General features: G+C 40.5%; 1 protein-coding gene and 2 long non-coding RNA genes across 9 annotated transcripts; 2 read left to right on the forward strand and 1 right to left on the reverse strand.

Moving 5' to 3' along the window:
• Nucleotides 1–9,760: 9,760 nt before the first annotated feature.
• Negr1 (neuronal growth regulator 1) lies at nucleotides 9,761–736,800 on the reverse strand. 2 transcript variants are annotated; one of them, XM_060392439.1, is made up of 7 exons: nucleotides 736,238–736,800; nucleotides 435,642–435,874; nucleotides 297,024–297,149; nucleotides 240,626–240,757; nucleotides 171,213–171,333; nucleotides 158,181–158,332; nucleotides 9,761–14,325 (listed from the first exon to the last, which is right to left on the reverse strand). In XM_060392439.1, exons 1-7 carry the CDS (start codon nucleotides 736,393–736,395, stop codon nucleotides 14,201–14,203), a joined length of 1,047 nt encoding a protein of 348 aa, XP_060248422.1. In that variant the 5' UTR covers nucleotides 736,396–736,800; the 3' UTR covers nucleotides 9,761–14,200. The 2 variants fall into 2 exon arrangements, with proteins under 2 accessions (XP_060248422.1, XP_060248421.1); XM_060392438.1 differs by lacking the exon at nucleotides 9,761–14,325 and adding an exon at nucleotides 101,771–102,009.
• Nucleotides 736,801–736,983: 183 nt separating this feature from the next.
• LOC132656862 (uncharacterized) lies at nucleotides 736,984–922,223 on the forward strand. 6 transcript variants are annotated; one of them, XR_009594637.1, is made up of 9 exons: nucleotides 736,990–737,124; nucleotides 741,458–741,577; nucleotides 745,878–745,979; nucleotides 834,447–834,549; nucleotides 835,378–835,743; nucleotides 872,585–872,787; nucleotides 875,281–875,496; nucleotides 918,084–918,208; nucleotides 922,018–922,223. It is a non-coding gene; the product is annotated as an uncharacterized LOC132656862 (long non-coding RNA). The 6 variants fall into 6 exon arrangements; XR_009594636.1 differs by lacking the exons at nucleotides 741,458–741,577; nucleotides 745,878–745,979 and adding an exon at nucleotides 920,739–920,813 and having other exon boundaries at nucleotides 736,984–737,124; XR_009594635.1 differs by lacking the exon at nucleotides 741,458–741,577 and having other exon boundaries at nucleotides 736,986–737,124.
• On the forward strand, nucleotides 901,005–903,779 carry LOC132657032 (uncharacterized). The gene is made up of 3 exons (XR_009594876.1): nucleotides 901,005–901,129; nucleotides 902,951–903,046; nucleotides 903,587–903,779. It is a non-coding gene; the product is annotated as an uncharacterized LOC132657032 (long non-coding RNA).
• Nucleotides 922,224–1,153,433: the final 231,210 nt, after the last annotated feature.

Genomic DNA, 1,153,433 nt, shown 5'->3' on the forward strand with positions numbered 1-1,153,433 from the left:
TCTATTTTTTCCCTTCTCACTTTTTTGTTGTCTAATTAAAAGGAACCATTATCTTTGAGAGGTGAATTTAAAAATGGAATGAATTGTATAGCCTTTGTGCAATTCTCTATTTTCCATGCCATAATCAAGGTGAAAAATGCTTAATGCAAATGTTCTGGCTGACAGAATAATGTATCTAAAACCACAAAGTCTGTGGTAACTAGTGAAAATAAAATGTATAGTGAAGATGAAATAAAGTCGACTGAGATGGGAGATGACTTATAGGTAAAATGCTCGCTTTGTAAGCATGAGGGCTGGGGTTCAGACACCAAGCACCTCTGTATAAGCCAGACAGACATGGGGCCCTCCTGTAATCCTAGCCCTCTAGTGGCAGAGGCAGAGCATTCCCACAGAAAGCTGGATAATCAGGTGTGAGGAACCAAAGAGAGAGAGAGAGAGAGAGAGAGAGAGAGAGAGAGAGAGAGAGAGAGAGACTCTCCCTCATTATAGAATATGGAGAGTGGAGGATGAAGAAGTCAAATGAGGTCAACTTCTGTTATGTGGATAAATGTGCATGTACAACCACAACAGAAACACAAACACATGAATACACATGTACCCCACATAAGAACATGCACACACTCAAATGCAGACACACCATATACACATGCAAAATGTAAACTTATTGAATAGTGGGTGGAAGGTAAACTTTATTCCTAAACAGGGGAAAAATCAATCTCTAGTATCCAATTCTATGCTCATCAAAAAGAAATAAAACTTCATTTCCCTCCTTTTCAGAAAGGACAATTAGGGCAGATTGACATCTTACCAAATTTGTTACTTGGTGATGGGATTTTGTTGAAGAAATTATAAATACACAGTATAAATACAGCTTTTGAAAGAGCTAGCGTCTGTTACTCAGACAAGACAAAACGGAGATGTGGTGCTCTGAGTAAACGAGGAAAGTGGAAGGGCGCTGACACCTTACACCAGGTTCTTGAAGGCAGCGTGGAGTGGAGCTGGCATCCACAGGCAGAGTTAGAAAGGTGGGTCACCACAAAAACTTCACCGCAGCCTGGCCCAGGTCACCTTTTAAGACACAGGCAGGTCTCAGCCAGCCTTCGTAGATCTTTCCTGGAGACTCTCATTGAAGAATTCGGAGGTGCAGGGAGGCCCCTCAGCTAGCACAGTGCCTGCTGTGCAAGAAGGTCGGATTCTCAGGCCTACACAGACAGCAGAACACAGTGGTGGGAGCCTATGATTCCAGTGCTGTGGCAGAAGCAGAGGGAGGACAATCCTTGGAGTTCACACATATGCACACATACACAGATACATACACACACAGACACAGACACACACTATATACCACACACACAGATACACATACAGGCACACAGACACAAACAGACACACACTATATACCGCACGCACGCACACACACACGCACATTATACACCACACACACACAGAGACACACACACACTATACACCACACACACACACATATACATTATACACCACACACACACACAGAGACACAGATACACACTATACACCACATACACACATACATACACCACACACACAGACACACACTATACACCACATACACAGATACACACACCAAATACCACCACACACCATACAAATGAAAAAAGGAAAATTTTTAGAGACATTCCCTTCTCTTAATTTTTCTTTGGTCAAAAGGCACGAGCTCTGAGCTATGTGCATTGTCAAAGTCTCCAGGAGCTCAGCTTGTCCTGGGCATCTTTTCAGGCAAAATACTCCTGCACTCAAAGAGAACATCCTCTGTTGAAGTCCACGCAAGGAACTCTAATGTCCTGCAGCTCTGTCTCCTCCCCAGGCTGTTCTTTGGAGTTTTGCAGCAAGAATGTTGAGTTCCAGTGCTTTACATAGAAATGGAAGACAACTTAATAATTTATTACTTTCAGTAAAGAAAGCAAATATTGCCATAAGAAGTATTGTGACTTTACTCCTCAGTCATCTCCATATGAACCATAACTGACTTCTACACTCTGGTGAATTAGCTCATTTCTTAAATTTTAATTATCTGTACATCCCTGTATAATTCTGATTCCTGAATAGTTACCAAAGTGGAAATTGTGTCAGCAACTCTTTATAGGTAATAAGATCACAGAAAAAGAAATCTGATATTCAGGCCTGTTATGAAAAACATAGAGAAGAAGCATTCACACACCATGTGAGTATAAAACATAGTCCATGGCTAAAACACTGGGACAATGAGTTATTTCTGTCCCTAAAAGATGCTATTTTTTTCCATGTTGCCTTTTGCAGTGAGGATCATTCTCAGAAGGTAGTTTCCTATAACATCAGATATTTTAAAGTGTTCTTGATAGCATTTGCATCTCTGCTACCAAATATTAAAAGTAAATTTCTAGCCCATAATAATCTCTTAGGTTTACTATTGCAGCTAAAAATTGCTAGATCCATAGCCTAACTTCTGAACCTTTTTAGAAGATGGTTAAGGTCACATGGCTAATGTCTGGCTCACCAGCCCATGGACTGTGGAGGAAGGGAGATCTCCCACCTACAGGTCTCAGTTAGAAGATCAAAAGAGCATTTAAAGAAAGAAAAAGGAGATGAAAAACATGGCCCTCACTACCAGTCTCTAACAAGAGAAAGTTAGAGTAGCTGATGAGGCAATCAGATAACACTTCCTCCATGGTTGTGTGATCTGAGCTGAGGGTGCCTGGAGCAGTGGGTGCTGGCGCTGGCTGTGTGTGCAGGATTTGGAGCCATATTTAGATTTAATGGGGAGGTTTTGTGCCTTCTAGGACACTGAACTTACTTCTGGGCACAGTTACCAGAAAGAACTTCAGTGGAGAGAAACAAGTTCTATCTATTAGAGCAAAAGAAAGTGGCTGCTTAGCAATGGAACAGACCAGGTAGGTCTGTACCCTAGCTTACAGTCTTACTGGACAAGAGGTATTGCTGAGAGTCTGTGTGCTACCATGGGTCATGAACCAGCAGGGCCAGGCCTCAGCTTCACATGTAAGAACATCATGCTGCCTTTCCTACTCTTTCTTTGAATTTGCAGTTAGAGCACTGCAACTTAAACACATATTTGGAAGAAGTCAGAGCTGTGTCCTGGAGTTCTGCAGGTCCTGAAAGGAAGGTGGAAGCTCTTACTTCATCTATGATGAAACATGTTTGTGACAGATGCAACAACTGAGAACAGCCATGGAGATGTCAGCACTTGAAAGCCTTTTAGCTATGGCAGCTAAAAGCACATTGCTCAACATAGTTTTTAGAAGACCAAAGGGGAAAATATATTTTTTAAAATGTTTAATTGTTTGTAGGTGTGGCTATCTACGTGTGCATACCTGCATGTGAGTTTAGGTACCTGAGGAGCCCCAAGGCATCAGATCTCCCGGAGCTGGAGTTACACTGGGAACCAAGCTCAGGCCCGTTGACAGAGGAGCTTCTTTACTACTAAGCCATCTCTCCAAACCAGAATCTCTTAATTTTAAGATTAAGGAATTTAGCATCAGTTATTAATAACTTTAGTTGATATTGTACTTGAAATTGTGAAACTTTTGTTGTGTGATCCATTTAGCTTAACAATTTTCTTCCATGGTGTAACTGTTATTGGAAAGATAAGTTAATTTTCATACCTCAGTGTGCTGTGATCTAAGGTTATACTTTCCCAGTTTGTATATTGAAGGCCTAATCCCCAAGGTCATGGTGTGTGGTGCAGGACATTGGTAGCTGATTTTCTTAGAGGAAGAAGCCTTCTTCACCTGAATCCACACAGTAGAAACATGTAGAGTTCGGTGCTTGCTGACTCCTTCATGACAGGTCACATGTCATGAAAAGCGTGTGTGAAGCAAACCACTAGCACATTAGCCTTGACTACCACAGTCATGAGGAGTAATGTGTGATGGGATATGAGCTCTCCATTTTATTATACTCTTCTGTAACTCTTCAAATTACCAAGAGTGGGTAGAAACACTGTAGAAACGGCAGTGTCATAGACAAGGTGAGCTGCTGATATCTATGTAATGTTTTGAACAATGTAATCTATTGTAATGTCACTGAACAATGCTAACTAGAGATACAAATAAAATGAGTGATTGATGATGGTGAATTGAATAAGGCTTTACAGACAGCAGACAGAGACATTCCCATGGCAAGAATGCTGACGTCTGCTGACCTCCAGGCTGGCTCTCTGTGTGTCTACCCTCCAGCTAGGGCTCAGCCTGAAAACAAAGCACTAGAGTATTTACATTCCAAGGACTGCACTTTGTCATGTCGTTATTTGGAGGAAAAGTAGAAAACATTCACAAACAAACAAACATGAGAAGAAAGGATCAGAGGGCATGTAGGCTCCACAGAGGCCAGGTGGAAAGCTCGAGGAGTTTGTGAGCTGTTGGTGGCTCCAGCTGCTGACAGGAGGAAAAAGAAAGTCTGAGAACTTACCCTTGCTCAGATTTGTCATGGTACAGATTGGGGGCAATGTTGAGTTTTGCCCAAGTAACAATGAAAGGAACCTTACTGGAGTGGATTCCATGGGGATGAGGAGAAAGAAATACCGAACCATGTGTGTGTGTGCATGTGTGTGTGTGTGTGTGTGTAGGGAGTGTGGGGGCAGTAGCTTTTCATTTGATGACACAAGGGATAGTATCTGGGTAATTTGAAATGAATTTTATTCTCTTAAAATACATTGGTTCAAACAAAGACTTCAGATCATGTTTACCAAATTTTTATCTCACTTTCCAGCAGGAAACTGCTATATTATAAAGTCTAGCAATTGATGTCACCTTCTCTGTCAAATTCTTCCTGCTTTGAAGATGGTTGGTTGATCATTGTTCTCTGTCCCCAACACTCCTGGCACACATTTCTGGAGCCATTGTGTGTTGGACTCCTTTATTTTTGTGCATCTCTCTCTAGTTAGACACTGAGAACCCTTCATTAGCCCAGTGCCCCACAGTGTGGATTCCACGACTCTTGGTGATGGAAGGAATGGATGAGCCTCATAAAAAATATTCTCTCATATGTTATATCCCAACACCAACTGCACATTTCCTCCCCCCACCCAGCCACTCTGCCACCCCTACCTTGCACCTCTCCTTTTCCCCAGATCCATACCCCCTTCTCCTCCCCTCAGAGAAGAGCAGGCCTCCCAGGAACATCATGAAACATAGCATAACAAGCCACACTAAGACTAGGAGCCTCATTTTTAAGTGACACAGGGCCACACAGCTGGGAAGTTGGAGGAGTGTTATGATTACAGACACTGCAGTTTGCTTCTTCACTTTTTCCAAGACAAAGGTCTGTGACATAGGGAAATAGGAGCCTATTTTTTAAATGTAGCATTGCATTGTCTTTTTTACTACCAAAGACATGGAGCTACCACCCAACAAACCCTGGTTTTACTCTACCAAGTTCACAGCTGTCCTCTTCTCATAGTGACATTTGTCCATACCAACTTCATATTTAATAACAGGGAATCTAGATGAAGACATGGAGGTATAACATTTGACTTATAAACTTTATAGACTGCTGTGTACTTCAGAATGTCTCAGCACTCAAACTAACATGTATGTAACTTCACTTTAAAAAGACAACTGACTGGAAACATGTTGCTGCTGAAGCAAGATATTTTTCTAAGAGTGATTAGCTGTTTGTGTTAATTTGAAAGTTGAATGTGACTTTTTTTTGCATGTGATTTTATTAGGTGTACAAATGTCTTTAGTAAAATTAAGTTATTAAATTTACAGAACTCTTTCCTACCTAAAAACCAAACTTCCTTGAAGAAATGCCTTTTCAGGGCCTGAGAAACGACTCAGTGGTTAAAAGCACTGGCTGTTCTTGCTGGAATTTCAGTTCCAGCACCCACGTGGTGGTGGACAAGCATGTGTAATTCCAATTCCAGGGTACCCAAAGCCCTCTATGGGTCCAGATCACTTATGTGATTCACAAATACATGCAGGAAAAATATTCATATACATAAACAATAAAACAAACTCTTCTTTCTAGCACCATGTTCATTCTTTCTGTCTGTTTATACATCATCTTCCATCTCTACCTATCTATCATCTACCAATCTATCACCTACCTATATATTATCTGTCATAAATCAATCACTCTATCTCTATCATTGTTCAAGTTTATGTTATCTGATGAGCAGTCAAAGAAATTGAATATAGAAAGAACTAAGCATATAAGCATTATTGAATCTTTTTCTCCATTTATGGTTTAGAAAATTGTTATTAGATGATTAGAGAAACAAATGTGTAATGAATTTTTGTGTCCTGTCTACAGCACATCCATGTTATTTCAAGGATACATTGTTGTAAATAGCTAAATATCAACAGATATGGACATTTTTTGAAGTGTGTGTGTGTGTGTGTGTCTTTTAGCAAGAAAGGGCTCCCATCCTTATCTCAAAACCCCATTGAAGTCATAGAGAAATGGAATTTTGATCTCTGTATTATCTTGTGTGACACAGTGAACTATTTCCAAATGTCCTTGAGGAAGAGGTGCAATGGCTGACTTGTCGAAGTCTAATTTTAGATGAATTACCAAACTTTTAAAAAGATAAGGAATGACAAAATTTAAAATTGTGATTAACAACTTTTATTCATGTCACATTACTGATTGTAAATGTGGAAATTGAAGCCACTTGGCAAAGAGAAGCCATTGCTTTTACTCTCAGGGTCATGCCATGTACAAACCTTCTCCTTCCTTTTCTTCTTCCTTCCTTCCATTCCTGACTTCCTCTGTCTCTCCCTGCCCTATGTCTCTTTCCCTTCCTTGGCCCAGGCCCAGCCTCACCTCCTCTGTTTTCCACCTCTCTTCAGCCTGTCCCTCTCTTTCTCGTTAGCTTTAAAGTGAATTTACATTAGAGAGATTCCTGCTTTGGTGATGATGGTTACATCCAGATAATCCCAAAAGATTCTTTCTAGATGGATCTTCCAGGCCACTAAATCATACTTGATTGTCTTGTGAATGAATGAATGGTTGCCACAAGAACATTCCAAGGTATATGACAGAAGTTACGTCCATTTTCAGTCTGTCTGAACTGATAGAATTAATCTGTCTGTCTAAAGTGGATTTATTAGAGTGGCTAACAGGCTGTGGTCCAGTTGTCCAACAATGGCTGTCTACCAACAGCAAGTCCAAGAATCCAGTAGTTGTTCAGGCAGTGAGGCCAATGTCATAGTTGGTCTTCAGTTTATGCTTAAAGCATAAAGCAGGCTCTACAGCCAGTGACTTGCCAGTGAGGAGAGTGAGGGCAAGCAGGCAAAGAACAAGGAGCCTTCTTCTTCCTTGTCCCTTGTCTAGGCCACCAATAGAAGGTTGGCCCAGATTAAAGGTAAATCTTCCCACATCAAAAGAGCTGGATTAAAAGTAGGCCTTTCCATGTCAAAAAAGCTGGATTAGGAAAAGGAAGGGTGAGTGGATTAGGGAGAGGAGAGGTAGGGAGCTGGGAGAACTGGAGGGAGGGGAACTGGGGTTAGATGTATTGTATGAGAGAAGAATCTATTTTCAATAAAAAAATCCCTCATAGGTGTAAGTAGCTGCTTGGGCTTCAGTTAATTCCAGTTGTAGTCCTGTTGATAACCAGGAATGGACATCACTGTCCTTTAAAAGAATCTCCAGTACACTGCAGACTGAGCTCATCCTGACAATAGCACATTAAGGAGGCCTTGTCTTAGTCATTCACAAACTAGAAAGCTTTGTCACCACATTGCAAGAGCTGAATTGTGAGAAAACAACAAGTTTTTGAGTATGAACACTGCTTCATTGTAATGTAGACATATACATTTTCAGAAAAAAAAGACCCCACTAAAAATGTAATGAAAATACAAATTCAGTCTTCCTTCTTGTCGACATTTTGAGGCATATGACTGAAGATGTCCCAAACATGAGCCTAATTGTCTACCAACAAGAAGGACATATTTTCAGAAACAAATTTGATGCCCAAACTAAAAAAAGTCTGTTTTTCTCCACGTCAGCTCTGAGAGCAGGTGCTGCCTTCTCATTAATTAAGTCACAAGATGTTCCTTATGCTAAAATCTGAGCAAAGAGAACAGAAACAGAAACTGTGGTTTGTGTGGATGCAATTTCTTCTATCTATCTATCTATCTATCTATCTATCTATCTATCTATCTATGTATTTGAAATTACACAGAATGCCACATGTCCAGTTTGCAAGCTTGTTTTCCAGACCACCTTCTACAGGGACTTTGTGTGTGTGAGTTTTGTTTTGTTAAGGACAACAGCATAAAACAGTTTCAAGTCTCCACCAACTGTTTCTTAAGGATGCCGTTAAAAATGAGTTATTGACCCTGCTTTTGCCAGGTGCTTGTCAGCTGTGTGCAGGGAGATGTGGGGTTTCTAGGCAACCATCATCTACATCAATGGAGCTGCTTAGAAAGCAACATGGGACTTCTGTGGCCCTATTAGTTTTTTTTTTTAAGAACAATCAAGAAACCTTTGTTCTTTATTGTTACCCTGTTGCAGTCTTGAAGTATTATTTCTTAAGTTCCTTTTCTAAGCTAAATCCCCACACTCTCTTAGGAATTCCATGGGCTTGCAGTGCTTGTTTAAACAGAGTTCTGAGCTGCAGGAAGTATGAACGTGGCCTTGGTTAGTGTGACGTTACCATTTTGAGTGTTAAAAAGGTCAAAATTAATGAAGCTTTCGAATTCCCAGTTTCACTAAGTAACTCCCTAGTGCTTTCAGAGGTCCACTTGAAAGTAAGGGGGAAAGCCCTTGGGTGGACCACATATCCTCCTGTAGTTCTCGCCAGCTCAGACTATGCTTCAGCCCAAGCAGCCAGTCAGCTCCTGCAATGGAGGCTTGCAATGTCCTCATCGTTGTACTGGATGTGGGTGGAATCATGCTCTCTCATTGGTTGGTCCACGTGTCTTGCTGTTGGTGCCTATTCACTAAGAGCAAAGATTTTATCCTTAATTCTTTTAATAAATGCCCCCCCAAATGCACTTACTTTTGTTTTTATTTTTTATTTAACAGAGCAGGTTCGTGTAGTGATGTAGTCTTTATAGTATGTTTTTAAACCCCTTTCCGCATGCCTCAGACTACTGAGTGGTGGTTTGTGAGATAAACGAACAAGAGCCTTTAGAATATAGAGACTGTGGTAGGTCAGATATGTCAGATATGTGAATAACCTAGATTTTGGTTTGCCAGTTACTGAGAGATTGTATTATCAAAGTTCAAATATGGATAATTTATTGAATTCAACTGCTTTAACTTTTTTTTTTTTTTTTGAGCCAGGATCTTACTATGTAGACTGCTCAGGTCTTGAACTCACAGAGATCCACCTGCCTCTGCCTCCTGGGGGCACGGAGTGAAGCCGTGCGCCACAGTGTCCTGCTGGTGTAAAGTGTGTCACATCTCATCACGTCGGGAAAGCATGGGCTGCAGTGAGTATGCCTGCGTTATTCAGTGGTCACCACCTCAGGCCACCTGACCTTGACTTACTTACCAGGACTCTGAACCTTTCTCAGCATTTGAATTTGTCCAGGCTTTGTAGAAAGGACACTAAACCTCTTATAGGTGCAGAAGCAGCTGCCCTACAGATCATGGTTCACAATTCAGTGGGACTCTCTTCACTCCAGAAGAAGCAGGTCTGCTGTCGCTAGCATATTGATTTCAGTATTCGGACTGTGGAGGTGTGTGGTTTTGGACTGTCCTGTTTATCTGGCTGTAACGCTTTTCCATCCCCTTCAATAGGGAATTAATGTGATCACTCCATACATACACAAAGTCATATTTTCCAAAGCTTCAGGATTTGCATCACATTTGTATTTTGAGAACACAATATAACTATATTCTCCACATTGCACATAGGAAGAATTATTTAACCTCATGGGAGCATTGGATAATGAAAGGATGGCTTATAACCAGTAGATACATAATAAATAAATAAATCTATAAATGGGTGTGCAAATCGGAACATATATGTAGATGTATGGGACTTATCTCTCCCAGTCTGAGGATATTGCAGAGTGACACACTGGAGAGCTGTGCATTCCACATGTGGCCCTAACACTCCGTTTTATAGAGAGGCTTGTGAGTGAATGGTGCCTTACGTAAATGCAGTACATGCAGGGGCCAGAAGATGGCGTCAGAGCTGTTGAAGCTGGAGTTAAGGCAGTTATGAGACATCTATATGGGTGCAGGAAATCAAACTTAGATCCTCTGTAAGAGCAACAGCAGGAGAAGGCTGGGCAGACTCTCCAACCTCAACATTCCAACTCATTTTGTGTGATCACAGAGAGGCAGACTTAGGTAAGAGGGATTAAACCAATCACTTGTGGAATGGACTCATTTCTATATTGTATTCACTAGCAGGCTTTGCTTCGGAAGAAAGATGTGTAAAAGAAGATGCCCTGAGAAGTGTGCATGCTCTCCATTGCATTCCACCCATCTCTTCCAAGAAGCCAGGCTGACTTGCACCAGCATTTGGACTGTCAGTTTATACGATCATCAGATCTTGTCCCAGGCTCTACCACAGACGAGTACCACTTCAAGTAAAACTCTCAAGAATGATACATCTCCAGAAAGTTCTTTTTGGACGAATGTTGTGCATATTGTCAAACCTTTAGGGAATCCTAATGGATCCAGTGTGGAGCCCCTGAGAGTCACAGCACTCCAGTTCACACAGTGTGCTGCTATGGGGGAGACCCGAGGCAGGGGGACAGGCCTAACGGCCATGTCTCTGTGTCTCTTAGACTACAAGAGTTTAAAATAAGTCAAATACATATTTTAATTGATAAACTGACTTTATATTCACCTATTGGAAACAGTACAACATATTTTACATCAGATTATGAAATATGGATGTTTTACTAAAGACAGGAAGGGAGTTTCCCAGTCTTTAAAGTAAGTACATTTCAGAGGATCTTAAGGCAATACCATTTATCCATATTCATATCTATTGAAATACTGTACACCCACACACTTCAATAAATAGTTAGAAACCTGACCTCTTTTTTTTTAATCATTTCTGGATTTCAAAAAAAAACTTTTATTGAAAAGATTAAATAGGTAACTCTCAGCTGTGTTACAAAGCTAAGCACAATGGGTAAATTAACAATTATCCAGTAATTCGATCTGTTGTTGGTTGACTTCGATAGTTCATTTGCTTAGAGTGTTCAGACTTCACAGCTTGGGGTACTTCTCTATATGTGTGCAGTTTTGTCCTGAATTATTTGGGTAATTCTCAGCTCTCCAGTCTATTTTATAGACATAGCATAAATGTTATAAGAAGATAATTTTTCAGTGAAGTTATGAACCCCAAAGTGACTTTATGATGGAAATGCTTTCTCTCAAATCTCAGTGTCTGCACAACGCACTCAGTGCTGTGGCCTGGGTTGTGCTGATGATGAAATCAATTCTGCCCAGCAGGACCTCAGGGCATAAAAGGACTTAGGTTTAGAGCACTGGGACAAACATTAGGCCATTTGCAGTTAAACCAAGAACGCAGCACACAGGCTCAGAAGCTCTGCCTCGCCCCACCCCCTCCAATCCATCTCTGCTTCCTCAGTCTTTTCTGTTTATCCCCCACTCTCCTTTTTCCTCTCCTCATTCTCCTTTCTCAATCACTTTTTTCTTTCCCTCTTTCTTTGAAAATTTAGGGGCAACAAAAGGAATCCCATAAATGGGTATTGTGGGAAACATAATGCTGAAATGAATAGCTAAAAAAAATTGTTATAGATCAAAGGATAAATTAACTTTATAAAACTGCTATTCTGAATTTGCAACAATCTTGTACAGTCAGGACTGATAAAATGGAGTAATCAGACATTTCAGATGCCCGTAAATGTAAAATCACCTACTTGAACATTATATGCACATTCACACAAAAAAGCAAATACTGTAGCCTTATTTGAACAATACTGAACTCATAAATACTCATGATTTCACTCTGTCCAGGCGCCTAAGGACTATGCTGCTGTAATACAGAAAAACATAGTGGATGCCTCCTCTATTAAAATGTCACTCAAGAAAGTCTCTTCTAACATAAAGGCAAATACGTGTAGCTACTGAGCTATGACTGTCCTTTGTCACACTCTATGGAAAAACACCAGACTCCACAGATTTGGAATCATGACAACACTTAGAACTAATCATTTGGTTCATCTGTATTTTATACCTCAGTTTACCTCACATGTACCCTACACACCTTACACAGAGGAGGCATGTTTAACTCTAGGGAAACGGTCACTGTATAATACGCATTCTCCATCTGCTTCTCTCCCCAAACAACAGTTCAGGTGGCCAACACTCCATGGTAGCACCGCTATCTCTAATAAGTAGGTTATTGTGGAGTGTGCTACTTTAAAGCTGCAATACAAAGAAACACATTTTGTTGTTTGCTCACTAATTCCACAAAGAACATTTTTAGTAGCAAATCACCTAGAAATTTAATTGCCAAAATTTTCAAAATTCACTTTTAATATATCAATCAAAATGACCTAAATTTATTACAGCTAATAAATTTAATAGCATTATGCCACATTATTGCCATTTCATGGGAAGACTATATATTTATGTCCCCTCACTTATGATTCATTTTCCTAATTAAAATTGATTTATGGTATTTTTTGGGTCTAAAGTTTGTTTAGAAGAAAAACCCCACAATTTTAAAGCCATCCTTCTAGGGCAAAACATGAACTATCTAAAATAATCATGGTAAAAGTTCTTGTGTGTAGTTTTAAGAGTAGGTCTTTAGTTAGGGTGTGCAGAAGGTCACTGTAGCAACCTAGGCGTGCTGAAATTGGCAACTTCATCAGACCTGAAAAATGGCTTTCAAGGCTCTGGTCTTTCTTTGGTCAAAAGCAAGACCATGAGCCTATTCCTGTAATATAGTAGTTAGACTAACAGCATTTTCCTTCAAAAATGTAGTTTTGTTCTTTAAATAGAAAAAATGTAATATTCACAATCGTTTAGTGGTTAACATGTCCCATGACGCCCTCCTTCTGTGGGTATGTGTCCATTTGACTGCATCTCACATGTCCTGTCAGATGCAGCAAAGCATGGTGAGTCTTCAGTTTGGGAATCAGTTCAAGTGGAAATGACTACCAAGATTTTGGTGAAGGATTAGTTACTTCAGGGTTGATCTGTTGTGCATGGATGCACAATACTTGGAATTTTAAAGAACGTAACATGCATTCCTATCAACCGAATGACAGTCACTATGATGTCAAAGCAGACTGATCTGAGCACTCACGGCCTTCCATCTACTGGTGATAGGAATGTGTCCCTATAGAGAAGCCAAATTAGGACACTGACTTGAACAGTGCAGGAGACTGCTGCATTACCTGGGGTCTCTTGAGCAGGGTGTGCTGTCCTCTGACTGGTTATGCCTTCCCACAACAGCACTAACATTTAACCTCAACTTCAACCATGTTATTAGCTTGTTTTATCAAGAAAACTGAGATGCTGTGGGCAAAGTTCTCAGGCCCCATGAGTAATGACAAAACAGCTTCATGGCCCTTAGAAATGAGGTGGAGTTTAGCTTAGTGGTGTAATTTGCTTTTGCTTCCAAATTGCAAAGTTTAGGAAAACATTATGTGTTTGTCAGAGACAAGGAGATTATTTCATGAAGGCACACCCATGCTGAACTTAGAAGGAGAAGCACAGCGAGTTATATTACAAGGCTCATTTCCAAAACCTGGATGTCATGCGAGCGGGGACGTCTAGGTATGTGTTATATTTTCAAGAAATGATCTGAAGGCAATATTGTTTGAATATTTTTTTATCAAAAAAGAAAAAGAATGCTTCTTTGTAAATGTGGGTTGACTCTTTGAAACTGGGCACGGAGCCCTTGTATTGCAGCCTTAAAGAATCCTGTGTTCACTGCAATATTGGTCATGTAAACTACAGCCGGAAGCCTAGCCGACCACGACTGAATGCTTTGAAAAGTTGATTACAAACATGAAATCACAATTAATATCCTCTAAAAGTAAGTTCAGAGCTTTCACATCTTAAAAAAGGACAATGTGCAGTGCTTCACAAGGTCGTGTGTCTAATCAAAAGGAGAGGAGAATGAAAGTATTTACACAACCAGCGATTCCACACACGGCGTCACCCGGTTACAGACAGCCGATTGTATCCCACGCTGCTTCAACCTAACTGCACGAGATTGGATCCAGCCATCAGCACACTCAGAGACTCCTTCAAAGCCTTCCACGGGTCTTTAGATTCATTGTAGGACAGCATTCTTCAGGTAGAATATACTGAAGATGGAGGATAGTGTCAACACCAGGCTCCAGCAGGAGAGAAGGTCACAGGCGCCCCCAGTGATTCCATACTGGGCTGTGCTTGGAGCTAGAAAGGAACAGAAAAGAGGCAGTCAAACAGAGTTCTCATCTTCTGGTATTCTTGGCAATACCCAAATGGCAGCTGGATGAAATGGGGGTGTTGCTTGGGACAGAAAGGGTTTTGCTCACAGGGCCTATTTAGATTAACCTTTTGAGGTCAGTTTTCTCAAGGACAAAAGAGCAATGATGTAATCCACCTGGTGGAGCTGTGGTGTGAACTGGAGATGAAGCATATCATGCTGGACCCAGAAAAGGCCACTGACAATCTTACATGATCTGTAATTATTTGCATTCACCTGAAATGTTCACCTATGCATACATTTGTGAAGCTTTCATTGTTCAGCCAAATACTCTATTAAATGATGAGAGAACAGACAAAAAATAGACTTTCATTTCCAAAGACTTTGTTTTGCATGTGTGTGTGTGAAGACATTTAAAAAACTGTACTACAATACCATACCACATTAGACTTGAATATGCAAATTTTACTGGTAGAAAAATTACATGAAGCTGCCTGGACAGGAGCAAAATGACTTCAAGAAGTTTTATTAAAGGGAACTGCTCTTTAGATGCAGTGACAAACACAGTGACAGTATGAGTAAAGGCTACAGGCACAATGCTGGGGTATTGCTGGGTCATGAAATTTAAGGCTGAAGGAGTGGGACTGAAAATGCAGCTACAGGCAGGTAACAGGGTTTGTAATGAAAAGGGGTCACAACTTGACAAGAGTTTCCTACAGCCAAATGTATACATTAGGGATGGATAAGTTGCTGAGAACCATTAGAAAATGCAGCTCAACACACAGAAGCCCTCAAGAGCAACCAGACTTAAGGTTTAAGGAGCTCTGCAGCTCTTGATAGGTAGCTTTGTCGCCGAAGGCTGTGTAGATCATGCTGCTCCTGACACTGAGCATCACAGGTGCTCACACAGGCTTGTGACCCATTCTTGCTTATCGTAACATAATAGCAAGAACGATGTGTGTGACAGCTTGCTAAGGGCTTCCTGCTATGCTTAAGAGCTGCATTTTTAAGTCCTATGTTCTTGGTGAAATTTGCATCTCATCCATACATCTACAGCTCAAATCCAGAAGCGGTTTCCTTGGCTCTGAATTTGAATCACCAGAATTAAAGTTTGAGCAAAACCTTCATAAAGGACTAGGTCACCATATAACAAGAGCAGTAATTGTGTTCTTATATTTGTAAGAAATTACAGGGGATGAGGGCAACACTATCCCCACGGATATTCACAGACATCCACAGTGAATGCTGATTCTTGCAAATCCCAGTGCTGGAACTGCAAGTTTTTACTAAGCAGAGGACATGATGCAAGAGCAAGTACTGATGTGAGCACATCTGTCACAAGTGGGTGTTTTCAATGGGAAGAGGAGGAACCCAAGTCTGCCGCTAACAGAGCTTTTCAGTGTCTGATACCTATTTATAAAATATTAATATTTAATTGTTCACATCTACTTTAGAGTTGTTTTTAAGAATTTTGAGTGCAATGAAACTGACAATGAAGGGACAGTACTAAAAAAAATCACAGAACATGGCTTTGTAAGTAACAAAAGGATTTAAAAGCTAACCATTCAGAGTAAAGGTAAATTATATTGTTATTGTCACATATTAAGAAAGAATCACACAGAGCATAAATGGCCCTCAGAAGGACTGTCTGCTCTTGCACATAAAAGTGTTCTTTAACGTTTGACCACCCTTTCTGTAAAGCATTGCATACAATCCTCTACAGACCCATTACCATCCCATGTTGCAAATATTTGTTCATATATTTATTTCTAGCATCATTCATATTTCACTTATGTTTCTATTGCCTGAAACAAAATCTGGACACATAACAGATGCCCAAGAAATGGTCAAGGGAACAATTCAATTAAATGAAGAATTTGCAGTTCTGATATGTACTTTGGTCTTACAAAACTAGCTCTCTTCTGAAGCAGGACAGAAGCTTATGTCCTAGACCATAAATGGATGTGCTTCTCTTCATTAATTCAGTAAGTTTTTATTGACTAGGTACCAAACAAAATATTAACTGACAGGACTACAATGGTGAGTGCTCTAGTATGGCCCTGTGTTTACTTAACTTTACACGCTCCCATGTAAATTCCGATGCTGGCATCTATTTGAGATGCCATCTTTGTTCCTAATGCCCACTATCTTCTTCAACCCACATCACCTTTTTTCTTAAACATGACAAAATATCATCAATTGTCTATTTTTAAATGAACTAATTTACAATTAAAACAACACACTTATAAACACCATTGATGCCACATAACAAATGAACTTTTTTATTTTCCTTGTGAATGAAATCATAGCATGATTCTCTTTAGAGTAAAGCAGTGGCTGCCTGTCTCTTTGTAGGCCAGAATAGCAAAAATGGCGGGCAGTTAGTTATCCAAGGACTTCGAAGCCTCATTCCTAATTTCACATGTGGCTGTCACCATTCACACCACAGAGAACTCAGAATCTCCCTACACCCCCACCCCAACCCCTCTATTTGGTGCCAGGATTGAAGCACAAAAAAGTAATATGAAACCAAAGATATATAGACTCTATTCTGTCCTTTAAGAATAGCTTATTCTAACACTGGTATAGTGGCTCAGGGGGTAAATGCTCTTGCTGCCAAGGCTGAGGACCTGAGCTCAGACTCTGGGATCCAGGTGGTAGGAGGGAACAGACTCCTGTAAATTGTCCTTTGAACTTCATACTTGATTCCTGGAATGGGAGTTCACACTCATATTGGGCACACATACATATAAATAAAATAATAAAAAAATCAAGCTTACTGCCATTGCTCATTGACCTTAAAATATCTGCATAGAACACACTAAATATTATTAAGAATGAGCACAGAGGCATATTTGCTACATCTAAGGAAACACTCAGTCTTTATCTTATGCAGACCCATGCAGGACAATCTGTCTTCTTCCAGCAGGTCACCCAGGAGGAAACACACAGCTTGTCATAAGAGACATCACCGCAAAAGGCACTGGGTAGGTCAACCAGGGCTGGCATGGACCTGGATTCTGTTGGGTCACCTAGAGTTTCTATGGTTTGGGGAAGGATGTTGCAGCTTGCTAAGAAGAGAGATCACATGATCAGAGGCAGAGCTAGGCCATGAACAGGGCTCTGATTTACATGAGAAGCCCTGTGATAGGCTGATCTGTTAAAAATGATCATCTGGTGACTGAGGTTGCCAAGTTTACTCCAGGGAGCAAGAGCCCCAGGCTCCTTTAACTTGAAACCTTCAGGATTCTCAGTGCCACCTGGAGGAAGCCTATACTTCATTATCCCTCTCTCCCACCTCCCCCACCTCTTCTTTCCTTCTCTCCTCTCCTCTCCTCTCCTCTCTCCTCTCCTCTCCTCTCCTCTCCTCTCCTCTCCTCTCCTCTCCTCTCCTCTCCTCTCCTCTCCTCTCCTCTCCTCTCCTCTCCTCTCCTCTCCTCTCCTCTCCTCTCTTCTCTTCTCTTTTCTTCTCTTCTCACCTCCCATCCCCTCCCTTCCCTTCTTCTTTTCTCTTTTCTTGAAGGTTAAGAGGACTAACTATGTCTAAGCCAAAGCTGTAGTCTGAGGTCATGGAACTCTGTTTTCTGGCCACAACTGACTCAGACACACACTCAAGCATTTTTCCCATTGAACACATGGGCTTATCACCCCATGGCATGTGCAGCGGCTCAGAATTAAGCTACACCCTTTAGCCCTTCTCCATATTAAATACCAAATGCCACCCAAGTCCCCATCAGACTTTCTGCTCAGCTCATCTCCCTTCCACAGAAGAAGCCCCTGCACATGCTGTGGGGTGATAAGCCTATGTATTCAGAAAAGAAAAAAAAAGGCTTTAGTGTGTGTCTTTCCTGGTTGTGGAGAGAAAACATCACCTAGGTTCTAGCTCATCCCACAGCATCTGATCCCAGTGGTCATTCCCAACCATTCTGGCCACTTTGTGTTATTTTCAGCCTCAGTGGTTTCTCTTTGTATTGCTCTAGTTTTCACAAATGAGCAAATGTAACTGTAAAATATGTAGTTTTGTTTCAATATCAACTACTCTCCTAGTTTCTTAACTTCCTCAACTAGCTTTTAGTGGATGTTTGACATTCCTGTAACCTTAGGTGGGACTACTTAAGTCACATGAATTCTGCTTCTGCAAGACAAAACTGGCCTCAACTTACATATTCCTGGGGAATTTACACATTGGTGGGAACTGAATGATTTGCATCCAGTTAGGTCTCATGCTAAGGAGAATGGTGGATGGTATCCAAAGTAGAGCGTGCATTAGATACAGACAAGTCCTGTACTGTTAGCTAAGTCATCCTGACAGCATGACTCTGCCTGACTGTAAAGAGTTCCCTCAAAGGATACCTTTCTCCTGCCTTAACCATATGTGCCCCTCAGGCCACCTGGGCACAGGTTTTTCTGGAGGTTCTGATTGCACTGTGTCTCGCACAGCTGGCTAGACCAGCCTTTGTCATACTCACCCTCCCAGCTGCGGCACAGTGAGTGACCTCCAGGATGAACAGTGTACAGTGTGCAGTGCCCTGCACTGTGAGATCTTCTGGATGTTGGTCTTATAGAACTGCATCTCTGCAGAACAGTGGCTGTGTGACAGAGCTATATTTTCACTCAGCACATCATCAGAGCAGCACCCTGTGGGAGACACTCAGACTCATACTGCAGCTGACTGTGTGTCCAGGTAAGATGAGCAGAAGTAGGGAGGAATCACCCCATTCCTCTCCATTCCTCCCTTCCTGCATACAGACTTGTCCTCGTAGCTTGCTCCTGGCAACTGATAAGTGATTGTATGTCAGACTGTTGTCCTTGAATCCCATTCTGCCGAAGTTCCTGCTACATCATTCTGTCTCCGGAGCCTCAGTTACACTGAAGTTTCAAACACAAGGTCATCAGCATTATTGTCTACATTTAGAAATATGTCCATTTGTAGATAAATACTTTTATCTACACCAAGCCATAAGAAAACTCCCCAAGATTGTTACCTTTAATTCGGGATAAAAGGAATTTTAGAAGGCTCTGCTGCCTTCTATCCATTCTAGTTACAGACATAAAACCTCAGAGTTTCACATTCTCCACAACATCCTGGAGAATTTTAGGCTGGAGTTTTTATTTACTGTGGTTCCCCCAAAACCAGAAGTAATTTGGGTGGACATGCTAGCTCTGGTGTGAAGTATCTGTCAGTGGAGGCTGCCTTGCATAATCCTAAATGGCTCTGAAATTGGCATGGTCTGGTTATGCAGATTTATGCATTCCAGGTTTCCTTGCAAACATTTTCTAAATGTGCTGTACATATTTCAGTGTATGCATATGTGCTGAAATTCAGTCCTCATTGTGTGAAATGTACACATACAAAACACGATATAAATTGTTTTTAATACTTTAGTACACAGGCTTGAGTTTAGGCCTTTAAGTCATCATCTTGCTGAAAAACAAAAAGGAACAAAAGAAGCTTTTACAGAGATAAAAATAGAGCCCAGCTATATCCCTAGGTCATCCATCATCCTGCCACTGAGCGGTGTCTTCACTGCTTGCAAGGGAAGAGTTGGTAGAAATTTCAAACTGGCAAAGAAATTTTCAAATTTAGGAAAAATTTTCATGGACTGGTCCTAAGCCCCTGCACAAATGTAGCAGATGAGAATCTTGGTCTTCATGTGAATCCCCCAAAACTGGAGGGGCCTCTCTGATGCTCATGTCTCTCTTTGTGTCCCATTCTTCTAACTGGGCTGCCTTATCTGGCCTCAGTGGGAGAAGATGTGCCTAGTTCTACAGAGACTTAATGTGCCAGGACAGATTTGTGACCATGGGGGACCTCCCCCTTCTCTGAGGAGAAGGGGAAATGTGAGGGGGTGTGTGCGAGGGTGGGACTGGGAGGAGAGAAGGGGAGCTGCAATTAGGATGTAAAGTTAATATATAAGTTAAAAAGAATAAAATAACAATCTCAGATGGAAAAAATAAAAAAGATTTTTTTTCAAATTTAAAACATTTTAAAGATTCTTTATCTATATGCTTCTGGCTTTTGTGGCTGTGAAATTATTTGGATTACTATATAGTGTTTCCAAACATGGAGTATTAATGATGACATTGTCTCTTGGCATCTCCAGGTAGGACTTTCCAAACCAAACCAAGTCCTGTTGGGAAACAGATCAAGAGCTCCATAGAGTTTGGTTGTGACAGTATTTTCCTTTTTAAATGTTTGTTACTTTCTGTGTTACTTTTGGCTTTTCAAATTCCAAAAAGGACAGTGACAACCTAAGCTGTGGCTCTGACGTATATATTTAAATTGTTCCCCTCTTCATGCTCAAGTTGGACTTTCATTTTTACCTAAAGATTTTCTAATAATTGTCAGCATTTTTTGGTCATTAGCAAAGTCCTGATACGGTCTGAGTGGTTTGTAGGGAATCTGAAACCACCTGGTACATTCTCAAGCCATCTCTCCAGCCCTTCTGCTCCACCACCTTCCATTGGAGACACATGGGAAAACTCTCTGTGCTCATTATACAGTCAGCTTCTGTCTGGGCTGAGCTTCTGTATTTGGAACCGACACTCCACTCCAATGTGACTTGCTCACATTGTTCGAATGTTCCCGACCTCTAGGAAGTTTAGCTGCTACAACCCTTCAGCTTTCTAGGCACATCCAGCTATGCATTGTGTCCCATGGAGGTGTGTAGTTTCCATGTTTCACCTCTGTGCATACTCCCTGAGTCACACCCTATGCTGACTGGAATCAGTCTGCTGTCCCTCACTTTCTCCATTGCCACTGACTTGACAAGTTCTTCCCACCCTATACATGGCCTTTAGGAGAGAGCCTGTGTTTCTGGAAAGTAAGGGTCTTATTTAATTTACTTTTCAAGTGCTTGGTGGTATCAAGCATTTATAACAGGGAACTAAATTAACTAAATTAATAGATGTTTTTCCATTTTTGGAAATTTCTGCATTTCCATGAAGCTTGGCTACACAGCTCATGAAATGGAGAGGAAACAGCACCGTGCTAAGTTCAGGGCTCTGTCACTACTGAAGCATTCATCTTACTCAACAGGAGATCCTGTATTCTTGGTTGTCCATGAGGTCCTCATTCCCTAAATACACAGCAAACATTCACAGGAGAGCTACTGGAGAATTACCCTTATCTGTGCTTCTGTTTGAATATACAAGCAAGGAGTGGAGACTTTATCTTTTAACCTCTGGGAAGGCCAGGGCAAGCTTCCAGCCATGCCCGTTTTCGCAGCTGACCACAGAAGACACAGATTGCCCCTGTTGTGGCCATCAAACCAGAAAACTAAGCACAGCACTCAGCTAATGACAGATCGATATTTAAATGAGAAGGATCCACAATGCCCCCTCATGGCTCTGAGAGACATCTGCCTTTTGAAACAGGGTCTTGTGTAACAGAAAGGTCTAGAAGTTGGAGAAAGTACCAGTCACACAGCTAATTCACAACTGCTCATACATCTTCTGCCTGATGGCTTTGCTCTCAGGGACCCAGACCAGGCTCACGTCTGAGATGCTCAGTACCTTCCCTGGAAGCTTTGCAGCATGGTTGCATCTCTCATGGTCTTGTTCTGGCTCCATAAATTCAAAGTCTGTGCTTTGTTTTCTTCTTATCTCCCTTGGTGGCTTTGGTAGTGAGCATGCATGGAAAATATTTAATAAGTAGCTGCTTCTGTATACCCACATGAAGTATTTTCAAAATGTACTGTTTTTAGCATTTGTGTCTTGCCTCAGCCTCACTGGCTTAGAGCTTTGACTATTGTTATAGCAACCAGCTGTGTGCAGGTTTTTTTTTTTTTTTTTTTTTTTTTTTTGGGGGGGGTGGTGGTGGTGGTGGTGGTGGTGCAATGTTTTTAAGTAAACTGACAAGGTTCTTCAGAGGCCTCAGAAGAATGGAGCCTGGTCACCACAGCAAGCACCAGCCCAACAACATAGTTCTCGGAGAGATTTTATTCTGTTTTTCTTGATCTGGTTGCCTACCTGTACGTCTTAAATTCTTTGAAGTTGTTCATCTTGGGGAAAGTTGGAGTAAGCTCCAACTGTCAGCTCTATATGGTTTAGAGTCACTTGAGAAGGAAGACTCAATGAGGGATTTCCCAGAGCAGCAGGGATTTACCCTCAAGTGCATCTTTGGGACAGTGTGGTGATTGATGATCGGTGAAGGAGGGCTCAGCCCACTGTGAGCAGCACCAGCCCCTGGCTAGCTGGTCCTGAGATGTATAAGAAACCAACAGAGCATGAACCAGAGAGAGACACTGAGAGAAAGATACAGAGAGAGGCAGAGAGAGACAGAGAGACAGAGACAGAGAGAAAGGGAGAGAGCAAACAAGCAGTGTCCCCCATAGTTTATGCCTCATAAACCTGACTTCCTTCAATGATGATCTATGACCTGGAAGTAGAAGCCAAACAAATCTTTTCTAAGTTGTTTTTGGTTAAAGTTTTGTCATAGCAGCAAAATGAAACTAGAACATGGACACTCAGACAAAGACAACACTCTGGCATGACAAAAAATAAAGCTATAAATCATAATTACAGTGTTGTCACTCCATCTCCTCAGTGCACAGCGTACGACACACAGTGGTAGAATAAATTATTTTGCATAACTCAATCAATCCAAATAAGCAGTTATTTGCTCCTTGACAAGAGTCTCATTGCCAATAATAATCTTCAGAGTCACCCCATTTTTATGAGGTCTACATTAACAATACCCTTAGTGAACATGTGATCTCAATAATGATGACAGAGCCTTAAAATTTTAATTAAATCTTAGTTTTCCACATGGAGTTTATTCCAGGAGTGTTACTCACTGTTTTACACTGCATCTCTTTAGTTCCTGCTATCCCAGCAACACTGACTAATGAAAATCTTTACTCCTGTTGTATTTCTTAAATATTTTAAGGCACTCATGGTTCTTATATTTTTATGACTTCAACCAACCATAAAATGCCGCTCTTCCACAGCCTTCAAATGCTGGTTGTTTAATGATACAACTTGTAAAATGGGAAATACAATGATTAGGCAAAGAACTTGGGTACACACACAGGAGTCATGTTAGGTAATTCTCATCCAAAGAAGAAAAGATTAAATTTGTCCAGAGCCTGCAGCTCTGAGGGGTTCACACTGTGGGCTGGAGCTGGTTTCCATGTGTGTTCAATAACTCCTAACAGAAAACAGAGTTTGCATGCAGCTCATGGTTTCCTTGGACGATGGTCAAGACTGAGTAATAATAAAGGAAGGCCCTGCCTTTGTAAACCTCTGCACTGATGCTGGAACTCTGAGCTGTTTCTGTGGATATTTAAGCCTGGGAGTTTACAATACTACTTAGAAGGCTTGTGTTACATGTCCTGCAGCAGATCTTCCTGGCTTCTGCCTTAAGCTCTGTGCCCACAATTCCTTTAGTCACAGATCATTAAGAAAAGCCATGGCCTTTCACAGGTTTGTTTCATTGAGAGATGCCTCTACCTCAAGGGTTTTAGATTATCCTTCCTCTAATTTGAAAATTGGGCTTTCAGACATATACCAGAAAAATCTTCCTTCAAAAATGGCTGCTTTCATACCTGTGGTAATATTATGTGTTCATTGGACATTTATTGGAGACAGACTATGTGTCAGGTTCTGTGTCTGCTGTGAGAAATAGAGCAGATTCATTCCTGGCTTTAAGGAACTTAAAGTCACCAGAATAGAATAATCTTCACTAGAAGAAAAGGAATCACTTATCCCAAATCGTGTTATTAGAGTTCTTCAGTGAAGACAACTTTGAATCTATTCTCCTTTGTCAAAGTACAACTAAATCAGAAATCTAACAAGAAAAACACATTTAAGGCCCATGTCTCTTCAGAACCATCATGAGTTCTGGAGAAGGAAGGCAATCAGTGGCTGTCCAGATTTGAGGTTTGGCTTTTTTTCTGGTCTGCTGCACCTCCCATGCTAACTTATTTAGTATCTTATTTCAGGCTTTCATTATTCTCATTGTTTTTAATATTAAAAGTTACTAAATAAATCTTAAAGTATCACTAAATCTAATATGCTCAAAATAATTTTCATCTTGTAAATTATCTGAAAGATATATCTCTAGGGATTTTAAACTATAAAAAATATATAAAGTAAGTTTGTCCCATATATGAGAGTGTAGAAATCTATAACAAAGCATTAAATGCTGAAAATAATTCCTGGTGCCCTATAGTGAATGTATGCCATATTTATATCTTCCTGCTGATTTTAGCTGGGATTTTTCAGCATCTCAAACACATGACACTGGGAAGGAATCTTTTCTGATCAGATAAAAGCAATAGCTAAAGAACCTTTCCCCTGGATTTATTTTGTATTGCCTTGTCAGGAAGGATTTTGTTTGTATCAGAGTAGACACTGTGCTGTGCGCCTCGACCGTCTGATCCTGCTGTCTCTGAAGCACACACATGTTCCCCAAAGTAGCATGGTGTGTGCAGCCCACAGGGAAGATGCAGTCATGTTTCATGTTTGTTGTTTTCAAGTGAAGGAGAAGCTTTGTTTTATTATTCATGATGGAGGTCACGGTGTGAGAAGTTGAAGAATGGGACAAGGATTAAGGGAACTGTATATTCTGGGGATGAGGACCTAGGTGTGTCAATCTGGTTTAACTGCAGCACTTTCTACCTCGCAGCACAGCTACCTCTAAGGACTATCTCAGAGTAATCATTCCGGAGCCAGAGCCAGCTTTAAACAAGTGTGTTCTATTACACTCTTCATTTTCCACTAACTTTAACTACATCCATATTTAGAAGAGACATTCAGATTCATAATTTTTGAAAGGTATTTCCAGAGTTTTCTGTAAGTTTATTTACAAGACTTAAAAGAATCAAATACTCTCAGAAACAAGTTATAATAAAAAGGTTGAGGTTACATCTCTGTACTTGAGTTAAGTCATTGTACTCTTTTAAATCATTAAATTAGAAAATTTCTCCCATCACTAGAGAGGGAAAAGATTAAATGTTGACACATCATTGCTTTAATCCCACCTCAGAAAGGTAAAGCTTACAAGGAGGGTGCACGGCACCCTGGCTATTTCCTTCCTAACAATCTTGCTGGAATTTCCTTTGGTGTTATGCTATTTGTTACCTCTGGTATTTAAATCACTATTTGTATATTCTCGTAGAAACAAGGTGATTTTGTATCTCTTCCGATGTTTAAGCAATATGGCACCTATCTACTTACAAAGAAACAGTGTCTCTATCCAAAAGTATGAACCAGGAACAAGTCCAAGTCCACATTTCCTTAACACAGCTGGTTGTACTGTGCAGTGTTTAAGAAGTAGCATAATCTCTGAAAGACTCTATCGAAGCAGATACTGAAACTCATAAACAAACTTTGCTCAGAGTTCAGGGAATCTTAGGAAAGAAAGAGGAGATAGTAAGACCTGGAGAGGAAAGTAGCTCCACAAGGATAGCAACAGAACCAAAATATCTGAGCACAGGGGTCTTTTCTGAGACTGATGCTCCAACCAAGGACCATTTATAAATATAACCTAGAACCCCTGCTCAGATATAGTCGGTGGCAGCTCATTCTCCAAGTGGGTTCTCTAGTAATGGGAAGAGGGACTGTCTCTTACATGAACTCAGTGGCTAGGTCTTTGACCGCCTCCCTAGGATGAGGGAGCAGCCTTGCCAGGACATAGAGGAGGACAATGCAGCCAGTCCTGATGAGACCTGATAGGCTAGGGTCAGATGGAAGGGGAGGAGGACCTCCCCTATCTGTGGACTTGGAGAGGGGCATAGGAGATGAGGGAGTGAGGATGGGATTGGGAGGGGAGGAGGGAGGAGACTACAGCTGGGATACAAAGTGAATAAACTATAATTAATATAAAAAATAAAATTTAATTTAAAAAGAAGTGGCATAATGACGATTGTGAGGGACCTGACTTCTCTGTGTAGTGAATGCTGTAATCAAATTGCCTTGGTTCAGAGTGTCAATGAGATGCACAAAGTGACTAGTTCACTATCCCCTAATTGCCCAGTATACTTCTGTGTGACTATTTTTCTTAAGATTTCCATAGAGCGATTCCCACCCTTTTTAAATTTCTCTACAAACAAGGTGAAGTACCAAGGACCATGCATGGAGATGACCTAGAACCCCTGCACAGATGTAGCCCATGGCAGCTCAATCTCCCAATGTGTTCCCTAGTAAGGGAACAGGGACTGTCTCTGACATGAACTCAGTGGCTGGCTCTTTGATCACCTCCCCCTGATGGAGGAGCAGCCTTACCAGGCCACAGAGGAAGACAATGTAGCCTGTCCTCATGAGACCTTACAGGCTAGGGCCAGAAGGAAGGGGAGGAGAACCTCCCTTATCAGTGGACTTGGGGAAGGGCATGTGAGGAGATGAGGGTGTGAGGATGGGAGGAGGCTACAGCTGGGATACAAAGTGAATAAACTGTAATTAATAAAAAAATTAATTAATTTAAAAAGTGAAAAAAAATAAAATGATATTCATAGAGCAACCCCTACCCTTTTTTAATTTCTCTGGGAACAAAGTAAAGTCATACTGCCAAAAAATGCTAAGGAAAGGTGCTAATGTCAAGTACTACAAAGCCCTTTCTTTACAGAAGCTTTTCAGTCTCAAGAGGTCCCATTTATTGATTGTTGATCTTAAAGTCTGAGCTCTTGGTGATCTGTTCAGGAATCTGTCTGCTGTGCCGATGCATTCAAGGCTCTTCTCACACCCATCAGAATGGCTAAGATCAAAAACTCAAGTGACAACACATGCTGGAGAGAATGTGGAGAAAGGGGAACCCTCCTCCATTGCTGGTGGGAGTGAAAAATTATACAACCACTTTGGAAATCAATGTGACACTTTCTCAGAAAGTTGGGAATAGCTCTACCTCAAGCTCTACTCCTGGGCACACACCTGAAAGATGCTCAACCATACAACAAGGACATCTGCTCAGCTATATTCATAGCAGCTTTATTTGTAATAGCCAGAATCTGGAAACAACCTAGATGTCCCTCAACTGAAGAATGGATACAGATATTGTGGTACATCTACACAGTGAAATACTACTAAGCTATTAAAAGCAAGACAATCATGAAATTTGCAGGCAAACAAGTGAAACTAGAAAAGATCATCCTGAGTGAGGTAACTCAGAAGCAGAAAGACACACATAGTATGTGGTCACTTATAAGTAAATACTAAGCCATATAATGTAGAATAAACATACAAAAATCTACACACCTAAAGAAGCTAACCAACAAGGAGGATCCTAGGGAAGATGGTTAATTTTCATTCAGAAGGGAAAACAGGATAGACACTGGAATCAGTAGAAGAGAGGGAACATGACTGGAGCCTGCCACAGATGACCTCTAAAAGACTCCACCCAGCAGGGGATGGAAACAGCTGCAGAGACTCACAGCCTAAGTTTGGACAGAGTGCAGGGAGTCTTAGGGAAGAAGGGGGATTTAAGAGGACCTGGTGGTGGACTAGGGAAGAGGGATAGCAGAAGAGGGAGAGAGGGTGGGACCGGGAGATGAGGGAGGGGGCTACAACTGGGTTCTGAAGTGAATGAATTATAAAAAAAATAATGCTGAAAGGTGGGAAGATAGTATTTTATGTTGTAATTTTTATTTTGATAAATGCTCTGTGTGGATTCCTAAAAAAAAAATAATAATAATAATAAAAGCATCTTACTCTATTGAATTGCATGTGAATGGACGTTAAAGATTTAGACAGGGAATTCTCACACAATGTAAACCAGTTTTTATATCTTCATCACTAAATTGTGAAAAAAAATAGATTCCTGCTCTTTTAAAAATAAAAGCAAAGTTACAAAATTTATAGAAGAAAAATATATTTTCACAATTTCTTTGATGTCAATTTGTCTGAGTCTGTTGCTTCTCAGTCATTTTACTATGGAATAGAGACCAGGGGTCATTTTCTAGGTGGTTATATAACAAAAAAAAGGCCAAGATAACTGTTACTTCATATTCTCTTCCTGAGGAGACAAATTATCTGTGTTGAGCACAGAAGTTAAAAAGCTGTCACATCATAGTTACCAAACTTTAAAGTAGGGCCTGTAAATCACAAGGCAAAACAGACCATTTACTTCATTTTTTTCACTGTTTATTTTCTTTATTAATTACAGTTTATTCACTTTGTTCCCCCCTGTGGTTCCCTCCCTCTTCCCATCCCAATCCCTCCCTTCCTCCACCCTCTGCATGCATGCCCCTCCCCAAGTCCATTAATAGGGGAGATCTTCTTTTCCTTCCTTCTGATCCTAGTCAACTAGGTCTCATCAGGAGTGGCTGCATTGTCTTCTTCTGTGGCCTGGTAATGCTGCTTCCCCCTCAGGGTGTGGTAATTAAAAAGCAGGCCAATCAATTCATGTCAGAGACAGTCCCTGTTCCTATTACAATGGAACCCACTTGGATACTGAACTTCCATGGGCTACATCTGTGCAGGATTCCTAGGTTATCTCCATGCATGGTCCTTGGTTGCAGTATCAGTCCCAGGAAAGACCCTTGTGCTCAGAATTTTTGGTTCTGTTGCTCTCCTTGTGGAGTTCCTGTCCTCTCCAGATCTTACTGTTTCTCACTTCTTTCCTAAGATTCCCTGCACTCTGCCCAAAGGTTGCCCGTAAGTCTCAGCATCTACATTGATAGTCTGCAGGGCAGAACTTTTCAGAGGTCCTCTGTGTCAGGCTCCTAACTTGTCCCTTCTTTTCTCCTTCTTCTGATGTCACCTGGGAAACACAATCACTTGTGTTTTATGGCCGTGAGTTCTGACTGCTGGTCACTGTGCCAATCCTGCTGTGTTCCTGGTCAGAACGAGAGTCGTCCCAGCACCGCCATCTTGCCCTCCCATCGCCATTTACTTCATTTTTTAGCTCTATCATTATTGACACACCACCCTCCCTTTCTTCCTTTTCTTCCTCCTCCTCCTCCCACAAAAAGACATTTAATACCTTTAATTGCTATAAGTATGAGGGATAGTGTTGGTCTATCCTTCTTTTCTTTCTCTTTTTTTATTGATTTATTATTTAGTACAATTTATTCACTTTGTATCCCAGCTGTAGCCCCCTCCCTCATCTGCTCTCCCTATGCCCCTCCCCTACTCCACTGATAGGAACGTCCTCCTCCCCTTCCATCTGACCCCAGCCTGTCATATCAGGTCTCCTCAGGACTGACTGCATCCTCTTCCTCTGTGGCTTGGCAAGGCTTCCCCCAACCCCGACTCCACTGCCAAGGAAGTGATCAAAGAATCACTGGGTCCATGTCAGAGACAGTCATGCATGTGGAGACTGAGCTGCCATGGTCTATATCTGAGCAAGAGGTCTAAGTCTTCTCCATGCATGGTCCTTGGTTGATTCAGCAGTCTCAGCAAAGACCCCTGGGCCCAGATTTTTGGCTCTGTTGCTCTCCTTGTGGAGCTCCTGTCCCCTCCAGGTAATTCTATCTCCGCCTTCTTCCATTAAATTCCCTGCACTCTGCCCAATGCTTGGCTATTACTTATAAAGCACTTTGTAGAAGAATCTGATCCTAGTGTCTGGTTCTCAGACACTGACAATTGAGACTTTGATGGAGCAAACTCCTCCTCTTTAGTTGGCTGTCATGTGACAAGCATCATTTCCCTCTGGCTGTCAAAGAGGTGTACTTCCTGGGAGGATGTGGTCCCCATTCTCTAACTTTGGCCACCTATTGAGGAAAGATCCATTCTCAAAGGAGCTCATGTGAGAAAAGTAAGCTCTGTCCCTATCTGAAAGTCAACTAAGATGCTGTAATTACAGGGAAACCAAGACCATAGCGTCACAATCCCCACAGGTGGATTGGATCCTGACAACAACCAGCATGAGTAGGGGGGTACCCTACAGAAAGGAGCTACCAAGTCATCTGTAAGCTGTATCTATCAACCATATCTTCTACAAACCCTTCCTTACCCATGAAAATGATAGCCATGAAGGTATCTTTCAGAGACTTGGGTCAAGACACATGCTCTGCTGAAAAGAAACAATCACCAAGCACTTACAAAGCCAGGCTGACTCTGCCTCAGTACACCCTGGACTGGAGAATTCCTCTGTATACACACAGTCTTTGCACAGGCCTCAAGAGGAAGCTTGACCCAAGCCCCAGGAACCCACACATGCCTGCTACATGTAGTATGCCATGTCTGAACTCTGCTCACTGAGGAGCTAACTAATCCTGGTCAGAACGCAGTCATGGTTGTTTTCCTAACTCTTTTGTGGCCAGATAGCAAATACAGGTGATACAAGAAATACTGCACTGTGGCCAATTTGAGCAAACAGAATTCAGGAAGAGTGACAAAGGCTTAGTCAGGCATAGCATTCACAATATGAAAGACAGAATCAGACAGAAACATCAAACATTTCCCAGAGGCTCCTGATTGCATATGAGGGTCCTGTGGGTCCTCTGGCACAGCACTCCCACTTTTCCCCATGGATCACAAGCCCACAGCGGAGAGAGGCTTGGCTTGGAACACTTGTCATTTACAGCATCTATTAAAGCAACCTCTCCGTGTGAAAGAGAGGAAATCCCTCAGCTCACTTCACACTTCCCTTCACAAGGATGCTAAATGATTACCTCTTCTGGGGGTAGAGGGCATACATACATAAACACACAATGCACAACTGACACACCACACACACATATACACATACATATACATACATATATACATTTGACACACATATCACGCAACACACACACGACAGACTACCACACACACACGACACACAACACATACATATACATATACACACACATATATTGTTGAGTTATTAATATTTATTATTGATTTATCTTCTAGTTAAGCAGTGGATATTCCTAAACCAGCTGTATATCCAAATCACCACACAGAGACTAGGATTTATTTAATTAACCTAGAGCACAATGCTGAACAATAGTGACTCCATCCTAAACCTCCAGGCCCGCATAGTTTCCTACCAATACAGGGATATCTTTAGGAATAATAAGACAAAAGATAGATTATTGAATCTACTCACCTTAAGGCTTTATTTATTTTTCTCAAATAAGGTTATTTTAAACTTTGGTATAGGATTTTGTACATTGATACAAAAATAAGTTTAATTTTAATACATTGGTAAATTTTAGTATATTGATAAAAATTCATGGTTACTTCCAATACTTTTAAATTGCTGTTACAAACTGTTTAGGTTATTAGTTAATGCAAGTTAATTGCTAGTTAATCTACTCATAGCTATGTCAGACACTAATCTAATTTATCACAGGAATATACATCCTAGGTTTAACAGATAGATATAATTTTGTAGACAGGTCGATTACATAAAGATAGGTAGGTCTTCAAAAACCTCAGAGACCCATTTAAAAATGTCTTTATTATTTTAAAGATTATTTCACAATGAGACAGGTCATCTCCTAGCAGCACCTCCCACCCCCGACACACACATCAAAGAAGATGATAATCATCGAAGAAACTCTATATAGAGATGGCTTCAAACATGTCAACAAGCCAACCAGGCAAAAAAGAAAATGCCTTGTTTCACAATAGACAGAATTCTGCCAAAAATGGGCAAGCCTATATGCAGGACAAGTCAACTGCTGAACTTGGCAAAGACAGGGTAAGCAAGTCCTAAATAGTTCCTGCTTCATATATATGTCTGTCAAATATACTGAGCCAGAAGGCTGAAGATGATGCTCCATCTTTATAGAGAGTTATGGGTGACTGTTCAGGCAGTAAACTGTCTCTGTCAATTTTTTATTGTTTGAAAGCTGCTAATATGCACTTCCTATTAACTCAAGTAATTAATTTTATTCTTTCTCAAGTCTCTGGTGGGGTTGAAGACCAAATAGTTACAGTTCCACAATTAAGCTTAAGTTGTTTAAAATTTGTTGCTGTTGTTTTTTATTTTAAATGCATGTAACTTTATTACCATCTTGCTTTATTTTTTAATTTTAATTTTTATTAATTACAGTTTATTCACTTTGTATCCTCTATGTACCTCCCTCCCTCCTCCCCTCCCAATCCCACCCTCCCTCTTCCCTACCCTTGTCTCTTTCCCAGTCCACTGAAAAGGGAGGTCTCCTCCCCTTCTCTCTGATCATAGTCTATCAGGTCTCATCAGGAGAAGCTGCATTGTCTTCTTCTGTGGCCTGATAAGGCTGCTCCCCCCTCAGGGGGAGGTGATCAAAGAGAAGGCCAATCAGTTCATGTCAGAGACAGTTACTGTCCCAATTACTTTAGAGGCCACTTGGCTACCTCTGTGCAGGGGTTTCAGGCCATCTCCATGAGTGGTCCTTGGCTGGAGTATCAGTTTCAGAAAATACCCCTGTGCCCAGACTTTTAGGATCTGTCGCTGTCCTTGTGGAGCTCCTGTCCTTACCAGATCTTATTATCTCCCACTGCTTTCATAAGATTCCTGTACACTGCCCAAAGTTTAGCTATGAGTATCAACATCTGCCTTGATACCCGGCAGGGTAGAGCCTTTCAGAGCCCTCTGTGGTAGGCTCCTGTCCTGTTTCCTGTTTTCTCCATCCTCCACTGTTGATCTTCTTTGCCTTTATGAAAGGGGATTGAGAATCTTATCCAGAGTTCTCCTTCCTGATTAGCTTCCTAAGGTGTATATATTTTAGTATGTTTATCCTATATTATATGTCTAGTGTTCACTTATGATTGAGTATATGCCCTTTGTGTCTTTCTGATTCTGGGATACCTCACTCAGGATAATCTTTTCCAGTTCCTACCATTTACCTGCAAATTTCATGATTTCCTTGTTTTTTTTATTGTTGAGTAATATTCCATTGTGTGGATGTACCACAAATCCATTCCTCCACTGAAGGGCATCTGGGCTGTTTCCAGCTTCGGGCTATTACAAATAAAACTGCTACAAACATGGTTGAACAGATGTCCTTGTTGTATACTTGAGCATCTTTTGGATATATGATTAGAAGTGGTATAGCTGGATCTTGAGGAAGCATTATTCCTAGTTGTCTGAGAAAGTGCCAGATTGATTTTCAGAGTGGTTGATTCCCACCAGCAGTGGAGGAGGGTTCCCCTTTCTCCACAAACTCTCCAGCATGTGTTGTCACTTGAGTTTTTGATCTTGGTCTATCTGATGGGTGTAAGGGGAAATCTTAGGGTCCTTTTGATTTGCATTTCCCTGATGACTAATGACGTTGAGCTATTCTTTAAGTGTTTCTCTGCCATTCGATATTCCTCTAACGAGAATTCCCTGTTTAGCTTTGTATCCCATTTTTAAATTGGATTACTTGATTTTCTGCTTTTCAACTTCTTTACTTCTTTATATATATTGGATATTAGCCCTCTGTCAGATAGAGGGTTGGTGAAGATTCTTTCCCAATCTGTAGGCATTCATTTTGTTTTGATGACGTTGTCCTTTGCTTTACAGAAGCTTTTCAGTTTCATGAGGTCCCATTTATTGATTTTTGCTCTTAGAGCCTGTACTGTTGGTATTCTGTTCAGGAAGTAGTCTCCTGTGCCAATGAGTTCAAGGCTCTTCCCCACTTTTTATTCTAACCAGGTAATGTTCCTTTTGTTTCTATTTTGTGGAATAGTTTGAAGGGAACTGGAGTTAGCTCTTCTTTGAAGGTCTGGTAGAATTCTGTGTTGAAACCACCTGGTCCTGGGCTTTTTTTGGATGGGAGACTTTTGATGACCGCTTCTATTTCCTTGGGGGATATTTAATTGATTTACCTGGTCCTGATTCAGCTTTGGTAAGTCGAATCTATCAAGAATATTGTTAATTTTTTTTAGATTTTCAAATTTTGTGGCATATATACTTTTGAAGTAAGTCTTAATTGTTTGGATTTCCTCAGAGTCTGTTGTTATGTCCACCTTTTCATTCCTGATTTTGTTAATTTGGATAGTGTCTCTCTGCCTTTTAGTTAGTTTGGCTAAGGGTTTGTCTATCTTGTTGATTTTCTCAAAGAAGCAGCTCTTGGTTTCATTGATTCTTTGAATTATTCTGTTTGTTTCTAATTCATTAATTTCAGCCCTGAGTTTGATTATTTCCAGTTGTTTACTCCTTTTTGGTGTGTCTGCTTCTTCTTTTTCTAGGACTTTTTGGTGAGCCATTACGTTGCTTGAATTAAATATCTCGAATTTCTTCTTGAAGGCATGTGCTATGAATTATCCTCTTAGCACTGCTTTAATTGTGTCCTATAAGTTTGGGTATGTTGTGTCTTCATTTTCCTTAAATTCTAGGAAGACTTTAATTTCTTTCTCTATTTCTTCACTGACTCAGGTGTCATTTAGTAGCAAGTTATTCAGTTTCCATATGTGTGTAGGCTTTTTGTTATTTCTGTTGTTGTTGAGGTCCAGTTTTAGTCCATGGTGATCAGATAGGATACAAGGCATTATTTCAATCTTCTTGTATCTGTTGGGCCTTGCTTTGTGACCAACCATATGGTCTGTTTTGGAGAAGGTTCTATGAGGTTCTGGGAAGAAGGTAAATTCTTTTGTGTTTGAGTGTAAGTTTCTGTAGATGCCTGTTAAGTCCATTTGATTCATGACTTCTGTCAGAGACATTGCTTCTTTGTTTAATTTCTGTTTTGTTTTCCTGTCCTTTGCTGAGAGTGGGGCTTTGATATCTCCCATTATTAATGTGCAGGGATCTATGTGTGGTTTAAGTTTTATTAGTGTTTCTTTTACAAATGTGTGTGCCCTTGTATTTGGGGCATATATGTTCAGGGTTGTGATGTCTTCCTGGTGATGAGTATGAAGTGTCCTTCCCCATCTCTTTTTATTAATTTTGGTTGAAAGTCTATTTTACCGATATTAGAATGGCTACTCCTTCTTGCTTCTTGAGTCCATTTGCTTGGAAACCGTTTTCCAGCCCTTTACCTTCAGGTAAAGTCTATCTTTATGACTTAGGTTTGTTTCTTGTATGCCACAGAATTTTGTGTCTTGTTTACACATCTATTCTGTTAGTCTTTGTTTGTTTTTTTGTTTGTTTGTTTGGTTTTTTTATTGGAGAATTGAGTCCATTGATGTTGAGAGAGATTAATGACCAGTGGCTGTTAGATCCTTTGATTTTGATGTTGGCTGTGGTCATAAGTTTGTGTGCTTGGTTGCTTTTTGTTTTACTGTAGTGAGGTTAATTATTTCTTGTGTTTTCTTGAATGTAGCTAGTTTTCTTGGGTTGCATTTTTCCTTCTAGTCTCTTTTGTAATGCTGGATTTGTGTGTAGGTATTGTTGAAGTTTGTTTTCTCCATGTAGGAGGACTGAGAGTTTTGTTGGGTATAGTAACCTGGGCTGACATTTTTGATCTCTTAGGGTCTGCATGATATCTTTCCAAGCCCTTCTGGCTTTCATAGTCTCTGTTGAAAAGTCAGGTGTGATTCTAGTAGGTTTGCCATTATACGTCACTGGCCTTTTCCCTTGCAGCTTTTAGTATTTTTAATTTGTTCTGCATACTTACGTTTTTGATTATTATGTTGCCAGAGGTTTTTCTTTTCTGGTCTAATTTATTGGATGTTCTGTAGGCCTCTTGTATTCTTAAAGGCCTCTCCCTCAAATTGGAGAAATTTTCTTTGTTGAAAATATTTTCTGGGCCTTGGAGGAGGGAATCTTCTTTTTCTTCTATTCCTATTATTCTTAGGTTTTGTCTTTTTATGTTGTCTTGGATATCTTAGATGGTCTGTGTCAAGAATTTTTTAGATTTAACATTTTCTTTGACAGATACATCAATTTCTTCCATTGTATTTTCCACACCTGAGATTCTTTCTTCCATCTCTTGTAGTCTATTGGTTATGCTTACCTCTGTAGTTCCTGTTTTCTTCCCTAAGTTCTTTCCACAATTTCCTCCATTTGTGTTTTCTTTAATTTTTCCAATTCTACCTTTAAATTTTGAGCCATTTTGTTGATTTTTTTCACCTGTCTGACTGTATTTTCCTGTTTTTCCTTCAATTCCTCAGCTCTTTGAACAATCCTCTTTTTCTTTTATTTCTCTCAGTGATTTAAGTATTTCCACTCTAAAGGCCACAAACTGTTTGGCTGCAACTTTCTTTACAGATGGCCATAATCTGTTGTCTTTATCTTCCTCTATTTCTTTATGGATGGCCATAATCTTTGTGTCTTTATCTTCCTCTATTTCTTTATGGAAGGCCATAATTTGTTTGAGTTTATCTTCCTCTAGTTCTTTACACATTTTATTGGTTTCCTCTATTATCCTCTTCATAAGCATTATGCTGGGGTGTCTAAGGCTGCTTGCCCCTGGATAACTGGGTTCTGGAGATGCCATATTGGTCTGTCTTTTGTTGGTTGAGATTTTATGCTGGCCTCTACCCATTGGGCTATCTCAGGTGTTGGGTGTTAGTTTCTGGTGGTTCCTGGACTACTGTGGTGGAGAGAATCCCCTTGGCAGAAAGATGGTTTTTCCTGAAGGAAGCCTTCTCAGCTTTTTGGGTATGGTCACTGAATGGCCGGTGTTTTCCAGGAATTGCCACAGCTCACCTCAGGCATACAGACCTGAGTGGTAACTGTGGTTCTTGTTAGTTGAGAGGGCCCTCCTCTCACCTGGAGATGTCCTGGAGACAACTGCTTCTTGGTTTCTTGCTGTAAAGTTAGTGAACTGCTGTTGTAACCTGGGTGTCCTGTGGTTTGGTCAGTTTAATTAGGGATATCTGGTTGCCCCTTGGAGAAGTACCTGAGGGTTGATCTTGGGAATTCCAGTCTTCTGTACATCTAAGGTTGGGGCTCTGTGCCCCAGTACCCAAGTGGTAGTCAGTGGCAGGTGAGCTCTGCTCTCATGCGTGCAGCTGGAGGCTAGAGTCAGGAGCCTGTGGATAACCAGAAACTTTTCCAGAGGTAGGTGTTCTGAGGTAGGGCCAGATGTTTCCCCCACTATGGGGTTTTTCTCCCAATAGGAAGGCCCAGTCTGTGGTGTTTGGGGTGGCACATAGACCGTGCAGGCACTGGGGTTGGTGGCTCCAAGCTGGTGACTGGGCAGAAACCTGAGACCTTTTCCCAAGAACTTTCCTGTGTGTGCTGGTGGTGGGGGAAAGGGGGTTGGCTGAGTGTTCTAAGCTGTCTCCCTACCTGTGGAGTTTTCTCCCGACAGGGACTCAGTCTCTGATGCCCTGGGGTGCACAGTTCTATCTGATGTATAGTTGGGTGCACAACAGGTCTCTGGGCTGGCTTCGTGTGCGCACCAGTGTGTGGGATCTTTTCCAGGGATAGACAGGGTGACCTGAAATCAGTCCCCATTTGCTTCCTTCCCTGTGGGGTTTTCTCCTGACAGGGAAACTCAGGCTCTGATGCCCTGGGGCACACAGTTCTGTCTGTGATGGAGAGTCAGGCATCCAGCATGTCTCTGTGCTGGCGGCTGGAGCCCTATTCAGGGCTGGTGACTTGAGCCCGCTGGTCTGTGGGGCCTTTTCCAGGGATAACTTGGTGACCTGAGGTCAGTCTCGTTTCCTTCTTCCCCTGTGGGTTTTTCTCGCTACCAGGACTCCCAGTCTCTGGTTTTTTTGTGCCCACTATCCAGCATGGGAAGGTGATCAGGACATACAAGCTTGTGGTTCTGGTCTGGCAACCGAGTGCCTTCGTGACCTGGGATCTCTTCCAGGTTCTGGCTGGGTGACCTGAAAGTGGACCCAACTGAATCCCATACTGTGAAGTTTTCTTTCACCTGGGAAACATGATCACTGTTGTTTTAAGGCCCAGAGTTCAGTCTCTTGGTCGCTATACCGACATTGCTGTCCTGCTCCTCAGATGCAGTGTCCTCCTGGCACCGCCATCTTGGATCCTCCCCAGTTATTTAAAATTTAAGAAAATGTTTTCATATAGGTAATACCAATAGGGATAAAATTTAACTTAGGTATAGAACTCTAAACTTGTCAAGATAGGATAGATAATCAAATACTGTCTCCTAAGTTGACAAATCCATGTGAATTGGACATTACACATGTAAATCTTACCTAATAGTTTTCATAACTTTTATAATTATTATTGTAGTGAAAGAAAAGGAGCCTTTTACTGTATTTAAAGGAGGAAATGTTGGAATAATGTTCCTATGGAATGTACACAATTTACCCCTGTTCATTCAAATGCTGATTTTTCTACCCCACTATCTGGTTTCAATCCAGAAATTGCATTGTGATGTTTATTCTAAGCATCACCTGTCTCAAGTTTGTGTAAACATGTTACCATTTGTTCTCTGTATTGTCAATAAAACAACTAGCCACGTTGGAGAGAATAGAGTGGAATATCCTGGTCCGGAGGGGAGGAAAAGGAGTTAGTGGGAGGAGTAGGATAGCAGGTATCAGCAGGAGAGGGCTTCAAACCACAATGAGAAACGAACTGGACCTAAGATATGACTAAAAGCAAGTATAACGGGTGAAATCGGAATGGTAGAAAACTATGCAGGCTTGGAGGTTTAGGATGGAATAACTATTGCCTGGCATTGTGCTCTAGGTTAATTAATCCTAGTCTCTGTGTGGTGATTTGGTTATATAGCTGGTTTAGGAATAACCGCTGATTAACTAAAAGATAAATCAATAATAAATATTAATAACCCACAACAATTTATACATTTGACACACATATCACACAACACACACATGACAGACACCACACACATACACACGTGGCACACACAACACATACATATACACATACACACATATGATACATATACCACACAATACACACGATACAACACGCATGCATGACAGATGCCTTACACATACACACATATGACACACAGCATACACATACACACATACAGATACATACACACGTGAAAGGCCTTTTCTTCCTGCAAAACGTCGAGCACATCTTGGTACCTAGGTCATGACTCCATTTTAGCTGCTCTTTGACATTTTCTGGCCTGGATAGAACACAGCTAGCATGAAGTTTGGATCCCAGGGATCTTGTCATGTTAAGTAACAGCACATAAAACACACAGAGACAGGTGGAGTAAAGCCGTGGAGTAAATGTGGCCTTCTTTAGAATTGTTGATAATAACAGTAATTTCTAAGTCACCATGACAAATCAGCTCATAATTTATTTTGAGGAGTTAAATTAGAAGACAATGCAGTGCTCTGTAGGTGGCGTTTCATCTCATCCTAATAAACACTCTTCCCAAATGTAAAAGATACTCTTGACAGTAGAGTTCTGTAAGCAAGCAGAAAATTATGTAAATCTGATTTTCTTACTGTGTGCTTGCTATCTCTTTAAGCTTACTAAATCAGATCCAGATTTGTAAACACAAAGGCCCTGGATCCAAGACACATTTGCTTTGCAAATATTCCAAATGAGAACAGGTATTTTTCGAGATGTAATTGAAAATTTCTATCTGTTTTCAAAAGCTAACAAATCAACTGTTGTGTGAGATGGAAAAAAAAAAAAAAAAGAAAGCAAACCAAAACATCACCTCTTAACTTATCATGGGCTTAATTGTCTTCTCATACAGGAGCAAGATAATGGGGTCTTGGTAAGAACAGTGCCTGCTTTGAAAACCAAGATCAGCTCGACAATTGTTTAGACAGATTTGCAGCACAGGAAAAATTCTCATGTTGTATGCTAGTGCCTTAAAGATGGAGCTGGTTTCCGCCTTCCACCTTCCCGATGGTGAGTGCTCTCTGTCACGAACAACTCCACATTTGGCTAAGGCTGAGGATCTGGCTTGCTTCCATGTATGTGGACCTATCTGCATTGCCCCCGTGGCACGCCTGGATTGGCTACCCAGAGGCTATTTAAGCTGTGGGCTGGCTTTCCCCGGGGTCAGATGATTGTTCAATGTTCCTGAATAAACTGCATTGAAAAAAAAAAAAAAAAAAGAAAAAGAAAAAAAAAACTCAAAAGCTGAACTTGAAAAAAAAAAAAGAAAACCAAGATCAAAAAACACCAGCCAGGAGCCTCACTCAACTTCTAGACTGCTGCTCCCACACACTCATGTCACCCGCATCTGCCATTCTAGCTTATCTGAAATGTCACCCAGCCTGGGCAGAGGCACATGTGCAGAGCAGGGTCTCTCTCCAAGCCTGTGCTCATGTGCGGTGCTCTCTGAAGACACCTGAGACCCTGTCATGCCTGAGAGGACCAACTGGGAAGGAGACACACTGGTTCACCTTATATGTGTCATATGTGTGTATGTGTAAGGCATCTGTCATGCATGTATGTTATATCATGTGTGTATTGTGTGGTATATGTATCATATGTGTATATGTATGTGTGTATGTGTATATGTATGTGTTGTGTGTGCCATGTGTGTATGTGTGTGGTGTCTGTCATGTGTGTGTTGTGTGATATGTGTGTCAAATATATAAATTGTTGTGGGTTATTAATATTTATTATTGATTTATCTTTTAATCAGCGGTTATTCCTAAACCAGCTATATAACCAAATCACCACACACACAGCAGAGCAGAAGGGCCTGTTCCCAGGCTCCCTCTGCTCTGGAGAAGGCCTTTTGGTGTTTATGTCAACCCACTCAAGCTTAATGCTGTTTGGGGCCTGCACTGACAAATTCTAATTGATTTTAATATATGTATCTCATCTTCCATGTTTTTCTAATACTCACCTCTTACCATGTAGTTACAGAAAGCCACATAAACCTTTATTCTTTTTCTCTATGAAGAACTGATCAAGTACACTAATCAATTAGTTTAAACTACACTGAAATTGCTGGCTTTGCTTTAGTTAATACAAGTATGTATTGTTTCTTGTACCTGTGACTAGTGGGATAAGAAAGTGAATGTTCTACTTCCTGGTGTTACCTCCGTGTTAAAAAAAGTTAAACACAGAAACCAATTTAGTAAACTCGAGAAGAAATACATATAAATTTGATTCCATTTTAAGTAATTGCCCCAACTATAAAATGGGATTGCTACATTTTAATTTGAATATTCTGGAATTTACAGATAATGGCATGTTCAGAACAATTAAAGACCGAACCTGAGCATCATGTGGTAGGAAATGGCCAGAGACAGTGGCCTGGAGACAGCAGGACATAGCAGTGAGAGACAAACCAATGCATGATGTGCACAACTTGTTCATGGGACACAGAAAAGCAGTATCTGTCATGCACCCACAGACAACACGCACACACAAACATAACACATATACTCAACACATACACATGCATGACACATATACACATACACTCAACACATACACACATGCATGACATGTATACATATACACTCAACACACACTCAAAACATACACACACACTTCAGACACAGGTAAAGAGAGATTGGGACTCATAGTCATGGCTGAGGGCAAGATGGATCTGGACAGTTCCAGAATATGAGTCAGAGGACAGCATTCCTGAACACGGCAGGAGCCTCCCGTGTTCACTGCAGAAAGAAGGGCAGGAAGGCCAGCCCTGATGCACAGCCTGCTATCAGGAGGCTAGGAAGGTGAGGGGCATGTCTGTCCTTGGGCTTAAGATTTGCCACTGGCTGCCCATACAGTCTAAACCTTATCTAGTAAGTATGCATGCAATGCCACTCTTCAAGCCAGTGCTTCACAAACATACATATACACAAAAGCAACTCAGTTTCACTTGGCTGTAACATTCCCCTTGTGTCAGGTCAGGGGATAAACTCTAATGAGCCTGGGTACCAAACAGAACATTGATGCCTGTTCAGTGAAGACAAGCTGGAAGGAGATGGATGATTGGAGGCTGCTGGTATTAAGGGCAGAGTGACAAGGCAGCTGGTACTTACAGAAAATATGTGCTCAAACGCTAGTCTGAGAATTCTGTTTATACACACATAGTTGCTCCTCATAATCCTATGTGCACACAGGAAAAATTGAGACATGTGGCTCTCAGATTTAATCCACCCATTGTGGTTTTGAGATCTTTGTTGCTTAATACTCTTCCTCTGCTGGCCTCTCAAGGAGAAGCAGAAAATATAGAAGCCTTAAAAAATTGGAATGGTTGAGTATCTTACCCAGGGTTCTCCTTCTTGCTTAGCTTCTTTAGGTATACAGATTTTAATATGTTTATTCTATATTATATGTCTAATATCCATTTATAAGTGAGTATATACCATGTGTGTCTTTCTGCTAAATCTTCATTCAGAGAGGAAAATGGGATAGATATCGGAAGAAGGTGAAAACAAGGAACAAGACAGGAGTCTACCACAGAGAGCCTCTATGCAGCTGGGTATTAAAAACAGGTGTGAAACTCAGCGAAACTTTGGGAAGAATGCAGGGAATCTTATGAATGAAGGGGGAGATAGAAAGACTTGGAAGGGTCTGGAGCTCCACAAGGAGAACAATACAACAAAAAAAATCTGGGCCCAGGTTTCTGAGACTGATACTCCAACCAAGGACCATTCATGAATCCCTGCACAGATGTAGCCCATGGCAGCTCAGTATCCGAATGTGATTCCTAGTAAGGGGAACAGGGACTGACTCTCACAGGAACTCAGTGGATGGCTCTTTGATCACATCCCCCTGAGTGGGGAGCAGCCTTACCAGGCCACAGAGGAAGAAAATGAAAGACAGTCTTGATGAGACAGACCTAATAAGCTAGGGTCAGATGGAAGGGGAGGAGGTCCTCCCCTATCAGTGGACTGGGGAAGGAGCATGGGAGGAGATGAGGGAAGGAAAGCAGGATTGGGAGAAGATGAGGGTGGGGCTATAGCTAAGATACAAAGTGAATAAATTGTAATAAATAAAAAAAATTATATGAAAAAAGTTGGAATGAGATTTGCTGTTTGTCCCACTTCTGTTCCTGTGATAAAATGCCTTGGCAAGAAGCAACTGAATGGGGGGAAGTTTATTATAGTTCACAGTCTGTACTCAGTCCATTATGAGCCATCACAGTAGCAGAAGCTTGAAGCCTCTGGTCACATCACACCCAGAAGTTCAGGGGAAATGCATGCAGGCCTCTTTTCTTGTGTTTCTTTCAGTTTCCCACTCTCCTACAGTCCAGTATTACCCACTTAGGGAATGGTGCTGCCCGCAGTGGTCTGGATCTTCTTGCATCAATGAACAACCCTGCACAGACATGCCCACAGGCCAGACCAATGTAGATGATCCCTCAATGAGACTTTTTCCCAGGTGACTGTGGGTTTTGTCAAGTTGACAAAGACAATCATACTGTTGGATAATCTTGGAAATTTTTTCATGAAGTACATGAACTAAGCTTTCTAATACTAACAGATATGCTCAGTGAAAAACGATTTTCCTAAGGAGAAACAAACTCACACTTTGTATTTAAATTGGTTATATGCTGTAGTATATTTTTAGTTTGCAAAAAGTACAATTAAGACCAAAAGGAAAGATCTAAGAGTTAACCTCAAAGTCTAAATTGCATTTCATCTTAATTCAAATGCTCGGTGGACTGCAGGATGAGATCCTCACTGATGAAAGGCTGTGTAAAGCTTCTCTCTTTGCTGATGGCCCGGGGCACAACCCAGAGCCAGCAGCCTCTGAGCAGTCCGTCCAGAGAATCACCCATCAGTAGTTTCCCATCTGTTTCGTCCTCTGTAGGGTACAGTCCATTTTCTGCTCACCCTGGGACTTTCTGGCCTGTTTCCAGCCAGAGTTCACTCTTTTGTGGCCAGACAAATGGTAGCAATTAAAATGTTGCAGGGAGGCCATGCCACTGTGCTAGGCGAGGCAGCCCTTGCACTAAAGATCACTGCATTGTGATACAGCGTCTGATGACATTTTCTCTTGATTGGGATGACGGCTCGTGTGGGGTAGTCCTGGCCTTGGAAGTACAAAGAACTGGTTTTTAGAATTCTCATTAAAAAAAAAAAAACTTTCAATTAAAGCACTAGGAATTATTCAAGAATCTCAGTGAGTGTATATCAATGTAAGTAGATCAAGGACAAGAAAAAAAAAACATTAAGAGTAGGGACTATATTTACCTGAAAAAGTTTAGTCTGTAAGATCATTATGGAACCCTGCAATTCTTTGACTGTGAAATTTGCACTATGGGCTAATCTATAGAGATGGGAAGTTAGGGACCTGTGCTTAGGGCTGGGAAGAGTAAGGCATTATTGGCATTTCCAAAGAATATGGTTCTTTTGCAGGTGATGCCCCAAATGCAATGCTGGGCAGTTTACAGAACATGATGACTAAATTCACTGAAGTGTGTATTTTTAGTAGGTGTAGTATAAATATATGACACCCCAATAAAATCACAGCTCTCTTTCTATGGCTCCTCTCCATCAGAAATGACAGTGATGGAAGAAACACAAGTTCCAAAGAGCAGGCACGTGAGTCTAGTATTTTTGCAAGGTTGTTTATAACATTTACAGACTTTTTGTCATCCTTGGTATAGATGGATCATGATGTCCAAAAAGTAGCCACATTCTCCACCCGAGAAAACGTGAGTCTGTGGATCCAACCAAACATGAGATCTTTGGAAAGAAGGAGGCTGTATATCTAAGATTTAATTCAAAGGTTTGTTGCTGCATCCTCAAAGTGATGACCAAGGCAAGGATCACTGATTAAAATGAAAGATGAATTCCTATCAAGTTAAAGGTAGGGGAGCTATATGGAATATGGATTTCATGTTTTAATTTCTCTGTGGCACTGGGGATTGATCTTTAGCTCTGTGTATGTCAGTCAAGCACTCTGAGCCAAATTATTTTCTCAGCTTTGAATATCCATTTCCGCAGTTGTGGGTAAGATTCTTGAAGTCAGTCATTCTCCTTTGGAGACGCTTTTTCTCAGGGGCTGCATGCCTTGCAGCACATGGCTATTGTGTCGCTTTATGGTAACTATGGTTACTGCTCTGTGCTTCTAGCCAGCCAGATACTAAACCATATTACACAGTGAGGTTCATTGGTAACGGATAAAGCCGTGTAAACTGTTTAGAGAGATTTGAAGATGAACAAGTGTTTCCTTCCAAGCCTTTAGTCAAAGATCACTAGGCTGGCAGTGTACAAATATAATAACGCATAGGTCTTTAGTTCTGGGGGTCCTGCTCAAATTTGGCATGGAGGAATTAATGGATCTTTTGCAAAGATTCTTAAGTCTGTATCTTATGAAAAAAATCCATCAACACTGAGACCCTTTTCCATTGTGATGCACTTCTACCCCATAACAAGGGCCCTTCAAGCATGATGAAATCTAACACCTTCATTTTTTTTTTTTTTGGTGTGGTGTTGAAACAGTACTTTGCATAATAATAATATCCCTAAACAAACACCATCAGCTCCTCATCCCACAGAAAAGAGGTTTGAAGAACCACTTTCAAGGCAATAAAGAAGGACATTTACCTGTCTGTATTTTCTTTTTCTTTTTTGAGGTTGAAGAATTTCATTAGCATGGGGGAATTTTATGGTGATTTGAAGATCCAGAGACCATGGTGCTAAGTTAAGGATCTGTCATGCACTGGTCTCTAGCTAAGTTTACAATTCTGGTTAACAAGAAAACCTAAATATTCCACACCACTTTTCATAAGAAAAATGAGGCCATGTAGTCATGAGGTGACCTGATTCCAGTTCGTGTTCTCTTGGTCAAAGCTTGAGTGAATTTATCCCAAAGGTCAGGTCGATTGGCTGGACAGTGATGGCAGTGGAGTGGAGCCAGTTTGCATAGCAGTGAGAAGTAGTGATGGCCAGAGACACACACTGGAGCAGGCATGGATTCTCATGTTCTCTGCCCGTAGATTGTCCCTCTCAATAGAACCAAAGCCCCCCGCAGCTTTTCCGAAAGAACATATTCACAAATAGTACTTTTTCTGATCTTCACTCCTCATGGTGTTCCTATTTTAAAAAAAATTTTTTTTGGAGGGACAATAGGAATAATTAAGCAATCCATAAGGCAGTGAGAGATTAGGAGTAAGTTTCTGTGTGTTCAGAGATCAATTCACTTGACATATCCCCACACTTCAAAAGGCCCTTGGAAGGGAAATGTTTGTTCAGGAGCCTAAATGGGAGGTGTTAACTACAAACTATCATTTCTTTCTTGGGTTTAAATAGGTTCTGTGGCATTACCCATTTTTTAGTAAGCTCTGCAGTTTATGAGTATATGTACCCAAGGTGGATAGTCATGTTTACTTTTTAAAGTTTCAGAAAAAGGGCTCTGCTCGGGGATCCTTGTGTCAATCAGCCTTCCAGTCTCCTTCCACAAGCACTTACTTGGGTTTGTTCTGTTGTTTCTTTGCTCTCCAACACTTTTCCTATTAAAAATCTCACTTGACCTCCCATTCATTCTGAAGGTGTGTGTGTGTGTCACCTGTCGCCATGTGATGTGTATCACTCTGTCCCAGTGCGCATTCAACATTCCTAATGTCTTCATTGTATTACATCGTGCGTTACCCCAGGGGTAAATCAATATGGCTGATTATATTTACTGTGAGTTCAGAAATTGCCAGCATATTCTATGTTACTTTGTGCATTTTTCTAATTGACTCTCTGTATATAATTTCATAGTCATTGCCAGCAATTGAGCCTAAGACAGAGAGAAAAAGTCATTGCCCTTGCATGAATAAGATATCATTCTGATAAGTGATTATTCCAAGAATAAAAATTATACTAATTATCAGAACAGAAAAGTAGAACTGGCCTCTGATACATTAAAGATTTCCATAATACTATATACGTTAAGGTCAGTTCTCATGTATATTTTTCTTAAGTGAAATTACTGTCTCAGATACTCTCTTAAGAAACAGATGCCACCAATTCCTTTAGATCTCACCATTTGGGACAGTCCAGGCATCAACAGCACTGGAGGAAGCTGGAGAATGGAAGGAGAGACAATCTCAAATCTCCTTTCGATGTTTGCACAAGAATCTGCATTCTAACAAGATCACCAGATAGCTCAAAGGAAAAAAGTTCAATAGCTATGGCCATAGGTGTGCATTTTGTTATTGGAATTAGAATCTCATGTTTATGGAGGATAGGGTAAGTCTTGTGTCTGTGTTTTGAGTGGCCTTACAAACTCAATCGACTTAGCTAATGCAGGCATGCAGCTTCATGAGGCTTTGAATATTAATATCTTCAAACTATCAGTATCATGAAAATCTATCAGTCATCCATGTTTTAAAATCCATGTTTTAAAACAGGACAAGGCAGTCAGTTAAAGGGAAGAAGGTATGGGTTTTCCCTCTGTGCACAATTTCAGGCTATGTTTGCATTGTTGCCCACAAACCAGGCAAATGCATCAAGGATCTGTAGCTTCATGCAGGAGACATGTCTCTAGAAGTTACCAGCATGACTGTGCTTTGCTTGTGGCCACGTACATGACCAACATGTAGGCAGGTCAATAATTATTTCAGGTAAAGTGAAGATACTAACTAATTTGAAATCTGTGTGCCTGAGAACACAAAGACCAATCAGAAGCTAATGAAGTCACAAACATTCATATATGGTCCAGCATGGCAGGTGCTTGTGGCTCAAGTCTCCCCCTCATCCATGCTTTTTCTCAGACACCTTTGAGGACCCTTTCTTGAAGAGAAGTGTGTATTTTCTTGTCTCAGGAATTTGGTCTTTGGCCAAGGGCATGGCATAGCAATGACAGCATCCACTTGTCCATCTTAGCTTCATGGAGAACCATAGAGGGCAAGGAGCAGTGCCTGGAAGGTCATCAGTTCCATGAATTTGTGCTTTTACTAACCTCTATCAAAAGTGTATTTATGTGTTCATCAAATGCTCTATGAGTTTTCACACTAGAGATTCCTTTGTAAGTTGCAGAAAGTCTCCACTGAACACTTTGAGCCTCTGTAACCCACCTCTCCGCATTGAGTCCATCGTGACTATTTGACTCTTGACCAAGTTCTTGCAGCCTAATGTCTTTTACTATAAATCCATGCAAGCATCCTTCCATTAGTTATAGGTGATTTCCTCTGTTACATTGTTGTTGGGGGCCAGAGGTCATTCCTTTTACATCTATCATCTGTGGTTAGTACATAATAGGTGCCAAATGTTTATCTTTTTGAGGGAGTGTTAAATGCATTAAGTGAAAAAGTGGTCACCACCATTAATTCTTTAGTGAAGTTATTAAGCACTGAACACAATAGAGATGAGATGGAGACCTGCTACTAAGCTCAGATCCTATCTAGAGAAAGCTTACAGCAGATTGTACTTTATCTAATGTTGGTAGGGCTTGTGTGTGTGTCTGTGTGCGTGTGTGAAAGATATTTTAGTTTTGCTTTTCTAATGATGAGAAGTAATCCCCATCTGACTTGTACAGTTCATAAATGATGATAGCCTACAGCTGACACTTGATCAGCTCTTGTACATTTCTTCCTTTTTGTTGGCACATCTGACTCTTAGGACAAAAGGGTCTGTGAGTGAAAAGTTCATTTTGTGTTAAAGCTGACAGAAAAGAGATGTGAGGCTCTCTCTATTGATTCACATACATCTTTAACATCACCTGTCAGCACCATTTCAATGTTTTATTCTTGGAACAATGATTATAGGTAACTGATTTTCACTGAGAAGTGTAAAATAATGACTTTTTCTCCTGTATCATTATCAAATTTTGATAATAGGACCCATAGTTTTCCCCAACCTAAGGTTTTGCTTTTTAAATTTTTTGAGAGTATGAAGACTGCTATGACCAGAGAATGTGGAGGAATATTCCATGTCATTTGTAGCTACTTTGCCAATACCTAACTCTTCCATTACAATGTAAATGTATTCATAGGCAACATGTAAATGAGCAGGCATAGCTATGTCCAATAAAATTTATTTATGAACACCAAATTATAATCTCATATAATTTTTAAATGTCATGGAATATTATTCTTCTTTTGATTTTTAAAAAGCATTAAAATGTAAAACACAGTTTTATCTCAAAAGCCATAGAGAACCAGAAGAGGCCTGGGCACCTGCCTGTCTGTTCATTTACAAGTCATCTGTGGTCACTTTTATGTGACCATTTCAGAGTTGAGTTTCTGCAGCAGAGTTGAATATTTGTCATTGATGCCAAAAGACCTGAAGAGTTAAAGTATTTTGCCACTTCTAAAGAACAAAATTTTTGCCCCTTTTTGGTCTAGAGAGTGATGTCCATCCAAAAAACTCCATCAGTGTGTTGGATTCACCTGGTGTGCTATATGGAGTACAATGGGGAAGTATAATGGTGAGACAGTCTGGGGCCCAACAGACACACACAGTCCTGACAGAATTGTAGTCAGAAGTTCAGCTGACTGTGCTTTGAGCTGCTGCATGAACCATGATCCCGGATTTTGAGGAGTCACCACAGCACAGTATGGCAATGTGTGTGACTCCGTTTTCCTCCTGATAATGCTGCTTGACAGGAGCTTAGATACCTACAGCCACTCAGGAAAATAGTCCTGAGTGTAACACTCCACCATAGTGACTCACAAATGCTCTGGCTTCTGCCCAGACTGGGGACTGCAAGGACCATGGCTAGGGTGTCCATGGCAGTACTATTAGCCTGCAGGTTACCAGCAAAGTTCTCAGAAACATCAACAAATTAAGGAGGAGAGTGATCTAGAAGTTAAGATATAGGCTCATTAAAAACAAAAAACAAACAAACAAAAAAAACCCAAAAAAATCCAGGTTGCTAAAATGTTCATAAAGTCATGATGATCAATGTCTGGTAGTATAACTGTAAAAGTTTGGAATTGTTTGAAGAAATTTAGTGACAAAATTTCAAATATTGTTTCACTTCCAGTTAGCTGATGATGTATGGGTTCTGAGGAACAGGTTGCTGAATTCTGAAACCCTGAATTAGAAGTAATTACAGGAAGGAAAGGACACTTGCCACTTGTCCTGACACAGACAGTGGAGATTCTATGGACTTCTCCAAAGCTGACATTGTCATCTCAGCCGTGAATTCTCCTGGGGAAATTAATTCAAGATGCTGGGAGGAAAAGGCCAAGGAGATGTTCATAAATGAAAGCAGAAATCCCTGATGAGTTTTTTTCTTTTGCTGCAGCAAGCAGGGTCCAGCATAGAAACCTAAATGGGCAAGCACTGTGGCCAAGCCAGGCTCAGTATCCTGTAGTCTTTATGTGTGTTCCCAAGACCACGAGGCAACAGTTTCCTGGTGTTATCTCACAGTGCAATGCCATGGCCACTGAAAGTCCCAGCCTTCTATGACAAGAATTATAAAGGAAGAAAGAGACCACACTGTATCTGATTTCAAGTTCTTCCTATTTTTACATATTAGATTATCTATGCTTAAGAAGTTGTCAAAATGAACTTGAAATGAAGACCCCTATTGTTTTTTTTTCACAATACTTTTATTGATTATTTGAGAATTTCACATCATGAACCCTGGTCACACTCACTTTCCAGCCCTTCTAGGTACACCTCTCCACCCTTGTGATGCCAGAAGAAGAAGAATAACAACAAGAACAAGAAGAACAAGAAAAAGAAGAAAAACAAGATGAAGATAAGAACAAGGAGGAGGAGGAGGAGGAGAAGAAGAAGAAGAAGAAGAAGAAGAAGAAGAAGAAGAAGAAGAAGAAGAAGAAGAAGAAGAAGAAACCAAGTCCAATTTGTGTAGCCCATACACTCACTGGAGCATGGTCAACCTCCCGGTGGCCAGCCCCTTAAGGAAAACTGAGTATTTCTCCTACCTAGATCCCTACCAGAATGCATCAATTGTGGAGAGCTACATTTCAGCATCCTTATCAATTTTTTTTAATTTTTTTTAAATCAAAATAACTCAGAATATGAAATCTGGATCCCATTACTCCATAGCAAGCATCAATCCATTAGGAGACTTTCCCTTCTTCTCCCAGAAACCTCACTGCCTCCAGAGGCTGAAGTCATTGTAAGCCATTTCCCAGAAGCCCACAGGGCAGGGGGGACTGGAGGCAGGCATCTCAGGTCACTTCTGTGCCAAGTGCATTCCGTTTGTCTTGAGAAAACAGAAAGAGCACATCTGGGGCTTCACTTATGCTTTATGCTTTAAAAACAAAGGAAAGATACAACATTTTGTTAAATGCCAGACAACAGTGAATTATTTCAGGGAATGGTGAGGCCAGCCTGGGCAATAGGCTCATTATTTTGAGGTGAGAAGAACTGATTTCGCCAACACTGGCTTTTAAGATTGTGGATGGTCCTCCCTGAAAATGAAGTTTAGAATGGACACGTGGGATGTGCGTCAGGGCTTTATGACTGGAGGATCCAAGATGGTGGTGACCAACATGAACTGTATCTGAGAGGCAGAGGATCTGAAACTCCAAAATTGGTGAGTGGAGGGGTAGCTGAAGCCAGAAAATCGACATTGAGGCTTCCTGAACGAGAGAGGACATCACATGAGCTGAGACCATTTAGATTCTGACCTGAGGACTTCTCTGGGGATGGAGAGTGGCGAACATTCGAATCACTTGCACTTCCCCCTCTCGGGCCTCCCTCCTCCTTGTTGGAGCCCACCCACAGTGCCAGAGACTGTTAGCATAGAACTCACTGCCTGGGGCCTGAGACAGCAGAGGCGGGGCTCCTAGCTCCTCAGCTGTGGCTGCCAACTGTACCAGCCTTCCTTCTGAGTCTCAGATTTATGGTACCAACCTTCCAGGTCCCGGGTCTGTGAGCAGCTGTACGGACCCCACAGGGCCTTGCAGCCAGTGACTATAAGGGCCACCCAATCCCTCAGTGGCGGACAGCTGGCTGTACAGCCACCAAAGTCCACCAGACCTGCCAAACCACCTAGGTACACCAGGCCAGCTGGGCCACCTAGGTCTGTGGACCACTGTTGTGCCTCCCCAGGACTTTCCAGCAGGCACCTATGCCAGCCTCCCAGTTTTCCTACTGCAGCTGGACTCCCAAGTTCAGTGGCTGCAGCACCCTGAGCTGACGGAGCTCCCACTCCCGCATTTGCCCCAGCAGGCTCAAACCTGAAAGTAGAGAACAGGGGGAACCCCTGTGCTTTCAGATTTGACCTGCTAGAGAGTGAATGCTCCTTTAAGAGCCTGCAGAGCCCCAGATCCAGGGTCCCCCTAAGCTAGCAGCCAGAAATCAGATCCCTCCCACCCACATACCTACTGTGGGAAACAGAGGGATTCTTGGGGCAGTGTTCTCAATATTGAAGCCCCTGTTCTGCGGGTCTATCAATGGATTCAGGCAAATAACTCTTGGAGCTCGTCAGAGTCAAATACCAGTGGCCTATAGGCCACTGAGGTATTCAGGGAATCTGCATAAGCAAATTGCACCCACACTTACCACCAGGGAACACTGCCAGCACCTGCAACCCCTTTGGTGCCTGCACCATGCCACTGCCCCACAATCTAAACATCTACATTCTCTAACACACTGTCCTTCAAGGTACACTTACACTCATATGCACACACTCGCCCAGATCTGTCCTTCTGTGCCCATGGACCTTCTTCCCGTAGGTACAGCTGGAACACCACTGCATACTTTGAAACCACTGGACCTTTCTCACCTTCCTGAAGAATTCTCCAGAAACCAGAGAAAGACGTACCACTCTGAACTTCAGAATCCAGGAACAAACAGTGAAGGTTACAGATAAGCAAATGGCCAGAGGTTGGCATAAGAACACGTCCAACAAAAATCAGGACATCATGGCTTCACCAGCAACCCCTAAAATAAATGGATACTCCAATTCATTGGAAACACAGGAAAATGATTTTAAAGCTATGCTTATCCATGTATTAGAGGCACATAAAGAAGAAACAAATAAATCTCTCAAAAAAAAAATCCACACAAATGGAGACAAATAAAGAGGAAATGAAAAACACTCTCAAAGAAACACAGGCAAATAGAGCCAAACAGAGGCATAATTAGTGACATATAGAGAGGAAACGAACAAAAAAATAGAGACCATCATAGAGAGACGGGAATCCACATTCAAACAGATGAAGGAAATGGTGCAAGGCATGAAAACAGGGCTTTATAACCAATTTAAGTGGGCACAGACTCGTTGACAGGTTCAGATTTTAATACCAATGAGGTTGTTAGGCTGTTTGTCTGTGGATCAATTGGCCATTTGTATTCTTTTTTTCAAAAAAATTTTCAAGTTATTCAAATGAGAACTTTTAATTGAATTATAACAGAAAAAAAACATATGTCAAAACCATACAGTTTGATAACTGTCACAAAGGAACTCTCACCACAGACCCTGCAGTATCACTCCCGGTCTAGTAACTTCTACTTCAAGAGGTAACTAGTGTTGACCTATACTTTTGCCACTGTTCAGAGCTTAAACAATGGAACCAACAGGGTGACTCAGATCTCTGATGTTGTCAGCAGGTGTGCCTCGTCCACTCACACTGAGGTTTCTCGAGGCCTGAGCTTTGCACACCATTCTAACCGTCTGCATTCATCTGTCATTCTTCTAAGTGGCTTGTAGCACAATATGATTCTGTGAATGAGTCCATTTGAGCTCAAAGTCTCCTGAGTCTGTGGTAGTCTGAAAGCATAACCCTAATGTGTGGGTGGTGTGAGGTCCCTAGGGGGGTAAGCAACAGCAGCTACTGCTACTTCTGTGTTGTTGCATCTCAGTGTTGCAGATTCCTGATCCTCTAGAGTTTGCATTCCTCATACCGAGGGTTGTTGAAAATGTGGGGAGGAAGACAGTGAGTGACACAGCAATCAGCAATGCATGGAGTTCATTGTCTCAGTGTGTGAATGAGCTTGACCAGCAGCTGTGACATCCGTAAGTATGAAGCTACTTTTATTGGCTAAAACCAAATTTAGTGGTCCTACATTTAAAATTTCGAATAATTTGAACCAGCACCCATAAGAATGCAAAAAATCCTTCTGATATATTGTGTGGGGAGAGTACTTTCTTGAGGATGCTCAAATCTGAGCATTGAGGCCATCTCTGAAAGTTTAGCTTTAGGAGATGGGCTTTCTTGATTAGTTTCTTTAGATGTACAGATTTTAGTAGGTGTATCCTATATTATATGTCTAGTATCCACTTATGAATGAGTATATACCCTGTGTGTCTTTTTGCTTCTGGGATACCTTAGAAGGATGATCTTTAGGATGATCTTTTCCAGTTTCCACCGTTTACCTGAACATCAGAAGAAGGAGAAAATAGGGAACGGTACAGGAACCTGCCACAGAGGGCCTCTGAAAGTCTTTACCTTGCAGGGTGTCAAAGCAGATGCTGAGACTTATGGCCAACCTTTGGGCAGAGTGCAGGGAATTTCATGAGAGAAGTGGGAAATAATAAGACCTGAAGAGGACAGGAGCTCCACAGGGAGCACAACAGAACCAAAACATCTGGGCACAGGGATCTTTTCTGAGACCGATACTCCAACCAAAGACCATTAATGAAGATAAACTAGAACCCCCGCACAGATGTTGCCCATGGCAGTTCAGTGTCCAAGTGGACTCCATAGTAATGGGAACAGGAACTGTCTCTGACATGAACTGATTGGCCTGCTCTTTGATTACCTCCATCTGAGGGGGGAGCAGCCTTACCAGGCCACAGAGGAAGACAGTGCAGCTACTCTTGATGAGACCTGATAGAGTAGGATCAGAAGGAAGGAGAGGACTTGGGGAGGGGCATGTGTGGAAAAGGGAGAGGGAGGGTTGGATTGGGAGAGGAGGAAGGAGGAGGCCATGGGGGGATACAAAGTGAATAAAGTGTAATTAATTAAAATTAAAATTAAAAATGGAAAGAAAAAAAAGGAGGTGGGATTTCCTGGTAGTATCAATCAAAAGATAAATTCTAAAGCTCTCATGGAGTTAACAACACACAAACTACATGTAAATTCAAGACTTGATTTAAAAAACTACATTTTAAATTACTTTGTTTTGTTGTAGTACCATTAATTGAATCCGGGCCTCACAGTTGCTACAGAAGGGGTCTCCAAGATCAGACATTGTATCTTTCACTTTGAGATGGGGTCTGAATAAGCCAACCAGGCTAGACTTGAACTCATTCTGGGTTTAGGTAGCCTTTGAACTTGAAGCCCCAGTATTACTCACCTGTACCATCAGGTGTAACTTATTATATTCTTTGGGGCATTATTTTTTCCTTTAATGTTTATAACACATCTCAATATGTGTTATGTCTTTCCATTCCCAAAACACATTTTTAAGGAAAACTACTGTGCCCTCTGTTCTGTAGTCAGAACTAAGGCTCCAAGATTACTGAAAGATTCAGCCTAAGGCTTCAAATCTAGGTTGACATTGCTGGGTATAATTTGCTCAGCCAGGACTTTTCTTCCTCTTCTCCTTGGTTCAGTAACATAATTCTAGATTATTTTAGTAAGTTGGTTTTTCAGTTTACCTTTCCATTTTAAAAAAATCTTGTAGGAAGGCAGTAGAATTTTACACAGAAATCTCAATTGCTTGTGAACATTCACTCAGGACTCAGTCAGTATGCAACAGGGTCTGAGTCACCATATGGCCAAATACAAGTATCATATGGAGACTTACAGCTCTGTAGGGAACCAAACCGAAGAGGCATCTTCAGAAGGGCTAGCGATACCTGCCAGGGTCAAGAGCTTATCTCTGTAGGTGAAAATATAGGCAACAATGCTTTTCTCTTTTGTGTTGTGATGCTTTCCAGTCTTTAGTGAACACACTCTGAAAGCATTGGGGGGGAAATGCACTTTTTAAAATGGCTTTTTCCAGATAGAGGATTAAGTGGCATCCTTGGATTTGCCAATGTATTCACAGCTTGGACACCTGTAGCTTCCAGCGTTCTGGAATTTGGAGAAGATTCAGCCCCGACCTGTTCTGGTGCAGACAGGAAATACCTTGCATTGGTTAATAAGTTCCACCAGAGGGCCCTGGGGAGATGGCCTGCTGCTTCAGAGTGCTATGTGAGTCCTTAAACATCATAAATGTTTTAGTAAAGTTCAGAGCTGTTTTCTGGGTTGTTTGGCTTTCATTTCTCACTTTAGACAATTCTGTAAAATGAAAAAAAAATGATTTCAGTAAGAAACTAGAGAAGCCAAGAGGTCCCCAAGCTTGCATGAGGAGCTCAGGGTGATGTTAGCCATGGTCAGTGGGGGCTCTGTCTTCTGTCCCACACTGGTGGGGACGTGAAAATTATGCTATGAGTTTAATGGCAACTATTTAAACTTCCTTTGAAATACTACATTTTATATCTGATTATACCATTGAATGATATATTAATCACATTCCACACTCTAATACAAAATCTATAAAATAATGAATCTCAAGTGGTTTTATTTTTGAAAGTATAATTTTTTTTACAGTCTGAATTCCTTCAGGGCAGGGTCAATATCATCCAGGGCTTTAGACTCATCAAGGCCTTTTATCTCCATAACTGGGAGGGACTTGAAATTAATACCTGAATTAGGAGGATAAAATTCATTTTAAGTCATGGGATAATTATTTTGTACTCTTCTAAAAATAGTTGTAATTGTGTCTTGAGGCAATAAAAACTACTGTAACTTGACAAACAGATAAGCCCTCCTGACGGGTCTGTTCAGAGTGTCATGTATATTCACGTGCAATCACCAGGAACCATCTTGTGTTTTAAATGTCCAATTGGTTCTCATCCCCTTAGCCATCTCATCCTCTAAGGTACATGGTGATTCAGCTCTCAAGAAAGGGAAGATAGCTTTTACTGGTATCAAAAGGAAAAATCGAACAGGAAGGGTAGGGGAGAGGAGTGGAGGGGAGAGGAGGGAATATGGGAAAGAATACAACTCTAAAGAGCTTTAGATAAAAGACACTTGGAAACTTCCTGAAGAAGCTTACATACACACATACACAAATATGGGCAAACACACACAAGCACTCACACACACACAAAAGATAAAACGGAGTTAACCTATACAGGATAACAGTGTCCTTACTTAACACCAGAAGTGAGAAAATAAAAAGCCCAATATTAGGAATAAATTAACTCTTTTGCTGCTGTTGGCTAGTGAAATCCAATAGACCTCAAACATTACGAATTATTCCCATTGCTCTTGGTCACCTTCCAGAACTTGATGGTATAAGATTCCATTTCTGATGATACCACATGCTTTAGTCATCGAATGTGGTAAATCAAGCCAGCACTGATCTGAAAGCTTCATCTGTGTGGTTAGCCTGCATAATGCTGGAAAGTGTTATCCAGACACTACTGGAGTATAAAGTCAATCATCAGTCCTACCCAGCTGTGAGCATTGAAAGCACCGTGATTACTGGCATGGCAAAGACATGCGCAATAGTGACAGGCATCAGGGGAGTAAACACCCACTTTCCGCTGGATTGAAGTCCTGCTTTACAAGGTGAAATGCATACCTGGTACCATTATCAGACCAAGAACCTGCGACCAGATATGCCAGAGGCCCGAGGGAGAACATATCATGATGATAAAAGCACACATAACAGTGACTGACTCCCATTGACTCAACATTTTACCATACATCAGTGAGCCGCTCAGCCCTCGGCAGAGAAGGTGTACTTGTGGTTACTGGTGGGCAACACAGACCCAGAACTGGCCAGGGTTCAGAGAACAACAGACTGCTCAGCCCTAACAGGAGCGATACCCTAGCCCGAGGCTCAAAGACATTGCAGAAGAGGACATGGCAGCGTCAGAGGTGCTGGATGACTATAAAAAGACTGCCCTCTGAACAAGGAAGCGGCATACACGGACTCACTGTGGCTGGGAGAGCAAGCACAAGACCTGTGAACACCCAAGGCAGGGCAGATCCCAGCATGGAGAGAGGAGGTGGGCAACAAAGTCTATTCCTTGCCATAGTTTTTGACAATTGTTAGCTGTTGGAGAAAGGGTGAGTCAGTTTTCTCTAAGAGTGCAGCCCTCAGCTAAGTCAAACTGGGTCCAGTGGAAGATGACACAGAGAAAGGATTTTTAAAAAGGACACAAAATTGGGTGGGTCAGAAAGAGGGGCTGTATCTGGAAGAGTTGTGGGAGGTAAATATGATCAAAGCACATTGTACAAAATCTGAAACTCTCAAGGAACTAGTACAAGTTAAAGATACTGATATATACCACAACACTGCCAGAAAGTAATCTCCAACTTTTGTTAAGTATCAAAGATTCCCAGTGAATGTCTGGACCCAGCAGGGTCTGCACTGAGCTATGCTAATGGAGTTATTTTAAGTGTGTTCAGAGAAGAACATGCAAGAAGACATGAGACACACACTTGAGTGGTTGTTATAGCCATCCTCCTGCCTCTGGACCAGGTAGGCTCATTCACATGGTCTCCTCAGCGCCATCCAGAAGCCTTTTCTGACTAATGTTTCCACATAAGCATTTGCTGGTTTGTGGATTCAATTATGATATTTTGGGAGGAGAGAAAAATTATTAATGGTGAAAATTGATCCCATTTACTCAAAATGACTAGGAAATATACATAAAATAATTGCAATAGAAACACAATAGATAACAGCACTGACTCTGGGTGCGACATTACTTGTGCTAACAGCTGTTATAAAAATGTCTGCAGCAGATTTATTTGGTTATCACAAACACAGGAAGAGCCCTCTGACTTCCAAGAAAATGAAATAACATATAAGTTGTGAATACATAAGTTTTATTTCTATAGTCGAAAGTATTTCACCAGTTCAAGAAGTATTTATGAGGCAAATTACGGGAAGAGTACGGAATTAAATTCAGTTTTATATGGCACCTTTCATACCTCAAGTATCTCAATAGCTTTTGAGAGTACAGCAGCCTGGTGACAATATGACCTGCAGAGGCCATTACACAACTGGGGGCAGGTGGATCTGGCCTGGCTTTATAGCCTGGCCTTATAGATACAGAATATTTTCTAATTCCCCCTTTAACACTTCTATGGCATCTTTACAGTGTATGTGAGCTGCCACCACAGGCAGACATGGAACTGTCAGACCTCTGCACAGCACGGGCCTGCAACGGGTTTGCACAGCTGAAATTTCCATGTTAGCTAATGATTTCATGAGTTTGTTGTTAAAGATTTACTTTTGATCATGTGTAGGTATCTGTATGTGCACATGAGGTCAGAAGAGGAGACATTTGATCCCCTGGTGCTGGAGTGTAAATGGTCACTGGGTTACCCAATGGTTGCTGGGAACTGAATGCAGTCCCCTATAAGAGCAGTAAGTGCTCCAAAGTGCTGATCTATATCCACCCTCTTAAGCCTGACTTACACACAGACTTTGAAATCATCCCATTTTTTGGCCCTGTGAAGAATGTGTTGTTTTACTCAAAACCAGTGAACTTAGTGTCAATGGCCATCTAGAGCCAAGCATGTGAGAGAGCTTGCATTCAATTTCACGAGAAGACAATAGTGAACTGTTTACACTTAGGTAACACTACTGTCGGTGTCATCTGAACCATTCTCCCCCCACATTTTTGTTTTTTGTCTTCAACTTTTCATTTTGTTAACTTAAAATCTCTAGTTTATGATTTATGACTGCTAGACCATACCTTTATTTTGGTTTCTTCTATGTTTTACGACTTAAAAACCCCCAAAACACAGAACTTTGGTCCACAGTACACTCGTTTTCTGCTGCAATGTTGTGTCTTGTGTGTTGCTGGTTAGAAGTGACGGTAAGGTCATAATTTCAAACCCATAGATGTGTAGACAGGACTAACTAGATACAGTTTGACTGGATTTTGTCAAAAGCATCATGAAGGTTACCTGTGCTGGGGACCCACTCAGACCTGGATAAAGCATGGAGCTGGTCTCTGCTTTGCTGTGCTGAGGTAAACACTTGCCCACCTAAGGCTCCGGAGACTTTCTTTCTCCCTCCCTGTGGTGGGTCCTTCCTTTAGGCTCATATACTTGAATCCTTAGTTACCAGGGAGTGGAGCTGTCTGGGAAGGATTAGGACTTGTGATCTGTTGGAGGAGGTGTGTCAGTGGGGGTGGGCTCTGAGGTTTGAAAAGCGCATTCCAGTCTCATCCTCGCTACCTCTGCCTGCTGGTGGATCAGGATGTAAAGCTCTCAGCTATTGCTATGCCTGTCGGCTTCCCACCATGATGATCGTGAGCCAACTTTTTAAAACTGTAAGCAAGGCTCCAATTAAATGCTTTCTTTTGTAAGAGTTGCCTTAGCCATGAGGTTTCCTTACAGCAATAAACAGTAACTGAGACACTGCTTCCCTTCCCCCTCCCTTCCTACTTGTGGCATCCTGGATCTACTTTAAACATCCTCACAAGCTCATTGTACTTATTGGATAAATAAATGGTTCTAGGGCACTGGAAAAGGAGGAGAAGGTGACAGGGTCTCTGTTCATGTCCAGAGAACTGTTTAGAGTACTCTTGTGTTGCTGTTGCTAATGCTCATGCATCGAGGAACTGAACATCAGACATGGGAGAAAAATGTTCTGTCTGGCCCCTCCATCTACCATGTAGACTCTGTCAATCAAACCCATGTCCTGAAGTTTTGACTATAAGCATCTTTATCTGCTAAGCTATCTTCCTGATAATAATATTTAATGCTCAAAGCATAAGTGTGGAATTGACTGTGGTTTTATTTTATAAAAAAAGAAAATAAATGTTTAGGTAATCTACACCATCATCAAATATACAGACCATGCTGTCCAGTGTCCTCAGTCCGCAGAGCTAGTGCCCTGTCCTTGCCCACTAACCCAAAGATCTCAGCTTATTCCTGGTTCAGAGGCCTTAACATCTCCAACACAGTAGCCAGCTGGAGGCCAGGCTGCTCCCAGAAGCTTTTGTATCCTCTAAGTGCTCTGAGTCCCCAAGTTATCTGCCCAGTCCCTTAGGCTCCACATTTTTTTTTGTCTTGTTTCAATCCGATGAAGTCTTGCAGGCTTTCAGGTTCTTTGATGATTGCAGCATGTTTAGTGATAAGCCCTGAAGTGCACCACACCAGAACATTCTAGGAACAGGTTCTCAGCCAATGTTTAGTTTACTTGGCAAATCGTCCCACTGTATTCTGCATGTTGATACTCGGTTTGCCTCCCTGTTGCTCAGTTCTGATGTGGTTCTGGATCATATGGAAGCCAGAAGTGCCGTGGACCTGGGACTTGGGGGTCCCAGTTCTTACCTTAGGCTGTAGAGCATGGGAGCAGGGCACAATCACCAAGCAAAGGAGCCCCAAAGGAGGGTCCCTGCCTTTCTCCTAGTAATAAGGATCACATTTTCCCAGGGCCATTCTCAAGTGGTAATCAAACACATCTGTGTCATAGAATTATATTGGGCCCAGAGCTTGGTCATTTGTTACAAGAATGTCTCTCGCTTCACTTTATCATGCCTCAGTATCTCCCAGCGTCCATCAAACCCATGTGTCTCCAACAGAGCTATCTTTTCTCTGCCGCTTCCAACAAGTCACCCCATTACTCAAAGCCTTCCCCTGACACACAAACGTCAAAGCAACTTACAGGCTTCAAGCCTCAAGTCCTTTATCAGTTCTGAACATTTTCGCTCTTGCCTCCTTTGCTTTTTATTGTCCGGGGCCATCTTTAAGTAAAAACTAAGCTCTGCTTCCTTCATCTTTGAGTCATTTTCCTGAAAATACTACCTCAACTTGAAGACACTTATTTTTTATCCTAAACCCAACATCTCAGCTGTAAACATAAGCTCTGAGATTTTTGAGACGATGACACTTCTCTCTCCAATGCCCTCTGAAGACAGCAGCAACACATCCTTCAGGTAGATGACATGCTAGCCCGAGACCAGAGAAACCGCAGTTTCCTTTTGTAAGTTCCACACCTTAAAGACCTGGCTTCAGCAGCCCACAGGACGGAGCACCTTCTACCCGTAGACCTCATCTGACAGTAACCACAGATGATTGAGCTAGCCTCAGTTTTGCCTTCTTGCTTCCCTTCCATGCTGTGACCCAGGTAGCCTTTCCCTGAGCCCTGCTGAGAGTCCATATTGCTTCTGCCTGGAGGCCCCAGCAACAACACAGGATGCCACTGTGTTCTAGGATCACTACTTGTGTGCCCAGGTCCTTTCCTTTTTCCTTTTCCCTTCCCTTTTTCCTTCCCTTTTCCCTTCCCTTCCCTTCCCTTCCCTTCCCTTCCCTTCCCTTCCCTTCCCTTCCCTTCCCTTCCCTTCCCTTCCCTTCCCTTCCCTTCCCTTCCCTTCCCTTCCCTTCCCTTCCCTTCCCTTCCCTTCCCTTCCCTTCCCTTCCCTTCTCTTCCCCTTCCCTCCCCTCCCCTCTCCTCCTCTTCCCTCCCCTCCCTTCCCCTTCCCCTTCCCCTTCCTTCCTTCCTTCCTTCCTTCCTTCCTTCCTTCCTTCCTTCCTTCCTTCCTTTCTTTCTTTCTTTCTTTCTTTCTTTCTTTCTTTCTTTCTTTCTTTCTTTCTTTCTTTCTTTCTTTCTTTCTTTCTTTCGTGGGTACAGTGAACTTTCTTGATAGTATTTAAGAGAGTAAGTCTCCTTAAGCCTCTTTTCTTCTTCTGGGGATCTGTGAGGAGCAGAAACTGTGAGGAGAGATTGTTATGTCATGTAGGCAATTCAACTGGCTTGTCTTCAGGAGCCTTTAGGGTCCTGACAACATCCTCTGTCACCACCTGTGTCCTATGTCCTCGCCTGGGCCAGGTGCTCCAGATACAACCAGTCTGCCGCCCCCTCTGCTTTTGTTTTCTCTCCCTTCCGTCCTTTCTGACTTTCCTCTCAAGGAGGGGGGCACCCACTCTTCTTTCTTTTCTCCTCCAACTGCTCTTCCCTTTCCTTCCCCCAAATAAATCTCTCCATATCTAAAACTGTTGAGTGTGTGGCATTTTAAAATACACCCTAACAGAGATCGATTTGAAACAGGAACTCCTCAGCAGCCAGATACCTCTTTCTTCCCTCTTCCTGTTGGGGTGGGTGGTTCAGGGCTGCTTACTCACTCATAAGGTCCACTGACCCTACTGCTGGAGCTAAATTTGTTGTCATACCAGGAGATGTGTTTGAGTGGCCACGAGTCCCTCCAAGATGCTAAAGTTGTCATAGATAGCATTGGCAGGGGTGCTGGTGGTCCTGCTGGTGGTGATGGCAGCTAATCAGTGCTTGGTTTGAATAATCGAACTGGCTCAACTTAATCTTGCAAAGTTCTTGCAATCTCTTATTTTATTTCACAGAGAAGGCAGAACACTGCTGACAGGGGGACACAGTGTTTGCTGTGTCTGATCTTCCACTTGATTTATCCAGGCTCAGATCCACTTCAGATGGTCTGGGAAGCTGCATGTGCCACCCTGGACCAACTGGAGAAGGTGGGTTGGGATGAAAATGCTGTCTATTGATGGAGGTTGCATCAGCATAAAAGAGCTTGTAGGAGGGTGAAATTTAGAGATGGGAAACAGAACCTGGATGTCCTTTGAACTGGTTGCTAACCATGGCCAGGGAGTGTCTTCTTCTTCAGAGGCCGCTTAGTAAGATGGAATCAATCTAAAAACCTTCAAGTCATAGTTAAGCGGCTACAGTGGGAAAAAACAGCAGAATGAGATTTGAACTCTGGTCTGTGACCTTGAATCTCATCCTCTGGCCTCTGCCTTTTTCATGCTGCAGTTCTGAGCAGGCAACACTACCCTAGGTTTCCTGTGGCACTAAGGACTGAACTCGGGCTTTGTGCATGGTGCAGGAGTGAGCTCAGCCTTTGCTCCCTCACCCCATTTTGGGGTAATAGAGATTGCTTTTGGGGTCATGATTTATTTTCATTATTTATATAGGTACATTACTAATAAATAGTCAATGATCGCCTATAAATTAATACTGCAGAGGAAAGTAAGATGGAATTGCTCTAACTGTTTTCAGGAGTCAGGCATTTTGGGCACTGAGAGAGGCTGTCTTTTCTTTCTGTCAGTTAGGCAAGGGACAAATCTAGTAAGAATCCACGGAGGAATACTAAGCCTGCCAGGGTATGAGGATGAAAGTGCTGGGCAGCAAAACTGAAAACTGGGCCCAAGATAGACCTGGGCACTGAGGTCCACCAGTTGTCTTTGTGAACCTCAAAGGATAGAGATGCCTCAGGAGGAACTGCTAGTTGAGACCCAAGACCGCATTTCTCAGCATCATGCTTTAGGAAGCAAGTAGTTTTTAATATGAGGAACTTTTAACAAGTGATCTGTTTTAATTTGGTAGAATGTTTTCTCATTTCCATTTTGACAAATATTTGTGAGTAGTGTGGATAATTAGAGGCTGCATTTTTGGAAAACACTGGAAACAATGTTATCCACATTGGCTGAACCATGAATCTCAACTAAGAATCAAACAGTTTGTGGCTTTTGACCATTGATAAAATTGTCTCCTGTTTGAAGCAAATTGCAGTCTGGCCAAGGGGATCCCCAGTGTATTCTTGGTTTATTTACAGAATACTTGTGTTGTGGTCAACATTGACATCCTTGTAAATCACGCTCATTGGGTTTTTTCTTGTTTAAATGGACTTAGATAGCATCCTGTAAGTAATACATTGTTGCAATATTCTAGTGAACTCTGCACCTTTCAGCATGCTAATTATCATGCCTTTTAACATATTTGAGGGCTTTCAGGTGAGCTATTAAGCTGTTTGTGAGATGTTTCAAATTTCTTCTTGAAGGCACTTAGTGTTATGAAATTTCCTCTTAGCACTGTTTTCATTGTGTCCCATAAGTTTGGACATGTTGTGCCTTCATTTTCATTGAATTCTAACAAGTCTTTTATTTCTTTCTATATTTCTTCCCTGACCCAGCTGTCATTGAGTAACGAGTTGTGGGTAGGCTTTTTGCCATTTCTGTTGTTGCTGAAGTCCAGTTTTAATCCGTGGTGGTCAGATAGGATATAAGGCATTATTTCAATCTTTTTTATCTGTTGAGGCTTGCTTTGTGACCAACTAGATGGTCTATTTTGGAGAAGGTTCCATGAGGTGCTGAGAAGGAGGTAAATTCTTTTGTGCTTGGGTGAAAGTTTCTGTAGATGTCTATTAGGTCCATTTGATTCATGACCTCTGTTAGAATCATTGTTTCTTTGTTTAATTTCCATTTTCTTGACCTGTCCTTTCTTGAGAGTGGGGTGTTGAATAAGATGCTCAATCTTCATTCAGAAAGGCAAACAGGATGGACATCAGAAGAGGGAACTGGACAGGAGCCTACCACAGAGGGCCTCTGAAAGATTCTACCCAGGAGGGTATCAAAGCAGATGCTGAGACTCATAGCCAAACTTTGGGCAGAGTGCAGGGAATCTTATGAACGAAGGGAGAGATAGAAAGATCTGGAGCGGTCTGGAGCTCCACAAGGAAAGCAACAGAACCAAAAATTATGGGCCTATGGGTGTTTTCTGAGACTGCTACTCTAACCAAGTACCATGCATGGAGATAACCCCTGCTCAGATGGCAGCTCAGTCTCCAAATGGGTACCCTAGTAAGGGGAACAGGGACCATCTCTGACATGAACTGATTAGCTTGCTCTTTGATCACCTCTCCCTGAGGGGGGAGCAGCCTTACCAGGCCACAGAGAAAGACAATGCAGCCAGTCCTGATGAGACCTGATAGACTATAGGGTCAGATGGAAGGGAAGGAGGATCTCCCTTATTAATGGCCTGGGAGAGGGGCGTAGGAGAAGAGGGAGTTGGAACTGGGAAGGGATGAAGGAGGGGGCTACAGCTGGGATACAAACTGAATAAACTATAATTAATAAAAAAAATAATTAATTATAAAAACATATCTGAGTATAAAGATAACCCTCAAGGTTGTTTTCCTACAGACAAAAAAAGCAAAGTAGACTATGAAATGATAACATATTATTATAATCTTAACAACTTTGAATGACCTGGTAACTTTGTCCTTTTTTCTATATAGCAGTAGAGAAGAAGTTGTATATATTTTAGTTGAGTCTTTTCTATGTTTCTTAAGGATTTATTTTTATTATTTTCACCCTGTGTAGGTATGTGAATCTGCCGTGTGGATTTGTACAGTGTATGTAGGTGCTTAGGAGGCCAGAGGTAGTGATCATAGTTAAAAGTCTTAATATCCAAGCCAAGTAAGGATTTTTCTAAGAAGGTTCAGCCCTGACATGGAGAAGAAACACTAAGAAGGCTGAGATGAAGGTATCCCTGGTGGGAGGGGGATCTGAGCTGCCTGTGCCTCCTCTGCATTACAATAGCCAGTGAAGCATAAGGACACCAGCTAAGTCAGAGCCATAAAACAGAGCCACAGCCTGTGGCATGTAAGATTTCTCTAATTTATATTTTTTATGAAACTATACTCACATTATGTGGTTGCCAGCATAAATAATAAAGCATGTTACTTAAGCAATTTTACATTTACTGTATTGGTGAGTAAATGCAATGGCCACCCTTATTCTCAAACAATAAAACTACCCGGCCTTCTCATGAAAGATGATTGCATATGCAGTAAAAACCATAACTCATCAAAAGTTTAGCTATTTTCTCTTAAGATGGGTGAACGTCTGGCTTGAACACTGAACGTGAGATTAAATATTCATGAAGCTGAACAGAGTCTAAGGACTCACTGGCACTCTCAAGTCCTTTTCAACTAGATTGAAGTTCTTTTGAACCAGGTAAACGCTGCTATGAACCCGAAGATGGGTCTAAAAGCAGAGGATTGCACAGCGCTCTGCAGGCTCTGGCCACTGGGATCGATTCTCCTGAAAGGCCCTATGTCCTCTCACAGTGATTCATGATAACAGCCTCCATTTGGGTCAAACAGCATTTAACCACTTGTAAATTTTAATTAAAAGATTTGTCACTTGCACACATAGTTTGTCATTTTGCAACTAAGTGATGTGTCTTTATCAGAAAATGACTTGGGGAAGGCATTTGTCTAATTTGTCATCTGGACACCCATTAAGATAATTTGGTTGCTGTGCAGGCATAGAGTTAGAATTTGTGAAACAGAGCCCACCACTGTTCGTAACCAGAACCACAATGGAAACCACTTAAAAAACATAATTTGTGCTCTAATTAAATTCTAATAAGCACCTCACTTCTGGTTATTTTTCATTAACAGATGTTTAACTTTCTGAAAAGAGAAAATTTCTTTAGTTGGATTCAGTATCTTCAAGGGAACAGGTGGCTGTGCCAGTAGCAAAAAGCAGAATTAGAATTATCTAGAGAAAAACAAAACCTCCTGAGAGGCACCCAGTCCATTTCAAGATCCAGCTAAAAATTCACCATCTGGGACACAATCAGAGGTGACTGGGTCGTCTAGCAGAGACAACTGAGGACCGAGTTGAGACAGTGATGGAGACGACTTCTTCAAATTAGTATATATGAAACGAAAATGAAGACATTAACATGCTTTAATTCCAGTGTTCAAAAGTCACATGAAAAGCCTTAGACTTTTTTATGCCAGTTGGACTAAATCAAATGAGCGCTTTCTGTGCACAAAGCAGGTGTTTTTCTCTTTTTAAAATTAGATATAAAGTACACACTTTCATGGAATCTCTCTAGCCCCTGTCTCCACCCTGAATGTCCTCAGCTGGGTGCTGTTTCCTTGTCCTCCCTGGCTGCCTATACTGCCCAAACCCACTTGCTTGGTGTTCATTCACTACCCACTTAACACCCTCTCAGCACACTTGATGTCTACCTTGACACACTGGTGATGATAATTAGTTAATTAGAATTGGCCAAAATTTAAAAGAGTTGATTTGCAAGTTGGTTTTGAAAGCAGTGTTTTCATGCCCACTCTTGTCAGAACATTCTCAAGTGCTTGCATGAATGCAGACTTGGGCGGAATAAGAGTTGGTGATTGGTCTGTTATGATCCCTTGCAGCCAAGTGAGAAGCACTAGCTGGACCTGAATTCAGTCCCAGGGACCCACACGTTAGAAGGGGAGAACAGATTCCTGAACAGTGTCCTTTCAGCTCCATACTCCTACAGTGCCACTTACATAAGTGTGTGTGTGTGTGTGTATACTCATAAAACAAAATAAAATAAAAACTCAAAGCAGATGTGGATGCCTGTGAACATCTAATAGTGAGAGATGCAGTTGCTCACTGAATAAATACATAGTATTAAATATATTAAACTTTCTTAAGCACCCTTTAATTAGGTCTGTGGCCAAAGCACAAGAGAATATAATTACTGAACAGAAATATGAAATATAGATCTTCTAAGACAACAGAGGAATAATTAAAAAAACATTAGAAATCCAACAGAGGTCAAGTAAGGAGAATGAAAATAATTCATAAAGATTTACAACACAGTCTCTTCACATACATATCATCACAGGTGAATGAATGCTGTGGGGAAGGTCCTCCTAAACTCAGTGTAGAGGAAACGTGGAGAACAGGATGGTGGAGACTTCAGCCCCAAGGGGAGAGACTGGACACAAAGACAGTCTCAGTAATAGTCCCTGGCACAGCTGGTGTGAACTTGTATCTACCAATCACCCTTACACTGCTCTAGGTGATATAATAACACATGATTTTAAAAATGTGCATTTTCCACTTTTTATGGATAATATTAACTGTTTAAAAAGGTGATTTATACCTTCTAGGTGACAGAACTTCCCTGAAACAAGATAAAAATAAACAAATAAATAAAAACCCCACCACTAAATAATGCTTGAAAAATAGTCCAATTTTGAGTCTTTAAACAAACCTTCTCCAGAAAAGAAGTAAATAGGAAGAGTTAGCAACATGAAATGGAGACCAAGAGGCCCAGAGTAAAAGATACCTGATTTTGGAATATATAACTCTGAGTAACTTTTCCTCAGCGTCTTAGTCGTGGTTTTATTGCTGTGAAAAGACACCATTAACATTGCATCTCTGATAAAGGAAATTATATAATTGGGGCTTGCTTACAGTTGAGAGCTTTAGCCCGTTATTGATCCTCATGGCACGGTGGGAAGCATGGTGGGATTCGGATAGACATGTGCTGGAAAGGTAGCTCAGAGTCCTACATTCAGATTGGCATGGAGCAAGAAGAGAGAGTGAACTGCCAGCCTAGCTTGAGCACTTCCGCAATCTCCAAGTCCATCCCCGGAGACACACTTCCTCCAATAAAGCCATGCCCACTTCAACTCACTTCTTATGAGCTTAGAGAGGGGAACTGTCATTCAAAATACCACACTTGGGCAGATAATCAATCATTATTGTTGATACTTACCCAAGTAAAGTCATGGAAGTCAAACGACAGTAAGCAAGGGGTATACTGCTCTATCTGAATACCTCCTCATTTACAAGCATAGAGTGTACATGAGTGTTTATGTTCATGTAGTGTAGGTCATGGAATTAGAAATGAGACCAAGAAAGGTGGAAGGGTTTGAGTCACAATGGACTCCCATAGGCTCATGTGTTTGCATGCTTAGTCCCCAGTTGATGGGACTGTTTGGGAAGAATAAAGAGGTGGGGTGTGTCACTGGGGCAGGCTTAGATATTTTAAAGACCACACCATTCTCAGCATTTCCAGTTAGCTCCCTTCCTCCTTCTCTCCCTCCCTCCCTCAATTCTCTACTTCATGGTTGTTTGCTCAACATGTAAGCTATCAGCTACTGCTCCAGCATCATGCCAACCTGCCTGCCACCATACTCTCCTCCATGATGACCATGAACTGTCTGAAACTGTAAGCAAGCCCCCAATAAAATACTATTAAAAAATAAGTTGGTCACAGCGTCTCCTCACAGCAATAGAACAGTCACTGAGGCAGAAGTTGGTAAGAGGACCAGCTATTGCTGTGGCAGGCCTGGTGATGCAGCTCGTTGATGGGATGTGGATTTTGGGACTTTGGACTAGGAAAGAGGTTGAGCACTTTACATGGGGTCTAGCGGGCCATCCCAGCAGGAACTTGGAAGATAGTAGTGCTGAGTACAATGTGAACTATGGTTCCAGCTAGGAGAACAATGGTGGCTGAAGTAGAGATAATCCTTAGGGTATTTTAGTGAAGAATGTGGCTTCTTTCTCCCTAGTCCTCAAAATCTGAGGCTAAGTGATCAGTTTTGGATTAATGCCATTGGCAGAGGAGATTTCAAGACAGACTAGCCCTGATGGCGTCACATGGCTAATAGTGATCACTCATGAAGATCTGCAGTAAAAAAGAACAAGAAGGGCAAAGAGAAATACTCAGTGCACAGTTTGAAGAGAAAAGGAGCACCAGTGAATGGAATGTTAAAGCCAACTTTGTGCTCAAAGAAATACACAGTGTAAAGAAAAACCTGTAGAAGGGAATAAAAAGAATGGTAACTTCAGCCCACCCAGCCAATCCTGCAACCTGTGCAAGAGAAGGCCTGAGGGATTTCCTAGGCCTAAACAATAAATCAAGCTTATGCAATTGTAATTTAAGGAGGGGTCCAGGTTCCAGCCACAGCAGGCAGAATAAATTAGCTGTTTCTGTCAAGTGTTTCTGGCTTCACCAAGGAGTATACAGGGAATCTTGCTCTGTGGTTAAAGAGCCATTGACGCCACACATGTGATAAGGGAGTCTCTGCTTGCAGGCCTGGAGAGGCTATTCATGACACTCTGAAGGTGAAGCCTGGGATGTGTTGGAGATCCCGAGATGTTGGAGAGGCCAGAGTCATGGGACACCTGCAAAGGACTACTGAAGACCCAGCATGGAAACTGCCTAAGAGAAAGAAGTGTGTTGCAGTCTGCAAAACCTATAGGAGTAGAAAGTCTGAGCAGCACTTTTACATCAGACATGAAGATGCAGAGTTTGGTGGGCTTCATTCTTGCTTTGGTTCAGTGTTTCCTCACTATGCCCCCTTTCCTCTCTTTTGAAATGGGAATGTATATTCCATGCCATTGTATGCTGGAAGTAAGTGATATACTTTTTAAGTTGGTTTTATAGGAGGTTAAAGTCAAGGGATTTCCTTGAGTCTCAGAAGAGAGCTTGAACTTTGTACTTTTAAATAGTGTTGAGACTGAAGGACTATGGGAGCTTTTGAAGTTGGACTGAATTCATTTTGCATTGTGACATGGCCACAAGCCGGAGAGTGGCAGGGGGTGGCGTGAATGAGAATGGCTCCATAGTACACGTGTTTGAGTGCTTAGTCACTAGGGAGTGGGACTGTTTGGGAAGGATTAAGAGGTTTGGCCTTTGGAGGAGTTATATCACTGGAGGATGGCCTTTGAGGTTTCAAAAGCCCACACGAGGCCCAATCTTTCTCTTTCAACATTTACAAATTTCATATTAGATGTGAGCTCTTAACTACAGTTCCAGAAACATGCCTGCCTGCTGACCCACTCCCCGACATGATTACCATGGACAAATTCTTTGAAACTGTAAACAAGCCCCTAATTAAATGCTTCCTAAGTTTCTGTGGTCATGCTGTCTCTTCTTAGCAACAGAACATCTACTAGGACAAGAGGGGAGACCATGCTTTTTATATATTTGTAAAATAACCTTTTACAAATTCTTCCTTGGATAGAAATAACCTTTTTCAATTCTTCCTTGAAAATAACAGTAGATGCTGGAGTGGTTTTTATGTTAGTGGCAGAAAGAGATTGTGAAGAGTGTCCTGAATCTAGATCTGCTCTGCATAAACATCTGTCTCCTTTACTCTCAGCTATCAATTTTGACAATAGAAACTAAAAATCAGAAAAGTAAGTTAAAACTATTGTTGTGACAAGAGAGGTTGGGCTGGACCAATGTCTTTAGCCATGTGTGGTCTTCCAGCTCTCAAATATGGCAATTATATCATTTTGGGAGATGCTTTGTGTCACACAATGTATCTCCCTGAAGGCCAGAAATAGGTCAACCATGCTGAGCCGGGATGCTACTTGATGGAGAACTTTCAGTCCTCAAGGTCAGGTGAACCTCCTGGTTGGTACAGCTCCAGGTAGGCATGGAAGGTCACACTGGGCAAGGTTCCAAGTGGAAGAAACAGCAAGAGAGTCACCCACGGGAGTTCCACTGGGTAAAGCTTGCTGCCCTTTGTACGGTTTATCGTGCCAATAATTCTCCCCAGACTGATTTTATAGATTAAATTTTGCATTTCAATTCATGTGTCTTTGAGTGGGTATGTGAATGCATGTGTTAGCAGAAGCCAGAAGAGGACACTCCCCCCTCCCAGCTGGAGTTATAGGTGTTTGATCCATCCACAGTGGGTTCTGGGAATAAAACTACAGTCCTCTGGAAGAGTAGCCAGTACTCCTTACCATGTCTCCAGTCCAGTCTTTTAATGTGTGTTGTTAGCTGTGATAAATTGTACCCAGAGACCCAGCTTCTAGTCCTGTGAAGGCATTTATTGAGTTGCCAAAACTGAGGGTCCATTAGAAACCCTCAAAAGTTGTTCAGGCAAAAAAAAAAAATTAAGAGTCTTTGCTCATGTCTGGGATAAGAAAGATTCCCTCACTGTGTTTGTTGTCTAGAAGCAGCGAGGGTTTCTCTGTGCTAACTCAATATGTATTGATTTTAATTTTAGCCAAGCTTTTGGTGAATAGTCCATATACTAAAAAATAGTTTGACCTGTTCAGTTTAAGAAATATTAAAAACAAGTAGTCCTGCTTAATGATGCTGATGTCAGTAGCTGGAAGACATTTCAAAGACTCTGTTTTGTGTGTTTTCGCAGTAAATTTTGTTGATATTCGCTACAAGTCCTATCTTTAGGGCAGAGGACTTGGCAGGTACTTCTGTGCATCAGGGTCCTTGACAACTGGGTATGAAAAGCTATTTTTCGCCTTTCACAGGGGCTGGTGACACTGCCTTAATTGTCTCCCTGGAGACTGCAGAGTGCTGAAGGCAGGTTAGCAACTGCCTCCTCCAGAGTCATGCTCCTGCCTCCTCCCTCTGCTGTCACTGCCTGAAGCCAATACCCTCCCTGCACTGGGATGAAGTCCTCTCCCCAGCTCTTACTCTGTCCTGTCTATAGAATGGAGGTGTTGGTCACTTCAGTGTAATTGCTATAGTTGCTGGCAACGAGCATCTGGGAAGGCAGAGCTAGCAGGAGGCTGAACCCTCAGTGGAATTCCAGAGCATTCTGCTTGTCCTTTTGTTCCCCCATGGGTGACTGGAGCCTCTCTGCCTTTGTTTCCTATATATATTTTGACAGTTGTCACAGACATCTTAGGGAAAGACTCGGGAGCCATCCCCACGGTCATATAATGATTATATTTACAGAAAGTTTCCTTTAGAATCCACAGAGGTAGAGATCAACACCTGTAGGGAGCTGAAGGGTGTGAGAAGTAAAAAATCTTGGCAAGCTGTCAGGACCCTCCCTACTGAACTGCAGCCTTTACAGGGTCCCAGAAGATGAATACCCGATCTCTCCCTCTGTCCCATTTTGCTTTGTTCTAGAAACCAGCACTCACTGTATTGATCCCCTTTGCTACAAAAAGACTCAATTGCTGCAGCAGGGATGTGAGTGTGCACCTGATATGAAGCCATCCGCCCGACGGACACCCTTCCAGATCTCCAGTTGTCCTACCCTTGACGTCCTAGCATGATGTTTAGGGCATGACATGATCTGGCCTATGGGGTCCCTCTTCAGCCTGGAGAAGAATGACACCTATTGGTGGGACATCTGAGGCTGTGCTGACTCACCACCATCCACAGCAGCCATGTTTCCACCATAACATGGAGGTTAGCCTGGCCATGCAAAGGGGATCTCTGTGGCTGTCTCAGCTCTGAGACTTGTTTGGAAACTCAGTTCTCCTGCTGGAAGGACCCTATTTCATTTCGAGCCCCTGCTACCCCTTTTTTTCCTCTGTGGTAAGCAGTAAACAAGAGAAAACCAAACAGATATACCGGCCCTTCACCAACACTGGCTGGATGTAAGCCAGGCAGGCATATTCCCATTCAGCAGACCAGTTGGAGAACAAAGCTATTTTCCAAGTGGATTTCACCTGCTTGTTTGTCTTCCAGGCAGACTAAATATTTAATATGAAGCTAGGCGTTACTTATTCGTTTTTATTAGGTCTTTCTGACACCCAACCCTGCAGTGTGATGGGCAATTAAGATAAACACATGCTCAAGGAGGAGCCGTTTTCACCTCAGTCCTGCTGAAGTTGAGTGATGGCTTAAGCAGGTGTGTGCTAGCTTCATTTACAGGATTTCCACACACCTTAATGTTCTGTATCCTCCCACTCAGGAGAAAACCAGAGTCTGGTTGGTAGGCAATCTCTTTTGGTGCTCACATGCATTTAGTCTTGCCTTTGGCTTTCTTGTCTACAGAGGGTTTGGGCTTATTAAAGTCTTAATCCCTTGCTTGGTATATTGCACATGCTTTATATGGGTACATGTTCGTGTAGACTTAATTTGGATATAGAATGTTCCAGAAGCATTCTCACCTCCTGAAATGGTCAAAATCGGGTAGTTAGAATTGCCTGAAGATAATAAGACTTATTTGAATGCCTTTTAGATGACTGAATACGTAAGCACAGTGACCACATTTGACTGACAGTGATTACAGCCAACACCTGCTGGTGTCTGCGATACATCGAGCATTGTCCTTTACTCTCTCTTCCCTTTGATTATTTACTCATGTATTTGTTTGGAGGTACAGTCTCACTATGAGTCCTGGCTGGGTTAGACAAGGCTGTCCTCAATCTCCTAAAGATCTAACTGCCTCCCACTCCCAAGTTCTGAATTAAAGAAATAAACCACCACACCTGGCTGCTCTTATTTATTTATTTATTTTCTGTATAACCTAGGATAACTCTAAATACCTGGTCCTCTTGCCTCTACTTTTGGGGTTCTGGGATTACAATCCTGTTCCACCATATCCAGATCTTACTCTTTTAACAAATTGACACAGTCAGCATCACTTAAAAATATATCTCTAATCTAATGATTGTGACTGTCTATGGGCTACAGCGTAGTGCTTCAGTGAGTAAGTATCTGGTGTAATAGTGGAGCCGTGACCTTTCATACATGCCTCCTCATACCTTCATCATTTCTTCACAAGCCTCGGTTGCCTATTTGCAAATAATTGTCCCGCTGTGCAACAGAGGGCCAGGACCTCCCCACTAACTCTATATAGCATTGCACACACTTGCAAAGCTCTTCTAGGCCCATCTCCACTTCTACTTCAACAATCCTTTCTCTTCTTCTCATTCCATGACACTGCATAAGAGTAAGACCACACCAGCTGCTTAGGGCTCACCCACTGGGGCTCACAGCTGCTTTGTGAACAACTCTGCCTATTGTTTGCTTCACTATGCCTTGGTCTGTGTGTCCACTGGCACCTTGTTGGGTCTGTGTTTTGAATTCTGGAAAGTGAAGCACATTTATAAGGCTTAATAACAACTAAGCAAAGAGGGTAAATTCATACTTGCCCATTACCCTTATTTGACCCTCCTATTGGCCCCTCGGTGCTCTTCAGTAGTACCTGCTGTTCTTTGCCTGAATATGGTACTTTTGTTTTAAATCTAGTAATCTCAGCAGAGAGTCCATGAGGGCCCGGGGCCACATTGGCAGCTGTCATCAAAGCTTTCAATGAGGTTGGCACAGGTAGGTGACAGTGCCTGGATGCTAAATGAATGAATGGAGTTGTGGCCCAGACAGTAAAACATCCAGAAGCAAGCTGATCTCTAAGAATTCCAGACCACACAGAGAGACACTGCCTCAAAAACAAAACAAAACAAACAAGATAAAATAAACAGTCCACACATAATGTGATCTCCCTTCAAAAGATGCCCAAATAAACAAAACCAGGAATCCTGCTCACATTGGCAATAAGTGTACCTTTGGTAGTAGACCACAGAGACTCTTGGGAATGCTGAAAGTGGGAATGTTATTTCTAGATGCCAGGAAATGAAGCAGGAGCTCAAAGAGGTCAGACAATGTACTTAAATGTCTTATATTAGAATCAGGATGGGGTTGGTATGTCCTTTCATGTGAGTCTTCTTCCATCAAAACTTGATTCCTTAATTTTATTTAATAAAAAGAGCAACATTTATTAAAGGGCACTGTTCCCTGTAGCCATTTTGTATGATTATTTCAACACAGATTCTGTTTCATAATTCAGTGAGGTATGGATTCTTAAGCCTTTCTCTGCCAGGGGAGTGGATGCTTTAGCTTAGTGGGCAGAGCGCTTGCTAGACATTGACCAAGCCCTGGTACATTCTCCAGCCCACACAAGCCAGGCACGACTGAACTGGACACCGTGTAAAGCTCAGAGATGGAGGCAGGCGGGTCAGAAACTCAAGGTTATCCCTGGCTGCCCAGCAAGTTTGTGGCAAGTCTGGTCTATGTTCCACCATGTCTCTAAACAAAGTAAAACCTACAAGAGAAGCTAGAAGAGCCAGAGTGAATAGAACCTCAGTGTGAAAACAAGCCCTCCCACATGGTCCTGCCCTGCTGTTCTTCAGCGGCTCTGAGAGCCTGGGCATAGAGTTGGGGGTCAGAGACCGAACTTCTGCCTGAAGGAAAGTCTGGTAAGCATGCTGCAGAGACATACCCTTTAATAACGAACATTTTTCCTTCCACTGTAACTACCATGTATATGACTGCAGCCCTTCTGCTATGTCTGTCTACACTCACCAAGTGTCTGCATGAGGAAGGCTTTCTTTCCTCATGCTTTTTTTTTCCCCCTGCCATGGTAACATCAGTGGTTAAAAAGAGCCAGACTGAGTGAGTCAAGTTAGGCCCTGCTTTGAACTGATCAGAATATTGTTGATGCAAGTAATCCAGGTATTTCTACCAATATAGACAATACCCAGTGTTTAGTAAACATTTTTTAGATTCCCACTCAGGCAGGGACTATGCTGTAAGAACCTGTTTTACCTGAGCCCTGACTTGCTGGCCTTTTTGTTTCTGGTGAAGACAGGGCTCTTGGCAGTGCTGAAGGCACCTTCATGCCTTTGGCTTACAGTACATCAGTCTTCCCTTCACTTTTTCCTTTTTATTCTGCAAGGGTAATTTTCTCGCTACCCCCCTTTTACTTTCAGAGGGAGGGAGCTTGTCAGATCCTAAAGCACTGAGATCCAGTTTCTACAGCCAATCTTGTCAGGACTAACACAGTCACTGAAGGTCAGCACCATGGTTTTTAACAAGGGAAGGAAAACATCTACCATAGATTATCTTTCTAAGCAAAATAGAAAAAAAAAATTAGGTAGTGAGAAACAGCAATGAAAAAGATTTACAAAGTTCCTAATCTCTTTCATGATAAAAAAAAAAAAAACTTGTCAAACAGAAATCACTATTTTAAAGTAATCTGAGAACCAAATGATAAGCCTTGGACATTTTTATGTTTGATTTTCTATTTTTAATTTTTGTTTTAGGTTTTCATAAAGAGATTTGTTTTGCTCTTAGAGGGTATTTTGAGGTTGCTTATTATAAAATCTTTGATGATTTTAAGCCTCAAGTAGAAGCACTGAAGAGGTAGTTGTAGAGAGAAGTCACAATTTTCTTTTCCCTTGGGATGGTCTGATGTTATGCCACATCCAGAAGGGTTATGTACACAAAGACTTGAAGAACTACACAAGAGCTGTCTGGAGACTTGGCCATGAGCTATAAGCAGGTTACCAAAAGTGGAAAGCCACATAGCAGAGACCCAGGGATGGTCTATCTTTGGGCCTGTGCAGAGGCCATTCTGAGCTTGAGGCAGCAGGTAAGGGAGAGACAATGAAGTGAGCTCAGAATTTGTTCATATGTGACTGTTGCAAAGCCTCTGTTCCAAGTGAAGTGAGCATTTCTGGGGATATGTGAGACCGAAGTAGGATTATAGATACACAATTTAAAGCTGGACACCGGCTGCAGGGACATAGCCCCAGTGATCTGAGATATCTTTGAGATATCTCAAAGAGATAACTGAAGCCACAGAGGGACTTAGCCTCTTAGAGGCCTGAACTCCACTTCAAAATTGTTGTGGCTTATAGGTGCATCTTGAGTGAGAATTGTTTCCTGTGGTAGAGTCTGGCCAAGGAGGAGTGAGTGTTCTCTGAGGGAAAGGGCTCCAGCAGTGATGACCAGCATCACAGGCAAGAGTCAGTGCTCTGTGTTAGGTAGCCAACAGTCTGCCTTGGGAGTTTAACAGCTAAATTAAAGAGAGGTGCCCCATATAACAGTAATTTCTATAATGATACATTCAAATGACATGGTCTTGTAGGACTCTGTTTATTGTAGTTTTTACTTCTTTCTGGTAAAAGAAAAAAAATCAGAAAACCATAGATTATAATTTATACTCTTTGGAAAGTATTTGCAGATGTTGGAAACCATACAAGTTTTCCTCTTCCTTTTTTTCCCCTTGCCTTCCCTTGCCTTCCCTTCCCCTTTCCTTTCAGGAGAATTGATCAACTATTTCTGTATGTTCCAGACCATGACTTTGGACACTGACCCTTAACTGGGAACTCTACCGTTTTCTAGTATGAAGCATATAACCTCTCTCAGCTGTCCACATTGGAGATGTGGGCACTGATTTCCATGGTGATTTGAACCTTCTAAAGATGACTTTGTTTGGGCACATGGATAAAATATGAGCTAGGTATTAACTTCTAGAACAATTTGGGTATAATTTGCCCTTCATAGAATGTTTTGTTTTTCACACTCCACTTGCAACTTATTTTATTCATGGCTATTGTCTCTAACCCTTAGACATACTAGACTCTCCATAGCTCTGTATAAAAGAAAGCTTTGAAATGCTTTTCTCAAAATAGCGATCATTTGCATTTAGTTGGCAGTGTAAATTTATCTTTCTGTATAATGCTTGCTCCATCTTAAAAAGGCAATATCATAAATGAGATTATCCCTTCAGAAAGCAATCCCAGACTAGAATAAATCAAGATCAGGAAACCTTACAAATGGCCTTTAGTATAATAGATATTATCAGAACGTGTGTGCAACTGAAGTGTTCAGGACAATTTATTGCTGGGTTCTCAGGGTGGGTTCCCCCTGTAAGAATGTGTTATTTATTTCTACCCAGGGGTATTGATAATATTCCACAATTCTGCAGCTGAAAGAGGTGGCAGATAGTCTCTCCAACCTCAGTCTCCTAGTTCAACTACCTTCTCAGAAAGAGGGAGCCATTGAGAGCTACTGACACTCAGAAAAATACAGTTAAGAGGAAATGTGGAAACTCTGAGAGATCCTGTGTCCACTGTGACCAGGTCCGCATCTTTCTGGTATTAGAGGACTCCTTGCTTCTCTCCAACTTTAGGTAACCATGAATAAAACTGCTGTGCAGGATTTCACGTGGGCAGTGTGAAAAGCCCAGATTCCTTGGTGAATACTCTTTTGAGAACAGCTGGTAGATTTTAATCTACTCCTTTTAGGCACCCATGACTTTGGCAGGCGGGTGCCCGCCATTCACATCTCTCACCACCAGGGAATGCTCCTGTTGGTCTACTGTCTTGTTGGACAAGCTGGGTTTTGAACTGTGACCATGATAACAAATGCACACCCACTGTACCATTATTTTGTATCCCTGACGACTTATACTTTGTATCATCTTTTCATACAACTTCTTTGGTGTGTGTGTATGTATGTGTGTGATGTTAGTCCCTTTAAAAAAGCAGATTCTTTTGATAGCTAAATGTTAAACTTTAAATATTATTTTGTAAGCATTCCTTTATTTGATATGTATTTTTTTCTAAATGTATCTGCCCTCTATCATATAGTAGTCTGCCCCATCTCTTCTGATGTGAGAAGAGCATGAAGGGGTTGGGGCCCTTCCTGTCCCAAACTTGTGTTGAAAAGCACATTGTCAAAAGAGGAGATATTCAAAATAAACATACCATGAGGTTCTATAGGGGTCACAAGTTCCTTGCAAACCAGTCAGTTTTACAGCTAAGACGCCACTTTGCTTTTCAGGCAGTATCCTGCTGTGTGTCCAAGGCTGGTCTCCACCCTGTGTCTTCGTACTCCTGCCTGTGGAGGGCTGGGATCATGCTCACTATCTATCGTAGGACAAACTTGATTCAGGTGGGGTAGTGTCTGAGGTCTGTTGAGATGCAAAGAGACACTTCAGCAATTGTTTTGTTTTCAGAATACTAGATATAAAAAATGATTTTCGTGAAGGCACCAGAAACAATAGCATGCCAACACAGGAGATTAGCAATATATAAAATATTTCCAATACTAACAGTGACTTTTAAATTATCCTAGCCAAAGCATACAGTCCCTAACATATTTAGTAACATCTTATCCCCACTGTGCTCTAAGACAGCAGTGTAGAGATATTGGACAGATGGAAGTTTCACACTAGCGTCTCAAGTAGCAAGAAGGCTTTGAAGAGGTAAGAGCCTTGGCTGTCTCCACTCTGCAGAAACAGGAATGCCAAGAGGAAGAAACAAAGCTTCAGAAATGCTTGTGTCTTTTAAGTTATTTGAAAAACAAAAGATTTTCCCCCCAAAATAAAAATTTCCTAGTAATAAGAGCAAATTATAGTTTTAGAAAGAAATAACAGCAGCCTAGAGAGGAAAATCAGACATTCTAGATAAAATAGTCTCTCAAGATAGCTGTTGGGCTGTAGACTCAAGAGGTTTCCAGAGAACCATGTGCTAAAAGCTCAGTTCCCAAACACAGCTGTGTTCAGGTGGGGCTACGGGATGCGTGTGAGTCAGGGGAGTGTGAAAGCATGGATAGCCAGTCTCCAGATGTTCTTAATTACTTTCCTGTTGGGACATAATGAAGACATTGGAATGGGACCTCATCAAGGGGGTCTGGGTCTTGCAGTTGTGACATGCATTTTGTCCCAGCCTCTTTCCTCTCATGCTGCTGCTGGACTGCTGCCGGCTGAGCAGGGTCCAGCATGTACTCCTGTGATGGGCTCTCTTTTGGCAAGCCCAAAGCAACAGAGCGGACGGAGGTGACTGTGGAATGAAGACCCTGAAACAGGAGCCAAAGGAAGCTTCCTCCTTTCCAGCTGCATCTCTCTGTGTCTTTCACAGCATCAGAAGCTGAGCGATGTACCATTCTTTGTTCGGTACCATGAGGCAATAGATGATCTCACTTCTCTTTCAGGGCAGAAACATCTCTGCCCACTTTCCTCACTGTGTCCCCAGAAAAAGGAGTTCCATTGGTACCTGCAGGCTCTCTCTTCACCTGTCCTTTGCTTTCTGCAGCCATTCTGGTCATTTTGCTTTCAGAGCTTTGACACATGGTCATGCTTGATTCTCAAGCTTTTGTTCTCACTGCATCCCTGGTTTTCAGGCTTCTGTGTCCACACACCATTCCTCATTGTCCTCATCTCTGTCCCATCAGCCAAACTAATGCAAAACAAAAATAACAAGCTCAAGAGAGTAAACATTGAAGGTTTATGAATGGCAAACCTCAGCTCAAAAACTGAAAGTCCAAGAGCTTTTTTGAGAACTACACACAACCAGCGCTTGTCAGGAAATAGATTGTGGTGAGAATAAGCAAGAATTTTCTTTTGTAAGCATAAGGAAATGTTCCCTAGAACTCAGGAAACTGTATTCATTCACTAATATTCATCATATTAGAATACTTTTACAGTGATTGTTCCTATATTCTTTTTACTTGAAATAAGCCATTCACATTTAAGGTTGAAGTACATACATGTTAGCCATCCACATTCAAGGTTGCAGTACATACATGTTAGCGTATGTGACACTTTTTTCTAACACAGTTATGATGTTTTTCTTGAATTTCAGTCACTGGAAAATTTTAAAAAATATACAGTTTCCTTATTTTCTTGCAGTTATGTTTCTGGGGGTAGTTGATGTTCCACAAATGAGAAGTTCGTCTAGGATTTAAACTCAGGACTTGAAAGGTATGGAGGCAGAGTGTGTGGTGGTTCTCCCAGGCGTGGTATAGTGCTGGGTCTGTAGGGCTGTACTTCTTGCTGTCTCAAGGCAGGGTTTTTCTAGAGAAAAGAGTTTTTGTGGTGTAATTCCTGAATCCTGCAGCATCCTGATCTTGGTCAAGTGATGCACTGTTTTGCTTGGTGGGAATCTGTTCCATACGGTGGGTCCCTCCTGGCCCAGTGTGGTACCTGCCACCACAGACCTAGCGGCTGGGCAGCCCAAGCTCCCTGTAAAGTGTCTCTGCTTGGGAGAACAGAGAAATTCTGTACTGATCTTGTTTGAATTTGAGTTCTTACACAGGTCCTTGGGATCCAAACTACAGTCCTGATACTTGTAAGGACTTTTACCCACTGAGCCAGCTCCTCAGCACCATCATAATGAATTTAGATCTCAATGTCTGCACTGCCTCCCTGTTGATATTTAATACTTGCCAGCACTGTTTGAAATGTGGCATCCATGGGGCTGCCATGATGGCTCAGGAGGGAAAGGAGCTTGCAGCTAACACTGATGACCTAAGAGGGATCCTTGGGAGCCCATAGAGGGAGGAGATAGCTGACTCTACATGTTGCCTTTAGCCACACCTCCAAGATAGATGGATGTTGTTGTTACTGTTGTTGTTGTTATTATCATTATGCACCAGGAAATAAAGGGGGGCACTTCCCAGATTCTTTACATACATATGCTGTTATGCTATTCATCTCCCAAGTTCAACAATCTTCAAGCATTTTCAGTTTTTACTTCTCTCAATCAAAACTGTTTCGGCTGAGCCCCAGTTGGCCTCCCAAGGCCTCCAGTGTCCACGATTGCTCCAGCTAAGCTCACAGTCTCTTCCTTAAGCACACCTGACCTTGGCAGGGTGGGCTTCTTCTCCTATCCATTCACTCAAACCCCAAGCCACAAGTCTGAACTGATGTCTTATCACACTGGCTGTCAGGCCACACCTTTTATTTCCTTAACTACCTCACTTGAGAAGGCGAGAAGAGGACTTTGGCTCCACCCCAAGAGAAACCTGGCTGTTGTCTATGTCTGCAGGAAGGCATTATCTAGCCCTGGGTACTCCCAATAGTGTTTTTATCAGGATCTTTGCCACCAGGTTGACATGTAGCTCTCAAGGAAGACATTCACTTCAGCTGTGATGAGAGGGTAGAGATGCAAGGCAGCCACTTGGGCCATGTGCCAGTGAGACTCAGTGTAAATTCAGTACCAATTCTGCTACCTTATTTTCTGCACCTTTGCCCTGTAATAAACAGAAAGGGAAGCTTCAGCTCTGCATCTGGAGCGCAGGAAGACTTAGGACTATGACTTCCCATGGCATAGGTAGCAATTGTCCAAAGTCACAGTATATATATACAATCCCAGTTTAAGCATCTCTGTTCCTTTTTACATTAGGCACATTAAATTCCTGCATTATCTGTGTTATTATTAAATATCACCAGTGTGTTGATGATGCAGGTCATTGGAGGTAAGTCACTATGCAGAAATTACACCAAGTGACCAACAAAGGTTTAAATTTAGCAAAATGAAAAAAATATAATCTATTAATTTCCAAGGTCAGAATTTCATGGTTCACCTTGGTTATCAACTTGACAGGATTTAAAATCACCATGGAAAAAGCCTAGGTCATCTCTGACAAGAAGTGTCTACATAGTTCATCGTGGTGGAAACACTTATTCTGACTGTGAGCTGTACTCTCACCCCCTGGTCTGGGGTCCCAGACTGAATACAAAGGGAAGAGGGAGCTGAGCACCAGCATTCAACTCTCCCTGGCTCCCAGCTTGGATGCACTGTGGCCTCACAACTCCGTGAGACTGCGTATCCAGCTGTGTTTGTGAAAAACAAGTATCTTACTGACATCTTCAGTCATATTCCTGAGGAGACTCTGTTTTGAATAAAACAGTCAGTTATTCAGCCAGCACTCCCTGAGCTCAAGTTACCTGCTCTCCAGGGATAGATGCCTGATGGATGTGTGTGAGCATCTCTTTGCCACTCGTGTGCGTGTGACATAAAATTATTCCAGAGGCTTCATGCTTAGAAAGTAGATCTCTCTTTCTCCGTATCTTGCAGTTGTAGCTGACTAGAGGAATATTGATCATTTATGGTTTGTGGTTGGTAGTTTGCCTTGTAATTATAATTTTTTTCTACTTTTTCCTTGAAAGATGCCCCAGTGAGCTGGGTTGTGCTTGACAGAAACAGATAATTCTAAGTCACGTGACCCACTCTAAAAGGGAGTGGGAGAAAAACAAAGTGTTCTCTGGGATGAGCAGCACACAAACGGAGCACAGGAGCCAGAGCAAACAGAGAGGACAGAAGTGGCTTCACAATGGGCTGGGTCCAGTTTGGAAGATACTCACAGTAGTTTTAAAAGTCTTCAGATCAGAAATGGTGATGGGCCTAGGTTTGGCTTCAGTGTAGCAGCAGTTGGCAGAGGAGGGGATGGAGAGGGTAACAGGGACCAAACGCTGACATGCTTCCCTTGTAAAATCCTCCCTTCTTGGAGTTACACTGACTTTTCACAGATAATGAAGACATGTGGATTATGATTATGACTGCTTTTGTTTAAAATCCAAGTGCTGTGCTTTTAACAAAGAAAAACATCTGAAGTAGGCATCCTGGGGGCCCCTGGAGAACCCTAAATTGGGATAGTTCTCTAAAAGATGAATATTTGATTATCTCTGCTCTGTTCACATTCAGGGAGATGTGCGGTAACAAGGCACGGATTCATTATCTACTACCAGAGTCCTGTGACAGCCTGTCAGTGGAACCAGTGTGTGAGTCTCACTCTGCAGAAACTCCACATTGTACCACCCTTCACAGCTCCTTAAACTGCCTGAGACTTTGCTAACATCTATTCCTAACACTGGAGAAGAGATTCAATCAAAACAACCTATCAAGACTCTATGTGCTTAATCTGGTTTTTCTTTAACGCTAACTTTAAGGAATCAGAAACCCAAAGTCTGATGTGTCTGATTTCCATGACTCTGACACCCTATGTTAGCAAGAACTGGTGAGAAAAGCTTTTTAATATTGAAACTGCCAGCTGAGGTGATATCTGCCAGATCTTCAAACTGGGGGCTGATAGGTGTCAATGAACCAACTGATGCTGCCTCATTCCTGTTCTCAAGGAGAGAGAGAGAGAGAGAGAGAGAGAGAGAGAGAGAGAGAGAGGAGAATCGGAGAATCACCCTCTGACTGCAGGAGCTGGGTGGATGCGGCAAGGACTGTCGGCCATCTTTGTTGTTTGTGAAATAATGTTATCCATTTACGTATATAACTGGAAATAATATGGTTTCTGGATGGCTTTTGAAAAGAAACAATGCTTCTCTACTTCTGGAAGAGCATTTTTGTTTATAGGATTTTAAATCTATTCTTATGAATAAGTTGAGAAGCTGATGATTCCTAGGATAAGATGAATTTGTTGTTGCTCTGATTTTGGGCCTTTAAGAACTTGTGTTCTTCTTCTTACATATATAAGCTGTGGATTGTAAAAAGCTAAATATAGGATAAAATAGAATTGTAAAATATTTGGATATAAACACATGTAGTTTCGGGGAAAGGGTGATGTGTAGATACAACAAATATCTCAAGCCCCCAGACAAAACCCCTACTGTCCCTGTGTTCTGATCAGAATACCATTTAATATGTGTTAATGTCTGGTTGTCTTCAAGGTAGGTAGGTATGCAATTCTATATGTTCTTAGTCAAGAAAGTAAGCATCCACTTTGCAGCTTCATCCTTCACAGAGACAATCGTGTGGAGCTAAAACGTGCTGCTAGTGAGCACAGGCTTTCACTCAAACCAGACTGATAAAACATGGGAACAGAAACACATGAAATAGCTGAGAGATGGCCCTCACCCCAATGCCCCCTTCCTTGGGAGGGTTCAGCAAGTCTTGTCATGAATTTTATGACCTTCAGGCTGGCAGCATTGTAAGACATGCGAGCACCTCCTCCAGGCTGGGAAGGTCCTATCACGGAAGAGTCTGTGGTGAACTAGTTGACATCCCCAGGTGCACTAATTTATGAAGTGAAAATTAATACCCTGCTGTCCGGAGGCCTTGTCTCCAGCCCTCAGGGAACAGATGTGCATTCTCCCTTCTTTACTGCTGCCTGAAAGAGGGATGGCTGTGCTCTGCAGCTCCCACCTGCAGTCCCACCCGACAGGAGAGGAAATCACAGCCATGGAAGGTCCAGGCTTGGCAATTCCCACCAGTAAATTATGGGAACGGACTCCTACAGCTGCTGTGGCTACCTGTCCTCTGCCAGAGTCTCCCACTCCTGTATCTTCTGCTCAATGGGTTTGGCCATCGTTCCAGAAAGCTAATGTTTGGCTGATTATGTAATGTGCCAAGCTCAATCAGCGTGGTTACTCACAGCCACTCATGAGCTCATTTGTGGTAATCACAGGAGACCTCAGGGTCATCCTCAACCATGGGAACACTCAGTGGGGAGAGCTGTGGGTGCCTCTACCCAGCTGCCTGCCAGGTCTCTTGGCTTCCATTATTCTCATCATTTGGATGTAGCTGGTTGTACTCAAAGTCGCTTCAAAGGCAAATGAGTTGCTATCAGTGAGAAGACTCGGCTGGCAGCTGCTTTTGAGGCAGTGGAATAAACAGAGGCCAGAGACACCACAGGATCGAAACCTTTTTTTTTTTTTTGCGTTCTTTGTCATCCTTCAAAATCTCAGCAATGTTGGTTTTAAACAAGTTTATTTTATGTTGGAGAAATGAAGTCTCCTTAGTGTCTAACAGAATAGTTTCTAAAAATCAGGGCTTTATTGGGCCTATTTCATCTCTCTGTATGTCAACAATCTCTCTCTCTCTCTCTCTCTCTCTCTCTCTCTCTCTCTCTCTCTCGTGTGTGTGTGTGTGTGTGTGTGTGTGTGTGCGCTCACATGTGTGACTAGGTGGAGGCCAGTTGTCTTTCTTTATTGTTCTTCAGCTTATTTTATGGGAAAAGTCTTTTACTGAACCTGGACTTGCCTGTATGATTATATGGCAGGTCAGTAAGCCCCAGGGGTTCTTTTGTGGGTCACGACTCCTCCAGTCCTGGCATTACATGCTCATGCTGCCAGGCCTTGCCTTCATACATGTGCTGGGTGCTAGAGAACCAAATCCTGGCTCTCACGCCTGTGCAGTAAAGATGTTATCCACCAAGTTGCCATGCCCACAGTTTTACATCCTGAAATATCTCTTCAGAAATGGATTTGGTAGTTCTATCTCAATACTCACTTAAGGCTCTAGGCTCAGTACTTCTGGAAACTTAAAACGACACAGAGCAGAGAAGGTAAAACAGGAAGTTTCTTTCCCCAGCAGGCCTCTGTGTGAGGGTCTGAGAGTCTCTTTACCCCCACCACATCCCACTGCGTCCTGCAGGACCACCTGCTGGGCCTCAGCCTTTGCTCTAGATAGCACTGTCAGTCAAGATGTTCAGAAACGTAGACAAAATTCTGGAAATTTCTTGTCCATCATTATCCACTACTGAGCGAAACAAAGCAAAATGAATCGAAACATTTTTTCATTATAAGCTTCAGGACATGGAATTAAGATTCAATTTGAAAACTGTATTTTGGAGCCTTCATTGTTAACAGAAAAATTGTGAATCCAAAATAAAAAACAAAAAGAAAAGCAAGAATCAAACACATCAGAAGACTCTGTTGGCCTGAGATTAGGATTCAGCTGGGGAAAGCGCTGGTGGTGTGAGCCTGGGGACTGAGTTCAGATGTCCAAAATGCACATAGGAGCCAGATACAGAGGCTGGAGCATCTGTAACACCAGTGCACCTGAAGAAATCAGAAGGCAGAAACAGGAGAGCCTCCAGCCAGCAGGGTGTGCACAGCAGCAGAGGCCCTGTCTCAGAAACTGTGCATCAGCAATGCTAGGTTGCCCTCTGACCCACACCTGGATGTTCATGGCCACATCCATATGCAGAATGTCTGTCACCCAACACACAAAGACGCCTGCAGGACCAAATCAGTAATTTGATTTAGCACAAGGGAGACATTTCAGTAACAATCTCCTCCCTTTAACTCTGCTCTGAACTTCCCACTTTGTTTTGTTTTCCGAAGGTGAAATATTAGAAATGGTCAGTGATTAGAAAAAGGTGATTTTATTTAACTTCAGACTGATTATAAACTTGAATATAGCTAGATCCACACTGTGGTTTTTAGAGAGGAGGTCAAGTCTTCTGGAAAAGAAGCACTATGGGTATCTGAAGGCTAGCTCTCTGTGCACTCATTTTCATAGGGATGTCTCTAGAGGCATCATTTGTTTGAGTCCCTTAAAGCTTACCACAATGTTAGAATGAGTCTAGGACCAAAGTGTGGACCTCATAGATAGATGATTACAGACATAGGCAAGGGTAAACTTTTGAAGTGCTCCTTGGAGGACAGGGAATAAATTGAAGACAGCATGTTGATTATCTTGTAGTTATTTTTTAACTGCAGTTTATCCCAGCATGGAGCAAGCACATTGCCTTCTGTAAAACTGACTGTTAGATAATAAAAAGAGCTTAGAAAAAGTTGAGGATGTGCCAGGTCCCTTTATTTTGGGGTGCAAAACTTGGACCTTTAACACACTCATGCAGAATTCCAGGCACCAGAGTCTGTTTGACTAACCAAGCCATCTTTGTTAAAATGTTCTTCAAAAGAATACACCTTGTAGCCTTGATTCTCAATTGCGCATGTGCAGTGCTTTCAACTGCTCACTAAAGGATCAATACAACAGAGTGGAAAGTTTAGCAAGTGCTCAGCAGCTTCCGGGCCAGTCTGTAAGCTGAAGCAATTATCTTTAACATTTTTTTATATATATATAGCTCATGGCTGGCTGTATTGTAATAAATTATCTGATGGAAACTGCATGGTTGTGTTGACATTAACTGAATCAAAGAACGGTGTGTCTTTTTGCTAACATTCTTATGCTTACAAATTATCAGCAGCTGCATTTTCACTGAGCAGACAGAGGCCTATCAACCCACTGTTAAATAATAACACAGTGACAAAATATAATAAGGATTTTCCTTCTTCCTATACATTAGGCTTAAACTGAGCCGGATTGTGAGGGTTTGTATTATAATACCACAGAATAGCATATTCTGCCAAATATGTAGGTTATTGGAAATATGTAAAAAGGTGGAACTACTGAGATTATATATATGTATAATATATATGTTAGATATTATATATAATATATAATTATATTTATATAATTATATAAGTGAGGAACTTAGTCATTGCCGGCCATTGTTCCACTGTTGTTCGTTGTTCTCAGACCCAAATCATGATTTTTCTTTTCAAAGTACAAACATTTCTTCTTATGGGTATGGTCAAGTGTTAAGGAAGTTTTTAATTACACTGAAATATAGCTTTACTGATGTAAAATGATCTCTACTGAGAACATGAATATAAAAATTGCATAAATAAGGCTCTGGGGATAAATGTATGTATGCTAACATTTGCTTATCAATAAATCAGTCATTGTATTTATATATTTAAACTCAGAAGAGAAATATCACATACATGTTTTACACTAAGAAATATTATAGACTATTTTCTTTTGACAAATGAGTTTATGGATTTGATTAAAAATGCAATTTAGACCCTCCGCAGTCAAATGAGCTTTGTAGAAATCTGCCTTACCACTTTACAGACTGTACAGTAACGCTAAACTCTGCTGTTCTCTGCCTCTGCTGCAACCAGGCATACTCAGTTTGCCAGTTGCAGAGTGATTTTTGTTCTGTTTGATTTGTACATTAATTCAATCCCCCCATCAAAGGGCATGAGCCACATGAACAAGCTCCCACAATGGTGAGCTTGCCAGCATTTAGGATATGGCCTCAGTTTTGTGGGGCCAGGACCCTCAGTTATTCTGTTGATATTGAGATAATAAAAATGGGTGAGAATCGAACAGCCTAAGTTCAGAACTGGCCAGAAACACTGCCATTTTCTAAATGTCTAATAAAAACTGAGGTTGACCATCAACGGTTTGTCAAGGTGGGTGGTGTGAACACAGATATTTTAGACTCTGGATTTTCATCCTGTTTTACAGAAGGTTGGTCTCTTGAAGAGCTGACTACAAGACAAGGTCAGGTTCAAATGGGGACACAAGCTTGTGTCTCAATGCCTTCCAATGCCTCCATGATGAGGCACACATACATTTCTTCTAAAGACAATGTCTTACAACACCACAGCCCAAAACCACATAGAATACATGTGAGGACATCAGTGCAAAAGCTGGCCTGACCTTAGGATCCTGGGAGCTGGGTGCTACAAATGCCCATTGCACCAAGCAGCAGGAATGTGAGGTCCATGACTTCTATAATCAGAATAGAAACCCCCATATGAGATTGTCATAGCTGTTAACTGGGGTAATGAATTAAATGGTACTTACTGGCTTGTCTGCCATGGAGTGTTTCCTAAGTAAACAGTACAGCCCAGAAATAGATTCCAGCTCAGCAGCACCTCCATTTCCATGTTAAAATGCTGCTTGCTGGAGTCTGGAGCTGATTTTATCCTAGAATCCATTGCTCCCTGACAGACTGTGTCTTCCTGCTGGATAAATCTCTACTGGACAGGACCTTGGGGACTTTAGTGTCCAGGATTCCTGAAGGTGAGGGGTTCATGCCCTAAGCCCTTCAGTTAGATAGGTTAAGATCTATGAACTTCTTGCAAAGGGACAAAGCCTTAGATCTTTTTTTGCTTACTGCTGAATTTCTCCCATCCACTCTTGGAGGCAGTCTGTGTCTAGGAGGCAGTCTGTGTCTAGGACCTTGAGGCAGCATTCCCAGTGTGCCACCTACGGTGAGAACCAAGAGTGTGGAAGTGTGTGGAGTCAGCCAGCTGCCGGCTCCTCACTGCTGTCCATGCACAAAGCTGGCAGGATGGAGAGCAGAGGACAGATGGGGAGTTGGAAGGTGATTGCACCTGGCCATGAAGGAGTAAGCTTTCATTTCTGCCAGGCTTCGCAGCTATTCCATCCCCCCTTGGCTGGACTTGAAGACTTCATTGTCCCATGCTCAGATGGAGCCACTGTAAACGTCCACATGTTCACAGGCCCATGCTTCTGAAAACTCTTCAGATTAAAAGACAGTGTAGCTGTAAGCTGTCATCCCTGGACACTTTAATCAGCAGTCTGATAACCCTTTTCTCCTGTGAGCTTGGTTTCAGCACCTCTGACTGGGGGGTGGGAGTGTCAGATATTTGTGTCATTCTAAAATCCTAGATTCCATGCAAATTCCTTAGCGCAGTGAAGAGCTCTACACCCACCTGACTGGAAACAGTCAATTTCAGTGAGCTCATGAGGGATACCGAGGCAATTTCACAGCTGATTTAGGCTCACAGAGCTTTCACACCTGGGTTATAGGGCTCTCGTAGAAATTAAGGGTTGAAAGCAAACTTTAAGATCATCTAGCCTTTCATTCCACTTTCTGAGGCTGCGTTCCCAGAGGAATGGGACTTGCTGATGAAGGGAACGTCACGCTTTCTTCCAGTGAGTTTGACTGGGTTGTGGCACACCTGAAGTCAAACGTGACTGACAGGACTTCAGAACTTTGGAGTGACCAAGAATACTAACTACTGTGATGTATTGCCTAAGTACATCATTCTATTTCACAGAGCCCGAAACAAATAACTACTAAATACAAGCAGCCTGTGTGGGCCAGCTGCCCCCACAGCCAGACAAGAGGACTGACCTTCCAGTTTTCATTTGGCAGTGAGTTTGAACAGTTTCAATATGTCACTATTACGTTTATAGAAGGGATCCTCGCTCAAGGGATTAATGCAAATCACACGTTGCTGAAATGTGGCTGCAGAAGCCTAGACCTTACAGGATCCTAAGGCAAACCGGAATTTACCCGGAAAGGTTGGCTGTGAGCCTTCAGCAGGGAGACAGCTCAGAGGCGCCACCTAGTGACAATTGCCTTCCGACAGTGAAAAGCACAGCTCACACCTCCGCAGAGAACCAGGTTTGTGTAAACCTAGGCCCGAGTCAAGTGATTAACTCAAAGGCCTCTTCACAGCTTCCTCTGCATGAGCAAATTCAGAACACACAATGAATAGCGGACTGCAAGCGTTTGAAGGACACAAGGGCAGCAACCAGCTCCCACAGGCGCTGTGCCAAGAGCTCATTGCTCACCTGTTCACCTCTCTTCAGTTCTGAATAAATGCAGCAAACACCGTCTGCACACGCGAGGCAGTAAGATCTCCAAATTCACAATTACAACTTTACGTGAGTTTTTGTGCCGCCTCCCTCAGTTACTTATCTATTGCTGTGAAGAAACACCACGATCAAGGCAACTTGCAGAAAAGTAAGCATTTACTCTGGGTTTCCAGGTTCCGAGGAGGAGCCCACCAACACAACAGCAGGGGGCATGGCAGCAGCAGGCAGGCATGGCGCTGGAGCAGGGGCTGAGAGCCTACTCCATGAGACATGACCATCAGGCAGAGAGAGAGAGAGACAGAGACAGAGACAGAGAGAGGGAGAGACAGAGGGAGGGAGACAGAGAGAGGGAGACAGAGACAGAGACAGAGAAACAAAGATAGAGAGATAGAGAGAGACAGAGAGACAGAGACAGAGAGACAGAGATAGAGAGACAGAGAAAGAGACAGAGAGACAGACAGACACAAACATACACACACACAGAGAGAGAGAGAGAGAGAGAGAGAGAGAGAGAGAGAGAGAGAGAGAGAGCGCTAACTGGGAATGGCACAGGCTTTTGAAACCTGAAAGTTCACTCTATGCTTTGCACCTTGCTCCAAGCAGACCACACAACCCAGTCCTTTCCAAACAGTTCCACCACTAGACACCAAGTTCTCAAACATATGAGGCTACAGGGCCATTCACCCTGAAACCAACACATAGCCCAACACAGAGTGCACCATAGATGCACAATCATGGATGCTAATTGTGTGTGTATGTGATGAACAGACACTCCTGTTTCTTTCAACTTAAGGAATTCTAAGAGAAGGTGTTCATTTTGGATAGCAGACACTCTCAAACTGTCCTTCCTACCTACAAATCATACAACAAGACTACCGTGTGTGAAGTGGGAAGTGAAATAGACCTCATTTCCATCTGGCAGCAGGAACTGAATTCACAGATAGATTCTGTCACAATGCAGAACCCAGGCATGCTGTAATCATCATTGGTGATACACATTGTCAGTGCTCATGCGCGCACACAAACAAACACACACACACACACACACACACGCACGCACGCACGCACGCACGCACGCACGTGTGTGTGTGGGGCTGCCCGGCAGTACAGCTCCATAGTGAAGTGATGGGTGGAGCTTAAATGGGCATTCATGGACTGGGATCCCACACATCAGAGACAGAAGGTCCACCAGCCATTCGTCAGTCAGTGCTTTTCTGAAACTCACTCAGAATGTCTTCCAGAAATGGCTCAGAAGCAAGGTGTACTGTAAAAGATGGCAGGTTCTGTCTGTTTGCTGGGAGGCTACTGGTCTGTGCTTCAAACAGTTGCTTTTGAGAAGCACTTTAAATAGATTCAAACTAATTTAAAACTGTTACTTAAGTTGGAATATGGGCACAAATTCTATCATCTTCAAGCAAAGCACAGATATGTCCTGTCTAGTTGCCTCTTTACTGTCACTACCTTGTCCACTTGAAAAAAATCAACAGGGAACCAGACATGGTGGCACACACCTGTAATCCCAGCACCCAGGGAGGAAGAGGCAGGCGGATCTCTGTGAGTTCGAGGCCAGCCTGGTCTACAAAGCAAGTCCAGGACAGCCAAGGCTATACAGAGAAACTCTGTCTTGAAAAACCATAAACAAACAAACACATAAATAAATAAATCGTCTGCAGGGTAAATGCAGCTACTCCTTACGTGCATGGGTGAGCACACTGAGGAAGAGAGGCCCTGGTGAGCAACTCAGTTCACCAGTAGGATTCCACTGTTAGGAATAACTTCCTTGGAGATAAATGGGCAACTTTTGAAAACAGAAATACCCCTCGGCAGGTGCGCACAGGGTTATCATGAGGGCTGCCTCAGAAGCAAACCACCCATCAGCTGGGCCCTATATGCACATGAGTTTCAATTGCACAGGACGACACTGGGGAGCTGTCACCCAAAGTTATCCTGAGGATTGCGTAAACCCGAGGCTCACCTAATCTTGTTCTTTAAATGTGAAATCTCAGTTGGAACACGTTTCCTCCCTTTAGTTTGCTCTTGGTATTTTCACGGTGAAAGCCAATTTGGGATCTGTGTATTCCTACTTGGAACAGAAACAGTCAGGCATCTGTTCAATGGCGTTTGGAATCTTGAGTCTGGAAAGGGAAATGTTTCTGGTTCCTTTCTCTAATTGATCCATTATCCATCTGGGATTTACCTCTTATATTAAGATTTTGTATTCTATCTTAACATGAGCATGTACATGTGTGAATGTGGGTGTTTGCATGTGCACTCGTGTGTGTGTGTGTGTGTGTGTGTGCGTGTGCATGTGCGTGTGTGTGATTACAATACAGGCTTATTTAGTTCATGAGGGGTTGAAATATTCTTGGAAACAATTCAGTATTATAAAGATGATCTTTCTAATGTATGTTTCACCTTTCTGAGGTGAAAGGTTGCTTATGAATATATAGCATAACATTAAACATGTAAACAATCTGGCTTCTCAAAACCCATTATCGAAATGCAAAAATCCAAAGAGGGTTGGTTTCATCCCAGGGCCTCAGAGCTGGGACAGAGTGACTGCTGTCCTGTTACAGGAGGCAGACTTGCAGTGCCGCAGGCACCAGGACCCTCTGGAGCCTGTGCTTCCTCTGCCTTGGATGGTGGAGAGAATGACAGGTCCATTTGGGATTTCTGACCTACAAAACTGTGAGAGTATAAATCTGTGTTGTTAGATGTTTCCATGGCTACAATAATTTCTTATAGACACAAAAGAAAACTCATACATTTACGAAATCACTCAGTCATTTGTCCATTCTTTGATTCACTCAGAAAAGCCTTGTATATTTTCTAAATATAAGGCACAGACACATTTCACCTACCAGGTATGGACATCCTGTTGGCTTCTGGGCTACACTGGATGGAGAATTATCTTGGTCTGACATTAAATAGCTAGTCAGTATTAGTCTAGTAGAGCGGTCCCTTCTTTTTTCTCCCCAGTAAAGTAGGAATAACAATGTAATGAAGAAACTGTTTCTTTCTCAGAGAATTCTGGAGAGATTCTATTTCCCATGAGCCTCTGGGATCATCATAAAATCTCTCCCCAGTGTAAGCCAGGCTCTGTGTTGGTTGTGGAATAAGTGTACAACTTTAATTTTCAGTGTAAAGAGTAGTGTAAGGTGAAGATCTTATGTAAAATATAAAGACATGAATTTCAGCTGTTCTAATTCCTCATGTTAGCCAGATCATTCATCAGTGCCATGCAACGAGCTCATCCTATCACTGCCATCAGCCTGTCAGATACTGTCGTGAGAAAGATAAGTAATGAATGTTCAAACGTGCTTCCCTGAAGGGCCTTGCAGTCAGTCGAGGGGTGTGGAAGGCCCTTGTTTCCAGACACACGGCAAGAAATATGTATTGGCTATGATGTCAATGTGTAACTCCTCCTAGCTCTCAGGGTGGCTGGCAAGGGCTTCATGGAGCTTCACTATCACAATGTTGTGCTATTGCATGTAAAGAAGCAATCATTTGCAACTGTAACCTGTCTGCTCTACAGAGCAGCAATTTAACATACTAAGAAAAGGTGGTCATTACATGGAGAGACGTTGATTGATAATGTTGTTGGTGCTTAGTCCTGAATCTAGATACACTGGGAGATCAATAGTTTAAATTATCTTTTGAGAAGAGATGAAGGCATACCAACATGGCAGGACACAAGTGAGGAGAAGCTGAAGTTAGCAAGCACCTCAGTTTTTCACCTACTTTAAAAATCATCATATGCTAAATTGTATCCTAAGACTTTTGCCATACTTGTATCTGGAAATTAATCAGCTAATTATGGATAATTATAATTAATATATGAATTCATTATTTTGAAGCATATTAATTGGAATTTGAAATATATTCTGAGTTGTCTTAAATTTCTCACATGCTAACAATCAGAGAATAATGGAAGCTTGATTGTTTCAAATTAGGAAAAAAAACCTCCACAATCTTAAAATAAATTTCAAAATAACACTATGCCTGCTAATGGAGCTGGAGGAACCCAGCTCATCTTGTAGGGAGGCAGCTGCTTGCCAATGGCCATGCTCCTAGGAGATAGCATCAACCTGAGACCCACTTTGCTTCCAGAGGCCTCATTAATCTTCATCCTTATTCTTCATTTTCTTACATGTGTATAATTATATTTACAAAACACATGATGCTATCCCTCTGCTTAAATCAAGACAAAGCAAAACACCAGTCTTTCCCCAAATAGAAGGGTGGAGTCTAAAGCTCATGAATGATGTTGGAGATGTCTCAATCTTCATTTTCACCATCTACAGAGAGAGGGACCTGGTTCCGCCTGTCCTTCAGACCTCATCAACAACACAGCAGCTTTCTCTTCTGACAACTTCGAATTGTTCCCATTCCCTCTTCTTTCTCCCACTAGCTCATACCACGTGTCATGACTCCATCTGACTTTCAAAGTACTGAGCAACAAAGAGTCTGTGCCTGAGATTTAACAGACCAAGGTTCCAGGCAAGATGTCCAACACCCTCTGCTATCCAGTACTGTGGACTTTCCGAATGCCACTAAGCTGCCTGATCAACTTACATTCTGCGTATTTTTGAAGCTTCAATCAAGCATTTCATCCTTGCTTATGTCTCCCTTGTCTGTGTTGAATGCTGTGCATACGTGGCTTTCTTCCTCTGCCCCACACTCTTTATCAAGGTCAGGAGTGACTTTGTCTAGAAAGATTTTTCTGATATTCTCCAGGCAGAATCAGAGTTCCCAGTTCATGTTAGTCCTTTCTAGTATAACATACACTTGTTACATAAACCTCTTCTACATCCCTGTCTCACTCACCTACTAAAGTGTGAAAATAAAAAGATAGTTGTAGGCAAGTTACTTTTGCATTTCTACTGCAAGATGTGACAATGTGCCTTGCTGAGATGCTCAGTGAAATCTCTTAACAACTGGTATAAATGCAAGCTGACCTGAACCTGATCAGCTCCATTGTCTTATGGCCTATCTCTATGCTCTTTATGGAAATTTCTCTTGAATTCATCTGTTCGACCAACCATCCTCCTATCCATGCACTTATCACTGCATACATTCACTCACCCATCCATCAAGTATCCACCCACCCACAATCCCTCCACCCATCAATCCTTTATCCATTCACTTGTCCATCTATCATTTATCAATCCATTCAGCCATCATTTATCTATTCATCCATCTATCCACTCATCTCTCAATTATTTATCTATTCATCCATCTACTAACTCATCTATTCATCATTTTATCCATCCATCCATTTATCCATCGTTTATCCATCATCCATCCACCCACCATCCATCATCCATTTGTCATTGGGCTCCCACCCATCTTTTCATTCTTGGCTGGTGAGGCACATACTTAATTGAGTCATTCCAATTTCTAACTTTTATGCTTACTAATTAAATAGATAAATTACATAATTTTCTTACTAGGCTTATTTTTGATGAAGTATTTTTACTGTTGTCCACCTCTGGATGTTTTACTAAGGCTCCCATGAGATTTTTCTTATTGCCAATTTAGCTTTTATAAATAACTTGTTCACTTGTTCATTTCTCAAAGAATGACAACTTCCTGATGTCCAGTTTTTTTTTTTTAGCACAGAATATGATGGTTTACTTTATAAGTCGATTTAATAGTCTACTATAAATATGTAAAAAAATCTAGCAGGTATTTTAGGAACTGATAGAAGAAATTGGGTGTTGGTTATATAGGTAATGAATTAATTTTGTTTTTTGTTGTAGTAACTTCTTTTTAGATGAGTTTCAAAACGAAGACAGTTAGTTAGTACCCATTGGGAAGCTAAAGGTGTTGAGTAGGTCACTGCAAGGAATCCTGTGATATCTGTGGTTGTGTGTTAGCTCAAATGCACTGCTGACATGGCCCACACAGGGTTTGCACTGGTACCATCTGGTGTCTGTGGAGGGCAGAGTTTCTGGCTTCCACAGCTCCAGGCCATGGACTTTAGGCACTGTCTTTGCTTTGTAACACTCACATTCCATACAACCATTCCTAATCTGTGAGGACAGCTTACATATGTGGAGACTCTCCAGGCAAAATTGTATGCTTCCTTCTCTAAACTGAGATTATGGAATACATTGTCGTATACTAATGGTTAATAATATGCTGTCTCCTAAGCACGTTTAACCCCTGTAAGGTATATTTATGCACTCAGCACTTGGTGCCCAAGACAGCTGTTACTCAATGAATGTTTGCTAAATGTTGGATTGTGTTATTCAGAGGAAATGGGAAATGGGGATTCCTGGGGTAATGAATAAAGGCATTTTCTCTTAAAAAAAAAAAAAAAAAACTCAGGCAGCAAAATGAAGGTTGATTTGCCAAGTAGATGAATCAAACAGGAATTATTCAGTTTGGGAGTTCTTTACATACCATGGCATGTCCCTGTGAGTCAAAACAATTCTGTTTACAAACATTAGTCTTTATGTTTACACAAACACTTGCCATTGTGTAGATCCAAGCATACACACTTGATGTCTGAGTTCTGGGAATTTTTACGTCTTGGTTCTGTCACACATCTGCTGAATTCCCTTTGTTAAATTCTTTCTTTTCTTCTTGGCTGTCAAATGGAACTAGTTTTCATTAATGGACCATAAAGTCATATTTAAGTACCCCAAATACATTCAGCTTAATCATAGTCATTTTTAAATAGTGATGCTTTACAATGTACTGGGAGGTTTGTTTGCTAAAAGTACCATGCAGATGATTATTGTGTAGAAAAATCATATTTTACACTCCCCATTTTTCTAAGGATAAGTAAGTTCATTTTACTATCAATGGCATGTATTTAACAATTAAATGATTTTCATAATTATGGTATTTATTTGATTACTGCTAAGAATTATTTCCAGGGGCCAAGTGAGGACAGTTTCAGGTGGGGCCTCACTGGTGCCTTGAACAAACCCTGGTTTGCTCTTCTATTCATCATTCACCAAGTGAATATCTGGGTGAATCTTTATTCTGAGAGATATACAAGGCCAAGTAAATGTTGGCTTGATTGGAATTTAATTTTTGAAGGGTCCCTGTGAGGCTATACAGGCACAACCAGTAAGTTTAGGATCAGAATAAAGAACTCATACTGGAACTTCAGCCTTGACCTGTCAGAATTCAAGTCACAGCAGAGAGCAGTGTGTAAATATTCAGGCATTGGCAAGCCCTTCCTGGCATTAGGGACAGTAGCTCATCAATTCAAACTACTCCACCTTTTCTTTTCTTTAAAAAATAAATGTCTACTATTAAAATATACTTCAAAGATAATCACAAAATTGTGTTTGCTTTTTAAAAAATTAAATAGAAATGGTGTATGTGTTTGAATAGCATATAGCTCTCCTCTGCCTAATGATAGCTGTGCTTTAGCCCAGGACCATTACCCAGAATAACACACTCCGTCCAGGCAATTATCATAAAAAGAGACTGGATTCTCAAATCGCCACACGTCTCCCCCACCATGAAAAATGGCCTTTCCCTTTCAGATGCTGAGGCTGAGGTGGATCAAAGAAGAGTTTCAGTTTCTTTTGTTCTTATTGCATCCTCTCTTTTTCAGCCTTTTCTTGAATAATGATGTTAATAATTCAGTTTCTACTCCCTTCAATTGTGACACATTTTGACTTTTCAAAAATATGTAAAAATATAAGTTATGACTTCAAGACCTTCATTTCTTTAGAATGTTCCAACATGACCGATATAAATCTGTTCTCTCGAATCTATCCTCAATGTGCCTGACGTTGCCGCAACTACATCCACTTTATCTCTGTTTTAACTCTCTCACAGTGATATTAGGAATTATGAGATCTGCTTCAATTCTGTTTCTATTCTCTCCTCTACTTATGTAGAAGCAGCAAATTGGGTATTGCTACTGAGTACATTGGTGAGAATTTTTACTTTCTATTGTTCTTTGGATGGTATTTTCTTAAAGCTTGTTTTATACAGCTGGGACTCTCAACATTTGGCTTCATTTTTAAAAACCTTTAATGGACTTTTACTTTGAGGTGCACATTGCCAGCCCTTCTCAATACAAGGTTCAGCATAAGCCCATACGCTTAAGATTGCTTGTTTATCCTTTATTACCTTGTCAATTCTGCTTAAACCACACACTTTCAAATCCCTGTCCAACCACATTGGTCCTGGGAGGCCTTTACTAAAGGCACAATTAATGAAGGTCAAATTTCATTGATAGGTGCACGTGTTTTCTGTCCTTCAGTTCATTAATTCAATTCAATTCAACATATATTTATTAACTTTTTCTATAATGACTCTTTTTGAAAAAAGCTTACATTATACTTTCAAAGGTTGCACTGTGGAGGGATTCAGTTTGCTATGGCTTAACCCCAGGCAGCTGGCTGAAATTTGATGGTTTTCAGCGTTATATTGTGAGATAGGAATCTGCTTACAGATAAAATCAATTCCCTCATTTTCTTTGAAACAGTCATTTTTTTTTTATGAGTCCCTTCTACTGACAGAGCTCATGATTCAGAGTGTCTATTCAGAGTGTCACTTGGTTTATTTGTCTTATGTAAATTCTACCCCATGTACATAAAGCAAGTATGTACTTAGATGCCACTAAACATCACTTTTCAAAATATTGTGCATCCAACTCTACTGGAGTAACTGAGGAGGGTCCCTTAACTTTTTAAATTAGCAAGTCTTTATTCAAGAAATAAGGCCATGGCTTAAGAAGGAAGTATTTTATCTACTCACTAACAGACTTAAATATGTGGAATTTATTTAATATCTTTAGAATTGACAGAGAAAAGAAGATAAAAATGTATATGCATACAATTAATTCTAAGACTTCATGCACCCAGGTACATGCCATCCTGTGGGGGTGATGGGCACCCATGGGAATCAGATCATTTATACGTTGTTATAACGTAACAGCATAGCCAGGTTCGGATTTACTGTGATGTTAAGCTCAAACATGAGGGGTTACTAGTCCCATCGAAAACAGAACCCTGTGATTAATAGTGTCATGTAAACTTTGCCTATAGCAGTGGCAAAATTAGTTTAGAAAGTCTAACCAAATATGCTTCAACCTGAGAGGTTATGAGGATGTATCCTATAATTTGAGCAGAAAGTGTTGCACTATAATACTCTTTAACTACTTAGTCATGAGCCCAATGGAGCTCTGCTCACTGTGGGGGTGGGGCGTTCATAATCACCCAAGCAATTGAAAGTATTTTTGATTGATTACAATCTGAGATACATTTTCCCCCTTCTAAACCTCTGTTTCTCAGATCAGCAAATCCAATTTTAGACTAAAATTTAGTGCCATTTATGGAACAAGAGACAAACAACTATTTAACTAACTTATACCTCCTTGTGGTAGGCGGCATTCAAAACCCTTTTACTCAGCGGTTATAGAAGTCCATACGAGGTTTTCAGATCTAAATGACTTCAGTAGGTTTGACTTTTTCTTTAAATACCCAGCAGCCATTGTTCAGAACGAGCCACTAAATTTCTATGTAACAAGATAAAGGTTGTTTCTGTTATCAATAGCTTTTATTTTGTTTCGTTTTTTTTTTTTTTTTTTTTTGTGTGTGTGTGTGTGTGTGTGTGTGTGTCATTCAGAAATGTTCCCAGTTGAAAATAACTCTTAAAAACACTCTTATAGCAATGGTCCATCTTTCCAGATGAATGTTTGCAGTGAAACAATCTGAGAATAAATGCCAGTAGCTGAAACCAACCCTTTGCCTTAACAGTTTCAAAAGACCAAAATCTCCTGCTGGAGTATAGAGTGAGCAGGAGAACTCGCCTTCCCGGACGATGCCGTGAAAACATGGAATGCCTTCCTGTCTCATCATGATTTTATAGTAATGTAATACCAAGCTGAAGTAAATAGTTTTTAAATGGCTCCTCAGCAACTCCTGTAAATTCTCCTTAGCTCTGTTTGAGAAGGCAGAGTGTGGGTAATCAGCTTGCAGTGCTTCAGCTGGGCCACAAACCCTACCACATGAAGTGATGTACATCACCGACCAGGTCAGACACCACTCACAGGCCCAGAGCAAGAAGACATCCCGAAAGACAAGACAAATGACAGACAGCAGAGCCATACCCAAGCCTGTGGCCCAGAGCCACTGCTCATGTTTCTGTGATAACGCAGAAATCTTGGTTGATGGAAAAGTACCCAGACATACTTTGTAAGTGTATGTGGATACTGACCTGGACTTGTGACAGGGCTAGAGGTAGTAGGCTCAATAATTTCTACAAAAGGGGAAAAGGAAAGAAAAGAAAAACATTGTGTATATTAATCATACATAGAGACAGTCAGAAAGCATGCAAACATACGCACGGGCGTCTGACGTGCAACTTCTCTGACTGCAGAACAGTGATAAAACCTTGTGTCGGAGGCTGGCGGAGCCCTGCAAGGTGTTTGCTGTTAGGCCCTCTCCTATCCTGAGATTTGGGAGACTTTCCTATAGTATAGTTTACAGCTTCACATTTACCATGCCAATGTTCAAGACCTGCCCAGACAACAAATTTTGATGGCTTTCCTTCTGCTGAAATGCTAAAACTGACTGGATGATTAAAACGCTGAAAAGGCTGGAATTTGAACCTATGGCATGTACTGAGAGGGAACATTGGCTACACAGGTTTCAGTCAAGATTTGCTTAGTGTGATCTAAAGACTCAAGTCATGGGAAAATTCTGAATGATCCCAGCTTGTCATTTTAAAGATTAAATCTCATCATTTATAGACACAGAACATGGCTACTTAGTTGCTCAGTCATGAATGCTTCTGTGTTTCTGAGTAAAACGTAGGTCTTTATAAACATACCCTTTGTGGTGGTCAGCAGTGCTGTCCACTTGACTCAAACTTGAATCAGCTGGCATGAGAGAGTCTTACTGGAGGGATTGTCCAGATTAAGTTGCTAATAGGCGTGTCTGTTGGGAAGGTCTTAACCACACTAACTGAAGTGGTAAGACATACCTACCATGGGTAGAGTCATTCCCCGGGGCTTGGATTGTATAAAGTAAAGAAAGATGCTGAACTAAGCACTAGCAGGCAGACAGTAATCCTGGCTCCTCTGCTCTTGGCCGTGTGTGATATGTCTGCCTCCTTTGAATCCTTACCACCTTTACCTTTATGGACCGAACTCTGGAATTACGGGACAAATAAACCCTTAATCCCTTAAGGTTGTTTTTTTTTTTTTTTCAACATTTTATCACAGAAACAGGAACGAGAAGACACCCATATATGTGCACACATATATAAAGGACACACAATTGGACTGCCTAAATCATAGAGTTCAACTACTAGGTACACATCTTACCAATGCAAACTCTAGTGCATGTCAAGCTGCACAGCGTTAAAATCATTGCTATACTTTTACTCTAGATGTCCTCCTTTAACCTTTTAATTTTTTTGAAGGAAGTATTTTCAGGTGACATGTGTGATAATAGTTATAAAAAGGTCAGCACTGTTGCAGGTAATCTAAACAATCACAATAAGTTCTCAGGGGCTATTGCTAATGAGGCAGAACTCAAATATTGGGTCAACTTGTACTTTTTTTTTTTCAATGCAGTTTATTCAGGAACCTTGAACAATCATCTGACCCTGGGGAAAGCCAGCCCACAGCTTAAAATAGCCTCTGGGTAGCCAACCCAGGCGTGCCACGGGGGCAATGCAGATAGGTCCACATACATGGAAGCAAGCCAGATCCTCAGCCTTAGCCAAATGTGGAATTGTTCGTGACAGAGAGCACTCACCATCGGGAAGGTGGAAGGTGGAAACCAGCTCCATCTTTAAGGCACAGCATTCCGCAGCTCTCTACAGTTCCCCCTTTTTGTTTTAGACGCATCAGGCAAGAGTAGAGGTCTGATCTCTGATATTAGAAATAAATTGGGACTTTGTACCGATGTTCATTTAGGTGTCATCCATGTGGCCAGAGGAATTAGCCATGTTTAATTTCCACTACAGAACTTGGCCATCACAAGTTTTTTCAACAATAGCAAGAAGACAGCATTCTTACAAGTGAACACACTGGAAGTGACTGAGAGTAAAAGCAGAGACCCACGTGTAAGACCCTGTAACCAGGAACAGTTGTGCAGGGCCCATAAAGAAAAGTAGTGTGTGTGTGTGTGTGTGTGTGTGTGTGTGTGTGTGTGTACTTACATGTCTGTTTGGTTTGCCAGTTTGTGGACACTCTTTTCCAGACAGGGAAATGAGAATCAATAAATCCACAACTCCATTCACAGCAAACACATGAAGTGGACAATCCCCGTTACTCTGCTTTGACTGACGGTTTTAATAATAAAAAAACTTGATATGGTAGGAGCTATAAAGTCAACCTTCCAAAGAAAGTATTTTTGAGGTTCAGCTACTTGAATAACCCAAGCATGTGTTTGTACCATGAGCTGACTAATTCTCGGTCCCTGGGCCATTTTCTGTTCTGAGCCAATAGGTTCTGCAAGATCTTCAGACAGCTAAGGCAGATCACAACCAGAGCTGGGAGCACTCACTGCATGCTCCTGGGTGGTGGAAGACTATAAGCCATGGTTCAAGTGTCAAAGCCTATCCACCTGTCGGATGGTGGGAGCCTGTGCTAGTTTTGAAATATAAGAAACATTTTACAATTTCATTAAAATTCTGTTGATCATAGAAATTAATGAAATCTTACATAAAATCACAATAGAGAAAAGATGTTAGAGTGGACATTGCTTTTTAAGTAAGATGATAAAACAGAATATTTTCATGATTATTTCAGTTTTAAATTTAAAATATTCTCCCGTGACACCTTGGAAATGTTAGTTGAGTGCTGTTAAGTAAATCCACTAATAGAAACTTAGGGTATACACTCAGATGAAGGAATTCTTGAAGTCAGAAGAGAAAGGCAAGCATTTCATGGGTCAGACAAGCCTAATGGAGTCGTTATTTATGGGCAAACAAACTATGTCCAGTAAATTTGTTGAGAAAGACCAGTGATATACAGCAAAGACTTCATCTCAGTGAAAGAGTAGGAGAAGCAAAGAGCTACCACGGTGAACCACCTCTTCACCAGTTTGTCTAGAGCTAAATGGCTTCTGTAAAGCCACATCCTCACAGAGTAGGGTAAAAGACAAAGTGCATGCAAGATGCAAACCCACTCCACAGTTCCTGTTTCATGGGCGATGTGAGATTCATTTGTTCGCAAGTACAGCCAGTCAAGTTATGTCCCCTAGTGGGAGGAGTTTATGAAAAGAAATAATTACAAACAGATAATTTTGTTGAGCATAAAAAAATCTAGAGGTCACATGTATGTCTGGGAATCAAAGAAAAGAGCAGCCAGGGTGAGTCAAAGTGCTGGGAGTGGGAATCCTGGCGTCCATGCCTGTAGCAGGTGAGACCTGGGGTGTTTCCTGAGTGTGATAAAGTCCATGAGTCACAAAGGACTCAGCTCAACCAGAATCAGCTCTTGATTCCATTTTGCTGTGTGAGGACAGAAATTAATGAACCTCTGAGCCCCAGTGTTTCTTCTGTGAATTTAACTGAAAGTCCCTATTTTGCAGGTTGTGGGGTAATTAAGGACACTGCATGAGCAGCAAAGCAGGAGTGGGCAGGTGTGGGGACGCATTGCTGCCTAGACGGGAGTGTGGAGCAACGTCTTTTTAAGTGAAGGTCTGGAACTCAGGGGTGTATTTGCCACATGGAAGCAAAGATTGAGAACCCGAGCTGTGAGAACTACACAAATATAGAATGTAACTAGGTATAAATATTCCCAATTAAAGCAGTGAACACGGAGCGTTTGAACGGTCTGAGTGAGGCACAGTTTACATCACAAATTTATAGTCCCAGACCTGACAATTGTTTTAAGAAAGAAAAGTATATTTTAATCCTAAAGAAAGAAAAGAATATTTTAATTCTAGACTGTTTTGTGTCAAATCATAGGGATACATTTTTACACACATAAGAACTATTCAAAACAATACTCTGCATTATATCTCTAAATACATGACAACTCGCTGCTATTTTTAAAGGGGAAAACAGTTTAGAAAATCTAGTTGAGTAATAATTGAATTGACTACCTCCATTAACTCTATTGAAGATTTCTTTATGGTTCACTGAGACAATATTTCAGCAATTATTTATTCCATATCTGTTAAAGCAACAGCAATCACTGTTATATTAATTAAAACTGGAAAAATTACAGATTCTTAGTATATAATATTTATTATCACATTCCACTCTCCCAACATCTGTGAGGCAGACGATGTCCCAGGTGCAGTCTGAGGTGAGAAGAAGGAGGTTAGAGAGGTGAAAAGTTAGGGTGTGGTCAGGAGCTAACTGAGACAGAGGCAGCAGACACCATGTCTTGGTTTTCTGTTTGCTGACACTGTTGCTCCTGCAATTACTGCAGCACAATAAGGTTTAAGCCATTTGTACCAACAACGCCTGCCACTTCAGGAAGCTTCCATAATAGATTTTTGTACTAACAGAAGGATTTGTGATGATTTTCTTTTTTCTTTCTTTTTTTCATTTTCTGAGCCAACACCAGGTACAGTTTCTGGCTTTCCTATAAAGCTCAGTGTCATAGAGAGAATGCTCAGCTAATGTAGAGAGTGTTATTGAAGCAGAAGCACACAGCTGAGCAAGGCCTTGCAAGCCTCCACTCAGCCACAGTGAGTGGCTTACACAGTGCTTAGCTTTCAGGAATGTCGCTGTTTTTATGGGGATCAGATGGGAGACACTGTTCTGCACCGTAGTCATCAACCTGTGTAAAAAAATATCTTTCTCTAGGTGTGGAGTGTGCTCTCTTGATGAACCACAGAGGCCCCTAGGACCTGCTTCTCACTCATAACCCACAGCCTTGGAGTGTACCTGGGAGGGCTAAGGGCCGCATGTATCACAAAGCCACTGTGGGACTGTGGGGTTCACTAAGCAGAGGGGCAGCAGTGACTGCACACAAAGCAGGGTGAAGAAAAGTTCATCCACATATTTTAGACAGTTATGCAGAAAACAAGATGGTGTGAAAAATGGGATATTTTTCTTTATTACCTGTAATTTTGTCCAGGACAAGAAGGCATCTGATTAGAAAGCACGGAGAACCAGTGAGCCATAAGATGAAGCCGCTAGCAGCGAATCTTTCTGTAGACTGCGATAATTATTGTTGACTCCACACATGGCCTGGTACCAGATTCTCTGATGTGAAGCCCCTACATTTCTAAGTATTTTAGGTCATATTTGGATTCTAGGAAGTTATTTTATGCTGTGCTGCAATGGTGATGTGTGTGTATGTGTGTGTGTGTGTGTGTGTGTGTGATCTTTTGGACTGTGGAGAGATAACAAGACTGAGCTACAGAGACACGGCAGAAATTAATCCTTCTGGTTGCCATGGTTTCACTGAAAGATCTGATTGCTGTTCACTGTGCTCAGGCAGCAGGATGGAGAGCATGAAGCTCTGTCAGGACCAAGGCTGCCATTGATAGAGGTACAGAACACAGGCTCTGGGTTGGACTCAGAAGGCACAACACACAGGGACCTGATGTGAGCCCTGAGTTTTTCCTTTACATCAGTAGGCTCAACAAAGAAGCATGAGTGCTGTTGGAACCACAGCTCTGCCTCTGAGAGAAATGCATGGCTGGTCCACATTCCTGTAGCATAACTGATGCCTGGCAGTGGGACCCTCTTTCCAGCACAGACTGTAGTTTTCACATATCCGGGAGGCTTCGCTGCCATCTCTCCGGAACTCTGAGGGTGGGCCACAGGGCAGCTCTGGGTTGGAGTGTTCTCCTGTGTGAGCATAAGGTCCTAATAGTTGGTCTGCACACTCCTCTGGGTGGCTGTGTTTCCAACACAAGCTGATTAAGGATGGACATTTGAGGGAAACTGGCCTACAGCCAAGTCCTGAATCCAGCATTCAGAAGCCTCCACTGTAGGTTTGTGCTTTTACAAGCACGGTAGAGCCATTTCCCACTCACCCTCAAGGGGAAAGTAAACAAGAGCAGACATAAGCCATGTAGCACACTGAGTGCAAACAGTCTTTATAAATGGTAGAGGTAGTTTATCGATTTGTGTGTGTGTGTGTGTGTGTGTGTGTGTGTGTGAGAGAGAGAGAGAGAGAGAGAGAGAGATATGCATGCTGATGCATGACTGAATGTGTGTGCATATGTGTTTGTGTAGTATGTGTGGCTATGTATGCATGATTGTGGAATTTGGGGGAAGTGCCTTCCTTGAATGCTCTCAGTCTTGTGTGCTGAAGCATGTTTCTCACTGGACTGGTAACTTGCCATTTCAGCTCACGAGCGAGCCAGCTTGCTTTGTGGACTCCTGTCTCTGTCTCCAGAGTGATAGGGTTACAAGCAGTCTGGATTGGGAATCAAGACTCTGGGAATCTTGTTTATTGAGCCATGTCTCCAGGACCTTAGCTTGTTTTTTTGTTTGTTTGTTTTTTTTAATTGAAATGATAATAAGTGGCTTTAGAAATCATGGAGGCACTGTTAACAGTTTATATTGTTATAAATAACTAGCACACAAATTCAACCTTAAAATTTCTTTTTCTCAAGAGAACACTTTCTATTATGGTGAATCTCTGTCACTGTTCTGAAGAGCGGCCTGCAAAGTAACAAAGTCTTCATTTGACTGTGCCGCTCTAGCTGCTCTCATCCACTGGAGTTTCATTATAGCTACATACACACATACACATACACGCACACACATATATACACACACACACACACAGAGAAGAAGGCTTCCCTGAGATTTAAAAGGAATTTTGACTCTGAAATCAGTACAGAAAATTGGGTCATAAAGGAATATAATTTCTTCTAATCTAGAGATCTGGAATTTCTTTTCCATGAAACTTATTTGACAGTGACTGTGGAAGCCAGCAGAAATCCTTTTGTGGCAAGTCTTCTGGTTATGGTGCTCCGCCAAAGCCCTGCAAATGCGGCAGGAGCCTGGCCACTCCTCCCTGTAGGGTTCAGGCTGCACTGAGCGTGGCATCCGTCCCTGCATTCTACAACTGGTATCCAGTAATCAGTAGTCTGTGGTGTGCACTGATTAGCAAAGGCTGCAGATGGAACCAGATGCCAGGCTTCTGCTCACAAAGGAGGCCTGACCTGGTACACAGAATTCTGAGCTCCGAATTCTGGTGCTGGCCCAGCCCCAGTGACTGGTTTCTCAGCTGCTTGGCGTTCTGCTCCATGCATGGGAAGACACAGCCTCGAGGGAGATTGCTCTACCTGATGTACCTTGCTATGTGCTATTACAGAATGAACTGAACCTTAAAACTGTTCTTGATGCCATGTCAGCCATATCTATTCAGACCTCTTTCCACTCACATGCTCCCCCCTCCCCAATTTTCCATCTTGGCTGTCACTAGGTAGAAGACAATGATTGCAATCTTTGTTACACAATACACATGTATTTCATTACAATAACTATCTTTAAAATGTCCATAAAGTACCAGAAACTGTGCTCAGATCGTTAGAGAGATTATCTTGTTTTTAGAATCTCCTTACAAGGTAAGATGTTATTTTACTGCTTTGCAGCTGGGCAAACTGAAGTTCAGAGGAGTTTAATCTACCCCGTGTTGCCACTGTGGCATAAAGTAAGCAGATAGTATGTGTATTTCTACTTTATGTAGGTGGCAAAACAGGGCTCAAACCATGTGTGACCTGGCCAAGTATGAAAAGCAAGTGAGCATGCAAGACATATCCACACACAGAGACACTCAGAGAAGACGCCTTGCACGCAGCTGCACCCACAAGCAGATCCAGGCACTTGGCCAATGAGGACACATCAGCTGTTAAATGCCAGGTTGCTTGGATAGGGCTTACTCCAAAGGCCAAATGTGAAGCCACCCTCCCAGTACTGATTTTATTTTCTACTGCCTATGGCTTCTAGACACATTTAAATCAAAGCTGAAGTTAATTTGGCTAAATATACACTATTAAATGATTCAGGAAAAATGAACACTAGGAAAGTATCATTTACTTAAAAGGAATGTGGCTGAAAGGTTTAATAATGAGACTAGAGAGTCTGTGGTCGAAGGAAGTGTGATGAGTCTTGAGTCTAGGCAGAAAATGTGAGGATGAAGTTGATTCTGATAGTTGGATCCTCTTCAGGTACGGCTACATGGAAAAAGGGATTTTAAACACTCTCAGAGGAAAAGAACCTGCTTTTAGGCATTCTGGATATCAGCGCAATTTGTAAAGTGTTTGTCTCTCAAGTATTAAGACTTGAGTTTGAGCCCCAAATTTGCACACAGAGTTGGGTATGTTGGTGTATGCTTGCAACCCCAGTGCCAAGACCATTGAGATAGCCTATCAGTGAGTTCCGGGCTAGAGAGGGGCCCTATCTCAAAAACCGAGGTTGGTACAGAAGAAGCTGGGAGGAGGGTAAAGAGTAATAGCAGGAGACAAGTGGTCTGATGGGAGGAATGGGAAAAGAGGCATTCTCTAGAAAAGGTGGAGAGAAGTAAATCCAGAAGAAGGAGGGGTACATAAAGTAACAGTAAGAACACCTGAGAAAGCCATAGGAATCATGGTATTAACTATTAACAAAACAAAACGACAACAAAACCCTCAATCCTATAATACAAATAACTCCATTTATAAATACACACTGAGAATTTTAACCAAATCTTTCTCATCTGGGCTGACAGTGCTCCTTCCAAAATCCCAAAGAACCTAGAAAAAACCCAATACCAGGCATGAGACGCCCTCTTTTGAGTTGTTGGTCAGGGCTTTCAAAACGTGCTGCTGCTCGTGGCTAATCCTTCGAAGCAGAAGGTAAGTCACTTCTGCGTAAGACGCTGTGCACACCAGAAACAGAGCCCAGAAGCCGCTGAGCTGGATCTGAGCTGACTGCCCTCAGGAAGAGGACTGGCTTTCACAGTGCTGGAAAGCTTTCAGAGGACTGCGGCAACCCCAGTCCTACCCATCAGGATGATGATGAGCAACAGCAGTGCCAAGTGTGGCATGGTTAATGGCCCAGCCCTGGCACTCACACCTTCGTGGGAACAACTGATCTCTAACTGCACTTAAGGCTCACTCAACAGGAGGAAACCAGACCTAGTCCTCAGAGCCTAGCTAACTAATCAGTGCTAGTGAAGCCATGGCTACGGGAGGGAAATCTACAGCACAAATGTCTGAACCCAGCACAATCCCTAAGAACAATCTGTACATCCTTATACACATTGGTAAGTGTATTCCAAACCCATTAACAAGAAAACCTCTCTGTAACAGAGAAACCACTGTAGAAAACTGTGATAGCTCACAATTCAGAGTTGTGGGCCCTGTCCCAGCAGATACACACAAAGCATGCCACACCTAAGACCCAGAGAACACTGGGGAAGAGGATGCAGAAGGAGTGTAAGAAGATTTGTCTTCCACTAGCAGAAGCTACATTTGCAATGTCTCATCACCATGTCTCCCCAAATGTGAGCTAAATAAGGACAACAATGAACACAACAAAGTGGGCAGAGGAAAGGCCCATGAGGCCTCAACTCTATACAAAGAAGCAGGAAACAGAAGGTGGGAGTGGGGGAGTGGACTTCCCCAGGAAGAGAACACCAACTGGTTGTGTTAGGAAACTATCAGCCTATAAACACACACACAAGTACAATGTTACAGACTCAACAGGTTATATTTAGGAGCACATATGCACATATGTAACACTTACATGCATGCAATAACAGAAAAAAAAAAGAGCACAAAAATCAATGTGGACAGTTCTGAGCAATGACACAGGTAAATTCCTGGCTGTGGCATATGAACAAACATTTATACACACAAGCCCCTGTGTACATATGTGCCCTGTGTGTACATGCACACACATGCACATGTGTACTCACACTCACACACATAAATTGCTTTATAAAACCTTAGATCTCATGGTACTCTAAACACTTCATCCAGTTTACCCACTTTACCCCATGTCCCCTTGATTTTGTGTGCATAAGACCCACTTGCTTCTCTGAGATATGAATTTTGGGTAAGAATCAATCATAACTGTGATTTTGCTCCAGTGAATTGTTTCTGGGGTGAGTCAGGGTCTTGGAATTAACAGCTTCCTCTGAAAGGATCCATCCCAAGGAAAAGCTAGATCTTCTGCACTTGGTAGAGGTTGACTCTCTGGGGTCTAGCTTATCTGAGATCATATGTTCGTACGGTGGCTCTTCAATTAGCATGTGTTTGTGTTCACTCTTTACGCCTTCCTCACATTATCTGGCTTTTTCTCTTTTGTAACAAATCATTTTATAATTAGCTGAAGGATAATGGAGATATTGTAGTATCTCCAAAGTGGCCAAAGTGGCAATTATCTTGGTTAGATGTCATGTTGGAATTTGCACATTAAATAAAAGATTTACTCAAGTCTTTCCTTTAAAGAGGCTATTCAGATGAACCCATATGCATGCGTATGATTGCACACGTGTTCCTGCTCATCTAGTAAGTAGTCATCAGGCATTACTGTGTTCCAGGAATATTTTCATCCCTGAAAAGGAGATTGTGGAAAAACAACAACAACAAAACCCTAAGTTCCTGACTTTGTAAGGTTTACATTTTGTGAAAAAGAAAGTAATCAAAGAAAAGTGATTTCCATGTCAAGCATAGCACATGCATGTGATTTCAGATACACAGAACATGTTCCCCTTCCACACTGGTGGAGAGATGCTTGCACAGTGCAGTGCAGGAGAAAGAGAACAGGCTACCCCGTAGTTACATGTTCTCCTGACAGTCCTGGACTTTCAGCCACTGCTCTCGGGGGTATGGAGTGCAGAGAGTCAGGAGGCGCCATGCTGTGTAAACACAGATGAGGCAGGGTAAGCAAGTCTTGTGAGAGATGCTTGTTACAGGGGACAGTTCTGTGGCTATTTCACTGCTTTTACCTGCTGCCTTTCTTCTCTTCTGCTCAGAGAAAGTGTGTTAGGCACAGACTTCTTTAGCACAGTGTTGGGGTGATGGACATTCTTCTCAAATGTGCACTGAAGAGGAACAGAGTTCCAAAGTCTCTGTGGTACTGCAGCCTCAGCCTTAGTCACCCCATGGCTTTGCCTGGGGACTTGGCTATTTTTCCTTAACTAAGCCAAGAGCACAGCTGTCCTTGGCAGGCCTGGCTTCCTGCATGCTGTGTCATGGCCCCATTGCTTCAAGAAGAGCCCCAGGAGGCCTGGAGTGACACAAACCTGCCAGCCTGTCCTGTTTCCATGGTTCTTCCTGGAACCTGCCTGTCTCCTCTTGGCTCACAGACACTGACCATGATGGAGCTAAATTTCCCACTTCTGAACCTATGACTCTTTGTATCCTGTCTCCAATAACTTTTTTTTTTTGCACTGTATTTCTGCATTGTATCAGGTAGATCAGGAAACTGAAATATCACTTAGGCTTGCGTGAGTACATACAAATGCACAAACAAAATGGGATGATCTGCTGAGAAAGAATAACAAAAGACAGGGCTCGGATTCACAAAGTCACAATCTGAGGATCTTAGTCTTTCAAACTAAGTATCTTAAAAAGCGTGGGCCTAGAAAGATTAAATTGATCGTAAGACAAAAATGCTAACCCATGGTACTCAACTCTGCCACAGACTGCATGAGTGGTCCTGGGTGTTCCAGTCAGGTGTGAAGGGAAGCAGGCACCCTAAGGCTTCTTTAAAAAATAATTTCCTTTCCTCGAGTTTCCCCCACCATCCAGGATTCAATTAGTTCAGCTCAGTGGGCTCCCACCAGACTCCATACCCCAGATGCAGAATCTCCTCTGGCTGACATGACTGCCCTGAAGGTGCTCTGAGGACATGAGAACAGAAACAAGTGGAAGGAGATGTCTCAGTTCCAGTATGAAAAGGATTTGAGGATGAACAAGACATAATTAAAAATAATACCCAACATGCAGAAAAGCTGTGAGGATTTTTTTTTGACAGTTATTTTTTTTTATTTTTTTCTTATCAGTTACATTTTATTAACTCTGTATCCCAGGCGTGTCCCGCTACCTCATTCCCTCCCAGCCCCTCTCTCCCTCTCTCATCTCCACCATGCCCCTTTCCAAGTCCACTGATAGGGGGGACCTCCTCCCCATTCATCTGATCCTGTTTTATCAGGTATCTTCAGGACTGGCTGCAAAGCCCTCCTCTGTGGCCTAACAGGACTGCTTCTCCCTTGGGGGGTGGAGAGGCCAACGAGCCAGTCATTGAGTTCATGTTAGAAATAGACCTTGTTCCCCTCACTTTTGGAAACCAATTGGTTACTGAGCTACCACAGGCTACATCTGAGCGGAGGTTCTAGGTTATATTCATACATGGTCCTTGGTTGAATGTCAGTCTCAGAAAAGATCCTGTGCCCAGATATATTTGGTCCTTGTGGAGCTCCTAACCTTTCCCCATCAGACTAACTCCCCTTCTTTCTTACGATTCCCTGTACTCTGCCAAAAGTTTGGTCATGAGTCTTTGCTTTGAAAACACTGCTAGTTAGAGTCTTTCAGATGCGCTCAGTAGACTCCTGTCATACGTTCAATGCACATCCCATCTGTCTTTCTAAACGAGGATTGATCATCTTACCCCATGTCCGCTCTCTTGATTTTCTTTTTTAGGTATATAGATTTCATTATGTTTATCATATCTTATAGGTCTATATAAGTGAGTATATCCCATGTTTGTCTTTCTCCTTCTGGGATATTTCACTCACAATGATCTTTTCTAGATCCCACCATTTGCCTGCAAATTTCATGATTTCCTTCTTTTTGATTGCTGAGTAGTATTCCATTGTGTAAAAATACCACAATTTCTGTACCCATTCCTCCGTTGATGGACATCTGGGTTGTTTCCAGGTTCTGGCTATTATAAATAAAGCTGCTATAAACATGGTTGAGCAAATATCCCTTTTGTGTACTTGAGCAAACTTTGGATATATACCTAGCAGTGGTATAGCTGGGTCTTGAGGAAGCACTATTCCTAATTGTCTTAGAATATTTATGGTTGTGAGACTATCCTTTAACAGCTGAGCCATCTCTCCAGCCCTGTGAGGATTCTTAAAATGCCCACTCATTACTAGTGCTGGGCTTTATCTTTATTCCTTAGTCATCTATAGTTTTACAGTCAAAACAGTGCCTGGAGATAGCTGCACATCCCACCTGTTCTTGCATCATAGCAGAAAAACTGAATCTAGGTCACAAAGGAAAGATACAAAAAGTGGTATATTGCAGTGTGTGTGGTGTATGCATGCTATATGTTCAGTTACAGTGCTAGGTGTCTCCTTTTTTGTTCATCACCATACACATGTTAGACAGTTATATAGAAAAATTAAGAGCTTTGGAATATAAGAGCATTTTCTTCCTTACTAAATGTAATTCTGTAAATTACATTTTACTAGATGTAATGTTTTGCAAGAAAAATATTCTATTAAAGCAAAGTACTGAGGAACCAGCAGTCCATTTGTCTGTGTGGATGTAGACATACATGTGTGACATGTAGGTATTGTTTCTCACCAGCTATGTTTTGAGGCACAGTTTCTCACCTTGCCTGCCTTGCAATCTCTCTGGGTCCATGTATCTCCACTGTGATGCTTATACCTCCGCCCTGCCTTTTAATGTGGGTGCTGTTGATCACACTCAGGTCCTCCAGTCTTCACAACAAGCACATTACCATCCAAGCCACCTCCCAGTCTCATTTTCATAAAAACTCATGCTTTCAGTCTTCATATCTGTCCTTCCCTCCCTCCATTCCTTTTTCCCTTTCTCTGTTCCTCTGCTTTCACTTCTCGCTCTTATTCTCCCTTATCATCTTTCTTTAGTAATTTTCTTAGAGACTTATTTTTGTTAATATTACATGTGGTTTGTCACGTTTTGCAAGCATTCTGTCATGATGAGTCCCTCCATGCTCCCCTTTCATGTGGATGAGATGAAGGGACCTGGACCACGGAGAAAGCCCAGGCTGTATGAGAGACCAGGGCAGCGAGCACTTGTTTCACAGTGCGTAAGGGTAGGGTTTCTCTCATTTCTCCATAGAGACACTTTTTATTTTGTATTCTGACTTTACTTCTGAGCCTAGACTCATTTGCTGTGCTCTTACAAGCTGAGTGTATGTATTCCAACCTGGATATGCTGTTAGTCTATGACTTCAATGATTAATTGTATCTGTGCAGAGGAATCTAAGCCTTAGGAGTACAGAAGAGATAAACTACCAAAGCCAAATACTTTTTTTAAAAAAATGAAATAATAGATATTTAGCCTCTGAATCTTACTAATTCCAAATTATTTAATCTGTGTTTGGCAATAGTAAGCACAGTATTAGATGGACCAATCGTTTTTTGATCTAAATAAATTCTTAATTTTTATGACAAAAGAATTTCCTAGAAATGCTCACTTGTTTCACAGAGATCCAAATAAAAATCTGACAGAGAGAAGTACCGCTGCTTAATTCCCCTGTAATTTGTAGATTTAAAAGACAACAGAACCCCTCTACTGTATGTGAAGCACAGTGTGAATGCTGGACCAGATGGTAAATAAGAGCAAACAGGCAATAGTTAGCATAAACTACATGTGACAACCTAATAACACACACTTCTAACAACAACCAGAACGAATGCTTTAATTTTAAAAAGGTGATAACAGTGATAGGAGGCAACATTTTGACTTGAAGTATGGAATATGTGTGGCATTTGAGAGGTGGGGTCTTTGGGGTGACTGGAAAGAAGGCTCTACCTTCCCAGAGGAAGGGTCTGACCCTAGGCTGCTGACAGATGGCTGAGGTATTTTAGGAGGGCCTTTGTAGGGCAGTGGTATACCCTAGCCTGCCTGGGCAGCTCCCCAAGTGATGCTCTGCTTCGCCTTGTGACTCCATGGAGTCCCCACTGTAGGTCTGCACCGAAAATAGCTCCTCTGTTGCTGGACTTCTAGAGTTCTAGGGGAGTAAATTTCTCTCCTTTACAGATCATCCAGCCTCAAGTATTCAGCTACAGTGAAAACAAACAGACAAAGACAATCAGAAGTTGTGGTCACACCATCCTTAGAAACGAAGCCCAGGAGAACAGACCTATACGAGGTGACACAAAGAAGAATAGTGTGGGCAGGGTTCCCACCGCAGCATCTGCCTCTGACTGCATTCAATGCATTCACTGGAGCTGTCTGGAGACTCTGGGTCACAGTGAGCTCTGTAGAGCAAAGTACAAAGACACTGGTGTTCTTCCACATCTGTAGCCCATGCTAAGACACAAATCACCTGCAAGTTTCCTACAGAAGAGAGGCCTCAGTATCTGATGCCCCCTGGATCATGTCTGGATGCTAGTCAGTCATGCCACAGATTCTAGAGACAGATAATCTAGAAGGGCCGAGGGAGCTGCCCCACTATTCACTCTTCCAGAACTTCTCCTCTTGGCACTATTCATCTGTGCATTCCTTATTTATTTATTTATTTATTTATTAAAATTTATTAACTTTGTAGCCCAGCTGTAGCCTCCTCCCTCATCTCCTCCCAATCCCACCCTCCCTCCCTCTTCTCCCCCTGTTCCTCCTGATAGGGGAGGACCTCCTTCCCTTCCATCTGACCCTAGCCTATCAGGTCTCATCAGGACTGGCTGTATTGTCTTCCTCTGTGGCCTGGTAAGGCTGCATATCCCAGGGGGAGTTGATCAGAGAGCCAGCCACTGAGTTTATGTCAGAGACAGCCCTTGCTCCCCTTACTCCCAGGAACTGACATGGAAACTGAGCTGCCATGGGCTACATCTGAGCAAGGGGTCTCAGATGTAGGTCTTCCCCATCATCTGAGCATTTCCAAGGCTGAGGCTAACTTATGGAGAGCTGTGACTCTGATCTTTCACCTTTTCTTTCTGAACATGTTGATGATGTTTTTGATGAATTCGATAGCAAAAGTAAAGGCCACTTTAATGACTAGCTCCCTGGCCTTGTCCAAGTTTACCTCAGTATTTATTCTATTGGCTTTTCCTTGTCTGCTGCTGTCCATCTGACTTGTTCACTGTCCAAAATGTGGAGTTTCTATCCCTGGAGGTATTTGTTTGAGGAACAGTTGCAAAGGAGAGTGCACATAAACAGTCCAGCAAAGTCACTGGAATGGAAAGGAGGTTAGCTCTTTCTGCCACTTACAATCTGTTCTTCTATCTTTCCTGTCTGGGCAATGGCTTCTAAAACCCAGGTGTTGTGGTTTTACCATCATCAAGGAAGAAAAGTCAAGCACAGAAATGGAATACACAGGGAAAGATGCTAAGAGGTGTCAATGATTTTAAAAATAAACACAAGGGATTAATAATGGAAAATGTCCCATATGATCCATTCCAGATGAAAGCGAGAGTGGTTGTACCTCCTATAAAACTTTGTCAGGCGGCTAAGGACATGCCGGGGGAGCTGTGTCTGATTCCTAGCACCCAGGTGTAAAGCTGGGCATGGTGGTGCTCATATATCATCCCAGTACTGGGTAGATGCAGACAGATTGCCTAAAGTCCACTGGGCAGCCAGACTAGCCAATTGATGGGTTCTGCATTTAGTGAGAGACCTGACTCAGAAGATAAAGTGGAGGGCTACAGTGGGAGACACCCAGTGTTTATCTTTGGCCTCTACATGCATATGCACACATGTGCGCCTCATCTTTGTGCACACGTACATGCGTATGTATATTACATGTACACACACACACACACACACAGACACACACACACATGGAAACTAATCCAGCTCAGACAAATGGGAGGCAGTGGACAGACACCATCTTTTCAGCCTTGCTACAGCTTGGCTTCCATGGCAACAACCTTCTTCCAGCATGGGTCCCATTCTGACCAAAGGTACATGACTGTGGTTTGAAACTACTGGGCTTGATATCATTTAGCATGCAGCAAAACATAAAAATAGGGGATGGACATAAGGCTCAGCTGATGGTGCTTGCTGTGTAAACCCAAGAAACCGAGTTCAACTCTCTTTATCCACACCAGTGGCTGAACATGGCAGTGTATGTCAGCAAGCCTAGAATAGGTGAGGTGGGAGGAGGATCCCTGGGCATGGTGACAATGAGCTAGCAAATCTGTGAGCTTCTGGTTCAAGAAGAGACCCTGTCTCAGTAAAAAGTAAGGTGGTGAGTGTCAGAGAAAGACACCCAACGTTGACCACCGGCTTCTACATGCATGTGTACACACGTGTACATAAACCTGTAAACACGGGCACAGTTAGACAAGAAGATGTATATGTATAAGCATATGTACATACAGACATGTGCACATGCATGTACAAAACAACAATAAACCCATCACAAACATATTTTGACACTTCTTTTCTGGAGTTGGGCTACATCTACAGATGCCATTGGCTCTTCCTCAGGCAGCCATGGCTTCTCTGAGCATCAGCATTCCTGTGGCTCTATGCCTGAGGCCTCCCTGCCATTGTTCACTATCTGAGTGCCATGACGTGTAGAGGATTGCATCATGAGGGTCTTGGGGGGTCAGTTTCCAAGGCTCACACTGAGCCCTGTTCATGGCTCAACCTTCAGAGAAGACGGCAGCTTTTCAGGGATCGGGTTCCAGTCTGAATTTGACTTCAGCTTTCTGTCGCTGTTGCAAAGGCGTTGTACATTCCTGGATATTTTTGACGTTTGAGTCATGTGTCAAGATGTTGTTGATTCTGGTGATGGCAGCGCTTCCCCTCATATGCAGAGCAGATTGTTAAACATGCCCGGGCTGGGTGCTCCCTTCATTCTGTTGTTCCCAATTTTATTGTCACTTCAGAAATAAACCACAACACATAAAGGCGCCCTGAGAAGGCGGCTTTAAGAGCCCTGGGGTAGAGCTAAAAGCAGCTCCCTTGATTTTATGATTCAGCCATCTGGTGCTTACATCAGCTACCCCTTGTTTTCAAATATATATTATTTGCGACTTTGTTGAGCTGAATAACATGAGCCCCTTCGGTACAGCAAATATTGTCAACGTACAGTGATTTAAATAAAAGAATTAGCTAGTCATTTCATCTGAGTCTTTGGATCTAAGTAGATAGCTCTCTATACCCAGTGCAGGAGGGTGTGGACACTGACAGAAGTAGTGAGGCGTCCATTTTCTGGACAGAAGACAGAAAGTAAGTCCTCTTGGGCAAGACACTGTGTCTGAAGTCAGGGCTAGCATTGCTGAGTGCTCACTGTCCCAGGCCCTGAGTGCAAAAACTTCAAATGCTGTATCTACTTCAGGCCTATATTATCACCAATTAGCCAAAAATAGTTCTAAAATTTTAGGAATTAAGCACACTTTTACTTATTTGGGTATTGCCAGACATAAACACTGGCACACACAGAGGCGCCCTTCAGGAGCCAGGTAGGCTACATTGCCACCATCTCCTGTGGAGATGTCAAGTCCTTCTTTAGTGTGGGATAGTGATAGGGCCCATGCCATGCTCCTCATGCTTCCGTCTAGAAATTCCATGTGTCAGAATGGTTTAAAGCATTACTGGTCAGAAAATGTCACTGAACCTTGCCTAAAATCTTCCCCAAAGAGTTTCCAAGGCCATTGTCACCATTTGGATGTGCCATTTGTCCCACTGGCTCATGGGTTTGACTGAACCCTTGGTCCCAGGTGGGGCTCCTCTTTGATGGAGGCTGTGGAACTTTGGGAGGTGATTTCTTCTGGCAGAAGTGGGTCACTAGGGGGTTCCTGATCTGCCCAATGTGACTATTCAAGGACAGAGCTTCAGGCTCCTTGCTTTCCCAGACACACCAGACTTTATTCCTTTAAACCATGAACCCAAATACACTTCTGTTGGGCATTTTGGTGAAAGCAAGAAGAGCAATTAACACCATGTTTAACTGACAGATGCTGGAACTATGGTGGCTTAAAGCAGAAAGCTGTAGAGTTGCTCAGCAGGAAGAGTGTGTGCTGCTCTGGTAGAAGACCCAAGTTCAGTTCCTAGTGCCCACATCAGGCCACTCACAAAGGCCTGTCACTCCAGTGCAGGGGATTGGATGCCTTCTTCTGGCCTCGATGGGCATCTGCAGACATGTTCACAAACCCACATGTGCATGTGTGCACACACATATATGTGTGCGTGCACACACACACACACACACACACACACCACATTAACAAATGAAATCTTAAAAAAAAAAACCATTATGTCTCCCATCTAATGACTGTTTTGTTATAACTAATTGTTTTAGTTGGTTTTTGAAATGTGTTCCTATGACATTTGCAAACATACATGCTATGCTTTGCTCACATTCCCTTGGTACCCACTGCCTGACTCCTCTCCCCTCATCCTCCCTGATGTAATTCCTCTTCTGATGCTTTCAAGAGCAAAATGTGCCTAGTGTCCAGCATCTCTGACATGCAGGAGCACTGACTGCTGGGATGTGGTGGCTGCAGAATTTGTGCTGCCCCTGGGGAGTGTGCACTCTCAGACGCCCTTACAAACATGGTCCATGGCCTCACTGAATAAGGACAGGATCCTCTTTGCTATCACAGGAATCTGCAGACCCCAGGAATGTGCCTGGAACTTGTCAGTTATTTGGTGAGCTTTGCTTTAGTTGACTGACTGGATATGGACCTTGTTCAGGGCACAGCAGGGTACAGGGCACACACAAAACTGGGTGTCTTCCTCAGTCACCTCCCACCGTTTTTGTGAGAGACAGTTTCTTGCTGAGTCTGGCTCTCACCCTTTCAGCTAGTCTTACCGGTGACCTCCAGACCCACCCGTCCATGCTGCCACTACTAACTTGGTCTCACACTCGATCTAAAGCCCATCAGCTAGTTCGGGTAGGTGACTTTGGGTGTTTTACTCAAGCTCACTTTTTTTGTTTGTTTTATTTTTTGGATTTTTAAGACAATGTTTCTCTGTGTAGCCTTGGCTGTCGTTTTATAGATCAGGTTAGCCTGGAATTCACAGAGATTCGCCTACCTCTGCCTCCCCTACCTAGTTCTGGGATTACAGGCGTGTGCTACCTTGTCTGGTGCTCAAGCTCACCTTTAAAAACATACTTTGATATCAAAAGTATTTAGAGCCTGGAAGGACCCATTCCCGTACACATATAGAACAGCAGAACAAGTGTGAGTGTGTGAACTCTATTGTTTTCATTACTCCCACTTTAGAGTACGGTATGTGCCCACACAACCTGTGGCTGGGCCTTTATAGCCTGGCTGCTGCTGCCTCCAGGCCTCTGCACCCTGGCATCTGTCATTGACACTGCACTGGCAACCAGTGCTGAAGAGAGGCTACGCTGTCTGTATCTCACTATTTTCCGTATCTGGCCAAATTCCTCACAGCCTGGTGTTTCTGACCCTCCCTGCCTACCTTACTTGTGCATTCCGTGAGGTCACCATAACCAGAACGCCTTGGCCCAGCTGCTCTCCCCTGATAATTCCCACCCATTTCTGTGTTGCCCCGTACAAAGGCTCACACATCTTGTCATGCCCAGCAACCTCCCAGTTCCATATTGAGGTCTTAACCGTATTGCTGGAACAAAATCTGTTTTCATTGCTTCAGCAACTGCCAGCTCTATGTTTTCCCCTTTGATGTATACGTAAGCAAAAATGCATTTTGCTTTACAGCAAATTCTCAGGAGAATTCAGCACTGAAGCCCTCAAATAGCTCCACACAGCAAGAATCACAGTGCCAGGAGGAGGCAGCTCATTGCATGTGACCTGAATAAGGGATATGCACTGGCCTTTCCACTCTTAGGTTCCTATAACACCAACTTTACTAACTTAGTAACTCATGCCAGCCAGGTTAAACTCCAAGTACTTATAAGGTGATTTCTCTCTCTCTCTCTCTCTTTTTTACTTACTATTAAAAATTCTACTTATATTTTTTCTAGAAATATGATTATAAGAAAAATTCTTTTCCATAGTATATTTTTATTAACTTATGTTAGTTTGTAAACCAGAGCATGGAAACATAATAATTTTATTAGAATGACCAGCCTCATTTCTGTGTGTTTCTGTCTTTAAATAATAAGGATATTTCAAGCATGTCTGAATGAATAATTAATCACCTAGCCTGGAATCTGTCTAGTACCAAAGTATTAATGCTTGAATTAATTTTCAGCTTATAACTGTTTTCATTTACACCTACTTCCTTGGTAGTTATTTAAGGCAATTTCATCTTCCCTGTCTGGGGCTTATATGTTAATGTATTTCATTTTAATGAACACTTTTTAAACTGTAGAAGTAGGCCAGACGCTGCCCGAATGCATCCTGAGCAGGAACCCTACTTAAAGATAAACCCTTTAGATGAAAATTCTGAAAAGGGGTGATACAATGGAGATATTTTAAATTAATAGAGGAGACATTGCTCATCTGAAATATATTGCTGTCAGAGGTCCCATCTATTTCAAGGAATTAAACACATGCGAGGATTTGTGAGACTACCCGAGACTAACAGTGCTCAAGAGCAGTCTGGAGAAAAATAAACAACAAAAACAGCAACAAAAATCTTCCGATTTATGGTTTAAAAAAACACTCTTTTAACTGAACTCACAATTTATCTGAATGTACAGTTAGGTCCCAGTGTCTTAATGCTCTTAGCGCATTCAAAATAGTTATACTTAATTAGTATAAAAGCCTTTCTGTAGTTAACAATCCTGCTTTTGCTAACATTGAGTATCTTTCTCTTAGGATGTTTAAAAATAAGATTTAATAGTAAGCAAGTGTTCTGAACAAACCGAGTCAGCATCCTAAGTGAAAATTCACTGTTTCAATTGACATTTTAGAAGAATCATAAAAATAGTTTTGTTGTTTGGCTTTCTTCTTTAAATCCTTAAAATACATGAGGTACTAAGGAAACAGGAATGGGTTATTATAATATAATGACATTAGTTAACTTTTTAGCCTTAAAGAATTTCATTTTCAGAATCTAACTTTTCTATTGTTGAAAAGTTATGCATTAAAAAAACATAAGCCATGTTATGAAGCAGGTGATATCATATATCATGCTGTTAAATAGGCAATATTATTTTGGTAATAAAATACAACTATTATTAGGGTGGAATGTGAATATAAAGATCAAATGATACTATTATTCTAAAAGGTAATAATGGCAGTTAAACATCCAAAACAAGGTGTCCTGTCCAGCTTAGGTAGCTCTTTGTTGCCAGAGAGCATGCCCAGATGGAGTAAGAACAAGTTACAAGTGGTTTGAGGATGAGGTGTTTGTGATTAGACAGTCATGCCTGAGTAGCAGATATTTTCTCCCTGGACCCTCTTCTTACCCTGAGTATTGAAGACAGAGCATTGGAAATCAGTTCTCTTTCCCTGGACATACATTACCACAGAACCCCTTGCCCTCATGTTTATTTTTGCTAAGGATATCTAGAGAATCCAGAAATATCACTTCAGGTCTGATTTCTACTTCTGCTGCTGTGAGACCTAACCACACTGACAAGCTCTCAGTTTTTCTCGAGATTCATGTACAGGTTGCCAGAGGTTGTGAATAGAGAGCCTGCTGAAAAGTCAGAATAGGAACCATGTTTATATTTTGGGGGGAAGTTGTTGGCTTGCAGGCTGTTCAAGCAGGATTGCTGAGTGAGCCCGGCACACATGCAGATGGCATCAAACTGCAAGGTCGAGACCTGGGCATCTCTGACAGTAAAATCCCATGACCCCAAATGCTAAACACAGATTCTTCCAGTGGAAGAGCCAAACAGCCTGCCTCAAAATCCTCAGCTGTTTTGTTTTTTTTCTGCCCCTGCCCAAGGCAAACATTCTAATGGGACTATTTTCCCGCCAACAAGTATGCAGCTGGCATTATATCTCCTTAAAGATTGACCCTTGTAATTTCATTTTAGACTATTATTAGGTGTAATTGCTACAGATCCTCCATTAGGATATTTTTGCTACCCCACCTCCCAATTACACATTATTTATGTTTACATGGAATCTAAGTCCTAGCCACTAGCAAAGTTGTCTAAACAGATAGGCAATCCAAAGAGGAGTCTGATTTCTCTGTTGTGAATATTGACTATTCAGCCCAGAGGCATATAGTTTGGAAGTTAACTAGTAAGGCCTGACTGAGTTAAGGTGAAGGAAGAGGCTGTCACCATGATGTTCTTCTTGTCTTTGAGGGTCAGACTCTCCTGTCTGAACTTGGTTCATGATTTGTTACATATGTCAAGATAATTTAAACACTGCTGTTTATGTAAAGAACACAAAAAGAAAACACAGATGTGGGCTCTGATCACAGACATGAAGCACAAGTTTCTAAGTAATTGATTAAAATACTGATGAATACATATGGAATACAAACTCAACAGTATCAGTATTAGAAGTAATGTTTTGTTAAATTCTATTATAATTTTTAGTTGTTACTCTGGGTAAAGAAAGGAAACAAGCATCCAGTAAGGGAATGGAACTTGATCATTGGGATGCATGTGCTTCCCTCTCCTAAGCGATGGAAACATCCTTATCTCTCAATCTTAAGAGATAAGAATGTCTTCAAATATCCTTCTCTCTTACTAAAGCATTGGCATCAGACAGGCTTGAGTAAGGCAAGTCTTTTTTTCCTTCTTTTTTCCAGACAGTTGTGTTTTTATTCAAAAATATTCTTACATATCATCCACGAAACTCAGAAAGATTTATGTCCTTGGGAGGTATACAGCTCAGTGGTAGAGTATTTTCGCATATGTGTGATACTTTGGGTTCTATTCCCAACATAGCCACATAAATAATTAAATAATAAATAAGCAAGTAAATATATTTTCTATTGTGTTACCTAATGTGATAAAATATGAACACTGACAGTTAAGCAATGACTAGATCATGAAATATACACAATTCTGACATGTTTACAAAATATTATAAAGTGTATTGCGAAACGTCACTTTTCCAGATCGTTTGTCTTTAAATAAAGATCAAGTGTCTTTGGATGACGACTGAGAGCTCAGATGCATCAAGCATTAGGGCGCGGTATCAGCCCTGCCTTGATCAGAGAGGTTTCTCACTTGGGCTTCAGCTTTTGGAGCATATAGTTTGCATTACCATGAACTACACCTGCCATGAACCTCTGTAGCCGTCTGATCGCTGCCTAGTGAATAGATTAACCAAGAACACCAAGCACTGAATGTGACAACTACATCATATTAAGATTTACTTAGTTATCCCAGAACCGTTTGCTGTGATAATGTGCATGTCTTCCTGTATATTTTACCTTATGTGTGCACAACATTCTAACAAGGGCTATAAAGGTGTGACTTATCATTTGGTATGTATTCCAACAATGTTCTAAAGTGGGTTTCCATCCATTTCTTACACAACACAGGGCAGATGAAAAGCACAGAATAGGAACCATGCTTATATTTTGGGGGGAAGTTGTTGGCTTGCTTGAGGAGAAAGGGAGAGTGGTGCTCTCAAAGCCAGCCCTGTGCGGAGAGGAAGAGTGTGTTCTGTTTTGAAAACAGACATGAATGAATGTTCAGTTCACCCATCTCTCACATCTTTTTGGTTTTTTTTGTTTGTTTGTGACTACATATGGTGATAAGTACACCTAATCAGAAAGGCTTCAGGACAGTGGATGTGCAGAAAAGCAAAATGGAAAAGCTTGAGCAGATGCATGCTTTTTATTCTACACAAAATGAACAGGATGTGTAGAGTGCAGTAAGCTACAAAGACGCCTTGAACTAGGAAAGGCATGGTGTGGTATGGGTCATGCAACATTGTATGGATTCCTTTAAAGCACCTAGAAAAGACATTCTTGGACAGAGACACTGAAATACTCTGAAACCTTGCAGTTTATAAATAGTCACCTAAAGTAAGTGTAGTTCATTTTCCTTTGGAACACAAAACACAATGCTTTTGGCATGGGTGTGTATGAGGAACAGAACCAGGGAAATTTAGTGCAGCTCCAGACTAATATTAGCTTTGTGCTGCCTTAGCGTGTGGTGAGGAGGCAGGTCAGGAGCAGAATGCTTTCTGGATTACAGTACACCTCCCTCCATGCATTTCAAGGGAATAATCAAAGACAGGGAGAGACCCAAAGCTGGTACTTTTTACTTATTCTATTGAGCTAAGTCAATCTGATCCTTTGATGAGACATCAGACACCAAGATGAGGGGCTGGTTGGTGGGGTCACTCCTGGAACGACGTCAGCAGAGGGTGTCAGAAAATGTCTGTGTGAATGTTAGTCTGCTTGTGAGTAAACGTGTGCATTCAGCACTGCTCAGACATACGTACTCACATGTAAACATGTATGGCTTCATATTTCTGTTTTCAACCTCAAGGGAGATGCCTTTGGTTCACCCTAGGATTTTCTATTGCTTATTTATAATTTTTGACATAATATAAGACTTCTATATTACTTATAAATATTGTTAATTACTTATTTGTTAAGACTAATATATAGTTAATATATATAATGATCAAACTTGATGTGAGGCCGGAGAAACAGCCCAGTGCCATTGGGCTGAGTGTTCCCACTTGTGTTGGGTGGTACCACGGCTGCTGCTGTTGCTTGCTACTTGCTGCTGCAGCTGTTTGCCGCTCTGCTGTTTGACTGCACTGCTGGTATCCTGATGACTGAGACTGGTACATCCCCAAAGAACCCAGTGCCCTAATCAGCAGGAAGTAGCTGAAAGAGGGTTACAGCCCCTTTCCCTGCTAATCTCCTGCCTAAGGTCAAAGGGATGGAAGGGTGGTAGAGACATTTAAGAACATTAAATAAAGTAGGTGTTTGAAAATCTAAGCCTCCACATGGTATTGGGGTAACACGGGCTCCAAACATGCTGAGCAGGCTTTCTACATCTAACTTTGTACCAAATTGGTTCTATGAATTTTGACTCAGCATTAAAATTCTACATTTTAATTTTAATATATAACCAGTATCACCACAAACACTGGTTGCTTGAGATAATCCTCACATAAATTTATTGTAAATTAACTTATTAGCAGGGGTCATACAATCAATCATGTGACTGTCAAAGAACAACTTGAAGAATTTGGTTCTCTCAACCATGTGAGTTCTGGGTTAGGTCTTCATGCTTCATGGCAAACACCCTGAGCCATCTCACCAGGTCCCATATAAAAATTTTATGCATTTTAAATAAAAATATAATTGTATAACTTTCTCCCTTATCCAGGTCCCTCCTTTTAAGATTTCCACTTCTCCATTGTCAAATTGAGGCCCCTTTACTTTTGATTATTATTGTTACATATATATGTATAAATAGATAAATAAAATTTATTGAATCCATTTTTATTTTTTGTGTGTATATGGTTTAAGGGCTTATCACTCTGCATTGGACAACCAAAAGGGAGCTCAGCCACCTGAGACAGTAATTCTCCTCCTCTGGGGTTGAGGGCTATGAGATTTTGCCCTCCTCATAACAATTTTTGTTAGGTTTTCATTTCCTTCAACATTCTTCTCAGGTGGGAGGATAAATATCAGGATAGAAACAGTATTCTGTAATTAATAGGTATGCTCTGACCCCCAAACTCACTGGCTCTATTGAGTTTAACTCTTTAAAAGCAAATTTTAGAACTAACTGTATAAAGTCATGTGTTTGCTCACATGTGCACAATACCAATCTTAAGCTAAACTCAAAAGGATAATACGCGTTTTTTGTTGTTGTTTTGTGTTTTGAGTCAGGGTTTCTCTGTTTAGCCTTGGCTGTCCTGGACTCACTTTGTAGACCAGGCTGGTCTCAAACTCAGACCAATCCACCTGCCTCTGTCTTCCTGAGTGCTGGGATTAAAGGCATGTGCCACCATGCCTGACATTTTTTTGTTTCCTTGTTTATACTGTTAGAGCAATGGTCATTTGAAACAACAGCCTTTAAGGCTGGAATATGTTTGCATCATGGGTTTTATTTTTCCACAACAGAAATCTCAGAAGCACAGGTTCAGAGCCTTGTGTGGCCTGTCAGGCTGAAGCCCAGAGTTTCCAGCACTAAACAGATGGTGTTGGTGTACTTTTATCCATTCTATCCATATCAAAAGAAAAGGATACTCAATGCAAACCTGTCTTTTTAAGCCTTTCTTTCTTGAATATGAATAAATATAGCACCATGAATCACCGGGTGTAGGAGACTAATTGCATTCTTGTTAGAGTCCTTTAAACACAAGTAACCATACTTTTGAATCTAAACAGTTTACTTCCATCTTTGAGATCATGTGATTTGATCAGTTTCATTGCTTGATTATAAATAGAAGTGAAATAGAGGTGTGAAGATGAGCTAAAGGCAGATTCTTGAATTTCTTTCTGTTCTTGTGTGGCTGAAAAGCTTCTAGTGATGAGGTAGATGCCAAGGTTTGATTTATGTTATTAATAAACATCAGGCAGGATTTGGTAAGATAACAAGAATAATGGGTGACAGTAAAAGAAAACAATGTTTCAGTAGAACGTGTCTTGTGTATCACCTTCCTGTCAGTATCTTGACCCGGATTTCACACTGTGAATTGCAGGAGGTAACGCAGAGATTTTATTTCTTTCTTCAAAATGCTGTGTGCACAGCACCACCTTACCCTGTGGCCTTTCTTGGATACAAGGCAAGGACAACAAGCATTGCAGCATCTACTGGGACCTCATCAGAGACACACTGATGCTAAGAAACTGTCCTGCAGTACTGACCACGTTCATCTCTACCCAGTGTGTCCCACTGACCATGGTCCCCTCTACCCAAGCACCATAGGCTCTTCCATTCAAATCTTTATGAAATGTATAAGCTTTTCTGAATGTGGGCTCACCCAAGAAAAAGTGACTTGGGGAATCCTCATTTACTTTAAAAATGGCTACTGAGGATGACTATAATATCTAACTAATTTGCTTTTTTTCTACACTTGAAGAGATTCTACTTCTTTTCTGTAAAGTCGGTTAGTTGTATATGCAGAAAAACTGACTTACCATCTGCAGCCAGATTGTTTTGTGGTGCCATTCAAAAATCTAGGGCTCCAACCACACAGGATATTTCTTGTTCATGTAATCTATATATTCGTGTTTGTGCAGGTACGTGAGTGTGTTTGAGAGTGTGTGCACACATGTGTGTGTTTGGGGAATATACTGCTCCACAGTATAGTTCGGTCCTCAACCCTCACTCTCCTTGCTGATCACTGGTCAGGTGCCACTTTGTCAAGCTTCTGTGTCATTCTGCTCTGGACACGTCTGGTCACACCCTTCTCATGGTGGAGGGGAATTCTGGCACATACTGTTGGGAGTTCCACCGGCTTCTGCTTAGAAGTGGCATGTATCACTGAGGCAGGGGAAGGCCATGCCTCTGCTTGCAGGCGTGTGCACATGTCCTTCTTCCTTAAACGGAATTTAGTGAATCTTGCTGGGAAATGGACTCACACAGAACAAACCTGTTCCCTTGTTGACGGGTGTATGTGCTGTAAGCACTACCTTCCAACAGAGAGACTGTGGCCTCCCTCTACTCACATTCCTAAGAAAGGTCTACACGTCCTGGAAATACCTATCTGGGGTCTCCTGGAGGAGCCAGAAGCTAGATGGCCCATGTGTGAACTCATCGTGAATTATTTTCTACCGGTGTTTTGTGCAGCTTTGCACCTGGACTTTGTGCTGGATCAGAGAAAGCCTGTGGAGCATTTTGAAGAATAATGTCCTAAATGCCACATCATTTTAATTACAGACCAAATGCAAATGGATAACTTAAAATATGCTCCAATTATACCAAGGGAGAGTAAATTATCATCAATTATTGACTGAGAGAAATAGACAAAAATGGTTGCTTGGTCTTTGGTATTATTTAGAAAAAGAGAAAATTTTTAAAAAAGATGGCAGCAATAAAGTTTTTGTTACGTTTTCTTTAAGATTTATTTTGTGTGTGTTGGAGCCTCTCTGTGTGGATATATGATGCATGCATGCATGTGTGTGTGTGCGTGTGCGCATGCAGAAGCCAGAAAAGGGTGCCAGATTCCCCCAGAGCTAGAGTGGGAACTGGGTGTTGGGCTTAGGTCCTTTTCAGGACCAGCTCAGGCCCTTAAACACTGAGTTCTCTCCAGTCTCTGTTGTTATAGTTTCTTAGTAGAGGGAAGTTTGAGACAAAGAAAAGAAGGTGATTTTACTGGGAAATGGCATACTGGCATTAACGGCTGGAGAAAGAAAGGTGATGGCCTGCTTTAAATCCTGGGAGCCAGAGCTGAGTTCTGCAAGCTGTCTTCTGACTGAGCTTTGTGGCACACACCCCCCCCCGCCCAAACTCACAAGCACACATATCTGGCAATCGAAATTAAAGATTGTAAGGAGCAGCTCAATCAGCCCCTGTAATATTTTTGCATGATATTTTGTAAGGCAAAGAACGGTCTTGGGCCCTTCTTCCCAAGGCAGCCAGTGGTGCTCACACTGCAGAGAAGCAGTCAACGTGAAGGAAACAGCAAGAGTGCTCCAGGCTCTCCTGGGAGGAAGCTGTACTTCTGCTGGTTTAAGCTCTCTGTGAGTTTTATTCGTGTCAGGGTTGGATCAGATTTCTGCTGCGCTCTCACTTGATTTAATCCTTGGCTTGGAGTGACTGGGGAATTAAGGCATTTTCAAAAAAAGGAAAAGAGAAGAAAAAGAAAGGGAAAATAAACAGCTGGAGTGTGTGCGTTTATGCTTGCTTCTCCATGTGTGGACACAATTGTTTAAGACGTTTTATAATTCCTGTCATTTCTTGTAAACAGACTGGGTGGTTTGGGGAATAAATAAGCCACTTGCCTCCACACACAAAGTAAGTGTATTTTCCTGTGGTTTCCCAAACTGTGTTGGTCTCTGTACAGAGCACACTTATTCCTTGGGAACACAGGCTCTGTGGACAGGACGGAGATGAAATTGTGGGCATGTAGGCAGGACAACCACACAGTGGCTGCTAATTCTCCAATTCTTTACCAGGCACAGAGTGGAGACAGAAGCAGCCAAGGCTGAGCTCAGCATGGGGCACAGGACATAACAGAGGGCTTAGAAGGAGGATTAGAAACAGAAAGTGATGCTGGAATGGAGGAGCCAAGTTAGGCTCAAGGGAAGAATGCTTTGTGGGGTAGGAGAACCATCTTTAATTGCTGTATAAAATTCTTCAAATAATTACCTTTATTTAAAAATCTCTAAATTACTTGATCATCTACTCTTACTGACATCTTCCTGCATGGGTGATAAGTCATTCAACCACATGCTTGAAGTTCATATATGTCTGGGACACGGAAGAGAAGGCAGTATCATGAGCACTCTGGAGATAAGACAAGCGTTGGTACAAGCCAAGGAGCACCACAGATTGCTGTTGATCTCCATTCGCCAGGAGCCTTTCCAACAGGACCCCTGTGCCCAGGAAGGAGCCAACTGTGCCACTTCACTTCAGTGTTTCTGAATTTTTATCATGCTAGTTCACCGTTATAAAAGGGTATCAGTAAACTTGAGCAGAATATCATATGGCATTTTGTAGACACCTGTTAAGACACATTTAAAAACTGTCCCCCTTATTGCTACTCTCCATCTCACGGTGGTGGAGGCATCTCTGCACCTTTCACTGACTCCTCCCAGTAACTCTCCTTGTGAGATGTGCTTTGTAAAGTGGATACCTGCTTGGAACAGACACCACAGATGTCACAGCCTGCATCCCACAAATCAAGCACAGTTGTGAGAAAACCAAGGGACACAGACAGACAAAGAAAGTGAAACAGAATGTGAGTGGAACAGGGTGAGTGGATGCTGGGGCAAAACCAGGAAAAGGCAGGTTGGAGGCTTCTCCATCACGGCACAAAGCAGGGGGCAGAGCTCTGCCAGAAGGGACAAACTCCCACTTCCTTTCTGATGACTTGTGGTCAGATCCAAACAGGACTAAGTACAATCACACTTGAAACTTTTGCTGTGAGATGATCTGCTCTCACAGTAAGTCTTCAGTTGACACACACAGAGAAGAACGTGATGAAGTAAGACTCTGAGGGGTAAACATTGGGGATGTTAGTCTGCTAGGCTCGCAGAACAGAACCCCACAACTAGGTATCATATAGATAGCAGGGTCAACTTAGCACCATCTCACCAGGAGACGGGTGGGCAAGGACCACTGGCAGACTTGCAAGGGTCATCCTGGCAGCTGATCCTGATTGTGGCGAGGGCAAATAGGGCAGGGCTCCATTTGGTATTTGATCACCCACAGAAGGCCAAAACTTCTAGCATTGGTTGTGGAGTTGGGATTTTCACACAAGAATTTTAAAGGGACACACATCACAGAAATCTATAATAAGTGTTGAGTTTCTTTAAGGACAATTGGAGAAAGAGACAGAGACAGAGAGATGGGGGGGACTGATTTTATTTAGGCAATGTAGACCTACACCATCATTCTTTGCTCTCTGTTTCTTTTTCCACTTTTATCTGAATTTCTGTCATATTCCCAAACTATGAGCTTGAGATTAAATTGAGTATTGCAGAATTTGGTACAATTTCAGAAGGTTTTGTTTTTGTTTTTGTTTGTTTTTTTTAGAGTCTTCTTTGAATGTAGTTGTTGAGTTTAGAAAAGTAGCTTGAGGGAAGATTTTTCTAAAAATAATATTTCTATCAAAAGGCAGAAATGATACAGAAATTTATAAGCCTTCCTCTTGCCTACATTTCAGTCTAATGATCTTCTTTTGAGCAGCTGAGCTCATTGGTAACAATGTTTATTTGTGATTGTTTTTCTGATTTCTTGATACATACAACACATGTCAGGTAAATTGTACTTTCTCTGCTGTTATTTGATTTTTACATGATGGGATAATATGCATTATATGTGTATGTATTCAGCATTCTGTATTGTGCTTTGTAGATTCTTTCTGTTACTGATCAGTTCACAATAAAGAACATCAACAGAATAATCAGCAAATGCTTGCTTCACTCCACATTTCTACACTGCAATCTCAAACCCCAGTGACGGGGTTTGATATGTAAGAGATGTGGCTTGGGGAGTAATGAAGTCATGAATGTGTGGCCTCAGAAATACAATTATTGCCGACATTGTCACTGGAGTACTATAGGCCAAACCCAGGGACTCAAGAGTACCAGTCAAGCACTTTACAGCCTCAGGGATTGAAATTTGTGCCCCTGTAGAAGAGATCTCAGAGGCTGCTCAGTCTCCCTGCTGTGTGAGGACCCAAAGTAAAGGGTCTGTAATTCAAAAGGGCCTTTGTAACTCAAAAAAATAATAATAACAAATGCTATGGTTTTTGACATAGCAGCTCAAACAAAGGTAATACATTGATATAATACATAACTTCAGCGATTCACAAAATGATATCATTCCATCCCTACTGTCCACCTGCTCTGGATGGCTAAAGGAGAAGGTTTCTTCTTGTGTGTGAGTCACTCCTAAGAGATATGAGAAAAAAACACATATATACATATATAGCACATGGTGTGCATATATGTTTACATGTGTGTAATGCATATTCAAGTTACAAAAATAGAATAGATGTTAATGTGTTATATATGGATTTTCTACATAGAATACAGCTGTTAACTATCGTTAAAGGGTAAAATTTGTATCTTAGAATCTTAGAAAAGTTAGTGAATCACTTCATAAAACAAAGGAACCACATGATGCAAACTTCCAACAATCTAGTGGTGAGGAAGGAAGTGAAGGCAGAGAAAACAGTGAGTAACTGAGCCTGCAAACCTCTTCAGTCTGAAAGAGGGAGACAGAAACCATATGTAGATAGCCATGAGGTTTGTGTGACTGGGGAAACAAATAGGTGGAAATTACTGCTGTTGCCAGGATAACTTCGCATCTCTCATGCATCGCTAAAAACCTCACTGATGAAATAGGTTGTGGTTTAAGGTTTTTAATGTATATTTAATACAGCAAAATAACCCAGGTTTGATGGGTGATGCGGCCTTCTCCCCCTGACTGAATGCGGAGGTGTAGAGACATCTGAACTCCGTTCTGGCCATTTATTGATTATGGCTATGAAGGGTGAGATGCAGCATTTCTCCTGGCACAGCACACAGAAGGCATCATTGCGGGGGAGGACCACTGAGGGGTGTTTCCAGCGAGAGTGTGACTCAAGCTACAAGTCAGGTGACAAGGAAACAGCTGAGACACAGTGCTTGTCCCTGCTGGGTCATGCCTTGTGCACACACCACAGGGTTCTTTTTCACTGGGAGGATGGTGAGCATCACACTCACCAAACGCGTTCCTGCTGACGGGTTCCAGGCTGCGGTTCCAGGCTGCGGGAGCTCCCGTGCCACATACTGCAGAGTGCAATGGACTCTGAAACTCAGCGGGCTGTGTTGGAAGACTAAGTCACATGAAGAAAAACCTCGTTTCATCATCAATAATAAACACACATGCAGCATTTCCTAAGGGAGTTCAAGCTGAAAAGCTTTCTGTGAAGAATTTACCAGTCTTCGGTCTTTTAAAACAAGAACTGGTGGTGTGTGTGTGTGCCTGCGCATGTGCGGGCCTGTGAGCTCCCCTGTGTTAGCTTGTCCATAGTTCATATACACACGTGTACGTATGGAGCTTAGACAGCAGCCTCCAGTGTTTCCCCCTTATATGGAGGGTACTGGGTACGCTACATCTGCTGGACTTCCAGCTGGGGTTTTAGGCATGAGCCATGATGCTTTGCCTTGCATGTGAGCTCCGGGTGTTGAACCAGGACTTCATGCTTCAGTGGCACACATGTCACCAGCGCATCCACCTATGCACCTTAGGAAGCTGTTTGTTATTATGGACCTGGGTTCTTTCTACACAGGCTTTCTTTGACAAGTGACACTAATGGGTCCCATGTGACAGCGTGCTCGTCCTTGCCACCCCAGACCACAGTCATCAATGGCTTGCATGGCCCAGCTCTGCTCAGCAACTGGAGTGGTGTTCAGTATCAATACATTTGAAAAGAAATAGACTTGCCTACATTTAAAAACTGGAAATGACATTTGGCTGCCTTCTGGTAATCTGATACCCTCTTATCGTATAAAATACAATAAACATTTTTATTATAAACCTCTTTCTTATCTAAAAACACATATTTCTTGTGATTAACTTTTCTTATTACAGTAAAATATTGTAAAGACACATAAAGTTTGTTTACAGTAGTTATTTATTGTTCTTCAAGGAAAACTAAGATCTCTGTGTACAGCTTTAGCCACTTTTTAAAAAGTATATGAAAATATGAGAATTAACTCTGATGAGCAAGTCACCGTGGACCATGAAAGAAAACCAACCTAAAGTTTAATCAAACTGGTGATGATCCAACAGTGTTTGGATGATGTCCAAAGCTCTTGTCATCATTCTTCTGTTGTTAATGTGCTGTGCAGTCTCCCCAGCCCTCTTTCTTTATTTTCTTGTTTTCCTTTTTTTAACGTTTTTTTTTAATTTAAAATATTTTTTTTACATAGATTTTTTTTTCTGTTCATGGTTTCTCCTTCCTTATCTTCTCCCCACCTCTCCTCCCATGCAACTCCAAACCCTCTTTCCCTTGTTTTCTTAATTTAGGTAAAGACACTGTAAGGTGCTGTCTTTTTTATTTATTTTATTTTATTTAATTAATGCTGGGGAACAAGCTGAACCCAGGCCAAGGCTCTGCTGGGCAAAGTCTATGCCACATCTTACCAGAACTGGGATACCTGTCATTCTGGGCAGGTGTGTTGGCCTAATTGCTAGACTAAACCGATGGTGTGTCAGACAGTCAAAGGAGGTTTTCATTTTAGGCCCTGTATTAAATATAATGGATTATTGTGCTAAGGGCTCATATATCTTGTGAAAATTAATAGCAAGTAGGATACATTATGTGAACAGAATTTATCATTGCATCTTTCTTATTCATGAATGTATTCTGAGACCGATGTATCTGAAGTTTTCTGACAGTCCAGATGAGGGGGGTATGTGTTTGCTTGTGGAGGAAAGCAGCTAGGCAGACTGGTGTCGCATTATTTAGCCAATACAAGTCCAATTTTGTAATTCTCTGAGGCCCAAGTCCATCCACAGTTAATCATACTCTAATCTAGTGTCAGAAGTTGGCATTCTAAAGAATAAAATTTAAAAAAAATCGGCAGAAGTGTTCTGTATGATTGAGTGATTTAGTCTGCCAAGGTACATGTTGAAGCAACTGTTCAAAACACAGAGAACCACTTACAAAGGTGAGCTGCAGGATGTGAAATGGTACTCTATGCAGAAATAGTGTAATGAGTTTGCATTTTCCAAAAGCCAGCAGTGTGAAAATGGCACGAGTTCTGGTTATTTGTCTATGCAACAGCCGACTCTCACAGGGTATAAGACAGGGCAGGGTGGGTACCACTGAAGGCCGGACATAGTCACAGGTCTCAGCCACACTGTGGGATGACACTTTTACGAATAAACTCTGAGTATCAGCCTCTTCCTTTCATATTTTAATATTGATCATTTCTGGGTTTCAGTAGAATTGATCTTAGTCCTACTGCAAGTTATTCATTAGAGTCTAAAGCTCTGGCAAGCTGTCAGAGCTTTGCTGACCTTTCCAACCTACATCCCTTACTCTTAGTCACAGCTACTGAAAGTGCCCATCAGGTTGGTGACACACAGCAAACTTCAGAAAGGCAGAAAGGAGCCCCGGAGACTCCGAGAGAGTCTAACTGCTCCTGGGAAGAAGTTGGTAAACATTCAAGATGCCTGGTTCTGGTCGGATCCAGACCCAAGCAGCCTCTGCAGTGATGTGAGCACAGGAATACACAGGGCCTAAACATTCTGAGTAGGAGATGAAGCCATCCACAGTACTCCCTCCCTGTACATGACTGAGAAGAGCAAATCTTACAGAGCTTTCTATTGACAGGTGTTCTAAATTGCTCCCAGTCATATACATTGATTCTTCTAATACACAGCTTGTGTGTTTGAGGTCTGAACACTACATAGCAGGCTTTTGAGGGAAGGGCTGGTGAAATAGATCTGTGTGTTCAAGCTTGTTTTGCAAATGCTAAGCACATTAAGCTTCTCCAGTGTTGAAGTTATTGCCATGGAAACACTGGCAGCTTATAATTGTGCCTGACTTCATGTATCATTGTGCCAGACACTAGTAAATGAATGGAAATGGCACCTTTGCTTTGGTGTGTTACCTCCTCAAAGGGTCCCAGAGGAGAAGCTGATGAGCACCTGACAAAAGGTGACCATGTTGGTTGGTTTGCTGATATCATCTTACAATAGTTTTCTGTGACTGAGAAGCCTGGCAAAGGGAGTGCCCCTGAGGAAGCCTGGGACAGGAAAGCTCAGAGGCCTAAACCAAATTCTGGACAATTCTCAAGTCCTGAGGTGTCACCCTCCTAATGTGAAAAAAATCACATGGTGGATCTGCTCCTCGCTGGGGATATTTGGGCGTGTCTCATTGGTTGTGGGGTCACTTGCACAGAAAGAACAGCTGACATCTTTGGTTTCAAGTTTTCTCTCAGAGACTGACATCTCAGGCTGAATCCAGAGACTGACGTCACACTGTGTTGTGACTTCATACGTAGTTTCATTTTATAGAAAGAATAAGCTGACCATGCCCATATGTGTCCCATGTTCTGGGGTGAACTGCTCTCCATGATTAGATCAGTATTCCAGGTTTTCTCTGCATGCATGCATAAATCATGTTTCCTTTTTAACGCTGTGTCAGTCCTCCACCATCTAAATCCTAGAGATCAGAAAAGAAGGCTCCATGAACTTTTGAGAAAGATACCTAGAATGGAGAAGACAGAAACTGAGCAACACCTTCTGAGATCTGACTTCCTGGAGAGTTTGGCTGTGTGACTCACAGTTGTTCTTGAACCTGCAGTGTCTCCTCCGTGCAAAACTGCAGCCTCAGCCTGCATTTTCACACAGGCTCCAGTGCATCTGAACCAACATGATGTCTTGAGAACACAACCACCGCAGGTGGGTCTGTCCACAGGTGGTCAGGAGCTATTTTTTCCTCGCTCTCTGATACCACTAAACGTTTGGTTGTTATTTTGTTGGAAATGTCAAGTATAAAAAGTAAATGCTATTTTTCAGGCCATTTCTTGTAGGATGAGGTAACGTCCTGAAGACAAAGAGAAGTCTCCTGGGTCCTCCAGATGCTACCTCCCCTAACAGAAGCATCAGCTTGGCAGGTGGTCACCTAGGACATCTGTGCTACTCCCTTGGCATTTGAAAGTAATGCGTCAGTCTTACCCTGCTGCAACTGCATCTGCTTTTGCTGGGAGAAACAGTTTTGTGTCTCAGAGCCAGGGGTCTTGTGCTGTCTAAAGTATCTATGTGTTGGTGTTGAGAAGACATCATCATCATTTGTGAAGAGAAACACTTTAGACACTTCACAGATACTGATACAGGGTTCTGTGGTCTTAAAACACAGTTATAAAAATGTGTTAGGAGAACTGAGCCCTAATCCAAGTTCTGCATTGAAGAGCTATGGCAAGAATGGTTGTTAATTCTCTCCCTGGAGAAATTTGTTCACACCTAGATAGAGGGGAGGAGCTGGAGAGTGAACTCAACTTGATGATGGAGATTTTATAGAAAGTATCTTATGAGCATCATTCTTGTCTTACAAATTCTTTGTTTTGATTTTTTCCCTTGAAAGTCAGCCCATTTTGTTAATAACAGTAATATAAATTTTATATTCAACTTAGCCTATGGGACTTGGTCATCTCTTAGCAGCCTTTAATTATTTATTTTCCTTAACATGCTCCAATTTTATATTAAAGGATATGCCTATGTTCTGTGTGTGTGTGATGCCTTATTTAGTGAGGATAATGTGTCACAGATTCAAAATTCAGAACCAATTTTGATTATCTCTAGGGCTAGTAAGTTTTAGATCCTGATATTTGGAGAACTATATAACACAGACATGTTTGGAAGATAAACTATGTCCACTATTTAACACAAAATCCTTCTGAGATTAAGTCTACAGTGTGATAATTTTAGAAGAAAAAAAGCAAAGAAATGAGAAGGCTTATGTGTTGCCTGAGCTGTACCACTTCCAGTGTCATGAGCTAAATGCTGGCTGCACTTCAGAGATGCTCTCTGCTGAGCAAGAAGCCACTGTGCTCTACAGTCTTCGCTGATGGGGAATGTGGTAGTTACATCTTACAGCAATCAAAAAGCCAATTATTTTGTCTCCACTGAAATGATACAGAAGTACCTACAATGCATAAACCTTAGTGTAAAAAGAACACCAACATGTTTTTCAGTGCAAGCTTTGAGGGCACAGACAAGATTAAAGTCACCCCACCCTCTGAGATCTCATCACCCCCAGTAACTTATGGTCTGAAAAGGAATTTGTAGAATGGAACAATATTAAAAGAAATAACCCACACATTTTATATTGTATACAATTCTGAGAGGATTATTTAAGTATGTGTTTTCACTTCATTTTCTCAGATGAGTGTCAACCTCATGTCTTAACCCTCTGGTCACATAGGTGCTCTTGGTCCCCAGACCTCAAGCACTTGTGTTCCAGGGACTCCCTGTTTAATTCCAGATGGTTCTAAAGCATAGTAGAAGTGATGGAGTGATGGGGAGAAGGCACTAGGCACTTCCACGCAGCCAAGTGTGCTCATGCCATGGAAGACCAGAGACATATCAGTGGTCATTGAAGTGCACAGACTTTAAGAAGTGTTTGCAAGAGGAGGGAAAGAGACATCCCCTCTTCCCTCTTTAGCAAGAAGCATAGAAACAAGACCTGGACTGTTATGCCTGTCTTCAACCTTGGTGTGACCTTAGGAAGGGATGTTTGCTAGTGGAACAGAACCACAAGAGGTGAACTATTGACTGTGATGTTTTTCTGGCATTCAGTTATCAACTGTAGGTTTCCATGCATGAGGACCAGAGAACTGTGTCTTCTTAGGTCATTATTATTTTTACATTTTGTGGCTTGTGACTCTTCCTGATCTCAAGAAATATGTATTTTTAGAAAAGTGATCTAAAATGTTCCTTACTGGATTTTAACTTTTTGTCAGTTCGTTCTTAGTCTCACAAGATTTTAGTATTAATGACTTAAAATGATGAATTATATCTTGGAATATCCCTGCCCTTCTAGCGGAGGGTCTGGAAGCACTTTGCTTTAATAAAATTTAGTGTTAAAATAGAATATCCATAATAATTTGCCTTTCTACCCAGACCTTTGATTTAGACATTCGGAATCTAAAAGTCATTCTAAAGAAGACAAATGTTAGAATTTTACAACTATACTGGATCACCCATGAAGAAGCCCATGGCACAGGCACAACCTTCTGAGAGTAGATAGCTATGTCTGGACTTAGTTCTCAACCTAGCCTGTGTGAAGTGAGGTTCATGAGTAAGTCAGGGTCACCTGTGGTGTGCGAAAGGGAGTAACCAGGCCATGCAATGCAAGGGGCCTGAAACAGTGTCATTACTGTGGGGAACGGTAATTCTCCAGTGCACCATCACCAATACATGTGCACCCTCACATCATGAGGTAATCTTCTCCTATGTGGTGATCAGTCCACTTTGGGCTGACACTGTCTAAGCTTGTCACTCTGTGGCACTGTCCTCTCTAAGAATACCAGCAACAACAACATTTTTAAAAGCCAAGCTTATCTTACACTGACTTTAGCTATTGTTCGGTTGCAAGGGCTGTGGTGCTGATGCACAGTGCTTGTGTGGAGCTCCTTGCCTCCTATCTGGACTTGCACTCTGCACTCCCAAAACACCGTGACGCACTCTGTGTTGCCTCATTCACTAACTGATCTGAGATGGTGAGTCTGACTGCCCCAGCCACCCCAACAGAGCGTTCTTTCCCACCTCTGTGCCTCAACACAGGCGTCTGCATTATAGTTACGAACAAATCAAAGGAAAAGAAACAACACAATGAACACTTTTTTGCCAGCTTAAAAGTGTCTCTTGTTCTGGGTCTGGTGGCAGTACACATTAGGCCAGAAAATCCCTTAGCTACAATAAACCAAATGATAAATTATTTTTATGGGCTATTTTCTGAGAGATAAATAACATTTATTAATCAGCTATATTCTTGTCATTATGAATCCAAGAGCTCTTTAATCATAAGATAAGGTGTTATAAATCTACATATTGAGGTTCTCTCTTGATTTGTTCAGGGTCAAAAGCATTTAATTTTATTATGTCATTTGGAGACGAAGACTTTGGTGCTAAAGTGTCTTTGGAGGGCTTCTTGCCACACCTTATATAATTTGAAAGCAAGAAAGATTGCTCCTAACAATTATAGTATAAATTAGTGAGTAGATTAACAGTAGACTACAAAATAGTTGAAGAAGCATACATTAGTAAAAGGTTACATAGCTCATTAAGTAATGCAGCATTAATTAAATCACTCTTTGATCAGCATAATAGTAATATAATTAATTTCACAAAAGAGCATGATGACTGGTCTGTTATAAGTAATGATCAATGCATGCATATACACCTCTAGACCATTGCAAGGAACACAGGAGGGCCAATTGCCAGAGTGGGAGAGAAATGCAGGCAAGAACAGACTGCCTGGGAGTGTCACAGCAGGAGATGCCTTAGGACCAAAGATTAGAATATTTTAGCAATTATATTTTGCTCTATGGCCACTCACAGTTTGAAAGCTCCTGGTAGCATATGAATAGATGTTTGAGATGTGAACATTTTCTTAACTTTGTTAAAAGCATCATTTCCTCCCAAGGTCATTCACTGCCTTTTCCCCCTGGGGCTACGGCTAGTGTACCTTCGGTGAGAACCCTGTTGTGAGCCAGCCTCATGGGGTTTCTGTCATTTACTCCTATAGAAGAAACTCACAACCATACTAGAATGGGGAAGGCTATTTCTGGATTGGACCCTGAAAGCACAGGAGATAAAGGAAAAAAATATTTGTGAGCAAAGGAAACAAGCAGCAGGGTGAAGAGAAAACCCACACACGAATATGTTTGTAAACTACACTTGTAACAGAAGGTTAGTAGCCAGAATATATAAGGAACTCGAAAGGAAGCAGCAGATTGAAGAGAAAACACACAGAGGGGAGAAAATATATGCAAACCATACTTCTACCGAGAGACCAGCATCCACCATGTACACACAACTCCCAAAACTTGGCAAGCATAAACAAAAAGAGATAGTGCAGAGGAGCCCCCACACACAGTAGGACTGTAACTTAGTAGGATCACTAGGAAATACTAGGGGTAACTTTGTAGCAGCTTATTTGGGAATGTGTGAGCCATAGGTTACATACCTAGAAACATGGCTGGGGGGAAGGGACAGAGGAAGGGAGAGGAAAAGAGAGAGAGGAAGGGAGAGACAGAGAGAACAAGATAAAAAAGGGAGAGGTCATGTGATGCAGCAGGCTTACCATCACTAAATGTACTTCCTAACTGTGCGTTTGCTGACAGCTGCTTTGTCTCTGATAGCAAAGAAATGAGTACAGTGTCCAACAACTGATAAACAGATCAGGAGAACATGTTTCATACATGCAACCGACTGATACGAATTAGTATTATAGATTTAAGATTATGGAATCATTGCTTACTCCTATCTCAAAGCACATAATATGATTTTCTTCTTTAAATAGCAGTAGAATGAGAGAAAAAAGCAAGTCTATTCAATCTTTGTGAATGAGGAAAGAAGATAGCATGAAGGGGCATACGCTCCATTTATAGTAAATCATTTTGCTTTAATTAATTGTTTAATTGCAGTCAGTTGTGTGCATGGCTTATTCATGTGTTATTTAATGTGTGGTGTGCATGGCTGAGCCTAAGTACATGTTGGGTATGCACCTGTGCAAAGGTCTAAAGGTGGACATGAGGTTTGGATTTTCCCCATTGCTTTCTACTTTTGAGGACAGGTCTCTCACTAAACCCTGAGCTTGCTTTGTCCAGAATGTGTGGCCAGGGAATTTCAGGACCTCCTATCTCTGCATCCTGATGACAAGCATGCTCCACTGTGTCAGCTTTTTGTGTGTTTTGTGGGTCTAAACACTGGTCCAATGCTTGCAAAAGCACTTCACTGGCTATTCCCTGAAGGACCCCTCAACACACTTCAAGGATATATCCCTTCTCACACTCTGGCCGGGCCATGGAGATAAGAAAGGTTTTGGAACTGACTGTGGAGTTAAAAAAGGCCTCGAAAGATCTGTGACTAGGAATTACCCCCTCCCTCTTTCAGGTTCATAGAATTAAAACACTGAAAAAGAAGCTACCGAGAACCTCCCAGCTCAGATCTGAATAAACTGTGTTGCTTGGAGCCTGGCATGAGCAGGAGGGGAGCGACGGTGACTGTCAGGCATGAGGAAGGAAGGGTAGTCAGCAACTGCACTGCACAGGCAGCACCACAAACAGGCTTTTCAGAGAGACAGGCCGAGTTCCAGTCCACAGCATCAAGGTTACCGTGGGGTTCGCCGAGGCTGAACTACAGCACCACAAACTCATCCTGGAGCCAAGGGAGTGATGCTGTGGGTCTGAGGTCATGTGAGGAGGGAAGGTTGCCTGCCGATAAATCCTTGCTATGTGACGGACACTTCCTCTAGTATTTTGTTTTTCCAACTCCATTTGGGGTTTAAGTAAGTCCATCTGAAAGATGGAAAGTAAAAAAAAAAAAAAAAGAAAAAGAAAAAAGTATGTAACTTGCTAGATTGATATAGTTTGTGTAACAGAACTTGTGCTTCATGTGTATGTGTTATGAACATCTACCGGTGCTTGCATGGAGGCTATTGGAGGATGCTGGTTGTCCTGCCACTCTATTTTTGTCCATTGAGATATGGTCTACCAGTGAACCTGGAGCTGGTCTGTAACTCCACAAGCTAGAAAAATCCTCCTGTCTTTGTATCTCGCGAGGCTGGTTTCAGGCACATGGCTTTTGACACAGGTACCAGGTGTCCGAGCTCAGCTCCTCGGGATTGCATGTTAAGAGCTTTACCCGCTAATGTCTCTTGACATGCCCATGATTTCATTTACAATCACTGGAGTAGACAGTGGTACGCAGAAACTTTGAACTCGAGGACACTGTGGTGCAGCAATACTCCCAGTTCTGCACTCCGTAGCACTGATGTTTACATAGGGGCATTGCGGCTGGAGCCATGGCTCACTGGGTAAGAGTGCACACTGCTCTTGAAGAAAATTCTAGTGCATGTGGATATTGACGCCACTTGCACTCACGGTAACTTCATACACAATTTAAGAACTAAAAACTATGATTTTCCCCAAAAGCGATTGGGAGAGTATGAGCAAATGGCTCCATTGAAAAATATGTTGTTGCCAAGCCTGGTGGTTTAGGTTTTGATGGTACAAGGAGAGAATCAACTGTTGCAGGTTGTCCTCTGAACTCCACATGCATGCATGCCCCTGTCTCTGCACACACACACTCTCACACACACACACTGACACATACATACACACACATTCACACTAAATTAATTAACATAACATAACATAACATAACATAACATAACATAACATAACATAACATAACATAACATAACACAAGAACAGTGTTGACCTTGCAGCTATCAACTGGAAGTACACACCAGGCTGGGGCATTTAACAAAACCATCCTTTCAGTTAGCAAGGAGCACGCATACACTCAGTCTGATATGCTACTGTGTACAAAATTGCCAATGCACATTTGTGTTAGGGCCACTCTCATGGTTGGGTTCAAGTTCCACAGGCTGCATTAGAGCAGCATTGAGACCCTCAACTGTTGTAGATACGTGACTCTTGGGCCAGTGTCTTGGGGAAATCCTTGGCCATGTAACATTTTCCATAAAGAGAATTGTATATTGGATTATAACTTCGAATGCTGTTATACACATTCATTATTTCAGTTAAATATTTCAAAGCCCATCACTGAATATACAAAATATTATTTCAGAAGCTGAATTGAATGGAGATGTTTTGGGGAGATACACCAATGACTCGATTTCCCAGCTTCAAGTTTGCACAGTGAGTATGTAAGATGATTTGCATGGAAATAAATGAGTATGACGAGAGCAGGTAGCATGCAGCTACACACCAAACAAAAGACAGAGCTATGGAGCACTGAAATGTGTAACAGAACATTCTGGAAAGGAATGAGTGGAGTGTTGTTTTGGGACACAAATCTCCAGAGGCTCATGGGACATCCTCTTGCTTCTATCACAATAACAATTACATTCTGCTTTCTCACCTACAACCTGCAATGTGCTACAGAAGCTCCACTTGAGTAACAGCACTGTTTTATTTTCCACAGATTTTATTTCACCCGATTTCGACATACTCAGAAGGACTAGAAACCATCTTCTCACAGTCAGGAAATATTCTTAGGGGAAAAAAAGTTTTATTCAATCAAAACAAACTTAAAAAAATATGGCAAATGAAATACCCTTTGGGCAATCAATTCCATGACTAAGAGAATAGTTTTGAAAAGTAAGTCTGATTTCCCTCTGTGAAGTTATGAGAAAACCTTCTGACACATATGAAATAAAACCTAGTCGTGTCTCAGACTGGCCATTTGCACTCTGGGGCTAAGGCTGCGAAGATGCGCAGGCTGCTCCGGTAATTCGGTTGCACGTGGGATCGATGCAGGTGTGAAGCTCCCTGGTCAAAGATTGGTCCTTAGGCTGTAACTTAAATCAATCTGGGGAAAGTCAGGATGGATTACATTTTCAGTGATGAAGCTTTCAAAAGCAATTTTGGGCTTGCCTGTTCTGAAGCTGTTTGGGTCTGCCCCAACTCTCCGCTGCTGGGTACAGAAGCAGCTGTCCACCTGCCTGTCTTCTTGGGAGTTGACTGAGTCTTGCAGTTGAGGGAAAAATGAGAAAAAGTAAAACAATGGGAAAGATACAAAAAGTGCCAAAATGAACAAACAAACAGACAACAACAACAACAAAAATAGATGAAATTTTCATGAGAGGTATCAGATTGAGGAATTTTTTCATTCGAAACCCGTTTGTTTTTGTTTTGTTTCTTTTTTTAAAACTTTAAACAATGAAGATAAAGTGGAGGAAGGAAGGAATAAATACAGTGACAAAGAAAGAAAGTCTTGGGCAGAGTCTCATGAGGGCAATGCACAGTATTGCTCATTGATTTGGGCACAACAATGCTGCTTCTTCAGGTGCAGCTGGCCACTGCTCTGTTAAAAGTGTCAGAGGGGAGCAGCAGCGGGTACCCTGCTCACTAGAGAGAAATAAACACATTCAAGGTATTTTTCAGGTATGTGAAGTTTGTAAATTATTGCTCATGTCACCTAAAATTTTGGGTAAGCCAAACTTGTGTTAATTCACTGAGTGTGAGCATAGATTAAGATTAATTTGATTTTCTTTATAGGTATGTGTGTGTCTGCTCATGTGTTTGCAGGTGCCCAGGGAGGCCAGAAGAAGGCAGTGGAGCCTCGCGATCTGGCTGTTGTGAGAGGCCCCATGGTGAAGGTGGGAAACAAGGACCTCTGCAGAGCCAGCGAGGTTCTTGCAAGCTCAAACACTGCAACACTAAAAGATCTTACAGAGAATACAAATGTCACTGGAGTTGTACCTGCTAATTCTTAAGGCACAGACCAGGTTCCTGCCAGTTTCTGAGAAATATGATGTTAGGTCTCCCTTTAAAAAGTTTCAGAAAACTGTAATTTCTTCAAAGTGTCTGACAGTGACCTGCTTGGCTCTGGCAGGAGGCTCATCTGCCTCACTAATTAGGCAATTCCACATGTGTATTAATTGGATAGAGTCTTTAATAAAATCAAAGGAAGGAGAGAATGAAGCACTCTACAACCATGTCTCTGAGCTTGCAGTTCAGCTGCTTCTTTGTCTTAAAACTGTTGAACATCGAAGCTTGCTTTTTCTTTTAAAGGTAAAATGGGAAAAAAAATCCAAGTTATATAAAGGCTGGCTATACCATTTCTTGCTGATGTGTCACATCTCACAGAAGTATACATGGGCAGTTAGCTAACTTCTGTGTCTGTAGAGAAATCCCACAGTTTTGCATTAGAAGCCCCCACCAAGGGTGCATAGGCTCTCTGAGGAACCACCCTAGCAGCGGAAAGTACCACAAGTGAATTCACAGTGTTCTGGAAAGAGTGTGTCCCACCGAGATACATCCCTTCTTGTCTTTATCTAGAAATTAAAATGGCCTAAATAAAAAAATAAAACATAAAATCCAGTTCACTTCACTCTGTCTTTTTGAGGAATATCTATGAATGATGCTTGTACTAAGCAAAGTGGGAGTTTGATTACAGCAGACTGAGCATTCCACAGCAATGCTTGTTTGCTTGTATATGCCTGGGTCCCTTAATAGGGGGACACATTTCCATTATTTCAGAGAAATAACAGAAAGCGCTGAGGTCCAGGGACAAGCAGTTTGCCTGCTGCCTGCTGCCTGTTGCTTCTGGTCTGGTCACAGCTGCAGGGAACACGATATGTATGGAGAGGGAGAAGGACTCAGAGATCTCTCAGAAGTAACACTAAAGGAATATGGCAACACCACCCAGAAGGAGACCTGGAAATGCTTGGCTATGATAAGGGTCTGGTCATGCATTGACTGTGGGCTCAAATACCATCATGGCTTCATTCTGCAAGAAATCTCAGAGCCACAGCCTCATGTTTATAGGTCCGCATTTGGGTCTCATTTATTGAAGGATTAAGGCTGTGTAAAATAACATAGAAAACCAGAAGGTCTAAAGACAATCTTCTTAGACACTGCAGGCCAGCAGAAAGAAAACTCTGAATGCGAAGAGAACTTCCCAGATAACAGAACTCTCTGGAGAGGACAGAGCAGCGAGGCCAGTTCTGAAGCTGCCTACAAACCCTGACAATACAAATCTAGCACATTCAAATGTGAAGTGTTTTTAGTCAATAAAAATAGTTTTGAGTTCACTGATGAAAATAGGAAAGAAAATATTAGTAGAAATATACCTTTAAAATAACCAGTACATTCTACTCTTTGTCCCCGGTGCACAGAGCTCTTATGACCTTCTGATGGGTGGGACGTTCATTTAGTCCTCTCATTATAGGGATGAGGAGACTGAGAAAACAGGGCTGGCATAAAGATATTGTCAACTTAAGGCAGAACCTCAGTGATCTCAATAACGGAGCTCTGGAATCTGCTATATGGTATGGATACACTATTTTTTTTCATGGTCCTTGATTTCCACAAGGTTGCAGCCTTTCAAGGCTAACAGTGGCAAATATCATCATTCCTTCACCCTCCCTCTCCTGACCGTTGGTCAGCTCTGGGCAGCATGTGCTCTCTACAACAGATTGAAATGCACTTGTCAAGCTGCCCCTTCACCTGGGAGAAAGGCAATGGCAGAGTAATTAACCCCCATGCCTCACTCATCAACCTGCCCACTGCTTCCAGTCATTGCAAGCAAACGCTGAGTGCTCAGTTGATTTAATTAACAATTCCAATAAGGATAGTATCATAATAGTATGCATTGGTGCATTAAGAAATGAAGCAAAGAACCAGCACGTTTGCTTGGATACCCAGAGAGACAAAGTTACAGACATGCCATTTGTGCAGACTTTAGTCTGTTTGTGTTTGTCCTTCCACATTTGTATGATTTATAAGAAAAGATGGAAAAGGTGGTAGATATGTATGTAATGTTACAGGCAGTGTGGTTATTATTTACTTTTGTACATGTGTATGATGTATGTGTGTGCATGTGTGTGCATTCATTTATGTACTTGTTTGCTGAGGTCATAGGTTGACCTTAGGTGAGTTCCTTGGGTCTTCATGTTTGCACATCAAACATTTAAGCAATTTAGTCATTTCTCAGTCTTGTTTTATTTAATTCTAGAACTGTCTATAAAAACAAAGTGTTCATTTCTCTTTTATAGGTGAGAGGTCTAAGGCTCAAAGATTGAGAAAAGTGTCCAAAAATCCTTCAGGTCAGATCTGCTTAACTCAAAGCTTTAGACACTAAACCTGGAGAGTGGGAAGCTGTGGACACTTATGTCTGTGCTCGGGCTCATCTTCATCTCCTTAGTCTCCTCTTATGCTAAGCAAGCATTTGTTCTACAGCAGAAATTTTCAAATCAAATTCTTTAGAAAGTTCTGAGATTTTGGTGGCCAACACCACCACAGTGTTGTAGGATGGAGAGAGAGACAGAGACACAGAGAGAGAGATCTCCTAGGTTTACTTCCACACCAAACAACTAGCTCCAATTCTCTTTGTTAAACACACTCAACCCTGTGGCCTGTCAGCCAGTGTCACACCAAAAGGGAGGTGGTTGTTCCATTATCCCTTAACAGAGCTAAAGTCTAATGATGTCACCGTTGTCATAGCATCACCACAGCCAGTGCATTCTCACTGGCTTTCAGTGGTAGAGACGGAAAGAACCCTGCTGCAAGGTGGTTTAGAGGTATCGCAGTACAATGATAAACACTGTTTGATCCTTGAGCACTTCAGTGAATGACTATGCCTCCTACTCTCTCCCCCTTGAATGTGTCATGTGTGTTCCTGTTTTGTCTTTCTGTCTGTTCACAGAGGCTGGAAGATAGTATTGAGTCTCCTGGGATTTACTGATGGTTGTGACTTACCATGTGGGTCCTGGGAACCTAACCTGGGTCCTGTAAGAGCAAAAGCTGTCTTTACCACTAAGCCATCTCTCCAGCCCCATTCTCTAATTTTTTAACCACTGCTTAGAACTTGTCCCCTCCACTTAGGAAAAATGACTTTTACATAAAATACTGTGTAGTGTTAGCCTGGTACTGATGTCATATACATCTCAGAATTACTTTGTATCTTGATGGTAGCCCTCATTTTTTCATTTATTTTCAGAACTTGGTTTAATGTCAGGAACAACAAGCTGCATCACACACATACCACACAGCCTGCGTGTGTGAGAGCTGATATGGTCCAGGTTTGTGTAATAAAGCCTGTGATGTGGGTAATCATGACATTGGCCCATGGTGCACTTCACAGAATTCAATCCCATCACTGTTATGTGTTACTGGACACAGCAAGAGTTTGTGGAAAGCTTCATTTGGGAGCAAGGGTGCTGTTGCTTCACAAAAATAATCTTCCATGTCTGCACCTCTATAGTCCAAGTCGAGGCATGAAGGGCTAAATTTTGTGCTTGTTTTTGATGGTAGCAATCTGGTGGCCTGGCGCACTCCAGGCTCTGGCAGTCCCTTCTACTGCCTTGGCTCATGAATGGCCATCTTTCTTATGTGGTCTGGAATGGCTATTTTTTATCTATCTTCTTATAAATCCACCCAAGCTTTAGGCATCATCTGGGGAGGGAATATCTTTTCACCTTTTCCCTCTCCATTTCCACAAACTTATGTGTACTTCCTATGTGTTAAATCATCTGTGTAGATCTAGACCTCAGCACAGTCCTATGTTGCTATATCAGAGTCTGTGTACAAGCTCCAAATTAATTGTTGTCAACATTTATTTTAAGAACACATAGGAAAGCCTTCCTTCCAACATCTAAAAGCCACCAGGATAAAGGCCTGGGGCTCACACATGCTTATGTCCTCAGGAGCCTCCACGGCTAAATAGATGACTGCATCTTTCAGCCAAAATGAAATCCTGCCCCTTTTAAGTCGTAGAAGCGAATAATAGTTTTGATCTAGAATATAAAACTTAAACTCATTGTTTTCCACATGGGATTAGTTATTTATGACAAGATAAAGTAATGGGAGCCCACTGCAGCTTACTGGCATTTGGGGACATTTTAAGCAAGTAGAGAGCTGAAATATTATTTTCTAGTAAAGCATAATCTGCATTTGGCAAACCATCCACGAAGAGCAGCTACCAGCAGCACCAGTCTAGACTTAGCTGTCACATCCTGACCCCTTTCACCTTTTCCACTTCTGTAGAGAAGCTACCAACTGAGTTTTTCATTTCAGATGAAGACATTTTTCATCAAATTATGTAAGCCGAGAAGAAATAATCTCTGAGAGGCTTTCTAAAGAGTAAAAAAGTAATGTTTGTGAAAGCCCTTAATATTGGAAATTCACTACAGTCTCCAGCAGGGAAGTCAAGGCAGGCAAGCATTTTGTTGAGTCCTTTGAGGTTTTAATGTATAATGTATGTGTTCTTGAACAGATGTTCAACAAGTGAGGAGGCCCTGCAACATTGCCAGGACTTACTGCAGGATCCACAGGCTACCTGGGAACACATCTACAGGGTGGGCTGGCATCCACATTCCGTAGCAATGTCCCATCTAGTGTGTGGCTGTAAATAGCTTCTCTGTCACTATTCAGGCTGACCTTGCCCCACCCAAGTGCACACACTGGGCCTCCGGGAAAGCTGTATTAACGTAAAGCTGTGTGGATTATGAGCACATTTGCTTCTGTAGGTCTCTTCTGTCCCAATCAATTCTTTAACTTCTCTGCAGATGTTGAGCTCTCTCTCTCTCTCTCTCTCTCTCTCTCTCTCTCTCTCTCTCTCACACACACACACACACACACACTGAAGTCAATATATGTTTTTGGTAAAGTGGGAAACAAAGTTCTTGCAGTGTGCTCTTCTCAAAGATCCAGAAGGAGATGGAAAGCCTTCTCACAGACAGGGAGCACCTGAGGAACGGGACCCATAGATGGCAGGATGAGATCACTCTGTTTCCTTCCTTCCTTTAAGGAACATACACAGAGTAATTCTTGTACTGCTCATTACACGCGTGAAAACAACACTAAGAGATGCAGTTCTGAGTCCCAGAGTTTGTATGTAAGAAGGAATTTGATTACAGATAGTTGTCAAGCTGTTATCTTTTGTGAATTGTATTAAAGCCTGTCTTTTCTAAGCACTGAGCTGCACAGGCTGCAGACCATGCTCTCTCTCTTTCTCTTTATCCTCTTGCTTTCTATGGTCTTTCTACCATCTATTTTTCTCACGCTTGGCAAAGAGTAATCTTTATTTGTAACAATTTAAAGTAGTTTTATTGACAAAATTCCTAAAATCTCTGCTTAAAATTATAGTTCCTTTTACAATTACAACTTAAAGCCTTATAAGAGAAAATGTTTCTTTCAGAACTCAAACAGGAGGAAGAAGCAAAACTTGGGAGGATGGGGCCAAGGTCTGCCCAAAATGGCACTAATGCCTGGCTAGGAAACTCTCAAGGCCAGGGCAGCAGGTCAGGGAGTGACTGATATGCACACAGCCAGGCCACTAGCCCATTAGTCAGAACATTAGGCTAAGCAGGACAGATGCTCCGGGAGATATCCAGATGATGCCCTTGTTCTCTCTTATATGGCTTAACCTCCAGAAAGGGGGGATTTTAACCCATATCTCAGCTCCTTCCCCTCTGTTTAACCTCAATCTATAGAAACTTGTCATTTGCTCCCAGCTTTCCACAGAAATTGCTCTAGAGAAATCACTAACCACTCTATGTTCTAAATCCCAGCATATCATTGAAGCTGGGATTTTTTTCTACATTATTGGGTTCTTTTCTTACCTCCTTCCACCACCCCTTTCCCTTCTAACTCTACAATACTAGGGAGGAAAGAAAGAAGGTTAGAGGAGAAAGGGAGCATTGATATCAGCACACTACTTCCTGCTGATTAGGGGCATTGAGTTCCTTGGAGCAAATTTGATCTTTGTTGTCAAGTATCTCCAACCAGCCACCAGTATTTCAGTAGCCAGCAACCAGAAATAGCACCAGCAGTAAACAGGGGAGCAGCAAGGCAGCAGTTGCCCCAGGCCCTTCTGGGGCTCCCACTTTTATACCTTCTGAAGAGTTCCCAAAATTCCACATGTACACTATCTGCATCTGGCAAAATCACACTCCTGCTAGAGCACGAGGCAAATCATAGTGAGCTATTGTAGACAGTCAGAAGCAGTCCCATATCCCACACCTGGGATTAAAACAAAAACATATTCACATAAGATTTCTATGTTTAAAAAATAACTCAAAATTTTCACTATAGCTCACTATCAGCCTTCCTTTGGTCTGAAGAGACAGAGGGCTTGGCTGCCCGGTTTCCCACCATTCTCATCTGTCTGGTGCTCCTCTGTTGTGCTTGCTCTTATGGAGATGTTGTTTGTGTATCTATCATCCCTGTATTTCACCATTCCCGTTTTGATGAGAAATCTGACCTGTTCCCCTTGCTGAATCTACATTTGGTCCTGATCACTTCAAGATCGTATCCTTCCTGAACTTTGATCCTGGTTAACGTCACCACACTAACTACCAGGAGTCAGCTAGAGTCCCATTCCCTGCCCCCTTCCTATTCTCTAAATATTTGGCCACTGCCTCACACCTCCTCCTCTCTCGGTTCTCACCTCAGCTACTTTTATTGTACCATTTTTATTTGCCCATGTTATTTAAAGTTTGTGTAGGGGTTTAGAATCTGCACAGCCTAATAAAGTCTTTTAGGATCCAGATCTGTTCATATAATTGCTTTATTAAAATCATTTAGTGACTCCAAGAATAAAGTTCAAAGACATATTCAAGACTGTCCCAATACTTGTCGATTTGTACAACCTTTCTTCATAGTCTCACTTCTGTTACCCTTTACTGAAGTCCAGGAAAGGACCAGCATGTCTACTCTTGGGTCTGGTTGTTTCATTCATCATCTTACTCAAGACCAACCCAATCATGCCCCTAGCTCTGGGAGCACAGACTCCTGTCTGGCCTCTGGTCGTGATGCTGTCATTTTGGTCATTTACTCTATGCTTGTGATTATTGTTGAGTGAACGTTTGAAAATTCTTCCTCAGAGATGAGAAAATGATGGCTTAGATGGTGTTTTGAACTGAGCATTGGTTGCTTAAAATTCACACAATGATTTCAGCTTTTCCTGGGTGACAGTTCCTTCAGGGCCCTGAGACTGAATTAAGAGCCCTTCCCTGCCCCAGGACAGCATCATTGACTATTCTGCCTAGACTCACTCATCCTCCTGGTTCTCTACTCTCACTTGTCTGAGCTCCTTGAGGGGAGGTTATCAATTGAGTTACTCTGCTCTTTCCAGAATGTGGCCTATGGCTTTGAACATTGCAGGCCTTCAACACACATATTTGACAAATGAGTGCCACTACTGAATCAGTCACACAAGTGTCACACGAAACTGTGTGTTTGTTCCACTTACACACTTTGAAGATCCCAAATGCCTTAGTGACTATATGCATATGCTGTGGGCAGGACTTTTAATGTGGAATTAACATCCACAAACCCTGGTCAGTGCAGTAAGAGCAGCCTGAGGCAAGCTTGTGTGTTAGGTTAGGAGATTATCTCAAGACTGCCTTCCCCCTCCAAACACACACCTTTCTCACAAGTGGACTGCATAGCAGAGCAACCCTCAGGTAAACAGCAGACAGACAGCTGTCAGGTAGTCACTTATCCCCAGTATACTCACAGTGTTCCTTAAGATGTATGGAACTCGGGTTGGCATATGTGATGATAGAGTAACAATGACTACATTTACTGAATACCTACTTGGTTCCAGACAGAGGGACAGCTGCATTAAAGGCACTATCTAAATTCCTGCTCTGTTATGTGAGAACTACAATTTCCCTCAATTCACAAATGAGTTAACTGAGGATTTGAAACCCACGTAACTTACATAGCTGAAGTATAGTAAAACTTAGATTCAAATAAGATCTGTTTGACTCCTGTAACATAAAACATACATATACTTATTCACACATGTTCTCTTTCTCCCTCTCTCCCCTCCCTCACACATATTCTCTCTTTCTAGCCTTTCCCTTCACACATGTTCATACCCAAACACACTGGCTTTCCTTTTACTTAGTTTCATCTGTGGCTCACCCTGAATTTACAGATTGTAGCTCTTTGGCAATCTGGAAAATATGAGATTTTGCAAACCAAAAGTAGACTGAAATGGTCTCAGGGTTCACCCTACAGACTACAGACACTGGCTGATGAAACCTGTAAAGGGGTCAGTTCTATATAGAAACTATTTTAACACTATATTTCAAGTGACCATGACCATCTTTCACTCTGTGGGTGGTTCTATGCTCTGAGATTCAGAGCAATGGCCCAGAGCTTGAGCTCAAGAGCAAGCAGCCAGGACACACCAGTTTCACCACTGATTAATCTGACAGCCATCAGTCATCACAGAACACACTCTTTCTAAGCTTTCGTCTGCAAAAGGAAGGTTGAAAAACCCAGTCTTTGACTTGTGTGAGGACTAAATGGACAAATTCCTGTAAGAAATTAGGATAGAATCTGGCCCACAATAAAATAATAGTAAATGTCATTTCTGATGCCTGGGACATAACTTGGCATCACCAGAGGCTGATAAGGCAGCCACGGTGGCAAAACAGCTCAGCCTTCATTTACTCACCAGTCCATTCATCTTCTTACTCGCTGCTTAATTCCTTCATTCATTAAAAATAAACTAATTATCTATTAAATAGTAGGCACTGTGCTTGGTGACAGGGCAGCTAAAGTGATTGATGGCAGACTGATGCAATTCTGAAATGTCACAGGGCTTAACAGAAAGACAAAAATATCTAAAAAATAACTATCATGGTTGGAGGTGTTGCTTCAGAGTTACAGTGCTTGCCTAGTATGCATGAATCATGAATCTGATCTCTAACACCACAAAAGTGAAATAAAAGTTAAAACAAAAACAGTAATTATAGCACAGAATAGAAATGCTTAGTGCAGAAGAGCTTTGGTCTTTGCAGAGAAAGAGTCCTATGTATACAGAGATATCAAACTTCCAGGTCACAGTTATAGACAGTTATAGTCTGTCCTTTTGTATTTGTTAACCAATCATTAAAATTGTGTTTATGGTTCTGAGTGAGTAAGAGATGATAGATAGATAGATGATAGATAGATGATAGATGATAGATACATGATAGAGAGATGACAGATGATAGAGAGATGATAGATAGATAGATAGATAGATAGATGATAGATTGATAGATAGATAGACATGACTTATGTTTCTAAATTTTTAAAGCTATTATTACTTCATTTTTGAAAACAGGCTGTAATTTACAAATTTGCTAGCAAGTTAACATATTATTAACCCTCATTTTTTTGCTTCTTAAAATTAATTAATTCAGATTTTTGAATATTTAAGCCATCTAAAATATTTACAATATTCTAGAAGACTGTGAACATTTACATTAAATTACAAATCAAACTGCTTCAGATCTCTTCAGTGGCTTTTGTTACCAATCATGATACCAAGTAAAACATCCACGTGAGAAAAAGAATTAGCAATAATTTTGCAGAAGGCCATTGTATGACACAGAGTATTTTTCTTTCAAAATTAGTGCTAAGAACTATTAAGAAAAATTAAGGCAAAGTAATGAAAGAGTTGACATAAAGTTATGCATTTGATCCTATCTCAGAAGTTTTAAAATCATTCAAATTCAAAGTTCATGAATGATAAAACACACTGAAGTATGTTCTAAGTAAGCTGGAACACCTTCATCCAATTTTGTCTTCTGCAATGTGGAAATAGCCTTGCCTGTGATGAACCACAGAATATCTGCATTTCCCCAGGGTAAGTTTTTAATCACAGGGTAACATCAGTATGTGTTCTGGGTTACAATAGAATACTAAATTTGGAAGCAGAATAATTCAGATAATTTAGTGAAACTGAGGAAGCAGTGAGTTTGTTTTCCTCTCTGAATATTTTGAAAAACACTTAATTTGAAAATGAGTGGTGCTTTACGGTTGTAACAATCTGCAAGTCACTTAGCTTTCACAAGGTACTAATCATAGTTGCTGAGAAGAGCATTAGAGTAGGGTTTTCACTCTTCTGCTGGTCCCCAGGGCGGCTGTTCATTCTCTTCTAGCCTCTGAGAGGCATTAGTGTGAGCTCTGAAGACAGGCAGACACCTTGAGAACAGATGTACTAATATGTCTTCAAAATAGCCCTTCCTTTTATCTACTAAAACTTTTTTGGAGAAAATGGAACATGCCCAGAGGTGCTCACATCTGCCTTTGCAATCTTTGGAACAGAAGCCTATGACCCTGAGCTAAGCATACCAGTGGTGTACCCACTACTTTTCCTTTAAAATCTATGACCTCAGGCTGAACATGCTCAAAAGTGTTCTGCTCAGAGGTGGCAGCCCTCAAATTCTTGCCCATATACATAAGTATAGGCGCTTTAAATAAGAACCCCACACTTTTTTGATAGGAGATACTGCCATGCAAATGAGTCCTACACTCTATCAGCAGCGAAGAATCCATCTTCCTCCCTTCCTGACTGCTTGTTTTGGCTTAAACTCACCAACAGACAATCCATTTCATTGCATTTGGATGTACAGACAGTGTAGCATTTATCATACTCAATCCCTTGATTGTATTTCAAGATGCAACTTTGAGAAAATACACTACGTAGGTAGATAGAATGTCTTTCGCATGCTTGCATACTCACTATTTCATTTTACTTATAGCATGTGAGTTTCTGGTGACTCCAACATGTATGTCTAAAGAAGAACAACCAAGAGCAAACTCAAGTCTTGGTTACTCCATGCTTCAAGAGAGAACTTTAAAAAAAAATACAGATAAAACCCCATTTAACTATCTTAGGTCAGAAGATGTGTTTCATCTATTTCTGTATTCCCTCTAAGCTCTAAGGCTTTTCTACACATAGAGTTTTACAGGTATTATAAAGTTCTCAATCACTCATATAATCTTGGAAAAAACTTTTCTGTTTCTAAGGCACTTGTTATATTAGGATGAGGTCTATGGTGAACATACTCCATGCTTGGGCTTTATTGTGTTCATGCAGGAGTCTGGAAGCATTGGAGGACTCTTTTTGACTTTGTTACTCACGGTTGAGGGGCAGGCTTGCATTGGTTGTGCCCAGCTTGTTGGCAGCTACACAGGTATAGTTGCCGAAGTGCTCCTGTGTCACATTGGTCACTGTGAGGATAGACCTTGTGCTGAAGTTCTGAATGATAATTCCTTGCTGGCCATTGAAGAGCCTAGAAGACAGAATGTATTCTATTAAGTATGTTCTAGGACATTAGATTCTAATTTAGCTTAGGCAGAGCAGCCACCAGATATGGCAACCCGTAAATTACAGTGTAACCACATCCACCAATACATTAACAGCATGGTATTAGTTTTGATTAGCAACTCTTCTCATACTCCAGTTTGAGGGAGAAGACAGGCTTGAGAGCTGCCCTCTGCTCTGATGGATTGCCCTGCTACACGGTAAACCAGACCATGTAGTCTTCATGTGCACTCTTCCCAGTGTACAAATTCATCCAGCAGAGCAAAGGCTTCTCATTGTGAAAGCCAAGCATGACGGAAAAGAAAGCAGACTTAGAGTCCACCATAAGCTGATGGCTTCTGGGTAATCTAGCTAGCCGATAGGAGCCTAAAACACTTAAGGTGACATTTGTGTGTAATTCCTCTAAGACTATATGTTACAAAGATTCATGTCAATGCCATGAAGCTGTTGTCATGGACAACCAAGCAGAGAGATGACTTTCTTAAACCTGGAGAAAGTAGAGCAATTCAGACAGCATTCAGAAGCCTGAAACACATCTGCTTTCAAGATGAAAGGATTGCTTTCTTCTTGATACTCCTGACTTCCTGGAAATCTCTCTCTAGACACAGCACCTGAGGCCTCATTCAGTTTGTGCTGGCATGGCTCCATGTTGTAGTACCAGGTCACATATCTCTGTTTCTGAATCTTCCTGATTCTACCCTTGATGCTGACCTCCTGCTGTTCCTGTCCCTCAGACTGTTTCCTCCTTATGCCAGCTGGTCTGTTTTTCTATTGTTTCTTAAATGGCTGTCTTCTCTGTGTAATGCACTCTTGCATTGTTCTACCAGTTTTCATACACACAAGTTTTAATGTTGTTGTTGTTGTTTTCCCAGTTCTCCATTTTTTATTGTCATATTTTTTAATTTTTATTTTTTATATAAATTACATTTTCTTCACTTTGCATCCCAGCCGCAGCTCCTTCTCTCATTCCCTCCCAACCCCATCCTCCCTCCATCATCTTCTCTCATGCCCCAGTCCAAGATAGAAAGACTTGAAGGGGACAGGAACTCCACAAGGAGAGCAACAGAATCAAGAAATCTGAGTCCAGGGGTCTTTTCTGAGACTGATAGTCCAACCAAGGACCATGCATGGAGATAACCTAGAACCCCTGCAAAAATGTAGCTCATGGAAGCTCAGTCTCCAAGTGGGTTCCCTAAACTAGCAATTAACTTAAAAACCCTAGAAAAAGAAGAAGCAGACACACCAAAAAAGGAGTAGACGGCTGGAAATAATAAAACTCAAGGCTGAAATCAATCAATTAGAAACAAATAAAACAATTCAAAGAATCAATGAAACCAAGAGCTGGTTCTTTGAGAAAATCAACAGAGAGACAAACCCTTAGCCAAGCTAACTAAAAGGCAGAGAGACACCATCCAAATCAACAAAATCAGAAATGAAAAGGGGGACATAACTACAGACACTGAGGAAATTCAAACAATAATTAGGACTTCAAAAGTCTATATGCAATAAAATTTGAAAATTTAAATGAAAGGGACAATTTTCTTGATCGATTCCACTTAAGAAAGCTAAATCAGGACCAGGTAAATCAATTAAATAGTCCTATATCCCCCAAGGAAATAGAAGCAGTCATCAAAAGTCTCCCATCCAAAAAAAGCCCAGGACCTGATGGTTTCAGCGCAGAATTCTACCAGACATTAAAAAAAGAGCTAACTCCGGTACTCTTCAAACTATTCCACAAAATCGAAACAGAAGGAACATTACCAAACTTATTCTATGAAGCCACAGTCACCTTGGTACCTAAACCTCACAAAGACCCAACAAAAAAAGAGAACTTCAGGCCAATCTCCCTTATGAACATTGATGCAAAAATACTTAACAAAATACTCGCAAACTGAATACAAGAACACATCAAAGATATTATCCACCATGACCAAGTAGGCTTCATCCCAGGTATGCAGGGGTGGTTCAATATACAGAAATCCATCAAGGTGATCCACCATATTAACAAACTGAAAAAAAAAAAAACCCACATGATAATCTCCCTAGATGCTGAAAAAGCATTTGACAAAATCCAACATCCATTCATGTTTAAAGTATTGGAGAGATCAGGGATACAAGGCACATATCTAAACATAGTAAAGGTGATATACAGCAAACCTACAGCCAACATCAAACTGAACAGAGAGAAACTTAAAGCAATCCCACTGAAATCAGTGACAAGACAAGGCTGCCCACTTTCTCCATATCTCTTCAACATAGTTCTGGAAGTCCTTGCTAGAGCAATAAGACAGTTGAAGGAGATCAAGGGGATACGAATTAGAAAGGAAAAAGTCAAATTATCACTATTTGCAGATGATATGATAGTATACGTGAGTGACCCCAAAAACTCTACCAGGGTACTCCTACAGCTGATAAACACTTTCAGCAAAGTGGCCGGATACAAAATTAACTCAAAAAAATCAGTAGCCCTCCTGTATACAAAAGACAAAAGGGCTAAGAAAGAAATTAAGGAAACAACACCCTTCACAATAGCCACAAATGACATAAGGTACCTCGGAGTAACCCTAACTAAGGAAGTCAAAGACTTGTATGAAAAAAATTTCAAGTCTCTGAAGAAAGAATTAGAAGAAGATATCAGAAAATGGAAAGATCTCCCATGCTCATGGCTTGGCAGGATTAACATAGTAAAAATGGCCATCTTACCAAAAGCAATCTACAGATTCAATGCAATTCCCATCAAATTACCAACACAATTCTTTACAGACCTGGAAAGAAAAATTCTCAACTTCATATGGAATAACAAGAAACCCAGAATTGCTAAAACAATCCTCTACAATAGAAGCTCTTCAGGAGGTATCTCCGTCCCTGATCTTAAGCTGTACTATAGAGCAAGAGTAATAAAAACTGCACGTACTGGCATAGAAACAGAATGGTTGAACAATGGAACCGAACAGAGGACCCAGAAATAAACCCACACACTTATGGACACCTGATCTTTGACAAAGACACCAAAACCATACAATGGAGAAAAGATAGCATCTTCAACAAATGGCGCTGGTCCAACTGGATGTCTACATGTAGAAAAATGAAAATAGATTCATCCTTATCACCCTGCACAAAACTGAAGTCCAAGTGGATCAAAAACCTCAACATAAAACCAGACACATTAAATCAGCTAGAAAAAAAAGTGGGGAATACCCTAGAACTCATTGGTACAGGAGAAAACTTCTTGAACAGAACACCAACAGCACAGGCTCTAAGAGCAACAATCAATAAATGAGACCTCATGAAACTGAAAAGCTTCTGCAAAGCAAAGGACACCGTCATCAAAACAAAGCGACTGCCTACAGATTGGGAAAGAATCTTCACCAACCCTTTATCTGATAGAGGACTCATATCTAGTATATATAAAGAACTAAAGAAGCTGAAAAGCAGCAAACCAAGTAATCCACTTAAAAAATGGGGAACAGAGCTAAACAGAGAATTCTCTGGAGAGGAATATCGAATGGCAGAGAAGCACTTAAAGAAATGCTCAACCTCATTAGCCATTAGGGAAATGCAAATCAAAACAACACTGAGATTTCACCTTACACCCATTAGAATGGCCAAGATCAAAAACTCAAAAAGTGACAACACATGCTGGAGAGGTTGTGGAGAAAGGGGAACCCTTCTCCACTGCTGGTGGGAATGTAAACTTGTACAACCACTCTGGAAATCAATCTGGCGCTTTCTCAGACAACTAGGAATAGCGCTTCCCCAAGACCCAACCATACCATTCCTGGGCATATATCCAAAAAGGCGCAAGTACACAAAAAGGACTTTTGCTCAACCATGTTTTAGCAGCTTTATTTGTAATAGCCAGAAGCTGGAAACAGCCCAGATGCCCCTCAACTGAAGAATGGATGCAGAAACTGTGGTACATCTATACAATCGAGTATTACTCAGCAATGAAAAATAAGGAACTCATGAAATTTGCAGGTAAATGGTGGGATCTGGAAAGGATCATCCTGAGTGAGTTGCCCCAGAAGCAAAAAGACACACATGGTATATACTCACTCATATAGACATACAACATAGGACAAACCCACTATAACCTGTGCATCTAAAGAAACTAAGCAAGAGAGAGGACCCTAACTAAAATGTCCAATCCCCATCCAGAAAGGCAAAGAGGATGGACATCAGAAGAAGAAGAAAACAGGAAACAACCTAGGAACCTGCCACAGAGGGCCTCTGAAAGCCTCTGCCCTACAGACTATCAAAGCAGATGCTGAGCCTGATGGGCAACTGTTGGGCAGAGTGAATGGAATTTTATGTAAGAACTGGGAAATAGTAAGAGCTGGAGAGGACAGGGTCTCCACAAGGAGAGCAACAGAACAAGAAAATTTGAACACACGGAACTTCCCAGAGACTCATACTCCAACCAAGGACTATTCATGGAGATAACCTAGAACCCCTGCACAGATATAACCCATGACTCTGAACCCAGTTCAGTGTCCAAGTGGGTTACATAGTAATGGGAAGAGGGACTGCTTCTGACATAATCTGATTGGCCTGCTCTTTGATCACCTTCCCCTGAGGGGGGAGCAGTCTTACCAGGCCACAGTAGAGGACAATGCAGCCACTTTTGATGTGAACTGGTAGACTAAGATCAGAAAGGAGAGGAGAACTTCCCCTATCAGTGGACTTGGGGAGTGGCATGCATGCAGAAAGGTGAGGGAGGGTGGGATCGGGAGGGGAGGAGGGAGGGGCTTATGGAGGGATACAAAATGAATAAAGTGTAATTAATAAAATAAAATAAAAATCAAAAGAAAGATGTAGATGAAGCATCACTGAAGTCCTCGTACACAATAAGTTTAATTATATTTAATGTGTATTAATTCTATAGTAAAAATTAATAAATATTAATGGTAACAATTACTATTGCTAAAAAAAGTAGCAGTTAACATTATGCACCAGGCTTCCTGTTCTTTATAAGAGTAGCTGCAGCATATACTACCTATAAGAAAGTACCTATCCATGTGTCCTTGTGTACTTTTACTGGGGGAAGTGGGGTGTAAGATCCTTCTGTCATTTCACATCCTGTTGTCCTGGAACCATCCTGTTTGCTCCATGGTGAGGGTCATCACCCTGACTCTCCCTCTCTCTTTTCCCAGTGTCCCATAAATCTGTGAGCTTCAGGCTGCTTGATTTACCAGCGTCTGCTGTGGGCCCCATCAGGAACTACTGTATTAGAACAGAGTACTGTGTTTTCTATTAGCAGAGGTAACACATGGGAACCAGGGATGCTTAGCTGTCAAACAATCACAAATTCCAACCATCATCTCCTTTGGGCATCATCTTCTTTGGGTCACTAAGGTGACCAAGAAGAGCCAGTAGCAAAGTCACCAGAGAAAACTCGACCACATAGTAATAGCATCAGTCGCTAAGATTGTAAAAATAACTAGGGCAATGGCATTGTGCCATGCTCAGTCTCAGGCCTGCCTCACTTCACTTTGGGACCATTGCCTGCTCTTCCTTTCCAGGTCAGAGTCAACAGCAAATGCCACAGGCCCTGAGTCATGACAGCATTGCCAGCCTCACGTTACACAGGAAGGTTTCATGTATATATGGTAATTGTTCTCCATACATTTATAACTGAAATTCTTCAGCTTTTGTACATGAGTCTGTAGTGTTAAGAGTGAGGAACAAATAATCATTCTATGAACATGAATGAATGTTCTCTGCAATCCTGGGAGATAGGTGTTATCAGTCCTAGTTTAGAGATGCGGAGACAGAAGTTTAGGAAGATTAAGCTAATTCATCTTCTAGCACCCAATAATCAACAGACCTGATATTCACATCTGGATCTCCTCTGGCTGCAGTGTCCACTCATCATAACTGTTAGTGTTGACCTTTTCAAGCAGAACTGGATGTTGTGTTTGAGACTGGTCAGAAAGAGTGGGTGCTTCAGGAAAGTTGAGTTGGGCCAAGGGACAAAGCCGTTGGGGCTAAACAGCTAACTAACAGGCCACAGCCAGGTCAGGAAAGCTGGGCTCAATCCAGGGGGTGCATCTAATGGGTAGAAAGGCAACCTGTCATTCTGGCAAGCTTTCATTCTGGGAGCTTTCTGGGTATCTTTCTGGGTCAGGGGCCTCATGAGTAGTTCTGGGGCTTAGTTCTACCTTGAGTGAAGCTTTTCACACAGCTGCCATTGGCCTCCCCTGGAGTCAGTCTCTCAGGGTGCACATAGCCTGGAATGAGAAGCAGCAAGCATGCTCCCCTTCCCTCCTGGAACTTGCCCAGGCACACACTCCACTGGCAGCAGCTCCTGCCTGTGGTTTCGCCCCTCCGCCCACTACGTAATCAGAGGGGAAGTAATCTCTCCTTGCACAACATGGTTAGAAATAGCAGAAAATCAGCCATGATCCAGAAATGTGACTTCTTCACTGATAAAACTGTCTCCAGAAATGAAGTTCCAGTGGAGTTGTGGTGTTGTGAGCTCTGCCAGACCTGGCTGGGTTACCATGTCTCCTAACACAGATTTAGTTGCACATATTTGTGAGTACTTTGGTTTCATCTCCATCTTGCCCATGAGTGTGGAACTGTCTAATGGAAACATTTCTCAGTGCCTTTGTTAGCTGTTGTATTTCAAACACATCAGAGAATAGTGCTGGTCACTTAAAATGTGGCCACACAGAGCAGTGACCATTGCATGCTTCAATTGGGTTATTACATCTCTGTAAACCTTCATGTCTTTGTCTGTGAAATGGGAGACACCAACCCAGTAGCCAACTGTGGACATGAAAATGGTTTTAAATGATAATTTATTCTCTTTAAGTATATGTACGTTAAATGAAGCAGGCACTAGATCATGACAGGTGGAGCCAGTGTTCAATGATAGGCTCTGTTCCTTAAAGTGGATGCACTTCCTCTCAGGGGCAGCCAAACATTAAATATTGAACATACAGGAAATTATTTTAGGCAAGGTGAGTGATGGCAAAGATTATGGCATTGTGATTTCAAGACATGCCAAACTCAGCATCAGTCATATACCCATTTATCAGTCTCATTCAGGCTTTTGGGAGATCCCCAGGATATGCAAAAAGAAACCAAAAGTGAAAATGGGAAGGAGTGGGAGCCTCAACAAACCAGTGTGAGAAGGTTCCCTGTTTATGTGTGTATGCTGCTATAGCAATCTATTAGTTTATTATGTGGCATTGCACTTATGGCTGGAGAGAAGTAAGGTAGCATTTATTCCTGGGAACACTCTGAAGACTATTATGAATCACTGTCTGAGCCCCGAGAGGTGTCTATCTATAGTTGTGCATTTGAATAAATTGATGTTGTTATAATACATTAGGATACTTTAATGACTTTAGACTTTATTAAGCTATTTAAAATGTGTGCCTTGTTTACTGTATCCATTTAAATGAAATTAGTAATTTTAGATCCAAGACTTTGGGGCTGCCATAATGACAGTTGGTTTCCATTGGGGAGATCCATTAAGGCCCACATGAAAGAAACAAGGCTATGCACAGTGCAGGAGGAACCCAGTCCTCCTGGGAACAGTGGTTCCTGACCCCCTGACAACCTTGGAAATGACCGAACCTCTCTGCTCTGCTTGAACTGTATTCCTGATAGCTGGGTGCCCAACAATGTAAAGTTTTATGCTGAAGTGTAACAATACAACCATTCTGCAGAGATGACAAACATGCAAAAGCAAGCCATGAGCGAACAACAGAAACTACTTTTCCTTTTTCTCATCTTTTTGGGGTTGGTTTAACACTGACTAAGGCTTGATGAACAATTTGGGTGTATCCCCCCCTTTCCCATCTGAAAGCGACTTTGGGGATATGGATCATTGGGTAAATTTCAACACATAAGCTCCATGTCTTTAGTCTGATCTCACAAATATGTGTTAAAAAACAATAAAACTAAGAATCCAAACAACAACAAAACAGAAATGAAAGCAGCCAAGGTGGTGTGCACATAGAACCCATTGCTCATACTCGGGACATGGAGAGAGGAGAGCTTCTGAGGCTTGTTGGCCATGTACACTAGACTATCGACAAGACACAAACCTCTAGACAAGACCCAAAATTTTAAGAGATATTGTTTTTAAGGAACAGTGTGAATCCTGACAATGGTGGTGCTGGCTTTTATTTCCCAGCACCCGTGAGGCAGAGGCAGGTGAATCTCTATGAGTTTGAGGCCAGCATAGTCTACAGAGTGAGTTCCAGGACAGCCAGGGCTGCACAGAGAAACCCTGTCTCCAAACAAAACAGCGTGGACAGCTCATCTAGAATGATCAACCCAAGTGCACGAGGTTTCCATTTACATATGCATGCTTGTGTATGAAGAACTGCACAGTTGTAAGCTTGCACTCGAAAAAACAGGCATGGGGCAGTGATCTTAGAATTCCTAGGACTTGCTCATGTAACACATAGTTACACAAACACCATGTCAGGCACCTGGAAGATGATAGTGAAAGAAGAGCCGTCACGCCATAGACTAGGGTTTAGCAGGAGAAATGGACACACTAATCCGTTTGAGGATGGGCTGAGCATCCAAGAGTACAGTTGGGGAATGATCTCCTGGGGCAGGAAGTACCTCCCTGGAGGTATCAAGGGACAATGGCTCATAGTAACACAGCAAGGTCTGCACAACAGGAAAGAGAATAAAAGGGCCTGGGCCTCCGTATGTGATAACTGGGTCACATGGATAGGAGGCAGGACAGCATCTGGGCCAGTGGCAGCCCCCAAGAGGCATATGAAAGACACTGCTGTCCTCTACCATGTTCTTGCTTCTAATAAGCTAATTGTTACAGACTATGATTATGGCTCCTAACAGGAGGCTTCCACCCTGTAGTTAAGTATCATGTGACCAAGAACTTTGGCAGCCACATCTTGGTGGCTGAGACAGAGTGAACTCTATCCTGGTAGAGCTACAAGGCAGTCATAATATGTGAGCAAAAAGAACTTAGGGTAATTAATGCATTCAGGACAGCCGCACTGTGGAGGATGTAATGATGGCTGTGTGACTAACGACAATCAATGACAGCAACAAAACCAGAGGCAGAGATGCACCTAAGTTGGGTTCAACAACACAAACTAAGAGCAAAGTGTCATGAGGAGGTTTGGTGCCCTCTATCCTTATGTCCCCCACATCACTGGTTCTGGAGGAAGCCTGTTGCCATGACATAAAGTCACTTAAGCCATTCTGTGGAGACATTCACATGGCAAATGGCTAAGGCCATCTGCCAGGAACAACTATCAACACCAATTCTCTGGCTGTGTGTTTGTGTGTGTGTGTCAGTGTATGTGTGTGTGTGTCTGTGTATATGAACCTGTGCATCTGTATGCATATATCTTTGTGTATGTGTATGTATCTCTGTGTGTGAACGTGTCTTGTATGTGCATGTGTCTGTGCATATGTCTGCATATAACTATGTGTATGTGTATCTCTGTGTGTGAGCATGTATGTGCCTTTGTATGTGTGGCTGAGTATATGTGAGTGAATGTATCTTAGTGCATGTGTGTGCTTGTATATGTGTGTCTATGTGTGTCCATGTGTGTATGTGTCCACATGTGCCTGTGTGCTTGTTTGTGTGTGTGTGTTTATGTGTGTGCATGAATGTACATGGGCATGTGTGCATGTGTATGTATATATATATTATGTGTATGTGTGTCTGTGTGTTTATCTAAGTGAAAATCTGTCTTTGACCATCTTGTTGTAAGAGACATGGGCATCCGTGTTTCCTTAAATATAGTAAAATCTTGTGTAGGTTGCTTCTGACCTTGTGCATAAGGGTGACAGATGAACACTCTCTGAGCACAAGTTGCTGTGAGCATATCCATGTTGATGGGGTCTCTGGCAGAAGCTTCTTCTTGGATGGGGTCCTGGGAAAACTGATGTGCCATCCTTGCTGAGTGTCTACCTCATCCCATTTGTGCCTGTGTCCTTCACGACAAACACTGGGAGTTATTAGTGAGTGTTTCCATGAGCCGTATCTCCTTCTGCAACATGCTGGAGTTCTTGGTGTTCATCATTGGCTTTTCAGGCAGCCATCTTTGATAGACCACAGAACCACCCTGAGAACCAGACAAAGGGGTTGACCCCATAGACCCTGCGTGAGGATTTATGACAGCCAGCTCTGCCACAACTGCCCTGACTTGTGCAGATTGCTCAGAAACACACTTTTTCCTGTGAGCAGAGGGAGGGATACCAGCATCTATCATCACCTGCTTGTAGGAGCTAACATGGATCAGCAGCAGAGTGCCACCTTCACACAGCAGCGGGTGAGTTTCCCTGTGATGGGGAAACATCTGCACCACCTGGCCTGTCAGGGCAGGTCACTTATGTACAGTCAGTGCTGTGCGCAGACCTGCGGCTCTCCTGTGTTTCACACAGAAGTTGTTTTGATAGTTTGAAAAGAGACTATTCTACCAACTTTTGATAATTTGGATATTTTTTCAGTTAGCACTCTAGCAATGATGGGTATGCACTGCCCATTCATCTTTCCCATGTGCATCTGGTTTTGACAGATTCTGCAGGTGTGTGAGTGTGTTTTTTGTAAACATTGGTGGGAGAATCAATTTACCTTCCTGTCAGCAAGTAGTTCTCCAGCCCATTTCCCCAGTAAGGAGCCGGCTTTGTTCCTGTGTTAATTATCTAATTGCCACAGGCTACAAAACTTGCCCAGGGCCACTTTAGCGTTTCTGGAAATGCTTAAGGAATTCAGGAGGAGGTGTGGCTCCAGAGGATTATAGGCACTTGGAAGTGAGGTGGGCACTAATAGAGGGGCTCCTGTTTGGAGGACAAGAGGCGTGATTCTGACTGTTAGCTTTTGGGAAGTGAATGCCACAGATCAAAATCTGACTCTGAAAGACAGGTAAGACAATCCTAATCAGATTAAACTTTCTTTTATGGAGAACAGGGGAGTCAGGTGCTCTGGCAGAGCTTCTAAGGGAAGGAAGAACTGAGGCTCCATTTACTAAGGACCTTGTCAAGATGTGTCATGTGCTCATAGATATTTCCTGGGCAACTAGATGAGACTGTGTCTGAGCAGAAAGTTTCATGACTTTCAGAAGATTGAGCAGCCCTCTACAGAATAATGTTCACACAGATGAGCATACCAGAACCTTAGAAAGGCTGTTTTTGTGAATGCACAAGCTTTGTGAGTCGAATGAGGAGAACAAGGAAGTTCATCTAACCCCACCATGTTTAAAACACAGAGCCTCTATCAAGCCACTGAGAAGATTTGGAATTATGGATAGTATAAGTCACTTAGTGAAATGACTGAGAGACTGAAATTCCTCCAATGACAAGAAGTTGCATATACAACATTTCTAAGAATTTAGTTAAAACTCTAGTAATTTAAATAAAAATTACTAAGGTTAACCTTTATTATTATGATAAATCTTTTATTGTCATGGGAGGTTGTTTTCTGCACATTAACTTTCGATTCCAATGTCAAAACAGAGGAGTAAGGAGATATCTAAAGGGTAAAGTTCTTGCTGGTCAAGAGAGTCCATGCCCACACTCCAGAAAAAGCCAGGATGACAGGAGATGTCTGTAACAAGGCCAGGGAAGACAGGGATACAGGGACCTGGAGCCATCAGCCAAGCCAAGATAGTAAGCTCTGGTTCAATGAGAGGCCTTGTCCCAGCACACAAGGTAGAGAGCTCACAGATACCACCCCAGAAATTAAGTGTAGAGTGAACGACCCTGGGCATGGATTTCTAACCTACACAATGTATACCCAAGGGTGAGCATACCTACATACAAATACACACATACACACACACACACACACACACACATACACACACACTTGCATGCATGCACACACACACTATACACATGCTAATACAATAAAATGCAGACACCTGTTTGCATCTTGTCCAGGCTCATTCATTATGACAGTTTGAAAGTTTTTGTGTGGTTTTACCAGCTATCTTACAGATGTTAGTTGAAAATAGTTATGCTTATGATCGTGGTGCATAAACCCCACAAGTGTTTGTTCAATGGCATGACTGATGGTACTTAGTTTAATATTTAGACTTAAAAATAGCAGTTTCACAAAATTCCACTTAACATTTTTTAAAATTATTCTTTATATCTGAAGCAAAATAAAATACAGTCCCTCCTGTATTGCAGCCTTTAGTTAAGCCACAGTGGTCTTCATGCCTGGCTTGGTAAGAGCAACTGAAGAGGTTGAGTCCACTGATGGGAAATAAAGTAAAACCTGTTGGCTCAAATCTTCCCTTGCTCAGCCACTCTTGCCAAGACTATGGGGACATCCTGGGCCATAGGCATACCAAGCAGAAATAAAAGAATAGCTGTGAAATCTCCTAGCTTAGGCCTGTTTCCATGCAGGCCATCTCTACAGGCCTGACAATGAGGGACTATGTAACACACAAGCCTATAACATAAAACAAAACATTAAACTTTCTCATGGTGGAGAAAGCAGGTGAAAGGGTTCTGGCTTATTAAGGAAGCAGAGTCCAGACTGCAGCTCCTATTGCTTTTGAAGTGCTCTTGAGTAATCCATGCCCAAGCCCTTTAGAGGCAGGTTGCTTTCTAAGTAAACATGGTTGCTAGGAAAGAGAGAAGCACGGGAGGGAAAGGTATCAGCCATGGGGGATTTGCAGGCATTTCTGAGATTATAAAAACCAATGTGGATGTTTCTTCTAGAAAGCCATTAGCTCCTCATGCCTCCCGTGTGGGCCCCTCTATCCTGCTTGGCCATAAGAAGGCTGCTGAGAATCATTCAAGCCAGTTACAGAAATTGCTTAAACTTAGTATTGGAACACAAACACATTAGCCCAAAGTGCTGGAAACATGGTGATGCTCACAAAAGCCCTTACTTCTTCTCTCCTTTGTACCATTCGAAGGCCGGAGGCGGGACACCTGCGCCTTCACATCTTATCAGTCCGCTGCGTCCGGGGGTCACAGTGCCAGATTTAATTTCCTGGATTGTAGGAGCAACTGAAAGAGAAACAAAAACACGACAGTGGGTAAAGAGAAGTAATCTTCAGCAGGGATGTCTCTCTCTCTCTCTCTTTCTCTCTCTCTCTCTCTCTCTCTCTTCTGTTCCTTCTGTATTCAAAGCAATATCATGCCTGGCAGTCCAGTGCAGACCAGCCCCTGTGTTTTATGCTTCAGACACTAGACCAGTCATTTTCAGCTCCATTTTTCAAGTTGGACAATAGATGAATGTTCTCGGGGAGTACAGAGTAAATGCAATACATTTTGGCTGGTTTTCTATTGGAAAAATAGCACAGTGAGGTGAATACCTCATCAATATCCTGGTCAAACCATACTCCATCTCACCCTCCTTTATAGAGTGATCACAGGCAGCTGGCACTACTGCTTCAGGTTCTTGTTTTCCTCACATGATGCTCTGAGCCTGGACAACATTATTCCCATTTCATCAATATGAAAACCTGAGTTCAGGGCATGAGGGTCAAACTGCTATGTAGATGCAGAGTTTCAAATCAGCTATGGCTAGGGAGGCAGGGGACCCTTTCCTTGTCTTTTGTGACTGTTATCCAGTTTCCTATCCCCAGATGCTCTTCACTTCCAAAGATCTGTTTAGGATGCTCTGTCCTCCCTTATCCTCCCTGTGGCTCCAGCTAAAGCAACTTTCTCTTTAGAGCCGTTTACTAGAGTTGATCAAACTGTAGACTTTATTCACCAAATGGTTACTGAGCCTTCCACATGTTCCAGGCAGTTCTCAAAGCACAATAAAGTCAGATTCCGAAAAAACCGAGTATGCGTCCTAGAACATGTGGGAGAAAAGGGGATAGACTACAGACAGTAAAATTCATGGCCACGTGGCGTAAATACAGTGCCAAGTGTCAGAAAGTGACAGATGTATTGTGATGTACTGCACTGGAAACATTTCTTGGGCCCTGGGTTTGAGCCTCCCAGGATCATGGCCAAAAAGATACCAACAAACAGAATGAGTTTCACCTACACATCTCAGGTGTTCTTTCTTGTACACTCAAATACAGAAATGGTAAGTCCTCCCAGAGGAGAGACCATGAAAGAGTCGAGGGGTATGTGTGCTAGCTTTGTGGATATCTGAAGAAAGCCTCCAGGAAGAGAACACATAAGGTCTGAGACCTGAGCGCCACAGAAATTCTCATTTTTGTGAAACAAAGAGAGATAGGGCCACGATGGGAGGAAGATGGAGACCAGGAAGGGCCTTAAGGATCCTTGGAGATCTAAAGAAATGGCACAGCCTAACACAGGAATGTCAACTATATTGTGCTTTACAAGGGTCCAGTGCTGCTGTGCTGAGGAAAGGCTAACTGAGGGCACGGTGGAAGAGGAGGGAGACTTTGGGACTAGGAGGCAATTAAAATTATTGCTGACACACAGGCAATGGGTTTGTTGGACAGTGCCTAGGCTTGGGATCCATGAAGACCAACAGGACTCTTGACAGAAGACGGTGTAGTGCAGAAACCATTAGGAGGTGAGGGCAATTGGCTCAGACCACTGGGCAGTTTGCCAGGGTACTCACGCAGTGTGACGGGATCAGGAGCTGGATGAAAACCCTTTACATAAGCATCTGCATTTGACAAGGTTTGAATATAATAGATTCTAAATTGCACCACACAGAGGGGTCCCTACACCTAGAAACTCGAAGATGTAAATACAAGTAATTTGAAAACGTGAGCTGGGCGTGTACTGGGAGTACATCTGAGGATTCCACAGAAAGCAATAAAACATGGAGGCCTTCATGTCTAGTTCCAGGGTCTTGTGAATATGAAAGCATTCTTAAAAGAGAATGTTGTCTTTCCTTTAAACATCCCTAACTACATTCATCATTTTCTATACCAGGTACTTCATTTTGAAATAATAACACCACTATTAGCTGCAGTAATTTTATTCTCAATAGTAAAGTTTAAGTTATAATCTAAGAAAAAATGAAAGGTAATAATTTTAATTGCTTTAATAACTTGGTGAAAGTAATGAAAGAATGTTTATCAGAAATGTTTGAATGAGAAAATAATATGAAATAATACATGTCTACATGTAGTTTAGATATATGAATGCACATATATTGACAGAAATACACTATAAGGAACAATTCTATAATCTTTAACTTTTTTTCAAACAGAGATTCATGCCGCCTTGGAGAATGCAGCCAAAGACACATGAGACCTCTCCAACACAGTCCTCCCCCCCACGCCTGTCAGCTGTTACGTGCCTGCTCATCGAGAGAGGTGCAGCCTAGAGGCGTGTTCTCTAGTGCTCTCAGAGGCTTTCCGGGCCTCTTTTTGTCAGGCTAACAAGCTGTAATCTTTTGATTTCCAGCTATTATTGAAGACAAATCACCATATGCAACAGGCCCTCTGTCAGAGCTTCCACTGCTAACCTGGTTAGTGAAATTAGTCTCCCATTTGTCAAGGGGGCCATGACTCATTACAAACAAATGCATGAAATCCCAAACATTGCCTGAAAACCCAGGTGTAATGAAGCGAAATGAAAACGTAATTCATCATTAAAATGCTCTTATACAGTCCAGTGTGCAGATGGCTGGGCACTGGGTGCTTCATAGCTGGAGTTAAAGAGACAGTACCCTACCTGGAAGCATGTGGGCAGCTCTAATGGACACATACTCTGTTACATGGAATTATAGACAAAAGAACGCATCAATAATAGAAATATTCATAAGAAAATGTCCCAGGTGCATATTGTGTGATGGAGACACTGACCTTGGGGTGGGGGGGGTGCGGGGCCCTCAGTGCGGAGAGTGCTTCTCATGGACATTGCAATTCATATCTACAGTTATAAAATTGAGCTAAAGTCTCTATTGATTTTTCTTAGAGACATGAAAATTCACATTACATTTTCATGCTATTGTACATTTTTGCAAGGACTTTGTGGGAAACATGATTTATTTAATTATTCCTTTTTCCATCAGTATCAAATTAATGAAACAATAATAAAAATACCCCATATGGCTGGACACAAACTCCAGTGCATGTGAAGCAGCTCAAAGAATGGAACTTCTCTTCTGGGTGGCCATAACTTCGCTCATTATCTTCATGGTAAGAGCTGAGCGAGGATCACTGTGAGCAAAGAGCTGTGAGTAGGGTCTAAATGCAAGTGAGGCAGACCAAGAGCCAAGGTTAGCTCCCCAGAGCCCAGAAGAAGAGTCCATGGCCCCAACAGAATATGGGAGAGGGCACAGTGTTTCCTGCTTCTGAGAACCAGGTTTTAGCATCTGAGAGGCCAGAATAGCAGATTTAGATGCTGCTCCATGGAGATGAGGTTTGGCAGACGTTTTATTGGAAGAGTGGTATTTACTTAAATCCATGAAAAGTCATTGGCTACTGTCTGGAACAGCATGCCAAAAAAAAAAAAAAAAAAGAATGGAGCAGGTGGACTTATGGGAGCTTCCTGGTATCCCTCAGGATCATGAGAAAATCATTGGCTACTCCACAGAGAAGGGGGGATTTGTGAAAAATAATTAACTACATCCTTAGCCATAGATAGACCTGCCTAGTTGATCAGTAGCAGCTGGATGATTTTAGGGAAATTCCAAATTCACAGTGCTTTAAGCCCCACTCATCTGTTTGACCCCAGAAATGTCTGAGGATGCCAGGTAGGCTTTGTGCTTCTCAGAGGCCATGCTGCCAACACAAGTATTATGAATCTTTCCCTGGGTGGAGGTTTAAAAAATTTATATGAAGAAAAATTTATCAAAGAATTCCAGAAGGTTTTACTTGTTGCTTGTTCCACCTATTGACTTATGATTGACTTTAATACTGATTATTTATTATTATTATTATTATTATTATTATTATTATTTTAAGCAGAAAGCTCTAGGATTAAGAGTTTGTGCTAGTACTGAGCCACACCACAACTAGAACTATATTGTTCCAGTAAATAACACAAGTTCACAGTGTGATCACATATCCTGCAAAACATAGCCTTTAGGTACTCTGAGTAAGAAAGAAGTCGAAAGTATTTTCACTGAGGGGGTGTGGTAACCCACTTGCTTGACAACCACTACTCCCAGTTAAACTTCCAGCTAAACCTGGAACAGCTGAAACCATAAATATGCTAGGTCGGCTTGTCCAAAATAGCAATTCTATGCTAAAATGCCCTTTGTTTAAGAAAATGAATTAATGCCTGCCCTGGAAAAAAATGCTTAAATGGAGTGACTACTATGTGAATTTCTGCTCTGTGCCAGCCATGTGATCTCTAAGGATATCAGGAAGGGACACACAGGCACAGTAAAGTGTTTGTGTTTCTCTCTTCACAAAGACTGCTTGATTTCACACAAATGTAAGATTTTAAAAGCATTAAAGTGGTAAAGGAAGTCACTTGATCCCTCAAATTTTATGAGTACAATGGTGTTCCTTGATGTAGACTTATAGGTGCGCACTTCAGGCATTTGAGCACAGTGCCCTTTGCCAAGTCTCAGATGCTTATGAGCTGAAGCGACACACAGTGAAAAACAGTTTCAGAAGTGTCGTCACACAGACGTTAGTCAAGTGCTAAGAAGAGATGCTGGGAAATACAACACAAAGGTCAACCAGGGCTCACTCAGCACTTGGATAATTAGATGCTTTGCAAAGAGGCATCTTTCCTTGTCATTGTCTCTGTGGGGTTAGATTCTTGCATTGTGTAGCCAGTCATTCTAGAAAGATGAGAATGAAAGGTTCTTCATCAAAAACTCCGGGCTGTGCAGGTACGGACAACAGAAATGCTCTATTTGGCACTTAAAAGCCTAATCAGACTAATTTTCTTAGTGACACCACAATAGCCCAAAGACCTTCTTGTCTTTTGCCATCCTCAGTGGGTGATCTGGCTACTCACAGCCTTGTCATCAAAAACACGTGCATGCTGAAGAATTACTTAGCCAAGGCAGGCAAAATGCAATCTGGAAGACTCAATGACTAAAAGCTGAAAACTATCCTCATACCTCAGAATGATGTGCAGTGATAAGGACAGATCATTACATAACTGCATCAAGGAAGCATGCCCAGGGAGGAATGGGAAGTGTAGGTCTTCCAAAGAATACGTTGTCAGTAAGAATCATCTTGACAGAAGGGATATAGGTAAGCAAACAATGATACCCTTGATTTGGATTCCAGGAGTTATGGATTAAAATTAAGCAGTCTTGGTCAGATAATCTTTGTAACTAAATAAAGAATTCTAGAAATCACACATAGAAGGTAGGTTCAATCTTTGTGTATGTGTCTATGCGTTTCTGTGCACACATGTGTGTATGTTTGTGCATACACACATACATACATGCAGTGGTAGGATTCTAATCAAGGCCTTGGGAAATTAGAACCAGGCTATAGCATGTGGCTGAACCACAGCCTTCTGTATATTATTACCACAGACCAGGAGGATGGGAATTGAAAACATTTTCTCTGAAGCCAGTAGACTCTGAGTGCACAAATACCAACAATATTTCAATCTACTTATAAAACATATCCTTAGTTTATAAACTATACATTTTAAGTTCAAGAGGAGCCAGGAACTTAACATGTTATTGCTGATTTTAAAAAGTGTGAGGAATTCATACCATCATACTGCTTACAAAAATCAAGTCACAGTTAAATCACATGATTTGAGGATGTCAGCATTGTTCAACCTCTGGCCATTCATCTGCAGCTTTACTCTAAAAGTAAACTTAGTAAACTTCTAGGCAGTGGTGAAGCATGTGGTAAGAAGCCTCTATTTGTAGTTGTGTGAAGCTTTAATACCAAGTTAAATGTGTCTAAATCTCAATTTCTTTAGCTGTAAAATAAATGCTACCCACTTTCCCAAACTGCTGTCCAGGCAATATAAGATGAGCCTGGAAGAGCTTAGCTTAGTGGTTTGCACTGAGGTAGAAGTCAATAAAAACATTATCTAAACCAGGAGTTATCACAGGGGGACAAGAACCATGGCCATGCTCGCCTTGCTGAGCAAAGACTGAGTCAAGATACAGACAAAAAGCAGAGCTGATTTTTACACTCATGTTTTCCTTATGCTAGAAGCCAGTAATTAACTCAACTGGAAGCCGATCTGGGATATTATTTTTCCCTCTCCCAGAATTCCACATGCATTCTGCCTTTCAGGAGGTAGTTGACTTTTTCAAAAGGCAGATAGGGTACACTTTGTCTTATATTTGCTTGGCTAAGGTATAAGATATTTGGGCTTCAAATATTGAGGTAGAGCATGAAAACTACGTGTAGCACAAAAGAATATCTTTTAGAAAGACGTGTATTATGCTGGGAAATCCTTTGCTTGGATATTTTAAAATCAATGAATTGACTGAGTCAAGCATTTGATGAAGTAGTTTTCTGGCCATAATTTATATATTTAGAACAAAACCCCTATATATAAGCCTTGCAGAACACTGTGGGAGAGGAAGTGAAATGCAAAGATTTTAGGAAGCAGAGGACTGGTACACCAGCAGAGGAACAGTCAAAAGGACCCTAAAGACAGGAAGGTCCTGGGAAGGACTGGGGAACGAGTAAGAAGAGGTGAATAGGATCAAGACATATTGTATGCCATCTCCCTAGAATTAATAAAAATGTCATTAAAAAGAATTTCTGCTTATTATTCTAAATAATAATATATTTTTAAAGAAAGCCTGGCATTTGTCTCAAAATGTGGCTGTAATAATTCCACATGTCTAGGATTATCACTGTCAGTTGTTTAGACTGGCACTGGTAATACTAGAGATGGAGAGACTCCTTCCTCAGGATTCTCAGGAGATCATTTCCCATCTGACCTCAGGCCCAGCTTTTTCCAAAAGCCTGACTGTAAACACAGAGCATCAGGGAGGGAACTGCAGCTGCCATGTTTCTGCCTCACAGAATAAGTATAGAATCAGTTTCTTAGTTGACTGAATGGTTTATTATTTCCTTTGGTTACTGTGGCCTTCAATAATCTTAAAATAGAACATTAAGAAGTTGATTAAAATTCAGTTATTAAATTGTTTAATTCTGAGAAATGAATAATTCATATTGCTAATGCATTCTAAAGAATCCTTCCACACATAGCCGTACAGGAAAAGAAACCTCTGAGGAACTAGGAAGAAAAAGAGAAATTAAAGAAAAAATGCAATTTTATTTATATAGAGAGCTTGTAAACTGCTCATTTCTCTCTTCTGCCCTCTGTATCAAATGCCTGAGGGAAGAGGATGGAAATCTAGCAAGATTATATAGCCTATGTGCCCCCTGAAGGAGATCACCCCAAATGAAAAACACTGATTCTTTAGAGGATTGGTCTTTCCCTTCCCTGCTATGACCAGACACCTGACAAAAGCCATGCCAGCAGGGGAGGGGGGTTCTCCGGCTCCCGCTGTGAGGTGACAGCATGGTAGTTGGTGGTAGCTGCCGCTCACACATGAAGGAACCCAGAGTCAGGGAGTAGACCATGAGCTTCGCATGAGCTCAAGGTCAGCTCCACAGGGACACACAAATGTGCCCTAGTAATAGAACAAGCCTGTTCACCAGAACCACATTGCCTCCATGTGTTCTGAGGTTTGAACTGTCCATCACCTTTGCATTCTGGGGAAGTGTGCTGTGGTGTTTCCCTGTGTCCAGAGCAAAGATACAGAAGTGTGTGCAGACTTGCCATGGACCCACAGATAAGCATTGAGCAAGAAGTGGGATCTGTGGTAGAACAGAGGGATATTTTTATCCTCATTTCAAAAATGCCATGTTTGCTGTTTGGTTCAAGGAGAAGGAGAAGTGAATGAGAGTAAACTTCAGGAGAGCAAGATGAAGACAAGCAGAAGGTACACCACCACCAAATGTTGAATCGCCAAGCAGGAGCTGTGGGAGACGGTGGGTAAGAAAACTGCGATTTTCAAAAGAGGTGCTGTGAGTTTATTTGGGACTAGGAATATTTTACAAGGAAAAAAATCCTTCCTACAGTGATTAAATAAAAACATGGCAAGACAAAAACTGCCTGGCAGAAAAGTAATTTGACAACTGAAGAGTGTGTCAAGAAAGAAAAAGTCTGACTGACAAAAAGAAACTTGATTTCAGCAAGAACAGCACACAAACTGTCAAGAAGAGCCCAGCTTCAGCCCGCTTCTCACAAATATTTATTTAGTGCAGCTCACCCCATCTTCCTGGCCTCGTTCTCATTTTGTGCACCTCACTGCAAACTGCTGGATCCCCTGTGTACACTGCTCTCACCCGGAAGAGCGTGTTGTTCATCAGCAGCTCTATGATCAGTGCACTGCCATCTTCAGAAAACAATGCCAGGTCCTGAGAGATCCATTCCTGTGTTTAAAATACAATCACTTTAAGCACACAATGGCTATGCCACAGGAATGTTCTCAGGCCAGAGTACTGCTGTTAGGACATCTTCCAGGCCAACGTCAACACAACAAGCATTTTGTAGCACAGAGAAATGAGTAGTTGCTCTTTTTTATGTTGTTATTAATTATTTTAGCAATCATATATTAGGATTTATCAAGTGCCTGCTTTCAACCTTTGCTATAAGGATGTGGTATTGAATGAAGGGTCTTCTCTTGTAGAGTATGTATTTTAATGAGGGGTGACAACTACCAAACAAAGGGAAAGAAACTGTGATGCAGTGATTATTGGTGCTGGGAGTAAGACTTCTAATAGGTGTAGAGGCCATTGGAGTTCTTATTCCACATGGTGGGGTTGAGGGGTCTTCTTTAAAGTGCAGAGGCTGCAAGAAAATGAGGGTGTGCCATACAGACACAGAAGATGGGCATTCCAGACTGAAGGGTGTCAGGTATAAAGCCTCGAGTGGGGCTTTTCAAATAACACATCGGAAAGATCTTGAAAAGGTTGTAAGAAAAATGACACAGATACTGTGGTGTGTGGTGGGAATGTAAATCCCTAGGGCCTCATAGGTCTCTGATGAATTACACCTGAGTTCAGAATTACAGAGTTTATGCATGAGTGATAAGGAAGGCAGCACTCTGCAGGGATAAAGGATTTCATGTGTTTTAACAGAAAAACTTAGGATGCTGTGTTGAAAACAACACGTAGACATAGCAAAGATAAGAGTGTGAGGACCAGGTGTGGCCAGGAAGACGTTGTCTTGACAGACACAGACTGGGCCATTGCGGGGGCTTCCTCAGCTCCTCAGGGCCATGTGAAGTCCACCTGGACACTTAAACAGAGTCTTATTTCCTCATGTGTCCAGCGACTCCATGTTTATTCTTATTGCTTTCTTCTCTTCATTCATTTCCTTAGTGGTGAAGGACTGAAGCCATGGACATCATAGAGAAGCTCTGGGTTCTACCGGAAAGATGGCTAATGGGTAGTTCAAGGCCAGGAAGTTTCAGGAATGATATAGACACTGAAGATCTTTGCTGAGTCAGTGAACAGTGAAGGAAGGCACCATCTCTGTGAAGAACTGCCCAACTGTCTACCAGTCTGAGCTCTTTCTATAATTCACCTCTCCAGACCTTTTGTTTTAAAAATTATTTTACACTCACGTTTACATGTGTGTGTGCATGCGCATGTGAGCACCCACGTGCATATTTGTGAGCATGGCCATGCATCAGCACTCCACGTTCCCACCATATGGCATGTGAAGGGCAGAGGACGACTTATAGGAATTGATTCTTTTTCTTCCATGTGAATTCTGGGGCTTAGACTCAGGCCCTCAAGCTTGATTAGCAAGTGGTTTCATGGTTTGCTCCATCTTTCCAGTCCCTTTCTAGGACATTTTAACTCAATTATTTAAATTTCCCAAGTAGTTCTGATGATTGTGGATGGTGGTCAGGGAGTAACATAATAATCCTATGCACTTTATTATGTGCTTTAATATGTATAAAAATGCCATTTCCTGATAATGTACATTTCTCAAAGATGTTTAATGAATAAAGATCGAGACATGGAATTTATTATTATTAACCTATAAATTCATCGAAACTTTAGATTTTTAAAGCTGAAGCTTTTCTGAAATTACATATTAAAGACACAGGGGAAAATATTGTAATTAAGTAAATGGATCTGCCTGTTAAGGATCTATGGTTTATTCTGACCAAATGTCCTTCTTTAGTTGAATCTGAAATGTGTTATAATTTGAGTAGTCTATCCACTTTGTGTGTAAACTAAAGGCGGGATTTAAAACAGTCTGTGCACAATGAAGTTATTAGAAGCAAGTCATTTGCTTATCCAGGAGACCCGATGGAGGACCCCGAAGCAGAGTGGGCTGTGGTCACCTGCTCTTGTTGTTCTGTTTATGTCTCCAGCGCAGGTCTGTGTCTGGATCTGAGTTCACAATATTTTAGTGTGAATCTCATGGAGAAAGTCATGCGTAACTATGTTGCAAGACAATGAAGCTGATCTGGATGATACACACTCCTGGATTCATCTACAAACCTTTTCACAGATTCCCCACAGCCTAGGATCCCAAAGCATGTGGTGTGAGGGTACCTATGGAGGCCAGAGAAAGGCACTGACTACCCCAAGCTGGCTGAGAGGCCTATAGCCCAGAACTTATCTCCATTTGTCTGCAGAAAATGCTCTTAACTGCTGATCTAAATTCCCAGCCTCCCACTCTTCATACAGAGGGAAACCTGTGAGGTGTACTGCCCACAGTATCAAATAATGCATCTTACTGTGTCCTGATGCAGTGTGTGTGTGTGTGTGTGTGTGTGTGTGTGTGTGTGTACAAATGCCCACACATGTTTTCTGTTTCTTCCAAATGGAAACAAACCTATATTTGGTAACTGAACCAAATGTTCAAATTCATAAACAACCAAAAATTCAGATTACTCAGCATTGACTTATCCTTACAGAATATGCACAAACATTGGGCAGAGCAGGCTTTGCCTTTTAACAGTTTAATAAGCTCCAGGACTTTCATGCATACTTGTTGCGTTGCCCCAGTGACTCATCATAATTCTAATATGCATTTTATATCTAGTTACAGCGCTTACGAAGATTTGGTGTGGACAGTGAGTCATTACAGCTAGCATGTTCATAATGATCATGAACTGAATTTATTAGCGTTTACACCCTCACTCAGCTGTAGTAACTTCCAGCTTCACCTCAGTTATTAACCACATTGTCTGATTAAACAAATATTTGTGTGGAATTAATTACAAATGTCAAAAGCAGTGTTCACAAATTCCTGCTTTGCCAAATTTTATCAAGCTACATTTCAATTTCCAGAATATCCCATTACCAGAAAAACTCATTTCACAACATTCAATATCATTTTTCTCAATTATTTAAGACATCGTAGTCTTAAGATATTTCAGTAGAAAGCCTGAGTTCAGATGAGTACCATTCTGTGAGATCAGCTATTTATATCCCAAATACAAAGATAAGGAAGTAAACAATCCTCCCATTTGGTAAACATTAAGAATATTTCATTTCTATCAATAAGAGTAATTGATATAATTGGTATAATGCATTTCTAGGAATTAGATGGGATTTTTTTTCTTCTAAAATTGTTCATATGAGAAAAACAAAAGAAATTCCAACCCAGATTGACTTTCTGCCCTTGCAGTTTAGTGCAGGCCATGAGACTTAGTGGCTGTACAGGGCATGCTATTTATAGTTAGTATTGTTATAAGATTTTCTCACTAACGTTCACCTTTACAGAGAAAGAGAACACTGACCAGAACTAGCAAGTGAGTACAACTACAGCTGTTCTCAGGTCAGGCTGTTGTTTTTGTTCCAATGGTTGTGTTTGACTCAGTCAATGATTAATTTCACTGAGCAGAAGCACATATAAAAGACAGAAATAATACCAGAATTAACAAGCAGACCTATCTGAAAAATCATGGATTTTGACATCTGTATGGTGTATCAGTTAGGAGCTTTGTATTAAAATCCAGTTGACTAGAAGGCCAGCTTAAGACAATAGTAAAGAGTGAGATACAGTTGATTATTAAAATTATCTTTATCTATCTACCTAACTACCTACCTGTCACATGGATGTATTTGCCTATTGTATTGTGTATGTTTGTTTGTATGTATATATTATATGTATCTATTATGTATATGTATGTATCTACTATATGTTTGTCTAGTGTGTGTGTGAGAGAGCATGCATGCACTCACAGAAGCACATGCATATAGATGTCTCAGGACACCTTGCAGAAACTGGTTTTCTCATTCTAATGTGAGCATCCTGGTGATTAGACTCGGATTAGGCTTGTTGTGAGTGCCTTTACCTGCTGAGACAACTTACTGGCTCCAAATGTTCAACGTTATGTCTCCATTATGTCTCCATAACTCAAGGACGATGAAATACACCCTAAAGACTCATGGATGTAAATGAGAGAGCACACACAAAGAAAGCATATCACATAACAGATATTGAAAACCTCAAAAAGTCTCATGACCCATGTGTTCCCAATATCTGAATCCAACAACGCTTTCTGTTTGACAGAGGCCAGAAGTTACCTTCTATGGACTCCCAAATAGTTGTGCTGGGATCACTGAGGTCTGTGCACAGGGCATGCATAGATGTTCATCTACATACACACAGTTTTCATGCAGTCTATGTACAATATTCATATGTGTTCATGTGTACATGAGTACACACATGCTACACATGAATGTTTATACAAGTACAGGAGTGTGGACGTGCACACTTGGTTATCAAGTTCCACTGACTGCCACAACTGCCCATGCTGTATATAACAGTGTCATATACCATGGGCTTGAGTTGCTAATCTGCCCATCTCATATCTCTATGACAAAAACCATCTATAAACCTGTAGAATGCTTCCTGGCCTATGCTATGAGTTGATATAATTAGATTCTTTTAGTATTTCTAATAATAAAGCATTATAGATAACTATTTTATATTATATAAATTATATTCCAGAATTATTACCATTTCTATAGCATATCTCTACAGCACCATTATTTTAAAGTTAGAGCAATTATCTCCTTAAATACATTATAAGTTTATAATGCATACGTTTATAATTATAATTATATAATTATGTAAGTGTATAATGTATAAGTTTATAATTATAAGTTTATAATGTATTTAAGGAGATAAAGGTTGTGTTTAAGTCCTTATTGTCAGTTTGTGATTTATGTGACAAACGTTTATTGAACATTGCTGAATATAGAATAGCTCTCACAGCCGGAATTCATACATTCTCTTCATGTGAAGTATATAAGAGAATTTTAGGATCTCTATGATTCAGTATTCTGACTTAGGAAATGCTTTTTCAGGGTGATTCTGTCTTTGGCAAGCTATATCTCTGCTAAGGTGGAATAAGCAAGGTATGTGGTGAAACACTCTTTCAGTCCACTCAGCACTGTGATGAAAACATTCTTTGAGTATTCATTCTGTTTCACTGGATGGCTAAAAGCATATTTTTATGTTATTCTACTCTTACACTAAGGCTGCATCCAGCCTTCATCAGAGAGGCTTCTTACTGCAGAGGGTGGCAGTTGGTGCAAAAAATTTACTTAGCCAACATGCTGAAAATGAGTGATGGCAGACTTCTCTAACAAGCCCTCCAGGACTTGGGGACCATCGCAGAAGAGGGGGTGAAAAGAATCCAAGAAGCAAAGGTTGGGGAGATAAGTAGGAAAAATGTCTCTTGAAAATCACTAGTGTTGACTAGGTGCAGTGTGGTTACATTTGCAAGACCTGGGCCCCTCAATGCCCCTGTATAGATGAGGGAGGTGTCCACTGGGCCCTGCACTCCTCGAGAGACGACTGGCAATTAAAAGCTCTTGGGGGGATGTAATTTTCTTTAGTGGTTGTAGCTTTTGAAACTTGCCTTTACTCCAATAAGTAACCTTCCACCCATGGCTGGGATAGAAACTACATTTAAACTAAGCGGGCCACACATCTTAAAAGATAAGAAAGTAGGAAGGAGAGAGAGAGAGTGTGCAAGAGAGAACAGGGGGTTAAATGATAAAAATTACATAATGTGCATAACTGTTAAACAGGAGCAACTGTGCATCTTGAATGCATTTGATGAGTTCTGTTTCTAACTGTTTCTTTGGCACCCATGAACTTCATGTAACACCTCCATTCCCAAGGGTGGAATATCTGCTCCCTCTCTGGTTTGTATTTTCTCTTTCCTCGCTGCCCTGGAATGCTGCTGGCATCCTCTGCCATCTCTTCGGTGACTATATGGTAATCCAGCAGGGGTCAGAGTTAATTACTGGAGTCTCAGCTTTCATTGAGTGCTTTCAAAGCCCCATTAAGTTATTGTTGATAATTTTTCTGTGATCTAAAGCTAACTCTTCTGAGATAACATTGCAGCATTTCAGACACCCTGACAGTCTCAGCAGAAATGAAAAATACTGAGGAAGGTGTTTGCTGAGCCTGGGTCTGATCACTGATTCTGAATTAGTTATATGAATTTGAGTTCTCTTGCTCACTCCCACCAAAAAGAGAAGAAGGGCTAATGTCTGTGAACACAGGTCCACAGATGGATCCCTTTGCTATCTTTTTGTTCTGGGAAAGGGAAGAGCACACATTGTTTCCATCAGAGAAAATTTACAAATAGAAGTCCCGGGTGCCTGCAACTCCTTAGAAGTCCAGCTGTGGAGGATGGTACGGTCTGATACATGGGCTAGAAGCCGCAAGTCACTCTGACAAGGTGATGTTTTATAAAAGGAAACTAAGAATGCAGAGACAGAGAATTGGAAAAAGACTGAGCTGTTTTGATTGGGGTTGCAGGTCTCCTGTGAGGCATACCTACATTTGTTTGCCTGTCCAAACGGCTCTGAGCACAGCACTGTGTGAGCTTTGGGGAATTCTCACAGTATCTTCTGACAGCTTGTGGCTATTTTATTTGTGGACAGATGGAGCCATTTTGTACAGGAGTGGCCAGAACAAGCCTGTGGGCCATGCCTGACCTTAAGCAAACATCAGGTAGAGCCAGCGTGAGGCTTGGCAAAGCAGTCCTGGCAAAACTGTCTTAGCCAACTATTTGTGAGCACAGACAGCAGGGGGCGATGGTGAGCACCATTACAGTGATGTGCAGGCAACTGAGGCTTGACTTGCAGCTTCTCTGCCACCTGGTGAAGAGAGGAATTGGGATCATCCATGCTGTCACTGTATTTTCCATCCTGGACTGCAAATGGAAGGCCAGGCCCTTGCAATCACAATGATTGCTCGGTCCCCCATGGACAAAATCCTTTAGTTCACTCACAACCACTTGTATTTCTCTGTCTCTTTTTTTCCTTTAAATTGCTATGATAACTGAAGAGGAGACTACAGCGGGGCTAAGTTAGATGTATGAGGCTTGTTCACAGCTCTTATATAGCACTTCTATGGGGGTCTCCAGTTCTTGAGCCATGTGGAAAAAAAAAAAAAAACCTCAACAGGGCAAAAGAAGAATGCAGAAGCAACAGAATGTCTGAAAAACTATGTGAGATCCATGAAGGGAGGAGCCCACAGCATCTGCAGTTTCCTCTTCATCCATCTTGCCTGCTTTCATCTATTTTTTTGTCAACTTTCTCATTACTGTTGAATTTAAAAGGTTTTCTTCCTATGATATGCTGTTCAGAACTAGTTTAAACTGGAAGCTGTCCTCTCCCTTTTAGATTGTTCCTTGACCTGTGGTTGGTCTATCACTGACTGTTGGCTCAGCCTTGTTGCTTCACATTAATTTAGAGTTGAGGCTTTCCCAGGAAAGCCAGGAGGGAAGAGGACTTCTCTTGCATTATAGGTACCCGACCCCTTTCTTCCAGATCCACTAGTCATATACAACTTCTGCCTCACAACTCCAAATTAGTGTGGTCTTTAGTTGGGTCTTTGCTGACTTGCCACACAATCTTAGGAGATGAATTTTGATTACTGAGGTCCAGATGTGGCTTCATGCATGAGTTGGTCTTGATTTCAGTAACAGAAAGCATGAGGGCCTTTATTATAAGGAGACCATTCTATATTTGGATGGAAATAGAGAATCTGATAACATTGCTGCAGAGTATAAGATTTAAAAGTCAGACCAAAAGGACTTGGCAGAAATAAGAGATCAGTTTGGTTCAGGAAGTCAGTAACAAAATGCCTTATCTTTCATATAATTTGAGGAGTGACAGATGATCAAATCACAGAGAAACAGAAGGAGGAAAGAGACCCCTAACAAAGATGGGTGAAATGTTAGCAGATAGCCCAGTCAGACATTAAGGAGGACAGGGGACACTGAAAACCAGAAGGCCATAAAGAGGAGAAGAGAAGAGAATTTCCAATTCCCACTGCTTTTAATCAAGAAATAAGAGAAGGGCAATGCACTAGGGCAGAAAAACAACAACAACAAAAACCTGCCCCCCACCAGCAAAATAAACAGTACAGCTAAGAGAAAATGAGACTTTGGCTATAACCCAGGACTGGTCCTGGAAAGGAGGCTGGGTACAGAGTTAGAAACAATCAGGAAAACTGAAGCAATGAGTTGAGGGTCAGAATGTGGTATAGAGACAGGTACACCGATGAGAGAGGGATTAAAGGAGTAAAGATCAGGAGAAAGGGATGGAGTGGGAGAGAGGAGGGGTGTGAGGGATGCAAAACTGGGGTCACATGGCAATCCTCCTAGGTTTCCAGCGGATACAGTTGGATGTTGATGCTGGACCACTGCAGAGTCTGAAGTTCTTTGTGATGAAGGTTCAGTTTAGAATATAACATGGCCAGGAGAAACCAGAAGTCAATATTAGATGTAGATATGTGTAGATAGGTCTAGAGCTCAGGGGAAATGGCTGCCCTGCTGTTAAGAATGTTTGAGTCCCTGGTGTTAACTGAAGTCATTGGGTCAGACCTCAAGAGTAACACAGAACTTTTAAAATAATAATAATAATAACAAACCCACAACCCTCTATTACTGAACATACTTAGAATGTCTCACAGTATCTAATTTATTCTTGAAAATGGATAAAGTTTTAGGTTTCTATGTTGTAAAGCACATCATATTATAAAATCATGGAATGGCAAAAAAAATAAGCAAACAAGTAAACACTCAATAATGCAGCAATGTAAAGATGAATTCTAAAGTACTCTTAATATATTTTATATAGTCATAATAATCCTGTTAAACAAATATTGGTTAATTTTTCATGCCTTTTAAGTCTTTTTTTGAATGGTAATACTCTCAATGGGGTATTGTGGCAGAGTTATATTACTGAGGAAGATACTGGCTTTGACAAAGGTGACATTAAATATAAAAGGAGTTTCTGAAAGAGATATGGAGACAAGTCATTTTTATTTCTAATTAGTGTCAGAGAAATTGAGCATCCAGTCATTGGGTCATAAGTCCCTCCTACTTCCATATCAAACCACTTCAATTCATTTAGTGTTTATTTTTTATAATCAAAATGGTGGAATTGTTCTTGAGCAGAAAGGCAAGTAGGATTCCATGTTACTAGAAAAGACTCATGACAGTGTAGAATCTCTCCCGAGACAAAGACTAACCACAACTTGAGAAGATGACCAACGGAAGTAGCAGCCAGCCACTGTCATCAAAGACAAGCACTTCTGCTATTAGAGGCAGGTCAGAAAAGTCTAAGATCTGAATGGCTGTTTTCTAGGAAATATCACCAAATATTTTCAGACACTTAGGGTCTATTTTTATTCAGTTTTATAAAACGTCCACACTATCTTGAGTAATCATACTATCAGCCACTTTTAACTTGCAAAATGACTATTTTTATAGCTGAATGCTGCTCAGTGAAAAGAATTAATAAGAGTTATAAAACGTGTATCTGAAAGGAACACAGTCAGTGATAAGCCACACCTGTTATAAGGGGTCTTGGTGCTTCTTACAGGGCTCTTCTGCATACCCTGGTTTTTTAGTGATTTCCCAGTAACTTGAAGTCAAAGGGCAAACTGAATGAGACAACATTCAGACCCACACAAAGTATGGGGAGAAGAGAACAATCAGGGAGGAACTTATTGTATGAAATCCATAGTATAAAGAACACAAGAGCAATGTGTCTTCTCTCCTTATGAAAGAAGTAGAAAACATAGCTTACCATTGCCCACAGTTATGCAGCTCTGGTGCTGTAGAGTGAAAATCCCATCTGGTACATTGATGAGTAATGCTTCATGTGCCCTCAATCCTCATATTTATGCCACAGCTCATGTGTGCACTGCTGGAGTCCGTGTACACTTGAAACAGAGACGTACGTGTCTAGAGCTTTAGATCGACCATTTTTGGATGGATGAAATAGGCTTCCTCCTTTCAAAGAGCTAAGATTTTCCCACTATTCAATTATACATTCAATTATATCCACCATGGTATACTGCAGTGTCCTATTCTAAGCTTGCAGGCATTTTGCTTGTCTTATGAAATTTCATTTACTCTTGATATTCACAAATGTCTTTACAATTTCAATGAGTTAAAATAAAACCCCAAAATTATTAAAAATTATGTAATATAAGGTTAAAGGGTACTCAGTTTAACCAAGGCAGGCAATAGGGTCATGATTATCTTCATGCAGTGTGGTGTTACAGAACTGTATTTCTGTATACTCCAATGCAGCAGTCAAAGGATAAAAGTCTAACTAGTTTTCCTTATTGAATCTTCATAACACCTTATGTGCTATGTAATTACAGTCTTACTGTGATGATAATAAGAAAGCTTTCGCTCATATTTCACAATGATTGGTCAGAATTTACCATGAATATCTTTCACTGAAAGCAAAAGAAAGGAAGAAATGAAGAAAACAAAGAAGGAGAAGTGGAAATCAAAGTGCTCAGGTTACAAGGCTGGAAGTGTTTACCAATACTTGCATGTGTGCACAGCACAGCACACTCTCTTTGTACTCACTGATGCCGCAGCTGAGCAGCATTACTGGTGATTAACCCACGGTGAGCATAAATTATGTATCAGTTACAGCACTAAGTTCCTACAATGTACTTTCTCACTTAGAAGCCTGTATGTCTCATGCTGTTTATTTCTAGTTTCAGATGAGACATTAATGAGGTTAAATAATACTTTAAATTCCCTTGGTTGGTAAAATGAATTCACATCCAGTCTTGTTTTCTCAATGTATTCTCATGTCACTGACTAATGTGGACCATTCCACATGTGCTTTTGACAGGGCAACCCCTGCTTAACCAATCCCATCCTGAGAAATATTCTTTTCTTCTCAATAAAGAGGTCATTGTTGCTTGGAAGCCCAGCTAAGACTTCCCACAAATCTGCAGCCTCCTTCCTGTGAAGTTCATTTGAGACTTCCATTAAACAGCCTGGCAGGTTTAATGTGGTTACTTTTCTGTTGTTCTGATAAAACAGTATGACCAAACCAACTTAAGGGAGAAGTAATTTTGGCTATGGTTCCAGAGGGCTAGAGGCCCTAAAGTCTGTAAAGACATGGCACGGCAGCACGAGCAGGAAGCTGGGTGATCTTATTTTATTCCTACACAGGAAGCAGAATGACAGAGAACAGGAAGTGGTGTACTTCCTCCAGCAAGGCCTCCTCTCCTAAATTTTAGGACCTAACAGCTCTGAAACCTCCCCAAACAGTGCCGCCAACCAATTCACAAGCCTATGGGGCATTTCTCATTCAAACCACCATGATTTCAGAAAGGAATCAAACTCGGCTTGATACTCCAAGCCATTTCTGTAACTATGGTAATTCTGTTTATTCATTACTAAAACAAGACAACGTCCTGTAAAGAGCACAGAGCAGGGAGATAAGGCATTTGAAAGTGTCTGGCACTGGAAAGAAACCAAATGAGAATATTTGGTAGTGTGGGTGCTCTGGGTGGGTGTGAGCTGCTTCTCGGTAGGAAGGCAGGCTGAGCATGCGGTCTATACTGTAGCTCTGTCTTTTTATTTAACCTCGTTGTCAACACTCTCAGCCTTCACAACAATTCACTAACTGCTGTCATGATTTCCATTTTAGCTGAGGCAGAGGGATGGTCAGTGTCCAAAGCTGCCCTCTTAGCCACTACTCTCTTAGGGAAGATAAAGCTTTGACTTTAAGTGACTTCATATTCTTCAAGATAATGAACCTAGGCATATCTGGAGGGATAGCATTTGTATTTTCTAGAGACCTCCTTCTCAGGTACCCATTCCCTCCAATATTAAACCTTTCAGTAATAATAGTGCTTTAGTCTGAGGAAAAGACTCCTGTCTCTGAACAGATAGGCTTATATTCATTTCATGCATCAAGAAAGAACAAAATGAATTATCATGGGTGAGGATGAGCCTATGCCCAATGCAGACCCCTGGTGAGAGCCTATGGTGTTCCTATGCTCACCTCCTCTATAACGTGTGCTGACACCCTGGGGAAACACAGTATCAGCCGTCTCTGTGTAGATGAACAGATGTGCAAGGAAAAAAAATGAAAGGTCAGCATGCAGGTCTCCTGTGCCCAATCACAGGCTTTGTCACGAGGTGGGTTCATGTTTTATGGTTCTTAGCAGCTGTGATTACCCAGCGCTCCTCAATTCTTCAGTGTGCGGCTACAAAGAGCTGGTTCAACAAAGTCTCTTTTCATCACAAATGTTTGTTACTGGTTCTTTTCTTGCTGCCCTTGCTCAAGACATTTTGTCAATATTTTCTCACTGTCTGTGTGTCAGATGGCTTGTGAAAGACAGCTTATGATGGCAGGGTAGTGCAGTGGCAGAAAGCACACACACATATCTGTGCATATATACTTACATCTATGGAGTGAGTTAGAAGGTAGGAGCAGTCCTTGAACACTAGGGGTAATTATTATATGCTTTTATTCAACCAATACAACATTGCTGTTTTTTGAGATGCAGTTAGAGTCACTGACCATTACCCACTTACGTTTGGACTGTGGACCTCTATAATTTGCCAGCTAATGTGGAGTGGATAATGTGTCTGGGCCCAACAGACAAGCATGTGCCATCCATAAGCACTGGTAGAAAATTCAGCATGAATAAGGTGATCACTTTATCCAAGGTGCCTTGATAATATGTAAGCAGAGGAGGAGAGGGAGGTGATGAATAGAAACAAAGCCATCCAGGCCATCCAAGGAGAAAAATTAGGTCAGTCAGCATAGATTGCATTTCCTGTAAGTCACAGGTACCACTGTCCTCTATCTACATACAAACATCATGTCTTAAGACTAAACAGTCATGTTTCTTGTTCTGAGGGCTGATTCCAGCCTTGTGTGTTACCGCCTTCTGTGTTTTCATTACCAGCTGTGGATCTAGGATATTTCCTCTCCAATCACTCTAAGAATAACTGTTGTCCAGCCAAGAGTTTCCAGCACAGGTCATTGACAAAGTATGTGATGCATGCATTTCACTGGAATTTGCTCACACTTGAAGTGTGGCCGCACCGTTATCATGGCAAGAGGGAATCTTAGCCATGGAGACAGCTGTGCTGTGTGCAGGATTTTGGCTCTGTAGAGAGTTGGAGTACAGACTCTAATCTTCCTGTAACATGGGGCTTCCTTGAAGCTGAAACAAAGCCTTTGGCTCCCAAAAATGCTTGGTGACAGAGAAGATGCTTCAGACTGTCAATATGAATTATTCTCTTTCACATCTTCTCTAGTCTTCCAGGGAACGGAAGCCAGGGGAACAACATGAACAGAGTACTCTGGCAACCAGGAAGGGAGGAAGTTTCTCTCTTGGTGAGAGTTGAGAACATGATGAGCAGATGGTAGTGCCAAGTGTCAGAATTAGATGCTCTGATCGCTTTCAGTCCCTCCCAGGGTGGCCACTACCAGGATTTTTTTTCAGTTACAAGTCAGCATTGGGCTAGAAGAGTTATCTCGGGAGCAGAAGGCAGGAGAACATAATTGTTCAAGCCCAGGATGGAGAATCAAGTTATTTATTACATATGGGAAGCACTAACTGGCTTTTGCAGGTTATTAAAAATCATGACGTTGGTAGGAGGTATGTTTGGGGGGATACGTGGTGAGTTAGAAGGAGGAAGTAGTGGGTGGATATGAAGATAATCCCTGTCTGCACATGTTCAATACTTAAAGACAAAGAACAGTATTCAAGTCAAAAATTGAATTTCTGAATAGGCAGTCTAACCTCTGTGACATGGGGTGTCAATTTTTGAGGCAAAGGGTGAGAACAGACACTGGCTCCTCTTTGTTTGTTGTTTGTTTTAACCGTTACCTTGACGAGGGCTGTGGGTGCCAATGGGCTTGTGGGCGAATGGAGGATGAAGCCTCCACAAAGATGAAGTTCAGTCTCACCAGAAAGCCGCCGCTTCTGCAGGTTTTGATTTTGCAGAAACCTTAAAAGACACTGCTCATCACAACCATGTAATAAACCGGAGCACATGAGTCAGCATTAGCACAGGGTAGGCTGTCTGGGTAGTAAAGGCAGCATGTGCCCTGGCCTGACAGGGTACTTGTTAGTGAATCAACTTTACCGACAGCCAAGTTGACTGAAAAAACAACCAGTGTTCCCTGACAGTGTGCTACAGCTCATGTACATGTATCTGGAGAAAAAGTAGGCAGTTGTTGAGTGCCACAAAAGTCTGTGAAGCCACAGATCTGTGAACTATGATAAGAAGGGTGACGTCACTATACAGCAGGATGCTGAATGCATAGCTATTTGCCTAGAAACACACACACATACTCACACACCTGCACAAATATATAAACATACAATGCATGCACATCCATACACTTGTATACATATTATGGACATATAAACATGCACACATATGCACACACATGCACACACTTACACATACATACAGACATACACATACACATCTGCACACACATGCATGTGCACACAGATATACACATGTGCACATGCACACACATATACATACATATGCATGGGTGTATACATGTGTAAATAGACATAAACACATAAATATATACACATATATGCACACACATGCACACAAACATAAATGAATGCAACCATATATACATGTACACACATGCACACACATGTGCACTCACATACACACTCCTGTGCAGATAAACACATGCACATTACTGCACACACACACACATGCACACATGCACACTTCATGTGTGACTGCAGTGTATGGTACTGGCAGCTTTGTCTGATGCTCTAAGTTGGTCCTTCTCTCTTAGGGGTTTTATTTGTAACCAAATGAGGCTGAGGTGAACACAACCCCTTAGGAGTAGGGAGCTCATCACACCTCTTTAATCTGCAGACTGTCACCCATGAGTTCAGGGGGCAGAGGAAGTGTCACTCTTAGCTTTAACTTTGGGTCCAGGAGCCAGGGCGTGGTGTGTGTGGTGGGCGGCTGGCTGCCATCTGGAAGCAGCTGACCCTTTGGAATGTGGGCAGGTAGCACACACTTGACAGGGCCCTTAAGTGCTGAGAAGCCTCTGCAGCAGCAGCACAGGGCCTCTGCCTGAGCGCTGGGATAAGAATAGTTCAGATGTTCTTGGGTTACTTGAAAAGTGACAGGTTGACATGCTGCAGGAACAATCTAGCAGACTCGCTCATTTGGGCTTCTCTGAAAGGTTCACTAATTTGCACTCCCTGAGCTCTTTCTTGGAGTGCTCCATATGCTCTGGGCTGTAGGAAATAAGGCTAGTGAATGCAGTGCCTGGTCCAGGCTCCCATTTGTCATCATCATATAATTGGCAGAATTCCTGGCCTCTGTTCAAATGAGAGACAGGAACAGAATAACCAACATTGACTGTGTTTGCGAGCAGCTACCCCAAGACCAGATGGGGCAGCATGGGGCTGGGCCCTCAGCTAGGACAAAGCCAGCCCTTCTTAGCAGGCATCGAGATGGCAGGATGGCCTGGAGAGCAAGTGCTTGCACTGACAACGAACAGTTTCGACCACAGGAAAAAGAGAAATGATAAAGCTCAGCATGCATTTTTAGTGGAGAAATCAACGCCAGGACTCCATTCAGATCCCTGGATATTTTCCTGGTGTTTCCTTTGAGCTGAACCAAATCTTCCTCAGCTCTTGCGGCTATATAAGGTTACAGACATGTATGGGGGACACATTGGGAAAAATATGTTAATGACATGGACTGCAGGAAATTCTTGTGTCATAGATTACATAACCTTTTACTAAGGTAGTGTTGGCCATGCAATAGTTTAGAGAATAGCTTAGAAAAAAATGGAATGTTCAGAAACTGGTAGTAGAATTTGAGAATATAGTTAAAAATAAGGCTGCAAAAGTAGAATTGTACAAATATTTGAGCAACTCTTGAAGTCTAGCTGGCTGTTTTCTGACTTACCTCGTGTCTTTTATGCTGCTGTGATGAAGCCGGTTGGCAGAGGAGTTGGAGGACAGAGAAGGAAGACATCCTTGTTCACCAACATGTTCTAACACAAACTTGTGTGCAACAGGGGGGAGCTGTACTTCAGCTTTCTTGAAACTGAGGCTCTGAAATATTATAATTTTTCTAAATCTAGTAAGACTTCATAAGCAACCCAGAGTCATTCCAGGGCCAGCAGAAAGCCTCCAGGACTGACACTGGGCATGTTTGGGAATACAAAGTTAGTAGAAACTATTTCTTAGCTTTCCTCGTGGATTTTTGTAGAAAATAGAATCAAATTTGCATGAATAAACTGGTGGCAGTTTCTACTACCTACTGAAGCATGATCCCAGGTTTCCTGATGAAAACCATTAAATGGCCAGGGGACATGGAACAAACAACAATACTGGGCTGTCCTTTGCTTCTCCGTGATCCCAGCCACCCAAAGCGAGTGCTGCTTGATGCCGGGAGCAAAGCTGACAGCCTCCTGCAAGCTCCCAGTCCAGCCTGGTGCCACTTGTCACTGACAGCCTCTGCTGCCCTTGAGTCTGGTTTCATTCCTGTTCAGCTTGCGAAGGTCACCTTTGGATGCTGGCAGTGGGTGCCCCTGAAGTGGGAATGGCCTTCCTAGGCAGCCCCACTGCCAACTGCCTCACCTTCATGTCTCTGCTTGTGTTCTCCATGATTCTATGTTGAGAAGTCCACGGCAAGCCCTCCCCAGCATGCTGCCTCTCTGGATTTTTCTATATGGCTTTCTTTTCCCCTTAATACTTATGGCTTCCTAACATATAATTACCTTTTGCTTGACTTTCAATGGCAATGCTTAGTGTTGTTCATCCCTCTATCTCCTTCTTCTTCCTCCTTCTCTTTCTTCCTCCTCCTCTTCTTTTTTTGATAAAGTGAATGCTCCAAGAAACTAGGCTAAGACATTTCTTTATTTACACCTGAATCTTCTATTAAGTGAATATCAGGGCTGTGGGGTCTTTAAAAAGGAATTTAAAATCCATGCCTTGGTGCACACACTTTTGAATGAAAAGAAGAGGTGTTGCATGTCAGGCCTTGTGTAGTTGCTATATCTAGGACTGTCATTGGGCCTGTGGGCTCCTGTGTGCCCTCCAGCTGAGACATCCTTACCCAGGAGGCTTTTCTGCTAACTTCCCCAGATATCATCTATGTAGATACTGCAAATGAAGGACTCTGAACAATTTCCTATGAGTCTTTCTTCCCACTGACGTTTGTACCTGTGTATAGCTCTAAACTCTGCTCAGCTTTGCAAACTTGACAGTCAGTCCAGAGGTGTTCTCTTAGGCCCCAACCTCATCCCAAGTTATGGACTAACACATAATAATTTGGGCTTATGTGGTACCTTCAAGTTTTTTCTTCTTTTGTTCAACTTGAGAAGAAATCTTAAATTATATTCCAATTGTGGATTATTTTTATAAAAATCCAGTTTTGATTTCTGAAAAAAAAAATCACTTAAAATGGTTCCCATCCAGTACAAGAAGGGCCCCTTGTTGAGGGTTGGATAGGCTAAACCCTTCATTTTGAGCACAGCTTGGTGTCCTAAATACCCAGGCGAATAGCAATTCCCCAGAAAGCTGGACCTTTGATGCCGAAAGCATCTGGGGCTTAGTGAATTGCAGTCACCACCACTAACTCCCCTTTCATGGTATCATCCTCAAACACAGTATGGTCCTGAGCATCTAGCCTTTCTTATTCCAAAAGCCTGAAAAATACTCATCTTTCCAGAGTTATTTTTATAATGAAGCAAAAAATGAGGGAAATAGATCTTTACCTTAAAACTGTCTTTCTCTCTCTCTCTCTCTCTGTATGTGTGTGTTTCTCTCTGTGTTTTAATATTCAAAAACCCATTTATAAAACCCTAGGTAAGATTCAGTGTCTTGTCAAGGAGCAGTGATGCTTTTGGATGTTTGAAGTATATACTAGAAATAAGAGGCTCACATATATCTGCATGATGCCCCGAATCTTCTGACAGATTCCACAGAGTGGGAAAGATGGGTATTCAGTTTCAATCAGTGTCAATCAGATGACAGTGTGTTCTGTAGAAGTATGGCAATGACCGTGAACTTCCATGCTCAATCACTGCCTGGCTGCCTCTCGCCACACAGGTCATGAACTTTGGGTGTGCAATTCTAGGTTGCAGTATTAATAGGAAAGCAGAATTACCTCCTAGAAGTTTATGCCTTCCTTTTATTGCATCCTCACAGTATATGGTGAAAATACAAGGATGGGAAAAGTTTGCCATGGCAAAGTTTTATCTTTCTAGACTATTGCTGTATTCTTCATTACTTCTAACCATATGCATGTGTATGCAAGGTGAACACACATGTAAAAGACTATGGACAGTGTACGATGACAGCTAATCTTCAGCCGAATTTAACTTCTTTTGTGTTATTTCTCCAGGCTGGATGGGTGGGTGGCTGTGACCAGCTGTAATTTCTCCAAGAAATGAAAATTCCTGGTAACTCACAGCAGACTCCACAAGGACACTAATCACAGCACCCATCTTTCACAAAGATGTGCTGGAAGTGTCTGAACACACTGATATCCCCGAGGGAAGGCAGATCTTAGGTGAGGCAGCTGGACCCTGGTCCCTCTATCTGTCTTACATTAGTACGCAACAAGACAAGAAGGAGGAAATGGTGACAGAGAGGCTTGACGAGTTCTCTCATCATGTTGGAAAATGCCTGTTAATCACAGAACTAGGCTGCTTATCACTGATGGTGTGTGTGTGGAGGGGGGAGCTCCCTATGAGAAGGCTCCTTGGCTACAGCTGCATCATGGAGAGGACACACACTTTCCGAAAGGAATCAACAGCTTTTGATGGCAAAAGAAACCAGTTTCCAGACAATTGAAATTATTTTTGAGCTTATAACATGGTCACTGATACATTGATATTTTATTAACAATTATTATTATATAATTTTATTATGCATTATTACTATATAATATTTTATTTATTAATTTCAATTGTATTACTAACAATTATTATGGAAACAGACTTGCCTGGTTTCATTAAGGCACTAGTTAGCAATGGCTCTAATGGTCAATCATGCAAAAATAATTGTTACTTTCAGAATATGTTGGTTTTAGCCATGCCTTGTTGGTGTCATTGAAGAAGACACCTCAATAGAATAGTTTATGGAACAAACGCAAAGTAAACAGAATTCTCTACCTTAAGCCTTTGCGTTCGGCTGTTTTTGGCTGAGTTCACTCCTTGAGAGCTCTATCCAGCCTCAAATCTATGGTAAAGGACTGCCTTTCTGAGCCAGTTCTGACACTGATGCTCAGATGCTGGTGCCCTGATGCTTTGCTCAGCTTCAGTGTTCCCACAAAGTCGCCTTGTCTTTTCCAGCTATTGCCCGTTAGCCTAGCTTTGGGGACAAGTTTCAAGAATCTGATCCTGTGAGAGTGCCCTGAACACACGGGAACTGCACCAGAGAGGGACGCATCCCCACATTTGCATTGTCTGGATCCAGCGGACACTCAGGTCATGCATGCGGGCTTTGTTCCTGGGCTGCTACTGCAAATGCCTGTTGCCATTTTCCTCAATGCTATTGAGCTCTCTGCCGTGTGTTCCTCATTCTCTGTACAATGATTCCAGGAAGGAATGAAACCCAAGGACAGGACCTGAATGTCAGAAGGAGCATACAGTGATCACGCCTTATCTGCAAACACAAATGTGTGTGTCTTAGTGGTGTGGACACCCAGCACCAGAACCCTGTGGTGCACGGATCTACCTCCAGGAAAGTGAGTCTGTGGGGCTGGCTACATGGCTCAGAGAGGAGAGCTGCTTGCTTATAGGCCTAACCACTTCGATGCCTTCTCCAGATGGGTGGCAGGAGAGAACTGACCCCTGAAAGTTGTGCTCTGATCTTTATGTGCCTGCACAGCATGCACACACACACATATGTGCACACACACACACATGAACACACATACATATGTGCACACACATGCACACACATACATATATGCACACACATATGCACACGCATGCATAAGATGCACACACACTCATGCACGCATACACACATACACAGATATGAGTACAAACACATACACTCTCAAGCACAAACGTATAAAGAAATATGTTTATACACACTAAAATGAATATACTTTAAAAATTAAAGCCAGATTTTTATGCTGCGGCTCACTCAAGTATTATCTGCAAAGTATGGGTGGACGTGATCATCTGTAAAGTTTGTGCTGTGCAACAGTGAAGACCTGATCTCAGTTTTTCGGCTGCAGTCTTGGTGCTGAGGAGAGTGAAGCTGAGGCTCCCGGGGGCTGTCCAGAGCAGCCAAAGTGCTGAGCTCCTGGCACCCTAACAGGCTTGTGTCAAAAACCAAGAGAGGCAGCTGCTAAGGAATAATGTCCAGGGCTGACTGGCCTCCACGTGTACATGAACCCATTTGTGCATGTGCGCCCACACATCTACATACAATAAATAAATTATATCAAGTTAATTAAAAATATAAGCCATACATATGTATACATATATGAATATATACACATATGTAAATACACATATTCACATATAAATGTGTATACATGCAGTTTTGATATCTATGTGGAAAAGCAATGGAGGGCCTTTCCATTCTAATGAAAAATGGCATTTAACATATCCCACAGGTTTTTCTTGAGATAGAAAAATATGTAGTCAGCTGGCACCATCCCCATTCACAGATGTTTATGACTTTCTTAGAATGCTTTTGGCTCTAAAATATCTTATAAATCACCCTGGCCAAGAAATAGTTTTGTTCAGAAAATTCAATTTAGGGCCAAAAAGAAAGATTGGTTTCTGAATCACCTGACTACAGGGTAGAAGGAAGTGATTCAAAGGTCTAAAGCTACACAGGCAGGAAAGCACAAATCTTGATCTTAAATTAACATCACTGTTTCTCTGGGAGCAGAACTTGACCATGAAACTTTATGCATATGGAACAATATGCTTTATGAGTTCAAAGAGTTCTGTTTATTCAGCCTCATCCTCTCCTGTAAAGATGGCAACACTGTGTTTTAGAGAAGGTAAAGGATTCGTTCAGGAGTCAAATGGAATTTGCTTGGCTTTGTAAACTGCAGCCAGCACTAGGGCGATGGAGGTGTTTGGATTTTATTCTGCTTCCTCTGACTAGAAAAGACCTGGAGTGGAGCATTCAAGGCTCAGTGTCCACCTTGGCAACGGTGCAGCCAGGGAGGGTGACCTGGATCCCCAGGGAGGGTGACCTGGATCCCCACTGTCCCTCCATCTGTTTTCCTACACGGATTTTCCCAGGTTTGTTTTGTTTTCAGGAGGGTCTTGTGTAGCTCATGTCTTAGACCCTGATGTAACTGAGGATGGTCTTAAATTCCTGAGATTCCTTCCTCCAACTCCTGAGAGTGAGGGCCACTGTTTTCATGACACTGGGGATCAGACCCAGCGTTTTACATGTCGCTCAAGTACTCCATAAACTGAGGCCATGCACAGTCCCTCTTTACTGCTGCTTTGAACATGACCATTCCTGTTTATCACTCAGGGAGCAGTTTAAAAATGTTCCGCTGTATCTTTTGCACTCTCCACGGTGTATCTCAGCCACCCAGTTTCTACTATTACCTTTTCGTATGAAACCCAAATCTCCACTTCCTCAGTTCACTTTTTCTATATCCACACATTTATATGTGTACATGTCCAAGAAACATGTGAAAAGTGTCCTGTGCTGTTTTTAATTAATACAAATTAAATTAAAGTGCTATATTTTACTAATCAAACATGAGATTATTGAAAATAATAATATCTAGTATGCTCTGTACATACAGAAAACAAATTTCATATTATGAGTTACGAATCATAGTAGGGTTTACACAGGTTTATTCAGGATTATTCTCAGAAGAACAATTTTACAACTTGGGTCCTGAGGGTTAAAATGCACCTCTGACGACCCACTGATTCAAATCAGAAGAAGCTGTCCTAAGGATACAGGCAGATGTGTGCCAGAGAGCAATGAATGAGGCTTGCCATGGAGTTCAAAAAGCAAACTGGTGGTGACTTTATACACAATGAAAGATGCTTGTAAATTCCAGCAGTTACACCGTGCCTGTGTAACTGCTGAAAGGCAGTGCATCTGTGAACAGGCTGAAAGTGACACCCACGTGAACAAGGTTCTAAACCTAATGCATAAATGTGCAGGGTCATAAATTCCAAAAATGATTCTAGGGATTGTCTGGAGTAAATAATCTTTTTTCTCTTCACCCTCTGGTGGAACAACAAACTCACATCATGTAAGAAGCGAGACTGGAAACCCATCAGGATGCTCTTTTCCCCTGCTGGACTTCCTCCTCCAGTCGGCCTGAAACTGGCTGGGCACTGAGCACACCTCCTTGGCCCTCAGCCTCAGTTTTCGAGTACTTCGTCACGGATGCTCAATTTTACCTGGACAATGTTCCCAGTTCTATCAGTCTTCTAAAACCACAGGGCATGATGTGAAGAGGAGCGCTAGGGTTCCACACGCTCCCTACAAGGCATGAAAGCACTATTATACTGGAGGGTAGAAGTGGGCAGAGCTAGAGAAAACTATGTTCTTAAATTTCGTGTATGGGTTCATGTGTGTGATGGTGCATGTGCACACATGTGCACATGTGTTTGGAGGCCAGAGCTCAACCTCCAGTGTCACTCCTCAGTTGCTAAGATGATCCACAGAAACATCAGTGAGCCTGAGTAACAGCACTATCAGGGTTTTCTGGTATTGACTGGAAGTGAGAGTTTGCACTATTTATGGTGAAATGACTCCAGACAGATGGGGAATTTGGATCAAGTGGAGTCAGAAGTTTGGATTCTAATTAGCTCCAGCTGTTCTGCACGCACCAGCTCTTTATCCTCAGGGCTTAAAACTAGTAGGAACGAGTGTCACATTTTAAAACTCAGTTTGAACCTGTCAGCACAGAAATACAGAAATAACAAATCTTGAAACGTAGCCTGTGTCTGCCTCATTACAAAAGAACCCGTGTTTTTATCACTGTTAGGGAGTAAAGGTCAAACAAGCTTTCTGCCTCATGACTGTTTATTTTCTTTCCTTTTGGGCTTTGAAAATTTCAGAAAACAAACTTTGACCAACAGGGCTTTGTTTTTAAAGGTCTGATTTGATTTAAGTAAATGTCCTGTTATCGCTGTGTTCTCTAAAACAAAATCATATTTCCGGTAAGAGGGAAAGGCCATTTACAGAGAGGCTCTCAGCTAACGGCAGCTGTGTGTGCTCAGGGTGCTTCTTAATGATTTGAGGCATTCTCTGCTTAATATCTTTATTTAGGGAACTACAGTGATAATTAGGTAAAAAATGACTTTGTTCCTCCAAGGGAAATATTAACTTTGTTTAGATAATGCATTCTTAACTCAATCTTAAAAATACTTTCCCCCCAAACAAACAGAACCCCATAACTATGTGGTAAATCTCTTTATCCATTTTCCTTATTGAGCTGTGTCAGTCCCTACACAGTGCCTGGCCCACAATTGGTGCTAAAACAGCTTTGGATGACAAAGAAAATGAGATCTAAGGCCAGGCTTTTGTTGGAGAATGAATTTGGTACAAATATTTACAGTAAAACAAGCACCTGGCCTCCTCCTGGGGATAAACTTCACTAGGTTTTGGGGATTCCTTTCATCTGCATGGCCCAAACCAACCTTAGCAGGAACTGAATTCTGTCTCTCAGTCAGCTCACCCCTCACAGGGCCTCAGCAAAGCTATTGATTTTGGGGGGTGCAGAGTTGTTTCTGCATAAGAAATGTTTGAGTACTCTAGACAGGGTCACGAGCACACCCTTGCCCACCCAGATGTGAACCCTCTGGCTGCCACAATCACTTATCATTGCATCTGTGGTTGACATCTCAGATGCTGTTTCCCTGTGTGTCCTCTTTCCTTGATTCAAATGCATTGCTGAGTCACTGAGTCAGATCATTTGTTTTGTTCCAGTGCTGGCCATATGGAATCCCTCATGGACGCTGCTGCCCCATGCATTCCTCTTCATAGTAATAACAGACACACAGAAGTGGCTAATAGTATCCAAACCCTCACAGGGGTCATGCCAGGGGGTCACCCACACATTATCTCATTTAATACCAGTGATTTTATAAGATGACACCAATACTATTGTTTCACCATTCTCTGTTAAAATTTAAGTTTCCCAACAAGTGGATAATTTCCTGTAAATTGTTGGAGTATGGAAACTATATTCCAGAAATTCTAGGAGTTCTCTCATTTGCAGTGAATAACACTTTCATGACGTTGGCAATTGTACAGACAGTGAGATGAGGAACTAAAGGAGATGGCACACTCTTAGACTCCAAATGAAGTAAGATGCAAAGCAAAGCTTTTCTAGCCTCAGATCAAGCCTGAACTCTTCCATTGTGCAGACAACAGTGCTATTTTACTTTAACTGAGTTTTCAAGAAATAGTTGTTTATGAAGCTGTGTTTTCTGTTAGGCTTGGTGACTCATGGCTGTAATTACAGACCTTGGGAATCTGATGCCAGAGGACAGGAAGTTCAAAGTCATCCTTGAGTACACAGCAAGACTCCGCTTCAAACAATGTGAAAATTAAGTCTATCTTTATTCTCATGGATACAGCCACTCATTGTATGTCATGATATTATCTCTCTGTCATTCCTTACATGATTCATTTGTAAGTCTTTGGTAAAAATGTTGTGTGGTTTGTCACTATAAGTAGAGAAATCAAATAAAAATTTCCTGGTTATTTCCACATTTTTCTAGATCAAAAGTCAGATCATGGTCATACGCAGCTTCCTGTATTTACCAATAAATTTTGACCACTAATTCCTTATACCTTTTTTGCGCATTGTTTGCTAAAGTGTTCAGCATTTACCAGAAGGCATGCAAAGCATGACACTGTCAGCCAGTTGGTCTTTGAGCCAACCTCCATTCTAAACCATCATGGGTTCTAAACTAAAATTGTGTACGTATCTTTCTTATGAACTTAACATCGGAAGTCATGGTGTCAGAAGTGGGGAAAGCTTAGTCACTCACATTCCGCCTACCTTTCTGCCTGTGAGAATTCATGGATTCCAGGTCTCAGAATTCCAGGCTTTGCCTCAGTTACTTTGAATATTAGATTGGTGCAAATGTAATTACATTTTTTTGCCTTGTTGAAACTTATCATTTTATATGAAAATACATACTTATTAAATATGGTCATTTGATGCATATTTATAGCTTCATGGAATTTGCTCATGGCTTATCTCTTGGTGTTCATATTATTGAAATGATACTAGAGAAAATGAAAATTTGAGTGATTTTTTTATTTATGTTTATTTTTAGATTTTTGTTTAGTTTTGTTTTGGTTTTGGTTTTTCAAGACAGGTTTTTCTTGGGTGTCCTGGAACTAGCTTTGTAGACCAGGCTAGCCTCAAACTCACAGAGATCCACCTGCCTCTGCCTCCCAAGAGCTGGGATTAAAAACACATGACACCACACTCAGCTTCAGTGATTTTCTTATTCAAGTTCAAAACAGTTAGACTAGCAGAGCCATCTCAGGACATCAACAAAGTATTTGGCTCAGTGGCCAGCCATGGGAGGTTGACAGTAATGGACTGAGAAAAATGATGGAAGCTGACCCTCTTACAGCAACAGGAGAAGTTGTCAAGAGCTCAACATGGAATGTTAAATGGTCATTCAGCATTTGTTTCAAAGGGGAAAGATTAGAAAGCTCCATTAGTGGGAGCTCCCTGAGCTGACCAGAAACATGGTCTTCCTCTTTTGCTCTACACAACAATGAGCCGTTTATCAGTCAGAATGTGACTGAGATGCGAAGCATACAGGATGGAAAGATCTGTGGTAGCCTCCCACGCTGGACTGAAAAGAAGCGCATTAGCACATCCCCAAAACAATTTCATATGCAATGGCCACGTCTCTGCTTGGTGTCTGCTCCTAGTCTGATCAACACTGTGTGTTTGGATCCTAGTGAAACCATTGTATCTGAGAAGCAGGCTCAAAGACTGTAAATGTCAACACCTGAAGCTAACAGCGGAGAGCTAGTTCTCCACTATGAACTCAACTCCACATCAAACAACAGCCACTGAAGATGGAACATATTGTGCATTTGCCTCATTTGCCACGTTTACCTTTCCACTCACCCATAAGTAGACTGCATTCTCAAGCATCTTGACATTTCGAAGGGAAAGTGCTTCTACAACCAGCAGGATATGGAAAATGCTTTTAAGAGTTCATCAAATTCTGAAGCTTAATTCTTATACTACAATGGTGTCATTTATAATGGCCCCTATTGAGATCAATAAAGATGTGTTTGGATCTAATTATGATGAGTTACAGTTTACAGTCCTAAACAGTATATCCTTTGCATTAACTTAACACTGAAATAAATTAAAGTATTGGGAATTCTGCTTAGGGGTAGAATGCTTGAAGACTTGGGTTTTCGTCCCCAACATCAGAAGAAGATAACATAAACACTTCAGAGAGTTTTTCTTCCATCAGCTTTTCTCTGTTTAAAATCCCATACATTCTCCTGGCTCCTTACACACAATGTCAGTAAAGTTTCAAAGGGAGAAAGGTAAACACTGGGACTATTACAAATAGCATCGATAAATCTGTAGTTCTACTTTTAGCATAAAGCCTTTGACTGAACTAAAACAGAGTGCAGGGTACCTGTTAAGGCATGGGTACAGAGCAGGAAAAGATGCATAATTTAAAATAATTTTAATACCTAAGTGCACGAAGTTTTTAATTGACCACTCCAGAATCTTACACTTCAGAGACTATCCAACAAGCATTATTGTAAAAGGACTCTTTCCCATCACATTGCTATTCACTTTTGATTGCCTATTTCTTTGGATTCTTTGAGGTATTTTAATTTCCTTTATTGTGGCTTGTGTCAGCTGACTGGACAGCTTTGTCTGATTTGAATCATTGCTGGTGTAATCTATGCATACTGTACCCCAGTACAGCTCCACACCCAGATTCATCATAGCTGCCACCTCTGCTGCTGATGGCTAGGTGGTGGCCTAAGGTTTTACATATTAATTTCTTATCATGACCATTAAAGTTAGATATGAACACTTTCCATTTAAGAGGTGACAACATACTGGGCTAAGATCTTTAGTAAAACTTGCCAAGCCATTTTTAAATCCTTAGCTATTGGCTAAAGTCTTCCTCTCTCCTACTCTAGCCTCCCCTCTCCACTCTCCACTGAAGAACAAGCCTTATATGGATGCGGTGTACACACTTAAAAGGGAAGGTCCACTGAGACATGAACAGACAGAACAAAATTAAATGCATGTTGTCAACTGCAAGAACCTGGTCTGAACACTGCTGAACACTGCGTACCAGTATGTCCCTTAAAACTCAGAATGATAGAGACTATAGAAAGAGCTGCGAGTCACAGCATCTGGTGGAGGAGAAAAGGTGTAACATGTGGTCCCCAGAGGCACCAATGCCATTTCGTGCACACCAATGCTGGAAACTAGCATTGTGTCTCCACTGAAACCTGAGCAAGCTCAGCACTAAGCATGCTTCTGCAGTGAATATGGGCTTCATTAACACAAGGTCTGAGTGCCCATAAGGACACATGTGCCATACAGACTCAAGAGTTAATATGCTGAAAACAAGAAGCCGTGGCGAACAGGTCTGCAGAAGCTCTGCTCTGGGTACACAGCTTCAAAATTTACAGAATATTCAAAGCAAAACAAATGAATAAATCACAGACAGACCGAGCTTTTCCTCACCATTGTTCCCATCCACTTGTCTATTTGACATGTTTGGACTGTGTACTTTCTTTACCTCAGCATGGTCAGTATCTTGTGGAAGAGGAGCACAAGGCTCAGGTGAGGACAGGGAATTTGTGACAGTTGAGATCAAGCAGGTCATGTGATAGTTTTCAAACTGGTCTTGATGACAAGAGATGGCAAATGATTAACTTAAAGCAAGCAGGTGAATTCTAAGCATGAGGTGTGGACAGTGTGGGGTACTAGCTTCTGGTGCAAACAGAAATTACAGAGGGGCCCAACAGGTGAGTTTGAAGATGACATAGCAAGGATGTTCCACCTGACAAAATGCTCTCTTGATAGGCAATGATAAGGAAGATCCTACAGCGTGAAGTCTGATGCTAAAATGTCAGCACAATTACCCATCAATGCCAGACTCTGGGCCCTTGAATTTCTGTAGTTTTCAACTGATTCTTCAGATCCATTTTTGCTCTGTTCAACTGAAATTCACTTATAGAGGCCAAACTACAGGCCAGCTCCTCTCAGAGAATCGTATTAAGTTCATTAAATATGCTCCTGCTCTCCTATTCCAAACTTATCAACTGTCTTCATTAAGGCAGAATTCAGAACTAGTTTCTTTGAAAGAAATCGTTGTGCTGATATTCAAAAGAGTATCAAGAGAGGGACACACTTAAGGTGCTAAAAACTGGAGCCTGTGAAAAAGACACCATCTCCAATCTCTTCAGTTGTTAAAGAGCATAGTCAAAATTGCAGGCTTGTTGGGGAAGAAGGTTACAGACATGAGCCCTAGGTGAGTTACTATTGGAGTCACTGGTTGCTTGAGGAGGGAAAGTCAGGGTTCTTCAGGAGACAAACCAGGTAGGTTGAACATGTGGCAGTTAGTGCCCATATGCCTATACACGCATGGGCAGTGCTAACTGAATTCAGTATGTTAAAGAATGAGGACACAGGGATAGGTGGAGGGCTTAGTTGGGCCAAGATATGGGAGAGTTGAAGTGGAAGAGTGTGGGGGGATGAATATCCAGAAATACCCAAGAAGGTCAACGCAATTCTCAAATGATAAGCTTGAGGTGTACTTTTAAAAAAGAGTTGACTTTCTAAATGAAAACTCCATTCAAACATTGCCATTCACATTAGGGAGCCTCTGCATTCCATTTCTCCCTATGGGGGTATTTCTTTCATGTTACATTGCCCCTGACATTTTTTTCCCCATAAGCCCCTCCCTCCTCCCCTCCCAATCCCACCCTCCCTCCTCCCTCTGCTTGCATGCCACTCCCCAAGTCCACTGATAGGGGAGGTTCTCCTCTCCTTTCTGATCTTAGTCTATCAGTTCACATCAAAAGTGGCTGCATTGTCCTCTACTATGGCCTGGTAAGGCTGCTCCCCCCCAGGGGGAGGTGATCAAAGAGCAGGCCAATCAGATTATGTCAGAGGCAGTCCCTCTTCACATTACTATGTAACCCAATTGGACTCTGAACTGCCCTGGGCTACATCTGTGCAGGGGTTCTGGGTTATCTCCATGAATAGTCCTTGGTTGGAGTATGAGTCTCTGGGAAGTTCCCTGTGTTCAAATTTTCTTGTTCTGTTGCTCTCCTTGTGGAGACCCTGTCCTCTCCAGCTCTTACTATTTCCCAGTTCTTACCTAAAATTCCGTTCACCTGCCCAACAGTTGCCCATCAGGCTCAGCATCTGCTTTGATAGTCTGAAGGGCAGAGGCTTTCAGAGGCCCTCTGTGGTAGGTTCCTAGGTTGTTTCCTGTTTTCTTCTTCTTCTGATGTCCATCCTCTTTGCCTTTCCGGATGGGGATTGGACATTTTTTGTTAGGGTCCTCTCTCTTGCTTAGTTTCTTTAGATGGGCCCCTGACATTTTTATATGCGATATGGAATTCAAACTCTGCACAGGGAACACATAGATCCTTTGCATCAGAGAACAGTGGGCCTCCCTTCTTTCCCTGTGCCCAGAGGAGGCACTCCTGTGAGTCACCACCCCTCCCTACTTTCTTGGATCTTGGGAAGGCTCCAGGCGCGGGGGGGGGGGGGCATGAGGGGGTGACATGGCTTGCCCTGAGAGGCAGACCTATCTGCATTTACTTCACTGAAGCCATCATCATTGCCATTTCAGGGGTTGGAAGGAAGAGTATATAGCCTTACCTGAATGAAATTACCATTTTTTTTGGCACTGTGCTGGTTCCTTTGGGAGAATTATGATAGTGAGCAAACCAGGCCCTGACCTTATGGAGTTCAAGGTTCAAGTAATAGGAGCTCTGTAACAATCAGTAACAACATGAAAAATGCCATAATGGATTCCAGGCACCGAGGCTTAATCCTATACCAATTTGTTACAGGGAAGGTAGGAGGAGGCAAGAGTGTTGAGCAGGGATCCTGTGGAGCAGGGCAGTTTGATGAAGGAGATCTGAGACAGCAGTCCACAAAGAACGTCTTGAAATAGCTTCACATTCAGACAGTGAGTCACAATGGTATAAAGAAAGAGCAAATTCGTCAAAAGGCAAACACAAGCCGATGCTTCTTCACAGGGACCAGGGCTGAGACTGGGCTCCAACAATGGTTCAAAGGGATTCTGTCTCGACCTTTACAGAAACTGTAATAAGTGTAAGGAAAAAAGCCTAAAGATCAAGTGCAAAATGACATTCTGTGCTAAACATCTGTTCTCTAGGGAGTTAAATACTCGGTTTTATCTATAAACCCCACACTAACAAATAATAAAAATGAGCGTATACTCTTCATTGCTTTGTGTTTCTGAAAAAGCAAACCACAAGTTGTGAATCTGTCCCTAGATTCTATGTCCATATTTAGGAAGAAATACTGTGTTTTGTTCTCAGAAATGTTCAACATGGGACTAACTTAGAAACAAGAAAAGCTCGCCCAGGAAAGCAGATTTTAATAATGGCAAAGAATTAAAAAACAAACAAACAAACAAAAAAACCCCAAAAAAGACAGCAAATTACCATTAGGGTCTGGTTCTTATCATCAAGTGGGAAAACAGGCTGGTCTGGGACCCTGGGTGTGAACTTAACGTATGCCAGTGTTGAGGGCTTGATCCTCTAGGGTGGTTGGCCTCCTTTGGTAATTAATAACAAAGGAAAAGTTTGCTGCAAACTATTTGTAATGCTTGACCATCATTTTCACAGTTCAAAACACAAAATGTTCTCAAAGCCTGTAGCTGGGTTTAAAGTGCACAACTGAAGCAGCACAGCTTCACTAACCAGATCAGTCCAGAGTTGCAGTGACAGACAGTCTCCCCGGCTTCCCTTCCCCATCACAATCCAGACATCACCCCTCCCATGACTGCCCATCCAATGCCTAATTAACTGATCTTGTTCTGAGTATCCAGGACATCATCAGGACACCCCACAACCCACTGAAAGTTGTTGCTGCTATCTTTTCCTTCATATTGAGAATGAGATGCAGTGAACAAGAACTCTTTATTAATCATTAAATCCACCAAACATCATATTTCAAGATGCACAGAGAATTAGCTTTCTTGATAGAAAATAGAGGTGTGCATATTGCTTAGCCAAATAAACCTTTCTGTTATGGTCTGTTCAATAACCTAGCAGTAATTATCTTCCCTGTGCAGGAATACACCGTATCTCTTTCTTCCTTGTCCTGACCTGTAGAAACCTGAGTTTTCAAGACTGCCAGAAATCTCTCCTAACTTTGGCATATTTTCTGTCACTTAACATGGGTCACCTGATAGAGGCCCACTGGGAGATCACACACTCCATCTCTCCCAGTTTACTTTTATTCTGGAAATAACATTTTAACCCTGATTATGTAGGTCTACTCAATAATTTACAAATGGTAATAATCTGAAATTAGAACAGAGCACAAAATTAAAACTGTGAAACAGCTAGTGCCTACAGAAAAAGAACAACCCCCATTTCATATGTTTTTCAGAAACTCTTTGGGGAAGCTCTGGTTGTATTTCATTTTCCTGATAAGTTGTGCACTTTAAAATGATGGGGAAATGTTATATTGTTTTAGCTACAAAATTACTACTCAAACTGATTGTTGAATAAAACCCAAGTGTGAACCAAGAACTCTCACAAACAAGAAAATATTCAAAAGTCTTTGCAACTACTTTTCTCAGTGTGCAAGAATCCAGCTCCTGCATCTTCTGAAGTTCACTTGGCCCATTCTGAGGCCCAGTCATTTGGTTAGCAGGTCATAGAAGAGGCCTACAGGTTCTGGACCTCTGCTGAAGGTCATCTTTCTTACTTGTTAGCTTGTTTGAGCTAGGCCAAGTGCCTTGCTATAAACTTGTAAGCTTTAGCCTTAGAAGAGCAGGTCAGCCGCTGTGTACATTCTACAGAGGCACCATAAGGAGGGCATATAGGCTGATAGCAGACCGCTCTTCAATGGTCAAAGCAACCTTTTGCACTCTCCCTACCAGTTGAAGAGGGCTTCTTCATTCCATTTCCTTTTGCCTACTGACACTCTCAGTCAGGTTTGTGCCTTTGCAAATGTTATCAGCCTTGCTAGATTGGCTAACTGAGGCACTTATCATGATAAATATGACAAAGAAACAAAAGGCAGGAGAACCTCTTTTATGCAGAAATCATAAGTGTAGAATTCAACACATATGGTATAGCTTTAAGCATCCTGACTTTTTGGGTACAGCTCTCCACAGTGAGCATTACACAAACAGCATCAACACAGCATGGAGCAGCTGATCAGGCTTTGTTCTCATTGAACAATGTAAATGATGGTGAGCCAATGGCTACTGCACATTGCCTTTTCTAATTCTGTGGATTGCTGAGTAAACAGTCCAGATGTCTGTCTGAGTGATAGGTCAGCAAGAACTCATGAGAAGCTGTTCTTATGTCCCAGGCATCTGTGACATACAGTGGGATCCAAGATGTTCTCTCCAGTGTCCAAAGATACCTCCATGGGTAGTTCTCACTTTGTCCATGTACGAACTGAACTCAAAGAAAGTAAGCAGATATATATATAGCCAGATGGCTAGCATGTGCAAACAAGAACATGAGAGTTCTTGATGCCAAAGCCTGTCTATCTACCCTGCCAGACTGTTACCCTGCCAAAATGTCTGTCTCTCCTTTTTGCTTCTGATGAGCTCTATCAATTAAGACTGGGTTGTTAGAAGGAGTACAGCCTGAAGCTTAAACTCGGCATCAAGAATTACAAAGATGTAGATTCGAAGCTTGCTAATCAGCTACATGGCCTTGGTGGGGAAACAATCTTTTGTAGATCAAGGATGATGGGAACAGTCGCTTCTTAGATCTCTTGTAAGGAAAAATAAAGTAAAGTATGTAGAGTGGTTAGTGTCACGTTGGTATGTAGGTGGTCAAGATCCATGTTTTGGAATCATCACAAGCTACTGTTTAACTGATCCAGTTTCGGAGGCAAATAAGCAGTGCTTTAAATCAGCACCCAGCCCCCGACAGGCTATGAATCCCTGAGCATCTCTGCATGACCCCCAGAAGCAGATTTTCCATCTCAGTAAATGGAAATAGTACACCTTACAGTGGTCAGGCAGTGCTTAAGTTCGCCAGTGCAACCAACACGCTTCTAACTGCATGCTGGGATGTGCCAATCCTAGACACTTTGGCCATTTTGATTAGGTTCAGTGGCATCAGGAGGGATTTACCATTGGCTATGTCTGCCCCAGCTTCAGTGGAGAAGGCCTCTCTCTCAGTAAAGCTGCAGATTTGTGGGATATTCAGGTGTGACATGCCCAGATTTACAGAGTCATTCCTCTACTCCTTACTAACAAGACATTTACTAATAAGGCTTTATTCTTTAATTGGACAAGCGCATTAATAATGGGAGAATCACACATAATTAGTCAATCACAAATGCCTTTTTAGAGCTCTTCGCATTTACAACATGAATGTGATTATCTTTATAACATCTGAAAATGTGCAGTGATATATATTATACAATAAAAGAGAAACGTTCAAAGCCTTTTGCGGAAAGTGGCATTCATCTAAACTCTTTCGTCATCTCATATAATTAAAGTATAAATAACACCAGCTTCAGTGTCGGTAAAGGTACATGTAAGCATGGCAGATTTCTTATCTATGTGAAAACACCTCGGAAATGTCAACGTTGTCATCTAGTGCTATTTGCCCACTATCTGGAATTAATTAGTTATACCAACTTTATCTTTCTATTTTCCAGTGACTGTTTACATAAACTGAGTGCATTGCTTTATGAGTAATACTTAAAGTTTGCATATCACTTTTGGCTATGAAAGGCAAATTTAACCTTTCTTTCCCCCTTTCATTTCCTTTTTTCTATTCTGTTTATACGTTTGTGTGCATGCATGTATGTCTGTGTGGATGTATGTGCTTGTACATACATGTGTGGATGTCAGAGATCAGGTATCTTCCTGTACTGCTCTCTGTCTTATTTGTGTGCTCTGTATGTATGTGTGTCTTATGTGGCATTTTGTGTACGTACTAGCTAGTGAATGTATATTCATACGTGCACAGAGGTGAATGTGCATAAGTGAGAGGCGAAGGCAGGTGTAGGGTGTCTTCCTTCCTTTCATTATCTGATACAAGGTCTCTCGTTAAAGCCAAGATCATCGATTGGCTAGACCAGCTGGCCAGCAAGTTCCTGGAACCACCTGTGCCCACACTGCCCGTTGCTAGGGTTTCAGGTGCACACAGCTACATATGGCTTTTTGCATGTTCTGAGGAACATTGAGGCTCTATGCTTATGTGCCAAGTCCTTTATCAACAGGACCATCTTCTGAGCCCTTTCGCTTCCTACATTCTAACTGTGGTCTCCTCTTGTAGCAACCAATATTCTAGTACATATATTTATCTGTCCCTCTCTTCCTTGCCTATATACCAAATTTAGTGACTTGACTCAATAAATTGCTGCTTGTAAATTTATCTTCATGACAAAGGAAATTGCATCTCACCATGGCCTTAGACTTTCACTCCCCTGTGAAGAATTTTTTTTTTTTTTGGTAATGTCAACTTCTGTTGGGATCCTAATCCTTAGTCTTAATATTTTTTCCTATTCATTCATTCTACTGTTGGTTTTTATATTCCTCATGTATCTCCCTTCTTGCAGTTTTAAACCTTTGTTGTGGTTTAGCTCAGCCTGCCTTCTGCCCATTTGAAAATGTCTTCATTTTCTCTCATGCATGACTGACAGTTTGGTGGTGTGGGTTCCACAATGCTCCCTGCTTGTGTTTGCACCTGAGAGAAGAGGTTGGCTGAGGTTTGCGCCCCATGTTCCCATGTCTGCTCTGTAGCATGGTGTCTGCCTTAGCTTTTCCTGGTGACAGGGTGAGCATCCCTCTTGAATGATGAGAAGGTTTGCATAAGAATGGCCCCAATGGCTGAGATCCACTCCACAGGAGAGAGCCAACGCCCTGACACTTTAACTGCCATGCTTGCAGACAGGATCCTAGCATAGCTGTCCCCTGAGAGGCTCCACCCAACAGCAGATTGAAACAGATGTTGAGACTCACAGCCAAACATTCGGGGTAGTCAGGGAGTCTCTCGGAAGAATAAGAGGAAGAATAGCAGGACCCAGAGGGGACAGGAGCTCCACAAGAAGACCAAGAAAGCCAACTAACCTGGACCCAGTGGGGCATATTGAGCACCAGCCAAGGACTATGCATGGACTCCACATAGGCCCCCTACACAAATATAGACGAATGGCCAATATGTGGGTCCCCTAGAAAGGGGAGAGGGGCTGTCTCTGACATGGACTCTCTTCCCTGCTTTTCAATCACTTTCTTCTGGCAGGGGTGCCTCACCAGGCCACAGGGGGAAAAGATGTGCTAGGTTCTGATGCAACTTGTGCTGGTCTGAGTTGGTAGGGAGAGGCTCCCCTTATCTGAGGAGTGGGGGGGATAGGGAGAAATGTGAGGGAGGAATGGGAGAAGAGCAGGAGGATCAGAATGTAAAGTGAATAAATAAATTAATTAATTAACTAAAACAAACAAACAAAGGCCTCCATGGGCCCCATGGGCTCACATCTGTGAATGCTCAGTCATCTGGAAGTCTCATTATTTGAGAAGAATTAGAATGAAGGAAGTGTAGGAGGTGAGGCTTTGCTGAAGTAAGTGTGTCACCAAGGGGGAGCTTTGAGGTTTTAAGGAGCCCATGCCAGCCGGGCCCCAGCCTTCCCCTGCCCTGGCTTGTGATTAGGATGTAGCTATCAGCTACTGTTCCACCACTGAGCTGCTGCCATGGTGATAAGGGACTGACCATCTCAGACTGTAAGCAAGCCCCCAGTTACATTCATTCTGTTATAAGAGCCTCGGCCATGGTGTGTCTACATGCTTACAGCACTGACTAAGGCAGCTGGTTAGGGCTTTTGTACTAGTGGCCTCACTGAAGGCATGCTAACGGCACAAACGTTTGAGTCCCTTGAAGAACTCCAGTGCACTACCCTATGGTATGCTGACACAGCAGCTCACTATGACATTACAGAAAACAGTTGTCCCCTTCCCCTTCTGTGTCCATGTATACACCTTCTGCTTGTGCTATGAAAAAAGTTCTCACAGGACAGTGCAACATGATACAGGGACAAGGATACAAAAGGAGGAACTACCCAGAAGGCATAGAGAAGGCAGCTGAGAGCAGTGGGGACAGGGTGAATAGTAACACGTAAATAAAAATGCCAAAATGGGCCTATTGCTTTGCATGATAACTCAAGAAATTAATAAAATTTGAATTTGTTCTTATCATAAAAAAAGCACTTGTTAAGTTTAAAAACATAACTCAGTCTGTGTGTGTGTGAACATTTAGAGCAGACAGCTACAGACTCATGGTAGTTGGAGACACTTGAACTTGGGCTAAATATCAGGTAACAAATAGGACTTAATTAGGCCCAGCTTTCCTGAGTTTGATGACTGCTCTGAGCACAGTTGCAGAAAGTCCCTGCTTTCATCAGAGACAAAGTTACAGAGTAAGCATGATCAGTGCTGCAATTACTCTCAAGTGAGCTCACAATCCAGGGAAACCAGCATGGATAACCATCAGAAAACATTCACACAGCGAGGAAGACGGAGCAGTGAGGAACCACCTGCAGTGGAGAATGGAAGGAAGGAAAGAAGGAAGGAAGGAAGGAAGGAAGGGAGGGAGGGAGGGAGGGAGGGAGGAAGGAAGGAAGGAAGGAAGGAAGGAAGGAAGGAAGGAAGGAAGGAAGGAAGGTGGGAGACTTAGTTGATACGACTGAAATATTGCCAGAGTCTTGACAAAGAGTGTTCTCTTAGACTAAGCTTGGTTTTCATCTGTTCAGTGAGCAAGCCCCGGAATCACCACAGGTCTGGAAACGTCCATCATCCTCACCATCTGCAGAGGACTCAGGGTGGTGTGTGATGCTTCTCAAGTGTTAAAAGGGAGTCCCCTTCTAGGGTTTACTACCCAACAATTTTCTACATTAACTTTATTTTTTATTTTACATAAGATTTATCTGTGAGTTCCAGCTTGCTGTGCCTTCCTTTTCTTACTGGGATTCTATTAATTATCCCGCCTTACTGTTACATGTGACTTTCTTTATACTTCCTATCAGAGGAATTTAAAGAAGAAAGAAGGTAGATTGTGCTAGGTCCACTACTTTATAAAATGTACAAAATGCATTGCATAGTATGCTAATTCTGCAAAAACTAAAAATGTTTAGGGGTCTTAGCATCAGCTCCCAAGATTAAATCACATAAATTAGTGCCAGCCTCAGGCTAATGGAAGAAACCCAAAACACATTTTTATTTCAAAATTAGATCAATAATTCAGCTAGAATCTTCATTGGACACAATGTCAATGTATTTTCAGGTTTTCCTGACACTCTAAACATAAGAAAATAGCATGCACAGTTGATTTAAAAGTATTAAATCTACTAAATTTCCTTTTTATATGTTTTAAATGAAACTTTGTGAGAATTTGTCAACTTCCTTTTCTTCTATATATCAAAACCTCGCCTGTGTTATTTAGCCTCTTAGGGAACAAAAAAACGATCCTATCTCCCCGGCAAGGCTTGGGTTTATTGTACACAGTATCTCTTTGTGTTTCTGACACTTGCCTTGCCTCGGTCTGTCTAGGCTGATCCTATTATTGCTACAGAACAGTGGCCTGCCATTTGGACTTCCTTTATCTAGAAAAGCGTAAGTTTCTAGGATAGATAACCTTTAATAAGATAGTATAAACACACGTTTTCTATCAAACCCTTCTTTGGAATAACTACCCAATGTGGAAATGACTTAAATCCAACAATATCAGGCCAAAGTAAAATAACTGTCAAAGGTTAGGTCAGCAAAAGAAAATTTAATAACAGCATATCAAATATTTACCAAAGCTATTTGAAAGTTAAATCATTCATGAAAACATATTAAACACTTTAAAGTGGGCTTTCATGTGACAAATGCAGGCCACTTAGTACAGTATTCTGTAATAAGAAAACTAAGTTTTCTAAGCTTATGCTTTCCTTCATGTATGATTTTTTTACAATTGACTATCTGGAGGCAAAAATGCACGCAAGTTCAGTGACACTCTTAGCTCAGTGGACTTGCCATCAATGAAGAATTATAGGCAGTTTGTGAGCAAGCAGAGCAGATGTGTAGGTTAAGCAGAGGCCGGTGGACAAAGCTGCAAGCACCCAGTGAGGCTTCTTAGGTCCAGGCCTGACTCACCCCAGGGAGGTGTGGTGACAGACACAGGGTTTCCAAAGTGATTTTCCTGAGAGGAAGTCACCTCTAGCTCCACGTGAAAACCTGCAGAGAAGCGGTCCTCAACCCTGGAGTACAGCCTGCTCCAGTAGGGGACAAGTCTAATTTAGAACATTCTTTTCCTCTTAGGTTGAACTTCATTGTTCTCCATTAAGGCTGTGTTCTTGGTCCTAACTTGTCTTTGGAAATAAACAGACAAACTAAACTAAACAAAGAACAGAGGTTCTTTGTTCATAAAAGAACCTCATTTATTTGGAGACTGGTCATCATTTTTAAAATCTTTGTTTTTCTGACAACTTATTCTGAGTGATTGAATTGTGCCCCTTACAATGTGTCTTCCAGGAGCTTGAATTCCATGCTGAGTCTTGGCAAAGGCTGTCTTACTTTTGCTTTTTTAAAATAAATTAATTTATTTCTTTACTTTATATGCCAATCATAGCCCCTTTCCCTCCTCTCCTCCTAGCCCCACCCATCCTTCCTCTTCCCCCTCAGAAAAGTGGACCGCTCCCACAAACTCATCTCAACACATCAAGTCACATCAGGACAGAGCGTGTCTTCTTCCTTGGTGTCTTGGCAAGGCAGCCCCACCAGGGAGAAGTGATAGAAAAGCAGGCAACTGAGTCCTTGTCAAAGAAGTCCCTGCTCTCCTTACTAGAGAACCCACATGAAGACCAAGCTGCCTATTAGGTACCTATGTGTAGGGAGCCTATGTCCAGTCCATGCATGGTTCTTGGTTGGTGCTTCAGTCTCCAAAATCCCCACTGGGCACAGGTTAGTTGACCCTGTTGGTCTTCTTGTGGAGCTCCTGTCTCCTCTGGGTCCTTCTATCCTTTCCCCAACTCTTCTACAAGGTTCCCTCCACTCTGCTCAATGTTTGACTATGAGTCTTAGCACCTGTTTCATTCTATTGCTGGGTGGAGCCTCTCACAGGACAGCTATGATAGCCTCCTATCTGCAAGCATAGCAGAGTATCTTTAATAGTGTCAGGGGTTGGCTCTCTCCCTTGGTGTGGGACTCTGGTTGGGCCTGGCATTGGTTGGATATTCCCTCAGTCTCTACCCTATTTTTATCTCTGCACATCTTGTAGGCAAAGTAAATTTCAAAAGTTTTGGGGGTGAGTTGGTATTCCCCTCCCTCTACTAGGAGTCCTGTCTAGTCAGAGGGTGGCCTCTTCAGTCTCCATGATACCTGGTATTCAGGGTCTCAGCTATACCACTTCTGGTCATACACTCAAAAGATAATCTACACAAGAAGATTTGCTCAGCTAAGTTCATAGCAGCTTTATTCATAATAGCCAGAAACTGGAAACAACTCAGATGTCTCTCAACCAAAGAATGGTACATTTACACAATGGAATACTACTTGCTATTAAGAACAAGAAAATCATAAAATTTGCAGGCAAATAGACAGAACTAGAATTGATCATCCTGAGTATGGTAACCCAAACCCTGAAAGACAGACATGGCATAAACTCACTTATAAGTAGATATTAGCCATATAGTACAGGAAACCATACTAAAATCCATAGACCCAAAGAAGCTAAGTAAAAAGGAGGGGCCAAGGGAGGATATTTGAATCCTGCTCAGAAGGAGAAATAGAATTTTAGACAGCTGAAGTGTTGAAAAGACAAAACAGGATAAGAGAGGGAATGCTGAGAGAAATGAGGGTGGAGATCAGATGTGGGGAGGGTGGGGCCAGGAGGACAGAGTGCTTGCAGAGAGAAGAGAAACTGTGGGCAGGAGCATCTCTGAGACAAGCTGGAGACCTACAGGGTAGGCTTCCGGGAGGATATCGTGGTGACTCTAGCAATTTTGCTTTTGAACATCTATGAGGTGGTTCCCTGGTGCCTTTGAGAGTTCAAATTCCTACACAAGGTTGTCATTTCAAGCTATTGAAAGTGCTTATTTAGTTGATACTATGTCCTGACTGTTTCAGATAAAACGATGAATTGGAGGAAAGTTTTGCTTTCAATGAGTCAACAGTGGAGAAATTGGTCTTATTTCTTGTCACATTACAACTCCATGAAACAATAACACCACTTCCCCAAAAAAACACACAAATGAGTCCATTGGAGACCCAGTTTTCCTAAATATCTTCACTCGGGGACGCTGCAACAGCTGTCTCTTTTATACCAGTTTCCTATTTTGAACACACTGAAAAAGAATTTTAGTGTTTCCAACACTACTTTTAAGAATACTCATCTGCATTCAAATCATTGCTCTTAAACCAAAATAATTCTCATAGTAGAATTATTTCACATGCTGAGAACTCTCTTCAAGGGAGATCCATTGTCTAACTCTAATCATAAAGAACAGGAAAAAAAGACCCAAAAAGACCCACCATGAAGATAGAAATAGCCTGTCCTTTTAGAGCCTAACTGTAGGCACCCAATCAGCAATGAAAATGAAATGTACAAATTATGCCCCAAATTAGTGATGGAAGATTGTACATGTGTCTGTCTTGAGAAAGACATTCTGGACTCTCAAAACTACAAATATCATCAGCTACAGGTAAAGAGTCAGTGTCCTAAAGTGTAATTTTGTTGGAACTGCCAAGAGGTCAGAGTTACAATGTCTTTTTGTTATGCAAATTTATTTAAAGCTCTGGGTGTGACTTGAGTTTGACTCACTAAAGGGAGTTCCTTAGGAGGGATGTTTTAACTCTTCATCTTTCTCTTAAACATAATGTTGAATGATTTTCTAACATTGAATTGTAAACCACGTTCCTTTATGAGATTTAGTTTGCTTCTGGGGCTGTTTAATCATTTCCCAGCTACAAGAGCCTATAAAAAATGCCTCATGACCTCATATTTAACACATCCATTTGCAGTCTTCTGTAGGCATCTGTCTGCAGGCCTTAACAAATACTTGATCCACAATTAGCTCCTGCAAGATCACCACACAGTGTCTTTCTACTGCAAACTATTCATTATCATGCCTGGCCATAAATGAAGTCCACAGCAAAGGGAATGAGTGTGGGCTCTTTAAGGCACATCTTCCACTAGCTGAGCCAAGTGCCAGGTAAATAGAAGCTTAACAGACGCCAAGGATGCAAAATGCATTCCATGAAGCGCTTTATGGCTAGGGGAGAGGGGCTCTGTTTCTGATGTGACCCTTGCAAGTCAGCTGAAAAGTGCATCCTGGAGTGTTTTAAGTAATTCATTCTAAACAGCCAGGATGACAGTTGAAGCCAGTTTCTGAAGCTCCGTGATAAATTAAGTACTTCTGTGTCACTATGCTATAAAACTGAGGTTTGTGAAATAGAAGCGAGAATATGAGTATCCCAACTTTAGAAATGGAAAAATTAAGATTCTTACTTGAGGACTAATGAAGTCAGGACATCAGAGTTTACATTCTGATTTACATATTCAGGTCTGGGATGGAGAGATCGCTATCTAAATCCAAGGAGGGATTCCAGGAACATCACTAGAAGCTCTTAAATAAAACATCTTTTATTTAAAATTTTGTTCATGATAGTATTAGCTTGGAATAATGTGTCTTGAGACATTTGACAAAAGACTCACAAAAATTTTTACTTGTGTTAAAATTTAGTATCATGCATTAAGATTGTGACACCCAAATGAAACGCCCAGGTTAAATTCTTTATATTTGTTACTGTAGCCTCTAGAACAGTTCTTTACCCTATGTTAGTGGCATGTGGTGGTCTATGACCACTTGCTCTTCTTTCTCATGGGAGGACAAGGGATCCTTACCTGGCAGGAGAAAGGAGAAACAGGCTTTGCTTTCTTCCCTCGAGGATGTGTGCTGAAGGCTGGCTGTTCCCAGAGCAGAGTGGGCGCTGTCCTAAGGGAGGTTGCTGCTGTGAGTAAAGGCTGCCAGCCCAGAGTCCACTCTCCGGCAGCAGCCTCCTGCTTCTACTCCATTCAACTTTTTGGTTGTATTCTTAGTCTGGTAACCTCCTGGTGCTCCACAAAAGACTTTAAAGTCCATTTAACAACTATGAATTTGTATTTCATTTTTAATTTTAAAGGGAAATTTATTTATTTATTTCCTTTTCTGTTTATTCGAACACTTCTTTGTGGTAAGTTCTTCATAATGTCCTTGGGCCAGTTGATAAACAGATTCTGTGTTTTCACAGAGGGCAGCCACTGCACCGACATACATGTTCCACCCTTACGTATCAACAGGTGCCTACTTGTTTCTTGACTCTTACATTTGTGCTGCTCCATGGAGCTTAGCTCCAACTTCAAGAATATACATCACAGTGTAACCACGGGTCAGAAACCAATGTGCAGGTAGGGTTGACTTGAGAGAGCCAGGCACACAGGGCTCTTTCCAGTGCGGTATTTATTGCTCCATACTTTGACAATACGACGGTCCAAACAAGACCTGAATCAATATGACACCAAGAGATGTGGCATTGTCTGTTTTCACCGAATACAATATAAGCCTTTTGGAAGCAGTTTGTTTTGCGTTCTTTGTGGTCTTCCCTATGATGTAACATTCTTAATTCACTGAAGGAAAGCTGAATAGAAGGGAACTGCGCAATGACTGTGTGTGTATGACTGTGCAATGACCATGCATATATGTCTGTGCAGTGCCCATTTACATGTGTTCAAGCACCTGTATTGTAAAGAGAGAGGCGGGTCTAGTCCATCTAGTTAACATGTGGGAGCACTGAACCTCAAAGTCTTTAGGCAAAATTAAATGACTGAACCCAGTTACGGGATGAGCCCTACCCCACCTGATCTGCATGTGAATTTCTGGAATTCTAGGCCCAGGAGTCCCTAAAAGAAAACATGTCTTCTGTCCTGAGCCAAGCTGTGGGAGCATTGCAAAGCCTGCATTCAGCACCAGGCCTTCAAGAACAGGGGTGCAAAGAGCATGCATTTCAGCGCTTGGCCAGCAAGAACAGAGGTGCAAACCCTCTTCCTGTTTGAACACGAATTACTGTTCTTAAAAATTAATAATAATAATAATAAACCAAAACCAAACCAAACCAAGCCAAACAAAACACTAATGTTTGAGCTGAAACTAGCTCAGATAAAATAAACAGCCAGGACACCACTGGACCTAAATTTGTAGAATGAGGAAGGTAAGTTCTTGTTCCCTGGAGCACATCCTAGTCTCAGCACTGAGGCTAACAGCTGGCTCATTTAGGATGGTTCCAAGTGTTTATAGAGTTGAGTTCTTCTGTTCATAAAACAGGGAAGATTAACGAAGCATTTTTGTAAGAATTAAAATAGGTTAATGTGTATGAAAGTGCTTTGTCAGTTCTAAATTTTAATGATTCTTATTTTCTTACTTGAGATAAGTGTCCCAAGCTACTTAGAATGTCTTCTGCACACACCATAGGTAATTATAGGCAGAAATATTTGTTATTTTGTTACGACAAAAAGATTTTTAGCTCTCAAAAGTTATGTTTCCTAATTATGAAAATATGGGTGATAAATGTCCTGTAAGCCTTATATCAAATAGATACTGCTGGCATCTGATTAAAAAAAAAAAGTGGCCTTAAAGTTTCCTCTTCTATTTTCTCAATCCCAGAGCAGGAGTGAGCTATGCCCGGCAAAAACAGCAACCATAGCAGGAGGGGATTGCTGGCGGGCAGGAGCAATAGCAAGGCAACTGCCTGACCTCATTGTAATCAGGAACCCTGCCCTGCTCCCTGCAGGGCCCTGCTAGGTTTCAGCCAGTGAAATCCTCTCTGCATCTCCCCTGCGCAGCTAACTGGCTAACAACACAGACCAAAGCGTAAAAGATTTTACATGTGTCAGTCATGAGGGAGAGAAGAGGCTTTGGAAAATACCTCAGAAAGGAGGGTGTTCTCAGCAAGCTACTGTTGGTGACAAGGAACATCATGGCTGCCAGACACCTAATGAGTTCCAATTAGCGACGTCTGCATTTGCATCTTTCAAGACTTGCCCTTTCTGTCCACACACAGCACCTGCTTTACGTGGTCTGACTGTACTGCTACTTCAGCTCTCAGAACTTCATTCCCTTCAGCCAGGAGGTGGAGATGAGAGTTTCTTCTGGAGGCTCTGCAAAGATTCGTAAGATGATGTATCCAGAGAGGGACTGGCATATACCAGCCTCCCCAGTGCTGCTGGTGACTGCCGTGCTTGCTCTCAGGAAAGCTCCCCTCCCCATGATGCGCTGTGGAAGGTCCCCGGGTAAGCTAAACTTGTGACCTTCCATCACATGGTAGCCTCATCCTAACACACACCTTTCAATGATTAGCGATCAATTAAATAGAACCCATTCCACTCTCAAATGATTATGTCTTATTATTAAATTAATGGCATGGAATTTTAGTTTTTGCTGTCTGCTGGCTGTATTTGCTGTCTGCTCTTCTCTTGGACTACTGGGTGCTATGTGAAGTCACCGTGTTTATTTTATAGCCACAGGGGAACAAGCCCTTACAATAATTTTAAAAGACACCTGTAAACAAGGGTATTTTCACAGGATCCTATTTGGGAGCTCACATTTGCTGTTCATTAATTTAGGATTTGATAATTTAACATAAATTAAAATAAAAGCCTGTTTCACTGAGTGTGTGTCTCATCCTTCCTTGTCTGGGCTGGTCCACACTGACAGATGTTAACTTAGACACTGCTGGCATTCTGCAAAGCCAGGGAGGCCTGTGCACATGCAGTCTTGCATCCTGTGATATTAACATCTTGTTAGTTGGAGACTAGAGATGTGAAGAAAGAAGGATTATTAAAAAAAATCAACATTTGCCTTATCAAATGTAATAGAAAATTCTAATGTGATTTACTGGCAATGGGAAATTGGATTATAGCTTTATCTATTTAAGTCAACTTGAAAATCACCCTCACAACTTCTGTTTCGACATGGGTGGGATCAGGTTCTAACAGATACTTCTCAGAGTGCAAACATGGGCATGATAGTCAAAATATAAAGCTCAGTAATGAAATTATGCACACACTTCTAAAACAGTTTATGTTAACAAGTGAGGAAAATGTATGCATTATTATATTTACACTGTAAAGAAAGACAAGGAAGTTATTTATATCCAGCTGGAAATAATCAGGAGGAGATAAGGGGAAGTATAAGCCAGATGAATTTTGCATATGTACCTGAAACACTGAGGGGCTGTGACATTGGCAAAATGAACCCTCGCATTGAAGGCTTTCCTCTTTAGTATATCACTCTGAAGCGCAGCATGAATTTCATTTGTCAATTACATGGTATGGCAAGAATGTGATTTATTCTATAATGAAATGAGTATAATGCAGGAAGTAGTGAAGGGTTTATTCAAATGTGTTAAATGCCACACACGAACACCTTCTGAGTGACTGAGAATCAACACATTTAATAACAGCCCTCACTCACTGGCTGTCAGTCTACCCACAGCAAGTCTTACACAATGGCCGCATCAAAGGGTTCAGTGTTGAGTCCACACTGAGCCTGCATGGCAGGTTTATTCCCCTCTGAACCTACTGCCAGGAAGGAGCCTCTTTGGCCTTATTGTTTCCATATTTCACTAGAGAGCTATTTGCTGAGTGCTGTGCACAGCGCTGAGAGCACAGCATAAGGGGAAATATATAAAGTGGCTTATCTAGCCAAAGGAGTTTTTAGAAGTCCTCCAAGGACAGAGGTCTAGAGTGCCATGTCAGGCTGAACACCAGATGAAGAAGAGCAAGGTGAGGGGACCCTGAAGGACAAAGAGCAAAGGTCCACACCAGTAAGGGACTCCTTTGTCTCTCAAGAGAAACCATTTTAGAAGTTAACTGGGGTAGAAGCAGGGTCCAGAGAGTATGTGATAAATATCATTCTGCAAACTGTGTGAAGGGTTTGTAAATCAAACTAACTTCAATTTAGTTTTCTGTTGAAATTCTTGCCTGCTAAGTTTTTGTTTTGTTTTATTTTGACTATTTTTGAAACAGGGCTTTATACAGCCCAGTGTGGCCTCAAACTTGTGGTGTACCCAAGGATGGCCTTCTCTCCCTCCCAAGTGCTGGGAATATCGGCGTTTACCATCAAGTGTAGTTTACACACAGCCTGGGACCCCCTCAGTCAAGAAGGCTGCACCTGGCTTCAGTCCACAGCTCTTCCTTCTCGGTGTTACTTTGAAAGGCAGCTGGACAAGCTTAACGAAAATCCTTGCCAAGACCTTATTTAAAGCATTTAATTTGCAGATTATTTTGACAACAATTGCTCATTTAGCATTAATATTTTAATTCAGAACTGTAGCTTTTAACCATTTTTACTTATTTCCACAGAAGATTTGGCTATGCTCGCTGTGTAGGAAGAGGCTGGGACTCCCATGGGTATGCTGAGGCTGTAATCGTTCCCCGAATGCTCTTCACTCAGCGCACCACATGGTGCTTACATGTGAAGTGCCTTCTGCAGGGACATGAACAAAGCAGTGTCTGCTTTCTTTACTTGTCTTTTTTGTTGAGAAATCCCACTGAAATGCTGAATCTAAAAACGATGGACAGTTCTTTGTTTTCTTGATGTGAAAGCAAAACTCTCTAAATTTGGATATTAAAAAACAATTTGATGTAATTCTTTTGAATGTTTCTTTCTGTTTATATTTCACTAGTTTATTATATATGGAACATCACCAGTTTCCCCATTGAATTTGTTAAAATCTCCAATGCATTTTCTTTTGATCAATAACATAGAGCAGTGTTCAGCTCCTATGATAACATCAACCTGATCATGATTTTCCTACATTACTGTACCAGCATGCTGGCTAACGTCTAGTTATCAGTCTCTGCTTTTCACGTTGAAACAGATGGATCTGTAGTGTGCCTGCCTCCCGTCTTCCTCAGGTGACTCAGTCCCGAAGAGCTAGCATGCTTTTACCCATCAATTTGTGTTTGCTGTCTCAAGCTCTCTTACGTACATCTGAATTTCAGTCATTCAGGAAAGGAGCCAGCGCCTGCCCTGACATGAAATCTGTACAGTTCTCTCTTTACAGCTGTTTATAAAATGAGGTCTTTACAAATCTACCCACTTCAGCTCTGCCACATATTTTCAAGACGTCCTCAGGGCAGGCTCAGACCTTCGGAATCCCAGCTGCACCTAGGGTTTCTTTTCCTTCTCAGCCTTCATTAAGTGGCTTGACGGCTTCTCTCACTTTTGATTAATTCCCTTAGAAATCAGTCCTCAGCATGGTTCTTAGCTCACCCTGTTTTATTACACATTTGTATTTTATTAACTTTTCATCTAAGGTAATCAACAGGCTTACTAGTTTCTATGGGAAGGGCTTTAGAAATGATCAGAGTACTGCTCACCTCTCATTTCTCATACTTTGAACTTAAACTGGTTCTAGTCTGGTTTGTTCTATGGATTAGACATTTTTAAAAAGTGGAGTGGAGAAGGAGTTGGGAGCCTGGGAGGAGCCAGGGGGTAGGACAGAAATGGTGCAGATACAACACTGATGCACAAAGTTCTCAAAAATGACAGCAAAACAAAAGTGTGTGAGTTTCCATAGAAATGTTTTAGGTACTCAATTACCAATCCATTTCCAATGGCATCTCTTTACCAAAGGTTGGCTGTAGGGTTCTCATGCTGCAGTAACACATGGGCCCACTTTCTGTGGCTTGTTTAAGGCTTGTGCCCTTCATGTCTCTGCAGCCACCTGCTGGCCCAGGTAGCTCAGAGCCTTCCACATTGCCCTGCACCTAGCATTGCAACTTACGTGCTCTATATCAACACACGCATTGAACCTATGATTAGCAGCTTTGTTCAAGCTGCAGCTGGGTGTTCAGGTACCAACATTTAACCACTTCCATCTAGAGCACTGCATGTCACTGGTTTTCCCTCAGGTGCACTCACCTGAGGGAGGCAGGATACCAGCCCCCTCCCCCAAGACATTTCTTCTGTTCCTGAATCAAGAAAATAAAACATTGGTGTTCAACACAAATTCTGACAGATTGTCTTGGGTATCTGCTCTTCCTTCTTTTTTCATGTATTGAGGTGTTAGGAGTTCTAAGACATCTCCTGGGACACCAGTGACACCACCGTATTCTTGTTGTCTCTGACAGCTATTGCTACTGAGAAGCAACTATCAGTTAGCGTACTGCTCCTTTCCATGTCAGTAATCTTTGTTTTCATTGGCTTACTCTTGCTTCTGCTGCTGTATCGACACGTAAATGTTTCACTCTCCATTTGTATTGACTTTCACTGAAATGGTTTTCATAAAGACTTTTTACAAAGATCTATTCCAGTTGTGATTATTTTTATGTTTGTGTATCTGTGGGAAAATATGTGCACATGAGTGCAGGGTCCCACGGAGGCCAGAAACTGTCCCATTCCCTGGAGCTGGAGTCACAAGGAGCTGGGAATCAAGAAGCTGGGAATCAAGAAGCTGGGAATCAAGTTTGGGTCCTCTACAAGAGCAACAATTGTTCTGTACCACATTTTAATTTGAATATATCATGTATTACCACCTATCTGTTTCTTTTCTCCCCCTTTCAATGTGTGCTTTCAGGTACTCTTATCTCTATTTTCATGAAGAAAACAATGTATGTGATGAGTATGCAAATTACTCTAGCCACTACAGAAATCACCAGGCAATGTCTTTCAACTATTATGTGTTGGATTTCTAGGGATTCTTAAGTTTGATAATTTGATTTTTTTATAATTCTAAAAATTCTGAACTATTATTTTCCATGATTTTTGCCTCTCCTTTTTCTTTAACATACACTGTGGGACCATATTTATGCATGATTCATATATATGCCATGCTTTGAATTCTGCATCCCTTCTCTGAACACTGGGTTGAACCGGGGGCTTCAAGCTTACTATACGCATCTTCTACAGCTAAGCTATGCCTTAGCACTGTATTTCTTTTCCTGAAATTCTGCTTTAGAATTCTGTAATTTTTCCTGTCACACCATCCATTTTCTTCATTCTCTGTTCAACTCTTTCTAGTCCATTTTATTGCAATTATACATAGATTTGGAAAGTGTATGTGGATACATTTTCTCATATTTTCTCAGATAACACCTCCACTCCTATTTCCTTAAAGTTGCATCTGATAATTTTAGTATAAGAAGAAGTTTCAATTTTACCATTTTGACTCTTTTGCTAGTTATATTTTATTTATCATTTATCATTTTTATATAATGTGTGTGAGTTTGAGTCTATACTTTCGTAGGACTTTGCCAATAGAGAGTTTGCTATCATCAGCATAAAGTAATAGTTCTCTAAAGATTTATTTATTTACCAATTTTCAATAGTCCCACTTACTTAAGCAGAAAATAACTTCAATTAATCATTGTTGAATTTCAGAAAAATAAAACCAAAATGTGTCTCTATGCTCATTTGGGAATTAAGCTTCAGATTCCCTTTCTCCACCTATGAAATCAGAGCCTGAGTGACACAAGACACATTATACCTCCTCTCTGGCTGTGGGTACAGTTGTGGTTGCCAGGGTGCTGCATTCTGGGACAGGGTTTGGGGATATGAGGAAATGATGTTTTTGTGGAAATGAGTCTTTGTAGCTCTCTGTGACTGTTCCCTATTCCCTGTAACCTTCACTTTCATCAAGAGTGCTTGGGTCTCAGGCCTTCGATGGTCATTTTGAGGAGAAAGCCAAAGACCAGGTCTGCACTGCAGCATCTTGGAGAGGTCTCATGCTGGGTAATTTCAGCGCTCAGTGTGTATTTTGTTTGAATTCCAAAACTATGAGGTATTTTCATACATTTAGATAATTTTACCTAGCTTCCTGGCTGTTTCAGGCACAGAAACCTACATTATCAAAAGGAAAAGTCTCTACAGGCCTTGGTTTGGACTTTTCAAGATGGACACGTGGTTGTTTTCTATAATTCTTTGAGTTTCCTGGTATGAAAGGCTAACACATTTATAGTCCTGCTCCTGTTTGTTCTTCTCTCAGCACAGCTGTGCAACATACCAACATCGCTCCTGCTACCCACCACCTGCCTGTTCCCTCTTCTGTTTGGGTATTTCTAGTGTCTGTCTTCCTGATCTCACCGCTGTAGGCTTTCTTGCTTCTCTGCAGTTGGTGCATTTTCTCTCATCTATGAAGCTTTTAATTAAGAATTTATGATTCTATCTAGACAAAAATTGTGAACTTTTTTGGAATTTTAGAGTGTAGCATATGAGACATGTTGCTTTTCATTCTGCCAAACCTCTAGGGAGCAACATCTTTCATCCTAACCTCCGCGTTGGCACCCTCATACTCTGCGGATGGCGTGAATCCAGCCCCGGTGAACCTCACAGTTGGAACTTTCCGAACAGATTCTTCCTCACACAATGTCTCCTCCATCAGCGTTACACATCAGCTGGAATGGGGGAAGCGGATTCGGAATGATACTGATTTTTATCCCATCTTTTCGCGCACACCTATCACCCTTTGGTTTCCTGTCTTTATGACAGAGAGTGACTAATGTTAGCTCTCTTACTATAAAGGGCTGGCACTTTGTCTCTAGTCTCTCAAGACTGATGAGGTAACACCAAAATCTGCACCTTCCCAGAGGGGCTAGCCCAGGTACCGCTCCACGGAAAAGCACTTGGCAGGCATTTCTTCTCCCAGTTTGTGCGCTGTACCGTGAGAGATGTGGCCCTCACCCAGCAGTTTCATCTGTTTAACCCCGTGAGGGTGTTGTCTATGTGTGCGGTATGGGTTATGACAGGACTTAATAATATATGCTGTAATTCTAAATTCCTTCCTTTTGCTACAGTCCAACCCTATACTTCTAAGCTTTAAGAGCTGCAGCCTTTCACCATTCAGCATTCAGTGCACACTTGTTTCTTATCCGGGCCTTTGCACAGTCTAGCTGGAATGATACTCACTGGTATGTAGATCTGCAGGTTGTACATACACCATTGTTGTTTTTCCTGTACCTGATTGGATGCATTTCCTAGGCCCAAGGACAGGGTAAGTCTATGGCTCACACTCTCTTCTTTCCTGTGTCTGTCAAGATTAATTAAGCAGAATTTAATAGCACAAATTCAGGTTATCTATCTCTGTTCCCATCAATGGGACCAAGGGAAAGTCACAGCTGCCAGCATGGGAAAAGCATCACCAAGGAACACAAGGAGCCTGTTGATAAAGGAGCCAGGTGGCAGCTGGGCTGCTTTTAAAGGCTCTGGTCTTTCACAGGGCAGATGGTCTAGTTACCTCTTTGGTACATTCTGGAAGTTTCTTAGGCAAAAGAAAAGGAGCTGATGGAGGAAAGTCAACTCTGCTGTCTTTATCAGAGGAGGGATTTCTTCCAGAAAGTAGAGTGAGTGTTTTCCAGTGACACTCTGTATCTTTTTAAACTCCTTCTGGATTCTGGCTCTGTGTGGTTTTGGGTTGAGTAAACCCTGCTCTGTCTACTGCGTTTTCATTTCTTTTGTCAGGGTCGTTCATCTCAGAGGCTGACGGTCAGATGCTATTTTGGATAGTGTTTTGAATAAAATCATACTTGGCTTCAAAGGCTTCCACAACTCCCAAGATCTACAAACAGAAATTCACTTGGTTCTGGTGCTCCAGGAAGCAGAGAGGCCTGTTTTTCTCCAGGCCAGCTTCTATGGCTTCTTGTAGGCAGAGCGTTTGAAGCAGGACAAAAGCTGAAGAAGTGTTACATTTTATTCAGGATGTGTCCACCTGTGTGCTTCATTATATTACTTCTTACGTCTGGAATAGGGACCCAAGCAAGCTGGTAGGAGTTTAGCAAGCTCTGCTTGCTCATCTGAAAGTCAAGATCACTTTGTGGCAGCAGAGGGTGAGAACAGAGATGGGCTGAGAGCACTGGGAATCCACTCCTCTGTTCACAAGGGGCCTGAGCAATGGGCCTGTGGTAACCAGCATATCTCAGTCGTGGTCATGGCTGACGTTGCTGTCCTTGAGATCAGAAAGGAAAAGGAAGCAAGGCAGAGCTCATGGAAAGGACAATGGAGCCCTGCCTGGTAGCAGCTCTCCCTCTTCTGCTGTTTCTCACAAAGTCAGTCTGAGGGTCAAAGGTCCTGCAGCCTTTCCAGATCAAGTCACCTGGGAACCAAGTATGTAAATGAAGGGCCAAGACAAGATTCAGAAGAGCAGTGTAAGGTGCCAATGTTGTGCCACTGCAAGCATTCCTTTCCAGCTCTGGATCCTCAGGGCTGCGCAGAGCAGACTGAGTGTTACACAGCCTGCATGGTAAGTGCTCATGACTCTGAAGATTCTCTTTCTGAAAAGCTAATGGGACGCTTGAGTAAAGACTGGGTCTGCAGGTGAGTCACGCAGAAGTCCTTTCTCATGGGCAGAGAGAAACAGAAGGGTTTGTAAAGGCAGTGACCACAGAAGTTGGCCTGTGGTCCAGTGCCTTCCTGCCACGTGTGGGCTAGTGGGGTGCACTACATGAGGGGACATTCAACATTCCTTAGGGTACTCACTTGCTTGAAGTCAAAATATGATTACTGCAGGAAAATACTTGTGTGAAATTACTAGGTCCTGTTGTACTACTTCATAACGTAGAGATTTTTATCCAGATTAGGAACCCTAAGTTTGCAATACTTGAGGGTAGACACACTCTGTTCTGATTTACAATTGCCACCAAACCACAGTAAACACATGATGCCTCCAGGCTGCTGGCACAGAGCAGCACATTTCAAACAGCCCACTCTGGACGCGTTAAGTGGAACGGTCATCTTTCATTCTACCTATGGAACCCACAACTGTTTTATGCTTCTGGCTCAGTAGGCATTTTTTGAAAGATTTTCCTTTAATTTTTCGGCACTGTTGTTAATTTCAGTGTGTAGCAGCAGCAGCAGCCACGCGGTGCTCACCATTGCACAAAGCTCTCATTTCGGGAGATGTGTGAACAAAGCTGTTTTGAGTGCAGCATGATTCCTAAGGATTATTTATTGTGATTGTTTTCTATATCCACAGAAAATCCTCATTTTCTCTTCCTCCACATTTTTTTTTTTCAGCGTCAGCCATTCTGGCAGCACCTGTGCCTGTTTGGATGATTCAAATCCTCCTCTCACTCCGCAGTCCTGTCTTCTCTCCTTCAACCTTCATCTTCGTAAAAGTCTCTAGAGTTAGCAATTTGTAAGAAATAATTAGGTTCCCTTTTCAATTCCCTTGGAGGCCAGGAGTTACAATGAAGGTAACCGCAGCCCTAAAATCAGGCCTCCAAGGCTGGGCTCCAAATACCCTGCAGATACCTGGGATCTGACGTCCAGCACGGTCAGAATCCACTGTATCCATTCAGCGGGTGGCAAAACTTAGCTGGTCTTTAGGAAGGTACGTTTTTATATAGGTGTTTTTATTTTTATATAGGTATTATTATATAGGTGTTCCCATGAAGTAGCATCAGAGAACAAACAGGTTGCCTATATTTGCTGACAATGCACCAAAAAAGTAAGTTATCAGGCTTAATTTCTCTAAGAAGTCACCAAGCAAAATTAAAAACAAAACAAAACAAAACAAAACAAAACAAAACAAAACAAAACTAACCAACCAATGAACCAACCAAATGAAAACACCATGAAGCTGAGCACGGCTTAAAGCTCTGTCCTGCTACCTGCTGGGCGTCCCTTCTGTGCTCCCAGGAATACACAATATATACCAAAGGAAGATATCAGCTGTGGGGACATCAGAAACAGGCTCCATTATTTTTTAATGAAAGAATGAATTCAGAACAACATGCTTAAATATTTTGCCCAAAGTTGTACAATCAGTTAAAACAATAAGATAAAAGATAGAATTCAGTTGGTTTATTTTCTTCCTGGTCTTAATCTTATAGTCCCCAAACTTAAAATTTTATTATGACTTAGCCATATTCAAAAAGCAATTGTGCCTATTTATTCAAAGTAGATTCAATAGAGTCAGTAATTTAGTGATTAAAATTATGTACATTAAATATACTGTTATGTGTCATTGAAAAACTTATTTCCCAAGGTAGTTTAGCATTTTTTCTCACACATGGAAAGAAATGAGAGAAAAGCAAAGAAAGAAAACTTTTAAGAGGCAATCAAAATATAATTTGCTAATGGTGGGAGAAAAGAAAATGAGAATAAATAAATGTCAAAAAAAAAAAGGAGCACGCCAACTTGTGTGTAGAAAGGATGCTTCTCAAAATATGGTCCCTGTACTCCAGTTTCCATTACAAACCTTTATGCACACTGACATTGCTGCCACAGCCTCTTTCAATGGACGTTCATCATTCCTTCACACACACACACACACACACACACACACACACACTCAGACACGAGGATAGCAGTGAGTGTTAACAGCCTTTAATTGCATCAGCATGGTGAAGACTGGAGACTAACAGTATTACCGTAGACCACAGATGACTCTCAAACACTGAGTTAAAGTTCAACTCTACGAATTATGTGGCGCGACACACATGCTTCCAGAGGAAATCTTCTGATCAGCTGGACTTGAAGAAGCTCAGGTTTATAAACAGCAGGTTTGCATTGGCTGGTGGAGAGTCTGAAGGCTCTGGTGATGTTCCTGGGCAGCTTTCAGGGTCTGGCCCTCTGGCAGCGCACCAGAACAAGAGACCATATACCTGGATGATAAAGCCGCACTGCTGTGTCTTGTTATTTCTTTCTTACTTTAATACTTCAATTTAATGTGGAATAATTTTCATCCATGACCACTTTCCTCCTGTTTGAAATTTCTTTCTTACTGCTAGTGTTTTTTCTGGTTATCTTACAGCCATATATGTATGTTATGTGTTATGTGTCATATATAAATTCAGATGTTGACTAAGAAAGAACTACAAATGAAAATGAATGCACATAAATCCTTATCAAGAACAAGTTTTGTTTTTGTATGGAAGCAATAAAATGGTTCGATTTTTCCCTTTTACAAAAAGGAAAAAGAAAACAAAACTAACCCTGACCTCTCACAGCATCAACTCTACAGGAAGAGTGAGAAAAGTTCAGTTCTAAGTTCTTTTAAGTTCTGTCCTCTTGGGGAGGCTCATTGTTAAAAACAAAGCTGTGGGTGATTAACCACACACCTCTAGCACTCACTGCCAAACCTTCTGCAGTTTGTTCCAGACCCCTGAGTGGCTCACGCATTGTAGCCACGTGCTTTGCTCTGAGTATTACAATTTTACTCTGCCTTACCCTTGCAATGACAAACCAGAAATTTCCCAAGCCTTCTCTGCAGATGTAGGAAACAAAAATATGTAAATATACTTACTTAATATGCAGATGTTTCTCTGAATACTTAATCACCCTGAGTTATTCTTTCTTTGATCACTGAGAACTGGATCTAAGCATCCCTACTGAATTCACAAACTTCCAGCTGTGTCTCCTCTGAGGTTCCACACTTCTCAGAGGACTCCATCTTCCTCTAAGGTACCCTGGCTGTGAGGTCCCTATCATCCTCTGGGAGAGTGGTCTTCCTCCTGTCGGTTCCCCTTCTGTACTAGATCCAGACTATTGTGGCTTGACTGAATGGGCACTTCCTGTCCCCTGCCTCCTGGGAGCTAAAGCACATGCTGCTGTTGCTGCTGTCATCCATGGCTTCTCCTTTTGTTTTTAATAATAAAAATGATAATAATATTTTTTTTTCAAATGTCAAGCTCAGATTTGCCCTTTATGGTCAAGGCCCCTTAGAAACTTCAAGTGTCGTGTAGAATCACACTTGCTGCACTGAATTATAGCTACCCCTTTCTCTCCCTTTCTTGCATAGTTAACTTCTGAAGACTTGGTCTCTGGCTGAGCCTTCATGTGGGATAAACGAATAGGGAACATTATAGAGGCAGAAACAACAAGCAAAGGGTTGAGTGACAATTCTGACACTCCTCAGTGTCCTGCTGCAGGTGCCTGTGGTCTCCTGGCCGCGCTCAGCCTCTGAGTTCAGCATCCTTTCTCTATCAAAAGGATGGTTATTGGCAGCTGCAATTTCTTCCAGTCTTAAGTGTGACATCTCTGAGTAAATTACCCAAGGTTTTGGGAGGGAAATTTATGACCATCCTACAAGCGATGGTTGCATCCTTGGAGATCCTCCTGTCTCCTATGGCCGCTTGCTTCTGGCTTTGGGACAACTGTACTAAGTCAACCTAATTGGAACATTCTAGTCCACATGTTTGGAGCTAGTTATATTGGAAGATAAAGTGCACATTTGCATAAATGAATATGTACCAGATGCAAAATTATGCACAAATATGCACCTTTGATATATTAGATAAAAGCTTGGTTCGCCACATACTCAAAAATGTCTTTACTGTTTATTTGGCCATAGGAAGAATCGCTCAATTCCATTTATTGAAAATTGTGAACTAAATCATCCTAATACTGAGTGAAATAGTAAATATGTGAATCCATCATGGTCAAAATTGAAGTCATAGGCAAATATCTTTTCACCTTAATCTGGTCGAATTTTTCATTTTTACAGTTAATTAATATATTTTTTTACCTGTGAATATTTTGTTCTTGGAGATCAGGAAAGGTGTTAAATGTTTAAACTCTCTATACTTCAATTGTCTTATCTCTATAAAATGGGATTAGTGTCCCTTTCCTATGAATACAAGCACTGTGTAAATATTAGGCAGCTTTACAGAACCCACCTGAAAGTACTGGTATAAAGACCGTATCGGAAATTCTCCTGGGACTCCTGACAGTGGAAGTGAAGGCATCTCTGACTCTTCTGCCTGCTCTTGGGACCCTTTTACTCCTACTAGGTTGCCTCATCCAGCTTTGATAGAGTGGTTTGCTTAGTTATATTGTAACTTGTTATCCTGGGTTAGGATAATATCTCTGGGAGGCCTGCTCTTTTCTGAAGGGAAACAGAGAAGGAGTGGATCTGGGGGTCAGAGAGGTGGCATACAGGAGTGGGAGGAGTGGAGGGAATGGAAACTGGTCAGGACATAATGTGTGAGAGAATAATAACAATAAAAAAGAAATATTTGGTCAATAATACCATCTGCGTAAAAGGTACTAGGAAAATCTCATAATTCTTCTCTCTTGCCTGGTAGAATGATTGGACTGGGAGAATCTAATTTACTGATTTGCTCACTCAGCAGCTATGGTCAGGCTCTTTTGTGAGTTCTGTGCTGCACTGAGTGAGGACAGCACAGGAGAGCCTGTCTAGAAAGACTTTACTTTCCCCAGCCAAACAAACTCTTCTTTATAAAACATGCATATAATTCTACATGCACACATTTATTGATATCAGTTTTGCATGTATAAACCACATGCTAATTATCACACAGATATAAAATATATGTCCTTTAGTTTACAGAAGTATAATTTGAAACTCAGAGAGGAAGCCAAGGTTCCCTCCCATGTCAGAGGCCAGCTGGTAACGGGAAGGCAGTTTACCTGATTAATGTTCAATCTTAATAAAATTCCATGAACGCTACCTGATTTCCACATTTCCAAGACACTCCATCAGAAGCTCCCCTACAGCAGGACAGAGGTTTGGTCACCTCTGTCTCTGTCTCTCAGAAACCAGCGCTGCTGCCAGTGAACAGCGGTGTCCTCACCCTGAGATCTAGGACCTGGCCCTTCTTCACTAACATGGTCAGTCTCAGCCTCTCTCTAAACTGCCAGTCCACTCTGCTGGTTTTCTACACTCTCTTTTGTCTTCACAGGTTCTGTTTTTGCTTTCCCCCTTCCAGTCAGCCCATGGGCTTTCTGAAACTCAATCAGCCTTCTATTTTATAATTAGTAAACATTATGGGCCTGGTACCTACCAAGATGCCAGTGAGAACAGGACACAAGTGCCAATAGGAAAACAAATCTGTCCAAACACAAATTCACTGGCTGCACTTGGGTTAAGAGTATCTCCATTCTTCTGCCTCCAGACGGTACCCAGAGCATGTACATTGTATGTGCCTACATGTGTGTCCTGTATGGTGGTGCACATGTGTGTTCAATGTGTGTGTGCAGGACTCCTCATGTGGGTGTGAATAATCAGTTACATGCTTCTCCAGGGCATCTGGATCTTGTCAGGAATGTGCGTTTCTGTGCCTGCCACACAGCTCTGCTGGGCCTGGGATTTTGTGAGCTGGGGTTTGTTTGGGGGAGGGTGCTTTGGCTCCAGTAGTTTGTGAAGTCAGCTCAGTAAAATCCACAGTCTCAGTTTTTTGCATTTGAAGGGACAATTTCACAAGATTACTATTTTGAAACTTTATCACAACCAAGAGACACAGTGCACATACTATCCCTCATACACCTGCACCTCAAACACTACTTAGACCTGTGCAACACTGGCTCAAAAAAGAATAAAATCCAACAAAATCGATTGAAGCTCACTGTTCATGGAGCATTTGTAAACGCTTGAACACCTGAAACTATGATTTAAAGAGAGCTAAAAGACAAAACACTGCAGATATAGCGAGCACACAGGAAAGGGATCTCTTATTCACTTTCCCTGAGAGAGTAAACCAGGGCTCCTGCTGTCCAAAACCTGTATGGGCCCCCCAAAGGCTAAAATAATGTTGACCTTGTGACCCAGCTATCCCACACCTTGGCATGTGTGCAAGGATTCTCTACCTAATGTCAGGGACACTTGCTTATCCACGTTCACTGCTGCTGTGTTCACAACAGGGAGGACATGGAGTCAGCCTCATGACCCAGTACCCAATGAGCAGATAATGAAAATGTGGTTGTGACACATATGCAACTTTATTTAGTTATGAGGAAAAATTTATCTTTAGGTCAATGCTGAAAGTAGAAAACACACATTGAATATTCTCTCGTATCTGTGGATCCCAGCTTCAGCTCTTTGTACTTGTCTGTGTAATTGGAGTATCTGCAGAAGCCACAACTGGAAAAAGGCTTTGAGGGCCAGTGGTACCTTAAGAGACTGGAGACACAGAGGGGGGTAAGCAGGGTTAACCAAAACCCAATTTACTGCCTCTCTCCATGTTTTATAATCACAGTGGGGGAGTGGGGGGAGGCAGTGCCGCTGTCCCTGTGGCCTGAGGGGAAGCTCTGCTTGCGGTCTGGGCTAATGAGGAGGATTTTCTGGGTGACCTGTGAGCATGCCTGTGTCCTCCGTCTAGGCTGTGTGGCTGTGGCAAGAAGCACTGTGTGGTTAGTGACAACCGGTCTTCAGATGAGCAGGGCTTGTCAGACCTGGTGAAACAACATATTGTCAACACCCCTGCAACTGCGCTGGGTAATAAATTGTCTGTTGCTTCTGTTTCCTCCACTTCCCATGAAGCTGCTAGCTAGTCTCACTTCTCGGTCTCCTGATTGCTCATCTCTGCCCTTCTGCAAGGACTGGATCCCCCTGCCTGCTTGGACTTTTAGAGAATGACAAACGTGGGTTGAAGTACATATCTATTTAATCCCTGTGGGCTTAGAGTTTCTATGTGCCTAGAGAAAAATGGAAGAGTTGCACAACAGTGAAATAGGTGTGGGAGTGGACAGGGCTGTGTGAGGATGAAGGAGGTTACTATAGCAGGGGAGGGTTCCCATTCCACATAGCCACTGGTGTTCCAGGCACCCAGCGGTGGCATCCTTTAAAGACCTGATGGACCTGGGAGTGGATGCCTTGAGAGCTCAGTGTTTGTTCACCGACAGCTTTGACTATGTTTTCACGTCTTAGCTCTCACTCCTTACTTATCTCATTCTTCACAACCATGTAAAAATCAAGTTAGTTAGAGCAAATACACATGGTGATACAGTGACCAGGATCTCTTTTCTTGTTGGTTGTCTTCCATTTCTGAATTCCAGAGGGATTAACCCTAACCCTGTGCACTAAAAATCCCAAAAGTCAGTGGAAATCTTCTGCAATAAAAGTACCGTGAATCTGGGAACTTGTCAAAATCAGAGCCATGGGACTCAGTCTGATTCATCCTAGATGGTGCAGTGCTGGGAGCTTTGAGCTCATCAAGGCCTCCTCCGGTGGCTCTGCTTTGCCTCTTCCCAGAACTCGGAAGATTCTCTACAGAAACTGCCTTGTGGTCAGGTATGCTGTCTACTTGTTCAGTCTTACTGAGGAATTTCATCCAAAGTGTATAGATCAACGGCTGAAAAACACTGGCTGATGACGGCAGTCTTCCTTGACGCAGCTTAGTGCCAGCAGTGTTCAGAGAGTTAACATTTGCCTCACAAAACTGCAAGACTCATGTTCACACAAAACAGCTGCTGACTAGCATTAGTATTTACACATATATTTAAACCAGCTCCATGTTATCTGGTTATCAATACTACAAAAGTGTTATTATCAAAGGTCAAATGTAGAAAAGTACATACATGGAATGAAAACAGAAGATGTAGCTTGTGTATATTTTGGGTAAGATGCTCTTATCCCCAACGTACTTCCTTTGAAAAATTAAATAATGCAAACAGTTTTGAAAAACAAGCAGCTTTCCTCAAACACACAGGCCAAGGATATTTGCAGTGGGATGTTTATAGCAGGTGTCCTTTTCTCCAGCTTGAAAAGGGGTGTTGTGTCATGGTGTCGATGACTCTGCGGACATCTAGCTCACACTTAACTACACAATGACAGAGCTCATGGGAAACGAATTCATAATTTTCCCTGTGTTTCCAAGCTAAATAAAATTTGGTCACCCAGTTGAACAAGCCTGACCACCTACTCTCATCTCTGAGTGAATTGCTTCCTATTTGTGTCCCCCAGGCCTGGCAGCGCACTGAACAGTGTACTGTATCTGCCAAGCGAAAGCCATGGTGGCTTAGTTCTCAGTCATGGAGACACAGCTGAGGCCCCACAATGGTGGGCATGAAGACGATGCTGGCAGGTTTCAGTCTCTAAGTCATTCAAACCCTGCTGGGATCTACTGAGGCTATTGCTGCACAAAGATCTGAACCAGTCACATGTCACTCGCCAGCCGTGCACCTCATAAAGCAGCCACATCCATTTCTCAACAGTTATGGTGATAAGGTCAAGATACTTACAGTTCACGACAACTCTCACTTTCTTCACATCTGGAAAGGACACATCGTTCTCCGCGCTGCACTCGTACTCCCCGGCCTGGTCCCTTGTAATTCCATAAATGTCCAAATATTGTCCATTTTCAAATGGTTTTGCTACAACAACAATAACGGAAAATAGCACATTTAATTGTTGCTACTGGAGGCTTCATTCAAGGAAAGCAACAATTTTAGCAGTACCTATCAGATGCAAGTAGCCAGACAATTCCCCATACAAAAGAAAACTCAGAAAAAAAGGCCCCTTGGTCAGATGGCACAACCCTGAGCCATATCCTCACAATGTGCATGGAATTCACCAGTGTAGCTTGGTGTGTGCTGATTTTATACAGCATAAACTCTCAGCTGGACTCTTCAGCTAACTACACATCACTTTTCTCTGGGGAACATCCCCTTGCTCACAGTTTCCAGCCAGATGGCTTGATGAAACTGCACAGATCTATAAAATCAGCACCAGGAGCCCCCGTCCAAAACTGCCAATGCTCCTAAGCAAGCCACCCTGTATGCAAATCACCCAGTGAATATCGGGAAAAAATCTTTATGATTTTCAACTAAGAGTTAAGTGGTTATACAAACAAACCTCAGGGAAAACATTATGTTTGACAAAAAAATAACAGTAGATTAACAATATAAAGTCATAATCCCAGATGGAAGAATATCCTCAAGTTAATGAGATTGGAAATCAAGACTCCTTTCTTCAGTAATAAGATTGTACTCAAACAAAAGCAGAGTCATTGGGCAGCTGGGGTCCTAACAGTTAGAGTCTCCACAGAGAAAATGGGGTGTTTAGAGCAGCTCTTCCTTCCCTGTCCTTTAGAAGGCTCTGAAACACAATCCCATTCCATTACCTACAGAGGGGTTGGGAATCAGGGAGTTCACTGACTAAATAGCATTTCCCAAAGTCAAGACAGTCTTTGTCCTCATGCTGTTATCCTCCCAGAAATTCAAGGACCCAGAAGTCAGAAAGTTAATGGGATTCACTTTCAATAAACCTAAAAAAAATTCAGTTACAGTTCTCAAATCTAGAATGCATGTCAATTACTGTCCCCCCGGGATTCTGTCTAAGACAGTATTTGCCATTACAGTTTGCCCTCAGAATGACCACAACTTTGCCAATAAAAGACATGACTGTCTACATACAACTCTTTCTATTTACCAGGTTGTGTTCAATTTGTAGACAGAGCTAAACTTCTGAGATGCTAGTTGGCTGACAAACTCTTTGGTGAGGTAGGATTATGAAATAATAGTTAACTTCACAATCCAAATTGGTGAAATTCAGTGATGGGGAGCATTTGCCATCAAGGCGCTGTCACTCACTGTACTCCCTGACACAGTGCTCTTTCCCCTGTGGCTCCCCTCTCTCATTCTCACAAATCCAGTGTTAAAGGTTCAAATTACTCTGTAAAAACAAATGAAACTTGGAAGACAAATTCCATCCAGACCAGGCACAGTCTGCAGCCTATCTGAATGGTCAAGGGTCACACAATCAAAAACCAAGAAATTAGACGGGAAAGCTATACACACACATACACACACACACACACACACACACACACACACACATGCTCTTTAGTTCTTACTGTTTTCCTATAGCAAGAATAATAAAATAGCCTTTAAAGTATTGATGGTTAGGAATAAATACAACAGTCTTTGATTTTTGTTTTAATGTTTTTATTAGCATATATTAATTATACATGGTAATGAGTTTCATCCACATACTTTCCTACATGTACTTAATATATTTCAATCACAGTCACCCCCATTACCCTTTCTTATCCCTCTGCCATTGTTATTCATCTTCTTCCTCTCCCCAGGTACACTCTCTTCTGCTCTCATGTGACCTAGCAAATTTCATTAGGGTGTGGGTGGCAATTTGTTTATAGGCATGTGTGCACCTATCAGTGGCTGCACCACTGAAGAAAATGTCCCTTTCTCTATCATCAACCATCACTGTGTGTACATTACCATGGGAGGGTATATCACTTGAGTTTTTCTCCTCCCAGGAGAAGATAGTCATATATATATGAAATGTGAAAAGCAATAGGTTCAGAACAAATGCTGCAAACTCTGAAATGAAATGCCACATGCCACTTTCAGAAAAGTCACCATTGCATCAGTCAGTTCCAGAGATACCTACTAAGCATGTGTCCCTGCCATGGACATGGATGCCATGGTCTACAGAGTGATGTTGGAGATCTTTCTCCACCCTGCCTCAGAGTGAGATCTGAGTTGACAGTGAGTAGATGCTACAGTCAGCAGTCAGTCACATGACTCCATAAAGTGCCTGCCGGGGAGGGAACACACCAGAGTCACCTTGCTTTTCCTGCTTGGCTATTGAATCTCTAGGTCTGCTGCGACTTCTGCTGCCTTGCCACCATCAGCCGGCACAGGGTATCTGCCTTATGTGGGTAAGATGCCCATTCTGAACTCGACTTTGTGCTGTTCTAGGGCCAGTATTTCCAGAACTTAATTCCAGGTTGGAAAATTAAGAGCTGTGTTCATCAAGGGATGGATTCAATAGAACACACTATTCCGTCAGTGCAATTCAGCTCAACCCACCCCAAAGTGGAAGAGAAGGACCAGGTTTGCTGGATGTAGAGAGAGAAGACAAAGACAATTACCTCAAATAAGACAGGGATCAACTTAACCCTAGAATGACTCCACAGTGCTCACAGCGTGGTGGACTTCAGTCCCAGGGAGGAGCAAGTGCAGTGGAGGTGTGAGCACACTATCACACCAGCCTTTCTGGTCACATGCCTCCACGCCTGCCAGTGAAGCTCCTGTCCTGTCATTCTGTATGCCATCATGTCACCTTCACATGGCACACACTTAGTAAATATTTATTGAATGAGTAATCAAAACAATAATTGAGAATGAAGTCCCGTGCACTAAAACTCCACATTTGAAGAAGCCTCCACCTCACTTTTAGTTACAGGGAAGGAAAGCAGTCTTAGAAAGTGTTGTCATGTTGATTGACATCTTGACGTGGCACAAAGTGACCAGCTAAGAGCAAATCCCATAAAGCTACTGTCAATCCATTTTAAGATCGCAAAGACTATCAAAACATTAAATACCACACTGCAGGATAAAGAAAGGAACTTTGAAAGACTATAAGGTAAACCATTTTCTTTTGCATATAATCGCTTCCAAATAGGGACATACTTTTCTCTAGAACAAATAAATAAATAAATGGAGGGCTGGAGAGATGGCTCAGTGGTTAAGAAAAATGGCTGCTCTTGAATAGGAATCAGGTTTAGTTCCCAGGATCCAGGACCTGTGATCTGCCAACTTTACCCCTAAGGAATTCTCAAGCCTGTTCTGGGAGTTCCAGCTCAGTCATAGCTCTCTAAACATATCTGATATTGTGGTTGAGCAGTAGTTAACCACCACGCTTCAGAACCACTTTTAACAGTTTCCAAAATCTTTCCCCAGAAAGAGTTATCTCACACTTCTAGGGTTCCTTGCAGAACCCTAGGGTTCCTTGTTAGAGTCTCACGGCTACTAGAACTCACTGGTATGACCCTGCAGATTTGTACAATATCCCTACAATGGTTCATCTGCACATATAGGAACAGCCATCTCCCAACAGCTTCTTATGCAATCTCACACTTGCGATCACGAAGCACTGAAGCTTCTCTTCTCTCCACTGTCTCACACTATGCAGTCAGGGATGTGAGTAAATGCGCTGGGCCAGCATCTGAGCTCATCGTTCCTGAGCTATGATACCCCTCTCTGGATTCTTCCATTTTAGTTGGCCCACAGGCGATGTAGGCGGACAGTGACAGAGCCTGCATTGTGCGATCACCCTGGTGAATAAGTTATGCAAATAAATCACTCACATCAGTGTATGACACACAATGAGTATGAAACACACATTTGCTCTTCTTATAATGCACAGGTGTGGTGTGGAAGAGAGTTTAGTTTGGAGACTGCTTCTGCACTGATGGGTTACTAGATTCAGTGTTTTATTTCTGCCTTATCATGGTCTTTAATAGAGACTTAGGAGGCTGAGCAGGAAACGCTAACAAAGACAACCAGCTGATCTCCTATCAGCTCAACAGGTAAGTAAACACACACATCTTGTCCATCATATGCTAATTGAATTGCAGCGTTACCCTTCATTGGAGTTACTTCTCAAGGCCAATATAGCCTTCCCTATTTCTTGTTCCTGTGTTTATAGGTGTACACACACATACACACGCACATGCACGATTGTCTGGGAAGCTTCTAGTATAAAAACAGCAGCCAAAGAAAGCCTCAAAGCATTGCTTTTCTGGTAAGAGTGGTAGAATGATGTAATGGAAGCAAGGCCCAATGGACACCTCAGGCCAACCAACAAGCCTAAAGCCAGGAACTGCATATCTCTTTTGCAGTTGTTGGCCAGTGAGGTTCCACAGACCATCAGAAATTACAGGGTATCACTGTCGCTCTCAGCTTCCCTCCAGAAGTGCATGAGTAAGACCCCGTTGCTGAAGGCATTAGATCTTCCAGTCATAGGGCATGAAAAAAAATCAAGCTGGCACTAATCTTGAAGCTTCATCCTTACTGTCTCACTTTCACAGTGCTAGAGGGCACTAACCATGTTATGAGAAAAGCAACCATCAGTCTTACATAGCTGTGAATATGAGGAGCTACAGTTTTAACCAGCTCGGAAGGACCTGCCCACTGGCACAGCAGTGGCATGGACACTATGGAGTAACCAATTGCTTCTGCTAAGTTCTGCTTCACAACACTGAACTCATAACAAGCACCAAGAACTTACAACTACACAGATCATAGGCCCTAAGGGGAAACCTGATTTTATTATTCCGCTAAGTTGACATGTTTTTAACTGACTCCTCAGAACTTACCAGATTATACCCATAGACAAGCACATCTCTCAGCCTTCACTGGAGAAGCTTCTTTTTGCAGTTGATGGTGATTAACACAGACCCACAAATGGTCAAGGGACAGAGAATTTCATAGTACAGAATGCTCAGCCCTAAATGAGACAGCTCTGTCATACTCCCACACCACAAGTCTCATGGATTATTGCACAAAGGGGCAGGAAAGGTTATAAGTGCCAGAGACAGTGGCTGACTACAGGGAAATTGTCATTTTTCTGGACACAGCAGGGCTGTTGCTCATGAGAACTCAGAGCAGTTATGACCACACGCACATGTTCTACACAAGATCAAACTAGACAAAGTTCCAGCATGAAAAGGGGCGGTGGGCATGAAGTCTCATCCCTAGCTGAGGAGCTACTGGCAATTGGCTGCTGGGAGGTGTGGAGTTCCGTTTCTGTAACGGTTGTGACCCCTGGTGAGTGGACCTCCAGTGGATAGCCCTATATACTTAAGTATATGGGCAGCACAAATTGGTTTTGATGGGTTTAAAAATGAAACAAAACAAAAACAACAAAAATATCCAAAGCATACAAAATTTGGTGAGTGGGGAAGGGAAGATGGATCTGAGAGGAATTATAAGGAATATGATTAAGGCACATTGCATTAAATTATCAAAGAGTGCATGAAACTGAAGAACAACAGACTGGGATGAATTCTCATAGCCAACCTTCTTGCAGTCTGCCTTTCTCTGCTAACATCCTGAACTCTTCCTACCCTAGCCAACCATGTGACGTTCCAACCTTCAGTTCCCTCAAGAGACAAGCTAGCTACTCAAAGGAGCCTTTTATGATTTACTGGCCAGTCTTACAGCCCACATTGCATCCTTAAAAACCAAAATTAGCATCAAGAAACATAAGTAATGAAAGATCACTCGGACCCTGTGCAGCATAGAAATGTTAATTCTTAGCAATTCTATGCCTATTTTTTCTTCCTACTATACTGATGGTCTGTGAAATAAAAGGCCCTTTCTTATTCCATATCTCATGTTAGGGCTATAGTTGTTGACTATATTGTCTTGATCAGTTAACCTTTCCATCAGTATTAAAAATATTATCATTAACAATTAAATAAAAATAAAGTAAAACTAATACTTTTTATTTTTCCATCAGTCATTATTTTGTTCAAGATGCTAAATGCCTCTCTTTGAATTAATTCCTTAGTGAGACTAGAGTTAACTCATGGGGTAGGTTCCATGGTTTTGAACCCCTGAACCCATGGACTCTGAACGCATGGATTTAATCATCCAGAAACTTTTTTTCTTTTTAGTTTCCGTACTAAATGTCTACATACTGATTTTCTATCATTGTTCTCTAAACAGTATAACATAACTACTTATGGAACATTTATACTGTGGTAGGCATTGTAAATAGTTTATGTGGTAAAGTGCAAGACATGATCCAGTTATATTCAAACACAAACCTACTTTAAATAGAAAGACTGGGGCATTTATTGAGTTTGACATCTGTGGAATGTCCCAGAGTTGGTTCTCCACAGACAAGGTGGACTCTCGATAGAATACGGCAATAACCATGAAGTGGTTAAGCATTTTGCGAATGAACTCAGTTACAGATGTGGAATAAAAAACCAACTGCTAAAACTCCAGGTTTGATTCACATGTGGCCCAGATGCCTAAATTTAAAAGCAGGCAGCAGAATGGTTTGTGGTAAGAACTAGATTAAGGTATGTGCATATAATTCTGGTTTTTGGAACAATAACATGTAATTTGGATGGGTGTTGACATCTGAAAAATGCTTTTGGATCTCATATTAAACTCCTGTGGTTGCTGTAGCATGCTAGTGCAAACCTACTGGGTTAAAATCAATACATCAACCCAGCTGTCAATTTTGTCTATGCAAAATGCTATATGTATAAGTGATTGTTTTTTTTTGCAATGGTTGCCATGGCATCACCACCATGGCATTGATTTAAAATAAAATGACTTGGTTACCTCATGTTTCTTAAGGTCAAGGTCCTGTGTTGTGTTGTGTGTTGTGTGTGTGTCTGTGTGTGTCTGTGTCTGTGTGTGTGCTAATCAAATTTCTCTTACAAAGAAAGATTTCTCCTGGTCACTGGGGAAATCAGATCACAAGTAAAAGGTGAACTTTTCAATGGTATTATGTTACAAACCTTACCACAAGGGAAATATTTGGAGGACTCACTTGCATCACAGCAGTCTCAGGAGCCTCAGAATCACAGTCACAAAGAGGAGCGATGGAAATGCCTCTACCAACCGGTTGGAGGTTGGTCTGGTGCTATGTGCTCTAATGCTAATTACTGCCCCCCCCAAGATCTGCTTGCAGTCAGGTTGAGTACATCCTCATGTACACCATACACTGCTCTTTGTTGTGTAAACTTGGCTTTACCTAATTCAAAGTTACATGGTTAATAAACTTGCTGAAGCCTGTGACTGGGCAGAAGAGAAGGAGGTGGGCTTAGGTTCTGAGCTTAGGTCCAGAGGGGGACCATGAGGAGGGGAAGCAGGAGAGAAAACCAAAGAGAAGAAAGTCACAGTGGAGCAGAATGGACCATGATCACATGTCCATGATGGCTGGCTGATGGAACATAAGCAACCTAGGCAGGAAAAAAATCTGGCAAATAACTTGGGGTGTGTAGCTAGGAAATAACAAAATAGCTTAGAGACTTGTTACCTGACCAGCTATGGTGCCTTAAAGCTTTTATAATTCTATAAATGACTCTGTCTAGATTATCTGGGAAGTAGCTGGGGTGGAGAAGCCCTCTAAAGTCTAATATCAAATTCCACAACACCAACCTCTTCTGACTTAGACGATGGTGAAGTGAGGTATGAGCCACTTCATGGAAAGTTGTAGAAATCCCTCAGATACCATCCAGGTCCTGATTCTCCACCATGGCTTCTACGTGGGAACACACCTGCCAATACTTTGCTTCTACCTAGAGCACTCAGTACTAAACTTCTAACCTGCTAAGTACAGGAGGATACATGTGTTCTTTGGTATCACTAAGTTTGCGTTAACTTGCTACAGTAACAACAAATTTGTTGCCGTGAAAACCTAGAACTAATTCCACACACTTAGCTAACATAAGCCAGGGCTCTCTGCAATTAAGATACTGGCATTGTTGGTGGCCACTGTTCTGGCACACTGGTGACTACAGTTTGTGGATCTGCTTCCACATACATGTTATACTTTCCATATAATTTTCAAAAACAGTAAAAGGTAAAAAGTTCTCATGGTATAATTTATGAAGTTGCTGAGGTCATTAATCCTTCTGAATAATACAAGTGATTTTCATAAAAAATGAATTCAAAGAGAATATTTCTTTGTGAGAATGTACTAAAAATATATCAGTTAATGCAATCCTGGGAAGTGTTGTTAGAGTACAGAGGTAATGGAATTTGAAGGTGCAATAAGAAAAGGGTTATTAGAAAAGATGAAATTACAGAAGTTACCTTCCAAGATGATTCCAACAGGGTGCAGAAGGAAATAAAACAACCAGTAAATAGAAAGCTCAACTTTCCCGGGCCTTTTCTTTGACACTTTCATAGTCTACCAGATAGTAGTGAGGAAAAGCCCTCAGTTGAAAATCCTTTCTTTCTTTCCTGATTGTCATCTGCTATTTATGCTTCCACCCCAAGTTCATTCAGGTGGCAGTGATTGCATTCTGATCGCTGAGCAGCAAAGAAAAGCCTGTCTGCCTCAGAAAGTGTACAGTTCATCGTGGAAACAAAAGAATGAGCAGGTAATTTTAATAACATCTACTAAATGATACATTTGGCATGAATACAAGGTGCTATTTGTCATCATTGTGAGAAGAAACTGTCCTAAACAAGACTCTGGAAGTTGGATTAAGTCTCAACATTAGCTTCAAGAGAGTAGGCAGGGGTAAGTCTGGAGCTATAAGCAGAAATTACAGACTAGAGGAAATTTTGTTCTGCAAAACTAATTTGCATTCTAACAGGGGTAAGTATTAGACCTTTGTAAGGAAAAGACTGCTAGAATATATTTAAATATTCTAATTTAAAAATTCTGCTTCTGGAGTTTCATTCCTTACTTTAGGAACAATAACCATATCTATCATCTTAATATTTACCACTCCATAAATGATTAAAAGCTAAAATCCAACTCTTTCATACTTTGGACAACAGAAAACATTGGCTTAGGATTCCTGTGGACACACAGTTGTCTACCTGAAGGTAGGCTGTGCTCTATGGAAGCCTCATTACCTTGCTGAGAAGAGGAATGAGAGGTGAATTCAGGCGAAACGAATTACTTGAAGGTTATCTGTCCATTGTGGTCATCAGATCAGCAGTGTCTGTTTGCAAGAACTCATCCTGAGGCCTGATGACCACTATCATCCCCCCAAGGAAGGGGATAATAGAGAGCTTCACTGAATTCTCACTCAAGAGCCCTGTCTCTCCCAGTCATTCATATCTGATTCTCCTGTTTGCATTCGGCTACACTGACAGGGTTAAAGGAGGGCCTCACTTTATGTAGCTATAGGGAGGGCAACATCTGAGCAGGTAGAGACTTACTCTGGGTTGTTATTTAGACTTTTAGGAGGAAGGAGATGTTGTTTACATTTCCCCAAGGAAGAGAGTCTCATAAGTTTTAAAGGAATGACCCTTCACAGACAAAAAGCTTCAAAAATCAAGATGTAACAAATGTTCCTTATTAAGTGTTGGGTTATAGAGTCATTGGAAGGCATTCCCCAATGTTGAGAAAAAAGAAAATTGTTGCCTTTTTCTTAAAGTGCAGAAATAAGAAAAAGTTCATATTGTTTGTCTGAAGCTATGCAAGCCACTGGCAAGGCAACATCACACCACAAGGACAAAATCCATTATCAATGAGTTTGGTGAATTACAAATTAAGGAAATGAGAAAACAAGAGACATGTTAAAAATAAAGAGAGGAAATCAATAAAGTCTAAAATGTGCAATTGGTGAAAAAATTAATGAAACCAAAAGTTGATCTGTTAAAAATTCACTGAAATGAATGAAACTTAAGCAGACTGGTAGAGAATAGAGAATGATGTTCACTAACCATGAAAGACAATAACACTTATGTTCCAAGAAAAGTGGATGGGTAGTAACCAAACATATGCTGATGGATTTGATGATTCAGATCAAATGAATCAAGTTTCTGAACAACAAAGAAGAAGTAGAAAACCTGCATAGTCAACATATTTCAAGTGCAAGAAACCGAGTTTCTAATTAAACTTACAGAGAGAACTCTGGGTGTGCATACTGTTCAACTTTTCTAAAGAAATAGTACGTACCCTGCAGAAATTCTTTCTGCAAGCTAATAAGACAACTCTCTACTTCCTTATAAGAGGGTACTATTATACCAATATCCCAACAAAAGACATAGCGTGTCAACCATGAACAGAGACCTGAAAAAGGTTTGAATGAATTTGTCAAATTTGTTCAACATTGAGTAAAAACCACATTACCAGACTGTGGCTTATCTGAATGAAACATTTAGGCAATGTGATTCACAATACCACCAGCAGCAGCAACAGTGAAATGACTATATTTACATTTAGAAAAGTCATTCAAAGAATTCAATATTTGAATCAAAAAGTGAGAAAATGAAACAGAACTTTCTGAACTTGATGGTATCTATAAATAAATTATACCACTCCTAGGATGTACTGATGAAAGGATAAATGTTTCCCGTCTACTATGATAAGTTACAAGGATCCCCTCTACACATACTCACATTCTATACAAGTGAATGCTCACTGTTGAACTCTGTTTGGATCTTAATTCTGTAAGATCACCAAGGCGGGTTGGGCAAGGAGATCTCACATAAACACCAAACACATAATCCATCTGAGAGATATTGATAATATGGATTCCAAGACAATTAAATAAAACTTTCTTTGGAAAGGACCCCATTAATTAAGTTAAATTCCAAGCCATATAAAGAAAGAAAACATTGGTCAATCACAATGTAAGACAAATCACAAATGTTAGGACATACGCTCACAATATTCAGTAAAAAGCTACATGAGAAAACCTATAGGACTCAATTGAAATTATGCTGGTTTAGTCATGTGCTTTTATAGCAGACTCTCTTTGTAAGATGTATGACGTCACTAGCCCTGGGTCACTAGAGTAGGTTTTTAGCACCAAGAACTGTGTTTGTCCAATTGAGTAGGGTATGGCTCAAGTTAGACAGCTGTTAGTCACCACAAACACATGCTACTTCTTGCACCATTACTGATATCCTGCTCTGCTGGTCACTGTTGTGGCTCATAGATATTGCAGATGGACTATTGATTGCTTCCCTCCATATACAGTTTACACAGAATTTTCTGGGACTGTAGAAGCTATACTTCAGGAAGGAGGCTTTGAGCTCAGATTCAGATAAAACCATTCAAATACTCTACCTTCAGCAACAGGGGCCTACCCTCAACTGCTGAAAGGCAACCAAGGAAATAGATGTGGTTTATGGTGTTTTGGTAGTCACTTGAACTACCTTAACCAAAAATTCAGAAGGACATTTCTCATGACTGATACTGGGGTTTTGTTAGTCTGTGATTCTTTCAGGGAGCATTGTCAACTCAAGAAATTACCTTTTTAAAGGTAAAGACGAACACACACAGACACATACACACACATCATGAATAAATTCTAATCTTTATGGCCACAGAGAAGTGTAGCTACCACCCTTATGAAAGCTGCTTCTCTTTACAGCAAATGGAGAACATCATGGAAACTGTCACTGGACACAGCACCGAGACCAGTGGATTGTGGGGAATCCAGCTCAGACAGATACGTCTATATCACAGCCCCCACATCTGTGGTTCAGAGAACATCTTGAAAAAAGAGGCTCTTGAATTAAGAGTGGAAGTTATGGAAGGAATTAGGATGGGAGAACAGGGAGGTCAGATAAGGGCAAGGGGAAGCGATCTGGATTCTAATTAAACATGTGTAAAACCCCCAATATTTTAAAAGTAAGAGAAAAATTAAAGCCTCAATAGAAACAGTTAAGAAATAGGTAAAACATTGGAGCAGATTTTTAAAATTAAGATGGTATTCCACATCACATTGCAACTAGGATTATTGACAGATGCTATGATAAGTAGTAACAGCATTACTACTGATAATTGCTAAAGGCATGAACTGGCCGAATATCCTTCAACCTAGGTATACTGAGAAAATTGTGTTGGTGCCTTTCCTCAGCTAATGCACTTTCATTTAGCTATAAAGTTATCCACACAAACATGCCATGGATAAATCATAAATATTCGTCACTAAATTGAAGAAATTAAACTAGACTACATATGATATCATTTCATTTACATAATATTTTGTAAATTGAAAAATATCAGGGTAGGCTCACTGAGGCACTTTTCTGACAGTGCAACTCAAGTGTCTGCATTAGAAAGGTGAGGGCATGACTGTACCTCTTTTGAAAGCCACAAACACACTCATTTCAGAAGTGACTTTAGTCAGACAAAGACTCATGGATGCATCACTGCACATGCTAACTGGGAAGGACTGCCTCCTTCGAATGTTGGTGAGGGTGCAGAGTTCGTAACACAGTCCTCTTGAAGAACACTCATGGAAATACCCCTGCTTCAGCCCTATCAGTCCCACGGGCAGGGACAGAGTTTTCAGTATTCTACTTGTTTTTTGGCTAACAGTGCTTTCGAAGCTCTACAGAGACGACATGAGTTACAGCCCATGTCAGAGTCTGTCGCCTCACAGTACCGTCCTGCTGAATTAGCTTTGTGGCCCAGAGCCCTAAGTGAGTGATGTACTTTGCTCTTCACAGCCTGCCTGAGTAATGGAACCTGAATTCTCTGTTGGCCTATTTGTATCATAAGTTCACGCAGAGAAACAAAACTATCGAGGGATTGCCTGCAGGGAATCCACTCATTCTTCACCTGTTCTAAATTTTCTCTTCAGTGTGTTAGAAAGCACACCTTACTTAGGGATATTTTAAAATTGTCTTTAATGGCTGGGTATGCTGGCACGCACCCTGTTACACAGTACCCAGGAGAAAGAGCAGGGTTATTAAAGCTTGAGGTCACTCTGTACTATATAGAAAGTACAAGGTCAGCCTGAGCTGTATAGCAAAGTATATAAATGAAACCAAGACCTGGGGCCGTAACTCCATGCTACACTGCTTGTGCCACGTGCACAGAGCTCTGTGCTCTATGACTCCATTAAAACAGGTAAAGAAAACTCCTCCTTAACTTTTATTTATTTTAATTAATATTTTTATTCACTTTACATCCTTGTTGTAGTCACATCCCTCATCCCCTCTGAGTCCTATCCTCCTTTCTTCTTCCCTTGCCTTTCCACTTTTCCTCAGAAAAGGGCAGCTCCCTTTTCTATCCAGCCCAGCTTATCAAGTTGTACCAAGACTGAGCATGTCCTCTTCCCATGTGGCCTGGCAAGGCAGTCCTACCAGGGGGGAGTGATCAAAAAGCTAGCAAGTGAGTTCCTGTCCAATGCCGCCCCCATCTCTCTTACTAGAGGACCCAATGAAGCCTAAGCTACCATCTGCTACATCTTTGTAGGGGGCCTAGGCCCAGCTCCTGCAAGGTCCTTGTTTGATGCCTCAGTCTCAGCAAGCCCCTCTGGGCTTTTGTTAGTTGGTTCTTCTCGTCTTCTTGTGAAACTTCTGTCACCTCCAGGTCCATTTCTCTTTCCTCCCACTTTTCCATAAGACTCCCTAAGTACCACCCAGTGTTAGGCTGTGAGTCTCAGCATTTGTTTTTAGGCACTGCTGGGTAGAGTTTCTCAGAGGATAACTCTGACAGGCTCCTGTCTGCAATCTTAGCAGAGTATCAGTCATTGTATCAGGGGTTGGCACTCTCTCATAGGGTGGGTCATTGATTGGGCCAGGTACTGGTCGGGCTTTCCCTCAATTTCTGCTCTATCTGCTCTAAAGATCCTGTACCTCTTGCAGGCAGGGTAAATTTGTATCTGAAGTTTTTGTGGGTGGTTTGGTGTTCACTTCCCTCCTACCAGCAGACTAGTCTACTTCAAGGGTGTCTTCAGTCTCTATGGCCTCTGCTACTAGGAATTTCTGCTTGAATCCCCCTCATGTCCTCCCAGGAGCCAACAATGACTTAGGTCTCCAGCTTGTCACAGAGATACTCCCACCCTCAGTTTCTCTTTTCCATACAGGCCTTCTATCCTCTCCTTCCCCAGGTCTGTTCTCCACTTTTTTAGCTCTTTGTGCCCCCTCTCCTACCTTGCTCCTGCTCTACAGCCACTGCATCTGTCTATTCCGTCTTCCCCTCCAAGTGATATTTATGCCTCCTCCCTTGGCTCCTTCTTGTTATTTATCTTTGGGTTCATGCCTTGTAGTATGTTTATCCTGTATTACATGGTCAAAATCCCCTTATAAGTGAGTATAGACCACGTGTATCCTTCTGGGTCTGGGTTACTTCACTCAGGATAATCTAGTTTCCACCATTTGCCTGTGAATTTCATGATTTCCTTGTTTTTAATAGCTGAGTGATATTCCAATGTGGAAATGTACTTCAATTTTTTCTTCTATTCTTTGGTTGAGAGACAACTAGGTTGTTTCCAGAGTCTGGCTAGTACAAAGAGAGCTGCTATGATCATAGTTGAGCAAGTGCCCGTGTTGTATGGTAAAACATCTTTTGGGAATATGCCCAGGAGTATAGCTGGGTCTTGAGGTAAAACTTTTTCCAATTTTCTAGGAAAGAGCCAGATTGATTTCCAAAGTGGTTGTACAAGTTTACATTCACACCAGCAATGAAGGAGTGATCCCCTTTCTCCACACCCTCACCAGCATATGCTGTCTCTTGAGATTTTGATCTTAGCCATTTAGATGAATATGAAATAGAATCTGAATCATTTTGATTTTCATTTTCTTGATGACTAAAGAAGTCGAGCATTTCTTTAAGTGCTTCTCAGCCATTGGAGGTCCCTCTATTGAAAATTCTCAGTTCAGATCTGTGCTCCATTTTTAATTGGGTTATTTTATTTATTGGTGTTTGATTTCTTGAGTTCATTATATATTTTGGATATTAGCTTTTTGTCAGATGTAGGATTGGAGAAGATCTTTTTCCCAATCTGTAGACTGTCATTTTGTTCTATTGATAGTGTCCTTTACCTTATAGAAGCATTTCAATTTCAAGAGGTCTCAATTACTAATTCCAAGTCAATAGCCAACATCAAATTAGATGGAAAGAAACAACTCAAAGCAATTACACTAAAATCAGGAACAAGACAAGGCTGTCCACTCTTTCCCTACCCCTTCAGTATAGTACTTGAAGTCCTTGCTGGAGCAATAAGACAATTAAAGGAGACCAAAGGGATACAAATTGGTAAGGAAAAAGCCAAAGTATCACTATTTGCAGATGATATGATAGTATACATAAGTGACTCTAAAAATGCCACCAGAGAACTCCTACAGCTGATAAAGAGCTTCAGCAATGTGACTGGATACAAGATTAATTTTAAAAATCAGTAGCTCTCCTATACACTAATGGCAAACGGGCTGAGAAAGAAATTAGGAAAACTACACCCTTCACAATAGCCACAAATAATATAAAGTATCTTGGCATAACTAACCAAGCAAGTGAAAGACCTGTATGACAACTTCAAGTCTCTGAAGAAAGAAAGAGAAGAATACACCAGAAAATGGAAAGATCTCCCATGCTCATGGTTAGGTAGTAATAATGTAGTGAAAAATGGCCATCCTGCCAAAAACAACCTACAAATTTAATGCAATCCCATCAAAACACCACAAAAGTTATTTACAGGCATTTAAAGAACAATTCTAAACTTCACGTGGAAAAACAAAAACCCAGAATTGCTAAAATGATCCTGTACAATAACAGATCTTCTGGAGGTATCTCCATCCCTGATCTCAAGCTGTACTGTAGAGCAACAGTAATAAAAACTGTATGGTAATGGAATAGAAACAGACTGGAGGATCAATGGAATTGAATAGAAGACCCAGAAATTAACTCACATACCTATGGATACTTAACTTTTGACAAAGAAACCAAAATTATACAATGGAAAAAAGACAGCATCTTCCACAAATGGTGCTGGTCTAACTGGATGTTTATATTTAGAAAAATGCAAATAGATCCATATTTATCTTCCTGCACAAAACTCAAACCTAAGTGGATCAAAGACCTCAATATAACACCAGATACACTAAATCTATGAGAAGAGGAAGAAAGTGGGGAAGAGCCTCGGAGTCATTGGCACAGGAGACAACTTCCTGGCCAGAACACCAACAGCACAGGCTCTAATAAAACCCCCATTTACTGTTATTTTGAGACAGGATATCCCCTGTATCCCAGGTGGGCCCCACACTCTAGCTCTGCCCAGCCAAGAACTCACCTATTCTGTGAGACACACACTCTCACTGAAACTAGGGTTATCCAGTTGAGGAGGCTGGCTAGCAGGTACAAGGTAGCTAAGTTCTCATCCCCTTCCTTGGTGTGGGATTACAGATACAGTCTGCACCACCATACTTGAAATCAATGCAGTCTTTGTATATTGGCTATGGTGTTTACATCTAATACGTGAACATTATGTCATGAAAGCATCCAACAGAATTTAATGTCAGCCGAGCCTGTGCTGGAAAAGCAGTTTAATGGCCCTAAACTCATGCCAATGCCTACTGAGTAGAAAGCACCTCCAATTCCAGGTCCTGAAATCCTCCTTCCTCAAAGTCCTTAGTGCTGGTTGATAGTCGTGAAACACACAGGTAACTTCTGATATGTAAAATATATTCATTGTAAGTTCTTCTGTTCCTCAAATTCTTGCTGTTTTAAGTGTTTTTGTGGCTGAGAGCATCTATTATAACAAACCCTCGTTTGACATGAACATATCCTAAGGACAATCTTAAATTTACAAGCCTGCTCACATGTACTTCCTGTAAGAACTTAAAAAACCCTCCATGAGCTGAGAAAATTACTAACTTCTATTCAATAGGCACGGTTGTTGCCCACGGGTCTGTTAGGAAGAGAAGATTTGACAAAATAAACTAGACCCTTATCTCTGATGTTTGATTTTTTTTTTTTTTACCTAATATATCTTTGGGTGACTTATAAACTTCAAGTAATTTTTATAATTTTTTTTAAATTTTTATAAATGTGAGCACAGTTATTCATAGTCTTTCTGCTTTGTATCCCATTGCTTCTGAAATCAACTATTAAAATGATTTCCTTGGACCTGTAAGATGGCTCTGTTAGTAAAATACTTGCCATGCAAGCAGGAGGACCTGAATCCTCCAAACCATGTAAAAACCCAGGCATTGCAGCACATACCTGTAATCCCAGCACTGGGAAGTTGGAGATGGGTAGTCCAGAAGCTTGTTTGATTGTCAGTCTAGCCTAATTGGGGAGCTCAGAGTTCAGAGAGCAACCTTGCCTCAAAGCATGAAGGGCAATATAGAAAGACACCTGAATTTACCCTCTGGGCTCTGTGTGCACACTTGTGCATGTATGCACACATACACACACACACACACATACTCCACAGAGAAACAGGTCATCAACTGGTTGTCCAAAGGGGGAAACTACACTTTCCATGTTGGAAGCGAAAGGAAGCCAGACAAGTTGGGGGAAGTGTTAATTTATTTAATGTATGACAGAAGGAAATGAGAATCACTAAGATTTTACGAAAACACTAATCCTTTCAGAAATTTAACTAAGTCAACTTATTGTATAAGCTGTGAAAAGAATTTCAGTTAATCACACCTCCCCAGACCCTGCACTACCTTTCTTTTAAAATCTCATCCGTAATTCTCACACCATTATTTGGGATTGTGAAGTCTGATGAGGGATGACGGAGAGAGCAGCACAGACTCACTCTAGTTTGTACCTGACAGTTTAAAAGAAGAGGGTGGATGGTTGTCAGCAATTTCAAAATAGGATCGCTAAGCATTTCTGTCCCAGTCATTTCTGAGAAACTTAGAACATGAAGCTGATCAAGGTTTCTGAGTCCTGTCACCACAGCACAAAACAACCAGTAAAAAACTCAGATGCTTTACAGCGATCAGGGGCATGTGGATGTTTGCCTATAGGCTCACATGGTTGTGTAGCAGGTAGTGTGTGTGTGTGTGTGTGTGTGTGTGTGTGTGTGTGCACGTGCATGTACTGAGCTGCATATTACATTGTCTGCAGCATGTTAGGCTTCAACATTCCAGCAGCAATGTGCTAAAGTTTTTCATCTTTAGTATCTCCAGTGGCCCATCCATCCCCGACTTTCCTCAGATGTGTGATACAACCGGTTGTTACTTCCTAGTCACCAGGATGGGCACAAGGGGTCGCTGTGTTGGAGAGCTGAGCATCATGGGGCAGGTACCATGGGAAGAGCACAGGGAAAGGGCTCAGAGAGAAAACCAGCAAGTGTTCTGGGCTCTGCAGAAGACCAAGAAGAAGCAGGAGAACAGGTGAGCTGTGAGTGGGTGGGAGGCATGTGGCTTTACCAAGGTGAGGTGTTGTTTGCGTGTTGGTGTGTTTTCATTGCTTGACATGTAATGTGGGTTTTTGTTCCTTGGCTGTAGTTAAGTAAAACAAAACAAAACAAAACACCAAAAATCCTTCTTGGCTTTGTCGTGAATGCATTTAAGTTATTGAAAACTGAATTTTAAGTTTTTCCTCCCAGTGAGACCAATGTAAAGGTCAGTCTATACCTAGGCCCCCTCCCCCCACTTTTACACCAAGTGACAACATTTAAATCATGCTGTGAGTTTCTTTCCCAGCCTTTGTCAGAAAAACAGGTTGCTCTGCAGGTGTCTGTCTGTCCATCTCAACCCCTGCTCCCCACCTCTGTCCTGCTGTGCCTTTTCTGCCAGTGTTCTCTGAAGTCTGCTCCCCCGGATTCTGTCTTCCCCTCAGAGAGCCTCAGGGGTCAGCTTGTGTCTCACAGGCTCTCAGAACAGGAAGCTGTGGCCTCATTTCTTCGCTGTTTCTGTGGAATCATAGCCCTCCATTGCTAAGTAAGTGCCGAAGTTTCTCCCACACTGTGTTTTAAATGCTTGGTTAACTATTTGGTTACTTGATTGAAAGATTACACATTGTCTTTGCTATTTTTTGGCTGGGAACACAAGTCAGGGTATTTTGAAAAGATGCAGTCTAGGGAGGCCTCTCAACCAGCCACAAAAGCTCCAGTTCAATATGGGTCAGATCTGTGTGCCTGGTCTTAAAGGATGGCACTGGACTCTGTCCCCTTTTCAATGATTCATTCCTTATGAATGCAGTTCCAGCATGATGGTCTGGCGAGAGCTCAGGAAGTGGGCCTGCCACTTGCCACTTATCAGCTATCCCCATGGCCCTTTTAGTTTTCTGCTTAGTCTTTTGGTTAGGATCATGTAATTGATAAATAAATTAATTATGATAAGCTTTAAAATAAAAAAATCCCAAACTCTGGTTTAATTGTTTTTTATTTCAAATTACATCAAAACATATCACAAGAAAGACAGTATTTGGGACTGGAGAGATGGCCCAGGACTTAAGAGCATATGCTGCTCTGGCAGAGGACCAGGGACATGTTCCCAGCACCAGATCAGATGGCTCACAGCCACCTGCAATGGCAGCTCCAGGTGCCCTGATGACTCTGCCCCCTGTGGGCACCTGTGCTCACACATTCACACAGACACACACTGAAAAGTAATGAAAATAAGTCTTTTACAATACAATGGTAGCTTCTTTGGGATTTCTCAAAATGTATCTTCTAGAGCCCATTTTCTGAGCTCCATAGTTTGTCAAGGCTCATCATCCTTTCTGATATAGCCCTTGATTATTATGGGCTACAGTGCAGTTCTAGTAGTTTTGAAGCTTTTGAGAATATGCCAAGGAGGCCAGTATCTCTGCTCTCACCACAAGGATGGAAGAGCTGACTCCAGCTGTTCAAAGCCCCTGTTCTTCTAGGAAATGGCATTTGCTTTTATGCCTGTCATCATTCTGATTTGGTAAAAAAGTAACAAAAGTGTTGTTCCCAGCAAATGGCCTTAGGCTGAAGAATGCATGGAGGAGAGCATCCAAGTTTGTCTCTGAGTATAACGTCAGCTGCTGGGAGTTGTGGCATTAGTATTGAGGAGACGTGGATATTCCTTACGTGATCTTCATTGAACTACAGCTGTTTCTGTCAGGCGTTCGCTGGAATGTGTTTTGCTCCTTATGAAACCCAGACTCTGTCAGTAATCATATGGTATGGGCTTTTTACCCTCATCTGGTTCTGGGGAAGCAGAAATCATTCTCTGATCCACTCTGACTGAGCTCTGCTCACCCACAGATACACTGTGTTCTTCCGTGACGACTATGACGAAGAATCAGTACTCACTATGGCTTTCTTCCTTTGCAGGGAGATTTTGTTTTAAGTTTTACTGATTTGTGCTCCATCATATGTGATCATGTGTGTGCAGTGCCCATGGAGGCCAGAGAGGACATTAGATCCCGCTGAACCTGAGGTTATAGGTGGCTGCTAACATTCCGAAGTTTGTGCTAGGGACTGAACTCTGGTTCCCTGCAAAAGCAGCACATGCTCTTATCTGCTGGGGCATGTCTCCAGCACACATGATGTTCTTTCTAAAGACAGAATCTCAGGACAGACCATTTAAGGGAAAAGGGCATTTATTGTCTTAGTAACTGAATCAGAGCCAGAAGTTAGACACTCACACCAGAAACTCGGACACCATTCAGAGTTCACAAGGTCTGTGCTTTTTGGTAATGTTCCCCTTAGGCAGGCTGGTTTTGTGGAATAGTAAAGGAAAGTCTCCACCCATGGGCTTTCACCTCCAGACTGTCCCCTCATGTTCTCTCTCTCTCATTTTTGTATGTATGTGTTATGCACATGTGATGTGCAGACAGTGTGTATGGAGGTATGTAAGCCCTGAAGATATATCTAGAACATACAGAAAACCAGGAAATTGAGGATTCACAACTACAAGGAAGGATTGGATCTGCCCCAACTACAGCCATCTAGTAAGATTGTAGGAAGTACAGCATTAAGCCACTGGGAGAAACACCAAGAGACATCACTCCCCATCTCACCCTCAGCATGACCATAAACATCTGAAAGATGGATGGGCCTCAAATGAAGCAGACACAAGAGTCCTGTCAGCATCATGAGCTGTGGTGCAAGAACAGCCTGCTGTAAAGTCACTAAAGGATGTAGTTCTCAGCGTGGGCTTCTGTGGAGAGGACAGCAAGGCTTGTTCAGTCTGGAGGATAGGGAATATTCAACTCCTACATTACAGCAGAGACAAGTTGTGGTCATCATGAGCTCTGAGTCTTGAAGAGAGCAGAATTTCTGGGTGTGTGTTAGTGTGTGAGGACTACCCAGGGCCTTCGGGTAGAATATGAGCCCCTGTTGGTGTAAAAACATTGGAAGTGACAGGGCTGGACATGATTAAAAAGAGATTCAGCAGAAAGAGATGGGGACATCGAGGCATCAGCCTGTCTGTCAGGATTGAAACAGCGTCTGAAGTCCACACCGTGAACTGAGAACACACTCAGTCTCAGACCCTACAGAGCAGGAGCAGAGCTCTGGTCAGAGCAGTTAATTCCAGATTGGAAATATCTAGTGAGGAGGGGTAACCAGTGTGGGTGCTTACAGGGACCCACAGAGAGTGAAGTGTGGTGCAATGGACCCAGTTCATTTACCATGCAGCCAGGTTGTGGAAGGCAGAGAAAAGTGAAGAAAACCTGGAGACAGAGACAGAGGGCAGAACAGGAGCCAGGCAGAGTATTGAAGGATGGGGTAGAGTTGAGAATACAAGGCAAGGCTGACCTTGCTGCAGAGGTCATTGCCTGGGCTTGTTTCCTCTTAGCTCCCTTCTCCAGAAATGGCTGGCATGTGTGGGAGGGTGAGGAGACCACAGATGCCCTGCAGGAGCACAGGTCTCAACATGCTTTTACAGGTATTTTAAATCCACTATTAGACAGGTGGACCATCCTGACCCACACTTGGTTTTAGGGAAGCAGACTGACTCTAGAGGAGTCACATGACCTCTCTGCACTTCACTTCTCTGGAGAGATGAAAACATCACTGCTGGGAGATGGTCAGACTCACTAAGCTGTGCCCCAGGGCACTGTACCAGGCTGCAGACAGCATTAGTGCCCTCTCTCCCAGCTCACTCCTCTGCCTTCTCTTCTCCTGCAGCTCATCTCCACTTACTGACACTGACTGAGCACTACCAAGGCCTCAGACTCGATGAGTCTGTTCTTCCCAAGTGATGCCTGATGGGGGAGATCACCCAGGAGTGGGGCAAGTCTCATGGCTAGTGAGAGTTGGGTGGAGGCTTACTGAACAGCTTGGACAGGATTTAACACAAGAGAAACTGCAACGTTTGCCCTCTGGCTCAAAGAGCTACCTTTGTGCATCCTTTTGGGTTTCAGCTGCACAACCTCTGTCTCTTCCCTTCTGTGCCAGCCTCATCAACATGTCCAGCCCTTCCCAGGTGTGAGGCTCCTGCATTGTGGACCATCCTGGCTGCTGCTGTATATTGAGTACCTGCATTCCGGAGACCATTTCTGTATTCACATTTGGTCAAACGCCACCTCCTATGCCATGACACGCTACAGCCAGGTTTAAATGGCAGCTCTCTCCACCCTTGCTTGCAATCTGCCTTCAAGTCACCGTCTTTCCCCTTCTTTTCCCCTCCTCTGATACATATGATTCAGTAGAATACTGAATGTTATCAGCAGCCTTTCTTACAGCTATGGAATTTACACAAAGAAGGAAGCTTTGTCTATTTTATTCATTACCATGTCCTGGGCTCTGACTGTAGGCTCTTACACACTTGTTGGATTAATGGAAGATGAGATTAACTAGACAAATATTAGGCCTTTGCATTAGCAGCTTGGCAAAACTCATTAAGAGAAGTCATGGATAGTTTTAATAAGAATTTTGACTTTGTTTTTATTGATTTGGAGGCTATCCTTATGAGAGAGAATCCAGCACAAACTTTGAAATCACACCTAATAACAGTCAGCTGAGAGGATGTCTTCAGTGGTGGGCCCAGGGTACTTTGGGAGATGGGTAGAGACTCTAAAGTTGAGGGGCGTGGCTTTACAGTGCAGTGACCCAGCGGCCCTGAATTAACAGCTGGAAGCAGTAAGGGCACTGAGTGCTTCGTCAGGTGCTTGCAGTCTGCACAAACTAAACACTGCTCAGTTCAGAATAAGGTGTGGGCGGAGTTGCCCGGCGCTTGCTTTTCACCTCGGAAGGCGGAAAGTTGGCAGCGGCACTGCCAAGAACTAGATCAACCCGTGGAAGCTGGTCTGCACATCCAAACTGCAACACCTTCTCAAGTGGTAGCAGTGGTGGCTAGGGTTTTCCAAAACAAAAATGTGAACAAACCTTCCAAGCTGATTTATCTCCTGCTTGTGTCAGATGTCAGATGTCACATAGTCACCATTTTACACACACACACGTGCACACGCACATATGTATATATACTTATATGCTATTATATGCTATCTGGGAAATCTTTGAAAGTACATTTTTGGAAAGATTTTTAAGTTTTAGAAAAATGTTATGAAATAGCCCTTCTTTTTTTTTAAAGGTTGTTATTATGAAAGGTCATTAAAATATAAAAGTTTTCAATTTTCACAAATGTTTTAATATAGCTTATTATTTAGTTTATATTTAAATCTAAATTTTTATTAAGATATTACCAGCAGCTTTGCTGCCCCATACAGAAAAGCAGGGATTCCCTTGTGTGTAAAGTGTGTGTGCAATTGGGTTTATGCAGGTGCTTCTGTGTTGAGTGTGTGTGGGATTGAGCATGTATATGTTTGAGTATTGAGTGCATGTGGGACTGTATCTATGCACGTGATTCTGTGTTGAGTGTGTGTGTTTGTTGAGCAGTGTATCTGATTTTGTCTGTGCATATGTTTGTGCATTTGTGAGGGTTGAGTGTGTCTCTGTAACTTAATTATATAAAAATCTGATCACTACAAGATAAAGAACAGTAGCAATTAAGCATGATTTTGTCACGATTAGAATTTTTCCTTTTGTGTTTCTAAGAAGCACTGAGGATCAGAAAATAAAAACATCTGGATTTTGTTTTCTGAAAAAAATAATTGGTGATTCTGGACTTTAATGAAAAGAAAAATAGATACAGGTATAGTTCATGTTAACGAAGCCTAAGCTGGGAAGTGACTTTGCTGTTTGGTCTTTCTGTGGCTGTATTCCTCAGCCTGCCAGCAGGCAGATTAGGGCAAGCATGCCCTTCCAGGCATCCTGTGCTCTCAGCCAGCAACTGCCGCCCGAGGACCCAGCATGGAGCAGCAGCAGGCTGAGGTCTGCACGCCCATATCTGCAGGGTCACTCACAGGCAGAGAAAATTCAACAAAGATGCTTTTGTGTTCATTTTTAAAATTAACACAACTGTTGTTAATTAGAGAAAATACTACAATAACCTAAATATTTGTGCCACAGGAGCATAAGTTCTTGGGTTTTTTTTTCTTTTTCATATTTATTTATTTATATTTATTTTTTCAGAATAATCATCATTTTAAAATTATACTGTTTCTTTCTTGGCTCCTACGAGTGGAGCAGGCAAAAACTGGATTTCCCTGTAACAATTGCTGCCAGAGTTCCCTGCAGGGACAGAGGGACAGGTGCTATGACATACTGTTCTCATATACAGGGTCTCCTGGAGGCTTCTGTTCTGCAGCACACACAACACGGCCTGAAGTATCAGCCAGGGCTTAACATCAGGGTGGCCTGCAGGTCAAAGTTATAACTTCTTTGACATGTCAGTGCTTATTGTGCTTACAAAGGAGAGTACTTCAGACAGTGACCAGACTTCTGCTCTACCCTAATCACAAAGATATCAATAAATCACACACATGTCTTCAGGCTTTGCGATACCTGCACTGTGTAATTATTGATAAGTAAAAGCAGTATTGTAAAGAACTGAAACTTCACAAGTCAGCACATCACTGTGAGTGTGAGGTCAGCCTGCTCTACAAAGCGAGTCCTGGTCTACACAGAGAAATCCTGTCTCAAAAAACAAAAACAAAAACAAATCTGCACTCAGTGAGGAAGGAAAATATTGAGAAGACACGAACTTTAGAGAGAAATGTGAGGTAGGGGTTCAGAACTTGGAAGGGGAAAAGTGAGGAAAATAATGTGATCTAAATACATTCTATGTGCATACAAAATTCTCAAAGTATAAACAAAAATAGTATAAAAGACAAAAAAAAGTAAAAACAAAATAATATAATCATTCAAAATATTTCACAATTCCATATGAAACTGATGATATCTGGGCTTTATTTTTGAATTAATCATCGATCATTTTATAACTGTGCGAATTATAGGGTGATACTGTGATTTACAAAATGATGTAGAATTAGAAAATCAACCAGCTTGTATCTTTTGATTCAGGACCTCAGTATCTACTGATGTGTTGGATTATATGCTCACAATTTGCTGCTTTAATCATGCTAGTGGCATATGCAGCACACAATATGGACTGCCTTCCATGCCTGATCCAGGGCCTGTGTCATATGACAGGAATTTAAGGCATGATACATTGCTTACTAACCTAATGATAATTTATAAATGTATGAGGCAGGCAGCTTAGTGCCACATTTCTTTCTTTATACTAAACCTTTCAGTTTCAATTTTATTAAAATTGCTGCTCAGTGACTCTTTGCTTTATTTTATTTTATTTTTTGTTATAGGGTTCTTACCCATGGGCGTGCCAGTCAAGCATTTGAACCCTAAGCTATACTTGTGGTCTACAAGCTGGTGCAGAGGCTTCCATCTGGGCACTGACAGGCCTCTTTACTGTTCTCACTGGTCTCTGAGGAGTTGCTGCTTTTTAGGAGAAATCAAGCTTAGTTTCCTGACAGACGCTTTCCAAAGATTTACTCATGTTCTCTAGCTAAGGATGTGCACTGATGTGTCTGAGAAATAATACTCAAGACTCTCAAGTTTCTCTTTATGCACAGAGAGACCAAAGGCTGCAGCAGGATACTTAGGATGAGAAAACCATCAGCAGTAGCAAAATGTGACTATAGGATGACTCTGTAACAAGGTTCAGAGAAAGTGGTTCCAAGAGACCTGAGAAACACTGGAGTAAGGATGGAAAATTCTCATGTCCTTATGTTTAAACGTCCACAGCTGTTAGAAGCTGCAAGCCATGGGCGTCTTGAGGACTGATGTGCTCAGTTTCTCAAGCGCAATGGGGTCTCAAGGCAGCTCCTTATGTTCTGTTTTGTACAGAACTGCTGGAATCATGGCTGAAAAGGAGTCTGAACAACCATTGAGAACTTCTAGCACAAAAGATTTGAAAAGGACTTTCCAGCATACTTACATTTAATACTCAAACACCAGATAATCTGGTTTTCTTTAGAAAGAAAGAAAAAAAAAACATTACCTTTGGGGAAAACGATCAAAATCTACAGGAATTCTGTAGATGGGTGTGGAGTCCATGGGCACAGTCTAGAGATAGGCATTTTAACAACCAACTCTGGATGTTCTGACTGTGAACTTGAATTGCATGCATTAGTCAGAAGAGAGGGAATGCTTCCTTGGGGTTTTAGTCTGTTTTCTGAACAGTTTGCCCTGGTCCAGACATTCCTTTATCCTTTACAGGCCTCCTGTGTGAGAGCTGTAAATGTCACCTGCCCAGATCGAGGGGATGCTAGGAAAGCCAGCCTGATACATTATTGATGCTTCAGCGTCATGCCACACTTCCAAGGACAGGCCCACAGCTTGAAGACTCTTCAATAAGGCAAAACTCCTAGGAATTCTTTGGATGGAAAAATAGATGAAAGAGCAGGGAACCCAGGAAAAACTTTAGTAACATAAACAAACCTATCAGAATTCACGTGCTGAAACAAACGCAGCCTTTTTCTCAGATGTCTTCCTGTGCTTTCCCAGATGCTATCTTTCTGTGTATCCTGTTAATCTGAGCATCTCTGTAACCCACATCTGACTGCTGCTGAGTCAGCAGTAGCTTTCTAGGGAAGCTACTAGCATTGACTTCACTTCCAGTGCGATAGTCCCGAATGGTCCCGCCCCAGCTTCCGATGATATGAAGGCAAGGACAAGCTTGTTTGTCTGGTCTCTCCCTCTTCTGCAATAATACTGCCTGACCTTTAACAGTCATTTCCACAGCTCTCCCTTGGAATCTTCATGTTAAATCTTATCATGTCCCTCATGTGCTCAGTTGTACTGTGTCAGTTTCAGAACTTGCTTCACCAGGTTCCTGACATGCCTGCTTCCTACTTCTCAGCTTCCAGTTATATTTACATGAAGATTCCAAATGAATACCTTACATCTACCTCCAACTCAGCCTGAGTTTACCCACTCCTGACATTCTGATAATTTCATTGTAATGATGTTTACTTCTTTAATCTGTGTGGTTTGTGCAGTATGCACATGTTCTATGTGTGTGCATAGGTTATGTACACATGAGAGTGTGGGTGAACACACAGCTGTGCATGGCTGTGCACACATATGCAGAGACCACAAGTGGACATCTTCTTTATGAGTCTCCCCCACAGTCTTGAGACACTGATGCTCACTGACCTGAAGGTTTGCAGCTCTGGCGAGGCTGCCTTGACATGATTTTCCCATCTTTACCTGCCAATCTCAGGCCCAGAGGAACAGAGCCAGGCATGGCTTCTGATGTAGGTACTTAGTGACAAAGGTCCTTATGCATGCAAAGAAAGCACCTTGATTAACTCCTGAGCCATCTTATTCCAGTATAATGGCATGTTTCATTTTAATGTTCCAAACACATTTCAGTTTGAATCTCCACAGAAAGGCTCCCCAGTTTCGAGTTAAATATCACTACCCCAAATTTGCCTCTTTATAGTTATTTTTACCTATGCAGTAATTTTAACTTAGCAGTAACGTTAAATTGTTGATAACTCAAGAAATATGATGCAATTTCTAAAATGTTTAAGAAATGAAGTGAACATAAATCTTATGTTCAATTAGTGGGTGTTGAATTGGATGAATGAATGAAGGAGACCTCCTCTCCTACAATGATGGAGACGATGTATCAGTTACATGATTTGTGTAAAAAATGCACTAGAGTATGGTAATTGCAGATATTAAAGAAAAAAGCATCAGCAAAAGACTGCCAACTGAATATTTTACATGAATATTTTACACAAAACTAACTCTAAAGTAAACAAAACATCTAATTAGCAATACACATACATGAGTGGATGCATGTAACACTTAGAGGGTATTTGAGGTTGCTTGGATCCTACGTCTGCTGTGTTTGTGAGCATGGTGCCAGGGGGCAGTAACTGAAGAGAAATCACTGTACAGGAATGCTGGGAGCTCACAGGCATCTGAGAAAAACTATTTCAGGATTACTGCAATGAATCAAAGGGCTTTGGGAAAGACAAAGGAACTCATCTACTTTAAACCCAGGCTATGTGGTTTAAAGTTCTTACATCCTATTCAAATGACTGATTCAGAGGGGAGGAGAGCCACAGAATGGCTGATAATATGCTTAGCGACCCACCTCGATTCTATTGTTTCAGTATCTTCCTCATTCTTGGTATGGAAGGCTAAGAATTATCAAGAACATTAGCCAAATCCAGTTTTGCTTATTAGATAAGTATAAAGTATCTTATGATATTTGTATAAAGAAAATATTAATTGTAACTTTAAAATTTTTATGTAAGTATTTCTTATTGCATATTAGTTCAGTCATTTATTACAGCATTTTTCTTCTGTTTGTGTATTTGTTGAAAATATTTTGGTCCACAACAGGGTCTATATCCTGATATGTAAAGGTTTATATTTCCATGACAGTTATTTTGTCTCCTTTAGTTTGCATAAAAAATACATAATAAAAAATCTGCCTTGAGTGTTTCCTCAGTCATAACTTTAGATACATCCAACCCAAGCCTCAACAGTGACACTGGGAAGGCCAGGATGTCTTACAGGACTCAGCGATGAGTGAAAAGCAACATTATTAGCACAATCTGCAGCCCCTTGAAGAACTGGATTTCTTGTGTAAGCTGATGGCAGCATGCTCACAGAATCTCTGGAACATAGCCTTGATGGAGTGAGGGGTCCTGTTGGATTCAGAGTTTCCTAGACACAACTTCTCACAAGGAGAACCACTCTCACCCATGCAGTTCTTGACTGTGTCAGAGAACTAAATAGTTGCCGAATATTTGAATGCATTTTCAGACATGAAGGAGAAAAAATTGTGGTCAACTGTCTGCTCCTTTCACAATTAAGAAAATCAAAGTTCTACTCCAACCATACATAAATGCCAAATGATGTTCAAAATCCAGATGGTGCATGTTGCATGGCCTTAAAAAAGGGGGGGGGGGGTCAGGTGGGAAGAGGGGAGGGACAGCATGGTGAAGTCGGATGTCCTAAATTATCCTAAATTTTGAGGATGGAAAACAAACAAACCGTTCATGCATGATTAAGAAAATAGATTTCTTAATCTAGGCATTTGGCTCAAATAATGCTTAAAAGAAGGTAGAAGAAAAACCTGAATTTTCGAAGAATTCCTTTTGATTTTTCAGTTTATGAGAAAAGAAGTGAAATAGGTTGGTCCATATTAAATCCCTAACTGACCGCTAAATCCTGTGCTTTCACATAACCAGCTTTTCAAATGTTTTATTATTTAAAATTCAGGCCATGCTTTCCCTGTGTACTTCACATAAAACCTCCCCCTAGGATGGAGGTGAGAAAACAGATTTTCCTCCTGGAGGTGAACTCCAGGGCAGTGACTATTCCTCCCTCACAGCGGATGATGTGAAGACACTTGGGTGTTACTGTGAATCAGAGAGGCCTGCACTGAGGCAGACCCAAGAGTCCCTTCACAAGGGGAGGGGCTCATTAATCTTGTCTTTAGTTGGTTTCTTATTGTTTTAATTGGGAGGTATAAACACACCAGGCAAGGGACAAGGTAATTTATTTTTATAAATTCCAGTCTTTGTTCTCACAAATGAAGAGAAGACAAAAGAAGCAATTTGCTCAGGGGCCTCTGTCACCACTGACTCAGCCAGCAGATGTCCTGTCCCTTGCTGGCTTATGTTAGGCTCTTGCTGGCTCAGATTCTCTGGTCAGTGGGCTTATAAACCACTTAGCCAGTTGTGCACCTTTCCAAGCCAAGCCTGCTGAGCAGAGCAACGACTGTCCAGCTCGTAGACTCTGGGGCTGTAGGCCATGCTGACTGACAACTCCTCCCGAACTACTGTCCCTGCATGCTTTTCTCTGAAACAAACCCCTGGAAAGCATGTTCTGGCCACCTGTGCCCCTTATGAATTTTGGGATTTCTTTAATTAAAATACTTATGATGGTATGAAAAAGATCTCTGTTTCCTTATTAAGTTCCAACTCTGCTCTATGTTTACAACTAGGGATTAAAGCCAGCAGCATACAACTTACCAGGACACACACTTTTTAAAAATCATTCTTCATTCTGTCCACAAATCTGGCTATTCCCCCTGATCTGCCTTCTCAAACTGCATTTTCCCTACAATTTATAGTTGTATTTCAAATAAAAGTTGACTTTCCTTCCATGGCCCTCACAAAATCAGGAAATTGATTCATTCATTCAATAAGGATTTTATTGAGCGCCTATTGAGCTATAGGTGACAGGAGAACAATAGTGAGCCAAGCTGATAAAAATCACCGTCTTTATGAAGTTAATAGATTTTTGTCTTCCTGTACTCATGTCCCTGCAGGCTTGATCTTTATAAAATCATGGTTTTTCTAATACTATTCAATGCTCAGAAGCTTTTAATGGCTTTCCATCTTCACTATATTAAAAACAAAACAAAACAAAAACAAAAACAAACAAACAAAAAAAAAAAACAAAACTCTAAAATCTCCACAAAGCACTAAAATCCTCATGCTGTTCTCCAAATGCTGCTGTATTACTACTCCACATGGCTAGGCTCCAGACAAGCTGCCCTTCCCCATTGCCAGTTAACAAACATCATCATGCCAGACTTACACGTGCTCTATCAGCACTGACTAGAACATTCATTCTACAGTGCTGTAGAACATTCATTTCTACAACATGGGTATTTACACGTTTATCTTGCTATTGAAGCAATCAGGTGTGGTCTGCTTTCTTCCACAAATTCTCTGTCTATTTGAGCCTCTGATCAAGAGCAGAGATGATTTGCAGAAAGTTAATTCATTACTACACTGTAATAGATGAAGTATTCCTTAGGCTTGTTGTTCATCTATGCCCTGTGTGCTTAGCTGACACTGGAGTCAACATAAATTTTGGAAGTTTGGAAAACTTTGGAAAAAGAAATGATGGAAACTGTGGAATTAAGTATCTACTTGAGAAAACATTGAAGCAAAACTGCATTTTTTAACACATGATTAGTTTGGCTTAGAGGCTCATTCTGGAGAGATTTTCCTCAGAAAAGTTGCACTGTTTGATGATAATCACATTTAGAGGAAAATTTGGACTTTAGATTTGAGAGATGACCTTGGAACAAGTTAAGGCTTTGGAGTCAGTTGGGAAAGAAGGAAGGAGTGTAGTTTCCCTTCATGAAGGACATGGAAGTGGTCAGCAGAGCGCAATGGTTTTATGCTCCCAGCTTCATAGGTTCAAAGGCTCTAGTATCCCAGTGGGCTGCTTCAGGAGGTGCAGCGCAGGTAGCCATGTGAGCAATAATTAATCTTTGAAAGCAACGAAGAGGAGACAGGACAGATGAGCCCTCTCTATACAGAGCGAGGAGCCAGGAAGAAGGTGTCCTTGGAGAACCGAGAGGATTCCTCCTGAAATCTTGTCAATCATGCCTTGATTTGAACCTTTCTGCCCTCCAGACCTCAGTAAATACTTGTGGTGGAAACAAAAGGTTTATGACATGTACTGCTGACAGTGGCCGAAAGGGGCAAGGCACAGTGATTCTGACCCAGGGACTAAGGAGGAGTCTGAATTAGGTACTATAGGGTTGCCTTTCCCTGAGGAAAACATAGCTGAATATTCACATAACAGTGGCTGGTCAGCCAGAGCTGCTGCAGGGGCTCTTGTTACCTGTCCTGCAGCTAGACTTTGATTTGAGTAGTCTTCAGCACTCACTGATATTCCCAAAGGCTTGAGGAAAACTCCAGATAGAGTTTTCACAATATCAGCCTCTTTCTTAATAAAGGATTTAATTTTAACTAATGCTGAGTACTTCGAATATGAAAGTGTCTATCAGTATGTTGTTTTTAAAAATAGTTTCTTCCATGCTGAAAACAGAATCTTATTTATAGAGTGCCTTGAAGCAGCATTGTTGCATTTCTGAGTTGTGCTATTAGGCCCTTATAACCTGCATTGGGCCCTCAGTGCTTAGCTCTGTCCTCTTGTGTTTGTGTTGCTGTGTGGCAGAAGCTGGAAGCTGACGATTGCTGCCATTTACAGTGTCCTTTGGTCTTGAAATGGGTCTCATGGCTGAGATTCTCCTACACCTAATCACTGTGTAAACCTCACAAGTTGAGTTCTCCTTCAGTCAGCAAATGAAGGCTTGCTTAGACTCTACTGTGCCTTCCTCTGCAGTGGGAATTCACTATAACAAAAGCTGGAGACATGTTTGGCATTACTTAGATGCTTCCCTACTCAGTTTTAAAATCCACTTTTACTTCTGGTTTACATAATCTAAATATTAATTATCAACAAAGTGATGATGGTGTACATTTACAACTCTATATCCAACACTGCTGAAGTATGGCAGGGGTCATTCATACTTTATTTTTTATTATTATTTTTTCTACTCACAACTCTAACATGAAGTTTAAGAACATGGACCTTATATCAATAAGTCTTAGGGCCCATCACTAACTGCAGTCTTTGGCCTTATTTTTACCTCTCTAAATTGAAAAATGTTCATTGTATGTTGCAGGTGTCTAAAGAAGATATCAGCACATTGCTCCTGAAAATGTAGCCATAAATATTATAGCAGTGTCAAGGTATTCTATAGAATTAAAACAAAACAAAAACTAAGCACAAGATACCCAAATTGTTGGTGTATAAATTTTAGCAGGTACTTCATATTTTATCCATCTCCTTAAAATCAAGTCCTGGAATTTTTCATAAAAAGCCAGAGAATAAATTTCTTGTGAAGCTTGCAAGACATGGCTTGCTGATCCTCTTCTAAATCACTGGTCAGTATCTGACAAAATCCCAAACCCACAAAATGTTCTTAGGTTCAGTATATACAATGGCCAATGCTAGTCTATTACTCTTTAATTAGAGAAAATAAGAGAGTTTTATAATGAATATTTTATCATTTATATTTGTATCCTATGTATGTATAAATATATAAATGCAAGTTATTTATATCCTTTATATTCCCTTATAATGATTTATAAAAATCGAGGTTTAATAATTGACAGCTGATAGATTCTGGGAGAAGGAAGTCACTGTCTTTACTTGTGTGCTCATTCCTCAGTTCACCATACACAAACTGATAACCTCAAACTCGGAGACAAACAGACAACCTAGTTAAATGCAGTGGTTCCAAAACAAAATGAATGCAAAGAAATGTGAGAACTATGTTGGTGTGATTCAGGGGCAGACAGGTGCAGGAGGGAGAATGGAAAGGGCAGGGGTGAGACTGGTCAGTGTTAAGTGCATGTGTCAACACGAAATAGATGAACAGAGAAATACATTCCTAAGAAGGACAGGGAGCTGCCAGGACTGATGTGAAGGAGAGAAAGGGGAGGGAGAGAGACACACACACAGAGGTCTGAATGTATTGCATTCATGAATGAAACAAAGAGCAAAAGTTAGTTGATTAATTTAATAAAAATAAAAGATTAATTTTATTTTTTTCTAGATTTCTTCTTTTCTGTGTTGTTAGAACACTTCAATTAAGAAGTACTGCAGGTTATTTTGAACACTTTTATGTGGTCCCATAAATTGTGTCCCTGCTAATCAACATTGTTGGCAACAAACAAGCAAGCAGACAAACAAAAGCAACCACAACAAAAGAAAACCAAAAAAATTTAAAAAACAAAACAGAAAAACAAATACAGGGCCCCAAAGTACAAATTAATATATGACTGTTTGAAAGAAACTCATTTCATCACTAGATGGTAGAATGGTGTTTCAGTAATGACTAGAGCCTTGAAGGAACTTCAGTCCAGCCTTTAACCTATGTAAAAATCACTGCTCTCCGTGTCTCATGTGTGCTCACTTGCTTTAAGGATGTTAACACACGGGAGAGTTGAAGAGCAGCTGGAGAAGCAGGAAACTTCTAGCAAAGGCCAGTGAAGTTGGATAACCTGTTTCAGACAGTGTGAAATACCGTCCAGTCTACTCATCTGACTGTATCTGAGACCTAGGAAATAGCCTTGTTCTCGTTTTAATGAAAGGAAATGCTGTCCTGCCCACTGCTCATTATCAAAGCCCACTGGTGACAACCACCTGACCTTAACAAGTTTCGATATCATACAGACATTGGATTCTCAGAGAGATGTTCTCAGCTCTGTCCCTTCCACCAGAACCCAAACAATGTCACCTAACAGAAAAGGATGCACACATGCAAATACATTTCTAAGTTTCCCAGAATTAAATCTGTGAGTGCTTCCTACAGTTCCATTTCCCCTTTAATTGCACAACAAGTTCCGCCTCCCACGTGCCTTTCAGGCAGCTTGGATATTAGTCATGAGGAATGGAAGAGCCCTTGTCTCAATTACAGAGAGTGGATCTGATTGTAGGGTCGCTGGAGTTTTCAACCCTTTCCTGAAAATAAAGGCCATAGCCGGTGAGAAGTTTCCAGCAGCATTGCCTGCGCTCAGATGGCTATTAAATTGAGTGTGGGAGGGAGGGTCCTTCCTAAGACTAATTCCTCCAGTGAGCAGTGAAATGCCTAAGCTTTTTATCATAGGAAGGGGCAATTGACTCGGTGACAAATAGATACTCTGGAAGAGAGCTATTCAGAAGTCAGGCACATAAATCTTAGCAACAACTTGAGGCTACAGCGTTTCCTCAGTGGGCAGAAATTTACTGGATGGGATCAGACGCAGAAAGCAGATCAGTCAACCTTCTTCCATTAACCCACCTAGTGCCGAGCTCAGAAATCAATAGGAAAACAGAAATAAATGTCGGAGTCACTTAGTGTTTCTTCTGAAAGCAAATAATTTCTTAGAGAAATTTCTTAATAATCTTTATAAAATAATAGAAGCAGCCTACCAGGAGTGATGGTGGGTCCCTCACATCCACAGAGGAGTCTTGTACTGCTTCCTATCACTCTTCAATTTGCTGTTATACTACATTTAATTAGGAAAACAAGTTTACAAAGTTTAATGGGAGGAATGGAGGCCTGACTAAATAGTAGAGTCTTGCTCTATTATTCAGGACCTTTCAAGTTTTAAATACCATGATGAGTCTACTGGCAATGCTTTTAACATTGTTCCAGACCTCTGGATCTGGCTGTGTGGTATGTGACTATAATACTGTACTCAGAGAGTGACAAAGCAAAATGAATTTACTCCTGATTTTATAAATATGTTGATGTCTGTTATGCCTCCTCCAATCCAAGTAGGTAAGTGTGACTTCACATTATCAGAAGACAAAGCCTCAAGGATCAACACCACAAAGATCACCATAGAAACCCAACAGAAGCTTCCTCTAGCACTCCTGTGTTCCCACCTTTGTGTGAACGACAATGTGGCTTCAGTCTTCCAAGGTCACTGATACAGGCTGTACTGGTTCACGCTGTTGTTTCTTTCTACAGGAAGTGTAAGCTTCATTCTTGATGCAAGCTACAGAAAAGCCAGAACTGACTAAAGTGTGTGTATATGAGAGAGAGAGAGAGAGAGAGAGAGAGAGAGAGAGAGAGAGAGTGTATGTGTGTGTGTGAGTGTATCTGTGTGTGTGAGTGTGTCTGTGTATATGCCATACTCACTCTGTTCTTCTAATTGAAAAAGAAGATTGCTAGCTTCTGGCATTTTAAACAAATGCACATGTGCAGGTAAAGAGACCTGACATGCCTATGTTTGCACCTTAGTTATGACTTATGGCCTTTGTGTTCTGGGAGGGAATCAGACATAAGTTAGAGGCTCTGGAGCATGGTTTGGTATCTCTGCTTTTTAAATAGGCAAATGAAATATGTTTTTCTACCTCTTAAAATATTTTATTATCATTTCCAGAAAGAAAAAAATCTATGTGCTATTTTATGCTCATGTGGTGACATAATTTAAAACAAATGAAATCAAATACAATTTCACTTTGGCAAGAAAAATGGACAGTGTGCTCGAAGCTCTGATGCACAGAGAGACTGAGATTTGCAAAGGGCAATAATATGCTTCCTATGATTCATGCTGGAGAAGCAAAGAAAGCCATTTAGGGACTGATCAAAGAAAATTATCTAAAAAAATAGAATTGAAATATTGCATATGGAGAATGGAGGCAGGGGGAAGGAAGACTTATAAACAGGGGAACAGAATCACGGCATTCTACCATTTCTGGAAAAAAACAAGCTCATTTAAAATGAGAACACCTTCATTATGCCCTAGCAACACTCAGTCTTCAACAACCAAAGCCTAACAGCAGCATTTTGCTTGTGACCCAGCATCAGGGACAGAGGCCCCAGAGGCGCTATACAGGGCATCTTTAGTTTTACGGAACAGCTTTCCATGATCTTGGTATTGGAGTGTCACAGAACTTACAGATACATGTTTAATTAATCTCTATTACAACACTGAATACAATATATCCTCAATGAAAAACATTTAAAATCTATACAGGTGCTACATGGCTTCTAAGCTTAATAAATTTACTTCTTATAAATACAGGTTTTTGAGTTGGGTGTAGTGGCATACACCTTTAATCCCAGCACTTGGCAGGCAGAGGCAAGCAGATCTCTAAGAATTTGAGGCTAAGTTGGTCTACAAAGCAGGTCCAGGACAGCCAGGGCTATTACACAAAGAAACCCTGCCTCAAAAAACAAAACAAAAAAAACCAAACAAACAAAAAAACAAAACAAAACAAACAAACAAAAAGAAACAAAAAACATATACGTATAAATACACAAAACACCAAATAAATACATGTTTGTTTTTTTTTTTGTTATTGTTGTTGTTTTTGAGTAAAATAAACAGAATGTTAGCCTCCCGTGGTTGTGAACCCCCCTGCCTCTTTAACTCTGTGTTGGCCCCACCCCCACCCCCGCAGCCTGCACCCAGAATTCTGCTGGGCTTTCCTCCTCCCCTCTCTTAGCTTGGCCTGTTAGAAACAGCCACTCTGGGTAGGAGTTTCCACCTCCTGCTTTGTGTCACGGGGTCTCCAGCCTCACCTCTGCTCAGTGCTTGGCACAGACCACTGTTGTGCTGGCTCATATCTCAGAGCCCAGAGCGCTCCACAGTGACAAAGATGGACAAAGTTCCCCACCGAGCTGCTCATGCTCAGCTTCCACCAGTGATCCAAAGAACACTCACCAAGATTAGGTGACTGCCGGGCATCCCTTGTGCATTGCCGCTCAAACATTTCAAACACTACACAAAGCTCTCTCTCCTGATAAATGCACAGTACCCACTTCACATCACTCTGTGCTTCATGGACCAGTTGGTTTTGTACTGAGCTATCCGTTGTCCCAGAAAATGAAATGTTACTTAATTTTGTATTTTTTTAATTATTGTTAATTTTTATTTTTTATATTAATCATAGGTTATTTACTTTGTATCCCAGCCTTAGCCAGCCCCCTTCCTCATTCCCTCCCAATCACACCCTCCCTCCCTCATCTCCTCCCTGCCTCTGTCCACTGAACTGAATGACTGGTTCTTTTATCCCCTCCACCCCCAACCCCTGAGGGAGGAACAATCTTGCTAGACCACAGAGGAGGACATGGCAGTCAGTCCTGAAGATACCTGATAAGCTAGGGTCAGATGGAAGGGGAGAAGGACCTCCCCTAGCAATGGACTTCATTTTGTATTTTAAAAAATGTTTGTGTGTTTTATACCTCAGATTTCTTTAAATGTTTATACCTCTGAGTATACGTACATACAAATATAAATCCAAGTTTCTCTATGTACGACAATGCAGTGAGCAGTGAGGTGTACAGTATGAAGTATAGCATGACTAGACTTACAGAATTAATAAACTTTGGGGTACAGGACAGTGAATGATTTTATTTCTTTGTTTTAGGTGTAAAAATATATTTGGTATAAATTTATCTACTCTTGCTTCATTCTGATTTTTAGCCTTCATCCTGCACCCTGGGGTAGGAAGCAGTACCCACATAACTGTAGAACTTAGGTTCAGTTTTTGCCCTCTTCAGTCAGACGTGAGCTCTCCTCTGAGGTCAGAAATGAGCAGCCCCAGATCTGCCACGTTAATCTGCCATTGCAAATTTATTTATACAGTTTACTCATTTCGTCTCCAAAGCATGAAGACAGTGTTCCTTGTGGGTGAGACTGCAGTGTAATTGGAACACATCAAGGGGATATCAGACTTACCGAGCTGTGAGTGATGAGCATTTAACACAATGAGTCCTGCGAAGGGTGTAAGCGGCTTTGCCGAGAACATCACTGAAGATCAATACTATTAAATCACACATTTTCCCATTGTTTGACTTCCCAAATCCCAGGCAGAGACCCTATCGATTTTATTTGACAGTTTTCCCTGCTGTTTGTTTCCTGTGCTTTCTCTAGCCGCTGGGTGTTGATCAAAGTGTGGCTTTTATCTTACTTTGCAGAAACTGTTCAGCCCGGAGCTGCTTTGGTGGCTGTCACTCAGTGGAGCCGACAGGCCTCCTGGGCAAATGTGCTAGCTCTCAGCTCCTTCTCCAAAAGACAAAACAAAACAAAACAACAAACAAACAACAACAGCAAAAACCCAAAGCTGTCCTTACACATAAACAGCTACTTAAATTGGCTCAGAGCAGCACTGTTCTTAGAGAAAGGTCCAGAGACACATTTTGTCTATCAATAGAAAAATACAATCAAAGATGTATCCATACAGAAGTGTTCAATAAAATTTATCCTTGACATAGACATAGAGAAAGCTATATGAGAGATATTAAATGTCATTATAATAACCGGAGGCTATGAAGTCTTAGAGAACATGAGAGACACATGGGCATTATAATCGGGTTTTCTAGTTAAGATGAACTTGGCAAAATAAGACAATACTGATTTATTTAATGGGTTTGTTGTATAATACATGGACAATGAGATCTTTGCTGGAATTCCAGAGTATAGTAGCAATTCTAGCCATCTAGCAATTGGCCTTGTCAGATGCCGCAAGAGCTCAAGTACTGTGTAAAACCTAGAAAGAAACAGACCGGGGGTAGGTGTGGTCTTTTTGTTATCTACAAGGGAGGTAAAAAAGCTATTTTCGCAAATGTAGGACAGCAGATATTTTCAGATGTGGAGATCCTGTTTCCCTGTGTACCACACAGCTGGCTGCTGCAGTCAGAAGCATAGAGAGATGAGGGACCAGGCAGCTTCACCCAGTAGAACTGTTTATGAAGCAAAGAGGGGAAGGAGTTTGTCCCATAGACAGTATTGTCACTGGTTACAAGCACATACCCATCTCCTTTTCTGTATTCTTTGTTCTGAAACGTCATAAACGTGTGGAGTAATTCTGTATAATATATATCTCCGTTTGGCAATATGAAGGTTTCATCTCTCTATATAAGACATTCCCAGACCTATAAATCAAATAATAAATCAAGTGGCATGAAGCGCATCATTGACACATCCTCTATGTTTCCTAAATTCAACAAGACATCAATCCAGACAGGGCATGTGCAGCCTTTACTACCTCTTACAGTGACATATCCTTAATTAATGGCTCACAAATCTCTGTTGCAATATCTCTCTTTGTTGGAAAGTTTTAGAACTCTTGGCCACTCTGATGAGAACATCAGTTCATACCATGGTGTCCATGAGCAGAGATTCTTGGGTTTGGATGAGGTTACCACCTCATTAAAACCCACAGCTACACACCTGAACTTTTGTGTGGACAGTGATTCACACCCTGTAAGTTCCTTAACCTGTGGCTAACAGCTTGAGCTTGGGACCCACCAGAGTTGAGTAGATTCTGACTTATAACGACAACTGCTGTTCTTGGGAAACTTGCAGGCTAAAAGCCTCAGACTCTTTAGCTAAAATTTAATATCGACTATATTACAGGTATATTTGAAGCTCAAAGAATGAACATAAATTGCCTGGGGGGAAGTACATAACAAAAGTTTGGTAAAGTAGATTATTATATTCTACATTTCCTGGTAAAAGTAGGAGGAGATCAGGAGATGAATTATAAAACTCAACAGATATGTTTCTTAGTGTTATTTTTCTACCACTGACTATGTAAAGGGATGGGAGTAAAGGTTAGGGATCTTAAACCTGAGCAGAAATAAAGCTGAGCCTTCAGAGAGGCAGTGGTGGGTGGGTGTGGTTCCGTCTCTGGAGCCATTGGCTAAGGTCTGAAAAGACAAGGGCAGGCCTTCCCACAATTACAGACACACAGCCTCCCTTTCCATGGTTCTGTCTCTGGAGCCATTGGCTAAGGTCTGAAAGGACAAGGGCAGGCCTTCCCACAATTACAGACACACAGCCTCCCTTTCCAGCACAGCCTCAGGGCTCCCTCACCTCACCAGCCTCTGCTCTGTGGTGCTGACACTTGCCTCTGCGCAGGAAAGTTATATTCCTCTTTGTTTATAGAATTTGGCATAGTTGCAACTTCAGTATCACCTTTTCTGGGTACATTTCAGATCTGTGAATGTTTGGAGTTATAAATAAAATGAAAATGTTTCAATAATGAGTGTGAAAACCCATCTTCAAGAAAGCTGACTTTGAAGGACAATCTGAATTGCATGGTAATCTTGCTTAGTGTTTAGTCTAGACACCATGATTAAAGATGATTATGTCAGGGTCTTAACAAGCTCAACATGTGTCCTTCAATTTTCTGGGTTTGTAGAAATCACACTCTATTCAACCCCTCACATCTGATTACCTCCATCTGTAGGAAGGAATCCTAGAGAGCACCACTTACACACTGAAGCCCAACAACATTTGAGATGGGATCCTATTACCAAACTACCCGTTAGTGTTGGCGGTTGGTCTGGTGCTTGTAATATGAGCTAATTACTGGCCCTCTAGATCTGGTTACTGCCCTATCTTTATTGTGTAAACCTGCCTAAGACATTATTCCTCATTGGATAATAAAAACAGGCCTGTGCAGGGCAGGGCAGAAGGAGGTAGGTGTGGCTAAGGTTACTGGACTTTGGGAACAGATGAATCTCAGGAAGCAGACAGACAGACAGACAGACAGATATGAAAAGAGGAAAGAGGAGAAAGCCACAATGGGTTAGTATGGAAAATGAACCTTGTGGGTCAGGAGAAAGGACTCCAAAAGTACCCTGGAAAGGAGTGATCCAGATGAATGAGGATAAGCAATTATTTGTAAGATTATGAAAGATAGCCCAGATAAGAATAGTTAAGGCAGATGGCATTGGATGGGGGCATTGAAATAGAAATAGGTGGAATTATCTGCCTATCCCAAGGTGTTATAATGCAATTATAAAATCCAACAGGTGTCTGTGTCTTATTGATTATGATAGTGGGTTAAATAATTCCACCATAATAATTATAGGGTTAGTAATAAATGATATTTAGCCCAATACCATTTAATTTTCAACATCAGAGTTTCATTTCATCTGTATCACAGTTGTCATATTTACATAAATCGAGATGCCATATGGAGGGAAAGCTTAGGACTTTCAACATGACTTTAAAGGTGGCCAGGAGGCACCAGGTATACACTGGACACTTCCTTTCTTATGGATAAGAATTAATTGTATTTAGCCAAGTATTTGTCTTAAGATGAATGAGTTTGCTTGTAAACACACATCTGATCCCACAGGTATGAGGCTGGCTGGAGACAGTTCCCCAGGGCATTGAACTAAGGCTACAAGCTTTCTTCCTTCTTCCTAGTAAGCATTTTGGGAACTGATGGCTGCAAAAGTGCTGTAGATGAAAGAGAAGGGTCTCCTCTTTGGAGGACTGCATCTTCCATCACAGAAAAGGGTGGAGAATCATTTGAGCAGGACACTGACAGGTGACACCCCATCAAGAGGAGTCTGAAGCAAAGTATGCACCTTATGAAGAAGAATGGAACAGGGGCCTGGAGAGATGGTTACAGAGGAGAAGAGCCCTTATAGAGGACCCAGGTTCAGTTCCCAGAATCCATTGGGTGGATTTAAACTTCCCATATACCCAGTTCCAGGGGACCTGCGGGCATAATAAACTCAGTGGCTCACCAAGCAAGACTTGGATGGAGTGTTTTCTATTGTCTGTCACCAGTGCCCTATTTGGTGTGAACATGTGTTCACTTCTCCACAGGAAAAGTCACAGAGCAACAAGTTTAGATTACAGAAAAATCTTCCTGCCTCCAAATAACAACAAACATGATTCTTACCTAATACTCCATAGAGCTTTCTTCCTACAGTAATACCCACCCTAAATCTTGAGGCTCAATTAGAACATAAGCCCCCAAAGGTGCACTGTTTATGGTCGCCTTTTTATTGTTGGCACGTTAAACATTGTAAATACTTTGAAAACAGTAGCTGGTTTTTCTTCTTAGCGTTGTGCCCCTCTCCACTCTGGTATGAGGCGTGCATTCACTATATAACATTTGAGGAAAGGAGATGTTTCATAAGTATCTATACTATAATCTCTCTATGATTTCAGTTTTTAAACTTGAGATGTCTTTTCTCACAAAACCTGTAAATTAGATGGAGATATTTACACTATATTTTTATCATAAAAAAATAAGTCTCTCTGCTTTTTAATATACCAGAGGCATCCGAGAACAATTTTCAGAAGCAACAGGAGTTACCGATCACTGTTGATAACTCAGGCTGGAATTAACATGAGTCATGAAGTATCTGGAAAGAGCTGGTTGGTCTGTTGCTGGAGGAGCACATTTTACTCTTCTATTGTCTGTCTTTCCTTATATCTGAGTATTTGCTATCCAAGAATTTACTTTAAAAATTTTCAGTCTTTTCAGCCTATCATATTTTAATACAGCAATCTACTGGGCAACTGCAGATTATAGGTTTATACATTAAATATGTAGTTGCTTGTACATCCTGTTTCTGAATCAATTCAGTGCCCCAAATATGCATCCGGTTTGCACTGAGTTACAAGCAGAGGTCTGAATAAACAGTTTTTTTTTTTTCTTTCAGTCATGTGTTTAAAATTCACAATTATTCCTTATCATGTCATGGTGGGAAAAATGAAAAAGGACTCCATGAGATGCCTTGCAGAAGGTGCTGCTGGGTGATCTTTCCTTCCCATGGACTGGCTTTTTGTGGTCTGGAACTGAACTGAACTTTCTTCTCAGGTCAGTCCTCCCGGACCGCTTCTCATTTGAGAGCTCTGGAGACATTGCGCTAATACATTGTCCAGATGAGAATGTGATGGTGATGCGTGGGAAGAACCCATCTCAGAGCTTCGGCCCAGAGACCAACACCTGATGCCAGACAGCGTTCAAGCCTATTGCAGAAAGAGCTGCTTAAAGATGGCAATGAGCGGAAGGGAGAGGGACGTTTTTAATGAGTCCCATGATGCTCTGCACCTCCAAGACCACTTTTCAAGACCTCAATATGGCTTGTTACTGTTTGGTAAATTTATGAAGGAGGGATCTCTACAAACCCTTGAGATACATTTACAAAACGGAATACTACTCAGCAATTAAAAACTAGGAAATCATGACATTTGAAGGCAAATGGTGGGAACTAGAAAAGATCATCCTGAGTGAGGTATCTCAGAAGGAGAAAGACACACATGGTATATCCTCACTTATAAGTGTATATTAGCCATACACCTAAAGAAGCTAAGCAAGAAGGAGGACCCTGGGTAAGATGTTCAATTTAATTCAGAAAGGCAAATGGGATGGATATCAGAAGAGGGAGAAAACAGGGAACAGGACAGGGGCCTACCACAGAGGACCTCTGAAAGACTCTACCCTACAGGGTATCAAAGCAGATGCTGAGACTCATAGTCAAACTTTGGGCAGAGTGCAGGAAATCTTATGAAAGAAGGGGGAGATAGAAAGAACTGGAGGGGACAGGAGCTCCACAAGGAGAGCAACAGAACCAAACTATCTGGGCTCAGGGTCTTTTCTGAGCCTGATACTCCAACCAAGGACCATGCATGGAAATAACCTAGAAGCTGCCCATGGCAGCTCAGTCTCCTAGTAATGGGAACAGGGACTGTTTCTGACATGAACGCAATGGATGGCTTTTTAATCACCTACTCCTGAGGTGGGGCAGCCTTACCAGGCCACAGAGGAAGAAAATGCAGCCTGTCCTGAGGAGACCTGATAGGCTAGGGTCAGATGGAAGTAGAGGAGCTCCTCCTCTATCCGTGGACCTGGAGAGAGGCATGGGAGTAGAAGAGGAAGGGAGGTGGGATTGGGAGAGAATGAGGGAAGAGGCTATAGCTGGGGTACAAAGTTGAATAAATTGTAATAAAGAAAAGAAAAGAAAAAGAGATGCAGTTACACACTCACACTGCCAACCCCACCAACCCACCAACCCACCCATTTACTTGGTCCATTTCTCCACACAATACCTACTCCATCTCCATCCACACCCACCCTCCATCCCAGTCACACCCACTCCTTCATACTCACAGCCTTCTCCACATAGTCACTTCCCCTCATATATATTTTCACCCTCACCCACATAAACACACACACACACACACACACACACACAAATACCAGATGTTACAAAATCTAAAATTTCAAGTAATAATATCTCAGGCAAGATTTACATAAAAGCTTTTGGTGCAATCAGTGTTGTATTTTAACTTCTTTGGTCAGCCTGGTAAAATTAGTATCTCCCCTGGTCACAAACATCTCATTTTGCTGGGAGACATTTCACTAATTTTGATCCTTTTGAAAAATACATCCATTTGTGACAACTGCAAAGAAGGTAGGAAGGCTGTGTTGTGATAGGAAATGTTCTCTGTAACATTCCTGGGTGTTTTAGCATGCTAATGTTGTGCTGCCCAGGGAATTAGCATGGAACAGGACTGTACCCCAGCCTTGCGGTGTCCTTAGCATGGCCTCACACTGGCTGTGTCTAGGATGCTAAGGACTCACAAATATTAGGATTTTTTTCACTCTTAATTCATAGTCTTTTTCTTCTTTTTTTTATAATACAGAATAAAATTAAGAAAATATTTTCAATAAAAATAAAACCAAAAACAAAGTCCAAACAAACAAATCTCTGTGTCTATATTTCAGCCCGTTGATTCTCGTTTTTCTTTCTCTTTGCTCACAAGTTGTTGGACTCAGAATGGATCACTTAAGCTTTTATTTCTGGAAGTCACTCTGGGCTTTGCTCAACAAATATTCTCTCCTCTGATTTCTACTTAGAAGATAGCAGATTCTAGCCATTACCCCTCTAGCCACTTCACATTGATCTACTTTCCCACAGAGAAGCCTGGTGTATCACTGTCTTCATTCCTCCTCAAGCAGCTCCAGAGGGAATGTGAGACATAAGAGAAATGTTAACAAGAGCTAAGACTGGACAGTCTTAGTTGTCTTAGTTTTATTTATGTTGCCATGGAAAATATATCTACAAGCAGCAAATTAGGGAAAGAAGGGATTTGCTTCAGCTCACACTTCCAGGTTAAACTCCATCATGGAGGGGAAGTCAAGGCAGAGACTTCAAAGAACTGGTCACATCCCATCTGCAGCCAACAGCAGGGTGAAATAAATGCATGTGTGGCTGCCTGCCTGCTAGCTTGTGCTGGGCGTTACTTTTTCATTTCTCCACTTTTATGCCTTGCAGGATTCCCTCCCTAGGGAATACTGGTGCCTCAGTAGGCTTGGACTTCCTACACTAACACAATCACCCACAGGCCAATGTGACATATATCTTCATTAATTGCGACTCTCTCCCCAGGTGAGTCTAGGTTGTATTAGGTTGTCAAGTTAACATTTGTTTCGAATGAACATTTTAAAAAATTCTTTGTAATACCTCTGATACAATGTCTGTTCCTGATATTATCATCTCCATTTTGTAGATGAAGAAACAGGGTGCAATCTGCTTTAAAAGTCTCTCCAAGTTAGCCTCTGTGGAGTGACATGACAGGGGATTGAAAGCAAGTATCTAACTACTAGCTATACCCTCTTTTTAAATATTATCTTTATTATTATAATTATTATTTACAATTTATTCACTTTGTATCCACTGAGCTATTCTGTCCCTTTAAAACAGATCTTCATAATTGCAAAAAATTGTGTTTGTTCTTTCTATAATCTTATTGGGAAGGTGTAGTCATGTATGTGCTAAATGCAAAATTAATTCTCCATCATATTGGCTTTGAAAATATTAACCACTGTGGGTTTACCAATGGTAAAATGAGAGTCCTGAATATTATATCACTCAATAAATTCAGTCAACAAATATTTATTACATGAGTTCTATGCAACTATAACTTCCTGAACTTTCTCCAAATGCAAGTATGAAAAGGCCACCATATACGCTGGGTTTATAAAGTCAGTGACCCATGATGATTAGAGTCATTCTAATTTTATTCTAGTGATATTGATTTCTAATTGTGTTTAAATAATAAGTGTCATTTAAAACAAGTCAGGGTACAGTTAAAATTCAGTATCTATATGTTTTGTTCGTTTGTAATGAAGGAAAATGAACTTAGCTCTCTTTTCACATATGAAAATTCCTCTAGTAAAAAAAATTACTCAAAACTGATCATATAATCTTTTCTATACTGACAGGACCACTTTGGGTTTTGAGTTTTTTTAAAAAAAAGTTCTTGTTAAAATATTCTCTCTTTCTTAAGCATGAAAATTTCAGTGTAGAATTGGGAATACTGTGGAATTTTCTGACAATTCTATTGATTCTTTACTAAGAGCAGTTTTAATGAACACAGTCTTACATTTCTGGTGGCAAAGGACCAAACTGTACTTTTACTGCTCATGGATTCCAAGCATATCCTGGGGTCAAATGAACAGCCCAGGTTCTTTCCCTTGAAACATGGCCCATGATTTATAAGACTCTGTGTGAAAACCAATGAACTAATGTCACACCAGTGTTACCAGTGTTTTAAAGCTATTTCTGGAACCAATGGAGTAATGAATATTAGCTACATATCAGTACAACACAGAAGTTTGGAGGATTACCCTGTTTGCTCCTATTGGTTTTCCTGGATCCTTACAGTGCCCTGTTTAAGAGGTGAGCAGACTTTCCTCCATGAAATCTGACCTTGGCTTGAGTTCTCATGAAATTTCCAACCAAAGTATAACTGTATTTTCTAAGATAATAAAATTTAACCAAGTGAATTCCTGATAAGATATACCTGCCTACGCCCTACATACATAATTACTAGTGCATGTAACATGATATTAAGCTGTTGGGGAGAAGACTATGGGAAATGTTCAATTCTCTACTGTAAACTTCCCCAAATCTTCTCTTCCAAGCCAGGGAAAAAAGATATTACTTGTGATATGTCTTTGTTTTTTATTACCCTTTCTCTTTCAGACTTGTACAAAACCAAGTTCCATAAGAAGAGAAGAGAAGGGAAAGGAAAAGAACAGAAAAGACTCTTTTGTAAGATGCTTGATGGGTTTGTTTTCTTATTTCATGTGGATAAGCACTTTTCTCTGCAAATGGGGAATTATTTTTATATCAATTCATTGTATCATCAGGCCCATTGTTTGGTCTTATATATGTGTTAAAATACTAACATTTTCTTGCTTTCTATATTCAAATAGCAGACATTAAAAGCTCTGAATACAAACAATTTTGCACAGCCCACCAATAGCCAGAGGGAAGTCGCAAGGGCTTTGCAAAGAGACAAAGTTAAAATCATAAAGAAAGTGTCAGAACAAAGAGGTAATTTTAACTGCATCTATGAATTATTGGTGTGCAATCTTATGGTAAAAGTTTAACTTGGCAGCATTATGCAGATTCATTCTTTATATAATTATCCATTATGCAAAGCCATTATGGAAATCCACAGAAGCCCCACATCCAGGGCTACTCCAGCATGGAGCTGGAGCCACAGCCTGCAATCTGAAGATCTAGTGTTGTTGAATTATCATCAACATAAATTGCTAGTTTTACTGATTTTTGTCTTTCTCACTTCAAAGAGCAAAGTGCAGTGTCAGGACTACAAACCTGCAGCTTGCCAGGAACTTGTCAGGCTCTGTGGAGTGGGGCATGCATGGTGGTAGTCACTAAAGAAAAGCACCAGTGGATTCCAAACACTAATAGTAACTAACACTAATAGTAACTAACACTTCTGGTTTGTATCTGTGACTTGAACTAATCTCACAATTATTTTAAACAATAAATTCCCACTGTGTGTGTGTGTGTGGTTTTTTAGGAATAACTTTCATTTTTAACAGTTTTACATTTTTTGGAGAGCTAGTAATTAACATTTTCAGTGTTTAGGTTTATAGTATATAAATTTGGAAGCTGATGTGGGAAAAACTGGGAAACGATATTTAATAGCCAACTGTCTTCTGGTATGGGAGGCTACAAACTTCTCTCTCTCTCTCTCTCTCTCTCTCTCTCTCTGTCTGTCTCTGCTCCTCCTCTTTCATTCAAGATTTAATTTATTTCTAACAGTGTTCACATGTGTGTGTTTCTTTGTGGGGTTGTATGCTACAGTGCCCTCGGAGGCCAGAGGACCTAGATTACCTGATGGTTGTGACCTGCCTGACTTAGTGCTGGGAACAAAAGTCAGATCCTCAAGAGCAGAGCATGCCCTTCACTTCTGAGCCCTCTCTCAGCCTCAACAATCCATTCTGAGAGATTCCGACAGCAAAGTGCTCTGGCTTAGTCACCAGGAACAGAAAGAGCTACATCTTATCAAGAGGAGGGAGGTGATCCACCCTGTCACACACACTGGACTTCATTCATGATTTATCCAGAAACTTCCCTCAAGAGTCCTCTGGTCTCTGAGTTTAGAAAACTCAGTTTGCTAGTTTGTATTGTGTAACTAACACTGATCACAAGCCAATGGCAACTCTGGTAGGAAACATGGATGATAACACTACCTTTTAAAGACCTGTATACCACCACACAGGATTTGCAGACATTTTACATTAAATAATGATTGGACTTTGTTCATGAAACAGAGTGTCCTTTCCTAACTAAAACTCTTCTCAGGAATGAAGAACAACGTCGAAATATACTCAGTGAATAAGATGAAATTAATTTGTCCCCAAATGACTCATTGAAGACATGGCTGCAGGCATTCTTCCATATAGATCCATCAGTGAAGAACATTAAAACACCAGGAAAGAGAAAATGTAATAGATAAATGTTAAGTAAATATAAAATCCATCCCTTCTCCTAAGCTTTCTAAATTTGATAAGCAGTGAGAGAAAAAGTTTTCAGATCTTTCTATTATAGAATAGGTTTTCACACAAGTAGAGAAAATACATGAAAGAAGCAGAGTAAGGGCAGTGTGAGTTCTACGTTTGACTAGACAGTAGCAGTATATGAATTTTATATTTACAAAACTATTTATAGAGGGAGTACCAAAAAGACATGAGAAGGTGTAGCCATAAGGTAGAATTCTAAACTATTCTGTGGTAACTTCCATAAAGGCAGATAAAATAAAACAGAGAAAAAACATAAGAGGTAAGAAACTGAAAGCAACCAAAGTCAGATATAAGCTGTAACAAGTCAATAATTTAGCTAAATGTAAGTAGTCTAAACTCACCAAGGAAAATTCAATAACTGGCAGTGTGAGCTCAAAGGTAACTGATATGTTGGTTCAACTATAGTAATGGCAACTTTTATGTCAACTTGACCCAAGCCCAAGTTACTGGAAAGGAAGGAACCTCAATTGAGAAAATACCTTCATGAGATCCAGATATAGGGTATTTTCTTAATGAGCAAATGAAGGGGAAGAGTTCAGCCCATTGTAGAAGGGACCATCCCTGGATTGGTGGTCCTTGGTTATACAAGAAAGCAGGTTGAGCAAGCCCTGGGGAGCAAGCCAGTGAGCAGCACCCCTCCATGGCCTCTGTATCAGCTCCTGCTACAAGCTTCCTACATTGTTTGCATTCCTATCCTGAGTTCATTTGATAATGAACAGTGATGTGAAAGTACACAGCAAATAAACCCTTTCCTCCCCAAGTTGCTTTGGTCATAGTATTTCATCACAGCAACAGAAACCCTAAGTAGGACAATTATGTACTGTCTGTAAGAGACACATTCAAAATACCAAGTACAGATTGAAAAATAAAACAAGAAATAGATAAACACAGTTTTTCATAGGAGCTTTATTTTCATATGAAAGAAATGAGAAAAATGCGAATATTTTGTAATAGGTAGTTAAAATGGCACCTGGAGTTTGTGATTCAGCCTGACAGGCTGCTGAGCACACACTTAGGGCGCTCTTCTCCAGCCCTGGGGTCACAGCTGCAGGGATTACAGCATGTGCCACTACATCTGGCTCTGTGTTAGTTCAGGGGATCGCAACGTACACCCTCATGCTTGTGGAGCAAGCTTCTCACTCACCTACACACCTTGAGTTGCAGTCTCATTCATGTGAAGTTAATGAGGCACCAAGAGGCACCAATTGGCTCCTCAATTTCAGGCAGCTAACAGGAAGTTTTGTGTGGCTTAAACCACAAACACATCAGTAGCATACTAACTGTCAGTGCTACAGATCGCTTCCTTAGGTCATGACTCCTGTCTGGTGGTCTGAAAATTTCATTGGCTGCTGTGAATCAGGTACAAATCCTACCAACATTTTATGCTTGAAGTTTGAAAGAAGTCCCTTGGTGTTCAGAGGAAGCGCTGGTTCTTACGCCAGTGTTCGAGAGATCAAAGTGCACAGTTGAGCTCTGTGTAGCATGTGCATGATGGCTGAGCTACTATAACACATAGAGAAGCCTCGCAGCTTCTGTTAGGAATTGTGAGAAACCCGTGAAAACTCTCCAGGAGTTACGGATTTAGCGAAAGATGGGAAGCACTTAAGTTCCACATAAGTCAACATCCAAGTGTCCACAGGGTCAGTAATTACCTTCTCATATTTTCTTTAACTTCACATAACAGTTTTTGCTGGTAATTTCACAAATGCTTTATGTACACACACACACACACACACACATACACACCAAGATCTTCTTTAAGGTTGTTCTATAAAACTGATAATTTTTTTTTCTTTTTTCCTTTCTTTTTTTTTTATCTCTTAATTCCTACATTAACTTTTCTTTGTTTTTTTCTTTCTCTTCCTTCTTTCTTATTGTCTTTTTTTCAATCTCTTCCTTCCTTCCTTCCTTCCTTCCTTCCTTCCTTCCTTCCTTTCTTCTTTCTTTCTTTCTTTCTTTCCTTCCTTCCTTCCTTCCTTCCTTCCTTCCTTCCTTCCTACGTTCCTTCCTTCCTTCCTTCCTTCCTTCCTTCCTTCCTTCTTTCTTTCTTTCTTTCTTTCTTTCTTTTTTTCTCACTCTCTCTTTCTTTCTTTCTCTTTAGTTTGTTTATTTATTTACTGAAAGAAAAGTAAGTGCTTGGTTTTGGTTGCCTTCCCCTACCTCTTCCCCTCCCAATCTTGATGCCCAGCCCCACTTAACCCTCTGTTCCCCAGTCCTCTTTCATTCCTTGTCCTAACATCATTTACATCCCTGTGTTGTGCAAAAACTTCAAAGAAAGTCCTCTGGACAAATAATTCCCTGATAGTTTCACCACATCGATCAGTGGTGCCCATGTGTGTCCTGCCAGCTAGAGTTAAGTAAGTGGTTGATTGCAGCATTTGGGTGGGAAATGTATAACAAAACCTCAGAAATTTGTGATGCCATGCCACAAAGAGACAGTTAACATGTTAGCACATCTTAGAAGGTCTCAGATGGACAGATGTACCTCTTACTGACTAAGTTAACATTTGAACATTAAATGATTAAACAGCAATGAATTAGACACAAACATGAACATTTTCAAAAAGTTGCTAATCCTACAACAAAAATATTTTAACAAAGAAATAACAAGAAATTGGGTAACATGAGGTTCTTGTTTGAAGCACACTATCACGGACTCACAGGTACAGGTAGGAGGGTTCCTGGAGCTACCAATGATGCATCAGTTCTACCAGGAGAGAAAAATATGCAAGATGAAGGATTCACAGCAATGTCATCAGGGAAGGGAAGACTGGCAACAGAACACAATTGCCTGTTACTCTGTGAACGCTTTCCCTGCTGTTTATTGGAAGTATGGAGTGAGGAAAGGAAGAAGCCCTGGAGTGTAGAAACCAAATAGCACCCTCACTGGGAAACTGAAATAAAAGCCACTGATGAGGGAGGGATGGATATGCCTCTGGCTGGGACCTGAACCAATAGTCTTCCTAGTTCCTGATGGCTGCAGCTCTTTCATAGCCAGGATATAACTCTGAAGCAGAAACATTTTATTCTTTTTTTTCATCTTTTTTTATATTAATTACACTATATTCACTTTGTAAACCCCCCATAAGCCCCACCCTCCTCCCCTCCTGATCCCACCCTCCCTCCCTCTTCTTCACAAATGCCCCTCCCCATGTCCATCGATAGGGGAGGTCCTCTTCTCCTTCCTTCTGATCTTAGTCTATCAGATCACATCAGGAGTGGCTGCATTATCATCTTCTGTGGCCTGGTAAGGCTGCTTTCCCCTCAGGGGGAGGTGATCAAAGAGCAGGCCAATCAGATTACATCAGAGGCAGTCCCTCTTCCCATTACTATGAAACCCACTTGGATACTGAACTGCCATGGGCTACATCTGTGCAGGGGTTCTAGGTTATCTCCATGAATAGTCCTTGTTGGAGTATGAGTCTCTGGGAAGTTCCCTGTGTTCAGATTTTCTGGTTCTGTTGCTCTCCTTGTGTGGAACATTTTATTCTTAAAGAAGGAAGCATTGTTGAAACTGCGGGCTACACAGACCTAGGGCTAAAAGCAGTGTGAGGTCCTAACTCCTTCTGTGCTTGAGAAAAATGTCTGCTCAGGAGCATAGTGCTGTGTCACGGGGTCAAAATGCACCATGGATTCAGCAATAGATGGAAGGTTCAGTGCTAGATTTTCTGGCACGGAATAACTTTGAAACTCACTATGTAGACAAGCTAGCTTTGTTCTCGTGGATATCCTCCTGCTCTAATGCCCAGTTGCTGAAATAGTAGGCATCCACCACCACATAAGGCTTAAGGTAAAGACCTTTGATATTTTTTGTAAATTATTTATAAGCACACAGTGAAATATCTAGATATAAAGAAAACCAAGAAATAATTTCAAATCATCTTATGAAAAAAAATATATATATACCCCTTGACTTAATGATAGTTCAGTCTGGGAGTTTTGAGTTTATCATTCTGCAGAAATGATACAAACTCACATGAATTGTGCTTGCATGTGGATCTTTCCATAAGCTTATGATACATGATATGCATTTTCATGAGGCTGTCCAGGGATAGGCCCAGGCCCACCACACTGCTGAGCTCTGATGCTGGGTACACTAAGGGTACTTGGATACACATGTACTCTTTCTGTGATATGTAAGACAGGATGCAACTCCCTCACAGGTTGCAAGTAGTCTTTTGTCAACCTGACACAAGCTTAAGTCAGTTGAGGACTCGCCCTATGCAGGTTGGGCTGTGGGCGTGTGTATGGCATTATCTCTCATGATGATCAATGTGGAAGGATCCAGCCCTTTGTAGTTGGTAGACTCATGGCTGGGGCTGAGATGGGGGCAAGCAAGTTGGCAGTGTTCTTCCATGTTCTCCAAGTTCCTGACTTGAGTTCTTGCCCTGACCTCCCTCAGTGATGAACTGTGAACCAAATAAACCCTTTAGTCTCCAGGTTGCTTTTGATCATGGTGTTCATCACAGCAATAGAGAGCAAAGCAGGGCATAGGCTAAGTAGCTTCCAGAGAAATAAATCATGGTTTAAGTGAGGTAAGAAATTCATCAATCCACAAGCTCAGTGAAGCACATAGCAGATGGCAGCAACACAAGTGACAACTTCCTCTACACCCAGGGCTGCTCTGGACATGGTCATGTCAGGGTTTTACATGTCTGTAGATTAGGGAAAATGCAGGGTAACCCACCAGCCTGTGACCTGCTAGGAGCCACTCAGCTGATCATGGAGGAGGCACACAGCCTTAATAAAGAAACTGGGAAACAAAGCAAGCACATTGCATGTGTGCAGAACCCAGCCATGGCTTCTATGCAGAGCCCTAATGCTGTTTATGTACTGACAGCTGTTTTCAGATGTATGTTCTCCCACTGCATGGAAAGGGAAATAGCAGACATTGCAGGATGTCATTGTTTTTCAGGCACAACAATAAATGAGTAACTGACATCCACAATTTTGCTTTAAAGATAAATATTTAAGTTAATGCAATTATCAGGCTTGCTTTATGAGGCAGCATTTGAATGTAGACCCTTAACATGTTGTAATTTGAAATTTATGAAAATATTCTCAGAGTCCAGCTATTCATAGATAATTATTAATGTTTATGCTAATTTTACTCATTTTCTTGGTATAGTAGGATCAAGAAAATGAGTCTGTGCAGTTTAATTTATAAATCTAATCTGTCTTCCTTCAGTTTCTGATGCTATCTGTTATCTTTATTCTAATAACTTCAGTAACTGGCATTCTTGTTATTTAATTAAACTAAAATATATCCAAGCATATATCAAAAGCACATGTGCAGGCAAGCAAACACAGTGAAATGGGAGCATTAAGTCCAAAATATTAATCTAAAATTATATGTAGATAGAATTATGTGCTTCATTCTTACAAAAGTCATAGTGCCATCAGAGTCAATCCTGGAGAGATAATTAAGCATCATTCCCACTTTGGAATATTATAATTCTCAAGGCAAACTTATGTCTATTATCTTACTCATGTCCCATCACACCTAGGCTGCTTTGATAGAAAAAGAATGTTGGTTACCGTGAGATGGGAGGAGAAAACGCAGAACACGTGCTGGATATCCTATAAAAAGCTCCTATCATGACAGCTTGCTCCTTGGAGGTGCAGAGAGAATGGCTGCTCAGGTTCTCCTGAGGACACCTCCGGCAGTGCGTTTGTTAGTTGGCCCACTCTAACTCTATGCTTCGAGCCGTCACAGCTAGAGATAATCGTTACATGGTTTTGGAAAGTAGGAACACCTGAAGATGGCAGAAATTTGGATGGGATGAGCCCAAGAACCAGCATTTCAGCTTAGAAACCTTTGTGTCGGCTGCCTGGTCTCAGCCTGTGTCACTTCTGGCCTGCAGAGAGCCTGCATGGGTTTGACATTCACATGTCAGTTCTCTGATTCCTGTCAAAGCTCTGGAGCGTAGTCAACAGCACACTGAATTTCCGAACTGTTAGAGGAGCATAAGGAGACCTGGGTAAGCATGCAGTCCTGGGATATAGAGTTTCTCTCCCATTAATAGCAGTATTTAAGAGTATGGTGTGGGTGACTCTGGTTAGACTCACTGTGTGAGAGGCACCTGGAAGGCTCTTAAGGATGCATGGCATTAAATAAGGCACCGACAGATAAAGCAGATGCTCCAAGTGTGCTCTTTCTCTGCCTACATATGATGTTCCTTTCTGATTTTATTAATAGCAGTTTCATTGTTTGACCAGCTTTGTTGAAGCTTTTCTCCCCCAAATAAGGAAAAACAACTGAAATAAAAAAATTTATTAATCTTAAAAAGAAGTGGGATCCTAGGAAATGAAGTAACATCATCAATTTTAAGAAATGAGTGTAATTAATAAAGAAAAAATGTAAAAATAAATAAATTTAAAAAAAGATTTAGAAGAAAAAAAGAAATGCATAAAGCTACAAAGTGAGAACTTTTATTTCTTTCATTTTTTTGTGGGGGGGGCTCTGTGCACAGGTGTCTGTGCCAGTGCATGCACCTGTGTGCATACTGAGGCCACACAGGTGGCCTTGCGTCCTGCTCTATCACTGTTTTTCTCTCTTGAGACAGGGTTTTTCAGAAAATCTAGAGGAGCTCCTCTTGTTAGTTCAGACTCACAAACTGCACAGTAGCTTCGGCATTGGAAATACAGACACTGCATGACAGTTGCCATTAACTCACTACAATTGAGTTCAACTCTTCTGGAAAATGAGCACAAGATGGTGGAGGCCATGAGCACCTAGGAACCTGTCACAGACCTCCCATCCCCAATCATGTGATCTCTGTAAAAGTCACTTCAATGTTAGGGCATGTCAGTCCCTCATCAGGTAAATTTAATCCTGACCCCCAAATCTTTAATTCTGCACAGCAACTTTAAATCAGACCCAGCAATGCACAATTTGTATAATTCCATTCTTTCCTGATTACCTCAGCACTGCATGCTGGCTACCAACATGTGAATGCCATTGAGTAAGTTCCCATACATTTAACTGAACAGCTTTTCCTTTTGTAATAATTCCATTTGAGCCTTTTCTATTGATCTGCGATTTCCCAAAATATTAAAATGAAAATAACCCTGCCTACTGATGGTTTGAGTTATTCATTCCTCCAGTTTCCTTGAGCCATACTGCCTTTACTCATAGCCTGTGGAAGAGAAGGGGAATAAAAGGTTTCACTCCTTTTCTGGCCCGGCAATGCTGGAGGTTACCCACTCACCTGATGGGGAAATATGCCTCCAGGAAATGGCAGGCTCTGGCTTCCCGGTGGCCAAGCACGTAAGGGTGACATTGGTTCCTTCGTTGATGGTCATGTCATTTGAGATGTCGTATATTTTCGGAGGAACTGAAAAGGCAAAGACACCGTATAAGACTATGTTGAAATGCCCTTGAGTACTTCAACTCTAGGACATCCTAACAGAGATGATTTTTTATAACCATTCTTCAGTCTGCAGGTCTTGCCTCCTGGAGAGCTCTGTAGAAACCCAGACCTCTGATAGTTTGGCCCATTGGTTAGATTTCTCTTTCTCTAAATATTTTCTCTAATTATTATCAATATAAATATGATGTTTAATAATAAAGTTTTGATATCAACTGAATTTGTACTTTGAATAATGTGCACTGAGTAATTTAGAACACTGGGCCATCTCCCTATTCTGCCTAGCATTGTCACTGTATGGTGGGCTCTGCTTTGAAAACGGTTAATAGAAAGTCCATTGTGCCTGCGTGCTGACTTATGCACTGCATGAAGCAGTGTGGGATGAAAAGGAAGGTTGATTTAGGGTCATAAAGCCATGTGCTGCTTCCATGCATACTGAAGACAGTGGGGCTGGGCATGCTTGGAGTCACTGTTCTGGGGAGCAGAGGTGGTTTAGTGAAGACTGCATTGGTAAGAAAGAGCTCTCTGAAGAAGATCACACTGCAGCCCATATGCTTGCCATGCTCTTGTACATGGTGGCTTTGCAGGGTGATTGGAAAACACACTGGGGACTTCCTGATGCATTAGACTCAGGAGAAAGTGACAGCTCAGGGTCTTCACTAAGATAGAGAGACAGAAGCTAAACAGTACTCTGTGTCCAGAATTGGAGTACTTGAACCACCACGGGCTCAGAGGTCAGAAAGGAACCTGGTATCAGTGTCCCTGTTCTAATTGTCTGGTGAAAAGCACATGTGTGACATGGGGGTCTAACTTCAGAAGAGTTCCCAAGCATTATCATTCTGTCAGCGATGTCATCACTCTAAAAATGATGTCATCATTCTGACAATGATTTTACAACTTACGCAATGATAATTTCACTTTGACAATTATATCATTACTTTAATAATGCCACTAATGGCTGCCATGTTATGCTTGACTTAAAAAAAAGCTGCAGTATTTTGATGATGCCAGTAAAATCTAAGTAAGAGGGAATTAGTAACTTTAATTGATTAGAAAACTGGCCTTTCCTGAAGGGTCATTTGAATTACTCCATTCTGTTTTGTGTTTTTCAAAAGTTATTTTCAAGTCCAGTAGCTAGACATTGTAACTTTATAATAAGTTACCCATATTCTTTTATATTATCTTTGAACATTTTTCATAGAACCAAAGCTCTACTGCAAGAAAATCAAGTTGATTCATTTGTAAGCTGGTTCACATGACCGGAGAATAGTTGCTAAGTACATGCCGTGTGTGTACCAAGGACACCATCTAATAAGCATTTAAAGTACATTCTCGTCATGTTCTTTATTTAGCTCTTAGGCAAATTACAACAATAATGGTTCTAAACAGGATGTTCTTTCAGTTTTGAGTAGAGACCAGGACATTCTAGAAGAAAGATATAGAGACTTTTTGTGTTTATCTGGTAAACAGGAGAGTTACTGAAAATGAAATGGTAACACTGAAAAACGTGTCAAGTCTCAGCCTCTGAAGAGCTTGGCTGTACAGACAGAAGGACCTGAGTTTGCATTTCTGGCAACCTATGTAGATGGCTCCATTGCGACTGGTGCAGGACCCTAACACCAGTGCTGTGGAATAGGAGAGAAGATGCTGCCTGAGTTTGCTGGTCAATGCAGCTGAATTGTGAGCTGCAATTTCTGTACAGAACCCTGAATCACAAACAAGATGGAGAGGGAGAGGGAGAGAGAAGGGCACATGACATGACTCACTGGCCTTTACACACACAGAAAGAATTGTGTGAAAGCTTACATACAAAATTAGGTACATATGTAAGCAAGCACACAGGTAAAACATGTTTACATTATATGAACTATGTAGAGAGATTAGCTTTAGGAATAAGTCTGCTAAACTGTGAGATACTTGTACATATGTATACATACATACATATGTACCTACAGGCATAGGCCCCTTACACATACATAGAGGATGAGTAGATCATCATGCACCCATACAGGCATAGGGCCCTACACATACGTAGATGATGGGTAGATCGGCCTCGGCCCCTTACACATACATAGATGATGGCCAAATTGTGGGTACCCTAGAAAGATGAAAGAGGTGTCTCTCATATGGACTCTGTTGCCTGCTTTTTGATCACTTCCCCATGCGGGGGCAGTACTGCCTCTCCAGGCCACAGGGGAGGAAGATGTGCTAAGTCCTGATGTGACTTGATGTGCTGGTCTGAGTTGGTGTGAAGGAGGCTTCACTTAGCTAAGGAGGAGGGGAGGGGTAATAGCGGTAAGTGGGGAGGAGCATGGGAAGAAGAGGAGGGAGCTGCTACAATCAGGATGTAAACGGAATAAACAAATAATTTTAAAAATGCCTATGTCCAGTATGGAAAATGTTAGGTAGTATTTGCACAGAGTTTTAGTCAACTATGGATAATTTCTTTTACAAAGTCAAATGTGTTAAATGACTCCAAGTTGGACATGAGTATGCATATTTAATGCACATACTGCCGTCCTTTAAAAATCATGCACTCTTGTCCTGTACAGTGGGCCTTTTATCAACCCCATCTGAGCCTATGTCCACCTGCTCGTCCAGTGTTCAGCTTCACATTGAGTTCATAGTAAGCATTAGTGTTTGACTAAGTGGGAAGCAACCCCGTCTCTTAGCCATGCACTTTGACATTTTCACAGCCAGAGGCACTAAGGAGGCACTAATAACTCTAAGGTGTCACCTGTCACTCCAGAGATGGTAAGATCTCCTAGTATGTGCTACAGCGAAGAGATGGTAAGATCTCTTAGTATGTGTTACAGTGAAGAAACATCTGGAAGGTAGTTCTAATATTAAAAAAAAAATTATCTGACTGAGCTCATTCCCAGGATGCATCAGATGCCAGGTGCTCTGTGGAAACACAGGTTACACCCTTTTGAACTGTTGCTTGAAGAAGTGAAAACAAGGGGGCCTTGCTGAATATTCAAAATGACTGTACATTTCAAGCCCTCCAGTTTCTACCAAATACTGTAGAAAGAATCACTCTAGACCTACAGAAAATTCAGAAAGTTAAAAATCTAATCCTTACCCTAAGACATTTAAAGGAGACAGTGGACAGGGAATTAACTAAGAGAAATGCCTTCCCAGATCCCCTTCGACATCTCTGCATGATGTTGGTTTTTATATGTGAGATGCATAACCAGCTCAGGCCTAACCAGCTCAGGAATAACCAGCTCAGCATAACCAGCTCAGGAATAACCAGCTCAGACACAGCCTGTGAGGGAGGAAACATTGAACCCCAACCAGACAGCTAAGGGGGTGTGGTTGCAGAGAACAGGTCAATGTTCAGCTCGAAGAGAAAAATAAGCCAGTTGTACTGAGAAGGGTCCAGGGCTTCTCAAGCTAAGTGGAAGGAGGAGAAGGCAGTATGAGCCCCACCCATGATTGGAACAGAGCAGGATATCACAAGCCTGAGGTAGGTATCTTTATCTATCTCTCAGTCCCAAGGCTAATTATTCTTTAAACATCCATTTAGTGTCATCTCATCTGCCTTTGTTCTTATGTTGCTAGTAGTCCTGAAACTCAGTTGGTCATTCTTACCCCTTCTTCAGCCCTTCATTGGTCCTCACAGGAGCTGAATCATCTTTGGATGCCTCTCTGGATTTATATTATGTAAAGGTAATTTACTTCCTCTTGCTGATTTTACTTCACCAAAAAATGAGTCAGTCTGACCTACTGCCATTTGAGCCATCTGTCAGCTCTGAAGAGATGCCCAGCATGCGTTTCCAAACTGGGAGGCCACACACTTCCCAGCGACCTCTGAAGCATTATTCCACTGTTGATATTGAGTTTATGAACAGATAAATTTTTACATAATATGCAATTTTCATATTTTCTTTTTCTTGGGGATTTGATGCAGGACCCTTTTGTGACTACTTGAGATTAATGAGGGTGCTTATGTAAACAAGGGTATGGGGCTTCTTGCTTGGACCCAGGCCTTTCACTTGTTCAGTATGTACTTTATCACCACCAGCTCATGATTGCTGATACATGAATAAACTTTTCTTGTTTTTGGAATGGTCAACCTTCATAAATTTAATGTGAATTTCTTCCACGAATTCACCATGTATTGTAGAAACAGATCACTAATGACTTGAGTCATGGGGTGACTCATCCGTGCATCAGTAGGATGTTTGCTGATGTCTTTACACACCTGTACAGATGCTTTCCAAAAGGAACCAATCAAGTATTTTGCTCTGACATGAGTTTGCATGGCACGTAAAGCCGTGTCACATGATACTGAAACCTTTTGCTGAGCACACGAGAGGGAGATTTTAACTGTTGGGGGACCTCTGGGGTCTGTTCCATAATGCTGGGTTACTGAGGCCATCAAAGCTCATGCTGTGAGGATTCACAGGGTCACAGCTTTCCATACCACTTCATTAGAGGGTGATGGCATCCTAATTCTGACAACTACAGATTATCCAGAGGCACTGCCCAGTTGCTTCTGCTGTTACCACCCTGCAAAACCAGGGCAGTGTCTCACAGACAAATACTTCATCTGCTGGCTCCCTGAGGACACTGGCTCTCTTCCATAGTCCTTGGTGTCCACGTCCCAGTCCCAATGCCCCTGTTGGGATTGTGCCAAAAGCTCTCTCCCTTTAACTTGTTCACCAGGTCAAATGAGAAATAAAAATACAAGGTAATCTGTCTCTTTACACCACAATTGATTTCACTCTCTCTAGCTTTATGTCTCGAAACTTGGCACACAAACAGCTACACGAATCCCTGAGAGGACTTCTTGAGACAACATGATAGACTTTGTTGAATGTCTGCTCCTATCTACATGTTTCCACCCATCTCAGGGCTGCCCAGTGAGGTCATAGTTCCAAAGCTGATGGAGTGAGGAGGCATTTCAGTGATCACACAATCATCACTGTGACAAGGACCCCTTGTGCTAGCTACAGCCTTGCCCCCTGAGAGGATGTCACTCAGGTGGAAGGGGCCTTTCCTCCTCATGCATCAGCATCTTTGCCCTTCTGAGCCTCCAGAAGGAGAAATAAACCCTCTCGTACTTCCTCATGACTCTGCTCTCTGTTGATGCCACTGGCGCTCATTTATTTGGTTTCTACTTTTACTTTTTTAATTTTCCTTTTGTAGAGCAGACGTTGAGGCTTAGGGTAGAACTTTCTTATTCATCTGAATCTGGAAAAAACCTGCATCTAGGTGATGAATATCCACGTATTTTTCATGAGTACAGAAAGCAAATATTTCTTTAGCTTTTCTGTGAACATTCAATGAAATGTCTACCATGGGAAAGGCATGTGATAATTCTGAGAACACAGTGAAGATGGCATTATCATTCCTCATAATCAGGACAATCTGAGCAATGGGTCCCCTTTCAACTCATTTCCTCCTGTTCTATGCCTGTTACATTGGGTGTCACTCAACCCAGAGATGTGGCTGGGCAATGTGTGATTACACATTTCAGCTGAATTGGGTGTTGTGCTTTAGGCAGCAGTACATGTGCTAGCTACAGTTTTTTCTTTTTATGTTTTGAAGCTATGCAAAGGTAGACTTTAAAAAAATGGCTTTGGGCTGAGAAGATGGCTGCACAGATAAAGAGTTTGCTGTGTGAGCCTCAGACATTGGTTGGGATCCCCAGCACTGATGTGAAAAGGACATGTACTTCTGTCCTCAGAGCTGAGACAGAGACAGAAGGGCCCTTGGGCCTTTTGCTTCAGCAAGCCTAGTAAATCAGTAGGTCTAGTAAGATTCAGGTCCAAGTCAGAGACCTGTCAAAAAACCAAACAGGTAAACTCACAAAAACAACATGAGTGAGTGACTGAGGTGAGTGACTGAGGAAGGCCTGTCATTGACCCACTGCCCGGGCCCTGAAATGCACACGTGACTCTGCACACAGAGGCGTGCAGCATGCGCACATTCCCACATCAGAGCATCAGAGTTCCCTTCATTGTTTTCTCTCTGTACAGTGTAGAGGGTGTTAGTTTGAGTAAACTGTGTTTCTGAAGCTTTTCCAAATTGCTTGAGGCAACAAGCTAGACAGAACCATACATCTTGGGAGAATTGGATTTTTCTTTTCACTCCTGTATCTGGCAATGACTAGCAGTATCAAAAGAACATTCTTCTTTCCACAGGGTTGGCACATCCCTTTCCATCTTGGACAGTCCCCAGAAGGTAGAAGCCCATCTCTGCTTCCCCATAAACCTTCTGGGAAGGTGCTGTTCTCAAACTGAGAGGAGGCATTGCTTCATGATTTTTTTTTTCTAAATGTGCTTGTGGGTGCTTGGTGGTTTCATGGCCCAAATATAGCCAGCAACACAGTTCTCTCAGCTGACAGACTGTAACTGACTTTATAGTTTATGGCATTTCAGAGATGTGTGTGGCTTCTTCCCTCATCCATCACTCAAAAATAGTGAAAAGAAGAAGAAAAAGAAAAAAAAAAACTCAGAGCATAAGTTATAGATGGAAGCCTGCCAGACTCATGAATTGCTTACTGATGGAATATGCCAGAACAACTTAGGAGGTAAAGAACACATTTGAGAGAAATACATCTTCCCTTACAGTTCCAACTTTGAGTCATGTTGCAAACTTTAGTGTTTCCTTCACTTAAAAGCTATGCCCAATATTTCCCAACCTATTGTGTTCCCCAGGAAGCCAGCTATTAAACAGGACACGATAGCAATCACCTGTTAGCTCCCAGCTGGCCACCCATCTCCTCACTCAGTGGATATTTCCCAAGTATCTGCTTCATCATAAAGGTAGTCTCAAAAGATCAGCCTCAGCTGAGTTATAATATGTAGTGAGAACACCTACAAAGAGGAGTATGCAAAATGCTTTGTGAATATCTCATTACAAATGTTTTTTCAGAAGGTGAGAATAGGCAAGGATGCTGATATTTGACCACATTTTAAAAGCAGATGAAATGTAAGTAGGATGAGAGGAATAAACAATATTTTCTTGTATCCTGGTGATGATGAGAAACAATCTGACAAGCTTTTCCCTATCCTGGGTGGAAGGAGCAATGAGCAGAGAGATCTTAGAACAGTGGGTATGCGGCCGAGAGTGTTGATTTCTCCTTAAAATATGACTCCTACCAGTTACTTTGTTCATGTACAGAGGAGTGGAGTGGGTTCTTGGGTGCTGGCCTTTGTTTCTAAATGTTAAGATCAGTAAGGGGCTTGAGGGACGGGAGGTTAAAGTGAGCTCACTGGCTGCTTTCTCCATCAGTTCACTTTCTCAGGAGAAGCCCCAGAATGGGCTCTCTGAAGCAGAAAGAGTGCGCCCAGCACTGCAGAAAGTGTGAGGGAAGACTGGGGAGGGGCTGGCCCCGTGTGGCACCATGGTGACTGGGGAGGGGCTGGCCCGTGTGGCACCATGGTGACTGGGGAGGTGCTGGCCCCGACCGAGTGGTGGGTAAACCCAATGTGGGCTTCCCTTTCTCTTCTCTTCCGTTCTTGTCTTCTGACAGCTTAACATGGCGCTCTGCATCTTTGAGATATGAACACAAGCGATCTTTAAATTTGGAGACATACTTGCTCATTGAAAATGTTCTTGTGGTTGTGGCTTTTCAGTAACAGATGGAAACAAGCAGGCTTATGAGAGGCTGAGTGTACACAAGAATTAAATGTGACTGAAGAATTCAAACAGTCCTTTGTCCTTAGAGAAGATTGGTAGTGGTTGACTAGCAGTCCTCATGCTTTCTTGGAAGGTCGATTTCATGCTTTAAAACACGGAAGAAGCAAGACCAACATTGCTGCACAAGCATTCCACCCCTTTGGGAGGGAATGGGTTTTTTGTTATTTTTGTTTCATTTGGGCTTGAGGATCAATAGCTGGCTCCTGCAGGGAATGTTAGCACACTGGAGTTCAGATGGCTGATGTACCTCAGGCTGGCATTAGTTTTAGCTTCTGGAATGTTCAGATATCAATGCAGGACTAGAACTGCAGCGGCAGCAGCAGCAGCAGTGGCAGCAGCAACAAGGCCAGGGCACACTGGGTAGAGCTGGTGTCAAAGACTCAAGGTTCAGCCTGTGGGTGTGGGCTGCCACTGAGGCTGAATTACCCAGGAACCAATTCCATGGCTGCAAACCTGCTGAGATGGCAACATTTTATTAAGAATTGATAATGAGCATTTTCCTGGAAACCATTTAGCAATGTATTTTAAGAACTTTAAAATAGCTGACCCGGTAGCTATAATGTTTCCCTTTCCAGGAATTTAGATCAAGGAAGGAAGGTGCCTGCTTTCAGTACCACTACTCTTCCCATCAACCTGCTGGCCAGTGTTGGAGCAGAGCCAAGGAAGTGCCCTCTGGAACGGCTGAGAAGACTTTTCTCGCCTTATCCCTGGTGCTTGGTGTGAATCATTTTCCTAAACCAGAGCAAACAGCACATCTGTGTCAAACTAGAACCAAGATGCCTGCTTTGCAAGCATTTCCCACAGCAGAAAGCTCACTCTAGGCTTTTTAAACCCCAAGGGCCCATGTGTCCCCTTGTTGCTGTGGAGAACTTAGATACACCTGTCTTGGTTTCATGAAGAACACCCACTCTGGCTGGTTGGGTTTAATGTGAGTGCTTCTCACAGGCCCAAGGGCTCTGTAGCTGTTTTATTTTTTATTCTTTTATCAGAATTTATGTCTAAAAGCTTGCTATGGTCTTCTTATGTTTGCAAAGTAAATGTGCCATTTCAGCACCATTAGAAAAATAATGTCTTCTTTGAAGTACACTCGTTCCTTTGTTCTTTGTAAATAATATTTATTATCCTAATTATGAAGATGATACCCATTTGCTGGAATTAATGTGTGAAAAAATATGTAAAGAATAAGAAGGAAAATATCATAGATTATAGCATCTGGAATGCATGGTGGTGGTTAAAGCATCATTGCCCTGTCATATGACTGAATATCACACCACCATTAGGGGGATCATTATTAGTAGCTTGGTGTATTGTACTTAGGTACTTTTATACGTGTGTTTTTACATACATCTCAACATTTCCATGTGGTTTAAAAGCTAATGCAGGATGAAGCTTTGGATAAAAATGATGTCTCCTCAGAATGTGTAGTTTTGAAAGTAAGCTGGAGTGGGGTTGGGTAGAAACTGAAAATGTTTTGCTTGGCTTCTGCCTTTCTTATGGATGAAGTTCTTGACAGACGGTGCCTACAGCAAAGGTGAAGGGCAGGTGGCTTGGGTGGCATGTGTCACTGAACAGAAGCCTCGGCAATCAGGCTCCCACTCACAAGCACTAGGTCCCTGATACCTGTCCCGAAGGACAGGCTCTACCCCTCCCCACACTGCTTGCTTTGACTTTGGTTTGCTATTGGCTGATTCCCACAAGAAAGCTGGAAGCCAGGTGACTCCAGAACTGGGTCCTAAAGTAATGACATTTTTCTTCTGCCCTGTTCTCCAAGAACACTTGCTCCTCCTGGAAGCTTGGGATACTGTATAGTTAGTCTGGAGCCACCATGTTAGAGGCAGCACATGGCGATGCCACACGTGAAAGCCATGTGCTGAGATTGTGAGACATCAGGAGTACATCATAAAAGGCTTACAGCTTCCGGAGGTCCTAACGCACCCACTCATCTCAGTGAGACTTTAGATAGTGGATCCAAGTAGCTCAGAGTGTAGTCTTGCTAGCAGGACAAACTTCCCTCTCTATTTGTACACACTCAAGTTTGCCATGACTTTCAGAATAACAATAAAAGTTGGAAGGTATCCTTCTTGAATTCATAGCTTATAAAACTACCACTGAAGAGTTTTATCTTTAAGTATAGACAACAGCAGATAGACTACAGAAACAGATGCTCAAAGGTACCTTGGTCAAAACTCATCACTCATATTCAGAATGAAAATATTTATAGAGAAGTAGATACACAGCAGAAGTTGGTTAGAGCTCATCCACAGTCTAAGCTAGAGGTCCTCAGAGAAGAATGTTGCTCCACAGCACAGCTACCACGGATAATATCATCCTGAAGATGGAAACCTAAGGAGGTCCTCCAGGTTAGTTTTTATTGTCAACCTCACTTCCATCTCCTGGGGAGGGGAGAACTGCAGTTAAGAATTTCCTCCATCAGACTGGCCTGCAGGCATGTGGGAGGGTCCAATCCACTGTGGGTGTTACCATTGCTGGGCAGCTAGGCCTGGACTACATAAGAAATTATGAGAGTTTTAGTAAGCCAGAGACTGAGTCAAACAAACCAGCATTTCTCCAGGAATTCTTCCTTTAAGTTTCTGCTTAGGTTCCTGTCCCGACTTCCTTCTGTGGTAGGTCATGATGTGCATGTGTCAGCCAGATAAAGCCTGCTCCTTAGCTGATCAGAGAGCTTTACCACATCCATAGGACGAAACTGGAACTCTGTGCTCTGTGAGTGTCCATAGAGACCTCACCAGCACATCTGCGGTTTAGCCTGTCACCAGCCACAGATGTCCCTCCAAGAGTACCAGAAGAACCGGTCTCTACCCTAGGAGACCCCACAATGAAGAGTCAAAGCGTCCTGTCCCATCTCACTCAAACTCATGTACACCTTCAACAGCTTTTACCCAGAAAGACCCACGGAGCCATCTCCACACCATGTCACTTGGCTTCTTCGAAATGCAATATATTATCACACTACACACTAGTGTGCAGCTGGCTCATCTGTCAGAGGGTGGTGATTACATCTCAGGAGTGACTAGAGTGTCACCTGAGGAAGTGTTGTTAGAATAAAGTGTATTCAGAAACATGAGTGATAAAACCATGATTCCAGTTAATTCTCTGCTTCCAAAAATAATTATTCCTGTACCACTTTAATGATCTTCTTTCTTATCTCCTTTTCACAAAGATAATGAGGTGTATTTTTTTTCTTATGTACAACCATCTGTTATCAAGCAACTATATGTAGGAGATAGCAGTGCTGATAGCTATATGCACAGATTCTCTAGTAAATTGGGTTAAAAGGTAATTTTCCATGCTCTGAGCCCCTAGGTCATTAGCCACAAAGGACTAAGTGCATTCTCTTATAATTCAATATCAAAGAAATTGCTTTTTTGGCATTAACTGTATTATATTCAAAATTGTATAAATTATTGAAATACTATTCCTCTGCCAAGATACAAGACAGTTCACATGAACAAAAACGTTGAGTTGTAAATTATTCATTGGAGAAAAAGTCTCCTGAGAGAAGTGGCTTTATACTGGGGCTACCTTCTGGGACTCACATTAAAGACAAGACACATAACCAAAAGCTTCTGGGACTAAAAATTTCCTCAGCCTTAAATAGGAGTTTTGTGTCTTTGACTCTTTGTGGGGGACAGGGTGACAGATTGTCTTGTATCTCAGAGATCCCCCAGGAGAATTTTCACTGGTTGTAGAACACCCTGACACAATCACTGTAAGTTATGATGCAGTGCAGTCAAGGATCTGTCCAGAAATATTGAAATTTGGTGACTTGACATATGCCCATATAATTAATTAATTATTAATTAATGGCCACACACTTGTACCTGTGTAATTAATGAGTTAAATCTGTACACATAAATGCCTGATTAACATGCCTGCCATCTGTGGACACATACACACACGTGTTACTGACACCTTCACACTTATGATATTGGAGTGGGTGTTTGTGCATCTGTCTGAGAAGTGAAGTATAGTACAGAAGATACTTCAATCGTGAGAAGCATAACCTCAGAAGGGCTCTCTCCTCAAGACTATACCACATTCATTTGGGTTGAAAATTTTCATTTATCCCTTGTATCCCTTGGTGTGCCCTGGGGATTGTGCTGGGTGTTCATGATTTCAAATTTAATAACACCAAGTTGCTGGCAGGATATGTACTGTGGGAGGAAACAAACACAGAAACAGATTAAAATATAATTATATCCAGTTATCTGAGAGACAGGTATGTGAGCTATGCTCTTAGTGAAAACTCCTCCAGATGACATACAAATGGAAGCTCGGCGATGGTGGAGACACATGGGGCCCTTTCGGAGTGAGGTACTGAACCCATCTATACAGACGAATGCATACCAGGTGTACACACCTGACTGCAGGTAGCTCTGGAGAACATCTGGCAACTCAGTGACTGCTCAAGTATCCTGTGGCATGTCACACTTAAATGTATTTTTTTATATTATACCACTATAGAATTATGCCCCAAGGAAAAAAAAAGTTCCTTCTCTTTCTACCTGTCTGTAGCGATAAGATGAACACAGGAAGCATTACGTATTGATCCCTGAGTACTTGGTAGGCTCACAATACACAGTAGGTACCAAGTCTTGATGGGAGATATTGCCACCATTCCTAAATGGTCCCTGTTTGAGGATGTGATCCTCCATGCCCTCACAAAAAGGTAGTTCTCCCCCATTTGTTCAGTACATTCTGACAACTTCCCTTTTGAATGAGAAACATTCCACGAGTGAGGACTGTCGAGATCCTTGGATTTTCCTGCTCCAAGGTGCTGGGTACAGACACATTTTCACACCTCAGCTGACAAGGACCATGTGTTTCTGGCTCTCTAGATGCTGTCACGTGGTATGAACTTAATGTGAAGTTCAAATGGAAGAAGAAACTCTCTAGGGCATGTTGCTGCATAACAGCATCTCCAACCCATCGAGGCTTTTGAATCTTCCAGTCTCCTCATGTGATAATCTCTCCCCAGACAAGCTAAACCCTTCTTTCTTTCAGGAAAATTAAGATCCTAAATTCATAGCACTGTTTCATTTTCATTTACATCCCAGTCTCACAACCCTCCACAGCAGGCACCCTGGAGAGAAGGTGGGATGGCAGGAAACACATAATTTTTGGGTTGAAAGTTAAGATAAGGGGGGTACAGCCTTACCAGGCCACAGAGGAAGACAATGCAGCCGCTGTTGATGAGACCTGATAGACTAGGATGAGATGGAAGGGGAGGAGGACCTTCCCTATCAGTGGATTTCGGGAGGGACATGGGTAGAGAAGAGGGATGGGGATTGGGAGGAGATGAGGGAGGGGGCTACAGTTGGGAAGCAAAGTGATTAAACTGTAATTAATAAAAAATAAATAAATTTAAAAAATAAAGAAAATCATCCAAAGGTCTTAAAAAAAAGATAAGATTGTCACAGACTATGTCAAAATAACCCAGTTTACCTTCTTGAGTGTTACTACTTAGCAGTTAAATGGGATGCTACAGACACACAGAGTGTATCAGATGTCAGCAGCTTCGGGCAGCTATTGCTGATGGTCAGATGTGGACCACACAGCAAGTGGAGTCATTTTTGACTTTTTAAAAACACTGTAAGCATCACTGGCTGTGGATGGTTCTTGGTGGTGAGAGGCGGTAACTGTGGGTGGTCTCTTCCTTCAAAAAACTATAACCAGTGTGTATTAACCTATTTGGAGCAGATTAACAGGATGACACCAGGGGTTTGGGCTCACTACAGAAAACATGTTGTGTAATTAAAGGCCATCCTCAGAGGTAAAAGTTTCAGGGACAATGAGTTGCACAGCTCTTATGAAGTTGTGGGGTAATGACAGAAAGAAATGCTCAAGGCTGATAAAGTCAGGGGTTTACCTGTGGGCTTTCTCTCTGCTCACCTGGTAGACATAATGGAGGTAGATGCCATTCTGCAAAAAGATTAATAAGGATGTAAACTCCCTGTGATCAGAGGAATTTCAGAGGTAAGTAGAGGAGGGATTATATGCTTCCAGGAACAGTGATCTTAAAGTCTTTTGACTATGAAGTACTGGATATATAAATGAAGATGAGAAACAGAAGAGAAGAGAGAGTAAGAGGGAGAGACAGAGACACAGAGAGATGGAGATAGAAACACAAAGACAGACAGACAGACACACACACTCACAGAGAGAGAGAAAGAGCGAGAGAGAGAGATTGAAGTGTAGAGCTGAAGCCCCTCACATGACTGCGGACTTCCTGGTAGGTCCCGCCCTCTGCAGTATCCCCATCACACTGACATCGACTTGCAGTTCTTTACCGAAGAAGCACTGGATACAGTTCACACCCGCATCTGGAAGTTCGTGTTTAGACTTTTCGAACTTAGTTACTCACATTTTAAGCATAGCCACCACTAAACAGTAAAGTGAACTATACTAAATTTATTATATATGTAATAAATAAAATTATATTAAATACAAGACTCATAAAATCCCAACAGTTCGGAGCTGGAGAGACAGCTGAGAGGCTAAGTACACTGGCGATTCTTGCAGCTTCAGTTCCCAGCAGCCATATGGTGGCTCACAGCCAGCTGTGACTCTGATGCCCTCTTTTGGCCTTCATGGGTAGCAGGCAGGCATGTGCTATACACACACACACACACACACACACACACATACACACACACACACACATACACACACAACTAGAATAAGGCTAAAAGAAGTATAAAAATGTTCTGCACAGGTAGCACCCCTCAACATAGCATTACCTTTTACTTTGTCTGTGCTCTCTTTGCCCTCCACATGTGATACTTATGTATCACATAACTGGTCCACCATTGCCCTCTTCTCAGCTGTATGTTAGTGATGCCATAGTGATGGCTGTGGCCTTTGTGTGGAAATTAGCATATGCTACACATCCTGGCGTTTGTAGAACTGCTTATTAAATATTGATCAACAACTTACTGACATTTGCCTATTCAAATGCAGAGGATGCACCTACAATGAAGGTTGTTTGTGCAGTAGGTATCCAAATGTTTTGTAACTAGAATATTCTCTAGTGCTTCAGCCCTTCCTTTATGGTATGGAGGCTATAAAAAAAGAACCTATTTTTAAAGGAACACTTTTCTTTACAGCATTGCCTTCAAACAGCGCTGGACTTAGCTAAAAGGGATGATGATGGCAATGACTGTAAAATGAAGTATGAAAGCCTGAGGTGAAAGGAAAGTATCAGGGACAGAGAAAACTGCAAGAACAGCAAGGCTGTATGGGTAATAACGGGTGAGGTGCATGATGGGAAAGGAATCCCAACTTATACTCAGCAGAGATGATGGAATAAATTTGGGAATGTAGGAATTATATGATCACTATATGGAAACATGTAAATTCAGAGGCCACATTAGTACACAAGGCAGCTTAGTTGTTAAGGAACTTGGTTTGAATCATGGAAAGAAGGATGGGAGCATCTTGGATGCAAGATGGAAACAACAAAGGGAAGATTAAATTACAGAGGACGTTGAGGTAAGCAGTCCTAGGATAGACAAGAGTAGATGCAGACATTATAAATGCCAATTTGCTGTCTCTGAGAGCTTCTCAGCTGGCCCACAGAAGGTCCTGCTGGATTCTTAGAATGGAAATAAGATCTTAAAACCACAGCAATCAGTTATTCAACTAATTAATTAATCGTTGCATGTGCCAGTGTGAGTGCAGCTGTTGAGGTCAGAGGAAAACTTGCAGGAATTGGTTCTCTCTTTCAACTACATGGTTCTGGGATAGAACGAGGTTGGCAGATTAGCCACAAGCACGGCTAACCTGCTACGCCTTCTCACAGGCCCACGAATGACATGTGATTAATATTCTTATAGTGGATTTTTTTCTGTTATTTGAAACTCCACTGACCACAGTACTTATCATTTATCTATAACATGAATCTCTTACCCTGTATTTACACCTAAGCGGGTTAGGAGGCATTGTACAGCTCATGGTGTGAGAATCCAGATTGGCGAGTTAGTATAAATATGGAGGTGTGTTCCTCTGCTGATGAGCAACACACAGACCTTCCCAGACTGCCTCTCCAGACACCACACCTACACACTTTCTGCCTTCTTTCCTCTTTTCCTCCACACTTGTCTATGAATAGTTGTGAGTCTCTAGGGAAGGGTGACAATCTGCCTTGCAAACTTCTTGCAGAAACAGCGCTGACCACAGCTGCTTTCCATCAGTTTCTTTTTTTTTATTTTTTATTCTTCATTAATTACACTTTATTCACTTTGTATCCCCTCTGTGGTTCCCTCCCTCCTCCTCCCTTCCCAATCCCTCCCTTCCTCCACCCTCTGCATGCATGCCTCTCCCCAAGTCCACTGATAGGGGAGGTCTTCCTCTCCTTCCTTCTGATCCTAGTCAATTAGGTCTCATCAGGAGTGGCTGCATTGTCTTCCTCTGTGGCCTGGTAATGCTGCTTCCCCCTCAGGGGGAGGTGATCAAAGAGCAGGCCAATCAGTTCATGGCAGAGACAGTCCCTGTTCCTATTACAATGGAACCCACTTGGCTACTGAGCTGCCATGGGCTACATCTGTGCAGGGGTCTTAGGTTATCTCCATGCATGGTCCTTGGTTGGAGTATCAGTCTCAGAAAAGACCCCTGTGCTCAGATTTTTTTGTTCTGTTGCTCTCCTTGTGGAGTTTCTGTCCTCTCAGATCTTACTGTTTCTCACTTCTTTCATAAGATTCCCTGCACTCTGCCCAAAAGTTGCCCATAAGTCTCAGCATCTACTGAAACCAGAAGACAGGGAGTCTCCAGCCAACGGGACAGGCCTGCTATGTCTGACAAGCGGTGCTTTGCATGGGTAGTTGGCAGAAGCACACTGTGAGGGTTCTATCAGCCATGTCCATCAGACTGGGGGCTCTCACAGCTCAGCAGACCTTAGGGAAGAAACTTGTTTGCTTGCTACTGACTGGTCTTTTATTTCTAAAGAGGATTAAATAAGCGTGGGGAAAAGCAAAACCTTCTATTGTAGATTTAGAAATGTAGTCTCTTCCTTCAGGAAAGAAGCATAGCTTCTAACTGTTCAAGCTCATGTCCTCTCTTTGGTGTGCAACTAGACAACTAGATTTTATTTCCAAGAACTCTTTGCAGTTTCTCATGTCCCAGTTTCACTGCTAATTCCTACAAATTGCTGCACGTGAGCTTGGAAAGCACATACTGAAGAAGACAGAAAGGTAAAGGAGAAACTGCTCTGCAGCAGGCTTCCTGCAAAGAGTGCTTATTCTGAACATTCTTTTTTTTTTTTAATTCCTACTTTCAATTATTTTATTTTATTTTTTCCTTTTTATTATTATCATTTATTACAATTTATTTTATTTGTATCCTGAACATTTTTAAGTGAGAAGTATGCATCTGAAATGTTTAAAGAGCAAGTTTCTCTGTCATATAACCCACCTGAAAAGAAGTCAAAATTCAAATTTTAATTCAACAACTGTTATTTTATTTACTTCATCACCAAATATACTGAGAAAAATATTGTCAGTTTATCTGAGGTAAAACATATACGGTGTTATTAAGTAAGGAAGAAGTCTGTAAATGAAAAATAATTTCATTTGAGAATGCAGAAAAGTTAATTTCTGATCAAAGCCACCAACTGACTCTAGTGATGTAGATAAGAATCAGGTCTAAATAAGGCTCCTCATATCAGGAGTAAGAAGAGATTTAACACATTATTAGCTTAATACTTTATAGAAGTTGATCACAGGAGAACTATAAACATATGATCATGTCAACCTACAGAGAGGAAGCATTAAATAATAGCAAATACTGTTATGTGTAATAAAATGGAAGATTGGTGGTAGAAAGTTCTTATTGTGTGAGACAGAAACACGACAAAAACTGCACAGTGCCTGCCACCTGTGGGTGTGGAGGCAGACAGACAGACTTTATCAGAAGTGAGACAAGCTTACATGAGCTTCTCTCTCATGCTTCTCAGAAGTTTCCAACTACTTCACTGAAACTCAAAGCAAGTCAAAAGTTAAGAGTTGGCAGTGGAGCAGACCAGCCACTCAGTGGATAACCACCATTAGGAAAATTCATTTAGATTAGGATGCTAATTCTTCTACCCAGTAAACTTATGCATTCTATATAATAATGATAAAATGAATTTATTAACAGAATTAAACAAGAATAATTAATACTTGGAAGAAAAGGATTAAGAGAAGCTGAGACTGCCCTACAAAAGAAGAGTACAGAGATATTCTGTGATATCCTGGACACTAACACAAAACTCTCAGGTCTGGGGCAGGAGAGCTGGCTCAGCTGTTAAGAGCTCATGCTTCTCTTGTGAAGCACCCACACTGCACAACTCACAACTTCTGTAAGTACAACTACAGAAGATCTGAAACTCCTCTCCTCTATGGCACCTGTAATTGTGTGTACATAGTACCACTTAGATACAAACGCAAACAGATATTTTAATTTTAAAAAGTTCCCAGATTAAACACTCAGACTAGAATGAAACAGGTCAACACATAAATCACAGAGTGACCACAGAATATACATATTCCGAAGGTGAATGCAATGGTGGAATATTGGACAAGAAGGGCAAAGGATTTGGTCAACAGCACTAGACAATAGGTTATCCCTATGGACGACTGTAAAATTGAATTCTAATCTAAATTGCATATGGAAGAAAACTGCATAAAGGCCACACATGAAAGCATGTGTAGACCTTTAAGTAGAACTAACTCAGGATACTGAAGTTAGTAAAGATGAGAACACAAGACACAAGTGATGTTCCAAGCTAAGCCTGGGCTGTGTTAAATGTAAACACATATGTACTTGTGCATATTTGAGACACCAAAAGAATATTTTGGTGAGGTCACAGATTTGTGGAGGGTGTGGACATGTACATAAACTGATAAAAAGTCATGAATATAAATCATACACACACACACACACACATATGTGTTCATCAAAGTCAATCCACAAAAAAAGAATAAGTCAACAGATAAACAGTGTGACTGGGAGATGAAACAATAAGAAAACTTAAATAGAAAATTACTTGAAACACTGGAAAACTGAGAAAAAATTGCTATTGGAGCATTTTAAATAATTTAAAAACCATGAAGTCTATAATATTGCTAAATCCTTGTAATTAGATCCCCCTGAGCATAGGACATAAGAAATAATCACACACAGTTGAAAGCAACATTTATCTTCAAATAACTGAAATCAGGTAATGACACAAATACCCAGACGTAACATTTCAATTTCACTTCTCAGTTTTGCTGACTTGCAGCCTGGTCCCCATGACAGAAGCTCATGTGAGTCACCCCTGTTAGATCAACAACTGCAACTTAGCAGCTTCCCAGGACAATTCTTGCTGAGGTGTAAACAGCAAGCCCTAAGACTGCAGGAGCAGATCTCAGTGTAGATGAAATTACCCAGAATGTCTTTAAAATTGCCAATGCAGATGCCGGCTGCAGACAAACGAAATTGTCTACATACATACAAAGCTCTCTAGATGAGTCCACTATGTACCCACACAAGGAGGCCTCATTTCAGAACAAGGGCAATTTTGTAACATCCCACGGTGGGATGACATTCAGAAAGATGTGAGTAGAGCTTGTAGTCACTGTGTGAGCATCAGAGACTCCTATGCGGACCTCAGTGGTCACATGTGGTCAGCACGCCAGGCACAGGCATGCTGCTGACCTCACAGCATCCTGCATCATAGTCAACATGCTTTGAAGTGCAGTGACTACATTCCAAACAGTGAACAGAGTTGCAGGAGGGGCCACACAAGCCAGGGTGGCCTACTCCCTAACTGCGCTTGGTATCTTGAAGCATCCAGCACTGCAGTTATCTGGCAATATTTTCATCTAACTGGCAGCCTGGGCAGTCTGAGGTGGCCATGCTGCACCCATCACAGCTATGGTGTCAATGTGGAGACAGAGACTCAGCAATCCTGTTAGAACCTTGCAAAGTTGGTGCAGAACATGCTGCCTATCCTTGTGGCAGATGGCTGCATGGCAGAGATTGCAAGCCTTGCAGAAACTGATACCTGCACAAATTCTAAGCCTCTGTGGAGCTGTACAGTGTTGGTTTCTGCAACCAAATCCCCAGCTCTGAAGAGTGTGAAGATACCACGGTATCAAAAGCTACATGGTCAGATAACATGGTTGTGTGATGGACGGTGGTGGTCCAACTGCCCTGATGTCACAAACACAGTGTCATGGAGCTACTGTGAATGGGGTAAGTTGGCATACATCTGTGTGAACAGAGCAGGGCCAGCGTAGCACTCCCTCACAGTCCCTCAAAGAGCTGAGAACTTGGCATGTTAAGAGACACAGCCGATGGAAGCCAAGAAATTCTTCAACAACTAAAGGGAAGTAAAAAGTTTGTTCTGGAAGAGGCAAGCCCAGAGCATTTGCTTGGATCTTCAGAGTCAGGAAGCTGGGGATACAAAGCTGCAGACTGTGGGCTTCTCAATTTTACAGCAGGCACTTAGAAAATTGATCAAACATTTCTCAATTGGCAAAGAAAAGATAATATATGATCAAAGAAAAGATGAACTAATTTCAGAGAAATGCCCAAAATTTCTAGAAAATGGGTACGAATACTAACGGAGAAAGGAAACTATCTCAGATATATTGTATGCTGAAGCGCTGCACACTCCTGCACACCAGCTCACTCAGCCACAAGACTCACAAAACACGAGGAAGAGGAGGAGTTATTACTCCATCCTAAGACAGAAAGGATCCAAAGCCAATAAAATACTGTATAGCATGATCAAGCCACAGACACCCAGACTGTTTCTCACGGATGCACGTGCTTGGTGCTTCATACATGTTCTCTCTCACGGGATGCCAGCTCTCTCCAGCTGGTGGGCTTCTCAGTGAATGTGTGCTAATGACCCAGAGCAAGCATCCCTGAAACTTTATTTTCTCTGCATAGCATTGATGCAGGAAAAACTAGAGGCCCCTTTTGTGGTCCTTTATCTCATTAGTAAAAGAATTTAAGAATATGGAATAAAAACACTAAGACAATTTTTTTTTTTTTCGAATTTGGTGGGACAGTGCTAGGGCAAGACAGCTGTCAACTTCAGCTGCTTCTCACAGGAGAAGAATATGAGGCAGAAGGGATAGCTAGTTCACTGAAGGTCACAGGGGTCAGACACATAAGGAAAGGCTGCCACATGGTGGGAGGGAGGCTTCAGAGCAGAGGTTCTCAACCTGCGGGTTGTGGCCCCATGCGTGGTTGCAGCAGGTATCCTGTGTATCAGATATTTCCATTATGGTTCATAACTGCTACAAAGTTACAGCTATGTAGTAGCAATTAAAATATTTTTACAGTTAGGGTCACCACCACCTGAAGAACTGTATTAAGGGTGGTAGTACTAGAAAAGTTGAGAAGCCTTGCCAGAGAAACAGTAAGAAGGTCCAGAATGTGGAGAATTGTGGTGTGGGGAGCACAAACTATTATGAAAAGCATGATTTAACAAAACAGAAGAAAAGGAAAGTTAGTGTGAGGACTCAGGGCAAACATGGCTTCCACCCCTGTAAGCTACTCCACTGAAAGTGGTCATTCTGGAGAGCAACAGAAGTAGTGTCTCATTAGAGAACCAATTACCCTGTCTGTCGCTCCAGAATGGCTTAAGGTGAGCTGTCCTTCTTAGGGGTGATTCTCTTAGGTCCCAGGTGATTGACCTAGCCCCACTGGAATGTCATCTCTAAGCAGGACATGAATTCCATTTTCTTGACAAGAACAATTCTTTTTGTACTCCAACAGTATTTGTGATTTATATTTTCTGATTCTTAATTTATTTTGTAAAACTTAAATAATTACAAAATATGTCATGACACTTTGTGAAAATATGCAATATAAGGGCAGAGATAGAACACTGCTTGACTTGAATTATAGACTTGACAAATGATAACTTTGTGCGGCAGAACTTAAATACTCTTGCATTAGATATTTCTGGTTTCTCATATTTTTAAAAATTCAGAACATTTCTGAATAACCTTTATATTTCTCTAAATCTATTGAGTTGTCTTTATCTAAACCCAAGTCACACTCCTCGTCAGACTCCACTCTAAGTTTTGTCATAAACTTAGGCATTATCTATCTGTACTTAACGTTTTTACTGAACACTAGATGTAAAATTTAAACTTACTTTGTTTAATGTAGGCCACTAGACCTGTCTGTAGAAAATCTCTGTTGAGTTTCTCAAATTATCCTGTCAGTAGATGATGCCAAAGGATATAAGACACAAACAGCTAGGAAACTGCTCTGTAGAGCAAGCGTCAAGCTGACCAGAGAGCAGACAGATTGAAGCCAGCTTCTGAAGCTGGCTGAGTCTTTGGATTTTGACTATGACTCTAGCAGAGATTCATGGTTGGTCAAGATGCTGAGAGCAGGTGTCTGCTCAGCCTTAGGATGGACACACATATCACCCTGTTCCAAGGTGCAGAAATGCTGGAGAATGTGGCTGAAAGAGCACAGGACTGGGATAATGGGGAAGAAGACAGAGAATGCTGCTCTAGGAACATGAGTCACCTTGGTCCTCTGGCTGCTGGCATAGGACAGGAGACCAAGTTCCCAACAGGAAGTCAGAACACTATTGCATTTTCAAACATGTTGCCTGTTTCACAGGTCAAATGCATCCTCTCAGGTCGGTTGTAAGTGGAGTATCACTACTTCGAAATCAGGTTTTATGTAAACGAGATGTTAAACTCCAAGTTGAGTTAGAATGAACTGATTGTGTTGAAATGGAAAAATGCCTTTTCAATGAGAGCACATGAACTTGGTGAGGCCAGTGGGAGAGAGTATAGACTCAACTGCAGTGTCTTCTGAATCAATGTGTTAAGGATTTCATCCACAGTATGGTTTCCATATTGAAAAAACCATGAAGTTACAAGAAATCATGAAGTTACAAGGGAGAGACCCTAAACAGAATGTGAATGGGTATATTAAGAGATGAGGAGAGGATGTCAGAGCTTCTCAAAGTGCATGGAGGAGGTGATGAGCAAGAACTAAGAAGAGGACTGCATGAGAGACCTGGAGACTCACCAGGACGCATCTCTACAGCCTTCCTTTAGAACTGCAATAAAACAAATCCCTGTATTCACAGTCCAAGTATAATCAGACAGCAGCATAGCTGGAGAGAAGGAAGCAGCCTTCTAATGGTGAACTGTGGCTGCACCCCACTCTTGTCACCTCTCAGAACATTCCTCCCTGCTTCTCACCAGCCCATCTGGTGCTGTGGCTTCTGACATGGCTTCGCCGGGCCTGTTACATGTCCATAGCTTGCACTCTTCTCCAAGACTCACGTATCATTTGTCCTCTAGTCTATTAAAATACCACTTCACCAAAAACTGCTTCCCTGCCCATTGTATATGTGCTCTGAACTTTCTATGGTCCATGATAAAGACTTTGTCCTAGAAATGATCAGCTTCTGATGTATCATAATTACTATTTAACATTTTTTAAAATTTTTTATTAATTACACTTTATTCATTTTGTATTCCCCCCATAGGCTCTTCCCTTCTCCCCTCCCGATCCCACCCTCCCTCCTCTTTCTGCATGCATGCCACTCCCCAAGTCCACTGATAGGGGAGGTTCTCCTCTCCTTTCTGATATTAATCTATCAGTTCACATCAAAAGTGGCTGCATTGTCCTCTACTGTGGCCTGGTAAGACTGCTCCCCCCTCAGGGGGAGGTGATCAAAGAGCAGGCCAATCAGATTATGTCAGAAGCAGTCCCTCTTCCCATTACTATGTAACCCACTTGGACATTGAACTGCCATGGGCTACATCTGTGCACGGGTTCTAGGTTATCTCCATGAATAGTCCTTGGTTGGAGTATGAGTCTCTGGGAAGTTCCCTGTGTTCAAATTTCCTTGTTCTGTTGCTCTCCTTGTGGAGACCCTGTCCTCTCCAGCTCTTACTATTTTCCACTTCTTACATAAAATTCCATTCACTCTGCCCAACAGTTGCCCATCAGGCTCAGCATCTATTTTGATGCTGTAGGGCAGAGGCTTTCAGAGGCCCTCTGTGGTAGGTTCCTAGTTTGTTTCCTGTTTTCTTCTTCTGGCTTTCAGTAGTCCTTTGTAGAAGGTTCCTAAATTGTTTCCTGTTTTCTTCTTCTGATGTCCATCCTCTTTGCCTTTCAGGATGGGGATTGACTGTTTTAGTTAGGGTCCTCTCTCTTGCTTAGTTTCTTTAGATGAACAGATTTTAGTGGGTTTGTCCTATGTTGTATGTTTATATGAGTGAGTATATACTGTGTGTGTCTTTTTGCTTCTGGGACAATTCACTCAGGATGATCCTTTCCAGATCCCACCATTTACCTGCAAATTTCATGATTTCCTAATTTTTCATTGCTGAGTAATATTCCATTGTATAGATGTACCACAATTTCTGCATCTATTCTTCAGTTGAGGGGCATCTGGGCTGTTTCCAGCTTCTGGCTATTACAAATAAAGCTGCTACAAACATGGTTGAGCTAATGTCCTTTTTGTGTACTTGAGCCTCTTTTGGATATATGCCCAGGGGTGGCATGGTTGGATCTTGGGGAAGCACTATTCCTAGTTGTCTGAGAAAGCGCCAGATTGATTTCCAGAGTGGTTGTACAAGTTTACATTAACCTTTCCAGCATGTGTTGTCACTTGAGGTTTTGATCTTGGCCATTCTGATGGGTGTAAGGTGAAATCTCAGGGTTGTTTTGATTTGAATTTCCCTAATGGCTAATGAGGTTGAATATTTCTTTAAGTGCTTCTCTGCCATTGGATATTCCTCTACGGAGAATTCTCTGTTTAGCTCTGTTCCCCATTTTTTAAGTGGATTACTTGGTTTGCTGCTTTTCAGCTTCTTTAGTTCTTTATATATACTGGATATGAGTCCTCTGTCAGATAAAGGGTTGGTGAAGATTCTTTCCCAATCTGTAGGCAGTCGCTTTGTTTTGAAGAAGCTTTTCAGTTTCATGAGGTCCCATTTATTGATTGTTGCTCTTAGAGCCTGTGCTGTTGGTGTTCTGTTCAGGAAGTTTTCTTCTGTACCAATGAGTTCTAGGGTATTCCCCACTTTTTTTTCTAGCCGATTTAATGTCTGGTTTTATGTTGAGGTCTTTGATCCACTTGGACTTCAGTTTTGTGCAGGGTGATAAGTATGGATCTATTTTTATTTTTCTACATGTAGATATCCAGTTGGACCAGCACCATTTGTTGAAGATGCTATCTTTTTTCCATTGTATGGTTTTGGCGTCTTTGTCAAAGATCAGGTGTCCATAAATGTGTGGGTTTATTTCTGGGTCCTCTGTTCGGTTCCATTGACCCACCATTCTGTTTCTATGCCAGTACCATGCAGTTTTTAAAACTGTTGCTCTATAGTACAACTTAAGATCAGGGATGGAGATACCGCCAGAAGATCTTTTATTGTAGAGAATTGTTTTAGCAATTCTGGGTTTCTTATTATTCCATATGAAGTTGAGAATATTTCTTTCCAGGCCTGTAAAGAATTGTGTTGGTAATTTGATGGGAATTGCATTGACTCTGTAGATTGCTTTTGGTAAGATGGCCATTTTTACTATTTATTGATTGTTGCTTTTAGAGCCTGCGCTGTTGGTGTTCTGTTCAGGAAATTGTCTCCTGTACCAATGAGTTCTAGGGTCTTCCTCACTTTTTCTTCTAACCGATTTAATGTGTCTGGTTTTATTTTGAAGTCTTTGATCCACTTGGTCTTGTGCAGGGTGATAAGTATGGGTCTATTTGTATTTTTCTATATATAGATATCAAATATAAGAAAATTAAAATGAAACAATAACCCAGTCTTAATTAGGATAGTTGATGATTCATGATATGAGAGAGAGTAATTAGGAGTAGAGAACCCAACTCTACCATTTTTAACTTTTTGTTTGTTTGTTTGTTTATGCAAATAGTATTTCTGAGGTGTTTGGAATTCATCGCTAGGAATATGGCACTTAGGCTATGTTTGCTTATAGATGTGTTACATACCTGGTGACAACAATCAAAAATCCTGTTGCCAATACCCCAACCACTGGGAATGTTGCAGAGTAAATTAAATAGTACAAAGAGATGTCAGACATGTTCTAGGACATGCTGGCAGGGGTCCAGTGTCTGGCCTCAATTACAGAATGTGTTCATTGTACACACATACATGCCATCCAATTTGTGATCATATGTGAATCTCAGAGTGGCTCTGCTCTCTTTTACAGCATCACTTTCCAGAACAATAATACAGAGCAAAGTCTCAGAGATGACTACATATTGTATATAGCTAGAGATTTCATTGGTGCTCATCAAGGTTTGCAAACATGATTTTCAATTTCTCATGCTTTGGAATGTATATTCCCTTGGTTTCTAAAATGGCAAATTTTTATGTATGTTCTAAGTAACAGGCATTGGAAAAGCAAACAAATTTAATGGCTAATGATTAAAAAAAAACCCAAAGAACTGTTTTTGCTAATATATCAACTTCTCTTCATTCAAATAAAATGATAGAAAATAAACTCATTATTAATAAGGGTTTCAATTTATTTCATTTCCCCACAGAATGTTGAGCCAATTATCCACATCACTTTTACCAAGACGTTTCCATTGTTGTTTCTAAAATTAAGTCAGATATATGACAGTAATAGGATGGAACATGAGTGATGATTTAGAGTTCTATGAAATGCCAGTGACAATGGAAACAGCTTTGTGTCGTCTTGTGGTCAGACTGGGCTCTCCACTCTACATATCTTAGTGAGTTGTTGTTGTTGATGATGATGAAGATGATTATGGCTACAATGGTACTTATATTCTTAGAATATCTAAAAATGTAAATTCTATGTTTTGCATGAGGAGAGCTATTTTGAAAGTCTCTCTTCCATGATGGAGCATAACGTTCCCATGCAGAGTCTTTCTGCTTTCACAAACCCTTACAACCATCTCCCAGTTTGTTCTGCTCCACCTCAAAACCATGTCATGATTCTTCAACCTTCATGAGGCTTGATAACACTTTAAATACATTCTTCACTATCTATGAAGGCGTTTCTAGACTGTTAAGATGTGCATCACAGGCAGGCTTTCCACATCTTATTCCCAGCTGGTTACAGTGGAGACAATAAAAGCCCTCCATTAACTGGGTGATTATGTATTCACATAATCATTCTTTTTGTATATAGGGAAAAGCTAAGCCCAAGGAGAGAGGAAAGCCAGGCACAGTACTCAGTCCTGTAAGCACATGCTACAAAGAGTGTTTATTATACATCCATGCGGTCACATGACTGTTGAGAAAACAAGAGAGTGCTCTATCTATCACAATCCTAGATAGCATCAACCCTGAACTTGTAAAGTATTATAGTGAAAAGGAACAGAATTTTTCATGTAATGAATTCCTCTCCTTACTACATATCATTATTTCAGAAAAACAGAACAATGAGAAAAAAGAGAGATTTCTTCAGAGTAGTGCATACTCAGAGAGAATATGTGGTTTTCCTCTCCGAGAGCCAACTCTCTAAAGCTTTTAAATCAATGCTCAGCAAATTAGCTCAAAGCAAATAAAAATGACAATAACAGCACCTGTCTGGCTGTCGCCTGCTTCCTGTATATGCCAATTCGTCACTGGCTTGCAAACCTAATAAGAGTGCATTTTTGGTTTTCTCCATCTCTATAATGAAACCTTTAACAGCACTGTGACTGAAGAGCATCCGTTACAGATCTGCACCTATTGCTTATTAAACACACATCTCCACGTGTACAAGGCTGTAGCAGCACAACACTGACAAGATGAGTGATAGCTACAAAGAGAAGAAAAATAGCAAGGCCCCCCCTCTCTAGTCTGTCTTCAGTTTATCGATGTTGTGGGAGCCCACAGGCCTGGATGGAAAGTTGTGTTTCTAGAAGGTTCTCATTAACTTGTACCATCATGCTTCTCCTGTCATCATCACAAAGGCAGTTAAGTAAACAGATATAGTAGGCATTAGTCTCATCTCTAGGAATTTACTGCCATGGAAATCTATCTGGCTTTCTCATTCATTTCACTTTTCAAAGAGTGATTTAAGGGCCACCCACATGGCAAAATAACATAAGCTAAAGTGCTTCCACCGTTCATTCATTCATAAAACAGTTTGCCCACACCATTCCCTAGGCTTTACATTAGGCACTGAGGTTATAAAGATAAACATGCCTTCCAATTCCTTGAAATGTAATAAATCTAGATGACCAAATTATACTAATTAAAATCTAAAAAATTCATTTATTTATTGAAGAAATCTGTACCAATTTAATAAGTGGCAATAAATCAATAGATGAAAATGTCTTTGTTCAACTCACTCTGAGCTCAAATTTTAAATGTTAAATAATATACATTATATACTTATTTATGAACTATACTTCATATATCTGTTATATACTTACATATACTAATATATAATATATTTGAATATATGCTTATATATATTAAATAATGTATATATTATATATAAATAAAGTCCAATTCCATTGAAGCCACATTTTGAAATAAGTTTTTCTTCTAGCCTGAGAGCACAACTGTCAATGTAGTGCTTGCTTCCCTTCCTTCCTCCAGCTTCCTGTCACTAATTCACCTGAGAGTGAGTCTGGGTCCTGGGAGGCGGATCATCTCCAACATGGGACCAGTATTCCTCGCGCAACACCTGAGAGCACACTCAGCCCTCTCAGTACTACACTGTGGGACGGCAGTGTTGAGTAAGTGTTGGGACACGGCCCTGCCTGTTTATTTGGGCAGGTTATTTTTCAGGGTGCATGCTCAGTACAAACCACACTCCTAGTTGCAGATAGCAGGAAAGATTTTCATTCATTCTGGTGGTGGTGGTGGGGTTCTTCCTTTTCTTGTTTTTATTCTTTCATGGCAACTCATACAATAGACAAAGATTCTGCTCTTGGCTCTGAATCTGCCCCCATTGAAATGCCAACAGTAGGGTGGAAGAAATCTGCAAGCAGGCAGCCCAGATCCAAGGTCCATGGAACTGTACCATATCCCTTTGACTTTTCATAACATCTTGGCACACACCATCACCTTATCAATGAATGAGCAAAGGCACAGACAGTTTAAGTTCTTCCTTAAGTTCATACATACAGGTGTCTGTATGGCCTCAGTTATGAACACAGGCATGCACAGTTTGCCACGGACCTGTGGTCACCACATGTCAGTCCAGTGCACGCGGCCTGCAATTCCTACAGAAGACTCAGGACTACAGAGAGTTTGTCACATACAAAAAGTGTTTCTGTTTTGTAGAGACATATGGTTTAGCTCTGAAAAACAGGGCTTTTGCTATTTTCCTGCTGTCATCACTCCTTAGCACATAAGTACTCAATTACCATATCTTTGTATTGAATTGTAATAGAACTTAAATTTTAAAAATTATTGTTTGGATTGTTGACTTGATTTTTATATAAAATTATTGAGTGGATTTGGGCATCAGATTGAGAAATAATTTCCAGCTGTTTATGAAATGGCATTAAACACGTGTGCCATTTGTACCACATATTTACATAAAGTGGCATTTCCTGCATGACAATTAGGAAACTGAAACACCAGTCAACCCTATAGAACACTGAAGATGTTCTGCAGCCTTCAGGATCTTGGAACTACAGCCACCATTGTTACTACCATCTCATTGGCGGCTGTTGGAGCTACCACTGGGGCATTAGCCATGAGTCATAATGGGCAGACTGCTCAGACCCTGAATAATCATTTAGCCAATGTAGCTCATGCCTTAGTTGTACATAAAGGAATTAATGCTCAACTAAAAGGAAGCTTGATGGTGTTCAATCAGAGGATTGACCTCGTGCAGGAGCAAATTGATACCCTATGGCAAATCGCTCAACTTGGCTGTCAATGAAAATATGCTGGACTTTGAGTCACTAGCATATAACATGAGAATTTTTCCTGTGCTGCAAATCTGTCTAAACAATTGTCGAGCTATATTTTAGGTAATTGGACTGAGAATTCGATACTACGATGGAGCAGCTGAGAGTGGCCATTGTCACAGTAAATTCTACCAGAGTGGACGCAGGACTAGCCACAGGATTATCATCATGGATTCCTGCAGCCATGAATCATCTGAAGGAATGGGTGGGCATGGGAGCGTTAGCAGGCCTTCTGGTGTTGGTCTCCTTGGTTTGCCTGTGGTATATATGCAAGATTAGAGTCTCACAACAGTGTGATGCAGCCATGATCATTCAGGCCTTTACAGCCATTGAAGCAGGACATTCACCCCAAGCATGGTTGGATACCATAAAAAGCTAAAATGTTACGCTCAGAATGCGAGGCTAAGCACTGCACTCAGGGTCAGCTGCTTTGGACCCAGAGAAGAGCATGTCTGATTGCATGCGGGTTGATGCCCCAGGTCCCGCCTCTGAGAAAAAGGTATCAGACGGGTCTGATGCTCTTTGGGTGGATGACACCTAAATGAACATCGGTACAAAGTCCCAATTTATTTCTAATATCAGAGATCAGACCTCTACTCTTGCCTGATGTGTCTAAAACAAAAAGGGGGAACTGTAGAGAGCTGCGGAATGCTGTGCCTTAAAGATGGAGCTGGTTTCCGCCTTCCACCTTCCCGATGGTGAGTGCTCTCTGTCACGAACAATTCCACATTTGGCTAAGGCTGAGGATCTGGCTTGCTTCCATGTATGTGGACCTATCTGCATTGCCCACGTGGCACGCCTGGGTTGGCTACCCAGAGGCTATTTAAGCTGTGGGCTGGCTTTCCCCAGGGTCAGATGATTGTTCAAGGTTCCTGAATAAACTGCATTGAAAAGAAAAAATAAAATAAAATAAAAAAAATTTGAGCCACACATTAATTCACTATGTAAAAGTAAGCAGGCATATCCACCTTAACAATACAAATGCCATTCTGATGGGTGTAAAGTGAAATCTAAAGGTCCTTTTGATTTTATATTTCCCTGATAGCTAAGGATGTTGAGCATTTCTTTAAGTGTTTCTCTGCTGTTCAATATTCTTCTATTGAAAATTCTCTGATATTTCACCTCACACACATCAGAATGACCAATATAAAAAACTCAAGTGACAACACATGCTGGAGAGGTTGTAGAGAAAGGGGAACCCTCCTCCACTGCTGGTTGGAATGTAAACTTGTACAACCACTCTGGAAATCAATCTGGCGCTTCCTCAGACAACTTGAAAAAACACTTCCTCAAGATCCAGCTGTACTACTCCTAAGCATATATCCAAAAGAGACTCAAGTACACAATAAGGACATTTGCTCAACCATGTTTGTAGCAGCTTTATTTGTAATAGCCAGAAGCTGGAAACAACCCAAATGCCCCTCAACTGAAGAATGGATACAGAAATTGTGGTACATCTACACAATGGAATATTACTCCGCAATAAAAAAACAAGGAAATAATGAAATTTACAGGTAAATGGTGGGAACTGGAAAGGATCATCCTGAGTGAGCTCTCCCAGAAGCAGAAAGACACACATGGTATATACTCACTCATATAGACATAAAATATAGGATAAACCTACTAAAATCTGTACATCTAAAGAAACTAATCAAGAAGGAGGACCCTGACTAAAATGCTCAATCCCCATCCTGAAAGGCAAAGAGGATGAACATCAGAAGAAGAAGAAAACAGGAAACAAGTTATGAACCTGCCACAGAGGGCCTCTGAAAGGCTCTGCTCTGCAGACTATCAAAGCAGATGTTGAGACTTATGGCCAACTGTTGGGCAGAGTGCATGGAATCTTATGAAACAAGAGGGAAGCAGTAAGATCTGGAGAGGACAGGAACTCCACAAGGAGAGCAACAGAACCAGAAAACTTGAACACAGGGGTCTTCCCAGAAACTCATACTCCAAACAAGTACCAAGCATGGAGATAACCTAGGACTTCTGCACAGATGTAGCTCATGGCAGTTCAGTGTCCAAGTGGATTCCATAGTAATGGGAAGAGGGGCTGCCTCTGACACAAACAGATTGGCCTGCTCTTTGATCACCCCCCCTGAGGGGGGAACAGCCTTACCAGGTCACTGAAGATGACAATGCAACCACTCTTGCTGCGATCTGATAGACCAAGATCAGAAGGAAGGAGAGGGGACCTCCTCTGTCAGTGGACTTGGGGAGCAGCATGCAGGAAGAAGGGGGAGGGGAGGTGGGTTTGGGACAGGAGGAGGGAGGGGTTTATGGGGGGATATAAAGTGAATAAAGTATAATTAATAAAAAATTAAAATATATATATATATAATTCTTTGTGTAGCTCTGTACACCATTTTTTAATTCGATTGCTTGATTTGTTGCTGCTTAACTTCTGGAGTTCTTTACATATACTGGATATTAGCCCTGTCAGATATAGGATTGGTAAAGATCCTTTCCCAATCTTTAGGCTGTTGTTTTGTCCTGACAACAGTATCCTTTGCTTTACAGAAGCTTTTTAATTTCATAAGGTCCTGTTTATTGATTGTTGCTCTTAGAGCCTGTGCTGTTGGTGTTCTGTTCAGAACAGTTTTCTCCTGTCCCAATGAGTTCAAGGCTCTTCCTCACATTTTCTTCTAACAAGTTCAGTGTATCTGGTTTTATATTGAGATCTTTGATCCACTTGGACTTCAGTTTTGTGCAGGGTGATAAGTATGGATCTATTTGCATTTTTCTACATGTAGATATGCAGTTAGACCAGCAAGCACCATTTGTTGAACCTTACACCCATCAGAATGGCTAAAATAAAAAACTTAAGTGACAGCACACTCTGAAGAGGATGTGGAGAAAGGGGAACCCTCCTCCATTGCTGGTGGGAATGTAAACTTTTACAGCCACTTTGGAAATCAAGCTGGCACTTTCTCAGACAAATAGGAATAGCGCTTCTTCAAGATCGAGTTATAACACTCTTAGGCATATACCCAAAAGATGCTCAAGCATACAACAAGGACATTTGCTCAACCATGTTCATAGCAGCTTTATTTGTAATAGCCAGAATCTGTAAACAACCTAGATGTCCCTCAACTGAGGAATGGATACAGAAATTGTGGTACGTTTACACAATGGAATACTAATCACAATTAAAAACAAGGAAATCATGAAATTTGCAGGCAAATGGTAGGAACTAGAAAAGATCATCCTGAGTGAGGTATCCCAGAAGCAGGAAGACACACATGGTATATACTTACTTATAAGTGGATATTAGATATATAATATAGGAAAAGCATACTAAAATCTGTACACCTAAAGAAGCTAAGCAAGAAGGAGGACCCTGGGTGAGATGCTCAATCCTCATTCAGAAAGGCAAATGGGATGGTCATCAGAAGAGGGAGAAAACAGGGAACAGAACAGGAATCTACCACTGAGGGCCTCTGAAAGACTCTACCCTGCCAAGTATCAAAGCAGAGGCTATGACTTATAGCCAATCTTTGGGCAGAGTACAGGCAATCTTATGAAAGAAGGGGGAGATAGGAAGACCTGGAGGGGACGGGAGCTACACAAGTAGAGAAAAAAAATATGGGCCCAGGGGTATTTTCTGAGACTGATACTCCAACAAAGGACCATGCATGGAGATAACCCGGACCCCTGCACAGATGTAGCCGAAGGCAGCTCAGTGTCCAAGTGGGTTCCCTAGTAATGGTAACAGGGACTGTCTCTGACATGAACTCAGTGGCTGGCTCTTTGATCACCTCCCCCTGAGGGGGGTGCAGCCTTACCAGGCCACAGTGGAACACAATACAGTCAGTCCTGATGAGACCTGATAGACTAGGGTCATGGAAGGGGAGGAGGACCTCCCCTATCATTGGACTTGGGAAGGGGCATAGGAGAAGAAGAGGGAGGGAGAGCTGGATTGGGAAGGGATGAGGGAGGTGGCTACTACTGGGATACAAACTGAATAAACTGTAACTAATAAAACATAAATAAATTAATAAAAAATTCCAAATGCCCTTCCATCTTTAATACATGGTAAATTTATTCATATACCAAAGAATTGTTTCAAGGTAAATTTACCCATGGTTTATTGTCAGCCAATATTTAATTTTTATAGCCGTTATTAGTTATCTAACTGGGTTGAATAAAACCATCTGAGTCACAGAAGGTTTGAGAGCTGAAAAGTTTAAGGAACTCTGCTCTACATCTAATACTGGCAAACTTTGTTCTCCCATAAAGCTGTGAGTCACCTGCCACTCCACCCCTTACTGTATCTCTATATCCTTTTGCACATTTGTGGTGGAAACTCCAATCCTGTGTGTTGAACTAGCAGCCTCTGCTGTCCTGAGTCCAGGACACAGACTGCTCTCCATTGCATACATGTTGTCTACCTTTCTGAAGTTTACAAAAAACACAGGATTTTTTTTTTCTCTATTAACGTCTAGCTTTTCAGTCCTTCTTGTATTCTACCCCCAGGGCTTCTCAGAAACTTCTGAAATCATCTTTTACTCCAAACAGCAGAACTGTTTCTCTTTCTTTCTTTCTTTCTCTCTTTCTTTCTTTCTTTCTTTCTTTCTTTCCTTCCTTCCTTCTTTCTTTCTTTCTCTCTTTCTTTTTTTCTCTCTTTCTTGTTACTTTTAGAAATCAACAGAAGAGTGCCTTGAAGTCACCTCTTGTCTTCTGTCTGCCTCTTTTTTATTTGCCAGAGTAAACTGCCTTCCTGAGTTCCCTATAACTATCTCTCCACAGGCCACTCACTCATGTCTGGGCTTTCTTTCTTCTGATGGACTCTACATCTGAAGTTTCAATGACCTCAGAGTCCACATGGGGAAGTCCTTCCTCTGTTCTCCTGCAAGAAGGGACTCTGTGGCCTGAGCTTGCGGAATTCACCAGCCACCTTTTTCATTAGCCACCTTCCTCAAACAGCCCATGCGTAACAACTAAGGTAGATGGGAGCATGAAGTCCCAGACATTTCACTGAGAGACTGGTTCTGGTGGCCACTGTAACTCTATTGATTTAGCCGAGCTTCATGAAACCGCATCAGACATCCATCCCAACTTGCCATCTTCCTCTTCTCTAGCTTGTTTCTTCTTCCTTTCATAAGCTCTTTCCAGCTGAGCATCTTATACCTAAGCTGATGGTCTGCTTACAGAAAACACAGCCTAAGAGTCTGTTCCAGGATTTGCTTGAAAAAAACAGACTAGAAAGAGGGCTTTGTTTCTGGATTGAGAAACGTGCCATCTAGCAGGCAACATTGACCTACCTCATTGGTAAAGACCAGTGTCTAGAGAGATAGCACCTGTAGCTGGTAGCATCTAATTAAAACCTCCAACTTTGAAGTTTGGTGAAGTGTAACCATAAATTCATATGAAGGCTTCCCCTATTGGCTGGCATGGCAACTCTTGTGATATACAGAGAAAAAAATGAACATAAAGTTGTTGGGATTGCATGGCTGCTGCAAAGCCCTCTGGTCACTCATAACAAAGCAGCATGGTACAGTGACAGGAAAAATGGCTGGTGTTCATGTGCAAGATTGTAAGTTTAAGATGAGATGCAAGCTATGTTTAAAGTCACAACAGCTTTTAGAGATTCAGGACAATAAATGCAAAATGTTTCATTATAGTTTATTCTATGTGACATGTTTTAGAATAAACATATTAACTTTTAAAATTTTGTTGTAAAATTTCAAATTTAGAAATATTTGAATATACATATATTTCTACTGTACAATTTTGTCTATAGTTAAAATTTAACAAAAAAAAAAAGCAAAATATAGACTGGGTAGCAGGCAGTTGAAAGCCAGATATAAAGCTAGTAGGCCCCATAGATTTCATGAGATTTGCATCTACTCTACTGAAATGTTGAAGAGATATGCTAGCCTAGCGTTGAATTTAATTGCCTAATATGAAACAGGTTTAAATACTAATGAAGGCCATGGTTAGGATAGAAACACTAAGGTACATATTCAAAGAAATTTTTGGGTCCTTGGACCCTGCTTTTCTGAGCTGATAGTTAAGTTTCTCCTCCTTGCTCATAGCTTGTGCCTAACATGCTCCTGGGTGAAACACAGTGCAGAATTCTCTGTTCTCTAAGGTGACAGGCTTGATTCATGTTTTCTGTGTTCCAAGACAAAAGGTCACTGTTATCCACTTCAAGGCCTACTCTGCCTGCTTTGAGCACTGACTCAGGTGGAACAGCCCAGGAAGTATGAGATAATTTGTATCCATAGGACCCATAGACACTGTATTCACAGTTGGATAACTGGCCTGCCATTGGATCCAAAAGACTTCGTTTTGCTTTGTTTTTAGAGACAGGGTTTCTCTGTGTAGCCTTGGCTGCCCTGGACTCCCTTTGTAGACCAGGCCAGCCTGGAACACACAGAGATAAGCCTGCCTCCCAGAGTGCTGGGATTAAAGGGGTGTGCCACCATGCAAGACTTCTTATTCAAATGTGGTTGAACACAAACTGGAATATGAAAAAATTTATTGACCTATATATGTCTTCTTAATGTATAAGAGCTAAAAAGTCAGTATCCACCCCAAGAGATACTGTGAATTCCATGTCAGGATGATTCCCAGAGCTTTGGAGAAAACGGTAGTGCATTGAACAAACATGAAATACTGAAATTACCACATGGTCTAGGGAATCAGGTGCTCATGGACATGCTGGCACATACATTATATGTATCCTTCATAGACTAGCAGATGATTTTATTCCATATAAAGCTAGAGGAAAACCTAACAAGCAGATGAGGCCAAGGAATGATGCTGCCACCAGCAGTCAGTGCTAGCCCTCTGGACCAGGGACAGAAGACACTCTTACATATTTTGACTCATTGGCTTCCCTGGGAAGGAGGGAAAGACTCCATGACTTCAAGGAGTTTTTGTAAGGAAAGTCATATATGAATGATAGGCAAGTAACTATGACCCTACCAAGTTATGAATACTTTAGAAAATGCAGTACCCACAGGGGAAATCACCAGACTGCCAGCAGAGCACTCTTCAGCTGTGCCAGCAAAAGCTCAAGCCTGGATGACCAGAGCGGTGAAGACTGTATCAGTAAAACTCATCAAACCTTGCCAAGTTTCTGGAAGGGGACAGCTCTCAACCTAGCCCTGTTACATTCTGAAAGAGAAAGAAACCCCACAGATCTTGTCATCAGGGTAGTGATTCCTCTGGTCCTCCCCAAGAGGACTGTGGACATTTGATTTTGGAAACTAAACACACAGTTGTTCAGGGGACTATTGGGTGTGGGGGTGAAGCTGGTGTTAATGTTCAGCATGGTCTCTCTGTTAGCTAGAGGGTATAAAGAGAAGCAGAGGCTGACACAACACCAGCTTTGCGACTACCACCTGACAGCTCACACACTGGTGGCTATTTCTCTTATCTTCAGATGTGTAAGCAGGAGGAACACTCAGAAGTTGGTGAAACACTTGAATTTGTTCTTAGGTGTCCTGTCCGACAGGATGCACACATGAAAAGGTCTTCAATTTCTTTCCTCCTTGCTAAGTCAAGATGAAAAATCAAATTCATCATTTCACCTCAGGAGTGGGAGATGGAGTTGGACGTTTGTGTCCCTTCATAAAAATAAATGCTTTGCAGGTATTTTTCTCAGTATATCAATATTTAATTCACAAGTCTGAGTCCCAGAGAAACAAGATGGGTCCAAGATGGTTGAAAGCTTGCTCCAGTAAGAGTCCCTCCGCAGCTGCCGCGCCAGATGTGGTACACTCACTGGAGCAGACTAATATAGCCTCAGGGTCTTGGGAGGAAGCCATCTCTCTGGAAAATCTGTTCTTTTCTATCTCAATCAGGAAAGACAATCAGAAACAGTTCATATTTACATGGATTCAACAATATTAATTTACAGTTTTGCCTTGGGGCTATGTTAAATCTTCTGCCCTCTGTCATAATATAGTCAGAGGAGACCTGAGCCATCTGCACAGCCCCCAGCACTTCTTATCAGCCCATCCCATTGCTGGGGCTATGATTGTGGCAGAGTAATGGGGTTGCTAGCATTCTGGAGGCCTTGTTAGAACACATGCATCCTATGGGTGAGAGACAAATCTGTGAAGGTTTGAAGCATGCCAATCAAGGTCGGAAGGTTGTTTGTGACAATTTATACAACCATGGAATAATGGCATCTTAATATCTATATCTATATCTATATCTATATCTATCTATCTATCTATCTATCTATCTATCTATCTATCTATCTATCCAGATAGGGGGACTATTGATCTCATACCTACAAGTACACTGCTTAACATGACAATTTGATTCAGGTTCAAGTAAAGCTCAGAGAAGAAACTCTTTGGATTGTCGTGAAATGTCTCCACCATTGGGGTCACATCATTGGATAGAATTTATGATAGGGGAACTGTTAGAGGTAGGGAAGGATGCTAGGAATTTGTGGCAAGATCTACTAGGAGAGTCACAATGCAGGTGCACAGTGCTCTGAAGTGATGCCAAGTCACTACATCTCCTGTTTTATAGGCTTCTGGTGTATACAGAACACTTCACTTAAGTATACTAACTATACTAAGTGATGCTAACCAGAAAATACATGAATATGTACTTAGTTTATTCAGACCCGGTTGTTCCCAAGACTGTTATTGCATCCCTTCCCACAACCTTCATTAAGAGTAGTTCATTTGAGGTGAGGGAAGAACATGACTGGAAGACACAGCCTGTTTGCAGACCCACGGCAACATCAGCACCCTTTCTCACCCAAAATCCAGGCTAGGTGGGAGATATTCAGATAGAGGAAGAAACATGAATTTTATTTCTTTCCATAAGAACTGTAGCCCCAAACAGACAATCTCTACAATGTGAGCCTGTCATGTTGCAGAAAAATAGTGTTAAATCAATGCTGTCTTAGTGAGTATGGCCTCCAGGCAGTGAGTGTGGCCGTTCACTTCACACTCAAAATATGGAGGAGAGAAAGCCCAGACAAATGGCCTAGAAACAACAACAACAGCAACAACAAAACAAACAAACAAAACAAACACACACAAAAACAAAGCAAAAAAAATAAAACAAACAAGAAAACAAGGAGAATGCTCCTTGGAGAAGCATGGTGACATAAAGGCTCAAAGATGCTATAGGTATGAGCACCAAGTAGGAAGATCTTTGTTCAACAGGCTATGTCCACCAGAGGATATATAGGTAGAGAGACACTGAAGAACATAGTAGAGGAAGTGATCTGGCTAAATGCTGCCAGCCAGCTCTTAGCTAAATGAGTACTGGCCTGATGAGAGCACTTAAACAGAGGACCATAATGGCCACAGGAATGCATCCTAGGTCCAGCAGTATCAGCGCCACTTACCAAAACTAATCCAGCTCCTTTACTGCCAAGAGCTCGACTGCCCACAGCCAACCAATGCTGAGCCGGGACCCGAGCCTTTGCTTTCAGAGGTGGCCCACAAGGGTGGACTACAAGGACATCCTTGCATCCTAGGTTGGCTCTCTTGACTTTCCTTGTCAGCTTGATCATTCATCATGGATTTAGCCCACTACCATGGAACCCTACTGTGAAGAGGTGCTCCTGATGGCAACTGGGGGAAGGAATCATCCATATCTAAGATCCATTGGCTCCATCAAATCTTTCCTGCACATTTTCTGATCTGTTAGAACAGCCTACTGGCACAGAGGAGAGGTGACACACTGTAGGAGATATTTGGGGAGAGAGGTGGCATTCCCCAGGACTCAGGATACACTCTATGTTGAAAACACTTGGTTCAGAGTCGCAGATAGGAAGAATACAAGTGCCCATGAATCAAGGGACTGAGGATTTAATCTTACTCTGTAGAGAAGCAACAGTTCCCTGTTATGCATGTGGGGTAGAGTTCTAATATTATAGTTCTAAAGAATAGTAGAGGGCTAGAGGTATAGCTCATGGATACAGAGTTTTTATAGCATGCCCAAAACTTTGGCTTCATTTCCAGGTACCACCAAAACTAATTAATTTAAGGACATTGGAGATATTTTCTCCAGTACCCAAATTCTCATGACATTTCCAGCCCCAGAACTAAATATTTATACACAGGATAATAATAAATACATATATTATCTTCTAAGAGAGATATATGCAAACATTTCCACTCAGTAGAATATTGTCTCTAAATAATAATTGTCTAATCTTGCATCCTTCTGTCCTACTTAGAAGCAATTGTGATAGGTTAAAGGAGTTGGGGTATATATAAACTTTTAATATTTAAGTACTGTTTTGTTTTACTGTGAAAAAAAAACAAGCTCTTTATTTCAAGAGCAATTTTTTTCTGTAAAGACTGCTATGAAATGAACTCATTTGTTTTTATATGCTCTCTCCCTTGTTCTCGCCATTATTTTCCTCCCCTTTCCTAGCACCTGACATCTCAGCCTACAATACAAGGACGCACAATCTAAATTTTAGAAAACTTACAGCTTGGGTTTACAGGCTGTGTTTTGTTTCTCCTTCAATATTTTCAAAATTTTTATTTCCTGAGGAAAGGGCTGAACAGATAAAGTGTTGAGGAAACAGTCATAATGATAGCAGACTTACACCTGCCCACACTCCGTGGCAGATTTACGGCCGACGCAGCCGATTTTGCCATCTGGGTCAAAGTCATATGTTCACTGGAAATATTTTGGTAAGTTATTGCTGGCGTTTTCCACACTGCAGGTGGTGATCACATGGGTTTATTGTGCTTTCATAACGGCATGCCTGCCTGCAGCACTCTGAAGTTGGGAAATCCTACAGAAGCTGTTTAATTACATGAAATGTGCTCTACTCATCCTGCTATGCGTCAGGGGAGGTGCTCCCTAAATATAAAATGTAGTCCCGAGGAAGGTGCCAGGCCATTCCCCTGGCTTGTTTTCAGAATCACTGGGATGTGCACTCAAGAAGAAAATATTGGCCACTTCTGGACTTTGAAGTATGTATCACCTAAGACACAAAAATTCAGAGAGTTAAATTTGAAGATTCAACCTTTGAAATATTCTTAAATGTAGTATAATTAGAACTAGGAAAAGCAGGAAAAGAAAACACAGGTTCTGGGAATTCTCATGTAAATTCTGCATCTAATCTTGGCAGCTGTCTGAAATGTAGAAAGGGGATGACAAGAGAAAAGTACCTGTTTTTGTAGTATAATTTTTAGGGACCTATTTTACGCTGTTGGATAATGAATTTTGACAGCTTCACGCTGTTGCACACTCACTACGATGGTGATGTTTAAAGAGCTCACCTGTGACAGAGTGGGACAAGGCTCTCTCTAGGCACAACCTGTCCTTCTCCCACAAGCAGTGATCCCCACATGTCACCCGCTGTCTGCCCAGTTAGCTTTGCCTGCCCTGGGACTAAGCATGAGTAGAACCACCTAGAGCCATTTTCTTATCATATCTGTGAGATATTTTTACATTTTAACATTTATTTATTCCAATTACTTAGTGGTCCAATGATGTGGAAAATACAAGGATTTGCTCATTCTCTTTCCCACTGATGGGAAGTTGAGTTTTGCTGTTTGAGCCTGTTACTGTGTTGTTTCTCATCTGCAATGTTTTGTGGGTACATATTGTCATTTGTCTTGAGTTAAAGTTTAGACACGGAATTTCTAGGTTCTGAGGTAAATGTCTTTTTGCTGCTGTAAGGCGCTGCCTGTCAGTCTGCACAGTGATGGGCCTTGTTCTATTTCAGGGTTCCAGTTGCTCTGCTGGGCCTGCACATCAGGCTTTGCTCAATGCTTGGGTGTGTGGGACAATGCCTCCCAGATAACTGTGTAACAGGAGCTTCTTTTCATGTGCTAACCACAGAGCAGAGCAGAGCAAACGCAGGCTAAGTCTTTAGGAAACAGCCTGTTTCTCCCCATTTTGCTTTACCTCAGCATTTATAACTGGCCCTTGTGGCTTGTGAAGCCCTCATGATTCAGTCTCCCTGCACTCCATTCACATGACCTAAAGTTAGACTTCCTTGAAATATGATTCTGACTCAGAAACAAGCCATCTGCTTGTCCCACAGGTATCCAGCAGGTTTAATACTCCCGTGTTTATAGTTTTAAGGAATGGGAACAAGGAACAGCTGTAAAAAGTATTGATTTTAAGCTAAAGAAGAGGAAATCTGAACCCATGTTGCCTGTGCAACAGATTCCTGGATGAACGTCTCCGACCGTTGGCCTCTTTGGTTTCCCCAGCTGTGCTGAGCTCTTTCAGGGGTGGTATCTCATGCAAACCCAATGCAAGCCAGAAGAAAGGGAAAATAAAAAAAAAATCATAAAACCCAAAGTGTCTAACTCTAATATATTAATGTTTCTTTTTAAATTGCATCTGTTTAAGTTTTTAAACTAGTCACAGACTCTGACCAGCTCTCAATAAACCTTTCTTACTAGTTTCATCTGATTCTTTGACTCATAGTGTTTTCCTAGGTGCAAGTCTTGACATTCTCAAATTCCAGAAACCAAGTAGAAGACAGGGGAGAAAATATCGTCTGACAGCTTTGTGGAAATGGGGTTCTTAGGGTGACCCATGCCTTCCTCCAGATGGCTGCTGTGGTATTGCATGGTCTCTGCTTTTAAATTCTTTCCAACATCCACCTGCTTCTGTCTCTAATGCAGTAATTCTTATGGTATTTTTTATTTTGAGTTTAAAATGTTTTTTTTTTCTTATAAAAAACCATCCTTCTACCTACTAAACATTACTTTTACTAAACCTTTCATCAATATTTAAGTGAAAATATGACATTTAAGCTTACTTCAGCCTTCTTCTTTTTGTTCTTTCTTGCTTTAAAATCAGCTGTAGTTTCTTAAAACAGGCCTTCCGTGCTTTAACACTACCATAAATGCTCTCCCAGCAGATGTGTGGGCTCAATTCTGGTGTACCCCCATTTCAGGAGAAGCCAGGACACAACTCCTCTTTGTGACAAGGAGTGGTTTGAGGCTTTGGACAGAATGTCACATGACAGCACGCAGCCAATCAATCTCAAAATGTAAAATTGGTTTTGAGTTGCTGAAATTTCTGCTCATCAAAAAGGAAAGGGTTAGCTGGTTTCTAATGTAACTGCATTTCTTCAATGTCAAAATAAAATGACTCTAATCATAGAATATTTTGACACATTCGTGAGAATAAGGATAATGACAAAGGTAAAGAGAACACCAATTAAACTAATTGGACATTTGTCTACAAATAAAGCTTTATCACTGATGACAGTTAACATCCTTCTGTGAAGAAGGGTGCAAACATTCAGCTTTCATCAGCAGGGACCTGAGCAAGCCACCCTTCAAAGCCTGCGTTTCTGCCCAGAGCATTTGCTATCTGTCACTGGCTTTTTTCTTTGGGCAAGGGTTTCTCAAAACACAGGCTGAGATGCATGCTGACATATCGCAAATAGTCAATGATTACACTGAAAAGAAAAAGAGAAACAAACAAACAAACAAAAAAACCAACAAAGAATCTTTGCTTTTGTGCCCTGCTGTATTTGAGTTTATGGACAAGCAAAGCAGAAGAAATAAAGGGAAATCTTCCCTTGAAAACACAGGAATGTTTCCCTCTTGATGGAGACTTCCCAACTTTGCCCACAAAGGGGTGAGAGCTGATGGGCTGTTGGAATCCTCTGGAGAATGGCCAGCTTTCTATTTCACAGGTGAATATGGGATCCATGTCACCAGGCAAAAGCCATTCTGTCATGTAGCTCTCTTACTCACTGGATGAGCTAGGACTCTGTAGAAAAAAACCCACACTCAGTTTCTGATTTCCATATCTTCTTCACCATCTGTGACTCAGTTTTGAAATAGAACCCAAGAGAAGGCCAGAGCTGCAATTACCTAATGGTTATTCAATTTCTCACGTTTTTATTTCAAGGTATTTGTATGTGTGTGTACATGCAAAGTAATTATGCCTGTAGGAGACAGAGTGAGTATGTGTCTCTATGTGCACATACATGTCTCTAAACACTGCATGGCAAGTCATAAGTATTTGCAATGTGTCAATTTAAAGCGGGAACTCATGGAGAAATTCTAATACATTTTCATTTCTATTTCAATAGAAAGATACAAAAAGAAAAGGAAAAAATCTACAGAGTCAAATTAAGGCTTAAGTAAAAATGGGTATTTTACTCCTAACAGCCACTGCAGGAATTCAATTCCTTTGTAGCCTGAAATCTCAGCATCAGGCCAAGGGCAGAGACCTGTGCACCCAGAGGACTATGAAATTATGAGAATACACCATGAAAGAGTATGTAATGAGTACAATGGAGATGGTATGAACTGAATCTTTTGGATTAACAAAAACAGAATAAATCCAACTGCCCTTTCATTGTTAACTTTGCTAGCTCCACTATGAGGCTGGGGCAATCAACATAGGCTGCTGGTCTTTGTGTCCAGTGTGTTCTCTGTTCATTGTTAGTTCTCAATGGTTTATTTTATTTTTTTAGCCTTTGTTCTATTTTCACTGCTTTCTTGAGGATGCAAAAGGCAGGCATAGCAAGGAAGGAAATGAAGTAAGGAAGAGGAGCTAGCAGCTGTATTTTGGCTCCAGTAGTGAGCACCATGAAGCACTGTGCATTGTGACACAGGCTGTGTGTTGACCTTCTCCAGTAAGAGACATAGAGTTTCCTCATCCCCTCTTCATCGTCATTCTCTCCCTGGGGTCTCTTTGTCCTCTTTGGCTTCTCCTTTCTTCCTTCCCTGCTTACTCTGTGGAGCCCACAGACCCCCCCCCACACACACACACATTCTTGACTGTCATCTCTCTGGAATGTTGATCACCTCTGGGTGACACAGTGTATCTTTCTTGTGTTTCCCTGGTAACAAAAGGCTGACTGCCACGAGGCACCCAGCTTCTGAGATTCTAACTTTCTAGCGCCAACCTGCTTCCTTGCCAGCTAGAACGGCTGGGCTTCTCTCAATTTGGCACCATTATTTACCGTAGTAGGAACTGTGCTCCTTCAAGGAAAAAGTGTTAGGTTTATGTCTCTCTCCCAATCAATGCATGCTGAACAGAGTGCGGACAACTGATGTGACAAGAGTGAAAACAAATCGCTAGGGCCTGTGCATGTTTCAGAGAGGACTCCTCTCCAAGGGGGAGAAGAAAACAGGTCTCAGCTATACCTTACTTGACATAAGTATATTTAACCCTCCTTTCCCACCTTACCATCTCTTACTGATAGCTGAAGTCTGAGCCCCTGTGAAGTTGAAACAAGATTCAATGCATTTGTGCCACTCCCTTCTTTTATGCCCCTCCCTCCCTCCTTTTGCACCTCTCTTCCTCTGGCCCTCCCTCCCTCTGTCCTCCCCCCTCTCTCATTTGCTTGCTCTTGTTCTTGCTCTCTCTCTCACTCTCCCTTATTTTTCTTTCTTTATGTCTGTCCCCTTTTGATTAATGGTTCTTCCTGAGTTAAACACAGGAGTTTTTTTTTTTTTTGACTTGGCAATTCAGTGAATTCAAAATGAAATCAATTAGTATTAAATCCCCAAAGATGTTTTTTGTCATATCACAAATTCCTTGTGGTTTTTCCTGAAAAATTAAACTGCAATCTTCATCTCTTTTGAGGTTTAACAGATATTGGATCCAGCAAATCTCTGGCATCACCAGCCAGTAAGTAAAACTCGCTGCACTCCCAACAGTCCTCCAAATCTCACCGCAATAAGCTCCCATCAAGTTGACAAGGCAGACAGCCAGACCTTCTTGGAGATATCACACTCCAATTATTTCAAGTGGAACTTGTACGTAATCAGGGCTGCTGTGCGTGGTTACACAGTGTCTCAGCTCAGTAGTCTTGGGTTCTGAAGACCCTTTCTGCCTCAACCTCTATACTCCAGCTCAAACCTTGATGCTTTCCACCAAATCTGGAAGCAATAGAAGTTCCCTCTTCTCTGCTTTTCAGAGATTTCAGAGAACAGTTCTTACAAAGGGTCTGACATGAAAGGTCAAGAGTTTTCCATTTTCCTCCAGGTGGGAAGTCAATGAAATACATGACCCAGCCTCTTGAGCTTCTGTAGGTTAGTCCTCCCTCCCCGTGTATACCCTAATAACAACAGATAGTTTTACCCAAAGGAATTTTCTTTCAAGAAGGTAATTAATCATTTCTTCCAGGCTAATTATTACATCACTGGGACATCTTGAGAGGTTTATGCAAATCAATCCGAAGTACAGGCTTAGTTCTCTTCAATGGCTGGGGCCCTTTATACATCAAGAAATGATAACATCTGCCTCTGCATTTCACACTCAAAAGACACCCGGGCAGGGGTGGCACAGCACCTTTCGAGTTTTCCCTGACTGATTAATTTCTTATCCCATTCATCATTTACCGAATCTACAGGTTTGAGATACTGCTTGACCGAGACTTGAAGATTAGTTTCTTGAAGTGATTAGTTATAAGTATTTTCAGCTCCATGGGGCATAAAATCATTGTTACAAGTATTCTGTTAGGCCATTGCCGAAGGAAATAGCCACAGACATCTGAAACAGTAATAGTGATAATTCTCAATAAAATACCCGGAGGAAAACAAAAGAGCATTTGGTCAGAGCTCCTGAATTACTCCCTGCTTTCCATATCTGTGATAACAGAACATTCCTCTATTGTGGAAACTTATATACTAGCTAAGTGTTAAGATAAAAAAAAAAAAACAAAAAACAACAACAAAAAAACAAAAAACAAAAAACAAAAAAAAAACATGGCATGATGGGGCCTGAAAGCATGGCTTCTCCAATGTGTTCTCCAGTGTGCTGTGTGCTGTGTTCTGTGCTGATGCTACCTTTCTTCAGGCACTGAAAAGTTTTGCTCTTGGCTGTTATAATTTTGTCATTCAGACAGTAAACATGTACTATGTATTTATCATATGCAAGGATCTTGTATTATGGGAAAACATAATTATATGAGCCAAATTTCCACTCTTTAAAAGACCACACCATCAAACTGTCTCTGCACCAACAGAATAATCTGCATACAGATCCAGAGATATCTAAAACCTGCTGAATTAAGAACAGTTTCTAAATGTTGACATCTGTGCTCCTCAGTGTGGCTTTAAACCCACACCCATCATACAGAGTAATAGAATAAAATACTACAGTTTCTGTTTGCTGGGCTACTTTTCTTCCTTAAGCTGCTCCACCCTGCTTGCCTTTACCATGATGCCTTGAAGAATTTGCTGCAAGTTTTGTAATTGCTGTCTAGGGTACACAGCCTGGTACACAGTCCTCGTAAGAGACTCAACCCATGTCACCCTTTGCTTTCCCTACCTAGGGATCCTTTCCATGCCCTCAGCTAGAGAACTGCTCCCTTTGGCTCCATGACATGGGATCTCCTCTCCTAACCAGACATAGGACACTCTGTTGCTTCCCACATTGAAAAACAAGAGAGCTACTTGCTTTGGTTCCTCACAATACCCATGAGCTGCCCAGCCTAGTGTCCCACCTAGGCCCTCTATTTACCCAGGGGTCCTGCTAAAAGGTCTGATCTCCTTGCTTCAGGTCTTTGGGATGACTTCAAACTATCCAGCCTACCACAGCACCTGAAGATTCTGTAAGATAGGTTAAAAACTCATATCAAAGACACAATCAATAGTCAAATTCCAGAAGCCTGAAAAGACAAGACAATACATCACTAGTTAAGATCACAAATCATGTTGTTATTGTTTTCAACAAGAACAGCTTAGACAAAACTCAAGAGACAGATTTCAAGAGAACAGTTATAAACATGTTTGATGAATTAAAAATATCAAGGAAGATATGAAATAATACCTGAATAAAATTAGAGGGGACTGAAGTCCATGAAAACACAAATATGTGGTTGAATGAGATAACAAGAACAATTCAGGACAAAGAAATAAGTTCAATAAAGAAAGAAACAGAAACACTGAAGGAAATGCAAACTTAAGTTGTAAATGAGAACTTCAGTGCTATAGTGAAAAACTCAGTGGAAAGCCTCACCAGCAAGGTAGATTATGTAGAAAAGAGAGTTTCAGGTCCTGAAGCCAGGGTAAAATGGTTAAATCATTCAGTCAAACACAATGATAAAAGTAAAAATATCTCCACTAATGGTGATGCAGAAATTATAAGACACCCAGAAAAGGTAAATTCTATGAATTATGAATTACGGGTTAGTAGAAGAATAATTTAAAGCTAAAGCAAAGAAAGAATCATCAACAGAGTCATAGGAGAAAAATATTCCAAATCCAAGGAAAGTGATATTACATATATGCACATGCTTACTGAAGTGCAAGCATTACTCAAATACAAAGTAGGTAAGACTGGAAGAGAAGTTCTTCATGTAATGTCATAGTTAAAACACTAAACATAACAGAACAGAAAGAGTATTGACAGCGCAAATAACTGCAAATAATTGCCAATGGAAAGTTTTCCAATCGAAACTTTAGAATAGAGAAAAGTTTAGAACTTTCAAATTCTGAATATGCATCATAATTAAAGGTTAGAGAAATATTTGCATGATAAAAAAACAGGAAAATGGGAATTTATGACCACCAAACAAGTCTACAAAGAATTCTAGAAGGAGTAGTGTAGACTGAAAAGAAGGATACATATACTCAAGAAGTTGTGTGGAGAAATAATTGTTAAGATAGCAGTTATGCAAAACAAGACGGTAAGATTATAAAAACCATTCCAAATATTAATGACCTCAGTTTTCCAATCAAAAAACACAGACTAGCCAGCTGAGTCAGAAAAGAGCTACATTTTTTTGCTGCCTACAAAAAACATACTTCACACACAGTGATAGACGCTTCCCTTTAATGAAAGAAGGAAGAAACCTGCTCCAAATCAACTAGAACTGTGAGAAAGCAGGTGTCACTGTTATAAAGGCCACTTACAGCCACTCAATATTCTATGCACATGTATGGAAGGGACATTTCCAAACTCTTTTCTTCCAAGAAGAATTATTTTAATAGTAAGACCAGAGAAAAAAAGTGAGAGTGAGAGAGAAAGAGAGAGAGAGAGAGAGAGAGAGAGAGAGAGAGAGAGTGCACAGAACTATAGCTAATATCCTTGAGAAACATAGCTGCATGTATTCTCACCAATACACTTGAATAAACAAAAGATATGCACACATCATGAAGATAATTCTCCATTATTACAGTGGCTGTATCCCAAGGATGCAGAAGTCGCTCAATATAAATAAATTCATATACACTAATAAATCATATATATGAACTCAAAGACATAGTCATGTGATCCTCTCGGTAGATGCAGAAAATGTTTTTGACATAATCCAACATACTTTCATGATCAAAGTCCTAGAGAGAACAGGATTTGAGGGAACATATCTCAGTGCAATACAGCTATACATGACAAGCCCAAAGCCAAGTTTCAATTCACCAGACACCAGGCCATGTTCATGCTGCTCATTGCTAATCAGCTCATGAAACATGGTTTCTGGCCGTAGAAAGTTATAGAGACTAAAATCTTTACACAAGCTGAAAGAATGAGTGAATGAAAGCAGCTTTCACCTGGGTCGTGCATGCTGCCCATTGCTTTCATCATCACAGTCATACACCTAAAGCAAAATACTTCTATTCTCTTCCAGAGGTAAGCATTTATAAATGGGAAATGTATTAAATGTCCTGACATATTGCAAAGAGAATATTCTGGAACTCAAAGTCCTGTTACTGAGTGAAGGGCACAATTCTATAATAAGCCCTACAGGGTCATGTGACATGCTGTGGGAGGCATTAACATACAACCAAGGCAGAGTGTTGGGGTACCTCAGAACCCTGCTATACACATGGAGAAGTATGGAGCATTTTTTATTGTCCAAGCACCTGTAAGCTTCTGTCAGACAGGGAAGACAAAGAAAATCCTGTGATGGTGAAAGGATACAGCAGAGGTGAGCTTGCTGCTTTTGAGTGTGGGTGGCAGCCTCAGACAAGTGAGAGCCTGTGTGCAAGGAAGAGGTATCAAGTAGGGATCAATTTCATCAGATTGGAGAGCACATGACTCTGGGTAGCAGCAACGGGAGTGGGCAGGAGGTGCCTCCAAGAATTGGAATGCTGAACTGGTTAGATTGTAGAAGGCAGGCTAGAATCACAGAGCAGCGTGGGAACAACTGTGCAGCCATCTCAGGCCTCCATGACTGTGACCACAGAGAAAGAGAAGAGGGCAGGGCCTGAAAGACAGTTCAAAGGCAAAATGACAGGACTTGATGACAGGTTGAATAGTAGGTCTGAATGAGAGAAAAGAGTACAAGATAGTGTGGAAGAATGGTGACAGTGACAGAATCAACATAGCACTCTGAGCTGACAAGCAGATGATCAAAGTGACAGAGCACCCCCTCCTGCCATATGTCAGTGCGTCAGAGACACCCAGCTGAAAGGAGTTGTTTTTTTTTTTCCCTAGATTCTTCTTGCTGGGGAGTGTATGGGCAAATGATGAACTGTTACAAAAAGAAGCTCTCTTGGGTACTAGCTGATGTGACCTCAAGTGTCAAAACAAATTAAAAGCCCATAGTGTGAGGGTCAGCTCTGATGTCCACGGTTTAGAACTGCAAACAGCCATCACTTTCCCCTGGAGAACTTTCATCCAGCTCACCAGTAAGCTGTGACAAATCATCCAACAATATTTTGTTGGTCCTCAATGAATATTTGCTGGATGGGTGTCAGGAAAATGGGGTTAACAAGAAGCCAATGGTGAGCTAGTCTCCTCCCCTGTGACTCACCATGTGAATAGCATGGAGAAGAAATGTGGTAATTCACAACATCAAGGTGCAATCATGCAAACGGGATGGCCGCTTGTGAAATCTCACACCAGGAACATGACTGTAGGCTAATGGCATCTGAGTAGCCAGTGTGAATCTCTGTCCTGTGTCTATCAATATACACTGTCAAAGCTTTCAGTACTTGCTGTGGGCTGCTGATGGAAGTAGACCTGGTGGCATAAACTGGCTGCACTTTATACATAAGCATTTCAAAAATAAATGTCCACCTCATCTGGGAATTTTTCTATGTCTGTGTCAATGGCTAGCTTCACTTGTGCCTGTCCTGACAGGCTAAGAACGTGGAAGATTGGTAAATAACCATGTGTTCTGATTTGTGAAAAGAACTGAAAGCAATCAACTATTTCTGGGGCCCTGAAGTTGCAAAGATAATTGATGAGAAGCTGGCTTGTGTGTCAGCAGAGGTGGCTCTCAGGAAAGTATTCTCATCATTTCAACCCACTAGGAGTGCACACGGCTTCCTCAAAGCAGATGAGGGCTGGCAGAAGATAAAATTGTTTACTGTGCATTTACTCCAATAATATAAACGGAAGTCAAATATTGTTCAATTTTTTTATTTGCAAAAAGTACCTCTGTACCTGTCTATGATGAGGTGCTACAGGTTTTAACAGGGAAATAAAATAAGACTCATAAAATTCTGAGGCAGATAGTATTGTTTTCTAAAACAAACATGGCTAACTCTTATCAGTGCTGTCTTTCTCTTCCTGCTGGAAGAAAGAGTTACACACTTAGAAAAGAACTGTTTTTCCACGGTTGGTCAAGTGGAGTTCTCTAGAGGGAAGTTTTTCTAGAAGAAACTTGTCCTTTTTGGAGCTGTAGGCAGTGGGGAGGAAGTAGCACTGGAACCAGAAATAATGGGCAGAGCCTCTCTGGTTGGAATTGGTACTTAGTGTGATCTCTCTGGAGCCCAGGCAATCTTTGATCTCTTGACTTACAACAGAACCAGGCCCAGTGCTACAGACCAGCTGTTCTGATTGGTAGCTGATCTCAAAAGAGTGCCTAAGAAATTGGGATCCATGAACCCTTTGCCTAGGTTGGATTATTCTAACATTTTCTTTCTGGAACTTTGGGCTCATTTCCCTTCCAGATATGTGTTTCCCTCACTTCTCTAGATGCATAGCATCTGAGCCAAATTTCTGCTTAATTTGTATGCTCAAGGATGATTTGTCTTACTCTATGTGGATGAATCAGGGTAAAGATGTCCCTAAATTAATAGGTTGTTTCTAAATCAATGGCCGAAGGCAGACACAACAAGCTTGTGTGTGATAAGCATTTGGCTTTCTGTCTGTGCTGAGCTTGGCTTCACCTCCCACTCTGCCCTATGCTTGTGCTGGGCTTAAACCACCTTCACTGGAATCAACCTTCACATTGCCCTGATCCAGAAGTCAAAGCTGTTGACTAACAGTGAAGAGACATGAGCTGTGGTATTCACTAACTGCTCTCATGCTTAACGCTTAAGCACCAGTACTGGGAGATAACACACATTAAACATCATTTCTGGGTGTGTCAGTGAATGGATTTGGTAACAAGATTGGCACTACAACATGGCTGTTCAGTTAATGGTTGGTTCTTCCACATGTATGTGGGAAAGGCCCAACCCACCCAAGGCAAGTATGGGACCAAAGGCAGAGGAAGGAGGAATTCACCCCCTTCCACTTCCTTCCTGCTTGATCTGGGCATCATCCTTTCTTGTCTTCTGTCCTCAGGCTGGGGCTTTACCACGAGTTCCCCTGGCTCCCAGCCCTTCAGATTCTGGCACTATATTTGTTACTTTTCTGTCATTGTGATAACACATAATGACCAAGGTATCTTATGGAGGGAAGGGTTTATTTGAGGTATAAGATACCAGATGGATAATAGTCCACACTATCACAATGGAAAAGCATGGCAGCCAGCATGGTAACTAGAGAAGAAGGTGAGAGTGCTCTCCTGACCCACAAGTGTTAGTCAGAGAGAACTAACTGAAACAATATAGGCTTTTAAAAACCCAAAGCTGTCTCCAGAAACACTCTTCTCCAGCCGGGCCACATCTCCTAATCCTTTCTAAACATTTCTACTAAGGAGGACCAAGCTTTTAAACCTAGGAGCCTCGGGGGGGCATTCACATTCAAACCACCACAAGAAACATTCTGACACCTGTTTTACTGGGTCTTCAACTTCAAATGGCAAGCCAGGAATCTTCTCACCATCCCCAGCAGCAGGAGCCATTCCGTGCTTGTCTTCTTGTGAAGTCTGCCTCTTTGGAGGTGACCAACAAGGAAGAAGCAATTGCTTAGCCATTCTCTTCCTATCGGAACAAGATCTGGGCTTAAGGGTCAGACCTCATGGTATAAGATAGATGGATGCCACCACTGCTCTGCTACTCCACCAGAGTTTTGCTTGGTTGCCACAAGGGTGTTGGTAATTACCAATCAGTGCTGACTGATGACTTCATGGTTCAGCAGACATGTCGGATGGTTGCCACCACAGGGAAAAGCACCAGGCGGAGTGGCTTATCTGTGTCTTCTCCCAGCTACCTCTGTTGCTCTGCAGGTCGGAAGCGCTGAAGCAGGCTGGGTGACTTCAGCCAAGTGCTCAGGATTGTTCTTTTTTAGCTAGATCACTTACATGCCAGGTATGGGGCTGGCTGCCAGGTAGAGTCATGGTGGGAATGGGATAACTTGTTTCTGTATTATGTTTTTTTTTTTCATGATATGGAAGAGTTTAAGTTAAGAATGTATGAATACCTCTGACCTCCATAAACCAAATGGGAGGTGGTGTAGCATTGTTTCTCGTCCCTCCCATTGGTTAAAGCCAGTCTCAAGGGAAGGCAGAATGCAAGGACTAGAAGACAGGTTCATACTCTCAATAGTCACATTGTAGCAAACCCAGGGTAGAAGGAACAGGGGAGAGCTCACAATGACATCTGTAACACTCTGGCTTGGACAGAAGCTATCATAGAAGTGTTTAGACACAGCAGTTAGGATTATTGTTAGTCTCCTCTCATCTTCAATTCTTTGCTTTCACAGCTGCATAAGGAGGCGGCCATCCCAACACTTGGAAGAGTAAAGCAGGAGGATTGTAGGTTCAATGCCTGCCTAGGCTACAGACAGCAAGACCCTGTCTCCAAAGAAAAGAGAAAAAGCACCGTGGTCTATCTCTCTGTGGTAGAGTACTGACCTTAGCATGTGAGCCCCAGATCCTGTCCTTATGACTGCAGAAGAGTCAGAGTTGATTAAACAAAAAGCTCCCTTCCCATCACTTGGTCCTCTGACAACTAATTCAAGGAGCAAATGCTAGAGATTTCTTCTAGAATTTTCTTCAGTCCTGTGGTTCCTGAATATTCAGATTCATTCTTGTAGACAAGGAAGACATAAAAGCCACCGTCCAGGATGCTTTGCTTGAGTTACAAAGTGCACGCTTCTAACTACTGCACGCACTTGTTGGCTTGTGTCTCAGTACCTCAGCATTCCCCTCCCCTTAATGGAATGTGAGATGCTACAACTTTAATTTCTTTGTCCGGCATACACTTTCAGTTTTTAGGTGCCATGGCTTCCAGTGTTGGGCAGTATGAGCTTTGGTGGAGCCCATGCTGATGTCTGTCTAGCACTAACCATTGCCTCACATGCCAACCCTCACCCACTAACTATACATAGTATGATACTGACTTCTGAGTTATTGTACTTGCATGTGTGTCATGTTAGTTTGCATGTGTGTGTGTGTGTGTGTGAATGCTCAAACATGCCAGAAGGAGCATCAGATGCCCTGGAGATGGAGTTACAGGCAGTTGGGAATTGCCCTGACATGGTATCAGTAACAAACCTCAGGCCTTTTGGTGAGAGCAGTGAATACTCCTAAGCACAAGGTCACAGCTTCAGACCCCTGTGAGTCACCTTCAAGTGGAAAAAACAAACCATGAGTATTAACTCTATACATAGTTTTGAAAGGGCATTCTGGTTACATAATGAACTTACTGTTTTGCATTTCATACTCTGTTTTTATTTTTATTTTTTTTGTATCTGTTACTGTTCAGACTCTGTTTTATTTTCTATATCCATTGTCATATTATATAACTCCTGTGTAAAAGAATTCACTGGATAATATAGCAGATAAAAACATCTCCATGGCCAAAGTAAGCAGCTCTGAGCAATTAATTAACTTCCAGAGTAATAAAAAGAAACATTTTTCAATATTGTATGAAATAAATGCTCCTTTGGCACACAATCTTAGAAAGTAATGCATGATGGGAAATTATTATTTCTTTTGATGTTCTTCATAGTGACTGTGAAGGAGAGTCAATGCAACCCTCAAAGCTAACACTTGGGATACAGCCAGCCCCAGTTGTACAGTTCCCAGAATCCAGTCTAGACTACACAAGATCCTGTCACAAAACAAAACATCAAAAAAATGTTGGAGAAAAGGATGGCAGAATTTACAACTTTAAAAACAAATATTTTAAAATCCTATTTGCAAAAGCTAACTCTTATTTAGGCAACACTGCATGTCTATTTATGCCCACATGAAAATACACACAGTACTTCCTGGTGTTGCTCACAAAAAGCATTAAATAAAACATAGCGTTGTGGAATTCCTGTCTTGTTGCCTCTACTGCACATCTTAGAAAAGACAAAGTGCAAAGTTAGTATTGGAAACTCACTGCCCTCCAGGATCACATAACTGCATCCAGCAATGTTTCTCAGAAGGAAGGATAGATAGGCAGAAGACCATGAGGGACAGAGAGAGGGAAGGGATCTGGTGAATGAGAAGGGAGAAATCTAGGAAGCTACACGATTGTCTTGGCAAAATCTAAATTGTTTTCAGTTCACTTCTGCTCTGGCTTGTTTGTTTGTTTGTTTTGAGGCTCTAGCTTTCTATCCTCCATCAGCACGAACCTCCTCAGAAACACATGGCTTTCATGTGTTTTTAACAATCCCGAGAGGACTCATGGAACTGGCTTGGGAATTGCTTGTTCAAAAAACTGATATATCCATAGGATAACTACAATTTAAAAGACAGTGTCCATTCCAGGAATATCATCATGTGACGCTTGCTCCTAACCGTCATTTGGCAAAGTGGATCTTTTTTATGCCACTTTTCAGACAGTACAGGTTATGGTGGCCCAGCTGGAAAAAGGATTTATGGTCTCCTAAACTTTTGTTCCTAGAATTTAAACACTGGTGCTGCGTTTCCCTTTAGCCATATTCTTAAACACACACACACACACACACACACACATATATATATGCATGTACATATTACATATAATTATATATTAAACAATTATATATTCAATAATATTAAAATTTATTAAATATATTAAATAATTATATATTTAATAATGCATTAAATATATTAAATTATTATTAAATATAAATATTAAATATAAAAATATATATTTTATATATAAATGTAGAAGTACTCTGTCTGCAGTCACACGTGCAATGTCAGAAGAGGGCACCAGATCCTTTTGTAGAAGGTCCCAACAACATGTGGTTGCTGGAAATTGAACTCAGGACCTCTGGAAGAACAGCCAGTGTTTTTAATTGCTGAGCCATCTCTCCAGCCCCAGCCTCATTCTTTAATCTTCCCTAGAACATTTAGTCAGAGCGTTGCCTCCTTACCACTCTGTATGATTTTCTGTTGTAATACTGACTAACTCCAACACTCTGCTCCCCATCTGTGTCAATGCAGAGTCGCTGGAGGGGCTGCAGTGGTCACTCAGGCATGCAGAGCACTGGTCACTTCTCTAGAGAACCTAGTTTTGGTTCCCAGCATCCACAAGGTGACTCAGAATCACCTGCAACTCTAGTTCCAGGGGTTCAATGCCCTCTTCTGGACACTACAAGCACACAGCTGCATGTGCAGACAAATACCTATACACAGAAGATAAATAATCAAAGTTGAACAGAAGAGCAAATTACCAAATAAAGACCTCTTAGCTTTGAGTAAAGCAAGAACATGTACACATGAGGGCACGAGGTGTCATGTGGGACTCGTGCATCATAACAGCAGGTCACATGGTGTGGGGCTGAAGGCAAGTTCTGTGGGGAATACAAAGGGAGACTGAGAGTTTATGGAAGTGCGGATGGATGGTTTGTTTTGCTCTTAGGGGTCATCAACTCTACTGTGTTAAAAATCCTCACATATGGCATGCATTTGGTTTGTTAAAAACATTAATTAAATTCTCAGATGAGACAGAATATCAAGCAAGAAGATATCATGTAATTGTACAAATAGCTTGGGAAAATGGCTTGAAATTAAACAAGATTTAATCATGAACTTAAAGGCAGATGTTTTATTAAAAATGATTCAATGAAGGCTGAGGTAGAATTAAAATTGTTTTCAATAATAAAATATTTTCAATAGCTAATATAAAATAGACTTGATATTCTGTAACAGGGTTAAAGAAAATGCAAACTTTTTATTTTATTTGTGTAATCACTTTACAGCCTGATCCCAGCACCCTCCCCCCTCTCTTCCCAGTTCCACCCTCATGTTTCCCTCCTCCTACTCCCCCTCTTGAATTCCTTATAATTACTCATTTCCCAAAACAACTCTTGTTGCTGCCTAAACAGGTTTTGAGAGGTGAAATGCTACAGACAGATTATATCTTAACAGAATCACGTCATGGTTAGATGTCCATCTGATGGATGGAGAAACATGGAGAACTCCAAAGAACTCTGAAAAGTGAACACATAGTTGAGTGAGAAGAAAATTGACTTGGCTGTGATAATTTTTCACAAATTCTTTAGAGAGGCCAGATGAATCTAAAGAATAGTAATGATTAAAGTTATGAAAAAAAAATGAAAGCAGCAAAACTCCACGTTCTATGTTCCATATAAGGAAATGATTTGACTGTGATCACATGAGTTGCTTCTTCCAAAGAACTCACTGTGTTAGAAAATAATTCAGAGGATTTGATTTCAACCAGGGCATTTGAACTCTTCTCATAAAACTCCGTCCACATTTTTGTAAAACTGACCTGTTCTCAAAGAAAATATATTCCAGAAGGTTCTTCAGTGTATCCCTTGCAACATTCTTAAGGCCCTACATTGTTCTTTGAAGGAGACTGAAACTAAAGTTATGTAATTATGGTCTGCAAAATAAGGCGGCTATTCTGAGAGTCTTACTGGCATGTTCTTCCTACTGGTATTAGAAAAATGGCTGCAGAATTTAGCTGCAGGTGACGATGTAAAAAGATACCAAACAGGAATGTAATGAGGTTTTTCCATTTTTAGCAAATGTGATTATGTGTATTATCTTCAGAGTGGATTTCTCTTTTTCTGTAAATATAATTCCTGGAAGTGCTTGCTTCAGGGGAGCTATAGAAGCTGAGTTGAGCTTCTCTATAGTGCCTGATTTAAGAAACCCAGGAAACACTTTGTGTCAACATCCACTGGATAATGCACAGTGCATAAAATAATGTTAAACATATGCAAGTTTGTTAGGGATCTGCCTCTATAGTATGCAAAGATGTTCAGTGTCATCATATCATTACAAATGTTAAAACTTGTTACTTTTACTTATTTAAACTAAAGAATATATTTCCAGTAATTCACTCTGGTTCTGAAGAGGGATAGAGCCTCTCCACAGTGACATGTGTGTGTCTTTGTTATTTCATATATTGCAACAAAGGGTTTGCTTTTGTCTTTGTTCTACTGAAAGACAAGTGACTTGGTATTCACAACTTAGTTTGGTTGAAGAATGTGGACCCTACTGAAATACATGAAAAGAGGTCTGAATGACATCAGGAAATTCAGAAGACCTGCATAATTTGGCACTAACAACAAACCTGTCATAGTTATTTTGCTAGGTCACCTTGACTGGGCTACATAGCCTACATGCTTCATAGAATAGTTCAGATAGTTCTAGAAGACTGTGTTGGATGGAAATCACATTGGTGGAGTTTGAATAGCACACCTGCTTCCCATGCTGGTCATGTGGAAGTCCAACCAGAACAAAAGACTGACACTTGGTCTAGAGGGAACGTGGCATATCTCTGAGCCTCTGAGAAGTATAAGAACTACAAGTCTCCAGTCAGGCAGCAGCCAGCCTTTATGATCACGTGACTAATCACTAAAAGTCTTTCTGAATATAGGAAGGCTCAACTGGTTCTGTTTTTCTGTAGAATCCTAACTGTCAAATCCTGTGTGGCATTAGCTGCCTGTACAACAGAAAGCACAAAAGTTTGTTAACTAAAATAATCTGCTTAGGACATTCATCTAGTTCATTAGCCAGTACCAATGGACAATATCTCCCAATCACTTTGTTTTTATGACATAATGGGTATGCTTTTAAAATTCTCACAAGATTGCTTTGAAGTAGGGACTGATGTCCCTACTTGCATGAGGAACATTTAAGGGTCAGCAATGGAATGGTAAACTCTGCCCACAATGGTGATCTCCCTGGACTCAGTCTTCAACATCTTATGAGACACCTCAGATGTCCTTAGCAAGGCAAACAAAACCTGACACTGTCCTGCTTCTGCAGTTGAACTTCAACCTTAGGTCATATTCAGAAGACATAGGGGCTCCTTTGGGTGGGGATATAGGTTTACTTACGATAATTGTAGCATTCAAGGATGTAACTCACGCTTGGATCTGGTTCATTAGTTAAATGAATAAAATTGTATCAAATCTTGTGCTGACTAACATATTTCCTCATTTACAATTTTTTTCTGTAATTTGTCTATGCATCTCTGCAACTGGAGACAAAACACTGTACAGTCAGTATAAAGTCTTGGCTCTAAGGAACTACTTTGGGCATCACCAATCCCTCAGTGCCTGGGTGTTCCTCATCTTCAGAATACAAAGAAAGCACCCTTGGCAGGGCCCAATGAATACACACAGCACACTCAGCATCCCACACTGGCAGGGCCCAATGAATACACACAGCACACTCAGCCTCCCACACTGGCAGGGCCCATGTGAACACAGCACACTCAGCCTCCCACACTGGCAGGGCCCATGTGAACACAGCACACTCAGCCTCCCACACTGGCAGGGCCCATGTGAACACAGCACACTCAGCCTCCCACACTGGCAGGGCCCATGTGAACACAGCACACTCAGTGTCCCACACTGGCAGGGCCCAATGAATACACACAGCACACTCAGCCTCCCACACTGGCAGGGCCCATGTGAACACAGCACACTCAGCCTCCCACACTGGCAGGGCCCAATGAATACACACAGCACACTCAGCCTCCCACACTGGCAGGGCCCATGTGAACACAGCACACTCAGCCTCCCACACTGGCAGGGCCCATGTGAACACAGCACACTCAGCCTCCCACACTGGCAGGGCCCAATGAATACACACAGCACACTCAGCCTCCCACACTGGCAGGGCCCATGTGAACACAGCACACTCAGCCTCCCACACTGGCAGGGCCCAATGAATACACACAGCACACTCAGCCTCCCACACTGGCAGGGCCCATGTGAACACAGCACACTCAGCCTCCCACACTGGCAGGGCCCATGTGAACACAGCACACTCAGCCTCCCACACTGGCAGGGCCCATGTGAACACAGCACACTCAGCGTCCCACACTGCAGGGCCCATGTGAACACAGCACACTCAGCCTCCCACACTGGCAGGGCCCATGTGAACACAGCACACTCAGCCTCCCACACTGGCAGGGCCCATGTGAACACAGCACACTCAGCCTCCCACACTGGCAGGGCCCATGTGAACACAGCACACTCAGCGTCCCACACTGGTAGGGCCCATGTGAACACAGCACACTCAGCGTCCCACACTGCAGGGCCCATGTGAACACAGCACACTCAGCCTCCCACACTGGCAGGGCCCATGTGAACACAGCACACTCAGCATTACAGACCTTGCCATTGGCCTCCTTCAAGGGAACTTTCCAGCCCCCACACGGCTGAGTTTAGGGATTTTTATCTGGTCCATTTTTCAATAAATGCAATAGCTCCCAGCTAGTGTGTTTTTATAAGACAAGGAATGAAGCTTTAAGACTCTCCCTAAATTGTTTTGAAATAGTCACTAGTACTCCCTCTTCTGATTGAAGACTATGGGAGGCAGCAGAGACAACACTGAATTCATGTCTAAATCAAAATTATTTGAATTTTACTCTGCATCTGATTTCTGGTTTCCATTGTGTGATTTATTGCAGGAATTTGTATCTTGAGAAATTCTACAGGAAGTTGCCACTTGCGATGGATAATGTTCATCGTCAAGCTGGGAAGACACATGCTGAATGTAGGCAGCACCACCCCGTGGTCTTTTGCCCTGGATTAAATTAAAAAGAAACGTGAAGGAATCAAGTTATGTTGCAGAATTAATCTCTCTGCTTCCTGGGAACAGATGCAGAGTGACTATGTAGAAGCCTTGTGCTCCTGTGGTGACGCCTCCCTCCCCACAGGAACTGAACAAAAGCAAACCCATCCTTACACTTATTTGTCGTTATCTGCCAAGGCAATGAGAAAAGCAACAAACACAGCACTGTCCACAAGGCTCTGCCCTTTCTTGCCTCTGTGCAGGGCTCCAGGACCTCCTGCTGCCACAGTTTGGGAGCCAGACAGTGACTGGTCTGGTTCCTTAGATAGTGGAACTGAGTGAAATTGAAGGTTATAAAAACCTGGTCCCTGCTGATTCTAGTGAAGAGAAAATGACTCCTTTCCCCTTTGCTCAATTTGAGATGCACCATGGACCAGTCATGGATAACATTTATCTTTCAACGCCTGTTTCCTGGAAGAAGATGGACTGTTCTGAGGTGTCTTCTGGCCCCTTGAGCTTTTGAACTTAACCAAACCAGAAACCACCCAGAAAAGTGCTTAAAAATCAAAATATATTTCATTATAGGTAATAAAATTTTTCTAATTTATGCTGAATGTGCTTTTTTTTTTTGGCCTACAGCAGTAAATGTGTCTTTAAATTTTTATGTAACTCTTTTTGAATGCATTTTTACTCATAACATCATTAGAAATTTCATGTAAATAAAAATAATAAAAAATGTTGTTCTCACTCTAACTTTTAATTACAGCATGAACAATTTCATACTTCATCAGATACCCTTTGAGGTGAAGAGAGTCTGCCATTTGAATTTTCGGCTATGTCTAAACTTGAGGTCACTCTGTGGCCGCCATTTTCCTTTGGTGACTGGAGACACGGTGCTGCAGTACTCATAGACTGATGCTGTTTCACCAGGAAGATATGTTATTCTAGAATACAGGATTATGCTGCCAAGCTGAATATGAAATGACACTGTTATCATTTGTGAGATGGAGGATTATTACATTTTCTGAAGCCCAGCATAATACTGCAAATTTTAAACTCCATGTCTATGGACACAATTTCTTATTATTTTGTAAAATTATTTCACTTTTTCTTTTTTTTAAGAGAAAGCAACCCCAGCTTTGCCTTGGTTGTCACTCCAGGAGGTGCACATAAGAAGTATATTTTAGCACCACCCATTAGGAAAGTCAACTCTGAGCAAAGGACATGCCTGCCCCACAGAGCTACTTTAGGGGCTCCAGGCTATGGTAGAACATGCAAAAGCCGATGGGCCACATCTGAGCAAGGGGTCTAGGTCCTCTCCAAGCATGGTCTTTTGTTGGTGATTCAGTCTCTGCAGGACCTCCTGGGCTCAGATTTGTTGGCTTTGAAACTCTTAAAACAGTTTTAAGCCCAAAAGCATCAAGGAGAGTGCCACATTAGTACAAACAAAAGCCAACTTGAAAACTCCAGAAACTTCTTTGTATTAATTTTAGTTTGCCATTTAAAAAGTTTGAAATTGCCTGTTTTCATGTCTCATTGTTTGTCTAATTGGATGGACAACTGTAGAAACCTGCCAGGGATGACACCATTCTCTTCACCCACCATTGTGATGAAAGCAGGGCCTATCTAATTGACAGGAGACACAGAGCTGGAAAGTAGTGGCTGTGGTACTGTGCAGGCATTTTACACAGCCTCACGATGCCTTGCTTCAGTGTCTCCCCAAAGTCAGGCCACCTTTTTAATTGAACTGGGGAGGCAGGGAAGAGGCTGTCAAGCTGTCTTCCCTGATGAGTTTCTTCTGTGGTTGTCACTCTTTCTGAAACGGGGCTAAGGGGACAGGTTCAGTATTTTAAAAAATTACCTGCCATGTGCTTCTCCCCCAAATGTCAGGTGGTGGCCTCTATTAGAATTATACCATTCATCAAACTAATGAGAACTATGGACGCAACCAGCTCTCAACAAAGATGTAACACCTCAGCTGGGCAGAGGCAGAGAGAGATTGCTGGGGTTCTGAGCGGTGGCCTTCCCTTATGGCCACTTGGGTTTGAGTCACACCACGGTAAGCCCACTGGGGTCCCTTAATTTTGTAGCAGGTTAGTGCTCTAAAGGGCAAGGTCAAGTTAGAAAATCAAAGTCAATTTTACTTATGGTTAAAGGCCTTTTTTTTTTTTTGCCAAAGTTGGACATTTCAAAGCCAATCTTAATGATCAGAGCTCAATAATCAAAGCCTCAGGTCTCTCGAGGGCCTTTAAGAAGAAAAGAGTCTATGAGGGGAACCAGGAGGTCTTCCTTCAGTGTTCAACATCTTCTAAACAGTTTGAATTCTGCCTTAACATTAAACACAGACTAGCAGGGATGTGAAAATGAGTTGTGCTTTAAGGTTGACGAAAACTAAGAAGTTTACTGACAATCTTTTTTGATATCTCACACGGGCTTATGAGGATTTGAAAAAAAGTTATCAGAAATTTTTCTTCAGCATAGTATTATAGCATTTGCTTACAGTCACAGTACCTGGGAAACTGAAGTAATATCACCATGAGTTCAAGGGAAGCCTGGGCTACATGTGAGTTCCAAGCCAGCCTCAGCTATACAGGAAAAATTTCTCAAAACAAGCAAGCAAGCAAGCAAACAAACAAAATTTTCTTAATATGAGTATCTTTGTTTCAAGCCAGATACAAGTTCACTTTTAATAATACTATAGAATGGATATTTTATTCAAATAAATTTTAATGGAAGTTGTTCTTAGGAAACAATCACATTATTTTAATTGCAGAGTATTCAACCATAGAGGAACGTGTGCTGTGTTAATTTCCAAGTAACACTCATTGAGGTAGTTCATTTTCTCTCCTATGTTTTGATAATTAATGACATGATTTCATATATTTGCACAAAATAAATTTCACCCCATAAAATTATATTGTATATGAATAAGAAGCTATAAACAATAATCAGATTAGTAAATAATTGAAGTGAAAATTTCTGTATTATAACATTAGAGAAGGGGAAGGCTGGATAAGCACATAAGAAATGAAGCCATGTGTGAGCTCAGGGGAAACTAGACTCCCCAGGGTCTTCTCCGATTGTCACCAAAACTAAGTGCTGACCAGTGTGTGTCAGACATCCACCAGAGGCCAGACTTTACCTTAGCTTCTTACCATTGACAGTCCCACAACACTCTTGGGAATATGCATTCTTCTCCCCTGTTGGTTGGTGAGGAAACTAAGACACAAAGAGATGAAGCTGACGGAATTCTCATGGCAAAAAGAAAAGAAACAAGATTCAGGCAACGTTGTCCCCTCCTTGGACCTGCAGCCTCATTGGAGCTGGCAGTTGGAAGTGTGATTCCCCCTTTCTCTGTCTGTCTTTGGAGGTGGAGCTATGTGGAGGGATAGCTGATCAAAATACTTCCCACAGAGATGATTTCCAATACTTAGAATCAAGGTATCCCATCAGCCCATCTATCTTAAGGATTTTCACAGATTATCTCTTGTGTTTTACATCTACAAATGCAAACAGACATGGCACAAGGCTGCCAATAGAAAATACTGCCTTTATGGTTCTTTTCTGAGGGGATAACGTTGAATAAGAAACGAGGCAGCTCACTCTTTGTTTCTTGTTTCCTTTTTTATTAAAGATCTTATGTATTCATTTGAAATGGTGTGCTCATGTTTCTGTGTGCGGGTGGCACATGAGTGCCTGCCCATGAAGCTGGGATAGGAATCAGATCCCCTGGAGCCAGAGTTATAGAAGGTGGGAACCATCCTACTGTTGTGCTGGGAACTGAACCCTGGTCCTCTGGAAGAGCAGTGAGTGCTCATCACCATCAAGCCATCTCTCCAGCTCACACTTATTTCACATGCACTACTCACTCGCATCTTCTCTTGTCATAGTATCACACACATCTGGCAACCTCCAAAATCCACACAGACTAACTCGCTGCCCATACTTCTTTATCACCATGCTCTTCATCATAATCTCTCCATACTGTTATAATATACTGTTATAAAATGCTTGGAATATTTTGTACGTAACAAATTTCTCAGTTGTGAAATCAATGAAGTGCAAGAACAAGGGTGTCTGGAAAGCCTGTTCCTTGTGCAGCCATGTGCTGCACACTAACAGTTCACTGGGGCGTCGAGGAACCAAGGGGACCCTTAATGGGCTGCAATTCCCTTCCTGTGGGCAGGGTCCTGCTCCCTTAAAGCTCCTCTTAGAGATGAATGAGCTTTAGGGAAATGCTCACAGTTAGAAAGCACTGCACACTGGAGTACATCTCACTCAGCGCATCCCTATCACCCAGTGTCCCACGCTCAGAAAATGAAGTTGGCTTCATTGTCCCCACAACCCTGTCAACCTCCTCCTGACTTTAAGCATCAGTAACCCCCCTAGAGCAGAACATATGCTTTGTTAACGGCCTAAAGCCAAGAACAGGTAACTTCCACAGGGAATCACATCGTGACCTTATTGTGTCTGTTTAGATTGCTATAGAAAATTTCCTCTTCACTTGTTCTGGGGAGTTTTTTTCCCCAGGAGAAACACAAACAACATTCAACCCCTTCTCATATGGCCCCAACGATAAACCACTGTAGGATTTCACCAGAATTCACCTTGGCCTTAGTTCCAGAGCATGGGTAAGCATTTATGGGCAGGAGCATAAATGACCCCCAGCAGCGATGCTAGAAGATCTGCACTCAGCCTGGATGGTGCTTTCCCCACACTCGCATAGATGAAGACCCTCTATATCCTTCCCCAGCACATACACTTGAGTCCTTCTCTGAGATACAGAACTACCTGCAACTAGGAAAAGAATGAAATGCCGGCGGGGTGAGGGAAACTGGGTTCTAGGTAGTTAGGATCTTTGAGATCCTAACTGGGCACAGCTGCGCTCGTGATTATGGCCAGCAGTGTGGCTCATAAGACCACACTGAAGAATACTTGTTTCACCTAACTGGCAAAGATTCATATATATATCCATACTGTATGATGAGACACTCTGACATCAGCAAACCCAGAGGAAGAGCTGAGTCAATCTAGTCCACATCAGCTGCCGTGTGTGTGGACCATTTATTTGTGCCTGATGAGAACACTGACAATGCATTGCCTTAGCAGAAAACTTAATTGTACGAAATAAACTCCCACACTCCCCAGCTGGAGCACTGTGCACAGCAGCTCTCTTAGGGAGTTCACACGCAGATGCCTACATGCATCTATTTACCTCATTCATGCTGGAGCAGGACAGATGATGCCGATTTATTTTTAATTCTCATGTGTTTGCTTTTATGATTCTTTCTCCTCTCTTTCTCTCTCTCCCTTTTCCCCCTCAGTAAAGTGGGAAAGACTTGGCATCGGGCCATGAATTCGGATGTTCTGGCAGTTTAACTTTTGGGACCTAGAGGGTATAATCTTGCTTATTATCTGGGTTAAAGACCGTGGTCATGACTTGAGCATTTTCCTGTGTAAAGTATACTTCAAAATGAGCCCTGTGCTGACTGAGACCTCAGAACGTTCAGGATACAGTTTATAGTCACTTGTGAGTCAAGGTTTAGAGATGTGTACCCAAGGGACAACCAGAACCTCAGTTTATCCTAACATCTGGCCTGAAGGTCTGAGATGAGACTGACGTCTGGAGGAGACCGAGTGTGCAGATTTTTCCTCCTGGGGGAAGGAAGCCTTCCTAATAGATAGGCTGGCCATCTGTATGGCAGCAAAGGAGGATTTGGCAGGAAACTACACAACACAGCAAGGCATCCTGGTTTGAACAAACTGTTTTTATGCAATGTGTTACCATGGGGATTGTTTTGCAGTTGACATTACCGCCCACACTCTTCAGCCTGGGTTTATTTCCTGACCAAATGAAGTTGGTGGGGTTTTTTTTTCCTTTCTTAATATTTAAAAAATACATTTCTAAATCTAGTTTTCTAAATAACTTAATGAACAATGTTGATGCATTATACTAATTAAGACTTTCAGTTATTATCAGCAAGAGGTGGCTGAGGATGCAGGCATTTTTTAAATAATATGTTACTATATTTACACATAGCACACTGCTTATATCAGAAGACAGAAAATGTTTAACTCTCATATATTTTGTTAATTTCACTCAACACTCTGTCAGGCTCTGTGCACAATGCCTGCCTGTGGGTCAGGACTCGGGGTTAGATCTGCATGTGGGTTTAACGGGATGAAGACTGAGAAGTCCAGTGCTGTAGGTTCAGATGTCCCATAGAGGGAAAACACCGAAACAGGGGCTGGCGCTTGATTTTATAGGGTGTTGAAATCTGAGCAACAGCAAATGATCCAGGACCATTTGTACGTATCTGGCAACATGGTTTCCACATTCAACTACATATAAACCACAAACATCTATATTATTTTATCTATTCCAAATGACACTTGAAAATTAGAAAACAAAAAAAATCTTAAAATGTTTATACAAAAACCTATATAATTCAATACAAAAGCAGTAAACTTGAACTAATCTTCCATAGATTTACTGTGCTGACCCAGCAGTTCCATTATCCCCTGCCACCTTAATTTTACTTGTTTCAATTATTTTGTTGCCAGCCTGGCCCAATCAGTTTCTTGACAACGAGCCTTGCCTTACTGGTCAGCACGAAAGGCACAGGTATTTTCAGGAGTGTTACTTCTGCACTGGGTAGATTACATCATAGAGGAAATGCAGTGGGCAGTTAAACACAGGCTTCAACTTAACGTATGCATGGCCAGAAAAAGTGGTGCCATGAAAGCTGTTTCACAGAAAGACTTGAGAGGACAAAATGACAGTCTAAGTGATGGAGCTCCGTGACAGTGATAGTGTGAAGACAGGGGTAGTCCACAGAAGCAGCACAAATCGAGATTAAGCTTGTCTGTCTCTCACCATCCCTCCTTCCTACAGTCATTACGCATACTCGTGTTCTCTTGCATTGCTTTGTGACCAATGAGTTTAGCCATGTGACTGTGGGGTCATACCACACCCAAGGTGAATCTGCTTTCTATGTTTTATGTGAATGTAAGACCTCCTTTAAGTTCTCATAAAGAATGGAGAGCAGGGATTTCACTTTGGGGGATAGTCAAGTTGTGCATGCCAATTTGAGGAAATTTCCAGTAACTGTGAGTCATGGTAAATCTATGCTGACCTCTCCAAGATATTTTCCAGTACCAATCAATAATAATAGAATGTGAATCTTCAGGAGAAAGACGAAAATGTGTTTGCTCATGTAATTGCAGAGCTTTGCAGAGATGCTGTCCTTGGTAGATGCTTAGCAAGGTATGTTTGAGGAGTATCCGTGAACTACCTGCTGCGTTTTCACAGATCCTATTCAGAATGATTTAGTTTCCAAATCCAGAGCCTAATACATTCTCTGATTGGATCATTCTCTTATGAACTAAAGTCATGGGAATTTAATGTGGTTTTGCTGAGTAATAACTGTAAGAATCCCAAACTATGATTACAAACCCTCTAGAGACACACTGATATTGTGACTTCTTGTCCACTGTAATGGGATACAATTCCTCTAGATCCTGTCTTGAAAGTTCTAGAAGGTACATAACATACCAAGGACTTTGTATGGCTTTTGGTGGCTTGAAAGGACAGAAAATTTATTTCCTGACCAAATGAAGTTGGTGGTTTTTTTTTTCCTTTCTTAATATTTAAAAAATAATTTCTAAATCTAGTTTTCTAAATAACTTAATGAACAATGTTGATGTATTATACTAATTAAGACTTTCAGTTACTATCAGAAGAGGTGGCTGAGGATGCAGGCATTTTTTAAATAATATGTTACTATATTTACACATAGCACACTGCTTATATCAGAAGACAGAAAATGTTCAACATTTGGGTGGCTTGAAAGGACAGAAAAAAAAATAGGAGCATTCTCCAGAGAAAATGGACAGCTAACTGCCCACTTTGGATGGCTAACTGCCCACTTTCTCTGATTCTCTTTAGTTCATTCCTCATGTCTCTGAATTTATAGGCTTTTGTGCAAAATTAGACAGATACTTATGACTCTGTAGAAGAAAACAAGTAGGTTTGTATAGCTGGTCTTTGCTCCTTTGTGTGTTCTTCTTTTTTCCCACTCTTTATCCCCCATCCCCATTTTACCCCCTATCACTAGATACAGGAGAAAGCAGGATAGAGGGAGAGAGCAAGAGAGAGAGAGAGAGAGAGAGAGAGAGAGAGAGAGAGAGAGAGATATGATTGAGTCTAATTTCCTTTTTCTTATTTCTTCTTTGAGCATGACTAATATCAAACTGCAATGCCCCCTCCCCGAATGGCCAACAACTGCCAGCCCACCTCTTGGTGACCCCCTATATCCTCAGAAAAGCTCCCAGAATTCTAAATGTCATAAAACCACAGAAACTACGTGCAGCTGGCAAGCCTCTGCTAGAGCACGAGGTAGATCACAGTCTGCTGCAGGCAGTGTGCAGCAGCCCCACATCCCCACACCTGGGGTTAAGATGAAAGCACATTCTTATAATAGTTTTATGTTTTTTAAAGAAGCAAAAATCACAAAATTGTTACTACAGGTTTGTCAAAAGAAATTTCTTTACAGAAGCTACCAAAGCCTCCTGCAATTTCTGGAGATGAATCCTTAATAAGCCAGATCCCTCTGGGCTGCCACCATTGCACTTGGCTATGTGAATGAAGGATCCATGGTCAGATGTACAAAGGAACCAGTTAAGCTGGAGGTGAATTGATGGGCTGGTCCCACAGTGTGAGTGTGAGACCTGGAGCTGCTGAGAGGAGCTGAGAATTTGACGATCACTAGGCTGATTCCTCGGAAAGCTGATCTCTCTCTGGTCTTTTTGTGTGTAACCATCTGCTCATTCTGCTTTACCCCCTCCTTGTTAGCTGGCCAACTCCTACCCATCCATTAAAATGGGTATCAGGCCTTGCTTGTCCTCTGAAACTTCCCTTAACTATTCCTCCCAGTGTGTGTGGGCAGTTTCCCTGTGCCCTCATTACCATATTTAGTGTGCGGAATTCTTAACTGTTAATCATCTCCCTTGTGGGCTCTAGAAATACGGCTAGTTTTGAGTTTCTGTAGTTCAAAGATTATATTAAATTTTTATATTATCAAAATGGATAATAGGGCCTAGAATAAATTTATTTGGAGTACTTTAATATATCAAATAAGACATATACGGCACACAAGCTCCATGTTTATATGTATATCACTCGACGTTTAGGAGAGATTAGACATATATGAAGCCCAATAATAAACATAATGTGATAAGTGAGAAAAATTTAAGAATTATACTCCATTCTTTGAACTGTGTGCTCACCGTGTAGTCCAGGATAACCCAGAACTCACTATGCGGCTAACATAGTGAGTTAGACAGAGGATAGCCTCTGTCCTGAGAGAATCTTCCTGCCCCAGACTTCAGAGTGTTTGGTTTGCAGGGAACTACCAGCCTCTGGGGGATTGTATTCCTAAGTATCCACACAGGAGTTTCCATAGACTGTGCCCACTGGCACCAACCCCCACTGTTGCTGCGCAGAAGCACAGGACCCAGACTGTTCTGGAGCGCGGACCTAGGATCTTCCACACTTGCCTTTTCATTCTCCCAAGTTAATGCCAACCTAACCACACACAAGTTCAAGAAATGGCTTTCTCTGCATTAATTCCCTATCAAAAAATTTGACTTGGGTGTATATTTCCCCTGTGCAGCCCGTCAGGTCAGATGGCAAACGGTTTCATTTTCTCTCACTAAACTCAGATCCCTGACTTGACAAGTTCCTCATAGGGACTTGCAGCCGTCTGAAAGCAGGGTCCCTCAATCGATCCACAGTTGCTGACAAACAACATTTTGACAATCTCTGGCTTTCCTGGCAGCCCTTGGTGGAACTTCACTTTTTGATCCATGGGTGAAACTGTTTGGAATATTCTCAATATTTTGGTTTTATTCTTTTAAAAATGAAATAAATGAATCTGGGGATTCCATTGTGTTTTTTCTGAAGCAGAAATAGCTAACACCACTCTGGAGGAAGTCGCCACAGCCATTTAACCTCTAAAGTAAAAATAAAAAGTCCTTTATAAGATATGTGTATTGCCATTTGAAAAAAATGCTGAAAAATTAATTGAAAAGATGCTTAATGCTGGGACCTGAATGTGTTAAGAACAATAAGGTTATGATTTTGATTATACCAATCATCTTTATGGTACAGTACCCACAGTTCTGAATTATTCATTCTAACAGTTTTGAAATTAATAATGTTCTCTTAAATTAGCATTACATTTTTCTTTTAAGGTCCTCTAAGTGTTCTCGAGAACACACATAACACTTATACAACCTTGGGAATAATTACCGTTTTAAAGGTAAGGGGAAAAGTCCAATGTGACAAGATTGAATTCTAGGAGCCTTCCATGGAAATGAGTCAGGATCCGCCCCTGACTGTAATCAGGAGTCCTGAGTGGGTACCGAGCTCTCACAGTACCAGGTTTTCAGCTTCAGAGGTGCCACACAGCTCTGTGTCCTAGGCTGCAAGTGCCCAGGTCAGCTTCTCCAGTCCAGTCTCACATGCCTCTCTGGCTACAACTAAGCTGGGACAGAACAAAGGCTGATGTTTATGAAGTATCTGTATTCAGAGTACTGAGCCCCAAATCTGCAAGAAACAATGTCTTTATTCAAGAAATGCTTTATCTGTTGGGGAGTCTGTTTCCTCAGGGAACACTTTAATGGGTGATACATGAGTGAAACACACAGATTCATAAGAAGATGCCCTCATGGAGGGAGAATTGCTATATGTTATAATTTATTCCCTTATCTCATTATTTTATCTGCTTATTTATTGATTTAACAAACATTTGCTCACATTATGGCAGACAGTGATCAACAAGATTCAACTCCCTGTGTAAAGAAATTTACAACTGAATGCCCCTCACATTGTGGAAATAGCCTTGGGCCTGGCAGTTGCTGGCTTCCACAGGAGAACAACATAGAAGAGATGGTGAAACAAGGGAGACATAGACAGAACCCCCGCCTGTTATAGATAACACCTCCCTGAGGCCCGCTCATTTATTCTTTTCTACATTTAATCATTCTTTTAACCAGTGTGATAACTCTAGAAAATTATAAATCTACATTATATCATTTTAGTTTTATCTAGGAAAAATGTGGGGCTTAAGGAAAATTTTCAAACTGTTAAAAAGGGGGGGGGAGTATTTACATTTTGTTAAAGTTGGTTATCTCTTGGATCCTGGCAGGCATTTTGGGAGAAGTAAGCTGATATGGTTGTGTGTTTGTGTGTGTGAGTGTGCATGTATTTTCATGGTGTGATGGAAGAGGCTCAGCCTTTTGAAGTCAGAAAGCCAGAATTCCAAGGTTCTGAGAACATCTTGGATAGAAGAGAAAAGAATGCAAGAGCTGAAGGACAGGACAGCGGGTTGAGGAATGCTGTTTTCTGGAGGTGCCATGGTCACTGAGCTCCCGGCAGCTGTGCCACCAACATGAGATCACCCAAACAAGATAAGCTAACACCCCAACAGGCAGCACTAGCTGAACTCAGTATCTTATAAAACCAACCCTTGCACCCCCAAAAGAGGGCCTGAGTCGGGGAGTGTACGGTGGGGGCGCCTATGTGAGTAGGAGAAGGAGTTTGGGCTACTGTGATCAAGATGTATTCCTTTCATGTTTGTAATTGTCAAGGAATCAATAAAGCTTTTCTTTAAAGGGAGGGAGCTGGACTGCTGACATGGAAGCAAAGGCATTTTTCCATGTGGACAAAGCCCACACCCTATCCGAGGATGACTAGGAACAGCCTGCCAGAGGGCCAAGGACACTGTAACTCATTGCTTCGAGGTAGTGGCAAAATACAGTACTGAATATTAATGTACCAGGCTTCTCTGACATGAAAGGGCACACACACTGAAAATGATCTGACATTTGGGTTTTCAAGGCCTGGGTTATAGAGTCAGCCCAAAGTTATTCCTCAATTCCTCACATACACTCATCATGCAGAAAATATCCTGATGCACATATTTCTGTGGATTAATGATAATTTTATGAAAAGCTGTATAAATTATAGAGCTGTATGGGAATACATGGGATGACTCTTCACCTGTTTTATCTTCTCGTAACATCCATCTCTATGCAGTTCAGCTTTCACATAGTATACAGTCTCAGTCTATCTCAAATATTTATAAAGCTCTCCACCAACCTATAATTTCTGGAGAAACTAATTGATGGGTTTTCTAGGCTTTCTGGGTGAAGCCCTTTTCCTTCTTTCTTGGAATATGGGCAAGTCTTAACAGAATCTCTCCCTGGGTATGCCCTAAGGCAGCAAGTTTAGCAGGTTTTTTTTTTTTTTTGTGTGTGTGTGTGTGTGTGTGTGTGTGTTTCAGTGCCCTACCCCCATGTTGTTCTTGCTTTCTTTTGGCTGGTTTTCATCTTTCTTAACATTTCCCCAGTGTCCAACTGAAGCAACCTCACACTGGCCACAGGGCAGTACAAACAGGCTGATTCTCGGTTGATCCCTCACAGCCAGTCTGGAGAGCAGAGCTGAGATCTGCAGTTTCTCAAGCTAGAAGATGGTGTTCTCCCTGCTCATTGTCTTTTTTTTTAATTTTATTTTATTAATTACACTTTATTCACTTTGTATCCCCCCATAAGCCCCTTCCTCCTATCTCCTCCCCTCCCGGTTCCACCCTCCCTCCCCCTTCTTCATGCATGCCCCTCCCCAAGTCCACTGATAAGGCTCATTGTCTTTTAAAACATTCTTTTCCGAAATGCGGGACCCTGCTGCTGGGACTGAAGCTTCTAGCAAAACTCACATTATAAGCCCTAGTGTTTTTACATGATAGTTAGGCCGCCTGCAGAGCCAAGTGTTTGTATAGGTCATCTATGAAACCATCACATGAAACCTGGATTTTGCAGGTTTTAATGGGAAATTATTACAGTGAAACCCTGCTAATTCAAGGAGGAAACAGACTTCTACTTTAAATTGTTGAATTTCTCAGTGATAATTAAAGGAAAGGGAAGAACCTAAATCAGCTGAGCTCATATTCCACCAGCCATTTCCAGGCTACCTGAGTTCCACATGGATGTTGCTATTCCATGTTCCTTAAGGAAAATAATTGAACAATTAAAGCAATTTAAAACCCTGATTAGAAATACCTGATGGCTAGCCCAGACGTGTGTGTATATACATGCAAATATATGGGAGAAAATTATGTACTAGGTATACTGCATTAAAATAAAAATTATCACATTCAAAATGGCATGATTTAGTTAGCCCAGCTGAATAAAAGTGGCATTTAATTACTTCTGCTATTTGTCTTTCTGTAGGTGTTCATTAAAAAATGTATCCAAATGTAGCAGTCCTTGTCACCCAGCCTTCTATTCTTCAGGTCAGCATCATCCAGGACCTGGATTCCTCAGGTTTTTACTACAATGTCTCACACTGCTTCAGGCCTCTGGCCTCCTTATATACTAGAACATTTTGTCAACACCTAAGTCATATGTAAGCTGGACACCACCCCTTACTGGCTGCACAGCTCCCTGGCAGCAACAAGTCGAGAAACTATGATGGCCCACAAAGCCCTGCTGCAAAAGTCTGACCCTCTTTACCCTGTCCTTGTTTCTCAACCTGCCTCCCTTTCTGTGACCTAGGGAAACTAGCCTTTATTCTGTATATGTAATACTCTGAGAACTCCTCTTTCTCAGAACTGTGAACCTGTAGTTACCTGAGGCGTTCTTTCCTAAATACTTTCTTGCCTCCTTTGTGGTTTACAATGTTTTACATCCTCAGCAGCTATGCACAGACCATGCGTGCATTGCAGTCTTCATGCGTTGAATCCACACTGTTTCTTTTCACGCAGAGGCCAGCAGACTGATGCAGTGCAGCCCTGTGTTTTCTTTTGGGTATGTTCTAATAAAAGTCACTAACCAAAGCTTGGGTTGCACAGATTTGATCCATGATCAAATTTGTTGATCTCAGATCTAACATAAATAGCTTCTTCATCTATTATATTGCTAGTCACATTTTTAATGTAGATTTCGTAACAAGAGTTTGGTTCCCTGCAACAGCACCTAAATCATAGCTGCTTCTCAACAAAGTGCACACACACACAACTTTTAATTTGTCCATCTAAATATCAGTACAACAGACACATTGCCAATGAGGTTATTAGGCAAGACCTTCCTCACAGTTTGCACTGGCTTTTTCCCTTGAAACATAGCCAAGGGGCAAGTGCCGCATTCACAGTGATTGACAGAGGAAGAAAGGTGTCAACATCAGTTTCCAGATCTTCCCTGCTGTGTGAACATGACTGAGGATTTTCTTTCAAGGTCAGGTCAGCCCCTCCAGGACATGCATGGCACTGTTGTCTTGGTAAGCCAAAAAATCCAAGATCTGTGGAAGATATACTCATGCATAGAGAGTGTGAGAAATTCACCTCCCCAAAGAACAATCCTTTAATTGGGACCATAAAAAAGATTGAGCATGCTTGCTTCATGCCTGCCTCGTGCCTGCTTAATGTGAGCCTCATGCCTGCTTCATGCCAGCCTCATGCCTGCTTAATGCCTGTCTCATGTCTGTTTCATGACAGCTTTCATGTCTCTTTCCTGTTACTTCCTATAGGTCTTATCAGCGAACATGTAGCTCATAAGCTAAGAAGAATGATTACAGAATAAACCATACATTTTTCTATTTTATTATAAATTGCTCATTTATAACTGTAAGTTTATGGGGCACCAGTTGATTTTATGACCTACTAATACAAAGAAGAATGCTTAAATTGAGTTATTTCATTGTTACGTTCTCCTTATGGCATGTTTTATTATTTTCTCTTTGTGTGTTTACTGTCAGAGAACCTGCTTGTTAATGTGTATTTGTGATGTGTGCATGTGTGAGCTCTTGTGTGTAGGCAACAGACTGGCCCTGGGCATCTTCTCAGATAGCTCTGCATCTTAGATGCTGAAGCAGGGTCTCCAGGTCATGGATTCTGTAGTTTAGTGGCTCACTCACCAGGGGATCTCAAATCAGCACTGGGCTTACAGGCAGTGGCTCCCACACCCACCAGGATTTATGCAACACTGGACTTAAGCCCACTGAGACAGTACCCCCCAGGAGGCATATTTTAATTGTTTGCTCATATTATTTGCCCAAGAGATCCTGTAGTCCAGCTGACTTTGCATACAGCTAGCAGAGACTGTGTTCCTTTATATCATATACTTCAGGAAATTATCACTGGATCTACTATGTGCACATCACAATGACTCATCAAATTTAGTGGTTAATAAAATCAGTGTTTGAGTAATCATGTGCTAGAATTTATATTTCATTAAGTATAGTGACCATGAGACATAATATAAAGTGACCATGTATACAAATATAACAGTGGGTTTTGGGATACAGAAGATTGAAAAAGAACAGCATGGTCTTAAGGAAGACACATTGTGCAAAATCATAGGAGGAAAGCACGTTACAGGTGAAAAACCTACCGGGATTTTAATTAAACCTGTCCTACAGATGGAAAACAAAAGCCCTCTGCAGAAAGCATAAACAGTCTTCCCAATGGCAAAGCATTCTGGAGTGGGAACAGCGAACATATGGACAGGAAGAGAATGGAGATTACTGTGCAAAACGGCACATGTGCAGGACCCAGTGAAATAGTGGAGGGAGCCCAGAATCACACGGAGAAGATGCCATCAAAGGGATCGTAGCTTGCTGAGTAGTGAAAACTAAGAAGTTTCTCTCTGGCTCGCTTGTGTTTGGGATTAGAAAGATGGTGACTGAGTTGTAGAATATTGTGGGGCCCTCTGTACTCAACCAATTGAGAATCTTGTTTCAGATTACATTCTCTGTCTCTGTCTCTGTCTCTCTCTCTCTCTCTCTCTCTCTCTCTCTCTCTCTCACACACACACACACACACAGCTCTAAAACATGATGGAAACATGGGGTAGTATGGAACCTGAGCAAGCTCCCTAATTTCTCTTTGACTCAGTTTCTCCTTCTATAAAATGAAGACAGAGATAGTAACTTATGCTGGGATCCCATGATGAGAAAACCATGTATTCAGAAGACTGGCTGGTGCAAAATTTATACCATGTGCAAATTAGAACCAAAGACCAGTGGAAAGCAGCCTCTTGGCTAAGTTCTGATTAGTTAAACCCATCTTCCTTTGTAGTAGCACAGTAGTCTGGTCCCTTTCAGGGGAGGTGTTAGAAGACACTTTGGTGCTCAAGAGCCTTGTGAACTTGGAAGTCTGGCTCTCAGGTCCCAGTCTAGCTCACCAAGGAGAACCAGAGAAGTGACCTGTGCATCGCTCCAGCCTCAGCTTTCGTAGCATGATAAAAAAAGCAAACGTGTACTGATAAAGATGGCTAACCTTTTCAAATAAAGTCATCATTTGCAAGCATAAAATGAAAATTAATTTTGTTTCATTTAAGAGAAGACATGAGTAAACTGTGGTTATTAGGGCTTAAAACAGCCACAGTAATTCAAGTGAATAATTATTGTCCCCATTTTTCTCTTCAGCCATGTGAGAAGTTGGCCGAAGGACACTGGATGGGTGAAGCAGGCCTACCCCACGAGGATGAGAACCTGCGCAGTAAGATAGGGGTGCCTTCGCTTCTGCATCAGCAGCAGATGTGCCCTTATCTTTTGGGACTTTGCTTTTTTTTTTTTACAGACACAGAGGCAAAACATTGAAGAAATAATTCAGTTGTTTTATACAGGGAGCAGAATATACCTCTAATTCAATATTTTAAATAAATATTTTCTTTTAAATTTTTGTGTATTTTATGACAACTTACATGTACCTCATGATATTGCCTTGTTTTGTTCTCATTATAAGAAATAGTTGTCTTTTCTGGAGCATTAGTGTATAGGAGTCCTCTTCTGGTCATAAAAACAAACAAAAGCTGTTACTTTAATGTTTTTAACTCCCTGAAAAATCATTAGTAAAGGAAACCTAAACCAATAATAATAATAATAATAGTAATAATAATAATAACTAATTATGAATGAAATAGGAGGGAAGAAATAACCCTGTGCAATCCATTGCTTGCCATCCTGACACTTAACTTCTTCTTTCTTGGATCTCTTAACACAGCTGGCCTCATGAGTGTGGGAAGGAGGCTCAGATAGTGGTTGTGTGTGAGAAGTGGGTGCTGATGCTTCCCCTGCCTGCCATTCTGCAAGGGCTCAGATGCTCTCCTTTCCGCACAGTGCACTGTGGATCATATTCACTGAACTCACTCAGCCTGGGTTGTCTCTCTGAGGAGGGGTCACTGTACTCCAGTTTTGTAATCCACCATTTGCCTCAAAAAACATCTATTTAGGTATAAGCAACTGAAAGATAAACTAGTTTTTCGTTGTCTCTCTTTTCAGCTAGATCCCCCACACAAGGTATTAACTTTTCAGAGATGATAGGACCCTTCTCAACTGAGATATGGATGTACCAGTCTTCTAGAGCACCCCCAAAAACATAACTTTGAGTATTCAGGACCCAAAGTGATAACTGTACAAAAAATCAGAGACTGTACATTCATAGTTAGAATACCAGTTTCACGTTGATATATTGAACATTTTATAACTACAATATTTTTTTAATTTGGAATTTGATTTAGTGTGTATGGGTGTCTTGCTTGCATATATCTGTGCACCATGCATATGCCTTGTGCCCATGGAGACCAAAAGAGGGTGTTGGATTCCCTGGGACTGGAGTTAAAGATGGTTGTAAGCTTTCACGTGGGTTCTGAGAACTGAAGTCCACTCCTCTGCAAGAGCAGCTGGAGCTCTTAACCATTTAGATATCTCCCCAACTCCTGCATCTAGAGTTTTATGTAATATTCTGCTCAGTGCATTAACGTCACATTGTTTTGATTGATGTGATTGAAACCAAGAAAACACAAGCGCCTTTGCTCGAAGATACAGAACAAGCTCAGAAGCCATGCTACATACTTTTGGCAAGAAAGTGTAGTAAAACATCACTGTGTTCTCTCCCCTCTCTGTGGCCAGTGCTCTGACAGATGCTCATGGTTGTCAGTGGGAAAGAACACAGACAGGACCCCTGGGTGCACACCTTTTAGGAGTCTTCCTTGCAGCTCATGGACTGCAGCTCACCCTATGTGGAGGACAAGTCCACATAACTCATTCTGTTGGCCTTGCCAGACGGTGGGCCTGTCCCTTCCTCTCTCCCAGGCTTCCCCCGATTCTAGAGGAAGCTGTGTCATGTCCCCCAATGGTTAGGGATGTCCAGATCCTGGGATACCAAGTATATATTTCACTGTCTTTCAGGATAGTCTAAAGACAACTACATATCAGATAGCTATCAGAAGATAACATGGAAACACCTTTTTTTTCTAGAAAAAAGTTGTGACTAAAGTGATTTCCTCATCTCAAACCACTGATGAATGTGGTATTGCAGGCCAAAAAAAAAAAAAAAAAAAGAAAAAAAAAAAGTGGCAGGTGGCATTTTTCATACCTTAATTTATTGAGATAGTACACTCTAGCCTCCAGAGCAACTTCATTTGATGGAAATTAAAGAAAATTTCAAAGCAAAGGGCAGCACAAGACTGGAGCTATTTCCAGTCTGAACAAGAACAACAATCATAAAGAGAAAACTTCCTTGTAGAAAGCACAATAAATAAAACATCAAAAGCACAAACAGAAGAACTCAATTAAAATATAAAAGTTTTCAGCCTTTCCCTGAAGGACACAGGCATTATTATTTATTATTTATACCTTGTTCCAGGTGTAGACAGCTCTCTGTTACAGGATGAATGTCTTCTGAGAAACAGAACAGTGTCTTGAAGAGCCAGTTAAGGGACAGGAAACAATGACGACAAGAATAATTGACTCTTTCAAGAAAGAATTGAAAATGCATACAACATTTTTGTCTTTAAAAAGATTTATTTTTAGTTTTAATAAGGTATATGTGGTGTGTGTGTGTGTGTGTGTGTGTGTGTGTGTGGTGTGTGTGCCTGTGTATGTGCCTATGTGTGTGTAGGTTATGTGCAGGTAAATGCAGTTGCCAGCAGAGGCCAGAAGAGGGCAGTGGACTCTCTGGAATTGAGTTACAGGTAAGTCTCCTGACATGGTGCTGGGAACTGAACTGGGTCCCCTTAGAGAGCAGTGCATACCCTTAATGACTGAACCACTCTCTAGTCTGCTGTCAACACTCTCATGAGACAGTCTAGGTAGAGAGTTTTCTGATAAACACTCCAATGAAGAGCTGGGCCAGATCAAATCAGGATTGGATGTTTGCATTACTGTGATAACCAACCACATGCAGAATAAAAAGACTGACAAAAGCTAATGTTTTTGGCTTCCGCTGTGGCCTCCTCCTACCATGTTCACTTGTCCTCAGCTTTAGTTGCTTAATGGGTTAGATGTTCTCCTAGTCATGCCTGGAAGCCTCGTATAGAATGTTCCAGCAACTGTTTGAGTTTTGATGGCCTGTGTAAGAATCTGTGAGCGGCAGAGTGCTGGCCTCTAGGCTTGAAGCCATGGATCTCTCCAGCACTAACCCTCCTTTCTAAAAAGAATAAAAGAATTGGTTTGATTATAAAATACTTGGATGGTTTATATTGTCCTTCTCAACAAGAGACATATACATCACATTTTTATGAATACCTATTATATTGTTCTTCTTAACTTCTAAACATGTATGTGCAGGTAGCCCAGAAGACAGTGTCAGCTGTTATTAACCCATCACCATCCATATTCTTTTTTGATACAGGATCTGTCACTAAGCTGAAGTTTGCCAAGTGAGCTAGCTGGCTGACCACCAAACTCTAGGGATTCATCTATCTTTGTCTCTGCAGATATGTTAAATGATCCTAAGTGTTTACATGGTTCTTGGAGTTGAACTTAGATCTCCATGCTTAAAAGACAAGTGAGCTGTCTTCGGGAACCCTTGTTTCTATTCCATGAGTAGAGTGTCTTTAAAATGACAGTATTTAACCACATCCACCCATTCCTAATTGAAAAAAAGGGTGGCCACTAGAGAGGAATAGGTTGAATCTCCAGAGAGTAGGATGTTAGAGGATATTATAAAGCTAATGTACCCACTATGACAGAGTCTTCTGTGCACTTGGCATTTATCTTCCACACATCTACAGTCTTTCAATTCAACTGAGGAAATTTCACCAAAGCCAACAAGAAGCTAATCTGATTTTGGGCTTTCAGCTCTGAAAATGTGAATAACAGAACCTCTCTTCTTACAAAGTGCCAAGCTCAGGCACCTTATGACAGCGATGGAAAATGGACCTACTTGGAAACCTGGTTTGAAACATCCCCATTTTCTGCCATGGCTCAGTAGGTAAAGTACTTACAGAGCAACATTAGGACATGAGGTTAGATCCCAGGACCACATAAGAGCCCATGAATTTGGGGGTGGGGACCTTACATATATAATTACAGTCCCAGAGAGGCAGAGAAAGCCAAGATAGGTCCATGGTGCTGACTGGCCAGCCAGCCTAGACACCTGACAAGCTCCATGTTCAGAAAGAGACAATGCCTCAAAGGTGACAGGAAGAGCAGTTGAAGAAGACACTGATATGTACCTCCGGTTGCTATACATATGCACATGCTCATTCAAACATGCACACAGTCACATGAATGTGCAAGGACAAACACACATACCCCACACAAATCCACATAAACACACTCATACATAAGAAGCCAAACATATACACCAAAATAATGAGTAATATACCCAAAATACTCAATCACGGGTTACAAAATATATTATAGTCATTTACAAGCTGGCAATTAAATAATAATCAGAACAAGCATAAGGATAACAAAATATTTCCTAAGTTGAACATTGGCAACTAAGAACTGGGCTTCAGTCAGTGTTGCAATGGTTTCTGACATTGCTATACAACATGTCAGAGTTATCCATTACAGTGACAGACAGAATGGCCTAATCAAATCATAACAAAGAGTGGAAATGTCCCCAACCACTTCATTCCTTTAGTATTTCAACGTTTGAAAAATGGTAAGAATTCACAGCTGTTGTGACTAATTTCAGATGGACTTTAAATGTCACAAAAATTTCACACATCCTATATTACATGGCTAATATCCACTTGTAAGTGAGTACATACTGTGCGTGTCTTTCTGCTTCTGGGTTACCTCATTCAGGATGATCTTTTCTAGTTCCCACCATTTGCCTACACATTTCATAATTTCCTTGTTTTTAATAGCTGAGTAGTATTCCATTGTGTAAATGTACCATAATTTCTGTGTCCATTCTTAAGTTGAGAGATATCTAGGTTGTTTCCAGATTCTGGCTATCACAAATGGAGCTGCTATGAACATGGTTGAACAAATGTCCTTGTATAGTTGCACATAGTTTGGATATATGCCTAGGAGTGGTATAGCTGGGTCTTGAGGTAGCGTTATTCCCAGTTTTCTGTGAGAGTGCCTGATTGATTTTCAAAGTAGTTGTACAAATTTACGTTCTCATCAGCCATGGAGGAGGGTTTCCCTTTCTCCACATCCTCTCCAGGATGTGTTGTCACTTGAGTTTTTGATCTTAGCCATTCTAATGGGGTGTGATACGGAATCAGAGTCATTTTGATTTGCATTTCTTTGATGACTGAACATTTCTTAAAATGTTTCTCTGCCATTCGATATTCCTCCATTGATAGGATAAGCATACTAAAATATACAGACCTAAAGAAGCTAAACACAAGGAGGATCCTAGGGAAGATGTTTAATTCTCATTCAGAAGGGAAAACCGTATAGACACTGGAAGCAGTATAAGACAGGGAACAGAACTGGAGATTACCACAGATGTCCTCTGAAAGACTCTACCCAGCAGGGGATCAAAACAGATGTAGAGACTCACAGCCAAACTTTGGACAGAGCAAAGGGAGTGTAATGGAAAAAGGGGGGTATAGAAGGACTCAGAGAAGATAGGAGCCACACAAGGAGACCAACAAAGCCAAAAAGAAAAATAAAAAAGAAAGAAAGAAAAAAGCTGGGCGCAGAGGAGCCTGCAGAGACTGATGCACCAACCTAGAGAGGCCCTAGACTCCCTGCGCAGATATAGCCAATAGACAGCTCAGTCTCAATGTGGGTTCCATAGTAAGGGAAGAACAGACAGTCTCTGATGTGAACTGCTCCTTGATCACTTCTGGGTGGGGCAACCTAGCCAGTCCACAGAAGAACAGGATCCAGGCAGTCCTCATGGGAACTGATTGGGTTAGGGACAGACAGCAGTGGAGAAGGACTTCCCCTATGAGTGGACTAGGGAAAAGGGATATCGGAGGAAGAGGAAGGGAGGGAGGGACCTGGAGGAGATCAGGGAGAGACTTACAACTGTAAATACAAAGTAAATAAATTATAAAATAATAATAATAATAATAATAATGAAAAAATACAAATGACAAATGGGCTGAGAAAGAAATTAGGGAAACAACATCCTTCATAATAGCCACAAATAATATAAAGTATTTAAGAGTAACTCTAACCAAGGAAGTCAAAGACTTGTATGACAACAACTTCAAGTCTCTGAAGAAAGAAAGAACATACCAGAACTCAAGAACATACCAGAAAATGGAAAGATCTCCCATGCCCATGGATCCATAAGATCAACATAGTAAAAATGGCCATCTTACCAAAGGCAATCTACAGATTCAATGCAATCCCCATCAAAATACCAATACAACTTTTTACAGATGTTGAAAGAACAATCCTAATCTTCATATGAAAAAAACAAAGGGTTCCAAGATGGTGGTGACCACTGTACCGTATCTAAGGGACAGAAGATCAGAAACTGCCAAACCAGTGAATAAACAGGCAGTTGGATCAAAAACACCAACTTTGGTGCTTCTGGGACCAGAAAAGACATCCAGTAAATTGGCAATGATAGGAACCAGGCCCTCTTGGCAGACTGCCCAGTCCTGGAGTCAGGAACTGTGAGCCCCCTACCCTTTCTGCATACTCTAGAGTGCAGGAAAATTGAAGTAACCCATTATTCTTTATCAGATGACCATGGATTAAAGTTAGACCTCAACAACAACAGAAAAAACAAAAGCCTACACCCTCATGGAAACTGAACAACTCCCTGCTCAATGATTACCGGGTGAGGGAAGAAATAAAAAAATTAAAGACTTCCTAGAATTCAATGAAAATGTGGGCACAACTTATCCAGACTTATGGGACACCATGAAAGCAGTGCTAAGGGGAAAGTTCATAGCACTAAGTTGTCTTCCTTGTTGTCTTCCATTCTTGTCTTCAAGAATTGGAATACTTATGCTATCCCTTGTCTATCAGAAACTTGGTCTTCTTTATTTGACAGAGGCTAACAGCTATGAATCTGATGAGCTTCAGAATAGACTGTGGAATCTAGAATAATGTTGAAACTATGTAGTCTTTTGAACTTGTTTGATAAACAGCAATATAAATCCTAGATGAATTTGATATTTCCAGATTAAGAAAAATTGCCCTTCGCTATTTCATTAATGGACTTTTGAATTAATACACATTTTGTTCAGAATGATTTAAATATAGTGATCAAATTCTTTATATAACATTTCTTTCCTCTAATCAGATGATTCTATATTGAAGAATTAAAAATAAATAGTTGAATATGTAAAAAAAACTCACATCTTCATTAAAATGATTGCAATGTAATATTGTTTCCTTATATATTTCCTCCAACATTTTTAAAGAAATGATATTATAGAGCCAGGTTGGTCCAGAATTCTCCATACACTTGGGCTTCTGCCAGCATACTTGGTTTTGCATAGATGATTAAATATTCATGCTACTCAGTCACTTTGCCAGTTGAACCCTACCTCTATTTGTCCTCCATCATGCTGATCTCATAAAGGGTAGGTAACTTTCCTTTTGTTATGGGGGTCATACATCTGACCTGAGAGAAAAAAGCCACCTAGCATTTATGTGCCAGGTAACTTTATCTTCTGCAAATCCTGGGATGCTCCCTAGATGTACTGTCTGGAGGAAAGTGAACGAACATCTTCATTTATCCTCTCTGCACAGCAGTGTGCTCTGAAAACATACACATCTAATCAAGGATGTGGGACCAAGGAAAATCTCAGAAGAAGATGGAGTAATGCATGGGCCAGAACAGAAGAAAAAAAGAAAAAGTTCTCTGAAGGCGGCCTTCTGGACATGACATTGTTGTTGTACATATGAACTCAGTACTGTGGTTACCTGCACAACATCTACACAAGATCAATCCAGTAAAACATTCTAGCATGGAAAGGAGAGGGAAATTGATGCTCCCCCATAGTTGAAGAGCTAGTGGCCACTGAGGGAGGCAGAGCCCCTTTTCTGTGGGTTGTCCTTGCATTAATAGAGGGCCTCACTCCTGCATGCACAAGGACAACACAGATTGCTGTTTTTTTTTTTTTTTCATTAAACACAGTCATTAAAATAATAGAATAAGGGGGTTGGGGATTTAGCTCAGTGGTAGAGCACTTGCCTAGCAAGTGCAAGGCCCTGGGTTTGGTCCTCTACTCTGGAAAAATAATAGAATAAAAAATCAATACACAAAATTCAGTAGCATTCCTATATACAAATTACAAATATACCAAGAAAGAGCACTATACACAATAGCAACAATAAAAAACCACAAGCTAAATATAAGCAAGAAAATTAAAACCTTGTAAAATGGAATTGGAAAAAAAATGGAAGAAAACAAGATGGATAAACCTCCCATGACTGACAGGATTAATTTTGTGAAAATTGTTATTCTGCCAAAAACTATCTACAGATACAATGTAATCCTCATTAAAATCCCAACACATTTATTTAAAAAACTTGAAAATATAACCTTTGCCCATTTTTAACAATAATATATAATAAGATAAAACAAAAACTAATACATTAGAATTAGACAAAACAAACAGTGGAGAAAAACACAAGAGAGAGCACAAGAAATAGAGGCCCACTTGTTCACACTCTCAACAAGACCATAAATGCACTAAATTAGAAGTCATAATATTTTATTTAGAGGACCGGGTGCAAACACACAAAGGCCTTGTGTAAGAAACTCCAGACACTTACTCAACCATGTTCATTGCTGCTCTATTCATAATAGCCAGAAATTAGAAACAACCTAGATGTTCTTCAACAGGGTGTCTTGTTCTTGTACTAAGTTTTTGGTTTGTTTTTTGAGAAAGAACTTAAATGTGGGTAGGTAGGAAAAAGGAGTGGATCTGTACAAACTTGAGGGAGGAGAAGAATATGATCAAAACACATTTAAATTTATAAATTGTTTTAAATAATTTAAAAAGATAAAATAAAATATGGTACATTCACACAATGTAGAAATATTCAGCCATTAAAAGATGAAATTACTAATTTCTCAGATAAATGGATGAAACTAGAAAAAAAATCATTCTGAGTGTGATAACCCAGACCTAGAAAGACATATTTGATACATATTCAGTTATGTGTGGATATTAGCTGTTAAACTAATGACAGCCAAGCTACAATCCATCGAACCTTACAGGTTAGGCTAACAGTATGGAACTGTGTGGGGGGGTGGGTGCAGATAGCTCTTGTTAGGAAAGGGAAATAGGATAGATAATTACAATGGATTCAGGGGGCACTGTAGCAGGAAGACCAAGTGGGGAGGTAGTAGGAAAAGCTGACCAAGAATGGCAACATGGGTAAAGACAGCTAAAGTTAAAGGCTATTTCAGGGGGCTGTTTTAAAAAATACAATAACTTTTGTAGGTATATGTATTAGGAAGCCAAGTACAGCTGGGGGTAGGGAACAGGTGTGATCAATCAAGTTACAAGGCTACATAGATGGAATTGTCAAAGAACAACAAAAATGTGGTTCTAAACATCTAAATGAATGTTAGTCAACTTTATATAACAATATTTTAAGCCAAGTAAAGACAGTCTAATTGATTATAAAAAAATGAAGACACCTATTGTTTTTTCTTTCATATGCAGAATATGCATTTATATACTTAATAACTAGGTTGTGAAGTATACGAAAGAGTCAAAAGAGAGGTGGTACAGAAAACAAGAGAGGAAAGTGGGATAAAAAGAAAAACAAATGTTATATTCTCTTTTTTTAGCATTATTATTTTCTTCACAATTTATTTTAATTATATATCATGATTGAAGCCCCCTCCTTCAATTCCCCCAGCCCCTCTCTCCTCCTTTTGCCCTCATTCCTTTCTCCTAGCCCACTTAAAGGGGGAGTTTCCCACTATTGCCATCTGCTCATAGCTTGTTAAGTCTTATCAGGATTGCTTGGATCCTCTTCCGTGGCCTAGCAAGGCTGCATCATCAGGGGTGAGTGATCAGAGAGCAGTCAACTGAGTTCATGCTAGAGGCAGCCCCTGTTCACCTCACTCAGAGATCGACATGGAGACTGAGCTGCCAATTGGCCACATCTGAGCATGGGGTTAAGGTCAATAGTGCTATATCCCCTAAGGAAATAGAGGCTGTCATCAAAAGTCTCCCATCCAAAAAAAATTTTAAAAAATGACAAAAAAAAAAAAACCAAAGCCAGATGGTTTCAGCACAGAATACTACCAGACCTTCAAAGAAGAGCTAACACCAATACTCTTCAAATTATTCAACAAAATAGAAACAGAAGGAACATTACCAAACTTATTCTATGAAGCTACAGTCACCTTGATACCTAAACCACACAAAGATCCAACAAAGAGAATTTCAGGCGAATCTCCCTTATGAACATTGATGCAAAAATACTCAACAGAATACTCACAAACTGAATCCAAGAACACATCAAAGATATCATCCACTATGACCAAGTAGACTTCATCCCAAATATGCAGGGATAGTTCAATACAAGGAAATCCATCAATGTAATCCACTATAAACAAATATAATCCAATATACACAAACTGAAAAAAAAACACATGATCATCTCCTTCAATGTTGAAAAAGCACTGGATAAAATCCAACACTCATTCATGTTTAAAGTCCTGGAGAGATGAGGGATACAAGGCACATACCTAAACATAGCACAGGCAATATGCAGCAAGCCTATATTCTTTTGCACAGGTAAAATCTAAACTTATATAGACTAATATTAGTATATTAAAATTAAATTAAATTAAAGCAGAGAGAGACTGTGGAGAGAGAAAGGTGGACAGATATGAGCTAAGTATATGAGATATACCTACGAATTCTGTATAAAGAAGCCATTTTTGCATGATTAAATATTAATTTAAAAAAAGAAAATAATTTTCTACTTGTTTATTTCTAGTATATATTCATACTACCTATGAATGAAGATCATTTAACCTTTTGCTTAAAAATAGAATGAATAATTCAATTTTCATAGTCTTAGGTAGGCATGGAGGCGACATGATTATGTTAGTTCTTATAGAATTTTTGAGCTTAAAAAAATTGTTAAAGGGAGCACCAGTCAGAAGACAGAAGTGGGAAGATCCTGCAAGCTCAGGACTCACAGATCAAAGCCCAGTTTCAGGTCAGTGAGGGCTACACAGTAAGACCCATGTCAGACAAACAAGAAGAAACCTTAGGTTTCCCTGGACTAGAACTGTGGGTTAAGTCAATCTCAAATAGTATTTTAAGCATACCTAAATGTAGGATTACAAAGAGGTTGTGAGAAAAGCAGCATATTACTGAATTGCAGATATATCATGTATTTGTCATCTGTCATCTGTCTATCACCTATCTGTCATCATTCATCCACCCACCCACTCATCCAACCATCTACCTACCCACCTTCCCACCTATTGTCTATCAATATATATTATCTATCTGTCTGTCTGTCTGCCTATCTATCTATTATCTATCTATCTATTATCTATCTATCTATCTATAATCTATCATCTATCTGTCAGTTGTCTACCTGTCACATCAATCAATCATCAATCTGTTTAACCTATCAATTATCTGTCTCAACCTACATATTTATTTGTCAACTCTATATACATCAATCACCTATCATGTCTCTGTCAATAATCTACATATTCATATGTAGATATAGATATATATGGCACACTGCCTCATTCAGTTCAAGGGTCTTGAAGGTTGTTCACAGCACATTGTGCCTCTAATGCTGAGTTGTCAACAATATTTCAGTACTTCCCAATAGGGCCTTGGTTAGAGCACAGGCTTCTAGGTCATTGATCACCATTCTGATTTCTGGTTCACCAATGTTTCCTGGCACCCCAAACTAGGTATTTTTTACCCACTCTTCCACAAGTTCACCTTCTACTTGGGCAGGATTCTGCTGTGTCTGTTCAAAGATAGTATTTGTTTCTAAGTGCTTCTCTGGGATTAACATCCTTGCTCAGGTAATTATTGGTTAAATGAGTAGAATACCTCATTAAAGGGATGCTCATTAAAATTAAATAAATTATTATTAGGTAAACAAATACAGATCCTCAAAGCCTTGATTATTTGAAGGGTTAAGTAGGTACACATGGAAAATAGAGTGAAGACACAAATTTGCATTATGCTATAAAATAATTAGTGGATGCTCATGAAATAAAAACTTCTAGAATATTGCTAATAGCTACAAAGTAATCTCAAAGGAAATGGTTTCAGCAAACAGACTGTGTGATGGAACTCTAGAAGACAGAGAATAGCCCATAAGGGAAGTGCCATCACACTCCCTTTTATTTAGTGTAAAGGACACTGCCTTCTGCATAATCTTCACAGTGCACCAGGCCAGCTAGTTTAAGGTATTTTATTATGGAAAAGGTAGATGAGTAGAGCAAAGGTTGGGGATTTTCCAGATCACATTTGTGTAGAGATTAAACGTTGATAAAAAGATAGGGAATTAATAAGAAAATAATTCCTATAAAGAATAACTAATCCTTTTCCTGTCACCTAATGATGTTGAAAGTTAGTAGCATTGTTACAATACTTTGTAGCATGTCACAGTGAACTTTAATGCTACGTTAGCCTCCTTATGACAGTCTGCCTTAGGTCACAATATACTTGCATGTTCTTGCTTTCATAGTTTTTATAAAGTACGTTTTAACTTACTAATACTTGGCCGTAGTACTCATGTTGACAAACATTTATTTGAAAAACTGTGGTTTTATAAAGATTAAATTTTAATTCAAGGGATTAAAATAGGTAATGCATAATTATATTAGGAATGTCATTAGTAGAGATATGGTTGATACATTCTTCCCTGAAAACTGGTTAAATAAAAAGCCAACACTAGTTGGAAACAGTCACCACTGATCTGGGAAAATCCTCTTAAAATTTAGAATTTTATTAGTGAGCTTGAAAACACTGGACTGAAACAAATTCATACTTTATTTGGGTCTCAATTAAAACTAAGGTGGAGGCAGGCAGGGATAGCTACCTGATTCCTAATTCTAGAATTTGATATTGTAAGATCTGAAGGATTAGCTGGTAATTTTATCATGCATTCTGTTGCACTGTGTGAAACTATGTTGGCCTGGAGCGAGGATGAAGAATCAGCCTGTGAACGTGGCTATTACCTGGCTCTGCAAGTGCCTTTTTATTCATTCAAATCTGCAAGCGCAAATGTGAGCTCATCTCAGACTCATGAGATGCTTTATAATGAATTGCTAACCTGGAGGGGTGAATGCTCAAAACACTGCAGAGGCAATGTGTGCCCGAAATGCAATAAACTAACACATTTTGTATGTGCCTTGCCTAAGCAGGATTTTGAAAATTCACCCCCGAGGCTGGACTGTTATGTTTATAAGAATCTTAGATTGCCAATGAGACCTGGGGATAAGAGAGCTGCGACAAACAGGCCTAACAGAAGCTAAATTCTATTTCAGAGTTGCATGGAGTAGAAGGCCCTTAGAGAAGTTGTATTTCTGCATTTTTTTCTCCAGCATGTTATAAATAGCAAATACTCTATTTTTTCATCAATATTATGGTAACTCAAGACTGAAGGAACGTCTCATAAAATGTCATTTTTCCAGTCGTACTAATGCTGGTGATAAGTTCACTATACTGAGAGAAGAAAACACAACATTGTCAGGTCACTCAAAAGAGAGTAAAAGTTATTATTGGATACAGCCAAGCCTCAGTCTCGGAAAGGCCAGACCTCTGCAGATTCGATGATGACAGCAGTGTTTCTGGAAGGTTTTGTGATGGAGTTGTAAAGTTTGAGGATAGTTCTTCCTTGTTGAGGAGTCCTTAATGGCAGGGTTTTAGGTACCATGAGAAAATTTCAAAACAGCATGTCTCATAACCAAGCCCTTTCTCTTGATACTCCTTGGGGGTGATGACCACTTAATGACTGTTTCAGGGTTAGAATGTGTGTGAGAAGGCCCCCTCACAGCACAGCCTGCAGACACGTGGCAAACAGCTGGAGGAAACAGCATGCCTCGTACTGGCACGTCAACACAAGCAAAAACAACCTGTACACAGCAGAAGAAACCTAGCTGGCTTTCAGACAGGCAAGGAGGGCTCTGGCTCACATGTTGGTCACCATCTTTATGACCAACAAAATATCTTTTATTGAGACTCATGTATTTTTCTTTTACTTATTTTAGAAAATTTTATAATGTCTACCACTTACCTTCCAGTTCTTTGTGTTCCACTTTGGGTTATTCGTGAATTAGAATTTCCCCTCACTGGACCTGAGATGGACTGTTTATACTTAGTAATATAGCAGAGATACCAACTTGTTCTCAATAGGAGTAATGTGAAGTATCTCCTCAGTGCTTGATTTCACTTACATTAGATCTATTGAAGCTGTAGACCCCTCACACTTTCAGACTGTGAAGTCAATAAAGTTTACTGCTTTGGCCAGATAACTGTGTGGAAGTTAGCCTCACTGATGGTAGTTGCAGGCAACTGTTTAAATGTTTCTAAATAACATGATAATGTCTGCATGCTAATGTACACATTAAAAAGTGATGATTCCTTGGAGAGTCACCCAAGTGGTGACTGCTTTTATGCACTCTGCTCAGTCACAGTAGTATGTCTATTGTATTGACTAGAACTACATCCCAAGACCCTCTCTGTTGGCCTCAGACTGTCAGTAGCTTTGACCTGTCACACAAAGCTTCCCATTTCACTGGGTACTGAACACACATTGACGTGGAATAAACAGCAAAACTAACATGTATTATTTCTGTCCTTCATGTTGTCGTGAGCACAAATCATTAGAGATACTCTCAGAACATCTCAGAATATGCTCTTTACTTTCCTTTATTAAGCAAGCAACTTGTCCTTTATATGTTATAGGAAGCCATTTGTGCTTCTCTTTGGAGGCCACTAATCACTAGCATCTCCACTATGGTTTTTTGGGGTCATCATTGAGTAAAGGAAGGGTTACCTGAAAACAAGTGTTGTAACACCATGACAGAGGCCTGCGAACTGAGGGTGATGAGTGTGCACAGACCATTCCTTCTACAGGATTGGTCTTTGCCACTGCAGGCTTGACAGAGAAGGAGGAACAAGACTTTACCACCAGAGACTGAGGTCCCATTTAACAACTGTGAATTCTGTATTTCTGAAATCACAGGAAGCAAACTTGAACACTACTCCCCACTTTTAAATCTCTGTGGGTTTCCAACATATGTTGACACCAGCTGTTCTGAGACCTAAGTGCCTTTGCTGGGCTATGGCCACTGGCTGCTTGCATAGTCTATGGAGAGCCAGTTACAGGGGCCTTGAGGTTGGACAACACAGGTAAGTAAGGAGGGCCTCTTTCCGATTGGCTGGAGAATTCATAGCATTCTCTCCTTTGCTTGCAGCAGTGATGCTGAGGGCAGCTGCTTTTCTAGCACCCTGAAGCTCAGAGATAGTCATAAGTGAAGGCAGGCAGCCAGGACAGATGAGATGAAGCCAGTGAAGACAGTGTGTTCCTCATTAGTACCGAGGGGAAACCCAGCTTGCCAGACCACAAAAAAACCTCAGTGCAATGCCCCTTTCCACAGGACTGAGAGCAGCATGTGGGACAATAGGGAGGCTGGCAGGTGAGCCATGGTGCCACACTCTGTTTCTGTCTATACGCCATTTTGTAACATTTCTCTAACATTTCTCTTCCCTTAGTTAGTGGAAACTGGAGTATCCACGGACTTTAATGATCATTTATGTTCAGAACAAAACTGGCCTCCTCTCACAGGTCAGATGGACCATTCCTTGCTATTTCTCTATTTTTCTAATTTCCAGTTGAAGAACTGAAATATATTGACTTTTTAAATAAGAAAAGAACAGGATGAATGGGAGGTGCCAAATGATTTGAGTTTTTCCAAAGCAAGACTTTGTTCATCCACAGAAGAACAGCTGCGTCTACAGAGTGATTTGAGTTTCAAGGTTGAAAAATTTAAATAGTTGAACAAATATACAAAGCTCCTAAAGCCCAGTACTGAAGTTCATACCTGCATTTTACATTTCATTGTAAAGATCTGAAGTATCTACTGATGAGAAAACAGTCCCCAAATTTTTTAAAAGAAATTTCCCTGGACAATATGTTATTAAAATATTTGGGGTGTCCATCCTCTTTGCCTTTCGGGATGGGGATTGAATGTTTTAGTCAGGGTCTTCTCTCTTAATTAGTTTCTTTAGATGTACAGATTTTAGTAGGTTTATCTTATGTTATATGTCTATATGAGTGAGTATGTGTTTCTGCTTCTGGGACAGCTCGCTCAGGATGATCCTTTCCAAGTCCCACCATTTACCTGCAAATTTCATGATTTCCTTATTTTTCATTGCAGAGTAATACTCCATTGTGTAAATGTACCACAATTTCTGCATCCATTCTTCAGTTGAGGGGCATCTGGGCTGTTTCCAACTTCTGGCTATTAGAAATAAAGCTGCTACAAACATGGTTGAGCAAATGTCCTTATTGTGTACTTGAGCTTCTTTTGGATATATGCCTAGGAGTGGTATAGCTGGATCTTGAGGAAGTGCTTTTCCTAGTTGTCTGAGGAAGCACCAGATTGATTTCCAGAGTGGTTGTACAAGTTTACATTCCCACTAGCAGTGGAGGAGGGTTCCCCTTTCTCCACAACCTCTCCAGCATGTGTTGTCACTTGAGTTTTTCATCTTGGCCATTCTGATGGGTGTAAGACCCTGACTAAAATGCTCAATCCCCATCCCGAAAGGCAAAAAGGATGGATATCAGAAGAATAAGAAAACAGGAAACAACCTAGAAACCTGCCACAGAGGGTCTCTGAAAGGCTCTGCCCTGCAGACTATCAAAGCAGACGATGAGACTTATGGCCAACTGTTGGGCAGAGTGCATGGAACCTTATGTAAGAAGTGGGAAATTGTAAGATCTGGAGAGGACAGGAACTCCACAAGGAGAGCAACAGAACCAGAAAATTTGAACACAGGGGTCTTCCCAGAGACTTGTACTTCAACCAAGTGCCAGGCATGGAGATAACCTAGAACCCCTGCATAGATGTAGCCCATGTCAGTTTATTGTCCAAGTGGGTTACATAGTAATGGGAAGAAGGACTACCTCTGACATAATCTGATTGGTCTTTGATCACCTCCCCCTGAGGGGGAAGCAGCCTTACCAGTCCACAGAAGATGACAATGCAGCCACTCCTGATGTGATCTGATAGACTAAGATCAGAAGGAAGGAGAGGAGAACCTCCCCTATCAGTGGACTTGGGGAGGGGCATGTATGAAGAAGGGGGAGGGAGGGTGGGACTGGAAGGGGAGGAGGGAGGGGCTTATGGGGGGATAACAAGGTGAATAAAGTGTAATTAATAAAATAAAATTTAGAAAAATGTAAAAAAAATATTTGGGATGCAAATACTTTGTTAAATTTTTTATGTGTATTAGGAGCTGGGTCACTGTAGGACCATGATGCAGTTAATTAATGTATATAAAACATTTTCCCTTTTGGTGTTATAAGGAAATAAATTCTAACTACACAATAAGTATAGCTAAATAAAATGAAGACAATGCACATTAAACTGTGTGTTCTAAACAATCTGCACACACTTGTACAAGTGTTTCAAAGTACAGCTGTAGTTTCTATTTTCACTCCAACCTTCTCCTACATTGTCCTTTTCCCAAATCAGTGAGAAGAATGCCATGGGTGAAGCTGACAGTGAGTCAGGCTGCAGTGGGCGTTGCTGCCACAGTAGTATTCACCATCATTGCTGCGGTTGAACTGTTCACATCAAAACAAAATCTCATCTGTATTACAGAAACTCGGCTGTGCTGGGCTTTGAACATCATCCAAGACACTGAAGACAGGAACAGAATTGGGCATTTGGAACAACCCGAGTGAGAAAGGCGTTCTTCATTTCTTGTGCTTATTTGCTTCAAAGGGTGCTCTGATTTTGCTAATTGCTCAAAGACCGCTCCGATTTGCTATTTTCCGCAAACAGTATTCTAATCCAGTTTAGCTTCTGGGTTGCAGCTGTGTTCAAGTGGCCTAATAGGTTTGCTGCATGCTGCACTACATTGCAATTAATTCACTTGGGATCTTCATGTGAAATGATTTACACCTATTTAGAACTAAATTGGAAGCCATTCCACTATTGCATCTGAAGTCATTAACGCAGCTTTTAAACGACATTAATATGCACTTAATCCTTTTCAGATAAGGATCTCAAAGCACTCTGAGTTCATTATCATTAATGCGGGAGAGAAAGCTGAAAGCTGCATTCAGAAGTGGCTTGAAAGGTAGCAAATAAATAAAAATTCATTTAAAACATATGGCAGTTATGCTTAATATTATTTTCGAGAACTCCCAACTTCTTGCTGTTTTAAAACCTGATTATCTATGTTTTTAAGTCTTCTCTTTCAACCAACCTTTAATGCTGTGTCATACTTATGGGGTCAAATTATCTGAGTTTTAAACCCTATATTTTCCTCAATACCACTTCCTGACTTAGTCTAATATTATAATTAGTATGGCTGCAATGAATAGCAACAGGGTTTCCTGAGATGGAGCAGTGGCTTAGTCTGCTTCCTATGTGTATCACGGTGACAGATAATTCTGACATGATCTAGGATTATTTGGCAGACAGACAACTGCACACACATCTGCCTGAGTTTCCAGATGAGGGTAACTGTGGCTGGAAATTTGTTAGATGAGATAATTCAAATATTTGGGTTAGGACTCTGGTGCTGTAGGCTGAGAAGGGAGGAAGCTGATAATAAGCAGGCCCATCTTGCAGGGGGATTCTTTTTTTTTTTTTTTTTTTCAATGCAGTTTATTCAGGAACATTGAACAATCCTCGGACCCCGGGGAAAGCCAGCCCACAGCTTAAATAGCCTCTGGGTAGCCAACCCAGGCGTGCCACGGGGGCAATGCAGATAGGTCCACGTACATGGAAGCAAGCCAGATCCTCGGCCTTGGCCAAATGTGGAGTTGTTCGTGACAGAGAGCACTCACCATCGGGAAGGTGGAATGCGGAAACCAGCTCCATCTTTAAGGCATAGCATTCCGCAGCTCTCTACAGTTCCCCCTTTTTGTTTTAGACGCATCAGGCAAGAGTAGAGGTCTGATCTCTGATATTAGAAATAAATTGGGACTTTGTACAGATGTTCATTTAGGTGTCATCCACCTTGCAGGGGGATTCTTACAGAGGCTGAGAGAGATGTGGATTATGTGAGTTATGGCATGAGGGAAATGATGAAAATCTTGAGCAAGGGAGACTCTCAGGCTAAAGGTGAGGGGTGAGGGGTGGGTAGAGTGTGAGGATGGTTAGAGTGTGAGGGTGGGTAATATCAGAGCAGTGGTGTCAGGAATTGCATAAGAACTAGCAGCCTGAGAGTGAGCCAGCAGGAGGCCCTGAGCCGGAGGCGAGCACAGGATCCTGGTGTGAGAGATTGGCCCACAGAGCAGACTGCCCCGCAGTGGACACTAGCACACTTTCATCCCGTGCTCTAGCTCCAGATGCTCACAAATCTGAGTAGGCAGTCAGGACTGGTTTTGGCTGAGGACCATCTCAGCTTGCTGATGGCTCTTCCCCCTCTTTGTCACATGAGTGTGCCTTTGTGTTGGTGCCAGTCCTGTCTCCTCCTCCAAGCTCAGTGCCATAAGGAATAGAACCCGTTCTCACAGGCTCTGGCACTATATCACTATTAGCTAGCTACTGAAGAACCTACCTCCAAACACAGTCACGTGGGGAGTTTAGACTCTGCAATATAAAATGCGGGGCACAATTTACAGTAAGTGACAAAATCAACAGACACATGGGGGGTTGTGCCTTTTATTTTATTAACTTAATGTAAAGTTCACACTAATCTTGTGAGGACAGGAATATCCCTGTGGGCTTTGGCCAATGGTCCTTGTCCCAAGATGGTGCTCACTCTGTTCGGCACAACTCCCTGACCCTGAGGGGCATGATTGTGTTTTATATCATAACTTAGTTACTATAGGAAAATGAGCTCCTGCCCACTTGACTAAGGCTCCCTCAGAGCAGGACTGACGTGACTCCCAGGTTGCCCTCTCCTCACAGAGCTGTTTCAGGACCAGGGAAAGCCTCTTCTCCACATTTGAGTTTTGTGGTGGAGGAATGGATGGCTGAGCTTTACAATATCAATAGTCCCAAATCAAGCCAACAGAGGATGTGTTCCTTCATCATTATACTTCTTACGTGTAGAGAAACATAAGAGTGAAAACCAAGGGTTTTAGTAACATTATCACCCCTCAGTAAAAATTTCCTGTGTCTTCCCAGCTGTGAGCTGACACTTGGCAAGGGCTGTTAACCTGACTTCTGAGCCTCACCCCCAGAGTTTCTGATTCTTAGTCTGGGGTGGGCCATGGGCTTCTGAACTGCTAACAAATCCTCCTGGTGGACTCATGGTAGTGGGAAACGCCTCCTTTCTAGGGATACACACCCTTGAGATCAGATTATATATTTAATTTCATTTTTTTTAAGTTTCATGTTAAGAACATGCACTTTTAGCTGAATGAATGAAGTAATCCCCTGTTGTTGACCAAATGCCAGGGAGTGTCACAGAAAATGGCTTGTAAGAAGACAGGAACCTAGTAAGACCACCTCGCCAGGGGGAGGTGATCAAAGAGCAGGGGGGATCCAGACAGTTCTGATGAGACCTGATAGCTAGGGTCAGATAGTAGCAGAGGAGGACTGCACCTATCAGTGGACCAGGGGAGGGCCAGAGGGGAGAAGTGGAAGGGAGGGTGGAACCAGGAGGAGGTAAAGGAAGGGGCTACAGCCAGGATACAAATTGAATAAATTGTAATGAATAATAATGATAATGATAATAATGAAAAAGAGAAAAAGAGATAAAGCATATGCAGGGTACATTTAATAACAACAATTGTCTATTTTGAATAAACTTTAAAGGAATTTTTAGAAAATACATGAAGCACCACATGTTCTGTTACCAAGCACATGAACAAATCTCATGAGTACTTCAAAGCACTCACTGACTAAGACAGCATTTCAGTGTGTGCTGTATTCTCAAAGCAACATTTTCTTAACTGCTTCAGAGTAAAGATTAGAAAATCAATAAATTACATCTATCTCTTAGTGGATTTTTCAATAATATATGTGGGGAATAAATGGCTCTTCCTCGATTTGATGTATGAGGTTGATAAGAAGCAGAAAACTTGAAAACAGTGAGAAGAGTAGATCACTTCTTTCCAGTTTTCCATCCTCCATCAGATGAGTGATAGAAGGTAGGGCTGTGAGAGTGGGAGTGCTTTCCTGTCTCTTGTGGTCTAGACTGGAATCTGAAGATCTAGATGTCCCTCCTGCCACACCCATGTAAGAAAGGGTCCTGGAAAGACCTGATTAGCAGTCTGTGTGTGGAGGGGGCATTTCCAGAGAGGTCTTTGGGAAGTCTAGATCTATCAGTGAGTTAGTGGAGTTGGCTTGCTGAGAAGATATTGTCAACACCTACGTAACACACCCTGACAATTACATGAGAACGTCCTAAATTCAAGATTCTAAGACACCTAAACTTTCACAGACTTCTAGTTCATATCTAAGCTACACAGAATATCTTCTTCTTGCTTTGGGAAAAACAATTTCACTTTTTCTTTACCAAAACAAAATTTCACATATGAATTTTTAGAAACGCCAGTGTTCTCATGTGACATTTGCAGCATTCCTTGAAACTAGATGACTTTCATTGCCCTCTACATTCAGATGGATCACTGAGTAAAACTATTTCTAAATTAAAAGTAATTTATAGGCAATAGAAGTGTGAAACTTCCAAAGCTCTGTTTAGCAGCACTAATCTGACCAATAATCTCCAGTGAGGAATTACCATCAACACTGCCCCGAGCTCAAACTTCTGCCAGAATCTTACCAAGGCAGATAATGATGAAAAGGATGTAAAATGAAAATGATGTAAATGTGTTTCCTTTTCAATATGTTCAGACATGTATCCTTTTCACTTCAAGTGAACATCACCATGCAGAGAGACTTAGGGCTAGTGCTGGGAAATGCCCCATATATGAAGGGGGAAATCCTGATTATATGCTTCAGAATGATGGGATATATTTTATGAAAAAACTGTGTATAATTTTAAACATTTCATTAATACATTTTCTGAAAAGAAGACCATTCATATTTTTAAAGATGTATCCCAAGTTTAAACTGATATTTGGTGCCATATCCTTAGGATTGAAAAAAATATCATTTTTAATATGTTTAAAGACCTATTTTAACAAGCTAACATCAGTGGGTGCGAAAAGGCTTTGTTCACCCCCTCATTTGTTTCTTCCCGTTCAAATCTAAGACATCCCTTGCTTCTCTTTTGCAAATGTTTTAACTCCTTTGAAGTGAGCACGGAGCACTTAGATACTGAAAGCGCCTTACACTTGTAATGGATGTTTGCAGAGCATGCTCCCCGAACCCCTAGTAAAATATTATGTTTCTGTTACCTATGATGACAACCCACTGCCTTCAATACTGGCTGTGTGCATAAATATTTTTCTTCATACTCATAAATGCAACATTTCAGAGGAACCTAAGGGCTGTGGGCACAGGCTGCCTGCTTACAGCGGCTGGAATTCTCTTTAAGACGCCATGTCTCACCACACACAGCGAGGAATCCCCAGGTGGAGAGGATTAATATGTATTTAATTACGGACTAGTATTTTTAGATTCCATTTATGGCTTGGAATTAAGCTTCCTGGAATTCTGTAAGAGTGATAGGCAATTTATTTAGTCAGCGCAATAATAATGTCAAGCACTGAAGGCAAAGATTAGCTGCTGCCAGGTATAAGAGGAATTTATTTCTGAGGCTCGCATCTGCCTGAAGTCTCACTCACAGGTTTTACCTTAGTTTCTTCTAAAAGAGCTCTGGTTAGTCAGAATCCATCCCTCTATAGTGTAGCATATTTCAAGCCTGGAAATCCTTTCTCTAGCAAATTTTAGGTAATAGGATCTTGAAATATGCAGATGTTCTGTGAGAAACTTTTGTTAGGGACAATAAGGGTCTGATTCAGAAATGAGACATGATGAAGAAAAGAAAAGAAAAATAGAAAGTGGTGCTTCATGGAGGAGAGTGTCTGCCCCACAGCAAATCCATCTTTTGGTAAGAACATTACTGATAATTTCTTTTTTTTTTTCCTGTGCCGGTGACGTCACCAAGTCTTTTCACACTTGCACACAAATTCCCTAAAGAATCTTCACCGTAAAGTAAATTGTGTCTGTTAATTAGGGAGCAATTAGCCCTTCCAACCAATTTTACATCTATATTTCCCAATTAATTTCCTATCGTGCTCACTTATTTTTAAATTTACAGGATGCTTGAGGGTAACGTCATGGGCAAAACTCTTCAAACAAAGGTTCCGCACGAGGGCTTGCTCCATTTGTTCCCATGTGGTTAGTACTGCTACATTTGTTGGTAGTTTCCTGAAGATGCTGTCATGTGACTTTTCTCATTTGAAACGATGAGTCAGACCACAAACAGGCCCCCAATTGGATTATTTTAGACTTAATATGTTTTCCCCCCTAAGTATCGCTCCTCTAAACCGTTTTTCACTTGTGTGTGTGTTTTTTAAGGGCACATGCTTAATCTTGCTCCTTTGGCTACATCTGTTTACAATATGGAGCAGCAGGCTCTTAGTCTGGCTGATAAGCTGGCGGACCACTGTAATTTACATTTTAGAGAAATACATTTCAGCTGTAGATACTTCCAAAGGCAGAGGATGTGTAGAGAAAATTAATCTGAACCCAACAGATGTGCTCACAGGAGCACAGGTGAGAATGGTCCTTCAGAAGCCTGTGCCTTGCTGTGCGACCCAAAACGCTGTCCCTCTGCGCATCAGACTCTCTGTCTTGCTGCCTAGCATGGACATGCACATAGGCCACCAAAGTAAGTGCATGCCAGCCTGGCTTTACTTGTAGGAGTGAGTTAATCTACTGATCCTATTTATGTATTTAGCATTAATAGTAATCCCATCCTACAGTGCAACTGCTGGTAAAATCTTTCCCCCTCCTACCTGGAACCTCACACTGCTCTCGTGTAGACCCAAAGAAAAGATAATCATTGGCTGGAGGTTCTATCCTGGTCAGCCCTTCATGGCATCTTTGGGAATGGGTTCATCCCACAGGACTTCTATTATTAATGGGAACTACCCGCGTGCTTGTGCTTTGAGGGAAGAATGGACTTGCTCAATTAGAAGACCTTTCAAGAGAGTTAACAGAGAGGCTATACCTTCATTTAGGGAGGAGAATGCTTCCCACGAGAACCCTGAACCTCTCATGGCTGACATTCTTGCAAATTCAATGTGTAAAACTTTTAGTTTCTTAAAAATTAAACAGACATTGTGAAATTTAATAAGGCTTAAAGGAGACCTGGCTTAGCATCCCTGTCTTCTTACCATCCAATTCTCTTGATAACAGGGCATGGGCTTCTTAGATTAAAACAAATATCTTCATCTTCAGGAGAAACTCTTAAAGGATTCAGGTCAGGTAGGTCAGGCTAGTGGAGGATGTGGGAGGGATGCCTTTTGTTTGAATTTATTAGATAAATCAAATTGTGTAGATTTTTTTTGCTTTTAGAAGTTATTAAATACCAGTTGGAAGGCAAGTTACCTGCTCTGTAAGCTGAAAAATGAGAGAAAATGTATGCAAAATACCCAGCACATATGCAGGTATTTACATGAATACTTGGTAATCATGTGTTTGTTGGCACAATGTTTGTTTATATTTAATAAAGCATATGTCAACAAAATACTGCGATTTGTACTTTGTTACTATGCAGCCTCAAAGTATTAGTCTTTCTGGGACTCAGTTTCCCTTATCTATAGAGCATTATATGAACAATCATAATTCACAGATGCTAACCTGGCAACCACCACTCTGTTGGATTTAATTAAGGAAATGTCTTTTCTCCTCTATGTTCTATTCTGATACAAAGCTTTCATCTTGATTCTGCAGTGTTCTTTATTATAGAAAAAAAAATAAGTTTGACAGTGCCCCATACTCTGAAATGACCAACGTTCTATAGAATTGATAAATATTCCACCACTGTTTGATAAGCTTCATGTTTACTAACTTTTGATATTTTTGTTGATAGAAAAACAAAAGGATTAATTTAGTGCTTGTCAGGAAACAGTGTTGCAGGGACATGGCTCACACTGAAGGTACTGATGAGGAGCAGAGTATTAGTGACAGGTCAAAGCACAAAACAAAATTTATTCTGTAAATGCTTTTTCAAGAAAATGCTTTCTCAAAGCTCACATTAGCTCTGTTTGATGAGCACAGACAACACATAAGGGCTGGAATGACCACTGGAGGTGAGGTTCAAGAAAGATCGATGTTACAAAAATCCTTGGCAAAGGAGTTAACTAAATTAAAATGATTTCCCCTCCTCTCTCAGGTCTATAACTACTGTGTGTCCTCAACCACAAAACCCTTCTCTCCTTACTCTTTTCTCAGATTGGTGACATCAAATTGCTCAGACATCAATTTGTCTGTGGGGCCCCCCAAAGTTCACAGACAGTGACTGAGGGCACCCCTGTCTTCCACACACCTAGTCTGATGCTGTCTCAGTTTGCTGCTGCTCCCTCTTCCCTTGGGTTGTTTGTAGATTATACCTTGCTTTACTTCTTTATTCTTGTCTTTGTTTCAAGATTGATATTTCATAGGTGAAGGTGGTATGAAAACTGGAATTTCCATTGTTTCTAATGTCAGTGGGCCTACAGCACACAGTATGCACCCACACCCACTCTCACAGTCTGCACACCGCCTAGCAGACTCCAAAGCATGTATACACGCAAACACTAGCTCATTTGATTAAACGGCTTTTGATTTACTTATTTTGGATAATTTGGTGATAATTTGGCTACAAAAAATTAAAAAAAAAATAATAAATAAATAATAAAGAAAACAAATAAAGCAAATAATTAAATGAACAGAATTATATACTCAGAGAGACAAAATTGAATTTCAGGAAGCAGTATCAATATTATGTTTTCCTATGCACATGAAAGGCTTTGGTATCTTATTTAAGATCTGTGATAGCCAAAATATTGTCAGGTGAACCTACCAGCCCAGGGAAACACTCTCACTTTCAGGATGATAACCCACCAGGAACAATCTCATCAGAAATGCCATCTAATGGTACTCAACAGGGACAGGATTCCTGTCACCATCCCTGGCACATGGGGACCCACAGCAGTTGCTGATGGCCATTTCAAATTCTCATGGACAAGGATTGGTCTCTCTCTTAATTTCTTCCCATTGATGTTTCTCCCTTTGTATCTGAGACAGGGATGTGAAGAACTGTAAATTCTTCAGAGGCTTCCCTGTTTTAACAAGTGAAGTCTCTGACATGCGTTAGCTCCAGCCTTCTTCATAAAGCTTGATGGCTTTGGTCCTGCCTTGGTCAGAACAGACTCACAGTACAGCAGCTTGAATTCGTCTACACAAAGGTATTGGTAATTTCAGTCTGTCGTCTCCTCACCTGGGTGATTCTAAAGATGTCACAGAGTAATGAGCACAACAAACAATTAGCATCATCCAAGAAACAGCCTTCAAACAGTCCTAGGCATCTGCTTATCCCCAACTCCACAGCTAATCAGAGCCAGGACTCTCTAAGGCATCTTCCTTCCCAGCTTCAAGTCTAATTACGCTGTCTGAATTCCAAACCAGTGAGCTGCTTGTGGCTTGCTTGGGAGAAAATGCCCATTATTCATACTAAAAAAAGAATTGAGAATCTCTGCCTAAGTGGGAAGAACGCCACTTGTTCTCCCCAAAGACCTGGCGCACAGAAGACATGCTTTCTGTGAGAAATTTACTTGTTCTGAGCCCCAGCCTCGGGTTATTATTTGTATTATAAGGGAAATCTGCACATTAGCTGCTTTTAAGTTTCTGTAGTAAAAAAATAAAATTAGTAATTCAAATAGGAGAACTTTGGTAAATTAAAATCACATGAAATTCATACATGAAAAAGAAATATAAATAAAATGTATACAAACAATGTAAATAGCCTAGGGAAAAGTTCACATCATTAATTAATCACATGAACAGAATGTTTCCTGTTCATACACAGAACACTGGAGAATAGTCACTCATGGTTTAGTTTTTGCTTTGGTTGATTACATATATTAGTATTATTATAATTTATCCAAATATCTGAAAGAGTATGGCTTTGTGTCATTTCTGTCTGTTCTGAAGTTTTGTGAATAGTTTTCATTACAAAAAAGCTTATTTATATTTATTATAGAAATATATAAAACATGTTTTCATAAAAGCCTTTTTACGATAAGGCAATATGTAGAAATGCTTTTAATAAGCAGGTCAAGATATAGATGAGAACACACACTTAAATTGCTAATCAAATCTTGCCATAGGTTTCTATATCAAAAGACAACAGCTTTTTCACTTATGTGATTCTGGGAAAAGACTAACCAACAATTAATAGTCCCATGACAAGCATGAACACTAATGTCTGCAAGCTTTCAAGGCAGTTTGTAATTACACACCAAGCAACAGAAGTTGCTGAGGTTGGTAACGAAAGGGCTCAGAGTGGTCCAGGGACACTTCCTGGCTTCGAAGCCAGCTAAACAGCTCATCCACGGAGAATACCACCATTACATAGGCCCTGATAAGAACAGCCAAGGAAAATCTGTTGGCTTAGGTAGTACTAACCTAAGAACAATACAACATACTGATTATTTTTGTTTTTTTTTTGTTTCTATAGTATTAGTACATGTTTCCTGTGATAACAGTTGTACATTATCCTTTGAAGCCTCAGATCACAGAGTTCATACTAAATTCAGAGTTATTGAAAAGGAAGAAAGGAAGGAAGAAAGGAAGGAATAATGGATGGATGGAAGGAATAAAAAGGAAGGAAGGGAGAGATGGAAACATGATAAAGTGATCAGTAGTGGATTGGTTCTTATTTCTTCACATCCAAAGAGGCAAGTATTTTATTTTTATTATTATTCTACTTTGTCATGTCTCATGTAGCCCAGGCTCCCTCAAACTCACTATTTATCACTATTTATCAATACATTTTTTAGTATTAACTGAGGGAAAAAGATTTACTATAAATGGGGGCAGCTATAAAAAGGGGAAAAGGTGGCAACCAGCTGAGTGTCGGATACTCACTATGTTCTTGATCAGTCACAATATGAGCCAACAGTCTCACGCTCTGTCAGTACAGCCAAGACCCAGGCCCATTGTCACACCTCTTCACTCTCACAGACTGTATCCCCTGAACTGTGAGCAAGAGAAACTTTTCATTTGAGGTGATTCTTGCCAGTTATTTATTCAGAACAATAAGAAGAATAACTAATGCAGTATGTATATTCCCTATAACACAAACCAATACCATTAACCACACTAGTATTGTTCTTGTTTTACACTTAAAAAGCATGTCTAGAAGTCTCTCCTCCTCCCCAATATAAACAGATTGGAAAGAAGGTCAGCATATCAGAGGAGCCTATACAAACAAAAGCATTCTTGCCTAGGTGTAGAATAATGAGGACAGCTCCCTAGTTATACCCACCTGTTTCCAGATGAAAGCTTTAAGTCCTGTCTCCTAGAATTGTTTTAAAAAGAAAACTGGGAAATAGGGAAAGCAAGTTCAATAAAGCACATGCCATATGTGGAGGTTTAAGGGAGAATAGCCACTCTGGGCTCAGATATTCCAATACTCGGTCCCCAGTTGGTGGAATGAGAATGATTCAGACTTCAGACACAGAATGGCTGTGCTTCCCAATGTGGAAACCTGTAGTGACGCAGACAAAGGCACAAAATACATGAAAACCTAAAGGTTTTGTTTGCTTATTTTTGTTTAACTCAAAATTTTGTCAAACATTTTATACTAGGTCCCTATTAAATGTGGGGGAATGTTTATCTACAGACCTATCTAACCACAATCCATCTAACAAAGTTTAGCAGTATTGAACTCCCAGAAAGTTAAATCAATTTTAAAGAATTAAACACAAGTTATCTGTACATCCAAGTGAAAAAAAAATTCCAGTTTAAGACTTCTAAACTCATAGTCCCAGGAGAAGGTTCTGCATTGGGGACAGTGTCTATTCAGTGAACTGATGTGTAAGTTCTGGAATGCCACAGTTTTTACTGAGTCCTAGCCCATGATGGAGGACACTCACTAACTAGATCTCACTGACACTGTTTAAGTAAATAAGATACTCAGTCTGACATCCCTGGTTTGTATACAATTTTCAGCTTCTAGGAAACTAGTAAGTACCCTCTTGGTGGAATGGCTTGCCTTTTAATTTTTTACTTCTTGTTGCATTCTTACCTAGTTCGTCTAAAATGGGACCATCTCATAAAATGTTTATATTCATCAAAATGACAGACTTTTGTCAAAGAAAAAAAAACACATCAGACAGTTTTTGTAAAAGTAAGTAAAAAGTTACTATTAAGTGTTTGAACATTGTAAATGTTTCTTACAATAATTGAGACTAAAATTTCTAATATAATGGAAAAATAAATAGTTCCACTACAGTGAAAAGAGTCAGCTCCCCGCTGACTGCCCAGAACACATGGAGCAGATGCTGATGACACTCCAGGAGGATATTCCATAACCTTCGGAAAACTAAAGCATCAGAAGTTTGTCTCTTTCGCTGATGATAACTGCTAACAGTGCTAACTGCTAAGGTATTTCTCATGGGCTTATAAATGTGCCATACAGATATAAGACAGGAAACACACAGACACACAGATGATGTGTGATACAGAAATAGGCAATAAATGATAGACTGGTAAATAGATGAGGGTGAGGAGGGTAGAAGAATACAGTATGCAAACCCTAGGTGGACAGGAGAAAAACATGGATTTCAGGCTTGAGTGAGGTAACGAATTTCAAGATATGGAGGACTTTATGTAGGCAAATAGTACAAGCAGGCACCCCATGTGAGTAGTTCTGCAGATGAGGCAGTTCTGAGAAATCCTTGGCCAAGCCAGGAAGGGTTTCATCATTAAAGATCCCAGCATCCGCTTTGATTCCCTGTAGGCAGAGCCTTTCAGAGGAGATTCTATGGTAGGCTCCTGTCCTATTCCCTCGCTTCCACCCCTTCTGGTGTCTATCCTGTTTGCCATTCTGAATGAGATTTAAGCATCCTCCCTAGGGTTCTTCTTGTTTAGCTTTGGTCTGTAGATTTTGGTATGGCTATCCTATATTATACAGCTAATGTCCACTTACAAGTAAGTATATATGATGCATGTGTTTCTGCTTCTGTATTACCTCACTCAGGATGATCTTTTCTAGTTCCATCCATTTGCCTGCAAATTTCATGATTTTCTCGCTTTTTATTAGCTGACTAGTATTCCATTGTGTAAATGTACCACAATTTCTGTATCCATTCTTCAGTTGAAGGACATATAGGTTGTTTCCAGATTCTGGCTATTACAAATAAAGTTGCTATGAACATAGCTGAGCAAATGTCCTTGTTGAATGGTGGTGCATCTTTTGGGTATATGCCTAGGAGTGGTATAGCTGGATCTTTAGGTAATGCTATTCCCCCCCCTTTTTTTTGAGAAAGCATCAGATTGATTTCCAAAGTGGTTGCACAAGCTTGTCCTCCCACCAGCAATGGAGGAGGGTTCCCCTTGCACCATATCCTATCCAGCACGTGTTGTTTCTTGAGGTTTTGATCTTAGCCATTCTGATGGGTGTAAGGTGATCTCTCAGGGTCATTTTGATTTGCATTTCCCTCATAACTAAAGATGTTGAGAATTGAGCATTTCTCTGTCAGTTGCTGTTCCTCTATTGAGAATTCTCTGTTTAGCTCTGTACCCCAGTTTAATTTAATTATTTGGTTTGTTGGTGTTTAATTTCTTGAGTTCTTTATTTATTTTTTATATTAGCTCTTGATGGGATGTAGGGTTGGTGAAGATCTTTTCCTATTCTGTAGGCTGTCTTTTTGTTCTGTTGACAGTGTCTTTTGCTGCTGAGATTCACAGCCAAACTTTGGGCAAAGAACGGGGAGTCTTATAGAAGAAGAGGGGGGAGGATAGTAGGGCATGGAGGGGACAGGAACCCTCACAAGGAGACCAACAAAGCTAAAATATCTGAGCTCAGAGGGTCCTGCAGAGACTGATGTACAACCAAGAACCATGCATGGAGAGGACCCAGACCCCCTACTCAGATGTGGCCAATTTGCAGCTCAGTCTCCATGTGGGTGGCTGAGTAAGGGGAGCTGGGGCTGCCTCTGTCATGAACTCGGTTGCCTGTCCTTTGATCACTTGCCTCTGGCAATGTGGTCTTGCCAGGCCACAAAGGAAGAGGATCCAGGCAATTGTGATGAGACTTGATAAGCTACAGGCAGATAGTAGAGAAGAATTCTCCCTCTCAATGGATTAGGAGAAGAGGATGGGGGAAGAGAGAGGGAGGCTGGGACTGTGAGGAGTTGAGGGAGGAGGCTTCAATCAGGATATATAATGAATAAACTGTGAACAAAAAGAAAATAAAAATAAAAAGATGACATGACTGGTACTGTTGAAATAGCCAGGGGAAGTGCTGGGGTGAGTCTTGTCAGCACACATTCACTATAGGCTCCAAATCCCTGAAGGGCTTAAAGAATAACAGAAATGCATTTCAGATCTCAGCATCTGCAAAGAGCCTGATCTACCCAAATTAAAAGCAACGTTTATATTCTAATTAAATGTGATACAATTTCATGTCTGGAAATGTTTTTTGATTTGGGTGGGAATGTATTTTTTTCTGAGGTCAGTCTATTCATAGTTAGGACAAATTACAGTTTAAGCAGAAAAAATCTTTTTACAGAATGTTGATTCATAATTTTCCACATTTGTCTTTAAATCTCACCCCAAAATTACCAAGGACGAAGTATTTCACTAAATGCTGACATGGTCAAGGACACTGGTTAAGGGGCCTCTCGGCGGCTGATAATTACCTCTAGTCTGCTTTTCCCTCAGGTGCACAGCGATGGGAGTGTTCACAGAACAAATAAGCCAGAGGAGGAAAGCACTTGAGGCATACACAACCATTAACCCCGAAGCCTGATCACCAGCTGCTCGGAGCTTCCATCTCTTCTCTCACAGATGAACAGTGCAGTGGCCCACGGAGTGTGAAATCCTGCTTGAGGAGGCTCTGACGAGGTCTGTCTGGTCTGATGTGGGATTTCCTAACAGGACACGTGGGGGATTAGCACTCAGACATGGATGCCAGAGTCATCTGATCCAAGTGGGCCACAGAGCTGGGTCACTAGCCATGGAGGAGATTTTTTAAACGAATAATAATCTTTGCTTTTCCCAACAGTCTGTTTGGTATTTGTACAATCTATTCTTTAACACAGCCATGCAAATAATTCCATTACTTATTGTTGTTATAAATTAAAATTATTTATTTTACTCATTTCACTATATTGAATTGTCCAATTATTTGTTGAGGCAGTTTCACAATGTAAAAATCCCTCAGCATATTTATTTAGTTTTTTGAAACAGAAATAGTTCATTTTCATCTAATAATATTCAAATCATCTTAATTACATTCACTGATACATGTAATGTTTTGAATCTTAATAATTAGAGTTATTTAACTTGCAGGGTAGCTGACTATGTGCTGGAAAATGAGGGCAGGCCTCCAATTAATGGAGGGGAAGAATGTTTGCATGTTTTAATAACTTTTAAGAGGAAACATAAGATTTAAGCTGTCCACTCAATTACAGATGCTAGAGACAGAGGCATATTTCTTTGCTTAGGTTGTCTTTAAACATGCACAGAATTATTCCATATAAAATAAGGCTTTGTTTAATTAATGTTAATTAAATACTGTACCAGAAAAGACACATTGAAGAGAAAGACTCTAAAGCAAGAAGGAAGATTCACTAATGGGCTATGGTTATGCTTAGGTGTGCAATTAAAGTTAAAATACAGCAGGTGCTCACTACCACGTTCATTGCATTGGCTAAATGTGCAAAGTCCTAGTGATTCGAATATTATCTGGTTAGTCACACAATGGGCTAGTGCATGATTTGATTACAGAGCAATCTCTGTCCCAATAAATTCAACTGCAATGCCATTGGCATTTGTTGTTGCTTTGCTAAAGTGTCATGTGGGATCCACCAAACAGTTTCTAATTCCCAATGGAAGATTGGAAATAAGAATTGTGTTCAAGGAGAAGTAGGTCAAATCAAAATTATCCAAAAAAAGAGGAATAAACTCTACACTTACTCCCTAGGCCAATCATTCCTAACACTGTTGGTACCACTAACCAAAGTACCAGCTTTCACTGCATGACAAGAATCTCTTCACATTTTAATAACTTCTCAGAGGAAAGAGAAGACTTAGGCCACCCCCTGTTACAGATGGGATGGAAGGTGCATTTGTTTACTTAACAAGTCTTTAAATATGTGCAGAATTATTCCACTGAAAATAAAGTTTCAATATCCTGAGGAGATTGCTATGAGATGAGTTCCTGTTTCTCTGACATCCCTTGCTTCTGGAAGAACATCCCACATAAGCGGGCTCCTGGTGTTTTCCTGTAGACTGCGGAATTAACAGCTCTCCAATGGACAGGGTACACAGTAAGTGCTCAGACTATGGGTACTGATCTACAGCACTGGTGACTTTCAGGTTCATGAAGATGTCTCACCACCATCACACTCCCTCCTTAAACCCAGTATGTCAGGGGTTCTGATTCCTGCTGCATGTAGTATCCTTCCTGAGGAATGAAAGAGAGATTTCTTACATGTGATTCTTGCACATAACACACAAAAATTGAAAAAGAAAATTCAATAATAGTGTATCTTCCTTTAAAGTAATTATTATTTCTCTTAATAATTACATTTCAAGAGAAAATTAGGCAAGAAAAACCGTATTTGGTTTTACAGACTGAGAAATGTAAATCAGGTGAAGGCCTGGCTGATGGTCATAGGCACACTGACTGGCCACCTCAGCGCACGCCCAGTGCTGATCCAGCAAGTGATAAATAGCACCACAGAGCCTGTGTGCTGTGTTGGACAGGAGCCTGGACATACATTAATTGAGGCTTGTTTGAATACAAGACAGCGGTTGACTCGTGGATTTTATTAGCTCTAAAGTGCTGAAAGTCAACTAATTTGAACCTTCTCTCTCTCTCTCTCTCTCTCTCTCTCTCTCTCTCTCTCTCTCTCTCTCTAAGGCTTGTTTCCTAAGTGTTACACATCAATCCACCATAACATAAAAGATTATGACTGGCCCATTTTAGCCAGGTTATTTACATCCACTGGCATAACTGTGGAAATACTGACAAATCTACCAAATATTTAAACAATATTTTATGGTCATAAATTTATGTCTATTCCGAATCTACACAAATTTTCAGTTACATTTAAAATAAACATAATTTTACGTTTTGTTTCAAGAATACATCATTGTCCCTGACAGCTTATCTAATCCAAAGCAGTCAGACCTAAACGTACATATGAGGAACACTATGCACGCAGCAAGTCGAATGTATACCATGCACAGCAATATCTCTATCTGCATCTATGTAATCTCCCCGCGCGCGCGTGTGCGTGTGTGCGTGTGCGTGCGTGTGTGTGTGTGTGTGTGTGTGCGTGTAAGAAATAATATTAATTAAAGAAGAGGTCATAAATTTGAGAGTAGAGGGTAGGACAAGGATGGAGTTGGAGAGGGAGAGGGTAAGGCAGAAGTTATGTAAATACAGTACTCATGTGTTAACTTTCAAACAGTGAGCCAGTAACTTCAGTGTTTGTGTGCTTTAGACGGTATTTTCAGGCTCCGCACTGCTACTGTGGTTACATTTGTAAGTCTTTATTGCTCTTATTTAGGCCATGTAACTTGTAAATTATTTTTAACAAATTTTCCTGATAAATAACAAGGTCAAATGATGTCATCAGTAATTTCGAAGTATAATTTCAAATATAAATTAAAGTACAAAAAGCTGTTACTGTTTTCTGCTTTAACTCTAGAAGTTCTGATTATCCTTATTTTATTTACTCATTAGTGCATTTATCAGGAGTATCTGAGATGATGAATTACTGAATACCATAATTACCTTTTCTTATTTTCTATTATCAATTTTTCTACTTACGACCTTCAGGATTTAAGTGTAGGGATTTTCGGGTTCAATGAAAATGAAGATGTTCTAAAAAGTTTCAAACTGCAGAGAAACTGCAGTTGAATGCTCACACACCACAGCTGACTTCCGGTCATGGGTGCACAAGCTCACACAGCCCTACACCAGCACAAGCCTGGCTGATTCGGAGGCCACTGCGCTGGAGTCCAACCAGCTTCTTAATGTGTGCTTATGCCATTAAGATGCTTAATAAATAAGAAATAAATCCCACATGCTTTTTCTAAAATGTTTTAGGGCGTTAGACACTACTCTATTAACTTCACCCTGTAATCTATTAACTACACTTCACAAAAGTTTTCCACAGTGATAGCTGTTCACTAACTTAAAATGTCTGATATTGGTATTTTTAAGTCAGCCAAAGAACACTGGTATGACTTTAGCCATTCCTACAGATACTTCCGAGAATCACATGAGTGTCCAAAATCATTTCCATTACATGTGTTCTTTATTTGTGGTATGTAGATGCATGTCTCAAAATGGGTGTGTACATAATCTCCAGGTAGCCTTATATATGTAACTTTCTAATCCCCAATTCTCTCTGTATGTCTAAATAGGCATTTACTATGTCACTTCTCTCATACAAAATGACCCTGCCTCTCTGTATGCCTGTGTATGCACAGCATTCATTTTCTTTCCATAATCAGAGATATGTAGAATCTTCATGCTCTTATTTATTGACTTTAATGTTAGTCCACAAAGCAGATTTCTACACTTATAATTTGTATGAGTCTCATTCTTTCATTTAATAAAAATTGATTTATTACTTTACTGTTCCTATCTGCACAGGATGAGAGCACACAGTGATCTCTCCATGTCATCGCTCTGCTGTATATTATATCACAGTCCTTTAGTGTATCTTTTATCAAGCCAAAATGAAATCCACTCTGGAGCTGTGCCTCAGGGAACAAAAGCAATTGTGGCTTTGCTGAGGGGAGCAATTGTATCCGTATCCATCAGCATATGCAAAACCAGAAAGATGGAACTTGGGCTTTTTTTTTTATTAATAACTGGGTCTCCAGTAGATACTGTTTAATGAAATTAATTTATATTGTTAATCAAAACTTGCATTATAACCCTGTAGGGTATCACTATTAATAACTCTGAAGTGCCTATTCCACCCACTGGACAGCAATATTTTTGATATTTCTGGACTTATTTTCAAAATACTGGATAATGTGTTTGCTACAGGAGAAACTGTCTAATTAAGTGATATGAACTTAGTGCAGTAGAAATGTTCCTCAAACTTCCAGATGCTGTCTCTAGGGTGTTGGCTCCCTGTCTCTTCTGATATGGGATCTGGCAAGAGAGGTGCCTTTGCCAGAAGAGACATGAATGTCTGTTCCCATAAAGTGACTGGAGCCACAGCAGGCAGCACTGTGCAAGCTGTGACTGCTAGCAGCCTGGTCCTGCAATGACTCTCCAGCGGATCGTCACACACTTGTGGGACCCTCAAGGCGCGTGCCCCTCCTCCAACTCTGCACTATAAAGAAGTGGACACCAGGGTGAAGTTCAATGCAATAATTTGCCAGGGAGGCAGCATTTCACAGGGCACAGAGGGGAGAGCTGACAGCCCACAGCATGCCCTTTAGTGTTTCTCATGCCCAGCCTTGGAACTCTTTCCCTTCTGATCTCACTCAGTTACTGTCTACTGCTGCCGTTCAGGAGTCCTGCAGTGGCCAACTCAGTTCTCTATAGCATTAGAGTGTTCTAAAATGAGCGAGAGTATTTTCTTTTCTTTTTTCTATTTATGCTTTTTAAAATTAATTATTAATTTACTTTTCCCCTCTGTGTTTCCCTCCCAGTCCCAATCCTCCCCCACCCACCATGTCCTCTCCACCCATTCCTTCTCCTTTTCTCCTCAGAAACCAGGAGGCCTGCTATGGGTATCAACCATTCTTGGCATGCCAAGTTGCAGTAAGACTAGGCACAACTTCTCCTATTGAAGGCAGACAGTTAGGAGAAAGTTCCCTGAGGCAGGCAACAGAGTCAGGCACAGCCAGTTCTCCTGCTGTTAGGAGTCCCAAACGAATACCAAGTTTCACATCCGGTACAGACATGAAGAGGATCAATCCCATGCATGCTCCCTGGTTGGTCAGTCAGTCTCTGTGGGCCCCTCTGGGCCCAGGCTAAGTGATTCTGTATGTTATATTGTGGTGTCCTTGACCTCTTTGGCTCCTACAATCTTTCCTCCTCTTTCACAGGACTCCCCAAGCTCCGCCTAACATATGGCTGTGGGTCACTGAATTTGTTTGCATCGGTTGATAGGTGAAGTCTCTCTGATGACAGTTATGTTAGGTTCCTGTCTGCAAGTATCATAGAATACCACTAATAGTGTCAGGAGTAGGATTCCTCCATGTCATGAGACACAAGCTGGGCCAGCCATGAGACCGGACCTTTCCCATGGTTGGCTCTTCCCTCAAATTCTGCCCCATCTTTCATCACTGCATATCTTGTAGGCCGGACAAATTATGGGTCAAAGGTTTTGTGGCTGAGTTGGTGTCCTGATCCCTCCATTGAAATCTTGCATGGTTACGGGAAATGGCTGGTTCAGGCTTCATATTCCACAATGCTAGAAGTCTTAACCAGAGTCACCCTGTAGATTCTTTTTTTTTTTTTTTTTTTACCATGTAAATTCTTTTTTCTTTTTTTTTTTTTTTTTTTGTTCAATGCAGTTTATTCAGGAACATTGAACAATCCTCGGACCCCGGGGAAAGCCAGCCCACAGCTTAAATAGCCTCTGGGTAGCCAACCCAGGCGTGCCACGGGGGCAATGCAGATAGGTCCACATACATGGAAGCAAGCCAGATCCTCGGCCTTAGCCAAATGTGGAGTTGTTCGTGACAGAGAGCACTCACCATCGGGAAGGTGGAAGGCGGAAACCAGCTCCATCTTTAAGGCATAGCATTCCGCAGCTCTCTACAGTTCCCCCTTTTTGTTTTAGACGCATCAGGCAAGAGTAGAGGTCTGATCTCTGATATTAGAAATAAATTGGGACTTTGTACAGATGTTCATTTAGGTGTCATCCACCCAAAGAGCATCAGACCCGTCTGATACCTTTTTCTCAGAGGCGGGACCTGGGGCATCAACCCGCATGCAATCAGACATGCTCTTCTCTGGGTCCAAAGCGGCTGACCCTGAGTGCAGTGCTTAGCCTCGCATCCTGAGCGTATCATTTTAGCTTTTTATGGTATCCAACCATGCTTGGGGAGAATGTCCACCCTGTAGATTCTTAAGAGTGTCCATTGTCCTGAGTTTCTAGCTAGTCCCAGAGATGACCCCCCACACACATCCAATTGTCTCTCCCAGTACTCTCTTTCTCCATCCTCCCCCAAACTCTTCCCTCCTTTTTCCATCTCACCCTTTCCACCACCAAACCCCTTCCTTCCATCCACCCTCAATATCTATTCCCCTTAGTAAGATTCAAGTATCCCTGCCTTGGCTCCTCCTTGTTATTTACCTTCTTTGAGTCTGTGGATTATAGCATGGTTATCCTGTTCTTCATGTCTAATATCCACTTATAAGTGAGTATATACCAGGCCTGCCTTTCTGCTTCTAGTCTACCTCATTGAAGATGATCTTTTCTAGTTCCATCCATCTGCCTCCAAATTTCATCATATCTTTTTAATTTTAATTTTATTTTTATTAATTACAGTTTATTCACTTTGTATCCCAGCTGTAGCTCCTTCCCCCATCCCTTCCCAATCTCACCCTTCTTCCCTCTTCTTATCCTATGCTCCTCCCCCAGTCCAGTGATAGGGGAGGTCCTCCTCCTCTTCCATCTGACCCTAGTTTATTAGGTCTCCTCTATACACTGGTAAGGTTGCTTCCCCCTCAGAGGGAGGTGATCAAAGAGCAAGCCAATCAGTTCATGTCAGAGACAGTCCCTGTTCCTATTATTGGGGAATCGTCTTGAACACCGAGCTGCCATGAGCTACTTCTGTGAAGGGGTTCTAGGTTATCTTCATGCATGGTCCTTGTTTAGAGTATCAGTCTCAGAAAAGACCCCTGTGCCCAGATTTTTTTGTTCTGTTGCTCTCCTTGTGGAGCTCCTGTTCACTCAGGTCTTTCTATCACCCCCTTCTTTCATAAGATTCCCTGGACTCTGCAAAAAGTTTGGCTATGAGTCTCAGCCTCTGCTTTGATACCCTGCTGGGTAAATTCTTTCAGAGGCCCTCTGTGGTAGGCTCCTGTCCTGTTCCCTGTTTTCTCCCTCTTCTGATGTCCATCCCATTTGCCTTTCTGAATGAAGATTGGGCTTCTTACCAGGGTCCTCCTTCTTGATTAGCTTCCTTAGGTTTTAGTTTCCTACAGATTTTAGTATGATTATCCTATATTATAGGTCTAATATACACTTATAAGTGAGTATACACCATGTGTGTCTGCTTCTGGGATACCTCACTCAGGATGATCTTTTCTAGATCCCATCATTTGCCTGTAAATTTCATGATTTCTTTGTTTTTAATTGCTTAGTAGTATTCCATTGTATAAACGTACCACAATTTCCTCAACTGAGAGACATCTGGGTTGTTTCCAGCTTCTGGCAATTGCAAATAAAGCTGCTATGAACATGGTTGAGCAAATGTCCCTTGTTGTATACTTGAGCATCTTTTGGATATATGCCTAGGAGTGGTATAACTGGATCTTGAGGTAGCACTATTCCTAATTGCCTGACAAACCACCAAATGTAGTCAACTGCAATAGCCCCCTCCTCTGTGTTTAAAACTGTCCATTCAAAGCCTGCAACTACAAAATATTACAATTTTCATTCCAATTTTGATTACAAATTACTATCCATCTATAGCATCATATAAAAAACTAGTACTCTCTATTCTAAATAAATTAATTTGTGTTTTTGTTGTTATCAATCAAAATATCAGCTTCTTAGGCTGTGTTTTTTGTATTTTCTCACACCAGGTGAATGAGCCAATGTTCTCCTTTTTTATGATGTATAAGTGAGTAGGCACACATGTGTGTGAATATGCTCACGTGTGTGCCCACATACATGTGTATGTGTGCATGCATGCTTGGAGGGTGTCAGGAGCACTGTGTTTCAGACAAAAGTCTTGATACCTGGGTCCTTATGTGGCCTCTGGATATTCAAATTCTGGTCCTTCAGTTTACACATTAAGTGTTTCACCCATTGAGTCATCTTTCCTCTCTTCATCACATATTTATTGCACGAACTTCTTTAAAGAGTGCTAACTTTGAAAATTTTAGTGATAGGTTAATCATTAAACAATCCAAGTTTTAAAAACAAACAATTCTCAGTAGAGTAACGGGTTAAGGACTCTGACATGGACACACAGGCGCTCCTTCTGGACAGCTTGCTGGGCTGTTGGAACAGTTAGCTTTTGCTACAGGGCTTTATGGGCATAAACCTGAAAGGAAGAGGGAGCAGTGTGTTCACAGAGCCCTTTGCAGAGGTGCTGCTTGCTAGTTAACATGGAAGTGGGGTCCCCTGAGAATGGCTGCTGGTGTTTCTCTCAGAATTTTTCGGGAGCCTGGAAGGGAAAGGGTTTATTGAAACTGACCAGAGTTCTGAAAGTTGAATTTTTGAACTCTTCACAGACACAGCCAACATTAAAATAGTATTTGATGCTCTTCATCTTCATTGACAATGATAGCTTTGTGATTGGCTAATCTCCACAAACACTTCTGAACTCAAGATCTCTCTGTCTCTCCCTCTCTCTCTCTTTCTGTCTCTCTCTCTCATTCTGACATAGGACAAGATGATAGCTGCGGCTAGAGCAGGTGGGTAATTTTGTAGCCAAAACTGACATCACATTCAAGAGCTTGCAGTTAAGAGAGTTATGGTTGTCTGTTTTAATTGGAAAAAAGTGTGTATGCAATTACTTTTTAATATTTATTTTGTTCCACTTTGCACAAATCTTTATGATTCATCTTATTAGTTCTAAATGTAGCTCTTTGTTGACCAGATATTGCAAATAAATTAGACATCACAAACATGATAAAGACTCAATCAATATACTAATACTGAAGAGTTATTTGAAAGATTTATTAACTTAGAAAGATAGCAAATATTGTACCAGAAACATTAAACATGTTTAAGAGGAGTTGATAACTTCAGTTTTACATAGAAGTAGTGGCCCAGAAATTTGCCAGCCAATCTAGTCCATCATGGCATCAGGGCTTAAATAACAGCAACAACAACAACAATAATAATAAAGGATGTAAAAAGTGAACTAACTCAGCAGATGACGGGGACAAGAGCACCTTTTTAAAAGTTCTCACTTCCCTCATTGATTTTATTCCATGTAACTCCATGGACTCAGACATAAAAAGCTACCCAGCTGACACTCAGTGGAGGCTCCCACTCATTCTGTGAATACTACACATGCCCTGGAGGCCTGTGTGGAAACCTCACCATGCTAAATTCTGGTGAGGCTCTTTAGTCTTGAGATCAACCAGATTATTTTTATCTTATAGAAAAACAAACAAAACTTGATTGATGGTGCTAATTCTAATTGTTTGCTGAAGATGATGGTATTAGCTATGGTAGAATGGTATTTAGGCCCAGACATTTTAAAAATTTAAAATTAATTATAAAGTTTTACAACCATATCTACCATTTGGCTCATTTAAAAGTTATATCTAAAGTTGTATCTGACTTAGCTAGCAAAGTTCTAAACGTCTAGATCAAGCAGAGAGCTTTTATATGAGGACTATTTGGAGTTTTGATCACTAGGCAGGAGCTTTTGGGAGACTTTGAAAACATACATACAACTTTAAACATTATTCTAGTGAGAGAAGTTCATTCTCTGACTTTAAGAAAAATATACCAGACTTTCATGCTGGAGAGGGAGAGTTCTCCACTGTATCTGACTGAACTTAACTGAACTGAATGCTGACTGCTGTTGTCATCCTTAGTCAACAGAGATAAGGCCTTAGCAACCATTGTTACTATGATGATGATTAACATATAGTTATGTTCAGTAGACTGAAATGATCTATGCAGGAGGCAGAGGTTACCCAGAACAGGCTCCTCTCTGGTACATCCTACTTCTTTGTTGGGGCAAAGAGCCCAGATTCTAATTTATTCTCATCTGAAAAATGGAAAGAGAACCCTTACTAATTTGTCCTGGTAGAGTTAGCAAAATAATGAAAACAAAGTTCATTGGAGGTATGAAAAAAATCTGAAGAAGACAGTTTGAAGTCCATGAGACCAGGGGGTGTTGGGGGACCATTAGCCCTAAAAGAAATTGACGCAAGTTAATTCGAGATTACTTTATTAGATTGATGTGAATGTCAAGAAACAAGACTGATGTTACTATAATAGAAATCATTGTTAGAGAAGCCTAAATGTGCTTTCTTTTTTTTAAAAGACTTTTGCTTATTTTAATTTTATTTTTTTATTGTTTGCTTCCACACATGTAGGTATGGTATGTAGCTGTAATGTCCACAAAGATCAGAAGAGGGTAACAGCTCCCCTAAAACTAGAGTTACAAATGGTTGTAACTCACTATGTGGGCACTAGAAATTGAACTGTAGAAGCATCTCTTCATACCCTATATATATAACTTTCTTATCATATTTGTTAATTTATTGCTATCAGGATTATACTTTAAGAAAGTATTTATTAATGAACATACAGAGAGGATTGGTGGATAGATTATAAGAGGTAGATAGATATAGATAAATATAAGTATAGATAGATGATAGATAAACAGATTGTAGATATAGTTACATAATAGATGATAAATGATAACATGGTAAATAGAAGATAAACAGGTAGAGACATGATAGTAAGATGATAGATAAATATGGATATAGATAAGTAGATAGATCATTGACATACTGCTATATAGTTAAAAGATAAATAACCAATGAAAAGGTATGCCTTGTGTTCCTCTCCTCAGTATCAATTTATTCTTAGATTGAACATTTTTACATAACTTATAATAATTTTCATTTTCTCTTTAAAATCAGGTTTTTTAATCTTTCATTAGAACATATTCAACTCGTTGATGTTTTATAGTTCTCTTGCATGATGGTTTGAATGACAATGGCCGCTATATCTCTCCCACATTCACAAGTTGGTCCCAAGTTGGTGGCAACTTCCCAAACGGAAAAATTAAAGTGTGGTCTTGCTGGAAGTTGCATGTCACTGGGGATGTCACTGGGGCTTTGAGGTTCCAACAGTCCAGTGCCATTATTGTGTGGTCTCTCTGCTTCTTTTCTGTGGTTCAGACTTGAGGAATGTTGAATTCTCAACTACTGCTCCATTGTCATGTCTGCCTGCGTGCTGCCATGCTTCCTGCCGTGATGGTGGTAGAATCTTTCAGAACCATAAGCCTAAATAAGCCGTTCGTTGTATAAGGTGCATTAGTCATGGTGTTTTATTACAGCAACAGGAAAGTAACATTTTGAGACTTTGAACAGTGCCCATTAGATGCACACATTCTAACTTGATAAAATTTGAAGACAATCTTCTCTATTTCCTGCTTGTGTTTACTACAGACAATGAAGGAAAGCACCCCATGTGCTGTGTTTTCTGGACTCACAACAGCTCCATGTTGTCCTTGCATCAAAGGAAGGAAGACCTAATACCCTGTGGCTTCATTAGCCAATTAGAATTTTCCTTCTATTATCTTATCCTGACTTAAAGCCCAATTGCTTCTTTCTAATTGTTCAGAACTTTCTAATCTTCTAAGATAAATGAGAGGATAATACATACACAAAGTGACAACAAAGAAGAGCTGGTGTTGCTAAGGCCTATTTTTCTTGAGTATTAATGTATGGTCACTAAGTCTAGAAACATAAAGTATTTCCTCTGAGAAAACAGAAATGAAGGCAGATGGAGCCTTCCCACACCCCTTGACAGTGTTTCTCAACATTTCTTGAGGGTCTCTAATCCCTCAGTGCCAACCACTTCTTTGTGGGAAGTTAGTCACAATACTACCATCCTTTCCATTAACTTAAGAACACAATACTTTTCCATTAACTTAAGAATGGCCAAATTTAAAACAATAATGTTCTAATTTCAACAACACAAGGAGATTGTGAGATACTTCTGGCCCTTGAGACTAGTGCTTATGGTCAACCTGCCACATGATTCTGAGATGACAAACCTGAGTAGAAATTAACTCTTCCTATGCCAAACAAACCATGCCACATTCTGTGCCTAAGAAATGATAGTGCAAGAGCACTCAAGGGAAGAGAAATACATCATTTTCCTTCCCTCTGTCCCATCCTGGATCCCTCACCATAGAAAGACTCCAGCCATCCTTGATTCTAGCCGTCAAAATTGAGCTGATGTGTTACTAATTTGGCTAATTAAATGAATCTCTTTTCATTTCACTCTCCCATTAGCAGAAATAAAATAAACAGAAAGCTGTTGGCTATAAGTGAGGAAGTTACCTGGAAACTCCACTTGCAGGAAGGTGTACCCTGAGTGTGGGTGGTCTTTCAGAAGACTTAAGAACTGAAGACATCATTCACAGAAATACCCCAAGATGCACGCCCATGTGGAAAACATGTGCTTTTCTCCCATGATGAAACGTTCATGAAAATTGAGTCTATTTAAGTGCACATTTTCATACTGTGTGTACTGGAAGTACACTCCGCTGTGGTTGCCATGCCCTCCTCTTCTATTGACCTCTCTGGAGCGTGGGACACATCCAGTGACATCGTCTGGTCACTAAGTCCTGCCGCTCTAGGATCACCCACCTTTCACAGAACAAGGGTCCTTTAGAGGCCCTTTTGGTGCCATCGCTCTCCTTTACCGTTCAGGCAACAAGCCCTTCATCGAGAGGCATGGAAGTGTCCTCTCTCTCATATCCCAGTGAGGTCCATAGCAATCTATTAACTGCATGCAGACCCAGCAACTAAATCATACTGTGTTCGGAAAGCAGCACTTTTGAGTAGTGAGCCTTACTTCAGGTTGCTTTTAGGAAGGAGTTACTGCCCTGCAAGTTAGAAGAGAAGCACATCACACACACAGAGCCACAAAGGCTGTGCCAGTTGAGAGCTCAGAAGCCTTGCCCCATGTTAGCTCAAGCCAAATCTTACAAAAGTAGGACAGTGTCCCCTCCAGAGACCAGGAAGAACACTGGCAGGAGTGCAGGGAGGCCATGCTCCAGGCGAGTCTGCCCTGGGAAGTCTGCCGCTTGCTCATGCTGGTGCAAGGCCTCTCCAACAGCTAAACAAATCACTTTGAGCACAATTTTTCATTTGTCCAGGCAGGGTTTTAAAGAAGCCCTGTCCAGGAATCTTTAGTAGGTCAAAAGCTTCAAGGGTGAATTTATGTCACTTTGAAAGACTACACAGAGTTTCTGTTACAGCCCTGTAAGAATGTTGCCTGTATCTTTAAAATTCAAGTGGGTTTTCTGCTTTGTGTTGTTACCCTGACATTTCAGTCTTGGTCAAACCCCAGTCCACTATCATATGCAGAGCCAAGCTCACTGCACTCCATTCTACTGTTTGCTCACAGAAGACAGCATGACAGGCAAAGGGCAAAGGTCGAGTTGATCAATTAAAATTCACAACATTGGTGTCTCCATTATGCCAGGGTGACTGACTCCCACAAGGTCTAATCCAGAAGGTTTTTTTTTTCATAGATGCAGCAAATTTGACAAAAGTCAGTAACTTTGTATAATTTCAGAAAACTACTAGATATAACTAAGACATTGGTGTTCATTTTCTTATAAACGTTTTACATTTATTTCTGTATTTATTATTTATTTGTTGTGTGTGTGCAGACACGGGCTGCCATAGCAGGATGTGCATGTAAAACAAAGACCACAGTCTGTAGGAACCAAAGTCAGTTCCTTCCTTCTACGCTGAGGATCCTAGGACAGAGCTGGCCTAGGCAGTGAGTGTGCTTCTCTACCTCATTCAAGGTCTCATGTTCTTGTTCAGAATTCACACGTCCCTGCCCCACACCCATATCTTCACTTCCATAGTCTGTATACTAGTTCTCACAGTACTGTGTTAGTGGTTTGTCCAACTGGGAATCTTTCCTCGGGAATTTCTACCCTATACTTATTCCATCCAAATCAAACACAGTTGACTCACTGCTTCTATCTTCGGCCCAAGTGCAAATACGCACACTAAATCACCTTTAATCCAGAGTTCACTCTTTCTCAGAGACCCGAGGCAGACAGTGATCTCACCTGTATGGCTGGCTCTGTATATGTGCCTAATGCAGAGCCTTCCAGATAAGATGTTCACATAGGTTACAAAGTTTGCTCTGGGTTTTTTTTTTTAATTTTTTTCTTCTAAGCATAAAAGCTTTCCATTCAATTTACTGCCATAAGCTTTGAAAACATTATCATCATCATCATCAAACTATAGACACTTATTTCTAGAAAAGGAAAATTAGAAAAAAAAAACTGCATTTTACTTATACCATTGACGCAATTTTTGACTAAAAATATTTATTAAATTCAAATTAATTTCCTCATTTGGACCAATAAGCAGTTTTTTCTTGTAGTAAAACCTTTTCTAAGTATCATCAATAAGTGATATCACAATAATCAAGGAATCTTCTGTTTGAGTTTGGGAAAGTTGCTTACAGTCTCAGGTCTATATTGTCAACCTTTTCAGTGCCCCTCAACCTTCACCAGTGTCTTGAAGTGTGGAAGCTCTATGTATCATTGATTCTTGATACCATTAATACTGTTGTTCCTCAAGCCCCCGCCACTTTGATAGTATGACATCACACTTCCAATAGTTCCTTAGCACCTTTGGGATCTTGACGTCATTGTCCATTCAGTTTTGTGTTATTTATTATCTCCAAGACTGACTTCCAAGTAGAGCCATACTTCTTGATTTGTAACCATCTCTCTCTCTCTCTCTACTAATTTTTTAACCACAAACATTGGCTATGACTATTTTCATTTCTGATGCTATGATAAATTTTTGTCACTTGTTGAAAATGACTTAGGAGAGACAGGGGGTTATACCTACTACAAATCCATGTTACAACCTATCATAATGAGGGGGGCAGGGGTCATAGTGGCATGGTGTTGAAGCATTCAGTCATAGTCAAGAGCTAGAGAAATGAAAGAACACAGGGCTAGTCCCCTGATGGCTTCTAAGCCTGTAGATTCCAGGGTATGCTGTTGCTGCCCTTTAGTCTGGGTCTTATCACACAAGTAAAGGCCAAGGCAATCCCCCAGGTAGGTCCACAGGCCAGCTAACATGAGCCAGACCATTTTTCTGTTAAACTCTTTTGCAGGAGATTCAGGGTTGCGTAAAGCTGACAAACTAAGCATCGGGAGAGTAGCGGAAAGTAGCCAACTGCTTGTTTCCATCCTGCAGTTACCGGGCCTCGCTCCATCGCACATTTATTCACTCCTTTGTCTCCCACTCAAGAAATCACACCTGATTTTAAGCTCCTTGAAGAGAAATACTTATTTTTATGTTGTGTTTAACACCTGTACCAATGCCCTGCACTGGAATATGTCTAGAAAATGAGTTTTAGTGACAGAGAGCTCGTGCCCAGATTCAGTTAGATTTTTTTCTTTTTTCTTTCTTTTTTGCTAGAGAAAAGTCTTAATTGCTCTTCACTGCTTTAACCACAAGGCACAGGTGCAGCTGTAAAAATCATGGGCCAGGATATTGCTGGTCACCCCTAGTTCCCAGGGCAACAGACACAAAACCACACTGTGTATCCTCATGGAGGATTTTTCTTAAAGGTGCAGTCAGGGTAGATAATGGAAGCTTTTCTTTTTCCATTCATACCATATTGTATTTGTAGTTCAAACACTCATTAAAGATGTTACTGAAATGCTAATGATAATTACACCCAAAAAGGTAATAAAGAGAAGCCCAAGGCTCACATAAATGCCAACATTTAATAATTATGCATTCTTTTAGCTTTCCTCCTACATTTATCTTAATTTCTGATAATTAGTTTAGTAAATCTGAATTCTCAACATATGTGTACTTAATTTTAAGATTTGTTTTTTGGCTTGTTTATGAGATCCAGGAACAATATATACTTTTTTATGAATGTGAGGAGGTATTTATCTTTACATAGAACAGATGCCTATATAGAGGGTTTAATAACTTGACTGTTTAAAAAAAATAACTTGACTGTTGACGACAGTGACAGGAAAGAGACCTGTAGGAGATCCCTGTCAACCAGGACTCATTCAGGCAAACAGAAACAAGCCAAGTGTTAGTCAAAGGGGAGTTGTTTCTCACAACAATGAGGAAGGGCAGGGAAGCTCAAGCTTGTTGAAAGAAGCAGCTGCCAGTCCAGCTAGCAGGCAACCTTCCCAGAGCCCAAGGGCAGGTCTGCCCCATGGCCTATCCTTAGCTCCAGCATGAACTGTGCCCAAGGCAGGATGGACTGTCCAGGCAGAGCTGGAGTTCAGGTTCAGCACAGCTGTGCAGAAGCCCTGCCTACAGCAGGAAGTCAGGAACAGGCCTCAGAACTCACTGCCTCTTGCCTATCCATTTTTGACGGTGTCTTCTCCTCTGGGTCAGACTTCCAAAAAACCACAAAGCACTATAAGCCATGCTCCATTATTGATAGGGACACATGGCAGAGCAAGAGAAGAGCAGCAGTGGGTCAGAGAAGTAGACAAAGGTTGGTTCACAACAGCTTTCTTTAATTTTAGGATAGTAATGTGGAATTATTCCCAATTACTTTAGCTCAGAATCTTAACATTAGTATAAATTTATTATATCCCTTTTCACATGAAATTTCCCCAGGAGAAGAGAGAGTAATTAATTTTACTAATATTTTAGTTTAACTTTATTGTCTATACTTGTAAATGGGAATCCCTAGGAATTAATGGGACCAATATCAATTACATCCTAATTCATAGAGAAATAAGACTTGTCTGCATGAGGCTCTTTGGAGAAATGAAACTCATAACATTCTCTGAATGCATTCTGTGAATGAGAAGCTGCTAGGAATGTCTTAATATTCAACTGTTACTGTCATTTTAACAGCAAACCTGAGGGCTGGCATTGTGTTTTCCACCTCAGAGAGACAGGTTTCTACAGAGAGGAGGAATGCAGTCATGGTACTTCACAATGTTACTGGCATTTTTTTTTCAGGGATCCAAATGAAGAGGCATGGCATGGGTGCTTAATAAAATAAAAGCCCCACCCTGGGTATTTGGCTAAAGTGCCCTGTTCGATCACTTCCTCCTTTCTGAGATAGAGTACCCAGCAAGTGCTTCAATGGAGAAAAGTTTTATTTTGGCTTACTGTTTTAGGGGAATACAGTCCATCAGAGCAGGGCAGACATGGCAGTGGAAAGGCTTCTGGGCACGAGTAGGAAGAACTAGACTAATCACAGAATGAACTGAAAATGGGACCTGGTGCTAAGAGTCAAGCCCCTTCTTCCAGTGACGCTCCAAGTCCTGAAATTCTACAACTTTCTCAGACAAAACCAGCAGCTTGGGACCAAGCACATGAGAGTAAGGAGATACTAGTTTAATCTGTACATTTGCACAACAGGATACTACCCAGCTATTTAAAACAAGAAAACCATGACATTTGCAGGCAAATGGGTGGAACTAGAAAAGATCATCCTGACTGAGGTAACCCAGACCCAGAAAGATACACATGATACATACTTACTTATAAGAGGGTATTAGCCATATAGTACAGGATAGACATACTACAGTCCACAGACCCAAAGAAGATAAATAACAAGGAGGACAAAAAGGAGGATGCTTAAATCTCACTCAGAAGAGGAAATAAAATGGACAGCCAAAGCAGTTGAAGAGTGGCTACAGGATAGGAGAACAAGCATGGAGAGAAATGAGGGTGGATATCAGACCTAGGGAGAGGAGGGAAGGAGGACAAAAGACTTGTTCATAGAAGGAAAGCATGGCATCTCTGCGACAAGCTGGAGACCTACTAAAGAGTGAACTCCTGGCAGAATATAGGGGTGACAATAGCTGATATTCCTAGTATCAGGAGTCACAGAGACTAAAGAGGATACCCTCTTACAAGACAGAGGGGAACACCAACACACCCACAAAAGCTTTCATCCAAAATTTACCCTGCCTACAAGATATGCAGAGATTGATAGAGCAGAGATTGAGGGAAGTTCAACCAATGACAGGCCCACCTAAAAGCCATCCCACACGAGAGAGCCAATGCCTGACACTATTCACCAGACTCTGCAATGCTTGCATATGGGAGCCTAGCATAGCTGTCCTCTGAGAGCGTCTACCCAGAAGTGAATCTAAAGAGATGCTGGGACTCACATCCAAACATTGGGCTGAGCACAGGGAGTCTTGTGGAAGAGTGGGCTGAAGAATAGAAGCACCTGGAAGGAACAGGAGCTCTACAATAAACTAATCAAGAGGGAGGACTCTGGCTAAAATGCTCAATCCCCACTCCAAAAGGCAAAGAGGATAGACACCAGAAGAAGAAGAAAACAGGAAACAAGTCAGGAGCTTCCCACAGAGGGCCTCTAAAAGGCTCTGCCTTGCAGACTATCAAAGCAGATGTTGAGACTTATGGCCAAACTTTGGGCAGAATGCAGGGAATCTTATGAAAGAAGTGGGGAATAATAGTAAGATCTGGAGAGGACAGGAACCTTACAAGGAAAGCAACAGAACCAAAAAATTTGAGCACAGGGGTCTTTCCTGAGACTCATACTCCAACCAAGTACCATGCATGGAGATAACCTAGAACCCTTGCACAGAGGTAGCCCATAGCAGTTCAGTGTCCAAGTGGGTTCCATAGTAATGGAAACAGGGACTGCTTCTGGCATGAACTGATTGGCCTGTGCTTTGATCACCTCCCCCTGAGGGGACAGCAGCCTTACCAGGCCACAGAGGAAGACAATGCAGCCACTTCTGATGAGACCTAACAGATTAGGATCAGAAGGAAGCAAAAGAAACCCTCCCCTACCAGTGGATTTGGGGAGGGGAGTGTGTGGAGAAGGGGGAGGTAACAACCAAGGACCATGCATGAACTGGACCTAGACCCTCCAAACAAATGTTCTGGGTAGGTAGCTTGGCCATCATGTGGATCCCCTAGAAAGGAGAAAGGAGCTTGTCTCTGACATGGACTCTGTTGCCTACTTTTCGATCACTTCCTCCGGGCAGGCTGCTGCAACAGGCCACAGCGGAAGAGGATGTGCTCAGTCCTGGTGGGACTTGATGCACTGCTGTGGGTAGGTGGTATGGGTTCTCCTTTTCTCTGAGGAGAAGGAAAGGGGGAAAAAGAAGAAGAGGGATGGATGGTGGGACTGGGAGGAGAGGAGAAATGTCTTATGATTGGGATGTAAAGGGAATAAATATAAAAAATAAATTAAAGCTTAGTAAACTGTAGCAATGGGCTGTGGTCACGTGGAAGGTCCCGAGCAAAGGAAACAGTGGCAACTGTGCATATGTGACAAATGGATTTCTGTAATGACAAATGGCTCGGAATTCTGTCCCTTTGTCTTGCAAATCTGATCCCCAGCTTTTTAAAGTATTCCACCATCCATTTGCTCAAAGGAACCCTGCAATAATAAGTAGAACTAGAGAAATCTTAATTGTTTGTCCTTGGCCCCTTTCCAAAGTAAATCTCTTCATGTGCTTGGTTTTAGGGCCCTTGGCTGTGACCTTTCAAACTAACTCTGTTTTAAGCAAAGATTTTTCTCCCCTCAAAACAGCATTGCTAGGACATTTTGTCAAATACTGGTATCTCACTTATTATTTTTTTACTTCAACATGCAATCACCAGTCTGTATTTGTGAATAGCTGAGGATTAGCAGAGGATAAGGACGCAGGACCTGGAGTGAAAATAAGCAAGCCAAGTTATAAATGCAAAGCTAATCCCTTGAATTTAAATTTTTTCTTGTTATGTCAGCATTCCCGGTACTAATGCCTTAAAGATAGAATCACTACATTAAGTCAGTTTAAGCAATGGGATGGCATAATGCCAGCTAGAGAGGAAAAAAAAAATATGTACCTGCATGCAACCAGCAAGCATAGCTGAATCTTAGCATTCCCAGGTTGTTTTCTACATGTCTGTGAGTTAAAAAGGCTGAGAATCCCGGTTCCCACCCAATAGTTCAAAGGACAGAGTAGGGCCTTCTTGAGCTGTGTGCTGACTCAAAGTCTGAAATGCTAACAACACAGACACAAGGCTTTTCATAATGGCTCAGGACCACAGAGTGCCTGTGACAGTTTGTGGGAGAGCTGGCAGCTGGGTTCTAGCCCTGTCTAGCTTCCCATGTCCTCTTAGGGCTCCATCTACATAACTGAGTACTGACAGGCTAAGAGGGAAATTAATGGGGCTGACAGACCCGAAAAGGGGTCCCCCTAACTCTGAGGAGTGAACTCTGCCAGCTGACATTTGGGCATATCTTCCTGTTAAAACTCCACACGGTACATCCTTATTCATTACAAAGACAAACTATACAATCAGCAGAGCCATGTATTTTTATCTTGGCTTCCCAAATAAAGGTTATAGGAGGTCTGGTGTTTAAGATTTAGCTACAAAAAAATTAAGATTCTAATTGCCTCTAATAATAACTTAATTATACACATGACTTGAGAAAGAAAGAAAAATAACATTTCAGGGATGAAATCAAGTTACAATGGATCCTAGGAGAAGGTAATTTATTCCACTGACTTTGGTTTTATTTGCAGAGTTTCTTGAAATAAGAGCAGGTAATGTTTGGTAATGTTTTATTTATGCAGAAATTTTCATAGCAGCAGTGCACTTTGCATTGGGATTTGACAAGTATAACGTGGTTATTTTTCTTTTTTTAGGAAAAAAATTAAGATATTATGAGTAACAAAAATAACAACTGTAGAATGGAAATGGAAAACACAATCAATGTTACCACACACACACACACACACACACACAATCATACACAAGTGAAGCATCCTCTAAGTTTTAGATGCTTTCCAAGGAATTCTAACAAATACCATTTGACATTAGGGCTTTTACTGGCAGAAAATGTTTCTTAAATGTTTAATTACTTTAAAATATATTGAATTCATGTCCATTCATGTTTGCCTGTGTGTTTGTGTGCACTGCTGGGACTTGAATTAAAGGTAGGCCTCTGCCTCTTCTGCCTTCTATTACCTACCTCATAACAGTGCCAAGACACTGACTTGAGGCCTTGTTTACTGTGACAATCCCTAGGGAGCAAATAGTTCTTTTCTTCCTTCTCCTTCTATAAAGCACACCTCAGATGGGACCTGAATCTTGTTTTATCTATCCATAGAGTTTTGCCTGCTCCATTCCAATATCTCTTGTCAAATGACCATGAGCATTTTTAACAGACTTTCCTGTACTTTGTCCAGACACAGATTTCTGCAGGAGCCTTTAGACAGCCCTGGGTATGAGGCACATGCAGTACATAGATAAGCACACATTACTGACAATTAAGAAACTCATGTGCCAGTAATTTAAAGATCAACAGTTTATATACTAATGAGGTGGATGTGCTCCTTTAGTTTTGCAGGAAGAATTAAATTTCAATTTGTGTATAGTGATAAGTACACCATGGATTTTCCCAAAGCTTTTTAAATATCAGAGCTTTGTTAGCATTTAAATGTTCACAAACTAATTTTTGAGTGGGAAAATATGATCACTTCATTTACAGAAGAAAAAGTTTTGTAAAAGAAAAACATCAGCTATTGATATAAATCTTTTCAATTTTGGTCTTTTATCTCAATGACGGAAAACTAATGCCTAATAATCTTACTTTCAAAAACATAGAAGAAGCAATACTTAGAAGAAAAGAAACATTTGCTGTGCATGAAACCTATGTTTAAATAAGGATTTTATTTAAAAAATACTTTCATTATTTTTTTTATGGGCCATTCTAGTTAAACCAGCAACCTTTGGTAGATGCATTTGAACACATGAAGGAGAAAGCTTCTCAGAAGCTGCTCTGGTCATCCTGCCTTACAAGCTTAGCTGTTCTCATAGGAGGACTGTATGAAAGGAAAGCCAGAGATGCCACCAAAACGCTTTAGCTTTCAGTAGTCACCCGACAGGTCACCGCCTAGAGGTGCTTGGTCTCCACAAGTACAGGTGGTGGATCCAGCTTTCACTGTGAGGGGCTTTAGGGAATACTTCTGCTGAAGCATAGTTTACAAATACACTAAAGAAACATTTTACCCCAAGATATATGTTAGGCATCATTGTTCTGAACTGTATTGGTGTCAGACATGACTGCACCCGTACAGTCCCAAGTATGTGAAGGTGTTAGGTATTTCATAGGAGTCACAGTATATGGAGGGGTTGTTGTATTTAACTCCATTATTTTATCGCTTTAACTAACGTGGAAAGGCTGTGTAGTACACACTGTATAGGCAGAGGGCATGCACGCCCACAGACACCGATACAGAGAAAATTATGTACAAATAGCAAGGTGCCATAGCAGATGTGCTCCAGTGGCCACTTGTAGCAGTTCACCAGGGCACCTTTGCCACGTGTATAAAAACCTATCATGTAACTACCTAATCTTTTTGGTATACCATGAAGTTACATCGCTTAAAGATAAAAGGTTTGTGGGTAAGGAAATAGCACACATTATGACATAATTATTTTTTAAGTGAGTTGCTCTTTATTATGTATCTACCTGACCTAGTGCCATCACTCTTTCTGTTGTGCACAGTCAAGCTTTCAATACTCACAAAAATCTCACTAGTATTAAGTTAAGAAGGGCTTGTTTGTAAACAACATGAGTTTATATTCCTGTCCACACACAATGATGTTTTTCTGAAGCTCAATGTAAGTATAATGATAAGACACCTGCACTTGATACATAAAAGAATCAATGAGATAAGTGAGCTGGTGGAACAATCACTTGGGCAATATTAGGTTCTAATTATTTATTTATATTTATTTCTAGATTAAGATCATAACCAAAAGATGTGTGGTTAAAATACTACGTTTTGAATTTATTCCTTTTTAAAAATTTCACTTTCCTGTAGTGAACATCTGTATCACTACGGAGATGGCCCTCACTTCTCAAAGGTTCTGGAAGAGTGTCTGAGAAGGTGGTCTCTCTCTGAGTAATAGGATCAGGGCACTAAGAAAGTGTTTAACCTTATGGACCATGAAATGAATAACTGATCTTGTTTTCCTACCTGTATTGGCTGCTAAAAGTCTCAGGGCTAAATATTTCATGAAGCTTTGAAAACATACATAAATCACACAGGTATTTTATGATGTGGGCTTACCCCTGTCTATGCCTCTTTCTCACTTTCTTTATCTTGGCTCATATTTCTTCTGTTTGTTTTGGAAGAATGAATACTTCTTTATAAGCCACTTAAAATCCCTTCCATAAGAAAAGTGTTAATAATATATGGTGTTTGATTTTTTTCTGTCTTTCTATTTTACAAAGGCATCTTCAAAACACCGTCTTACCCAAGCAAAGGCCCCACCATTGTAGTTTTAGATCCCTGCATAGAAATCTGTAGAGTCCATGGTACCTAATAGGGAAGACTTACTCCTTATCCTTTCAACAAAAGGAGGACACAGATATAACTGCAGACACCAGGAATATAGCTGCTGTGATGCACTGGACAGCAGCCAGCTGCCTCAGAAGTTGCTCTGAGCTGATACTGCCAGCACACTTATCTCACAGTGTGCTGCAAGAAAAATGTATTGTACCAACTGCCTTAAACCAGGCATCGACTCCTGAACTTTGTAAGCAGTCCCAGATGACTCTGAATTGGAAGCTGTCCTCCATAGTGCTCACCACTGTGTGCTGCGTCCTGATTATATTTCAAGAAACAGAGAAGCCCATTACAAGGACTTTATGTCATTGGGACATAGAGTTACATGCTTCTAAGAAGATAACTAGAGTGCATCTCCCTGAAAGGGTATGGGTTTGTTAATCTTATGAGGTGGTTTGGTTAGATTGACAAACATCTAGGTGACTAGTAAAGCACAGATCTGGGTGCCATTGTGAGGCTATTGTTAGAGACAGTTTCATCATGAGTGCTCTGATACACTGGATGGTTCAATCAACTGGTGATTTGTAGCATTATGATATTCTTGGGAGATATTGAGACACAGGGGGTGGGGCGTACTTGGTGGATATGAGTCACTGGATGTACCCTGATAAGATACATCACACCTGGGTCCTGTTCTTATCCTTTCCTCTGTTCCTTGGATTCTTTGATGGAAAATGCTTTGCTCTACCAAGGCACCCTGCAGTGACAGACTGATCAACCTTTGAAATTAAATAATCCCAGCAAGTTTCTCTTTGGTCACAGAGATGAGTTACTAATGTGGAAAACTGGTTCCAAGAGTTTGCTGGATCATTGCTGCATTTCAAAAGCCGTAAAGAGGGATGTAGAAGAGCCTGGAGAAATAGGTTAAATAAATCCTACAATGCTATAAGTAGAGGTAATAGACAATTCCGGGAGACCCAGAATGCAAAATGCTGATAGGACTGTGGAGTGAAGAGTGAGGCTCACTGCACCTGAGAGGATGCGTGTGGTTCCCAGCACACCTGCGGCAGCTCACACCCGCACAACTCCAGGTCAGTGGGACCTAATGCTTCTGAGCTCTATGGACACTCTTACTCACACCGTTTGAAAACTTTAGGTGAGTTGCTCTGGCTGTGCTTTGGACAGCAATAAAAACTTTGAGAATTAGACAAAAGTACACATAACATATTAGGATGGAAATTGTCTGACTTTTCCATGCCTTAAGGTTTTTTTTATGAGAGTAAATTTAAATATAGAACTCAAGAAAATATCAATTTGAATATACTGTAGGACTTGGTGTAGTTACTACTTTTTCCTTTCAGCCATGTTTATGGTGATAATTGGATTAAAAGAGCAGACAGGAAGTGAAGCACAACCAGTGTGCTCAGAAAATTGGTAGTTGGAATCTGTGGATAAAGAGGTGATAGCTGACAAAGGGATCAGTTCCACTAAGAAGAACCTGTGTCCTTTTCTTTGGGGGTACAACAAAGATGGCTCAGGTCCTGGGACAGATCCAATCTGCTACAGGGTGCAAACACGTCAGTTCTTGACAGGGGCTGCCTTTCAAAGAGTTTTCTGCATTCCACACTCAGGTATTCAGAAACTGACACAGCCTTATCCACAAGTGTGACTAGGGTGATGTTCACATTGTCAAAAGGTTTTGACATTAACTCCATGATGTTGGCTTTGAAAATTTGGAAAATGCCAGAGCTGTGGGCATCATGGAGGCTTTCACACAGAATTCAAAGTCTTGGAGCCTAACCCATGACAGGGCTTTTGTCCATGTAGACTGCCTTTAATATAGATGTGCATATAGCAGCAAGGTGAACCTTATATGGTCATGGTGACTTCAGGAAGTTAGCAACACCAGAAATGGAATGCCTTCCACACATGATGAAAGTAAACAGGTGCATGGCCAGCGGAAGTGCCACACATTCTCCAAACTCAGTGACTCCTAGGAAGAGCTGTCTGTGACCATCAGGGCTCTCATTATCACACCATGCACTTCAGGTGCTGGACACAGAATTAAAAGACTACTGTTTTCCCTGTTGGGTCCAAATATAGCTTCGTAGTTGTTCTCCTGCCTATATCATTTGAAGTACGCTCTCTGTGAGAAACTTATAATTACAATTTGTTTTATAGGAATTCACAACTAAGACACTTCTTTAAGTATCACAGATGATTTTGGACTCTGTTATTATTGCTATGATGAAACACCATGACAAAAAGCAAGTTGGGAGAAAAGGGTTATTTGCTTATAGTTACACATCACAAACCATCTTTGGAGGAAGTCTGGGCAGGAACCCAAACAGGGCAGTAACCTGGAAGCAGCAGCTGATACAGAGGCCGTGGTAGAATGCTACTTACTGGCTTGTTCATCATGGCTTGCTCAGCCTGATTTCTTACAGCATGTAGGACCAACAGCCCAGGGGTGTCTCTACCACAGTGAGCTGGATCCTCACCCATTGATCACTAATTAAGAAAATGTCCTACAGGATTGCCTGCTTACAGCCCAATTTTCTGGAAGCATTTTCTCAATTTCGGTTCACTTCTCTCAACTATAGCTTGTGTCAAATTGACGTAAAACTAGGCAGCACAGACTCCAACTTTTGAACAATTAAAAAATGTTTTAATTGTTAAGACAATGGGATCTTTAAAGTGTGGTCATTGCAACACAGGTAGATGTGAGCCAGGGTGGAGGTCATGATTTGAAAGTGATGTGTTTGAGTCACAAGCTGACAGAATGGACTTAGGATACTTCATCTCATTGTCACTTAGTTAGACTGAGCATGCCTAGAGTAGTCAGCACACACTGGTGTTGATGGTCTGTCTGGCTGCTTCCTGTGAAGATGAGCTCAGAAAGCACTGACCTCATGAAAGATCAATTGTCTGACAATAAAGATGGCACTATCGGGGCTGCGTGAAGATGGGAGGCAGGTTATGGCTGGAGGAAACAGGGCTCCCAGTATGTCCTGAGGGAGTAAATCCTTCCTTGCCCCACCCCTTACTCAGCTCCTCTGCTTTCTGACCTCTATGATGCATCAAATACTTCTCACCATGACAGAATGATGCCTCTGAAAAATGAAATTCCATAAACACTCATGTAGAGTTGAATATCTGTGAGTGTCACTTTGCAGCATGCACAATCTTTGTGTAACAGGGGAGAAGGTAGTTGTTTAGGCGATTGCTGAGTCCATTCCTTTGCACAAAGAACTGAAATGCCATGAAAAGAAGAGACAGCAGAAAGAACAAAGAGAGAGGATAGGCCTAAGGTTGCAAGTCCCTCAAATGGGTTGTCCTGGCTTGGGTGTTTTACAGGGTCCCTGGGTCTTACCTTTCTCTTTGTTGGCCCTGTTTATGTCCCTGACCTGCATGGGAACAAGAAGCCACCATCGTAGGAGCCTGCTTTCACTTTCCTAAGCACCCCTCTATTTAGATATTTTGAAATGTGAAAAGTAGAAAATATAAAGTCATATTTCCAAATGAGCATCATTTAGATTTCCCATTTCCCATCACCCAGGATTAACACTGGGACCTCTGACTTGTAGCCAGTACTTCATCCCCATGAATTTTTTTTCTTAGTTAGCATTGTTTCATGTGGTTAGCAAATCCACATTATTAGTGATTTCAATTTATCAGCACCATATTGTAGATAAACAATGAAAAGTAATTTTTATTGAACACATTGCTATTCTATATTAATATCAAGTATGACATATCACATTCTTTGAATTTCATAAACATAACTCAAGTGGTTTGAGTAGTTTTTCAACTCAGAAACTAGTAGTAAGACAATTGCCTACTTTGTTGGGGCAAATTCAAGATTAGAATACAGGTATGCTGACTTTTCATTCTTCTCTATTGTTCAGTTGCTTAGATAAATAATTTACAGGCATCAACAGTTCCAACAAATTCCCTCCACATAGTTCCTGTGTTTATAAGAACCTCTCTTTGTTAATCTGCTCTCTAAAATAATGGTAAAATAAAGATCCTGTAACTACACAGTGAAGACGTGCTTTGTTGACAGGTGTGTGACAGAGGCAGTGGATGCATTCTTGCCTTAGTTGCTCAATCTTTTTATCATGGTGAATGAAGGATCAGCAAACCATTTGGCAAGGAGCACATCCTTCTAAATTAGCCAGATAAGTCCAAGAGTCTATACATATCCATTTATTTTTACTCACTGAGAAGAAATGTAACTTAAGTAGGATTAACATTTTATGGCATTTATTTAGTTCTTGAGTTGACTGACAAGCCTATTAATGTATTCCATGAGCTTTATTAATGTAATTGGAAAATGGCCCACATGCCAGTCAACTTATAATAAGTAATTATGTTCATAAATACTGTAAAATTATTAGCTTTTAATTTGATCTCATGACATACCTTCAAAACAGTTGCATGGATTTTCTATTTCTACAGAAACAAAATATCGTGAGAAGCTCTCAGCAAGAGCATTCTTAGCTACTCAGAAATTCATGATCATCAAATGACCTTCAGAAACCAGTACCATCCAGGAAGGCATGCGATCTCTTTAAAAGTGCCTGACACTGTAAAGCAGCCTGTGCAGTGAAGCTGAAAACAAACAATTGCTGAACAGGTGCTAGGAAAGGGCATGTTTCCCATTGTCCAGTTTACACGTGTAGTTGCAACATGGGGCTGAGAGAATGAAAGCAGGATGCTTTCATGTTGAGAAATACAGAGTGGAAACCTACAGGCTGCAAAGGACAGGCCAATGACACATCATGGTTAATACACTGTCATCTAAATGCTTCTCAGATTAAAAGAAGCTTGCCACGTTTTTTTTTTTGCTTTTTCCTGAAAATTCAGATAGAAAGGCAAAGAGGGGAAAGATTAGGAACAGACCAGAGATGAGAAGTGTCTACTTTAAGTTTCTTGTCTGCTTTGAAGGCAGAACAAAGCCTGCCCCCAGATTCCCTGGATATCTCCATGAGCATATGGGCTGGACTGTAGGTTGGTGGGAAATCAGTTGAACACTGACCACCCTGCCTCACAAAAACAGGCAGAATCTTGTGAAAAGCTGATTTTGAAGAGCAATTATCACTTCAATCTATACTAGTGATTTGCTTTTCATTGTAAACTCTCTTCTTAAAGCAAATTGTATAATTAAGGAGTTTAAGTTCATCAGGACTGAACTATTTAAAAGGTGTCTTTGCATTGAGATTCTTATGCTATATGAGGGAACAGAAACCAGTTCGAAAGGTTACAGGTGAATGCTGTTGTAGAGTTAACCCATAACAAAATCCAAATCTATCCTGGACCCACAGAGAGAGAAATATGAAGACAGCAACACTGAGTCTTCCATTCAGCAACACCAGGTACTAAGTGCCCATAACTGGGCCATGTTTTCATTTGTTTTGTTACTAATTTTACTTGTGATTATCACACCAATGTTTTGAGATTCAGAGAGCAAAATATTTTTATGCAGACAACACATATATGTTTATAGGACAAGTACATTATGTTAGGTACCAAAATATGCATTTTTTCACCCTCCACAGATTATGGTCACATTTTCTTGATGGGTCCTTGTATTGGCAGAACCTGGCTTTTACATTTAAGTATGAAGGTGGACACATGTGATTTTACAGATTATTAGTTGAGTATCATCGTTATCTGCTGAAGTCCAATCAGACATAAGACACTGTGAGATATCTTCTAATACCTTGTATTAATATTTAACTTGAGTTGTTCTAGAAGGCTATACTTTGCTTTGTCACTCAAATGCAAGTGGAGAGGCAATGTGTATGCAGGTTGGTGGAGGTGGCTTTTAGAGTTAGTACCCACAATTCACAAGGCTTTTACTTTTCAACTTATCTGCTCTGGGCTTTTAAGTATTTATTTTAATGTATCAATTATGGATTCTCCAAGATTTATTTCAGAGATGACTCAAGGGAAGATATGAAATACATCATATAGGAAAAAACATAATGTGGTGTTAATGGCCACCACTTGTTCTTGTAAGTGGGGATTCCTGGACCTAAATAGTCATTACCCTTTAATGGAACCTAGACAATAATTCAGAGAATAATGACAACAGATTCTTGAATATTGGTAGCCGCTTCTGAGTCATCTCAATACCAATGTTAAATATTTCACACACAAAGCTTCACAAGGTAGCTCTTCTGGAACAAGGGCCTTTGGGTATGTCAGTATTTCATTTAAAGCTCACACGTCCCAGCAGCTCGCCAGGGAACACTGACCTTGCACAGTGAGGTGGACCTGCATTGTCCTCGGTGTGTGTTGGGTCTGCACAGAGCAGGTGTACGGGCCATCGTCCGTCACATCGACATTCTGGATCTGGAGACTGTAATCTCTTTTATTCAATGTGGAAATAGAAACACGGGGGTCCACTGACCACTTGTCACCTCCAGCAAAAATGATGCTTGATCTGTTGAGCCAGGCACCCTTTGAGGCTCCGTCTTCCAAGTAACACCTAGGCATCAAGGGAGGGAGAAAGGGAGGAAGGAAGGGAGAGGGAGAGGACAGGAGGAAGTGTGGGAAGAAGGAAAAGAAAGAAAGAGATACTGTTACTCAAAATGAGAACGGACAATGTCATCTTTGTTATGTGTGCCCTTTCCACATAGTAAATGCAGAAGAACATCACATGTAATGTCATATATTAAGGAGACTTGAAGCAACTGATGGGTTGCATGCTTGATGCAGTATGCACTGTGACCTAGTGAAATTTATCATGTTTCCAAACTTAGTTGTGTGTGTGTGTGTGTGTGTGTGTGTGTGTGTGTACCTGTGCTGCTTCAGTTCAGAGCCAAACTCTTCCCATTCTCTCTGGGTATTTAATGATTACTAAATAAAAGTAATGGCTGCACAACACTTTTCTACATGAAATCACATTTCTTTGACACTCTAGAAAGTAGAAGTCTGAGTGAGACAGCTTTGAACTTGTTCAGCTCTAAATAAAATGTACGAGCAATAGCAAGCATTAGAGCAACATGTAGCTCATAATTCTAAGAAAATCTGCCAAGCCACAAACTTGTAAAAATCAACCATGACCCTCTATTTACAAGACATAAGCTACTTTTACCAAACAGCTGCCATCATCAGTGTAAGGCTGACACTAAACTTTTAGTAACAAAACTGTGATGTCTTTTCAATAAAGTGTCCACTAGTTTTTTTTTTTTTTTTTTCTCCTAGGAGGTATTCATTTATGGACAAACTGCTCTAATGTCTGGCTGGAAATTTGCATGGTCCTTGTTCTCTAGATGTTGTTGTCTAGAGACAAAGACAGGCCAGCAGGAGAGGATGGATCTATGCAATCAGATGCAGGTGCATGAGAACATAGGGCTCTCCAGCCCAGAGAGATTGTCAAGGCTGGAAATGGCAAGATTTTCTGCAAGATGAGCTATCTGAGATGCACAAAGGTGTGTAGAAGTCATGGTACCATAGACACTACTCTGTGGGTCTTAAGGTGAAAGAGCCAGCTGCACAGAAGTGAAAATAAGCAAGATGTGTGGCATAGAAGAGATAAACAATAGGGCAGTGGAGATCAATGGGAGCAGGCTTGACAACAGTTAGTGTATCATAAGGTGAAACCTGAAGCCAGTTGTTCAAAGTCAGATTCTAGAACAAGATTCAGAAACACAGTCCTATACTCAATAGAAGAAGCAGGATGATCCAGGAGCAGAAGAGCCAGGACATATGCCAGTGATTTTGCTGAGGCCTGAAAATCAACATTTCACTTTGAAAAAAAAAAAAGTGTTACAAATTAAAAAGTAGTTTTCTTAAATGAGTAGAAAGCATGGCCACAGAAAGAGAATGCAAACATCTAAATAGTCTGGGAGCATTTCCACAGAACACCTTGGGGAATTGCACACAGTGTCTAAGATTGCCTCAAAATTGCAAGTTGGAGGCAACTGGCAATCTCTACAAAGTTTATGAAACTAATCATAGAGTGAACAAGGAACAATGTTCCAGAAGAATTTAATTTGCAGTCAGCTTCCCCATCTACAGACTCCAAAAGCAGTGGGGGCTGTAAAGGTCATTTTTAATTGAAAAGCTTTTCCTTGTGTATTCAACAAAGAAAATAAAACCTCTTTAATACTAGAATCGAACAATTGTAGTATGTTACTAATTCTTAATAATGTACAGAAAGAAGACAGAGTAGACATATTTCTCATTCAACAAGATCATACCCATGCCCATTTCAGGTTGAATGCTCTATGATTATTATGTGGGTCCCTCAAGCATTCCTTAAGTGATCTCTACATTTCTGGTATTTACATAGTAAGGAGCTTATCCCAGCCCTGGAGGCTATGGCTTGCTACACCCTTTATCCCTAGAAAATAAATCAGGGTGTGTACATTAAATGACTTCCCCAAGACACTCCATTGGTGGGTGGAAGGATTGCATTTGCAATCAAGTCTTTTTTATCCCCATCTGACACTCTTTCCACCGTGATGCAGATCAAAAGCTTTTAAAAATGGGTTTCAGAAAGAGGAAGATGATTAGAATGTTGCAGATGTTACAGCGAGTAATTTCTTGTTTACTGAATGTGACCGATTGCTTAACCTGTCCATTCTAAAGGAAGCAGAAAATCAATTATGGATGGGTATTTTGCCATGAAAGTTTCATTTGGTGACTCTGCTGGGCAGTTCCCTTTCTCAAGAGACAGGTGAAGCCTTGCTTGCAACTGAGATCAAGAGAACTCCCCAGATCAGCTGGCACACCCAGCCAAAAACCCTGTCCACAGTTCTGGAGCAGCAGAGGCCAGCACAGAAGAGCTGACTGGCCTTTGCCAAGGAGAACATGGAAATAAGTACTCTGCTGTGTCTGTGGCTTGAAGAGTGACAGGCCACAGCTGCCATTGGCTCCAACCCAACAGTCTTCAGGGCACTGTTGAGTAAGACAAAAACATGGCTTTTTATCAGTTCCTTGACTTTCCGCACCTTTCTTCTCAACTACATGTCACGGAACCGCAGCAACTAAAATCACTGTATATGGAATTTTACAAATTGAGGGTAAGCAGGCTTAGGTATGTCAGGGAGCCTTCTAAAGTCGCAGGATGTGGGTAATGAATACATGAAGGTCAAGGCAATAACGGCAGGAAATGCATTAAACAGGACCAGTCCACACTCACACTTGTGTGTGTGCACTCACACTTGTGTGTGTGCATGCAGGTTGTTATGTTTAGCATCGTATTATATGGAATCTGGTAATAACCATGTTTCCTGGTTTTCCAGGTCATTCTTTCTTGTGTTCCTTTCCTGCAAAAGCATCCTTCCTTACAGCATAATAGTTAGTTGATGTGTTGGAAATTCTCTAAGGAGAGAAAGGAGGCTGGGTATGGTAGGAAGAGAGTGAGAGCCACATGAGGAACTGTAATAAATATTTGTGTTTCTGATCTTTAGGTACTAAAACCTTTTTGTGTTGTTGCTACTTTGTTTTATGATTCATGGGCTCCACAAATAAAAATCTCCAAAAAATCTGATCTATATAAGACTCACAATGTGACTAGCATAACACATCCTGAGTTGCCTAGAACAGGAAGTAGAAAATATTCTGATTTGTACAGTCCTGCCCCCAACACCTGCAGCCAGATTCCTTCTGCCTAAAAGGCAGAGGAAAGCTTTACTATCTAAATCAGGTCAAGTCAATCCCTCTTATTTAATTTTAAAGAAAGCCACGATCCCCAGTGGTCTCTAACACATCCTATGTAGTGAGGTCTCTCACATATTTCTGACCTTGCTTGCTGTGCTGTTCATTTGTGGCTGTTCTCAGCCAGCACGGAGCACCTGCCTCGGGGAGATTGCACGTGTTGCTTATGCCACAGGACGTCTCCTCCCCTGGCATTCTCCCTTGCTAGTTCTACATTTCTCTAGTGTTATCACTAAATTATTTAAGGTATATATCGACTGTATTACCCACCACTAATCCTAGCACCCTCAATGGAAATACTGTTTACTTGACTGAGTAAGCAGTGAGAATTTTGAAGTAGCAGGGAACATAAGCCTCTGTGTGGTATTTGGTGTGCCACTAAACACAGCCTCTGCTGACAAGGATATTTTTGTGGCTTCTTTCTTCATAGCCTGACAAAGCCAGGTTTTCTTTTAAATAAAAAAAAATTTAGAAAAGACATTCTATACTTACCAAAATATATATTCATTATAGAACATTTTATTTAGATGACTTGTCTACGATAATAAACATCTGGATATTGGAAAATGGAAAAAGACTACTTGTTATAGTTCACTTTGCCTCAGTTCTTAGTTGCAGAAACCCAGGTTGAAGAAGACAATGCCTCTTTCCTCTGACCTGTTCAGCAAGGTTCCTTGAAGCTCACGCTAAGATGGAAAGCTCCAGGCTGGGTATGGAGTCCTAGCAGATCCCACCAGTGTAGCAATTCTAGCAGACTGTGCTGTAGACACTGGCCCTGTGGGGTTCAAATCCTGACACCAAACATCAGGGAGCTCAGTGGAAATTGACTTACTATGCTGTTTATTGCTTTCTAACATTCTGCTGGGGAAAAATCCTGCAGCTGCTGAAGAACAGCTCTGTTGTGATGAGGTTTCCCATCAAAGGATCCTGTCTAGGAAGGCTGACCAGCTCTGTGAAGACAGGTCAGTTTCCTCACAATGTGCTGATTAATGAGAGCATCTATCAAAGACACTAATTAATGAAAAGAGGAAGGAACAAGCTCAGTGAAAATGACTTTCTAAGGAAAGGGTATACCAGTTAACTATGCTGCTCGCTTCACTGTCCCACAAAATGCCTGCCACCTAAGTATCCCCGTGTGTCTGCATCACAAAGTCCGAATGTGTCAGATGATTTTTAAAGACAACCCAAACTTTAAGATCCCTATACAATCTTCATGGTAACTATTCTCACACCTAATTATATTTTAATTAAAACTAAAATAAATTAATGAAAAAGAATGTCTTAATAGTCTGACAACTAGGTCAAATTGAAGTAAGAGAACAGGAAAATGAAATAAAATAAATTATACTCTCTTTCCTATTTGTCTCTGTTTTAAAGGTACACTCTTCTTAAGGTCTTTCAAAATACCTTATATATATGTGGATGTAAATTTATATATATTTGTCTGTGTCTATCGTCTATCTACATAGAATTTACCTCTCAATTATCTAGAATGCAATATCTATACAATAAAATCACCGTGTCACAGGATTGGTTGTGTCACATGATTGCATTCTGAGTTTTCTACAGCTGCTATCAGACATCAGCAAGAATATTTTAGCAAGAATATTATATATATATATATATATATTTTTTTTTCATTCAGACCTGACAAGTCTTTGAGGGGTAGGGCCAAATATTACCATATGTCCATTTACAGCAAGGAAAGTCATCACAGAGCAAGGAAGTCGCTTCTAGATGCATGCACATTGAAATCTGTGATGTATAAAAAGCATCATTAACACGGCACGTGTGTATGAAGCCTTCAGACCTTCACAGTAATACTGATGGGATCTGCACACTTACTGTTCACGGGAATTGCACCACATTGGTAATGCATTTGCTTCTCCTATATCATCAGGAATTAAAAATCCTAACAGAAATAGCATTGATTTCTTGTTCAGTGAAAGAAGAAAACCCATTTTTTATATGTTTTATTCTAGTTGTTCTTTGTGTTACTCTTTTAAGTATATATTAGGCAAATGATTGAAAGCCATTCTCTAAGCAAGAGCAAATTTCCAAATACCTGAAGTGTTTCCTGAATTGTGCATTAGAAGTGAAAAAAAAAAAAAGAAAAGAAAACTTTGCAAGCTTCTCTTGATTTTGTTTAATTTAGAACTCTGTATCTCAATCATTCCTAAAACCTAACTTTAAAGAATAAGATAATAGATTTTTAATCTTCTAAACCATTGATATGTCAATTTTAATTGTTACGCTCATAGGTATTTGGTAGGTAACTCTGTGTTATAATATTTCAGAATTTTCAGTATTTAGAAGGTCATTGAAGTTTTGATCTGAATTAAACCATATTTCCAAATATCCAATCTGTCTATGGTCATGTAGATTAGCCCACGTTCTTATGTAATAACACAGGTTGATATATTCTATTCTAAATTTGTCTGTATTTAAAAGAGATACTGCCAAATAAGTAGGGGCCTTCCATCATGCATTATTTACAAATAATTAACATAGCATTAACTTCTCTTAAATAAAGCAACTATAAGAATTGTGAAAGATGCCTATGTATTCTGAACAAAGAAATCAGGAGGCTCCAAATGCGCAATTCTGTTTTCAGTCTGTTATTGGGGATATAACAGACTGATAACAAGGATGTATTTCATGATGATGACCACTGTGGGTGAAGATGCACTCCTTGAGGGGTGGGGTGGGGCACAGGGAAGACAATGCAGCCAGTCCTGATGAGACCTGATAGGCTAGGGTCAGGTGGAAGAGGAGGAGAACCTCTCCTATCGGTGGACTGGGGGAGGAGCATGGGGAGAAGAGTGAGGGAGGGATTGCAGAAATCAGAGGAGATGAGAAAGGGGGCTACTGCTGGGATACGAAATAAATAAATTGTAGTAAATAAAAACAATTTAAAAGAAAGTCCTTGCATACTATCTCATTTAAGTCTTGCAAACACCCTAAGAAGGGGCCCCAGCACCACAGTACTCAGGTCTGTGTGCACAGGCACAGGAAACTGTCTAGAAGGGGTGGGGGCTTGCATGCTGGAGAAGCCCACTCAAGGCTCTCTGTTCTGATGGCTTTAAGCGTGTTTCACTTCAGAAACACCTGTCATTTCCACATGTTAAATTTTGAATTCAGTGAAGCCAGCTTGCTTTTCCCCCACATGGACTCAAATGTGAGATCTTCAAATCTGGAAGAGCGTCAAGTCTTTTGCTAACTGCGAGTGCTCCGAACTGCTGTGGGGATTTTTGTCTGCTTTGCTGCCTTCCTGGCAGATGCTTCAGGAAGAAGTTGGACTTCCACCCCGGAGCTGCAAGGAGATGCATGCTACATTTAAATGCTTGCAGGAGCTTTAGTGTATTAGCGGCAGGCAGTGGAGGTAGAGGCCCAGAAAAGGACTGAGCTGCAGGGAAATCTTGCTGTTTCTCCAGTCTTCTGTGTGGACCTCATTCCCAGAGCAAGGAGAAAATGGAGTAAAAACCCTTGCAGTAGCTTCTCTCACTCCTATCAGCTGCCTTTCATCCAACCCATTAGACGGGTTGCAACTGCATGTAGGCAATGCTGATAAAGCAAGCAGCCTACAGTGTGTGTACGGTCAGGCTCTAAACATCCCCACGAAAACACTACTTCTCAGTGTCTGTGAATACTGATGTTTGAATAACAAAATGAATTCCTTTTTCTCACCTACAATTTTTCAAGTAAAAAAATATTCTGAGTACAGATTTTATTTTATAAATAAGAATGACTCACAGCACAAGTGATTAACACTGGCCTTGTAACTGCTAACTAAAGGGCCATTAATCCACATTTATCTGTTCTTTCAAGAAAATTAAATAAGCCATAACTCAATATGAGCAATGTCTTAAAATATAAACTGGGGGACTACCCAGAGGAAAAACTGAGCATGCTTTTTATTACCTCAGCCAACCTCCTGGAAACAATTTTAAACTGCTTAGATTCCTGCCCAAATTTAAAAAAAAAAAAAAGTACTGTTGAACACAATCTCTAATTTGAATTTTATTAAATGTTATTTTTTTTTACAAAGGCAAACTGTAGTGTTTTAGTGGATATTGAGGTTCAAATGTCTTTTCTGTGTTTTATCTTAAAGAAGCTAATTTGCCCTAATTTTCTCACTTGTGCCATGGGGTTGCTTAGCATCTCTACCTGACTACTGTCATGAAGACCAAGTTAGTCATTTTAGTATATCAGGACTGAGCCGTGTGTGTGTATGAATAAAGTTAACTACTGTCAATCTGTCTGCCTATTGCTAAGTCAAGCCTCAAAACAAGACAAACATGATTCTATAACCTACAAGAGAAATTGTAAGACATCAGTTTGCAAATCATGTTCAGCCATGTACTTGAAGTATGGAATATTTACCCAATACTATGGTCTTTTCAAACTTATAACTTCATATTATTATAAATATATTCATTAAAAATTCTTTTTCTCACTTGAAGTTAATCCAAAGGAGTTTCAATAACAGTGATTTGGTGTTTATTTAACACCTATTTTAAAAAATATATAGATAAATTTTACATCCAAAGGAAATGCCTCAGACTGAAATGACTTCCACTTTTAGCACATAATTCATTTCTAATTTAATTTTTTTGGTATTTAACATCTTTATTGATATCTTATCTTCTCTGGTTTAAAATTAAATACATAAGCCAGCCTGAAAATAGCTGTGTAATCATAAAAAAAAATCTAAGAAATTACTGAAAGTAAAATAAATGTCTTATTATTAATAGCATATAACTGATCAAAGCACGTATATTATGGTAAATACTTGTTAAATGGTTTGTACTTTAAGGAGTTCATGATGTTATCATTAATAAGGGCATTTATCTTAATGCATGGGGAGAAAGTCCTTAATTTTGTTTATACGAAAACTGGCTCAGAATCAGATCTTCCTAGATTTTGTGTTTGTTATTTGGAAACTGGGAGAAAGCCTGTTTTTGTAAATAAATCTCGGCAATTGATAGACATGGTAGCACGCACCTCAGACCTTCTGCCTCCTAAAAGCAACGCAGTGACAGTTCCGTGGATGGTGTCCACTGCATCATGGGTGCTGCTCTTCCAGCTGAAAACTCCGCTGAACCTCTGAAGGGATTATTGCTAAAATGTCGCCTAGTATAAAATGTCTCAAAGCCTTGGGTATTCACTATCTTGAAACCACTGCTTTAAGCCTTCTCTGTTATGAAAACTGACTGGGAAGAGCATGTGGGAACATGAGGCACCCCTCATGGGCAGATCCAGCTGTGCCACGCAAGCTAGGACCAAACTTTCCTTTGCCTCTCAGTCGCAGTTCCCAGGAGGCTATGTACAGCTAAGAACACTGTGGGCTCAGCGCACACTAGTTTCTGCTTTACTGCTTTCTACATATTTGCCTCTGGATTTCCTCTTTTTAGGACTTAGTTTCTGCCTACACAGGTGGGAAAAGAGCCATGCCTCGGAAGCACTAGAATGCTGGCCCACAGACCAAAGCCATGCTCAGGGTTGCTCTGAATGGAAAACACAGAGAGCCACTCTCCATTCTGAGTTGAGCCTGTGTTCTAAGTCGCACATCTCAAAAGTAAAGCCCAACAAAGAAGGGCACTGCAGCCTGAGCTGCAACTGCCCAAGCTTCAGCTACTAAGGAGGAAGAGGGAGGGAGCTACAGGTGGAATACAAAGTGAATAAACTGTAATTAAAAAAAAAAACCTCATCTGTTATCATTTATATTTGATTCAGACAATGTGATATTCTTTTATTTTCTCTATCACCTCAAGAAATTGCATCTTGGTGGACTATGCTTATTGTTGTGTCTTTCAGGGATCCTACCTCATGGGTCAAGGTTCAGTCATTCACAAGAAAAAGGTCAGTTTGTTACTCCCTGTCTTCATGTTCACCTTCTTTTCTTGGTGAACATGCTGACAACCAGGTTCAAAGTATTTATAGTTAGCATAGCACATACTCAAGGTGTTCAATTAACTGTAAAAGGCACATAAATGATAAGTTAGGGAGGAACAATGGAAACTGGAGGATTAAAAAAATAAAACCAACAAAACTTCATCACTTAAATTGAAATTCTTTTTCTATTGAAATATTCTTATCCTCAAATGCCATTTTACTGTTGAACTGGTCTCCCATGTTAGGGCCCCATACTGTGTTCTCAACAATTCTCTACCTTGGCCATTAATCTCTCCTGGGAAGCTGTCAGAATCCTTTATGAAAATCGAAATGTACTGTATCCACTTTTCTTATCTTTCACATTGCATTATTTTGAGCAGCCTGGCAAGTTGGTTAAGCACAAACTGCAGTGTAAAATCACATTAGGAATACAGCCATACTCAGATTCTGTTACTACGCCCACAATGGTCTCTATGATCGATCAATATGCAGGTCTATTGTTTCTCACTCTTCTTATCTCCCGGGATCCTTCATTCATGCTTCTGTTCTAATTCAAAGGACTCCATGTATGCCAAGCTGTTTAGACACATTCATCCTTTCTGTCTCTAATTGGCCTCCATAATTATGAACCCTTGGAAGAAAATACTGTGTTTTCTTTTTTTAATCCTTCATTAATTATCTCTATGTGTTCAGGCTTTCAGATTAATAGTGTCCAGTTCTTTCAACAGCTATCTTCTTTTTTGTGTATTAAGTTCAAAGTCTATATTATAAAATATAGACTTTATGGATAGCTAATAGATTTTAAAGTGGTATTTTATTGAGTTATAAATAAATGGATGGATACAATTTTCCTTTGAAATACATACTAGTCCAAAAATAAAAGGAAACTGTTTTTGGCAGATTATACTTTTGATTTTGCCAAATGCCAAATTGTTTTACACCTAATGGGAAACATTTGCCTGCCATCTTTAGCAATGGCCGAAAGTCATTGTTGTTTAACAGATGCCATGTGGCCCTGGCAAGATAAGTTAGTCATCATAGTGAGGCTCTGTAGGCAGCGATCATCAAACCGCATTTCATACTTAACAGAGGAAATAGGGTAAATAAGATGTACTTCCCTAACCTTACAAAGAAAAAGTTATCTCAACATGAATGACACTGATTTCTAAATCCATTCTCACTTCAATTCCCCTAAGTACTTCCCTGTTGAGGTCTATGGAAACAAACCATAAAATTAAAAGATACAAGAACACACTTTAATTCCAACGTAATGGCAATCTTAAAGGAGCCTAAGCAAAATATCCCATATAATCACCATGATAAACACATTCTAAAATGTTCAATGGTTGATGAGTACCAGGAAGGTAGCTCATGGATCACAGCATTAGAAAGAGGAAAGCCCACTACAAAAGACAGCATGTAAGGTATCTTACTGTAGGTAGGACTCAGTTCCAGAATTATATGTATAGATGGGTGGGTAAGAGTGAGAGGCTAACAGGATCATAGAGGAATGAAAGAAAATGGAAGGGGAGTTGTATGCATGACTTTACATGATGAGAGGTGGGGGGCAGGGACTAGGATTCAAATCATCCCTTGGGCTAAAAGCCAGATGAGGTCTTGAAATACTTTCAGTAGGCAATGAATATGTTTTTAGGATAGATGATAAGAGACAGTCTTGAAAAATGTTCATGAGGACAATTTTTTAAAAGTATGTCATAGAAATGGGACAGTAAACTAAATGTAATTTGCATTTTATGAAACATTAAGCTTAATACTACTGTCTGTTTCCTGTGCTTAAAGAAAGAAAGCTCTACAGCTGTGGGGGACTTTTCCAGCATAGGAGAATCAGGCAGCATAAGAGTTCTGGATGTTTTTTTTCATCAATGTAACTATCCAATGACTCATCTACCCACTCATCCATCTATTTGTCCAGTCATCCATCCATCCATCCACTCATCCATCCATCTATCTATCCATCTGTGTATTCCTTCATTCTGGAAGCAACATTCTGCCAGAACTCATGACGGCAACACAATTCAAAGACCTTAAGGCTGGAAAGCCATAGTCAAAATCCACAGTTAGTTCTGAAAGCTGAAAGGTTTAACATAAAACAGAGTGAACAGGTGGAGGTCTTTACAGTCCATCAGACTTGCATATGGAGAGGTCACCAATGCTCCTTGAGTCACAGCAGGCCATCAGGGTTGGAGGCAGGCACACACAGTTGCTTGCTTTTAAAGCATTGCCCGTGAGATACGGGCAGCATCAACCAAAGGAGATGCTCATGCAGCAGTTCTGGATTCAGCCTTCAGTAGAGAGGCAGGCATGGCGATGAGCTGCAGTGGGTGTTAGTACAGTGTGAGCACATATGAGAAGCTTTAAACAGAAACTTGAAAATTCAGCCCATTTTACACTGAGAAGAACAGGAAACATCTAAGAAAAATTTTAAGAAGGCACACTGGTCTTTGGTGTCTTGAGCAGAGAGTGAAGGAGTCTGTTGGCATTAGCTGTAAGGATTCTTCTTTTGTGTCTCTTCAGTGCACTTTCGGTGTATAGCTGACAGTGTTAGAAGGAGACCTCCGGGGACATATGGACAGCAGGAGTAGTAACAGGAGGATCTGCCTTTATCACTGATCATGTTTTGTCTTTTTTTTAAAAAGGAGTGGACTCAGTTCTAGGTTATCTCCATGAATGATCCTTGGTTGGAGTATCAGTCTCAGAAAAGACCCGGGGGCACGATGTTTTGGTTCTGTTGCTCTCCTTGTGGAGCTCCTGTCCCCTCCAGGTCTTTCTATCTCCCCCTTCTTTCATAGGGTTCCCTGAACTCTGCCCAAAGTTTGCGATGTGTGAACAGGGGCTGTCTCTGACAGGAACTTACTGGCTGACATTTTGATCACTTGAGGGGAGAAAAGCCTTACCAGGCCACAGAGGAAGAAAATGCAGCCAGTCCTGATGAGACCTGATAGACTAAGGGTAAGAGGGAAGAGGAGGAGGACCTCCCCTATCAGTGGACTTGGAGAGGAGCGTAGAAGGAGATGAGGGAAGGAGGGCAGGATTGGGAGGGAATGAAGGAGGAGGCTATAGCTAGGATACAAAGTGAATAAATTATAATAAATAAAAAATAAATTAAAAATAATGAAAGTACAAAAAAAGGAGCAGACTCATGTGCAATAGTTTTTAATAGCTATCTAACCTTTGGTAGCTTCATTTCATTTAAAGCTTCGAAGCTTGTTTCCTTTGGCATGTTAGTTATACATAACAAGTATTATTTACAGACAAAAGCAGCAGACAAAATTTTCTGTGTTGTTTGTAGTATTTGAAGCTACATATTTCAAATGCCCTGTTTGCCTTTTGTTGGGTTGACAAGTATCACTTGATTCTTGAGAATTTCATGTTAAAATTCTTGTTTGCAATGTGTCTTCCACATCTTATATTATTTGCACTAAAGATCCTTATATTTAATTGATATTTTGATATCAAATTACAAATAAGAAATATTTTACTTCTCTTTCTTTTAATTTGGGGATATGGAGGCAAGAAACCATATAATACCACGGGGTCTTTCTGAATGAGAAGTTCTGCATTTCAGCTGGGCTAGTTGTTAACCCAGGTCACTCAATCTGCCTGTCTCCACCCTGCAATGCCAGGATTGTAGATGTCTGCATCTAGGTAACTGGAGAAATCAAGATGTTAAAAACAAACTCTCTACCCACACATTCCTATAAGTACCCAATGCTGTCAGAACCCAATTCTAATAAAAAATGCTTCTGTTTTATACCTGTCAATCACACATAATGACGATTGAATAGAGATTATCATCAGGTTTTCTACATTTACTTCATGAAATGTACTTAGTAATACTCTAGACACTATTCAAATATACAAAAGTACTTTATGAAGTTAGTGCTATTGCTAAAGTTTACAAAAGAACAGATGCCTCTTGAGGGAAATAATCGCTCAAAGAAATACACTTGGTAGAGTCAGAGCGGGAGCCTGAATGTAAGTACAAAGGAATCCCAGCTATCAGTGTTTTCTACCAGCATTCAGCAGAAACCGGAACAATCTCTCAGGGACCCCTTTTCCTTGAACACTGAGAAGCTCACTGTCCTAAGTAAAATCTAAAGATTCTGAGAATGAAACCAGCCTCTTCCATAGGTGAGGTCAGTTCATAGCTGTCATGAGGACAATGCACAACGGAACAGAACACAACTCAGCATGAAAGGCAAATCTGCGAAGTCTTCAATATCCCTTTTCCAGCTACAGGTGTAAGTGATGGACCCTGGGCTCCTGGCATTTCTACCATAGCAGTTCTCACTCTCATTGAAGCCTGGATAGAAGCACAGCAGTCCCTGAAGAATGAACAGGTTTGCATGTATGCATTCTCATACAAGCGGCTTGCCTGTTACTGCAGGTTGGATTCCACCTACACCCTCTCCATGGGACAGTCATCAGCGATGGGCAGAGGTCTGGCCTGAGCTTTAGCACTGAAAGTATAAATGTCAGACATCTGTAGCTACACTTTTATGTTCACTTTTCCCTAAAGAGTTTATCACTAAAAAGGTATAAGTATCCTCTCTATCGGAATATTCAGGTGACATGTCACAGCCACACCTACCACTGCATGCAGCCTGCCACCTGTACCAGTCAGCCGTGGGCACACCAGGTGTGATAAGGGGGCCTGTGCTTGCACATGCTGAGTCCAAGTCATTCAGTGTGAATAAATAAGTGGAGACAGCACTGAACATACATTCAGTTCTTGTTTGTGTTTCTCAGTAAACCAGTGTGTTGGAGATAGAACCTTATCCTGTGGGCTCTCTAGGGAAAAGCTAACTCTTTTCAGACATAATAATAATAACAGCTATAAAGTTGGTAACAAGTTTGGTTCACAAATTTTGTCACCATTTGAGGTTAGAAGTGACGACCAAGTGTCTAAGTTTCTGAGCCTCAGTTTCTATCGGGCACACAAGCAGAAGGTCCTGCTTTTTCACCTTCCATGAATTTTAAAAATTGCTTAAGAGCAGTCGGTCTAAGGTACAAATACAGGGAAGTGAGACTTTCATTAACACAAGCATTATAAAGTAACACAAAGTCAGCTCTGAACTCAGGGACTCTAACTCTATTTTTGGCACCATGAAATTCTTACGAGGGATTTCGAGTTTGCCAACCATCAATAGCCAAATGTGATCAGTCTTTCCCATGGAGTGATCATGGATGATGTCTCTGGGAGACAGCGCTCTGGGCAAGCATCGCTCTCAATTATTGTTTCCTATAGAGAAGTGAACTGAAAGGAGGTCCCCTCCTTACAGGAATACTCACACCATTGACTAGGGGAATATTCATGAGGTCTGTGATAACAGAAAGGTGTCCCCTTCCTTCCTAGACTATTATCTTCCTTCCTAGACTAATTCTAACTAAGTAGTTAGAATTCTAACTAAGTAGTTAGAATTAGTCGCCAGGGCCGGGAGCAAGGGGAGTGCAGCCTTGACTGTATCCAGGGCACACTCTGTCTCCAGTCTCCTTGTGTCCATTCGCCTCATTTACAGATTCAGGCTGGAGAGAAAACGAAACAGAGCAGTCAGCACACCAGGACTAAGTCCAAGGTAAGCCGCATGGCATCCTGCTTGCTGCACACAGGTCATCTCAACTCTGAAGCTTCATAAGCACTGACGTAAACCCAGGCAAAGAATTAGTTCATGATCCATGAAACAGAACGGAGACAAACTCTGTGTTAACGCTTCTTTTATTAATTATGCAAATTAGTATAGGGATTTATGGTTTTATATATATACACACACACACACACACACATATAAGCTTCAGAGTAAAACTCAGTGGTAAATCAATGGCCTACAGTGGCCTAGCAAGGGTGAGCCCTTTGATCACTTCCATGTGGTGTGTGCATGTGCATGTGCCTGTGTGTCTCTGTGTGTGTTTGTATGTGTTGTAAAGGCTAGAGTTATGTTTTAAGTTTAAATGACTGTTCTTATGAGATCTACAAAATAAAAATTCCTCTAACCTGTAAGCCCCACTTTTCTGAGGACAGACAATGTCCTGGAATGCTGGGGCTATTGCTCATGTGAGATGACAAGGCATGACTCGCAAACAAAGGCTGGCTGCCCGCGTGCACAGTTCCCCTTGTTCCTCCCTAACTTATCATTTATGTGCCTTTTACAGTTAATTGAATACCTTGAGTATGTGCTGTGCTAACTATAAATTACATTGAACCTGGTTGTCAGCATGTTCACCAAGAAAAGAAGGTGAACATGAAGACAGGGAGTGACAAACTGACCTTTTTCTCATGAATGACTGAACCTTGACCCATGAGGTAGGATCCCTGAAAGACACATAGCAAGCATATTCCACCAAGATGCAGTTTCTTGAGGTGATAGGGAAAATAAAAGAATATCACATTGTCTGAATCAAATATAAATCTTAACGGATGAGGGTTTTTATTATTATTAATTACAGTTTATTCCCTTTGAATTGCTCCTTCCTTCTTCCTCCTTAGTAGCTGAAGCATGGGCAGTTGCAGCTCAGGCAGGAACTGCATCGGGGTGTGTGCTTGCCCGCACTGGACAACTGCAGGAAACATCAGCCTTATGGGCTCTGCCTATATAAGCATGTGATGTTGTAATTCTGGACTATTCTCTAGGAATTCCTGGCATGAACCTTGCCAGTGTTTATCTTCCTGGCCAGTATTTAAATCTTTCTTCAAATTTGGCTTAAAAATGAGATAGTTGTCTTATTCTAACCTTGCGGGATTAACTCACTCTCTCTCTCTGTGTGTGTGTGTGTGTGTGTGTGTGTGTGTGTAAGAGAGAGAAAATAAAACATAATAAAAACCTTTAAAACAATAGTATGGAATCTGTAATTCATCCAATGTTCCCTTTCCTAGCTGGGCTTGCAGCAGGCACCTTTGCTCACTGAGACATCTCACCAGCCCCAAATTCTGGGGCCTAATAAAATAGCTGTATGAGAGTGATATACACCTAGAAATGCTTATTACCCTGAAGAATAAAGTATATACTTTAAAAGAGTTTTAGAACTCTATAAATTACCACTGTATTTGTTTAAAACTGTTCTCAATAATTACGCTCAAACAGCAATCACACCGAAAATGTTAATTGAGTTTGAAACCAATTGAACATTATCTACTTATCTCATTGTAAAGACAAAATTATTTAACATGAATCAGATGTCCATGTGAATAAAATATTTCTGGCAAATTTGTATGTGTAAACAAAGTGTTGTGTCTGGCTCTACTGAGTTCAAAGGCAAAATTCACAACCGAGATAGAATTTTCACAGCAATCCCTCTCACCACCCTATGTGCTCTCATTAATTGTCCTGAAATTTTGCTTTGGTTACACAATTCCTACTATCCATCATATAACCCTTCCTGGCGCAGAGAATCAAATCCAAGGGCATTGTCATGGAATTAACAATATTTTACAACCTGACTTCTATTTACTTCTGATCCATTTTACCTTAGAACCTTTCAAAATGACCTTTACCTAACAGGGAACTCAGTCCTGAATAATTACCGCATTGTGCTATTAAACACGGATTTCCCTGAAATGTCCTCATTTTATTTGCCACGCTTTAGAGTTCCACTGATCTTTTAATGTCCATTTTAAATTCCCCTTTGAAGATCTCCTTGCTTATTCTGCCATAGGAACAGCATTTCTACTGAAGTGTATGTAATTAGTGTAGGTCATGGAAGACCTTTCTGGTAAGTTTCTATCCACGCACATCCACGAAGCACGCATAACCAGGACTTTTAAAAATTGAAATTGTTAGATGGGTTTAATGCCTGCACATTTCTTTTTCCCATGCCCCCTTAGGGCCATCATGCTTTTCACCAGCCACAGTGCTGTGGTTTGAAAGTGAAAATTCCTCTATAGGCTTCTATTTGAACACTGGTCCCCAGAGGGCAGAAGGTTTTTGAAACGCTGTGGAACCTTTCATGGGCATGGCCTTGCTAGTGGCAGTGGCTCACTGGGAGGGGTCTCATTCACTTCCAGTTCACTCTCTGCACTGTGCCCCAGGGATTAATGTGACCAGCTTTCATCCTCTCTTCCTGTCATGCTTACTACATATCAGCTGCTTCCCCTTGAGCTGAAAGCCAGAGTAAGTCCTTCCTCCTTCCGTCAGCTTGTCACAGGTACAGGAAAAGTAACTAATACAAGTGCTCCATTTTCTTATCTCTTATGAATCTGTATATTAATCAGATATTTGCTACTAATGCTTAATTTACAATGGAAATAAAAAGTTTCAATTATCCTCAAAGCATAAAAGAAACAGGAAAATAAGAACTAAGGGGAGATGTAGTTCTCAGGAGTCCTGACTCTCCCATGGTGGTGACCTGAGCAGCACTCCTCATTTGTAGCATCTGGATGAGCAGAAACAGGAACAGGAACAGGAGTTCTCTCAGCAAAGCCTTTTCCCCTGGGCGGCTCTGAGCTGACAAGTTCCCTTTACTCTTGAGATGCAGCCTCTCCCACAAGAAGCTGTTACCTGTTAAGTCTCAATTTGCATTGTTACAAAACTGTTACTAGATGTTCAATGTTCAGAAAGGCAAATGAGATAGACATCTAAGAGGGAGAAAACAGGGAACAGGACAGGAGCCTATCACAGAGGGCCTCTGAAAGACTCCACCCAGCAGGGTATCAAAGCAGATGCTGAGATGCATAGCCAAACTTGGGCAGAGTGCAGGGAATCTTATGACAGAAAGGGGAGATAGAAAGACCTGGAGGGGACAGGAGCTCCACAAGGAGAGCAACAGAACCAAAAATTCTGGGCACAGGGGTCTTTTCTGAGACTGATACTTCTTGTTAAAAGAATAAAAATCAGTTCCATTATGTCAAAAAATGATCAAAAATTTTTAAAGGCAGTAAAACTCTCTAGGCCATTATCTATTTATAACAAGTTGTTCTCCAGTCTAAGCTTGCTGCTAAGCTCACTCTGAGTCGCAGGGTTCTGCTGAGAGCTCTCACATAAGAGGCAGAGAATAAACATCACCTTCATCATCATACCCCCATATCACTTCCTTCCTTCATGGTTCTGCCAGCTGTTACAAATGTCCACCCTGGTATCCAGCACTTTCATATTCTTAAGCCTTACTAAATCACAAATTTATTAAGATTTATTTGTCAATAAATCTACACTCTAAATACTTCCCTTCCCCAAACCTCCTCTTTTTTTTGACAATATTTACTGGAGAAATGTATTTTTAAAAAAATGAATGATAAACTATTTTAACACAATTCATAGGTAAGAAGACACCAGATAGAGTTTTCTGTTCTTCTTTAGTCTGATCTATTTTAGGTCTAAAAAATTGAAGTGACCATTTGACTTTGTGATTCTTTCTACAAATGTTTGCTTTTATGGGTGTTTATATGTATGCCTGTGCATCCTATTTATGCAAAAAACTTGCAGAGGCCATGAGAGAGTGCGGGAGCCTCTGGAACTGGTTGGTTGTGAACTGCCTTACACTGGGAATGTATAAAATCTGTTGCCACAATCCATTTATGGATTCCATCTCACAAAATTTGAAGTGAATATACAACAGATTTTAAACATTTTTTTTTTCAAAACCCTGAATTTGTAGAGTACCCTTCATTGTTTCTCTCCCACCATTCAGTTCCTGGGACTGAACCTGGGCCCTCGAGTTTAGCTGCCGATGCTTTTAGCCATTGAACCACATTGCCATCTCCCCATTTCTCAGTTTTTAATTTAATAGTTCTGCAAAATGTCATTAACAAATACCTTAAATGGTTGTGAGTCAATGACATAATGTTTACAAAAGTCTCCAGTAAACTGTAGCCTGTCTCCTGATGAAATGTGATGAACAGTGGAAGCTTGGCATCCAGGAGATCCAGGCTGAAATCCTATTTTGCCAGTTACTGTTTCATGAATTAGAAAGTTGTATGACTTGTCTGAGTGAGCCCGTTTTGATGTTTTTGAAACCGTTCAGTTGGGCTAACTTGACATCATGCTCCTGAGGTCATGGTAATCTCTGATTTGGGCATGGTTTTGATAGTTATAATTCACAAGAAAGCCATGAATAGAGAAAACAGCAAAGCTGGCTGTCATCAAGTGAAAGCAACTATTCTGTGAATTGCAGGGCAATGTGTCTCAGATAGTGATGAACGCCAAAATGTCAGGACAGACTGAGGGAAGCATCTCTCATTACCCCCCTTTGCTGAGGTCTGTGTCTAGTGTGTACTTGTCAACACGAAAGGTTACTGTGATCACAGGCATCTTTTAAAAGGTTATTTGAAACAAATGAGAAAACATGATTTCACTCAGGTTTACATGGTTGTTTCAGGGGATTTGGGTGGGGGAAAGTGTAACATCAGTATGGTGAAATTCCACAGGGTTGCCTTCATGTATTCTCCCTTTAAAACTATTTCTTCCCTTATTAAACTACCATTTTACATTCTCTCAAGTAAAATGAGCAGGAATGAACATTTACAAAGGAAATTAAACCCTCTTGATCTAGCCTGGTCAGTGGTCAGGCTGTATAAGTGGGGAATTAGCCTGCAATCATAGATATAATGATACCACATTATAATGAAAATCTGCCCTGGTTGGCTCCATTCAATATACTTAAAAATCCTTTAGAAATTAAGTTGCACCTATCTCTTGGATAATGATATGTTAAATCAGATCTGATTATTGCATTTACAGATGCTAATTTGGGAGGATAAAAGTGGCTCCCATATATTTTTCTCAAAGGATCCACTGTTAAAAAGCCCAGGTTTTGAGCCTGATCTTTCTAAATTTTCTAAGTACCTTTTCCAACCCTGTCTTTTACTTTTTCCTCTCACTTCTGAAATGACTTACTGCACTAAACCTAGTCCTGGAGGGACATCAGAATCACACACAGTTTAAATAATCACCACAGCAAAATACCCTATAGAGGCTTTAGTTAAAAAAAAAAAAAAAAATGAAGGCCTGGTGCTGGGGAGGTGGTTGGCAGTCCATACCAGGTGCTACTCTTGCAGAGGACCTGAGTTCTGTTCCCAGCTCCTAAGTCAGGCAACTCCTAACCTCTGAGGAATCTTCTGGCCTCCATGAACACCCATACACAGCTACACACATACACACATGCACATAAATTTAAAGATCCTTTCAAATGGCGAATGCTCGTGATAAAAATAAATCACCTAGACATCAGCACCAGTGAAAACTTTCCGTTTCCTTTCAATGAATTGTTTGCTGTTTCTTGCAAATACTTCTGAAAATTATGTGGACAAAATATTCTTCCATGTATACATTCATTTTAAAATGTTACCATAATAAGAATAGCTCATGGGACTGTAAACAGCTCAAGCGTCTCCTTGATACATCTAACCCAACAATGACAGGTATTCTGAGCTGCCTGCATGTAAGGGTGTTTCATTTAATGTGAAGGAGTGTTCACCCACAAACTAACTGCAGAAGCAGACTTAGATAACCCATTTATTGAGCAGGGTGCACTAGCAGGAGCAGCCTGGCTCTGAGGCTGCCTAGAGTCAGTGTAACCTACTACAGAAAATGAAGAGCACTGACAGCCTTCACTCTGCGAGGTTGAGCTGACTCTGTGGCCTAACGCACAGACATGGAGCTGTTGTCTGAAGGCCGTGAAAACATTCCCCTCTCCAAACTGACTTTTCAAGAATCGTGTTAGTTAACAGTCCTAAAGCCTTGATATTTCTGGGAATAATCTATGTATTTTACAAAGAGATGAATATACACATATATACTATATTGTCATTAAACAGCTTTGTAACTTGTTATCTGAATATTTAGATGTGTGTATGTGTATTTGTATCTGTGTGTAAAAACAATTATAGAAGAAGAGGTCATGAAATTGAGAAAGTAAATGAGAGACATGGAAAGAAGGAGTTAGAGGGGCAGGAGAGGAACTGATACACACATAGAGGCTTGAATGAGAATGTCTCCATAGGCACATGCACTTGAACACTCAGTCCCCACTGGGGTGCTCTTTGTGTAGGTTTAAGAGGTGTGGCTTGCCTGAGGAGGAATGTCACAGTATCTCTGGGGCTTTGAGAGATTGAAGCTTGCATTCTGCCTCTGCTTTGTGTTTGAGGTTCCAGATGCAAGCCCTGTTAATTGGAATTTTATGTATTACCTTCTGTGTTGTATTATAGTAATTCACTTTAAATTAAGAAATATTAACTGTTGTAACAGAGTCCAAAATAAAAATTAGGTAGAATCTGGAAACTTGCATTTGGGGATGAGCTCAGCTCACTGTACTCTGAAGATGGTATTATCATGGTATTAATCTCTGTCTTTGCCTTAAATATAAGTTTCATTTGATCACAGAAAAAAAGCAGAGATAGAAAAGAAAAAATATAGATATATTTATGAGTAAAGGTCTCGGCAGTATAGACATGGGTATCCATCATAATGAAAGTGTGCAACCTGAGAACAAGGGATTAGACCTGTAAGCACATTCCACTCAACAGCCATGCACAGCTCTGATGTAGAATGCTAATATGACACCATCAAAAGCCAGGACTCCATATCAGTCATGCAAACATCAGAGTTCTAGACAGTAGGAATAATGTTCCAGGTCTATGCATGTTTGCATATGTGTTGAGTATTTCTTACTTCAAAATGAACACTTCTTCTTGTAGTACTCAGGCTCAGTACTCCTCGAAGCCTGTTAGTGCAACAGCTTCTTTGAATGTCAATACATTGGTAAACTTGTTCAAGTTAAAATTCAAATATTACCTCCTTAATACATATTCTTTAATCAATAATTGAGTTTTTATATGTGTAGAGGGCTGGAGAGACGGCTCAGTGGGTAATGTGCTTGTTGTTTGATTGAGTTTGATCCTAAAGCACATGTGAAAAAGCTGGATATGTGCTGGGTGCTTGCAATTCCAGCACTGTGGAGGCTTCTGAGCTGGCAATAGCCAAGCTAGGTATCCCCAGGTTCTTTTGAGAGCCTCAGAAAACACAGTGGGGAGTATTCCCAAAGATGACACAAAGGCTGTCCTCTTGCCTCCACAAGCATACACACAGACTCATACACACATGCACTCACATAGACACACATACATACCCACATGCACACTGTGTTTATAGATGAAGATTTCATAGATACCAGGAGCTAAATATGAAGATAAACTATGTCTCCTCTGCATCCCAGGGCTGGAGTCTTGTTCCTTTCCTGCTGTGTGCCTTCTGGACTACAATTCCAGTTCCTCACCAGCTGATGTCCAATTATGAATCCCATGTTTGGTTTTCTAAGTATGAGCTCTGCCCAGCTCTGTCTTCCTAGCACTGGGCTTCCAGGTGCCATCACTGTACCTTGATTTTCTGTATGTGCTCATCATGCAGAATTTCAGTGCAGTCAGTTTATAGACTGAGCCAGCTTCCCATCCAGGAGTGCATATATAAAGTACTTTTTATAAATTATAAATATCTAATTGTTTCTAACTTACATAAAATAATCAAATGGTCCTTTAAGAAGCTAAGTGAATACAAGATCTCAAGGCTAAACTTTATATGAAACAAGGGTACTTTTATAGCGTGCTGAAAGTTACCCCTGCCTCATTCAGATCAGTGGGGAAGTCAAAAGTTCCTGCAAGTGATGAAAACCTTTGCAGAGGGTTGATTATCAGTCTGACATCCTACTCTGTGGCAGAGAAGTAGAAATTCATGCTGGTAAAAGCAACTATGGGTTTAAAACACAGAAACATGGCCGGGAGTGCATAAAGGACAGGAAAAACAGCATTTAATATCTGCATAATTGTCTAGCAAGGTAACTCAGCAATACAAGATGTTTGTCCTCAACTCTGACTCCTGGAGTTCAATCCCCGAGACCCATGTCGTGGTAGGACAGAGCTGACTCTTGGAAGTTATCCTCTGACTTCCAAATGCAGGCTGTGGCATGCACACCCCCCACACACTGACACCAACCTGCGTGTGTGTGTGTGTGTGTGTGTGTGTGTGTGTGTGTGCATGAACCTTCATAATATTTAATATATAAATATCATATATTATGAACTCAGGAAATTTTCAGGGCCAAGAAAGAAAAAAAATTCTCTACAGATATATTAGGGTCTGACAAAAACACAAGAGCAGAGAGTGGAATTGTGCTGAGGTGCACATACAAAAAAAGTAAAGAGCTGACATCACACTCAAACAATTCAAATCAACGCCACAACCCTGTCAGAAACGGATCATGAGGGCAGGGAAAGGACATGTGGGGTGTTCCCTATCACAGGATGCAGTCAGGAGAAAGCAGAGCTTCAACCGGTGTCCCAGCTACCAGTTCATCTCCTATACTTCTCACAGGAAGGTGGCATCCATGTTTTATATCATTGCAGAATTTGGTGGGAAAGAGAAACTTAAAATTATAATTTTGAAGAATATGAGAGTATTTTTGTTTAAGTTAATTTAAAAGAAGGGCCAGTTAAGGAAGTGACTAAATCTGCATGATTAAAATTTTACAGAATTTTACCAAAAAAATAATATTGTTAATAAAATAAATAATTATCATTTTTCAGTAACTAACAAGCATAGCTTGATAAAGTCCCAGTAAAACAAAAATACTTATAGAAATGGTGACTCTATCCTGAGGATGTACTTGCCAATATTCCTCCTTTGTGTACACAGTTTATTTCAATGTAAATAATTCCTAAGTTCGTATTTTTTTCAGCATGTTTATATCATAAACATTTGGTGGTTCATTGTTGTATTATCTTCAGATCATATGATAAATAAACACTGCACAGATGGCCAGAGGAGAAGTGGCAGCATGGACTATATATAGTGTTGCTGGCCAGTGTTCTCAGTATCACTCCTAGAGCCACACACTTAGAGGGGGCCATTTGCAGACCAAATGGTGGTCAGCTGCACAGAAGATGGCCAATGGCTGTAACTGTGGCAAGCAGCCTCAAGCCAACGCAGCAGGGTTCTCATGACTTCACAATCAACTGTGCTTCCCGGATGCTCTGTGCCCTCAGCAGCCTAACATTTCACTTCACTGCTCTGCTGTCCTTAGGAGCCCTGGGGCTTTCCCTTCAGAAATTAAATGTGTACAATTATACTTTGCACAGAAAGGGAGTCAGACACATCAGCAAGACCGCCAGCTGTTCTTTGCAACAAAGAAGTCTAGAAAAACCTGCTCATGCCACCATGAGAAGGACCCACCGGGCCCATTCATACATCAAGCAAAACACAGGCTAGTTTAAGTAGTACTAAAGTGTCTGAAAGCTATATGTAGTATTGTGACACTGGGATATTAAATTTCCCATGTCACTGAATGAGTTAATTCTTCCATAATGATTTATGTAATAAAAACATTTACAAGGCCTCAATTAAATACCCAGTGTGGACACTAGAGGCAGAGCCTTGGAACAACACATGAAAATACAATGACATTGACACACCCCTCAGAGTTCCTACTCTCATTATAGGGAAATGTATTCCTTAATATTATTAGGGAGAGAGACCTACCTATTGAAAAGCTGTTATAGAAATAGCCTTGAAAATACAGAAAAGTTGTGGGATTCTGTTGTTGCTGTTTGTTTGTGTATAGAGGAAGTTTTGCAAATTTTAGTGCTTACACAAGACTAAATGCTCTTCAATAACACTTAGGAATGCAGACTGTCTCAAAGCAAGCTTATCTGCTATTTTGTAATTGGAAGCAACTCCCTTTCAATGTGTGTAAAATTGCCTTTTAGACCTGTGGCCACTCTGCCATTTCGTAAAGCATTTTATTTATTTATTTATTTATTTGGCAAGATACTGATGAATGACAGCTCTTGTTTGGGACAATAATTATTTTTTCATGGAAAACAAGCTTGCTGAATTGAAAACACCAGAGTTTTAAAAGTTATTCTCTAGAACAGGAGGAAGTAGCTTCCTGCTAAGATACTCGCAGAGAATTCTCATGGGCTGCTATACAATGATGCTCTGCCTCTCCACAGAAGGACATGTGCACAAGAAGAACTGAGTTTACTCCACTGTGCTGTGCCCTTCATATCCTGGTGAGTACTCCAAGAGGCCCATTTGTGTTGCTTCTGTCTAAGAGTGGGATGTGGGCATGACCAAGAGCTATCATCAGTCAACTTCTTCCTTTACTGCTCTTTCCTGAAGATCTATTTCTCACCTCTATGCTCTGGCCTTGATGCTTCAAAGTGCACAACTGGAATGGATGCACTCTACATAAGAAAACATATTTTCCCATAATTCTTGTGGCCTGATTAGAAGACACCGAGCTTGTGAGGAGGCGGGCTTGACTGACATGGTAGACAAGCCCTTTGATTCTCAGCTGCTCCCAGGGAGCCCAGATGTGCTTCTTTCTTGAGGAACAGAGAACCAGAAATTCAGAATAAGGTCCTTTGGCGCCAGATGAAAACAGTGAATCATGAGTTACTAGGAACATATATAGGGATATTATTCTGGCTTCAATTGGCCTTTCATTCTGATCATTCTTTATTCAATATGTATTCCAGTGGCAGCTGCTGTTCTGCTGCACAGTATGTATTGAAAGTGTACTGAGCAGCTATGTTAAGAATGCAGCTGAGAGCTGAGGGGCCTATTCCCATGCATTAGAGACCCATTTCCCGAGGTGCATGATAGGTCCTGCCTTCACTACCATGGGAGAACAAAGCCCACTCATCAGACCCCAGAAAGGACAGTAGTGTTGACGGGGTAAGGAGTGGTACAGGCAAGGGGGAGCCCCATGGGAGAAAACTTGGAGGCCAGGATTGGTAAAACATACTTGGGAGGACAGACTAGTCACTGGAGCCCAGCAGAAGTCAGATCTCATGTGGGCCCTAAGGGGTACCCATTCTAAAGATGGTCCTAATACATCACGTGGTCTTCCGGGAGCAGAGGTTATGCTTTGAAAAATTCACTCTGAGTTTAATAATGTTACACACATCACCTGATCCTGGACATTCTTACATGTAAATGGAACAGATTCACCTAGGTCACTGGAATAATTATTAATTATTCCAAGCAGAGAAAAGCAGAGAAGGGAGCAGGGTTAGAGGAAGTTCATGTTGGAATTCAATCTCTTGTTCATCCTTGCTGTGAAATGAAACAGGCCGACTTTCACACTGAATTCTGCTTACAACTTCAGATCTTTACTTATTACAGAAATAGGTACTTAAGAGATATAATTGTTTACATTTTCTGAGATAAAATGATTCTGGTTTTCCAAACAACAGGCACCATATATATATATATATATATATATATATATATATATATATATATGTACATAAAGAGAGGAAAAGGGCAGAATTCTGCTGCCAAAGGGAGGGGAGCCCAGACTGCAAGACCAGAGCCTCTAGGGAATGCTTGTTCTCTTGAGTGCTGGGGAGCCTCGACAACGACTGCAGATCTGTGCCTCCTAGAACTAACAGAACGGTGCACTTCCACTCGTTCAGGTCACCTTATGTTCAGTGCTTTGCTCCACAGACCTCAGAACCTCAATGAAGCCGTGTACATGGTGTGAGCTTGAATAATCTACAGCTTTTTGTGTGCCCCATTTCCTTCTTTGTAAAACTAAAAAATGATTTAATTTTTAGTGAGTGGGTTGCTTTCTTAATTATATGAGGCTGTCCCTGAGAACTACACAGATCATGAGTGTGTAACACAGGTAAGTAATGTTTCCTCATACAGCTGGAGTGAAAATGCAAGCAGGAAGTGAACAGAAATGGTCCATGATCATATGTGATCCTGGCAAGAATGCAGAGGAGTGGCAGAAAAGTTTAATGATTCAACAATTTTTGTTTATAATTCATCACATCTAGCTTGATACTTTTTAATTAAGTTCACTCGCCAATGACACATCCCATATTACTGAATGTGGGCCTATGTGGATTTATTGTCAGTTAATAGATAAAGTATTTCTAGTCTTAGTTAGAACATGACCATGCATTTTCAGAGTGAATCACTGAGCACTAACGGTTGTATGCTGTGCCTTTATCCCAGGATGTCTGCTCTCACTAGATCAGTGACCCCCATGACACCCTACATCTTGGGAGCGCTGTTATAATCCTCTGTCACTCATCGAAAGAGTATTCACATTTTATATAAGCCTCTTGAGACTGATTTTAGGAAAATAATAGCACAGATGACAGAAAGGAACTATCCACTGCAGCACAATTTACCGTGGAGTGTTGCATGTCATTACCCCAGAACACGCAAGTGTAGCGATCACTCTGAGCAGTAATAATGCGTAATTGTATGCTAGTCATAAATTATGGGTGAATGGCAGCCTGAGCTGATGAGTGCCGAGCTGCAGAGCAGGCGCTGTGCTGATTAGAGGAGATGAGATTACAAAGGCATTAATTACTGCTGTATTACAAAGCTTTTCAAAACTTAAGCGTCAGGTGATACAAGTAGACACTCGGCTGGGACACCTACACCAACAAGCTATTGTCCCTGAAGACGTCTTGTCATCTGGAAGCTCAGAGGGTTAGTGAAGTAAGGGGGAAGGGGAGAAAAGTGGCAGCTCAGGTCCACACAGCTATCTGTGGAGACATGTTCTTCAAAATTATTTCTGCCAGATTCAATTTGTTTTGAATCAATTTAGGAAGAACTTGGTTATATTTAATCTCAATTTTCTTTTCTTTTTTTTCTTTTACAACTTAAATTTTATTTATGCTGTTCTCTGATAAAGGTCATTCTCCATTGACTGGCCATCACTATCTATTCCTCTAGAGGAGATGTCAAAACTCTTTTGTAAAATGCTGTGACTTTATCATTTTAGTCTTTGTTCCAGAAATATGGTATATTCAACTGGTATGATCAGGATGCAGCTGAAGTAATTTATGAGTTAGATCTCAGACTAATGATCACACGACTAATCTCTCCTCCCTTCTAGAGATTTCATTTTAAGATACACTGTATAGTGTAGCAGCTTATTATTGTCTTTTGCTTTGAAATCTGAAACACAACATCTACATCTTAACAGTGAGATTTGAAAATGTGTTCTCCAAAGTCTCATAGTGAGATTATCACAGATGAGCGACAGGTGGACACAGAGCCAGGGACGCAGAGTGCTGGGAATCTGGGAAAGCTTCTCTAACATCCCAACCAAAGAGTGTTCCCAGGCAGATTTCAATCATTCTGATTGTCTGTCATCAGGTAACATTTTCTCCTGATTCTCATAACCTGCTTTTCTGGCATATATCACAATATATCTAGTAATCATTTGTAAAATCAATGCTATATGTCACAGCGACAATGGATTGTCTGGGAAGGAAAGGTCCCTGTGTTTGTAAATCAGCTCTAAATCGTTAAAAGTTACCACCTCTATATGACCCAGCTGAAACATCTTCCATTGATCATATTTTTATCAAACATAATTTAGAAACTTTCATTCAATGTTTTCTCATTCATAAAATATGTAAGAATGTTACTATAGAATAACTGACCCTTGAATAAATTAGTAAACTGTTATTTTTTTTTTTTAATTTTTGTGTGCTGTTCTTCACCACACAGGTCATGTCTCACCTTGTTCTTCTATGTGAACATGGCTTCATCCTTAGCATCTTGAGGACAGAGGCTAAGCTTCATTACCTGAGTGTCTTTTCCAGCTGAACACTATATCTTTGCAGCAAGTGTATCATAATTGTTTATGGACGAGAACATTTAACAGAAACAGAGTTCTCACTATGCTGGAGTCTGTCCCCTCTCTGATGCTTTTAACTGCTTCCTGTCTAATCAGCGTGAACTAGGTGTCTTACCTTCTCTGAAGAGTGGGAGGATGCAAACATTTCCTTGGTAACATCACCTTGGTAACATAGGCTCAAGACCATATACTAAGGTGCTTTTAAGGACTGAGTAAAAAGTCATATATTGGTGAAAACACATTCATAATAAGCATTATACTATTGGGCTATGCTTTACTGACCAGCTTGTAAACTTAGTGCTAAGATCTTTATCTTGGCTCACTCAGTGTTTATAACTATCTTATGATAGGAGTTGAGCCCATCCAATGTCAGGCCTGTTTTAATGTTAAATTGCTTGTAGGGGAAAATACAGAAAACTGTATGATCAAGAAATCCCTTGAACCTACCACATATGGTAAGATTTGCACCAGAGTCTGCAAGTGCCTGCTGGTGTCCTGACCCTGCACTGGCAAGCGATAGATGTTGTCACTCAAATATAGGCACCTCAGGGTCTGAAATGAATGTTTTCAGCCATTTTGAATCACTACCTCCTAGGGGTATGTTGATAGCATCTTATTAGCTTTGCTATAAAAGAAAATGTTTTAAATAAGAAATCCAAATGTTGGTCCCTAAAAAGACATAATTCCTGGAATGTAAGAATGTAATCTAATCTGAACAAAGATTCCTCACGGACACAAAGCAAAACCGACAAAAAGGGAAGAAGGACTGGTGAATCGGGAGCAGAGGAAGAACGTTCCAGCGAGGCAAGAGCCAATGTGTAGAAGTTCCAGGCCGAGTTACAAGGGCAGCAAAGGGGAGCCTGCTGTGGACAGAGTAGGAAGGGCCATTCACTTTGATACACACACACACACACACACACACACACACACACACACATGTACACACACAGACATACACATACATATACACATACATACACTTATATGTGAATTATATAGCTGAAGACACTGCTTCAAGTGAGATCTTCCCTGGGGCTTCATTAGTCGAACTATGAGCGAATTCATTCTAAATCTCTTCTCTCTCCACCCCCACCTTCCTTATGTATTTCTCTGTTATTATTTCTCCCTTTTGTTCTTTCTTGCACAGTAGTAACTGATTCTAAATTTCTAAACTTCATGCCATATTTTTCTTCTGTTCACTTACTGCCCTAAAAAAATTTTACTCTAGGACTTCACCCTTGCTGAAGGCAAGAGCGCCCTCTCTCCTCTCCAGTGCACTTTATCTCGCCCTGCAGATGCTCACACCTCACCTCACCAAAGCCTTCTGACAAAGACCAGCTTCCCCCAGAATATCCACAACAATTTTTCTTTCAATAATTACCCATTATCTGTTTTACTGTTCAAAATAACTTTGAGATTTTTTTCCATCTTAACAATATTTCAACCCATTACATTATTCCCTGATGCATAACACATTCTTATATGAATAGATACAATGAATAAAGTAAAAATTATGTTTATTTATTCTGATGATTATAAATACATTTGTATAGATTCTGAACTACATTATCAAATTTATTTTTCTTTGGGTTTTATTAACTACTAAATATATCTACTTTATGAATAGTAGTATTAAAAAAAATTCTCCATATAAATGAGGTTTAAATTATAAACATACACCACTTACTACTGTTGGATACAGCACTAATGAAATAATCACTAAAATTTATAAACTTAATAGTGACATATCTTGATATGCTAGCAACATTCAATAATTATTTAAGGGCAAGATATTTCTGAATCTTACATGATTAATAGTTCTTTTAGAAAGAAACTAGCCTGTTTAACATGCAGTGGTAGAAGAATAAGTTTCTGCCATTGTTGTAAATCTGTTTTCTTTAGCAATGAGCATCTCTATCTGTTCTATAAATAGGACTAAGAGTGGAGTGATGAGTGGTCTACTCATCTCAGTCTGTGCTAACCATCTTTGCTCAAGTTCTCGCTGAACTGATGGCAGCTTTAGCTAATGTCATAGCAGCACTAGACAGAGTATCAGGTTGCTCTTTGTTGATGCTGCCATCTCTGATGTTCTCCATGTTCAGGGTAGAAGAGACATGTCTCTTAGAAGAGATATGGGAGTTAGGAAGCTCCAGCAAGATGCCTGCTGTTGGGGGAAACCTAGCTCTTTATTCATTGTCCATCATTCCCCAAAGGACTGTTTAAGAAACTTATGTTGAATCACATATTACACAAGAGTTATAAAGTTTAGTTAAAAGAAATCATTTACTTTTTCCATGGAGGCACCTACACTATTTCAACTGTTTTTGATTGGAAGTTTACAGCACGTAGTCACCTTGATTTCAAAAGGAGAAAGCCTGTGGGACTTTATTTGGAAGGCACGAGGAGGTCGTGGGGGTTCCTCTGAAGTCCTATGCCTCCACAGATACATTCTCTTATTCTTCAGTCCCAGAGAGTGTGTCCCACTGTAAGGGTGTGCCTGGGGACGTTAACAATGTAGACACCCAAGGAGCACAGGAATCCTACTGGTAAGGGCAGGGAGAAGCAGGACCAGGACTGAGCCTGAGGCTCCACTAGAACGGTGGCCTGTCCTTCTGATCTGCTCCTCAAGTAACTGTAGGAACCAGCACAACTCTGAAAGTGAGGTCTGGCCTTTGCAGAAGCCCCTAAGCATAGACATCCTGGCTCTTCCCATGCTCTGGGCACTGAAGCCTGTGGGCTGTCCACCATGTTCTTTCTACCTTAGTTTCTTGTCTATAAAACTACAGTTTTAGGTGGCATAATTTTAAAGATTACTAGCAGGCTACATCTTTGAAAATTCAACAAACACGCACACACCTACAAAAGTTACTTGTTTGTGGATAAGGAATAATATTAAGTAATTCATTGTTTATTAGGAAAAGGAAACTCTAACTTCTGGGAACAGAACTGTTGGCTTGGCTTCTTGTGGATATGTAAACTTTTTACATAGGATCTCCTTGGGCTTTATTTTTAATACCTGGTAAGTAAATTAGATTGAATTAAATCAGTGTGCTACAGAAAGAGCTGGAAGGAGTGTGTGTGTGTGATTATGTTAATGTGTGTGTATGTATGTATTATGTATGTGTGTGTTTCTCTGTATGTATATAAGTGTGGGTTATGTGAGTGTGTGTTTGTTAATGTGTATTTATGTATGTATGTGTGTGTGTGTACCCACGTGGGGGTGTAAGTGTGGGTATATGTGTGTGCATTCTTCATGTTCCCTCAAGTGTAGACAACTGTTTATCATTCAGTATTTGCATAGGGGCTGTTTTTGAAAAGTTTCTTCCAGAACACACTCTCTCCATGATTTGCTGTCACACATAGCTGCTTCCAGGTCTGTGCCCATGGTGTGTTCTGTTTTGTGCTGTGTTTCACTGGGAAGTCTTTTCTTTCAAATGTTTTAACCACATTGCCTCTAAGAGCAGCAGATATATTTTGATTAAAAGTCACAGAATCAAAGGAAACTTTCATTATATTTTGTAATAGATTTGAATGGAAAGTTAACACAAATGAGTTATAAGTTAAGAGCCAAAGTTTGCTCCATTTTTTGTCTGGTAAACTAATTCTCTAATCTGTTTAGAGATGCTAAGAATCTAGTTAACTGTAAAGTTTACAAGATAGCTACAAATGGCTAGTCAGTGAGACATAAGTTCTCAGTTTTCAGAGAACTGTAAGTTCAGTTTTCCCCAGATTTCAAAATTTCTGGGAGAATGCAGGCACATTCTGCTATCGCTGAGGTAAACTCACTGCCTGACAGTAATCTGGGCACCTTTAGATTGGTCCAAGTGTGTGTATCACTTTGTAGCTGAACCTAAATAACCTTCATGTTTTAGTAATCTTTGTTTCATATAGCGGAAAGATAAAATGCATTCCTAAAACACACTCCACACCCATCACTACCACCACAGAGCACTGAATGTAACTGGTTGCATAATTTTCCTGTCTCATTAAAAACTTTCACGAATATTTTCCTTGTAAAAGTTGCAGTGGAAAAATATTACAGAAAATAAAAGCAAGACAAAAAAGGGAACAATTCTTAGCACTAGAATAAAACAGAAGGGTAACAATAATCAGGATAGACATGGGAATTAGGAGAAGACAAGGAACAGCACAGGAGCATTCAACAGAGGGCCTCTGAAAGACTCTACCCAGCAGGGTATTGAAGGAGATACTGAGACTCATAGCCAAACTTTGGGCAGAGTACAGGGAATCTTACGGAGAGTGGGGAGATAGAAGGACCTACAGGGGACAGGAATTCCACAGGGAGAAAAACAGAGCCAAAATACGTGGGCCCGCGGAGGTCTGCAGACACAGATACTCCAACCAAAGACCATGCCTGGAGAGGACCTAGACCACCTGTTCAAAGGAAGCCCATTGGCTGCTCAGTTTCCAAGTGGTCTCCATAGTAAGGGGAACAGGGTCTGTCTCTGACATGAACTCAGTAGCCAGCTCTTTGATCACCTCCTCCTGGTGGGTGCAGCCTTGCCAGGACACAGAGGAAGACAATGCAGCCAGTCCTGATGAGACCTGACAGGCTAGGGTCAGATAGAAGGGGAAGAGGTCCTCCCCTATCAGTGGACTAAGGGAAGGGCATGGGGGGAGAAAAGGGAGGAAGGGTGGAATTGGGAGGAGACAAGGGAGGGGGCAGCAGTGGGGATACAAAGTAAATAAACTGTAATAAATAAATAAATAAAATTAAAGTTTAAAAAAAAATTTAAAGGGCTGCAGCATCCGCAAAAGGCAGTCCCAATTTATTTCTAATATCAGAGATCAGACCTCTACTCTTGCCTGATGCATCTAAAACAAAAAGGGGGAACTGTAGAGAGCTGCGTAATGCCGCGCCTTAGAGATGGAGCTGGTTTCTGCCTTCCATCTTCCCGATGGTGAGTGCTCTCTGTCACAGACAACTTCATATTTGGCTAAGGCTGAGGATCTGGCTTGCTTCCCTGTATGTGGACCTATCTGCATTGCCCACATGGCACACTGGGGTTGGCTACCCAGAGGCTATTTAAGGTGTGGGCTGGCTTTCCCCAGGGTCAGATGATTGTTCAAGGTTCCTGAATAAACTGCATTAAAAAAAAAGGCAATTTCAGTGTCTAACTTTAACTAAACATGTTTCCTTTAGGCAGTTTCTCTTTGCTGTTGTTATTTGGAGTTACATGGGGGAGGCTTGAGTGGAGGGACTCAGAGAGTTCAGAGAGTTCAGAGTTCAGAGAGCCATCTGAACTAATCTCATGAACCAATAATACCTCAGTCATCAGGGCCACTTCTCCTCAGTCATGGTGATGGAAGAAGGCTTATGACATAGGCAGCTCATGAAACTATATGAGACACAATGACCTGCGTTTAAGTACCAGAAACATTCTCTGTTGTTCTCTCTAAGCAAATAAAGATTAAACATAAAGCTTAAATGAAGTAGATGTATCTTTGCATTTAGGAACCTTTCCTTTTTTCTGAACAATTCTTTTTACCCATTTATATAACTGTTTCCTTATAAGTTCCCAACATCTCCATTTTCTACCATGAATTCTATGATATACTTTAAAGAGAAATGGAGATGAAGTAAAACATGAATTCTGAGTGTGTATTTAATTCTCACCAACCTCAGCCTGAGATAGTGTTTCCTCATTTCGCAATAGTCTCAGTGTCCATCCCATTTGTCAGGCTGCGGGGAGCACCACCTCAGATGATGCTCTGGACTCAGATTATGCAAAAGGACCCTGAAACACTTTAGTTCAGTGATAAAATTCCGGATTGCACATGGACATGGTTTTAGTGAATCTCAAAATTTGCTGAAAATGTTAATAGAACAAATAAAAAGAATAAAATTAAATAGAAAACCATGAGCAAAACAGCCCAGTGTGGTGGTACAATCCTGACCTATAAAACAGATAAAGTAAAATAAACAAACAAACAAACAAATAAATAAAATGAAGACTTTCAGGATTAGGCAAAGATTTTGCAGGCATTATTAAAAGTTCCTAATGATAACAATACAGTGCTTCAGAAAAATAAACAATATATATGTGTATATATATATATATATATATATATATATATATAACACAAGTAGAACAGCCAGAAGAGAATTTAAAGCAAGTTTATAAACAACAATGCAACTGAAAGTTGTATATGCATTAAATACAAAGCTTTTAAAAAGCTTTAATTTAGTCACAGTGCCCCCTGTTTATTACAAGTTGTTGACAGCAGTGGTTTGTGGATGCTGGCATTTAACAGCAAATGGGACAAGTGCAAACAAGACAGTACGATGCAAAACCAAAGGCCCACTGGGAGAGTACAATGCCAATATTCATAGTTGTAGCATACAAGAAATGTCTGAAATTGAGAAGCCGTGAAATAGCACACTATGCCGATTATTTAGAACAGGGTATCACATGCAGGAAGAGAGAGAAACAGGTGTTGCAAGAATAACTTCTGACAAGCCCAGAGTACCCTTGGGAAGACTTTTATTAATCTTTGACTTTCAAGTGTTGCATGTGTACTGCTTTGATAAAGGAATACTCTATCAAAAAATGAAACAAAAATTCAAATGTAAGCTGTTAATATTTGTGACACTGTTTACTGTAGGGACCATACTGTATTTTTCAGAGATCACTGTAAATGCTCATGTGTTAAGATTTGCTATAAATTATACCAGGGAAGATTCTAAATACCAACCAAAGCGTAGTGTATCCATATGACCTCATTCAATTCTCCTAGTAGTTAAAGATCTTGTAGTGTGTTTGGCAGACAGGCATATGGAAAGTCTGAATATCAACAAATATCAACATTCCTGCTATACAAGCTCTGGCACTGTAGTCCCTCGGCATGTCATTGATGAAATGAGTTCTTAGTCCCCTGTCTCACAGTGTTACAAGTCTCAACTTCCATAATCCAAATGCCCAACTCCAGGCTCAGATATATTGTGCTGTGATCCAGTTTCTCCCTGAGTACTGAATTCCATTCATACCAAACAACCATGAGCCCAGTTCCTTTGTTCCTCAGTAATCTTGTGCCACTCCTCACCTTGGAATGCCATTCCTGCCTTCACTTGGCTCTCTCTTCCCCTCTAGCTTTCAGACATCCCTTCCAAGGAGATCTGCCTGCCTCTCAGACAGTTTCACAGCTTGCTTCTTTTAGTAGAAAAAGAGGTTAAATGCAATATTGTCCCCCAGAAATGTCTATTATTAAGATTGCTTGTCCTACAGATCAGAGAACTTAGAATCTAACAGGAAGCACTGAGATCACAGTAAAGCTGTCAGTTTAGACAGCCAGAAGTTTTTCTTTTTTTTTTTTTAAGAAACGGAAGCTTCTCGTTCTTTGAGACTGTATAGAAAGAGGATATTACATGAGATGCTTCCTCAAGAAAGCATGGCAGTTCCTTATGTGATGAAATGAGAGGATGCTTAGCCCAGTGGAGGATACAAAGAGGTCCTAGGCAAGGCCATCATAAAACCGAGAGCCTTCATAGGAGAAAGCTAGCTGCATTTTCTTAATATGTAGGGTAAAGGGATTGATCAGGGACTTGGACAGCCTGGTACCATGCTCAGAGCTGGCACCTGATAAACCATCTTGGGTGATTGTAATGCAGCAAGTGATGAGAGAGTTGAAAAGGTCACTAAAAATGTATGTGTGACAGCAGCATATTAAGAGGAAGACTAAGAGTACCAGAGGAAGACTATGGAGGACCTCCTCACCGGTGAGAAAGCCTGGAGATGGAGAAGTTCACATGGCTCCAGTGCCTAAAGGACACAGCACACAGGGAAGAGTATGGGAGTGTCCAGAGGCTCCAGGCTCAGCAGGAAATACAGTGTGTGCTACTCTGCTGAGATTTGGAAGGTCCAAACACTCTGTGGAGCATAGGAAGGGAGACACGGCAAATTCATCTAGTCCTTCCTGCTGGACATCTGGGACAGGACCAGCCCACCTGCAGTTGGACTAACAAGCAGTATATATGAGCCTTCTGACAACTGGGGATCAGTGATAATATTTAACACATTTCTTCATGGAAATGGTCCTGAAAGATAGTGATTCATGACATTATTACCATCTAGTTCTTTGAATCACAAATTGCTATACTTTTATTCATAAAAATAAAAAAGAAAAAGAATTTCAGGATAGTAAGTCAAATTTCAATCTTGTCTAAAATCTTGGGTTTCCAAAGAGAAAAATCTGTTTCTTCAAGCATTCAAACTAAATTCCAACTCAACATATGGGTGTATTATCAAACTTCAATCTTGTGAAGTGAAAATGCAAAATACTGACAAAATACTCTGTGCACTTTCCTTCTCAGCAGCAACTATCAAGCTAACAGTGCTCTCCTGAACCCACATCTGAATCACAGAACCAAGGTTCTTTCACTCTGATATGTGGTGTGGGCCGTGAGCAGGGTGAACCTGAGTCAACGTCACCAGCCTAGAATTCTGACTTTGCTCTCTTCAGCTGAACACTCTTCATGCCTGAAATCATTGATTTTAAAATGTCTGGCTTAAGTTTTCCCTTTGTCTTTTCAGCATTTCAAAGCAATCTACGACATTTTTACTTCCTTCTAGCAGTTCTACAATTCTTCCATCAAGGCTGGGTATTTATCCGAGTCTCATAAATGTTGACTGATTAGCATGGAACTGACTGCACAATATTTGGACACAGTTAAACCTCCAAGTGGTTTTGTAGACTTAGAGGGACAGCCAGAACAAGACAAAATTAGCTAACTGAACTTTGTTCATTTAGAAAATGCTTGTTGCCGAGATTAATTTAGGAAGAGAGCAGCAATTACAAACAAAGTGTGATCTGCAAAAGTGTATTTCTAGGGGAGAAATCCTTGAAGGGATTAACATCCGTGCACAAGAAAATATTAGCACAGATGGGAAGGTGAGTGTTTCTATCTAGCGAGTGAGCAATTGGCTGGCACACTGCTTTCAGTTTCTGGGGATACACACCCAGTTCTCATGAATTATGAGAACAAAACAAAGCCCATGCACATGCATTTGATAACTCTGACAGAGCTGTCCAATCATGCAGGAAACATGGGTCACGATCAACTGATGACCATTAAAAATGCTTTGTCATAAAAGTAATTTTTCCTTCTCTTCTTAGGAAGTATCTACAAAATTCAAGGAAAAAAAGATGGATTCAAAATTAGAATTATTTTAAAACAATACATAAAATAAATTTCACTATTTTACATTGACGAAGATAGAGATAATTTGACATATGTAGCCTGAAAGACAAAATGCTTAGCAGAGACTTTCAGGAGGCTGTGCTGACAGGGCCAGTCCTTTTGGGTCATGGGAAGGTGGCTCTTCCTGCATTTTCGGAGAATACCACAACTCACTGCCTCCAAGAGTCAAGTTTTCCACCCAGCAAACAGGGTCAGCCACCTGGCAGTAGTTTACTCTGCACTGTGAGCACACCCTGCTTCAGAAAGAAAGACCCGGAGAGAAGCTTCACAGAGCAAGGCGAACGCCAGAGAGTGTGTGCGATGGCAGGAGAGTCTCCTTACGTGGCGGGATCATATCTCAGCCGTGGCACTTACACTGTAGGCAGATGCAGGGCACACACAGTGTATGGTAATGCACAGAAGTGGGCTGCGCTCCCACCATGTCTGTTTGTGATCAGTTAGCTTTTCCCTGCCTGGAGCTCCCCTATGCATAATTCCCTGTCAACTGCTTTAACTGAAAATAAGTACTTTTAAAAATAATTGTCACTTAAAGCACTCATAAAATCATTCGCTGACTGATTGAAAACAACTGTCTCAATGTTTTTGGCCCTTCCTCTGGAGTAGAAGTCCAGCTTAGAGGAAAGCCTCCTCCAAGAAGTGGATCATGGCAGCCCAGCTGGGGTTTATGCTTCTCCCTCCCCTTCTCTCTTTTCATCCTCTTCCCACTCAGAACTCTGGGTCATCCTTCTGCCCCATAATTGCCCCACTCCTCAGAGTGACCCAGTTCCCCAGAACTCTTGTGCCTATCAGAAATCAGACATGCTCACTCATATGCATGTGTAGACACACACACATACATGCACACACACACACACACACACACAAGTACACTTTAGAGACTAACATATATCCATAAAAAAACATGTGGGTTTGGACCATTTTGGGAGCCTTGCCAAATGGTCCAGTCCTTCTCTGTCTTTGTGGGATTAAATGTCACCTCATGTATCATTGTATCATCAAAAAAAAAAAAATCACAGAATTCACACAAAGCACATGAGAAAAATTATGTGAAGCCAGCACCCACTGAATGTCCCTTGATCTCTTGAGGGAAATTTCTGAATGCTGGTATTTCTGAACATCAATATTTTTCCATTTTTCCTAGCAAGAACATAGATGAAATCCATCTTAACTATATTTGTGTAACTTAAACATGCAAACCGATAACAATGATCATATCAAATTAAAAGGAACATTCTGGTGTAACCAAAGCATTCCCATAAGCCTGTAGCATGTTTTCAGACTGTGTATGCCCTCCTAAAATCCACAGAGGTGAATCCTGTTTTCTCCTAACACGATAAAGGAAAATTCTAGGTACAATGATTTTGTCACCCAGAACTCCCATCTAGTGCACAGCATGGCCAGGACTTGGACCCAGGCAGTCTGAATACTGGATGCAGGCTTTCAGCACTGTGTCAACACTGACTAGATCTTGGGCCTCTTCAAGATGTAATGATGATAGTTTCTTCACAAGAGAAAGCACGACTCTACCTTTACACCAGCATGAGTCCTAATTTAGCCTTGCAAAAGTGCTCAGAACCCTACAGCACAAAGCTGGGCTTTCCTTGAGCTGTCTCCACTTTCCTTTTATGCTTGAAAACATTTCCTTATGAGTCAATGAAATTAAAAATAAATGCTCACATCACTGAAGTAGGCACTTCATGTGGGGAAGCTCTTTTAATCTTCACAGGGTTATTATGTAAGGAAACGGGCTATGGAGGTTAAGTAACTTGCCCAAGGTAACCCAAACAGACATTCCCTTATTGGAACTTAAATGTGGGCAGGTTAATTCTGGATTCCATGTGACTCGTATTTCCCAGAGTTTTCACAAAGGTGGAGAAGAATGTTCACGTGTGAGCTTGTTAAAGAAATAGCTTTGAAAAGCTATGGGCATATGTAGTGAATTACCTATGAACTCATTTTTAAAAAAATATTTTTCTTTCCTATGTATGACTGCCCTGCCTTGTATCTGTGTGTACATCACATGTGTGCCTAGTGTCTGTGGAGGAAAACTCCCAGAACTGGAATTTCAGGTGGTTGTGCACTGTCATGTGGGCGATAATATGGGTCCTCTGCAAGAGCAGCCAGTGCTCATAACTGCTACGACACTTCGCCAACTGCATACACTCTTTGATGTTTTCTCTACATGGTGATCATGCTGCAATATACACAGTTCAAATCAAGAAGGACTATTTAAGAATTTCATTTATCTTATACCCATGGCTCCCAGATGCTCCAGGAATGATAGTATTTATGGATTGCTTAATCACTATAATTGGAAGGCAACTGGTGTTATTTTAACATACTTGTCAGTGTGATATACTCAAAAAAATACATTTCTTCAACTACAGGACTTTCCATGTTTAAACAGGGGCAATGTTGTGCATCAGGAGGAAATCAGAAGGGAAACAGTGGGACTACATTATCTAAGACTGAACAGAAAATACTGTGAAAGCAGAGAGTAGGACCATCTGCAGGTCATGGGAATCCTGAAACACGCACATTTTTATTCTTTTACCTCAATCTTATCTGGAAAGACTCAGCTAATTAAATTTGGTTCCAGCATGTGAGAGTTCTGTATGTGGAAAGGTAATTGTTTTTTATCATTTCATAAAATATAGCTCAGCTACAAAAAACATTTAATCCTCTAAATCCAGGATATTTATCACTGGCTTAAAGTCGGGCTCCAGGCCTTCCCCACAGCTGGCCATTAATCTCGCAGATATGCTCCACACAATAGTGCATTATGGGACTTTAAAAGAAGCATTTGTCTTGGCTGAGTGAGTGCTTAAGCTTCACTTTCTACTTCTTTGGATGCTAGCCCTCACTATGTGGGACATGTCCTTACTCATGTCTGCTCTGCAGGGAGCCTTCCCTCTGCAGTGCCTTCCAGTTCTGTTTTTACCTGTTCTACTCCCATGTCATCTGGCTCGTACTTTTTCTTTTCCACTTTCATTTCTAGGTTCCCTTCCATGGACATATGATATGAAGGGTTTTGAAATTCTAGAAACACGAAGAGAGCTCCAGGACACTAATGTGTGCTGTGAAGATCATCCAGGAAGAAGTATGCTTCACAATGTCCCATCCTTTCATTTTCCTGAGACACCACCCACCCAAACACTCTGACATTACAGAGATGCTCCCTTAGACTTTCCAGATTCTTAAGGCTCACTTTCCCCAGCGTCTTTAAAGTAGAGCTTTTTAGCATTGTGATTCTACTACAGGTAACTCAGAACCCTTCAGTAGGGGCAAAGTTCTGAGGAGTAGGAAGGGACCTGCAGCAGCAGAGAGTGGCAGCAGGGACTAGGCACTCAACTCAATAGACTATGAAAGTGAAATCCATAATATCTGTTTTGAGATTCCTAAGGCAGAAACATTTCATGAAGAAGGTTTAGTGCAATAACAGTAGCTTTGCCATTTTAGTAGAGAAGCCCTACTTGAAGCCACAAAGAATTAAGGTCCAATTCTTCCTAGACCTGCTAATCCAATATGCTCTTTAGCACTAGCTGACTGAATCCCGATATAAGAGACAAGATGTAGGGAGGCATTGAGGGAGCTGACAGAAAGAGAGAGAGAGAGAGAGAGAGAGAGAGAGAGAGAGAGAGAGAGAGAGAATTAGTAGAGAGTACATGGAAATACAAATCACTCACATAGTGAGTGGGATGGGGTACAGAAGGGAGCAATGAGGACACGAAACAGAATAATGTTAACCAGTGAGCATCCTATTGACCAAAAAATGGCAGAGGTGCAGAAAGATAGTGGGTCACTGACCTCCACACTTGCTATAGGAGGAAAGGTATGATCCTCTTTGAATTGTTCAGGGACAGTGCACATTAGAGAAGATGCCAGCTGAAGCAAGTTCCCCAGAAAATTTCAGCTATCAGGAAAATAATTTCAGTGTCAGGAAAATAAACAACCCTGCTGTGCACAAAAGGAAAGAAAATTATATCCATTCCTGGCCAAGGGAAAATCTTGAATGTTGGAATGAATTGGAAAAATCAGGAAATTTTTATAAAATCTGTTTTATCAAAGCCATTTGTTTTCTGAGTCTCTTAGCTATTTTTCTGTGTAATTAACTATCTGTAAGTTTGTTTATAACATAATCAGCTTTGCCACATGGAACTTGAAAGCATAGTTATTCATCCCCAAAGGGTACATTTTGGGTATTTTAAATCACTTGGAGATTCTTCCCCAGCCCTAAGCTGCTAATGAGAAAAGACTCATTTCTTGTTTGCTGAGGCCCCTTGCTTCCAGCTCATGGATGAACATGAACAAAAGGGCAGTGTGACTCCTACGACAACAGGGTTACAGGTGTCTGCTGGTCTCTGAGTGCTCCCAGGTCAATCCCAATACTCACCCCAAATCATGGAATGCACAGAGGCTAGGAGCCACAGCTTTGTCTGTAAAAGAGATGTTAAAATGAGCAGGTATGATGTGAAAGAAGAGAAGAAGAGAGAAGAAAAGGGGTGGAGGGTTCAAGTAAGACAGTTAACATGGAAGAAGCCCAAAATTAAAGAGCATAAACCAGAAGGACCAACAGATAATAAAGATCTTCCAGTACCTACAAAATGTGCCTATGATAAATCTTTGTCTAGAGAAAGCAAAGGGAACATGAATCTGTGGTCAATGAAAATGATAGAACAATTACCTGAGGCTAGGAACATCATGGTCTCAGAGGAAAACCCACAACTGACCTTTCACTAAAGCAGAACAATCCCTAACTACTTTCTAAGCATTTGCTCCTGGGCCCACATAAAAATGTGGTCCTCAGGCCTCATCAAGAAACCTTCTCTTTGCAAACAGATAGAGACCCTCACAAAACCATAATCAATCAAGATGCCAACTGTGGAGCCCCGTCCCAGGAGATACAGCTACAAAATGCTCTGCACCTAAGGACTGGGAACTATTGTTGTAGAAGGGAAGAAAACTGCAAGAGTCATGGGATTTGGTGATTCTCTGTTAGCTTGTGGTTCACAGTAATGTCAGCAGTTACACCCACGAAGTAGCACCAACACGACTGCCTAAACATGAACTAAATGAGGACAAAAATTGGCATGACTTGGGAAAAACCCATCAGGCTTTGGTTATACACAGAAACTACAGACATCAAAGGAATTCTGAGAGTGCAGAAGCATTTCCCAACAAACAGAATACCAATTGGTTATCCAAACCAAATAAAAACATGCACACAAGGAACATTAGACACATTAATATGTGTGTATGTGTGTGTGTGTGTGTGTGTGTGTGTGTGTGTGTGTGTGTGTGTGTGTAATTTGAAGGAGGGATATATGAGAGGGTTTGGAGTAAGGAGAGTGAGAGATGATGTAATTATAGTCTCAAAAAAATTTTAAAAAAGTTCTAATAAGAATCAATATGGCCCCAGACATATAATGGCTATATATGGATTAGAGTGTAAGGAAAGAGTACATATCCTCCTATCAGATTGTGCTGGAGAGTGGAGCTCACACCCAGTAAGTTCTGTGCTGAGTTCTGCTGGATTTGAAGGTTTACATTATTACAACATACATGAAGGGCATGAAGGATGATCATGAATGGACTTGGGGCAGAGAAGTGAGTGACTGAATTCAGAAGAGAAAGGAGACAAATGTGGCTGGAATAGCAGAAAAAAATACCACACAAGAGAGCTTCAAGTCCCTGCAGCAATACCACATCTCCCTATGGTGGCCCTGGTCCTCCATTCTGCTACACTATGAAGGCAGCACTGGTTGCTGTCCAAGACCATTCACCCTGCCCTGCTTAGTGGAAAACTGTTCCCATTCACTCCAGAAGATTTCTAGAAGGCAAACAAAGTTAATATAACTTTCTTCTCATTTCAAGGACACAAATTCTTCAGAGATACCCAAGTGGCAGGAAAAAAAAATAACCCAAATATGTGGGGTGTGTTCTGTTAAGAGAAAGCAGTAGATAGGAAGAGCCAGGACACCAAATCCCTGTTTCAGTATCTATCCATGTTTGTCCAAGCTCTTGGAGGAAGATTGCAGAGGTGGACAAGTCCCCAAGTGCATACAAGCCTCAACCCTTGTTCGCCAGCTTTCCACTCACAGATGTTCAATGAGAACAACATAAATTAGATCTGCATTTTAAAAGCGCTTCCAGAAGCTGTTTGCAGGGAGACAGAAGACAAGTGGCTATTTCAAAAGCCAATGTGCTGGGTCAGAATACTCAACATATGATAAAAATTAATGAGCCGCTAAGATCCAGCTGCAGGTTCGATCAATCCAACAGCGGCATTTTGTTTCCCGAGTAGGACAAATGAGTAATGGCATTCCACGGCTATCATGTACATGACCGTGAATGTTATTAATGATGTTAATACAACTTCAAAAATGACCCAAGTCCATTAAAAATATTTCCTGCTTGTTCTTTAAACTTCTGAAAAATAAAGTTTACAGCTGAACATAAATCGCACCAGTAAATACATTACTGAGAACATTTAATTATACATTCAGTTGATTGGTCAGTATGTTCTTTGCAATACCAAGGAGAAGCCTTCACTTCTCTAAACATTAAGACAAACTAAGAGGATTTTGGAAGCATTTTCTGATGTAGTGGCACATTTGGGATTTCTCACACAAAACCAGTTTTCTCACGTTTATACTTTTATATCAGAAACTGTCCTGGCTCTGGACACATGTAAACCTGAACATAGTCTAAGAATCCTGTCTGTTTCCCTGACCCTTTCTGACCTCTGGTGTACACACTAAGGCCAATTGCACTAACTTGGACAGTGTACGAGATCTACCACTTGATGTATGCATGTTGTGTTAATTACTCTTAAAGGCTCTCATCTCTACACATCACACTGTTAGTGTTAAAAATAGGAGTCCTGTCAGCATTCTCCACTATGTCTGCAACATTCCTTTTTAGTCAGAGCCAAATGGCTGTGATGCAGTTCTAATGGTTTTGTTGACAAACAGCACATTGGCTGTGCAGAAGTTGTTGGTGTTATACACAAAATCCAGAAACCACACAGAAGTCCATGATCCATGCTACCACTGTCTGTAAAGGGCAAGAAAGCTGCTTTTGCAATGGTATTGATGACTGCAGACTCACAGTTGAGAAAGAAGGACATCAAAGGCCTCTGTGACAACCCCTACTTCCACTATACCCCACCCCCTAAAAGGTAACAGCCGGACAGAAAGCTATGGAAAAGAGCGCTTACAATTGTGATGAGGATGCTGAAATGTATCTCTCCACCACTGACGGCTTCTGATGGAGATGCAAGTGGGGAAGGACCCAGTTTTCTTTAGTGGGTTGGCCGTGCTACAGTGACCATATGGGCAACACAAACTGGAATTGTTTGTTTTGTGGAAGGGGAACAGGTTTCAAGGATTGGGGGGGCAGATCTGAAAGATCTTGGAAGTGAGTGTGCTCAGTGTTCATGATGAGAAATTCCCAAATAATAAATAAAAATATTACAAATAAAAGCTAAGTTTCATCTGTCAACACACCAGAATACATCGAGTTTGTAGAGAAAAAGATGGTTCTGTTGAACAAAGATAAATGAAACTGCTGCCCTTGCCTTGAGAATTGTGTGCAATTGTTTTCTTCATCAAGTTTTGGCAGGAATTGTTACCGCTTATGTGGTGACACATAATGTACACACTCTTCTAATGACTCCATTGTCTTTCCCAGTTCCCTTTAAGGGCATCAGACTATCTGATGCTCATATCTATTATGATATTCTTCAAAAATTGTTAGCCACAGACTAAAAATGCCTGCCAAAATGCATCTTTATAGCTGATTTGCATAATTTTGAATAATATTTTGGTTTTTGTCATTTATCACTTCAAAATGATGTTAATTTAATGAAATTATTTTTAAAAATATAGCTGTTAGATCAGGCCTGGTATACCAAGGTCACAGCTTATATTGGTAATTTGGTAAGAGACACAATATGAATTCTGTCTGAATATGTCACTAATACCTTTTATGTTTTCATCAGAGAGCTAGCTCCTGGTAGGAAGGGTGACAGGGGATCAATGACTCAGTTACACAGCATGTCTTGTCTTGCCTACATATACCTTGTCTGAAAAATCCAAACAAGGGAAAATATAAACCACCTTTTTTCCTAGGCTCCCTAATTCTTTCCATTTCATTTTGATGCTAAAAGAATTCTCATCACATGTGGCTGCATTGTCCTCTACTGTGGCCTGGTAAGGCTTCTCCCCCCACAGGGGGAGGTGATCAAAGAGCAGGCCAATCAGATTATGTCAGAGGCAGTCCCTCTTCCCATTACTATGTAACCCACTTGGACACTGAACTTCCATGGGCTACATCTGTGCACGGGTTCTAGGTTATCTCCACGAATAGTCCTTGGTTGGAGTATGAGTCTCTGGGAAGTTCCCTGTGTTCAAATTTCCTTGTTCTGTTGCTCTCCTTGTGGAGACCCTGTCCTCTCCAGCTATTACTATTTCCCACTTCTTACATAAAATTCCATTCACTCTGCCCAACAGTTGACCATCAGGCTCAGCATCTGCTTTGATAGTCTGTAGGGCAGAGGCTTTCAGAGGCCCTCTGTCCTAGGTTGTTTCCTGTTTTCTTCTTCTTCTGATGTCCATCCTCTTTGCCTTTCAGGATGAGGATTGACGTTTTAGTTAGGTTCCTCTCTCTTGCTTAGTTTCTTTAGATGAACAGATTTTAGTGGGTTTGTCCTATGTTGTATGTCTATATGAGTGAGTATATACTGTGTGTGTCTTTTTGCTTTTGGGACAACTCACTCAGGATGATCCTTTCCAGTTCCCACCATTTACCTGCAAATTTCATAATTTCCTTATTTTTCATCACTGAGTAATACTTCATTGTGTAGATGTACCACAGTTTCTGCATCCATTCTTCAGTTGAGGGGCATCTGGGCTGTTTCCAGGTTCTGGCTATTACAAATAAAGCTGCTACAAACATGGTTGAGCAAATGTCCTTTTTGTGTACTTGAGCCTCTTTTGGATATATGCCCAGGAGTGGTATGGCTGGATCTTGGGGAAGCACTATTCCTAGTTGTCTGAGAAAGCGCCAGATTGATTTCCAGAGTGGTTGTACAAGTTTACATTCCCACCAGCAGTAGAGGAGGGTTCCCCTTTCTCCACAACCTCTCCAGCATGTATTGTCACTTTTTGAGTTTTTGATCTTGGCCATTCTCATGGGTGTAAGGTGAAATCTCAGTGTTGTTTTGATTTGCATTTCCCTAATGGCTAATGAGGTTGAGCATTTCTTTAAGTGCTTCTCTGCCATTCAATATTCCTCTCCAGAGAATTCTCTGTTTAGCTCTGTTCCCCATTTTTTAAGTGGATTACTTGGTTTGCTGCTTTTCAGCTTCTTTTGTTCTTTATATATACTGGATATGAGTCCTCTATCAGATAAAGGGTTGGAGAAGATTCTTTCCCAATCTGTAGGCGGTCGCTTTGTTTTGATGACGGTGTCCTTTGCTTTGCCGAAGCTTTTCAGTTTCATGAGGTCCCATTTATTGATTGTTGCTCTTAGAGCCTGTGCTGTTGGTGTTCTGTTCAGGAAGTTTTCTCCTGTACCAATGAGTTCTAGGGTATTCCCCACTTTTTTTTTTCTATCTGATTTAATGTGTCTGGTTTTATGTTGAGGTCTTTGATCCACTTGGACTTCAGTTTTGTGCAGGGTGAAAAGTATGGATCTACTTTCATTTTTCTACGTGTAGAATGCAGCCACTTTTGATGTGAACTGATAGACTAAGATCAGAAAGGAGAGGAGAACCTCCCCTATCAGTGGACTTGGGGAGTGGCATGCATGCAGAAAGGGTAGGGAGGGTGGGATCGGGAGGGGAGGAGGGAGGGGCTTATGGGGGATACAAAATGAATTAAGTGTAAGTAATAAAAAAATAAAAAATAAAAAATAAAAAAGAAACATTTTAGATATTATAAAATTTGTTTTTGTTGGACATTCCTCATTATATCTTAACTGGTCCTTGGGAAATTTTGTAGTAAATACAAGAAGTACAAAACTACCATTCAAACTATTGTAAGTTAATAATGGATAAATAAATGCAACATATTTAGTAAAAAAAAAAAAAAAAAAAAAGAATTCTCATCACACCACCTCCATGTGACTACTTCTTTTTTAAATTTAATTTATATATTGATTTATGACAATTTATTCACTCTGTACCCCTACTGTAGCCCCCTCCATTTTCTCCTCCCAGTCCCACCTACTCTCCTTCTTCTCCCCCTATGCCCTGTCCCTAGTCCCCTGAATGGGAAGGACCTCCTCCCCTTCTATCTGACCCTAGCCTATCAGGTCTCATCAAGGCTTAAGAACAGTAGCAACATTCCCCTTCTTTATGCCCACATCGTTTCCATAAGTCACAACCACACAGGCTCTCCTGTTTCAGAGCATTCCACCCAACAGTGCTACCTAGGATCAATGTTGCTTACTTCCTGTGTTACCTGTCTTCAGGGCTATTGTCATGAGAGAGACTGAGAGCTGGGCACCTCTCTATTATGTTTTGATCCTGCCCCTCTCTGTACAGAACACAGATGCTATAAATGATATCTGAGTTACTATAATGACCTGTGAAATTGTTTCCTTCCAATCCTGACCTCTCCCTTACACTTCAGTGTGAGTTAACACAGTCACATGTTTGGTTTCACCTCAGCTTTTGCCTCTGCTAAGTTCCTCTTTAGTTTCTGTTTATCTTTAAGATGGTCCAGAACATACCTTCCTTACTCCACACAAAACGCACTCCATGCATAGCATGTCCTTTGACCCCTTCCCTGGCACCTCCTGCATCTGGAATGTCCGAACTCACTCATGTGATGGCCATCAAGGGCCCTTGACTTTCAAAGGCCTGGGTTCTGCTCTTTTGAGTTTCCTTGCTAACTATGCACACCATAAAATTTATAACTCAGAACAGAATGCTTTATCTGTGCTCTATTTCCTTATTCATTTAATCTAGTAGATTATAAAAATATTTTAAATAAGAGCCAAATATCAGACTTTATATTCCAAAATGTACCTATTACAGGAGCTTACTGAATGGAAATAAGTTTAAAAATTGGGGAACTACTGTATTTATAGCATTATTCTACATTTACTACAAAAATAACTCATGCAGGTTTCATTTGGGGAGAAGAATATTAAAATAATCGGTTTAAATAGTTAAATATTATAGGTGCATACCTATTAATTTTATTGTAAAAATTAAATTTCAGGAAATGTTTCACAAACAATAAAAATAAATATAAAATATGATACTTCATAAAGTAATGCAATATCCAAGTATTTTTACTGTTAAAACTATACTAACTATGTAAATGATTCACCAATGTGTGATAGTCCTCAAAGTGCCCATAATTTCAAGATGAAAGAAGTGCCTTTCTATATAAATAGTACATGTCACATTTGCAATTTTAAATTTTCTAGTAGTTTCCGTTAGTGAAGACAGTGAAAACACTCAGGTGGCATTAACTTTGAAAATACTTATTCTTTAGCTCACTATATCTAAAACATTATTTCAACATGCAATGACAAATTATTAATGAATATTTCATAACCACTTGTATATCACAGTTCTGTAAAATATTTAGTAAGGATTGTAATGTATTTCAGTTCAGAATACCCACATTTTCAATATTCAGGTAGTTCCCAAAAGAGCAGTATGTGTAAAACAAGTTTCTAAGAAATTATAAACCTGAGGTCTAAAGGATATTTAAAATAAACAAAAGTTACTAAATTCACTTGTGTTAATATCTCAACACCTAAGAAATCTATTCTCCAAGTTATTCAGCGCCAAGCCATGTACAGAAAAGCTTATTATAGAAGTTTAGGAATAATTATTTTTCTAAGATGGCTTCTGTCCACATCCTATGGTGGGAAGAATTGTCAGATAATTTCCAGGTCACATCAAGTGAGACTAAATGCCTAACACAGGCAATAATCTCTGCTGTGGATTTCCTGCTGAAGACTCAGCTCTTCCAAAGAGCCTAACTCACACTACCTTGCCCAGGGATGGAGCTTCAGGGTGGGCTCTTTTCCCTGTTGCATTCCATGCTTGTGTTTTAAATGTCTGTTCTTAAAGCACCCACCGTGCCTTGCTTCTAGAATATTGCCTTCACTTTGTGGCATTATGCTGGAAGCACAGAACCTGTAGTTTGGTTTTATAAGGCTCACAGTGAAGTGATTATATCCCGGAAGATGCTGAGAAATTTGAGCATTTGCTCAAACTGTAAGGATATAAACACTTGATATTATGTGGATATTGGATATTAAGTTGTCAATAGACAAACTTGTGATGGTTGAGATTGACAGTTTACCTAACTGGTATTAGATTCACCTAACTGGTATTAGATTCACCTGGGAGATTGAGGCAGATGTGTGGCATTTCAGAGGTGTGAGTAAGATTCATTCTACATAGGGTGGATCCATTTCATGGGTTAGGGTCTTGGATATACAAAAAAGGGAAAGGAGATGATCAGTGAAATATAAGAAGTTGAGTCCAAGGGTATCAAGTAGGTGTGAAGGCAGCCATTGGCTTCTTCATCAGAATGTGCACCTTCATGGGTCTCCAGTCCAGTTAATGGGGAACTGATGCCTTAAACCCCTTTGGGAAGTGTCACTAAAGAATAGCCCAGAGAGGCTGTGTATAAGAACAACCTATGATTATAATTACACCATGAATTGGCATTGCACACATCTTAGTTAGAGAAAGAGTTTTGGAGAATAATCAGATTATAAGCAAATATATTAGATAAACTAATGAAGTAATTATGCATGTGAAGAGGTGGGGGTCACTACATTTATATCCTTTGTCCACTGACACCTTCATCCTGCAGGACCAATGGAAATCAGATCAGCATTAGAAGACTTGAGATGTGCATTTGTGTGTGATGGCGGCCATCCCCAAGTATTGGAAGGGAATAAGATATTCCTCTTCTACACAGTGAAGCAGATGCCAGCACAAGCCACAGATGACCAAACTGGAAAAACCAAGACCCAATAACAAAAATATAGTTGAAAGGGCTTTTGCTCTAGTATATCAAAAAAAAAAAAAAAAAGATACAATACCTCAATACCTGCTTTTTTTTTGCCTGTGGCTAAGTATGGCAAGAAACCACATATCTTCTGATACCATTGACAGTCAACAACTTCTTTCTCAACCAATTACAATTTTAGCATAAGATTGTAGAACAATTCTCTAAATGAAATTAAACTGAAGTTTTTTTTTAATAGTATTCATAAAATTCTTTCTGTTCTTACTAGTTAGCTGTGATCTTAATGGTTTGGTGGTGATTTAGAAAAAAATTTCTTCATATTAGAAATATCTCTGTATGTACACCAGTCATTTTGGCAAACCATAAAAATAGGAGGGGACAGACATTAACCTAACAAAAGAATAGTATCCAGATGAACCATTAGGATATCTTGTGACTGGAGGCTTTTCTCTTTGGTCTTGGAAAATGGCTTTTGTTGGGTGTGTAATAAGTGAGTGAGCTGTAAGGTAGGCAAGATGAAGGCCTTTTGGTGGCAACCAATATGTTTTTATATAAACACATATTTGTTAGATCATAATTTGAGATTATACTTTTAGTCAAGTTAGCTACAAAAGCTACAGAACTATTTTTATTAAGATATTAGGACCAAGCTGTGCTGTTAACAACTGGGCCTTTGCTGCTCTTTCTAAGCTAGTGGTCTCCATCCTCTTACTATGACCCTTTAATACATTTCCTCATGTTGTGGTGACCCCCCCCCACCATTAAATTATTTTTCTGTTACTTCATAACTAATTTTGCTAGTACTAAGAATCATGATGTAAATGTCTGTGTTTTCAATGGGTCTTGGTTGACTCCTCACAACCGATAGGTTGAGAAGCATGGCTCTAAAGAATCCTTAGAATCTAGGGGTTTGCTTTACTTTTGTCACATTTCCTCATAGTGACTATTTGGAACTTCCCTGGGACTCCATCACAGAGGACTTACTCACCCATTCCAGAAAACATCATAGTCATTAAGCTGGACCTCACCCCATTATAATCATATGGGAAGAAATCTTCCATTTCCCACAAGCATCCCTTTGGTAGCTTTTCCAAGGCTAAGGTAATCTCGCCCCCATTCTCTTTCTCCTTTTCACCAGTTTTACCTGGGTGAATCTTTAATCCTTTATTCCCAAAAAGTTCCAGGCTCTATAAAAGGATCAAGAGACAGAGTAATAAATAAGAGCATCTTTGCTTTCAGACAGGGCACCTGCTGTGCTACACACATCCTTCACTTGTGAGCTTTGACCCACGCATTCTGGGTAAGTGCTTTCTAGACCTGAGGCTGTGCTCTCCGCAACCCTCACTCCAGTTTTTGTTTTCCTTGATCTTAAAAAAAAATTGTTTCTCCTTTTATTCCTGTAAAATTGCATTTTCTAAATTATCACGGCCTGCTTCCTCCAAGATGATTGTGGTCTGTTTCCCTCTCACTCAAATTATCCCTAGATGATGCTTACATGGCAATGATGGTTCCTCTATCGACATCTCTCATAACGGAACACCACTTCAGTTCTGAGCTTCAGTTTTACATCTCAAATGACTTTCTATTATTAGTCAGTATGGCTAAAATATAATTATTTACTATAAAAATTATTTTTTTTGAGATCTCAAATATCAATATCATCCAGTCACCCAATCTGGAAAAATTTTAAGTTTACACAAGTCTCTGCACATTGAATCTAAAAGCAGGTCCCTATATAATCTTGCTGATTTCATTGTCTTTTAAAACCTCTTTGCACTTTTTATTTAGATTTTAATATTCATTAAATTAATTTATTATTTTTGTAACTATTTATTTTTGAGGTTTTAACATAAATATCATTTCTTCTCTTCCATTTTTTCATTCAACCTCTCTCATTCACTCCCTTTGCTCTCTCAAATTTTGTGGAATCTCTTACTTAATTGTTATTATACATATATGTGTACATACATGTATGTATATAACATTCTTTTTATTTTAATTTAAATTTTTATATTAATTACAGTTTATTTACTCTCTATCCCAGCTCTAGCCCCCACCCTCATTCCCTCCCAGTTCTATGTTCCCTCCCTCATCTCCTCCCATGCCCCTCTCCAAGTCCACTGATAGGGGAGGTCCTCCTCCCCTTCCCTCTGACACTAGCCTATCAGGCCTCATCAGGACTGGCTGCATTGTCTTCCTCTGTGCCCTGGTAAGGCTGTTCCCCCATCAGGTGGAGGTGATCAAAGAGCCAGTCACTGAGTTCATGTCAGAAGCAGTTCCTGTTCTCATTACATTCTTAAACATATAAATACAACCTGCTTAGTCCACATGTTTTATCTTCAATCTCTTTTCTCCTACCATACATTGTATACATACTGGCAACTGACTCCTGAATCTCTAACCACAGATTTGAAGTTCAGCACCTTCCTGGTATCTAACCTCTGGAAGAGAATCTAAGCTGCTTTTAATGCTGCTCTAGTTTTCCCACATCTGACTTCAACATTCCTTTCTACTTTAAAGTCCATTCTCTCATTTCCCAATTTGTACACCACTGTTCTTGCCAAACTGTAGGCACAATAGCCTATTTGGTATATTGGTATATTGCAAACTTCAGCGTTTAGATCACCTATGGGAGAGCAACACACTTTCTTTTCTCCTGTGCTAAAACCCTAGCAATTACCAAATGCAAATGCTCTTTCCCACAAAGGGACTTCGAGCACATTCAATGTCAGCACTTTATTCTTTAGAGCATGTCCACTACTTTCTACCCTGGTATCCACTTTGAAATTCCTAGAATATTATATTCTCCCATGAACTTTCTGAAAACAGAAAAAACATCATTTTTATTTCTTTCTGATAATCCATTACAGTATCTTTTAGTGTGTTTTTACTGAGAGTACTCTTGTTGAAAACTGAAAGGCTCCAGAAGACAAATATTAACAGCCATTACTGTTCTCTCATTTTCTTCCCTTTTTATAAGTTTCTTATATATTTAATTAGAAATATCTAATGATCTTGGCCCATTTTGTAGATATCTGCAACAGCTGTGACAGTGATATTTCAAATATTTTATAGCTCTGACACCATGTTTTTTTGCTTCTCTAAAGTTATATCAAGTATTACTCTTTGACATTCTTATAAGTGAAATATTTTTCTTTCAATAGCAAAACTTAACAATTTTAAAATAAGTCTTTAATATTCTCAAATTGAGAAAAAAATTTTCAGCAGCTAAAGAGGAGGCTCAACTGTCTACTGATTTTACAGAGAAGTGTAAGTTTATTTTCCAGCACCCACATGGTTGCTCACAACCATTTGAAACTTCAGTCATGGAATCTAACACCCTCTTCCTGTTTCCCCATGTTCTGGCACTTACAGTTATAGAGTCAAATACACACACACACACACACACACACACACACACACTCCATAGGCAGCTGTAATTGTGGACGAATCTAAGCGCTTTGATCCAAAGAAAAACACTAGAATTTTAGTGGAGTTGGAGCCCTTGGCAAAAGGCTCTGCAACTGAGCTGCATCCCAGTGCCGCTATAACTCTACCAGCCTCGCATGTGTTACACTGCAGTTTTCTTGTAACTGATTTTTTGTGATCATCAAGTGATTAAAAAAGGAAGAGATCTTCTAGACCATCATCATGGTCTTCAGTGCAGTCTTCTAGAGCATCAGCATGGCCTTCTGTGAGATCTTCACTTATCCTCAGTGCCGACAGCATTGGGCGCTCCCTCTGCAGCATAACCTACTGAAATGGCTTTCCCTATAGGACTGGTGTTCCATTGCGTGTTCCTAACACAGCCACAGTCAGGTCTTCCCACATAGGAAGGTCAGATGTCTCCCACTGCTTGCAAAATAAACTCCTAAATGCCTGGATTATAATTTAATAGTTTGTGTAATAGAAACACAATCTATTGGTCTAGTCTTATAGTACTAGTTTATCTTATGCAAATGGACAATTAAAGGAAAGATTTTTTTTTTTTGTATTTTTGTATTTTTTCTCCATGCAAGATACCCTTCCTAACCTTGGCTGCTTTTTCTGTAAGTGGATTCTTATATGTTAAACCATTGTTTAAATAAAGGATACACTCTTTATAACATATTTGTTATATCTAGGCTTTCATTTTCACTAATTATAAATTTATATCTATATTTAATCACTTCATACATTTTAAAACCTTATAAAATATAGTCTATATGAATTACAGTTCTTGATTGTTGTTTAGAAAATACTTAATAGGTTTTTTAGTCCAAATGCCCTTTGTTAGTTCAATAAACAAATAGTTGTACAGATACAATGAAATAAATTTACATGTATATTCCATATAGAAATATGTAAATGCATTTATATTCAATATATGTATTATATATTCAATATTTCAATATATTCAATATATTATATATTCAATATATTATATTCAATATATGTAAATTTATATATGTAATATAAATCTATACACACACTCAATTACTTAATAGGTTTATCCTATATTATATGTCTAATATCCAGTTATGAGTGAGTACATATCCTGTGTGTCTTTCTGCTTCTGGGATAGCTCACTCAGGATGATCTTTTCCAGTTCCCACCATTTACCTAAAATTTCATGATTTCCTTGTTTTTTATTGTTGAGTAATATTCCATTGTGTAGATGTACCACAATTTCTATATCCATTCCTTAGTTGAGGGGCATCTGCGTTGTTTCCAGCTTCTGGCTATTACAAATAAAGCTGCTACAAACATGCCACAGAGGGCTCTGAAAGGCTCTACCCTGCAGGGTATCAAATCAGATCCTGAGACTTATGGGCAACCTTTGGACAGAGTGCAGGGAATGTTATCAAAGAAGAGGGAAATAGTAAGACCTGCAGAGGACAGGAGCTCTACAAGGAGGGCAAGACAACCAAAAAATCTGGGCACGGGGTCTTTTCTGAGACTGATACTCTACCAAGGACCATTCATGGGGATAACCTAGAACCCCTGCACAGATGTAGCCCATGGCAGCTCAGTCTCCAAGTGGGTTTCCTAGTAATGAGAACAGGGACTATCTCTGAGATGAACTGATTGTCTTGCTCTTTGATCACTTCCTCCTGAGTGGGGCGCAGCTTGACCAGGCCAGAGAGGAAGATACTGCAGCCACTCCTGATGAGACCTGATAGAGGAGGATCAGAAGGAAGGAGGACCTCCCATATCAGCATATCAGTGGACTTGGGGAGGGGCATGCGTGGAGAAGGGGGAGGGAGGGTAGGCTTGGGAGGGGAGGAGAGAGGGAGCTACAGAGGGGATTCAAAGTGAATAAAGTGTAATTAATAAAAATTAACATAAAATATTAAAAAAGAAAATACTTAAATACCATGACTACGTGTGTATGTATGTATATGCATATCCAGTATTGTATATTATGCTATAGATACTCTCTATGAGAAGCATATATACTAGGGATAATAAAATTCTGAGGGATAATTTTCCTGTTGCTGTGGTTTGTGAGACAAACATGACCGGAAACATCACACAATCAGGATCATTTTCTCAAATGTGAAAAACAGGATTGAATGGGTTAGTTTCTACCTCTCCATAGAGGAGGCTCATAGATGGCAGAATTTCATCTCCTTTTCAGTTTTGCGTCACTTGCAGATATCAATTTCTAAAACATTCTTTCTGAGTCCCAATTATTTTGACATCATGAAATTACAGGGCTGGGAAGGAATATAATCATGCCCACTCCAGACTTCAATAAGGCCATCATTACTTTGCAAAACCTCTCCTAATCTTAAGAATTCAACTTTGAACAAGGTTTCACAGCCCACCTTATTCTCTCAACTTTTCAAGTTTAATAATGCCCATCATTAGTTCCTGCAGATAATTTGGAGATTGCTTTTTATGGTAACTGAACCATTGCCTCCCCCTCTTTCAGTACCATTTTTTTAAATATATATTCTGGGAAGACGACATAATACCAAAAATTCCAGAAAATTTGAATAGGTCAAAATATTCGGAGGCTGGGACACATGGGTCTCAGCTCCAACATAAAGCTGTGTATCTGTCTACAAGCATCGGTTTCATACACACTTACTAATTCTGCCTTGTGAAAAATTCTAAGGTTCATGTTTCACATTTCCATTGGCCAAGTGTACATGCACCTCAGTCTCCAGGCTCCCATCTGATCTCTATGCTGTGGCTTCCTCTGAGGCCACTTGGCCAATAGACACGGGTGACTTCCTTGTGTGTGAAGTTCAAACCAGTCTACCTGAGCTCCAGGCAAGAGCTTTAAATCTAGCTCGTGACTAGCAACAGCGTTAAAACTAGTTCGTGACTAGCGAATGTGCTTTCTCTGTGTCTCTGTGTCTGATTCAATGTGTTTTCTTACACAGTCTTCTGCTGCAAAAGTCACCTCCATGACTAAGGCCTATTCTGTGTTGGCCACTGTGCTGTGACCTGAGTGCAGGAGGCAGCCCTTAGTTATCATGGTGTAGAGTTCATATGAAAGCAGCCACAAAGGCAGCACTCATGAGGTTCAGGCCAGGTTTTAAATGTGCATTCAAATCTAAGTTTTTCCCAATGACTCTTATTTTCCCATTTATTCTGAAAATTTGAGCATCACGGTGTTCACTGTTTGAGATGGCTGTCATATGTGGTCATTTTTTTTTTCATAAATTGTCTTTAGTTTCTATGTAAGCTTGAACTTTGGGTAAAAGTTGATAAATGTGACAATTAAAACAAGTATCATTTATTTGGTCCTTACTCTGTATGAAATACTCATAATAATCATGTTTGGTTCTCTGTAATAATGTTTTAATTTACAGATAAAGTAGAATTTTGGAAATTGTTTAGCAAATTTATACTTGTTTAAGCTTTATCAAATTAAAAAGTATAAATTTCACCCATAATCAATAACATAATTTGAAACCTCATTTCCTCCTAAATCTATTCTATTGTTTTCAGATTTATATTTACTTTTTGTTAACGTTAGTGATTACCATCATTCATCAGAAGGAGAACTGCATTTAACTTTATCACATTTTAAGCTTGAAAAAGTATTAACTTTGTCTATGTTATATATCACAAAGTCCCTTTTCTATTTAAATGGTATCTGAGCAGTTTGGCAGACCACATAAAGGAGAGATTATTCTGTGGCATTTGCTGTTTGCTTTACTATTTCCTTTATTGTAAATGTTTTTATTTCCTCATATGAGGGGATGAGATGAGTGCCATACCTAAGCTATGTGAAAACATGGCTTGGACTAAGCCCAGAAAGTTTCTTATCTATCTCTAAGCCTGAAACCTTCTAATGTCTGTACAAGTTAATCTTCTATAACCCCAAACCTCAAAGGCTTCTTCTTCTAGCCTCTCCTAACTTAGACCTAGACTGCTTCAACCTCTGAGACTTATTGCTGAATAAACACATCCTTTCTACCTCTTTTTAAACTCTTGCTGGCTAATTCAACTCAGCTCTTCTGGCCAAAACTCCTTTCCGGACTGACTGATTCAAACTGGCTTCCCTTGATTTCTGACTGAATTGTTCTGTGGGGCCTCCAGCTAACTCTGGCAAAAATGTTCTAATCTTCTGCCTCCTTCTCATTCTCTGGTTCATTCTGTCTTCACCTGTGTCTAGCTTGTTTTCTCTGCAATTTGTCTCTTTAAACCTGTCCAAGTAAAACTGCCATATTCACACACACACACACACACACACACACACATCTCTCCTTGTTCTGCTTTCCTGTCTTGTTCTCATGAGAGTTGGGCATATTTTATTTTACACTTACTCTGTCACATCTTTCTCTGATTCATCACTTTGTCTGACCCTCAATTAAACATCACTTTCAAATATGACTGCTTCCTACTACAAATTAACCTCACTTAAATTGTTTTGGATTAAAGGTGTGTACTAAGGACCTGCATTCCAGCTGGACCACACAGATTTAGGGCTTTGGATGTAATCCCTTGCCAGAGCAGCCATGTTGCTGGATTAAAATTGCTCTACACTTTACTCTTGGGCTCCCTAGGTAGGTTCAGCACATTCAGACCTGTCCTGAACAGAACCTGAAGCTTCATTCTGGAGCAGGGTCTGCACTGCAACAAAACCTCTGAAGATCTGTGTGCATGTTAATATTAAAAACTGCTCTTTCGTGTGTGATGCTTAACTTTGACAGCAAGACCACAACACACTAAAAATCAAATGCATGAAAATGCTGAAGATCAAGATAGTAATAGCATAAGCTCCCCAGGAGAAAATAAAAATCAATGAAAAGCCAGTGCCAGGTCTTTAGATCTTTAGGAGCAAAGAAATTTACTATAGTCACAGTAACTTACTACAGCTTGCAGTCACTTCCAGAGCTGTCAGCTCTATGGCACCTTCCTTGATGGGGATAGAAAACCAGTTGCCGGTATAAACAGGGAAGAGGTCCCACTGGCCAAGGGGGAGAATCAAGTTGTAGATTCTGTGGAGTCACATTTCAATAAAGATGCTGTCCTCAAATACAAACATGTTTTTGTTTTGCTTTTTCCTTTTTTGGCTAAATGCCCTCAACTCAAAATTGGCATCAGAATCCACACCGCAATCTTCCTACTTGCAGAGAATATACAGTTTTCTTAAATCAAATATTTGATTTTGAAATTAGGAAAAGAGACAGTCCCTGTTCCTATTACAATGGAACCCACTGGGACACTGAACTGCCATGGGCTACATCTGTGCAGGGGTCTTAGGTTATCTCCATGCATAGTCCTTGGTTGGAGTATCAGTCTCAGGAAAGAACCCTGTGCTCAGATTTTTTGGTTCTGTTGCTCTCCTTATGGAGTTCCTGTCCATAAGGAGGATCTCCAGATCTTACTGTTTCCCACTTCTTTCATAAGATTCCCTGCACTCTGCCCAAAGGTTGCCCATAAGTCTCAGCATCTGCATTGATAGTCTGCAGGACAGAGCCTTTCAGAGGTCCTCTGTGTCAGGCTCCTGACTTGTTCCCTCTTTTCTCCTTCTTCTGATGTCCAGCCTCTTTGCCTTTCTGGATAGGAATTGAGCATTTTAGCAAGAGTCCTCCCTCTTGATTAGTTTATTTAGGTGCACAGATTTTAGTAGGTTTATCCTATATTATATGTCTATATGAGTGAGTATATACCTTGTGCATCTTTCTGCTTCTGGGATAGCTCACTCAGGATGATCTTTTCCAGATCTCACCATTTAACCTGCAAATTTCATGATTTCCTTGGTTTTTGTTGCTGAGTAATATTCCAATGTGTAGATATACCACAATTTGTGCATCCATTCCTCCATTGAGGGGCATCTGGGCTCTGACATGAACTGATTGGCCTGCTCTTTAATTACCTCCCCCTGAGGGGGAAGCAGCATTACCAGGCCGAAGAAGAAGACAATGCAGCCACTCCTGATGAGACCTAATTGACCAGGATCAGAAGGAAGGAAAAGAAGACCTCCTCCATCAGTGGACTTGGGGAGGGTCCTGCATGCAGAGGGTGGAGGAAGGGAGGGCTTGAGATGGGAAGAGGGAGGGAACCACAGGGGGTATACAAAGTGAATAAGGTGTAATTAATAAAGAATTAAAAAATAAATAAATATAAAAGGGAAATACTGAGGAAAGCATATAAAAAGAAATTAGGAAAAGAGTAAGAAACTCTATTCTCTTCTAGTTAATTTTTCCTTGTTGTCACACCTTTTCCAAGATTAACGTGGTGTTTTTAACTATCTATAAAAAAGTTTAGCTTCTTTTGAAGGAAATTAATAGAGTCCTTACTTAAACTCTTTCTGCCCTGGCTTCACATTGTTTTATGTTTGGAGAGATATATTAGGAATAGTAAAATAAATCATTTTAATCAATTACTAATATCATAATTTCATTGAAACTTTTTTAAAAATGTGGAAAACTGTTATGATATCATGAGAAATGTATTAGCAGTATTATAGAACAGAGGAATGAGGTGACGGCTGCCTCCTTCTCCAGTTCCCACATCCTTTTGCTTCCAACCTGTTCTGAGTAGCATCCATCCTGCTGTGGACGGGCAATGCCACCTCAACAAGAAAATCCTGGCCTGTCCCAGCAGGTTCTGGCTACACACCTGCTCCTCTGCTGTCTCCAGAAGCCTGTGGTCCAGCGAAGAGGCAAACATGGCTTCTGTCAGAGAGCAGAAAAGCCAATGCAGAATCACTACCTTGGAATAAATGTGCCCTCAAGGATTGGGTGGCAGAGTGCAGGAGTCGTAGAACTATATAGGATGAGGAAATAATATAAAAACTTCATAGTTTTATTACTAATCGATAATGCCATATTGACTTCTTCTCTTAAATGTAAATCGATACTAACTTTTAAAAATGCAAGTCAGCAATTTATTAATTATTCTTTGCAAATGGCAACAAAGAGTTTAATCCAGATCTCTTGAGGCTTCCTCGACCAATGCAAGACATGTCAGATGTCCAGTGTTTTGAGTCCCAAGCTTGCTGGCAGCAATGGCAGCTAACAGGGCATGATCTGGAAAGCACACGAAGAAAAAGCTGAGGAAGTTGCTCCTGTTATTTATCCACAGGGTGTTTAAAGATAACAGTTATGGAAAGGCAGAATTCACACAGCTGCTTTTGAGGTTCATGAATCACATGCACGCATGCACACACATGGGCACACACACATTTGCATTCACACACGTGTGCATGCTCACAGGCACACACATGGACACACACACACCCGTGACGCAAAGACTCGGGAACTCAGCTCTGCACGCAGATGTTTATGTCCACAGAAACTTCATCAGATTCAGTAATGACCTATGTCGCACATGAAAAATTTAGGGTTCCTTCCTGTACCCTTGGTGTGAGTGTCAGGTTGGCAGGTCAGGCTGGACAGCCCAGCTGCTGTTATGCTCTGCTGGATTCAATATTGAGTTTTCAGGGCATCTTTTAAATATCAGCATTTGCGTGCCTGAACCCAAGCTGAAGCAGCATGACAGCATGCCTTCCAGCAGACAGCAGAGCCACTCTACACTAAGGAGAAAGCTAAGTAAGCAAGGGTTGGGGTGGGTGTGTGTCACTGCTCGACATTGTAAAATATATGGAAAGGAAGCAGGATCAGTATATCAAGCAACTCTAATATTAAAGCCTAAGAGCTAAAACCTGGTGTTTCTAAGGAGTTATAAAGCAGGATGCTAAGCAAAGGAGCAGTCCTAACTGAGAGAGTGACGAATGGGCTGGAGGCCTGAGTTTTTGCTTGAGCACAAGGCTCTCCCCTTTGTTTGTGCTGATTCATGTCAGCCTGGTAAAGGAATGATATAAAACCTTGTATACCAAAAAAAACCAAAACGTTATATTCTATGGAATTTCGCAGACTCAATTTAACACAAAAGAAAACTGAGCTGTTGGAATGCCTGGACATGGTGTTTTATTTGATCTCAAAATTGTCATAAGGCCTATAATTGATTTTTTTTTATCTGATCATTATCCTGGAACTTGGGTCCCTTTTATGGACGTACAGGTTAGTTCACAGAGCAATGATTCAGAAAATAAATAAAGGCATATTTTCCTCTCACTTACTGGTTTTTGTGTGATCAAGTAGAGCTGAAATACTGAAAAGGAAAGATGCAGAACTGAAGGAAGCACCCTTCATAAGCACCAACGTCTCATAACCAGTGGCTGCTTTACATAGCAACCTTAGTGTTTGCTTTCTCTTTCCTTTTGTCTACTATGCATTATATCCACCACCATATATGTTACAGTTTATTACATATATATGTAGAAAGGCAGAAAGAAAGATGTATGGATTCTGTAAAGCAGCAAAAGGAACAAATTGTAGTTAATTGTAGTTAAATCTGAATTATAAATTTTTTCATGACATTTGTGCAGATAATTATGATATTACATGTACCAAAACCTCCTTGGTATGGTAAATTAAAAAAATGTTTTAATACCTAGAAAAATCAAACAATGCTTTGACTTAGAATGTGATAATTAGGAAAAAAGATGTCATTCCATGATCATTTCAATGCTCCAGAAGTCTGTGCATATTGAGCCTAAGGACTCAGTGTTTGATTGATAAGAAGGACACAAGACAGGCGTTGTCATTTGTCCACTATCTCTAGAACACCAGGAATACACTCCATGGTGCTCACATGAAGAATGCCTCACAACCCGTCTTCCCTCTGGACCCTGGGCTTGGTGTAGGAGACTGAGGTGAGTAAATCCTGCCAGACTCATGCACCAACTGTTCCTCTCAGGTAAAGCCCCGGCAGCCAAGGCAGCTGTCACTGCCCATTATGTCAGGCCAGGACACAGAATAGCACTCACTGTGGCAGGCACTCACTGGTCCCTGAAGTCCTGTTTGCTGTGGAGAACTAAGGAGCATGGGAACAGGCAGGAAAGTATGGATGTGGTGCACGGAGAACACCTCCAGCGCATTAAGGCTCAGGAAAGTTGCACACGCAGCCTAACTGAAGTGACCAGACTCTACTCTTCTTCCTTAGGAATCATAGTTACTAAAGACCATGGCAAAGCATCAACATTATTAAAGATTATTAAATTTGATAATTCTTGTTGTAACATTAGATATAGCTGTATTTTCCTTTGTCAGAAATTTATAAACAACTATCCATGAATCATAGAATCTGATTGTTCTGAGTGTTTTATTTTCCGTGCAGTTTTGTAAACCTTGACCATGATGAATGTTGAGTAAATCAAGATTACATATTCCCACCATTTAAAAAGCAGTTTAGTGACCTGGTAGATGCTTTTTGTGATTTCAGTAATTAGAAGCATTTGTTGAAAATGATCACACTTATAGAGTCTCAGGAAGGATGTTTAGAAGCAGGAAAATCACTGAAGAAACCTAACTGTATAGCTAACCACCTGCATTTCTGCCACATCCCTGTATCTATTGTATGTTCGTGTGTGTGTTACATGTGGAGCTTATGAGACATGGCTTCCAGCTGCCCAGCCATTTCTGTGCCCTAGCATTAATTTTTACAGGACAAGTGTCATCATTGCCAAACATATCAAAGGTTTAAGTTCCTTCAGAAAGCTAAATTCGAGATAGGCTGCCAGGCTTGCCATTATTATGTCTGCCATCTAATCATGTCATTTATTTAATTTCAAACCTCTTCCAGTGAACTTACATATATTGAAATAAAATATGCAAATAAATTCTGTCCCTGGAGAAGAGTAAATTCACCCGTGAAGCAGAATAGATTTCCATTTTCCTAATGCACATTGGCACTTCTGACTGTCCACTCACATTAGCCTAGAAAAGTGTTCCAGCTCTGTCAGCTCCTGGGAACATGTGAAAATGAAAAGGCCTGCGTAGAAAAGTACCTCCAAGCCTCACAAGCAAACAGAAACAAGCAGGGCATTAAAAACCTTACAATTAGGATTTTCTACCAAAAGTGTGATCCATGCTCTGCTAAAATAATTACTCTCCTGTCTGAGAATCAGTGCTAGTAACCAAGTGGCCTGCTCATGTCGGTCAAGGCAGCACATGGCTCAAGGCGACTTCGCCTGTGCCAGGAAGGAGGGAGCGGGCCACATGTGTCAGGCATGTCATGGAATCTGACATCAAGCTCCCAATAATTAGCCAGGTATCTACCTGCCTAATGAGACGAGGGAGAGCATGACAACTGCTCACAGAAAGCATTTCATGAACTCTCCACTGAAATGGAAACATTAACAGCCCAGCTCCTGTGCACTGAGTCTCATTTAAATTTTCCTGACTTCCTCCAGGCACCCACGAGGTGTACAGTGGGGCAACTCCCCATAACAGGGCTGGGCTGCCTGCAACAGGTTCCAGCAACCTTCCTTTGAGAAGACTCCACAGAAAGCTCACCTCTCACAGAGGCTTAAGCATGAACACGAATGACTGCTCCATCAGAGAGTAAAGGAAGGCCTGCTGGTGTAAGGCTGCGGTGGCTGATCCTGGTTGTCAGCTTGATTGTGTCTGGAATCAACAAAAACACAAGCAGCTGGGCACGCCTGCGAGGGGACTTCTTCCTTGATTGGATCATTTGAAGCGAAGACCCACACTAAGTCTGGGCCATACATTCTAGTGGCAGCCCACATAAAGCACACATGAGAAGAACGTATCTGCACTTTGTCTGTTTGGATTCACTCATGCTGCCAAGTTCATCACACTGGTACTGAGGTGTGCCTTTGCTGAAAATTCTAAGACAAGCTGAAAATTCTACCCCCATGTTCTGAACAACTACCAGATTCTTAGCTTTTCCATCAAAGATGGCCATTGTTGGACTAGTTGGAAAATAGCCTCTAAACTACTCTAAGACATCCCATATAAATATAAATATGTATATATATATACACACACACACGACTTTATATAGATATGATATATATATATCATTATATACATACATGTATATACATGTATATAAATATAATATATATTATATATAATTATATAGATGATATATGTATACACATATATAATGTATGTATATAGTGATATATGTATATATATGATATATGTGTATATATGTATATATGATCATATATACATAACATATTATATATACATATATAAACATACACAATATATTTGTTTTGCCATTAGTTTCATTACTGTTATTGTACTAGTTTTGATATACTTCATATATGTTCTCTAGAGAAAGAACTACTATATACCGTAATATTTAGTAGTGTATATGTTTATAATTATATAAGGGTTAGAGTACAAATTTCGGTTTAGTTTTATGTGTTTTAAGGAGCTTACATCTCTCTGTATTTTTCTTCACCATGGGATCTAAATCTAGTCCCTTTGGTATTTAAAATGCTCCCTCTAAATAACCAGTTCTGTTAACAAAAATGGGCTGGAGAGGCTGGGGGTTAAGAGCACGGGTTGCCCTTATGGAAGCCCTGGGTTCCATTCCTAGCACCCTGATGATGGCTCACAACCAGGGCTCCAGGGCAGCCACATACAGTCACAGGCAGACACATGCAGGCAAAAAGCCCATACACACATAGAAAAGGAGTTAAATAATACAGGGGATTTTTTTTTGTCTCTTCAATTGTTTCCTTTTTTTATATTAATTACAGTTTATTCACTTTGTATCCCACCTGTAGCACCCCCCATCATTCCCTCCCATCCCACCCTCTCTCCCTCTGCTCCTCCCATGCCCCTCTCCAAGTCCACTGATAGGGGAGGTCCTCCTTCCTTCCATCTGATCCTAGTCTATCAGGTCTCATCAGGACTGTCTTCATTGTCTTCCTCTGTGGCCTGGTAAGGCTAACCCCCCTTCAAGGGGAGGTGATCAAAGAGCTAGCCACTGAGTTCATGTCAGAGACAGTCCCTGTTCCCATTACTAGTAACCCACTTGGATACTGATTTGCTATGGGTTACATCTGTGCAGGGGTTCTAGGTTATCTCCATGCATGGTCCTTGGTTGGAGTAACAGTCTCAGCAAAGACCCTTGGGCCCAGAGTTTTTAGTTCTGTTGCTCTCCTTGTGGAGCTCCTGTCCCCTCCAGGTCTTTCTATCTCCCCCTTCTTTCATAAGATTCCCTGCACTGTGCCCAAAGTTTACCTATGAACCTCAAAATCTGCTTTGATACCCTGCTTGGTAAATACTTTCAGAGGCCCTTTGTGGTAGGCTCCTGTCCTGTTTTCTCCCACTCCAATGACCATCCGTTTGCTTTTCTGAGTGAGAATTAATCATTTTATACCCCCAGATCCTCTTTTCCTTCTTAGCTTTTTTAGGTGTACAGATTTTAGTATGTTTATCCTATATTATATGTCTAATATCAAAATGACCCTGAGATTTCACCTTATACCCATCAGAATGGCTGAGATCAAAAACTCATGCTGGAAAAGATATGGAGAAAGGGGAACTTTCCTCCATTGCTGGTGGGAAGGCAAACTTGTATAACAGCTTTGGAAATTATATCCAAAATATGTTCAAGTACATAACAAGGACACTTGCTTAACCATGTTCACAGCAATTTTTTTTTTTTTTTTTGTAATAGCTAGAATCTAGAGACAACCCTGATGTCTCTCATCTGAGGAATGGATACAGAAATTGTGGTATATTTCGACAATGGAATACTATTCATCAATTAAAAACAAGGAAATTATAAAATTTGCAGCAAATGATAGGAACTAGAAAAGATCATCCTGAGTCAGGTATCCCAGAAGCAGAGACACACATAGTATATACTCATAAAAGATTTTTCTTTTTTTATGATTAATTTTATTTTTTTCCTTTATTAATTACACTTTCTTCACTTTGTATCCCGTCTGTGGTTCTCTCCCTCCTCCCCTCCCAATCCCTCCCTTCCTCCACCCTCTGCTTGCATGCCCCTCCCCAAGTCCACTGATAGGGGAGGACTTCTTTTCCTTCCTTCTGATCCTAGTCTAAGATGCCATTTCTATACATAAGTTTAGGCTGGAAGTAACTAGTTCACATCAGATTTCACTCACATAAGTTAACATCCTGGGGCTTATAGACTGACCATTTCCTTTATAACTTTTACATATTTTGAGAGTTTGGAGTGCCTCAGAATGAAACCAGACATTAAATCCTGTTAAGACTTCTTTTGCTCTTTCTAAGTCCAAAGAGTGAAAAAGTGCACTTAAGAGTGTGGGATGCCAGAGGGAACAGGAAGAAATTTTCTCTTTTCCTGTGTAAGAGATTTTCTGGGTCAAGCTCGCTGTGAGCTTCACTGATTGGAGGCCAAGGTGCTTGGAAGAGGCCATTGTCTCCAACCAAGCCAACTTTCCTCTGGCTAGGCCATGCTAAGCTCCAACTGTTTGTAGCCTCTGGTATGTAGAACTCCAGGATTGTAGGAGGCAGGAGAGAGGGGATGGGGGCAAACTGAACAGGTTCCTACATATAGGTGGATTTTTTAAAGAATCCACTATTACTTCATTTTCTTCATATCCTACATGTTTGGAACTGATAAGCTTAGAATAATTCTGATTAATTTGACCAGGGCATATTTTGAAGATACCAGAAATTATCTATCCATCTAGAAATAATTTTACCTCATTCTTCATAAAACACATTAACAAAATACTCTGTGCTTTGTTGGAATACTTCATTATCTGTTTTTTGAGGCTTACCAGCCCAGTGAACCATTTATCATTGAGCCCTGTGAGGCCTGTGGGACAGATGGCAAGCACTGGAGTATGAGGGGAAGACAACAGAGGAAGCCCACTGCAGGAAAATGTTCTAATTGTGTAAGCAAATGGAGACATTTTCCACAAAGTTTTACTAAGTTAGCGACAACCTCACTCTTACGTAGAATTACGGTGTAGGTGGCTGAGTTCATTGATGGTTTGAATGGATGCCAGCTGTTATGAGTTACTTTTGTCAAAGAGGGGAAACTGAGTATAGCCGTCTTAATGTGTCCAGGTCTCAGTTTAAAAACATATTGAAGGCCACATAGCAACTGCAACCCAAAGACAAAACTCTCAGAGGATCTGTGTTCCCTGCTTCTAGTATCTTTTTGTTGTAACAAATTACACTCACTTGCCTTTTCATGAGCCAGAGGTATGTAGCAGCACATTTAACATGTTCTGTGCAAGCGTCTAAGGCAAAGGCAATGTTCTTAAACATAGGAAGCTCATTTCTCATTTATAAATGTTTAGGGAGGTGGCACCTCCACCACTGGGCTCTTTGAAGGATGCAATGAGATCCCTCATCACAAACTCTGACTACAGAACTGGTGAATGATTATAATTCACATATACTAAGCACCAGAACTTTGTTTTTCCGTAAGAGCTACACTTGAGGAACTGCTAAAGCTGAGCACTGGTCTCACCAATGTACTTACTATGTGCGGTTCCATAATTAGCCTGGCACTTAGCGGAGCTTGTCTGGAGTAAGAGGCTCATGCTAACATAAAGGATAAATCATTTTACCATTGGGCCATTTTCTTTTTTTTAATTTTTACTTTTTTAATATTAGTTACAATTTATTAACTTTGTATTACAGCTGTATCCTGCTCCCTCATTACCTCCCTCCCTCATCCCCTCCCTGCCCCTTTCCAAGTCCACTGATAGGGGAGGACCTCCTCTCCTTTCATCTGACCCTAGCTTATCAGATATCTTCTGGCCTGGCTCCAAAGTCCTCCTCTATGGCCTAGCAGGGATGCTCCTCCCTTGGGTGCGTGGGGGAGGTCAGAGAGCCAGCCATTGAATTCATGTCAGAAATAGTCCCTGTTCCCCTTACTAGGATACCCACTTGGATACTGAGCTACGATGGGCTACATCCGAGCAGGGGTTCTAGGTTATATCTTAAAACCACCTACAGTATCTGCCATTGGGTTGAGTTGTAGAGACCCACAGAAGTCACCTTGGATAGAATACAGAAGAGACAAATATGCATTAAAACCTTGTTCTAGGGTACACCAGTGTTAGGAAGTGCTAAACCTCACCTGCCAGGCTGTGTAGCCGAACATCCATCTGCTTCTTTCAAAAACTCTTCCCTGTTACCGCCATAAGAAAAGTAACCAGAACTCAAGCACACAGTCCTTCGTCATTACCTCAGGCCTCAAGACAGTAAGACATCTTGTCCCTCACATGTTAGGGCCATCTCCCCTCTGAAGTGCTCTGTGTCTTCTGAACAATCACATATGGATTCTTACATAAGATTCTAATGTTAGTTTCATTTAAATCCAAAAGAAGCATAGTTTCCCCCAACTTCTGTTTTCCTTCCTTCTTTTTTTTTAAGTTTTTCTACTTTTAAATGCTGTGTTGCTATATTTATAAAAAGCACAATCTTCAGATAAAAATAAACTCGAGATAACACACTCCTCAGTGTGCACACCAGCTGCCATCTGCAAATGGTCATGTGTGTCCTGAAGGAATGGCATCCAACCCACGAGGCTTAACATTCATGCCTCCGGATCATGTTCCCCATTGCAGCCCATTGATATCTTGGATCTATGAGACAAGATAACGGCTACCAAGTGCTTTTCCTGCATTTGGCTCTAACAATCCAGGCATATCAAACGCATTGTGATCTTAGAGAACGAATGAAGCAGAATACAGGAGTTATAATTTAAGGACAGGCTGGGCACAGCAAGCTATTCCTGGTTAAATCTGGTTAGTGAAAAATCCCTTGCTTCCTAAAGCAGAGGCAGGAATACACAATAAAAATCATCTCTGCCGCCAAAAGCCCTTGGAGGAATGGCAAAAAAGGAAACCATTCTCTCTCTTTCTATCTCTGTGTGAGTCTGTGTCTCTGTGTATGTGTGAGAGAGACACACAGACAATGAGAAACAGAGACAGAGACAAAGAGACAGACACAGAAAGACAGACACAGAGAGATTATGATTGAAAACTAAATACCTGATGCCACTTTTCTGCCAACCCGTGTTTGCCATTGGACAAAAGGAAGGGACAAGAGTCAAAACAGGTGCTTATTTGTGGTTTTCACTCAATGGCATAAAATCAGATGCAAGTCAGTGTTTGGAAGATGTGAAGACCTCTGACACTTCAGGCCCACAGCCTACAATTGCAAGTCAGGTCAGATGCAGTTGTAGAAAGATTAAAAAATAATATGGGGTACATGGAAGGGGGAAGACAGAGTTGCTAGGTAGAAGCAGAAGGGGAAAAAAAGAACAAATGGTGCCCATAAACTGTCCAATTTCAAAATATCTATTTTTGTCTCTATTTTTCTAATTAGTATAGACTCATACTCTTTCTTTGTCCTCCTTCTGTTCCCTGAAGAGAATGTGATGGAAATGAATAAAAATGCAATTTCTGCCTTATGTGCAGTATACAACTCTAGGTACCTGCCAGGCTCAACTAAAACACTGTGAAGTCTCTCCTGGCTATTTATATCCCCTCTCTCAGAGGATGGTGGGAGATTTACTCTCTGCAAGCAGACTTCTGTGTAGCTCTAAAGAAACTTAGCTTAGGCTACGGGGGTAGGCCTCAGGCACAGAGTGGACAAGGCTTGGCCAGGCAAATCTTCAAAACACATCCCTGACTCTAAACCCTTGCAGTAAGGAGCCACTAGACACAAAATCCCAGTGCAACAGATGAAACAAAACACAACAGAGAGCCGTGGATTCATGAGACAGAGTGAGAATCCGGAGGAAATTAGTGAGCGCAGCATGTCCAAGGTGCTCATTATAGGCAGGGGCCTGTGTAAGGTGCAGTGTGTACTGAAGTAATTGAGAAAAACAGTGGGAGGGCAGAGAGCTTCAAGAACGGGAAGTTCAGGTTTGTGTAATAACGCTGACTTTATTTCCTGACTTAGCAGGTCAAACACCCTCAGAGACTAGGTGGGAAACCCAGAAAGCTCCCAGATTATCAGATTAATCCCCTGGATGGAAATGTTTCCTAAGGAACAGTAAGATCATCATAAACAATAACAGGAGCTCAAGCAAGATTCCACAAAGGTGGCAGGAATTACTGAGCTGCAGTGTTTGCCCTCAAATATCTGACACTTCTAGGAATACACAAACACTCCAGTGGATGACTGTACAGTGTGTGCTCTGCCTGCGCATGGTAGCAATTAGAGTGAGATGGGCATGGTGGAACTGAATGGCATTCTGGTTTTAATCCAGGGTTTAGGTGAGGACAAAATGATTCACCCTTTGCAGGAAGTACCATGGAACTCAAAGGAAATTAATTTTGGCTCCAAATCGAAGGAGTTTAGAAGCTTCCAGAATTGACTATGTCAAATTGGCATGCTGAAGGGGGAATTGCTGTATGAGAGCTCACAAAGGCATAGGGGTAAATAAAATGGCATGGGGCATGCAGGGACCCACAAAGATCAGAGAAGAAAGGAGAAACCTTGAAGAAGTTCAGCACTTTTGGAGATGGTTTGAGCAGGGGATGTGCCCAAGGCCTTGCTGTATTAATGAACTTGGAGCTACATTAAAAAAAAAAAAAAAAAAAAGAATAAGAAAGAAAAAAGAAAGCAGCTGTTTGTAATCCTCTTTTATAGCAAAGAAAGCATGTTTTCCAAAACTGTAGAAACACAGACCCATCAGATTAAAACAGGACAGACACAAGAGGTATGTGACTGCAAATCCTAGGGAAGAAACTCTGGCTCATCACTTGGGTTTCTCTTCATTAAGCTCTGATCACAGGAAAAAAGACTGATGTATTAGCACATGAAGAAAGACTTTGGACCCAGAGAGAATCACTTATGAATTCTAGTAAGTATCTGAGGTAAAGCCGACTTGGTCATACTTGATTATAAACCCAGCTGTTCCTCTGATAAATCACTTCCTGTTCCCATTTCCCCCTACTGGCCCTTCAGGTACAGAAGAAAGCTGAGGGAAAGGACAGTAATTCTTCAGTATCACTCCCCTATGCAAATTTCCCCAATTTGTATGTTAATCAATTGGCCTGTCTTTTCTCATGGAACTCTTTGTCTTTTTGTCTACGGCGGAAGGGAAATTCCCCTTTGTAAATGCCAAGGCTAAAGTATACAGTTTTTGACAACATAAAATGTTTGTAAACAATCAGATCTCTAAAACCTAGAGTAGCAGTTGGTGATAGAAGTTATTGGTTGAAGGTTATGCTGTTTTCCTAGGGCATCTAGAATATTTTGAGATATCTTGATTATGATGCAGTTAAAACTTTTCCTAAAATAACCCACTTACCCAACTGCCATCACCATGAGCAATCACTTGTGAACATCCCCTATTCTGGTACTTGAAAATTAGTCTATATATTTTGTCTAATTATATTTTGTTAATATTTTGTTAAGCAGTTGAAGATTCAGTAACGTGGGGTTTGCATGCATTGTGATTAAGAGGCATGTGTTTTTCTAAGAAAACATTTAAGTATCGTGTAGGGGAAGGCCCATATCCGGAGATGCTCTGTGGAAAATTATGGTGTAGAGGACTTTATGGCTCAGTAAACTTGGAAAATGTGGACTTTCAAGAGATTCAAAATGAACATTAACATTTGTAAAGCTCTGGTAATCCCTGAAGGGATATTATAAAGCAGCTCTCCATGCTGTAGGCAGCAGGCAGTAGTTCCTGAATGCTCCCTCAGAAGCGCTGCTTGTCAATACTGTCATCATACTAACTGCTGTTCATTGACTCTTCAGTGTGTGTTATGCAGTCTACACTGTAAATGTCATGCTGCCTGACATTTCTACTGCATTATTACACTTTGTCTTGTGGAAGGAAGCCTTGGCTATAAAAGAAACTTCCAGAAGCCCCTAACTTGAAAAATGTTAATGTTTGAATATGTTAGTAACTCCAAGTTCAATGGCTATGTTCTTAGCCAATAAATACCAGTATCACTTTGCACATTTTCTTTTCTTTTTACCTCACTAACACATTGAAAGTTGTGGAAGAGACAATATCATGTCTTAAAGACAAAGTAAAAACAATAGGTCTCCCTGTCAAGAAAATGTTAAATCTAAAAAAAAAAAAAAAATCCAGGCACAAAACATACAGAAAATCTGTGGCACTATGAAAAGACAAAAATCTATGAATAATAGATACAGAAAAAGGAGAAGAAACCCAGGTCAAGGGCACAGAAAAAATTTTTAACAACTTCATAGAAGAAAAATTCCCCAACCTAAATAAGAAGATACCTATCAAGGTACAGAAGGCATTCAGACCAGCAAATAGACAGGACCAGAAAAGACTCCCCACAACATATAATAAGCAAAATACTAAATGTACAGAACAAAAATTATTAATGGGTTCAAGGGCTCTGTTAGAGTGGTACCTAGTTTGTTTTTTTGTTTGTTTGTTTGTTTGTTTTTGTGTGTGTATGTGTGTGTTATTTATGTCAATTTTTTGGCACCTCATTGATTTTATTTTTTTTTTTAATTTTTATTAATCACAGTTTATTCACTTTGTATCCCCCCTGTACCTACCTCCCTCCCCTCCTCCTAGTCCCATCCTCCCTCTTCCCCACCCGTGTCCCTGTTCCAGTCCACTGATAGGGGAGGTCCTCCTCCCCTTCCCTCTGATCCTGATCTACCAGGTCTCATCAGGAGTGGCTGCATTGTCTTCTTCTTCTTTTTTTTCTTTATTAATTACACTTTATTCACTTTGTATCCCCTCTGTGGTTCCCTCCCTCCTCCCATCCCAATCCCTCCCTTCCTCCACCCTCTGCATGCATGTCCCTCCCCAAGTCCACTGAAAGGGAAGGACTTCTTTTCCTTCCTTCTGATCCTAGTCAATTAGGTCTCATCAGGAGTGGCTGCGTTGTCTTCTTCTGTGGCCTGTTAATGCTGCTTCCCCCTCAGGGGGAGGTAATTAAAGAGCAGGCCAATCAGTTCATGTCAGAGACAGTCCTGTTCCTATTACAATGGAACCCACTTGGATACTGAACTGCCATGGGCTACATCTGTGCACGGGTCTTAGGTTATCGAACACCAACAGCACAGGCTCTAAGAGCAACAATCAATAAATGGACCTCATGAAACTGAAAACCTTCTGTAAAGCAAAGGACATTGTCCTCAGAACAAAACGACAGCCTATAGATTGGGAAAAGATCTTCACCAACCCTATATCTGACAGAGGGCTAATATCCAGTATATATAAAGAACTAAAGAAGTTAAACAGCAAAAAATTAAGTAATCCAATTAAAAAATGGGTACAGAGCTAAACAGAGAATTCTCTGCAGAAGAATATCGAATGGCAGAGAAACACTTAAAGAAATGCTCAAAAAAAAAAAAAGAAAAGAAATGCTCAACCTCATTAGCCATCAGGGAAATGCAAATCAAAATGACCCTAAGAGTTCATCTCACACCCATCAGAATGGCTAAGATCAAAAACTCAAGAGACAACACATGCTGGAAAGGTTGTGGAGAAAGGGGAACCCTCCTCCACTGCTGGTGGGAACGTAAACTTGTACAGCAACTCTGGAAAGCAATCTGGCACTTTCTCAGACAACTAGGAATAGTGCTTCCTCAAGATTCAGCTATACCACTCCTAGGCATATATCCAAAAGATTCTCAAGTACACAATAAGGACATTTGCTCAACCATGTTTGTAGCATCCTTATTTGTAACAGCCAGAAGTTGGAAACAGCCCAGATGCCCCTCAGTGGAGGAATGGATGCACAAATTGTGGTATATCTACACAATGGAATATATATATATATTTAAGGATCCTTCTTTTTTTATTGTTTGTTATTATTAGTTACATTTTATTAACTCTGTATCCCAGCTGTATCCTGCTCCCCCATTCCCTCCCAATCCCACCCTCCCTCCCTCAGCTTCTCCCTGCCCCTTTGCAAGTCCACGGAATGGGGAGGACCTCCTCCCCTTTCGTCTGGCCATGTTTTATCAGGAATCTGTTTATCAGTCCTCTGTGGCCTAGCAGAACTGCTCCTCCCTTGGGGGATGGGGAGTCAAAGAGCCTACCATTGAGTTCCTGTCAGAGATAGTCCCTGTTCCCCTTACTATGGGAAACCAATTGGTTATAGAGCTACCACAAGCTTTGTCTGAGTAAAGGTCCTTGGTTGGAGAAACAGTTTCAGAAAAAAAACCCTGTGCCCAGATATATTTGGTCCTTGTGGGGCTCCTATCCTTTCCCTGTCATACTAACTCCCCTTCTGCCGAAGGTTTGGTTATGAGACTTAGTATCTGTTTTGAAACCCTGCTTGGTAGGGCTTTCAGATGCCTTCTGTGGTAGACTCCTGTCATACGTCCAATGAACATCTCATTTGTCTTTCTAAGTGAGGATTGATCATCTTACCTCCTGTCTGCTTTCTTGTTTATCTCCTTTAGGTGTATAGATTTCATTATGTTTATTATATCTTGTAGGTCTATATAAGCGAGTATATACCATGTTTGTCTTTCTCCTTCTGGGATACTTCACTCAGAATGATCTTTTCTCTATCCCACCATTTGCCTGCAAATTTCATGATTTCCTCACTTTTGATTGCTGAGTAATATTCCATTGTATAAAAATACCACAATTTCTGTATCCATTCCTCCATTGATGGGCATCTGGGTTGTTTCCGGGATCTGGCTATTACAAATAAAGCTGCTACAAACATGGTTGAGCAAATGTCCTTATTGTGTACTTGAACAAACTTTGGGTATATACCTAGCAGTGTATATACCACATATACAAGTCTCGTATATAGACCACATATATATATAGACCACATATACAAGTCTCGATTACTATGCTCAGCAAAACCATTAGCTGGGTCTTGAGGAAGTGTTATTCCTAATTGTCTGAGTAGGCGCCATATTGACTTCCAAAGTGGTTGTACCAGTTTACATTCCCACCAGCAATGGAGGAATAGTACTCAGCAATAAAAAACAAGGAAACCATGAAATTTGCAGGTAAATGGTGGGATCTGGAAAAGATCATCCTGAGTGAGCTATCTCAGAAGCAGAAAGATGCACACGGTATATACTCACTCATATAGACATATAATATAGGATAAACCTACTAAAATCTGTACACCTAAAGAAACTAATCAAGAGGGAGGACTCTTGCTAAAATGCTCAATTCCTATCTAGAAAGACAAAGAGGCTGGACATCAGAAGAAGGAAAAAAGAGGGAATAAGTCAGGAGCCTGACACAGAGGACCTCTGAAAAGCTCTGTCCTGCAGACTATCAATGTAGATGCTGAGACTTATGGGCAACTTTTGGGCAGAGTGCAGGGAATCTTATGAAAGAAGTGGGAAAGAGTAAGATCTGGAGAGGACAGGAACTCCACAAAGAGAGCAACAGAACCAAAAAATCTGAGCACAGGGGTCTTTCCTTAGACTGATACTCCAACCAAGGCACCTAGCTTTTAATGGAGACTTGGAAAGCCAGAAGGACCTGGGTAGATATTCTACAAACTCTGAGACCACATATACAAGTCTTGATTACTATGCCCAGCAAAACCATTAATCTTTAATTAGAGGGAATATTATTCCCTGATTAAAACAAATTTAATTTAATATTATTCCCTGATTAAAACATTGAAGTGTTGTGCAATGCTGATGTCATAGTCTTTAGCTGTCATTGTTAGCACTGCTCTTGCATTGAGTTCAAGTTCCTGAATTATTTTGTTACTTAGCATGCATTCATGTACATAAAATACTGAAGAGTTACTTAAATATGTATGCAGCCTGAATTTCTTAAAGCACACAACAACATTACACTTTGATAACAAAATTCAATGAAAGGCCATGCTTAAATACTCACTTACGCATTTCAAAGCAACACATAAAATTTACATTTTCACTAATCACTGAGCAAATACTTCTTGTCCAGATGCGGTGGCGCATGCTGTGATCCCAGGATGCAGGACGAAGAAGTGGGGTCCCTTCCAGTTTACATACTAAATTCCAAGCCTGATATGCTGTCCAGGAAGACCCTATTTCAAAAATTCACAAATAAATAATAAATACATTCATTCTTATTTTAACTATGCTTTCATCTTTGTACAGGAATACTTATCTAATCTAATTACAATCATTCTGACATGTAACAATTCTTTCTGACTATTTAACTGAGATTAAACTACCGAGAATAAGCCACAAGACTGGACTCTTTCACAAACACAGCCCCAAAGCATTGGCATTATTTGTTATTTGCAAGGTATTACAATGCTATATTTCATAAGGATATGTTGTGAGACATGCCAGCTAGTTAAAGTGGGCTCCACATAGCACTATAGTAAGATTCTGACTCCAGCAGTGCTGATACTTACAGAGCAATCTCAGACACATGTGTGTGCATATGAATATAACATGTATATGTGAATTTGTCATATGAAAAAGCATATGTCAAACTCAAAAACAAAAATTACTCAATGCAATCACACATTTGTGCTTTTATGACTGTAACTGAAATTAGAATTTTTTTTTACCTTAAATTTAGTATTCAGTGTAGCATTTTATCTTCTTTAAAAAAAACATATACATTTAAAATGTGATCATAAAAATATGTGTTTCATTAACTTAGCAGGCTGGGCATTTTCTGGAATGCTCTAAAAGCTGGGATAGTAGCCAGCCCACCATGAGTCCTACTCGCCATGTCCTCTCCTTCCACCATGGGCAAGATGACCAGGCTCACAACTGCTGTAATGTCAGCGTCAGTGTGATAGTGGCTCCTGCTGAATACCGAAGACCTAAGATGGGACTTTGTGTTGTTCACAGGGAAAGAGAAGAGCAAAACCATCAACTGGGGCCTTCATTTTAAGCTAATTTTATCAATTTGGAGAATTAGTCTTTATTCTGAGATCATTTCATCTTACAGTTTTATATTTAATGTCTGTTTAAATTAAGCAAGTTTCTTGATGTGTCCCCTGGCTGATTTCAATCTGAACTTACAGAGATAATGACCAAGCTGAGCTGATGAGAAGAATAGGGATTTAAGCTGAGAGAAAGAAGTAAGATGCCAAACATAGATAATGCATAAACATGACAGGAGCTACATGAGCTGTTTGGAAGGCCTGGCAAATGTTTTATTGTAATCATTAAAGATCACCTGACCTGACATATGGCTGAACTATGACAGCTTGTCACTTCCTGCCACATGCTCCTCTGACATGAGGACACTGAGTCGGAGGAGCTGGCTTGGTTGAAGGTGCCAGGCCACATACTAAGGAGTTGATGTTTTTGCAATCCACATACACCCACTGGCCCCACAAGACACAAAAAGCTTGATAACCACCTGGAAGACAATACACGGAGTAGGCTGTAAGACTTAAAATTAACAGAACCATCCCCAAACAGTTTCAGGATGAAGGCTGCATAACCAAGATTTATGATGTTTTAACTCCTATGTGCTTCCAACTACAGGGAAAATATCCACATCACTGGACAGCTGATAACAGCTACTTATGAACATCTGGACTTGGTTTCAATACAAGAGTGTTTACTGCACATTATAAGGGGTTTGGTCTTTCTGGAAATTCTGTTTTTGTGCCCACTGACTGTAACTTATGTGTTTTGTTTTTCTGCATTATACCTTAATTATCAAAAGAATTATTCATCAAAGGATTTCATTAGTTTTTATTTCATCTTTTAATATGAAAGAATAAATATTGATTATTGAATTAGGTTTTATATGTTGCATTGCTGTATGTATCCCATAGTCACTCATGTCCTATATTATTTGATTTTGATAGGGAGATCATGAACACTGTGCCCTGAACTGTGGATACGTATAGCTGCATGTTTAATCTCTCCATTGATGTAAATATATAGAAGCCAAGGAGAGTTTAGAGGAGAGGAAAATACATCTGTTGATATGAAACAGCTTCAATGCTACAGACCCCAACGCATGCTGGGATTTGGGGAGCTGCAGGGCACAGCAGTATGTGGCTTCACCAGCCTTAGGCAGTGTGCTGTCCATGCTTCAGATGGCCTTTAGCTTGACTTGTCAAGCGGGTGTGTATGACAGAGGAGCTCCACAAGGCACCAAACATGCACTAATACCTTAGGGCTTGGTAGGGCACCTGACAGCTTTTCTCTGTGGAAAATGACTGAGAGGGTGAAAACAGAAAGAATCAGTTTCTGCAAAATTCAAATGAAGTTTTAAGCAGTCTAACATTTTTTTTCTTTGTTAACATTCATTTTTTAATTCGTTATTTGATAATTTCACATATGAACCAGAATGACACATTCCAATCTGCCCAGGTTCATCTCCCCGACCCTTATGACCTGCCTAACCCACCCCACACAATAAGAAGAAGGAGGAGGAGGAGAAGAAGAAACAAGTTTAACTTGTATGACCATATACTTACTGAAGTATGGTCTAAGTCTCACTAGCCAGCTGCTTAGAAAAAAAAAAAGAAAAAAAGAAAAAAAAACTGAGTTCCCTCCTACCTGCACCAGGCCAGAGTTCATTAATTGTGAAGATCAGTCAGCATTCTTATTACAATTCTTTTTTTTTTCTCTTCTTCTTCTTTTTTTTTTTTTTTTTTTTTTTCAATGCAGTTTATTCAGGAACCTTGAACAATACAATTCTTTTTTTTTCTCTTCTTCTTTTTTTTTTTTTTTTTTTTTTTCAATGCAGTTTATTCAGGAACCTTGAACAATCCTCAGACCCTGGGGAAAGCCAGCCCACAGCTTAAATAGCCTCTGGGTAGCCAACCCAGGCGTGCCACGTGGGCAATGCAGATAGGTCCACATACATGGAAGCAAGCCAGATCCTCAGCCTTAGCCAAATGTGGAATTGTTGAAACAACCTACGAACCTACCACAGAGGGCCTCTGAAAGCCTCTGCCCTTCAGACTATCAAAGCAGATGCTGAGCCGGATGGGCAACTGTTGGGCAGGGCAGTCTAACATTTTTATCATCTAAGATATCTTAGAAATATCATCTCAACTTTTCCTGTGGAAAAATCTCAAAACAGACAAATTCAGTGAGTATTTCCTGCAAATCTATTACAATCTAATTATTTTCTTTTGTAGATAATTGGTTTTCTTTTAATTAGTCATAGTTTAAAAAAGAAAATTGTCTTCTGAAATGACTTTGGGATGTTATTTTAAACACCAGCACAAAAATAACAGTTTCAATTACATCGAATTAAAGAACAGGGATTATTTAATTTCATGGTGAGTCCCAGATTGGCATAGAGATTCCGACTTACAAAATTTCAGTAGTCTACAAGAATTGACCACTAGGATGAGATAGGAGGGTCCATGAAGATAAATATGTTTTATATACTTATGTTTTGATCAACTGACTTTTGGAAACACAATTATGTCTAGATCACAAATGGCATTTGATGAATATTTCTGTAATGTGGGTATTTGGAGGGCTGCCTACAGCAAGTATCAGTGCTATACATTTATTTGTGTATTCTACATGGAAAGGAATAATTGAGGGTGTAGAACAGTGAGCAATCTGTGCTAAAGTAACACAGACATGACTCATGGTCTAGGAAAAGAGAACAAACGTTCATTGTCTTGCTTTATATGTGTATGGTTTTCCAGACACAGAAAAAAACAAAACAAACTGACAATTGCTTTGGCCTCTAACTGAAGGCTTTAAACAACTAATAAAGACTGAGTTATCTCTCTCTTTATTCTATTGAAAGGTTATTATTGAGGTTTGCTAGGTAGTCTATTATTTTACATGTACGTGCACACACAAACATGAATCCAGTCAACATATGTAATTTCCATAACTTCTCAGGAGATTCTGATGTACAACTAAGCCATAAAACATCCAAAATAAACAAAGTCAAAAATCATAAAAGATAAAACCCAAATATGATAACTGTTACGAATAAGCTGGTGTAGAACAAGGGAGACCTTATCCTGAGCAGCTGAAGAGCAGCTGCGGGGCTCTAGTAGAGGGAAATCCTGGAATCCCAGGAAGCTTCCTGGCTGATTGAGACATGTTTTCAGCATCCTTGCCAGGGGTTCCAGCTTTCCTTCTGTATGGTATGAGGGCAGAAGGAATTTGTAGAGAAGAGGTGAGGCAGCCTCTCTCCCCAGCACAGTGTTTAGTTGCAAAGACCACAGACTGGGAATGGAAACAGAAATCTCACTGGAAAACAGAAGAAATGGGAGTCAATAAATCGTTTGGTTATCGAAGGGTTGATGTCCTCCCGGACTGGATAGGAGAGGGGCAGGGCTGACATCGGTTCTGGGGTCTTCATTCCAAGTTAATGAGGTTGCTGGTGTTTCATGTGTAGAGTGGGAGTTACATACATTTTGTGTACTGGAAGAGACAGAAGATGGGTCTTTGTGACTACTACACGAGAGTTGAGAGTTGTACATTGAGAACTGCCCCCTCCTTCCTCTGGACATACAGCATTTATCATAGGGACACAGGATGCAAGCACACAGGCATCACATATGCACAGCTACAAATCACCGCTCAGCTTAGGGTGTGCCACAGTAACATCAGCGACAGGGAAGCAGAATGGAGGACAGTGGAGGGCACCTCAGTCTTATACCTCTAGCAAAATGAACGTGACATTCACTAAAAAAAAACCAAAACCCTAGTTCTTTCAAAAATAAAAATACTACTGATGGCAAAAAAAAAAAAAAAAAAAAAAAAAAAATCCTTTCCTGCTAACCAAATAAATGTGCACCAACATGGAACTTTGAAACTTACTATGTCTTAACATTTTTTAGGAGTGGATCTAGAGCAGTGGGTCTCAACATTCCTAGGGCTGAGACCCTTTAATACCGTTCCTCATGCTGAGGTGACCCCAACCATAAAATTGTTTTCCTTGCTACTTAATATCTGTAGGTTTGCTACTGTTATGAATCATAATGTAAATATTTTTGGAAATAGACATCTGTCAAAGGGATTGCACCCCACAGGCTGAAAACCACTGATCTGGGTGACTGCCCAGCTTTATCACTAGGCTACTAGGCTAAGAGTCTGTGGGTCACACTTTCTCACATCCTCCCACATCTCCCTGTAAATCTGAAACTGAACGCCATTATCTGAGACCGTCCCTGGGGTCACCAGTTTGAGTCATCGTGGTAGCTGTGCATGAACTTCTTTTTGAGGCTGTGTGAGGATTTGAGCCCAGTACTTCAGGTACTGGAGCTAAGTCATAGAATTAACACTGCAGAGGACAAGTTAATCCCTGCTTTCCAATACAGACACTGAGGGACTAAGGTACTTACAAAACTCTTTTGACATTGATTCTATGTACTTGAAGTCTTTTCTCTTCAATATTCCCTACTTGTTTTCAGCAATAAATTATTATAGATGATAAAGAAAACAATACCCAGATAAAACACCTAAAAAACTTTAAGTATAGTTTAACAGGATGAAAGGAAGGGAAATTCTTCGTGACTAAAATCACAAGACTGTATAATCTAATGGAACTGTTTCCTTATGTTGAGTATCACATATGATCCATGAAGGGTCAGATAAACCCTAAAACCTAGGAAAGATGAGAGGTTGAAATAATTAAGTCATATAATTTCTAAAAATAGTACTTTTATTATATTGGCCAGAAAAAAAGTCCTTCCAAATGAAGAACAGGTGAGGGTGTTTTGCACTGTCACCCATAATTCCAGAAAACCATGATAGATAAAAGTCTATGTCCCAACCCTAAATTATCACAGAGAACAGAAACAAATGTGAAGAAGAATGAGGCCAGTGCAAGGGGTGGGGATGCACTGTGGGATGGTGGGAGGGTGAGAATGGGGGGGGGAGACAAAGAGACACAGGCCCAGAGATGGAGACAGGGTGGAAGGAGAGGACACAGAACTACTTCAGAAATCAAAGTCAAGAAAGAATGTCAGATACACTATACAGAATTAATCTGCCAGAGTTAATGTCAAAATAAATAAAAATTTAAGTAGCAAATCAAACCATCACATTATCACCAACAAAACTAAATATGTTCTTCTACATTTACACCACAGAAAATACATAAAGATCCTAACTGCTTGTGGAATATAACACAGTGGGGGCACATTTAAACATCAGGTTGGCACAGCTCCTAGGAAATAATAATAAACATGAAAGCAGTGGCTACCTCCACACTTCTTTTGATAATTACTAAATTAATCAGATTTGAAAAAAATAGGTAAGTACACAAAGATGTGAACAAGCTAATTAATTAATGAGATTCACTGAATGGTTATAATTGACCAGTGCTCCAAATAGAAAGCAAAAAACCCACAGAGCCATGGAGGTATTCAAAATTTCAGTTCCCCCTCACAGGATGCCCACAGGAGGCTGACAGTGGAAAACACCTGGAAAGCCAGGTGCACAGATGTTCAAATCACATACGAAAATAGCATCCTGTTTGAATTTAACCTGTCCACACCCCAGTATAGCTCCATTGTATATCTCATAGCCTACGATGTAAATGCTGTGCAAACAAAACCAATCCATAACAATCTTGTTCTAAAATCTACAAATCCACCTGAGCTTGGATAGAACAATAGTCAAAGTAAACAGTACAGAAAGTTTCCAAGCAAAGTTGGAAATAGATTGAGTTTGAGTAACTGTAGTGTTCTAACACAGAGAAGTAGGAGTCTAAGCTGTGCTTGACAGGCAGGCACAGCACTCCACAGTGTGTATCAGACTGTTTTTCTTGGTATCATTCCCTCAACATTATAACACCCCGGTGACTTGCAAAGCATGTATGGGCAGTACATATCATGAGTAATTGAGGGGCTATAAGACACAGTGGGGAGAGTGAGCAGAGGTTGTGAAATCTGGAGTTTGGTGTTCATGAGATTCCTGAGACCTGTCCCACACAGCTGGGAGCCACAGCAGCTGTTGCACTGAACAGCTCTGGCTCAGAGCACACAAAACCCTTAAAGGTCTAACCAGATATCAGGATGAGACTACAGTACCAAGGTTTCTTCCCTCAGTGGAAAGACCTCACTAGGATTAAGAGTCAGCCTGGTTCTCAGACTGTGGTAAATTCTGACTTTGAGTGTCAGAATCTTGTGGGTCACTTGTTGTTCTGTGGACTTAAACCCACGATTAGCTGAGTCAACAGTGTGTGGCACAGAGATAATAAGCTGGTACTCCAACAGTACTCTTAATGGATCCTACAATGACCATATTCTGGCAACAAGGAAATCTCAAATTAAAGGGATATAGGACTACCTGATCTTGATTCAGCTTTGGCAAATAGAATCTATCAAGAAAATTGTCCTTTCATTTCCATTTTCAAATTTTGTAGCATATAGGTTTTTGAAGTAGGACCTAATGATTGTTTGGATTTCCTCAGTGTCTGTCGGTATGTTCCCCTTTTCATTTCTGCTTTTGTTGATTTTGGATAGTGTCCCTCTACCTTTACTTAGTTTGGTTAAGGGTTTGTCTATCTTGTTGATTTTCTCAGTTTTTGGTTTCACTGATTCTTTGAATTGTTCTCTTTGTTTCTTTTTCTTTTTTTTTTTTTTCAATGCAGTTTATTTAGGAACCTTGAACAATCATCTGACCCTGGGGAAAGCCAGCCCACAGCTTAAATAGCCTCTGGTAGCCAACCCCAGCATGCCACGTGGGCAATGCAGATAGGTCCACATACATGGAAGCAAGCCAGATCCTCAGCCTTAGCCAAATGTGGAGTCGTTCGTGTCTTTGTTTCTTATTTATTGATTTCAGCTTCCAGTTTGATTATTTCCAGCCATCTACTCCTCTTGGGTATGTCTGCATCTTTTTGTTTTCCTAGTGCTTTCAGGTGTGCCACTAAGTTGCTTGTATGAGATGTCTGAGACTTCTTTCTAGAGGCACTTAGTGCTATGAACTTTCCTCTTAGCACTGCTTTCATTGTGTCCTTCATTTTCATTGAATTCTAGGAAGACTTCAACTTCTTTCCTTCTTTCCTTCTTCCTTCCTTCCTTCCTTCCTTCTTTCTTTCTTTCTTTCTTTCTTTCTCTCTCTCTCTCTCTCTCTCTCTCTCTCTCTTTCTTTCTTTCTTTCTTTCTTTCTTTCTTTCTTTCTTTCTTTCTTTCTTTCTTTCTTTCTTTCTTTCTTTCTTTCTCTCTTCCTTGACCCTACTGTCACTGAGTAAAGAGTTGTTAGTTTTCATGTGTGTGTAGGCTTCTTGCTATTTCTGTTATTGCTGAGGTACAGTTTTAGACCATGGTGGCTTGCATTGTGCCTGACTCTACAATCAGTTTTGGAGAAAGTTCAGTGAGGTGCTAAGAGATATAGTCTTTTGTGTTTAGGTGAAAAGTTCTGTAAACATCTCTTAGGTCCATTTGATTTAAGATGTCTGTAAGTGTCATTACTTCTCTATTTAGCTTCTATCTCAATGATCTGTCCCTTGGTGAGAATGGGGGATTGAAGTCTCCCACTATTAAAGTTTAAGGGGGCTGCAGAGATGGCTTAGAGGATAAGAGAACTGGGTGCTCTTCCAAAGGTCCTGTGTTCAATTCCCAGCAACCACAGTGTGGCTCACAACCATCTATAATGCGATCTGGTGCACTCTTCTGGCCTGCAGGCAGATCTTTGTATACTTAATAAATTAAAATCCCAAATTAAAAAAGAAAGAAAAGAAAGTTTTCTTTTCTTTTTGCTTTTTTTTGTTGTTTTTCTTTTCTTTTTTGTTTTGTTTTGTTTTTTGAGACAGGGTTTCTCTATGTAACAGAGCCCTGGCTGTCCTGGACTTGCTTTGTAGACCAGGCTGACCTCTAATTTACACAGACCCTCCTGCCCTTTGCCTCCTGAATGCTGGGATTAAAGGTGTGGGCCATTAGGCCCTGCCCAAAAGTTATATTTGAAAAACCTACTTTGCAAGGAAGTGTAATAACAGAGTTCCAAACAATGTATTGTAGAAAAAGAAAACATAATGGGAATTTAAAAATAAATACCTGAACTCAGTCATCAAGCAGATAGAGAAGCTTATTGCATTCAAACATCATGTTACTAAACAAAATACTTGGGAAAAAATTCACTAATTATAACTGAATACTAAAATGATATGCCAATATCTATATCCATAGAACGTAGAAGACAACAAATTCAAGGGAAGTAGTTAAGAGATTTCAATGGGAGCAGACAACCCATAATTAAGAATTCAGAGACAACATAAGACTGTAACATCTCATAGCTCAAGAGACATATTTCATAAGAAAGGAAGAAGTTATTAAAACCATACTGTAAAACAAAAAGGAACTCAGAGATATTTCAGAAAATTAAAAATAAAATATTTCAACAAATTTAGGAAGAAACTTTAATTATCTATGTAAAATCATAGTTGTTCTACTTTTTTCTCTACTCAAAAAAGTTCACTCAAAAAGAGGATGAAGAAACTCTCCTAATTTTCGTTAAACTGGGGAAATTAAATCACAGCCAAAGGTCATTCTGCAAGACTAGCTGGCTCTGTGATTTAAGGTAAAATCTCATTCATTATTTGAAGAACTCTGATCCAGTGTTAAATGAACTCAATTAGATATAACACAAGATTCTGACTTATGCTTTGATTAAACATAATTTGGATACCCAAACTAAATAAGGACACAATAAGAACAGGAAATTATAAATAATGCTTTTTATTAAAAAATGTAAATTCACAAATTCTAATGCAAACTAAATCAAGCAGTATACCAAAAAATACAATTTAAATATTTTATACCTAGTTCCTGGATTCTTAGATTAGTAGCATGTTAAAGAAGAATATAAAATAAAATGCATTCAACAAGTTCATATTCAATTATTTATAAGAAAAGATGTGCAAACTGAATGGGGTCATTCTGTTGATGCTGGCAAAGGCATTTCCTTGGGAGAATGACTTGCTATCTAACATCGCTTCTCAAATATCTGAAGCAATTCATCTATGGCACTGTGTCAACAAAAGGAAATGGGGCTGCAGACTCCCTCAGTATGCAGCTTGTTGCTAGCCATTATCTATTCAGAGGCACTATATGAATAGTAGTTTCATAATTAAATTACATGATTACTCTGTAGGCCATCGCTATGCTTTCAGTATGAAATAATTCAATTAGATTTTATACAGTGGCAAAAATCAGTAAATTAATGTTAAAGTGTGACTTAGGTATTAACAGAGACACAAGGCTTGTGAGAATAATTTCACACAATACATAAGAAATGATGTTCTTACGTTTCAAAACTAAACAACTTGAGCCCATTGAACATGTAAAGTCCTTCAGGTTTATCAGCCACATCTAGCTCTTCAAGTTTTAACCAAATAGTTGAAGACAACAAGGATAATATAAGGTGATTTTATGTGTGTGTGTGTGTGTGTGTGTGTGTGTGTGTGTAGAGAGAGAGACACACTATACTGTTTGTATATCATACCTATTTTATAAAATGTTTCTTATTTTCATAAATCATTTCTCCTGTTTCATGGAGTCCTGACCCAATAGAAATAGATGTAAAGTGAATTGAGGGACATTGCAACTTTTGCTGCTAATGGGACTCACTGCCTATGTGTACAGTAGCATCTCTGCACAGAAATCAGCTGTTGCTCCAGACCCTACCTAGAGACCACTGGTTCTTATCATGGCAGAATTGGAGCCTGAGCAGAGCTTGACACATGCCCAATTCACATGGAACCTAAGCCCTTCACACAAATAAAATTACTTCACTGTATTTGCCCGTGTGTCCATAACCTCTGAGCTAAGTGTTTACAGCTTCTCCCTCTACCTATCTGCTGGATGAATCCTAAAACTTGATTTATCAGGGGAATAGTAAAGAGGCTTAGTGGTCTTTGAAATGCAGAAGCACATTTCTCTACACAGAGAGGCAAAGAGTCGTGTTTTTGTGTAATGAGAGTCATAGCACTAAATCCCCTATAATGAGATTAGAAATATCTTGTAAGTTAAAGCAGGAGGTTTTTAAAGTTAATGTAAGGCTTCCATGCTAGATTACACTTCATGTTTAAAACACTATGATGAAAAAAGATTCTTAGTAAATAACACAACAATAGTTACTGAAATAACAAATTAAATAGTTGAGCCATGTAAAGCTTTCATACACACAGAGGATCAAGAGACATTAAAGTGAAAAAGAAAACCATTTAATGAACCAACAAAAATAGCATCCTAGGAGTATTTGCATCTACTAAATGCTGTTATATGTTATTCTATTCTCCTATCATATCATGACAGGATCTCCTGCCCTGAAACACTGGGTTGTTTGAAGAAAAGGATGTCCATGAACTCCTAGGCATATATCCAAAAGATGCTCAAGTATACAACAACGACATTTGCTCAACCATGTTTACAGGAGCTTTAATTCATGATAGCCAGAATCTGTAAACAACACAGATGTCCCTCAATGGAGGAATGGATACAGAAATTGTTGTAATTTACACAACGGAATACTACTCAGCAATTAAAAACAAGGACATCATGAAATTTGCAGGCAAATGATGAGATCTAGAAAAGATCATCCTGAGTGAGGTATCCCAGAAGCAGAAAGACACACATGGTATATACTCACTTATAAGTGGATATTAGAAATATAATATAGGATAATCCTACTAAAATCTGATGATCAATCCTCATTCAGAAAGGCAGACTAGATGAACAATAGAAGAGGGAGCAAACAGGGAATAGTACAGAAGCCCACCACAGAGGGTCTCTACCTTACAGGGTATTAAAGCAGACGCTGAGACTCATAGCCAAACTTTGGTCAGAATGTAGGAAATCTTATGAAAGAAGGGGGAGATGAAAAACGTAGAGGAGACATGCGCTCCACAAGAAGAGCAACAGAACCAAAAAATATGAGTACAGTAGTATTTTCTGAGACTGTCACTCAACCAAGGACCATGCATGGAGATAACCTAAAACCCCTGCACAAATGTAGCTCGTGGCAGTTCAGTCTCCAAATGGAAGAAAGGAAGGAAGGAAGGGAGGGAGGAAGGGAAAATGAAAGGCAGGGAGGATGGAAAAGAGGAAGAAAGGAAGGAAGGAAAATGTTTATAAAAATCTTTAGAAGCATAAAATATGCAAATCTATAACCTGACACCATTTAGAATGAGCTACAATGTGAATTTGTTTGTTTTCACGGAGAACCTACAATTGGAAACTTTAGACTTTCTTTTGTTTTATTTACACTGGTGATTTCTCAGATGTACCCATGTGGTTACAAGTGCTATGACTGAACAACAGACTAGCAAATTATTTAGAGAAAAAGCTCATGTCTGAGACTGAACAATTAACCTCATTTACTTTTGGCTGCTCGATATTTTTGTTGTTGTTGTTGTTTGTTTGTTTGTCTGGCACTCTACTTACAAACAATAGAAGCAAGACAGCAAAATAATATGTAGGCCCCTAGCCTTCATCTTCCCTCAGGATGTCTAGGCACCACTGCTCACCAGTGGGGCGGGTGGGTTTCTTCAAAGATTTTGGTGCTACCACTCTTTGACAATAGCATCCCAGAAAGAAATGTTAGCCTGGTGGGTGGGTCAGAGAATCCCAGGCTGTGGTGAGAGCCCAGAGAGATAGAGTCTTAACAGTCCTTCAACTGTTTTAGCCTTTTAGCTCAGAGCTTTCCCAGCTACACAGCAACAGCAGCTCTTAGACAATATCCAGTGAGACAGCTCTGCACACTTTATTGGGGTCAACAGGGTTGTATGAACCTTGGGGGGTGGGAAGGGATTTTCAGGGTGCGTGAACATTATTGGCTGGGGCTGAGATGCTGCGGATGCTTCATTTGCATGAAGAGGAATTCCAGGTGCTAGGTTACATGACTACCTCAAGAATGGCTGAAGTAGAGACTATATAATCCAAGGCATGCAAGCACAGAAGAGGCAGGGAGAGGTCCCTACTCCTGCCAGTCTCAAGACTGAGAGTTTGGGGTTTGGACACATCTCGACCTCTCTCTAGCACCATGCAGATTTCCCCAGTGGCACAGTCCACATGCCCCACAATAATAATGAGAAGTAGATGAACTAATTACATAAAAATTTCTTGGTAAATTCTGCCACAAAAAAAGTACACACTATAGTCCATTAAGGATATGTCCTTGGGAGTATTCTAATGTACTGGTCCATTTTCAGGTTGTAGAGGCAAAGCACTTCTCAGCTAAGCTCTTAATAAACATGTTCCCAAGTGATTTCCCCAGGTTGTTAGGAACTTCATATTAAAATCAAAATAAAACTCAAATAAACAGAAAGATCACTTATACCCATCTCTATGTTTACAGTGAAAGAAAGACTCTATCATCATGAGATCTGAAGAAGGCTTTATATGCCCTGAACCTGACAATTTACAAATCTCTGAAACTCCTCTTCATGCAAAACCTGTTAGCTGTAAACTTACCTCTTACAGACACTCTGTGTCGATGTTTCAGAGTGGAAAGTACAAGTTTGTGAGGGTCATAGCCACACTAACATGCCGTAACTGGTTCTCTCTGCAGGGGAAGCAATCGTGTTGTATGAACACGCTTGCCCATTGTCCCTGGAAACCATAACAATTGACAGATACACTGAAACAATTTAACATCAACTTTTTTTCTGCAAATGAACTATGGCCTAAATCGCAAAACTATTGACTCAGTCCAAATATCACTGGTTATCCATATTGTGAACTTCTCTGTGTCATGTAGTGGTTTCACCATCACACTGACCTCATTACAACACACAGAAGCTACTTTTATTCTATGTGTATTTAACATTTAAGTAAAAATCAGTTTTTTCAGTGAACTAAAATAATTATATGCTAACATAAAAGTTTATTGTTTGATTTACAGAGGATACTTTTTTCTGTTTCCATGCCTGGGAATCAAAAATTAACAGTTATCCAAAGCAATCCCAGATCAGTCAGAACATATATGTATGTATGTATATATAAATATATATACACATGTATATATGTATATATATACATGCATAACTATATAACTATATAACTATATATGCATACATACATATATACATACATATATATGCATATACATACATATATACATACATATATGTATGCATGTATATATAATAATAACTATATATATGTGTATATATATATTCATCTACTAATATGTGACTGAAAAGGATGGTTTTTTGTTGCTATTGATTTCAAGCCCAGGTTGAAACTATAAGAATAAATCAACGTCTGATTCCTGCCATATACCTACAAACATCTGCCCACTTCTGGTTCCCATCAAAAATCTTGTAACAAGTTACTGATGAGAGAACATATCTTAGGACTAAATAACTTTCTGTCAAAAACCATGGCTCGGTCCTGAGGGGTGATCTTCCTGTAAGTGGTGATCCATAGAGTAGAAGGCTCATTCACTGAGAGATCGGCCTGGCCTCAGCCCCACCTGCAAGGCTTGGTCTCATTTCAGAGGGGTTGCTAAGAACAGATACGTACATACATGTTGGTGACTGTGGCGTTATGAATCTCAAGGAGAAAGCTAACCCCTTTTCTGTATTTTCAGTCTGTACTTTCCCTGTGAAATTGCCATCACCCAATGGTGCTTGATTGGTACCAATGGGCAGAGCCTCACACCCCATCAAAACTCTGAAGACACTCCACATGGAAAGCATTCCCACGTGACTCTCAAGCACACTAACCTTGAAGTACTGTGCTGCATTTTGTTCTGGGTTTTCTATTAACAGAAAGCAATACTTACAGTAAGTTGACTTCACAATTCTCTCTTCCTCATTCTTTCATGTAAAGTTCTTGTTTTAATATTAGCCCTTTAAATCCAGCCAGTTTTCCAGACCAAAGCTTGAGGGATTGTCTCCATCACTTCTATTCTGCTGTCACTGAATGCTTGTAAGTAGTAAGCATTAAGTCTGCAAAACTGTGCCTTCCTCTCCTGCCTCAGTGAGGTGATCATGTGACCTTCATCACCTTCACCCAGGCTGTAAGACAATCACCCAGGCCCATTCTGTGTCTTGCTTACTTTAATTTAGCTTTCACACTCTATGGAATTATTTCTCAGGAAACTTAAGTCTTATTTTTATTCTTGTGTGAAAAGGATTTTGCATAGAGGATTTATTTTGACACAGCAAACGTGGAATCCATGTGAAATGTGTACTTGATTTACTCAGAAACTGTATGCTAGATGCATGAGTAGATGAACATAATTATGATTTCTCTCTGCCTATAGGATAAAGGTGAAATGACAATCCATCTCTTCACCCCTCTGACCACTTCACCTCAAATTACAGCTTCCTGAGCACCACTACCCTGGGTTCACATCATGAAGTGATTTCAGGTCTCATCCATGTCCATCCAGGCACCTTCACCTAGAGTGACTTCTGCCCTCGTACATCTGCAATGTCTACATAACCTTCACAGTTCTCCTCAAAGAGTTCTGACATTGCCAACTGTGCTGAACTTCCCAGCTAACCTCACTCCTTTCAATTTTGTGCTCATTCCTCATGCATTTACCTTATTCGACCAGTTTGAAAACTCTAGAGTTTCAGTGTTTCTTCCTTTCATTGAAATAGCTTTTAAGGGTATGAATAATGTCTTCTATCACTAACTCAGTTGATTATAATAGAAATATTTAACAAATGAAGTAAAACAAGAACTGAATAATCATGAAAATATAAAATGTTAATATGAACAGCACTGAAATAGCCAATAACAAAGAAAAATGAATCAAATGATTGACTAAAGAACCTAACCAATTCCCCAATTATTTACATAGATATGCAAAATTATTGCTTCTAATTCTCAAATATAATTTGAAAATACAGAAAAAGTGCTAATGATAACAGAAAATTGAAACAAGAAGGCATTTATTTGGAGACAACAAAAGAAAATGAAAGGGTCAGAAGCCCCTTGGGGATCTGAACAAAGTAGGAGAGAAAGCAGAAGCCACAACCTGGGCACCTGCAGCATGTCAGCCAGTAGGCATGACACTGAGTGAGGACTTAATGATCTATTACAGGGTCTGCTGGGGTAGTAATTGACAAATAATGCCATGTCCTATAGAACATAAATATATCAGAAAATGTGGTTATTTAAATAGAAAAAAATGTGTCAAATTGAAAATTTATTCAGATGTTTACTCAATGTAGCAAGAAAAAAAAAAGGCCAAAAATGGTTAAGAAAGTGGGTGTGAAGGTACAGGGATTCTAATATTAGTTGGTGTCAAGAGATTGCCAACAATGTATGGGAAATTAGGGCTAAATCTTATCTTGTTAAGGAATTAAAACACACAAGAACTAAAGAAGCAATAAAGTTCTGCTCCATCTTCATCCCTTCTATTCGTAAAATAACACATGCAAATAAAATGTGCTTTTCTCATCAGAAAGTGTAAGCCCCTCTGGCAGATACTGGCTGCTTTCTTATGCCCAAGAACTGTGTGATAAGTGCTTCTTTTTAATTTTTATTTTTTAAATATTAGTTACAGTTTGTTAACTTTGTATCCCTGCTGTATCCCACTCCTCTTTCCCTCCCAATCCCATCCTCCCACCCTCATTTCCTCCCTGCCCCTTTCCAAGTCCACTGATAAGGGAGAACCTCCTCCCCTTACATCTGATACTGGTTTATCAGGTGTCTTCAGGACTGGCTGCAAAGTCCTCCTCTGTGGCCTAGCAAGGCTGCTCCTCCCTGCGGTGGGGGGGTGTTCAAAAAGCCCACCATCGAGTTCACGTCAGAAACAGTCCCTGTTCCCCTTACTAGGGTACCCACTTGGTTACTGAACTACTGAAGTGTGGGGAAAGTGTCACAGCATAGCCCAAGCGATTCGTATCAACATTTCCTGCCCGAGGGAAGGAAGGAAAAGAACCACAAACATGGCAGGGGTCACACAGCCTTCTTGGCTCTGAAGTTTACATGGTAGGAAAGAAACCACTGTGTGAAACCATAAGGAAGAAAGCAACACATGAAGACATGGTGTTACACCAATACCCAAGTATTGTGTACTACTCATATGATGAGGAAGGGAAGGTGGGGTTTGGAGGGGATAAGGGACGGGGTTACAGCTGGGATACAAAGTCAATAAATTGTAATAATAAAAAAAAATAAATTACAAAAAGAAAAAGTAAAAAACAAACAAACAAACAAAAAACAATTCACCACTTTGTTACTGAAATGAGTCAGCTGCAGACTCTTCGACAAAACCAGAGTAGTTAGCCTGTGTGCAGTGAGAGCCAGAGAATAAAAACCCATGTTTGCAGGGATGTAGCCTTTGCTAGCCTTGAGCTGCCACAGAGAGACAGCTTCTGTCGCTGCCAGACTGCAAAATTGTCCTAGGAAGCAGTGCCTGGCTTCCTGCAGTGATTTTAAAATTCTATCTGTGAATTTCCAGTCTCTGTGGAGCTACTGGAAGAGGCCCTGAGAACAGAGAATGGCTCTGAGGTGTAGAAGTAAAGCAACATGAAACAGCAGGCCACACTGCTTAGTCTCAGCCCTGTTGACTCAGGTGCTACTCCACTGCACAAAGTTGCTTGTTAAAGTCACGCATAAATTTGCCTTGGAACGGAATGCATATTCTACTGGAAGTATGATCTTCAGAAGTGTCTGCCTAATGTTACCCTGACACTAAATAACAGCAAAGTTTAGAAGGGAAATTCACAGCTTCATGAACATCACTGGGGCTCCAGAGGCAGCTGGTAAAGTGGGAAGGACTTCAACCTATGAGTAGAAAGAGACAGAAGAATAAAGCTTGTGAGATCTATTTCATCATTTTCAGTTGGACCAGGGTTTATAGTAACTTGGGGATTTAGAAAAGGCTATGGAAGTCAGGCCCAGCTGGACACAGAGGTGAAAAGACATGGTTGACAGGTTAGTGGAGGGGAGGGCTGTGTTTGAGCATGCTCAGGAATGTGCTTTCTACTGCATGATCCAATTGGCAATGTGGCACAGCTTCCACCATAGGAAATAGTCAAGAAAGGCAGGAACGTTTTGGTAAGAAGCATAGGTGATAGGCCAAGCAGCTGACATTCAGTTCTAACACAGATGCCCCCAGAAGAGTCCACTGCAGCTAGGTGCTCATTCTGCATGTGGAATTATCTGGGGTGTGGTCTGGCACCTGGATGTGATCGCTGCTCTCAAACTCCTAACAGCAAGATTCAGTGAGTGTGAGCTAACCAAGTGAGGTACCCAAACAAGGAGAAACACAGTGGCAAGTCACCAAGCTTGGACACAGACAGGCAGAAGGTTGAATGTGGAGGATGGTGTGGAGAGTAAAGAATGAGTGTGAACCTGACACCACACGTGAATCAGGTGAGTCAGTCTTCGAGCGTCCTCACAGTCTCGGAGATGAGACTATAGGGAACACACCCAGCCAGATTCTTCAGCCTCTCTAACTCTGCTCCTCGGTAGAGTCTTTTCTAGACCACACAGAACCTGTTCTGAAGCAGGGCAGCTGGACTCAAGTTCACAGCTATAACCTTCATCAGCTTCTTTCCCCATCGTGGAAAGCCCTCAGATCGCTCACTGTATGGAGTGCCAAGATCTGTGCTTGGTCCTCAGTCTCACGTGTGTAGATTTCCCTTTGACAAAACTTTCTTATGTGCTTAACTCATATTTATCTTCATCATGATTCTTGATTCCAGAAGCACTCAGGCTGAGATTTCTGCACAGACTAACAATAACCTGGCCTTACTCATTGCATCACTCTGGGCCCTCATTCAGATCACTGATAAGCTGGGCTTACTCATGGTGCTGAGCTGTGGAAATATGAACACAAAATCTTGCTGCAAATTATTTAAACAGACTTGTGTATGATGCTCGCTGTATGTTAGCACTGTTATTCAATAATTTATTCATAAACTTACGTCATTACATCTAGAAATCACAAAGACGACTGTGCAAAATTTCTGAGGTTAAACAACTGGCAAAATCAAGATCTTGTTGCCATCTAAGAGATAGTCCGAACATAACAGCAAGGGCACTTCCACAAGCACTGAATTAAACTTCAGGCTTTGGCACCATTATAAATTAATATATTTACTTAGCTTAAGTAAGTATGAAATTCTTTAATATATTTGTAGGGCATGCCTGGCATGAAGAGAGGAATGTCACTGTTTCAGAATCATGTATTTTATTGAAGAGCCTTTGGGCTATTTTAATATTCAAATCAGCTGCATATTAGCTGCACTAATGTTGGATTAATATTTGTGCAGGCACCTGCTCCTCTATTAGCATGCTTTACAGCCAAGCTGTATAATGGAGCCTGCGGTAATGGAGGTGGGCTGAAAAGCTCCGCTGAAGGGAGATCTTTGTTCGCTTTGGACTTTTATTCTGCTGCAAGCGTTTCTATTCATGACACTGTGTCTTCAAGTATGAAATGCTCATCGCAGCTTTTTCAGTATTCCGGGAGCAAGCAGATTCACACCTCTTAAATTTATACCACATTAGTGGAGACAATCACCTCATAATCAATTGTTTAGTTTTTATAATTTAATTGGTTGCAAGAAATCTACCAAACTTTTGATATATCAAAAACAAATGGCATCTAATTGGGTTTGTGACCAAAGTAGCTTTCAAGAGCTGACATTCAAGACTCTATCACCATGTCGCCCTGTGTGCGGCCTCACAAAAGCACAGACCTACTCAGTTCCTTCTGTTTATGAATTCCATGTCAGAATATTAACACAGCCACTCCAGATAGCACTTCTCCAGACTGTCTCATGTCTCCTACATTGACAAAGCCACTTGGAGGCAGCTTGAAACCATCTTCTGAGCTGTGCTGTAATTATCCAGTCTCACTGGCTACCCAGAGTTAGTGTTTAATTTTCACACACACACACACAAATATATATATATATATATATATATATATATATATATATATATATATAAATTTGTTTAGCTGTGAGGCTGAGTGCCTCTGAGAAGCTTGCAAGATAGAAAGGCTTGCCTCGGTTTTTATGTAAATTTAGAATCGGACCACTCCTGTTTGGAACACGTGGCCACTGAGTACATAGTGGTTATGGCCAAAAGCACACAGGTGCACTGCCTCTGTCTCTGTTTTATGTCTTGCACCCTCAGGAAACCCCAGAAGGGGCTCTATTATGCATGCAGGTGTGTGTGGCCTCTCACAGTGATGTATAAACAGTTCTCCTCTCAGACAAGCAGGATAGGAGATGGTAAAACGTTTTCCAATATTTACTTCTTGTCTTGTTTCTAATTAACTTGGTGATCACTTTGGAGAAACACAAGCTGTAGCTCTCTCTGTGTCTCTTTCTCCTCCCCTCCCTTCCTCTCTCCTCCTCGTCTCCCTTCTCCTTCCCTACAGTCCTCTCATCTTTTCTTTCTCTGTCTCTTTTTGTCTCTGTGTCTCTATCTCTGTCTATCCTTCTGTCTGGCCCCTCCCCTTTTCCTATCTCCCTCTCACCCTCCCCCATGTCTCCCTTTGAAACTTATTCACCTTGAGTGCTACTAACCGATTTTCCTCTGTGACAGTGTTGGACAGCTGAACTTGTCCATCAGGAGTTTGAACAATGGAGGGTGCATGCTGTTTTTCACATAGCTGAAAACACCTTTGGAAAAGTCAGCACAGGCCTTTACCATCCTGAGCCTTAACTTCAAGACAAAATTAAAAGATCAGATGACTTGTATTTTACCAACAGTTTTCACAAAATTACCAGGGCTGAGATCCACTTGCACCCATCATGTCACTACACTGCAGGTCACTTCCCCTGGTTCAAGAGGATCTCAGTCTTAGAAAGCCCTTATCACTTGCTTAAACTCAGGCAGTAAGCAGACACGGGGTTCAGATTCCAGCAGCTCATCACTCCCCATGTCTGGAGGGTTTTCCACTAACAAGGTTGGTGTGAGGTAGGGCAGGGGCCCACTGACTGACAGATGGGGAGAAGCAACCTTCCTCACTCACAGCATTCAACTGAAAACAGAGATCACAGCAGGGCCCAACATTTCCATGAGCCCAGTATGCACTGGGCTATAGTCAATATGTCTTCACAAATTCCCACTGCAATCTCTGTTTTACACATGAGCAAAGCCAGAAGGCACAATTACATGTGAAAGGTCACATGACCATGAACCTGTGGAGGCAGCTTATTAAAGCTAGTTCCTTGAGTTTCAGAAATCATACATGTTTAGAAATGATTTTGAATGGAAGGAACCACATTACAGCTCGGAATTTTATTTCTTTTTTCTTTTTTTTTTTCGTATATACTTTAAATCCCAATCACAGCCCTCTGCCTCCTCTCCTCCCTGTCCCACCCTCCCTCACTCCTCTCCCTATCCTCTTTCCCCTACTCCTCAGAAAAAGGAGCCCCATCTACCAGCCCACCTCAGCAAATCAAGTATTACCCCCCACTTTTCTGCAAGGCTCTCAGTTCTCTGCCTAATGTTTTTCTGTGGATCTTAGCATCTGTTTCCATCCACTGCTGGGTGGAGCCTCTCAGAGGACAGCTATGCTAGGCTCCTGTCTGCAAGCATGGCAGAGTATCATTAATAGTGTCAGGGATTGGCTCTCTCCCATGGGGTGGATCTCAGGTTGGGCCAGTCATTGGTTGGCCATTCCCTCAATACTCAAGTGACAACACATGCTGGAGAGGATGTGGAGAAAGGGGAGCACTCCTCCATTGCTTGTAGGAGTACAGACTTGTAAAACCACTTTGGAAATCAATCTGGCTCTTTCTCAGAAAACTGGGAACATCTCTACCAAGACCCAACCACTTCTGGGCATATACCCAACATATGCTCCATGGCAACTTTATTCTTAATTGACAGTTGAGAATTGAAGGGAAATGATTCAGATGTATTCATCAGGGTTCCAGAATGGTGTGATCCTTTGAACAGCAAGCCAACAACTTGCGATTTCTGAACTGCTGTCAGGTTTGGTGAACACTCGGAGGCAGGCTGTGGAGAAGGTGCCATCTCCTGCAACCTGTCTTCTCTGATAGATGCCTCTATAGTCTGTGTGACTTCCTCATATCCTCAGATACGAGCCTAGCTTTGCAGCAGAAATGCCCATAGAAAAATCAGGATAGTTCTTAATACACACTTAACATTTGCGAATTTCACAACTGTTCACATGGCCATGTGCCCAGCTAGGCTATGGTAGAAAATATATATATATATGTCACTATTAAAATTAAAACAATGCAAAAATTTAAAAGGTGGCACATTTTAAAAACATGTTTCTATTGTGGCATGATGATATTTAAGAAGAAAGAATAGGTATTTCTACATGGATCACACAGTTTTAGAACTCAATACTAGAGGATGAAGCCTCCCATGATAACTAAGTAATCATGTGACTTTTCATTGTTTTTATTTTTGTAATAAGATGATGTTAAAATAAACATATTAATAAAGGGACCTTAGAAAACAGTGAAACAGTAAAATCAAAACCTTTAAACCACAGTGATGTTATTTGTACTTATATGGGATGTTAGCAAGACAGCTCAGAGCCTCCAGCTACAGCCACAAAACCCACAGCCCACATTCCTGTCTCCTGGAGGCCTCACTGTCAGTCACAGCCCTGCTGCCACCACCTGGGCAGAGCAGCTCTCGACCTGGCTCTGCCCACATGCTAAGTTGGGATGCACTGGGGTCTTTTACTTGAAGTCCCTTCTTTACCTTCTACATTTTAATCTTAAATCCTAGGAGTGAGACAGGCTGAGTACACAGATTGTAAATAGATGAAGGAACAGATAGTCAATCCAAAAAATGTAAGTGCATTTAATACCGTGTTTAAGAAGAAAAACAGTCGTGTTTTATTCACTGTTTTCTAAGTTCTGGGCACTGCTAACAAGGGACTATTTGTAGCTCTCATTCAATGTTTCCAGTCTCATCAGAAAATCAATAGCATTGCTATTGTCATTTCCCAAATGAGGAGGATGCATGAGTCACACACCTAGCAAGGATTCACCAGCAGATGAACACAGATGTCCACATTTCCTGAACTTGTATAAGATGTACCACAGAAACATCTCGAAGTAGCCCCACCGTGTGTGGCAAGGATGTTCTTGTCATTAATTCAGCACTGCACAGAAAATACAGAACTCACTAGTAAGTGTACATCCAGCATATGATGTTACAAAGTCATTAATTTTATGTACTCCCTGAGTGCTACATAATGAAATGTTCTCATCTGTGTTCTGGCTACTTCACAATGTCATCACTTGCTATGTTTCTCATCATGTTTTCCATCATTAGTCAATGGTGATTATATTGATCATTTTCTAGATGCTATGGCCACACACACCCAGTTTGAGGACAGGGATCTGGTGATTAGTAAGTACCCAGACTTAAGTAGTTTGTCCCAATTTAAGCAAAACTGCACCCCAAGTCAGTGTTCTTCTGCTGTGAATCCCCTTTCATCTCCTTGGCTTTCACACTGTCCAATGCTCTCTGTGAGAGCAAGCATGAGCTCTTTCTTCACACACTGGTGAAATGACCTTACCTGGAGCATCATTCAGAACAGACTCCAGTGACAGATGTCTTCCACGTGCAGCCATGGTCACCTAACCATGGGCTAACACGGCTGAGTGTGGAACAAGGTCCTTTCTAAGTGAATCTCAGGCAACTTTCACTGAAGCCTCATGCCTCAAGTGTAACCTCCGAGGCCAGCATTGGCAGAGTGGCTCTGCACATTGCTCAGATACTACACTTGGTACAGACAGGAAGATGAATCATTTCTAAGACTCTTGTACACAGGGTTACCACTTGAAAACTGTTCCTGGTCACAAAACATCAAAGACGAAGATGAGAGGGAACATCCCAGCCTTCTGGAAGTTTGAGACCTTTTAAAATAATGCTTTCCTCCTGAGCAGTGCCAGCCAAGTGAGAGCAGTGTGCTGTAAGGCATCCCACTGTCTTCTAAGCACAAGGTGACAGGCATGTGATGGTTTCAAGTGCAGGCAATGGAGCACCCGATCCTCATTAGAATTGTTCTCCACATACATCTTCCAGGACTCCATCTGCAGTGTCTATCTAGAGTGTTGCTTGAGGAGCGCATGCTTCAGGGCATGGGGCTGGGTGACAAACAGGGAACTTATCCACATCAGATGATGATACCTTATGTAATAATTGTAAAGAGAAGTTGAGATTAAATGAAAGGGAAATTTCTTCCTAAGAGGGAAACAAGGAGAGAAGGCTTGCGGTAATGTAAGAAATGGTTATCTTCAACGGGCAGCAGAGAATGAGTTAGGGTATCAATGGGGTACAAGAGAGATGAGAAAATAACAAAGCCCAGCATAGCCCAGCACTTACTGAGAGACTAGCAGATCACACTATAACAATTCCCAGCCAACACACCAATGTTAGGAAACAGGAATTTTGGGAAACATAGGAATGTAGAGAAACGTGCACCTGTGCGCCTGTGGAGGTTACACGCGGGTTCACAAATCACACCACGAGATCGGTTCCACATGGGAGGTTTATTAGGGGAAGGGTGGTTGCAGAGAGAGAGAGAGAGAGAGAGAGAGAGAGAGAGAGAAAGAAAGAGAGAAAGAGAGAGGAGGAGAGTAAGAGAGAGTAAGGAAGAGAGAGAGGGAGAGGGCTCCAGTTCTCTTATAGGGTGACCCAGGGCATGTGCAGGTAATTTCAGGTGGTCAGGGTGTCTTCACAAATGCCTGATAACTGGTCTGTCAGGTCCCTTGGGGCTGCCTGTAGAAGTGCCTGCTTACTGATCCCAACAACAACTGCTTGATAAGAAGGAAGGTGACCCGAGAAAATGTCCTGCAGCAAGAAGCCACAAGGAAAACGAGGTACCAGATGGGCTAGAAGGCAAGGCATAGCCCAGCAGGAAAGCAGCCATATCAGAAGCCTCACATAGGAAGTAATAGCATGAAGAATTACGACTCTGCATACCATACTGTTCCAGCATGAATGTGCTTTGCATTTACAGTAAGAACACTGAGCACTGGAGAGAAGAAAGATGGAAACCCTGTGTGTTCCCTGATTCAGCTCTGCACTATGCTCAAGACAGTACAGAGGACTGTGGCACTGAGACCGTGGAGAAAGCTGAAAGGGTGTGAAGGATGCTGGAGAACTGCTGAGCACCTGGGCAAGGGAGCAAACACTCAAGGAAGTCCCATGGGATAAGCAGAAGCAGCAACGGTGTGCAGAACACAGAAGGTTCTATAAACTCACCCATACCCCGAGTTCTCTGACCACTAGAGGGTCGAATATTTATTCAGCTTTTACCTAAATGAATGACCACTGATATGTATGTAAGAAGTGTTTATCATGAGATACATCAATGATATTCTATACTTCATTAAAAAGAAGTACAAAAAGAGCATTTCTCACATATTTCAAAGTGAAAAAAACAGTGAAGATTAAGTGTACACAGATATGTAAAACAGTAGTTTATGCCTTCCATGTAGCTGAGAAGACACTGAGAAAAGCTCAAAGCCTCCAAAACTTTAAATCTGAACAATAAAAACCCAGACATGTGTGTAACACACGATCCAAAGCTATTGGGGAAGTATATGAGTCTCTCTTATATTACTTGCAATTTCAAGCTCCCAATGCAGTAGAAAACACTGATTACAAAGACTGTTTCACAGCCACCACCCAAGTCCCACATCAAAGCTTGCAAAGAGCTGAGGTAGTGTTAGCAAGATAAACACTTATCACAGAAGAGTCTGCAGAAGAAGCGACAGGAGCTGGAAGCACAGGAGAGGGCTGTCCTCAGCATCCACCCAGCGCCAAGCAGCCAGCACTTAAATGCCACTTAAATAAAACACTTTCTTGAGTGAATTGGTGACAATAGACCCTGAGTATGAGATGAAAATGGAATAGATGCTGATTATGATGAACCTGTCAGCCTGCTGGAGCCCTCTGCAGTCAGGCTGCACAGTGAGAGCCCTGACAAGAAATCAGAGAACAAGGCGATCAGCTGGGGACCTTCTGAAAGGAAGGAAATTGCTATGTGTGAGTGTGCCAGTGTGTTTGAGTGTGTGTGTCTCTGTGTGTGCCTGTGTGTGAGTGTGCCTGTGCATATGTACGGATGTGAGTATCTCTGTGTGTGTGTCTGTGTATGTGTGTTTGGGTATGTATATGTTAGTTTGCATGTGTTTGCCTGCATATTGGTGGATGGGTGTGAATGTGTGTCTGTGTATGCATGTGCCTCTCTGTGTGTGCCTTTGTATTGTGTATGTATGTGTGTGTGTACCTGTATGTTTGCCTATGTTTGTGAGTGTGCTTGTGTGTGAATGCCTGTTTATGTATGTATGTGTGTATCTATGTGTGGCTGTGTGTTTGCCTGTATGTGAGTATGTGGGTGTAAGAGAGAGAATGTATTTGCTCAAGCATGCATATTTTTGCAGGAACATTATAGACAAGAAAAGGAATGCCTTATCAGAAAGTTCTTGCTGTGTAACCTATGACAAATATAATAGAATCCCCATGACAGAAGCTGTGAATTTGGCCAAGAATGAAATCCAGCTTATGTTATGGCTACAAACCATCTCCAGGATATCAATTTCACAATCTTTAATATAATAATTTAATATAATAATTTTCATACAGATTAAAGGCAGGTACAAAGGAAGGGGTCTATCCCTGCATGCTCATTATATAATAAACTGGGTTCTGTTTGGGTTTCTCCATATGTAAGCACCATGGTCCAGATACCAAATACATGATACTTAATGACCACTCACCACAGAAGAAAATGTGTTTGAAATGATGACTTCCCCACAGACAGGGTATTACGTTAAACTATACACAAGGCAATTTATATACACTTCTAATATGTCAACTTTTCAGGCTCTTTGGGTCTCTAATAAAATTTTTCCACACATGGTCACTATAATATATATATATATGCTGCAGATAATATTATATATAATTATATATTATATTATATATAATAATATACATATAATATTATCCATTATACCCCTGATTAAAGTCAAGTCTCCAAGATTTTAGGCTTTAATTCTTTTTTTATAAATGTTCTACCCCATATCTTCTCATCCCCTTTGAAAGCTAGGTTTTTGCTCCTGAAGTACATATTTTAATGACATATTTTTCCATCTTGAATTTTTTTGTGTAGCCAAAGTCTTAAAGCTAGAGTGTGGTTAGTGAGGCTGCCCTTGAATTCCACTGTGATACTCTGACCTTTCTCCCCCAGGCAGATATTTCCAAGGAACATTCCAGTAGCATCATTGTAAAATGTCACATGTCTCACTTTGGCTCAGGAAAGATGAGAAGAGAGCTACAGTGCCTGATATTTATGGAAATGCCTGCAATGGGTGGGTCAGGAGAGTTTCTACCTCAGGGTAGGACACAAAACCTTCATTTCTCAGAGCATAAGAGCTGGCCAGGTTTTCAAGCCTGAAACAAAGAACTGCAATGATGCCATTCTGTTCTTCAAAGGCAGCAGATGGCCTGGTTGCCCACACCCTTCTTCCGGCTGAGTTTATGTCAGACAGACTTCATGTGGACTGGATGCAGAGGAAGACAACCTGGAAAGGCAATGCTGTTCTCCCTTGGAAAACTACCCACTGCATCACAGAGAAGCTACAGAAACACCAGGACGAGGAGAAACAGGAGGATTCCAGCCAAGAACATGTATCCAGCACAAAGAGAGAGACAATGGGGTATTTTTAATACAGATATGTCCAAGAGAAGCTGAAGTGTGAGCTTTGGATGCCTGCCAAGAAAAGAGAGCATACGTGCTGCACACATTTAGAGTTCTTGCCCTTTTTCTCCTCTCGACTTTAAAGTATGACCTCTTCCCTGGTAAATTTGGAAAGTTTAGAAGCTATGAGGGTGCCAGTCACCTAAAGGAATAAAAACCAAAGTTGACTCTCTTCTTACGTGAGTCACAGGTTTGAGAGAGGCCAAGGTGGGGACAGACATGGGGATTTCGCCCGTTACCTTTACACATAATCACATTGCTTGCACATTAGCCATGCCCAGCCACTATCTGCTCTCATTTTCTGACAGTTTCCCTGGCAATCCTGATTCCTCCAGCAGCTTTAGGCAGAAGCAGAGCTTTTTTCTACTTTGACCTACAGACAACGTCCCTTTCCAAATGTATCAACTTATATACACAGATTTGTGTTTCTCATTTTGGGTCATCCTCACAGAACTCATACTCCTAAAACTGTTATTGGGCACAGGTCCACCCTGGATCCATGAGGCAGTGCCTCCTCTTAAGGGACATAGGTTAACACCATAAACATCCCATGCTTACTTAACAGCTTCACTGGAAATACTTGTCCTTGCATTTTTTGCCCTTCTTCCTGCTCTAGACTTTTAATGCTTTTTAAAAAAAATAAAATATTAAGCATTACCAACTTTTCTTTGGTTCTGTTTTACTAGTAGGTCCTTGGTTTAACTGCTCCCTAACTGGCTTACACATATATGAATAACAATGGGTGATAGAAAAAAACAGTTCGTAAAAGTTTATTGAGAGATTTTTATTACAGATTACCCAAGAACAACTTAAAATGACTCATGATAAGTATCCAAAAACTAATTTTAATTCAACATAAAAATAAATAAAAGTCATATCACAAAATATAACCCTCTGAAATGAATTGTATACTCTACAAAGAAAAGTTAGAGTCATTGTGTTGGCACTGCACAGAACCAGATGGCTGTGTGTTTTCAATTACATGCTATTTGAGGTTTATAAATGTGGGTCTTCCATCATATTTTGAAGTGGTCTGAATGGCACTGGATAAATGAGCCATATCTTGACTTCCAGAGTAAGGTGAATGCAGCGCACAGTGTGATTTGCATTGTTCAGCCACCCAAGCGACAGCTGAACCTGACAGTGTAACATAGCCCCAGGAAATCTGTCTTGATGTTTGTGGTTGTACTTTCATCACATACTAAATAAAGCAAACCACCCCAGGAAAAAAAACAAAAGGCTTAATTTCTTAATGATCCTAAGTTATAAATTGAAATCATAGTGAGCAAACTAAAAATGATATGAAAAAAGGTGCAGAAAAAATGTCTTCTCCTTGTGTGCTATAAATCACTCATAGTGGCTGCTACACAAGATGGCTTCATGGCTGAAGCTTCAAAACTACAGAGCATCTCTGAGCTTCACTTGATGTGCTTTGTCAGAAACTACAGTGCTTGTCCAGCACATCCAGACTACTTGATAAAAACTGGTTAATATGTATAAACTAGACTATTGAGCATAGCTGGAGAAGAGAAGGAAAAAGAGCAATGTCTTTACATGATACACGAAGGGCTACAGAGCTTGCTACATATGAGCTGCTCCGTAAACACATACTGATGACACATGCTGCCTCCGCACTCTGGATGCACCTGATTTCATTTAGGTGACAAACAGACTCGGGCATAGATGAGTGGTGTCCACAGCCCCTCAAATACTGAATTAGGAGCAGGTCAAAGAAAGGAGACCTTACTCTACAAGAAAGCATAAACCACTATGCAAACTGGCCCTTGAACAAATTCTTTACATACCCCGGTAAGTGGTTCCCTGTAATACTCACTGCTTAAATACCTCACTGCTTGGTGGTAGAGGGACACTATTAGTCTTCTAAGGCTCTTTCAGTTTTTGATAAATGGTTTCTGAATAAAGTCACTTAATTCCGAGTTTTCCAACAGGAAGAATGAAGAAGTGAAAAATTATTTCTTAAAAACATATCACACCCTCCTTTGGTTCTCAAAGGTATGGTCAGTTCAGAATGCAAGAATCGTACTGTCCCTCTGACTAGAACCAACGGTGTTTGGTCTCCACAACCCTTCCTGCTTTGAAGGACTGTCCAGCCTTGCCTAACGCAGTTCTGACCTCACCCAGCAACGTATAGGTCCATCAGGATCCTGTACTGCTGAAATCTTTTTATTTCACAATAGAGTAGGGAGGTCTTCAAAGTCTCTTCAATTATTGGTAAGCAAAACGGAGTCTATTAGCTGGAGTTCCCATTGTGGTGGTCAGGCACTCAAGAAGGAGATGCCAATGTTCTCCTGGTTTCAGAGGATCAGCATCCAGTCCTGGACCATGCTTGGGTATAGCCCAGGTTCTGGTCTGTGGTGAGGACACACACAATGGCTGATGGAGTGTGTGGAAGAGCCCGCTCACCTCATAGTGGCCAAAAGCAGATGGAGAGACAGAAAGAACCTGAGGACAAGACACCTTCCAGGGCTTACTTCAGTGAGCCTGTTCCCCTCCTCCCAACGTTCTGGAAAGGGACTTTGTCTTGAACACACAAGGCTTTGCTCAGAGCACCATACACAAGATACAACACACAACCCATTATTTAAAAGTAAGTGCACATGTTGATGGTTTGAAACAGTTTCCATGGGAGAAATAAGCACAAAGCCAAAAATTGACTCCAGAGGAGAGGAGCCTTTACTTCAGTTCAGTGACATTGAGTCTGTAGCATTCTGACATTAACACAACAAACAAATTATTGGCTCAAAATTGTTGCCAATTTTGATGGCCTGAAGTGAGAGGCACCTATTTTAAGACAGATTAAAGCACGAAGGTGATTCATGTATTTATCAGAAAATGAAATCATCTTAGTTGTTTGAAAGTTTTGGCCATTGAAGGAAATATATCAGAAGATGGTAAGAAATATACCTTTTGTGGAAAAGAAGGTGTTTTTACAGAACTTAGAGTCTGCAGACTGTGTGCTCTACTGTGAGGAATGAAATAGTAATAAAAATAGAGCTTTTCAAGAAACCAATTCTAAGTATGAAGGATAGGTTCCAACAACAGTCAGCGGCCCCAAAGCAAGAAAAAAAAAAAAAAAAAACCAAACAAATAAAAATAATGTCACAGGCATCATGGTGCAATGCCACTTCATGGGCTGTTTTGTATGTGGTCCCTGTTTACTGAGGCAGCAGCTTCACACTTCTGTGATTCACAAACAGGCAGAATGGCACACAGACTATAAACAATGATCAGCCACCTCCCACACACCTGCATCTTCCTCTCCCTGGCTTCTGCCCAAATTCATTCAAAGGTTAGCTTTTGATACATATTTTTTTTATACCAACATTCTGTTCTTAGCATTTTTTTCAAACCATCTATTCATCCATTTTAACAATTGGGTAGAGAACGAATGAGATTTATTATCAATATTATACAGCTAAACCCACAGACAATCATATTGGTCCCTATTTCTGAATTATCTCTCAGTTTCCAAGATGAGAAAAGGGAGCAAGTTCAATCCTAAGGTATGTCACTCAGTTCAAGGAAGGAGCTCTGTCCCCCAAGACTGAACTCCATCTGTTATCTCAGAACACAGAAATTGGTAATCCAGGAAATATACCTTTAACATAGCTTTTAAAGCATTTGATATGTTAAAATGCATTTCGTTAGTTAGAAACAAGCAACTAAACTGTTAAACTGTACGTAGAGAGTTTTCCTGGGGCCTGGAAAGCAGCACATCAGGTAAAGGTGCTGCCTGCCAAGCCAGTGGCCTGAGCTTGTGCTCCTGGGTCCATGGGGTAAGAGGAGAAAGTTGTCCTCTGACCTTTATTCAATATGATACCTGCTCTCTCCCACTCTATACCCTCCCACACCACAAACAAAGGAATATATATATATAAAATTCTGAAATAAACCTCAGAATTATTTTTGAAGGATTAGCCTTGGCCAGTGCTTACTTTAAATTCATAAGCAGTTATTTTTGCCTTAAACCATCATTCAAATCCACAAACTAGCAACATGGAAACATTCAGAAACAAAACTTTCAACTTGAAAAGTCTGTGTTTCTATGTAAAAAATTCTTATGTCTTGCAAGGGACTTTTCTTCTTATCTTGAAAGCATTCTTTACCAGTTCATACCGCTGAGGCAGTGAGTCTCAAACTGTGGGCTGCAACTCCTTTGTGTGTGTGTGCCGGGGGTCAAAAGACCCTTTCACAGGAATCCCCTAGAACCTCATAACAGCATCAAAATTCCAGTTATGAAGTAGCAACAACAATAATTTTATGGTTGGGAGTCACCACAACATGCGGAACTGTATGAAAGGGTCACAGCCCTAGGAAGGTTGAGCACCATTGCTCTACTTGTATATACAATCTTCAGCAAGTAAAATGTAATATTTTATTTACACATAAAGAAAGTAAAGCCTATTCTTCCAAGCTTGAAGGTCTTCAAAGTCCATAGGAGCCAGCAGGAGAGCAGTCCACAGTGAGAAAACAGGCTTGGACTTCCCTGTTGCTTTCACAGAAGCTCCTACCATGGCATCAGATGCAAAAGTTCAGCCAAGTTTACAGTTCATGACAACTAGAAAAACCAGTCTCCAATAAGCAAATGGCTAAGTCAGGTCCTTAGAGCAGAGGGGACTCTACACATTCCATTTGTGCACAGACCTTTCAATCTTGTATTTTAAAATAAAAAAAAAAAATCTAAGTGTTCATGTGAGTATAAACATGTGTGCAGCTGCCCATGGGGGCCAGATGAAAATGTGGAAACCTCGAGAGCTGGAGTTGTGAGCTCCAGGTGTTCACTGGGAACTGAACTCATAGCCTCTGCTGTAAGTGCACTTAACCTCATTAACCACAGAGCAGTCTCCCCAGCACCATCCCTCTGGTCTTGTGTTTTGAATAGAGATTCCCTGTAATTTTACTGTTTTCAATGTTCAGTGACCTTCAGGTTTCATGCTTACAGAGTGGTGTTTCCACAGAAGGATGCCATCAAATGGCTGAGACACAGAGTGGGGAGATACTGTATCAGGAGCCAGTGCTAACTCCACTGCGAAGAGTAGACCACAGAGTCCTCTGCGGGGCTGACAGAGATCAATGCTATACCTAAGACTTTCTCCTAGGCCTTTCTCAAACTGTGGTCCTGACCTTTCCAACATATTCACCTGATAATGCACTCACTCGGAAGTCCAATTATTCTCTGCTTTGGACATATCTGGAGATACTAAAAAATAAATCAAATAATTAAACAATGTTACAGGAACAAAGCAAAATAGACCAGACTCAGGAATACATGATTACTATCTTTTTATGACCAGCCCCAAATCCTGCAAACTGGTTTTAATTTCTAAGGAAGGAACCAGCCAAGTGCTTGGTAATTGAACAAAAACACAGGTTTCATCCTTTTATTAACTATATGCCCAATGATGAACTAAGACGAGGCCACGGGTCTACTTGAGATACAAGTTTCATTAAATGCTCTCTGAGGAACATCCTTCTGTGAGCACTGGGATGTGAAAGCACTCAGCCTCAGGGTGCAGCAGGGGAAGCTAGTCAGGGAGGAACCTGACCAGAGGCTGAGGATTCCCAGTGTCTAAGAGGAAGGAATCCACATTATGCTGGGTGTAAGAAGGTGCACACAGTTTCTGACTTGGAGGCAGCGACAAGCCTCTCCTCCCTTTCCTCATATGAGTAGGCTAAACTGTCTGTCTCCCCACTGAGGGCAAACCTTTGCACACCAGTCTCTTCCTAGTCTACTCAGCTCAGGTCTGGGCAGATGGAAGGTCATTAGTAAAAGCTGAATCATTTTACTCTGCATATAATGCAGACTACTAAATAAAGAACAGTTGAGCCTTTCAAAATAGCAATCTTGAAAATCTGAGTCAGTACCAGCTTCTCAGAAGGGTAAACTGAAGGAAAGACTTATTTTTTCTTTGCATCTTTTGTTAATTCATGTGCAGTTGAACTATTTTCATTGTGACAGAGAAAACTGACTGTTAAAGGATTAGAAATTAAATGATAATACTTATTCAGATAAGATAATACTTTCAATACTAACATTAAAAAGTAATAGTTTCAGATAGCAATAAAAATTCAAAATTACATGGTATGCACTATGTGAAACCAACCTTGCCAATAAGGCTTACTATTGAAAAATCATCTCAGTTGGGCACAACGCTGCACACCTGTGATCCTAAAACTGGGGAAGCTAAGGCAGACAGACCATGAGTTCAAGGCCAGCCTGAACTACCAAGATGTTAACTAAAGAATCATCTGAAAATACATTAAGATCCTTAACAAATTAAATTATTGCAAAAGAACTAGAGACTACACACACACACACACACACACACAGTTCAGCCACTGATTTGAAAGGCATTATTTTGCAGTAGGAATTTAAATATTTTTTCCTGTGTTAGCAAATTAAACCATATCCTTGCCCATGTTATGGAAGTCTTCTAACACCATAGTCATAAGTAAATAATGTCACTTAAGTTTATTTAAACCACGGCTTGGCTTGAATTTTGACTTAAATCACATGACTTTTAGGTTAGTCCGTGTGTCATATTAATGACTGAGGAGTTACTTGTCTGCTCATGTCACTGTAAGTTCTTCTCTAGCTCTCTCTGATTTGATTTGCAGCTTAAAGAACTAGATTTTCCTCTGGGGATGAGTCTTGTATCCACTTCAGTTGCAGTTAACATGGGAAAAAGCATTTCCTACCTTGCAGACTGTCTTCTAGCTATTTTATCACACAATGGCATCACTTGTGTGTTAGTGATGTGACCTCCAAAATCTCTCAGTAGCACTTGCCTTCTGTTTCTGACTCAATCTATATCAACCAATAAAGCCAACTGTGCCACAAGAGGATTTTAGGTGAAGTGCCACATGTAACTTCTGAAGTTGAGGCATAAGAGATGCTGAATTCTTCATTGCTTTGTTGACTTGATGACTCTGGGGAGTAGGGGCCATGGAGACCCTCAAGCAGCTGTGTAGAGGTGTCTATGCAGAACAGACTTGGCCTTCTGCCAAGATAGTACCTGCCCTGGATGAGTCATATGGGAATTGCTTCAGGTCCTCAGTTCAATCAGACTTTGAGCACAGAAACTAAACAAAAGTAGCTGTTCTTAATATATACCAAGCAAATCAGATTCACATCCTTGCATAATACAAACCAGCATTTCCCAGATAAGGAATGTGAGGAAGCACACTTCACGTACAGATACTTGGTGTTTGGTTGGTGGATTTAGAAACCTTTTCATGGAGCCTTGATTCTTGTATTTATATTTTGTCTCTTTCTCCTGTAACATAATCTTCTACTCCGTTAGGCTTCTCACTGTCTTTACATTCCCAAATGTACATTCCATTTCTCAATACTGATTCTGATGTTCAGTCTAGGCCCTCTCTGACCAGGCACTCATCATTCAAATTCAGGGAACACATTAGCACCAGTGGACAGCAAGGTTTCATTCAAGAACCAGACAGTGTTAGAACGTCTTTGTCCAACATGAGCATAAATAAAATCTCAACTGCTATTATAACAAGACTACTTTCTTTGAGAAGGGGGTATTTATACCTGAATTTACTTTTTAATTTTTAGAACCTGAAACTTTTTTTTTTCCAGCATTATACTCACAAGTAAAAAAAAAGTCATTCTTCTGGTGTGATCATGGCAATGTTCTGTCTGATTCCCAGAAAGAGTGCAGTTCATTATTTCATTATAATGAATATTTCATACATTCTAGGAGCCCTTTGAGAACTATCAGGGCCATTGACATCCTTAAACACGTAAGAAGTTTTTTGGTCAAGGCAAGACACAGCTTGGAAGCAAAGGCCCCATAACTGAGTGCACCAAAAGAGCATCCTTGAGCCCTGGATATACCCACACATTCCCAGCTTTACACCAGCATCAGAGAACTCTGCCAGCAACGCTGAAAGATTTCTGCCTACTGTCTCAATGGCTCAGCAGTGTGGGAACAAGGCTCTTGAACAATGACAATTCAGGAACTGTGCCAAGGGTACAGAAGAAGAATTCAGAGTGTTCCTGTTCTATGTAAGTGTTAGCTTCCCAGAGCTCTGACCAAGCCCTTGGCCAACCTTCAGTAAGACATTCAATACAAGAATCTGTCTTGGAACAGTCTGGTTGTGCCTGGGGCAGGAATATGCCTCAGTTAATCAAGTGTGTAAACACAGATTCCTAAAATGAAAATGTGGCTACCAAGGCCAATGGAGTAATTACAACATCCATAATTCTACAGAGTTGGAAGGTCTAAAGCCAAAGCACCATGGCCTACCGATAGTCTCGTACAGAGCCATATAGTCTACCTCTGAGTGTAAACCAATTCCCTTGTGACTACTAAGTGAATCCTTTGGAATATATGACAGACATTTAGCTTCTATCAGCCCCGAAGCTAAGGATGCCATTAGGTAACAATGGCTGAGGCCTACAGCAGAGGATACCTGCTTTGCCATAAAACGCCTACCTGGTGATTCAACCCATGAGCTAAGTATGTTGATTTATGACGTTCTTCATTTTGTTACTATAATGTCTTCAGGAAACTTCTGTCTCTCTGTACCATGGAACTAGAAGCAACCTGAATCTATATTCTGGAGCTATGGTCACTCAAACTATCTCTTATCTCCTTTGAAGTGAGAGCTGTTTGTTGCTGTTATTGTTTTATGCTGGCAAGTGCCTGCTTAGCATGGAGGAAGCCTTGGCTTCACTCTCTAGCCTTACACTGACTAGATGTGGAGGTCCACATTATCATTACCAAACTCAAAAGGTTAAGGGAATAATGGTCCAGCAGTAGAGTCCCAGGATAGCCTGAGACTGAATGAGACCCTGCCTCACAAATAGGCACACACATACTACCAAACACACATGCATATACACATTCATTTGCATACATGCTTATACACAAGTGACTATACATGCATCATATACATATAAATGAATACAATAATAGAAACAAAGAGTTTTGGCACCCTTATTTAGATTGAGGTTTTTCTGTATGTCGCAGGGAACCCAGAAGTCCTACTCCTGCTATTACCCATGCTTTGTTAAGGTTTTGTGTGCTCGTTTTGTTCAGGTAGCTAACTAGAGGGATGTAGGATGGGAAAGGACATCTCTGTGAGCATGGAGGGCCACCAGCATATCTTTACAGGTAGCAGAGGGAGGAGGAATGCTTCACATTGAGGGATATTCCAGAACCCAGCACTTTGAGGGCTGATTCTTCTAAAACAGTTTTAAGAGTGAGCAGAGTGAATACATTGATACTGACTAGAAAAAGATGAGTGATGTCACTGGGCTCAATGCTGAGCTCAGTCACTTGTTCAATGAATTAACACGATAACATTAGAGAACATCTGTGTCCTCGAGTGACAGCCAACAGGAAAGCTGACCACCAGCATTTCCTCCCAAGGGCATGCATTTCCAAGCCAGAGGGCACAAACACACAGATGCCATTATGGTGTATGCATGTGTAACCAGTGTCCACAATCAAGTGCAGGTTCAAGTGTATAAGCAAGTAGGCATCTTACAGAGAAAATTAACTTCAAACAGAGTTAAACTAGTTTTTATTTTGAACAAGTTTGGTTTCCTTTGAGTTTTTTTTAACTTTTATTAATTACACTTTATTCATTTTGTATCCCCCCATACACCCCTCCCTCCTCCCCTCCCGGTCCCACCCTCCCCCCCTTTCTGCATGCATGCCCCTCCCCAAGTCCACTGATAGGGGAGGTTCTCCTCTCCTTCTTTCTGATCTTAGTCTATCAGTTCTCATCAGAAGTGGCTGCATTGTCAGGGTTCTAGGTTATCTCCATGAATAGTCCTTGGTTGGAGTATGAGTCTCTGGGAAGTTCCCTGTATTCAAATTTTCTTGTTCTGTTGCTCTCCTTGTGGAGTTCCTGTCCTCTCCAGCTCTTACTATTTCCCACTTCTTACATAAAATTCCATTCACTCTGCCTGTCAGTTGGCCATCAGGCTCAGTATCTGCTTTCACAGTCTGCATGGCAGAGGCTTTCAGAGGCCCTCTGTGGCAGGTTCCTAGTTTGTTTCCTGTTTTCTTCTTCTGGCTTTCAGAGGCCCTCTGTAGCAGGTTCCTAGGTTGTTTCCTGTTTTCTTCTTCTTCGGATGTCCATCATTTTTGCCTTTCAGGATGGGTATTGAACATTTTAGTTCAATTTTGCTTAGTATGTTTAGATGTACAAATTTTAGTGGGTTTATTCTATGTTGTATGTTTATATGAGTGAGTATATACCGTATGTGTCTTTTTGCTTCTGGGACAACTCACTCAGGATGATCTTTTCTAGGTCCCACCATTTACCTGCAATCATTGCTGAGTAATACTCCATTGTATAGATGTACCACAGTTTCTGCATCCATTCTTCAGTAGAGGGGCATCTGGGCTGTTTCCAGGTTCTGGCTATTACAAATAAAGCTGCTACAAACATGGTTGAGCACCTCATGGAACTTTTTCCAAAATAGACCATATAGTTGGTCACAAAAAGAGCCTCAACGGATTCAAGAAGATTGAAATAATCCCTTGTATCTTGTCTGATCACCATGGAATAAAGTTGGACTTCAACAACAACAGAAATAGCAAAAAGCCTATACACACATGGAAACTGAACAACTTGTTACTAAATGACAGCTGGGTCAGGGAAGAAATAAAGAAAGAAATTAAAGTCTTCCTAGAACTCAATGAAAATGAAGACACAACATACCCAAAATTGTGGGACACAATGAAAGCAGTGCTAAGAGGAAAGTTCATAGCATTAAGTGCCTTCAAGAAGAAATTCGAGACAGCGCATTTAAGCAACTTAATGGCCCACTTAAAAACCCTAGAAAAAGAAGAAGCAGACACACCAAAAAGGAGTAGACGGCTGGAAATAATCAAACTCTGGGCTAAAATCAATCAATTAGAAACAAATAAAACAATTCAAAGAATCAATGAAACCAAGAGCTGGTTCTTTGAGAAAATCAACAAGATAGACAAACCCTTAGCCAAGCTAACTAAAAGGCAGAGAGACACCACCCAAATCAACAAAATCAGAAATGAAAAGGGGGACATAACTACAGACACTGAGGAAATCCAAACAATTAGGACTTACTTCAAAAGTCTATATGCCACAAAATTTGAAAATCTAAATGAAATGGACAATTTTCTTGATCAATTTGAGTTTTTTTTTCTTGTTTTTAGTATTGGGCCATAAACTTTTGCAGAAAACAGTGGGATAGTATTCTCCTAGTGTAAGTGGGTATACAACCAAGCTAGAGTATATGTTAATTCATCATACAGATTTCATCTACAGCCTTGCATTCCCACCCCTCCAGTGTGGGGTCTCCACAGTGGCTGCACCACAGCCTCAGTGGGTCTGGTGGAGGCTCTAGCTAAAAACGTATGTCTCAGCCTTTGCTGCACACTCTGAGTTCAAGCGGCCTCTCCTTATATTTCTCTGTCTCTGTGGCACTGATTTTCTCACTGTATTTACAGTTTTCTCTTTCAGGTCACTAGATTATGGTCTATTCAGGTCTAGAAGTACCTATTTCTGTTTCTACTCATGCACACACTAGTGAGTGCATCTTGGAGATGGCACAGGCTCATACAGCTGACAGGTGGATAAACACAAGTAAGCAAGCCCTCGCACCTGTTTTGGTATTTATGGGGGAAGCTTGTGCATGCGAGACAAATGGGTTTTCCATTTAGTGAAGAAAACCCAACTAGAAATCAAGAGGGGCTGTAGTTCCAAGATCCCTTTTCTGTGTGAAGAGAGTCATAGCGTGAGGGGCATCAATGGGCACAGGCACCCAGCTAGGCATGCGAGTAACCAGGGCATACCTAAATTCACTAGCATTCCAGCATTGGGCAAAAAAGCAAGTATCATCACCACAATTACTTGGCTCTATCTGGCTAATAATGAATAAAAATGGGGAATATAAACAAACAGGTGTGGGCTTATAGGAAATATTATGAGAAGCCTTAACCCCCTCATTGGAACATCTTGCATCAGTTACTGCCATCTCATTGGCGGCTGTTGGAGCTACCACTGTGGCATTAGCCATGAGTCATACTGTACAGACTGCTCAGACCCTGAATAATCTTTTAGCCAATGTAGCTTATGCCTTAGATGTACAAAAAGGAATTAATGCTCAACTAAAAGGAGGCTTGATGGTGTTCAATCAGAGGATTGACCTCGCGCAGGAGCAAGTTGATACCCTATGGCAAATAGCTCAACCTGGCTGTCAATGAAAGTATGCTGGACTTTGTGTCACTAGCATACAACATGAGAATTTTTCCTGTGCTGCAAATCTGGCTAAACAATTGTCTAGCTATATTTTATGTAATTGGACTGGAGAATTTGATACTATGATGGAGCAGCTGAGAGTGGCCATTGTCACAGTAAATTCTACCAGAGTGGACGCAGGACTAGCCACAGGATTATCATCATGGATTGCTGCAGCCATGAATCATCTGAAGGAATGGGCAGGCATGGGAGTGTTAGCAGGCCTTCTGGTGTTGGTCTCCTTGGTTTGCCTGTGGTATATATGCAAGATTAGAGTCTCACAACAGCGTAATGCAGCCATGACCATTCAGGCCTTTACAGCCATTGAAGCAGGACAGTCTCCCCAAGCATGGGAGCTAAAATGTTACGCTCAGGATGCGAGGCTAAGCACTGCACTCAGGGTCAGATGCTTTGAACCCAGAGAAGAGCATGTCTGATTGCATGCGGGTTGATGCCCCAGGTCCCGCCTCTGAGAAAAAGGTATCGGACAGGTCTGATGCTCTTTGGGTGGATGACACCTAAATGAACATTGGTACAAAGTCCCAATTTATTTCTAATATCAGAGATCAGACCTCTACTCTTGCCTGATGAGTCTAAAACAAAAAGGGGGAACTGTAGAGAGCTGCATAATGCTGCGCCTTAAAGATGGAGCTGGTTTCCGCCTTCCACCTTCCCGATGGTGAGTGCTCTCTGTCACGAACAACTCCATATTTGGCTAAGGCTGAGGATCTGGCTTGCTTCTGTGTATGTGGACCTATCTGCATTGCCCACGTGGCACGCTGGGGTTGGCTACCCAGAGGCTATTTAAGCTGTGGGCTGGCTTTCCCCAGGGTCAGATGATTGTTCAAGGTTCCTGAATAAACTGCATTGAAGAAAAAAAAAAAAAAAAAGAAAGAAATCAAGTAGAGCAATGTGCTTAAGATAGTTTAAATTTTCAGTACATAATACCAGGTAAAACGTAACTATCAAGTTAAAATATAGTTAACATAATTTTTTAGTTAGAGCCAAGAGCCTATAGAAAAGATAAATAGTGATTTTACTATTGCCAATTAAATTAGGACTCTGTAAAGCTTGAAGATGTTTTAAAATCATCTTTTAATTTTAACATCATATAAATCACATTTGGCTCTAGATACAGTTGACTTGATCAATTTTTTTTAAAGCAATTGCCAAGAAACATAGTGAAGTAATTAACATTAAACTCAAAGGCCATGCATCCTCAGCCAAACTCTGTCTGTAATTAGGGAACTTAGATAAATCAGGGAAAAAAACAGAAATGCTTATTTTCTGCCCTCATCTATTGAGACTTTTTCTCATCACACGTTACTTCTGTGCTTTCTATTTACACCAGGATCCCCGTGTCAGAGGATGTCAAGTGAGTCTAAAATTAACATGAACATTTTTTCCTAGTTTAATTTTACTTAAAGATTTCTCCATCTGAAACATATTAGAACCTCAACTAAATGTTTGCCGAACTTGATTGAACAGTCCAAATATTCAGAATGAAGCCATCTCTTTTGACAGAAGGGGTTGTTCAAGCAATTAGAAGAATATAAAGCCATAAGGTGACAGAATACGATCTAAGCCTGCTCAAGTTAATTAGCTCTAGGGAATAATTTTGAAATAATAGGTACATTAGGTAGAGAGAATTACAATGAAATATCCTCTGTATAAAAATAAAGCTTGTGCAGCTAAAATAAAACTAAAGCAACCTGCCTGTCTGCCCTCCTGCTGCTCACCGTGCTGCCTCAGGAGGCTCAGGTGTGCAAAGGGCAGGAAGGACCTATGGAAGCCCTGTATTAGCTGGGCTTAAGCATTCACTCCAAGCTCCAACTTTCAGAGCTTGTCTCTTTATCTTTTGGTTTAAAAAAACAAAAAACTAGACTCTAGAACCTCGGCACAGCTCACAAGCTACAGATTGCATTTACAGACACCTTATCTGTTGGCCTGCTTTTAGAGAGAAAGTGTTTTGTAGCCCAGGCAGTCACTTAAACCCTCTGTGTAGCTGGTCAGCCTTGGACTCTTGAATCTCCTCCCTCCACCTCCCAAGCCATGAGTTTACTGGTGTATCCTACCAGACCTGGACACACAACTAAATTTCAAAAGAGGAATTTATTTTACAAAAACATTTAATCTTTGGTGCAATGCCTTGATATTCCAATTAGTATCAAACACTTCAAAGACAGACTTTTCAAAATCCTACCATCATGGCCCATGTCCACCTTAATTTCATGGTGACCATGCTGCTATTGAATTTTATTTAATATTAGACTTACCATCTGTGGCATGAATTTAAAAGTGTTTTTAAATGCTTGGCCCTTTCCTTATCTACTTCTAAAATAGAAATGATGCTACTGTCCATTCAGGGAAGAATACACGTAGCACAATGCACTCTCCCTACAACAGGACTCTGGGATCCTGCTATAAACTAAGGAAGTTATGATTTACAACTTTAGGAGAGGGCAGGTGGGTACTAATTATCCTCAGAGATAAAAAGATGCCCTTACCTTTACAAATTCATTCAATTCATGGTGGCCATTAGTACATAATAATGATAAAGCATATGGCAGCAGCATCTTCAAAAGCTTTTCCAGACACTAAGCAATTAGCAAGATTGCACATTCTGTGAGTGACACTTGAACCTGGTATTTTTCTTTATAAAATGATTGGGTTATGGTAATGAGTGTATATACAATTTTCATTGCTTGGAGCCAAGTACTTGCTAAATATCTCTATTACCTGTTGTGAATAGTTGTTCACGTAATATAAATTTGAACAACTTTTGAATTTAGAGATTTATATTGAAGACAAATTTTATATCATCTTATTCTTGATGACATAGACAAGTTCTTATGAAGAAGACATTTTCAGTAAGTCTTACCTAATTGAAATGATAAAAACATCTTGCCCCTGACAACTAAAGTCATGATTATCACATTTGTGCATGCCTATCTTCCCTGATTTCCACTGCTGCTTGGCTTTCCAGAGCTCCTTACCATTAAACACATTTCCTCTCAACACTGTGGAGATAAATGTATGCTTTTTTAACTGCATAAAAAATACAATAGGCAAAATATGACTCATTACATAGACTGTGCCTTGTTTTCCACATTTATAAACACCAAAATCTATTTACAAACAAATCTTAGATAAAAGGGTGCTAGCTTATCTCTAATGCATTAAGGATGTGTTTGGAATGTTTTAAAAACAATTGGGTCAAGATCTGCTTCTCAGCAGTAGTCATGCTACACACAAGGCCTCTCATTTGTTCAATCTCTTTGGGTACACCAAGCACAGGGACAGAATGAATGAGTAGGAGCACAGTCCTGTGTCTTCTTCATTCTAGTTCTAACAGGGATGTGCTTCTGGAGGAGCTTCTTAATCTCTCTGAATTCTACTTTATTATTCCTAAAACTGTAGTTCTGCTGTGTTCTTAAGAGCATGCAGTGCCTTCCCAGTAGATTCACGTGTATGATGCTCTGCAGCTTGGCATATCGGGAAGTTCTGTGAGGCCTGGATGTGGTTGTTAGTAGGGACTGGAATCCCTGGTTCTGAATGAACACAGATATGCCTTTGTGAGATGGCAGTCGCTTCTCGGAGTCCAGACCCACAGACTGAGCTATCAAGCCATATTTGCTCAGCTCTGAATGGGACAGAGTTAAGAAATCCTCTATCCTGTAGCCTGACAGCAGCCCCTAATTTGTGGACCTAACCAGTATCCTGATGTGACACGGTTTTTGTCACCTACACCATGCCAAATAAAACCATATGACACAAAACTTCATGCTACCCAAGAACTTATAGAAATCCTATATGACCATATTCATGGAATTGGTCTAAGGATGTATCAGAGGCTGATGCTCTCCCTACACTTCTGTTCCCCAACATCCATGTAAGGTTCCTGCCATGTTACACACATATACACCCAGGAAATGAACGAGAGAAACCATCATTTTCACTTTGCCAAAGTCGAATTAGAAATTTATTGATTGATACTTTATCTGTCAATGTAAGAAAGCTGATTTTGCTTATAATCATTTAGATTGGGGTAAGAATCTAAAGACGGTAATTTTCCCGTCTCATCCTCCCAGTGTTGATCCTGCCCAAATCCTTCCCCAGCCCTGTGTAAAGTGGGAGGTGAAGCAGCTTCCAGTCAGTGACGCCCTGTAGGATCCATGGCAATGAAGGCATGAAGCTCATTGCTGGGAGAAAAACTTTAGCTTTTCATCACATTACTACATTAAGAAACTCATGTTTGCTTTGTTCATTAATAGTATTCCCACTGATCGATGTCCTTAGATTATACTCACACTGGCACAGTAGCCAGTAATTTGTTTTTATCAAATTAGTTCCTTTCATTATATAAAATGGCATTTTACATATGAATTCATAGGACATGGAAGTTAACTTTTTTTGAAGTCTATTCACACTCTCCTTCCTTTACTTGCCACTAACAAGTTCAATCAATCACAGGTTTCTCCTGCCTGTCTCCAGAGCGATGCTTGGATTCAGGTCACACGGGGGTCCTCCCATGCCTGTGTCTACCCTTCTCCCAACCCCCCATGAGAAGGTAAAACCATTGTACTCTGTATCCCAAAGATCTAGGCATGGGGTTTGCCCCTCAGCAGACTCCACTCTGATTTGAGATCTGCCATGCTTTCCCTCAATTTCTATTATTTCCTGACAGTCACAAGTGCATTGTTAACTCCTGTGTGCTCTGGGGAAAATTCCCCCTAGTCTGTCTTTCATAATAGTGAAATAAATGAGTTAAATAATGAGTGACACTGCTAGCTAAGAAGCAAATTCCTATTGAAATGTCTTAGCTGGAGTTGGAAAGACATCTCATCAATTAAGAGTACCCACTGCCCTTTCAGGGGATGCAGTTCAGCTCTCAGCATTCACATGGCAGCTCGCGTTATTGGTAACTACAGTTCAGGGGATGCAATGCCCTGTGATGTCACTGTGAGCACTGCATGTATGTGTTGCGCATACATACCTACATATAGGCAAACACTAAGATACAAAAATAAAAATAAATCACTTAGCTGTACCATTTCAATGATACATTTTTGGAGTTTTTCTTCTGTTCCTATTTAGTTTTCCCACTTCAGATAGGCATGAACAGTACTCTGCAGACTTTCCTCACAAGCTATTCCTGAACCCATCATCACTTCACAATATTCCAAGGTCCTGATTATGAGTAAGAAATAGTTTGCAATTCACCTAGTTTAGCATCTGGAAGAAAGACAAAAACAAAAGCTACACGTGTCTCCAATCTTAGGCTCCTTAACCACTAGGCCAGCATTACAGCATGGGACCAGAGGGAAAGGAGAGACATTAGTGAGAGCCCCCACAGCTCTGGAGCAGACCTCCCTGCCTTGGTAGCTCTTTCCACCGTCACAAAGTACCCTGGACTGGATTGGATGACATGGGAGTATTGAACACTATATTTATGATTCCACTGGGGATTGGAGGGCCCGGCCAGTGTCTGGTTCCCCAAGGCGGATGGCCACTACTTTGTTTGCCTACTCATGGCAGACAGAGTGCTTTCCTTTCCTGTTGATGTAACTTTCCCACCCGTGCCCTCCCCAGTGCCCCGTGTCAGCTTTCACGCTGAGCCAGCTGTATAAAGCGCAGATTTGTAACAGCCAGTCCCTCATATCATGTTCTATTTGTGCTTTCCTCAACATTCCTGACTTTACTTGATAGGCCCACATTCCATTAGCCTAAAGGACACAAATTCATGAATCCCAGGTTGCCCTTCCCATCAAAGTTGGGGTCCTCCGGACTCCTTTCATGTGAGACAACACCTGACCTTCCCTTTTAGGAGTCTGTGTTTGTTATCTGACTGTTTATAGCTACGTAATATAAAGAAATGAAAGAAACATTATCATGGCACTGGTGACGCTTTCTTGTTTCACATGAGGACATCTTCAGGTCACCTTAAGCACGGACTCTGGGAACAAAGCCCTTCTTACTAGCAGGACCATGTACATAATCGCTTAACATCAACTGAGAAATATAAGAATGCTGTTCTCAGTCAGTCTTTGAAAATAAACAAGAAGGTTTCAAATATACTGAGCTTGAAAGGAACATATCAGTACATGTTTGGTACTGTCCAGCTTGGTTGAAGAGTAAACTTTAAGGACAGTACCTATGTCATCATCCTGATGTCATTCTGGTGACCTTCGTGTGTCCTGCAGCCATGCTTATGGTGCTGTTATTAGGTTTGTAGCTGACCCATCCAAGCAAGGTGAGCTGCTCTCTGTGGCAACACAGTCTTGTTTATTGCTCTCAAGCAATCAGTACGTATTTTAAATTACACATATAATTGTTTTGTGTTTTGTTGCCTAACTTTTCCCTTTGAAATTCATGAAAAGAATTTAAATGTTTAAATTGTTTCCTTTAATTCCTTTCCTGTACTTCAGTGGGTGGAATTGACCTCAGCACCGTTAACGGGACTGTATGTGTGATATTAAAAACGGAACATCTCATTTCCTTTTTATTTTTATTGTGGGGATTGTGAACACCAGAGGTTCTAATAAAGACACTTCTACTGCAGGCAGATTGGAAAAGAACGGGGAGTTTGTGCTTAGATTGGTCCCAAGGTCTGCAGCAATGCAGTGCCTCCCTCTGCTTTCAAGTTTCTCTGTGCCTTGCCCTCCCCTCTAAGGTAATGAGAAAAGACATCAAGGCTGCCTAGAGACAAGTGTCTTCCCCCAACATGGCCTTCTCCAGTGTCCTCCTCTAGTCTGCAGACACAGGATAAGGAGGAACCATGAGTGAAGCCAGCTGGCTTATTACAAGGTAGGTCCAAGTTCAGAACATAGTTTTAGCATCATTGTCATTTCAGGTTCTACGAATCTGTAAGTCAGATTCTTCAAGGGACAGAATCATGATGAATCCTCAAAGGAATTGTTTATCTTCTGTGGCTGGGCATCCGCCAAGGGTTGCTGCACACTACAGAAGCTGAGACACAGGGGCTGCTCAGGCAGAGGAACCACAGCCTGATGTGAGCCTGGAGGACATCCAGGGCACAATGGTTCTTTGTGTTTCAGTCCAGATTGGAGACTTGAAGATGGTAGGCTCTGATGTCAGTGAGAGGATGTAGCAGCAGCAGGAGAGACGAATTGCCAGTCAGAGTGAGGACAGGCAGAAAAACAGTATGGAGGCTTTTTCTACACTTCATTTTATCTAGACTTTTACTGTGTCCTCGACTTCAAAAATCTGACCAAGAAAATCATAATATGATTATTATTTATATATTTTTTTAAATTTATTCATTCTATATACCGATTGAAGCACTCTCCCTTAACTCCTCCTAATCTCACCCTCTGTCCCACTTCCCCCCATCTCCTCCCCTAGTCCACTGAAAGGGGGAGTTCTCCTCTTCAACCATATACCCATAGTTTGTTAAGTCTCATCAGAACTGCCTGGATCCTCTTCCTCTGTGGCCTGGGAAGAAAGTATCACCATTTGAAGTACTCAAAGAGCAGGCAACAGAGTTCATGACAGAACTGCTCCCCTTACTCAGGAACCCCACATGGAGACTGAGCGGCCTATTGGCTACATCTGAGTGGGGGGTCTAGGTCCTCTTCATACATGGTCCTTGGTTAGTGAACCAGTCTCTGCAGGCCCCCCTGGGTTCATACTTTTAAGCTTTGTTGTTTTCCTTTTGGAGCTCCTGTTCCTCCTGTATCCTTCTATCCCCCACTCCTTCCATAAGACCCCATGCACTCTGCCCAAAGTTTGGGTGTGAGTCTCAGCATCTGCTTTGATCCCCTCTTGGGTGGAACCTTTCTACCCTCTATAGTAGGCTCCCATCTTGTTTCTTGTCTTCCACAGCTTCTAGTGTCTATCCTGTTTGCCATTCTGAATGCATTCCTAGGCAAATACTGAAAAGATACTCCATCATTCAACAAGGACATTTGCTCAACTATGTCCATAACAGCTTTATTTGTAATAGCCAGAATCTGGAAACAACCCAGATGTCCCTCAACTGATGATGGATACAGAAATTATGGTACTTTTACACAATGAAATACTACTCAACTATTCAAAACAGGAATCATGAAATTTGCAGGCAAATGGATAGAACTAGAAAAGATCATCTTGAGTGAGGTAACCAAGAAACAGAAAGACACACATGCTATATACTCACTTATAAGTGGATGTTAGATATATAATATAGGATAAACATACTGAAATCTACAGACCTAAAGAAAATTCTTTTTTAATTTTAACTTTTCTTTTTTGTATTAATCACAGTTTAATTGCTCTGTATCCCAGCTATAGCTCCCTCCTTCATCTTCTCCCAATCCCATCCTCCCTTCCTCATCTCCTCCCATGGGCCTCTCCAAGTCCACTGATACTGGAGGTCCTCCTCCCTTTCCCTCTGACCCAAGCCTATCAGGTCTCATCAGGACTGGCTGCATTGTCTTCCTCTGTGGTCTGGAAAAGCTGCTCCCCCATCAGGGGAAGGCAGCCAAAGAGCTAAGAGTCTTCATGGCTTGCCTTTCATTTGATCCCAGATCCAGTAACAGTAACAATCATCAGTCTCTCCATTTTCTTTTATTCCCCCTCCCTCCATTCTTTACTTCCTCCTTCCCTTCTTCCCCTGAATCTCTGAGACAGGGACTTACTTTGTAGGACAGACTGGCTTCCAAATCTTGACAATCCTGCTGCCTCAGCCAACCAAAAGTGACACTGCAGGTAAGCACACCCATTTCCAGCCAAGCATCCATCTTTGATCCCCTTATATATGGACTCACAGAGCTCTCAGAATTTCTCAAACTTCATTTCCCATTACAAGTTTTCCACATAAGATTCTCTTGCAAGTGAAACCTTATTTTCTGGAGTTTAAGAGCTGTCAAATTTAGGTGGGTATTCATTCCACAATTCAACATCATACATATAATGTACAGAATCAAGTAAAATAATAGCCTCCTCTCTTTGACTTAGATGACAATGTACAGAATCAAGTAAAATAATAGCCTCTTCTATTTGACTTTATCTCAATCTGAATTTTCATCTATAGTCTAAAGCAGACTGAAAATGATCATGAACTCAACAAACAGGCTTCAATAATCATGAAATGAAGGACTATGAAGGACATTATATGAAGGATGTTATAATATATATAATGTTTATATAATGTAATATTCTATGACTGTTAAGTCCTAACATTTTTACCAATGGATGGTCTACACACATAACACAAGTACAGCACACTAGGGAGACACAGGGAGGCCCTACTACACTTGAAGTCTGTGTTTCCCAGGTGGCCCTGTGGTCTCTCCAAGACAGTACCTTAAGCATGTTAGTCAGAAAGTCGGGTTTAAAGAATCCATCTTGTATTCCTCTGACAAAGTAATTGGGTGGAAAAATTATAATAAAATTTTCATAAAGTTCATATTCATGAAGTAGCAAAAATTGCTTTTAGGAAATTACTATATTAATAATTTATACCCTTGTCAATAGCATTTTCCAGATAACCCAGCCCTGCACCTCCAAGACAAGCAGCTAGTGTGCCCGACACACACAGTTAAACGCACTGAGGCACATTGAAATCTGCCTCCTGATTACTCACTCAGGACAGCAGCTTGTTTAATTAGAGATTTATCATCCTAACTAACAGTACCACTGCTCTGAATGAGTTTTCCAGGGTTCCTGGAATTAAAGATGGTAAAAATTGATGAAAGCTGGCTGCATTTCCCCCCAAAGGGTACAAACTTTTATTACATTTCAGATGTAAAACACAATTAGCCTGTAACCTAACCCTGTTAATCTCCTTGAGTTGGGCTTGTGTATTTCTGCTTGTCTTGGAATTTTTTAATGAAAGATCTATGACTTTTATGGGCAAATTTAATAACCTCTTTCCTTGCACCCTTGCCCATGTTTGGAGGAGTTAATACAACACGATCCTGGATTAGAGGAAACTCTCTTCGAATCTGGAGCAGTCAAACACTGTGACATCCAGCTGTGGAGACATACTCAGCAGGAGACAGACATCAACAATAAACATCACTCAATTTCCAGGAGTTTCCATAAGATTAACTAAGAAAGACAGAAAGATCATCTGTTATGTTTGTTTCTCAGATTACAGGTGTCCTTAGACTGGGTCCTTCCTGATACCAGACTGAACCCTCCCCCAACCAGTCCAAATGCAGCTTTGCTACAACCCACTCACAAACTGTCTCCTCCTTCTTAATTATTGTTTTTAAACTTTCACTTGTGTGCACCTATCTGTCCACCTACTTTTTGTTTATTTGGTGTTTTGTTTTGTGTGCATATTTGTTTGTTTGAGGCAGGGTCTTTACGTTTTCTGGGTCTGAGCTGGGAGCTTGTAACTTCCACGGAGAGCTGGGATAACACACATTTCACCATGTGACATTTTTTTTTACCTGCTTTTGAGGGTGAACTCAGGTCTTCATGTCCACTAGGTAAGTACTTTCCTGGCTGGCCATTCCTCCAATCTTTTAACTCTGTTTTTCTGTTGATAGAACTGATGTGGAGCCAAGAAGAACCTGCTCAAAAGTGGCTAAAGTCACCTATGTATCGTCAGTCAGAGCACAATGTCTGACATCCTTGCACCCAGGGAATTGTGTGGATGCCATCATGAGAAGCCAAGTTTTATCTTTTAGCAAGATTTATGTCAAATGAAAAACAAAAACAGAAACACCTTCTCTTCCCACACTAGATTAGATTTCAAAGCTGGTTTCTGTGGTTCAGAATATTCCTAAAATATATGAACACAGTGACACTATATAACCTCTGTGACTGTCATAATGGGCTAGTAACAATAACAGCTTCATTATAGCATAAATATTCAATAATATATACTAAATATACATTACTAGTAATACTAACAGCTTTATTGTAAGCAGGGTATAAACATTTAATAAAATGAAATGGAGAAACTGCCTCAAAATTGTGTTTAAATGGATTACTCTTTGATATCCAGTGGAGATGTTTTCCCCTGAAATGCCAGTTTAAACATAGACCAACTATGATTATTCTTATATACATTACTCTTTGCACTCAGCTCACAGTGAGATGCTCGCAGGCAGGTTTGACCTCCAGCACACTGTATGGCATATAAAATTCAGTTAACAAACACATAGTCGAATAGGCAGGCTTTACTCACTGACATACTTGTAAAAGAGTAACTCAAAAAGTAGCCACAACCCCGTGGAGAGCTCAGGCCTAAACTTAGCATTGACACAATTTCTGCTAAGGCTCCCAGGGAGCAGGGAGAAAGAGCAAGAGCCACAGGATAGGCAGAAGTGCTGTGGAATGTTCTCTCTGAGTGTGGCATAATCAGTTGAAGTTGTAAACTCACGTAAACTCAGAAGGTACAGGCACTCAAAGACTGAGCTCCTCGGTAGTCAATGATTCAGCACTTACGGGGCCCCTCCTCTCCAACTGAGCTACTAGCTACTGATAGATTCTTCACTGGGAAGTACCATCATCAGTGTGTACCCACGGAGGGGCCTACAAGGCTCCATGGTTAATTCTAGACCTTTGGTCACACAGACGATCCTGGTAAACCTCAGTGAATCTCAAAAGCAGCCAAAGTGGTGAATGTGGGAAAAAAATTGTAGGGAGGAGAAAGAAAAGAGAGGAGAGAGAGAAGGATGTGAATCAGAGTACTAGAACTTAGAATCGGTTCTCAGTGCTGTTGTTTAAGTTCTTTCCCTGTACTTATTCTTAGTATACTACAGTCATGGCGTCCTGCTCCACAAAAGCAGGTGCTCTACATTTTTGCCTCTGACTTGTGGTATCTTGTTCTCTTTTCTCAAACTGCTTTAGAATTTTTATCTCAGGGCCCTTTGCCCTCAGTCTCCTCTCAACCTAACCACAATGAGCTGTTTTTCCGGCATTTCCGGTCAGTTTCCAGAGAGTTCCCACAGTACTGATTCAGAAACAACGTCCAAATTACTGTGTATTATCCGAGATTTTCCAAATGGCTCCGGGAACTTTCTTCCTGCATTGCTACTCCAAGTGAGACATATGTGTACACACACATAAGACTCCAGCCATGGTATCGCTTCTGTCTGGCTTTCGTTTGTCTGAGAAGCATTCTCTTACAGGTGCAAACTGCATACAAGGACTTCCATTCTTTAAAGGCTTTTATAACATCCCAGCCAGAATTCATCATGCCTTATGCTATGATACTGCAATACGTACTAGGTCCTTTAATGTGCAAAGCTTTGCCATGCTCAGCTGGATTTACTAGGTGGCAGAGTGTCTGCATTTGTGTCTTGCTCTCTTAGGAGCATGGAAAAACAACAACAACAACATTTATTTGATTTTGAACACCCAGCATGCAGAGTGGTATGAGGAAACAGAATTAGTTCAACAAATGCAAACAGAGCATGAAATAAACTTGCCGGAGAGAACTTTGGGGACAAAGCCCCCAGATATTTGTCCCTCCCCACAGTCTTTCATTTCAAGCACTTGGGCAGGAGAGCTTGACTGCATTCTCCTCGGTTGCTTACTGGGAAGTCACTTTGAGCTGAAGTGAGTTCAGATTTGCTGATTCTCTAGTATCCAGGGAGAAGTCAGGAAAGGAAGTCACCCCTTGGTAGGTGCCTGTGGGATTCTTTGTGTGTATGTTCATTTTTAATGCTGTTCTTGTAAAGACTGTAGAACTCTCTCACAGATCAAGACACAATATTATTTTTTTTGAAGCAAATGAAATTTATTTATTCTTAGATCACTCATCACAGCTTTCTTTGCTGGTTTCTTATTCCAGTGGCCCAACAGACACAGTTTTACAAACATATTCCCTAACACTCTAAAATTCTTGTAGACTAGACAAGGATTCAAGTATTTAAATAACTTAGTCAACCCACAACTTGATCACAAGTTTCATTTATTTTAAAATCATTTTTAAATATTTTCCAAACATTCTGAAAATAAAGCATGAATTTAACTGTGTATATTTAAAATACAGATTTAAAATTTAGCTTATTATGAAAGTATCTTACAAGTGTGGGGAGTGCCTCAGCTAGGAGAGTCCTACCATGCAAGTCTGAACTCCAAGACCAACATTAAAAAAAGCTCTGCAGAGTGGAGGGCACTGGCAATCCAAGTACTGGAGAAGCAAAGACAGGAGGGTCCGCGCACAGCACTGCTCAGCCCTCGGCCTGGTGTGGTCTAGGCCTGGAAAAATTTCAGACACTGCCTTAGAAGTGGGAGCTGAAGTTGATCTCTGCTCTCCCTGTGCGTGTGCAAGCACACACACATGAGTAAACCTGAGCATGTGCACACATGTATCACACATACCATCCCAAAGAGGAACCTAGGACAAACACACCTTGCATAGCACTGTGCACCTTTTCCTGAGCTACAGAGTGCAGTCTGCAGTGTTCACCACACTGGCTACCTGCTTGATTGGCTATCCCAAGACTTGATTCTCACAGATCTCCCTCGAAGATGGAGCCTGCAGAGTATGAGCTTTAATTTGGTTTTCTACAGCTACCATACTATAAAGTAAGGCTTGGAGATGAGTTGGCTTATAGACTCAACTTCAGCTTAAAGAGCAATCCAAGAGGAACATTTTTTTATACTTTTTTCCTATATTGAAACAAAAAGACATATCTGAAAGGTATATAAAAAAGAAAAAAAATCATTCCTTCTCTCATTTGTTTTACTTCAAAATGCACTACCTAGAGGATCAGGGCTGTGAGCTGGTGCAGGGGGCTGATGGGTAAGTAAGATTTTGTCACTTACTTTGTGGAGAGAAGAATTTATTAGAAATCACACCACCATTCCAGGCTCTCTGAATAAGCCACTCTACAATGCCTCCTTCTGTTCAGTTATTAAAAACAAGCCTTAATACAGAAACCAGAAAGTTACCCAAGGAGAAGGAACCCTCTAGTCCTCTCTCCAGGCACGTGGAGGAAGCATGGGCACTCACCTTACCTGCTGGCTTTGCTAGTTCACCAGCAACTGCAGCAAGACAAACAAACTCAGGCTGAACAAGGGATGTGTTGGCCATTTCTGAGCAAACCTCTCATGGTTCAGCCAGTTGTGATTAAACCATAGTGAGCTGGCTTTGAGCACAAACATCACCCCTATTCTTTCTCACACATTTCAAAACGTGGTTGTACTTGGCGATGTAACATAGGAAGTATTTAGTTTAAATGTCTTTCCAGGATAGTCTCTGTATTGCCAAAAGATGGAGGTCTATGAAGAAACACACAAACACATACATACACACACACACAAAATAAAATAAAATAAAAAATATATATAGAGAAAGAAAGAAAGAAAGAAAGAAAGAAAGAAAGAAAGAAAGAAAGAAAGAAAGAAAAAACATAACAGACACCAACCCATACCACAGAATTAGGACAGTGTTTTTCTCCTTGTAATTGAACCTAACACCTGATATTTGGATTATTCTTTAAATTTTACAAAGCAGTTTTGGTATTTTCCATATCCTATCATTCTCTCAGCACATTTGGGATACTGAAGGAAGAAAAGGATGGGTCCTGTTTTCTTTCCACACAGAGTGTGCAAAGCCTGGATTCAAGACATTTGTTGGCACCACTGACTTCGAGCTCACGTCCTTGCTACTGTCAGTATTGTCATTTTCATATCAAACTGTAAATAATGATTCCAGTGTTCCTGAGGAACACAAGACCCAGACATTCCAAGGTGATCATTGTTATTTTGTTATGTGTTGGCATATGTGTTTGTGTGTTTGTATTCCATGTGTACATACAATATAAGAAAGCATATAGAAACTATCATTTTGTACCAGACTCATTCCACAGTACCACGAGCCCTGTGCAAGGCCAAGACAGACCAAGTGCCAGCATAGAGACAAGAGGTAAACATAAAGCCCAGCTGTAACCATGGAACTTTTGCAGTTGTTAGGTGCTGTGAGAAGGAGAGAGGGTTTTTCCTAAGAGTATGGCACTGATACATCAACCACTGTACAGTGGAAGATCACACATCCAAGAATATCTGGGAAACACCAAAAATAAAACAAAAACAAAAGCAAAAAAAAAATCATGGACATAAAGTTCAGTGGCAAAGGAATCAGGGGGCATTTGGAATCAGGAGGCAGGAGAGGGGTTGAATATAATCAAAACACACATTGTGGCGAAGTCCCAAAGAACCAATAAAACTGATGGAAAAATTAATCCCAGTATACCTGAAATATTATAGACTAAGTAGAAAACACTCTAAAAATAACGATGACAGTAATAATAGCAGAATTTTTCCAAGGAATTTGGTCTTAGCCAGGAGACTTCTGGGTCATAGGATAATTTCTAAAGCTTTCTTCTATCAGGTTTACATATAATAGTGAGGACATGCAAAGTCTGTTTTCCCCAGATCCCTGAGCCAGTCCTGTGGATTGACCAATCAGTGATGGAACAGAGAGACACACTGAGATACCCTCACCTTGTGTGTCTGTCTGTGCTAACTCTGACTTCATTAAATTTCAAATATAGGGGCAGTTGTAAAACTGGGGTTTCTACATGCACACGAAATTCTATTTATTCTCCCATGTCCAAGCAGGACACACAATTACCAAGTCTGCTTTGGGCTGTCCTTCCCCACTAGTGTCTTCTGAGGTGTGCTGAAAGCACAGACCTTGGACCCATGACATCAGGAAGAGTGATTCAGACAGAAACACAGAACATTCTTGAAGAAGCTAAGCTGTGGCTAAGAATGGATTTTATCCTTTTGATGAGTGAGAGAAAAGGTAATTAATAACTGACTGTTCTGGAGTAAATTAGGTCCTTGCACGACTTACACTGTAAACCTGGTCCCCACTGGACTGCAATGAACATATAATCTTCAAAGAAGTGATAGAGGTTAAGTGGAAACATAGTTTGGGGCTGTGATTGGATAAGACTGGAACCATTAGGAGAGTCGGCCACCAGTGATATGCAAGCCCAGAGGAAGGGAGCACAGTGGTAGGGGAAACCAACCACACCCGGCCAAGAAGAGAGATCACAGAAGATAATCACCTTGTTTTCATGCAAATCTTCAGCCCCAGGCCTCTGACACATGGACTCAGAGCTGCAGAAGGCCTGACCAGAATCTGCTAACAGATGATGGCAAGATACACCCAAGAAGCTTACTGGGATCACTGACTTCTATTTTTTAACCACTTGATCTCAAAAATAATCCATACATTGACAAACACTATGTATAATTTCATTTAAAAATAGTTAAAGGACCAGTGAGATGGCTCACCCAGTAAAGGTGCTTTCTGCAAAGCATTAAGACCTTATTGATCAGATCACCAGAGCCCACGTGGAAGGAAAAAACCCAACCCTCCCAAGTTGTCTTTTGACATACACACACACACACACACACACACACACACACACACACACACACACAGGATGGCACTTACATGAATATACACATGAAATGAATGAACAAATGTTATTTATATGTGATATACTTATGATATATGTATGATGTATATACTATGATGTATGACATATGTATACCTGGTATATGTATGCACATATGTATTATATAGGAATTATAATTTATGTGTATTTATAATGTATGTATGTGTTGTATAAGACATGTATATTCTAGGAAGAGATGTATAGAAAGACTGTTCAAGGGCAGATACAAAGCAGGTGAGGAATTCTAGAGCAGGTGAAAACATGCTGTTAGTTTGCACAGAAACTACCCCTGCCTCAGACATGTTCAGTCGGCTCATCCAGTGCTGCACACTGAGCAACTGCTTGGCACAACAAATGCTTCTTTGTGAGCTGAAACAACTCTGTGGCAAAACGCCATTCCTTACACACACAGGAGAAATTGGCTTGAATTATAAAACAAACTATGTACCTTTTTAATTTTAAGATCCTGGCTCGCTCATCTCACGAGTCTTTGATGTTCCGTAGTACACCATATATTAGAGATTGGGAATTTTGCTGTGGTTTAACAACATCTGGGTATGCGCCTTTCCCATTACCCTTGGTGAGGGTGCAGTTCAGACTGCTTTGTAAAAAGTTCATAGTGTGAACTTCATATAAAGATGAGATTCATCTCACAGAAACTAAAAACATTTCAATAGCATGATCATTTCTAACCACATGAAAAAAAAGAGTTTGCTTAGATGTCAACTCCAATTTTAAAAATTACAACCTATTCAACTGATAAAACTTTGAAGACAAGGTGCCATAATTTGCGGTCGATTTACTAGCTGCCGATCCTGTGTGAACTACGGTTTAACACCCAGTGATTTTTCCTCATCTGAGCTCATGCTCGTCAATTTTGTTGTCCATTGTAACAAGGAACATAGTCAGTGATGCATAGTAATATCAGGTTGGAGGCGCTGAACAGACTTCACATCTAAGGGGAAAACTGTTCTTAAAATGTTTCCTTCCCACAGAAATGTTAACTTGTGCATTTTCTCTCCAGCATAGGGATAAATAATTGATAGGTGCTTTCAAATTTTGTTGAGTTGGATATAATTGCAATAAGTAATTATATTATTCTCAAGATTATTTTTGCCACAAAAGGTTCTGTGCACACATCTTGCCAGGGATGAACCATAGCATGGCTTTCTCCTCATGTCTGAGGTGAAAACCATGACATTTGGGTGTAAAATGGATGTTGAAAAGTTCTTAAAAAGTGCACAATTCAAAGGAAATGAGATTTTACAGTGAGGATCATTTCCTTGCAGTTACTTTAAAAGCATAGTTAGAGGCTCACTGATGATTGTTCAATGTGCTGTGACATGAGAATGGACAAGAGGGTTATGGGAGAGTGACAGCCTAGAAAACGCACCCATGCATCTTGCATATAGTAACACAATGGCTTAAAACGGATGACTTTAAGCGAATAGAGCCTACACTAACAGGGTGGTGGCAGTGTGAGAAGATGGACAAACTTCACCGAACTTATCAGTACTGATAATCATGTCCTAACTATTAGGCTGTTGTTTTCTTAAATGACTCTTCTCCAAATTCCAGATTGAAAGTCTAATTTAAAAAGAAGGAGGAGGGGGAGAAGGAGAGAAAGCAAGAGAGGTAGAGAGAGAGAGAGAGAAAGATAGAGAGAGAGAGAATGAATTTGTGCCTGATTGCATACAGACCATGAAAAATTATGTAGGTCACAGGATGACAGGACAACACGTGGCACATAGCTCTGTCTGTGAAATACATGGGCCCCATGTGCTCAGACTCATGAACTCAGGTCTGCAGGCTTTGAAGCCAGTGTATTCACCCCTGAGCTGCCCTGCTGGTCCCCATTAGGAATTGCTCTTGAGGGGTTAATTCACTGTTGGCATATATTGACACCCAAATAATTATTCCAATTGTGAAACAACAAATGCCTGTTGTCAGAATTAAAGCTTGAAGATGATATATTAAATCAATAAATGGTTGGTTAACATTTTGAAATAATTATTTTGCTTGGAGAAACCACCATGTTTCCTAATAAGAAGGGAGAATATATTTTTTTTAATTTTAGTAATCTATTTTTTTCATCAATTACACTTTATTCATTCTGCATCCCCCCATAAGCCCCTCTCTCCTCCCCTCCCAATCCCACCCTCCCTCCTCCCTCTGCTTGCATGCCACTCCCCAAGTCCACTAATAGGGGAGGTTCTCCTCTCCTTTCTGATCTTAGTCTGTCAGTTCACATCAAAAGTGGCTACATTGTCCTCTACTATGGCCTGGTAAGGCTGCTCCCCCCCAGAGGGAGGTGATCAAAGAGCAGGCCAATCAGATTATGTCAGAGGCAGTCCCTCTTCACATTACTATGTAACCCAATTGGACTCTGAACTGCCCTGGGCTACATCTGTGCAGGGGTTCTGGGTTATCTCCATGAATAGTCCTTGGTTGGAGTATGAGTCTCTGGGAAGTTCCCTGTGTTCAAATTTTCTTGTTCTGTTGCTCTCCTTGTGGAGACCCTGTCCTCTCCAGCCCTTACGATTTCCCAGTTCTTACCTAAAATTCCATTCACTCTGCCCAACAGTTGCCCATCAGGCTCAGCATCTGCTTTGAATATTTTAACCAACAATAAATAGTTAACTTAAATAACTGTCTGCTTCATGTTGAAAGACATAAAATGTGTGTCATGAGGAGATATACTAACCGAGAATTTCTATGGCTCTGGACAACCACTTCGCATTGAGAAGACTTTGCCAGCACTTATCAAAGTGGCATCCTGGAGGCAAGGAAAATGGTGCCCAATTATCATGAATTGCTTCTATGTCTGTATCTGAACCCGTAAGCATCCCTGAAACTGCTGTAGAACAGACCTCCAAATACTCCACACATTTGTGTGGGAATTCAATCCCAGAATGAACCAATCTTCTCAGAGTCATGCATGTATCTTTCCATTTACACTCTGAAAGACTATTCTCTATCTGGATGGCTTTTCAAAACCTGGAAGATAAGTTCAAGCACCTTTATTTTTATTTTTATTTTTGGTCCATTAAAAATAGAATTTTCTTAAATTTTCATAACCATATGTAATTCTTGGTATTAATGTGATCTATTTATTTCATAATATATATTCCATATAATTTTAAGATTTTTTTATTCCTTGGAAAATACTAAGTTTAAAAATGCACATTGGAAAAGTCTATAACTTTTAAAAGTTGATTTTTCTCTGATATACATACATATATATATATATATATATGAAAGTAGATTGTATTAATTAAATTGGTTTCCAGATTTCTGGGATATCTAATAACTTCTGTAATTATTATGTATTTTTTCCTTGCACTTGGAAATATTGCAATCTTGTTCCTGACAGCTACTGCTTGAACCTGGCCTCAGTTTCCCCCAAAGAGCCACCAGACACTCATTTTAAGTACTGTCAATATTAGCTATCAATAGTGACCTACTCAAATATGTTTTTCTGTTTTAATGCTTCAATTTCCTGTGCTTTGATTTTAGTGTTCTGTATGGCGGGAATCTGTGATGTGATAAAAAGAAAGAACATTATTGAAAGTAATCAAATATACAGGCTCTGAGCAGTCTGCACAGTATGACTCATGGCTAATGCCGCGGTGGTAGCTCCAACAGCCGCCAATGAGATGGCAGTAACAATGGCCATGTAATTGTTACTGTAAATGTAACAATTGGCCATGTAAATGTAACATGGCGGCTGTAATTCCAAGATCCCTTTTCTGTCTGAAGAGAGTCATAGCGTGAGGGGCATCAACGGGCACAGGCACCCAGCTAGGCATGCGAGTAACCAGGGCATACCTAAATTCACTAGCATTCCAGCATTGGGCAAAAAAGCAAGTATCATTACCACAATTACTTGGCTCTATCTGGCTAATAATGAATAAAAATGGGGGATATAAACAAACAGGGCTTATAGGAAATATTATGAGAAGCCTTAACCCCCTCGTTGGAATATCCTGCATCAGTTCTAGAACTAGCAGTGGTGGTGTCCGAGGTCTGAGTAGGTTCAGGAGACCATTGCCCCCAGGGGCGAGACGTGCTCCATGTAAATTGACTAACTCCATGATTTCCTCCACTTTTGAAAGTCATTTAAGGTTCTTAAATTATTTTTTCCCTTTTTTTAATTTTTTTTTTCATCAATTACACTTTATTCATTCTGCATCCCCCCATAAGCCCCTCCCTCCTCCCCTCTCAATCCCACCCTCCCTCCTCCCTCTGCATGCATGCCACTCCCCAAGTCCACTAATAGGGGAGGTTCTCCTCTCCTTTCTGATCTTAGACACTGAATAATCTTTTAGCCAATGTAGTTCATGCCTTAGATATACAAAAAGGAATTAATGCTCAACTAAAAGGAGGCTTGATGGTGTTCAATCAGAGGATTGACCTCGTGCAGGAGCAAGTTGATAGATACCCTATGGCAAATAGCTCAACCTGGCTGTCAATGAAAGTATGCTGGACTTTGTGTCACTAGCATACAACATGAGAATTTTTCCTGTGCTGCAAATCTGTCTAAACAATTGTCTAGCTATATTTTATGTAATTGGACTGGAGAATTCGATACTATGATGGAGCAGCTGAGAGTGGCCATTGTCACGGTAAATTCTACCAGAGTGGACGCAGGACTAGCCACAGGATTATCATCATGGATTGCTGCAGCCATGAATCATCTGAAAGAATGGGCGGGCATGGGAGCGTTAGCAGGCCTTCTGGTGTTGGTCTCCTTGGTTTGCCTGTGGTATATATGCAAGATTAGAGTCTCACAACAGTGTAATGCAGCCATGACCATTCAGGCCTTTACAGCCATTGAAGCAGGACAGTCTCCCCAAGCATGCTTGGCTACCATAAAAAGCTAAAATGTTATGCTCAGGATGCGAGGCTAAGCACTGCACTCAGGGTCAGCCGCTTTGGACCCAGAGAAGAGCAAGTCTGATTGCATGCGGGTTGATGCCCCAGGTCCCGCCTCTGAGAAAAAGGTATCAGACGGGTCTGATGCTCTTTGGGTGGATGACACCTAAATGAACATCGGTACAAAGTCCCAATTTATTTCTAATATCAGAGATCAGACCTCTACTCTTGCCTGATGCATCTAAAACAAAAAGGGGGAACTGTAGAGAGCTGCGTAATGCCATGCCTTAAAGATGGAGCTCGTTTCTGCCTTCCACCTTCCCGATGGTGAGTGCTCTCTGTCACAAACAACTCCACATTTGGCTAAGGCTGAGGATCTGGCTTGCTTCCATGTATGTGGACCTATCTGCATTGCAAACGTGGCACGCTGGGGTTGGCTACCCAGAGGCTATTTAAGCTGTGGGCTGGCTTTCCCCAGGGTCAGATGATTGTTCAAGGTTCCTGAATAAACTGCATTGAAAATATATATATATATATATATATATATATATATATATATATATATATACAGGCTCTAACATTAACAGCTAAACACTGAGTTGGAACACTAAATCATAAGGTATTTTTAAGTTCTTTGCGCCACGGTGAAGTTAAAAACCACTGAATACTGTGTGTGAACACTGGTATTGGCACTGATGGATTGCACCAAGAAATAAGAAACTATTAGCTATCATACACATCCACACTGCAGTATGGCTGCTTTGTTCTTCCATTTTTAAGAAGATACTGAATAAAAGCAAACTTTGATAGCACAGCTAGCAGCATAATTAAAAAATAACATATTTCTTCCGGAGGCTGAGACAGGCAGATCTCTGTGAAGTGTCAGCCAACCTGTTCTACACTGTGAAGTTCAGGGCTATATGCTGCGATATTTTTTAAAATAAATTAAAAAAATTAACACATCTCAAAACAATTTTATTTGAACTTAAACATCTGATATAAACCATGATATCTTTATAAATAAACTATCCTTTCTCATTCTCTAACATTTTCTCTTCCTGTGTTTTCTAACCAATAACTCAATTATTTTCTAACAAATAACTCAATTATTTCTAACAAATACTCAATTATTCTTTTAAATGCTTTGATATGACATAAGATTATGAAGTGGAAAGTTGTCTTTGTTAAGCAGTTGAAGATGATCCATAGCTTAAAAGTAACATGTATATGTCCACATTTTGATCAATAACATGAGAAATGATCCCAGATGGAAAAGCTATGGGCAGGTTTGACTTTATTCTTCTTTTAAAAGAAAATGCTAAAATCTAGAATTTTAGTAGCAAGAAAAACATATGCACTTCACATATATGGATACCACATTAAATTCAGCTGAAAAAAAAAGGTGAAAACTTAAAATATAGTGCTAAACAATTATTTAGTGGTTATCAAGAAGAAATCAATGGGAGACACTACAGACAAGTTTAAAGACATGGAGGAAAGAGGCATAAAATACAGGAGTAGAAGGAAAGAAGAAGAGAGAAGGTGGAGGAGAGGCCACATTTGACCAAATAATGATCTTTTCCACACTGGTTAGGGAATTATTAACACCAGCGTTCAAGAGATACAACCTATTCCCAAAACATAAACACACCCAGATACAACCCTGTCACACTAGAAAACAACTAACAGAAGTTTTGAGAAGACAAAAGAGGAAAGATATCATCAACCAAAGTGCTGACAAACATCTGTATTCCCAAAATGTGGCTGAGTAAACCCAAAATCCTGACAGGGCAAAACAACGCTTCACAATTCAAAGTACCAGCTCAGAGCTTTTACCAAGAAAATATGACATAAAGACTGTTCAGGTCTAGAGGATTTAACATAAAAGTGATTTTGTTAGAAAAAAACAAATAAAAAATAAAGAACTAGAAACTATGAGTCTCAAGAAGAAAGAAAATGATTCTGAAACAGTACTTATCTTTTGTGTCTGTCTTATTTCAGTTAAAATAATAAGTGACTCCATATCCTAACTCAATAACGAACACATGGATAAAGAAATGAAGTACACACTACACCTAGGTTTTTCATAACTTAATAACTGACACATGGATAACTAAATGCAGCACACAGAAACAGCAAGGTTTTACTTGGCTACAAAGGAAAATGAAACCATTAGAAGTGCTGGAAAAGGTGTCTTTGTTTGAATGTCTCCCAAAGGCTCCTGACCTGAGACTGGCCTCATGGTGGTGCAGAGAGGTGTTATGGCCCTTTAGTAGAAAGGTCAGGGGCATGGCCATGCTGTGGCCTGTGGGCCCCGTGACAATCCTTTCTCCTGTGCTTCCTGGTCCTGAGGTGAGCCTGGCTGATGTGCTCTACCCCTGCTGATGGTAGCAGGCACTCGGAAGCAGATGATTACAGAGCATTCAGTCAGGAAGCAGAAAGTAAGATGCTGGTGCTCAGGAGTCCTGTTTCCATTTCCTAACACCAAGAATTCCCACGCAAAGATTGGCCTCACTCAACTTCAACTAAACTGACTCAACAGAATATACCCAAGCAACACGAAACTGACTCAGCAGTTGTGTTTATACATTGATGTACACAGGCATACACATTCACACATGCACACATACATACACATGTGCATACAGATGCATTCACACAGGTACACATACACACACATTGAAAGAAAATGAGGAAAACAGCATGAACTTGACAGGGAGTAGGAGGGTTTGGGGGAAAGGATAAGGGAGCATTAGGATGAAAGGGAAGAGGAAGTGCTGTAATTATTTTTTAATTAAAATGAGATTTTAAGAGATAATCCTTTATAGGCAACAGAGACTAACTTTAATCTAAATAACCACTCCAGGCTTGCCTGGAGGATATCTCCTGGGTGGGTCTATATTCTGTCAAAATGACAATTAAGCATCACTCCTCCTAATGTGTCTAATTCAGGTGGTGTTACTGTTTCCAGTCGTGTTTCTAAAATATTAGCATTCCTACGTTTACATTTAATGAATGACACGAATACAAATAAACATCAGCTTAAAACACTGCATTTTTAATTCCATGCCTAAATAAAATCCCAAACCATTTTACATGTTAATATGTTTTCCTCTATGAATTACATTAAGACTTTGGATATTCTTTAAGTTACTACCATGTTTCAGGCTACCAAATAGTTACTGAAACACTTAACAAGCATTGATTTTTGCAAATTAGGAAGCTATATGGTTGTAGATGATGTTTAAGAAGCATCTAGGTAGCAAATGAGTTTTCCTGGATTTACAAGACAGGTTGCGTTCTAGTTGCTTGCTAATAGTATACCTGCTTCCGAGTTGGCAAGGGGAAGTAGACTGTGTTCAAGTAAATTCTGCTGGATATGTCTGCAACAGTCCTACGCCTATGAGTCAGGACCATTGCAGAAGAGACAAAAAAGAAAACTGTAAGAGCCAGAGAATCAGATCATGTGGTGTGAAATTATCTCTTAGTAAAGTTAGAAGGTAAATCCATAAAGTCTTACTAACAAGCCTGCCTAAACATGAGCTGAACAAAGACAATAACTGACAAAGCAGTCATGGGAAAGGCCACAAAGTCTCAACCAAATACAAAGAATAACTCACATAAGTGAATGTTAAAAGTGGCTGAAATAGTTCCTGACAGAAAGGAGAATAGTAATTGGTTATCCAATACTGAATGGTCAAGCCTGAAAACATGTATATGAGTAACATTATAGGCAGCAGGATATATAAATATATATGTACATACATGCACATTTATGTACATATACATACATATATGTATATATAACACATATGGAATAGACATACATATATGTTTATATAACCATTAATGACAAAAAAAGGCCATACACGAGTTAGGAGGGAAGAATCAGAAGGGAGAAAGGATATAATTATAATATAATTTCAAAAACAAAACAAAAAAAACCCCACAAAGCTTACAATAATAACCCACTAAGCATGATACAAGGAAATCATGAAAAGTATTTATAGGAACTAATATATGTATTAGATTAGATTCTGGCCTTTCTTTGTTTCAAAACAATAAAAACCATTAGCTTCAGGCACAGTTTCTGAAATTACCTCAGTGGTGTCTAGCTGTGAGTGTGTACAGATCTTCTCTACATCCGAATTTTCATCCAGATTTTTATGCTGCTGGCCATCTGGAGGATGATCACAACTGGGGACCACCACCTATACAGAGGCCACACTTGGAAATCTGTCTCTGTGGTGCCTAGGAAGCTTCCTTGTCAACAGCATGGAAGGTAGAGGTATGACGGGATGTTCCCACTGCCCCATTCCTCTCGTCAGTATTAAGCCATCAGCTTCATGAACAAGAGCGCCTAATTCCTTACAAAGAAATCAAGTTTTAGGTCAGGGCTAGGTTTTAGATGACAGACAATATGAGGGTTTTCCTGCTCTTGTATTTGTAAATCTTTATTTTCATGAACTCTCCTTACTCCCATTTAAGTGTGATGATAATAAAGATTTAAAGGGACTCATTTTAAAGCACAGACTGAGAACATTATGAACAAAGTAGTTATCCTGAGATGCATATGAATCATATATCAACTGTGCCAAGTGTTCATATGTGTTTAATGTTTATTGTGTACTTCAAGAATATGACATTATTTTTGTTTGTTTAGGTGGTTATATAATTTAAGCAAGAGTATCTGTAAACACAAAAATATCTGTCAATATAACAGTAGTCATAAGAATCATCCACCCATAAACACCTAGGTAGATTTTGGGTGAAACTGTCATAAGCGGCAGGGCCTATCATCAAGGTCTAATGTCTACTCTCACTCTCAGGTTAAAATAAGTGGGTGCAAATTTTAGGACGGGTTCAAAGTACAAACAAAAATTTTCACATCTCTCATGGAGAGAGAAATTCTGTAGATTTCCGAATACAAAAGCCATATGTTAAGAAACTGAGGAAATAGACTTCTTTTGTTTACAAGTTATACAGTTTACGCTATTTTGTCCTAGCATAGTCAATATGTAGATGTAGAAATGTGACCTGTTTTCTTCTCGCTGACATTATGCTCAGGTGTGATTGACAGGGGCAGCTATTCCAGTTTCCCATGCCATCAGTTGACTGCGGTCAGCTGACCGTGCAATTTCCCATTGCTGTGAGCTTAATTATTGTAAAAGCATAAATATACCATCATTCATTTATGTATAGTATATACATACAAATAGTTGGCAGAAAATTGTCAGATGATAAACGATTTATAGACAGCATGTAGGTTGACAGATGGATAGATGATAGGTGGGTAGATTGACAATGGCTTCAGAGGTTATAGATGATAGACATGATGAATGGATGATAGATGATAGATGACGATAGAGAGATAATATGCATACATGATAGATAGATAGATAGATAGATAGATAGATAGATAGACAGATAGATGATAGATAGATGTAAATAAACAGGAAAACCAAATCTATTCTTTTTCTTCGGAAATCAAGACTCACACCACAATACAGCAAAGCTGATCTATGAAAGATGTCCAGAGTTGCTATTCAAGGTTCAGGGACTATGAATCAAAGCAAATGCGCACTTTTCTCACATCTTTTTCTTCTCTTTGTCCACAGCCCCTGAATGTGATGTTTGCCATTGGAGCAGTCTCACAGGACACTCAGATATATTCTGTGTGTGTGGAGGGGGTCGTCAGGATGGAGTGAGGCCCCTGGGGAGGCCCATCCTTGGCAGCAGAACTAATGCTGGTGGCAACACATCATTTCAGCTCTTCTTCTCTTCACACAAAATCACCACTAAAAAGTTATGAAGAAAAAAACAAATCAAAGCTCCTGTAACCTCAGGACAAATCTCTCACTCATACTGGAAAAATAATTTTAAAACCATTCCTTCTCAAGATGAGTATAAAAAAAAATAAAAAAAAATATCTGAGTGGTGTATGGTCCTTAGAAATTAAGATAAAGCGACATTTCTTAAGTCTTTTTCTACAGTTCTGATGTGCCAATAATTTATTTATTTTTTATTAGCTCAGGCCTTACACGGTCTGGTGCAAAATCATATAATCCTGATAGCTCTATCCATTGTATCTTGTTTTTTGTTTTGTTTTGTTTTGGTAACTGGGTCTTATAATGAAGCCGGATATGGCTTCAACCAGTTCTTTTTCTGTGACAGCCTCCCAACAGCTGAGGTCACAGGTCCTTGTCCCCACATTTGGGCAGTTTTGAACTTTAAGTGACAGTTTCATTATAATGCACATATATTTTTTTGGAAATACAGATGCACAAATATATGCATACTCACATACACCCTCAAATGTACACACACACACACACACACACACATATATATACATATATATATATAAATTTATTACCTATACATATATTCAATCTTCCTAGATTGAATGTTATATATTTAGGACTAAAGGTACATAAACTAAAATATGACATTCATCACTTTATTTGGGATTATAACTGACCTCTGGGTAATATCTTATTGTTCATAATTAGAGTTAGAATTCACAAACCATTATACACTGTTGTCGCTAGACTGCAGAAAGTCTTGCCTAAGTATTATGCTAGTTGGAGCAGAAATCCACCAATTAAGTCACCATTCCAGTGATTGGAAGTTCATATAAAAACAATGTCATGTGACTTCTTAGGATATATAACAGGGATAAGAATAAAGCTTTCCCATTTCAAAGGCTAAGTTATTAAGAAAGGAAAGGAGGAAGGGAAGAGGGAGAGGATAAAGAAAGGTGGGAAGGAAGGAAGGAAAAAAGGAAGGAAGAGATAGAGGGAGGGAATAAAAAAGGTGGGAAGGAAGGGAGGGAGGAAGGAAGGGAGAGAAGGAGGGAGGGAGAAGTGGAGGAAGGGAGGAGGGTACAAATGACTTGTCCTCTAAGGCGCCTTGGTAGGATCTACCACTGTGCAGGATGGGGAAGGGGTCAGGAAAAGAGAATGAGTGTGAATTACATGCAGCCTTGCCTTGGAGAGTGGCTGTGATCACTCTCCCACCCCCACTGCACTGCTTGCCAATGACTCAGCATTCCTACGAAGCTGAAGGTGAAGAATCACATTGAGGCATGGGATAATAAGGACAATGGCTGTAGTTTTCCATTACTGCTCCACAGACTTGATGGCGTCCAGCAGTAAACATAGGTATGTTTGGGGCATTTATGAGGACCCTGGACAGTGGCGGGTTGGTGCTGCTTGATGACCATGAAATAGCTCACCACAGTGAAACACATGACAGAGTAAATCCACTGTCTTCAAAGAGGAGGGCCCCCAGACACCACCACAGATTTCAAATGGCTGTATCTGAGATCTGGTACCCCAGATTGAACAACTTCCCAGTAATGCCCCACTGGGGACCAAACCTTAAACACATGGATTTCTGGAACATAGTAACAGTCACAATTGCCATCCGGTTGTTGTGATCAAATGTTATTATTAATTTCTGCACCAGAGATTACTTATAATCTCTGCATCCATATGTGAATCCAGAGTCATGTTAAAGACACGGCAATTATCATCCAATAGTTGTGCCTTAGCTATTGACCACAGCTAGAGGGATGGTTCAGCCTACTCACTGCTCAGGAAGTCTGGTGAGTGGATGAGATCTAAGCCCCATGAGATGCTGCCTTCACAGATACAGAGAGAGCACTTAAAGAAGGTAAGCAGGTATTTGTTTCTGATCTTGGCATTTGATATGAGTACACATCCATACACATGTGTAGACACACATGCACACACACAGCCAGGCAACACACACACACTCACACAGGCATACACACATATGCACACACATGTACACTCACACAAGCATACACACACACACACACTGACACAGGCACACACACATACAAATGTGTATGTGTGTGTGTACATATAGGCAACCTTGTTATCTGAGGACATACTAAAGAAAAATACAGAACACAGAAACCTCACATCTATCATAGCAGTGTTTCCTCTTCTCAGCCAAACTCCTTCCTGGTTTATCCTCAGAAATGAATGCAGGGCACATAAATCACAAATCTCACACTACACAGAAAAACAATAGACTAAAACATCATAGTTCAGGAAATTCAAGTCTCAGTGCCTTGTTGCACGCTCACAAAACATATGGCTCTCCTAATGTTTTCTTAACAAAATTTGACATTAACGTCAAGCCTAACTTCCCTGGCAGATAAGAGGAATGGCCGTCAGGCCAAGCATAGAAGCTGAGTGTGGGGATACAGGCTTCCACACTGGAGTGAGGAATGCGGGGCGGCTGTGCAGCCACTGAGCTAAGCCATCATTACTTCTCCACCATAATCAGCTCAACCTAAACACAGAACAACTGTGTGTTTTAGTGTTAAAAGTGAACTAAAATCAATTGAAAAATCAATACTTCATAACTTAAATCTCTAGGGTCAATATTTCTTATGCTATAAAAACAAATCAAACATGCTAGGGCCGCCCCCTACACTGCTAATTAGCCTACTTTATATGGATTGGAAATCAAGGAAAAAAGCTTACAGAATGATAGACCCTGTACGTTTCGTTAGATATATATTCTACAGTTGAATACAGAATTACCTGTGAGAACCCAAGTAGATAAAGAGGGGACTGTCCTTTTGTATCTTAGTGTTTGTACACTACCCTTGCCATGTGTGGGGGAGCTGTGCCACTGCCCTCCACACGAGCCTTCCAGGCATCGTTCTTCTCAGCCCAGGACACTGTCCACACTGTGTGCACTCTGTGTACATTTTGAGGGTGTGGTGACAGTGCATGATCTGCAGACCACACTCACAGCTTTTCAGATGACTGTGCAGAACGGTAGCACATCCACAAAAGCTTCCTCAGGTGGGTTTAGTATTGTCAGAACATGTCTTATAAACACTCTACTGAATAACATGTGTCATGATCAATTATGAGTCTGTGAACAGAACCACAGCTTTGTACATGGATAGTATTTATTATAAGTGTGTCAAGTTCATCTTTCAGGAAAAATAGAAATCACCAACAATACAACTCTTATTAAGCATTTTCAGCATACTTTTAACTGACTAAATCATGACAAGTAACAAATATTACACTTAAGAGAATGATCTTGCAGAAAAAAATTTTCAGTTTACAATTAGTAAAACAATGAAGTTTATTCCTTTGTGGAAATGTGTTTGGCTCTAAACTCAGGCCACATATTCTGAGTCCATCAACAATAATGTGTGAAAGTTCGACACAGCCCTATTATCTTTCCAGATATTCTTTCTTTTATAACTCTTTTTAGTTATTACCTGTGTCTACTTGGCCTAATTTAAATAATATCCTGCCCCAAAGACACATGATTAAATTATGGACTATTAAATATATGTAGTTAATTAGGCAAGTGATTAATTTTAAATTTGGTTGCGATTAAAAAAAACACTGAATTATATCTAACCTCAGGGACATGTGTTATGAATGCGTTCCTAATTTCTTAACCATAAAAATGATTAGGATCACATTTTGTAGCCATTTTCATCATAGAATTGGTAAAATTGGAAATTGAAGTTGGGCCAGCAAGAAGACCAAAAGCCATTACGTTTCAAATTCTACCAAAAAATAGAAATGTCAAATGAGGAATGATTTCTCCAAACAACTAATTCACATATTATTTTAGAAGACATCTGTGACACAGGCATAGTGAGTTACACTTTTCAACCCATCTCCTGTGCAGCGGAATCAGGAAGATGCCCATGAGTCTGATGCCATTCTGGGCTAGAGTGAGTTTCAGACCAGCCTTGGCTAAAAGCAAGACTCTGTGTAGCAAACGCCCAACAAAGAAAGGTGGGGAGAGAACAGTGAGCACAGGAGTGGAGGGCCTGTGCTTATTCAAACATACTAAAGTCCCTGCCAAGGAAGGCTGTTCCACAGGACCTTGCCGTGGAGCCCCTCAGCTCTGCGATAACTGCAACTATGGTGCCCACAGCTGAACTTCATCAAAGAAAGTTCCATAGCTGAGGCACAAGGGGTGAAATCAAGAGGAGCAGAGTTATTCTAAGTTTAGTTTATACTATTTTTTTCGCTTAAAAAGCAAGAGTGTTGGTGATGGAACAGTGGGTTGTTCCATAATAACAGAGGTTATTCCATAATTAATGTTCAGGAGGGACTACCCTGCATTTCCACCTGCATTTACAGGACTTTCCTCTAATGTACTTGTGACGGGAAGTTCTCTAAGTTTATGAGCCCAAGAAACCCATCTAAGTCTCTAGTTAGTTCTTCTGCATTGCCATATATATATAATATATATATACATATATAATAATATATATAATTATATTTTATATATAATTAAATACAGTACATATATATATTTAAATATATATATTTAAACAGGAGGCAAGTACACACACCACTAGGTTTTCCTGTTCCCAACTCACGGTCCATGCACATTTCAGCGAGCCTGCTCTTTGCAGCCTGGGGCCGGCTCCAGGACAGTGGGACACTTAGACACCTGTGCTTCTTTGACTGACAGGAGAACTGAGGGGCTGTGCGTAAGTTGGGTGACCCCAAATCTAGCTCTTATTTTGGAAAGCAGCTGAGTTCTGCAGAGCCACAAGGCTGAGATTCCATGCTGCAGTACGCCCTCTGAACAATTTTAGAGATTTTGTGGAGATGTTTCAAGAGTTTTCAAGACCTGTGTTGGGAAAAAAGGCATTGTCCCTTGCCTCTAAAGTGTTACTGAGGTTCTGACTGATTAGGTAAACTTCTTGTCAAATAGGAAATGATAGTTTCAGTCAGCCTGACCACTGCTCCAGAAACTAAGAAAGGAATCCCTCCCTGGACCATGAAGGTACAGGCTGCACCCAGGTGATTAACACGAGCTCTTATCATGTAGCTCATCACTCAGTGTTTGCACTCAGGCTCCATCGTGTTGTAGAACAAGATGGCTCCTTTGATTTCCTGCATGGCAGGGAGGGATCTGTATGCTTCACAGAGAAGTCACTCCATTTCCAAAGAGACTGAGTGATGATGTCAATCCTGTTGGGATAATGGACCACAGACTGCATAACTTAAACAATTTAGCTCTTCTCCTCCAGTAATCAACAGTGATGCATCATCGGTCTGTTGGAACCTTTACAAAGTACCACACTGGAAGCTTGAACAACCAAACTCATTCCCTGAATGTCAGGAGGGTAGGCAGTCCTCCAGTGAGTGTTGACTGAAATATTTGATTCAGAGGAATCTTCTGTCATTTGTCAGTAGCTGCTATCTCCTGTTCTTAGCATTATTTGACCAATCATTTAGCCAGCTACGTCTTCTCATACAAACTTTCAGAATTGGCTTCTGTGTCTTCTGGATTTGGGGAAGAATTTATTTGCAAGTCTCATTACCCATCATCCAGTGTTTACAAATGTGTAAAGCCAAGATTATTCTGTGGCCATTATGTTTTATAATGTCAGGTGTTTATTATTCTGAATGCAGACTACATTTACATATCAAAACCTAATGAGATATGAAAACGTCCTGACACAGAGTTATGTTGGTAATGTGGTTTTTTTTCCTACCTAAAAAGATGTTTGCAAATGGGAAACTCATTTAGACCATTACTTATAAATCAGTATTTTACTAAAACTATGGCTTAGTTAGATCAAATTTATAAATCTTGTCAGTAAATATTCTCAGCATAACCTTCTGATTTCTTAATGAGCTTCTTGCAGAAGAAAGGCTTGGATAATTAGCATGCTACTGCTCAGGCAGCAAACATTCCAGTGTTTCTGGGATGATGGACTAAGACTTCAAAGTAGAAAGAGAATCAGATGTGTGGGTAATCATTAAAGAAAAAGAATTGACCAATATAAGGCATTTTGTAGAAGCTGGGTAAAAGTCAGTAATCTAACAGACTAAAAAATCTAACAGATCACGTTGTTAAAGATTTTGAATTCTCTCCTACATTTGCCTTGTATTTAGTGATCAGTGGCTACTTCCCACTAAGGAAAGATCAAGCATAGCACCATAATTCAAAACAGTATGTGCCAGCATTTCTGAAGCTCTCCCAAGGCTCACATCCACGTCTCTAATGATTCCACAATTACAGATTACAGAGAAAGGATGGCTAAGGAGGACAATGTTAAAATGCTATAAAAGAAAACAAGAGATATTTTCCCAGTAGCGAGACAGGTACAGGAGTTGGTAGGCAGGGCTCAGAAAGGGCGAGTCCCTGTCCAAAGGCGCTGGAGCGAGTTGAAAGGCACCCCCAGTCCTTCATATCTCAAAGAAACCACTGCAGGGTGCAGCCAGTTTGTGCATGCTGTGGGTTTTCATAACAGGAGTAGGCAGAGGCTGCGCTGATTAATTAAGGAGCATGCTTTCATGATGGCACACAGCCTCACTGAACTGACAAATGAGAGCCCAGACAAAGTCACTGGGCTGGCATCTTAATTATTTTCTCAGGATAGTTGTTGTTTATTGGTGATATGGATTTTAAGAGAAGAGGAACTGATGTTATCTAAGGCAGAGAAGGAAGAGGATGAAAGGCCAGTGTGATGGAGGAGCCAGGCCTGGGAAGTGACCTGATCCTGACTTCAGCTCCAGATTCATGCTGCTGTGTCTTCATCTTCAAACCCCTCAGAGAAGAGAACTTTCTAAAGCAACCTCTGAGAGTGCATGGCTGCTTTCTAATTGCATCTTCCTCATTAAGACATTAGCTTCTTAAAGGAAATGTTAATAACCCCAGGTCCTTAGGAACACTGACACATTTGCTAACAAGTGGCATTCAGTCTTCAGATGATCTCCCTTGACTCAAAGGACACGCCGGGTAAATCCAACACACTTCCCTGGGTAGACCATGCTTCCTCCTGGCTAGATCCTCATTGCGTGCCAGAGTCCAAAGACCATAGTGAGACCCATGGAACATCCATACACTAGTCATCCACAGCTCTTACTGTCTGCTTCTTGATAGCTCTTGTACTCCTGGTCCCTCCTGCTTTTTCCCAGGAAACTAAAGGAGCCTGATCCCGCTCTCCCCTATCCTGACCCACCATCTCTCTGCTCACCCCCACACCCACCCCTGTTCACATCTACATTGGCTGGGTCCTAGTTGCTGAGCTGAGAGCTCTCTGCACTAACTACTTTCTAACTCCTCATGGACATTTTCTTCTTCCAGTTGGAGCCCACCCCTTCTTATGCCATGACAAAAGCCACCATGAATGGTTTGATACTCAACTAGTTCTTGGTAGGTTTACTTAGAACAAAAAACAAAATATAAAAAGCAAAACAAAACAAGAAAAAATAAGCTTAAAATGGGATTCTCATACAATGTAGGACTTCTCTTTCTTAAACTAAAATATTCTGAAATAACAGAATCAGTCAAAGTGACAAGAGCAACTTTGGAAGTTCCCAGTATTTGCTAGGAGCCAATAGAAGTGAAGACCTTTCTGAATGAGAACGTGTCTGATCACAGCACCATGCACCAACCACTGCATCAGGTAAATGAATAAAGTAAGCCTGACATTGAGTATTGATGCCACAGAGTCAGGCTGCTTTTACAATGTCCACAACTGATACAGCAAAACTCTTAATTTGACTCAACCTTTCACTGAGACTCAGTCATAATGTTGCAGAATATCTTCACTCAGTGTTCATTCTCAGACTCTCTGTCTCTCTGTTCCATACCTGTTCTCTCTGACAAGGTCACACCATCTTACCCAAGATGGCTGAGCAGTTGCTAAGCAGGCCATGCTGCCCCCTCCTTAAAACCTTCTTACCTCAGCTCCCACATTGCCAAGATTAGTTCAATAATAATAGTTTAATAATAATTTGTGTTTATTTTTATTCCAGAACAGAAATACTGCCTTGAAAAATCTATTTTCTGCTGCTTAGAATAATTAGACTGTAGTCATCTTTTTCTTACTTCATAAATGATTTCCAAGTTGGTACTTTACTGTGCAAAATTATTCAACTTTTTCACAGTGTAATTACAGTAGGAATCAAAAGGAATATTTAAGAACTCTTCTCCTAATTGAGTGGAACAGTATATTTCCTTTGAATACTCTGTATTAATTAGTAGACTCTTACTCAGTATTTGTCCTGCAGTACTGCTTTAGATGAAGCCCAGTTTTCTTTCTTTCTTTTTTTTTTTTTCAGTGAACTTTATTCAGGAACCTTGAACAATCAACTGACCCTGGGGAAAGCCAGCCCACAGCTTAAATAGCCTCTGGGTAGCCAACCCCAGCGTGCCACGTTTGCAATGCAGATAGGTCCACATACATGGAAGCAAGCCAGATCCTCAGCCTTAGTCAAATGTGGAGTTGTTTGTGACAGAGAGCACTCACCATTGGGAAGGTGGAAGGCAGAAATGAGCTCCATCTTTAAGGCATGGCATTACGCAGCTCTCTACAGTTCCCCCTTTTTGTTTTAGACGAATCAGGCAAGAGTAGAGGTCTGATCTCTGATATTAGAAATAAATTGGGACTTTGTACTGATGTTCATTTAGGTGTCATCCACCCAAAGAGCATCAGACCCGTCCGATACCTTTTTCTCAGAGGCGGGACCTGGGGCATCAACCCGCATGCAATCAGACTTGCTCTTCTCTGGGTCCAAAGCGGCTGACCCTGAGTGCAGTGCTTAGCCTTGCATCCGAGCATAACATTTTAGCTTTTTATGGTAGCCAAGCATGCTTGGGGAGACTGTCCTGCTTCAATGGCTGTAAAGGCCTGAATGATCATGGCTGCATTACGCTGTTGTGAGACTCTAATCTTGCATATGCACCACAAGCAAACCAAGGAGACCAACACCAGAAGGCCTGCTAACGCTCCCATGCCCGTCCATTCCTTCAGATGATTCATGAAGCCCAGCTTTCTGTGAATGCCACCTTTAGCGTATTGGTTGTAATTCTCAAATCAGAACTTGTTAGTTTATTGTTTTTTCTAAGAATCTACATCATAATTTTACAAATAGGATTTAAAAACAAGCTCTTATTGAGGTCATTGTGTATTTCCTTGGTCCTTTCTCACATAAGTATTTCACAAACTAAAGCAAGTTAAAATCCCAGTTTTAAGTGTTGGCTTCCATCCCAGCCAGCCTCAAGAAACATCTTCTCGGGTTGATTTTAACCATCAGGACTCTGTTCTTTCCAGGTCATGGAAGTATTTTCATTTCATCTCATTCTTGCACTTCTCATTTGAGTCCTACATTTTCACACTTACTTCTAATGGTCAGATTAATGTATTAGAATGTCTTTTTCCTTAAGCTTTGATCAAAAGTGTCCGATTTTCCCAAGTGTCTGGGCATCTTGTTAAGAGGGCACACAAACCCAGTGAGGACATTCTTATCTCTGGATCCTATTTATTCATACTTCAAACATGGGTGTTAAGTGATGAGTTTTCCAATTAAGGTGAAAATGCACCAAATCAGTAGAAACGATGACTGATGGACCAAGGTTCAAGTGAACATTCCATTTTAAATATTTTAAAGAAGCAAATGCTCCAATTAATTTCAGTTTTTATAAATCATCACATTATTTTACTCTGAGATTATATAAGATCAGAGTTTTGAATAAAAATAAAACAAAAAAAGCAAGTGGTTATTTCAGACCAGTTATCTGAGAAACACCACAAGCAGCAGAGAAGTGTCCATGATTGAAGGAAAACACTAACTATAAAGTCAGTGTCACCAGGGACTGTGGAGATGGCCCAGTGAGTGAAGTACACACCCTGTGAGTGGGATTTCACACTCTTCCTGCACAGGCATAAAGAGCTGGGCAAGCAGAACACACCAGTAAATCAGAACCAGGAAGACAGGACAGGAGGATCTCTGGGGCTTTCTGGCAGCTTGGGAAGACATACTGTTACCTCTTCCTTCAAAAACAACTAAGATGGAGCAGCCACCGACCTCTGGCCTCCACATTTACATAAAAATGTCTGCACAATATGTAAATCTGCATCACTCACACACACACACACACACACACACACACACACACAACACCATACTAAAAAAGTCACTGTGACTGCACATGTTGTAAACTTATAATTTTAGATTTAGAGGCAAAATAATATTTTATAAAGTCTCCCACATGTGTTCAGTTTTAACTTTCATTTTTGTTTATGGTGCTGTGCTCATTTGTGAGCTTGCAATTCATAACAGTTAAAAGTAGATGCTTTAGTAGACTGAGTTTGAAACTTGCCACCATGGTCTTGAAGCTGACAGGCATTTGGAAGCTGGTGAGCCTCTCTACCTAGGAAGGCAGAGACTAGAGTACTAGAGTATCTTCTTTCTCCTAAGGATGTTGTGAGGACTGGTATGGATGAAGAACAGCTACATCCAGTGGGGGCAGAGAGGTGTTCCTCTGAAGTGTTTAATAGAAACAGGTGAATTCAGTCATAGTTGGTCTCAATAGCTTTAATCACATGTGAAAATTCAAACTGGACTCTGCTGGGAAGATTTCCTGCTGCATGCTTTACAGAAGGTTCACAAAGTGGGGGAACTGTCACCAGCTTTTGTGCAGAGATTATAGGGGCCCCAGATGACTTCACTAACACCAGACACAGAGCGTGTCATCCTGACAGCTAGGACTCTCCCTATCAACTTGAAGATTCCTACGATCAAATCCATCCCCAAAGGACAGTCCCTCGGAGAGTGCCCCTTTCTTCAGGAGCTGTTCATGATATAGGCTGCATTTAGATCAGGTTCCTCTCGCCACAGGACTGTGCCATGGGGCAAAATGTGACTGCACATTATGAATGTCACTGTCATGTAAAGTGATGGTATAATTGATCTTCTAACAAAAAGATCAGATATGGAACTCCAGTATCTTTAGAAAACCTATCCGTGACCTGATCTATCAAACATCCAGTGCTTGGGTGTGTCCTGTCTGAAACCTGATTGGCTCTTTAGTCACTCAAGCTGCAGCATGGAGAGTCCATGACTTCTTCCATGCATAGGAATTAAGGGTAGAGGTGGCTTTGCAATAATGTTCCCAGGAACTGGTCTCTTGTGACACGTGGCATTGCTCCTATGTACTCCACCTGACTTTACTGGTTTTCTGCCACTTAAGACTTATTTTCAATTCACTCCAAGGAGACTCCTTTGTAGGCCCTCTGATTTCCTGTTTGTAATACTTCCTGGTCATATTTGAATGACATCTAAATTTTAGCTATAGCTCATTAACAGCTTTCTTAGTAATTTTAGATGGCGATACTTTATGGACATCAAGATGTAGTAATTACAAGCGATTTGAGACTCCTGCCCAGCCTACCTTCATGAGGACCATACCTGCACCTGCACGTTAAGCAGTTTGCCCCATGTCATCTCCAAGCCTCTGCTTTGTTTTGTAACCAGCCTCGCCTGTAAGGCTACCTCATGCCTACTCAAACAATCCCTGAGTGCAGAGACAGGGCAGAGCTCATATTTGTGGAAGAGGTAGTGTTTTCTTTTTAAAAACATGTAAATCAAAGTTTGAAGACAGCTAAGCATTTCATTAAATTCTCCCAAAGCATTTCATTTTAAAATTGGCAGCAAATAAATAATCAAATTTTAAAATCTTATCATTCTTTCCAACTCTTTTATATTGTTATAATATGTTTATTATGGAAACTTTAATTACATAACATTCATTATTATTCTGATTCTGAATTAGAAAGTTTTCTGAATTAGAAAGTTTTCAATGATAGAATGATGTCTTTAATTTTATTTTAAAATTTAGGTATTAAATTTTTATCAGATATTTTACAAGAAACCCAAGATATTTTGAATAATGAGCTTTTTAGCATTTCTTCTATTCCTCTCATTTCTCAATAAGGCAGAATTTGAAGTTCTTTTGTTATGCTTAAGAGTGATTTTTCTTTCAAAGTATAATTGGCTTCTTAACCTGGCATGCATTTACTATATACTGTAATGTAATTTGTCTTAAATGTGAGTGAGAAGTTTAAGATGTTCCCAGTTTATCATTCACAGAGTTTTGAGGCTGAGATTTTTCTTTTATATGAAAAATGTAAAAAGGCAGATGTTGGCCTAGACTTTGGCCATGCTCTTAACTTGGTGATTTGAAAGAATGACAGAATAAATCCATCTTTAAAAGATTTTTTTCATAACGTATTCATTATATATCCTGACTGAAGCTCCTTCCCTCAGCTTCCCCAAGAGCCATCCTCCCTCTCTCTTCCCCTTATCCCCTTCCCCTAATCCACTGAAAGGGGGAGTTCTCCACTGTTGTCATCTGCTCATAGCTTGTTAAGTCTCATCAGAACTGCCTTGATCCTCTTCCTCCATGGCCTGGCAAGGTTGCATCATCAGAGATGAGTGATCAAAGAGCAGTCAACAGAGTTCATAATAGAGGCAGCCCCTGCTTCCCTCACTCAGTGATCCACATGGAGACTGAGCTGTCAATCAGCCACATCTGAGCAGGGCTTTAGGTCCTCTCCATGCATGGTTCTCTGTTGGTGCATCAGTCTCTGCAGGACCCACTGGGCTCAGATCTTTTAGTTTTTTTGGTTACCTTGTGGGGCTCCTGTCCCCTCCATGTCTCCCTATTCCCACCCCTCTCTTCCTCCAAAAGACTCCCTGCGCTCTGTCCAAAGTTTGGCCCTGAGTCTTAGCATCTGCTTTGATCTCCTGTTGGGTGAATCCTTTCAGAGGACCTTCTATAGTAGGCTCTACCTTCTGGAGGTATCTTCATCCCTGATCTCAAGAGCAACAGTAATAAAAACTGCATGGTACTGGCATGGAAACAGACTGGTAGATCAATGGAATTGAAGAGAAGTCCCAAAAATAAACCCACCTATGGACACTTGATTTTTGACAAAGATGCCAAAACCGTACAATGGAAAAAAGACAGCATCTTGAACAAATGGTGCTGGATTAAGTGGAAGTCCACATGTAGAAAAATACAAAGAGACCCATATCTACCACCTTGCACAAAATTAAAGTCCAAGTGGATCAAAGATCTCAACTTAAAACCAAATATACTAAATCTGTTGGAAGAAAAAGTGGGGAAGAGCCTCGAACTCATTGACACAGGAGACAGTTTCCTGAACAGAATACCAACTGCTCAGGCTCTAAGATCTACAATTAATCAATGGGACTTTGTGAAACTGAAAAGCTTCTGTAAAGCAAAGTACACTGTCAACAGAACAAATTGACAACCAATTAGACTGGGAAAATATAATTCCATTTTTTTAACTCACAAGATACCTCCTTTATTAATGTAAAGAATATTGCTCTGCAACCCACTGTGGTCCTTAGTAGTAGTAGTAGTAATAATAATAATAATAATAATAATAATAATAATAATTTTTGCTTCCGTTCAACTCAGTGAAATTTCATTTCCTATCCTTTTAACTTTTATTTTCTTTCCTATGTAGCTCTTATTGATAAAGTTAGCATTCAACCGCTGTATAAAATTAGGTGTTTTTTAAAAATAAAATCTATGTCTTATTGTACTTCTGAAGACAGTCCTAATTTCTTTTGGTTGATATTGCTTTAAATAAACAAAAAAGAGCATCTATATGTAGCTATAACACTAGTATTGGATGTGAAGTTGCCACTGCTTGTGTCTGTAAATACATGGTAATGAAAGATAAATAAAACAGAAATAGTGATCTCTGAAGCACCAATATAGAATAATAAAATTTAAATAGTATAGTGCAAAAAAAAAGCAATTTTATTTTCTTCAAAGGACTATAAAAACTTTTAAAAATACACTTGTAATTTCCATCTCATTGATTCTCGATTTTGGAGAAATATAAGGAGTGATTTGGAGCTATGGCTATGAGAAGACCCAAGAGCAGAGCTAAACACCAAATCAATACTTAATTTCCAAACATCCACAAGGAAAGTTAAAAAATTCGACCCAAACTTTCCACAGTGGCCACAGCAGAGAAAACCACACATTGGTATCCTTGTTTAACTCAAAATCGATTTTCTCTGCCTTCACTATTCCCTCCTTTTCCATTACTACAATTACACCACAGAATCAACTCATTATGCCTTCAAGTCATAGCGAACACCTCACAGGCTCTTGGTAGCACCATATTCATTCATTGATCCGGCACTTGTACGGTACTCACCTTGTGTGCCTGTGTCCATCTGAATCACAGTCATTGCGTTGTTCCGGTTGTGGGCACAGTTTGGCACAGTATCCATAGCAAACACAAGTGAAACGATTCTAGGCTACTTGTAAGCTTCTACATAAATGGTATTTCAGTGGTGTTAACCTTTTCTTCTGAGACCCAAAGAGATTGAAAAGAGAAGCAACCCACCCTCCATGTTCATGCTGCAGATTGACACTTGACTGTCACTGTTACAAAAAACAAACAAACAAACAAACAAACAAAAAACAAAACAGAGACTGAGTGGCCTGATAAAATAAATTGTTTGTCTTGTTTGGAGCCTCTGTGGTCAAAGTCATGATGCTCTGCTGGGTTCACACTCTTCTCTGGCTGCACTTGGCCTTGTCTCTGTTCACAGATGAAGGGACAGAAAGAGGACTGCTGTGTACCCGCCAATCCCACTGTGCCACCTAAGTCCAGTTACTTCTCAAAGGCTCTGCAGCAGCCTCGGGCTTAGGACTTCAGCCTGTGGATTTTTAAGCACACAGTTCAGGCCACAGTGGTCCTTCAGCGCGACTTAGGACATTTTTTGTTTTGTTTTGTTTTAATTTTCTCTTCAGTGATAGAACTTGGAAGCTAGACTGAGCTACATATTGAGACCTTATCTGAGGAAAAAAAAGAAAGAAAAGGAAGAATGGAAGGAAGAGGGGGTTGAGAAGGGAGAGGATAGAAAGACGTTAAATGAAGCTAAAATTTTGTCAGCTCTAGTTTTCCATGAATCTTGCACTACCATGCCATGCATAATAATCTCCACAGAGCAATCTCAGGGGAAAAAGCCTACTTAGAAATTTGATGTATCTGATGCCATTGATGGCATTTCAAGCCCCTCCCAACTCAATTATGTTCTAAAATATTCAGAAGCCTCCTTGTAGGAAGGCTCCATGGTCTTTGTGATTGTGACCTTTAAAATTAACATGCTAAATAAAAAAGTGTTGATTTGCATAAATATTGCAGTCTAGCTATTTCATAAATACTTGGCAGCAGACGGCAGCCTTCCATGTAGCTGTGGCCTTTGCAGCTGCAGTGTGAAAATATCTTAAGTTCGATGCATACTCACACTTGCAGGGTACTGAGATGGGCTTAGCTCTGCAGACATGACACTATGCAACTCACAGCTGGTAGGAGCTCAGAGAAGACCTATCTAGGACATTGTGGTTTAGGGTGGCTTCAGGAATCCCCAAGCAAACTGGAGTGTCCCAAGAGATAATATAGCAAATAATTTAAGATGTTGTCAAAAAACAACATCAACTGCTCTGTCTCCTACTGACTCCTTTAGGTTGACTAAGGAAAACCACATGGATGTCTATTCACAGGCAGTGGACATAGGCTGCTATCTGAATGTCACATGAGAAATGCTGGTCATGAATCTGAACCAGCCCCAATACTGCTAACTCTACCTTAGGCTTAGACCACCTTCAGTCAGGTATGTCTACAATAGGGTATGGGGGAGTGGAAAATTTCCTTCCATTTCTGAAAACTATATTATCCCTCTTCTCTGCTCTCCTTGTCAACCCTCAGAGTGGGCAAGAGATCCAGTGCTGAGAGAGGTGTGGATGTGTAAGCACTGGGAATGATGGGAGAAGCAAGCACAAGAGTCCCAAAGCAAGTAAACTCTGGAATGCCGATCAGAGTCGTAAGTTAACAGGAAATTGGTCCCAACAGAAGACGTAATGGCATTCTGAAAGACCTGGAATTGTACAAAGGCATGCCACATACTTAATTTTCCATAACAGCATGTATGAATATTGTAAGTCACTGACTGACTCAGACATATTGGTAGTTCCCAGGACAGACACCTGGTCTGCAGCTCCTCTTCCAATTAACTCCTTCCTTCCTTTCCTTTTTCTGTTCTAGTCCTTTTGATCTTTCCTCTCTCTGAACCATCTTTCTTCATTCCTCCTTTCCTCTTTCCATCCTCTTCTCCTTCTCCTTTTACTTCATTTATTCCCCAGCTACCATTCCTTTGTAAAACCTTAAATGGCTGAAATGATCAGTGGAAAAGTTCCTGGATCTAGAGGTAATCTTAGATCATGTATTTGGACCCAACATAACTACAAAACTGCGTTACACTAAAGAAACCAGTGATAAGATTTGGAGAAGCAAAGGTGACCCCTGAGGTAGAGACTCAAACGGCCTGATAGTGTTGAAGGAAAAAAAAAAGCCATAAGATAAAGAGCATGGCTAATTTTCTAGAGTTAGGAAAGAACAAGGGCCTTTCTAGATTCTTAGAGAAGCAGGTCCTGCTGACCTATTTCAAGACCTCTGTACCTGCCCAAGGATTCTGATGGCACAACTATACCTTTTGCTCTGAAGCCACCCATCTGTATTTTTATGAGTCTCACCTCCCCACCCCCCATCAAACCCACACTTATTACCGTTACAAAAAGGTGACAAACTCTTGATGATGCTCTGAATTCATATTTCTCAAGTGTTCCATGGGGGTTTATAGAACAACACTTCCTCTCCTTTGCTTTTATATATACTCATTTAAGTTTATTTTAAATTAAATTTCCTAATTGCAAAGACAATTAAATTGGCATCTGTAAACAAATGCAAAAATTTTATAAACACAATTCCACCCATATATAAGCTATGTCTGAATTCACTAGAAAGAAGCTGTTTGTATAGTGTTAGTACCACAGCAACACACAGATGCATATGACGGTGGGTCCTACCACACATTCCATGGCAAGGCCTTAGAGCAGGCTTGTCACAAGAAACTCCATAGTGAATTAATAAGTATGAGACAGTCAATGCTTCATTTCGCTACAATTTATCATCTATTTAATATCTATCTATCATCTACCCACCGTCATTATCATCTATCTAACTAGTCTATTCTTCATCCATCCACCTATCCATCTATCCATCCACCCATCTTCTATCAATCGTCTGTCTTGTCTGTCTTTCTATCTATTCTCTGTCATCTACCTACCTGCCACCTATATAATTATCTACCCATCCATCCATTCCTTCAAATATCTATTTTTCTTTTCACCACAAATCTCATCTTTCCAGATTTCAAACTCTTTTCTACACTCTGTCAAGAACGGTCTTTCAAGACATATATCTGATCTGTTTTGTTCCCACTCTCAATTCCTTCAATTAATCCACTTTGTTTGAGGCTACCACCAGGTTGTTTGGCATTGCACACATGGGTTATAAAACATGTTTCTCCATCCACAAACATAACCATCTTCCAAGTTCCCCACACCACCCCCTTGGCCTTGCTTAGCTATGAGAACAGACCTCTCCTTACAGGCCTCCACATCTGTAGAGCCACCTTACGCCTCACTCCACACATCCCTTATCCAGATTTCTAATATTCTCTCTAAAACCTTTAGCCAGATTGATCCCAGGTTGACCCCTACCATGAGTTATTGGGATTCAGGTTTACTCCCCACATCAAGTACAGTCAAGTCTCAAGGCTGGCATGGCAGTGGTCCTTCCTGCCTTTGCTCAGGAAAAATTCAAATTGTAGGCAATATTTTTATCAACATATTAATCCAGCATATTTATATGAATACAAGTATGTCTCACAAGATCTAGTGTGTTTTCTTTCAAACACACTAATCTAAATCAGTAGATATGTGTTATGCATATTTCTTAATAAAAGTTGACATGATAACTCTGCATCCTTCAAAAGCATAGAGTTTCTCTACAGAAATATATTCCAACTATGCCAGTTCATGTTTCTGAACAAGATAAATGCTATTTTTAAAACTCCTAATTTCTCCATGAATAATTATTGCAATATGATTAATTTACTTTCATTAACTGTGAAATGTGCACTTATCCTAAAGGAGCAGTAACACAGGAGTTACGGTCTGGAAACATTTTCAATTCCACACAGCAGTTTCTTTGTCCGAGAGATATTTGTCATCACTATATGCCAGGCACTCACAGGAGGGAACACCCACAGGTACCCAGTTAGCCCAAGGCTACAGTTTTAATTTGGATTTCCTTCATTTCATCTTAAGGCACAATTAGCCAAACTCAAAGCACTCAGAACATAATATTCCAAATTGCAAAATAAAGAAAAACAATTATGACCACAAACCACTCATGGGGATATTTGATAGTTTTTAATGCACAAAGTCCCTACTCTGGGGAAACATTCACTTGTTCTGAGTAGGAAATATTCTTCCACAAGGCATACTCAATATCTGAGCAGAATGCCTTTATTGGATATGAATTCCCATTATAAACCTATGAGTTAAAATTCTCAAATAAGACCTTAGGCCTTTAAGACTTTTGTGAGATTTTTTTTCATGGTTTCTTTGCAAATTGATGTATTTGAGAGATGGACACACAGATGTTCCTTTCTTTATATCCAGCCTTGCAGGAACTTAGGGACACATCACCCGTGCAGAGACAAATCAGAAACCCTCACTGCCTGTATTCCATAGTCAGAAGAATGTTCATCTTTACCCTGGCTATGGTCAGTTCAAACCATTGGCTTTTCTTTCCTGACCAGGTCACTGGGCCTTCTAGGTGTGGATCAGGATGACTAAAGTGACATTATACAGGGCAAAGTTTTCAGAAGAAGGTTTGGTACTATCTTGGATTTTCACTAGAAAAGTTAAAAGGTCTTGAAGAGGTTGAAGACTGCCGAAATGTTAAGAGAAGGATGCTGGATACTCATCGCAGATAGATGAAGAAACAAAGAGTAAAGGTTACATGGTCATTTTGTATTTTATGAGTGGAGTCTAGATGGCAGGCAACAGGGCTCTGTTGGTAGGAGAACTTGCCATCAAGCCTCAGGACTTTGGTTTGAGCCCTGGCCCCAACATGGTGGAAGGAGAAAACTGATTCCTCTAAGTTTTCTTCTCACAAAACATGGGTCTGTGGTAAACATGTGTGAGCATGTGCACATGTGCTCACACATGCAGACTCTAGATGTGACCTAAAAATTAAAGAGCAGGAGCTAAAATTATAATGTCCTTAATCACAGTTCTGTGAAGACAAAGCATACCAAGAAAATATCTAACAAAGCTGTGAACAGTAGTGATGTGATGGCGTGGTGGTGACTGCAGCATAGCAAGGGGCTACAAGCACTCCTTGTGGAATGTACACTGCAGCAATTGCTGCACCACACTGAACATGGCTGGCCAGGCTGAGACACAGTCCTTTAAGCATTCCAGGTGCTCCTCACTTCTGTGAATAGGTAAGGTCACATGGCCATAGTAGGACAGCAAGGTCTAGCTTTGCAAGACCCCTGATTTGCATTATTAAAGGCTGAGAGCTAAGCTCCGGTGTGCTTTTTCAGGCAAGAGCTGATGTGTCCTGTGTCACCTGACATGACCCAGTGGTGACAGATCCTGTTTCAGCCTGGATGCAGAGCAGAGTACCACCAACCTCAGCAAGCAAAGCAGAAACTCTACCCCTGAGTCTCTCAAGCCATGGCACGTAATACCTGCTTCTACCCCACTGTGGGCCTTATCCTAAAGGGTCATGTACATCAGAAGACTCATCAAGTTTATGATTTTATTGGAGAAGATGATTTGCCCAGGACTGCACTAAGGACTGCAGAGCATATAAGGATGATGGTGGCAATGGCTGGCACCCAGGGGAAAAAACAGCGGAGGCTATGGGTGAAATCTGACCCTCAAGAGTGAGTGATTGTGTGGCTTTGAAAGGACATGTATTATTCCAACAGGGAAAATTCCATGCTTTATTCCAACAGTCTTCAAATGAAGGAAATACATCACAAAAAGAATAACTTTATCCATGATACTACAGATCCAGGGACGGTAAATACCATATAGGCAGGTCCATGAGAAAGATCTTTAGATGCCTTTGCAGAAAGTTGCTTTCCATAACTGCAAAGAAAAGGTGGTTTTAAATGTATTAAGGGCAAAACATTTCAGAAACATTTAAAGAAAACACAATCTAAAATTCACCAGAGATGCCAGATGGATGTTAAAACCTAGATGTGACTAAGAAAAAGATGACTGCCCTGGGAGGGGTAGGAGCTAAACTTAAATTTTGAGAAAGAAAAAAACATTAGTTTACATCTTTCTAAAGTTCTTTTATTATTTTGAAAGAAATCTTAAGATGGGTGAAGAGGAATAATTACCAGTATCCTAAAGAGCCCAACAGCACTGCTAAAGAATTTTTAAGAAACAAGATCCATGCATACAGTCAAAACAGCCCTCTTACAGCGAAATATCAGAAGATTAGCAGGGAAGGGCAGTGGGGGCATGTCAGTAGGAGGAAGGACTGAACTTCACAGTTTGTATTCCCTGTTACACTTATGTGTAGTGCTAAGAGGAACAATGAGGCACCAGGATCCAATTAGGGAAGGCTAAGAGAACATATAATATTGAACCCTCACTGTCCAATGTCCTGAAGTTCCTCATCCGTATATATTTCTCAGTGTGTAGGAAAAAGTCCAGTAGATGTTGCTACTACATCCACTAACTTACTCACAATGCAAGTCAGACCTCTACTCTCAGGACCATGAAATAAGGAGACTGGGAAACAAGTCACAGAGGCCTGAGTAAGGAGCAGAGGCTTTGCATGGTGCTGGGTCACTTTTCTTTAATGGCGGGTTATAAATGCCTTCCCATGTTCCAGAGTGCAAACATGCAATGGAAAGGTGGCTAAGGAAGGTAGTGGCTGAGGACCCAGGTTATGAAAGATTATAGACTAATTTGTGATTTGTAAATTTTGCATAAAGCTTTAGATACAATTTTTAAGTGTGCTCAGCACTCAGTTACTGAATCGGGGTCCCCGGATATGGTCAGTGAGAATGGAAACCTGGCAAGGTTGGAGTGGGCTCAACACTAAGGTTGAGGCACATTCATCCAAATGGTCAGACTTTTTATGCACCTATCAAAACAGAGCACAATGGTGCATGCCATGACATGACAGTGGTTGTAATGTAGACAGAGTATGAAACATCAATGTCTAAGGCTAATGGCTTTGCCAAATGTCTACATGGTTCTCCAGTTTCTATGGAACTCAAAGGGACACAGGTGGTCTGAACTCATCACTGCCTGAGGGAGTGCCTTGGTTTCCAGGAACTGAAAGGCACTAGACAGTGTCCCAGGAACCATGGGCTTGTAGCATGAAAAACCTATGATACATGTCTCTCAAGGCAGCTAGACAAAGACAGCGTGATTCCCTGCAATAACTGGCTGTTTTCACTAGCACTGTAGTGTTCTTTGCTGAAGGTTAGATGCACAGTGATTTCATTTCTCACAATACAAGGAGAGAGAGCCATGGAGAGTGAACAGAGAGGTGTGTGGGCTGGGGAAGGGGAGTGCGCTAGGAACCCTGCGTGCATGTCCCCCAGTGTGGTTAGAACAGGCCAACCCTGGCCTTTCCCAGGCTGCGCTTGGGCTGGGCTGTCCAAACTCACAGTGACCAGGAGAAAGGCAGGATGACATCCAGATGTGAGCCCGAGGGTCTGAGTGTCAAAGTGGCTGTGTGAAACAGGAATTCATTTTACCCCATGTCCCAGGACAGCTCATAGTACTGGGAGCAATGTTAGTCATTTCTCCACTCTCTTCTCCAACTCCAGTGTCAGAAAAGGCAGTCTAACTCCTCACCTGCTCCCTCTGTCTCTCCTCACCTCTTTGTCTTATTTTCCATTATATGATAGAATGTCAGTACCTGTAAATTCAAAGTGATTACAGAGTCCATCCTTATTATGTCTTCATTACAATCTCTCTTCATAATCATTTTTCATAATGTACTCATTCATATTTTATTTTGTGATATTATTTTCCTTTCTTGCAGACTCACATCATTCATTAGGTCTCTGACGATATAGCAGAGTAATGATTGCTGCTTTCTCCCTTTTCTGAAGGCATTAGCCAATGAAGAAAGGCAAAACTTGGTTCCCCATCATTAGGCTATGAAGGGTTCCCCTCCCCTCTTAGGGTTTTAGGAAGAGGAAAGAAGGAAGTTCCCAGTGAGGGGTCTGAGGTAACTAAGGATATTGGTTTTTCTCTGGCTTCCCCAGAGCAAGAGGTAGCAAGACTCCATCTCCTGAATAAACATAAGACAGTTCTCATTTTAGCTCTTTCCTATTACAAGACCTGACACTCTTTTTGGCTACACTTGCCTGATTCCTCGGTCCAACACTGGAAAGTCCTCTAGCAGGAGGGTGTACTTTGCATATTATGCAAAAGTTTTAGATCTCAGCTGTCAGCACCAGTTCTGAGTGGTGTGACTGACCCCCTTTCTTGCTGTGATTGCAAAGAAGATCTCAGTCACCACCACGATCCTTCTCTCATCTCCCCCTCAGAACAGCTGTTGACTGTGGCAGGACGCACACAGCTGCAGCCTTCCTCACAATGGACCCAGCACTATTCTCATCAGCCCTAACTCACAAATTCCTTTCTGCATGGGTCCTCCTCAACTCTCCCTTGATGACTTGCTCTTGTTGTATGGTAGAGCATCTTTCGGATATGTGCCTAGGAGTGGTATTGCTGTATCTTGAGGTAGTGCTATTCCCACTTTTCTGAGAAAGCACCAGATTAGTTTCCAAAGAGGTTGTACAAGTTTGTACTCCCACCAGCAATGAGCAGGGTTCCCCTTTCACCACATCCTCTCCAGCATGTGTCATCCCTTAATTTTTTTATCTTAGCCATTGTGATGGGTGCGAGGTGGAATCTCAGAGTTGTTTTGATTTGCATTTCACAGATGACTAAGGACATTGAATTCTTAATATTTCTTTAAGTTTTTCTCTGCCATTTGATATTCCTCTGTTGAGAATTCTCTGTTTAGTTCTGTACCCCATTTTTTAAATTGGAGTACTTGGTTTGTTGGTGTTTAACTCCTTAAGTTCTTTATATATTCTGGATACTAGTTGTCTGTCAAGGACTTTTGCTCAGCTATGTTGATAGCAACTTTATTTGTAATAGCCTGAATCTGGAAACAACCTAGATGCCCCTCAACTGAGGAATGAATACAGAAATTGTGGTACATTTACACAATTGAATACTACTCAGTGATTGAAAACAAGGAAATAATTACATTTGCAGGCAAATGGATGGAACTAGAAAGAATCATTCTGAGTGAAGTAATACAGAAGCAGAAAGACAAACATGGTATATGTTCACTTATAAGTGAATATTAGACATATAATATAGAATAATCATACTAAAATCTATAGTCCTAAAAAAGCTAAACAATAAGAAAGACACTAGGGAAGATGCTCAATCCTCATTTAGGAGGGCAAATAGTATAGACATCAATAGTAGGAGAAGACAGGGAATGGAACAGGAGCCTTTCACAGAGGGCCTCTGAAAGACTCTGCCAGACTTTGGGCAGAGTGCAAGTTATCTTATGGAAGAACAGGGAGAGAGAAAGACGTGGAGGGAACAGGAGCTCCACAAGGAGATCAACAGAGCCAAAAAGTCTGGGCTCAGGGGGTCCTGCAGAGACTAATGAATCAACTAAGGACCATGCATGGAGAGAACCTAGACCCCTTGCTCAGATGTAGCCCATGGGTAGCTCAGTCTCCATGTGTGTTTCCTAGTAAGGGGAGCAGGGGTAATCTCTGGCATGAATTCTGTTGCCTGCTCTTTGATCACTTCCTTCTGGTGGGGTGGCCATACCAGGCCACAGAGAAAAAGGATCCAGACAGTCCTGACTCTATAGGCTAGGGTTAGATTGAAGGGGAGGAGGACCTCCTCTATCAGTGGACTAGGGGAGGGACATAAGAAGAGAAGAGGGAGGGAGGGTGGGACTGGGAAGAGATGAGGGAGGGGCCTCTAGCCGGGATACAAAGAGAATAAATTTTAAATAATAATAATAATAATAATAATAATAATAATAATAATAATAGATTTGCTTTTGGCAACACATCTTCACCCTCATTCGTTTTGGATTTGAATGGTCAGCAATCTTGGGAGTTAACCCTGTCCCATCATGCATCATGGAAACGTGGTAGTGAGAAGGTCTAGAATCAACCCATTGTGTCAGTCATTCCTTGTTTCCTTGGTGCCAGCCACCCATCCTCAATGCAGAGAAGGTAGCCATAGACATAAGAGGGGCTGACCAGACCCAGACTACCATGCTCAGTGTCCACTTGAAAGTCACTGAGAAGATGTGAATTCCAGGAAGGTTGAGAGCCAGGATTCTTGTTAATGAGGTTGAAAGGAAACTCAAGATCTGAGAAAGTAAAGAAAGTAAACTTGCAGGGCAATGAGGTGGTCTTGCCATTACTAGATGCAGCAAGAGGGGCTGGGAAAGGAGCCAATTTTCAGAGGAAAATGTGCATTTATAAATGTATGTAAATATAAGGACTTTATAGGGAGGCTTGTGCATGTATACCTGTGCATGTGTGTATATGAAAATGGTTGTTTGCAAATGTGTGCATATAAGTGTGCATATATGTACATATACATGTGTATGTATGTGTTCATGTGTATATGCATGCATGTGGCTTGTGTATGTGTGTGTTTTGTGTTTGTGTGTTTACATGTGTATAATACATAAGTGTGTGCACATATATGCACACTTGTGTGCTTGTGCATGTGTATAAACATATACAGTTGTGGTATTGTCCATGTGTGTAAGATTGTGTGTGCGTCCATCAACATATGTGAGCACAAGTGTATGTTTCTGTATTTTATCAAGCACAAGATAACAGGACGCAGAATGATTACAGAAATAAAAACCCATTCTCTCTATTGCCATTCGGAAGATCCTCCACATTTACCTTTCCACAGAGAAGCCTGGACAGGGAGACCATGGACTTTGTGCAAACACACCTCCCACACAGGGAGGCACACACCTCCTTGGAGCAAACTACTACTCACACTGGGATCAAGCTGTGAGCTCACTTTCACCCTCCCAGCAATCCAGCAAAGTTAAGATGACTTCTGTGTATTCGTGAAGAAAAAGTTGAAACCTTTTAAGAAAACATTTGCTCCTCTTGATTTTTATGTCCACATGGGATCCATACGATTATGAAGTAGCTGGTTTGCAAAGCTGACACATTTCTTTGTGTTGACGTCATTGGGAGTTCTACTTCATCTCCTAAGTGAGGCTTTCTTTGCTTCTGTCTGTGAGGGAAGGGTTTTGCTCAGGGCCTAAGAAGTTCTGATCCATCATGGCATTAGAAATACTTTTACAAGTTTCCATGTATACGTGCAAGAAAATCTAGAGTGTTGATACTAGTATAGGAGGTCAGCACTAGGGAAACTGAGATTTTCATTCTGAGAATATTAAGCAGAAGTCCCCTGGGTGGTGTGGAGGTACAGATCATCCCCTTTTGTTTAAGATGTGTTTGTTCTATTTTATGAGTCTGAATGCTTCGCTTGAATGGGTACGGGCCTGAACCTGGGTCCTCTGTAGGAGCAACCAGTGTACCTAAATGCTGAACAGTTTCTCTAGCCCATGATTTTTACTTTTTAAGTAATGACATTCTGTGGTTTTGTGTTTTCCTAACTGTGTACATTACAAGACACAAAGAAAGCAAAGTCATAAACCACAAGCTAAAATACATGTATCCATCTAGTCTCTTTGCAAAGTACCTCTGATCTGCAAAGCTGAGAATGGAGACCCAACTCAACTGTGAACAAAATCATGAGATTTACAACTCCAGATTTAACAATCTGGATTCCATGAAAGCCATAATGATTTAACTTTGTACTCATTAGCAGAATTGTAGTGCATATACAATATAATCAATAAATATTTGTTGAATAGAATGGGCAGAAGTGATTCTCAGCTAATTACAGCTAATTTAATCCCTACTTAATGAAAACAAAGTTTCCCAACATGGCACACTCCTTACAAAGTGATTTTAATTAGTGTGCTTTATGCAGAATATTTATGCCAACTTTTAGATAATAGCTTAATTAAAAACACATTTAAATTACATAAATAGAGATTAACACTTAAATCTTCAAATGAAATAGTCTTGAAAAGTGGCGATGCATTATTTATTTTTATCCATTTCTTCTGGCACAAGATTGCTGACACTAACTCTACCCTGATATTCACATTTGCATGCAGGTTTTTTCACTGATTTTGAGAAGAATATTAGTTGAAGTGTATTAAGAGACATTGAAATGGTTCATTCATAGCTCAGCTCTGAGAATGTGTTTGCTTGTTTCAGGGCTGGGAGGTTTTGTTGTTTTCCATGAACTTTGGCTCAAACATAAGAGAAGGGAAGGAGAAGCCATTTTAGTTAAATGCTTTTCTTCCCTCAATCTTTGTAGCTTGATCTCAGTTGATGAGCCTCACTAATACATATTAACATGGGAAACAATGGGGACTCCCTTTTTAAGATGTTATAACACATACTCCTAAAACATCCTATGTCCTTTTCATAAGAATGGCCTAATTACATCTTTCTTTTATTAAAGCTAAAGCTGTTTATGCATGACTTCTTACACATAACAACCCAAAACAAGGTTTAAGGGCTATTTGTGCTATTCATACCAGCAATCTTTGAACATACCAGTAAAGCACCACTTTGGAAATAGAGATTAAATGAAAGGAATGCAGAATTTATGAAGACAAGTGGTTGATTCTGTCCTAAAATTTGTCAGCTTTCAATGCACAAAGAAAGCATCCAAGATATGTTTACTGAGGAAAGGAAGACAGCAAAGCCAGGAGCACCTGGACCTGCTTAATCTCCAGACAACTGTACACTGGGGACATACTGCCTGCTTGACACAGATGACGCCAGTGTGATGACACTTTTTTTTTCTTTTTTCTCTTTTTCAGTCCCATAATCAAGAAGCACATTCCCTAAGAGCAGGACAATTTTCCTGGGGGAGGAGTTGCAGACAGAATGTGCTGGGCATGGACACCTGCTAGCTTCACGTTCTTAATACAGGCCAGGCTGTGAGCGGGATGCTCATTTGCCTAGAGGTATTTTTGATCCTCAAGTGCCACCTGCTCTAGAAACTGCAGCCAAGTGTTATTTAAGAGAAATGGTGGAAAATACAGCAAGGAACCATTGGTCCTGCCCAGTGGTGTCTAAATACAGTAGCTGCCCATGCAGATGGGCATCTGCTCTCTATCTGGGGCCAGGGTGAATGGGGTGTTTGGCTGGACCCGAACAGAGCTAGAGGTCTCTTGGGGGTATGCGTCTTTCTCCCCTCCCCTCCCCTCCCCTCCCCTCCCCTCCCCTCCCCTCCCCTCCCCTCCCCTCCCCTCCCCTCCCCTCCCCTCCCCTCTCCTCCCCTTCCCTTCCCTTCCTTCCCCTTCCCTTCGCTTCCTTTCTCTTCATCATTGCTCTTTCTGGATACTGAACTCATGCCCCACTCCAGGCTTGGCAATCCTTCAGCTCCTCTGTAATATATGAGTTTGTAAAATGCATATTAAAAAAAGGTATTCTAGTTTATTCACAAACTGTAATACACCAACCTATGCCACTAGGTAACAAGTTATCAGACAAAATAGCTGAGAAGATGCTTAGAAATTTGAAAGATTGGCGCACATTGCATTAGTTCCTCTTCTGTAGCTGCACTAAAAAGTATGGTCAAGGCAACATACAGAAAGAAATATGTATTTGGTTTAAGGTTCCAGAGGGACAGGAGTCCATCCTGGAAGGGACATGTTACAGCAGGCAGCAAATGCCATGGCTGGAGCAGAAGCTAAAAGCTCATATCTTGAACCATAAGCAAGAAGCTGAGAGCATGCTGGGAATGGCAAGTGGCTTTTAACCTCAAACCCTTGCCCCCCTCCAGTGACATACCTCTTCTAGCAAGGCCACACCTCATAACTTACTCAGTTGGTGCCACCACCTGGAAAGCATGGAATCAAACACCTGACTCTATTCCATGGGGACTTCTCATGCAAACCAGCACAGAGATCAATTGCAATCACTACTTGCTATCTGGGTACTATCAGCTGCCATTCATAATTTGATTCAGGCTTGCATCACTCTCTAGCAGATTCTACAGCAGTAACTCCATAGTAGGCAAAATATTTAATCTTTATGGACTCAGTGGAATTCAAAATGCTGGAAAAGAAAAATAAAAGAGGAAAACGTTCCCTTGGAGCATAGAGAAAATGGCTGTGCATTTCTCTAAAGTATTCAGTAGGGTAGAGAAAAGTGCTACCTGGCTTTGACGGATGAATAGGAGTACTGTATAAATGAATTATGGTATGAGTACAAATGTTAATTTAGAAAGACAAATAGAATACAGATGCACAGTGCAGTATAATGCCATGAATTCAGGCCAAATTTAAATCAGTCACCATCAGGTAAAATTGATGTTCAGCAAGCAACAAGGTGATTTGAAGCAAAAACAATAAATAAAATAGTTATCATGTATTTTTTCATTAACAATAATGATCACCTAACTTTGTGAAGAAAAAGGACAAAGATTTATTAGTAGAATGACGCAGATCAAAATGGATAGATATATTCCAAAACTGCCTCTTTTTTCTTTTCTTTTTTTATTCTTTATTAATTACATTTTATTCATTTTGTATCACCCCCCGTGGCTCCCTCACTCCTCCCATCCCAATCCCTCCCTTCCTCCACTCTCTGCATGCATGCCCCTCCCCAATCCACTGATAGGAGAGGCCTTCTTTTCCTTCTGATCCTAGTCAATTAGGTCTCATCAGGAGTGGCTGCATTGTCTTCTTCTGTGGCCTAATAATGCTGCTTCCCTCTCAGAGGAGGTAATTAAAGAGCAGGCCAATCATTTCATCCAAAACTGCCTCTTAAGAAGAAAGGAAGACATCACCTCAAAAGCTAATGTCTGCTTGAAACACAAGGTAAGAAATAAACAGTGAAAAAAGCCTTTTCCAATTGTGCAGCCAAAGAGACAGCTGGGATATCATCCTTGAGGAAATGCGTCACTGGGCCCTGTTTACACTGCTGTGCATCTCAGGAGTGAGCTGTTTACTATGACCTCCTGTCACTCTGAGGCAGCTGGCGGCATGGAGGGGGGTGTTAGCTTGCTCTAAGCAGCTCTGGGCTAGTGGTAATAGCAGATGTGCATCTGCAAAGCATCCTACAAGACTCTAACAAATGCTAGCATATACTCCTGATGACCAGGCACAAAGCCAAACAGGCATCTGCATTGTGTGGCCATCAGGTTGTGTGGCCATCACTTTCAGAACCCAACACTGGAAATCCTGCTCTGCAGCCAGGGTCTGTGGCCCAGGCACAGCTGCCCTGCATACAGGTCTGGTCCACAGGAGGCCTGGGCCCTACCTGCAGAGGGCGGAGAGGGAGGCACCTCCACTAGCCACTGGGCTCTGTGGCTCTTACACTGGCTGCAGCAAGACACTGAAGGAAGGTGAGCTGCTGCCAGCATGAGGGACCACAGAACATCTCCTATGGGAGTCTTCCATGGCTAGTGTACAGACAACTCACATTCCAGGTGTGTCTGCCCAACTGAAGGAGGAAAGCTTCCCTTCCCTCAGTCTTGTGAGTTTAAAATTACTCCCTGGCACATAAGGAATAAAGGAGAGGAGCCAAGGCTTGCTGGACAGCTCAGCAGTTAACAGGCCTGGCAGAGGGTCTGGATTCAGTTCCCAGCACCCACATATACACATACACACATATACAAGTGCACACACATACACATATACATACATGAGCACACACATGTGCACACGCATATACATGTGCACACAAATACACACACAAAGATGCACACAAAATAAAATGGTTCTTAATTTAGAAAGACAACTAAAATGAAGCAGGCCGACAAGGACTGAACTGTCTGAATGTTCCATAATTCAGCTCTATAGGCTTTGAGTTTTTCCCTTGGGTTCCCAAACAGAGCAAAGAGAAGACAGCTCTGATAAGGAGCATTTGGCAAGGAGGCTGGGAGTAAATTCATAAGTACAATACAGGTCAAGCACACTGGGAAGAGAGGGCTGAATGTGTCTTCTTCATATACAAAATAATCTTGCTGCTTCTCAGAGAGGCAAGGTCTAAGCTACAAATACTCATTCTGTAGCAAGAATGGCTCGTTGAGAGTAATCCTTCAGAAAACTGTTATTTAAGGGCAAAGCTGGAGATGTAGGAAACACACATCCTGTAAACAAACCCAACAGTTACAGATGGAATTCACCACCAGTGCAAAGACTATTAACATTTCATCTGCATGTGATTTAACAATTCATAAGATAACCATTTAACAAAATCCATATTTTAAGGGGTAGAATTAAAGTCTATTATAAATTCATTCCTTTCCCTCCTCACACTGTGTAGCTTCAGTGAATGCTGTATAATTTGGAATCTATAAGGTTTAAATAGTTCGCTGTAATGCATGCTAATACAAAATTGTGTATGTGACAGTGTGTGCGATGTGTCAGGTGATGCATGCATGATGTGTGTGATACATGTGTAATGGTGTGTGATTATGTGATGCATGTGTGACATGTGTGATACATGTGTAATGGTGTGTGATTGTGTGATACACGTGTGACATGTGTTGATGCATGTGTAATGGTATGTGTAATGCATGCATGACATATATGTAATGCATGAGTAATGGTGTATGTGACGTGTGCTGCATGTGACACACGAACATGGGATCCCATGTTTTTGGAAACTTCTGACTGCAGGACAGTTACCTGACCCTCACAGATACACTGAAATACGTGATGGAGACATCAGAGTTGCAGACATGGCATTGTGGTGTCTAAGTACACCCCTGATGCTTCCTGGGAATCTGTATTCAAAACACCCACAGTTGCTGTTCAGGCTGTTTAATAAGCTACAGCATTTATTTCAGGAATCTGTTCAATTTCCTTGAGGAAATCTCTGAGTTTATGTATATTTCAAATTAAGGATTCTATGACCTTCTCTGGTTGCTGACTGACTTTGTGACCATCCAACTCATTACAGTGAACAATTTAATTCTAAATCCAGTATTAGTTACACACTGCTGTACAAAATGGCAGTGCTAGAGCCCCTGCGAGGACAACTTCTTCCAATTCCCCATGCAGCCAACAAAATAGAGAAGCATTGCTATTGAAAGAGTGGAATGTCCTTATGTGTAATGTGGACTCTAACCCTGGAATAACCTCCCCTCCCCATCCATGAGGGGAGCATAGCTGGCTTTGTCCTGTGCAGTCCCAGCCCTTGAGTTCATGGCACACAACCCTCCCTGCCTGTCACGGTGGGCAATGCAGTTTCCCTGTATTCATGGACCTCCTCTCACTCAAACTACCTTTCTGTCAGCACCCTTTCCACAGTGATCACTGGACCTTGGGGAAGGGGCAGAGTAGTATACATACATGTATATATAGATACACATGTACATATCTACACAGATATATACATAATACATGCATACATATGTACATTTACACACTCATATATGTGTATATACATATGTGCATACATATGCATACATACATACACACACATATATATGAATATATATGAATATATATATATATGAATACATCTATTTCTGGCATTTAGAGCTGAGCATGCAAGTCTCTCATTCTCTGCACATTTGTGGTTTTCTACATTAATCACCAACTACTGCAAAACAAGGCTTCTCTGAGGAGGGCTGAGAGATACAGTAATCTATGTATATAATTTACTTGCCCCCAACATATATTCAGAGTTTAATCGGTTTTCACCGTAGAGCAATGAACCAACATATTTTGCTCACAGACAGTGACCTGTTGGAAACTCAACAATTGAAGCCACCAGGTACTGGCAGCCATTAGTCCAGCCGCCACCCCTCACTTCAGACATGTGCTCACAGGCTGTCCTCACAACCAAGCTCCAAAATAACTGAGACATTCTCTCTTCCGCTTAAATAACCTACTGTTTCCCATTCCACTCACAGACAATTCTACCTTCCTACGCAGTGGGCAGCAGCCGTTGTCCTGTCCCCACATCACCCTTTCTTCTCTTCCTGTCCTCTCTGATTCCAAAGGCTACACTTTCTGCCCTAAAGATTTGAACCCAGAAACCCTGAATGCAGAAACCCTCTGCATGCTTGACTCTGTTTGAGCTGTTGTTAATAACATTGAAGGATCAAACTGCTGAGCACACAGAAACTTTTACACTAAAACTACCGACCTTTAGCCTCCATATAAACCATGCCTAAGGACATAGGGTAAGCACAGTTCTGTCAGCAGAATGCTAACGTCCTCTGTAGATGAACCCCGTTACTGAACATGTCGGACAGTACCTAGTGACACCAAGGTGGGGTGGTCTGGAAAGCCTCTTCCACAAATCATCATGCTACCCCTTTTCTCCTGCCAAGTTAGTAAGACTCAGCTTCTCAATTCACGCAGCTTCCAAGCCTTTGCCTCTTGTGAGATATTCGATTCTTTCAATTGTGCTGACATCTCCAATGATTCTGAATTCAGGAAAGAACATCTGTGCCTCCAACATGGCATAAACAACAGGAGCAAATCCTCATGAGTTACATCTCTGGCACCTCGATGATTTTCTAGATAATGCCGCACATTTACTGCTCTGTGCATTGGCAGAGATCTGCAACCCAAGAATATGAGAGTTTGAATCATGAGTTTTCAGTGTCTGAGGCTAGCTTAAGCCACATGGCGAGTTCCTGGTCTGCCAGGCTACAGAGAGACCTTGTTTCCAAAACAAAATAGATTAATAATTAACAGGTGAAAAAAATCCAAACGTTGCTGAAGAGGGAACAGAAGACTGTAAGAGCCAAAATACCGGAACATCGACAGCTACAGAGTGTCTTCTTGATATGACAGTGACACTGCAAGACACGGCTAACAGGCACACCAGTGAATACAGCAGCTGAGGTAGGAAGTCTCCCAAGGCCTGCCCCTACATGGAGAGCTGCAGGCAATCAATGGCCACTGAAGAGAGAGAACAGTCTTCCCCATGGATGGGCCCATGACGAGTGATCCAAAACAGTCAGCCCCCAAACACGTGTGCATATGAGTAACATAAGCTCAGTAGGTTTTATATGTGTGCAACAATAATTATAGACAGACTGGCCATGAACTTGAGGTGTCATGGGAGGAGATGAAGGAGACAGAAGGAAGTTTATAGGTGATATAATTATGCTATGTATGTGTGAAAGCCACAGAAAGTAAAACAAATAATGACAAACCACAAACCCTCCCTGCTTAAATATTATCAGATACATGAATTGAGGGAAGGATGGATGTGGATCATTAGTGGCAGAATGAAGAACAAAAGACAGAAATAGAGAAGTGAATGAGCTTGAACTGTATGACATGAGGACCAGAAGGGAAACCACTGTCCAAGCTGCCACACTGATGTCCTCTAACTGGCAGACACTTGGGCACCAGAGTCCTGCTTTCCAGGAGGGAGAACTCAATGACCTTTGTTCTCACTGTTTAGCAGGCTCAGACTGAAATCGTGTGATTTTTACTTCTGGAAACCAACCCGTGCATCTCGCTTCAGCACATACGATAATGCACAATGAACAAAGATCCATGGAGTATTTGCCATATCTCCAGGATTCCTGTAAATAAAGGCAAGGATGATGCCCTTTCCTTGGTTTCCTCACAGTACGATTGGGGGGGAGCATGTGCATACATATAGAAAGTGCATTGTAACAATAAAGCTAGAGAAGAAGTAAGTGCCATACCGACCACATTTACATTATCCAAACAAGGCAATCTGAAAATGCAATATTTTGATGGTTATCTGATTTTCAAATAAGATAATTAAGAATTTGTGGATTTTACAAATATAACAAACAAACAAAGAATTAGTGACAGTAGCCATACATGCTTTTATTCATAAAAAGGAGGTTCAGAGAATTCACAGCAATTAATCTTTCCCATGAAATAAAAATCATTGACTAAAGAACAGGGAACTGTTACTAAATATATTTTCATCAGGCTTATTTGATGTAAAACAATAAACCCAAACATATCACACACATCCATTGCTGTTGAAAGAATCAGACTAACTTTGTAACCTATGTTTCTTTTAATTGCCTTGTAACTTATATTTGCAAGTTTTAGGCCCATGTTAATTAAAGCCTCGTAGTGCTTCTCCAGAGAACCGAGGAATGTAAAAGTTCCTGACATTAGCCATCTGTGAGGGCAGAGATAAGGAAGAGAACAAGCAGAGATCTCTACTAAATGGAGAAAAAAAAATCACCGGCTGGTGCCGGTGAGATGGGCTTTGTTTGGAAACTGGGCCAAATGGCCCCAATCCTTCTCCTGACCTTTGATCAAAAGCCTGTAACCCCCACTCCTCAGAACAAACATGGGATGAGTTAATCACCCTCCCACATTTAACTGTAGATGGCAGGAAATTCCAAACTGACTTGAAGATCAGATATTTACGACAGGGCTGACTGGACCTAAGGGTGACCAGAACTGACCTATTATTTTAAAAGTTAAACACTTCTTCCAATCCTAAATTGCCAAGAAGTCAACCCCAGGAGATTCCCACCTTGTGTCTTTTAAAAACCTAAGCTCTTGGTCTCCGGTGCCACTCCTAGCTGATCAGCAGGGGTGACCCCATTGCAATGGTTAAGAAGAGTGAGTCTCTTGCGTTTTTGCATCGATGGATGATTAGTTTCCTGAGTTCTCTTCATACCTTCTTATATTTAGGCTCTTGCTGGGCCTAACACTGTGACATAGAGGACAGGGCATGTTTTGTATTAGTGATTGTTCTCAAGAGTTCATACACACAGAGTGGACACACCTGGAAATGTGACCTGATGTGTCCTTCACAGTCCAGAGTTTGACACCATTATTGTGGAGTTAAAATTCAAATACACTGGGCTGGTGAAACAGGTCACTGGGTTAAGGGCCCTTCCCACCAAGCCAGATGATTCCAGTTAGAGCTTTGGGATAAACAAAGTGGAAGGAGAAAAGTCACTCCTGAAGGTGCAGTATGGAGTACATACACCCCCCCGAATCATCCTGAATAAAGTGACCTCTTAAAAACAAACCTGCTGACTCTCTTTAAGGAGAATTAGAAGTCTGGAAGCCTGCCGTGAGAAAATAAAGAGAAGCGGGTGTCACCCAGCAAGTCCAGGAATCAGAACTGTGGTAAAGTCCTTGAAGGATTTGGCTCACAGCCATGTTCCCTGCACCTGTGGTCTGCAAGAAATTCAATGGGATGATGTGATCTCGTGTCTGGAAGGAGGTTCCTTTGATTCCCACCATTACACTCCTTTTTGCATTTTATCAGTGTGGGACAAATTACAACTCCAATGAGTGAGAAGAAGGAAATGTTTAATTTTAATGATAATCCAAAAGAAAACATGCCATATACTAAAAATAATTTTCTAATTCAGCAGTAAATGATAAATGTGGATAAATTTAAGGTATGCCATTTTTAAGCTCAATGGATAAGGCAGGTACATTGTGAGAAGAAAAGAGTTACACATTCATTAACAAAGAAGACAGGAAGGAAGTGGTGGTGTCTTGGTCAGTTCCTCTCTGAATAGTGACATTTTCTTCAGTTTGGTTTCAAAAACACATATGTGTCACTTTGTAAAGATTTAACAATGACTTTTTCCGTGGACAAGGTCTCTTCAAAGGAGAATCTTGAGACTGGAGTTACTAGCTAATCCATCTCCACAAATTCCCTCATCTGTAGCTCACTGAAATGCAGAGAACATTTCAAACAACTTTGTTGCTTTGAAGTACACTGTGCCCACCTGCCTGTAATTACTATTCAAACACTCTTGGTTGGCACTGACCAAACTCTGTACTGCTTTCATTCAAACTGTACTTTCTAATGTACTGTGACTATTTGTAAATAAATCCTAATGAAAATTTGTATAAAATAGAAATAATTATCTACAGGTTTTCCCATGAACTATTTAGTAATGTCTATATTTTCTTAAATTCTTTAGAAAAAAAGCTATTTTTTAATTCTACAAAAGCCTATATTTAGAAACAGAAAATTCATTTTAAGAAATTTATTTTAATTTCTCCTTGAGCATATATGTAATAAATAATTATCAGCATAAAATGTATTAATTGCCTTGAGATACATGTTAATTTGTCAAGTATGTCCCTTCACTGAAATACATACTTGGGGTTTATTAGTGAAAATGTGATTTCCATATCAAAGCTGATAGCATGGTTATTTTAGGGTGGCTATTCATGTAAAGAATATCCTCAGACAGCTTGTATGACAATGGTGACATTTGATACACAGGCTAGTTCATGGATATTTATAATAATTCTCTATGGGTTTTCCCATGAACTATTCATTGATGTTTGTATTTTCTTGAATTCTTCAGAAAAAAACTTTATTTTTATATTATATTATTATAAAATACTCTATTATATATAGTATTTATAGTTATTATATTATATAATTGTATTTATATACATTGTATATTATATAGTATATAGCATTATAACATTTAATTTACTATACTTAATGTATGCATATTTTGTAGCATGCACGTGTGTGTGTGTATGTGTGTGTGTGTGTGTGTGTGTGTGTCTGTGTGTGTGTTTAACCTTCCACTGGGAAAAATGCTTCAGAGTTAACTTGAGTAGCCCCAACAATCAAGCAAGCCCACCAGCATTTATAGAAGAGAAAACATCAGACCCAATGCAGGACAAAACTCACATTCCTTAGCACACAATGAAACAAAGCCTTCTACACAAGAAGCCACCTGGCCACTAGTGTACTAAGCGGAGCACCTCAGGCCCCTGTTTCCACACCTGCCTGCCACCACTCTGATGGAATGGACAGTTTGTCTGTCCCCTCAACCCACTGTGAAAACAAACGTCAGTATATGTGTTGCTTTTGTCTAGTGTTTTGCTGTACAAATGAGACAAGTAACAAATCCTTCCTATTCCTGTAATGATACAGAATGTTACAAGGAAATTTTAAAAATTGGTGTTAAAACTCTGCACTCAGTAAACAGGATCTTCCATGCAACTTTATGGCATGTGGCATCCTGGTCTACTTTTGGAAGGGTTATTAAAATTTGAATATGTTGCTCAATTAAGGTGAAACCATAATCAGACATAAACATCCTTCAATTTATTGGTACATTTTATTACACTTCACTTTATTAAGTCATTAACAAAATACTGGCCAAAGTGTGACAGCTTAATTCAAAGCAATACAGTTCCCCGAGAGTGACTGGCTGAACTCTTTGCCCAAATGATGGTAAAATACCCCATGTAACAATACACATATCCCCTTGGGCCAAAGCCACAAAAGGAAAGGAGCTGTTTCTCCAATGCACTGTGCTCTGGGGTTTATGGCCGTCTACCACCCTAGGTTTGCAGAAGTAAATTCCCCTAGCTGCTAGTCAAACAAGAACAGTTAACAGAAGCTTTGCCAGAACCATCAAGGATATAATTAACAGTTTATAGCAGAAAGGAAAAGCACCACAATAAAAAAGTCAGGGCCGAGTAAGAAAAGGGACGCAATAAGCACATGGGCAGAATATTCTGAGACTATAAGCATGCCGAGACCCCTTTTAGGCTCTGCTTACTGCTCCTGCAGGAGACCAAAGTCCAGTACCTAGTACCCAGCCTGAGGTGCACATCTGCCTGTCAACTACACCCCCAAGATCTCCAGCGCCCTCTTCTGGTCTCCGCAGGTACTGCTTTCACAGGTGCACACACCCACTCCTCCACATAGATAAAATTAGAAGTAATACATTCTTAAGAAAACATTCTCCATAAGGGGCCAGACATGGATGGGAAGAGCAATGCTTTTTCATTCATGCTTGTCCTCCACACTCTAGCTCGGGCCCTCCTGTCTGGAAAGGTAATTAGTACTTACATTTTATAATTTAATGGTTCATTAGGAAGGGTTCTAATCTGTCAGGATGTGCTATTTTTTATTTCTTTCTAAGCAAAAGGCAATTCTGAATGATTATCATAGACATTTGGAAATGAAAATACATGACTATAAAAATGGGATTTTGGTCCCATCTGCAGGGTCTGTAACTGAAATGTAGTCACTAAACTCTGTGTAACAAGGGGTCCTCTCTCTTTGAATGTGTCCAGTGTTTCTCTGAGGACTCTCCTCAGATAAACACTGTAGTTAGAGGGTAAGCCATGGTCAATAAAGGAGTTCCTCCAAACCCATGTGTCAAAGCCCTTTCCCCAGCCATGGGATTAAAAGAAGGCAGAGACCTTTGCAAAGGAGCCAGGTAAAGTTTTTCCAGCCATGCTCTGCTCCGTAGTGTTTTCAGACCTCTGCCTCTTCTCTTTAGCTTCTAGGACAATTAGGCGATTTCCTTCCAACCTCTTGCAAATCTCCATGATATGGTCACTTTGTCCAGACCCAAAATTAAAAAGGAAAATCAGTCAAGAACAAGACTCTCCAAATGACTATGCACAACAACAAACCTTTATCCTCCAGAGTTGAAGGCTGTGGGCTATTTTGTTACAGTAACAGAAAGTTGACAGATAAGAGAGAGAATAAAGGGCTAGATAATTAGATTTGAGAAGCCAGTGCTATCTTATAGTTAAAACACAATTTGTAGCAACCCCAGGGAACTGGTACTATATGAAGTCCAAGTCTGTGCACACAGGGTGTATTAGTTACGTAGCTCAGAATACCTCCCTGTATAGTATCAACCATCTCTAGGGCACTCCTGCTACAAAGCATATCATCACTATACATAAATTTTATTCTTCAGAACACAATGGTGAGAAGTAGCTCCTTACATTCATCATCTGTGCAATTTAACAACAATGTTCCAGATTCTCACTATTAGGAATAAAACTGCTATGAACAAAGTTGAGCAAATGTCCTTGTTGAATGGTAGAGCATCTTTTGGTTATATACCCAGGAGTGGTATATAGCTAGGTCTTAAAGTAGAACTAGTCCCAAATTTCTGAGACTGTGCCAGATTGATTTCCAGAGTAGTTGTATGAGTTTGCACTACCATCAGCAATGGAGGAGTGCTATCCCGTCTCCACACCCTTGTGAGAATGTATTATGATCTTAGCCATTCTGACTGGTGTAAGAAAGAATCTCAGAGTCATTTTGATTACATTTTCCTCATGACTAAGGAAAATGTACATTTCTGTGTGCTTCTCTGACATTTGATATTCCTTTGTTGAGAATTCTCTGTTTAACTCTGTACCTCATTTTGTAATTGGATTATTTGTTTTGTTGGTGTTTAATTTATTGAGTTCTTTATATATTTTAGATATTAGTCCTTTGCCTTATGTAGGGTAGGTGGAGATCTTTTCCCAATATGTACTCTGCCATTTTGTTCTATTGACAGTGTCCTTTGCTTTCATATAAGCTTTATTCATAAGAGTCAAAATTTGGAAACAACTAGATGTCCTCAACTGAAGAATGGATAAAGAAATTGTGGTACATTTAAACAATGGAATACTGCTGAGATACTGAAAACAAGGAAATTATGAGATTTGCAGACAAATGGATGGAACTGAAAAGGATCATCCTGAGCAAGGTAACCTAACTGCAAAAAGACACACATGGTATATATCTACTTATAAGAGGATTTTAGCCGTATACTACGGGACAATCATATTACCACTCACAGACCCAAAGAAGATAAGTAGAAAGGAAGACCCAGGGGAGGATGCTTAACTCATACTCAGAAGTAAAAATAGAATAGACAGCAGAGTGGTTGAACAGGGTAAGAGAGGGAGCATGGATAGAAATGAGGGCTGATATCAGACCTGGGGAGGGCTGGATCTGGAAGACAGAGGCCTGGCAGAGAGAGGAGAAACCTTGGGTGGGGACTTCCTTTTGACAATCTTGATACCTATGAGAGGGTAAACTCTTGGGAGGATACGAGGGTGACTGTAGCTGAGACTCCTTGTAGCAGAGATCATCAATACTGAGGAGACCATCCTCTAAACACAACTTCTAAACACATCCTCTTAACACATCCTCTAGACACAACTTCTAGTGGAGGGAGGGGAACTCCAAACCACCCATGAAACCATCAACCCAAAATTTACCCTGCCTACAAGATGTGCAGGGATAAAAATAAAGCAGAGCTTGAGGGAATTTCCAACCAATGACTGGCCCACCCTGAGAATTACCCCATGGGAGACAGCCATCCTTTGCCACTATTAATGGTGCTCTGCTATGCACAAGGACAGGAGCCTAGCAGAGCTGGCTTCTGAGAGGCTCCACCCAGCAGCTGATGGAAAGAACTGCAGAGACCACAACCAATCATTGGGTGGAGAACAGGGAGCCTTGTTGAAGAGTAGGGGAAGGACAGAAGGAACAGAGGGGTCAGGAGTTCCACAAGAAGAGCAACAGAGCCAACTACACAGTGCCCAGGGGTCCTGTGGAGACTGAAGCACTAACCAAAGAGCATGCTTAGACTGGATCTAGGCCCCTTACACAGATGTAGCCAATGGGTGGCTCGGTCCTCATTTACTTCCCCTAATAAGATGGGCTCTCTGACATAGACTTTGTTGCCTGCTTTTTGATCACTTTCCCTTGGAGGGGCTGCCTCACCAGGCCACAGGGGAAGAGGATATGCTCATTCCTTATGTGACCTGATGTGCTGGACTGTGCTGGTGGCTGGGGGTTCCCCTTCTCTGGGAAGTAGGGGAGTCGGGAAGAGAAACAGAGAGGGAGGGTGGGACCTGGAGGAGTGGAGGGCAGGGGCTTCAACCAGACCTAAAATGAATAAATAAAAGTTAAAATAAAAAGAAAGGGACTTATAGGGAGAAATGGGGTAATGGAAGGAGATGAGAATGGATGGAAGTAACATCAATCAGAAATGTACCATACATATGTATGTATGAAATTGTTAGAGAAAAAAATTAACAAAAGATTAAAAATAAATATAATAGATTATGCAAAAAAACAACAAAAAACAAAACAGCAAATTTCTTTTCATTTACATTCTGACTGTCTCAAAATCATAGAGTACTGCACTGTAATTAATAATTATTGTTTATTTTTATGTATGCTTATTCTTTAAAATAAATAAAACCCAGTTCTCTGTTTATTCCTCAGTTTACACTACTTGGCTTCAGCACCCTTCTCTGCTGACTTAGTTCACTGCTCAAACACTGACATGTAGGAGACATGGTGAGGGAGATTGAGAACACAAAAGCCATGTGGCCTCAACTGCTGCTGCCTACAGATATCGCCCTACATGAAAGAAAACACTCCTATACTGGCCATGAAAGAATACCAAAGGAATGCAAAAGTCCTAAAAGAAAAAGACAAGGGGACAATTCATCACCCTTAATCTTGTCTTGTATTCAAAAGACGGCTCTTCAGGGCTGCCGTGTGTCCTTGGGCTATAGACATAAAGTACAGGCCACCCTGCAGGACAGCTGTGCCACCTTCAGGGTTCTGTGACTCATGTCAACTTATGGACCTCAATGAGGCCTCTGCTTCTCCAGGGAGGATTAAGGACGGTGCCTAATTTAAAAGGGGGATTATGATAATGTCTGTCACAGATTTCCATGAGGATTAGAGAGATAATATGGAGGATTTATGTTTAGCCAAATAAAGATTTACTCACAATGCATAGAAAATAAAATTGTGACTTTATGGAGGGTACTTGTGAGGGCACTAAGCTCCAGTGGAGACTAATAAGCACCACACAGCCAGCCTGAGTTAATTCCAACTGCTGATCAACAATACAGTAAACTCAATTTGTAATTTTTTAAGAAATATCTTTTTATGGACATGCTGTGTTTAGGGAAATGGAATTGCTACCACATTTCAATTCAGAAACACATAATCACTAAGATAGAAGACAGTATTCTTGTTTTAAATCCTAGGAGAGAAACAAAAGCAGAAAGGGAGCTGCCACGCTGGCCTTGACCCTAAAGATTTACTGGGGGGACCCTGCAAAGGTAGCCCCACTTTTTGTGTGGATACTCACTGACCGTAGCGATCAGTTACTTGACATGCCAATGTGCCCATAAACACTTATGGAAGAAGAACATGTTTTGTGGGATGTAAGGCCAGGAAGTGTCCTGAAGGCAACCAGCCCTATTTCTCTTTGAAGGCACTCATGACCATTAGCACCTAGGAAGACACAGGCACAACACATGCATGCAGTGCAGACCTGTGAGTGTGTGCATGTGAGTATGCATGTGAGTGTGAATGCGTGTGTGCACATGTGTGCATGTGTGTGCGTGTGCATGTGTGTTCATGTGTGTGTATTTATGAATGCCCAATGAGTGGCATTCATAAAAGTTTAATAAAAATTTCTAGAAATGAAATTTAAGTGAATATGCAAACAATTGGTATTCTAATACTAAAAAAAAAAACAGAACTGAAATTCTTAAAAATAAACCATTTGTAAGTGTTGGTAGAAGATTTGTTGGGTGTTTCACGATTCAGTAGTGAATCACTGACAATAGTCACAGTCATCTCGTTTTTAGAGCTGACCGTGAACAAGTTTGCCCCCACACAATAGCAACACACTCTCAGTCTGAAAGAACCAGGACTTTCTACAGCCTTCCTCCCTCCAAGACATGCCCTCAACCACCAAGAACCTCCTCAGATGCTGGGCAGGAGCCCACAGCAGCCCTGGCCTGGTGGGGACAGTGCGCACGGGATTCCAGATGAAAGAAAAGTCATTTACTTTAAAACTTGCTTAGTTCTTTTTTTTTTTTTTTCAATGCAGTTTATTCCGGAACATTGAACAATCCTTGGACCCCGGGGAAAGCCAGCCCACAGCTTAAATAGCCTCTGGGTAGCCAACCCAGGCGTGCCACGGGGGCAATGCAGATAGGTCCACATACATGGAAGCAAGCCAGATCCTCGGCCTTAGCCAAATGTGGAGTTGTTCGTGACAGAGAGCACTCACCATCGGGAAGGTGGAAGGCGGAAACCAGCTCCATCTTTAAGGCATAGCATTCCGCAGCTCTCTACAGTTCCCCCTTTTTGTTTTAGACGCATCAGGCAAGAGTAGAGGTCTGATCTCTGATATTAGAAATAAATTGGGACTTTGTACAGATGTTCATTTAGGTGTCATCCACCCAAAGAGCATCAGACCGTCCGATACCTTTTTCTCAGAGGTGGGACCTGGGGCATCAACCCGCTTGCAATCAGACATGCTCTTCTCTGGGTCCAAAGCAGCTGACCCTGAGTGCAGTGCTTAGCCTCGCATCCTGAGCGTATCATTTTAGCTTTTTATGGTATCCAACCATGCTTGGGGAGAATGTTTGTAGCAGCTTTATTTGTAATAGCCAGAAGCTGGAAACAACCCAGATGCCCCTCAACTGAAGAATGGATGCAGAAATTGTGGTACATCTACACAATGGAATATTACTCAGCAATGAAAAATAAGGAAATCATGAAATTTGCAGGTAAATGGTGGGATCTGGAAAGGATCATCCTGAGTGAGTTGTCTCAGAAGCAAAAAGACACACATAGTATATACTCACTCATATAGACATACAACATAGGACAAACCCACTAAAACCTGTGCATCTAAAGAAACTAAGCAAGAGAGAGGACCCTAACTAAAACGTCCAAACCCCATCCAGAAAGGCAAAGAGGATGGACATCAGAAGAAGAAGAAAACAGGAAACAACCTAGGAACCTACCACAGAGGGCCTCTGAAAGCCTCTGCCCTTCAGACTATCAAAGCAGATGCTGAGCCTGATGGGCAACTGTTGGGCAGAGTGAACGGAATTTTAGGTAAAAACTTGCTTAGTTCTTAGTGACTACTTTAATATATGAATTTTATGAGTAGCTAACTTACAGGTCTTTTTAATATTATGATTACATATTCACTTTTTTCTTATTCACAAGAGAATATTCTCTGAGAAAGATATTTTTCATCTAATGGCAAACACACTTTAAATCATTATGGAAGACAACAGAAAATGATTCTTTGTCTACTTATATGTGTACACAGATTTTAAGCAACTCTCATATGTAAATTGAGGTCGTTCTGTTTTTATTCCATAAAAATGTCTTGACAACTGAGAAGACCACTTTAAATATCCACATTTAGTAATGTGAAGAGAGGGTAGCTAGGGAGGGCTTGCAGATGGACCTGGAGTCTTCTTCACGCTTCTCTGTTTTTTACATGGAAATCATATTCCACAGTGTTTTAAGAAATATGTAAAATAAGCAAAACACCATGTTATCCAAGGAACTAGGATTCTGTGGAGGCAGAGTATCCATTAAGACACTGGTTCCCAATCATCTAATTCTGCAGCCTTTAATAAGTTCCTCAAGCTGTGATGAGCCCAACCATAAAATTGCTTTCATTGCTACTCCATGACTGAGATTTTGCTGATATGAATTGTAATGCAAATGTCTGTGTTTCCTGATGGTGTTAGGTGACTCCTGTAAAAGGCTCCTTTGACTCTGCAAGAAGTCATGACCCACAGGTTGAGGACTGCTGCCTTAGGGCAATCCTCTGCAGCACACCTCTGCATCCATGATGGCCTCAGCAAGGCAGCAGCCATCCTCAAATGCACATGGCTCTCGTACCCGAGCCTGAGGGAGGAAGTAAGGGGATGATGAGCAGCCTCCCAGGAGCCACTCTCTTCCTCCCTGCAGGCTCAAGGTGAGCAAAGGTGATCTTGGTGCAGCACTCCTGTTCCTGACTCTATGCTGGAGTAAACCCTTCCATGTATGGCTTTTGTTGGCCCCAGGCAAAGTTACAGAGACAAGGGGCCCAAGCAAGAAGGAGTGGAATATTACAGAAACACTTGTGATCTCCTTGCTCAGTATAAAGCACATGAGTTTATCAGAGAGTGTAATATTTAATTATTGATCTGACAGACACACACCTGCCCATGGAGGACCAGTATATTAAGTGGTTCTGGGAAAATCTGATCATTCAATAGAACCTTTCCAGCATTATTGGTGTTTGAGGCATTCCTTACCCATATGGAGAAGATTGCTGTTGTGGAGCCTGCTGACCCAAGCCTATCAGGTCTCATCAGGACTGGTGGCATTGTCTTCCTCTGTGGCCTGGCAAGGCTGTTCCCCAGTTAGGGTGAAGTGATCAAAGAGTCAGCCACTGAGTTCATGCCTGTTCCCCTTACTAGTGAACCGACTTGGATACTCAGCGATCATGGGCTACATCTGTGCAGGAGTTCTAGGTTATCACTATGCATGGTCATTGGCTGCAGTATCAGTCTCAGAAAAGACCCCTCGGCCCAGAACTTTTTGGTTTTGTTGTTCTCCTTGTGGAGCTCCTGTCCCCTCCAGGTCTTTCAATCTTCCCGTTCTGTCATAAGATTCCCTGCACTCTGCCCAAGTTTGGCTATTCATCTCAGCATCTGCTTTGATACTCTGCTGGGTAGAGTCTTTCAGAGGCCCTCTGTGGTAGGCTCCTGTCCTGTTCCCTGTTTTCTCCCTCTTCTGATGTCTGTCCCATTTACCTTTCCGAGTGAGGATTGTTCATATTACCCAGGGTCCTCCTTCTTGTTTAGCTTCTTTAGGTATACAGATTTTACTATGATTATCCTATATTATATGTCTAATATCACTTATAAGTGAGTATATACCATGTATGTCTTTCTGCTTCTGGGATACCTCACTCAGGATGATCTTTTCTAGATCCCACAATTTCCCTGCAAAGTTCATAATTTCCTTGTTTCATGGATTGGTAGGATTAACATAGTCGCTGGTTTTAATGTTATATTTGCGCGTGATAGTGTTGTCCACCTTCTCAGGCTTAAAGAGGTGTTTGTGATGTAGGACACATGACACAGAACAGCTGTTTTCCCAAGGCAACTCTGCTTGGACATTGTATTTTCCTCACTGTCCACAAATGTTTCTCTTAGCTCCTTTTATTTTCTTGAATATCATTTTCCTTAATTAGTATAATCACACCATCAGATGCTAAATTTTCATCTGATTACAAAAATGTATCATTTCCCTTGGTGATTATCAGACCAGCTGGGGAGGGGGTTAGTCCTGATTCCATCCACTTTTCCATATTCATATAGGACATATCACACACCTCATTTCACTCTCTCCTCCAATGTTGCAATTCCATCTCTTGTGGCCTATGTTACTTTTATTTTGGAATTGAAATAAATCATTTAAATTGTGAGAGTTGAAGGATGATTCTCAGGAAAATGGTGCTGTGGAACCTTGAATTCTTTCTTGACCATGATGCACACTCACTTTCAAATGGAGAGAGAGAGCTGTTGTTCTCTTGTTGGCCGAACTGTGTTTGGAGATGCATATACACAATTTCTTCAGTTGTAAGGAAGCAATACTATGCTAGTATGTGATTGTGTGTGTGTGCGTGTGTATGTGCATGGATACAGGTGTTCACATGTATGTGCTTGTTTGCATGTGTGAATTCACACACAGGTGTGTGCATGTGTGTTTGAAAGTGTGTTTGTGTGTGTAAGTACAGACACACATTTTCATGTGTATGCATGTGTGCATGTGTGTCTGCACATAGGTGTTTATTTGTGTGCATGCATATACATGCATGTGTGTGATTTTACATGCATTTGTGCATGTGTGTATGTGTAGGTATGTGTGTATATGTGTGTAGGTATGTTTTCATGTGTGTGTATGCGTGTGTTCATGTTTGTTTTTGTTATATGTTTCAACCTCATCTGCACAATAAAGTTTCCAAAATTGCATTTAATATATTTATAAATAATACATTTTCAAAATTGATATTTAGCATGCCTGAAGTCTTTATAATAATAGTCATTTGAGAGATTTTAAAATAGACATGAAGAAATGGTGTATTTTTTTACACAAACTTCTGGGGTAACATGAGTCAATTATCCTGAGCTAACAAGTCGATCATTTTGCTGGATACCCACTCCGAGAGCAGCCTGTAGTCTGTGTCAGTGCTGCTCTCGGGAAACCTGCCCGCGCCTCCCTGTGTAACCGCCTGCACACAGCACTACCCTGGGTGCCCTCGGTGCTACCTGCCAGCAATTCGTTTTCGTGGCATTGAAGTTCCAAGACTGAGTGTCTTCAACCAACAGGCTCTGCAGACTTCCTCTGCCTCTCCTTTACTGCTCGTTGTTATTCACCTGAGTCACAGCCAACCCTGACAGCTGTCAGGACCCAGAGTCTCTGAGGCTCCCAGAGCACTATGAATTTGCACCTGACACACATTGACTTGGAAGGAAGAGCCATTAATCACTTCTTTTAAAAGAATTTATAATAAGAAATGAAACTTGGTTGAGATTTCCCATTAACCATGGGAAGTTGAAGAACTCTCAGAGAAGGCAAATTAAGCACTGCAAAAATGAACCAAAAGACACTGGAAGATGTCAGTAAAGCTTTTTGATGTTTGGCATATGAAACCAAGTGAGGTAATAAGAAACTTACAGAATGTCAACGACAGGGAACAGATTCAAGTGTTAACTTAAAAAATCTTAATGTTCAGAACAGTGACCTTTGGGGTACATTTAGCTATTATTTACATCCTAGAAGACAGAGTCATTGTTTCAAACAAATACCTTAAGAAAGAAGAAAGGTCCACATATAAAATCCGAGCCCAACCTAAGAAATAACAGATCTGTGGCATCTACTCGTAAAGGCTGAAGGAAAAATGAACCTAAAAAAAAAAAAAAAAATAAGCGATACCAAAGACTCCTCCGGACAGACCGTTGGTGATACCAACAGATCTCTCAAAGGTTCGTGCAGTGAACAAAGTGGTGAGAATTATCAGAAAAAAGTGAAATACACACATTGTCAGGAAGTAAAGGAGAGAGGCATACATTTCTGAGAATGGACATGACACTATTTGAACCTGTTTCATGACACATAATATGGTCTCAGAAGTTATGAGCATAAGTCATGGCTGAGTGCTCTGTTTAAAGAGAGCATTCATACCAAAGAGTCTAAGAAAACACAGAAGAGGGAGAAAGAATCTAAGAGCCATGAGACGGGAGACACATGACATGCTGTCACCAGGGTGTCACAGCCATCGGGAACAGGATTCTTCAGCTGCTGACATTGCTCACCCTGCCCTGCAGGAGAGAGGACCTGTCAACAGCCAAACACAGGTCTCAGGCAGACTCCCAGGGCTCCACCCCTCCTGCTGAATGAGAGTTATTGATGGATTCAGGGAAAGAGCAATCATTGTCCTCAGCTGTGCCCAACTTCAACAGACAGTTCCAAGGCAGTGGTCATAGAGAGCCACGATTAAACTCAGTGGATCAAAGAAGCAAAAAGATACTGATGGAGGAAAGTGACTGCAGAGGGAACAGGACTTGCCAGGAGGGGAGGATGACAGGAGAGGCTGAGTGTCAAGAATCTATCATATGCATATATGGAATTTTCAAAGAACACATTTAATAAAAATTATAAAATTGTTTTCTGTGAACATGCTATTATTGATATGTAGATACATTTAAAATGATATTCTGTCTGACTGAGGATTTCAAACAATATTACATACCCATGAATGGAGATACAGCATAAGGAGGACAGTGAGTGTGAGCCTGTGTGAGGGAGACATATGGCTGCAGGGCTCACACTCATGCTGTGATGCTCTAGGGTTTCCAACAGTCCTTTCAGGTGAGGGAAGAATGTGAGCTAAGCATAAAGCTTACATAGAAAACAGCTGATAAAAGACAAGCAAGGCTGTCATTTTGTTCTGACGACAGTGTCCTTTGCTTTACATTAACTTTTAAGTTTCATGAGGTCCCATTTATTGATTGTTGCTCTTAGAGCCTGTGCTGTTGGTGCTCTGTTCAGGAAGCTGTCTCCTGTGCCAATGAGTTCAAGGCTCTTCCCCACTTTTTCTTGTAAGCGGTTTAGTGTGTCTAGTTTTATGTTGAGGTCTTTGATCCACTTGGACCTTAGTTTTGTGCAGGGTGATAAGTATGGATCTATTTTCATTTTTCTACATGTAGACATCCAGTTAGACCAGCACCATTTGTTGAAGATGCTGTCTTTTTTACATTGAATAGTTTTGGCATCTTTGTCAAAAATCAGGTGTCCATAAGTGTGTGAATTTATGTCAGGGTCTTCTATTCAATTCCATTGATCCACCAGTCTGTTTCTATGCCAGTACCATGCAGTTTTTAGTATTGTTGCTCTATAGTACAGCTTGAGATCCGGGATGGAGATACCTCCTGAAGATCTTTTACTGTAGAGAATTGTTTTAGCAATTCTGGATTTCTTGTTGTTCCTATGAAGGTGAGGATTTTTTCTTTCAAGGTCTGTAAAGAATTGTGTTGGTAATTTGATGGGAATTGCATTGAATCTGTAGATTGCTTTTGGTAAGATGGTCATTTTCACTATATTAATCCTGCCAAGCCATGAACATGGGAGATCTTTCCATCTTCTGATAAAGGAGCTTCAACAACCCTATATCTGACAGAGGACTAATATCCAGTATATATAAAGAACTAAAGAAGTTAAACTGCAAAAAATCAAGTAATCCAATTAAAAAAATGGATTACAGAGCTAAAGAGAGAATTCTCAATAGAGGAATATCAAATGGCAGAGAAACACTTAAAGAAATGCTCAACCTCATTAGCCACCAGGGAAATGCAAATCAAAATAACCCTATGATTTCACCTTACACCCATCAGAATGGCTAAGATCAAAAACTCAAGAGAAAACACATGCTGGAGAGGTTGTGGAGAAAGGGGAACCCTCCTCCACTGCTGGTGGGAATGTAAACTTGTACAGCAACTCTGGAAAGCAATCCGGCACTTTCTCAGACAACTAGGAATAGCGCTTCCTCAAGATCCAGCTATACCACTCCTAGGCATATACCCAAAAGAGTCTCAAGTACACAATAAGGACATTTGCTCAACCATGTTTGTAGCAGCCTTATTTGTAATAGCCAGAAGCTGGAAACAGCCCAGATGCCACTCAGTGGAGGAATGGTTGCACAAATTGTGGTATATCTACACAATGGAATATTACTCAGCAATAAAAAAAAATCATGAAATCTGCAGGTAAATGGTGGGACCTGGAAAAGATCATCCTGAGTGAGCTATCCCAGAAGCAAAAAGATGCACATGGTATATACTCACTCATATAGACATATAATATAGGATAAACCTACTAAAATCTGTACACCTAAAGAAACTAATCAAGAGAAATGACTCTTGCTAAAATTCTCAATTCCTATCCAGAAAGGCAAAGAGGATGGACATCAGAAGAAGGAGAAAAGAGGGAATAGGTCAGGAGCCTGACACAGAGGACCTCTGAAAGCTCTGCCCTTCAGACTATCAATGTAGATGCTGAGACTTATAGGCAACCTTTGAGTAGAGTACAGGGACTCTTATGAAAGAAGTGGGAAACAGTAAGATCTGTAGAGGACAGGAACTCCACAAGGAGAGCAACAGAACCAAAAAATCTGAGCACAGGGGTCTTTCCTGAGACTCACACTCCAACCAAGGACTATGCATGAGATAACCTAAGACCCCTGCACAGATGTAGCCCATGGCAGCTCAGTATCTAAGTGGATTTCATTGAAATAGGAACAGTGACTGTCTCTGACATGAAATGTTTGGCCTGCTCTTTAATTACCTCCCCCTGAGGACAAAGCAGCATTACCAGGCCACAGAAGAAGACAGTGCAACCAATCCTGATGAGGCCTAATTGACTAGGATCAGAAGGAAGGAAAAGAAGACCTCCCCCATCAGTGGACTTGGGGAGGGGTATAGGTGCAGAGGGTGAAGGAAGGGAGGGATTGGGACAGGAGGAGGGAGGGAACCACAGGGGTGATACAAAGTGAATAAAGTGTAATTAATAAAGAATTAAAAAAAAAAGACAAGCAAGGAAAGATAACTGGGTCTACAGCAGAAGAACAGGGGGACAGATCATGACAAGAGCACCCAGGCACCTTAGAGAAGCCATGGCCTGGCTTCACTAGAGGGCAAACATAGAAGTGATTGATAGCTGACCATCTATTTGGAATGGTAAAGAGAGTCATGGCCTACATAAGTTCTGTAAAAATCAGAGCAGATGCCATCTTGTAATGTTCAGGCTTGAGGTGAAAGTGTGCCGACAGAAGACCATGCTGTTCCACTCCTGCGGTTCAAGGCTATGCCGCAGCTGGATGGGTGGGGGCTGGGAGAAAACTGTGTGGGGATATTTGAGGTTTTTATAATTTCGGGAAGAGTTTGCACATGTTGCTGGCTTTGATGCAATGGCTAGGGAGAAGGCTCAGACACAGGCTCAAGCATTTTAAAGGATAAAGTGTACTCCTGAACACTTTGCTTCAACTGAATTTTCCAGCCAGTCCAATTACAAGCTCTTATATTTTGCTTCCTGGATCATAATCTCTGAGTCCTGGCCCATACACAATCCCCATGATGCTCTCCCTGTCTCCCCAGAGTCTTCCAGCATCTGCTTCCATCGTCAGCTTAACTCAGGAAGCTGAATGTTACTCAGACATTAGAGAAGAAAGTTTACGAAATATGTGTGTGTGTGTGTGTGTGTGTGTGTGTGTGTACCTGTGTGCCTGCTTTCTGCATATGCAGAACATTTGTGCAGGGACCAAAGAGGCCAGAAGGGGCATGAGACCATCCCAGAGCTAGAGATGCATGAGTGTTGAGCTGGGAACTGAACCGGGTCCCCTGCAAGACTGGCCAGTGCTCTTATCTCCTGAGGAGCTAGCCAGCCCTATATGAAGGATTGTAGCAATGCTATCTCAAGCCAAAATTCATAAAATCTAAGATAAATTTACAGTTGGTTGAGACATCAAAGTAACACTGGTATGTTTTAAGAAAAAAAAAATCAACCAAATTGAGAGTCTGAACTTTCAAAGTGACAATGGACGCTTGCAGTACATTGGAGTCACATCCTAAAAGGACCTTTCAGATAACAACCCTCCACAGGGAGGCTCCAAGCCCTGCTGTGTTAACAGTTCCCAGGGTCCACAGGTCACCGAAATATTAATACATTAATAAATTACCCTTGAGATGGATGTCGGCACACACTTTTCCACAAGAAAGATTAAACTGAGGCTGTTTGGAGAGGACAGACTGAGTTCAGTCTGTCTGTGTGTTTGTTCATGGTGAAAAATATAAACCATCTTACAGACAAGGATAAGTAAATCCACTGGGGAAGAAAACGCCATGATTTAAAAATAACAGTACTTAAGTCAGATGTGGATTTTGGTGGATTTGCTCTGTGTGCTTTTGAGTATACCTGTTCATGTGTGCGTATGTGTACTTCTTCCCGTGTGTGCTGGTGTACCCAAAGCTCAGAGGTTCACATTGCAAGCCTTTCCCAGGCACTGGCCAGGGTCCATCACTAATCCTGGGATTCACCCATGCAGGTAGATGGTGTGTCTCTAAGCATCCTCCTGTCTCCATCCTGGCCCTTGTGTTACAGGTCCAGCATTGAGCACCACTTCTGGCTTCCACTGGGGTGCTGGGGTCTAAACTCACCCCTCAGAAACACCACTCTGACTGAAAACCCACCAGCCACAACTTTTCTTTCTATAAATATTATTCCACCTTTGCTGCAACTGTTTAAAAGTTTCAGGATGTTCCAGAAAAATCACATCCCTCAATTAAGCCATGAGAACTTTCTAATTGTTCTAACCTTTCAGTCATTTTGAAGGCCATGGTGACTCCTCACTGTCTTGTCTCTGAGTGCACCTCTTAGGCGTAAGAGTGCTCACTTCAAGTGTGAGCAGTTAAAGGACACTGAGCTATCAGCTTAGGTGGCAGACACCACCCCTCACGAGATCCCCAGGTCGCCATGTAAGGGAAGAAATGTCAGGAGCATCCAAAGCACATCACCTAGTGGCTCAGTCAATTAGCCTAAAAATAATCTGATTTCCATTTTGAAATAATTAACATTTTGGCAAGGATGGTGTCTCTTTATAGCTAGTAATTTTATTGTGACTTGGGTTCTCTAAAAATGAAATGTTAACTACTCGGCAGTTTTTATGCAATATGAGTATTGTCACTAATTCAGGGTATAAATTCAAAATACAACATTTATCCCCATGTCCCTATTCTATTCCTTATTCCCTTTAAATACATTGGCTTAGCTCAGCATTACAGACTTCGCACCTGGCCCAGGTATTCTCTATAGAGGAAGAACAGTACATGGATACAGGAAGACAGACCTTGCAGAATCTTGTGTCTACACCAACCCTCCATTTTCCTACTCACCTGGTAAGAAAACAGAAATGCTTTACACACAATAAAAGACAACAACAAACAACGAACAACGAAGATGCAGCAGTGTACTTTAACACAAGAATGAGCCCAGATGAGGAGGGCTAAGCAAGGAACCTCAAACATTGACTTGACAGAGAGTCAGAGAACCCATGAAGAAACTACTCCAAATAAAGTGTCACAAGTTGATCCACTCAGGAACTGCAGAGTCCACCGCAGCCCTGGCAGGACAGGGAAGGTGCTTCCCATACAGCTCCAGCTTCTGGGTCATGTGGACAGTCAATGACCCTGAACTGAAAAGGATGCTGCCTTCCACCATTCACAGGTCCCTAAGTATCTAATGAGGAGGCACACATTTCATTAGCTTCAATTTACAAAGGTATTTCAACCCCAGAGTAAATAGCCCTACCCTGAATATCCACTATATTCAAAAAGTTCAAAAGTGTATGGGGGGTAGTAGTCCATGAGGCATGCACAGTGTAAGAGTCTGTAGATACACCAGGAGAGAGTAGGAAACCCTGAAAGCAGGATCCCCTGACCTCAAAGGATTTGGAGAAGGAATATGCAATATTATGTGTTTCCTATAAGCCTGATTGGCTAGTGTCTCACCTTTCCGTCATTCCTAAGTCATGACCTGTAGCTGTTAGAAGTGTGCATGAAGTGCAATTTATCAGTGCTCCTTAACTTATCACCACAGGTTGCACAGGAGAAACAGGAGCCGGGGAAAGGCTGTGAGGCTGAGGCAGAACGTAAGTCTCTTCATGAAGAGTTCATGCTTATGCTCTGAGGGTGTATTGCACTGGAGATGGCTGCACTTCCACGGGGCAAGTGTTTAAAAGGACCTCACAGATAAGAACCACCTCAGCTTTTATGCCACGCTAGATGCTGAACAATCAAATTTCTGTTGTCAATTTCCCATTAGCATAAAAACCACTTTTCAGCCTTTGACTACTTAGGGCTTTTGGAACCAAGGAAGCCACTTAGCTCTGTTGCACAAGCCTTCCGAGGAATTGCTATCATGTCTGAAGCAGAGGAAAGCCACATTTTGATTGTTTATTTCAGTCATTGAAAGCAGTACAATCTTCATCTCATTTCTACTGAATGTGTTGTTTTGTGTTTCATGTGGACTTTGCTATTAGCAGAATGTCATTTATTCCCTGGGTGAGGCTGGCTTTTCTTGATAGAACTGTGCGCCATGGAAATGTCCTGGGGACAGGCCAGCTCTTCAGGAGACTCTCCTGTGCATCCTGTCTATTTTTGCTCATTGTTCTAACCCTTACAGGATTCTTGTTAACCAAGAACTGCAACGGTTCTGTAACAACTCTAACTTCAAATTATAACTAATGCCCAATATGAACCAGAGCAAAGCAATCAGCAGCATCAATGAAATACAGCATGCGAGAAGATAAAAATCCCACATTTTGTAAGTAAACATGAAAATAATTCCCCTTTTCACTGTGAACACTTTCATTTAATTGCATTGGGTATTTTAAAATGATTTATAGTGGAACATTCTCTAAACTTCAATTTTTATAACATGTTCTACCTTTGAATTATACTTGTTGTACTCCATGCAGCAAAGTGCTTAGATGTGTATTTTTTTAACACTGCATTGATAAATGACACTGGCTTCCCAAAACAGAAAGGTATTCAACCTATGGTAAGAGTATATGTATTCTGTGCATTTGTGCAAGTGTGTATGGGTGTGCATGCAGTTGTGTAAGCAGGACAACGAAAAATTTTAAGGAGTTGGCACATTCCTTCCTCCTTTCAGACAAGAGTCTGTCTCTTTTCTGCCCTGCTGTGAACTCTTGGATATCTGCCTGGACTTTATGTGGATTTCTCATCTCTGCCTCCCGTGTCCTTCTAAGAGTGTTGGGTTAAGGTTTAAGTGAGACTCGGGGATTTGAATTCAGGTTGTTAGGCTGATAGAAAGCACTTTGCCCACTGCACTGAACCAACTTTCTGGGTCAGGCTCCACCTCTAGTAAAGGATGCTTGGTGCTCGAGCTCATCAGCCTTCCTCGCTGTCAACATGGTCGCTGACTGTGATGAGAGCTCCAGGCTCTCCTGCTTCCCATACAGACTCTACCCTACATCTGTGTTTACAAGGGCCATCTCCGTATACAGAGAGAGAGTTCTCTGAATCTGAGCTAAACTGGGAAGCTGTGCATGTCAGCTGGGCTCTCACAGTAAACACATTGACAAGGAGACTGTGGTGCCTGGACCAGAGCGACTGCTTCCCACAAGCCCATGAGCTGTAGAGATTGAGGCCCATTAGCACTGACATTCAGGCTGTGAAGTTCTGTTTGAGGACAGTTAAGACTAGTGTACACTTAGGAACGGATGTGCACACTCACAAGGTCCTGAAAGTATGAGGAGGCAAGCCCCAAGGAGCCAGTGCCGAGGGTAATTTGCTTGAGCAAATCTCTCTATTTACACAGTCTGATAGTCAAAGTCCAAAGGAGATGAATGCCCCCTCAGAGCTGTATGAGGGTCAATATGTGGAAAACATGCTCAAATTAAACAATGGAAGTGATTACTAATTGTGGAATGCAGCTCCAGGAGCATATTTGGAAAACCACTAACCTCCAGGCATCCTGCACCACCAAAGACCGGGCCGCTGTCCTTGGTGGGAACAAGGGGCCCACGGACTTAGAAGACACATTACAGGAAAAAGCACGATTGTTGGACACTGATACTTTCCTGTGGCTCTGAGACCTAGCGGTGCCTCTGCCTGGCTCTCCCCAGTGCACAGTCAGACAGAGCCCCTGGCTGTGAGGCAGCTGAAGGTGCTAGATCTGGGGTGAAGTCCTAACTTTTGCTCGTGGCATGCCCCAGTGACCTGGACAGAGTCTGTGTGATCTGCTGGATGAATCTTGCCATCCTGTTCTTTTTGTCTTTCCTACGCTGAAAGATTTGCCTCTACAGTTCCTGCACACAGCTTCAAATGAGTCGCACAGAGAAAAATCTCCACAATGAGAAAAAGGAGCCATGCTCTCCTGGGAACCACATTCCAGATTAGGAAACCGTTCGGCAACTACCTAAAAATGAGCAGTAGAAACAGTACACACTTCTTGTTGACTGTCACAATGGACACTTTGTGTGAAATGTGGTGAGGATTATCACAACAAAGACACCACTGGTTTTTAAGCAGTGAGTCGCTTGATGGGTTTGAAATTTCAACTTTTGCAGATGAGACCTAGGGAAATCTAACTCAATATGGTTAGAGAAGGCAGAGGCAGGGGAATCTCTGTGAGTTTTAGTGCAGCCTGATCTAAGAAGGAAATCCAGAACAGCCAAGGCTGTTGAGAGAGATGTCTCAAAAAATCAAAACCAACAACCAAATAAACTAAAGGAACCTGCACTAATGAGACACAGGCCAGGGTGTTTGCAGGGCTGGGGACTCTCAGGTGCATGTGCAGTGTGGACCTAGACTAGTGGTTCCTTTAACAGCTACGCAGGGTGTGACACAGCCTCCCCCTGTACACGTGCAGGCAGCCACCACCCCCGGTTTCAGCAGTTGGGTATAAAATCTATTGGGCTGTAGGCTCAAATGTAATTTCATGTTTTTAGCAGAGATTCAGAGACCTTAACTTTCTGAAAAGTATGTAAGAGTTCCCTCACTGTTTCTCACATTCACCCTTCATAGGAGATGAAGAACTCTACTCCCCAAGAAACAAAGGCCAGTCTAGGCTGATTAAACACTGAGCGTTGCACTGAGGGACAGCAGGTGCACAGAACGTGTGTGCACATCTGCAAGTGCGTGGGTCACGGCATTCTGCACCCGTTTCCCACCCACCTCAAGGACAATTGTATGTCATGTATGTACTGCAGACCTGCAGAGAGGAAGCCACCAGCTGGGCACCGCCAGGCATTGACCTGCAAGCTGGATCCTTGCTGGCCACAAGTTAAGATGCAGCATCAGAATTCACAGTCTAGCTTTTCTCTCCCTGATAACTGATTTGAATATAATGCTGATATTTTCAATGTAATCTCCGCATGTAATTCTGATTATTTGAATATAATTTATTTCCTGTCATGTTTATTTTTTAAGGGCTTTTAATTGTCTTGGTGAGACATGATTAAGGGCCAAAGTTAAATGAATATGCAAAAGAAAGATATGAACAAATAAGCCGTATCCCGTTTTATATCTTCTATGTCTGAATTAATTTGGGTTTAGAATTAGAATAAATACATGGTAAACATATAGACCAGTTAAGTCTCAGGAATATTAGACCTGCACGAAATTACCTTGCGTGTAACATAAAGTACATTTGAACGATGTTTAAATTAACTGTTTTAGAGTTGCTCCCTTTTACTTTGACAACTTATCTTGATGTTTGTGGTGGTTCTTCAAGCACATGGCTGGAGTTTCTGAAAGCTAGGTTCTTCCTCTGGAAGACAAGCGGGGCTCTCCAGCACTGGTTGAGCTATTTATGAAGGTGTGAAGGTATCAAGGTTTCATTCCCCTCCTCAGCTCTCACACCTGCTCCTATCACAGGAGGAGCAGGTGCCCATGTGTGAACAGTATCAAGCTATTTGGTGATGAGGACACTCCTCAAGGGAATAATATGTCCAAATACTTTTAAATTCTGTAAAGGGCAAAGGTGGGAAGACAAATTAAACTTTAAAAAGTCTAAAATTATAACTATCTCTGAAGATTTATTACTTTACATTCTCAATACAAATTCAGTGTGCAGTTGTGAGGCATTTACAATGTGAGGTGGGATTTGTACAGGACGCTGTACGAAAGGTTTTTAAATAAAGACATTCACTCTAGCAATAATCAGTCCTCAGAAATAGAAGACTTGAGATAGATAATCACTTAAGTCTGAATGTTGAACTTTGAAATAACCCAGTTTCCAGTGACGTAGACCAGTTCTATCAAGGCAGAATCATTAAAAATATAAGAGAAGTCAGACATCATTTGCACTTTTATTCATGCAAAGGGGTCCATTTGGAGTGGCTGTGGAGGAGGCCTATTGTGTGCAGTGAGGTCATGTGTTGCTTGGCTGGGGAGGACCCATTGTGCTTAGTGAAGTCATGTGCTGGTTGGCTGTGGAGGAGACCCACTGTGTGGAGTGAGGTCATGTGTTGAGGCTGTGGAGGAGGCCCACAGTCCACTCTGTGGTCAGTGCAGAATTCTTCAGTCCCACATTCAGAGCTGCAGCCTCTTATTCTGAACCCTTCTTTAGAAACTCTAGGACCTGAGCGGAGAACTGCAGCCATGGGTGACTGAGGGAGGCCGTCCCCTCACAGTACAGTGGCCACTCTTGATCCTCACACTGGCGCTCAGAGGACACCTTCGCTCCTCGTTTTGGAAGCCTGTTCCTATACCCATGCCTGGGTGTTTAAACCAGTTCCAAACCAACTGGACAATGCACCTCAGCGTGATGTTGCCCCAGGCGAGATTTGGAAATGTCTCGAGAGGGTTTTGATTGGCATGGCTTTCTATGTAAAAGAGGCATCAAGAAGGCAGACACCTGGCGAACACCTCAACACCCTATTCTGTGAAACACGTTCAGCTGTTCAAAGAATGGGCAGCACAAAACCAGCACTGGAGGTGCCCTTCTGTGTTCCCTTATGTCAGCAGTTCTCAACCTGTGGTGTGCAGCCCCTTGGGAGTAAAACTATCCTTTCAGAGGGTCATGTAGCAAATATTTACATTGTGATTCATAACAGCCACAAAATTACAATTATAAAGTAGCAACAAAAATAATTTTACAGTTAGAGGTCACCACAACATGAGGAACTGTATTAAAGGGTCACAGAATTAGGAAGGTTGAAAACACCTGCTTTATAGTCTCCTTAAGTTTTCATGTAACTTGGCTTACATATTACAAACTATACTCAATGGTACTAATAGAAATTACAGGAAAGGTAGCCACCACAGCCAGGCTTAAGTGTTTAGATTTGGTTTAATTAAACTTAATACCAGACACATTAGAGAAAAGCAGAAATAGACAGGCATTCTGTCCTGAGCCAGCAACAGCTGTCAGTACAAACTGTGTGACCCAGACAGGAAGCACAGGTATATATCCATGGGTACTACAGCAGAGAGCACAAGGAACATATCTAGGACACCCCAGAAATTATGAAGAGACAAACTGAGCCCTTTACATGAGTGTCCTGACTAATGATTTAGGCTGAAACCCCACCCAACATCATTATATAATCATACTATATATATATATATATATATATATATATATATATATATATATATGTATGTATGTATAGGGTTAGGGTTATATACAAATATTTCTGAAATAACCATATATATATATATATATAGGGTTAGGGTTAGGGTTCGGGTTTGGGTTAGGGTTAGGGTTAGGGTTAGTATATACTAATGCTTTATATAATCATGCAGTGACTACCAGCATTAAGTACCAATACTTCACTTGGTAACTCATATTTATACATATAGTCTTACAATATAAAATACATTAAGATAAAAAGTAATGCTCCGAGCCCTCAGAACAGACCAGAGTGGTTTAAAATGGCTATGTTTCTGCTCTCTTGGAGATAACATTAACAGGCTATTGCAATAATGAACACCTAAGTGTTTTAACAGCTTGTCATATTTAGTGAGAAAATTATTAGTGAAAAATCATTATTGCTGTAGAAAGACACATTTTCCTGATAAGATGGGGGCTGCTGTTTCAAAGGAAGGTTACAGGGAGTAAGTGTTTAGGAAACACGATTTTATATTGCCTTCCATTTTGACATTCATGAAATACAAGCAAATTATAAAGTCTAATGATACTCTGCATATCTTTGTGAAAGGATTAGAAGGCCAGGATAGGAGCTCCCGAGGAGCTGTGAGTCTCATCACAGTCCTGTCCTGACTGTAGCCAGATGCTCACTGCTCAGAGTATGTCTTTTACCACAGCTGATGAGCATAAGCACCTCTCTAGTGCTTATTTCCATTTAACTATTGTATGGACAAACACAGTTTCTTAGAGGGTGAAGCCTGTATAAGACCGAGGTGCATGATGGGAAGTTCACTGTGCCGACTTTGCTCAGTGAGTGTTTGCCATATCTGTGCTCACACTACTGTTTTGCTTCCCACTATATATGAGCCAGACACACACCAACATACTTGGGAGAGATTAAGTACTAAAATCATTAAGCTAGAAGTGGGAAAAACTTTAACTAAATAGAGATAAGAAATGTAATTGCAGAAAGATTAAATTCTTAAGGGAGCATTCACTGTAGAGGAAGAATGCTATGTGATTTAACTACAGCACCTAAATAGGCTGCTTCTAAAATCCAACACAAATATTTCTGAAATAAAAAGCCATATGGAAACTTACCATCCTATAGTTAACTTTAAAACACAATTTTTATTAAAAAAGAGTGTGGAGGGGACACCATGCAGGGCTTGAAGAAGGTACTCCTAGGAAGAGTGGGTTATTAAATTTAGAACATGGTACATAACACAGGAAATCCCCTTATGCATTGTTGTCATGGAGGCTCCAAAGGCCCCAGGAACAGTAGGCTTCTGCCACTCCTCTCAGATGCCCCAGGAGAACCAAGTGACAGGACCCCAGTGTTGGAAACCCTGTACCTCTCGATTACATGAAACAGAGATATCAAATTTGAACAGAGCTAGAAGCTTACTTCTTTCTAGCTAGTTTTCATAATGTCTGAAGATGTGATTCACGATGCTGGAAAAAAGGCACCAAAAGTCTTGTCCAACTCCAAACTTTACACACTATGATACCAACCTTTCTGTCAGGATGAACCAGCATTGTAGGGGTGATCAACCTCTCTCCCCACAGAAGGCAATTTATGCACGATCCTTAAAACCCCTGATGGGAATGTCATAGGCCCTATGGGGAAACAAGTCTTTCATTTAGCTAAATTCATGCAGCATCTTAAACATACATATACCCAAGATAACTGCCACTCTCGGTGTCAGTCAGAGATGTTAACTGGAGGAGTGCAGCAGTTCTTGACTGCACACATTGTTGCATTGTCGAGACAAAGTGACAGCTTAGTGCTTAATTCTAAACAAGACATTTATTTCCTTCTGTGATGAGTCTTCAGCAAAAAGGGCCTGAAAAAAAAATGAAAGAGCCAGAAAAGGCAGAGGTCTGGAGATGCCATCATTTGTACAATGCACAGCCATTACATTACATTACAGCCAGGGACCCACCCCACAAATGCTGAAGCATTTCATACAGGCAGACCTGGAAAAGGGAGTCACTGTCACTCCCACTGGTGCCTCCCAGGCTCTGATAGAGAGTTCCAGTCCAGGGCTCATACTGATGGCCTTAGTTAATCTTCACAGATCAAAAGTCAAAACCAAAAGCTACGAAATTGGGATTCAAATTGGGTGGGAGGAAGGGAGTTGACAGAGGAAGAGGAAAATAAGAATCAGGTGTAGGAAAGTGATGGGAACACCTTCCATACACTTCTGAGATTCCCAAATAACTGACTTCACATTACTTCCCAAGATGAATTCTGCCCTCTGACATCACATTAAAACAGAAGATGTGGCTGCTTTCCTGACTGAAGGTGACAGAGGAATGACAGATGACAGACAGATGAAGATGACAGATTATAGATATGCAGAGAGATCAAAGAAGAAAAGAGAAAGGAATGAGATAAGTATGATGGCTGATGATAGATTGTAGGTATCTATACCGATTGATGACAGATAGATAATTGATAGGTGTTACATTATAGACAGAAACGTAGATGAGTAACACATGATGAATTATAAACTACAGATTATATGTAGATGAAACATAGATACATAGATGATAGCTAGATGATAGGTATATGGTGGATGACACATGACACTCAGGTTAATTGGTATTAATAGACAAAAAATCATAGAGACTTACAAGTAGTTATATATATATAATCATAAGTAGAAATAAATTGTGTTAATTATTGCTTGCTAGGTCATGCTTCTAAGGGAAACTGGATAATAAGAATTATGAAAAAGTCACCACTCAATTGGTTATTTAATACTAAGGGTACCAAGTGCTTGGTTATATATATATATATATATATATATATATATATATATATATACACACATCTATTTTATGTACATATGCAAACATACAAATAGACATACACATCTATATATAAACACACACAAGTAATATTATATAGACTGAGCCCATTTCTAGATTTAAGAATGAATATATATGTATGTACATACACATACACCCAATATACACACACACTCACACACATACACACACTCCAACTAAAGAAAAATAGCCAGAAGCCATGAATTAGAGAGTGCATGGAGGGCACATGGGAGGGGTTGGATGCAAGAACAAAGAAATGTAAAAGGTAAGAATTACGCTACAGAAAATGAGCATTCTCTTTTAATGAAAAGAAACAGTGTATGCTCAGTCAGAGCCATGAAAGTACAAAGTCTAAGGACAAAGGCAATACAGTAACTCATTCACAAACCTCTGGACAGCACTCTTTAAAGCTATGGACAAAATGTGAGGTCTTGTATGGAGAGGCATCAGTGTGTGTAACAGTGAGGAAAAGCAGTGTCTTAGGCGCTTCCATGCAGACTGGCTTTAGCCGAAGTGTACCCTGTGGTGAACAGCTGCACCGAGACCCGGAATGACCATAAGAGAATCTAATGTGACTCTGAAAGAAAACAGCTTCCATTTGGAGCAAAGTCTAATGGAATCATTTTTCTTTATTGTTTTTCCCCTTCTGTGGCAAAAACAGGCCTATCCTTGAGTAACCTAAAGCCAGGGATAGCAATCTGTCCATCTGTCCATCCTACTGTCTCTACCTATTTCCAACTTTAAGATCCTCAGGCCTCCTGCATTTCTCTCTCTCTCTCTCTCTCTCTCTCTCTCTCTCTCTCTCTCTCTCTCTCTCTCTGTCACACACACACACACACATACACACACACACACACACACACACACACACATCTTGCACTAGATCTGATATTTTTCCAAATATCTCCTTTCTACTTTGTTCTCAATTCAGGTGAGATCAAATTTCCTCAGCCTTCTCGGCTTTCCTAATAACAGGGAGACTTCATGGTGCACGTAAATCTTGGGAAAGCAGGACTGGGGTACAGTTCAGGACATAGCACTTTCCTGGCAACAGAAAACAAACAAAACAGCAAAGGCAAAAAAAAAAAAAAAAAACAAAAACACCAAGAATGATCTATGTATTTTTTTAATTAATTAATTTATTTATTCACTTAACATCCCAGTTGTACCCACTCCCTTCTCTTCTCCCTCCTCTCCTCCCAGTCCCACTGTCCCTCCCTTTTCTGATCTATGTATTTTTAAGAGTACTCAATAGTTAAGAGTTTTAGCGTGCCAGTGTCCTAAGTGTTTACACTCACAGCTGTGTTTATTCCCCAAGTCCTCCCTTTCATATTGCACCAGGCTTGAGGAACCAAATGAGCGCATCTGCTGGGAGCTGGCAGGCTGATGTCTCAGCTATGTGGACACGACACAGACCTGTGGTACAAGCATCTCTGGCCTGGTAAGATGATGAGGTGGGTAAAATCAGTTGCCAGGCAAGACTGACAAGCCGAGACCAATCTCTGGAAACCACATAAATCATTTGCAGACACCTGCAGTCTCACCACTATTACAAGAGGAACGGGAGACAGGGGAATTAAATGGAGGCTGGTGGGCTTGCAGCAGTGTGACACAAAGGAAAAAAAACAAGGGAAAAGGACAAAACCAAACATCCTTTGGTGACCAGCAAATGCTCACCACCTCACTGGTGTACACACACACACAAACACACACACACACACAGAGAGAGAGAGAGAGGGAGGGAGAGAGAGAGAGAAACAGACAGACAGAGAACCACAATAATATGCAATGAAGAAAATCCTGGTGTGTGTGAAAAATCATCAGGAAAATGTTCCAATCAAATGCAAATCTAATCTCTTCTCTTCTCAAATACCTCTTCCCTGGGTCCTTCGTCTTCTGCTTCCCATAGTTCATCATGGTAAATTTAGCTCCTGGCTGCTATGAAGTAATTACCATTTATCAGAACACTTCTCTGTAAAATCTACCATTAAGAAATCAGCCCCAAGAAAAAAAGCGAGGGGACAATGACAGTTGTCTCCAACGACTATATGAGAACCCAGAGGGCTAAGCTCTGATTAGAAAGCTCAACCATGCCCAGAAACAGTTAAGGGTGAGCGGTGTTTTGATGCACAGAAGATGGCCTGCAGGTAGAGGAGAAGACTCCGCTCCAATGCTTGGTACACACAGACTAACGTTAGCAAGGTTTCCTAAATACATCAGAAAGAGGACAAGTACAGAAAGAGGAGTCGACGACAGCCAGGCCCTTTAGTTCCCAGGGGCTGGCGTCCGGCAGCTCTCAAAGTGTTGCCCAGTATGAGGCAGTGCCAGTGTGCACTGTGGTGTGATGTGCGCTGCAGTAGCGTAGGAGCCAGCTTTCTGTGCACAGGACGTGAGGACAACTCCGTGGACCTTCTGGACCTAATCTTCACAGTCACCGTTTCCATCCTGTCTCCTTCCTGATCATGTGCCAGGCCCTACCTGCCACGGACCCCGCCTTGCCAAAAAAATGGAAACACATTTTTATGCAGACATGGTTCTACCACGGAACTAGCCCTCACACTACCTATCCAGCAAGCACTGCCTCAGCTTTGAGAAGCATCCCTCCTCCTAGACGCCAAGTCCTCAGGGCAGCTCGTTCCTGGTGCTTGCACAGGCATGCATGGAAGTGTGGTGTGTCTGTTTGGCTGTCCCACCTGCTCCCGAGTGTCACAGAGTGCATTTGAACAGCTACACTAAATGCCCAGGCTGCACAATCAGGCAGGGTCACAGGTGTGCAGAGTTGGGTAGAATTAGGTATGTGCTTCTTTCCGCCTTTGTTTCTTTCCTCTGTACTATTCTCTCTCAAATTATATCTCACAAAAGAGGAATGGCATCAGACATGAATCTGGTGAATGTTGTCCCTTGTCACACCAACATTCCCACCACAAAACCGGACCCCTACACCAGAATTAGGTTAAGAGATTGTAAATTTTCTTACCACTCAACTGTAAAAATAGCTGCTGTTCAAAGGATGAAAGTGTGGGTGAGATAGGTGAATTAGCACAGCCAGGGAAGCAGAGTGCCTCCCCAGAAACTAAAGACAGAACTCTCTCAGCCAAGTCTACTCTGGACACATACATATGTATGTATCCAGAGAACCACAATAATATGTGTGTATGCACACGTGCACACACACACACACACACACACACACACACACACACACATTGTGTATATATCCATGTCTACTTATCCTAAAACGTATTTAAGAAAACATGGCACATGGGTCTGAAAAGATGGCTCAGTGGTTAAGAGAACTTGTTCTTCCAAAGGACCAGGGTTCAGTTCCCAGCATCCACGTGTTGGCTCCAGATAATCTGATGACTTTTTTTTTTGCCCCCACAGGCACTACATACATGATGATACACTCAAAAACACTAGGAGCTTGAGTTATTTGAAAGAAATGGATGAAAGTGGAGAGCACTGAGCTACAAAAAACAAGCCAGGAACAGAAAACTTCCCACACACTGTCATGTCCATGTAGCATATGAAACAGCTGAATCTCCCAGGTGTAAGGAAAAAAGAGTCAATGCAGAGACACCGAGGAGGAACTCACTTCTGGAAGATGGAACTGTGAAGCTATCCCTGGAGGTCAGTACAAATCACTGTGGGAACACTGTAAGTTTGCGACTAGCCTTTAGAAGTGGCATTTCCACACGCTGTTTTCCAAATGCAACTGTTTAGAGAACTTAGTGGGACAGTTCTATTTTTTATGGTGAGCTCATGTTAGCTGCACTGCTTAGTTGCATGGCCTTGTATTACCACCACGTGTGTGTCTGGCATGGCACATTTCCACCCATATTGCTCTGCCCAGCTTCTTACCCAGCCCCCGTTCGTTTCCTCTTCTCCTGCAGACTTGTCCGTGACCATTAACACAGATAGTGCCAATACGACACACTTGGCGGCTTTGTGTGTATGAAGAATTCACCTAATACCTTCAAGCCTATAAAGCAAACAATACAAATTCAAGGATTTTTAATTTGTCTGTTTCTTGTTGTCTGTATAAAACCTCTGTTTAATCTGCAATCTTTTCATTAAAATTTTTATCTCTCAAAGCGGCGGTTGATTTTAATTTAACTTTCTGGATAAGGTAAAAAATTCAAATGAACTTTGACAGGAGCTCATTTAATATTTTTAATCAAATGTCAAGGGCTCTGTGCAGTTCTGTGTGGACGGGTTGCTTCCCTGAAAGCTCAGTTATCTCTGTGTTGGTTTGTAGAAGTTCACCTCTAATGCATCAACTTCCCAATTTCACTCAGGAAGCTTAATTAACGTTTACCCTAACTTCTGAGCTGGGGATAAATAATGTATTGTTTGGAATCAGACTGAAGACAGGAAAGGAAAGTTAGTTTCTTTGGTTTCTTCCTCCTTTTTCCTGTTTGAACGCACAGTGTTGACACACACACAAAACTCACAAGATAAGACACCGGCTGTCAGTTTCTGAAGCTCACACAGACATGGTAGAATAATCCACCACATATTTCAGACGGGAGGAATGCACATATGTCCAGACCTCAGATCTCTTCAGAACACTGACAAAGTGCACGGTCCACAGGGACAGTGATGCAAAACCAAGAATTCTAAATGATTTAGAAGATCTGTGAAAAGTGTTTAGATTTTAGAAACCTTATCGAAATCAAATAAGGGAAATCTAGCATAAATCTAAGAGTTATAGGAGATGAGGAAGAGAGCAGAGCGGACATAAAATAAATTTTAAATACCTATCATAAGAAAAACTATTAACCTTAATCCCCTCTGTCAAACAAATGAGGGAATTAGTAGGAAGCTGCAAGGAGTTAGATCGTCTTGCATATTCAAAGCTCATTAAGAAGAGGGATATTAACTGTACGATTCTGCTCATCTATCTTAGGAAAGTGATGAGTGTAGCAGACATTTAAGTATCTTTCATGTTTTCATACCATCTTAAAAGACTGTGTTCCTGAAAGTCATCATGGTGTGTCTGTCAGTACACTTTATTCAAGATACCCACACTCCATTTATTTGAGAGGCTTTAATGTACTCAGTTAACAATTTATTGTATTGAATACTAATTTGATCATATATATATATGTATATACACTGCTTTAAGTAATCTTCATTCTGATTTTAAATTAATCTCATCTGCTCTATGCTCTCTTGCCTCAGACCTGAATTTACTATATAATCTCATAATTTAAGAATTAAGCATATTATCTCCATTGAATTCTTTAGGGTTTTTAATATTATTTCTGCCTCAGACCTTTTCCAAGATTCAACAGGTTAATGAAGTATAAATTCTCTGCCAGTGACCCTTACGCAAACACTGCTTTGCCTCCTGCAAGGCTATGCATGAGACCAGCCCTCCCCTTAATGGTCACGTCCTTATCATTCCCTCCCCCACTGTTCTTAACATAAAATTATGCCTGAAGCTTCTCAATCCTGGAGAAGTGCTTCCAAAGTTAGTGAACTTTAGCAAATGTCAGTTAAAGGTTCACTGACAAATTAGAGGATAGCAGAGGACAAATTAAACACTTCCACAACTCCCTGGAAAGAGAGCAGGGGCTGGTGCCAGAGCCCAGGTTTATGGAATATGCAAATATGTGACCCACTCACACTAACTTTGAGTGCATTCCAAATGTCTGCGTGTGTGTGATCAGCAAGGAAACAACTCTTACTTAAGATGAGGAATGCACTGCTTACAGCTTTCTAAGCTTCCTGTCCAGGCACAGCCTCAGCCTTCACACTCAGAAGCCCCCATCCCACTCCCACCAGGTTCGGACAGATGAGTCTGCCCTCCCCAAGTGTCCAGAACTAACACTTCAGAGGCGTCTGGTTATTTTTCTAATACATTAGATGTGTTTCTACATCTTGGTTATGTGAATCTACATTTTTCTCATAAATATCATTTTAGTGCAAACACTTCTGTTGAACTGCTTTGAAGTTACAGCTCTGGGATTACTCTTCCAGATACCTTTTATAATCCCCACTACCATCTGATGTGCTGAACATCGATATATCAGTCATTTGCTTCTCTGTTTCCTGTCTCCTATCTAGAAGCTAATCTCCATGAGGGTTGGGGCTTGCAATGTTGTGCTCTTCAATAAATCCAGTGTCTAGTACAAGTAAGTAATTGCTGTTAATAATACAGCAGATGAGGAGAACTTCCAAAATTGAAGGGAATTAGGGAACCCATAAATCTTTCAGGTCAGTAACTGCTGTTATCAGCTGAGATCATTTTAACTATTTAACAAGATAAATATTTTTTATTTATGATAATTTCTATTTCATTTAATTCAGTTTTGAGAATGTTTCTCATGTCACTGATGTAGATATTCCAAAACACAGCCAAGCCACATTCATCCCACTAGCTTGGATGCTTTTACATCGTTAGCAGGTAATTTGGGAAGAAAGAAAGAGGACTAACTGATTTGTTGAGATTTTTTCCTCATAAAATAAACAACCTAATGAAATTGTCCTGTCTGCTGGAGGGGGCAATAAGTCTCTCCCCAAACTGTTTATAAGGTCTCACCTGGGGAGTATTAGTAGAGATTCACTGGACTTGTTTTGTCTGTTTTTGTTGATAATTCTTTTGAGGCATTCTCACATAGATGGTATTTCTCATGGAGGGTGTGCCTTTTTAATAAGGATCAGCATGCATGGCTGCATTTTGAGAATAGGCTGCATGCTTCCTGCAAATATTTCAAGTACAAGAATTTGTTTATGAAACCATTCCTGCAAGCACAGTCTCGATCTTGGGATCTAGAATATCACCCTAACCATAGGAGCCTCGTGACAAAGGCATTAGCCATGCTGTTTCTGTAACCTGAGAGCACACGCTGGGCATCTGCACTGGCTCCTGCCTTACACATGGAAGCATGAAAGATGCACCCTAGCATCTTTTGGTGAGTTTGTCCCTAACACGGGTAGCAAGCACACCTTCAACTGGCAGCAAATGGACAAGTCCCAACTAAATATTTGAGACCTTAGTTTTTTAGACAGGCTTTTACTCTGTATCCCAGACTCTGTATCCCAATGATGGCAACCCTCCAGCCACAGTATCCTTAACAGCAAGGTTATAAGTATGCGCCACCATCCCATCCCACTTTAAGCATGAATGTGGGGTGGAGGGGTGTGGGTGTGGGTATGGCTGTGAGTGTGAAGTAGTGATTTAGGATGAATATTTTACTCATTTTCTCTGGATAAAGTATAAAGTTAAACTATGTTTTAAAAAATACTTGGATCTTACCAAACTTTATTTATAATCACTTTCCTTATTAAATTTTTTTTATTTATTATAATTTATTCACTTTGTATCCCAACCGTAGTCCCTTCCCTCAGACCCTCCAAATCCTTCCCTCTTCTCCTCCCATGCCCCTCCCCGGTAGCCTATGGGCAGCTCAATCTACAATCACTTTCTTACTCTGTATTAATAGAAACTCCAGATATTACTAAGAATTTTTAAAGACTAATTTGTGAGGTTTTATGAGAAAATAGCAAAGTTGATGAGACAAATATTAAAATACTGTCTCCACAACTGAACATATTTTGCCAAGTTATTACAACCTGGATTTGCTTGTAAATATAATATATAGACAGTTTAAGACCTAACTATGAATTTGAAGGGACAACTGTCTCAAGGAGACACTGACTGAGAAAACACTGCAGGCTGCTCTTAGGCCATGACATCATCATCAGGGCTGGGTAGCAGAGGGAAGCGCTCACTGTTTATGAGTCTGCCATTCTGCACTGACCAAATGTGCTTGAGTGTTAATAAAAAGCATCCCACATCAGCCTGCACAACTGGTGTCCAGCATGATGCCCACACTAGGTCTTGAGATCAAGGATTTCAACTGTTTCGTTGTTATAATCATACGCCACAATTGCCTGGCATCCTACCTGCAGCAGTGTCTTCTTTTTCTCTACTCAAGGAAGCACAGTGAAGGAAGGGCAAGCCCTCCATGAAACTTTACAGGACACTTTCAAAGGCTCCCCATCCAGCTGCAAGGTGGTAACACTGCTGATAACCCTGAGATGCGTCAAGTGACCATCCCCCACATCAAAAGCAACTTGCTCAAATGTGTCTTTAGTCGTCATCTGGAATTTTCAATTATTCAGCACTAAAATAAGTATATATCTTTCCATTTTTCCACCAAGGCTCCACCTCCTTGGTCAGCCCACACCCCTGATCTTCAAGCTGAGTTTGTAGTTTCCTGCTGCTGTTGAAGCCAAAGACTGGCTTTCAGCAGTGCAAACACATCATGGCTGCAAACTCAGAAGCCTGCAAAGCCTCTCCCTAAGCTCCAGTCAAGCTCATCTCCACACTTTTCCTGCATAGTCTTCAGAGAAATCTGTTTCCTCCACTACTCAGTTCTGGAGTCTTCTCACATCTGCTTGTTTGTGTATCCTCCTTCCATCTTCACCAGTGACTGAGGATCTTGCCCACCCACAACTCTCTTCCTCCCTCTGTCTTCCAGCTGTAGGAAGCTTCCTGCCTTGAGGCTCCTGCTACTACTCCAGCATCCCCTAAACTGCTTCACCCTGATACAAACTGTTTACTTGTATTTAAACCACTCAATGAATCCTTTAGCCAGGTAAACTAACATATTTGTGTGGTCCAAGGATTACATTAATTTCAAGAGTATTTTATTTAATACAATATTTGAATTTTTTGTGGAAAACTACAAATGCTTTCCTTATGTGATTTTAAAAGTTATTTTTTAATAAAGAAAATACTCAGAGAAATGAACTTGACTCTTCACTTTTTAGACCACCCACATTCCAATACGCTCATCTCCAGCTCAAATCTTAATTATATTTATTATTTTTCATTGCTATTTCCATTCAGCTAAGTAATAAAACATAGGTAGAACAATTAAGTCACATAAATACTAATAAAGCTGAAATTTTCTAGAATCGTTCTAATTATAAAACTATTTTCTCATTCTCTAATTGTTTTAAATGATCTTCTACTTGGGCATTATGAACTAAGTTTGGAAATAAAAATTATAAAAATGAAGTTTTAGAATTGATTCATAGAGAGAAGTTTTAAACTCAGAAAAATTTGAGTCGCTAGGACAGAAGCATTCACAAGTTCTTTGCCATGCACACAGAGACTGCTTCACTGTTGAAACCTCACAGAGGGAAGAAATACACCTGATGAGTTGTCCTGCTCTGACCCTCACTGTCATTCAGATTCAGGTCTCCATTCACATCACTAAATAATGCTGTATTTCCCCATCACCATATCCCAGGGACGCCCTCAGAGGCCCTACGCTCTGTAACCCTTGCTAGTTCCTCTCACACTCTTTGCCCACTCCAGCATCTCTGATCTTTCACTGTCTCCAGACTTGTCCTAAATAATTTTAAACCCTGTGACAGGTGCATTCACATTTATGAGCCATCTACTGAGTCAAGTGTGTGGATTTTTAAACCACCCATCTTACTCTTTGCCATTGATTAGCTGCAGCCTTATGCTGATGAATACAAAAGCAAGGGACTTTTTATACATAACTCTGCCAGCATGGACACCTACACACCAGAAGAGGGCACCAGATTTCATTATAGATGGTTGTGAGCCACCATGTGGTTGCTGGGAATTGAACTCAGGACCTCTGGAAGCCCAGTCAGTACTCTTAACCTCTGAGCTATTGCTCCAGCCCTTAACACAGTTTCTTATCTTCTAATTCTGAGTGTTTCTCTTTGTCCCTTTCCCACTTCCCAACAAGCATATCTAAGACCATAGCAATGCAACAAAACAGAGGCTTATGGCAAAGACAACTCTTACTTTATGCTTTGTAGGCTGTTACAAAGAAAACAGAGACTGTGCTAAGAGAACATGCTTACAGCCAGGATTTAATCACTTCATCCACCATGTGTATATGGTCAGTTACCAAACACTGGGCAGACACCATTGACTAAAATCATGTCCACGTCATAAACCGGCTCAGCTGTAACAGAGCACGGTAGTTACCAAATGCCCTACAAGAGGTGACTTAAAGGAAGGAGAGTTTATTTGGACTTACAGTTTAAGGAATATGCAGTCCACTGCCACAGAGAAAGCACAGAGGCTGAGTCCACCCATCCACAGCATGACTTCAGAGAGCAGGCAGGGAGTGGGGAGGGCTCTTTAACACGAGGCCCACAGGCTTATAGACTTCCTCCACTACTGCTCTGGCTTGGAAAGGTTCTACAACAGCGCCACCATCTGGGAGCCAAATGTTTGAACATGTCACATTAAGCGGGTAACAGGTGTAAACTCAGTTTCTAGCGCTCACCTGATGAAGGTAGTGCATGATAAGATGGGTAGCTGTCAATCATTACCTGATGCTCACCATGGGAGAAGCTAATTCCTACCTTGAACTTCCCAAGCACTCATAACTCCAGATAATGTTGGGCTCCTCTGCTGTTCCTCTGACTTCAATAGGGATAAGTTTGATACTCTAATTGTACTTTCAAATTCAGTTTTCAACTATCACTTAAGTGACAAAGTCTCTCTTTTCCCCTTTAGAGAACTCTAAATTTTATACAAAATCAATGGATTTTTGTGTTCTTGTAATTGAGTTATCTCGTAGAAGCACAGCATTTGGTGTTAGTTTGAATATATAATCTAAAAAGTGCAAGGGAATGAAGGCTTTTGTATGCTCTGGGGAAATTTGTGAGAATTAGAACATTGCCATTCAACATCAGCCAAGCCTAAATCCTTATTAAAGATTATCTAAGAAAACATATGAACCACATGAGTAGTTAATTCATATCAAATCTCATTACAAGTTAATTCAAAACCAATATAAAATTATCCATAAGTTAACTGCCATTTTTAACCACAAACTGATGCTATGTGGAACTTTCTATAAATTTTCTGTCCCATCTGTGTCAGCTCTTGGGCCGTCACAAACATCGTGGTTCATAACCATCCTTATAATTGCCTACTGTAATAACTACTCAGGGGCTTTGTTTGTTGACATTGGTTTTGTATTTAAAGAATTTGTTGAGCAAGCTAGCACTCTCTGAGCACTATGCCAAACTCTGCATGCACAGTCTACATGGAACATCAATGGGGACAAACCTACCACAATCCGTACAGGAACAGCCACGTGCTCTGAGAAAAGAGCACAGTCCTGTGAGTGCCCAGAGAACAGGCAGCCAAGTGAGACTGGTTCCAAGGGAGCCCAGCCTCGGGGAGGCAGCATGCTCGTGGGCAGATAGTCAAAGTGTCACGCCAGTGTTCGCAGGGGAACCTCCGTTTCCACAGAGACAGAAGGGGGTACTGCTTTAGGAAAGGAGAAAAAAAGTCATCTTAAAAGAGAAGTAATCAACTCTTCACGTGGGTCATATGTGAGCTGGAGGCACAATGGTGGCAAGGCCTGCACTGGCATCCAGGGACAGAATGTGGGAGGAGAGATGTCTCTCCTGTCAGGGGACCGCTGACTGGCCACAGCAGAGGGTGAGCTGACAAGGCCTCAGAGCAGGACCTGGCTGTAATTGGGGACAGGGTGTCACAGAGGAACGTTGAGGAGCCTTCTAAAGTGGGAATGTGAGCCGGCTTTCATGTGACACACTCACTAGTGTTCACTGAGGATGTGTGGGGCTCATGTGGTCTAGGCTGAACGTCGGTGATGGTTACCTTCTCACTACTTTTCAAACAAAATGTCTGAGGCAAGGGAATGGTGAGGAGCTTTCCTCATGCCACCTCTTGGCCAGTGACAAGGCAAGATTGAAACTCAGGCACCGGGTCATGACCCAAGTGCTAAGGAGGCCATGCAGGCAGCACCACTCCCGTCACCACACTTTGCTAGAAAGCATGATCTCCCCTGAAAGTCAGAAACAATCCAGCCTCAGCCACCTAGCACAGAGAGCATGCCTTCAGATACCCTAGGAATGGACTTTCTCTTCATCTGTTCCTATTTAATCATGCCATCACTGCACTGAACATCACTGTGTACATTCACTCTGTGTTTAATTTCACTGCTTTCATGTTTATCTGAACAGCAGACTTAACCGATGATTCTTCAAACCCCCTTTTAATTCAATGTTCACCTCTGTCCCTTCCTAAAGCATTGATACCCTGACTTCTCAGAAAAAAAAAAAAAGCTTTGAAATATATTTGCATAGCTTTTTTCTTTTGGTCCACACTTTCTAAGATTTGAATGCACTCACAGGTTATTTTTGCAACTTACAAGTGAGTCACAGAGAGCGGACAAAGGAGCAGCGAACATCTGCCCGAGATCGATGAACACAGACACCAGGCCGTTCCCTCCTCTCCAGGCCATGCTCCTGAGCTCTAGGAATTCCACTTACCAGAGTCTCAGAACATGATGAATTGATGATTATACTAGCTTGTGTTTCATCAAAAGAGAAAGGTTACTTTAAACCTCGTATGCAAAGAATTACAAAATAAGGCTGGTAGTGGAGAATATTAAATTGTGGTGTTGTTTTCCTGTTTGTTTTTCATTGTTTAGCGAAAAGGGCTTAGACTCCAGGAGACAATTTATTCCTGTGGATGAAATATGGCCACTGCTTCTCTTTTTACTTATCTTCACTTAACTTTACCCTCAAAATAATATTACTAAAAACACCACAGATGTTGAGTTTGTGACATTACCCAATCATCCTTTGCGACGACATTTGAGCTGCTCCTTTTGTCATGCTAACCTGCTAACTTTTCCCTTCCTCCCTGTGTCTGAGGCACCCACTGGCTGACTGAATTCCACTTAGCTCTTCCCAGAGGCATCTGCCAGGGCCCTTCACTGTTCTCTTCTGTTTGACAGTCTGTATGATCCAAGAGGCTTAGTCAGGATAGCAGTGACTCATGGACGCTTGAGGTCTCTTACAGCGTAGACTGTGTCTCTCAGAACTATAGTCCCCTCCTTTCTCCATGACTAAAAAAATTTTAAGGTCTTGGTGTTGCCTGCTCATGAGATCTTTGGCTGCATTTCCTATTTTCATTGCAGATGAATTCCATGTTAAAATTTTCAGATGCATGAAAGAATGTTGTGAAAATGCATTAGGCACATGACTTCCTGAAGGTCCAGGCACTGCATGTGTAAATATTCCCATTCTCTCAACTTTTTTCTATATGCAATAATAACTTTTGAAGAGTCCTGTCTCCTGTGCCATATGTTACCTGCACACGGTATTTATGCTGGAGTCACATTTTCCGATGACTTCAGCCAGGTGTGCAATTTCTTGAAGGCTAAGGGGAGCCTTAATTTCTCTTAGTTTCTTCCTCAGAATAAGAAGTGACTGCCTCTTTGTGTATTTGTATGTTGAGTTGCTGTTCTCCACAAACCATCACTCCTTCTACATCATACTTGCAGAGCATCTCGCAGTGGCCATGCCTCCAGCACAGAGCCTTGGCTATGTTCCCTTGCGCTGACCCACAAATAAAGTTGAACATGTGATCCTTTCAAGGCTAGCATTTAAACAGACTTCAGTATTCCGATTTGGTGACTAGCAATCTTGAGATCACTAAGGTAAGGAACCCCAACCCCAGCTCTGTTTTCCATGAGAAGCCCAAGGAAGGAACCACAATCAGCTTCACATCCATTGGCCTAGGAATATGTCAAACTAAAGCTACAATTCCTGATCAGAGCTAAGGTGACTACTGCAGATTTAAAAAACATGTTCTGGCCTAAAAACATGTATGTGGCCTAAAGACATGGCAATTTGGAATGTCTCTGGTGTGTGTGTGTGTGTGTGTGTGTGTGTGTGTGTGTGTGTGTTGAAAACAGCTACTTTCTGGAAATGGTTGCTGTACACAGAGTATTTTAGAAAAATACATAGTCTATGTGAAATGCTCAGAGTGGTGTTAGGTGCATGGAGCACCAGGCACGCAGCTCATCTGAGAGCAGTAGTGAGAGGAGGAAGCCACTGATAACGTGCTTGCCACAGAGGCAAGGAGCCTCAGCCCAGGGTGTAGACCCCACATGGAATGCTGGGAACAGTGTTGTATTGTGTAATCCTAGTGTGGGGAGGTCAAGGCAAGCAGTCTCCTTGGCCCTCTAGCCAGCGATCTTAGCTGTCTTGGTGAGGTCCAGGCCAGCAAAAGTCCGGACTAGAATTCAGGGAAGACAACCAGGGTTGTCCTGTCACCTGCACATATGTGCAAACACTCTTCTGGCCAATGTCTGGACATGAGATGCAGGTTTGGACCCCGGCTATTGACACTATTTGAGGAGATTCTGGAAACTTCAAGCATGGTGCCTCACATAGGGAACGGGGTCCCTGAAGGCATTCTCTTCAAGGGTATGTTTCACTTCAGCTCCTCTCTTTCCTCCTCATTTCCCTTTTTCTCTGTCCGCCATGAGCTGAAGAAGCCCTGCCACAGGCTCTGGCCTCTCTGAAGTTCTGTCTCACCACAGGGAAGGATGCAAGCCTCCAAGGTCAACGACAGAACCTTCTGAGCCCAAGAGTTGAGCTCAGAAATGCCTCCTGGTTAGATGTTCTTTTGGACTTGGTGGCAGTGGCAGAAGGCTTGTGCACCGGCCAAGGTCTTTCCTTGCCTTCTCCTTTATCTTCCCTTTCTTTCTCTAAGCTTCACCTACAAAGATGCTACACCAATTCCAGAATGAAATGAGTGATGGTTTGTGGAGAACAGCAACTCAACATACAAATACACAAAGAGGCAGTCACTTCTTATTCTGAGGAAGAAACTAAGATCAGATCTTGGAAGATCTAAGGAAAACAGCTATAAACGATTCAAGCATCTGTCGAGCATCTGTCTGGCTAATACCAGGTATAAAGAATATGGCAGTAAGACCACTTTTAATTTAATATTTCAATATTACACCTTGGTGATGAGCACATCACCCTCAGTGCACTTTGCTAGGTTTTATGATCAATAGATCTAGAAGGTAGAGAAGAAAATGAGAATATGCTATCTCTCCATCTGTCTGTCTGTCTGTCTGTCTGACTGTCTATCTATCTATCTATTGATGCAGGCTCTGAGAGGGGCCCTTTACCAGCTACAGATAGTTTAAATCTGAGGACTCTGGAGAGGGAATAAATGCCAGGGCCCAGAGATGGGGGGAGCTCCAAGAAAAAGAAGGCTGCTGCTCCACACTGCTGCTCCTGGTTGCTGTTGGTACAGTTTGATGAAAAGTGGGAGATATCAAGAAACCAAGATTGGACTTTCCACAAGGAAGCTGATGATCCTAACCAGCAGGAAGTAGCTAAAGAAAACTGTGCCCCTTCCCCCCACTAATCTCCTCTCTTTCCTACTAGGTATTTGTGTATTGGAAGGGACTGGCCTGGGGAAAGGAGGAACAAGAGTAAGATACATAAATAAAATAGAGTTTAAAGGTCTGCCAACAGTCTATCTATTTATATTTTTCCAGACAGGGTTTCTCTGTCTATTTTCCTGGACTTACCTTGTAGACCAGGCTGGCCTTGAACTCACAGAGTTCTGCCTGCCCCTGCCTTCCTAAGTACTGAGATTACAGGCATGTGCCACTGTGCCAGGCTGAGAATATGCTATTCATAATGCCAGAAGAGAAAGTATGAATGATTTAAAAAATGAGATGACAGTTGAGGTTGAGTTCAAATCCTAGTAATATTTTTTAAAATGAAAAAAAAAAAAAATGATGGGGAAGGAAGTTGGTAGGGGGCATTCCTAGCAGCAGCACTGGCATAGACACAGACAAAGCTGTGTAACATTGGAGGATATTCACAAGATCCCCTGAAACCTCAGCTGTTCTTCCAGCTGTAACTGAGCCATTGTGTAGACACCTCTGGGGCTGGACTTGTGTTATTTCTCTTGCTTTCAACATTTATTAATTGGCTTACAGATTAGAATACCTCCTTTTTGTTGAACTTCCAGTATTAGCAAATGAAAACCACTCAGACTTGGTGGGAGGGGGCAGCATAGCAGATAAGAATGCAGTGAGAAGATGGCAGAGTTCCTCATGTCATAGCTGCATTGGCACACTGTAACAGAGGGCATCTGACTTCCTTGTGCTCATGGAGTTGAGTAGTAGAAATCCCACTGACAGCATTCAGGATGTTCAGACACTAAACAATGGGCTCTGTTAACAGGGTATGAAGCCAGCACAAGGACACTTAGCTCAGGAGATAACAGACAAGTAAGATACAGAAAAGTGCAGAGTCAAAGAGGCAGCAGCCAAGAGCAGCAGCCACAAGGAACAGAAAACAGTTAGGAAAAATGAACAAAGGACTGGTGAGGAGCCCAACAAGAGCCTCAGGTTTTCTGGCTGACTTTGCCTTCTTTGCCTATATTTTATGCATGGCTAATGCGATTTTTGTTGGCTTTATCAAGGACACTGGAGCAGACACCCCCTGGAAGCGTTTGGTTGATCCTCATGCCCATTTGGTCCTTGTACCAACTACTGTGTTCATACCCCACCTAAGAATTGCTGTTGATCCTTGACAGTTTATCAAAGTTGTCAATTCTTTAAATCCCACATGAGGTTTTCCTACCACAAGTATGTAGAAGCAACATGCCTTCAGTCAGGGGAGGCCTATCAGCACCTCTGCACACACTTCAATGACTGCAGAACACGGGAGCTGAGCTTCCCAAGCTAACCCAACCCCGTATACCCACCTGACACCCCAAATGTATCAACTACCTGTGCAACTCTGAGAACTCTGAAAACTGAGAACAGGCTGCATTCCCCAGGTGAATGGCAGGAAAGCTGAGTGCTGAGTGAGGGGAAGAGAAAAATGCAGACAGAAATGGGACCCATTGGAATGTTTTCATGAATTAAATAGTACTTTCTAACATTAAAATGACATTTCTCACTTTGGGCCAACAACATGGGGGAGAAACAAGATGAAAATACAGCTGGTCTTCTTTTAGGCCAGACCCTGAAAAAGAAGGCTGCATCTGGAAGGCTTAGTAGCAGGCCTATCTATGCACATGCATCTCAAGTGACGTGACTGTTAAGCTTTATTTGTGGGTGTCAGGGACTGGCATTTATGCTGCCTTCCTGAACACAATCCAGTGGAATAACAAATACAATGAGAGAAATGTATAAATACTTAATCAGTGGACAAATAAAATGCTGCACACATTTTCATTGGTGCAGGTGAAATCCTGATTGCTCACCTTTGAGCTTGGATATGTTACGGTTCTCTAGATCTCATTTTAAATATCACATATATGGGTGTTTTGTTAGATGCGAACTACACATTATTTGTAACCTTCAGAATAACCAAGTGCAATTAGATCTTAGTCTCCATAACTCTTCTTCAGTCCGGGCATTGCAAGAAAGGAAGCTGGCGACGTGCCTTCATACTGTAAGCAGACATCCCTCCCATCTTCTCTCTGACACGATCAACTGGTCTTCATACCTCTTGGTCCCTTAGTGCCTGGTTTGACTACAATATGCTATTTGGACAATTTCCTAGATCATTTTCTAACACCAGCCACAATCAGCTTTTAAATTAGCACAGGAGTCAACTGTGCTAATTTAAAAAATCATTTTCACACATTGTGCACCCTCGGGCTCTTTCCTGCATCTTTCTTCTCTTCTCTGTTCACTAGAAGTGCTGTTGTTTCATGCTTGTCTACAGTAGGCATTCCATGACTCCTCAACTAAGGTGCTCTGCATCCTGAACTACTGAAAACGGTCAGCACGGTGGGCAGTGGGCGAATGAGAGGCTGGGACAGCACAGCAGCGGTGTGAAAGTTTGCGTGGAGGTGCTAACTAAGTGAGTGCAGGCTGAGGCCACGTTATGATAAAATGGGCCTGAACAGGGTTCCAAGATGCATTCACATTTACTTAAAGTTAATAAACTAACAGAATAATTAGACCTCCTCTTAAATCCTGTATCTGAGGCTTCCTATCGCTTAACGAACGACTCACGGAATCCTGCTGTGTTTTGGCTTAAGAGCCTGACATATAGTGTCAATGCAGAAATGGCAAACCTTCACAGCGACCTCTGAGAATAGCTAAGTATTGGAAGAAGGAGCACAGCTCTGAAATGCTCCAGAGAGCTACCCAGCGGTGTCACTGCAGCTGCAGCTGCTGTACGCTCCACTAGGGGGCAGTGACACTCGCAGTGTTCCTTCTGTCAATAGCCAGATTTTCTCCACAGAAAGGGGGAAGAACCTGGGCTAATTTTCTCTTTTCTCCATATCTTAAGTACTTAGCTCTTCACCTGAAGAGCTCATATCTTTTAATATAAGCTCATCTTGGGCACCTCGAGCTCTCAGCTCGAGCAAGGCTTATGCTAACAGGCAGCGGCAGGAACAGGAGAGATCACAGGCCTTTTGCGGGTGTGAGAGGCACGCAGGGCAGATGTAAACAGTGTTCAGGGTGTGTGGGACTCTCCTCGGCTTCTCTTCACCTCACGCTAGAGCTCAGCTGTGTGGAGCATCCCTTAGCCCTGGAAGGTTCGTCTGCCCTATCTGCAGCCTTTCTCGGAACACCTGCCGATGTGTCATTTGTGTGGGACTGTCTAGAAACGACATGCTGAAACGGTGAAAGAACTCCAGCACAACACTTGAAAGAGCCTCACTATCAAACACTTGTTTGTTACAAGTTAATAACATTTTATTTTTGCCTTGATCATAGGAACCAACGATTTTGCCGCAGGCCTCTCTTTAGTAAATGTTACTTAAAATATCCCATCTTATACTGATTTAAGCTAGTATATATGCTTCCCTGTGTTTCTCTCAGTTCAAAATGTAAGATTTGGAATGCCTTTCATTTTTTTTCTTAATTAATGTCCCAAACCAAAGAAAACTGAAAACAAACAAAACAGCAATAACATAAAATTAACAACTTAAAACTTGCAAATACTGTTAGAACCACCATGCAACATGCTATCCCAAGTTAAGTGCATTTTTGTTTTCATTTCTCTCTGTGCATTGCGTCCTTGCAGATGCCTTCAGAGGCCAGAAGGGAGTGTTGGGTGGCCTGGAGCTTGAGTCATAGGTGATGCTAAGAAGCCATGGAGCTTTAGGGAAGCAAACAGAAGTCCTCAGCAGGAGCAGCAACTGCTCTGGACCACAGACACATTCCTCCAGCCCCGTTTACAAGAAACAATAACAGCAAGGCACCCACGCTGGTTAGAGCATGGTGAGCTTTCTATGCACAACCTCAGCTAACCATTGTTACAGTTAGGTTAAGCATTATCTTTGATTCCTAGTTTGAGGATGAGTTAAGGAAGGATAGAGCCACAAATCAGCCTCAAGCATCTCTGACTATGGCACAGTAGATGCTACGGGACTTGCTTATGTGTGCTCATGGTGCACTGTTTGGATTGCTCCATTGTGGCCAATTTAAGAAATGCATATGCAGAGCTCAGTGCCACCATACGTATTTAAATGGTTGTAAATGTTAGATTTGTGTGGGTTCGTGAATACCCTGGAGTACTGAATGCTGCAGAATGCTGGCATCTTGACTGGGGTGAATGTAGGGGCACTGCCACAGTTCCCATCCCTGTACCTGTGCCTCAAAACAGTCAGACAAGTCTCAAAGCCAGACCATTTTTAAAAGATGAAAAGTTCAGAGCTGTAGAAAAGGCTGGCTCTCTCAGTACCTCTGGTATTGCTCCTTCATTGTACCCATGAATGTCATGGTCTTCGATCTCTGTGTCACCAGATTGTGCGGGTACTTGCCCCTACAGGATGGGCACTGTTTAACTTTTGGCTATAGTTCATTAACTGGAGTAAAATAAATCACATTGATTTTTTTGCTTTTAGTGCCTCTTGCTTTAAAAATGAGTTTTCGTTCATATTTCTGAATCAATAAAATTGACCTCTGTTGAATATCTAAGATAAGATTTACAGCCTTCCCCTAATGAAGTGTCTTTCATTATTACTATAACTCTTCTATTTGTAAACTATGTTTTATTTCCACACAAAACACAGAAATCTCGAGAAATGGCTCGTGGTCAGCGTACGAAATAAGACTTCCATCTTTCTGCCTTGTACCATTCTAACCAACATTTTAGAAAATGTTGTAATCTTATTTAAGTAAAGATCAGCTGTCAAATCAGGATGGACAGTTCAGTTTTCAATGGTTTAAAGGGAGCTGTAAATAACTATCACAACAAAACGAGAAATACACTCACCAACATTTGCTTTTTAAATATCTACTCTTAAATACATAGATATATACTTATTGGACTCCTAATCCTTTGCTCATGCTTTAAACATGTTCAGTATCCAACATTTATTTGTTGAGCATTAATTCTAAATTTATTTGATTTGACCAATTAAACAAAAGATTTTGAGGACTTTGACTGTTTTCTAACAAGGAAACATGATATTTTGCCTACACAACACATTGTTACATTAATTTACCATAGCTTTCCAGCAACCAGCTTAATTTTCATAATCTCCCAGGACTCTCTCTTCAAATGAAAAGCTGTACTTTCATCGCATTATGAAAACTTATTATTGTAATTTCCCTTTACATACATAAATATCTTGTTGACCTTGAATTCATCACTGGAATGTTCTCTCCCTTCCATGATAGTGAAACCCTGAACGCTTGGAAGAGTCACATTTTTTTTTCTGTAGTTATGACTACATTATCTACCTGATTTAGGCCATGAAAGAAATGCTCAGTGACTGGTCCTTGACTGGGTTGGTGACTCTGTACATGATCACTTACATAAAAGCAGATTTTACACTGTATTTCTATATTTGGTGCATCTTCTGTTCAGCAAGGAAATGTCACAGAGGGCCATAACCACAGACTGTGTGGCTCATAGGAAAGGAGGCATTCTTCAGCCCATTTCCTGACTTGCATACAATGCTGAGCTTGAAGGATGTCACATGTTCATCTTTCCCAGCCTTTCAAACTTCCCTAATCCCCACAAGTTGTTTTCCATTGGATACTAGCATCAAGAAGCCTTAGAAGATCTTGGTCTGGTAATTATCTAGAATATTTTACTGATAAAGAAAAGTGGCACAATAACCAAACAACCTATAAAAGAATATGGAGTGTGACTTCCGTTTTCAGATATAACTAATTTAAAAATAAATGTTTATCCTATATGTCTAATATCCACTTATGAGTGAGTATATACCCTATGTGTCTTTCTGCTTCTGGGATATCTTACTCAGGATGATCTTTTCCAGTTCTCACCATTTACCTGCAAATTTCATGACTTCCTTGTTTTTTATTGCTGAGTAATATTCCAATGTGTAGACATACCTTAATTTCGTATCCATTCTTCAGTTGAGGGGCATCTGGGTTGTTTCCAGCTTCTGGCTATTACAAATAAAGCTGCTACAAACATGGTTGAGCAAATGTTCTTATTGTGTACTTGAGCATCTTTTGGATATATGCCTAGGAGTGGTATAGCTGAATCTTGAGGAAGTACTATTCCTAATTATATGAGAAAGGGCCAGATTGATTTCTAGAGTGGTTGTACAAGTTTATATTCCTACCAGCAGTGGAGGAGGGTTCCCCTTTCTCCACATCTTCTCCAGCATGTGTTGTCACTTGAGTTTTTGATCTTGGCCATTCTGATGGGTGTAAGGTGAAATCTCAGGGTCATTTTGATATGCATTTCCCTGATGGCTAAGGACATTGAGCATTTTTTTTTCTTAATTTTATTTATTTATTTTTCTTTATTGATTACACTTTATTCATTTCTTTAAGTGTTTCTCTGCCATTTGATATTCCTCTATTGAGAATTCTCTGTTTAGCTCTGTACCCCATTTTTTATTTGGATTACTTGATTTGTTGCTGTTTAACTTCTTGAGTTATTTATATATACTGGATATTAGCCCTCCATCAGATATAGGGTTGGTGAAGATCCTTTCCCAATCTGTAGATAGTTAAAATCTGTACATCTAAAAAAACTAATCAAGAAGGAGGACTCCGGCTAAAATGTTCAATCCCCATTCAGAAAGGCAAAGAGGATGGACATCAGAAGAAGTGGAAAACAGGGAACAGGACAGGAGCCTGTCACAGAGGGCCTCTGAAAGGCTTTACCCTGCAGGGTAAGAAAGCAGATGCTGAGACTTATGGCCAACCTTTGGGCAGAGTACAGGGAATCTTATGAAAGAAGTGGGAAACAGTAAGACCTGGATAAGACAGGAGCTCTACAAGGAGAGCAACAGAACCCAAAAATATGGACACAGGGGTCTTTTCTGAGACTGATACTCCAACCAAGGACCATTGATGGAGATAACTGAGAACCTCTGCACAGACGTAGCCCATGACAGTTCAGTGTCCAAGTGGCCTCCATAGTAATGGGAACAGGGCTGGCCCTGACATGAACTCCCTCTTTGATCACCTTCCCCTGAGGAAGGAGCAGCCTTATCAGGCCACAGAGGGAGACAATGTAGCCAGTCCTGATGAGACCTGATAAACCTGGATCAGAAGGAAGCAGAGGAAGACCTCCCCTATCAGTGGATTTGGGAAGGGGCATTCAAGGAGGAGGTGAAGGGAGGGTGGGACTGGGAGGGAATGAGGAAGGGGTTCATGGGGGGATACCAAGTGAATAAAGTGTAATTAATAAAAATTAAAATAAAAAGAGAGAAAAAGAATAAATGAATCTCCACTTAGTATTTATTTCATTATATTGAATTGTCCCTTGACTCTTATATTTCCATGTTTAACTGAATGAATTAATTTTATAATTTTTGTAAATTTTTGAAATGGTTTGTAGAGTAAGAATTTGATGTGATGACTCAGCAGCTGTAAACATACAGCTTACAGAATGTTTGTGGTGGTCTTTTCAAATCATCTTTTCAAAACACACACACACATACACAGAAGCTGCTCCATACCTACTGACCAACATACTTCTAACAACTTGCAATCCCAGCATTCCTGCGTTGGCTTTGGACTATTTCGGTAACAAGCACATGTGCTATCAGAAAGTCGGATCGTTTGTCTTGAACTTTTAGGTTTTTATTTTTGGTTTTCTCAAGCTTTTAATTAAACTGTATTTATTTATTGTGTGTGTCTGAGTGTGCATATGCATACCTCAGGATATGTACAGGACAGAGAAAACCTTTCAGCACTTGGTTCTCTCATTCCACATGGGTTGTGTGGATAATGCTTCAGGCTTAGGAGCTGACGTCTTTGCCCAAGGAGCCTTGTCTATAGCTATACTTCATTTTGAGCTCACAACTTTTTTTTTCTCTGTGTACAAAAGTTCAATAACTAGGTCTTAAAATAAAATTTTATCACTATGAAGTATTATGCGATCCATTCTGTTGAGATGGGAACATGAAAAGCAGAGAAGAGGGGAGGGGATGGAAGGGAGAGAAGGACAGAGGAGCAGAAGAGAGGGGACAAGGAGAGAAAGGAGCCATGACAGCAGGTGCTCTCAGTGGCTTGTTTGATCATCACATGGGAGCAGGAACTCCTTCCCTGGCCTTGTGGCCCCTTCTGGAAAGAAGAAGCATAATGCTTACATACACACCATACCAGCGGCATCTGTGAAGGGGATGGTTTCATCCATTCTAGCATCCTCTTTTCTTCTGAGTACACTTTGACTCACATTCAAATGACCATTTTATAAGGAGTTTTCTTTCACAATGAGAGGCAAAGGGCATCTTTAAACTGAATAACACCGGAGAAAGGAACTTTTTACCTTGTTCATGTCTATGACCCTGCACCCCAGACTGCATATGATAGAGACAGGGCATCAGGAGGCACCATGCAGCCCCTAAAGCAACCCGTGATGCAGGCCAGGAGGCCGCCTTCCTTTGACAATGTTCAGGAACCACTATCTAGCCCCGTGGTTGCTTGGGAAATCCTCTGTGAAGATTGCTCTACTTATCACTCAGTGCAGATAGGATTTTATGACACTTGAAATTATAGAGTTTGCTTGTTATATTTTGAGAACGTGCATTTATAAAATAGTTCTGGAGCACTACAGAAATTTTACTTACACGGGTGACTCAAGCATGTTGCCTTAAATTAAACCACATGCTTGGGATATTTGTCGAGCTGTGTGAGGACTATATTTTATGAAAATGCTGGGTGCTGCGCAGAAAAATCTAATCTGGAGGGCACTTGTCCTCAGTCACGCGCAGCACGATGTATTAGCCCAAATGCTGCAGCAGCGTACTTGAGCTTCTTTAATTTTCTGAACCAAGATTGTAAAAGTCACAAAAGAGACTCCCACCAGTTGTGGCAAGGGTGTGCTCAGAAACAAAAATCGATTAATCTGCTGTGAAAGAGCAGTTTTGGCAGATAGCAAAATACATCTCAGTATCATATGCTTGAGAAGAGCATTACAAAATATGGATTCTTTTCCTCTTAAAATTTTAAGAGAACTGATTTAGTATACCTCCCCAAATAAAAGGTAATGATAGTGCTAATTGCAAATTACAAATTTAAAAAATGTAAATTACAGTCTAGGAGGGCATACGCTTATGTCTCCAAGAGACATTTCCTAGCAGTGATTCAGTAAGAAGATAATATTTCACTTAGGAAACTAAAATACTAATTAAGCTTCGGATATTCCACCTATTGCTGCCATTTCATCGGGTGGGGTGTTTCCAGACAAGAGCAGTGTGGAGTGTCCCCAGGTCCTTCTGAGCTATAGGTCTCATCACACTTAAGTTTTCACAGATGCCTGAAGATCCCACCCTTAAACAATGGGATGGTTTCCACAGGGACAAAAATCCTACTTTTTACAGCATTTTGACTTCTACTACACTTGTAAAGAACTGGTATTTTGCTCTTGAGGCTCTCAGCATGCTTTCTTCGCTCTGAATACTAGTGTTTTGAATATGATATGCTGTGGGAATTGAGTCTTCTGGTTTTAGGAAGATCAGTTAGATGTTTTGTGTGCCTTTTGTATCTGGAAGGGTGTGTCTTCCTTTAGTTTGGGGAAGTTTCTTTCTGTGATCTTGTTGAAGATCTGGTATGTGCCACTGACCTGTATCATGCTGTCCCATACGTATTATATGTACTTTTCCTGTGTTTTTTTTTAATTTTTCATATTCCTTGCTTATAAAAGGGACTAAGCCTTTTATTTTAAGACTGGATAATCTGCCTTCTGCTTTATTCGTTCTACTTGTCAGGCTTTGCTTTGAGTTTTCTAGTTGAGTTACTGGATTTCTCAATTCCATCTCCATTATCTTGAGCCCTCTGCCATGTTTCTATCTCATTACTGAATTTCATTCTTAAATCTAGGATGGTCTTTGTCATTCCATCAGCCTTATGTTTGTGTTCTCTTGGCCATCACTCAAGTATTTAGATTCCCACCCCCCCGGGGCTCTTTCTCCTTAAGTCAGTCAGCTCCTGTGTTTTCTTTAAACACCTTGAATTCTTTGATGAACTTTGTGATTGTCTGTTTAAAATTTGTGTTTCATCTAGTAATTCTCACTGCACAACATACCTACAAGACAAAGAGGCTTTGGGAAGGAGATATTGGCTTGATCCTTCACATTCTTTTTGTTCGTGTTTCACATTCTTTTGTTTCTGGGCATGTGAACTTTTTTTTTTTTTTTTTTTTATAAGCACTAAGTGTAATTTTGACTCCAGGTAGGCATAGAAGAGGAGATGTGCTGGTGGGTTGGACCTAGCATTCTGAGATGGCTTGCATGTTATACAGTCACTTGGACAGCGGGGAGTGGGCTGGAATGAAGGATGTGTGTCTTGGTCAAAGCTTGGCGTGTGGATGAATATCTGTCTGGGTGGAGAGGTCCAATGTGGCCTGGAAAGGACCTATGGGTTGGGAGCTAGGCTAGGTAAGTTTAGAAAGAAGCCTAGTGGTTGGCTGCAGTGCAGGCAGGGGGAACCACTCTAGGACTGTACACTGTCTGTGGGACCCAGGATAGCTCGAGCAGGCTGAGGAAGGTATACGGCTGGGAGTTCCAGGCAGACTCCCCCGCTAGATCTTACAGGTGTGGGCCACTTGGTTGGGTGGAGAAGGCAGGTGTGAATCAGGTGGCCATTTATAATTGCCCTCAGTATATTGTGACTCAAAATGGAAAATAAAGGGACAATGTCACTCTGTGGAGTCTGTGGCTGGTGTCTCAAAGCTACACATAAGATAACTATAGGTATCCATGGTAACACTTTCTCTCCTTAAACAGCCATGGGCTGGGGTTAATAGACAAGATGAGTTTTATAAAGTAAGAATGCATTTTAAAGGTAGAAATATTATTTGATTTTTTTATAGCTCAATTTATATATTGAAATCTTATATTTTTTCAGATTACATGATATCTTTTGATAAAAAATATGTCTATGTTGTAAACATTTTAGAAAATATGTGCATATGTTGTAAAATATTTTATTTTTCATTATATACTTATGCATCCTAGGTTAAATTGTAACTCTAAATTTTTTTCTATAATATATTCTAATATTATATACTATAATATATTCCTTGGGATTCAGCCCTTTGAATTAACTCGGGATCTGTATAGTTGTAGTATGCAGTTAGATACAAAGGGTATCAAAGCCGGGTAAAGTCTAACTTAATTATGATACTAGTTTAAGATTTTTGTTAATGTTTCTCATCTAATGAGAAGCATTTCCATACAAAATAAAAGAAACATACAAAAAATAAACAGTATTGTTAAGAGTTAGATTATAAAGCTAATAGATCTACAAAAATAAGAAAACTAAATTCACAACTTGAATTCACAGAATTATTTGCACAAAATTAATGACATAGTCATGACCATATCTGCATTAGCCCACAGCTCATGTCTTTGGCAGATGGACAAAAATGTTGTGAGCTGTCTAACTACACCAACTCCTCTTCAGAGAGAAAAAGAGCACACAAAGACATAAAAGAAAGGTATAGATGCATGCATAGATGTCTACATACATTGTAAGAATGTGTATGTACTCAATGATGAAAGGTAAAGGGGGATATTAATCTTTGTGAAATTTTGCATAAAATATTAACCAATAAATCAGAAGAAGGCCTTTAGTTGTTGTTAGCAGTGGCATCCTGATGTAAGTAAATATTCATTTACTTATGAAATTTTAACCAGAAAAAAAATCTGTATTTAATGAATAAAGTGAAGAGTGGCATGATCAGCGAAGATACTTTAGCTGGTGGCCTCAAAACTCAAGCTACAGTTCAGTTCTGTAAGTAAAAATCTCAGCCCTATGTGTGGGATTTCACTTTGTAAGGTGCTGAGGGAGACACTGGGGGCTCCCCAATTTACACAGGCTTTGCCAATGTTCTAGGTCACTCACTAGACCAAGATAATAGGTCTAGTGAAGGTATCACACACATGGGCTGAAGCACACAGATACATCAAGGTGCAATTACACTGGCAGCCTCCTCCACAGGGGCTACTACCTCAGTGTCACCATCATTGTGATCAAATACCATGACCAAAGCAACTTGGGGAGGAAAGATGTTTTTGGCTTCCACTTCCACATCACTGTTCATTACTGAAGGAAGTCAGGACAGGAACTCAAGCAGAACAAGAACCAGGAAGCAGGAGCTGAAGCAGAGGCCATGGAGCAATGCTGCTTACTGGCTTGCTCTCCATGACTTTTTCAGTTCTTATAGAGCCCAGGACCACCTGCCCATGGATGGTTCCACCCACAGTGGGTTAGGCCCTCCCCCATCCATCACTAATTAAGAAAATGCCTCACAGGCTTACCTACAGCCTGACCTTCTGGAGACATTTTCTTAATAGAGATGAGTTTAACTCTCCAGCACAGGTAGTTCTCACAGTTGAATGTGGGGTATACGCTTTGGGGCCTTGGCAGGTACATGGAAGGGGGAAGTATAAACAGTTTCACCCAGTTGAGGATCTCAAATCCTTCAGTACTGATTGTGAGGTCAGAGGTTGCCCTTGGGGCAGAGTGGTACAATAATTTGGGGAATAACTGAATACTTTCTGAATGATGTGAAGCCGTTCCACAGAAGAATTACACAACCGGCCACAGCATAAAGTGCACTGTTGACATTAAGATAAATGGAATGGTAGCCAAGCTGCCTTCTCAGTACTTACATTTCCAGCCTTAGACTAGAGCTGCTCTCCCCCTTGGGTAAATAACCTTCTTTCAGCAGCACATGAAAGTTAGTACAGAGATTCAAACTTAGTCAGAATGCTGAGAAGAAATGACTATTGGATGATCAGCTCCAAGCAAGACATTCCCTTAATGTCTGACCAATCCAAAACCCAGGAAAATCCAGAGAAAAGGAAGTGGGAATATTTTAAGAGCAGGGGTCTGGGAAAAAGTTCTGCGAAATTCTGTCTTTGGCCTGGCACGCTAGACCTGATCATGAAACAGCAGCTATGGCTGCTGTCACAAACCTGCACATGATTCACAAACAATACATGAAGCAGAAGAAAGACAAGTTAGGAAATAGATTTATACTTTTATTACAAAGCATGAAATTAATTATATTTTAGCTGAAATTAGTCTTATCAGATACAGTAATTCAGTTTTCTTTCACTTACTATGTAATTTATTTTCTGAGTTGAAACAGTAGCTGTCCTGAGCAAAGTGAAGCTTTAACCTGTGGGGCTGAAATCAGTGTGCTTTAAAGGTGTGAAATGTATATTTTCATAAAACCTCAGCTTTGCCATATACTTCCGTCTTACTCTGCACCATGATTCCCAAATGTAGTGTCTCACCGTAGCTGACCATGAAACCCAGGCAAACATAAATGGAAGGAACGGTGATTGACAGCTTCCACTGACACTGTGTGATATCACATCTCCTATGTGGCATTAGATTACATGGTGCTACACTCTCTGTCCTAAAACGCAACATGAATTGCTGTTCTTCCTGCTGTTGTGTGGCTGTGATTTAATTTAAAAGACTCTGACAGCAGTTGCATTTCAGACATTCGCTCTCAGCAAATTAGTGCTTTCCCCATGTCCCAGTTTCACCCAGTCCAGCCCTGTCTGTTCATCAGTTTCTTTGAATACTGGAAAAAGCAACAGCCTGTAAAGAACAAAGGCCTCCAAACACTAAATGCTGCCTCTGGGGAGGGACTGAGCCGCGGGGGTTTCCAATAACGCCCAGTTTAAGGCATTATTTTTATCTTAATGTTATCTTAAAGCCTTAGTTTTATCTTAACACATGTTAAAATACTGAATATGAACATTTGTGAACACGAGGAAAATAATTCTGTATTTAGGAGTGATCGGTGTGGGAGAGAAATGGCACATGTGTAACTACAAGAAAATGGTTCCTGGCAAATCAAGACAGTAAAACATTGTCCTACTGGGAGACATTTAAAAATTGAGAACTATATTAAATTTTTAATGACTGTTTCTCAGTCACTGTGTGCCTGTATAAAAGTGGCATGCACACAAGAACATCCTTGCATGAAACTGGTAATAATTAATCAACAAACATAGCCAGCATCCTATTTCCATTTCAGTAGAATATTCTATACCATTGCTTAGTCTATGCAGCTAAAAGTACTGAAAATCTGGGTAGCATTCTTGGGTCATAGATAGACAAAGAAAATACAGAGAAATACACTATTGAGAACCAGTGTTTTGTTGGTCTTTCTCCTAAAGTAGAAAGCCAGACCTCAAGACCAAGTAGTTTTCCAAAGTAAGGGGAACAAGGACTATTTCTAACAGGATCTCAAGAGCAGGCTCTTTGACCCCCACCCCCACCCAGGGGAGGAGCAGTCCTGTTAGGCCAAAGAGGAGGACTTTGCAGCCAGCCCTGAAGATACCTGATAAAACAGGGTCAAATGAAAGGGGAGGAGGTCCTCCCCTATTAGTGGACTTGGAAAGGGGCAGGGAGGAGACCAGGGAGGGAGTGTGGGGTTGGGGAGGGAATGAGGGAGCAGGATACAGCTGGGACACAGAGTTAACAAAATGTAACTAAAAAGAAAAAAAAAAGAAAGCTAGCCAAATACAAGAATATAGACGCACACATTAATTTAGTCACGCTAGTGTTAAAAATAGAAACCAATTATTAGGATATAAGATTCTGTTTTTGTTATTAAAATTTTCATATCATGAAACTCTTTACAGTCCCTTCATTCATTCTGTTCAATAGTCACCAAGTGGAAATGTTCAAAGCCGAACTTTAATTAACATACTCTGCGCCATCATTTTCCTTTTAGAATTCAATGTAATATATGGTGCATATTGACCTTTGCAAGTCTGGTTTTAATGAGTGACCTAACTCAGTAGCTAGCAGGTTATCAGTTATTAAAAAATAGATTATTGTTAGCTAAAAATCGAGTTCTTAAAAATGTACCATCATGATCAACCATTTAGATGAAACTACTCCATCTATACCTGGGCAGCATTATCTGGTCCTGACTTCTCAATCCAAGCACTTTCAAGGAAGACACCATCACATCACTTCTTTCTTAGGTAAAAATGTAAGATAAAATACACAATTACAAATGTGCTCTGAATATTTAGGCACTAAAAGTGGATGAGAATTTTGGCTTCAATGTAAGCTTTAGTAAGTGCTACTTTGAGTTATACAAATTTTCAACTTAAAGTTAATAAAGAATAATTTCAGAGGTGCATTAAAGTTAATCATTCCAGGAGTGCATTTTATTTGAGAAGTTACATGAATTTTCTAGAGTCTCGTTCATAAATTCTAAGATACCTTTAATTGCAAGATATAAATGAATAGTAAAAATTCTCTCTGCATACCAATATAGGATTAGATAGAAAATTTATTTTATTTATTTTATTTGCCAATGTAAGGTCTTCTTACTTTGAATGAAATCAGAAGCTACAAATGCTTTAGAATGCATTTTGTGGAAACAGTAGATAATTAATATACTTTTGACAAAGTAGCATGTCTTCTTTTGACATCTTGCCCATAGCTAAGTTTCATGAAGTATTTATGTGTATATATATATATTAACCCTCCCACAATCAACAATAGCTTCATCGACACCAGGTTATGGCTCTTGTTATTTTTTTCTTGGGGCTTCCAGAGGATGAGTTTTTCAAAGTTTCATTTCAATTGCACTATTAATGAGGTATTTGAAGAGAATTTGTGAGTTCTTGGCATGTTCTTTTTCTTGGTCCAGTAGATTAAACCCAGGACCTTCCCTTGCCAGTCAGAGACTCTCTGACTAAGTAAAAACCATCTAAGGGGAAGTTCTCTGACCATGTCTCTTGCTCAACAATGTCTGTGATTAAAGAAAAGGGTTAAAGTATGAAGCACTCAGAGAAAGTCTATCCACACAATGATGGTCAACATCAGTGTTAGGGTTGTTTGTTTGTTTGTTGTTGTTGTTGTTTTGGTTGGCTAACCAGACTTGTGAGGTTACAGGGATTGTCATGTGTCAATATTTCAAAGAATGTTAAAACATGGGAAGCGTAGGGGAATCTATTTGAATCGATTCAATCGACAGACTAACTTTTCATAAAATGGTTGCCTCATTTATGCACAAATCTTGACTGGGTGCACTCTGTTGAATCAACTAATTGTCATAGAAATGTGTAGAAAATGAAGTGGGATGGTCATAGTCATGGAGTTTGCTGGCCTCACTGCAACCCTGGCATGATCTTACAAACATTCATGCTGGGAAACTACAGAAAAAGTGGCTAAATTTCCAGCCTGCAATCTGTACAGGGCAAAGACAATTAAGTAGATGAGCATACAGTTCTTGACTAGGGTCACAAAGACCAGTTGGTTCTTTGTAAAGATATAAATTCTCATTTAAAAACAACATATATTCTTCTTTCATACAATACACCTCAAACACAGCTTCACCACTTTCCACCCCTCCAAGTTCCTCCCACCTCCACACTCTCCCAGATTCACTCCACACACCCCCAGATGTACCCCATAAAAAAGCAGGTATCCCAGGGACATCAACTAAACATAGCACAACAAGGGACAATAGACCAGGCATAGACTCTCCTATCAAGGTTGCAGAAGGCAACCCACTAGGAAGAAAAGGTCCCCAAAAAGTCAGAGACAACCTCCCACTGTTAGGAGGCTCTCCCCCCAGAAGCACTTAGCCAACAACTAGAAAACACATGTAGCAGTCCCAGAGCAGACCCACGCAGACTCTGTGATTGCCTATTTGGTCTCTCTGAGTCTTCATGAGCATCAAGAAGTTGATTCTGTGGGCCATGCTCTCTAAGGGTCCTTGACCCCTCTGGCTCCATTATTTTACTACCAACTATTTCCATATTTTCCTTAGCAGCATGCACATACCAAATGAAATAAAAAAAAATGATTTATAAGAATAAAAAGTCCACTAGAGAGGACAGCCACAAACCAATAATGTGAGTACATCCAGCCCTGACCATTCAGCAGCAGAACCCCGTGTTCTTTAGTTCCTTGTACATGATACGTTTTAAAACTGAGGAATGCTGGGCTTTAAGGGGGAAATTGTTGATGCATGCCATCTCTCCCAGCTCTGGGAATCCCTCAGAGTTCACAGCATGTGAAATAAGGCAATCTGTTATCATATAGTCACACTAAGTACATGTTGACCTCCTTCCAGTATTGTTATAGCTTGGGTTACAAGGACAACAAAAAAGCAATATAAAATAATTGAGACCATGTTAATGAGCTGTAATTTATACATACTCTGGATACTGATTCTTTTTTCCTCCTTCAAAGCTATTGTACAGAACAATCAAGAAGCTATGTTTAATTTTCCAATGAGAATAAGTGTTCATAATTAAAGATGTTAGTGAGTAAGTGTTCTCAGTTTTCGTTTGTGATCAATGCAAAAAAAAAAAAGTCCCAAGGTTGTGTTGTACAGCTTGTGGGAAAGTGCAGAGATTGCTAGGTCTGTGAGGGCCCACAATGCTGAGGATGAGAACATGTGGCAAACGCGGAAAACAATAACCAAACACGAAACAGTGTTGACAGCAGCAGAAGGGTCACATCTGAGGGCTTGGAAAACTTCCTTGAGTATATTTGGGTGAATTTTATTTTGTAATAGAAAAATAACTGGTGGGGCAAAATGCTGAACCTAGCTTAGTGGGGAGAGGTCTGGAGGTTCCTTTAACAACTCCTATCCTCATTCTTACCCAACCCACATGGCAGAATCTGATCCTGCCTCTGTAACCACCACCTCTTTGGATTTTCAGGAATAAGGAAATGTATTAGGTTGACAATCAGTGAAACTCTAGGAACCAAGACAACAAGAGGCTAATGAAGAGCCTCTGAAGACTTACCAGTCCCAGAAAGCTGAGCAGTGTTTTCAGGGATGAGACCTGGAGTTAGATTCTCTTAGTCTTCTGGGATTTTCTTACATTCACAATCCTGTGGGACCCTTTAGCAATTTAAGCATTACAGCCTGATAGTTTATAGGTGGTTTTTGTTAATTAAAAACTACTTCCATTCATTTATTTGATTGCTTTTCAAAACAATACAGATTCTGCCTTGCTGAAGGCCCAGTACATGCCAAAGACGATGTCAGTTGCTAATGATATGGAGACAAAGGAGACATTTCTACTCTCAGGGGTGGGAGTTTGGTGGAGAAGACAAAGAGATATATAACAAACTATAATAAGATGTGATATGGTAAATGTTATGCTAGACATGTAATTAGATCTGATGTGAGTCCAGATGGGCTGATTAATTCTGTGGGGAGGAAGGTTAAGCTATTCCATGCATGTGCATGGAAAACGCTATTTTTAAAAACACCAAATACACAACATTAACAGATGATTTTTATCTGTGTCTTGGCACAAATGCATCTCAGAATCCACAGAAATCTATGAGAAGAAAGCAAATAACCTCAAAATTTATACTACCGTCCTCACTAATGGCTGACCCAGGTACTGAAGAAGCCCCAGCATCCATCCTCATGCTCACAGCAAGCACACACCAGGCAGAAACTGTGCACAGGGGCCAAAGGGCCCATGTATTTAACTCTGTCTGCTCTTGGCCCAGCCTGGTGTCTTCCTACTTTATAACCTATGGTTGTACAGTATAATTAGCATGTGTGATGCTAAGGATCAAACCCTGTGCCTTGTGCACGTTAGCCAAGAGTTCTACCACTGAGATACAGCCTGGCCATCCTTCATGACCTTGAATGTAGTCAGTGAACAGTCCTTAATACACTGGGCTAGACATCTTTCTGCATTCATTATCATGTAACTTGCCCAGTTCATAACCCATGCTTTCATTTTGAGATGCCACATCATTAATTACGATGAGCTTCCCAAGACCTGGTACCTTTCTTGCCTCAGCCTCCTGAGCACTAAACTGCAGGTATGTGACACCAGGTCTGGCTTGGATAGTTTCCTCCTTTCAGCATTTGGGCATGATTAACGAGTGAGAGGCCAGAGGCCCAGTGTCCACAATATTCATTAAGTCTGAAACTGGAGTTAGTCTCATTATATTTTATGGCCTCAATCTTCCTTTTTCCTCACGGGAACTGTATCAGTCAGAGCTCTCCAGAAAAACAGAATTAATGGGACAAACATAGATTTATATGAATAAGAAGAGATTTATAAAAAGAGCTGGCTACCGTGGCCATGACACTGAGCCCAGGATGTGGTATGCAGGAGCTCAAGGGCCAAAAACATTTCAGTGTCATTCAGCCTGAGCTTAATTGTCCAAGATCCAGGGTATCCAGAGGCTCAGGGACACTGGGCCTGAACTTGATGAAAATATACTTGGAATATAAATAGTGAACCAGGGAAGAAAATGACAAGTTACAAATAAAGGGTCATCTGACAATTAAGTTGAAGTTAGTAGCAGACCTTTGAAAGTACAAAATAAAAAATAAATTTAGAGTGAACTATGCTTTATTTTCATTATTTCAAAATGGTTGTATGAAAAGGGAAAACATTAATATAGAAATGTTTTAATAGCTAACACAATATAATAATAATTAAACAATTAATAGAACATAATGAGCACACAAGTTGATTGTGTTGATATTAATTGTAAGTTATTAAGCCCAAATAAAATTCTAAAAATATGTATCTGCATTTCCTGAATGACTCATCTATGAAATCTACATTAGAAAAATATTTTGTTATGCTGATATTAGTACTTTGAATGTATACTATTAGAATCCATGTAAATTTATGCATGCATTCATTTTCTTTTGAGATTTTTAAAATGTCATTAATTTCAATATGCATTCTTAATTCATCATTAAACACTAAATATATTTTATATAGAAAGAAAGAGCTTTTGTGATTTCTATGATAATTTGGTTTAATTATCTGTGTCCATCTTACATGGACCTCCAGCCAGCAGGAACACAGCCCTACACACCAGCCCTGTCCATCCATATTATGCTACTTACTACCTCATCTGTTTTCCAGGGCCTCCCATGCTGGGTGTCTCTCCCAGAAAGTGAAGATGTAAACAACAGCTAGGAGGAAATAATTTGGACATTTATGATGACAAGATTGTCATCACTTGGGATTGAGTCCTACCTGTCTGACAAAACAATTATATTTATCCAAAGACACAGATTTTCAAAATAACAATATGAAAGATAACTTAAAATGGCTACTCTTGCTGAAAGTAAACAGAAGGCTAAAGTTGGGAATCTGGGGACACCTAGGTTTGTGACAGAGGCAGAGAATACAGAATAGAGTGAAAACCACAGAAGACTGACATGGAATGGAGCATAGGAGAACTGAAATGAATGATAAAAACATCCAAGAATAAGAAGAAAGGGTGTGTTTCCCACGTCTAGACACCAGAGGGGAGGTTCAGGAAGAACTGAAGACACATGTTCTGAAGGAATGTGTAGGTAAAGCCGTACACAGAAAAGCAATGAGAGAAAAACACCCCAAACAACTAGCAGTCTACAGAAAAGGTAGAGGCTGACTAAAGAGAAATAAGCAAGAAGAAAAGGGGCAAGCAAAAGCAGCAAAGCAGAACTGATATCATTCACTCTCTCAGCTGGTGAAGAAACAAATCAGATGGCCTCAAGACAATGTCAAGAGACCACAGCATAAGTTGCTTTCATGCAGAATTTAACATTAACAAGCACAAGAGTGCTCTCACATGGAGACCTGTGATCCTACCTTTAAAATCAAGTCTTTTTATTTAGGGAATAAATTTTGTAAGACATGTGCTAAGTTGGAGAATTAAGATATTGAAGACATTCATAGATATACCTATGAGAAACAGCAAAACGAAATTTTCCTATTGATCACTAAAAGGCAGTGATGATTGAGAGCTCACTCATAGTATGGTGTTTGTTACATAATATTTCATGCAGGAATTTTATAGACTGAAAGATCAGTGTGTAAACTGGACAACCCACCTTATACTTGATTTGGAAAGTGGGCTGTTGAGGAAATGATAAAACATAAAGTATTCACATCTTATGTTGTTAAAGGGGTGCTCAACCACAACCAATGGCATAGAATGACATGGAACATCTACTCCAGAAGTGAATTTTTAAAATTTTTAGAATATACACTGCCAAGTAAGCTGTAATTTCTAACCATTCACTGCCATGTTTTGAAAAATCTCTATTCTATTATCTTGATGTGCTTCAGAGAAAGTCCAGCAATTTCCTTTATTTAAAACTGGAAACAAAAATACCTAAGTAATTTTTTAGTAACATTACTAAATCAAAAGTAGACATTTAAAAAGATAGCCAAAAGAAAGTTAGTTAATTAAAAGGCCATTTATATCATCTATCTAAGAGGACTACATAATCTGTGAAAACATTTGACTCTATAGAGTCAATAGAGAAGAGATGCAGTTACCAGGGAACAGAGAACATTTCTGTTCTCTGTTATGAATATAACAACATAATAGCAAGATGGATGCGTGCTTTGAAAGATCTCCACAAACTAAAAAACAAATATGAATTTTAATACTGGTTTATAAAAATGTAAATGTCAGATACCAATAAAACATGTTAAATAAACCGTGAGTTTTACACCGATTTATTTCTGATAAGCTGTGATGAGATTGTTGCTGCTGACAAGTAAGAAAGGGGCTTCCATTACTTTGTTAAGTTTGGTAATTAATGTGGGTGAACATCTTGGTTCTGTACATTGCAGGATGTGTTTATCTGGAAAGACTTTAATATCTAGAAGAATATTAGCAAAAACCGTTCTCTAGAAAGACAGCTCCAATTTAGTTTGTTAAAAAGACTTACTTTATCTCATGGAGATGAGTGTTTTGCCTGCAGGTATGTGTGCACCATTTGCCTGCCTGGTACACGCAGAACGCCAGAAGGATGCTTTGATGTTGAACTGCAGTTGCTCATGGTTGTGAGCCACCATATGCATCATGGGAACTGAAATCCGCTTGTGTCCTCTCTCCAGCCCAAGAGACAATTTTAGTTTTTATGAATGATAGATTTGATACAATAAGACTGTTATTATTTAAAGAAATGTGTAAAATTCTTCATTTAATTTATTTCGTATTAGCTTTCTGAAAGTTACATTATTTCAAATACAAATGTGAATTTTATTTTGATCCTTCTGCAATAATTTACGCCATTTTAAGTTATCATGTAGTCTATCTTATCATATTACTTGCAGTCAATATTATCCTGCATTATTATAGGCACAAAATCATGCAGTCAATTTCAATTCAACTTTGAAATGCATAGGGCCAGAATTTTAAGAAGACTGTAATTCATTTAATTTTAAGTCAGGTTTTGTAATCTGGATTGTTTTTTGTTTTCTCCTTGTTTAAAATTATACCAAATAATTGTTCTAAAGTGTTGCTTAACACATAAACTCTATTTCTATTCATAAAGTATTGCTCAAATCTAATTAGCAAAAAATATAGGCTGAGACAAGGATGAGTTTCCCCACTACAACAACTGTTCATTAACAAGTGATTTCTAAATGTTCCTTTCATGTTGCATCTCTACATCTATCTTGTGAACGTACAAAAACAGAAGAAAATAAAAATGCACTTTTCCAATTAGACATTAATTTTATTCAAATGTGTGAAAATGTCATCAGTCATCAGGCTTCAAGACCCCGTCGTGTGCCCTTCTTACTTCCATCTTGCAATTCTACTTAACTGTTCAATTTTCATCAAGAAAAGTTGGAAGAATTGTGAATTAGGAAAATAGTCCTTGACATTTTTCTCATAAAACATTTGTAGAAAGCACCCTTGAAGCCTGAAAATGCCTGTGATTTCCGTAACTCCCAAGTTTTGTCTAATTCTTCCTGTCCCTTCCCACCTGTTCTTCCTTTTCTGCCATCCTCACAGCTAATGTCCCATCTCCTCTCAGACTCAGCAACCTTCTCACCAGTGTGTGAGTTCCACCTTCCAACACCAGTGTGTGTTCCATCTTGACTAATTCCTGGATAAGTTTTTCTCTCCTACCATGTTAATAAAGCAAGCCACAAATATTTTAAAAGTTTGGGCATAGAACCTATCAGTTCAGTGAAGATCAACTATAACAATGAAGCCAGGAAAGTTTTGCAACATTTTTTTAAATTAATACAAATTGTATTTTGATACTTGTATGGCATTTTGACAATGACTCTCTATTCACAGTTTAACCATCTCAAATATGTTTCTAAGTGTTAAGTTATTATTTTTAAGCAAATAGTGACTGTGTTAATTTCTGGGATAGAAGCAAATGTCTCAATCTCTCTGCCTTAGTTCTATACTTGTGCAAATGAGATAATGCTGATTCTTGTGTAAAGGATTATTATAAAGAAACCATTGACTTTATACTGTTATGTCATGTGTCAGACATACTAAGTGCACCATTAACATGTGTGGTTTTTACGATAACTATCCATTCTTATTTTGTATATTCTCCTATAGTAATCAAGTCATATAAATGTAATACTTATTGAATTCCATTTGACCTTTTGAACTAATATTTACTCTTCTAATATAAAAGGCAGGTAATAAAGAACTGAACCAAGTTTAACACATGTTCCTAAATATATACCAACAGAGAAGCCCATAGCACACAGTGTAGTGTTTTAAAATTATGATCCATAGTAAATATCAGGGCCCTGGCTATCACTCACCTAATAAGTAATTCTACTTACATTCCTTCTAAATGAGGGGCAGGGAGCTGTAAAATGCTTTCCACTGGACATGGCTTGTCTGTCACGATTATGAACTCACTGTAGTTGTGACTACCTGTATAAAATCTGCACAAGATCAAACCTGGAGTAAGCGAGGCTGTTGTCCCAGACCCCACTCCTTACTGACAAGCTATTGGCAGTGAGGAGGCTACTGATAAGCCACACAGTTGGGGGAGAGTGTGTCCACTAATAGCCTTCTCATCCTCCACAGGATACCCCATACTGGTGCGCATGTGGGCAGCAGTAACAGCTTTTTAGTGTGTCACCCAAATTAATAATAATAATAATAATGGCAAAGTTGTAGGAAGTGTGTTAGTATTGTCATGATTCATTGTATAATATATGAAATTCTCTAAAATGAAAAACAGCTAGTGATTGAAAAATAATAATCTCATTTACTTATTTTCATTACTATTCACTTCATAAACAATTTGTATGTTGCCTTAGAAATACTTTCTTTTTCACTGTGTTGACTGATGTTTGTTAATGGCATCCATCTCTCTGGTGTCATCTCTAGATATGAAGCCATATTAACACCGCTCTTCACGTCTTCACTGTGCACAAGGTGAACCGAAAGAACATGAAAAGCACTTTGTTTTAGTTACTGTTCTCATCCTGTGACAAAAATAAAAGTAAGTGGATGGAGAAGAAATATATTTCTGCTTGAGATCTGAGATTTAAAAGTGTGCAAATGATCATGGCAGGAAAACCTGTGAATGGGTTTCCTTCCATGGTAGCTGGGGCTTGTGCCTCTACTGGGAAGCTGGGCCAGCCTGTGACCCTCAAGGACCATGCCTGGAGCCCGACACCAGCCAGTGAGTCTCTGTGTCCAAAGGGTGCCACAAATCCCACAGTAGCACCTTCTGGGGGCCAACTGTTCCAACAGCAGACCCTGCGGGGAATAGTTCACATCCAGCCTGCTGCACACCTCGTTTGCGTATCTAAGCACTATCATGATCCAGAAATAAGCCCCTGGGTGATTGAGACAAAAGCCGCATTCTGCAAGAACATCATTTTTCCTTGAAGAAATAACCGAAAGAGGAAATGTACAGTAAACAAAGACTTGGGCTGCAGTTGTTTGGAAATAATCTTTTCCTGGGATTTATGCTAAATGTTCGTGAGCTGGTAACAGTTTAAAACAGACATCTTGAGATGGTAAACTGGTGGATTTTAAGGTAACAAAGCAGAAAATGGTCATTCATAACACGTCTCACACTATAATTAATCACCTAAACATCATTAAATATTAAAGATAGATAAACTTATTATGTTGATTATGGAGATAGGGTCACAGCCATATGTATTTCAAATTCTGGGAATGATATTCATTGACTACACAAGGCTTTTCTAATTACAAATTTTTAATGAAAGAATTATTACATCAGTTACCCTACCTTTTCCTCTCTTTAGCCATTCCCACGACGGCCAATTTTCTTGATCATTGTTACTACAAATATGTGCATAAATATATATGTAAACCCTATTGGGTATGTTTAGTGTAGCTGGTGTGTATATGTCAAAATGTGTCAGCTTTACATATATTGGTTATGTCTTGATAAAACTGTTAAAGCCCAAAGAACATTCACAGTGTTCTGATAAAGCTTGTTAAAGACTTCGCTTTCAAACCTGTAGAAGAGAAAGCCAGAACTCCTTCCTGTGCTCAAGTCAGTATATTGCATTATCACAAACAGAACACGGGTCAAAGCAGAGTCTAGCTGTCCTCCATGGCCACAGTCACTTGTGGGATGGACCAGAGGCAATGGCACTCAATGACAGACACACAGGACTGCTTTACAACAGGTTAAGCAGGAATTGTTTATTGTTTTATTTATAGCTTAGTTGTGGATATTTTTAAACATCTCAGCTGTGATCTCTGGTAAGCTATGTAACTGTCTAATGATTTTAAGTCTGTGAACAAAGTTGCTCTGCACAGATGGCTCAGCCTAGTGCTCACAGGTATACCTCACAAAATAGTTAAGAGTTTCTCAGCACCTTCTAAGGAAGGGGTCTGTCAAGTGAAGTATCTGCATTGAAGAGTGGTAAATGGCATGACAGAGCTTGGGGATTCTTCTTTCAACCATCTGCCACTTCAGTGGGATACAGGAATCCTCCAATGGCATGTTATACCTACAGGGCACGGCTCCTCAGATCTAAGTTCTAATGCCTAGTACTAACCAAGGGAGGATTTTGCCAACATTTTTATATAGCTTTGGCTCATCCAACTTTAAGTACTAAAGAGCATGGTGAAATTTCTACAAAGAAAGTAAGATTAATAATTTGTACAGGATAACCATACTAAAATCCACAGACTTGAAGAAGTTAAATAACAAGGAGGACCTTAGGAAGGATGCTTAGTTCTCATTTAGAAGGGCAAATAGAATAGACACCTGATGTGGTGGAAGAGAGGGAACAAGATGGGAGCCTTCCATAGATGTCCTCTGAAAAACTCTGCCCATCAGGAGACTGAAGCAGATGCAGAGACTCACAGCCAAATTTTGGGCAGAATGCAGGAAGTTGTATTGAAAAAGGGGTAGGGACATAGAAGGACCAGGAGGGGACAAAAGCTCCCCAAGGAGACCAGTAAAGCCAAAAACACTGAGCCCAAGGGGACTTGCAGAGACTGATGCATCAACCAAGGACCATGCATAGAGAGGACCTAGAATCCCTGCCCAGATGTAGCCCATAGGCAGTTCAGTGGGTTCCCTAGTAAGTGGCACAGGTTCTCTTACCTGATCTTTGATCACTTCCTCCTTGCAGGGCAGCCATTCCATGCCACAGAGGAAGAGGATCCAGGCAGTCCTGATGATACTTGATAGGCTAGGGTCAGATAATAGTGAAAGACAGCTCTCCCTTTCAGTAGTCTAGGGTAGGGGGATAGGAAGAAAGAGTGGGACCAGGAGAAGATTAGGGAAGAGGCTACAATTGGAATATAAAATGGATAAATTTTAAAATATAAAAGAAATTTAAAAAATAAAACAAGAAAAAACAAAAACTAATTTGTATTTTTTTCCTGCCAGTTTGTCATTGAAAATCATAACCACTCCACCTAACAATGCTCTATTCAAATATCTTACAAATTCTACAATTTCTCTTCATCTAGTTATGCTATGAAATAACTTTCACTCAGCCTTTCTGTGTTCAGGGTGGCAGATGGCACGCTGGGTAGGAGCTATCCTGAAATGGACAGAACCAAATGCACACATTTGGCTGGATTTCTTCTCAGGAAGCCAAGCTTGGTGGTGGGCAGCTGGACACAAAGTTTTCCAAACTCTAGCAACACCCGAAGCCAATACTTTATCTAAGGACACAAATGTTAAATTGCTAAGGATGCTCTCATATTTTGCAACACTACATATATGCATTCCTAACTGTCATAGAAATTCAGAAAACAATCATCATTTACAGATTTTCCTGTCTCAGTATATGGGATGTACTGAGATTTCCATGTGCCACAGAAGAGAAATGGAAACTTTCACATTGCCTGAAGCTAAATATAATGCAAATGGTAACACTTAGACGCTTGCCATTAATAACAAAAGAAGACACCTGTAAAAAGAAAAGAAGCCATGCGATGTGTCAAGTGTTGATCTCAGTACAGGAGCCTGTGCCAAGCACCCAGGATGTGAGAAACGCCATCCAAGAAAACACAGCAAGGTGAAGTTGTGGTGAAGGGCAGTGAGGACGGAAGGCTGAAGGTGGCATGGCCAGGGATATGGACACAAAACTGGCTCAAGGGGAAATTATTACCTCACATCTTCCTTGTTACACCTGGGCATGCACGCAGACATGTAACAGCACTGGCTGTGAGCTGGTGTTCATGTTGCTCATGACCACATTTTGAAGCACCATGCAAGTCAGCTTATAGAAAAACTAGCCGTAATTGACAGAGATAAGTGAAAATGATTTTGCTGTTCCTAGAGCCAGATACATTTTTGTCTTGTTGATTTCTGTAAAACGTTTGCAAAACTGACTCAGTCTTTCCATATGGTTAGAGGATTTATTTTTGTTGTTTTTGTTCTTTCCAATGAAAATATACATGGACTTGACATGGTGGTAAATGATACACTTCAACAAATCCTTCATAAAATGTTCATGTTGGGTGGTGCAGACATCCTCAGTGTAAGTAATTCACCAAACTAGAATCAGCTTATAAGCACATCTCTGGGCACAAGAAATCCTAAATCATTTGTCTACCAGAAGGAATCATATAGAGCATAGTCCAATACAAGTAGTGGGGTAGTGGGGTGATTTAGGTTCTGATGTATTTATTGTTGATATATAAATTTATTTGCTAATGTAGTTTCACTGAAGAATTTTAAAAAATTTTATTTCTAATATTTCAGATATAGCCTCCACTATCTTTCCAGATAACACAACAGTAGCCTCAACTTTACACATCTGACATCACATTTCTTTTGTACATATCTTAATGTGATTAATTTGTGGGCACTATGATATCAGGTTATTATTATTTTCATGGCCAACAAACTCATGTAGCTATTCTGCTATAACAGATATAAAACTTGATTCTGATATTTTAATTTTTGCATTTAGTTATCTAAACTCAAGGATGATTAGACACTTTTTTCATTTCATTTTAGCAAAGATAGTTCTAACTCTTCTATATATATATATTATATCTTTAGTTTATATATTTATAAAAACAACAAAACTCTTACTCCTGAGGAGTTATTGGTTGTTATTAAAATCATAGAATTAACTTAGTACAAGCTGAGTATTCTTAGAAGTAAGTTACTGAGAGTGTGATTTATTTTGACATTACTAATATTCAGCATTGAGGAAAAATAATAAAAATATTTGGGAGTAAATATATTGGATTGGATTATCTTCTTGGTTTCTTGCGTTATTTGTTTTAAATTAAAACTTAATTTCCCTCCGTTTCCTTCCTCCAATCCCTCCCAGCCTCCCAGAACCCTGCCTGGGAATCTCATCTTTTAATGAGATGTGTGATGTTTATATTCACTCTCCTCCTGTCCTCTTGTACCCCTGCCCAGTCTGGTCATCTGCTTCTTTCTCCCTGGCATTCATATTCCCACTTTCAAGCCTCTGCGTGTTTGGAGGATAAGGGGGGCACAGGTGGCCGTTTAAGTATAAATAGTCCACTGAAATTTGCAATAATCCTGTATTCTGCTTAATCTGTTTGTGTCACAAGGAATCTTGATACTCTTGTATCTTGTACAACACAAAAACACAGATATGTAGATAGCTCTTGGTTAGGTTGATTATTTTTAAGTTTCCATTTACATACATACAAACACACACACACTTTTCACACTTCACCCAGTTCCCTCCTTACAGAGAATCAGTGAATTCTGAAACCTAGAGAGGTTCCATGATGTCACAAGATAGTACAGAATAGTGTTGTCATCATCAACATTTTGTTTGGACAACTTACATTTAAATCTTACATTTGAAAGAATAACCTTAGCTTCAGAATTTTTGTTTAACTGACATGATTTAAAACTAAATTAAAAATTGTATTAAAAAGTATTCACCCTTCCTTCAAGTTTAAAAAAGTAGAGTTTTTGAGACAGATTTCACAGAATATAAAAGCAGAAATGAAAGTTTACTGAGGAATGAGAATCTCAGTTTTTATGAGGTCAGTCCAGCTCTGTGTCTGCTCATTCCTTGTGTCGTATGGAACATGTGTGCATGCTTCTCTTGTAATAAAATACACTCAGTGAATAATGGATTTCCAATATTTTAAGAATGTGCTAAGACAATATTGGGAGCATATTATGAACACGAATAACAGCAGTGACTATAAATTTCATTTTTCATATACAATATTTACTAATTGAATCAAAAAATGTCATGAAACATAAACACTAACATACAGTATTAAGAGAATTGTGATGTAAAATGTTTAAAAAGTAAATAGACAATAACTCAGAAGTTCATATCAGCTAGCTTTATGAACAGAAAATTATTAAAATATCATAAAGTTTGAGAAATCAAGGGACTAAGCTTCACACATAAGAATCAGACATTCCATGATTCTAAGTTTCCTTTGTTCATGAAAACTTTCAATTAATTTTAATTTGAATTTAAGTTAATTCACTCTTATGAAAGACTGGCTAAGCCCTGTGGATCCAGATTCCACACATGTCCTGTAAATTCTCTTTCTGTCAAGCAATGATTTACCCATCAGTCAGAGGCCTCAGCCCATCTCAGAAACTCAGCTACAAGTAGAGCCCTGGCCATCAAAGCGAGAGCCACTAGCACATCATTTGGCCTCAGCTGTGCAAATAAAAGATTGTGACCCACCAAATGCTAGACCAACCCCAGTGCAGCCAATCAACCCACCTATCCAAGCAAAGAAGTCTTTCAGTCTCACCACTCTAGACCCAAGCAACAGGCCAGCTTTTCCAAGGAGTCTAACAGCAATTCCACCAACCAAGAGATAGAGGCTCTGGGTGGGCTTGCTGCTAAATGCTTCCATGAACGAAACCAGTTCATAAAGACTTAAATAACCTCTTCTTCAAATCTTCAAGCACAAAGACACACAGGGAAGATGCACAAGCTGGGAAGCATGTCATGAACCAAAAGAAAACGAGTAACAGCAGCCACCATCCTTACAGCAATGGATATGGATGATGTGCTTGACCAAGAATTCAAAAAACAACTTTTGGGATGTACAACTCTAGCAGCCCAGGGTAACAAAGGAAAGGTCAAGGAAGTTTTAACCCTGGAAACCTCAAAACATGAAGAAGGCAGAAGTTGGCTACCTCCACACTCCGAACCTGGCACCACAAAACCGTCTCTCCTACCACCAGCCCCAGTAAGAATTTATTACCCTGACAGTTACGAGGCTCCTTCTTTGACCTTATAAGGCAGTGCCTGCATGCTACAGTCCCCAAGTATGCAGAGGAAGCATTTCCCAGCATCCCTGCCCTGGCCAATGGTACAAGGCCACAGAAACATTGCCCCAGAGACCCTCACCACCTCCTCAGGGGCATAAATAGCAGCCCCCCATAAACCAATCCAGTTCTCTAAGGCCCTTCCCAAGTGTGGTCTTTACCCCACTGATGCCCCGCACTTACACTCACCCAATCCCACTAAGCTTCCCTCCCTCCGGTCCAGCTCAGTGCTCAAGGAGCTTGGCTACCCTGAGGGGTCAGCAAACATGGTGCAGCATTGGGAAATTAAGCATGTTTAAAGTAGGCTCAACAGCCAGTGTGTTTTATATCTGGAGTGGTGATATTATATTAGTGGGTGGGCTTGTTATTTGTTCAATAAAATATGGTAAGATAGCTTTATGTGCCTTTAAAAGCTGAGTTATGAGTGAACAGATAATTTCAATTTATTGTTCTCTTGTAAATACAGGTTGCTGAGATTTTCACTCTTCCAGCTTGGTTTTAACCACACTCCAGAACTACAATCTATGGTGATAAAACTCTTTTGCTTACATATACTAATTATGTACCCCCTGCATGTTCCTGAGTATCTAAACTGTAGTTGGTAAGACTAATTGCCTTAGGGTTTCTAGTGCTGTGATAGAACACCATGATGAAAAGCAGCATGGAAAGGAAACAATTTGTTTCACCTTATAGTGTATAAACCATCATAAAGCAAAGGGAGGGCAGAAAGTCAAAGGAGGAATCTGGGAGTAAGACTTATGATGCAGAGGCCATGGAGTAATGCTGCTTACTGGCTTGCTCCTCATGGCTACCTTCTTGTAGAACCCAGGAATGTATCTTAAATTGGGCTGGGATCTTCACATCAGTCATTAATCAGCATAATTCCCAACAGACTTGACTAAAAGCGAATTTCATTGAGATGTGTTCTCAGTTAGGATTCTCTTCTCTCAGTTGTATCTAGGTTTGTGTCAAGTTGGCAACCAGCGCACTAACTGATTAGTTTATGAAGTATGTCCAGTTTTGCTCCCTAGTCAGTTCTGTGATTCTCTGTGAACATGCATTGCATGATCAAGAAGCACAGAAAAGCAGCCCTGCTTTGCATTGTCCAGTTTCATAACCTAGAGATCTCTTAAGCTCCTTCACATCACTTGACAATGTTTGAAGTAATTTCTTATACAATAATAGATGATTGCCAAAAAATAAAACAAAATCCAGTGTCTCTAAAATTAAATAAATGAGCTCCAAAATTATATGTTTTGCAGAAAATTATGTATAAAATTTATAGAAAATATACAATACAGGAGACATTTTAAAAATCCTGTCAGAAATAGATTCTTCCGGCAATAAAGTATTAAACTTATTAACTGAAAACACAATGGACATGACAGTTCCTTCCGATGTGATTCATGCCCGGAGGATGTGGCCTAAGTGGCCTTCATAGTGACTAATGCTACGGGTCAAATAAAGATTCTACCTATTTATAATCCTGCCACTGGTTAAAGTAAAAATTTTAGGGAAGCATTCTTATACAGAAACTGCAACATCAAATCCCCAGTTATGTATTTGCTAAACATTGACAAAAGTATTGCATTATACACTAAGTGTAAGCACCTTGTACTTATTAATGTAGTTTCTTCTCCCCTCTTGTAAATGTCAGTCATTTACCAAGGATGTTTTTGATAGGGTTTGTTAAAATATATATTTCCAAAGTATCAGAATAATTAAGTAACAGAACCAGAGGATCAGTATCTCCTGGCATCCTGACAGTGTTGTTATGGCATGCGGTCCCTGAGGAAAACCTCTGCACAGGGATGCTGATTCACTCCACTGCATTTCAGACCCATCCTTACCACTCTTGTCCTCCATTTCCTCAGCGCTCTCAGCTTAATTCATTGCAACGACAAGTAGCAAAATCACAACTGTGTGACAGTTACTTTATTCAAAAAAATTTTGGATGAAGATCAGAGAAGTATACCAAAATGACTATAGAACTGTCTGTTCATAGAACTCATGCTTCTTCCACAGAAATGTGTGGTCCCACAGTTTTTGAATTCTGAGAAGGAGAGCAGAAAGACACACGATATATACTCAATCATATAGACATATAATATAGGATAAACCTACTAAAATCTGTACACCTAAAGAAACTAATCAAGAGGGAGGACTCTTGCTAAAATGTTCAATTCCTATCCAGGAAGGCAAAGAGGATGGACATCAGAAGAAGGAGAAAAGAGGGAACAAGTCAGGAGCCTGACACAGAGGACCTCTGAAAAGCTCGGCCCTGCAGACTATCAATGTAGATGCTGAGACTTATGGGCAACCTTTGGGCAGAGTGCAGGGAATCTTATAAAAGAAGTGGGAAACAGTAAGATCTGGAGAGGACAGGAACTCCACAAGGAGAGCAACAGAACCAAAATTGACTAGGATCAGAAGGAAGGAAAAGAAGACCTCCCCTATCAGTGCACTTGGGGAGGGGCATGCATGCAGAGGGTAGAGGAAGGGAGGTATTGGGATGGGAGGAGGGAGGGAACCTCAGGGGGGATACAAAGTGAATAAAGTGTAATTAATAAAGAAAGAATTAAAAAAATGAAAACTGATTAGGGAAACTGTCACAAGCCTTGGCTTTTTTCATAACATAGAACTATACTATTTGAGATGGATTGAGAAGAGGTGGGAAAGTGAGGACTTCTGGTTAAAATCTGTTAGTAATATCCTTTCTTTCGTAAATCTCCTAAGGTTCTGGATATGGAAAGGCAAGTGCTTAATCACCTGCTCTTGGCCTTCAGTGTTTAAAGAAGGCTGTGACATGTGGCTCTGTTCTATTCTTTATTATCAGGTGTATGTGGAATGTCTATGAGGTGACTCGGGCCCATATAGTTAGCCCAAGTTACTTACAAGGCTACGTAAGTAGCTAGTGCATAGTCTCTACCAAAATCAAGTTTTAAAATTTTCAGCTGAGTTCACTCTACTAAAGTCAAAATAGCACTTCGAGAGAAAGAGACTCATTGTCATATTTTATGTATTTTCAATATTTTGACCTGGTCTAAAGAGAGATTTGCTTATAAAACTGTGACAGGATACAGAAGCTCAGTTAACTGTATTACATAAAAGTCTCATGTAATTATGTTAATTGTTTATTAAATTAAAAGTATTACTTATATCATAGGTTATAAGACATGTGAAACCCTATTTGGGGCAACAGCATGGACATCATATTCATGATATCAGAGCAGGTTGGTGCACAATCACACTGGCCCAAAACCTGTCTAGATAGAGTGGGTCTTCTCCAGGCTCCACACCTTAATGAAGAACCACTGGCTGAGGACAGTTGCTGCAGGAGAGAGAATCATCCTTCTGTAAGAATGCAGCCACTGGCAGGCCTCTCTTGCTCCTTTGGATGCCCTCCCTACACCTACATAGATGTGGGCACTACTGACAGGTGGTGGGTTAACAAAGCAAACAAAAGATAAACCATGAAGTTGGGAGGTGGACATTAGTTAGTAAAAATGTAAGAGAGGATTTGGGGGTAAGAATTGGGGCTATATATGATTAGCGGTCATTGAACAGGAATAGTAAATTCCCAAATATTAGAAAAACTCGTTAGAAAAAGTTTTAGTTCATTTTGTGATGTATAGTTTCCAGCAAGGCAGTGAAAATAAAGGTGAGAACATCTAAGGGAAGATGACTGAAGGTGACTCTCACAATCACCTTCTTGAAATATCTAGTGTAAAGGAAATGGCCACTCACATAGACACATGCTGTTGACATTAAACAACGCTCCCAGGCCAGAACCTATGTCAAGGAGCTCAGAAGCTAAGTGCTTCTTATTGAATTATAAGAATGTTATTTCATCTACTGGACAAGGTGAGGTCGTTATGTGATATGAAAATGTTTAGCTATTTAAACATTTTTAGAAACAAAATATGTAACACATTCAGGTATCACCCAATAACATGCTTGTAAAATAAACCAGCTAAGTATTTATTAAGAACCCATCCACCAAAATAACATTATATTTCATCAATTCTCTTCATCGGTCTTCAGGCTCCACGCACATTTCACAGCATCATTTTGAAAGCTGTTATTGATGTTTACAGGTCAATGACCCAGTTCACTCCTAACACTGAATGAAAAACGGTAGAACTTCATTCAAGGCCAAAGTTTTCATTCACATGACAGGAGACCCTTATTTATATGACACTAATTCCTCAGAGCTGAATCACAAGAGGGTGGGCCAGGCTGCATCTTACAGTAAAATTAGTTCATGAGCGTCACATCTAAGCAAAATGACATCTGCTGAGTGTCTTGATAGAATTCATAATTGTTAATTATAAAAATGTATTCTCAGTGTTTAGGCATTTTATTACTTTAATTGTTATGTTATAAAGAGTTATCAACTCTCCCAATCCAGTTTTACTACTATTCATAAATTTTGACATGTAGATATTTCCTTGAGCAAAAGTAATTAATGGAGGATTAATATAGACAGTTAAGGGCCTGGAAGGATGGCTCAGTGGTTAAGAAGATGGCCTATTCTTGCTGAGGATCCAGGTTCAGTTCCCAGTACCCATACAAGGCTGTTCACAACTGTAGCTCCAGTTCATGGAGGTCTGATGCCTGTGTGTGGTCTCTACAGACACTGCAGGCACATAGTACATGCACAGTTAGGCACACACATGAATACCCATAACTAAGAACAAGTGAAGAAAATATGCGAGAAACTAAAATGACCATGATGAGTATAAGAACTTTTGCCCTTCACAAATATACATAGTAGATAGCTTTATATATGTATATATACAAATATACATATATATATATATTTATATATATATGTATATATACAAATATACATATTCAATAGCTTTAATTGAAATATAGTATTTTTTTCTCTGAAAACCTAATTAAATTTTAATGGATAATCTAACTGTATTAAGGTGTAAACCATGTCTCCTGCCTTAGGAGTTCACATTTTCATCACATAAACAGTATTTATGTTTGACCAAAGTATAATTACAATCAGAAAAATATACAAAATAAAATTTTAAGACATTGAGTATTGCATTTATGGTAATTAGTACATATTTTATTCATTTTTTTAAAAAAGTTGATTTATGAACAGAATTAATAAGCAAAGGTTCTAATGTATCTCTAAAAATTGTAGAATTGAAATTGGTTTAGGGAATTAGACTTATCCTTTCATTTCAAAGATGTTTTCCAAAATAAGTAAAAACTGTTCAAACAAATAATGAAAATTATGCTTCTAAATTCCACATTCTTCTAGGACCCTCTGCTGTCAGCAGAAAGCAGATTTCATACAGCGGATGGAATACTGTGTAATTTCTCCACATAGTCCCTCCAAGAAGTTAGTGAAATGAACAATCACATGATCTTCGCACAGTTGCTCACTGTTGGGATCCATCCCGCAGATAATCACTAGGACAGTGGGAGCTCGCTGACTGCAGGGACTGAGCTGCTTGAGCAAGCACCTGGGTGCCTCCTCCGCAGACCTCAGAGGATATGCTGTTGCTGAGCCTCTTCTGAACTGGCTCTACCAAAGGCAGAAGCTCAGAGTTTACACTGAATGTGAAAGCTTTGTCCTCAAAAATTTACTCACATGTCTGTTGGAAATTTTCTTTGGTCTCACATGAAAACTGATTGCCAATATGTGTATATATATATACATATATATATATGTATATATATGTATATATATATATATAATATTTGGACCTAAATACCTAAGTTAAAAAGAAATGTAGTTCTGATTGGTGGAGTGAGAGCAATGAAGTTACTATTTTCAGCCTTGTTGTTAGGCAGGGGTTTGTTGATTGAAGTAAACCTGGATAGATTTCAAATGCATTTCACGAGTTGTCAAATATGCAAATGAAATTATGATGCTCTTCATTACAAACATAAATATCAACTCCTTCCAGATGCACATAAAGAGTTACTAATGACCGCTGGTAGCTGCTCAGCCTCACATTTCTTTATAAAACTTGACTCTTAGCCCATTCTTGTTGAATCATCTCAACTGAGAAAGCATGTGCAATAAAGCAGATTGTATAGTCAAATCTTGCCAGCTGTAACACAGTACTGTCATCTGGGTTAACACTGAGTTGTTCATAAACATACCCCATTGAGCTATTGCAGAACTTCTTAACAGTCCTCAGTATTTCTGAGATTTTTCTCTGTCATCCATAAACGTCATGGTCATGGAAGAACCCGAAAGGAAGGAGCCAAAAGGCTGCCAGCAATATCTGGGCTCTGTCTAGCGTTACGTGGTAATTTCTAACAAAGCATGGGTATTGTGTGTTGGAGAATCAGACCACAGATGTCACAGTCAGAAGCACGTGATGTACTCCATGCTGCTCATGCCCCTTTCACATCTGGGCATGTGCATGCCGCCCACATCTTCTTTTCATATTGTTTGTCTACCCTACTGTTCCTCCCTTCTGTCTCATGACTTTTCCCTTCTTTACTCTACCAGATGAAAAATTGTCTTTTCATGAAAGACTCTGATTGACTAGGGTTGCCCGGATATTATTCCTTTTCTGTTTTTAAATAATTATGATCAGGTCCAAGTACTTCACCTGGCTTAGTTTTCATTTCTTCATGCGCAAAGCAGGGCATTTTGGTACCTTAGATGATTCTGATCGATGAAACTAATAGATTAAAGGTGTTTACATGCTTCGGGGTGAGGGAATTTTATTTTATTTTACACATATGTGTGTTTTGTCTACATGTATGCATATGATGCAATGTGTGTATCTGGTGCCACAGATGTCAGAAGGCACCATCTGTTTTCTTTGAACTGGCATTACAGGTGATTGTGGGATGCTGTGTGTGTTCTGGGAATGAAATCTGGATCCTTTGCAGGAACAGCAAATGCTCCTGGCCACAAAGCCACATCTGCAGCTCCATTGCTGCAACTGCTGCAGTTACTAATAGCAAGTGTTATTCTGTCTACCTTGACAGAATGCTGTGTAACCTTTCATGACAAATGACTTTTAATCTGTTCTGGAATATACACTTTCATAATTGTTGCTAATTTGTGTACTTCTCCATTGATGACACCCTGAGAACAGTAGCCATATTACATTTATGACATGACCTTTGAATGTCAATGATGCTTATTTTATCAGCTAATTTCACTTTTTGGAAAATGGGAAGTATAAGAAGGAGGGTAGGGTTTACAAAGTAATTAATAGTTTGGTCTTGTTTCTGCAACACATTAGGGAGTGTTCTCAGAGAACTCACTAGGGTCCATTTTTCCTCAGAGATGAATAAGTAACACAGGACGTGGTGCAAACATGCCAGCTCCCAGCATTATCTTGCAGCCTTTCCTTAGAAGCTTCCCGGGCACGTGTTGTTCACAGTCACATGCACCACATTTCTGCTCATGCTAACCCTTTTGCTAAGTCCATTTTGATTATTTGTAGAGACAGGAAAGCCATTTTAGGCTCATACTGAGCCATGTTACCATGACTGTAACTATATTATGATCTGGCCTTGACAGTCAATGTCTGAAAACATGTGCTCTAAGAAGTGACAATAATACCTCTCCTGTAAGGTAACAGGATGCGGCTTCAATTGTATTATAGGATCCCATTTATCATTTTTATCAAGGCTGCTTTTACATGTGGAAAGACAAGTAACATTACTTGCATTTTTTTCAGCCCAGGCGAGGGAAACCAAGGGGCACAGACTATGAAAGCAATGCAGGCCATTGCAAACCTAGTCACCTACAAGTACAACATTGTTGTCCCATGGGATTGCAGCATGTAATCCAACCTCCTTTTGTGCTTTCCAGCGAAATCACTCAAAAGATATGAGATGCCTAAGAAGGCAGGAAGATGCCCTCAAATTAAAGTAATGCACAGTAAAGGAGCCATCTAATTACCACATCTCTTCACAGTCCGTACAGCAATTAGGCAAAGATGCCCACCTTACACTCAAATCTCTTCAGCCAGTTTTCATAACGTACTTATAAGAGGAAATATAGAGATGAGGAAATAGAGAAGCATGTAGTGTAGTTTCCATCACCAAAGAACTGAAAATCTACAGAGAAATCAAAGCACAGGTGTGAACACATGTAGATACACACCAACGTGTAAATGGCAATATTTCAAGGCTGAGATGGCATGAAGAGAGAGCAGCATTCCATTGTGGGTCTGCGTACAGAGAAACTGTGTGTATATATGTGTGCATAACAAGTAAGATCAAAGAAAAAGGTTATCAGCTTGAGAGTGATGGGGGTGGAAGAGACTGGATGGAGGAAAAGGAGAAAGAAAAGGAAAAAAAGATGAAAACATGGAACAAGTTCTTGTAATTCTAATTCTATTTCAATTAAAAAGCATTTTACAAAGGAAGTTTCCATCCTGTCAACTAGGCTGGAACACTGGACAGTGTGTGAGGGCTGCTGTGTGAAGACAGGTTTGGGAATCTGGGGGATGGAGGTGAAGTCCTTTGTGTGTATAGCCTAAAGAAACCTGTATCTTGTCAGGCAATGGAAACTTGTTAACATTTTATGAATGGGAAAATAGCAATAAGAAGATAGCATTTTTAAAAAGCTCCTGGAAGGAGGAACTGGAATGAATTTGAAGATGGATAGAAAATACACAAAACTCAACTGTATTTGTGGACGCTTGTGTTAAATGTAAAGCACAGTGCACACATGCAATTTGCTCATTTTTACAGCAAAGGGTAAACTAAGCATGACCTGAAGGCAAGAAGTTTGGAAGACAGAACAGTAAATGACTTATTGAGGTTGAATATGGCAGTAAAGAATTCTGGGAGACATAAATAAGTGAATACTGAGCCCATGAATCATTTTTTTCATAGCAAAATACCATTCCAGCCAATGCAAAACTAACATGATTAATATTACATGTTGAGAGTGAAAGTTGATTGCAAGTTAAAAGGACAAATTAACCAGAGTGACTAGAAAATAATTGCAGTTAGCAGGGCATGAGAACTTAAAACAACATATGAAGACATGAGCCAAGGTCAGCCTCGATGTGGCAGGACACAGCCTGAACTTCCATAAAAAGTATATTATTGGTTTTCTATGTGTTTCAAAATATGTGTATATATTATGATCTTAATATCTCAGTGTCAGCAATTGGCTATGGGCTATTTCTTGCCTCAAGAGAGCTATTTATGCCATAGCAAAAGGATGGAGGAAAACAAATTAATAAATGTATCTCTGTGTTTGCTTTCCTCTGAGTTGAGAATGTCTGAAGAATCAACTCTCAGTAGCCTGGGTCTTCTGTGTAGAGATAAGATTCACTCTGTATTATTTCAGAGCAATCTTAGGAGATGAATGTTATGACGAAAGCACTATTAAGATGCATGCAACAGTGTTTTCAAAGCAGATACAAAGACTCATGACCAAACCTTCGGCAGAGTACAGGAAATCATAGGAAAGAAGGGGAGTTAGTATGATGGGGAAAGGATAGGAGCTCCACAAGGACCAAATATATCTGAGCACAGGGTCTTTTCTGAGACTGACATTCAACCAAGGACCATGTATGGATATAACCTAGAACCTCTGCTCAGATGTAGCCTGTGGTAGCTCAGTAACCAACTGGTTTCCCATAGTGAGGGGAACAAGGACTATTTCTAACAGGAACTCAATGACTGGCTCTTTGACCTCCCCACCCCCCAAAGGAAGAGCAGTCCTGTTAGGCCACAGAGGAGGGCTTCGCAGCCAGTCCTGAAGATGCCTGATAAAACAGGATTGGATGAATGGGGAGGAAGTCCCCCCATCAGTGGACTTGGAAAGGGGCACGGTGGAGATGAGGGAGGGAGGGTGGGATTGGGAGGGAATGAGGGAGCGGGATACAGAGTTAATAAAATGTAACTGATAAGAAAAAAATAAAAAAGATGCATGCAACATTGTATGCTGGAACACTAATCCTGGACTGGATTATTGAAATATTTTATTACAGTTTCATCTACTTTCTCAAAATAGTCAGAAAATATTTTCTATATAATTGGATTTTTCACATAAAATACATTATCGACTTTAAACTGAAAGAATGTTTTTCTTTGTTATGTACTATAAATAGTTCCTGTCTCAACTTTCATAAAATTGTATACATTTTCATAAATTGTGTGTGTTAAAAAAAGGGAATGGCCATGGTTAACATATGTATTTAGTGTCGTTCTGTCCTTCAGTAGCAAAGAACTGCTGGAATTATTGTCATATACAGCAGTTTGAAGAAAGCTGGAAGAAGTTAAACCATGTTCTAAGGTATGCATTCATTCATCCTTGGGAAAATTGGCTTACTCAAGGTTAACTCTAGAATTACAAATGCTATTTTTTAAAAAGGACCATGCATGGAGATAACCTAGAACCCCTTCACAGAAGTAGTCCATGGCAGCTGAGTGTAGTGTCCAAGAGGGTTCCCCAGTAATAGGAACAGGGACTGTCTCTGACATGAACTCAGGGGCTGACTCTTTGATCACCTCCACCTGAGGGGGGTGCATCCTTACCAGTCCACAGAGGAAAACAATGAAGCCAGTCCTGATGAGACCTGATGAGGTTAGGGTCAGATGGAAAGGGAGGAGAACCTCTCCTATCAGTGGACTGGGGGAGGGGCATAGGAGAAGAAGAGGGAAGGAGGGTGGGATTAGGAGGGGATGAGGAGGAGCTACAGCTGAAATACAAAGTGAATAAACTGTAATTAACATAAAAAATAAAAATTAACAAAAGGTGTGACTTAATCATTTACTATGGAATTCGTGCTTTCTCAGAATTTCCTGTTCTAAACTTGAGGATTTTTGTATAGATCAGCAGTTCTCAACCTGTAGGTCACGACTCTATTGGCAAACAATTATCTCTAAAATATTTACACTTCAATTCATAACAAAAGCAAAACTGCAGTTATGAAGTTACAAATAAAACAATTTTATGGTAAGTGTCATTACAACACAAGGAATTGTATTTAAAGGAAGCATCAGGAAGTCTGAAAACCTACATAAGGTAGTGCCCAATGAAGATTTTCTTTTTTTTTTTTACTTTATAAAAGTAGTTTAATTATACAATTTAGTTTCACTTACAGATTTATTTCATTTTCCACCAGATTCTTCTTTGAAACATGAGACCAAATCAGTGTTTAAAACAAAAAGGGCATGAGTGTGGGAAAGGGACATGTAGGGAGAAAGCGTGGAGAGGAAACTGCAATTAGAAAGTGTGGGAAGTTACAGTGATCAAAATGCATGTCATTCATGTATGGAACTGTGAAAGAGCAAATTCAGTGAAGTTACATGTAAACAAGACAACCTGAAATCTGTCTCAAGTACAATAATATAACTTCGGGTTAATTGCATTAGTCACTTACTCTCACCAGTGGGAGAATCCAGAAAGCCCAAACTGAAAGCCTCCTCGTGAGCTCCCTGCCTTGGCCAGTGCACATCTGAGTCTGAGATGTGTGTGTTACACTCTTGGCTGCTTGCAGAGTGCTGTCTGCATTGTTTTCACGTGTTTATCTGGAATGGTAACTACTGAACTTCATGAATATGCATTATACAACTTGTTTTCATCATAATTTAACTATTAACATAAGCATTTTAATTATGTGACCCCTTTGGTTTGTTTGACTAAAATGCCAATCTAAGGTTGCCCACAGGTGATTGTCCACAGTCGGCCTGTGGGCTGTTTCCTAGTGAGTAGCATGATAAAGTTAATAGGCAGAGCACACCTCAGGTTAGCTACATTTTAGACTAGACAATATTGGCTACTTAGCTTCAATGGTCAATGTTCATGAACAGCTCAGCAGAAAAACTGTAGTGTTTTTCATTGTTTTTGTTAAGAACCAGAAAAAAAAGAAAGAAAGAAAGAAGAAAGAAAAAAAGAAAAGAAAAGAAAGAAAATCAATTAATGGGATAGTTAGATACAAGAATTTGTCTTTTGGGGCAGTTAGAGTTGAGTACTGTAACTTTGCTTAAACTTTTTTTGTAATTTCAAAGACTCTCTGGTAAAGTTTTTGAAAAGTGGCATGTATAAAGCCAGAGAATCATGTTGTTAAATCAAGCCCAGTTGTCCTATGCATTTGGCTAGTATGGCACGATATTATGCAGTGGATGGTGTCAGAACCAAGCGTAAGGTGCCACCACACAACTGAGCTTACATGAAGTGCTTTGCTCTGGCTTCACACTTAGGTCTACTCTTTAATCCCCGTATTGGGTAGTGCAGAACTATGCAATAGCTTCGGTGATGATGAACAAGAGGTGTGGAAAAGTTAACCACGATAGTGAAGGTAGTCGATTTGTAATATGACCAGGAGTTAAACTCTGGCTCTTCCTGCTCAGCCTGCCCTGCAGTATCACAACAAACAGAAGAGACACTGCCTCTTCCTGCAGACACACAAGGTGGATATGTGACTCCTTTACAGCATATTACTTCTTGGTAAATTATGTGCTAAAAACAAAATCATATAGTTTTTCATTATAAACATTAGTTTGCTTTTCTAGTAATACATTAGAAAACCATCATGCAATAGCATTCCTAAAGGTTATGTTTGGATGGATGCAGCGGTTCATGCCTGAAATCCCAGCAGGAAGGTAACTGAGGCACCTGGATTTGCAGTGGGATACAGATTAGCCCGGGGTTACAGTGATACCCTGTCTCAAAAAGAAAATCAAAGAAAACACACGGGTGTTCTGCTTGTCGTAAGCACGATTTATAAGAGACAAATGGATTCAGCTATAAATTTTAAATAAAAAATGATAAAAATAAATTAGTATTCATGTTTCATATTTGTTAAAACATATCAGAGCTGTGCTCTACATCTTTGAGGTTCCTGTTATAATAGTATTGGGGTTCGTTAGTCAACATAAGCCATAAGATAACTTAGGTCATATCTGTACAAAGTACATGTGCCCATCTTGGAATCTCTGTGTCCTAAAATATTAAACATAACAGGGTACTTTATCCACCTGTAAGGTCTCTCAGTAAGATGAATAGATATTTCCTCTTCTGTGGGAGAGAAATCTGAATCTTACCTATCTTGCGGGATTGTTTGACCTTTAAGGAGGAGACAATAACATTGAATTTATGCATAGTTAGTTCATCTATTTTATCACTGGCTTTCAGTCAGGTCTAACAGAGTGAAACCCCCATGTTTCTGCTCAGGCTGCTGGCACCCTGTAGACAATCTGCTCCGGGTGAAAACCCCAAGACCTAAAAGCACAGTGCTATGAGCAGCACTGGCAGCAATATCACGCAGCGTACACAAGACACATTCAGAATAAGAATAGAATACCATGCAGGTGGAAGGATGTTCTCCCCACAGAGGAATGCCAACATCAAACTGCACAGGTTAAGAAGATTAAGTAAAACAAATAATGAGACCGAATTTCCTGATGATCAAGGACTAAACTTGGCGAACTGGAAAATCTGATTAGGATGCTATTCTTAGATAAATCTGAAAGGATAAATCTGGCTTTCTCTATAAATCACCTATTAACCCAAAACAAAAAGAATTTGATTTCCAATTCAAATTGAAACATAAAACCTTGCTCAAATATATTCTAATGGGAAACTACTATTTATGTTAACTGTGCATGACATGGATAAACTAGGGTGTATAGTTTTGATTTGATTTAACATCAAATTGACACTATAAATAATATAAAAATGTAAACAAATGGACTAATAATTGTAACATAATAAACCAACAAATGGGGACATCAGAAGTTCCATTTATCTAGGCCATTATGGCTGGATCATTTAGGAAATTTATTGTTACATAGTTTCCTAGGAAAAAAAAAAAGATGTATGTATTTAAAAGCACTGTTACTCTGCGGCCCCCAACCCTCCCGTGCTGGGGTGTCTCTCACTTGACTTTGGGCAGTCACAGTCACAGAGAGTTCTCATAGACACCTGCATCACTATATGTGGAAAATATGACTTCTGTATATTGGTCCACTGCCTCTCTGATGAGCCCTGAGCCTCTGAAGGAAAGGTAGGAGGTAGATATCAAAGTTAGGAATGAGCATTCTATAGTCTTTTATCCTCGGTATAATGGAAATTTGTGGGGTTTTGTCTTAATTGTCATGTACTATAAAAGGAAGGTTCTTTGATAAGGGTTGAGAGATGTATTAACCTACAGGTATGATGACCAGTAATTGGGAGTTGGTTTATTATCTGGCCATTTAGTAAAATAGTTGTCATAGCTTCCCCTAGCATCTATGACCTGCCTACCTAACCATAGTCTCTTGGCTCTTATACCAGCACCAGGTATAAGTTTTACAGTGTGGAATGTTTATCAGAAAGTGATGACTTTCCCCTCAGCTATTGTACCTATAGGCATATCTTGCTAGCAGGTCATGTTTTAACTCAAGTGGTTCACAGCTACACAGGCTGATAATTACTGTTACTCCCTAGTGGTGTTCCTAGCAACCCCCAAACCTGTGAAAGCTAGCCAGTAGAGGTAAAGCGTCCAGGTTGGTGCTGCCTTGAGTTCTCCATGTTCTACACTAAAGTAGGTAGTGTCTTCAACAATAGGGTTTTAATATCACATTCTGGAGGGTAAATAAGAGAAATAGCAATAGCCCATATTATTTAGAGGGTTGTGAGACAGTACCTTCAACAGTTTAAAAAGAGATAACTCATTCCTGTGATTAGGGTTTAGATTTGATAGTGGTTAGTGTCTGAGAGCCCGCATTATAGAGTAACACCATTTAAATGTCTTTTATATATGGTCATATATATAGGATATATGATATGATATAAACTGTGTCTGTGTATATTTCCTAGGAACCTACTATAGTAGGCTTCCATACTGTATTTTCAAAGGTTTCTAAACCATTCTCCTTCCCTGTCCCACACTCCCCAATTCTGCCCACTTAGCAGTTCTTGCTCTGTTGCTTTGTGCCAGCTGCACTGTACTCCCCACCATCTCCATGGTTGTTATTGATTTCCTGACTTCTGTGGCTGAATCCAGATTAAACACTCATATTTGAAGATCCATGAGACCATGGGTGATCATTCAGAGAAAGCTCATGCAGTGATGGTCTTCACGAAACCAGGTTACCTCAGTCAGAGTGACAACTTCCAGCTCTATACCTGAAGCTGCACAGTTCAAACTTCATTTTGTTTAACAACCGAATAGCATTTTATTGAGGAAATATACATTTTCATGACCCACTCCTCAGCAGGTAGACACATGGGCTGCCTCCGTTTCCTGGATATTGCGACAAAGCCGTAGTACACATGGACTCCTAGATGCGTGTCTGCTTGATATTGGAACTAAAGCAAGCACGAGGTTAGATATGAAAGCAGAATCACTAATTACCTCTGTGACAATTCTGTAACCACAGTTTTTCAAAGCATTCTTTGTCCTTTGAGACACTTGCACTTCCTGCTGTAAAAGCGTTTCACTTTCTTTTGTAAAGCTGGGCTGCATTGGTCCGAGCACGTCTACCTGCAAATATCTGCAGGAATGTTAATCATGCATTCTGCCTTCTGCTCAGTGTTTTCCAGGCATCACTTTCATAAAGGGTACTTGTCTCAGTCACCTTGACGCTGGCGTTAATCTACCCCACAATGAGATGCAAACTGTTTCTGCTTGTCTTAAGCTTCACACCACTACACCCTTCTCTACTCTTCCACTTGCCTCCTGCACACCCTGTACGCCAACATTCCGAAGGCGGTTTAACTTCCCCCGTGCCCTGCTCCACACCCTGTACACCAACATTCCGAAGGCGGTTTAACTTCCCCCGTGCCCTGCTCCACACACTGTACACCAACATTCCGAAGGCGGTTTAACTTCCCCCGTGCCCTGCTCCACATCTTTAACTTGTCCATTTCCTTAATCTGTACAAAGAAGGGCCCCACTTATTCTAACATCTCCTCTATTTTTTCTCCTTAGGAAGCTTTGACTTGCTTGAGAAGCCCATTGATTGTTTCCACTTTAAAGCATTTAATGTCCATTTGTTTTCTCACTCATTATACTGGAATAAAGTTTGGCCCTGTTAATCGATAATATCTTTCATTTTACATTAAGTATTTTAAAACTCCAAAAGCTAGCACAGCTCATGACTATTAATTTAGTGCTGAGAGACAAAACAAAATTAAAAGAACCTTTTGCTCACTCTATATTCATTGTCAGTTTCACTTAATATACAAGACATGGTCATATGCAAATTCTAAGATATTATAGCTCAATTATAATACTGGAAACAGGATGTAATATTTATGTGTATTAGTTATTTACAATAAAATAACTAAAACTATTGATACCTTGAGACATCAAATGTCACTAAACTACTTCACAATGTATATTTTGTTTTGGATTTCTCTGCTTTCTGTTTCAGGACTCTCAAGCACTGTGCCACAAGAAGTCATATGTAATTCAATACAGGACAGGCACAACAATGGGTAATCATTTTCATTGGCTGAGCAACCCACGTCCTTGAGCTCTATTAGATTATTTTTTTCCTAGAATGAAAATAGATCAGTGTTATCATCTCCATTGATGACACAAATAAATACATTAAAGACAAGAAGTTAAAAAGATAGATACTAAAGCACTTGTTCAAAATTACTCCACAGTATGGAATAGTCTTACTCCCAAGGCCATTATCCACACCCTCCTAACTTCAAGTGTGAGAAAAGTTAAATATTACCTGGCTGTCATGAAACAACCACTAGACTTGAGTACAAAATGGTACTCTTCCTGGTTTTGATTCAATTGGTTCCCTATCTGTTTTTTTCAATCTAGATCCCCAGAATCTTACACATTACAGTTCATTTATGTTCTTAAATCTACAGAAGTTACACCTTTAGACAGAATCCTTTAATCTACATAACCACCAAATAAGGGTATCATTTTCCTTCAAATTTTTCAATTTTTTGTTTGGATTAATATTTCATGATACTTTTCTAATAAACATTTGAAAAATAGATTTAGATGATAGGTGAGATGGGTGACAGACTGATGGGTGTCAAGTGAGATGGACAGATGGGCAGATGGGAAGGTAGAGAGTAGATGTGTAGAGAGAAAGGTGTTGACTTTGTGAAATAACATTAGAAGGTTAGCTTCTTACTTACACAGTTTGCAAATTTTGTGAGAACACTCCAATCTCATCTCAGGAAGTTTAAGGAATTCATTGTTATGAATCCACCACTGCATCAAAAGAACAAGTCCATAGATCCAGGTTGACTAATCACTTGACCCATTTCAATGTTAACATGGCAATGTTCAAATTTTATTTCTCCCATCTGTACTTACTGTAAATACATAACTAAATAGAGAGGCTTGAAGAGATTACTGACTAATATTTGGGGCAATGTTTACTAACATTTGAGAGTATATGCTTCTTTCTGGACCACATTAGGAATGGTTCCACTGTGCCGACATCATGTGGTGACTGTCTCACATAGCCCAGTGTGCACAGTGCATCTTAGAAGAGAATTCCTGGGTATTGTCATTCTGTTCACTGTGATGGTGGGATTTCCTCAAAGCTGTTTGTGGATGACTTGATCTGGTTTGACCTTTCAAACATCTCATTGGGAGGCAATCGACATGTGTTTTTAGCTCCAAAAGCTAGCAAGATATACTCCATTACTGAGGCTGGAAAATGGGCATGAGGAAGTTCATTAGATTATTTTTAATATTTAAAGTCATTCCTCAAAGGTGTAATTATTAAGCATGGGTTTTAAAGAAAAGGAGTACTTGAAATACCCATCTGTTGCAAGACAAAATAATGTATTTTAAACCCATGGTGTTCTGACTAAAATAACTAAAATCAAAATTCCAGAGCACTGGAGGCAGATAATTGAGCTTTTAGGTGGATAGGAGCAGCAATGCTGAGACAACAGAGGAAGGAGTTTTTCTGGTAAAAATAACAAAGCCAAAGCCAGTCTTGGCTGTTTCTACTTTGCTGCTAGGAAGAAGGCCCTAGGCTATTCTAGGCACATTGACTTTCCCCTAGCAATCTCCTCAGCCCTTTGGAAAAGTACAACTTTACATATATTCTTGCATCTAATTGTAACAGATGGAATTGTGGGTAGGATGGGATATATGAAACTCTCTGTCTATACCAGGAAGGAAATCAACTTGGAGAACCTCAAACATGGAGAAATGCTAAACCAAGATGCACAAGCACAGATGCTAGAGGCTTCTTTGAAAGTTGTGAGTCAGGGCTCTAAGTGGTGGGAAGTACTGTGGTTTGCTGGCCTTGTACTCCTTGGGGAAATTCAGTGGCCTATGTGAATTCATCCCTCAGATACAGAAGATCCAGAGTCTGATCCTGTGGTTGGGAAGGGAAGGGGTGTGGTAGGAAGTGTATCTCCCAAACCATTGTTTTATGGACTGCATGTGCACTTTAAAAACAATTAAAGAAATCTATGCTAGTGCTTGACTTTAACTCATGAAGCAAGAGAAGTCCTTCAGCAACAAAATCAACAAAGCAATCAGTAAGACCATGTAGAAACTAACCCTCTGCATGAATCCACTGAGTGAATGACTAATGAGAGGATCCAATCTTAGCCTTTCTGGCCTAGGACATCTAGATTCCTAAAATTCCATTGTAGGTTCTGCCTGGATGATGCTTCATGTGTTGCATGCCATTGCCTGCTCCTCCTGGCAACCTCCTTATCCTCATCTGTATTTCCTCTTCCCACTGGAGAGCCTACAGCAATATCACCACTGCAGCTCTACTTACCTCAGTAGAAACCCTGCTTCCAAAAGAGGTTGGAGCTACTTCAACACACGTGTTTTTCAAAGCCTCAGAATTCAAGCTATGAACACACTCAAGACGTTCCCTGGAAGAGTCACAATCCACAGCCTCCCTCTAATGCTGAGAACTGCATCACCATGCGATTGCAATAAGCTCTGAACAGACTTTTCATGGCGGGAATGAGAGAGATATTTCACAAGACACTCCTTTCTGTCACCTCAACTTACTTGGTCATTTTCTTGATCCTTTGATATTTGTGAGGAGAGCAATGGGCATAAAAAAAAGTCTTACGTAGATGATATTTCATTAGTGATACCTAGCTTACAGGAGTAAAAACGATGAACATTTTTTAAAAGTTATTTTCTGTAAGGTTATTCTAAGCTGCTTCCTTGTGGATTAATTTTAAACATTCAAATATAGCACAATCCATTGCTATGATCTGAATGTTAATAACTCCAAAATTTTTCATTTGGAAACCAAATGATTAAGGAGGTGGCATTGCAAATGGGCACTGAGAGGGGACTGGCTGAAGGAGAGATCTGTGCCTCCTTACAACAGGCCCAGCAGAACCCCTCCCTATGCCAATGTGGGAACCACAAATCCAAGAACCAAATGCCTGACACCTCTTGCTCATCTTGTCCATGAGAAGTACATTTCTGCTGAGTTTGTTGGTTTGTTTGTTTTGGCTACTCAGTTCATGGTATTTTCACAGTAGCCCATCTGAGCTGCAAATGACATTTTCTTGTGATCAGTTTTAGTATCTTTCATGGGTGGGTAAAAGTCTAATCCACCACACACATTTTTTTGGTTTCTGATTGTGAACTTGGGTAAACTGGGACACTATAAGTGCTAGAGAAAATATGAACCAATTACTGACACAAAGTACTTCCCATGTGTCCAGGTGGTTTATAGTGTAGGTTGTTGAGTTTTAAAAATTTCTTCCATTATTTGTAAATTTTGTTTTTTCAATGAGACGGGGCTTCTCAGTGTAGCCTTGGCTGTCCTGGATTCACTTTGTAGACCAGGCCAGTCTTGAACTCACAGAGTTATGCCTGCCTCTGCCTCTCCAAGAGCTGAGACTACAGGTGTGTGCCATTAATGCCCACCTCTTCCAAGTTTTGATATTATAATATAGTGACATTATTTACCCCTTCTCTTTACTTCCCCATAACTCTCCCATATATTTCTCCTTGCTTGCTTTCAAATTCATTCTTTCATTAATTCTTGTTCTCTGTGTGTGTGTGTGTGTGTGTGTGGTGTGTGTGTGTATTCCTAAATACATAAGTAAACCAGCTAAAGTACAACAAACCAGACAAACTACAACACTATCCATATAATATTAAATATATAACATTAAATATATATAATATAATACAAATTTTACATATAAATAAAATGATATATGCCATTATAGATTATGACCATATAATATGACCATATGATAGTATATTTATATATACCTATAATATATTCATATACTTATAATATAGCATATAATTTTATTTTCATTTATAAATTTATTTTATATTATATGAAATTATATTTAAGTGTGTTGTATATTTCTATGTGACATGTATAATGCATAATTATATATATTATAGACATGAAAGTGACTATAATTGTATATATGGCATCTATATCTTTTTTTTTTCTCAGGGATGATCATTTGGAGAGACAGTAAGAGCCAGAGGATCAATAGTTTGCTGAGTCTGTTTCATGGGAATGGTAGAAGTGACAGTCATAGAGTCTCAGCAACATGACTGCCAAGCGTGAGGTGAGCAATGTGACAACAACAGACATGGTAACATGGACAGGAGAAGTCATGAGGCCTCAACCTTACACAGGAAACTAGGCCTGCAGACAATTTGAGTGCTGAGAGCTGAGAGTAGCAGAACAACCTTCCTCAGGCAAGAGCACACCAACAGGTTATCGCACACTAGATGAAAGGCAAGACTTTCCAAATCAGGGAGTAGAGGTCTGTGTGGCAAACAGTGGAATTGGTACCTGACTTCCGAGAGAGGGATACGAGCACACAATATCACCTGAACTCAGCGTTTATACTGAGACTCATACAGGATTGCGCTTAATGGAGCCGAGCTAAAGGGGGGAAGGAGTGAGTCTGTCCAGGCTGAGAGCCAGAGACAAAAGGGCTAAACACACATCGCCCGGAGAGGGACACTCTCACGTCAGTGCAAAGTGGCTCTGACTGTCCTCCATAGCTCTGAGAGCAGGCCGCGCTCCAGCATGCGGATGTGTGACAGCTGCAATGATGTCAGTGTGGCTTAGTTAATACGCTCAAGTGACCCTCCTGTCCTGTTGGGTAGCCAGTGCCTCCCAGTCAGTGGTGATGCTGCAGTCTGATCCACTGGGATGGTTTCTAAGACTACCCCTCATCCCAGCAGACTCAGCGAAGCAGAGAACTCAGCACAGCATGTGTGAACTCTGTAAGGGCCTCAGCAGTTAAGACAGACGTGCCCAGGAAAGAGGCTTCCTGAGCACCCTAGAGAGAAACTCTGTTGAGTGCCCAGCCTGCCTGCCACAGTGCAGCCATAATGGACACAATCCCTCAGCGAAGCTCTCCATTTCTGTCATCACCATTGTGTGTGTATGTGTGTATGTGTGCACATGCATGTGTATGCATGCATGTGTGTGTGAGTGTGTGTGTATGTTTGTATGCTTACATGCAAGTGTGTGTTGTGTTTATTTTATTTATCCAGCTTTCCTGGGAAATTCCGATTAATGTATATCCATTACATTCTCACCTAAATTTATTTTTTAGATTCTAATTCTTTCTTAAAGCTTCCCAAGTACATGCACATTGAAAAACTAATGATAAATTATCATAGAAATAAGTCACTATAGCTGCATTTTAAACTAGAGGCAAGGAAATACACTCATTCCCTTTACACGATGTATCATCCAATGTAACAGGACTATGTAAGATGAGCTGAGGAACACTGGCCTTCCATTTGCTCGTTTGCCTCCGGACACATAGAGTGAGCTGCTGTCTAATCCTCTCAGGACCCTGTGACCCCAGACGCTGGAGGGCTTTCATCGGAGCCATCTACATTAGCCTATGAAGTCCCTTCCCTTGGTCCATTTCTATTAGAAACTTAATAATGATCACATGTGCTCTTGACATAATTAAATAAAATCATAGCCATTGAAACACATCCAAATGATACAGAAACGAAAAAGAACGTGGTTTTCTGTGCCAGCAGCGAGCAGTAACAGGCCATTATCTGCAGGCTGAAGAGCTCTACCCACTGGGAAATCGTCACTGCCTAGATACAGAGATGCCATTATCTCCCAGGATGACCTGCTCTGTGCACTGCTCTCCAGCCTGCTCACCAGAACTCTCTAGATAAATTGAAGGGAGCAAAAGATTTATGAACTCATGAATTCCTTCATTGAGGGGACCCTGGCTGAAGTACTGATGGTCTCATGTGCACGTAAAGATCCTTCTGCAAAAATAGAGCCTGTTTGTGGAGTAATGGGACATTAAAATTGACCCTTATTTACTATAAATTCTCCTGTGAATGCATATAAAATCCAAAGCCTGAAAGCACAATACACCTTGTGTGGTCCTACTGTCCCTTAAAGGGGATTTTATGTACCTGAATATTATGCACACTCTGTAGTAATTTATGTTTGTGTTCTTTTCTTTCCTTTTAAACAATGCTTTTTATTTTTTGAAAATTTCATACATGTATATACAATGTATGTTAATCATTATCCATCCCTCATTTTCCCCTCCAGGTCCTTCCCAGAAGGCCCCTCATGCCTTCCTCACAACTTTATGTCCTTTTTTAATTACTTACTTAATTAATTACTTAATTAATTACAGTTTATTCACTTTGTATCCCCCTGTAGCTCCCTCCCTCCTCCCCTCCTAATCCTACCCTCCCTTCCTCTTCCTCACCTGTACCCTTCCCTAGTCCACTGATAAGGGGGGAACCTCCTCCTCTTCCCTCTGATCCTAGTCTATCAGGTCTCATCAGGAGTGGCTGCACTGTCTTCCTCTGTGGCCGGGTAAGGCTTCTCCCCCCTCAAGGAGAGGTAATCAAAGAGCAGGCAAACCAGTTCCTGTCAGAAACAGTCCTTGTCCCCATTGCTATGGAACCCACTTGGACACTGAACTGCCATGGGTTACCTCTGTGCATGGGTTCCAGGCCATCTCCATGAGTGGTCCTTGGCTAGAGTATCAGTCTCAGAAAAGACCCCTGTGCCCAGGGCCTCTGAAGAGCTCTACCCTGAAGGGTATCGAGGCAGATACCGAGACTCATGGCCAAACTTTGGGCAGAGTACAGGGAATCTTATGAAAGAAGTGGGAGATAGTAGGACCTGGAGAGGACAGGAGCTCCACAAGGAGGGCAACAGATCCAAAACCTATGTTTGTGTTTTTAAGCAAGGCATGCATCCTATAGAATTTTACTAAGTAATCATGTTTCCCATGAATCTCAGTTCAATATAATAGTAGATAATCATAAAATAAATATAAAAAACATATGCTCAAAAGAACACAAAAAATAAAATCAAATTCATATTCCTTTGATTTCATTATACCTGTACAAACAATAAACTGTTTTCTTCACATCAGTACTACAAATTAATTTTCTTTCATTTTAAGTAATAGTTTTGCCAAATTTAGTAAAACAAAACAAAAAAAAAGGAAAGAAAAGTAACTTAGTTTACAAGACTTCCATTATTTTTATTCTATGGAAATTATGGTATTTGTCTGCAATAATTAATTATATACATATAAACGTGCATTTTTCTAGAAGATCCATGGTTTTTGAATCTTTGTAGATCAGCAGTTTCTGATTTTTTTTTTTTTTTACATAGAAACTAGCTACTTAATATCTCACTGGTTTGGCAAGCACACTTAGAGTTTATTCGAGAACTTACACGTCCCACTACCTTGGTGTCAGGTAACCCTAAGACTCAAAAGAACTTCAACTTTAGAGTGGGAAGGTGCCCAGCTGTGTGCCATGTACAGATAGGAACACTTCCAGCACACTTCAAACACAGTTGTGGATTTTTTCCCTAAGTTAAATTCCGTACCTTTAAAATTACTCTGTAATTTATGTTTCTAAAAAGAGGGATTTCCTGTGTGTTGAACATAGAAAAATAATCCAGGGGACAGTGAGTGCAGGGATGAGTCAGAGGGTGGCTGAGGTAAGGTATGTGGGAAAGTGGGTAAGAGGGGGAGGTTAACTTAACACTCCTGGGGGATTTAATACTTTAAGGTAGATGCTCATTCAGGGGTTTCTTTCTGTCTGTTCCTGGAAGAACTATGTAATGTTGCTGATGACTGATTGGCAGATCTGGTAGATGCCACTGGCTGGGTGTGGATGGGCAAAGTCAGGAAGGGTGACAGTTCCCCCTCGGATTAGGAAATACTTAGGTTGCTATGGAACAACCAGCCTGTGACCACTACCTAAGAGGTGTTTATAATCTGTTTGCTATTGTGTGGCTTTAAGTTAAAGAACTTTCTACTTTGAACAAGCATATGTACTGAAGTTTGTCAAAGTGGGAGCCTCAGCAATGGAGAACATAAAAATGTGGACATTGCGGGGGGGGGAACAAAGTGAGTAAAGTGTAATTAATAAAGAAAAATAAAATAAAAAAATAAAAAAAGAGATTAGATATCTCTGTAAAAAAAAATGTGGACATAGTTCAATTCACCAAATTCATTTAATTGACACTCTAGCCTCAGAATTTGTACTGAACCTGGCAGAGGTAATTTTCACTTAAGATACTAAGCGATGCCATTTCATTACTCATCCATGTTCATTTTCTCCCTTTGGAAAAACTTGAAGAATTAAGAGGTTTATGTTAAGACATTTGGGAGCTTTTAGGAAATTGCTGTCAGAAGTTCAGGCATCAAAAGTCAGTCAATGAATCTGAGATCAAGCTTCAAAATTAGAATATTTTCATGGAGTCACAGTGAGTGTGAAGAAGGGCTTCTTGGTTAACCAACACTCCTCTTTACTTCAATACTTCAATGTATTAACCTTTCTGTCATCTCTTGGGCCATAGCCAAGAGCGATCTTTTCCATTCAGCTACAATAGAAGGGAATGTGAAGAAGGATGTAGGAAATGCAGCAGAGTGCCACGCCTCCTGTGAAGAGGAGGAACAAACCTGGGGAAGGTCAATGTTCACACCTACTATTCACTGAGGAAATGGGGCTCAGGAAACACTGACTGGCTGAATATGCTGTCAGCTGAAAACAGTGTCTTATTGATTTCAGAGAACAGCAGTGTTGGCTTCCAAATGCTAAGGAGGCATTTTCAGCAAGCCTGAACCACATCACAGAGACATTATCAGACTGAAGTTGGGATTGAAGATTAATTCAACAAGAAAATTTGAAAAATATTTTAGTATCTCATTACTTATGTTTTTTGTTTTTATTTAATTTTTTATAATTTCATACTTAAGTACTGACTTTTCCTCATAAAAATTGAACAAATCCTGGAAAACCTTAAATCTTTGTCGATGAATTCTCATGTCTAAGAGACAGAAATACCCTGGTTATCTTTCAAGTAGAGAGTGGATATATAAAATATTGGCTATCCTTGGAGAATTCTCATTGCTTTTGGAGGATGGGAAATAGCTTGGACAACTTTCCCAAGACAGAGTTTCCCAAGCAGAGTTGGATAGATAACATTCTGTGGACTGTCCTGACATGCCAAATTCTTTGCAAAAACCGTACTGCACTTTAAATCCTCCAACAATTCTGTACTCTTCTTCAGCAACACCAAAATCAACTGAAAACATTAATGCTTCTATGGTAGGTTACACTCATTCATTATGACTTAGCAGCATGTGTATGTCCTGATCCTGAAAACAGCCACTTCACCTTGACTATGAAGGTTCAAACTCTTCAGTGTGAGTTGGTGGATATGATGTCGTAAAATGTTCTAGCAGATCTCTGCATCACTCATTAGTAAAATCACATATGACTCTTAGAAAATGACATGTGAAGATTTCTGCATTGTCAGAGCCCATCCTTATTTAAATCCCCAAAGAGTGTCCTGTGGGCTCTTGGTTATCTGGATTGAAGTGCTGCATTCTGCTTTAAAATTTGTTTGCTATACAGTAAGTTGGCAACTCTTTCATGGCAATATTTGCTGATGCTACAGTCATGTCACCTTCCAATTACAAAATCTTTATGTTTCCCTCAGTACCTACTGGAAATGAATGATTTAGAAGCTAGTCACAGAAAATTTAGAAACTGGATAAAATGAGCGACAGACATTGCTTCCATCCCACTTACCAAGTGGAAGACCTGAAAGCCGCTGAGATTTTCTGAGTGATATCTTAGTTCTCCTTCTATGCACAGCATGATAAAGCATTACATTAACAGATAAAATATTGATAAATTTCACAGATGTGCTGTGGTCAAGAAAAAAATCTTTTCATCTTTAATAAATCATCTTATTTATTTTTGAAACTTCCAACCTTTTCACTTTCAAAGACTTGTTAATCCAATTCTACAAAAGTAGAAACAAATGAAGTGTCTTCTAGAGCATTTACTCGCATTATCCATATTCATTTTTCTGCCTATCACGTTCTCAGATAACCTGTCCTTAGCTCCTCTGCAACAGTCCAGAGGCTCATCGCCATGGTGTGCCCTTTGTGAGATTGCTCATTAAAGAAAACAAGTTGAGAGCAGAGCCCCTTTGATGAGGAAGCAAATTGAAAGCCCCTGGTACAGTAACCCAGGCTTTATGATGAGGCCATCACTGTGCGGTAAACATCAGTCATAAGAAACTAACCAAGAACTATCATAGAAAGTGTTGACTGTCAATGTGACACAAACCTACAGTCACCTGGGAACAGGGAAACTCAGCTGAAGAACTGCTTCTATCAGGCTGATCTGTGGGCATTTTCTTGATTGCTAACTGATGGGGAATGTCCACTGTGGGCATTGCCAGCCCCTGGGCAGGTGGGCTTCAGTATGGGAGAGGTGCTGAACACGCTAGTCAGCAGCACTACTCCATGTGCTCTGTTTCAGCCCTTGCCTCCAGGTTCCCCTTCTGGCTTCCCTGGAAGGATGGTGGACTAAACTGTAAGATGAACGACCCCTTTACTCCCTGGGTTACCTTTTGGATTTATTATGACAACAGAAACCTAACTAGGATCAAGAGAATTAGTGGTGATTTAGATGGAATTTATGAACACCTGTTTTTTTGTTTTTTGTTTTTTTTTTCACTTCTAGCAACATGAAACGAGAGTTGAAATGTCTAAGAAAGAAAGGTGCTGGACAGATACTGAATCTAAAAACAAATAAACAGGTGTTCAGAGAACAATGAAATCAGGACATCTTGACTTGCCCTGAATACTACCAATATGCTGAAATGACAGCAGCTAGGAAATGAGACAATCAATGTCACTCTCTGAATGAGAAAGCTGAGAAACGCACTTCTCAAGAAAGGGTGTTGATGGGGTGCAGAGGCTGCCTCTGCCTCTGGCTTCATCCAAAACTGACACTTGATTTGCTGCTGGCAAGGACACTTTGCATGAAAGGCATCTTGGAAAATTAGCTCTCCTCTCACTCATTTCGTGTTATGTTTGGTGTGAGCAAACATGTCCTCTGTGCAGCTTCCAATCTGCTTATTTAAGCATGCCTTCCGTCACTTATCAAAAGCACATCTCAAGCTTAAGCACTGAAACTTCCATGGAAAAATGGCGGACATGCAGCTAAAAGTTATCTTGAGAAAGCAACCTAGATACATGTGTGTGGCATTTCAAACAGCAGTCATGCGATTACGTGAACTCTATGGCAGGGAGATGAATTGTACAACACAATAAAAATAACAGACATTGGAGCCCCGTCACTGGTTCATTTGGTTTACAGAACTCTGTGCCACAGCTCTGTGTAGCTGTACAATCAGTCACCAGAACCACCCAGTCTTGGTCGCTTGCCAATCAGGTTGACAATTATGCACACATGGTGCACGCCGAATAATTTTCACTTTTTTCACCAGATGATAACAAGTATAGGATCAGTGCTCTGCAGACCAGCATGATACCATGATGAAGTGCCTCGTGTTATCATGACACACGTTCAGCTGAGGTGCCAACAAGTCTGTGCCCACTGCCCTTCACTGAGAATCCTTTCCTCCACCCAGCTCAACACTTAGAGAGCAAGATTGTTCACTTGTTGGTTTCTTTGTGTAGTTTCTCTAGCTTAAATTGATGAGGAGGTAGAAATTACACATTCAGAATTTAAATCAAATTATGGATTGTAATGACTCCAACTGTGGAGTCATTACTTTATACATAACAAACATAATGTTTCCCAACATCTATCTCATTGTTATAGTTCACAGAAGGAGGAGAAAAATAATGATCTGTAATTTATGTTAAAAACTAGAATATATATTCTGTGCAAACACAAAATTTTAGATTTCTCTGTCATGCATTAAACTTTGTTTACATGATTAAAAAAACATTAGAGTTTGGTCATAACAATTGGATTTACCTTAAATGACAGACTGTAAAATGAATGTGAAATTTGTGCAACAGAATGATTGACAGAGTAGTGTGCAGGGTAAGGTGAACAGTAACCCAAGGTTGAAGTGATATCTCCGTGGCTCAGCCACTCCATGTGCAGTCTTCAGCTGGGAATTGTGCTCATGGGAACCATATAGGACTGTTCAAGGCCTGGAGGAGAAGCACACCCTTGTAACCAAGAATGATGCCTGTCCTCCTGTCACTTCCAGGTTTCACTCCTGGCTTGTATTTCAACCCTGTTGTATGCTGTATAGTGTTTTCTTTCCAGAATAAATAGGGACTAGAGTGAGAGGGTGACACAGGGCTAACTCCACTAAAGCATCTCCTTCCAGGTCCCCAGGGGTTCACGTCTCTTTTGTACCCGGTTCTAGTTCTCCTGTCTGTGGCGGTTTGATCACCATGCTTCCTTGAAAACCAAGCTTGAAAAGTCCAGGTATCTCAGATTCACAGAGCAAAAATCCAAATGTTTCACATTTAAATATTAATTCTCTGGACAATTACTGAACCCCTTTCTTAAGATATTGTTTTTGTTTCGTTTTGAAGCTCAAATAAAATCTTTACTTGGAATTTTTAAAGGCATTTTTACTACATTTATTTATATACTTGTGTGTTTGTATGTGCACACACATGCATAGACAGGTGGATATCATAGCACAGTTTTCAGCACCCTGTTCTCTCCTTCTACCGGGTGGGTCCTAAGGATCTAAATAAGATCCCTGACTTGGCAGTGAGTGCCTTTAACAGTTGAATCATCTCTGTGGCCTGAAGTAAAAGTCTTGCAGCATCTTAAGTTGAGGATAGCAATAAGACACACAGAGATTTTTCTCCACTAATCTCAAACATTCCTAAACCCCCATTCCTCCATGTGGCGAGAAGCTGTGAGTCTAAGTTCTACATACTAGTGGCTCTCAGAGAGCTCACTCATGCAGCATTACCAGGCCACAGAAGAAGACACTGCAGCCACTCCTGATAAGATCTAATTGACTAGGTTCAGAAGGAAGGAAAAGAAGACCTTCCCTATGAGTGGACTTGGGGAGGGGCATGCATGCAGAGGGTAGAGGAAGGGAGGGGACGGGAGGAGGGAGGGAACCATGGGGTGGGGGGGGATACAAAGTGAACAAAGTGTAATTAATAAAGAAAAATAAAACCATAAAAAACAAAGTTACAGTGAAAAAAAGATATAATTCTCAGATAAAAAAAATCCAAGACAAAATGTGTCTGCTAAAACTGTCAATTCAGCTACATTTGGCAAAATGAATATTCAACATGGTCATATTAAACGTGGAGAAGTCCTACAGCTAAACATTTTCTTTCATGAAATTTAACTTTTTCTCTCAATAAAATTTCATTAGCCACCAACAATGTGGCAGGCGTCAAACCATGCCTTCGGAAGGCATACTGGTCTCTACAGTGACCTAAACAGCAGTAAGAGCCAGGCAGGAAGCCACTGGGAAACAACAGGGCTGTGAGCTACCTGGCTGAGACAGGGTAGGTTACCGAGGAAAGCCACTGATGAGGAAACAGGGTTGTAGTGGAAGTCAGGGTGGCCTAGAACTGCTGACCTTGCTTTTCCAGTGCTGAGTCACAAGTGTGATCCCCCTGTCTTAGCCTCTCCACTGCAGTGTCAGAGCTGTGATGGCTCTGCTCAGCGTCTCCTGTGCAGTGTCAGAGCTGTGATGCCCCTGCCTCAGCCTCTCCACTGCAGTGTCACAGCTGTGATGGCTCTGCTCAGCCTCTCCTGTGCAGTGTCAGAGCTGTGATGCCCCTCCCTCAGCCTCTCCACTGCAGTGTCACAGCTGTGATGTCTCTGCCTCTTCCTGTGCAGTGTCAGAGCTGTGATGCCCCTGCCTCAGCCTCTCCTGTGCTGGGTTTTACAGGTTTCTTCTGCAGCATACGGCATCAAGCTGAACAGAGGTAAGAACACTTTCTCCCATTTTCTTTGCTGTTATCAGCCTTCCTTGCATTCTCTGCTCTTTTGGTTCTTGTCCCTGCAGGTTCACCTGACAGCACATGTGCTCTCTGAGGACACAATGTTTCACATTTGTCCTTTCCTGATTTCTAGCAACCCTCTACAATGTGTCCATATGCTTTGTGTTCAAGAAGATTAGTTATTACCATTAACATACCCTATCACCTTCCCCCAAAGAACATGAAGCACACACCTCCCCATCCTTTGAAAGTCTCAATTTAAAAAGGTCATCTTAATTAATCTTCATATATGTAATTATTTAGGAAGGATTATTTGAATATGACAATATCCAAAGTTATCCCACAACATAGTGTTTATGGTATATTTTGAAAGATAAGATCTAGTAGGGCAGTTATCCAAAATTAAGTCAGAAGTCAGTCCTTACACCCAGACTATAAATACAGTATTTTTCACTTAAATGTGTAAATGCGTGTTCATATGACAGCTGTAAAAGATACAGTAATATCTTCTCTTAGTAAAGAACACTGTGGGTGAAATCTCTTGCTGTTTTCCTAACACTGTAAAATCCCACATTGTCATCTTCCTTTCACTGTGGACACTTTCACCAGGCTTTCTCCGGATGAAGACTACAGACAAACACTGGCTGCAGAGAGAGGAACCAGGACTTGCTGGGGATAAAATCCTGGATGGTCAGCCCTAAACACAGGTGCATATTGTAAACACTGAGTGGATTCCATAGGGTGGGGGTGGTTAGGGGTGTGTAACAGCAGCAATTCTGGAGGAGGATATCAGTGTGGGGACATAGCCAAAAGAATAGGTTTTAAGCTTCTAGTCTTCAAAGTGAATTGACAATTGGGGATTTAAAAAGTGATGCAAGTTCAGAGTACAACTAGATTGTAATTATTTCTCTATAAACATTTTAGTCACAACACCCACATCTACACAGACATTTATATCAAATGTTTCTGTTGAATATCTTCAAGGTATTACAACTTCTTTTGCAGACACATCTTTCTAATCATTCTCAAATGTTCATGGATTCTGCAAATCATAGCTTTCAACTCAGAGAAGCAGGAGGTCAAGGGCCCATTAAGAATATGCTTATTTGGATGCTGCAGCCCATTCAGAATTATTAATAGGAGATAGAAAAAAGTGTTTCAAAAATATGGTGGTTCTCAATACAAATTTTATTCTGCTCTGTTTTGTTTGTTCTGTTGTTTTGTATTGGTTACATACAAATAGAATGCTATTATGTAAATGGAAAATATTTTAAACATCCATCAACAGAAGAATGGCCAAGAAAATATGGCAGGTATCTACACTAGAGTCCTCTTTAACTGTAAAGAAGAAGAAATCTAAGTCATTTACAAGAAAATATCAAAGTAACCACACACACCACCACCACCACCACCACCACAACCATACCACCTAACAAACACCCTAACAAACCTAAACATGGGTGGCATGAAAACAGACAATGCTGGTTGAAGGGTGGAAGGAGGAACAGTAGAAAAGAATGAGGATAGGAGCAATGAGCAAAGCTCCTGAGTCTGAACCATGTATAGACTCTCTGTCGTTAATAAGCAAGAGAGCTTTGACCAGCCAAGAGCATATTCACTCTTTGGCAAAAACTTGTGCTTTACAATAAACCTCCTGTGATATTTAAGAAGCACAGCATAAGCATATAACCTTAAAATCGAAAACTTCAAAAGTATAAAGGAGCTGTTAGGAGCTCAAATTCTTAATCAATGAGACACGTACCAGACTACATGTGCCTACTTTCATGTAGCGAACGGCTTCACCGTATGACAGCCATCAAAAACAGAAAAGGAGTTGAAAGGGACCAAAGTTACTCCAATTATCGTGTCACTTTTGGGTGTGAGTATCCTAAAATACATGTTAATTATTCAAAGTAAAATATATACATAAACTAAACAGTCATCACAGACTTTGCATTGCATGGATTAACAGAATAATATTCTGAATTTCATTGTGGCATCTTTACAAATGCACAGAACATCCTTGGACCAATTTATTTTGATTATAACTTATGTACTACTCAGATTCATAACATTTTGATGATTAGAATGCTTTCTCAGTAATAATAATTTCAATATTTCATTGCCTATAAAAGTCTTTTAAACATAAAGACATAAATTACAGCAAAGGTCATTTTTCTGCAGCTGAGAAACAACAATATGGCATTGCATACACGTTTGTCTTAATAAGGTTACTACAGGCCAGAGAGACATGAAGGCAGCTAAGAGTACTTGCTGCCCTTCAGAAGACAAGATTTTGGCTCCCAGCACCCACAATGCCCTGTAAGTGCAGTTGGAGAGGGTGTGGCATGCTCTGTTGTACTGTCCAGGCAGCTGGAGAGTCATGTGGCTACACCCACACACAAACACATAATTTTAAAATAGCGCAAATAAATGGTAATGTTTAAATCTCCATCTGTCTGCAGCGATTAACTGCCTGTAGCTCTTCCCCTAAGGATGGGGACTTGGTATATGTACATATGGGTATATAGGTCCCAATGCAAACTAAGAAGAAGAAGAAGAGGTAAATAATTTGACAGGGAATGGAGATGAGTGTGAGAACTTGAAGCAAGTATGGTAGTAATGGGTGAAATTACCAAAGTTGTAAATAAAAAATAAATTATAACACCAGAAATGCAAAATTTATTATAAACTACCAGTATGAACAATTTCAAGTGTTCATTAAAATTTTACTTATTTATTAAATCATTGTACAACAAACATGTGTATATGTGTGTGTACATACCACCACTTCCTTGTAAATGAAACATTTTTGCTAGTGCCATAAACTAATCTGGATTAGGCTCTGCTCACTCTAGAGCCTCGAAGAATCATTTGTTCTAACTATGCAGGCTTCAAAGAACTACTTGCCTATTTGAACACCAACATATTTGCTGATACCAAATGAAGATAATTTAAAATAGATAACAAATTGAATCTTTCATTAAGAAGAGAGTTTTGTCATTCTTTATTTTTAATTAGTTTTGTGGTTATAATGTGCATTTCCCCTTAATCTTCAAACACATCCAGCTTCCTCCCTTGTATTTTTCTCTAAGGGATTTGCTTGAGATGCAAATGCCAGTTTTAATTGGACAACTAAGAATTAATTTCCATCCTGCAGCATGTTACCGCTTGCTGTTCAACAACAAGTCAGGGGTTAAGAGTGGTTCAAACATTCAAGGAAATTCAAAGCAATCAATCACAGAACTGTTTATTGACTGTCTCACAAAATAGCAGTACACACTACAGGCCGCAAACTAAAATATTCTTTGTTTTTGAACCTGAACTAAGGGCATTTTGTTTCTTAAACTGCTAAAGCACTTAGGATTAAAATGCCAATCAAAAACTTACAAAATATTTGGAAAACCTACAGTGAGATGTCTTTTGAATACTATGAATTTGAAAGTAATGTTATTAGGCTACAAAAATTACACATAGTAAAATAAGCACTATTTCATATTATTCAAGTTAATTCTTCCTTCTAAAATGCATTTCATCAGTGTTTGCAGATATGAGCTTGAATCACCCTATCTATAGAAGAGATCTTATTTTATAGCCCTCTTCTTGAAAAAATATTCTAGTTAGTTAGATAGATAGGCAGGTAGATAGATAGATCGATAAACAGATCCATCGATAGATGGATAGATAGATAGATAGATAGATAGATAGATAGATAGATAGATAGATACATTCACACATACATATGTAGATAATATGATCTAATTCCATGCAACTTATTACTGAAATAAGCCATACATAATGGCAGATACCTGTAATTCCCACACTTAGGAAACTAAGGCCAGAGTATCAGAAGTAAAGCCTTTCTGGGTTACATAGATTAGAAAATCTCAACAAACAAACTAAAAGAAAAGATGTAATTTATCAAAAGCTGAGAAGGCTTATATTTACTATTTTAATAAACAGTACATTGCTACTACTTGAGATCATCTTTGACAAGAACAATTCTGAGCCCTGTTGCTATGTCCTAATATTATTGACATTTATATTTTCCTTTAAGTTGGAAAGAAATTTGAAATAAGGTATTTTTTCTTTTTATTTATTTATTTTTTAAATTACAATTTACTCACTGTACCCCTCTCTCATCCCCTCCTAATCTCTCAAATGAAGATAACTTAAAATAGATAACAAATTGAATCAAACAAACACACAACATTTTAAGAGTTGTATCTCAACTATGTATAAAGAGACAGTACTAAACCTTTCTTTATCAAGTTACCTTTAAGCAACAGTGGACATTTAATTCTGATGGTTTATTATTGTACAATGTCAATTCCAGTTATTGTTTTCATGTTAATAAACCCATTTTCATTCTTTCCTTTATTTAAGACTAGTGTGATATTTCAAATGACTAATGCACTGAGTTCACTGTCTTCCTATTTCCAGCTAACTCTTTATACATAGTTGAGATACAACCCTTAAAATGTTGTGTGTTTGTTTGAAATATTTTTTTTTATGTCTTGGAAAATGGATTTTGGTTTTGTTTTGTTTTTACACTTCACTATAAAATGAATGAATAATAGTCTCTAACCTATACATTATGAAAATTAAAAGAGAAACCATTTATAAGTGCCTCGACATCATACCTGCCCCAAATTAGCAATAAATAATTTTTGACCACCATGATATTAGCAAATAAACCCTCACTAGTATTAATTTGACTGACAGCAATAAAAACTTAGATTTGGGTCTTGTCATTAGTCTATGCTTAGAACAATGGTAAAGAAGGCCATACGTTAATAACCTCTACTCCACAATTTATCTGTTAAATCATGTTAGCTACATATCATCAGTGGCATTCTAATAATATTGAATGGGTAGTTGGCGGTAGTGAGTAATTCAGAATTTCTAAATGTCAGTCTTTCTTACAGTTCTGACTTTGTACACAGTTCTGCTCCGTTAGCCCTGTGGACCCACACTGAACACAGCACCATCCACTTTGTAATATGGAAACTAACACTTGCAACTCCTAAACGCGTTGCTTTTCTTTATCTGCAGCAATTGCAGGTATGTACCACAGGCCTGGAAAGATGTTCCTGATCCACTGCAAAAGACCCTAAGCAGACTTGTTTTGCCCAATAACATCAGAATACATCTTACGACACCTACAAATGTTTGAAAGTATATCTACTTGGGACAAGGGAATATTAAAAGTGTTGTTACAATTCTCATTATTTTTGCACAGATGCTGCTCAGAATGCTTATGCCCACCTCTCTGGTCAATTCCAGTATTAATGGGTACAAAAATAGATTTCTGAAATATATATATGAAATCTATATATGTGAAAATACATATATTCAAAAATATATATGAAATATTTATTTATTTGTTTCATAGATATATAAAACAGCAGCATGTGTGATTCTGTTGAGGGTTTGCAACTGCTTTGCTCTGAGCATCCATGCACCACCATGTGAAAATGAAAGAATAAGCATAAAATGGAGGAGTGTAAGAATACAGAAAGACAATATGAAGCCCAGATCAGGCACTTACTTACTATGGAGTAAGTCAAGAAAGGCCATCACTATCTCCCAACACCATCTCCTATCACCATCTCTGTGATGATTTTCCACAGTATAAAGAAGACATGGCTGTATTTGCAATGACGCATTGACATTTCTAATGTATAAAAGTAACCAATATGTATAAGCAAAATTGATTAATGGTACCTGTGAAAGAAACACCCTATTGTTTAAAAATTTATATATAGGTGTGGAGGAGTGAATTAGTGCTTAAGAGCACTGACTGCCAGTCAGAGCACCCAGGTTTGATTCCCAGCCATGTCTATATATAACCCCAAGAGGGCTCACAATTGTCTATAATTCAAAATCTGGTGCCCTCTTCTGGACTCTGTCATCACTGCACACTGATGGGGACAGATATACTTGCAGGAAAAAATAACCAAAGGGAATCTTATGAAAGAAGTGGGAGATAGTAAGACCTGGAGAGGACAGGAGCTCCACAAGAACAGCAAAAGAACCAAAAAGTCTGGGCACGGGGCTCTTTTCTGAAACTGATACTCCAGCCAACGACCACTCATGGAGATGGCCTGAAACCCCCGCACAGAGGTAGCCTATGGCAGTTCAGTGTCCAAGTGGTCTCCATAGTAATGGGGACAGGGACTAATTGGCCTCCTCTTTGATCACCTCCCCCTGAGGGGGAAGCAGCCTTACCAGGCCACAGAAGACAGTGCAGCCACTCCTTATGAGACCTGATAGACTAGGATCTGAGGGAAGGGGAGGAGAACCCTCCTTATCAGTGGACTGTGAGAGGAACACGGGTAGGGAAGAGGGAGGGTGGGATTGGGAGAGGAAGAGGGAAGGAGGTACAGGGGAGATACAAAGTGAATAAACTGTAATTAATAAAAATAAAAATAATTAAATAAAAAGAAAAAAGTAAAAAAAGAAAGAAAAGGGAAGGGAGGGAGGGATGGAGAAAGAGAGAGAGGGAAGACAAATCTCAAAATTTTACAAACAAATATTCAGATAGAAAGTTTCTTTTTGTAAATCTATACCCCTGCAAAGGACCCACTTATCAGACAGACATATGTCCAGTCAACACCAGCTCTGGGATTGCAATTCAAGGTCGAATTCTCTTTTGCTCCTCCCTCATCCCAGGTCCCTTCTTTGGCACTGGTGCCTTGAAGCAAATCCAAGACCTCACACTACTTCACCAAGACCATGTGACTTTTCAATAACAGTTCTTGGTTTAGAGCTCCTAGTGGAACAGGGAGGAAGCCATAGGAAGAGGCTGGATAAAAAGAGAAGCTTTTCTATTTTCACTGTTAAGGCATCTGCCAAGAGATAAAACTGGTCACAGGAGATAATACATTCATCAGGACCAGGCTAGCCTTCAGTTACTACAACTGTTCTTGGGACATAGGCCATTAATAGCGTTCTGAATTATACCTCTTAAGTCTTTGCACTGTGAGTCAATTCAACGCAGCATCACAAGAGTAAAAGGGTTCTGAGAGAAGACCCTTTCACACAAAGTTGTAGTGAACCTCTAACAGGTTCACGGCAGTGTCTACATCTAAATAATCTTTTTTGAAAGAATCAAAATACAAACCATAAAACAGAAAACACCCTCAACTTGTCTAAAGACTTAGTGAAATTTCACAAAGAACAATTTAGTTCTGGACTGTGTAGGGTTAAAAATCTCTCTTAAACTGAGCAAATTTATAGCTATTTGGAAAATACAATGTGTTGGCTTCCATTCAAAAGCACAACACTTAATGTTACCAACACTGCCAAGTGCCTTCTTCGCTCTCTCCAGCTTTCAGAGAAAGTGATTAAGACTAATTCCCCTGCCAGCTGGATGCTGGGGAACATCAAAGGTTCTCTGTCAGGATGCAGAACTTGATGTGGATTGGAAAGCGCAATGCTGGTAGATAACCCCTTGGCATCATAATCAAAGCCTGCGACCACATGAAAACCCCATCACCTCCTGTCCTGCCTGTGGTTTGCAAATAACTGTCAGTCCAGTTCTGAGGAACAGCTAAGGTAATACAATATGCTGGTCTACAGGGTGGAGGGACACATAGCTACTGTTCACAACTGAGAACTCTTCAACTCTTGCAACAGCCAATTTTCTTTGCTTCTGCTGTGTCCATTAACTTACTTTCATTGATGCCTCAGGGGAAAGGAAGTGTAGGTCCATGAATTGAGTTTTAAAACAAAATGAAGAAGACATGAGACTTCTCTATTCTGAAGAGTTCCTGCCCCATTCTGAAGATTGCGTGCTGTGACGTGTGTGTAAGGAGAGCATTTGCCCTCTGTGTGCTGTGGCATGTGTGTAAGGACAGTTCTAGTTATCTCTGTGGTATAGTACTGAGAATAAGGATGCCTCCATGGTCACTCAAAACCATAAGTCGCCTTTAGCTTAGAATTACATCTTAAAATCTTAACAACTAGGGCCTTGTAATTTAAGATTTTTTTCTGCTGAAATTCACCTTAGAAAATACCTATTAAGTCTTGACAGTACATCTAGTCATCGATGCACAAACACATACACAAATTTAATACAATGATATTGTTATTATATAAAATGTACCATATATCTTTCATAGCCCATTTTACCTGAAATATATCACACTTTTCTTCAGAACCCTATAGTAGAATTTTTTCCTTTGAAAATTTAAAGATAACTCTGGAAGATACTATGCATGCAGGATAGAAAGGGAACCATCAATCACCCGCTCTATTGTCAGCAAGCTGCAGTGATAACTGTGTCAGAAAGACATGCCATTGGTGCAATGATAGCACAAATACATTGGACAAAACCAGTTACTTTCTTATCAGATTTAAGGCCCACCCCACAACATGAAACCTATACCTGGCATCATTATTGAGCCAAGAACCTATGGCAAGGCAGGTCCTCAGAGAGACCCTGCTATGATTATTTTTGCATTTGGGCACAGTATCAAACCAACCCTAAGGGATTATCATTACACCCATGTTATTATGCCATAATCCTTCTCCAAAGGGTCTGGGATCATTGGAGAAGGGAAATAAAATGAGTGAACCAGAAGTGATGGCTGACAAGGAAACAGTATATCCTCAACACAGTATATATAAATTCATAGAGGCTACAACAGAATGTGTTGCAAGCCCAAGCCAGACCAAATCATCATGAAGATGGGAGTTAGACTCACAATGTCACCCCTAACCTTAGAGATACTGGAAGTTGTTAGCTTTCAGGGCAAGAGTCAGTTGTCTCTAAGAGTGCAGCCCCTGGCAAGCTGTCCATGCCCCAATGGAAGATAACAGAGATAGGAATATTTTGGCACCATAACCTGCTCTTGATTGGTTTAAGGTAAAATAAAAAAGACACAAAGTTGAGTGTATAAGGAAGAAGGGCAGATCTGAGAAGAGGTTTGAGATGGGAGCTATTATGATCAAAAAATGTACAAACTCTAATAACTCATAACAAATAATACATTATTCTAAAGATTCCTAATTTTTTGAAAGCTAACATCAGCTTATGAGAGAAAGTTGCAATATTTGTTTTTCTGAGCCTGCATTGGCTCACTCAGAACCAATTTTTCTAGTTTCATCCATTTACCTGTGAATTTCATTTTTCTTAATGGCTAGATAATATTCCATTTTGCAAATGAACCACACTTTCTCTATCCATTCATCAGATGATGGACAACTAGCTGCTTTCCAACTTCTGGCTATCATGAATAGAGCATCAATGAACCTAGTGTGCAAGTGTACGGGAAAGCGTCATTTGGGTGTATGCCCAACAGGAGTGTAGCTGGAGGTTGATGTAGGCTGATTCCCATCTTTCTGACAAACCACACACTGATCTCCACAGAGGTTGTAAAAGTTTACACTCCACCAGCAGTGCATGCACAGTCCTCTTATTTCACATCCTCACCAGCATGAACTGTCACTTTTTGTTAATTTATCTTAGCCATTCTGACTTGTGTAAGATGAAATCTCAAATTAGTTTTGATTTGTATTTCCTTGATGGCTAAGGGTGTAGAATATTTCTTCAAGTGCTTCTCAACCATTTGTGTTTCTTCTTTCAAGAACTCTGCTGAGAATTATACCTCACTGTAATTGGGCTATTAGGTTTTTGAATGTTCTGTTTCTTAGTTCTTTATGTATTCTAGATACTAATCCTCTATCAGATGTGTAGTCTCTAAATAAATTTTCCTATTCTGTAAGATGACATTTTGCTTGAATAATGTCCTCCTTTGCCATATTGGCGTTGCTCAATTTTATAAGGTTCCCATTTGGTATTTGTTGTTTCTTTGTGCCTGTGTTCTTGGTGTTCAACTCAGAAAGTCCTTCCCTGTGCCAGAGTTCAAGCCTATTCCTCATTTTCACTTCCCTCAGATTCTGAAGGCATCCAGCCTTCTATGGATGTCCTTGATCCATTTGGAGTTAAGATTTGTGCAGAGTAATAAGTGTAGATGCATTTGCACTCTTCTATCTTCTGCCATCTAATTTGACTAGCACCATTTGCTAAAGAGGCTGTCTGTTTTCCAGTGTGTATTTCTGGCTTCCTTTTTAAGAATCAGGTGTTCATATGTGTGTGGATTTATGTCTGTGTCTTCATTTCTATTCCATTGACCCACATGTCTGTTTTCGTACCAATACTGTGCTGTTTTTATTATAATAGCTCTGGAGTACAACTCAATATCTGGTTCAGTGATACCTCCAGAAGTGCCTTTATCAGTCAGAATTGTTTTAGCATTTAAGATTCAGATGTGATTATTTCAATCTGAATAACCACACTGGTTAGTTAGCTAATAAAGGAACAGTGGAAATAACAGGTCTTCCAAGGAAGGTGGGATGAGAATTTTGCATTACAAAGAGATAAGGAAGAAACTCAAATAGGAGGATTCAATGGATAGAACAGGACTGGGTAAAAGAAGGAATGTGGTGAGGTGTACCTAAGAATAAAGGTCTACTACTACTACTATAGATGCTTCAATAACACTTACTGAATAGTGTGCATGGTACTACAGGGTATTATGCATGTTACTGGATGGGAAATATAATCATATCACCCAAATACAAACCTTTCAACCTATACAGTGATAGTGCTGCAAGACAGACTGCTACAACAGTGTCACAGATTGTAGAAGTAATAAACCACTCTCTAAAGTCAAGGCCACTTCGTGAAATGAAACTAATACTTGATACTGATAAAGTGGCCCAAACCTGAACAATAGATAGGTCAATTATCCTAAGGGAAACCTAATACTGGTATTCAGCTCCATGAATGGACCAATAAAATGACTTCTAATGACATTCTGCTATACCCATAAGTTAGTGCTTCACTCAGCCCTCATCAGAAAAGCTGCTTATTCCATGGATGACAGCTAACACAGAGACCCAGATTTGGACATCATGCAGAGTATGGGAGATTTTGGAGTACTGAGTCCTAAACTGGATGTCTTCATCAAAGCTCTCCCCTCTAGGTTCAGGGCCTGATTCAGAAGAGGAGACAGAAACATTGTAAGAGGTGAAAAGAGTGTGCTCCAACACAACAGGACAGATGCACATATATGAACTCACAGACTGTGGCAACACACCCAAGACCTGCACAATTTAAAGAAGAAAAACATACCATCAGTGAGAAAAGTAACTGGACACAAAGTCCCACCACCAAGAAGCTGTTTGCAATTGACACTTGCTGGGGAAGGGGAAACTGGTTTCCTTCTATAGAGTGACAGTGCATTATCAAGCACTGTCCAGTTCGACCCTATGTGTTCTCAGGACTAGCTAACCAACAAAATCCATGGTTTTGGGTGTGCTTACTGACTATTTTTGTCTTATTAGTTTTCTTTACTTGGGTTTTCTTATTTTTAATACAAAAGGGCAAAGAACATAAAAGTATTGGGTGGTAGGGAGATGGGAAGAATATAGGAAATGTTGAAGAAGGAGAAAATCAATCAAATACACAAGGAAAAACAATGAACAAAATTCAGAATTTTTTTCAATGAGGGTATGACAAACTACATAGAATTTTGCAGAAATTAATTAATACAAAGAATTCTGTTGCTCCACAGTGTTTCATCACCATAAAAATCCAGGAGCATTAAAGATACTGTGTTACTAAAACCTGAAATGCCTCACTAACATATAAATGGGCTCATTCTTTACTTACTCTTTAACTGACTCATTAATTCATATCTTCACTGTGTTGCCCCCACAAAATCCAGGTCTGATGTTTTGGTGGACAACATCCTAAAGACTTACAACTCCAAGGTTTTCCAAACTAAATACAGAAAAATAATAGACTAAAGTTTATTTTGACAAAATGTCAGAATATATCATTTAATTTCTTCGAAGTAATGTTAACTGTCCTAAAATAACCATAAAAACTATTTCATAATTATTACTGATAGAAAAATTATAGATTTTGCCAGTATGTTGTAAGTAAGTTTTTGTTCTCAATGGTTGCGCTGGAACACATGGCATATCCATGAAATAGCATATAACCCAATACCAAAGATCCATGAGAAAGAAAAAGACTAAACACAATGCCCCTAAGAAGACAAACACACACACACACACACACACACACACACACACCAGCAAACCAGCAATACTGTGAGTGAAATAATCATTTATTTAACTATAATTACATGAAACTAGCAGCAAGGCAGAGAGCATGTAGTGGGGAGTGTTTGCCTAGCAGAAAAGATGCCCTAGTTCTGATCTCTAGCATCATCATTATCATCATCATTATTATTATTACCATTATTTGTTGCTGCCAAATATATATTTAAAAAGTCTGTAAAACCACTAATTTAGTGTGAGCCAACCAGGGCTTTATAAACACCACTTAACTTGCTGGGTATTTAAAGCAGAGGTGGTTTAAAGTAGGAATTTATTTCAAAAGGATTAGAACTCTTGAGAAACTGATAAGAGTGCTATGTAGCGTGGTGACTGGGAACACTGCCCCCAGGTTGGAGGAATGGGTGGCTATGGTCATGAGAAGGACATTGTCTTCTGGGGAAGCAGAAATACTGCCTTTCATCACCATCTCTCCAAATGCTTCCCACTAACAGTAGACAGGAACACTAAGGGCAAAGCCTGAGGGTTTCCCCAAACCTGCCACACAGAATGGCAGTGTACAAGGGGACACAGCTGAATGACACAGACCACACTGTCAGCACTTTGATATATTTTTTAAAAATAGAGTACTAATTCCTACTCCAGAGAGAAATTTAATTATAAAAATATATTTAAAATAAGTTCATTACTAATAGGCTTATATGCAAAAATATTACATAACCAAAAGAAATTTTGAATTATTATGAACTAATTAGATTGGTCAAAAACAATTAACTGTAAAGTTTTAAATGCATCCTACTGTTCTATAATGAATAAATTGTTGTTAGGTTATATGCCTTGTAGCATGCCCAGGAAGGGAACAGCCCCGCACATCAGCCCAGGCAACAATCTGACACAATTTGGGTCTGTATGTGGGACCCATTTTCCCAGGCCGACTCACTGTGACAATCCATTATCCCTTCTGCCCTAGTTTCACTCTGTTGATGTGAGACGACAATGATCAAAAACAACTCAAGAAGAGAAAGGTTTATTTGGCTTACAGGTTGCAGTCTCTCAACAACAGAAATCAGGGTGGGTACTCCAAGCAGAAACCAAAAACAAACCAGAGGCACAGGCCATGTGTGAGCCCTGCTTACTGACCCCTTTCCCTGGCTTGTTCAGCTGTGTTCTTTATACAACCTGGGCCCATCTGCCCATGGTGGGCACTGCCTTCTGTGGGCTGAGCCCTCTCATGTCAATTAGCAGTCAGGTAAAATGCACCAAAGACATCCCTGCAAGTCAACCTGATGGGGACAATTTCTTCATGATGGTCCCTTTTCTCAAGTAGGTCAAGTCAACACTTTTTTTAAACATAGAGTTTTAATTTTTTCACAATTTATTCATTATATATCCCAATGGAAGCTCCTCCCTCAACTCCTCCAAGTCCCACCCTCCCTCTTCCTCTATCCAATCCCCTTCCCCTAGTCCACTGAAAGGGGTCCTTCTCCTCCTCTGCCACCTGCCCCTATTAAGATTATCAAGTCTTATCAGGACTTCCTGGGTCCTGTTCCTCTGTGACCTGGTAAGGCCACATTGCCAGGAACAAGTGATCAAAGAGCAGGCAACTGAATTCATGACAGAGTCAGCCTCTGCTCCCCTTACTAGGGAACCCACATGGAGACTGAGCTGTCATTTGGCTACATCTGAGGATAGGTCTAGGTCCTATCCTTGGTTGGTGCATCAGTCTCTGCAGGACCCCCTGGGCTCCAAATTTTTAGTTTTATTGGTTCCCCTGTGGGGTTCCTGTCCCCTCCATGTCCTTCTATACTCCTTTCTTCAATAAGACACCATAAATATATGATTTAAGGACTCAATCAAACCAGCACATAAACATTTAAATAATATCTCAATGTTATAAATTGAAGATGTTTGTACTGGTGAACAGTTTCCTGGGAGAACGTGGTGCTTGGTACACAGAAGGGACTCAGCTTACAAGAAGACATCCCAATAGTCTTTGCAAAAGGTGCCTAATTGACTTCTATTTATTGTAATTTCACATCTTCATACATAAGTCATTTATTGTAACCAAGAGCATGCCTTTCAATTAAGACTACTTACTGTAGAATAGAACCAGCCAATGTGTTGGCCTATAGGAATAAAGGCTCAAGGCAGCATTTCTACATCTACTGGCAAGACTGTGTATGTGCTTCTGGCAGAACTGTCTTCTGTGGAAACATGTACTGTAGTGAATGTTTGTCACATGCTCTTCTTAGCAAAGTCACATTACCCAGTAATTCACACTCAAGTCCATTCATAGAGTGGCTGAGCTGTGTTCGTTTTACTAAAGTAAAAGAATATGTGACTTGTAAGGAAGACTTTCCCTTCCTTTCTTTGATTAAAAGCATGACAAAAACAGATTAATTTATCTTGAATTAATATCAGGGAAGTGGCTAAAATGTACAGAATTCATGCAGATTTGTTGAAGAAATAACAGATTTTTTTTTAAAGAGAGAATTGAAAATGAAATGTGTTTAAGAATTGTGAAGATGTCAGGGGTGGTCAGGCCTGTAATCCCTGCACTCGGGAGGCAGAGGCAAGTAAATCTCTATGAGTTTGAGGCGGACCAGCCTGGTCTACAAAGTGAATCCCAGACTGTCAGGGCTATGTAAAGAAACCATGTATAAAAAAAAAAAAAAGCAAAACGACAACAACAACAACAAAAATGTGCAGTTATGGGGAGGATACACATGGAGGATGTTAAGGATGTTGGTGGTGGTGTTTACAAAAACCATAGGGCATCTTCAACCTGCTCACCCAACAATGCTTGCCAATACAGTAAGAGTAAAGTAATTGGTTAGTGTTTTAGTTCTCACAAATACTAAAAGGAATCTGATAATCTGACTTGTATGTAAACTGCAAGAGTGTGCCTAAGCTTTTCGGGTCTAGCAGCCCTGGTTCCCTGGTTCGAATGCACTGTCACTGACTTTCTTGCTTTGCTATTCCCTTGCTTTGCCACCAGACAACACAATGACTCAGATCTGCTCATACTAAGAAATGCAACCTGAAGACTGGAGAAAACACACACACACACATGCACACCTTCCCCTTTACCAGTTAACAAACTTTGTTAGGATAATGTAGGCAAAGCATCAAATTCTATACAACTGATGTAAATATGTCTTTAAAAACTACAATGTACTTTAGAATTTTGTCTGTTTTTGAGATCCAAAGTTTTGGTAAAGGTTACCCTGTTGAGCACATGCATCATTAAATACTTTATCAGGAAGGTCCAAACAATTCTACTGAGAGGTTCAAAGAATGTGCATTGCAATGTGCACAGGCCTGGGAAGGCAGAGGGGAGAGCTGAAACCTTGGTCTATTACCTGTAACTCATTGTATATCTGCTCTAGGTGAGCCCAACAGTGATGGCCATGCACAAGGTGACAGATGGTGGAAAGCGGCACTGTGGATTTCCTTTGTGTTACAGCTCCACTCAAGGGAAGTTTAGGGTTGTTGGTTATTCTTCTAAAAGAAAGAAACTCCCTGGTACATTGGAGACAGGGTGTATCAGCTGACCTTTGACCTTCTCCCTCATTAACAGCCCAGAGCACCAACATCACTGACTGGCATGTTTGCATGCTTAGGCTTTAGCACTCCGAGAAATTTGATAACTGTTATTTCACTATTCCCTTTCTAGGAGATGCTTTCAGGAAGGTGCTGTGATAAAAATAGATTTCCATATTGTCCTGTTAGGCGTTTTCTTAGGTATTCAATTCACACACTTTGATAAAAATGGGGCACATGTTTGCAGGGTAGAGTTTTGCTTTTCTAGTGGGTTATAGAATAACATCAAGAATAATTTGACACACACACACACTTATCACCATGGATTTACTTCTAATGAAAACATGTCCCCTGAGGTGGTCACCATCTGCTGGCCCACAAGCCCACCTGTATCAGCTCATGAGCAAAGTCAATAGAATATGCTGGAGAATTCACAGAAAACTGAGAGCAATATTCAATATTTTAATGAATATGCAATTTCCTGTAAATAAATAGTAAATCATCCCTAAACTTGGGTAATTTCAAAGTTCAATAATTAGAGAATTCCTTTAGAATTATTAAATTACTATAAAAAAAGAGAAAAAAATGCTTCAAGTGACAAAAAAATGGTATTGAAAATATAGGCAATTGCTTAATATCACTCAGAAGTTTTTAGAGCCAAGAGCTCTCTAAAATATTATGAAAGGTCAAAGGATGAGGTCTGAAGCCTAAAAGTAACAAGGACCACAGCAAACTCCCCACAGCAGGCACCCCTTCCACAGCCTTGGAGATCTGCACTGTCAGGGTGAAGGTCTCCTGGAGGCAGAACATGCTCCCGATGAGTTCCTTGACCACGTATTAAATTGCTCGTTAGTAAAATAATTGCCAAGACATATCACGAGGATGTGTGTGAGGGCTCGAGTCCTTCAGGCTGAAAATCGTGCTGCTTTGCCACGCACTAACCATTCCCTAATTCAAACACATACACATTTCAGTTCCTGTAATTTCAGCTTGTGTCTAAAGCTGATGTTAAACTTTGAAAAGAAACTTGTATCATGAATAAAAGGGGGTTTAATCCACATCTGCTCCAGGAAAAAGCGCCCCTAGTCTTTGCCAAACATGAAAAGTTATTCCACTACAGTGTAACAAAAAAATGCATTACTTCTGTGTTCTCAGACTCATAACAAGAATAATAGATTGTTAAAACATGTCGTTGAAATGTATTAGAATTTATCTGTGAGGTTGGCCTCAAAAACATTTAAAAAGCTTTAAGTCATACTCCAAACCCACATCGTTAGATTTAAAACATTGCACCGTGCAGGCATAAATAGATGCCATTATTCCCCACCTTAGACATGCATGTGTTATGCCGCTGCTGTGCAGTCTGTACTCATAAGCAAACTACCACCCAGTGGAGAGAGGGAAGATCTTTCAGGAAGATGGGCAAAGCAAGTCAGGAGGGGCTGCCAGTGTAGGTGGGTCCAGGGGAAGTGAGGGCACCAGGCAGGGCAGCGAGTCCTGCTTAGTTAGCTCTAAACACCACTGGCCATCAATTTGCATCCAAAGGGAAAAGAAGTAGTCCCTGGCACACTTACTTAGCAGTGTGGCTTCTGGGGAAAACAGTCTAGGAAACCTTTCATTACAAACCCCTCTCTTCAAGCTTAGTTAAAATAAGGCAAGACAGAAGACAAACTGAAGACAGTCAGGAAGGGAAGTGTGCTTGCACACGTGTGGTGAGTGTGGAGTGTGAACCCTTTAAATACAGAGGAAGAATCTGAAGGTGGAGTGTTCCTTACAGGGTTTGGAAGTGCCAGTGTGTGAGAGGATGGGAGAGCCAGAAGGGAGCGTGCTCGTAAAATCAAGATTTATGAGGCTTTGGAAATGGTACTGGAACATGCCTGTGGGTGTGACAAAAAAAAAAAAAAAAAAAAAAAAGTGCATGGGAGATGAGAGGGGAAAGGCAAGGGCTGTGTTGAGAAATTAGTGGAAAGGGAAAGGTGGCGAATCGAGGAGAATCCGGAGTGACAGTAGTAGAAGTAGGAAGGCAGTGTAAAATAGTGGAAACAGAATAGAAGGGAAAAACAGGAGAGTGAAGGCAATGGGGGGGGTGAACAGGGAGATGGAGGAATGTGATAGGAAAAAGAGGAAGAGGAGAAACAAGAAAGGAAAATAGCTACAAGGGGGAAAAAAGCTGAACGAGGAATATTTGGATTTTACTATTCAAGTGAGAGGGAAAATAAATGCAGCACGGAGCCAGCAGTTGGAAAAAGTCGCTTGCGGAGTGAAGCAGAAAGAAGCCCCGTAAACTTGTCAGACTACGGGAGCACCGCTGGCACCAGAGCAGAGACCCGGCTCCAAAGTGGCACCTGCCCCTCCTTCCGGCCCCACACTCCTCACCCAGGGCTGCCCAGAAAGCGCGCTTCCCTCTCTCCCTAACCCGGCCAGCCCCCTGCCCAGGGTCTAGGGAACCCAGGGAGGGTCAAGCCCGGCTAGCCCGAGCTGTGGTGTTTTGCTAGAGAGCAACAGCAGGATCCACGCTGGGTGTCAAGCAAGGTGCGGAGAGGGAAAGGGACGGAAAGATAGACTGAGGCAAGAGTGGAGACGGCGCGCGGTCCCTACCTGAGCACCGCCGTGTCACCTTTCCTCACCAGCATGTTGTCCACGGCCGCCCAGGGGAAGTCCACGCTCTGCCCAGCCGGGAGGCAGGAGCACAGGCTCAGAAGCACCGCCGCCAGCCACTGGTTCGAGCAACAAGCGCCCTGCGCCAGGAGCACCATGTCCGTGCCTGCCAGGCTGCTCACTCTCCGGCAGCGTCGGCTCCCACCCCCTGCTGCTGGCGAGGCTGCCCGGTACCCAGGCGGCGCGCCACACGATCTTTTTTTTCCTCTTTTGCTTTTTTTCTGAGTGGGTGGGTGGGTTTCTTCTCTTTCTCGCCCCCTCCCTAGTTGTCGGGCGTAGTTTCCCTCTTTCCCCGGCCTCGCCTCCTTTCTGCTCGTCTGCAGCTTGCCTGCCCTCCCTCCCCTCCCGCCCCCTGGCACCGCGCTCCACCTCCTTCGGGGCGCCCGGCCGCGTCCGGAGCGTGGCTAATCCCTGGCGGCCGCACTCCCGTCCTGCGAGGCGGCGAGCAGAGCGCGGGAGGCGGCGCAGGCAGCGCGGGGCGCAGCGGCGGCCGGCGGCCCCCGGGCTCGCGCGCGTTGCCAAGCGGCCGTTTCCGTAGCAACCCCGCCCGGGGATGGAGGACCAGGCAGGGAGGGGGCCGAGGAGCCAAAGAGATGGATCAAAAGGAGGGAAAGAAGGGTACTGGGAAGCTAAGGCGGCGGGGGTACGCCGCCGAGGTCTAGTCCGGCTTGGCGGCGCGAGCGAGGGAGCTGAGCGGGCCCGGGGCTGGGCTGTCAGGGCTCCGGGGCCGGGTCTGCCCTCCCGTGCAGTCAGGTCCCCCAGCCTACCGGGGCCCCCGACTTTAAAGTGCTCAACTTGGGGTCGGCGCCATCATGACGCCTGAGACTGTGAGTTGGCTTTTTTTGATGGTTTTTTTTTTTTTTAATGCTGACTAGCTAATCGCGTTGTTAATGAACTGCCAGGCTTTGCTCTGCTCTCCTCTCTCTCCCTCTCTTCCTCTCTCCCCTCCCTCCGTTATTTTTCTTGGGGTGGGGGTATGTTTTACCCTCTTTTGGAGCTGTGCAGGGACTGTGGCGGCGCTGCTGCTTTGCGGGGACAGTAGAGTGATCCCGGCCTAACGGCCGAGAGCTAGTGCGTCTGTGAGTCTGCCTGTGAGGACTCTGGAGGACGCCTGCCCTGCTCTGTGCGTCTTGCTACTAACTTGTGCGTGAGTGTGTGTTCGGTGGTGGTGCAAGTACAGAGTGTGCGCGTGTGAGAGGGAGATGTAGTGTGCAGGGCGCGTGCAGGGCCGGGGAGCGCGCAAGACGCAGGCGCACTGGGAGGGATGGGCGGGCCTTGCTGGGATGCAGAGCAGGAGGAGGCTGCAATCAAGTGTTTTAATTGTGTGGAGCTAGGCGGTCCTGTTATGTAAGAGGCAGTTTAACCCATTTGAGCCAATTGGGCGGAAGGCTCGAGCATTCGAGTGAAGCCAAAGCATTCCTAGGTTTTAATGAATCCCTGTTTTTTGTTTTTCCTCATCACCTCCCAGATGGGGAGGACCCGCAGCCTTTGAGCAGCAACCTCAGCTCCCAAAACTGCAAGCCTGGCCCCGCGCACCTGCTAGCCCAGCCTACGCCCGGGCAGGGCAGGCCAGGGCAGAGTGTCAGGACACCCCATGGTCCACTCTTGGTTTTATTTATTTATTTTTTTTCTTCCCTCCCTTTCTGGCACTCATTTTCAGCCTCAAGATCCTAGAGCTCTTCCAGGCTTTTGCAAATCAATGAGAGAATCTGAGTTCAGAAGAGAGGCTCCAGTCCCTGTGAGGAGTTTGAGAGCGAAAATGAAAGTGGAGGGAGATAGTAGTTAGAAATAACTTACCCTCCCCTTTTGGTTTTCCCCATCTTCCGCCTGTAGCGGTATTTAAAAAACACATTCGTCTTTCTCTGGTGCTCTTTCGAGCTCCTTTTTCTGAACGCCAGCAGGGCCACGGAGCAGAGCGCATTGAAGCAATGATCTCTGCAGGGGTCAGCATCCGGCTACCTCCCCAGACTGAGCTCTTGATAAGGCTGGCAAGAGTCATAGTTGCTGTTGTTGGTACTCAGGGTGGCTTTTTATTTTTATTTATCACCACGTCTAAGGATAGATGGGGTAAAAGCAGCAATTCCCATCACCGGAGACCACCCAGACTGACTAATCCAAGAGCTTCTATACAGCCTCACCTCCCTGCAGAAAAGTCCCCGCGAGGCTCAGCAATTAACCGGGGGTTTGCAGCAGGAGCTACCGACTTGATTAGTATTCAGGCTTAATTCTCAGAACCCGCTCGGGAATTGAAAGTGCGGTAGTATTCAGCCGCATTTCGAAACATCAATAAAATGTTAGTCATTTGCGGATGAATGAAAACATTTTTTCTTTACCGTCTGCTGTGCTAGGGAAATAATTGTCAAATGGCAGCCTCCCACGAATATTGATGCCAGATACCTAAAGCTCTCCTCTGGTGTACTTCATTTAACATTCTTGGCAGTGCAATCTGGATAAAGCTTAAAATTATCTAGGACAAACGAGGTATTAGAAGACTTGACATCCCTCTACGTGGCCAACTAGTTCCATGCGGCATTATTTCACCACCGATAAACCTGACGCCAACGAAAGGAGGCAGAAGGCTCAGCCTCTGGCATTGAGCCAAAGCTTAATGATACTGTTTGCAGGGATGCTAGAGCCAGTGCCTTCCAGTACAAGCCACTGAAAGACATCCTTTCCTAAATGCCTTCCCTAGAGACTGAATCTTCAGTGCGGGGGCTGGGGAGCAGGAGGAGGGACTTCTGTGGCCACGGCCTGAGCTCTGCAGCAATATTAATATGTACAACAACCCTTCGGGCTGTGCACCAAAATTGGAGCCACTTCTATTTAAAGGAGCGAATTTCCTTTCCTGTTTCTGGTTTCTGTCTCCGCTTCTATTCGATGATCAGAAAACACTTAACTCTTACAGAACCAATCCAAATAAAATCAAGCAAGAAACCCGGCTGATAGATGTGTGGAGTTTATAAGTCTGTCACAATTAAAGAATGTAAGAATGCATGTCAGGCAGTTGCTCTTGCCTCATGCATTGCTGCTGTCCTCTGACTAAACAGAGAAATGGAGGATTAACCTCAAAGCTTGTTATGGGAGGTTTTCCCCTTGACCCTTCCCAGGGTTCATGTCTGAGAAGATTTTCATGGCTTCCAGCATTTGCTTCCAAAGTCTCAGAATTCTTCCCAGAGGAGATATAAATCCTGGAATTCTTGCCTACTTTTAAGGAAACTCTGGAACAGAATCAAGTAAGAAAATGAAAAAGGTAGGAAACCCTAGTGTTAAACTAAAAAGCCATGCTGTGTTCACCTGAATGGTGGCTGTAACAGGATGGGGCCTTGGACAGAAATAGTAGACACTGACAAAGCCAGCCTCTCTTACTGTGTAAGCATGCACTTTGCTGTTTCTAAACCTCACGTTCTTACATTTGAAGAATCATGATGACCAATATGGAGTTCGTTTAGAACAGGGGAGGTGATGGAAGAAAATTCTCCATTGACTTACATTTTTTCTTCATGCCCTATGACCTACAATTTTAACCACTGTTTTAAAACTTCTTTGGAGTTTTCATTTAGGATTCAATGGTGCAAATGAGATTGTCATTATAAAAATAAAGGACAGAAATAAACTGTTTTGTTTTTATCAATGGTGAGTAAAGCCAACATCAACTCTCTGTGTATGAAAAATTTTAGTCAGGACAGGACCTAGAAACTAATTGAAAGAGCTGACAAGAACACATAGTTCTTGACGGAGCCGGTCAGGGAACTGTCTTGCCAGGACATAGGCCAACAGCTCTCTCGCTTGCCAGGTGATTCATTTTGAGTTAAAGGGGCTTAAGTTTGACACATTTTCAAGTGATTGGGAAACATAAAAACAAAACCAAAAAAAAACCCTTAGGGAATTAGTTAGAGATTCTGAGCCTAGGAACCAGGTGACTGGGATTGCCTTGGCAAATAAATGTTCAGTTGCATGGAAGTCTCAGCAAGTAACGGTTAATGGTTAACAATGCCAGATGTCCACTGGGCTATCATTCTCTGGCATTACTAAATACCCTGCCACACAGGAGCAAATCACTCCACGTTAAGAACTGATGGTTCAGTTAGAGGTCACAAATATGAACATCCATCAATGTTCCCTCCTCCTTACCTACGATGAGGCAGAGCTATGGTCCACACCCCACACTGCCTTGAAGTCTGCAAAGACAGAAGTGGCTCTTCATTAAGTCAGGCTCCATTTGGCTCTGAGCCATTAAGGACCTGGTTAGCACAACTGGAAAGGATATAATAATAAGCCCCAAATAAAGTATTTCACAGCCACAGTCCCACCTGTACTGTGTGTACCATGCACTGTGGCTGGCTCTCCTCAGCGCCTGGAATGTGTGCTTTGCCCCTGTGAGGTTCTATGGTAAATGCTGCTGTGAAGTAGGTTTGGGTAGAGGCTCCCAGACTTAAACCAGATTTGACATGACAAGTCTCAGCTTTAAGAGAAATCATCATTTCATGGCTTCTGAATAAAAGAGATTCTGAAGTGATGAGCTGCCTTCCAGGAAGAGCTGCCTCTGGCCTCTGTGTTCCTGACATTAGACCTGCAGGGTAGGCAGCCTGAGAAATGAATATTGAATCCAGGGGAAGGGAGCTATTGACCTCTGCAGTCATTCAGTCTAAACAATGAGTTAAGGCACAGAGGTCTGTTTGCTACTGGGATGGGAGGGGAGGGCTCCCAGGCTACCACCAAAAGCTCCCTATGTTCTCCAGGAAATGCTACAAAGAGTTTATGTGGGAATCTGAAGGAAAACATTCCCAAATGCTAAATCTTTATTCTTTTTGCTTGTAAGATGAGAGATTTACCTACATTTTGTTACATGTTTTCATGGGTTCCACAAAAAGCAATAATTTCATTTAACTCTATGAATGATCTCTTCCCGTCCAAAAGTCTGTAGGAACATACACTATGTGAATTAAAATGAAAACATCAAATTTGATGTTTTCAGCTGTACCATAAAAAGAATAAAATCACATTTTCTCAAATAAGTGTGCTATTTTATTATTCTATATCATAGTTTTTAAAAAAGTTCTTCCTCAAGGTAGAGATGTTTCAGTGTATTTACTGTGTTTGAGGATTACATCTTCCCTTCATTTATTTTTGCAATCTCTATGTCTTTGTGCATCTGTGAAGGAGGAGAGCTTCCTGGGTGACCTTAAGGAATTTTGACTGGAATTGGCAGTCTTCAATTATTATTCCTGATTTCATAAAGGAGGAATATGAAAACCATGGCTATTTTGAATAGGTTCAAAAGTAAGTTACTGTGGCAAGTTCAGCCCAACAGGAATTCTAGAAATGTCTGCATTGTTATAACTCTTGTTGTGGATTATGATATTCATAAAGATGAATGTACCAACGTTTGCATTGAATGAAATTTAAAGAGCAATATCAAAAACCTTTCAAATTTTATAATAACCAACCAGGTTCATTACAGTGTTTACTTTTGTTCTGAAAACAGTCACTTTTAGAGAAGTGCAAAAATGTGAAGCAAAGTTTAGTGAAGATTAAGCTGTGTATCCATTTCTACAAAGATTGAAGAGAGTCGCCTGCACCCAAACACCACCAAAGCTCTCTCTGTATTACCTCCACAGCACATTGGTGCTCAGTCCTGGCAGGAAGGGGCAGTGTTCTGCATTGGCTGGTGCTGAGGGCAGAGATACTGCTGCCAGCTGCCTTGCCTTTTCCTCTTCTGCAGCCTCCAGAGCTCCAGCCTGCTCATCCTGCCACCTGCGTTCAGGATGGATCTTTCCCTGTTGATGCTCTCTGAAACACCGTCAGAGACACATTCCTCAGTCTCCCGTGATTTTGTACTAAGTCAGCTAACAATAAAATACCATAACTCACAAACACTGGGCATGGAAACCAAGTCTGGGGCCTGACACCTAACTTTAAAGTCATAAGCCTGTGCCAGTGAAAACACTATGGTGCAGTTATGTACATTAAATGCTGTAACAATACATTATCTAGAAATAAGCTAAACAAATACACCAAGCTAAGTTTCAACAATGGTACCTCAAAGTTAAACAGGTAATGTTCAGATCATCAAATTCCAACATACAGCAGAATAAAGTTGGCCTTTATCTTACAGTGTGTAAATATATCAATTTGGAAGGATGAAATTTCTAAACACAGGACCTGAGCCCATCTTTATCCCTTGTAAATAAGTGGAGAGAGATTGTTTTGCTACTCATGTTGAAAGTGATCGAGATACCACACCAAAGTCTTGGGACAAAATCAAAAGTATATAACAACAGTATTTCAATCCAGATAGCTTTCAGACTGAAAACTATCCAAATGGAAAAGTAGCCTACAGAATAAGGAAAGTATTTTCAGTCTGCGTATTTGGTGATGGAATGATACTCAAAATTTAGAAAGAACTCTTACAAGGCAATGGCACGAAAAAAAGTAACCGATAAAACTGGGCTCAGGGTGAGCAGACCCAGAACTTGTCTCCAGAGAAAATATGTGATGTCCAGCTAAGGTCATCATGGCCTTCACCATTGTCATCACCGCTGTCATCACTGTCCTCATTGTCATCTTCATCATCGTCATCATCGCCGTCATTGTCATTATCATCATCACCAGTACTCGTTTGTTTCTGTTGCTTTCCTTACTTGGTTCATGTCCATCACATTAGCTCTAGTTCACAATGACTCAGTAGTAACCTTGCTGCTTCAGGAAAGGCCCACAATGAGAAAGACACGAAAGAGTGCACTTTCTGAATGATGAAGCAAAGCGTTAAATCAGTATTTCCAGGACGAAAGATATCTGCAATCTGACTGTGAACTAGAGAATGACTGGACAGAGCCTCTGTTCTCCCTAGTGCTCTGCCACTCCATGAAGAAGCACCAATGCAACTATGTCTTTATCTCCCTGTCAGCTCTGGGAGGCTGAGGTCGAATACTGTACAGTCTCCAGGGTTCCTTCCAGGAAAATCTGATGGACACTATACTTAAGTGTTGAATGTTTAGGTTTGCTGCTGCAGGCCTTGGTCAGCACAGGCCTCTCCAACAGAGAAGGCTCACTCATGGTCCGGCAATAACAACTCTCTAGTTTTTAGTTCTCCTGGATAGGGTCCCTAAACACGGGTAAGCTTGATAGTTGTTTCTTGTAAATATTGTAAGATATTTTGCTTCTATGCAACACCCAAATTTATGTTTTCCCAAGGTAGAATTTTACTGAACTGTGATATGTAGGTCTGTATATATTGCCTGAGCCAGCCAGCAGAGTCTAACGGTTCTTGAGTCGGGAGTGAGGATTAATATTAATAAAATAAACACACAACACACAGGAAACTTTTTTAAAGGTTCAGACTCGACAGCCACAGCAAAAGGCAGGCTGCTGCAGCAAGCAGCAAGTCTCAAGTCTCTGCCTCCTCCTCTGCCTCCAGCCCTCTGACCACTTTATTTTGTGAGGAGTTACTTTCAGCCAGTAAAACATCTCAGGACAATAGGTTAATTTGCACAAGGAGCCTGAGGAAGAGGTGTGACCCTCACAAGCTATCCCACCTGCTGTCACAAACAAAAGGAGATGGACTTGCAAGTTCTTCTCTGTCATTTGTAAAGGCCTCCTAAAAGCCATCTCTCCACCTAGATTTAAATATCAAAGCAGGCCGCTGGAGTCATGGCTCCTGACAATATATTACAAGGATGAATTAAAAATAATAAATGTCAAAAATTTTCATCAGCATAACAGTACTTAAAATTCACCTACAATTTTAATTGTAGTACAAAAACAAACAACTATATTCTGATACATATTATTTTTTTATTCACATGTGCTATTTACAATGTGTAATATTTAGACATTATTATTGAGCTCAACAAACATTGGAGTTATGCTCATTGAAATAGCTTCATATTAGACAAAAGTCCTCACTTTAGGTAATATTTGCATAGAACCCACAATTTCTGCATAAGACACATCAATCATAACTTTGAACAAAAAGTAATGTGCTTTATTTCTGTAACTGTTACCATGAACTTTCACTCACTCTGGCCTGCCGCTTTTATTTGGATGTATGAGTTATAACTGATTTTCCTGATCTTTGATGATTTTCAGGTAATGTGATTTGCTGTTACTTAGGGAGCAAACACTGAAGTCCATCAAGATCGCTTGATGGTTTTCTGTCCCATCTCTCCAGAGAAAGCAGAGAGCTGCTCATTTTACCAAATGCTCTTGTGTCTCAGGTTATTGTTTAAAAACAATCTTGGCCCAGATTTTTTGGTTTTGTTGCTCTCCTTGTGGAGCTCCTGCCCTCTCCAGGTCTTAGGATTTTCTACTTCTTACATAAGGTTCCCAGCACTCTGCCTAAAAGGGTCTTTTCTGAGACTGATACTCCAGCCAAGGATCATTCATGGAGATAACCTAGAATCCCTGCACAGATGCAGCCCATGGCAGTTCAGTGTTCAAGAGGGTTCCATAGTAATGGGAAGAGGGACTGTCTCTGACATGAACTGATTGGCCTGCTCTTTGATCACCTCCCCCTGACAGGGGAGCAGCCTTACAAGGCCACAGAAGAAGACAGTGCAGCCAGTCCTGATAGACCTGATAGACTAGGATCAGGAAGGAAGGGAAGGAAGAACTCCCCTATCGGTGGACTGGGGGCGGGCATGTGTGGAGAAGGGAGAGGGAGGATGGCAGTCGGAGGGAGGGAGCTACAGGGGGGATACAAAGTGAATAAATTGTAATCAATTAAAAAAGAGAGAAAAAAGAAGTATAATGTATATATGAATAAAATTTGAAATATTGGGAAAAAAACATCTTGGCTTTTTCAAATGACTCACTTGGAAAATTTGTACATAATTGTGTTAGTTTCCAGGGTGGCCTCATATGGCTTTTGAATACTAGAACTAAATTTTCAGATGAATTGTTTCCACAAACTTTTGGTGGAAAGTGGAGGAACTGCTGGGGACTTGTCGTCACAATCAGACCTCACATGGTTGACATTTACGTTATTATTATTCGGTTTCACTTATGGACTTATTCCAAATAGATTTGCTGTGGATGGCTAGCAACTTCTCTCAATTAACCTGTGAGCTGCAGAACAATTGCCATCATCTAATTATAGAAGCAATTAGAAGTATCATAATCAGATTACAAATTGAGAATTTAAGCCAAAGCAAACAAAAATTTGTGAGGAAAAATTTTCAAAATCATTACCTCCATTGACAAATTATGTGGCAAATTCTGCAAATTTTAACTCACTTAGGTCATAGTAAATCATTTTGCATATGATAAACATGAGTTAAAAAATGCATTTAAATAATTTGTCTGTCACATCTATGATATAAAGTATTATAAACCTACTTAATCAACAGGTTTTGCTTGTTTTAACATTTTGTGCATAAGTATTCATTTCTTGTATTTAAATTAAACAGTAAATTATCATTCTTTGATTTATCTATTAATAATACAAGATTTCAAAACATTGTTTGAAATTGTTGGGGGTGGCAGTGTTGCAACTGGGTATCATGTAAGCCAGGTTAGCCCCAAAGTAGCTGTGTAGCTGAAGATGACCTTGAATTTCTAACTATTTTACTTCTACCTCCAGAGGAATGCTGAGAGACCAGGGGTGTACAAGAGATCAAACCCAGGGATTTGTGTCTTGCTAAACACTCTACAACCAGGAATCTCCCTAGGCTAAAGCTTTGAGGTACTTTATTGATAATGTATTACATCTGAGAATTTTTATTAGATATATGTTTGTTTATTTATTTATTTAATGTGTGCACATGCTTGTTAATGTGTGTACCTCAGAGGAAACTTTACGGAGTCAGCTTTCTCCTTCTACCATGTGGGTCATGGGGATCAATCATGGATCATCAGTCTTGGTGGCAAGCACCTTTAGCTACTGAGCTGTATAGGTGGCCCATGTCTAAAGTTTTCTTTTTTAGGAAAAATAAATAAATTCTTGTCTGCATTTTTAAAATATTTACTTCCTTTGGTAAGGACAAAATTAAAATTTCAGAATTGTTTTAACTAGATATCCATGTCCAAACAGCCCTTGCCTGCATACAGCCTAATATTTCAGAGCCATCTTTTTTTTTTATATCAAACATATTTATTCCATGTGGCATATTGTGCTTGGTTGTGTGTATGAGGGGATGGCAAAGGTGGTAGGAAGGGACTGTGACTGCTTCCACACTAAAAAAGGATTGTATCTGAAATATATATGGTATGTTTGAGGACCTTACATGGATTAAAAGGGTAAGGTTTCTTCCTACAAAAGAGAGTTCTGATATGATGAAGCAGTTAAATTTTCTACTGCAACTTTGAAAATTCTAAATCTTGGTACTCCCAAAACTTGGCTAATAATCAGAAACTCATCGGCTTTCAAAAAGCAAGCACATACTTTCCAACACACAGAATTATTCTGCCACATATCTATCCAGGACCACACTCTATTGGGAGGAACCATGCAAATCTTCAACATGTCTCAGAATGCAGGCTCTGACGTCACTCAACCATATTAACCCCTCAACTACGAGTAATATATTATTTTTTTAAGATGACTTCAACAAATTTTAAGAAGCAGATAAATGTAATTTTTTCTTCATTTGGAGACTGACAGTCAAAGAAACAGATCTTACAGGCTTACAGGCTGACATTCTACTGCATCTTTCTTCATTTGGTGTTGAACAGTATTGGCCTTCCATCCATTATTGGGACAGAACATAGTGCTTAAGGACTCCTAGTTGTTTAGAGCCCTTTTGATGGCTCTGGTACAAATTCAGACACTGGGGTGAGGCTTCAGTATAGGGATTTCAGGAGGAAAACTCTCTGGCCATAATAATCTTTATCATTTGAGACCTTTGTCATCATGCTCACTGCTACCACCTTCCATACCACTCAACACACACACACGGAAGAAAGTCTAGAAATACTCACCGAAATAATGAAAGTAATAAACATGTCCTTGTGTATGACTGAATATTTTAGAATATTTAGGATTTGAGAGGACACAGGTTCTATTTTTACTAGATCATTCTCATACACACTATGTTTTCTTTTCATAGCTCTTCATATTACACTCTCCCACCTCCATTACCTTTCCTAACTTAAAGGTCTATATTCTGTTTTCATGTCATCTTTTTGTTTTTTATTCCCCTTTTAATTTGATGAACATAATTGCCTATATACCTAGCCATTTTCATGAAGTTACAAGATTCTCTTCTTCTGTATCCTTGAGTACTGCCCCACCATTTCTATACATTGCATGACATTCATGTACTCATTGCTGATGGGCACTTAGGTTGGGGATGTGCTGAACAACATGTGCAGGCAGTGTCTCATCACATAGATTATGGATAGTCCTTGGAAGAGTTCTCTTATTGAAATAAAGTAACATGTTCTCGCCTGGCTGAATTTGGTTTGAGTTCTGTCTTATTGGATATGGGTATAGCTGTCCTATCTTGCTTTGGATTCTATAGTTCAATACAGCATTTGTTTTTCCTTCACTGTCTGTCATTGTTTACCTTAGACTTGTTTACTGAGGTGAGTTTCTTGCGGGCAGCACATAGTTGGGCAGTTAAAAATATAATCAGCCTCTGTGTGCACGTGTGTGTGTGTGTGTGTGTGTGTGGTGTGTTGCTATTGTTGTTTTTGCTTTGTTGCTGTGGATCGTTTTGCATTAAAGAGCTTTGAGGCTGTGTGCATACTGCTTTTGCAGAGGACTAGAGTTTAGTTCCCAGAACCCACATCTAACAGTTCACAAAGAACCTGCGGCTCCAGCCTCTCCCTTAAAAGCTCATTGTTATGAACCACACAACACGTAGCTTATTGTGACCTAGTTAGTGGTCAATGACCACTATGTATTATTATTATAAGGCATATTCTAGTCAAATACATAAGGAAAATTGACATTTACTATAAGCAGAGGACCAGGCAAGGAACTATACCACTTCTATGCCCTTACTGTGTACTAGACACCACTCCAGCTCTGTGGCAAAAGGTATTTCACTTAACTCTTATCTCATATTGACTCCCTTGCCCTGTCTTTAAAAGAAGAAAATGTTAGTTACAAGTGACTGAAAAAAAATATCAAGTGCCCACAAAAAGGAGCAGAGGTTCTGGTATGGGAATCTGGGACTGCTAAGGAAGTTCTCTGTCCATTCTGATGAGAGGGAGGCTGTATGGCTTTTATTGATCTACACATCTTGATTGAATCTGAAATATCTGACTACAGTATGAGCAATCAGGTGGAGACAGTGATCCGAAATCAGAGAGCAGAAAAGTCTACATTTATACATGTTCTAATTTTCCAAGTCCCATTTGTTCTTCTGGTAGGTTAGTGTATTTTAATATCTTATGTTAAGAGGATGCATTATTTTAATAGTGTATCTCATTTTTCTCTCTAGGGAAAGCAGGAGAAATTATGCATTCTGCAAGACTACAGCAGCTGCTTTCCAGGCATAGCCTAGTGGACTGGGCAATGTACTAATTCAAAGCCAGAGCAAAGTCTATTCCGGGTCTTGATAATGGCTCCACAGGATCAGACCGATAGGCTCTCAAACAAAGCCCTTTTAAGACAATACATATTTATGTCCCTTTATGTATAACTGAAGCTGTCCAAACCAGATTAAATCCTGATGACTTTGTTAATTATATATTTGAGTATGGCAGAATTCAAACATAAGAATAAACCCAGGCCTCAGACAGAGACTGAGGAGGCATGGGACATGGTCAGCAGCTACTATCTTTGCTTTCTCTTCTGATATTGATTTTGTCAAAAATTCTCTGCTCCTCTTCTGAGATATGGTCATCTAAAAGTGCATAAATGATTCTGTTGAATTTTATAATAAATAAGGCTTTCAGAGCCACCTATTAAAATCCCAATACTAACTCTAAATCATCAGGGAGGATAAACAACATTTGGCTTACACTAGCATGCACTTGATCATCACTGTGGTCAAATAAGATAAAAACAATGAGGGAAGTGATCATTGGACAGTAGGATTTTTCCCATGATGTAACGGGCCCCTGGACTTCAGTAGGCACCCAAACCTCAACAAAACAGACTCCACAATAGAAGTACCATTCAAGCTATAAAACAGCACATAGATAACAGTACCTGCCAAAATGAAAACAAAGGCACAATCCATCAAAGTCCACAGTTCTGAGGAAGTTTTTAAATTTTCTAACATTGCCTTTGGCTTCTGTAGCTCCACTTCTGACTCACTGTTTTTGCTAACTGAAGTATGTCATCCCAGAATTTTTTTTTCTTAAATGCTCAGCCTGCGAAGGGTTCACAGCTACACTGTAATCCTGAACACCCAGTGCATTTGCTAGCTTCTAGATAGCAAAGAATTTCCATTTGTCTTCTCACAACAAAAAGGAGTCTCTTGGGATGAAAGTTGTCTAGACTGTATATGTCATGTTTCATGTATTATAATTTCAAGAAGATTACTAACTATTCATATATTCAGATGAAAAATAATTTCAAAATTTCTATTCTACATTTCAATATCTATTCTCACTACTATTTCACCCTCAGTGATGTGCTTCGGTTTGCAAAATTGGGGTACATTCCTGTAAATAAAAGTAGGCAGAATATTTGTCTACTGGAATGTACCTGTGTCAACGCTTGTGCTGTCCCTGTACATGGAGCTCAGCAGTAAACAGTCCTGCTACTCATTGAAGATGGTCCCACCCTGTTTTGCTGTAGTGAGAACATGAGTGCAAGCTGTGAGCTGTGAAATGGTAGTTTGCAGAGATGCTGAGTGAGACTGATGATGGAACCTCCCATTAGAACCAAGCAGTGGAACTTGCACTCTGCTCTGGGCTTGCTAACCTGATGCCTCACAAAGATTGCTGACCTCAGTTTGATTCAGTCTGATCCCATTTTCACTCGAGTGTTTATACCAGAGTCTACATGCTACTGTTAGACAAGAAGGAAATATTTCATACATTTTTTAAGAAAACAAATTCCTGGAAATTTTTTTTTTCAAATCAGTATATTGTCTTATTCTATGCAATTATTCTAGACATTTTAAGTCAAAATACTATTGACAAAAAGTACGCTACTTTTCATATTGAAACCTAAAATGGCATGTTTTAATGCTATATATATCACATGGGCAACATTAATTTAGGAGGTTAATGCATCGATTTTTCCATGAAATTAATTTTACCCAACCATAAAATGTTTATATGTTTATATATGTGTGTGCATGTAATTTGTAGATACATAAAAGCTTACTTTATATCATGACTATATATAATGCTAGATTTCTTATTTACTTTTTGGTAATAAGGTAATATTAAAATGTATTAAAAAGAATTTAAGTAGGATGCTGTAAAGGTAACACTTAGTAATAAAATTTAGATTTTTGAATAAAACTGTAATTTTTCCTATCAGTCATACTCATAATCTCTGGAACAGTTTTTCCAGCTGTTGACAAATACATTTTGCAAGAACTAAAAGTTTTCTGCACATACCTGAAAATAAATGAACATACTTAACATTTCACACATGATATGCAGTCTTTTTTTTTCACTAACGGAATTAAAAATGATCATATTCATAATGTAAAATTAGGGATGGTATTAGCCAATAATTGGTGATAAGTTGATAATGCAGCCTGTAATAAAGTAAGCAGAAAGAAATAATATGTTTTAGAAAGCTTTGCTCGTCTAGGTAATATATTCATTTCTATGTACACCTCATTGCCTAACCGTCATCTCAAAATTAAACTAATTATTTTACTAATGAACAGAAGTAGAATCTGAAATAAGGATATCTATCTTTTATGAATTAGGAATGCTTGTAGCTTGAATAAACAAAAAAGTTGTTTTTGAAACAGCCCATTTATCCTGGAGATGTTCAGTGAAATTAGAGTTAGAAAAAAAAAGAAACAAAATTGATTTCATGTAAGCAAAGCCATGTTTAAAAACAGGAATAGAGTTCATAGTTTGACTTAAGCTTGAGAATATGTCATTTTGAAATCATCTTCTTATCTAGAAGAAAATAGCTAGTTAAAATGATTCTTTTTTGAGAGAAGAAAATAAAGATTATCCTAGGAGTATAATAATGATTTTTTTTTTTTTTTTTTTTTTGTAAAAGGACAGGGCAGCATGAGCTGGAGATGACTGTATCATCAGAACATGTATTTTAGTAACTGAATCCTTTATAAAAGCAACAGTAAATTAACACAGAGTTTCAGGGTCAAACAACCCAAGATTGGATCAGTAATTTGTTGTGATGATCTATTCATTGACTGTCCTGTCCTGAAGGATACACAGAGAGCTGATTAAAAAAAAAAAAAAAAAGGATTCTGAGTGTGTTTTTCAGGTTGCCTGAAGAAGAGGCTAACATTTGAATTAGGGCATTAGTAAAGAGGCACAGTCTGGCCAATATGGGTGAGCATCAGCAAGCTATGGAAAGACCCCAAGCAACAGAAACAATTGGGAGGAAAGATTTGCTCTATCTTCTGGTGTCTCATCTTCTGACTCAGAAACTTGTGCCAGCCCCTCAGACTCCCTTTCCACCAAGCTTCCAAGCCTTTGACCTCAAAATATGGGTCAGGTCACCCATTCCTGGTTCTTGCTGAACAATATGCTGCCAGTCCATTTGGGGCAAAACCTAGGCTTATATAACCAACTGAGACATTGACAAATACACCTTGAGCCAATCAGACTTATAACACCCCTGGTATTTAAACAGAAGTAATCACTGCCCTTTAAGATTAGTGACACACACAAAGCCCTATGATATAGACTCAAAGGCATAAACCTTTTATGGTGGTGAGACACACTGGATTCAAAACCCAGAAACTCCAGATGTGAAAGGTGATCATCTCTTCAGCAATGCTGGAAAACTCTCAGTTGTGAAAGCTCAAACTCCATTGTAAAGAAAATACAATGAACACCAAGAAAATAGAGGAGTTATTCAATTTTGATTTTTTTTTTCAAGAGAAGTGAAGGAATTTTAGAAAAGCAAACAAATATCCTTGAGTTGGAAGGTGCACTGAGCAAAATTAAAGTATATGATCCAGGCAAGGCTCCAGTAATAGAATACATTGAGAAGCAGAAAGGATTAACTCAAAGGCAGGTTATCTGTTCTCTAGTGATAGAATAAAAAAGGAGGACTATGAATGGGAAGAATAAGGAAGTCTTTATGTGCTCATAGAGAGAGCACAAGAGAACAAGCCTATGCCTTCTTGGTATGTAAGAGGGACTCAACGGTATCAAAGTTAAAGGAATCTTCCTCAAAGAGATAATCACAGATTAAGTGTTTAAACCTCTAGAACACCTAGGTACTGGGAGGATTACAGTTACAGTCATTTTTATCTCATCCAAGTCATGTTTTTTTTTTTTTTTTTTTTATCTACCCCAAGACATGTTAAGATCAAACTCTCAGTGGTAATTATGCAGAGATGATCTTAAGGTTGGAAAAGATATGCATACACATAAGGGAGCACAGAATAAATCTGGAAGCAGAACTGCCAGAAGAAACATGAAAATATGATACCCAGCAAAACTATCCTTTAGAAATAGGTGCAATGAACACAGTGACCAAAAGGCATCCCCAACAGACTCATTATGATTAGTACCGAAAGGAGCTTTTCAGATGAAGGAAAGAGATATTAATGAGTAGGAAGGAGGCTGGTGCTGGAGTGTTATTAGGTACTGGTGAGAGTAAATAGAAAATTTCAGAATGTGCAGGTAGCATGAACCTCCTCTTAAACTCATGCATTTTTTATTAAGATTAAAAAGCAAAACAACTAAAATAACAATTGCAACACTCAAATCAATCATAATGCAAGAAAAGCTGCTTGGTGCAAAAGGATACAGACGGCAACTTTGAGCAATTCAATGTTCACTCATAAATGACTCTTAGTAAACCATGAACAGGTAAACGTCCTCAGACTGATAAAGTGCTTGTTAAAAATCAACTATACTTTCTCGTGTCTATAATGATTATATCTATAATTTAGGTGTGTTTCAGTAGATGTCTAACGGTCTATAGTTCCAAAGCTTTATATCCTGGGTGTGTTTCAGGTTGCTGGCTGTGGTGCTTTGAATGGGAAAGGCCTGCATAGGCTCTACACCTGGTTCAAGTTGGAGGTGCTGATGGGGAAGACTTAAGTTTTAAGGCCTTGCAGGAGGAGTTCACAAGTGCCTGGGCTATGTGTGTAAAATGCCTCATCTTGAAGTTCACTCATTCTGCTTCCTGCCTGGTATAAAGGATGGGAGCACTCAGCTTCCTCCTCTTACCACCTTGTGCCTTCTGCTACAAAACTGCTCCTTCCATTATGACTACTAAGCTCTGGAACCTTCAGGTAACTCACTCTCCTAAGCCGTCATGGACATGGTGTTTCATCACATCCACAGAGAAGGAGCTAGCTCAGCCTTTAGGGATGGAGCCTGTAAGAGAATGAGCACACTGCATCAACTCTGAGGGGGGCAGGGCTGTGAGTCTCAGGAGTGGCTGAGTTCACAGAGAGCTGAGTGGGACAGCAGCACCCAGCCTTGATCCTCCTCTCACTGAAGACACACCACACAACACCCACCATCACATGACACAACACCCCACCAACACACCAAAGAACACCCCACCAACACACCACACAACACTCCAACAAAACAGACAACACCCACCAACACACCACACAACACCCCAAAACACATACATACAATACTCATGAACACACCCAAACAACAGCCCACAAACACATGCAAAACAGATCCTCCAAAGACAAGGGTAAATGATGTTTTATGAATCAGCTAGCCTCAGATGATTTATGCAGACCAGACAAGATGGCCTAAGTAAATGCTGAAAAATTTAAGACGTTTGCAATTACTTACATTGCAGACTATGAAAGAAGAAATGAAACTTTTTATTTGATTATGCTCTGAGAGCCAACATAGAAAATCTGCATAATGTCAACAAAAACATTGTAAAATTTTCAGTACAGGACACTAATATAGAAAAATCAACTGTTTTACTATTCCCTCACAATGAATAAGTAGAGTGTAAGTTAAAGATCCATTATCATTTGCATTAATACCTTCCAAAGTAAAATACATCGTGTCAACCTAACAAAGCACGTATAAGAGCTAATGAGCAAAACTCGGAGATGGTTCAACTGTTTAAAAAAACAGGAGTAAAAGAAAGTTCATCTTTACAAATGGAAAATTTTGATATTATGTCATATCTTCATGACTTAATCTACAAATATGGACTAGCTGATTTTAAAGTTTACATGCAAAAGCTAAAGTTGGAATGCCCACAGGGCATGAAGGGGAGAAAAATAAAATCAGGAAGCTGAACTGTTCAATATTTAGAGATATTGGGATAACTTAACATTAATATGCAAATTAACAAATATGAACGAATTAAAAATTCAACTCAAAACTTATACGAGAAGTTATCTGAAAACTTACACATAGCCACAAAATGGGGAAAATAAATTCTGGGTCTGCTTTCTGGTTTGTGTACCATTTCCCCTGAATGTGGAGGAATTAGGAACAGCTGGCTGTGCATGATGGAACAGTGAGTCAATGTGTCCTCAAGCACTGTCGTATTACTGGTTTGATTTTACATGACCCCAGTTGGGCCTGTTCTCATCCCTTGCCAAGTATCAATTTAGACTTGGAGAGAGAACTTGCATCCTGGTAATGTAAACTGTATGTATATATTCAGTGCTCACGTGTGTGTCTGTCTACATTTGAACACCTTCCTGAGAAACACCTTGCTATAGAGAAGAGTCCCCCCAGCACACAACAAAACAATGAAGACAGTTTGTGATTCATTAGTAAATTCTTTATTCTTGAATCTTCAGTGGTTTAAATGGGAATGGCCCCCACAGAATGCTTGGTTCTCAGTTGGTTGAACTCTTTAGGGAAGAAACAGAAGGTGTGGCCTTGTTGGAGGCAATATGTCACAGGAGTGAGTTTCAAGGTTGCAAAAGCCCATGATATTCTCCTTAAAAAAAAATTATCCACTTTACATCCTGATCATAGGCCCCTCACTTTTCTCCTTCTGGTTTCAACCTCCCACCATCTCTTCCTTTTTCCCCATTCCCCATTCCCTATTTCTCAGAAAGGGGAGCATCCCCAACCAACCCACTCCAGCTCATCAAATCACATCAGGACTGTGTGAGGTCTATTCCCTTTTGGTCTGTGAGGCTTATAAGTGAGCACACACCATGTGTGTCTTTCTGGATCTGGGTTACATCACTCAGCATGATCGTTTCTGGTTCCATCCATTTGTTTGCAAATTTTATGATTTCTTTGTTTTAAAAGCTGAGTAGTATTCCATTGTGTAAATGTACCACAGTTTCTTTATCTTTTCTTTGGTTGAGGGACATCTGGGCTGTTTCCAGTTTCTGGCTATTATGAATAAAGCTGCTATGAACATAGCTGAGCAAGTGGCCTTGTTGAATGGTAGAGTATCATTTGGGTATATGCCCAAACTATGGTTGAAGAGAGGAAACAAAGTAGGAGAGGAAACAGAGACATGACGGTCATGCTGTTTATCACAGAAATAGAACAGTAATTAAGTCACTGAGTTCTCCTCAATCTGAGGCGGTTTGAGAATTTGTTATCTGCAACTAAGAACTTCAAGCAGCTAATGGTTGAAGACAGGGAACAAGACAGGAAAAGAAACAGATATGACCTGGGATGAGCTGGGGCTGGAGGACAAAAGTCCTGCAAAGAAAAGAGAGATTGTGGGCAAGGGTATCTCTTTGACAAGCTTGAGACCTAAATCAGTGTAAGCTCCCAGGGAGAAGTGAGAGGAACTCTAACAGAGACTCTTAGGAGCAGAGGCCATAGATACTGAAGAGGAACCCCGTAACTAGACAATTCCCCTAGTAGAGGAAGGGGAACTCCAACCCACACACAACTTAGATCCAAAATTTACCCTGCCTACAAGATGTTCAAGAATAAAGATAAAGCAGATACAGCAGAGACTGAGGGAATACACGGCCAATGCCTGACACAACCCAAGACCCACCCCATGGGAGAGAACCCACCCCAACACTACTAACTATACTCTGCTATGCTTACAGACAGGAGTCAAACAGAATTGTCCTCTGAGAGGCTCCACCCAGCAGCACCTTGAAACAGATGCTGAGACTCACAGGCAAACATGGAAGAGGTATAGGGCATCTTGTGAAAAAGTGGGGAAGGAAATAAGGACCTGGAGGTGATAGGACAAACAGTGCCAACTAATCAGGGCCCAAAGGTACCAATGAAGGACCTTGCATGGACTGGACCTAGGTCCCCTACAAAGATGTAGCTAATGGGCAGCTCAGGTCTCATGTGGGTTCCCTAATAAGGGTATCATGGGCTTCTCTCTGACATGGACACTCTTGCAAGCTTTTCAATCACTTTCTCCTGGAAGACTGCCTTGCCTGGACACAGAGGAAGGGGCACACTCAGCCCTGATAAGACTTAATGAGCTGGGGTGAATGGAAAGGGGTACTCCCCTTTTCTGAGGAATAGGGGAACGACATGGAGAGAGGAAGAGAGGGTGGAACTGGGAGGTGAGGAAGGATGGGGCTGTGACCAGGCTGTAAAGTGAATAAATAAATAAATTAAAAAAGAAAAAGATGTGAAGTCTCAGTTTCTATTCTAGCACCATGCCATGCTTCCGGCCATGATAGTCACAGACTATGTTCTCGGGAATGGTGAGCTCTAAAATAAACATTTTCTTTTATATGTTGCCTTGGTTATTCTGTTCATCATGGGACTAGAACAGTAATTATGGCACTAAGTTCCCCATCTTAAGGCAGATGACCTTGAGAATGTGTTATCTGCAACTAAGAATTTTAAGCTGTTTCCCAGGTACGCCCTCCTAAGTTTAGACTACAAAGATGTTTACCCATTCCATCTCCTTCCTCTTTTTTGTCAGCCTACCTTCTCATACACATTTCAGTTCGGTTGGCTTAGCAGTTAAGAGTGCATACTGCTCGTGGAAAGAACCTGAGTTTGTTTCCCAGAACCCATGTTGGTTGAATTGCATGAAACTCCAAGGCCCAGGAGTTCTGGCTTCAGTGGGCACCAACACATGTGTATATACAAATATAGATTATTTAAAATGGATCAAATCTTAAAAAAAAAAAACTTGGCATTTTTTTTCTCCTTTTTTTTGAAACTAGATATGATCCCTCTAAAAGAAGCCATGAACCATAAGCACTCTATGGTCAGGGGTTAGGAATGCATCAAAAAGTAATAATCACTATAGCAATGGCGTGACAGTTTGAGAGTGTCCCATGCACAGTGGATACTAAAGGTGATTTCTGCCTCTTCCTATTTTATATAACCCTTCCAGTGGCATCTGCAAGATTTGTCTCACTTGAACAATAACGAACATTTTAGTGGTAGATTTGAACTTCATACCTATGTCTCACTCCTATGGTTTACCTAGCCAATATGTGACACAGAGACATTCCAACCAATGCCTCCTGATTCCAAGGGTAATATCATTCTTATCCCTCAGCATTGTTCTGATTGGAAAGCAGAACAATCTTGAAAATGGCAGCATTTATGAAAAACAAACAATTGCAGGTATACAGACACTTAAAATTACTGATCTCTAGAATACTATATCTTCACAGACCATTTTGTACAATTTGGCTGAGATTGAGAATGGGACAGTTGCCCTCGGTTCTTACACTGAGTATTAAGTAGTGACACACAATGATTGTATTTTAAATGGTATCTCATTAAAGCAGCATCTTTCATATTTAGATCTGCGCAGTAGTTTCAGATGAACAATGTAGCATATAGGCCCAATCCTACAATGTGGAAAGAGGAGATTTAGTGTTTACTAAATAGAATTTCTCCTGGCTTAGGGTTTTTCCAGTGGCTATTACTGAATCCAGTGATATTAAGTCACCTCTATTCTATATATGTGTTCTTTAGATTATGACAAATGCAAATTGGAACAAAGGTGAGTGCTTCCTGTTCCAGCCTTGACTCCTACAAACAAAGCATATCAATCATAAGTAATTATGTTGTCAGTTCCTAATTTAGCAAGAACTATTCCACGCCAAACCAGCAAATGCAAATATCAAAATAAATGAAGTTTGGAAAACCGCATACAGTGCAGATGGAGTATGTTTCAGCTGTCAGTCTAAAGCCAGGGTCATGTTCTCTGGTTGTTTGTTTTCAAATTCTAAGAAATAGAGACTGTATTCGCTGCAAGAGCCTCTGTGTCTCGTTCAAGCCCTTTTACCTCCAACCTGGAAAGCTTTATGTCACATCTGGTTGGTGCCAATGTGATGCTGACCCTTGAAAGTGACCTGACAGTGGTTCCTGACCTTTGAGCTGCCATCTTCCAGCACACAGGTGAGCCTGGCATGTGGAGCTCACATGCATAGTCATACCACTAAGTAGGGTGTTTTTTTTTTTTGTTTTCTGTTTTGTTTTTGACTATTCAGATTACAGAATTACTTTCATTGGTTTAACATTCATTGCCCAGCTCTGAGAGAGCCTGATTACTCCTTAAGGAGCTGCTAATCATTTTGTATTGCTGTGAATGTGCATCAAATGACAGGAGGAGGGCGCTTCACTAAAACCCCTCCGAAGCAGTGGACATCACATTGGAAGAGGATAGAACTCATTTCTGTAAGAGCGCTTCTGATGCATCTAATTGTTTCTGGAATTATTGACTGAGAAAAGGAAGCAGGCGAATGTATAGGTTCATGTTACTTCATGAAGGAAACAGGTATGTTTTCATCCAGTATCTAGAATGAACAGGATTGGAGATAACAGAAATCTCCCAAATATGTAAAGGCTTCTCAGTAAAAAGAATGGAGACATAAAGACACAGAGAGAGAGACACACACACAGAGAAAGAGACAAAGAGGCAGAGAGACAGAGACAGACACAGAGAGAGACAGAGAGTACGTGTGTGAAGGCCTTCTTCTGTGTCAAGTATTGACTCCATTGAAATTGGGGAATGGAAAATGGAAGTAGTCATGCCATGAGAAATATTATTTATTGCAAACTTTAAAGGGAGTAATTTGACAATAGGAAAATCATCAGTTCTGAAGGGGCTTAACAATATTAAGGGGAAATTTAAGAAGATGAAATTTTATAGACATAGAGAAAACTATGAAATCTGGTCTTTTCTGGGATGGCAAAAAGGAGGAAATACCACAAGGACAACATGGGAAAGCCACATGATAGAAATGAAGCTACAGTGTCTAAACGTTAGATAACTGAGGCAGAGTCTGTGAGCGACACACAAGACTTCCCTCCATTTCAGGGGGCTAAGTAGAAATAGAAGTCTTAATGGTTCACACATCACAGACAGTACACACATGTAGCTGATAAGTCACACACAGTACATCTATATAGCCTGGGAAGAAGGAAGAGGTTGTTGCTTCCAGGTGGTTTCATTTGAGAGGTTTAATTTTTCTGAAAATTGGCAAGATTTAATCACCACGGCAAAGACTCTTCACGTTTTTACCATTGTCATCCCAACTGACTTACCTGAAAAAGGTAGCAGAGAAATAGAAGCCTGAGCCTTCCTAGTCAAAGCATGCAACATTAATTCATAGATGTACAGCCAAGGGCATATCCTATAGTTACTGTAGACACTTTCTAAGACAAAATTCATCTGGTAGACACATAAAAATAATTATGGGTGAAGTCTGCCCTCGACATAAAGATGTTAGTTGTTTCATAAACCCGTGTAGCTGAAGTGTATTTGAACTGCAATCAAGGAAGCAACACATACTCAAAATGAACCCTAAAATAAGTCCTTCCTCTCGTAGTTCTAAATCTGAGTCAGATAATCCTTAGAAAACGTCTGTCTGAGCCTTGAAATTTTTAATTGCTATGCCTTCATAGCCATCAAAACTCATTTTTTTGCACTTTACTCAGAGTGGCAGGGTGTGCTTGTTAACATCTATAAAGAACTATGAAATATTTAAAAATTCTATGTATTCGTTTGTATGTGTGCTCACGTGTGTGTGGGAGCATGTGTGGAGGCCAGAGGTGAATCAAAGCTGCCGTTGCTCAGAATCCATCTCCCCTAATTTCTGAGACAGGGTTTCTCACCAGGACATGGGGTCTGTGGCTCAGGATGAGCTGATGGGCACCCCAGGCTCCATCTACACATCATTGAGAGTTCAGGTGCACACCAACACCACAGCGCACAGCTTTTACAAAAGTTCTTGGGCTCAAACTCAGGTCTTTGTGCACTTTACTGAGAAATTTTAACACCATTAAAATGCACACTGTGTCCCATTGAACAGTTTCAGTAGGCCTGGCAGTGTGGAGTCAGGTGTTGCCTTGTAAGTTAAGGGTTACAAGGACTTAATGATCCGAGTTTGGATCTCTGGTTAACAAGTGAAATGTATAACTTTAAGGGGTGAAGAATACAGTGCATATTTAAACAAAACAAAAACCAACCCTTGAGTTATTTTTTTATTCTTTTTAAATTTGAACTTTCTTTCCATTCATTGTGCATTAGCAGTCTGAAGCTCGCTGGTCAGGAGAGCAGAATGACATATCTGGTGTAAACTAACAGGATGGCATGTAGCTAGGCTAGTCACTGAAACTCAGTTTCCAGAGGATAATATCTGGGGTCACAAAGGATATCTTTCATTTAAATACATGTGCTTATATGTGTGGAATCCATGTTTAACTATTTGTGACTTTATCCTATTTTTAGACATAATTGTTGCTCAAGGTATTGAAAGATATTTAAACTTTGATAGGAAAAATATGGCTGACTTTTCTGTTTGCAATTATGTGTCCCCACTAAGCATTTGGTTCTGTGTAAGCATAAAAGTGAGCATAAAAGGGTCAAAGACTGGTGTGGCCACTGTAGATATAAATTTCATGTCTATCTCTGGCAGACAACACACTAATACACTGGCAAGTAAGCACATAAGTAGAAGCTGAAATGTTTGGTGTGGGTGGAATACAGATGGGGAATCTGGAGCATACAATGCCCAGACATCAAATAAGGAAGTACGGTCAGGAAACTGCAGTTTGAGATTTTGTAAAAATCTGTTTGCCTTGTGGCATGGTCATCAGAAGGCAGGTATTCTGTTCACCACTGACACTTGGAAGAAGAGATTGAGGAAGGAAATGCTTGTATTGAGACATGAGTGGCTGCCTATGCCAAGGCCACAGCAATGGAGCCTTTGAATGGAGTCATTACTGTGTAGTCTTGGGAGTTTTGTTCTTACCTATTGACAACCCATTTCCTTAACTTACAATTTTACCTCTGTTCCACTCAATTAAAGCACAAATTCGCTAAAACTATTGTTGTCTTTTCCTCCTCAGCCTCAGCATCGTTTGGGCTGATCGAGGTCTTACAGAAGAGTGTAAAGCAGAGAAGACAGAGTTCTAATTAGGCCCATCAAGACTCTTGGGCTCTGCTTGTTCATAAATCATCAATATGGACGCTCCTCTGGAGGGACCTAGCAGGCGGGACTACAGCCCCCGCTCCGCTTAATTTCAGATCATTTCAGTGGGCTGTCGTGATTGTATGAGTTCCGTCTTTATCAAGAGAGATTTCTTTGGCTGGTGTTTTCTTCTTCTGAAGTTTGAAAATAGACTTGAAGGGAGACTGTAGGATTTAGGAGTGACCAGCAATCAATAGTAAACCAGGAAACAGCCTCTGCTGAACAACCAAATACAATCGATTATATTTTGCATATAATTATGTCAGCACAAAACTACACCACCAACACCACCCAGAGTTTTCCAGTTAATTATTCTGTTCAGGTCCTGGCTTTCTACTTTGTAATGTTGAAATCAGAGAACCAATCCCAGTCTATGTAGGGCTCAATCCATAGCACCCTGAGCAAGCAGTCGGCCATGACTGTTGAGGTTGCACAGAGAAGCAGGTAGCCTGCAGCCTTAGCTTTGGGGTGACCCTAAACTGTTTGACTTCTCTGGAGCATACTGCTCTTGACGTTCCAGGTATTAAGTGTAAACATAAGGTTATTGTGTGACTCAGATGCTGATTTCTGTTTTCCCCCACATCTGCTTGTAATCCCTGTTCTGAGACTCTCCTGTCTCAGTGTGGTGTAAACACTGCTCCCCGATTGTCCCCTGGTATGCCAATAAGGCAGCTCACAGCCAATCACTGAACAGAGGAGAGAATAGGGCTGGACTTCCTGCCAGACAGGGTAGGAGAAGTTAGAGGAGGACCAGGTGATTCAGCCTTGGGGAAGGTCCCCGAGACCTGAGGAAGAGAGCACAGCTGAACAAGAAAGCCACAAAGTGCAAGTATCTCTGGGATTTATGCTGGGAGGAAGCCAGACCAGACCAAAGGGTTAAGAACTGCTCATGATTGTGTTGTAAAGCTTGATGAGTAAATAATATAATAGAGTCTCAAGAATATGGGTGACAGCTAAGTTAAGAGAGTAGCTGAGAAAACAAACACAATTTTATAAAAAATAACTTTAACAATTAGGCTGAGGGAAAAGAAATGTAGGAAAATAAAGAAAACAGATGAGTTATGTTTAAACTGAGCTAAGTATGGATAACTCATAGTGAGAGGGGAAAGAACCCACTATTTTGTACTATTGAAGTTTTAAGTTTTAAGATAACATGTTACTCATTATTACTTACCTAAATGAGAAGGAAACATCATATTTTAAGTTGTTGTTATGGCTGCCATTAATGGGCCAGGGGACTTAAGCCAGACTTTCAACAATTTCTTTTCTTTGTCTTTGCTCTGTGCTGCTAATGGTAAAAAGGTTTTACTTTTGTGTTTCCTGTGGCACTTCTGACTTTTTTTATGTTCTTTTTGAGATAAGGCCTTATGCAGCACAGATTGTCCTTGCTGAGGCTAGGCTTGACCTCACAGTCCTCCTGTCCACACTACTCATAGCTAGAATTAAAGTGACAATGGGTGAACATGATGATTCTCTTGGCTTTTCCTTATGTTGCTAGGAAACAGAGTGTTTCCCGACTAACCAGGGGAAGAGAGGAGGAAAGAGGCCCTAGCTGTGCTTTCCTGGAGCCCCTTAGCTGGTAGTTTGAGTTCTAATATCCAAACTGAGTTCGTAAGAACACTGGAAGGGTCAGAGGAAGCCCCTATGACTCTGAGAGGTACATGGGATGCCTTCTTTTACCATCCTTTGCTTTGCAGAATCAGCTGTGACCCACCAAAAAAACCACCCATTTAACTCTTGTGACAACTTATTTTTACTGAGGAGTCATATGACCTTTCTTGCAGTTTCTAAAGATTGTTACAAGGTAGACAATGAAAGAAGAAGGATGAAACAACAGCTGACCACCAGTAAGGGGTCTGTGGAGAAAATGCAGAACACTGTTCAATGGTTGTCTTACTTAGGTTCTCTATAACTGTGATAAACACCATGACTAAAAGAACTTGGAGAGGAAAGGATTTATGTTAAGCAAATCATAGTAACAAACATTTTGTAAATACTTTATAAAAACAAACAGTGATGAATGTCACTGTCCATCATCAAAAGAAGTCAGGACAGGGACTCAAACAGGGCAGAAAGCTGGAGGCAGAAGCTGATACAGAGGTTTTGGAAGGGACCTGCTTACAGCATCATTCCCCACTGACTGCTCAGCCTGCTTTATTATAGAACCCAGGACAACAGCCCAGGAATTGCACCAGCCGCAATGGGCTGGACTCTTCTCCCTCAGTCACTAATTAAGAAAATAAATGCAGAGCCAAAGACAAATGACACAGATTCTGTCTCTAATGTAGACACTACCTTTGAAAGTTTAGATTTAAGTTCAAATTGGAGTGCCCATTGAAGTCAGGAAATTAGTAAGGAGCCATAAAGAAAGGGGCTTCAAGAAATAAGGAACACAGATGCTATGAAGGAAAGAATGGAAATAATGGAGCAAGAAGTATTAACTGTGGTTAGGAATTGATGGGCAGAATACAGGGTGGAGGGAAAATGGAAGGAAATAACTAGTACTAAAGACCTTTGACAATGCTGTAGGGAAACATACTCCAGTTCATAAATTGTAGTTTACCAACCTAGAAGAGTTTCCTTGGCATTAGCTCAATGATTCACCACAGGTTTTCAAATAAAAAGCCAAGTATAAAAAAAAAAAAAATGAAAGAAAATGCCCCAGAGTCATTCTTCATTAAGGTTACTTTCTTTCCAATAACTCTAGCTTGTATCAAGTTGACATAAAACCAACCAGACAATCGACCCCTTGTCAACTTGCCACAAGAACACATCACTATTAAGCTAAAACTTTTCTTTTTTTGTTCTGCCCCAAGATAATACATTAATATAAACATTACAATATCAACATTCCAAAATGTATAGGTCCCACAGTCTTTAAAAATCTAAACACTTAAAAATTCAGTCTCCTTCTGGACATGACTGTGCACGCCTGTAATCCAAGCACTCAGGGAGGCGGAAGCAGGCAGATCTCTGTGAGTTCAAGGCCAGCCTACTCTACGAAGTTAGTCCAGGGCAGCCAAGTCTATACAGAGAAAACGTGTCTCAATAAACCAAAATTAAATAGGTAGATAAAATAAAAAAAATTCAGTCTCTTTAAAATAGTCTTTTTTAATATCAAAAGATTTTCTATTAATTCAAAGACTCTTAACTCTGGGCTCCTGTAAAATCATTATACATTATATACATTAATATATATTATATATATTAATTAAATTATATATATACACATCTATATATAATAAATCAATCAATTAATAAATTTTTACTTCAAGAGGGAAGAACCAGGGCACAGTCAAAAGCAAATCAAAGCAAATCAAACTCAGTATTCAGTATCTGGGATACGCTTAGGATCTTCTAGGCTTCTTGAAAGGTTTGGGTCACTTTTCAGGCTCTTCCCTCTGCAGCACACACAGGCTGTTTTCTAGGCTCAGCCCATCTCCACGCCATACCTGCAGATGTCCTTAGTGGTCATCCCACTACATTGTCATCTTAAAAATGCTGGGGTCTCTGCTGCAAGCGAACAGTCTTTCAGCAGTAGCTTCTCCTGGATTCTCTTCAGGGACAGCAACCATGCCGCAGTGTCAAGCCTCACCTCTTTCCATGACCTCTTCATGCCTTCAAAACCAGTCCTATCTTGGTGACTCTTACTTCCTTTTTTACAGATAACTCTAGCTTGTGCCAAGTTGACATAAAGCTAACAATACAATTATCAACAACTTAACAGCTAACATCTGCATGTAAATGAATACATACCCTACTTGTCTCTCTGGGACTGGGTTACTTTACTGGGCATGAGCATGGTTTTTTATAGTTCCATCCATTTACCTGAAGATTGGGTGATTTCATCAATGGAGTAATACTCCACTCTGTTAACTTACCACATTTTCTTTATCTATTCATATGTTTAGGGACACCTAGTTTTGTTTGTTTGTTTTCAGTTTCTGGCTGTTATGAATATTGCAGCAATGAACGTGAATGAGCAAGTGTCTCTGAGGTAGGATGAAGCATCCTTTGGGCATATGCCCAACAGCGGTATAGCTGTATCTTCAGGCAGATTGATTCCCAATTTCTGTAGAAAATGCCACATATGTTTTCACAGAGGTTGTACAAGTTTGCACTTTCTCCAGCAATGGAGGAATGTTCCCCTAATCTGTATTTCTACCAGCATGAGCTACCACTTGTTTTATCTATCCTGGCCATTCTGACAAACATTAGATGAAATCTCAGAGCAGTTTTGAATTGCATTGCTCTGATGAAACTCTATGACAAAAAAAAAACTTTGAGAGGAGAGTATTTATTCAGCTTAGGCTTGCGCATCACAGTTTATTTTCAAAGGAAGTCAAGACTGGAACTCAGACACAGACACGGCAAGAACATCGAAACAGGAGCTGATGCAGAAGCTGTGAAGGGGTACTAATTATTGGCTTGCTTCTCATGGCTTTTTTTCAACTTGTTTTCTTATAGAACCCAGGACCACTAGCCCAAGGATGATACCGCCCACAATGGGTTGGACCTCTCCCCATAAATCACTAAATAAGAAAATGCGCTATAGATGAATCTTACAAGGGTATTTTCTCAACTGAGGTTCCCTCTTTTCAGATAAATCTAGCTGTGTCTATCATGAAACTATCCAGCACAAATGGTGAAACATACAGCACTTTTGCTATTCAGAATTGTTTTAGTGATTCTAGTTTTTGTGTGTGTGCGTGTGTGTGTGTGTTTCCATAGGAAGATCAAAATTGTTCTTTCAAAATATATGAAAGATTGAACTAGACTTTTTATATGTATTTTTATTTAAATATTTTTATTACAATTTATTCCCTTTGTATCCCAGCTGTAACCCCACCCAATCCCCTCCCACTTGTGTCCTCTCTCCTTCACTTATCTCCTCCTATGCCCCTTCCCCAGTCCAATGATAGGAGAAGATCTCCTCCCCTTCCATCTGACTCTATCCTATCAGGTTTCACCAGGACTGTATTTCATAGTCTTCCTCTCTGGCCTAGTAAGGCTGTCCCCCATCAGGGGGAAGTGATCAAAGAGCCAGCCACTGAATTCATGTCAGAGACAGCCCCTGTTCCCCTTACTAGGGAGACCAGTCCCCTCCAGGTCTTTCTATCTCCCCCTTCTTTCATAAAATTCCCTGTACTCTGCCCAAAGTTTGGCTATGAGTCTCAGCATCTGCTTTAATACCCTGCTGGGTAGAATCTTTCAGTAGCAACAAATCAAGTAATCCAATTAAAAAATGGGATACAGAGCTAAACAGAGAATTCACTATAGAGGAATACTGAATGGCACTTAAAGAAATGCTCAACATCCTGAATAATACGGGAAAAGCAAATGAAAGCAACACCTTACACACATCAGAATGGCTAAGATCAAGAATTCAAGTGACAATACATTCTGGAGAGGATGTGAAAGGGGATCCCTCCTCCATTGCTCATGAGAATGTAAACTTGTACAACCATTTTGGAAATCAACCTGGCGCTTTCTCAGACAATTAGGAATATTGCTATCTCAAGATCCAGCTATACCACTCCTAGACATATATCCAAAAGATGTTCAAGTACACAACAAGGTCATTTGCCAATTTGCTCAACCATATTCGTAACAGTTTTATTCCTAATAGCCAGAATCTGGAAACAACCCAGATGTCCCTCAATTGAGGAATGGATATAGAAATTGTGGTACATTTACACAATGGAATACTACTCAGCAATTAAAACAAGGAAATCATGAAATTTTCAGGCAAATGGTAGGAACTAGAAAAGATTATCCTGAGTAAGGTATCCCAGAAGGAGCAAGACACACATTATATATACTCACTTATAAGTGACAATTAGACCTATAAGATAGGATGATCATACTAAAATCTGTACATCTAAAGAAGCTAAGCAAGAAGGAGGACCCTGGGAAAGATGCTCAATCCTCACCCAGAAAGGCAAATGGGATAGACATCGGAAGAAGGCAAAAACAAGGAACAAGACAGGAGCCTACCACAGAAGGCCTCTGTTCTAGACTTTTTATGGGGATTGCTTGAATCTGTAGATTGATTTTGGTATGATGACCATATTACAATATTGAGAAATCCATGACCATGGGGGATGTTTTCATCTTCTGATATCATGGACCATGTTTTCATCTTCTGATATCATGTTCAGTTTCTTTCTTCATTGTCTTAAGGCTTTTGTCATACTAGTCTTACACTTGCTTGATTACAGTCAGCTCTAGATATTTTATTTTTTGAGGCTATTGTGAAAGTTTTTTCCCATGATTTCTTTTTCAGTTTATTGGTCGTTCATATGTAGGAATTTTTATGCATTAATATTTTATCCTGCTACTTTGATGAAAATGAAAGTGTTTATCAGCTGGAGTAATTTAGGTTAATTCATATATATATATATACATATGTATATATATGTCGATGAATATATATACATATATATATAATTTGCAAATAAAAATACATTGACTTCTTCCCTTCCAATTTTTATTGCCTTGACCTTCTTCAGTTGTCTTATTGCTCTAGCTAAACCTTCAAGTATTATATTAAGTAAGTATTCTGGGAGTAGACAGCCTTGTTTTGCTCATAATTTTAATGGAATTGCTTTGGGTTTCTCTCCATTTAAGTTGATGTTGGTTATGTGCTTGTAAACTACATTTGTTATGTTTGGATATGTCTCTTGTACCCTAATTTCTCCTAGGTTTTCATTCTGAAGGAGTATTGGATTTTGTCAGGGATCTTTTCTGCACCTTATTAAATGATCATGTAGTTTTTGTCTTTCAGTTTGTTTATCTCACCATATAAACATTACATTGATTGATTTACATATTGTTAAAGTTATTTTTCCTCTTTATTTAGTTATTTTTTAAATTTAATTACTTTTATTTTTATTAATTACAGTTTATTCATTTTGCATCCTCCCTGTACCTCCCTCTCTCCTCTGCTCTCAATCCCACCCTCCCTCTTCCCTACCTGTGTCCTTCTCCCAGTCCACTGAAAAGGGAGGTCCTCCTCCCCTTCTCTCTGACCCTAGTCTATCAGGTCTCATCAGGAGTGGCTGCATTGTCATCTTCTGTAGCACAGTAAGGCTATTCCCCCCTCAAGGGAAGGTGATCAAAGAGCAGGCCAATCAGTTCCTGTCAGAGACAGTCCCTGTCCCCATTACTATGGAGGCCACCTGGACACTGAACTGCCATAGGATACCTCTGTGCAGGGCTTCCAGGCCATCTCCATGAGTGGTCCTTGGCTGGAGTATCAGTTTCAGAAAAGACCCCTGTGCCCAGACGTTTAGGATCTGTTGCTGTTCTTGTGGAGCTCCTGTCCTCTCCAGGTCTTACTATCTCCCACTTCTTTCATAAGATTCCCTGCACTCTGCCCAAAGTTTGACTATGAGTGTCAACATCTGCCTTGATACCCTGCAGTGTAGAACCCTTCAGAGGCCCTCTGTGGTAGGCTCCTGTCCTGTTCCCTGTTTTCTCCCTCCTCTGATGGCCATCCTCTTTGCCTTTCTGAATGGGGATTGAGCATCTTACCCAGAGTCCTCATTCTTGATTAGCTTCCTTAGGTGTCCATATTTTAGTATGTTTATCCTATATCATCCTGAGTGAGGTATCCCAGAAGCAGAAAGACACACAAGGTATATACTCACACATAAGTGGATGTTAGTTATTTTTATAAAACAGTGTTTGTTTCTTAGTTTCTCTCTTAACAAGCTGTCACACAAATAATTGAGACTCTATTAATTATTTTAACAAGCTTCAGAGCACAAGAACTGAGCTTAACTCTCTAAGCTAATTTGGCTTCCTCCCAGTGTGCATCCCAGAGATACTTGTCCTTCGTAGCTTTTCTTGTAGAGCTCTTTCCTGGACCCCCTTGGATCTCTGCTTGTTGCTGAATTCCTACCTCCTTCTTTAACTCCTCCTCCCCTAGCGGGTAGCCCTATTCTCTCCCCTGTTTACCAATTGGCTGTAAGCTATTTTATTGGCAAACCAGAGAACAATTAAGGAGTAGTGTTTATACAATATTAAGACAGAGATTCTCAGACAAAAGATTACAGCCAGATATGGTAGGTACAGAAATCAGCATTTGAATTACAAAATAACCAATGCCTGAAACATACGTTAACCCATCCCTGCTTCTCTGAGATGAAGGCTACTTGATTATCATGGATGATTTCTTGTGTGTTCTTGATTTGGCTTGTAATTATTTTATTGAACATTTTTGCATATATGTTTATAAGGGAAATTCATCTGTAATTTTATTTCTTTGTTGTGTCTTTATGTGGTTTTGATATTAGGGTAACTGGCCTCTTTAAATGAATTGGCCAATTTTCCTTCTGTTTCTATTTTGAGACAGAAAGAGAAATCTTCAAATAATTTAATGAATATTGACATTAACTCTTCTTTGAAAGTCTGGTGGAATTCTGTGCTAAAACCATTAGGCCCTGGCATTTTTTTGGTTGGGAAGCATTTAAGCACAGCTTCTATTTCTTTAGTGGTTACTGGTCTTTTTAAATTGCTTATCTGATCTTGATTTAACTATGGTGGATGGCATGTATCAAAAATCATTCCTTTTTTTTTTTTTTAGATTCTCCAATTTGGTGGAGCATAGGATTTTAAAGTAGGCCCTGATGATTCTTTAGATTTCCTTGGTGCGTGTTGTTATGTCTCCCTTTTTATCTATAATTTTGTTAACTTGCATCTTCTCTGTCTGACTTTTAGTTAATTTGGCTAAGAATTTGTCAATATTACTGATTTTCTCAAAGAACCCTTTGTTTCATTGTATTCTTGTTTGTTTCTATTTTATTGATTTTAGTCCTAAGTTTGATTATTTATTGCCTTTTTCTTATTTTTAAGTATGACTTCTTCTTTCTGTTTTATAGCTTTTAAGTCTGCTGTTGAGTTACTAGTATGAAATCTCTTCATTATTTTTAAACATAGGCACGTAATGCTATAAATGTGCCTCTAAGAACTATTTTTAGACCTTACTATTTCCCACTTCTTACATAAGATTCCATGCACTCTGCCCAACAGTTGGCCATAAGTCTCAGTGTCTGCTTTGAATAGTAATGTAAGATCTGGAGAGGACAGGAACCCCACAAGGAGAGCAACAGAACCAGAAAATTTGAACACAGGAGTCTTCCCAGAGTCTCATACTCCAACCAAGTACCAGGCATGGAGATAACCTAGAACCCCTGCACAGATGTAGCCCAGTAGGGAGTTCAGTGTCCAAGTGGATTACATAGTAATGGGAAGAGGGACTGCCTCTGACATAATCTGATTGGCCTGCTCTTTGATCACCTCCCCCTGAAGGGGGAGCAGCCTTACCAGGCCACAGAAGATGACAATGCAGCCACTCCTGATAGACTAAGATCGGAAGGAAGGAGAGGAGGACCTCCCCTATCAGTAGACTTGGGGAAGGGCATGTGTAAAGAAGGGGGAGGGAGGGTGGGACTGGGAGGGAGGGGCTTCCATGAGATTGTAATCTTTTCATTGTCTCTATTGTTGTTGATATATTCATAGGATACAGGGTTTTATTTAAATTTTTTTTGTATCAGGTGAGACTTGCTTTGTGTCTGAGTATGCGGTCACTTTTGGAGAATGTTTCATGAGCTGATGAAAAGAAGAAATGTTCTTTTTTGTTTGGATATAATATTTAGTAAATATCTTTCAGGTCCATTTATTTTATGATATCAGTTAACTCCAACATTTTTCTGTTTAATTTTTGCCTTCATGATCTGTCCATTTGTGAGAATGTGGTATTGAAATATCTCACTATCAGTGTGTAAGGATCAATATGTGATTTAAGCTGTATTTAAATGTGTACTTTATGGTCTTGTGTTCCTTTACGATTGCTGCATAGCTGTTAAGAATTGCAGTGTTCTCTTACTGGATTTTTCCTGTGATCAGTTTATAGTGACTATCCTTATCTCTTTGGAATAGTTCTGATTTGAAGTCTATTTTTATCATATACTAAAATGGCTACAGTAGCTTACTTCTTAAGTCAATTTGCTGGTAATATATTTTTTCTTCCTTTTACCCTGAGGTGATGTCTATCCTTGATACTAAGGTGTGTTTCCTGGATGCAGCAGGAGTATGGATCCTGTTTTCACATACATTCTGTTAATTTTGTCTTTTTTATTGGAGTCATTAGACCATTGATATTAAGGGTTATCAATGGGCAGTTTTTGTCAATACTTTTTATTTATTTATTTATTTATTTATTTATTTATTTATTTATTTATTTTTATGTGTTCCCCTACCCATACATACCTCTTCTGATTTGTTTGCCTGGGATTATTTATACCTTGTAGGGTTTGCTTGCTTGTTTTTGTTTTTGCTTTTGGTATGGTTGGTAAACTTTTTCAGGTTGGAGTTTTCATTCTAGTGCCTCTGTAGGACTAGATTTGTAGGTAGATAGTATTTTAATTTGATTTTATTATGGAATATCTTTCTGTTTCTAGCGTGATTGACAGTTTTGTTGGGTATACTAATATGAGCTGACAGCTGTGGTTTCTTAGAGTTTGTAAAACATCTGTTCAGCCCCCCTGGCCTTTCAAGTCTTCATTGCAAAGTCAATTGTTATTATAAATGATCTGCCTTCATATGTTACTTGGTTTTTGTTTCCCTTCCATATTTTCACTCTTTGTTCTGTGCATTTAGTATTTTGATTATTATGTGCCAAAAGGACTTTTCTGGCCCAGTCTATTTGGTGTTATTATGACTCTTGTCCCTCAATAGGTAGCTTCCTCTTTAGGCAAGAAATTTTGGTTCTAAGATTTGTTGAAAATATTTTCTGTGCCTTTGACCTGTGTTTCTTTTTCTTTCTCTATTCCTATTATTTGTATATTTGGTCTCTTCATAGAGTCCCAGATCTCCTGGAAGCTTTGTTTCTGGTCTCTTTATTATTACTCTTTACATTTTGTTTGACTGAAGTATCCATTACTTTTGTTTTATGTTTACTATCTGAGATTCTTTCTTCCATTTCTTTTATTATGTTGATGAGGTTTGTCTCTGAAAGTCTTTTTCACGTTCTTATTTTTTCATTTCCGTATTTCTTTCAGTTTGGGCAATCTTTATTGATTCTACTTCCACTTTTGGGTCTTAAGCTATTTTATTCTTTTCCTTCTACTGGTTGTTCATGTTATCAAAGATTTCTTTAATGGGTTTATTCATCTGATCTTTAAAGGCCTCTATCATATTTGTACATGGTATGTTAAGGTCCTTGTCTTTTGTTACAACTATGTTTCATTTCTGGGGCTTTATTGTAATTGGGTTGATGGGCTCCAGTGGGCAAATATTGTGCTGACTGTTATTATGTTTTTACTATCTAGGCATTTGGATTGAGATGTCTATACTTGAAGATGCTGGTTTCTAGTTTTGTCTTGTTGGGTCAATGTTTTGTTCCTTGGTTTTTTTGTTGCCCTCTCTGGTTCTTAGGAGAGTATGGAAGCTCTGTGTGGCCTGGCAGGGAATCCTTCTAGGATCTTACTAGGTGTGCCCACTGGGGATTTGGAGTATCAAATGTTTCTACATATTGAGAGCTGACACTTAGAAATGGGTGCTTGGAGTGGGCAGTGTTAGGAGAGGGCTGAAGAGGTCAAGAGGAAGGAGAAAAGCAACTTATGCCACCAGCATCTACTTAGTCCCTGAAAATAGGGGAAGAGAGTGAGGAAAGGCCTGAACAGGTGGTCTGCTTCTGAGCTGGAGATGATATTAGAGAGTCAGATTTGAAGGAGAGAAGAGAGAGTGAAGATCTGAAGTGTGCCTACCTGCTTATCTGACCTACTTGCTTCTCTGGCAGGCTCCGCAGGAAGGTTTCCAAGGAAACCTGCTCAGTTGTGGCCTAAGACAAAAAAAAATATGTGAGGAGGAAGGTTACAAGAGGATCTGCATTATCTGATGAACATGGAGGCATGGAGGGAAAGGACGTGCAGCTGCAGCTCTAAAACACTAACAACTTAAATTTCTTCTTGAGTGTGATAGTGGGCTAGGGTTCATGAAGCTTCTGGGATAAAATATCTGGTTGAAGCAAAAGAAATGTTCTAATTTGCCTGCATCAACTTAAATCTGTCAGGAAAACATCTTCATGTTTTGTGCTGCCTCTGTTAGCTTCATGTTGCCACTAGCCTCTTGCTTCCACTTCACTGAAGGAAATGTGATTTCAAGTTGTGGCATCATTTTAATGGATTGTCTATTTTTGATTTTTAAAAATAAATTTTAGCTTATTCTTAAAATTTTATGCATGTATATGGGATGTCTTAGTCATAACCACTACTTATTTCTTTCCCTTCTGTAGACAAAAATGCATGATTAAATTTATCTTCTTATTAGTATATTATTGCCAATTTTATTCTAATAACATTTAGCTGATATTTATAAATTCATCCGTTGTATTGCCATCTATAAAATAAAAGTACTTCCTAACCTTGAAGAGACCGTTTTAAAATTATGTTTTAATGAGTGTTACAATTTTAATAGAAAAATAACCAAGGTATTAAGAAAAAAACAGTTACTGAGAAAAAAAATCAAACCAAGCCCTTCATGTCCTCTGTAATCTCCATTTTCACTACAGTCTTCAGAAGCAGAAGTAACTACACAAGACAGTCCTGTATTTGAAAGGGTTAGCTGGTAATTTGTGAATACCCACTGGTGGATGTGGGTGACCCTCTCTAATTGGAATATATTAGACTGTACATCTTCTTAATTGCTATGTGTTTTCTGGCTTCCTGGTCAACAAAGCAGAGACACTGATCTAACACCCAATGAACAGAATCCATCACCATTTCCAGGGAGATGTCACAGGGATGAGGCCCCCAGGCAGGGCATCTTAAAGATTTGTGATTTCCGTGGTGACTGAGAGAAAATTAAAAAGGGATTCTCCAAGGTGGTATGAGAAGGCTAAAAATGTTATTAAGGACTTCGTTCTGTATGCAGCATTTTATTAATGCTGTGGCTTTAATGAGGTTTCCTCTGTGGGCTCAGCAGCCCTTGTTTAGAATTGCGTGAAGAGCAACACAGATGGCAAACTTGGCTTGAATAAATTGGCCACAGTCGGTCATGATTTAATACATTAAATGATTGCATTCATTGTAAAGCATAAATAGTGTAGCATATGATATTTATAAAAGTATTATTTGTTTTCTAATCTTCAGACAAGTAAACATTTTTAATGGGCCCAAACACCTTTGCCTAAGATCATTTTATAAGAAGCCAACTTGAAATTGAAAACATCTCTCCTTTGAATCCTCCCCTCCTCTCTACCTCATTTCTTCCTATCCTTTGTTTTACTCTTTGTCTCTTTATCTTTCCCTTTCTATCTTCCTCCTTTGCTTCCTCTTTTTGTCCTTTCCTCTGCTCTCTCCTCCCCTATCTTATCTTTCTCGAAGTTTTTCTTGCTCTGACTTCACAAAGCAGGTACAAAATAATTTTGCTGATGCAATAAAAGTTTGTTCCTTTTGAAATGTTCACTGATTTGCATGTCACATTAGATCAATTTTCATGATTATATGTCTTCCTGTCAATCTTTCTTCCTAGCAAGTGACATGCAAATACACATAGTTATTATGCTTTGAAATTATATAAGGAGTATCTTATGTCTGTGATCATGATTTAATGATTGTAAATAAAATTTATGACCATTTTTAAGAACTTTATCTTTGACTGGATGCAATAAAAATAATTGCAAATATTTTGGCTGAATAATCTCTATGGTAAGATCACTGGATCTGTGGTAGCAAAGTAAAATTTGGTGAGTTCCAATAGTTTGCCATAATTTTCTAATTTGCATCATGAGTTCTAGAACTCCCAAACTCACAAAATATAGACTGGTTCATTGCTATTAGGGAAATCTCAATGGAATACTTCCTGAACTTAAGAACTATTTTCCTTCTCTAAATGCAGCTCTGTACTCAGTTCTCCAACATTGCTGCAGTGGGAGAATTTCTTAGTCCATACACAGGGCTGTTAACATCTGTGTCATCCCCGGAGTCTGTGGATGGACACAACAGAAAAGGAGTTTAGACATTAATGGAGGAGTCACTGTGTTGGGTCACACAACCTGTCTGGGTAGCTCAGCAGTGACTGGCCAAGAATTCAGTAACTACTCAGTCCAAGGTGCTAGGTGCCTTGACGTTACACATCAAAGGCTCCTGGGAGCAGGGGCTTCTGGCTTCTGTAATGTAATGAACAATGGCTGAAGAAGCCACAGGAAAGTTAGCAGCCCAAACAACAGGGAAAAGGTTCTCACAATTTAGACTGGAAGACAAGGAGATTAAAACCAAATCTCTCTGACCACTTATGGCTCCTGTTCTTTCCTTCTTCTCACACACACACACCCCAGACCAATTTGCTGATTTCATAGAAAGCTCTCACAAAATGGAATAGTCTTATCAGACTTGATGGGGGAAATGAGATGAAGTCAGCACTAAACAGCTCCAGTCTGAAGGGCTTGCAATGACAGCTTCCTTTGAACTACACCTTAATGGAGTAAAATCTTCTTTGCCATCAGTTTGTTGTGACAAGTGGGGGTCCTTGAACCGTCATTGTCTTACAATCACAACACAATGGACAGCTCCTGCCCATTCCTTGCCCAGGCATCTGTTAGACGCTCCTCCCCTGCCTGGGCCCCTCTCTGGAACTGTCATGGTTCCAGCTGATGTCCACAGATCCTTCTCAAGTGAGAATACAGGGAAATAGGACTCTCATTAATTTGCTAAATTATTATAATTAGAGCACAGTAGTGCTTTGAGCTGTAAATATTTTCATTTGTTTTACAAAAAATACAAAATTCTCCAATTCTTTGTATATTTAAAGCCAAATACAACATGAAGCATGTCTTAACATAACCTGAAGTTATGTGCAATTCTAGGTGTGGCCTTCCTCTTGGTGACCTATCTTGTACATAGCACTTCAGGCAGTTGCTGACAAACTCTGTATCACTTATGAGACAATGCAACAGTCTTTCATCATCAAACCACTGCTGAATGACTCTTGACATTTTAATGTATAAGTATGTTTCCTTGTGTTGTTCTCAGTCCCAGAGCACAGCCGGGAAAAGAGATATATATTCAAAATATATTCTGCATTTGAAATATTTGGGATTGTCCTCAGCCTTCAGAGTTGATGTACAAATGCTGCCTTCCTCAGAACCATTTCTCTGTCTTGCACCATCAAATGCCAGTCACTGAGATGTCTATACAATGTGTAAAAAGAATGCACATAGACCCACGTTAGATCTACCTGACTTCACTACTGGCTTTGAAACTGCTCAAAAATTTTTTATAAACAAACAGTGAAAAGAAAAATCAATAATGGTGCTAGCAAATAAATTCATTTCTAACAGAAGCTGCTGTTATTGAGAATAAGATAGAGTCCATACATTGGCCAGAAACATTAACTATTAAATATTTCTTAAAATTAGAGTCACCTTACAACCAGAGCATCTATCTTCTGTTACCTAACTAGTCTTGGGAGTGGGGCCTGCCTGAATCATTGTCAGTCTGCCAGTGGTCACACCTTTAAAAAAAGCTGACTCTCCTTTCTCAGCAGCTATCAAATGTCAATGGCTTCTCAGCTAGTGGTTGGGTTTCATACTCACATCCCCAACCCTTTCACTCCAGGATTTTGTCTGGTGTGAGCTGGAACAGGTCTTATGCACACTCTCACAATCACTGTGAGTTCTTATGAGTAACAGACTCTTAAAAGTCTTTCCTCCCTCTCTTCCATGAAGACCCATGAGCCTTGGTAACAGGGTTTGATAGATGTCCTATTTAGGGCTGAGCACTCCATGGTTTTTCATTCTCTGCAGTTGACCAGCTGAAGGTCTCTTGTTAATTGTTACCTAGTGTAAGAACATGATTTTCTGCTGAAAGTTGAGAGACATGCTAACCCATGGGTGAACTCACCTCTTAAAAAAGTTTTAACATAATCTCTACTTGAAAGTTAATCATAGAACTTAAGGATCGGTTCTGTGACAATTCAGCTTCTAAAATGTGTTCATTTTAATATGTTCTCATTCTGTTATGTTTCGATTACAGTGAAGCAGTTAAACTCCTAACAGCAATGTCAACAATTTATTAGTTTGTTTGTTTCATGTGTAACTGACAAATAAATCTGTAAGTACTTTAGGAAATACTTGCTTTAAACCAGCATCATTAATTTGTATGAGGAAGTATATTTTGGTAACATTGTTTTATTACTTTAATTTTTAAGGAATGACAACCATGTTCTGAATACTGAATACATCAATGGAAATTTATATTATTGTCTATTCATGTTCCTGTTGAAGCAAATTTGTGAGCGCATCAAACAGTCAGATGGTTTGTTGCTGTGAGAGGAACAGCCATCCTCTGTATGCAGTAATGTTCTTGCTCTGACCCCGGCACTTGCAACCTATCCTCATGACTTCACCACTAACCTTCACTGTCGGATGCTGTCTTGTTCAGAGCCTGTCTCCCAGATGAGTAATAACAAGCATAACATCATCTAAGAGTTACTCATGCAAACCATCAGGAAACTTCTTTACTTTACAGACCACATTTACACTTTTCACAAAGTTTCTTGGGGACATAACCAATACTTTTGTGACATGCCTGGCATTCTCATTCAATCCCCTCCCCAGAACAGCATGAAGAGAACAGGTTTGTGGCCAGAGTCTGGCACATTTTGGGTCATACAAGGACCCTAGCATAAACAAAAAGTAAGGATCCTCATTCTACCAGTGAAAGCTTAAGCTAGCCTAGAACATGACATTTCCTAACAGTGTTCCAGCTGGAGACTGATCTCCTGGTAGGACTAACTCATCTTTCTCAGGGTTTAAATGTGAAACTGAAAGACTGTAGGGATCCATTTAAAGGAAGTAGTAGCTCTGCAGGCTGTTGTTGTCATTGAGTCCTTGAGACTTGAGACTGGCCGTTTATAATGGAAATAGAGGTATCTCTTACCATTTTAAGAGCCATGAACTCCAAGACTAAGAGGCCAAGTGCATGTGAGACTCCAGTTGCAGGAGAACTTTGGAAATGTGGATAGAGGATCCCTGGATTGTCATCAGTCTCTCCTGCTTTCCTACCCAATTCTACTCTCAGGACACAGTTAATCCTAATCACCCTAAGACCCATCTCCAGATACCAGCAATCTACACATTTGAGGGAAAAGTTTCTAATGCTTAGCCTTTTGGGAGTCCATTTTAAGAACAGCGAGAGGAGTAATGACTCAGGTTTGCAAAGCTCTGGAGAGGCATGCTTTACGGAAGGGAAGTGGCAATGACTGGGATTGGGGCTGGTTGGACACCCCAGAGCTTCTGCTTCCTGAAGGTCAGTGGACTGGTCTGCGTCCTGCCATGGTGCCTTCTTGGGCTTATGTCTTTCATGTAGCTTTATAAGGTCTCCTTTCTATGAATTCACCTTTGCAGAGCTATCCTAGCCAATGCTCTGTAACCCAAGCAAAGAAAACCCTGGAGTATGCTCCATCTGCAAGTGTGAGGTCCTTAAATATTGTGTGTGCAAATGCACGAGTTCACCACAGACATCAGAGCCTAGATGGATGGTTGAGGATTACCAGCTCATTTCATGACTTCATGGGTGATCATAAACCACAACCCTGAAATCTTTGTGTTTGAGACTTGCTTTGTTGAGTTTTTATTTGCTTGCTTTACCCAAATATTAATCTAAACGCATAAATCAAGAAAAAATATTGTACCTAACAGTACACTTTATCTTTAGTCAACTCACATGTATAGGTGAGGTTTATTCGCTTTGCAAGGAGACAGACAATACTTGTAGTTCACTTGCTCTGTGTGTGACACCATCCATCCATGAGTACCACCATGAAACCATGGAAGAATGAGAGTCATGTAGAAGCATGTAGAGGCAACAGCTGCTTCCATCCTCAGGCAACAAAATGTGCTTTGACTCTGTACTTACAGAGACTGTACAGAGCCTTCAAGATGCTCCTGATATAGGATTAACATACTAAAATTTATAAACTAAAGAAGGTTGAACACTAAGGAGGATTCTAGGGAGGATGATTAAATCTCATTCAGAATGGCAAACAGGATAGACACCAGAAGCAGTGGAAGAGAGGAACCTGGATGGGAGCCTACTATAGAGGTCCTCTGAAAGGGTATACCCAACAGGGAATGGAAGCAGATTCTGAGACTCACAGCCAAAATTTGGACAAAGTACAGGAAGTCTTATGGAAGAAGAAGGGGTGGGAATAGAAAGACATGGAGGAACAGGAGTCCCAAGGAGACCAACAAAGCTATAAGATCTGAGCCCAGGGGATCCTGCAGAGACTGATAGATCAAGGGAAGACCAGGCATGGAGAGGACCTAAACCCCTGCTCAGATGTAGCCAATTGGCAGCTCAGTCTCCATGTAGATTACTGAGTAAGGGGAGCAGGGGCTGCTTCTGTCATAAACTTAGTTGCCTGTTCTTTGATCATTTGCCCCTGGTGTTGTGGCCTTACCAGATCACAGAGAAACAGGATCCAGGCAGTTCTGATGAGACTTGATAAGCTATGGACAGATGGCAATAGAGTAGACTTCCCCTTTCAGTGGACTAGGGGAAGGGGAGAGGGTGAAAGAGGGAAGTTGGGTGTGACTGGAGGGAGTTGAGGGAGGGGACTTCAATTGAGATATATGATGAATAAATTGTGAGAAAAAAGATGCTCCTGATGGGGCAGAACTATAGTACGTGAGGTGGATCTGTCAGCAAACCCTGTTAACTCTTTCTATTAAAGCAGTGGGACTCACCATATCCCAGGCTGTCTGGAGGTGATGGGAGTTACTCAGATGATAGAAAGAATTTCAGCTCCACAGTCTGTTGCATAGGCTGCTGCCTGTGGGAGCAAGAACATGTCTGGGCGTCAAAAAGAGCAGTTAAAAGATTAGTAGATTTTATGAAAAATCCCCTTTGCACTAAATTTAAAAAAAACTAAAAAGCAATATACAAAGATGTTCACAGCACAGTACATGTCAAATTTCATGTGTATTTTACCTTTAGATATAAATTTATTTTTTGGTGTCAGTATAAACTCACAGTTGTGAAACAAACAAAAATTTCATGAATTTGTAAATATTCATGTAGAGTCTAGCTTGTGTGTTCCTTACTCATGTGGTATAATTCACTGGTGAACATGTCTGTGTGACAGTTTCTTAGCCAGAAGGTTCTCGTCCACATATTTAACAGGTACCAGATACTCACTCTGTTCTTGCTGAGCAAGTGTCAATGTTTTAACTACTACGTTATCATCTCACATACAACTTCAGTCTTCTGCCATCTGCTCTATGTGTGTTGAATCTATACTTATTCCTTTCTATTAACAGTAAGTTAGCCTCAAAGTTTATTAATATAACCATCTCAAAGACAGACTTTAGAATTTTCATTTATTTTCTATGTTGTTTAAACTCATCTACTTAAGCTATATTATGTTCCTTTTGTTTTGACTTAAATATTACTGAGAGCTGAAGTATTTTCTGTCTCTTAAACATTTTAAGCAAGTGGATAATGATGGCATTTCTGTGGTGTTTACTTGTTCTAACACCCATGTTTGTCCTGGGTAAGTTTTTCTCCCACTTCCGGCAAGCTGTACCACTGTTCACTATCCCTTCAGGATATGGGACAATTCCATATTCCTATAATTGGTTTTGAGGGTTTTTTTTTTTTTTTTGTCTAGGACTCAGTTTAGTAACTTTAATACAGCTATATCTTTTCCAGCTTTGCCTTTTGATCCTTTCAAAAGATTTGGAATAGTGCTTAGGCTAAGACTAATGACTGGCCTGTAGCTGGCTGATCCTCTTGGGCACTTTACCTCACTATTTCTTGCTTCCTCTGTTTTCTTTTTCCAATAGTACTATGAAAATGTACTAACAAATTTGAATATATATAAATATATGTATATTATTTTCCATCTCTCAGATAGTAATTGCATTTTTTCTTTTTTTCTCTATAGTTTAATTTATTCACTTTACATACTGATCGCAGACCCCTCCCTCTCCCTCAAAGTCTCACCCTCCCATCATCCTTCCCCTTTCTCCCTGCCATTCTTCTCAGAAAAGGGAGCCTGCCCACCTCGCCATCCTGTCCTGCCACTTCATGTAGTATCAGGACACCATGTTCAAAGTCCTCAGTCATCAGGGAAATGCGAAACTACTCTGAGATTCCATCTCACACCTACCAGAGTGGCTAAGATAAAAAACTCAAGTGAGTTTTTATCCTCCATATCCTTGCACATGCCGGCAAGGATGTGGAGAAAGGAGAACTCTCCTCCATTGCTGGTGGGAGTGAAAATTTATACAACCACTTTGGAAATCAATCTAGTTCTTTCTCAGAAAATTGGAAATAGCACTAACTCAATATCCAGCTGTACCACTCCTGGGCATATACCCAAAAGATGCTCCACCATTAAATAAGAACATTTGCTCAACTGTGTTCATGGCAGCTTTATTCATAATAGCTAGAATCTGGAAACAAGCTAGATGTCCCTCAACTGAAAAATGTATAAAGAAACTGTGGTACATTTACACAGTGGAATACTACTCAGCTATTAAAGCAAGGAAATCAGGAAATTTGCAGGCAAATGGTGGGAACTAGAAAAGATCATCCTGAGTGAAGTAACCCAGATCCAGAAAGACACACATGGTATGTACTCACTTGTAAGGGGAGTTAGCCTTATAGTACTAGATAGACATACTACAATTCACAGACCTCCACAAAGCTAAGTAATAAGTAGGGCCCCAGGGAGGATGCTTGAATCTTACTCAGAAGGGGAGATAAGTTATACATCACATCTGAAATAGATAAAGAGAGGCAACTGTGTGGGGGGAAAGAGGTGGCGACCAGGTTTGGGAAAGCAAGGGTGGGAGGTGGTAGGGCTGGAGGAGAGATGGGAAGTGGAAGGGTGGCCATCTCTGGAACAAGCTGGAGAGCTGTGACAGAGCAGTCTCCTGGGAGGATATGGGGTGACTCCGGCTGAGACTCTAGCAGCAGGCATATGGAGACTGAAGTGGCCACCCCTGTGACTAGGAAAGACTTCCATGACGGAGGGGGCACTAACCCACCCACAAAACTTTTTTATTTTATTTTTTATTTAACTTTTATTAATTACACTTTATTCCTTTTGTATCCCCCCATAAGCCCCTCCCTTCTCCCCTCCCGGTCCCACCCTCCCCCCGTTTCTGCATGCATGCCTCTCCCCAAGTCCACTGATAGGGGAGGTCCTCCTCTCCTTCTTTCTGATTTTTTTTTTTTTTTGTTCTTAATGCAGTTTATTCAGGAACCTTAAACAATCTTCTGACCCTGGGGAAAGCCAGCCCACAGCTTAAATAGCCTCTGGGTAGCCAACCCCAGCGTGCCTCGTGGGCAATGCAGATAGGTCCACATACAGGGAAGCAAGCCAGATCCTCAGCCTTAGCCAAATATGGAGTTGTTTGTGACAGAGAGCACTCACCACCGGGAAGGTGGAAGGCAGAAACCAGCTCCATCTTTAAGGCGCGGCATTACGCAGCTCTCTACAGTTCCCCCTTTTTGATTTAGACACATCAGGCAAGAGTAGAGGTCTGATCTCTGATATTAGAAATAAATTGGGACTTTGTACCGATGTTCATTTAGGTGTCATCCACCCAAAGAGCATCAGACCCGTCTGATACCTTTTTCTCAGAGGCGGGACCTGGGGCATCAACCCGCATGCAATCAGACTTGCTCTTCTCTGGGTTGAAAGCTGCTGACCCTGAGTGCAGTGCTTGGCCTCGCATCCTGAGCGTAACATTTTAGCTTTTTATGGAAGCCAACCATGCTCTCGGTTACTTACAGCTTTTTGAAAATTAGTGTTTAATGTACTTGGTATTCTTTGAGCAGGTAGGTAAACCTGGACATTGCTAATGCATCAGGGTTAGAAACAAAATACTGTATCATGCTTAAATGATCACTTATTCATAAAATTTAAACTCTAAAGTTTTAAACTTCATTGAAAACTCTTTAACTGTTTATGAAGGTGCACCTAGACTTATGAACAAAAGAAACAGAAATTTTAAAATTTCTCTCACAGTTCAACATCTTCTGAAGCAGTGTTTTCAGTGTTGAAATTACAGCTGTTTAAGGGTTTAAATGAAGTAATAGTACATCCTATTAAATGTTGCTATTGTTACTATTAACTTACATGTTAGTGTGGAAATCCATTTTGATGCTATTTCATTCTCACTTAAAATGAGTGCTTTGATAATTTCATGTACTGTATTCTGATTGTATTCACCTCTCCCCAGCATTTGCCAGGGCCACTCCTCTTCCCTCACACCACACTTTGTGTCCTGTAAGGAAATCTAGTTCAATTTGTAATTTCCATGTACTCTTGCATGTGTGACTATCCACTGGAGCTTGAATAATCTGCCAGGGGTTACACCAAAAAACAAACCAACAAAAAATACAAAGAAGTGATATTTTGCTAAAAAATATTGACAAAAATAGAAGACCAACATTCACATAGCAATTTTAAAAATGCTTTCCATTCAGCTGTCTTTGTTTTTTACAGTAAAGTTTTATACTATTAATAAGTAGTTTTAATATATGAGAAGAATTCAGCTAGAAAAGCCTTCCTTTCAAGTCCTTGGTGACAGGTAACATATAAGGACTTCATCAAGTGTTGACAGTTAGCCTTGTAGATGCGTGCCTGTATTTCTTGTTCACAACATGATGCTACTCAGAGATGTATCTGCTAGCTGTAGTCAGTTCGATGTGTGTGCATTTTTTATGGCCTGCAATAATAAAAAGTATCAAATTCAGACAGGTAGAAAGTGACATCACAGTAGCAAAATATGAGAATGAGCATTCTAATAAAAATACTACATCCGTGTCTCATTTTTATTAACAAATAATGCCAACAACTTGCTCCATTATTTTGCTGAAATTGAAAAGCACAAAGTGAAAAATGCTTCCTCAAACAGTCTTATTTAGAAGAACAATATTGCTGTAACTGAGAAAGCTGAAGGTAACTGTCAGACTCAGACAGCGTATTTTCTAATATATCTCTTCAAAGGCGAAATCTAATCATGCCCTCTCTTTCCCCTGCTATTTAATCCCTCTCCTCAATGCTTCCTTCCTCCCAAAAGCTGTAATGAAAACCTTCATTCCTGGGGAAAGCTCTCAGCTCCTTCACCTCTCATTAGCCGAACCTTGCTTTGTCAAGTTTCATTTTCTCAGTTTTCTCTCAGGGCCAAAGTGAAATTCATACATACAGTGGTGTGTGTGTGTGTGTGTGTGTGTGTGTGTGTGTGTGTGTAGTGGGATATTATCTGAAAGGAAATATTTTGCAGCTTAATAATACAATGGTAACAAGTAGCCAGGTTGGCCTGTTGTTTATCCTTTTAGTTATGGTGATTTTGTAGTCGTTAACAGAAATTAAGCAACATAGAATAGTCAGTGACTGTCAGCATTACAAAAGAAGGAGGGACAGAAGTTCTTTCACACTTAGTCCATTTGATATTATTTTGCCTTTAATTTTCCTGATAAAAACTAGGAATATGATAAAAGCTATTTCTCTAACAACGAAAGTCATTTCTCACATTGACAAAATAAAATATAATTTATTTTCTGAAAAATATTGATTTATTATTTATTACAATTTATTTATTTTGCATCCTGGCTGTAGCGCCTCCTTAATCTCTTCCCAGTCCTACCATTTCTGTCACTTCTCCACTCATGTCCCTCCCCTTGTCCACTGATAAGAGAAGTCTTCTTCCCTTCAATCTGACCCTAGCCTATCAGGTCTCATCAGGACTGGCTGCATCCTTTTCCTCTGTGGCATGGCAAGGCTGCCCCTCCCCCTCAGGGAGAGGTGAATAAAGCTTTAGCTAGCCACTGAGCTCATGTCAGAGACAGCCCCTGTTCCCATTACTAGGGAACCCATTTGGATACTGAGCTGCCATGGGCTACATCTGTGTAGGGGTTTTAGGGGTTCTAGCTTATCTCCATGCATGGTCTTTGGTTGGAGTATTGGTCTATGCAGGCCCCCTGGGTCCAGGGCTTTTGGCTCTGTTGCTCTCCTTATGAAGCTCCTGTTGCCTCCAGGTCTTTCTGTCTTCCCATTCTCCATAAGATTGCCTGCATTCTGCCCAAATAATTTTTAATAATTTACCTTCTCCATAAACAGAATAGGCTTTCTGTGAGTCTTTCAAAAATAAACTGTGTCAAAAGAATTTTTAAAGCAACTAGCATGGGTTCTGTGATAGTTAATTTTACACAAGTCAGAGTCACTTGGGAAGACAAATCCTCAAATGAAGAATTGCCAGTGGGTATGTCGGCTGGGGAATTTTCCTGATTAAAAATTGATGTGGGCCTCCCTGAACACAGAGAGATGTGGCAACCCTGTAGAAGCAAGGATCCTGTGTAGCCTCTGCCTCAGTTCCTGCCTATAGGTTTTAGCCTTGGGTTCTTGTGCCTGACTTCCTTTCTTGAAGGAAGGTCATGGGAAACATAAGCCAAACTTAACTCTCTTTCTTTCCCAAGCTATTTTTGGTAATATTTTCTCACAGCATCAGTAGTACAACCTATGACAGAAAGACTTGACAGATGCTAACAAAGACACCACTGCCTTAGCTACTACAGAAGTGGTTTGTGGCACTGCAAAAGAAGGAAACCATCCAGCAGTTTTATCACTCTGGAGCATCTCAAGGCTGACCGTAAGATGCAGTGTTAGATGTTGTCTTGAAAACAAACAAACTACTCAAGAATAAAAGGTAGAAAGGAAAGCACGAAAATGAACAACTGCAGAAGTCAGCCGCAGGAGGTGCTTTGGCTTTTGCATGCCAAGGAAGCTTGCCTGCCTTGGCCATCACGTTCCAGGATTCATGTCATGCTGTTTGTTTAATTTCCTTGTAAGGGTGTAAATAGTATCAGATATCGTCATTTTTTTTCTGTTTCTCCACCATAAAGCCTTCCTCATTCTAGACTCTCAATGCAAATATTTAAATTAATAACAACATTACTGTGCATTACCAAATAGTATTTAATATTGATTTTATTACATAATATTGATTTTTCTCGATGAATATTTGCAATAACACCACAAGAAACTACTATTTTTATGTTCATTAAAGGAAATTAACATACATGATTTTAACTAAAGGTAAGCATGTGTGCATGAATATGTTAACATATATTAACTGTGGTGTAAAAGGAAATAAATGTAAGGATAAACATATATATATGGAAAAATGGCTGGAAGTGGACTTGGAGAGTGGCAGGGACGAGATAAGGAGGGAAGGTGGGATTGGGAGGGAATGAGGGAGAGGGCTACAGCTGGGATATAAAGTGAATAAACTGTAATTAATATAAAAAATAAAATTTTAATTTAAAAAATGTGAAATGCGTTCGTGACAATGACTATAGGATATTTAGCACCCATGTTTATATATTTAAGAGGTATATATTGAACATAATAAAAATACTCTTTGTTGATGTCAGAGCTTGCATATTGTTAATGTGGCACATCTCAGAGGAAGGAACTTCAGTAGAGGAATTTCTTCCATCGTATTGGCCTACTAGCCTGTCCTTGGGATGTTTTCTTGATTAGTCATGAATGTGGGAAAGCACCTCCACACACTGGGAGCCATTTCATTCTTAGAAAGCATTCCTCATGGTTCCTCTGCATTTCTCTGCTTCCATTTCAACCTCCAAATTCCTGCTTGTTGAGGAGCTCTGATGTGTGTAAACTAAACGCCCCTTGCAGCCACAAGTCACTGTGGGTCAGTGTTTTGTCAAAGCAACAGAGGACTAAGCCCACAAAGTCTCTGTCAGCATCCATTTAACTTTTCTCCAGAAACTTTTTGCCATAGTTATCTCAGGTAACACCTATCAGTCATTTAGTTATATTTCTATGAAAACAAGAGGAAAGAAAAAAAAAAAGACCCATTGTGTACAAACCCATTCACTTACAAATTTATCAACAGACTTTGGGTTCACAGTTAAATGTCTTTAGGTAAACAGTGGGCCCCAGCATGGCTGAGGAACACAATGAAACAGTCTTACTCCTAGGAAAGGAAGGCCATAGGCTCACCGAAAGGGCCTCTACTAGCTTTCTGTCACACCAAGTATCCCTGCTGATACTTTTTATAACAAATTACCAGTGGCATGGTATTATTAAATAGCTAGGGAATGATTATCTACTGAGACCAGTGTGATACAATGAAGAAAATATAGCATTACAGTGTGTAGATCATCTCCTGAGGAGGCTTTACATGTATTTTACTGTATTAAGATCGTGTTTTTTTGGTTTTATACATAGGGGTTAAATGACATATGATTTTTTTTTAAAGATTCATTTATTATTCATACAGTATTTTGCCTGCATTTGTGCCTGCAGGCCAGAAGAGTACACAGATTTCATTATAGATGGTTATAAGCCACCATGTGGTTGCTGGGAATTGAACTTATGACCTCTGGAAGAAAAGTCAGTGCTCGTAACCTCTAAGCCATCTCTCCAGCCCGACATATGGTTTTTAAAGGTTATATTTTGGCCTTCAAATATTTCCTTTTTCTGTAATCCCAGAGCAAAACAGAAATTTGGAGAAAAACATCTAATTTAGTAGTTATTATTAACTAGATAAGTATAATTAGTGTTGGTAAGACCTCCATATGTTTGAGCAACAAGCTTTTACCGTGTAAGTTCCTCAGTCTGACTTCCACAGGACACTAAGTGTTCGCATTGAAGATGTCCTCAAGTCCTTAGCTTCATGGCCATGTAGCTGGCAGCAGCAGCATGCAGTAAATGCAGATGCAGACATGAAGAACGAAGATGGAAGACTTAGACAGGAAGAGCAAGGATGGATAGAATAGAATGTTCCCAGGCTCTTCTAGATCTGAAACTAGAATAGCTTATCCCTGGGCTGCAGGGAAACTTTAGATGTCCTTTACCAATCATGTGGGGACAGTAAGGCACTGTTTGCATGGCTTTGCTGCTCAGCCTCCAGAAGAAAGGCAATGCGAAAAACATGGAGGTGAGATAAGAGTGACCCCATTCTCACCTGTCTGGTATAGATTCTTTACTATTATTCTGCTCATTCCGAACTAGATTTCTTCCGTGATGATTCATGCATGTATGTAATACTTTCTGGTCACATTCATTCCTCCATCTTCTCTTATGCACCCCCACCTCACTATCTCATCACCCTCCTTCTCCTCCTAGCAAGTGGCAATCCCACAGTCACATCTTTTGTTTGTTCTGCATTTGCATTGTGAGCATGGTTTAACCAAGGTTGCTCAGCTAAGACAGTGGCATGAGTGTGGAGTTTCTGAAGACAATAGCTTTTTCTCCACTCTGCCATTGGCTGCTCTGGACACGTTGAAGCTTCACGAAGCCTTCTCCATCTATGTTTGAATCTTTTGGATCCAGTATCATTCAGACCCTATGCAGGCAACTGCAGCTATTGTGAAACATGAGTGCCATGGCCATGGTTATGTACAAAAGACAGAGTTTTATATCCCTCTTCCCCATTGTCTGTTTTTATCTTTTTTTCATGGCATCTTCTAAAGTGTTGTCTGAGCTTTTCAGGGGATTGTATGGGCTTCGGATAATAATTCAACAGTCACTTGCTCTCAGCAACTTGGCCAGCCAGGAATCTCTATGATGACTGTTCATCACTTCAAAGAGAAACTTCCTTGATCAGGGCAGAGTGCAGCACTAGTCTATGGCTGTAAACATAAATATTTAGGGATTTGACAGCACACCCATTTAGCAAAATAAAACCACTTGCAACTCGTACTCCTGCTGTTGCCCCCATTGTTTCTACCTATGACTTCTTAACTAGTTTCATCACTTGGTGCTTAAGATAATAAGTAGAGAAGCTTACATATGGCTCACAAGATTTTGACAGAAAGTAAGCTTCATGCATTTTACATTGCAACATGAAAGTTGATTTAAATAGAACACTGGAAAAATGTAGAGAGTTTCACAAGCCATTAAATACATAAAACTATGCGGTAAGTAAAAGAGACCTCACTTGTCATAATTTTAAATAACCATAGACACCAAAAAAGTTAGAGTTTATTAGAGAATAGTAAGTACATTGTACATGATTTCAATTGTGGTACTGAGTTTATGTAAGAAAGTAATTTAATTAGTCACTTCAATGAATATTCTTAACTGTTACCTTGTTAAATCAATTTTCCTATTGATGATCGTGCTGTTGTATCTTATTAGTAGCTATGATTGGTTATCGGTAGGTAATCATATAATCCTAAAAAAAGTATACGTAACCCCAGTTTAATAATTAAGTGCAGCTTGACAAACAGCACAAAACCCAGAAGATTAGGATGCTGAAGCTTCACCTTACTGTATATCAACTACTGGTTGATTTCCTAAATAGTTTCTCATAAGTGTGGCATATTCTGGTCATAGTATTATTATTTAATATTTATTGTTATTAAAAATCAATTTGGATTTTTCTCAAGAATTAACAAAATAGAAGCACAAGTGACCAAGCTATTTCACCACTGAGGATATACATAGAGAACTCCATACACTACCATAGGGATATTTGTATCTCAGTATATATTGCTGGCATGCTCGCTGTGTCAAAGAACAGAGATCAATGTCATCGTCCATCTGCAGATAAAGAAAAAATGAATATAGGTAAATGATAATTAATATTCATATATATGTATATACATTAATACAAAATTTGCAGGAAATAGATAAACTTTGAATGTATAATATTAATTGAAATCACACAAACTCAGAAAGAAAAATGACCTCCATTATGTGCAGAAACTAACCAATAGCACATGTACATCTGTATAAAAGTGTACATGTGGGTACTGGATAATACATAGAAAAAAGACCAAGAAAGGCTACATATTATGAATGACAAAAATGCAATCAATGCACACACTTTATTAAGGAGAATATAAAGCTAAATGTTTCTCTTTGATACATTTTTCATTTTGGGCAGTGGATAAATGTATAAAAAATATTTGATAGTGAAAATTTAAAACCTACAGCTTCAGAAAAGGCATTCTAACTGTATAGAAGTTCATTAAGACATAGTGCTCCTCCCTTGGGGGGTGGGGTGGTCAAAGCCTGCCACTGAGTTCCTGTTAGAAATAGTCCCTGTACCCCTTACTATGGAAAACCAATTGGTTACTGAGCTACCACAGGCTACATCTGAGCAGAGGTTCTAGGTTATATCCATACATGGTCCTCAGTGAAATGTCAGTTCCAGATATATTTGGTGCCCAGATATATTTGGTCCTTGTGGAGCTCCTATCCTTTCCACAACATACTAATTCCCCTTCTTTCATATGATTCCCTGCACTCTGCCGAAGGTTTGGTCATAAGTCTTAGTATCTAGGTAGAGTCATTCAGATGCCTTCTGTGGTAGACTCCTGTCATACATCCAATGCACATCCCATTTGTCTTTCTAAGTGAGGATTGATCATCTTACCCTGTGTCCACTTTCTTGTTTATCTTCTTTAGGTGTATAGATTTCATTATGTCTATCATATTTTGTAGGTATATAAGTGAGTATATACCATGTTTGTCTTTCTCCTTCTGGGATACCTCACTCAGAATGATCTTTTCTAGATCCCACCATATGCCTGCAAATGTCATGATTTCCTCCTTTTTGACTGCTGAGTAGAATTCCATTGTGTAAAAATACCAAAATTTCTGTATCCATTCCTCTGTTGATGGATGTCTGGGTTGTTTCCAGGTTCTGGCTATTACAAATAAAGCTGCTACAAATATGTTTGAGCAAATGTCCTTGTGTACTTGAGAAAATTTTGGGTATATACCTAGCAGTGGTATAGCTGGCTCTTGAGGAAGCACTATTCCTATTTGTCTGAGAAAGCACAAGATTGACTTCCAACGTGGTTATACCAGTTTACATTCCCACCAGCAATGTAGGAGGGTTCCCCTTGCTCCACAACCTCTCCAGTATGTGTTGTCACTTGAGTTTTTGATCTTGACCATTCTGATGGATGTAAGGTGAAATCCCAGGGTCGTTTTGATTTGCATTTCCCTAATGGCTAATGAGGTTGGACATTTCTCTAAGTGTTTCTCTGCAATTTGATATTCCTCTATCAAATTCTGTTTAGCTTTGTTCCCCATTTTTTAATTGGATTACTTGGTTTGTTACTTTTCGGCTTCTTTAGTTCTTTATATATACTGGATATTAGCCCTGTGTCAGAAAATGGGTTGGTGAAGATTCTTTCCCAATCTGTAGGCAGTCATTTTGTTTTGATGATGGTGTCCTTTGCTTTACAGAAGCTTTTCAGTTTCATGAGGTCCCATTTATTAATTGTTGCTCTTAGAGCCTGTGCTGTTGGTGTTCTGTTCAGGAAGTTGTCTCCTGTGCCAATGAGTTCTAGGCTGTTCCCCACTTTTTCTTCTAACCGATTTAGAGTACCTGGTTTTATGTTGAGGCCTTTGATCCACTTGGACTTTAGTTTTGTGCAGGGTGATAAATATGGATCTATTTTCATTTTTCTGCATGTAGACATCCAGTTGGACCAGCACCATTTGTTGAAGATGCTATCTTTTCTCCATTGTATGGTTTTGGCTTCTTTGTCAAAAATCAAGTAATCATAGATGTGTGGGTTTTTATCTGGTTCTTCTATTCAGTTCCATTGATCCTCCTTTCTGTTTCTATGCCAATACAATGGAGTTTTTATTACTATTGCTCTGTAGTACAGCTTGAGATCAGGGATGGAGATACCTCCAGATGATCTGCTGTTGTACAGGATTGTTTCCGAGATTCTGGGTTTTTTGTTTCTCCATATGAAGCTGAGAACATTTTTTCAAGTTCTGTACAGAATTGAGTTGTTATTTTGATTGGAATTGCATTGAATCTGTAGATTGCTTTAGGTAGGATGGCCATTTTCACAATGTTAATCCTACCAATCCATGAGCATGGGAGATCTTTCCATCTTCTGATATTTTCTTCAATTTCTTTCTTCAGTGACTTGAAGTTTTTCTCAAACAGGTCTTTGACTTGCTTAGTTAGTGTCACCCCAAGGTACTTTATGTAATTAGTGGCTATTGTGAAGTGTGTTGTTTCCCTGATTTCTTTCTCGGCCCCTTTGTCTTTGGTATACAGGAGGGCTTATGATTTTTTTGAGTTGATTTTGTATCCCACTACTTTGCTGAAGGTTTTTATTAGTTGAAGGAGTTCTCTGGTTGAATTTTTGGGTTTGCTCATGTATACTATCATATCATCTGTGAATAGTGACACTTTGATCTCTTCCTTTCCTATTTGTATATCCTTGGTCTCCTTTAGTTGTCTTATTGCTCTGGCTAGGACTTCAAGTACCATGTTGAAGAGGTATGGAGAGAGTGGGCAGCCTTGCCTTGTCCCTGATTTTGGTGGGATTGATTTAAGCTTCTCTCCATTGAATTTGATGTTGGCTATAGGCTTGCTGTATATTGCCTTTACTATGTTTAGTTATGTGCCTTGTATCCCTGTTCTCTCCAAGACTTTAAACATGAATGGGTGTTGGACTTTTTCAAATGCTTTTTAAGCATCGAAGGAGATGATCATGTGTTTTTTTCTCCTTCAGTTTGTTTATGTGGATTTTTGTATGTTAAACCATGTCCAACCATTGATGGATTTCTGTATGTTAAACCACCCCTGCATACCTGGGATGAAGCCTACTTGGTCATGGTGGATGATATCTTTGATATGTTTTTGGATTTGGTTTGCAAGTATTTTATTGAGGATTTTTGCATCAATGTTCATAGGAGAGATAGGTCTGAAGTTTTCTATTTTTGTTGGGTGTTTGTGTGGTTTAGGTATCAAGGTGACTGTGGCTTCATAGAATGAGTTTGGTAATGTTCCTTCTGTTTCTATTTTGTGGAATAGTTTGGAGAGAATTGGAGTTAGCACTTCTTTGAAGGTCTGGTAGAATTCTGCACTGAATCCATCTAGCTCAAGGCTTTTTTCGGAAGGGAGACTGTTGATGACTGCTTCTATTTCCTTGGGGGATATAGGAGTATTCAATCTTTCTACCTGATCTTGACTTCATTTTGGTAGATGGAATCTAGCAAGAAAATTGTCCATTTCTTTTAGATATTCGAATTTTGTTGCATATAGGCTTTTGTAGTATGACCTAATGATTGTTTGGATTTCCTCAATGTCTGTAGTTATGTCCTCCTTTTCATTTCTGATTTTGATTTTGCTGATTTGGATAGTTTTTCTCTGTGCCCTTTAGTTACTTTGGCTAAAGTTTTTTTTTTTTATCTTGTTGATTTTCTCAAAGAACCAGCTCTTGGTTTCATTGATTCTTTGAATAGTTTTATTTTATTCTAATTGATTGATATCAGTCCTGAGTGATTATTTTCAGCCGTCTGTTCTTCTTGGGTGTGTATTTGCTTCTTTTTTTTTTCTAGGGCTTTCAGTTGCTTGTATGAGATGTCACAAATTTCTTCTTGAAGGCACTTAGTACTATGAATTTTCCTCTGAGTACTGCTTTCACTGTGTCACATAAATTAGGGTTTGTTGTACCTTTATTTTCATTGAATTCTAGAAAGTCTTTAATTTCTTTCTTTATTTCTTCCTTAACCCAGCTATCATTGAGCATCAGGTTGTTCACTTTCCATGTGCTTGTAGGCTTTTTTCTAATTCCATTGTTGTGGAGGTCCAGGTTTAGACCATGATGGTCAGATAGAATACAGGGTATTATTTCATCTTCTTTTATCTGTTGAGGCTTGCTTTGTGGCCAACTATATGGTCTATTTTGGAGAAGGTTCCATGAGGTGCTGAAAAGAAAGCGTAGTCTTTTCTGTTTGGATAGAAAGTTCTGTAGACATCTATTAGGTCCCTTTGAATTAGGACCTCTGTAAGTGCCTTTATTTCCTTATTAGGCTTCTATCTAGATGATCTGTTCCTTGGTGAAAGTGGGGTGTTGAAGTCTCCCACTATCAAGGTGTTGGCATCGATGTGTGATTTAAGTTTTAGTAATGTTTCGTTTATGAATGTAGGTGTTCTTTTATTTGGGGCATAGATGTTCAGAATTGTGATGCCCTCTTGGTGGATTTTTCCTTTGATGAGAATATAGTGTCCCTCCTCATCTTTTTTGATTAATTTTGGTTGAAAGTCTATTTTATTAGATATTCAGATAGCTACACCAGCTTGTTTTCTGGGTCTGTGTGATTGAAAGACATTTTTCCAGCCCTTTATTCTGAGGTAGTGTTTATCTTTGTTGCAGAGGTGTGTTTCTTGGATGCAACAGAATGTTGGATCCTGTTTCTGCACCCATTCTGTTAGTCTGTGTCTTTTTATTGGAGAGTTGAGTCCATTGATATTGATAGATAATAGTGACCAATGAATGTTAGTTCCTTTTATATAGGAGTCAGTGGTCTTACTGTATTTCATTGCTTGTTTTCTTTAATTTTTGTTGGGATATTATCTGTATGCTTTGTTTTCTTGGGCGAAGTTGTTTTCATTGGATTGGAGTTTTTCTTTGAGTATCTTCTGTAGGGCTGGTTTGCTGTGTAGATATTGCATAAATTTAGTTTTGTCATGGAATGTTTTGTTTTCTCCATCTACATTGATTGAAAGCTTTGCAGGGTATAGTAGTCTAGGTTGACATTTGTAGTCTCTTAAAGTCTGCATAACACCTGCCCAGGCCTTTCTGGCTTTCATAGTTTCTGATGAGAAGTCTGGTGTGATTCTGATAGGTCTACCTTCATATGTTTCTTGGCCTTTTTCCCTTGCTACTTTTAATATCTTTTCTTTGTTCTGTAGATTTGGTGTTTTGACTATGATATGACATGATGTGTTTCTTTTCTGGTTTAGTCTATTTGGTGATCTGTAGGCCTCTTGTATATTTATGGACATCTCTTTCTTTAAGTTGGGAAAGTTTTCTTCTATGATTTTCTTGAAAATATTTTCTGTATCTTGGAGCCTGGAGTCTTCTTTTTCATCAATTCCCATTCTTAGATTTCGTCTTCTCATGGCGTCCTTGATTTCTTGGATATTTTGTGTTTGGGACTTTTCTTTGAGAGAAATATCAATTTCTGCAAGTGTATCTTCAGCTCCAGAGAGTCTTTCTTCCAGCTCTTGTATTTTGTTGGTGATGCTTACGTTCGTGGTTCCTGATCTTTTCTCCAAGTTCTCTGGCTCAAGGTTTTTTTCAGTTTGTGTTTTCTTTATTAATTCTAATTCTGTTTTCATGCCTTGCACCATTTCCTTCATCTGTTTGAATGTGGATTCATCTACAATGATCTCTATTTTTTTTCTTCATTTCCTTTCTGTATGCCACTAATTGTATCTCTACTTGTGCCTCTATTCATTTGGCTATGTTTGCCTGTGTTTCTTTAAGAATTTTGTCCATTTCCTCTTTCTTTACCTCCAATTGACTGGCCAAATCTTTGATAGATTTGTTCATTTCCTCTTTAACTGTCTGAATTTGCATTGCTATTGCTTTGAGAGAATTGTTTGTTTCCTCTTTATTAGCCTCAAATAATTGGGTAAGCATAGCCTTAAAGTCATTTTCCTGTGCTTCGATGAATTGGAGTATCCATCAATTTTGGTGGTTGCTGGTGAAGTCACGATGTCCTGATTTATGTTGGATGTGTTCTTTCACCTACCCCTGGCCATTGGCTTATCTGAAACCTTCCCTGTTTCTTTACAGATTCTGAAGTTCAGACTGGTACTGTCTCTCTCTGGCATCTGGAGACTTCTTCAGGAAGCTGAGAGAGGTCCTGTGGCCTTAGCGTGTGTGTTGGTGGACTAGCTGTACCTGTGGGAGGAAAGTAGGTGGGTGCAAAACAGGCAAAAGCAGGTGTGTGTGTGTGTGTGTGTGTGTGTGTAAGTGTGTGTGAAAGTGTGTCTAGAGGGACAGAGTGACAGATAATGTTGAACCCTTGAATGTGTGGGAGGGACTCTGCACTGTATATGTAGTAGGTGTTAGTGATGGTTGCAGTGCAATTTCTGGCATTAACTGCCTTAACTCCTCAATTGGACCTGCAGAGCAGGGGCTTCAATGTCACAAGTGACCCTCTGTTACCCACAGTGGGTATGTGGATGGGAGGGGTCTGATGCCCAGCTTCTATTTTAGAAGGAGCCTGGATCTGGGTCTTTGCAGACACTCAAGGGCTTACTCACTCTCAAATAGGTCACATCGGCAGGGATCTGGTTATCCTGGCTCTCTGCTCTCTGGTTTGGCCCTGGTTGGTCTTATGCTGGAGGACTGATGTGCTCCGCCAGCTCAGTTCTGCTGCCACTGCCAGGTTAGGAAGTCCCTCTGTAGCTGGAGACTGAGTTGCCAGTCCAGATGCTTTCTGGGAAGTCCTGGGGGCTCTCCACTCTGCTCTCCAAGCCAGGGAGACCCAGCGCCTGGTGTGCCTAGCTTGTATGGCATTTCTGCCTGGCTTTGGTGGGTATACAGCGTATTATCTGTCACTGAGGGATTGGACAGGCGATTCAGTCAGTGGCTGAGCGACCCTACCAAGCCAGTATGGTGGCTAGCAGACCTGAGACCCTGGGAGGATGGTGCCTGTGTCTGGGACTCTGAGACTGGAACCGCTGGCAGTTGCTGCTAAGGGGCTAGGAGCTCTGTCTCAGCTGCTGCAGACCCCAGGCAGTTAGGTCTGAGTTGAGAATCTCAGTGAGTCTACTGTGCCAAGGAGGAAGGAGGTCCAAGAAAGGGGAGTGTCAGGAGATCAAAGGATCTTTTCTCTCCTTCCCCAAACAAGTCCACTGGTGACCCGAGACCAAAGTTCTCACCTCCTCATGCGATGTTCCCTGTCATTTAGAAAGCCTCACCTTTGTTTTCCTGGCTTCAGAGGTCCTTCCACTCACCAACTCAAGTGTTCAGCACTTCCACAGCTCAGAAACTGTGCGTGCTAGTCACCATCTTGGCTCTGTCCCCGAGTCTGATGAATTTTAGTGTGTAATATTTTTACATGTAGGACATTTTATAATAAAATTTATTTTAAAAATTAGATAAGATAAATCTAAACCAATAAATCATATAATCTATCTCCAGCTCCTGATGCTCTACTTGACTACTTTTATGGGTGATTCTTTCCAATGGGTGTTTCTTTATTTGATAAACTAAGATTGTTCAGTTCTAAAATATTTTTCAGTATTATTATTTCTTTAATTCTTTCATATTCTACATTGACTTCCTTTTTCAATCAAATGTTTGTAACTATCCTTTTGAGTTCATTCAGCAGTTTGTGTCCTCTTCCATTTTGTTCAGCATTATTATGATCATTATTTTGAATTCTTTGTCTGGGATTTTTTCCAATTCTCTTTCTTTCTCAACCATCACCATTGCATCAAAAAGTTTCAATGAGGTTATGTCAGCTTGCTTTTCTTTTTATTAAATAATTCAATTTATTCCATTCATATGTCCCTAACTCCTCTTCTCCCAGTCCCACCATCCCTCCCTCATTATCTCTTCCCTGTTCTCCATAATAGGTGAGCACCCACTTCCACAAACACCCCAGCTCATCTCCTCACATGAGCACCTAGTTCATGTTACTCCCCTATGGCCTTGTAGAGCAGTCCCATCAGGGGGAAGTAATCAAAAAGTAGGCAAAACTGTCCATGTCAGAAATATGCCCCACTCTCCTAACTATTGGGCCCACATAAAATCTAAACTGCTCACCAGTCTTATTTTGGTGTTTGTGCATTGTAGTATGTCTATCATGTACTATATGACTAAAATCTGCTTATTAGTGAGTAGATACCATGTGTGTATTTCTGGGTCTGGGCTACCTCACTCATACGACCTTTTCTAGTTCTGTCCATTTGCTTGCAAATTTCATGATTTCCTTGCTTTTAATGGTTGAGTAGTATTCTAATGTGTAAACGTGCCACATTTTCTTAATCCATTCCTTAGTTGAAGGTCATCTGGGTTGTTTCCAATTTTTGGCTAAAACTAATAAAGGTGCTATGAACATGGTTGAGCAAATGACCTTGTTGTGTAGTGCAGCATCTTTCAGGTAAACTCATTGACACAGGAGACAACAGAACACCAACAGCTCAGACTCTAAGATCTACAATTAAGAAATGGGACCTCTTGAAACCGAAAAGCTTCTGTAAATCAAAAGACACTATCAATAGAACAAAATGGTAGTCTATAGATTGGGAAAATATCACTAATCCTACATTTGACAAAGGGCTAATATTCAGAATATATAAAGATCTCAAGAAATTAAACACCAAGAAACCAAATAATCCAATTAAAAATGTGATATGGAACTAAACAGAGATTTCTCCACAGAGGAATATTGAATGTTAGAGAAACATTTAAAGAAATGCTTAACATCCTTAATCATCAGGGAAATGCAAATCAAAACAACTCTGAATTTCCATTTTATACCTGTCAGAATGGTTAAGATAAAAAAATACTCAAGTGACAACACATGCTGGAGACAAAGGGGACAAAGGGGACAAAGTGGACAAAGGGGAACCCTCCTCCATTGCTGGTAGGAGCTCAAACTTGAACATACACTTTGGAAATCAATCTGTCACTTTCTCAGAAACCTGGGAATAGCCACATCTCAAGACCCAGCTATGCCACTCCTGGGCATATCCTGGAAAGATGCATAGCTTTTCTATGCTTCCTACGTTTCTGCATTGGATTTCTGTGTAGATTTTCTATTTTTAATCACCCTTAATATTTCAAAAGCCAGTCCAAAACCCCTAGAGATCACTTTTGATTAAACTTCCGGTTTTCCTCCCTCAAACTAATTTCAGTTGATTTTTGTGTTTTCATATCTCACTCTACCTTTTCAGGTATTGCTGTTTACAACATGTAAGAAAATTACAATGTTAGATCTTCAATTTCCCAATTAAGTTATTCTAGATGTCCATTCCCATCCAAGAAATACTCACTTTCTGCTTCTACTTAACCAAAATCTTCCCTCTCAAGTTACTTATGAGGGCTCTGGAATATACTCAGTTAGAGTTGGCAGCACTTCTTTAGAACATATCTTCATCAACCCTGGTGTCCTGCACCTAGCTCCTTTGCTGTGTTTGGAACCTTATGGCTAAAGGCCTTTGTACCCATTTCCTCTTCTTGTCTTGCTCTTCTCAGTGGTCTTGTTTGTGTGGTTTACCATTGTTTTTCTTTTTTTTTTTTCTATTATCCTTCAAAGTACATCTTTCCAATGCTTTTTCCAATAATTATAAATCATAGCAACACTGAAAATTATTATACATTCTAATGATATTTTAAATAACAATGTAAACTAGGTACTATGTATTAAAGGACATAACATGAGTCAGCATTTTGTAACAATGTTATTTTTGTAAGTTTTATTGATAAGAAACATATTTGTCTCCCCTGGTGTCTAGACAGGGACACCATCAACTCCTTTTCTAGAACAGCCATCTCCCCTCTGCTGACATCCTTCATCTGTTTCACTACATTTGACTTTTCTCCCATTTTTTTATATCACACAATTTAATTTCCTCTTGCTCTTTCTTCAAAGTGTAAGTTTTATGTTTCTGTGTTCAGTTACAGTCCTGTTGCCTGAAAATCCAGCCTAGGAATGTAGCCAATGATTGCTGAAGATTGAAAGGCTTTCTTTACTTTGTCTGTGCAGTCTCTATTGCAGTATCTTTACCTTGTAATGCTTGCTTCCTCTGTCTTAAATATAATACTCATTCTAGAATACATTAGGCACCATTCAGCTCCAGTCCATATTCATGCTAGAGAGCACCAGTGCATCATCTTCAGGGCACTTGCCATGTTGTAATTATTCTACAGATGCACTGTGACATCACATTAGCTTCCTCTGGCTCCTGTCTATAAGCTGTGTCTTACAGAGTAGGTAAGTACTCACTCACAGTTAATCAAGTGGACAAGACTCCAAAGAATAAAAGGGGATGAAGTAATGGAGCAAGTTTTGTCTTAAATTATTAAAATAAATTGATCATTTTCTATAATTTTTTAAAAATATGTTTTTTTTCTTTTTTTAATTATTTATTAATTACACTTTATTTACTTTGTATCCCCTTTGTGGTTCCTTCCCTCCTCCCATCCCAATCCCTCCTTTCCTCCACCCTCTGCATGCATGCCCCTCCCCAAGTCCACTGATAGGGGAGGTCTTCTTTTCCTTCCTTCTGATCCTAGTCAATTAGGTCTCATCAGGAGTGGCCTGGTAATGGTGCTTCCCCCTCAGGGGTTGGTAATTAAAGAGCAGGCCAATCAGTTCATGTCAGAGACAGTCCCTGTTCTTATTACAATGGAACCCACTTGGATACTGAACTGCTATGGGCTATATCTGTGCAGGGGTCTTAGGTTATCTTCAAGCATAGTCCTTGGTTGGAGTACCAGTCTCAGAAAAGACCCCTGTGCTCAAGGGAGGACTGTTGCTAAAATGCTCAATTCCTATCCAGAGAGGCAAAGAGGATGGACATCAGAAAGAGAAAAGAGGGAACAAGTCAGGAACCTGACACAGAGGACCTCTGAAAGGCTCTACCCTGCAGACTATCAATGTAGATTCTGAGACTTATGGGCAATCTTTGGGCAGAGTGCAGGGACTCTTATGAAAGAAGTGGGAAATAGTAATATCTGGAGAGGACAGGAGCTCCACAAGGAGAGCAACAGAACCAAAAATATCTTTGTTTGTTTTTTTTCAATTTTAAAATTCTTCTTAACAGTTTTCGAGTACATTATATATGAAAAATTATTACAATGTATAAAATACAGATGGAATCCAGGTTTGTGCTGTTGCCGCCACATATGCATTTTGCTTTGTGAGTATTTCTGTTTAGAATTTAATTTGATTAATGGTGCTGTCTTGAATATGTCTTCAGTCATTAATTTAAAAGTAATTGTACAAGAGTATCCTTTGACCTATTATGAATTGGTAAAAAACATAATTTCAAGGTTTAGACTTCAGTGAGGAAGAACATGTTGAAAATTGTTTTATTTTTTTATTTTTATTTCTTTTTTTATTTAACTTTTATTAATTACACTTTATTCATTTTGTATCCCCCCATAAGCCCCTCCCTCCTTCCCTCCCGATTCCACCCTCCCTCCCCTTTCTGCATGCATGCCTCTCCCTAAGTCCATTGAAAGTTTATAGGAGCCAAAAGTTGTGGGTGGATACATTAGAACAGTGTTTCTAGACACAGAAGAACAGTTACACATATGAACTCACAGTGTGGTGATAGCATGCCCAGGATCTTGTGTGAGTGCAAGGCAAATGGTAGCACAGAGAAGGGACATGGGTATGAAGCAGCACTGCTGGTTGAGAAGATCCTGGTAGTGGATGGCTGCTGGGAGATGGAGAGTCAGTTTTCCTTAAGAATGTGGTCCTTGGTAGCTCTGCAAAACTCTAGTGGAAGGCCTGACATCAAAGAGTATGTGGGAAACACATACTTGATAAGTTTAAAAATTTAAATAAAAGAAAGACAAACATTTGTGTATGGAGAGATGATACTATGGATCTGTGAGGAATTGGGTTAAGAAAGGCAAATATAATAAAAGCATATATATCTATATCTATATCTATATATATATACATATATATTGTGTTTGAAATGTTTTCTGTCTATACTTATGGGTCTATCTGTATTGTCACTTGTTGGGAGAGTTTTGTAAACTTGCTCGTTTTTTATTATTGTTTTTATTAATTACAGTTTATTCACTTTGTATCTCACCTGTAGCTCCTTCTCTCCTTTCCTCCCAATCCCCCTCCCTCCCCCTTCTCCATCCATGCGCCCCTCCCCCAGTCCACTATCAGGTCTCATCAGGAGTGGATGCTTTGTCTTTCTCTATGGTCTGGTAAGGCTGCTCCCCACTGAGGGGGAGGTGATCAAAAAGCAGGCCAATCAGTTCATGTCAGAGACAGTCCCAGTTCCCATAACTATGGAACTCACTTGGTTAGTGAGCTGCCATAGGCTACATCTGAGCAGGGGTTCTAGGTAATCTCCATGAATAGTCCTTAGTTGGAGTACCAGTCTCAGAAAAGACCCCTGTGCCCAGATATTTTGTTTCTGTTCTTATTAATTTTTGATTAGTTTGAAATTGCTAACTCAATGCAATTCAAAGAATTATACTCTTGTTTCTCACATAAATCTACATTACAAAGTGGAAGTATTGAAATTACAGTTATTACAATTATTTGATTACCAGAGGTTAATAAAGAAAAAATAATTGCTTCTTCTTATTTGTAGAGGAATTTTAATCCAATAATATGGTTGCTCTGGCAAGGGATCACATTTAAAGACCTAGCTCTGTGTGATCCAGATGGAACACAGACACCCTTTATTATACAACTTTAATCCCAAACAATGACTTCTAATTTGAGGGGCAGACAAAGTAATGAATCAGAGAAAGATTTTACAGAATGAGCAGACATTTGATATGTCCAACTCTCATGAGAACAACACAGGGAAGCGAGCAGTGCAGAAAGAGAAGAGTAGTACAGAGTTCAAATAGTGCATGGCAGTTTTACCAGGACTGTTTTTATTTTACAGAGATGTGTTGTCAAGAGAACTATCCAGAGAAAGGAGCCAGAATATTAGAACATATTACCAGAATTAATTTGAGGACAAGCAGAGCAATTCAATCAGAAGCAAAGAGAGAAGCCAGATCATATCAGTCAGTTTAAAGATGTGTTTGGGTCAAAATAGCTAAATTGAACCAGCCAAAGGCAGAAGCTAGGATCTGAAGCCTTCAAGGTTCTGGGTTACAAAAAATTAGATTATATGAAGCTCCTGGGCCTAGGCCTAGGGATAGTTAGATAGAAACACTCTGGGCTTAGCCCAAGCCATGTATTCACACTAATTGTGTAGGGTTCAGCATCCCATCTTCTGAGGAAATAAAACAAGATTTGCACTTACGAGCATTTTCGATAAAGTGCTTTAGATATAACCAATGAGATTCTTCACTTAGTTTGAAGACCTTTATCCAGAGGCAAGTGCAGTGGGAAGATGAAATGATGAACTTAGATATAAAATGCAAACAGAAACAAACAGTGTGCTGGTAGTCTGTCTCCCACTTACCATACCTGTCTCTGCAGCAAGGATGTAGTGCAGTGTAGTCTTTGTTATGGTCTGCAATTTGAAGTGTCTCCTGTGTGCTGCTCTTCCTTTCAGCAGCTCCAGCCTGCTCAGAAGCACTCTAGTTTTACCTGTCTTGTTGAGGTCACCAGAGAAAACCCGTGGACATGACCTTAAGCATAATTCCATATGGCTTCCTGTGTCTCTATTTTGCCCTGGCATTCTTCTCTTTCTCCTTCTCCTCTTTTACTTCACATTATGCCAAAGAAGTCTTTGCAAACAGATGGATACTATCATACTGTGGCATTGGGAAACTGATGTTTCTGCATTTTTCCAGTGCCCCTTGTGGCTCCGACATTATTCTGTGGTCTCCAGTGCCTGTTATTAAATATAGGATATCAGTGATATTTCACTCAAATAACTTACCTTCCTTGCCTGGTACACTCCTATGTTTGGGAATAGATGTGACATAAATTGATTTGTTAACATTTGTTTGCGCTTAATGAGAGGTGCATGTGAGGATTTTGTCCTTCATCTGAAGAGTTTTTCCCCACTAATTACACATATCTGTTGACCATATTCTGTGGTCTCCAGTGCCTGTTATTAAATATAGGATATCAGTGATATTTCACTCAAATAACTTACCTTCCTTGCCTGGTACACTCCTATGTTTGGGAATAGATGTGACATAAATTGATTTGTTAACATTTGTTTGCGCTTAATGAGAGGTGCATGTGAGGATTTTGTCCTTCATCTGAAGAGTTTTTCCCCACTAATTACACATATCTGTTGACCATATTCTGTGGTCTCCAGTGCCTGTTATTAAATATAGGATATCAGTGATATTTCACTCAAATAACTTACCTTCCTTGCCTGGTACACTCCTATGTTTGGGAATAGATGTGACATAAATTGATTTGTTAACATTTGTTTGCGCTTAATGAGAGGTGCATGTGAGGATTTTGTCCTTCATCTGAAGAGTTTTTCCCCACTAATTACACATATCTGTTGAATATTCACAATGGTAGACACATCACTACCAACTTCCCTGAAAAAGTGTATCCATAATGTGTGTATGTGTGGGTATATATATACACATATACAATATATGCATGTGTAGATATATATATATATGTTTGTGTTCTCTCAAGTTAAAAACATATACGTACATATGCTCATACACACATACAGACACACATACACACCCATATATACACAGAGACATATATACAATCTGAGAGCTCACAAGTGATCCCACACAAAAGAAGAAAGTTCCATGTATCAGGTAAGACAAGGCACCAAACACTTCCCAGACATTACTATGGATGAAGAATGATTCAGCAGAGGAAAGGAAATGTGTCAGTAACAATAGACACCCCAGTCTACAAAAAAGCTCATAATAGGAAAAGAGCTCAGGGTGACCATTAGTGCATATGAGGGGACTCACTTCAAGGTTCAAGTTGGTGCAACTTTGGAGAAGAAAACTCAGTTCTGGAGCTTAGTGATGAGTGTAGCCATGTTAGCTACTATGTGTTCACCTGTTAACAGGCTTCAGTGGGAAGCTGTGCAGATCATATTAAAATTCAGATCCCTGGGCTGCTCCTCCTGTTCCTGAGGTCATGAATGGGACAAAGTGCAGCAGTACAAAGGAGCCAGTCACTGTGAAGAAGCACAACTTCCTGAGAGGTGTCTTAATTAACTGTCACTTAATTGTTATAATCAGACTCTGAAACATTTCACAGTCTAAATCATTTTAAATGGCCAATAAATGCAACATTTTATACAGAAGTAAAATAAAGATCTGCTTGAAAATTATCACATGGTCTTCATCTCAAAACAACCATTCCTCAGTGTTTACATTTTATAAATTATTTACGCAACACATAACATCATGTAGCCTACTTGAACATGGCGCACTTTGTAAGATGCCCTTGCATTTGTTAATTTAAAATGACAGGAGGACCTTTCCAAGCTTTTGAATAAACTTTGCTTTTTAAAGAAACTCTAGAAAAGTATTTTTGTGATTGAGATAGATGTTTTAAAAATATAACCTTAAAATGCTTTGCAAATGCGTTCACAAAGCTATTCAGAATATGTCAGCCAAATGTAAATAGCAGTAGGCTTAAAGTTCAGTAAGTTTGCTCTCAGGGAACATTAAAAGTTTGGAAAATGTACCCGGGTAAGCCTAGCATCTGTGTGCTTCTTACCCTCCTTCCTCCGGTTTCAGGAGATGGAGTGTTAACGGCCCTATCAGTCCTGGAACACGTGCTGTACAGGGCGAGGATATGTGCATCACTCCAAAGATAGATGTTGTTAAACAAGGAAACCATACAATTTGGATTACTATAATCTAATATGCTATAATCTAAATCTGGGCAAACTCCATTTTATATTTTAATATTTCTCCCCTACAGTGTAAAATGTTTGGTTATAAATAACACTAGAACAAAATTGTTCCAGATCAAAATTTGAAATGCCAGCCATTGGCCTAATTCAAGTACCAAAGAGGCACTCGTGTTTTGTCAAACTACTTTCAAGTCTACCGTTCCCTTCCAGAACTTGGGATCTCTGCTGTATTCTGCTAAGAACATTTGCCTTTCTGCTGTTGTGGCCACTCATCACCCAACGGTTATGTGGCGGGTGTAGAGTCTTATACTTGTAATTGCACTGGCCTGCTGCACTTCTCAAGACAAACTGCTAATGTACTGGTTGTGGAGCCAGAGGGGGAGCCAAGGAGCCAAGGAGCACAACTCATCTTTACCACATAGCTCATATATTCACAGGTCTTGGAAACAGAGCATTCCAAAAGCCTCATTTAACATTAGGTTGTGCATGTGTCTATGCTGCATGGATATATGTGTATGCCACTGCTGGCCTTACAGGTGCAAACCACCACACCCAGGTTTTACAAGGGCACTGGGGGCTTCAAGATTCACAGAGCCAGCACTTTACTTACTGAGACATCTGCCCTGCCCTATGAGTATTTTTCTTTCTACCTCACATGACATAGAACAGAATTAAAATACTGTATGATCAAGAAAGTAAAATATTTTACTTGTTTTAAATGTTTAATTATTATCTAAAATGTATTCATATTTACCTATTTTAAATCAGTTAATTGTTGTATAGTCAATGGTGCAATATCAATCAATTCTTTACATGCAAGAAGCAGTAAATATCTACAAATATAACACCAGTACATAAGAAATGAGCTACTGAACTGAAGTCATTCCAGGCGGATGCAAATTGTTTCTTCTTAACCCCAGAAACAGATTTGGTTTAGCTAAATATGATTTAAGAATTAATCATGAGATTTACTTTATGGAGACCCCACATCCTTCCCTTTCATTTTGTTGAATTGGGTCTTATTGATACTTAATCTAGATTCTCCCTGAATTCTTGTTTCTCCTTGCTAACCTGTTACTCCAACATATTCACGCACAAATAACTTATCTGTTTAGGAATTTAATAATAAAATGTGTATGTATAAAAGAATGTGTATTTTTAAAATTCTTTATTAATTACACTTTATTCACTTTGTATTCCCCCCACCCCCGTGGTTCCCTCCCTCCTCCCATCCCAATCCTGACCTTCCTCTACCCTCTGCATGCTTGCCCCTCCCGAAGTCCACTGATAGGGGAGGTCTTCTTTCCTTCCTTCTGATCCTAGTCAATTAGGTCTCATCAGGAGTGGCTGCATTGTCTTCTTCTGTGGCCTGGTAATGCTACTTGCCTCTCAGGGGTTGGTAACTAAAGAGCAGGACAATCAGTTCATGTCAGAGGCAGTCCCTGTTCCTATTACAATGGAACCCACTTGGATACTGAACTGCCATGGGCTACATCTGTGCAGGGGTCTTAGGTTATCTTCAAGCATAGTCCTTGGTTGAAATATCAGTCTCAGGAAAGACCCCTGTGCTCAGATTTTTTGGTTCTGTTGCTCTCCTTGTGGAGTTCCTGTCCTCACCAATCTTACTGTTTCCCACTTCTTTCATAAGTTTCATAAGTTTCTGCTCTCTGCCCAAAGGTTGCCTTTAAGTCTCAGCATCTGCAATAGTCTGCAGGGAAGAGCCTTTCAGAGGTCCTCTGTGTCAGGCTCCTGACTTGTTCCCTCTTTTCTCCTTCTTCTGATGTCCATCCTCTTTGCCTTTCTGGACTTGAGCAGAAAGGAATTGAGCAATTTTAGCAAGAGTACTCACTCTTGATTAGTTTCTTTAGGTGTACAGATTTTAGTAGTTTTTTTTCCTATATTATATGTCTATATGAGTGAATATATACCATGTGCATCTTTCTGCTTCTGGGATAGCTCACTCAGGATGATCCTTTCTAGATCCCACCATTTACCTGCAAATTTCATGATTTCCTTGTTTTTTATTGCTGACTAATATTCCATTGTGTAGATATACCACAATTTCTGTATCCATTCCTCTACAGAGGGGCATCTAGGCTGTTTCCAGCTTCTGGGTATTACAAATAAGGCTGCTACAAACATGACTGAGCAAATGTCCTTATTGTGTACTTGAGACTCTTTTGGGTATATGCCTAGGAGTGGTATAGCTGGATCTTGAGGAAGCACTATTCCTAATTGTCTGAGAAAGCACCAGATTGATTTCCAGAATGGTTGTACAAGTTTACATTCCCACCAGCAGTGGAGGAGGGTTCCCCTTTCTCCACAACCTCTCCAGCATGTGTTGTCTCTTGAGATTTTGATCTTAGCCATTCTGATGGGTGTACAGTGAAATCTTAGGGACGTTTTGATTTGCATTTCCCTGATGGCTAATGAGGTTGAGCATTTAAGTGTTTCTCTGCCATTCAGTATTCCTCTATTGAGAATTCTCTGTTTAGCTCTGCACTCCATTTTTTTAATTGGATTACTTGATTTGTTGCTGTTTAACTTCTTGAGTTCTTTATATATACTTGATATTAGTCCTCTGTCAGATATAGGGTTGGTAAAGATCCTTTCCCAAACTGTAGGCAGTCATTTTGTTCTGACGACAGTGTCCTTTGCTTTACAGAAGCTTTAGAGTTTCATGAGGTCCCATTTATTGATTGTTGCTCTTAGAGCCTGTGCTGTTGGTGTTCTGTTCAGGAAGTTGTCTCCTGTGCCAATGAGTTCCAGGCTCTTCCCCACTTTTTCTTCTAAGCGGTTTAGTGTGTCTGGTTTAAATTGAAGTCTTTGATCCACTTGGACTTTAGTATTGTGCAGGGTGATTAGTATGGATCTATTTGCATTTTTCTACATGTAGACATCCAGTTAGACCAACACCATTCGCTGAAGATACTGTCTTTTTTCCATTGAATAGATTTGGCATCTTGGTCAAAAATCAGGTGTCCATAGTGTGTGGATTTATGTCAGGGTCTTCTATTTGATTCCATTGATCCACCAGTTTGTTTCTATGCCAGTACCATGCAGTTTTATTACTGTTGCTCTATAGTACAGCTTGAGATCAGGGATGGAGATACCTCTTGAAGAACTTTTACTGTAGAGAATTGTTTTAGCAAGTCTGGGTATCTTGTTTTTCCATATGAAGGTGAGAATTTTTCTTTCCAGTTCTGTAAAGAATTGTGTTGGCAATTTAATGGGAATTGCATTGAATCTGTAGATTGCTTTCAGTAAGATGGCCATTTTTATTATTAACCCTGCCAAGCCATGAGCATGGGAGTTCTTTCCATCTTCTGATATCTTCTTCTAATTCTGTTTAGATACTGGAAATTTTTTTCATGCAAGTCTTTGACTTGCTTGGTTAGGTTCATACCAAGGTGCTTTATGTCCTTTGTGGCTATTGTGAATCCTGTTGTTTCCCTAATTTCTTTCTCAGTCCTTTTGTCTTTTGTATACAGGAGGGCTTATGATTTTTTTGAGTTGATTTTTGTATCCCACTACTTTGCTGAAGGTTTTTATCAGTTGAAGGAGTTCTCTGGTTGAATTTTTGGGTTTGCTCATGTATACTATCATATCATCTGCGAATAGTGACACTTTGATCCCTTCCTTTCCTATTTGTATATCCTTGATCTCCTTTAGTTGTCTTATTGCTCTAGCAAGGAATTCAAGAACAATGTTGAAGAGATATGGAGAGAGTGGGCAGCCTTACCTAGTCCCTGATTTCAGTGGGAATGAATTAAGTTTCTCTCCATTTAGTTTGACATTGACTATAGGCTTGCTGTATATTGCCTTTACAATGTTCAGGTATGTGCCTTGTATCTCTGATCTCTCCACGACTTTAAACATGAAAGGATGTTGGATTTTGTCAAATGCCTTTTCAGCATCTAAGGAGATGATCATGTGGTTTTTCTTCTTCAGTTTGTTTATCTGGTGGATCACATTAATGGATTTCCGTATATTGAACCATCCCTGCATGCCTGGGATGAAGCCTACTTGGCCGTAGTGGATGATATCTTTGATGTGTTCTTGGATTTGGTTTGCCAGTATCTTGTTAAGTATTTTTGCATCAATGTTCAGGAGGGAGATGGGCCTGAAATTCTCTTTCTTTGTTTGGTCTTTGTGAGATTTAGGTACCAAGGTGACTGACATCATAGAATAAGTTTGGTAGTGTTCCTTCTGTTTCTATTTTGTGGAATAGTTTGAAGAGTATTGGTGTTAGCTCTTCTTTGATGGTCTGGCAGAATTCTGTGCTGTAACCATCTGGCCCTGGGCTATTTTTGCATGGGAGATTTTTGATGACAGCTTCTATTTCCTTAGGGGTTATAGGACTATTTAATTCATTTACCTGGTCTTGATTCAGCTTTGGCATGTGGAATTGCTCAAGAAAATTGTCCTTTTCATTTAGATTTTTAAATTTTATGGCATATAGGCTTTTTTTTAATTTTGAGTGTATATTTTATTCATTCTTTTTTTTAAACCAAAATTATTTTTTTATTTTTTATTTTATTTTTCATCAATTACACTTTATTCATTCTGCATCCCCCCATAAGCCCCTCCCTCCTCCCCTCCCAATCCCACCCTCCCTCCTCCCTCTGCATGCATGCCACTCCCCAAGTCCACTGATAGGGGAGGTTCTCCTCTCCTTTCTGAACTTAGTCTATGAGTTCACATCAAAAGTGGCTGCATTGTCCTCTACTATGGCCTGGTAAGGCTGCTCCCCCCCAGGGGGAGGTGATCAGAGAGCAGGCCAATCAGATTATGTCAGAGGCAGTCCCTCTTCACATTACTATGTAACCCAATTGAACTCTGAACTGCCCTGGGCTACATCTGTGCAGGGGTTCTGGGTTATCTCTATGAATAGTCCTTGGTTGAAGTATGAGTCTCTGGGAAGTTCCCTGTGTTCAAATTTTCTGGTTCTGTTGCTCTCCTTGTGGAGACCCTGTCCTCTCCAGCTCTTACTATTTCCCAGTTCTTACATAAAATTCCCTTCACTCTGCCCAACAGTTGCCCATCAAGCTCAGCATCTGCATTGATAGTCTGTAGGGCAGAGGCTTTCAGAGGCCCTCTGTGGTAGGTTCCTAGGTTGTTTCCTGTTTTTTTTCTTCTTCTGATGTCCATCCTCTTTGCCTTTCCGGATGGGGATTGGACATTTTAGTTAGGGTCCTCTCTCTTGCTTAGTTTCTTTAGATGCACATGTTTTTGTGGGTTTGTCCTATGTTGAGTAAGTCCTTCTTATTGTTTTGATTTCTTCAGTGTCTGTGGTTATGTCCCCCTTTTCATTTCTGATTTTGTTTATTTGGTTAGTTTCTCTCTGCCCTTTAGTTACTTTGGCTAAGGGTTTGTCTATCTTGTTGATTTTCTCAAAGAACCAGCTCTTGTTTTCATTGATTCTTTGAATAGTTTTATTTGTTTCTAATTTATTGATTTCAGCCCTGAGTTTTATTATCTCCAGCTGTCTACTCCTCTTTGGTGTGTCTGCTTCTTTTTTTCTAGGGCTTTTAAGTGAGCCATTAAGTTGTTTGCATGAAATGTTTCGAATTTCTTCTTGAAGACACTTAGTGCTATGAACTTTCCTCTTAGCACTGCTTTCATTGTGTTCCATAAGTTTGCATATGTTGTGCCTTCATTTTCATTGAATTTTAGGAAGTCTTTAATTTCTTTCTTTATTTCTTCTCTGAACCAGCTGTCATTTAGTAGCAAGTTGTTCAGTTTCCATGTGTGCGTAGGCCTTTTGCTATTTTTGTCATTGAGTCCACCTTTAGTCCATGGTGATCAGATAAGATACAAGGGATTATTTCAATCTTCTTGTATCTGTTTAGGCTTGCTTTGTAACCAACTGTATGATCTATTTTGGAGAAGGTTCCATGAGGTGCTGAGAAGAAGGTAAATTCTTTTGTGTTTGGGTGAAACACAAAAGACATTCTGTAGATGTCTGTGAGGTCCATTTGATTCGTGACCTGTGTCAGAGTTATTGCTTCTTTGTTTAATTTCTGTTTTGTTGACCTGTCCTTTGTTGGGAGTGGGGTGTTGAAGTCTCCCATTAATAATGTGGAGGGTCTGGGTCTATGTGTGGTTTAAGTTTTATTAAAGTTTCTTTTACAAATGTGGGTGCCCTTGTATTTGGGGCACAGATGTTCAGGATTGTGATATCTTCCCGGTGGATTTTTCCCTTGATGTGTATGAAGTGTCCTTCTTTATCTCTTTTGATTAATTTTGGTTGAAAAATCTATTTTATTAGATATTAGAATGGCTACTCCTGCTTGCTTCTTGGGTCCATTTGCTTGGAAAACCATCTCCCAGCCCTTTACTCTCAAGTAATATCTATCTTTGTGACTTAGGCGTGTTTCTTGTATGCAACAGATTGTTGGGTCTTTTTATGTGTCCATTCTGTTAGTCTGTGTCTTTTTATTGGCGAATTGAGTCCATTGATGTTGAGGGAGATTAATGTTCAGTGGCTGTTAGGTCCTTTGATATTGATGTTGGCTATGGTAGTGTGTTTGTGTGTTTGGCTACTTTTTGCTTTGCTGTAGTGAGGTTATTTATTTCCTGTGTTTTCTTGAAAGTGGTTAGTTTTCTTGGGTTGTATTTTTCATTCTAGTGTCTTCTGTAATGCTGGATTTGTGTGTAGGTATTGTTGAAATTTGTTTTTGTCATTTTGTGTTCTCCATCTATGAGGACTGAGAGTTTTGTTGGGTACAGTAGCCTAGGCTGACATCTATGTTCTCTTAGGGTCTGCATGATATCCATCCAGGCTGTTCTGGCTTTCACAGTTTTTGTTGACAAGTCAGGTGTGATTCTAATGGGTTTGCCATTATATGTTACTTGGCCTTTTTCCCTTGCAGCCTTTAGTATTTTTTTTCTTTGTTCTGTATACTTACTGTTTTGATTATTATGTGACGGGAGGATTTTCTTTTCTGGTCTAATTTATTAGGTGTTCTGTAGGCCAATTGTATTCTTATAGGCCTCCCCTTTAAGTTGGGGGAAATTTTCTTCAATGATTTTGTTGAAAATATTTTCTGGGCCTTGGAGGAGGGAATCTTCTTTTTCCTCTATTCCTATTATTCTAGGTTTCATCTTTTCATGTTGTCTTGGATTTCTTGAATGGTTTGTGTCAGGAATTTTTTTAGATTTATTATTTTCTTTAATGGATACATTGATTTCTTCCATTGTATCTTCCACACCTGAGATTCTTTCTTCCATCTCTTGTAGTCTGTTGGTTATGCTTACTTCTGTAGTTCCTGTTTTCTTTCCTAGGTTCTGCCTCTCCATGATTTCCTCCATTTGTGTTTTCTTTAATTTTTTCAATTCTATCTTCAGATTTTGAACTGTTTTGTTGATTTCCTTCACCTGTCTGACTGTATTTTTCTGTTTTTCCTTCTATTCCTTCACCTGTTTCTTTGAACATTCCTCTGTTTCTTTTATTTCTTTCAGTGACTTAATTATTTCCTCTCTGAATGCCACAAACTGTTTGACTTCATCTTCCTCTATTTCTTTATGGATGACCATAATCTATTTTATTATATCTTCCCCTAATTCTTTACACATTTTATTTGCTTCCTCCATTAACCTGTTTATAAGCATAGATGTAAGGTCATCTTGAATTTCACTTATGTTAGGGTGTCCAGGGCTACTTTCCCCTGGATAACCGGGGTCTGTGGATGCCATGTTGTTTTGCCTTTTGTTGGTTGTGCTTTGTCACTGGCCTCTACCCATCTCCATGTCTCAGGTGTTGTCTGTTAATTTCTGGTGCTCTGCTGGGTCCTGGGGTTTGGAGAATCTACTTGGTGGGGTTCTGAAATTCTCCTCTGCTTTTTGGGTATGGTCAACTGAATCGTGGTGCTTCTCAGGAATTGTCACAGTTCACTTCAGGTGTATGGACCTGTTTGGTAACTGTGGTGTTCAGGAAGGCTGTGCTCTCATCAGGGAGAGGTCCTGGTGATGGCTGCCCTGCTGCTGGGTTTCTTTCTCTGAATTTAGTGAGCAGCAGCTGTTGCTCTTTAGGTGTATTTGTTGGGTACAGCCCTCTTGAAGAACCAGGGATTTCCACAGTTTTGTCAGTTTAGCTAGGGATAACTGGTTGAACCCTTGGAGCAGTATCCGAGGGTTGCTGTAATGGAGATCTGGCTTTTGTAGGTCTGAGGTTTCAGCTGTGTGCCCCAGTGCCCTAGAGGTAGTCAATAATGGCGAGTGAGCACAGTGCTCATTCCTGCAGTAGAAGGCTAGAGCCTAGATTCTGTGTGAATCCAGAAAATCTTTTGGAGCTGTGTGTCCTGAGCATTGGACCTGATGATCCCCCCCTGTGAGGTTTCCTCCTGAGAGGGACACCCAGTCTTTGCTTTGGGGACAGCCATTCTGTCTGTGATGGTGAGTAGAACCTGCAGGCACAGATTTACGTGGCTCAGCCTTTCCGCCTTTCTTGGGATTGGGTGCTTGAGTGTCTGCCAAAACTGGGTAATTTTTCTTGAGACCTTTTCCAGGTGGTGGTATTGGTTGAGTGCTCTGAGATCAGACCAGCTTCTCCTCTCCCTGTGGGTTTGCACCTGACAGAGAAAGGCAGTCTCTGGTGCCCCGGGGGCCCACAGTTCTATCTAGGGCAGTGAGTTAGGTGTGCAGGCAGGACTCTGTGCTGGAGCCTGGGTCCCCGGCTCTAGCTCTGGGCTGGCTCCTGGGCGCCCGCTTAACCCCGAGTCTTTTCCAGGGAATGTCTGGGTGACCTAAGGTTGGTCCCAGTCATTTCCTGCACCGTGGGGTTATCTCTCGACTGGAAATCTCAGTCTCTGATGTTGTGGTGCCCACAGTTCAGTCTGGGATCGTGATCAGAGCATGCTGGCATGCTTGTGGCTCTGGGCTGGCTACCAAGTGCCTGGTGGAACCAGGATCTCTTCTGCAGTTTAGCTGGGTGAGGTGAAGCTGATTGAATCCCCCACCATGGGATATCCTCTCCCCTTGGAAACACAATCACTTGTGTTTTATGGTTGCGAGTTCTGACTGCTGGTCACTGTGCTGATCCTGCTGTGCTGCTGGTCAGAATGTGAGTCGTCCCTGCGCCACCATCTTGCAGAATCCCAAATGTGTATATTTTAATAATGATTTATAATACTACATTTATACTATTGTTCTCTTCAATTTTCTATTACAGGGCTTGAAGGACAGTTACTTTAATATATCTTTTCAGGTACTCTCAACACTCAGAATGAGATATTATTTTTGTGGGTGTTCAAAATATTTAGTAGTAGATTATTTTATTATGATTCTAAATATTTTTTCCAGAAATATTTACAAGAATAGGTCAAAAATGTTTACATTTAAGATTAATAGGTAGTTACGAATCAGTTTAGAAAGCTTTCTTCAAAGAGTTGCAATAACTGGCATTCTGATCATGTCTGTCAGTTTTAGGAAAGTAGCATCTGTCTCCACACCCCAACAGTGATGTTAGGAACACAGCAGGGAATTCTGCTACCTTCTTTGTCATCCTACACATTCTATGAACATAAATGCCTCAGGATTCCTTGCATTTAAATATGATTTCCTAAAAGAAAATCTTGGTTTAGGGTGTCATTTAATATTCATTGTATGACTGCAAAATGTGTCCTGATATTAATATGAAATATGCAGTTACAACTTCTTGGAAACAAGGAGAAATGGGTGGGGTGGATGTCACTGTAATCTCTGCCTGGAGACTCTATGTCCTTATGTTGATGCTCTTAGCCCTTAATCTGGAAAAACAAAATAAAGACCTAAACACAGGGGTGACAAATGCATGCCTCCTCTCCTCAATTGTTTCTTGTCAGATGCATATTCAATAAACATGTTCTTCATTCTGTAGGCTACCACTTTGCTTGGAAGACAGAGTCATTTGTCACACAGAAGCTGTTCAGTGTCGTGATGTCAGTGCCTGCATTATCAATGTCTCAGAAACTCTTCCTGTGATATCGTTACCTTCTCTTCCATCAGATTGACTGTTTCTGGCCTTATGTTGAAGTCCTTTGGATACATATGCAGTTGAGTTTTGTGAAGGGTGATAAGTATGGATCTATTTTCATTCTTCTATTTCACTCACACAGCCATCCGGTTTTATCAGCATCATTTGTGAAGATGCTGTCTTTTTTTTTTTTTTTCCAGTTCGTATTTCTGGCTCCTTTACCAGGTATCTGTAGGTACTTAGATTCATATCTGGGTCTTCAATTTGATCCCATGGATCAATGTGTCTTCTTTTATATCAATACAATGCTATTTGTCTCACTATAGCTCTGTAGCACAACTTGAAATCAAAGATGGTGAGACCTCCTGAAGTTCTGTTATAACTTAGGACTGTTTTAGCTATCCTGGTTTTCTTGTGTATTCATTCAGAGTTGAAAATTGCATTTCAATTTCAGTTAAGAATTGTGTTGAAATTTTGGTGAAGATTATATTAAATCATACACACACACACACACACAAACTAGTAATTTCAAAATTATATATAGTTTAAACAGCGGAACTTCTATATAACAAAGTAATTGAATATAAATGATTTTAGCTTTAGAAACAGGAATTCTAAATTTTGATTACTCAATTAAATTTCTCTATGTAGTTTAGGTTTTGCTCAAATCCTGGGTGATAATATTCTGTACTGCTTAATAATCTCTAAAAATTCATCACTTTTCTACTGTAATTTGTACTTGTGTTATTATTGATTTACGTGCCCACTGTATCTTCAGTATCACATCCAGAAAAATATTAAATTCTTAGAAATAATTTTAAATTTAAAATATACACATTGTGTCTAATATGTCTTACTTGACAATTAGAGTATTATTAGTGATTTCTACTGGATCCTATGTTTGTTATCATAAATATGGCAAACTGCATATTTCTTGTAGGTTTTTTATTTTGATCTCATTGTTGCCGATTTCTTTGCAGATGTATACCATCTTGGTAAAGAGAAAATAGTCCTGTTGGCAAATTATCCAGCAGCTAAAAATAAAGATTTTATTCTGTTCTTTTTTCCAGATTTAGATGGCACCTGCTTTCATTGTTAATGCAGCAATATTCACCTCATTTTCTTCCAGGAAATTTTGGGAAGACATTTATGCTTACTCTTGAGACAAAAACAAACAATAGTAATTATTATTTGTAGTAACTAATCTACATGTTACATGTAAAAAAATAGTCATCCAGCTTTATTAACCAAAAAATATGCTTTTCATAACCAAATGCAATACACAGAGATAAAGGAACACAAACAGAGAACACATGGAAGATGAATGCCAATTATCACCTAAAGAACCAATCAGAAATTTTCAGAGTGTAACGTACAATCAGGAAACCAGAACAAAAAATGTTTTCATTATAGAGAACAGTGTAATCCCCCTGCATTTATACAAGGAGGGAAAAACCATTAAGCTGAGTGACTCAGAGCAGACAATTGGGTATGAATGAGCAGATCTAGGAGATTTTAATGACCCATCTTCCTCTGTAATGGGCTGTATAGATGTATTTGTGTAACATTGTAATGAATCCCAGAATCTTGAACTCAAATCCTAATTTTCATTTCTTGTGTATGTGAGTTAAATTGCATCCTGTGCCTACATAAGCATGATATATTTTCTACCTATTTTGTGCCCTTATATATTGGAACAAGCAGAGCATGATGAATATAATACAAATAGTTCATGATCCATATATTTATCATACTTCTCTCTAGGGCACAGGATATTAATATTCCAAAACCACTGAAACTTAGTAAGGGCTTTCCACATACACTCCAGACATTCACAGAACTGTTGAAACCCACAAATGCATATTAAGAATTAGTTTTTGATCTTGGCCATTCTCATGGGTGTGCCTGATGGGCAAGTGTTGGGCAGAGTGAATGGAATTTTATGTAAGAACTGGGAAATAGTAAGAGCTGTAGAGGACAGGGCCTCCACAAGGAGAGCAACAGAACAAGAAAATTTGAACACAGGGAACTTCCCAGAGACTCATACTCCAACCAAGGTCTATTCTTGGAGATAACCCAGAACCCCTGCACAGATGTAGCCCAGGGCAGTTCAGAGTCCAATTGGGTTACATAATAATGTGAAGAGGGACTGCCTCTGACACAATCTGATTGGCCTGCTCTCTGATCACCTCCCCCTGGTGGGGAGCAGCCTTACCAGGCCATAGTAGAGGACGATGCAGCCACTTTTGATGTGAACTGATGGACTAAGTTCAGAAAGGAGAGGAGAACCTCCCCTATCAGTGGACTTGGAGAGTGGCATGCATGCAGAGGGAGGAGGGAGGGTGGGAATGGGAGGGGAGGAGGGAGGGGCTTATAGGAGGATGCAGAATGAATAAAGTGTAATTGACAAAAAATAAAAAAAGAATTAGTTAAAAACCAAGACCTGATGGTTGTGTGTGCACACCTGTAATTCCTGTATTCTCAAGCTGAAAAGTTGAATGTTGAAAGAATATCTTATGTCTGTATGGAAACTTCACATGTCAATAATAAATTTGATGACCTATTGCTTAGGCAAGAAATAGGAAGTGGGATATCTGGCAAGCAGAAATGATCCTGGATTAGAGCCAGGCTGGGAGATTCAGCAACAAGATGTGAGGAGGACAGACCCATAGCGCCTGAGCCCAGGTAATCCACCATGTGGAAGAAGGTAGATTAGTAAAGTGGGTTGTCTTAAGTTATGAGCTAGTCAGAGAAGAGCCTAGCTATGAGGCCAAAGCATTTGTAAATAATATTTTGGGTCTTATGAGTCATTATTCTGGGAGCTTGGGGGTGGGAGGAAACCCCCTACCTCCAACACTGAGGCAAGAGAATTGTTGGTTTGAGGCCAGCCTGGATTATATAGTAAGTCAGAAAACAGTAACAAGGGTTAGGTTGTAGCTCTATCAACAGAGTGCCTGATTCATGTACCAGAAGCCTTGGGTTTAAGCAAAGCATGACACAGAGGGTACACACCTGTAACCTCAATGGTGGGGAGGTAGAGGCAGGAGGATCAGAAGTTCAAGACCATCTTTGACTATATAGCAATATTGTAACCTGCCTGGGTTTTATGAAATGCTAACCATAAATTAATTATTTCTAATCAGGCCATGTTTCAATTTAGCTACGTAAACTGCAACAAAACAAAACAAAACATTTGGCCTATACAAAGTAGAAGACACAGACTAATCCATTTGAAGACTCCATGTATTTTCATACATTGTAATAGTCTGTATTTCTCATCCACAATATGGTACCTAAACTGCTAAGCTGTGTTTGTCAATTTAATCTTTGTCAATGTGTTCAGGGAATAGTTCTAAGCAGACAGTGAAAATACAACTCCAAAATTAAAAGAGCTAAACTTAGAGTCATAAAATTCCTAAGATACTTTCTGAGTCTCCAATGTGGGACTTTGAATGGTTTTAGCTGTCCTGAAGGCCTTTTTTAGATTCCCAGGGCCACTTATTTCTCTAGCAATGTAGTCACGAAGGAGGATTTCAACAGTTACAACCTAAATGCTACAAATTGTAAATATTGTTGGCATTTTGGCTAAAATTTAAAAACCTAAGTCTAAGTAGTAAGATAAACAGAGATCTTGTTAGAAATTTATAAAAAAAAAAACAAAACAAAAACCAAACCAAAAAAACAAAAAACAAACGAAAAACAAAACAAAACAAAAAAAAAAAACAAAAAAACATCCCAGTCTCACCAGAATACATCATTTCATATCTTAGCTATGTGATGGTTTGATTGCTATCAAGTGTGTCTTCAGGAATGTGAAGCTAAGATTTTTAAACCTTATTCCAAACCCAGAGGATGACTGGACCATTTTCAGTCTTCTTCCATGTGACACTTCCACTGTGTCAAAACAATGCAATGTCTCAAATTCCAGTTATTCCTAGAGAAGCCATGAAGGGAAAAAAATGGTGGGTTGGGGGTTCAAAGTGTTCTCAGCTCTTCCTGGAATGTTCTGGAAGGAGAATGGTGTCAGCAGGGAAGACACAGTCTCCAGACGACTAAGAGCAACACTGGTTTTGGGTGTCAGTCCAAAGACTTTTGATCATAGGGCAGATCTCAGCGGTTCTCAGAGCACAGTGTCCAGAAGAGAGGCCTGAGAACTACCAAGGCCTTGAGCTGAAAACCAGCACACCTCACTGGCAGCCCTTGATGTTCTTGTCTGTGCATCATTTTGCTCTCGCAGTTGTGTGTTTTGGTCGGCACTCTGTGTTGAAACTGATACTTTTCAGAGAGATTAGGTGGTCAGTAAATCATCTGAATTGTTAACTAACTCTTCCTGAGACCATGGTATAGAAACAGTTTGGGAAATTTATATTATAGTAGTATTTAAAATATAAACAAAAATCTCAAGTGCTATTTGGTTTAGGGTCACAAGAGTGTCAGGAAATGCTTTAAAGGCCGTTGTGAACATAATGGAGAAAGAATTGTGTTTTATGTGCCAGTACAGTAAAGGGGTGTTTGAGGGCTGAAAGAAATGGCACAGCCATGATGTACAACTATGAGGATACTTGTGAAAATATTAATACACGTTTTAATTAATCTTTACACTGCTAAGATTTTTGGTAAAGGTTGGAACTCATTTCATGTTGGTGACACTGGATAACATAGAAGTTTCTAACTTAGAAGAGAATCTATTTCATATATATATATATATATATATATATATATATATATATATAATTTTTCCTTAATTACCTTTAGAGTTTCTCATCTATTCCGCCATGGATTTCCCTGCCTTCCCATGAAACATTGTAAACATGGAATAGAAGGCCCATGTTCAATGCTTTCCAGTCCTTTTCTCCTCAGTGACTAGCCAATCTGTGTCTGTTCCTGAACCATCCAGCCACCATCACTCAGGCTTTTGTTCCTTCTGGCCTTGGCTCTCCTCAGGGACTCATCTGGTGGTCCTTTGCCATGGTCTCTGTGATGACCTCAGGTCTACCAGGTCACTGTGGAGAACCTGGATATGTAGAATAGGTCACATGAGCCAACACCTTTAACCATACAGGTAAATTATCTGCAGGTATCAGCAGGATGTAGACGTCTTTTGGATCCATTATTGTACCCGAACAAGAGCATTAGATGCCAAGAAAATGTCATATATGACAGAGGTTGCAGCCGATGGTGTCATGTACAAATATGTATATCTGTATTATAATGTGAATTTTTAAATGTTTCTATTTCCTGGCTCACAATCCTGTTTTTAATCTTTCATACACTTATTTGCTTCTGTTTGTTGATTTTTTCTCAACAACTTGACATTTGTTAATGTTTTGGGGAAGGACACATTAAATTTAGTTAGAAACAGAAAATATTTAGATAAAAGTTAACTATAAATGTGTTGGAGATTAGCACTATGCCACCTCATTTTCATAGTCTTTGGAGACCTTGGATAAGAAATGGGAAAATGCAGCTTTCACATATTTATTATATATTTCCTTCTTTGAGGTGATAAAGTCTTTTTTTTTTCAAGTCACAACTTTATTGAGCAGATATTTCCTCCTACCTTGATGTGTTGTGGGTCTTCTACCATGCATAGCATATTTCAGTTAAATACAAGGATTGCAAAGAAATATGGGTCTTTTTCAGCCTCTACAGTGATGGGATTTTTACATTTCAATCCTGTTCTGCCATGGTCTGCCCACAGCACAAACAATGAGAATAATGTCAGATGATGAGTGATGCAGGAGAACCACAGACTGTTTATAGTTTCATTTTCCAAATATATAGATTTTGAACATGTCTTATCTTATCTTTGCCTAAAAAAATAGAGGAAGTAAGCAAATAGACACCTATTTTGTCAACGACATCAGATAACAAAGCTCTCCCTACGTGCTAGACCTTAGTATTTAGAAAGCTGTATTTATTCAAACTTCAAACTTTCTTTCCCTCTCTTTAAACTTGTAGAATGTAGGAGGAAATAGAATTCAAGATTCTTTCCTAAAAATCACAGTTTCCCTCTATAAACAAAAGAATGATGTGTACCCAGTCACCCAGGTTTTCAAGTGTGAACTCACACACAGAGTTTAAAACTCACCATTTCACCACATTGCCATGTCTGCAGCAGCGGCAGTCTACCCAAGGCTCAGCGCTCGGTGGATAACAGCACAGGAGCTTGTCTCCTTGGTGCTGCTTCTCCTTGAAGGAGCCCCTTGCCAGCCAGTCTAAGATGGTGTGTGGAGAATCCATAGCGTTAACTGATTTTGTTTATAGTGACTAGTTTCCACATTTTGTTGTCCAAACTACAGTATAATTCTTCTTAGCTCCATCTAGTTCTGAAGGAAAAAAGAAAAAGACATTTCCTCCAAAGCCGTGGGGCATGCCAGCACATAGAAATCTCCCGTGAGATACAGCCTTTGCACTGAGGAGCGCCCCTTCCTCACCTAATCCATACTTAAGGAATTTAAATTCTCCCTTAATATTTTGTACTTCAGTATATTAAAATTTACTTTCTAGGTTATGAATTCCTAAATTAAATCTGCAAGATAACTCTGTGGGCAAACGCTTTTGCCACCTAGCACCATGACCTGAGGTCCATTTGAAGGGCTCACATGTCAGAAGCAGAGAATCTGTTAATACATATAGCCTTCTGACCTACATGTGTACACACACACACACATACACACCAAAAAGTAAAATACAAAATAAATTCCTGGCTATGAGGGCCCCCTGTCAGCACTCCCAGCACCATGGGATGAGAAGAGTGATCTCACAAAAGATATTGCCATGCTGGCTGGCATGTGCTGCCTTCGGATCTTGTTTGGTGATCCCTTGCTGAGCACTCTCTTCAGTGAGTGCGAATCCTCTGGCGAGTGACACTGAATTCAAGCCAAGCAACATTTATTGAGTGAAGCAACAGCGCCTGCTCTCTCTCGAGTCAGGTGCTGATTCATTTAGCGGCTGTGAGACACACACACAGTTATTAACTGTGGGTTAGGCTTTGCTCATCCATATGGATACAACAGCCTTAAACAGTGTGACAACAACAGCAACACAGTATCAGTAGAAAAATAAGGGGATCAGTGTCCTAAATGAGGCAGATATAGGATCTTACACAAGCCCAAAAGTTTTAAAGGTTCACACTGCTTCTCTCAGGGTTGGGGGAATGGGGGTGGCCAGGGTATGGCAGCTAGGATCTGGCAACAGGGGTTCCTTGCCTGGCTTGATACAGGATCCAGGATTATTTTTTTTTCTTTTTTTTTTTTTTTATTCTTTTTTTTTTTTTTAATGCAGTTTATTCAGGAACATTGAACAATCCTCGGACCCCGGGGAAAGCCAGCCCACAGCTTAAATAGCCTCTGGGTAGCCAACCCAGGCGTGCCATGGGGGCAATGCAGATAGGTCCACATACATGGAAGCAAGCCAGATCCTCAGCCTTAGCCAAATGTGGAGTTGTTCGTGACAGAGAGCACTCACCATCGGGAAGGTGGAAGGCGGAAACCAGCTCCATCTTTAAGGCATAGCATTCCGCAGCTCTCTACAGTTCCCCCTTTTTGTTTTAGACGCATCAGGCAAGAGTAGAGGTCTGATCTCTGATATTAGAAATAAATTGGGACTTTGTACCGATGTTCATTTAGGTGTCATCCACCCAAAGAGCATCAGACCCGTCTGATACCTTTTTCTCAGAGGCGGGACATGGGGCATCAACCTGCATGCAATCAGACATGCTCTTCTCTGGGTCCAAAGCGGCTGACCCTGAGTGCAGTGCTTAGCCTCACATCCTGAGCGTATCATTTTAGCTTTTTATGGTATCCAACCATGCTTGGGGAGAATGTCCTGCTTCAATGGCTGTAAAGGCCTGAATGATCATGGCTGCATCACACTGTTGTGAGACTCTAATCTTGCATATATACCACAGGCAAACCAAGGAGACCAACACCAGAAGGCCTGCTAACACTCCCATGCCCACCCATTCCTTCAGATGATTCATGGCTGCAGCAATCCATGTTGATAATCCTGTGGCTAGTCCTGCGTCCACTCCGGTAGAATTTACTGTGACATTGGCCACTCTCAGCTGCTCCATCGTAGTATCGAATTCTCCAGTCCAATTACCTAAAATATAGCTCGACAATTGTTTAGACAGATTTGCAGCGCAGGAAAAATTCTCATGTTGTATGCTAGTGACACAAAGTCCATCATACTTTCATTGACAGCCAGGTTGAGCGATTTGCCATAGGGTATCAATTTGCTCCTGCAAGAGGTCAATCCTCTGATTGAACATCATCAAGCTTCCTTTTAGTTGAGCATTAAACCACAGAGGAGGCAGTCAAGGCTGGGATGGGAATGTCAATGTGGGGAAAATATGGATAACTGTGACATGATCAAGACACTTGTTACAAAAAGAGGCAGGGTTAGAAGCCAAGCTCTGTTACCAAGGAAAAAGGTAAGAAGATGAGAAGCCACAGCTGAGGAAGGGCTTGTTGGAGCCACTGGTGAGGCCGACCGACAGCTTTGCCTGGAGCTGTGTTTAATAAGCCTGGAGACTATGGCTTTGAACTCCTTTGGCAGGAGCCAGCTATAGGTGATCTCCTGCACCATACAGATTCAGGGTGCTAAAACCTTAGATGCAGAAAGTCACAAAAATCACAGAAACTCTTCCATTTTACTTTCACATTGATGAACCAGTCTCTACACTTTGGGGACTTATTTCATTATAGGATACTGGGCATTTTAAGGTCTATTGTGAGACATGAATAAAGGAGATTTGATCTGTGAGCTGTCTCTTAGCTGAGATACATTCTACCAGCAAATGACAAGAATGGTACATTTCTATTTCTCCTTGAAAACACTAAGAAATAAACTCCCGACATATAAAAGGGGTGGGAATTTTGCACAATGGCTTCGATTACAGTTAATAGAAACAGGGTGAAAGTCTTATTTTACCTGATAAATATAAAAGTTCTATTTATTAATACCAATAATACTAATTTTATACTATGAGCATATGACTACATCTTTCTTAAAAGTACAAAGATGAAATATGAGAATATAGTTCAAAATGAATGTTCCCAGGTTCTGTACAGGAAACGGGGTGGACTGAGGCAGCATGAATAGATAGGAGGGTTTCTCACAATCCCCCTCTAGTGTGAATGTCAAACAACTCAACTTTCTGTATAGCTTCCGCTACTTGTGAAGGCTATTCTTTACTACATAAGGCAGTGAGCTTCATTCAGGACTCTGTTTTATCACAAAATCAAGTAAAATTTTTATGCAATGGCTGGAGTGTGGGACACATTAGGAATGATTAGCTGTATTCATGAATCCATAATCACACCTGCAAATGAGGAGGGAATCTATAGAAATAGGAAGCATTTTCAAAGCTATGAATATGCATGCAGCATGTACTTCCCGAAATATCATAATAAAAATAGTTTGTAAGCCTTCAGGATCCGGCAAACTGCTTTTACTTTCCAGATGTTGGAACTCAGCCATTTTGACACAAGCATAAAATTGAACTTCAATGTTTAGAGGTCAGTAATCATCATCTTTGTTTCTAAATACTTTTAGATGTGCTGGAGAAATCCAGAAATCTTCAGGCAACTCCTTAGTCTTGAGGTCCTGTGCAAAGGGAAAGTAAGGAAGAGGAGGATGGGAGAGAGGAAGGGAGGGAGAGAGGGAAGAAAATGGAAGACAAGAGGAAAGGAGAGAGATAAGAGAAGGGGAAGAGATAGGAAGGAAAGGGCAGAGAGCTGGAAGAAGGATAAAGAGAAGATGGAAGAGATAGGAAGGAAAGGACACAGAGCAGGAAGAAGGAACAAAGAGAAGATGGAAGGAAAGAGGAAAGCAAGGAGAAAGAGTAACAGGAAAGAAAAAAGGAAGAATAGGAGGGAGGGAGGGAGGAAGGACAGATGGGAACAGGAAGGAAGATTAAGATGGAGAATATATTAGACTGTGTCTGGGCTTCCCTCATGTCTGTGAGCTATTATTATTTTTATTTTGAGAAAAAGCATACCTACAAACTGATATAAAATAACCATTTAAATCTCCATCAGTCTTTTATCCTTAAAACAGGGAATTGTTTTCTGTTCTCAGAGAGATCAATGCCTTTGTAGTGCTGGAACCCCAGTGAAATGTAGCCTAGCACTATTGTCACTTCCTCTGAGTACATGTTTTATGGATTCTTAGAGACTTGCAGCATTTTCTAGATACTTCACCATCCATTCATAAGATGTTTTAATTTGCTCCATCAATTCCTGATTAACAGTGACTGAGAATTAAAGGTGTGGAAAATCTTGGGGCTTTTTCAGAGATGAGCAGGAGAGCAGTTAAGACAGCAGAGACACTGAGAAATTAATTTTAACTTTGCTAATCACACTGATTTCTTCTTTCTAGATTTAGGGCTTATATTGCCATCCTCTTTGTGTGTCATATAGCCATATCATATTTTCCCATTAGTGTTGCAAACCTCTGGGGCAGAGTGTTAGCAATGATAGCCCTGTTGCATGCTGCTCTCTGGGGCACTGATTAACCTGATGAAGAGAAGACAAAAGGGTGCTCCTCACTGCTTTCATTAAACACTGTCTCTTTACAATCAATACTTGCATTCTAATACATCACCTTACTTTCCGAAGAAGACATACTAATTAAAATATCAGGAACTATTTCACTCCATTAACAAGTTAGCTGTTTTTAAAGTAGATTTTGTTATGTCTACACCTTCATTTTGTTTTCTCTAATTTGCTTAGTGATAGAAACTTAGGTAATGATGGAATGTAATTCAAGCTCTGTAAAGCTGAGATGGGAGAACCTTCTCAAAATGACTTCATGAGAGAGAAAGATCATGTATTGGTTAGTTTTATTCACACTGGCACAAACTTAGTTATGTCTAGAAAGGGGCCATCTTCACCCCATGGGAAAGTCTGTATGGTAATTTCTGATTGATGATTGATGTGGGACGGCTTCATATGGGCAGTGTCACCCTTGGGCTGGTGGCTCTGGGAAGTATAAGAAATCAGGATGGGCAAGCCCAAAGAGCAAGGCAGGAAGCAGCATCGCTTCACATCCTCTGCTTCAGTCTCTGCCTTTGGTTCATACCTTCAGCTATTCCCTGACTTTCCTGAGGAAATATTTGTAAGCTGAAAGAAACCCTTTCCTCCATAAGTTCCTTTTGGTTATGGTCTTTAGCACAGAATTAGGAAATAAAGTAGGAGTTAACAAGCAGTTTAAGGCAAACACTGTTAAAGACCTCACCTGGGCTATTAGCTTCATGCAGAGACATAGCACACTAACTTGCTAGTGATATAGAAAAGAATAGCCTTGCACTTTTATGGCACAGTATATAAGTTAGTTATCTGCTGCACTTGTGGGTGCTGCAGGTAAGGGAGCAGCAGCTTCTCAGAAAGAACCATGTTATGAAACAAAGTGGAACTTTTATGCATTTCATTTTCATGTATGCATATCATTTTCCTGGATATTGATTCTCAAAGCCTGAGATACGTATCTAGGTCAAGCCTCTGGTATCTACTGTGTTCTGGCAGACAGTCAGGTTGATCCCACCTTTTGCCTGCTGTGGAAAGTGCTGTGCTGTACTGGGTAGCGCAGGTGTCTCAGTCCTAGGCTGCCCCAGGACATGAACTTCTTCTGTTATATCCTGAGCATGCATTCAGCAACAGTAGCCATTTTGGAAGGGAAAATCAAACTACTTTGAGGGTCAGAATTGTTACTATCAAGAAATCAAACCAAAAAAAGTGCTAATGGGGATATAGGTGAAAGATGGGAATGTACATTTGAGCAGCCAGCATGGAAGTCTTGCAAAACTAAAAGTAGGTGACCTCTCTGCTAAAAGATGGAAATAAAGCCCAGCAAAGTCAGCTGTAGAATGTCCTAAGTAAAGAAATATGTGCTCATTTGTACTTTGTTATGGAATTACAACAGTTTCTTATAGAGAACAGGGCAAGACAGAGCACAGCTTGAAGAGAAAAGAGTAAATATTTACATGAAGGTCTTTGTGGTGTTTATAAAAGAACCAAATATCATACTTAGACCAAGGGAGAGTGCTGCATGGCTTTAATACCAAGCTACACATGTCTACTTAGTAAAGAGCTAAGATGGTAGGACCTGCCTACAAACAGAATTTTTCATTGTATGTCTCCTCTATTATAATTTAGATATTTATTGACCTCATGTCATCCTGTGTTTCCATCTGATAGTCCTGTTTTGGACTCTGTGACATCTTGGGATGTGAGGTCTATGTACAGAAGCAGGATTTTAGGGCCATGCCTTTGAAGATTGTTCCTAGATCCACTCATTGCCTGAGTCTGTTCCCTGGTCTACAATCACATGACTGAAAATAATAAACCAATACAAATAAACATGTAGGAGACTTTTCCACATATTTAGGGACTAGAAAGTACACTGATAAACTGTTAAGCATGTACAAAGGATTGAGAAGAAAAGGAAAATACTGAGTCAGGTCTACATAGTGACTTCCACAAGTCTAATGTTTTGTATCATTAAATAACTATAAATGGGGAAAATAAGTCCTCAAAACAGGACACAATCCCCAGCAAAACCAGAGCAAAAGTGAACAAGCAATCAAACACCACTGCCAGGCATATATCTGAAATATGTTCAAGTATACAAGGACATTTGCTCAACCAAGTTCATAGCAGTTTTATTCGTAATAGCCAGAATCTGGAAACAACCAAGATGTCCCTCAATTGAGGAATGGATACAGAAACTGTGGTACATTTACACAATGGAATACTACTCAGCAATTAAAAACGAGGAAATCAAGAAATTTGCAGGCAAATGGTGGGAACTAGAAAAGGTCATCCTGAGTGAGGTATCCCAGAAGCAGAAAGACATACATGGAATATACTCACTTAAAAGTGGACAGTAGACATATAATATAGGATAAACATACTTAACTCTGTACATTTAAAGAAGCTAAGTAAGAAGGAGGACTCTGGGCAAATGGGATGGAATTCAGAAGAAGGTGAAAACAGAGAACAGGACAGGAGCCTACCACAGAGGGCCTCTGAAAGATTCTACCCTACAGGGTATCAAAGCAGATGCTGAGACTCATAGTCAAACTTTGGGCACAGTCCAGGGAAACTAATGAAAGATGAGGGAGACGAAAAGACCTGGAGGGGTAGGAACTTCACAAAGAGAACAAGAGAACAAAAAAATCTGGACAAAGGGTTCTTTTCTGAGACTGATACTCCAACCAAGGACCATGCATTGATAGAACCCCTGCACAGATGTAGCCCATGGAAGCCCAGTCTCTAAGTGGGTTCCCTAGTAATGGGAACAGGGACTGTTTCTGACATGAACTCAGTGGCTGGCTCTTTTATCACCTCCCCCTGAGAGGGGAGCAACCTTACCAGGCCACAGAGGAAATCAATGAATACAGTCCTGATGAGACTTGATAGGCTAAGGTCAGATGGAAGGGGAGGAGGACATCTCCTGGGGAAGGGGCACATGAGGACATGAGGGAGAGAGGGTGGGATTGGGAGGGGATGAGAGCAGTGGCCACAGCTGGGATACAAAGTGAATAAACTGTAATCAATAAAAAATAAACTAATAGAAAAACAAATTATATTAATATAAAAGAGGAGAGTGGTCATAGAAAGTTGGATATGCCTAATCTTTTCTAGAGAAGGATAGTTATGACCAGATAAATATGCATTAAATATAGATTTTAAAAATATATAAAACAAAAAGTACTTTATTGAAAGGATAACTAAATTTATAAACACCTAGGGAAATCCAAAGTGAGAAGAAACAAATGATCAACATAAGAATGGTGAATGACTGTTCACGGTGTTCTAAGTCACAGACAGATGGTAACATGGGTTTCTGCTGTGAGGCTGCCCAGTGCGATGACTATAGATTATAATTATGCACCGTGGATTCTAAACGATGTGGAGAAAGAATTTGGAAAGTTTTACATAGAGAAATCATAAACATTTGAGGATATATATTTAGACATTACACAGTGGGTGTGTCACATGCCACCTAACTCATGTGGGTATTTTTGTTTTATGTACTAGTCAAAAATTTTATTTAAAATACAAATTAATAAATAATATATTCATGAAAGATAAGGGATGAGTTTGGTGACATGGTTACAGATCCCAAACATAGTATACAGAGCAGGTTAAATCATTTGTAGCTGTGTGATGTTCATTATAATCCGTCACATTTTTTCATTAAGGAAGACACCTATATATATATATATATATATATATATATATATATATATATATATATTTCAGATGTGATGAAACCTATCCCTACTCACATTAGCCTGTGAATCTTCTCTGTAGTTTTCCTAAGAGACACCTGAAGCCATTTAACAGCCATTCTATAATGGGCAGCTGGTACTCTCAGCATCCGAGATTCATCAGATAATCACTTGAATTTATGGTTTTGCCTGTAGAATTGAAGTCTATGAGCTTTGGAGTCAGATCATCAGAAACGAAGCTCACATCTGTCCTGCCAGATCATTGGTGCCACACACTAACCTTGCCATGTCTTCACTCCCAGTGTTCAGAACAAGAATGGGACAGAGGGAAACAGCACATGTGCTCCCTTCAAGTGTGAGAACCAACAAAGATACATTATGACTCTCCTGTCACTTACAGAACCTTCTATATTTCTTATTTATTTATTTGTTAGTTTATTTATGTATTTACTTTATTTATTAAAATTTATTCACTTTGTATTCCAACCATAGACCCCTCCCTGCCCCCCCATCCCACCCTCCTTCTTTTCTTCACATGCTCCTCTCCAAGTCCACTGATATGGGAGGTCCTCCTCCCCTTCCATCTGACCCTATCTTATCAGGTTGCATCAGGACTGGCTGCATTATCTTCCACTGTGGCTTGGTTAGGCTGCTTCCCCTCAGGGAGAGGTGATCAGAGAGCCAGCCACTGAGTTTATGTCAGAGACAGTCCCTGTTCCCATTACTAGGACACCCACTTGGATACTCAGCTGCCATGGGCTACATCTGTGCAGGGGTTTGAGGTTATCTCCATGCACCATCCTTAGTTGGAGTATAAATCTCAGAAAAGACCCCTGGGTCCAAATTTTTTGGTTTGGTTGCTCTTCTTGTGGTGCTCTATTCCCCTCCAGGTCTTTCTATCTCCCCCTTCTTTCATAAGGTGCCCTGCAGTCTGCCTAAAGTTTGGCTATGAGTCTTAGCATCTGCTGGTTAGTCTTTCAGAGGTCTTTTGTGATAGGCTCCTGTCCTGTTCCCTGTTTTCTCCCTCTTCTGTTGTCTATCCTGTTTGACTTTCTGAGTCAGGATTGATCATCTTACCCAGGGTCCTCCTTCTTGCTTAGCTTCTTTAGGTGTATAGATTTTAGTGTGATTATCCTATATTGTATGTCTAATATCTGTGATGGAAGATTGTGTCCATGCGTGTCCTGGGAGGATGGCAAATATAAACACCCAAGTTAACAATGAAGCTCGAACACATGGTAATCTTTGTCTCCACTGCTTTCTGATTTTCTCTTCATACTCAGGCTTAGTGTAAGCCAGAAGTTCCAGCAGATTCCATGGTCCAGGGAGAAAGAAAGTAGACAAAGGGTGTTTATGCCCTGTATACACTACATTAAAGGCTCAGCACAGAAGTTTAAATTTCTAGAATAAAGTCATGTCTTCTTACACAGGCAAGCATTTGAAGTTTGAAATGTAGCCATACCTCGTCACTGGGGGCCCAGGAACCCAGTGAACACCAGTTTGGGACACCACAAATGTACATCTTGTGTTGTGCCTCATGGATTGTGCATGACCTCATTCACTAAGGCATAGAATGGAATGTCTGCTGCAGAGCTCCATCGTATGGTGGGAATGAGGTAGGGGAGACTCAGCTATACAGAGCTTGGAAGGCATGCATGTGTGCACAAGCACATATACACAGATGCACATATACACACAATACATACACATGCATACACTCATACACACATGCACACGAGCATGTTCACACACATACACACATGCACACACACATGAACAGATGGTATTTTCTGACCTCATGGTTCCAGTTTCTGCTGTGGCACAGCTCAGACCCCTGCAGAGTCTCCGTGACTAACTTATCCAGCAAGAAGATGTACTCTAGTTTAGTGTTAAGTGCACTGGCACTGTCAGGACCTGGGCATCCCTGCTGACACCTGTGAGCTGAGAAATCAGTGACCAAGGTACCCTGACTGTTCACTCTCTGTAGAGAAGGGATAGGTGGGCTGTGAACCCAGTTTTCTGATGGACACCAATGCGAAGACTAAGCTATGCACTCTGCTGAGCTTGGGGAAACACAAAAGCAGGAGTGGAATGCTTTCCAAGGATTTCTGGGGATCGGTGAAGTCAGAAGAGTTTAATGATGTGCAGCGATCTCTTAGAATGTACAATGCAAGCAAGTAGCAAGTACAAAGTGCCTTTTGGGGAGATGCATCGGTACTTCAGAAGAAAAGCACAGGGCGCACTATGGTGTTCCCATTTGACCTCTCCACTCACCAATAAGTGACTTCAGATCCCACATGTTGCCATGATGATAGACATGGACTCTGAAAGCTGGGTTCTCTGCCTCTTCTGTCCAGAGTAGAAGGTGATTTGTCCCTAGCAACACTTTCTTTGTCTAAATTTAAGCCCTCACCTGGGCAGTGCAGACTGCTTCCCTCTTTTCAGAAAAGTGGCAATTTGAACTTAGGAGAGTGCAAAGCCTGTTAAGACCCATGCTGGAAAGATACAGCTACCCAGTTATGTGTGCCTTACTGTGCTGGCCTCACCTGGGTCACATTGGTCTGAAACAGTCAAGTTGGGAAAGCTCAGCATGTGCATGCTACGGGGACCCCTGGCTTATGCCACATGCCATGAACAAGGAAATGATCATCTCAACATCAGGGTACGGAAGAGCCTGGTTAGAAGTGACTCCTTGCATTTATGTCCCAGGCCAAGGGCCAAACAAGTTACTATATTTCTCATGTTAGTGAAAAAGGGTGTATCTCCAAAGGTTGTTTTACCCACAACATTCTATAGTGAGGATTAGTTACTTTATAAAAGCCTAAGCTTCTAATACTTTTGTTATGTGACATCATTTAAAAGTCCTTGGAGACACAAACACTACATAATGAACTTAATCTTGCATGACATTTTCAATGGTCCCAGCTTTTACTTATTTTGAGGTATTTATTTATTCTGCAAAAAGTATTTGCTGTGCACCTGCTCTGTATGAGGCATAGGGATCAGAAATAAAATATATCCTTCTTTCCTTCAAGTTGAAGACATAGAGGTTCAGCCCAAACAGCATGACCTCACTGCTTCTGGAGTCATTCAGATGTATTTACCCAACACTGACATGCTGACCATTCAGGGGTAACAGTTCCAGGCTAACTGACAATCAGCAGAATTAATTATTTATTATCCCATGTTAACAAATATAGATGCAAGATGCTCTAGTAAAAGGCACACATACCAGTCCTAGAATCACAATGTAAAACTGCAGATGACATCAGATTTGTCATGACTTCATTTGCTGACTACTCTGGTGAAGCCCATCCAGAGATGACAGGCTCATGTAGAGTGTCACACACATCAGTTTTAAGTGGCCAAACACAGCAGTGAAGGAAGCTAACCTACCATCCTTCAAACTTAACCAGCTGACATCTGCCGAATAACATACCATTTAATCCAGTTAAATACAGCGCGACTGCGTTCTTCTCTTCTATTGTTTTAAAAATGGAAATAATATAGGGATTGAGTGATTGGTCTCCAATGAAATAAATGGAGAAACCAGAGCAACCACAACTTGTATCACAGCGTAACAATTTAAATTGTTAATATACCTTGGCTATGTTTCTTTTTCTTTTCTCATTTATTTATTTTATTCACTTTACATTCTTGTATCCCATTCACAAATCCTCCCTTCCATTTCCCTTTTAAGTGTGCTAAGAATAGGATTTGGTCAAGAAGATTTCATTAGGAAAATAGCTTCTGAGATTCAGATAGTCAATATTTCCAGATGGTGAAAAAAACAAGAGAATATTTATGTTATTGCATTATTGTGTGCAGAATTACAAAAACAAATTGCAAACTAATGTTTTCTACAAGAATAAATTGGAAAAGCTATATATGAACATTTATTACTTATAGTTAATTTGATCATTAAAACCTTCAGAGTCAGAATGAAGGATGGTAAATTGTATGCCTGTGTGAAATTGTCAATAAATGAGATACTTATTAAAAAGTGTACACCCAGAGTTATGCAGTAATTTGCATAAGAAGCAATAGCCAAAACTTCTCTTTTCATAAACTTCACTGTGTGCCATGAACAAGTCTATGTGCTTTACAAGTATGTATTTCTTGGGGCTTTATAGTTATCATTATCTTTTATATAGAAGGTAAAATGTAGAAAGACTAAGTGTTGTACCCAACAAGTCCCAAATATAATCTGTTGGCCTTGATCTTAACATCAGTGTCCTTTACAGATGCCACGGAGTCTGGTCTTTTCCTGAAGTTATTGCTGTTCAGACACCCAGGATTAAAAGCCCACAGCATCTATCTGGTTTCCAGTTTCTGCTCAGCTATCTGGTGAGTGCTGCTTCTCCATGTCAAGATAGCAAATGCCATGATGCTAAGACACCCAGTCAAGGCCTTTGTAAGCCTGAACATTCCAGAAAAGTACTCATACAAAAATTTAGTCTTGAAGGATCATTTTGAGAATTTTTAAATGAACGAACCTCCAGTCTGACTTGACTTTATTTAATTATTTTAATCAAATCTCAACTCAGATTCCTTATTCCCTTTTCTGAAATTTTGATTGAATTAGGATAAATTTACATTCTGTAGGCTATTCTAAGTGTCTCAAACATCTGCATTTTTTCACTCACATGTTCAGAGAGCAGAGTGGCCACATTAACTAACAGCTGCCCCACAGCCCTCTTCCCGTTGCTCTGACTTTGTCCTTGATGCTTTAGAGATATTGATGTCATTCTCATCTTTATCATTTGACCACCACAGCTTTCCTTATTTTCTTAGATGCCAAACCTTAAGGTCCATATTTCTAAAACTTTTATCTATTGAAAGCTTGGTGTTTTATTTATTTTATATTTTAATAATTAAATATATATTATAAATTTAAAGGATGACTATCACACTCAGATTTTAAAACTAAACACACAATTATTTTATCTTATAAACACAAACATATTTTCACTAAGCATAGCTACTTGTAAATTATTTTCAAATATAAAACCAACAAAATAAAAAACTAATAATCATCTAACTTTACTTATTGTGTTCAAATATTTTCACTTAAATTCACACTCATATTTACATTGCTGTTTCACTATATTTTTTATTATCTCATATGTAATTACATATAATTTGCATAACTAATATATAATTTTCCACATTTAGTTTCTAGATAGTTCTGGTGCTGGTCCAACTGGATGTCTACATGCAGAAAAATGAAAATAGATCCATATTCATCATCCTGCACAAAACTAAAGTCCAGGTGGATCAAAGACCTCAACATAAAACCAGATACTCTAAATCGGTTAGAAAAAAAGTGGGGAAGACCCTAGAACTCATTGGTACAGGAGACAACTTCCTGAGCAGAACACCAACAGCACAGGCTCTAAGAGCAACAATCAATAAATGGGACCTCATGAAACTGAAAAGCTTCTGTAAAGCAGAGGACACTGTTATCATAACAAAATAACAGCCTACATACTGGGAAAGGATCTTCACCAACCCTATATCTGATAGAGGACTAATACTCAGGTATTCTTCATTAAGAATAGATTTTTAAAGGTACACATTGTATAAAACCGAAACCTCAACTTGGGAAGTTACAGCACCTTATTTGTGTATTGGCCACCGAATGTCATTGGAAAGCCACTACATTCCCTCTGATTCTCCTCTATTATAGAATCTCAACAGTGGTTTGGTGGTTATTGTCATCTACTGGTGTGTTGGGAGACAGAGAGCAACGGGCAGTGGTGCCCCCTGCAACCCACAAGCCCAGAGCTTGAGTCTGGCGAGCCTCTGGGCAGCCAACAGAGGGCAGCCTCAAGCACTCATTGAACCTGTGCCCAGATGCCCTGCCCTGTATTTCCAATGACACAATGAGAAGTAAATGTGAGATGAGAGGTGGGAAAGGTAGAGGAATAGAGAGTGAGTGAGGTGATTGGCATGAGAAAGGCCTGCAGTGGTGGGGGCTGCAGAGCCTACAGTTGCAGAGGAGGGCTTAAGGCTGATGTGCAGCAGTGCAGCAGCCTGGAGCTTCTGCTCAGGTACAGCCCCTGAACATGCTTGCCAGCTGCGAGATCGCCTGGTTCCGAGCAATGATGTGATGTCCAAGATGAAGAATGGTTTGTTTTCTGGACTTGACCACCTTATAAGACTTCCATGGTCCCTGCTGGCCCTGGGGGTGCTTTGGTATCCATAATCTGCTGCCCAGGCCATGTTGAAGCCAGATGTTCTGGTGGTCATCCCTAGTCTTATAGCAGCTGGGAGCCATGTTGATGGCTCTGGCTTGAGTTTCTTCCAAAGGCCATATGCATGTCTTTGGTCTGTGCTGCCACCTGAGGCCATCCTGACATCTGTAGGCCATGCTTTTGCCAGGGGCCATATTGATCTGAGTGATGTGCTCTGCCATCTGAGGCCTTGGTGCTGTCCAGGTTTGTGTCTGGGTTTGTGTTCCTACTGCAACCAAAGTCTGGATTGATGTCTGTGACCCCTATTACCATTGAAGGTCATGCAGAAGTCTGTGGGCTGTGCTGCTGCTTGAAGTGGTGTTGATGTTCACGAGCCAGGCTGACACTGGTCAGGGGAGAAGCACACTGATGTGGGTGCTTTGCTCTGCCTCCTGACACATTGGTGACATTTCCAGCTGGTGCTGTGATGGTGTCAATGGCACATGCACCAGCAGAAGGCCTGTTGATGTCCTTGGCATGTACTGCCACCAGAGAAGATAGAGATCATGTAGATGTTCTTGGTCCCAAAATATCAGCAAGACCCACGTGTCAGTTCATGATCCATGCTCCCTCACACTGACTTTAAAGGGCAAGAAAGCTGCTTTTGCCATGCTATTGATGACTGCAGGCTCATGGTTGAGAAAGAGGAACACAGAATGCTCTTGTGATAACCCCTAACCTTCACCCCAAAAAGAAACAGCCTAGACAGAAAACGTTTAAGAGAATTCTTTAAAAAGTGTTATAAGATTGCTGAAGTGTAGCTTTGCACAACTGATGGCTTCTGGTGGGAGTCCAGGAAGACACGCCCCTGGGAGTTTGACCATACGGGAAACATAAACTGGACTTCAAAAGGGATGAGGAGTGGACCTGGGGGGACTTGGAAGTAAGGGACATACACACACATACACACACACACACACACACACACACACACACACACACACAGTACTCAACAAACTCATTGACTAGAAACCCTCAGCCATAACCTTGCGCAACAGAACTGCACTGCTCCAGTGACAATGTATGATTTACTCACCTTGTTCATCCAGCTGTGAAGTTTGCAGACCTCTTCTGGGTTGAAATTTCCTGTGGCTGATGTATTGGTTTTTGTAACAACCGCTCCTCATAGCTGCGCATGCTGCAAAGTGGAGAGTGTCCCAGCTACATGCTAATCTGTGAATTAAGTGTGGTTTTCCTAACGTAACAGTATGTGTGACTGAGAGGCACCGCCTGCTTCCACATGTGTGGCTGTCTTAGGTTGGGTTTCCATGGGTGTGAAGAGACAGCATGACAGAGGCCACCCTTATGAAGCACAACATTTAATTGGGGCTGGCATACAGGATCAGAGGTTTAGTTCATTACCGGCATGTCAGGAAACATGGTGGCCTCCAGGCAGACAATCCCCTGACCAAGTCATCATACGTGAAGCTGGGGGGATGGGGATGGGCGTGAAGCAGCACCCTTTGTTTTCTGCCTGGTGAAAGCTGGTGCAGAGATGCTTCCTGTGTAGAGGAGATGAAGCCTCAGTGACTTAGAGAGGACTGGGGGATGGGACGCAGCTGAGTTCTCAGCATTGAATGCATGGGAGCACTCAACTACTTGGAGACCTTAGGATTCCTTAGGAAGAAAACAGGAATTTTGAAGGACAGGCCCCAAAGATTAATCTATGAGAAAAACAATAGAATTGAAAAACCATTAAATAGAGAGACGGAAGTCATTGGACAGACAGGCGAGCCTTCACACTTCTTTAGCAGGGCTTCTCATTGTATCTTCCCATGCAGCGTGTTGCCGCGTCCAGGCAGTTAACAGAGGAACAGTGTGGGCTGTCACCATTCTCACACCTGTCCTGTGTGGCCCAGCCACAGCTGGCTGACCACACTGGACTCCTCACAGTTCTCATCCACACCAGCCTTCTAGGGCTGAATCTTGACATCGCTTGAGCTCATTGCTTCTACCCATTCAAGAATGTTCAATATTCAGTTTGTTTCCCAATTCTTAAAGCTTTCCTAATTATTCCAGACTGAATTAGTCAAATCTTTGTTTAAACATTTAAAAATTGGATTTATTTAGTTAATTTACATATCTATAGAAATTACGGGTCATCTATATCTATTTACTGTTACTATATTTTATCTGTTATATATTATCTGGTATCTATCTGTCATTTGTCAATCTACATCATAATCTATTCTCTATCATCAATATATTTATGTCTATAGTATATTTTAATAATTACTTATAAGTCTCTTTGCCATGTATCACCAATCTTTTATCCATCTATCATTAACTTATCATCTGTCATTTACCTATCAGATATCATGCATCAACACTTATTTACCATCTATCTATCTATCTATCTATCTATCTATCTATCTATCTATCTATCTCTACTATCCTCTCTCTGTCAGTCTTCTATCATCCATTTATCTTTTATCATCTATATGTTTATTATCTATTATCTATCTACCATACTCATATGATGGCCATGAAAATAAACTGATTTTTGTGTCCACGGTAAATCTGTTCATATTAATATTAATACCGAATGGACATAGTCATACGTTACTTAGAGGATGTACAGAAATGTCTGAAGGATATCATTTATTTATGGACCCTAACCCCAAACATATGACTTGAATAAGCTATTTCCCTAAAACTAAAAATCATATTTATATTAAATTTACTGATGCACTGGAATAAAATGCATTGCTTGGCATCTAAAATCATCATTTTAATGGGGCTGCTTGGATGCATCTAAAGAGATGAAGACCAAGGCCAAATCAGTATTGCTCAATACACCTTCTATTTTATGGTATTTTGATGCACTTTAAAATGAAGTAAGTTTGAAGAGTTCTCTTGTATTTCTGATTGCAAGGATGGATAGTCATAGCCAGCTCTTAACAGAATTATGGCGGTGAAATAATCGAGCAATTATATACTGCTTGCGTGTATGTATTTCCATGTTCTTCACAAGGGTTGCCTCTGAAAAATAGGCAGTTAATGAAATTCTTAGCTCAGGCTACAATGACTTCTTTGACAGAGTGAAGCTGTTAGGGAGATGTAAGCATAGCCATTATAAGCCGCTCATGATTAATAATGGTGTCTGATGAATACATAGTAGCTCTTTGCTGTGCTGATGGTGGGTGATTGCACACGGGGGCTGTTGTCGAATGCTTCCATATAAATTAGATGAATGGATTCCTTGTTAAGAATTTTAAAAGGCAAATGATATTGACTCCATATATATGGCTAGAGGCCAAAAACTATTTTAGTTATTTAATCCACTGCTAACGGGATATTCTAAGAACAGTGCATTTCTAGATGAACACATGAATTTTGGTCCAAGTTTTATTTATTTTTTCTTTCTAGGCATCAAACACACATTTTGTCCTGGTAGATCTCTTTCATAAACAACACAAACTACAACGGTATCTGGAAATATACTTAAAAGGTCTGTCACATGACACATGAGCCTACAAAATGTCCTTCTATTTTCACTTCTTTAATCCAGCTTTTTTTTTAAGTTAGCAAAAAAAAGAATAGTGGCTTCATTGTTTCTTTATATTCTGCTCTAACTCACTTGTCTCTGCTTTCTCCATACCCTAATCTTGTCTTCCATTACTGTCCTGCCTGCCCCTATAGCTCCTGTCTGCTTTCATTTCATTTAGCACCATCCATCTTTCCCCTTGTCTTACTTACTTCCGGGTGCTGTGATAAAACACCATGACCAAATGAAAGCTTTATTTTATGTTATGGTATCAGAGGGATGCATCCATCAATGGAAGGCAGAAGGATCAGGTGATCAAAACATAGACCAGGATGTGAGTGAGGCACAAACCCTCACAGTCCACCCCAATGATGCACCTTCTGCCTCCCACCCCAAAGACGAACTTCCATGCCAACCTCCACTTCCTAAGGATCTCATAATCTCCTCCAAGAGCAACAGTAACCGAAAGCCAAGTGTTCAAATTCCTGAGCCCATGAGGAGAATTTCTCATAAAAACCACCTCATCCCCTGCCCTTAAGTAAAATCTTTTCTTTACTCTGGTAGTCCTGAGACCATATGTTCTGACACATAAACATGCAGTTCATGAGCTTATTTATGTAAGCAAAAACATGTGTGGTTGTCTTTCTGAATCCAGCTCAATTCCCTTAACATAATGATCCTGTTTTTCAGATATTGCTGTAAATTTAGTGATTCCATTTTTTATAGATGTATACAATTCCATTTTGTATACATCACAGTTTCTATATACACTGATAGATACCAGACTTTTGTTGAACTATTTATTAAATTTAATAGGGCTTTTCTATTACCTGGTTAGTTACTTGGGAGAGAGACTTGTTGATTTAAAAAAGCCATAAGCACAGTGAATGGGCAGGTATGATTTAAAATAACTTTCTAAGCTAGTCTGGCCACCTCACAGCTCTATTCCCCAAGCTACTTGCCAATATTGGTCCTGCCTGTGTTGGATCTGCTTCACCAGCCATTGTCTTCTCTCCCCATCTTCTTTTTTCCCCTTCTTCTCCTCCCACCTGGTGGTCCCTCTGAGATTCCAAGGCTGGGGACCAAAGCTCTGCCTCCTTCTCTACTGCTTAATTACACACTTTCCAACATTTTAAAATAACCAGTCAGAGATAATTGGGGAGCAAAGTTTATATAGCATCACTTAGTGTACGTGGAAATGCACTTGTCCAGACTACAACTAGATCTCAGATACTAGAATTTAGTATCTGAATGGACAAACCTCCATTTCCTACTTTTTTTTCTCAATGAAAAGGCTCCTTTCTCTTAGAAAATAAACTACATATAGTAAGAACAATTATGAAAACTATCATATAATAATTATATTGACAATGTTCAGTCCATTTGTATTTGGCAACTTAGGAGAACATACTCTACTATCTATCCTATCTTGATGAGTTTCAGAGTTCTGTACCTAAATCATCTTCTATTGCAGTTTGTATTTAACAACCCTTTTTTAAAAACTTTTTAAAAATCCTAAACAGCTTAAGTGTAATTGTGAGACTATAACTCTCTAGTCTTCAACCCCATCAAAGACCTGAGTTTGTAGGAAGTACAGAGAAAGTAGCTTCCAAAAATATGGAAATGACAGAGGCAGCTGGCTACCTGGAAAATCACCCAAGTTTCCCACCAATTGTTGGAGAATCATCTTCAGTCTTTTGGCAGATAACTGACAGACTTTTTTTTTTTTTTTTTGTGAAGCAGTAAATATGAATGACTGCCTACCTTGTCCTTGCAAAGCCTGGTGGTTGATTTTCCTGCACCTAGTTAGTGCATTTTGGACATCATACTGTCAGCAGTTGAAGGAAGGGCTGAAATTATGTGGTAGTTTTGCTTGTAGCATTTCAAGAAGCCTCCAAACTGGTGTTCAACAGTGGCTACACAGTTAACACTTTCAATAGCAATGAGCAAGATCCTTCTGCCCAATTCTTCATCAGCATTTGTTGTCCTTTGCCTTCTTGATTTGAGTCTAACTGAAGTGAGACAGATATTCAAGGCTGTCAATGTACAATGGGAACAATGATAGCAGTTGAACAATATTCAACAGTACAGTGGGAAACAATGACAGCCCCATCCACAACCTGGAAGGACTTGGTATCCACAAGTAGAACGAAACTAGATTTTCATCTCTAACCCAACTCAAAAATAAATTCAGAATGCTCAAAGACAAAGTGTCAGTCCTGAAGTTTTGAAACATTCAAGATACAAGCACAGGTAATAGTGTTCTCAAAGCACAGGAAATAAGCTCAAGAATCAACAAATGGCATAACATGAAATAAAAAGGCCTCAGCACAAACAAGGAAACTGTGACCAGAGTGAAAAAACAGCCCGCAGAATGGAAGGAAAGTCATTACAGCCACCCACTTGGCAGCATGTTGGAATCTGGAATCCACACAGAACTTCAAAAAAGAAAAGCCACTGATCCCAACTGCTTCGACACATTCAAACAGCCACGTTCAAAAGAAGAAACACTAAATTATATTCATAACACCAATAAATATTTACAAAGAGTATTCAACCTCCTTAGCTGATAACCTCAGGAGATGCAAATTAAATATGGACTTTTCATTTTTAATGTGGTGACTCACTCTCCATCTGTGAAATCTCCTCGGACAGATCAGATATGTGGCACATCCTGCTGTTTCCCAATAAACAAATCAAGAGGGATACTTGCCCCCGGCCTTCAGAGACCCAGAGAAACTCCACAGACATTTCTTCATAAAGAAACAATTAAAACCCTTCACGAGCGGGGTTGACATGAAGGAGTTGCTCTGATAACGCGTCGCTGTAAACATGAGCGTCTTGTGTGCTGTTCTGATGATGCTCTGTCTGTGGGAATAGCAGTGAGCATTAAGCCACTCTGAAATGTCTTAGTAGGGACAAATCAACATCCAGGAATAGAACCTGTTCCTGCACTGCAGGCTGCAGTGGCCCACACTGAACAGAGCTTAAACCTGTAACCCGCAAGCTTTCCTACCTGCTCAAGCGGTCCTCCTACTCACACCCTGGCCCTTACTGGCTGAAGACAGGTTTGAATACCAGTTCTCTGAGGCTGGTGAGACTGAGCCACGTACAGCCTATGGACACCTGCAGCAGGGGCTATGCTGGTGCTATGGCACCTCACAGGCTCTCTTTCCTTTCCCAGGCTTCAGGTCCTGTCCTGAATCCACCTCCTAGGCCCTCTTCTGGAAAGCCAGTGTTGCCATGCTTCTGTCCTACTTCAGCAGCCTCTGTGGGTTTGCATTCTACAAAAAAGTCTCCTGTACATTTGTGAAATTCAAATTCTGTCAAATAACCTGATATAAAAACAGGAAAACTAACATATTTTTTAGGTGGCTTCTGAAAATTCATTTTTTTTTCTTGTAGTGCTGTTCTCAGTAGGTGAGAAGGATGATTTCCATGGTATTGTGTGATCATCAGTTTTTCTAGTTAAACATCTGTGCTTAGGGAAAAAATATATTAAATCTTCCTTTATAAAAGAATGTTTTATTTGCCTGATTTATTTGTCCTCTCAGAGGCTTACTGCTTCCACCTGCTAACCTAGTCCTGGAAGCTACCATCCCCCATACAGTCTAATCTAGGCCTAGAATGTTTTTAGCTTCTGAGACTTAACTGCTGAGTAAGCTCACCCTTTCTTTTTCTTAGTGAACTCTGGCTGGCTGGTTCAACTCAGCTGCCCTGGCTAGAACTCCTCTCCAAGTTGAATGACTCAAACTGGCTTTTCTCATCTTGTGACTGAATTGCTCTGCTTGGCCTCCAACAGACTCCAGCAATCTGTTAAAATATTCTGGATAATTTTCATTCTCTGGCTCATACTGTCTTTACCTGTTTCTAGTTTGTTCTCTCTGCAACCTGTCTCTGTAAAACTGTCCAGGTAAAAACTACCTCTGAATTCCATGAACGTAACTATACGAACTGAATTCCATGAACTGAACTGCCACCAGCTGAACTCAGCTGCTCTGCACTGCCTCTCAACTGGCTTCCAACTCACTGACCTCAGCTCAACTCTTCTGTACTGAACTCTATTGTACTCTTCGGTATTGTCTTCTCTACTGTACGCTACTCTCCTGTCTCAACTGTACTGCTTGTAACTGGCTTCTCTTTCCTGTCTGCTCTTGTGAGAGTTGGCTGTTTCCTATCTCTGACTCATTCTGTCAAATCTTTCTGTGATTCCTCACTTTGTCTGCCCCTCAATTAGGTGTTATTTTCAAACATGGGCTTTTACTTCTACAAACTAAATTTTTCTTCATTGGGATTAATGATGTGTACTAAGGGCACGTCTGTATTCCCGCCAAATGGATTTAAAGTGTGTGGTGTTTCTGCATTCCAGCAGGTTCACACAGACCTCTAAGGTCTTTTGGTGTGATTCCTTGTCAGAGCAGCCATGTCGGTGGATTAAAATTCCTCTACATTGCTTCAATTTATTATGTAAAAAAGTCTCCAGACTTTATTTTGAGATTAAGATGAAATGAACAAAACAGAAGAGATTCAGAAGTGAAAAGCCTCCTGGGTAAGGGTGCATCCAGCCAATCAAAAGCAAGCATGCAAACTGATTTTACATTGTTTTTCTTTAAAATACGAAAGGCTTGACAATAAAAGAATAAATCAAGGAAGAAGTTAAGTATCACCATTACACAGGTACGATGCAGTGGTTTTATTGTGTTTACCACCAAACAGCACATCCATCTACAGCTTAATATTATCCTTGCCAAATTGTGTGGAACCTAATTGCAGCCGTAGGAAGGCCTCCTGTCTCTTTTTGTGGCACTAATGAATAATACTTAGATGGTTGAGCAGCTACCATCATTTGGCTGTTTTTAATTTCTTAGCCTACTTTTCCTCCAGTATTGCAGTTAGAACATTCAGTGTCTAATCGGGTCTTTATGACCCAGCCCACCTTTGCATTGTGCGTGCTCTGGATGGAAAGTGCAAATTATATTGTCTGAGCAGATGCTCTGAAATGGGGGTGAAGAGCTGGGTTATACCCTTGTCTCCTCTTTCCTCCATGTTTGCCTGTTTAAATGGGCTCTTCAAGACCTTTAATGGAAGGTGTGAATACCCTATGGCTCTAAGGACAGGCAAACTTAGGTTTTAATTGTTCTTCTACTGTCACAGTTAAATACACTATATAGTCATTTTACCAAAGCTACTGATCCCCAAAAGGGTCTGACTAACACATGGATGCTGGTTTATATTTGCCTGAGACTGACATTCAAGCTGGACCTGGCAGGGAAGCTAGAGACAAAACCTCTGTACCACACAAATAAATCTAGAGAGTTCCTGAAACCTGGCGAAGAAAGAGTGAGCATTTAAATAGTTGTCTAGACAAATAGAAGCCAGTGGTAATAAATCTATAATGAACAGCTTTTAAGAATTACAACTGTGTTTTGCATAATAGATAAGTGCAAAAGCCTGTTTTCTTAAATTGACAAGGAAGAATTCTGATAAGCCACATTACAAAAAATGGCTACTGAGAATGGAACCAGCAAGAAAAGCTCACCAAGTGTATTGCATTCTATACCAGAAATGTAATGAATTAGGTAGTTGCTTTCTCACTGAAATGTGTTCTTACTCAAAAGCAAAAGGGAAATAAATTTCTATTTAATTAATGGTATACTTTTTAAACTAATGTGCCCACTAATAAAGTAGCTTTTGATTTAAAGCATTTTATTTCCTGTTATCATCTAGTCCTTCTGAATATAGAAATCAAAATTTGTTCTGCAATATCACTGGAGGGGAAAAGGCATATTTTAATAGTCCATACATGATTTGCTCATGTACTCTGTATGTTATACTTTAAAGTAAGGTTAAAAAAAACATTATGAAATCTCCCTTCCAGAACTCTGATGTAATATGAAAGTCTACATTTGCTATTTTATCTGCCTGAGTAATATATTCTACTTCCAGTTCATTAAAATTACAACAAATACTAAAACTAGCACTGCTGGAGCAAGATGATTAGGAAGAGACATTCACACATTGATCACTGGCATGAAGGCTCACAGTCAAGACCATCTACAAAAGGAGCTGACCTTCAATAGTCTTCAGTTTTGATGAAACTATTTCTTTAGATTTTATTTATTTTCTGTGTTAGTATGTGTGGTGCACATAAGAGGTAATCATATCACATGAAGCTGGAGTTACAGGTGGTTGGAGCCATCTCAAGTAGATACTGAGAACAGAACTTGGGTTCTCTGGAAAGGCAGGGAGTGCCCTTAGCCAATAAGGCATCCTTAACTTTTGGTAAAATTATGCTAAAGACAACATTAATACATTGTATATGCATAAAAAGTTAACAGAGAAATCAGGAAAGAGTCTAATTTAAATTATGCCTTTGGGCTTTCTTTGTTGAAACTTCAAATTTAAAAGAAATGCCAGGAGAAACTTTTCCTTTCTTAAATAGCCTGCAATTATTTTGGTATATGTTCATTACTGTTTATTCTTACATTCACAGTCTCAATCTTCCTCACCAGTGCTCTTCAATGTGAAACAGGTGCCCACAGTTTCTGAGCACGTGGGGCATGTCTGGAGGTGCCCAGAATGTGGATTTCAATTTTATTGATTTTAATTAGTATAAATATAAATGTTGGGCTGGTGCAAGAGCTCAGTGGTTAAGAGCACTTGCTGCTCTTGCAGAGGCCTGGGTTTGATTCCCAGCACCAATGTAGAAGATCACAACCACTTGTAATTCCAGTTCCAAAGTTGCCCTTTCCTGGCCTTCATAGGCCCCAGGAACATACATGGTAAAGAGATATTCATGCTCACAAAATATCCTACACAAAATACTTTTCAAAAAATTTAAAATTAAGCATAAATATTGGGCATCTCATACATAGAATGCACACAGTATTAAATGGAGCAGATTTCAGATGTTTATAGACATCTGATAAATGTTAAATCCTTCACATGGTGTCTACTTTGAACTTGTCATCAGGGATTGATTTGTATTGATGCTTCAAGACTTGAAAAGCAGAAACCAAGTGCAATGACCCTCAAATTTCAACTTCACTCAAAGAGTTGTTAATTATTTCCTATTATCTTGTTCTCAAAATACTTTGTAGAAACAACCTACTGTACTTACTACATTAGTTTGGGGTCTCTGGATGGAGAGTCTTAGCTTGGGATGACAGTGAAGACACTTGCTGAGTCACCAACTGCTAAGTGATTTTATTTGTGCATGTTACGTAGACACAGATTTAGATGTTATAGCTCCATAGCTGGACTTGGCCTTGAAGCAGTTACAGAGGACAAAGCTTAATAGAGCAATGCCCTGGCTGCCACTAACATAGCACTGTGAGCTTTTGTAGAAATGATATATGGTAAAAAGTATAGAATGGTTAATATGTAAAGTAACATCATACTTATCATCAGGATCAGGTATTCTACACCTTAAGACATTGTACGTGTTCCAGTCCTCTTACACACCGGCAGCACAGTGGGCTTGCTCAGATAGCATCAACACTGTCTTGGTCACTGTTCTATTGATGTGAAGAGACCATGGTCGGGGTAACTCTTATAAAAGAAAACATTTAATTGGGGCTGGCATTCAGTTTCAGAAGTTTAGTCCATTATCATCATGATAGGAAATGATGAAAGAATATATTGTATATTGAATGGATGAGTGCCTGTCAATAAAAAAACAAAATCATAGGGCTTATAGCTTAGGCAGGAAATAGGGGGGGGGGGTCATCTGGTAGACAGAATGGCTTTTGGGATAGAGACAAGTGGGAAAAATTCTGGCAAAATGTGAGGAGAACAGATGCGTGGTACTGAGCAGAGGTAACCAGCCACATGGCAAAGGGTAGATTTAGTAAAATGGGTTATTTTCAGTTATGAGCTAGTTAGAAAAGAGCCTAATTGATGGCCTTAGTATTTATAAAACTATTTTTGAGTGTCTTAAGTCATTATTCTGGAAGCTTAGAGCTAAGAATAAAACAATCCCCTCACACCCAACAGGCAGAGTACAGGCAGATATGGGGCTGGAGGAGCTGAGAATTCTACAGCTTGAACTGCAGACAGCAGAAGACTGTGTTCTACACTGGCCAGAGTTTGAGCATATCAGAACTCAAAGCCCACCCCCACAGTGACACAGTTCTCTAACATGACCACAGCTACACCAACAAGGTCACCAACAGAGCCACTCCCTGTGGGCCAAGCACTCAAACACGTAAGTCTATGATGGTCACAAACACTAATGCATAGCCCACTGGTAGAGTGCTGCCTGTGTGTTGGCTGCTATGCCACTGCATGACTGCAACATCTAGCTGATTATTATCTATTGGGACCCACCCTTAGATGCACATTCCATCCCTGGTCAGATGTCATTACCTGGCTGCACATATAAAGAGAGACTTTTTTTAAAAAATTCTTTTATTTTTAATAATTACAGTTTATTCACTTTGTACCCCCTCTGTAGCTCCCTTCCCCTCTCCTCCCAATCTCATCATCCCTCCCTCTTCCCTACCCATGCCCCTCCACCAGTACATTGATAAGGAAAGTTCTCCTCCCCTTCCCTCTAATCCTAGTCTATCAGGTCTCATCAGGAGTGGCTGCATTGTCTTCCTCTGTGGCCTGGTAAGGCTATTCCATGCAAATTTACCTGCACATTTCATGACTTCTTTTTTTTTTTTTAAATTGCTGAGTAATATTCCATTGTGTAGATGTACCACAATTTCTGTATCCATTCCTCAACTGAGGGGCATCTTGGCTGTTTTCAGCTTCTCGTTATTACAAATAAAGCTGCTACAAACATGGTTGAACAAATGTCCTAGTTGTATCCTTGATTATTTTTGGATATATGTCTAGGAGTGATATAGCTGGATCTTGAAGAAGCGTTATTCCTAATTGTCTGAGAAAGCACCAGATTCATTTCCAAAGTGGTTGTACAGGTTCACATTCCTGCCAGCATTGGAGGAGGGTTCCCCTTTCTTCACATCCTCTCCAGCATGTGTTGTCACTTGAGTTTTTGATCTTAGCCATTCTGATGGGTGTAAGGTGAAATCTCAGGGTCATTTTGATTTGCATTTCCCTGATGACTAAGGACATTGAACATTTCTTTAAGTGTTTTTCTGCCATTAGATATTCCTTTACAGATAATTTTCTGTTTAGCTATGTACTCCAGTTTTTAATTGGATTACTTGATTTGTTTCTGTTTAACTTCTTGAGTTCTTTATATATTGGATAATAGCCCTCTCTCAGATATAGGGTTGGTGAAGATTTTTCCCCAATCTTTTTTACATTGTATGGTTTTGGCATCTTTGTCAAAAATCAGTTGTCCATAAGTGTGTGGGTTTATTTCTGGGTCTTCTATCTGATTCCATTGATTCACCGTTCTGTTTCTGTGCCAGTACCATGCCGTTTTTATTACTCTTGCTCTATAGTACAGCTTGAGATTAGGGATGGAGATACCTCCAGAAGATCTTTTATTGTAGAGGATTGTTTTAGCAATTCTGGGTTTCTTGTTATTCCATATGAAGTTGAGAATTTTTCTTTCCAGGTCTGTAAAGAATTGTGTTGGTAATTTGATAGGAATTGCATTGAATCTGTAGATTGCTTTTGGTAACGTGGCCAATTTTAGTCTGTTAATCCTTCCATCTTCTAATATCTTCTTCTAATTATTTCTTCAGAGACTTGAAATTTTTTTTTCATACAAGTCTTTGACTTGCTTGGTTAGGGTCACTCCAAGGTACTTTATGTCCTTTGTGGCTATTGTAAAGGATGTTGTTTCCCTAATTTCTTTCTCAGCCCTTTTGTCTTTTGTATAAAGGAAGGCTACTGATTTTTTTTTTTTAGCTAATTTTGTATTCAGCCAGATTGCTGAAGGTTTTTATCAGCTGTAATAGTTTCCTGGTAGAACTTGCTAACTGAATACAAGAACACATCAAAGATATCATACACTATAACCAAGTAGGCTTCATCCCAGGTATGCAGGGGTGGTTCAATATACGGAAATTCAACAATGTGATCCACCATATTAACAAACTGCAAGAAAAAAAAAACACATGATAATCTCCTTAAATGCTGAAAAAGCATTTGACAAAATCCAACATCCATTCATGTTTAAAGTATTGGAGAGATCAGGGATACAAGGCACATATCTAAGCATAGTAAACGCAATATACAGCAAGCCTATAGCCAACATCAAACTGAACAGAGAGAAACTTAAAGCAATCCCACTGAAGTCAGGGACAAGACAAGGCTGCCCACTCTCTCCATATCTCTTCAACATAGTTCTGGAAGTCCTTGCTAGAACAATAAGACAATTAAAGGAGATCAAGGGGATACAAATTGGAAAGGAAGAAGTCAAAGTATCACTATTTGCAGATTATATGATAGTATACCTGAGTGGCCCCCAAAATTCTACCAGTAAGAGAGACATTTTAAGCAATTGGCTCACATGCTACAAACTGAACATCTCATATTCTTCTCTGGACATCAGGAGACTAATGTCTGAGATCTGAATCCTGTTAGGACCCAAGTAGAGTAACTGGATTGCTAAGCATGTGCTCTCAATGCAGTTCAGACTGAGTCCTCAGACAGGAGAAGGCAAAAGTCCTAGCCAGAATTGGGCTAGAAAGGCAGGATAAACCTCCCCTTTTCAACCTCACAGGCCAATGGAATGGCGTATTTCCAAACATGTGGACATATCATAATGAAGTTCACATAATGCTCACCACTACATGTGGCATTGCACAGTTTCTTGCCTCCATGCATACATACACATATCCTGCCATCCACAACAACTAATATTCAAACTAAAATGTCCTATTTAAACCATTTATATTTCTGTTAAACCAATTAAATTTCACCAGCATGCTTCTGCTAGTCCCCTTCTTTTTAAAGTTTTGAAATTAAAATCTTAAGTACAGAATTTTACCCCTTCCTTTTCTTTACCTTCACCTGTACATATAACTTTCCCACTTGCTCTCTTTTGAAATCATAGTCTGCCTTTTCTCAATTGTTATTGCTATACATGCAGACACACATACTGTGTGTTTTTGTGTGTGTCTATGAAATCAGTGCTGACCACTTGGTATTGATAACCTATGAGGGTCTCTTCCCTGGGAAAGATTATTTCTACTTTCAGCATAGGATAGTTGCTCTGCCTAGGGTTGGTGACCCACGAGAACCCCCCCCCCATCCATTTTAGTATAGTTTTGATTAGTTCTTGTTTAGGCAGAAATTTTCAATAGGAAATGCTCCCCTTCCTTGGCCTCAGTTCCTAGGTCATGATGACTCTCCTCTATCAATTAACAAAGTGTCCAGAGCTTTTTCCAGCACATAGTTGGTTCTGAAAAAAATATCCATTGAAAAATTCCCAGATAATTTAAGGAATGCTGCTAATGTTGTAGAATGACACTCTGGATTTCTTCACTCTCCTCCCTCAAAACCTTCTCTCTAATGAGGTTGGGTTTTAAAATATTTCCTGAGCAATAATTTTTTCAGTGTTTAATGTGTGTGAGCTATGTGTTAGGATGACATTCAACTTAAATAAGTCTAAGGTGAAGCTGGATGCTCCTCATTTGTAGCAAGCTCCTTGGAAAGGCAACCACTGTTATGAAGAACAAACTTTAAATAGCAAAAAATTTAGAGCAAACCTGAAAGGAGAGAGGAAACATCATCACTTGTCAGAATTTGTCTCGCTGTTCATCTTGTCTGAGCTATGAGAGCACTGGGGCATTTGAAAGCAAAATGTAGTCATTCTTCTATTTGATAAGTATTTTGTGACTATCTGCCATGGGCATGCATTGTAGCTCACACTTTTAATGCAATATCATTCAACCCAAGATTCTGGATTTTCAGTAGAATGCAGACTTAAGAGGAGAGTGATATGAAGACACATGTGTGATCAGGTCCATCAGGATGATCACAAGGAGAGAGAGTCTGCGAGCTGAAAACTGGGATAATCATTTCACACTTGGCATCTTCCCAAAGAGGATTAGCACACGTTAGTATCAGTGATGAGTAGTAGACATAGAATAAGTGCTGATAATAGGTGAAAATCAGGAGCAGCCTGGGCTGCGGAGGGCAGGGGCGTCCCAGGATGTCTAAGAACAAGAGTTCTGTGACTTCTCATTTCTTATCTCTTTTTTTTTTTCAATGCAGTTTATTCAGGAACATTGAACAATCCTCCTCGGACCCCGGGGAAAGCCAGCCCACAGCTTAAATAGCCTCTGGGTAGCCAACCCAGGCGTGCCACGGGGGCAATGCAGATAGGTCCACATACATGGAAGCAAGCCAGATCCTCGGCCAGAGCCAAATGTGGAGTTGTTCGTGACAGAGAGCACTCACCATCGGGAAGGTGGAAGGCGGAAACCAGCTCCATCTTTAAGGCATAGCATTCCGCAGCTCTCTACAGTTCCCCCTTTTTGTTTTAGACGCATCAGGCAAGAGTAGAGGTCTGATCTCTGATATTAGAAATAAATTGGGACTTTGTACCGATGTTCATTTAGGTGTCATCCACCCAAAGAGCATCAGACCCGTCTGATACCTTTTTCTCAGAGGCGGGACCTGGGGCATCAACCCGCATGCAATCAGACTTGCTCTTCTCTGGGTCCAAAGCGGCTGACCCTGAGTGCAGTGCTTAGCCTCGCATCCTGAGCGTATCATTTTAGCTTTTTATGGTATCCAACCATGCTTGGGGCGAATGTCCTGCTTCAATGGCTGTAAAGGCCTGAATGATCATGGCTGCATCACACTGTTGTGAGACTCTAATCTTGCATATACCACAGGCAAACCAAGGAGACCAACACCAGAAGGCCTGCTAACGCTCCCATGCCCACCCATTCCTTCAGATGATTCATGGCTGCAGCAATCCATGTTGATAATCCTGTGGCTAGTCCTGCGTCCACTCCGGTAGAATTTACTGTGACAATGGCCACTCTCAGCTGCTCCATCATAGTATCGAGTTCACCAGTCCAATTACCTAAAATATAGCTCGACAATTGTTTAGACAGATTTGCAGCACAGGAAAAATTCTCATGTTGTATGCTAGTGACACAAAGTCCATCATACTTTCATTGACAGCCAGGTTGAGCGATTTGCCATAGGGTATCAATTTTCTCCTGCAAGAGGTCAATCCTCTGATTGAACACCATCAAGCTTCCTTTTAGTTGAGCATTAATTCCTTTATGTAAACTAAGGCATGAGCTACATTGGCTAAATGATTATTCAGGGTCTGAGCAGTCTGCCCAGTATGACTCATGGCTAATGCCCTGGTGGTAGCTCCAACAGCCGTCAATGAGATGGTAGTAACAATGGTGGCTGTAGTTCCAAGATCCCTTTTCTGTCTGAAGAGAGTCATAGCGTGAGGGGCATCAATGGGCACAGGCACTCAGTGAGGCATGTGAGTAACCAGGGCAGGGCATACCTAAATTTACTAGCATTCCAGCATTGGGCAAAAAAGCAAGTATCATTACCACAATTACTTGGCTCTATCTGGCTAATAATGAATAAAAATGGGGGATATAGACAAACAGGTGTGGGCTTATATGAAGTATTATGAGAAGCCTTAACCCCTCGTTGGAACATCCTGTGTCAGTTCTAGAACTAGCAGTGGTGGTGTCCGAGGTCTGAGTAGGTTCAGGAGACCATTGCCCCCAGGGGCGAGACGTGCTCCATGCCAATTGACTAACTCCATGTTTTCCTCCAATTTTGAAAGTCATTTAAGGTTCTTAAATTATTTTTTCCCTTTTTTCTTAAATTTTTCATCAATTACACTTTATTCATTCTGCATCCCCCCATAAGCCCCTCCCTCCTCTCCTCCCTATCCCACCCTCCCTCCTCCCTCTGCTTGCATGCCACTCCCCAAGTCCACTAATAGGGGAGGTTCTCCTCTCCTTTCTGATCTTAGTCTGTCAGTTCACATCAAAAGTGGCTGTATTGTCCTCTACTGTGGCCTGGTAAGGTTGCTCCCCCCCCCAGAGGGAGGTGATCAAAGAGCAGGCCAATCAGATTATGTCAGAGGCAGTCCCTCTTCACATTACTATGTAACCCAATTGGACTCTGAACTGCCCTGGGCTACATCTGTGCAGGGGTTCTAGGTTATCTCCATGAATAGTCCTTGGTTGGAGTATGAGTCTCTGGGAAGTTCCCTATGTTCAAATTTTCTTGTTCTGTTGCTCTCCTTGTGGAGACCCTGTCCTCTCCAGCTCTTACTATTTCCCAGTTCTTACCTAAAATTCCGTTCACCTGCCCAACAGTTGCCCATCCGGCTCAGCATCTGCTTTGATAGTCTGAAGGGCAGAGGCTTTCAGAGGCCCTCTGTGGTAGGTTCCTAGGTTGTTTCCTGTTTTCTTCTTCTTCTGATGTCCATCCTCTTTGCCTTTCTGGATGGGGATTGGACGTTTCTTATCTCTTTTTATCTAAATAAAATACTTGATTAATTACTAACGGGAAAAAATAAAATGACATTGTACTAATTATTGAAAGTGCAGACAATGTGAAACAAAAGGTTCATAGAGGAATAAAGTCAAGCCAAGAAGACATCTGAGCTGGAGACCAGAGGACCTGAATACATGGACACACAGCAATAAAGTTATTACCAATTTCAATATATATGTATATATGACATATATAATAAGAATTTATGAACCATGTTAACTCTTTTTATTGTTTCTGTCACAGAATGCCAGTTAGAAGCAGCTTAAGCAGATTAAGAAGGTAGACCTCATGTTGACTCATGGTGCAGAGGCCACAGAGGAGGTCCTGGAAAGGGTGATGGGTGCATGTGGCACTCAGCTATTGTTGGCATCACAAGAAAGCATAACCTTCAAGCTCTCCCTCAGGAGCTTCCTTCCTTTAGCTCAGCTCCAGGTCTTGCAGGTCCCCCAATCTCTCCAAAAAGCATCAACCACTGGAGACCCAGTGTGCAAACAATTCACACTCAACTATAGCATGGTCATAAAAAAAAAAGCTTTGTGATTTGAGAAGATGGATAACTTAGAATTACTGACAAAAGGCTGCATGAGCTGAAGCAGGTTTCCTAATTTCTGCTCAGGGGACAGGAGAGTCACATGATACATTCTGCTCCTTTACAAGCTAGAGTGGCATTGATAGAATAGGTCAAGGGAGTATGACAATGAAAATTGAATTTTACCTGTATTTTTCCATTGCTGTTAGATATCCATCAAAGTGTTACCTTGACAGGAACTATATATAGAGAGTTTACATACATATATGTATGTAAACAGAAAGGAACATAAAACAAAGATCAAAGCACATAATGATCTTCAGGATCCATATGACAGGAGTCACAGTAGTAAGCACTCCTGTCAGCCACAGTGCAGCAAAATGTATGTGACACATGTCGGGAAAATGTTACATGATTATAATTGTAATATGTAAACACCTTATAATAACATGACACAATGTTCACCTCATTTATCAAGAGATTTTACAACTTCCTGTGTACAACTCCAGCCTGAAGCAGGAATGTCCTTCAGGACTTCTAGTTTTATCTGGTCCTAGTTGATCAACTTTTACTGTAATAATTATTATTATCTATCTTTTCATGTTTTGGTCTTACTTCATTACCCCCCCTCCACCTGTTTTTTCTTGAGATATTCAGGCCAGCTTCAAACTCTTGCAATCTTGTTGACCTAAGCTGCTGTAGCCAGTTTCCTCTTTTGTCTGGAGAAGGAATGAAACTTGGAAAAATTCATAGCAAGTTTCATTTTCAAACAAGTCACTCTGTTTCCACAGCGGAGGCGTTCATGGGCCTGCAACATCCTTTCTGCCATCCAAACTCCCCAGTCAGGACTCTTCATGTCCTGAAAGCTACTGTAGGCTCACACTTGTGCCTGCTTTTCTTAACTGTCTGAACTTTATTCTCTTTATTTTATTTCAGCCTAATTTCAGTTACCTATGAAGTCATATTTCTCCCACTCCCCATATCTTTCGAACTGTGGTATCTGCTGTCCTTTAAAGTTCTGTAGAGCTCATTATAGAATGGCAGAGATTTTAGGCCATGTGTACTTTTAGACACTGGAATAAATTTAGCAATTGTGTGAAGTTTGCGTTCCAGGCTTGCTTACTACATTCCTGGCAGGCATTTATAGAAGTCTCATGCTTTCACACACAGCTTGTGGGAGAGCCTGCATTTCTTGACACGATTCTCGCAGCACTCTCCAACATGGAGTCAGAGTTAGACTCCAGGATGAACATCATTTTAAAGATGGTAAAAATGCAAGTTAGAAACAGTGTCTCTTTGTCTTTGACAAACATTTCTACAATGCCATATTTTCTCAACAACACATTTAACAAATAAGAAAAATAAGGTAGAATGCTGGAAATCTCTGGTTCTTATAAAAAAATCCAACATTAGACAAAAGGCACAATAAAGAACAGAAACTAGTTGACAGCAGCAGCACACAGAGGTGGGTGACTGCTGTTCTGCATTGAAGGCACTTGTGAACAGCTTGCGAACACTTAGAGACTCTGGGACACAGGATGGAGGATGAGATGGAGTGTGTCAATCTAGACTATGTTGAACCTGAAGAGAAGATAGTAGAGAGGTGAACAAAAGGTGGCTAAAAACCAGAGAGTGCGTGTATCCTGGGCCCAGTCCTGTGCAGAAATGTCCTCAGGACAATGGAGCTGGGAGCTGGGATCTGCTGCCCCAGGAAGCCCCCATCACTCTCTGCTGCAAGTATGTGGGCATTGGTTGACACCTTGAGTAGTTTTGTCTGGGATTGATGTTAAGAGAGTTAAAGGTCCCAACACTTTTCAGTCTCAGGAACCTTTAGCAAATACCAATGAGCCAAATGTCATTGAGCCAGTGGTCATCTTTTGAGGAAGCTCTTGCAGCCATGGAGAGAGATTCTGAAACAAGCCAATCAGAGTCTACTCTAGAGGAAACCAGTCAGATAATACGAGAGAACAAAAGTCACTTTCATTTTAAGAGTAGGGACTTCAGATGCTGGAAGATGAATGATCTTGTGCTTTTGGATTCCAAATGCCTGAAAGATAATAAAGTAACCCCTACTAACTGTTGATAATCAACACCCCATAATATCTTCCTGCAGCCCAACCCCAAGCAGATATCACCAAGAAGGACAGGGGCTCATACACTGGGAATACTAACGTCATGGCTCCCTTAGAATTTGCAGAGGAAGTAAGGCCTGAGGAAACTGCTGCCAGCAGGGGTGGGTTCCACCCTCATGCACACTGCATACGGGGTAGGCCAGGCACTTAACAATAGCTTATGAAACCAAACCAAGAGAGGGAAAAGTTTCTCAGAGCATACGTTTGAAAAGCTTCTGAGAGCAGAAGAAATAGTCAGCTGAGTAGCTGGACACCCTGCAGGACAATGAGGGGAAACTTCGCCAGCTGCTATTTGTCTAAAAGAGAATCAATGGGTGGAGGGATGTTCTTCCAGAGGTCCTGAGTTCAACTCCCAGCACCTACATGGTGGCTCACAACCATCTGTAATGTGATATGGTGTCCAGGCAGAATGTTGTATACATAATAAATAAATCTTAAAAAAATAGAATTTCGATGTGGGAGCCAAAATGACGGTGCCTAAGAGAACACTGTGTCTGAGAAGCAGGACAGCACTCTCTGTGCAGCTACCAAGAGACTGAACTCTGGGCCCTAAAACTACAGCAATCGTGTTTCCCAGGTGAGGGGAGGCTCCCAGGGCATGGGAATCGGTTGAGTCCACTCTCGGCTGCCCAGCTAGAACCCGGAAGAAATCCCGGGTAATGCGGGCTTTGGGTCTCCGGGCTGGAGCCGCAAAGTCTGTGTGTCCCGATCACTTTCCCAGGCTGATCAGTGGGCCTGAGATTGGGAGTCCCAGTCGCAAGAAAACCCCACAGGGAAGCAAAGTTGTGAGTCTGATCACGGGTCACCCAGTCTTTCCCTGGAAGGTCTCAAGGTCCGAGGGTACCCACAACCATCAAAACTGAGATCCCGCCACGTGAAGAGCTGCCCGCCCAGCTCACCAGTACAGAGGAGCTGCGCACCCCAGTGCAACAGGGACTGGGAATCCCTGTCAGGAGAGGGCCCCACAGGGAAGGAAGAAACCGTGCTGCTGGGGTCACCTAGGCTTTGCCTGGGGAAAGTCGAGCAGACCGCAGATCGCAAACAGGCAAGTAAGCTCAGCCATCACAGATACGGGCCCAAACAGGGAGCACAGAGGTATTGGGAACCCAGCTCCCGCAGACTAGCAGGCAGGCGCACGCTCTACCAGCCAAGAGGCCTGCTTTGTACCAACTACTCCTTACAGACAGAACTGTGTGCCCCAAGACACAAGAGTCTTAGAGTCACTGTCTGGAGAAACCCTCACAAGGAACAAGGAACGAAGCAAAGGGGACAGACTTAGGCAACCCAGTATATCCCCGGAAAAGGTCCCACAGACTGTCCCAACCCAGGGAACTGCTGTGTCCCAGATAGCCTGCTGTTACCAGGAGAGCAGTACTCACCCACCACAGATTATATCTTGGGTTCTGGGGCACAGAGCCCCAACCTCAGACCTACAAAAGACGGGGAACCCTGAGATCACCCCCCCCAGATACTGCTCCAAGGGGCAACCAGTTATCCCTAACAAAACCAACTAAACCACGGGACACACAGGTTACAGAAGCTGATCGCTAAATTTACAGCAAGAAACCTAGAAGAAGGGCAGCTGTCTCCAGGACTTCTCCCGGTGAGAGGAGAGCCCTCTTGACTAATCAGGACCACAGTTATCACCCAGGTCTCTAAGCCTGAGGTAAGCTGTAACAACTCCTGAGAAACACTGGCCATCCAGTGACTATACCCGAAAAGCTGAGAAGGCTTCCTTCAGGAAAAACCATCTTCCTGCCAAAGGGATTCTCTCCACTACAAGAGTCCAGGAAAAACCAGAAACTAAATTCAAACAACTAAGATAGCCCAATGGGTAGAGGACAGCGTAAAAGTTCTACCAACAAAAGCCAGAGCAATATGGCATCTCCAGAACCCAGTTATCCAGGGGCAGATAGCCCTAGACACCCCAGCATAATTGAAATTCAAGGAAATGACCTAACATCTATGCTCATGAAGAAAATAACAGAGGAAACAAATAAAATATGAAAAGAAATAGAGGAAGATGCAGCCAAACAGTTTGTGGCCTTTAGAGAGGAAATGCTTAAATCACTGAATGAAATAAAAGAAACAGTGGATTGTTCAAACAAACAGCTGAAGGAATTGACGGAAAAACATGAAAATACAGTCAGACAGGTGAAGGAAACCAACAAACTAGCTCAAGACCTGAAGATAGAATTGGAAAAATTAAAAAAAAACACAAATGGAAGAAATTGTGGAGAAAAATAACTTAGGGAAGAAAGCAGGATCTACAGAGGTTAGCATAACCAATAGGCTACAAGAAATGGAAGAAAGAATCTCAGGTGTGGAAGATACAATGGAAGAAATAGATGTATCTGTCAAAGAAAATGTTAAATCCAAAAAATTCCTGACACAGACCGTCCAAGAAATCCAAGACAATATGAAAAGACAAAACCTAAGAATAATAGGCATAGAGGAAAAAGAAGACTCCCTTCTCCAAGACCCAGAAAATATTTTCAACAAAATCATTGAAGAAAATTTCCCCAAGTTAAAGGAGAAGCCAATAAGAATACATGAGGCCTACAGAACACCCAACAAATTTGACCATAAAAGAAAATCCTCCTGCCACATAATAATCAAAACAGTAAGTATGCAGAACAAAGAAAAACTACTAAAAGCTGCAAGAGAAAAAGGCCAAGTAACACATAATGGCAAACCCATAAGAATCACACCTGGCTTTTCAACAGAGACTATGAAAGCCAGAAGGGCCTGGACAGGATATCATGCAGACCCTAAGAGAACACAAATGTCAGCCCAGGCTACTATACCCAGCAAAACTCTCAGTCCTCATAGACGGAGAAAACAACATATTCAATGACAAAAACAAATTTCAACAATACCTACAAACAAATCCAGCATTACAGAAGACACTGGAAGGGAAAATTCAACCAAAGAAAACTAGCTACATTCAAGAAAATATAGGAAATAAATAACCCCACTACAGTAAAACAAAAAGCAACCAAGCACACAACCGTATGACCACAGCCAACATCAAATTCAAAGGATCTAACAGCCACTGGTCATTAATCTCTCTCAATATCAAAGGACTTAATTCTCCAATAAAAAGACACAGACTAACAGAATGGATGTGTAAACAAAACCCAGCAATCTGTTGTATACAAGAAACACACCTAAGTCACAAAGATAGACATTACCTGAGGGTAAAGGGATGGAAGACAGCTTTCCAAGCAAATGGATGCAAGAAGCAAGTAGGAGTAGCCATTCTAATATCTGATAAAATAGACTTTCAACCAAAATTAATCAAAAGAGATGGGGAAGGACACTTCATACTCATCAAGGGAAAATTCCACCAAGAAGACATCACAATCCTGAACATCTATGCCCCAAATACAAGGGCACCCACATTTGTGAAAGAAACATTGATAAAACTTAAACCACACATAGATCCCCACACACTAATAGTGGGAGACTTCAATACCCCACTCTCAACAAAGGACAGGTCAACTAAACAGAAATTAAACAAAGAAACAATATCTCTAACAGAGGTCATGAATCAAATGGACCTAACAGATATTTACAGAACCTTACACCCAAACACAAAAGAATTTACCTTCTTCTCAGCACCTCATGGAACCTTCTCCAAAATAGACCATATAGTTGGTCACAAAGCAAGCCTCAACAGATACAAGAAGATTGAAATAATCCCTTGTATCCTGTCTGATCACCATGGAATAAAGCTGGACCTCAGTAACAACAGAAATAGCAAAAAGCCTACACATACATGGAAACTGAACAACTTGCTACTAAAAGACAGCTGGGTCAGGGAAGAAATAAAGAAAGAAACTAAAATCTTCCTAGAACTCAATGAAAATGAAGACACAACATACCCAAACTTGTGGGACACAATGAAGGCAGTGCTAAGAGGAAAGTTCATAGCACTAAGTGCCTTCAAGAAGAAATTCTAGACAGTGCATTCAAGCAACTTAATGGCTCACTTAAAAACCCTAGAAAAAGAAGAAGCAGACACACCAAAAAGGAGTAGATGGCTGGAAATAATCAAACTCAGGGCTGAAATCAATCAATTAGAAACAAATAAAACAATTCAAAGAATCAATGAAACCAAGTGCTGGTTCTTTGAAATAATCAACAAGATAGACAAACCCTTAGCCAAGCTAACTAAAAGGCAGAGAGACACCATCCAAATCAACAAAATCAGAAATGAAAAGGGGGACATAACTATAGACACTGAGGAAATTCAAACAATAATTAAGACTTACTTCAAAAGTCTATACGCAATAAATTTAAAATATTAAATGAAATGAACAATTTTCTTGATTGATTTCACTTACCAAAGCTAAATTAGGACCAGGTAAATCAATTAAATAGTCCTATATCCTCCAAGGAAATAGAAGCAGTCATCGAAAGCCTCCCATCCAAAACAAGCCCAGGACCAGATGGTTTCAGCGCAGAATTCTACCAGACATTCAAAAAAGAGCTAACTCCAGTTCTCTTCAAACTATTCCACAAAATTGAAACAGAAGCAACATTACCAAACTCATTCTATGAAGCCACAGTCACCTTGGTACCAAAACCTCACAAAGACCCAACAAAAAGAGAGAACTTCAGGCCAATATCCCTTATGAACATTGATGCAAAAATACTCAACAAAATACTCGCAAACCGAATACAAGAACACATCAAAGATATCATCCACCATGACCAAGTAAGCTTCTTCCAGCTATGCAGGGGTGATTCAATATATGGAAATCCATCAATGTGATCCACCATATTAACAAACTGAAAGAAAAAAAACACACGATAATCTCCCTAAATGCTGAAAAAGCATTTGACAAAGTCCAACATCCATTCATGTTTAAAGTATTGGAGAGATCAGGGATACAAGGCACATATCTAAACATAGTAAAGGCGATATACAGCAAACCTATAACCACCATCAAACTGAACGGAGAGAAACTTAAAACAATCCCACTGAAATCAGGGACAAGACAAGGCTGCCCACTCTCTCCATATCTCTTCAACATAGTTCTGGAAGTCCTTGCTAGAGCAATAAGAGAGTTGAAGGAGATCAAGGGGATACAAATTGGAAAGGAAGAAGTCAAAGTATCACTATTTGCAGATGATATGATAGTATATGTAAGTGAACCCAAAAACTCTACCAGGGAACTTCTACAGGTGATAAACACCTTCAGCAAAGTGGCCGGATACAAAATTAACTAAAAAAAATCAGTAGCCCTCTTGTATACAAAAGACAAAAGGGCTGAGAAAGAAATTAGAGAAACAACACCCTTCACAATAGCCACCAATGACATAAAGTACTTCTGAGTAACCCTAACCAAGGAAGTCAAAGACTTGTATGAAAAAAATTTCAAGTCTCTGAAGAAAGAATTAGAAGAAGATATCAGAAGATGGAAAGATCAACCATGCTCATGGCTTGGCAGGATTGACATAGTAAAAATGGCCATTTTACCAAAAGCAATCTACAGATTCAATGCAATTCCCATCAAATTACCAACACAATTCTTTACAGACCTGGAAAGAAAAATTCTCAACTTCATATGGAATAACAAGAAACCCAGAATTGCTAAAACAACCCTCTACAATAAAAGATCTTCTGGAGGTACCTCCATCCCTGATCTTAAGTTGTACTATAGAGCAACAGTTTTAAAAACTGCATGGTACTGGCAATGAAACAAAATGGTGTATCAATGGAACCAAACAGAGGACCCAGAAATAAACCCACACACTTATGGACACCTGATCTTTGACCAACACGCCAAAACCATACAATGGAAAAAAGAGCTTCTTCAAGAAATGGTGCTGGCCCAACTGGATGTCTACATGTAGAAAAATAAAAATAGATCCATACTTATCACCCTGCACAAAACTGAAGCCCAAGTGGATCAAAGACCTCAACATAAAACCAGACACATTAAATCAGATAGAAAAAAAGTGGGTAATACCCTAGAACTCATTGGTACAGGAGAAAACTTCCTGAACAGAACACCAACAGCACAGGCTCTAAGAGCAACAATCAATAAATGGGACCTCATGAAACTGAAAAGCTTCTGCAAAGCAATGGACACCGTCATCAAAACAAAGTGACTGCCTACAAATTGGGAAAGAATCTTCACCAACCCTTTATCTGATAGAGGACTCATATCCAGTATATGTAAAGAACTAAAGAAGCTGAAAAGCAGCAAACCAAGTAATCCACTTAAAAAATGGGAAACAGAGCTAAGCAGAGAATTCTCTGTAGAGGAATATTGAATGGCAGAGAAGCACTTAAAGAAATGCTCAACCTCATTAGCCATTAGGGAAATGCAAATCAAAACAACCTTGAGATTTCACCTTACACCCATCAGAATGGCCAAGATCAAAAACTCAAGTGACAACACATGCTGGAGAGGTTGTGGAGAAAGGAGAACCCTCCTCCACTGCTGGTGGGAATGTAAACTTGTACAACCACTCTGGAAATCAATCTGGTGCTTTCTCAGACAAGTAGGAATAGCACTTCCCCCAAATCCAGCCATACCACTCCTAGGCATATATCCAAAAGAGGCTCAAGTACACAAAAAAGACATTTGCTCAACGATATTTGTAGCAGCTTTATTTGGAATAGCCAGAAGCTGGAAACAACCCATCCATTCTTCAGCCCCTCAACTTAAGAATGGATGCAGAAATTGTGGTACATCTATACAATGGAATATTACTCAGCAATAAAAAATAAGGAAATCATGAAATTTGCATGTAAATGGTGGGACCTGGAAAGGATCATCCTGAGTGAGTCGCCAGAAGCAAAAAGGCACACATCGTATATACTCACTCATATAGACATACAACATAGGACAAACCCACTAAAATCTGTGCATCTAAAGAAAGTAAGCAAGAGAGAGAACCCTAACTGAAACAGTCAATCCCCATCCTGAAAGGCAAAGAGGATGGACATCAGAAGAAGAAGAAAACAGGAAACACCCTAGGAACCTTCTACAGAGGGCTTCTGAAAGCCAGAAGAAGAAAACAGGAAACAAACTAGGAACCTATCACAGAGGGCCTCTGAAAGCCTCTGTCCTGCAAACTATCAAAGCAGATGCTGAGCCTGATGGCCAACACTTGGGCAGAGTGAATGGAATTTTATGTAAAAAGTGGGAAATAGTAAGAGCTGGAGAGGACAGGGTCTCCACAAGGAGAGCAACAGAACAAGAAAATTTGAACACAGAGAACTTCCCAGAGACTCATACTCCAACCAAGGACTATTCATGGAGAAAACCTAGAACCCCTGCACAGATGTAGCCCATGACAGTTCAGTGTCCAAGTGGGTTACATAGTAATGGGAAGAGGGACTGCCTCTGACATAATCTGATTGGCCTGCTCTTTGATCACCTCCCCCTGAGGGGAGAGTAGCCTTACCAGGCCACAGTAGAGGACAATGCAGCCACTTTTGATGAGAACTGATAGACTAAGATCAGAAAGGAGAAGAGCACCTCCCATATCAGTGGACTTGGAGTGTGGCATGCATGCAGAAAGGGGAGGGAGGGGGGATTGGGATCGGAGGAGGGTGGGTTTTATGGGGGATACAAAATGGATAAAGTGTAATTAATAAAAAATTAAAAAATAAATAAACCAGGAAAACGATAAAAAATAGAATTTCTCTCTCTCTCTCCTCTCTCTCTCTCTCTCTCTCTCTCTCTGTATATATATATATATATATATATATATATATATATATATATATATATGTTATATGTCACCCTAAAGGCAATAACCCACTACTTAATTCTCTGGAGATTTCACATAACTATGAATGCTTTAAAATATATTTAAAGGTGCTCACGAACTTGTTAGATTTTGAAGAAATCAAAACAACATGGAGGTTCAGCCCCATGTTGAAAAAAGTCAGAAAAGGAAATACATGCACACTGCTGCTGAGACTATATGTTATAATCACAAGGGGGTATTGGTGGTCCACCCCAAACTATAAACGTACCCAGTGACCTATCTATAACACTTGGGTCCACATCTAAGGCACATAGTGGGTGGATAGAAAACAGGTGCCCCCAGACCTTGTTCAGAAAGGTTCTGGAGGACTGTCAACAGATTATAAAATATGTGATACATATGAAGATTAAATATAAATGTGTCATATAATAGTGTAGCATTCAGCTGTAAAGAAGAATGGAATAATTCATTCTGGTGAATGAATTGAACTGTAAGTCGTCATGTTAAAGAAAATATGCTATACCATGGAAAGACATTTAGTACATCTTCACTCATAAGGGTCAACAAAAAAAAATAGACAAAAAGAAGAAGAAAGGAAGAAAGGATTTCAGATTATAAGAGGGAGTGATAAGGAAGGGTAAGGCTCTTTTGGGGACAGAGAGAAAGGAGGGAGAAAGGTATGTGCAGCCATCATGGAGAGCTGCTTGGACTCAAGCATGACATATGCATGTCTAGAAATGTCACCAAGGAATTTATCAATCTGCACTTGACCCTGAACTAATAATTCAATAAAATGCCAGAGACAAAGTTTGCTCCTACTGACCTGTTAGAGATCTCTCTTTTACTCCTTCCTTTTCACAATGGCCATTTAGTTAATGTTTTGAAGTTTCAATTCAGCAATTATTTTGTTCTTTGTTGAATCTTCATTGTACTTTCATCTAAACCACAAACTCACCCAAGACAAGAAAGCAGCTAGAGATTATGTTTTATAAAAATAGACCCAAAGATAGATCCTGCATGTTTTTGGTCATGATTTTGATTAGCAAATGAAATTAGTGTGTTTGAGAACCATGCTGAAAAATACCAATTTAGTAATTTTTACTAGGTATTGACAAAAATTAGCTATATAGTGCTTCTTGTGTTGCAAGTATTACACCCCAACACCCCAAACGATACACAACACTGACCCTGTAATTTAGAGTCTGTCTGTCTTAACCAGACACTCATCACAGGTAATGTGTGTGCTTTCTGCTTTCGATCTGCTACGAGTGAAAGCTGTTTGCACAAATTTATTTTTCTCTTTATTATTCCATGAATAGATTTGTGTTGATTATAGATCTTATCAACCTCATCAGACATGGCTTCCATTTCTTCCCCCTCCTCTGTTTTTGAGACAATATCTCATAGCCACATTTCAGTCTGGCCTCGAACTTGTTTTGTAGTCAAGGATGACCTTGAACTGCAGATATTACTGCCTCCTGAGTGTTGTCAATGCAGGTTTGATCCACCAGGTCCCTTCTTTTCTTAATTAACTAAACAACTTTCACCATCCCCTTAAGTGAGAACTTCATCACTCCCTGTGGGCATATCTAAGTGTCCATCACTGCTGTCTGTGGCTATTAGAGCCATTTTTATGTGCTGTACAGTTGCACGAACACCCTCAGGGTGAAGGAATGACTGCTGATTTGCTTTGATCCTGGAGAATCTGTAAAAAGGAAAAAAGGAATGACTTGTGACCCCAGAAGGAGGAGCCAGTGGGGGGGGGCAGGTTGAGCTTGCTTTACACCAGACTAAATACTAGTATCAGAAGCTATGGACAATGAGACTATGAGTACAGAAACTCTCTGCTCAGGTACATGGGCAGAGAGGCGTTGTGTTCCTGTGTCTGGGGTGAAGTCAACCAACCAAGCCTTCGTTGGATCAGAAACCATTCCTGTCTGCCCTGGTTTTCCTGTACTTACAGACCTCACTTTGCTGTCAGACAAAAAATTTTCCCCCAATAAGACTCATTTCATAGCCTTGCCATATTCACAGATGAAATGGAAGTAACAAAACATCTGCTTGTTAAAAATAATATTTATGTAGTGGTACAATTATCTTCACACCAGTTACCACTCCTGCAATCTTCTCTTACCTATCTTCAGCACTTTTGTTGTTATGCCACATCTGGAAGTTGGCAAGCTCAAGAGAAATGTATCTTTCACAACTGAATAACTTTGATATCCTCTCTCTCTCTCTGTGTGTCTTTCTCTCTCTGTGTTTGTGTGTAAATAGAGAGACAAAGTTTTATGAATAATGGAATATTAATTCATTTGTTAAGCACAAGACTCCAGCACTATACATCTTGAATGAGATGTATTTTTAGCTCATAAATTTCAATTAAATGCCCAACTTCCTAGGTCAGAAAGACACATTTTCCTGTTTAAAATATAATATCTTTCAAATTGACATGAGAATCTGTCATGTAGCCTAAGATCTACAGCAAACAGCTCCAGCGGTGGCACAGTTCATCCCATAGCACCTTTAATAACTTGAGTCCTCTGGCTCTGTCCACTAAGGTGTGGCAGTACTGGCCTAAGAACCATATGCTCTCATTTGTGTCTGCGCTCTGACTATCACACTAGGTCAGGTCCTTAAGGATGAGCTTAGTGATGCCTGAAGCCCAGGCTGTCTTTTGGCAGCTCGGGGACAAAGCCCAGACTTTAGAGAAGGCTCAGATACCAAGACAGTAGATTTTCCTCCTGTTACTTGTAAAAAACATCTTCCATGTGAGGGTGTTATGTTCTCACAAGTGTACTGTTGGCTCAAGCAGACAGAAGGCGAACAGCCAAGTGGAGGAGCTTCTGCCTTCCCATGTGGCAGCTTTCTCCTCAGAGGTTAGAGCCCAGAACCAAGTAAATAGACACCTTGAGTTTTATTGTCCTTAATGAGAGGCAGGGTGGTCTGCATTTTAGATCAGAGATCTTTGTATGGACACACCTTCAGTTTGAAAAGTGAGCTTCTTAGGACACTGTTTATGAAATAAGGAATGATTTCCCTCTAGAGTTAAAAAAAAAGTGTGGCAAGATTTTCACAGAGTCAGATTTGCTTACAATAGGATACAGTGCCTCCAAGACATCCAACATTGTTACAATATGTAGAATATTTTCTCAGCACTTCATTCTTACAGGTAGCTTACCCAGTCTCCCAAACTTAACGCTTATGTTGAACTTCCATAGAACTTCCACAGGTTGATCTCAGCTTGCAATCTTCTGGCCTCTGTGTCCCAGCTGCTAGGAATTCAGGCATGCACCACCAAAATGAATCACAATCCATCCATACATACACAGTTTTCATTTATTCATATGAAAGAGCCTAAAGACATTTGTTTCCCATTAAATGATAAATATATTAATGTTTGTTAAAGTTTTTTCCCTGATATTTTTATAGTACATTTGAAAGGAACATTTTAGAAGAGGGAAACAACGCACAAGAAGCATACCTTTGTAGGATGTCAAATGCAGGGTGTCTCAGCCACCCAACAGCTGCACAGAGCTACACTCATGTTGTCAGCTTAAAGAAGCATAATTCTGTTTTACCGCAAGATGATGGATGCTCAGAATCAAGAGTTGGCAGGGTTTGCTTCCTTGGAGGGTGAGGAAAGATGGCTCCCTATTATGTCTAACCGTGATGTATAAAAGCATGCTCTCTACTCCTTTCTGATCATATAGAATCTTTTGTTTATCTTTCTCTGCATGTCTCCTAAAACCTCAGTCTTCTTGTAGATGTCTCTCTCTAAATCCCAGGATTCACTCATAAGTTCATTTGGGGTTCTTGAAAATGTTAGATGTGAAAAGTCTCCACTTTAACAGGAAGTCACACTTTGATTCCAGATGGACTCGGTGTGAGAATAGCACATCTACACACAAAGTATAATTGTGGTAGCCTACGTGTTAAGAAGGACCTGTGCTTTATATTCTATTAATGTTGAAATGTGTGTGTGTGTGTGTGTGTGTGTGTGTGTATATATATAGTGTGTGTGTGTGTGTGTGTATATATATATATATATATATATATATATATATATAGAGAGAGAGAGAGAGAGAGAGAGAGAGAGAGTTTGATTTTACTGGCTCAAAGTACATTTAATTATTTTTTTTCAATGATTTTATTTTTTTAATGAACATACAAAAAGCATATTCTAATCTAGGGAAAAACAAAAACAAAAAACACCACCTCACTGTGGTCAGCCACGATCAATGTCAAACTGATTATGACTGGCTCTTGCTAAGAATGGAGTAGGGTGAGACTTTTACCATTCAGTGGGAACTCGAAGGTTCCAGACACAAGGGACTGTCCCTAAGGTCTGCCATAGCATGACCACTGTGATGGAGGCTAACAACAGAGAGAGCATGGTGGAGGCCAGCCTCGAGGCTCCTGTGCAAAAACCCATCCGGGATATACCAGACATAATGAGGTGTTTCCTGAAGGTTGTGCCCTGTGTCCTGCCCCTTCCACAACTTTTTAAGACTCATAGGGAAACTGTCATCATCAGCTCTGCAATGACGCATACTGAAAGACAGTGGCCATTTTATTAGGTAAAAAAGTTAAATAGCAGTGTAATTTAGCTTGCTTCAAAGAGTGGCCCTAGTCTATTGAATCTAAATTAAAAAAAGATTAAATAAGCATAGTAACCTTGCTAGATAGCAGCTTATATTTAAGATATGAGCATTACATTCATATGGATTTGTTTAAGTCACATTTTAGGAGGACCCAAAGCTGTGACAGAGTCATCAAAGAAGGGGCTCATTCATGGCTGTCTTAGAGGAAGAGAGGAATCTAGGGAGAGAAACATGCAGCACTGTGTACTGGGAAACTAGTGAGGAAAAGTTTGTAGTGTTCCCTCCACCTTCCTAACAAAGCCGCGGAGGGTAGAACTAGCTTCTGAACACATGTGTGTCATTTTGTATGCAGAGTTTGGTTTTCTTATGCTAAACACATAGTTAAGAGCATACTTGCAGATTTAATAAATTGTAGTAATCATACCGACTGAGATTTTTGAAGAATGCGATACTGGAGAGTAGAGCTTTTGGTTTCCACAGACAAACAGTCATCTGATATTTATAACAGATTTGTGTAGATTATACACAAATCCCACATTCTACGAGTTCAGCAAATAAAACAGAATTTCATTCTTATGTGGCTTCTATTTCTGCCTCCTAGATAAGACAGTAGGGTTTATAAAAAATTATGCCACCAGAGGCAAAGCAGCTGTTCTTTATGCCAATCTAATCCAGTAGGCTAATATCGGCACACAAGGTCCAAGCCCAGGGAAACAGAAGGCAGCAGAACCCTTCTTGCCTTCACTAAAAAAAGGGATGTTAGGGCACAGCTGCTGGGGCAGAACCAGTGCTGGATCCTGGGCTTCTTCAGCGCTCTAAAAGCACTGGCAAGGCTGACACACTTCCTGCTGGCTAAGCAAGAACAGTGTGAAAAAGGAGGATACCTTTCATTTAGTTCCAATTAACAGAAACAAAATACCAGGCAAAGTACATGATTGACACTCATTGAAAGCCTCAAACACTTTTTCCTGTCAAAATTATGGCTATGAAAAGATAAAAAATATAAACACTTGAGAGCCTTACGATGTGACTCATCTTAGGGATAATACAGATGTTTTCAAATAGCTAAATTTGTAGTGATGGTTATATGATTCAACAGGAAAGCATTTTTAATAAAGAGGATTGTTGTCTTAGTTATTATTATTTTTATTTCTGTTATAAGACACCATAGCCAAGGCAACTTATAGATGTGTTTATTTGAAGCTTATGGTTCCGGAGGGCTAGAGTTCATGAGCATCATGGCAGCGAGCAAGGCAGCAGTCAGGCAGGCATAGCACTGGGGCTGTAGCTGAGCGCTCACATCTTAGCCTAAGGTATGATGCAGGTATGATGCGGAGAGACAAATAGATGCCTGGGCCTGGCATGGGAGCTTGAAGCCTCAAATCTCCCCAATGCCAGTGACATACTTCTTCCAACAAGGACACACCTCCAAATCCTTCAGAGAAGTTCTAACAACTGGGAGAAAGCACTCAAATATGTGAGCATTAGGGGGCCATTCTCATTTACATCTCCATAAGTGTAACTGAATAACAGCTACAAATACTTATTGAGTGACTGCTGCATACAGGCTGCTGCTGCGTCTGCCCTTTGGAAAGTAAGGCATATGATGGTAAGATTGCCACACACAGGTGTGAGAGCAGCCACAACTGTTGTTAATTAGACTGGAAACATAATTAAACATAAATGTGTGAGGAATAAAAACAGATGCACATGGTATACCCAGGTAGATGATGAAAATAATGTCTGAAATCAAAAGAAAATTTGTCTAAAAATATAAGGATAACAATTTAATGGAAGCAATTATGGTGATCATCATAGCACAAACACAGCAGCATTTATGTATGTCTCATGATAAATAGATACCCTTAGAGAGGGAAAACCTGAGTAGGGGATGAGAAGCCAAGCACAGAGCCAGTATAGGGGAAGGTTAGTAATAGGTTTGCAAGAAATAGGGAATGACGTCACCATGCATCCTATGTCTACAGTGAAGGTGTCAACTTAATGCAATGACAGGCATTAAACAAAAACGACAAAAATTTTAAGGTCAGATGTTCATGAGCCTCTGAGGAAAAGTAAAATCAGCCCAACCAGGAAAGGCTTAACAAAAACAGATGAGTAGAAAACCATTTTACTCCTAGGAGATGTTGGGAAGGAGGAATCATGAGCCTAGACAAAGGGAAAGTGAAAGCACAGCTCTTGGGGCTTGAGCGGAGTCTGGGTTCAGAGCATCTAGTGCTGACTTAAGGACAAATGCAATCAGCATCATGGTCAGTTCAAGGTTCATGAGAATTACTGAAAATCATCTCAAAGACACAGGTATTTAGGGACTAAAGGGAGGTGGGGTGCAGAATTATGTTCTAGCTTGGAATGCCCACATACATGCAGATACTGAGCAGGAAATAAGGCACACAGAGGGGTCAGAGCTGTGAAACTACATTTTTAGCATATTACAGTGGTGAGGGTTGTGACTTCTGGAATCAAATAAGTAGGAAAAAAAGTGCCTAGTGTACTGTGCAACTTTAGCTAAGTCAAGAAATGTTTGTAGGATCCATCTTAACCATCTGAAAAAGCAATTTTCTCTGAAAATTAATCAGATCAGCTAAATTAATGACAGCACTTTCCATTGCAGAGTTACTATGAACTTTATTTATTAGTATGAATAAGCTGTGATTATAACCATTGTATTGGATAAAAAATTCTAAAATATTCAGTACAAATAAGAAAGAAATCATCATGTAAGTATCAAACTCACATTTACAAACAGGGAAAAGATAAAGGCAGTGGTGGGTGCTTTGAAAATATGGAGGAAAGTCAGGGTGAATTGTGTTCACAAATTCAAAGGAACCTTCCTGAGACAAAAGGCAGATGAGCCCTGAATGGCTGGGCCTGTGGGTGCCCTGAGGAATGACCATGTGGCTGCTGCTGCAGGAACCTGCTGACTTCTTACCTTCTGCGTCAGAGCTGCTTGGATTCTGTGCAGTGACAGAAGAATGGTGAGGTTGAGCCTGCGATGGGGAGGTTACAGGTGGCTTTCCAGGATGTGTGATGATACACCCCAGTTTAAGCAACTTGAAGGAGGAGGGGTGAATTTGGGTCAGGGCCCATTACAGAGAGGAAAGCCTGGTGACTGAAGTGGGTTTAGGGCAATGGTTGTATCCACGGTGAGGAGCAGAGAGTGATTAACACTGGGGTTCTGCTTACTTTGCTCACTTTCTCCTTTCCTTCATGTTCTCACCTAGGTTCATGGAATATGATCCTCTCCTCAAGTACCCTAGTTGAGATAATCCCCTAAAAGTGTGCCTAGAGGCTTGTTCCCTGGGGGACTCTGGATCTTATCAATTGACAGCCAATATTGATAATCACAAGAGACCACTCAGATATGATGTGCAAAGAGAACAGGTGGAAAGTGGCCTGTTGTCTAGCTGTTCATCCATTTGACAATGTGAGTATGTCTGTAATGAATATTGATGGTGTCCTAAGCAACACAATCAAGGAGCCTGGCATGCTGATGGTAAAACTAGACCCAAAACTCCAGCAGAAAGTGCACTTTTCAGGAGAGATGGCATGCATGTGCTGTGAGCCGGAGTGTGGATACGGCTGTGTGTGGATGCAGAGAGTGCTGCTAAGCTGTGATAGGAAGATGTTCTTCTTCTGTGCATTGCTCATATTTTCTTAATGAAATGAAGTTCCAGCCAAAAAATTGAAATTTGGATAGAACAGATGATTAGAATAATAGGTTTTCCCTTAAACTGAGAGTCCTAACACCTTCTCATAACTCTCTGTAAATTGCTATTATTTTTTCTAAAATGTTATGAAGTGCATAGGGAAGGAAACGTAAGGTTTAATAAGCACATGCATTTTATACTGGAAAGACAAACACACCCCTCACTTTAATGAGTGTGGAATGAATGAGAGATGACATGGGAAAGATGCAATGAGCTCACCAATGTGGATATAACTATCTACAGGCAGAATGTCAAGAGAAAGGACTGTGTGAGATAGCCGTGCACAAACACAACAGAACAAAAGTGAAACATGGTTAGGGTGTGAGAGCATGAATTGTACGATGCAGCAAAATCATAAATCAAGAAAGAAATTTCATATACAGTTTCCTGACATGTCCAACTTCCCAAGTGGGTCAGATGGTAAAGGACAGGGCATCTAATTATAGAAAACACATGCAAATATGCAAGGGCAGGTCATATCACCTTACAAGTTTCTGAAATTTTCACTAGTCAGAAAAAGGTGTCAGTTTCCAAGGTTCTGTGCAGCATAAAGAAATGAGGATGTCAAGGAAGAATCATTAATAATATGATGGATGGCTGCAAGATCTGCAGCGAAAGCCACAGTCAAAAAATGTGCTCAGTGAAAAAGAATAGTCAAGTAAATAACGCCATAAAATGTCTGGAATCTTCATGTAAATATCACACTTAAATTTTCCTGTTGTCAATCCTCAGGAAGACAACTGATACAAGAAATTCTGAAATTAATCTGACTGTATGCCTCTATCTAAAAATATCTTCCAGCCCTAAAAATCCAGAATCATTACCATGGAAGAATTCCTATCTACTCATTTTCTTTTACATCAGTGTTTTAGGTTAACATACAAAACAACAGCTCCATGAAGGCATCTTCAGGCACGTGTTCTCATGCTTGTCCCTCTGCAGCTGAGAGTCTGTGCTAAGAAGAATGGCTGAGAGCAGACTGGGGACTGGTGATGTTGAAAATGGAGACTATCTATTAGACACCATTTGGGAAAGGAGTTTGTAGAAATGTGGTTATTATCACTCACTCTTAATGGAGAGGACATATTATGTTAGGTTAAATACACTTACATAGTTCAGAAAAACATAAAATTATGAAGATATTAAAAATTCCAGTAAATTGATAAGAAGTGATGATTTGAGCTAGTCTGACCTTATAAATTACTTCCTGAAAACTCTGTGATAAAGGCTGTATCTTAAAATTAAATCATATCCATTTGAAAGAAGCAAAAAGGGAACAATTTAATTTGTTACATAGATGTTAAGTCCATAAGCCAGTATGATTGTTTAAAATTTGTATCCCAGAGAAAATTAACAGTATTTCATAGATGATTTAAGCTGTTCCTTTTTTTAAATACACACACACACACACACACACACACACATACACATACACATACAGAGACAGACAGACAGAGAGACAGAAAAGACAGAGACAGAGACAGACATAGATAGATAGATAGATAGATAGATAGATAGATAGATAGATAGATGATAGATAGAGAGATGATAGAGAAAGAGGAGAGATAGTTTAATGTCCTCAGCCAATCCAGGTAGAGTGAATACGTTGGATACAAAGTTTTTCTACAAATAAATTCAAAGTGAATAATGTATGGCCCCAGGAGTGTGCCATATATTTTTAAAGACCATTAGAGCATTCTAAATTCATACTTAAATGACAGGCTTTTAGGTGCATATTTGTAACATGTAATGTGATTACATATATAATATGTATTACATATATAATATATGTAATTATTATACTACATATAATATATAATATGTATTACATATATAATATATGTAATTATTATATTATATACACATATAATATATATAATAATATATACATAATACATATTATATATGTAATATATAATGTAATATATAATGAATACATATAATATGCAATATTATATATGTAATCATATTACAAGTTACACTTTTGTGTTCTTATTGGAAGCCAATAAATAGATACACAAGTCAGATCTATTCAGTTTTTAAAGTGAATGGATGTAGAACGTTGAAAGTAAGAACCTGGGAAGCCATATGTTTTAGTGATTAATGTATCCATTCCTGCTATCAATCCATTTCAAGATTTTTGACTCATCATTTTACCAGCTGGTCCTAAGTGACTTTGAATTATCTTGTCACCCTTTTGGAAAATGCAGTGCATCTTGGAAGAGGAGTGAACATGACAAGAAAAGGAGTGAATATGGCCGGCAGAACCGTGGATGGTGTTGTGAGACATTGTCTTCTCAACCTGACAAGGTCATTGCAATCATGAAAGCATAACAGCTGCAGACATCCCTATAACACCTGCAGCGTTCAGTCACATGGGAGGCAACACATGAGGCCACCCCTCCTCCCTGAGGATCTTTGGACAGGTAATAGCTGCTGTGAGAGAGGTAATTTTACACCTCAGTGATGGAGCTGCCATGCTCCAGAAGTAACCCCCAACTTTCTCATGCATGTAACACCAACTCAGTAAATTTTTTAAAAGACGTGAGAGTAGGAAGGGAACTAGTCAGGGAGAAAGGACCCTAGGAGTGGAGAGGGTGTGAGAGTGAGTGATAGGGGGAAATATGATCACAATGCACACATTCTTGAAGTTGTCAAAAATAAATGAAAAAGAAACAAGACAAAGGAAAGGTATGGGCTTATTGGTGGACTAGACAACTCCCTTTCACTAATCTGAGAGTCTGCCCCTCTCCTATCTGGATACTGTTTTGATTTGCATTTGGCTAATAATGATAAGCATTAGAAAGAAAACCTAATGTGTGAACCAAAACAACCTCACCAGAAACAAGAGAGAGGAGAGCTAGAGAAGGAAGAGAATACACACCCTTTAGCCAATGGTTGTGAGGACCTTTGAAGGGGCCTGCAGCTGTGGTCCTGTGCCTTCTGTGTGAATCAACAGCTTGGCTAAGCAAGCAGGTGTCAGGGACCAAATGTACACAAGGGTGGACTGACCTCCACAGCCTTCATAGCCCAGACATTGATGAATTATGCACATTATTTTCATAAAAGATAGTAACAAAATGTTTTGAACAATGCCACAGAAAGTACACAGTTTACCCAAAGCCATAGAACTAAAGGTTATGAATCCCAAGCCCTTCTTGATACCATAAAAAACGAAAATTGAAACACTGGGGGTTAGCTCTGTCTCTTATGCCCATTGCAAGCTAGAAAACTGCAGGTTGATCAGGTTAGCTCAGGGTCCTATTATGATATTTAAATGATTTCTCATCAACTAAAGACCCTGTGATAGTTTGAATAGGAAGTGTCCCTTTAGGCTCATAGAGAGTGGGGCTTTTTGAAAGGATTAAAACACGTGGCTTTGTATATGTATGGCTTTGTTGGAGGACATGTGTCACTGAAGATGGGCTTTGGGTTTCAAATGCTCAGAACTGGAGCACTGTCTCCCTTTCTGCTTGCTGCCTGCCAACCTAGACGTAGAACTCTTAGCTACTTCTCCAGCACCACATCTGTCTGTGTGTCACTCACGATGATAATGGACTAAACCTCTGAATGTAACCAAACCCCAGCTTAATACTTTCCTTTATAATAATTGTTATAGTAATAGCATCTCTTCACAGCAACAGAACACTAAGACAGACCTCAAGTTCTTAACCAATGGCATTGGAAGATTTCGTGAAATTCTGATCTCTAGTCTTACATTACCTGCTATTTCAGAAGTGTTGGTCTACAGCATATTTGTAAGCACTCAAAAATGCAGTTTATCAACCATTGCTCTTACTTTTGGTCCTGTTACAAATATCAGGCCAATCACCAGCTTAATTGCCAAGCAGAAGTGTATGACTGGTAAGTGTGGCGTAGCTTCTATATGGCCACAAATAGAACCCAAGTATTGAGACAAAGAAACAGAAAGAATCTGAAGTTTATTTATCACTATCACTATCACTATATGCCATGTATAGATATTTTCAACGTCATACCATAGAGGAAGGTTTTAAGTTTGAGAAGTGTTTGAATTTTATATGCATATGAATAAAAACATCTTAGAAGCAGATGCAGAGCAACCAACCTGAAGGGTGTCAAACAACTCTGTGACCATTACCATTATTCCTTGGGTCCTGCTGATATCTCCTCTTGGTGCTGGCACTGCCTACAGTGAACCAGCCCTTCAACATCTATCAACTGTCTATCAGGGCATCTATCAACATCTATCAGGGCCAGTGGGCAGTTTGATCAAAGGGATCCCTCAGCTGAAGCCCACTCTTCCCAGGAGACTCCTGTGTCAAGTCAACAATATGAAAACAGGTCCTAAATTTGAACAACTATTTTAACTACTATAGTTGGAATTTTACAGATGGGTCATTCTAACCCTTCTCTCTTCATCTGAAGACGTAGAAAGGCTGCAGCTGGAGCCCTCCAATGCCGTTATGGCGGTGGTCCCTACAGAACCCATCACAGAGGAAGCTGACTTGTTGACACTCTGTCAGTCTGTTTGGCTATGCTTATGTGCCTTCATCACTGACCACATACACGCCCACTGCAGCAGTCATGCCTGCACCCTGTCCCAGGTCTTCAGAACCAGCTTTAGATGTTTGCTGTGCCAGGGAACAGAGATGTGGTCAGGTGCCATTCTCGTCACGAAGCATGATGAGATGCAGGTGACATCACAGGAGTGCAGAAGACAGATGGTCCCAGCCGCAGAGACAGAGCTGAGGACCCAGACAGTCTCCTGCAGCCATAAGAGCAAAGCTTCCTTTGGGTGTCCTGCAGGCTTTCTTACGAGAGGAACCAGTGTTTGGGCAAAGCACAGTGGATGACTACAGCAGAAGAGTTACTGAAGAACTAGTGTGTGTGCCCACAGAGGTAGCCGATCAATATAACTAATATGTGTAGATGTCTCATCTGTATATGCATACAGGTGAAACACAAATATTTAAGCATGAGTAAACTCTACAATCTACTTTTATGTGCAAGAGCTTCATCTTAGTTTGGAAGTTCCTGAGTGCAATGTAAAAATGTAACTTACTTCTCAGGAACCCCTGGGAAAACCTGACATTTTTAGTAATTATATGGTTTTTATGTACAGGATTTGTTTTGATATGATATAAATTCATTATCTGGACCACTCAGGAAAGAATACAATGTGCATTATTAATGAAAAATACCTTTTTAACCACTGAATCTTGAGTGATACATCATTTTTAAAGATGTATTTTAAAGATACATTTTAAAGATGTATCTTCATTATTCCCATTTAATTGATGAAAAGAGTGGGGTTGATGCTGCTGCTAACTCCATCATGACACAGAGCTGGCATCCAAGGCAAACTGGGTACCACACCAGAACTTTGTCACACCATTCTGCATTCAGTGGCTTGTTATGTCAACCCTGAATACTCCTGTGGACCCCAGTGGCTGCCGCTAAAGTTACACTGTTACATGCAGAATAGAATTCTGACCAGATCTGTGTAGTAATCCCTCTTGGCAGATGTGGATCAGGGAGGAACCAGTGAGAACTGATTCATGCAGATAGCATAACTGGTTAGAACTAACTTTTGGTTTTTTTTCGGCAGAAAATACTACATAGTTTAAATATGTCTGGAAAAAAAGCTATTAAAAGGTGAGGATTTCACTAAGAGAACATTTTTCCCTCCCTGTCCTCTTTTAACAGATTGTCACATTAAACTTAACCATTCTCCAAAACATGAAACTAAGCCTTTTTGAGCAATTTCAAACGTTTCCACAAATGAATAGATACAGAAACATGTCATGAAATATTTCCCAGTTTCAATGCCTACACAACTTCACAATAATATATTTCTTTATGTAAAATCTATTTTATTGCCTCTTTACAATGTTCAACATGTCTTTCTCTCCCTGTTATAAAAAGCAGTAATGTGAGCAAAGACACATGAGCTGAAGCACAGACTGTGAGGCTTCCAGATCTCAGAGCCCGACAAAGCATGCTGATCACAGCTTTCTAAGGGGAGTCGCTCTGAAAAATTACTTTTTTGCATGTGTTTAAATATTATGCACAGTGGAAAAAAATCTTTTCTATAGAAATGCTTTAAAATAATATGCCTGCTGTTACCATGAGGATGCTTGTTTTTCTAACAGTCTTTTATAATCCCATATATTCTTTATCTCTTTTCATTTCAGTTCTATCATGGCAAAAATGAACAAAATAGAAAATTCAGTATAATTTTACCATTCGCATGAGCAAGAGAACAATGGTGAGGGTCTGTGAACTGTTCTTCCATCTGCCGTTTCTGAGACTGTTTAGATTAATACATACAATAGCAGTTGAAATTTTCTGGGCTAGGGTTCAATGGGGTTCAGTACCTCCTCTTGCTGAAAAGACTCATCCACCTGTGGAAAAGAATCCTGTCTGTTGCCATGGCTCTGACCAGTGGGCCTGATGTGGGAAAGAGTCTGATTCATGTTGAAGAAGGAAAGACGACAGTTCAGCTAAACACACTGCTTCTGGCACAAACTATGCCAGCAGAGATAATCAACAGCTCAGGTGCTTGCAGAGAGCCTCTTAGCATTCTGTTGGCATGGTGGCACTCAACAGGAGCACTCTTCCATATGCTCCTGAGAATATTGAGAATATTGAGAATATTGAGAATATTCTCCTCAATAATGCTAAAACAAATACCGATTCTCGTCTCACTGACATTAGGTTGATGTTCATTGATTTCATAATTTATAAAATCTGCTCTATTCATAAAAATAGAACCAAATCTTGTTCATTCCAGGTGAGGAAAGCCCAGAGGCTCCTCCCTTCCAGGAAGGAATAATTCATGGATATTGTCATTCCTTGGAGGAGATGGTGTCACTATTTTCAGTGGAATAACCAACCACTGTAAGTTGCACTTCTTCTCTAAATTACACCCTACTTGTGCTCAGGTAGTCACACAGAGAAGGAAGAAATGGAAGTAGGCAGAGCTTGTACAAGTATGTTCCCGTGATAGATGAAGAGAAGATGGAGTAAGGGATTTCTCTTCTGTGATAAAACCGCACGACCAAAGCAGCTTAGGAGGAGAAAGGCTTACTTTTCTCATTCTAGGACACACTCCATCATTGAGGAGCAGGAACTCAAGCAGGACCTTGCTGCAGGGCTGACTTACACCTCAAGGCTAAGGACAGATCCTGCAAGACACAATGTTCACCATGTCCAGGCATGGTGAACAAAACCGGATTTTTAAATGAATTCTGGGAACATAATGTCAGAAAAATATTAATAAGTCATGATAAAGGTTATTAGAACTATGCTGTTTGTTTTTTTAAACATCACTAAGAAAATGGTACACTGACCTGAAACCAGGCCAGGTGGTTGTGTCTCAGATCTGAGGAGTCTCACTCTGAATCACTCTGTGACAGGGGCAAAGGTTTATACCTGGTGTCCAGACAGTAACTAAATTTCTGACTGTCTGGTCCTGTCACACGGATCTGATGTGTGCTACCTTAAGAAAGAACAGCAGAGAAAAAAAACAGTGCGCATCTGAGGACGATCCCGCTTTGGGATTGTTGTGTTGCATCTGTAGGATTAAATGTTTTAAGGAGCTGTCAAGTTTAATTGGTGAGTTTGCACAGTTCTGGTTTACTGGAGGCATCACACTACCAAGATCTTTCCTTTTATCACTTTATGTTAACTGTGTGATTTAAATATTGCCATCTGTGAACAAAGCCTACAGAATTAAGAAAACAGCTTCAGTAAATTAAAATCCTAACTGACGCATAATTTGAAAATTTCAGCAATTGTTTGTTTGACGTTTGGTGTGTTCATAGTTTTTTCCCTACGGCAAGCATCCTGTCTTGGGCATGCTCACTGGAGTGGCTCACTTTCTACATGTTGAGAGGTTTAAAGGTGACAAAAAGATAGCAAAATCCAAAATATTAACAATAGAATACATTCATTTCAAGAACAAAAGAAATAGCTCAAAATACTGGCCCTGAAGGACTTAATTGTGCACTGGAAAGCTCACAGGAGCACACCAAGCTCTCCTCAGATAGGTTTCTTTCTACTTCCTGGCTCACACAGAATCTCCTGTTCTTCTCTTTGTGTTTCTCTTTATGATTCCTTTTGTCTGGGTATTGATGTAACTGTCTCTTTAAAAGCCACAGAGGGCCTTTTAACACATTTTGAGTTTTTCCCCTAGAGTCTTCTCAATTATTCCTTCAAATGTTTTTCCTTCAATAGTTATGAAATTAATACAATTATTTAATTGTGCAAAGAGCACATCTTAAAGCTAACACTTTTCTGAGATATGAATGCCCAGTTCCTATTATAAGCTGCACCGTTCCTTATTTGTTTTGAAAACATTTGTGTGTGTGTGTGTGTGTGTGTGTGTGTGTGTGTGTGTGTGTGTGTGTGTGATGCATGTCACTATTATCCAAGGTTGGCCTGGGAAGAGCTGAGATTCAGGGATTAAGTAACCTAGGCAGACAAAGAAGTAATTATTTTAGTCTCAAGACTGAGTGGTATGAATAAAGGGGGAAAGAGAAAATATAGGAGAAAATGAAGGCAGGTGAAGGAAGCAGGGAACTCAGGAAGGGTATTGTTGTAACAGGCGACCAGGTAAAGCTGTAATATGATTCTGGTCATTTTCCCTTCAACAACTTAAACATAACATTGTATCTAACCAGGAGACATTTCTCTAAGCCTAAAGCTGGCACTGGATCACACTGTACATGCAGTGGTGTAGGACTGTACTGTAACTTTACAGGTTTTCTTTCTCCATGTCCTGTCATGAGGCCGAATGCAGGATTACAAGGGTGCAGGAACAGCAAGAGTGAAACTCTCAAATGAAATGTCAGCGTTTCTGCTATGTGGCCCTCATGGAATTAAGTATCCAGAGGTCATGGGTCATCTCTAAGGAAAGATCCAAACTGTGGAGTTGAGGGAATGATGAATTGTACAATCTATAAGAGGTTGTCCATGGCCTGGCCTCCAGTGAACCCTCACAACTTAAGAATTTTTTATTGACATGTAGAAGAATGAAACTCAAAGAAACTATGTGACTGCATAAAAATCACCCAGCTAATAAAATATAGGATGAGGATTTAATCCCAAACTGGCTTATCAAGTACCCAAAGCCTGCAACAGAAAACAGATCTAGCATGGGCTTTATTTAGTTTCTGGTTGAGTCATCTGAGTGTTAGTTCTAGCATGATTCTGAAGAACTGCAATAACATGGTTGGCTTGTACTTGGAAGGGTGATTTTTTTTTTAGACTTGACAACTACATGTCAGGAGCTGTGATATGATGTTGGGGACTCAGCTGACAACTTTGAGGACCATCTCTACTGCAGGATAGCAGGTTGTAGCTAAAACGGACATCAGCGCTCCATTTGAACAGAATGATCCCTCCAAAGGCATCGCAACAATGCATGTTTGTACACTCCAATCCATCAAACCACATGGACTTGTACTGTTACAGAGTGGACACACCATTTAATAAATAAATAATGAGCTTCTTTTTCAGCTCTTCATGGGATATTCTTTGCAAGATGACTAAGCACAGAAACATTTATATTAATGTTTATTAATGTGAAAATGAAATATTTGGTGAGCTACCTGGATTCTCACATGAAGACTGCTTGATTTGCAGTGCAGGGGACTCCTGTTCTTGTGCTGAAGAGAAAGTGGTGAGAGAAGCATACGGAAGATGCAGGGACGTTGTCACCACATCTTTAACCAGCTCACATGCAGAGAGCTAAGGCAGGTCTGACAAGCACCCAATTGGATTCCAAATCTAGAAGGGCTTTGACGTCAGCCATCACGCTGTAATTTACATGCCACCAGTTCAGTGCCTTCATCTGTCATACAGAACACTGTGTCATCACAGACTAGATTAACAGGAGTGGTTATTAAAATTATTTTGTATTTTCTTTTGAAAACTCATCAACACTGTGAGGGCTGAAAGCAGAACCAGAACCGCTGTTTCACTTACCCCTGTAATCTCATGTTTTGAGACTGTATTCAGTACAATAAGTATTCAATACAGCTTTGTACAGTATGGTAACTCTCAGAAATTAGCTTCCATCAGAATCAGCAGATAGCAAATTAAATATTTCTGGCTTTGTGGAAGAGTTGGTGTCTCCCTCCCTCCACTGGAAGTCCTGCCAGCCAGGTAGAGGCTCTTCGGGCTTCATATTCTTCTCTGAAGTCTCATTAATCTCACCCCCTTAGACTCTCAGAAGCCTCCCTCTTCCTAGAGATGCCCCCACAATTGATTTCATTTCTCTCTCCCAGCCTTCCCTCAACCCCCGCTGCCTCACTCCTGATCTCCACCCCAGTCCCCCCCCCATCCCTCTCCCATCCAGTTTCCTCCCTCCTTCTACTTCACATGTCTATTTTATTTTCCCTTCCTTCGGTCCTCCTTGTTGTTTTGCATTTCTGGGTCTGTCAATTCTATGGTGGTTATCCTGTATTACATGACTAACACTCATTTATAAATGAGTACATACCATGTGCATCTTTCTGGGTCTGTGTTACCTCACTGTGGATGATCTTTTCTAGTCCCATCTATTTGCCTGAAATTTTCATGATTTTCTTGTTTTTAATAGCTGAGTAGTATTACAGTGTACAAATTACCACATTCTCTTTATCCGTTCTTCAGTTTTGGGACATCTACATTGTCTCCAGTTTCTGTCTACTACAAATAAATCTTCTATGAACATAGTTGAGCAAATGTCCTTGTTGTATAGTGGAGCATCTTTGGGTATATGCCCAAGACTGTTATAGCTGGATCTTGAGGTAGGACTAATCCCAATTTTCTGATAAAGTGCCAGATTGATTTCCAAGGTGGTTGTACAAGTTTGTACTCCAGCAATAGAGGAGTATTCCTTTTTCTCCACATCCTTGCCAGCATGTATTGTCACTTGAGTTTTTGATCATAGTCATTCTGATATGTGTAAGATGGAATCTTAGAGTCATTTTGATTTGCATTTCCTTGATGACTAATGGTTTTGAACATTTAAGTGCTTCTCAGCTGTTAGAAATTTCTTCTTTGAGAATTTTCAGTTTAACATTGTATCCCATTTTTAATTGTGTTATATGGTTTGTTGGTGTTTAAATTCTTGTCCTGACTACAAATAGTGCATGGATAAAGATGGAGCAGAGATTGAACAGAATGGCCAACCAGTGATTGACCTAACTCGAGACCCATCTTATGGGAGAGAACCAACCCTGACACTATTAATAAGGTTGTGCTATGATTGAAGACAGGAACTTAGCATAACTGTCTTCTGAGAGGCTTTATCCAGCAGCTGATGAAAACAGACAGAGAGACCCACAGCCAAACAATAAGTGGAGGTAGAGGAGTCTTGTGGAAGAGGGAGAGGTAGGATTAAGGGAGTCATATAGGTAAAGGACACCACAAGAAGACCTACAGAGTAAACCAACCTGAGCCCATGAGGGCTCACAGAAGCTGAACCAACAACCAAACAGCATACATGGGGACATAGGTCCCCTAAACATATGTAGCAGATGTGTAGCTTGTTCGTCATGTGGGTCCCCTAGCAATTAGAGCAGGGGCTGTCTCTGACTCTGTGGTCTGCTTTTGGATCCCTCTTCCCTAGCTGGGCTGCCTTGTCTGAACTCATGGGAGAGGATGCGCTTAGTCGTTCTATGATATTATGTACCATGGTGGGCTGATACCCATAAGGGTCCTTCTGTTCTCTGAGTATAAGGGGATGAAGGCATAGGGGAGGAGGTATGAGGGTGATACTGAGAGAAGAGGAGGGAGGTAGGCTGCAATCAGGATGTAAAGTGAATAAAAATAAATTATGGCTTGCACCTTGGGTCTTCCTGAAGAACTCTAAAGTGAGAGGAGGCTTAACAATGATCATCCCACACCTGTACAGGTGACATTATTGCTGCTGATTTAGGGACTGTATTTCAAAGGCTGTTTATACAAGGGAGATGTTCAACTGACTTCAGAGCCAAAGGTCAAAGGTGGCAGTGGTATAACCTTTAGACAGAACGAGTCCTTACTGGAACATGGGCGTGTGCTTTAACAAGTCATACTGATTTCCTCAGAATATGGCCTCTTTGTGTAGGTAAAGTGGTCTGGTAGCAGCACATCTGCCTTTCTCTGGATGCCAGTGAGTAAGTTTTGCTTTCTCTAGTCCTAAGATGAGATAGCAAAAGTATTCTCACCCACTTTCCTGTAGAAAAAAGTTTGAGGACCTGTTCCTCTTCTATTCTCTTGATTGTTGATATAAAGGTAGAGAATCCTTGATGATGCCACTTACCCTCCAGGTCCACGATGGAAATTCATCCAAGTTTTGTTTCCCTTCTCGGCTTAGATTTAACTCTCATAGACTCCTGTCCCCTCAGCAGCTGTATAACCTCTGCAGCTAGCAAGGAGCTGCGAGTGTTAAGCCATTTGAAAGTTAAACAACAGAGTGCATTCAAAAGAAGAAAAAGGAACAATGTTATCTGTAATGCTATTTGACATAGGAAGTTTTTTTGAGTCCCAGGGAAGAGTGTAAAGAGAATTCGAATGGGGACCGATAATTGGAATGAATGCACCACTTTCCAAGCGAGGAGTGAAGTATAAGCTTGCTAGTTTATATCAACAAAACTAAAGCACTCAGAATTAAAAGTCTGGTAGAGAGTAGAGAGTTTGAGATGAATGAAACAGAGATAAGAGAGAAAGGTGAATCAGAATGTGATGTATGCATGCATGAAATTGTAAATGCACAAAGCACAAATAATACAAATATTAATTTTAAACCCTTTTTGAGTGAAACTTAAAACAATCCCACTGAAATCAGGGGACAAGACAAGGCTGCCCACTCTCACTGTATCTCTTCAATATATTACTTGAAGTCCTAGCTAGAGAAATAAGATAACTAAAGGAGACCAAGGGGATGCAAGTTGGAAAGGAAGGAGTCAAAATATCACTATTTACAGATTATATGACAGTATACATAAGTGACTCCAGAAATTCTAGTAGGGAACTCCTGCAGTTGATAAACATCTTTAGCAAAGTGTCTGTATAGAAAATTAACAAAAAAAAATCAATATGCTTCCTCAATAGAAATGATAAACAGCTGAGAAAGAAATTACGGAAACTACACACTCCATAATAGCCACAAGTAATATAAAATACTTTGATGTGACTATAACCAAACAAGTGAAAGACCTGTATGACAAAAACTTCAACTCTCTGAAGAAGAAATTGAAGAACATATCAAAAGATGGAAAGATCTCCCATTTTCATGGATCAGTAGGATTAATATAGTAAAAATGGTAATCTTACCAAAAACAGATTCAGTGCAATCCCCATCAAAATTCCAAAACAATTCATTACAGATGTGGAAAGAAAAATCCTAAGCTTTATATGGGAAAAAAAAAAACCTCAGAATTAAAAAATCCTATACAATAAGATTTTTATAACTTCTGGAGGTATCTCTATTCCTGACTTCAAGCTATACTACAGAGCAATAGTAATAAAACTGCATGGTACTAGCACAGAAACAGACTTGGTGGATAAATGGAATTGAATAAAAAACCAGCCTTAAACCCACACACCTAGAAACACTTGATTTTTTTGACAGTGAATCCAAAATCATACAATGTAAAAAAAGAAAGCATCTCCCAAAAATGATGTTGGTCTAATTGGATGTCTACATATAGAAAAAAGTAAATAGCTCCCTATTTGTCATCCTGCACAAAACTCAATTCAAGAACCTCAACATAAAACCAGACACACTAAGAAAGAGAAAGGTTGTTTTGATTTGCATTTTCCTAATGGCTAATGAGGTTGAGCATTTCTTTAAATGCTTCTCTGCCATTTGATATTCCTCTACAGTTAGTTCTCTGTTTAGCTCTGTTCCCCACTTTTTAAGTTGATTACTTGGTTTGCTGCTTTTCAGCTTCTTTAGTTCTTTATATATACTGGATATGAGTCCTCTGTCAGATAAAGGGTTGGTGAAGATTCTTTCCCAATCTGTAGGCAGTCACTTTGTTTTGATGACAGTGTCCTTTGCTATACAGAAGCTTTTCAGTTTCATGAGGTCCCATTTATTGATTGTTGCTCTTAGAGCCTGTGCTCTGTTCAGGAAGATTTCTCCTGTACCAATGAGTTCTAGGGTATTTCCCACTTTTTTTTCTAGCCAATTTAATGTGTCTGGTTTTATGTTGAGGTCATTGATCCACTTGGGCTTCAGTTTTGTGCAGGGTGATAAGTATAGATCTATTTTCATTTTTCTACATGTAGACATCCAGTTGGCCCAGCACCATTTGTTGAAGATGCTATCTTTTTTCCATTGAATGGTTTTGGCATCTTTGTCAAATATTAGGTGTCCATAAGTGTGTGGGTTTATTTCTGGGTCTTCTGTTCGGTTCCATTGATCCACGGTTCTGTTTCTGTTCCAGTACCATGCAGTTTTTATAACTGTTGCTCTATAGTACAGTTTGAGATCAGGGATGGAGATATCTCCAGAAGACCTTTTATTGTAGAGGATTGTTTTAGCAATTCTGGGTTTCTTGTTATTCCACATGAAGTTGAGAATTTTTCTTTCCAGGTCTGTAAATAATTGTGTTGGCAATTTGATGGGAATTGCATTAAATCTGTAGATTGCTTTTGGTAAGATGGCCATTTTTACTATGTTAATCCTGCCAAGCCATGAGCATGGGAGATCTTTCCATCTTCTGATATTTTCTTCTAATTCTTTCTTCAGAGACTTGAATTTTTTTTTTCATACAAGTCTTTGACTTGCTTGGTTAGGGTTACACCAAGGTACTTTATGTCATTTGTGGCTATTGTGAAGGGTGTTGTTTCACTTTACACCCATCAGAATGGCCAAGATCAAAAACTCAAGTGACAACACATGCTGGAGAGGTTGTGGAGAAAGGGGAACCCTCCTCCACTGCTGGTGGGAATGTAAACTTGTACAACCACTCTGGAAATCAATCTGGCTCTTTCTCAGACAACTAGGAATAGCGCTTCCTCAAGATCCAGCCATATCACTCCTAGGCATATATCCAAAAGAGGCTCAAGTACACAAAAAGGACATTTGCTCAACCATGTTTGTAGCAGCTTTATTTGTAATAGCCAGAAGCTGGAAACAGCCCAGATGCCCCTCAACTGAAGAATGGATGCAGAAATTGTGGTACATCTATACAATGGAGTATTACTCAGCAATGAAAAATAAGGAAATCATGAAATTTGCAGGTAAATGGTGGGACCTGGAAAGGATCATCCTGAGTGAGTTGTCCCAGAAGCAAAAAGACACACACGGTATATACTCACTCATATAAACATACAACATAGGATAAACCCACTAAAATCGGTACATCTAAACAAACTAAGCAAAAGAGAGGACCCTAACTAAAATTCTCAATCCCCATCCTGAAAGGCAAGGAGGATGGACATCAGAAGAAGAAGAAAACAGGAAACAACCTAGGAACCTGCCACAGAGGGCCTCTGAAAGCCTCTGCCCTGCAGACTATCAAAGCAGATGCTGAGCCTGATGGCCAACTGGTGGGCAGAGTGAATGGAATTCTATGTAAGAAGTGGAGTTCTAGCAAGAGCTGGAAAGGACAGGAAGTAGAAGTGGAATTCTAGCAAGAGCTGGAAAGGACAGGAACTCCACAAGGAGAGCAACAGAACAAGAAAATTTGAACACAGGGAACTTCCTAGAGACTCATACTCCAACCAAGGACTATTCATGGAGATATCCTACAACCCCTGCACAGATGTAGCCCATGGCAGTTCAGTGTCCAAGTGGGTTACATAGTAATGGGAAGAGGGATTGCCTCTGACATAATCTGATTGGCCTGCTCTTTGATCACCTCCCCCTGAGGGGGGAGCAGTCTTACCAGGCCACAGAAGATGACAAGGAAGCCACTTCTGATGAGAACTGATAATCTAAGATCAGAAAGAAGGAGAGGAAGACTTCCCCTATCAGTGGACTTAGGGAGGGGCATGCATGCAGAAAGGGGAGGGAGGGTGGGATCAGGAGGGGAGGAGTGAGGGGCTTATGAGGGGATACAAAATGAATAAAGTGTAATTAATAAAAAAAAGAGAGAAAGATCTGGAGGGACAGGAGCACCACAAGGAGAAAAAAAATGTCTGGGCACAAGGGTCCTTTCTGAGACAGATATTCCAACCAAGCACCATTTATGGAGATAACCTAGAACCCCTGCACAAAGGTAGCCTGTGGCAGCTCAGTGTCCAAGTGGGTTCCCTAATAATGGGAACATAGACTATCTCTGACATGAACTCAGCGGCCTGCTCTTTTATACCTCCCCCTGAGGGGGGTGCAGTCTTACCAGACCACAGAAGACAATGCAGCCAGTCCTGATGAGAACTGATAGACTAGGATCAGAGGGAAATGGGGGAGGACCTCCTCTATCTGTAGACTTGGGGAAGGGCATGGGAGGAGAGCCTGGAGGGAGAGTGTGATTGGGAGGGGAATAGGAAGAGACTACAGCTTGGATGCAAAATTAAAAAACTGTAATTAATAAAACAATAAATAAATTTAAAATACCCAGATACACTAAATATACTAGAAAAAAAAAAGTGGGGAAGATTTTGAATTCATTGGCATAGGAAACTACTTCCTGAGCAGAACAGCAACAGCCCAGGCTCTAAGATCAACAATTAATAAACCCAGGAAACTGAAAAGCTTCTGCAAAGCGAAGGACACTTTCAATAGAACGAATAGCACTCTACCAATTTGGAAAAGACCTTCACCAATCCTACATCTGGCAAAGGGATAATATCCAAAATATATAAAGAACCCAAGAAATTAAATAGTAACAAACCAAATATTCCAATTAAAAAAATGGGTACAGAGCTAAAGAGAGAATTCTCAGCAAAGGAATTTTGAATGGTTGAGAAACATTTAAAGAAATGCTCAATATCCTTAGTCATCAGGGAAATGCAAATCAAAATAAAACTAAGTTTCTATCTTACATGCATCAGAATATCTAAGATCAAAAACTCAAATGACACACATGCTGGCAAGGATGTGGAGAAAGGATAACACTCCTCCATTGCTGGTGGGAATGTAAACTTGTACAACCACTTTGGCAATCAATCTTCCACTTTCTCAGAATATTGGGTATAGTGCTACTTTAAGATCCAGATATAATGCTCCTGGGCATATACCCAAAAGATGATCTACCATTCAACAAGGACATTTGGACAACTATATTGATAGCAGCTTTATTTATAATAGCCAGAATCTGGAAATAACATAGATGTCCCTCAACTGAAGAATGGATAAACAAATTGTGGTAATTTACACAATGTAATACTACTCAGCTAATGAAAACAAGGGCATCATGAAATTTACAGGCAAACAGATGGAACTATAAAAGATCATCCAGAGTTTGATAACCCAGCCCCAGAAAGATACACATGGTATGTACTCACTTATAAGCAGATTTTAGCCATATAGTCCGGGATAGACATACTATAATTCACAGACCCAAAGAAGATAAGCAACAAAGACAATCCAAGGGAGGATGCTTAAATATCACTCAGAAGGGAAAACAGAATAGACTTTGGAAGTGAGTGAAGAGAGGCAACAGGAATCTAGCATAGTTGTCCTCTGAGAGGCTCCACCCAGCAAAGCATTGAAACAGATGCTGAGAATAACAGCCAAACATTTGCCAAAGTATAGAGAGTCTTGTGAAAAAGTAGGAGGAATGCTACAAAAACCCAGGAGGTGTCAGGAGTTCCACAAGAAGACCAACAGAGCCAACTAACCAGAGGTACTTGCAGAGACTCAAGCATGAACCAAGAGCCATGTATGGACTGGACCTAAGCCTCCTACACACATGTAGCAAATGGATAGCTCAAGCCTGATGTAGGTGCCCTAGTAAGGGGAGCAGGTGATGTCTCTGACATGAACTCTGTTGCTTGGTTTCTGATCACCCCCTTCCCCTGGTAAGACTGCCTCACCAGACCACAGGGGAAGTGGATGAACTCAGTCCTGATTGGATTTAAGGAGCTGGGGTAGGGTGAGGGACTCCCCTTATCTGAGGAATAGGTAAGGGGGATGGGGAAAGAGGAAGGGAGGGTTGAGCCAGGAGGAGAGCACAGAGGGGCCATGATCAGGTTGTAAAGTGAATAACTCAATTAATTCATGTAAAAACAATAGCAGAAAAACAAAACAAAACTCATCTTGATTTCTGGCTCAAGTCATCTTCAACTAACTATTCTTAAGGAATCTTAAAATTGATTTAAGATTAGTCAGGCTTGGTGGCCATGCTTAAAATCCCAGGACTCAGAGGCAGGGGAATGATGCAAGTTGGAAGTCATTGTTGCCCACATAGTATTTTCCAGGTCAGTCAGGGCCACACGATGAGAAAATACCTAAAGTAAAGTGAGCAAGGAGGACTTAACAACTACTTAGATGATCAGCCTAACAATGTGGTTTGTTCAGTCATGTAAGGAAGTCTTCTGCTTTGTCAGAGACCTCAGTACTTTGGATTTCCAGTTGTGTCTGATGACTATGAAAAGACACCATTATTGCATACATCAGGCATTTTTCTTTTTGAAAATCTTTCTTTTTATTAATTACAATTTATTCACTTTTCATCCCAGCTGTAGCCCCATCCCTTGTCCCATCCCAATCCCACCCTCTCTCCTTCTCCTCCTCCTTTTTTATTTATTTATTACAATTTATTCACTTTGTATCCCAGCTGTACCTCCCTCTCTCATTCCCTTCTACTCCTCCCATGCCCATCCCCTAGTCCACTGATAGGGGCATTCCTCCTCCCCTTCCATCTGACCCTACCTATCATGTGTCATCAGGACTGTCTTTCATAATATTCCTCTCTGGCCTGTTAAGGCTGCTCCCCCATCAGAGCGAGGTGGTCAAAGACCCAGCCACTGAGTTCATGTCAGAGACAGCTCCTGTTTCCCTTACTAGGGAACCCACTTGGAGACTGAGTTGCCATGGGCTACATCTATGCAGATGTTCTATGTTATCTCCTTACATGGTTCTTGGTTGTACTATCAGTCTCAGAAAAGAACCCTGTGCCCAGAATTTTTGATTCTGTTGCTCTCCTTGTGGATCTCCTGTCACCTCCAGGTCTTTCTATCTCCCTCTTCTTTCATACAATTTCCTGCACTCTGCCCAAAGTTTGGCTATGAGTCTCAGCATCTGCTTTGATACACTGCTGGGTAGAGTCTTTCTCAGGCCTTCTGTGGTAGGCTCCTGTCCTGTTCCCTGTTTTCTCCCTCTTCAGATTTCCATCCAGAGACATGAAATGCTAGGTTAGCATTGGTTTGGTTTGTGCTGGAAACTCTATATTAAAATTGTTACCTGGAAACAGGAGTAAGATGAATTTCATAGTTTTTGGTTGTCCTTTTCCCCACTATGACCATTCTTAGAAAAGAGCATGGCATCACTATTAAATCTGTAAGGTATGCAGGTAGTGAGATCTGGGTAGTCCCACCTTCACAGACCTGCCAAGAACTTACTTACGTAAGAGTGATTTGTCTCTTACTACCAGGGGCAGAGTATGTGTCCAACACTGAGACCTAAACCCCATGTGCTTTGAGAAGCTAAAGGTGACAGCAGTGTACTCAGCTATCAGTGCTGAGCACAAGGGCATGCTGGGCCTTTCACTTCCTTGCCACATAGCCTGCACACTCAACATTCCACCATTTCTCTCCAGCCCAACCTTTCAGTGACAGCAAGCATGAGGGCCTAACCCAGATCTTTCACTTTTTTGTGGTTGGTAACAGGTTTGGGACACTTGTGCACTACCCTGTCAGGGAGGGAATATCTGTGGGCTCACAGTCCAGCAGCCCCCACATGCTGTCAGGGAGGGAATATCTGTGGGCTCACAGTCCAGCAGCCCCCACATGCTGTCAGGGAGGGAATATCTGTGGGCTCACAGTCCAGCAGCAGCCCCCACGTGCTGTCAGGGAGGGAATATCTGTGGGCTCACAGTCCAGCAGCAGCCCCCACGTGCTGTCAGGGAGGGAATATCTGTGGGATCACAGTCCAGCAGCAGCCCCACGTGCTGTCAGGGAGGGAATATCTGTGGGCTCACAGTCCAGCAGCAGCCCCCACGTGCTGTCAGGGAGGGAATATCTGTGGGCTCACAGTCCAGCAGCAGCCCCCACGTGCTGTCAGGGAGGGAATATCTGTGGGCTCACAGTCCAGCAGCAGCCCCCACGTGCTGTCAGGGAGGGAATATCTGTGGGCTCACAGTCCAGCAGCAGTCCCCACATGCTGTTAGCTGGGTGCCCTGTGCTTTTTCTTCTCAATTAAATACATGGAGAGAAAAGGGAAAAAGTCAAGTCCAAAGAGATGTATTTGCTTAAAGTAAATGGAATGTTCTTGCCAACTGAAATATAGAAAGAGCCCAGCCAGGGTTAAAAGTTTTAAGTGGAATCAAATAGAGTAACTATTTTAAAATTTAATCATGTTTCTTTTCAGAAGTGTTGTGTTTGCGTATGTATGAGTATGTGTGTGAGAAGGTAGGAGAATATATGCGTTATCACCAAGATAGCAGCCAGTATAAGAAATAGTGGGATTTAGAAAATTTCAAACATAATCTAGAACAAGTAGGGACTCCAGTGTATCTACAATGCCTCAGTGGTTCTCAGCCTTCCCACTGTTCTGAACCATTAGTACAGTTCCTCATGTTGTAATGAGCCTCAACAGTAAAATTATTTTTGTTTATACTTCATGGCTATAACTTTGCTACTGTTATGAATCATAGTGTAAAAATCTGTGTTTTATGATGGTCTTAGTTGGCCCTGTAGGAAGGTAAGACCTACAGGGTAAGACCCACGTTATAGGTGAAAATGTTCTCACAGATGAGTTTTGAAGTATTTGTTCTTCCAATAATATGTACCTAGTATTAATGCAGACCCAGAACTATCCACAATTTCAGAATAAAGGATGAAATATGAGGTGTCCGTAGATTAACCTCATACTCTAAGAAGAAAATTGGTATTTTATAATCACTTTTTCTTGCTGGTTAATTGAATAAGAATAGTTTTATAATGTAGACTATAGGAAGCTTTGTGTAAATTCAGCTTAGTGATTTTTTCATCATAAAAGAAAATAAATCATTTTCCCTCTTAGATACCAACCAGTCATACTAAAATGCATATGCCTGTATACACCAAAGTGCTAAATCTCACTCTCCCACACTAACAAATGTGACTTACCTATAGCCTCAGCCTCTTGCATCTTTGCCTGCTATTCCAGATAAGATTCTCTGTCATCTTAGTGTTCATGGTAAAGACAGTCTCTCAGTCCCTTGAACAATATGGAGCTACCACATTCAGGTCTGTAACTGTGACTTCACAACATTCTAGGTGGTGAATGGGTATCACACACAAGCCACTGAGCCACATGCCCTCAAGTCAGCATGAAGAAATTACATTTTTTGTACAGACACTCTACATGCCTGAGACAACACAGCTGTTTCCTTCCTCCAGCTTCATACGGATGTTCTAACAGGGTTAGTAGAGATGCTTCTGCACTCTGCTGAATAAATGTTTGAGTTAGGCTTTAAACACCCTCTGTACACCCCTTATCTGCCATTTATTTAAATACACACTCAGTCCATTTTGTGATTCTGAGTCTTTACTCCAATGTCTGGAAAGTTGTTTTAATGAATAGACCTCACAGTGTATCACTTACTCTCAGATGTAGGCTTTGTTTCGAGTCTGGCTTTCACCTAATATCAAACATCTGTGAACTATCAGTGCAGCGCATGCTATGATTTCTAAACTAACATTCGATTTTTATTCTATTTTATTTGGCATTAATGTATAAAATAATGCCAATATCCTAATCTCAAATGACTTCATAATTATGGTCTCTGAATGGTTGAGTTTTACAATATAGTGATTAATATCTATTTTTTAGATGAAACCCAGTTAAACTCAAATGTAATTCTGTAGAATACTGGAATATTTTATTTGTTACATATATCCCTTAGGGCTGTTATTAAAATATATAGGTTCTCAGTATAGTAAATTTTATGGAAAACAAGAAGATACTGAGAGTGTATTTCCAAGTAAAGAAGCATACTTTGGAATTACTTATAGCTTTGCGTAAGTTCTCTATTACTTACATGAGTTGTGAAGTGTGGTCAGGTCATGGAATGTACACTGTACAATGTCCAGTTTAGCCTTATTTTAGGAAAAAATCTTGTAACCTTCAGTGCATCCATTTATCACAATTTTTAATATTCCCATATGTCATTTTAACAGAAACTACAAATTGGGAAAACATTTACTTCAAATACTTCTAGAAAATAAATTTTAATGTATCTCATATTATTAATTTTTGAAAATTATTTCACATGAGTCCTATTTACATAATTTCAGTGTCTTATCTCCCCTCTCTAGTTCTTCTTGTGTGCTCCCTACTGCCTTGCACTTTCACGACATCTTCTTCTTTAAAGACAGCCACAGGGACACAGGGATGAATACAAACTCCACCTGCCAAGTCCAGAGGTGCTGCTTCTATATCTTGAAGACTGGCTGAGCTAGTAGGAATCTGGACCCTGAAGAAGACTAACTAACCCTGTCTCAGAAGACGTTTGTTGCCCATAGCTCTTATTGTAGGGGTTCAGCTTCCTCGGATTCTCCCATCCACACTGGCTTGTCCACTCACATCAGCATCATGCGTGACTTGCTCAGGCAACTGTATTTTTGATATTTGATAGCTGTACATTCGCTGTCACATGCAGAAGACACTATCTTACAGCAGGCATCCAGTTCTTCCAGCTCTTACAATCTTTCCACCCCTTTTTTTGTGATGTCTTTACACCTTAGGTAGGAGGTTGTTTTGTATGTGAGCACCCATGGTCAGTTGTTCTGTGCATTTTGAGCAATTATGAGCTTCTGTGGTGCTCTCTACCTTAGAAAGAAGTTTCTTTAATAATCACAGAAAACTGCGTTAATGTGAAAATAAAGATAGAAATTCAGAATGCAGTTGGGAATTATACTGGTTCAAAAATGAGATAGAAGTAAGTTCTTTTAGGCACAAAACACCATCAGCCACAGGTGGTTGGCAAAGTTTACAGTACAAGACAAATGTTTTTGCCTATTGATCAGGCCTTAAGTCGAGTTAGGCAGATGTTGCTGCCCTAAGATAAAACTGTCGCTATGTCAACAGAACAAGAAAATTTGAACACAGGTAACTTCCCAAAAACTCATACTCCAACCAAGGACTATTCATGGAGATGACCTAGAACCCTGACAATGCAGGCACTTCTGATGAGAACTGATAGACTAGGATCAGAAAGGAGAGGAGGACCTCCCCTATCAGTGGACTTGGGGAGGGGCATGCATGCAGAAAGGGGGGAGGGGGGCCGGGAGGGGAGGAGGGAGGGGCTTATGGGGGGATACAAAATGAATAAAGTGTAATTAATAAAAGTTAAATAAAAAATTTAAAAAAAAGTGTCGCTATGGCTCCCTTGAGAACACTTTGCCATGGTCATTGTTTTGATTCAAAGACACCACAACTGGCTAAGACTTTTAATTGCATTTCTGCCTTAGCAACATTCATAACACCCTCTGGTCCTATGAAAATAATCCTCAGACAGGAGTCTTCTAGGTCAATTCCATCCAGATTAATAATAATAAAAAAAAGTAAGAGAAAAAAGGAACGTGAGAAGAAAGAACAGGAGGTAGGCATTGCAGAATTTGAGTTAGAAATTGACTATGACAGGATCAACCAAATAACTTTACTCCCAATGAGTCAATCAGAAAGACCACTGACCCAAATCATCATGGCCAAATTAATTAAAGTAAGCTCTTGTTTATTCATGGACACAGGCTGCCTTCCTTTAAGGAGGAGTTCAAGAATTTAGCACTTGACTTAGGGAAGATAATGTTGTTATAGCTGAGGGGTAAGGGAAGTCTCCAAATAGGAGATTTGGCAGGCAAATAGGCAGAGTTATAAAGAAGAGTGTAACAAGGTGGTCATAATAACCTTTTGAAACAAAAGTAAGGTCACAAGGTGGTCATGAAAACTTCTGAAACTCTTCCATTCCTCTAACAGGAAGTGCAGAACCATTTGTAGTTAAGGACTCTACGTAGCTGAATCTTTGAGAACCTTAGATCATGAACAGGAATGAACCAGTCTTTATTATAAGATGGCTTTCTCTCCCCACACACACCAACCTTCCTTTTAGATCCACTCCCATTTCCCCTCAGAAATGAGCAGGCCTCCAAGGGACATCCTTAAAATACAGCACAACAAGCTACATATAAACCCAGACACATACCATCACATCAAGGCTAGACAAGGCAACCCAGTGGGAGGAATAAGTTCCCACAAGCAGGAAAAAGAGTCAGAGGAAGACCTCCAGCCCTGCCTTTACTCTATTGCTTCCCACAGTTAGGATTCCCACAAGAACACCCAGCTACTCAGCCACAACACCTATGCAGAGGACCTATGTCAGACACCTAGGCTCACTAATCTCTGCAAGTCTCCAAGGTCCTGGTCAGTTGATTCTGTGGACTTTGTTGTAATGGTGTTCCTGACTGCTTTGGTTCCTCTGACCCTTCCTCTTCCTTTTTTCACAGGACTCCCAGAGTTCCACTTATTGTTAGGCTGTGGAACTTTGCATCTGCTCCGAGCAGCTGCTGGATAAGTCTTTCTTGTCTCCTTGATGATGATTCTGCTAGGCTCTGGTCTCAGCACCTCTGCAGGCAGGGCTGACTGTAGGTCAGAGGTTTTGGATATGCATTGGTGTCCCAATCCTCCACTTGAAGCTTGCGGGTTAAAGAAGATGGCCTGGGTTCAAGCTACTGTGTCCACATTACTAGGAGTCTTTGCTTGGCTTACACTCATATCTCATGGAGTTTCTATTGCACTAAGCATTTCCCCCCAAATGCCCCACAATTCCAGTTTTTTCCCAGTAATTTCTAGCCCCTTCCCTTTCAACATTATCCCACCTGTTTCTAATCCATGGCTGAAAGTAGGATGTAAGGATCTCCCTTGGAAAGGGATAAAAGAAACAACTATTAATTTTAGTTTCTGGTTTTTTTTTTACATCTTTATTTATTTATAGGAATTTTATACATCTTTAGAATGTATTTTGATCAAATCTATCCCTCATCTGTTCCTGTCTTTTTAACTCTTTACACCTCTCATAAATTGCTCCCCAAAACTTCGTGTATCTCTCTCTTTCTTAAATTTTTTAAGCCACTGAGTCTACTTCTTGCTGCCATCTATGAGTTTAGGACCATCTACTCCAGTGTAGGATGAAAAGGAAATCTTAGAATTTTTTAAAACAAAAAATATAAATACTTGTGTGTAGGCATAAGGGTTATTGTATATTTCAAATGCTGATTTCTGCAACCCTATATCTGTTTGAAATCCTTGTTCTGAGAATCTCCTGTCTCAATATTGTATAAACACTGCTCCCTTATTGTCCCCAGATATGTTCATAAAGCAGCTTATAGCCAATCACTGAGCAGGGAAGAGAATAGGAATGGACTTCCTGCCAGCCAGGGGAGGAGGACTTAGATGAGGAAGTAAGGGGATTCAGCCAAGGGAGAGGTCCAAGAAACATCAAGAGAAGGAGCTGGAGCAGGAAGCTACAAAGTGCAAGTACATCTGGGATGTGCCCTGGGAGGAAACCAGATTAGCTTAGAAGGTTATTGACCTCGTGCAGGAGCAAATTGATACCCTATGGCAAATCGCTCAACCTGGCTATCAATGAAAGTATGCTGGACTTTGTGTCACTAGCATACAACATGAGAATTTTTCCTGTGCTGCAAATCTGTCTAAACAATTGTCTAGCTATATTTTAGGTAATGGACTGGAGAATTCGATACTACGATGGAGCAGCTGAGAGTGGCCACTGTTACAGAAAATTCTACCAGAGTGGACACAGGACTAGCCACAGGATTATCATCATGGATTGCTGCAGCCATGAATCATCTGAAGGAATGGGCAGGCATGGGAGCGTTAGCAGGCCTTCTGGTGTTGGTCTCCTTGGTTTGCCTGTGATGTATATGCAAGATTAGAGTCTCACAACAGCGTAATGCAGCCATGATAATTCAGGCCTTTACAGCCATTGAAGCAGGACAGTCTCCCCAAGCATGGGAGCTAAAATGTTACGCTCAGGATGCGAGGCTAAGCACTGCACTCAGGGTCAGCCTCTTTGGACTCAGAGAAGAGCATGTCTGATTACATACGGGTTGATGCCCCAGGTCCCGCCTCTGAGAAAAAGGTATCAGACGGGTCTGATGCTCTTTGGGTGGATGACACCTAAATGAACATCGGTACAAAGTCCCAATTTATTTCTAATATCAGAGATCAGACCTCTACTCTTGCCTGATGCATCTAAAACAAAAAGGGGGAACTGTAGAGAGCTGCGTAATGCCGCGCCTTAAAGATGGAGCTGGTTTCCGCCTTCCACCTTCCCGATGGTGAGTGCTCTCTGTCACAAACAACTCCACATTTGGCTAAGGCTGAGGATCTGGCTTGCTTCCATGTATGTGGACCTATCTGCATTGCCCCTGTGGCACGCCTGGGTTGGCTACCCAGAGGCTATTTAAGCTGTGGGCTGGCTTTCCCCAGGGTCAGAAGATTGTTCAAGGGTCCTGAATAAACTGCATTGAGAAGAAAAAATAATAATAAAGTTAAGTCAATTCTTGCGCTGTGAAGCTTGTTAATTGTATTCAGGCCACAAAATATATTACCCTTAATATCTACAATATTTTATATTTTTATAACTTTTAAAAACAATTTAAGTTTTAAAATTATATGTATTTAGTTAGTTCATCTGATTTCATGTGGGGTGTGTGTTTGTGTGTGTGTGTGTCTGTTTGTGTGTGTACACATGCATGTCTCCATGGCTTAAGTGATGAGTGCAGAGGTCGGAGGAAAACCTTGTGGAGTCGGCTCTCTCCTTTTAATTTCACCTGGTTCCAGTCTTGAACTGGAAAAGACAGTGTTAAAAGCAGAGAAGAGGTGAAGGCCAAGATTGGCTGGTACAGGGGAATGTTCTGAGATCTCGTGGGAACATGAGTGAACAGAGTGGTGCTTGTAAGAGCATGATGAAGCGTTGGGATATCTTCTTTGTAATAAGAGATTATGGCAGGTCAGGGGATACTTAAGCAGGGTGTGGACAGATGATCCTTGCTGTAGCTTGCAAAATTGGTGATGGATGAATAAATCAAAGGCTAGGGACAGCTGCAGTGACTGCTGTGTGGTATGCTAGTCATTGGGCTAGACATAGAAGTCATCAGGGTGGACTGTCAGTGTTAGGAGCTGGAACCATGAAGCTTGCAGATGGAATGGGTAGAATGTAGAATGATCATTGTGATTTAGACTAAACAAACTCTGTGAGTAGAGGAGTGACTTCAGAAGGAGAAACTGGGAAGGAATGTGAGGTAGAGATTGAGAAAATTGAATTGTTTGGGGATGCTCTGCCCACAAACCCAGCTTACATCCTCAAGTATCTGTAAACAAACTGAGTCAGAGTGAGGACAGGGTGTGCTGGGCATCATTGGTTTGTGGATGGGAGTTAAAAAGAGAGACAGACACTCACTCCACACATTCATGTACATGCTTGTTAAAAGACAAATGTATTATGGGAGATTCCAGAAACTAGGATTCAAGATGAACAATGGTTCAGACAGTGATGTAGAAATTAATTGAGGTAAGGGGATTTCTGAAGGCAAACTCAGGACAGCATCTGTGGCCGACAGCATAATCCACAAACATAGATGCACCAGTGTTCCTCTTAGAAAGCTGTTGCTAGCACAGTGATGACATTTTATAAATATGTCCCTGTGTGTGAGAAAAATAGAAACAAAGAAAGAAAGATACAAAAAACCTGTGTGCCACTCATGTTACTCACTTGCTTTTTTATTTGATAACATTATTGAATATTTTCCCTTTACACTACTAAAGTTTTAATTGGAGTTTTCTGTTACAGTGTGAACATTTAGAAGGGGTCATTGGAGTCTGAGCTCCTTGAGTCTCTTTGTACAGTCTCCCTATGGGTTCTAATGTGTGTGCAGCCAGCAGAGTGGCATCACAGAAGACATTCACATAACTTAAGTATGCTTGTGAGTAACACATTTTAACAACCGTTGTCTTGTGTAACCTTTTATTTGGAAAATTATACTTAGATTCATTCTAATCTTGAGATCTATAGATTTCTCCCTGATCTAGGCAAGGAGTATAATTTTTGTTCATGGCAGGTCTCCAGACATTACACCTGCATCCAGTGTGTTACACAGTCTGAAATACGAGAGTAAATTATTTTGAGTCATTGTATAACTTGTAAAATTTATTTTTAAAATCTGCCTACAAAAATGGCAATGGAAATTAGAAGGACTGCCACAGACCATTCCACATTCGGGGAAATGTCATTGCTACAGTGGCAATCCTACTGGCCACAGGAAGGTGATCACTATGAGGACAGTGATAATGGTGTCTCAGGTGACAATGGTTTTGAGCAGCTAGGATTGCTGTGAGTTAGATAGTAGTTGATGCTTTCTTTTCACTGTTTCATTTTTACTTTAGGGGGGATACCTCAATCTGTATGCTTTTAAACTATCCAATAACTACTACAATTTTTCTGTGTGCTTTCTTTAAGCAAGACTCCCTGGACAGAAATATTTGTACCCACATTAAGTTTGTATGTTGGCTATATTGGTCCCATAAACAGGGTTTCTTATTGCTGTTTGTTCAACCCTCTCCCCCTTTACATTTTCCTTGCAATCATCAGTATAGCACAGTGAGTCTGAATACCTATATTTAGATTGCTTAGACAATCTGACCCCAACAATTTCTAGGTAATCTTTGATGAGTAGGTTTCTGTTTCTGTAGCATGTTTCTTCTGAAATATTAGCACAAGGAAATAATATCCCAGTGTTCTCAACCCATTCGGATCTTGTGTTTCTACATCAGCTCTGCAGCAGTATAAACTGTCAACTCTGGACAAACAATTGCTGATTTTGTTTCAATGACTCACAGCCAGCTTTTGACCTACTGTGGTGAGCGATTTTCATGAGTGCCCATCCTTATGTGATACCTGCATTGATACGTGCATTGGCAAGTGCCAGGGTGTTCCTTGTACCACATTGCCCCAAGACCAAATAACATGCTGGACAAAAATGATTGACACACAGTGTTCAAGGAAATACATGATATCATACTGGTTTGCAACTCAAAATTAATACAGTGTTATTCTATTATTAGGGCAAAAAACCCACAAACAAATAAAAAAACCAAACAAGGCTTGAGAAAATCAAGCCAATTGTTCTAAGTAAAGCCTTTCTAATCTGAAATTTCTACTTTCAGGCATGATACCCCGAACAGGTACTGTATCCATATAGGTTGACAGTCAAATGACTCAAGGGAGACATAAAAGGAGCCTTGTGCTGAGCATATTATTTATGTATTTACTGTCATTTTACACTGATAATGTCTCTCTGTAGATGCTGAGTCATTCCTTGGTCTAGAACCTTCCAAATATCAACTGCTTTGTCTATTAAGTGAGGTCCATCATGGTGTTCTATCTTGTATCTACTGTCATGGATGGCCTCTGTGCTCTAGAAGAAAACATCTATGTTTCTGGATTCTCCTTTCATTCTAGAAAACCATTTGGGATATTGTGTGTACTCTGGCCCAAAAATAGAACCAAAGGGATAAAATCTATGGGGTTTGCATGGAAAGCGGTTTGTAACTGTTAAAAGGGAGCTCATTTCCACCATTCATATTTTTGTTCCATGTCTACATTATAAATAAGCAGAAAGATGCTTTTTCTAACAAAAAATATTTCATGTCAAATTCTTCCAGCCCCATTTGGGAATGTCATTGAATAAAATAATAGTAGGCTTCCAAGCTAAGAGTAATTATGTTGCATTGCTCTTTTTTGGCAGGCAGCTATTTTTCCTTGTAAATGAGGCACTTTAACATGAGCTCACGTTCTCACAGAGACGTGGAGGAGGATTTGATGCAGATGTCATTCAGCCGAGGTACAAGAACATATTCTTCCCACTTCCACATTAATGTAGCAAAGTGATCAATTGGCTAATTATTCAGTCCCTTGCTTTGGTGATGATCTCTGTAGCAAACAGCAATTGGCATTTTTTTTAAAGGCATAAGGATAGGCCTGCTCTTATTGCCTGAATACAATGCATGTTTTATATAGAAAATACTTTAATAATGTTCTTATTAGCATTTGTTATATGTCAAATTTTGAGAAAATGTATTTTGTTGAGTCACAAACTAGTGCAGTCCTTCTAGCAAAGACTACCATTGAAGATACACTAGGTGTGTTTTGCATTTGTGATAGCAGACATTTGATGGCACTGTGCATTTTATAGAATTTAATTTAGGTTCTGTGACAGTCAAGAAAAATCAATGTTGGAAACTGATATGAATTAAGTGTTTAAGCCGTGGCTAGAAACAGCTAATACCCATAGATGAGGGAATTGAATATTTTAAATAGATATTTCAAATATGCAAATCTTTTGAAAGCCGGAGGTAAGAAGAAATTCTTAAATTCTCTCTAGGAAGGAGACTTGTTGCAGCAACCCATATTGCCAGATCACAAAGCCTGCTGCATGTCAAGCACTGAGTCTTATTTGCAACTCATTAAGCACTGAGGTGGTGTCGTCATGCTTCCTGAAGAAGAAGAGAAAAGACCAAGAAAGTTGCCATTTGCTAAGGGTAACATAGAAAAGGCAGCAGGAACCAGGGCACCAGGAAAGGTGTGTTTATTGCTGCTTTCAGACTGAATATTCAAGTCTCGTGTGACCTGTGTCTCTCTGCAGTCTAGGTTGGGTAAATAACACCCTATGGCACTGCTGATTTTTATGAAAAAGCTGAGCGTCATTTACAGATTGTTTTTGCAAGGAAGGTGCTGGGCTGGTGTTCCTTCATGAGCTTCTAGCCAAACAGAGATCAGAGGAGTCAGCATTCCTGACAGGATGCACTCTTGAAAGCACGGTTGTGTGTGAGAGAGAGTGAGTGAGTGAGTGAATGTATGTGTGTGTGTGTATGTGTGTAGATTATGAGCAAAACTTCAATATTGATGTACCACATTGAGTGCTGGGGTAGTGAAAAGCCAACCAGCAGCCCGACCCCTGTGTGGCTTCACAATGCTATTTCATGTTGTAGGCAATTTCTTAGGTGATTGACAGCTGGTAGAAAGTCAGGTAAGCACACTGTATGGTGCAGACGAAAACACCCTGCCTAACTGTGGACTTTCAAAGGCGTCTGTTATTTTATGTTTCTAGAGATCTTTCAGTGATCAGTGTTATGAAAAATAATATTCTGAAATGCCTCCCTCTGGCCAAGGAGGTTATTGAGGCCTCCAGAGAAATATAGTCCAGCACCACTCCTGACTGTACATCAAAACACTTGACAAGTCCATGGCCCTGAGGATGCCATGTGTTGTGACTGAAGAACATGGAGTTATCAAGCTAGAACAGGCTGAAAGTCTCCTCTCTGCTGTTAAGTCCTCTTTGGGTCAGAACTTGACATGTTGTGGAGAACTATCAATAGCCACTGAGTGGTAGAACTATGTCTGAAGTACCAACGTTTCAGTCAGAGAAGCCCACTTGTGAGATAATGGAAAGTCTGTTTCGGGAACACCTGACTCTATCTAATGAGATCTGAGGCTCCATCCATAGGAAAGAATTTACATTTGGTACTGTAAATTCTATCACTTGTCCATGCTCAGGGAAGTCAAACAGAAAACTGGGAAAGTTGAAGTTTTGCCAAACAGACATAATGTGACTGACAAATTCCTCTTTAAACAACTGTTTGTGACATAGGACAGTTTTGCTCTCAGCTTTGGTTAGAAATACTTTATAAAATTTTTTTCATTCACTCATTATTGGTAGCCATCAGCATTAACTGCAGAGACTCATAACTGTTGAAAGCACAGAAAATTAATAACTGTTTACTCTGCAGACATGGTGCAGGGAATGTCATGGAATCAGGCCCAGAAAGAACACAAGAGCCAGAGCAAGGGAACAGGTGCTGTGGAACACTGACATCACCACAACACGGCCTTTGAAGTCTTGAACTCACAGCAGCCATGTCTGCCCGCATATGATCTGACCAACATCCCTTCTATCGAGGAAGAGGAATGGGTTCCTGAGATCCCCACACTCCCTGAGAATTTATGTGCAGCTACTGATGGGAAGAAGGGGCGTTTTCTTCAGTGGTGTAGCCCCAGAAAGTTGTACATGCTCCTGTAAAGAACTCAGTGCCACTGGATGGTTCACATGCAGGAAACAAGTGAAGCAGAAGGGGCGCTGCCTGGGAAGAGGAAGAGAATCAATGAAGTGAGACTGGGGACAAGAAGAATAAATGGTGTGATCAAAACACAGCATGTAGATGTGTGAAAAAATCATAACAAAGCACATATCTGCTGAGAAAAGCATTTTGAAAGGTTCATCATGAGTGCTATTTTCTGACATTGCTTTTTTTTTCATGTCCCAATAAGAGGACATTAAAGTCACATGAGAATCTTCATCGGCAGAATCAATCTCATGAGTTAACGTAGGTGCATATCCTCAGCTCTGCTTGGCAGTATGATACCAAGGCACACTCCAGCCAATACCTGATTGCTTTCTTGTTGATTCCAGGAACTGAAATCTCAATTGGGATTCATTTTTCTATTTAAATGCAGATGTGACTTGCCACCTGAAGGGGAAAGAATCATTTTTTGAATGAAATACTAAGTCACAGGACTGGATCATTTACATGAATACTCCTTCCCTTCAAGGGAGGCCTTTCTTTGTGCTATCTGGAATGTTTCTTGCAATAATTTTATAACCCTTTTCTATTTGTTTCCTTATTATACAGTAAATTTTATGGACATAAATAAAAATCAAGCGTTCAGTGAGTGGCAGAAAGACGTGAGAAAGTTTTAAATTAGTAGTGGTAAAACAGCACCAAATAGCCAAATCAAAAATAAAAGGGGGCACAGCAATACATTGTCAGAAAGAAAATCTGCAGAGCCATCTTATATTTCTCCTTTCTGCTGCTTTTTTATCCTTTAAAAATTGAATCCTACAATGAGTTTTTTAAAATATAGGATTCCAGGCTATGTGCATTCATGTCATGTCTACCTGAGGAGCTGCCACACTCTCTCTATCCTGGGTGCCTACAACAGAGCAATCAGAGCAAACACAAACCACTATTAAAGAGTGCAGACTGCTGATAGACTCCTTTTTCCACTGAGTATCAGCAGCATGACATTTCAGCATGTTCAAAATGCTATTATGATCTATCATATGAGTATACACGTGTTGAAATAAATGTAAATATCTATAGTAACCGTAGCATCTGGGAATGCGCATGAACAAAAGGTGAAGTCAGAACATACCGTTCACTTAGGATCTTTAACAGAAAACACTACAGATTTCTTGAAATATATCTCTTCCTTCAGAGGAACTCCATTTGGAATGATCCCTTGTCATTTATGACAAATAACAGATTTGATCATTCTGGAGACTTAGACATACAAAGAGTGCATTTTTCCTATGCCACACCTTGGAGACTCAGGGGTGAAACAGCCACTCTCTGAATCTCATGGCCTTGCATTTGAGAGAAGAGGCAAATATTCCCATATTCATAGTGTTTTATAAACATTAACTTGCAGTGTGTAAATCTGAAGCAGTGTAACCTTGTTTTTTCTGGTGATTTTTCTGTTGTTTTTGTGTGTGTGTATTTTTTCCTAAGCTCCTTCTAAACCTCCCTAGAGACCTGAATTCTTTGTTAGTATCCACACCATCTAAAACCTACACAGCAGTCATTCCGCCCTGTCCCGAGTGGCCCATCCCTCATCCATCTCTGTCAGCGATTATCACACTTCAGCATATGTTAGCATCTTGCAGGTACTAACTTGTGATAAAGTCAGACTTAACAGGCCTCCGGCTTGGTTCCAGGGATTTTGAGGTAATTCCTGGTAATCTTGGCGTGGTTCATCTGGAATCTCACCGCATCAAACATTCACATGACAGCCTGACAGCCATTTACTGCTAAGCTCAGTTCTTCAGGACTGAGTGCCATGTAACCAACAACCCAGTGAAAATGGGTTATATTGAATGCTCTGTACTTAACACCGTGAGGAAGTCACACTCAAGCTAGTATCTTTGACTATCCCTGGGCTCATTCTTTTTGTGTGTTCAGGTACCAGATCCTCAGACACCAGCTGCACACAGAGGAGCCTTGGATCCTCTTCCTCACCACCTCCTAGTAAACTCACAGCCACTTCTCAGTGCACAGTCTCCAGGTTTCCTTTATCATTTATATATTGATCCAAGAATTTGTTCTGATTGACTCAAATTAAATTTCTACTCCAAACTGTAATCTGAGAAGTATTAGTAGAACCCTCCTCAAAAGAAAACGCTACAGCATCCTCACTGAGGCTATGGCTCCACCCTGTCTTGTTGCCTTGGCTTTACTCATGACAAATGTAGCATAGCCCTCAAAATTCATTCTTTTTAAATTCTGGTCTGCATTACTGCATGTGAGCTAGTCTTGCAAAGTGTTACAACTCAGCAGCATATGCCACAGAGATTTCTGTCTGAGGATTTGAGGACTGTGAAGTTCAAGGTGCATAGGTTTCCAGAAGGGAACAGGTGCTATGTCCTCACCAGCCTTTAACAACTGGACTGACTCAATCATGATGTTTCTGTCACACTTCAAAGCCTCACCTGTGAGTCACACCCTATTTGAGAGCAGGATGCCTTGAAGTGTTCAGGTGGGAGTCAGGTGCTCAAATGTCAGAGTCCTTAGTCATCTTATCTCCTCTGCCATGTTTCCCATTTGTCTCATTTCCAGCTAGGTGCTATGCGCTTGGTGAATGCTCCCTTACACAGAAAGCTTAGCTTGGCTCTATTTTCTGCATGCACTGGGTGTCACTTCTAATTTCACACATGTGGTTATATATTACTAAAAGGTTTTTGGAGCATATTTACACTAAATATTATTTTGTGTTATTGGAAACTCTAAGATCTGTCCATAACCTATCTAGTTTAACTAGGTATTTAATAATTTTCTTATAGTCTTTAATTAAATAATAAAATCCTTAAATGCTGGAACTTTATTTTCATGTTGTACATTGTATCACTGACAGTTTTGGGTTAGTGTATGCATGAAAGTCAGAAAACATTCTTGTTAAAATCTAATAAAATATACAATATCCAACCCCAGTTACTTTCCCTTTCCACTACACCATATTGAGTCTAAATTATAACACCAGCAAGTTTTTTTCTAGTAAAATGTGAATATTCATTAAATAAATTTAAACATTAATTCCAAACAGTAAAAATAATTTTATGCCTTTTGTGGTTTCAGTGAGGGATGCCTCCTATAGTCTCATGTATCTGATTACTTGGTCCCCAAATACTAATTGTAATATTGTTTGCAACTGAAGAAAAGTTCCCAGATGTTGAGAATATTTTAAAGAAGGGATGCCATGGAGCTCGGGGGTTCCTTGGCACTAGATTTGCAGCTGCTTCTTTCTCTTTCTTCTTGGTTTCCAGGAGATGAATTTCCCCCACTACTTTCTTGCCAAGAAGCACTGCCGGGCCCAAGCTCAAAGTCACTAGGGGCCAGCTCTCACGGACTGACCCCTCTGAGAACATGAGTGCCCCAACATCAACGATAAACCTTCTGCCCTTCAGGCTGCCTTCCTTAGGTGTTTTGCCACAGTGGTAGAAAGATGACAGAGAATACCATGTGCTTTCACCTGCTAACCCAGCACCTTTGCTGGAGCTGATATTCTAATCTCTTCCCATTCATTTTTCCCATTTACAAAAATACTAGGTGTAAACTTCACAGCATTTTTCTTCTGTCTCCATCTTCACAGCTGAGAACGCCTGGTTTTCTTATTTCTTCCCCTCCGGAGAACAATATTTTGCTTTCTCCTTTGTCAGAGTTTCTAGAAGCCATGGCCTATGCTCCTCTGCGTGCTGTATGCCATTTCCCTCTTCAGCAGGCTCTCTATTCTTTTTGCTCAACTGTTTAAGGATGGACAATAAATTTCACCACATTTGTCTCTCACTTTCTGCATTCCTTCTTGACCTTCTGTTTTTCTATCCTTCATCAGCACTCCAGAAAAACTCCAAATTTACTCCCTTCCTTCTACTTCCCTCACTGGTCACTTTCCCTTCTCTGGATAATCTGCATATTCAGTAAACTGCATCTTTTCATAAACAATCATCACATGATTGCCTAAGTGAATGACATCATTTGACATTTAACAAAACCATTGTGACATGGACATACATGCTGTTTCCCTTCTTTAAAACAGGAGCTATCTCAGGCACTACTTAAGAGTGAAAACTGGAAACAGGTTTACTTAGATCTTTGCAATTTTGCTTTCACAATTCCACTCAATATGTTTGCCTCAAAATCACCAACAGACCCCAGGTTTCTACAGCAAAGATCTCTGCTTGTGTGCCATAAACTTTCAGCAGCATCCTTTGGGTTACCACCAGCGCTGAGAGTAAAATTGTCAGTTTTGCACACCTGTCCTGAGAAATGAGGGTCTCCAACACAGTTGTCCACAGGCATCCTTTGGTGTCTATGGGAAATCATTCCAGAGTCTATGTGCCACCTCTGCACATCTTTCCATATACTTACAGTCACAGCAGAATCAGACCTAATCAACTGTTGGGGCTAAACACAGAGTTGTCACACTGCGCATAACAATGGTGTAGACTCTATGTAACAAGGGAACAGTGATGGAGAATATATGCACATGCTCTGTATTCTCACAGTTGCCAAAAGTGCTTTTATCTGCGCCAGGCTGAACTCACAGACTCACATTCCACAAACATACAGGCTGGCTGTGCAAACACATCTAAGACATACTAGCACATACATAACATAGAGAGTGTGTAACAGCATGCATCCTGTGTGTAAACAGCTGACATCATTCATAGACCATTTGGCATTTTAGAAAAAGCAAGCTGGGCAGGTGAGATGGATCAGTGAGAAAAGGCACTTCCTGCCAAGCCTAAGGACCGGGGTTTGGTCCCCGGGGCCTGTGTGGAAGGAGGAGAGCACTGACTCTCAGACTCTGTCCTGTGACACCCATATGCCAACACACATACATGCACATGTGCTACCACTCACAAAATATTTTAAAAAGAAAAAAAAAAAAAAGAAAGAAAGAAACAGGCTTCCCCTAATTTGCTATAGGAAGCCATTTCTCTAATTCAACTCCCCTCTCTCTGATAAGAAAAAAATTATAATCTGTTTGTCATTCAAGTGACTTCTGAGTTTTACTAAGAAATTCAAGTCTATAAGCCAAAATAGAGCCAAATGTGGGAATAACTGACAACTATTTCAAAGGAAGAAACTTCTCATATTCAAGGCATTTCAAATGACTGTTTTCTTTCAGGATATTTAAAATGCAAACTACGTAATACATTTCAACATTTTATTTTATACCAAATGCATTTTCAAAGAAGTCTCAGTATGTTTATATCTTAATGCCTCTGTCTCCATCAACTAATGCTGTTTTTTGTAGCCCAAAGCAGCTTTGGGAGAGCGTGGTATGGTAATTGTTTTCTTCCCACAGCAACCCCATATGCTGAAGATGTGAACTTTCTCTGTGATTGGCCCACTCAGACATGAACATGCCCAGCGGGAAATCCAGTTCAGCTTCTTAATCATTTTGGAATAGTTTTTGTTTGTGACATTGTTAATGAGGTTGTACAGTTTCTCTCCTCATGCCTCTCAGAGATACCTCATCGGGGGCTTGATGAAGCTATAAGATATGTCAGCATCCTGGTTTTTGTTGTTGTTTTATTTGTTGTTTGTATGTTTGCGTGTTTTTCCACTGCTAACCCAGGGCCACAGGGATATTTTTCAAGTTCTGGTGTCATTCTCTATCTTCAGGCCTCCGGAGGTGGAACAGTTTCCAATCCTGGCTTTTTGGGCAGGACTTGAAGGGCTCAGGGGCTTCAGGAAAGATCTCACATTTACATCCAAACTGCTTCTTCATTGAGCTTCTTCACTGAGACTCTGGTTTTCAATATATTAAATTTGTGTGTTGTGTAAAGCAATAAAATGATTGCTAGCACTCTCTTAATTGGCTTTGTTTATATAATTATTAAATTAAGATTGCCACTGGTGTTTTTTCATCTGGAAGGATAATTTTAAAGATGGCATTTTTACAAGCAATTTCAGAAGATTTTAAACTCAATTTTGTTGAATAGAAAGTTTTTTTTTCTTACTGTAGGATATAGTGAAATAGAATTAAATAAATAAAATCAAAATGAATTCATAAAATGTGCAAACTGTTGGATATTTTAAGAGAATTTAGTTTAATTTTAAAGATCAATTTAGGGAGTTCATATCTTCTGAAGCAACCATTGTAACACAAGCCAGTGGGTAATAAAATATGATTGCTAGGTCAAGGAATTTCACTCACATTTCAGTGTGCCCTATGCACCGTTAGGACTGAATGCTTCTTCTGTTTATAAATAAGCAATCCTTACGATTGAAGACATAGAGTTTCTTCTCTTAAAAAGGTGTAATAAAGAAAATGCTGCATTATTTTGAATTACTAAACAGACAAAGATTATGTGACTATGGATCCCAAAATGAAAAAAAAAAAACCAAGTTGAGTTTATCTCTTTGGGTGTTTATGTGGCAGCTCAGTAATATGATACAGAAAGTAGTGTTCCATAGTTTAGTGTGGTGCAGTATTTTCATTAACAATATATTGATTATGAAAGGAAAGAGATTACATTTTACAGATAAACCTCTGTGGTCAATTTAAATGCCTGTTTAAAGGGAACCTACATCTGATGACAGTTAATGGAATAAGCAGGGTCTGCGTCCACGATCACATGATGGAAGCAGAGTATTGAGCTTCAAGGATCTCAGGAACCCGCCTGAGTTAAAGAGGTGTTCTTCAAGTATGCAAGATAAGAGAGAACAGCTCACATTTCCCAATTCATCTTCTGTGACCTGGGAGAAGTGGTCAATTCAGAATTATCAAGGGCTCATTTTAATCTTGATTTCAATTTCTTTTTCCAGATGCATTTGCCCCAGAAAGCAAAAGTCGCAGATTCCTGATAGGATTTGCAATTTGAATCTCATTCTTTCTCTCTTCACATCCAGATTAAGGACAAAATCTAGAAGTCCTTGGAATTAATTCCCAGCATTTTCCATTTCCTGTGCCATCTGGACATGAAAAGAAATGAAATAGAGGAGCACTTGTTGACCTTGCTACTCTCCTTTAGTTGATTAACAACTCCAGGTCTCTGTTTGGAAGTCATGCAGTCATTTGAAACTTTGAGGTTATTTTGTGTGATTTTTATTAAGAACAAAAATTTTTATTGTCCTATGTTGCACTCTGTTTGGAACTCCTCATATATTGGCACCCTTGCTGAAGGCCTTGCTGTTTAGTGATGCTGCCTGTGGCTGTGATGACAATTCTAATGTGACTGTGGTCATTGTCATCTTGCGATAGGCCTCCAGATGGTCCTTGGCAATCCAGAACTCAGGCCTGAAAACTTTGTCCTTTTTCTAAGGAAGAGTCCACAGCTGGCAATTTACATTTACTTTCTAGCTTTTGTGAAAGCCCTGGAGCTGGTTCTCTAACTGCTGTGACTCACTGTGCTGCCAACTTCTCCAGATGACTGGAGATACCTTCATGCTGTGCCTACATGCTAAATTCTTTCAGCATGTCTTCCATCATCATTTTGCCATGACATCATTCTATGGGTGAAGCCAACAACTTCATGTTGATAAATCTGGTCTAGATTAAGAATTACATGTTTCATTTTAAGATACAGTGGAATTTCATAGTTAGTATGGTCCAATTAAAAGTTTTTCTGCTACTACTTTCTTAAAATGACATGTCCCTGGCTTTTTTTCCCATCTCCATTTTTTTTTCCTTAAAGTTGTTTGTAGCTTGATAATTATAAATCTCTGCAATTCTCACCCCAAATACCACTCTTCTCTAATTTTACATTCTTTTCCTCAGATATCCTCAACTACACCTAGAGGTCTTTACAAGCCACATTCATCTCTGTCTCCTTTCTCCCCTGAGCTAGACATGTCATTTTGAATCTCCATTCTCTTTTCTCTGAAGTAACAGGGCAGATACTTTCAAAGCAGCAATTCTGTGTTTAACTTCTGAGGCTCTCCTTCAAGTCTCCTATATCTTCATAAATCTCTTTCTTCAATAAGTTTCCACCCAAACTGTCCCACGACTATTGTACAGTGTTTCTTCTTGTATCGCCTGTCTTCAGTAATCCATTTACTCTAGCCAGAGTTCTAGCTAATGCTCCCTTAGTCCTCCCTTTCCACTGTGGTGGGCTAAATACAAGGCATCACAAGCTGCCAGCTGAAACACAGCTTCAGCATCCCATCCTGCATCTTTCTGCCTGGGCTGTTTTTTACACATGTATAGGGCAGTTCTCCCTAAATGGTCATACAATAGATTATCCAATCAACAACTGTTTCTTTCTAAGACTGTTATAACTTTTGCTTTATTTTTGGGAGGTGAGACAAATCACAATATCTATACAAAATGTTATGTAACAGCAGATCAACACAGCTTCATGGTGTAGGAATGAATGCATGGGACACACCACTTCTTCCTGCACTAACAGACAGTGAACATTCCAGGCAGAGGAACAATCTGCTCAAGGATTGCAGAGCTTTAATTGAATTATAGTTGAAAGAAAATAAAACTAGGATAAATATGAAACTTAGAATAACACATTTATAGTCAATTCGAGTTTGTTCTTGATTATTTTTTACCTGTTTGATCTGGCATTTGAACAAGCAAGGACAATTTGTTTCTTTTAGATTAAGAAATACAGTGCACTGTCCTTCAGCTCATTCATTACTGCCTTTGATTAAAGTTGGCTATTCTAGTTTCAGTTGAAATTGGAATGTCACTTGGTTGTACACTAATCATTTACATTTTGCTCTATATTGAACCCTGGATTTTTGGAATTGATAAGCTCGTTCTGGCCTCAGGATTGTGGTTTTACATTTTTTGATACTTCACACAAAGAGAAATGGTTATAAGTAAAATAACATTCAGTGCCTTTCCCAGGGTACTCCACAACCAGTTATTGAAAGTGGCAAGCATACATAATCTAAAAAGTTGTTTTTAAATGATTCATTTTAACACACTTTAAAGTTATCATTACTTTGTGACCTGTCATTATTACAGAAAATTGAAAACCATAAGCATTAACCACTAATCATTAATTAAAGTCACTGATGGGAAAAATTTGGAAGAAACACTGTGTATTTTTGCTCTGGAAGAAAATTCAAAAGTATGGCAAAGCTCTCATTAAGGTTCCACATTTTGTCTAGTTCAGGATGACTAACACAGATTGTTCACTCTGTATTAATTGCCACTTCCGAGTCAAACTTGAAAATACATCATTGCCTTTTCATTAAAAAAAATGAATGACAATCACCACTAATTAAAGAAAACACACTATCACAGGATGGGATTATAGAAGGCCCTTAAAAATTGTCACATTGATTTTGAAATAAATATTTTAACACAAACATCAGTGAAATTATATTAAGTAATTAAAGACAAATTGGGAGCCACAAACACTGCCCCCCATGTTTCTGAAGAGCAAGCATCTTTGGACTCGTCCAGCCAGCCTCTATGTGCTGACAGAGCTCAGTTCTGCAGCCTTCACTCGTTCTCTCATGTATCCAGTGCGCAGTTTCGTCCATCAAAGGCAACAGCCAGTCATGATCTCAATAGATCTACCCATTTCTGTGGCTTCCGTTAAAATAATTAGTGTGGATCCATACTAACTGCTCTCTTCAGTCCCGCTTCATGGCAAGCCTTTCACCACACACTTGCCACTCTTTTCAGTCACACCCTGTGACGCACCATTCACATACTTTATGTTGTTCTTTTCTCACTCAGCCAAACATCTGTTTGCAGTCTGTGAGCAAGTTTGTTTCTTGATTGAATTCTTGCTTAGTTTTAAGAAGTCTTCCAGTACTGAGTATAGTTACATTCTGTTCAGTCCCAGCTCTACCTGATTCCTGCTGTCCCAGTTTATTTAAGAGCTCAGAGCCACTGGCAGCCTACCCTATCCACAGACCATGATTGTTCTGCCTGCCTCTGGCAATCTTTCTTCTTGAGGAACTAAATTTTCTGTAATTACCCATTGTCTCCACAATATTGGATTCATTTTTCAAACACCTACTACAATGCCACTGCCATTTCTGGCAGCTATGGACACATTTCCCCATGTTTAGAAGTTGGGTCAGACATGAACAAAAATGAGAGGTAAGAAACAGTTGCTAGTTCAAATAATATAGAAATCTCACATTCACAACTACTGGCAAAAAAAGCTGAGATAAGCAATCACAAACTAATGTCCGCAATGATAAGCCTCAGTTAGCGTCTTTTGCTCATGCTTTGTTTTTTATGGTTTCAGTTCAAGCCCTGAATGAATTCCAGAGTTTAAAGAACTGCTAAGTGGAAACTATGCACAGTTCTGAGTGTGCTGATAGACTCTGGCACAGTTCTGCTCCCTCTGCAAGTCCCAGGAGTTGTCCATTGGCCATGCATCTGCAGACTGACCATTTTGTGGACACCCACCAGCTGTCTCACTTACCCAGTAGATGGTGGAGGAGTTGCCTCACTTGTGGTGAAACGAGGTGTGCAGAGCTCGTTTCACTCATCACTATGGGAGAGCACTGTGTCACTTCAAAGCATCAAAAGAGAAGAATACAGAGAGAGAGACAGACAGACAAGATTCAGAGAGAGAAAGAGGACAATTACCACAACATATGATAATATTGTTTTATTATAAATTTCTTATTGTGTTTCCTTTATAAATTTGATTTTATTATGAGTATGAAATTATGTTATTTGGGGACTATAAACAGGATTTGGTCCTATGTGGTATTTTAGGCACCCAACAGGGAGGTTCCTTGGAATTCATGCTTCATGGGAGTGAGAGGCTATTGTCTTATCATTTAACATGTGGCAAAGCATGCACAATCTCTACTTTGCATCTTAGATAATTTCATGGACCAAAGGTGAACTTCAGTCCCTTTTCCTCTAAGTTCAGTGTTAGTTTTGAGGACAATGTAGCACATTAACTGTTTGCTAATTGCAACTTGAGTTTCAAACATTAGGATTCAAACAGTTACTTTGATAAACTCATGAACCTTTTAATGAGGATATACTTTCTGGGAAATTCATGACTAGATGGCTTGTTTCTGAACATTAGACAGTGTGGGAGCACAATCCAAGGTCCAGGTGTTCCAGCATTCTACACACCAGGCTATAGACCATTACAAAACTACCATTGTATATGGGCCCTTTGTTGATTGCTCTGTTTTGCTATTTTGTAAGGCCACATGTCCTTACTGAAGTGACCTTATTAAACATTAAAGACAAAGACATTCTTCAGATTTTTAACTTAAATTTTAAGTACTTTAGAAATCAGCATGGAAGCTGGTATTGGGAAGAGACAAAAATAAATTTATACTGTCCTACTGATCAGCTTTTCAGAGAGGAAAAACCTTGCTGTTGGTAGCTTGCAGGGATCAACCATGGTAGACACTTGAGGAATTGTCTATTGCAAAGACCTTGAAATGTGCTGGCAGCACCTCTTTACATGGGAGTGTGACTCACTACTCAGGAACCATTATTATGTCCATCAAATATTCCCAGACTGAAGTATTATCTCTAGAACAATAGGTTCCTATGGACAGGAACTATCTGAGATGCACAAGTTTCTGCATGAGGGTGCAAATCAATGGAAGAGGGGAATGCTCTGCAGCTACCTGGCTATTCATATCTCCAGACCTGATAGGCTAGGATCAGAAGGAAGAGGAGGAGGACCTCCCCTATCAGTGGACTTGTGGAGGGGTATGGGAGGAAATGGGGGAGGGAGGATAGGATTAGTAGGGGGAGAGAGGGCTACAGCTGTGATACAAAGTGAATAAACTGTATGTAATTAATAAAAACTAAATAAACAAAAAGAAAGAAAGATGATGGCTTTATTGTTCTAGACTAGAGGGGAAGATGTGTAATCTGACTCAGAAGCATCCTTTTGAAGATCATCAGTGTGATTACACTGCTCTAGAGAGAAGTTACATGCTAATGTGTCATTTCCTAATGTAGTATGTAGTTCAAGATAATTCTCTCATCATGTAACTCCAGTGGTTCCTCCATTTGCTCACTTGACTGGGTGAGTACAGGATGTGTGAATGGGCTTCCTGACATAGTCCAACTAGAGACAGTGTTCAGAATCACACTCTTTGTTTGTACCATAGAAAATTTGCGCAAACACTATTGTAAGAGAAAATTAGCCTAGAAAATCCATCTCTTGTGTAAATCCTATTCCTTAAATGGGGTTTTAATTGAAACTGGGGGTTTTACTCCTTGTTCACCTTTGAGTGAAAAGGATAATTTCAAGCATTTCCTCATCAATTGATACAAAATAATTCTAATCAATGTGCCTGAATTTTGTGTCAAAGGCTGTTGAGGGCATACAGTTTAGTTATTGAACAGATTAGGCAGATTCTGAATGAAGGAGACCCAGTGACACCATTCTTTTGAAAATTTGGCATTGTTCCTGGATTTCTTGGTTTTATTCTGACTCAAGACAGATGAAAATTCTCCACGTTGTTTCCATAAATGGATGACTGGTGATGGCTTACGTAAACCTTGCTGAAATTTCCAGCTTAACATTCTGACTGGCACAATCTCCATGCTAGGGAAAGACTGTGAATATAGCAAGCTGCAATGAAGAGATGGTGAAGGTTGGTTACTGCATTGCACACCATTGCAGGAGTGTGTCAGAATTATGTCCGTAGAAAGGCTATATGACCTTCAGCTTGCAGTGGGCTATCACATTATCAAGTGACCACCTCTAAAGACAACTTTTTATTTTGTGATTTTGAGTTATTCAGTCACAGTCCAAATATTTTGTTGCACTTAACGGCTGTTGAAAAAAACTGAACTGGAATTACTAACTAAATGGAAAAATGAGCTTTTTCCACTTTTTTTTTTTCTAGGAGAAGCCAACAGACTAATAAGGAAGTGTGCAGAAATTACTAATATCTAGGCCTGAAGTTTGACCTGACTCCATCAGCCTATGCATACATTACATTTGGTGATGTGAAGCATGAATGCACAGATGGTAGGTTGGTTCTCATTAATCTTTGCTGAGCAAAGGGGTTAGTGCTGGCTGGCACCATAGTTGCCAGTGTCAGTATCAGCCATCTTGCTTGGCGGCTTCTGACAATACTCTAGCACTTAGTTTAAGAGACATACACTTCTATTTTTAAGCATGCCATGTGTGTGTGTGTTTGTGTGATGTGCATGTGCTTACATGCATGCTCATATATATATTTACGTGTGCATGTGAGTTCATGTGTGTGCAAGCTTAGTGTTGACATCAGGTGTCTTTGTTGATCTGTCTACCATATATATATATATATATATGACTTGAACCTGGAGCACAATGATTGGGTTAGCTATAGACCAGGGTTCCTCTTTCTGTGACTCCCAAACTCTGAAATTACAGGCAGGTGTAGCACCTGTCTGGTATTTACATGAGTGTTGAGAATTTGAAGTCCAGTCCTCACTCTGGAATGACAAGTTCTTTACAGGCTGAGTCTCTTCTCCAGCCCAATAATTCTGTGCTCTCACAAGTTCCCTTTCAAATTCGTGAGTGCTCTCTAATTTCATAGCTTTACTACCAATATACAGTTTCTCATACTGTATTAGTATTGTTTGTTTATTGCTTGAATCAATTGGATAATAACTTTTACAAATATAGACATGTGGGATTTCATGGAAATTGCATCTCATGGTATTCCATTTGTATAGTACAGAATAGAATACATGCAGTTTTACTTTTAGATGAGGGTTAGGAAAGGTATACTTGAATGCCTACAATTGTCATGAAAATAGTTCTGGGCTGGGATGCCCTTTAGTGTTTGAGTGCTTGCTTAGTGTGTGTATGATACCTGGATTTGATACCAAGCAGTACCTAAAAGCAACAACGGAAAATGAACAGTGATTTGTATATTATACTTAAATAACACTCCTGTTCTTTAAGGTAAGACAAATCAGGTGGAACTGAACATTTCTTTTTAAAAATACTGCTAATAGTATATTTACAGGATGAAGAAAAATTAAGCATTAAGGAGGGACAATTTCAGCATTTGCTGGTGCATGTTTTGTGCAATGAATGTGCTTATAATATATTTACACATTATATATGTGTGTATATATATATATATATATATATCAAGCATATGTAGTAACATGTGTGCATGTTTGTAAGCCATAAGAAAATAAAGTATGATTGAATCAAATTTTATTTCATCCTAAGTTGAAACATGAAAGTTCTAAGAGATATGTATTTAAGACAAAAATTATCATCCAATTATGTCAATACAGCTTTCTAAATTCACCATGAGGTATAACCCAGGGAACAGAATATGATTGTTTTCTTTGGAGATGTTTGCTGTGTGGATATAACGGTAAATGCATCTCATTCATTTTCAGTCTAACGCTGACATTTACTGAAAGGTGAATTTATTTTTTTGTAGCAAAAGTTGTAGCATCAGTCATGAAATATCCAATACTATCTGAAAGCATCCTGGTAACCCAAGCTTATACAATTTTGAAAGCTGGGAATGTACTTGACACTAAGTCTATAAGCATTTTCTCCATACCACTCAGTACCCATAAATATGTATTTCACAGTGCTGCATGCTACAAGTGGAAAGGCATTCCTTCTGGGAAATGAGTTACTGGCCCAATGGCTTTCATTTATTTGGGGAAGTCATTTCAAGTCACTTTTTAGAAAATATTTACTTTTACAGACTGCAGCTTTTGGTGATACTGTATGTGCTAAAGTATAGTCAGAAGAAATGCCAGACATGGGTTTAGCCATGGCATGCTCATTCCTGTGAGCTGAAAGTAATGTCATTTCCAGGGCCAATCCAAGTTGTGTGTTCATCTGTGTGCATCATGTGAGTCATGATCTTAATTGCTCAATAAAGAGCCTGTGAGATAAAAAGGTATGTGTGCAATTCTAAGAACCTCTAAATACTTCAGGTCTGAGTTAACATTCATCAATTCTAGAAAAACACTCTAGCGTTAGTTATATAATATAAATATTCTTTAAACAAGACATGTCCCTTTCCTGGCACAACTGTGTTAGTCAAGCTGATCTGCAATGAAACAGATGCCCCATGCAGACTTCATTTACAGGTAGAGGCTGAGAAGCACTTAACGAGCTTGGTCTTTAAGTCTGGAAACGACTGCACTTTGGATGCATCAAGAGCAATTTGTAATTGACAGTTTTCTTACCTAAAGCCTTCTCCGACAAGAGATTGCTCTCCAAAGACAGTCAGCTGGGTAAATGTCAGAGGCGCAAAAAGTAAATTATAGGGCAAACAGCGTTGATATTTCTATGAAATGGAAGAAAGGCATATTTATTTTTAAAATATAGAATTTTATTTAAAACAAGTGAAAACCTTCTCTCTGTGACCTTTCCAAGATTCCAAACAGTGACGAATTTGGTCATTACAAATAACCTTTTCCAGAAAGGGCCTAAGCATCTAGGACTTCCATTTGGTAATGTACATGAATTAATTTCTTTTCTACAATATATCTTGACATTAAATTTTCATATTTTATTCCTGAATATACAGTTTTAAATAAACTTTGAAAGGGGAAACATGGAAGAAAATAGCTACCTGGCAGTCCATTATTTTAACTACTCTAGGGTAAGTCAGTCATGCTGTTCAATTTAGATGGTTCAGTTTGTGTGAGTTTATGGGGCCTTACACTCACTAGTTTTTCTTGTAAATACCAGAATTCTAAAGAGTAGCTCTGTAGAAAACAATTTCCGATTCAGCAAACAGTTTATTCTGAGTTTTTGATTGGCCATTTGTTTGAAATCTAAAACTGCTTTTGTTTTAAACAATATGTATAATACTGTGACTTTCAGATTTTTTCCAAACTAATCTTTGTTTTAAACTGTTGTGTAATTAAAAGAGAAGTTGAATGTAATATTTATATATTGTGTAAATGTTATTTCCAATTGGTTATATAATATTATGAAGATAAACAAAGGATGGGCAAACAGTGTTACCCAGCCCTGAATGGTGATTGTCTCATGTCATGACATCTCCAGTAGGACACAGGCTCTAAACTACAGCTCAGAGTTAGAGGTCACAACTCATTCTTACACTTCTGCCCTGAACGCTCTTCCTTCCCAAGTCCCCATTTCTGAATCATCAAAAGCCAAGAGGGGGAGATGATCAAAGAGCAGGCCAATCTGTTCATGTCAGAGGCAGTCCCTCTTCCCATTACTATGTAACCACTTGGGAACTGAACTGCCATGGGCTACTTCTGTGCAGGGGTTCTAGGTTATCTCCATGAATAGTCCTTGGTTGGAGTATGAGTCTCTGGGAAGTTCCCTGTGTTCAAATTTTCTGGTTCTGTTGCTCTCCTTGTGGGGTTCCCGTTCTCTCCAGCTCTTACTATTTCCCACTTTTTATATAAGATTCCATGCACTCTGCCCAACAGTTGGCTAAGTCTCAGCATCTGCTTTAATAGTCTGCAGGGCAGAGTCTTTCAGAGGCCCTCTGTGGCAGGTTCCTAGGTTGTTTCCTGTTTTCTTCTTCTGATGTCCATCCTCTTTGCCTTTCAGGATGGGGATTGAGCATTTTAGTCAGGGTCCTCTCTCTTGATTAGTTTCTTTAGATGTACAGATTTTAGAAAATGACAATGCAGCCACTCCTGATGTGATCTGATAGACTAAGATCAGAAGGAAGTAGAAGAGGACCTCCCTTATCAGTGGACTTGGGGAGAGGCATGCGTGAAGAAAGGGGGGGAAGGGGGGATCTGGAGGAGAGGGGGAGGGCTTATGTGGGGATACAAAGTGAATAAAGTGTAATTAATAAAAAAATTTTTTTTTCAATGCAGTTTATTCAGGAACCTTGAACAATCCTCGGACCCTGGGGAAAGCCAGCCCACAGCTTAAATAGCCTCTGGGTAGCCAACCCAGGCATGCCACGGGGGCAATGCAGATAGGTCCACATACATGGAAGCAAGCCAGATCCTCGGCCTTAGCCAAATGTGGAATTGTTCGTGACAGACAGCACTCACCATCGGGAAGGTGGAAGGCGGAAACCAGCTCCATCTTTAAGGCATAGCATTCCGCAGCTCTCTACAGTTCCCCCTTTTTGTTTTAGACACATCAGGCAAGAGTAGAGGTCTGATCTCTGATATTAGAAATAAATTGGGACTTTGTACCGATGTTCATCATTTTTTAAAAAAGCAAAAAAAAAAAAAAAAAAAAAAAAAAAGCCAAGAGGACCTGGCTTCCATTTTGCTTATAGTATATTATTGTTCCCTGTCTGCATGCTTGTGAATGGTGGGGCACACACTGAAGGCACAGTGGAAGCTGAGATTTCAAACTTTTTCAGGTTACGTGTGACAGCGTGAGAATTTGCTTGACTACACTACATAAAATGAGATACAAATTATTTTTCCATCATGTTTAAAAATTTTTAATTAATAAATTTGTTATACTACAAGGTAAAGAGCTTCCCTGGCATCTTCACTCACATTTGTCCTTATGGTTTGCTCTTGTCTGACCTCCTTGAGGTGCTATGTCCTCTGTGTTCAATGTGTCCCACCCCAAGCATAGTCCCTTACCAGACCATGTCCGATGAGTTTGCACTTTTTCTGCTGGAGTAAATGCATCTCTGATGCAGGCTCATTTCTTGTGTACATTCTAACCCTCAGATGCTACAATCAAGACTGGCCTAGAAAAGGCACTGAGGTTGGTATTTTTAGACAAAGGCACTGAAGGAATATGACTGAATGCCAAAATAATAACTCAATATAAATTTGAAGCATGTCTCACCTTAAAATGGATGTTTATAATAATTTCATCTTATACTTTGCAAAGAATAAATTAAAACTTTTCACTTGAAAAACCTTTTAGAGTGTTGATTAATGACTGGCAAACATGGCAGATTTTTTTTTTAAATTCAAATTAGTTTTAACTTTTCCAAATCTTCTTTAAGAGAAGATTGTCAGCATGCCCTCTCATTCTGTACCTAACTAAAAGTCCTCTGCTCACAGTTAGGCCTCCTGTTTCCTTGCTTCAAACATCAGGAACCACCAATATTCTTTACTGGTGTGCAGGGAGATATACTGAAATTAAATGAAGGAAGGAAAGTTATTGCAAAGACTTTTACTTACTTTACTAAGAGAAAAAAGTCTCAAAACTTAAATTAGAACATAGCATAACCTACATTGGAAAGGGTACTGAGCTTACAAAGAGTTAAAAGGAATCTAAATACACTTAATGTCTGAATGTGTCACAAAGGACAGGGCAAGTCAAAGTGTCTGGGTGGAAGTAACATATTTCCCATAGGCTCCTTGCTGAATGTTTAATTCCTCATTTGGGTCTGCTCAGGAGGTAGGGCCTAGCCAGGCTGTGCCAAAGCTGTGCGACCACAGATCTTGTTTGATTTTCAGTCTCTTCTTTGTCTGATGCCTCCTGTTTACTTTCCTGGAAGCTTTCATTACCACAGTGTTCTTCTCAGTGCAAGGGGCCAAACTCTAGTGCCCAGGAGATAAAATGTCAGGAGCAAGCCGTTAAATACAGAACACAAATTTAACTCAGATTAGTTACAGGTCTAGAGAGAATCTCTTGTGTACTGTATTAAGGTATCACCATTCAAAAAACAAACAAACAAACAAAAAAAAAAAAACAAGCTGATGGTCTATTAGATGAGCAGGAATTATGAGGTGGGACGTTCAGCAGAGAGATGAATTTTGGGATAGAATCAGAGGCTGGATATTCATTCCGGACTCTGAGGAAGAATATTTGACACTGAGGAGAGGTAACCAGCCCCATGCCACACATAGAACAAGCTTGTAAAATAAGTTATGAGCCAGTCAGAGAATTAGCCAAAGCTTATCGCTTAGACACTTATTCATAAAAGACTCTGGGTCATAACATTTATTATTCACCAGTTATAAACAAGAAAGAGCCGAATGGAAGCGCTGATTGTTCTGGAATGTTCTAGAACATCTGGAATGTTTGTTCTACCCATTAGAACAAGACATAAGAGTCCAAAACAACAACAACAACAACAACAAAAAACTACCCTGTGATGTTCTTGTTCTTTGCTAAAATTATTTTCTACCTCTTCTACTGAAGTAAACTTTCCTGTACTTGGAAGTTACTCTCTAGAAGGTGGGAGTGGACATGTTTGGTGTCATATACCAGCTGCCCAACTCAAAGTCACATAGAATGCTAAGGCTTTAATTTCACCATACACACATGTTGTTTTTGCACGTAAAAATGATTCTAACTTAAGTTAAATTCTAAAAGCAACAAATATTTTGAGATACTGTATGCCAATCTACTCTCTCTCCCGTGAGTATGGTATATGTATAAAGTCTAGTAGTAAGTGAAACATTAATAGGAAAAAAAAACGGTGTTTGTCAGTGACAGATGTTTTCAGAGCCAATTGCTAACAAGTAAAACCTCATACCATTGGGTTTACCTGGGACTAAACAATAGGCAGTTCTCAATGTGAATTAATGTTATCTCAGTATAGTTGCCAGTCATTAAAGTACACATCTCTATTTCCACAGACATTTTAGGGAATAGGTGGTATTATTTTATTTTATCCCTACAAAACTTAAGTTACAAATAAAAAGGTCAGAAATTTCTGAAATCGAAGAACCCAGCAAGTTTTGTTTTTAGATGTGTATCTTCAACTTCAACTTTTCTTTTCTTTTCTTTTCTTTTTTTTTTTCTTTTGTAGAGATAAGAGTTTCTCTGTGTAGCCTTGGCTGTCCTGAACTCACTTTGTGGAATAGGTTGGCCTCGAACTCACAGCAATTTGCCTGCCTCTACTTCATTGAGTGTTGGGACTAAAGACTCATGCCATTATGCCCTGCTAACAGTTGGTATTCTTATCTTTTTCTCTTTCCACACACGTAAGCTGACTCTGATTGAACTAACCATGACTGACCCTCAAAACCAAATGACTTAGATGATGCCAAGCTTCAGGTCAGATGTGACCTCCATACTTAACACTTTATCTTAGTGTCTTTGTCTCTTTCACCAAGTTTATTCTTGGAATTACCTGATCTCTGAATTAGTTCTCTTACTAAACTGCATCATACTACAATCTCATAAAAATTAATAATATATTAGGGTAAAAACCACAGAAGCTTGTCTTAGTTACTGTTCTACTGCTGTGATAAAACATCATGACCAAGGCAACTCATAAAAGAATTTAATAGAGTTTCAGTAGCAGGCAGAAAAGTAGGCAACTGGAGCTGAGCTCACATCAAACCAGCAAGTTACAGGCAGAGAAAAGACTGGGTCTTGAATAGAATTTTGAAACCGAAGAATGAATGATGAAACTCTGGCACATTTACACAATGGAATACTACTCAGCTATTTAAAAAAAGAAATCATGAAGATTCCAGGCAAATGGATGGTACTAGAAAAGATCATCCTGAGTGAGGTAACCCAGATCCAGAAATACGCACAGGGTATGTACTCATTTATAAGTGGATTTTATCCATATATTATAGGATAAGCATATACAATCCACAGACCCAAAGAAGATAAATAACATAGATAATCCAGGGGAAGATGCAGCAATCTCCCTTGGAAGGGGAGATAGAATAGACAGAAGTAGTGCCTGAAGAGAGAGAACAAGGTAAGAGAGGGACACAGAGAAATATGAGTGTGGAGATCAGATCTGAGGAGAGCAAGGGTATAAGAAGACAGAAGATGATAGAGAAAAGAGAAACTGAGGGTGGGAACATAGTTGTGACAAGCTGGAGACCTAAGTCAGGCTCTGCTCCTGGGAGGATGTAAGAGGCATTCCAGCAGAGACTCCTAGTAGCAGAGGCTGACGAGGACAGTAGTAGAGACTGAAGGGGACACCCTTGAGCTAGATTAGTTTCCTAGGAGAGGAAGGGGAACATCAACCCACTCACAACTTCAACCCAAAATTTAACCTGCCTAGGAGATGTGCAGGGATAAAGATAGAGCTAATAGAGCAGAGATTGAGGGAATGCTCAACCAATGCCTGGCACAACCAAAGGCCCACCCTATCGTAGAGTGCCAACCCTAACACTATGAGCATCCATTTCTACTGGGAGAGAGAGTCTGCTAACTTGCAGACAGGAGCCTAGCATAGCTGTCCTCTGAAAGGCTCTACCCAGAAGTGCAACAGAACAGATGCCAAGATTCACAGTCAAACATTGGGTGATGCGTAGGGTGTCTCATGGAAAAGTGGGAGGAAAGAAAAAAGGACCTGGAGGTGACAGGAGTGCCACAAGAAGACCAATAGGGCTGACTAACCAGGGCTTGCTGACACTGAAACCCCAAGGGGCTTGCTGAGATTGAAGCATCAACCAAGGACCATGCAGGAACTGGACCTAGGCCCCCAACAAAGATGTAGCTTAGGTTTCATGTGGGTCCTCTAGAGGAGGTGGGGACTGCATCTGACAGGGTTTCACTTGCCAGCTTTTTGATCACTGTCTCTTGGTGGGACTGCCTTACCAGGCAATAGGGGAAGAGGACATGCTCAGTCCTGATGCAGCTAATGAACTAGACTGTATGAGAAAGGGAGTTCCCCTTTTCCTCAGAAAAGGGGAAAAAGGAAGGAGAGTGGGACTGGGAGAGAGGAGGTATGAGTTTACAACAAATATGTAAAGTAAGTAAAAAACAAAACAAAACAAAACAAAAAAAACATGTGAATCTTAATTCCAGAACCTGGCAATATCTTCTCTTCACATTCTTTATTTCTTTCAAATATTGAAGGCCATCTCTCCCAGCAGAAATGGATGAGAACTCTTTTTAATGTCTGAGAAAACCAAGGATTTATCTGTTATAGTCTTGTAGCTTGTTTTAGGGCACAGACCTCTTTTGCTTTTCGAAGTTCACAGCCCCAGTGCTCTGTGAGCCCCATTTGATTTTCTACCTACAACAATGCATGCAAAATTTTATACTTTTAGTAAAATGTCTGCCATAAAATAAAAGTCTCCAAAAGATGTAAGAATATATTTCTTGCAAATGGTGATTTTGACATTTTACTCTCAGCTGCCCAATTCAGGATTCATGAGTTTACATAACGCCTTTTCTTTGTAATGGAAACAGAAAGTGATAGGATCTCTTTCTTAGTCACCACACACAGGAGAAAAACATAAAGCATTTCCCTCCTCAAGTTTTGAATGATTTTAGAATGAATAAGGTCATAGAAATTATAAGCCTTGGACTTGTACATCATGTTCAGGTAAACTAGACACAGAAAATAAATATATTAAGAGATCTCAGATCTATGCATTGCTGACTACAGTCTGCCTTGAGGACTCTAGAAAGATTTTCTCCATACATGAGCTGCGAAGGCCCTTCAGTAAACCTCTGTTTCTGAATTGAGATGAGGAAGATGACAAAATATTAAAGACAGAACACAGCTGATTTTTGATACATACTTAACTTTAAACCAGTTCTTTTGAGATGATGCTTATTTTTTCTGATTACACGTGTAGAAAAGAAAAAGTGAGAAAAGACAAAAGGTGGAAGGAAATGACTAATAATAAAAAACACAAAAATATAGGCACCTTATTGAATAGGGTATGGAAGGCTAGGGAGGAGCCAAAGGAATGGATATAGATAGATTAGAGTTGGCAAAGAGCAATAGCAGAAGAGACAGACCAGGATATCACAATATCCCTCAACCTCAGTAGAAAACTAAAACCCACTACAAGTGACTGGAGCCAAATGGAGGTGACCCTGATCTCCCACTGTGGGAGAATGGGTAATTGTTTACACCATACTATTTTCTGATTAGGCTTCTTTTTAGGAAATTTTTAATTCTCTCTCTCTCTCTCCTCTCTCTCTCTCTCTCTCTCTCTCTCTCTCTCTCTCTCTCTCTCTCTCACACACACACACACACATACTCACACACTTCAAAGTAGAATGCTAATTACCTCCACGGACTGCCCAAATCATAAAACTACAACTACCCACCACACCCTCTCAATTACACCTCTCATTTCTGTTCACTAAGAAATAGAGCCCAGACCAAATTCAACAGAGAAAACAGACATGGAGCAGGCAGAGAATGCGAAGCAGTGACTATCAGTGGTGTTTTATGATGCCAGCATGAAGTATTCTTCCTGTTTGGGGAAGTGAGGAGTTGGGGTATTATTAGAAAAGTTGGAAAGGAGTGAGAACTAAAGGATTAAAAAAAATCAAAAGCCCAAAGGACTGGATAGAATCCTGAGATCTCAGATGGCACCATCATAAGGATCTTATTATTTCCTGTGATTTATTATGCTTTCCTCTCTGACATGTGTTCAGTTAGCTGCTGCGAGGGTTGAGACATCAACACAGGAGCCATTGCATGGAGCTGTAGGAACCACTGTCAAATCAATGAAATAATTAAAGTCAGGCCAAAAATCCTGCTGTTTCTCAACAGGTGTTTTCAGGAGGATTCAACACATATGCTCACGTTTCAAGTCCTGTAAGTTTTTTGTTGGCTTAAAATTATACCACTCAAGAAAGTTAATATTGATTTTTTTCTTTTAAAAAGGAATTAAAATCTATATAGACAATTTAGTACAAACCTGCCTTTTAAAAATACCAATCCCATGTAGGCAATGGGTTTTGTTAGGGCAATTTCTGCTCAATATATAGTGATATGATATGTTTCCGCTCATTACGATGAAAAATAAGTAAAAGCCCAGGAAAATCACCAACAATGAAGATAAAAGGCACAAGTGCCCAGCCCAGAAACTAACTCACATCTGCCTCCTTAATGGATATGAATTATTGGTTTAAATGATTTTTTTTTTAAATTTAATTTTATTTGGTTTAGTTTACACCTAGTTTTTGAATTAGAGTCAGCTTGGATTCCTTAAGCCAGTAGAAATTCCTGGCTCTACAAAAGGAATTAAAGGGTGTTTTGGTTTGTCCTTGTTGTTTTGTTTTGTAGTCCCAGAGAACAGTCCTTCCTGACAGGGAAGCATGGCAACAAATGGGGAAGGGGAGCATGACAGCTGGAGCTGGAAAGTGGCTGATAATGCTTCTATCCACACCCAGTAAAGAAAGAGAGAGACAGAGACACAGAGTCAGAGAGACAGAGAGAAAGAGTTGGAGAGACAGACAGAGAACAAGGAGAGAAAAGGGCAGCCTCAAAGCTGGATAGATGCTGCCCATCATACAGACAGATGTCTCCTTCTAAACCTACCAGCACAGCAATACCACCTGTGGAAAAATTGTTCTCAGGTGTGAACCTATGGGAGATATTTTTCACTGAAACCACTACACACACATAAAGATAAAATATGTCAAAAAGGCTTGGAAATCTGTCAACATATTGGGTCCCATTACACATCTGCTGAGAAGGAGGTCTTACGGTGAGGATATCAATTAATCTCTACATAAAGCTCTCCATATGGCTTTCACATGCATTCAAGTTTGAGAACCATAATCTCAACCAATAGTTCTCAATTGTTTTTAAGCACATTTTTCTTCATAATAGACCTGGAAATATGTGACCACAATAACCTCCATAGAGGCTGTAGTGACTGATAACATTCTACCAAGAGGTGCCAGGCTGTTTACAATTGTGATGTAGTTGTGTAGCAGTTTTCTCAAGAAATTCCACCTTGCAAGGAATTTCCTTAAGCAGGAAGGGAAACAACTCAGAATGGCTTAAAGAAGTCCCTGAAACTGACCAGATTCACTAGGTCCCTCTCTGACAGAGAAAGTAATAAATGCTGAGAGTCCCTCTCACATTGAGCCAAGCCAAGCTGCAAAGAAGATTCTGAGACCAGAACAGCTGCCTTGGAGAAACAGAAACTATCTGGGCTGCTTGGAAAAGGTATAGACCAGAGTCCCTTGGAAAGGTCACTCTCCAGCTTGTTTAGCTGCCTGCAGGCTGTGCAATGTGCTCCAGGCTCCCAGCTTTGTGAGCTGTCACTCATGCTGGGGTGGGCCTTGGTGATGCAGCTGTCATTGAGTCCTTTCTGCTCCTGTAAGTAAGTCCTCACCTATGTTTCTGTAAACAACCCCAATAAAACTCATTGGTTTATCAAATCGGACTTTGGTGGTATCCGTACTTTGGTTCGTCATGGGTTCCCTATCAGGGGTAAGTAGATGTGTGTGCTCTGTCTCAACAGGAACAGTTCACAACACCGGGGCTGTGCTCCTTAGTAGCACTTTCCTTACTTCTTGCTTACAGACGTGGCATACTGAAACTACATTATACTGCATAAATCTGTACCTTTAAAGAAGGAGCTAAATGGCCTATGAACATTTTTGCATAATTATTTCCTAGTCTGAGCAAGAATAATATGTTTATGGTTCAGGGGATATGTGCCAATACAACATAACAGTGGAAGCATGGCAGCTGCTGCGGGTCCTTGATTGGAGTGGATGCGAGTATCCAGTCACCATTTTCAGAACTTGGTTGGATATTGTAAAGAGACAGAGTTAGTTCATTTCTAATTATCAGGAGTAGATAAGGAAACTGAGCTTCAGAGTTAATGAGGATTTTTTTATATTAATTTTTATATTAATCACAGGTTATTTATTTTGTATCCCAGCTGTAGCCCCCTCCCTCATTTCCTCCTAATCCCACCCTCCATCCCTCATCTCCTCCCTGCCCCTTTCCAGAAATTTTAACAAACATGTCATGTTAACTCAAGAAGTGAACTGTCAATATTTGGCAAACAGAAGCAGCGAGCTATATGAATATATACCATTGGATAACTGCCTGCATATACACAGATGGAGGCATGCTGATAGCAAAAGCAAGCTGGAAAGATGTATATCACTTTGTTCAACTCTCTTGGAGACTTTTAGCCAAATAAATACAGAGAGCAGCTACACTATAGGAAGACTCCTCATTGTGTTTACTGACAGCTGGCTGGTGCTAGGCAACCAGACCATGGCCTTACTTCTAATCTTTACTTCTAATCTCCTCAAACGCATCCTTCTTATGCAGCAACAAGGTTATTGAAACATCTGTCAGAACTTGCTGTTGTCCTACTCCTTAAACAAGTGGAGATCTTGATGGATACATTTTAAAATTTATTAAAACTCACAAAATTATTTAAATGTGGTACCTGTCCTAATTTAGAATCTAAGTATATATTAATTTGACATAAATTTATGTATAAAATACTGTTTGGTAAGATTCATATTCACGGCATGTATTAAATTTCCACTGATGAACTGACTCCGCTATGACAGCAGCAGGAGAAGGTGTTCAGCAAATATATTCAGACTATGTTCTTGTCAAGAAGGATACAATCATTTTTAATTTTTATTATTTTTCAAACAATTTAGTGCAATTAATTGAATGTGATAGTGAGCTTAAGTGTATAGCTTATCAACACCCACAATGGGTCACTCCTACAGAAGGTCACAGTCTTGTTTGTTTAATTTAGTGAAATTGGGAGGAGCAGGTCAGTCATTTAATTAAACCTGTAATATAAACACAAAACATTATACTTGTTCCACTGCCATCAACCACTATGTAATAAATAGGAAAGCAGACATTACATTATAGTTATCGATATAATTAAAAGCCATGAATTAATCAAAGAAAATTATCACCTTCCCTAGTTCTGAGACAAGAAGCTTTCAGCCTTTTACACAATAAGTTGTTCAAGTGTTTTTGTATTTATCACACTGAGTGAAATGCTTAGCATGGTTTGGTGGAGCTAGCCTATAGTCCTAGCACTTGGGAGGCCTAAGGAACCCATGGCCAGCCTAGATTACATGGAAAGTTTCCTGCTAGCTAAGGCTCTACAGTAAGGTCCTGAGTCCCTCCTCCACAGAGGAGAGAGAGACAGAGACAAAGAGTTTACATTTTATGTCCTCAACAAAACCAGGTGGAGTAAATGTGTAGGACACAAAGTGTTTTCTACAAATATATTCAGAGTGCACAATTTGCTTTCCAGGTTTGTGCCATATATCTTTAAAGACTATTAGAGAATTCTGAGTTAAACAGAGTGAAGAGACTGGAAGGCTTTTGTGCTTTGGTATACATGAACTTCCTGTCACCAGTTTCAGCACTGGGACGCTTAAGCGGTCAAGTGAGCTTAGTTCCAAAGTCCATGTGTGCTGTCCATCTGCTATGATAAAGACTCACAAAACACTGGAGCGTATTAGTATGAACCCAGTGTGCGCCATCCATCTTATATGCAAATTAATACAAGCAAAAAACCCGAGGCTAACCTTCTCATCAGTGTTTCACCTTCAGTACTTCTAACCTTCTCATCAGTGTTTCACCTTCAGTACTTCTAACCTTCTCATCAGTGTTTCACCTTCAGTACTTTAAGTCTGTCTTGTAGCTCAGGCAAAAATATTAGCCTGAAATACAAGAAACAGACAATGCACAAATCCTGTCATCTTGGGACCACGGGAAATAAACACTGCTTACACGGTAACACTGTGTACTAAGTGCTGGTGGTGATATAGCTAGGGTGCGCATTATAGCGGCATCTGTAGAAGCAAAGTGAGACCATCAGTACCTGTCAGTGACGTTTGCCTCCCTCCTCCAGGTGCAGCAATTAATAAGCACTCTGCCAATATCCCACAGTGTCTGCCACAGCAGCGAATAGAAGCAGAGGAGGAGGCTGGGGACGCCAGCTGGAGCATCAGGGAGAGACCAGACTAATGTACAACCAGGGGAACCTCTGGGATCCCAGTGAAAGAGCAGTACAACTTCCTGGGAGGAGCGGAAACTTGGCTCACTACCACAATGCCCAGCAGCACACCTGGGATCTTTAACTATGGATACAGTCTTTGAAAGGCTCAGCAATGCTGCAATGAACCTTTCTTTGCTGGAGCTGTGCTCCCTTCTTTGAGATGGACCAAGCAGTCTGCATGTACGGTGAAATGAATAAGAGATGTCATGCCGAGCTTCTCGTACTCCAACACCAGTCAGTGTTGCTGCTTGGGGAGGGTGTGGAACATTTAAGGGGCGGAGCCGTTTTGGAGAAAGCATGTTTCTGGGGCTGGCTTCTGGAGTTCATAGTTAACCCCGCCTCCAGTTCACTCTGTCTGTATGAACTCATTGAGAATTAACCTCTCAGCCTCCTGCTCCTTCTGTGCTCACAATGTGCTGCCTCCCTGCTGTGCTAGACTTTTAGCTCATCAACATTGGAGACCCAAGTAAACTCCTCATTTCGTACGTTGCTTGGGTCATGACATTTTTTCACAGCCATGGAGAAGTAACTGATAGTGCATCTGAGCTTCCCACACAGGTATGCTGTGAGGACCAGGTAGGGGGACACTCTGGCCCACTGACCTCAGTTTCTCATTAGTATGCAAGGATCAAGTGTCAAGTAAAGCTGTGAGTGTTAAATGGCTGACTGGATGAAATGTCCACTGTGGTGCACAGCCTGTGGAAGTTTCTGAGGCATATGCTGATGTCGTTACCAGCGATGATGCAGGGCATGCTTACACAGAAATGGGCATAAGTGAGTACTTACTGCAGCTTTCCTTTCTACAAAACTCCCTTATCTTGTAAAATAGAGATCTAAGTAGAACAAGTATATCTACTACCCTCAAAGCTGTCCCCTGTGAAAAACGGAAAATGAATTGATACTTTGAAGTATAATATTTGTAACAATGTGCTCAAAAAGGCTAAAATCACGTGGTAGAAGGTTACCAATTTTCTGATTTGTAATTGAAACAATTTTAAAATAAAGTAAAATTTATACTTGCAGCCATATGTTCAGACACCAGTCAGTAACTGAGTATGTGTTGGCCATGTCTGAAACAGGTTAATACAATTAATAGAAAGAATTATAGATCTTGGACCTAACATTTTGGTGTAATTTAATCACTTGTTTGTAAACTTTTAGTATGTTCAATACTGTTATAAATGCTGAATCTATGGTTTAGTAACATGTTTTGTAGATGACCACTCCATGTGATTGGTGTCTAAGTCAGGCTACTTACACAATGCACACCTCAGGAAAGCATTCCAACCCTCTCCTCAAATGACTGACTAATCCTAGAGGTGGTCACCTTTCTTAGTTTCTCATGTGTTTGAGGTTCTGCTCAGCACGCCTATGAGGGTGGTTTGTTTGTTGATTAAAATAGGTCTTTTCCACTCATTGTTTTGTAGTTGTTTATTACAGGCATATGCAATGTATTGAGTCACAAATGTACCAATGGAGTGTGCTCCCTGCTCCTGGATAAAGGAAACCTGCTGCATGAACTCATTTGTGCTTTCTCTACTGTATTTAACAGCTTCTCTCAGTGGCACAGTCCAACAATGAGCACCTGCATTTGCTTGCGATGGCATTGCTCATCACTTTATTTATTTATTTTTGTTATTATTTTTTCTTTATTAATTACACTTTATTCACTTTGTATCCCCCCTGTGGTTTCCTCCCTCCTCCCTTCATCCCAATTCCTCCCTTCCTCCACCCTCGGCATGCATGCCCCTCTCCAACCCCACTGATAGGGGAGGACTGCTTTTCCTTCCTTCTGATCCTAGTCAATTAGATCTCATCAGGAGTGGCTGCATTGTCTTCTTCTGTGGCCTGGTAATGCTGCTTCCCCCTCAGGGGGAGGTGATCAAAGAGCAGGCCAATCAGTTTATGTCAGAGGCAGTCCCTCTTCCCGGTACAATGGAACCCACTTGGATACTGAACTGCCATGGGCTACATCTGTGCAGGGGTCTTAGGTTATCTCCATGCATAGTCCTTGGTTGGAGTAGCAGTCTCAGGAAAGACCCCTGTGCTCAGATTTTTTGGTTCTGTTGCTCCCCTTGTGGAGTTTCTGTCCTCTCCAGATCTTACTGTTTTCCACTTCTTTCCCGGTTGCTCACCACTTTAAATGCTGGGTACCCAGTTTTCACTAGTGACTGGGGGTGGGGGGGTGTAGATGCAAGTCTTTTTAAGTTCTATCTAGTTTGGTGGCTTGGTTCTCTTCAAGTCACTTACTGTTGCTTTTTTTTTTAATTTTTCATCAATTACACTTTATTCATTCTGTATCCCCCCATAAGCTCCTCCCTCCTCCCCTCCCAATCCCACCCTCCCTCCTCCCTCTGCATGCATGCCACTCCACAAGTCCACTGATAGGGGAGGTTCTCCTCTCCTTTCTGATCTTAGTCTATCAGTTCACATCAAAAGTGGCTGCATTGTCCTCTACTATGGCCTGATAAGGCTGCTCCCCCCCCAGGGGGAGGTGATCAAAGAGCAGGCCAATCAGATTATGTAAGAGGCAGTCCCTCTTCACATTATTATGTAATTCAATTGGACTCTGAACTGCCCTGGGCTACATCTGTGCAGGGGTTCTGGGTTATCTCTATGAATAGTCCTTGGTTGGAGTATGAGTCTCTGGGAAGTTCCCTGTGTTCAAATTTTCTGGTTCTGTTGCTCTCCTTGTGGAGACCCTGTCCTCTCCAGCCCTTACTATTTCATAGTTTTTACATAAAATTCCCTTCACTCTGCCCAACAGTTGCCCATCAGGCTCAGCATCTGCATTGATAGTCTGTAGGGCAGAGGCTTTCAGAGGCCCTCTGTGGGAGGTTCCTAGGTTGTTTCCTGTTTTCTTCTTCTTCTGATGTCCATCCTCTTTGCCTTTCAGGATGGGGATTGAACATTTTAGTTAGGGTCCTCTCTTTTGCTTAGTATGTTTAGATGTACAGATTTTAGTGGGTTTATTCTATGTTGTATGTTTATATGAGTGAGTGTGTGTCTTTTTGCTTCTGGAACAACTCACTCAGGATGATCCTTTCCAGATCCCACCATTTACCTGCAAATTTCAGGATTTCCTTATTTTTCATTGCTGAGTAATATTCCATTGTGTAGATGTACCACAATTTCTGCATCCATTCTTCAGTAGAGGGGAATCTGGGTTGTTTCCAGCTTCTGGCTATTACAAATAAAGCTGCTACAAACATGGTTGAGCAAACGTCCTTTTCGTGTCCTTGAGCCTCTTTTGGATATATGCCCAGGAGTGGTATTTTTTCATCACATATGTCCTGCTCACATGGTTCCTGGATGTCTCATTTCTTCTCCTGAAAATGCCTGCCCAGGTTTTGCCCTCTCTCATTCTTGAAAGCTGCTTGGTTTTTCACTACTTTGTTTTATTTGTTGGATATGAATCACAATATAAACACATTCTCAGGATCAACATTGTCTTCTGTTTGGGAGTCATTTGTATTTGGATACCATAAAAGTATGTTTTTAGTAAACAGGAATTTTCTATGCTGAAAAGTATAATCTGTCAGTCCTTGTTATATTAGAAATTGAATTGTTAGACCTTTTAAAAGAAACCACTGTAAGGTTGTATTTATATATTTATGTATACATATATATATAACATATATATTCAAATCTATATACATACACTTATCTGTACACACACATATGAAAACAAAGAGAAAGAGCCATGGGTTTGAGAGTTCTAGTGGATATATAGAATGTGTTGGAGGAAGGAAAAGAAGGTGGGAAATAATGGAAGTAAGTTAAAAATTTTAAGACGAAACTCCTGCCAACATCAAAGTTCTGAGGACTGACTCTAATGCTTGTTGAGGGATTTCCTCATTACCTTCTTTCTGGAATTTTTCCTGATTCTCTAGGAAGCAGTTTCCAGTATCAACTGAGGTTTACCTTCTCTCACAGGAATACATTTTAAAGGATTTATAGAAGAACGGTCCCATCTAACCCATTATATTTCTTCTTATGATTTTGTCTTAATCCTTTAACAATATACCTGCTGCAGCTCCGCCTATACAATGTGCAGTTTCAGTTATTAACATTATCAATTTAAGATAACCTTCATTTGATCTACCTATAAAAATAACTTCATTCAGTTGAACAAATGCATGGAGAAGAAAAATAAGTATCCATGGTCATTGTTTTATCCTTTCAGCTCAAATGGTATAATAATTATTTTATGGGGCTAATAGGAGAGATGAAGGTACGTACTCTAATCAACGGAGACTCCATAGGCCTCTTGTCTAACATTGTTAATAACTCTTATTGTAGTTGTTTGTCTCTGCATTTGAAGTTGATAGCATAGTGTATCTTAAGCTATTTATCATTTTGTTTGTTTGTTTTCTGACTTTGGGACTCATTACTACCTTCACCTATGAAATGTCTCTACAAGAGATTTAGGCACAGGCTCACTGCTACACAATTATACAGTGAACACTGTTTTCTGCCTCAGGAGACTACAGACTAACTTTAGTGTTCAAAATCACTGAGTGGCTTTCCATAAATAATTTAAATATTACCTTCTTGTCATCTTCAACTTGTAAAGATTGGTCTTGTATTTTCATGTAATTTTGGAACATAAACAATGAACCATGCCATAGCAAATAGACAGTATCATGACATTCTGATATTTTTTCTTGTTATTGTTTTTTTTTTCAAACAATCCTTTCCCAAGCAACAAAACCAACAAGTAGGAAATTAAAAAAAAAAAAAAAAAAAGAGTGTGTTGGCTAGTTTTTTTGTCTACTTTACAAATTCAAGTCACATCAGAGGCAGGAACCTCAATTGAGGCATTGCCTGCACAGATTGGCCTATAAGCAAGACTGTGAGGGATTTTCTAGATTGTCTGCTAGTGTGGGAGGTCCCAGCCCACTGCGAGTGCCCTGCCCTTGGACAGGAGGTTCTGGGTGTGTTGAGAAAACAAGTTGGAAGCAGAAAACCTATGAGGAAGCAGACAGTGAGCAGCCTCCCTCCAGGCTCCTGCTGTGAGCCTCAGCCCCGACTTTACTGCATGAAGGATGGTGAAATGGAAGTGCAACATGAAATAGACTCTCCTCCCCACGTTTGTTTTGTTCAGTGTCTTATCACAGCAACAGAAGAGCAAACTAAGATGGAAAGACCTGCAGTGTGTGCTATCATTCTCTGTATGTATTCGGTTCTGTGTCCCATGAAGGAACTGTGCTGTGTTAAGGTGCTGACATCATTTATGAGAATGTGGCTGATACAGAATCAATTCAGTAATGGAGAGAAGCAGGATCTCTTTTAACTGTGAAATAAGCGTGATGACAACTGAAGTTTTAGTTTCTCAACCATAAATGTGCAATGCTGTCATCTTGTGATGTTGCTTTATAATAATGACTGGAGAAAAACAGTTACAACTTATATGCAAAACAGAGTGCATAAAACAGAGGAAATAAAGAGATTAGTTTAATACTGCAAAGCATATTGTAACAAGATACTTAAGTAGGTAAATCTTAGCTTAATTACAGCTTAGCCAATAATTCCTTTTAGCTTAACTAAATAATGTAGCCTGGGGGAAACTGGAAATATTTATTCAGTTACTTGTTTTGATTAGCATGCATTAATTGTATATATTAGTAGGACTCAGTGCAATAACTCAATGTGTGCATACTGCATGAACTAATAAGTTCATCCTCCTCTTATTGGCCATCTTTGCCTCCCACTCCCACCACACAGAAACCTCTGCCAATTATTTGTCTGTTTTTAGGTTGACTTTAATCATTAATTTCTACTCAGAAGAAGTGAGCAAGGATTACTTTTATGTGTCTGGCTCAGTCTGGTTTATTAATGTAATGCTCCCAGGTTATCCTTGATGCACATGGCAAGATTAATAAATATTCCATCATGTAGGGATAAAGTAGACCTCCTCCTTTAGCAAATCTGATGATGCAACATTAAAAATGAGAATGCAGGCATTCCAGTTGTTATAGCATTTACATCACAACAAGAAAATTAAGAAAGAATAGTGTCCTTGATGAGAGGCCTGGACTGTACTTGTCTGTGGGTGTAAGGACTATTTAGAGTGTAGCCCATTTAATTAAGTAATGGTTGTAGGTTTTTCTCCAAGATTCATGAGTTCACTAGTTGTCAGTAATTGGCTATGTTTCCAGTACCAGGCATGGTTTTCCTCTTGTTGAACTGGTCTTAAGACCAATTGAAGAGCTGCTGATTACTGCCAAGGTTTGTGTGCGACTACTGTACTCATGTAGGCACTAGTTTTTCAAACGGTACTTTATTTGGGGGCCCTTAAGGTTTATATATCCCTTTGAACCCCCCCCCAACTCCAATTAAGTGAAAAAAAAGAGAAAAGGGATGTAGCCCTCTTTACTTCTTCCTGCTAGGTAGGGGCATAGGAGTCTTTTGGGAGCAATAGCAATGTCTGTCATCAGGAAATCCAGAAGTTCAGGGAACCAGCAACCCAGCAAGCCAGCAACCCAGCAAGCAGTCTTCCTCTGCCTCCTTTAAGCCACCGTGCCTTCTTCCTTTGGGTTGTCATATTTATACCCCTCAAAGTCCTCAGAATTCAGCTAATTCCACCTGGCAGAGACCACACCCTTGCACCAAGGAATAAGCAGCTGTGAACAAAATCCCACACATGGAATTATAACAAAAGCATGTTTATATATCAGAAACCAAAATGTCCGAAGCATTTTGAGGCAAGAGGCCGGAGAAAAAAGCCATACATGCCTAAAGGCTTAAAGTGAAAAAAGCCCATTTCAAGAAGAAAAATGTTAATCTTGAGCTGCCATTAACTTTCCCAGTAGCTACCAAAAGCCTTAGAAATCAAAACATTTGGTGCTTCAATTGCAGTATATTTGGTCACTTGAAAAGAAATTGACCAAGCCCCTAAAAGCCTCAGAACTCAAAATGGCCAGTATGTTAGCTCTGAAAAATATGGGGTATTCCGCCAGAGAAGTGAACAAGCCATTTCTTGCATCACTCGGTTATTGGCAAGAACCAGTTTGTAGATACTGTGATAAAAGGGGCCATTTGACTATTGAATGCATATCCAGGAAAGACATACAAGGTAACTTCTTGCTTTAGAGTCCTAGCTCGAGGCTCAACAGCGAAAGGTAAGAGCCTTTCCAGGCAAGAGCAGGAGAGAGCTATCAGGCTATCCAGAAATTATAAATAAAAATGATTTGCTTCCTTGATTCTCTCCTTTTAAAAAAGCAACCGCAAGTCTCATTCATATTAAATGAAAAGCCTTTCTTTTTTTTTTTTTTTAGCAGAAAGGTGAAAATGTTGTGGATGTAAACATGATTTTGTTTTGATCCCAGGTACAGGATACTGGACTGATTCAGGCTGTCCACAGCAGAAAAGTTATTTACCTCATGTAGGCTCTGAGAGTGGCTCTATGCTAGCTGCAGATCATTTAACTGAGGTCTCTGGAGAGCTAGTAAATGCCAAAGCCCAGAGAGCAGTGGGGGTGCTGATAAAGAAGAAGGCTATTGGTGATCTCCCTTGCTGCTCCTGATTGTTGCTGATGCAGTTTGAGGAGAAGAGTTTGGAGATATTCTGAAAGGAGGGTTGGACTTGCCCCGTTCTGCCTAGGAATCCTCGCGTTCAGGCGTGCTGCCTTTGCTCAGCTGACGCCTCCCTGGAAACCCCTATATGCACATTTTATGCCATGCATTTGTTAGCAGGATTGCTGCACCAAATCAGGGGATGAGAGGGAATTCATTTTCTGTTCCTGGGGCTTCTTCAAGTTATTTCAGTATAACATTATAATATTCACTGTAGAGGTCATGGGCGTCTTTGAATGAATGTATGCCCAGATGTTTTATTGCAGCCATTGTGAACAGGTTTGCTTCCTGGATTCTTTCTCATCAATTTTCTGTTGATATGTCATCTGCTCTAGAACTTTGAATTTTATCTCAGAAGTGGCAGCATTACTGAATTTTCTCATTAGTTATACTGATCTAGTCAGTGGTGGGATATTTAGGATTTTCTTGGCATTGCTCCATATCTTCTGAAAAGAGGAAGCTTGCTCAGCAGCTCTTTTTTGTATTAGCTGTTTTTTGTTTGTTTCTTTTCTTCTATGAAATCCTTCACTAAAACTTCCAGTATTGAACTGGACAAGAGGTGTTGGAGTGGATATCCTCTTCGTGTTCTAGAGCATATGTAAATGTTTTCTGCTTTTTGGGCATTGGGTAGATGGCAGCTGTAATACACATTGCACTGGAAAGATGTCATCGGCCATTTTTACTCACTGTTATGCTGCCACTGGAAATGAATTTTTCCTTTTTCTCCCAAGAAAGTGTCTCTCAAATTGTCCTGTAGGTCTTCCTAAGGAACAAGAGCTCCCTAGCTCCACAGCAGAAGGAAAGGGAACAAGCAAGCTGTGTTAATGTTGTGTAACTGGGAAAAAACAAAAAGTGAATCATTACAAAAGCTATTACTGAGTAGGGAGAGAACCTGGGACTCATCTTTACTGAGAACTCTGCTCTGGGAAATCCTGATAGGGAACCTGCCATTTTCTGCTGTATATTGGAAGCCCCGGTTTGATGTTGTCATCTTGGTTTGCTCTCTCATCTGGTTCCTTTCAGCTAGACACTGTGGCACCAGTTGTCTGATATTTTGTTCTCTGCTTCTTCTGTAATTATCTACTTGCTATTTTTAAAAATCTTTTGCTTGTTCTGTGCCTAACAATCAATCTCTTGTTCTAAACCTACAGCACAGTGATTATAAATCATTCTCTGTACCATATAGAACAAAGACCATGGAGTATTGATATTCAATATGATGTCTAATCTTGGCATACTTGGAAAGAGAGAGCCCCAACTAGAGAATCTACTCCATCAGATTGCTTTCTTGACGACTGATGATGAGTTTATGAAATGCTTTCAAACATTTAAAAAGATGATCATTCCATTTCTCACCTTCATCCTGTTGATATTGTGTATTATAATTGTGGATTTTCTGGTGTTGAACTATCATTAAATTTGGCGAATAAACTCACCTTATTTTTTATAATAATTACATTAAATTGCTGAGGAAGTCATTTCACTAGTTTTTTTGTTCTGATTTTTTTTTAATTTCATTGTGTTCAAAAGGGATGTTGGCCCATGTTTTTTTGTTTGTTTGTTTGTTTGTTTTTGTTTTGTTTTTTGTGGTTCTTATTTCTTGTCATATAATACTAACCTCGCAGAATGAGGTTGCAAGGGTCCTCACCCCTTGCAATTTCTGTGTATTTGGAAAGACAGTGAATTCTTCTACCTTGTCTCATTTTGCGGCAGCTCCTTGCCTTTATTAGACAACAAGAGTTTCTAATTTATCAAGACTTGTCTTTTAGCTTAATATATAACCTTTTCTTCAGCATGTTTGATGAGCTGCAGAGAATATGCACTCTGTAGCCAAAGGAAGCAATGTTCTATAGGACTGTTGAGCCATTTGCTGTACTGTAAATGTTAACTGGATGTTTCCATGAACCAAAAGCTTTGCCTTATCAGCTCACTATTTAGTTACCACCAAGTGGTCAAGTGATCTAACTCACCAAGACATGGCAGGAAAATGATATTTGGTCATTTCTTCTTCCTCCTCTTCTTCTTCTTCTTCTTCTTCTTCTTCTTCTTCTTCTTCTTCTTCTTCTTCTTTTTCTTATTTTTTCATTACTGTATACCAGCTGAAGATAGTACTTTTGGAATTCTGGGGACTCTTGGGATGTTATATAATGCTAGAGCCCCCAGAGGAGCTCTTAAAGCTGCTGTTGCCCCTGCTGCTGGTTTCTGCAGCTGCTTTTGCTGTTGGTTGGTGGATTGCTGTTTGCTGGATTCCTGGTTCAGTCTGGAGATATCCTGACTACAAAGATTGGACTTGACCCAAGGAACTCTATGACCCTAATCAGAAGGAAGTAGTCTAAAGAGATTCATGCTCCCTTTTCTCTCTATCTTTCTTTTTCTCCGACCTAGGGTTGGGAGGGTGAAAGAGATAAGGTGGTCTAGGAAGGTCGAGCAGAAATATACAGTAAATCAGTCAAAAGTTCTGGCTACCTCTAGGAAAACATTCTTAATAATAATAATAATAATAATAATAATAATAATACATCTGACCCCAATCTGGAATGATTTAAGACAGATAGAAATTCTGTAGACTATACAATCAAGAAACAAACACAAACAGACAAACAGCCATGTCAGCTGGAGAAATAAATGGTGGAGACTAACTTGTGGCATAGACACAGAATGATTTGGTCTGTTAAGCTGTTAGCACTTTAAGGCTGAGTGTTCTCTGAGTGGTCCACATCATCCTGTTGCCCACTAATCTTAAGGCCTTGGTAAATCCCCAGCTGTTGTTGTTTCATGGAAGACTGTTGATCCTCTGAGTTGTTGAATGAAATGTAAGAACCTCCCTGAGCTCAGCCCTAGTCTCTTGCCATTCCCTCTCACCTCACAATAGTTTGACTGAGCAATTATTTTGTCCCAGCTTTGAAGGTTAATTTCTCAGAGGAAATAATAGTCTTTTCCAGTCTTCCCCTAAAGCCATTCACCTTGTTTTCTAATTTTATTTTACAACAATTCTTCTGAGTTTGCTGACACGTGGTTTCTACTAAGAACATCAAAAATGTCTGTTCTCTCTGCATCCTTCATGGAACTGATCAATTGTACTATGGATTAATCTACTGCCTTTAGGTGATCATGGTGTCTTATTGATCCCCTCTAATAGCATTTCACTGTGAAAATGTTTTTTCCCAAACAAATTATGTTTTCTAATTATTCAAATATGTTTCTTAAGTAGGCACTACCGATTATTCTTCAGCACAACATTTTTATTGTTACATTTTCAGAAATAATAGCTATTGATTTCTTGTGTTATAATGTACCCAGGTCTGTTAATGCATCTTTATTAGATTTCCTGCCCTATTTCTTATGCAACTCTCCCCTTTAGTCTTCATCATTTATAAATTTCAGTTTTGCATTCATTCATTTTACTGGAAATACATAATAGATTTTCAGGTAGAAGAAATCTCTATAGTGATAACTAACACCTCACTGTGAATGTCAGTTGAGTCACAGCATAGGGACTCTCAAAGGTACACTGTTATGTTGTGTTCCTTTCCTATAGCTTCCTCAACATAGTATGGCATACCAAATAATGGATAAATACAACATGTCACTTATGAAGATTTGAATATACTCAGATATAAAACATAATAAATATGACAGAGACAAAAAGACAGGTTTCCTATGATCTCACTCCGAAAAGAAACTAAAAGTGTTCATTTTATAAAATTTGATAGTGGGCTGATGCTTCTCAGGACCTGGAGGGCAGGAGGGAAGAGTGGGAGGGATGGAGAGAGGCTGATTGATGGGAGTTGAGCTGCTGATGGGTGAAAGCAGGTAGCCCTGTGTGCCGGTGCATGGCAGATGCTTTCCACGATCATAAAGTGCTTTTCAGAAGTTATGAGTTTTGGAATTTTTACATAGAGAAATATTTAAGGTGATAGATAAGTTTCAGCTGATTCAAGCATTGTGTATGCTACACGGCATCTAATAGGGACTGCTCCCCCTGGGATGCTCAGACTCGATTTTTTATGTGCATTTATATTAATTTAATTTGAAAAGTATAACTGACAAACAAACCAAAGCACAAGTTTATTTTATCAAATACACGTGAGCTGAGGTTCCCACAGATCCGAAGTCAAATGGCTGAGGAGGCCAGACTCTCCACAGTTGCTCAGGTGCTTGTTTTTCTAGCCTCTCTCAGGCTGTTTGATCATTCAGCCACATGGATTCTTCTGACTAAATTCCCTTTTCTCTTGCCCCTTCACCTTCAAATCAACACAACAATTGAATTCTTCTGCTTCAAACATCTGACTTTTCTTATATTGTCATAAAGAGAAACCTCAGTGCTTCTATGAATATCTGCCATTATACTAACCCCACTGAGGAAATATGATAATATCTCTCTAATTTAGGGCCCCTCATTTGCATGTGCAAAGCTATCTGCTGGGCATTGTAATATATTCAGGGAAAGATCACAATGGGGCAAATACCACAGAATATAAAATTCTGTCTCACACACTTGTAAACCTGAAAATCTGTGGGGTGCATCATTGTTTACAAGAACAGGAATTTAGAAACAACACAGATACTTATGTAGAGGAAACTCTGGTAGTGAACACAGTAAAACATTGTTCTTGGAATCTAAACAAAGCACAGCAGCAACTTGTAGAGATTAAAACCAAATTGAATATTAAAACTGAAAGTGAATGTAGTAATTAAAACATATGATGAACAGAGTTTAGGCTAACAGTAAGGAAAAAGACAGCAAAAACAAAAGAAAATGTAAATAAAAAGAGAGATTCAGGGTGGAGCTTTCTTTGAAATTTTTACTTTTCCACCACTTTTCTTAAACAGACACCAAGGAGTTCCTGTACAGAATAATCTGGAAGGTCATCAGAGCCTCACAACAAATATTATGAAATCACACATCTTATTATACAAATTCTGACTACTGAGCTACCCACAAGCAATCTGTGCTGGTGTATATTTATGTTTTGCAGCAGAAATACATACACACACACACACACATATGGTTCAGAATATGTGTGTGTGTATGTTTCAGAATTAATTCTCAGGAATGCCAGGCTAAAGGCAGTAAAAGAGTGATGGGGATCATAGACAAACATAAAAATGGCTTCCAATTATCAATTTAAAGTTTTGTTACTAAAAAAGTGAGAAACAGAAAAATTAATTACATGGCTGGTAAGAGATGAAACAAAAATCATAGCATGTTTTGAGAGAAAATGGTGCTGTAACTGAGGACTCCTCTGTCCTGTCTTTCTTTCTTTCTTTCTTTCTTTTTTTTTTCAATGCAGTTTATTCAGGAACCTTGAACAATCATCTGACCCTGGGGAAAGCCAGCCCACAGCTTAAATAGCCTCTGGGTAGCCAACCCAGGCGTGCCACAGGGGCAATGCAGATAGGTCCACATACATGGAAGCAAGCCAGATCCTCAGCCTTAGCCAAATGTGGAATTGTTCGTGACAGAGAGCACTCACCATCGGGAAGGTGGAAGGCGGAAACCAGCTCCATCTTTAAGGCACAGCATTCCGCACCTCTCTAGAGTTCCCCCTTTTTGTTTTAGACGCATCAGGCAAGAGTAGAGGTCTGATCTCTGATATTAGAAATAAATTGGGACTTTGTACCGATGTTCATTTAGGTGTCATCCACCCAAAGAGCATCAGACCCATCGGATACCTTTTTCTCAGAGGCGGGACCTGGGGTATCAACCCGCATGCAATCAGACATGCTCTTCTCTGGGTCCAAAGCAGCTGACCCTGAGTGCAGTGCTTAGCCTCGCATCCTGAGCGTAACATTTTAGCTTTTTATGGTAGCCAACCATGCTTGGGGCGAATGTCCTGCTTCAATGGCTGTAAAGGCCTGAATGATCATGGCTGCATCACACTGTTGTGAGACTCTAATCTTGCATATATACCACAGGCAAACCAAGGAGACCAACACCAGAAGGCCTGCTAACACTCCCATGCCCGCCCATTCCTTCAGATGATTCATGGCTGCAGCAATCCATGATGATAATCCTGTGGCTAGTCCTGTGTCCATTCTGGTAGAATTTACTGTGACAATGGCCACTCTCAGCTGCTCCATCGTAGTATCGAATTCTCCAGTCCAATTACCTAAAATATAGCTCGACAATTGTTTAGACAGATTTGCAGCACAGGAAAAATTCTCATGTTATATGCTAGTGACTCAAAGTCCAGCATATTTTCATTGACAGCCAAGTTGAGCGATTTGCCATAGGGTATCAATTTGCTCCTGCACGAGGTCACTCCTCTGATTGAACACCATCAAGCTTCCTTTTAGTTGAGCATTAATTCCTTTATGTACAACTAAGGCATGAGCTACATTGGCTAAATGATTATTCAGGGTCTGAGCAGTCTGCCCAGTATGACTCATGGCTAATGCCCTGGTGGTAGCTCCAACAGCCACCAATGAGATGGTAGTAACAATGGTGGCTGTAATTCCAAGATCCCTTTTCTGTCTGAAGAGAGTCATAGCGTGAGGGCATCAACGGGCACAGGCACCCAGTGAGGCATGCGAGTAACCAGGGCATACCTAAATTTACTAGCATTCCAGCATTGGGCAAAAAAGCAAGTATCATTACCACAATTACTTGGCTCTATCTGGCTAATAATGAATAAAAATGGGGGATATAGACAAACAGGTGTGGGCTTATAGGAAATATTATGAGAAGCCTTAACCCCCTCGTTGAAACATCCTGCGTCAGTTCTAGAACTAGCAGTGGTGGTGTCCGAGGTCTGAGTAGGTTCAGGAGACCATTGCCACCAGGGGCGAGAAGTGCTCCATGCCAATTGACTAACTTCATGTTTTCCTCCACTTTTGAAAGTCATTTAAGGTTCTTAAATTATTTTTTCCCTTTTTTTTAAAAAATTTTTCATCAATTACACTTTATTCATTCTGCATCCCCCCCATAAGCCCCTCTCTCCTCCCCTCCCAGTCCCACCCTCCCTCCTCCCTCTGCTTGCATGCCACTCCCCAAGTCCACTAATAGGGGAGGTTCTCCTCTCCTTTCTGATCTTAGTCTGTCAGTTCATATCAAAAGTGGCTGCATTGTCCTCTACTATGGCCTGATAAGGCTGCTCCCCACCAGAGGGAGGTGATCAAAGAGCAGGCCAATCAGATTATGTCAGAGGCAGTCCCTCTTCACATTACTATGTAACCCAATTGGACTCTGAACTGCTCTGGGCTACATCTGTGCAGGGGTTCTGGGTTATCTCCATGAATAGTCCTTGGTTGGAGTATGAGTCTCTGGGAAGTTCCCTGTGTTCAAATTTTCTTGTTCTGTTGCTCTCCTTGTGGAGACCCTGTGCTCTCCAGCTCTTACTATTTCCCAGTTCTTACCTAAAATTCCGTTCACCTGCCCAACAGTTGCCCATCCGGCTCAGCATCTGCTTTGATAGTCTGAAGGGCAGAGGCTTTCAGAGGCCCTCTGTGGTAGGTTCCTAGGTTGTTTCCTGTTTTTTTCTTCTTCTGATGTCCATCCTCTTTGCCTTTCCGGATGTGGATTGGACATTTTAGTTAGGGTCCTCTGTCTTGCTTAGTTTCTTTAGATGCACAGGTTTTAGAGGGTTTGTCCTATGTTGTATGTCTATATGAGTGAGTATATACCATGTGTGTCTTTTTGCTTCTGGGTCTTTCCTTTTTACACTGAGGTCACTTTGTTGAATTTTAGTCTTGAAGGAGGAGCCGGCTGCAACACTGTGTCTTAGTCGTCATTGGAAGGCAGCTTCTTTAGGAGTGAAATGATCTCCTCATGGGAGAACTAGGGAAGCATGGATGCTCATGGAGCATCCTGGAACATTCCATTTGTGAGTGTGTATGAGTGTGCATATGTGAGTGGCTGGGGAATATGCACATTTGCAAGCCTGAGGCTACTGGGTGTTTTTGTTTGTTTGTTTGTTTGTTTTCTTTTCCTATCATTCTCTGCCTCCTTTTTGATCAGGATCCCACAGTAAAGACGGCTCACAGTTTTCTCAGGAGAGCAGCTTACTAGCCCAGGATCCTCCATTCTATCCATGATACAGAGATACAGGCAAGCTTGTGGTCTTGCTGCCCTTCAACACATGGGTTGGAGGTCCACCTTCAGGTCCTCATCTGTTATCCACAGAAGTCGCTCCCAACCCCGTATATTTAGTTTTGGCAAAATAGATGAATATCAATATTTCATTTTCACTTTATTTACTATATGAGTAAATAAAGCAAATATAACCCCAAAAGTTGTAATGTGAATAGTATATGGGAGTTTGAGGGATGCAGTGTAAAGTGCAGAAAAAGAGAAGGCAGAAATTATTCAGGAGATGTATGTAGATTTCTCAAAAGCTTTTGAGGTTTAGTTGTGGCCATGGAGATGAGTTCTATCAAGACACAACTTATACTGTAGCAGTTAATGATTCCTCATCATATATCAGTGTGTCTATAGTTTCAAAATGAAGTGTTGATTCTTGAAGTGTAAATGAAATCAGAATACAATGTGATCTGAGACAATGGGCTCCCAAAACAGGGAGCCCCAGAAGCTGTGCTGGTCACATAGGATCACCTGAAAAGCTGGGCAGCAGTGTAAGCCCAATCATCTGCAGTGAGATTATGCAAAAGTGTAATCCCATCCCTCCATGCACAATAAGACTGGGAAACAGTGTGACCCCACCCTCCTCAGTAAGACTAGACACACCATCCTCCTCAGTAAGACTCCATAATAGTGTGACTCCATCATCTTCAGTAAGACTAGAAACAGTGTGACTCCATCACACTCTAAGATGAATGTGGTAGAAATTTGAAAGTTGGGCAGACTTGAATCTTGTCAGCTCCAGTATTAAACAAAAAGCATTGTTCATTATTGTGGAATTTGTCCTATTCCAGGCAATATGTCTATTAAAATTGTCATTCTAAACCTTAGATGGAATTGAAACAAATTTCCACTCACTCGCTATCTTCAAACCCACAATTAACTTTCCCACCTCTCTGGACCATGAGAACAAGGCTCCTTCGGGGGGCAGTTCTATGGTGACCTTGATCTTCAATATAGTATCTAGCAGGTCACATGATTAGGGGAAGATGACTAAGCACCCTCAGAGTTCCTTCTGTGAATTCTTTCCTGAATGGCACAATTACCTTAGTTGGAATTGTATCATTGCAAAACCAAATCAAATCAACTTAAATCATAATTGTTTTTTAAGGTACTTGGCAACATACACTGAAAGGATGCTTCCGATAGGATTTTAACTTCTGCTGTTGTTTCTTCTCTGTCCATGACTGTCTGTCATCAACTTGAGCTGCTATAGCAGGGTACCATGATCTGTAAACCTGCAGTGACAGATGTTGTCCTCACAGCATTAGAGCTCAAGCACCCAGGACAGGAGCATGCTCCCCTGTCAGGTGAGGATGCTGGTCCTGGTTTGCAAATGACTGCTTTCTGACTATGTTTTGAATGATGGCTCACTTACTTCTTACAGAGATACCCACTGCATTGTAGACTCTATCCTCATTTCCTTGCCAAATTTTGTACCTCCCTTTACCATGTAGCTTCATCATATGGACTAGGGATACTATTTTTGTTTCTTTTTTTTTTCTGGCCACCATGATAAGATATGCTAAAGAAGAACTTTATGGGAGAATGCATTTATTTTAGTTCATAATTCCAGGTGACAGTTCCCTACGGTAGGAAAAATATGGTGGCCGAAACCTGGAACTCCTTGCTATGTCCCAGCCACAGGGAGGGGCAGATATAAATGAATTTGTGTACGCTTGCTGCTTGTCTAACTTCACTGCTCTAATATAGTCCAGGAATTGTGCCACTAGGGCCTTCCCACATCAGTTAACTACATACCCCCAAAACATGGTCACAGTCCAACATAACATAGACAATCCTTTATTGAGACTCTGTTACAGATGCTTCTAAATTGTGTCTAGATGACAGAAAACCTAGGCAACCTAGGTGGGGGCACAGTGTTCAGGTGCTAAGACTCTTCATGCCTCCTTCTCCAAGATTCAGGCTAGAGGCATTGTTTCCTGTAGGCAAGATGGCCAGTATATTTGAGCAGATGAGCAGATGCCTTCCAAGCCTTTAACTGTATTACAGAAGTAATTCACATATTTTGCTAATGTAATGTGGTAAAATTATAAAGTAGTTCTTATTGGAAAAAAAGTTACAAATGGAAAATACAAAATCCTTTGTGTATTTTCCAAAAAAGAATTTTATTATTATCTATTATTCATGGTATTTATTGGTCTCCATTATCGGCTAAGAAATGTACTTAGAAAAACTATCTCTGATTATGACAGGATTCAGCAGGGAAGGCATAACTTCTGAATGCCTGTCTATTTATAGGGAAATGAGCTCTGTAGCCTCTAGTTGAGTTCTGTAAGTGGGATCTTTCCTTGCCAATGAGCCTATGGTGCTAAGCCACTGACCTGAGCTTGCCTGTCTCCTGGGATGGCTAACAGCAGTCTGTTGTCAGTGAGCTGCTTCCTGACAAGGTTAAGATCCACTTTGCAGTATGATGTGAAACACTATCTCAAGGCCAGGAGTGGCGACCTTGCTTCTAAGGAGCTGTATGCCATGCTTTGGCCTGTGCTTTGTAAGGCAGAGGCCAAGAGTCCACCATGATTTCTGTTGTGTCTCCTAGTTTCTCTTTAAGCTCTTCCTATGTAAAAAACATGGTGACAGCTGAGGAAGGAATATTTGCTTTGTTCGGTTTCTTCCTGTGTATTTCTAAAAGGTTTCTTGTTCTTGTGGCCCTCACCCTATTGGCATTAGCAGTGATGGCACATATGGCAAGGTTTCCAAAATATATCACACCTACTACTGTTCGGCTGCCAGGAGATGCTAGCACCCTTTACAAGGCCCTGCCCCTCAAGCCTGCACCAGACTCCAGGTGTCCACCAAACTTGGGTGTGCTCACACTGTCCCCACACTGAAGTCTCCATATTAAACTCTCTGCTCTTGAGGCCCACATTCAAGCTTCTAGATTTGAATAATCGTGCCTCTTTCCTCTGTTCCTTTCACCAGAATATGATATCCTGGTTGCTGTGGTGGCTACCTCCATCATATCTGAGAGTTTGCTTTTGATATTTTAGCTTTTATTTTATAATTAAAATAATCAAGTTAAATTGAGGGTTAGAATTTGGGGATGGAGATTCATTGAGTCCAGAATAAAATTTCAGGTTTGTTCTCTAGTTTTTTTAGTAAACACTATAGGAGCTGCTTGGAATTAAAAAAAAAAAAAAAAGAAAGTAGATTTAGATTATGTGCATGAGTGTTTGCGTGCATGTATGTGCACCAAGTGCATGGACACCTGCAGGAGATGGTGCTGGATTCCCCAGAACTGGACCTACACGTAGCTGTGAGTTTGATGTGGAGGCTGAGATTTCAACCCAAGTTCACTGTAAGAGCACTCAGTGATCTTAACCACTGAGCCAGCACTCAGGGAAAGCTCATTATGTAAGAATCTTGCATCTCTCTGCATTCTATTTTTTTTTTCCTTAGGAAAAAGGAAAAGGCTTGCTCCACTTTTCCCCACCAATGACTTTTTTATTGCAAGGTTGTAGAGCAATTTGATTTTACCAGCAGTTTTACTAACTCTTTGAGAGTTTCCTCTCATATAGGTGAAGATACTCACCCTACAGATCTTCTCAATACCACCCTCTCCAAGCTCAGTTCCTTCTCACTCAATTTTGAGATTAGTTTTTTTTTTTTTTCCTATTCCTTCTTTCTCCCAGAGTTCATTCAGCAACCTCACCTTTTCTCTGATATGGTAGTTTAGCTCTTTACCTCCTCCTCCACACAGATATTTCCTCTGTCCCAAGTTTGTGCATTCTGTCACAATCTCTGCGGGGTCATGTGGGCAACTGTCTGGTTTTGCCTAGAGAACACTGTGTCCTTGAAGTCTTTTGCCACCCCAGCTGTGAGAGTCTTTTTGTTTCCTCTTCCACAAAGATAACTGAGCCTTGGGGCATGATACAAATTTTAAATTCAGGGCTGAGGGCATTCCTTTGTTCCTTGCATGCTCACCAGCTTGGGGGAGCACTCTCTGATAAACTGCCATCTCTTACAAAGAGAAGCTTCTCCAGTGGGGATGGAGATGAGTTTGACTTTCATAGAGTATGTTATAGAGCATGTTAGTCAGATAAGAGAGTCCACAATGCCTGTTTTCCATCGAGTTCCACACTTGCTGCATGCCCTGCCTGAAGTGCTGTGGTGGAGCATCCTTTATCCTCATCATGAAAGAATGGCTGGCTGGGAGGGTGTCCACCTGGTCTGTGGTGCAGGCATGGCCATGGAATTTCAGCATCTGTTAAGAAGTTCCTTTGTCTTGTGTGTCTGGAAAGAATTGAACTCCTCTTTTAAGAAGTTCCTTTCTACTGTGTGTTTGGAGGGAAATGAACTCCTGTCATTCCTTTGCTGGGGTTACAGCCAGTAGGAAAGGAGAGCACAGAAAGAAGTAATATTGGCCACAAGAACAGGTAGAAGCAACACAGAAGCTGAGGGAAGGCCAACTCCTCTGAAGCATGCCGTGATATAGACCGGCATCTGAAACACCACAGCGATGCTCTTTGAAGGACTGTCCCAAGCAGAGTACTTGCTCACTTATGTTATTAATGTTCTTAACCAACACACTTTGTGTATAAACTTGTATATCTGAATGCAAGTGGCCTGGCTCTGCCTTTTTGAATCAGGTGAGCCTTCAAATATACTGATAAAACTTTAACTGCATTTGTAATTATTAAATCAAAATACTACTCATTTTTAAGGGTTAAGGGATCATGGAGTGGTCATTTGATAAAGGGTGGACACCACAATTATTTCATGAGGGGAATTGGATCAGTACATGGAAACAATGAGCTTGGGAATCCTCAGTGAAGTAGAAATCTCTTAAAATTTTATTTTTATTTTTAAACAGAGGATCATGTCTTACCAGGGAATCAGAAGAACATTTGGAGCCATTACACCAAATAACATAAAATGAGATGCATTCATGCACAGTTTGACAGCATTGGGAACAGCCTGAAGCAACTGAATACAATACCTACCTGGTCATGTTCACGAGGGTCGAAAAAACATAACGCTACATTTGAAGTTTTTATTTTATTTTACTTTTTGCAGTATGATCATATTTTTCTTTAAAAGAGTAAAAAGAGAAATAGCACTAATGTAAACATCTGTAACCAAAAGTATTGGAGACTTTATTTTCTCGGATATTCCAGCCTTCTTTCCCATTGTGTTGTCTTTAAAGGGTCCCTGTTAGAACTCCTTCATGTTGGCACAGCCCAGCTAGTCCTGGGCAAAGCCTCCTACAGTGCAGTAGTATGAAAGAGATTGCATGATCAAAGGGGAAAATATGTGGTTGTGCTTCATTCTGCGAACTTACCAGAACATGAGTTAAGTGATGTTTGGTTTTAAAAGTAGAAAATGTGGTATTCAAATGTTGATACTGATGGCACAGGGTGCCTGAAAAGGTAAATGTTTACACAAAATGACTGTAGAGTAATAACAATGCATAAAATAAAGTTGAAAACATGCAAATAAAAACAATAAACAGAAAGTGCCTACAAAAGATGTTATCCTACAAAATGAGTAAAGCCTACAAAATTCAACCACTGTTCACACTTAATGTGCACATAGTGGGGGTCTGAACAAGGGTATACACAACTTTGTTTATAAATCTTAAAAATATTGTTTCAAAATAAACTAAATGAGAATAAACTGAAAAGAAAAGAAATCAACCACATTATACACGTTACCTGCTATAGTTGATGGCTTGCATATTGCAGTGAATGAAACCAACATCTTCTCAGCAGTAAGAGTATGAGACCATATGATGGACAATAACAGGCTTAGGGTGGGACTTCCTGATTCACTGCTCACTCTTTATGTCTCAGAGTCATCATTCATTGTCCAAGAGCAAACACAGCACTCTACATTCAACTGCTCTTTGCATTATAAAGTGAATGCAAGTAAAAGAAGCGCCCATTGCTTTTCAGTCTCCTTCTATGTTGCTGATCTTTCATGGAAAGGGAGGGTTCCAGAAGATAGGAGGGGATGCTGGAGTAAACATCTGACTAGTGAGAAAGGACAGTACTATCCTCAAACAAAACAAGCAGTAATATTCTTTTTGCTTTATTGTTATTTATTGCAATATATTCACCTTGTATTCAGGCTGTAGCCCCCTCCCTCATCTCTTCCTGGTCCCACCTTCCATCAGTCTTTTCCTCCTATGTCCATCTCCTAGTCCACTGATAGAGGAGGTCCTCCTCCCCTTCTGTCTGACCCTAGGTGTCAGGTCTCATCAGGACTGTCTGGATCTGCAATATTATTCTTTTTGAGGTTTTAGTTATTTGTTTGTTTGTTTTTAACTTTTATTAGTTACACTTTATTCACTTTGTATCCCCCCATAAGCCCCTCCCTCCTCCCCTCCTAATTCCACCTTCCCTCCCCCTTCACGCATGCCCCTCCCCAAGTCCACTGATAGGAGAGGTCCTTCTCTCCTTCCTTCTGATCTTAGCCTATCAGATCTCATCAGGAGTAGCTGCATTGTCATCTTCTGTGACCTGGTAAGGCTGCTCCTCACTCAGGAGGAGGTGATCAAAGAGCAGGCCAATCAGTTTATGTCAGAGGCAGTCCCTCTTCCCATTACTATGGAACCCACTTGGACACTGAACTGCCATGGGCTACTTCTGTGCAAACCCAGGTGCCCCTCAACTGAAGAATAGATACAGAAATTGTGGTACATCTCAGCAATGAAAAACAAGGAAATCATGAAATTTGCAGGTAAATGGTGGGAACTGGAAAGTTCATCCTGAGTGAACTGTCCCAGAAACAGAAAGACACACACAGTATATCACACAGTATATACTCACTCATATAGACATATAATATAGGATAAACCTACTAAAATCTGTACATCTAAAGAAACTAATCAAGAGGAAAGACTCTGACTAAAATGCTCAATCCCCATCCTGAAAGGCAAAGAGGAAGGACATCAGAAGAAGAAAACAGGAAACAACCTAGGAACCTGCCACAGAGGGCCTCTGAAAGGTTCTGCCCTGCAGACTCTCAAAGCAGATGCTGAGACTTATGGCCAACTGTTGGGCAGAATGCATGGAATCTTATGAAAGAAGTGGGAAATAATAAGATCTGGAGAGGACAGGAACTCCACAAGGAGAACAACAGAACCAGAAAATTTGAACAGAGGGGTCTTTCCAGAGACTCATACTCCAACCAAGTACCATGCATGGAGATAATCTAGAACCCCTGCAATATTCTTATAATACAAAGAGAGAACGTGATTCCATCAGAATCATGGATTTTGTGCATACTGCTAAATCCTAACTTTTTTGATAAAACATGCATTTATGGAGTCATATCAATTCAAGTAGCTATTTTGGGGTAATGAAAACATAGATGACATGAATGGTACATTCCAATTTATTTCTGATAGTGAGTCCTGGGGCTCCTCCTCCTAATGACTCAGTGTGCACACTGCTGTGCCCACGTGACCCTCCAATCTATTCTGTGAGACTTTCAGAGGCACAATGGTTCTGGGTTATTGTGGACAGTAACAAGCAGAGTTGTACTTAGCAGAAACCCAAACACACTCTTGTGGTAAGAATAATTGGGAAAATAGGCAGAAGGTTGTCATTCACAAGGTGGCACCTGCAAGGGGTGTGCTTGTGTAGAACTGTGGTTTTCCATAGCCATGAAGGAAGAAGGAGTGACCGAATGAAGGGCTGAAATGCAGAGCAAACACAGTTTGTAAATGTGTTGGAGACTGCATGGAAAAAGAACAGGAGGACCTCAGCAGCTTATCCACTAGTACGCTGTGCTGAAAGCAAAGTGTAAGGAAATGCTTCAGTATGTCCCCTGAGAAATACCCACCTAGCCTGTATGAAGTCCACACTCAAGACGTGTGTGGAAGTTCTTTTTATTAATAATTAATTTATTTATTCAGTTTATACCTTCCCTTTTCTCCCTCTGCTCCTACCTTCCTTTCCTCTTCCTCCTCCCTCCCTATTACTCAGCTAAGGGGAGACCCTCCCCACCTGCCCATGTGAGCTCATCAAGTTGTATCAGCACTGAGCTCCTCCTCTTCCCCTGTGGCCTGATGAAGTAGCCTCTTCAGGGCCAGGGGAGTGTGAAAGCAGGCAACAAGTCCATGTCAGAGACAGTCCCACCCCCCTCCACCTTTCCTTATTACCAAACCCACATGAGGACTGAGCTGGCCATCAGTTACATCTGGTTGGTGCTTCAGTCTCCACTCCACGAGATGCTGTGGGCCCTAGTTAGCTGACTGTTGATCTGGTTATGGAGCTCCTGGCACCTCCAGGTTCTTCTCTCTTTCCTCCAGATATTCCACAAGACTCCCTACACATTGCCCATTGTCCAACATTTGACTGTGAGTCTCAGCAGCTGTTTCAATGTGCTGCTGGGTGGAGCCTCTCAGAGCACAGCTATGCTAGGTTCCTGTCTGTGCCCATAGCAGAGTATCATTAATAGTGTCAGGAAGTGGCTCTCTCCCATGGGGTGGGTCTCAGGTTGGATCAGACTCTGTCCTTATCCCTCCACATCTTGTACAGTAATTTTTGTGTGGAGTTTTTTGTGGATGGGTTGGTGTTCCCTCCCTCCACTAGAAACCTATCTACTTAGAGCATGTCCTCTTCAGTCTCCATGACACTTGCTCTTAGGAGTTTTGGCTGGGAGTTCTTAAAGGCTGTGGACTCAGGTTCAGAACAAGGCTATTTTTGAAGAAGCAGAGTTCAAACTGTCCCCAAATAATCAGTGGAGGTTTGCAAAGAAAATGACACCTATCCTCCCATGTGTTCCAATACTTGATTCTAGTTGGTGTTGATAATGGGGAGTTTGTAGAAACTTTAAAAAGTGGAACCTTTCTAGAGGAAGTAAGTCACTGGGGATGGGACTTGGTTCACTAGGGGCGGGTCTTGCGTCACTGGGGGGCGGGCCTTGGGTCACTGGGGGCGGGTCTTGCCTCACTGGGGGCGGGTCTTGGGGGGTTATACTTTGCCCTACTTCTCATTCTGATCTCCCTGATTGTCTAACAGCTGGAAAGTGGTCTCCATGCTTCTGATTTTCAAGCTGGCTCTGTTCCTGTTGCATTCGCGTAGCTACCACACACCATTTGTAAACCAAATAAACCCCAGGCCCAGCTAAAGTGCTTTTACTTATGCTGCAACAGACAAGTAACTAATACCTATCCCAAATTACACTCTAGATTGTAACAGAAAGATAAAACTTCTTAATCCTGTTTCTGTTGAAAGTGCCTTTAATTGGAGAGCATGTCCACTCTTCCAGGGCCCTGGATAATGAGTTTTATGCCTAAGTTAATAATTATATGCACAAATTTTACTTGTTTAGTTTTCAAAATATCTCACTTTAAATTTTTTGGACAGAAAAATATACCCAATTCAAGGTCTCCTTGAAATTAAATTTTTAATTTGTCTGGCACTAGATTAAAACATTTCAATAACTCAGATTTGAATTTAATGTAACCAAATTCATATTTTCTATAGGCTTTTTTAAAAGTTAAATACATTTTTACAGTTAGTTTGTACTTTGATTAAATTCATCAGTAGATAAACATTAATAGTACCAAGTCATTCCAAATAGGTATTTTTATCAAATAATAAACATGCTTTAGGAAAAATACAGCTTTTGGCATATTATCTAAGAATAAATCTCAGCAAAGCCAGTGCTAAGTTGTGAATTTTGATAAAGTAAGACAATTTTATATACCAAAATAGCAAAAATTTTGTGAAATAATTTCTAGTTCAATTTCATCTAAAAATCACTTCTTTCATATAAGATTCCTTGATTCATGAAATGAACATTGAGTCCCCTCTTAACCATGAAACAATTCTGCTAGCCTATCTTCATGAATCCACTGACTTCCTCCCAAATTTGTGTTGGCAGGATTAAAAATAGCATTTAAGCATCATGGACTTAATATGTCAAAAATTATATTCAAAGGTATTTCTAAGTTAAGTAAAAATTCAAAATGTAGCTTAAAGAAATAATTTTTTATCCTATGACTACAAAGCTATCAAGCCCTTGATGCCTAAATGATACTTTCGGGTCCTTCCCTTTGTCAATATTTTGACATCTATATTAAGTTCACACTGAACCTAAGTAGCTGTGTCAAAGAAGCCAAGACATCTCCTTTGATTAACATTTTGCAAACATGTTCTCCCTTCTCCATTTCTGTGCATATATTCATGCTAGCTTCTCTGGCTGGACTATTTTTTTCTAGTCTCAGGCTGTCAACTCTTTTAGTCATACTTCAGGGAATAATTTTCATGCAACCTCCTGCAATTCTTCTTTTATTTCAGTATCAGGGATTGCATGGTCCTCATACATTATCTAGTGTTTTCTGTCCTATCCCAACTTTGGTAGGATGCCAGCTCCCATTCTCCTTTACATACAGAGTTTGGCAAATGAGTATCCATCAGTGCTGAAAAGTAGCCATGCGAAAAGCCAAGGACAGAAGACTGTGTCGGGTCAGAAGCAGCAGTGCTGATGGCTATCTTGAGAACCCAGTGCATTTTCTCACGCAGATACTGGCCTTTCTTGTAATTTTTGTTTTCTATTATTGCTGTTTCAGAGACACTCAGCTACACACTTAAGCTTCATGTCTGAAGCCAGAGGCTCTTATGAACATTCAAAGCATGGAAACATACTTTTTCATATTTTCATCTTCTCCTACTCTAGGTTTTTCTTTTCCATAATGACTTTCATTTCTGTCTAACAGACAATATTCTTCTAATTTCCCTGCAAGTTACCTTAAGGCCCCTTTATATTAAGTAAAATATAAGCAAAGCAAGCGTGGCTATGTGAAAATTGTTAAATCTATCTGGAGCATGAAGTTCCAGATCTACAGTGCAGAAGAAATTAATTTAAGAGGGATAAAATATGTTTACTGTCTTTATTTCTTATTTTCAAAGTAAAGAGAAATAAATCCTAATAACATATAAACTAAGGTATTTTATACATTTTATTTTTAATTTTTTATAATCTATTAATTTATATCCTGATTATAGGCACCTCCCTTATCTTCTTCTGATCTTACCTCCTCCCTATTCCCCATATCCCCTTCCTCTAGTTCTTAGAAAGGGGAAACCGCCCCTACAATCTGAAACCAGCCTATCAAGTCTCATCAGGACTGCCTGCATCCTCTTCCCCTCTGTTCTGGCAAGGCCACCCTACCGGGGGAAGTGATCAAAGAGCAGGCAATAGAGTCCATGTCAGAGACAGCCTCTGCTCCCCTTACCAGTGAACCAACATAGAGACTGAGCTGCCTGTTGACTACATCTGAGCAGGGGGTCTAGGTCCTCTCCATGCATGGTCCTTGGTTGGTGCATCAGTCTCTGCAGGACACCCTAGATCTAGATTTGTTGGCTTTGTGGGCCTTCCTGTGGAGCCCCTGTCCCCTTCAGGTCCTTATAACATATCCTCCCACAACTTTTATAACACTCTCTGCTGATCATGCAGGAATATAACCTAGGTCCCCTACAAAAATGCAGCAGATAGGCAACTTAGGCTTCATGTGGGTTCTCAAGTAAGGGAAGCAGGGACTGGTTCTAACAGAACTCACTTGCCAGCTTTTTTAAAAAAATATATTTATTTATTTATTTGTATCTAAGCTGTAGCCCCCTTCCTCACCCCTCTCAAACTCACCCTCCATCACTCTTCTCCTCTTATGCCCCTCCCCAAGTCCACTGATAGGGGAGGATCTCCTCCCCTTCCATCTGACCCTAGTCTCTCAGATCTCATCAGGACTGACTGCATTGTCTTTCTGTGTGGTCTGTTACTCTGCTCCCCCCTCAGGGGGAGGTGATCAAAGATCCAGCCACTGAGTTCATGTCAGAGACAGCCACTGTTCCCCTTACTAGGGTACCCACTTGGAGACAGAGCTTTTTGATCACTTCCCCTTGATGGGACTGCCTTTTCAGGCCACAGAGGAAGAGGAAATGCTTAGTCCTGGTGCAACTGGATGAGCTGGGCTGGCTGGGAAAGGGAGCTCTTCTTTTCTGAGAAAAAGGGGGAAAGGGAAGAGAAGTAGGGTGGGACTGGAAGGGGAGGAAGGATGGGGCTTCAACAAAGATGTAAAGTGAATTAAAAACATAAAATAAACAAAAAAAAGAAGAAGTCACTAGGGATACACTTAAAAATCACTTAGGGGACTTTTTTTTTTTTAAACAGTACTAGGTAGGAGACAAGCAATGTATTCAGGGAATTGTGGCATTTTAATTTTTAAAAAATAGGTTTTATTTTATTTTCAAATAAGCTTATCTTTACATATGAATTTAAAACAGAAATCTGAAGGTATTTGGAATAAACCACTTATGCACTGAATTCTATCTGAGGTTTGTTTGTCACTTGTAGAGAAGTTAGTCCAGTTAAGAAGTACTTGGTTTAGTTGTACTGGAATCTTCTGAGTCATGGTTTTCAAGCTTCATCCTCTAACTCTGGAGCATTGTATGTGAAGCCTAGGACCACTAGCTGAATGAACAATAAATCTCACATATCCAGTATGCAGCAGATACACTCCATACTGGATAGGCCTTTCTGAGGGAAAACGCCCTTTGACGAACACAAGATAGTGGGCATGACATTCCTCAAGGGACTCAATAGCCAAGCAAAGACACTGGGGCATGTGGGAACTGCATCTCCCTACTCAGAAAATCTACAAGGAGAGGATAATATTAACAGTTTCTTCATGACATTTAGTAATATTTTTCCTTAGCTTCCTTGTTATCTAAATGTTTATTTTGATGGCTGGGACATCCCAGTGATTGAGCTGCACTCAAGAGACCTAGCGTTCAGGTGCAGTTACGATCCTCCTGGAGAAAAAAAGGAACAATGGCAATATTCTATGAGTAGGGGCCTCAGAAATTTATGTCCACTGACAAAGGTTCAAACAACGTAACAGTTATAAACCCACCCTAGCACAGACAGAGAAATTCAGACAAAACATATCTTCATGGGACTATTTAGTTCCATTGTTATCACTTAGGAATAAATGGTTTTCAGCATTGTTCCATTCTACTTCGTGTTTTTTGAGCTCATTTGCTAGTCTTCATTATAGTAACTGGTCAAATTTATTGGTCATCATAAAAATAATAAGTACACAGATAAGATACTAATAGAAAGCCTAAGGCACAGAACTACACAGTGAAGCACAATTCTTTTTAGAGATAACAGCTATGAAAACATTTGTGGGTCTGTGAAAATTAAACAGCAATTTAAACTTGTAATTCTTGGGCATATAACTTCTCTTTTTCTCTAAAAGTGGCATAACTCTAGGAGATGCGTGGACAGTTGTTTTATAATTTGGGGAGTTGTTTTTCACCATATAAACATGTTGAAATGAATCTAAAAACTGGGGAGGGACCATGGCAAATCTCCATAATAAGACAGCATTCTTCATTGCCAGCTTACAGGCAGATACACCATCAGGGAGAGGCTGGGTATACACTGTCTACAGAAAGTTTCAGCATGCGAATTACATATTAAGCTATAAGTCATACTCTTCCTGGAGTTTTTTTTTAAAGATGCCATATTTATTTTTATTATGAAACAGTACTATAGAACAGAATATATACAGACATATAATTGTTTGAACAAAATTGTCTAAGCCGTCTAAGAAAGCTAAGGTTAGAAGTGCTAGCTTAATTTTTTAATCATTTTTATTTTTATTAATTACAGTTTATCCACTTTGTATCCCCCCTGTAACTCCCTCCCTCCTCCCCTCCCAATCCTCCCTTCCCTCTTCCTCACTTGTGTCCCTTTCTCAGTCCATTGATAAGGGAGGTCCTCCTCCCCTTCTCTCTGATCCTAGTTTATCAGGTCTCATCAGGAGTGGCTGCATTGTCTTCTTCTGTGGCCTGGTAAGGCTGCTTCTCCCTCAGGGGGAGGGGATCAAAGAGCAGGCCAATCATTTCCTGTCAGAGACAGTTCCTGTCCCCATTACTATGGAACCCACTTGGATACTGAACTGCCATAGGCTACCTCTGTGCAGCGGTTTCAGGCCATCTCCATGAGTGGGCCTTGGCTAGAGTATCAGTTTCAGAAAAGACCCCTGTGCCTAGACTTTTTGAATCTGTTGCTCTCCTTGTGGAGCTCCTGTCCTCTCCATGTCTTACTGTCTCCCACTTCTTTCATAAGATTCCCTGCACTCTGCCCAAAGTTTGTCTATGAGTCTCAGCATCTGCCTCAATATTCTGCAGGATAGAGCCTTTCAGAGTCCCTCTGTGGTAGGCTCCCGTGCTGTTCCCTGTTTTCTCTCTCCTCTGATGTACATCCTCTTTGCCTTTCTGAATGGGGATTAGCCAGAGTCCTCCTTCCTGATTAACTTCCTTAGGTGTACTGATTTGGTGAATAACTCAAGAAGTGATAACACATACTGGAGAGGATGTGGAGAAAGGGGAACCTTCCTCCACTGCTAATAGGAATGCAAACTTATACAACCACTTTGGAAATCAATCTGGAGCTTTCTCAGACAGTTAGGAAAAGCGCTTCCTCAAGATCCAGCTATACCACTCCAATCTTTATTAAATCTTTTAAAGAGAAAGCTATGGGAAATGATAATTTTATATGTAGTTTTCTACTGTGCTCTTCCTGCTTATAAGATGGCATTTTCTCAGACAATTAGGAATAGCGCTTCCTCAAGATCCAGCTATACCACTCGTAGGCATATATCCAAAAGACACTCAAGTATACAACAAGGGCATCTTAACCATGTTTGGAGCACTTTATTTCTAACAGCCAGCATCTGGAAACAACCCAGATTCCCCTCAGTGGAGGAATGGGTACAGAAATTGTAGTACATCTACACAATGGAATATTACTCAGCGATAAAAAAAACAAGGAAATCATAAAATCTCCAGGTAAATGGTGGGAACTAGAAAAGATCATCCTGAGTGAGATATTCTCAGAAACAGAAAGACATACAGGGTGTATAGTCACTTATAAGTTGATATTAGACATATAATATAGGATAAACATACTAAAATCTGTATACCTTCCTGGACTTTTTAAAGAGGAGAGAGAGGGCCATCAGAGAAGACCCATTCATTTTACACCATCCTCTTGTTTTTAAAGATTCTGTGTTCTTTATCATAATTTTGGTAGGAAATGTTCTCAACAGAATTTCCAGCCGTCCTAAAATAATTATTGATTGACTTATTGTTGGGTCACAACAAACACAGAAAAGTTATCGTTAAAAGTGCAGCCACACTCAAAAGATTTTGACTTCTGTGAATGAAGAAATAATGCCAAGTGCTTGACACTTCACTTTATAATTTAACACCTCAGTGATTTTAATGAAACAAATGGCAGATGTGTAATTTCTACTTTCAACTCCAGGAAAAGGTGGGTTTGCCTCTGCCACTTAGAATTTACGTTCATGTCTATCGGCTCCAGTAAGGTATCTCTAAAAAAAGAGGCAGGCCACTTTTAGAAATATTCCAATTTATATGTGATCAAATGCTTAATTTTGTTCTATTTAAGATGTTTATTTCCTTGGTCAATGTCAAGTTGTCATGAAAACTTCCAAAGATATTCTCCTTAATGGTGGTTGAGAAGATTTATTTCAATAAACACAACAAGCCATGTTTTCATCTTTAAAAAAATTCTTAATCTTATTTAATTGTTATTATCCAAAAGGAGTAGCTCTTAAAATGTGGACCATAAAACCAGAAAATTCACGTAAGAGAATTTGTGAGAAGTTACAATTCAGAGGTGAGATACAGTGTTTGGGTTTCAATGAGATTTCTGAGTAATCCTTGATCTACATAGGTAGCTGCTTACACACAAACACAGTGAGACAAAAATTCAAGAAGTATACTGAGGGACTCTGAAAAACTCAACCCAGCAGGGTATTGAAACAGATGGTGAGACTTATAGCCAAACTTTGGGCAGAATGCAGGGAATCTTATGAAAGACGGGAGAGATAGACCTGGAGGGGACAAGAGCTCCAGAAGGAGAGCAAGAGAGCCACAAAATCTGGGCACAGGCATCCTTTCTGAGACTGATACTCCAACCAAGGACCATGCAAGGAGATAACCTAGAACCCATGCACAGATGTAGCCCATGGTAGCTCAGTGTCCAAATGGGCTCCCTAGTAATGGGTTCAGGGGCTGTCTCTGACAAGAACTCAGTGGCTGGCTCTTTGATCACCGCCCAATGAGTAGGGATCAGCCTTAAGAGGCCACAGAGGAAGACAATGCAGTCACTCCTGATGATACCTGATAGGCTAGGGTCAGATGGAAGGGGAGGAGGACCTCCCCTATCAGTGGACTGGGGGAGGGGCATAGAGGGAGAAGAGGAAGAGAGGGTGGGACTGGGTGGGGATGAGGGAGAGGGCCACAGCTGGGATACAAAGTGAATAAACTGTAATTAATAATAAATAAATAAATTTTAAAAATATGTTTCTCCTATAGAAAAAAAATCAAGATGTAGATAAACAGTGACAATAAAATGATGCCAGGTGAATAAATTATCATTATCCATACCATGGTGACTCTGTGATTTCTTTTTTTTTTTTTTTTGGAATGGTAGTATATGTATTTGTAGCCCACTGAAATTCTTAAGATGTTTTTGCCCCATAGCTGTCTCATGAGAACCCTCAGAGTTCGCTGCCACAGCCAAAAGTAATCTCCAATCCAATATTAGATCACTCAAGAGCATTTTTTTTTCAAAAGTCAGTCAACTGGAGATTATACTTAAAGTTATTTCCTTGCCGTGGATTTTTTAATAAAATTTATAACGTATCTTGATATTATTAAAATACCTATGCAAAAATGTGCTGATTAGAAGTAAGTCATGGATGCATGAAAAAAGGCTTAGTGAATAAGAGCTCTGAACCATGTTCAGGTTCCAGAAGCCACATGATGGCTCATAGCCTTTCACAGCTTCAGATATGACACACTCATCTAAATTTTGCAGTCACAAGACACACATATTTTGCACCTCCATACAGGCAGGGAGAACACCAAAGACTAATACACATAAGAGACGAATCTACTTTAAGACATGGTATGTTCTTTCCGTCTGCATGGATGTTGTGTGAAAATTTTGTCACTGCTGTTAACACTGAGTGGTGTACTAGGGTATTCAGAGGAAATGCTTTCATCTGCTTTCACACACTCAAGTTCTGCATTGTGTGAAGTCATCACAGTAGAGTTAGCCTACCTCACTGCGCTGAGATAAAAATCATTGTAACAAGAAAATTCAGCTTTATCTTTCGTCCTCCCCTACATTTGGATCTAGTCAGGACTTCCCTCTGTTGTGAGCCCTTTTTGGGTCCCTGCTCAGTGACATGTCACAGTCCAAGTAGTAGAAAATTAAATGCCATGGTGTTTTAAGTTGGCTAGGCTTCCTTATCTAGAAATAAAGACCCGTCACCCTGGTCCGCAAGGCAGAAGGAGCTGTTGTCCTCCACATGCTCTTCCCCTTGTTATAACATAAAGCATTTCTTTGCAATTAGAAAAGGAGTCATATTGTTCCTCTCCAAATCCTCTAGAAGCATTGAACAAAACAACAATCTTAAATATTTCCCATTCAAGAGAACTTTTAGCATCATCTAACACCTGTCACTCTCTGGCAGAGTGCTTGAACTATCTTCCACTGTTCCATCAGCACACACTGTGTGCTGACCCCAGCTCCTCTGTCCTGGATACTTTTCCCTGGAGATTTGCATAGCAAATTATTTTATTACACTGTGTTCTGTATAAAGTTTCACCTTTTTAGTATGCTTTCCTGATTGAGAAATCATAAAATAGTAAGCACAACAGCTTTAAACTGTGCCGCTTGCGAAATGTCAAGTTCAAAGTACTGATCAATACATGAACATGTGGCATTTGCTTTATATCAACTTAGAGACCCCTTCTCATCTCACATTCTAATGTATCCATTACTAGATTTGAACTTTGTTTTTTTAACATATAGTCACTATCTAGTTCTGGTAAAATCTGCAAAGTCATGTAACTTTGTCATTTAGAGTTAGAAATTAGTAACACACCAAACATGCTTAAAAACAATCAAGTTCTTTTGTAATGAGATGCTTAAAAATTCACCCAGCATCCTTGTGCCCTGAAAAGCATATCACAAAACTTATGCTGGGCGCATGAGCAGGCTTGAATATGTAACCAAGCACAACATTAAGAATTAACAAGGCAGAAGATTGCCACATTCGGTTGCAGAAGTTGCACATGTACATGGTATAAGTAAAGAAAATATGGGGAGGTGAAAATAGGGAGAAGTGGATTGCACGAGAGACACCCCCTCCTTATTCAAATGCACTTATATCCATTGGCCTCTGATGAAAAGGTTCAATCTCCAGATATTGCCAGTGTTAACACGCTTTCATGGTACCTGTGTGAATGAATGATGGATTCAGTTTATGTACATAGAGAAAAATATGTACATTTTGTGCATATTTTTGTGTTTTGTGTGTTTGCCCCAAATCTGTTGAGGAATGTTACAGTTATACAGTGTGGGTATGTAGCCTACAAGCTGAACATAAGCCTGTAAGTGCAAGCGGGATTTCCTTTATAAAATGGTAGATGAGCAGAAAGATCCTGCCACAGCTCAGCTCTTCTCTTAAGAATCTCTCCTTCCTCATGTTCAGGGAGCATGATTCAATGAGCATTGATTCAACTGATTCTTGGAAAACACTGAACCACTTTCACCATCTCCCATTTGTGTGTAGATACAGACAAGGAGCAAATTAATCTGTGAGTGTTTGAATACTGGTAATCTACATGGGAAGCCAAAAAATAACAGATTCATTGTCATTTATGGCAGACAGAAATAGAACAGGAACACTGGTTTATTTCAAAAAGATGAAAACCCACACATGCGAATGGAGGAAGAGAACAGAAAAATTATTTGTCATTATTCTCTTCTAAAGACATAGACATTTTTAATAATATCTTCAAAAATCATAGTATAAATGGAGTATGTATTCAAGTGTTGAAAGTAATGGTGTAAAGTGGCCCTCACAGCAGTGTCTCAGGGAGTGCTGGGGACCTTTACAGGTAAACCATCATGTGTGAATGGACTTAGACTATACTCCCGACATACCCCTTACCATACTTACCATGGCTAAAATTTAATGTGAATTGATTTTCGCTTAAATCTCTGATTAAGTAGTATATCAAATTTATTTGCCCTCTCTAAACCATATGAAGTCAGAACACAGTAAACAATGAAATGCAGCATGCAGAAGCAAAGAAATGAGAAAAACAATTATATTTATCTTTGTAGAGGCTTTTCAATAATTTTGTCATCTGCTTGCTGCGTAATTTTCAATGATATTAGTCAGTGCAGTCTTTATAGTTTGTCTCATGTAGGAAAAAGGCTCCAGTTTAGAGTCGTTGTTATTAATAGTGATAGCAGCTTCTGTTATTGGATGAAGCACATGCATTTTCAGTTGTGCCATTGATTTTATGTATGTTGGTCTTCACTGGCTTGTGATGTGATTACTGACAGAATCACTGAATCACCAAGAAGATTTTTCTGGTGCTCAGAGAAGTAACTCAAGCCCTAAAATAGACACAGGTGAAGTGGGATTAAAGCCTCGGTCCATCTGGCTCCAATTCTTCTTCGGTTCTCATATTGTCAGGCTGAAGGGTGCTATAAAGTCTCACTGTTAGGCTAGCATTTTTTCTGCCCTCTCCTTGTTTCATTGAGTGATTTATGGTACCTTAAAAACTCAGAGGACCTTCTTGCCTGTTGTTGGAAGCAATAAGGCAGGACAGTAAAATCATGTAGCCATTTCGCTAGGAGACTGGTAACAGCTCAACTCCAGAGAGCCTAATGCTCCACAGCAGCTGGGAGGGAAGTGCATCCAGAGAGGCACTGGTGGAGAAGTTTACAGTTGAGGAATAGCTGTCTGCACGAGAAATAAGACGCCTGCTATCCCTACATGCTACTGTGTGGCCACCTGAACGGAAAATGGAAACTGAGGTAATGGTTACTTGTCTTTCTGTATGGAATCAAAGTGAAACACACACACACACACACACACGCACGCACACACACACAAATACACAACACATATGAGCACACATGCTTGCACACATTGTATAGTTGATAACTGTAGCTGTAGTGTCAGCCAGTCAATTTTGGTGCCTTGAAGCAGAAGAGATGGTCTGGATATTTTACCCTTCACTGATCTGATTTCTTCGAGATAACAAGAAATGTTTTCCTGCACTTTATTTATTTTTTTTCAATTTCGATGGCATCTTCTCTTTTCTGCCAGAGGAGATCAGGGGAGTTGCTTAGCTATAACTCATCTGTTGCCTGATAGTATAGGAGGCATGTGTCTGCGTCCAGTGAAGAGGGAATCCTGGTTAAACATTCCTCTGCCTGCTGGTCCAGCGCGAGGATGCTACCTAAAGATACACAGGGAGGCTCTGAACATTCTCCTGAAGACCAAGTGCCATTTTCCATGTGCAAATGAACCACATTTCAGTATCTGTGGGTTTTCCCTGCTGCTCTATTGACAACAGAAGTGGAACCAGCCTAAATGTCCAGCTGATGGTGGAAATTAATGCTTCTCTCTCCCTTTTAGTTCTTAGTGTCCGTACTTGTGATTTTTAAAACTTCTTTTATTCTGTTGCTCTCCTTGTGGAGTTCCTGTCCTCTCCAGCTCTTACTATTTCCTACTTTTTACATAAAATTCCATTCACTCTGCCCGTCAGTTGGCCATCAGGCTCAGCATCTGCTTTCACAGTCTGCATGGCAGAGGCTTTCAGAGGCCCTCTGTGGCAGGTTCTGAGGTTGTTTCCTGTTTTCTTCTTCTGGCTTTCAGAGGCCCTCTGTAGCAGGTTCCTAGGTTGTTTCCTGTTTTCTTTTTCTTCTGATGTCCATCCTCTTTGCCTTTCAGGATGGGGATTGAACATTTTAGTTAGGGTCCTCTCTTTTGCTTAGTATGTTAAGATGTACAGATTTTAGTGGGTTTATTCTATGTTGTATGTTTATATGAGTGAGTATATACCGTGTGTGTCTTTTTGCTTCTGGGACAACTCACTCAGGATGATCCTTTCCAGGTCCCACCATTTACCTGCAAATTTCATGATTTCCTTATTTTTCATTGCTGAGTAATATTCCATTGTATAGATGTACCACAGTTTCTGCATCCATTCTTCAGTTGAGGGGCATCTGGGCTGTTTCCAGCTTCTGGCTATTACAAATAAAGCTGCTACAAACATGGTTGAGCAAATGTCCTTTTTGTGTACTTGAGCCTCTTTTGGGTATATGCCTAGGAGTGGTATGGCTGGATCTTGAGGAAGTGCTATTCCTAGTTGTCTGCGAAAGCGCCAGATTGATTTCCAGAGTGGTTGTACAAGTTTACACTCCCACCAGCAGTGGAGAAGGGTTCCCCTTTCTCCACAACTTCTCCAGCATGTGTTGTCACTTGAGTTTTTGATCTTGGCCACACAGGGAACTTCCCAGAGACTCATACTCCAACCAAGCACTATTCATGGAGGTAACCTAGAACCCTGACAATGCAGCCACTTTTGATGAGAACTGATAGACTAAAATCATAAAGAAGGAGAGGAGGACCTCCCCAATCAGTGGGCATGGGGAGGGGCATGCATGCAGAAAGGGGGGGAGGGTGGAACCGGGAGGGGATGAGGGAGGGGCTTATGGGGGAATACAAAATAAATAAAGTGTAATTAATAATAAAAAAAATTCTTTTAGCCCTCACACAGTTCTAAACTGATTTTTAAAAGACTTCTTTATAGACACAGCTCAATATTTCAAGCATGGATTAGTTTCTCTGTAAAAGTTATTAGATTTGTTTGAATTGTTTTGTTCTGTTTTGTCTGTTACCTCTATGAAAGCCAAGCTAGCATCGAGAGGATAATTTGGGTCACTGAATCTTCTCCCAAAGAGCATTGGTTTTCTGACCATAGGAGTAGAGAGACCTTTGCTTAGAATGAGATTTAGAATCTAAGATGTAATAGATTCCCTAAATAAATTTTGGTAAATATTCTTCCCATATGTAAGCATGTTGAAGAATTTTTGAGTCCTTACTACATATTTAGGGTGGCACTATTTTTCTATAGGACACAAGTACTTCTCTTTAAACAAATAAAATTCCAACAATGAAAAAGAAATGCAGGACTCTGTAACCTTTTGGTTGTTGTTGTTAAAATAGACATTCAGCTGAAAGTAAATGTGCATTTATATGCATTGCATGTGGGTCATATGTGAATACATATAAGTAGGAGTGAGGAGAGTGAGCTCCAAATGTACTTCTGAAAGCTGCTGGGCACTAAAGTAAAATTCTGTGTGGTAGACCACACAAAACAGTCCTAAGGATTCAAATACTTGCCTACCTGAGCCATGATTCCATTTGTACTGTTAAGATTTATCAATGAGTAATATATTTTACCTCTTACTCGTATTCATTTATGAATTTCTTGGCCACCCTGTTCTTACCCAAACAAACAAATAAAGACACAGAGTAATCACAGTAGTCTCATGTGGGTCCAATTACATCACTGCTGATTCAAGAGGAAAACTGGTTTCAGACAGCATTCCAGTCAGTGAGGCTCCCCTCAGTTTACCCCAACCCTGTCCCTTTAAATTCCCCTCTTGTTCTTGCTGTCCTCTTGGCAGATAAGGAGCGCTGAGTGAAAACCCACTGTCTGTGCTTTTATTAGGTGTGCTTCACTCTTTTGTATTCACTCAGTAAAAAACTATGACAAAATCTAATCAAAAGAGTATTAAAGGGAAATCGTTGCCCTCTTTTCTATAAAATGTGAAACAATTGCTCCTGAGCTCTGTGGTGATTTATGGTATATCTAAGTGAGTGGGCGCACTAGAAGAAAGATGTGTAAGGCAATAAATATTCATGAGGATAGTTAACACTAAAACATTTCTTCTCTGCTATGAACCCCACTTTTCATATTTCCACTTGCTACTGTGGGAGACATATTAAAATATTAATTTTCCGCTTTGCTGAAATGATTTCAGAATCGAGTGCCATTAAGATTCTGAATGTAAATATGAGAATGCAGGCTATCACTCACTCTAATACTCTGTGCTTTAAAAATATTTATTTGAGTTTTTAAAAGGAGACATTTCAGAGGTTGTGATTGCTCTGAGACTTATGCCTAGGCCAGAGAAAGCGTCGACATTCTGTGAAGTAGTGTGCCCCTCTGCAAACATCTTCAGCATGTAAGTCAAAGGCAGTGTTCTGCATAGGGCAACAGGGCAGTGTGTGGGGGCAGGCCCCACTCAACAGCCATGAAGAGAGTCTCTGCTCAGTCAGTGCTCCTGTTAGAGAAAATGCTGGCAGCGGCCACAGGATCGTGGCAATGTAAGAAAAGCAACTGCTCAGGGCTAGTATGAGGCCTTGCAGACAGTCATGTTAAGGTTAACTTCTCTGAAGAGGTGTGTCCTTAGTATAGACAAAGGTGAGCAATAAACTGTGTAAAAGAGACACATACCAGTCCTCAACTGTTATTTCATTGTTTTTGTTTGTTTGCTTGCTTACTCTTAAACCAGATTTAGGTTTTGAATTTAATTACACTTGAAGTGGAATCGATTGTTTAAATCCACATTCACAGAATTACAGATCTCTGTATCTTATTATTTTAATTTCACACACACACACACACACACACACACACACCCTCACTCTCTCTCTGTTTTGTTCTTATTCTCCATCACTGCCTTGTCCCTTCCCTTATCTTCTTTGGCTGCTCACTTGAGACTTACAAAGAATCCCCCCTGCTTTCTTGCTTTCTATATTCCACCATCTTGTCTTGTCCCTGCCTGAGCCCAAACTCCCCTTTCCTTCTAATTCTCTCCTCTCTACATTCATGAACACAGATGTACATATAAATTTAATCTCCATTTGGATCTGAAAGAAAGCATACAAGATTTTCTGAGTCCTGTTCAGTATTTCAACTGAAATTCTTTTAAATACCTATGGCTTGGAAAAAATAAGAAACCTGCATAGTTCTCTAATACGTTTGAAATAAGTAGGCTAGGAACAATCTACCTCTAATCGCTGTCCAACTGCTCACAAAGAGAAATTTAGTTTCTCCAGTGGAGTCTCCCTGGGCACACAAACCAATCTTAAGGGCAGGCCCCATGCTCAGCAGTGGATGGCCACACAAAACACACACAGTGGTAGTTTTGGAGTTTTTTTTTTTGTTGTTGTTTTGTTTTGTTTTGTTTTTTTGTCTTATAATCCTTTGACAAAAGATTTTGTAGTTTCCCTCTATAGGTATTTTGCCACTACATTATAATCCCTGATTTTGAGTCCCTATGAGATTCACTGTGAACTTGTCTGCATCTACACTGGTGTTTCTTGTGCTTTTCTTTGGCTCTTTTCTCCTTTATTGTCTCTTGATGCCTGTTTTCTAGAGAGACAGAGAAAGAAAGGGTGTGGATTTGGGTGGGTGGGGAGGTGGGGAGGATCAGGGAGGAATTCAAGGACAGGAAACAATAATCAGATTGTACTGTATTGGAAAAATATTTCAAAAAGAGACAAAATAACTAGCAGTAAAACCTACTGCTTTGGATGCAGCACGTAGACCTGAGTCACCATAGAATATTTTTCCTCCACAGACTGTTAGCATGCCTTCTGCTCCGGGGGAAACAGCCAACCCTGAACTTGGCCTGGTTGAGGAAAGTCTCAACAGGGATGGACAAAGGAAGCCCTACAGTGAGGCCCAAATTTGTGGCCTTCCTCTGTGTGCCAACTGAACCTGCATCCTACTAAAAACAAGCAGCAAAATCTTCTCACATGGTTGTTCTAACAGATCCAGAAGCTACAATCTGCCTTTTAACCTAATTCTCTCTCTAACTGGTAAAACAGGCCTGGCAGGCATAACTTAATATCATAAATGGAGCCTAAACATATTACATAGTGGACTAGATGGGTTATGGAAACACAATTAGGACCCCTAAGTTAGAAACCCAGCAACCTACACAGTAGGGTTTAGATGGGCTGGGCTGTTGGAGTACATGGATAAAGGAGCATTCCAGGGAAAGGCAAGCCCAACATCTTCTTGATGGGAAGGATCTGAAAAGTGCCAGCCTCAGTATTTTGGGAAATTCTCTGCTTGAGTTTCCAAAACACAAGAGGCAAAGAGGAATTTCTCCCTGTGAGAGATTGTTGGAGGCATTACTAGAGGGTAACTACAGAAGAGAATCGAATCTTCTAAAAGAAACCAGAGTCTTCATGGCTCCTGTGCTTCAGGGAAGGAAAGCCTAAAAAAGCAAGAAGTGACACAGGCTGGGCAGGGAGAGAGGGAAGGAAGTTTGCATGCCACAAGACTGTTTGAAAAGTGTTTGCTCCAACTTTAAACAAAGCTGTGTGCTTGCTGTGATGGTTCATGCCTTGTAATTCCAGCCTCCGAGAGGGAGTTACAGGAGGATCAGGAGTTCAAGAGACAGGAGCTGTCACCTGAGTTGAACTATGCTCCCACCTTGGACTCAATAGAACAAAGTTCTATACCATTTTATCACTGCGGTCATGGTTAACTGCAGGAAGCCTGTAACCAGACCTCTAATTAGGCTCTGCCCAGGTAGCCACCTTTACCTCTCAGTCCTACCTCCCCTCAGTGTTGTGAGAGAGGTCCTGGAGCCAGCTCTGGTTTTGTGGCTGCCTGATGCTCAAATTTGTTTTGTTCTGTTTTAACTTTTATGTATGCTATTAGTCAAATGAATGCTACCAAATTGTTCTTAGAATTTTCCACTTAGCAATGCATTTAGGAATTAGCAATCATTAAGTAGATAATAAATAGCTACTATTATTACAATGTAAGCTTCATAACCAAATTTGATCGTCTTTCCCTATTTACTGATATTGCTTGCTAATGAATATTCTATAGTACCAGAGAAGCACTCGTGTCCCTGCCTTGAGTGCAGCTGTATAAAAATAACCTTGCTTCCATGTATCATACTGCTATATAATGGGACAACTAAATTAAACTTTTTGTCAAATGGTTTATTCATATTGTGAAAATAACAGTTCCTATATTAGTAAAATAAGTAGTGCTTTGGAAGGTCACTACAAAAAAGAATCTTCTTTAAATACTGATTTGAACAATGTATAGGGAAAGATACCATAAATATTACAGAATCTTGGATTTTGAATTTGGATTTTTTTTAGAAATATGTTGAATTTCTTACTTTTCTTTAGCAAAACGAACTAAACCTCATGACATGTGCTCTAGTTGTTTTTGTAAAAAAATAAACTTAAGACCTCAGTGATCCATTCTTCAAGTCCTTGTTCCAAAACAACATCTTCACTTAAAATCTAGTTCTGGACATATACATTACCTTGTATTATTTATAATATCATATAGTTTATAACCATAGTTGTTTATTTAATTGTTTTTGTGGTATCCTCACTTTGATGTCTGGATTGTCATTTATAAGAGAGTTCTGTTAAATTGCAGTTAGCCGGACTGTCAGTTGTGGAGCTGACTGCCCCAGGTGCCAGTGTAGCAGAGATGCCAATGAAAATGGATTTAAGTGCAGGAACCACTGAATTACCATGAAAGCCTGGGAAAGAGAACCTGTGCAAACTCATTACCGTGAATGTTCTTTGGTATTCTCCCATGTGTGTTTGTGTGTGTGTGTGTGTGTGTGTGTGTGTGTATTTACATATATAAGATCATATATATTATCTTCCTAAGCTTTACACAACCCACTTCCTTTCTTTTTCTCTTTCTTTGTAGATCTCTGACACAGCTATATCCAAAGCATTAATTGGAAAAGTTTAGCTTCTCTTGGAATTTAATTTCCTACCTCAGTAGTTCTGATCCTAAGGAGGAGCTGATTAGGTCAAATTGGGATAGTGATGTAGCACTCAAAACATGAATGTAAGGCATTCATTTATTTCCTGCTGGTGCTTCAATAACTTCAAGTTGTCAAGATGGCTCAGTGCGTAGTGGTGCTTGCCACCAACTCTGATGACCAGAGTTTGATCTTTGGGATAATTATAATGAAAGAAAAAATAAATCTATCAGTTCTCAGACTTCCACAGGGCTACTGTAGCAAACGTATGTGAGAGCATGTATAAATACATATACATACATACATATATGTGTATACACAGGCATATACGTACATGATAGATAAATTAATTATCACAAAATATTTTGAAAATAATATAGAAAAGTTAAAATTATCTGTTGGTGGATTGAGCAGAGTAGAATACAGAACATCACTTAACTATATAAATTTTTGTCTTTTAAAACTAGTTTAAATGAAAAAAACCTACTTTTATTAAGTCCTTTTTGGTAGCCAGAAGCATTGTTTTTGCAATAAATTTTAAGATTAATAACAAGTTAGATTTTCTGTAAAAGATGACATTTTTAGCACATTCACAATGCAATTTATTATCTAGATTTGAAGAAATCAAGTCTATTCACAGTCTCCTGAGGTTACTGGTTGGAGTACTGACATTTAACAAACTTGGCTTAGTGAGTATTAACACATTTTGCAAAAATCTTATTGAAACATGAGCATCATTGAAGGAAATCAGACACACAGGTCAAATAAACGTAAGGTCGCTTGTTCTTGCTGTGGTCACATCACTACTGAGATGTATTTGATCATAAATGTTTAACTGTAAGCAGAGATCACATTTCCAGTGCATACAACAGGCTTTTACACAGCTAAAAATCCTATCATCTCATGTAATAAGAGTGTGCTTTGAATTAACAGCTGATTAGGATGTATTTATGTGGCTTATATGATTGCATTAAATCCATTTTATCTAGTGATGGCTTTAGAGTTTTAAAGGAGAAATTCCCCACCAATTATCTTATTGCAAAGAGGTGTGTGGCCATCGGTTTTAAGTTCTACTGTGTTGGGTTTCTATTGCATTTTGCCATTAAAAAGCTGTTTTCTCTCTGTGATTCTGTGACTCTAATAGACAGATACTGAGATATTTTTCTATCTGACAATTTCAGTAATATGTATTTTTTTTAGTCTGCACAGTCACAACATAAAACAATTGGAAAGGAAGGAAACAAATAAAATAGACCTCAAGAAAAGTAGCTGTGTGCTACAAACAAAATGGAGCGTTTTCAGTTTCCTGTACTTTTCCCCCCTTCAGGTGTTCCTTTCACACAGTGATATTTCTTACAAATAACCACAGATTCTTCATTTTTGTGCAAGATTGTTTTCTGAAAGGCACCTTACATATCTGCATGTGACAGGAAATGATTTGCATGTAAGATTTTAGTGAATTGAAAGACTGTCACTGTCTTGAAAAGCCTTATAGGCAAATGATGCTTCCACAAGCTACAGGAGCTGAGATGAGTAAAAAACACGTCTTTGGAATCTTTCTCCCATGTTAAACTGCAAGCCTCTTAGATGCTAAAGTCATGGACAGGGAAGCATTCATCACTGTGATTGTCCCTGCCAATGTGGGGATTTTTTTCTCTTACATGTCATTAGTAGACCAGTAAAACTGCCTTACATTTTCATTATGGTGAGAAAAATAAAGCATCTGAGACAGTGTAGTTTAGAAAAAGACAGCTTTTCCCTTACTGTTTCATAGTTCTGTGGGTTCCCTTGGTTTTCTTGGACTGTGGCAAGGAGTGTCTGGTGGAGAAGGTTCTTCACCTCATGAAGCGGGAGGTGAAATGGCAACAGGAAAGGATGCAACTAGTGTCATCTTTCATGAGGAGATGTTTGTTCATTTATGGGAGACCAAAGAAACTATACATCAGGTCTAGTGTAGGGTCCAGCGTTCACTGAGGTTACTTCCAGGAGGAGAATGACTCAATGCCAGCCGCATCACTGAAACCCTACCCCTGTGTGGAGGAGGATTCACTTATGTTACACTCTGAACCTCCTAGAACACCTATCAGACAATGCCACCACAAATTTGAATCTGCTTCCAGCAGAAACTGCTACCTGCTTATATCACCTTGGAGATGGGTCCTGCGAGTGCTCTAACTCTGTGAGCTTCTGAACACTCACGAGTCCCAAGAGTGGCTCTGTGTCTCTATCTCAGCTCACTCAGAGACATGAGCCTTGCTCTGCTCTCCACTAGGGCAACTCAATATGGATGAGGTTTTCATCCCACACATGCCCAGTGGCTACACGATCTCAGCTCTGTGAAAGGTCACACCTCCTTTTAGTGTTGCCATGGTCCAGTGACCAAGTGTTTGGCATTTTGCCTTTCAGGTACTTTAGCCTGACCATACACACTTTCCATTTATAAATGTCCAACCTAGAAACTATGTTTTAGAATGAGAGATTGAGAATGCAAATATGCCATGAAGAATGTTAAGGTCAAAACAAATTTTAGAGTGAAAAGGAAGGTTAGGATTAAAACAGAAAAACCAGAAACAGTTAGGGACAAAGCTGATTTGTGACAAACATGCTGGTCATGTAAGTGGAAGCAGAGGGCTCTGAAGCAATAAACTCAGCCATGGGCTCCAAAGAAGCCTCCTCTGAGGAGCATGTGGAAGGAAATGCTGCTCTTTCATGTCCTTCTATCTAATTACAGCTGATTAAATTTGCACAGGAACCCCATTGGGCTGGGTGGTGATATGTGCAGAGAAACAGCAAATCTTAAAAAAAATTCCTAATATGAGTCTGGTTTCTGGCATACGTCTTATAAAAAGTCCCTAGACGAATAGCTCGACGATGCCTCCCCAGGGAAACTCTAACTTTTCTCATTAATCTGATTTTACTTTTCCCACTCCTCATGCAATCATGCCATTTCCCATCGATGTGAGACAACAAAATCAAGCCCTCATGTCTTAGGTTGACTTCTAGGGACCATTGGTTTTGTGCCTGAGTCTCCAGACCAAGCCATCTGGGCTAAGAGAGGTCCCTTTACTCACAGAGATCTGTGTCGCAAACACACAGAAGAATTGTCCTATCCCAAAAGATTTACTCACTATTTGAAACTAATTACAAAATTTTAAAGAAATTAATAATTATTTAAGTACTTTTGCTCAAAACTTTATTGTTTCTTAGAAAATAATATTCATTCTTATTATTTTATATATTAGTTTGCAAGATTTTGTAAAAGTGTTTCTTTTTTTTTTCCACTTATACTATGTAACCCATTATACAGTCTGAACTCACTAGGAAAAAAAAAAGATTTACCTTCTAAAATGAAACAAATCTACCCAAATAATTTTAAATAGTTCATAGACATGAATGTGGAATAAAATCATCAACAGAATGCTCCCCAAACAGTGGAAACATTTCAGACATTTGTTAAGAAGATCCTATAACATTTCTATAAAACAATTATTGAGTTAACTACTCACGTGTTTGTGTATGCTGATTTCCAGCACCCACACCCAGCTGCTATTATTCTTGGTAAACTAGTTCCAGAGGATCTGATCCCTTCTTCTGGCTTCTGTGGACACTGACTATACATGACATACAGAAGTCAATACACACAGAGATATAAATAAAAAATAAAATCTTTAAAAGTTAAACTTGGAAATATTTATAAAGAATATTCAAACTCCAAACCTTCTGCCCTAAATTTTGATGTTTCAAAGCAAAAGAAAGCCATGCCACTGTGTAGGAAATGACAGATATTTTAGAATTTTTTTCCTTTCACGCCCATTTTTCATGCTTTTAAAGTAAAGTTTTCTAATCAGAGTTAAGTGGCATGCTGCAGGTGTAGATAATATTTTTGGATGAAGGTGTTTAATGAATGTGGTGTTTATTAAGACACAATTAATTAAAAGCAGCTTTGCACAATGGTGTCACATTATTTCCTTGGTTTTTAGTTTATGTGAGATTTTGAGTGAGAACTATTGCCTACAAGAAATCCTTTCATTTATACTCTCGTTTATTCTTGTGGGTTGGGTTATTTTCTCTACATAATCTTTGCATGACCCCTGTGTATATTTTAGAATTTAGAAATAAAGAGTTAGGGTTAGCATAATAGTACATATTTAAGGGACTCAGTATGAAGACATTTTAATTTCTCTTGTGCTTTGTCCTTTTTGTCCAAAATTTAATTTTCTGACAGAAAATAATAGATAAGCTCATATTTAATTAAATGTGGAAAGATCTGAGCATTGAAACATCAAGCGTGTCATGAATGATGACAAAGCAAGGGCTTGAAATGGAATGTAAAATTATTGTGCAGTTTTTTTGGCACACTGTACAGAAGTGTAGTCTAGAAAATGGTTAAAATTCAACACAAGACATACACATACACACACACGCACACATGCAGAAATACATCTACACACAGGTACACACAAAGGTCCATATTTGCACACAGAAACATACATGCACAAAGAGACACACAGAGACATTCAGACATACATGCACAAACAAATGTGCATATAACTACACAAACAGGAACATTACAGCACACGAATCTTCCATGTGAGTGAGAGCTACATAAAAGTAAAATTGTCCAGGGAACCCAAAGTGACAACAAGTTAATTGTCCAGGGAATTGACTCACTTTCCCCCATTCACTTGTGTAGAAGCCTTACCTCTTAAAAGCCTTAGACAGAAAACATGCCAGAGTTTGTAAGGGTTTGTAAGGTCTGTCTATATTTACCTTATTAATTCATCAAGTAAAGGAGAGGAAAACAGGAGGCTGCCAATCATCTGATTCCTAGCCAGGGGTGTAACTCCAGACTCATTGTTAATGAAGAAGAGGAACACAGTCTGCTATGCTAGCTGACAAAGAATGGTTGCATAAAGCAGAGTTTTTTAAAAAATATATTTTTATCATTTTAATTTTTATTACATTTTTACTTATTTATCTTGCATGTGAATGCCACAAGACATCAGTGCACAACCTGAAGAGTGGGTTCTCTTCTTCAAACTTGTGTGTTCCAGGGGTCAGACCCGGGTCATCAGACTCATCAGCAAATGCCTCTCCCTGCTGAGCCATCTCACCAGAACATGGTTGATCTTCAATACTTGCACATGACATAACAAACTATCAAAGCTTGCATCCTGATTTATTCAAACAGTTTAAATATAGTTTGGCTTTAAAATTACCTTTACAAGGAAAAATAACAAATAAGGGAAAAAGTCAACAAAATTATTCTGTTTGGCTTCAGGTTTCAATGCCATTAATCATGTTGTATTTCTGATACAGGATGATGGAAACAAATTGTACACACTCAAACTGAAGGGTTTGGTAACTATTTGAAAGCAGGTTTATTGATCATTTCATATCAGGGAAACTGATGCCAACATGTTCAAATATTTATAAATTATAGTTAATGAAAATGAAATCAAAATCAATAATAAAATGATTAGGAAGCAGATATGCACAATTTATATTAATTATCTGCAAAGAAAGCAATGGTTCCACAGCCGTTTACAAGGATTGATTTTTAGCTTACAAGCCCTATCAGTCATATGTCTAATACATACGTTGATATTTAAATATCAGTCTGCACTAATGAAGCACTACAGTGGAGGCCAAGAGGCAGAGGGTTAGCTGATCAATTAACTTATTGCCAACCTGCCTGATCAGGGTTGTTTCTAATGAGCTAATGGTGGTGCCTGCTAGCACAGCAAGAAGACCCCAACTGAACTAATCCACAAGTAAACTAGTGGAACTAGTTTATTCTTCATACAATTCTGCAATATTGTGGCTCAGAATCTACAGAATGAACCTTAAAATTTTAAGCAGATGGTTCAACATTTCACAGCTCTAAACTGAGAGCAATACAACACAATACTTTCAATCATAAAGTCATATGCCTCTGCTGCACAAATTTTAAATATAAAAGAAACATACACCTCTTTAGTTTTGCGTAAGATAGAGTAAGAGGGTCTGATTTATTCTCTTATTTTAGAGAATGGATAAACACCTTACATTTAGAAAAGAAAGGCATTCAGGATATTGGCCACCAGTCTATTACAGAGTAATACCTTTAAAAATAACTATCTTTAACAGATTAAAACAAAGGACCAACCTTGCAGTGTGGCCCAAATCAACTCTTGGAGAAAGATGCCCTGCTGTCCATTATGCACGAAGAGCCTGGCCAGAGACACCCAAGTTCCTTAAATTGAGGGAATAAGTCTGTTCCGTAAGAAGTCTAGGCTGTCAGGGTTGACCTGCCACCATAGCAGAAGAAAAACCCATGCACAGAGTGAGACTGTGGAGGACCTCATGGCATCCTCCTTAAAGCTCCATGAAGAAATGGTGGAGTGGGGAACTGAATTGTTGAAGGAGGGGTTTTATTTCTAATGGCTGATAGGGTATTTTAGTAACTGTTTATCAGGGTACCATACACTGCTTTAGCAGTGTAGTGGATGATCATCTGTACATATTTGAAGATGTTGGGGTATTAAATTGAGGGAGCTCATCTATCAGCATCTAAACACTCTGTTTAGAACAATTACTCTGTTGGTAATTGTCCATGTTAATCTGCCATCTATCAGTTTCCATTTCTGTGTCTACTAGGTATCCTGTCTAATCTCAGTAATTGCTTAAGCCTTTTATCTCCATGATGGATTGAATGCCTGTTGCCTACATTTGTGTTGCTTTCCTAGCATCTGCAGTTACTAAGAACCCACAAGATTCTGGACCAGAGATATATGGTGGCTGTTTCCAACAGCACCTTCAGACTTCTGCAACCAAGCATGTTCCTTTGGTTAAGTGTGGGTCTTCAATCTCTGATGCCTCTGGCATTTAGAAGGCAGATGTTGTATCCCATCTCCTTTTCCAAAGAATGACAGCACAGGCTCTAAGATTAACCATCAATAAATGGGACCTCATGAAACTGAAAAGCTTCTGTAAAGCAAAGGACACTCACTGCCATCAGAACAAAATGACAACCTACACACTGGGAAAATATCTTCCCTAAATCTGACAGAGGGCTAATATCCAGAATATATAAAGAGCTCAAGAAGTTAAACACCAACAAACCAAGTAATCCAATTAAAAGGGGAGTATAGAGCTAAACAAAGAATTCTCAATAGAGGAATATCGAATGGCTGAGAAACACTTAAAGAAATGCTCAATGTCCTTAGCCATCAGGGAAATGGAAATCAAAACAATCTTTAGATTTCATCTTACACACATAAGAATGGCTAACACCAAAAATTCAAGTGACAACACATGCTGGAGTGGATCTCTAGAAAGGGGAACCATCCTTCATTGCTGGTGGGAATGTAAGCTTGTACAACCACTTTAGAAATCAATCTGGTGTTTTATCAGAAAATTAGGAATAGTGCAAACTCAAGATCCAGCTAAACCACTCCTAGGCATATATCCAAAAGACGTTCAAATATACAGCAAGAACATTTGCTCAACCATGTTCATAGCAGCTCTATTTGTAATAGCCGGTTAGCTGGAAACAACCCAGATGTCCCTCAGTTGAGGAATGGATACAGAAATTGTGGTACATTTACACAATGGAATACTACTCAGCCATTAAAAACAAGGAAATCATGAAATCTGCAGGCAAATGGTGGGAACTAGAAAAGATGATTCTGAGTAAGGTATCCCAAAAGCAGAAAAGACATACATTGTATAAACTCACTTATAAGTGGATATTAGGGCTGGAGAGATGGCTCAGTGGTTAAGAGCACTTACTGCTCTTCCAGAGGACCAGGGTTCAACTCCCAGCACCCACATGGCAGCACATACTGTCTGTAATTCCATGAGCTGACATCCTCACACAGATGTACATGCTGGCTAAACACCAATGCACATAAAATGAAAATAAATAAATTATTAAAAATAAGTGGATATTAGACATATAATATAGGAGAAATATATTAAATCTGTACACTTAAAGAAGTTAAACAAGAAGAAGGACCCTGGATAAGATGCTCAATCCTCATTCAGAAAGCCAAACGGGGTGGACATCAGAAGAGGGAGAATACAGGGAACAGTACAGCAGCCTACCACAGAGGGCCTCTGAAAGACTCTACCCAGCAGGGTATCAAATCAGATGCTGACACTCATAGCCAAACTTTGCGCAGAGTCCAGGGAATCTTATGAAAGAAGGAGGAGATAGAAAGATCTGGAGGAAATAGGAGTTCCACAAGGAGAGCAACAGAATGAAAAAAATCTGGGCCCAGGGGTCTTTTGTGAGACTGAAACTCCAACCAAGGACCATGCATGGAGATAACCTAGAACCCATCTGTGGAGGGGTGACCCACTTTGTGACCAAATGGGTTCCCTAGTAATGGGATCAGGGACTGTCTCTGACATGAACTCAGTGCCTGGCTTTTGAGCACCTTCCCCTATGAGAGAGTAGCCTTCCCAGGCCACAGAGAAAGACAATGCAGCCAGTCCTGATGAGACCTGACACGCTAGGGTCTGAAGGAAGGGGAGGAGGACCTCCCCTTTCAGTGGAATTGGGAAGGAACATGAGAAGAGATGAGGGAGGAAAGCTGGGGTTGGGAGGAGAAGAGGGATGGGGCCACAGCTAAGATACAAAGTGAATAAATTCTAATTAATAAAAATAAATTTATTTAAAAAGAAAGAGATGCCATTTATTGAAATGAAATTTGAAGAAACAACTGAAGATTGTTAAAGATACAAATGAACTATTAACCATATCCTTAGAAGTTTCTTGAATTGTATCATTATTAGTAGTATAAGTGTCTGTCTTCCAAAAATGTTTAGTTGTAATCGCATGTATGTTGGTTGAGAGAAATTGCAAGAATTCTAATTCAAGTCATTTCAGAGAGAATAAATGAGGAGTCGGCACAGCACATTGAGACTATGGAATATGCCTAAACTACACTCCCTAAAGTTGTGAATAAAGATGTTCATGAGTTCCTCTCCAGGGTGATGGTTGTAAATGGACTTCAGTCACATAGTACAGGATGTGCTGGAGACACAGAAAGGCATGTTGCAAGACCAGTGTCTAGTATTCTAAGGTCATCTCATCTTAAGTCTGACCTGCTTTCTGAGACAGCTTCTACACTTTGTGGTTTACAAATCTAAGGATGGAGATGCTTGCGTTGGCTACCACCTTAGTGAGCAAAGATACTGTGAGGGAAGGTTCCATTTTTCACACAGACTGAGCATGTTCAGGGGCTTCAGATAAGCATCACAGTTAGCCTGTCCTGGTCTTCAGGATGGCAGTATCATAACATTCTTGGAGCTATGGCCAACATAAGTACTCCAAATATTTCCTTTTGTAAGTAACAAAATAAAAGTTTGTGACCCAAAAGAAAGAAAAAATAAAACAACAACAACAACCAAAAAATAAACCACAAACCTAGGCACAATACACTAAGTGTCTGGTGGTATGAACTTGACCTTTGGTGCTGAAAGGATGTAAGGTCACTAGTGCTGGAGAATTCAAGCATTCATGTTTGGAAATCCAATGAAGAAGAACAGAAGAAGCAAGAGGAAGAAGCAGAAGAAGAAAAAACAGAAGAAGCAGAAAGAGAAGAAGAAGAAGCAGAAGCAGAAGAAGAAAAAGCAGAAGAAGCAGAAAGAGAAGAAGAAGAAGAAGCAGAAGCAGCAGCAGAAGAAGAAGGAAACATTAAAAACTAAATGTGTTCCTAAAATAATATCGGATCATTTCTATTAAAGTACACTAAAAACAAAACAAAACAAACAAACAAAAAAGTAATACTTAGTCACCATTGCAGAGCATTCCTTTGACCTTAGCATTCAGGAGGCAGAGCTACATGAGTCTCTGTGAGTTTAAGGCTCAAAGTGAGTTGCAGATCAATAAGGGATATATAGCAAAAGTCTGTCTAAAAGCAACAAACTAGTAAGACAATAACTGAAGTGACAATGTTCATCTTACAGGTATGTGTGTGTGCATGTATGTGTACACACTTGATCACTGTTTTTCATGTATTTGCATTCATTGGAGCCATGTTCTATTTCATAACAATGTCACAAATTTTTACCCAAAGTCCACATAGAAGAAATAAAAAACCAAACAATGACAAAAACAAAGCAAAGACACAAAAGAGGAAACCTGTATGTAGAAAATAAAATTGAGAACAATCAATATTATTTATGAGAGTTTCTGAATTCATAGTAAACTGTAAATATCTTCTAAATTAAACTTGATACCACATCAAAAACCTCAGAGGGTCGTGGTGTAGGTCTGTAATCAGAGACTACAGAAGCCAAAGCAGGCCCATCACAAACTGAAGCTCACAAGGTCTACAGAGTTAGATGGACGTGACTTCCCCTTCCTTGTCATCACCTTTCACATATGACTGTCTCCTATACTGTGTGCACCCTCGGCTTACCTCTAACTCATTAAATATCCAAGGATACTTAGAGCTCCTGACTCTGCAGTGCAGTCACTTCCTGTCCTGACTGCTGAGTGACTGCCATTGCCACAGTGACCTAGCTGATGAGGATGAAGAGGCAGGAACAAATGACATCACTGAAACCGAGTCAGTGGAGAGGCTGTGTCCTCCAATCAACTTACAGCTTTATGTTAATTCTGTAGTCAGTTTAAAAATGATTTAAGACAGTGTGTTTGGAGAGGAGTGGTTAAGGCCAATATTTTGAGAGTGCAGCTGCTAAATGCAAACTTCTAGGTAGATGCATTCTTAGTTTGAAGTTGAAAACTTGTATTATGAATAAAAGTATGTGGTTCAGTAGTGCAGGAGAAGTTTGTGGTATATCCCAATTATTCATGGCAGAAGAAACACTTTCTTCTTCTTAAGTTAGATATCAGTCTCCTGAAGTGTGATGGAAAGACAGCTGAGAGAAAAGTGTTCTTAGAACACATTTAAGATGTTCTGGGTATATGTCAGCTGGCAAAATGAAGGCACACTGTTTCAGAATGCTTCCTGGAGTGCAACACTATTGCTCAGCTATGGAGGTAGTCAGAGGATAATGTGCTGGGAACAGGCACAGAGCCAAAGACCACTGGCCCCGGCCCCTGTTATTCCCAATAAGCAAGAACTCTGGAAGGGCCACTGTGTTGGTTTCTCTGTTCCATAGACAAAGCTAGTTATTTTTAAGTGTTCTGTGTTCTTTTTGTAGTAGTAAACTAAACAACAGTATTTAAATTAGAAAAACTTTTCTCATAAACTTTACTATTACACTCAAATTTGGTTCAATAGCAATAGCAAGAAAACTCCAGTTTTGGAGAATTACATCCTGTAGCTTGAAAGTGAAGTTAACCATTGGTGATTACTTGTCATTTTCCAGTATTTCATGTACCTTATTGTATGTTACTGGGGGAAATTTGTGTAGAAGTGAATGAATTAAATATTTGAACTGTGCTATTACACTTCTAATTACATTAATTTGGAAAGGAGGAAGGAATAAAAAATAATTATTTCAGTGTTTTCAAAGTATGATAAATATATAGCTTGAAAATTCTCGGTTGATCTGAATTCAAAATGAGAGGAACACTGTATCTTGGGAGAACAAAAATATGTTATCAGATGAGCACAGGCAAGTTAAAATCACGTATGAAATCCTAATTTTACAGATAACATGCATGAAACTTTGTTTTAATTGCCTTAATATTACTTTACCAGAGTGAGCATGTCTCACACAGATATTCATACATGTGTGTGCTTGTGTGTGTGTGTGTGTGTGTGTGCATACACGGTCACACAAAACTAGTTTGCTCAGGTGGAGATATCTTATTACTTATTAGCTTTTTTTGTTTTACTTATTAGCTTCTGGATGCAAGCTTAAATATAGAGCTGAAATATAATTAATGGAGAAAACATGGTTGTTTTACTTGTTTGATAGTTTATGCAACTTTAAATCAACTGGAATCCAGATATAAAATGTTTATGACTAAATGGAAGTAACTACTGTAATTAATATTCTAGGTGTTCTAACGGTTAAAGATAGTACATACTCTGTAAAATAGGAAAAGGGTGGTTTTGGTAAGAGTATCATACACTAAATTTTCAAAAGAGGATTATGATTATAATTTAACCCCAGCTTTTGTACTTCAGTTCAGTGCTCTGTCATCTATGTATACGTTTGTCTGTCTGTCTCACTATATCTCTATATCATCTAACTATCTATCATCTAACTATCTATCATCTATTTATCTATCGCTATCTATCTATTGTCTATCACCTATCTATCATCTATCTATCTATCTATCTATCTATCTATCATCTATCTACCTATCAAGCGTCTGTCATCTATTATCTTTTGATCTGTCATCTACCACTTATCTGTCATCTATGTATGCACGTATGTGTGCATACAATGATTTCTCTGTTGAAGTGGAAGTTTCTGGTTTCTTTGGAAACTCAGTTGTGTCATGTGAATGTATTTTTTGTTTTGTTTCCAAGTGTGGCATATGTGGATGTTTCTGCCCATGGAAAACTGCCCCATAAAAAGGAGCATGATGTTTGTCATCTAGAAACTACCTCATGATTTTTGCTAGCTGGAAAATATCCCTTTGTGGACTCTGAGAAAGGATAAATTGCAGCCCCCACACAGTGAGACACTGCTTTTTCCATCTCTAAGCTTTGCAACAGGTCAGATCATTTTGCTGGTTTTTGGAACACACACACACACACACACAGAGAGAGAGAGAGAGAGAGAGAGAGAGAGAGAGAGAGAGAGAGAGAGAGAGAGAAAGAAAGAAAAACTCCAGAGAACTTTTCATACTGCTTTGCTGCTTTGACAGACTCATGCACTTTGGGCAGAGTCTTGCTCCTTCTGTTGAGTGGTACCACCACTTTTGCTGTGGTTTGCAGTTTGCTGTGGTTTGCTGCTTTGCTGTTTGACTGAACCACTGGTATCCTGACTACTGAGGACTGGTATATCCCCAAAGAACCCGATGAACCTAATCAGCAGGAGGGTTACAGCCCCTTTCCCTGCTAATCTCCTACCTAAAGTTGAGGAGTGGGAAGAGAGGTAGAGGTATTTAAGAACCTTAAATAAAGTAGATGCTTGAAAAATCTAAGTCTACACTCTGTCTCTATCTACCTACCTACTATCTATGCATCCATCTATCATATACCCATCAATCTATCTATACAGTTTTTAATCTACCATTTATTATTTATCAATCTATACACCTATAATCTATCATGTATCTATATTTCTATTTATCATCTCATCAATTTATTTACATATCATTTATCTATTTTCATTCTGTCACATAGCTATCATTATCTACCTATCAACTTCTATATAACTATCACCTATCAATCAGCCATTGTTTATCTATCTTTGTGTCTATCCATGCTTTGAGACAGAGTTTCTCTGTGTAGCCCATGCTAGCCTGAATTCAAGATTCCACTGCCCAGTTTACCAAGTGCTTTAGTTACAGAAGCATGCCACTATGCCTGGTGTTTTGGGACAATTGGGACACAGCTGATATGACTTGGATGTTGTAATCCTCAAAGGATTGAACTCTTGGTGTTATGCTTTTGGCTTATGTGATACCTAGATACTTCATTACAGAAAATAATAAAAAATTTCGAAGATATCCCACCCAACTCATTGCTTTCTTAAAAGGTGGGTATCACATCACGTTATCAATAATTTCGATGTTGAAATAATACACTCATTATTTTGCTATCTTTACTGGTGTGCTGAATCTGTGGAAGAGGAGTGCTGTAACAGTGCAGGAGACTTTATGAACATCACAACTGATCTGCAAACACGTTCTTGCACACCACCAAACACTGGGTGCTTTTTTTCCAGGAAGAAAAAAATCTATGCCAAATATCACTGGGACAAGATTTTTAAAAATTACTAATTTTTCATTAATTTATTTGAAGAGCCATTTTTCTGCCCTCTCCTTGTCTGGCTCAACTCTATATGTTAAAAATTATCTTGGAATTAATAAAAATAAAATTTGCCATTAAAAATAAGTAAGTTACAACTGTTTTGCTAAACATCAAGACATCTTCAACAAAAATTTGGCTTATTTCTTGCTTACAGATTATTTTCTTCAGGATCATAAGAAGTAACAGACGGTAACTCATTTTTGTCAACTCTTGAATGTGACAGTTTAGGAGTGATCAAGAAACAGTTCTCTCTTAGACTCATGTGGTGTCACGTGGTCAAAGAGGAGTTTATTTTGAATGATTTGGCCCTTAGCACTTAATTTGTGTCTTTCATGTGATGTGCAGTCCCTCACTCCTGGTTCCACTTCTGACAGATATAAGGAGCACTGCCCATGAACGGCGTCGTTTCTTAAGATTGACATCTGTAGGGTGTGAATAGCACTGTAAAGCAGAAAAGACAAGTTCAGATTTCAAAGTGACAGGCTGTTTACAGAGTGATAGATGAGGCTGTGTCTGAGCACGTATGTGATACCCAGACTTGATGAAAAAATGGGGTGATGGTGGGACCATTACTGACAGTCTTGTGGGAGCGTGAATTTGTGATCATTTGGAAATTTGCCTCTTTCAGTTGAGACCCAATCCTTCATGGCTTTTTCTCAGAACATGAACTTGGCACATTATATTAAACTGTGAACATGTTTAATCTGTGTGCAGCCCAGGGCTAAACTTCATCATTGCTGGCATCCTTTACATGTTGTTGAGTTTGAACTCAGTAAGTGTTAAGAATGTTTTTAAATGTGTTTTCATCATGGATGAGTATTAGCATGAAGTTTTCTTTTAACATGATACCTTCTGATATAAAGGTTTGCTGGCACTGTGGTTCATACTGGAAAGAATTGCCTCTTGTATAACATGGAAAGGTCCAAATGAAAATTCACAAGTATCCTTCATCGGGACTGGAGTTTTATTATAGATGATGTGCTAAGTTACAGTTTTATTGATTTCATTACACATGTCTAGAGCTTTTCTGGTGTTTGAGAGTGAATTGGGAAAATCTCTATTATTCCAATAAATTCACCCTTCGTCTTAGTTGATGAATAACAATATCCTTTACACCTTTGTGTTCAAGGTTCCATTAAAATCTTCAGTTCTGGATCTCAGACTCAGCAACCATAATTTCTGCCCCATCAACTTCCCTTCCTGTTAGAATCTATAGATGGTTTGCTAGGGAACACTTACAGCAGGAGCTCTTACAGTCAGGAAGGCAGACTCTTGCTGACTCCAGGATTCCATTAGCTTTCTCCTCCTGTCAGTATCAGACTGATTCTCTAAACAGGCCTGAGCTCCAGCTGATATCTTTCCTACAATGCTTACAAAACCAGGCCTGATGTCGCCCAGGGATTTCTGTACCAGCCTGCTGACCTGTGCCTGCCCAGCCTACAGGACTCCCTTGATCTCAGAGACAACGCTGCTAGTCTCTTTTTATAAAAGTCTGGATTTCACCTCTGCAGGATCTGTCCAACAAACCAATAAATTTAATGATTTTGAACTCTTCGTTTGTTCCCCTAGATGTATGGTGCTTTTTTCCTGTGTTGTTCCATGTGATGACTCAGAGTTAGTCTCATTGTTCAGTAAGCTCTTTAATTCCTAGGTAAGAATCACTTACATTTAGTAGACTTTGCTCATAAGACTAGAATGGATTCTACATTTTCCTGAAGTTTAATTACTTTAATAAGTATACATTTATTTTTTCCTTTACTCAAATTATCATATTTATTTAAATTTTTTATTACTGAATAAGCCATAAAACAAAATTTTAGCTAAATAAAAATCACTTGATTTGAGTTAGGTTGAACACTATTTTATCTTGGCTATATGGGAAGAAGTATTATGGATTTTCAAACAGCACATGATATTTATATATTGAACCAGACAATCTGACTAGTAATGGTCAAGCCTATGTTTGATGAGTGAATGTGGTAAAGGCTAGACACTGTCAGGCTGCAATAGTGAAAGCATTAGAAACAGAACTGTATCTTACTGTTTCCCACTTCTTTCATAAGATTTTGTGCACTCTGCCTAAAGGCTGGCCATAAGTCTCAGCATCTGCATTGATAGTCTGCAGGGCAGAGCCTTTCAGAGGTCCTCTGTGTCAGGCTCCTGATTTGTTCCCTCTTTTCTCCTTCTTCTGATGTCCATCCTCTTTGCCTTTCTGGATAGGGATTGAGCATTTTAGCAAGAGTCCTCCCTCTTGATTAGTTTCTTTAGGTGTACAGATTTCAGTAGGTTTATCCTATATTATATGTCTATATAAGTGAGTGTATACGATGTGCATCTTTCTGCTTCTGGGATAACTCACTCAGGATGATCTTTTCCAGATCCCACCATTTACCTGAAAATTTCATGATTTCCTTGTTTTTTTTTTTTTTTTTTTTTTTTTTTTTTTTACTGCTGAGTAATATTCCATTGTGTAGATGTACCACAATTTCTCTATGCTCCACTGAGGGGCATCTGGGCTGTTTCCAGCCTCAGGCTATTACAAATAAAGCTGCTACAAACACGGTTGAGCTAAAGACCTTATTGTGTACTTAGAATACAATATATGGATATATGCCTAGGAGTGGTATAGCTGGATCTTGAGGAAGTGCTATTCCTAGTTGTCTAAGAAAACACCAGATTGCTTTCCAGAGTGGCTGTACAAATTTACATTCCCACCAGCAGTGGAGAAGGGTTCCCCTTTCTCCACAACCTCTCCAACATGTGCTGTCACTTGAGTTTTTGATCTTAGTTAGCCATTCTGATGGGTGTAAGGTGAAATCTCAGGGTCGTTTTGATTTGCATTTCCCTTATGACCAAGGACTTTGAACATTTCTTTAAGTGTTTTTCTGCCACTCAATATTCCTCTATTGAGAAGTGGGAAACAGTAAGATCTGGAGAGGACAGGAACTCCACAAGCAGAGCAACAGAACCACAAAATCTGAGCACTGGGGTCTTTCCTGAGACTGATACTCCAACCCAGGACCATGCATGGAGATAACCTAAGACCCCTGCACAGATGTAGCCCATGGCAGTTCAGTGTCCAAGTGGGTTCCATAGTAATGGGAACAGTGACTGTCTCTGACATGAACTGATTGGCCTGCTCTTTAATTACCTCCCCCTGAGGGGGAAGCAGCATTACCAGGCCACAGAAGAAGACAATGCAGCCACTTCTGATGAGACCTAATTGACTAGGATCAGAAGGAAGGAAAAGAAGACCTCCCCCATCAGTGGACTTGGGGAGGGGCATGCATGCAGAAGGGGGAGGAAGGGAGGGATTGGGACAGGAGGAGGGAGAGAACCACAGGGGAGATATAATGTGAATAAAGTGTAATTAATAAAGATTAAAAAAAAAGAAATCAGGATTGTAGTAAACAACATTCCGCATTATTTCCAAGATGTGCCCTGAGGCATAAGCCTGGCTGGGGAACTTCAGAGGTAGAGGAGGCTCAGTCTTCCTTGAATTTTCTGCTGACCCCAACAGTTAAGCTTGCATTTGACAGTTTTTTTGCTAAGGCTTTGACATTTATTGCCCTTCTTAGCACTTTGGGATTCTAAGATATGTAGAAATATGAAATATAGAAATAGCTTCATAAATTGTGCTCCCTGATTTAGTTTTTTTGTGTGTGTGTGTGTGTGTGTGATTCTTTGATTGACAGTCAAAGCATGGGTTTGTTAGATATGGCAAGTGCTTAGTTCAAGGCACAGGCATTGTTTGTCCTCTTTCCCCACCCTAAACCTGCTGGGTGTGTTTATATATATCATTGTGTCCATCTTCTCTGTTGTTTGGGCTGATTTTATTTCACTGACAGAATCTGGTCAGATTTGCCTTGAAGCCTGCCTCCTCAAAAGAATTCACCTGCTTCTGCCTGCATTTGCCAGAGGGGTCACATGCCACAGGTTAGCTCTGTGGAAATCGCTGGTACAACCTGTCAGTGAATTCACTATTCCAGAAAACAGGACTAGAGAGAACTTTAGCTCACTAGCAGAAAGTGGGAAAAAACAAAAAACAAAAAACAAAACAAAACAAAACAAAACAAAACAAAACAAAAAAACCCAAGGCTCTAATTTTCTCTTTGCAGACGCATAACATCGGCAGAACAGAATACAACAAACCACAGGGCATTGTGTTATATGTCCCTTAATCTCCATAATCTCACCGTTCTATCATATCAGATTTACTATGCACACATGGACAACCTTGAAATCCTGACCCTCCTGCTTCCCTCCCCACAGACTGTAGGAATGGATGTTCCAGCCCCGCTGACCATCTTTCTGAAGGGAAGTTTCTATAGCATACCAGCTTTATTGTGTGTGTCTTGTAGGATCTGTACTGTGTGGTGGACATCATGAGAGTTGGCGTCGTGTTGCTCATGGTGCAACATGTGTGTTTATGGGTCTCCTAAAGGACCAGGGTGTGCTGAGTCTCTTCACTCTCACTTCTGATAAGGATCTTTTGTAAAAAGTCCCCAGAGAAATCTTAAATCACACATGGTATTGAGTAGCTTTAGGCATGAGAATATCAAATTGGTGCCACCATCAATATATTTTTAACCCCAAATAACAAAGTTGAGATTTATTTTGAATTCCTTAAAAATTGTAGGAGAAAAATAGAATCCTAAATTTTCTTTAGAATCTCACTTACTGTTCCCCAGGAAGTCATTGTTAGACACAAAATCCAACTCATAAAGAGCAATTCTTCTTTCTTCTTCAGTGATCAGATAATGAAAGCAGCAATGCAGGAACTTTTTGTCTGAGGAATGTATTTGGGGGTGCCTCTGTGTTTTGTTTTTCTTTTTGATTTCTGTTTCTAATGGTACAGTTTGTGTTTATTTTGGTAATGCTTGGTGGGGAAACATGGGCTACAGAAACAATAGTCATTTCCAGCTGTTTTCATTTTCTCCCCCTTTTAAGACCAGTGGCCGATATTTCTGTGTGTTTGAATTATTTTTATCATTTTCCTGTTTTCCTTCTTTACTCATAATTTTGCCATTCTGAATGTTTCTACTGTATCAGGGAAGTGCTCAATTTGATTATCACTTTTATTTCTATTGAAGGCGATGTTCTCTGTATTTACATCGAGGGAATGACAGCGCTCATCTTATCAATGGAATCACTGTAATAAAATATTTAGGATCTTAGTTTGGCTTTCAGTTTGTTGGATGGAGATGTAGCCCAGTGTATGCAGTGTTGGGTTCGACTCTGAGCACACTTAAACTGGATCGTGTGCCACACACTTCTCCCAGCACGGTGTCCCTAGGAGGTGGAGACAGGGTGAGGACTGAGTTCAAGGGCATACTTAGCAACACAGCAAGTCTGGATCCATGGTGGTTACCTGAGACTAAATCTCAAAAAAAAAAAAAAAAAGGCTTTCTGAATTGCTTAGGAGATATAAACCACATATGTATATTTATTGAGAATATAGTAGAAAACAGACATATTACAAACATTGTAACACGCATTAATTTATATATCACAATACTCCACAAGTGAGTACTGTTTCTCTTGTGCTACAGACAGAAGACTAAAAAATCAGGCAGTACCTACTAGTCACGTAGAAGAATCAAGTTTGTATCCTGGGATTTTACAATTCAGTTCATCACTGTGTTGAGTAAATCCAAACAGACAAATCCACTGTGAACGCCGCTAGGTTTAGTGCTAAGTTCAATTGAAAGGTGTAGTAAATCGGTCAGAGTTTAAGTTTTCTCCTCACACGCCCCACTCATCTCTTTTCCCTGCATTCATCCTGGCACAGGGGAGGAGCGAATACACGGTACATTTTTATTTTTGCCCGTTGTGATGAAGTGAGACCCACACATCGTTTTCTGAAGACGGCGTCCCTTCCTTGACTGTCAGCTTCTTTCTACGTGTCTTGCACATTCTTTTTTTTTTTTTTTTTTTTTTCTTCTCAATGCAGTTTATTCAGGAACCTTGAACAATCATCTGACCCTGGGTAAAGCCAGCCCACAGCTTAAATAGCCTCTGGGTAGCCAACCCCAGCGTGCCACGTGGGCAATGCAGATAGGTCCACATACATGGAAGCAAGCCAGATCCTCGGCCTTAGCCAAATGTGGAATTGTTCATGACAGAGAGCACTCGCCATCGGGAAGGTGGAAGGCGGAAACCAGCTCCACATTCTTGACGTTCCTTTAAGAGCTCTCGTCGCTCTAAGCTGGCTAAACTGCATTACATACTTTAATTAACAGTCACCCAAACCTCTATGAGAATGACGAAGCAAAAGTACAACCCTGGTTGAAGGTTTAAAGGGCTTGCAGCAGTCCTCACTCAGTCTTTAGGTCAGGGAATTTTCTCTAAGGTGAGTTTTTACAAGAGGTGTTTGGACACTTCTTTTTTGAAATTGTGTGAAAAAATTTCTGTTGGCAACTTAGCAACACCAGAGTATTAATTCTTTTCTGTGGGTTTGCTTTCTGGCTTTGGGGACCGCGGTTAGAGAACAACGGGGTAGAGCATCTCTGCTTGCTGCCTTGTCGGCCACGTTGACTTCCACTGCATTTTAGTAACAGAAAGTACAACCTATAGGACCGAGCTTCACTTCTCAGTTTTTGTCTTGTCTGTTAGAATGGAAAGATCTTTATACTGACAACCTTTTGAAGGTATTTGTATCCCGGCAGTGAAGTATGATACTGGTAATGTGGGTAGAATGTGGAACAGTAACTTCTACATCTGCTTGTGTGTTGCTTAATAACCCAGTTCTTCCTGCTTGTTTGATGGGAATTAAGTTTTTCAGTCTATTAGACTTTTAGATTATGAATATTTTACTTTATGTGTTTTTGTGTCTGTGTGCCTAAATGTATGTTTGTAAACCAAGTGCCTGCATTTCCCATGGAGATCAAAAGCGGGCATCGGATCCTCTGGAAGTGGAGTTGTCTAGAGTGGGCACTGGGAATAAAACCCAGGTCCTCTGCAGAAGCGCCAAGTTCTCTTAATCACTGAGCCATCTCCCCTGTAAGATAGTGCCATGGAGCGTAGGTTGGCTTCAAACCCCTTAGAGCCAATAATAGTTGTTAATTGTTGCATATCTTGCCTCTCTCTCCTGAAAGCTGTGATTCCAAGTGCCTAGGGTAAGTAAGTATGCCTGTTTATTTATTAAGAAATTATTTTAATTTCAAGATGCTTATATTTTAACAAATTTTGGGAAGTTAAGCTTAAACCCGAAGTCTAATTTATTCTTAATTATATAGAATCTTAAAGGTTTCCCCTCATATATGTAATCTTACAGTCAATTCTTCCTTTAAAGGTCCTTTTTAATTGTGTATAAAATAAAATTCTGACCATTTTATTTACATACAGCCCTTTAGTCAACTTTTGTTCACTTGAAATTTATTAACTAGAGAAGGCCTTGTTGAAGTTCACAGAAACTTAATGCTACTTATTCGATTTAAGTTCTTTAATTTTCATTTTATTAAACATGACTACACTTATTTAACCAATGGTGATTTAATATTTTCACGTCACATAACTAAAAAGTTTTCTATGCTTTTATATTTATAAAGATTTTGTAAGTCTTTGTGGAACTTATATGCCCGTGGCTTGCAACCCTAACCTCGTCCCATGAAGGCCTAGTTAGAAAAACCCCTCGTGATGAGCCCAGTGTTTTCTTATGACTGATCATAAAGCTTGTGTTTCACGGGGGGAGTCCTCCGATTCCCCTTATTTGTGAGGAAGTGTGGATAAGTTCAGGAAGATTGGACAGGGCTAGAGTTCTGGTTCCCAACACAATAATGGAAGGTTTAATTGAAAAGTTGTCTTTACTGGCATTAAAAGCAGTGAATGGTTCCAGCCATCAGCCTTTGGAATGGATCTCCGATTAATCAAAAGCCTCACATCATAGGGCACCTCGTTCCACGCTGACTGAGTCTGTCAGTCTGACAAGGATTTAATTTCATAAAAGCTTCCATAAAATGAATAATTTGCAATTCAAAATTGAGTTCACCTTTTCTAATTAGGTGAAATTACAGTTGCATATTATAATTAAAGGTTATGTGACAGACAGGAGTGTTTATTTGGACTCTATCAGATTACTTCTCCAGGCTTCTGAATGCTGTAGCTTCTACAGAGCATGAGCTTTTAAACCTTCTGAAAAATACCCATTTTTACTTAGAAGTAGAGGGACTCCTTACTGTGAACTCAGTATGCAGCTGTGATCATCTATATTATAAGGCCGAATCCAAATGCATCTCTAGCATTCTGCCTAAAGGTGTTGAGATGAGGCTGTTTCCTCCTTAATGAGCACACGACATGTCTCATAGAATCTATGAAAAGCATCACTATGCTTCAAGCTGACTTACAGGGATACAACTTAATAATAGTCTTGCAAATGCCACCCGTCACATATGGTAGCTGGGTGAGAGCACACATGCACAGGGACTGCCCAGGAACTGCATTGCAAGCAGGGCCTTACAGCCCTTCCCAACAGAAAGCAGAAAAACCATGAATAAGTATTTCCACCAAAATCATGACCTTAAATCTTGATTTTTCCTTTACTTCCTTTTCCTTGCAAAGATGGAGACAGGAAGATGAGTAAAGGTTGGCCTTCCCACATAAAATGGGATAACACCCGCACTGCGGGGAGGACTCAGGTTATCCCACTGTATTACTCTCCTCCAGTATCTTAGTGATTCTTTCTCTCCCAGGAAGCTTTGCTTTATCACAACTGCAGAAAGGACAGATGAACCAGACTTTCTGGATTCCTCCAAAGTTAACTGTTTAAGATAATTTATACTTTATTATAGTAAAACACCATACACTTCTTTCAAAATATTATATTTTTGTTCTTGTGCTATGTACTTTGTGAGAAACTAAATTTACTCAGTTTTGTATTACTCCCACCACTCTAGTCCCTGACATTATTATCATTATTATTTTCTCTTTATTTCATGAAATAAATTTATTTTGGATTCAGATGATATCGAGTTCAGATTAGAGAAACAAAACAACGTCCCCAAAATTACCAAATTAATTGCAGATTTTTATGTTAAAATGTATCCAGCTTAATAGTTAAATATAATTAATTATCAAAATATAGCACCTTATATCCAAGTTAGATTTTGGAGAAGAAGATGGATAGAACACAGACGTTTGGTGTCTACATTTTGTAATGAGGACAATGGGTTTGTGTGCAATGGAGACTGGTTGCATTTTCACATATGCTGCACTGCACAGCTCTCACCCAACTTTAACACAGGCAGACACATTATAAGTGTATTCAAAGCTCATGGTATTCACTTGTTTTTTTTTTTCTTATCATAAGTTCCATACTATGTTGCAACCATGTAACTATCAAGTCACTCGGTCCTCCATAGATTTGTAGCATGTTTTCATATATGTTTGTCACAATTAATGCTCCGTCACTGCAATGCAGTATTCCCTGTGACAACACCTTTGCCTCTGATCCTAAAGCTCTTGATATAAAGGAGCAGCTAATTTTTCTAAATGTTTTTCTGACAACATTACTAGGAACACAGTAGGGTTGGGTTGTTCTGACAATGTGAGTTCTGAAGTAATTAGGCTATGATGATACTTTTCCTTTCTACTTCAGATATTTTTATAACATTGCTAACAAAATTATTGTCAAACTGTCATGTGCACGTTAATTGGTTATTGTCCTCTAACTCTGGTGCCACCTCTTCATAAACTGTTGCATATCTTAAAGAACAGTCTCACTCAATTCTTACCAGATTAACTCCTCTCTGAATTTTATTGAATGTCTTTTTCTATCTTACTATTTTTTGTAATCCATGGGTGGTGATGACAGTCAGTATAGGAATTATCTTATTTTGTTCAGACAAAGTGACATACTGGGCTCTGAGTTTGAGAGAGTTACACTTTCATTCCTGCTATTTTGCACTTTTAAGTTCATGTCCATATTGTTAAGGCATGTGTGCCATTTTGATTTTCACAATGTGTTTAGGTTGGGCTTTTGTCTATATAGAGAGGGCATCATCAGCACATTCTTTGGTCTGAGTTGCTGGTAATACTGACTCCAGGGAACAGAATTCTCAGGGAATCTGTATCTACTTATCTGCTCTGTGTCGCTTTTCTGTCACTGTCACCCACACCACTAGGATAAGCTCTCTGTCACTGGCCAAGTGTAATCAAGTGTCAGAAGAGGATTGTTGAGGCCAAGTTCTCCTCAGGATGTCGAAGTTGCCTGGACAACATTTAGTTTGTTACTGAAGTAGGACAGACAGACAGAAGCAGTTAAAAGGTCACAGGCTCTAATAAACAGGAAGGGCTACCCTGTGAGACAAGACACAACAGCGCCCTGGCTCACACCAGTCCAAATGGGGGCGGGAGGGGGTTGACAGAGGAAGGAGCAGGAACCAGATATCATGGTTAACACTCCCAAGTAACTTTTGATAACCCTGAGTGAGTCTCCTGAGATGAGTTTCTTAGTGTTTTGGTTGTTGTTGGTTTTTTCTTTTCTTTTTTTTTTTAACTTTTCATTGGTTCTTTGCGAATTTCTGTCATGCACTGAATGCCTCTCAACTCCCTGTCGCTTTGTGTCTGCCCTCTGCCTTTGTAACCTCCCCCAACAAAATAAAAAACAATCTTGTTGTGAAGGCTGTAGTGTGCTAAAGTGCATCGCTCAGTGTACCCTTTGTCCACACATCTTTACTTGCAAATAAATACTCACTGAAAGGAGTCATTGAGGCCTCTGGCTTTTGCTACACTCTAAATACTGGATCCTTGCTGGGGCTTCTTTTGGATATCCTGTTGTTGTCCTGTGTCCTGGTGATCCTGCGGCTTTGGATCAGTAGGATTGGTGCCTTCATCAGTTCATACATGGGGTAGATATAGGGGTGGGCCAACTCAAAACCCTAGATTTGGGCCTGGGTGTTGGTTAGGCTGGTCAGCCCTCCAGCTGTTCCTTACCCACACCACTAGGATAAGCTCTCCAACACTGCCCTTAATAGGTCATTCAGTGTGGCAGCCAGCAAGGGGTAAGTCAGCATTTCTGCTCTTACACCTCAGGTCCAGTTTACGTGCACAACCCTAGCAGGGCCAACTCCATTGTGTTGCTCAAGCGAGGTGCAGGGTCGACACACCCCCTCAGGGCCTGCTCACCCTTAAAACCTGCAGGCAAGGTCAGCTCTACTGCGCATCCTGCTCAAGCTGCAGTGCCAGCTCTCCAGATTGCCTCAGTTGGCAAGGGGCGGGTCAGCTCTTCCCAGGCTGCCCTGGTGAGGGGTGGGGCCAGCTCTGCACAGCCCTCAGACACCAACATGGCCCCAGGAGGCAGCCCAGATCTTAGATGGCTGCATGGCCTTTGGTTGTAACTACCCCACTGCTGGAGGATGGCCATGGACCCAGGCATGACCTTCAGTGGCAGTGTGGCCAGGACCTCAGCGTGGACTTAGGCGGCATCACCCAGTTGTCCACACTACCTGAAGTATCCAATTCTGCCTCTCGTCACTGCCACACTTCCTTCTGCTTGTCTTTCTCTTCCATCTCTCCACCACTTATTTGCTCTTCTTAGTGGTACCTGGGGCCTCTGGGTGTCTGAGGTCATCTCAGGAGTGCTATGTCTTGCCAGTGCAGTGTGGCATCAGTTAGTGGTCGTCACTGGTGTTATCTGCCTAGATCTGCCTGGCACAGGGCTGGGGATCATTTCAGGTTTTCCCTGCAGCTCAGGCCACATGGCACAAGACTGGGCATTATCTCAGATGTGGTCTGCCCTCCCAGGGCCCTGTGGCTTCAGGAGGGATGATCTCAGTAGTGCTTTCCCTAGGGTTTCTTATTTGTCATGTAACACATAACAGATTGACACATAAATAGATGATAGATAAATAATAAGCTGTGGCTAGGTAACAGAGAGATGAATGATACATTGACTGATATAAGAGATAGGTAGATGCTATCTATCTATCTAATGTCAGCAGTCACCTGTTTGTTCCTATGACAGTATGCCTGACAAAAGGCACTTAATGAGGGATGGGCTCATTTTGGCTCACAGTTCCAAAGCACAGGTTACCTTGGCAGGGAATGTATGGCATGGATGCTTTAGGTGGTTGGGCTCAGCATATGAGCAGGTAGGAAGCAGAGGAAGATGAATGCTGGTTCTCAGCTTGATTTTTCCTTTTTATCCAGACATGCAGGAGCTGCAAGCCTTGGAATGAGACAGCCACATTTAGAGTGGATCTTCCCTTCTATGCTAACTTAGATAGTCCTTCCCAGGAGTATGTGGAAGCCTTACTCCTAAGTGACCCGAGATCCTTCCAAGTTGATGATAAATATTAACTGTTGTAATCTTTATGCTTGTAGATTATAAATTATTTTTTGACATGGAACATTGTTTTTATGAGACAGGTATAGATACAATTTCCAGGATTAAAAAGTTAATCTTCCCATAAATGTCAATTGCTTGTAGTTTTTAATATAAGAGAGACTGGGCAATAATACATCTATAATCTTAGTTCTTGGGGAGACTGAATCTGAAGTGTCCTGGGGTGCATGGTAGGCTGTGCTTCATAAGAGGATCAAGGACAGCTTGGACTACACAGGGATATCTCGATTCAAAATCCAAAGACATGAAACAATATGCTTAGTGTTCACAGCACTTGGATGAGGAAGAAAGACCGCCATGAGTTTGAGACCAGCCTTGGTCACATATGTGACATTGTTCAAAATATGACTTCACTAAACCAACACAATGTCTGACTATGTTTTAAATTTGAGTACTTAGCCCTACACAATACTACTCAGCAATTAAAAACAAGGAAATTTGCAGGCAAATGGTGGGATCTAGAAAAAGATCATCCTGAGTGAGGTATCCCAGAAGCAGAAAGACACACATAGTATATATTCACTTATAAGTGGGTACTAGACTTATAAGATAGGATAAACATACTAAAATCTGTACACCTAAATAAGTTAAACAAGAAAGAGGACCTGGGATAAGATGATAAATCCTCAGTTAGACAAATGGGATGGACATTGGAAGTAGGGAAGAAGCCTACCACAGAGGGCCTCTGAAAGATTCTACTGAGCAGTGCTGAGACTCATAATCAAACCTTAGGCAGAGTATAGGGAATCATGAAAGAACAGGGAGTTAGTATGACATGAAGAGGAGAGGAGCTCCACAAGGACAAAATATATCTAGGCACAGGGGTCTTTTCTGAGACTGTATCTCCAAACAAGGACCAGACATGTATATAACCTAGAACCTCTGTTCGGATGTAGCCCATGGTAGCTCAGTATCCAAGTGGATTCCCTAGTAAGGGAAACAGGGACTATTTCTGACATGAACTCAGTGCCTGGCTCCTTGACCTACCCACCCCCGGCCCCGAGGGAGGAGCAGCCTTGCCAGGCCACAGAGGAAGACATTGCAGCCAGTTCTGAAAATACCTGATAAGCTAGGGTCAGATGGAAGGAGAAGAGGACCTCCCTATCAGTGGACTTGGCAAGGGACAGGGAGGAGATGAGGGAGGGAGGGTAGGATTGGAAGGGAATGAGGGAGGGAGCTACAGCTGGGATACAAAGTTAATAAACTGTAACTAATATTAAAAATAAAATTTAATTAAAATGAAGAACAATAAACAATGGTAGAATGCTGGGAGCAGGAGAGGGGTCCACCCCAGGTAAGAGATATCAGTTAGTTGTTTTGGGCCAAATGGTCATCCCTGAGACCATGCATTGAAGTAACATTATATGGGCTCTATAGGCTATACTTAGAAATATACATTTATATTCTTCTATGCATGTGATAATAGTTAATGAAAAAAAGAGGCTACAGATTTGAAAAAGAACGAGAAAGGATATTGGGAGGGTTTGGAGAGAGACAAATAAATGAAGAATTATGTAATTCTATTATAATCTCAAAAAAGGGGAGCAAAATAAAGCCAAAAGAAAAGGAAAAAAGCCCTAGCAAAAGCACATGTGCTAGAGACACTGGGGTAAAGGTTATACCTAGCATATACAGGACTCCAGATTTGCTCCCCAATTACAGACAAAATGACTTACTTGAAACAAACTGAATTTTATAACTTTGCCAAATTTATAAATTTGGATTCATTAATAATATAGTTACTATATATAAACAAATTTATTTGCAGTTTTCATCTTAGAGTTTCTAATACAGTAATCCTAACACTAATAATTCATCACATTAAGTCAGTGTCTTGGAGAATCTGCTTATGAAACTCAAACTTGAATTCATACAGAGTTTTTAATTCTCAACCTGAAATATTTATTTTGAATTTGTACTTCTTCACATGTTGAAACATTTTTCCACATGTGAACCCAGCTGCGTTAGTAATCGTCCAACTGTCCAGCCTTATGAAGAGATATTTCATTTACTGCAGACCTTTCTGCACATTTGGTCACATAGTCTCTGAATATCAAACAAGCTGTTCTAATTATATTTGCTAATTCCATTGTGATGAAATAGAGAATATTTAATATCTTGAGAAGGAAAATGGTGATTCAGGTTGTTTTCCAAAGACAAGAAGTTAAAGAATACAGTGGGTCATCAGGATGAAAAGAGCAGTAGCCTCACACTGGCTTGCTTTCTTACTGGGATGACAAAGAATACAGACGTTTACTGACCAGGTGCTGTATTCAAAGGTATGAGCACTGCCCTCCAAGGATCTGCCCTTTAAATAGGGAAGGTCAGTAATGTAAGTTAGTGCTGGTTATGGGTAAACAGTCTGGTGAGAAGGCATCAAAGCACAGCTGCACACTGCTGTCATCTCTCCAGGTCCAGGCCCATTCTTACCAAGCTTAGGCTTCTGTGGACTGTGATGGAGAGGACATGTTCACAGGATCAGTAGAAGTGATGAAGAGTTGACTAAGGGCTGCCTACTGTCTCCTCTGGAATTCTCCTCAGCATCTTCATCCTGTGGTCATCATTAAGGTCATCTTCCTTCCTATTCTCAGGTTCTGGCTTGATATATTTTCTTAGCAACATCATCCTAAAAGAAAATCTTTTGATGCTTGAGTGGCCAGACTTTGTTGAAGGCACACCACTCTGAGATTCTTCCACACACCATTGCTCTATCCTGCTGCCATGGGGAGCTGTCTAAGCACAAATCTGATCAAGTGTTTCTGCTGCCTCACGACCTCCTAAGGACTGTTACCATCAAAAACACACTTACCTGCAAAACTTGCATTTAAGATCAGAACCCGTTTTTTGTTTGTTTGTTTGTCTCCCATTTACCATTTTATTTGATGCCCTTTCAGACGGGATCTAACTATAGTTTTCACACTGGCTTACCCTTTGTTGTGCTGTGAAAGTGTCCATGCTGGGCTTGCTAGGAACCCCAGTTATGTATCTTTAGTTAGCTCTATCCTATTTGTCATCAAGGACTTACAGAGGCCTATAAAATTGTTCAATAAAATCAGTACTCCATAAAATTGTGCTTGTTTTCTTGGGCTGAGGCTGAGGCTCCCAAGACCATATACTTCTTATCTCACTTACTTCTGCTTCATAAAAAACTTACATTTAGCTTTAGGAAATTACATATTTAGTGAGTGTGTCTCTCTGTGTGTGTGTGTTTGTCTCTGTGTGTATCAGAGCCTGTGAAAAGAAGGCCAAAGGACAACTGCTGAGAGTGAGCTTTTAATTTCATAACACATGCATTCCAAAGATCAAGGTTTACCACCTTCACCCACAGCATCATTTTGCTTCCTTTGACCTCATTTGAGAAGAAAATAGTTTAAGCCTTGGTGAACTCTTTGATTCATTTTTCTTTTGCAGTACTGAGTCTCTGAAGGAGAATTGTGAATCATGGTCTTTGCACTTTTGTGATGAGTACACACACAGACCTGAACTGCTCTGATGGTCTCAACCGTCCCTTTCTATACCTTTGCTTGTTTCCTTGAACACATTTTTACACACATTCTTTCACTGTCCTGTCCCTGGGGAGGGAGGGGGGATGCTACCCAGTCTTGAGTATCCCCTGTGTTGTGCTGTATAGGAAGGTATTCTGATTTCTTACCCTAGCACAACCAACACAGAATTCTCTAATTATTTCTCATGAGTCTGACTCTCACAATGTTTCTGCACTCTCTGTAGGCATGCTATCAAATCTAAATTTGTGTTCAATTATCTTTATTGAAAATACAATTTCCTGTTTCTGTGTGATTTATTTAAAAATAGAAAAGGGCTTCTTTTATTTGAATCTTATTTTTTACTCTAATTCTATCATGAGTGAGAATGGACTGAAGTCTAGAATAAAAGTACTGTCCTTGCCAAAGGCTTTCCCTTGCTTTTTTTGATTCCTTGTTGCTTTCAACTGGTTCAACTCAGCTTTCCAAACAGAGCAGAAGCAAACACAGAGCATCTCTTCAAAAAGCTTAAACTAAATATTTAAATTAAATCAAATGTTAGTATAAAACTTGTAGCTTTCATAATGAGCCCCACAAATCCATCTACACTGTGCTCTTTGGCTCCATCTGTCAGACCTGCAGTAACAGCGGGTAACCTCCCCACATTTGACCAGGTTTTCAAATAATAACCAACTTCAGCACGCCAAATACACGTGTACAGTCAGTTACAGAGGACAGCCCCATCTCAGTGTATCCTAAGGCCCATCTATGCACACTTCTGTCCAGACACAACTGATCTATCTTTGGTTTGTCTGTAAAACTGTCCCACAGTGTCTGTGTGTCTGCCACATGTAAGTAACTTTGGCTTCTTTGTCACTTTAGCAAACTCAGAATAACAGGATTTTCTTCTTCTCACTGAAGCTGTTCCTTTATTTTCATAAGATTACACTTTAGAAAGAAGTCATCCTAAGATGACCACTCTGTGTGTGACAAATCAGGAAAACAGTGGGCCAGCATCTAGAATGGAGAGAACAGCTAAGAGTTTTGATAAACAGAATGCTATTGAAAAGAACTGTGTGACTCTGAAGCCATTTAAACCCAAATTTGCTCACTGAATATTTGGATAAAACCCTGCTCCCTTATCCTCTAGGAGCAGCTCTTCTCCTGTCTACTAGTGTACATTGAAAACACTTCTCATTTCCTATGTACTGTAGAAACTAACATTGTCTCTTTCCTCTGAACACAAAGCATTGGAAGCTTAGGGTATATATTGTCAATCCTTTCCCATTATTCCACTTCTTTATTTGTTCTTTGCTTTACTTTGAGGAAATTAGTAAATGCTATGTGCTGAATAGCAGACTAATCTCTGGGATGGCACTGGAGGTTACTTAGTTCTTTCTCTGTATGTTAGACCTCATCTAATTCTCATAGATATCTTGGACAGGAAACACATCTATTCTACGTACCAGTAAAAAACAGAGACAAGGAGTAATAAGTTACTTAGCTAAGATCTCAAACGGGCAAATCACTGAACTTTCATATGCACAGTATCCTGAAGATCTGGGTGGTTTCCTTGCTCTGAGTCCTGTAGGCCTGCCCATGGGGTTGTCAGATTGACTTATCATTCATGACAAAATGGAGAGAAAAAAAACAATGATCAAAATATATTGTTAAAAAATATTAAAAGAAAAAGGAGAAAAAATATATCCCCAGATGGTGCCTAGGGTCTCCAGGGATAAACCTGACCTGCTTGAAAATAACAGCGGGATCACCTTACTTCTCCTAAAAACTTGGCATCAGTTGACCTACTCCTTCATAATCCACCATGTCCATAATATGTTCAGTCACTTTCTGGAAGCATGTATACACAAAGACACATGCATGTACACTCATGTACACATACTACATGGATAGAGACATGTACAAGTAAACACACTTCTGTATAGGCACTTGCAGACAAATGTGGACATACACACTCCTAGATACACACATGCATACACGTATGCACACAGAAACATGTACAAACACACAAGCATGTTGTTTGACTGTCTTTCTGTCTCTGCTGTGTGTGAGTGTATGTGCGAGCACATGTGTGTCACATTCCTCAATTTGCCTTCTGAATCCCCCCACATCTGTAAATTCCCTGATGAAGTCATAATCAATCCATTTTCAGCAGGCCCTCTCACTTAGGTTTGTCATGACTGTCTTGGGAGTGCCTGTGTTTAACAAGACTGCCTGAAGAAGAGGGAAATTCAGACAAAACAACAGGGGCTGATTGTTTTCCTTGGGTGACCCTTTACACCTGGATCATGTCTGTTTTCAGAACCTTTACATTAGTCAATTAGAGGGTTTTTGTTTGTTTGTTTGTTTGCTTTCCTTTTCTCTTGGTCTCACTCACTTTGCTGCTTCAACTCCACATCTTTCTCTTGCTCTCTGAGGTCCTCTTTCTCTCCCTGCCTCCCCTCCCCCTTCTCCCTCTCCCCATTTTGCTTTCTCAGCACCCTGCTGGAGCAGCTCTCTTTCCAGCCTTTGACACCTTCCCGTTATCCCTGGCCACAGCTCAGAGATCCCTACAGCTAGAAGCTCTCTCTCCCTGCTCTTTGTCTTTGTCCTGAGATGTCTATACCCTGGAGGCCACTCTGTTGCTTCCTGCTACTAGGGTGGGCCAGCCTCAAGGGGAATAGACTGCAGCCAGAGCAAAGCAAAGTGCTCAACATCTTAGAGTGGACCCCGTCATTGTAGCTGCTCCTTCTTCATGCCAGGGGCGTTTTGAGATGCATTTCTGCCTCTATTACTTTCCTCTCAGCAAGCTGTAGCACCTGACGTTGCCTTCACAAAAGTACTTATCATTGAAAATCAGAGTGACTTGAAAATATCCTGATTTCATTGCACTGCAAATATGAAGAAGCATATATTCCTAAATTCATGGTGTGTGTCAAATACTTTCAACTGCCCACTAAGATTGAGTTGAATAAGGAGATGTGAAAAACCGGAAATAATACCTCATTTCAGACTAATTCAATATTGCTTTAAGCCTTCTTCCTCCTCTTGAGAATTTGTTCCCTACACAGAGATAAACAGAAGTACATTAACTTTGAACCTTGGATAAACTAGTTGGCAAGAAAGAATTGACAGTGTGCAGCCCTGCATCAGAGATCCAGGATGTTCTGTAGTGTGACCCATGGCATCCTAGACCTAACTCCCAACAGGTTCAAGATGTTTTAAACGGACACAAACACTAGCGTCATATGCTCCCCGAATTCTACAGACTAGTAAGGAGTTCCTGGGGAGAAAAACACAATTTTAAGCAAACCGTGGTTTTGCTACACAAACATGTAGACTCCGGAACCCACAGCTTTTGTTCCGTGCTGCTTGTACAAAAGATCTTTATCGGGCTCATTCTTGTCTGCTGTTTTTCTCTGAGGAAAGCCACGCTACACTTAGTCCCATTTGCTTATCCCACTATGCAGCCACCTGCAGACTGATTATTTCCTTTTAAAACAGGACTACACTCGCCATTCGCCTCCCTCCTTCAGGCAGCCTCAGCACAAAAGCAGCTAGTACAATGATGCTTTGTTGAGAATAGATCCCATTAGCAACAACAACAACACAGATTTATATATTGCCTTATCACACACTGCAAAGCCACTCCAGGCATTTTCGAAAATGCAAGCCATTTCCTTTCAAGGCTCCAAAAAACCCTTATTAAACAGCTACCACAAAAAGACTAACTTGAGCATGTGAGTGGATACAGGGTAATAGTATATTGTTGTTCTAAATAAAGGTGGGGCCCGCTTCCAGGCTGACTTCGCAGTGCATCGTGCTGTAACGGTTAACCGCAGCGCTCGGGGCAGTCACTTGCCCTCATGTAAGCTAGCCTGCCCAACCATGAAGTCCCTCAACTCCCTTTCACCTGTTTGCCCTGCTGAGCATTTCTCCAGCAAGATCAGGAGGAGTGCTCGGTTGTCATGTGCACCACTGTTATTTTGTAGACCAAATGTTAGGAAGAAATCTGACTTTATTCCATATTTGACTAAAACCCATTAGAAGTTGCTGTGTTTTTAAAGGTTGGTTTTGGTATTGGAGAGATGGCCCAGTGGTTTAGGGCACTGACTGCTCCTGCAGAGGGCCCCAGGGCAGTTCCTATCACCCACATGACAGCTCATAGCAGCTTGCAATTCCAGTCCTTGGGGATCTGACACCTTCTTCTGGCTTCTTTGAGCAATAGGCATGCAAGTGATACACTTACATATATGCAGGTAAAACACCCATAAACATTGAATTAATTAATTAGTCATTCAATTAATTAATTAATTCCTTTCCCTTTTCACTCCCACGATCTCCAGCCAAAGTATATTTACTGAGGAATTATTCTTGTCTTTCTGTTTTCATGCAGTAACATACAAACAGACAGAAACACACACACACACACACACACACCTCTGCTTTTTGTGTTTATCTAAAGAATCCTAAATACTTTTCAGAGATTAATTTCTCATCTGTTTATTGCTTAGCAGTCAAATTATTCACACAGGTCATTCTCATCATTATAAAAATGTGCCATGCTTTGCTCCACATTAAAAAAACATAAATTACAATAAACTGTTTTCTATGTTTTTTTAATCTCCACAAGAGCACTCCAGAAAACACAAGTGTTTTCTCTACATGGCAAAAATCTACTCTGTATTTGGAATCTTAAGTCTATTTTTCACATTAATTTTTTTGAATGAATATGTATGTGGGAAGCAGGGTCCCCTGTGTGTCATGGCACAGCTATGGAAGCCTGAGGACAATTTGCGGGAGTCAGTTTTCTTCTATGTGAGTTCTGGAAACTGAACTCAGTTCTCCAGGCCTTCTAGTCTCCTTGCCTGCTCTCTCACTGGAGCTAATCACACCAGTGTGTGGTGTTTGTCTGACTGTCTGTGTGTGTGTGTGTGTGTATCCGGGTAAGGGTGTGAACCTGTGAATGAGGGTGCTGTATCCTCCAGAGCTGGCATTAGAGGCAGTTATGTGACACCTGCTGTGAGTGCTGGGAACGAAGCTTGGGTCCTCTGAAGGAGCAGGCAGTGCACTTTGGTGCTAAGTCGTCTCTCCAGCCTTAGCAGTGCATTTCTCTTGCTTTTCTTGAACAATTGTGGATACGGAGAGATCATGATGGATCAAGAATGTGGATTCCTCAGTGCCATAGAAATCAGCATGATGCCTACCACTTCATGGAGCACAGCCAGGGGAACAGCTTTGTCAAGCTGCTGTCTCTTCCACATTTACACACTCCTCACATTACAGCCCAACACCTGGAGACTTCTTTCCTGCTGCTCACACCTATGTCTCCACGCCGTCCGCATCAAGGACATGAGTGTGAGCGTATGGCAGTTACTGTGCTAATTCAGCGAATGCATTTACGGTGTTCATGGACTTCTCTGGAGACAGCATTCAGAACACATCAGCGATGACAGAAATCTATTATTTCAGCTTATGTCAGTTTCTACAGCATGAGTCACGGCCTGGTAGGGCTGAAGGCCTCCCTCGGCCTGGTAGGATTCAGTGTCTAAACGCTGGACTGCAGTTGTTTCTTCTGTGTCTTATCTCCTGCCGAATTCCACGTTTTTGATGATGGAGGAATTTATGTTTGTTTTACTGCTCCTCCAACTACATGCATATAAGTCAGGATTGAGAAATATTAAATACTCAACAAATAATTTCGATATTTTCTCTGAAAGCTGCTTATAAATAACCTGTAAGCAGTACAAATGACTGAGAAGAGAGAAAAATGTGAAAGGCCATGCCAAAGCCTGCTCTCAGAGAGAAAGGAGGCAGGAGGATGCTGAGCCTGGCATAGGGTGAGAAGAAGGGCCCAGGCCTGGGTGTTGACTGCAGCTGGGCTAGCCCCTGCAGCCATCTCTGTGGGGAGGCCCAAATCAGCAGCCTTGTGGGCCTAATTTAAACACTGCAGATATATTATTCCTTCTTTTTATCTAATTTTACTCAGGTATTAAGAAAATCAGATATGGTCGAAGTTTTAGCCCAGGCGGTGAGTAGCTGTGTGATAACAAAACCGTGACTGTTCTGTCCTGCAACATGTCCTTAGGGGCCAGAGTGAGCTGAGACCAGGGCAAGATTATTAAAAGTCTGTGTTCCTGACAGCTGCAGCAAGGATGTAGCTATACATACATGTTTGGAGATGAGGAAAAGAGGGCACCTTCAACACCAAATTAACTCTGCCTTTCACCCCCAAGAGGAAGAAAGGAAATGGACCTAACACTGTCATCTATCTGATAAAAGATATCAAAATGGTTGATTTGGCTTCCTATGGCATTTATGTTTTGGTGTATGGAATTTTTGCAAAACAAAGAAACATACAAATAGAAAATAAACCCTAACAATTTAGAAGTACTTGAAATTAGAAAATATGTATTCCTCCCCCCCCAAAAAAAAGTTGACACACAATTTATTACTATTTCTTTGAATACTTGAAGGTAGGAGCTAAAGTCATCTGCAAATATAAATTCCACAGCCCGAATTCAATGCTAACTATGCACACATTGAGCAGAACAGAGGTATTGTCTGTTCTACAGAGTTTTATTTTCTTCTAGTACTACTCACAGAGAGCTGAAGCATGCGTTTGCCTATTCAGCATCTCCTTTAATTTGTAAGCAGTTCCATAAATCTTTCTTGGCTTCTAGGGACATGAAGACTTCTATGATGAAGTGGCCAGCATGGTGGCTTAATAAGCTGAAAGCTGAGCTCCCCCAACCCCCATCCTGCATTCTAGGGACCTCTGTCTTTCTTTTGGCAAAGCAGCTATGAGTTTTGAATTCCAGCCAGAGTAATTAACACACTTTAGGATCTCAGTACACAAAGCAGAATGGTCAGGCCTGGCAAAGACGTCTAGTGAGTGTTTTCCAAGTAGTAAAAGGGAGTGGGGAATGGCCAGCTGCAGGTCTTTGGGGCTGTGATGAAAGTGACACATCAGGAGCATCCCTGCTTCCGGGAGGCTAGATATCCTCTACAGTGTGAGATAATATCTTCCTTACTGCCTTAGTTTGGATTTCCATTGCTGTGAAGAGGCGCCATGGCCGAGGCAATTCCTATAAAGGCTTACATTTGGCTGAGGCTGGATTAATGTTTCAGAGGTTTTGCCATTATCATCATGGGAGGAAGCATGACAGCTTGCAGACAGACTTGGTAATGGAGACGCTGGGAGTTCATCTTGGTAAAAGGCAACTGGGAGGAGACTGTTCCACTGTGGGCAGAATTTGAGCACTCGGAGAGCTCAAAGCCCACCCCCACGGTGACATATATCCCCCAGCAAGGCCACACCTATTCCAGCAAGGTCACACCCCCTGTGGCTAAGGAAAAAATGAGTATACATAATGTGGAGATACTATGGCAACCCAATGACTAAGCCACACACTTATCAAAGCTATGCAATGAAAACTCCAAGGGTAAAGCCAAATGTCACCGCTGCATTTGGAGGATAATAGTCCCCTACCTGTAGGGGAAGCATTCAACACATGAGTCTATGGGGGCCAAATCTATTCAAACCACCACAATTACCGTTTCTGAAATGCCTTAGAAAGTAGTAACAAAGAACTGAATGAGATTGCCCTTCATATTTCCTCGAAATCATCTGTCATAGATAGTTGCCTAGAAATATCAATACACATACAAGTAATACGAACTTTTAGGCTGTTGTCCAGACTGACACACTCTCCAAATGCATGTATGAAACTGCTGCAAGGTAGGCTTGCCACTGCAGCCAATTTGGCTGCATTGCTACATTCTCACTGCCAATAGATCACAAAGGGTTTATTGTGTATGTTTTTGGAAACTGGAGAACAGTGGTGAAAACCTTTGAAATTCCTCAGGTGTCTCGACTCATGTTTAATGTTCAAACACAGTGTTTTAAATTAATGGAGATGCTCTGGAAAAACTGAAACAAACATCCAGCTGGTCGTTCACTAGCAAAGCTCTCTCTGAGATAAATACATCCACAATGGGTAATGTTTGCATGTTCTAAAAATGGATCTTCTTTTGTAGAGTCATTTTAAATTTACAGTAAAATGAACTTGAAAGAATAGTTCTCCAACTGTTTGTCCTCCAGTCCCTGGTACAGAGGCTTTTTCTTTTCTTTTTATCAATATCTATCACCAGTAGTTTTTGCTGATGTTGCTGGACTGACATGGACCCATCATCACCCTCCCAATGCAGAGGTGACATTTGGCTGTACCCTTGGAGTTTTCATTGCAAAGCTTCGATAAGTGTGTGACTGAGTAGTTGGGTTGCCTTAGTCTCTCCATACTACGTATACTCATTTTTTTCCCCTTCGGCCACAGGCCACACTGAGCCTTTTGCTCTTTCCATATGGTACAGCACATTGCCTGTTTGTTTGTGGGTTTATTCACCTGTTGAAGGACACTTTGGTGTTCTCTAACATTTGACAATGATAACTCAAGCTGCATTTCAAGATTCTCAAGAAGTTCTTGCCTGTCTTTAGGATTGCAATGCCATTGTAAATACCAAGGAGTAAAACTGATAGATTGACAAGTGAGAGTTATGCAAGGAAATTGTAAACTGACTTCCAAAGTGAACATCTCATCTTGTAATCCCACCACCAGCAAACAGAGGCCCGGGATGTTCTTACTCTCTCAAGCAGTTGCTGTGCTGGAGTTTGTCTGTAACTCATAGGTTTCGGTGATGCAAATCAAGAAACAGTATTGATTTCATATTGATCTCATTGTATTAAGCAGTAAGAGCAAATTCTACCAGAACTTTCTATACTACACTTGCCTGGATCTATATACAGACCTATGAGACAAGATAGCTATGTTCGGGCGCATGAGTGCCAAAAAAATGAAATTACCATCTTTCTAGTTGAATACTTTGGCATGTAAAACGGTAGTTGGTTCTAAAGTTTATTTTATTTTAATGGTATTTTGTATTGTATTATTTAAATTGTAGTTTGTGCATGCATGTATGCTTGTGTGTATGTGTGTGTGTGTGTGTGTGTGTGCAAGAATGTAGTGTGATGAATGCTGCAGTGTGAATGCTGAGGATTGAGGACAATTCTCCTTTGCTCTGTAGATCCTAGAGACTGAATTCAGGATGGCAGGCTTGGAAGCAAGTTCATGGAGAGCCATCTCATTGCATTTACACTATTTATTTCACCAATAGAAAACACCAGATGAAGTCCACATTAGTGCGAGATCAACTTGCCACCCTCTGGTGTATCTGCCAACAGGAGCCACACATCAATTCATCTTACAGCAATCTTGTGGGGCTGTCAGTCCTTAAGATACAAAGAGCTTCTTCTAATTGCTGATATTTCACGTTGCTTATTCTCTTTCGAGAAAGTACTGGGATGATAATATACATTTTTCTTTGTTTTGAGTGGGGAGAAACAGGGGTAGACCCTCTCATGACATTACTGTCCATTTCGCATTAACCTCAAGGCTGGGTACTGAGAGTTACTGATCCATACAGAAGAGATGAGAAAATGTCATTCAGCTACCAAATTGAAAAATATGCATAAAACTAATTTCCAGAAAGACTGAGGAGTCATGATTTTAAGATTTAAACCCATTCCAATGATATTTCCTGCATTTTCTCTCTTAGGGATAGATGGCAAATCAAAGTAGATGTTATATTAAGCCAAGATTATTCCCTTTAAGTACAGCTTTAAATGAAAATTAAACCATTATTATGAGGGCATAGAGAGAATTTGTTGAACACTGTTGGTAATAAGTTCATAAACTAGTTTTTCTTTTTCAATTACAGTGAATCTATTAAAGCAGTCAAAGGTAGTGTGGTTCTTAGTGTGCACACTCACACATACACTTATACACACCACATATACTTAAATAAATGCTTCTAAACTTGTCTCCACCTTAAGTCATGTAATGATTTACTTATTTTCTTTTATTACACGAGTGTTTAGCCTACATGCATGGCTATATACAGCATGTGTGATCAGTGCCCACGAGGTACAGAAGAGCACACCACACACCCTAGAACTGGAGTCACAGATGGCTGTGAAACTTCATGTGGGCTCTGGGAACCAAATATGGGTCTTTTGTAAGAGCAGCCACTGCTGCAGTCCCACCTATGTCACCAAACTTCATATAACTTAGGAACTAACAATCTTTGAGTCACTGATCTCCATTGCATTTATACTTTAAGAACTTCTTCCTAGACACGACATATATCTGCTGTAAGAAATTAGGTCTCACTAACACAATATAAAATAAATGAAAATATCACATAGCATCCACAGACATTCATTATTTCAGCATAGATGAGTTCATAGGAGTAGCAGTTGTGGTTGGCAGTTATCACAGTATGGATTTAAAAGCTTCCTAACAGAATATACCATCCCTCACTGCTTAGTCTCTTTATTCAGGTAAGGTTCACTGTTATCAGCCAATATAACATGCATTTTAAAATTTTTATTTTATTTTTATTAATTACAGTTTATTCACTTTGCATCCCAGCTGTAGACCCCTCCCTCATCTCCTCCCAATCCCACCCTCCCTCCTTCTTCTGCTGATATGCCCGTCCCCCAGTCCAATGATAAGGGAGGTACTCCTACCCTTCGATCTGACCCTAGTCTATCAGGTCTCATCAGGACTGGCTTTATTGTCTTCCTCTGTGGACTGGTAAGGGTGCTCCCCCTTAGGTGGAGATGATCAAAGAGCCAGCCCATGAGTTCATGTTAGAGATAGTCTGTGTTCCTATTTCTGTGGAACCCTCTTGGACACTGAGCTGCCATGGGCTACATCTGTGCAGGGGTTCCAGGTTATCTCTATGTGTGGTTCTTGGTTGGAGTATCAGTTTCAGAAAAGACCCCTATGCCCAGAATTTTTGGTTCTGCTTGTGGAGCTCCTATCCCTTCCAGGTCTTTCTATCTTCCCTTCTTTCATAAGATTCCCTGCACTCTGCCCAAAGTTTGGCTCAGCATATGTTTTGATACCCTGCTGTGTAATGTCTCTCCTGTTCCCTGTTTTCTCCCTCTTCTGATGTCCATCTCAATTTGCTTTTCTGAATGAATATTGAACAGCTTTCCCAGGGGCATCCTAGATTTCAGTATGTTTGTCCTATATTATATGTCTAATATTCACTTAGAAGTGAGTGTATCTTCCTGCATCTCGGATAACTCACTCAGGATGATCTTTTCTAGTTCCCACCATTTGCCTGTAAATTTCATGATTTCCTTGTTTTTAATTGCTGAGTTGTATTCCATTGTCAAAATAACCACAATTTCTGTATCCATTCCTCCGTTGATGGACATCTAAGTTGTTTCCAGCTAACCAGCTATTACAAATAGAGCTGCTGTGAACATGGTTGAGCAAATTTCCTTGCTGTATGCTTGAGAAACTTTTGCATATATGCCTAGGAGTGGTCTAGCTGGATCTTAAATTTGCACTATTCATAATTTTCTGATAAAATATCAGATTGATTTCTAAAGTGGTTGTACAAGTTTACATTCCCACCAGCAATGGAGGAGGGTTCCCCATTCTCCACACTCTCTCCAGCATGTGCTGTCACTTGAGTTTTTTATCTTAGCCATTCTGATGGTTACAAGGTGAAATCTCAGGGTTGTTTTGATTTCCATTTTCCTGATGACTAATGATGTTGAGCATTTCTTTAAGTGTTTCTCTGCCATTCGATTTTCCTCTATTGAGAATTCTCTGTTCCCCATTTAATTGGATTACTTGATTTGTTGCTGTTTAACTCCTTAAGTTCTTTATATATTCTGGATATTAGCCCTCTGTCAGATATAGGGTTGGTGAAGATCCTTTCTCAATCTGTAGGCTGTTGTTTTGTTCTGATGACAATGTCCTTTGCTTTACAGAAGCTTTTCAGTTTCATGAGGTCCCATTTTGATTGTTGATCTTAGAGCCTGTGCTGTTGTTGTTCTGTTCGGGAAGTTGTCTCCTGTGCCAATGACTTCAAGGCTCTTCCCCACTTTTTCTTTTAACAGATTCAGTGTGTCTGTTTTTATATTGAGGTCTTTGATCCACTTGGCCTTAGTTTTGTGCAGGGTGATAAGTTTCGATCTCGTCACATTTTTGTACCTGTAGACTTCCAGTTAGACTGTCACCATTTATTGAAGATGCTATCTGTTTTTTCCATGGTATGGTTCTGTCATCTATGTCAAAATTTGCGTTTCCATAATTGTGTAGATTTATTTCTGGGTCTTCTATTCAATTCCCTTGATCCACCATTCTGTTTCTATGCCAGTAGAAGATGAAAAAAAGTATTTAGCTTACTTGTTACAACTCTTTTTCTCTTATTTTAGCTTTCCCTATCATGTAATATATATGTAACCAATTTATTTAGAATTATGTGTTTCCTTTACCACATTTTAAAATAAATTTGTTTTGGCAATATGTAATTTCAATTTAACTTGCAATTTTCCTTTAACTATATATCTTAATTATTTTCTATGTGAATAAGAATGTTTAGACATTATTTTTCAAATTTGTTCAATAGAGAATGAAAATATAGGAAAAATTAAAAAAATGTGTAAGTTGGAGGATGGTTGTAAATAAAGGTTTCCACATTCAATATTTCAAGGTTTCACTTGTATTCCTCCACCCTCTGTGCATGCAGTCCTCATTTCCAAACATCCCCATCATCTTTGTAGCTGCCTTGGACTTAAGGGGCACCTTCATCAATAGTGGATGGATTGGTGTAAATCGACATAATGGCTATGAAAGGCACCTTGAAATATCTCCTCCATTATGCAGTATTGGTTCAACCAAGCCGTAGTACTAATTCCTGCCAGATACATCATTTAATTGTGTGTTCTGTGAATACATCAGCTTAAGGACAACATGTATGAATCTTCTCATGCTACACAGAAAATTAATCCAAAACCCTGTATGAGATTTATTTTATTTTCAAAAGTCTTGTACATGCAGAAAGAGATTAAGACCACATTTTCACTATCGTTGTTTAAATGCAACAAGTAGAAAAATATTTTCAGAGAGAGCAAAGAGTTCAGTAAGTGTTTGAGACTGGAATCAAGACCCTTGAAAATTCACAGAGCAGATTGAATTGTTTAATGATCATTAATACTGGTGGCTAGACTCATCTTCAGATATACACCAAATAATTTCTTGCTGTATAGCTTGCATTCTGTATTCCAGTCCATCTCTTCCTGTCGGCTTATACTTTGCTACAGTTAAAAGTACATGTCCCTCAAATTTCAAATGTTGACATCTTTATCCTTAAAGCACCAATATGAGGAGGTGAGGTCTTCAGGGTGGGTGTGATAAGATTAAAAGTATTTGCTTGTCATGAATGGAACTGATTAAAGACTTATGACAAGAATCCTTGGGATTTCCGCAGTCTGGTCAGCACTGGAAGACACAGGGAAGCTCCACCTTTGAGAATGACAGCCTGCACCAGATACTTAATATTTAGGAAATTTGGTCTTGGTCTTTCCAGCTTCCAAATGTATAAGAAATCAATTCTGGTTTTTGAGTTATTCAATGCATGTCATTTTGTTACTGTCCTTGAGTGCATAACTCATAACATGAGAACAAGGATCTGGTATCTCTCCTTGTATTTTGGACTGTCTATTCCTTGTATCCCTCCTAAAATGACATGGGTACATTTAGATCCTCAACATTTGAAAAAGCTGAAATGAACACAGCTACCAACACTTCAACACAGCAACCAAACTCCTAAGGGATACACGATGTCTGCATTGTATTTTTGGAGGTAACCATACTCAAAAGTACGGAAGTCCTTGCTCATGGTGACCACTACTCGCTCTCTGATAGCCCTAGGCTGTAAGATCCCAGAAAAATGTGCACTTATTGGTACTCTGAGGCTCATGTAGATCTTCCTATTGACTGTATAGGACACCGTAGAAGATGCCAGAGTCTGCAGTGTCCTGCATCATACTGGAATTTGCCAAAAAAAAAAAAAAAAAATTGTCCTAAAGGAACCATACCAGTTTGGCAGTGTCTATTTCTGTGAGACATGCTTTTCTGTAATTCAAGTACATTTCTTAACAAAATTTTCTTGTGAAAGATTAGCAGAGATTTGAGCCAGCTGCAAATATATTGTGCTTGATTTTGTAAATTAGCATGGAGACTAAAATTCCAAGAAAATTGATGGTTGTTGGAGTTTACATAATTCTGGTCATATTAAGAACGTCTGTTATTTAAATATAATTTGCCCTTTATGCTGTAATATCATGTTTTTCATAAGATGAAGATAGAATATGAGGTCTAAATTATTTAAATTCTGTTGTACAGTGAGAAATGTGGTAAGAATCTCTTGTCTGATAAAGATTCTACTGAACCTGAGACATCTAAATTCATACAACATATTAATATTCTGGCTTTCTAAAGACCACTGAAAATTTCCTCATGTCTTCTTTTGCATAGTAAACAGTGTATGATGTTTCAATTTTGTGGCTATTAACATGGTGTAACTCATTTCTAGTGTATTTTGTGGAAAGACATACATGCAACCCATTCCTTGATTTCTGGATTTTCATCAAAATTGATTTTTCTTACACTGTTATTTCTACAGGGGCTATGAGTTACCTGGATGTGTCCTTATTTTACTATTTTTGTTTATTCCTTCACTTATGACACTACCTCTACCTCTACCTTGAATTTTATCACATTGAGCCCTCAAATAATTCCTAATGACCTCCAAATTTGACCTGTGTATTAAAGGTTTCTTCTCAACATGTAACTTGTCTCTTCATTTGAAGCATCAAACACATTTAAATATGCTTTTATAATGACGGTGTCCTTTGCTTTGCAGAAGCTTTTCAGTTTCATGAGGTCCCATTTATTGATTGTTGCTCTTAGAGCCTGTGCTGTTGGTGTTCTGTTCAGGAAGTTTTCTCCTGTACCAATGAGTTCTAGGGTATTCCCCACTTTTTTTTCTAGCCGATTTAATGTGTCTGGTTTTATGTTGAGGTCTTTGATCCACTTGGACTTCAGTTTTCTGCAGGGTGATAAGTATGGATCTATTTTCATTTTTCTACATGTAGACATCCAATTGGACCAGCACCATATGTTGAAGATGCTATCTTTTTTTTTCCATTGTATGGTTTTGGCGTCTTTGTCAAAGATCAGGTGTCCATAAGTGTGTGGGTTTATTTCCGGGTCCTCTGTTCGGTTCCATTGATCCACCATTCTGTTTCTATGCCAGTACCATGCAGTTTTTAAAACTGTTGCTCTATAGTACAGCTTAATATCAGGGAAGGAGATACCTCTAGAAGATCTTTTATTGTAGAGGATTGCTTTAGCAATTCTGGGTTTCTTGTTATTCCATATGAAGTTGAGAATTTTTCTTTCCAGGTCTGTAAAGAATTGTGTTGGTAATTTGATGGGCATTGCATTGAATCTGTAGATTGCTTTTGGTAAGATGGCCATTTTTACTATGTTAATCCTGCCAAGCCATGAGCATGGGAGATCTTTCTATCTTTTGATATCTTTTTCTAATTCTTTCTTCAGAGACTTGAATTTTTTTTCATACAAGTCTTTGACTTCCTTAGTTAGGGTTACTCCTAGGTACCTTATGTCATTTGTGGCTATTGTGAAGGGTGTTGTTTCCCTAATTTCTTTCTCAGCCTTTTCTCTTTTGTATACAGGAGGGCTACTGATTTTTTTTTTGAGTTAATTTTATATCCGGCCACTTTGCTGAAGGTGTTTATCAGCTGTAAGAGTTCCCTGGTAGAGTTTTTGGGGTCACTCACGTATACTATCATATCATCTGCAAATAGTGATAATTTGACTTCTTCCTTTCCAATTTGTATCCCCTTGATCTCCTTCAACTGTCTTATTGCTCTAGCAAGGACTTCCAGAACTATGTTGAAGAGATATGGAGAGAGTGGGCAGCCTTGTCTTGTCCCTGATTTCAGTGGGATTGCTTTAAGTTTCTCTCCTTTCAGTTTGATGTTGGCTATAGGTTTGCTGTATATAGCCTTTACTATGTTTAGATATGTGCCTTGTATCCCTGATCTCTCCAATACTTTAAACATGAATGGATGTTGGATTTTGTCAAATGCTTTTTCAGCATCTAGGGAGATTATCATGTGGTTTTTTTTTTCTTTCAGTTTGTTAATATGGTGGATCACATTGATGGATTTCCCTATATTGAACCACCCCTGCATACCTGGGATGAAGCCTACTTGGTCATGGTGGATGATATCTTTGATGTTTTCTTGTATTCAGTTTGCGAGTATTTTGTTGAGTATTTTTGCATCAATGTTCATAAGCGAGATTGGCCTGAAGTTCTCTTTTTTTGTTGGGTCTTTGTGAGGTTTAGGTACCAAGGTGACTGTGGCTTCATAGAATGAGTTTGGTAATATTCCTTCTGTTTTGATTTTGTGGAATAGTTTGAAGAGAACTGGAGTTAGCTCTTTTTTGAATGTCTGGTAGAATTCTGATGGTTTCACATCAGGTCCTGGGCTTTTTTTGGATGGGAGACTTTCGATGACTGCTTCTATTTCCTTGGGGGATATAGGACTATTTAATTGATTTACCTGGTCCTGATTTAGCTTTGGTAAGTGGAATCGATCAAGAAAATTGTCCATTTCATTTAAAATTTCAAATTTTGTTGCGTATAGACTTTTGAAGTAAGTCCTAATTATTGTTTGAATTTCCTCAGTGTCTGTAGTTATGTCCCCCTTTTCATTTCTGATTTTGTTTATTTGGATGGTGTCTCTCTGCCTTTTAGTTAGCTTGGCTAAGGGTTTGTCTATCCTGTTGATTTTCTCAAGGTCATCAAAACAAAGTGACTGCCTACAGATTGGGAAAGAATCTTCACCAACCCTTTATCTGATAAAGGACTCATATCTAGTATATATAAAGAACTAAAGAAGCTGAAAAGCAGCAAACCAAGTAATCCACTTAAAAAATGGGGAACAGAGCTAAACAGAGAATTCTCTGTAGAGGAATATCGAATGGCAGAGAAGCACTTAAAGAAATGTTCAACCTCACTAGCCATTAGGGAAATGCAAATCAAAACAAACCTGAGATTTCACCTTACACCCATCAGAATGGCCAAGATCAAATACTCAAGTGACAACACATGCTGGAGAGGTTGTGGAGAAAGGGAAACCCTTCTCCACTGGTGGTGGGAATGTAAACTTGTACAACCACTCTGGAAATCAATCTGGCGCTTTTTCTCAGACAACTAGGAATAGCGCTTCCCCAAGATCCAGCCATACCACTCCTGGGCATATATCCAAAAGAGGCTCAAGTACACAAAAAGGACATTTGCTCAACCATGTTTGTAGCAGCTATATTTGTAATAGCCAGAAGCTGGAAACAGCCCAGATGCCCCTCAACTGAAGAATGGATGCAGTAACTGTGGTACATCTATACAATGGAGTATTACTCAGCAATGAAAAATAAGGAAATCATGAAATTTGCAGGTAAATGGTGGGAACTTGAAAGGATCATCCTGAGTGAGTTGTCCCAGAAGCAAAAAACACACATCGTATATACTCACTCATATAGACATACAACATAGGACAAACCCACTAAAATCTGTGCATCTAAAGAAACTAAGCAAGAGAGAGGACCCTAGCTAAAACGGTCAATCCCCATCCTGAAAGAAAAGAGGATGGACATCAGAAGAAGAAGAAAACAGGAAACAACCTAGGAACCTTCTACAGAGGGCTTCTGAAAGCCAGAAGAAGAAAACAGGAAACAAACTAGGAACCTACCACAGAGGGCCTCTGAAAGCCTCTGCCCTACAGACTATCAAAGCAGATGCTGAGCCTGATGGTCAACTGTTGGGCAGAGTGAATGGAATTTTATGTAAGAAGTGGGAAATAGTAAGAGTTGGAGAGGACAGGGTCTCCACAAGGGGAGCAACAGAACAAGAAAATTTGAACACAGTGAACTTCCCAGAGACTCATACTCCAATCAAGGACTATTCATGGAGATAACCTAGAACCCGTGCACAGATGTAGCCCATGGCAGTTCAGTGTCCAAGTGGGTTACATAGTAATGGGAAGAGGGACTGACTCTGACATAATCTGATTGGCCTGCTTTTTGATCACCCCCCCTGTGGGGGGAGCAGCCTTACCAGGCCACAGTAGAGGACAATGCAGCCACTTTTGATGTGAACTGATAGACTAAGATCAGAAAGGAGAGGAGAACCTCCCCTGTCAGTGGACTTGGGGAGTGGCATGCATGCAGAAAGGAGAGGGAGGGTGGGATAGGTAGGGGAGTACGGAGGGGCTTATGGGGGGATACAAAATGAATAAAGTGTAATTAATTAAAAAAAGAGATACATGGAAAAAATACGCTTTTATACAATTTCAATTTAAATCAAATGAATGTTATCTACAGCCACAACCACTGTCATTGGATTGACAAATCTTCCATAGTTAGGTTTTTCAAAGTTCGTTCCTCAGCCCCAATATTCTTTCTCTTTAAAAGCCCACTGAGAAAAATCTCAAGTGGTTCATAATTGCAAACATTAACTATAGGCTTTTATGTATACAAATTAACTTCCAGGAAATAGTTTTCTTTAGTTATGGACCCATACACAGTCCACTACATCCTTTAGACACAATCACATGTTTACATTTCATAAAGTACATATATGAAGTCCTATAAGCATATAAGATTTGCTGTCTCAAATCTATTAGTTTTTCATGTATATTACTGTATCTATAAGTGAAATTGTTTGAAATCCATCCAACTGCATGAAGTAGGATGTTGCAAACTGCCTTTGCAAGTTCTTTTTCTCTTATCCCTCTAGACTCTATAAATAAACACTACTATTTTCATTTAGCAGACAACAACATTGAAGCCATGGAGGTTAATTGTCAGTGAGCACAGGATTAGTAGGATTTTAACATTTATTTTTTTATCGTGTGTGTGTGTGTGTGTGTGTGTGTGTGTGTGTTTGTATTTAAGTGAACCGGTGAACCACTAGCAGAGACCTATTTACTCCCTCCACCACATACATCTCACAGATCAGGCTCAAGGTGTTACTTCTCCACACTTAGCCTTAAAATGTGAAACTTGGTGTCAATAACATAGTAATTCCATGGTTATGTGGGAGTCCATCAAAGCTGGGCTCTAGACTCCATCCTTTGCACCAGAAAAGGTGGAAAGGGCAGTGGACATTTGTGTCCACAAGTTTACTGAGATTCTTTTTCACTCATGCCTGACACTTTTAACAACAGACATCAGTGACATCAGTGACTATCCCATGCAGGGAGTCTTGAGAGAAATTATAAATTTTAGGGACATATGAGTATTAAAACAAAAAAAAATGATTCTATTAAAACAAACCAGTTACTATGGACAGGCCTCATCTATAGACTGAGAATAAGAATACCCTATCGTATATTGTACTGTTGAAACTTGACGTAAATCAACTAACTTGTTTATAAAGCATGCAACAAACAGTCCGGTTGTTGACAGATGACGGACTGCCAGCATTAAATGGAGGCAGGGATATCAAGAGCACAGAGCAGCCTCAAACATGCACTGAGCCTACCAATACTTGATGGAAGACAGAAAGAACTTCAGGAAGGAAAACATAACTGTGTATGATGGAAAGGCAGTAATTAAGTTTTAATGATAAATGACACCATCCTGTCTTCTTCACTAAAATTAGTCACACCTTGAGAAACAGAGCTTCTCTTTCTACACTGACCATCAAAACCCAGGAACCATCTGAGTCTGAAAACAACTGTAAAGTGAATAATAACATCTCACTGAATTTACAAAATGTGTCAACAAGACTTTCTTGCAAGAGAGATGGCTCAGCAATGATGAGCATTCAGGACACTTATCAACAACAACAACAAAAGTTGATTTCCAACACCCATTTCAGGTTACAGTTGCTGATGATCCTAGGCATAGGATCCCTTATACCCTCTTCTGCACTCTACAGGTAATGTAATCCACATGTACACTATACAATCACACACACACACACACACACACACACACACACTACACATACAAAGAAAGAGAAAAAGAGTTTAAAAATGCAGACGACGTCTCCATAAGATACATACATCACAAATTCACGACACCTTCTTTCCTCTGATCTTATCTACAGCGAATGCCTTTGTATACAAACACAGTTTCTGTATATATTGGCAAAGAAAAGCATTCTGAGTGTTCCTGTCTCCTCTGGAATTCACACCATGTGGAGTCCTCTTAAAATGTAAGACCTGGGGTCTCACAGCTTAGGAGTTCAATCGCGCCCTTCCCAGAAACTCCCCCAGACCAAGACTCGTTGCAAAAGAAAGAGGTTTATTAACCATTGTACAATGGGGTCACCCCTGCCAGTCAGCAAAGAGTGGCACCGGGAGACAAAGGTCTTTAGGTTTTTAAAAGAAAAATTGCAGGAGATTTGAAGTTCTAGTTTTGGCAATTTAGGATTGGATGAGGAAGCTATAAAGTAAAATAATTGGTTAGTCTTACGTGCTCAAGCTTGGCCAGTCCTGCCAAGTGTGGATGCAGCTGCAATTAAAGGTGGGGGTGGTTAGCTCATCCTTGAAGATTAGGGCTGCGGGCTCTTGGCTGGAGGTCAAAAGCTACTCAGAAGAAGTCTAGGTTTGTTGCTAAGAAACGCTATCTCAAGGACAAGGGTTTGGTCGTTCTTTTGCTGAGTGAAGGTCATTGCTTGCTTGCCCTTTTTTTTTATATCTGTCCTCACAGATAGGGTCACATTTCTTTACTCTCTGGAAAGGTACTAAGAGGCTTTAGCTTAACCTGGACCTAAAACTCAAAACTATAGGCTTTAGAAGACATATAGGTTACAAAGTTAGCCTAACCCTTTCAATAAGTAATTACTTGAAAAGTAAACGCAATTTTGTTCCCTAAGCAAATGGTAGGCATAGGCTGAGTTTCACAAGTTCACTCAAAATGATCCAGACCTCAGAATGGCTAATTCTCACAAATGCTCTAAATGCTCAGAGGGCTGATCACAATATTCAGCTACATAATCACAGTGGGGACAGGGACCTTGTTCAGTGCAGCCATCTCCAAGATGCTCACATAACAAGAGTAAGGAGAAAACAGGAAACAGGACAAGATCCTACCACAGAAGGCCTCTGAAAGACTTTGATACACAGCAGTGTATCAAAGCAGATGCTGAAACTTATAACCAAATGTTGGCCAGAGTACAGGGAATCTTATGAAAGAAGGAGTAAATAAAAAGACTTTGAGGGTACAAGAGCTCCACAAGGAGAGCAACAGAACCAAAAATCTGGGCCCAGGGGTCTTTTCTGAGACTGATACTCCAAACAAGGACAGCTCATGGATATAATGTAGAACCCCTGCTCAGATGTAGCCCAGGGCAACTCAGTCTCCAAATGGGTCCCTTAGTAAGGTAAACAGGAACTGTCTCTGACATGAACTCACTGGCTGGCTCTTTGACGACCTCCCTCTGAGATGGGAGCAGCCTTGCCAGGCCACAGAGGAGGACAATTTAGCCAGTCCTGATGAGACCTGATAGACTAGGGTCAGATAGAAGGAGAAGAGGACCTCCCCTATCAGTGGACTTGAAGAGGAGCATGGGAGGTGATGAGGGAGTGAGGATGGGGTTGGGAGGGAATGAAGGAGAGGGGCTACAGCTGGGATACAAAGTGAATAAACTGTAATTAACCTAAAAAAATCCAAATTTATTTTAAAAAGTTTCCAGACCATGGTACTTTTCTCCAGCAAGTCAACTTGGGGGGGGGGGGTTTGAATTCTTTATTTGTTATGAATAAGTACAGATCACTGCATTTCAACTATAATACAGGGAAAAGCTTGTGAAAACTGATTGCATTTGGAGTCATGCCATTAGTGGTAGGGAACAATCATTTGTCATCCATGCAAAAGAAAATTATTTTACATCAAGATTTGTTCTCCCTCTCCTGTTAATTGTCAAGCCTATCAAAGATCTTGTGCAATAAAATCAAGGTAATCTTATTGATGAGGGCCTACCTGACAAAACAAAATAACCTAACAATGACCACATTTCCTTTAGGATTCTTCCTCCAAGTTGAAATTGTACATTGCATTCCATCACAGGGAAGTTAAAGGAATAGTGTTAGAATCCAGATTGCAGACATGATTCAGATTAACTAAGCAAATGACCTCAATGATAATAAACCTACAACAGGCCACAGAGAAACAGAACAGACAGAATGGTACATCCAGAAATGGTATAAGGTTGGAGTAAAACAGGTGGGCTTTGTGCCCTGTGGGCAGACTCTGAAGAAGTAGACAGTTCTGGTACATGTGTATACAAATAGTTTCTGAAATTTCTTAATAGGAAACTATGAGGGCTTGGAGGTTTAGGATGGACTAACTATTGCCAAGCATTGTTTTCTAGGTTAACTAAATAAACCTAGTCTCTGTGTGGTGATTTGGGTATACAGCTGTTTAGGACTAACAGCAGCATTACCAGAAGATATATCAATAGTAAATATTAATCGTCACTTACAACATATGATCCATTCCAGAAAGAGGTGCAGAGAGTCTTGGAGCTCCATACAATAATGCCTGTTTATAGGAATAATTCTAAGAAATAGAAGGTCTTTTACCACACATACACACACACTATATATATATATATATATAGTGTGTTACATATACATACGTATATACATGTATATATATACATATATGTAATATATGTATATATTGTACATTGTAATATAATAACATAGTGACACAGGTGTAAGTTACCTGATGCATGTAGAGATAAACCTACCATGCTTTCCCATATTAATCCATAGTTAATTTTGTAGTCTAGGCTTATAGCTTGCCTAATGTAATCTGTGACATTCATATAACACCAGCATTGGTTATCTCAGTATCTCTTAGCATCCATGTGGAGTGTGTGTATCATCTACATATTTACATAAACAATAGGGAATTTCAGTGGATTTACTTTGGATTCTTTTTTAATATAATTTTTTATTTATTATAATTTATTTATTTTCTATCCCTGCTGTAGCCCCACCCACATTCCCTCCCAAACCAGCTCTTCCCCCTCCATCCCTCATTTCCTGCCATGCCCCTACCCAGTTCACTGATAGTGGAAGACCTCCACCCCTTCCCACTGACCATAGCTTATCAGTTCTCATCAGGACTGTGCTTCATACTTTTCCTCTGTGGCCTGGTCAGGCTGCTCCAGACTCAGGGAGAGGTGATCAAAGATCCAGGCACTGAGCCCAAGTCAGAGACAGCCCCTGCTTCCCTTATTAGGGAGCCCATTTGGAGACTGAGCTGCCATGGGCTACCTCTGTGCAAAGGGTCCAGGTTATCTCCATGCATGGTCCTTGATTGGAGTATCAGTCTCAGAAAAGGCCCCTGTGCCCACATTTTTTGGTTCTGTTATTCTGTTTGTGGCGCTCCAGACCCTTCCAGGTCTCCCCCTGTAGCTCCTTCCCTCCCTTCTCAATCCCTTCCTAACCCTTCTCTACCCATGCCCCTCCCCAAGTCCACTGATACGGGAGGTCTTCCTCCCCTTCCTTCTGATCCTAGTCTATCAGGTCTCATCAAAAGTGGCTGCATTGTCTTCCTCTGTGTCCTGATAAGGCTGCTCTCCCCTCCGGGAAGGTGATAAAAGAGCAGGCCAGTCAGTTCCTGTCAGGTCTTTTTATCTCCCCCTTCTTTCATAAGATTCCCTGCACTCTGCCTAGAGTTTGACTATGAGTCTCAGCCTCTTCTTTAATACACTGCTTGGTAGAGTCTTTCAGAGGCCTTCTGTGGTAGGCTCCTGTCTTGTTCCTTATTTTCACCTTCTTCCGATATCTATTCCATTTGAATGAAGTTTGAGCATCTTACCCAGGGTTTTCCTTCTTGCTTAGCTTCTTTAGGTGTACAGATTTTAGAATGATTATTCTATATTATATGTCTAATATCCACTTATAAGTGAATATGTACCATGTGTGTCTTTCTGCTTCTGGGATAGCTCACTCAGGATGATCTTTTCTAGTTCCCACCATTTGCCTGCTGCTCCATTGCTGGTGGAAATTTAAACTTGTACAACCACTTTGGAAATCAATTCGGTATTTTCTCAGACAATTAAGAATAGCATTTCCTCAAGATCCAGCTATACCCCTCCTAGACATATATCCAAAAGATGCTCAAGTATACAAGGACATTTGTTCAACTATGTTCATAGCAGCTTTATTCATAATAGCCAAAACCTGGAAACAACCCAGATGCCCCTCAATGGAGCAATGTACACAATGGAATATTACTCAGCCATTAAAAACAAGGGAATCATGAAATTTGCAGGCAAATGGTGGGAACTAGAACAAATCACCCTGAGTTACTTCGCATTCTAATAGGGGTCAACAACAATTGCCTGAGAGTTGTTCCTCTGGTGTCTGTGGATTGGTTGGGTCCAACTACAAAGGTCTTAGAACAAGAGAAACTGATGCTACAATTTTATTTCGTGGCTAAAGACTTGAAAGCCTGGGAAGTGCCAGATTCCCAGCATCCTTAAGCCAAGGAGACAGAGAGCTCATCATATGGGCATCTCAACAGTGGGAATCCATGCATCCTGAGATGGGGAGCCTTAACTGTCACCATGACTGGGTTAGAATCTCATGGAAGCACACCTCCACATGTTTCAGGGTGTGTTGAGAAAGGTTAAACTGAATAGAGAAGATTCCCTCTTTTGTGTGGCACCAGTCCTTGGGCTGGGGCTCTGAACTAATGTAAAGAAGGTTAACTGAGCACCAGACAGCTGATATGGTGTGACTTCTTCCTCCTCTATTCCTTCCCCGATAGGAGGGACCATATACCCCAAACTATGAGTCAGAGAAACAAAAACAGAAACATTCCTTTCTTACATTGCTTTGGTCTGGTATTTGGTATTCTTAGCAAGAGACATAACTAATTCAGACACTCTGATCTGTCTCCTGCTCTTGTCCCCTGAGGCCATCTGCTCTCTGAGTGTGCAAACTGTTGGATATACCTTTCCACATTGAGGCTAGGTCCTTCCACCTTGTCCCTCATGGTCACACAACAGTTGGCTCTGGAAACACCCTCATAGGTTTGCTCCCTCACCTTGCTGGTATCCCTTAATCTGGTCACACTGACATTGGTAATTACCCATCACAGTCTGTGTTATTTCATACTCTTTTCAAACCATACATTCATATTTGGTTTTATTGTGAAGATATAAAGTCTTGGCATAGTTTCCCCCTTTGTTGCTGATGTGTCCACAGGCAGAAACACACAGGCTCAGTGTCTTTAGAGGCACGCACTTTCTTTGTGCAGTTAGATTTTTCTCCATGACAGGATTTGGATCATTGGATAACTCAGCTGCTCATTAAAATACAGTGAGTTTTTTGCTGAATCCATTGAATACTACTTATGTTTTAATGAGCATTAATGAGCTCTGCGATTGTCCTGTGGAGCAAAACTCACAACTCATTAGGTGGATTCCCAAAATGCCTAAAGGTGAGTGGGCACTGCTTTAGATATATAAGGTAATTTCATACTTAATTACTTTCCACCTTGCTACACCGCAGGTACAAACACAGAACTATGGATTAAAATGGCAAACGTGTTGTTTGCTGTGACAAGTCAATGAAATGGTAGAACTCACAGAGAGCCTGTGTGCATAGTTTCAGGCCCCTTTCTACTATGCTAATAAATTGGCATGTTATGACTGGATTCACAGAAAATAGAGTAGAAGGAAGAACAGTTAAATGATTTCTAAGTGAGTCGACATTACTCTGTATTGTGTGTAGAACCTGCACTCAGAAGCTCCCATATGGCTCTCCTTTTCTGAGGGTTTATCATGTTAGAAGGGATTTTACACATAGGTATTGTTCCTCCTAATAATTATAATTATTTTAGACAATTTAAAAATATTAAATTAATATTTTGTGTTATGAAGGAAGTGGTGGAAATATAAAATGATCAAGATAATGGCCATATGAAGTTCACTCAAACTCAGAATTTTGAAAAAAGAATTGCTTTTTCTTCTAGTTCAGGGTCAAGATGTCCAAGACAGATATGTAAGCTTGTTTTCTTGAGGTCTTTTTGGTTTTCTGATGGTGCCAGTGTTCTTACTCCTCATACAACCTCATGTCAGAGTGCACTTCTCTTGCATCTATTACCATCTATTACATCCAGCCAGTGATGGATTACAGCTCTATCCCGAACCTCACCTAACACAGTCTCTTTAAAGTTCATGTCTCTAAATATGGCTATGGTACCTTTGGCTTGCTTGGCCACAGAGAGAGGAGAGGGGGAGGCAGAAAGAAAGGTAGAGAGGGAGAGAGAGAGGAAGAGTAAGGGAGAATAAGAGGTACATGGAGGGAGCAAGAGATAGAGTGAGATGGAGAAGGAGAGAGAGAGAGAGAAGGGGAGAGAGTGGGAGGAAAGGGAGAGAGAGGTCTTTCTTTTTAAAGCAATGACTTCCAGGTATATTTAATAGTGATGTAATATAAGTTAATGTAGAGGATCTGTGTGATGAGCAAGATTGGTGCTGGTAAGGAATACCTTTTGATGGATTGATGCCTTTTTTGGGCTTCTGGATGAGGTGGAAGAGCTTAGAACTGTGGTTCTCAACCTGTGAGTCATGATTCCATTGGCAAACTTCTATCTCCAATCATATTTACTTTACAATTCATCACAGTAGCAAAATTACAGTTATGAAGTAGTAGTGATAATAATTTTACAGCTGTGGGTCACCACAACACAAGCAACTTGTACTAAAGGGTTGCAGCTTTAAGAAGGTTGAGAATCACTGCTTTAGAACATGTGACCCCAAAATTTGGGGAAATTGTAAAATAGGTCCACAGTTATTCCAGTGAGAACTCAAAGGAAAAGGATGAGGACAAGAAAGGTTAGGGTATGGGATGTCCAGTTATACTTTGGATTGTCTGTCACTGTGACTTAACAACTTACAGAAAAATGAACTGAAGAACTATGGCTATATGGTGGGAGGAATTCCAAAATAATGCCGAATTGTGGACAAGGAATGTTCATATCAGTTCTTTCAGTCATATTTTTGATGAGCCTCTGCAGAAAAGGAAGAATAATTAGAAGATTTGGAAAATGAAAAGCCTGACTTTGGAGGGAAAAAAGACAGTACATGAGAGGATGGACTTTTTCCAAAGAGTATCAGTAGATAGATGATCAGTTTATTTCCAATCAGGAAAGTAAGAAAGAAACCTTAGGTGTCCAAAATTTCTTAAGTCTCACTTCTCATCAGAGGACCACAGAGCTTCCAGCATGAATAATTTCAGAAAGGTATCCCAGGGCATCATTCATAAACTACTGCTATGAATCCCTTTGTTCTTGTTTTCCTTTCATGGTTATAGCTGTGGTTCAAAACACCTCTAGTGTGCCTCTTGTTGACTGTAGACTTGGGGCCCATGTCTTGTTGAGCTGGCAGTCATGTCAGTACCTGAGTGATAAGACTTTTTATTACAATGCTAAAGTAAGGCCTGCAAGGCCAGATGACAGTCAGGACGAGGGCTGCAGCAGCAAACACTCATAAGTACAGGTCTGATGGAACCAGGGAAGTTAAGGTTCATGGGAGATCCTTGGAACTTGTACATACATGCAACATGCAAAGGCTATCACACAGTACTTGTATGACACATGACATCCAGAAAGAATGACCTTGTGGATGACATTTATGAGTTTCCAAGATCAAAGCTGCCAAGCTTTTGAGAGACTCCTTCTTGCCAGACTGTGTGGAGGAGCCACAGGCCTTTTGTTGTAGTGACTTCTCCACAGGAGTCAGTGTTTACTGTGGTATTTATGCTTCCATGCAGATCCTTGTGTTTGGAGAAGGAGATGTGTGCCTTGCCTCCTACAATTTGTTAGAGGTAGATAATTTATATAAAATTTGAATGTATAGGTTCACAAAGAAGAACCTTTTTCTGACCCTCAAATAAAACTTCAGATTTTAGACTTTTGACTTAATGCTGGAATGAGTTATATGTAAACATAGGATTATCCAGAATGAGGAAGTTACATTTCATATTGTTAGAAGAACTTGAATCTTAGGGCCGCAACAGGAACAACACATGTGTCCATGTATTGATATATTTAATATGTAATTATTTGTGTATCTATCTATCTATCTATCTATCTATCTATCTATCTATCTATCTATCTGTCAATCATCTATCTATGTATCTATGTATCTATCTATGTATCTATGTATCTATCTATCTATCTATCTATCTATCTGTCTATCTGTCATCTCTCTGTGTGTGCATGTGTGTGTGGGGGGGCTGATGTGTGTTGTGGTACATGCATGGAGGTCAGAAAATAACTTGCCAGAGTCCGTTTTGACCTTTCACCACACAAGTCCTAGGATTCAAACCTAGGCTGTGAAGCTTAGGCAAGTGCCTTTGTCCCTGGAACCCATCTCCCCGAGTCTCATATGCTCAGATTAAAATCTCCATTGTGAAGTACAATTGTGACCTGACTGTGGTCTTTGGAGCTACAGTTTTGTGCATTTGCTAGATTGGTATAAAGTCACCAATGTTATTTTCAAAGGGAGAGACACATGCATTTCTGTATATACCTTCCTTACCCACTGAGGCCCTATCCATATGGGGGCCATTACTCTTGTTCTTAGGCCTCCAGAACTGTAAGCCACACAGACTCTTTAAAAAGCAGTGCCTCAGATATATTGTTAAGTTTTTGCAATATGAACTAAGATATAGGTTTAGGATTTGAACTCATGGTTTTGAGGATATTATATGCAGTCTATAAACACTGTCTCAGTTTAAGGAAGGGAAACTTCAGTTGTTTAATGTGTTGGGGTGAATTGGTAGGGAGAGCTCCCCTTTTCTGAGGAGGAGAGATGGGAAAAAGGGAGGGAGGGTAAAACCAGGAAGAAAGGCAGGAGGGAGCTAAAATTTGGATATAAAGTGATTAAATAAAGTACAAATAAATAAATGAATAAATAAATAAATAAATTGCATATTAGTGAGTTACAAAAAATAATTAAATAAATATATTTTTTAATTTTTTTTTTTCTTATCAGTTACATTTTATTAACTCTGTATCCCAGCCGTATCCCGCTCCCTCATTCCCTCCCACCCCCCCTTCCTCCCTCATCTCCACCCTTTCCCTTTCCAAGTCCACTGATAGGGGGGTACCTCCTACCCATAAATCGGATACTGTTTTATCAGGTATCTTCAGGACTGGCTGCAAAGTCCTCCTCTGTGGCCTCACAGGACTGCTCCTCCATTGGGGGGTGGGGAGGTCAAAGAGCCAACAATTGAGTTCCTGTTAGAAATAGTCCTTGTTCCCTTTACTATGGGAAACCAATTGGTTACTGAGCTACCACAGGCTACATCCAAGCAGAGGTTCTAGGTTATATCCATACATGGTCCTTGGTTGAATGTCAGTCTCCGAAAAGACCCTGTGCCCATATATATTTGGTCCTTGTGGAGCTCCTATCCTTTCCCCATCATACTAACTCCCCTTATTCATATGATTCCCTGTACTCTGCCAAAGGTTTGGTTATGAGTTTTTGTATCTGCTTTGAAAACACTGCTAGTTGGAGTCTTTCAGATGCGCTCAGTAGACTCCTGTCATACGTTCAATGCAATTCCCATCTGTCTTTTTAAATGAGGATTGATCATCTTACCCCATGTCTGCTCTCTTGATTATGCTTTTTAGGTGTATAGATTTCATTATGTTTATTATATCATATAGGTCTATATAAGCGAGTATATACCATGTTTGTCTTTCTCCTTCTGGGATATTTCACTCAGAATGATCTTTTCTAGATCCCACCATTTGCCTGCAAATTTCATGATTTCCTCATTTTTGATTGCTGAGTAGTATTCCATTGTGTAAAAATACCACAATTTCTGTATCCATTCCTCCATTGATGGACATCTGGGTTGTTTCCAGGTTCTGGCTATTACAAATAGAGCCACTATAAACATGGTTGAGCAAGTATCCCTTTTGTGTACTTGAGCAAATTTTGGGTATATACCTAGCAGTGGTATAGCTGGGTCTTGAGGAAGCACTATTCCTAATTGTCTGAGACAGCACCAGATAGATTTCCAAAGTGGTTGTAGCAGTTTACGTTCCCACCAGCAGTGGAGGAGGGTTCCCCTTTCTCCACAACCTCTCCAGCATGTGTTGTCACTTGAGTTTTTTATGTTGGCCATTCTGATGGGTGTGAGGTGAAACTCAGGGTCATTTTGATTTGCATTTCCCCGATGGCTAATGAGGTTGAGCATTTCTTTAAGTGTTTCTCTGCCATTCCATATTTCTCTGTCGAGATTTCTCTGTTTAGCTCTGTTCCCCATTTTTTTAATTGGATTACTTGGTTTGCTGCTTTTCAGCTTTTTTAGTTCTTTGTATATACGAGATATTAGACCTTTGTCAGATAAAGGGTTAGTGAAGATTCTTTCCCAATCTGTAGGCAGTCATTTTCTTTTGATAACAGTGTCCTTTGCTTTACAGAAGCTTTTCAGTTTCATGAGGTCCCATTTATTGATTGTTGCTCTTAGAGCCTGTGCTGTTGGTGTTCTGTTCAGGAAGTTGTCTCCTGTGCCAATGAGTTCTAGGCTGTTCCCCACTTTTTCTTCTAACAGATTTAGAGTATCTGGAGGTCTTTGATCCACTTGGACTTTAGTTTTACGGGTGATAAATATTGATCTATTTTCATTTTTCTGCATGTAGACATCCAGTTGGACCAGCACCATTTGTTGAAGATGCTGTCTTTTTTCCATTGAATGGTTTTGGCTTCTTTGTCAAAAATCGAGTATTCATAGGTGTGTGGGTTTATTTCTGGATCTTCTATTCAGTTCCATTGATCCTTCTTTCTGTTTTTATGCCAATACCGTGCAGTTTTTATTACTATTGCTCTGTAGTACAGCTTGAGATCGGGGAAGGAGATACCTCCAGATGATCTGTTGTTGTACAGGATTGTTTTTGGAGATTCTGGGTTTCTCCGTATGAAGCTGAGAACCATTTTTAGGGTCTGTAAATAATTGAGTTGGTATTTTGATGGTAATTGCATTGAATCTGTAGATTGCTTTTGGCAGATTTTCACAATGTTAATCCTACCAATCCATGAGCACGGGAGATCTTTCCATCTTCTGATATCTTCTTCAATTTCTTTCTTCAGAGACTTGAAGTTTTTCTCAAACAGGTCTTTCACTTGCTTGGTTAGTGTCACCCCAAGGTATTTTATGTTATTAGTAGCTATTGTGAAGGGTGTTGTTTCCCTAATTTCTGTCTCGTCCCTTTTGTGTTTGGTATACAGGAGGGCTTCTGATTTTTTTGAGTTGATTTTGTATCCTGCCACTTTGCTGAAGGTGTTTATCAGCTGGAGGAGTTCTCTGGTTGAATTTTTGGGGTCACTCATATATACTATCATATATCATCTGCAAATAGTAACAATTTGATCTCTTCCTTCCCGATTTGTATCTCCTTTAGTTGTCTTATTGCTCTGATTAGGAATTCAAGTACTATGTTGAAGAGGTATGGAGAGAGTGGGCAGCCTTTTCGTGTCCCTGATTTCAGTGGGATTGATTTAAGTTTCTCTCCATTGAGTTTGATGTTGGCTATAGGCTTGCTGTATATTGCCTTTACTATGTTTATATATGTGCCTTGTATCCCTGATCTCTCCAAGACTTTAAACATGAATGGGTGTTGGACTTTGTCAAATGCTTTTTCAGCATCTAAGGAAATCTTCATGTGGTTTTTCTCCTTCAGTTTGTTTATGTGGTGGATTACATTGATGGATTTCTGTATGTTGAAGTACCCCTTGCATGCCTGGGATGAAGCCTACTTGATCATGGCGGATGATATCTTTTATGTGTTCTTGGATTCGGTTTCCAAGTATTTTATTGAATATTTTTGCGTCAATGTTCATAAGAGAGATAGATCTGAAGTTCTCTTTTTTTTGTTGTTGTTGTTGGGTCTTTGTGTGGTTTAGGTATCAGGGTGACTGTCGCTTCATAGAAAGAGTTTGGTAATGTACCTTTTGTTTCTATTTTGTGGAATAGTTTGAGGAGAATTGGTATTAGCACTTCTTTGAAGAGGTGGTAGAATTCAGCGCTGAAGCCATCTGGCCCAGGGCTTTTTTTGGAGGGGAGACTGTTAATGACTGATTCAATTTCCTTGGGGGATATAAGGATATTCAGTCTTTCTACCTGATCTTGACTTAATGTTGGAAGATGGAATCTATCAAGAAAATTGTCCATTTCATTTAGGTTTTCAAATTTTGTGGCATATAGGCTTTTATAATATGACCTAATGATTGTTTGAATTTCCTCAGTGTCTGTAGTTATGTCACCCTTTTCATTTCTGATTTTGCTGAGTTGGATAGATTCTCCTTTTTAGTTAGTTTGGCTAAGGGTTTGTCTATCTTGTTGATTTTCTCAAAGAACCAGCTTTTTGTTTCATTGATTCTTTGAATAGTTTTATTTGTTTCTAATTGATTGATTTCAGCCCTGAGTTTGATTATTTCCAGCTGTCTGCTCCTCTTGGGTGTACCTGCTTCTTTTTTTTCTAGGGTTTTCATTTGGGCCATTAAGTTTTTTGTATGTGATGTTACAAATTTCTTCTTGAAGGCACTTAGTGCTATAAATTTTCCTCTGAACACTGCTTTTAACATGTCCCATAAATTTGGGTATGTTGTGCCTTCATTTTCATTGAATTCTAGAAAGTCTTTAATTTCTTTCTTTATTTCTTCCTTAACCCAGCTGTCATTGAGTAACAGGTTGTTCAGTTTCCATGTGCATGTCTGCTTTTTGTTATTTCTGTTGTTGTTGAGGTTCAGCTTTAGTCCATCATGCTCAGATAGAATACAAGGGACAATTTCAATCTTTTTGTATCTGTTGAGGCTTTCTTTATGACCAACTATATGGTCTATTTTGGAGAAGGTTCCATGTGGTGCTGAAAAGATCTGTAGTTTGGCTGAAAAGATCTGTAGACGTCTATTAGATCCATTTGATTTAGGGACTCTGTAAGTGTTTTTATTTCTCTATTTGTTTTCTGTTTAGTTGATCTGTCCCTTGGTGAGAGTAGAGTGTTGAAGTCTCCCACTATGAAGGTATTAGGATCAATGTGTGATTTAAGCTTTAATATTGTTTCATTTATGAATGTAGGTGCTCTTGTATTTGGGGCATAGATATTCAAGATTGTGATGTCCTCTTGGTAGATTTTTTCCTTTGATGAGAATATAGTGGCCCTCCTTATCTTTTTTGATTAACTTGGGTTGAAAATCTTTTTTATTAGATATTAGGATGGCTACTCCAGCTTGTTTTCTGGAACCATTTGCTTGATAAACATTTTTTCCAGACCTTTACTAGGAGGTAGTGTTTATCTTTGTTGCATAGGTGTGTTTTTGGATGCAACATAATGTTGGATCCTGTTTCTGCAACCATTCTGTTAGTCTGTTTCTTTTCATTGGGGAGTTGAGTCCATTGATGTTGATAGATACTAGTAACCAACAATTGTTACTTACTTTTGATGTGGGGTTTGTGGTGTCACTGAGTTTCATTGCTTGTATTCTTTTGGGTTTTTTGTGGTGTAGTTATCTATTTCCTCTGTTTCCTTAGATGTAGTTGTTTTCTTTGGTTTGGAGTTTCCCTTCTAGTAACTTCTGTAGAGCTGGGTTACTATGTAGATATTGTTTAAATTTGGTTTTGTCATGGAATATTTTGAATTCTATGTTGATCAAAAGTTTTGCTTGGTATAGTAGTCTGGGTTGGAGTCTGTGGTCCTTTAAGGACTGTATGATTTCTATCCAGGCCCTTCTGGCTTTCATAGTTTCTGTTGAGAAATCTGGTGTGATTCTGATAGGTCTACCTTCATATGTTACTTGGCCTTTTTCCCTTGTTGCTTTTAGATTTTTTTCTTTGTTCTGTAGGTTCAGTGTTTTGACTATGATGTGGCATGAAGAATTCATTTTCTGGTCTAGTCTACTTGGTATTCTGTAGGCCTCTTGTATGTTTATGGAGATCTCTTTCTTTAAGTTGGGAAAATTTTCTTCTATAATTTTCTTGAAAATATTTTCTGGACCTTTGAGCCTGATGTCTTCTTTTTCTTCTACTCCTCTTATTCTTTGGTTTTGTCTTTTCATAGTGTCCTTGATTTCTTGGATGTTTTGTGTTTGGAAGTTTTCTGATTTTATTTTTTCTTTGAGAGACCTGTCAATTTCCGCAAGTGTATCTTCGGCTCCTGAGATTCTTTCTTCCATCTCTTGTATTCTGTTGGTGATGCTTACCTTTGTAGTTCCTGATCTTTTCTCTATGTTCTCCAGCTCCAGGTTTTTCTCTATTTGTGTTTTCTTTATTGATTCTAATTCTGTTTTCATGTCTTGCATCATTTCCTTCATCTGTTTGAATGCAGAGTCCTGCTTTTCAATGGCAGCTTCTATTTTTTTGTCCGTTTCCTCTCTATATATCACTAATTGTGCCTCTACTTCTTTGACTATAATTGCCTGTATTTCTATGACAGCTTTGTTTGTTTCTTCTTTATTTGCCTTCATTTGTGTGGACATTTCTTTGAGAGCTTTGTTCATTTCTTCTTTGTTTGCCTCAATTTTCATGGTCATTTCTCTGAAAGCTCTATTTGTTTCCTCTTTGTTTGTCTCGATTTCTTTGGCTATTTCTCTGAGGGCTTTGTTCATTTCATCTTTATGGGCCTCTAATAGCTGGAGAAACATAGTTTTGAGGTCGTTTTCTTGTATATCTAGTGAATTGAAGTGTCCATTGATTTGTGGGGTTGCTGGTGAGGTCATTATGTCCTGATTTTTGTTGGGTGTGTTCTTACGTCTGCCTCTAGCCATCTGGTTATTTATAACCCTCACTCTTTGTTCCTCGAGTTTGTAGTTCGGGCTATGATCGTCTCTTTCTGTTTTATGGGCTGTTTTTTCAGGAAGATGAGAGAGGTTCACTGGTTTGGGGGTGTGCATTGTGGTTTCAGTTTTGCCTAAGTAAGGAATGTGAGGCTGGCGCTATTCACATGTGCTTTTAGCGGGCACTATGTGACTATGACTATGACTATTTGACTATGACTATTTGACTTTGACTATTGCAGTGGCCTGCAGGCCACTGTTTTGCAGTTCTGTCTGAGATCCAGAGATTGTTTGCCTGGATTACACTGGTGGACCCACAGGGCAGAGGCTTCAACGTTGAGGTCGCTATCCCAAGAATCCCTATGTTGCCCACACTAGGGGTGTGGGTAGCAGGGATCTCATCTGGTTGCTTCTGTGGAGAGGCCCTGGGTCTGGGGCAAATTCTCCCTAGAAGGCTCACCCACTCTCTTGCAGGACCAATTGGAATCCCCTTGCTGTCTACTCTCTGATTTGTTCCTGCTGCGGAAATGTGCGGGTAGGCTAACAGTCAGCTCTGTGGCACTGTGGCCGCAGGACTCGGTGTCCACCTTTCCTGTGTGCTGCCTCTCTGTCCTTTCCCTCTGCCAGGAGGGGTTATGTTGACTGGTCCCAGGGTAGCGCGGGAAAGAGTTGGGTTGAGTGTTCTCAATCCCAGATCCTGGGCCCGGATCTCTCTGCCAGAAGCAGCCTGACAGTAGAATCTATGTTTGCTGATTCTGAGAGAGTACCAGGTATGGTTGAGTGTCCTCAGATCCAGAGCTTGGGTTTCTCTGCCAGGGGCTGCTGGGTGAGCTGGAGAGGGGGTGCTGTGTCTTGTGGCAGGCTGCCTCTCTGTCCTTCCCCTCTGACCTTCCCCTCTGCTAGGGCAAGCTTATGGCGGTGCTCTCAGGGGAGTGCTAGAAGGGGTTGGGACTTCTCAGTCCCTATCCTGAGCCTGGGTTTCTCTGCCAGCGGCCAGGGGGTGTGGTGCCAGTGTTAGGACTTGGTGCTAGACCTTATTGTGCTGGACCCAGGAGAGTCTCAAGACGTGTTGAATGACCACAGTCCCAGATCCTTAGCTGAAGTTTGTTCGCTAGGAGCAGCCGGCAGCACTGGGGTCCGGGCACTGTGAATCCGCTGTGCACCTCTCTATCCCTCCGCTCTGCTGTGGCAGCGTTCGGGGAGTGCCTGAAAGGATTGGGTTTTCTCAGCCCCGATCTTGGGTTTTTTTTTTTTTTTTCTTTTTTTGGTGGGAGCTGCAGCTCTCGCTGGGGCTGGGGTACAGACAGTGTGGTCTGTGGCAGATTCTGCTGGATGCCTCCTGCCTCCTCCTAAGACGGAGTAGGGTTTTGGGTGCTGGGAAGTGCCTGGGGATCACCTCTCGGGGTGTCTCCTCCCGGAGGAGTCTGCTGTGACCTGATTCTAGAAAGACTCAGATCATGGTTAGTCTCTTTCTTCTTGGAAGTCTAGATAACTCTGTTCTGGGTTGATCAGCCCCTTCACTCACCAATTTCCGTGTTGCAGGTCCTCTCCCCTTCAGCTAAGCTGCACACTAGCAGCCGCCATCTTGGAAGTCCGAATTAAATATATTTATTTACTCATTTTATATCCTGAATGCAGTCCTCTACTTTCCCCTCAGCACCCCCTTACACACCCTTCTCCTTCTTTTCAGATAAGGGGGAGGTCCCCCATGGTTACCATGGGTACCAACCCACCCTGACACATTGAGTCCCTGCAGAGCTAGGCTCATCCTCTCCCACTGAAGCTAGACAAGGAGCTCAGTTAGACAAATAGGAGCCAAAGAGTGGCATCAGAGTCAGAAAGGGCCCCTGCTCTAGTTGTTGCGGATTCGCATGCTGACTAAACTGTGTATCTGCTACATATGTGCCTAGGACCAGTCTATGAATGCTCTTTGGTTGGTGGTTCAGTCTCTGTGAGCACCAAGGGGCCCAGATTAGTTGACTCTCCAGGTCACGTGATTATTCCCCCAACTCTTCTGTGTGACTCTGTAAGTTCTGTCTAATGTCTGGTTGTATGTTTCTGCATCTGTTTCAATCAGCTCTTGGGTGAAGCCTGTCAGAGGAGTTTTGCTAGTCTGCTGCCTAGAAGCTCAACAGAATAACTTTATTAGTGTCAAGGATTGGTTCTCTCCCATGGCATGTGTCTCAGGCAGAGCCAGTCTTTGGTTGATCATTGTATCAATATTTGCTCCATCTTTGTCCCTGCACATCTCATAGGCAGAGCAAAATTTGGGTTGAAGGGTTTGTGGGTGGGTTGGTATATTTATCCCTCCACTGGAAGTCCTGCCTGGCTACAGGAGGTGGTCACTTCAGGCTCTGCATCCACTGGTGCTAGCAGTTTCAGCTAGGGTGATTCCCATAGACTTCCTGGGGCCTCTCCAATCTCATCTCTCTGGCAAGTCCCAGAGATGCTTCTCATCTCCTATTTCTAGTCTCTGACCTGGCCCTCTCACTCTCCTCCTCTCCATAACCCTCATCACTACCCCTTTTCCTTTCCCTACCCCCTTTCCTACCCAGTTCCCTCTTTCCATCAAACTCAAACTCAAACTCCATCAAACTAGTTCCCCTTCTAAAGTGAGGTTCAAGCATCTTCCCTTAGGCCCTCCTTGAACCTTAGCTTCTTTGGGTCTGTGTATTTATTGTAGCACAGTTGTCCTGTACTTTATGGCTGAATTCTACTTATAATATACCATGTGTGTCTTTCTGGGTCTGTGTTACCTCATTCAGGATGATCTTATCTAGTTCCATCCATCTGCCTGCAAATTTCATCATGTTTTTGTTTTTAATAGCCGAGTAGTATTCCATTGTGTAAATATATCATATTTTCTTTATCCATTCTTCAGCTGAGGGACATCTAGACTTTTTACAGTTTCTGGCTATTGCGAATAAAGTTGCTATGAACATAGATGAGCAATGTCCTTATTGAATGGTAGGGCATCTTTAGGATAAATGCCCTGGAGTGGTACTGCTGGGCCTTGAGGTAGAACTATTCCCAATTTTGTGAGAAAGCTCCACATTGATTTCCAGAGGGTTGCACTTCCAGTAGTAATGGAGGAGGGTTCCCTTTTCTCCACACTCTCTCAAGCATGTGCGTAAGTTGAGTTTTTGATCTTAGGCATTCTGATTGGTGTAAGATGGAGTCTCATTTTGATTTGCATTTCCCGAATGACTAAGAATGTTCAGCGTTTCTTTAAGTGTTTCTGTGTCATTTGATATGCCTCTGCTGAGAATTCTGTGTTTAGCTATGTACTATATTTTTAATGGGGTTATTTGGCTTGTTGGTGTTTAATTTCTTGAGTTCTTTATATATTTTGGATATTACGCCTCTGTCAGGCATAGGGTTGGTGAAGATATTCTCTTATTCTGTTGGCTGCCATTTTGTCCTTTGACTTACAGAAGCTTTTCAGTTTCATGAGGTCCCATTTATTAATTATTGATCTTAAGAGTCTGTGCTGTTGGTGTTCTGTTCTGGGTTGTGCCACAATATTTTTCTTACAATCTCTTCTGAATCCCTGGGAGTTTGTAGCTTTTGAACTTTCAGATTAATTTATCCAGTCCCTTGCAGTAAGTACAACCTCAGGGCAACTAATCCTCTTCAAGTTGGTTTTTAAAACTTCCAATAGTTGTCATTCAAGTTAACAGTGGCTGTTGTAAAATACCAGGTAACAACTCACAAGCAAGAAGAAATAGTCCTGCCTTTTGAGGTAACAAAAATGAGATGAAATGGATATGAAAATGTTACATTTGTTGCTATCAATTATGGTAACAGGAAGTGGGAATAAGAGATCAAGGGTTTAGACTTGGCAGAGACAAAGCAGACTGAACCACTCTTCTGAGATGCTGAGCCTTGAGCAGAAGAGGTTAGAGTTATGGTAGAATATATGTAGTATCTGTTTCAGTCAGAATGGACAGCAAGGCCTGAAGCAATGGACCACTAGGGTAAGCATGCAAATAATGTAAAAGTTAAGTCCAGGGTGGGGAAGATAAGAGGTTACTGTTTATGGGAGTCTCTGGTGTTTACTAAACATTGACGAATGCTGATTGGATTAAGTCATATAAGCTACATTCAGTCACTACCAGTTTCATGTCCTGACCTCTTTGGTTGTCAGTGTTACAAAATTTCCAGTGCCTCAGTGTATGACTTCTAAAGTTTTGTTGACAAATAGAAAATTCAGAATGAATGAAGCTGTTTTTGTGTTGAAACTAATAATAAGATTTCAAAAGGGAAAATATATACATATATATATATATGTATAAAGACTTTGTTTTACTAAAAGCATTTCCATGTCTTTTTCTAAAAATGTCATTTTTGTCGCTATATCTTTGTTCTAAGACATATTGCAAAAATGGGTAGAGTAATGGAGAAATACTCCCCAACAGTGCAGAGAAAGACAAGGAGGGAGAATTTGACAACCTCTAACTTATGTATTTCATATCTCTTTGTGTTATTTTAAAGTTATTGGAATTTACAGACACCTTAATCATGATTTACTTCAACACTTTAATTGTAATTGTGAAAATATATTTTCAGAAGTGAATGCAATGCAAGATTTTTTATTGCCACAATAATCATTTACTATTTTACTTATCCCCCCAAAAAATTGTTAATATCTGCTGACTCAGAGGACCAGATTAAGACTCAAGCTACCTTGAAAAACAAGTTTTCAATATATATCTATACAGAGAGATATTGATATATGCATAAATAATATAAAGTATTTTTCCTAAGAATTTTCAGACAAAATCTTGTAATTTTTAATGTAGACATCAGTAGAAATTGTGATTTTTAAAAATGATAAATCTCTACTTGGCACTCACCATTAATCTTCATAGTGTAAGATATGATATTGTCAAATGACTGGAAAACTTTTTCTACAAGTTTAGATAAGAAGATAATGAGTCAAATATTGAATTCAGTTTAAATTTTTTATATAATTGATAACTTTGTTTGGCGTTAAAGAATAAGTCTTTGCCACAGTTACCTCTCAGCATTGGAGAAAGCAGAAAATAAAGACAATAAATAGATACATACATATACATGAATAAACAGAAATGACATGATGTATTCATCTATGCTTACAAGTTTGTATAAATTTCTTGAGATCATGTTTCCCCTCTGCAATATGAGTATTATTGTATTTAAGTAGCAATATCATAACTATACGAGTATTGTTTTCAAATTAGTCTCACCCTCCAGCACAGATCTTTTTACATTTGTTTTATTTAAATATTCTATGTTTATTATTTGAAAGTAGTCATGTAGACACAATAAATCTACTACAATGGATTCTGTGTCTTCACCGTAGCAGGTACACCCACAATCAGGACAGGATAATGGAAAGAATGTCATTTATGTTCAAAGATATGGAGGCAGTAGATTTAGGTGAAGAAAATCACCACAAAAATTTTTAAAAAAATATCTGAATTTTCTCTCTATTTCAGACGATTTCCCTATGAGTCTGAAATGAAACTACTTCTGCAGTCTTATGGAAATAAAGCCATCCCAAACACAAAGGTCTCAAGAGCAGGAGTGGGGTGGGCAAAGCTGTGACGGGGACCCAAGGCTGCCTCTGTCAAGCAGGTGTTGCCTTCTGTAACTGGTAATTGCAGAGGAGCTCCACCCCCCCAGGTTTCTTCACACCTGCTCTGAGGATGCAGTAGGATCAGCACGGCTAAGCTCAGCCTCACAGATCAGATGTGGTTCCTGGTGATGTTGGAAATCAGTTCCCTAGAAGGTGGTAAGACTGTGTGGGGCCATCAGTTGTTCACTGCATGTCTGCTGACACAGGAGTTCTGGAATACGGGAGCCAATTTCACGTCTTCTGCAGTGACTGTTGATGAACAGTTGGACATATACAAACTACGACAAAACAAACTTATTACAGGCATAAACACTACTCCAAAATGTTAGTATGCTCTGAATGTGTGTTAGGAGGGACAGCATTCTACTGCACTCAGTATTTTCACATAATGGAAATTTACTGTTTGACATTAAGCAGGATTTTTTTTTTTATAAATCTAATGATCAATGTATGAAGCTTCTTGTTTGTGATTACAACCTTTAAACTGAATCAATCAAAGTGTCAGCCTTGAGTGTAGTGATAATCACTGACCAATTGAAAAATGAAAGAAGGCTTGTCTGTTGGTTAGAACTCTTGGCTTTATTACTTTGTTAGTCACACTTGATTTCCAAGCCTGTCTTCCCCAGACATTCACTAATCCTTATCATGATATAACAAAACATTAGAAAAGATCAGCCTGTAGCAAGATTAAACATACTGCAAAGAGGACAGTGAAGTAACCTCAGAGGGACACCCGCCTGACACTCACCTGGGAGAAGATTTCTCCACTGTAGGTCAACGTGCAAAATATTCTTAACTTAGATGGGATTAGCTATTGCAGCAGAGAAAAGAAGTCTCACTTCTGGCAGCTTATTGTCCACGGTAAGAAAACATCATTTTTATATTGACAGGCTCGGGTTTCACCAAGCCATCAGGATGACATGTTGATCATATGTGATCAATTGTTGCCATACTTAAAAAAAATTCTTTTATCTTTTCCTCCCACCCCAATCTCTTCCAACAGCCAACAGAGAGAGAAAGGAGAGGGAGCACGGTTCTCTTAGCTACTTCCTGATTGTTAGGTTCCTTGGGGGTCCTTGGAGCCAGTCCAGTCCTCGTTTCAGGAGAACTCCAACTTCTTGCCTCACAACAGCAACCAGGAACAGCGGGGGGAAGCAGGAGCAGCCTTGTTCTTTCTGAGATCTCCTTACTCTCTGGGATCTGGCATTTATTATCCTCCTGAGTCCTCAGATTTGAATTATCTGCAGCTGGCAAAGAGCTCCTCTCAGAGCCCCTGAGGCAAACAGTCTGCTACTGTGGACTCTCTGAATCAGTCCCTCATCCCACACTTAGGAGTGAAACAAAAACATGTTTATATGCACAACAATCAACCAGAGAGAGCTTGACTCTCGGGGGGGGGGGGGTCATGTAATGAGCATGGATCTGTGCAAATAACCTTTCTCTATCAAAAGGAATATATGATGAGTGCATATGAGATAGAGAGTATCTTTGTGTGTGTGGACACAGATGCACATGCATGTTAGGTCCACTAAAGTTTCAATAGATGTAGCTACTACTTGGATGCTGGGAATCAAACTCAGATCCTCTTCGGGAGCAGCTGGTGCTCTTAATGACTGAGCCATTTTTCCAGCCCATCATGGGGACTTTTAATTTCCTTTGAGTCCAAGACAAAGCTGGTCACTACAGAAACTAAAGTGGACAGTAATAAAGCATAGGTGTTGTGCCCCTCAGTTGTTGAGTCTAGTGCAGCTGGTGTAAGGGGCAAACATGAGGTGTCTTAGGATCTGGACAGGTGGAAGCAGCTAATGAGCATTTATAGAATAATGTACATTTGTTAAGGCTGTTTAAAAACCACAGAGATAAACAGTACTTTATTCAAATAGAAGAGTAGAGGCTGTAATGTTTCCAATACAAATCTGAGGATACTATGGTAAGTACAAATTATAAGAAAAGGTAAACACAAATAGCAACAAAAAAAAATCTCAGAGAGTAATGTGCTTGTCTTACTAATATGTGCACAAAGAAAACTTCCTGAATGCAGATTTAAAGGAAGGCTTGAAAATCACAACGATTTCTAAATAAGTACAGTTGACCAAACCAGCAATTGTCACGTGCACTTAACCTGCCAGAAGGAGCACTTGGAAACCTACTAACCTTACACTATAAGGGAGTACTGGGAGAAAGAAAGCAAGGAGGTCTCAAGAGTGGGAAGCACATAGAGAAACAATCACTGTGTTGGCCACAGCACTCTATAAAATGAGCAGAAACGACAATGGGAGCCAATCTGATTTGTTTATGAGATCCACACAAGCCTCAAAGCTATATAAACAATATACTTCACGAACCAAAATGAAGTGGAAGTAAAAACAGGAGGATAGTGGTGTCTATGAATCGCAGAGAAATCTCAAAGCTCAATATCACTCTCTAGAACCATAATCACCTCAAAAATCCTAATCAATCAGAAAAGACATTTCACATCTGTCAGAAATACATATGTCAGGAACACATAGATATAGATGTGCCAGAGACAGATGCAATCTCAAACAAGCAGAGTAAACACACAAAAAAATTTAAACCCAGGAAAGGTTGATCAATGATAAAATATGAAGAATAACATTTAAATGCAAAACCAGAAAATTTTAAGTTTCTAAATTATTAAGGTATTTGGAACATACAGATAATTGAGATAAAGGCTACTTCACTTCCATTTGAGTGGTTCTCTAAGTCAGAATGAAGGGACAGAGAAGAAGAGAAGTGGTCTGTCAAAGGTGGAAGGCAAGGGTGATTCTAGGGGTATTGCAACAAAGAGGAAATTGTATAATGGGAAGAGTTACTTTTTGAAGAAAGATTGAAGAAAGTTCACTAGAATAAAAAGAAAATGTAATAGAACAGCTGGAAATGACATGGAATACTGACACTTGACTTTAAAAAGAGTGTTTTCAGAGAAGACTGAGAAAGCTTCCAGGATTATATGAGAAGTATATTGGAAAAATGAGGTGTTTCAATATGCTGAAGAACACTAGTGTTTTCCATTCAACTACACTGACATTTGGCAGAGTTAACTACACAGCAAGCAAATTATATTCTCGGTCTATAGCACTTCAGAAGTTTGATTACACTGAACCCTACAGTAAATAAATCAGAAACATTCATCTGCATGGATGCATGACCTCTGAGAAGCCATATTGTAAAACTGTAAGCACAACCACATTGACTTGAAATTTTCCTTTTTCTTCAGGTGATGTTTGCTGAAATGGGGACATGGCTGAGGCAACAAACTTGGCATTAGTTTGGAAACAGAAAAGAGGGTTGTCTCAAGCAGACTCTGTCTCTGTGTGAAAAGCCTCCAGGTGTCCTAACATACACCCCACTCTCCTCAGAATGTTTGTCAAGATCATTAGCTTTGCCTGGTTCTGGTTGTGTATTGCTCTTTGTAATAAATTCACCCCTTGAAGGGGACTTGGCATTTGTTTAAACACATTTTTAAAGAAAAGTAAAAAACAAGTATTTTGAAAGAAAACCTTTCTGCTATGTTTTTCAGCTAGTCTGAATGGGACTAGTCCAACAAAGCTTCTCACCTCGGTCCTGAAAGGCCTAGCAGAGCTTTCCCAGAATTTCCCTTTGTGCTTAAGAAAATAATGACTCAATCAATTAAAAACACCTCAGAAGCAATCTGTGAAAGTCACTTTCCTATTCTACCATCAGCAATGCTGATCAATAATTGAGCTCCTTTTATTTCTCTGTTTTCTTTGGAACTTCATAAAGAAAAACCTGTTTTCTCCCATGCAAAATAAAATGGGGGAATAAAAAGAAATTCAAAATTACTGTGGAAAATGTGTAACCTTTCCCCAGCAGGAGGGAAGTTAGCTGTGCAAACAGGTCATTTAAAATGACTAAGAGCTGGCTTGCTCTGTGCCCCTTGGATGTGTGATGATTATTTACAAAGCAAGCTTACCCTGGCATGGACCTCTCTGGATGTCGGCTGAGAAAACCCAAGGTGGCTATGACGGGCTCTTTATTAACACCAAAGCGATAATTTCAAATGAGTGTTACATTTTGGAATGAAGAAGAAGAATAGCATTTGCCCCTAACGCAGCGTGCAGACCTCGACCAGAATCATAAGGACAAGATCTTGGGATGTGTTCAGTTTGCATATTACTTTATTAACATTTATATTGGCCAAGAAAAAAGAGGTCACATCTGGAGCCAAGAAGTCACCACCTGCATGAAAGATGTCTGACTTAATCTAGCCAGATCGAGAAATCAGCAAGAATAGAAGCATGGGTATCTTGTGTTGGCTGAATTTCCATTATATAACCATCATATGACCACTCAACGTTCTTGCTGCTTTTTCCCCACCTTTCTTTCTAAATGTTTGGGTGCCCAGAGCACCTGTCCTCTCTTACTCCACAGGTGTCAAGACTGCAGTGATGGTGAGTGTTCTCTTCTGAGAAAATTAATAGGCACTAGAGACAGCTCTGTCAGTGATGGACATATTGTAAACCCATCTTTCTCCTATGGGAGATCAGTGTCAGCTGCCATGGCACACCAATTCCAATTTCCAACTCATCCTCTAACCTGACTCTATTGCCAGGAGGTAGTTTTTCTTTATGGAGTTTTGAAGTCTAACTTGTAATTCTGAAAATACCACTATGCTATTTGAATTTAAGTGTTAACTTGAAACAACCCAGAGTCATCTGAGGGAGTCTCAACTGGGGGATTGGCCAGATCAGACTGGTCTATGGCCATGTCTGTGACAAATTGTCTTGACTGTTGGTTATTGTGACCCAGCACAACCCACTGTAGGGTGAGCCATCAGTTTCCAGGTGGGTTTGAATAGATAAAAAAGGTGCTGACCTGCGGGGAAGCCAGTAATCAAGTTCAGCCATGCTCACTATTTGAGTCTGTGCCCTGACTTCCCTCAGCAATACCCTGTGACCTGGAAGTGCAAGAGGAGGTAAACCCATTCTTTCCTTAAGTTGCTTTTGGTTATGATGTTCATCGCAGTAATAAAAAGCAAACTAGGACCACTACATAACACTGATACTGTGATCTCAAAGGATCCTTTGCCTGGAATGTGCGTATGCCACGGGACCTCCGTGTCTCCTTCAGTAGAAGAGGTACTGCAGGTAGATGACACAGTGAAATGAAAATTACTCTAAACTGCTCCCAAGAAAGGAAAATCGCTGAAGCTGAGTCTCCTAACAGCAAGCACATAAAAATACTTCATGTAGTCATTTGCAAATTAAGTTACATTAGAAGTCATTAAAACTATAAAAGCCATTTCTTCCTGTTGGTGTTGAGATTTTCATGGTCATGATATGGCAGCATTAATTCCATACAGAAAAGCTTGTTAGCCCTGTCAGATAGAGGCTTCTAAAAACTTAAAGGCTGTTTAATAATGTCTCAGGATAGGGAAGGAGAGCCTTGAAACACGTAATTGATGAGAAGCACACGGCTTGTTAATGTGTGGTTGAGATGGTCCCTTGTACTAAAGCTACAGGGACCTTGGGCAGAGAGGACACCCTCAAGCGGAGATGATAGAACCCCCATGAGATTCTATTCTCCTCTCCCTTTCTTCACATCTTTATACCTTCTAAATTAAGTTGAGTTAATCAACTCACATAAGAAAAAAAATATATTTTGGCTCACAGTGGCCAAAGTTTTTTTTCACATTCCTCTTGGGAATGCTTGTCCCATGGGCTAGGCAACAGAGAAGACATTACAAATTTTAGAGAGGGGGGTCTCAATGACCTGCTTCCCTGTCCTAGTAATGGCGTCTATGTGAAAACACCACGGCCACAGATACCTTGGGGAGAAAAGGATTTAAGTTTATGTCTTTCAGGGGCCTTGCCATCACTTAGAGAAGTCACAAGAGGAACTCCGGACCCTGGAGAGCAAAGCTGAGGCACAGGCCATTGAGGAGAGCCACATATTGTTCCTCCTGACTTGTTCAGCCTGCTTTCTTTATTTTTATTTTTATTATTTTTTAATTTTATATTATTTTTTATTCTGTAATTTTTTTTATTTTTTATTTTCATTTTTATTAATTATACTTTATTCACATTGTATCCCCCATAAGCCCTTCCCTCCTTCCCTCCCAAGCCCACTCTCCCTCCCCTTTCTTCATACATGCCCCGCCCCAAGTCCACTGATAGGGGAGGTCCTCCTCTCTTTCCTTCTGATCTTAGTCTATCAGCTCTCATCAGGAGTGGCTGCATTGTCATCTTCTGTGGCCTGGTAATTCTGCTCCTCCCTCAGGGGGAGGTGATCAAAGAGCAGGCCAATCAGATTATACGAGAGGCAGTCCCTCTTCTCATTACTATGAAACCCACTTGGACACTGAACTGCCATGGGTTACATCTGTGCAGGGGTTCTAGGTTATCTCCATGCCTGGTACTTGGTTGGAGTATGAGTCTCTGGGAAGACACCTGTGTTCAAATTTCTGGTTCTGTTGCTTACAGTTTATTTACTTTATATTCCCCTTCTAGTTCCCTCCCTCCACCCCTCCCAATCCGTCCCTTTAGCTTGCTTTCTTATAGCACCTAGAACCACCAGCCCAAGGGCTGACATGACCCAAGAGATGCTGGGCCCTCCTACACCAATCATTAACTAAAAACAAAAATGCATTACAGGATTGCTCACTGACCCATCTCATGGAGATGTTTTCTCAATTTTGGTTCCTATCTCACAGATGATCCTGGTCTGAGCCAAACATACATAAAAATGGCCAATATCACCCACTTTCTACTTTTCATCTTCTTCTAGTAATGACATCAAATTATGACTCCATCGATTGATTAACCCACTAGTGAAGTCAGAGTCCTCATAATCTAACTAACTCCCAGAACAGTATGACAGGAGAGCCATGCCTTCTACTCATAAGCCTTTGGGGAGACACTTCATTCTGCTGCCTTTTAAAAACATGTATGCACTAAAGAACAGTGAGATTGCTCAGTGAGTAAAGATAGTTGCTGCCATGACTGTTGATCTGATCTAGATCCCTGAGACCCACATGGTAGACAGAGAAAATCAACTTCCAGAAGTTGTCTTCTGACATCTACATGTATACTTTAGGTCAGACATCTTCTCCTAACTACAAATAAACAGTTTTAATAAAATTAACTTCAAAATATCTTGCTGGTACTGAACAGCAGGATGGGCTTTTGATGACAGTCTTCCATCTTAGTCCACTGGGTTTTTGAGTGAACTCATCTTGCATGAACAACGTTGCTTTTTGTTTATTTGTCATGTTGATCACTAAGAAGATGGGTTTGGACACAGCAGCAATAGTTGTCTGGAGAAAAATGAACAGAATATCAATGAGACAGTAGAATTCTTGAGTGATATTTTAGTTGTAATACTGAAAAGGCTTGTCAGTGTAATGATAGAAGAGAGATAGCTGAATCCTGTAGTGGATTCAGCAGAAACCTGAACTAAAGGGCAGTAAGGACCAAAATATTCAGGGAAAGAATGGAGGCTTGGGGAGAGGGAGAAAAAGGGAGAGGCAGAGAGAGAGAGAGAAAGGGGGGTTTCCAAAGAGAGTTCAGAATTGGAGTATTATCAGGTTCAAAGAAGCAGAGAGGTAAGAGTTCAGGGTGCTGCTGAGCATCTTCTGGGGGTTAGTAGGTAAGAGTTCTGGAACTTCTTCAGAGTCAGGAAGCTGGTGGAGGGGCAAAACCACAAAAAGGATGAATTTCTGGACAACCAGTAGAAAGACATTCTAGCTGAGCACTGCTGTGCAAAGAGGTAGTAAGGAAAAACCAGGCAGAGACAGCCTGGTATTAGACAGACCCTGGTTGCAAAGTCCAGCTACCTGTTCTGCATGCAGCCAATGCAGAAGTTTACCTGTAGCTGATAACATCAATGAATAAAGTATTCAATAGCATGCTATGTGTGTTAGTCAGAGTTCTCTATGGAAGCAAAACTGACAGAATTAACATATAGGATTTATTAGAGTGGTTTTCGGTTTATGGTTTTACTATTCCAACAATGGCTGTCTCCTGTCTGAAAGTCTAAGAATCCAGTTGCTCAGACATCAGGCATCTCTGCTAGTCTTTAGCATGCTCCAGAATCCTGGACAAGTAGACCCTAATAGTAGTGGGGGAATGAACCTGCTAGCAAGAGCAGGAACAAACAGACCAAGAACAAGTCTTTCCTTCTCCCACGTCCTTTACATAGGCTCCTAGCTGAGGTTGTGGCCCAGACTTAAACTGAGTCTTACCACCTCAAAAAATCTGCAATTAGGATGAGTCTTCTCACTTAAAGTAAGTCAGTCAAGAAAAATCCCCACAAGTATACCCAGCAGCTTGGGTCTTTGTTAATTCCAGACATAGTAAAGTTGACAACTGAGAACAGCCATCTTGTGTGTCTGGCCACTTTATGTTTAGCTTGGCAGTGACATTGTATGCTGATTTTCTTATGCAACTCAGTGAAACCAGATGAACAACCTGCACTATTCTTTTCTTTGGTTTTCTGTCCTTTTCAGGGTCTAATAACCCATTAAGGAGACAGACATCAGCACAGATCTCAGTGAAAGAAGTCAAGCAGTGGTGCTATCGGAGAGAATAAATCGCAGCAAAATGAGCAAACACACAGGCAGAGATTAAAGCAAGATGGGAGATATTCATTAGTAAGTCATGTGTCTGTTCACTTGCTAGCCATTATTGGAAATACAGTGATATTTTTATCAGTGATTTAAGGATGACTAAGATTAAGGAGGCAGGAAAGTTCATGAATAAACATTCTACAGGTGAAGGTTTCCCCCTGGGGTCAAACGCTGTGAAGTTATGCATGTTAGTTAGCATTTTGCACAGGACCTCAGACTGTAGCTGATTCAATAGAAGATTCTGGAGCACAGCTGAGAAAGGAATAAAAAGGCCAAATGCAAAGAGGGGATACTGATTACCAGAACCTAGGGCAGCACTGCAGTCAAAATCAGCAGCCATGAATGCAAGTACTGATTCCAAGCAGCAGACGAGGTGTTTCAGAAAACAGCGCATAATTCATGTGGTGACTACATTCCAAAGCTCATTTAGAGAAACGATGGATGCATGCAGAAAGGGTGGACCTTACAGTTTTAAACAGTTTGATACTACCTCGGGAGCTTGTGCCTGGAATCGGCAGTGTGGAAGGATAGCAAGACATTGCAGGTTTAAATAGAGTGCTATCAGAGATGTATTTGAAACATGTTGCATTTATGCTTAACTTCAGGATATTGCCAAGGAGGAATAAATGTTTAGAATGTGAGGAACATGTTAAGAATTTATGGGCAGAGAGGTGAGACCGAACAGGGCCAAAACCAAGACAACAAGAGTGGTAAATATCAATTTTATGTTTGTTCATTTTGTCAAAAGTACAAGTTACATATGGAAACCATTACGTGGAAATATATCTTAAGTTTTAATTTATAAGAACGTTCAGAGAAAAGACTAAGGGAGAGTGAACTCGGGTTAATGTGATGGAGGACTCAGAGTACAGCAATGTTGGGGCAGGTAAGATATACACAAGATAGTTCAAAGTCAGTGCCAAAGAGCAGAGTTGTCAGCTGACAAAGCGGGAGGGCTGCTGTGTGATGCTCAGCTGACCTGGCCTCTGCGTTGACTTTTGTTGGCACTGAGAAAAATAGTCTCTGCATGGTGGCATGTGGCAGAGGCAAGCCTACCAACCGACTGCCATAGAGACAAGTGAGATGGCCTGTCTTCACAGACACCCAGAGTCCATAGCATTACTTTCCAAGTTTCAGCTGTGTTGGCACCCACTGTGTTACACTGAAGAGGCAGGAGTTTCATCACATTCCGCACATCTACTTCCTTAGACCTTACTTGTGTAGGCCGCATCATCGCCTCTCATTCCCTCTCTCTCCTACCACATCCAAGCATCTGCTCCTGATTCAACACCAGATCTATTACATTGTTCCTTGCCATTCATCTCTTCAAACTTTGAACATTTTCTCTTTTCCCTCCTAAGCTTCCCCAACCAGGAGCTCATGAGGTACATGTAACCATGGATAGCTAATAATGTGGCCCCATACAAAGTTAAATGTTCTTAAACCACTAGTGGTGTTTTGCAAACATTTTTGGAGTGTGAGCTTGAAGGTGGCAATGTTACGTCTCAATGGGTGGAAACAGGACCTACACTGAGCTGCTCACATATGAGAGAGCACTCAGGGCCTGTCAGTTCCTTTCCGTAACAACCTCCCAGATGATCTGAGCTCCCCTCGTGTGTGTTTTTCTGATCTAATGTGAGTACAGTTAACGTTTGGATTTCCTCATTTTCTTCTTTGGAGTTCATACCTGGACCCAGCTCAGCAGGGGAAGGCTGAGTAAAAGTGGGTTGATAGGAGGAGATAGAAACAAACTGTCAGACTTGCCCTGGTTTGGGGCCTAAAATTGCAAGCATAAAACGTGTTTCAGTTATAAATTGTTGGGATACTTCAAGTATAGAATTCATTAGATTATGCAAGCGTAGATGATACATATGAGGCAAGTTATTTTCTTAGTATTTCTTTCAGGTGGGTTACAATGGCTCATATAACATGCTTCTAAAAGTGTTGTGACTTCAGAAAGTTGCCAACATTAAGATGATTGATGTGCACTGAAATACTCAGAATATCCCAGAGTTAGCATTTTCCTCCCTGCACTGTACAAATGCTAGTGTGGACAATGGTCCAGAAGGACAGCTCCATGTGTCCTTCTCTGTTTCCAGAGACAGAGAAGGTTTAAATCCCACTTCTCCTCTGAGTTTGCGAATTCCACAAGCTGTTGTGTGACACGGCTCACTATGGGGTTCCCTCACTGTGACCTTTACCCCCCAGGACACACTGTGGTATAAGAATGACCTTGTCCACTGACTGCAAAATGAGGTACACAGTGAAGGTGCTGGACTCACGGGGGGGGGCTGGGCTCCTGAGCAGCTCTCACAGATTGAGGTGGTGATGAGGTGCTAAGCCACAATGGACCTCATTGATCCTTTACCTGCTACACACAGGTACCTGATACACACAGAATCGCATGTCAAGCTTGTTTTTGGCTTAAAATGTATAGCTTGACGGTTGCATTTGTGGCAAAATGTCTTTTGCTTTTTTGTAATGAATTTTTTAAATATAATACCTGTGATTGACTAAGGCAGGACATCTATTAATTATGTGCTCAAAGTCAGTGCTCACAGTATGATATGAATACCTAGTAGGCTAGTGTTCTGCTATGCCATCTTGCCTGATTGAAGGTCTAAGGTAATTATGATTTGAAATGCTAAATTTAATTTTAACTTTGCTAAGAAATTAAGTACCATTTTTTTAAATAAAAACAATCTAAAGTTAGAAAGTGATTTTTATCATATTAACATAGTAACAAATACTACTTAATTTATTTTAGAGGAATAATGATATTATTATTTTCCTCCAAACTTCTAGCCAGCATTTATATAGTAAGTGGAATCAGAAAGTCTGGATGTGTCCCCCTACATACCAATGAGAGTTCTTTTATTCCTCATTGTGTTCCATATTATTGCTACAATGTCACCCTTACATATATGTTAAGTGGAACAGATAGATCAAAGATACATTAAAAAGTTGCCAGAGTTCAGTTCTATTATGTAATCTTGACTTCACTGCTCAGATTTATAACTATTAAGTATTTTGTCCCAGAGTATTTTGGCCTTGGCTTGGGTGGTGTCTGTTTCAGCTGACTCTGAACATTAAATAGTCTCCATGATGACTGACTTGATTATTCTGTTTGGCCATCAATAGTCAATTTACATATCTGCTTTCTGCAGGCATTAATTCCAATCTCTGAAATGTTAATTCTGTGAGAGTGGCTACATGATGTGTCTCAATACTTTAACTGTGTGGGGACAACATTTTCTTTAGCAAATAAGCTCAGACCTGAAGAACTCACATGGTAGGAAAGCAGATCAGAACTCACCAACAAGAGTTTCCTGTCACTACCATGGGCTGCCTAAAGAATCCTAATATGCTCTGAATGTTAATCCAACCACATAGGGGAAGTTCAGGGAAGCGCCAGAAACACGGTCTATTGGAAAATACCGCTTCTCCTCTGAGTTTGCGAATATGATCTAAAAATGAGGCAGAAAGCTCTGCTGTGGTGAGACTTCTACAGTTTTCACATGATTCTTCAGGTTAGTTTCTGTGTCAGCAAAGTTTGGTTATAGTAATCGCAACTTCATAACACTGCTTTGTGCTTAAGAATGAACAGTAGAATGCACTTAGGTGCCGACTCTCAGAAGTATTTGTTTTTGTGTATAACATGCACTGTTATCAGGCAGGGCATTTTCTTGTTTGACGCAATTACAGCTTAACAAGCCAAAACACTACTTTTAATTAGCTATTTTGGATATATTTGTATTTGCTTAAATGTACGCATACTTTTTTTTTCAGCTGATGTATCTCTTCTAGGTATTTCAGCATGGACTTCATGGAACCTGACTCTCAGAGAGCAGAGAAGAGGAACAGGGCGTGTTATGGAACCGGGGCCTGTGGTAGGACCCTCGGACCATGGCAAGGCCACGGTTTGGCCTCTAGGCAGTGCTGGAACTCTGCAGCCGAGGCTATTCTGGGCATCATACGTGGTAAGGACTGGCGTCTTCACTCACATGAACCAGGGTTTATTTATATGCAGGCTCTCTGAGGAGGCCTGCTTTGAGCAAGGCAGCTGCTCCATCCAGCCAAGGACAGTGTCCCGAGGTGGCTTAAGAAACGAGCGTCATCGTGCAGCAGCTGCGAGTAGAAATGCTTCAGACCGTAAGAGGTCTGACCAGCAGCTCAACACCGTCAGACTTCCTCCCGTCAGTTGTCGATTTTGGAGGTCCTTCAGAAACACATTATTTCGTGTTGTTTTCCATGGCCATCATGGCTGTTTCTCAGAATCCACGGAAAGAACGTCTTAGATACCTGCTGTGTGTGTGCCTGGAACTTAGGCGATTTGGATGTAGCAGTTCCATTTGAAAAATTACGCCAACGCGCACCAAGTCCTGAGTATTGACAGGTAATCTAGTCTCAAATAAAATGAACTTTACAAAACAAACCAAACCTTACCAAGAGGCCCGGCTTCCCCTACTCTTGTCTGTCTATACCTATCAGAATTGTTATTCACAGAATAGTAGGGGTTTGAAAGTGAGCAGTGGGATGGGCATATTATAAAGATATAGCATACACATGCATGGAATTTTCAAAGAATAAATAAAAATATTTAAAAATAAAACTTAGAACATGAAAATAAAGGAAAATGAAAACGAGGAGTTAGATATTAATTTAGGAAAATAAATTAGCAAACTTTAAAGAAGCAGCCTCAAGGAAGAATGCCAGAGATGGGACAGTCACACTGTGTGCAGAAAGGACAAGATTGGCTGGGCTTTAATGACAAGGAGAATATTTGTACCAGTCAAGAGACTGTGGTGATCACTAGGCCAGCCTGAAACCAGTTCTGCATTTCCTCGCTGTGTGTGAACAGCAGTGAGAGCATGAGTTAGCTAGGAAGGCAGATGGTGAAAATCTCTCCCCACAACCTTAAGAGGAGCTGAGGACAGAGTGACTAGGCATTTTTGAGGACTCAGGTTGATATATGACCTCAGAGAGAATACAGTCACTACTGTAGTTTAACTGTCAGGACAGCATTAAGCTGGTCACTGAGTGAGGTCCTGTCAGCCTTGTGTGGACACTAGAGGAAATGGTGTGGACAGTTTCTCAGAAGGTGCAGGATTTCTCTTAATTTCTTGTGAAAAATAAACTACTATGTGTGAACCAGAACAGGAATATTCTTACCTTCATGGTGTGAGTGTTTCTCTGTATGTGTCTGTCTGTGTGTATCTGTGTGTGTTTGTATGTATAGTAGTGTGTCTCTGTATCTGTGTGTGTGTTTGTATAGTGGTATGACTGTGTGTATCTGTGGGGGCTGTATGTGGGTATCTCTGTGTGTGTGTCTGCGTGTTTAGTGGTGCGTCTGTGTATGCTTGTGTGTTTATCTCTGTGTGTTTGTGTGTTTGTGTGTTGTGTGTGTGTGCTATAAAATAGCAGCAGAAAAGGGATTTGTCTTTATTAAAATAAAGCAAATGTGCATTTCGGGGATTATTTCAGCACATTTGTTCATGAACGCAGTAACATTACAAGATATATGTAATTTCTCCTGATATTCTAGCATGGGAGGGAGAAAAGCTAGATTTCTAGAACATAGACACACTGTGTGATTGTACACATGTAGGTTCACACATCCTCCATTAGCCCTCCATTAACCCTTTCATTCCCTCCTGCTCGCCAGTCTTCCTCTTTCTCATCTTCCTCATCTTCTTCTTTCAGCATGGTCTTATTTGTTGGTTTGTTTGTTCTGTTGGTTTCAGTGAGGGTTGATCACATGGGTGTGGGCAAGGGCTTGTTTGCCATGAGTGACTTGCCATTGAGCCCCCCCACCCACGCATTAAGAGCCAACAGTTTTCTGTGGAGGGGCAGGTCATTGCAAGACTGTCCTCCTAGCAATGCTCACTGTTTGAGAATACTCAGGAGGCCATAGACTCATCACCAAATAATATTGTTCATCCATATTCAAGTAAGAGGAAGCTTATTTTCCTTGTTTGTCTGGTTGTTTTTACATGTACAGACTTTAGCATCATTCTGCCTTGTACACTGGACAAGCAGCAATGCCATGTTAGTTATAAACACAACTCACTTTGTAGGAAGTAGGCCTAAGCACTGTGCAGCTAGCTGTTGTGCCAACTAATACTAATTCTGATCTAAGACGAAAATATGTTATGTATTATCTTGTTGAAAGTTTTTCATTCCATAACATGCTTAGACTATTTGCGATCTCCAGTCTTCAGTCAATTCACTCATGGTAGCCATCTCCTGATCTACCCAAACAAATGCATCTTAGATTATTTCCAATGATTCCAGTGAGTCAATTAGACATTGATTATCACACTGAAGCAATACTGCAGATTCTGTTCTAATTAATGTAAGCCTCCTCTGCATTGCTACAGTCTTCTGGTTTAAAATTTGGAATTAATTTATGAAAGAGAATAGACAAGCTAAGTGTTCAACCTATAATTTTCCTCGATCTGATAGGATGGGGTAATAAGCAGCTGAAATAGTCTAGAGATACCTTTCAGGCTTCAGTGGCCATTGGGATGTATTTCAAAGTCTCACTTCTCTCTTAATATGCCAGATGTATCCTTTTTATTGGCAATTTTCATATCCAGGCATATGATCCAACTATTTGTGCTTATTGTTATTGTTCTATTATTTGTGATGATGATAAGAACACAGGTCTAAGCCCTCTGGCTGCTTCTGGCTGCAGTCAGCAAGTGGATGCAATTCCCTTTGGTTGGGTCTCTGTCTTGACAGCTTTTCCTGGATACCTGATTTCTGAGCAGATGCTCTTTTTAATCTCATCCCATGTTAATTTTAAATATTTATTCATTGAATGTTTCCAGTCTCCTGCAAACCAGGAGTTGATTTTTGTTCCACATCCATAGTGCTCATTAAATTGTTGCCTCACGGCTGTCTATTTCAGAGGCTGGTTAGCTCAACGAGGGCAACCAGAGTGTAAGCACTGAATCCATCACCTTCTGAATGCATGCTGACTTTTGACTTAAGGATTGAGCCCTAATAGAAGAGGACTGTGCAGTTGTTATGCTCATGGCAATAAATGAAAGAAGGAATCAGCAGAGAAAGAATTGCCACTTTCTCACTGGTTTGTAGGGAATTAGATAGAATTATCATTTTGTGGGCAATATGGGTTGTCTAGCTGCTCTCTAAAGAGCTGCTCTCTAAAGAGACATTATGACCCTGCAAAGCAGTCAAAGCACCAAAGGCCAGCCATTCTGTTCTCTCGTTGTTTGTGGATGTCCATCAATGCCCATGTTTGGACTAATGCTATTCTGTTTCCTGTGATTTGCTATTGTCTTCTGGTCTTAATTCTGTTCCATTCCACGCACCTCTCTGCCTGCACAAAGCTTTGGCTATCAGCCCACTGACTTAGCTTCTTATAGCCAGTCTTAACCAATCATGATTTTACTGGGAGTTCTTTGCTTGCATGTTTGTTCTCAGAAAATCTGAGACTCAAGCTGGGCATCTGGGGAAGTGCCCATGACTCAAGAGTTACTTTCAAACTGAAGCCCAGGCAGATGGAGCTTTATATGTACATTACCACACAACGCTTTATTTAAATGCATTAGCCTATATTCTGATGAAATGAGACCTTAGTCTGAGTGGCTTAAATTAACTGACTGAATTCTTTACAAAACTGTAAAAGCCAAGCCTGCTGGGCTACAGGATGGGGGTGGGGTTTTGCAAATGTAGTACCATGCTTTCAGGTACATTTCATCAGTCACCCTATGTTCTTTGTAATATGCAAAGGTCAAAATCATATATGGCTCTTTCCGGATGGGTAAAGTGAGCAGAGCATGTGTGCTAACAATATCTCTCCTCCCCACTTCCTGTCACTTTCTTCTGCTTTTGAAGGACTTTGTCTCCCATTTGTTTCACACGACTGTGAAGTTCTCAGATAGAAATAGAAGCATTCTGTGGCTATCCTATACTGTCTATGAAAAACAGTCTTTTCCTATTTTATCTAAGATATAGTCTTGTTGTGTAGCCCAGGACAACATCAAACTTACAGTGACTCTCCTGCTCCAGCTTCCCTATTTCTAGGAATAGATGCATCACTGAGTTAAATGTATTTAGCAAATATATATACATATATTTACCAAATGTTTTGCTCTATGAACTGGCATGCATGACTATATATGCATATGGGGTACAATGTGACGATTTGACTCATGAACGTATTAAACAATAATTAAATTAGAATAATTAGCACATCTATCACCTTAAAATTTTATCAGTTCTTATATAGTGAAAATATTCAAAATGCAAGGGGCAGTATTTTAAAATGTTGTTTACCCTATCATGCCAAAGTGGACCATTTCATCTGACTGTCAGATTATCTTCCTCCATTTGCCAGGCCCCTCTCCCTGCTTTCCTCTCCTTCCCATAGTTTCTGCTAAGCACCACTGTGCTCTAAGTCCTGCTGAGAACAGCTCATGCAGAATCCACATGGGAGACATCATGGGCTGTTGCACACAGCTCTCCTGGTTGCGTAGTATTCCATCTTGCCATTTTGCACAGTAGCCACTTAGGGAAATGGACATTTGTGTATGCTGTATCCATATGTCAACAGCAGTGGGAAGACCACAGAGGACAGATGTCTCTCCCATAGGATGGCTTCATTTTCTTTAGTACAGATCAGCAGTGAGATTGGTAGTTCTATTTCTCTGTTTTTTGAGGTGTTTTCATATGCTCTTTCATAATGAGTACACTAATATAATTTCCTTTATTAATGACTATAAAAGTTTTCTTTCTCTACAGTCATGCAACTATTAGCTACTTGTGTGTATGTGTGTTTTGATTTTGGAATAATTGTCATTCTTCTTAGGAAATAACCATGTCCATTGTGGTTCTGGTGTACAATTTCTTGTTGGTCACTGATGTTAGGAAGGTTTTCTTGCCTGTGGTGCACATCTGTAAGTCTAAATTGTTTTCTTCCATTGTGCTGGCCATCTGCAAGTCCTTCTGTGATGTACCCCTCAATTCGCAAGCCATCTGTAAGTTTTCTGGAGTTTCCTACATTCCTCAGTTCATTGAACCACTGGATCACTTGGATTTTTTAAGATTGGGTTTGTATTAGTTCCTTGTTAACTCCTTGTCAGAAATGAAGTTTACATTTTTTTCTTCTTCTTAATGTCTATTTTAAGTTTTCTTTATCTTAGTAAAGGAGTATTTAGTGCTGTAATTTCAATTGTCAATTTTTATTTCTGTGCTTCTGGAATCAGAGCAAAACTTGCCTGGATAAATGTCTTCAAGGGCTCAAGGGTTTCTTCAATTTTCTTCTAAGACTTTCACATTTGTAGATTTCTTTAATATTTTCTTTTCTTTTCTCTCTCTTTTTTTTTTTAGCTGGTAAGAGATAGGAGTGTAGTTGTATGAATCTGCGTATTGATACCAGAATTTCTGAGCATTGCTTACTGTGAGACTATTTTTCAGTATGTATTCCTACCTCTGTTGTCAAAATTCCCTTCGTTAGGGATGAAGCTGAAGCTCAGAGGCAGAGAGCCTGCCAAGCAGTTTTCAGTTTTCAGTACTGTGCGTGCACACACACAGACATACACTCAAACATTCACAGACATACACATCCACTCACCCATACACATAGACACACAGATACATACATGCATATACACACATAGACACACACAGATACACATAAGCACACACACAGACATGCACACACACATGTATGCACACAGATATACACACACACACACAAACACATATACCACATTAGTGTAAATGTGTCAAATTATTTTTGGAGTCTGTATTCTGTCCTATTGTTCAGTGTATGTTTTCCTGCCAATGGTTTATTATTTGAATTTGAAGTCAGATGGTGTAATGATTCCCATCATCTCTTTTGCTTATTTCCAGAATTTTGTTTTTGAATTAACTGTTCACAATGTCTACACCTGCTTTGGGGATTATGTGGATAACATGCCCTGCACTGTTTGTTTAATGACATTTGAGTACATTGTTAGCACCCACCATCACATATTATAGAAGTGAAAGAGAAAGAGTAAAGATTGTCATAACAAAAATCTAAAGTTAGAAGATGGAGGTAAAATGAACTATTTCATTTTCCCTTGAAATAAAATTACTAGATTCTGACAACCTGTTGTAATTATAAGCTATTTTTAGCAAGTCTTTTGATGACCACAAGATAAATCATATCATATATGTAGAAAAAAAAAACCCACAAAGAATTGATGTGCACCAGAGAGAAATCATTGAGTCACAAGGAAAGGGCAGGAGAGAAGCCAGGGATGATGATTTTTTTTTTATTTTTATTTTTTTCTTGAGAGAGCTTTGAATCCAGTTAGTTCTATAATATTAAGTTACTATTTCATCAGTGGACAGATCTCCCCAGACAAGAGGTTATTGTTGCTAGGAGGGTCATAACTGGGGAAGGCTGTCACTGACTCTTCTTTCTTGGTAGTGTGCGTAGAAAATTCTGTCACCTTGGATTTTTTTCCAGCACAAAAGAAACTACTAGCTTGATTTCTTCAGGTATAAAGTTTGAGTTTTGGGGACATACATCAAGCTACAGAGGATAGACAAGGTCAACAGCAGTAGCCTGTAATGTTTTAGGGCTTCAATGGGACCCCATTGACCAACTGCCCATCCCACAGACTGAGCATTACATCTGAAAGCCTATGGTGTCTAGATGAGGCACTGCTACCCCATTAAAGGGGATCTCTAATTCTACCCCTCTGTATGTGATGATGCAGAGATGTTAGGAAGATTCTGCACAGTGATTTCTACTTGGCATTTTCAGAGTTCTTTAATTATTACCCCCACACTCTCTCTTCTAGCTTGCTGCCATCCCATGCATTTTATATCATTATCCTGCTTTCCCTGTCGTACCATTTGTATTCTAGCCTTATTATCATGAATCCACCTGCACGGCTTCTCTGTGGTTTCTATCTTCTTTAGTATTGCAGTTTAAACACACAAACACATTTGAAAATCCAAAGCCAGAGCCCTTGTATGATGCAGTGGTTACAGCATTGATCTTCCTGGAGGCGACCTCCTACCTGACACAAGCTGTCGGCAGTCCAGGCTCCTTGCTCTGTCACATACATACCTTGCTAGAAATGTTCCTCATCATTACAATGTGATGGATGTGTAAAATCAGTTTACTTTTGTTTAAGTTAGTATGATTTCCATGTCTATAATTTTTCTTTTATAATTATTTTAAAATATTTATTTTGTTTTTAAAATTAACTTAGTGAGTTTTTAATATCAATCTTTGTACAATAATCTTCAGTGTTTTGAGTCATCATATAGAGAGATGTCACTTCTCTAAAAACAACATATATGTTGTGATGGAGTTTCTAAAATCCTGAGTGTAATTTACATTTTTTCACCATCTAGCAGTTTCTGAATAAAACAAGGAAGTTACTGATTATAGGAAGCAGCAACACTGAATTCTGTATTGTCCTCCAAAACTTTGCTTATTTTCTCTTTTAGAAGGAAATTAAGTCATCTGAACTGAAACTGCGAAGTCTATTTCTGGTATGGAATGTAGAGCTGGGTTGCTGTGGAGGTCCTCTGCTCCAGCGTCCAGCCTTCTGCCAATGCTTTGCACAGAAGCTGGAGCCGCCTACTTCAGTACTCCCTCCTCCGCGGGAACTCCAGCTTGAGGAAAGCACCCCCACTTCTGAAGAGTGTTAAACATTCCCCATCTCTTCACCTTGGTGCTTCACAGGCTTATGCTTTTAGCAGCAGAAAAGACATGCTGTTTTTCTCAACATATTTATGACTCCTTTGCTTTCAAGCTATCTCTCTAATTTTATGCATTTTCCTCTTTTTTTTTCTAAACCATGGAAGCCTGTCCCCTTCAGCCACTGGAATTGTAGGTTTCCGCCACAGTTTTTACAAGGGCCAGAGTACCATCCACATAGCAGCAGTTCCGTGTGAAAAATGCTTATCAGGGTTTGCTTGCAGTTCATAGAAGTTATAAAACTTTTCAGTGTTTATAAAATGGATAGTTTCCTTTTTAACAATTTCACATTCTTTTATACCAGTTCTGTGATGAAAATAACATTCAAATTTCATGCTGGCAATATCATTCAGTGTGGTATTCTGATGAAATTTTTGTAAATCTTTGCACATATATATAATATATGTATATGTATATATATATATATGTATATATATGTATATTATATGTATATAATATATAATATTTAGAAAACTACACTTATTCCATTTCAAGACCAACTCTATTTCTCTCAAAAGCTCTGCATCTTTAAAGACTCATTAAAATGTAGCTTTTTCCAGATATCCTAACTGTAACTTGGGGCCTTCTTTGGATTTGCAAATAAACTATCTTTCTGTTCAGTTTTGGCAGATTCCTTCAGTATTCTTCTCATCACATATGCAATCATTGCCTTCCTTAACCAGTACAGGATCTGTACCATTTCTAGTGCAGAGAGGTTGGCCTTGTTCACAGTAACCATTCACTTTTTACTGCTGAAGCAGAGGTTCATGCAGCCTGGCTTCATCTGCCCTTACTCATCTACAATGCTATGGATGCCATCTTTTCTTTGAAACTAATAACTGTATAAGTTTTCTAAGTCATTGATGCTTTTTTTCTTGATTTATTATTATTATTAATTACACTTTATTCATTTTGTATCCCCCCGTAAGCCCCTCCCTCCTCCCCTCCAGATCCCACCCTCCCTCCCCCTTCTTCATGCATGCCCCTCGCCAAGTCCACTGATAGGGGAGGTCCTCCTCTCCTTCCTTCTGATCTTAGTCTATCAGATCACATCAGGAATGGCTGCATTGTCTTCTTCTGTAGCCTGGTAAGGCTGCTCCCCCTTCAGAGGGAGGTGATCAAAGAGCAGGCCAATCAGTTTATGTCAGAGGCAGTCCCTCTTCCCATCACTATGTTTTTGTGGTAATATTTTTTGCGATGTTTAACTTTTTCTAACTTTATTTTCATCATTAATTTTGTAGATTCTCGTAAGATGCATATTTTTCATATACATCCACATAGAGAAAAGGTCTCACAAAATTTCCAGCAAGATCCTGGAAAAGACAGAAAGTTGTTAACGACATGTGCTTGGATGTATTCTGTGTAGTTTAACTTAAGTCTGGTTCTGGGCTGTGTTCAGAAGAGGGGAAGCAGAAGCCACTAGAATCAACTTAAGCCTTTTATTTTAATCTCTGATAGAAATGCTGTCAGCATTTTAATGCAAATATAACCAGAACATCTGTTTCCTCTTCCCTTTCTTCACACACACTGATAGCATTTCTGCAGAATTTGGAGCCAAGGAAGTGTAGAGGAGGTTTTGGTTGTGTTGTATGAATATGTTTTTTTGTAGTTGCAAGTGTGGGATGCTTTGTGCACAGGTGATAACAGCCTTATGAGAGGGCACGTGATTCTTGTTAACAGGAAACTGTCTTGTTTGGGGGATGTGTTTGTGCCAGCTGAAAAACATCACTGAGTGGATTTTAAGAAGGTGTATATAGGAGGCCATAGTCAGAGAAAGATTGCTTTGCATCCCAATATTTTTCATTGGGTATCTAAGCTTCTCTTAGCTCCTAGACAGAAAAGCTCTTGACAACTCTTCATGCCTCTTCTGCTGAATCGTTCCTTTCTGCTGAACCCTGCTGCTACCCTGCTGCTGGACCTTATTGTTGCCTTTGCTATTTCTGGATTGCTGGTTTGCTGTTTGACTGGACAGCTGGTGTCCAGATGGTGAAGAGAAGACTTGTCTCAAGGAATTATGTCTACAAAAGTCCACATTTCATGTCCCTATTCTTTTTCTCCTACCTGATGTTAGGGTGTTAGAAGAAATCGGTGTGGAAAAAGGGAGAAAGAGATGTAAGGAATTCCAAATAAAGTAAGTTTAAAAAGTCAAAGCCTGCCGGTTGTTGTGGTGCACACCAGTAGGATTTGCTGAAGGAGGCAGAGGCAGGAGGATCACGAGTTCGAGGCCAGCCTGGGCTACACAGTTTTAAAAAAAGTCAAAGCCTACAAAAAAGAACTTCTCACTGACCCACTCATAGTTACATCTTTCAAAAAAATTTTATTATGTTTATTCCTGATAAATAGAAATACTCATTTCTCTATATGTGAGCACTCATTGCCCTTGCTTCCTCTCCTGCTTCTGGTCCTCTCATATTTAAATAGCTGACATGTTCTGTATAGTCACCATGTGGTGGTTATGAATAAAAATGGCCCCCAAGGCTCCCGCCCTTGAATATGATTAGACATCAGAGAGTAGGATTAGGAGCTATCACCTTGTTGGAAGAAACATGTCACTTGGGTGAACTTTGAGGTTTCAAGAGCTCATGCATGGATTAGTCTGTCTTGCTCTCTCCTGTGGGTCAGGACGTAGCACTTAACTGCTTCTACAGGACCATCCCTGCCATGCCTACATCCATTCTTCCCACGATAATGATAACAGACAAAGCCTCAGAATCTTTAATCAAGCCTCAGTTACATTTCTTCTCTTGTAAGAGTTGCTGTGGTCATGGCCTTTCTTCAAAGTAAGAGAATAGTGACTAAGAGAGAAGTTGGTACAAGGAATGTGTAGCTATATGATAGGCCTGACCTTGCTGTTTTTTGGAGATATTTTGGAAGGCTTTGGGATTTGATCTAGAAAAGTGATTGGATGCTTCCAGGTGGACTTCCTGAAACATCGTAGCAGGAGCATGGAAAACAGTGCTGAGAGCATGTGGGGCACAGCTTAGGACATTTCAGAGGGGCTACACATTAATAAGAGGTCATTCTTGTGATCATTTTTGCAAAGACTGTGGCTGCTCTTTGCCCTTGTCCTAACAATCTTCCTATGGTTGAAATGAAGTTTGGATTAATGGTACTAACAGAGGAGATTTCAAGAGAGCCTAATACTGGCTTTTTCATGCTGTTATTAGTGGTTACTCCTATGCAGACCTACAACGAAAACAAGGCATCAGAACAAGGCAAAATGCAATGTGCAGTTTGAAAAGAAAAGGAGCACCTGAAAGGGTAATGGCCCTCAGTCCAGTGCTCAAGGAGATAAAGCATTTAAAGAAAAGCTAAATGGAATAAAAGGAGTGTGATCTCAGAAGAAGTCCCCACCCAGCTAAGCTTTCAAAGTATGAAAAGGACTCAGTGGAAGGCTTAAGAGTGAAGGAAATCATTGGAAAAGAGATGTAACTGATTTAACAGGTGCAGATGTAACTGAACTGGGTAGAGGATAGTTCCAGCCCCACCAACTTGAAGGCTTTGGCTATATGGCTCTTTCTGTCTTTAGAGTCAAGGATACAAGAAACAGGCTGTAGAATCTTTCTCCTCTGGGAAGAAATCAGGGTGTCCCTGCATGGCACCCCAGAGAGGCCATTGCATGAAGCTATGAAGGTGAAGTCTGGATGTGCCTTGGAAATCAAAGATGTTGAATGGCTGAGTCATGGGATACCTGCTGAAGAAAGCTGCAGACCAGATGTGGAGCCAGCTAGAGAGAGAAGTATGTGCTGTAGTCATCAAAGCAGAAATGAGGTGGAGATCTGAAGAATCTTTTGACATTAGATATAAAGACGAAGAATTTGGAGTTTTCCCTGCCTGGTTTGTTTTGCTTTGATTCAGTGTATCTTCACTATGTTCCCCTTCTTCTTTTTTGGATTGGTAGTGTTTATTCTGTGCCATTGTCTGTTAGAAGTATACAATTTACTTCTTGATTTTGAATTTGCAGGGGGTTAGAGTTTAGAGATTCCTGTAAGTCTCATAAGAGTCATTGAGATTTGGCTTTCTAAACAGTGTTGAAACTCTGAAAAACTATAGAGGCTTTGCAAATTGAACTGAATGCTTTTGTTTCCCATTATTATTTAGTTACAAGCCTATGGGGGCAAGAGAGCAGAATGTGGTGGTTTAAATAAAAATGGCTCCCACAGGCTCATATATTTGAATGAGCCTATGTCATCAGGGAGAGACAGTAATTGAGAATGCTTAGGAACCTTGTTGGAGGAAGTGTGTCCCCTGGGTAGACTCGAGATTTCAGAATCCCATGCCAGGTCCAGTCTCGCTTTCTCTCCCTGTGGATTAGGATGTAGGTCTCAACTATTTCTCCATGCTCCCGACTATGATGGTAATGGACTAAGCCTCTGAAACTCAAAGCAAGACTCAAATTAAGTATGTTCTCTTATAACAGTTGTCTTGGTAATGGCATCTCTTTACAACAAGAAAACAATGACTAAGACACACTTTACACTAGGCCACTAGACAGGTCACCCATTTCTTGTCCGCATTGGAGCAGAGAGAAAGATTCTCAAAGTCCAAACATGCTCAGTTTGGACTTTATTAGCTATTGTCTCCTGAGGCAGCAAACATGTCAAGCTCCTCAACATGACATGAGTCTCTTCAGTCATTACTGCCTTGGTTTAGATGGGCAGGCACCAGAGGACACAGAGTTGTCTTTATGACCCCTACTACTGCTGACATTCTTTCTGAAGAATTTAAACTGAGATTCCATTCAAGGAAAAGAACAGCCTACATGGAGCTTCTTTTCCACATAGTCATTATTTAAATGTAAATTTATGTTATACTTTCTCAAATGTCTTCTTAAGTGTCTACTAACAGACACAGGGTCCTCTTTGATAGTTTTTGCCATATTCTCCAAATGTCAAAAAAATTGTAATGGAGTTTAATGTCTTTGTTTCTTCTATGAGAAAATATCTATATTTGTTTTCAATTTGCTACACAAATTCACATCTCTAAGAATGCCATTGTTTGCTTGATTTGTAAATAGTTTACCCCTTCCATGATGTCTTGTGACAAAAAAAGAGGCAGTTGACCCAAACATTCACCAAATCAACCTTTTAGCTACCAAAACATTCCCCACACTGAATTTCATAAAGATAATGAATCTGGAAGATAAAGATTATTAATAATTTTTGTAGCAAATACAATCAAAACAGCTGAAAATCACCCAGCCTTCAAGAGTAGTGTCAATGTCACAGTCAGTCAGACGATTAGATTCTAAAAATCAGGGCTCTTCCTTATAAATCATCACTTGTAGGAAGGAGTTTGAAAAAATAATACTGTATTGTCATAGAGTCAGTGGTGATACTTTGTTTCACGCTGTGTTCAACTGAATCTCTTTGTGATATATAAAACAATAAACCTGTCATAGAATAACTAAATAATGTTTAGAAAGTCACCATGAAATTGCCTTTGATAATTTCAATAGTAACGACAAGAGTTAACTCTTAAAGTGTTAAGAATTATTGTGTGGGGATACCGCCTGCGTATTCCAAGCCTATATAGTAACACACACCTCTAAATATTCTCAAGAGCCATTGCGTTCACTGGCTCGAGCTGTCGCCTGCTCCAACAACAGGAAAATCTCATTTCACTTTAGTGTCAGAAACAAAACCATGCTTAGATTTTCTGACAAACTGTGTTTTTATTTTCAGCATTATTCTGGAACCTTCAAAAACTGATGCTAGTGCCTTGCGAGATACTAAGTTCAGCAGAGTGAGCCAAGCATTTTTATCATGTGGAATAGAGGAGGATTCGAGGTGATGAAGTCACAATACAAATTTTGCCCTTGCATAGAGCTCACACAGTGTACTTTGATAGTTGGGAAAATGTTAAATTTCCATCACAGATTTTTCTACTAGGTATCTATAAATGTGTTTTTATGTTGGAATTACATTTTGGGGCTTGTGAATCAGATTTTGAATATTATATTTCTTGCATCAAATACCTATAAAGATTAACTTTGCTGTGTACAGCTATTTACATGGGCAACTTATTATTGAGCATTGGTTTAGTTATACATTATCTGATTAGTGCTGAGATTTTGCTAAACGTAACTTTTCTTTTTTATTTCTATTACTATTTATTGTGGATAGGTGTGCCCCTGTGGTGGTCAGAGAGCAATCTGTAGAAGTCAGTTCTCTCCTTCCAATGTCCTGGGATTGACCCCATGACTTAGATACGGTATCCATGCTGTCCATTCCATGACCTCAGCAACTCTTATTTTTTTTCTTTTTTTTATTAATTTTTCTTTTTTTATATTAATCTCAGGTTATTTACTTTTCATCTTAGCCATAGCCCCCTGCCTTATTCCATCCCAATCCCACCCTCACTCCCCCATCTCCTCCTTACTCGTCACCAGGTCCACTGATAGAGGAGGTCCTCCTCCCCTTCCATCTGACCCCAGCTCATCAGGTAACCTCAGGGCTGGCTGCAATGTCCTCCTCTCTGGCTTAGCAAGGCTGTTCCTCCCTCGGGGTGAGGGAAGGGGTAGTTAAAGGAGCCAGCCATTGAGTTCATGTCAGAATTAGTTCCTGTTCCCCTTACTAGAGAAACCCACTTGAATACTGAGCTACCACAGGCTACGTCCGAGCAGGGATTCTAGGTTATATCCATGCATGGTCCTTGGTTGGAGAAACAGTATCAGAGAAGACCCATGTTCCCTGATATATTTGGTCCTTGTGGACTCCTGTCCTCTGCAAGTCCCACTAACTCCCCCTTTTTGTCATATGATTCCATGCACTCTGCCAAAGGCTTGGTCATGAGTCTCAGCTTCTGCTTTGAAACACTGCTAGGTAGAGCCTTTCAGAGTTCTTCTGCATTAGGCTCCTTTCCTGTTACCCTTCTTCTTCTACTTCCCATGTCAGTCCCATTTATCTCTCTAAGTGAGTATTGATCATCTTACTCCAGGTCCTCCTTCTTGTTTATCTTCTTTAGGTACACATATTTTGGTATTTTCATTCGGTCTCATAGGTCTGTATAAGTGAGTATATACCATGTGTATTTTTCTGCTCCTGGGATACTTCACTCAGAATGATTTTTACTAGATCCCACCATTTGCCTGCAAATTTCATGATTTATTTGTTTTTAATTTCTGAGAGTATTCCATTGTGTAAAAGTACCACAATTAGCAACCCTTACAAAGGAAAACATTTAATTGAGATTGGCTTACAGTTTCAGAGGTTTAGTTAGCCCATTGTCATCATGGTGGGAAGCATGGCAATGTGCAGGCAGACATGGAGCTGAAGAAAGGAGCTGAGAGTTGATCTGGATCAGCAGACAGCAGGAAGAGGCAGTGAGCCTCTAGGCCTGGCTTGAGTTTCTGAGACCTCAAAGCCTGGCCTCGGTGACACTGTTCCTCCAACAAGGCCATCCCTACATGGCCACACCTCCTAATAGTTCCATTCCCTATGAGCCTAGGAGTGCCATTTTCTTTTTCTTTTTTTATTACAGTTTATTCAGTTTGTATCCCCCCTGTAACTCCCTCTATCTTCCCCTCCCAGTCCCACCCTCCCTCTTCCCTACCCTGTCCCTCTCCCAGTCCACTGATAAGGGAGGTCCTCCTCGCTTCCCTCTGTTACTAGTCTATCAGGTCTCATCAGGAGTGGCTGAATTGTCTTCTTCTGTGGCCTGGTATGGCTGCTCCCCACTCAGGGGGAGGTGATCAAAGAGCAGGCCAATCAGTTCATGTCAGAGAGAGTCCTTGTCCCCATTACTATGGAGCCCACTTGGATACTGAACTGCCATAGACTACCTCTGTGCAGGGGTTTCAGGCCATCTCCATGAGTGGGCCTTGGCTAGAGTATCAGTCTCAGAAAAGAGCCCTGTGCCCAGACTTCTTGGATCTGTTGCTGTCCTTGTGGAGCTCCTGTCCTCTCCAGGTCTTACTATCTCCCACTTCATTCATAAGATTCCCTGCACTCTGCCCAAAGTTTGGCTGAGTCTCAGCATCTGCCTTCATATGCTGCAGGGTAGAACCTTCCAGAGGCCATCTGTGGTAGGCTCCTGTGCTGTTCCCTGTTTTCTCCCTCCTCTGATGTCCATCCTCTTTGCCTTTCTGAATGGGGCCTGAGCATCTTAGCCAGAGTCTTCCTTCCTGATTAGCTTCCTTAGATATATTTTTTTTAGTATGTTTATCCTATATTATATGTCTAATATCCACTTATGAGTGAGTATATGCCCTGTGTGTCTTTCTGTTTTTGGGATACCTCACTAAGGATGATCTTTTATAGTTCCCACTATTTACCTGAAAATTTTATGATTTCCTTGTTTTTTTATCACTGAGTAATATTCCATTGTATAGCTGTACCACAATTTCTGTATCCATTCCTCAACTGAGGGTCATCGTAACTCTTCAGTGGACAAAATAATGAGTTTAACTCTTCTCTGCCCTGGTTATGCCACTCAGCAGCCAATTTCCTTGTTCTCCAACCATCCCAGCCTTTTAGTGGTCCTGCTCATTGAGTGAAATACGTGCCACTGCGTTCATGGTCATCTCTCACTTTCTAAACATCTAGAAACCACTCACAACAGGGAGCACTTCATATGGGTTTAAAGGTCCAGGCTTAGATCTCCGAAGGACAGTCTTTATCTCCTTCCTGAAGCATTTTCCTGCACAGAAAAATAACGTCCCAGTGAAACAAGGAAATATGACCACACAACTATATTTATCTCAGCAAAGATCTCACAAACATCAAGTGCCATCCCACTCCTAGTACAGACATGGGAAAGAGAGGCTGATGGGGAGATTAAGTACGTAGGCATCAGCCTTTTTAAATGATGGATAACCTCTCTTTCTTAGTTTTTGAAGCCACAAATATAACCACTTAAACAAATTACCTAGGATTTTTTTTATGCCACTTGAAGAATGGTGATTATTGGTACAGGAGAAAACTTGCTGAACAGAATACCAACAGCACAAGCTCTAAGAGCAACAATCAATAAATAAGACCTCATGAAATTGAAAAGCTTCTGTAAAGCAAAAGACACAGTCATCAAAACAAAGCAACTACCTACAGATTGGGAAAGAATCATCACCAACCCTTTATCTGACAGAGGACTCATATCCAGTATATATAAAGAACTAAAGAAGCTGAAAAGCAGCAAACCAAGTAATCCACTTAAAAAATGGGGAACAGAGCTATACAGAGAATTCTCTGTAGAGGAATATCGAATGGCAGAGAAGCACTTAAAGAAATGCTCAACCTCCTTAGCCATTAGGGAAATACAAATCAAAATAACCCTAAGATTTCACCTTACACCCATCAGAATGGCTAAGATCAAAAACTCAAGAGATAACACATGCTGGAAAGGTTGTGGAGAAAGGGGAACCCGTCTCCACTGCTGGTGGGAATGTAAACTTGTACAACCACTCTGGAAAGCAATCTGGCACTTTCTCAGACAACTAAGAATAGTGCTTCCTCAAGATCCAACCATACCACTCCTAGGCATATATCCAAAAGAGGCTCAAGTACACAAAAAGGACATTTGCTCAACCATGTTTGTAGCAGCTTTATTTGTAATAGCCAGAAGCTGGAAACAGCCCAGATGCCCCTCAACTGAAGAATGGATGCAGAAACTGTGGTACATCTACACAATGGAGTATTACTCAGCAATGAAAAATAAGGAAATCATGAAATTTGCAGGTAAATGGTGGGACCTGGAAAGGATCATCCTGAGTGAGTTGTTCCAGAAGCAAAAAGACACACACTCACTCATATAAACATACAACATAGAATAAACCCACTAAAATCTGTACATCTAAACATACTAAGCAAAAGAGAGGACCCTAACTAAAATGTTCAATCCCCATCCTGAAAGGCAAAGAGGATGGACATCAGAAGAAGAAGAAAACAGGAAACAACCTAGGAACCTTCTACAGAGGGCCTCTGAAAGTCTAGGCCATGCAGACTGTGAAAGTAGATACTGAGCCTGATGGCCAACTGACTGGCAGAGTAAATGGAATTTTATATAAGAAGTGGGAAATAGTAAGAGCTGGAGAGGACAGGAACTCCACAAGGAGAGCAACAGAACAAGAAAATTTGAACAAAGGGAACTTCCCAGAGACTCATACTCCAACCAAGGACTATTCATGGAGATAACCTAGAACCCTGACAATGCAGTCACTTCTGATGAGAACTGATAGACTAAGATCAGAAAGAAGGAGAGGAGGACCTCCCCTACCAGTGGACTTAGGGAGGGGCATGCATGCAGAAAGGGGGGAGAGGGTGGGACTAGGAGGGGAGGAGGGAGGGGCTTATGGGGGGATACAAAATGAATAATGTGTAATTAATAAAAGTTTAAAAAAATTAATCCTGGTGCAGAGCATTTCATTCAGGCTGTTTCATCAAATTGACACCCATGACATATATGAGGGCACATTTGCACATGTACACCCCTCCCCCAAATTTAGGGACACAGGTGGCTTGCTCCACAGGCAGTGAACTCTGTTTACTGACATACAGACACGTGCACAAACATACAATCTACACTCAGAGCTGCTGTATTTACAATACCATGAAATGGAGTCAGCCTGGATATCTATCAACTAAAGAATGAATAATGAAAATGTGGTTCATATGTACAACGGGGAAAAATGATAATCTAGTCTTAAAATATGAGGGTCACACAATTACAAATATTCAAAACTTAAGCATAATTACTAAATTATTTTCAAAAATTCATCATTTTTTTGCCTAGTTCTGGTCCCTGATTAATTAGAATAAGTAATAAAAATTTTAATATTATAACTGAAAAAGAAAACTGGCAACATTTAATTTTCAACAAAAGTGTGTTAGTGACATTGTTTGGAATTAATACAGAACAGAACGGTTTATCAAAAAAGATAAAAATTTAGATAATTACATGGCACCGGCAGTGCCTTAAACAGGAATGATGTCTAAAATGAGGAAGGAAGGGATGTACCCTAGAGCTCTAAGACTGACACACAGAAGGCTCAAATAAAATTTGCTTATTTTTATTTATTAAACACATGGCAAAATGATTTTAATGTCATCATTATCTAGAGCTTAAATAGTATTGTCTCGCTGTTTTATTCCATTCTTTGTTTATAATTAAATTTTTTTCTTTTTATTAATTACAGTTTATTCACTTTGTTTTTTATTTTATTTTTCTTAATTAATTACACTTTACTCACTTTATATCCCTCCCCCCCGTGGTTTCTTCCCTCCTCCCATCCCAATCCCTCCCTTCCTCCACCCTCTGCATGCACTGATAAGGGAGGTCTTTTTTTCCTTCCTTCTGATCCTAGTCAATTACATCTCATCAGGAGTGGCTGCCTTGTCCTCTTCTGTGGACTGGTAATGCTGCTTTCCCCTCACGGGGAAGTAATTAAAGAGCAGGCCAATCAGTTCATGTCAGAGACAGTCCCTGTTCCTATTACAATGGAACCCACTTGGATACTGAACTGCCATGGGCTACATCTGTGCAGGGGTCTTAGGTTATCTCCATGCATTGTCCTTGGTTGGAATAGCAGTCTCAGGAAAGACCCCTGTGCTCAGATTTTTTGGTTCTGTTCCTCTCCTTGTGGAGTTCCTGTCCTCTCCAGATCTTACTGTTTCCCATGTCTTTCCTAATATTCCCTGCACTCTGCCCAAAGGCTGCCCTTAAGTCTCAGTATCTACATTGATAGTCTGCAGGGAAGAGCTTTTCAGAGGTCCTCTGTGTCATGCTCCTGACTTATTCCCTCTTTTCTCCTTCTTCTGATGTCCAGCCTTTTTGCCTTTCTGGGTAGGAATTGAGCATTTTAGCAAGAGTCCTCCCTCTTGATTAGTTTCTTTAGGTGTACAGATTTTAGTAGGTTTATCCTATATTATATGTCTATATGAGTGAGTATATACCACTTGCATGCCTCTGCTGCTGGAATAGCTCACTCAGGGTGATCTTTTCCAAATCCCACCATTTATCTGCAAATTTCATGATTTCCTTGTTTTTTATTGCTGAGTAATATACCATTGTGTAGATATACCACAATTTGTGCATCCATTCCTCCACTGTGGGGCATCTGGGCTGTTTCCAGCTTCTAGCTATTACAAATAAGGCTGCTACAAACATGGTTGAGCAAATGTCCTTATTGTGTACTTGAGGAACTTTTGGATATATGCCTAGGAGTGGTATAGCGGGATCTTGAGGAATTGCTATTTTTAGTTGTCTGAGAAAGCACCAGATTACTTTCCAGAGTGTTTGTACAAGTTTACATTCCCACCAGCAGTGGAGGAGGGTTCCCCTTTCTCCACAACCTCTCTTGTGTTGTCTCTTGAGTTTTTTATCTTAGCCATTCTGATGGGTGTAAAGTGAAATCTTAGGCTTGTTTTGATTTGCATTTACCTGATGGCTAATGAGGTTGAGCATTTCTTTAAGTGTTTCTCTGCCATTCGATATTCCTCTGCAGAGAATTCTCTATTTAGCTCTGTACCCCATTTTTTAATTGGATTACTTGATTTTTTGCTGTTTAACTTCTTTAGTTCTTTATATATACTGGATATTAGCCCTCTGTCAGATATAGGGTTGGTGAAGATCTTTTCCCAATCTGTAGACTGTCCTTTTGTTCTGAGGACAGTATACTTTGCTTTACAGAAGCTTTTCAGTTTCATGAGGTCCCATTTATTGATTGTTGCTCTTAGAGCCTGTGCTGTTGGTGTTCTGTTCAGGAAGTTGTCTCCTGTGCCAATGAGTTCAAGGGTATTCCCCATTTTTCTTCTAAGCAGTTTAGTGTGTCTGGTTTTATGTTGAGGTCTTTGATCCACTTGGACTTTAGTATTGTGCAGGGTATGTAGTATGGATCTATTTGCATTTTTCTACATGTAGACATCCAGTTAGACCAACACCATTCGTTGAAGATGCTGTCTTTTTTCTATTGAATGGATTTGGCATCTTTGTCAAAAATCAGGTGTCCATAAGTGTGTGGATTTATGTCAGGGTCTTCTATTAGATTCCATTGATCCACCAGTCTGTTTCTATGCCAGTACCATGCAGTTTTTTAGTATTGTTGCTCTATAGTACAGCTTGAAATCAGGGATGGAGATACCTCCTGAAGATCTTTTACTGTAGAGAATTGTTTTAGCAATTCTGGGTTTTTTGTTGTTCCATATGAAGGTGAGAATTTTTCTTTCAAGGTCTGTAAAGAATTGTGTTGGTTATTTGATGGGCATTGCATTGAATCTGTAGATTGCTTTTGGTAAGATGGCCATTTTTATTATATTAATCCTGCCAAGCCATGAGCATGGGAGATATTTCCATATTCTGATATCTTCTTCTAATTCTTTCTTCAGAGACCTGAATTTTTTTTTTCATACAAGTCTTTGACTTGCTAGGTTAGGTTCACACCAAGGTACTTTATGTCCTTTGTGGTTGTTGTGAAGGGTGTTGTTTCCTAATTTCTTTCTCAGCCCTTTTGTCCTTTGTATACAGGAAGGTTACTGATTTTTTTTTTTTTTTAGTTAATTTTGTATCCAGCCACTTTGCTGAAGGTGTTAATCAGCTGTAGGAGTTCCCTGGTAAAGTTTTTGGAGTCACTCAGGTATACTATCATATCATCTGCAAATAGAGATACTTTGACTTCTTCCTTTCCAATTTGTATCCCCTTGATCTCCTTCAATTGTCTTATTGCTCTAGCTAGGACTTCAAGAACAATGTTGAAAAGATATGGAGAGAGTGGACAACCTTGCCTTGTCCCTGATTTCAGTGGGAATGATTTAAGTTTCTCTCCATTGAGTTTGATGTTGGATATAGGCTTGCTGTATTTCGCCTTTACTATGTTCAGGTATGTGCCTTGTATCCCTGATCTCTCCAATACTTTAAACATGAATGGATGCTGGATTTTGTCAAATTTCCTTTTCAGCATCTAAAGAGATGATCATGTGGTTTTTCTCCTTCAGTTTGTTAATGTGGTGGATCACATTGATGGATTTCTGTATATTGAACCACCCCTGCAATCCTGGGATGAAGCCTACTTGGTCGTAGTGGATGATGTCTTTGATGTATTCTTGGATTCAGTTTGCAAGTATTTTGTTGAGTATTTTTGCATCAATGTTCATGAGGGAGATTGGCCTGAAATTCTCTTTATTTGTTGGGTCTTTGTGAGGTTTATGTACCAAGGTGACTATGGCTTCATAGAATGAATTTGGTATTGTTCCTTCTGTTTCTATCTTGTGGAATAGTTTGAAGAGTATTAGCGTTAGTTCTTCTTTGAAGGTCTGGTAGAATTTGGTGCTGAGACCATCTGGCCCTGGGCTTTTTTTGCATAGTAGACTTTTGATGACACCTTCCATTTTTTATGGGATATAGGACTATTTAAATGGTTTACCTGGTCTTGATTCAGCCTTGGCATGTAGAATCTGTCAAGAAAATTGTCCATTTCATTTAGATTTTCAAATTTTGTGGCATATAGACTTTGGAAGTAAGACCTAATTATTGTTTCGATTTCTTCACTGTCTGTGGTTATGTCACCCTTTTTGTTTCTTATTTTGTTGATTTGGATAGTTTCTCTCTGCCCTTTAGTTACTTTGGCTAAGGGTTTGTCTAGCTTGTTGATTTTCTCAAAGAACCAGCTCTTGCTTTCATTGGTTCTTTGAATTGTTTTATTTGTTTCTAATTGATTGATTTCAGCCTTGAGTTTGATTATTTCCAGCTGTCTATTTCTCTTTGTATGTCTGCTTTTTTTCCCTAGGGCTCTTATGTGAGCCATTATTTGTTTGCATGAGATGTTTTGAATTTCTTTTTGAAGGCACTTAGTGCTATGAACTTTCCTCTTAGCACTGCTTTCATTGTGCCCCATAGGTTTGGGTATGTTGTGCCTTCATTTTCATTGAATTCTACGAAGTCTTTAATTTCTTTCTTTCTTTATTTCTTCTCTGATCCAGCTGTCATTTAGAAGCAATTGTTCAGTTTCCATGTGTGTGTAGGCCTTTTGCTATTTTTGTCATTGAGGTCCAGTTTTAGTCCATGGTGATCAGATAGGATACAAGGGATTATTTCAATCTTCTTGTATCTGTTTAGGCTTGCTTTGTGACCAACTATATGGTCTATTTTGGAGATGGTTCCATGAGGTGCTTAGAAGGTAAATTTTTTCGAGTTTGTGTGAAAGGTTCTGTAAATGTCTGTGAGGTCCATTTGATCCATAACCTCTGTCATAGTTATTGTTTTTTTGTTTATTTTCTGTTTTGTTGACCTGTCCTTTGTTGAGAGTAGGGTGTTGAAGTCTCCCACTATTAATGTGCGGGGGTCTATGTGTGGTTTAAGTTTTATTAAAGTTTCTTTTACAAATGTGGGTGCCCTTGCATTTGGGGCATAGATGTTCAGTATTATGATATTTTCCTGGTGGATTTTTCCCTTGATGAGTATGAAGTGTCCTTCTCTCTTTCTTTTGATTGATTTTGGTTGAAAATCTACTTTATTACCTATTAGGATGGCTACTCCTGCTTGCTTCTTGGGTCCATTTGCTTGGAAAACTGTCTTCCAGCCCTTTACTCTCAGGTATTGTCTATCTTTGTGATTTAAATGTGTTTCTTGTATGCAACAGATTGTTGGGTCTTGTTTACGCATCCATTCTGTTCATCTGTTTCTTTTTATTGGAGAATTGAGTCCATTGATGTTGAGGGAGATTAATGACCAGTGACTGTTAGATCCTTTGATATGGATGTTGTCTATGGTAGTGTGTTTGTGTGTTTGGCTACTTTTGTTTTGCTGTAGTGAGGTTATTTATTTCCTATGATTTTTAGAAAGTAGTTAGTTTTTTTTGGGTTGTATTTTTCCTTCTAGTATCTTCTGTAATGCTGGATTTGTGTGTAGGTATTGATGAAATTTGTTTTTGTCGTTGAATATCTAGTTTTCTCCATCTATGAGGACTGAGAGTTTTGCTGGGTACAGTAGCCAAGGTGATATCTGTGTTCTCTTAGGGTCTGCATGATATCCATCCAGGCCCTTCTGGCTTTCATATTCACTTTGTATTCCCCTATAAGGCCCTCCCTCCTGCCTTCCAGGTCCTATTCTTCCTCCCCCTTTTTCAAGCATGCCCCTCCCCAAGTCCACTGATAGGGGATTTCTTCCTCTCCTTCCTTCTGATCTTAGTCTATCAGATCACATCAGAAATGGCTGCATTGTCATCCGCTATGGTCTGGTAAGGCTGCTCTCCCCTCAGGAGGAGGTGATCAAAGAACAGACCAATCAGATTATGTCAGAGGCAGTCCCTCTTCCCATTAGTATGTAATCCACTTGGACACTAAGCTGCCATGGGCTACATCTCTGCAGGGGTTCTAAGTTATCTCCATGCCTGGTACTTGTTTGGAGTATGAGTCTTTGGGAAGACCCCTGTGTTCAAATTTTCTGGTTCTGTTGCTCTCCTTGTGGGGTTCTTATCCTCCCCAGATCTTACTATTTCCCACTTTTTACAGAAGACTCCCTGCACGTTTCCCTACTGTTGGCCCTAAGTCTCAGTGTCCATTCTTAATCCCAAGTGGAAGCCACACAACTACTGAAAAAGCTACATGAAGCACACCACACTATCTGAGTTTGAACTGCATTTGTTCCCTAGCATCGTCACATCCTGAGATTTTATTTCAAGTGGTCACCTGTATGTTTTACAGTGTGTTGCTGAAATGTTTATAAAGATTCATAGGAGCCCTTGTCATGACATGATATAAGCTGGTCCTTTTAAGGAAAAACAAAACAGTTCTCAGGAATCAGACAAGTTTAGTGACACTGTAAGAATGCATCTCTTCCAGTATCCTTCATTCTCTTTCAAAAGTGAGTGATTGGATCACATTTGTAATAAGATTAAGACTAGGCCCTGGGAAGGCTCAGTAGTTAAAGCTCTTGCTCTTACAGAGGACCTGACCTCAGTCTCCTGTGCTCATGTCATTCCCTCATGTAGAACATACCATTTATGGCATCTGAAAGGATTCAGTTGGATTCACCAAGCAAGTGAACCAAATATTCATAAATTCCCAATATGTACCAGAAGTCTACTTTCCCAAGACAACAAAGCCTTATGGAAGGGACCTCTCACCCACCATAGTTGTTGTGCTTGTCTTACTAACTTCAGTTCTTACCATGTCACTCCTGAGTGCTCCTTTGGTCACTTGATGCACACGCAAAATGTCAAGGACACTCAGTGGGAAAGACCCAGGAAACAAGGCAGTATGTTTCAAAAGAACTACAAAAGCTAAATATATTAAACTTTACTGTGGAGCCGTCAAGAGTGGTGGAGACCTCAATGCCACCAGATACCTGGGAATCAGTATTCTTGAATTTCTCAGACTTCAGCCATATTGTATTAACTTCACTGGAGTCTAATCACACTGAATTGACATTGACATGTGCTCCTAAATCCTGCTTTCCTCCTTTGTAAGGCAAGATATGCCTTGCTCTGTTAGGGAGTAAAAGCACTTAGCAGAACCAAAATCAGACCAGTAATCAAGGTGGATAATGGCCTTTGTCCTACTCCCTATCTCTTGGGGAAAGTCTTCCTGACCTGTTTTCCCCTGTGAAAAATAATTAAAAATAATTTGTTCTCTGCAGATGTCACAGTGTTTCAACAGGAACATGGAACTTTCCATGGATGCCTCACAGGAAGGTATTTGGTGAATGATGGAGTGCTGCCAATCACCGCTGAGATTTTAGGGAGCCAAATTAGACACGTTTTCTCTCTCTAAATGGGGATAAGGCTGCAGTTGCCAAAATTGTACTCACTTGTGACCTAAATATTCAGGAAAGAGAGACACCGCCATTAAAAGCAATATCATCTCCTCCCTGTGATTCAGTAGTAAAAGTCAGGCCCACAGCTGCCAGCTACTGTCCCTTTAATCATTATAAGTGTGTGCCCTATGTCCTGGCAGCCTAAATGGGAACAGCATACTCTCTGCAATTGTGACTTTCTCTCACCAATAACTCAAACAAGACAAAAAGAGAAAGAAGCCAGCAGACAGCTCACCATCAGAATGTCAGTCATAAATTAGGCTCCGCAGACAGCATCGGGCACATATCTTCACAGACCTTAGAGGACATCTAATTTAAATGTTTGTTTTCTCCTGAGAGGAATTCCACGTAGGTAAAGGAGAAAGCCCACCCTGTCTTTAAGGTGCAGCTCTGCCTGATGCTGACTTCCTATGTGGGTTGGTTGAGGGAGTGAGAGAAAGAGACAGAGAAAGAGAGAGAGAGAAACCAACCTTATGGCATTTCTAGACTGTCTGTACAAGGCTAAGGCAGATTAATTGTTTTTCTTATATTCCACCAAAGAAGGACCAGTGTATAGAATATGATTTTTAGCTAAATGGCAAAAGCTTAGTTATTTAGTGATATGGGATGGATGCTAATTCTTTGCATAAACCCAAAAAGCTAATTCTGCCTTTGGCAGTGACAGGCAGTCAGTTTCCTATGAAGCCAGTGAGTTAGCAATATACTTTCTACACATACTTTTTTAGATATTTCATTATGCCATTTAATGAAGCTGATTAACATAACATAATTCCAAAAAGGTTTCCTTTTCCAGACCAAAGCCTATCAGTTACGTATCAATCATCTGTTCCTCTTAATGGTCAAGGCATTGTTTCTTGATCTCTACTTGTTGATGTTACTCAATTTTCATTGAAACAATGTTGTCTAGACTCATGAATTTAGGAGATAATTAGAATGAAAAACAATGTAAGAATCAAAATGAGCACATGTGTTTTAATATTGAGTTTATATGAAATGTAGCTATATATTTTATGAAACAACCAAGAGATCTTGTCTTGACGGAAATTAAGTTCTGGGCAACCAAACACATGGCAGTGTTAAACCTGTTTTTGTCCAGCTGCTTCTTAAGCATTAGCAGGATGGAAACACTATGGGAAAGGGAATAAGATATAAATAGAAGATTAGGGCCAAATCGTAATTAGAGTGTTATACTTTATACAAATATCCTCATAAGTTTGTACTATTAATGCTATACTTTCTTCTTTCTGAACTTTTAAACAATTGTGTGTGTGTGTGTGTGTGTGTGTGTGTGTGTGTGTGTGTATGCTTGCTGTACACATATGTGTAGAAGCCAGAGGTCTAGGCCGTGTCTTCTTCTGCTGTTCTCCATTTTATTATTTTGTCAGACATGGTTTCTTTATTGAGCTTGTAATTCATTGTTTGAGATACACAAACATTCCCACAAGCCCCTGGGATCTTCCTTTCTGTCATACAAGTGCTCTTTCTCTCCACAATTCTAGGTTTATTGACACACAATACAGTGCCTGGCTTTCATGCGGGTGATGAGGTTTCAAGTCAGGTTCTCATACTTACACAGCAAACACTTTACTAACTTATCCATCTTCCATGCCCTTACTGTTAGCTCTGTTAGAATAAATACTTCTAGAGCTCAGGGCATCAGAACCCACTGGCGGTCAGCACCAAATGATGAATGTACAGATATACACAGACTTATCATGTTTATAAGCAGCAATTATTTCCCATCTAATAAGCATAGCACATCTCCCAGGAGAGCCATTGTTCATGGTAGAAGTTTTGTATGATCCCTATTGACACAAATTTTTAAGCTGGATGCTGGCAGGCAGCATAAACTGAATCTAGGGAACTTTCAAACAATTATCCAGATTTTGTCCACCAAGGGAACAAAGGGTGGGAATGGTTTTATTAGGAAGGAGAACATGGCTTCCTGAGACTTGACTCTTACTTGTTAAACAGACTCCCGCACCTAACTTACACAGAGTAGCGTGTGTATCAAGGGTTATCTTGCCCAGCTGCCAGTATTCTCTACATTGACTAAACTTTACACAGAGTCAAGTACAGGTAATAAGAATGTTTCAGAGAGGAGGTGCTGGCCCCATGCATCAAGGTAGAATGACTTGAAAACAACTTTTCTGAGTTCCAGGAGAACTTAGATGAGAGAGAGGTCACAGGTACTGTGGGGCCTGCATTGTGGAAACTGGTCTCATCAAAGCAGCAGAGGCTGAAAGCGTCCCCCAGGAGAGGCCTGGCCAAGCTGAGCTCGCCACACAGAGAAACTCTATTCAGGACCTAGCCATTGCAGCACATGCTCTCTCCTATATCTGCTTTCTTGACCCAGATGCCACATGGAGGCAGGGGGCCATCCTGTCAAATGCATGTGACAGGTAAGGAGTCCTGAGGGGATTGTCTTCTTTCCCAAACATGCCCTCAAACATAGAAATGTCTGAGTGTTTAAGAAGTTGCTCTTCTACAGAGAAAGTGACAGCTACAAAGAGAAGTTTTCTGAAAAACTGATTTTGAAGGATTTGTGCTTTCTTTTCTATTCTTTTCTGGAATTTCTGACCTACAGATACTCAAACAAAAAGTGCTACAGATGAATAACACTTCTCCCAACCAGAAATATCCAAGTCTCCATAGTTTTAGTGATGACTGAAGGGGCATGCAGTCATTAGCATAAATAAGCACGTATCTCTATCTCCCCACAAGGTGAGTCTCATTGTCCTTACCACAGCCCTACCATGTTGAACATGGCACTTCATAAGTTTTGCTGTTATTTAAAGAGTTCACTCTTGCCTGCTAGGCATGGTGATTCATACCTTTGATCTTGTACTCAGGAAGCAGAGGCAGGCAGACATTTGAGAGTTCAAAGCCACCTTAGTCTGCAAAGTGCTTCCAAAGCCAGGCAAAGGTATATAGAGATATCTTCTCTTAGGACGACTACAACAAAAATACAAAATAAATAGCTGATTCATTTTTTGCCTATTTTAGAGTATTTTTGTTTTTTAATTGAACCAGTGTTACAAAAGAACTCTGCAGTATTGACTGCATGTTCACAGGCTCTGTAGGAGCACTTGCTGTGTCCTGATAATTAAATAGACATAGAGGTTCCTAGGAAGAAAGTCTTGTCCTTGAAGACTCCTCCACTCTAAACTAAAAGCCTTAGTAATTACAAGTCTATAACTTGATATACACATGCACACAGATGAACACACCTCACAGAATAAGAGGAATTACCACAAGATCTAATGAAAATCTAGTATAGCTTTTTTCATGGTTTTCATTGTTTTTTCTTCTTATTTTCCATTAATCAATTACTTGAAATTCATGTAATTTCTGGGTATTTTTGGTTTTGGAATGTATTCTAGCTTCCAAAATATTCATTATAATACTGAATTGTTGGATGTTAAAACATCTTTCAAGGGACCTCATAGCACAATTTTAGCATGTCTGATTACACAACATGATATAGCAAACAGGTTCCTTCTAAAAGACAAGTACAGATGAACCATTTTATATAAATTAACAAATCATTTAATAGTTGCTGGAGAAGGTTACATATTTAATCAATATACCTAAGTTTTCATCCTGTTCCTTCTCCTAGAGGCCAAACATGGTAAATTTGGGGATGGGACTTGCTATAGCCTCATGCCTGGCTTCTGTTCAGACTCTAGCTGCAGCACTTTTTGTGACCTTAAATGCCTACAACTGAGCTACTTTGTTATGCAACTTAAGAAAAAATAACATAACAATCAGATTAATTCAATTGTATTAGAGGTTAGCCTCTTCATCCACACAACTGTGGTCATTACGCTAAATAGAGGTGTGTGTATGATGGATGATTAAGTTGAAGTATAATGCTTTGAGGAGACTGAAACCTAATGAAAGGTAATATTCATCATCATCACCACCACTACCATCACTACAACCACAGTCACCACCACTATCATCATCTTCACCACAAACACAATCATCATCACCACTACCATCATCATGATTACTACAAACACAATCATCACCATCATCATCACCTCCACCACCATCATTATCATAATCACCCTCACTCCCACCACCACAATCACAGTCATCATTATCACCACCATCACCATCATCAGTATCACTACCAGCTCAATTATCTTCTGTTGTATTTGGAACCCAATGATAAATAAATATTGCTGATTTTATATTAAATATTCTTACATGCTGTCTTTATCTTTACCTGGAGTTACTTGATAGGATCACAGAAGATTTCCAATTTTCTTTTAGACCTCTAGAGCTTCTCTCTTTAAGTGCCTAACAAACATGTATCCTAAAAATGTTAGCATCCTTTCTGCTTTCTTTCTATTTAAAATTTCATTTTTCTTTATATAGTTTTTATTTGGTTCACTTCACATTTCTTTGTATTGGCATCTTAAAGACTTAGTTTGAGTCACAGCCATTATGAACCAAGCTGATCCATTCAGGAGCATGCCTGCGCTGTGAGATAACATCTCCACACAGAGACTGAGTTCAAAACTGAGTTTGGGAATGTTTCATTGTAAGTGAACATCCAAACTCCCTCAAGCTTCCTGGGAGCACAATGAGCATAAACAAAGAAAGTGAGTGTTGTTTACCAACCATGTAAAGTGCTAGGCTAGAGTCATTACAAAACTGGTTTTCTGAGCCCTTGAAAGCACTACATTTGTTAACCTTAGCCGTGCCATGCTTCTGAATCCATTTTGTAAATATTATATTATACTTATGTCTCACAAAACAGCTTACACATTCTGTTATTGTAAATGCTGGTTCAATCTGTTTTAGTATTGAATTGAAAATTACAAAGTTGTAAACATATGGATATAGTTGTGTTCTTATTGAGCCAAAAATGTTTATTCTACTTCTTATAATGAAGCAGAGCCATTCTCAGTCAGGGACCCACTCAAGGGAGAGAGTTGACTTTTTTGTTGTTTAGCAAAGCTTTTTATTCATAGATCCTATTTCAGAAAACATACAACTGAAACTACTTAATCCAAAAGTACTTTAGAGATCAGAAAAACTAAAGTTACATTGCAAATGTGCACACTCTCTTTTTCTAATTGTTTTCCAATCATTACTAGAAATAACCTTCCAGGGGAAGAAGCAAGGATGTTGGACCATTTATGTTTTTTTCCGCTCAAATTAGTTTTGTGACTATAAATTTAAACCAGAACACATTATTAGAGTGGTCTTAGGGTGAGCTCTTCCTGAAGTTCACCCTTCCTGCAATGTATCTCTGTGTTTATTAAACTCCAACTAAGGAGGTGAAAGATCCCCTTAAACTAAATACATATCCTTTCAGAAACTCTGAAGTTATACCACAAAAAGTAGACTACATGCAGAATATGTTGACAGCTGGCCTGCTTTTGCCTTTTGCCAAGTTTTGTGTCCACCACTGCAGTCTGGCCTTCATGTACAGCTTTGCAGAGCCTGATATTATCTTTGATAGTGTGACAGTTTTTGAAAAGAATTTGGTCCAGTAGTCAATTAAATTTCCAACTGTTAGAATTCATTGATTTGAGGGAATCTTATACTACACAATCAACCTCATCTTCTGACATGTTAAAATTTCTTATTGATTGACAATCATTAATTTTGTAGGTTATTAAATTCCTTCTGGCCACAAATTCAGTTGTGAAAGAGCCTAACTAGCCCACATAAACCAGTGCTCTGGATTCTCTTGACTGACAGAAGAGGAGCACAAGAACAAACAAACAAAAAAAATGAACAGAACATCTCTTTGAGTGAGTGCTCAGAGGTCTTCAGAGAAGAGGATCTAGCATTAATTCCTACATTCTCACACCAAAATGTTGCTTGTGTTTCAGAAACTACATAGTGATTGATGTTTTGCTATAATCTCAGGAAATCTGTTTTTATATTGTGGCTCTCCTTGAAGACCTACAAACCCAGAGACAAGAATATGTATGCAGAAGACACATTGCGGGGGACCTTGAAACTATGCAAGGCAACACCACATTGATTTTCTAGCCTTTCAGCTGCACTGAATGTTGTGGCCCAAAGGATGAAAGTATTAGCACCAGACTTCTCCAGGTACTGCCTGTAGTTCCTGCTCTTTGGACTTGAATGGAAGATTAATTGTGTCTATTATAAGAGAACAAAGGTTAAACCCAGAATATAGATGTGATCACTTATTCTATCTCTGTCTCTCTCTCTCTTTTTTTCTTTCTTTTTCTCTCTCTCTCTCTCTCCAGCATTTCTCTTTGTATTCTTGGCTATTCTGGACTTACTTTGTAGAGCAGAGTGGCCTCTAACTTACAGAGGTCTACCTGCCTTTGCCTCCCTGAGTGCTGGGATTACAGGAGTGCACCACCATGGTCGGCTTATGATCATTTATATTCTATCACACACGAAGAAATTTCCACAACAAAAAAAATGTCATAATAAAAGACAATCATACCATTGTTTTATTCCACATACAGAATATCCACACTAAAAAGTTCTATAGACAGAACACTCACACTAGAAAGTGCTATAGACAGAATTCATGTTATTTCCTGCTAGAAGCTCAGTCATTGGAGGAACATATGAACTGTGAACTGTTCTATGAGTTTCACCAAGCCTGTGGATCATAAGAGTGACTTCCTTCCCTGACAGGCCCTCCATTATTTTCCATCTTCTGAAGGTATCATGAACTTCTCTGCACATCTTCTCTGGTCTTGTTTTGCAGTGTTTCTGTGATATGTGTAACTATTTCCCTTGTGTCTTTGTGGATTGATCCTGCTTCATTCAAAATCAAGCTTAAATGATCTGTCAGTCTACAGTTTTCCTCGACCACACAAGACAACATTTTCTGTGTTTCCCATTTCCTTAACATTTATCGTGCAGTTATATAAATTACCAACAGTGACCAATGTTCTGGCTAATTCGTTAGAGGATAATGTTATCTAGGTCAAAGACTTTTATTTGCTTTGTGCATATCTTGGTGCATGGCACAATCCTAGTGACAGTTGAAGGTTATCAGGGACCCAAGATTCATCCATTGCATTCCCTGCCTCCCTATTTGGGGTTCCTCACTCATATGGGTGAAGATATTCTTGCCATCCTTGCAGTTCACAGAATCAGATGAGGCAGATTGGACTGAACACTACTCACACATGAGTTATGGCAAAAATGAAGGCTGTGTAAACAGTGGGAAGATTTATGGTATCATCCATTTGGCCTATGGTGGGTTCATGAGAAGCATTTGGTGAGTGAATGAGTGAATGAAGAATGAGAAAGTGTCTGAGTGAATATAATTTTACATCAAAATGGAATAAAAGGAAATCTATGTCTTCTCCATGTTTGAATATTGGACAGGCAAAGTTCTGTAGATTAGAATTCTCAATATGTTTTGACCTATGAAAAATTTTAATGATTTATTGTTCATTACAATTTACTCACTTTGTATCCCTGCTGTAGTCCCCTCCCTCAACTCCTCCCAGTCCCACCCTCCCTCTTCTACCCCTATGCCTCACCCCTAGTTCCCTAAACATATATCTGAAAGATGCTCAGCCATTCAACAAGGATATTGCTCAACTATGTTTATAACAGCTTTCTTTGTAATGGATAGAATCTGGAATTCTTAGTATCTGTGATAGACCAATTCTGGAATTCTCAATATTTTAACTGAACCCAGTTTTTAAAATAATCCATTTCACTGGAATATGCTTTTATCACCCAGATATTACTTGTGTTCAGTGAGATCCCTTAAAATAAAAAGAGGTTATAGAAGCTTCTCTGTATTGTGCACAAGACCTAGTTTTTCAGCCACATTAAGTAACATCCCACTACAGGCATCTCTGCCTTAGCATCTTAAACACCATTTTGACTGATCTCTGTGGGAACTTAGCCACTGTATATTTCTACCTAGATAAGAAAAAGTTTTACATAAATACTGCACCAACCTAACATTTCCGAATCTCAAATCATAAACAAATGCTTCTTATATTGAAACAAAACAATGGTTATATAATTACCGTTATATAATTACAAAACATTGTTATTTACCTATGCATTTACACAATTTACTTTATTATTGTTGAAATAATTTTATTTAAATATCAATATCTTTTAAAAATCCCATTTTTCTATTATGGTGTGACACTTTGCAGAGTCAAGTCATGTCAATTGATAAATTTATTATTAACTGTTCTGACAACAAAAACTCATGTGTGGGTTATAGTATCTAAAACCACTGTTGGCACATTGTTACTAAGAGGCCAATATCAATGCTGCTCTCTTTCTCCCCCCCCGTGAGTGTGTGTGTGTGTGTGTGGGTACTGGTCAGGGGGCACTGTGCAGGGCACACTGAGTGAGAAGGCTGGTTTCAGTGTCAAACTGAAAATATGGAACTTATGCATGATGTAACGTTTCTCTTCATAATTTCTTGTCAAAGATTATATTATCAACAACCTCCCATATTACGCAACTGCAGCCTCCTTGAAACCACATTGCTTATATACAACATTCAACATGCAGCTCATAAAGATGCAAATAGACTTTGAGTTACTTAGTTGCTCTAATGGTGTGATCATGCAAGATACTGCAGGAGCCATGTGGTTCTAAATACCCTGCTGTGGGAATCAAGAATTTACACCTCTGTGCAGAAAGTCTATGAAAAAGGTAAAATACCTCACAGACATTACTGAGCACCTACCAAGGCCTGCCAAACCTAATAGACCAAAAGCCCCTTAATGGAAGTTAAGGTATCAGGGACTTCCACCCCCACCTCAACACCACAGTAATTAGTATCTTTTCCTCAAAGATCTTGAAACATTCCAAAAATACAATTTTACTTCTCTATTCCCCCCTCAAGACTTTTTTTGGGTTGCTCTGTTTACCATTCAAACAACACAAGAGATGGGATTTTACTTGTAAATTCAGTTTGTTTAACTGTCTACATTAAGGTGTTTACCTGGTAACATGCAATCAGGTCTTCATTTACACACTGCAAAGCACTTCGGCTAAGTTCCCATACAGGTTGCATTTTCTAGCCTTTCCCTGCTTTAATGACTACATGCCTAAACTATACAAGTAAAATACATATGATGCATTTAACTTCCTTAACTCCCTGGAGCTTTCCAACCCTCTCTCTCCAGCAACCCTGGCTAATTATTTCAATGAAGTTATAAAAGCAGGAGCTACAACAGAGTCTGTGAGGGGCAGAGAGCAGGGCCATGGAACTGAAGAGAAAAATCATGCCTCTAGGATGCTTCCACCATATTTTGTCAATTGATAACGTGGAGAGAGAGACAGAAAAAAACATTCTGTATGTATTATTGAGCCTTCTTTATTTTCATTAGTTATAATCCCTCAAGCAATGTCCTAATTACTATGTATACCTTTCTTTTAAGAATGATTATAGAATACTTTGGTCTTATTTTGTGAGAAGTTTTATTTCAAGATAAGGATGAATTTAATTAGTGGTGAATTTTTAATTTTTCTAAGCCAGTATTTCCCTCAGAATGAATCTTATTCAATTGAATTTGTAGGAAAAAGTAAACAACTAAGAAAATAAGTATAATAATTTTGGTAATATTTTTCATACAAAGCAGAACAGAGAACAGAACATGATAGCAAAAGGAACTTCATTTAGTCCCCATGTGGTGCCATTTTGCCTCTTTAGTGTGTTCTCCTTGGTCACCTGCTTCTGCTGGTCCTTATGAGGACCAGAGAGGTTGAGAAACATTTTTATGACAAGACACCTTACCTGCCCCCAAACAACACTGAGCCTTGCAAGGCACAGCCTCTCCAGGATGAGGGCCAGGGCCCATGATGTGATGACTGCACCCAGAGCAGCAACCCTGCCCCATAGACAGATCCTGTTCAGACGGGGCAGTGATAGCTTCTCCAGAGCAAGCTGTGAATCCAGGCATGAAACACCAGTGAAAAATCAGTCCCAATCAAGAAAGCTAACACATCTGCTTTCCCAGATATGTGTGCCTGCTCCCCTTATTGCTTCCCTCTTATATCAAACCCCATGGTTCTACCAGCTTCTCAGACACTGGTCACTGAGGGCCTTCCTGTGTTCACGCAACATGATAATGTATATCAACTTTCAACTCTGTCCTTCTGCACTCCTGGGCATGCATGAGCACGAATAGCCAGGCTAAGTCTGTTAGGACTCAGAAAGCCAGGGCTTCTAAGTCACTGGGTATAACACCATGTGGCTGCTCCACAAGCTCCTGTGTGAAGGATAGCCATATTACCCGGGAAGCAATCAGTGAGGTTGGCTACTCATCATCCCTGATGAAAGCATTAGACATTACAGTCACCACAAGGCACTGAAACCCACAGCCAACATTGTCCAGGAGATGAGCAGGCTCTGGGCTCCAGGTCAGTCCTTTGTCAGACCTCTAACAAGTTCTTGCCTAAAAGACTAGAAGAAAAAGTCCTGCTGAGTTCTGTTGTAAGGTGATGGTGTGATGAGGGTCATCCGAAGACCGGATTACTTTATGAGGTCTAGTTCAAGCCCATCTGTCATAATTATATGCAGGAGTTAATAGTAATAATACCTATTGTTATTTTTCACAAATCCTCAGTAGACTTCTCCTCAACATCAACAAAACAATAAGCAGCAGAAATAAACTGGAAGGCAGGGTAAAAACTGTCCTGAGCAAAATATTCTATAACCATTTCTAAAAGAAGGAGGTGTATAGAAATTAGAGCATTGTTTGAGGTATTATAACAAATGAAAACAGCAAAGGAACAAAACATACTGAATGTTTTTCACTTTCCAATTTATCATTCAGCTAAATATAGTAGATGCATCCATAACCACCAAGCATTTAACAACTACAAAAGCTGTAAAATAAATAATAGAATAAATATTATTTAAAATCAGTAAATTAAGCAAACTTTTCCATAAGTGATAAAAAATACACATCACATTTATTTATCATTAAGAAAAAACTTAAAAAAGCAATTAATTCATCTTTTAATTTCACAGTATAGAAAAAGATAAGTGTGTTATGGGGATTGTTCTATACACACAAGGACATGTGCTCCTGCTGGAAAACATAGTGCCTCACAAGTCAATCTCAGGATACAAATGTACAATAAAACCAAAATAAGGAAAAATATAGTGGCTGTGCTAACAGTTAATTGCACTGTCTGCAGTAAAAACTAGCACGTTAAAATAATATCATTCACCTGCTTTATCCAAGGGTTCCAGACCATCCTGGCCCCTCTCCTTCTCACTCAAACGTATGTAGCCATGTGTTTTGTTTTGTTTTTTTTTCCTTAATCATTAGCAAGTAAGCCTTCCCTACAGCTGAATTCCAGCACTGTGCAGGCTCTGCATGAAACCTTCCAAAAGAACACAAAGCCCATCATTAAGTCTATTTTCATTTTGACATCAGTCCATATTTTAATCATATCAGAGATGACTTTATGTGCTAGACATGCCCATCATTATGTTTTCTTTTGAAATCCAGTATTCTTCAGCACATTTGCTGTGTGTTTACTTATTTTTTGCTGCTCTTCTCTTAAAATGTAACACACTGAAGAAAAATATTTTAATTTAATTTTTTATATATTTATTTATTACAATTTATTCACATTGTACCCCTGCTGCATCCCTTTCCCTGTGTCTTCCCACTCTCACCCACCCTTCCTCTTTTCCCCCATGCCCTTTCTCTAGTCCACTGATAGGGGAAAACCTCCTCCCCTTCCATCTGACCCTAGCTTATCAGGTCTCATCAAGGCTGGCTGTATCATCTTCCTTTGTGGCCAGGCAAGGCTGCAACCCCCCGAGGGAGGTGATCAAATTGCTGAATACTGAGTTCATGTCAGAGACAGTCCCTGTTCCCCTTACTTGGAAACTGAGCAGCCAATGGGTTTCCCTTGAATAAGGGGTCTAGGTCCTCTCCATGCATGGTCCTTATTTGGAGTATCAGTCTCTGCAGGACCCCCCTGGGCCCAGGTATTTTGGCTCTGTTATTCTCCCTGTGGAGTTTCTGTCCCTTCCAGGTCTTTCTATCTACCTCTTTTTCCATAAGGATTCCAGAACTCTGCCCAAAGTTTGGCTATGAGTCTCAGTATCTCCTTCGATACTCTGGTGAGTAGAGTCTTTAAGAGGTCCTCTGTGAAAGTCTCCTGTCCTGTTCCCTGTCTTCTTCTACTTCTTTTGTCTATCCTGTTTGCCCTTCTGAATGAGGATTAAGCATCTTCCCTAGAGACCCCTTATTGTTTAGCTTCTTTAGGACTATAGGTTTTAATGTTTATGCTATATTATATGAAAAATATCCACTTATAAGTGAATATATAGCATTTCTGTATTTATGCTTCTGGGTTGCCTCAGTCAAGATGATCTTTTCAGGTTCCCACCATTTGCCTACAAATTTCATGATTTCCTTGTTTTTAATTGCTGAGTAAAATTCCATTGTGTAAATGTACCACAATTTCTGTATCCATTCCTCCATTTGAGGGACATCTAGGTTGTTTCAAGATTTTGGCTATTACAAATAGAGCTGCTATGAACATGGTTGAGCAAATGTCCTTATTGAATCATGGAGTAGCATTTGAGTATATGTCAGGAGTGGTATAGCTAGATCTTAAAGTAGCACTATTCTTTTTTTGTTTTGTTTTTTCTTTTTTTTCTTTATTAATTACACTTTATTCACTTTGTATCCCCCCGTGGTTCCCTCCCTCCTCCTGTCCCAATCCCTCCTTTCCTCCACCCTCTGCATACATGCCCCGCCCCAAGTCCACTGATAGGGGAGGTCTTCTTTTCCTTCTTTCTGATCCTAGTCAATTAGGTCTCATCAGGAGTGGCTGCATTGTCTTCTTCTGTGGCCTGGTAATGCTGCTTCCCCCTCAGGGGGAGGTAATTAAAGAGCAGGCCAATCAGTTCATGTCAGAGACAGTCCCTGTTCCTATTACAATGGAACCCACTTGGATACTGAACTGCCATGGGCTACATCTGTGCAGGGGTCTTAGGTTATCTCCATGCATAGTCCTTGGTTGGAGTATCAGTCTCAGGAAAGACCCCTGTGCTCAGATTTTGTGGTTCTGTTGTTCTCCTTGTGGAGTTCCTGTCCTCTCTAGATCTTACTGTTTCCCACTTCTTTCATAAGATTCCTTGCACTCTGACCAAAGTTTGCCCATGTTCTGAGGAAGCACCATATTGACATTCAAAGTGTTTATACAAGTTTACATTCCCACCAGCAATGGCAGAGGGTTCCCTTTTTCCACATTCTCTCTAGCATGCATCATCCCTTGAGCTTTTGATCTTAGCCATTCTGATGGATGTGAGGTGAAATCTCAGGATTGTTTTGATTTGCATTTCCTTGATGACTACGGATGTTGAGCATTTCTTTAAGTGTTTCTCTGCCATTCCATATTATTCTCTTGAGAATTCTCTGTTTAGCTCTTTACCCCATTTTTAAATTTGATTACTTGTTTTGTTGGTGTTTAACTTGTTGAGTTCCCTATATATTCTGGATATTAGCCCTCTCTCAGATGTAGGGTTGATGAAGACTTTTTCCCAGTCTGTAGGCTATTGTTTTGTTCTGATGATAGTGTCCTTTGCTTACAGAAGCTTTTCAGTTTCATGAGATCCCAACTATTAATTGTTGATCTTAGACATTGAAAGAACAGAATAACTAAAACAATCCTGTACAATAAATGATCTAGAGTTACCTCCATCCCATATCTCAACAGTAATAAAAAGAGCATGCTATTGGCATCAAAATGGGCTAGTGGACAAATGGAATCAAATTGAAGACCCAGAAATAAACACCCAACATATGGAAACTCAATTTTTAACAAAGAAGGAAAAAACATACAGTAGAAAAAAGACAGCATCTTCAACAAATGGTGCTGGTCTAACTGGATGCCTACATGTAGAAAAATGAAAATAGACCCATATTTGTCACCCTGAACAAAACTAAAGTCCAAAAGGATCAAAGATCTCAACCTAAAACCAGACACACTAAATCTGTTAGAAGGAAACTTGGGGAAGACCCTAGAACTCATTGGCACAGTAGACAACTTCCTATACAGAACATCAACAGCACAGGCTCTAAGATCAACAAAATTATTTTTTAGATTTTATTTATTTCATGTGCATGTCTCTCTGTATATCTGAATGTGTTTGTATGTTTGTATCTCTCCTTCTCTCTGTATGTGTGTGTATGCATGTATGTGTGTATGTGTTATGGTGATCATATGTAGGTAGAGTGAAAATTAGTGGGTAAGTTCCTTTTCTTTTTCTACCATAAAGAATCTGGGGACTGATTGCAACTTGTTGGGACCTTTAAACACTGAGTCAACTTGCCAGTAGAAGAAATTATTATTATAATTATTTTTACTCAATATTGGCTCCCTGGCATTTGAATGATAGACTAAATAACTATGCATTTAACTTGAGTAAAAATGTCAAGAAAATATAGTTCTCTAAATATATAAGTTATTGTTATTAATTTTATAAGAAATAACAAAGTTAATTAAAGTTCATACCAAAACATGATAGGGCCCTGGAAAGAAAGAAATACATAGACCAAAGTGAAGGCTAAATATTTGTACACAAACCATGTATGGTGGGATTTGTCTATAATTCCAACCCCAAGGAGATTAGCATGAGGCCACTCGGAACTACATATTTAATTTCAGGGCATCTTGAGCTACAGAGTGAGACGATAAATTAAATTAGAAACATGAATATGGTAGAAGGGATGGGACACCAACTGTATAATTCAAAAAGATGTAACTGTAAATAAATGTTCTAGTTTTATTTCTGGAAGTGATTGTGATAAAAATACTTTAATGAAAAGAAATCTAAGGGAGAGGGGTTGATTTTACTTCCCATTTCCAGGTTACAGTCTACCACTGTGGAGTGCTCACAGGGATTGCCACTTTAGACATCTTTAGACAACATCTATAGTCAAGAGCATGGGCAAACAAATACACCTATGCCTGCCTGCTGGTTCACTCAGCCACAACACAGAGCCCAGCCGAAGGAATGCCAGCACCCACAAAAGGCTGCATTGTTCTCTAACATTACACAATCAGGACAATACAATCTGATCTAAAACAAACACAAAATTATCAATAGGACTGTCTTTTCATCCTGTACCCTTACTTCAACCATTTCTGCTGTCTATTCTATTTGGCCTTCTGAATGAGAATTAATCATCCTCCCCAGGGTCCTCCTTGTTATTTATTATCTTTAGGTCTATTAATTTCAGTGTGTTTATCCTATAATATATGTCTATAATATCTCCTTTTAAATTAGTATATATGTCCACTGCTGGTGGGAATGTAAACTTGTACAAGCACTCTGGAAATCAATCTGGCACTTTTTCAGACAACTAGGAATAGCACTTCCTCAAGATCCAGACATACCACTCCTAGGCATATATCCAAAAGAGGATCAAGTACACAAAAAGGACATTTGCTCAACCATGTTTGTAGCAGCTTTATTTGTAATAGTCAGAACCTGGAAACAGCCCAGATGCCCCTCAACTGAAGAATGGATGCAGAAATTGTGGTACATCTATACAATGGAATATTACTCAGCAATGAAACATAAGGAAATCATGAAATTTGCAGGTAAATGGTGGGATCTGGAAAGGATCATCCTGAGTGAGTTGTCCCAGAAGCAAAAAGACACACATGGTATATACTCACTCATATAAACATACAACATAGAATAAACCCACTAAAATCTGTACATCTAAACATACTAAGCAAAAGAGAGGACCCTAACTAAAATGTTCAATCCCCATCCTGAAAGGCAAAGAGGATGGACATCAGAAGAAGAAGAAAACAGGAAACAACCTAGGAACCTGCCACAGAGGGCCTCTGAAAACCTCTGCCATGCAGACTGTCAAAGCAGATGCTGAGCCTGATGGCCAACTGTCAGACAGAGTGAATGGAATTTTATGTAAGAAGTGGGAAATAGTAAGAGATGGAGAGGACAGGAACTCCATAAGGAGAGCAACAGAACAAGAAAATTTGAACACAGGGAACTTCCCAGAGACTCATACTCCAACCAAGGACTATTCATGGAGATAACCTAGAACCCTGACAAGGCAGCCACTTCTGATGAGACCTGATAGACTAAGATCAGAAAGAAGGAGAGGAGGACCTCCCCTACCAGTGGACTTAGGGAGGGCCATGCATGCAGAAGGGGGGAGGGGAGGGTGGGACCGGGAGGGGAGGAGAGAGGGGCTAATGGGGGGATACAAAATGAATAAAGTATAATTAATAAAAGTTAAATAAAAAATTTAAAAAATAAAAAATAAAAATAAATTAGTATATATGTTTTTTTTTCCTAGTTCTGAGTTACCTCACCCAGGATGATCTTTTCTAGTTCCATCTATTTGCCTGCAAATTTCATGGTTTCCTTGTGTTTAATAGCTGAGTAGTATTCCATTGGGTAAATGTACCACAATTTCTTTATCCATTCCTCTGTTGAGAGACATCTAGGTTGTTTTCTGATTCTGTCTATTATGAATAAAGCTGCTATGAACATAGTTGAGCAAGACACTTCACATCGGGGGATCAAAGCAGATGCTGAGAGTCACAACCAATATTTAGGCAGAGTGCGAGGAGTCTTATGGAAGAGTTTGGGGATATAAGGACCATGGGAGACAGGAACTCCACAAGGAGACCAACAAATGCAACAAATCTGGACCACGTGGGGCTTGCAGAGACTGATGCACCAACCAAGGACATGCATGGAGAGGACCTAGACGCCCTGCTCAGAGGTAGCAGACAGGCAGCTCAGTCTCCATGTGGGTCCTCTAGTAAGGGGAACCGGGGCTGTCTCTGATGTCTGCTCTTTGGTTACTTACCCCTGGTGGGGTGACCTAGCCAGGTAACACAGGAAGAAAATTCAGGCAGTACTAAAGAGACTTAACAGGATGGGGTCAGGTGGTAAAGGAGGAGGGCTTTCCCTCTCTGTGGACTAAGGGAGAGGGATAGGGGGAAGGTGGGAGGGAGGGTCCTACCAGGAGGAAATGAGAAGAGGAATTATAATTAGATATAAAGTGAGTAAGTTATAATAAATAAATAAATGCTGCAATAAAATAATTAAGTGTAAAGAAAACACTGCTTCCCAAATGACTCCAGGTTATATTAAGTTGACAATGGAAAGCAGCCCAATAAGACATAAGCCAGAAAGAACAGATGAATGCATAGAAGAACATGTTGTCATTTACCAAAGATACAGTGGAAGGGAACAAATAGAATTGTCATAGGAGGAATCTAGTCACTCAGCTGATGGCAGGCAAGGCACTGAGCTCCTCCTATTACCTTTTGGAAGGTACTAGATTCACTGTGAGCTTCCTTTCACACAGGAAGCTTTACCTGCTCAGGGAGTATTCTATATGCTGAAGCTTTACAGAAGGTTATAGAATTCACAGACTCCAAGCAGTTAACACTCATCCTTAGTCACCAGACATTCTGCTTGTGTTCCTGACAACACCATTATTTCAATCCTAACAAAATGAAAGAGGCAAACAAATAAAAGGAGATCTTTTTATAATACCACTTACTCTCTAGAAAGAAGAGAGAAAGGTGGCAAAATCTAGGTATCAGTTGCTAAAAAAGGGACTTATGCATTGGTCAAATGGAAAATGAGTAGACATTGTTAAAGCTTACTAAAATTTACAGACAATGTTTCATGCTTTCAAATTGTACTTTGACATTTGAAGAATACATTTCTTTAATATTTGTAATTTTTATTAAGTTTAATTGTATCTCTCCCATATTCACAATAATTGGTTTATGCAAGTGAACAATTGAGATCCTTTTCTATAATCCTTAAATCAATACAGATCTTTCCCTGTTTGGTGGATTTTGAGAGTTTACATGTAGGAGGGACTGAGCTAATTTATGTGAAGTTTCTGGTTTCTTTGAGGACTCCTTTGAGTCATATGATGTTTTACGAGAAGCTGTCTTGTGAGAGGGAATGTGATCCTAAGGAACTACTTCTAAAACGAGAGAAGCTTCCAGGAAACTTCTTGATGCAATCCAACTGAATCTTGTGGCTTTCACTGACTTGCCTAGATCTTCTGAATCATGCTGATTCATGTTGCTATTTGGTTTTGGCCTTTGGACTGGAGTGCTTGTATCTGGGCAATGAAGACTGGACTCATCTCAAGGAACTACTTCTAAAGAGGTCTATAAATTCCTTTACCTAATAAGCTTCTTTCTCTCCTACTCTGGTCAGTGGATGGAAGGGAAGTATAAGTGTTTAAGAACCCTAAATATACTAGGTTAGGTGAAAAAGCAAGCCTACATTGCCCTGAAAACATGTGGCTTAGACAAAAGGATGTGCTATTTAATCTCTCTTCCATGTTGCCTGCAGTGTATCTGTTGGTAGAATCCTTAGAAATGCATAACTACTGATTTCAGACTCTGTTTCCACATTCACAGAGTGACTCTTTGCTAAATATTCCTCACTGGAAGCTCCACCAAGCTATATATATATGGTTCCCTGACCGACTAAGCATTCCATGGGTCTTGATGATTTGGGAGGAAGTTGAAGAGGGCTAATGCAATCAAGTAAAAGCATTAAGACTAGTAAACTACGTACCTCTCCTTCCCCAACTTCCTTATTAAACCCTTCCTCTCTGGGAGATGAAGTGCAGAATCTGTGAGTACTGGGAAAATAAGATGTGTGCAGGGTATGATGGCCAGCATGCTTCACTAGGCTTAGTTGATAAATTTACTCCTGTTAACTGGTTGCCTTTTAAATACAGATTTTATTCCATGTTAAATTATGAATATGTGTGTGACTGTGTGACTGTGTGACTGTGTGTGAGTATGTACATGTGAGTTCAAGTGCCAGCAGAGGCCACAGGAGTCAATCCCCCCCGCCCCAAAACTGGAGTTACAGATGATTTGGGGCTACTCTACATGGGTGTTGGAAACCAGAATAATGACTTCTTCAAAACCAACAAACCACAGGCTCTTAACTGCAGAATTATCTCTCCAGCCCTTAGCTGGTTGTTTGAAGGTTGAACGATGGCAAATTTACAAGCTGCTCAGATTCATATTTTTATATTTACAAAACAGTTTAAGAGTGGCTGCTTGATAATCTCACAGTGTGTCCCTCAGTCACTGGTGTTCAGCTAGGGGTCATTTTTCCTTTTAAAACTGATATTCATGGAGAATATTATTATTTCTACTGCCTCTGCAACTATGCTTTCTCTTTAGCTAACTATCCCTAAAATCGCTTTTCAATATGGTCCTAAAATCAAATTCTTATTCATGGCCTTTGAGCGTCATGTTTGTCTGATCTCTGCTAACTTCTCCTAACTATCTTTTATTTTTTAAATAGTTCCCACTGTTTGCTCTCCAGAAACTATACCCCATTTCAGTCTTTCATATTTATTGTCAAAGTTTTAATGATGTTCTTTAAACTCATTGTTGAAATAGCTTTATTTTATTTTTAATTAACAAATATAATTGCATATATTCATAGAATACAAAGTGGTGTTTCAATAAGAGAGTGATCAAATCATGGTAAGTAACATATGCATTAGAGCAAATACTGTATTTCTTTGTGCTAACATTGAAAGTCCTCTTCACTGTTTCATGTATACAGTGCTAGCCACAGCCACCTTGGCATTACAGTGGGTAGCAGAAGTTCTTCTTCCAAGGGAACCCTAGCTGCACATGTATCAACCAAAGCTTTCATCTCCTACTCACACCACCTGCCTCTTGTTACTATGTTCTTCTCTGTGTCAGAAAAAGGCAAGTCCTTCCAGACAAGTTTTGATGGTTTATTATCCAATTTCAACCCTGTGATGGCATTGTGGCAGCCATTTTGGGAAACAGTGTGAACTGGAGTCTGGCTGTTTACCAGACACATACCTCCCTCCTGCCCCCCACATTGCTTCTGTGATTAAGTTTTAAAGATCAGTTCCTAGATAGTCCCTTACCCCAATCGGAAACACAGAAAGTGCCCTTCTCACTTTACACATCAAGCACTCATTTCTTCTCTGTACTCAGCACATTCAGAAATTGCATCTTTGTCTTATTTTACTTATATGTTTATTGTTTATACAAAATGTACTATTCTTTCCCACCAGCAGCGGAGGAGGGTTCCACTTTCTCCACAACCCCTCCAGCATGAGTTGTCACTTGAATTTTGATCTTAGCCATTCTGATGGGTGTAAGGAGAAATCTCAGGGTTGTTTTGATTTGCATTTTCCTGATGAATAAGAACGCTGAGCATTTCTTTAAGTGATTTTTGGCCATTCAATATTTCCCTACTGAGAATTCTCTGTTTAGCTCTGTACACCATTTTTAATTGCATTACTTCATTTGTTGCTGTTTAACTTCTTGAGTTCTTTATATATTCTGGATATTAGCCCTCTTTCAAATACAGGGTTGGTGAATATCCTTTCCCAATCTGTAGGCAGGTGTTTTGTTCTGATGACAGTGGTGGGAATGTAAACGTGTACAACCACTCTGGAAATCAATCTGGTGCATTCTCAGACAATTAGGAATAGCGCTTCCTCAAGATCCAGCCATACCACTCCTAGGCATATATCCAAAAGAGGCTCAAGTACACAACAAGAACATTTGCTAAACCATGTTTGCAGCAGTTTTATTTGTAACAGCCAGAAGCTGGAAACAGCCCAGAGGCCCCTCAGTTGAGGGATGGATGCAAAAAATTGTGGTACATCTATACAATGGAATATTACTCAGCAATGTAAATCAATAAATAAATAAAAACAAGGAAATCATGAAATTTGCAAGTAAATGGTGGGAGCTGGAAAAAATCATCCTAAGTGAGGTATCCCAGAAGCATAAAAACACACAGGGTATATACTCACTCATAATTAGATACTAGACATATAATATAGGATAAACATACTAAAATCTGTAAACCTGAAGAAAGTAGGAGGACTCTGGCTAAAATGTTCAATCCCTATTCAGAAAGGCAAAGAGGATGGGTATCAGAATAAGAAGAAAACAGGGAACTGGACAGGAGCCTGTCACAGAGGGCCCCTGAAAGGCTCTGCCCCACAGACTATCAAAGCAGATGCTGAGACTTATGGCCAATCTTTGGCTAAAGTGCAAGGAATCTTATGAAAGAAGTGAGAAATAGTAAGACCTGGAGAGGACAAGAGCTCCACAAGGAGAGCAACAGAACCAACAAATCTGGCACAGGGTTTTCTTCTGAGACTGATACTCTAACCAAGGAGCAACCTTACCAGGACACAGAGGAAGACAATGCAGCCAATCCTGATGAGACCTGTTAGACTAGGATCAGAAGGAAGGGGAGGAGAACCTTCCCTATCAGTGGACTGTTTGAGGGGCATGGGTAGAGAAGAGGGAGGGTGGGACTGGGAGGGGAAGAGGGAGGGAGCTACAGGGGGGCTACAAAGTGAATAAATTGTAATTAACAAACATTAAAATTAAAAAAATAAACTAAAAAATGTACTTTTCTCTTGTGAAATAAGTGTTACTGCTCCCTCACAGAGCTGGAGGAGGGGCTGAGAAGTTTGATAATTTTGTGCTTGTCTGTGGGTCTGTTAACATTTGTTGAGTGCTTATTCTCTGCTTTGTGGTCACTAAAATACTCTATTTCTAGATTGTTTTCTCTAAAAGCATAACATTGTTAGCATTATTAACAGCAATATAATTTTATTGGAAAAGGGGATGCTTAGGATAGTTGATGAGTGACCAAGGCCATAAAATTAGTGTCTAATAGGTACAGACTCTGCATCCAAGGTTATCTGTCACTCTGGTAGACTAACTTCTCAAATCGGAACCCTTCACAGATGTGAAAGAGATAAAAAAAAGAATATGTTTTCACATAATTGCAGATATTCAAGCAGTGTAGATGTAATAACATGACAAACTCACTTACTTTTTCTCTCTCTCATATATATGCATATGTGTGTGTCATTTATCGGTGAAAAAATTAGAATTATTAGTCAGAAGACTATTTTAGCCAAGTTGAAGGTGGAAAGAGGTCTGAGGCACTGTTATTATTCTAATATTTGTAATTTTGAATGTGCTACAGATTTTGAAGTTCAATTCCCTTCATTAATTATTCCCTGTCATGTTGCCTTGGTTACAATTACTCATAGTAACTGAAGCTGTCTAAGGCTGCAGGCAGAGCATGAAGAATATTGGGTCAGATTTCCTCTAAGTTACACGGAATGAAAATTTTGTCATCTTCCAATTTAAGGTTCTCCAAATTCCCCTAGAGTGGTTTTATTAGCAATGTATCACATAAGGAAAATGCGCGTTTAGATAATTTTAATTTAGTTATCACAAATTTTACCCTAAATTGGTGCCACTTATTTCTATACTACACATTTGCCTTTGTCAACAATCTCATTTAGCCACGCAGCCTTGTACTTGGCATGCTTCTGAGACAGACTTCATTCAGTGCATTCCTGCTTACAAAGTATTAAGAAAACAGGTTTTAAGCAACAAAGAGATGACATAATTACACCCAGGGTAACCAGTAAATACGACATTGGCACTTCAACCTGGCACAGGAAACAGGGTTTATGTTTTACTTTTTCTCCCTCAAAAATGTGAGATACAAACCATTTTAATATTCCCAATGTAGTTTGAACAACTATGCATGTATGAGCAGGGGAAATGAAATTAGAGACAAGTACCATGATGATGTCACTGACATCTGTAGGTTTGGAGAAATCTGAACTATTATTTCTTCCCTCAAATACTATGTATACAGTACCAAAATAAGTAGTTCGAGGTAAAAAAAAAATAAATACCATACATAGGTGGCTCATAAGTACAAGAGCCCCAACATGAAACCATGCGATGCCCCTATTGTTTAAAATTATAGTAGTACTATTATTTAATATGATATAATTTTAGTATGACATTGTCTAATTTTATTATTATTGCTAAGTGTCATGTTGTGGTTCAACATAACAATGGCTTTTACATGTTAGGAAAATACGCTTTCACTGAGCCACCTGCTCAACACCATGTTGTTTTTATTTTCTATCAAGTATTTTATTTTAGTGTTAGTACTCATCTCTCATTGAGTGATAAAAATAGTAGTGCACCCACCTAGTGTTTATTGTAACAACACTAAAACCTCGGAGAACTATATTATACACAATTTTGTCTCTCAGTAGGAACTCATAATAGGTATACTCTATAAGGATTTGGAAATGCGCTTCAGCAAGGTACAGATATCAGAAAAGGTAGATTTCAATATTATAAAATGCTCACTTTGGGTATTCAGAGGTTTTTGAAACAAAAATTGTTTTGAAACAAAAATTGTATTATGTGGATAGCTGATTATACAGCCATGAGCAAAAGTCCCCAAATCTCACTTTTCCTCCAGGACATGGCCCTATGTGTTGCATGGAACTTACATGATCCAGAGTGCAGATCTGGACTTCTTTCTTTTTACATTTTGTTTCTTGGTTTCTGATAAATGTTCTTGCTCAAAATTTGTAAATGTAAACAGTCAATGCTGAAATCACACAGTCCTTCAAAGTCATCACTCAGAACAATGGTTTTTCAGAGAGCAGAGGGGCTGATAGAAGCTGCTACATCATGACACCTTTAGCTGCAGCCAGGAAATTCCATGGGACTGGGTAAATTCTTCAAATTCACTGCTTCATTCTGCTGCACCTGGAGCAGCTATTAATAATAAAGTTGACACTTAAATATCATCTCCTGACATTTGACAGTAAACCATGTTGGCTTGCAATTTGTTTAGCCAGCTTCTTTTGAGTTCTAGCTATAACTGAGTTTAGTACTTACAATCGTATTGATTAGAAATTAGATGAATGGCACAAAGGACAAAACGGAACAGGCATGGTCCCAGGCTCTGTCAACATCATGGTCTAATGGTGGACAAGACTTTCTTTATCAGAAGCATAGTCTAGGAAATAGAGGTGGATTTTTCTTTTCTGGGCATCTCGTTAGTGTCATATAAGCTGTTCTGTGCTTTGGAGCGCCTGTTTTGTAATGCTTTAATGTCAGCACGATTGAAGGACAGAACTACTGCTCTTAGGAGAGAAAGCAGTTTTGCTAGCTTCTGTGAGCAAGGTCAGGGGCCTAAGCCAGTAGCTGTGGATCTTCCTGTAAATTCTTTTCCTACAACTTAGGTAAAAAGAAGAAAGAAAGAAAGAAAGAAAGAAAGAAAGAAAGAAAGAAAGAAAGAAAGAAAGAAAGAAAGAGAAAAATATTCATAATTTATTTTTGTATTGTGAGTAATGCACACTTGGTCTCTCACCTTGAATCCTTGTGTCTTCTAATAGAATATGTGGAAATATGACAGGATGATTTGTTAGCCAGTAGGATAAATACCTGGGCCTTCACAGCAGAACCCTTAGCACAAACATCTCTGCTTAGAAAAGCTTCATCACGGACACTCCATAGCTACCTCAAACATAGCAGGTTTGAATGTCTCCTGGGGAATGGTGATATAAGCTTGTAGTCTGCTCAGGCAGAAGTCAGATTCCTTGTTTGGGAACTCCCAAAATTTACAACACATATAAATTCCGATGATCAAATACAATGGAATTAAATAATAAAGTTGTTGGTCAGCATCTGGCCCAAGGGTGGAAATAAAATGTATGCAGTTTCCACATGAAAGATACATATGTTTAATAAGAAACTCTAAATACCTGAAAGTATAAAAAGTATATTTCCATCATGTAGAATAGATAAGTTCTATTATTTTAGTATTTCTTCTTTCACATAAGTCATAAAATGCAGGCTTTTCAAAAATAGGATATACACATTTTTGTATCTTAACCTAGGAACATCTTGACAGTGATTCTGCTTAAATTACATTCAAGAGAGAAAATATTAATATCACAGGACAAACGACTGGCTGCTGAGTTTTCTGCTAAATGTGCCCTTAAAAACATAAATGAAGACTTTCTTTACCCAACCATCTGGACATGCCTGTATTTTTATTAAAATACTATTTAACTAAACTTTTAATACACACAAAGCCTGTGCCTGTACTAGAAGAATTCTAGAGATAAAATTGATGTAGGTGACAATTAATATTTACTATTGATATATCTTCTGATAAAGCTGCTGTTAATCCTAAACAGCTATATAACCAAATCATCACACAGAGACTCTGATTTATTTAATTAACCTAGATCACAATGCTGGGTAATAGTTACTCTATCCTAAACTTCTAAGCCCTCATAATTTCCTAACATTCAGATTTTACCCATTATACTTGCTTTTTATGAAATCTTAGGTCCAGTTCATTCTCCACATCATTCTAAGACCTCTCCTTCAGCTCTGGTCTCCCAGCCTCTGCTGTCTCTCCTCCTCTGCCTCCCATTCCTTCCTGTCCTCTGGCTTCTCCCTTCTCCCGCCTACTCCTTCCTCTCCATTGCTCAACATTGTAGGTGGTTGTGTTAGTTGAGACAGGTGATGTTTAGAATAAGTATCACAATGCAATGTCCGGATTGAAACCAGAGAGTGGGGGAGAGAAATCAGCCTTTGAATGAACAAAGGTAAGGTGTATACATTCCAAAAGAACATTATACCAACATAAAATAAAGAATAAAAGTCTCCAAAAGAAATTATTAGTGATTGGAAATCATAAACATGTAGAGAGAAACAAGTGGCTATACTTAAACGCATTGTTTAATATTCCCATCACTTAAATATAGCACTTGTTAATGAAGTAGTTGGGAGTCATTAGGAAAGTAAATTTCAGAAAACCAATTCTGGCATATGACAGAGACAAGATTGAAGGATTCGTCAGGGAAAATGTGCCCAAATATTATGATCTTCATCATTATATATGAATTAGTATAAAAATGAGGAAACTTCAATTGAGAATTGACTTCAATCATGCTTCTTTATTTAGATAGTATAGAAATTAACTCCATTAGCTAATTAAAAGTTGCAACAATATAATTGTCATAAACTTTCAGATGGTGAAAACAAAGATCATTTATTCCTTTGATGAACATTTTGTCACAGAACTTACCATAGTCAGTATATGATGTGAGTCAAAAACATGGCACAACTTTGATTACAATGGTCTGTTGCAGATGTTGCATGTTAGAGTTTAAAAGCACAAATTAAAAGTGTATTTTTAAAGGACTTACAACTTGAGAATATTATAGTGTTACCCTGTAGAATTATAAGTGGTAATAAACCCTTAGCAATGCATTCAATCAAAAATGACAAACATGTACTCTGAACACATTCAGTTCATCTATGAAGATTAGAAACATCATGACATGTGAAAGATGAGTGGTAGGACTGCAGGTAGCATTTATTTTGTACTTTATGATTCTAGAATAAAGAACTTTATCTGCAGCCTAAAGGACTTACCTTAAATGGAAACTATTATTTCTATCTGTTATGTAGTAATTTCCTCTGAGGGAAAACCTTCTGTTTTGGAAAGAGGAAAATTCAGTTGCAGCATGCTCCGTGAGAGGTGACGCATTTGATCCTGGAGGGAAGCTCATTAAACTAAAGAAATAAACAACTGAAAGAGTTAAGGAAATCCCAGAAACTGACCATATTCAGTTTTCTCCTCCTTCCCCCAAGTGTACATAAGCAGTCAGGACTCCTGAGAGACAGTCTTAGACCAGCTGAACTCTATGGCGAAGCCTAGAACAATCCAGTTCCCTGGGGTGGGCAGAGAGGCCAGTCTAGCTGCACATGAGGGCCTCAGACCATCCAAGCTGCCTGAACGAAATGCTTTGCCATCTGTTGAACAGTTTGTTGCAGTCTCTTGTCATTTTTACAATGAACCCAGGTTTCCAGTTGGGGTGTGCTTTGAGAATGTTGCTATCTTAAGTCATTTCTGCTCCTCTAAGTAATCCTTCACCCAAATCCCTGTAAATAGCCTAATAAAACACATTGATAGTCAAAGATGACGTTTGGTAGTGTCCATTGTATAGTCTGCCCTAAGCCCCCTATCTGGGCTGAGTAGACATTTGATCAAGTTTCCCCAGGAATAGTGTCACACCCATCTTAAATTCTCTAGATCCTTTTCTTGCTAAACATAGTAAATAATGGTATTATCTAAATATAATTAAAACTGAAAGATTCAAGTCATCTGAGTTTGAAGCAGTCATTAGTCATTGATTTCATTTTGGGCATAAGATTTATGGTTTATTTTCCTTAACTAATTTAGATGAAGTTCCACTCTACAAACTTAATAATCTTTTTAATTCCTAAGAAAATGATGATTTTTTAAACTAGGTAAAGACTGTTTAAATAATATCAGCATATTTTTAAATGTATATTTGAAGAATAAGGAATGCAGAGCAGGCTGGTGTCCTTTTTCATTAGTGATGTAAAGGGGTACTGTGCATGTATGGTCATCTCATAAGCACTCTTGAGAGTCTCCAGGTATACTGTGTTCTCCAAGTGACTCCCCATACAGTCAAATCATTTGCTCTTTATTTTCTATTCTATTCACGAATGTGTGTTCTTCTGAGAGTTTCTACTTTAAGTTTCTGACCTTTTCCATTTTCATTCAGCCACATGAGTCCTGTGAATAAACAAGAGCACAAAGCCTTCACAGCTTTTATGGGTCTGAGCAGCAGTTTGCTTGGATAAATAAAAGTTAACAGTTATGTCCATAGTGTATGATGCAAGGTGATATTAGGTATCGTAAGTGAGGAATTAAGAAATTCACTTACAGTTATTGTGGACCCCCCCTTGATCTTTGGAGATAGCTTGTTCTTCCTGTTATTGATGCTCTGCTATGGTTTAAATATAAAGTGATTGACACCATATCTCCCAAGTCTCCTGTATTACAACCATAGTCCCCATTGCTGGCTCTTCTGAGAGGAGGAGTCAGTTATGGGCTCAGTGCAGGTAGGGCCTGATGGCAGGTGGTAGGGTCACCAGGGGAACGCCTTTGAGGGTTATAACTTATTCTCAGGTACTTTCTCTTCCTCTCTCTCTGCCTCCTGTCTACTGGTCATCATGAAGTAAACTACTTTACTTCACCACATATTACCAACCATGAACTTTCTTCGACCACAGTCCTGGATCCAGCAAAGCTAAGTGAACACACACAGCCTGTCTGAAGCCATGAGTAGAAATATAGCCATTCTCCTTTGGAAAGTGTTCATGGGCACTTCTCATGGTGTTTAAAGAAGACCGAAACAGACTTTGATATGTACTTAATTGAGTAAGTACCTGTTAAATCATGAGAAGAGGTGTTTCTTGGGGCACACTGACAACTGCTCGTGAGCCTGGGTTGATGCATAGTGTGAAGGAACCATGCCAGCATCAACACCTCATCCCCTATAACTTTAAATCAGAATAATTCATAGAACTAAAACTTCTGCATATAAAATATGCCCTGTTGTTTTCATAATGACTAGAAAGGAAAATAAAACAGAGAAGAAAACACCAGCGAGGTCAGAGTTCAGCACAGTCTACTTAAAGATAGACTATCGCTGTTGCTATGATAAAAGGATGTTAATTATTTTAGCTCAAATTCCTAGTGGAAGCCCATCATTTGGAGGAAGTCATAGGGGCCGGAGCCTAAGGCTTTTAAGAGCAGAGAGCAGAGGAAGAATGAACACATCTTGTACAGTTTTATTTTTCCTTTTCCTTCACTGCAGAGCACAAACCATGGACTTGTCTGCCAATGTTCATGGTAGTTCTTCATACCTTAATTAACCCACTAAAGAAAATCCTTCACAGCTATGCTCAGACACCTGTTTCCCAGGAGATCCTATTGTTTTGTGGGGCTAACAGTTCTGAGCTTTGGAACACATATGGAGTTCTCCAGAGATATGGCTCATCCAGATATAGAAAACAGTTCACATACTCTAAACAGAAGTGTGGTATCTACATTCTGGTTCTGGTAAACTCAGTGAGACCACATGGAAAAGGCTGAGGAGCACATAAAAGCAGCCTAGATCTATATGAGTGAGGAAAACTGATGAAGAAATTAGGATCATTCATGGCTGAGTTTTGAAAACTGAAATCTTTAGGTTTGCAGAGAGAGGGTAAAGAATAGTTGACAATTTTATGGATTTTGCCAAAGAAGTGAAGACAAGAGTGGAATACAAGAATAAATCACATTTTTTTTATTTTAACCAACAGCTTTAAACACAACTGTAAAATGAATAAGAGTAAGTAACATATGCTTCTGCCTCCTGCATCATGTGGGGACAAGCAGTCAGTTTCTGAATCAATAAGCACTTTGATTACACTGCTGCTGAGAAACAATGTCTAAAAACATATTCCAGTAGAATTTCTGTGTGATCAGTTCCTCCTGTCCCATCAAGTGTGACAGTGTATTATTATATATTGACAGAAAACATCAATATGGATGATGTTAGACAGCACAAGGAAAGCATTTTGGTGTGCTGATTTTGTCTTCATAATAGCAGCATTGATCCGTGTTTCAGCTAACAGGGCCACAGCAGCTCACAGCTAATTGCCGGCATCTACATCGGCATGAGCCGTAATACGGTGGATGTCAGATGGGATCTGAATTCATAGATACATCTCTGTAGCCTAATGATTTTTGTCAATTGTAAATTCATTATTAATCTGATTTGCCCTTCTTTATTCAGGGCTTTGAAAACGTGGGTAAACCATGATTCGCTCAAACTTTCAGTAGAGTTGGTGTGGTATCAACAGCCAAGCTCTGGTTTGCTTACTTTTCTCCTACCTGTCATATAAACTCTTCTGTTGCTTAATGGCTCAGGGAACTACTGTTAGATGTTTCAGACATTCAAATAATTTTCTTCCTTAGGAACATCATCTCTATCCCCTTTACTTTTTTTCAGACACCACACTGGTTCCTAAGTAATATGGAGATTTTTTTTTCTTTCTCTATAGTTCAAAATGAGAACAACATTGAGGAACAAGGAAAAGGCTTTGGGAATCAATTTCAGTTAATCAGTTATTAAACACGGGCTGTTCAGACTAGTCTTATATGTAATTAAGTTAATAATACCTGACATAGACTTGCTTTGACCCAGCTTTAATCATGTAGATTAGATGAGGCTGGACATTGTTTCACTGTCACTGTCCTTGCGGAACTAACATCAGTGGAGCAAAGAGCATTTTGTGTCTGAGATTTATCACCCTCCTCTGTCTTCTGAGCAGGCCTTACTCTTAGTGGAATATGTCAAGCAAGATTTCCTTTACCCCTGAGATCTTTTCTAGGAATTGCTACCCTCCAGCTACTTCTATCCATGCAGTATTCCTGGGCTGAAAACTGAGTCTTTTTGGAGTGGAGCAGAACTTCTCCTTCTCCTTTGAGTCTCCATTGTGATACTCTTACTGATAATCTTTAATAGGCTTCATGACTGATTTTCTCTTATTATGCATTTTACAAACTTAGAACAGGCAGCTGACATGGTAGCATATGTGTGACTTCCAGCCTAGGAGGCAGACTAACATTTCTGCCGATTGTTTTATCAGTGTGTGGATTGCATAGCATGAGTATGAAGACAGAGGGTCTTCACAGATCCACACAAGACTTGATGATGTAATCTCTCCAGACTAAGATTTGTTCATAAGGAAACCAAATCATTTGCAAATCAACACAATTCTTTAATTGCCACACATGTAGCTATATTATAAAAAATTGTTACTACAACTTTTATTAGGTCAGTTATCTCTCATCAATAAATATTATGAGGTGAGCCATACATCCTCCACATAAAGGGTCTTGTGTTATCTCTCCTGCCAGGTCATGGGTATTTTCATTCCTTATAGTACATGGTGAAAGAAGGAACTCGACGGGACTCTGTAAGGATGAATAGACCACATAAAATTTCAGCTTAGCTGATGTGGCTTGCAGAAGTTATACAAAATAGACTAGCTTTCTAGTTTGTACACCTCAGTGTGACAAGCAGGAAATTAGACACCTGGCAGCTACAAGCATTTGGGGTTTATGTTTTCAGATACATGGCCAGGATTGCTTTGTGACTGCCAAATTATTACTTTAATGTAAAAAACAGAGAAACACATTAGATACTTACTACCTAGAAAATCATATTCAATTTTAAAATGTCTTCATTATTAGAAGGGGAGGAAAATATCTTTCTCTTTCCCAAATGCCTACCACCCTTTCAGTAGGGTTGAGAGTTGAAAAGAGCAAAACAAGCAAACAAAAAACAAAACAAACAAACAAAAAACATTTCACAATACTGTTAAACTCTGGAAAATTTCCTGGATTTTTGAAATGTTCATTTTGTTGCTGACAGCACCTGCATACCTGAGGGGTGGAGCCATTTACAGCTTTAATGGGAATAAGTGAAAGTCAAGCTTGCATACTGCTTTTACTTCTCTCTTGGTTACAGTGGGACATTCTGTGGTTTTCTGTTCAGTCCTTGGATTTAGCACAGGGTGGAAGAGACAACTTTATGAAAATTCATGTTGTTTAACTTCTATAGTACTTTATATATTCTGGATATTAGTCCTCTGTCAGATACAGGGTTGGTGAAGATCCTTTCCCAGTCTGTAGGTTGTCATTTTGTTCTGAGGACAGTGTTCTTTGCTTTACAGAAGCTTTTCAGATTCATGAGGTCCATTTTGATTGTTGATCTTAGAGCCTGTGCTGTTGTTGCTCTGTTTAGGAAGTTGTCTCCTGTGCCAATGACTTCAAGGCTCTTCGCCCTTTTTTCTTCTCACAGGTTTAGTGTGTCAGGTTTTATATTGAGGTCTTTGATACACTTGGACTTTAGTTTTGTGCAGGGTGATAAGTATGAATTTACATTTTTCTACATATAGACTTCCAGTTAGACCAGCACAATTTGTTAAAGATGCTATCTTCTTTTCCATTGTATGGTTTTGGCTTCTTTGTCAAATTTTGGATTTCCATAAGTGTGTGGGTTGTTTTCTGGGTCTTCCATTCGATTCCATTGATCCATTAGTCTGTTTCTATACCAATACTATGCACGTTATAATACTGTTGCTCTATAGTACATCTTGACATCAGGGATGGAGATATCTCTAGCAGATTTTTTATTGTAGAGAATTGTTTTAGCAATTCTGGGTTTCTTGTAATTCCATATGAAGTTAAGAATTTTTCTTTCAAGGTCTGTAAGAATTCTGTTGGTAATTTGCTGGGAATTGCATTGAATCTGTAGATTGCTTTTGGTAAGATGGCCATTTTTACTATGTTAATCCTGACAAGCCATGAGCATGGGAGATCTTTCCATCTTCTGATATATTCTTTTATTTCATTTTTTAGAGAGTGGAAAATTTTTTTTCTTACAAGTCTCAAGTAATCCAATTAAAAATGGGGTACAGAGCAAAACAGAGAAGTCTCAATAGAGGAATATCAAATGGCAGAGAAACACTTAAAGAAATGCTCAATGTCCTTAGCAAGCAAGGAAATGCAAATCACCTTACATCCATCAGAATGGCTAAGATCAAAAACTAAAGTGACAACACATGCTGGAGAGGATGTGGAAAAAGGGGAACCCTCCTCCATTGATGATGGAAATATAAACTTGTACAACCACTTTGGAAATCAATCTGGCAATTTCTCAGACAATTAGAAATAGTACTACCTCAAGAGATCCAGCTATACCACTCCTAGGCATATATCCAAAAGAGGCTCAAGTACACAACAAGAACATTTGCTCAACCATGTTTGCAGCAGCTTTATTTGTAATTAGCCAGAAGCTGGAAACAACCCAGAGGCCCCTCAGTTGAGGAATGGATGCAGAATGGATACATCTATACAATGGAATATTACTCAGCAATAAAAAAAAGGAAAACGTGAAATTTGCAGGTAAATGGTGGCAACTGGAAAAGATCATCCTGAGTGAGGTATCCCATAAGCAGAAAGACACACAGGGTTTATACTCACTCATAAGTGAACACTAGACATAAAATATAGGATAAACCTACTAAAATCTGTAAACCTAAAGAAACTAGGAGGACTATGGCTAAAATGCTCACTACCCACTCAGAAAGGCAAAGAGGATAGATATCAGGAGAAGGAGAAAACAGGGAACAGAACAGGAGCCTGTCACAGAGGGCCTCTGAAAAAGTCTACCAAGCAAGGTATCAAAGAAGATGCTGAAACAGATAGCAAAACTTTGGGTAGAATGCAGGGAATCTATGAAAGAATAGGGAGACAAAAAGACCTGGAGGGGACAGGACAACAGAACCAAAAATTCTGGGCACAGGGGTCTTTTCTGAGACTGATATTCCAACCAAGGACCATCCATGGAGATAACCTAGAATTCCAACACAGATATAGCCCATGGCATCTCAGTGTCCAAGTGGGTTCCCTAGTAAGTGGAACAGGAACTGTCTCTGACATGAACGCAGGGGCTGTCTCTTTGACCACCTTTCCCTGAGTGGGGAGCAGCCTTACCAGGCCACAGAGCAAGACAATGCAGCAAGTGATGATGAGACCTGATAGGCTAGGGTCAGATGGAAGAGGAGGAGGATCTCCCCTATCATTAGACTGGGGCAGGAGCATGGGAGGAGATGAAGAATGGAGGGTGGGATTGATAGGAGTTAGGGGAAGGGGCCATGGCTGGGATTCAAAGTGAATAAACTGTAATTAATAAAAATAAAATTTAAATTTAAAAAAATTCTGTGTATCTATGTTGTTACTGTCTTGGTTCCTTGGGTTTTCCATTTTCATTTATCATCTTGGTTTGTTTTCTGTTTGTTTGTTTTTTTGTTGTTGTTTCTATAATTCAATCACTGTGATGTAATTTGTTAATAGGAATAAAAAATATTTGGAAATGTGACCTGGATATTTAGAAAGGTTCTCAATTTCACATACACAATTATTCATAACCCCATCTGTTCCTTCTCTACAAAAAGTAAGTTCACATATTCCTCCAACTATTGTGACAACAAACATTTGAAAGTCAGTGTGTAAAGAGTTTCATTCATTGCCTCGCAGTTCCGGGAACTTGGACTTCTATGAGCAAAGTGACGTGGTATAGATGCCTAGTAATGGCTGAACTCTGGTCTGGGTGGCAGTTGTGTGTAGTGAAGCTACCAGGGTTTTGCAGCGTCTCTGACTCTTGAGGCTGCTAACCTCATTCTAACACGTAAAAGTTAAAGCTCGCATTACAAATGGAACCTCTATGTTGAATATTGCATTACATCCCTTAGACAAGTGAAGAAGGCCAGGGCTTAAGCAGACATAGGCCAGTCGGGGCCACTGTGCTCCAGAGAGGAACAACACGGAAAGGCAATACATCAATAAGTTTCTCTTCGAGCTGAACCTGCACCCTTCAGAACATGTCCTTACTTAGGAATGGGGAGAGCTTTTGAGGAAGATAGAGAAGTGGGCTGTGGTAAGTCACTTCCTTCAGGTGCAGAGGGAGGAATCCTAGAGCAGTAAGTCCTACATGAAAATATAAAATATCAAAGAAGAAATTATTTGAGTATTTAAATAAAGTAGAAAAAAAGAAAAATGAGCCAAAAACCGAAATACAAACACATAAACAAAAACAAAAAAATTCACAATGAAACAAAAATACTAGGTTTATTTCAGAGCCAGTATTACACCAGAAAGAATGATGGCTGGGTCAAATTATCATGCTATTCACCACATGCTAAAGAAGTTGTTTTTTCTCTAACCATCAAAATAAACTAAGAAAAACAAATCAACTTCAGAACAGTCTTAAAAAACAAAAACAAAAACAAACAAAAAAACACCTTGCTGGACATATACAAGCCATTGTAGCTCCCAGAGACAAAATGAAAGCAGCTAGGCTTTGACTTCCAGGTACAGAGCTATACAGACTCCCCTAAGCCACAGACCACTGGTTAAAAAAGTGAAGAATAACCTGTATTCAAGACAGTGAATAATAGACTCCATCACAAAGTGACTAATACAAACCTTCCTTCCTCATCCAGGTCTCTCTGCTTCTGTGTCTATGTCCTGAAATGGTGTGCCTGGGTCAAATAGTAAATCTATATTTATTTGTTTACCATGTTTATCCTCACTATATCTCATATGTCCGCCACTCTTCCTTTATTTAAAAAATCAGACACCCCTAACACAAAACTCCCAATCTACAAATAAGCTAAGTGAACAGATAGTTCTCAAAACAGGAAACTGAAGACAGTAAACATCTATAGATACTCAAATCATCAGGCATCAGAACCATTCAAATTAAAACACATTGAGATTTCTGCTCATCCTAGTTAGAAAGGCTGTGAGGGAGGAAAAGAAGAAACAAAACAATGCTTGCATGAAGGTGGGTGAGAAGGAACCAGTGATCATGGTGGGAGTACAAAGTATTGCAACCGTTCTGGAGGTCAGTGTGCAGGTTCCTCAGAAAGTCAACAGTGGAGCTGCCGTTCCTGTGCTCATGCAGCAAGACTGCTCTTCCTGGCTTATTTGCTTCTGCATGCCCAATAGAAAGGTTATAAACAGTCTAGATACGTGTCAACTGAGGAAAATGTGGCATACAGAAACAGTACAGTTTCACTCAAGGAAAAATACATTGCTCAAGAAAATGCATAGGTCTAGAAAGTATTATATTAGGTGAGGCAGCTACTACATATTCTCGTTTATAGGTGGGTCCCAGTTTTAAATGTGTGGACATATGAAATATCTTTTAGTGGGACAAAATAAAGAAGCTAAGGTGACAGAAGAGCCATTCCAGAGATAATCCCAAGCTCCACACTCTCTCCCCAGGTTGGCCCACTGTGTTGCTCTGAATATATCACACCCTTTGTTGAGTTACATTCCGCTGGCTTCACACTTAGCTTGAGAATGTATGCCACTTGAATGACAAGTTATCTCATCCAAAGATGCCTAATACTTCCATTATCATTCTAACTGTATTTTTTATAATACAAATCCTTCTTATAGTGATATTTATGACATTTGCCCAGCAGTTTTATTTTTAAAAGCAGCATTATGTTATGTGGGAAATGTTATTTGCATATTACAAAATCCTAAAAGGTGTTGTAATGAATTGATCTATCAAAGACTCAATAATATTTCATTCCAGAGTTATTTCTCATTTGAAAAAGTGTATACACTTTAGTGACATAACAATTACTGGAGAGAAATCTGAAAAAGAAAAAAAAAGCTCTAGAAGACAATTCCTCTAAAGTTTAGACAGGATGGATCAGTGGGTCAGTGTATTTTCTAAACACTCTGATCTTGGAGAGTTTATGGAAAGTGCATTTATGCTGCAGTTGTAGATAACTGACTACAACTTCACTGCTATGGAAAGAGGAACTTTTGCTATTAAGAGAGAAAAGGGGTAAATACGATGGGCATATCTGTGATCTCAGAAGCTGTGATGGAGATCCAGGAGGATTAGGGTCCCACAGCCTGACTGGAATACACAGTGAATTAAAAGCCAGCATGGGTTGGAGTAGACCAAGTCAAAAGAGGAAAAATCTCAGGCTATATTTCTTATTTAATATACATTTGCTATCAACTCCTGTACCATGTATTTCACAGGAAAACATGCCGTTCATGGTAATTTCAAAACATGCTACATGGCCTTGGTCACTGATACCTGCCTCAGAATAAGCCATCTCTTAAGCCCTTTGGAGCATAAGCTTTGATATACATGGAAACTTGAGTGGCATCTACTTAACACAAAGTAAGAGAAATATCACTTCCACATTAGAATTCCAAATAGAAAATTAAAATTATGTTGAATAATATTTATTAAATTAAAGTGTTATCTGTGATTTCTTAAATGCAAAAATGTCCTTATCCATACTTGTCAGTATTTTTTAAAATTAATTATGAAGAATAAGGAAATTAATGCATCACTTCATTTTGCTTTACTGATTTGAATAATTTTGGCAGTTACATTTTTTAAAATTTAAAAATATGCTCACCATGTGCAATTCTAATTAAATTAATGAAAAAAAATGTTCTTTAGCTTAGCCTCACTGAGACCTGTGACACTGGCCAGGTGGCGAGCTGAAACAGGGCTGCAGTGCAAAGCTTCTTTGGGCAACCTGGCAAGACTTTACATCAAAATTTAAACAAGAAACAGCATAATAGGCTTAGTATGTAGCCTAGTGGTTAACTGATTGCCTGGCACACAAAAGGCAGTAGGGTGATGTCTCATTCCTCTCTTCAAAAGCCAGAAACCTTGAAAATAACATTTCCACAATCTTCAGAGCACCTGTGCTGGATAGTTTTATGTCCACATGGCCCAAGCTATAGTCACTGAGGGGAGGAACCTTAATACTGAAATCATTTCCATAAAATCTGGCTGTAGGTAAGCCTACAGGGTATTTTCTTCACTAGTGATTGATGTTGGAGAACCCAGTCCATGGTGAGTGGTGCTACTTCTGAGCTGGTGGTTCTGGGGTCCATAAGAAAGCAGGCTGAGCTCGCAGTGTTGGGCAGGCCCGTCAGTACCAGCGCTCCATGGCCTCAGCGTCTGATTCAGCCTCCAGGTTCCTGCCCTGTTTCAGTTCTTGCCCTCACTTTTTCCGTGACGAACAGTGATGTGTAAGTGTAGCAAAAATAAATCCTTTCTTTCACAACTTGTTTTTGGTCATGGTGTTTCAGCACAGGTTCAGAAAGTCTAAGCTAGCTAGCTCACCTTCCCACTGCGTGGCTGCTCGCCTCCACGAGGCTGCCTTCGATGCAAGGTTAATTCAGAAAGCATGACTTCTTTTCGTCCTTTCTCCTCCTGGCTAGTTTCCAAGATTTATTGTTTGCCTGCCTGGATGTTTTTTTTTTTTTTCTTTAACGGCTAATAAAAAATCTTTAAAAAATAAGCAAGCAAACTGTAACTACTAACACCCCACTTTCTTTGCATGTCGTAAGCATTTGTTTACTTTAAAATAAAGAATAGCTAAGAATACAAAATTATATCATTTTTGGAAGTTGGAAAACACTGGAATTTAATTTCCAATAACAGATAATTCTTCCTTGACTCTCCTTTGAATAAATGATATTGAATTCAAATAAAGAATAAGAGTTTCAAAACTTTGACCAAGACTGTGCTAGTTTCATGAAAGGCTTAACTTGTCTGGAGTTCAGTTCTGGTAATACTTTGTCCACTCCTGAGTGAGTTACCGCCTGCCTTGATTTAAAGTTACATGACTAGAAAGACATGAATAACCTAAAGATATTCTCAAAAGTCTTTAAAGGGTCTTTAACATTTACGGGAATGTCTCAACCTCCATAAAATGACCCATTTCAATCAGTGAGTGGTTCAAATGCTCTCATTCCCAGATTGCATGTCTCTTTAGGAGATCTGATGGTCTCTCAAAGGCAGTATACATAATGAAGTGGAAATTTCAGTGACTTTTTCCAAGACTGAGGGGCCACTGAGTGGTCTTCAGAAAATGAGCATCAGCAGATAGCTGAACAATAATTTGAAGCCTCTTAAAATCTGGTCCACTTACACTTTTCTTTAGTTATTTTAGGAAAATACTCCATTATATATCTTTGTGTCAATATGAAATTGATAACTGTATGTATATATGTATATTTAGATGTCTATTGTTGTGGTTGTGATGCAGTAGCTTTGCACAGTATAGTGTGACACTTTGAGAAATGTGCATATTGTTTATTAATAAAGCCAGACTATTTGCAACATCTTATCACCTTTGTTGAATTCATTTTATTATGATGGAGATATTACGTGCCTCTTTGACAGCCTTTCAGATTTTGAAATTTTATTTATTATTAGTGTGTGAGAGTGCCTTTTGAATGTGGGTACATGGAACATGGGCGGAGGTCAGAGGACAGCTTTGTGAACTGATACTCTTCTTCTACTTTTTGTTTAGATTTGACTTACCTGAAAAGCATCTTTAACTGTTGGGCCCTCTTTCTGGGTCTCTTTCTAAATATTAAGCACAGTATTTCTTGAAATAGTCACCCTCATGTGCAAAGTTTCTCAAAATATTTATTTTTATTGAAAACTTTTATTTCCACACTTCCTGTTTCTTGCTACATAAGAGTTTAAGCATGAATGTGATTCAGTATCTCACCTAGAATGTTGTTTAAAGTGCAAGACAGGCATGTGAAAGAAGTTAAAAAATACAAAACTGCATGATAAATCATGACTAAAGTATCCAGCTAAAATTAAAACTACTAGGTCCAGTGGAAGCTTGTTCAGTAGTGCCATGACTGTGCACTGAGTTCTGTGAGCCACAGTTTTGCATACCTTGCCTGTCTCTGAATTAATCACAGAGAAAAGATGGGTCCTATTTTTACTTTCTTACAAAGTCTATTGTTCAAGAAGACGGAACATCTAGAATAATAGAATAACAATAAAATGGCACAATGACTTTCATAATCAAGACTAGCTTTTTCTAAATATTAGGCATATGTCAAACAAGAAGTATAATATAACTTGATAGTTCCCCAACTCAGGCTGGAATAGACAAACTTTCTTTCACACACCAGGCACTGTGTAAGACTGGCACGGTATCCATGGAAGGACAATGGCCATCCACCATTTTGATTTAATTCAATGTGGTTTTACTAACAAATTACTTTATATTTGTTATTCTGTGAGATGCCAGTGATACATAGGTAATTAGTAAAGATGGAAAATTCAGTGACATGTGCTCCTGGCTGTTAAGAGGGACAAAGTGAGAAAATGCAGACACAGGAAAAGAAGAGACAGGGAAATCGAGTTTAAAGAAAGTTGAGAAAATAGAGGCTGGGGTGGGTTTTCTCTTATATCTGATGCCATAGGCAAAGATAGAGAAGAGAAAGTCTTCCTTCTTGTTGGTGATTAATAGGGTTCTAAGCTCCAGCTTTAAAGCCTGGGAAACAGAGAAACACTAAATGCCCAAGGAGAGAGCACTAGGGCACGCACATCAAGCTTCGTGTGAAACACTTCTGAGATCCTGCATTGTCCAACCCAAGTACTTAACTTTCAGAAGCTGAAAGGACAAAAGACATGAGTTTTCAAATTTTTGTGTATTTAAAAATAGTCAGAACAGTATTTAATCTAGATATTTCTTATTTTAGGAATTTCTTAATGTATCTTAGTTCCTAATATGTTAAATGTGTAATTCATACATGTTGAAACAGTCAATAAAATTACCTTGAACTTCTCCGAAGCAGGTAAAAAAAAAAAAAATGTAAGCTGAGTTGTTCTTTCCTTTATCCAGGCAAAAATTGCTCATACCCATGAAATTTAACTAGGACATCGCTTATTTCTTGCATAAAATAAGTTTCTGTGAGAAATGATTTTTAAATATAAACTATAAAAGCGTTATTCTTTAACAAACGTAAAATTATATAGAGAAAACAATTACAGAATGTTCAAAATCTCATTAAAGTTGTGCGAAGAAAATTATGTATGCCCCATTTACAATTTTTCTTTATAACAGAGTATCAAATGATTCATAATTTGAGAGCAAACTTTACTCTTATCCTAGACCTACTTGACCTTGTAAGTGTTTCTTGATTTTAAAGGATGACATTTAATTAAAACTGCCTTGCTGAAGTGCCGTAATTATTGGTGCAGATAAAAGAGATTTACGGAGGCTAAAGCTGTTGGACTGGTTAAAGAAACAGATTTTTTCTTTTTTTCTTAGCATTGCAATGTATCATTTACAAGATGCAATGTACTATCTGGTTTTGTATCATTTAGAAGCACATCATCTTGCTGGTTGAATTGGCAGCCATGATTGTGGAAGAGGCATTTCAATTAAGCCCAGAGTCAAACAGACTTGAAGAATTTTCTACCTTTATTTGCAGTGCTGTGCATAAAATTATTCGAGCATTACCTGGAAGAATGCGAGCTCATGGAGGGTGAAATCAGGCTGAAATCTCAGCCTTTACAGGATGATGTCTTCCTTTCATTACAGTTTGTGCTCTTCCAGTAAGTGACATTTGGGAATATGTATGAAAAATCACTGAGTTACTGCCTGCACATTTTTAAAACCCTTTGCCAGTACTAAGCCCAAACACAGTTTGATCTTTCATGAGGAAATAATTTTCAATATAAAGGTCAACATAAAATAAGTTACTTTTTGGCTTAGTTCCTCTACCTTACGATGCCAGCTTCACAGGGGGCTCTATCGCACAAACTGACAAACAAGAACATTATTTAAGAGGTGGTCTATTGTTTATACACAAATGTTGTAGACTTTCTCTAAAACACTAGTTTTTAATGAGAATATTGACATTGGAAATATTTATTTTCTTAGAGTGTTATGAAGCATATTCATATATGTGAAAGTGATACATATTGATTCTTATGTTTAGTGTCAATCTAAGCTTTACAATATTTTTTAAACTTAGACGTCTAATTATTTGAATTTTGACTCACTTATTCTTTTACTAGCTAGTATTACTGCAAAGTAAATGTTAATGCCTATTTAACATACTTTTTCTTTGCATAATGTGTATTGCATTATGGGTATGTGTATGGGCATTACATTATGGGTATGTGTAATGGACATTGCATTATGGGTATGCTTAATGTCTTGCTGTAGCAGCTTCTGCTATCAGTGTAGTACTTCACAAACATTTCCTGCTGACACCAAGATGGCAGGTGTTTAACAGTTTGCTGGGAGTTCATGCCCAAATACAATGAACTTCTTTGTCTTTGAGGTATTTAATGGACAAATTTAAAGGATCATCTAATGATAAAAAAATGATAAATGGGTTTAAAATAACTTTCGCTAATTGTGTTTTGTTCTTATATCAATAAAACTGGCATACACCATTTTATCTGGGTAAAAATACAGGTTTACAACTATCATCCACATTGATTTAGAGATAGAAAACAGCAAACATCACTAAAATGAAACTCTGGGGATGGGTGCCTCATAGTGTACACTGATTTCCTACAGGGCCAGCTTCAGATTCCATTTCATGATCTCTCGGAAGATAAGCTCACACCCTAAAAGAGCCTTCATTTTATCTTGTGAATATAACTATAATGATGATAGCAATGGAGGTCACATGGGAAGAAAGTCATATGAGCACTAAGTTCTTTCAAAACAAACTAATAAAAAGAAATCTGGAGTAATACACACCCATGACCCAGAACCTAGAGGTGGAAGCAGTTGGGGCTTCAGGGCTATCCTTAGATCCACATGGACATTAGAGCTACATGCGAACTTGCCCAAAAGAAAATATTTACTGAAGGAAGGCTGGCTTCACATTCAGGCCAAGCCCATCTCTTAGACATCTTTGTGTAAAGGGAAATTGAAAACAGAACCAGCTACGTGATGGCGAATTGTTGGTCCTTAAGCAGATTTGTATCAACACTTTCTGCCATCAAATATAAGGCACACCATGAAATAGTTTAGCCTGGATGTTTTCTTACCTCTGTTGATCATTGGGCACTGTGTATCTAGGAGCTGGCCAACTCAGTTTCTGCTGTTCTTATCCTTTTAACTACATTCATAAAAGCAAGCAACTTTTGTCAACTCAGTTTCATTTTTGTTGTTGTTACTCTGATTTTAAAAAAAGATTCAATAACAGGATGCAAATTGTAATCATTGTTTTGTGTAAAATTTATGGCTTCTCTTCCTGTTTCAGAAAGCAGATACGTTAAAAATCCTTCTTTAATGTGTCTTACGGGGAAAGACAAAGACATTAAAACAAGAATACTAATTTAATAATCTTTTTAATCCCTTCATTCTTCTGCAATACTTACAAATTTGTACTCACACGGTGAAAAGAAGATAAGACATAAATTTGATGGAAAACAGGATGAAGGAAGTAATGAACAACACAAATTTAGAACAGGGAAGAGTTTTGCAAGGCTGTAAACTCTCAGAAGGAAATCATTGAGGAAGAAAGGAGGGAAGACATAGGTAGGAGCTGAGGAGAAAGGATGAAAAAGCTGAAGAAACATGCACAGCTGGAAGGGGAATTGTGAGCAGATAGAATGCAACTGACAAGATTTATCTACAGAAAATGGGGCTTTCCTGTAATAAAGGAGAATGAAATGACACTCAGCCAGGGGTGATACAAGTACATAAATGATACTGAATACCAACTGTGGGTCAGTAGCTTTGAACATGTAACTCTCCAACAGTGCAGACAGATGCCTCCTCCCAGTTCATCCTAGAGAAAATCTGAAGTAAACAGAGGACACCCTTCTAACAGTGGACCACCAGGACAGACATTTGGTTAAGAAAAGAATAGGAACAGAAAAATAGTACTACTGTTAAGTGGTGTCTGTTAGGATATATTTTTAAAATGTCCCACACAACAAATCTGAAATGAAGAAATTTATTGTATGGGGCTGGGGGAGAAAGAGAGACAGAGGCAGAGACAGAGACAGAGGCAGTGGGAGAGCATAGGAGAAGAGAAGTAAGATAACGGAGGTTCCCTGAGAGTCAGAGGAGAGGGAAGGGGGAAAAGAGTGATTACTGATAGGCTGTTCCTTTATCTCTGGTGTGCAGCTGAAACACACACACCTTATCCTGGCATGTGATGATGTCACAGGTTGCTAGGCAACCTAAGAGTGGGCTAGTGCATCCAATTATACATAACTTTCCTCCATTTTCCTATATTTAAGAAAAATATGAGGAGCTAGGAACACATGAGTGAGGAGAAAGGAATGAGGACAATGAACTGTTTCTAATGAAAGGAGAGTTAAAATATATAAATGTAGGTTCATTAGAAGCAGCTTTTGGCTGCTATGCAAGGGGTGAGATAGAGAGAAAGCAAAAGTAAGAGTATCAAAATGTCCAGATTACATGGTGAGCAGGAGGGGAAGATCCTACCCCAGAATGTTCAGGATAGAGGATGGGGTTGCCAACCATGCCCAGCAGCAGATAGGGACTGAGGAATGCTGGGAGAATCAGGAGCTGTTGGTCCCAGGCTTGAGCACACCATTCCAGCCTTTTGTTGATAATAAATGGATAACAGGCAAAGAAATCAATCATCTTTGGCTGCTGAAACTGGGGTGGTGATAGGGAAGCCAAAAGGTTGAAATGTTGGCCAAGTCCAGGAAGAGCAGGCTGTTGTATTTGCTGTCCAGGATCTAAGAAATCTACTGCCATGAAGGAAAGCAGAGGTCTAGCTTGACACAGTCTGCAAGGTTAGAACTGGAGCAGCAGAGGGTAGCTGCTTTGGCACTGTCATGGATATAGCAAACACCTGGCAGGATACTGGAACATACATATGGGCAGGAGACATAGTTAAGTAGGTTAGGGAGAATTTTTCTTTTAGATGTAAACTGGAAACTTTTGGAGGAGTGAGCAGAGAAGGAAGGTTTAGAGCAAAGAAAAGAAGAAGCTTGAACACGAGGAACCTCCATTTACCCAATTGCTGGCAGTAATTAAAAAGGTTTGCTTTCGAATCTATAATCTAAGGGATATTGAGGCCAAGTCTGGTTGCAGAGCCATGTATGTTTGGAAACTCTTAATGTGGGTTCTATAAAATTCTCCAGGAGACAATCCAGTGGGAGGAATGTTGAGATGAACTAATCCTGTGGAGTCTGTGCTTAAATCCCCAAATGGACTTTGACTAAAAATTAGGTGTAATTTGTTACAGAACTCATCTGGGCTGCTCAGAGACCAAAGGTATAGCCAGCACCAGAACAGGTATTGCCTGGACAGACACAGTTTACCTGTTACCAGTATTTTCAGCAGCAGACAAAATCATTCTGGAGAGGTTATCACTCAAGAGAAAGTCCTAAATGAATGTCAGTGAGAAGGACAGTAGTTATGAAGACAGTGATTTTGGGTACCTCCATTCCACAGTGAACCAGAAAGGTGCTAGCAGTCTCTCAGAAAAAGGGGAGCATTTACAAAACCAGGAAGAGAAAGTCACCAATAAGCCTCAGTATTGGGTGCAGAAAAGTTCCTGGGTAGCCAGGAAGTGGATCAAGAAGAGGGTCCCAGCGGTAAGATTCCAACCCTCTAGTGGTGAGCACACTTGTCACTTTTGGAAACATGGTTTTGATAGTTGGGGGAGACAGGGGTTATCCCACCCTCTGAGATAGGCAATAGGTGGGAAACTTAGGCTATTGATGGTAGTACTCATCTCCATTCCTTTGCCTGAGAGGTGGATTTTCTGTAGCTAACAAGAAAGTTGACAAAGGGGATGAACTTTAGATGTATTAGCATCACCATTGTGATCTGCAGTGAAACACACATAGAAAAAGGCAGTAGACATACACCTTTGTGTTAACAGCATAAACATTCTTTAAGGTGAGCTCTGGCAAGGCAGAAGCCTCCCAGAACTTTCTAACATCTATGAAACTGTAAGATGGGTGCCCCAGGATGCCACATGGCCGCACTGTATGGCTGTGGAGGGAAGGAAAGGACTGCGACCCAGGGTCCATTGTGGGAAAACTACAGCAGTGTGGAAAGTCTCCGCTTTCCATACTGTGATGTGTTTGCCTTAGAGGAAGAAGAAGGGGCAGGCATATACCCTAACATCCTATGTGAATCCTGGCAGTAGAGCAGGGAGGGAACTGTTTTCACTCACAACTAAATGGCAATTTATTGGTAACTTTTTCCAATACTGAAAGAGACTGTGGCCTTCTGCAAAGACATGTGGGATGGCCAGCTGTTTATTTGACATGGCCACGACTCACCTCTTATATTCCATTAGATATGCAGGCTGTCCTGTGAAGAACCATTGGAATTTCATGCGGAATTGATAGATTTGTGTTTCAGTTCTGTAGAGTACTTCTCTAGGTGAAAAGCAACAGTGTGTCATCTAGACCCTTCAAAGGAATGGAATATTTTAGACTTTGGGGGAAAGCCTCAGGGAGAAAAGGAATGGAAAAGCTATCTAGTGTAAATTCACACTGACAGTGGATTTAATTTTCATATAGGGAAGATTCTAGAAATGATATTTGTTTACTTTTATAATTGTAGTAGGACAATAAGGACATTATGTCTCCACATGAGACCCTACCTAGAAAGATGACATTAAAGTAAGGAAAAGGTTCTCAGGAATGAGATCATAGAAATAGAATTTACTTTGTATTCCAGCTATAGCCCCTCCCTCATTCCCTCCCAATCCCACTCTCCCTCCCTCTTCTCCTCTCTGCCCTTTTACAAGTCCACTGATGTGGGAGAACCTCCACCCCTTTCATCTGACCATGTTTTATCAGGTATCTTCAGGACTGGATGCAATGTCCTCCTCTGTGGCCTAGCAAGGCTGCTCCTCCCCTGGGGGTTGGGGGGGGAGGTAAAAAAGTCAGCCATTGCAGAACTAAAAACACTAAGAGAAGCTCTTTCACACTCTACAAGACAAAGAGGAAACCAACTTGCGGGATCTGAAGGGCACTACCTACACAAAATGAGTATCAGTAAAACATTAAAAGATAAGCTGGAAAAAAATAGTCCTGTGCTTTTACAGCAGATAAGAAGGAGCCCTGCCTCTGCGGAGCAGAAAGGTCTGTGCTGTGGATAGATGGCCTGGGATTCATAGCAGCAGCTTTCCTTTCTAGGCTTTATTCCTGTGTCAGTGTCAGGGAGTAGGTCCTCTGGAGTGCCTTTCTTCTTCTCCATCAGGCACAAGATAAAGGCTAGATTAGCTGTGTTATAAGTTTTCACAGGGAGCAGATGAAAAGCAGAACATTCTCAGCAGCCAACATCCACCATTGGGCACACAGTAAGCAAATAAGCAGTGCTGCCAGGGTTATGGAGGGGCTGAAGATAAGTGGTTTTAAGCAGGAGAGTGCTAGAACCAAGTCTAGGTGCTGGGTATCAAAATTATGAAGCAAACAAGAGCAAGTGCTGGGCCCAGGCTGAGCTAAGATGAAGTCTCCATATACATATACATACATACATACATATATATATGTAAGTGCAAAGGAACTGAGGAAATGTTTCATTTCATGTTAGAGCAGGCTGTTCAGCTGGCCAGAATGGTAATGTTGTCATCACATCTCAGAAATGTCCTAATGTCCAGAACACAGTGACCAACTGAGTGGCCTTATGTGACTCATGGTGTCTGTATGAAGACTCATGGATGCTTGCACTGCAGAAACTGCATCAGTCTTTAGAATTATAGCTGAATCAGAGCATTTCTAGACAAGACATGGGTAACTCACTTACCTTGAAACACACTGCTTTCTTTGGAAGAGAGCCAATATGGATATGATGGGGAAACGACCTTTAGAATAATGAGGAAGTTGCCTGAGATTTATTAAATTTTCCTAATTCACCAAATTGAATTGCATGGCAGTATGGCTGTTGTTTTAATCCCAAATGGCTGGCAACTTGTAAGTTCTTCTCTTCTCCTTCATTCCTGTCTCTATGTGTGTCTGCTTGTTTCTTTCTCCACACTAGAAAGGAACTCCATCCACAGAGCAAGTTGTCCCTGCCTCAAATTCTGACCAGTGCAAAGACCCCAAACCAGACCTCGAGCCATCTTTAGACCTACCTGAGACTTAAATAGCTCTCCCCACCAAGGCTCAACATGTAGTGAACTGTGTGTGTGAACTCTCACTCTCTCTCTCTCTCTCATTCTCTCTCTCTCTCTCTCTCTCTCTCTCTCTCCTCTCTCTCTCTCTCTCTCTCTCTCTCTCTCTCTCTCTCTCTCTCTCTCTGTGTGTGTGTGTGTGTGTGTGTGTTTCTATGTCAGAATCACATATTGGATGCCAGAAGAAATTCTACTTCTGTACAGGTAACCACAATTGTCTGATTGAATAAAACGCAGCCACCAGCCAGTGATCAGGATTCCAAACTTCTTTGTTTCTCTTTCTCTCCTCCTCTCTCTTCCCCTCCTGTGTGTGTGTGTGTGTGTGTGTGTGTGTGTGTGTGATGTTTTGCTGAGAGATTCATTGTGTAGCACCAGCTAGCCTAGAGGGGGGCCTAGTGGCCTTGTCTCATCTTCCCAAGTGTTGGAATTATAGATATGAGTTCCGTCATCTGTAAAGAGGTTCACAATTCTAACAAGCAAAATGCAGCAGTATTTTACTCTGGGGGATTTCTACCATGTAGAAATCATTCCTGTACTTCCTCCAGATTGATGAAAAGTATTTTTTCTTTTTATTTAATCTATAATATGCAACATCATCATCAAAGAAAGGTGCATGCCTGCAATTCGTGATGCACTAGGAACATTCTAACGATGATTCACCTATTACTTTTCTGGTCCTGATGGAAGATAGGGACTTTATCCTTCTGCTCTGCAGAAACTGGGTCTGACCAAGAATGAGGCAGCTGAAAGGACATGCTCCTCATCCCAACAGAGGAAGCTTCTTCAGGGACTCAATGCCTCTCCTATAAGTCCCAAGATTAGAGGCACAATGTTGGACAGATAGCCCATTAATTAAAGTGTTTCCTTGTGCACCCTCCCACCCAACCTAATTACTCAGAGTATGAGACAATGCTAGGTTCCCAGCATCCTAAATTAGACTTCCTAACTTAATGAGGGGGAGGGTGACCAAGTAGTTTCAGTCATGATTAGAAATAAGTTCTAAGTAAGGTACATTATGCATGTTCCTCCACAGCGGCTGTGGCTCTGTGGTGAGGTTATTACACAGAGAGTAAGAGACTTACCGGACTATAATTCATGAATGCTTATGGAAACAGAGTTAATCTATACTTCTCTGGGAATGTAGATACAGATTTGCAAAGTCTACCCTCTGAAATCCTGAACAACAGCTAACTAAACTCTCCTTTTACAGGCAAAGGTCACAGGAATTGTAATTGAGCAATATTGCTTATTTTGAAATTGTAATATTTGTGGAAGAATAAAATAGTTGTTAACTTTTCCTGTCTGTAAAACCCACATAAATAAATAGTATATAGCATAGCAATAGACGAGTAACAAATAAAATCTAATTCAATTCCCAAGAATTAAAAAAAAAAAAGCTTGCATTGGTTTACTTGATAATTATCACAGAGTACAGAATAAATGTTAGATTAAAGTTTAGGTGCAGAATATAGAAGGTACATGGATCACTATTGCACTTAGTGTCTAAACTCTTTAGTATGAAGAAATAAGGCTGGAAAAAACAAAAAACAAACAAACAAACAAAAAACATACTCATGGATTTGTACATGGGGCTGCTTCCAAGTGCTCATTTAGGATTTGGAAAGGTGAAGACATTAACATGGATATGGTTTGGAGCTGGTGTGTGGAAGGCATAAGACAATATAAAAGGAATTTCACAGTTTTAGTTTTCTAAGTTTTATGGGTGCTAAAACATAACTTCATCTTGAAAAATAAACCCAACATTATAAAAGTAGTCACTATATATATGAGCGTTGTCATTCTCATGGTAAATGTGTTCTGCCCCATCCATAGTTTTTCTTTCTCTACATATGATCTCAACAGTTAATTTTCTCTTCATTAATTGACAAAGTCGCTCTAAGCCTAGCATGTGACTGGAGAATTTACAAAGGAAAAGGAAAGGAAAGGAAAGTTTCCAGTTTGGCATTCCCTTGGGAGCAAGAACGTATATTTGAAAAGTGAAATTTAGGAATCCTGCTTAACTGTAAACATATGCCCCCAATTGCATCTCAGGCTTAGCAGTAACACATTCCAACCCCACAGTTACTGCATATTTGCAATTTCTTTTTAAAGCATTTATTTTAATATACACTAATAATGCACAATTGCATATTATACAATATATCAATAATCTTAGGTTGGGGTAAAGTGCACATTTGACCTCAGGCATCTGTGCAGGTCATTTGCATAGAATGCTCCTGAAGCTTGGGTTCTAAGCCCTAGTTGAGTGGATGTTGGGAATTGAACTTGGGTCCTTTGCAAGAGCACTGCACATATTTAACATGCATCCATTTCTTTAGCCCAAGTTTGTGTAAAATAGGGCCTTTGTATGTAAGGTCTCATTCAATCCAATTTTCTGTAAAATATGATATAATTTTAGTATTTTTATTTGATATCCAGGAAAACTTAACCTTCAAAAGTTCAGTTCACATAAGTGGCTCTGAATGGTCATGCAACTAACAGAGTCTATTCAGGCCAAGAAGCTTTGCTATTTAATGAGCAGCCTAGAATTGAATCACATATAAATTAACACACAAGAATAATTCTCTCTACTCTTTATTCATTTATCATCTATGTATCTAGTCAACTATCTATCTATCTATCTATCATTTAGCTATCTGTTAGTCTGTCAATCTAACTCTATCATCTATTATCTGTATGTCTATAATCTACCATCTATCAATTATCTATCTATCTATGTATCTATGTATCTATCTATGTATCTATCTATGTATCTATCTATCTATCTATATATATATATATATATCCATCTATCTAACTGTCCATCTATTCACCTATTCATCTACTATTAGTTTTCTTTTTCGAGGAAAGCTCTCTTACAACCCACGGCAGCACAGCAAGCCTCCCTGAACTCCTGATTATCCTGGCTGCACTCTCTAAGTGCTGGAAGTACAAAAGTGTGTCAACGTTCATCTCATATATTTTAAGAAAAATTTGTAAGAAAGAGCAAACCTCATATATTTTGATGATACAAACCAGAGAAATGGAGAGTGAATAAGGAACTAATCAGGATTTGAAGGGACAAAAGTTAAGAATGTATGGGAAAATAGGAATTTGTGACATAGAATCAGGGCTGGGTAGAAGACTCTTTTTGGATACTGACAGCCTGAGTTATGAATGTCTATAGCAAAATGTGATGATGATCAAATGAGTTTTGTTGTGGGAAAATTGACCATCTGGTTTTGAACTAATGTCCTAGATAACTGAAAAGCTGCACATGGGTCCAGGGCCAAAACGAGACTCAGAACCTATTGAAGTGTCAATTTCTAAATGGGCATGAGACTAATGGCTTCTCTCAGAGAAGGCCAGTTAAAGAGGACATGAAAAGATTGATAAACACACCTGTGTGTAAAGATGTGCAAGCCACAGGGCTGACCACTGACCCATAGAAGGCAAAGTGAAGACCTGCACAGTGTGATGCCAGAGATGTCCTGGTAAAAGAATCAAAGCTGACATAACTAAGAAGTATTACCTTGTAATAATGGCAATTCAGTCTTATGGGGAAATATCATTTTGGGGCACCCAAAACCATTCTAGGACTCCATTCTAAATGCAGGCACTTATTCATTGAATGATTTACCAGCCACACTCATTATCAAAGGACTGCCTGCAAAGTAGTGGTCCCGCGAGGTTATGTACCACCACGTTGTTCATACAGCGAAAATTTCACCTCGTGAATTTCTCAGATGCTATCCTTGATTTTGCGCAGTGTGTGACTGTATTTAAATGTTCTGGGGCATGCTGTGGGTAAGGAATACAGAACGGGGATTACAGCAGCTATAATTCTGTGTACTTATGTGATATGATAAGCCCACTGGCACTGGAGAATCTGTGAAATGCTAATGAAACAGAAGCAGCCTAGCAAAGATTTGCAGCTAGAAACAGGTGTGTGGGTGGTGGTGGTAGTCCTCAGAGACTGGAATGTCATAAGCCAGAGCATGTAACCATAAAACTATACATAACTTTGCAAGCAGTGCGGGCATCGAATAAGGACTGGAACAATTTTTAGAGGTAGACACACAGAAGGTGATATGAAACTACGGGTTTTCCTGAGGCAGCTTGTGCAGGACAGCTTTTCTACATAAGACACAGGGTCCTCACACTGTTAGAACCAGAAACCGAGGATTGGACATCATGTAAAGAAAATGACTGAGCAAGGGAACAAGGAGTTAAGAGTCCTTTGAGTACCTTTATAAAAGTGTAGGGAAGAGATGGATGTCTTCAATATTAGGTTGTTAACACAAGTATAGAATTTGCAAGGATTGCAATATATTATTTTGAAGCGTGAATTATCTTTCTTATTTGTAATACAAATTATGACGTGGAAATCTAACAAGACTTAAAGATAACATTGATTTGGGTTCTGTATACTTTTATGATGTATGTCTACATGTGCATTAACATGTATGTATATTAACATACAGACTTAAATATTTACACACATGCTTGTAAAGTCCAGAACTTCATTTTATTTATGATCATAATTATTTGGTATATCTGACCTAATCTTCAAAAAACTTAGTATTATTCCTTTGATAAGCCTACCCCCTGAGATGCTAGAGAGATGGCACAAGGGTTAAGAATACTGGATGCTCCTCCAGATGACCTGGGGTTCAGCTCCCAGCACTTACACAGTGATTAGCAACTTTCTGTAACTTCAGTTCCAAGAGATCTGACACCATCTTCTGGCTTCTGCATGCACTTCACACATGTGGTGCAGAGGCATAAATGCAGACAAAGCACACACACACACACACACACACAACACACACATAAAATGACAATATGTCAAAGATAATTTAAAAAGACTGCCTCTACCTCATGAATGCTAATGCATATTCCCATGGTTTAAATTTAGCCTGTTTCCAGTTTTTATTCCTTTTGCAATAATATCATAAAAGTTGGTTGATTTACACTGACAACTTTTCAGCAGGAAGAATATAATTATTTCCTGTTTTCAAGTTGCTCCCAAGTTCATTTTTGCTCCATTATAAATAATTAACAGATATCTTTTAAAATTGCCAGTTTTATACATGGAAATTGCATCAGTTCATATACTTGAACATTATTCTCCATGTCTGTTGGTCACTCATATACGAACTTGAGTTAATTATTTAAACATCTAATGTTACAGTGTTTGTGTTTATATCAGGAGAATAGATTTCTAGTATTGTAAGGCTGACTGCGCAGGGAGGCTTTGCGTCTGAGCTGTTTATATTGAAGCTGACATTTAATAATGTAGGAGGCCAGTGTATGCGTCCACTGCATTTATTAGTATTCCCTGATTCTGCTCCGCCCTAACCTCAGCTAGTGCTTGAGATAAAGCTGATCTCATTGCTGACCAAAAGAGATGGGTAATGTGACTTGAGGAGAACAGTCAGCACATTCTATCCTTTATGCTGTCCTCAATACTTCAGGGCATGACATCTGTCTAGGAGAAAAAGGTCAAATATCGTGAAGATGTCCTACAAACAAATCGAAGTTTCTCATTCAATTTCTTTCTCTTTTTCATATTGTGAGTTTGGCATGACCCTGGACAACATGGAAACATTTACAGGTGATAGTGTTTCAGTTATGCAAAGCCAGTAGTAAATGCCAAAGACATTCATATTTACACTGCTTATGTCAGTTTAGGAAGATTATTTTTTCTGAAGCCACTTACATTCAGCTTTCTGTTTTTCATAGCAGAAACATCTTCATCAACAAGTAAGATTAATATAATTTGCAATCCTTACCCCAGTTTATCAATATGAATTTCTTTTCATTGTTCTTTGTGGGACACTTAATATTTGAGGAACCCTAAGTTCTCAGACCCTTCAGTATGTCAATTCGGTAAGAGTAAACACCAGGGTACCTTTCTTGTACTGTGTGACGATGCAGGTCAAATGTTCTGATAGTAAACATAGACTTCAACTATGTTTTCTTTCATAAATAAAAGTGGATGGGGGCGGGACAAGATGGCTGTGCAGGGAAGACTCTCATTCTGACCAGCAGCACAGCAGGATCAGCACAGTGACCAGCAATCAGAACTCTCGGCCATAAAACACAAGTGATTGTGTTTCTCAGGTGAGAGGATACCACACGGTGGGGTATTCAATCAGCTTTAACTCATCCAGCAAAACCGCTGAAGAGATCCAGCTTCCACCAGACTCTTGGTCGCCAGCCCAGAGCCACATGCCAGCATGCTCTGGTCACTGTCCCAGACTGAACTGTGCGCACCATAACATCAGAGACTGGAATTTCCAGTCGAGAGATAACCCCATGGTGCAGGAAGCAATTGGGACCTACCTTAGGTCACCCAGACATCCCCTGGAAAAGACTCGGGTTCCACGGGCACCCCAGGAGCCAACCCAGAGCCAGAGCCGAGGACCCAGGCTCCAGCACAGAGCCTTGCCTGCGCTCCTGATTCGCTGCTCCAGATAGAACCTTGGGCCCCAGGGCACCAGAGATTGAGTTTCACTGTCTGGTCTGATCTCAGAGCACTCATCTGATACCACCACCCCGAAAAGGTCTTGGGAAAAATAAGCCAGTTTAGGCAGATGCCCAGGCTCCCAAAGGCCAGAAAGGCAGAGCCACACAGGTCTGTGCCTGTGGGTTCAACTTGCCATCCCAAACAGAATGGCAGTCCCCAAAGCAAAGACTGGGTGTCCCTGTTAAGAGGAAACCCCACAGTGGGGGGATCATCACGTCTAACACTCAGGACACCCAGCACCAAAAGACTTTCTGGATTCACGCAGACTCTAGGCAATAGCCTTATACTGCAGGCATGTGCGCTGTGCTCACCTGCCATTATTGAGTACCAATAGGGCATTGGGGCACACAGCTACATCCTCAGACCTACAAAAGCCAGAGAGGCATTGCAGCAGCCCTCAGATACTACACCAAGGAACAACCAGTTATCCCTAGCTAGACTGACAAAACTGTGGGAATCCCTGGTCCTTCAGGAGGGATGCACCCAAAAATTACACCTTAAGAGCAACAGCTAATGCTCGATAAATTCAGAGCAAGAAACCCAGCAGCAGGACACCCATCACCAGGACCTCTCCTGATGAGAGGAGAGCCTTTCTGAATACCACAGTTACCATACAGGTCCATACACCTGAAGTGAACTGTGACAATTCCTGAGAAGCACCACTATTCAGTTGACCATACCCAAAAAGCAGAGGAGAACTTCAGAACCCCGCCAAGTAGATTCTCCCTGCCCCAGGACTCAGCAGGCACAAGAAATTAACAGACAACACCTGAGACAGAGAGATGGATAGAGGCCAGTGAAAAAGTACAACCAACAAAAGGCAAAACAACATGGCATCCCCAGAACCCAGTTATCCAGGGGCAAGTAGCCCTGAACATCCTAACATAAGTGAAATTAAAGAAGAAGAACTAACATCTATGCTAATGAAGAGGTTAATGGAGGAAGTAAATAAAATGTGGAAAGAATTAGGGGAAGATATAATAAAACAGATTATGGTCATCCGTAAAGAAATACAAGAAGATGCAGCCAAACAGTCTGTGTCACTGAAAGAAATAAAAGAAACAGAGGAATGTTCAAACAAACAGCTGAAGGAATTGAAGGAAAAACAGGAAAATACAGTCAGAAAGGTGAAGGAAATCAATTAAACGGTTCAAAATCTGAAAATAGAATTGGAAGAATTAAAGAAAACACAAAGGGAGGAAATCACGGAGAGGGAGAACCTAAGAGAGAAAACAGGACTACAGAGGTAAGCATAATCAACAGACTACAAGAGATGGAAGAAAGAATCTCAGATGTGGAAGATACAATGGAAGAAATAGATGTATCCATCAAAGAAAATAATAAATCTAAAAAATTCCTGACACAAACCATCCAAGAAGTCCAAGCCAACATAAAAAGACAAAACGTAAGAATAATAGGAATAGAGGAAAAAAAAAAAAAAGATTCCCTCCTCCAAGGCCCAGAAAATATTTTCAACAAAATCATTGAAGAAAATTTCCCCAACTTAAAGGGGAAGCCTATAAGAAAAAAAAGAGGCCTACAGAACACCTACTGAATTAGACCAGAAAAGAAAATTCTCCCATCACATAATAATCAAAACAGTAAGTATACAGAACAAAGAAAAAAATACTAAAAGCTGCAAGGGAAAAAGGCCAAATAACATATAATGGCAAACCCATCAGAATCACACCTGACTTCTCAACAGAAACTTTGAAAGTGAGAAGAGCCTGGATGGATATCATGCAGAACCTAAGAGAACACAGATGTCAGCCTAGGCTACTGTACCAAGCAAAACTCTCAGTCCTCATAGATGGAGAAAACAAGATATTCAACGACAAAAACAAATTTCAACAATCCCTACACACAAATCCAGCATTATAGAAGATACTAGAAGGAAAATTACAACCCAAGAAAACTAACTACTTTCAAGAAATCATAGGAAATAAATAACCTCACTACAGCAAAACAAAAGTAGCCAAACACACAAACACACTACCATGGCCAACATCAGTATCAAAGGATGTAATAGGCATTGGTCATTAATCTCCCTCAACATCAATGGACTCAATTCTCCAATAAAAAGAAACAGACTAACAGAATGGATTCGTAAACAAGACCCAACAATCTGTTACATACAAGAAACACACTTAAATAACAAAGATAAACAATACCTGAGAGTAAAGGGCTGGAAGATGGTTTTCCAAGCAAATGGACCCAAGAAGCAAGCAGGAGTAGCAATCCTAATATCTAATAAAGTAGATTTCAACCAAAATCAATCAAAAGAGATAGAGAAGGACACTTCATACTCATCAAGGGAAAAATCCACCAGGAAGATATCACAATCCTGAACATCTATGCCCCAAATGCAAGGGCACCCACATTTGTAAAAGAAACTTTAATAAAACTTAAACCACACATAGACCCCCGCACATTAATAGTGGGAGACTTCAACACCCCACTCTCAACAAAGGACAGGTCAACAAAACAGAAATTAAACAAAAAAATAATAACTATGACAGAGGTCATGAATCAAATGGACCTCACAGACATCTACAGAATCTTTCACCCAAACTCAAAAGAATTTACCTTCTTCTAAGCACTTCTTGGAACCTTCTCCAAAATAGACCATATAGTTGGTCACAAAGCAAGCCTAAACAGATACAAGAAGATTGAAATAATCCCTTGTATCCTATCTGATCACCATGGACTAAAACTGGACCTCAATGACAAAAATAGCAAAAGGCCTACACACACATGGAAACTGAACAACTTGCTACTAAATGACAGCTGGTTCAGAGAAGAAATAAAGAAAGAAATTAAAGACTTCCTAGAATTCAATGAAAATGAAGGCACAACATACCCAAACTTATGGGACACAATGAAAGCAGTGCTAAGAGGAAAGTTCATAACACTAAGTGCCTTCAAAAAGAAATTTCGAAACATCTCATGCAAGCAACTTAATGGCTCACATAAGAGCCCTAGAAAAAAAAAAGTAGCAGACACACCAAAGAGGAATAAAAGGCTGGAAATAATCAAAATCAGGGCTGAAATCAACAATTAGAAACAAATAAAACAATTCAAAGAATCAATGAAACCAAGAGCTGGTGTTTTGAGAAAATCAACAAGATAGACAAACCCTTAGCCAAAGTAACTAAAGGGCAGAGAGAAACTATCCAAATCAACAAACTCAGAAACGAAAAGGGGGACATAACCACAGACAGTGAAGAAATCCAAACAATAGTTAGGTCTTACTTCCAAAGTCTATATGCCACAAAATTTGAAAATCTAAATGAAATGGACAATTTTCTTGACGGATTCGACATGCCAAAGCTGAATCAAGACCAGGTAAACCAATTAGTTTTAGACCTATATCCCCTAAGGAAGTAGAAGCTGTCATCAAAAGTCTACCATGCAAAAAAAGGCCAGGGCCAGATGGTTTCAGCGCGGAATTCTACCAGATCTTCAACGAAGAGCTAACACCAATACTCTTCAAACTATTCCACAAGATAGAAACAGAAGGAACACTACCAAACTCATTCCATGAAGTCACAGTCACCTTGATACCTAAGCCTCACAAAGACCCAACAAAGAAAGAGAATTTCAGGCCAATCTCCCTCATGAACATTGATGCAAAAATACTCAACAAAATACTTGCAAACCGAATCTAAGAACACATCAAAGACATCATCCACCATGACCAAGTAGGCTTCATCCCAGGCATGCAAGGGTGGTTCAATATATGGAAATCCATCTATGTGATCCACCACATAAACAAACTGAAGGAGAAAAACCACATGATCATCTCCTTAGATGCTGAAAAGGCATTTGACAAAATCCAGCATCCATTCATGTTTAAAGTATTGGAGAGATCAGGGATAAAAGGCACATACCTGAACTTAGCAAAGGCGATATACAGCAAGCCTATAGCCAACATCAAACTGAATGGAGAGAAACTTCAATCATTCTCACTAAAATCAGGGACAAGGCAAGGCTGTCCACTCTCTTCATATCTTTTCAACATTGTTCTTTAAGTCCTAGCTAGAGCAATAAGACAATTGAAGGAGATCAAGGGGATACAAATTGGAAAAGAAGTCAAAGTATCACTATTTGTAGATGACATCATAGTATACCTGAGTGACCCCAAAAATTCAACCAGGGAATGCCTACAGCTAATTAACACCTTCAGCAGACGGGCTGGATACAAAATTAACTCAAAAAAATCAGTAGCCTTCCTGTATACAGAGGACAAATGGGCCTAGAAGGAATAAGAAACAACACCCTTCACAATAGCCACAAAGGACATAAAGTACCTTGGTGTGAACCTAACCAAGCAAGTCAAAGACTTGTATGAAAAAAATTTCCAGTCTCTGAAGAAAGAATTAGAAGAAGATATCAGAAGATGGAAAGATCTCCCATGCTCATGGCTTGGCAGGATTAATATAATAAAAATGGCCATCTTATCAAAAGCAATCTACAGATTCAATGTAATTCCCATCAAATAACCAACACAATTCTTACAGACCTTGAAAGAAAAATTCTCACCTTCATATGGAACAACAAGAAATCCAGAATTGCTACAACAATTCTCTACAGTAAAAGATCTTCAGGAGGTATCTCCATCCCTGATTTCAAACTGTACTATAGAGTATCACTACTAAAAAACTGCATGGTACTGGCATAGAAACAGACTGGTGGATCAATGGAATCTAATAGAAGACCCTGACATATATCCACACACTTATGGACACGTGATTTTTGACAAAGATGCCAAATCCATTAAATGGAAAAAAGACAGCATCTTTAAAAAATGGTGCTGGTCTAACTGGATGTCTACATGTAGAAAAAAGCAAATAGATCCCTACCGATCACCCTGCACAAATAAAGTCCAAGTGGATCAAAGACCTCAAAATAAACCTAGACACACTAAACCACTTAGAAGAAAAAGTGGGGAATACCCTTGAACTCATTGGCACAGGAGACAATTTCCTGAACAGAACACCAACAGCACAAGCTATAAGAGCAACAATCAATAAATGGGACCTCATGAAACTGAAAAGCTTCTGTAAAGCAAAGGATACTGTCCTCAGAACAAAAGATTGGGAAAATATCTTCACCAACCCTATATCTGACAGAGGGCTAATATCCAGTATATATAAAGAACTAAAGAAGTTAAACAGCAAAAAGTCAGGTAATCCAATTAAAAAAATGGGGTACAGAGCTAAACAGAGAATTCTCTGTAGAGGAATATCAAATGGCACAGAAACATTTAAAGAAATGCTCAACCTCATTAGCCATCAGGGAAATGCAAATCAAAATAACCCTAAGATTTCACCTTACACCCATCAGAATGGCTAAGATCAAAAACTCAAGAGACAACACATGCTGGAGAGGTTGTGGAGAAAGGGGATCCCTTCTCCACTGCTGGTGGGAATGTAAACTTGTACAACCACTCTGGAAATCAATCTGGCTCTTTCTCAGACAATTAGGAATAGCACTTCTTCAAGATCCAGTAATACCACTCCTAGGCATATATCCAAAAGATTCTCAAGTATACAATAAGGACATTTGCTCAACCATGTTTGTAGCAGCCTTATTTGTAATAGCCAGAAGCTGGAAACAGGCCAGATTCCCCTCAGTGGAGGAATGGATGCAAAAATTGTGGTATATCTACACAATGGAATATTACTCAGCAATAAAAAAACAAGGAAATCATGATATTTGCAGGTAAATGGTGGGATCTGGAAAAGATCATCCTGAGTGAGTTATCCCAGAAGCAGCGGGTTGCACATGGTATATACTCACTCATATAGACATATAATATAGGAGAAACCTACTAAAATCTTTACACCTAAAGAAACTAATGGAGAGGGAGAACTCTTGCTAAAATGCTCAATTCCTATCCAGAAAGGCAAAGAGGCTAGACATCAGAAGAAGAAGAACAAGTCAGGAGCCTGACACAGAGGACCTCTGAAAATGTCTGCCCTGCAGACTATCAATGTAGATACTGAGACTTAAGGGCAGCCTTTGGGCAGAGTGCAGGGAATCTTAGGAAAGAAGTGGGAAATAGTAAGATCTGGTGAGGACAGGAACTCCATAAGGAGAGCAAAAGAACAAAAAAAAAATCTGAGCACAGGGGTCTTTCCTGAGACTGCTATTCCAACCAAGGACTATGCATGGAGATAACCTAAGACCCCTGCACAGATGTAGCCCATGGCAGTTCAGTATTCAAGTGGGTTCCATTGTAATAGGAACATGAACTGATTGGCCTGCTCTTTAATTACCTCCCCCTGAGGGGGAAGCAGCATTACCAGGCCACAGAAGAAGACAAGGCAGCCACTCCTGATGAGACCTAATTGACTAGGATCAGAAGGAAGGAAAAGGGGTCCTCCCCTATCAGTGGACTTGGGGAGGGGCATGCAAGCAGAGGGTGGAGGAAGGGAGGAATTGGGAAGGGAGGAGGGACAGAACCACGGGGGGGGGGGGAGGGAAGAATACAAAGTGAATAACGTGTAATTAATAAAGAAAAATTAAAAAAAAAGAAAGTGGATTTGTGCTCATAAGTATGTTCTGAAGCAAGCAAGGGAATCTGGCAGGAGCATCTTCTTATCATGTGCTCTTGAAAGAACTTCGGATATATCCTACATTATGGTACAAAACTATGGTGCATGCTAGTCATTGCAGCAAACCCTTGCTTTTAACTCTGACTTTCCTACCTTCTAGGAAAATGATTCATTTGGTTTTTAGGAAAGTTTCACACACACACATTCAGGGTGATGCACCCCTGTTCCATCTCCACTGTGTTTCCAGTGAATGTTCCCTTTTTCTCTTTACTGTTGCAAACTACCTAGAACTAAGCACACAGTTTGTACTTCCATCATTACCACTTCTGCCCAAAATGAGAGGAACAATCTCCTGTCTGCATCAAAACACCAGTAAGAGAAAATCTTACCTCATTTCTCTTCTCCAGGATCTCTTCACCTGTGTAATATTTAAATGGTTCCCTACCGAACACATAAATTTGTAGAAAAGTATTTTATTTTCACATTCACACCTAAGTCCTCACAATTGTCAATTGCTTTTACCTCCTATGTATGAAAGTCAGTAGTTTGTTGTTGTTGTTGTTTTGTTTTGTTTTTCTCTTTTATACTCCAAAAAGCATTGGCTATTCCCTGTTTTGGCCTCATAGTCACAGATCACAATTGCTGGTTCCCACTGCTTTTACTGCTGTTCCAGTCTCATTCTCGGTCTTGGTCTTCATCTCTTTATCCAAGCATTCTAGAGATAGTGCTGTGTGCATTGTCTCAACCTGGGTCCTGAGGGCAGCAGCAGACAAAAGGCCATCCATTTGTTTTGTAACATAAAATGCCTATGTGTTTCTATTCTATACAAAGACTTTCACTCACCACTAATTTGAAATCTCCATTACCCCTTCAGGGCTTCCTCAGTGCCCATCTCTGGGACTTGCATTTATATTTCCCTCAAACCCCAATTCTTTTTTTTTTTTTTTTAGATTTACTGATTACCTTTATTTTATGACTTTTCCAATTCCATTGCCCTCATTTTTACTCTTCTCATTTTAGTTCTTCTACCTTCTTATTTTAATTTGTCATTCTTTTCAAATTTGTTGAGATGTGAGCTTAAATAATTGAAGTTTTTTTTTTTCAATGCAGTTTATTTAGGAACCTTGAACAATCATCTGACCCTGGGGGGGGGAAAGCCAGCCCACAGCTTAAATAGCCTCTGGGTAGCCAACCCCAGCGTGCCACGTAGGCAATGCAGATAGGTCCACATACAAGGAAGCAAGCCAGATCCTCAGCCTTAGCCAGTTTTGGAGTTGTTTGTGACAGAGAGCACTCACCATCGGGAAGGTAGAAGGCAGAAACCAGCTCCATCTTTAAGGCACGGCATTGCGCAGCTCTCTACAGTTCCCCCTTTTTGTTTTAGATGCATCAGGCAAGAGTAGAGGTCTGATCTCTGATATTAGAAATAAATTGGGACTTTGTACCAATGTTCATTTAGGTGTCATCCACCCAAACAGCATCAGACCCATCGGATACCTTTTTCTCAGAGGCGGGACCTGGGGCATCAACCCGCATGCAATCAGACTTGCTCTTCTCTGGGTCGAAAGCAGCTGACCCTGAGTGCAGTGCTTAGCCTCGCATCCTGAGCATAACCTTTTAGCTTTTTATGGTAGCCAACCATGCTTGGGGAGACTGTCCAGCTTCAATGGCTGTAAGGCCTGAATGGTCATTGAGGCTGCATTACGCTGTTGTGAGACTCTAATCTTGCATATATACCATAGGCAAACCAAGGAGACCAGCACCAGAAGGCCTGCTAACACTCCCATGCCCGCCCATTCCTTCAGATGATTCATGTCTGCAGCAATCCATGATGATAATCCTGTGGCTAGTCCTGCGTCCACTCTGGTAGAATTTATGTGACAATGGCCACTCTCAGCTGCTCCATCGTAGTATCAAATTCTCCAGTCCAATTACCTAAAATATTAGCTAGACAATTGTTTAGACAGATTTGCAGCACAGGAAAAATTCTCATATTGTATGCTAGTGACACAAAGTCCAGCATACTTTCATTGACAGCCAAGTTGAGCCACTTGCCATAGGGTATCAATTTGCTCCTGCACGAGGTCAATCCTCTGATTGAACACCATCAAGTCTCCTTTTAGTTGAGCATTAATTCCTTTTTGTACATCTAAGGCATGAGCTACATTGGCTAAAAGATTATTCAGGGTCTGAGCAGTCTGCACAGTATGACTCATGGCTAATGCCACAGTGGTACCTCCAACAGCCGCCAATGAGATGGCAATAACAATGGCGGTTGTAGTTCCAAGATCCCTTTTCTGTCTGAAGAGAGTCATAGCGTGAGGGGCATCAATGGTCACAGGCACCCAGGGAGGGATGCGAGTAACCAGGGCATACCTAAATTCACTAGCATTCCAGCATTGGGCAAAAAAGCAAGTATCATTACCACAATTACTTGGCTCTATCTGGCTAATAAAGAATAAAAATGGGGGGTATAAACAAACAGGTGTGGGCTTATAGGAAATATTATGAGAAGCCTTAATCCCCTCGTTGGAATATCCTGCATCTGTTCTAGAACTAGCAGTGGTGGTGTCCCAGGTCTGAGTAGGTTCAGGAGACCATTGCCCCCAGGGGCGAGACATGCTCCATGTAAATTGACTAACTCCATGTTTTCCTCCAATTTTGAAAGTCATTTAGGGTTCTTAAATTATTTTTTCCCTTTTTTTTAAAATTTTTCATCAATTACACTTTATTCATTCTGCATCCCCCCATAAGCCCCTTCCTCCTCCCCTCCCAATCCCACCCTCCCTCCTCCCTCTGCATGCATGCCACTCCCCAAGTACACTGATAGGGGAGGTTCTCCTCTCCTTTCTGATCTTAGTCCATCAGTTCACATCAAAAGTGGCTGCACTGTCCTCTACTATGGCCTGGTAAGGCTGCTCCCCCCTCAGGGGGAGGTGATCAAAGAGCAGGCCAATCAGATTATGTCAGAGGCAGTCCCTCTTCACATTACTATGTAACCACATTGGACTCTGAACTGCCCTGGGCTACATCTGTGCAGGGGTTCTGGGTTGTCTCCATGAATAGTCCTTGGTTGGAGTATGAGTCTCTGGGAACTTCCCTGTGTTCAAATTTTCTTGTTCTGTTGCTCTCCTTGTGGAGACCCTGTCCTCTTCAGCTATTACTATTTCCCTGTTCTTAGATAAAATTCCATTCACTCTACCCAACAGTTGCCCATCAGGCTCAACATCTGCTTTGATAGTCTGTAGGGCAGAGGCTTTCAGAGGCCCTCTGTGGTAGGTTCCTAGGTTGTTTCCTGTTTTCCTCTTCTTCTGATGTCCATCCTCTTTGCCTTTCCTGATGGGGATTGGACATTTTAGTTAGGGTCCAATCTCCTGCTTAGTTTCTTTAGATACACAGGTTTTAGTGAGTTTGTCCTATGTTGTATGTCTATATGAGTGAGTATATACCATGTGTGTCTTTTTGCTTCTGGGACAACTCACTCAGGATGATCCTTTCCAGATCCCACCATTTACCTGCAAATTTCATGATTTCCTTATTTTTCATTGCTGAGTAATACTCCATTGTATAGATGTACCACAATTTCTGCATCCATTCTTCAGTTGAGGGGCATCTGGGTTGTTTCCAGTTTCTGGCTATTACAAATAAGGCTGCTACAAACATGGTTGAGCAAATGTCCTTTTTGTGTACTTGAGCCTCTTTAGATAAATGCCTAAGAGTGGTATGGCTGGATCTTGGGGAAGCACTATTCCTAGATGTCTGAGAAAGTGCCAGATTGATTTCCAGAGTGGCTGTACAAGTTTGCATTCCCACCAGCAGTGGAGAAAGGTTTCCCTTTCTCCACAACCTCTCCAGCATGTGTTGTCACTTGAGTTTTTGATCTTGGCTATTCTCATGGGTGTAAGGTGAAATCTCAGGGTTGTTTTGATTTGCATTTCCCTAATGGCTAGTGAGGTTGAGCATTTCTTTAAGTGCTTCTCTGCCATTTGGTATTCCTCTACAGAGAATTCTCTGTTTAGCTCTGTTCCCCATTTTTTAAGTGGATTACTTGGTTTGCTGCTTTTCAGCTTCTTTAGTTCTTTATATATACTGGATATGAGTCCTTTATCAGATAAAGGGTTGGTGAAGATTCTTTCCCAATCTGTAGGCAGTTGCTTTGTTCTGGTGATGGTCTCCTTTGCTTTGCAGGAGCTTTTCAGTTTCATGAGGTCCCATTTATTGATTGTTGCTCTTAGAGCCTGTACTGTTGGTGTTCTGTTCAGGAAGTTTTCTCCTGTACCAATGAGTTCTAGGGTATTCCCCACTTTTTTTTCTAACTGATTTAATGTGTCTGGTTTTATGTTGAGATCTTTGATCCACTTGGACTTCAGTTTTGTGCAGTGTGATAAGTATGGATTTATTTTTATTTTTCTACCTGTAGACATCCCGTTGGACCAGCACCATTTGTTGAAGATGCTATCTTTTTTCCATTGTATGGTTTTGGCGTCTTTGTCAAAGATCAGGTGTCCATAAGTGTGTGGGTTTATTTCTGGGTCCTCTGTTCTATTCCACAGATCCACTACTCTGTTTCTATGCCAGTACCATGCAGTTTTTAAAACTGTTGCTCTATAGTACAACTTAAGATCACGGATGGAGATACCTCCAGAAGATCTTTTATTGTAGAGGATTGCTTTAGCAATACTGGGTTTCTTGTTATTCCATATGAAGTTGAGAATTTTTCTTTCCAGGTCTGTAAAGAATTGTGTTGGTAATTTGATGGGAATTGCATTAAATCTGTAGATTGCTTTTGGTAAAATGACCATTTTTACTATGTTAATCCTGCCAAGCCATGAGCATGGGAGATCTTTCGATCTTCTGATATCTTCTTCTAATTCTTTCTTCAGAGACTTGAAATTGTTTTCATACAAGTCTTTGACTTCCTTGGTTAGGGTTACTCCGAGGTACCTTACGTCATTTGTTTTTATTGTGAAGGGTGTTGTTTCCCTAATTTCTTTCTCAGTCCTTTTGTCGTTTGTATACAGGAGGGCTACTGATTTTTTTTGAGTTAATTTTGTATCTGGCCACTTTGCTGAAGGTGTCTATCAGCTGTAGGAGTTCCCTGGTAGAGTTTTTGGGGTCACTCACGTATACTATCATATCATCTGCAAATAGTGATAATTTGACTTCTGCCTTTCCAATTTGTATCCCCTTGATCTACTTCAACTGTCTTATTGCTCTAGCAAGGACTTCCAGAACTATGTTTAAGAGATATAGAGAGAGTGGGCAGTCTTGTCTTGTCCCTCACTTCAGTGGGATTGCTTTAAGTTTCTCTCTGTTCAGTTTGATGTTGGCTATAGGTTTGCTGTATATTGCCTTTACTATGTTTAGATATGTCCCTTGTATCCCTGATCTCTCCAATACTTTAAACATGAATGGATGTTGGATTTTGTCAAATGCTTTTTCAGCATCTAGGGAGATTATCATGTGGTTTTTTTCTTTCAGTTTGTTAATATGGTGGATCACATTGATGGATTTCCCTATATTGAACCACCCCTGCATACCTGGGATGAAGCCTTCTTCGTCATGGTGGATGATATCTTTGATGTGTTCTTGTATTCGGTTTGCGAGTATTTTGTTGAGTATTTTTGCATCAATGCTCACAAGGGAGATTGGCCTGTAGTTCTCTTTTTTTGTTGGGTCTTTGTGAGGTTTAGGTACCAAGGTGACTGTGGCTTCATAGAATGAGTTTGGTAATGTTCCTTCTGTTTCAATTTGTGGAATAGTTTGAAGAGAACTGGAGATAGCTCTTTTTTGAATGTCTGGTAGAATTTTGATGCTTTCACATCAGGTCCTGGGCTTTTTTTGAATGGGAGACTTTCGATGACTGCTTCTATTTACTTGGGGGATATAGGACTATTTAATTGATTTACCTGGTCCTGATTTAGCTTTGGTAAGTGGAATCGATCAAGAAAATTGTCCATTTCATTTAAATTTTCAAATTTTGTTCCATATAGACTTTTGAAGTAAGTCCTAATGATTGCTTGGATTTCCTTAGTCTCTGTAGTTATGTCCCCCTTTTCATTTCTGATTTTGTTGATTTGGATGGTGTCTCACTGCCTTTTAGTTAGCTTGGCTAAGGGTTTGTCTATCTTGATTTTCTCAAAGAACCAGATCTTGGTTTCATTGATTCTTTGAATTGTTTTATTTGTTTCCAATTGATTGATTTCAGCCCTGAGTTTGATTATTTCCAGCCGTCTACTCCTTCTTGGTGTGTCTGCTTCTTCTTTTTCTAGGGTTTTTAAGTAAGCCATTAAGTTGCTTGAATGCGCTCTCTCAAATTTCTTCTTGAAGGCACTTAATGCTATGAACTTTCCTCTTAGCACTGCTTTCATTGTGTCCCACAAGTTTGGGTATGTTGTGTCTTCATTTTCAGTGAGTTCAAGGAAGATTTTAATTTCTTTCTTTATTTCTTCCCTGACCCAGCTGTCATTTAGTAGCAAGTTGTTCAGTTTCCATGTATGTGTAGGCCTTTTGCTATTTCTGTTGTTACTGAGGTCCAGCTTTATTCCATGGTGATCAGACAGGATACAAGGGATTATTTCAATCTTCCTGTATTTGTTGAGGCTTGCTTTGTGACCAACTATGTGGTCTATTTTGGAGAAGGTTCCATGAGGTGCTGAGAAGAAGGTAAATTCTTTTGTGTTTGGGTGTGAGGTTCTGTAAATGTCTGTTAGGTCCATTTGATTCATGACCTCTGTTAGAGATATTGTTTCTTTGTTTAATTTCTGTTTTGTTGACCTGTCCTTTGTTGAGAGTGGGGTGTTGAAGTCTCCCACTATTAGTGTGTGGATCTATATGTGGTTTAAGTTTTATAAATGTTTCTTTCTTGGTGTAATTTTCCCTTGATGAGTATGAAGTGTCCTTCCCCATCTCTTTTGATTAATTTTGGTTGAAAGACTATTTTATCAGATATTAGAATGGCTACTCCTGCTTGCTTCTTGCGTCCATTTGCTTGAAAAGCCGTCTTCCATCCCTTTACCCTCAGGTAATGTCTATCTTTGTGACTTAGGTGTGTTTCTTGTATACAACAGATTGCTGGGTTTTGTTTACACATTCATTCTGTTAGTCTGTGTCTTTTTATTGGAGAATTAAGTCCATTGATATTGAGAGAGATTAATGACCAGTGGCTGTTAGATCGTTTGAATTTGATGTTGGCTGTGGTCATAAGGTTGTGTGCTTGGTTGCTTTTTGTTTTACTGTAGTGGGGTTATTTATTTCCTGTGTTTTCTTGAATGAGGCTAGCTTTCTTGGGTTGTATTTTCCCTTCCAGTGTCTTCTGTAATGCTGGATTTGTTTGTATGTATTGTTGAAATTTGTTTTTGTCATTGAATATCTTGTTTTCTCCGTCTATGAGGATTGAGAGTTTTGCAGGGTATAGTAGCCTGGGCTGACATCTGTGTTCTCTTAGGGTCTGCATGATATCCGTCCAGGCCCTTCTGGCTTTCATAGTCTCTGTTGAAAAGTCAGGTGTGATTCTACTAGGTTTGCCATTATATGTTACTTGGCCTTTTTCTCTTGCAGCTTTAATATTTTTTCTTTGTTCTGTATACTTACAGTTTTGATTATTGTGTGGCAGGAGGATTTTCTTTTCTGGTCTAATTTATTGGGTGTTTTATAGGCCTCTTGTATTCTTATTGGCCTCTCCTTTAAGTTGGGGAAATTTTCTTCAATGATTTTGTTGAAAATATTTTCTGGGCCTTGGTGCAGGGAATCTTCTTTTTCCTCTATTCCTATTATTCTTAGGTTTTGTCTTTTTATGTTGTCTTGAATTTCTTGGACGGTCTGTGTCAGGATTTTTTTAGATTTAACATTTTCTTTGACAGATACATCTATTTCTTCCATTGTATCTTCCACACCTGATATTCTTTCTTTCATTTCTTGTTGCCTATTGGTTATGCTAACCTCTGTAGTTCCTGCTTTCTTCCCTAAGTTCTTTTTCTACAAAATTTCTTCCATTTGTGTTTTTTTTTTTTTTTTTCCAATTCTATCTTCAGGTGTTGAGCTATTTTTTTGGTTTCCTTCCCCTGTCTATTTTCATGTTTTTTTCAGTCAATTCCTTCAGCTGTTTGTTTGAACAATCCACTGTTTCTTTTATTTCATTCAGTGATTTAAGCATTTCCTCTGTAAAGGCCACAGACTGTTTGGCTGCAGCTTCCCGTATTTCTTCACGGATGGCCATAATCTCCTTGTCTTTAATTTCCTCCATTTCTTTATGGATATCCATGATCTGTTTGTTTTTATCTTCCTCTAATTCTTTTCGTATTTTATTTGTTTCCTCTGTTATCTTCTTCATGAGCATAGATGTTAGGTCATCTCCTTGAATTTCATATATGCTGGGTGTCTAGGGCTATTTGCCCCTGGATAACTGGGTTCTGGAGATGCCATATTGCTCTGGCTTTTGTTGGTTGGACTTTTATGCTGTCCTCTACCCATTTTGCTATCTTAGTTGTTTGAATTTAGTTTCTGGTTGTTCCTGGACTCTTGTAGTGGAGAAAATCCCTTTGGCAGGAAGATGGTTTTTCCTGAACGAGTTCTTCCCAGCTTTTTGGGTATAGTCACTGGATGTCTGGTGTTTTTCAGGAGTTGCTACAGCTCACCTCAGGCATAGAGACCTGGGTAGTAACTGTGGTCCTGATTAGTCGAGAGGGCTCTCCTCTCACTGGGAGAAGTCCTGGAGACAGCTGCCCTTCTTCTGGGTTTCTTGCTGTAAATTTAGTGATCAACTGCTGTAACCTGTGTGTCCCGTGGTTTGGTCGGTTTTGTTAGAGATAGCTGGTTGCCCTTTGGAGCAGTATCTAGGGGTTGATCTTAGGGTTCCCTGTCTTTTGTAGGTCTGAGGTTGGGGCTCTGTGTCCCAGAACCCAAGAGGTAATCTGTGGCGGGTGAGTACTGCTCTGGTGTCTTGGGGCACACAGTTCTGCCTGTAAGGTGTATTTGGTACAATGCAGGCCTCTGGGCTGGCGGACCGTGTGCCCACCTGCTAGTCTGCAGGAGCTGAGTTTCCAATCACTCTGTGCTCCCTGTTTGGGCCCAGATCTGTGATGGCTGGGAGTACTCACTTGTTTGCGATCTGAAGGCTGCTAGACTTTTCCTAGGTGACCCCAGCAGCACGGTTTCTTCCTTCCCTGTGGGGTCCTCTCTGGACAGGGGTTCCCAGTCCCTGTTGTACTGGGGCGTGCAGCTTGTCTGTATCACTGAGCTGAGCATGCAGCTTTCTGCGTGGCAGGAGCTCAGTTGTGTTGGCGGTGGGTACCCGCAGTCCTAGAGACCTTCTGGGAAAAGACTGGGTGACCCGTGATCAGACTGGCAACTTTGCTTCCCCGTGGGGTTTTTTTGCGACTGGGACTCCCATTCTCAGGCACCCTTGTGCCCACGGATCAGCCTGGGAAAGTGATTGGGACACGCACGCTTGTGGCTCCAGCCTGGAGACACAAAGCCAGCTTACCCGGGATTTCTTCCAGGTTCTGGCTGGGTAGCCATGTGTGAACCGGAAGGATTCCCACACCGTGGGAGCCTCCCCTCACCTGGGAAACACGATCCATGTAGTTTCAGGGCCTAGAGTTCATTCTCCTGGTCTCTGTACAGAGAGTGCTGTCCTGCTTCTCAGATGCAGTGCTCTCCTGGCGCCGCCATCTTGGCTCCCTTCAAACCCCAATTCT

Source organism: Meriones unguiculatus, chromosome 10, assembly GCF_030254825.1.
Source record: "Meriones unguiculatus strain TT.TT164.6M chromosome 10, Bangor_MerUng_6.1, whole genome shotgun sequence".
NCBI classification, from domain to species: Eukaryota; Metazoa; Chordata; class Mammalia; order Rodentia; family Muridae; genus Meriones; species Meriones unguiculatus.

Excerpts from the sequence above, each read along its gene's own strand:
- Negr1 (XM_060392438.1), bottom strand. The coding sequence starts at position 736,395 with ATGGTGCTCCTGGCGCAGGGCGCTTGTTGCTCGAACCAGTGGCTGGCG. Across the intron at positions 435,875-736,237 it reads GGTGACACGGCGGTGCTCAG|GTGTTACTTGGAAGACGGAG; the intron begins GTAGGGACCGCG and ends CTTGATGCCTAG. Across the intron at positions 171,334-240,625 it reads AGTGAGAGTTGTCGTGAACT|TTGCTCCTACAATCCAGGAA; the intron begins GTAAGTATCTTG and ends TTTCTCTTTCAG.